The sequence below is a fragment of the Pan paniscus genome, chromosome 8 (genome assembly GCF_029289425.2).
Source record: "Pan paniscus chromosome 8, NHGRI_mPanPan1-v2.0_pri, whole genome shotgun sequence".
In the NCBI taxonomy this organism is placed as follows: domain Eukaryota; kingdom Metazoa; phylum Chordata; class Mammalia; order Primates; family Hominidae; genus Pan; species Pan paniscus.
In genome coordinates this window covers 137,423,424-138,576,856 of record NC_073257.2, presented here as the reverse complement: position 1 = coordinate 138,576,856, position 1,153,433 = coordinate 137,423,424, and the positions used below count along the sequence as shown (strand labels likewise).

The following is a 1,153,433-nucleotide window of genomic DNA, read 5'->3' as shown; positions in this document are numbered from 1 at the left end:
TAGCGATATCTGTGGTGGCTCTGCATGGGGTTAACTTGGCTAAACTGAAGTTATGTTTTTTAGACTCTTCCTTCCTGTATGGCCCCAAGTGAAAGTTGGTGAAGAGATACTTCTGTGAGATCTGAAGGTTATAATGAGAAGTCTGTCTCCATGTTTTGATGTGTCTCCATGTTTTGATGTTTGACTGCTGACAGCTCTGAGCCTCATTCCTCCCTCTTCTTTTTGATCCCCGTAGCTGGACAAGCTGATGGAAAAGCCCACTTCTCTTTCCCTTTAGTGCAGGAAATTCAAACCACACAAGCCTTTGCCTGTGCTATAAGGAGCCCCCCGCTGGCCCCACCCCCTAACCACATAAAACCCCCGAATGGGGAAGAGGTTCCCCGATCCCTCAAGCCATGTCAGGCCTGCTGGGGAGGCCTGCCTACTCCCCCCAGAGAGCTCAATTATGTGAGCAATAAACTTTTTCATACCAGCTTGTTGTGTGTGCATCATCAGTCTCCACATTGGAACCAAGCTTTGAGTGGGGGTCTGTCTCTCTTGGCGGGCAGCTGTGACAGAGATGGAAATGAAGCTGCCAGTAGGACTCTTTAAAGACTGTCCTGGTTAGAGGCTGTGAGGTTCCAGCAGAGTTCAGCTGACTTCTGCCCTCCTCTGCTCTGTATCAAGCTCTTGACTGGTGGCCCTACTGATGGATGCAAACTCAGTGCAAAGGCTGCAGCTTTCCGTGACCTTCTCTGCACACTCTGGAGTTTTTCTTAGAAGCTGGGGAAGGACTCTTCTCTGATCTACCAACTTCTCCTCGGAACTTTACTTCTTCAGCTTTTCTCACAATTGTGTAAAGCCTCATCCTATAAATCCCTTAATCCAAAATACTCAAAGTGTTTCTGCTCCTTTGATTAAAACCAGACTGATAAAATAACTCTTCAGGCATTACTTTTTTTTTTTTTTTTTTGAGACAGAGTCTCGCTCTGTTACCCAGGCTGGAGTGCAGTGGTGGGATCTCGGCTCACTGCAACCTCCTCCTCCTGGGTTCAAGCAATTCTCCTGCCTCAGCCTCCCGAGTAGCTGGGACTACAGGCGCCCGCCACCACGCCCGGCTGAGTTTTGTATTTTTAGTAGAGATGAGGTTTCACCATGTTGGCCAGGCTTGTCTTGAATTCCTGACCTCAAATAATCCACTTGTCTTGGCCTCCCGAAGTGCTAGGATTACAGACGTGAGCCCCTGCGCCCGGCCTCAGACACTACTTTTAAGATTGGCTACAGACAGCACCAGTGTGTGCTTGATGGAACTGAATTGGAGTCCAGAGAGGTAAAGTAAGAAGTCCCGGACCACATGGAGAACATTGGCCAGTAAACGCCAGGTCTTCTGACTCAGCTTTCTTCCACACCACACTGGGTGTCTTGTGGATGCCTCGTGTGTGCCAGATGCTGTGAGAGGATTTATGTAGGATTCCAAAGGGAAGACAGATTCCCTGATTTCCGAAAGCTCACCCCTCTGTTGCATTATTGCATATGGTTAGTAGATTAAAATGACAACTATTACTGCACACGTGCATGCACACCCACACACACACAAAGACACCACTTCTCAGTTTACTAACATTTTTCACACCCAGTATCTCAGTATGTCACAGGCTAAGTGACCAGAGAATGGATAATTGATATTATGGCGGACCAGGAAGTGGTACATTCTTACTCAGTGGGTTAATGTGCAGGGGTTAGGAAGGGAATGTTAGTGTGTGACCTGCCTTTAATTATTCTCCTGGGCTTATGCACTGGGTGTATTATAACCAGTTAGTATTCAGTTCCCTAGATCATCCTGAGCAACCAGCCATGTGCAGGGTACCATGTTTCACTGGTGGAAGTGAGCTTACAGCAATGATCCCCAACCTTTTTGGCAACAGGGACTGGTTTCATGGAAGACAATTTTTCCATGGATCAGGGTAGGGGGATGGTTTTGGGATGATTCAAATGCATTACACTTATTGTGTACTTTATTTATATCATTATTACATTGTAATATATAATGAAATAATTCTACAACTGATCATAATATAGAATCAGTGGAAACCCTGAGCGTGTTTTCCTGCAACTAGGTGGTCCCACCTCGAGGTGATACGAGACAGTGACAGATCATCAGGCATTAGATTCTTATAAGGAGAGGGCAGCCTAGATCCCCTGCATGCTCAGTTAACAGTAGGGTTTGTGCTCCTATGAGAATCTAATGCCACTGCTAATTTGACAGGAGGCAGAGCTCAGGTGGTAATGTGAGCGACAGGGAGTGACCGTAAATGCAGATAAAGCTTTGTTCACTTACCCACCACTCACCTCCTGCTGTGCGGCCTGGTTCCTAATGGGCCACAAACTGGTACTGGTCCGTGGCTGGGGAGTCAGGGACTCATGGCTTAGAGGATGAGACTGGCAGTCTGAATCATGTTTTTGAGGGAAGCTTTTGTTCCTTCCAGTGATGACAAGTTCTCTTGTAACTCTTTAGTTTGAATAATTTCAGACTTTAAAGTAAAAGAAAACGATAAAAAATTATCCAATACCTCCTTACCCAGATTCACCAATTGTTTACATTTTATTCTCATTTGATTTATCATTACCTATCTATTAACAATATTTTTCTGAGCCATATGAAAGTAAGTTGGAGACATCACTCCCTTTTACCCCTAAATTCTTCAGTGTGTATTTTCTAAGAGCAAGCCATTCTCTTACATTATCACAGTACTATTAACAAATTCAGGACACTTGCCATTGATATAATACTGTTATCTAAACCACAGTCCCTATTTATCATTCCTTCAATGTCCTTTGTGGTTTTTTCCCCAAGGCCTGGACCCAATTCTGGACCACTCTTGCATTCAGTTTTCATGTCTCTTTAGTCTCCCTTAATCTGAAGCAGTCTCTTGTCCTTTTTTTCATTTCCTTGACCTTAGACATTTTCAAGTTATTTTATGGACTTTCTCAGTTGAGGTTTGTTTGATGTTTTCCCACGTTCATATTCAGATTCAGCAGTTTTAGCAGAAATATACAAGAAAGAGTACTCTGTCTTTCACAGCACATAATATCAGAAGGCATGTGATATTTGTTTGTCTCAGTATGTGCGACGTTAAGTCTGATCACTTGGCAAAGGCAGAATCTGCCAACTTTCTCTATGTAAACTTACCATTTTCCTTTGAAATTAATAGGCAATGTAAAGGGAGATGCCTTGAGACTATGTAAATATCCTGTACCACCTCCAACTTTTATCCACTAGTTTTAGCACTCATTGATGATTTTCTAACTCCCCTAAGGCCTTTATATTTATTAGTTGGCATTTGGCAGAAGGGAAAAGCTTTTCTTTTTTTCCTTGCTTACTGTATGTATTCATCTACTTGTTTATGGACTCATGTATTCTTATTTTATTTGATGAGTTACTAACCATTACTAATATTATAAATTTTGGTGCTCAAATTGTCACAGACTTAGTCACTGAAAGCTCTGTGTGGCTCCTATGTCCTCTTGATATGTCTCCATCATTCTTTGAGCAATTTCTTGCTTTCTGGTACAATATGATGCCACAGTCTTATTTGTATTTTACTTGTCCCATCCCTGAGATCAGCCTAGGATTCTTTGTTCTTTTTAGTGAAGAATGGTATTTAGAAGCCAAAATCTAAACAGCAGATATGCTCGTTGCTACTGGTGTGTCACAGATTCTAGATCTTCTCAGCGGACAGAGCTAAGAAATGCATGCATGCATATACACAAACATACAAATACATATACTTCGAGCACATATGTATGCCAATATGTTTATTTTATAGATATTCTGTGTGTGTATATATGTGTATTTGTGCATAGACACACATGTGTGCACACACACACATGCACACACACACACATACATGAATACATGCATATATGCATGAGTGCATAATGACCACTCCAATTCCAATCTAGCACCATGGGGTACACCCTGATTTTGCCTCTTTCCCTGTCTGTGACCTTTTTTCCGATTGTTAGATGCCTGGCTCTGTGTAACCTACAGCATCTTGTTCATCTCCTAGCTCTTTGCTAAATTTCGCAGGCTTATTCTGTGTATGCTGAGTCCAGCTGTTGCTAAAGAACCAGAGGCGAGCTCCCACTTCCTCTCTCCTTGCATGTTCCCCACAACTTCCAATTGTCTTGGCAACCCCAAACTTCTTAGCCCTGCAGGACCATCATTCTGGGTTTGGACTTCACTTCCCATATCGAACTCTGGAAATTGCTCCTAGAAAATGTGCAGCTTACCTGGTATGTTTCTTGTCTCTCATGGGTTACTCTCCTGCATTGCCTCTTGTCTACTGTCTCAAAACAGTTGCCACATACATTTTGCTCAGTGTCATGGCTAGCTGTTATCTTAGTCTGTAACAAAACTGCTATAACAAAATACTGTAAATGGCATGGCTTAAACAATATAATTTTATTTCTTGCAGCTCTGGAAGCTAGAAAGTCTAAGATCAAGATATTAGCAAGATAGGTTTTATTTTTCAGCCTCTTTTCTTGACTTGTAGGTGGTGACCTCTTGTTTGTGTATGTGTGTGGAGGGAAGCAAGCCCTGTGGTATCTGTTCTTCTAAGGGCACTTATCCTATCCATCAGGGCCCCACCCTCAGGAACTCATCTAATGCTAATCACCTCCCAAAGGTCTCATCTCCAAATACCATCACATTAGTGATTAAGGCTATGAGTTTTGAGGTTGGGACACAAACGTTTAGTCCATAACAGCTATTTATAGCAAGGAGGTACATCTGACACTAGTTACTCTGTCATGACCAGACAAGGTAGTCTCTGCTTAGTTTTTATTTTACTCCAAAACACCATATTTAAATTGTAGTGTTGGCCGGGTGCGGTGGCTCACACCTGTAATCCCAGCACTTTCGGAGGCCAAGGCAGGCAGATCACGAGGTCAGGAGATCAAGACCATCCCGGCTAACACGGTGAAACCCCGTCTCTACTAAAAATACAAAAAAAAAATAGCTGGGCGTGGTGGTGGGCGCCTGTAGTCCCAGCTACTCGGGAGGCTGAGGTGGGAGAATAGCGTGAACCCGGGAGGCGGAGCTTGCAGTAAGCCGAGATCACACCACTGTGCTCCAGCCTGGGCAACAGAGTGAGACTCCGTCTCAAAAAAAAAAAAAAAAAACTTGTAGTGTCGTGTGCTTTGAGTTCAGTCACATCCACAGCCTGCTAAAAATGCTGGTGGGAAAGATAGAACACAGCATGATTTCAGACTTCAAGGCAAGAGAAAAACCAATTTTGTATTCTAGAAAATAGAATAAACTCATTTCTTTTGGCATCTTATTGAGCCTTCAGGCATTGATATTTACACATTTTATCAATTTGGGATATCACTTGGAGAAGAACTTCATTAGCAATCCCAGATCATCTGTGGCCTTCTCATATGATTTGTTTCTGTGTATCTTGGACACTGATGTTTCTGTATTTGTATGTGTGTTTGCTGTAGCTAATTTTTTCTGATTTATAAAAATACTACATATCACTTTTTGCAAAATTGGCAAAATTATATGACAGAATAAAGAAGAAACTTGTATCATTGGTAATATCATTTAAAGATAACTACTGATGTCCCTTTGAATTTCCCAATGTGTTTAAAACAAGCATGGCTTGCTTTCAAAAAAGTCGATTATTTTAACATCTCAATATACACGTGTATTGTTGAAGATGAGAGTGGAAAGGACCTTGAAAGAGCTCTCAGTCCACAATTTTGTAGCTGGGTAAACTGAGGTTCAGCAAGTGCACCTGGTCAGGAATGTCTAGATCTTTGCATTATATCTGTATTTCACACATTGTGCCACTTCTGTAACACCTCTTCAATATTATCAGAGTCATAGATCACTAGTCCTTTTTCCTAATAAACAAGCATCTTACCACTAAACTTCAAACATTTGCCCTTGTGCTGCCCCCAGCGCTATTGCTATCAGTCACCTCACGTTATGCGTGATGTTACTTTGTAACAATAACAAGTACCATTGCCCAATATACAGAGCAAGGCAATACACCAAGACACTGGGTTGCAGCAGAGAAACAGGTTTATCTGTGAACCCCAAATATCTGAGACTGGTCTCAGTTAATTTGGAAAGTTTATTTTGCCAAGGTTGAGGACGCACGCCCGTGACACAGCCTTAGGAGGGCCTGACGACATGTGCCCAAGGAGGTCAGAGCATAGTTTTGTTTTACACATTTTAGGGAGACGTGAGACATCAGTCATCATACGTAAGATGAACATTGGTTCTGTCTGGAAAGGCAGGATGACTGGAAGCAGGATGACTGGAAGTGGAGAGGGGGCTTCTTGGTCATAGGTAGATAAGAGACAAATGTCTGCATTCTTTCAAGTTTCTGATTAGCCTCTCCAAAGGAGGCCATCAGATATACATTTATTTCAGTGAGAGAGGGGTGACTTTGAATAGAATGGGAGGCAGGTTTGCCCTAAGCAGTTCTCAGCTTGACTTTTCCCTTTAGCTGAGTGATTTTGGGGCCCCAAATGTATTTTTTTTTTCACAAATCATAGGACCACCAAACAAGGAGACAGGAGGAAACCTCAAATCCATATTCCTGAGGAGGCATGTAAACCAGAGCAACTCCATCTTAAATAGGAGCTAGGTAAAATGAACTGAGGCCTACTGGGCTGCATTCCCAGATGGTTAAGGCATTCTAAGTCACCGGATGAGATAAGAGGTTTGCACAAGATACAGGTCATAAAGATGTCGCTGATAAATCAGGTTGCAGCAAAGAAGCCGGCTAAAACCCACCAAAACCAAGTTGGCAATGAGAGTGACCTCTGGTCATCCTCTGCTACCCTCCCCACCAGCGCCATGACAGTTTACAAATGCCATGGCAACATCAGGAAGTAACCCCATACCGTCTAAAAAAGGAGGCATGAATTATCCACCCCTGGTTTAACATATCATCCAGAAATAATCATAAAAATGGACAACTAGCAGCCCTCAGGGCTGCTCCATGGAGTAGCTATTCTTTTATTCCTTTACTTTCCTAATAAACTTGCTTTTACTTTACTCTATGGACTCGCCCTGAATTCTTTCTTGCGTGAGATCCAAGAACTCTTTCTTGGGGTCTGGATCGGGACCCCTTTCCTGTAATACCTGGATCTCTCCCCGAGAGCAGTGGGTCTCAAAGTGAGGTTCCCAGACCAGCAGCACAAGAGGCACCAGAGAACTTTTAGAAATGCAACTTGTGGCTGGGCACGGTGGCTCATGCCTATGATCCCAGCACTTTAGGTGGGTGGATCACCGGAGGTCAGGAGTTTGAGACTAGCTTGGCCAACACGGTGAAACCCTGTCTCTACTAAAAATACAAAAATTAGCTGGGTATGGTGGTAGGTGCCTATAGTCCCAACTACTCAGGAGGCTGAGGCAGGAGAATCGCTTGAATCCAGGAGGCGAAGTTCAGTAAGCTGAGATTGCATCACTGCACTCCAGCCTGGGTGACAGAGCGAGACTCCGTCTCAAAAAAAAAAAAAAAGAAAGAAAAAAAAGAGAGAGAGAGAAATGCAACTTATTAGGCTCCACCCTCACCTACAGAGTGGAGACCCTGGGGTGGGCCAGCCGGCCGAGCTGTGACAAGCCAGCCAGGGATTCTGATGCAAGCTATTGAGAACCCGGTCTTTATCTTAATATAATTATTCAGGGGTGTGGCCTGAGCTTTGCCAGGTGCTTCTAAAGCTTTTCAGGTGATTCTAATGTGTAGCCCAGCCTGAGAATTATTGCTCTTGAGCCACCTGCAGCTTACAGGTCTTGCATCTCCAGCAAACTGGCCTCCTGCAGGCTGCTCTTCATCTGAATAATGGCTTTTTCTATTGTTTATGGCAGATTTCTCTTCATCTTTCTAATCTGTATTATAAAAGAGTAGAAATGTAATTTCCCCGGTTAGCTTATATTTTACATGAAAAATGGCTACTTTGAATCAGACAAAAGGGAAGATATCTTTCAAAGGGTAATGGCCCCTGTTTAGTCAAGTTGCAGCTTTCTTTTTTTCATTGCAAGGGGAGTGAATAATTCATATTCATTTCTCCTAAATTGGTTTTCTTCGGGGTACCTCCCCCCACGTGTATGGAAACAGTCTGGTGGGTGAAATAGAAGCAGTCAGCCAGGTCTCGAGACCCTCCAGATCACTTTTTTGACAGTATGATTGAGAATCGGGGCATTCGCACAGCTTTACGGGATATCTGGAAATCAAAGAAGAAATTCTAGGAAGGCAGAGGCTTCCAGCAATGTCCTCACCATGTGTGAAGTGCAGCACGATTTTGCATCTGAAACATTTCATGACCTACTGGTTGGTGTAAGGCAGGCTTCGTCAGTGTCAGCACTATTGATGTGTAGGGCCGGATATTATTTGTGGTGGGGGCCATACAGTGCATTGTAAGGTATTAGCTGCATCCTGGCCTGTAGCCACCAGAGGCCCATTGTGCCTCCAAGTTGTGACAACCATATATCCCTCCAGACATTGTCAAATGGGGGGTGGGGAAAAGGGGTGGCAAAATTGTGTCCAGTTGTAAACCACTGGCCTCAGGTGACAGAGGCTGTGGCCGCACCAACTTGCTCTCACTGCCCCTGGATCAGTGGGTGTCTGGACTGGCTGTGGGCCTCCGTGCTCCTCCTCAGAGCGGTCCCTGTGTCAGCTGCTCCCACCCCACATAGAGAGGCAGCTGGCAGGTCCTCCTCTCTGTGACCCCTTGCAGGTCCTGGGTGTGGAGTCAGGTGTCTTCAAGAACAGAGGCAGTGGGTCTGAGGGTAGGGTGGGGTGGAGCATGCCTCTGGAAAGATCCTGCCATAACCAAATACCACCCCAGCAGGTACAGTGGCCTGGCTGGCAAGCTTCTTTGCTTCTCTGGCCTCCTGCCTGCTGGCCTTGCTGGCTCTGCCCTCACAGCGGTCCCCAGGTTCTGGTTTCTAAACCCAATCTTGCTCCTACTCTGCATCACTGCCTGTTTGACCTTGTATCTGGTCACAGCAGCTCCCCACTTCTGGCATCAGGGCTGGCAGCTCCTGGGCACTCTGCCCTGCTAAACCACTGGAACCAGGTGACCTCTGACTGTGAAGGACAGCCAGGCCATCTCAACACACTGAGTGGACTTGGATTCTCAGGCTCCAGACGCTGCCTCTTGAGACAGCACTCTGGCTTTGCTAGTTGGAAAGTGCACTGGCAGCCTGGGGTTTGTTCTTGATCCACGGATTTGTTCCTGTTTGTGTAGTACTAAAGTCATTGAAACTAGCTGAGTGTAACACAGTGATTTTTTAATGTCTCCTTATCACATTTTTACATGTGTTTATTGCTTAGTTCCTGAGGGATGTATTTTTTCCCCTTTCATATAAATACTTGTGTTGCCTCTTTTCGAAGGGAGTTTCCTTTTATTAGACTCAGCGGTTCAATGGAATCAACTCTTCAGTGCTCAAAACTATTTCAAAAAGCGTAAGCCTCTTTTGTTCCCATCCTTACCTTCCAGATGATTCTGATTCTATTAGACCAAGAGCCGCCAGCCTCCACCTGTAAGTTCAGTACAGAGAGCTGCTTTCAATAGATCGCACAGGTTATTTCATGGATGTCTATTAGAGGAGGATCACATAGTCTCTTTTGGATATTTTACATCTAGAAGAAAAAGCATTTCCCAGTAGGAATTCATACCCATGATATGGTCCGGGGCTTCCCCACATCCTTCCGCCTTACAGAAGTGAGGTGGCATCGGGTACTGCTGAGGCTCTGCTTTGAAAACCCCTGGTGGGTTCACTCTGGAGGATAAACAAGAGCCCCCACTGTTCACATCCAAAATCTTTGGGGGAACCATAGCTCTATAGGATTAGATATCTGTGAAGGTGGAATTCTGGCAAGGGTTTCCCAAAAGGTGACCACACTGACCTGTTGGAGAAGCTGGCTGGCACCTCCTCCCTTACCCTCTGGAGAGAGCAGCTCTCGTGTCTTGCAGGAATAAAGTGAGCAAGGGGGAAGGGGGATAGGTGGCCCCTCAGGATCTGGCTGTATGCTCTCTTCTCAGAAAGATTAGGACATTTGGATTAGAGCATTCCCAAGCTCTATTTGCTTTTGATAAGAGGATTTGGCTTATTTATTTATTTATTTATTTATTTATTTGAATGCAGGTGAGAACCTAAAGCAAAGGCAGGCAAATGAATAGTGTTGAGACTGTTTCCTGTGGCCCCAAGGGGGAAAAAAACAAAGTCAGTACGAGGCTTTCCCTGCCTCCTTGTCTAGACTCGGGATGGCAACAGATTGAGTTATTTCCATGCCAGTTCTGGCTCACTGGCTGTGTCTGCCTGGGTAAGTGATTGAGGATTCTGAGGCTGCATCCAGAGCCAGCAGAACCTAAGTCTTGATTGGCTCAGAAGGGCTCCATGGGTCCTGAAAGAAAAGTGGTGGGGTAGGCGGGTGAGGCAAGCACAGAAATAACCCCAGGACACAATAAACTAAACGTGCTCAGAAGAAGACTGGCAGCATATCACATGCTTGGGTGAGAAATTTTTCTTTGGGTTTGGGGAATAAGGAGGGGCTTCATTTAGGACAAAACTTTATCTTTTACCTCCTATTTTTGTGTGAGTGGTTTGTGTTATGGTGTTAATGCATCTGTAATCTTTAGTAATTTTGAATTTCCCAAAGATAAGATAACAGGCAGTTCTGTTTCTACCAGGCATCCATGTTTGAGAAGTCTAAAGGGAGAAGTCGCATGTGAGGAAAGCACATGGCTTATTGAGCAGATCTGCGTCCAATGTGCCAGTTGGAAGAATGGCCAAGGGCTCCGTTGGCTCACACCTGTGTGGTCTGCGTGGTGGTGTATTGGACAGATGACCCCATCGGCACACTCGCAGAGCCTAGTACCTACCCCTGACCGATGACTGCCCTTTCTCAGATTTAGTTTGCTTCTCTGGGTTCTGGGTTCTGGACCTTTTAAATTCATCTGCTGCTGTATTGCTGGGCACATTTCAAAACTTCCTGGATGAATAAAAGTGCATTAAATGCAGCATTGCAGCATTGCATCTGGTCCAGGTGATCTGTTTTCTTAGTGATGTTCTCAAATCTATGAAAGAATTTAAAATCACCTCCTAAATTCTTGGCAGGTATTAAACAGCAGTCTTTAAAATGAGCGAAAAGACATTGATACAGGATGAGAAAGTTCTTCTCTGAGTTATTCCTCCTTTTGTTCTTCCTCAGGCTGGAAGTACAGGATTGATTAGCACAGCTCTATGTGGGCTGAACCCTGAGCCACCTCCCCAGCTGTGAAGTGGGACTCATCCCAAGGGTCTTGCCAGTGACTGACTGGGCTCATCACTCAGATGCCTAGATAGGACCAGCTTCCCAGTGGTCCCTGACTACCTGGCTGTTAGCTGTGATGATGGCTAAAAGCAGTTAATCAGATGGTCATAACATTATTGGCTTGTGAAATCCTTCCTTTCTCAGAGCTTCCAGGGTTTGTATCTTGTGTGTTTGGTTTGATTACACTTGGAATACCAACTGTATTTTAACCAGCTATTAAACACAAATTATTTCTAAATAATCCTCATAGCAAATGACTGTAAGATATATATAGCAAAGTTATAAGAATTGTTCTTTACAGTTTCCTAGCATGCATGTTACAGTGAGAGTCTCAGTTGATTCCTGTGGCTTGACGAAGACTCTCTCCTTGGCCAAACTTTGATTGGGCTCTCTGACCCCTCCTTCTGACCAGGCCTTGAGCTTAGCCCCTGTCCTGTCCTTTACCTGCCCAGCCCAGCCTTAGTAAGGCTCTCACTACCCTTGATATCTGATCAAGTTTCTCATCACCCAACTTTGAGGTCTAAGTCCTTGGCCTGCCTTTAACAAGAATCCTGCTAGGTGAGTTTAGCAAGAACCCCCGATCCTTGATATTCTTCTGAGTAATTTTCCATCCACTGAACCCCATGCTCCCCGACCCTTTACCCTGCTTCTTGTCTGTCAAGCCCCTTTGTCCTTATATTTGAAGTTGAGCCCACTCTCTTCCCTATTGCATAGAGATGACTTCTGTTGCAGTGGTCTTGAATAAAGTCTTCCTTATCTTTTTGTCAAGTGTCAGAATAAGTTTCTATTTAACAGGCTACTCTCTAAGGTGAATAAGGCAAACATTACTCCTATTTCACTGAAAAGAAACTGAGGCTTTCATTGTTCTGTTCCATACAACAGACGACATTGCTGAGACCTGATTTCTGGTTGGCGGAGTCACTTTTAGCTTTGCAGACTACACAATCTTCCCTTATTCCTTCAAGCCAGAAATCTGCATTTCCTTGCTTGAATTTACTGCAGGAAACTTGGCTAGAGATGTGCAGGGGAAAGGGGCCAATCACAACAAGGGTGGTGAGGGCAGAGCAGGGAAGGAGAAGTATACGTCTTTGACCTCTGGGCCCCCCAGTGACCAGGTTTCCCTGAGCTGCAGGTGAAGCCATGGCTCCTCAACCCATTTCTGCTTCTCGTCCTGGAAGTAATCCCTAGAATGGGATCCTTTACACCCAGACAGCGTCCACTTAGAATGAATAGAAAGGGTATCCCTAATTCCCTATGTGGCTTTGAGTATTTTGCTTGACTCTTTTATATTTTGGTTTTCTCTTGCATTCAATATAGGAGGCAGCCAGCTCTAAGACTAATTCCAATTATAAAATTAGTGAGTCCAATATTCAAGACCACTTATTTTGGAAAAGGGAGTAAAAGGTATAGGGAGGGCAGATAACCCAGTCACGAACAGAATTGAAATCAGGAGCCCAGCTCCCGGTGTCCTTGTTCTTTCCTCTCTACCCATCTGGATCAGCATCCTGTGCGCTAACCACATCTGACTCAGTACCACTGAGCAACAGCTGCAGTTGGCCCTTCTAGAGCATGAGGTCAGGAATGAGGAGTCTAAACATCAGAAAGAAGGTTGGCTCCCATGCTTGTGCTCTGCATAGCATTATGCATGTATATCCCATAGGCTAAAATGCACTTACCAATGAACAAAGCTAAGATTAACAGGGTGCTAACTGGATTACAGGGGAGGACGGGAGGTGGAGCAAGGAAGAATGCACCTCTGGATTCCATGTTTAGCTGAATCTCTTCCTTGTGTTCTGTTTACAGACGCTTGGGGTACTGTCTTCAATTCAACAAGAGAATCAATCTTTGTTGCTGGCTTGCAACAGAGTCTAACAGGCTTCTTTTCTTATTGTCTGGACCTCTTGGGCACTCTCCTGGGTCTTCCATGGAAAACATGTAAATCTTACAGCTGCCATCATCACAATCATTGTCATATCACCTTATGACTGTGTGTGCCTTATGTGTGTAACCCAACAGAATGTGTGCCCCTTGAAAGAGGAACATTGACAAAGCCCTGTCTTTGGATCCCTGGTGATCAGCCCCCGGGGCAGTGCTTTGTGGAGAGTTGTTGAATGTGCTATTGAATTTCCTGAACAAAAGTCCTGATCCTGGGTGGGAAGAGCACAGTTGGAATGCCAGCTCTCCTGGTGATGAGTGTTGTGGCCACAGTGTAGAAAGAGGAGGGCTACATGAGTGCTATACCCCTACCAGCTGTGTGAGTGTGGTCTAGTAGCCTGACTTCTTTGAGACATAGCTTCTGTACCTGCCCCAGGACTCTCATGAGAATTGAATGAATGATTTTTTGCAATAGTTTTAATGGAACATCTCATGTGAACCGATGGGCTTTGATGGAGTGAGTTGCCCCAGTAGAGGTTTAGAGGGTATGTTCTCCCAGGTCAGATGGACTTGAGTCCACGTCCTGGCTGTGCCTCTACCCAGGTGGGTGACCCTGAGCACATCACTCCCTTTTCTGTGCCTCACTTTATCCTTTTATAGCATAGGGAGGAGCCATAGCATCAACCTGTGGGGTCGTTGTGAAGATGAAATGTGCTGGTCTTCTACACTAAACCCTCTCTCTACACTGTGCCTGGCCACTGGAACACCCAGTAGGTGTTAGTTAGAATGTTGTGCCTTCAAATTTATGTTCTGGGTACTTTTTTTGAAACTTCAGTCTGATTTTCCATGTCCCTGTCTTAGCAATGACAGAAGTCATTTTAAAACATTTTCCTAAAGTAGTTTTTGTTTTGTTTTGTTTTTTTAGCAACTTAAAATAGCAAACATTTATTATCTTATAATTTCTTTGGGTCAAGAATCTGGGCACAGCTTAGTTGGTTTTTTTTTTTTTTTCTTTTGAGACGGAGTCTCACTCTGTCACCCAGGCTGGAGTCCAGTGGTGTGATCTCAGCTCACTGCAACCTCTGCCTCCCAGGTTCAAGCAATTCTCCTGTGTCTGCCTCCCGAGTAGCTGGAATTACAGGCACATGCCACCACATCGGGCTAATTTTTGTATTTTTAGTAGAGATGGGGTTTCACAATGTTGGCCAGGCTGGTCTCAAACTCCTGACCTCAGGTGATTCATCCACCTTGGTCTCCCAAAGTGCTGGGATTATAGGCATGAGCCACCATGCCTGGCCCTTAGTTGGGTTTTCTCTGGCTCAAATTATCTCTTGAAGTTTTAGTCAAGCTATCAGCAATGGTTAGGGTTTTCATCCAAAGCCTTGGATGGGTGAGTGTCCTTTTCCACACTCATTCATGTGGCTGTTACCAGGGTCCAGTTTCTTGCTGGCTGTTGATCACAGGACTCCCTCAGTTCCTTGCCACATGGACCTCTCCAAAAGGTAGCTCACAATGTGGCATCTGGCTTCCCTCAAAGCAAGAAAGCAAGAAAAAATTCAAGATGGAAGTCTTTTTGTAACCTACTATTAGAAGTGACATCCCATTACTTATACTGTATTCTTTTTATTTTATTTTATTTTTGACTAGCTCTCTTATAACTTTATTTTATTTTTATTTTTTATTTTTTTGACTACCTCCCTTATAACTTTTTTATTTTTTTATTTTTTTCCATAGATTATTGAGGTACAGGTGGTAGGTTGTATTTGGTTACATGACTAAGTTCTTTTCTTTTTGTTGTTGTTGTTGTTGTTGAGACAGAGTTTCGCTCTTGTCACCCAGGCTGGAGAGCAATGGTGCAATCTCAGCTCACTGCAACCTCCCCAGGTTCAAGTGATTCTCCTGCCTCAGCCTCCCAAGTAGCTGGGGTTACAGGTATCTACCACCATACCCAGCTAATTTTTTGTATTTTTATAGAGATGGGGTTTCACCATGTTGGCCAGGCTGGTCTCGAACTCCTGACCTCAGGTGATCCACCCGCCTTGGCTTCCCAAAGTGGTGGGATTACAGGCCTGAGCCACTGCGCCCAGCTAAGTTCTTTAGTGGTGATTTGTGAGATTTTGGTGCACCCATCACCCGAGCAGTATATCCTGCACCCTATTTGTAGTCTTTTTTCCCTCACCCCCTCCCACTCTTCCCCCCAAGTCCCCAAGTCCATTGTATCATTCTTATACCTTTGCATCCTCATAGCTTAGCTCCCACATATCAGTGAGAACATGTGGTGTTTGGTTTCCCATTCTTGAGTTGCTTCACTAACATTAATAGTCTCCAGTCTTATCCAGGTTGCTGCAAATGCCGTTAATTCATTCCTTTTTATGACTGAGTAGTATTCCATTGTATATATATACCACAGTTCCTTTATCCACTCATTAATTGATGGACATTTGGGTTGGTTCTATGATTTTGCAATTGCGAACTGTGCTGCTATAAACATGCGTGTGCAAGTTCCTTTCTTGTATAATGACTTCTTTTCCTCAGGGTAGATACCCAGTGATGGGATTGCTGGATCAAATGGTAGTTCTACTTTTAATTCTCTAAGGAATCTCCACACTGTTTTCCATAGTGGCTGTACTAGTTTACATTCCCATCAGCAGTGTAGAAGTGTTCCCTGATCACCGCATCCACACCAACATCTACTGTTTTTTGATTTTTTTGATTATGGCCATCGTTGCAGGAGAAAGGTGGTATTGTATTGTGGTTTTGATTTGCATTTCCCTGATCACTAGTGATGTTGAGCATTTTTTCATATGTTTGTTGGCCATTTGTATATCTTCTTTTGAGAACTGTCTATTCCTAAAATCTTTTTTAATGAAGAGTAATGCATATTCATTACAGAAAAGAAATGAAGAGCAAGTTGTCTATAGTGCCACCCTACAAACAGACCATTGTTATTATTTTAGCATACTCCATTTAAACAGCTTTCTCTGTGTGTACAAGTTTATATTACGTAATTTTCTGTTTTCATTTAGACATTTCAGTTTTTTAAAAAATATTCTAATTAGCACCTTTGACAGTTTAAAAATGTATTTTTCATCATTTCACATTATTTCCTTCAGATCTTTCTTTATCAGGTTACTGGTGAATCCTTAGCTATGGATGGTGGAGGCAGTTTGTTCTGGGCCCTTTTGCATCCACGTTAATCTTCATGAGTTTTTCTACTCCTAATATACTAATCAGTTTCAGTCCATGCTGCTTGATTTCAGAATGCTTGCTTATTTTTTATATGCTAATTCCAGAGAGTTCTCAGTTAAGTGGTTCCAAGTTCATTCTTGAATCTATAAAAGTTTTCTAACTCAGATCCATAGGCATTATAAATGTATTCCTATTTTTCTAGCTCTACATGTTCCATTTTAATACTTTAGCTGTTGTGCAACTGTTGGAAATTTAGGAAGTGTGGTTTCCTTTTTGATAACACTTTCTTCAAGATAATTTCCTGCAACTTTCCTGGGAGGGGGAGAAATTGAATATACCGCTTTGGTTTTTGAAGAAAGAATATCTCTGTTGGACAGGAAGATGCCTGGAAGATTCTCCCTAATTACTCAAAAGTTTCTTTATCTCTGTTTTCCCCCTTTTCTTCAGTTTTCCATTTTCCATTTCATCCTACCTAAAATATATGTGGTAACAAATTCTTTGTTCCTGGGATTTGCTGCATTTTGGTGCTCAGTGTTTTACAAGTACTGTGGAACATCTATAAGACAAAATAGGGACATTTATTGAGCTCCTTCCTTGCATGATTCTCAGCACTTCCTCGAGGTGTTTAAAATGTAATCTTTACCCCAGACTTCTAAGGTAGACATTATCCTCCCATTTTATTAGTAATAAATTAAACCTCACTGGTGTATGCAGAGGAAGAGTCTGGATGGAGAACCCAGTTGGTTCTGATTCCTTGAGGAGTTCTTGCATTTTTGTCAGATTGAATCTTTAAACTATCCTTGGATTCCTTGAGCCAATGGGTTCCTCTCTTTGTCCAGCCTGGTTTAGGTGGGTTTCTGTCATTTGTAACCTGAGGAATCCTGACTAACATGTACTTGTTTAATCTTCCACTAGGCTGTAAGCTTCTTGAGATTAGCTACTGGGTCCAAACTTATTCTTTGATCCTCAGGAGAAGGAAGGGGAACATTTTTTATTTAGACAGGGTCTCACTCTGTCACCCTGACTGGTGTGCAGTGGTGCAATCATGGCTCACTGCAGCTTCAAACTCCTGGACTAAAGTGATCCTCTTTTTGTTAGTCCATTTTCATGCTGCAGATAAAGACATACCCAAGACTGAGCAATTTACAAAAGAAAGAGGTGTAATTGGACTTACAGTTCCACGTGGCTGGGGAAGCCTCACAATCATGGCAGAAAGTAAGGAGTAGCAAGTCACATCATACTTGGATGGCGGCAGCCAAAAAATGAGAGATAACTTGCAGGGGAACTCCTTTTTTTAAAACCATCAGATCTCGTGAGACTTATTCAGTATCATGAAAACAGCACGGGAGAGACTTGCCCTCATGATTCAATTTTCTCCCACGGGGTCCCTCCCACAACACGTGGGAATTCAAGATGAGATTTGGGTGGGGACACAGCCAAACCATATCACTCTTGCCTCAGCCTCCCGAGTAGCTGGGACCACAGATGTACACCACCACACCTGAAATTAAAAAATTTTTTTTTGTACAGATGGGGTCTTGCCATGTTGCTCAGGCTGGTCCTGAACTCCTGGGCTCAAACAATCCTCCTGCCTTGACCTCCCAAAGTGCTAGGATTATAGGTGTGACCCACCATGGCTGGCCTGAAGGGAAACATTTTTCTGAAACAAAAATGCGAATAGATTAATTGCAAATTAAACAGAATATTTGATGTGAGGATTACCTTGTAAATTTGGGCCATATGGTCCTTTCATATAAAGTTCCTTTGAACTTTAAAATTCTGTTAATTAGAACTGAGGCATGAGTGCACTAAGATTTGGAAATTCCCATCATGAGGACTTGGGCTTCTTCATAGAAGATAATTGGCAGTGTGTCACTAAAGGCTTCTCCAGAGAGGCCATTCATGAACAGCTGGTAAATTAGAAAGAAAGAAAAAAAGAAGGCAGAGTGAGTAAAGCTGACGGCCTGGGAGAAGTTTCTAGTGTCAAGAAAGATGAGTGGATAAGAGGCCACTGGATGTTTGTGCTTCATTGTCTAAAGCATCATCCGATGTATCACTGATGCACACAGTCATACTAGCCAGTGTGACTGCCCAAGTAATGCAGGATTTATAGTTAGAATAAAAGAGTATTTTTGGATTCTAACTATAGTAACTGCAGGTGAGCTTGGGTAAGGTGCTCTGGCATCTTCCTCTCCCCTTTCATTATTGCTGCCAAACTGCTTTTTTCTGCTCTCTCTGCTGCCCAGACTCAGATCACACCCATGCACATGGTTCTGTCTTGGTTGGCCCAAAATGGCAGTCTTCAGTCTATATTTCCTTCCTGACTGGTCTCTCAGGGCTAATTGACTGAGTCTCCCTGTCTTTGAGAGACAAAGCTATTTTGATTACCAAGCCACTTTGAGAGACTTTGATTGGCTAGGCTTGAATTGAACTTTTACCCCTGATCCAATTATCTCACAAGAAAGATCATGTGATTTAAGGGCCACTCCTATGGAGAGGCAAGCTGTCAGTTAGCTAGAACCTGCCTAAGAAAATATTGCCACAATTTAAACTTGGAGCTACCTTTGCAGGTAATTTATATATATATATATATATATATATATATATATATATATATTTTTTTTTTTTTTTTTTTTGAGACAGAGTCTCAGTTTGTCGCCCAGGCTGGAGTGCAGTGTCGCAATCTCGGCTTACTGCAAACTCTGCCTCCCGGGTTCAAGCAATTCTTTTCCTCAGCCTCCCAAGTAGCTGGGATTACAGGCGCCCACTGCTGCGCCTGGCTAATTTTTGTATTTTTAGTAGAGACAGAGTTTCACCATGTTGGCCAGGCCGGTCTTGAACTCCTGACCTTGTGGTCCACCTGCCTCGACCTCCCAAAGTGCTGGGATTACAGGCGTGAGCCACCACGCCCAGCCACAAGTAATTAATATTTCTGTTAGCATTATTAATTGCAGAAAACAACTTACTACCAGTTTGTTGAGGAAAAAAAAAAACCATCCTTTTACGCATTTCCAGCATGACCCAAACTGTAGTATTTTTGACTTACAGTGAGTTTTGCAGGAGACATCTGCTGTGCATGACAAGGCAGCCTTGAGCTTCATGTTTAAGTCCTGTCTTGTCTGTAATGGCTTACAAGGGTGTCAGGTGGCAGTATTTTATGCAAATGATAACTCCCTGTTACAAGGTTGTATATATTTTTAATTTAACATGTGTGAATGTTCACGTAATTCTTGAAAGAAATGAGGTGAAAGAGCAACAGCAAGATAAATGACACCAGGATATATGCGCTGGAGAAGAATATGCTGCGGTTAGTTCAGTGACTTTCTACATAGTAACTTGATTGATAGAACAAAAGCAGGACAAGATAAGAGAAAATAAAAATGGGGCTTAAGCCTATTAATAAGATTAAAGATCACAGTGTTGGAAGCATCCTGTGAACACAATTGGCTGAAATATAAGAAAACATTAAAATGTTCCTTGTATCTACTAATAGAGAGACTGGTGAGATATAAAATGAGGCAGCTATGGGAAATTGAGTGAGAGTAATAGAGATGCTTGAAATCATGGTGTTTGGTTCTTTCCTTTGCCCCAAGAAAATGCACAGAATCTAATTTCTCCCTACCATTATTTGTCTCTTGTGATTGGACTTGGGTTCATGTGTAGACAGAAGTGGTGTTGAAATCAGAAGGATGAATAATGATCAGAGTATAAAGGGTGGTTTATGTAAGCCTCATGGCCACCACAAAGCAAAAGCCTATAGTAGATACATAAAAAGATAAATGGTAAGGAATCAAAGGATACCACTATAGAAAATTATTTAATCACAAAGGAAGACAGAAAGAGAGGAAGACAGAAACAAAGGATCTACAAAAAACCAGAAAAATATAAACAAAAAGGCAATAGTAAGTCTTTTTTTTTTTTTTGAGACAGAGTCTCACTCTGCCACCCAGGCTGGAGTGCAGTGGCGCAACCTCGGCTCACTGCAAGCTCCACCCCCTGGGCTCACACCATTCTCCTGCCTCAGCCTCTCAAGTAGCTGGGAATACAGGTGCCCGCCACTACGCCCAGCTAATTTTGTGTGTATTTAGTAGAGACGGGGTTTCACCATGTTAGCCAGAATGGTCTCGATCTCCTGACCTCACGATCCGCCCGCCTCGGCCTCCCAAAGTGCTGGGATTACAGGCGTGATCCACCGCACCCGGCCAAGTCTTTAACAATAATTATCTCAAATATAAGTGAATTAAATTTTCCAATCAAAAGATATAGAGTGGCTGAATGGATAGGTTAAAAGAAAGACACGACTATATGCTGCCTACAAGAGACTCACTTTCACTTCATTTTTAAGGTTACTCATAGATTGGAAGTGAAGGGATGGAAAAAGATAACTCCATTCAAATAGAAACCAAGAAAGATCAGGAGTGGCTATATTTATATTAGATAAAACAGACTTTAAGCAAAACACCATAAAAACAGACAAAGAAGGTCACTATATAGTAATAATATGGCTAATTCATCAAGAAGATATAACAATTGTGTGTGTGTGTGTGTGTGTGTGTGTGTATGCACCTAATGGGAGTATATATATATATGCACAAGAGCACCTAAATATATAAATAGATCAGAAGGGAGAGATAGACTACAACACAATAATAGTACAGGACTTTAATACCCTATTTTCAAGAATGGACAGATCATTCAGACAGAAAAATCAATGAGGAAACATTGGACTTTAATTACATTTTAAGCCAAATGGACCTAACAGACATATGCAACATTACACCTAACAGCATCAGAATACACATTCTTCTCAAATACACACAGAACACTTTTCAGGATAGATTATATGTTAGCCCGTGAAACAAGTCTTAACAAATTTAAAAAGATTGAAATCATATCAAATATCTTTTCTGACAACAAAAGTACGAAACTAGAAATTAATAATGGCAGGAATTTTGGAAAATTTACAAATATATGGAAATTAAACAACATACTTCTGAACAACCAATGGATTAAAATAGAAATTAAAAATGAAAATTAAATATATCTTGAGACAAACAGAAATGGAAACAGCATACCAAAACTTATGAGATACGGCAAAAGCAATTCTAACAAGGAAGGTTGTAGCAATGAAAACCTACATCAAAAAAGAAAGATCTCAGATAAACCAACCTAACGTTATACCTCAAGGAAGTAGGAAAAAAAATAAGCCCAAAGTTAGTAGAAGAAAGAAAATAATAAAGATTAGAGCAGAAATAAATAAAAGAGACTAAACAAACAATAGAAAAGATCAATAAAACCAAGAGTTAATATTTTGAAAAGATAAACACAACAGACAAAACTTGAGCTAGGCAAAGAAAAAAAGAGAGAAGACTCAAATAAATAAAACCAGAAAAGAAAGAGGAGACATTACAACTGATATCACAGAAACACAAAGAATCATAAGGTACTACTATAAACAGTTACATGCCAACAAATTGAGTAACCTAAAATAAATGGATAAATTCCAAGAAACATGCCACTTACCACAACAGAATCATGAAGAAATAGAAAATCAGAGCGGACCAGTAACAAGAAAAGAGATTGAATTAGTGATAAAAAGTCTCCTATCAAAGAAAATCCCAGGAACTGATGGCTTTACTGCTGAATTCTACAAAACATTTAAGGAAAAACTGATGCCAGTCCTTCTGAAACTCTTCCAAAAAATTGAAGAAGAGAGAGTACTTACAAACTCATTTTGTGAGGCTAGCATTACCCTGATGTCAAAGCCAGACAAGGACACTACAATAAAAAAAAACTACAGGCCAATATCTCTGATGTACATAGCTGCAAAAATCCTAAACAAAATATTAACAAGCTGAATTCAATAGCACATTAGAAGGATCATTCACCGTGGTCAAGTGGGATTTATCCCTGAGATGTAAGTGAAACCACCTTTGCAAAAATTATAACTAAGGAAATTATGACAGTGAAAGAGATCAGAGCTAATAGACTCCATCTTGCTTCTAACCTTTAAGCTGTCCTTGTTCATTCCTGGACATAGGCAAAATTAACTTTGGGAAGGAATTCAGTTTATGGTTTGACTCTGAAACAAAATTGATAATAGCCCTTTCCTGAAAAGACTCCCTTCTTGCCTGGGAACCAGTCTGCCTTTGCAGCACTAACACATTAGCTACAAGATTAGAAATTATGGTTCAGGGGTCATGCAGCCTCTGGCTCCTAAGATCAGTGCTTGAGATATTTTGTAGACTCTGCACTGGATAGATCAGCGGACACCACCCAGACCAGTAATCTGGCCCAACCAGTTCTGCCATCCCACCCAGGAACAGAAGACAGCAAGAAAACCTCACTTTGACCCCCTCTGATTCCATCTCCAACCTGACCAATCAGCCCTTCTTACTTCCCAAGCCCCTACCCACCAAATTATCTTTAAAAACTCTGGGAGACTGATTTGAGTAATAAAAAAACTCCCATCTCTCGCACAGCCAGCTCTGCATTAATTACTCTTTCTTCATTGCAATTCCTCTGTCTTGATAAATCAGCTCTGTCTAGGCAGCGGGCAAGGTGAACTCCTTGGGCAGCTACATAAATATGGTTTAACATAGGGAAATCAATAAATATGATATACCACATTAACAGAATAAAGGACAAAAACCATACAGTCATCTGAATAGATGCATAAAATCACTTGACAAAATTTAACAACTTTTCATGATAAGAACTCTCAATAAATTAGGTATAAAAAGAATGTACTTCCACAAAATAAAGATAATATATGATAAGCCCACAGCTAATGATATGGACAGGAGGCGGGGAAATACTGGGCAGAGAAGTGAGGGTCCCTGGTGAAGCCCCACCCTCAAGCCTGGACCTGCAGACCAAGTGAGAAATGCATAACTGTTTTCCTGCCCGAATGTTGCCTTTTCCAAAACCACTCTGCCCCACCCTGCCCCACCCTTCCCAGCCCCACATCCTGTACCCATAAAATCCCCAGCTCCACTGGGCAGTGGGCAGAGAGAAGCAGCTTGACTTCAGAGGGACAGCTTGACAGTGGGACTTCAGAGAAGAGTTCAACTGGGGACGACTGAACTCCAGGAGGAGACTACCTTCCCACTACATCCCCTTTCCAGCTCCCATCCCACTGAGAGCCACTTCCACTGCTCAGTAACATTCTCCACATTCACCACCCTTCAATTTACCTGTGTGACCTGATTTTTGCTAGATGCTGGACAAGACAAGAACTTGCATACCAAGGGGGTGAGTGCAAAAGGCTGTCACACTGATCCTCCACTGAGCTGTTAAACACGTAAGCCATACAGTGTGCCAAAGCTGAAAAAGCACACTGTAACACACACCCTCTGGGGCTTTGAAGGTTGCAGGTATCCCCCAGATGCTGCTGCAGGGCCGCAAAGAGTTCTACTCCTCCTGGCACCCAGAAGCACTTGTCCTGGCCCCTGCACCTGCTCACCTGGATGCTCCCCCTCCCATGAGGGGTTGAGAGCTGTGGGCTGAGTAAATGAGCCAACCTGTTTGCGAGTCCCACAAAAGGGTCAAGGGAACTATGTTGTTTCACTAACATCATCCTATTCACCATTGGAGCAAACCTTTTTCTCTAAGATCAGGAACAAGACAAGGATGCCCATTTTCACCACTTCTATTCAACATAGTACTGAAGTCCTAGCCAGAGCACTCAGGTATGAGAAAGAAACAAAAGACATCCAAATAAGAAAGGAAGAAGTTAAATTGTTTCTGTTTGCAGATGACATGATCTTAAATATAGGACAATCCTGAAGCCTCTACCAAAACTGTTAGATTAATACATTCTGTAAACTTGCAGGACACAAAAATCAACATACAAAAATCAGTAGTGTTTCTCTACACTACCAATGAAGTGACCAAAAAAAAAAAAAATCAAGAAAATAATCTCATCTACAATAATTAACAAAAATACCCTCAAATCTCTAAGCCAAAAGGAGAAGTCAAGCTGGGAATTGCTTAGGGCAAACCTTCCTCTCATTCCATTGAAAGTCATCCCTCTGAGGCTCATCTGAGACAAATGCATATCTGATTGCTCCCTCTCCCCTACTGTTTATGTAAAAATGCAGATTCACTGAGCCAGACTAAATTGTGTATTCAGTGGAAGGCTGGTCAAGGACTCAGAAGAGTTCAAGCTTTTGTCTCTTATCTTCTTCTAACCTAGAAGCCCCCACTTCAAGTTGTCCTGCCTTACCGGACCAAACCAATGCACATCTTACACGTACTGATTGATGTTTCGTGTCTCCCTAAAATGTATAGAAGCAAACTATACCCCCAACCACCTTGGGCTTCCTGAGGCTGTGTCACAGATGTATCCTTAACCTTGGCCAAATAAACTTTCTAAATTGACTGAGATCTGTCTCAGACATTTTGTGTTCACAGAACTCACTGGCTTCTGAGAGAAAATGGAGAGCACAGGCCAACACATCACTCCATGCTCTGCTGAAAATAATTCCACCTGAGAGAAGTCCATGGAGAGTTCCCTGGTCTATCAAATCCAGCAAGAAAAAAAACAGGACCCAAATCAAATAGCCAGTGTATAATTAGGATGCTTTTGGTGCAAATAATAAATTCAAACTGAATTCTAAAAGAGTTTGGGATTCATTTGCATGTGGAACTGGAATCCAGTAGTAAGGCAGACCTCAGGGATGCTTTGATTTGGCTGCTCCAAAATCAAGAACCTGATTGCCTTCTGTGTATTCACTCTGGCTTCCCTGCTGTCAGCTGTGTTCTCTGGAGAGGATGGCTATAGAAGTTCTGGACTTCGCAGTTACTGAGCAAAGTATCTCCCAGATCAAAGAAGAGCATCTTCCTTGGAAGCCTCAGCAAATTCCCCTCCCTCCAAGGTGGGGCTGGACCTCATCCAAGATAGAGGCTTGTCAGTGGCTAGTGTGGGACCCTGCTGAGGGACAGTGGAAAGGATGGTTGACAGCTACACTCGGCACTGTCCTGGAAAAGCGTGACACAAGTTCCTTCTGAGTGGGGCTGTAGGAAGGTCTACCACAGTGAGGTGTCTAATGGCAGACTCTAATCCTGGTAGAGAGCCCATGCAGGCAAGGCTGGCCCCAGGCAGTGGTATTAGCCACAGTGGCTGTGCCAGGCTCAGCTGCCTGCAGTTCTGCAGAGTGACAAGCAGTCCCAGGAACAGTGGGAAAAGGCTCTAAAAGAAGCCATGATCTTTTTTGAAGAAAGGGAAGGGGATCTGGGAGCCAGTGCTGGTGTGAGGTCCTGCGGTGGGCTGTTTCTAGACCCCTGCTTGGCCTTCCCAGTGCAGGGTTGATGGCCTGGTGGACCACGGGCCCTAACTTCACTGCCTACTTGTGGTCATTAGCACATCTTGGATGATGACACTCCCGAACCTGCCACCACCCTCCCCACGGTAAGGAGGAGACGATTCCAATTCTGGGGGCATCCCCCGGCCCTCCACAAAAGCCTATCCACCAGGACGGGGGCTCCACATTCCTTTCCATCACTCACCCCCACCAGAAAGGAACTTTTAGGGCACTCCTGATGATGGCCCATTTATTTGTCTATGAAGTATGACCACAAGCCATTGTACTCATAAGTTCTATACGGATACTGTAAAAGATGAGATAAAAGTAAGTAGAAATAAAAATTGTAGTATTTTCCTTCATCACTCCTGTGGACAACAGTGGTTGTGCAAGTGCCAGACGAGCCCTGAGGACAATTGCCCAGAGCCACAAGACTTGGAGAGCCTTGAGATCCAGGACTGTGGTTTTTATTTATATAATTCATTTTAAATTATTTTTATTGTGATATAATGCACATAACATACAATTTACTATTTTAACCATTTTTAAGTGTACTGCTAGTGGCATTAAGTACATTCACATTGTGGTGCAACCATCACCTCCATCCATCTCCAGGATTTTCCATCTTCCCAAATCGAGACTCTGTACCCATAAAACAGTAACTGTCCATTTCCCCTTAGACCCAGCTCTGGCAACCCCCATTCTGCTTTCTGTCTCTGTGCATTTGACTACACTAGATCCCTCATGTAAGTGGAATCATACGGTATTTGTCCTTTTGTGTCTGGCTTCTTTCACTAATGTCTTCACGGTTTATCCATGTTGCAGCATGGGTCAGAATTTCCTTTCTTGTGAAGGCTAAATCCTATTTCATTGTGTGTGTATGCCACATACGCATATATTTTGCTTATCTATTCAGCTATCAATAGACACTTTGGTGGCTTCCACCTTTTTTTTTTTTTTTTTTTTTGAGACGGAGTCTTGCTCTGTCGCCCAGGCTGGAGTGCAGTGGTGTGATCTTGGCTCACTGCAAGCTTCACCTCCCGGGTTCACGCCATTCTCCTGCCTCAGCCTCCAGAGTAGCTGGGACTACAGGCGCCCACCACCACACCCAGCTAATTTTTGTATTTTTAGTAGAGACGGTGTTTCACCATGTTGGTCAGGATGATCTCGATCTCCTGACCTCGTGATCTGCCCGCCTCGGCCTCCCAAAGTGCTGGGATTACAGGCGTGAGCCACCGCGCCCGGTGGAAATTTCTATTTGTAAGTGACTGAGGAACTGCCATGCTGTCTTCCACAGCGGCTGCAGCATTTTACCTTCCCAGCAGCAGTGCACAATCCGGGGCCATGTTGAAGTTCACCTTGCACATCTGGGGCCTAGAACTGTGCCTGGCATCTGGAGGGTGCTCAGAAAATGGCGGTGGAGTGAATACATGAGTGAGGAGTACTCGGGAGCTTCAGAAGGCTCTCTGAAGTTCCGGTGTGGTCAGGGAGTGAACCATGCTGGCCTCTGCAGGGATAATGCAGTGGCGTGGGCCCAACAGTTTGGACGCGGATCAGCAGGAAGCTCCACTGAGTGCTTCCCTGGGGGCGGGATGGGGGGTGTTGGGCACTAGACCTGGAATAATTTGTTTTCCAGCTAAGGTGCCAAAAGGGCTGCCCCCTTCCTCAGAGGACCCCAGCTATAACTTGTATAAAACTATTTTAGCCCTGGCGAGTGGCTGACGGTATAGATTCTTCTTTACTTATTAAAAAAACAAACAAACAAAAAAACTCAGACTTTCTATTTTCATCCTTTTAAAAAGGGCACTTGGCTGGTCCAGCCCTGTATTCCTCATCTCATTTCAGTTCTCCTGCAGAAGGCTGTTTTCTTTGCTTAAAAATAGGGCTGTCATCCTATTTGAATGCTCACTGCAGGGTGAGGAGCACAGAGAAGCCCTCAGCCAATGCAGACGGAGGATCTGGGAAAGAGAAGCGGGGACGAGAAAATGCCCTGGAAACCCGAGCAGGGTGTGCTTTGTGATCAGCCGGGCAGGGACGAGAAATCAAATCTGAGGCCCAATTCCCGTGCATGATGGGCTGGCTGGGAACACAGTCCAGGCAGTGCAGCTAAGAATGAAGAGCTAGAACCCCGGGGACACATGAGAGGGGAAGGAGCAGAGTCACACAGTAAGGTGGCCTCGGCCAAGCCCAGGGTGTCCAGGCACAGGAAGTGGGGAATGGGGATAGTGTGCACTCCACACAGACACAGGACAGACTTGTCTGGCAGGCCTCACGCTCCTGGTCTGTTTGCAATGCTGCTGCAGTTTCTTTGTCCGCCTCAGTAAGTGGAGGCCTCCGAGACAGCTGCCACAGGGGCTGGGGAGGCTGGTCCACCAGGCGATCAAGGGCTGATCACTCACTTCGGCATCCTTCCTGGTTTCCGAGCGGGTGGTGAGATGAACTCAAATGCAGCACAGAAACAGAATCCTGCTCTGGAGTGACGTGCATTTTGCTGAATTATATCCAAAGGGTTAAATAGAAGCCTATTGAACCAATGCAGGGGGAATCCAGTAAGTGTGGAGCAGTGATCAGTTCAACCAACATTTCCTGCATTCTGCCTTGTGGCAGGACGGGGCTCGGGCAAAGACTCAACATACCCGTGCTTGTGAGCTATAGAGAAGGAGCAGGAGAGGGGAGCTCACTGTGAAGGAGTCAGCTCCTTTTGCTCCTGCCTGCCCACTAGAGCAAATTCAGCTTCGCCCTGCACTTAGCTGCCTGCTTTCCCTGGGTTTGAACACAATAGGGGATAGCCTGATGCTCTTTTGGCATGTGTTTAAAAACCCCTCAGTGTTATTTCGGGCCTATATCCCCTTTGATGACAGCTTGGAAGCAGAGGGGAGCCTATGGCATTGCATTCTCTATGACCTGCCTCCACGCCTGAGTGCCTGAGTGTTGGCCCTACTGGGGAAAGAGCTGACCCTCAGGACAGAAAGCAGGCGGATCATGCAGAGTTCCTGGGCCACTGAGTCACACCAGGTCCTCTAAATGCTACTTAACTCAGTGTTCCATGATAAGGCTGATTCATGGACTCAGGCAGGATCCTTACACACAGGAACTGTTATTTATTCAGAAATGTGGATGGATTCATTTTTGTGAAACCACACTTAACAAATGTTTATTGAGATTCTGTTATGAGCAAGACATGGAGGCAGCCACTTAGGAGGACCTGTGCAGATCCTGTTAGTCGTTCCAAGAAAAGAGGAGGGCACCACCAAAGGCCCTAGGGAACTCGAATTCAAGTCAGGGCTGGGACGGGCCACTCGATAGGGGTGAGGTGGTGGGAGACATCATGGGTGAGTTGAAATTGGGCTCAGCCTGTCTTCCCCTGACAGCAGAGCCTGAGAAAACCCTTGCAGCTGTAGTTGACTGGGAAGTGTATCCAGGAAGAGGAGTGAGTGAGGAACCAGGAGCATGAAGCTGGGAAACTGGAAAGACCAAAGCGAGGAGTGCTGAACCCCCAGGGTGACCAGTCCTCCCTCCAAGGGCCCCTCAGATGAGCCGTAGGAAGAGCATCTCAGGTGTGTCCTCTGGGGATCCATCACACCCCATCCCCCAGTGGCCAAGGTGGCCCTGCTGGTGGCGCTGCACAAAGCTGGCCAAAGCCTGCACAGAGCGAGCCAGAGATGGGGAGGAGGAGATTGGATGGGGCCACAAGAGAAGTCCCATTCTGTATTGAAGGGCTAACCCAAACCCACTCATTTCCAAATATTGCTAAGGACATCTAATCCCTGCAGGCCCTTCTTTTAGGGCCCATACCCCCTCTGCTTCAGTACCCATATTCTTAATACCCTGGTAGAACGCTGCTGTTCATTTATGTTTTAGGTGGTCAAATGTGGGAAGGAAAGGAGAGATAGAGGGAGGGAGCAAGAGAAGGAGGGAGGCAGGAGCAAATATGGAATGCCACAACCATCATACACGAGACCATGTCCTGCTCTCTGAAAGTTTTCATCCTTGGGTAACGGAGAGACCAGAGAAAACCAGAGTCAATCCACACGTCAGAGTAAGAAGTAACATGAAACCAGACCTAGCAGTGTAGGGGATTCACAGGGGGAGTTTGGCCAGGAAAGGTCTTTGGGAAGATACATCTGAGTTGGGAGCTGAGTGAAGGAGAGAGCCAAGCAGAGGTTCAGGGAAGGGAGACCAGGTAGGAGTGTGATTGGCAAGACCCAAGGGCAAGTTCAACACTCAATGTTCCTGGAATTATCTGGGTAAGTCCCTGCCCTCCAACTCTTCTGGAATGTTCCATGAGGGCAGCATCATGCTGTCTCCTTCCTGGTCATAGTCCTATCTTATCCTGGTGCCTAGAATTTGGTAGTGCTTATCGAATGGGTGAATATGTGAACTTGCTCATCCTTGTGCCAGGCACAGTTCCTTGAATAGGTGTCCTGCTCTCCTGGGCATACCAAACCCAAAATGTGTGCATTTGCTGGTTACATGCTAATGAGCTGGCTCTGTCTTTGAGGCTTTCTTTCCTGTTTTATTTGGGACTTTATAGGGTTGTGGATCTTAGAGGTCATGGGGAGGGGTCAGGGGGCTGATGGAAGAGGTTCTGCCCTTCAGTCTGAGCCCTGGCTCTAGATTGACCAGCAGGCACATCAGAGGAACCTCACCTCCTCATCTGCAAAATGAGGATAATACTTGCATCTTCACACTAAACAAGGAAATACACATGAAAGATCTAAGAAAAGGGTAGAAAGTGAAGGAGAGGTGAGATGTGGCTATCAGAAATCCTGGGAGCCAACTAGTGCTTCTTAAACCCACCTGCTCCACCCACTCATCTGGAAATTCTGATTCAGGGCCAGTGGGCCCTGGGAGTACAGCTTTTCAGAAGCATCTGGTGATTCTGTTGCATAGGTAGGTTTGGTAAACCTTGGTAAACCAGGTTTGACTACTCTGCTGAGGTCAAAGCTGATGGTCACTGTAGAGCTGACTCACCACCTCACCAGCTGGTCTCATTTCAGGGAGTGACTAATTATTTCTGTCAAGAGCTAAATAGTAAATATTTCAGGCTTTGGAGGCCATACGGCCTGTGTTGCGACTGTTCAGCTCTGCTATCCTATGAAAGTGAAGGTACCGTTGACATGTACACAAATGGGTACGGTCATGTGCCAATAAAACTTTATTGACAAAAATGGTCAGTGGGCCACATTTGATCTGCAGGCCATGATTTGCAGGCCCCTGGTCTCATTCACTGCTAGACAGCTGGGATTGGTAGAAAGTTCTTACTTATATTCATATGAAATATTCCAAAAGGTAAATTATACTGGGCCTATGTCATTTTCAGAAAACACATGGATTATTAGATATCTTTATGTATACATGTGCTTGTATGTATGTGTCTGTGTATGTGTGTATATATATACATATATACACATAAATATAAATATAAATATATGTGTGTATGTATATATATTTTTAACATATATTTAATTTTATTTCCCTTTATCTCCCTTCTCACCTTCTATAACAGGGACTGTTAAGGACATAATTACTTATGAGGAAGTGGTTTTATAATAATGCTTGGGAAATCAGGGTTCTGCTGACACCTGTTATTGGTCTTGGTGTGTAGGGATGATCCAATTAGCCACGTGTCCCATCCCCCCACCCCCGCCACTAATGCTGAAGATAATCTCAGGGTTATCACCTTGGTATTAAGTAAGTGGGTCCTCTGGGGCTCAAGGAAAGCCCTGCCCTGATCAAGACAGGACTGCCTGGCATGGGCCATGCAGGGTCAGGTGGACAGGTGGGGCTATGCAGGCCATTTTCTTTCATTCAGCCCCAGGGGAGGAACCAGAGTGGCCTGGCCTCTGGGGCTTCCTCATGCAGGTGCCCACCTCACCACACTGTGGGTGAGGGTCTGGTTGCTACTCAAGCAGTTGGTCCCCACTTACTGTCCCCATGGGAGGGAGGGACCAGGTTTTTGTGAGTCCAGGAGGCTGGTGGTGGCTGTATTATCTGCTGCTGTTAGGCCTGCTGTTTCCCTTGGGGCTTGGGTATTTTGCTGATAAATACTATATTTCAAAAATTTGCTCAGCACAATTCATTGAAAAATTAATTCATCCAAGCAAAAAATACCTGGCTGAGAGTGACAGTGAATATGTTCGTGCCAAGTAAAGTAGAAAAAGTGGCATGTCCACCCTCAGGCTACAGCAAGAGGCCCCTGTCCTTTGCTCCCACAGCTTGACCTGCAGAAAGGAGCTGCCCTTTGTGCATTGACGGGAGAACACATGGCCGTCTTTCAGGGAGGGCAGGGGCAGGTGCCAGGCACTCTAGGTTTTCCTTTAGGGTAAAATTGCCACAGGACACAAACAGCAAATTGCATTTGACGTTTTCTTAAAACTTCACCCATATCTTTGCCTTCACCTCCTGCTTGCAAACATATATGCTTTAAAAGCAAACATCATTTCTAACAAAGTCATTGGTTTTCTTTATTCAAAATCAGTTGAAACATGGGAAGGGAACTATGACAATACCATTTGTTATTTTCAAATAGCTTACTCTTCCCAATGAGTTTAAAGGAGGGATATGTGATTTATCCCTAACTGCAGTTGCTTTGGTTTTCAGTGGTGTTAGAAATGGCTTTGAATATTTAATTGAAGTAGTTGGCACAGAGCTGAACATCCTGTGGGTGCTAAATAAGTGATGACTGATGGCTCGCAAAGGCGGGAAGAAAATGAATATTGTGGATAAATGTGACAATATTGGTTGTGCTTCTGTTCCAGTTTTCTCTGTGTTTTGCCACTTCCCCTCGGAAAGTTGGGAGGGAATATGAAATTATCACCTGGTCCAAACATTGTATAAAGAAGAAGAAAAAAGTTTTCCATTTACAGAAAAGAAAAATGAATGTATATAGGATAATTGACACCTTTTATTTTCATTCGCCCATTGAACAACTATTTATAGAGCATCTGTAACTTGATCACTGAAAGGATTACTCCTCTTCCATCACATCAATGTGTAGCTGAAAAATTTATTTATTTATTTTTATTTATTTTTTATTTTTTTATTATTATACTTTAAGTTTTAGGGTACATGTGCACATTGTGCAGGTTAGTTACATACGTATACATGTGCCATGCTGGTGTGCTGCACCCACTAACTCGTCATCTAGCATTAGGTATATCTCCCAATGCTATCCCTCCCCCCTCCCCCCACCCCACAACAGTCCCCAGAGTGTGATGTTCCCCTTCCTGTGTCCATGTGATCTCATTGTTCAATTCCCACCTATGAGTGAGAATATGTGGTGTTTGGTTTTTTGTTCTTGCGATAGTTTACTGAGAATGATGGTTTCTAGCTTCATCCATGTCCCTACAAAGGACATGAACTCATCACTTTTTATGGCTGCATAGTATTCCATGGTGTATATGTGCCACATTTTCTTAATCCAGTCTATCATTGTTGGACATTTGGGTTGGTTCCAAGTCTTTGCTATTGTAAATAATGCCGCAATAAACATACGTGTGCATGTGTCTTTATAGCAGCATGATTTATAGTCCTTTGGGTATATATCCAGTAATGGGACGGCTGGGTCAAATGGTATTTCTAGTTCTAGATCCCTGAGGAATCGCCACACTGACTTCCACAATGGTTGAACTAGTTTACAGTCCCACCAACAGTGTGAAAGTGTTCCTATTTCTCCACATCCTCTCCAGCACCTGTTGTTTCCTGACTTTTTAATGATTGCCATTCTAACTGGTGTGAGATGGTATCTCATTGTGGTTTTGATTTGCATTTCTCTGATGGCCAGTGATGGTGAGCATTTTTTCATGTGTTTTTTGGCTGCATAAATATCTTCTTTTGAGAAGTGTCTGTTCACGTCCTTTGCCCACTTTTTGATGGGGTTTTTTGTTCTTTTCTTGTAAAATAGTTTGAGTTCATTGTAGATTCTGGATATTAGCCCTTTGTCAGATGAGTAGGTTGCGAAAATTTTCTCCCATTTTGTAGGTTGCCTGTTCACTCTGATGGTAGTTTCTTTTGCTGTGCAGAAGCTCTTTAGTTTAATTAGATCCCATTTGTCAATTTTGTCTTTTGTTGCCATTGCTTTTGGTGTTTTAGACATGAAGTCCTTGCCCATGCCTATGTCCTGAATGGTAATGCCTAGGTTTTCTTCTAGGGTTTTTATGGTTTTAGGTCTAACGTTTAAGTCTTTAATCCATCATGAATTGATTTTTGTATAAGGTGTAAGGAAGGGATCCAGTTTCAGCTTTGTACATATGGCTAGCCAGTTTTCCCAGCACCATTTATTAAATAGGGAATCCTTTCCCCATTGCTTGTTTTTCTCAGGTTTGTCAAAGATCAGATAGTTGTAGATATGCGGCATTATTTCTGAGGGCTCTGTTCTGTTCCATTGATCTATATCTCTGTTATGGTACCAGTACCATGCTGTTTTGGTTACTGTAGCCTTGTAGTATAGTTTGAAGTCAGGTAGTGTGATGCCTCCAGCTTTGTTCTTTTGACTTAGGATTGACTTGGCTATGTGGGCTCTTTTTTGGTTCCATATGAACTTTAAAGTAGTTTTTTCCAATTCTGTGAAGAAAGTCATTGGTAGCTTGATGGGGATGGCATTGAATCTGTAAATTACCTTGGGCAGTATGGCCATTTTCACGATATTGATTCTTCCTACCCATGAGCATGGAATGTTCTTCCATTTGTTTGTATCCTCTTTTATTTCCTTGAGCAGTGGTTTGTAGTTCTCCTTGAAGAGGTCCTTCACATCCCTTGTAAGTTGGATTCCTAGGTATTTTATTCTCTTTGAAGCAATTGTGAATGGGAGTTCACTCATGATTTGGCTCTCTGTTTGTCTGTTGTTGGTGTATAGGAATGCTTGTGATTTTTGCACATTGATTTTGTATCCTGAGACTTTGCTGAAGTTGCTTATCAGCTTAAGGAGATTTTGGGCTGAGACAATGGGGTTTTCTAGATATACAATCATGTCATCTGCAAACAGGGACAATTTGACTTCCTCTTTTCCTAATTGAATACCCTTTATTTCCTTCTCCTGCCTAATTGCCCTGGCCAGAACTTCCAACACTATGTTGAATAGGAGTGGTGAGAGAGGGCATCCCTGTCTTGTGCCAGTTTTCAAAGGGAATGCTTCCAGTTTTTGCCCATTCAGTATGATATTGGCTGTGGGTTTCTCATAGATAGCTCTTATTATTTGAAATATGTCCCATCAATACCTAATTTATTGAGAATTTTTAGCATGGAGGGTTGTTGAATTTTGTCAAAGGCCGTTTCTGCATCTATTGAGATAATCATGTGGTTTTTGTCTTTGGCTCTGTTTATACGCTGGATTGCATTTATTGATTTGCGTATATTGAACCAGCCTTGCATCCCAGGGATGAAGCCCATTTGATCATGGTGGATAAGCTTTTTGATGTGCTGCTGGATTCGTTTTGCCAGTATTTTATTGAGGATTTTTGCATCAATGTTCATCAAGGATATTGGTCTAAAATTCTCTTTTTTTGTTGTGTCTCTGCCCGGCTTTGGTATCAGAATGATGCTGGCCTCATAAAATGAGTTAGGGAGGATTCTCTCTTTTTCTATTGATTGGAATAGTTTCAGAAGGAATGGTACCAGTTCCTCCTTGTACCTCTGGTAGAATTCGGCTGTGAATCCATCTGGTCCTGGACTCTTTTTGGTTGGTAAGCTATTGATTATTGCCACAATTTCAGATCCTGTTATTGGTCTATTCAGAGATTCAACTTCTTCCTGGTTTAGTCTTGGGAGAGTGTATGTGTCAAGGAATTTATCCATTTCTTCTAGATTTTCTAGTTTATTTGCGTAGAGGTGTTTGTAATATTCTCTGATGGTAGTTTTTATTTCTGTGGGATCGGTGATGATATTCCCATTATCATTTTTTATTGCGTCTATTTGATTCTTCTCTCTTTTTTTCTTTATTAGTCTTGCTAGTAGTCTATCAATTTTGTTGATCCTTTCAAAAAACCAGTTTCTGGATTCATTAAATTTTTGAAGGGTTTTTTGGGTCTCTATTTCCTTCAGTTCTGCTCTGATTTTAGTTATTTCTTGCCTTCTGCTAGCTTTTGAATGTGTTTGCTCTTGCTTTTCTAGTTCTTTTAATTGTGATGTTAGGGTGTCAATTTTGGATCTTTCCTGCTTTCTCTTGTGGGCATTTAGTGCTATAAATTTCCCTCTACACACTGCTTTGAATGCATCCCAGAGATTCTGGTATGTTGTGTCTTTGTTCTCATTGGTTTCAAAGAACATCTTTATTTCTGCCTTCATTTCGTTATGTACCCAGTAGTCATTCAGGAGCAGGTTGTTCAGTTTCCATGTAGTTGAGCGGTTTTGAGTGAGAATCTTAATCCTGAGTTCTAGTTTGATTGCACTGTGGTCTGAGAGATAGTTTGTTATAATTTCTGTTCTTTTACATTTGCTGAGGAGAGCTTTACTTCCAAGTATGTGGTCAATTTTGGAATAGGTGTGGTGTGGTGCTGAAAAAAATGTATATTCTGTTGATTTGGGGTGCAGAGTTCTGTAGATGTCTATTAGGTCTGCTTCGTGCAGAGCTGAGTTCAATTCCTGGGTATCCTTGTTAACTTTCTGTCTCGATCTGTCTAATGTTGACAGTGGGGTGTTAAAGTCTCCCATTATTAATGTGTGGGAGTCTAAGTCTCTTTGTAGGTCACTCAGGACTTGCTTTATGAATCTGGGTGCTCCTGTATTGGGTGCATATATATTTAGGATAGTTAGCTCTTCTTGTTGAATTGATCCCTTGACCATTATGTAATGGCCTTCTTTGTCTCTTTTGATCTTTGTTGGTTTAAAGTCTGTTTTATCAGAGACTAGGATTGCAACCCCTGCCTTTTTTTGTTTTCCATTTGCTTGGTAGATCTTCCTCCATCCTTTTATTTTGAGCCTATGTGTGTCTCTGCACGTGAGATGGGTTTCCTGAATACAGCACACTGATGGGTCTTGACTCTTTATGCAATTTGCCAGTTTGTGTCTTTTAATTGGAGCATTTAGTCCATTTACATTTAAAGTTAATAGTGTTATGTGTGAATTTGATCCTGTCATTATGATGTTAGCTGGTTATTTTGCTTGTTAGTTGATGCAGTTTCTTCCTAGTCTCGATGGTTGTTACGTTTTGGCATGATCTTGCAGCGGCTGGTACCAGTTGTTCCTTTCCATGTTTAGTGCTTCCTTCAGGAGCTCTTTTAGGGCAGGCCTGGTGGTGACAAAATCGGTCAGCATTTGCTTGTCTGTAAAGTATTTTATTTCTCCTTCACTTATGAAGCTTAGTTTGGCTGGATATGAAATTCTGGGTTGAAAATTCTTTTCTTTAAGAATGTTGAATATTGGCCCCCACTCTATTCTGGCTTGTAGGGTTTCTGCCCAGAGATCTGCTGTTAGTCTGATGGGCTTCCCTTTGAGGGTAACCCGACCTTTCTCTCTGGCTGCCCTTAACATTTTTTCCTTCATTTCAACTTTGGTGAATCTGACAATTATGTGTCTTGGAGTTGCTCTTCTCGAGGAGTATCTTTGTGGCGTTCTCTGTATTTCCTGAATCTGAATGTTGGCCTGCCTTGCTAGACTGGGGAAGTTCTCCTGGATAATATCCTGCAGAGTGTTTTCCAACTTGGTTCTATTCTCCCCATCACTTTCAGGCACACCAATCAGATGTAGATTTGGTCTTTTCACATAGTTCCATATTTCTTGGAGGCTTTGCTCATTTCTTTTTATTGTTTTTTCTCTAAACTTTCCTTCTCGCTTCATTTCATTCATTTCATCTTCCATTGCTGATACTCTTTCTTCCAGTTGATCGCATCGGCTCCTGAGGCTTCTGCAATCTTCACGTAATTCTCGAGCCTTGGTTTTCAGCTCCATCAGCTCCTTTAAGCACTTCTCTGTATTGGTTATTCTAGTTATACATTCTTCTAAATTTTTTTCAAAGTTTTCAACTTCTTTGCCTTTGGTTTGAATGTCGTCCTGTAGCTCAGAGTAATTTGATCGTCTGAAGCCTTCTTCTCTCAGCTAGTCAAAGTCATTCTCCATCCAGCTTTGTTCCGTTGCTGGTGAGGAGCTGCGTTCCTTTGGAGGAGGAGAGGCGCTCTGATTTTTAGAGTTTCCAGTTTTTCTGTTCTGTTTTTTCCCCATCTTTGTGGTTTTATCTACTTTTGGTCTTTGACGATGGTGATGTACAGATGGGTTTTTGGTGTGGATGTCCTTTCTGTTTGTTAGTTTTCCTTCTAACAGACAGGACCCTCAGCTGTTGGAGTACCCTGCAGTGTGAGGTGTCAGTGTGCCCCTGCTGGGGGGTGCCTCCCAGTTAGGCTGCTCGGGGGTCAGGGGTCAGGGACCCACGTGAGGAGGCAGTCTGCCCGTTCTCAGATCTCCAGCTGCGTACTGGGAGAACCACTGCTCTCTTCAAAGCTGTCAGACAGGGACATTTAAGTCTGCAGAGGTTACTGCTGTCTTCTTGTTTGCCTGTGCCCTGCCCCCAGAGGTGGAGCCTACAGAGGCACGCAGGCCTCCTTGAGCTGTGGTGGGCTCCACCCAGTTCGAACTTCCCCGCTGCTTTGTTTACCTAAGCAAGCCTGGGCAATGGTGGGCGCCCCTCCCCCAGCCTCGCTGCCACCTTGCAGTTTGATCTCAGACTGCTGTGCTAGCAATCAGCGAGACTCCCTGGGGTAGGACCCTCTGAGCCAGGTGCGGGATATAATCTCGTGGTGCTCCGTTTTTTAAGCCCGTTGGAAAAGCGCAGTATTCGGGTGGGAGTGACCTGATTCTCCAGGTGCTGTCCGTCACCCCTTTCTTTGATTAGGAAAGGGAACTCCCTGACCCCTTGTGCTTCCTGAGTGAGGCAATGCCTCGCCCTGCTTCAGCTCGCGCATGGTACGCGCACCCACTGACCTGCACCCACTGTCTGGCACTCCCTAGTGAGATGAACCCGGTACCTCAGATGGAAATGCAGAAATCACCCGTCTTCTGCGTCGCTCAGGCTGGGAGCTGTAGACCGGAGCTGTTCCTATTCGGGCATCTTGGCTCCTCCCCCTCGTAGCTGAAAAATTTAACAAGGGAATGCAATTCATCAAGCAAACTTGCATTCTCTTCTTAATTTGATTAAAAGGTCAAAGATTCCTTAGTTGGCCATATTATTCTCAGTTCTTTTGTTTTATTCTAGCACCCTGGCCGGTGGGGACTAACAAGAGTAAAAATATATTGCATCGGTCCTATGTTACACAGCCCTGTAAATTTCACACATCTGTTTTAGAAGGATGATTGCATGGATGCGCTTGCAGCGAGCATTGTGCCTTGGAGAAAGGAGAAAAACTTCAGCACCCACCTGATGAGTAAAGCGCCCATAAATAAAAATGTCATTTCTCCCGTAAGGGAAACTAAATTATGAATTCGGAAATTCATAGTCATCTGTTTTTATTGTTGCCTAATGCTTTTTAGATCTGCACAGGCCCTTCAGAAAATCAACTCCGAAATTCTGCATAATTAGGATATCTTTCATAGTCCTAAATGCTAATCCCATTGGAGAACAGATTAAGAATTCACAGGCATGATTTTTGGCATCAGGTACCTGCAGTTTCTTTTCTTTTTGAATAATTCATTATTTAAATACTTCAGTGCATATTATATACAGCCCTGCATATTGTCTCAGGGGCAAGGGAGAGGTAAGAGATTAATATCCCATATAGTTCAACACTAAACACATTTGAGGCTCATTTATGTTGATTTGGTATCATTGGATTGCAATTGCTAACAATGTTAACAGTTTTAGTTAGTCACCCCAGGGACCAATTTAGGGAAATTAAATAGGATATTCTGCAGGACATTAATAAGGTCAGAGATCTAACTTTTATAGTAGTTGACTGAGTTATTTGCTTTAAGAAAAAAACCACAAAAGATTCAGGAAGTCATTTTCCATCAACAGTGCTGATTATTTGCAGTAAATATGGCTTCAGTTAGTGCTTTTCCATTCTTGGCTGTGAATGCTTTATGACAAAATGTATGAACAGTATGTAGAAAGTGATGTCCTATAGCTGACTTTTGTCCATGCAATGCTAACTGTGGGGGGTTCAGCAGTAAAGCAGCCATCAGTCCAGACTTGATGCCATACCCCTTCTCCCATGAAGGTTTCTTAGTGTCCTCACCACGCAGATGCTCTCATAGGAAACATTCATTGTGCTTTGAGTAACTGCTTGTCAAGGCATCCGTCCCATTGCTGAACAGTGAACTCCCTTTCATCTCTGTATCATCAGTGCCTTGCACAGTAACTGGCTCAGAAGCACTTCACCTCTGCTTCTTTGATAAATGAATGAATTTTCAAAGATTAACATAAACTCTGTTGGTTGCAAATAACAGGACCTAAGTCAAACAGCTTAAGCCTAAAGGGGAGAGTATTGTAAAGATACTATAGTCACATTGATTCCACATGCAGAATGTGGGCCGGGTAGAACCCAGGGTTCCAGAACTATCCACATGCTCCCATTTCTGGCTTCTGCCTCTCTCTGTGACAGCTCCTTGCCAGAAATGCTTGCAGTGTTCCAGCCCACAGCCTCAGCTACCCACTCTTGCTCAGTTCCAGGATCAAGATTCTCCAGAACAGACTTTTTCTGATTGGCCTTATGTGAGCCAGGTGTTTCTCCAAGAGTCTTAGTCAGCTCAGGCTGCCATGACAAAATACCATAGACTGGAAGGCTTAAAAAGTAGACATGTATTCTTTCGCAGTTTTTTGAGCTGGAAATCTGAGATCAGGGTGTCAGCTGGACTAGGTCCCCATGAGAGCTCTCCTTCTGGCTTGCAATCAGCCACCCTCTCACTGTGTCCCCATATGGCCTCTCCTCTATGCTCATGAGGAGGGGGTGGGGGAGAGAAAGAGATCTCTGTTCCTCTTCTCATGAGGCCACTAGTCTTATCATGAGGGTCTACCCTCATGACCTAATTTAACCCTCATTACTTTCCAAAGGCCCCATCATCAAGCACCATCACATTAGGAGTTAGGGCTTCTTCATATCAATTGGAGGATACCCAAATATTTAGATCAAAACAAAAGGCTCTGATTGGCCCTATTTGGGCCAGGTGCCCACCCCTGGGCCAGTCAATGGTCAGTCAGTGAGGTCAGAGGCATGGCCAGCTTCTATGGGCACCATATGGGAGGCTTCGGGGTGGATGTGGAGGAAGAGTTCCCAGAAGAGCAGGACTCTTGGCAAACCAAAAAGCGTTCAGTGTCCTTGGCAATATGTGTGAATGTGGTGGCATGGTGGTGCCTAATACCACCATTCTTTTGTGACTGTAAATGTGACTGACTTTCTGTCCTTTGGATGAGAACTAGCTTAGTTTGTGCTTGTGTCTGGCACTTCTTCCTTCCGTTGTTTTTGCTAGCATCTAGCATTAAAAATCTATACTTGTATAGTTTTAAAAATATATACTTTATAAAACAGTTTCACATACACCAACCACCTAACGCAATGTTCACAGCTGTCTGCTCTGGGGATGCTAACTCTATTTCCCATTTGAGGAGATCAAGGTTGGCCACCTGCCCCAGTTCTGGGCAGCATTACATGGCAGAGGAAGTCTTGGAGACAGGGTCTTAGGATGGCCAGTTGAGTTCCAGCTTCTCCTTAACAATCTTCCTTCTTTGGTATTAAAATGATGTGTCTGGCAATTTAGAGTCTTTGCCCTTTGTGAGTGATGACAGCTGGTGTCTGTCGGGCAGGTGCCCAGTGCCAGGCTCTGTCCCAAGCCCTTTACTAGTGCCAGCTGCTTCAGTCTCCACAGCAGCCCATCAAAGAAGGCACTATTGTTATCCTCTTAAATGGATGGGGAAACTGAAGCAAGGGTAGTGTGTAGTTCACCCAAGGTTGCAAGGCAAGCACTGTGAACATCAGCAGGAACCACGTCTTCTTACTTGAAGGCTGTGCTTCAAGAGGGCACAGTGGCTGGACTGTGGAGGTTGTGGCCCTGCTGGAGGGTGAGGAGCAACAGTTCTGAGGGCAGATGGAAGGACATCAGCTCATTCTTCTGCATCCACCCCCACCTCAGTGACCCAGACAGGAAGGCCTGTCCCAGGGAGGGTGGAGCTGCTCTCTGCTGAGCTGTGTCTGCACATGGTCAAAATTGACACACTCTAGAACCCAGGGGTGTCAGAGAAGCTAGGGGGCTTGTGGTTAAAGGGAACTTAAGCCAGAAGGGAGGAGGCTTGTCCACAATCACCTGCTAGTTTGTCTTAGGGCCTAGGTGCAAACCCATCTCCAACTGTCCATCCAGTGCTCTTTCCAGCCCTCTGACCTCTCAGTCAAGGTTCTCTCCCTCTGGGCCTCAATTTTCTCCTGCATATAATGAGGAATTCAGTCTGACAATCCCAAGTCTTCTGTCCATCCCTATTGACCAAGGATCCCAGAGACCTGCCTAAGGCCACATTACTGCTTCCTCTTATTGGCCATACTGGCCAGTTAAGATCCAGCCACCAGCTGTGGTCAAGGGAGAGAGAAAACTCACCCATAGCCTTAATGATCTTTGGAATCTCCATAATCACCACAGGCTGGCTCTGCTTGTGAAAAGTGCTCACACTAGCAGTCAGCCAACCATCAGCAAACCTCTCCTACTCAGCTACTCAGCTGGTCTCGGAGTAGCTGACGACCACTCCTGGTCTCGGGGTAGCTGACAACCAGTCCTGGTCTCGGGGTAGCTGACGACCAGTCCTGGTCTCGGGGTAGCTGATGACCAGTCCTGCTGGCCTCAGCATTGTCCAAAGTCCTTTAATGTGTGTAGCGGTGGAAGAAAAGACTTTATTATTTGTTATCTGCCTTGCGGGGTCTCCTGGACAGGAGCAGATAGACACAAATGGGAGCTGGTTTAAATGGCGTTTTTGGGGACACAAGGAATGACCTTCCCTGTGCCCAAACATGAAGCAGATCCCCTCTTTCCTTGGTGTCCCTGTTCAATTTTCATGTTTTTATTGCTCAAATGTCTCCCGTGGCTTTCTTTATCACATTGCTTCCAAATCCAAGATGGCGCTCCATGGTGTAGCTCCCTGGGAGTTTCCAGCATGACTCTCAGGTTTGAGTCAGCCATGGATGCCATCAGTTGGGTGTTGACACTCTCTTTGACATCCTTGGGAGAGCCCCAGGCAGACCCGGGCTGTGTTCTGTTTAAGGAACCATGAACTCCATTTCACTGTGTGATCTTGAGCCAGCATTTAGTCTCTGTAGGTCTTCTACTTTAACACTCAAATGAGAATGTTGGCCTAAATGATCTCTAAAGTCTTTTCTGTCTCCTCCTTCATTACAGTTCCCGTCTTCAATACTTCCATTGCTCCGAAGGTGGAAGTTCAGCATTTTAGCCCCCAAGTCCTAGCCCTGCTGAGTGTGACATGCAAAGCTGCGACCCACAGCAGGAAGTCTCACAGTTCTGGGCTAGGACTGCAGCTCTGTTTTCAGGAAAGTTATCTGGAGGCTCTTCTTCCTTTAGCCTCTCCCATGGCTTTCAATGTGGGGCAGGTGACTTAATTATTCAAGGGGGTGTCTCTGCCAAGAGAAGGTCACCTGTGGAGAAGAGTTCTGTGTCTGGACTTGGAGCACAGCCACGATGCTCTCATCTGCTTCCTCTTGGCGCACACCCTTGATCCAAGGCTTGCCATTTTCACTTCTAAATTACTAGGTTAATAGAAATGGCATCAAAACATGAAATAAAGTGAGGCATATACCATGGATCTGCAATTCTAATTGACTTGAAATTTAGAATCTGATAATTATTAGCATTGTGTTAATCTCCATTATCATATGTGTAGCGAACACTGTGCAAAATAATTTGGGTAGAGAACGCGCAACTGTACTTTCAAAATGATGCCTAACGTGACTCTATTCTGTGTTGTTGTTTCACTGTTTTGCTCCCCAGATCCTAACAATAACCCTGTGAGTGGCAGATGGGGTATTTTCATTCCAGTTTTCCTCCTGGTAAACTGAGGCTCAGGGTGGTGAGGGAACTTCCCATGGTTGACCCAGGACCAGAGCCCCCTTCTAGGCGAGTGGACTCCACCCCCAGCCCCCACGTGACGCGCTGTTTTTCTGATGCCCTCTTGCAGCTGTTGCTGCTTCTGCGCTGGGAGTTCTCTTTTTCACTTGAATGTTTTCTTCTCCAGGGCTGAGGACGCTCTTTGTGTTGGTAGGCAGCCTGCACTTGTTCCTTTCAGTCCTGGCAAGTAAAAGCAGGAATTCTAAAAAGCAACGATTATTCCTCCTAGTTCCTTTGTACAGAGCCCTGTAAATAATTTCTTTGGATTTGAGGGGGTAGAGACTGACAAACATATTGAATCTCTCAGTAACTGGGTGAATTCTGTGTTCAAAACTTCAATGCAGTGGAAAGAGAAATACTTCTTTGAAATCAGAGAAGACTTTGAGTGACCCGAGAGCTCAGGCGTGAGGCTGGAAACAGACCACAACAAGAAGTTTGTTTTTTTTTTTTTTTTTGGCACGTAAAGGTCACCCTGAGGTTCCCACATCCACATCCTTCACAAATGTAGCTGGGATATTGAGACAACTAGCTCTGGAGTTGGAAAACACTGGGACAGGTCCGAGCTGGGGCACTGCCCAAGTCCCTCCTGTTGCACTCAATACCTGGGTTAAACAAAGAAAATTGTGTTTGCCAGTCTCGCTAGCTAAAGTCACAAGATTCTGAGTCTCATGCAGCACTCTGGAATTCCTACAAAAACTCATCCGCAGGGGTATGCTGCCCGCTACACAGAAACGGCCGTGCATCGGACTTTCCAGATAAAAACATTTAGTACAGAGTTGAAAAACCATGTGATGGTCATGGATTTTGTGAAGAGTAACTGGTTTCCCTCCCAGAGAAGAGCCAAAGTTTGTATCATCCATATGTGTCAAGGCTTGAAGACGGCTGAGCAGACAGCCAGCAGATATGAGGTATGGCTGAGCCTGGGTGGGTGAGTGGGTACATGCTTGACTCAGAGAGAGATGGACGTGTTGCTCATCAGACAGTTCAGGTGTTTTATCTGGTCTAATAAATTAATCATTTGTGTTTGTAGACTTCCCTAAGGGATTTGGAAAAGCCTTCTTCATTTCTGAATTTATTTTAGTTTTTGAAATATGGGGGAGGGGGAAAGTATATCGGATGAAGTTAATTTACGATGACACATGTCTGCATTTACAAACTTTATTGGTGCTCCAAAGACACTGAGTTGGGTAATTTGTATCCATGTTTAGAAACTACAGCATGTTTCTGTGAGTTAAATATTCTTAGCTCTGTATGTTTGCAATCACCTGTCTTTAAAAGCAAATTCCTACTCGTTTCCTGTTGTGTTTTGTAGGAGAATATGTATGACGTGCCTTCATCGAGTTAAAATAGAATGATTCAAGTTAGGCCAGTAAGAATGATCTTTTATTTTTGAGAGCAAGCTCTAATTTTCAGGCAGAGACAACTTTGTAAAAAAAAAAAAAAGAGAGAGAGAGTGAGAGAACTTTGGAGATTTAAAATGTCAAAGTGAGATAAACACATTACTCTGAAACATATTTGTATTCTGCAACTAGTATCAGCCACTAGCAGTTATCTTTTCAGAAAGTAAACACGCATGAAATCTGATCGGCTCTTTATTGTACATGGAATAAATTATGAACGACATTGTAATTGACTCCCATATAGCTCATTTACCCTTCTCTTTTGATAGATGTAACATGCAAATTGCTAATGCCTTATGAAAAGGTAACCTTTCTGAATATTGATGCTGTTATTAGGAAAGCCTTCCCATGAATACTGGCAAATATGCCAGGTCTTTGTTCCCCAGGCTGGGCAGAAGGAAGCCAGCACAGTGTGGAAGGAACAGGTTTTTCAAGGTTCAAGGCTGGCTTCTTCCAGTTCCAGCCCTGGGAGTGTGAATTTCCATGTTCACAACAGAGATGTAAAGGCCACAGAAATAATGGTGCTAATTAAATTCAGTAATAGTTGTTCATTACTTCATTGCCCAATCAACCGGAGCAAAAGGTGTGCAATTAGAATATAATTGAAAGAAATCAGAGATGTCATTATTCACAAGTAATTAATCAGATGGGGACAGAATTTTATCATTGCATAATTTTCACTGAGGTTATTTTCCAGTCCTCCAGAGAGAGAAAAACTTGTTGAATTACATTATCATGCATTTTACAAAAGTGTTCATAGCTTCATTTTAAACCCTATGTAGCAAATGGTAGATCTGGCATTCTCGTTTTCTTCGTATATAAAACTTCACTTATTCCTATAGCCACACTGATTAAAACAATATGAAAAAAGTACACCTTTTTAGGAGGTTACAAAAAACTTCAAATATATGACAGTCACAGCTACGTTTTTTTCAGGGCCCAATATGCTGCTACTATTGACAGCCAACAACCGAGCCACTAATGTTAAAATGAATGCCAGATCCAAGCCCCCACCCACAATCAGTCTGATGGGCTGGATGGGCCTCACTGTGTCCATGACTCCCCAAGTTGTCCAGGAAGGGCCTGCCTCCTCAGCTCTAGGGCGGGCCAAGTTTGAAAACCATCAGATGGGATTTGCACCCCCTGTCCCTCTGAACTTCAAGGTCTGCTCTTGACTTTTGGTAGCAAACATTTCCGATTTTAAAATATTCCACATCCATTAAATTATTCTTCATGTTATTCCTACCATGACATCTCAGCATTATTTAGATTAGGAAATTTAGGAAGAAGGAAACTTCCTTGCTCAATTTCCCAAGCTGAACTGCTGAGAGACCCCAATTAGCACTTCTGGGTTCTGCCTTTGGACTTGGCCTGGTGACTCCTTCTCTTCTATCAGCTTCAAGGCCATTGGTTAACCTGCCCTGGGCTTTGACCACAAAGTACTCAATGGGCTGACAAATGAGCAGGGTCTCTGGGATGAACTCTCAATGCACAAAGGTGCTAGATTAAAGAAACTGGCTGGTTATCTGGCAAAAGTGAGTTTTGGAGATTTTATTTCTGTAAAAACCTTATGGATTTCAAGTTCTTCCCATGAGGTCCTGCAAATCTGCTTGGTTTTAGTGTAAAACCTACAGACTCAAATTTTTCCAAAACCATGGGCTTAGTCCTGAGCTGTCTTAATGGTTGGAGAAGCCACCTCTCACCAGCTGAACTGCAGCCCAGGGATGATCCAACCACACGCATACCTTTACATAGACTTCCTTCTGATAGGAACAAGGAGCAGAGCCTGCTGCGCTGAAAGTTACCAGGATTGGGAGCAGGTGATGGTGAGGGGTGCTGAAGGTCCCTGGGTTCATATTTTCAAAGACTTGATGTCTGCACACTCTAAAAATGCCCCAAACTCTGAGAAATACAGTTTGTTAAGGGCATGTCTCCCCCTGCGTATGTTTTTGATGAATTTCAGACATCAAGGTAGCCATAACTGGAGGATGGGATGAGCCTATATTGGAGCTCTGCCTTCTGTCCGCATGGCAAGCAGGGACACTTTCTGAGACTCTCTATGCAGCAGAGCTTGCATGGTTTTGCCAGCTTGGGAAGGGAAACCTCATAGAATTCAGTGATGTGCTCATATCTCCTATGGTGTGAATGTAAGTGAGCATCTCCTGATTGATTGTGGAGACCTTTCTGATGGTAGGTGCAGGCTGAGATGCATCAGCTAAGGCTCACCCATCTGTCCTCTGACAGGCGACAGTTTCTAATGCCTTTAATCACTAAATGAGCCAAAGAAAGATTTTGTATTTGGAAATCACTATTTGGCCATGCCTCCTGATATTTTTCAAAATCTCCATCATCATTTCCATCTCCTTTTTCTATTCATTCTTTTAAAAAATTGGGTTTAGTCAGCTGGGTGTGGTGGCTCACGCCTGTAATCCCAGCACTTTGGGAGGCTGAGGTGGGTGGATCACGAGGTCAGGAGATCAAGACCATCCTGGCTAACACAGTGAAACCCTGTGTCTACTAAAAATACAAAAAATTAGCTGGGTGTGGTGGCAGTTGCCTGTAGTCCCAGCTACTTGGGAGGCTGAGGCAGGAGAATGGCATGAATCCGGGAGGCAGAGCTTGCAATGAGCCGAGATTGTGCCACTGCACTCCAGCCTGGGCGACAGAGCAACACTCTGTTTCCAAAACAAAACAAAACAAAACAAAACAAACAAAAAAAAAATTGGGTTTAGCCAGTAGTGCTGAATTCTGGCTGAGTAGAATCATAGTGAACTTTTTTTTTTTTGAGACAGGGTCTCACTCTGTCGCCCAGGCTGGAGTGCAGTGGCACGATCTTGGCTCACTGCAACCTCCGCCTCCCGGGTTCAAATGATTCTCCTGCCTCAGCCTCCTGAGTAGCTGGGATTACAAGCACCCGCCACCATGCCCGGCTAATTTTTTTTTGTACTTTTAGTAGAGATGGGGTTTTACCATATTGGCCAGGCTGGTCTCGAACTCCTGACCTCATGATCCGCCCGCCTTGACCTCCCAAAGTGCTGGGATTACAGGTGTGAGCCACCGTGCCTGGCCTCATAGTGAACTTTTTAAAGAACTGCATATGCCTCTGGTGCAGCCATGGCCATTGTGACTCAGTGGGCCCAGAGCAGCGTGAAGGCATTGGCAATGACAAACAAGGAAGAACACTTACCAGGTGACTCCTTTCATCTCCCACGCCCCTCCTCGTGCTCATGCTTTCCTCTACCTTCTTGAGCTGCTTTAAGGTCCTTGTCTCCTCATTTTATCAACATCTGTTATTTCTGCATCATTTCTAGTGATTGATTTTCCTCCTGATTATGGGTCATGCTTCTTTGCACACTAGGTAATTTTAAAATTGAATTTTGGATATTGTGAATCTTACATTGTTTGGTGTTTGATTTTATTAAGTTATTTGAAAACAGCTTGACCCTTTTGAGGCTTATTTTTTCGATTTGTTTGGGCTTGTTGAAATACCCTGGGGATATTTGGTAATGTCTGCAGACAGTTTGGTTGTGACAACCTTGGGGAAAATGCTACTGGTGTCTAATGGGTAGAGGCCAGAGATGCAGCTAATATTCTACAATGCACAGGGCAGTGCCACCTTCAACCCCGCAACAAAGAATTACCTAGCTGAAAATGTCCATGGTGTTGAGGCCTAGAAACCCTGATGTGGGCTAATTTAGTCCCAGTGTTACAACATGACCCTTCTGAGGACTCCACCTGATGTCTCACGTGTGACAAGGTGTTTGTACCTGGGCTGGCGGGAACCTAAATTGCTTCCAAATAGCTCCTGAATGATGTGACCTACCACTTTCTGGAAGTTCTTTTCTTGGTTTCAGGTATTTTTCTCTTGGGCAGGTGCAGATCAGTATTCAGGCAAAGACCTGGGAAGTTCCCTGCAGGCTGCTGGAATTCTCCTTTGCAGTTCTCCTCTTCCTAAATTCCAGCTACATTGGCCTCTCTAATTTCCGTCTCTACCTCCTCCACTCAGCAAAGACCCCAGGCTCAGCTGAGTTTCCCCTCCTAAGCTGCAGCCTGGACACTGCCTCCAGGTGGGGACAATTGTAGGACTCACCTCTCTTGTTTTCCTCCTCTCAGGGGTCATAGTGCTGCATTGCTTGTTGTTCAATATCTGGAAATCATTGTTTCCTAGCGGTTGTCTGGTTACTCTATCATGGCTGGAAGAAGTCTCCCAGAGTGGTTTCAATATACCACCATAGTTTGGAAACTTAGCTCTGGGCTTTGATGAATGTTTTCCAGTGGTTGGAGTACACCGTTCAGTCTTGTAAAATAAAAGCACTCAAGTTAAGTACTTGGGCTTCAAGAGAACTTGATTCAGGAAATAAAGAGGTCACTGAGACCAAACAGGAGGTAAAGCGAACATTTCCTTTCTTCTCACAGTTATCAAAAGGTGCAAAACAATTTTCCCTATTTCCAGACCAAGTTGAAGAGCTTAGCCAGATCAAAGTTTGGAGTCTCACCTTTCCCCCTGAAGTCCCAGCCTCCAAGCAGTATTTTTGCTGTAATGTGCTTATGGCTCTGACTGCAGTGAAGACTCTACCTCCAGCCTGAGGAGGGCTGAGAAAAGGCTGTTTCACAAAGGGCAATAAAGATTTCCATGAGCTCTGCCACTCTGCCAACAGGCTGGGAGCCCCTGCCTCATTCCTGTGCCTTGCCTGCTGTCTGGTGGGTGCTGGGGCTCCTCCTAGAAGCCTCAGCTCAGCCTCCACTGGCAATGGCTGATGGCCTCCATTCAAATGCAGACATGAGAAGAGCCAAGAGGGAAATGAAATGGCTGTACTTGGGTCTCAATGCTGCCCTCTCGCCATATTCTTCCAGCCCTCCCTGCACCTGTCAACTGGAGCTGCCTGTCAGAGGGCAAGGTCCTAAAAAGGTGTGAGGAGTTAGAGGTCTGAAGTCAGTTTTGTTGCATCAGGAGGCATATCTGAAATCTGGTGAGTGAGGTCTCCAATCTCGCTACAATGGACAGTATTTAATGAGAGGTCAAGTGTGAGCTGACCCAGGGCATTGGCAGCTAAGGCTTATAAGATCTATCTGACATCATTTTGGTAAATTTCCACCAGGGAATTGGGAACCTGTGGGGAGACCATATCCACATTTCAGCCAAACTAAGGGAGAGAAGAGACGGCAGATGAAAGGTGGTGGTGTGGTTAAGAGAAAGAGCACTGGGTTGAGACTGTCTGGGCTCTCACCAGCTAAGTGACCTTGGCAATTTTCTTCTCTTTGAGCCTAGTTTTCTCATCTGTGTTCATATGAACAATGATAATATCTGCCTTATAGCGTTGCTGGGGGCATTACAAGAGATAACCTATATAAAGGGTTAAGTCTTGGGGCTAGCATGGAGGCTGTACCCCGTGAAAGTGACACAGAGCCACGGCACCAAGACGTGGCCCCTGGGTGCAGGCGAATTGTAACCAGTGATTTATGGGTGCTGCTGCTTTGTAAGCAGGTCTTGTTTAAATTGGGGTGAAACACTTCCTTTCCCTGCTTCCCCACACTCAGGGCGTCAGGTCACAGAGACTTATGACCTTCTATATTCTTGGCTCAGGGTAATCTCCATCCCCCAAGCAATTCAGAGATTAGTCATCAAATTGGCCAGGACCTGAATGCACAGTTTTCATTTAGAGCATGCCTGCTCCTGGGGCCAGCTGCAAATTCCATCATGGACAAGAGACTCTTGAGAGTGTGAGTTCATCCACACCTGATTCCCTCACGATAAAGATAGGGCTAAGGCAGAAAGCATTAATGAGGCATTTTCGACATAAAATGGACCTCCCTAGGGGCAAGGATCTAAATGGGGTTTTACCATCTTATGGAAGATTGCATGGCCCTCACACCTTAGTGTACTTTAGAATCCTTAGAACTTTCTAAGAATTCAGACCCCTGGGTTCTGGGAGGGGCGGCGTCCAGAAATCTATGTTTTTAAATAGAGTACTTGGTGGTTCTGTTGCAGTTCTGAACCCATGATCTGCAAGTTCTAGACCAATATTTTCCAACCGCATGAACCCCAAAGAAAGTCACAAAAAAGCCAGCTGAATTGTCCATGTTAAGAAAACTGGCGTGTAGAAGGGCAGGGGGTGGGGGCAGATGTGAGTCAGAGAGGACAGTGTGGAAGCCAGGACCACTGCGTGCAAGGAGAGCTGAGAGACGGAGATGGAACAAAAGAGGCGGGTGTCAGCTGATTCCTGAATTGCCTCATTGAAGCTCACCACAGCTGTGTGAGACACATGAGGCCTATTTTTCCAAAGAGAAAATTCTGTGAGGCCAGAGAGATGGTGCAGGCTGCACAGTGACACAGTTAGGAGCGGCGGAAAGAGGATTCCATCTATGTTACGTCTTCTTCTGCAGATTGTACTTCTCAGGTGGTGCCGGGTGGGGGGCAGCACATCTCCTGACAACAACAGCTAGAACCCAGGGAGGTTCAGAGCTAACTACAGAGAAAGTCAACTACACCAGAATCAAGTGGTTAGGAGCAGTTATCATGCCCCTCTAAATCGGGTGCTCTTTCTCTTTCCTTCTGATTGAGACATTTGTCCCTCCGCAGCTTTCTCACTGAGAACTTCCTTACAGTTCTGAGGACCACGTGTGTTCTTACCACCCTCTGTTTTTGCCACTCTAGGTCCTCTTCCTCCTCTAGTGGAGCAGACGGATTAAAGAGGAAACACTTGGGCTGGCTCTTGTAACAAATATGTATTAAGGACCTACTATGTGCCAGGAACTGTGGTAGGTGCTGGGGACACAGAGGTCAAAGAGGCTTATCATCTGATCAAGGAGGCACCCATCCCAATGATGCCAGGCCAGGGTGTCTACCCAGAGTTGTGGATCCAGAGAACTCAGCAAGAATGCACGGAGGAGACCTTTGGGCACATTCTTTATGGAAGAGTGGGAGGTTTCCAGGCGTGGGGGGACAGAGAGAGTATAGGCAAATAGGGAAGGGGAGGACATTTTAGGCAGAAGGAATGGCAATTACTGAGTGGGGGCACAGGAAGGGAAGACCTAAACAGAACCCAGTAGTCTCTCTGAGCTGAGGAGACACAGGGTGTGACTGTAATTTGCAAGGCACACTTCTTGAGAGGAAAAAAAAAGAGCTCCAGAAGTTTGCTTCAGGCCCTCTTAAGTCTGGCTGAAAATTAATCTGTGCTGTGTAGGGAGAAAGTCTCTATGACCAGACAGAGAAAACTGGCAAGGAAAGAACACCTTACTGGGGAGCTGTGACATGAGCCCTTCTCAGCACTACCTCAGAGCCATGAATCATTCGGGTCCTTTACCACCTGGAATGTAGAGACCTCACTGAATACAGGGAAAATCACCTAGAGCCCCGAGAAGGGTCATGTCTTAGTAGTGCGGCTAAACTAGCCTCAGTAAAGGTTACCCTAGATCCACCCATAATAATTTTAAAACCAGTTGTTGAAATAATCAAGCCATTCCTCAAGTGGTTTAGCTGGCAAACAAAGTTCAACCTTTTTTTTTTTTTTTTTTAACAAGACTACAACAAAATCCAGCAAGCAATAATACAAAATTTACCATGTCTGTCATCCAATCAAAATTACTAAACATTCAAAGAATCCAGAGCATATGACTCATAACCAAGATAATACTGGTTAGTAAAAACAGATTCATTAATGATGCAAATGAGAGAATTAGCAAGCAATGATCTATTAAAAGGCTATTACAAATATTATAATTATGTTGTTCTCCCTTTAAATTCAAGGATTTAAGAAAAGACATCACCATAATGGGGCAAGAAATGGATGATTTTTTAAAAAGAACTTCTTGATAAGAAAAAAATGACACTATCTAAAATGGAAATTTTACTGGATGGGATTAACAGCAGATTGGATGCTGCAGAAGAAAAGATCAATGAACTTTCCAAAATGAAGACAAGAGAGAAAAAATAAAAAAAAGAGAGAGAGAGCAAGAGTGAGATTCGGAGAGGGAGAGACAGCAAGAAAGAGCACTGTAAGATCTATCTGACATCATTTTGGTCAATTTCCATCAGGGAATTGGGAACTTGTGGGGAAACCATATCCACATTTCAGCCAAACCAAGGGAGAGAAGAGATGGCAGATGACAGGTGGTGGTGTGATTAAGAGAAAGAGCACTGGGTTGAGACTGTCTGGGTTCTTACTAGCTGAGTGACCTTGGCAATTTTCTTGTTCTCTTTGAGCCTAGTTTTCTCATCTGTATTCATATGAACAATGATAATATCTGCCTTATAGCGTTGCTGGGGGCATTGAAAGAGATAACCTATATAAAGGGTTGAGCCTTGGAATTGGCATGGAGGCTGTACCCCATGAAAATGAGTTGTTGTTGTTGTCCAAGTTTGAACATACGTTTTCCTGCCATCTCCAACTCTATCATAGAGCCATGGCACAAAGACGTGGCCCCTGGGTGCAAGCAAATTGTAACTAGTACTTTATGGATGCTGCTCCTGTGACCTGGAGGATGATATCAAGAAGCCCAACACACATATGATTAGATACACAGAAAGAATGTGGGGGAGGAGTGAGGAGAAAAAAGATTTGAAGAAATAATGGCTAAAAGTTTTCCAAGTTAATGACATTTGTGTCAAGCATACAATAGCAGAAGCCAGATTCTCAAGGTTGTCCCATGCCACGTTAAGTGTTTCCAAAATCATGGTCCACAGGGTTAACAGTAGGGGTTCTCCAGTCCAAGGGAAATGATCACCATGCACAAATTAACTGAAGCAGCTAGCTGCTGTACTTATGACTGAGATGATATCAATTTAAGGCAGGATCATGTATTGTGTCTGTTATGATTGGCTATTAGAAAAAGGAAAAAATCTGGCAGACACCATCTGTATTTGTTTTTTATTGCTGCCTAACAAATTATTACATACATAGCAGCTTAAAACAACACCACTGATTATTTGTAGATCAGAAGTCCTGGTGTAGGTTAGTTAGATGGCTTCTCTGATTAGGATGTCTTCAGGTTGAATCAAGGTGTCACCTGAGACTGTGATCTCTGAGGCTTTGGGATCCTCTTCCAAGATCACTGGTTCTTGGCAGAATTCAGTTCCTTGTGGCTACAGTACTAAAGTCCCCATTTTCTTACTGGCTGTTAGCCAGAGACATTCTCAGCTTTTAGAGGACTGCTTCAGGTCACTGTCTGAGGCTCTAGCCGTGGGCAGCTCACAATATGTTGTTTGCTTCTTCAAGGCCAGAAGGAGAATCTCTGCTACTTTGAATCTCTCTGACTTCTATAAAAGGCTCACCTGACTAGGTCAGGCCTGTCTGATATAATCTCCCTTTTGATTGACTCAATGTCAACTGATTAGTAGCCTTAATTATGTCAGTAAAACCCAACCCTTTTGCCATATAATGTAACTTAATCATGGATATGATAGCCCGTCACATTCATAGGATCTTTTCACCATCAAAGACAGGGGAACATATAGGGCGTGTACACCAAGGGGAATCTTAAAAATCATCTGAGTATTTGGCCTGCCACACTATATTTTAAATTTTTGCATCTGTGGAGTAAAGGAAATAGAAGGAGCCCTTGGGATTGAAAGCACGTAGGTTGGAGTCTCTGTCTGGGAGCTCCATGAGGCAAAGTGCACATCATCTGCTCTAGCTCACCATGTGCCCCTGGCACCAGACCAGCACTCAGTAGACATTTGTGGGATGCATTATGAACGAAGAAATGAATAAACAGAAGTGCATGCGGTATGTGTTAGATGAGCACCTGGGGCCAGGGTGCATGATGGTTGATTACTCAGTGCATGTAAGAGATCTTCCTTGATTCAATACTTACATTAGTCTATATTACAGATTCACTCATTTTTCAGTGATCACAGACAGACAGATGGACAAACAGGTAACAGCTCTAGTTTGTCCAAATGAAGCTAAAAATGAAGGTCACTTTGTTTGATCAATGTTTTCATTAATCCAATTCCAAAAAGCAGAATTATTTAATTTCCTCTCTGTGAGTCTAATTTTTATCTCTTCTCCATCTAGAAAGGACTTTGAGACAGCTCTAAAAATGAGTATCTTGGAAAATATCCCAAATTTAGGAATAATAACGTATTAGAGAAACCAATAGGGCCGAAGACAAATGGGAGAAATATTTTCTCAAAGTAAACAACACGTTGCTTGCTATTTTATGTCTAATGCAAGCAACCACCTCCCAGCAGAGTAGCTAGCAGCCAGGGGCAAGTGCATTGGCAACCAAGGGCCTATGTCAGGGCTCAGATGCCTCTGATTCAGCCCTCAATTTACAGAAAGTTCACAGATCCCCTTATTTTAGCCACAAATGCACTCAACTCCTCACTGATGCTTTCTGGAAACTGCCAGCTTCTCAGTGCATGGCTCTAGGTTGGCTGCCTCATATTGCGCTAGTTTTCAAGGCAGCCTGTTTGGTGGTGATGTCCTGGGTCAGCTGTGTGAAAGGGACTTGGCTATTGGATATGCAGAGAGGCTCAGAAGTGAATGGGAGATGCCGTGTGCTTATATCCTCACTGCTGATTGGAAGTAGGAAAGCTCTGTAGTTCCCAATGCGTGCAGCCACTGTGCTGGCTGTCAGATATACAGGAAAAGAAACCATGAAGACTCTGTGGAGTAGCTCCACAATAATGGCTATTTATTCAGGTTCAGCCTCTGCAATCTGGAGGAAGCTTGCGAAATGAAAATCTGATTCCCTTGTTTTAAAACTAGGGAAAGGGCTAGGAGCAATGGCTCACGCTTGTAATCTCAGCATTTTGGGAGGCTGAGGTGGGAGGATCATTTGAGCCCATTCAAGACCAGCCTGGGCAACATAGTGAGACCCCATTTCAATCGATCAATCAATCAATCCATGAAAACCGAGGAAAATTGTCAGCAATGGTACTAAAATACAAATAAGTTTCATTCTATTCTGTAGTCTTTCTCTTGACTTTTTTACAGTGTTTTAAATTTGCTATTTAATGGTGGTCTAAGTAAAAATTAAAATGGTAAATTATTATCACAAATTTTACTGTTCAGCTTTACATTGTGCAATGACAGTTTTAACACAAATACAAAAACCATTTAGCTCACAGGTGGATTCACCTAAATGACAGAGTTCATGTTTTTTGTAGCTTATAGACGCATATATGTATTTCATTCAAACCAGAATAATGGAAGTGCTGCAAACAACAACTCAACTGTTTTTAATTTCATTGCTTCCTATAATTTTACCAATATTCTCTGCCCTTTGGCCTGCTGATGAATGAGGAAAGACTACAAGGAAAGGAACTAGGGTTGCCCTGTCTTTCTTTTCCTTCTGTGTCATCACTTCAGCATAAGTGGCTGGCTATACAGGGAAGTAGCATGAGTAAGAGAGATTTTGATAGGGCTACTGATCACTCATGTTTTTCAGAACATCACTGCCTTCTGTCTGCCTTTGAAGTCAGTCTGGTTCCAATGGGAAGCGGGACCTCATGGCTGTTGGCATTTCAACGTCCTTGTTCTGGGACAGAATGCGCTCACCTTGTACTCACTGTGCATCTTCCTGAACTCCCACACCCAGACTTTGTAGGTTCACCCAAAGTCTGTGAATGAGGAGCACCTTATGTCAATGGGGTGGTGAAGGAGTGCATGTGCCTCCTCTGCCCCCAGCATGCCCCATAGTCCTGTTGGCTGCCACAAAACACAAGTTCAAAGACAAAATATTGGTAGCTGGGCACAGTGGCTCATGCCTGTAATCCTAGCACATTGGGAGGCCGAGGCAGGCAGATCACCTGAGGCTGGGAGTTCAAGACCAGCCTGATCAACATGGAGAAACCCTGTCTCTACTAAAAATACAAAAATTAGCCAGGTGTGGTGGCGCACGCCTGTAATCCCAGCTACTCGGGAGGCTGAGGCAGGAGAATCGTTTGAACCCAGGAGGCAGAGGTTGCAATGAGCTGAGATGGGGCCATTGCACTCTAGCCTGGGCAACATGAGTGAAACTCTGTCTCAAAAAAAAAAGAAAAAAAAAAGACAAAGTATTAAAATGTTCAAGATGGTGATATCAAAAGCACAGCCCCACAAAGGAAAAAAAATTGATCAACTGGACTTCATACAAATGGAATATTGGGTGCATTAAAGGACACTCAACAGAGTGAAAACGCAGCCCACCTTTGGATGAACTGTGAGGATATGATGCCAAATGAAATAATCCAACACAAAGGGACAAACGTTGTTGTACTCTGCTTACACGAAGAACCCGGAATTGTCAAATTCACAGAAACAGAATGTAAAATAGAGGCCCCCAGGGGCTGGGAGGAGGAGGAATGGGGAATTATCATTTAATAGGTACAGAGATGCTGTTCAGGATGATAAAAAGGTTCTGGAGATGGTTAGTGGTGATGGTTGTACAAATTGTGAACGTGCTCAATTGTGAACTTGAAAATGATTTAAATGGTGAATTTTATGTCGTGTATATTTTACCACAATTAAAAAAAAAACATTCAAAATAGTGACATTAAACTGAATGAATGGCACTTCTGAGTACTGGCCCCTATGCAGATTCACGGGTCTCACACCCATGAAACTGGCCCTGCACTTACCTGTGTTTACAGAACACGAAGTATGAATGCCTGGGATGGTTGTCAGTTATAGGTTCTTTTGTTGGACAGTGAGATCCCTGAGGTCAGGTGCATGTCCTGTTTCCTGAACTAGTTGTATGTTTGTTGAATTGAAATTCTAAGCTAAGTTGAAGCTTATTCACAATATATTTGTTAAAAATCAGCCTTATTAAGATATAACTTACATACATGATTACTCATACATTTTTGAAGCATACAGTTCATTTTGTTGTGACAAATGGGTACAGTTGAACTCCAGTACCAAATCGTGACATAGGCCATTTCCACAAGCCGAAAAGTCTCCTGTGCCCTTTGCACTCAACGCACTTCCAAGCCCAGTCCCTGGCAGCTGCCCGTCTGCTCTCTAAAGCTATAGCGTTGCCTGTTCTGAAATGTCTTGTAGCTGAAATCCTGAAGTATGTAGTATTGTGTGGCCGTGATAAATTTCGGTTACAACTTCTAGCATCTTAATTAAAGAAATGATGTTCTACTGAGGCAGCAGAGGAGCAAGGGCTTGGCCTTGATCAGGTGACCTTGGATATGAATCCTGACTCTTCCATTCATTAACTCTTCAATTTTTCATGGACTCTTAGCTGCCTCAGTGTCAATTGCCTCACATGTAAAATGGAGTTACTAAGAGTACCTTCTTCTTGTGCTGCTTTGAGGCTTGAGTAAGTTGTGTATGAGAAGTACTTAGGGAAGCCCTTGGCTCACAATAAGAACCCAAAAAGTTATTGATCACATTATTATTGATGTTATTATTAATAAGAATAACATTTCTTTGCCTTTAGAATGGGATTACAGTAGTACCTTCCTTTGGGAGTTGCCATGGAGATTACATAATGCCTGTGAAGCATTTAGAATGGTGCCTGGCCCTTGGTAAGCACTCCATGGTGTGGCTGCTACGATTTTTCTGTTATAAAGCTCTTAAGGACCAAATTTTCTAGTGTTCAATAAGCAGAAGTTATCACTTCCCCTAATTCTGAGAAGGTGTGAAAGTCAGCCACGAAAAGGACTCCTTTCTGTCAGTCTGGCTGAAAAAAATCACAGAAAGCAACCACCAGTGGTAAAATATACCAAATCTGAAGGTCTTCTCCCCCCTAGGCCCAGGGCATGCATGTCATGGAAACAGGTGAGCCAGGGAGCTGGAAATGCCTTTGTTCTTCTTCTTCTTCTTTTTTTTTTTGTTTTTTTTTTGTTTTGTCTCTGTTGCTTTGAAAGAAGAAAAACAACAATTGAGTTAAAAGTTAAAGGGTCAAGTGGTCTATTGAATTCCCAGAACTCTCTGAGGTGTTCCAAAGTCAGAGTAACTTCAGTGTATTTGATTTCAAAGTATTTCAAACTGTTCAGGACTCTAATTGGGGGAAAGTAGGAAGTGGTGGTAAACAATTCCTGGGGAAGGACGTTTCCACACAGAATGAGAAATGGACTCAGTTCTAGAATCATCAGCTCACATTGTCAAGTACAGCTCATTCTATTGCACTTTACTTTATTGTACTTTGCAGATATCACATACTTTACAAGTTGAAGGTTTGTGGCAATCGTGTTGGTCAAGTCTATCTGTGCTGTTTTTCCAAAAGCATGTGCTCACTGGGTGTCTCTGTGTCACATTTTAGAAATTCTCACAATATTTCAAACTTTTTCATTATTATATCTGTTTTGGTTATCTGTGATCAATGATCTTTTATATTACTATATATATATATTTTTGAGACAGAGTCTTGCTCTGTCGCCAGGCTGGAGTGCAGTGGAACAATCTCGGCCCACTGCCACCTCCGCCTCCTGGGTTCAAGCGAATCCCCTGCCTCAGCCTCCCTAGTAGCTGGGACTACAGACACGTGCCACCATGCCCAGCTAATTTTTTGTATTTTAGTAGAGACGGGGTTTCACCATGTTGACCAGGGTGGTCTCGATCTCATGACCTCATGATCCACCCACCTCGGTCTCCCAAAGTGCTGGGATTACAGGTGTGAGCCACCGCGCCCGGCCTCATATTACTATTGTAATTGTCTTGAGGTGCCACAAATTGCACCCAGAAAACATACCAAACTTAATCAAGAAACTGCTCCAACAGCCAGTTGTTCTCTCACCTCTCTCCCTCTCTTAAGCCCTACCTATTTCCTGAGCTACAAAAGTATGAAAATTAGGCTAATTAATAAGCCTCTGAGTGTTCAAGTGAACGCTCAAGTGGCCTCTGAGTGTTCAAGTGAAAGGAAGTGTTCACATCTCTTGCTTTAAATCAAAAGCTAGAAATGATTAGTTTAGAAATGATTAAGCTTAGTGAGGAAGACATGTCAACAGCCCAGTCAGGCTGAAAGCTGCGCCTCTTGTACCAAAGAGTTAGCCAAGTTGTGAATGCAAAGGAAAAATTCTTGAAGGAAATTAAAAGTGCTACTCCAGTGAACACAGGAATGATAAGAAAGTAGAACAGCCTTATTGCTGATATGGAGAAAGTTTGAGTGGTCTGGATAGCAGATCAATCCAGCCACAACATTCCCTTAAGCCAAGGCCTAATCCAGCCATAATTCTATGAAGCCTGAGGGAGGTGAGGAGGATACATAAAAAAAGTTTGAAGCTAGCAGAGGTTGGTTCATGAGGTTTAAAGAAATAACATCTTTATAACATCAAAGTGCACGGCGAAGCAGCAACCCTAATGTAGAAGCTGCTGCAAGTTATCCAGAAAATAACTGATGAAGGTGGCTAAACTAAACAACAGATTTTCAATGGAGACTAAACAGCCTTCTACTGGAAGACGATGCCTTCTAGGACTTTCATAGTTAGTGAGGTAAAGTCAATGCCTGGCTTCCACAGGACAGGCTGACTCTCTTGTTAGGGATAATGAAGCAGGTAACTTAAGTTGAAGCCAATGCTCATTTCCCATTGTGAAGATCCTAGGACCCTTAAGAATAATGCTAAATCTACTCTATCTGTGCTCTATAAATGGAACAACAAAGCCTGGATCACAGCATATCTATTTACAGTATGGTTTATTGACTATTTTAAGCCCACTGTTAAGACCTGCTGCTTAGAAAAAAAAGATTCCTTTCAAAATATTACTGCTCATTGACAATGTACCCAGTTACCCAAGAGCTCCGATGGAAATGTACAAGAAGATTAATGTTGTTTTCATGCCTAACACAACATCCATTTTGCAGCCCATAGATCAAGAATTAATTTCGACATTCAAGCCTTATTATTTCAGAAATACATTTCCTAAGGCTATAGCTGCCATAGAGAGTGATTCTGCTGATGAATCTGAGCAAAGCAAACTGATAACCTTCTGGAAAAGATTCACCATTCTAGATGCCATTAGGAACATTCATGATCCACGAAAGGAGGTCAAAATAGCACATTAACAGGAGTTTGGAAGAAGTTGATTCCAACCCTCATGGATGACTTTGAGGGGTTCGAGACTTCAGTGGAGGAAGTAACTAAAGATGTTGTAGAAATAGCAAGAGATCTTGAATTAGAAGTGGAGCCTGAAGATGTGACTGAATTGCTGTAATCTCATGATAAAACTTTAATGGATGAGAAGTCACTTCTTATGAAGGAACAAAGAAAATTGTTTCTTGAGATGGAACTATTCCTGGTGAAGATTCTGTGGACATTGTTGAAATGACAACAAACGACTTAGAATATTCTATAAATTTGTTGATAGAGCAGTGGTGAGGTTTGAGGGGATTGCCTCCAAAGTCGAAAGAAGTTCTACTGCGGGTGAAATGCCTCCAAACAACCTCACATGCTACAGAGAACTGTTTCGTGAAAGGAAGAGTCAATTGATGCAGCAAACTTCATTGTTGTCTCATTTTAAGGAATTGCTACAGCCACTGCAGCCTTCAGCAACCACCACCCTGATCAGCTGGCAGCTGTCAACACCAAGGCAAGACCCTCCACCAGAAAAAGATTGCAACTTGTTGAAGGCTCAAATGATTAGCATTTTTGTTTTAGCAGTAAGTAGTTTAAAATTAAGGTATGTACATTTTTTTTGACATAATACACCTTTAATAGAATATAATATAGTGTAAACAACATTTCTATGTCCTGGGAAGCCAAAAAATTCATGTGGTTTGCTTTATTGTGATAATCTGCTTTATTGTGGTGGTCTGCAACTGAACCCCCAATATCTCTGAGGTATGCCTATAAAGAGAAAATGTTACAAATGATAAGAAACATAATAGAACATGCTGAAAGGAATACTTAAGGAATCTGGGGAAATCTACCTCTTTCATATACAAAATAGTTCAGCTAAATTTGACTTGGTAACTGGGTATTTAACATGCCTATATTTTGGAGTTATTCTCCCCTCATGGCTGATATTTGCATAGAAATCTCCAGCCAAGTGCTTCGTCCTTGCTGCTCTCGCTTATACCTGCAAACACACAGGGAGCTGAAGTCACCTGATGGGAAAATGTAGAGTGAACGCTCTGCAGACCACATCTCATTAGACAGTCAGGGGAGGCTGTCTTCCTCCATGTACCTCCAAGAGCAGAAATAGTAGGAATAATATATCCACTTTACATCCTGATTCATCTCATTTTCATATCAGAACCCCACCAGCCACCACCCTTGAAAACAAAAGTGAAGGAGAAATAAGGAGAGACAGATAGATTGAACTGCAGCATCCTCATTCAGATCCTAACAAGGGAACAATCCTACCATTTGCAATCAGATAAGGGATATTATCTCGGTAATAAAAGGCAATTGAGAATCTAAATGAAAAATCTAATGCTTTTCATGCTGATTTATTTTAGATTAGAAAAAGTTAAACCAGATGTAAACATGAAGAGATGAAGCATGAACAGGGAATCATGGTAGAGCGATAAATCTCAGTTTTGAGTTATTATAGGTGCAGGGTTGCATTAACCAGAAAATACACTGCTGATCCATAAACTGATCTGACATTAATTATTGTTGCAGAAGGGTTCAGAAGATTGAATAAAAACATGCAACGCTGGCAAAGATCAATCTTGCATCTAGATTAGCGGTAGAGAGTACCTATCATACCATCCCCACTAGAGTCTGTGCTCACCAACCAATCAGCAGTCCAACCTGGAACCGTCCATCGCATGTGCTGTCTGCCCTCTGGTGGAGCCTCCTACATCCCTTGGAGGAGACATTCAGATGCTGAAAAGAGATAGTCCTCTTTCCTTTGGACTCCAATAATGTCTATCTTTATCTTAAAGAGAAGATGCAGCCAAAAATCCACCTTTGGTCTTTACCTCCTTGGGATCCAAGTAGACTTGGGATGTCTCCTCTGTTTTCTCTGCAAACTACGCACATGTCCAGACAGGCAAAGTTAGTGGGGGAGGGCACTGGCAGCAGTGTTCTGTATAGACTCTGGGAAATTCTCAGCTGTTTTCTCCCATCTCTTCTTTCCTGCTGTGTATAACGTTTCTGTCCCTGTTCTGCTTGCTTAATGGAAAACCCTAACCCAGAAGCTGGCGATGAGTATTCATCAAATGTCCACAGTACTGATTGACAATCCTCCATCTCAGACTCTTGGAATCAGATGTGATTCAACAATAATTTTTTTATTTTAAAAAGATAATATTGTGCAATAACTCCATCAGAATCTGAGGTAGAACTCTGTAATTAAGCTTAATTAATAAAATGTATGAATATTCACACTCAATGGAATAAATTAATATCATAAATAGCCTTAGGTTAGTTCAGGTAAGGTTTTGCTGTCAGAGTAGTTTGCTACAAACCCAGGGAGAAAAACTCTTGGAATACAGAGCTTTATGCATGTTAGCATTGCAGATTAGGACCCATAGTGAGTACTCAGGTATCTTGAAGGGAGAGTCAGGAAACAACAAAAACAGTAAAATATTTGCTCATTTGAGTCCAGCTATGATGGCAGGATTTGGGAGAACAAGTGAGGTAATGTAGGAGTTGCTTTGTAAAGCATTTAGTCTTACATATATGGGAGGTTCTACTATTATTGCACCTACAATGTTTAGTCAAAGCTCATGGGAGCACTGCTTCTGGCTGCGGATGGAATCCGTAGATCAATGTGATGTTGATGTTACCATTGTCTTAGCAGATACCAGGCTTGACCACAGAATTTCTGCAGGGTGGGTCTGGCAGGATTGTACCTGTGAAGTGGCAGGTGGTTGGCGGGTGGAAGGAAGGCTGGACCAGGGTCAGGAGGGCTGGTGTAGGTGACAGAGCCACCGTTTTCTTGTTCTTGGACACTTAGGTTTCTTATCCTTTCTGGGCCTGAGTTTTGTTATATATATCTTTAAAAATCTATGTGTCCTAGTCACCACCTTTCAGGTAATTTGGAGAATCAAAATGAAGTCATGTGAATATCGGAGCTTTGCCAGCTGGGGCATCCCACTCTATCAAGGAGTGTCATGATTTTCTTACGGTACTTGATCCTAATCATAGTTCTCTATTCCCTAGGACTGATTCTAATAGCATGGGTTCCAATGTGGGGTCCTTTACTAAATTACTAGGGGGGTGTGACTTTGGGCAAGTTACTTACCCTCTTTGTGCCTCACTTTCCAGCTCTGTAAAGTGGAAATAATAATGATCACGCCTCTGTGACAGAGTTGTTAGACGATCCTGTGAGGATTAATTGCCCTCAATGATAGCTCCTCATGTGACCCCAGGCTTAAATCAGGCCTATGAGTCACTGGGAACGGAGGTGAAAAATGGTTCTTAAATCTTTTTCCCATTGTGTGGCTTTGGTAAACTACCGTTTCCATTCACTAAATAACACCGTAATGTCTTCAGAGACTTAAGGGAGACACAGTCTTGAAAGGCCTGAATTAGGAGTCACTTAATGATCACTCACGAAATAGCAAAGGCTGATCAGGCTCTCCCTCAGAGTAGTAAATACTAAAAATTGGAGTCAACCTTTGGTTTATTGGGGAAAATATTTCCACTTGTAAAAAGAGTGCCACATAAATCCCAGGCATTGCAGGCCGGAGGCTGGCATCTCCTGTTAACTCCTGACCTTGATCGGGAACTCTGCCCTTTCCCTCCCTCTCCCCTCCCGTCCCGTTTTCCTCCCTCCCCACTCCCTCCCGAGCTCCCATTCTACCTTTTCCCTTACTACTTCCTTCCTTCCTTCCATCTTTTCTCCTCTCCTTTCTTCTGCAAACATCCACTGTGTTTCTCATTAACACCCACCACGGTGCTGGACACCAGAGATGTACAGGTAGGCCCTGCTCCCAGCAACCTCTGGGTCTCAGGGGGAGGCAGACCTGGTTGGGTGAGGAGGAATCCATTAGCAAGTGAGGACAACAACTTTCTTCTCATGGGGGTTATGGTTGAGGGAAGATGCAGACATCGGTTGTAGATTCACATGCATCAGTGTGTATTTACAAACCAAGGCAAGTGCTCTGAAGGAAAAAGAATGCTTCTGCAGGAGCTTATAAATCAGAAACCTGACCTTGGTTTGAAGGCAATGTCAGGAGAGACACGCATGTGGGCAGGTCATGTGAGCCAAGCTCCAGAAGGACCAGGGAGACGTGTTATGCAAGTAGGACAATGCGTGCGAGGGCCCTGTGGTGGGTGAGCGTGTGACCAATCAAGGAGATGAGGGGAGCTCATAGAGTGTGTGGCAGGAGAGAGATGCCCAGTGAGTGATGCCACAGAGATGAGCAGGGGCACCACCAGGGCCCTCATCAGACTTTACCCTAATGGCAATGGAAAGTGTGGCTCTTCTGCGTGAAAGGATTACAGTGAGAAACCAGCAGAAAGCAGAGTCCACGCCAAGTCTTTGCAGGATGTTGTGACTGGACTAAGACCTGGGGTCCAGCTGACGAAAGAAGTTCCTGAATCACCCCATCGTTGAAAATTCTTGAATCAATAGTGCCCATAGCCTGTAGAACATGGTTCTGGGCTTTGGAGAAGCCAGGCATTTGCAGAACGCTGTGGGTCTTAGTTAATTTGCCATCCATTGTGAATTGCTGGGGGTAGAGAGAGAGAGAGAGAGAGAGAGAGAGAGAGATCATCTGTGATCCAAACCAAAGCACTTCAGTGTTTGTTACTTAATGGCAAGGCTGGGGCTCTTGACTAACAACTACGTGGTGCATCAGGAGCTTTTCAAGTGAAAATTAATTCTGTGTTGTCATATCCCAGGTTAACTAACTTGCTAGACTTGATAGAGTTACATTAAAAATATGCATAACAATCTTTCTTAAAAGAACCACACAAGACAACAACCCAGGAGAGAAGAAGCTTAAAATTTCCACTATGCCAGTTTCTCTCTGCATCCCTCCACCTCCAAGACAGCCTCCAGATCTACCTGATTGGTGTGAAGCAGTGGAGAGATAACTTGCTGCTTCTGACAGACTTAAGATTTAAATTATTTTCCAGCCCCATATACAATGTTACAGCATTTTTATTTCCTTCCCTGAAAGTTTTTATGCATTATCCAATATTTCCCATGGCGCATCTACGCTAAGTCTGAGAAAAAGATATATAGAAGTATAATGGCTATATAAGTATTGCCAGATATAGTCAAATAGCCAAATAATGATACTTAGTGTCTTAGTCTTCTTTGTGCTGCTATAGCAGACCATCTGAGACTGTGTAATTTATAAAGAACAGAAACTTACTTCTCACAGTTCTGGAGGCTGGGCAGTACAAGATCAAGGTACTTGCATCTGGTAAGAGCCTTCTTGCTTCTTCCTCCCTCCCTCCCTTCCTGTGCATTTTGAAATCCTCAAAAACCTTCCTTTTATTCATTGGTAGAGGTAACCCAGGAGAAAATGGAAGTACATCCTTATTACAATCTGTAGTTGTTTCTTGGGAGAATGAAGAAATTCCAAGATGTTCCTGATTAAAAAAAAAAAAAAACATGGCAGAGGAGCAGAAGCGAGCAAGCCCACTCCTATAAGCCCTTTTAAAAACAGCAGCATTGATTCATCCATGAGGCAGAGTCCTCATGACTTAAACACCTCCCACTAGGCCCCACCCTCAACACCGTTGCACTGGAGATGAAGTTTCCAACACATGGATTTTGGGGGACACATTTAGACCATAGCACTTAGTAACAAAAACAACATTTGGAACACATTGGCTAAAAGCTAGCGTGTTGGGTCTAACTGGCCCGATCTGATTCCTGGCTCCATCACATCCAGCTAGGTGACCTTGGCCTGTTACCAAACTGAAGGCTTAGCTTTCTGAGCTCTCACAGTGGAGCTAAAAGAAGCATACCTTTCTGAGAGTTGGGAGAATTCAATGAGAGGATGTATGTAAAGCACTGAGCATACATAACCAGTATATGTGAAGTCTCAATAATTTTCAGCACTTATTAGAATTAATAATCACATGGCTGATAGGTGGTGGCTGAGTTGGGCCATGGGGAGGGGCAGAGATGGTAGAAAATAACTCTCTGGATCTCAGCCCAGGTTAGGTCCTTGTCCCACCCCATTCTTTCTCTTCCACTATGGGATCGGGGGGAAGCCAGACTTCTCCTTGGGATGGAAGAAGTGCTTGGCTACAGATTCCCCTCTGCAACCCCAGAGCTGGTTGCCCAGATGCAGGGGATGAGAAGGGGCCGATAATGGGAACCGAACACCAAAAAGTTTAACTCAGCTTCGGGACTGGGACATGAACTGAGGCCCACAATTAGAGCCCAGCTCGTGCTCTATGACTGTGTTGCCCCTTCAAGTCATGCCAAGATGATGACAGGACCATCAGGACAGTTGCTCTCCAGCTTTGGGGCGAGGTCACAGGATATTCCAAGGGACGACAGGGGTAGGACAAACCCAGTATGGAATGAGATGTTCTGGAGTCTCATTAAAGTTAGAAATCAGAGCCAAAAGTCTCACCCTCAGCAAACTGCTTTGAGTATAAAATCACAAAAGAAATCTTTACCTTTTGGCAGAAAAAGTCAGCAAAACAGTCATACCTGCAGACAACAGAATAGTTTCCTATACATTCTGCTTATTTTCACTGGGTCCTAAATGCCTGAAATTGAATGGCTCATAGTTAATCAATTTATCAATATTTATTGAATGTCCAGCTTCAGCCAAGCACCCATTCAGCACTGTGATGGGCCAGAAGAGAAATATTAGATGTGGTTCCTTGATCTGCTAACCAAATCCACGGCAAAATCAGTGTTGGCTGAATTTTTCTAGTTTCCTTTCCTCCCTCCCTCTTTTCCTGTGCATTTTGAAATCCTCAAAAACCTTCCTTTTAGTCATCGATAGAGGTAACCCAGGAGAAGATGGAAGTAAGTCCTCATTACAATCTGTAGCTGTCTCTCAGGAGAATTGAGAAATTCCAGGATGTTCCTGATTAAAAAAATAATGTACATTATTAAAGATTATATATCTGGCAAATCAAAATATGAAATTGGGAAATGTTTCTGTTTGTTTCCTAGATCCACAGTCGACTCTTCTCATCCCCCAAAGATCATTCTGCCTGGGAAAGAAATGAAAGTCTTTCCAATGCAGGTAAAGGACTGGGGCCTGCCCAGGCAGGGTTCCCTTTCAAGCCTTTATTTACTCTCTCTCTCTCTCTCTCTTTTATTTTTATTAATAATGGAATGTACTTTTGAGCCTAGTTTTTCCCCAAACGTGAGATGATAGCTCAGTGGCTCTGCCAAGATTTGAAGCTGATTTGAATTTCTAAACAGCCAGGCAGTGAGGCTAAAGGATGCCACAGGCACAGCGGTGACTTCAGGGGTGCCTTTGGAACCTGAGCTCCCTGCAGAGCGTGGAGCATGTGGGTCAGGCCAGCATGCAGCAGGCCTCCATCAGGGATGAGTAATGGGACAAATATGAATATTCTCAGAACAAAGTGGATGCAATTTAAATATAGGCAGGATATGTGCATTCATAAATCTTTTTTATAAAGCTTCCATTCTTAGCCACTAAACTGTAAAAACGCTAGGTGAGATGGTTACAGTTCATAACTTTTATTACGTTTGTTAACATAAATGATGTGAAAACCAGCTCCCCTGCCCCACTCTTTGTGAGCAAAATCCCACAGATTTAGTCCAATGTTCCGATGGAACTGTAATAAGACTACTGGGTTAATCGACTATTTCCATTCAGAGACTAATAAATTCAATTCTAAAAGAATGTTTTAATGTCACAATTTTATTTCTTAATCCTCATTTTAATTTTAATTTATAAATGTGGCAGATGAGCCGCTATAGATGAAAAGTGCATGAGATTATGTGTGTGTTTGTATGTATGTGGATGTGGATATATATGCATGTATGTATACATGTACACACACATAGACACATTTATATCTTCTCTCCACCACCTGCCTATAGCAAAGATTTCAGGGACCTGAATTCCTTTCCAAAACTGACACCGTCAACCCAAGACAAAAACATTACTTGAAACAAGCTTTCGTGTTTAATCCTTTCTGGTAGTCCCGAAGCATGGTTTACAGCTTGTTCTTTTTTTTTTTTTTTTTTTTTCAGACAGGGTCTCACTCTGTCACCCAGGCTGGAGTGCAGTGGTGCTATCATGACTCACTGCAGCTTTGAACTCCCGGGCTCAAGCGATCCTCCCACTTCAGCCTCCCAAGTAGCTGGGACTACAGGCACGCACCACCATCCCTAGCTAGTTGTTTTGTTTGTTTGTTTGTTTGTTTGTTTGGTAGAAAGGGGATCTTGCCGTGTTGCTTCGCCTGGTCTCAAACTCCTGGGCTCAAGCAACCTGCTCACCTCAGCCTCCCAAAGTGCTGGGATTGCTGGCATGAGCCACTGCACCCAGCCTCCAGCTTTTTAATAGTGACAGATATTTAGTTTGAACTCTTTGAAAACTTAGCCCAGAAATTTCCTGTAGTGAGAACATGAATCCATTTGCAGGCACTTCTTGTGGTCTGAACAGCAAAGGCAGGCTCCCAAAACCTGTCTGGTTACTTGCATCCCACAGGGAGTTTGGGGACACTGAGAAGAGTGCCATGTTTTCCTCAGAGCACTCAGAGGTGGCCGTGAGAACAATGAGGCCTGGTGACTTAAATGTGGATGCCTCGGTCCTCTTTATCTTAGGACCGGGCACTTCCACAGTGGATGCCTACTGGAGAGGGGCTGAGCACTTTAATGGCTTAGGAATCAAGCCCATGCTGGCCGGAGGCTAGAGGTTAACGGTGCAGGCTGCAGGGAAATTGCTCAAGCAACCCTGGGTCGGGAGGGAGACAGAGCTCTTGGCTTTGTATCTTTTTTTTTAGTCTGCCAATATGTGCTGATTATGGAAGAACACTTGAAGGCAGTCCTAAACCTTGAGTATATTCTAGTAGAAGGCAAGGAGTCAGACCTAAATGGGTTTCACGCTTCCCGGCAGGGCTGATTCTCCAAGGCACCCTCTCATGTTTTCTGTGTCTTCCCGCAAGGTTGTTTCCATCTGTTCAAGAGAAATTGCACTGGGTACTTGTTTAAAATGGTAAGACAGATTTTACTGGAGTTCTGCAGTGGAGGAGGGAGACTTCAGCGCAGGACTAAGCTCAGCTCTGAATACAGCAAGGGCAGCTGGAGGTTTACAGCCAAAAGGCAGAGTGAGGAACTCAGCTGATGGAAAATTACAAAGAGGAACTTAGTATCTAAGGTGGGGGAAGGTGAACATGATTAGCCATCAAGGGTGGGGGGCATTCTCCCTAAACTGGCTTAGCAGGATTCTCTCTGATCCTGGGCTCAGAGGGATTCTCACTAATCCTAAAACTGGGCTTAAAACAGGCCAAGGGTGAGGCCTAGTCAAGAAGAGGGCCCAGAGGACCCTGGCTGAGGTTTGGTCAAGGAGGGAGTCCAGTTGCACCTTTTCTACAAAAGGAGGGCTAAGCAGCCACCCGTGCCCTCTGGGCTCTCCATGGCCGGCCTTTCTGCCTCGGGAAAGAACAGGGAGTTTAGCTCAGGACTAGAGCCCGTGTTTCCATGCTCATCAGAAGGGCCTGGGACCAGGATGAAGTCTTTCTTAGCCCTCTCAGTGGCTTTGGGAAACCCAGAGAACAGAGTTTTAGGTCAAACTCTGGGTTTGGAGACCAGAAACCCACTATTGTAGACAAAGGGAAACTGTTGTAAGGAAACCAGTGAACTTCATGGGAGGATGAGGCACTGGGGTATAGAAAGACAGGAACCAAGGTTGCTACTTGGGCCCTGGCAGCAAAAGCGTGCGGACCCTTACCTGGAACTGCTGGGTCAGGCGCCATGCTGACCCAACCATCAGTCAGGAGGCAAGGTCAGAAATTAGATGTACAACTTCCAGAGACCCAATCCTGGGGGTGATGAGCTAGTGGGGCAATGTTCTAGAAGGAATCCGTGGGCCAGGCGTGTATCTCAAAAGGCATAAGTAGGCCCGTAGAATCTCCAGCTTGGGAAGGGCCACAGAGGTCCTTCTGTCTAGCTTCTCTGAGATGTCTGATGTTTTAAACCCCTCTTAATCATCCCCATGCAGGAATGGGGAAGGCCCTGTGGAGTGGGCTGGCCACATAGTAAACTTCAGGGACAGGGGACTCACTCTGTTTTAAGGCAGCCCATGGCAGGCTCACACAGCAGGAATTGTTAGAAAGCTTTTCAATGGCATTAAGCCAAAATAAATCAGCCTTCTCACCTATTTTTAATCTGTATTTATTAGGTAGGCAAAGAGGAACAATGAAGTATTTTGAAGTTGCTGGAATACACTATCTGATCCAAGTGCTAGGAAGACAACTCTGTTGTGATATTCCAGGTGGCAGGTAATGTGGGTTTAGCTGGGGCAGTGGTTATGGTGGCTAGAACTTTTGGAGCCCTAGAAATTAGTCAAATTATTTACATGCTGTTGGGGTAAGGGAAAAGTTAAAGATGTTCTTGGATAGATAGTGCTGTCATTCATAAGGTAGGGAACTCAGGATCCAGGAGGCTTATGGGGTTAGTGGGGTGCTGGTGGGAGGATCCTGAGTTTGTGGTGTTTGGAAACTCTACGTGTGAGAGGTCAGTGTGACCTCATCTGCTCCAGATGCTCAGGAAGCAGCTGGCAGTGTGGCATAGAGATCAAGAGACAGGTCAGGGTTGTAAATCTTGATATCATCATGGTGTACACGAGGGTGGTATGCGAAACCATGAGAATGGCTGAGATTACAGTGGGAGAGAAGGTATGAGTTGGGAAGAGGATGGAGCTGCAAAACCAGGAGGAGCCACATGTGTGGGGTGGGAAGAGGAGCACTGTCCTGAAAACCACAGAGCAGACATCAGAGTTTTGTATTTTTTTTTTTTGAGACGGAGTCTTGCTCTGTTGCCCAGGCTGGAGTGCAGTGGCACAATCTCGGCTCACTGCAAGCTCCGCCTCCCGGGTTCATGCCATTCTCCTGCCTCAGCCTCCCGAGTAGCTGGGACTACAGGCGCCCACCACCACTCCTGGCTAATTTTTTGTATTTTTAGTAGAGACAGGGTTTCACCGTGTTAGCCAGGATGGTCTTGATCTCCTGACCTCGTGATCTGCCTGCCTTGGCCTCCCAAAGTGCTGGAATTACAGGTGTGAGCCACCACACCCGGCCTTGTCTTTTAAATTGAAGTATGTAGTGCCGGCATTGACCTTGCCATCAATTAGCAATTCATCTTTGGAATGGTCCTTCCACTTCCTCATTTCTTGGTTTGCTCTTAGACAAGGGTGCTTTTGGATGCTGTGATCTTTATGAAGCTGCTCTAAACTTCAGTGATGCGGGTGGTAGCCTCCAGCAGCAGCTCCATCAGTGGGGTATTTGTTCCAAACAGGGTGCATAGAGCCCAAGCAGGAAATCAGAATTGAATGTCATCTCTGAATTTTCATTTCTGCATCCTTCGTTTTCACAATGAAGCTATTCACCTCCTCAGTCACTGGAAATTCCAAGACTGGGAAGGGTGGGGAGTGGATTTCTTATAGTTAAATTGTCCTCCTGGCAGGGCCTTTGAAATTTCTTGGCCTGTGTAAAAGATTAGTTTACTATGATTAATAGGATCTGAACACGAAAGGAGAAAACAAATGTAGGAAGGGTGACTATTCTGTCCAAACTCACATCTGCTTTTAAAATCAGAGAGAGGTAAAAAGTCCCTTTCAGATCCCCATTCTGCATGTTACAAAAAGATTTTGTAACATTTCCCCATCACTGTGCTACCTGTCTGCCGATGAGACTGCTTGGTCTATGGATTGAGGGCGATTGGAAGTCAGGTGTCTAGTTCAGCCATTTCTGGGGAAATCATTTAGGGGAAATGTAAATAGAGAGGGAAATGATGAAGGTCACTTGGAACTTTTAATGACTAATTCACTTGGTTTAGGGAAAAAGGAGGGGGCGGATGGCAGGGGGCGTGGAATTTTCTCCCTTCTGATCGATTTAACCTGACCTTTACAACCTTCAGTTTTTAAACTTTGATTGATGAGTGGGATAAAGTAATTATATTTCACTTAAAACTTGAGGATGATTGTTCTTTTATTCCAGATTTTACAAAAGCAGTGATTTGCTTCCTTCATAACAATAGTTTCTATTTCATTAGTACTGAATTAAACCATTACCTATACCCTTCGTCATGATTCAAGGAAGGGTTGTTCTAGGATCCCTTAAAAACATCCCAGAACCTGGTGTGAGTTACATTTATTTTCTCTTCCAGAAGAAGCCACTTGTAAATGCAGCTTCTCTGTTAACAAGGTATAGAAGGGACACCACATTTATCTGTTTACTTTCCCTGAAACACCTGGTTTTTAGGAAGGCTCTAATTTTTGGAATTTCAGTGTGTGGATTATCTTTTGTTACAGAAACCGTTTCATTGTACCTCACTCCATCTGCCTCCTTCCCATAGATTTCTCCCTGCCCATGGGAGAAGCTATGTATTCAACAATTTATAAGAGTATCTCCAATCAATGCAACTTCTCCAGTCAAAAATCACATCAGTCCCAGAGGACAAAATATAAGCTCCTTGGCATAGCATTTAGTGCCTTTCCCCCTCAGAGTCTGATTTATTCTTCTGGGTTTTTCTCCAGGTCCATGGCCTCGCAAGTGCTCTTCACCCAGCCCTTGCCTATCTCTCTCCTTGTCCAGAGACTCTTCTGTCTGAAAACCCTTCTATATGTTTCCATTGATAAAACCCTTTCTTTTGACTGAAGCTTCATTCAACCTGCCCCACCCCACCCCAGGTCTCTCCAGGGCATTTTGTCGATTGCACAACCACAACCACAATCCTTTCACATGACCTTGCTGACTCATCCTTTTTCTCTCCAGGACCGTGGGCTCTGAGTGTAGGGACCTTATTTTCTCATCTCTATGTTTCCAAGCTCAGGGATCAGCAGGGAGAAGTGGTTCAATAGACTGAATGGCATCATTTGTATGAAGAAGCTATTGGAGCCATTTCTCCTTCAGAGGCTCTCACTTTACCCTCCCAGGCAAACCTGCGGAGCAGGGCGGGAATCAGCGTGTGAGTGGCTGAGAACCCCACGGGGAAAACATCTGCCTTTCTGCTCTTCAAGAGCTTTGAGCAACAGGCTTCTGACCTGCTCCTCAGCTTCCCTTGTTGAGAGGGACAGAGGCTCCCCCAGAAGTGGCTTGGATGGGGTCTGCTTGGTGTTTACTTCAGCTAGCATCCACCCTGCCGTGCACAGCGGCGGTGGAAAAAGGCAGCATCGCTTTTCTGATCACTGGAGAATAAAACGCATTTACTCCTGCTTCCTGTGGAGGCCATAAGGGGATGCATTTGAGTCTGTTGTGCCTGCTTGGGTAGGATGTTATTAGAGAGAAAATAGACCATCCGGCCCTTGCCACTGTGTGACACCTGTGTGTCCTCTTATGAAGAGCCGCTGTGCTTCTGTGCCATCTTCTACTCTGCTTCGTGGCTCCCTGGGCCTTGACCCCCAATTTTGCTGCAATCACCCACAAATAGTGCAATAAGCAACTGTTTCCTCCTGCATGAGTTTCTGCTCTAATTTGGCCTTTGCCTATCACCTGGTAACGTAATGTAATTTAAAAAATAATTGGTAAAACATTGTACTACGAAAGGAGCTCAACTGCAGATTTCGCAGTCTATATAGCTTTGTGTCAGACAGAAATGCATCAGCCAGATTTTACAGCTTCCTCTCAAAAGCATGAATGCTCAGTTACTGCCTCTTGTGTACCAAGGCAGTTGGCAACAAGACTTCATCCAGATGTGAGGAAATCAGACATTGGGGTGGACATGTGGGGGACAGTCCAGGAGACCCCGTGTCTCATTCTCAGAAGAGTGGAATGAGGAGACCTACCCATGATTTCAATGAATTCCCCCTCTGAAGTGTTTGAGCCCTTCTACCTCGCCATGGGTGTCAGGGTGGGCACCTTTGGGCATCGGTATCCTGATCTGAATAAAGGAACCAGGTCTGAGAGACAGGCGTCTGGCACTGGTTTTTGGTTTTGCTTAGAAGGAGCACCTCCTGGGGAGATATCGTTAAGAGGCCTGAGTATCATGGCTGAGCAGCAACCGCACACCATGCGCCATGGAGACGAGATTTTCCTGCAACCACAGAGCAAGATAAATAGCTTTGAGTTGGCAGCAGTTGTCAACTGGAGGGGTGCATCTGAATCACCGATCAAGCCTACAACAGAAATAGGTCTCCAGGCCTCGCCCAGGCCTGTAGCATCAGAGCCTACGGGTGTGCAAGAAGTTGTCATGAGCATCCCTGTGAAAACCACCACTCACGGTCTTTTGGAGTTTGCTGGGTTTTTAAGAAAGAAAGGTGTAATATTTGCTCATCCAAGTGATTGTCGTTCCCCCATGTCTAAGAGTTACTCAGCGTAAAGTTATTCCATAAAAGGCTGTTTTAATGGCCTCCTCTTCACCCTGGTGGTGAGGGAAGGATTGCTGCTCTAGCGTGATGGAAATGCCCACACATGATACCCAGCACTGGACAGTTGAGGTCAACAGCTGTTTATTAGCCACATACACTCATGGCTCCAGGGAGGAGGGCTCCGTGAGGACTGCACTGAGGAACCGTGTGAACACATTGGGTCTGTGGGAGGCAGGCTTTGTAGTAAAAAGAGGGCGGGGTGACCTCGGGTTCCTGTGATCCCGTGATAAGGAGGGCTGTTTGGCTGGGGGAGCTTATCTGAGGGAGCAGCGTGGGAGAGGAACTATGATAGGCCGTCCAAGGCCCTCATCATTTTCCCCAGATGTCAAGGCACACGTCATACTGGACCTTGATGTTAGGCCTTTCACCAGGAGGGCCTGGCAGGGGGAGAGAGAAGATGTAGAGGAGTGGGCAGAATGAGACCAGCTGGGACCCAGGGGTCAGCACACCTGCTGATCCAGGTGTGCTAGAAGGTGTGACAGGAAGTTGAGACTTGGCTCCTAGGGGCGTGGTGAGAGGTAAGTGTGGACACCAACCAGGCAAGAGGCAGTGTCAGGGGTGCAGCAAGAGGACACAGAGTCCTCAGAGGAGGCACATTTGGGTGACTGGGAATGTAGGGTGGGGATACAGTGGAAAGAGGTGGTGCCCAGGTCCCACACACATCCCTGGCTCATGACCAGCCCCATCCAGAGCTCCTGAGGTCCCAGGATCGGGCAGAGGAATCAGATCCAAGTCATGAATTCACTTCCCAGAGCAATGCAGAAATCTGAGTTCTAGACTGGGCCTAGGGAGGCAGGGGGGCCCAGTGAACCCCGACCTAGAGCCCGCCATCGCTCTGAACTCAGGAATGCTGTTCCATGTCAGCAACGGCACCGCCGTTGTCAGCCACGCCGGAAACCTGGAGTCTTTCTGCCTTCCCTCACTCCAATGTCCAACCATGAGTAAGTCCTTCTGATTTGCTTCCTCATCATCTTTGGGGCCCAGCCTCTTCTCTCTAGCCACTGACATGCTGGCCTGGACTCCTGCAATAGCCCAACTGTACCTTCCTCATTCTCATCTCCATCTACAGCCAGAATGACCTGCTCAGACCACATCACCCCTGCTTAGGACCCTTCCATGCCTTCCAGTTGTTCTTGGAATAAGGACCATTTTTATTGTGGTGCAAAAGGCCCCGAGGCCCTGGGTCCTGCACCCTGCACTCCATCTCCTTCCCACTCTGTCCCACCCTCTGCCGCCATGTGCCTCCTGCTTTGGGATCCCTGCCCATGCCTGTGGATTCCATCCTGCCAAGTGGCCATGACCCTCACCGACCTGACCTGTAGCCCCTTACCTGCATGTCCTCTGGAAGCCAGCCCGATGTCATGACCAATCGGTGGTGTCCACCTTTCTCTCCCCTGCTGTGCCTGTTGCAGTCATGCTTTCAGGTTGATTTGGATTTGATGAATACTTGCTCCTCCATCCAAACTACAAGCTCCGCAAGAACAGGGGCCTGTCTGATTTTGCTTGCCAGTCTCGGTGCTGTGCCTAAGCACTCAATAACCCCCTGGTGGGGGAATGGGCTGGCTGGTGGGAGGTAGGAGCTAAGTCTAGGATGAAGTCTGGGTGGGGCATGGAGACAGGGAATCAGGCCCATCTCCAAGGCAGAAGGCAGACATCAATAGGACTTTGAGATGACACAGAGTGCATGTCCCCTTGTGTCTGCTTTCTACTCACCACGCTGAATCAATCTGCCCTCCTCCTGGCATCAGCCTCCTCTTCTTCCTCTGACTCCATCAGCCTGTCTTCTCCTGGTGTTGCCTGGCCCCAGAACAAGAACGCTAACCTCTGCAGAAGTCCGAGTTGGGCTTATGCATTATTTTTGGTGTGACTTTCGGCTCCTTTAAAGAAAGAAGTTTATTTGTTTCGACTTCCTTATTAATTGTTAGTTGTATATCAAGAGCGCCCCCCAAGAGAAAAATAATACTTACAAATAATCACTGGAAGTCACACACTCCTTCCAAGGGCTGTATGTTATCGGGAAAACACTGCACAGAGAGGGCATGTTCCCAAACTCTTGTGGTCCCCGCTGTGCAGAATGCTGCTTGTTTTGGTGAAATATTATTAATAAGGCATGGAGAGAATAGACTTGGTTATGAGCTAAAGTGTTTATTTTTTTTAGTGGCTTTTGCTCAGTTGGCTCTCTAAGGAAAGGATTTCTAAAAAAGAAAAAAGCATATAAACAAATGCAACATAAATCGAAAGTGACACAAGGAATTAAATGTATTTTTGAAGCTTATTTTGTTATTTAATATAATGGTCATGTTAATATCCAGCTTCCCAGCAGAAAAGGAATATTTATCTGGAAGCTGAAGTGTGGCAGAGCTGGAGGAGACAAGGACAGGCGGAGTGAAGCAACTGCCAAACAAAACACAATTATTTGTCCTCTCATTACACACCTATGACTTTTCACGGCTTATTTTATATCTTGGTAAAAATGTCAGTGTTGGCCATGAGACCATTATCATACAGCATCTTTTTTTTGGAACGAATTACCTCCTAACCTGCTTGCTTCTCTCTTCTTTTTCAACAGTGAGTCTCTCTCTTTCTCTCTGTGTGTGGTACGCTGATAACTTGCCCTTAACTCCCCTTGGTGAAATGCGGTAGGCAGGAAGGCCCACGCCTGGCTGAGACACAGCTTGTAACACATGTGAGGGGTCATTGTTATCAAAAACAGAAAATTAGGGCCGATGATCTCTTTCCAGCTTCCAAGGGGGTACAAGGATGTCACGTGTCCTGCTGCAAATTGTATTCCTGTGTTTGAGCAGAAGACAGGTAAGCTCTGGCTTCTTGTTCAAAGGTGTCATTGTTCTTGAAAGAGCCCTGGCTTCATGTCACATGCCTACCTTGGGTACATGAGGAGACCTTATGATTATAAAACCTCCCGGAACCTTCTCCCTTTAGGCTGGTATTTGACAATGCCACCGCTTGACCTCTGTGCCGAGGGGAGAGCTCCTGAATAATATTGTGAGAGATTCAGTTGTGAAGTGTCTGTGTCTCTCAAACTACCTTGACCATTTGGAGTGAGTACAGATCACAGAGGGCTAGGTTTCCCTAAAGCAGTTTATATTTTTAAATGGAAATCTTTCTGAAGAGAAAATCTTATGGGAGGCCAGGTTATAAAACAGATTAAAGTGGAGGAGCTCTGGCTGAAGGAGGACGGTGAGCACCCCTGCCAGGTGGACCCACTGCCCTGAGCAGTTAGAGACATCCCATAGTGTGTCAAACATGATTTGAAAACTACTGTCCGCAGGTCTGGGAGGGGAGTGCAGACCATTTGAGTGACACTGATTGCTTTCTCATTGAATATTGAGATTGCATCTCGTTAATCTGGAGCTCCATGGAAGGAGCAGGTTATCACTGTGGTGGTCCTTTTTAACCCAGAGACGGGCCCCGCTTCTTTATTGATCTGCACTCCAGTTCCTAAATCCTGAGCCCACTCTATTTTATGGCTCTCACGAATGTGATTATCTTGGTGCCCTTAAGCCACAGCTGATATTTTGGGCTCTTCGAGGGTGGAATGGTTCCTGGCCCCTCTGCTCCCCGCACCCCCCATGCCTTGAATGGAGAAGAGGTGGCAGACGTGTGCTCTGGATTTTAACTGGAAGATGGGAAGAAGCAATAATCTGTAATAGGACCGTGCTTTAGAATTTTCTTCCTTTTCCGGTATTAAATAGCTTTACTTTAATGACCCTCAGCTTATAGTTTCTTTTAGATCCTTCATACCAGTGCTGGCAGTAGTCCAGCTACCAACTCATCTCTGAATGTGGCGTTCACTAATGCCTTGTGTGTGCTTAAGCTTGATTTGTTCTTTTTATGAGACTTGGGAAACAATCTATGAGGGTGATTAAACATTGAGACAGGCAGCCTGAGGCGGTTGGCCAGGCCTTGTTCTTGGACAGCTTTGAAAATGGGCAACACTGGGGGTCAGGGACTTCCCTTCCAGAAAGCCGCACTGTGTGATGAAGTTTGGGAATGTGGATTCTTAGCTTGGGGTGCCCAGAGCATGGATTAAAATTTTTTGTCAAAGGATACTGTTCTTTCCTTAGGAGACAAGATTGAGAGTCAGTGTCTGGGTGAAAATAGGAGGCTTTGGAAAATCCCAGCTCTTCCATGGTTCATGCTGTGACCATGAACAACTTAATTAATTTTTGAGACTCGGTTTTACAATTTGTAAGTGAAAAATGATAGTACCTACCTTGCATTGTTTTTATGAGGAGTAGTCGTAATATATATAAGACACTCATCGTAATCTTTTTTATTATTGTGCTCTAAGAATACTTAACATGAGATTTACCCTCTTAGTAGATATTTTTTTAATTTTTTTTTATTATACTTTAAGTTTTAGGGTACATGTGCACATTGTGCGGGTTAGTTACATATGTATACACGTGCCATGCTGGTGCGCTGCACCCACTAACTCGTCATCTAGCATTAGGTATATCTCCCAATGCTCTCCCTCCCCCCTCCCCCGACCCCACCACAGTCCCCAGAGTGTGATATTCCCCTTCCTGTGTCCATGTGATCTCGTTGTTCAATTCCCACCTATGAGTGAGAATATGCGGTGTTTGATTTTTTGTTCTTGCGATAGTTTACTGAGAATGATGACTTCCAATTTCATCCATGTCCCTACAAAGGACATGAACTCATCTTTTTTTATGGCTGCATAGTATTCCATGGTGTATATGTGCCACATTTTCTTAATCCAGTCTATCATTGTTGGACATTTGGGTTGGTTCCAAGTCTTTGCTATTGTGAATAATGCCGCAATAAACATACGTGTGCATGTGTCTTTATAGTAGCATGATTTATAGTCCTTTGGGTATATACCCAGTAATGGGATGGCTGGGTCAAATGGTATTTCTAGTTCTAGATCCCTGAGGAATCGCCACACTGACTTCCACAATGGTTGAACTAGTTTACAGTCCCACCAACAGTGTAAAAGTGTTCCTATTTCTCCACATCCTCTCCAGCACCTGTTGTTTCCTGACTTTTTAATGATTGCCATTCTAACTGGTGTGAGATGGTATCTCATTGTGGTTTTGATTTGCATTTCTCTGATGGCCAGTGATGGTGAGCATTTTTCATGTGTTTTTTAGCTGCATAAATGTCTTCTTTTGAGAAGTGTCTGTTCATGTCCTTTGCCCACTTTTCGATGGGATTGTTTGTTTTTTTCTTGTAAATTAGTTTGAGTTCATTGTAGATTCTGGATATTAGCCCTTTGTCAGATAAGTAGGTTGCGAAAATTTTCTCCCATTTTGTAGGTTGCCTGTTCACTCTGATGGTAGTTTCTTTTGCTGTGCAGAAGCTCTTTAGTTTAATTAGATCCCATTTGTCAATTTTATCTTTTGTTGCCATTGCTTTTGGTGTTTTGGACATGAAGTCCTTGCCCATGCCTATGTCCTGAATGGTAATGCCTAGGTTTTCTTCTAGGGTTTTTATGGTTTTAGGTCTAACGTTTAAGTCTTTAATCCATCATGAATTGATTTTTGTATAAGGTGTAAGGAAGGGATCCAGTTTCAGCTTTCTACATATGGCTAGCCAGTTTTCCCAGCACCATTTATTAAATAGGGAATCCTTTCCCCATTGCTTGTTTTTCTCAGGTTTGTCAAAGATCAGATAGTTGTAGCTATGTGGCGTTATTTCTGAGGGCTCTGTTCTGTTCCATTGATCTATATCTCTGTTTTGGTACCAGTACCATGCTGTTTTGGTTACTGTAGCCTTGTAACATGCACAGTTGGTCTCCATGCTCAGCCCGTCCCCACGCCTGGCTTCTTCTTTATTCCTGCAGCCTCATCCTACAGGAGGGGCCACTCTTCTCCCAGCTTGCCATGGAGCCTCCTTCCCCAAATCTTTCTGGGCCGGGAGCCCTGCAATGGCCAGCTTTGTCCTTGGCCTTGGCTGTGTTCATCAGGCCATCCCATTGGGTGGATCAGGCCTGTCTCCTGGCCTGTACTTCACAGTGGGTCAGAAGGGGCTGGTGACCTCACAGCTCCTGTGTGCTGCTCCACCTCAGACAGATACTGCGAGATGTTCTCCAAGACATCATGTGGCCCTGGGATGTCCTAGGCCTCCCTTTCCGCATCATTTCTTGCCCATCAGCAAAATTCCTGCCTCATAGGTCTTTGGGCAGTTGATGGAGGGAGGATGGAAAATGCCTGCAGAACCTGACAGCACCCCCTTCCAGGCAGTTTTATCACATGATTGGCAGGGGTAGGGGCATGTCTGTATGATGGCAGAAGGTGCCATGTAGATCCAGAAGTGCCATGTTGTCAGAGGACCTGGCATAGGCTTGGGTATGAACGGCCATGGGATTCAGGTATCTGTTGCCACAGTGCAAATAAACAAAGCATCTTCCAACTCAGTGGCTTATGGAACAACAAGCATTTCTTTAGCTCTCAGGGCTGCAGGTCGGCAGTTTTGGTGTTCTGCTCTCGCTGGGCCCGCTTGTGGGGTCAGTGAGCTGTCAGTTGGGGTGATGGCTCTGCTCACTCAGGCTCATCTAAAAATGTTCACAAGGTGAAGGCTGGGGCCAAGCACAGAAAAGAAAATGCATAAGTTCACGTTCAAAGCAAAGTAAATATAATGGCACAACTCTGAATCTAGAGGTGGAAATATAGACCTTACCTCTTGATGGAAAGATCTAAAAGTTCATTGAAAAGAGCAGGGTCCCTGGGGAGGGGCTGTAGAGAATCGGAGCCCCTATTGCCATGCTTCTACAACAAAGCAGTAGTGCATAGTGTCTGGGACCAACTCCACACCCAGCAATTCACTGGGCATTGAAAAGGATTTGTGCTATTTTCACAACCACTACATGAGAATGGTATAAAATGAATATTCCCATTTGGTAGATAATACTGAGATCTGGAAAAGTCCAGATCTCAGTATTATCTACCAAATGGGAATATTTATGGGGTTTCTGAATTGCTCATGCCTAAGACGGAGGTCCTATTTCTCCCCCAAGGACTGCAGTGGGGGCCAATGATCTGGGGTGTGTTAAGTACCCAGAGAGGCAGTGCTGGATGCCTGCTAGCTTGGGAGCCTGAGGCCCAGCAACTGCCTATGTCATCCTCCTTGCTGCAGCCCCAGCACCCAACACAGCATTAGAACCCAATACACAACTAGGGACTGGTTGTGTGGCAACATTAGAGGGTGGGGTGGAAAGGCCTCAAGGTCAGGCAGACCTGGCCTGAAACTTACCATCACTTATGAACTCTGAGACTTCTGGTTTCTGGGCAACATGGTGTCTCTTCGAGGTCATTCTTGGAAATTTCCTCATCTCTTCCATTATGAGTTTTGCCAGTTTCTCTGTGTTGGGATTCTGGGGCTGCTCTCCAAGGCCACTATATTCCAGCTCTACTGGGGCATCTGCGGCTACACACATGAGGACAGTGTCTGGTCCCCTGTGTCAGTGTCTGACGCCTGCCCCATCTGCTCTTAGCACTCCTACCGTGACCTAGTCCTCAGGCTGCAGAGGAAGGTCCACGTTGTGGTTCTTTCGTGACTGTCTCGTTGTTTCTGTGCTGCTGCCTGTGCCTCTGCTTGCTGGGTCTTGGTGTTTATGCTGCCTGTCCTCAATTTCATTTGTTGACTGTTCAAGTCCCTGCCCTGGGCGTTGGTGCTGGTGGTGTTCTGCAATCTCAGAGGCCAGGGAGGTAGAGGGTGGCTAAATCAGAAGGGTGGTTCCCCTCTTACTGAATACTTCCTATGCACCAGGAACTGTGCTGGGCACTGAGCATGCAATGCTGAGCAAGAGGTCAAGGGAACTTGCTCTCCTGAAATCTATGTTCTAGTGCTTCAGGAAAGGCAAACATCAAGTGGACAAACAAGCAAAATTACTGCAACAAAGAGATAAGAGAGCAAAAACCAAGGGGCATTCTGCTTCAGGTGTAGAGGGTTGAATAGGAGTTTGCCATGCAAGCAGCAGGGCAAGGGACAGCTGTCTCCAGGAGAGGAAGCAGGATCTGCAAAGGTTTTGAGGAAGGAACGGGACTGGTGTGTTCAAGGAGCCAAGATAAAACTCACTGTGGCTTGATCCTACCAAGAAATGGTGTGAGTAGTAGGAAAACGAGTTGGAGGGCTAGAAAGGAGGAGGGCTGAGGTAACAGTGGCGAGTTTTCTGTTTGGTGCAGGAGAAGCTGCTAACAGGTTCAAAAGGAGGGAGTGACAGGCTTCGTTTTGCTTTGTGAGAAGACTGTTGTGCATGCTGGAACAGATTCTGGTGTTATAAAGCCTAACACCTGGATAATCTGGCCAACCCTATTTAAGAAATGGAAGACAAAATGACAAGTACAAAACTGCTGTGGCCCCTTCTAGAGGTGTGGAAGGGTGTACATGTGAGTGAGTATCCTCTGCTCCATGCGGAATCTCCCTTGACGGTATGAATGAAGGAGGGCAGGAGTGAACGCTGGAAACACATCAGAGGCCTGCAGCAGCTGTCCCAGTTAAAGAGGGTGATTCCCAGGTTGTTGCAAATAGAGCCCCAGGCTTGGCTGGAGCATTGGATGTGGATGGTAAGGGAATGGAGGGTGGAAGATGATGTCACATTTCCCTTCATCCTCTTAATAGATCCAAGAGCTGCTGATTATTATTTTTAGTTCAGAAGTAAAGTAACTGACACCTGGAGAGGTTAAATAACCTCTATAAACCTGTCCTGCCACTGGAGTACCTGCTTGTAAGCCTTTGTCACCATGGTGCTTGTGGGGGCTTCAGAACCACAAACAGCACTGGGTGATCACTCATGGTAATTGTTGACTTTAGACCAGACACACGGAGTGTCTATCAGACGGACTTGGCTTGAGTGAAGTTTCTGTCCTTTCAAACTTCCTCTTCACTGCCCCCACTCTGCACTCTTCTCCCCGTTCCCGACCCCACCATCGCCAAGCCTAGGGCCCCTCTACACTTCTCAGAGCCCTGCCTGGGCCATCACATCAGCATGGTCACCTCTCCCTCCTCCCTTGCCTATCCCAACCCCCATGAGCTCAACCACAGAGTGACTTCACTGGGGCCATGCTGGGCCCTCTTCATCCAGCATCTGCAGGACTCAGCACAGAGTGGGGGTCCAGACAGGATTTGCTGAATGAAGGCCTTCAACATAAAGGCAGAGCAGCGTGTTGGTGAAGTACGAGGGCATCAGGGATTTAAGATCTCCAGCTCCATTTTGTTGTTATTAAAGTGGGACAGTTATAGTCTCTGCATCACAGGGACATCAAGAAGATGAAATATGGTCCTGCCGGCACCATGCCTTGCATGCAGTGCACACACAGGCAGGCAGCCGCTATTTTTATTATCTATATTTTAAGAGGAAAGAAATATGAGCAATGTCATATAGTTAATGCAGGATAAAACTCAGAGATATTTGCAAGCTAAAAGAGAAGTTGGTGAATGTAAAAGGGAGGCTTGTCTAGCAGTGAGGTTTACAGATGATCATTGGGGTCTGGAGACCCCACCCTCCCACCACGCTCACCTTTCCTTGCAGCTGACATTCAGCAAATCCTGCTCTGCCTGGCCTGTCCCTGGACAGTGCTTTGCTGGGCTTGTGCCTCCTGTCTTCACTGAATACCAAGTATGTGGATTTAGTAATGGAAAGGGATGTCATATCCACCTGGAATACAAAACATTCATGGCCATATTATTTATAAGCCTATTTTCTACAAATGGCTACTCATCCCTTGTGAGCTTCAGGTTTCCTGGTTAGTTTAACTAAAATTTTAAGTATATGGAATTTAAAGCTACTTTGAAAACTTTCCCCCTTTCAAGTCATTGCATAAAGAATAGATCCCTTCAGATGTCTGCATCTGTCAGGCAGCTGGTAGCTCCGTCTCCTGCTCTTGCTTTTAACACCTGTCATTTGTCTCTGCACAGACCTTTCTTGATAATTGAGATGTGCTGTGCATCAGGGAGGAGGCTTATCTGAGGGTGCCGAAGAGATGGTCTCTGGCCAGATGTTTCTCCTTCATTAGAATGTATCCATCAGACATTGCTCATGAGAACTCTTTGCTAGAGAGTGTCTGCCTCTTTCATCCTATTAGCTAGGATAAGCTGGGCTTCTAGTTCTCTCGCCAAAAAGATGGAATTAGCATTTAAGAAGCTGTCGTCATAAAAGTTTTTACCCTTCACAATTAATGCAGGAAGAGGTCAGTGATGGTAAATGAATGCCGTTGAAATCAGCCTTCATCGTTCGTGAGCAGTTAGAGCCCTAAATGCCACATTTGAAGGCTGCTTCGGTCTTCCAATCCTGATGAGGATGTAATTGTATGGAACACTGGCTTGTGTTTGGAATCCTAATTTGTGCATTGGCAGTGTCACAAGGAGTTCTATTAAGAGCCCCGATTCTTACAGAAGCACCATGCAGAGATCTCTTTAAAGGCCAGGGTGTGCCACGGGGTAGAGCAAGTGTCTACACAGTGGTGGGCACTCACGATAGCAGTGTGTTTGGAAGGGGCAGAGCTGTCCCAGCCTAGCCCCTGCCCCTCTGTAGTGGCTGGGATCACCAGTTGCACTCCTGCCAGTGAGGAACATGGAGAGTGAGTGGTGGGCAGGCAAGCCTGGTTTCTGCAGAAGCTGCAGGGACTGGAAACAGGACAGGCAGGCAAGTGAGTGGCTGGGGAGACGCCCAGGTCAGGACAGCTTACTGCCAAGTGTTCAGAACTGTCCACTCTGCAAAACCATCCCCAAATTACTTATTGAACTGTTCTCACTGCTGAGAGGCAGAGCCAATAGAACTCACCTTGCATCGGGGAGCCTGACCTCTAGCAAGATCAGCATGCCTCCCCCTGGGCTCCATTCAATGTTCCCAGTGACCGCCAGACCTCAAGCAGAGGGCTGATGGTGAGTCCTGGAATTCTCCACAAATAAAGAAGCTGTGAAACAGCGACAAACACAACATCCAATCACCCAACTCCATCCTATTTTTTTCATCTTTTTATCCATTCATCTATCCATCCATCGATCTATCCATCCATCCACCCACCCATTTTTCCTTCCACCACCTAATGGACTCTTTGAGAAAGGCTTTGACAATATATGAATAAGACATAGGCCTTGGCATTTTAAATTCACTATAGCAAATGGACATTTGGAGATCCCAAGAATGTCAAAGCCAGAAATCTTTAGAGGCTGCCTTGTCTCATTTGTCCAATAAGAAAACTGAGCCACAGAACACAGGAGTGACCCAGCCTGGTAGGGCTGGAATCCAGGCCTCTTCCCTGCCAGGCGAAGGTGTTTTCACGTGTTACATGGAGGGAACTAATTTCATGATAAAGACAAATGTCTACTTTATAGTTTGGGTATAATTCCATGCACTTTTTTTTAAGAGACACTTGCTCTTTCGAGATTAAAAGAACAAGCAAGTTTTCTCATATTCGGAGAAAACTGGCCCAGCATTTTGAGAAATCAACCAGCACTATTCATCTTAACGTGAAAACAAGTTCTGCTTTATAGCCGGGCACAGAGGCGCATGCCGATAGTCCCAGCTACACATGAGGTCGAGTTGGGAGGATCGCTGGAACCCACAATTTCAAGACCAACCTGGATAGCATAGCAAGACTCTGCCTAAAAAATACAAGGGAGGAGAATTCTGCTGAGTACCTAGGAGTTGGGTTTTCTTTTTGCTGAGGAGACAAGAGAAAAGAAATTACAGTGCGTAGCTTTAACCTATTAACTTACTCCTTTTTACCTTTAACTGCCAGAAGGTAGAAATGAACTAGCAGTGAGTATTCTAACAGCAAATCTCCCTTTCACCCATGCTTCACCTCTTTCTTTTTTTTTTTTTTTTTTCCTTTTAACCTTGGAGCTGCCAAACTTCTGGAATTTCAGCCATGATTTCCAGGCTAGAGGCAGGAACCCCACAGAGACAATCAAGACGTGTGCTCCTTTGCAGAGTTTCCCTGTAGGCCTCACTCCTGGTAAATTCGATTCCATTACACCCGCATGGACCACAGTGAAGTTTTCCTAATCATTCATGAGACATGTTACAGTGGAACCAGTTCTTAGAAATGAAAATAACCAGTTATACTCATTGTTTAAGAAAAAAGAGGCCAGGTGCAGTGGCTCATGCCTGTAATCCCAGCACTTTGGGAAGCTGAGATGGGTAGATTACTTGAGATCAGGAGTCTAGACCAGCCTGGCCAACATGGAGAAATCCCGTCTTTGTTAAAAATACAAAAAATTAGCCAGGCGTGGTGGCGCATGCCTGTAATCCCAGCTACCTGGGAGGCTGAGGCAGGAGAAGCATTCCAATCCAGGATGCGGAGGTTGCAGCGAGCCAAGATTGCACCACTGCACTCCAGCGTGGGTGACAGAGCGAGACTACGTCTCAAAAAAAAAAAAGAAAAGAAAAGAAAAAGAAAAATCTAAATCACAGCTCCTGTCTGTTCAACCTGGTTTCACTGAGCCTTCTTTGAATTTAGCAACATGGCCTTTGTCATGGCAGCTGAGGCAGCTGCTGAATGAATTGTCCTTGCAGACGGAGAAGAGTTGAGAAGTTTTGACAGCCCCAAAGAAAGTTACACCTTCACTTAAAAATCAAGGTGAATGCTCCTGGTGAAGCAGTTTCAGCATCAACTTTGTTTTTTTATTGCCAGCAGCAGCCATTGCACCAATATAGCTCACTGTATCGATCCCTGTGATTCAGTTTCTGCTCCAGGCACATTTTAGCACTTTTAACACGTCAGCACAATAGTTCAAAGATCAATCATTATTTCTCCTTACTGATCCATTTTAATTGTGATGTCAAAGATGCAGTAATGCTTCCTTAAGTTGGAAGAACATATCTCAAGCCAGGGTAAGGTTTTATTATCACAGTAATAAGCCCTTCACACACTAGGCAAGACAGGTGGCTCTTTGGTTCTTGCACTGACCCCAAGTGTCTGGTACCCCTGAGCTTAATAGAAGTTTCTGTACTCAGCATTCACCAGCCAGGCGACGTCTTTCCCTCACTCCTCATCAGGACAACGGTGGGTTCTGGGAGGCAAATGGTCCCCATAGGACAATATAGATGCAAGTCACACTGAAGGAAGGACCCCTCCCTGTCTGTTCTAGGATGCTTCTGTCCTGAGGGGGTGGACAGAGCAGTGGAGGCAATGGCCAGCCTTCCCTGGGGCCTTCTGTGATACCCACCTTCTGTTCAGAAGAGAGGGACTTATTTACCAGGAAATCGACAGTGTCTGGAGCCTTCTCACTTTTTTTTTTTTTTTTTTTGAGATGGAATCTCGCTGTGTTGCCCAGGGTTGAGTGCAGTGGCATGATCTCAGCTCACTGCAACCTCTGCCTCCTGGGTTCAAGCAATTCTCCTGCCTCAGCCTCCCAAGTAGCTGGGATTACAGGCATCTGCCACCATACCCGGCTATTTTATTTTATTTTATTTTTGTATTTTTGGTAGAGATCGGGTTTCACCATGTTGGCGAGGCTGGTTTCTAACTCCTGACCTCAAGTCATCCTGCCACCTCGGCCTCCCAAAGTGCTAGGATTACAGGCGTGAGCCACTGTGCCCAGCCCGCCTGCCCACATTTGTGAAGGAATTCTACATTTCGTGGAAGGTCTCCGTCCACCGAGTTGAAGATTGTAATACAAATTCCAATGAATAATGTAAAGGAATAAAGTTGGATTTCAGCCCCCAAACTAATTTCCATGTTCCCACCTATTCACTTCATTTGGAGGCCTTGATACCTTTAGAAAAATGAAGGCGTCATCCAAACATCATTAGCAAACTCAGCCTGCACTGCCTCTCCTCTTGCTCTGCGCTCAGAGTTTCTCCTGTCAGGATGCACTGGAGCCAACCAGACAGGAGAAGGGGGGCAGGAGTGCACCCTAAAAGAACCCTCGACTCTGGACGGAGTTTCCCAAAGGAAGTTCGGCAGGATACAGTTAAGCAGGATGCTAAACACCTGCTATATTTTATAAAAATGTCCTGTGGTCAAGTCAGCTTGGAAAGTAACACTGTGGTGAGCTGTGTTCTTTACTGAAGGGCCTCCTAGGGGCCTCACTATGCTAATGGACATATTTCTACAAGTTCTGCAATCCTGCTTGGCCTCTGTGTGATGAGTGTCTTGCAGGACAATTGTCAAGTGGATAATACATGAGGAAGTGCTGCTGAGGCTCAGGGGCTCCCAGCATATTTGTTGAAGGGGGTCCAGCGTGGGCTTGAGGCTGACGGGGGAAATGGCACGTGAGTGTCTGCTTAGGTACAATTGCTCCACTTCCAAGAAGGAAGACTGTGGGGGAGATGCTGGGGTCCCATCAGGCACTCTCTTCAGCACCCCCAGCTCCCTGCATCAGCATGGACAGGGGCCCCAGACCTGATGCCTCTTACAATTGTGATTTAACAGGAGGTGATTTAACAATAGAGTTTAACATTTTAATAGACTGCCCGCTCTCTGAGGGCAAGGGCCAAATGGTAATCGTCCGTCTTTGGCTGCTGGGTTCATTTCCATTTTCTACTAGCTTGCCACGTTCTGTGTAGGCCTTAACCCGCTGCAGGCAACCTTGTGGGGAATAAATATGGATGCCTGCCCCCCCCACCCACTGTGGGGGCTAATGGGGTCCTTAGGCAGATTTTCTGCCAGACCTTTCCTTTCCCTGCTCTGTACACTCAGCAAAAATTCAAAAGGTGACACCTATGGGTGCTCTTTCCTGGGACTTTGACCCTGGGATAAGTAACATAAGCAGGAAATAAAACAATCTCAGGTTATTTGACTCAATGCTCTTATCCTGACTGTCTGTCCAGCTATGGAACCATTTCTAACTCTCTACTATTTCATTCCCAGGAGCCTACTTAGTTCCTGCTAAGTTCCAAGTCTGGTTCTTAGCCTTTTTAGCAATTTTGTGAGCTCCCCAAATCCCACTGGCTTAGGTTAGCCAGAGGCAGTTTCTGCTGAGAACTTCAAATGCAAAGTGACACACAAAAAGGGCCGTGTTGTACTATCTCGTCATCATCCTCTAATGCCAGAATTCACAAAACCTCAGTAGGAGTCTCTCTCTCTCTCTTTTTTTTTTTTTAGATGGCGTCTCATTCTGTTGCCCAGGCTGGATTGCAGAGGCACAATCTCAGCTCACTGCAACCTCCACCTCCTGGGTTCCAGCAATTCTCCTGCCTCGGCCTCCCCGTTAGCTGGGACTACAGGCACCTGCCACCATGCCCAGCTAATTTTTGTATTTTTGGTAGAGACAGGGTTTCACCATATTGGCCAGGCTGGTTTCAAAGTCCTGACCTCATGATCTGCCTGCCTCAGCCTCCCAAAGTGCTGAGATTACAGGTGTGAGCCACCGCGCTCGGCCCCAGTTGGATTCTGATACCTATTTGCTGAGTTGACCAGCAAAGTTCCTCATCTCTTTGCATTACCAGGGTCAACCCCAAAATGCGATGGTGGAGTCATTCATTCCACAAATATTTATTAAATATTCACTCTGTTCTAGAAGCTAAGGGTTTCTAAGGGCTGGGACTGTAGCCTGGAGCAAAGACCCTGTCATATGAAGCTCTCATTTTTTTTTTTTTTTGAGATGGAGTCTCGCTCTGTCACCCAGGCTGGAATGCAGTGGCGTGATCTCTGCTCACTGCAACCTCTGCCTACTGGGTTCAAGCAATTCTCCTGCCTCAGCCTCCAGAGTAGCTGAGATTACAGGCGCCCACCACCACCCTGACTAAATTTTGTATTTTTAATAGAGATGGGATTTCACCATGTTGGCCAGGCTGGTCTCAAATTCCTAATCTCAAATGCTCCACCCACTTTGGCCTCCCAAAGTGCTGGGATTACAGGCATGAGTCACTATGCCCAGCCTCATGAAGCTCTCATTCTACTTGGGGAAAGAGAGAGATCAAGATAGAAATTGTCAGGTGTTGGTGAGCTCCGCAAAGGAAAATAAAATGATGTGAGTGGGTAGAAAGGAACGGGGTGTACTACCTTATACAGGTAGTTGGAAATGGCCTCTCAGATAAAGTAATGTTGAGAGACCTGAGGAATGGGAGGAAGTGAGATATGCCGAAATTTGGAGAAGACAAAACTCTGAGGCCTGGACATGTATAGAGGGTTTGAGAATAGCTCTGAGCCCAGTCTGGAGCCAATGAACAAGAGGGGTAGTGGGGATGACCTCATGGGGGTGTCCTGTAGCCTTTTAGCTTATACTCACGGTGAAGTCCAAAGCCCAAGAAAGGTTTTGAGCAGGGAAAGCCTTGCTCTGACTTGGGTTTTTAAAACACTCCTCTGCAGTCTGCAATGACATGCAGCTGTGAGCTCATCCGACAGTTCTTAGAGCTGCTGGCCAGGCAGGGTCGGGGCCCAAGGTCTTGCCTGTGCCATTGTCTCTAACTTCTACATCTCCCATGGAGGATGATGGCATCGAGCCTTTTGAAATCAGATGTTATTCTTAATATTTCATGTGAGGCTTTCCAATATTGCTACTTAATTTGTAACAATGAGGAGTCTGCGTGAAAATGTGTGCTTGCACATGTAAATTAAATAATTTTATGTCAAGTAGGTATCTGAAGGGTTGTTGAGGTTTCTTTGCATAATAGAAGTATGTGCGCCTTTCTGACTACAGCATGGTTAATGCTGTCAGAGCCAGGGACCGCAGCTGCATAAAAGGGCATCCTGGCTATGCCTAGTGAAAAATCTCCCTGTCATTCAGGTTTCAGGGGAATGGAGACTGCTAAGTAGTGGGCAGAGGGGGTGAGAGAGGCTAGAGTCATTGGGAAGAGTTTCATAAAGGAGGGGTCCTCAACCTCAGCACTATTGACAGTTGAGGCCAGAAACTTCTTTGTAGTGGCAGGGATCCTGAGCACTGTAGGATGTTAGCTGCACCCTGGCCTCTACCCGTTAGCAGTGGTACCTCCTCCTTCCAGGGATAAAACCCAGAAATGTCTCTAGACATTGGCAATGAAACCCTGGAGGTTGTACCTCACCTCTAGTTGAGAACCAGTGTCATGGAGTACCTGGGCTTGGAATCTGAGGCTTTTTTCTGGGTCACAGGGGAGAGAGAACAGAGTTCACCAGTGGGCAGGGGTGATGAAGATTGGAAAGTTGGGTCTGAGTCTCCTTTCTAAGTCTTACAATATTCTTCATCAGCCGAGCTAGAGAAGGTTGGTGGATGTGGAGTTTACTTCACTCATTTTAATTCACTCCACAATAAACCTTTGATTGCTACTATGTCCCAGGGACTATGATAGATTCAGGAGTGAAGGGTGGGAGTCAGCATAAGAACGAACCAGATATGATCCCTGCAGACAGTTCTCACACTGTGTGGAGCTGCTATGAAAAGGAACACGTTCTGGGTGCTAGGAGAAAATGGGAGGAGGACCCAACCAACCCACGGGAGGGATAGGCCAGGACAATGCTTGCTAACCTGGGAATCTGAAGGTACTGGGGGTAAGCCAGTTAGGGGGTGGTGTGGGGCAGGGGTGGTAGACATGGTGGGGAACAGCATGTTCAAAGACCGTGAAACAAGAGAGAATGCAGTGCATTCAGTATTGCTGAAATGTAAAATAATCGTCAAGCATGAATAGCTGCGTATTGATGAGTTGAAGCAAAGTCAGGGGAATTCTCTTTAAAGTTTCCATATTTATAGTACATTAATCATACAGAGGAATTTTTGTTAATATCAAGAATGAGTGGAATGGCCTCAGAAAAAACAATCCATAAGATTGTCAGACTGAAATAACCAAATTGGGGATTCTTATTCATGGCAGATGCCACTAAAAATAAATATACCATATGTCATCATTATCATAATAAACAATCAACATTTATTAATTCTTTCCATGCACAAAGCACAGATGGTGGGAATATATGGGGAAGAATACTTGAAACAAACACAACTCCATCCACTCAGCAAAAATTGATTGAGCACACACTGCATGCCAATCACTTACCAGCCACCAACGATATGAAGAGAAATTCCACATTGTTCCTGACATGAAGGGTCACAAGGTCAAATAAAAAGCAAATAACGACTGTTTTTGCCATTAAGTGTCATACAAATTGATAAGAAAAATATTAAGACCTTGTCGTATCACTGTACAAAGAACAAAAAGGAGATGTAACTAGGAAACACATTGAGAAATATCCAACCTCACTAAAATGTAAATTAATTCACAATTTATAAGTAAAATATAAGTTTATATGTTGAAACTGAATATTTCCAGTGGTTATGTAAAGTCGTAGAGTCCACTGGGAAAACAGAATTCAACAGAGGCAAAACAACTATATACTTGAAGATGTTCATAGCAGTATTATCTATTCTAAGAAAAATCAAAAGCAACCTAAAAGTTTAATAGCAGGGAAAAGATTATATAAATTTTGGTAATATGCTTAATAAAATATTACATTCATTTAAAATGGAAGTTATAAAGAGGTTGCAATAATATAAAACATGCTATAATTCTTATGTCAAATTAAAAAACAGTGACAAACTATACATATAAAATAAAGACCAGGCAGAAATACACAAAAATCCATAGTTGTTGAGCTAGTTGGAACTATAGATCATCCTCCCTTCCATTTACTGAAATTTATGAAGTTTTTTTATGGCTTCTATAAATTTAAAACCAAACAAAATGAAAACAAATGAATAGCAGTGCACCTTTCTAGCTTTTTTTTTTTTTTCTAGCCCCCACTGACCAGTAAAAATGATTCTGGATTGTTGACATTTTTGTCCTCTCTCCCACCCTCCAAGGAGGGTCTTCTATTTTTTTCTGGCTTCTAAGATGGAAAATAAGATAGTGGAGTAAAGGAGAAGGTGCCAAGAAATAATGTTCAAGAAATACAAATAAAAGTTTCAAATTATTTTGAAATTCCTTTAGCATTAATGAATGATATTCTTTTAAACAAGACTGTGTTCTAAGGATGAATCACATGAGTGACAATTGATAACGTGAATTTTAATATTTTTAAAAATTGATTAAGGCCAAAAAAGCCAGAGTAATCAGGACAGTGTGAAATTAGTATAAGGACAGACTTGAGAGCCCAGCCACAGACTTGCAGGTGTAGTCACCTGGTGTGTGGCACAGGGGCCACAGCAATGACGCAGGGGGAAAATGGTCCTGACTCAGTTGGAAATTTGTATAAAAGTTTGCTTGCAGATGGATTACTGACTTAAATGTAAAAGCTAAAACAATAAGGTTTTAGAAGATGGCATGGAAAAATATTTTCATGATTGTGGAATGGGAAAAACATAAGACACCATAAAGGAAAATGTTGCTGACTCGAACTGCTGTAAACTTTAATTAAAATTGAGGACTCTTGCTCATAAAAGACACCATGTAAAAAAATAAAAATGTGAGCCACAGAGTGTCAGAAGATAATTTATATCTATGATATATATTAGATAATAGATTATTGATTAATATAAAACAAAGGATTTGTATCCAACATCCAGAATGTATCAGGAATTTCTAAAAATTAAAAAGAAAAAATGACTAGGTGCAGTGGTTCACGCCTGCAATCTTAGCACTTAGGGATGCTAAGGTGGGCGGATCCCAGGAGCTCGAGTCCAGCCTGGGCAACATGGCAAAACCCCGTCTCTACAGAAAAATATAAAGATTAGCTAGGCATGGTGGTGTGCACCTGTAGTTCCAGCTACTTAGAATGCTGAGTTGGGAGGGTCACTTGAGCCCGGGAGGTTGAGGCTGTAGTGAGCCTTGATTGCACCACTGTGCTCCAAACTCGGTGACAGAGCAAGACTGTCTCAAAAACAAAACATAAAAATGAAAAAGAAAAAAACAACCAAGTTTTTAAAAGTGCCAAACACTTGAACAGATTCTTAGTTAAGGAGGATAGCTGATGACCAATACATTTATGAAAAGGTTCTCAAGATCATTAATCATCAAGGAAATGCAAATTAAAACTTTGATGAGTTATCACCCACCGGAAGGTAAAATGAAGTAGACGTTGTCAAGAGTTTATAAAGACTTGAAGCAGTTGACATGCTTATGCATTGCTTGAAGGAGTAAGAACGGGCCCAACTACTTGGGAAAACTGTTGAGTAGTCAGTGCTAAAGCTGAACTGATGCTCTATGCCAAGTGATTCAACCCCTGTGTATATTCCTGACAGGAATACATGCCTGTGTGTCCTGGAGGGCGTGCATAAGACTATCCATGACAGTTATTCTGAATAGGCATTAATGAGAAACAAGCCAAATGTCCATGGAAAGTGAAATGGATAAATGTATTGTTACAGTGAAAAGGAACAAAGCACTGCCACACACGGCAAGATAGTGTGCACGGTGTTATGTAAAGAAAACCAGCGCAAAGAAGTATAAGGATAATGGATAATGGCCATTGTACTTGCTAAGGATAATGCCTTCCAGCTCCATCCATGTCCCTGCAAAAGACATGATCTCATTTTTTTAATGGCTGCATAGTATTCCATGGTGTATATGTACCACATTTTATTTATCCAGCCTACCGCTCATGGGCATTTAGGTTGATTCCATGTCTTTGCTACTGTGAATAGTGGCTCTATGCTGTATGCTTTTGAAACTGTATGCTTTCCTTTATACACAGTTTGAAACAGGGAAAATGCAGCTCTGGTTTTGATTGAAGTCAGAATGATTAATTTGAGGATGGGAACGAGGAGTGGAAGGCATAAGAGAGGCTCATACTTTTTAAAAGTCACCGTTGTGATTCCTCAATATGCTCACTTTGTACAAATTCCAAGCTATCCCTTTGTGATTTGTTTTTTTTTTCTATATATGAATCATACTTCAGTAAAAGGAACTGAGGTCGTTTGACTTACAGGAGAACAGACTGGAGTGCTTGCTTACTCTTTAAGCAACTACAGGATTTTATTTAAAATAAGGAGGGAGAGGTTTAGCCTATTTCCAGGTAAGTGGGAGATCAGGCAAGTGTAAATTAAAGTAATACAGAATTTGGCCAGGCAGAAAGAAGGACTTCTTGAGAATAAGGATGTTTCAAATATAACAGTATGTGGAGAGGCGGGAGGCCCCTGTCTTAGAGTGTTCAGTAAGGACACAGTGTCCTACACCAATGGTTGAGTTTCCATGTCAATGTCAGGGGCAAAGCCAGATAAAAACAGCATAGTTTTTTGACTCTAAGATGCACATTTTGTCACATTTTAACATCTCTGAAATCGAGATGCATCATGCGGGCCATAGCACTTGACAATTGATGGTAGTGTCTCTCTTTCTTAGGTCCAAAAAATAATGGTGCATCAATATAAGATTGTAAGATCAAAAGGCACCTTCAATTTGATGAAATATGGTAATAAAATTCCTTCCAGCTTGAAGATTCTCTTCTGAGCCTCATGGTGAGGGAGGCTTATCCCCTTAGGAAGGCATTTTCTATTCCTCCTGAGGGTTTGTTGCACAAGAGGGTCAGAAGGGGCCTCGTCCATTATGGGCACTCAATAAATATTAAGCATCAGCCGTGGCCCACAGCCAGCTCCCGATAAAAATTGGCATATGTTAACATTTATTGCTCATGGATCTTGTGACTGATGATCTCTCCCTCTCTCTTTCCCTCTGACTGTATAATCTATTCTCATAATGGCAAACACAAGGTAGGACAGAGGTAGAGCTCATGGGAGATGCTTTTTTTACTGTAGAGATAAACTGTGGGATGAGGCAGCAGATCAGCCTGGTAAATCTGATCTGAGAGAGGAGACCAGGACACAGACAAGGACATGGGCTTTCGTTTCAGAGCTCGTTGCCCTAGCAAAGACCTTGGAAGTTATTCCAGCAAATGAGACACAGTGGTGGAGAACGCTGCTCTTGCAGAGAATGAATTGAGGGGCACCTTGTGTCTGTGTGTGTCCACACCCAAAGACTGAACATTCACCTGTGATATGTACACCTGCTAAGAGGATTGACTCTGTGTGAGAGAAGCTGAGGATCCCAAGCCATAATGGCTCAACCTAGTGGTTTGGAAGAATCCAAGCCAGTCATTATGAGCGGGAAGGCACAGTATCCCTGAGCAGGTATTTAGGTCAGTGGTGTCATCTTGCTGTGGGACACATGACAGGCTGTGGTGTTCATTCTTGCCAAAACAGCAAGCAGAACTTTCTTTTCATTGGCCTCCTGGGGAGAAAACTGGAGATCAAGCTCTGCTCTTATCCTGCTCCGGTTGGAGACCAAATTGGACCAAACTCCTAAAATGTTTTCTCTGTTGGGGTGGGATGTGAGTGGGTACAGTAGTTTGGGAAAGCTAAAGAAAAAGCAAAGAAAATTCACCCCGCCACACAGAGAAATGTGTATATTTAATTATTCCCAATGTGTTTTTGCTCTACTTCTCTTTGTGTTATGAGAAACAGGAAGAATTTTGTCTAGGTAGGAATTAAGTCAGTTTCATTTCCTGACTGCAAATGATGTCTGAGAGATTTGGCAGAAACACAGTCCAGGAATTTTTGTCTCCCGTTGTCTTTCAACTTAGATAACATAGCCCTGGTTAGAAGGGGAGGTGTGGGAAGCAGGAAGGCAGGTCACATATCAATGTTGCAGACCTACTTTGCTGGGGCACTGAAGGTCATGGGATTCAAGAGGGAAGACTTACTGTTATTTTTCTTCCTGCCTGAGATTCAGTTAGGAGGAGACAAGCAAAGAGCAAAGATTAAAAGGTTGTGCTCTTCAAGTGGCATGAATTGCCACAAGCTTGGCTTTAATGGTGAATGGCCATTAATTAAGGAGATGGATTGTATAGACCAGAAAGATGAAGCTCAAATAGCCAAAAGCCCTGCCTCTGACCTCCAGAGTTAAGTTAGTGCACAAAGAGCCACCATGTTGCTGACCAAGCTGCTCATGTTGCATGGCTTTCCTCTGTGCCCGTGTCAGCATCTATTAGGCGTCTCTGACTCTCGAAATCTTCCCAAGGCCCAGCTCACATTCCACCTCCCGCTGAAACAAACAAGTGTCAACTGGAGCTATTTGGTAGCAAGGCTCTCTGGAAGATTCAATGGGGTAGGGAGAATCATATTTTGAATAATAAATTGCCGTACTTCTCTCTTACCTTCTACCTTTATGCTCATCAAATCCTCCGGTGAGCCCTGAAAACCTTTCTCCTAGGACAGCTAGACATGACTCACCCATTGCTTGTCGGAAGAGGGCCACTGCAGAGAGGGAAGCATAGATGGTAGTACACTCTTGATTATTATGTTCAATAAATACAAGGCAGATGGATGTGGAGGCACATTTGCAGAACCAGTTTATTCCACACCTAGAACAGATAAAAGACTCATACACTCGGAATTAAGAGATCCTACTCCGACAAGAAGTGTTGGGGTCTTGGGTGGTGGGGGGCCTGTGTATCTCTGGTCAATGGTCCAGCAGAAATGATGCCCATTTGTGCCCCAAGGCAGTTCTCAGCTCCACATCTAGCCATTGCAGGGGACACGCACATGGTTAATAGTACAAGCCACTCACAAATCCCCTAGACCTTGGACACCAGTGAAGGTGGTGGTGGCCTGATGGGAAGGCTCCAGTAAGTGGCCAAATTGGAAATAGATGGAAACTGTTTGGGGAGCCCATGAAGCTACAACAGTGAGGGATCATAGGATATATACACAGCCTGATCTTGAGCCCGTTTGGACTTTTCTGTGTCTCTCTACTCCCATAATGCCTTTCCCCATCTCTTATAGTGAGTATGACCATGATCTGAGCATAGGTGTTATCCCTCCTAGTCAGGTAGAGATGGCATCTCTTACGCATTTTTGGTCCCTACAATGCCTTACACATCGTAACTACTGAAAAAAAGATGTTTGCTGAATAACTGAAAGAAAGCTTAAGGGGGTAAAACATAACCATTTGATTAGAGAATAAAATATAAGAAAATTAGAAGTATGAGTTGAATGTGATCATTGTGTTAAGATTTTGTATTTTTATAGCCTTGCTTCAAAGGCATCTTTTTTTCATAGATAATGGCTACTGAAGTCATATTATGAAATATTACTAACAAGTAAAATAACTTGGTGTAAGGTACCTATTCAGTGTTCTCTATATCCCATTCAACAGAAGAGATGTCCTTTGCTGGTTTCGGGTATCCAAGACCTCACATCTGGGATAACTTGGGGTAGGTTTTGTAGATGTGGCCTCCAATGAATTATGCCTCTCTGTAGCCACACCCTTGGGTAGTTCCTCCCCCCTGACCCTGGACTGGGTCATGTGACTTGCTTTAGGCAAAAGGATCTTAACAAATAGGATGCAGGCAGAGGCTTGACAGGTTTGGTGAGGTAGGGCGCATCCTCTCTAATTTCTGGAAACCTTTGAGCCTCCATCTGAAGAACCTCAGCCCAGCCTCTGTGGAGGATGAGAAAACACTGAGAGAGCTCCAGCATCCCAGCCGAGGACCCAGGCATGGAAGCAAGGCCACCTGGAACCATCTAGCCTTAGTCAAGCCAGTCAGAACAGAAGCAGCAGCCAGCTAACGTACAAAATGATGAGAAATAATAAACATATGTCATTTCAGGACACAGAGTCTTGAAGAACTTTGTTATGCTGTAAGTCCTAATTGATATACAACTGAACCCAGTAGCGGCATAGAGAAAAGGGTATTTCTACTGCTATGTTTCACAGATAATCTCCCATGTTATCCAAATATGTAAATTTATTGAACAGAAGCTAATACTCTGTGTCATGCCTTCTCAAGGGATGATGTCCTTTGAAGTCATGGAGCAACGCCCCTCTCTATTCACTGCTGTTCCTCGAGTTTGATGAACCTTCCCTAGTGTTGAAAGGCTGAGCTAAGCATAGCAGAAATAAATGGAGGAGGATTTCCCTTGGACTGGGAACCACCTTAAGCATGGTAGAACTGGTCTCCTCAACTAGATCCCCAGTGGCCCACGTCCACCCCCACATGGCACCTCAATCCACAGGCAGGGGAAGGGCAGAGATCGTCTGAATTTGTGTAGCTTCAGGATTCAGCAGAAGGTGATACATGTTGCCATAGGCTTTGTTTTATGCTTTTCTCTAACCCTGAATCCACTGAAGGCTGTTCTTGACCTTGGAATAGTCTGTAGAGTATTTATCACATTTTTATTCCCTTTGAATGTTTTTATTCCCTTAATGGTGACTAGACATTGTGATTCCTTTCTAACCCCGATGACCTTGAGTGAGTCATTTGATTTCTGTGGTTTTCTCTGTAAAGTGAGGATAAGACTTTACTTCCTTGGGAAAGTGGGCAGGGGGAGTCCCAGGGGCTCAGTGCAATGACCTTTAAGGTTTCACTCTGTCCCTGAAAGACCTCAGATTGTTCTCACCCTCGAACCTCCTTGAAAATCACATTAACTTTTCCTGATATGCTGTTGCTGTTTTGGGGACCCACTACGCAAGGAGATGAGAAGTGTGATGAGGACATGTAACCCACCCATATTATCCATGAGGAATGTAACAGGCCTTTAAGGAAGGGGAGTGGCATCAGATTCATGGAGCCTCAGTTTTCTGGACTCCTTTGGAAGAGGACTGGGTGGCTATCCCCATTTCCTAAGCATGGGGTGAGGGTCAGGTCATCACAACCAGCCACTTCTTCCAGATTATCACAGTTTCTGTTCAGATGTGAAACATTGAAAGCCTTGGCTCATGCATAAGCCAGAGGCTCAAATCCAGAGGGAAGGGTTTCCCTCGCCCTTCAGTCTTTACTTGAAGGTCACGTGCTTGTGAATTTGATTTATTCTAATTGAGAAGTTACTGGTTGCATCTTTAAAACAAGACCTAGCAAGCACTTGCTTGTCTGCAGTGATTGAAGAGGAATAAAGGCTCTGGGGAGGACTTGGCTTTTCAGTTTCTTCATATAGTTTTTTAGATTTGAATTGGTAATTGCACAGTTTTGCATCAGTGGATTAAAATAGTCATCTGAGGCCGGGCATGGTGGCTCATGCCTGTAATCCCAGCACTTTGGGGGCCCAGGTGGGAGGATTGCTTGAGGCCAGGAGTTTGAGACAAGCCTGGGCAATATAGTCAGACCTTGTCTCTACAGAAAAAGAAAGAAACAAACAAAAAGACTAGCTGGGTATGGTGGCACATGTCTGTAGTCCCAACTGCTCAGGAGACTGAGGTGGGGGAGGATTGCTTGACGCCAGGAGATCAAGCCTCCAGTGGGCCAAGATCATGCCACTGCACTCCAACCTAGGTGGAGAGAGGAGACAGAGGAGACCCTGTCTCAAAAAAACAAAAACAAAACAAAAATAAAAGAAAATGGTCACCTGTAGCTTTGGTCTTTGAATACCATTTAACTTGTGGCAAAATACAGTATTGTAATTTTAGAGATAAGTCTAGAGCCCTTTAATATCATATACAAATAGTAAGAGGTATTTGCCTCCCTTTCAAGGTATAAATGAATATACTGCTTGAATATTAATAATAATTCTATTCAAAGGTGTGTAAAATCCAACATTTGATATGCCTCACGAGACATCAGCCCCCAGAATTCAAGACCAACTCTGCTTTAGTATGTAACATGCCGTTGGAGCTGCGAGGGCGAGCATTTTTCCTATAAATGACTTGCATAACATTTCTAACAGGCTGGAAGCTGAAAAGTATTAATTGGCCGCTAATTTTTAATTGCTCATACGCAGCAACTTCTTTTTTTAGAAACACGTAAATGTTGGCAATCCTTCACAGAAGAGTTTTCAGAAATAGACCATTTTAGATATTTAATATTTCTCATCTGAGACATCAAGGTTTGGGTAGTTGAACCCCGAGGAGTGGAAATCATAGCTTACATGTTCTTGAACTGATTGGAAAACATGATAGTCCACCTGAGAGAGCTTGAGGCCTAACTTTGTGCTTTTCTACATAAAAAAGACACCCTTTTGTCTGGCATCCCTAAGAATTCCGAACCTCTTCAGATGGCTGGCAAAATGGGCCATGGGTGATGGGGTACCTCAGCGGAGGGGGTCTGGAGACAAAGCCACTCTGATTAGCGTCTCTCACAGGGTGGCCACGTGTAGGGCCTTTTATCTTTCCTCCTTTTATGCCATCCAATAGAACTTTCTACAATGATGGAAATGTGTTAGATCTGTACTGTCCAATGTGGTAGCCACTGGCTGCATGTGACTTTTGAGCACTTGATTTTTTTTTTTTTTATTTAAGACACAGTCTCACTTTGTCACCCAGGCTGGAGTGTGGTGGTGTGATCTCGGCTCACTGCAACCTCCACATCCCAGGTTCAAGCAATTTTCCTGCCTCAGCCACCCGAGTAGCTGGGATTACAGGTGCGTGCCTCCATGCGCAGCTAATTTTTGTATTTTTATTAGAGACGGGGTTTCACCATGTTGGTCAGGCTGGTCTTAAACTCCTGACTTCAAGTGATCTGCCCACCGCAGCCTCCCAAAGTGCTGGGATTATAGGCGTGAGCCACAGCGTCTGGCCGACTCTTGAGCACTTGAAATATGACTAATGTGATTGAACCACTGAATGTTGAATTTCATCTTAATTAAAATTTAAAACAAATTTAAAGTTTAATAGTCACACATGGTTAGTGGTTACCATATTGGACAGGATAGGTCTAGAGCATGTAGGATTTGTGCCATTGTGAATTTGTTTGTACTCTCTATGCACCACTTGGGACCCAACTACTGTGTACCCTTGGAGCCCAGAGAGAACCCCAGAAATGGTGAGAGGCTGAGGAAGCACTTCAAGAGCGCCTTAAATCTCTGGCCACTGCAATAAGGAGTTTAGATAGAAGCCACCTGCAACAAAAATCCCCTCTTCTGGGAAATTTAAGAATGAGTGTGGAACCAAAATTTAATAATAATAATATTTGCTGACAAGAGTTTGAAGAAGTTAAAATCCTCATACACTGCTGGTGGAAATGTAAAATAGTGCAGCTGCCTTGGAAAATAATCTGGCAGCTCCTCCAAAGGTTAAATGTAGAATTACCATATGACCTGGCAACTCCATCCAAGAGAAACAAAAACATATGTTCACATAAAACTTGTACACAAATGTTCATAGCAGCATTACTCCTAATAGCCAAAAAGTGGAAACAGCTCAAATGTCCATCAACTGATAAACGGATCAATAAAATGTGGTCCATCTATACAACAGAATATTATCCAGCAATAAAAAGGAATGAAGTACTGGCACATATTACTACATGGATGAATCTTGAGTACATTATGCTAAGGGAAGGAAAGAAGTCCGACACTAGGGACAATACATTTTGTAATCCATTTATACGAAATGTCCAGAATAGGGAAACCCATAGAGCCAGAAAGTAGATGAGTGTTGGCTTAGGGTAAGGTGGCTGAGGGGGATAGGGAGGGAGTGGCTGCCATTGGGTACAGGATTTCTTTCTGGGGTGATGAAAATGTTCTAAAACTAGGTAGTAGTGATGGTTTAACAACTCCGAGAATATACTTAAAAACCATTGATTTATACACTTCAAATGGGTGAATTGTGTTGCATAACAAGTACATCTCAATCAAACTATTATGTCAAAAAACATAAATAAAAGACAAATTTAAAAAGAAAGAAAAATAGAATATAGAGACTCCCACCCCACCTCCAGTTACAAGAAGTTGTGTCTGGGGAGTGTGGCCTGTAGGTGAGGTTTTCAGATGGGGCTTCATTTGAGCTCTCCTCTCTGCTAACTTGTTATGTGTCTGTTTTTCAATTATTAACTCTGAGTGGGTGAAGGTTTGATGATAGCTATAGATAAAAATAATGACTAAGGGAGGCAATTAATTCCCATTCTAAAGTGTTTTGAAGCATTTGATTTAATATGTGGAGAGAATGATAATGAATATTCATTTATCATTTATTCATCCAATGAATATTTAATAAATGCCTACTGTGTGCCCAGAATCCTTCCCAATCCTGGAGAATGGCAGAGTGCAGGAGAGAGGTGGTGTCTGCCTTCCCAGAGTGTCATCTGCATCTGAGGCATTGGATCTATGGTAGTCCATTAGTTGGAGGCCTGGAAGGAGACAGAGAACACACTCCAATTAGGTAGTTTTAGGAGAATTTGCAAATGGAACCATTTATGAGATGTGGGCAGGGAAAACTGCAGAGCCCTGGGGCTCCTGTCTGAGCCCTTTGCAGTCCTGCTGGAGGTGGACAGGGGAGGCCAGGTTATAGACAGTAGAGGGTCAGGAGGAGTTGCCTGTAGGAATTGGACTCAGCCAGCCCATAAAGGGCCCACCAGGCAGAGCCAGGGGATTAAACACCCCAACTGCCCTTCATCCTATATTCTACTGTGGTCCCCTTGGGTGAACCCCTAGAAGCCAGAGGCCAGGGAGCCCTGTGGACCTGGTCCTTCAGGTCAGCCTGTGAAGGATGGAGTGGATCTAGAGAGGTGGAGAGGGGTCCACCAGAGAACAGGGGTCCAAGGGCACAGGGATACACAGCTAACCCAGACACTCATCATCCTGAGGGCCCCTGGAGGAGCTGACAGAGGGGTGATGTGTTCTGCCTGGAGGCTCCTGGGAAGGCTCCAGGTACAGGTCCAATGTGAGCGGCCTTAATATGTCTACCCAGGCAAAAAGAACAATTCTGGAGAGATGCACATCCTCCTGATCTCATTACACTGGGAGTCAGATCACATCACACCCTTGCTCAGCATCTCCCATGCCTCATAGCTCTCTCAGAACAAACCCACAGTCCTCCTGCCCATGCAGAGCCACATGGGCCATCACTGGCATCCCGTGCAGCATCTGGCTGGCTCCCTTGCCTCCTATTGTGTTATTCACAGGCTCCTTCTCCCTGCTCTAAGCCACTGCTCCTAAGGCCCTCCTGTCCCTCTTCTCCCACAATGCTCAACCCCATCATGCACCCTTGCCAACTTACTTCTTCATGTGGTTCACTGTCTGCTGCCCTTGGCAGAACCTGAGCACCGCAATTTGTCTGTTTTGCTTTGTTTCCCCAGTACCTATTGATAGATAAGCACTGGCAATTAGATACTCAACAAACAGGGACTGAGAAAGCAGTGACAGCCAGCAACACTGAGGGCTTACTAGGGACCAGGTGTTGCATGAAATGATTCACATACCTTTTTTGTTTTTTGAGATGGAGTTTCCCTCTTTTTGCCCAGGCTGGAGTGCAATGGCGCGATCTCGGCTCACTGCAACCTCTGCCTCCTAGGTTCAAGTGATTCTCTTGCCTCAGCATCCTGAGTAGCTGAGATTACAGATGCCCACCACCATGCCTGGCTAATTTTTGTATTTTTAACAGAGACGGGGTTTCATCATGTTGGCCAAGCTGGTCTTAAACTCCTGACCTCAGGTGGTCTGCCCACCTTGGCCTCCCAAAGTGCTGGGATTACAGGCGTGAGCCACCACGCCTGGCCTGATTCACATACCTTATTTCATATTACCTCCTTTTACAACTGGATAAACTGAGGCAGGAAAGGATGAAATCTCTTGCCCAAGGCCATACAGCTTGTAAGTGGCAGGGACAGAATTTTTAAGCCAGTGGGTTTCTAAGTTTTTAGTCAGAACTCCTATATACTCTTTAAAATTATTGGAGGCCCCGAAGAGTTTTTGTTTACATAGGCTGCCTCTACCCATATGTGCTGAACTACAAATTAAAACTGGGGAAAAATTAAAGTATTAGTTTGTTGACTCATTTAAAATAACAATAATAAGTCCATTAAATGTTGACATAAATAGGATTATTTTTATTAAAAAAATAACTATAATTTTCTAACAAAAACAGTATGAGAAGCCCGGCATCATTTTACATTTCTACACATCTCTGTGATGTCTGGATTAATGAAAACAGCTGGATTTCATATCTGCTTCTGCATATAATCCATTGTGATGTGCTGTCTGGATTGAAATATATGAAGAAAATCAGACATCACTCAGGTATGTAGCTGGAAAAGGAGAAATAGTTTAATAGCTTTTTCAGATAATTGTGGATATTGTTCCTTGATACTACACCAAAACTTGAGTGGAATTTTCTTTTTTCATTTTATTTTGTGGTTAAGTGCATATATCATAAAATATAACGTGGTAACCATTTTTAAGTGAACAGTTCAGTGATATTAAATACATTCAGGCTAGGCATGGTGGCTCAAGCCTGTAATCCCAGCACTTTGGGAGGCTGAGGAGGGAAGATCGCTTGAGTCCAGGAGTTTGAGACCAGCCTGGGCAACATAGTGAGACCTCTTCTCTACAAAAAAAATAAACAAAATTACCCAGGCATGGTAGTGTGTGCCTGTAGTCCTAGCTATTTGGGAGGCTGAGATCGGAGGATCACTTGAGCCCAGGAGGTCCAGGCTGCAGTGAGCCCTGATGGCACCACTGCACTCCAGCTTGGGCAACAGAGCAAGACCCTGTGTCCAAAAGAATACAAGTAAATAAATACATAAATAAGTTCATAATGTTGTGCAACATTGACCACCATCCATCCTCAGAACTGAACTCATTTCGTCTTGGAAAACTAAAACTCTACATTCATGAAACAACAATTCCCCATTCCCTCTTTCCCCTGACCCCTGGCAACCACCATTCGACTTTCTATCTCATGATTTTCACTATTCTAAGTACTTCATATAAGTGGAATCATACGGTATTTGTCTTTTTGGGACTGGCTTATTTCCTGTAACATAATAGACATGTAATACTTTCTTAAAAGTTATGAGGTCAATATGAAACCGTATGAGTAAACTCTGAAATTGTTATGTTAAAATTCATTGATTGATCTAATACTTTGGATGGATCTTTTATCCATGTATGATTTTGTAACATCCTGCACTGGTTATTTGGAAAATATTGATTCTTCGAGTTATACCGATCTTCTAAATGTTGGTACATTTTATTTTACAATATGAAAAGAATTCATTGATATTACCACTGAACTTGTCAGAAAAGTCCCTAATTATTGAGAATCTGTCAGGATAAAGGAGGCACGCAGAAGTTCTCAAAATTCTAATTTAAAGTTCAAATTTGATCATTGATAACCCATATTATCAGTTGTTTTCCTTAAAGTGACAGGCTCGTTGTGTTCATCATGAAAAAATATCTGCCAAATACTCATGTCTGAGAAACCATAGTTTGTTAGTATTTCTTTCAAGTTAAAGTGGTGTTTCATGAAAACAGTGGCTAGTTAGATTTGCAACTACAATGAGTAACAATTGTACAAATGATTCTCAACACAGCCAACGCATCACAGCTAATGTGAGTTTCCCATTTTGTTATGCAGGGTATTAAAATGAAGGGTACTCAATGGTAGCTATATAATAAAACACTTTTCCTGGCTTCCTCAGGAACATTGTTGTTTAAGTGTACAAGTAATACTGTGTTAAAGAGTGTGATGACTGATAGCAGAGTTGGGCGCCCCTGCCTTCATTCATGTTACGGAGCCAGCTGCTTCACCCATCATGACTTCCGCACCCATCTGTGCAAATGGTAACTCCATGGAAAAGGCAAATCACAACTTGATAATATTACAGAAATAATTTCAGTTCTTAAGGATCATGGAAATCCCTATCTTTTGAGAATGACAATTTTAAGAGATGCCTACTTTTAGCAGTTTTCTCTTTAAGCCTTATGGGTCGTTGCCATGACTCTTCTGATGGCTATTGTCTGATGTCATGAGGATCATCAGTTACATCTAATGACTGGTTCCTGGTTATGTTCCTGTTCTCCTGTAACTGAATGTGGAAAATAAAATCCAGGAACTACAGTGCTTCCCTCAGGTCCAGCAATGCAGGAATAATCCACAGCATTTGTGTGAATAGTCCAAAATACCCCAACAAAAGCAGCTACGTTATGGAAATGACTGAACTTCATTCAATCAGGAGCCAAACCAGTCGTAGTTCTACTTTCATCCGGGGCCCCACTCCCCAATTCTAAAAGGATTCTAATGCTGCAAATCCTAATCCTAACAGCAAATCATCAGAGCTGCTCAAAATTCCTCGGAGGTGGGACTCCAGCAGATGGAATGCCTGTACCTTTTCTGTTTGTCCGCGGTGAGCTCACTGTTTTGACTTTCCATGAAAGTCAGTGTTGGAGAGCCCACACCGGATAACCTTGAGAAATGGCATAAACGACTTGTAGTATCTTCATTCTTATTCAAAGGGAAAGATAAATCAGATGTTCATGGGTCATAGCCAATGTGCAGTAGCCCAACAGCCCCTGGTAAGAACCAGAACTGAACAACAGCCGATGGTGTCAGGGCAATGAGCCATAATCGTTTTCTCTGCCATGTGTTTTGAAACCCAAATCATTTATCATACTGATTATAACCTACAAGGGTGACATTATTCATCTCTTTAATATCATTTCACATCTCCAAGGACATAATCATTCATTTAATTAATGCATCAATACAATTCCTGAGGGTATTGTCTTGGAAGTTGCTTCATGGACTGTGGGCAGAGCCCTTGAAAATGCCTGGGTTCCCAGGGTGCAGTGGGACAGTCTTCTCATGCTGTAGCATGAAACTGCATTGCCTCTGAATTGCTGCTCTGTGGCTTAGCTATTTCTTCTATTTAATTTCAAGGCTACTAATTTGAATCTCAAAAGTGGTCTCCTTCAATTCACAGATGAAATTGTTAAATTTAAGGATCATATTTCAGTTAGACAGTCTTTTCTTTTTTTAGTGCTGCAATCAAATGTATGTATGTATGTATGTATGTATGTATGTATTTTTAGGTTTTCCTTTGTATCTTTTAGCAGTTCCATGTCATGACATGCCTTTTCCAGCTCTCTGGTTGTTCCTCCACTCTTGGGCTGTTGAGTTCCCTAATCCTAAGCTCTAGTCATTGCTAGAGTCCAGGTGGGTTCTGGAGGCAGCAATGCCACACCTGGCAGGCAGCCCGGCAGGCTCCATCTCTCAGTGCAGTTATCTTCACGGCACTAGCGGGAGACCTTGGGACCTCCTTTTCTCCTTGGCTACAAAGGCTGGATCCACATTCTCTGCAGAGCTAGGGGCTAGGAGCTGCGAGGATTCAACACATCTTTTCTCCTCTCCTGGATTTCTTGCCAGGACCACTTCCACAGGCTCTTCCCATGCAGGGGTGCAGGGGTCTCCAAGGAGCAGTTGTCCTGCAGGAGTAGTGGGACCTCTCCAGGGTCCTCCACAACAAGCCCCAGAGGGAAACTAAGTCTCCTTTTGCACCTGGCAGGGCTTTGGCCCCTGCCTGCTCCCCACAGGCCTGCAGCTGTGCTTCTCAGAGGAGGGCCCTGTGCTTGCACTGGGGTCGGGAGAGGGGAGCGCTGGAGTCAGAGAAATCCCTTCCTGCTTCCATCTTTCCTTTGGCTTGGCGCACCAAAGCACACGCCCCTCTGACGGCATTTACGGTCATTCATAGTCATGACTTGCTGGCCCAAATTCTGGCTCTACTTAGAATAAATATGAAGCCATTTTTCAGAATAAAGTTTTTATTTCTTAGTTGTAAGGTTAAAATGGCCATTAAGTGATTAGTGTGACTGAAGACCATGAAGCAACATTCATTTGAAAATCAAGTTCTTTGAATGTGTGCAATCCATTTCATTACCATGTATCTTCTGCGGCTAGTTTTGGCTTTTCTTTTCTGAGCTTTCCTGGGGTGGCACGGGATCAAAAGAGCACGGTGGAGTGAAATGTCTACATTTTATGCAGGGACTACATGACCAAATCCCAAGATCCATTAATGGAAAAATATGCATACCTCTTGTGCCCTGTTATGAAAATGGGCCTTATCTTACCTGATTAAACTGTCAGCTCTTATTAAAATGGATCCATGTAGCTAAAGAAATTCAAGCTTGGTGGAACTTGCAGAGAAGTGTAGCTAAATTGTTACCTCAGTGACATCTGTGTTTCTTATCAGAATCTCAGCCTTTCTGACCCTTTGGATGTGGAGAGATGTGGTAAAAACAAATTGTCTCACTCTATGGCTCCTGACGGGGAAAGAATCCCCAAATTAACTTTGCTGGGGGTCTGGCGAGAGGGGAAGAGACCACGTCCACATTTGCATTTCTGTGTCTTACAGATTATCTTTCCTGCCTTGAATAGCAGAGCTGAGCTTCTCCCTGAAGGCTGAGGACTTTTTGCTAAAGCAATTTCTCTCTACCTTTTAAAAAAGTGCATATATATGGTGTATTTTTTTTCTTTCAACTGAGGATCAAGTCTGAGAAAGAAAATGAGGAATCAAGATAGCCAAACAATTCAGGCAAAATAAATTACCTGCAGGCATTTTTTGGTGATGGTTGTTGCTTTGTGAGGGCTTCTGGGTGATGCCCGGGTGATGCTGGTTTCCCCTGGGCTCAGTTTTACTCAGGGACTGAGAATGAGTCAGGCAGAAGACCAGGACAGACTGCCACCCGAGCAAGGCCGAGAGGTCAGATGGCTTCTCCGAATCTGTGTTTCTGGATGGAGCCCAGCCTTGATGCGGGAATCATCCTATCAAGGTGGGTGGAAGGGAAGCCTCCGGGCAGGAACTGCGTGCAGGAAAAGCCACACTTCGGGTTCAGTGAACACAACCATCCCTTCTGCTCAAGCTTGTCCCACCTAATTTCAACTCCAGGCTTCGAGCTCAGCCACTTTTGACGAGCTTGAGTACCTCTTTGCAACCTTTGAGTCGAAGGGGAGGGCCTCTGGATTTGCGGTGAAGCAATCTCCTGCCAAGCTGGCCTTGATGGGCTCCTCCCTCTGCATATGGCTCCTCTTGTCACGCAGCAGATGCTTCCCCCATTCTAATGTTTGTAGTGATTCAACCACACCACTGTGAGGCCTTTTAGGCCTGGGAGGTATATAAGAACCCTTTCATAGACAGAGGTTCCCTATTACCTAAGAACTGAGGGCCAGGAGCTGTTTTCAGCACCTTATGTGAATTATCACACTTCGCCTTCACATCAACCTGGGAGGCAGGCACAACTCTTAGGGCCCTTTTATAGTTAAGGAAACTGAGGCACAGAGGGCTTCAGCAGCTCACCTAAGTTCACACAGCTAGCAATCAGGGCAGCCAGGGGTGAAACTCAGGTATATTGTTTTATCCACAACATCGGATGGCATGCATGATGATATGGTTTGGCTGTGTCCCCACCAAATCTCATCTTGAATTGTAATTCCCATAATCCCCACATGTTATGGGAGGGACCTGGTGGGAGGTAATTGAATCATGGGGGCGGTTACCCCCATGCTGCTCTTCTTGTGATAGTGAGTTCTCACAAGATCTGATGGTTTTATAAGGGGCTTTTCCCGCTTTTGCTCAGCACTTCTCCTTGATGCCGCCACGTGAAGAAGGACATGTTTGCTTCACCTTCTGCCATGATTGTAAGTTTCCTGAGGCCTCCCCAGCCCTAAGGGGTTGTAAGTCAATTAAACCTCTTACTATAAAGTACCTCGTCTCAGATATGTCTTTATTAGCAGCGTGAGAACGGACTAATACAGATGACTTCCAGCTCCACCTCCAGACTGGAACTCTCCTCTGATGTCCAAATGTGACTAATGCAAGGCATCATCCCCTCCCCCACCGCGCCTGTCCACTCCCTCTCTCCTCCCTCCTTCTCTCTGCTTCCCTCTGTCTGTCTCTCTCTCTCTCCCTTCTCCCCAACTCTGTCCCTCTCTCCGAGTTGCCAATCTGCAGGTGCTGCATTACTCATATTCTGATTTTTGAAAACTGCCCTTTGGAATGTATTTCAACAAGAGGATGAATAGACATGACCACATTTCATGGAATCCAAGACCCACTGATTGTAAGATTCTCCATTATTTTATGCAGAGCTCAGAAAGACCAAAAAAAAAAAAAAGCCCCAAACCCTGCCAATGACACTATGACACAGCATCCCTTATAAGACCCATCTTGCTTTTTGAGGGGTTAAATTGCCTCTACTATCAGAGCAAATGAGCTTACAGATCATATTCAAAGCACTCGTGTGGTTATGGGCTCTGTCCAAACCAGGAAAATGGCCCGCTCTGAGTGTAAACAGGTGCTGCTCCCACCTTCAAAGGGTTGTGTGCTCCTGAGCCCAGGCTGTGTGCCCACCAGGGAATATTCAGGGTCAGGAGTTCCACAGTGGAACCACCCTGTTGTGATTGATACCAAGTCCCTTCACACCTAGGTCATCTTGGAGGGTTTCTTACCCTTGCTATATCTCAGCAAGTACCTACCTCACTGTATAGGCATGAGATATTATATTCCAAGTAAGCTAGAGGCCCAGGTCAGAGAAACTGCTGGCTAAACAGTAGCTTTCATTACTATTATCATGATTTTACTCATAGCTGCTTATTTGTCAAGACGGGTGTTCAGTGCATCCAGCAACCCTATTGTAGCTCAAAGCTTAGGAAGAGGTGATTAGGATTACAGTATAATACCTCACTTAGAGATGTGATTCATCAGAAGGGCTTGTCCTTAAATACTAGCAATTGAGAGGACAGTTTTCCTGGAGCTGGATCTGTGGGCCTCATTGGGAGGGACAGACTGTGCGCTCATGTAAGAGGGACCAGCTTTGAAGCGAACGTTTACATAGCAACGTGAAAGATGGCTGTTGGACCATCCCCTGCTTTTCCTAACGTAGGGTACTTGCATGCTGTTTATTCATCTTTAGGACAGTTGCAGCATTTAGATCTGAGACTAGCTATAAACGAGAGCAAGGTTAGCGTATAAGAATGTCTTAGGGGGTTTTCCTGCTCCCTGGAGGCAAGTGGGCAAGCACAGGCAGGGCACGCCCCCAGGCAATGACAGGCAAGCCTTCCCTCCACCGGCATCCAGGCCTCAGTGGCTTTGGCGGGGTCCCCGCTATTCTTTAGGAGGGCCACTTGCTGGTTATTCTGGGTCCAGGAAAGAGTTTGTGTGGTAGGAATCTTGGAGCATGAAACTTTAGTCAGCCTCTGAATTCTAGGGTATAACTAGAAAAATCACTTTATACTATTTAAATATTTAAAAAGCTGTATCAATCAAATAATTGGTGTATATAAATGCACCAAAATGGCAAGAAACTAGAAATATGGCTTGTTTGAGGTCAAGTTCATATAAGATGCTTTGGGGAAAGTGAAGGTAAGTAAAGCACAGTCCCTGTGTCACCTTTTTAAAAAAATAAATGTTATTGTGTGTATTTGAGGTTTATAACATGATGTCATGGGAGACACATAGATACTAAAATGGCTACTATAGTTAAGTAAATTAACATATTTACCATACATATAGTTACTTTTTGGGGGCAAGAGCAGTTACAATCTACTTATTTAGGAACAATTTCAAATACATTTGATTACCTAGAATCCTCATGTTGTACATTTGATCTCTGGCCTTGTTCATCCCACACATGTGCTAGTTTGTATCCTTTAACCTACATCTCCCCACCCTCAGCCCCTACCCCTGGTGACCCGGAGGCTTTCTGTTCTATCTCTGTACATTTGACCTTTAAAAAAATTCCACATCTAAGTGAGATAAGCAGTATTTTTCTTTCTGTGTGGGCTTTATTTCACTTAGCATGATGTCCTCCAAGCCCGTCTGTGTTGTAGCAAATGACACAATATCCTTCTTTTTAAAGGCTGAATAATACTCCATTGTATACACAGTACAGATGCCATATTTTCTTGATCCATTCATCTGTCAATGGACATTTGGGCTGTTTCCATATCTTGGCTACTGTAAATAGTGCTGCCAGGGACTGGAGAGTGTGGATACCTTTACAAGGCGGTGATTTCATCTCCTTTTGGGTAAGACCCAGAAGAGGGATTCCTGGATCCTCAGTGTCCCTCAATTAAGGTAAGATACTGCATTTAAACAGATGCCTGAGGAAACACACACACATACACATGCACACACACACACGCCTAAGAAACACACACACACATTCAGTCTTTTATGTGTAGCTGGGACTGTAATACATCATATCAATTTTCTGGTTTGAGCACAGAGGAGGACGTAGATATCTTCTGTTTACTTTTAAATTCAGAGCATTAATGAGATGGATTTTCCCAAGATGGGGTGAGGGGGTTTCTCATCCCTGCTTGGTGTCTCCTGACTCTGCAGGCAGTCGGCTTTTGCTCATTTGCATTTGATTGGCTTTGGTTGCCATGTGTGTGCCCATGAGGTCCTCACCACATCTGGCTTTTGTTTCTCATATCTCCTCCCTGCACATGGCAGGCACAGGTTTCTGCACACAACAGGGCTCAGTGACTGTTTTCATCCAATGGCCACAAGAGAAGATAATAATATTGCCCTGGAGATTTTCTGTAGAGTCTCCCACGGACGGCCAAACCTGCACAGCTTGGGCAGTCTGCACTCCGCATGCCAACGCCGGTGAGCTGACTTCCTGCTGGCCGTCTGGACCGTAAGGAAAGTCACCTGCCTGCACACACATGCGATGCACACACACACATGTGTGCACACATGCACGCACACATGCGTGCACACACATATGCGTGCACACGCATGCACGCACACAAGCATGCACACACGCATGCACACACACACTGTGGAAACCTGCTTCTCATTAACTGAGCCCTCTCTGCTTTAATCGAAATAATTGGACTACAGTGGCCAATAAGAAAATTGTTGGGGGAAAAGATAGACATTTACATCTTAAAATTGAAACACTTTCTGACTGATTAATTGGTGGAAAGCAAAAGATACTCTCTTCTTCCTTTTTGTGTTTCACATTTATTACAGTTTATGCTCTGGAAGTGAAAACGCACCAGTGCTTTCCTGGATGGAAAAAGTAATCCAGATATTACCCTACCAAACTATATTCTCTCTTTCCTCTTTTTAATGAAGTAGTTAGTGTTTGTTACATAATAAGAGAAAAAGGCACTTTAATTAATATTAACAATTGGAAGGGGATTAGTGCCCTAATCCCCTATTACCAGGTTTCTAATCCACCTTTAATTGTGTAGGCAGCTATAAATGAAGCACCTAAAACTCTACCAAGCTTAGGGGCAGCCAGAGGGTGGCGATCAGCCCTCACATCTCTGAGGATGCATGGGGCCCCATGCAGCCTCTGTCTTCCGATCCTTCCTAATGCTCTGCCCTTCCATCAATTGAATGGCTCCTCGAGCTGATCCCAGCCTTGTCTTTAAGAGTGGAACCCAGCACTTTGGGAGGCCGAGGCAGGTGGTTCACGAGGTCAGGAGATCGAGACCATCCTGGCTAACATGGTGAAACCCCATCTCTACTTAAAAAGAAAAAAAAAATACAAAAAATTAGCCGGGCGCAGTGGCAGGCGCCTGTAGTCCCAGCTACTCGGGAGGCTGAGGCAGGAGAATGGCGTGAACCCGGGAGGCAGAGCTTGCAGTGAGCAGAGATCCCCGCCACTGCACTCCAGCCTGGGTGACAGAGCGAAACTCCGTCTCAAAAAAAAAAAAAAGAGTGGAACCCAATGAGGCCTGGCATTCTTATCTCTGTAGTGCAAAGAGAGGTCCACTTGGTGTGCAGAGGAGACCTTGCCTGTAAAAGCCAAGATCCGGGAAATGTCAGACGGGCTGATGCTGAAGCCTGGTGTCTCCAACAGAAATATCCTCAAGTTTCTCTGTTATTGTCAACAAAATAGCAGTGAGAAGTTTGCCAACATGTACATGTGAAGATTTGTTTTGAATACAGAGCAAAGCTGAATTACACATCATCAAGAAGCAGCTAAGCCTTCATTATTTAATTGGAAGGTAGGAAGGAAGGACGAAAAAAGGAAAGAAAAAAGCACAGTTGGCCTGACTCCCTAGTTTTCATCCATTCCTTTCCCCTCCTTACCCCAATGCCAGAGATGGGAATATTCCCTAGTAAACTCATTAATTTCCCTCAGTTTTGACAGCCTGCTTAAATCAGCTTAGAAATGCCACCGCTGAATAAGCTTACCCGTGAGTTGATGATTGCTTCCTTCCTAAAGAGCAGCTCACACACCAACTGCAAATGAAACGGTGTACTCCAAGAGTAGCTTAATTACAGATCTGATAGAGGAAGACACCGAAAATGTGTAAGAGCTGAAGAGACTACAAGCTGAAGCCGTATTGGTGTGATGGATGCTTAAATCATAACCTGTGGGATGGCATAGCTGGAAGGCAAGGCAGATTTTGTTCCAGACATCTACCTTCTGTGGATTTGGTACTCAAAGATATTAATTCTCATATGGGCATCATATAGGATGTTAAAAAAAAAAAGATGTCAAGAGGATATTTGCTGTTTCTTTTTCTCTTCCACGAGAAGCATGCCAGACATAATTATTCACCTGAGTCTGTAACACATTGCTTAGGAGGGCCAGAGGCTAGCCCTGCTAGACCTGTTACCCAGTCCTACAGCTGCTGGAGAAGGGCCAGGAGTGGGTGGTGCACAGCATCCTGTGTATGGGACCAGCTCTGCCACTAGTGGGCAGCAATGAGCAAGGACCGTAAGCAAGGCTATTGAGATCCCTAGGACGTTTACAGAAGGGTGGGTCATGTTAGCCTTCTTCCTTTTCTGATATACTTACCAAAGCAGCAGTTCAGAGGAATGCCATGGAAATAGGGTATCTGGATGCCCACGAGGCATTTGGCCAGGTCTTATGATATCCTTGTGGGGAGGGTGGAAAAACATGGGCTAGGTATATTCATAGCTGGTAGAGTGAAAAGCATTGCTCCAAGTCAACCTGGAAATGGGTAGGGGAGTCTCTTGTCCCTTAATGCACCTTATCTTGTTTCCATATTTGTAGCAATGGCTCAGATGACACACATAGACACTAATATTTGTAAGGAATTGCTTATGGCCTGAGTGACAGAATCTAAAATGAAGGGTGGAAACTAAGAAGATGAAATTTAATAGGGATGAGTAGAATAATTTCTCCAAACCTAGCCATTCATCAAATTTTTTTGATGTGATCTCTTAAAGCGCTCCCAAATGCACCCAGTTCTATCCATCATCGCCATCCTGACCCCAGCCATGATCATTACTTGTTGGTCTCCCAGTTGGTCTCTCAGCTTCTACTCTTGTCCTTTTACTGTTCATTCTATTGCCAGCATCCAATTGTCTTTTTAAAATGCAAAGCTGATTAAGTTCATCTGCTGCATCAGTTTTTCTTGCCCTTGGAACAAATCCAGGCTCATTAGCATGATTCACAGGGCTGTGTGGCATTTGGTTCCAACCTCCTCTCCACTTGCCCTGCCCCAATCACGCAGCTCTTCAAGCACACCATGTGCTATCTCGCCTCTAGGCTGATGAACACATGTCCCCTCTGCCTGGAATATCCATTCATTCCTTTCTATTGCTGAGTACTACTCTCCATTACATGGATGTACCACCAATGTGATCATGCAGTTATGAACATTCTCATACAAGTCTTTTTGTGGACATATGCTTTCATTTCTTTTTGGGTAGAAATCTGTAGGAGTGGGATTGCTGGGTTACATGTAAACATATATTTGACCTTATAAGAAATTGCCAAACAGTATTCCAAAGTGAACTGTATTACTTCACATTCCCAACAGTGATATACAAAAGTTGAGATTTCTCCATATTTTCAGCAACACTTGATATTGTCAGCATTTTTAGTATAAGCCATTATAATAGGTGACTAATGATATCTCATTGTGGCTTTAATTTGCATTTCCTTGATGACTAAAGATGTTGAACATCTCTTTGTGTGCCTATTTGTCATTTGTATGTCTTTATGAAGTGTCTATTTAAATCTTTACCTCATTTCTCAAAATTGAGTTGTCATATTGAGTTATAAGAGTTATTTATATACAGACAGTCCCCAACTTATGACGGTTCAACTTGTGATTTTTCAACTTTACAATGGTGTGAAAGTGATACACATTCAATAGAAACTATACTTCAGGTACCCATACAACCATTCTGTTTCTCAATTTTACTACAGTATTCAATAAATTACATGAGATATTCACCACTTTACTATAAAATAGGCTTTGTGTCAGATGACTCTGCACAACTGTAGGCTAATGTAAGTGTTCTGAGTACACTGAAAGTAGGCTAGGCTTAGCTTCGATGTTTGCTAGGTTGGGTGAATTAAATGCATTTTTGACTTAGAATATTTTCAACTTACAATAGATTTGTCAGGATGTAACCCCATCATAAGTGAAGAAGCGTATGTAACAGGTACAAGTCTATTGCTAGACATATTTAATGCAAATATTTGCTTCTGGTCTGTGGCTTTTCTTTTTGTTTGTTGTTTTTTTTTTTTTAATAAGTGTCTTTCAAGGAGCACAAGATTTTAATTTTGGCAAAGTCCAATTATTTTTTCTTTTACTTTTTTTTGAGACAAGGATTTGCTCTGTCACCCAGGCTGGAGTGCGGTGGAGCAATCACAGCTCACTGTAGCCTTGACCTCCAGGGCTCAAGAGCTCCTCCAACCTCAGCCCCCTGAGTAGCTGAGACTACAGGTGTGTGCTACCATGCCTGGCTTTTTTTTTTTTTTTTTTTTTTTTTTTTTAAATAAGAGATAGGGTCTCACTATGTAGCCCAGGCTGATTTTCTTTTTTCTTTCATGATTAGTAGTTTTGGCATTCTGACAAATCGGTGCCTACCCCAAGGTACAAAGATTTTCTCCTGTTTTATTCTATAAGTTTTATAGTTGTAACTTGAACATTCAAGTCTATGACCCATTTCAAATTAATTTTCATGTGTGGTGTGAGGTACAGGCTGAGGTTTATTTTTTTTCTAAATGTCATAGTCTCCTGAACTTGAGGACTCACAGACACCCAAGAAGAGGCACCTGGCTGGGATATGTATTGGGATGTAGGGTTCTGAGCTAGAGATGTGGACCCCAGCTGCTCCTCAACCCCAGTCAGGGCTCCTCCACTGCTATATTCCCCTTTATTGGTCTTTAGATAAAGTTTCATTTGAATACAGAGTTTCACATCTAACAATGTTAGAATCCTCTCTAGTCTCTGAGTTATAAGATGGGGGAACCGGGCCCAGAGAAGGTTGTAGTTTTGCAGGTGAGTCCATGCCAGAACTGGACCCGCAGGCCAGGTCTCCTCCTAGAGTACCACACCTTCCTCTGCCCCACCTCCACACAGCCTCTGGTGGAGAGCTGCGGGAGATTCCACAAAATCCCTTATTTGCAATTTGCCTTTTCAGCATTTTAAAAATTGAAAAGGAGTAACACTTAAAGCTAAATAATTTAGATCCTCTTTTTCTGATGCTGTCACTTGCAGAGGAGATAAAAGATGAGTTTGTCAGGAGGGGTGGCAGTCGTCCAAAGGCTCTGCAAGCACATTCTGCATCTCAGTGGAAAAGCCCAACCTATCAATCAATGTGGAGCAGAGGTCAGCTTCATGGATATCAATTAGAATTTCTTTTCCCCACTTTCTGAAATGTGGCCTGACACCCTAATGATCTGCTTGGGTTTCCAAAGACTCTGGATTCTTGCAAACTAGCTAATAACTGTTAAGTGCAAGTGGTTGCACAGTGAGAATTGGAATCCAGAGTTTGAGAACAAGGCCAAAGAATTCTGGGAATCCTTAGTACTGGCTCTGACATGGGAGAGTGCTACGGTGCCACTGTTTCCTGTACAACATTTTGTTTCTTTGAAAAACTTAAATTCTATTTAAAAACCTTTTAAAGTAGAGTGGTCTCTCTTAGCATGAACCTGATCATGTCTCTCCTCTTCCACCTTAAAACTCTCCAGGGCCTTCCCATTTCACTGAGGACACAGTCCAGACCCACGAGCATGCCAATAAGTCTCGCACCTGCCTCTTAGTGCCCTTCTTTTTTCACCTCCTCTCTGTTCACTACTTGCTGGCCATATCCCTTCTCTTTCTGTCTTTTCAACACAGCAAACCCTTCCTGTCTCAGGACCTCTGCCCTGGCTGATCCTTTTGCCTGGAATGCTCTTGCTCTGAATCCGCTGTAGTTCCGCCCTCACCATCATCAGCTACTCAGAGAGGACTTCACCAGCTCCACACACCATTCCCAATCATGTTACTCTCTAGTTCTGTACACAGCATTTATTCATACCTGAATTACTTATTTATTCAATCCTTCTGTCTGAATACAGTCACCAGGAGGGTGCTGCCTCACGGGCTGGTTCACCCTGGTTGTAGCATCTAGAACAGAGGTTGGTGTAGGTGAATATTCAGAAACATTTGCTGACTGCTGCAAGTGAGTCACATAACTCAGGAGGATGTCCCCTGTCCACACTCATCTTCCCAATCCAAACTCCCTCCCCAGAGATGATCATTGCTAACATTTTCATGTATTTCCTTCTAGTCCTTTCTCTGAGTATTTACATATATATCACACAATCATGTATGGACACACACACAGACACACGATTTGTCTCTATTTTTGCTCCTTTTTGGTTTTCTTGGCAGATGAGATCTTTCTAGCCATACCGTCCTGCAGCTTGCTCTTATCACTTAGGAATGTGCCTAGAGGGAAGTTTTCACTTCACTTTAGCACATAGAGATTGACTTCATTTTAGGTTAAAAAAAAAAAAAAAAAAAGCAAGCCTGGTCTTCTGCAATTAGGTAACTATGTGATTATCAGGGGACACATGGGCCTTTTTCACTCCTGTGGCTCTAGAACTTCATGAGCAGTTCCCTCCCTGGGCTGATCCTGCTTTTAGGTGTTCATTTTCTCTTTCCCTTGTGGAGGCTCCTTTACAATGTGGCCATCTTCAGTCTTTCCTGCCCCTCCATGCAGGATTATGGCAGACGATATCCTGCCTGGAAGACCTAAGATACTGTTCGTGGAGCATAAATACGATACACCCTCACCCCCTGACTCCTCACCAAGCACAATGTTTGCAAACAACAACAACAACAAAAACTTTTTAAAACTACAGGGTAGCAGAGAACACAATGTATGGTAGGAAATAAACAATTTTCTTTTTCTTTTCCTCATTTTTTTCCTGCAACTTTGAGTTCTGGGGCCCATGTGCAGGTTTGTTACATAGGTAAACATGTGCCATGGTGGTTTGCTGCACAGATTAACCCATCTCCTAGGTATTAAGCTCAGCATCCATTAGCTATTCTTCCTGATGTTCTCCCTCCCCCATGCCTCTTTGACAGTCCTCAATGTGTGTTGTTCCCCACTCCATGTATCCATGTGTCCTCATCATTCAGTTCCCACTGAATAAGTGAGAACGTGGGGTATTTGGTTTTCTGTTCCTGTGTTAGTTTGCTGAGGATAACAGCTTCCAGCTCCATCCATGTCCCTGCAAAGGACATGATTTTGTTTCTTTTTATGGCTGCATAGTATTCTATTGTGTATATGCACCACATTTTCTTTATCCAGTCTATCTCTGATGGATATTTGGGTTGATTTCATGTCTTTGCTATTGTGGATAGTGCCGCAGTGAACATATGTGTGCATGTATCTTTATAATAGAATGATTCATATTCCTTTGGGTATATATCCAGGAATAGGATTGCTGGGTCAAATGGCATTTCGGCTTCTAGATCTTTGAGAAATCACCACATTGTCTTCCACAATGGTTGAATTGATTTACTTTGTCACCAACAGCATAAAAGTGTTCCTTTTTCTCTGCAACCTTGCCAGCATCTGTTGTTTCCTGACTTCTTGATCATCACCATTCTGACTGGCATGACATGGTATCTTATTGTGGTCTTGACGTGCATTTCTCTAATGATCAGTGAAGTTGAGCTTTTTTTCATGTGTTTGTTGGCTGCATGAATGTCTTCTTTTGAGAAGTGTCTGTTCACATCCTTTGCCTACTTTTAATGGGGTTGTTTTTCTTTTTTTGTAAATACAAGTTCCTCATAGACTCTGGATATTAGACCTTTGTCAGATGGAGAGACTGCAAAAATTTTCTCCCATTCTGTACATTGTCTGTTCACTCTGCTGATGGTTTCTTTCGCTGTACAGAAGCTCTTTAGTTTAATTAGATCCCATTTGTCAATTTTTGCTTTTGTTGCAATTGCTTTTGGTGTTTTCGCCATGAAATCTTTGCCCTTGCCTATGTCCTGAATGGTATTGCCTAGGTTTTCTTCTAGGGTTTTTACAGTTTAGGGTTTTACATTTAAGTCTTTAATCCAACTTGAGTTAATTTTTGTATAAGGTGTAAGGAAGGGGTCCAGTTTCAATTTTCTGCACATGCCTAGCCAGTTCTCCCAGCACCATTTATTAAATAGGGAATCCTTTACCCATTGCTTGCTTTTGTCAGGTTTTCAAAGATCAGATGGTTTTAGGTGTGTGATCTTATTCCTGAGTTTTCTATTCTGTTCCATTGGTCTATGTCTCTGTTTTTGTACCAGTACCATGCTGTTTTGGTTACTGTAGCCTTATATAGTTTGAAGTTGGTTAGTGTGATGCCTCCAGCTTTTTCTTTTTGCTTAGAATTGTCTTGGCTATTTGGGCTCTTTTTTGTTTCCATATGAATTTTAAAATAGTTTTTTCTAATTTTGTGAAGAATTTCAATGGTAGTTTAATGGGAATAGCATTGAATCTATAAATTACTTTGGGCAGTATGGCTATTTTCATGATATTGATTCTTCCTATTCATGAGCATGGAATGTTTTTCCATTTGTTTGTGTCCTCTCTGATTTCCTTGAGCAAGGGGATTGTAGTTTTCCTTGAGGAGGTCCTTTACTTCCCTTGTTAGTTGTATTCCTAGGTATTTTATTCTCTTTTGGCAATTGTGAATGGGAGTTCATTCATGATTTGGCTCTCTGCTTGCCTGTTTTTGGTGTATAGGAGTGCTAGTGGTTTTTGCACATTGATTTTGTATCCTGAGACTTTGCTGAAGTTGCTTATCAGCTTAAGAGGCTTTTGGGCTGATATGATGGGGTTTTCTAGATACGGGATCATATCATCTGCAAACAAAGATAATTTGATTTCCTGTCTTCCTATTTAAATACTCTTTATTTTTTTTCTCTTGCCTGATTTCCCTGGCCAGCACTTCCAATACTATGTTGAATATAAGTGGTGAGAGAGGGCATCCTTGTCTTATGCTGGTTTTCAAGGGGAATGCTTCCAGCTTTTGCCCATTCAGTATGATACTGGCTGTGGGTTTGTCATATATGGCTCTTATTATTTTGAGATATGTTCCTTCAATACCTAGTCTGCTGAGAGTTTTTAACATGAAGGGATGTTGAATTTTATTGAAGGCCTTTTCCATGTCTATTGAGATAGCCATGTGATTTTTGTCTTTAGATCTGTTTATGTGATGAATTCCATTTATTGATTTGCATATATTGAACCAACCTTGTATCCCAGAGATGAACCCAACTTGATTATGGTGGATAAGCTTTTTGACGTGCTGCTGGATTTGGTTTGCCAGTATTTTATCGAGGATTTTCACATTCATGTTCATCAGGGATATTGGCCTGAAGTTTTCTTTTTTTGTTGTATCTCTGCCAGGTTTTTGTATCAGGATGATGCTGGCCTCATAACATGACTTAGTGAGGAGTCCTTTATTTTTAATTGATTGGAATAGTTTCAGTAGAAATGGTACCGGCTCTTCTTTGTACCTCTGGTAGAATTCAGTGGTAAATCCATCTGGTCCTGGGCTGTTTTTTTGGTTGGTAGCCTATTGATTACTGCTTTAATTTCAGAAATCATTATTGGTCTATTCAGGTATTCAGTCTTTTTCTGGTTCAGTCTTGGGAGGGTGTATGTGTCCAGGAATGCATCTGTTTCTTCTAGATTTTCTAGTTTATGTGCATATAGATATTTATAACATTCTCTGATGGTTGTTTTTATTTCTGTGGGGTCAGTGGTGATATTCCCCTTATCATTTCTGATTGTGTCTGTTTGATTCTTCTCTCTTTTCTTTTTTATTATGGGGTTTGTTTGCTTTTGGTTCTCTAGTTCTTTTAGTTGTAATGTTAGGTTGTTGATTTGAGATCTTTCTAGATTTTTGGTGTGAGTATTTAGTGCTATGAATTTCCCTCTTAACACTGGTTTGCTGTGTCCGAGATTCTGGTATGTTGTCTCTTTGTTCTCATTAGTTTCAAAGAGTTTCTTGATTTCTGCCTTAATTTTAATATTTACCCAGCAGTCATTCAGGAGCACGCTATTGAGTTTCCATGCAGTTGTGTGGTTTTGAGTGAGATTCTTAATATTAAGTTCTAATTTTATTGTTCTGTGGTCTGAGAGACTGTTAATGATTTCAGTTCTTTTGCATTTGCTAAAAAGTGTTTTACTTCCAATTAAGTGATCAGTTTTAGAGTAAGTGCCATGCAGTGATGAGAAGAATGTATATTCTGTTGCTTGGGGGCAGATAATTCTGCAGATATCTATTAGGTCTGCTTGATCCAGAGCTGAGTTCAGGTCCTGAATATTTTTGCTAATTCTCTGTCTTGGTGATCTGTCTAATATCGTCAGTGGGGTGTTAAAGTCTCCCACTATTATTGTGTGGGAATCTAAGTCTCTTTGTAGGTCTGTAAGAACTTGCTTTATGAATCTGGGTCCACCTGTATTGGGTACATATATATTTATGACAGTTAGCTCTTCTTGTTGAACACTTTACCATTATGTAATGCCCTTGTTTGTCTTTTTTGATCTTTGTTGATTTGAAGTCTGGTTTGTCAGAAACTAGGATTGCAACCCTTGCTTTTTTCTGTTTTCCATTTGCTTGGTAAATTTTCCTCCATCCCTTTAAATTGAGCCTATGTGTGTTTTTGCAAGTGAGATGGGTTTTTTGAAGACAGCATAATGATGGGTTATGATCAATCTTGCCATTCTGTGTCTTAATTGGAGCATTTTGCCCATTTACACTTAAGGTTAATATTGTTATATGTGAATTTGATACTGTCAGCATGATGTTAGCTGGTTATTTTGCAGACTTGTTTATGTGGTTGCTTTATGTCACTGGTCTATGTACTTCAGTGTGTTTTTGTAGTGGCTAGTAATGGTTTTTCCTTTCCATATTTAGTGCTTCCTTCAGGAGCTCTTACAAGGCAGGCCTGGTAATGATGAATTTCCTCAGCATTTGCTTGTCTGAAAAGTATCTTATTTCTCCTTTGCTTATGAATCTTAGTTTGCCTGGATATGAAATTCTGGCTTGGAAATTCTTTCTTTTAAGAAGTTGAATATTGACCCTCAATCTCTTCTGGCTTGTAGGGTTTCTGCTGAGAGGTCTGCTGTTAGTCTGATGGGCTTCCCTTTGTAGGTGACCTGGCCTTTCTGTTGGGCTGCCTTTAACATTATTTCTTTCATTTCGACGTTGGAGAATCTGACGATCATGTGGCTTGGGGTTGATCTCTCATGGAGTATCTTAGTGGGGTTGTCTGGATTTCCTGAATTTGAATGTTGGCCTGTCTTGCTGGCTTGGGGAAGTTCTCCTGGATGATATCCTGAAGTACGTTTTCCAACTTGGTTCTGTTCTCCCCATCTCTTTCAGGTACCCCAATCAGTTGTAGGTTTGTTCTCTTTACATAATCCCATATTTCTCAGAGGTTTTGTTCATTCCTTTTCATTATTTTTTCTCTATTCTTGTCTGCCTGTCTTATTTCCCAAAGATAGTCTTCAAGCTCTGAGATTCTTTCCTCCACTTGGTCTATTCTGCTATTGATACTTGTGATTACATTGTGAATTTCTTGTGTTGTGTTTTTCAGCTCCATCAGGTCAGTTATGCTCCTCTCTAAACTGGCTATTCTGGTTATCAGCTCCTGTATTGTTTTATCATGATTCTTAGCCTCTTTGCATTTGGGTTACAACATGCTCCTTTAGCTCAGTGAAATTCATTATTACCCTCCTTCTGAAGCCTACTTCTGTCAGTTCAGCCATCTGTTTCAGCCCATTTCTGTGCCCTTGCTAGAGAGATGTTGCAGTCAATTGGAGGAGAAGAGGCACTCTGGCTTTTTGAATTTTCAGTGTTGTTGCATTGATTCTCTTTCATCTTTGTGGGCTTACATACCTTTCATCTTTGAGGCTGCTGACCTTTGAATGGAGTTTTTGTGGAGTCTTTTTTGTTAATGTTGTTGTTGTTGCTTTCTGTTTTTTGTTTTGTTTTGTTTTGTTTTAATAGTCAGGCCACTCTTCTGTAGGGCTGCTGTGGTTTGCTGAGGGTACACTCCAGACCCTAGTTGCCTCTGTCCCTCCCACACCTGGAGGTATCACCAGTGAAGGCAGAGAAACAGCAAAAATGGCAGCCTGTTCTTTCCTCTGGGAGCTCCTTCCTAGGAACCACCGATCTGATGCCGGCTGGAACACTCCTGTAGGAGGTTACTGGAGACCCCTGTTGGGAGGTCTCACCCAGTCAGGAGGAATGGGATCAGGGACCTGCTTAAAGAAGCAGTCTGGCTGTCCCTTGGCAGTGTGGGTGCACCATGCTGGGGGAACCCCCCTCATGCAGACTGCCAGCAAGCTGGAAAGACTAAGTCATCTGAACCACAGAGACTGCAGTCACCCTTCCCCCTGGGGACTCTGTCCCAGGGAGAGATCAGAGTTCTGGTTCCGACTGCCTGGACTCCCCAGAGCCGGCAGGCTAGAACAGCCAACTGCAACCACAGATATGGCAGTATGGCAGCCACCCCTTCCCCTGGGAACTTGGTCCATCTCTGGTAGTCTCTAACCTGCTGCTGCTGGCCCACTGGAATTCCAAGCCAGTGGGTTTTAACTTGTAAGGAGCCATAGGATTAGGGCCCGCAGAACAAGGCCACTTGCCTCCCTGGATTCAGCCCCCTTCCTAAGGGAATGCATTAACGGATCTCCTGTCTTGCCAGAGTTCCTGGGGCTGCATGGCTCACAATTGTAATTCAACAAGGGCCTAGTTATACTGGGTTCTAGAGGCACGGTGCCTGCCTACTTTTCAAAGATCTACAAAATGGTTGAGTACTTAAAAAATCATTTTGCTGGCTTCATAATGTGGAAATAAAAAGTGCAAATTAATATTACTAAATGTTTAATAAGTGTCTACAAAATATTACATTATGTCAACTAACCAACCACATCTCACCTCTAAGGCTCTAGCAGAGCATTGCTATGGGCTGAATTGTGCCACCTTGAATACATATATGGAAGGTGTAACCCTCAATGTGATGGCATTGGGAGATGGGGTCTTTGGGAGGTAATTAGGTTCAGATGAAATCATGAGGATGAGGCCCTCAGGATGAGATTAGTATCCTTATGAAAACAGATACCAGAGAGCTTACTGGCCTTGCCTCTGCCATATGAGGATCCAGTGAGAAGGCAGCCATTGGCAAGTCAGGAAGAGGGCCCTCACCAGAAACCAAGAATGTGGGCACCCTGACCTCAGACCTCCAGCCTCCAGAACTGTAAGAAATAAATTTCTCTTGTTAAAGGCAGCCACTTTGTGGTGTTTCGTTATGGCAGCCTGAGCTGACTGATACAGGAATTTTAACACATTTCATAGGATGTGGCAAAGTCAAAGATCTTTAAATGCCCCAGATCCCATGCATGCTTTAAAACATAAGTTATCCAGTAAACTATAAGAATGCCTGGGAACAGTAAGGCCTCTGGATGTCCCTGTTGTGATGTCATGGGGCTATGACTTCACCAATGGTCACAGATTGGTGGATTCCAGCATACACAAGTATGAAACCTCAGAGCCAGCCCCTCTTCAGCTATTACAATGGTGTGACTAAAAATGGATGATCACATCACTTTTAGATGGTTTGTTCTGACGCTCTTCCATATGGGTCACCTCCTTTCCTGATAGAGAGAAGACCGTTGAGGACCCTTTGCATTCCTGGCCTCTGAGAGCCCCATCATCTCAGACTATTTTCATCCACTGAGTCAGATCCCTGAGGCTGGGGGGTGCGGGGAGCAGTGGAGAGTCACAGAGGAGCAGCGCCTGTGGTGGATAGGATAACACAACATATTTTGAGATTGAAGAGCCTCCTCATTAAACCAAAGCTTTGATCTCCCTCTGGCTGTTCCCCACTCCCACTTTCATGCAGGAATTTAGGAAGTCTCCAGAGCCCCTCGTCCTCCAAGTCCGACACTTCTTTTTCTTAACTTTTGGGGATTAAGGGACCCAATTAAGAAAATGTTCTGTAGGCATATTCTGAGCAGCTGTATGAAAGTTAAGACCTTCCAGAAAGAAAAGGATGTAAATGGCCATTTCGAAGGTGCTGGGCCAGCAATTACTGACCCGGTTTCCAATCTGTTATTTTGAGAACAGCCACATGAACCTTGAACGGACTCACGAAAGGGCGCCCCGTTTACTCAGAACGCGTGCCGATTTTCCTTTGCCTGCCCTCTGTGCCAGTGGCTTGGGGCCACCTCCGTCTTGGCGTTGCAAACGCTCTTTTGCTTAATTAAAGCCATGGGTTTCCAGGCCACAGCTGCTGGGGAGCCCCAGCGTGAGGCACGCTCAAGGCTCCGGTTTCAAGACAGCGTCCGCATATCTCTTTCTCCTTGAAGAGATTTCCTGTGGCTCTTACTTGTTCCACCTGATATTGGTTTGTGACGATTGCTTCTACACTGTAAATGTTATAGTAGCACAACTGTTCCTGAATAATTAAGGCTGGCTATTAGGAAATACACTAAAGCCAAAGGCATGGAATTAGGACATGTAACAACTTAAATTTTGTATTTACCATTTATCTTTTGAGAGGCTGGAAAGAAAATGAGTTGCCTTGGTTTTTATAGTAGAGTTAAGTCGCTTCTCTGTTCAGTAATCTTCAATGATTCCCTGTTGCTTACAGCACTAGGTCTTAACCTTTAGCAAGTATCTGAATTTCCTGGAAGACTTCTTATTCTGTGGGGCGGGGGCCAGGGTCGCTTGAGAATTTGCATTTCTATGTAGTTCCTGGATAATGATGCTGAAGTTGATGATGTGGTCTGGGAACTCCACTTGGAGAACCAGTGGTTTATAGCATAAGGCTCAAGCACATTAACCCGGGACTGAAAGCGCTGTTATCTGGCCCTAATTAGCCTTTCCAATTTGGTCTTCAATTCATAAATCCTTTTCTTTTGTCCAGTGGAATGCTCTCTATTCTCTACTCTTGACTCATACGTGCTGAATCTGACCTACCCTTCCTCATTCCCCACTCCCTTTCTTCCATCCATCCTTCTTTCCTTTGTTTTTCCTTCCTTCCTCTCTTTCTCCTGTTCTCCCACCCTTTCTCCCTCTTCTTCTCTCATTCTCCTCTTTCTGCTCTTTTTTCTTTCTTTTCCTCCTTTTCTCCTTCCCCCTCTCTTCCTTTCCTTCCTTCTTCCCTCCTTTCCTTCTTTCCATTTTCCCTCTCTCCCTCCCTTCTTCCCTCCTTTTCTTCCTTCTTTCCTTTCTTCTTTTCTTCCTTCCTTTCTTCCCCCCTCGCTCCCTGCCTGTCTCCCTCTCTCCCTTTCTTCCTCCCCTTCCCCCCTCTGCTTGCTTGCTTTCTTTTTCTTTCTTTTCCTCCCTCTCTTTCTTCCTTCTTTCCTAACTTCCTTCCATTTTTTTCCTGCTTTGCTTCTAATTTTCTTCCAGTGTCCAAATCCTACCTTTAAGGATTCAGACATTACCTTTATTCTTACTTTTATTATCTTTGCCATGCGCAGTTGGAATTCCCAGCAGGAATTCCTGTCTCCAGCATGGACCCCTCCATCCAACCTCCATACTGCTGGGGAGGTGTCTCCCAGATCGAAATCTGATATCACGGTAGCTCTCCTGCTTAGACTCTGCAGGCGCTGTGCATTGGCCATAGCTAACATTTGCCAACCTAGTGGGGGTAGTGCATGTGTATGTGTCTGTGTGTACTTTTAGGGATGAGAGAGGGAAGAGAGGGCTTGTCAAGCACATCCAGGGAACTCTACCAACACACACACACACACATCATATAGTGTCACTCAGGGATCGAGGTGGAAAGGAATCAGAATTGTGAGAAATTCTTAAAAACTAATACTATAAGATTTTAAAGAGAGATAATATCTCAACCCCCACCTCCAAGTTCCAGAAATCAGCTCCTCTCAAATCAGTGGGATTCTGAGAGGGGTTTGGGTCCCTTGGTCTCTTGTGCTGTTAGCACAGGGACAGGGGCAAAACATGGGCACACGTGAGCAAAGTCCATCTCTCCTGAATGGGAAGGCCAGGCTGGCTTCATTCGGTATTTCCAAATGAAATACCAGGCTTGCATGTGCTCTGTTCATGCTCCCAGTCCCCAGAGTGCAGATGGAGATGCTCACGGTGCCTGTTGAACAGCTCTATAGCTGGATAGACAGGTAGACAGAGGGATGGATGGACAGATGGAAGGTGGACAGGTGGACAGACAGGCAGGTGGACAGGTAGATGGATGGACAGATGGAAGGTGGACAGGTGGACAGACAGGTAGGCGGATGGACAAGCAGACAGGCAGATGGATGAGCAGGTGGAAAGGCAGATGGATGGACAGGCAGACAGGTAGACAGGCAGGCAGGCAGACAGATGGAAAGGTAGACTGGTGAACAAGTAGACAGATGGACAGATGGACAGATTGACAGGCAGACACGTAAATGCGTCATTTGTGTTGCTGCTGAGAGTTTCCCCTTTAAGTCAGAGCCCTCATATTTCTTCTGAGATAGAGTCTCACTCTGTCACCCAGGCTGGAGGGCAGTGGCACCATCACAGCTCACTGCAGCCCTGATTTCCTGGGCTCAGGTGATTTTCTCACCTCAGCCTCCCCAGTAGCTGGGACTACAGGCATGAGTCACCATGCCCTGCTAATTTTTTGTATTTTTTTAAGTAGAGATGAGGTCTCTCTACATCACCAAGGCTGGTCTCAGACTCCTGGGCTCAAGCAACCCTCCCACCACGGCCTCCCAAAACGCTGGGATTATAGGTGTAAGCCACCGCACCCAGCAAGAGCACTGAATTTTTATCCAGTTTTGTTTATCATTTCAGCTAGGCCATTTGGCACTGGGAATGTGAGCAGCTGGACAGCCTTCTGGGAAAGTATTACTAGAGGCCCCTGGACCTTGTAAGAGCTGGAGAGCTAAGCAGAGAGACTCCGGACAGCTGTGGCAAGGTGGGGGGCAGAGCCAGCTTTGTCTGGCAGGTCCCACAGTCCCAGACTCCTTCCAAATGGTAAGAGAAACTACTCACCATGTCAGGCTGAAGTCTGAGCAGAAAAATGCCAAGAAATGATTATTTAAAAGAAAAAAATTGATAGTGTTCACTCTCATAAATATGAAACAGAATGAAAATTTAAGAATATAAATTCAGAGCTTTAAACCTGAAATATAAAGTTGAATAAGGGATCTGTCAGCCAACCTAGGATCTGTGTTCAATGTAAAATCCCCAGTAAAGGAAGATGACTTTTGAGAATGAGAGACTTTCAGTTCTTCATATGAGAATTTGTAACCATTTTTTTCTTCCAAATGTTTCAGATAAAAAATTATTACATTGAGATTTAATGAACAACTTTTGAGTTTTTCTTAAGCTACAGCACATATGTGCACATACACACCAAAGTGTTTCTTGCAGTTTGTTTTGGCAAAGTGGCCTATTGTTTCTATCTTTAAAGCAGTGTTTATTGACGGGGTGGTTTTGTCCCCCAGGCACATGTGACAAAAATATCTGGAGACGTCTTTGGTTGTCATAACTATGGAGTGAGGTTTACTGGTGTCTTGCGAGTAGAGGTTAGGGATGCTGCAAAACATCCTAAAATGCACAGCACAGCCACCCCCCAACAACTAAGAATTATCCAGAACCAAATATCAATAGTGCCAACCAAGTCTGAGAAATGCTCCTGCAGAATGACTTTGAACAATTTGCAGGAACAGTGTCTTGGTCTGTCATTTTGTGGCACCACCCGCTTCTTCCTAAGAGCGGTGAAAGATATATTTTCAAGTTGTAAGTGGTTCAACACACCTTATATTTCAAGGCTTTTGTCTGAGTCCTTGAGATTATTGGAGGTAACATGGGATATGGCTTGCATGTCTGGATTGCATCATTTTTATGATGTTTAGAAAACTGAAAAGATATATAATCAGGAGAGGAAAATAAAGAGACCCAAATGGAAAGATGCATATCTCCTCATCCATTTTCATATTTACATTGTTATATATTTGCCCCCATCTCTCTCACACAAATCGAGGATCTTTGTCTCCCTTTTAACCACAGACATTACAATGGAATCTGGAAACACTAACTCCTTCTCGCCGTTCTCCAAGATCACAGCTGACATTTTCGCAGTGAAAGGTGGTGTCTCAGCAGGTTGCAGATATGCACATCCACCCTCCTTGTTTTCCACACTTCCATGCGGGCTTCATAAGTGTCCTTAGGTTTCAATTGTGGAAAAGGATAAAAGAAACCGTAGAGATCCATCAGGGAAGCAGAGTAAGAAGGCAACTGCACACTTCAAATCCAAAGTGGAGAAGATATTGAGAAGGAGTTGGGGCAGGGGAGATGCATGCAGTCCTATTCTTTAAAGGTGCCCTTAGCACACTTTTAGCACAGGTGTGCTGTACTACCCATGGCTCTTTGTTACATAACACAAAGTCCCTTGCTGTTAGTTTGGGGGACTTATTAAGGACAACATTGGAGGGGCCATGGCAGCAGACTATAGGCTAACCCCAGGAACAAGTCCTACAGCAGCTGCAGGGTGACCTGGGAGAGGAGCTGCTGTGGATGCCGGGAATATGCTGTTCCTGTCATGGTCAGGAAACTGCCCTGTCCCCTTGCTCCCTCCCAGGTGGGAGCCCACTGTCCCTGCTAGCATCAGAAATTGTCACCACAGCTGCCAACCGCCGAATCACATTGTCCTTCTGCAACTGAGATGCTGCCACTGTGCAGCAGTAAGGCGGCCCCAGGTCTCCTTCCATAGCTCCTATCCGAATCAGTCCACAGGCGCCTGTCTGACTGGTGGCATCTGAGTCACATGTCTGCATTCTGGCAGCAAAGTCTGCTGGGAAACATAGTTTTTTTTTCTGTTCTTAGAGTGTAGGAATCACAACATGGGGAATTTTCTAAATAGAGAGGTGTTCAGCATATTTTACAAGGCCACATAAGACACCTGGGTGCTGTGTCTATGTTTAACACTGGCCAATGTGAACTACTGTTCAGCTTGGCTCCAGACATCAGTTTCATGCCTGTGAGGAAGATGACCAACCTGCAGAAAGATGAAAGGCAAAGGTCTGTGCCCTAAGAAAGGAGAAGGGAGGAAACATGACTGACCTGAGGATGGAGGACTTGCGGAGTGCCTGGGACCATCTTTAGGGATGCAGAGTGCAGCATCCCAGAAGAAGGCATGATGACAGGACCAGCCAGCATGCAGTCCACGTCACTGGGCCGTTCTCGAACTGCTCTCTCCTGGCTACTCCAGATCAATGATGTGTTCCTAGGAAAATGGCCATAGAGTCAGACTATCTGCTCTCCCTGGTGCAACACTGCGATCAAATGCATTCTGGAATTCCCACTGTAACGTGCCCTTTTCCTTCCAATTCCTTTGACTTTTGGGAACAAAATACGCTGCATGAATATCTCTGTTGGTCTCATTTTGCCCAGAGGCTACATGAGACAGAGGAATGAGAAAGCTGATCTAGCTAAGGTCCAAGCTAAGCAAACAGCAGGAGACACAGTGTGTGTTTCCGGGATTTGCACTCTGCACGGCGGCTAGTCTAAGCGAGTTGTTGTTCAGACAAGCTGTGAGTGCCTTCTCTGGTTGGACACTTGTAGTTTTGCCTGGGAAAGGTAAATCTATGCCTCCCGCAACAACTATAGATGTCAGTCATGACTGTTGGAAAAACAGGGCCAAGAACACAGGGGAGAACTGACAATGTGGCTAGCTACTTATGGGTAGAGGGAGGGAGGATGGAAATGTGTCCAGAAAACACACATGCACAGACACACACTCATACACATGAACATACACACACTTATATACGCTCTTGCACACACATACCACACATAGACACACACTATGTTCACACACCACACATGCATGCACACACACAAACACAATACATACACGCACACTTCTTGTTTGTGCTGTGGAGAAGGAGAGGATAAGCATCTTGTCTTAATGTCTTTTTTTTTTTTTTTTTTTTGAGACAGAGCCTCGCTCTGTTGCCCAGGCTGGAGTGCAGTGGCACGATCTCGGCTCACTGCAAGCTCCGCCTCCCAGGTTCACGCCATTCTCCTGCCTCAGCCTCCCGAGTAGCTGGGACTACAGGCGCCCACCACTGCGCCTGGCTGATTTTTTGTATTTTTAGTAAAGACGGGTTTTCACCATGTTAGCCAGGATGGTCTCCATCTCCTGACTGTGATCCGCCTGCCTCGGGCTCCCAAAGTGCTGGGATTACAGGCATGAGCCACCGCGCCCGGCCTCTTAATGTCTTTTTAAACGTTTTTGTGGTGAGAGAAACCAACTCAAATTCGCCATTGGGAAAATGGATTTGTTAGAAAAGATCAAGATCTCCTAAGATCCGAGAAGAGTTGACTATCCAGGTCTCAGAAGAGAGACAGCCAGGGCATGGCGTTAGGACAGCAGTGGGCATCCACATGCCCTCCTTCCCTCAGGTATTTTCCTTTACCAGACCCTATGCCCCTCTCACTAGGCAGTGTTTAGATCAGCTCTGGACGCTGACCAGAGAGTGGAGCAATTCCCACTGATCAGGGGTCTACCCTTAGGAAATGCACTATGGCCCAGGAGAGGTGAGTTCTCATAGCACCAAATACCCACAGCTCACTTTGTGGGTGAAAATCATGCCCAGGTAGAATTCTGAGCACAGGAACCAGGCAGCCTGGTTTGTGTCCCATCAGCTTCATATAAAAGATTGATGATTTCGAACAAATGCTAACCCTCTCAGCGTCCTCGTCTATGAAATGGGAATAATAATAATCCTTGTGCTGTGGGGTTGTCCTGAGAATGAATATGGGTTAATGCACGAAAAGTACCTGCATCAAAGCCTGGCATTTAGTGCTCAGTAAGAATCAGCTCTTTTTTTTTTTCATTACTTTACAAACATATGTGAGATATTTTGCAATAAAATTCAAGAAAGTGATGGTAGATTTCAGTAAGAGATCACCCCTGAAAAACTTCTGTTGTTTTTTGTCTTTTCTCTAGCCATGAATAATATACATGCTAAACTTTTTACAAGTTTCAAATGGTCTGTGAACAGAGTTCAACAAAATTTGTTCAGTGTAAACTGCATCAGGAAATACAGATTTGGCTGGGTGCGGCGGCTCATGCCTCTAAGCCCAGCACTTTGGGAGGCCGAGGTGGGCGGATCGCTTGAGTTCAGGAGTTCGAGACCAGCCTGGCCAATGTGATGAAACCCCATCTCTACTAAAAATACAAAAATTAGCTGGGCATGGTGGTGGGTGCCTGTAATCCCAGCTACTCGGGAGGTTGAGGCATGAGAATCGCCTGAACCCAAGAGGCAGAAGTTGTGGTGAGCCAAGAGTGAGACTCTGTCTCAAAAAAAAAAAAAAAGAAAGAAAGAAAGAAAGAAATATAGATTTGTAAAATGCTTGCAGAAGGAAATCTTGCTGAAGCACCTGTATGTAAATGATTGATAAGGCTGACCTGGTGGCCCCTGCTTCTGTAGAGGAAAGGATATGGCGTATGCTGTTGCTACCCTGGCAAGTGACACTAAATGTCTACCCATAAGAGCAGAGCTGATAGGTTTTTTTTTTTAAAAAAAAACTTTTAATTTAAGTACACGATCTATACAGAAAATGCACATTTTACAAGTGTACAGTCTCATGAGTTTTCACAAAATGACTTCACCTATGTAATTGGGAGCCAGACCAAGAAACAGAACATGAATTTCTCCCATGTCTTTTTTTAGCCACTCCCCTCTGGGATTGGCATACTGGCCAGATCGTTGGCCTATTTTTGCATTTTGTGTCAATGGAATCATGCAATATGTGTTTTTTTGTGTTTGACCTCTTTCACACAACATTATATTTGTGTAATTGTTGTATTGTGTTCATTTATTCTCATTGTTGAGAGAAATTTCTTTGTGCAAACATTCAATTTAGTTACCCATTCTGGGCATTTGAATAATTTCTAGTTTGGGGCTATAATGAACACAGCTGTGATGTACATTCTTATACGTGTCTTTGGGTAAACATACGTAAGCATTTCTATAGTGTATATACGCAGGAGGGATCTGCTGGGTCATAGGACATGCCAAATAATTTTACAGAGTGATTTCACTAATATTCACCACCAGCAGCACTACTTGAGAATTCTAGTTGCTCCATATCCTTGCTAACACTTGGCATTTTCCAACTGTTTCTTTTTAGCCATCCTGATGGGTGTGTCATGGTTTCTGATAGTGGTTTTATTTAGCTTTGCCCTGATGATTAATGTGGTTGAGAACATTTCCCTTTGCTTATAAGCTATTAGAATATTTCCTTTTGTGAAAAGTCTAAGTTCTTTGCTCATTTAAAATTGGGTTGTTTGTCTTTTTATTACTAATTCGCGAGAGTTCTTTATGTACTCTGGATACAAATTCTTTGTTAGATGTATGTACTATAAATATCTTTTCCTTTGTATTAATTGCATTTTCAATCTCTTAATAGTGTCTTTTCATGAACAGCTCTTAATTTAATAAGGCCCAATTTATTAATGTTTTATGCATTATGAATAAAGCAATTATTTTCTGTTTATGATATTTTGGCCTACTACAAAGTTGTGATGATGTTGCTGTTTAATTTTTCTCCTGAAAGCTTTATTTACTGATTGTTACCTTTTACATGGAGATACTATTAATCTGGAATTGTTTCTTGTGTATGATGAAAATAGGGGACCAGATACATTTTTCTCTCATATGGATATCTATTCCACACAATCCCTTTTTTTGAAAGACCATTATTTCCTCATTACATTACAGTATTGCATTTGTCATAAATTAGGAGAGGGTCTGTTTCTGGACCCTCTATTGATTTCTTCTGGTTAGTTTGCCTGTTCTTTCATTAGTATTACACTGTCTTAATTTTTGTAACTTTAGCATGAGTTGATATCTGGTAACATAAGTCCTCCAGCTTTGTTATTCAAGATTACCTGGATTTTCCACCTGAATTTGAAAACCAGTTTGTCAATTTTGACAAAAAATCCTGCTTGAATTTTGCTGGAATACTGTTGAATTTATGAATCAACTTGGGAAAGAAGGAACATCTTTACAAAGTCAGGTCTTCTAATCCATGAACATGGTATATTCCTCCATTTATTTGTGTTTTGTCTACTTCAATAATTTTTAAAAAATTAGTCCAGAGGTCTTGCACAGCTTTTGTAAGGTTTATTCCTAGGTTTTTGATTTCTAAATGTTATTAAAATAAGATTTTTTTTTTGTTTTCTATTCATTTCTTGCTAGCAAATAGAAATACAATTAAATTTTGTGTCCTGGTCTTTTACATCCAGAAATCTTGCTAGTTTCACTTATTAATTTTTAAATTTTTCTTGTTAATTTTATCTTTTAATTGACAAATAATAATTGTACATATTCATGGGGTACATAGTAATGTTTTGATATATACAATGCATAGGAATCACAGCAGGGTAATTAGCATATCCATCATCTCAAACATTTATCATTTCTTTGTACTGGGAGTATTCAATATCCTCCCAGCTATTTAAAATGATATAACATATTACTGTTAACTATAGTCATCCTATTGTGCTATAGAACACTAGGATTTATTCTTCCTATCTAGCTGTAATTTTGTATCCTTTAACAAATATCTCCTTCTCTTCCCCCTACCCTTCTCAGCCTCTAGTATCCTCTGTTCTACTTTTTACTCCTATGAAATCAACTTTTTTTTTTAGCCTCCACACATGAGTGAGAACATATGGCATTTAACTTTCTGTTCCTGGCTTATTTCACTTAAAATAATGTCCTTCAGTTCCATCTATGTTGCCACAAATGAGAAGATTTTATTCTTTTTATGGCTGAATAGTATTCCATTGAAATATATATATATGTATATATACATATACATACATATATGTATATATACATATACATATTATATATACGTATACATATTATATATGTATATATACATATTATATATACGTATACATATTATATATGTATATATACATATACATATTATATATACGTATATATACATATACATGTATATATACGTATATATAATATGTATATGTATATATACATATACATATTATATATATTCCATTTTCTTTATCCATTCATTCCTTGTTGGATGCCCAGGTTGATTCCATATCTTGGCTGTGGTGAATAGTGCTGCAGCAAACATGCGGGTGCAGATGTCTTTTCAATATACTGTTTTCCTTTCCTTTGGATAAATGCCCAGTAGTGGGATTGCTGAATCATAGAGTAGTTCTATTTGTAGTTTTCTGAGGAACCTCCATACTGCTCTCCGAAGTGTTATGTATTTGTTTACATTCCCACCAACAGTGTATAAAGAGTTTCCTTTTCTCTACATCCTCACCAGCATTTTTTATTATTTGTCTTTTTGATAGTAGCCATTTTAACTAGAGTGAGATGATACCTCCTTCTGGTTTTGATTTGCATTTCCCTGATGATTAGTGATGTCAAAATATTTTTATATCTTTCTTGGCCATTTTTTATGTCTCCTTTTGAGAGATGTTGGCTCAGATCATTTGCCCATTTTTAAATCAAATTGGGTTTTTTGCTGTTGGATTGTTTGAGCTCCTTGTGTATTCTGGTTATTAATCTCTTGTTGGATGAATAGTTTGCAAGTATTTTCTCCCATTCTGTAGGTTGTCCTTTCACTCTGTTGGTTGTTTCCTTTGCTGTGCAGAAGCTTTTCAGTTTGCTATATAATCCCATTTATTGATTTTTGCTTTTGTTGCCTGTACCCTTGAGGTCTTATTCATTAAATCTTTTCCCTTACCAACATCCTGAAGCATTTTCTCTATGTTTCCTTCTGGTAGTTTTATTGTTTGGGGTCTTACATTTAGGTCTTTCATCTATTTTGAATTGAATTTTTTACAAGGTGAGAGGTTGGAACGTAGTTTCATTCTTCTGCATATAGTGACTCAGTTTTTCCAGCACTATATATTGAAGAGATTATCCAATGAGTGTTCTTGGCACCTTTGTCAAAAATCAGTTGGCTAAAGATATGTAGATTAATTTCTGGGTTCTCTATTGTTTCATGGGTCTATGTATCTGTTTTTATGCCGGTACCATGATGTTTGGGTTACTATAGCTTTGTAGTATATTTTGAGGTATGATAGTCTGATACCTCCAGCCTTGTTCTTTTTGACCAGGATTGCTTTGGCTGGCTATTCAGAATCCTTTGTGTTTCTATACAAATTTTAGGATTTTTTTTTTTCAATTTCTGTGAAAAATGTCATTGGTATTTTGATAGGAATTTTATTGAATCTGTGAATAACTGTGGGTAGTATTGTCATTTTAATAATATTAATTCTTCTGATCCATGAGCATGGGGTGTCTTTCCATTTGTTTGTATCCTTTTTCAGTTTCTTTCATCAGTGTTTTGTAGTTTTCCTTGCAGAGGTCTTTCACTTCCTTGGTTAAATTTATTCCTAGGTATTTTATTTTATTTTTGGTAGCTGTTATAAGTGGGATTACCTTCTAGATTTCTTTTTCAGCTCAGTTCTAAGAGTTTCTAGGTAGAGTATTTAGGTTTTTCTGTATGTAAGATCATACTGTGTTCAAACAGGGACAATTTGAATTCTTCTTTTCTAATTTAAATGCCCTTTATTTATTTTTCTTGCCGAATTGCTCTGGCTAGGACTTCCTTCACCTATTCTAATAGTTTTTAGGTTCCCTTGGGTTTTCTACATGCATAATCATGTTATCTCTAACAAAAATTTCATTTTTTCCTTTCTAATGCTTCTGTTTTTTATTTCTTTTTCTTGTCTTACTAGGCCAGGCCTTGAGTAGCATGTTGAATAAAAATGGTTGTAAGAGGCATTTTGTCTTATCCCTGAAGCTCAGAGGGAAAGCTTTCAATATTCTACCAAGAGAAATGAAATTTGCTGTTGATTATTTTCCCTCTCCCAAATACTAACCAGGCTTAGTTTCTGAGATTAGGCACATTCAGAGTGGTATGGCCATAGATTGCTGTGGATTTCCTTATAACCCTTTCACATTAAGGAAGTTCCCTCTTATTTTTAGTTTACTAAGACTTTATTTTTAAAAAGTTCATAAATGGGTACTGGAGATTATTAATTAATATTATTAGTTTTATACCTTTTAAGACATTTGTGTTACTTTCCTCTTTTCTCCTATTAATGTTGTATATTGCATTGATTGATTTATTGTTAAGCCACCCTTGCATCCCTGCAATAAATCCCACTTGATTTTAATATATATTATTATTTTTACATATTACTTGCTTTGATTTGCTGATATTTTGTTTAAAATTTTTGCATTATGTTTGGAGACTGATCTCTAATTTTTCCATCTTGTGAAATTATTTTCAGGTTGCAATACTTTGTATTTTCTTCTTTATAGTGAGGTCAAACATATTTTCATGTTTAAGGAAATTCTAAATTTTTTTCTTCTGTGAACTTCCCATTTGTATCCTTTGACCGTTTTTCCTTTGTTTTTCCTTATCTATTTTAGAAACTCTTTATACATTAAGAAAATTTATCTTTTGTCTCACATACGAGTGCTCAATATATTTCTGCCAATTTCAAATTTATCTTTTGATTTTGTTCATGGTATATTTTTGTGACTATGCACAACATTCAAATTTTTTATGTAGTCAATGATTTCAGTTTTTCATGACTTCTGTGTTTGAAGTCTTGCATTGAAGGGCATCCTCACTCATACAATTATTCCCTTTTTTATACTTCTATGGCTTTACTTCTTAATGTTTAAATATTTGACTACTAGAATTTGTTGTGGAGCAAAGAACATAATACGTTTTTGTTAGATGAAGTGAACTACCACAAACTTCTATTTGTGAAACTAAAAAGTAAGTCCCCCAGAGCAGGACTGGGCCTATTTTCAGGCTCTGATCTTCACCCCACTCTGCATGAGGTAGAATTTGAACAAAATAGTAGCCACTGTTTATGCAGGGTTAAAAAAAAAGCAAAGTTAGAGCTCTTTCTCCACTTGTGAAATACTTTCTGAGTTTCCTCATGCCAGATTTTGTGTTGGGTACTGAGGATCAGTCAGGGAAACAACAGCGCCCTCTCAGCTGAGCCTCAGCTTCTGTGAAGGTTGGGGATGCTCTCATTGGAGACATCCCAGAGGTGAGGAGGTGTGCGCAGCATTCAAGGCAGGGGCAAAGTACAGAAGTGTGGGGGCTGTGGAAGGCCCTGGGGCTTTTGGGGGACCCCTCTGTTAAAGTGCTACTGGACAGGGGTCCTGATCCAGACCCCGAGGAAGGATTCATGGATCTTGTGCAAGAAAGAACTCATGGCGAGTCTGTAAAGTTAAAGGAGGAGACCACCCTTCATATTGTCTTATGCCCAATTTCTGCCTCCAAAGAAAAAAAGAAGTAAAAACTAAAAGGCAGAAATGAAACCCACAGGCAGACAGCCTGGCACCACACCTTGGGCCTAGCAGTTAAAGATCGACCCCTGGCCTAATCGGTTATGTTATCTATAGATTACGGACATTGTATGGAAAAGCACTGTGAAAACCCCTGTCCTGTTCTGTTCTGTTCTAATTACCAGTGCAGGTGCATGCAGCCTCCAGTCACGTACCACCTGCTTGCTCAATCGATCACGACCCTCTCACGTGGACCCTCTTAGAGTTGTAAGCCCTTAAAAGGGACAGGAATTGCTCACTTGGGGAGCTCGGTTTTTGGAGACGTGAGTCTGCTGATGCTCCCAGCTGAATAAAGCCCTTTCCTTCTACAATTCGGTGTCTGAGGGGTTGTTGTCTGTGGCTCGTCCTGCTACAAAGTGAAAGCAAGTTTATTAGAAAAGTAAAGGAATAAAGAATGGCTACTCATAGACAGAGTTGACTGTTTTTATGGTTATTTCTTGATGATATGCTAAACCAAGGGGTGGATTACTCATGCCTCCTTTTTGAAGACCATATAGGGTAACTTCCTGACATTGCCGTTGCATTTGTAAGCTGTCATGGTGCTGGTAGGAGTGTCAGAGGCATGTGAACCATAGCAACTCCATCTTGAATAGGAGCTGGGTAAAATGAGGCTGAAACCTACAGTGCTGCATTCCCAGACAGTTAAGGCATTCTAAATCACAGGACGAGATAGGAGGTCGGGACAAAATACAGATCATGAAGACCTTGCTGATAGAACAGGTTGCAGTAAAGGAGCTGACCAAAACCAAAATGGTGAGGAGAGTGACCTCTGGTTGTCCTCACTGCTCCACTCCCACCAGCATCATGACAGTTTACAAATGCCATGGCAATGTCAGGAAGTTACTCTGTATGGTCTAAAAAGGGGAGGCAAGAATAATCCAGCCCTCGTTTAGCATATCACCAAGAAATAACCATAAAAATAAGCAACCAGCAGCCCTTGGGGCTGCTCTGTCTATGGAGTAGCCATTCTTTTATTCCTTTACTTCCTTAATAAACTTGCTTTCACTTTGCACTGTGGACTCGCCCTAAATTCTTACTTGCGCAAGATGCAAGAACCCTCTCTTGGGATCTGTATCAGGACCCGTTTCCTGTAACAGGAGTGTAGCAGTGAGGATGATCAGAGGTCACTCGCATTGCCATCTTGGTTTTGGTGGGTTTGGCAGGCTTCTTAACTGCAAACTCTTTTATCAGGGAGGTCTGTATGACCTGTATCTTCTGCCGACCTCCTATCGCCTCCTGTGACTAAGAATGCCTTAACCTCCTGGGAATACAGCACAGCAGGTCGTAGCCTTATTTTACCCAGGTCCTATCCAAGATGGACTTGCTGTGGTTCAAATGCCTCTGACAAATGTACTAAGCATCGATGCCGGACCAGGGCATCAGAAGGCCTTTTGAGGTTTTCCTTTTGCCACTACCTCTAGCAGGGACTTCCTCTGAGAGGACAGGGATTCCAGGTGCTGGGTGTCCTGCCAGGAAGTGTATAAGGCCTGACTACCTGCATTGTTAGGTGTGATTGGTGCCCCTTGAGGTTTGGTAGCCAGTGGCCTGAGGTCTTGGGTTTATTTACGCCTGGAGTCCCAGGTTCTGTTCTCTGACAATGTTATTTCCAGTCCTGGTGGTGAACTGTCACCTTCCTGAAGGGTGAGTGGGAAAGTCAACCCCAGTGGGTGGTCTACCTTCCCCCTCAACCCACCCAGTGTCCCAGGTCCCACTTGCTTATTCCCGGAGACACTTCTCCTTTCAAGCCAGGAGGAGAAATGAATGCCTCATTTGCGTCCTTTGAATGGAATGCTAATGATGGGAGGTGAGAGTATATTCATTATTCATGTGCCGCCTCCTCCCTCTGCATCCTTCCAGGGTGCAGGGATGCCTGGAGGCTTCCCAGTGGCAGAGCAACAGGTAATCAGCCTGTCCCTGACTGCCCTGGCTGCTAGGAGTCTCTGCTGCAGGAGCAGCCCTGCAGGTTCCCGACTGCGCTGCTCCTGGGTGACTTGGGCCACCGGGCTCAGGGCCAGTCCTCCTGAGACAAATCGTTGCCCTGGTGAGTCTCACCTGCCCCTTGGCCTGGACGGGGTTGTGGGAGCCCCCTGCCGGGTCAAGAATGAATGATTCTTGTCTTTGAAAAGTGACTGCATTACACTCACTTCTAAAAGAAGTCTCAGTGTCCCCAGAAGGACCTCGTGGGTCAGGAGCTGGGTGCATTGCTCTCACTGGCTGCATCTTCTCACTGCGTTTACGTTTCCAATTGCAGCTTCTTTAAAAGGAACTGGTGCCAAACCTAACATTTATTTCCATGGCAATTTCCTGCGGCAAGCACATCTATTTAATGGAAGTAGATAAAGCTGTGGGCTGAGCACAGTTTTGTGAAATGGATGGGATGGAAATGGCATTGGAGACTGCTGTCTGTGGAGATGCTGCAGCAGGGAGCATTGAGAAAATATGTTTCTGGGATCTTGATACGGGTTCCATTATGACTCAAATAGTTTCACTTTTTTTTCTTTTAAATGAGATCATATTATTTTGAAAGACTGGATTGGAAGTGTGAGAAAGAGCATAGCTGTGGCCTAGTATCATGAAACATAGGGGATATTTAGGAACCTCCCCAAAGAATACAGAAATGGAATAGTAATATGGGATTTGCTTCTCATAGAAGTGGTGGCATTCTTGTTTGGTTTCTCATTTATTTTCAGCAAAATACCTTCAGTGAGGCTAAGAAATAGTTGCTTTGAGAATGATTTTACAATGACTCAAAAAAACCCTTTCTGAGATTCCCATGAGATAAATCTCAGGAACCTCAGTGCATTACTCCAAAATTTTCAAAAACTCATTACGAACCCTGTAGGGTCTAAATTTTCTTAATTAAGTTTTAAAGTCACTCCTTTTATTGCTTAAAAATCATTGAGCATTACATTATAGTACCGTGAAGTAAAACTGTGCTAACTGGGTCATAATATATTAACTGCTTGGGGTTCATGTAAATGCATTTCACTCCTGAAACATAGAGAGCACACTGGCTTGGTGGGAAGTTAAAGGAAGAAAGTTAGGCAGTGCGTAAAGTCCACTGTGTGCCAGCACTGTTGAAAATGCACATAACTCTTTACTGATTGACATAAACCTTAATGAAGTCCCTGCCCCAAGGAGTTTCTGAGTCGCAGGCATAAAGTATACTGTGCAGGGGAATCAAAGGCAGAGAGATAGTGCAGCATAAACCAGGGGCTGCAATTACGTGGGAGAATACGATTAGCGCAGAGCTCAGCATGCAGTGTAACATCAGCACCCGCAGAGCATTTTTGCTTTATTTAATTTTTAAAGAGACATTTCTTTTAGATGCAGGCTGTTGCCTCTGGTTCACAAGGATTACGATGAATCATTTAGTACCGTCACCATGGAATGTGCTGTGAAGTCACCAGCTAAAAAGCAGCATTGTTTTTCTTTTCTTTTCTTTTCTAAGCTTGAAAGTGACACATGACCTGCTTTCTCCACAGTTCAGAAACACTTTAGGAGTTTTGGGGTCCCTTGTAAACTTAGTTACCCTGTGTCTTGGGTTGATTTTACTAGGGACAATCAGAAGAGCTATTTTCCATGTTTTGGTTGGCTATTCTTTTATAACACTGAGAGCCATTAGCATAGATTGGCCATAGACACCCAACAGGTTGTGCTGAGAGATAAGACTCCACACTTCCAGTAAATCCCATCTTGTTCTTTTCCCAAGACACACCCTCTTTCTGCTCACCCTGGCTTCTGCTTCTAATTTTTCGTTTTCTCATCTCTTTACAAAAATGTATTGCCAAGATACTTACTTGGTTTATACCCCAACTGTGGCCTGCCTGGGTTTGATGTATGTGATGATTATTTGTGGGTTCATATCAGACTGTAGAACCCTCAAAGGCAGGTCCAGTCTCTCTTGGTCTCTCTCTGCTTAGCATAAAGTGTTGGGGTGAGTTGGACCTTACAGGTTATAAGGAAGAGAGACTCACTCATGCTCCTCCCCATAAAGACAGTTTATTGTAAGGATCTGTGCTGCAATAAAGGAGGCAGGAATCTTGTGGGGCCCCAGAAAGAGCTGCATTTTTTCTATCAAATGTGGCACTAACAAGAGGTTCTCTTGGGACTCCAGAGCCCTCAGGAATCATAGACCAGTTCCTTCTCAAAGTGGCCACCCTGTGGCTACCCACCCCTGGCAGCCACGCTTGGAATTAGAGGCGGTGTCCTTGGTTCCCTGAAACCCCCCACTACTGCTCCCAGACTCTTTTTCCCTCCCTTCTTGAAGAGCCTGACTTGCATACCCTCCTGCCAGCTGACGTCACCCTGCACCCTGCCCCCGGGCTGCTGCCCCTGCTTTCACCCCAGCCCTGCCCCCAGCAGGGCTCTGGTGCCCATCTTCCTCTCCAGACCTCCTCCTGCCAGCCCGGCCTCATCCCTTGGCTGGGAGGTGCCCTAAACCTCCTGGTCTTCATTCCTGAACCGTCCTTAAGATCCTCATGCCCTAACCTCCTTGTCTTCACTCTTCAGCCCTCCTGGAGATCCTCCTGCCTTCTCCTCAGGTGAACTCCTCTCCAGTTACACTGGGAAATGGCACTGTGAGCTGTGAGCCCCTTGGCTTCCCCACTCTGAGCCTCCTAAAGCACCTCTGTCTGGCTGTCTTTTCCCTCTATCTGGTGTAGGCAGAATGCTAAGATTCTGAACCCCTGGGTATAAGCCCTGCACAATCCCCATGCCTTATGTGTGGGTAGAACCCACGAATATGTGATAGAATATAATTCCCATGATTAGGTTACTTGTCATTTGAGGTTGAGTTAATCGAAAGAGATTATCAGGGTGTGTCTGACTAAACCAGTGAGCCCATGAAAAGGTCCTGCCCTTCCTGAGGTCAGGGATGTTCAGGATGAGGGATTCTGTGCTGGCTTTGAAGACGGAGGGGCTATATGGTGAGGACCTGAGGGAGACCCCTAGGAGCAGACAGCATTCTCTGGCCAGCAACAGCCAGTAAGGAAATGAGGACGGTGGTCCTACAACCACAAGGAATTGAATTCTGCCAGCAACAGAAAATGCTGGGAGGAGGATCCCAAGCTTCAGATGAGAACCAGCCCTGGCTAACAGGCTGATTCCAGCCTTGTGTGACTCTGGACACAGAGCCCGGTTGGGTCCGGCCTGACTTCTGAGCTAGGGACCTGTGAGTTATAAACATGTGCTATTCTGAGGGCTCCATTTGTGGTTTTTTGTTAGACAGCAGCAGAAAACTACTGCCTCCTCCCTCTGGCTGTGGAGATTTGCCCACCTTTTAGGTGGCCTAAGCTTTGGAAGTGGCCTAAGCTTCCACTTTGCTTCTATTCCATTTCCTCTCCTTTCCCAGAGGTTTTCTCCTTCTCTTTTCTCCCATTTCTTGTACAATAAACAATACCACTCATTTCTTCTCCTGGATTATTTCCATCAGCATACAAACCTGCCGCATCTTACAAATATCTTTCCCTAGTGAATCATCCCTCTCAAGGTGCCACTCAAGGCTTCTTCTCCCTTGGAAACACTTCTCAGAGGGGGCACCATCCCCCATCCCTTGTCCCCCTTCTCCACCTGCTCCAGTCTGGCGTTTGCTCTAACAAGGTCCACAGTGACAACACCTCTGTGTCCCCACCTTGCTTGGCTTCCTAGCAGCACAGAATGCAGTCGAGTCTCGATCTTCTTCTGGCTCAAGGACACCCCTTTCTGTGGTCTCCTCCAGGTCACCTTCCAGGGCTTCCGACCCTGCTTTGCTGTTCACCCTCCTTCAGCCAACCCAGCTGTGGGTTTGCTCCTCTCTGAGCAAATCTCCCGGGGGTGGGGGAAGAGGGTCTCATGCCTCCTGATATGGTTTGGATCTATGTCCCTGCTCAAATCTCATGTCAAATTGTCATCTCCAGTGTTGGAGGAGGGGCCTGTTGGGAGGTGATTGGATCATGGGGTGGATTTCCCCTTTGCTGTTCTCATGATACTGAGTGAGTTCTCACAAGATCTGGTTGTTTGAAAGTGTGTAGCACCTTCCCCTTCATCCTTTTCCTCCTGCTCCAGCCAAGCGAAGACATGCCTGCTTTCCCTTCACCTTTCACTATGAAGGAAAGTTTCCTGAGGCTTTCCCAGCCATGCTACCCCAGCCTGCAGAACCGTGAGCCAGTTAAACCTCTTTTCTTTGCAATTTACCCAGTCTTATGTATTTCTTTATAGCAATGCGAGAACGGACTAATACAATCCCCATGGCTGTAACTACTTCTTTATGACCAGGGCACCCAGCTGTGGCTCCCTGCAGGGTCCCCTCTGAGCTCCATGTTCACAGGCAATGGCCCACCCAGGGCCACCTTTGGTGGGTAATACGCCTGTCAGTATGGGTGTGTCTAAATGGAAATTTTCACTTCCTCTCCTCTTGCCCCCAAATCTTCTCCCTGGGCTTCCGGTCTCAGTAGGAAATCTAGAGGTCATTTTAAAGTCCCTCCCCCACCTGTCTTCCCGATGTGTGCTCCATCATCAAGTCCTGTGTGTCCTGCCTCCCAGATGTATCCTCTTAACTGGTCTCGCTGCCTCCGCTCTTGCCCCTCCCTGGTCCATCCTCCACTCAACAGCAAAAGTGCTTTTCCTAAAAGGTCAGCACCTGTGGTCCTCCATGCCACTGCCCCACAGGCACCAGCTCCAGTCTCACTGTTCTCTTTCTGGTCCTCAACCTCAACCGACGTCCTTCCTGCTTCAAGGTGCCTGCCCAGGCTATTGCACCAGCCCTTGGAATACCCTTTGCCTTCTCTTTGCCGGTGGCTTCCTTCCTTCTCGCCTTTCAGGTGGCTCTTCAGGGAGCCTGGTCCTGTGCACTCCAGCAAGGCTGCCCCAGTATCCCTCATTGCAGCCCTTGTGTTTCCATTGTGGAACTCACTGAAACTGGCGGTAATTCTTGATGTTTTTCTTTCTTGTTCCCTGAAGGCCTATACTCTTCTTCTGAGTAAAGGTTCAGTCCACTTTCTTCACTGTTTTATCTCCAGGACTTAGCACAGTGCCTGACACATAGGGGACCCTTAATGAATATTCACTTACTTTGAAAACTAATAACATCCCGTGTTGGCTTACTGTCTTTCAATCATAGCTACCTCCATTTGATCCATTCTATAACCCCATCTGTAAGTATCATGATCGTGAATGTTTAGAAGGTGAAGAGACCAAATTGGATCAGGTGAAATAATTTATCCAAGGTTATCCTTGCATAAATGCCAGGCTTTCTGGCTTCAGAGCCTGCCTGTCAGTCCTACACCTCGCTGGGCAATGAGCCCACTCACAGGACTATAGTGGAAAATTCATAACTAATGACAATAGGGTAGTCTGAAAATACCCAGAGCTGCACACAGGAAAATGATCTTCTTTGTGAATATGGAAATGATAAGGGGACGTGGAGGAGCGCTATTTGGGCTAACCATCATGTCTTCAGTGGCCAGTAACATGCTGTTAGGTGCATTTGCTTGCATGTGCAGCACAGCATCTGAGAGGTGGTTCACTCAGTCTCAAAACAGCGGGTGGAGGATGCTGCGACCAGCATCTGGAGCTTTGAGAGAGGAATGTGGCCACTGGGCCACATCAAAGGCTGATGAGACTCTGCTCCCCTCCTGGATGGAGAGTTCTTGCGTGGGGATGGCCTCTTTTCATCCTTTGTTTTCTGTTTCCAATTTGTTCAAACAACAAGGAGCTTTGAAGTTCCTTAAGCTACCACAAGTGCAGAGCCTGGACCGCAGAGTGCGAAGTTTCTCGTTTCACTGGAAACCTGCCAGTTTTCCAGATGCTAATAATGAAGGGCATTTTTAAAAAGCAGAGCTCGGTGTTCTACAAGTGCCTTGTTTTTAGGGAGGGTGACAGCAAATTGACTGATGCACAAGTTTGTGTGTGTGTGTGTGTGTATAATATATATAATAATATATATATAATATATAATATATTATATATTATATATATTATTATATAATATAAATATATTATATATTTATATTATATATAATATATAGTATATATTATATATAATATAAATATATATATAATATATAATATAAATATATAATATAATATATATTATATTACACAATATGTAATATAAATATTATATTACATATTATATATTATATAATATATATTTTATATATTATATATAATATATATTTTATATATTATATATAATATATATTTTATATATTATATATAATATATATTTTATATATTATATATAATATATATTATATATAATATATATTTTATATATTATATATACTATATATAATATATAATATATATTATATATATTGTATATAATATATATATTATATATATTGTATATAATATATATTTTATATATATTATATATAATATATATTTTATATATATTATATATAATATATATTTTATATATATTATATATAATATATATTTTATATATTATATATAATATATATTTTATATATATTATATATAATATATATTTTATATATATTATATATAATATATATTTTATATAATATATAGTATATATATATATATATATAGAGAGAGAGTCTTATTCCTAAACTTGTAATTGAGTCATGCAAAGAGGTCTTCATTTCAGTCTTTAATTGGACGCCTTCAGGAGGGTGGGGATGAGTGAAGGACACTCAGTAGTCAGGCCACACATATGTAGGAGGCAGAGAGAAGGAAGCCCAAAGCCAGTCGTGTGTCTGGGTGGCTGTGGAGCAAGGCTGGCCACTTCCACATGAGATGGAGGAGGTTGCTATGGTTTCAATCTGGGAACTTCAGGCTGCAAAAGGCGGGCCCTTTCTTTGCTGTTGAAGGCAAGGTTCACACTGGGTGGGCGCCAGGACACAAACTCCAGGGACTCGGGCTACATGCTGCTTGGATGAGACTATGGCCTCCTCTGAGAGCCAAGCCGTTTGTTCCTTGAAGGTTTGCAGGCTTGGCTGTTGGTTTGTGTTTGCAATGGAAGGAGGATGGCACCCACAGTGGGACTTTGCTGCTGCTGCCTTTGGGACCCAGGTTAGAGTCACCACTTCTAGACCCTCTTCTGTGCTCACCACAACCTGGTGGGCTGGGTCTCCATTCTTGATGTTCATCTGGATGGTTACAAAGCCCACAGAGACTAAAATGCTCAGCGTGGAGAGGAAAGTTGCTGCTGACATTTTGGCATATGCTTCTCCGGATTTCTTCCGAGCCTGCAGATCTACAGGGCCTGTGGTCTAGAGCCCTGTTCCTGGTCCATGTCTCCCCAAGCAGACAGATAGCGAGTGGGAGCCATTTGCAATGTCTGGAGACATTTGTGGTTTTCACAACTGGGGTGGGATGGGGACTACGGGCATCCAGTGGGTGGAGGCCAGGGATGCTGCTAACTTCCCAAAAGGCACAGGACAGCCCTCATGCAGAGACTGCTCTGGCCCCAGGGGTCAGCAGTGCTAAGATTGAGAACGCCTGTTCTCAGCTTCCGTGGTCATGGCCTTTACTCATCTGGCCCTGCACAGGACTGTGAGCCACTTGAAGGCAGGGCTGCTACTGGCTGATCCTCAGTCGGTGTTGGTTAATGAGTGCAGGATGTCCATCAGCTGCCGCCGCCAATTCCTCTGGCCTCAGGACCAAATAGTTTCACAGTGGGCAAATGAGCAAACGCTGGAGGCAGGATGCCATGGGTTGTGTTCCTATGTTTAGTGCTCACAGATCCCTTTGCTGAGCAGGCAGACAGGATATTTGCTCATCATAGCCACCTCTATCACAGCCATCAATGTGGATTGGGCTCACGGCCACCAGCTGGTCCACACATTTTCACACAAATAATCCCCTTGAATCCTCACACAAACCCTCTAAGGATTTGACTGTGATTGTCCTTTTGTTATAGATAGAAAAACAGGCTCCAGAGGTCAGAGCCCTCCTTTCCTACGCTGCACACCCAGTGACCACAGGAGCTTTGCATGTGGCCATTTACGGCTCTGGTTAAACCCTGATCAAGCTAAGGCAGGGCTTGGCCTGGGCTGCCCAGGATCTATTTCACTGCATCTTGGGGGTAAAAGCTGGGGTCTCAAGGCTCATTCTGTCACAGGCCAGATGCGGTGTGAGGGTGGGGGTAGCAGGCGTGCGGTGGACAAGTGGCCCCTCTTTAGCCTCACGCTACTGCAGTGCCAATGAACTCCCCTCTTGGGGCCCAAGGCGGTGAGTGGACGTGCTCAGCATGTGCTGGTCAGTTTAAACAACAACCAGCTGGAGTGCGGGTGGGGAATTTTGCCCCGAGTTGTAGCATTTGCCACTTTCTGTGGTGTAAATACTCCGGGGCTGGTTTCAAGTCATCAATGTGACATCATGTGCATGTGTGATGTCACCTGCACAGCCATGGAAGGCAATGTACGTGGGTCCCTCCGCCCAGCCCATGAGAGTGGGTGGCAGCATGCCACTGCCGGTGGCCGGGAGAAGTGAGTTCAGTCAGACACCCTTCCTCTGGGAATCTTGGTCTCTGCGCTATGTGCGAGTGCAGCCTCAGGTTGGCAGATGGGGTTATGTGCATTTGGTAAATTGTGAAAGAAGGGCCTCGCCTGATGGTTTTACTGTGCTGGTTGGGGAGCTCTGGCAGGCTCTGCTCCCTGGATATTGCTGACTGTCAGGTGGGTTATAGGCCTCTTAGCAGCAGGCTATAGGAGAATTGTCTGTAACCACACAATTGGTGCCCATTAAAACTGATTGTGCCTTCAGAATCCAAAATAGTCCTATCCCAGGGAAGGGAGAGGAACTGCTCATTGAGCGTCTGCAGATTGCTCTGTGCCCGTTTGACAGGTGGGACAATCTGCATATCAGCAAGGTCACTTGGGCCACCCAGGGTGCCACAGGTAGCAATTAGTGGAGACTGGATTTCCAGCTGGCTTGTCTGGGACTGTTCTGTCTCATGCTATCTGCAGGAATGAGGGATTCTGTTAAGAGGAATGTCTCATTGCCTGTGTGGTTAGCAGGTTGGTCTTGGTGGGGGAAGAAGGCAGAGTGTTGGTTGTGGATGTCCACTCCAGGGAGAGGCCCAGCCTTTGGACTTGGCTTCCGTGCAGTCTAAGGGAGGGCAGGGGGTGGCTAGGCAAATCCGATTGGATGTGGGAAGTTGGCAGATGCTAGCACGTGCACGCAGCAGTGAGATGAGGGCCGCCTTCTGCCTCCATCAGGGACCCTCTGGGCTATGCTCACAGAGGTTCTGGATAAACTAATGCTGGCAGGAAGCTGCTGGGCCTGTAGTGGCCTCTGGGCAGCCTGTCCCCGCTCAGGCAGAGGGGAGAGAACGCTGTCAGCACTTCAGCGGGAGGGCGGCACCCAGGACTCTCCAGCTGAGGTGCTGAAGCCGAAATGAACGCTTCATGTCAGGCCCAAGATCTTTCCTCAGTTTTCTAATTAGGAAGATCTTTCTGGTCACAGCTTTTGCATCTCTAATTCATCTCTCAGTGGGGGGTTCTTTCTCACTTAACTTCCAAATTTACACCTCTCCTCTCTTCTTGTGCTCCTATCTGGAGGTGTTGACCGGCGCTCAGCAGGCCACCCGGGGCCCGGGGAAAGGGGCCTGCTCCCTCTGTGTCAGGCACACATCTGTCCACTGTTTGCCTGTCCTCTCTGTTCCCTGATTCTCTCTGCTTGGAATGCAGTCATTGTTTTTGTGAGAGAGTCCCTTGTTTAATTTGCAGCTGCAGTTCCAGGAGATGACATTTCTCAGTCACATCCAAGCCTCATTGCACTGCGGACTTTCTGCGGCTCCTGCAGCACGGAGAGTGAAAATCTGCTTTCATTTTTGTCATCGGGACCACTGAAATTCCACAGTCCTCCAACCCGATTCTGGGAGCAAATTTTAATGAATTCAGCAGAAACTTGTGTAGCAGTGATAAAATGTAATTGCCTACAATTTCACACCCACACTCTCCTCTGTGAGCTGCAGAATTTCAGCCAGCTTGCCGCTTTGCAATTTCATCTCCATGGAATCACTCTCTTCTAAGGTATTCAAGCCTCACGTGTGCTTGAATGAAATGTGTGGTGAATTTTCATCATGATACCAAGAGCAAAAGCAGTCAGCAGTGCCATTAAGATTAATTAGAGGTTGAGGGCCCACACTTTGGAAACAGCGGCAGGTTATGAATTATATTCTTGGTGTACTTTCTAAAGATTCTTCCAGACGTCTCCTGATTTTTTTCCAGCTATTATGGTACCTTTGGCTGCACATGGTGACTGAATTGTTTGTCCACTCTGACCACCTCTTTGCGAGCAGGTGGTAAAAACCAGTGACAGGAAGTGGAGGGATGCATCGTACTTGTGTCTTAAATTACCTGTGAGAGTTTGGTTTCATCCAAACAGCTAGAGGGATGCACTCCCAACACAGGCTTTGTAGGGTGAATAGATACTGTCCTAGAAGATCAGGTTCCCTGATTCTGTAAGACCTCTGAGCTAAGCATGTTTTCTACATTTAAAATGGATTAAAAGAAGCATAATCTTTTATGCCATGCAAAAATTATACAAAATCCACATTTCAATGTCCAGAAATAAAATTCTGTTGGAATGCATCCACGCCCATTGGTTGACATATCGTCCAGGGAAGGTCTCACACCGCGGTGCAGAGTTGAGTAGCAGCAACAGAGACAGCGTGGCCTGCAAAGCCACGCTTTGACTCTCTGGCCCTTTCAGAAGACGTTTGCTGACCTCTAGCACAGAAGAGCAGGCGTCTCCATGGGGATGGCTTTGGTTCCTCTGCCGTCTCTAAAGAAGCACCGTGCTGGGGCTCTCTTAGTAGAGTTACATTTTCGATGATGCCCATGGGGTCATTCTGATTTGAGACCTATGCCCTCCAATGGCCCTGAAGGCCATTGTGAGTCAGGACTGGACACGGTGACGAGGCTTCCTGGTGGCGGGACAGGACTGCCCGTTACGATGAAGTCTCAGGGCCTCCAACCATGCACCGTGTGTGTCGGCAGCTTATTATTCACCATTTATCACCGTGCCTCAAACCTTCAGCAAAGTGAGAAATAGTTCACCAATGAAGTAAAGTGGAAAATTAATTTGGTTTTCCTCCTATTGCAAGTGAATGCTGAAATTAAAAATGAAGACTCGGATCACTGGTGTGTTTTCATCTTAGGCTGAGTCTTACCCACTTACAAATCACTGAGGTTGCGGGGATTATTTCCTTCTGAAAGTAATTCTTGCTGGCCAAGGGGAACTGTCTAGTGAGATTTGTTGGGGGGAACAATGGAGCGGTTGTATAGAAATATGATATTTATTGTTAAGGGCAGATATTATAAACTGAAAATGTATAACCTTCAGGCAGCCTAACTCCACATAAGCTGGCTCTTATGAGAGGAAAGGAAAAAGGCCTAGAACTTGAAACGGCCAAATATGCAGTTCTCCACGGTGTCTAATTTCACATTATTTATCATTTATAATGTCATGCTACATTTTCTCTGAAACTCTTGAGGGTCTAATTTCAGTAGAATTTCCGGCAAGTATTTTGAGCATGACTAGGAGCTGTTAGTAAACACTAGGAAAAAATATTCCTGACTTGCTTGCTGAAGGAAACCCTCTGAAATAAGCTGTTATATAAAATATCCTGACTTCGCTGGTTCTTATCATATGAGAACAAGGTGAGGTTTCTTGGTTGGCTGGTTTCTTGGTTGGTTTTTTAAATGATTAGGCTTCTGCTTAGAGATGGCAGAGATAATCCAGCTTCTCTGGTACCCATCTTCCGATCAATTCCACCAGCACTGACCTGTAGCACCCAGGCGGAGGCAGAAGGTGAAAGGAGAGGAGGGAGGGTCAGGGGTTGGTGGGGATGGATGGATCCATAGCCTCCTTAAGGCAGGTGGCTTTTCCTGGCTGCCTTCAGTCCTGCTCCCAGTGACAATTCTGAATATCACTGTAAGAGATATTCACTGCTGCAAACACAGAACTTGCCCTTGTCAACTGAGAAATGACAGATGAGAGCAAATGTTATTGATAGAAGGGATATCAGGTGTCCATAAAAAAGCTGAGCCATATGGGGCCCGCTGATGTAAGGAGAAACCCTTGTCTGGATTTTACTATGTAAGAATAGGTGCTCATTATAACAGAGCATGCATGGAAACATGGAAATGCTGGAAACATCTGTATTGCTTACTTTAAAAATTTAAGGAAACAAACAATAAGGAGTGACATTGAAAATATTTAACAACTACAGGGCATAGGCATTGGCCTATGAGGATAAATGTGGTTGTAAACAACACATCCAGGTATATAAGAGAATACTGGCCAAATATCAGCTGGCATAGAATGGTTTTACAAAATGTTCCCTATAAATTACTACATGCAAGTATTTTTGGCACAAAGAGATGGACTTCAGTGATGTGGGAAGGCCACGTTCAGGGTACTGGCTTCTCAATCATTCCAGTAATGAGATCATTGCCCTTTAGCATTTCTAATGGTGTGTGGCCCTCACATTCCCCCAGGCAGCCTGATTCAGTCCATCCAGCATTTACCCAGCACTGCCAAGAGTGGGCACTGAGCTGGGCCCTGGGGATCCAAAGTACAAGGCACAGCCCTTGCTCTCTGGGAGCCCAACTCTGGTTGGGGAAGAAGAGAGACACATTACTAGTGGGTTAAATCATGACCTTGGATTCTTCATCCATGGCAGTAACATAGAAGTGTTCCAACAGTGTGAGTTTGACATGGGAGCCACAAATGCAACAGATGCTGAGGGCCACAGAGCAGGGAGCCCCACTCAGATGGGTGGAGGCTCAAGAAAGGCCTCCTGAGGCTTCTCAGCTCAGCTGAGCTGTGTCTTGAAGGACCCGTGGCTAACATTGCCCAGGCGAGGAAAGGCAGAACAAGCATACGCAGAGGAAACCATTGCAAGGTGAGGGGGTGCACAGTCTGCCTGCAGAATTTCAACAGCTCGTTAGTGCTGCGGTCTTAGGAGATGGCTGCGGTCTTAGGAGATGAGGCTGGCCAGGTGGGATCAGATCACAAGGAGAGTCTTGTATGTCATGCTTCGGGGTTTGGATTTCATCCTGAAGACAATGAGAAGTCACTGAAGGATTTTTAAAGTGGAGGGGAGGGGATTTGATCAGGTACAAGTTTCTGTTTTAAGAAAATCCTCTGACAATGAGGCTGGAGGCTGGTCTAGTTTCACCAGTAATGAAACTGGCTAAGTAATACAAGTATGAGATGATGGTAGCCTGGCCTGGGATATTAGCAGTTGGAATGAATGAAGGTGAACTTGGACTGAGGCAAGATGAAGAGAAAGCTGGGCAAATACAGCACCACAATATAGGCAAGAAAGGTGGGCTCCTGCTGTGAGGCCTGGAGAGTGAAGAGGATATTGCAGAGTCTGAGGGGCGTTAGGAGGGCTGCCAGCAGGACCGCATCATTGGCTGGGAGAGGAGTGGACTGGCGAATGCTTCCAGGTTCCTGACTCAACACCATCACCCTCCAAGAGCGAGAACTTAGGAGGAGTGGGGAGGAGGCATGTGGAGGATGTTTCTCCCTTGCCCAACTCATCTCGATGGTAAAAGTAACACCAGCCCCATGGAGGCAATTTGGAAAGTGAAAAACAAAAAGGAGCAGAAAGAAGTGACCTACTCACATTATACAGGAGTGCAAAGGAACTTATTAGAGCTACAAGTGTTAATCTGGGTGAATCTCATTTAAAATATTGAGCAGAAGCAGAGAATTCCAGCAGGGTATGAACAGTACAGTATTATTTGTAAACGTTTCGCAACATGCAAAATGATGTCACAGATTGCTAAAGAAATGGTATATGTGTATCAAAGTAGACCCAGGAAAGGACAGACCTCAAATCCGGGCAGTGTTTACCTGAGGAGGGGAAGTTATGGGGGAAAGGTATAGAGGACTTTTGGTAACTTTTTTTTTTTTTTTTTTGAGATGGCGTCTCGCTCTGTCGCCCAGGCTGGAGTGCAGTGGCATGATCTCCGCTCACTGCAAGCTCTGCCTCCCAGGTTCATGCCATTCTCCTGCCTCAGCTTCCCAAGTAGCTGGGACTACAGGCGCCGCCACCACACCCAGCTAATTTTTTGTATTTTTAGTAGAGACGGGATTTCACCGTGTTAGCCAGGATGGTCTCAATCTCCCGACCTCGTGATCTGCCCCCCTCAGCCTCCCAAAGTGCTGGGATTACAGGTGTGAGCCACTGCACCCGGCCACATTTATTTCTTAATCTGAATGGTGAGTATGGACAACCTTTATTCATTATACATCCATATGTCTTGACTATTTGATGACTTTAAAAAAGTCATCAGAGACTCATCACCTGAGACCATCATTCTAACATAGTTCCTATTAGGTTGGTGCAAAAGTAATTGCAGTTTTTGCCTTTTTTTTTAATTGATTAATTGCAAAAACCATGATTACTTTTGCACCAACCTAATAGAAACAACTTTCTTCTCCCCTCTTATCCAGAGCCTTCAGGAAGAAACTCCGGGGCCCACAGCACTGCCTGCCTCTCAGGCTCCAGGTTTCTGCCTTCCCCACAGGTCACAGCTTGGAGTACACACCTGTGTTCACAGTGTTTGAACTTCATGATGTCTACAGGAACTCTCTCCTGCCCCTTTTCAGAGACCACAAAACAGATCAGAGAAATAGGGTGTCTGGGTGGCTGCTATGGATTAAGAATCCAAGGTCACGATTTAACCCACTAGAAATGAACTTGACGATTACCTTGTCCCTTAAAGGGTGATTTGTTTTCCCGTGGGGACCTGGTCCAACAGCCAACAATACACTGCAGGTGTATTGCAGTCTGCTGGAGTTCCACAGGCTGGTTCATAAATTGAATTTCATTTTCAGAATCAGGAGGAAATGAAGAAATAATTTTATATACCATACATTTATTGAAATTATATCAAAATAAGCAATGAAGGAAAATTTCTGTTGGTAATATAATTTCAAGGATCATTTCATGAGTTTGCAGCTAGAAGAGCATCTGAAAATATCTGGGTTTGATAAGCACAGGGAGAAACTGCCCATGTTCTATTTAAATGTGGAGGGAGAAGGGAGCGCCCTTTGCAGAGTCCCCACTCAGCTCTCCTCCCATCCTCGCTTCTTGCATCCTTGTCCCTCTGTAGTACTCGCTGTTGACATTTTGCAATTGTGCATATCCCGATTTAGATACCATTTCTTTGTCTTGATAGAGGGCCTGAAATTATAGTTACAAGACACAGCACTCAACCCCGGCCATTTTGGTTCCCACATTGGTGTAACTTGACCACATGCCAGACCACCAGCTGGTTTTGATACTGTCAGAAAGTGGAGACTCATTTATCATCTGATGCAGGCTAGGCCAGACATTTTTCACCAATTTTGGTTAACGTGAGGTCAACTCACTTCACAAATTCACAGGTGTTCACCAAAATTGTATCATTTTATTTTAGGAGATTTATGGCAGGTTAAAGTGTGAAATGGATTCTGGCATCGACAGAGTGATATCTTTGCGGAGTATAGTCATTTCTCTCTATTTCTATGAATAAGTAACTTCTGAAGTGAACTAACCATTCATGTGGAGAGAGGGACTTCCATCTGCCAACTTCTGTCAGCATTTCTATCTGATGCTGACTCCACTCGCATTGACCCAAGTGTAAATTTGGAGGATTTGATTAGCTTTTTTATTTATTTAATATTTATTTATTTATTTATTTATTTACTGAGATAGAGTCTCCCTCTGTTGCCCAGGATAGAGTGCAGTGGTGCGATCTCAGCTCACTGCAACCTCCACCTCCCAGGTTCAAGTGATTCTCCTGCCTCAGCCTCCTGAGTAGCTGGGATTACAGGCACAGGCCACCATGTCCAGCTAATTTTTGTTTTTTTTTTGGTAGACACAGGGTTTCACCATGTTGGCCAGGCTAGTCTCAAACTCCTGACCTCAAGTGATCGCGCCTGCCTCAGCCTCCCAAAGTGTTGGGATTACAGGCATGAGTCACCGTGCCCAGCCTCATTAGCTTAAACAGTGTATGATGAGACATATAAATTAATATATCAACCTCTTCCAGTTTCTTTTGTATCCAGGATCTAGTACTTGGATACTGCTCTATTTTTCTGTTTCATTTCCTACTCCTCACCCCTCTGCTACCAAAGCCCAATCCGTTTATCCCATAAACATTCAAGGTTAACCCAAAGTCAGGTTGTGAATTAGTAAGGAATGAAACGCTGATGAGTCAGGTGGGCCCAACCATGTCACCACCCCACCTTCCTTATTGAACTTGCTGATTGTAAGGTGGAGTCCTACTGATAATGTGCAGACGCCACATCTCTGAGAAGTTACTCCTTTTGTGTGGACCGCAATCAGATTGTCTTCCCTGAATAAAAGGGAAATCTGGGAGACATTTTCCAGGATTTTAAAAGACTCCTGAGGAAGGCGAGTGTCATGAGATTAAAGCAAGGAGCAAGTGCTTCTTCAATGCCCAGGTTGTTCGAAGCATCTGATAATCAGCTGTCCTGTCTGCATTTCTTTCCTTCTCTGTTTTGATGCTGGCTTGATTGTGCTGTACATTTTGCTATCTTGCCCAAGTATAATCAGCAGGAGGAGTCATTTGGAATAAAAGCGTCTTTGACTTTCATACACATTTTCTGAGACAGAAGAAAAAATCAGAAGTCGTTTTTAGCTTTAAAAATATTGTACTGCCTCTGCAGTGTTTCCAGAGAAAGTTGGTAGCAGGGAATGGAGTTGAAGAGGAATCTATCACTGTAAGAGTAAAATTAACAAAAATAGTAGAGTGCTAATTTTTTGAGTGATTGCTATGCACTTTGCACCGTGCTTAGTGGATTTTCATTATGTTTAATGAGATAGCACATACGTGCAGCAAACTACACAAATGTGGCTTATAGCTTGATGCATTTTACAAATGTGTATACTTCTATAATTACCACCCAAATAAAAATAGAGTATGTCCAGTAATTCAGAAGGCTCCTACCTTCTGAATCCCGAAGGCTTTCCTCATCCATAACTACCACCTCCAGCTGCCTCACCAAGATAAGCACTATTCCGACTTCTACTGCAATCGATTACTTTTGCCCCTTGAACTTGATGGAAATGGTCATGTAATATATGCTCTGGGGTCTGGCTTCTTTTGCTTGACATTATGTCTCAGATTCATCCATGTTCTAGTAGTGTGTTTCTATGCCAAGTATTATTTATCATAGCTGCATAATATTCCATTGTGTTAATATGTCACTATCTGTTCCACCATTGGTGGACATTTGGGTTATTTCCATGTGTGGCTGTTATGAACAAAGCTGCCACAAATATTCTTGTGTGTGTGTGCGTGTGTGTCTGTCTTCGGTGGGACATGTTAATCCATTTCTCTTGCATATATATCTAGAAGTAGACTGGCTACATCAGAGGGTAGGTATAGGGTTTTTTATCTTTGGGAATAAGATTCAGCAGTTTTCCAAAGTGGCTGTATCGCTTTAGCTTCACACTAGCAATGTATGGGCGTTGCGGTTTTTCTACATCCTCTCTAAAACTTGATATTGTCAAACATTTTAATTTGAGCATTTCTTCTGTCTTACAGTCATACATCACTTAACAATGGAGATAGGTTCTGAGAAACGTGTCGTTAGGTGATTTCATCACTGCGGAACTATCATAGAGTATATGTACAGAAACCTGGATGGTATAGCCTACAACACACCTTGGCTAGATGATATAGCCTATTACTCCTAGGTTACAAACCTGTACAGCATGACTGTGTTGAATACTATAGGAAGTTGTAACACCTGGCTAAGAATTTGTGTATCTAAACATATCTATACATAGAAAAGGTAATGCATTGTGCTATGATGTTATGATGTCTATGACATCACTAGGTAATAGGAATTTTTCAGCATCATTATGATCTTATGAGACCATCATCATATATGTGGTCTGTCATTAACTGAAATGTCATTATGTGGTACAAGACTGTATTTTGATGATTAATAGGTGTTGAGCACCTATTCATGTCCTTATTTGTCACTAGATATACTCTCTTATGAAGTGCCTTTTTAAGTCCTGTGCCTAGTTTTAAAATTGTGTTTTCTATCTTTTTCTTATTGATTTGTAGGAGTTCGTAATAGAACATAAGATATACGTATTGTAAATATCCTTTCTCCATTTATGGCTTGATTTTTCATTCTCTTAATGGTATCTTTTGATGAATATAAGTTCTTGATTTTTCTTAAGTATTATTTATCCTTTTTTCTCTTAAAATCAGAGCTTTTCTGTATCCTTTTAAAGAAATCTTTGTCCCAAGATCATGAAGATATTCTTCTATGTTTTCTTTTAGAAGCATTTTGGTTTGACCTTTCTTAGTTAGGTCTATTATTTATGTGGAAGTGATTTGTGTTTATGATGGGAAGCAGGGTTGAGGTTCATTTTCTTCCCCCAACCGATGTCTAATAGACCCAAAACGATTTGTTGGAAATATTTTCTTCCTCCAAGTGTATTGCAGTGGCATTCTGAGTGTTTTCCATGTTTTCCATTCATTAATTCTCATAACCCTAAGATATAGATATTGGTTTTATTCCTAATATACATATGAGAAAACTGAGGCTCAGAGAGATGATGTAATTTATCCCGCCATGCAGCAAGAGCTCGAGATCTTGCTACTTCGTCCTCTGCCTTTGCGCATATGCGCGGCAGGTACTGCTGCAGCATTTCCTTTCTCCTGGGTAAATCACGTGGCAAAGCGGAAAGGGAATGCCCACTGAGCCACACGATCAGGCTGCAGGTGGTGGGGATGGCATAGCATCTTGGGTGAGTATCCTTTATAAGACAGCGTCTCCTGGCAGGGCTCAGTCTGGTCTTTGCAGCGAGAACACGTGGATGATGGACAACCTGTCCAGTTCTTCTCTGTTTGGCAGGAGGACTCTCTTGAATGCCCATTTCCATTGCAGCTGTGTTTCCTCAGGTGTTGTGGAGGGACGTTCTCGACCAGTGTGGGGACTTCTGTTCTGCGACTGGATTTAACTAAGACAAATGTAAATTTGTGCTACAGTTTAGTGCTACAATTAGTGCTACAATCAGTACCCTGCAGCACTTAAAGATAACAAAGGCAAGCTGTTCTGTTCATTCCTTCAACAGATATTTATTGAGTGTATACTACATGGTTCCCTGTATGGGAAAAATGGCAATGAACTAAACATATGAGCACCCTGCCCTCAAGGAACTAACATTCAAAGAAGAATCTTTTATAGAGGCTTTTTTACACTGATGACCCTAAAGCTCTATCAATAAAAGATTAACTGAACTTCACCAATCACTTCTTACCCCAAGTTTCTCCACCCCCACTGGCATTTTGACAACCTAGTTCTTCTAGGTACTAACCCTAGACAGTATCCCAGTTTCTTAACCATTTTACAGTAATTCCTGCTTTATCTCCAAAAGCTGGAAAATGGGAGGAGTAACTTGAAATGCCCTGGAAAGGCAGCGGGTCCTATCTTGTTCTAGCAAATGAATTCAGTTGTAGGCTATGCTTTTTGTGGTTTTACCAACAAACAGACACATAGCTGCTACTTTGTTATTCTGCAGGCCTTTTTGAGATTATGTTCAGCAAGCGTGCAAGGCCCTTATCAATAAGGAAAGTGATTTTTGATTTAATGCTGTAAACCACTGGTTTCTCTTCTGTGCCTTTTTCTTTGAGGCAATATATAAAATGTCCTCAGATGCAGCCTGTGGTCTGAAACATAAGTATGGAGTAATTGCACCTGGCATAGGAATCTTATGCTCCTTGGATCTGCTGAGATTCAGTAGGTTGCATTTGACAGAGTTGTTTTCATTCTTTTTATTAATCTTCAGTTTTTCTGCCTCAAATTTTTTTCCCACACCCACTCCCTCCCCATATAATGTTTAACCATTCAGGAATTCAATCCAACATGTGTTTCTGAGATATCTACTGCATGAAAGACTATGAAGTGTACTTGGGGAAAAGCAAATTAATAGGACCCAGTACATTGCACAAGGACTTTCCAGTCTAGTGGGGGAGGAGCTCATATTTCCATCTATTATTGCACCAGGCAGAGTGGACCAAGTCCACACAGAGGTGTTGGTAGTGATAGAAACAGTTACCAGTTACTAAGCATTTATTATTTGCCAGTGCATTATAGCAAATGTTCTCTCTAATCTCAAGACAATCCTTCAAAGTAGATTGAATTATCCCTTGCCTAGAGAACTGAGGCTTGGAGGGGATGAATGTCCTCTTCAAGGTTTTACAGCTTGGATGTGAAAGCCAAGGACTTAAATCCAGGACTACCAGCTCTAAGGCTGGCTCTGCCTTGGAGTATTTGTGTATTTAGAACATTTACATTTAATGTAATGATTGAGATGTTAGGGCTTAAGTCCACCATTTTATTTATTATTTTCTCTTCCCTCTCCCTTCTGTCCTCACCCTGTTATCCTCAGAGGGAGAAAACACAGAAGAGAGGCACATTAATCCTAGTTTAGAGAAAGGCAGTGGCATTGTAATTGTTTTTAGTTGAAGGTGTTAAATATGGTGACAATTATAGGTTCATGGGCAGTTTAAAGAAATAATACAGAAAGAGGTCAGGCACGGTGACTCATGCCTGTAATCCCAGCATTTGGGGAGGCTGGAACAGGCGAATCAACTGGGGTCGGGAGTTCAAGACCAGCCTGGCCAACATGGTGAAACACCATTTCTACTAAAAATACAAAAATTAGCTGGGCATGGTGGCACACACCTGTAATCCCAGCTACTAGGGAGGCTGAGAAGGGAGGATTCCTTGAACCCAGGAGGCAGAGGTTGCAGTGAGCTGAGATCGTGTCACTGCACTCTAACCTGGGCGACAGAGTGAGACCCTGTCTCCAAAAAATTAGAAAGAATACAGAAATATTTCATATACCCTTTGTTCTATTTCCTCCTAATGGCAACATCTTAAAAACTACAGTACAGTATCACAAAGGATACTGCCATTGGTATACTCAAGACAGAACATTTCCATGATTACACGGTTCCCTCCTGTTGACCTTCTATAGTCACACTCACTTCCCTTCTGCACCTCCCTCTTCCTAACCTCTGGCAACCACTTGTCTATCCTCCTTTTCTATAATTTTGTCACGTCAAGAATGCTGTATAGGAGCCGGGCGCGGTGGCTCATGCCTATAATTCCAGCACTTTCAGAGGCTGAGGCAGGCAGATCACCTGAGGTCAGGAGTTTGAGACCAGCCTGGCCAACATGGCAAAACCCTGTCTACTAAAAAAATACAAAAAATTAGCCAGGCGTGGTGGCGGGTGCCTGTAATCCCAGGTACTCAGGAGGCTGAGGCAGGAGAATTGCTTGAACCCAGGAGGCTGATGTTGCTGAGAGCTGAGATTGCGCCACTGCACTCCAGCCTGGGTAACAGAGAGAGACTGTCTCAAAAAAAAAAAAAAAAAAAAAAAAAAAACACTTTATAGAATTATATAGCATGTATCCTTCTGGGATTGTCTTTTTGCACTTGGTGTTATTCTTTGGAGGTTCATTCAGGTTGTTGCATGTATAACTAGTCTATTTTTGTTGAGCGTCCCATGATATGGATGCACCTGTTTGTCTAGCCATTCATCCATTGAAGGACATCTGGGTTGTTCTTAAATTTTTTTTTTCTATTATGAATAAAGATGTTATAAACATTCAGATGCAGGTTTTTGTGTAAACACAACTCTTCATTTCTCTGGGAGAAGTGTCCATGAGTGAAACTGTTGACTCATAGAATAGTTACATATTTAGTTTTTTAAGAAATTGCCAAATTATTTTCCAGAGCAGCTGTACCATTTTAATTCTCACCAGCAGTGTAAGAGTAATCCTGTTTTTCTGTGTCCTTGCCAGAATTTGGTGTTGTCACTATTTTTTAATCCTAGCCATGCTGATAGGTATGTGGTGGTATCTCATTGTGGTATTAATTTGCATTTCCCTAATGGCTAATGAGGCTGGACATCTTTTCATATGCTTATTTGCCATCTGTGTTTCCTCTTCAGTGAAATGTATCTTTATGTCTTTTGTCCATTTTCTAATTGGGCTGTTTGTTTTTCTTACTGTTGAGTTTTGAGAACTCTTTAAATATTCTAGATATTAGTCCTTTGTCAGCTATGTGGCTTGCAAATATTTTCTCTCACTCTGTGACTTGTCTTTTCATCTTCTGAACAAGGTCTTCCATAGAGGAAAAGGTTTACACTTTGATTAAGTACAATTTGTCAATTTTTCCTTTTGTGGGTCATTCTTTTTGTGTTATGTCTAAGAATTCTTTGCCTAGCCTTAGATTCCAAAGATTTCCTTTAATCTTTCTTCTATAAAATATTTATAGTTTTACATTCAAGTTTGTCATCCTGTTTGAGTTATTTTTATATAAGATGTGAGATTTAGGTCAAGGATTATTTTTTGGCCTTTGAGTGTCTAGTTGCTTGCACTTGCTGAAAAGGCTAGCTTTCCTCCATTGAATTGCTTTTGCACCTTTGTCAAAAATCACTTGGTCCTATTTATGTGGATCTATTTCTGGATTTTCTGTTCTATTCTATCAATATTTGGGTCTATCCCTCTGCCAGCACCACACAGTCTTGATTACAAAAGCTGTATAATAAATTTTGCAATCCCGTAGAATGTTTTCTACCACTTTATTTATTTAGTTTTTGGTAAAGATGGGATCTTGCGGCCGGGCGCAGTGGCTCATGCCTGTAATCCCAGCACTTTGGGAGGCTGAGTTGGGTGGATCATGAGGTCAGGAGATCGAGACCATCCTGGCCAACATGGTGAAACTTCGTCTCTACTAAAAATACAAAAATTAGCTGAGTGTGGTGGCGTGTGCCTGTAATCCCAGCTACTGGGGAGGCAGAGGCAGGAGAATCGCTTGAACCTGGGAGGCAGAGATTGCAGTGAGCCAAGATTGTGCCACTGTACTCCAGCCTGGTGACAGAGCGAGAGACTTTGTCTAAAAAAAAAAGATGGGGTCTTGCTATGTTTCCCAGGCTGTTCTCAACCTCCTGGCCTCAAATTATTCTTCTGCCTCAACATTCCAAAGTCCTGGGATTACAGGCGCGAGCCACTGTGCCCGGCCCCACTTGCTTTTTTATGAAATTATTTTTGTTATTCTAGTTACATTGAATTTCAATACAAATTTTTAAAGCATCTTGTCTATATCTACAAAAAATCTTGTTGAGATTTTGATAGGAATTATGTTAAACCTATATATAGGTTTGCCTTTGGCTTTCACATCACATTTAATTATGATGTGTCTTGGTGTGGATTTTTTTTTCTGTTTGTTTATCATCTTTGGTGTTCACTAAGCTTTTTAAATTTGTAGGTTTTGGTCTCTTTTAAAATTTCAAAAGTTTTTAGCCATTATTTCCTCAAGAACTTTTTCAGTGTAACCCTTTTCTCTTCTCCTCTGGGACTCCACTGACATATAGTCAGATCTTTTATTACAGTCTCACAGGTTCTTAACGAGGCTCTGTTCAATTTTTTTTTCAGGCTATTTTCTCTCAGTTATTCAGTTTGGGCAATTTCAATTGTTCTGTCTTCTAGCTCACTGATTCTTTCCTAAGTACCTTCCATTCTTCTGCTGAGCTTCTTTACTGAGCTTTTTGTTTCATTAGTTTTTAAAATTCTAATATTTTCATTTGACCGTCTCACAGTTTCCATTATTTCTTTGGTGAGATTTTCTATTTTATTTGCTGAGGCTTTTTCATTTCATTTGTTTCAAGTGAGCTTATAATTGCTTGTCGAAGCATTTTTATCATAGCTGCTTTAATCTCTCTCTCAGATAGCTCCGGTGTGTTTGTCCTCTCAGTGTCGGCATCTATTGTCTTTTTTTTTTTTTCACTCAGTTAAAGATGTTTCTGGTTCTTGTTGTGATGAACGAATGATTTTCTTTCTTTCTTTTTTTTTTTTTTTTTTTTTGACAGTCTTGCTCTGTCGCCCAGGCTGGAGTGCAGTGGCACGATCTTGGCTCACTGCAAGCTCCGCCTCCCGGGTTCACACCATTCTCCTGACACAGCCTCCTGAGTAGCCAGGACTACAGGCGCCCGCCACCACTCCCGGCTAATTTTTTGTATTTTTAGTAGAGACAGGGTTTCACCGTGTTAGCCAGGATGGTCTCGATCTCCTGACCTTGTGATCCGCCCGCCTCGGCCTCCCAAAGTGCTGGGATTACAGGCGTGAGCCACAACGCCCGGCCTTTTTTTGTTGTTTTTGTTGTTGTGGTTGGAGACGGAGTCTCGCTCTGTTACCCAGTCTGGAGTGCAGTGGCACGATCTTGGCTCATTGCAATCTCCACCTCCTGTGCCTCAGCCTCCTGAGTAGCTGGGATTACAGGTATGCGCAACCATGCCTGGCTAATTTTTTGTAGTATTAGTAGAGACGGGGTTTTGCCGTGTTGGGCAAGCTGGACTGGAACTCCAGACGTTAAGTGATCCACCCGCCTCGGCCTCCCAGAGTGCTGGGATTATAAGCCTGAGCCACCGCACCTGGTGGTGATGAATGATTTTTCAATGAAAACCTGGACACTCATGTTATAAAACTCTGAATCTTATTAAATCTTCTATTTTAATTGGCTTTTTCTGACACTGCTATGCCTGGGAGTGCCACATTGTTACTGCCAGGTGGAGGTAAAAGTCCAGATTTCTCACTAGGCTTCAGTTGACACCCAAGAGGGGGGAAATCCTCATTGCTGCTGGGCAGTGAGGAGAGCTCTGCTCCCCACTCAGCCTCCACTGACATCTCCCTGGGTGGGGGGAGGGTTAGGAGTGCCTCCTTACTGCTTCCCACGTGGCTTCCCCTGAACTACCCTGGAGGTGGTCTTGTTATCACTGGTGGGTGGTAAGAGTCCAAAATCTCTACAAGGTCTCCTCTGGCACCATCCCAGTGGGGAGGGGAAGAGATACCTCCTTTCTGCTGGGTGGGGGTGGAAGTCTAGGCTCCCCGAGTGATCTGCACTGAACCTGGGGGCAGGCAGGGGTGAGAATTCTGGCTCCCGCTCAGCCTGGCTTTCTCTGACCCCACCCTGCCAGTTAGGTTAGGGTGCTTCTTTATAGCCTCACAAGTGTGGAGGCGTGCTGGCCTTTGCTGGCATGTGGGCATGAGGGTACAGTTTTATTCTGTGGGGTTTGGCTGGAGTAGAGTGGTTATTGTCTGAAAGTTTTCTGTCTAGCTCTGTCGTGTCTTTCTTGGTTTTTGTTTTTCCTAGAGAGCAGGCTTTGCCTGGGGTTTTTTTGTCTTTGGCCCTTGATGTTTTCAGGTTGCTTGTTCCTGTAGCTTCAAGTCTGAGATGCATGAGACAAAAGAAAAACCAGGGAATTCGTCACCATGTCATTTTTGGGTCTCGAGGTCCATAGCTAGTCTTTCTCCTCTCCACCTTTAAGAGTCTTCTTATGTTTGTTTTATACAGAATAGATAGCTCTTACATATATTTTATATATAGCATCCAGAACAACATTAGTGGTATTTACTTGAAGAAATAAGTCAGAAATAAGTCACTGCCCTCCCCAAGAAGAGCCACCACCCTAACTTCCAACACCTAAACTGGGTTATTAAAAGTTAAGAACCGATTAACTGGGAGAGAAGAGGGGGAGGGGCATTCCATGCTGACGGTGTGAAAACAAGAGTTACATGCTCAGAAAAGTGCTATACAGTGAGGATACATCTTTCTCATACTTGCTTTCAGGAATTCCAGTAAATGGGTTTGCCAAAGAGAAAAGGAGAGAGTCCCATTTAAACCTTATGAGAGGTTGCTACCTCTAGATTCTGCAACCATCTTGGGATGGTAGGCAACGGCTAGAGTAAGCCTGAAATAGCCAACACATGTTGGTAAGAATAAGTGAATACTTTTAAAGGTTTTTTTTTTTTTAAATCAGTGACTGAAAAAACTAAAGGATTTGTATCATTCACTGGGCCAGACAGTGCAGGTCAGGATGCCTTCCTTAACATTATAAAAGGGGAAGAACAAGGAATTAATTAAGGCTACAGGGACACATTGACCAAGAAGGGTTAGGATATTGGAAAACCAGTCGTGGCTTGTACATTTTGTACACTGAACTGTAGTTTCTGGGAGATTTTACTACACTCAATTTCACCTCCTTTTGCATGGGTCCCAGGGGTCAGAGACCTGGCTCCGGAGGATGAGAGAGATCAGAGGGAGGGCTGGGTATGATTACGAAACAGAGATCGAACAAGGGTGTTAGGAGGGCATGGGAAGGGGGGGTGCATTACGCATGACATGCATGACTTTGGCTAAGCTGTAAGATGCTTATTTTCAGGCACAGGTTAACATTGCACCACATCTTTTAAATAATAGGTCAGCATTTATCTCTTCTGAAAACAAGAGTGGTGTTTAAAAATCGTTTTGTCCACACCAAGGATGGGAAAATCTAGCCTAGGAATTGGCTTCAACATTTGTCACCCTACTGGTGCCAATCAATAGGAAGGGGAATAGTACTGAAAATCACCAGGCAATCAAAGTCCCCCCCACCACTTTTGGCAGTACAAATGGGCAGGATTGATAGGGCAAGGCAGGGGCATTACACCATCAGGGAAGAATGGACTTCAGAGGACCTCTCCCAGCCCATGAATTATGCGATTATTCACTCACCTCACTTAAGAAAAATCAATTCTGCAGCATTGCCTGGTGGCTTCGTAGTTTCTTTCCTCTAAATCTGTCATTCCTCTTTATATTCATTTAACATAATCTTTCTAAAATCTCCACCAACAAAGCAGAAATGCCAAATGTCACAAATTCTGTTAACTTTCGATGGAAAGGAAAAAAAAAACCTCTCACATGCACTTTCTTGCTTGGGAATGTGTCTTATGGTTTATTTTTCTGAAGTGAGTTGTGTGGATAGCACTGTACAGTTACAGGTGTTATTTCACGCAATGGCCCCCAGCAGGGGTAGTGGCCCATGAGCGCCTGGTGGAGGGGAGGATGGGCCAAGTTCTAGAGGCGGATGATTGACAGGCTGGGGATGGGAAGCCACCTCCCATGTAATGCTGGGCTTGGTAGGACCCAAAGGGTACAGCAGATAGTTTTCCTATGATATTTACAGTCATGGTCTATGAGCAGATGCAGTTTCACATCTGTAAGGACAAATGTATGTCACGGAAGTCACCAACTGGGGCCCCTGGGCCAGGTCCATCTCGAAAAGTCTTTGGTTGGTCCCAGGGAGTTTCTGTCATTTACTTCGAGTTAGTTGACAATATTAAAAAATTGTAAGATTTCACATAAAAATTCAAGCATAGAGTTTTTCTTTAAAAATGAGAAGATCTGGCAACACCGGACCTGTGCTTCCAGCAGCTGAATTGAGAGTCACCCACCCCTGGAGCACGGGGCTCGCCAGCTTGCCCTAGTCCTACCTAGCTTCCTTCTACTTCTGCTGACTTGTCACCGCGACCCTGGTATGTGGCTGATGTGTGGTGATAGCCTTGAGGCTCGAGTCAGCAGTTCACCGAGGCTTTCAGGGGAGGTCACATTGATACCAACCTTCTGAGTGTTCTTTACCTCTTTTGAGAAAGCATTTTCTTGAAAGTAATGGCACTGCTAATGAAAACTGACCTTTCTTTCCAACAGTTTATTTTCCAGAGAACAAACACAGGAAACTCTTAAGCATATGTGCTAATGGTAGAAAGCATAGGCATGGAGAAATGGAATGTGACCATCAGAGGCAAAAGCATATTAGCTGTTTGTCTCCACCATGAGCCATTGGCTTGGTCTCAGGGAATGGGGTCACCTGCAGCTTCCATGGTACTGAGTCCTGATGGGAAGGTCTGATACTCCATGTTAGCATGTGCCTATGCTGCCGTAGCCCTCATCACCTTGAATTATAGAAAAATTGTCCTGAATTACCTACCTCTCCTTTCCAAATGTCAACCCCTTGAGTGCCTAATAATATCCTACACTTACTGTGTGCTTAAGATGTGCCAGATATAATGCTAAGCACTTTATCTGAATTAACTTCATTGCATCCTCTCAATAACTTTTTGAGGCAGGAATGTTTCTCATCCCCATTTTTCAGATGAAAGAACAGAGGTGCACAGATGGTTGATGACTGACAGGCAAGCAGAGCTAGCAGGCTTGAATATTTACAAATTTGTTGAACTGTGTCTAAGCAGCACAGCACTTGAGTGATTTCATTTTATTACTGCCACTTTATGAAACTATATACTATACTGTAAATTAATATATTTACACATTTGTATTGCTGTACGGAGTTCACACGAAACACATATATGTAATTTATGGGTGATTTAAGGAATTTTCAAGGGAAATTAGAGACCAATTCGTTGTTTACTTTCTTCTCTGAGGCTCTCAACAAAATCAACAACACACATTTGACAGTTTTTAAAATTTTTAAATTTGTTTCATTTGTAACTAAACAAAACACCAGTGAACCGAATATATACATATATACACATATCTTGAGGTACATGTGGCATTGAATCCTATAAGTGAAATAGATGAGTCACAAGATATGTGTATGTACATTGTACATTTCAATAGATACTGCCAAGTTTTCCTCCCGTAAATGTTCTACCAGTCTACATTTCAGCCAATAGTTTGGGAAGAACCCACCTTCCCACACCCTGATGCTGGATTTTTATAGGGGTGTGTGTGTGTATTTGCCATGCTAAGGAAAAGACAGAGTATCTCCTTGTTGCTTTTTTAATTGAGTTAAAATTCGTATAATACGAAATTAACTGTTTTAAAGTGAACAGTTAAGTGGTATTTAGTGCATTTGCAATGCTATGCAACAAACATTTTTATCTAGTTCCCAAACCTTTTTTTTAAAAAAGTATTATTTTTTATTTATTTATTTTTCGAGACAGAGTCTCGCTCTGTCGCCCAGGCTGGAGTGCAGTGGCACAATCTCAGCTCACTGCAACTTCCACCTCCTGAGTTCAAGCAATTCTCCTGCCTCAGCATCCCGAGTAACTGGGATTACAGGTGCCTGCCACCACACCCAGCTAATTTTTGTATTTTTAGTAGAGATGGGGTTTCACCATGTTGGCCAAGCTGGACTCAAACTCCTAACCTCAAGTGATCCACCTGCCTCTACCTCCCAAAGTGCTGGGATTACAGATGTGAGCCACTGCACCTGGCCTAGTTCCCAAACCTCATACTCACTAAGCAGTCATTTCCTATTCCCCAGCCCCTATTTCCCCCAGTATTTAAAAACTGCTAATCTGCTTTCCATCTCTGTAAATTTACCTACTCTGGACATTTCATGTAAAGAGAATCATACACTATATGACCTTTTGTGTCTGGCTTCTTTCATGTGGCATGTTTTCAAGGTTCACCCATGTAATAGCCTGTGTCATGGCTTCATTCCTTTTTGTTGGAATAATGTTCCAATGAATGTATGTACAACAATTTATCCATTCATTTGTTGATGGACATTTGGGTTGATTCCACTTTTTGGCTATTGTAAGTAGTGCTGATGTGAACACTTTGTGAAAGTATGTACCCCTGTTTTTAATTATTTGGGGTTTGTATGCATGATCATATGGTCATATGGTAATTCTTTGTATCCTTATTGGGGAACTGCCATAGCAGCTGCAGTATTTTACATTCCCATTGGCAACGGATGAGACTTTCCATTTCTCTACATCCTCACCAACACTTGTTATTTTCTGTTTTGTTTTAATTATAGCCATTTTAGTGGGTTGGAAGTGGTATCTCATTGCAGTATTGATTTGCATTCTCTAATGACTAATAATGTTAAGCATGTCTTCATGTGCTTTTTGGCCATTCATATATCTGTTTTGGGGAATGTCTACTGAGGTTCTTTGCCCATATTTAAATTGGATTGCTTGTCTTTTGTTGTTGAGTTATAAGAGTCCCTGATATGTTCTGGATATTAAACCTTTATTTGGTATATGATTTGCAAATATTTTCTCCCATTCTGTTGATTATCTTTTCACTTTCTTGATGATGCCCTTTGATGTACATTGTTATTTTAATTTATTTTCTTTAAATGTTTTTTAAAATTTTATTTATCCAATTGCTAAAGAGCTCTAGCATCTTTTTAGTATATATTATCCCATTGTATTTATTTTCCAGTAACATCCATGTTCAAATCATTTACTCACTTTTCTAAAGTGTTTTCTTCTAATACAATCATAGGAGTTACTTTTATAGCCAGAATATTAGTATTTTCTTCCAGTCTGTTAAGCATCTTATTTTTTGTGTGTAATACATTTGTCATATAAAAATTACTTGTTATAGTCCAGCTCTTCATCTTTCATGGCTTCTAGATATTTTGTCTTCTTTAGTAAGACTTCCAGTAGTATCAAAACATCCTTCTATCATTTTTGAAAATTTCTCTTTTTTATATTTATACTTTAAATGCATTTTAAATTTAGTTTGGTGTATGGCTTTAAATATGGACTATAACATTATCCCCAAACAGATTACAAATATTATACGCAAATATTCCTTTTGATTTAAAATATTCCTTTCATAAACTAAATTCCCAAATATACATGGATGTCTTACTCTGTTTTCTTCCATGGATCTATCCATCTGTTCCTGTGCTGAGACCACACTGTTTTACTTAATACTGCCTTAGTGTAGGTTTTGATATGCAGTATGGCAGTAGTCCTCTCTCATTGTATGTTCTCACTAATTATCTTGGTTCTTTTTTTTTTTTTTTTTAGACAAGGTCTCACTTTGTCACCTTGTCTCCCAGGTTGGAGTACAGTGACATGATCTCAGCTCACTGCACTGTCTGGCTCCCAGGCTCAAGTGATTCTTCTACCTTAGCCTCCCGAGTAGCTGGGACGGTAGGCACGTGGCACCATGCTTGACCAACTTTTTAATTTTTTGTAGAAATGGGATCTCACTGTGTTGCCCAGGCTGGTCTCAAACTCCTGGGCTCAAGTGATCCTCCTGTCTTGGCCTCTCAAAGTGCTGGGATTACAGGTATGAGCCACTGCACCCAGCCTTTGGTTATTCTTATGGATTCTGTCTTCCACTTCAATTTATAAATCTAATTGTCAAGTTTTTGATTAAATCTGGAATTTTATAAATTAACTTGGGCAGGTATGACTTTACAGTTTTTACTTTTTCATCTAGAAAGATGTTAAGCCTTCTCATTCATTAAGTTCTCCTTTTATTTCCTCCAGTATAATTTTATGATACTTTTGATACAGGTCTTGCATATTTGATGTTAGATGTCTTCCTGCAGGTCTTATAATTTTGTTGCCATTGTTAATTTTTTCTCCTGATATTTTCTAATTGATTGTTACTGCTCTTTATGAAAGTTATTTATTCTTGGAGGCTGCTTTGATTCTGGCTAAACTATTCAACACTCCTAGTAGTTCTAACTGCTTTTCAGTTACAACCCTTGGATTTACAGGTAGATAATTGTATCACCTGAAATAGTGATCTTCCATTCCAGCTTTGTGCCTCTTTCTTTGCAATCTTTCTGTGTTAGCAGCACCCCCAGTGAGCCTGGGAATGCTTGCCTATTCCTAGCATCTAAAGTTTTATTATTTAGCATTTCATGGTTCATCACAATAAATTTCATTGTTTATATGAAATTTAAAAATTCACAAGTCATGCAACATATTTAATAACTATTTGCTGGAAAAAGTTAATTTACAAACTTTTCCAAATATATTAGCCTTAGAAGTTTGCCCATTTTATAGAAATCACAAAATAAGTATTATATTTCTTTTGCTTTATTAAAGTTTTTTTCCCTAGGTTTTAGATCTTGGTCATCTCATTCATATTATATTTATGGAATGAATTTATTTCTATAGTAGTTCGGCTGGAGGTCTGTGTGAATAGAAGAATCACTGAAATGCATTTATTCATATGGCCTCTCATTTTAACTAGCATGGTACATGGCAGTAGCTTCTTTGATACGAAAGCTTCACTCCTGCCATAAAACGCTACTGCAGAGACTCCCATTAACAATCAAGAATCCTTTCACACACATCCTCCCCCCATGTGTTTAGTTTTATAAACACAGTGACCTTGTTTGCAGTATAAATTCACCTTCACTTGTCTGTAATAATTTTAGCCTCTCTCTGCTGTGGAACAGAACCCTAGCATGGATTCCACTCACAGCCGATTCGCTTTTCCTGCTAAAGGCGCTAATTCAAATGGGTTGCTGCGCATTCCAAAAGTGAAAAATTCCTTCTGAAGTCTCCTGATCTGCCACTGGGGTGGAAAGGTCCCCACCTGCTGTCTTGCTCTGAGCTGGGACTGTGGGGACTGTGGGGGCTGCCTCCAGGCTCTTTCTCCCCATGGCCCTGCAGCTGGGGATGTTTAATCAACTTCAAAGCTAATTTTGCTCCAGGCCCAGCTTTATGCAGCAGAAATCTCTTGCCCATCAGCCAAGGACCAGTTCCTGGCTCCAGCTCAGCTGGCATGCCTCACTTCAACATATTAAATATTTCATCGTGCCTTGGCATTGGGGTTTCCCTGGCCTGGTTAGCAATTAGCTGTGCTTTTAGCTACTTTTGGAGGAAACCCTTCATGATCAGGTGATGGGAGCCATATCTAGAATAAGCAGAGGTAGAATGGCATAGGGTTAAGCATGGGCTTCCAAGGCATCCAACCTGGGTTTGAATTCTAGTTCCTTCACTTTGGAGCTGTGGGATGTTGAACAAGTTACTCACTCCTCTGAGTCACATATTTCCTCTGTGTTAAATATGGTTAATCAAACATGGATTTGCTGTAGGAGTTATAGGAGAAGGGGAAAGGATACACCTATTAACAATGCTTGGCAAGTGGTAAACCTTTGTGTTAGTTTCATAGGACTGCCGTAGCAAAGCACCATGCACTTGGCGGCTTAAGCAACAGGCATTTATTGATGCACAGTTCTGGAGGTTAGGAGTCTGACATCAAGATGTTGGTCCCTTCTGAGGACCATGCAGAAGAATCTGTTCCATGTCTCTCTCCTAGTTTCCTGTGGTTCGATGACAATCCTTGGTGGCTGGTAAAAGCATCATTGATATGGTTTGACTGTGTCCCCACCCAAATCTCATCTTGAATTGTAGCTACCATAATCCCTACATGTTGTGGGAGGTAATTGAATCATGAGGTGGGTCTTTCCCATGCTGTTCTCATGATAGTTAATAAGTCTCATAAGATCTGATGGTTTTATAAAAGGGAGTTCCCCTGAACACACTCTCTTGCCTGCCGCCATGTGGATGTGCCTTTCTCCTTTTTTGCCTTCCACCATGATTGTGAGGCCTCTCCAGCCATGTGGAACTGGGAGTCCATTAAACCTCTTTCCTTTGTAAATTACCCAGTCTTAGATATATCTTTATTAGCAGTGTGAGAACTAATACAATCACCCCAATCCTTGCCTTCATTTTTACATGGCTTTCTTCCACTGTATGTCTGTTTCTAAATGTTCCCTTTTCTGTACAATAGTCACATTGGGTTAGGGCCCACTCTAACGACCTCATTTTAACTTGATTACCCCTGCAACAATCCTCTTTCAAATAAGATCACATTCTGAGGTACTGGGGGTTAGGATTTCAACAGAGGAATTTTGAGGGGATGCAATTCAACCCATAACAGCATTCAATAAATATTATCAGTTAAAAATTTCCAATAGTAAGTTGAAACCTGGGAATTACCTTCAGATGAAAGAGCACTATCTCTCCTGGGCTGTAGAATTTCTTGGGATCCAGAGAACTCTTTAGACAGCAAAGAGTATATTTCTGTCAAGCTGAGCTATAAGAGAACTTAAAAAGTGGTGAGAAATCCAAGGATCCTAATCTTGGAGGAAAACAACCTTCGAAGCTCAGACCCGAGGCTTTTGCATTGGTCAAAGGCCCAAGCGGGAAACAGAGGACTCCCCAGGCAGCTCTTTACTTTGGTAGCTGCAGGCAGCAGCTGTCTATTAAAGATGTTCCGTTTTCAGAAGATTAAGTTAACCAGCAGGAGTTTTGGGGGGCTAAGTTGCTAGGCAATAGCTTTCTCATTTTCTAGGAAGGCCATAAACTGTCTCATTCCACCTGTTCAAACATCTCTTTTTAGGTAAAGGCTACATTTAGAGAACTGGGGATAATTTAAAGCTTCTTTTTGCAGAAGGAAGGGGAATTTATATGTGTCATCAGTCACATAAACCCTCCTGTTGGAAATGACATGGTAGCCATTTCCTTTGTTGCTTCTGGGCTATTTTTCTTATTGAATCGTGTAAGAGCATCAGGGTGATTTGACTGCTGGGCCTTAGCAGGAGAAGGGGAAGTTAAGGATCTGTGGACTGCAAAGTTTATGTGTGATATCAAGCCTGGCTCCTTCTTTACTTTCAAATTTCAAGTGCTAGTGATAAAAAAGCAATTACCTGTTATCTTTTGTTGGAAAAGAAGATAAGCACCAAACCCACTTACAGTCCTCTTTATTTTTACTTTCCTGTGTTTGTTTAATCTCAGGTGTTCCAATTGCAGGTTCCACAGAGTTGGCAGGGTGGTGGTTGACTTACCCAATCCAGCCCTCAGAAGCTTCCTGTTTTAGGGGAAGCACAAAGTCCACGTGATCAAGCAGCCCTGAGCCTCCTTGCGTGGCCAGGTCTCCGGCTGGGAGATTTTCAGGGCTGCCTTTGAATGGGAGACATTTTTATCATACTCGCGAGGGCCCCAAATGAATTCAAGAACAATTTTGTCTGTAGAAACACAAATGCAGCTTTCCTCACTGGTTCATGGAGGACAGTCTTGGTGTGGAGAGCACCAAAGCTAAAACCTTTCCTTTCCTTGATGCCAGTGTGGCTTGGTGGGACAGCTTGGGTCTGGAGTCAGGCAGTCTGGGTCGAACTCCCTGTCTCTTAGCTGGTTGCTTAGCTGCTCCGACCCTGTGCTTCTCTTTCTTTAAAATGGGTATCTTTCCGCCAAGGAACTAGGCAATCGTGAGGCCTGGGATGATCCATCTGAGGTCCTTACGCAGATAGTACGCAGTAGTCAGGAAAGGAAAGTAGTCTTGCCGTTTCCTGAAATCTTGGACAGCGCCAAGCTCCAGCTAATTGCTGAGGCAGCAGTGTGGGGAGAGTCATCTGTGTTTTACTATGACAGGGAGATGCTTCCTTACCCTTCTCCGCGACCTGCTACCACCATCCTAATGGGCTCTTCCCCAAGTTCAAAGTAGTATCAAAAGCCCATATCCACGTGTGTGTGTGGAGGGGGTTGGGCGGGCATCTTGCATCCAATGGCAGAGCTGATTGTTCCTGTCGAAGGAGGCCCACTGTTCCCATGCAGTGCACCGTGGCCACAGAGGACCCCTGGGAGACCCAAACCTTGCAGATGGTGGGCGTGTACTGTCTTAGCCACGTCCCTTTTGATGGCCCTTTATAAGGGCTGAGCCTTTGTTCCACACAAGTGGAAAAAAACTTCAGTGCACATCTAGATTCTGCTCCACCTGCCCCATAACGATGGACTCTCTGCACTGACGTCAGATGGTTCTTGGAGAAGAGAAACCCTGAGCAGGGATTCCAGTGCGCACTCCTAGCGTGGGCCTGAGCTGGAAGTGCAGGGGCAGCTCTGCTTCATAGGGGGTTTTATGGCTCACTGTTATCCATGCTGTGCTCTCTAATGAGGGTGTTCAGAAAGGAAAAGCTCAGCTGGCTAAGGCAGAGGAGAGCTCTTCGCTGTCACCTGTGGAAGAAATGGCCATTTTTCTCCACGTTTATTTCCACTGGGGAGCTCTAAGACAATTTTTTTTTAAATTATTATACATTAAGTTCTAGGGTACATGTGCACAATGTGCAGGTTTGTTACATATGTATCCATGTGCCATGTTGGTGTGCTGCACTCATTAACTTGTCGGACAGAAGACAAATTTTTTTTTTTTTTGAGACAGCGTCTGGCTCTGTTGCCCAGGCTGGAGTGCAGTGGCGTGATCTCAGCTCACTGCAAGCTCCACCTCCCAGGTTCACGCCACTGTCCTACCTCAGCCTCCCACATAGCTGGGACTACAGGCACCCGCCACCACACCCAGCTAATTTTTTGTACTTTTAGTAGACATAGGATTTCACCTTGTTAGCCAGGATGGTCTCCATCTCCTGACCTCGTGATCTGCCCGCCTCGGCCTCCCAAAGTGCTGGGATTACAGGGGTGACCCACCACACCCAGCCGACAAATTTTTAAAAAATGAAAAAAATACAATTTTGTGTGAATCTCTCTCTCTCTCTAAACATACACACACATATATGTATATATATATGTATGTGTGTGTGTATGTATATATATTTATCAGAATCCCTGCTACCAGGGGTTTACATTGTGAATACTTCTCTCACAATCTCACAATATATTCAAAGATCTGTTTTAAAATTTCCTGGGGTGATAATATGTGGCTCTTTCATGAATGTGGTCTCAGATGCTCTGAGCAAACCACCTAGGTCTCAGCTCCTGAAGGAGTGAGGTGGAAAGTGGCCCACTGCTGCCAGGAGGCAGGTGCTAATGGAGTGAGTGTGACCTCCATGGAGGCCACCACGGGAAACAAATGCGAGTGCAGAGCTCGCAGGTCTGTCGAAAGGCAGCACCATCTTCCCACTACGCGGAAACGAGATTCCAAAGCCACCGCTTGCTCCCCATTTCTTCAATTTGCTGAGGGTGTAGGGAAAGCAGAAGAAACACACAAACCCAGAGTCCATTTCTAGAATTCTGACATACTGAGTAGAAAAATGAAGGTGGCACGGACCCAATGGTGATATCATCTTCTCTTCCTTTGGAAGTGGAAGAAGGATATGGGAGAGCTTTTTCTGTAGACATCATGGAAATGGTGGATGTGCTTTTTGGATTTTGCTCAATGACACCAATGATACTCCCATGAAAGGAGAGAGCAGGTCACCCAAACACTGCAGGAGCCTCTTTTGGGAAAAATATCTTTCAGACAGATCCTAAGGACTAAGAGAATTGGAGAGAAAGATGTCCACTTACAACTCTAAGAGCAGAGGCACCGTGAAAAATGGCAGGCATTGACACCATAGAAACAGAAATGGCAGAGAAGAGATGACCAGAAATTCTTAAGTGGCAAAGCCAGAGAAGTCGTTTGGACACAGAGCATAGGAGTTCTGAGGCCCACATTGGAAGCACAGAGTACAAGCAGCCAAGAAACCTGAGTTTGGCACAAGCAGGTAAGCTCTGCAGTGTTATGGTTGGAGGTGGGTTCTGCTCCCTGGCTGTGCAATGCAGAGGGTTCTCAAGGAAAGCTGATCTCATTGGGGCAAGATGAAATCCTCAGCCTGAAGGGCTGGCAGTTCCAAGGGAGGACTGGAGGACAGGGAAGAGCAGATTCCTCCTTCTCATAATGGATCCTCACATCTCCTCCTCCCTCTTCTCTATGTGTACAGCAATTTTGGAGGCTTTGGTCTAATGCGGCTCCAGCTTGCACGGGGTTCCTGGTCTCAGTGGCAGGGTGCCACCCAAACACTCTGGATTGGGTCCACTCCCAAAGATCCAGCATTTGAAATTCAGCCCAGTTCAGCAAACATTTAATTAGCTCTCATACCTATTGGCAGCTGCCACTTGTTAGCTTCTGCAATGTGCCAGGCACTTGTGCTAAGAGCTTTTCATGCCTTAAACAATTCCCTAAAGTGAGCGTGACGTGTATTCTCATTTCGCAAGCAGGACACAGGCTCTGAGGGGTTAACTTGACTGAAGTCATACCTGGCCTTGGGTCCTGTACTGTCTGAGCTCATATCTCCTTGTTATTTCCCCATGTCCAGAATTAGGCAATGAGGACTCAAATGTGGGGGCTCCTGTCCCCAAGAGGGTTAGAGTCCATCCAGGGGAATGACCACCCAATCACCCAATTGCTACAATACAATGTGCCCTGAAAACAGGACTGGTTTGTTTTGTCCAGGGACAAAAAGTTCTGAAACAATTTGAGCTGGTTTTTACATGATAAGACAGATTTCCTTGAGTTTAAACGGACTGGTCTCACTTCTGTGTTCAAGGAAGGTAGGAATGCTATCACCTTGATCTTAATTTTTCAGGGCTAAAATACGTATGACATGGCTGGGAAGAGATCTAAGCACAAGCATGTTATCTACGAAGCCAAGAGAGAAGCCCACAAGTATACTGTTGAAAGTCCCACTGGGTTGATGTGAGGCTTAATAATACAATAGCAGGCCGGGCGCGGTGGCTCACGCCTGTAATCCCAGCACTTTGGGAGGCCGAGGCGGGCGGATCACGAGGTCAGGAGATCGGGAACATCCTGGCTAACACGGTGAAACCCCATCTCTACTAAAAATACAAAAACATTAGCCGGGCATGGTGGCGGGTGCCTGTAGTCCCAGCTACTCCGGAGGCTGAGGCAGGAGAATGGCGTGAACCCGGGAGGCGGAGCTTGCAGTGAGCCGAGATCGCGCCACTGCACTCCAGCCTGGGCGACAGAGCGAGACTCCGTCTCCAAAAAATAAATAAATAAATAAATAAATAATAATAATACAGTAGCAAGCCTTTATTTTATTTTAGATTTTTGAAAACACTTGTTTTGTGCTCACTCTTTTCTTTTTCTTTTTCTTTTTTTTTTTTTTTTTTTGAGACAGAGTCTCGCTCTGTCCCCCAGGCTGGAGTGCAGTGGCGCGATCTCGGCACACTGCAAGCTCCGCCCCCCGGGTTCACGCCATTCTCCTGCCTCAGCCTCCCGAGTAGCTGGGACTACAGGCGCCCGCCACCTCGCCCGGCTAATGTTTTTGTATTTTTAGTAGAGACGGGGTTTCACCGTGTTAGCCAGGATGGTCTCGATTTCCTGACCTCGTGATCTGCCCTCCTCGGCCTCCCAAAGTGCAGGGACTACGGGCGTGAGCCACCGCGCCCGGCCATGTGCTCACTCTTTATATGAGTCCAAACCTTACTTATCGGGGGTTCATTTGAGAGTGATGCCACTTTGATTAAACTCTGTAAAACCCACTGGCCAAAGCTCAGAGACCGTGAGGGAGCTGTCTTCTCTGAGGTTTCTGGGACCAAGAAACAGGATAGGGAATGGGAGAAAGATGCAGTTGTGATGCCAGCCACTGGAATCAGGGCCTCAGACCCCAGACTCTGTGGCCTCTTAGACGATCACATTTACAATGAGGAGACAGTTTACACACTGAGCATTTGATACCGCCCAAGAGGATCATCACAAAGTTACCCACCATCCACAGATAGAGCCATAGGTCAAGTTAGGGACATGGCAGGCTGAGATGCAATGAGATGGAAGAAAACCAGACTTAGCCCTGGCAGGTTGGAGGCATATCTGGAAAAGGTGGAAGTCCATCCTAGCTCCAGAGCTAAGTTGTATATGATCGGGGAGTTCATTGCCCTGGATGTAGGGGGCAACTGCCTAAGTTTATATGCTACACACAGCTACCCAGAAACTAGCCAAATGTGTGTGATTTCCAATCCAGTGAGGGTAGTTAAATATTTGGTAACTCCATTTTATATTGGATTGGTTGTCTTTTTATTATTAAATTGTAGGGGTTCATTATACATCCTGGATATCTGTCCTTTGTCAGAAATATGGCTTGCAAATATTTTATCCCAGTCTGTGGCTTCCCTTTTTATTTTCTTAACAGTTTCTCCTTATGAATCGAAGTTTTAAACTTTAATGCAGTCTAATTTACCTTCTTTTTCTTTTATAGTTGTTATTTTCTGGGTGCAAGAAAACTTTGCCTCCTCAGTTTACAAAGATATCCTGCTCTATTTTCTTCTAAAAGCCTTATAGTTTTAATGTTAGAGCAAGGTCTGTGATTTTTTTCAAGTTAATTTTTGTGAAGCATTTGAGGTAAGAGTTGAGGCATATTATTCTTCTGTGGAATATCCAGTTGTTCCAGCATCATTCCTGGGATAAACTTTACTTGGTTGGGATAAATATATCTTGTTTATACATTGTTGGATTTTATTTCTGATCTTTTGTTAAGGCTTTTTGTGTCTATGTCAGGGTTTCTCATCCTCAGAACTGTTGACCCTTTGGGCCTAACAGTCCTTTGTCATGGGGCTGTCCCGTGCATCCTCAGGGGTTTCGCAGCACCCCTGATTGCTTTAGCATCTACCCGCCAATGCCAGTTGCATTCTCCCACAAAGGTGACAACCAAAAATGTCTCCAGACATTGCCAAATGTCCCCTGGGCAGCAAAATCAACCCCAGCTGAGAGCTGTTGGTCTATATTCATGAGAGATCTTTGATCTGTAATTTTCTTTTTTCTTTCTTTTTTTTTTTCAGATGGAGTCTCACTCTTTTGGCCAGGCTGGAGTGCAGTGATGTGATCTCAGCTCACTGCAACTTCCGCCTCCCAGGTTGAAGCAATTCTCCTGCCTCAGCCTCCTGAATAGCTGGGATTACAGGCACCTGCCACCACACCCGGCTAATTTTTGTATTTTTAGTAGAGGCAGGGTTTCACCATGTTGGCCAGGCTGGTCTTGAACTCCTGGCCTCAAGTGATCCACCTGCCACGGCCTCCCAAAGTGCTGGGATTGCAGGCGTGAGCCACCGCGCCTGGCCTGATCTGTAATTTTCATTTTTTCTTTCTTCCTCTCTCTCTCTTTTGCTTTTTTTGTTTTGTTTTTTTTTTCTCTTTATCAGCTTTTGCAGTTAGGCTTTTGCTAGCCTCCTCTATTTTCTTATGTTTTGTAGGGTTGGCATGTTTTCTTCCTGAAAAGTTTGATAGAATTCATCTTTCTCACATGTGTCTGCAGGCTGCCTGGGCTCGGTTTGGTTTCTTCTTTCTCATTCTATCCCTTTCATTTTCTTGTCTCCAGTGAGGCTTCCTGAATCTGGCATGTTCTTTATGGGACGATTTTTGATAATGGGTCAGTTCTTTAATAGATATAGGGGTCCTAATACTTTCTGTTTCATATTGTATCATTTTGGTAAGGTATTTTTTTCAAGCAATTTGTATATTTTTTTCTAAGTTGAATTTATTCCCATAAAAGTTATTCATAATGTTCTCTTATTATCCTTTTCATGTCTGTAGTCTCTGCAGTGATGTCTCTCTTATTCCTGACAATAGAAATTTCTGTGTGTTTTAAATTTTTTTCTTGACTGATTTGTTTTTTTTTTAAGAACTGCCTTTTAACTTTGTCAAGTTTTTCTATCATTTCTTTTCTGTTTTACTGATTGATTATTTTCTGTTTCCATTCTTATTTTGGTTTGCTTTTTCTCATCCATGTTAATGTGCATACCTATAGTTTATTCATTTTCACTGATAGATAGTTGAATATTTCACAATTTATTTATAAATCCTCTTGTCAAAGAACATTTTTGTTGTTTTCAGGGGCTTTTTTTGACACCATTAAAAACTGATGCAATAAACAGTCTTATATATCCCAGTGCAAATGTACAAGAGGTTTTTTAATGTACATACTACATTTCATTTAGTTTAAGATGCATTTTTTTACATTTCAATATCTCTGAAACCAGAATATGTATTAAAATTAATAACATCTTAGAGTATAATTAGCAGCTTTTTATTCCTTGATGATACATTTGTAAATGGCACATCTTAATGAAGTATTAGATTTTGATGGAATATTGTAAATAAGAGCAGAATTGCTAGATGTTAGGTATTTTCATCTTTCTGTTGACCAGGTTACTCTCCATAGTGATCGTATTAGTTGCTGCTTGCTGATCACGCACGGGAACTCCTGTTGTCTGATGTCCTCACCAATATTTAATATCACTGATTTTTTGCCAATCTGGGTAGATGCGGAATGGTCTCTTATTGTCATTTTATTTTGCCTTTCTCTCTTTACTAATGAGGTTGAATATCTTTTCAGTTGCTTAGGGAAAAATATGATTCTATTGAGAAATGCCTATTTTGTCTTTGCTTATTTTTCCATTGAGTTGCTGTCCTTTCTCAAATTAATTTACGGGGGTTTTTAAAATTAGTTTTAAATAACCATAATAACCCTTTGTCTGTTATATGGGTTACAAATATCTTTTTCTAAATTGTGGCTTGCCTCCTCTCTTTATGGAATCTTTTGATGATCAGAAATTATTACAGTAAAAATGATTGAAATTATCAAACTTTTATTTAATGGTGTTTGTCTTTGGGAATATTCTAAAGACATCCTTTCCTATTCAGGATCATGAAAATATTAACTATTTTATCTTTAAAGAATGTTTTAAAGTTTTACCTTTTGCGTTTAAGGTTTTAGATTATCTGGAGTTGATTTGTAGGTATGGTAAGGAAAAGGTGTCTAATTTTGGTTTTTAAAATAATGGTAGCTAATTGTCTCAGCATAATTTATTGTAGTTTGTAAAATGTTGTGTTTATTGTGTATATCCACTGACAGATAGTCTCGCCTCATTATTTTTCACATTTCCATATATGTGAGGGTCTCTTTTTGGGTTCCTTATTCTTTTCCACTAGCCTGTTTTTGTTTATTTCTGTAGCAATGACCTACTTTTCTTCTCACCTTTATAATAAGTTTTGATATCTGATAGGGCAGATCCCTGGCTATGTCTGCCTTTGTAGATCTACCTTTCTCCAAATGGCAGTCTTGTTGATAACTGCTGTCTACCTAGGTTTGACTTATCCTCTCCCGCTCACACATACAAAGGGGCTGCTGTTGTCTGGTGCACAGAGAACCCCACAGTGAGCTGAGAAGCAGCATTGCAGGCTGTGGGAATGTCCTCTAAGAAGGACCTGAGAGTCCAGCCTCAGGTCCAGATGGGATCAGGGTTATTGAGCCCATTTCGCAGATAAGGAAACCAAGAGGAGGTAAGCGACTCGCTTGGCTCCCAGTGCTGGGCCGTGGTGGAGCTGGCCTTGAGCACAGTCCAGCTGGGTGTTGCCACTGCAGAATTGCTGACCTCTAAATAGAACAGTGTTTCTCATGATCTCAGGACTTCATTTACTCAAATGAGTTTCGCCACCACGCTTCAGAAGCGTTCTTTAGCCTAGGCTAGCAGTTTTCCTGTAAATCAGTCTCATGTTCAGCCCTACTCAGCCTCATTGGACCTGTTTTTCAAGCATCAAGAGGTTCATTCCTTGCTCTTTCTTCCCACACACGCTTCTCCTTTTTTTTTATACTTAAATAATTATTTTGATGCTTCTAAAACTCCCCAAGATTAGTAAGTGTATTTGTTGGTAAGTATTATCTCTCTCTTTGTCTAGATATCTGGAAATGCTAAATCTGGTGTTCGCTCCTTCTTTTTCCTGTTCCTGAGACCTGGTTGACCCGCGGCCTATGGCTTCTCAGGCACCTCTCCTTCCCCGTCTCTCTCTACAAGCAGAGACGAAGGAAAGGCCATACTGGGACCTGGCAGGAGAGCTGTAATTAGTGAAGCTAATGCTTTGTCTCACTCTAAAGCTCAAGTTCATTAGTGAAACTTCCTTTATCTTGTCTTCCTGGTTTCTGGTTTCTGATGAGCTCGTACTTATTTTGCAATCAAGGGTAAAAATGTTAAATTATAATAGTAACTAGCATCATTAACTTTTTAAAGAAAGTTAACTGCACATAAGCTCCACGAGGGCAGCGACTTTTCTGGCTGTTTTGCTCATTGCCATGACTTTGATACCTGGACCAATGCCTGGTCCGTGGTCAATGCTATCTAAATATTTGCTGGATAAATAAAAAATAAATTGTATTAGGTGCTTCCTACATGCCAGGTAGTGTGCTAAGGGCTTTCTATGTGTCTTCTTTCTTAGCTCTCATAATAATCTGATGAAATAGACATCACAATCCCTGTTTTGCAGATGGGGAAGCTGAGGCCTAGAGAAGTTACATGACTTGTCTAAGTCACAGATTTTATAAGTGACCAAGCTAGATGCAAACCCATGTCTGTGGGACACCAAAGAACATTCTCTCAGCCCCCTTGTCAGAAATGACAGAAATGCTCTGCCATCGAAGGTGCAGAGATAAGAGATGCTGCCTTACGGAGTCTGAGAATCGTCACTGCTTCTTTCACTCATTGGCAGGGGTAGGGAGGCGTCATTAAGCACCTTTTCCCCAGAAATCCTAAGAAAAGACAAACAGCCCAGTTATAAAATGAGCAAAGGATCTGGATAGACATTTTTCCAAAGAAGAAATACAAATGGCCAATAAGCACATGAAAAGATGCTCCACATCATTAGCCATTAGGGAAATGCAAATCAAAACCACAATGAGATACCACTTCACACCCACTGGAATGGCTATAATCCAAAAGACGACAATAACAACTGTGAGGAAGGCTGGGGAAAAATGAAACCCTCATACATCGCTGGTGGGAATGCAAAATGGTACACTTTGGGAAACAGTTTGGCAATTCCTCAAATTTAAATGTGGTGTGATCATACGACCTGGCAATTCCACTCCTAGGTTATGTATAAGAATAGAACACATATATCACTCAAAAACTTGTGCATGAATTTTTGCAGTAGTAGTATTATAACCCCAAAGGGGGAACAACTCAAATGTCCATCAGCTGTTGAAGAGATGCAACATAGGTGGTCTACCTATGCCCTGGAATATTATTCAGCCTTAAGAAGCAAGGATGTCCTGATACGTGTTACAGCATAGATGAACCTTGAAAGCATTATGATAAGCAGAAGAAGCCAGAAACAAAAGCCCACAGATTATATGATTCAATTTATAGGATATGTCCAGAATGGATAACTCCAGAGAGAGACAGTTGATGAGTGGTTGCCAGGGGCTGAGGTGAAGGGATCATGTGGAGTGCTACTAACAGGTATGGGACTTCTTTTGGGGATGATGAAAATGTTCTGGAATTTGGTGATGGTTGCCTAACTTGGTGAATATACAAAAACCACGGAATTGTGCACTTTAAAAGGGTAAACTGTATGGCTTGTAAATTATATCTCAATAAAGCTGTTATTAAAAAAATTAGTTGGCCAGGTGCGGTGGCTCACACTTGTAATCCCAGCACTTTGGGAGGCCGAGGCGGGCGGATCACGAGGTCAGGAGATCGAGACCATCCTGGCTAACACGGTGAAACCCCATCTCTCCTAAAAATATAAAAAATTAGCCGGGTGTGGTGGTGGGTGCCTGTAGTCCCAGCTGCTTGGGAGGCTGAGGCAGGAGAATGGCGTGAGCCTGGGAGGCGGAGCTTGCAGCAAGCCGAGATTGCACCACTGCACTCCAGCCTGAACGACAGAGTGAGACTGCGTCTCAAAAAAAAAAAAAAAGTCAATTGCAGAGAGAGGAGAGATCATCTCAGGCCATCAGGAAGGGCTGTGTTTAGAAGAGAATGTAACTAAAAATCAGAGACATGGGGGCCTCTCTTAGACTTGACTGACGGAGCCTGACTTTGTGACTTCCTAGCTGGGGCCTCTCTGGAGAGCCCTGCCCCTCTTTGCCTCTGCTTCTTTTGTGTGTGTGTGTGTGTGTGTTGTGGCAGGTGTGGACAAGCTATTTAGGCGGCTTTGGATTCTTATGTGCCTACCCATTTAAGAGGACGGTTTCCCTGTTCTTGCCTAAATTGAAGGTCTGCTATACAGCAGGGAATAACAGAAGACAGGCAGTGCAGGGCTCCTTGCTCCATTAAACAACAACAACAGCAAAAACAAAGAGCCAAAGAACTCCAGCCAAACCCACACCAGGGAGAAGAACAACCTTGTTCTAATTGTCTGGCGTTGCTGATAAGCTGTTGGAGAGTTCTGTAGAGAGGCCACTTTGAGTTTCTAAGTGGGGACACAGGATAATGGCAGTGGTGTGAACATCTTGAGCCTGGGTTTTTCCTTTGATGCTAGGCTCTCGGACCATGTCCAGTTTCAGTGTCTCTCCAGACCCCCGATGTGCAGCATGTGGCTAATGGCTCTTATAATGAGAGATTTACAACTTGGGCTTTCACATGCTGCCCCAACCTCATTTGTCCAGCTCATGGCGGAGCCTGTAATCGTCTCTGCGGGCTCCAGCTCTGGGCTCTAGACATTCTGCTCTGGCCAATTCAGCTGAACAGATGAGAGACAAGAAGCCCCACAGTCCCACAAACAAGAATCACATTGCTGCTGGGGAAGGAGAGGAAATCCATTCTGACATCTTATGAAAATATTTTTGTGTCTTGTTTACATAATGAATCTGTCTGTTAACGAAAGAACCTGAGGTGACAAATTCTTTGGTCTCACCAACGTGTGTGGCTTTGCAGTGGGCCGAATGCGCCTCCAGATCCTCTTCTGCAGGAAGTTTCAAAGACCTCCCATTTTTCTTCCTGGTGGGTTGCTTGTTCACCAGTCCTGAACTAAAAGCAAATAATTCATCCGTGCTCATCCTACAGAAAGTTGCCTGACTAACGAGTCTGGTAATGGGGACCCTGTTGCAGCATGGATCTCCCTTAGGGGGAAGCTGGGGTGGCAGTTGGGGGTGGCGTCTCTTTCTGGCCACTCTTGTCCACAGAAGCATCCCAATTTTCTGCCACCCACCTGCAAGGGCAGAAATGGTCCCCTCTGAAATCAAACCACACTATGACTTTCAATACTATGTAATAATGATTCTTGTTCAGTGAGCTTGACAAAGGAGGGAGTACATAGTGATGGAAATAATGGCGTTTTCCACTTAATGGGAGAAGCAAGCTAAAGTGGAGACTGCCTCCCTCTCACACGTGCCCTCCCTCGATGGCCCCCAGCTCTTGTAGGACAAGCCCTCATGGCAGAGCTAGATGGCACCCTAGGGGCCATACAGGTGCGTGCACTCCTTGCCTTGCGGATGAGGAAGATGAGCCCAGAGGAGGAGCTGACATGGCTGAGTGGCCAGGTGGGATCTGGAGCCTAGTGTCCTTGCCGTCTGGACCCCTCCCAGCATATCATGCTGTGTCCTACTAAGGCTCCCAAAATGGGGACAAAGTTTTCATCTTTCAGCTTCTCCCAGTGCACCTTCTTGCTGCCTAAGCCCTGACTCTCTGCTTAGGTGAGGCTCCTAATTTCCTAGTCTTCCTAGCAAGATTCCTGTCCCCGCTACCCAGGCCTCAGTTCTCCCTGACCTGGGCTGCCTCCCAGCTCTGAAATCTTTCTGAGAGGAGAGTGCCTCCTCTTCCTGTCATATTGATGTCCACATTGAAGGTGTTTGGGTTGCACAACAGAGACTACCTGTGTCTAACTGCTTATGTCCATCAAGGTCTGAAAACAAGGCCCTCATTCTTATACCCTCCTCCCTCTGCACATGTGGTCATGAAGGGAGGAAGGAGTGTTTTTAAAGATGGTTTTAAGATTACTACCAAAATTATCTATCCAGAGATCTATCTCCTTGCCACCCCCACCCACCTCTCAAAACAAGAACTAGTTTGTGCTAAGAAAATATTATGTAATAAGATCAAGAACCATAGAATGAAAGGCAAAAGACAATTCTTAAGAAGGAATTGAAATCAGAGACTTGGATACATGTTTGTACAACCATGTTCATTGCAGCATTATTTGTAATAGCTAAGCAGTGACTAGTGTCCACTGATGGATGTATGGATATGGATATTGTAGTATATACATTCAATAGGATATCATTTATCCTTAAAAAGGAAGGAAATTCTGACACATGCTACAACACGGATGAACCCTGAAGACATGCTAAGTGAAATAAGCCACACAAAGCCAAATACTGTATGATTCCATTTGTATGAGGTTCCTAGAGTAGGCAAATTTGTAGGAACTGACAGTAGAATGGTGGTTGTTAGGGGCTGGGGGAAGGTGGGAAGGGGGAGTTAGTGTTTAATGGGGAGAGAGTTTCCGTTTTGCAGGTTATAGAGTTCTAGAGATGGATGATGGTAATGCTTGCATGTTAGGAAAGTATTTAATACCGCTGCACACTTAGAAATGATGAACATGGTACATTTTATGTGTATTTTATCACAGGTTTCAAAAAATGAGACAACTCATGAGAGAAAAGAAAATGGTCAGATCCACAATGCATGGAAAAATATCTCTTTATATGTGTCATCTCCTCATTAGACTGTGAGTTCTTCCAAGACAGGGATTCCTTGTGTTCTCTGCATCTTTGCTGTCTCAGCACCCAACTCAGGCCCTCAAACGTGCTATCTTCTCCATAAATGTTTGCTGCACTGAGATAGTGGCATGATCACATCAGTGTGGTACCCATGAGCGGGGTGCTTTCACGTGCATTATTGTATTTGGCTGTTGTCATCATCCTTGAGTCTGGTGCCCCTGCTCTGTCACCAGGAGAGACCCACACTCCAGCCACAGGGAAAGCAAAGCTGGAACAACCCACCCTGGCTGCCAAGGGCCAGAAGACTGTGCTTCACACTCCAGGGGTCTCAGATTCAGCTAGAGCCCAAGTGACCACAAAATTCAGTAGAATAGGCTTTTAAAATGTCTTTATTATAAACCATAATTTTCTGAGAGAGATGGAAACTATGTGTAAAACTGTATCTAATAACACACTGTTTTTTGAGGGAGCGTTCCGTGACAGCACTGTGCTGAGCCCATGAAAACCTTTATTTGCCTCATTTAATAATTCCCAGCCCAACAAAGCCTATGCCAGCCTCTCTCTTACAGAGGAACAAACAGAGGCCAGGAGGTTACGTGGCTCATCCAAGGCTAGACAGCATTAAAATGTGGTGGCACCAAGCGTCAACCTGGACCAGGCGTCAAAACTCAAGCTGTTCTACTTTTACCTTCTCCTAATCATGTACAGTGATTATTCATATTGCAAACTCGCAGCTTTAGTCTTACTGGAGGGGTGACACCTGGTAAGAGACTTAAATGGAGCTCAACTTCCTCATCTGTAAAATGAGTCGTCATAGTGCCCTCTCCACAAGGTCATTTCTTCCATTAAAGGAGATAACACCTGTCCAGCGTTTAGCAGGTGTGTGGCTCACGATAAACGTGCAATGCGTTTTAGCCATTATGACATGACGGAGACACTGAGCAGATGCAAGGGGCTTGAGATTATCCAGTAAAATTTACATTTGTCTTGTGTTTGTGAAACTGCTTACAAAGCCACTGTGCATTTATGTAATGACTGAGGCTTTATCCCAGGAGATAAAATGGCTCTCCTTATAAAATTGTGTATTTCATTGGAAAGGCAATAAGTTATGCAGTTTCTCACATTTCCCCTTTTGCTTCAGCAGTGGGGAACTCACCCTGTAGTTGTGATTCATCTGTACCAGTGCCATCTCTTTTTTTGTTTGTTTGTTTGTTTTTGAAATGGAGTTTCACTCTTGTTGCCCAGGCTGGAGTACAATGGTGCTATCTTGGCTCACCGCAACCTCTGCCTCCCAGGTTCAAGCGATTGTCCTGTCTCAGCCTCCCAAGTAGCTGGGATTACAGGCGTGCGCCATCATGCCTGGCTAATTTTGTACTTTTAGTAGAGATGGGGTTTCTCCATGTTGGTCAGGCTGGTCTCGAACTTCTGACCTTAGCGGATCCACCCACCTTGGCCTCCCAAAGTGCTGGGATTACAGGCATGAGCCACCACGCCAGGCTGCCGGTGCCATCTTTAGCCCAGGCTTTTGGGTTTGAGTCAATGACTTCTCCAGCTCATTATGTGCTTTTTTTAAAAGTCAGTTTTACTGTTTTTAAACTGCATTATTAACTATAAGCTACCTCAAATTTGGTTGGGTATAAATTATAAAACAATGCTCATTATAATTTAGTGTCAAAGATATTTCACTAAATTGAAAATCAATCAGTCTTATAAGAGCTTGCATGGTAAACTGTTATATTGCTCAATTTTCTACATAAACCATTTGTAAAAAAATTGGTAACAAGTAGATTAATCACCAGTGTGACGTTATCTGGATGTATTTTAATACTAAGAAAACTTTTAAATAACTCTCATGCAAACTTGTTTTACTCATCAAAGAAGCCTCAAATGTAAACATCAAAGAGACGATTGCTGCTAACAAGAAATGTCACAAGGTGGGCTTGTATGCCACCTCCCCTGGTTGCCCTGTAAACATTCCGGTGACTTCATTACACATAGAGCTTTGAGGTTCTTTGGCCGAGGCTGGAAGGTGGAAGCCTGACTCATTCTGAGCCTAGTTACAGAGGTAAACTCCGGACATTTTTTTCTTTCATTTAGCCAAATACATCCTTGTCATTAAAAGACCTTTGAAACTGAGTAAAATGGCTTTGAAACCTCAGTAGAATATGCTCAAACTGTCTGGAGAAGGTATGTTCTAATTTTTTTCCACAGATATAACCCTTATTAAAATATAAAGTAATCTGTTCATTCTGTCCACACTGAGTATCTTCTGGGCCCAGTACTGTGTGAGGCCCCAGGGGAAAGGAGATGAACCAGGTATCTCTAAAGACCTGGGCCAACTTGGGGAGACACTCAGGAACAGATCATTACACAACAGCATGAAAAGGATGCACGGTAGCGCCTGTTGGGGGTGCTGGTGTGGGCTGGCTGAATAGTGTTCTGAAAAAGATACGTTCCAGGCCTAACCCCTGATCCCTGTGAATGTGACCTTATTGGGATAAGGGCCATTTGGATAAGGACCTTTGCAGATGTCATGGAGTTAAGATGAGGTCACACTGGAGTAGGGTGGGGCTTACGTCCAATGACTGGTGTCTTTATAAAGGAGAGAGTTTCGGAGGCACATTCAGGGAAGATGGCCATGTGCAGGTGGAGGCAGAGATTAGAGAGGGGCTGTCCCAAGCCGAGGGACACAGAGGATGCCAGACACCACGGGACACTGAGAAGGGCAAGGAAGAGTCCTCCCCTAGGGCCTTCAGAGGGAGCACGGTCCTGACACCTGGATTTCTGGCCTCCAGAACTGGGAAGGAGTAAATCCCTGTTGTATCCAGCTGCTCCCTTTGTAGTCACTTTTCACAGCAGCGCTGGGAACGAACGCAGGCACCAATCTAGCTTGGGGGCCATGTGGGGTAGCAGCAGATCGGGACGTCCTTCTAAGAGAAGCGATCTTGAGCCGTGTCACGGGTGGGGAGTTAGGAGTTAGCTCAGTGGGGAAAAGGTGAAGGCAGCACTCATGGTCATCAAGCCAGCCCCTGTGGGAAGCAGGCTGGGTTTAAGGATTTCTAACCTGGGCTCCTTGAACTCCCAGGGTCCCCCTACATGTGTGCTTCAATTTTGCACCTTTTCTTGGGGAGAAACGAATCCCTTGCATTTGAGTTTTGGAGGACCATGTGGCCTTCACGGTCACAAACTGGCAATGTCAAGAAGGTTTGGCAGGACCGGCTGGGAGATGAGGCTGGTGGGGTCACCAGCTTGATTGTGACCTTGCTGACACCAGCAGGGCAGGGAGGTGAACTGACGCAATGGAGCAGAGCCTTTGTCTCAGGAGCAAACCAGCCTTGGCTTTCAGTTGGATGTTGGAGGGGAGGGGGAGGGTGCGGAGTGGGCGCCTCTGTTTCCGATGAGGGCAACAGGAGGTTGGGGAGGATGTTGCCCCAGATGAAGTCAGGCGTTTGGTTTTTGCTCAACCACTGGCCAAGGCGATGACACAGGAGGAAGAAAGGACAGAGAACCATGAGGGGGCTTGGTTTCCTTTTGCAAAAGCTGTTTGAGGCAACTTGGAGGCAGCTGGCCTCTGAGGCGGTGCTCACGGAGGGGATCTGGCCTCTCCTTGGCTGGATTGGTCCCTCAGGTTTGGGAAGAGGGCACAAAGGCAGGACAGAGAAATGTCAAGGGGGAAACCCCCAAAAGAAAATAAGACACACTAGCCAAGAGGAAAAAGACAGGAGACCAGAAGTTGAAGACAGGAAGACTTCCCAGAGAAACTGTGCAGTCAATAGCGCCAAATCACACCAAGATGATTAGCTGAATTTAAAGCTGAAAAGTGATTCTCTCTGAGAAACATCTGTTTTAAAATATTAACAAAGAGTATTTTTAAAAGGATGGTGAAAATTCAGAATAAACCTTGACTTCCATAAGACTACAAATAAGAGAAGGCATTTAAAAATCCAAGAAGTAAGAATTTGAGTGCCCCTTCCCTGCCTCTGACACTAATGATGTAGGTAGGAGAGTAAGTGTAATTATTAAACAGACTGAAGGCCTCTGGGCATTTGCCATTTGCACATTTCTTGGGTGGATCGATTCATGAGGCAATACGTGATGGTGCTTGTCTGCTACTTTTGTAGAGATAAGCCAAGCGGTATTGGGCAACAGATTGGAATTGGACATAATTTTTAACCATATTCTATGCTTCACCCAATATTCTACTTGCTATTCTCCAAATAGGCTGGATTTTTCTGCTTTCATACTTTATCTTAAGCCATTTCTGCCTGTCCCTTTGACTGTGGCTTGGGCTATGCCACCATCCCTCTCCACTCCGTTCACCTTTGTCTAAACCCAACCCCAGCTGACAAGGCCATGTCAAGTGTCTCCTCCCTCCCACCAACTTTTCCTGGTTCCCTCTGCTGGAAGGGCTCTGTCCGTGGCTTATCAAGGCCAGGGATAGCAAAGCCGTGACTTTCTCTTAGAGTTGCTGGAAAAAGAAAGCATCTCTCCCACCTTTATCTCTCAGCTCAGGGCCCCACACACCCTGAGCACTGCCTAAATTCCTGCTCAGTTGGATTCCGTTGCTGAAACACACACTGCCCTCCAGGCAGAAAACCGGGATTCTGGAAGTACTTGACTCAGGGCCATGTGGTGTGTTCAGTCATGGTGGTTGCAGTCTCTGGGAAGGGGCTGAAAGTGGGGAATGGTTTTGGATGTGTGGTTCAGGCTGATGGAGACAGCAGCGGGTGCAATCCTTCCAGTCATCTTAGGAGAGAAGAGCTCTTAGCACCTACTAGTGAGCACACACACTCCCTGGGCACAGAGGGCAGGCGTGCTGGGCAGCAAACACAAGTGAGTCATGAATCAGCAATAACTTTGGGTGGTTAATTGAGCTGGTTTTTAATTACTTTCAAAATAAAAGCATGCTGGCTCTCATGATTTTTTTTTTTCTATGACGGTTTTATTTGAATTGAAACCATTGGTGAAAAGCTTCATTGAGATTCCCATGCCCACAGACTACGTGTGGTTTTTCTATAAGTCGTGGAGTGGTTTTTGAATCAAAGCATTATGATTCTCTTCTGGGGCTTCAGACTCACCATCTGTAAAAGATGTCTTAAGCTGTCTTAGATCAACAAGCACTGCTGGACTTGAGCTGTGCCAAATGTCCTGGAATGCTTGCTAAAGCACGGGGCTGAGCCTCCTCAAAACTCCTCATTTGCTAGGTCTGCAGGTCAGTAGATGAGACACAAGAATGTGAATTTCCAACAAGTGCCCCCATCGTGTGGATGCTGCTGGTCTGGGGGCCACATTTTGGGAGCCCTTGCTGTTGAACAGCAATGCGGGGTAGGACCCTGTCTCGGGTCAGGTTTCCAAGAGGCAGAGCCTGAGGCAGGGATTGAGGGCAGTGGGGCTGGGCTGCTCTTCAGGAAAAAAAAACATACAAGAGTGAGGGAAACCTGATAAGGAAGGGGAAAGAGCCAAGCAAGGATGTCATCTCAGATGAAGTCAGGCATTTTGGTTTTTGCTCTGGAGCATAAAAGGCAGAGTTGTCCTGACCTTTGTATTCCTTTTTTTTTTTTTTTTGAGATGGAGTCTCACTGTGTTGCCAGGCTGGAATGCGATGGCGTGATCTCAGCTCACTATAACCTCTACCTCCTGGGTTCAAGCAATTCTCCTGTCTCAGCCTCCTGAGTAGCTGGGAATACAGATGCGCACCATCACGCCTAGCTAATTTTTGTATTTTTAGTAGAGACGGGGTTTCACCATGTTGACCAGGATGGTCTTGATCTCTTGACCTCATGATCCACCTGCCTTGGCCTCCCAAAGTGCTGGAATTACAGGTGTGAGCCACTGCCCCTGGCCCCAACTTTTGTATTCCTAAGAGTCATCCTGGGCCATGCTTCAACGTGGAGGGTCATTCTCAGAGTGAAGCTATGAGCCATTGTCAGTCACTCTCCCAACAGCTGGGGTATGGGGCAGTTCCCCAGCAAAGGGCAGGACTCAGACAGTCTTGATTGCATATTCTAATTTCACAGATAGGGGCATGGGAATCAGTGAAGTTAAGTTAGAGACAAAGCCCTATTTAGTGTGTATGCTGCTGTGTTCAGGGCCTGCACATCCTCTGCCCGTTTCTTTAACCAGGGCAATTTCTTGATGCAGTTACAACTTTACTATTTTTTTAGATTCCTACACACGCTTTTTAAGTGTTGCAGTCATGTGGTTCATAGGCTTTTTCTTTCTTTTGATAAACATAGCATTGTCAGCACTTTCTCATGTTGCTATGTAGACTTTATATTCATTATTTTAAAGGCCCTACATTACATCCAACACATCTACCTCCATCTCCCCAGCTAGTCTGTGGTGGGCAGAATAATGTCCCCTCCACCCCCAAAGATGTTCACGTCTTCATCCCTGGAACTTATAAATATGTTGCCTTGGCCAAAGGGACTTGGCAAATGAGATATAGTTAATAACCTTGAGATGGGGAGTGTAGCCTGCATTTTCCAGGTGGGCCCAATCTAATCCAAGGGTCCTTACGAGAGGGAGGAAGAAGGGTCAGAGTCAGATAAGGAGATGTGATATTGGAAGCAGAAGTTTGAGTGATGCGGGGCTGTGAGCCGAGGAATGCCGGTAGCCTCTACAAGCTGAAAAAGGCAAGGAAGAGAATTCTTCCCTAGCGCTTTCAGAAAGGAACCCAGCCCTGCCACCACCTTGATTTTAGCCGAGTGAGGCCAGGTTGGACTTCTGAACTCTAGAACTGGAGCATACCACATTTGTGTTGTGTAAGCCCTGAATTTGTGGTCGTTTGTCACAGCAGCCACAGGCAGCTCATGCTCAGCCTTTGTGTATCTGATCATGGCAGTCCCTCCGCCTCCCTGCTGGAGACGAGGCATCTCCCCAAAGCTAGTGTTTACTGTATGTTGTTATGTTCTGAGCATTGCACTAAGGGCTGGTTATGTCATTTAATTTCTTTCAGTAACCCTCTGAAGTGGATAACCTCATTGTCTTCATCTCATGGTGAGGAACCAAAGGATGCTAAGTAACTTGCTCAAAGCCACACGAGTAACAAGATCTGGGATTCAGGTGCTGGGACTCTGTGGTGTGCTTCCAGTGGCTTCCTGACCACTGATGCCACAGTGATAGCAACCAGCTGGGTCTTGGGGAGGGCTGCCTTGATCCTGCTCATTGCCAATCATAACTGGTGTCATTTATCAAACATTAACTCCACACCCCACCCTGCCCGAATGCTTTCCATACGATATCCTCAGTGCTCGGATGGCAAAGCAGCATTTTTGCAGGAGGTGTTACTGCATGCATTTTATAAAAGAAGAAACTCAGAAAGGGTACACAGCCCATCCACTGTAGGTCGGCCTGGGGCCAAGCAGGATGCAGGCCCAGACCTGTCTAGCCTCAGCCTGTGTTGACTCCAAAGTTCTTAACCACATGCGATGCCACATGACCAGAGCAGGTGATTTCTGTCTTCATCAGCTTTATTGTCAGTTCATCATGATGCATCATCTCTGCGCAGGAATCCAAAAGACCTTTCAGCTCTTATATTTGTGCTTCACGAAAAGTAATCTGTGCACATCATCTTGGATAACTGTCTCTGTCACTCAATAGCAGTCATAGACGGAGGCAGGGCCCCACATCTGAATTAGAGCTGATGGCGCTCACTGTCACCCGAGGACAAGATGAGACATAGCCAGGCTCTGGACAGGTCAATGGTGGCCCTTGAAATTCCCTCGAGCCATGTCCTGACCCTTTTGCAAATCTTCCAAACTTGAAAATATTAGAGCACATTATTTTCCTCATAAAATGCTTTCAGTTACAGTCAAGCAGTGCTTCAGGATGGGGATATGTTCTGAGAAATGTGGTTGGAGGATTTTGTTGGTGTGTGAACCTTGTAGAATGTACAAACCTAGACGGTATAGCCTCCTATGCACCTAGGTGCTATGGTATGGCATATTGTTCCTGGGCTAGAAACGTGTATAGTGTGTGACTGTGCTGAATACTGTAGGCAATTGTAACACAATGGTAAGTATTTGTATATCTAAACATATCTGAACATAAACAGGATACAGTAAAAATACAGGCTAAAAGATAGAAAATGACCTACCTGTATAGGACAATTCCCGTGAATGGAGCTTGCCGGACTGGAAGTTGATCTGGATGAGTGAGTGAGTGGTGAGTGAATGGGGAGGCCTAGGACAGTATTGTCTGCTACTGTAGACTATGAGCACTGCACACTTAGGCTACACTAATTTTATTTAAACAAACAATTATACTACAATGTTCTGATGGCTACAGCGTCAGTAGGTGATAAGAATTTTTCAGCTCCATTATAATCTTATTGGACCACTGTCATATATGCAGTCCTTCATTGACCGAAAGGTTGTCATGCAGAGCGTGACTGTGTATCTAAATTGTGCATGAACCTTTTTGATGGGTTGATAAAGGCAGGACTCTAGGGAGCTGCTTTCATAAATCTCTTCTTTCTCATCACCTGCACTAGCAGTTGGGGAGCCACTTATTACAGCCCCTTGAAAAATCTCCTTCCCTAGAGTATTTCCATCGCAGAGGCAGAGTGGTTACCCTGGGCTGCAGAAAATGGGCCTCTTCCTGGACTTGCTTCCTACTTCCACGCTCATACCATTTCCCTGTGTTTGGTTCACATTTCTACATTAGCGACCTGACAAAGGTCACTTTTAGAGACGGGGGGGTGGAGAGGGGGGCGCAGGGCGGTGCTGTGGCTGCTGAGGGTCTGTGGCGTAAGGCTGTGTAAGCCCTGGGTAGGCTTTGCAGTACTGCTGGCTTGCAGCTAAGAGAAAGCTTCTGCCCAGGGCTCCGTGAGGTACTCGGGGCAGGTGTGGTGGATGAGGAATTCAGGCAGAATAGATCCATAGATATATCCACTGTTATTAAGCCAGTGTTTGGGGCATCCAGCACTAGAATCCCGGTTCTCCAGTTCTTGGTCTACTGCTCCGTCCAGTTGGATCTGACAATATCCTTAGCTATCTTTGTGGCAGATACTCACAGAGAGGCACATGTGGGGGATTTTACATAGAGTGTGTCATTATATGATCACTAAATTATCCTCAGAGGGTCTAAAACAGTGTTCATATCAGTTTCTGAGTCATCCATGACCCCTCCAATAATGGTTGCATTAAGAGGCTGAATGAAGATCAGTATTGTATTTCACCCATTCTTAGCTCTAGTGATGTTGGGACATCTATAGATGTGAGTCTCTCTTCTGCTGAGTATAAACTTGGGACACTGGTGAATATGATAGGGCTAAAATTATGCAATTGTGACTGAGTCTAAGGGACACAAACGATCATATGGAAGAAGAAATCTTGCAGCTGAATAAACTAATAAGGAACCCAGAGAGGTTAAATGGAGGGGATGAAATAAGAGAAATATACAAGGTTTTGTCATGGTTAGACTATCCTGGATTTACTGTTGGCTGATAGAATATGTGAGTAGGTGACATTAAATTTTACAGTAGAGTTATATATTCCATTTTATCCTTTTATATACTAAAAAGTAGCAATATTATCTTCTTTTGCCTAGGATTACGGGACAACTACCACAGTAGAAGAGATCAAATTGCCCTTAAAAATCTCCAGTCTGATGTTACAGAGGCGAAATCTGACTTCACCAAGGTAACATACATTTCTAACTTCTAGAATAGTCAGCAAAATGCACCCATCTATAAAATATAATCACTGACCTACTTGTGATGTGATTGCATTTTATTTTATTTAGTCAAAATTGAATTAATGTAGCAAACAATCTAACCGTGCTATAGATTTAATTATTCTTTTATCATCTTCAGCAACAATTTGTAAGCTTGCAGCATCTTAGAATATGGCAATTGCTCCCAATTTTAAACTAAAATTTATCAGCTAGAGAGAGACATAGAAAGAGAGGGAGAATTATGCCATACAGCATTTTGAAGATGCGAAAGAGATACTCTGAAATCTAACAAGCTGGTATAGGTTGTTAGAACTGCAAAAAGTGTCAGTGGTCTGAATAGGGAGGAAAATTAGAGGTCATATTTATAAAATGAAATATTTCAGATCGTAGAGAACAAAAGATCTTGGTGCACAGTGGTTAATATCGTCAATGTATCATACACCAGGCTCTGACTAATCGACTGATGCAGTTAATCCTTCCCATAGCCCCACAAGACAGGTACTGCTCTTATATTAATACCTAAAAATGAGAAAACTACAGCTTCAGTAGGTGACTTGCCCCAAATCTCACAGCTCGTATAACCTGCCTGGCTCTGGAGCTTTTGTACTTAGCTTGCTCTAAAGGACTGTCATGGTGGAAATCCCTTTTGAGTTAACCAGATTTACAGTATGGACTTTCTCACCTTAAAAAACTGTCCAAGATGTTACAGTTTACAAGGCATCTGCTATCTGTCACAGATGGAGATTCTGCCGCCAATTTTTGTAGTTCTAAGAGAGAGTGGAATTATAAGAATCAATCTCTCATTACAGATTAAAGTGGCAAAGATACCTGTTAAAACATTTTTTTACCCAAAACGCTTGTGTTAGGTATTACTTTGATTTAGCTCCGTATTTAATAAAGCTCAACATTTCCTTCAGAGACTCTGGGCCTGAAATCCCACAAGATGGAGAAAGGAAGTTATTTGGGGTCCTGAGATTTACTCATCAATATTTAAATTCCTTTCTATGTGAAAGCACCAAGCTCACTGTCTCAAGATGTAAAGATGCATGGCTATAATTAATTTGTTCCCTCGGAGCAGGAGTCAGAGCCCTAGGTTTGGGGAGGAAAATGAATGCAAAGAGCAGTGGATCACTGAGAGCTGTCCTTGGGTGGAGATGCCAGTTAGGAGGAGAGAGATTGAGTCAGGGAAGGGCATGGGGGCGATTCTGCTGAGCTCCACTGCTACACTTTTTTAAGAAAGATATCAACTGAGGATATTTGTCACCTGTTTTTCACATTGAGCTGGCAAATTTCAGCATTTTCCTATTGATCTCAAAAATTAATTACAGTTTAGTCACTAATGTTGATGTCGATGTTTGTGGCTATGTGGCTGGATCCCTGTAACACACACACACACACAGACACACAGACACACACACACAGACACACATACACACACACACACATAGAACACACACACACAGACACACATACACACATACACACACTTCTGTCTCTCTTTCTCTCTCTCTCTCCCCTTTCGCTCTCATGCTTGGTCATTATCTGTGACTGAGTTCAATAACTCTGGAAATTATACCTTCTGACCACCTGCTCTGGAATCATCTGGATCATCCAATTTGGTCAGTAGGTGACTCGAATTTCCCTCCTAACTTGGAAGGTTTAGAGCTTGTCCCTGGGCATGCGCTAGAAGGCTGCCATAAGATGATGAAACACTCCAGGGACTGCCCTGCTGCCCTGTGACTGTGGCTGCCGTAAGTCTCCGCCTCTTCTCCAGGGCCCATACGAGATTGATCACTTTTCCTTCCAAAATGCATTCAAGCTGTAGCAATGATGGGAAGTCACCTTTTCTGCCAAATGATTATTTAAAAGGAGTAAATACAGAACGGAGTTCTCTTCTTTAAGAAATGTTTTAAATTTTCCTCTTAATAAAAGTAATAGCAACCCCATGCAGAAACAGGAAAATACAGAAACATATAAATAAGAAAATATCTGTACATTTTCCTCTATTTTCCCCAGCATTTTAACATAAGACTGTGATGCATATTAACTTTTGTAGCTCTCTTGTATTATTCTCTTATAATACCCCTCATAAGCAATTCCTCATGTCATTTAAATTATTTGTAATTTGTATTTTTAATTTCTGCAGAATATAAGATGCAGTTGTGCAGTCATAATTTACTTACCCACTCCACCTTTAAAAAAAAACAGCGATTCTTGGTGGTTGTCAGAGAATGGGGAAAAGGGACTGTGAAGTTAGTATTTACTGGGTATAGAGTTTCAGTTTTACAGGACAAGAAGAGCTCTTGAAATGGATAGTGGTGATGGTGGTACAACATTATGAATGCACTTAATACCACCAAGTTGTACACTTAAAAATGGCTAAGAGAGTAAATGTTATGTATATCTTACCACAAGTTAAAAATTGGGGGAAAAATAGATTCTTTCTGGCTTCTCACTGCTCTATATCACACTGCAGTGAGTTGTTTTCAGTAACTGCACGGAAAGGCAAAAGTTTCATGATGGAGAGTGAGAAAAGCTCAGATTTTTCCATTTGTCTTTAAACTGTCTTCCCTTGTTGCTACATACCAGAGCAAGTTCATACACTGGAAAATGCGCTTCCATTCGAGATGAAAGGCCCCTAGGCTGACAGATTATCTAGTGACCATGGCTCCAGATCAACTCAATGGAGGAAGGCAGGTTTGCAGCAAACGCGGAGAGGACTGCAGAGTCTTCTGTGGGAAGCTGCAGCCAAAGAATCGTTGGGCAAGTACAGCGTGTAGGCTGCAGAGCAGCAATGGGGAGTCTTCTGTGGGAAGCTGCAGCCAAAGAATCGTTGGGCAAGTACAGCGTGTAGGCTGCAGAGCAGCAAAGGGGAAAAATTCAGGTTTCAAGGTAGAGATGGGAGGAGAGCCTTATTCTTTGGAGAAATAAATTGCTACAGGAATGGAGGCATCGCCTCTCCAGTGGCTTAGGAGCCGGTTCCTCTGATCATCTGCTACTTGACTCTTTCTGGCTTCAATTTATGAAATTATGCCCTTCTTAGAAATACCTCAAGGCATAAATATAAAGTTAAAAACAGTCAATAAAAGCATAAGACTATGAAAGCAGTTACCAGCACTACAAAATCATCTTTGAAACATTTAAGAGAAATCAATATCTTAAAGCAGCATCTATGAGAAAGAAAATGTAAAAAAATGTGTTATGTGGTGCTGGTCAGGAAATGGATGGTTCACCAAAGCAAGACACAAAACCCAGCCACTCATCTGACCTCTCTCCAATGCGAACGTTCTACCATAAATATGAGATGATTTTCATCCTCCTTTTAAATCAAATCTGATGTCAGTTAATTTTATTTTAGATGAATGAAATCTCTTTGTAAAGACATGTTTCGTTAACCCAGTAGAAAGGAGGATGGAATGTCACCCTGAAACAGCTTAATTTGAGAAGATATTTGGTGTAAAAGATGTAATTACTTTCTAGAGAAAATTTGCCCAGTTTTAAAAGTAGTCGGCTGACTTAGGAACATTGAATAACCCCCCATCTCATCCCCTTCTTGGTTTCTGAGACCCAGAAGAGGGATGCAACACAAAGTGATGTGTTAGGGGCTGAATTGCATCCCCCCAACCCCCACTAAATTTATATGTTGAAGTCCTATCCTCTACTTTCTCAGAATGTGACTGCATTGGGAGGTAGGGTCTTTAAAGAAGTGATTAAGGTTAAGTGAGGTTATTAGGGTGGGTCCTAATCTAATCTGGTGTCTTTATAAGAAGAAAAGATTAGGACCCAGACATGGAGCAGAGGACAGAGGGAGGACCATGTAAAGATGCAGGAAGAAGATGGCCGTCTACAAGCCAAGGAGTGGCCTCAGAAGAAACCAGCCCTGTGACACCTTAATCTCAGATTTCCACCTCCTAGAACTGAGAAAATTAGTTCAGTTGTTTAAGTCACACAGTGTGTAGTACTTTGGTGCTATGGTAGCCCTGGCAAACTCATATAGATTTTTAAGAGGTTGGACTTTATCTTCAATCATTTAATGGGTCTCACTGAGACACTAGGGTTTAATACACAGAACTTCCCATACAAGAGTGTCCTGTGTTTTAAAGAGCAAAGAGTCCACCAGTGTTTCCTTTTCAATATCTCCGAGTTTGTTGTTTGGGGACTTTTTGTCAAAGCTGAGACTATACACTGGGAAAATGCAGCACTTGGCTCATAGTAGGTGCCCAAATAAATATGTGGAATGCACAGTTAAAGAGTTTGACCGTGACTGTATGTATGAATAATAGAATTGCACATAAAAAATTACATGACTTCTACATTTCTATCAGCAAAATTTCAATGTATTGGATATACAATGAGTCATTTCTATTTATGTCATTCAGGTAAACTCAAATGCATTCCATTGTAAATTCCACTGAAATATGGTATCACTTTGATGTGAACACCCCTTACTCCTTTGTAGGTTGGATTATGTCTGATATCCACTCGTTTCTGCTGGGTCATGGGAGGAGTACTGGAGAATTACGTCACACATTGGTATTTTGAGAGGGCAAATCTATTTTTCTTTGGAACTGGGCATTCGTCAGTATCTGTGCCTCAGGAGCAGTGTCACCTTGACATCCTGAGTGATTCCAGGGCTTCAGAAATAAGTTGAAGTTCATGCCATTCATGATTGCTCTTCCCTCATCCGTTCACATCTGATAGAGTCAAAACTCACGGTCACATTTGCCAGGCCCCACTTAATGAAATGGTGGCTAATTCCTTATCCTGTCCTCTGGGCCTTTAGGTCCTTCTGGAGGGATGTACAGGCCTGCAGCCCCTCAGCACAGCCTGGGGGCATCCCTCAGCATGCACGGCCCTGGGCTCTGGCTGTGGCTTCAGGGCTCAGTCCAGACGTGTAGTCAGAGTCAGGTATTTCCCATCCCTGTTGTTCCAGGGTGAGATGACATTCACTCATTCCCAGCAACACACCCCTCGTTGACGCCAATCTCATGGGTGTCATGGTGTCCTGAGCCTGAAGAGTAGGTACTCTCTTGATACTGGAGACCACAGTATGAGGAAGCCTGGAGGCCCCCGCCCGAGAACCACCCCTGTTTTCTCCTTGCTTAGCAGCTGTGGCAGCCAAAGGCCCTGTCCAAGGTCCTGTAGCCAGTATGGGAGTCCCAGCCCACGCTAGACCCCAGGTGGCCTGAGTCCTAGGCCGGCATCTTTCCCACCATATCCATGCAGAAGAATCACCTGGGAGCTGGTGAAAGATACAAATTCTAGGCTTTATCCCCATAGATCCTGAGCAACCTAGGCCCAAGGAAGGAGAGGTCTAGAAATCTGCGTTTTTAACATGTCCTCCCCACCAACACACACACACACACACACACACACACACACACACACACACACACACTCTCTCTCTCTCTCTCTCTCTCTCACTCATTCACTCTAGGTGGTTTCTATGCAGGCAGTCCCTGGCGCAAACTTTGGGAAACATTGCCCTATAAAATAAGACCTATACTGCAGTTTCCAAAGTGGGTCTTTTTTTTTTTTTTCTTCAAAGAGCAGTGTCAAAGGAGTTCCTACTGGGTATGACTGCACTCCTCGTGGGGTACACAAGAACAATTATGATCAGAACTAAATTTAACTAAAATGGGAGGGAATGTGTACCAAGTGAAATAGGCAGCAGGTGCATTTCAGTTTTTCTTATGTGTAAACTACATCCATAAAAAGTGCTACAATGGGAAGGGATTCAGGGTGCCACAGAAATGTTGGGGCTACAGGCTGGAATCTCACTGGAAGCTCTAAGAACACTGATGCCTGGGCCTCCCTGCCCAGGAATTCTAATGTAATTATTCACGAATGAGGCCTGGGCATTAGAGTTTGGATGAGTTCCCAGGTGACTGATGAACCCTGGACTGACAACTGCTGGAGAGGAAGCCCCACCTGGCAGGACTTCCAGCAGCGTTAGCCTCAAGGAAGCAACGCATGATATGATTGGGAAGTGTGAGGTAGCTGCTGGGCTAAAAGAGAGGGCTGAAAGTCCCCTTTCATGACTCAGTGCTACTGCATTGACCTTTTTTTTTTTTTTTTTTTTGGAAAAAAGTAGCCATGGATATTTTGATTTAGTTTTAAATGAAGTAAATTTTAAAATGACTCTCCTGTCTATTTCTTCTTTTTCACTCATCTCTGGGTATTTGAATGTACAATTCCCCATGTATTTTTTTTTTTTTTTTTTTGAGATGGAGTCTCGCTCTGTCACCCAGGCTGGAGTGCAGTGGCGCAATCTTGGCTCACTGCAAGTTCCACCTCTCGGGTTCACGCCATTCTCCTGCCTCAGCCTCCCGAGTAGCTGGGACTACAGGCGCCTGCCACCACGCCCAGCTAATTTTTTGTATTTTTAGTAGAGACAGAGTTTCACCGTGTTAGCCAGGATTGTCTTAATCTCCTGACCTCATGATCCACCCGCCTTGGCCTCCCAAAGTGCTGGGATTACAGGCGTGAGCCACCACACCCAGCCCCATGTATCCTTTTTTTAAAAAACCCACATATAATGTGATGGAGATTGTCATGCAAAACAAGCCAACCATCTTCCCATGCCTGACTCTGAGGACACAAAGCCCCTCAGGTGGCTAAGATCACACACGCACACACACACACACACACACACACTGGCCCTCCTGCAGCCATGTGGACTTGCCATGCCAAATGTCCAGCTAGTGGGGAACGTGCAATTATTTGAGTCAGTAAATATTAGTCCTGCCCTGAAGAAAATAAAAATGCTACTGTGCTTGCTGTCACATCTTGGAATGAGCAAATACCCTGCTTCCAACACACACAGGCCCTTCGTCTCCAAAATGTGTTGTCTTGAGAAGACCAGCAGCCTCACGACTTGTCTGTGTTTCTCAAAGTGTGTGACCCAGATCACCTACATCAGAATCACTTGAAATGCAGTTGAAATGCAGATGCCTGGGTGCCACCCACAATCTACAGAATCAATCTCTGGGGTCTGGGGAACTTGCAGTTGTAACATCCCAGGCCATTCTCTGCATGTTGGGATTTGGGAGCTGCTGTGGCAATTGTTGGGCATCCAGTTATGCCCTCAGGCCCCCAAAGCAAAGATTCTCTGCAAGCAGTGGGAGCTTAGCAGTTACATATATTATTCCAGATCCTGTGCAGCTCTATGCAAGGATTCATTGTAAGCATGTACCATAATGAACGTCTAAATGGGGGCCAGGACCCTGTTAGCCTTCACTAAGTGCTGGGGTGTAGTCCATCTTCCATGTTGTATTTTGTAGTGCTTCATACATAACCATAATAGAAACAAATGAGTATAGACCTGGTTAGATGCTTTGTTAAAAATCATAGCATACTCTTTTGGACACATGAGCAATTTACCGTTAGGACAAACAATCTGCTGATTAGGAAAAATGAAACACCTTGGTCATTTAAAAATACTGGACAAAAACTCATACAACCGATCATTGAAATGCAGCAAAGCTACGTGTGCCTTGGTCCAGTGTCCCCTGTCCCCCAATTCTGATAAGTGAAATCATCTGATTGCCATAGTGTTGGTCTGGGCAAACGTGGGCATTTGATTTTGTTTGTTTGTTTGTTTAATGTTTGTGTGTGTGAGAGAGACGAAGTTTCACACTTGGTGCCTAGGCTGGAGTGCAATGGCACAATCTTGGCTTACCACAACTTTCGCCTCCTCAGTTCAAGCGATTCTCCTGCCTCAGCCTCCCGAGTAGCTGGGATTACAGGCATGTGCCACCACGCCTGGCTAATTCTGTATTTTTAGTAGAGACGGGGTTTCTCCATGTTGGTCAGGTTGGTCTCAAACTCACGACCTCAGGTGATCCGCCCACCTCAGCCTCCCAAAGTGCTGGGATTACAAGTGTGAGCCACCACGCCCAGCTGGGCATTTGATTTCTATTGTTTTGCTCTCTGGACCTTGACTTCCATGATGCCAAGCAGCAGGGAGCAACTGAATTAGAGTCTAAACCGGCAAATGTGGAGGACTCCAAAGGACCAAGGTAGGGAGGGGACTCCTGGTAACCACCGTTGCTGTTTCCTTTCAGGACTACTGACTAATCTCCCACATAAACCTGTGGCCCCAAGTTCCAGCCACCTCCAGAATTCTGTCTTTCCTCTCAATTGAGGATATGAGCCTGTATTCAGGGGTTCCTGGGCTTGGCGGAGGTGGTTATTGAATTAGATGATCCCCGTTGACACATCATTAGATAAATTAAGAATAGATGCCCAGCAGAGAAAACCAATTCATGACTCAGGCCAATGTTTCCAGAACGTGTAACTTGTCATAAACATCTAGTTTTCCTGCCCTTCCTGCCATCTCTGAGCATCAGGTGTGCAGTAAAAAGCCTTGGACAAGACATCTGAGTGTTATGAACCCAGTGCTCCGGCATCCTGGTGGCCCTTGAAAGAGAGTTTACTGTCTATATTTCAATAGACTGCTTGAATAATCGGGATCTTTTTCTATTTGCAGGAGACCCTGGCATCACAAAACACAAAAATGATTTCATCCATAGTCATCTCCCAGATGATTGATGAGAATAAGTCAAGAGAAGACAGGGCCTCCTTGCCCCTACCGTGTGCGATTGCTCAGTCTCGTGCACATCACGCCAAGCAATCTCTGGCTAACCGCAGCGGAGTCAACATTCACAGAGCATTTGCGTTACTTCCGGGCAGATTAGGAATCCCGGCACCGTCAGATGAGCGAGGACCTGAGGCAGAGCTGCCGCCCAAAGAGGAGAGACCCTGTGGGGGCCCCCGCAGAGGGTTTGCATCCATCACCATCACGGCCAGACGCGTGGGCCCCCCAGCCCGCGCCCTGGCGTGGGGGACTGCTGGGGACTCTCTGTGCCCCAAGTGCAGGGCTGAGGACACACTGTTCCAGGCGCCCCCGGCTCTGGCCAATGGCGCCCATCCAGGTCGGCATCAGAGATCTTTTGCCTGCACAGAGTTCTCCAGAAACAGCTCCGTGGTGCGGCTGAAGGTTCCCGAGGCCCACACTGGGTTGTGTGAGAGACGCAAGTACTGGGTCACCCATGCAGATGACAAAGAGACCAGTTTTTCTCCAGACACCCCACTGTCAGGAAAGAGCCCGCTGGTGTTCAGTTCCTGTGTCCACCTCAGGGTGTCTCAGCAGTGTCCAAATTCAATCTATTACGTAGACAAGTCTCTCTCCGTCCCCATTGAGCCACCTCAAATTGCCAGCCCCAAAATGCACAGATCCGTCCTGTCGCTCAATCTCAATTGTAGTTCCCACAGATTAACAGCAGATGGAGTAGATGGCCTAGTGAACAGAGAGCCAATAAGCGAAGCCCTGAAGCAGGAGCTCGTGGAGGGAGACCAGGACCTCGTAGGCCAGCGCTGGAACCCAGGTTTACAAGAAAGTCACTTGAAGGAAACCCCATCGTTGGGGCGGGTGCATTTGGGGACCGGCGCTTGTCCTTGGAGTGGTTCTTTTCCATTGGAAAACACAGAATTGGCAAATGTGGGAGCTAACCAAGTCACTGTAAGAAAAGGGGAAAAGGACCATACAACTCATTGTCATGCCAGCGGTCATGCCAACCAACTGTCCATTCACATTCCTGGCTGGAGTTACAGGGCAGGTGAGTGGTGCGTCCATCTGCAGGAGGGTGACCTGAGTAAATGTCCTAGCAAGGTGACTGTTGAGTGAATTTCTTATACAAAACTTATTCTAAGAGGCATTTCTCAGTAGACTTGCAGTGATCTGCTCTGCTCATAGTTGACTACTGATAGCTCGGCATCGATGTCTGATTGGATAGATTTTTTTAGTTGAGACTTTTGTAGATTGTAAGAGGCCTTCTGTCAAATTCTTGTTCCCAATAGTTCCAGACCATATGTAATGAGAAGGAAATGAGGGCCTCCAAAGGAAGTTAATTTACAACATGCCCAAATTGCGTTCCAAAAGAGGGTGAGAAGAATGAAATGCCATTCGCCCCCAGATGTTTCATCTCTTTCGCCAAACATCTGCGTGTTTGGAAGTGTCCAGATTTCTGTACTTTCTACTTTTCAAATTAGCCTCATCGATATAAAAGCTAGACTGCAAAGCTTCATAATGGAGCGTGTATGTGTGAATGTGTGTATGTGAACATGTGCGTGTGTGCGTGTATAATAATTATAGGACATTTTCTAAATTAGGCAAGTCAGGGACTCTCTGTGCCAAATAGTAGTAGCAGCAGCAGCAGCAATTTTCTGTCCCCCTGGTTTTGTCTTCTGGGGCATCTTGGCCAGGATTTGTTGCTGTTTCTGCCATTTCCAGGGCCGGGAAGAATTCCCAAGATGGGCTGCCCTGAGGACTCTGCACCTTTCTTGGGAAATCAAAAGAGGAAAGCAGGCATGTTTTGGAAGAAAGAGGCCAGATTTCTTTCTTTCTCTGTGTAAACTTCTGATTTTCAACTTTGCTTTCTGCAAGAGGCTCCGGTTTATGAATTACTGACTTTCTATTTGGAAAAAAGTATTTAAAGATATTAGTATACAATTGAAAATGCAGGATATGCATCATAATTTTACGGTACAACTTTTATTCATTAAAGCTTTATTAATAAAAATGACTGTAAAACATTTAAAGTTATAATGTGTATGGAAATGTTAAATGATGTAATTAATTTTAACAAGTGTATATATATTGAAATGTTGAATGCTCAGAGATTTTTAAGGCAATTTTGGCATGGCTTTCAGATTGATTAAACCATTGAAATGCATGTCTTACAGACTTATTACAAGAAGGACAACATAAGCAGCTATCAGTGTGTTCCAAAGATAAATCCCACTTTAGTGGTTAAAGAGATTGCTCAAGCTAAGCACTTCATCTTCCTTATTGATGATGATTCCAGAAATACACCACTGCATTATTGTATGTTACCCCAGTTAAAGCACATCCTCATTTTTAAACCACGTGTCATGGTGTGAAATAATAATTTGGATTTATAGTACTTTTCACCAAAGGCTCTTCATTAATAATGAGAGCCAGATCTCAAACACTCATACACTCATCTCAGAGGAGGGCAGCAAGAGTGTGGACACTTCCCCCAACTTACTTTTTGGCTTTGGTGGTGCAGAGAAGATTTTTGATTGTGATTTTGTGAAATGACTGCTCCTCTAAGGGATTATCTTAGGCAAATAGTATAAATTTATTCTGCATCCTACAGGCCAACATCCCCCAGAAAAATCACAGGTCCCAAAGATTCACATGTGGAGCGTTTCAGTGGCTTTAAGCCATGAGGCTTCATTCTACCATTTGAGGAAAGAGATAGTCACAGACACCAGGGGAGTCTTGAATACCTTTTTTACAATTTCAGTAGCTTTGGGGGTACAAGTGGTTCTTGGTTACATGGATGAATTTTACATTGGTGAATTCTGAGATTTTAGGGCACCCGTCACCCAAGTAGTGTATATTGCACCTAGTGTGTGTGTGTGTGTGTGTGGTATGTGTGTGGTGTGTGTGTGTGGTTGTGTGGTGTGTGTGTGGTGTGTGTGTGCGTGTGTGTGGTGTGGGTGTGTGGTTGTGTGGTGTGTGTGTATGGTGTGTGTGTATGCGTGTGTGGTGTGTGTGTGGTGTATATGTGGTGTGTGTGTGTGTGTGTGTTTATCCCTAGGCCCACCTCTCACGCTCCCCTTTCTGAGTCTCTGAAGTCCATCATATCACTCTGTATGCCTTTGGGTACTCATAGCTTAGCTCCCACTTATGAGAACATACGGTTTTTGGCTTTCCACTGCTATGTTACTTCACTTAGAATCATAGCCTCCAGCTTCAACCAAGTTGCTGCAAAAGACATGATTTCATTCCTCCTAATGGCTTAGTAGTAGTCCATGGTGTATATATAGACCACATTTGGAAGAACTTTTTGTAGAGTTGCTGATCTATTATTTCTAGCTCAGTGAATGTGGAGGAGTGATACTCTCTGAACTCCTCATCTGGGTAACTAGAGCAGGGGGTAGATTGGGTGTTTCCGAGGTCCCATCAAGCTTAAAAAATTTCAGCTCTATTTGCCCAAGGTGGACTCTGCAAAGAAAAGAGGCTCCGTGGGATTCTGGACCCCTCAGTTGCAAAGTCCAAAGCCACAGAGCCCTGGGGTGTGCTGTGGGGCACTTGCCCCGGATGCCTACAAATGCACACCTTCACCTACACGTGCACCCCTGGCTGTGTGCTCCCTCACTCAGAAATAATTTCCAGTGGACTCTATTTCTTCTCAGGTGACAAGAAAGCACATCTGTCCATGCTGTAGAATTCTGGCCTGAAATTTACCAGCACAGCTCATTGACTCTAATGACCACGGGCTGTCCTTGCACAGCCTGCACAATGTGTGGAGGGTGAGCTTGCTGACCTTCAGATTCGACAAAACCTTTAGCCTTAATGCAAGAGCTTTCAGACTGCAGCAGTGCTCATTACAACTCAGAGGAACTGTTTATATTTTCCTGTCTGAAACTGGAATCCTATCTGAGACATTCTTGACAGCCTCCTGTGGTTACACATGCTATTAGCAGTCTTCATACTTCATAGTTACTGAATCTGATTCTTTGTATCTGAAGGATTCCAAAATACCTCATGAGCAGGATCTTCTGTTGGCTGGCTTACTGACATTCAGCTGCTTGGTGGGTACAGCCTGGGCAATTCTACAAACAGAGGCAAAGCAATTTTAGTTCTAGTCATTAGGTCGTTGGACAGAAAGTTCTACAAATTGTATTCATGAATGAGCCTCCAGGATATGCACCCAAAAGATAAGATGAGGAAAAATGAGACACAAGCACATCATGCAATTCAAATAGCTGTGTCTACTGAGACATAGCATTCCAATAGACGCGTGAGCACCTGCTCTCATCTCGGGCTGAATGTTAAGAAATTGGTTCTCTCTTTGCTCATCTCCTCGGTCCCTGTATATTTTGTCTTTACATCTCTACTACTGGTAAGCATTCGGATAGCACCAAGTAGGTGGGCATTGGGCAAATCTTCGAATCTATCATAAAAAAATTTAATCCCCATTCTTGTCATCATCACTATCATCATCTTCATCATCATCATCTTATTCATAACCACAACATATGTTGTAGAAGTCCTAGGCACCAGACCCTGGGCTGCATCCATTATTTTGAATCATTCAACCATCTGTAAAGAGTATCATTATCTTTATTTTTCACACAACACAAATGAGGCTTGAAGATTAAATGATTTGCCCAAGTCCACGTGGCCAATTGGTGCTAGAGCTGTGTACTTGTCTCCTGCTGTTCCCTTCTCAGTGACAGCCCCAGGCAGGGCAATTAAGATGGTGGTGACTCAACGGCAGGCCCCACCTCCTCTGCCACTACCAAAGGTGGTATCTGAAGGCTGCTTATGAACATCTGGAGTAATACTGGTATTTGGTTGCCAGTTACCCCGGTAGACTATTAGGAGAGTGAACTGCAAGTTAATTTATGAAAAAATGTAATAAGGCATATCATTTTATGCGGTTAAAATGTATTGGCTCAGAAATCCTCCTCAGCCTGAAATCCAGTTCTTTGTGGTGGTCTGTGAAATATACAGTGTTGATCCAAATGGTTCCCACCTCACCGGATGTGCATGCCTGACTCACTATTGACTTAGACACATTTCTTACTGCCAATTTTATTGTGCATCTGTGGCTTAAATCTGAAGCTTTTTACCATTTCTGAGATATCCAAGTAGAGGGAGCAAAATCTTGTGATGATGGTAGATGCTACTGAAGAGGAGACTAGTGAATACGCTGTCCACGCCTATTTGTGTTCACGTTCTATGGTGGTCCCATGTTACAACTCCCTCAGTCAGTGCACAGGCTTTGGTGGCATTGGTCTGAGATGTCCTCAGTGGAGTTTAGCATCACTAGTGAATAAAGATGTGGATGACTGGAAGGCAGAAGTCCTTGCCAGGTCTCCAAATGAGCACTGTGCCTACTTGCACTTAGATGGTATGGTCTGCCACGTTAATAGCGAGTGAGGCTTATCTCTCTTATGCCACTCAAGGGCAGATAACAAACCATGTACACACAAGCCAAGCCTACCTGCAGGGGAGAAGCCTGCATAAGACTCCCACTCTCATCCCATGAGGACTTTTTTACTAGAGGGACCAGAAGATATTTTACAAATGTGATTTTTTTTCTTCAATGATCTAGAATTGGGATCAGCAAACTTTTCTTTTTCCCTTTTGTTTGTGAAGGGCCAGACTGAAAATATGTGTTTGGCTTTGCGGGCCATATGGTTTCTGTAGCAACTACTCAACTAGCAACAGTGTTCAGATACCACCTTTGATAGTGGCAGTGGAGATGGGGCCTGCCATTGAGTCACCACCATCTTAACTGCTCTGTCTGGGGCTGTCACTGAGAAGGGCACAGCAGGAGACAACTTGCTGTTGTAGTACAAAATCAGCCATCAACAATGCATAAATACATAAATGTGGCTGTTGCCAATAAAACTTTATTTACACTAACAAGCAGTGGGCCAGATTTGGCCTGCAGTCTGTAATTTACTGACTTCTGGTCTAGCATTCAAATAAATCCATCCCCCAAGGTAAACTTTACCCCGTTCCCCAGTATTACATGTTGGATTCTCTAGAAATCAGACTCTGAGGTGGAGATGAATGGGTAGGGCATTTACTGGGGAGTGTTCTGGAATACGACATCCAGGAAGGGAAGCAGGACTGGGCAGAGGGAGAAGGTGTTCTGCGGTGCAGTCATAAGCAAGGCCTCTGCCAGCCACTTAGGGAACTCTGAATCTGGGATGGCCCTTCAAGGTTATTCTGAGTTGCCATAAGGGGGCTGGGCCCTTATATTCCCCAGGAAGATATGTGACCTTGGGTGAGGCAGCTCTCTTCAGTCAGCCAATTCCTATAGGGTGGATCGCCGCCGAGGGCACTCTTCCTACAGGACTTCCAGCAGCTGGGGGAAGAAGCTCTTCTTTCCTGAAGGGAGATCTGAGCAGTGTAATACAGTGTCCATCACACTGCTGAATGGCCATTCTGCCATTCAGTCTGCGTTTTCCGCTCTGTGACTCCATAATGCTCTGAAAGAAGTCAAGGATCTTGCTAGGCTAGACCTGGGGCAGGGGGTGGTGGTGAGGGCTATAGACCTTAGCACCCGTATGAGGAGACTAGTGCAGAATTCCACTCTCTCACTCTTGATGTTTGTTAATTCAGCAAATATATATTGGACAATTGTCCAGGAGTGGGGGCAGTGACTTGGAAAGGGTGGCAGGAGTGAAGGTATTGAGAAGTGGTCAGATTCTGGGGCTATGTGTTCAGGGTAAATCAACAAGGTTTGCCAATGGATCAGATGGTTTGGCAGTCCCACACTGACTCCAAGGGCCTGCCCATGTGCCTAACCCCTCCAGGTTTTCTGGAGCCGCCTCTACCCTGCAGAGCTTCCACCACTAGACGCAAAGCCTTTCTGCTGCTGGCTGGTGGACATTCACACCACAACTACCCAGTTCTTCCTAATGAATTGGGTGCATGGTTGAGAACCAGGTAAACAATCTTATGATGGTCTTTTCTTATCTTTAGGGAAGCCAGAAGAATTGAGCAGAATGAGTTTTTGTGTTTTGTTTCATTGTTAACAACAAGTAACCCAGAGAGTGTTAGAATCAGCTGATGAATGGACAAGAACTCAGCCCCTGGTATGTAGCAGCAGCCCTATGGCAGGCATAAGCAAACCACCAGGAGGCCGAGTCCAGCCTGCTGCCTGTTTTTGTAAATAGTTGTATTGAAAATAGCCATGCCAATTTAGTTATGCATTGTTCTGTGGCTGCTTTCATACTGCAACAGCAAAGTTGAGTAGTTGGGACAGAGACCTTATGGCTCACAAAGCCTAACATTTTTACTATCTGGGCCTTTTCTGAAGAAATGTGTGACGCCCCCTGCTCCAGAGCAGACCCTCTGGTGACTTTGGGCAGGTCACTTGCCTGCGAGGTCTCTGTTTTTTCCATCTGTGGAATAAGAGAGGTGGACAAGATCATCTTGTGAATTCTGCTCTCCTTGTTTGTTAATTTATACATTTTTGGGGCCTATGGTTTTCTGCAACAGGAGCTGTCAGACAAGCCAGCTTCTCAGGTCGATTCTTAGAACGTGGTGAAGAAGCGATGCTCAGAGTCAAAGGGAAGAGCTGTTGGCCTCCTTGCGTTGTTTACTCTTCACCTTTTCTGACCAATACCATCCCATCTCGCTCTGACTCTCTTCCTGTCCCGGAAGAGCTTTTGGCCTCCTTGCGTTGTTTACTCTTCACCTTTTCTGACCAATACCATCCCGTCTTGCTCTGACTCTCTTCCTGTCCCAGAAGAGCAGGTGCCCACTGCAATTCAACCTTGGCCTTCAGCTTGCCTGCCACCTTTCCCATCAGCAGCAAGAACAGGTGCTCCTGTGCTGGTCATTGTGATTCAATGGGCAGGGCCCTGGCACCTCCTGCTGGCACCGAAACAGCCTCCCCTCACTCACTTGACATTGATCATGTCAGCTGTGGTACCAGACACTGGGCTCTTCTCTGGTTCTGCGATGGTGACACATAACTCAGACCTGGTCTCCTTGCTATGCAGGTAGCAGCCTTTTAATATGATGCATTTGCTATTTTGTAGAGGTCATTGTTATACTTGCACACTGCACATTCCTGGACGGCAGGATTCAACTGAGTCATTGGCATTGATCTCATCTTACCCAGTAGAGAGCCAGGGAGCAATGGCTCACAGAGTGGGTGCCCTGGACCTGTGGGCTGGGTGGAGGACAGGTTAAGTTGATGACCCAACAAAGCCCATGCTTATGTCACAGCCCCTTAAGTGCTTGATGTGTTTCCTTCCTCAAACTACCTTTCCCCATCCCCATATTCAAAACCTCTCTGGCAAGGAAAGGGTGAGGAGTGATGAAAGACTCACCGCCAAGAGGTAGGTTGTGAAAAGTAAAGTTAAAACTAGAATCCCCACTTGGTTTAAAATTGAAGTGGAGGGTGGCGGGGGAAATGTCTCAAAATATTGTTTCCCTTTAGGAACTCAGTAAGAATAATCAAGTATTGTCAAGGAACAACTTTATTGTCCTTCATGTGGTCAAATGTAATGTTAAAGAAGAGAAAATATATAAGCAATGTTGCAAAAATATTTTGAAGGTTTCTAAGAATGTTTTATTTATCTCTTGATAAGTCTTGATGAGATTGTGTCATTTTACTCCTCATCATAAACACGGTTTCCAGATCATTCCCAAGAGTCCATATGGTATCTAAAGGTTGCTCATGTCAGCCATCCCAGCTAGCTTCAGGGAGAGAATGGCTTTGTTTTTTGTTTTTTTTCTGAGTAACTCTTTCAGTTATATGAATAGGGGGTGTCCCTACACTGTTTAGGAGAGAGTCATTATTAATGGGCCATTTACTCAGGTTTGCCAGGAATAGATTAAAAGAAATGGATTCAAAGCCTGAAGCAGGCTGACCAGGTAATGGGCTGATCTTTTAAATTAGGGATATTGCAGAGCAACTGTCTATACCTGAGTAACAGTGAGTAACAGGGTAACCTAGAAGAAGCACCACGGGCTTGGGAATGGGGCCCATCTGAGGCTCCATTTATACTCCGCCAGTTGCTTGCTTGTCCTTTACAAGGTAATTTACGTAAAGAGTGCCGAGCAGTTGGGCTCATCCATTTTGTAATTATCATTAGTCTTCAGTATCATCCAAGCTGTCCACAGGAAGTGAATTTAGAAGGGATCTTGGAAAAAGGCAGTGGTAGTAGCATGATGAGTTCTGAAAGAAAAAGTATTCTAGATACAGATGACCCTGGAAAATAGAGCAAAAAATGTGAGAAATAGATGATGTGTTTCATTCCTTTGACTTGGTGAGTTTTTCTCTTTTCCTAATAATCTTAAAGCAAAGTCCATATCTTTCTGTAAAATGTGATTTTCTTTTCATCAATAATAGCTAATTTTGGTGAACAAAGAAATAAAGATGGTAGAGCCAGCCCATTAATTCTTCTTAAACGATGTTGTCAAAGTAGTTTGTTGTTAAATGCAGAAATATTTTTCATACTGCTATCAGATGTTCTTTTATTTCCCCTGCTAGGTCATAGCCCCATGAGGGCATTACTGCAAACAAAGTACTGCAGTCTATGTTTGGAGCTTTCTATTGACCTTAGGTGGTACAAGGGTTTTACCAGAGAGTGTGAAAAAGATGTTCTTAACCAGAGAGGTGCATCAGACATGGGTGGGGTACTTTTTCAAAACACACTCACTCCTGGCTTCAAGTGATCCACCCGTCTCGGCCTCCCAAAGTGCCGGGATTACAGGCGTGAGCCACTGCACCCAACCAAAACACACTCATCCAATGCTGCAGTGAACATGTCTCAGTCAGTGCCTCCCTGGTTAAGAGCTCTGTTTGGGGGATAAATTAGGATTAAATTAGGACACTGCAGAGCAACCGTCTATACATGAGTAACTGTGAGTGTCAGGGTAACCTAGCAGAAGCACCATGGGCTTGGGAATGAGGCCCATCTGAGAACATCCGATAGCAATATGAAAAATATTCCTGCATTTAACAACAAACTACTTTGACAACATAGTTTAAGCAGGTCCATTCTACAGTGTATTTTCTCAGCTATTCATGGGTAATGGGGAGATTCTTCAGTGTTAAGGTCCCTATGAGGGCCTGAAGGGCGGTGCACAGGACAGGTGTCCTCTTTGCAGGGAACACAACCTTTGTCACTTAAGATTAGAAGCTGTTCCTCAAATGCCTACTCTTGCCTAATCCAGTTCTTGAAATAAATGCCCTTGTAGGAACCGCAAAAGTCATACAGATGAAAAGTATATAAACCGGTCCATTATATGGCTGTTGTCTATAGAATCGGAAGTTAAAGTTTTTCTTAACCATTTCCTTAGTTGAGTGAAACATTTGCATGCAAGGACTGCATCATGGCGGTATCTTGCAGAACTACGCTGGTTTTCTGTGTGCTTTGGTGTGGTGCAGAGCCTGCACTGAGCCTGTGTCTCATTCATGTTATTAGACAATGCTATTTATGTGCGCCCCACAGGAAAAAAAATCTAAATTCTCGCTTTTTTCCAGAGTCGTGCATCCTCTGAACAACTCTAGTTTTTCTTTCTCAGAGCATTTGACCCATGGGGCAACAAATGTGCACTTCGTTGTGTGTTAAAATTCAGAGTCAACCTTGAGGCCCATCTCTTGCAAATATGTGAGCTCTCACAGAGATATTTGGTGTGCAAACCTCACTCCTGGCTTTGTCCTACCTTTCCCATTTATAAATACATAAGTTTGATGAAATAAAGGGAAATTTATGTAATTTTACTTAAAATCTACTCAATCTTCAGGTGGGATGTGAAAGTCTTTGGTGTATATTCAGCAGATGAACGGCCCTGCTGTTTTAAGAAAATAGAGCCTTATCCATTTCTGTATACAGGTGGGTCGTATTTAGGCATTTTTGATCTGATGGCCTCTGTAGGTAGTGAACAAATGACTTTGAGTTTCTCTGACATCCTCTCCTGAACCTTCATAAATATCCTTGTGCATGTAAGAGCACGTGGACCACTGCAGTTCCGAAATTAGAGCCAAAATCTGTGAACAGTGGAGCATCAGACCCCAGCCAGCAGAGCTGGGGAGGGGTGGTCCATTGAATGTCACAGTGTTGTACATTTGGAAGATATAGCATGCTAGACATCAGGGAGAATTTACGCTGATGGAATTCACTGTCAAAACCCTCATGAACTTTGTGGCCTCAAAGCCTACCATGGCTGTTGGCACAGCTGGTAACTGGTTTCTTTCCAGGTCTAGCATCATTCACTGAAATGTTGCTTAGAAAGGAATTTAAATGGAATCAGTTTCTTCTTCATTTCATTTGATTTTCTAGGGCTTCATTTTTTCTTATTGAAAAAGCAAAACACAGCCAGGCATGGCTGCTCACTCCTGTAATCCCAGCACTTTGTGAGGCCGAGGTGGGCGGATCACCTGCGGTCAGAAGTTCGAGACCAGCCTGGACAACATGGCAAAACTCCTTCTCTACTAAAAATACAAAAATTAGGTGTGGTGGCAGGCACCTGTAATCCCAGCTACTTGGGAGACTTAGGCAGATGAATCACATGAACCTGGGAGGCAGAGGTTGCAGTGAGCTGAGGTCATGCCACTGCACTCTAGCCTAGGCGACAGAGCGAGACCTTGTCTCAAAAAAAAAAAAAGAGTAAAACATGTTTATTATAAAACTTAAAATATAAATAAGCAAAAAGAGGAAAGTGGAAAATCAACCATAATCCTACTGCCCAGAGAGAACATCATGGTTAACATTTCAGTAGATTGTCCCAGACAGATTACTTGGAATCTCTCATAAATGCAACAAGCTTTTCTTTTTCTTTGTTTTGTTTCATTTCCTTTTTTGTTTTTTCAACAAAAAAGGGGGATTATGCAAAATACATACTGTTTTGGAAGGCTTACTTTTCTCAACAATGGATTTTGAAGTTCTAGTACCTGTTGAACGAACTTCCTGTTAATCGTTTAATGGCTACGTGGGCTTCCATTGTATAGCTTTATTTAAACTGCTTTTTAAAAACCTTATTAAATAGATTGTTTCCATTTTACATTTTTATAGCAATGTGTTGATAAATGTCCTTAGAGAAAAATGTGAGCATTTTATATGATTTTCTGAAGCCAGATTTCTAGACCTTCTGGTCAAAGAATAGACACAAATTTAAGACTTTTTAATCTAGATTTCCAAATAACACTCCAAGTTGCACTATCTGTACATACATATCAGCTTTCTTAAACATGCACAAGTATTGGATATTGTCATTACAAAAAACTCCATGCCATTTTGATGTGTGAAAAATGATACTTATGATTTATTAATTTGCATCTTTTCAGAAAGATGTTGAACGTTCTCATATGTTTGTTGTACATCTGTATTTCATCTTTTGTAGGTCGCCTCTATTTTCTTCAGTTTTCTTCAGAGTTCTCATATTTTGCACTTGTATTTATGCTGAAAATAACCTGTATTTTACTTTTTAATGTTGTCTATGGTAATTTTTAAAACTTTGAATTTTGAAATAATTTTGGATTAACAAGAGTTACAGAGATAGTAGAAAGCATTCCCATGCATACATCCTTCACTGAGCTTCCCCTTACATTTACATCTTACATAGCCACAGTACATCTGTCTGAGACAGAATTTCTTGACCTGGGTGCTATTCGCATTGTGGGCTGGATAAGTCTTCATTATGGGCGGCTGTCCTTTTCACTAAAGGATACTTGGCAACATCCCTGGCTTCTACCATTAGATGCTGGTAGAGCCTCCCCTTCTCCCCCTAGCACACAACCAAAAATGTCTCCAGGCACTGGCAAATGTTCCCCAGGGAGCAAAATTGGTCCCAAATGAGAACAATTGACTTATAAACTAAGCAATTAATATTGGTACACTACTGTTATCTAAACTACAGACTTTATTCAGATTCTATCAGTTTTTCTTCTAATGTCCTTTTTCTGTTCTGGGATCCGATCCAGGATGCCATCTTGCATTTAGGCATCATATCTGTTTCTGGTAATTTTTCACATTCAGATTTCTTCTTCATTTTCCCCTTTGTCTTTTCACAGACAGGCTTAGAAAGGACTTCTGTAACCTGCATACCTCTCTTGTACTTTTATTTAAATCTGTAGTCCTTCTGGATGTGTTTCCTGTACAGTGTAAGTTTGGAATCTGCTTTTCCTAAATGGTTTGCCAGTTGTCCACAGACCATGGATAAGATAATTTGTTATTTTTCTACTGGTTGGAAATGCCAATCACACATTTAATTCTGGTTTATATCTTGTTTATGCAAGGATTTCCCTGACTTATACAATTGTTTCCTTCTAGAAATTCTCACGCAACTTGAATATTGTGTGAATCACAAAAGCTCCTCTATTTCCGTCTGCGGATTTGAAGGATGAGGAATCTTTCAGATGCTCCTAAGTGTGAATGGTTAGCATTTCACGTACCTCATTACTGCAGGAGTTAGGGAGTGAGAGAATCCGGATGCCATCATACTTTTTCCAAATTTTAATTTTATATTTTAAAAAAGACCCAGTTCTGTACTCTGTTGTTTGTTTTTTTTCCTTTTACATTGGCTATTTGGAGACATCATGTGCTTATATTAAAGTATACACATTTTTTGTATATACCTATGTAACTAACCACAATTAGATATAGATGATTTCTGTCACCTTAAAAAGGTTTAATCTTTTTGCATTCAATCTTCCTTCACCCCCAGTCCTGGGAAACCACTGATCTTTCTGTCACTATTCTAGAATCTATATAAATTGAAGCAAATTGAGCATACTCTTTTGTGTATGATTTCTTTCACTCAGGCTAATGCTTTTGAAATTCTTCCATGTCATTGCATGAATCTTTAATTTCTATCAGCAAAGTCTTGAGTTTTCATTATAGAGATCATTTACATATTTTGCAAAATTTATCCTTACCTATTTTGTATTCTGAATGCTAGTATAAACGACTGATACAGATTTTTAAAAATTTCATTTCCAGCTTTTCTGCTTACTTATGGAGATATATCATTTCTGTATGGGAACTGAATCCTGCAGCTTTTGCTAGATGCACTTAGCAGTGTTTTTGCAGATTCCTTAGGATTCTCTATGTAATAATATTATATAGGAACAATTTTTTACATACTTTTTCCCATTTTGATGACTTCTATTTTATTCTTGCCTTATTGCTGTAGGCAAGGCTTTTCGTACAATGTTGAGTAGAAGTGATGGGAGGGAACATCCTCGCCTTTATCCTTTGTTAGCTGTGGGGATTTTCAAAAATAGAGATATATAGATTCTCTCTATATCTATTTACAGAGAATTTACCAGGTTGAGGAAGTTTCCTTTTATGCCTAGTTTTTTCTTCTTTTTTTAAATTTTGATAAAATACACATAATATAAAGTTTACCATTTTAACAATTTGTAAGTGTACAGTTCTGTGTCATTAAGTACATTCATATTGTTTTGCAACCATCATCACCATCCATCTCCAGAACTCTTTTCATCTTGTAAACTCCATATACCCATTAAACGCTATATACCTATTCCCTGGAAGCCACCACCCATATATCCATTAAACACTAACTCCCCATTAAACACTAACTCCCCATTAAACACTAACTCCCCATTCTCTGGAAGCCACGACCACTCTGCTTTCTGTCTGTGAATGTGACCGCTCTAGGTATGTCATATAAGTGAAATCGTACAATATCTGTTCTTTTGTGATTGGCTTATTTTACTTAATGTCCTCAGGGTTCATTTATGCCGTTGCATGTGTTAGAATTTCTTTCCTGTTAAGGTTGATATTCTAATTGTATTCTAACTGCATGTGTATATTCTAATTATAGGTATATATATACACACACATAGATATGTGGCATATATTCCCCTCTTTAGCCTCCAATTGTATGCATGTATATGTATTAAAGGGCTAATATTCTATGTACGTATATACCACATTTTGTTTACCCGTTCATCTGTTGATGGACGCTTGGGTTGCTACCACCTTTTGACTAGTATGAATAATGTTATTAATACGCTGCACAAGGGATATGCAAGTACATCTTTAAGTCCCTGCTTTCAATTCTTTGGGGTATATGCCCCAATGTGGAATTACTGGATCATATGAAAATTATATTTTTGATATTTTGAGGAACTGTTATTCTGTTTTCCATAGTGATTGCTCCAGTTTGCATCCCCACCAGCAATGCGCAAGGGTTCTAATTTCTCCACATCTTCACCAACACTCATCGTGCTCTGTTTTTTCAATTAATATCCATCCTGATAGGTGGGAAGTGTTATCTCATTGTGGTTTTGATTTGCAGTTTCCTAGTGATTTCTTAGTAATAACTGAACATCTTTCCATGTTTCTGTTGGTCATTTGTATATTTTCTTTGAAGCAACAATTATTCAAGTCCTTTGCCCATTTTTATTCAGGTTGTTTGGGGTGTTTTTAATCGTTGTTGTTTCTATTCCTAATTTGAGAGCTTTTTTATGCATTGGTGTTGAATACTGACAAGTGCTTTTTATGCACCTGTAGAATAATAATGGGATTTTCTTTCTTCATTTTATAAATATGGGGAATTACATTGATTTTTTCATATGTTACATTAACTATTTCCAGGATAACTATTTGGTCATGATCCATTATACTTTTAAAAAATAAATACATTGCTGGATTCTATTTGCTAATATTTTGGGGGATTTTTTTTTATTTATGTTTGTGAGGAATATTGGTATGTTGTTTTCTTTTTAAAAATATTTTTGATTTTGGTATCAGGAAAAAGGTTTATACAATGAACTGGGAAACGTTCTCTCCTCCTCTGTTTCTGAAGGAGATTTTAGAGGATTGGAACTATTTCTTCCATAAGTGTTTGGTAGAAATCACCCATGAAGTCATCTGGCCTGAAGTTTTCTCTGTGGGAAAGGTTTTAATTATGAATTCAATTTTTTATTTGCTGTATGACTAGTCAGGTTTCTACTTCTTAAGTGTTTGGGCAATTTGTGTCTTTCAAGGAATTTGCCATCTCATATAAGTCTGTTTTGGCAATCTTCTGTGTCTTTCAAGGGTTTTGCCATTTTATCAAAGTTATTTAAATTATTGGCATAAAGTTCATAGTGTTTTTCTATTATCCTAAGATCTTCAGTGATGTCCTCTAATCTATTCCTGATAATGATAGTTTTGTCTTTTCTTTTGCCCTTATCAGTCCAGCTACAGGTTTGTCCATTTTATTGATTTTTTTTCCCCAAATATCCAGGTTTTATTTTATTGATTTTCTCTATTGTTTATCAATTTTCTTTTATATTGATTTCTGCTTTTAGCTTTCTTATTTCTATTTGTCTATTTATTGTCCTGCATTTGTTCCTCTTATTTTTTGTAGCTTCTTAAAAAGCTTAGATCAAATGCTTATATCAAACATTTTCATACACTAATTTGAAGCTATAATTTCCTTCTAATTTTGATATGTATTGTTTTCATTTTTATTCATCTCAAAATATTTTCTGCATATACTCATAAATATCCCCTTTGTTTTAATTATGTCTTCATCGTGAACTTTAATATCCTTTAGGGCAAGATGCTGATTACTACATTTTTGCAAAACTTTGCTAGTTATTATCATACATTTGTAGAAAATTTAGGCCATTTACATTTATTTTGATAACTGATATGTGTTGATTTATTTCTACCCTATTATTTAGGTTTTTCTATTTGTCTTACCTCTTTTTCTTTTGATCTTTCCTTGTATTGAATTAATTTTTTTCTCATTCCATTTTTTGTCTGTGATAGTTGGGAGTTATACTCTTTATTTCTATTATTTTAGTGACCAGCTAAAAATTGTAACATGTGAACTCATCAAGGCCAAAATTTAATCAATATTTTTACTTATCTCTGGAGCAATTTAGAATCTTAGAATACTTTACTTCTCATCATCCCCTCAAACAGAGATACTACTACTATTATATGTTTTAGTTGTATCTTGTTTTACTTTTTGATTCTCACAAATTGGACTTTCCTTTTATATTATACAATATTTAGATTTACCGTATGTTTACCATTGCCTTTGCTTCTCTTTCCCTTGTGCACGCAGATCTTATCAATTTTTACCTTCCTAAAGTACATATTTTACATGTTCCTTTTGGTGGTACATCACAGTGGAGGGACTTTTGGTGGTAAATTATTTCCGATGGCTTGGGAGAAAGTGGAAATCCTAAAAACATCTTTGTTTTACTGTTTTCTTAAAAGAAAACTTTACAAGGTGCTAGTCTCTGTACCTTGTAACATAGACTAACATACTAAGGTATGTTGACAGTTATTTTCTGTTAGGTCCTTTGAAAATATCCTAGTGTCTTTGGCTTCCACTATTGCTATGCAGAAGGCAGCTATATGTCTAACTATTATACCTTCATACCTCTTCTGGCTGTTTTTGAGATCTTCCCTTTGTGCTTGGTGTTGTGCTTCATTACAATGTATTTAAAGTGGATTTCTTTTTGGTTCTTTTAATGATGTGTTATCCTTAGTGAATCTGATGGATTTTGTCTTTATTCCTTCTGGAAATTTTGCAGCCATTTATTTCCCCTCCTTTATTTCCTCTATTATCTCCTTCAGAATTCTGATTAGGTGTGTTTTATACTATGTCATTCTTTTGTTCTTTCTTTCTTTCTTTTTTTTTTTTTTTTTTTTTTTGACAGAGTTTTACTGTTGTTGCCCGGGCTGGAGTATAATGGCACATCTTGGCTCACTGCAACCTCTACCTCCCAGGTTCAAGTGATACTCCTGCCTCAGCCTCCCAAGTAGCTGGGATTACAGGCACCTGCCACCACACCCAGCTACTTTTTTTGTATTTTTAGTAGAGATGGGGTTTCACCATGTTGGCCAGGCTGGTCCCGAACTCTTGACCTCAGGTGATCCACCTGCCCCCCCCTTGGCCTCCCAAAGTCCTGGGATTACAGCCATGAGCCAGTGCTGCTGGCCTCATTCTATTTTTCTTCCTTCTAACCTGTCTTTCCCATTTTCACAGATTTCCCATTTTCGATTTCTTGACTTTCTATGATGATTTCATTAAATTTTTTAGATTAATATTCTACTTCACTAATTCTAGTTTCACTTGTATCTAAAGTCATCTGAGTTTTAACTTCAATTAGCACATTTTTTGTTTATAAAAGTGCTTTCTAGCTCTTTTGAAATCACTCTGGTAATCTTTATAGTCTCATGCTCTTCATTCATAAATTAATTATTTTATGCCTTTAAACATATTAGTTTATATCCTGTATTTTTTATTTCTAAGATGAAAATACAGGACATAAACTAATATTTTTATGTATTTTTTATCTGAGGCATATGTGTGTCTGCTTCTGCAGTTTGGTGTCTCTACTGACTTTTGCTTAAGTTGTTTCTTATATTATTAAGATTTCTGGTCCATATATATTGTTACTATGATCCTGAGCTCATGTTTATTGGGACTTTATCTGTGAAAATTTTCTGGGTTGAGAATAAGTTCCTTCAGATGGGATTTCCATGCTTCTCTCAGCTGGGCTTACTTCTTGCTAAATTTCCAGCTTGTGGTTGTCCACAGTAAGCAGGTCGTGTGAACTTTTGGCCCCAAGTCTGAAAGGGGACTAGCTTATGATTATAAATTGAGTCTTTATGCAGGGATTTCCAGTCTGACTTCCTACATTCTCAGGTCCCATGTTTAGTCCCCTGGCCTCTATTTGACATTAAATTCAAAACTATAAGGGACCGAAAATCAGCAGTGGCCTCCAAGGCAGTTGGGTTTGTTCTCCAGTTTTCTTCTTGGCCTCCGAAGTATTTCCTTACATTCTTGCAAGCTGAGCCATATATTTTTAAACATGTCTTTATACTTATTTCTAAGGTGTTTTTTTGTTTTGTTTTTGTTTTTTTTTTCTTGAGATGGAGTCTTGCTCTGTCCCCCAGGCTGGAGTGCAGTGGCGCGATCTCGCCTCACTGCAAGCTCCGCCTCCTGGGTTCATACCATTCTCCTGCCTCAGCCTCCTGAGTAGCTGGGACTATAGGTGCCCACCACGACGCCTGGCTAATTTTTTGTATTTTTTTTTTTTTTTAGTAGAGATAGGGTTTCACCATATTAGACAGGATGGCCTCGATCTCCTGACCTCATGATCTGCCCGCCTCGGCCTCCCAAAGTGCTGGGATTACAGGCTTGAGCCACCACGCCCGGCCATTTCCAAGGTTTTTATTTGCTTCATAGCACAGGAATTTTTGTGATATCTAGTCTACCAAATGGCAGGAAATAAAAGATTTCCTAAATCTATTTTTCCCACTAGAATGTTAAGTTGGCCATCCATAAAAAAGTTAGGACTTTTTTGCTCTTTTAAAAAAATTAAATTCAAAGATGAGTTTAATCATCATCATTGCATTGTTAGTTTTTCTATATAAAGATGGTATGCCTCTTCATTTAATAATGAACTTCATGAAGTCCATTTATACAAGTGGACTTACATGGGATGTCTTAGTCTATTAATGCTGCTATAACACAGTGCCATAGACATGATGGCTTATAAACGACAGAAATTTATTATTCACAGTTCTGGAGACTGGAAGTCTGAGATCCAGGTGCCAGCATGGTCGGGTTCTGGTGAAGGCCCACTTCCTATTGCAGACTGTTGAGTTTTTGTCGTGTCCTCACATTGTGGAAAGTGAGCTAGCTAGCTCACTGGCTGCTGCTTATAAAGTCACTAATCCAATTTATGAGGGCTCCACCCATATGACCTAATTACCTCCCAGAACCCTACCTCCTAATAATATCACACTGAGATTAGGGCTTCACCATATGAATTTGGTACGAACATGAACTTCAGTCCATTGTACCATGTCTATTCTTGAAGATTCCTTTTTGCTCACATTGTTAGGCTTTTTCTAATATTGTCACAGTTCTTAATTAAGCCACAAATTAGAGTGACCTGTTTTCCCTGTTATTAAAAGTTATTTTCAAACATACGAAATAACTAATATTCAGATCATATGATGATATGAACTTTTAAACTATATTCCTAATGTTGGGTATTTAGCTTGATTCCTATTTTTTCACCATTATAAATAATTCTTAATATCTGTATGTGTAAAACTTTGACTATACCTATGTTTATGTTCTTAAGCTATATTCCTGGAAGAGGAATTGTTAGGTAAATGATATGAACATTTTTAAGGCTTTGGATTCTATGTTACTAATTGCCTTAAAAAGTATCGTGGTAATGTGTGCTGCCATTGGCAATGTAGGAGAGTTTCTGCCTCCCTCTAGTCTCTCTAGAATTGAGTATATATATCTCTACACTTTACTAATTTGATAGGTGAAAAATACATTATTTTTGTCTAATATCAACTCACAAATAAAGCAGGACTTTTTCATGTATTGGCCATGTATATTTCCTACTTAAGAAATGGTCTTGGTGTTAGGGTTTTTTTGGAGTTGTTAGTGTATTAACTCTTTTACGTCATTAGGGACCACAGTGGTTAACCTGTACCATTTGAGTCAGTGTATAGGGACCCCTAAATCCTTTTGAACTTGTGCTTTACATTTTTATTATTCTAACTTTTATTTTGTTTTTAGAGAATTGCGGTAGTTGTGACGACTCAAAATAATGATGAATCTAGAGGGAATTGGCGTATTCATGAAGAGAACTGGGATGCAAAAATAACAAGAGTTTAAAGTTTTATTAAATATAGAAGGCATATGAATTACTGTGCTTTATGATACAGTGAAGAGAAGGATAACTTTCTTTGCCCCAAGATGCACACAGACAGGAGAGAGAAAGAGAGGAGAGAAGGTCTACCAGCAATGACATTTGCAAAATGAGTCAATGTCAGGCTTATGGAATATCCAAAGCCTCTGCTGAGCCTACAGAGCAAGGTGGGGTCGGGGGGTTGATTTTCAATGAGTGGGATGGGTAAGTGCATTCCAGGGTGGAAGCAACCCACAGCAGACACAGAAATGCACAGTCTTGGAGAATGACAAACAGAACCCATTCTTGGATCACCGTGAACTTGATGGGTGGCAAATAGAATATGGTATTGGAAGTTTAGGACCCAGCATGTGAGGCTATCCACACCAAAGATTTCAGGCCTCACTCTGGGGCCTCTGAAGGGTTGCTAAGAGAGAAGTGACAATACCTGCATCTGGTTGGCATGAAATCTATGCTTATAGAGCTAATGCTGAAGTCTTATTCTGAAGACGCAGTCCTCCTTTTTAAGGATTACCTTATAAGAATACATCTTATGATCTCAAATCACAAACAAAAGGAATGCATGTATTTTCAGACAATGTTGACTAGGCTAAAATATCACCGATCATTTCAAGCTCAGCTCAGTGCTTGCAAATGAGCTTTCTGCTTTTCTCCTGAGCATAGATCAAGTCAGCACACAAGGCATGGAGTCTAGGATTAGTAGAGAAAGGATTGAGAGAGGATTTTCACATGATATAATTGGATGTGAATCCTTAATTACATTATAAAACTTAAAGCACAAAACTTGGAGTCTCTGCAGCTGAGTTGAATTAGTTTCTCAACCAAAAGAAATTAGAGTACAAGTCAAAAGACTAGCAAAGACCAGAATGCCAAGTATGAAACAGTGTATTTCACTTAGGCTCACCTGCGAAGAATGAAACGCTCTTGGTTTGCCTTTGGCAAGTCCTTTTCTGTTCCTGCCTGGTTCAGAATCTGCTGGCCACAGGCTATCAACCTGGTGAGCTGTTTTGCTTTTATAAAGATTTATTTGTTAACAATTTCATGGAGATATAATTCACACACTATAACTGTCATGCACTGTATTATTTTAGCCAGCAATATATTCTAGAAGGCAATTTTCTTTAGAAATGCATTGAATATCTGGGTGTTGTGTATTATTCAGCAAGAGTACCTAATGTCCCAAATGCAGATAACTTAAAATTAAGGGTCCCCCAAGCCTAACTCCTTAACTCCTTGTTCCTTAACTCCTTTTCCAGCAGAGAAAATTTCCCAAAACTTGGATTCTTTTTTCCTGCAAGGAAATGCACACTCCTCTTCTAACCTCAGAGAAAGCCTGATCATCTTGTTTTCCCTAATGACACACCAGAGCTTGGTGTCTGGTCTGCGTGGCCTGGGAAGCTGATCTGCTGCTTCCTTCCTGAAAATTGCCCTCATGTGGCTGGGCTGGTGGTCATGTCAGAAATGGAAAATGTGTAATTTTAATCCAGGGAAAAGTCATAAGGGCTACTACTAGCTAGTTAGGGAGTAAATGATCTCAGTGACAGTGCAATTGAGCTCTCAGCTTCTCCATTCCCACTCTTCTGCACACCTGGCTTTTGTCTAATTTCCTGCTCACCTGTGCTTCTGTGAAGGCAAGGTGCAGAGAGAGAAGGTGAAGTTGGAATTAGTCAAGTTTGCCACTTAGTTTATACAAGTTTCAGAGTGGAAAAGGGCAGGCCTTGAGGGTCATGTGAAATGGTTCTGATGGAATCTGTACATTTGCATTGTTGCTCATGGCAATTGCTTAATAGGCTATGCTGCACTCAACCCTGCATCCTGCCACCTGTTCCATTCAGCCAAGTAGATTCATAGTATAGGGGCAGAAAAGGAGTGATCCCTTTCCCCTCCCCCTCATAAGAGTCAGGACTGATACCCCTATAACAAAAGACAGGTTATCAAGACAAAAGCATAGCACATTTATTTAATCCTAGTTTTACATGACACGGGAGTCTTGAAGATGAAGATCCAAAGCTTCATGGAAGCCATCTGATTTTATGCTTAGGATCAGCAAAGTAGAGACAAATGTAGAAATGTGATTGGACAAAAAAAGTATGAGCCAATGGTAATAGACTGGGGAAACCTAGTAAGGACTGTCTGTTCGGACTCGTCTTGGCTTCTCTTCTGTAGCATTTCTTCCTCCTAGGTATGGGGTAAGAACCCCTCTGGAATGAGGGTCTTAATTTCTTTATGGTCAGCTTTTACACAGAAAGGTGGGAAGAAGATTAGAGTCATCATTTTAGGCTTTATGGCTGGTCTTTGGGACAAGGCATTCTGGTTTGTGTGGCCCAACTTGGGGAGGAGGCTTTATGGCTGGTCTTTGGAACAAGGCATTCTAGTTTTTGTGACCTGCCCTGGAGGAGGATGAACGGGGAGAGATAGGAGGGAAGGAGAAAGTCAGAAACTTGGCTTCTTCATTTTAGAGTGGTGTTTTCTGAGCCCCAACAGTGGTACCTGCCAACATGGTGGCCCAGCTAGTGGGAGCCAGGCTTCCAACAACCTCCTGACACAGAGGGAATGGTGCAAGAAAAACAAAGGGCCAGAGAATGCAGAAATGCCTCTGCCATTTGGGATGTGGACTCTGTCTCAAACCAATTTTTCTTTTGGCTGAATGAAATCCATGAGGAGTCATCAGTTAAATGATGTGAGTCACTTGACATGAGCCATTAGTTAAATGATGATATAAGTCACTTGACAAATGTTTATTGAGTGCCATGTGTCATCTAGGTGTTGGGCAGTGCAGTGAGCAAAAGCAAGGTCCTTGCTGACATGGAGCTTGCTATTGCATAGATGCAAATGGACAACAGATAGACACTTCCAAGTGAGATATTTCAATGGTGATAAGAGCTTGTGTAGAGCACTGAAGTCAGATGATGTGATTGGGCTGGCTACTCATTGGCTCCTTTAGATGGGTGGCCAGGGAAGGCTTCTCTGATTGACATTTCAGCCAAGATCTGCAGATGATGGAAGGAGCCTGTCTTGTGACACTGGAGAGGACAAAGGAACAGCTGGCAAAAAGCCTCTGACATGGCACAAGAATGAAGCTGGCACATTCAAGGGATGAGACCAAGACCAGTGGGACTACAGAGCAGAGGGGCAGAGAGGGGACACCTGGGCTCATGGAGGTGAGCAGAGGCCCGATCACACCAGGAGGAGTTTGTGATTTATTTTAGGTGGGAGGAAAAGCCATCAGAGAGATCTAAGCTGAGCATTACCATAACCTGACCTACATTCTCAAGATCTCGGGTGAAGCAGGAAAGTCAACAAAGCAAGAGAGTCCACCTAGTGAGTGGTACAGGTGGGGATGGAGAGAGTATAGTTGCAGGGATGTTTCAGTTATGCAGAATTAGTGCTTGCATATGGATTCCATGCAGAACATAGGGAAGCAGGGGTTGACTTAATGCCTAGCTCTGGAGGTAAAGAATTCATTGAACTAAGGGATGTGATGGTTAAGGTTAGCACAGGTCCTAATCATTAACTGATCATTTTCAAATGCATGTGACAGTGGGCAGGCCGCTATATGTTCACCAGTCCCTGGGGACAACCTTCATCTCCAGGCAGAGACTGATGTGCCTGAAAGCTCCCAAGCTCTGGGCCAAATGGTACATGGAGGTATAGCCGTGTTTAAACATGCCTGTAAATTCAAGCAATGGGAAAAGTGCCCTGAACCATGAAATGGTCCTACATGGAAAATTAGAATGTTAAAGCCAATAGAAGACTGAGCAAATTTTGCCAAATTAGAAATTACTATATTTACATGAGACAAAGCAGAACAGAGCTTTATTTTCAGTTGCTTTTTAGTGACATTTTGAGTTTGGCCCACAGTGTTACTTGCATTTTGAGTGGTACTAACATTTTATCACACTTTTCTCTTTAAACATTACTGTAAAAGTATGTTTGTGTTTTTAAGTGTGATTTTATTATATCCAAGAGGCACCTTTTTATCTTGGCCATACATAATCACAAGTGAATAATAAAAGTCTTTAGGAAAATAAAATTATCTTTTTAAAAATATTCTTCCCAGTAAACTTTTATGGAATACAGATCTTTTGAACCAGAATGCAGTACTCCACTAGCCAATAAAAACCTTTCAGTATCCTGGTCATCAAAGAAAAGATGGGATATATTTTTCAAGGGATAAAAAGAGCATTACTTAAACTGTGTCCATGTAAGAAATTGAGCAAGATGTCATGTTATCCCACATCGAAACCAATTTAATGACAAGTAACCAGTCTGCTATTATAATCGAGAAGGAACTGGATGTCTTGGGCAGTGAATCTCTCTGGTTCCTTTTTGTTTATGTTCTTAAAATCCCAAATAGAAATAATACATATGTTTTCCTTCTCTGCATTTTATTTTTAGAAAATCTGGAAAATGAAATGCCTTCAGTTCAGCCACATGACTTCCATTAGCCTTAATGCGAGAAAGGCATCTTCATGGAGGAAAAGAATAACCCCCATGTGTATAAATAACAGCAGGCCTGTGACCATGGGGAGGCCTTGCTGCCATGCCTGTTGTCAGCTGCGTCCTGGAGGGGGTGGGTCCTGCCCAACTCAGACTCCCATTCAGGATGAGTTGAGATTGAACAATCAGGGCCTCGCAGGAGCTCAGCGCCCAGGAGCACCTTCTCTGGCCCAGTTCTTCGCCCTCCGGATCTGGGCTGGGCAGGCTCTGCATGACTTACCAGAAATCCCATGCCGTTTGGACTGAGCCCCCTTCTTACTGGATTTTCTTCCCCAACTCCAAAGTGTATACCAGTGTGACCCTAGAGCTTGTCCCATTGACTGGTCTTTTCTGATAAATTTGTGCAATTGTAAGTCATTTCAGTTCAACCAGCATGAACCTGAGCCCCAGCTCCATGGGAAGCCCATCAGGAGGACCGCCCACATTGGAATAACGCACAGCCCCTTCCCTCAGTGCTTGCAGACTTGTCGTAGAAGGGTCCAGACGTTCTTATTCACTGCTTGGCCTTGGACAATTATGTTCTTTTACTCCTCACACCCTGGGGTAGAGTGGGAGTTCAGCACAAATCTCACTATATGCTTCTCAGCCCCATTCCCCACCCTAGTGCAAATTTTGGTGTCCAGATGAATCTGACCAAGGTGTTTAAGGGCATCTTTGAAGGTGAGAAGAGAGAGTATGCTTGTTCCAGCAGGGAAGGGCACAGAGGGGCAGAGGCTGATGTCGCCCCCGCTTCATTCCTGTTTTGCATTTAAAGTTCACTGAGCGTCTCAGATCTCCTCCAGCTCCTGCAGGCAGCTCCATATCCTTCTCCCCTGTTCCCCAGGGGACACAACACAAGAAAGGAGTTGGCACATTGAAAGGACAAGACCAAGGCCAGGGGTGTTGGACAGCAGAACCTCCTCCCCCAGCACACTTTGGTTTGTTCCAGTCAAAGGACAGCCCTTAGCTCACCCTCCGAGATGGTCACACCCCTAACTCGCATCGATCTTCATCTGGCCTTCATCCAGTGACTCTGGCAAAAAGGGCAGGAAACAGCCATCTTTGAGCACGGAGGTGAGACGTGGGTCAAAGATTTAGCAAACGGGCTTCCTGCCTTTCTGTATCATCTTGTGTGTATATATTTTTTCTTAGACTTAAAATAAAGAACAAAGTCTATGTCACTTACAGATCCCCTGTTTAAAGTCGTGCCTTAGCTATGGGCCATCCTAGGGCTGAGTCAATTATAACAAAGGCTCATGTTTGTGCACTGCATTGTTCTTGTCGCATTTTCCAGTGGTCCCATTTCTCCCTCCTGGAGCAGGATGGCGATCAGCCTGTGATGTAGATGAGGAACTTGAGACCAGATGGATGGAGTGACCTGTGCATCGTCACCCACTTAAAGGGTGGCAGAACCAGGCGGGAATAGGTCCCAGTTATTTATTCAAGGATTCCAAGTTATTCCAAGGGCCTGTATTCCAAGTTACTTCCAATGCCTTCTGTCTTTCTCAAATGATGCCATATCACAAACCAAACATAGTCCCAGTTATTTATTCCAAGGATCCCAGGTTATTCCAAGGGCCTGTATTCCAAGTTAGTTCCAAGGCCTTTCGTCTTTCTCAAACGATGCCATGTCACAAACCAACCACCCTGAGAGATTTTATTCATGCTCTCGCTGGGGGACTCTGCCAGGGGCGTGAGTCAGCAGAGCTGGGCTTGGTGGGATTCTGAGCAGCTGATGACCTATCTCTCCAACAGATTGATGGGAACTACACCATGATCAGATGTACCTGGGTGCTTTCAGAACTACAGCACAGGATTTTACAGATATGTTTATGCCATTTCTGGTGAATCAACAGATGCAGAGATTGTATGTGTGGCAGAGCTGCTGAAAAGTGACTCAACTATATAAAAAACTCCTATTCCATGAGGAACTTTTTAAATCTACCACAAATGACCACTTTTAGAAACATTGCATGTTTAGGCTTAGGGAAACAGAGCAAAAACTGTACAAAGAGCTCCTTGTACCCCTGGCCCTGCTTCCCTAATGCTAACATGTAAGATGTTAACAATGACCATTCTTTTGTTTTTTTCTTAAAGAAACAAGCAAATGCAACCTAAAGACCAGCTTCCTGAAAACTCACTTTTTAAGGGGATCTGTACTTGCTCTAAAAAAGATTTCTTTGAAAAGTGTCAAGGCAAAACACAAAGGAGTGTGGCAGGTACTGCGTAGACCCAGAGGGTGTGAAACGTGGCAGGCCTATCTTCCTAAGAGAAGCTTTGGGAAAATTTGACTGGGGTGTTCCGAGGTTTAAAAGCCCAATGAAAAGAAATCAACTATCTTTTTTTTTTTCATGTTCTTTAAAAATGTTGCGTATTCTGACCCAAAAATGGGGAGAAGGTCTGGGGAAAAAATATGCACATCCTACAGTCATTCCGCATAATTCATTGCCAGTGGTGTGAGTTTAAATAAAACAACATTCAGCTGTATTCACTGAGCACTTAAAAATGTCAGAAGTTTGCCTTCTCCACATTGCTCCAAAAATACAAAAAAAAAAAAAAATTAGCCGGGCGTGGTTTTGGGCACCTGTAGTCCCAGCTGCTGGGGAGGCTGAGGCAGGAGAATGGCGTGAACCCGGTAGGCGGAGCTTGCAGTGAGCCGAGATCATGCCACTGCACTCCAGCCTGGGCGACAGAGCAAGACAGACTCCGTCTCAAAAAAAAAAAAAAAAAAAAAAGTAAAATGGTGATACATTTATTTTCCAAAAGAAATCCCTCCCTTCTTAGGGTGTAAAGGAAATGCTTTTCCTAGGTACAAATATTCACGGTAGCTTTCAAGAAGCAGTTAAGCATATTTCTATTTTCTATACCTAAGTGGTCTCACGGGGCAAAGCCATAAACCAAATATGTTTTGTTTCTTATGAATTACTCTCAGCGAAGAGAAATAACTCAGGAAGTCCGCGTTAAATGGGAGTGATTAGAAAGCGGAGCATTTGTCTGGTGCCGCAGCACCTGTTTATTGCATTGAGAAATGGTCGTCATTTGGGGAGGGACTCGGCAACAAAAGGACATTAAATGTCTAAGCCTCGCAGTCACAGGAGACGGAGGCAGAGAAAACCAGCTGGGGTCAGTGTCGCCTTCCTTGCATCCTGCCTGCGGCCTGGCCTGCACTGACGCGAGCTCCTTTGGTGGCTTGATTTATTCTTAGTGACTATTTTCATGTGGCATGTGCTTCTCTTCAGAGGCCCTAGGGACTGTCTCCAATTCTGATTGTCAAAAATAGTTCTTCAAAGGGCGCAGTATTCTTAGAAGGAGATGCACACAGGGCCACGTGTTTCCAGCTGAGTTTGGGTTGATGTGATTGAGGTTTGCAAAAAGTGTCTGAGAAAACCAGAGAGATGATGTCAGCCAGGCTAGGAAGCGCTTCCAGCGGCCCCAGGAGCGCTGAGAAGTGGAACTCGGGGCCTTTTCCACGGGAATCCTGCAGCCTTGGAATTCACTTCCTTTCCTGACATGGAATCCTCTAAGATATTTATATCTTCCCAAAATGGGGTTTCCAGATCTTGTAATGGAAGTGAGGGTCTGACGGGGCTGGAGGGAGGAACAGGACTGACCTGACCGGGAGAGGCAGGAAGTGGAGGTATTTTGTGCGAAGTAAGCCTGCCTGCCTCCTGGCCCCAGCCCACAAAGCACCAAAACCATGGATCCCTTACAGTCGGTGTCCTGAAAACACGTTTGGACGTTGAATACATATCAAAAAAACATATTAGAAAGGGGATTCTGTGATCAGAGCTCTCAACAGTAATATAAAACCTCTGATTTTGTGACTCCTCCTTAGGCCTACTGTTTGGTCATATATATTTCACATTTCAAATTAACTCTTCAATTTTGTTCATTTCCTTCACAACTCAGCATGAAATCAACCCCTTTCTGGCTTTAGTCCCATGACCATGAATTAAGGTTAAAGATTTGCTTCTTCCAGCACCTAATGATCTCCATCTTCAACTTAATTATAGTTATTAAGTTTTGCCAAGCATACTCATATGCCCATTTGCTACTCATTTTTATAAAGAGGGGAAAATGTAGTATATGTTCAAATTATTGCCAGGAAACAGCTGTCCAAACAAGAATGACGGCCATGCTAATGATGAAGGCGGCGTCCTGAGCAGGAGGCTGTGGTGAGTCGATGTGCCAATATTCAAAATCAATGCATGCAAGTTGTTGTAGGGGGATATTCTAAAATGTAGGAAAGTCAAGATTAGGAACATCAAGATCTGCTTGTGTGTGGACCATCCTGGGGCTTAAGCCTAAGCATGAAGATAGTTGAGGGATGATTAAGGCCTTAATTTAGTATCCATGAGCCCTCACTCACTGATCTAGCTGGGGCCCTCCCTAGACTGCCTGCAAGTTTTAGTCTCATTCAAGATGTTTTGTGGCTTGCTGCCTTTTGGCTTTCAAAATAGTTCTCTCCACGTCCCTTTGACCAGGCTCATTAGCTCAAAGATTCTCCAGGGCTCTCTCAGCCAGCTCCCACATGTTGGATATATTTGTTTGGTGATTTGGACTGCTCAGCACAGGTGACATTCACTGCTCAGTGCTGGAGTCGGAATTGATTATCTGAAGGATCCCACCTGGTCTGCCCAAATGCAAATCAAAATGATGTCCATTCCTTCTATGGAAGGGCCATTATTCCCCACTGGCCTCACCCCTCATCCTTAGATCTCTGAGGCTTGCCCTTGGCTTACTTGCTGACAGAGGACAAAGCAAATGAGCCGATGATGTTGGGGGAGGCCTGCAGGCCATCTTGTAAGCCCCATCAGAGTGGAATCCTCACAGGGGAATGGCTGAATTGCAAGTTACGTTCAGATGTGGCTTTGTCAGGCGTTGCCAAAGTTCCCTTGTTTTACAAGCCACATTGAAAATCTTTTTCTTTTAAAAGATAAGTCCATTCACATTTATTGATACGACCGATGTTTGGTGTCAACATTATCATAATTTAATAATTATTTTTATTTTTCATACTTGTGATATTTCTTTCCAAGATATGTATTCTTTGCTATATATGCATTTACATCTGTTTATTTGTTTTGGTATTTAAGAAGGTTTGTGTTTTTGTTCTAGCAGATACATTTGTACTTACACTATTTTAAATTTCTGTAGTCCTTTTTCTGAGAGTAGTTGAAGGACAGGAAAGAAGAAAGCCAGGCTGACTGTAGGAGTCCTTAAATTGTTTGTTCTTATTCTTGTTCTCTTTCTGGGAACCTGATGGGATTGCACACCCACCACCCTGACATTAATGGTTGATGTAATCCTGAGTGAGGTGACTCGTCTAGAGTGGAGACTTGATGGGCCAGCGCGATGATCCATTCCATCCACTCCTTTCAGCACCCGTGGTCATGGAGGCAGATGGAGCCTCCTTGACCTTCCTGAATGACCGTGATGGGCAGAGACCCCCGGGCTTGCACAGGCCATGTAACAGGTCCTGCTCCTCAGACGTGGACATGCATGTGAACCACTTGGGAACTGGTTACAATGCAGATTCGGATTCAGTGGCTCTGAGGTGAGGTCTCAGATTCTGTGTGTCTAGCAAGTTCCTGGGCATGGTCAATGCTACTGGTTGGTGTACCACATTTTTAGTAGCAAGTCACTGTGCCACCAAAATCTGCTTGCTTTTGTTCTTTGTTTCTTCACTGCAATGAAACCTAACCGTGTGGGTCTCAAAGTATGGTTCCTGGAGCAGTAGCATTAGCATCACTTGGGAACTCAGAAATGAACATTTCTGGGGCTCACTTCTGATATACTAAATTGGAAACCCCAGAGTGGGCCCAGCAGTCTAAGTTTTAACAAACATGCCATGTGATTGTGCTCTATGCTACCACGCATCTGTCTACTCTTATACATTGATAGATCAATTAGAACTTGTGTTTAACTCTGAGTAACTAGATACTAAAAAGCAGTGGCTTAAAAATGTAAGGGCGTATCTATTGTAAAAAAAAAAAAAAAAAAAAAAATCCAGAGGTGGGCAGCCTGGGGGAGGGTATGGCTTTGGAACCTGACTCCTTCCTTTCTATTTCCTTTAGGTGTGGCTCTCATTATTATGTTCATAAAGTAGTTGCCAGGACTCCAGCCTTCACATCCACATCCACACTAAATACTGTGTGGACCATCTCCTCTCAAGACCTGTTCAGTTCTCCCAAAGGACTTTTTCTACTTATATCTCACTGGCCAGAGCAGTGGCCTACGATGCCAAAATGTTTTTAGCTAGGACCATTGCCATCTTGAACAAAATGGGGGTTTTCTAACTTAAAACAAAACACCAAAAATGGATATTGGTTAGGCAACCAGCTGTGCCTGACAACAGAGGTGGTGGGGACTTGAGGGCTCAGTGATTCTGAGTAAAAGGCATGAACGGAGTAGCATTCTGTGAGCTGGAAGAGTTAGTGGATGTAGTCAGAGAGTAGGAGCCTTTAATCTACAAGCTCAGAGGTGAAGCAGCTGTGGTTGTAGGAATGTGGGGCTGGTGTGGAGATGATGGCTATTGGATGTAGGAGGCATGAGGGCAGGAATTTTGTTTTTTCACTGTTGCATCCCAAGTGCCCTATAACATTTCCTGGCACATAGTAGTTACTCAATAAATAGTTAAATTGAAGAGAAGTCAAAAAATTTATTTGAGGGAGCAGGAGAAACCCACAAAAAAACTTTGTTTCCTCCTTCCCTGGAATGCTAAAGGCTCAGTACCCTCAGATGAGGGTAGTAGGTTAAAAGTCTGACATGGAAGCCACCTCCCTTCTTCACTCATGCACATGCGCACACACAGACACACACACACATGCATGCATGCGTGCACATACATGCCCAGTAATTCTGGGGTGACCATCTGGTCCTGAGCAGACATTTCACTCTGTGGGGACCTTGGTCAACATTCCTCTATGCTGTTCCCTTCAACGCCTGGAAGATTACCTTGATTTTTTTTTTCTTCCAATTTTTAACATGCAGCATTGCCTGCTCGGTAATTGTCAGAGTACCCAGGAAAGCAAGAATGGGAGGAGACATGAAAGCCTGCTGAAATTGCCAGGTGCCAGGAAAGGAGAACCATCAACAGCAAGGAGCCCACCACCCAACTCCACTCCCCAACAGGCATGTCTCGATGAACCTGTGCTGTTATGTGTCAGTGGGTATGAGTATGAGAGAGGGTGACCCACTTGAGTTACAAGCTGTATCCAAAGTGGAAATGAAAGAAATGAAGGAAAAAGCTCATATATTAATGTACTAGAAATATGTCGTAGCTCCCAGAGACAAATACCGTGAGCATTTTGGGGAGTGTCAGATTGTCAGTATTTTAATTTTTAATACTTTTCTATAGGTCAGGTTTTCTTTACAGTGATCATTTATTGCTTTTATACTTTAGAAAAAGATTTTTTAAATGGAAGTGTCTTAATGAAAATAATTATTACTTCAAAGGGTCACTTTGGGAAACTTTAGCAGTAAGTTTTAAGAAAAGCTTAAAGTTATGTTTCTGTGTGCTTCCAGAATCTGAGCCATGCTTTGGGGATAAAGGACTGTAGGGTAACTGATATTCTGGGACTCTACTTCCTGAAAGGAAGGTAGAAAGATGTGATCTAATAATTAATTGAAACTTGTTTCTGTTGATCATGTTCGCAATGTAGTCGAAGTAATCTTGTTATTAGGAAACGGGCATGAGTGTGTGCACGTGTGTGTGTGTGTGTGTGTTTTATTTCTGCCTTCCAAATAGTTTTGTTACCTTTTAAGACTTCTGTTCATCAACCTGAAAATCTCTAGGTTTATGACATTATTGGAATAATCATAACTAGCTAATAACAGAATAATAATGAATAACTAGAACTGGCTAGTTATCCAGTCCTTTCTAGATATTCTTTGTGTGGGTAGATATATATATTCCTACTTTGCAGCAACTACATGTGAGTCTTTACGTCAAATGAGAGTTGCCTGCACAATTGCCCACATGGTACCTTGAAACTTGACACTAGAACAATAACATTGAATATACTGGGATTTTTTCCTTTTTCTCTGAATACACAGGGTGCTTCTGATCACTGAATTTGCATAATAGTATCCTAACACCCTATTGACATCTTAACTATGGTTCTCCCTTCCTGACCATCTGCCCAAGCTCCCAGAAGAAGGAAGGCTTTTCTCACATATCACTACCACAGTTTACAAGTCAGTCTGATTTCTTGGTCATCAGCCCCTCTGCCCCTGAGGTCTGCTGCTTTAGGGAGAAAAGGTTCTAATGGTTGACGTTTATAGCAGAAGAAATCTGCTTACTGTCTAGAAAGGCATTTGTAGGAAGTCTGGTTTTCTGGCGAGGAAAGGCCCCCTCCATGTCTGCTTCCTCCAGCCCCACTGTTGCCCCTTCATCCCTGCGGGTTGATTTTCAGGTTGGCTGTCCTCCTTGGCATTCCCATTCCTTCTCTCTCCTTCCTTTTCCCAGTGGCGCCAGCTCCAGCTTTGCTTTTGCTGTGGATCATCTTTGTGGGTAACGCAGCTCACTGCTTCCATCCTCTCTGCCGGGAGCTGTTCATCCCATTTGCTATCCGCCTCCTCCTACCTTTTTTGACTCCCTTCCTGGGCTGCAATGCCACTACACAGAAATTGAACAGAAATGTGCTGAAACAATTATCGGTTGATTTTAAACAGAATCTGGATGCGGTGAAATACAGAGATACCAAATGGAGACCCAATACCACGTGAGGAAATACAGTTTTAACCTGCAGACAAAAGTTGAAGCCTTAACCAGAAAAAAAAGCAGAGAAAATATCTACCAGTCTTGTCCATCTAATAGGCTTGTTCTGTTCTGTTTTCTTTTCTTTTCTTCTCTCTCTTTCTTTTCTTTTTCTTCTTCCTTTTTCTTTCTTCCTTTCTGTATTTTTTTTTTTTTGAGACAGAGTCTCGTTCTGTCACCCAGGCTGGAGTGAAGTGGTGCCATCATGGCTCACTGCAGCCTCGAACTACTGGGCTCAAGTGATCCTCCCATCTCAGCCTCTAGAGTAGCTTGGACCACAGGCACATACCACCATGCTTGGCTAGTTTGTTTGTTTGTTTGTTTTTTAATTTTTAGTAGAGTTAGGGTCTTACTATATTGCCCAGGCTGGGCTTGAACTCCTGCACTCAAGCAATCCTCCAGCCTCAGCCTCCCAACATGCTGGGATTACATGTGTGAGACACCATGCTCAACCTCTTGTTTTTTAAAAGGCCACAAATTAACTTGACTTTCTTTTATTTCATCTTCCACATATTGTAATTGGAGGTGGTTTTGAGTTTTCTCTCTCCTTTGAAAGGAAAAGAATAAAGCAAACAACACTTGCTTGAAAAGCTGTGCGATTGGAGTACCCATTGTTACTGCCTCTTCCTTCCTCTTTCATGGCCTTCATGTCCATGGATTAGCATGCATCATGCAGAAGAATGCCTTCCCTCCTCCTCTGCAGCATGCAACATGCAGAAAAATGCCTTCTCTCCCTCTGCAGCATGCAACCTACAGAAGAATGCCTTTTCCTCCACTGCAGGACACAACATGCAGAAGAATGCCTTCCCTCCTCCTCTGCAGCATGCAACATGCAGAAAAATGCCTTCTCTCCCTCTGCAGCATGCAACCTACAGAAGAATGCCTTTTCCTCCACTGCAGGACACAACATGCAGAAGAGTGCCTTCCCCCCTGCAGTATGCAACATGCAGAAGAACACCTTCCCTCCTTCTCTACAGCATGGAACCTGCAGAAAAATGCCTTTCCCTCCACTGCAGGACACAACACGCAGAAGAGTGCCTTCCCCCCTGCAGTATGCAACATGCAGAAGAACACCTTCCCTCCTTCTCTGCAGCATGCATCCTGCAGAAGAATGCCTTTCCCTCCACTGCAGGACACAACATGCAGAAGAATGCCTTCCCTGCCTCCACAGCATGCAACGTATTTATTGCATGCAGAAGAACACCTTCCTTCCCCTCTGCAGCAGCCTCTCGCTTGCCGAAAGGAGACAGCAAAGGAGAGTCCTCAACTCACCTGCAGGCGCCCATGCAGAGTGGGTGTTCAACAGACACCCAAGCTTGCCAATCTCTCTTAACTGGTTTCCAGTTAGATGCTGTAGTTATAGAGCTTGCTGGAAGAGAACCCAGGTGAGAGGAAGAGGTGAGACACTACATATAAAATGCAGACCCGAGAGCTTTGCAAATGCGTTGAGGGCAGAAGGCAGTCTGGGGCTGTTTAGGTTCATGGCAAAGAGCATTAGGGCTTTTAGGAGATGCTGAGGGCCACCCTGCAGTTGAGTTGAGAAATTGATGTTTATGTTGATGGCCCAGAGACAATGACACAAGCTTGGGTTACTGGAACTCTTAAGACACAGTTGGTTGTAAGATGGCCCAGATTCTGCGGGGAGAAAACGTCACCGCCCAGAACATCAGCATGTGGAGGAAATGTGTGGTTTACACTCAGGGAGGCCTGCTTTGTTCAGAGAGGTCTTTTTGGTTGAGTGGTTGGTTGAAGTCTGTTTTAAGAGGGCAGGAGGCTACACAGAGCTGTGACCCAAAACCTCAGAGACAATCTTTCCCTTCCTGAGTGAATGAATGTTCTAAAGAGCTAAGTTTCATCTTCAATACCAGAATGCCTTTAACACAATTTAAACTAATCTGGATATAAATGATTCTAATGTGAGTTCTGTATGTCATTTACCTACCTTGGCTATTAAAATTCCCTGGGCAGCTGTACCCTCCCGGCTTGTGTGTCTGCTTTTCATAGTTTTCTTACTCTTCCTTTGAGATGTGACTGACAGTCTTGCTGTTGTACTGGTTTCTCTCCTTAGCAACCACTCATGCTTTCTGATTTTCTACTGTGCCAAAATTGCCACAGTTATGAGACTGTGTGCATGTAGGGAGCCACTGGCTCAACAGGGGCTCATATAAGAACATCGAAGATTTGTACAATATTTGGAGAGATAATAAAATATCTTTGTCTATCAGATTGGCTTATGGTGACATTTTCTAGCCAATGGAGGTAAAATGCCTTGAAAGAGACCCATCTTTTTCTCATATTGTCCTAAGGACCTGCATGGGCTGGCGGTGTCCCCACCTAGCCCAGATGCATGCCTCTTCTCGACTGTTCTTGATGACGTGTCATTGAGGTCCTTGAAATTCCGCCACCCCCAGTCCCTGCCCTGCATGGGTTTCCACAGGGCTCACATTTCACTGCAGAATGTCCTGCTTCAACTTATCCCTAAGGCCTGCAGTTGAACATGGTGAGGTCAGGAACAGAAAATCCAGACCAGCCCACTCCCCTGATGCTACTCCTGCCTGCCAGCATGCCCGGACACATGCCAGCCCTGCCTGATGCCAACCGTGATCAGTCCCTGGTGTCCAGGACTCATTCATCTCTTGCTACTTTCTTCCCCAGAATCAGCTCCCATAAACTCACAGGAAAGCTATGGCCCAGCCAACCTGCTGAAGCCTCCTCTGGAAGCTTTTATCTAACAGATACAATGATGTCCTTACCTTAAAATAGCTAGCTTTTGGCCAGGCGCAGCAGCTCACGCCTGTAATCCTAGCACTTTAGGAGGCCAAGGCGGGCAGATCACGGGGTCAAAAGATCAAGACCATCCTGGCCAACATGGTAAAACCTCGTCTCCACTAAAAATACAAAAATTAGCTGGGCGTGGTGGTGGGCACCTGTAATCCCAGCTACTCAGGAGGCTGAGGCAGGAGAATTGCTTGAACCCGGAAGGCAGAGGTTGCAGTGAGCCAAGATTGTGCCACTCCAACCTGGTGACAGAACGAGACTCTGTCAAAAAAAAAAAAAAAGCTAGCTTTGTGCTTGCTAGTCAGAATTTTGATATAAAAACATATTGGTTAAGGGTACCTACATAGGTGGGAAAATTAAGAGACAAAAAAAATGTGGAGTAACCCACAGTTGAGGTGAGTGGTCCTGTCTCGTAGAATATGGGTGGGTGCCATCCAAGAGTAACTCAGGTGTCTGAAGCCCAGGAAATATTCCACTTCTTAATCTAGGAGGTAACTTTGTGGGTGCTCTGTTTAATATCTTTACATTGTAAATATAATGGATTTTGCAATAACAGAAGGAATTTACAACTGTTGGGCAGAATATTTTGGTTGGTTTTTTTCACTTCCTGCTGCATAGCTTAATTCTGGGATAATCAAGTTTGTGAGATTATTGTGCTATGGCATGTCAACCAATTTGGGAAAAGGGGATATGGGGAATGTTTCTATTTAAAGGACATTCATGATGGCCTAGCCCTCTCCATGTGTCAGACTCAGGACGGGGGCTTTAAGCGCCCGTCCAGTGAATGGAAATGCCCGGGATAAGTGGCTTCATTGGCAGGCTGCTCTCGAGATGGCCAGATCCTGCAGTGACTGTGGGTTCTCAGTGGGGTGATGCAGTTTAGCATGTTGGGCATGAACCGAGAACTCTCAGCCCACTCGGTCCCACTCGCACGTGGAGTGCATGGGAGGAGAAGAGCACACATGCCGCCTTGTCCTGGGAGGGCCCACCTGAGGGTGACTGCACAGCTGACGATTGTACGTTTCAGAATGCGTGAAATGAGACCTGATCAATCAGTAGTCAGAAAAGTCCTTCTTTGGCTGCATATTTCTTTTCTCCAGTACACTAACCACCTTCTATTTTCTCTGAGTTGCTTTAACTCTTCCAAGTCACAGCCTGAACATCTGACTTACACAAGCTCATTCACATAAAAATTTACAATAAACCAGAGATAGATAGATAGATGATAGATAGATTAAAATATTGGCCAGTTGATCTCTGTAAATCTATAAATAAATACGTTAATTTAAAAAATCATACTCCAGGATGGATCCATATCACCTGGCAGATTGAGACTGCATCACTGATAACTAATTTGGCTTTTGATTCTGTCAGAGAGCTTTAATAAAAGAAAGTGATGTATGACTATTGTCAGACTTTTCCTGTCTGTAATATTTTGTACTCAAACAGAACCAATGTTTTGAAATAAAAGTTTGGAAACATATTTTCTGTACAATTTAGCAAAGCCAACTTTATAATAGGTAGTCAAACGTCTCCAAATGACAAAGGCTGATAACAGTTTCTTTCTTTTTGGTACTTTCTATGTATCCAACACTGGGGCCTGCAGGCACTTTGGACCTACATTTTGTTTATTTGTGCATAAGAACGTGGAAAGCTGGGTTTCTTCCCCTCTTGGTGAATAAGAAAATTGATGGCTCTCAGGTGGCCTCACCTGTGCTGAATCCCATGTCCAGGAAGGTGCTTTGGGGGCCCTCTAGACCCAGACTTTTTGCTCTTCCCTCTGTACTACACAGCCTGGCCCCACCCCACACAGCCTGCTTCTACTGGCTGGAGCAGTGGGGACTCCAGGACAGAGGGCGTGGAACAAATTGCAGACTTCTGAGAAATTGATGAGAGAGGTTGGTAGTCATGAGCTCAATTCCTTTTTATATATAAGACATTTGAGAAAATACAGCAAGAATATTCTTTTGTGTGTGTGTGTGTGTGTGTGTTTGTGTGTGTGTGTGTGTTTGTGTGTGTGTGTGTTTTTAGTAGAGACGGGATTTCACCGTGTTAGCCAGGATGGTCTCGATCTCCTGACCTCGTGATCCACCTGCCTCGGCCTCCCAAGCAAGAATATTCTTATAACTTTTGTTATTCCAGGGATTCCCAATGTGTTTTTTTCTGTCCCAACACACAGGAAGGCTAGGACGCATTCCCACTGGCAGCAATGGTGGAGCCATTTCTCTTGGGTGGCATCAGCATGGGGGGTTGAAAACGTGGTGCAGTCCCTCCCTTACTTAAAAAGAGTAGCTCTTTAAAAAACGTATAGGGCATTCCAAAATAAAAGAGGTTTAAAAAAATCGAAGAGTACAAAATGGATGGTGAAAAGAAAGCCTGTCTTCCACTCCCAATTCCTAGTGTTACATTGCCCTCTCCTGAGACAACACAGTCTCCCGCATCTTCTCTGTCCTTTGAGAGATTTCTGAGTCTAAAAGCATTTACTGGGGAAGCACACTGTCCTGCATTTTGCTTTGTTCATTAGATAATGTATCTTACAGATTAACCCACATCCACACAAGTGCATCTGCCTCATTCTTTTTAACCGTTGCAGAGCATGAATGTACCATAATTTATTTAATTAGCCCCCTATCGATGGACATAGGGTGGTTCCCAGGCTTTTGATAGTACAACATGGAAACAAGTGACATGTTGTACACGTCTTTAAACCCACTGCTTTATTAGAGCTATGCACCTTGACCCGATAAATTGTTTCCTATCTCTGTATTCGCCATAGTACGTAACTCGGCACCAATGCTTCTGCAATAGTAATCATAATAAACATTTATTCAAGCTGACTGTGCATCAGGTACTGTGCTAACCACTCTACATAAATTACTATTTCATGATAACATTACCTCAATTTTCATATTTGAGATTTATATAATAATATAGATATGTTGTTATATACAATATAATCATATAAATTATATAAAAGATATAATTTGTTATAGAAATAAACTGATTACAGAAACCTAAATAATATAATAATAAATAATTTAATACTAGTCCATTATATTATTGCCTTACCTCAATTTTATAGGTGAGGCTGGAAAGTTTAAATGTAGCAGAGGTGGGATTTGAACTCAAGTACTCTGGCCCCAGAATCAAGGTGCTAACTCACTCTATTGCTCACTGCAGATAATGTAATATGAGTTCCTAAGGACACCACCAAGCACAGTCTCTTTCAAGCCCAATCCAAGACAGCACTGTATACAGATGACACTCCTAACTGAACTTGCAGTGCTGTACTCCCCCCCAAGTCTGTCCTGAGAAAAGCACCACGTGCGGTAGAAGTCAGTACATTAGATTGGATTCATAAGAGATTTTGAGCACAACTCTCGTTTTATTTTTAGTACACACAAAAGTATTTTCTGGAAGCAGCAAGAGGCAACAAGGAGAAGTATGTATGACTGTGTCTGCTCCTCCAGTGGAACAGAAGCCCACTAGACATTTCCTTCCCATTGGGGATAGCTCTCCAAGCGATGACTGTCTGTCTAGAGACCTTTCTGAGCCCACAGAGAGACGACATCAAAGCTTCCTGAAACCCAGAATCCTTTTTCCTGGGTTTCTTTGCCCCTTACAAGATGTATGTGCATCTCCGCAGGAAGACAATGGTGTTCAGATAGAAAGCAAGTTCCCCAAAGGTAAGGAGCGAGGGTGGTGGGTGACATCATTTGGTCTTGACATTCGATAAAAATTTGTTGATTGCCTACCTGGACCTCGTGCATACTGTCACCGTTCACCTGATGAAACCTCCCCTTCTCCAACTGGGAGAGCAGAGAGGGGACAAATGGTTGCCAAGTAAGAAGCTCCCAAGCACCCAGGAGGCAGCCCTATGTGGGTCAGGGATTTTCAAGACCACTGTGGGCAAGGCCAGTACTCCCTTGAGGCTGAGAGAAGACCACACCCAGGTGCACAGCAGATTCTCAGGCTCAGCTAAGGAAGGTTGGAGATGCAGGTGTGTGTGGCTGCTCTGAAGGCAGCAGGTCCTCTGGGTTGACTGTGGCCCTGTGACTAACTAGCAGGGATATAATGACTAAGGCACGGGGCTTCCACAGGTCCCCAGTGCTTAACAAGCATGAGACACTGGAACTCACGTGCCCAAAAGGTAGGTCCCAAACTCAGCCTCCCACAGAGGAAGAAACCAAGAATTAGAACACAGTCATTATTTCTCTGGGGATCAAGTTGCTGACCACTACTAAACGGTGCGACAAAGAATGTTATAGAAAGGACACAAGAACACATTGGAAAAATGTCCTGTGGCGCCCGGTTATGTCAGCAGGAAAAATGTACATTTCCTATCATTCTAAAGATGTTCTCAAAGAACTATGGAAAAGGACAGAAAGAAAGATATCAGCTTGGGTTGTAAAATTTAAATTGGTTATGGCAATTATAAAAGTAATTTCACTTGGAACACAAGTTAATCCCTAGCTTCTCATTCATTAATCGTTTAGAGAAGCATTTATTAAGCACCTACTGTATGCCAGATGCTGTGCTTTATATCCCCTGCCCTCTAGGCTCTCCGTTGGCACAGGAAACGGTCAGCAGCATAGCCGTGTCTGTGTGGTGGGCCATGGGGAAGCCGAGGACGGCCCCTGACACTCAGAGGAGGGTCTGTGCAGAGGCATCTTTGCCAAGGAAGTGACTTGAGCAGGAACTTGAAAGTATATTTGATGTTTTCAAATCAGACCTGAGGGCAAAGAGCATTGCAGGCTAAGGGAAAGGCACACATGACGCAAGTGGCTGGGACAGGAGGAACATGGTTGATTTGGGGACCTGCAGAGGGTGGGGCCAGGGCGCAAGGGTTGTGGGGGTGGCAGTGGCTGGCGTGAGTCTGCAGGGGTCACGTGCGTCAGGTTGGAAGGCCTTTCTAAACCCACTTAGGAAGTCTGGATTGAAGGCAGAGCCAAGCCTTTGAAGAGGAAGAGACATAATTAGATTTGCTCGAGAGGAAACTACTGCCTCGTGCGCAATGTGGAGGACAGATGGGAGAGGAGCGCGGCTGGGGGCTGAGGCCCAGCCGGCAAGGAGAGCGTGGAGTCACTGTGCAGGAGGGGCTGCGGCTGCAGAGACGCTCAGGATCCAGGGATGGGTCTTTGAGCAGCGAAGAGGTGGGAGTGTTAGGGTTGGCCCTTGAGTTTCTGGTTCTGGTGCTGGAGAGAATGGTGGAGAAGGAGGCAGAGAAATTGTGGCTTCCTCCCCTGTGCACAGGGTGAACTAGAAAACATGCTCACAAGAAGACATGGAAACAGTGTGGCAGAAGGCAAGATTAACTCCACAGGACGGGGGTTGGGGCTAGTGTTAGGCCTGAAGGGGTACTGGGAGACGGGGGGTGGGTGGGGCAGAGTAGCCGCTCTTTTCCAGAAGGAACCAGAGCAAATGCTCAGAAAAATGAAAGAGCACTGGAAACCTTCTAAGTGGTGTGCTGTTGGTAAAGACTCCAAAGCGACAGCTGCAGGTGGGACGTCTACCATGAACAGCCATGAAAACTCCAGTTGGCTTGGGCTTGTAGGTAATAGGAACTGTGGGTGGGTTTTGAGCAGAGGTTGGACAGCTGGCCCAGGAGATGGAGGACCCAGGCATAAATGGTGAGTTGTAGTTGTTGTAGTCGTTGTAATCATGGAGATGCATCCCACGGAGAGGTGAGCCTCCAGAAGGCCACCTCTCCACTCCCCAGAGAATGAGCTCCTTTTGGGCACCTGGTGCTGTGGAGAGATGCAGAGTGGGTATGATATGGTCCAGCCCTCAAAGGAGTCATAGGCTTGTGGGGTGAAAGTATGATCTTCCAACCCCACCTGGTGATGGATGCTGCTGAATGAGTGATGTGTGTTCCCTGCAGTGACGTAGCAGAGGCAGGGATGGGTCGTGCCTTGGGAAGGGGAGAGAGGCTTTTGGAAGGTTTGGACTCAGCCTGGAGGGTGGGAGTCCACTGGGCAGAGGAATCAAAGGGGCTTTATGGAGATAGGCAAGCATGTGGGTGAGGAGTGAGGGAGAGGCTGCCATGCATTTTCAGAACTGGGGTGGTTTCAGGGTGCTGTGTTGAGGGGAAGGTGCAGTGAGGCAAGTAGTGGGGCTGATATGGGAGGGGTGAGCTAAGGACAGAGTGAAGGACATTGTGTTGCTTGCTGAGTCCAGTAAGTGCCCAGTGAATACTCATTAATCCCCAATCCATCAGAAACTGTCCTGCCTGAGATGCTGTTGGATCCATTCATTTCCTGACCTTTTCCACAAGGGAAAGTCAAAATGGCCCCAGGAAGAGCCCCAAACCAGCCTTGAAAGAGAAGTCATCCCAATTACTTATGCAAAGCCAGTGGTCGTCTCCAGCAAGTGCAGGGGAGGGCTCTATAATTGAATACCAGCGCCCTGTCCTTATATCATCAGTGTAGTAAGCGCTGGGTAGATTAATACACTGTCCCAAAACAACCGAACTGTGATAATTGGACAGGACACACTTAATATGAAGCACTGAATAGAAAAGTTTCTTTTCATTTTGAGCAAAGCCATCCTAACCATCAGAAGCCTACAGAATACCTCCCTGGCATAATTAGCTGGTCCTGAAGTCTGGCTGAATGCAAACGCTCTTCCTTGTGACCAGGGCGGCCGGGGGCTCTGTGATGAGGCATGATATTGTCAGCTTAACGAGACCCATTAATAATCCACTGGCGTTTCTATTTTCAAAATTGTCTTCTGTGTCTAATGGTATTGAGGAGCCAGGTGAAAATCACTTGGTGCCCTCTAAATGGGATTCTAAATCTTCTCTCCTAGGAGATTACACATGCTGTGACTTGGTTGTAAAAATAAAGGAATGTAAGAAGAGTGAGGACCCCACCACACCTGAGCCCTCCCCAGCAGCACCCTCGCCAGCACCCCGCGACGGAGCAGGGAGCCCTGGCCTGTCCGAAGACTGTTCTGAGTCTCAGCAAATGCCTGCAAGATCTTTGACCTTGCAAGTAAGGCCTTCTGTGTGTCCTGGCTTGATTCCTGCCAAAGGGAGAGATTTCCTAGGGAGTCCGTGAGCACACAACCTCACTTGCACCTCTGAGGCTGGAAACCTGATTTCACTTTGTAGCAGCTGTGTGACTGGGCAGGTCCCCTAAGCTTTCTGGGCCACTCTGTCACTGTTTGAATAATGGAGATAATGACACTGACTCCTCCAGGTTAGAATGAAGATCAAATACTATCAGTAGTGACAGTGACAGCAGCAGTGATAGATGCTCCAGCATTCCACAGGTCACTTCCTAGGCATCAGTGCCTCCAATCCATGCAAGGCTCCCAGGAGGTAGGAGCATATAGGGGCTCCAGATCTCAGTGTCTTCAGATGAGGACACTGAGCCTTTGAGAGGTGAAGTTGGCCAAGGTCACATGGTCATGAATGGAGGGATAGGAAAGTTTTAGTTTGGCATCTTTTCCCAATTGTTCTATAAAATGTAGTATGCACACATTTTATAAAGTTTAAAAAAATACAGAGAAATAAAAATTAGGAGGGCAAACAACCTCAGAGGAATCCTCTGCTAACTGTATTGCACAGCTAGCCACACCTTCTTGGAAGGCACTTAATAAGGTTGCAAACCTCCCTGCAGTTGCAGTTGTGGAGATGGCTCCATTGGCTGGCTCCTGTACCCAGGGGGCCTCGGTGAGACCTGGGTGAGGCATTCATGGTGCCCCCAAAGTCTCTAAGGCCATTCTTTGTGGGGTGGACAGCCAAGGCAGCAGCTAAACCTGAGCCACCAGGCTGTTCCTAGGGGTTATCTCTTTAGGCATGGAACTCTCTTGAAGCTTCAGCACATCCAGTGTCTTGTACCTTGTGGTTCTCTGTTCCTGGTGGCTGGCACCACGTGGGGAGCTGGCCAAGAAGACTTCTTCCCCAGTGTAGCTGCCAGGGACACATATGTGATACAGACTGAGCCCACACTTCTTCCCCCTGGGCACTCTGAGCTCCCAAGGAAGAGGAAGGGGGCAGAGGAAAGTTTCAGTCATGGCAGCATGCCCAGTGAGCCTTTGCTGAGCATATACATGCAGGACTCCTACTGTGTGAGTGATGCATTGTCAATGAGACATGGCCCATGACTTCCTGGAGCTCAGAGCCTAGCACGGAGGTAAACATATGACTCACTGTTGCTCAAGCCCATCGGTGAAGCACCATGCTCTGGCTCAACAGGGCATTTCAACAGGGATTCCTGGGGTAGATGGAACTTGAGCCAATGGCTATGGGTGGTACTTCAGGCTGGGGACAACTTGAGCAGAGACACTCAAGGAATAGGAAGTTAAGACCATAAAAGGCAGTGCAGGAAAAGAATGGGGTTCCCGTGGATAGGGTGTTACCATGTGATCTACCAAACTACCATGAGCCTCAGTTTTTGCATCTGTCAAATGGAAAGAAATATGCCTGCCTTCCTGAACAGTTGTGGGACTCCACGAGGTGATGAATACACATCAAGCACCTAGGCCGGCATCTGGGACGGAGCAGAATGGCAGTTAGTCTTGTTCAGGAGATCTGTGTGGGTGGCTTAGTGCATGGAGGTGGGAGTGGAGACATAGGGACTTCTGACATGGTTTGTGGAGCTCACAGAACTTTCTGTATAGGCAAAGGTTTCCTCCCAGCTCTTTCTACCCAGGAGGAGGAGCTGTTTCCTTTAGCGGCAGTTGTGGTGCCTCCTGAAAGAGCACGTTTTTCACGCTGAGTGGATGATCTGTGTCTGTGCTTCTTGGGGCTTCCAAGTGCAACAGAAGCAAGTGACTCAGCACCTCCATGCCCTCCACTCCCATGTCTCTTTGGAATACAGAATGTAGGGCTCTTGGATCGTCTTTTGGGAACAAATGACTCAGCAGGGTAGAAAGATGAATGGGCAGACGTTGCCTCTGCGCTCCCAGCTTTGATGCCAGTTGCCGGTCAATCCTGCTGCAGCAGGGGCCTCGGCGCTGGCCAGGCCTGACCCCCAGGACCTGTGTTGTCAACATGCCTGTTACCTTCTTTACACAAAGATGTGCAAGAAAAGTGTGACGTACTTTTGCACCGTGGCTTTTGGTCTCTGAGTGTTGTGCTTGCCATCGGCTTCTTGGCCGCATCAGACAGATGCGTTGCCTTTCTGTGTCACTGCTCTTAAAAATGACGTATTTTCTTTGCTTTGCATAGGAGGCACTGGAAGTTCGTAAGCCTCAGTTCATTTCTCGCTCACAAGAACGGCTGAAGAAGCTTGAACACATGGTCCAGCAGAGGAAAGCCCAGCGGAAGGAGGACCTGAGGCAGAAGCAGAGCCTCCTTCCCATCCGCACCAGCAAGAAGCAGTTCACGATTCCCCATCCTCTGAGTGGTAAGCTGCAGGTGGCTTGTGGAGACTGGAAAAGACCAGGGATGGGGGGTTCCTGGAGCTGGAGGCTTCACTCAGGGGTGATGGCTCCAAATGATGCCACTGACATACGCAGAACCTGTTATGGCTCCAAGTGGCTGACCCTCAGCATCATAAATCCTGTTCTTGGAGCCAGCCCATTTTGAGAGATCACATATGGGCATTGAGCTCAGCAGAAACAACTTGGGACACCAATTTACCATTACAGCTGGGACAGAAGCCACACCACTGTAGCAGCCAGGGTAGCAAGTTCAAATTCTTGGCTCCTAATAGATATTTGCAAGAGATCCCCTTTGCCCTTTATAGATTGCAAAACAGATCTCGGGGTGAGAGGTTGACTCCAGCTTGTCTACATCAACATTCGTCATCTTGAAACCCCTTTCCTGCTGTGAGCTCAGAGAATACATGGCCGGCTTCCCAGCACTGTGAGGCCAGTGTCACATTGACCCTGTGAGGGAGGGCACTTACTTCCTCACTGGAGAGGGAGTTTTCAAGACCCTTCTCTGGGTGCCATGCTGGGAGCAAGACTGACCTCAGTCCCTTCTTCATGGAGCTTATAAACAGACTATTAAACTAGCAAGAATAACAAAAAGAAATGAGGGTAAGGATGGGGGACATCAGAGCACATACTTAGTGCCTGCCAACCCAAATCTTAAAATCTAGAGGCCTGGAGAAACCCCAGTTTTATTCCTTTGGATAGAGGAATGAGAACTTTCTTCCTAGGAAAATGTTTTGGCCCCTAGGAGGTGAAATCATGAGTATAACTCAGAATAAAAGTCTTTTGGGGAAATAACCATGTTCAATAAAGTGCAGCTTAGCAAACATTACCAAGATCTTATTCTGGGTGCCTGGGGGACTGAGGAAAATGGTGTTGTAATAGAATTCCTGTGAATCTCCCCAGTCTACGGGCAGGCTAAGTCTCCTTCTCTCCACCAGAACTCTGCTGGTGGAGCTGTCTAAAGACCTCGGGGAAGGATGAATTTGAATGCATCCTTCCCTGTGGCTAAATATTTGCCAAGACACCTGCTGCTCCCTCCTCATGACAAGTTCCAGTATACTAACGAAAGGGGATGTGCAAAGAGCTCCCCATGGGAAAATGTGTCTCTAACCAGTGCTATAAGTCCATTGGCAGATAAAGGTTCAATGGGGATATAGTTTCCAGGAAGCTTTTTCATCTCTGGCCTAATAAAGAGAAAACTGGGTTCAGGCACAGACTTCTCAAGTTGCTGTGAGGACCAAAGCCAGCACCAGGAGACCCCTGGGGCCTTCAGTGCCTCCACTGGCCCTGGGCAGTGTTGGGTGATGGTGCCCAGGCTGTGTGGGCCCCTCAGCCTCAATAGTTCTGAAGATGCTACTTGAGAGCATGGTTAGTTACCAAATTTGTGGTAGGCAACTCACATACACACACAAAATGGCACTGAGGGCTTCCTTTTCAGTCAGGTCCCTTCACTTTGGGAAGAAACAGAGACCCAGAGACCTTAGGGAACCTGTTCAGTGTGGTGCTGCACTGAGCTTCTCCTCTCCTGGGCCAGCACCTCCCGGCTGTGCCATTCTGCCAGCCACAAGTGGTCTGGGACACCATCATCCCAAGCGCCAGAGGCAATGTGGCCTTGGTCATCTGTACTGATTTCCTAGGGCTGCTGTGAGAAATCACCAAACACGGGGGCTTAAAAGAACAGGAACTGGCAGGGCCCAGTGGCTCACACCTGTAATCCCAGCACTTTGGGAGGCCAAGGTGGGTGGATCTCTTGAGCCCAGGAGTTCAAGACCAGCCTGGGCAACATGGAGAAACCCTGTCTCTACAAAAAGTACAAAAATTGGCCAGGTGTGATGGTGCATGCCTGTAGTCTCAGCTACTTGGGAGGCTGAGGTGCAAGGATCACCTGAGCCTCGCTAGGTCGTGGCTGCAGTGAGCCATGATCACACCACTTCACTCCAGTCTGGGCAACAGAGCAAGACCCTGTCTCAGAAAAAGCAAAATACAAAAGCAAAAACAAAAACAAAACAAGCCCAGAAACTTACTTTCTTGCAGTTCTAGAGGCCAGAAGTCAAAACCGAGGTTTCCACAGGATTGGTTACTTTCTAGAGGCTCAGTGGTCAATCCTGTGTCCAGCCTCCCTCCCTGCTCCTGGCGGCTTCCTGCAATCCTTGATGTTCCTTGGTTTGTAGATGCGGCACTACAGTCTCTGCCTCTGTCTCCACATGGCCATCTTCCCTGCGTCTGTGTCTCTATGTTCAAATTTCCTTTTCTCATAAAGACAGCAGTCATTGGATTAGGGCTAACCTCACCAGTCTGACCTCATTTTAACTTGATTACCTCTGCAAAGACCCTATTTCCAAAGAAGTCACATTCAGAGTTATGGGGGATTAGGACTTAAACATATCTTTTTGGTGGGGCGACATCATTACACTCATTATATCATTCAACTGTGGTGTTTGCCCAAAACAAATATCCTTACAAGTTCACATTCCTTTAAATGGAAGTCTTAAAATTGTATGTAATAAAAGGTAACCAGGCTCAGTTCAGAATGTTAACTGAGTACCTTTTACTCCCCACATTCCAAGACAGTCCTGGCAACCAGCATGCTCTCAAAGTGGGACTTGGCCAACATGGGTTTTATGGCCACCCTGACCATCCCTGCCGTATTTATGTGTTGATGAGAGCTTTACTTTTGGGTTCGTTTGTGTTAGGTCAGTGAAATCAGACAGCCTCTGAAACCAGAGCCTCATACAAGCTCGGGCAAGTGAGAAGAAATGTTTAAGGCCCTATTAAACAAGTCTGCAGTACACATCTTGTCTTCAGCCTGTCTGCTGGCAAGATGATAAAAGCAAAATGCAGATGTTTTTCTTACATGCTAAATTAGTTAATAAATCATATGCGTGAATGAGCTTTGGCTACAGTGTCAAGGCGTCTGTTAAAAAGAAGACTCCTATTTGCTTTTGGTGCTGGGGTAGCTGCCTCTGATCGGGGCTTGTCAAGCAATCTTGGCTCAGGAGCAGAACCTGAAAGGTTCAAGTGGGAGCCCCGGCAGCTGACAATGCCAGAGAAGCCAGTCCCTGGACTTGCAGGGGATGACTATGGTGAGTCAGGGGACCAGCTGTACTTCATGGTAGCTAGTGAATTCTGAGCACCTTTGAGACCAGGGGAAGAGTGCTGCATGTGGGTGAGTGTTAATTAGGGTTAGGACTCCTTGTTTGGAGGCAGGAAAATTTTCATGAACAACTGGGGACTCTAGAGGGACCAGGAAGTAGCATCATCAAGGTCATAGCTACAGTCTGTACCTGTCTTGACTATCTCATCACCTGTGGTTTGAACTCTCAGAGCCAATAAATACAATGCGTAAGTCTCTCTCCTCACCCGGGTGCCACCTGAGCCACCTTCCCACATCTCTAGCAGTGACAGAAGGAACTTCTTTGTCCATCTCTTCAGCGTACCTTGTTTGAGAACCCACACAGTGCTAGGCACAGTCCCTAGTCTGCCCACCTTGTGGGGAAGCAGGCGGGTGAAGAGGCAATGGTCATAGGATTCTCAGAGTACCATGAAAGGAGTTTGCCAAGGTTGTTGTGGAAACTCATAGGTGGTAGCCTTGCTCCCACCCTGGGGAGGAACGTTCCCAACATGGGGGAGAACCATGCCAATAGGGCAGGGTGGGTGAGGAAGGGAACACGCAGTGATGAAAGGAGGCTGGGGACATGCAGTTTAGCTATGATTGGATGGTAAAATGGGGATGGGCGGGGAGGCAAAGGGGCCAAAGAGGAGCCCAAGGAAAGATGAACTGTAGATGCTGCTAAGTGTAATCTTGTTCTGAGGTCAAAAGCAAGGCTGGGAGCTGGTAGTGTAGCTTCAGGTACAACATGATGAGGGTGGGGCCTGGGCAGGGCAGTGGTATAAGGAAGGTAGTGGATACCAGGGGTTCTCAGGTAGAGGGATCAGTGGGAGGTGGTGATTGTGAGATGTGGAAGAGGGAGGCTGACACCCAGGCATGCCAAGGAAAGGTGGCAGGAGAGCTGGCCTTTGATTTCAAGTCTCCGACATTAGGAACACTCCAACCCAAGGGCCTCTCTCCTTCCCAAGTCAGGGCTCTACCTGTGCAATTCACCAGAGTTGCCTGGGAGTGATAAGCAAGGCTTCCCCATCATCACTATGCAGCTCCTGGGGTGCCAAGTGGATTGGGTCATGTTCAAAGGCCGGCCATAACCTGGGAATTAGCGTGTTCCAGAATTTGTCATTGCTCTGCCTTACAGGATGAATCCAGAGCAGGATAGGCTAAAAATAAGTGTGAAGCATCAGGCACAGCCCCTGCAGGTCATAGTGGGGACAGTACCTGCAAGTATTAGGGGGTACAGTCCCCGCAGGTGGGAGGGGTACAGCCCCTGCAGGTAGGGGACACAGTCTCTGCAGGCAGTAGGGGTATAGCTCCTGTAGGTAGTAGGGGTAAACCATAGCTTATAGGCAGTACGGGGTCAGCCCCTGCAGGTTGTAGGGGCACAGCCTTTGCAGATTGTAGAAGGTACAGCCCTTTTAGGTAGTAAATTTACAACCTCTGCAGGTCATAGAAACACAGCCCCTGCAAGTTGTAGAGGGTATAGCCCCTGCAGGCAATAGGGGGTTCAGCATTTGTAGGTCATAGGGGTACAGGCCCTGAAGGCAGTAGAGGTACAACTCCTACAGGTCATAGGGGTACTGTCTTTGCAAGTCATAGGGATACATCTCCTGCAAGTCATATGGGTACAGGCCCTGCAGGTCATAGGGGTATATCCCCCGCAAGTAGTAGGGGGCAGAGCCACTGCAGGCAGTAAGGATACAGTCCCTGTGGTCATAGGGGGTGCCACATCTGCAGATTGCAGGTGCTCAGTCAGTGGCAGTCTTCACCATGCCCCGTTGACACAATTGTGCCTGTATCCTGTGCCCACTGCAGCTCCTCAAACCTGGCCCTGGTTATCTCCTTCTAGGCTGGGGGCCCAGCTTCAGAGCCTCCCTGGATTCCATCCCTCACCCCAAAATCCAGACGCCTCTCAGCCTGACTCTGCCCACTCTCAACCTTTCCAGTTGGTCTCATTTCCTGTCCTTCCTTCACTCCAAAAACATTCATGATCAGGGTTCCCAAACCACCTGAGAGAAGCCTGTCTGTTCCTCCTCTCTGTGCTATAAAACCCTGCCTAACCTTGCAAGCCCCTCTCAAGTCCAGCCTTTTTATTCATCTCTTACCCCCAGACCCTTTCCTGTGCTTCCTGTAATAACTGAGCTGGGCTCTGGTGGCTTTCATCTCTCAGCCGAGCACTTCGTTATGAATTACTGCTACTGCCTGTACTCACTGCAGTTAACTCAGCCTGACAGTGCTCAAACTCAGCCCACGTTGCCCCCTTCTGTTCTCAGTTCATTTCCCCCTCTGAGGACATCTGTCAGGGTCCTCCTCCATGGCTCTCTCAGTTTGTCCCCTTAACCTTCGAATGTGTAGAAAACCCTTCAGGAACATCCCCTTCTTCTACAAAGCCGTCCTGATTCCCATCCTTCTTTCTCCCCTTCACTCCCTCTCCTCTCCTCTCACTCCCATTTGAACACTCTTTGCATCTTGGTATTCTTGCATCCCTCCAGATCACCTGCCTTCTTCCCTTCTTCACTTTGGCTGAAGGTTGTGTGGTTGTGTTGGAAAACCTTCTAGATTGTAAGAGCTGGTGGGCATACTCCACACCAAATCACTGCGAGAGGCCCTGCTGCATCTAGCACAGCAGACTGAATTCATCCAAATTGCATTATCCGCACCTCCCAAGGTGAGCCAAGTCAGAGCCATTCAAATCATGCACCAGTAGAGGAATGGAATTCTCTGGAAGGCACGGCAGAATTCCTTCTCCAACAAATCTTCTTTCCCTGATGATTCTTGGTTGGAGCAAGTATTAAAATTAATTTGGATTCCCAGAGCATCTAGCTGAAGATGCGACCCAGGAGACAGGAGACAGAGGTGGACGTTATCTCAGTAATAAAGATTTGCTCACTGAGCACAGGCCGCACTATCCTTCCTATTGACCGGTCTGATCTCAAGGCTCTCATTCTCCATATAGCCTTTAATAAATATTTGGGGCTAGTTCTCCTGATATTACTCACAAGAGAATTTTTAAATGTGCTTATCAGATAAAAATAAATTTTTACTTTATCAGTCTACAAAGAAAACAGGAAGCATGAATTACTGATAAGGCTGTTTCCCCAATTCAAAGACATTCACTTGTACACTTTTATTATTGTCCTTCACAGACACTGTGAGGTTGTATGTTTTTATTAAGATACTTGGGAAGAAAAGACCAATTTATGTCTATTGATTAGAAGTGGATTTAAAGGACAATTGTACTTCCAATTAAAATAATGTAAGGTAAAAACACTGAGTTTCAGAATGATAAGGAAAATGACTTTATGAGGAGTTACATTTCCCAATTGCCTTGATTTTATTTTCCAAGTGATTTCCCTTTATACTGCACAAAGCAGCTGAGTAATAAACCTTGCAGTGACACCACAGATATAAATCTACTTGGCAACAAGCATAAAGTTTATTAATAATCTATAAATCGCCATATTTTATGGTTCTCTAAAAAATGCTGGGAAACCCTGGAATTGGAGCAAACGGTGAAGTTACACTATCAGACTTGTACTGGATGTAGCTGTTTTATGGTGAGGTTGTGATTCAAGTCATTGTTAAAATTCCTTTAAATGAGCAGTTTAAACTTGTCATTAAAAAAACCATACGCCCACATTTTGTTTCAACTTTAAGATTTAATTGACAAATAAAAGTTGTATATATTTGTGCTGAATGACATGATGTTTTGATATATGTACATATTGTGAAATTATTAAATGCAGGTAACATATCCATCACCTTGCATACTTTTGGTGAGAATATTTAAGATGTATTAATACTACTCCCAGTAATTTTCAAATATAAAAAAGCTTTATTATTAACTATAGTCACCATGCTCTACAGTAGGTATCCAGAATTTACTCGTTCAGTTTAGCTAAAACTTTGTACCCTTTGACCAGCATCTCCTGGATTCTCCCCTGCTATCCCCTGGTAACCAACATTCTACTCTCTACTTCTATGAATTTGATATTTTTAGATTTCACATATAAGTAAGATCATACAGTATTTGTCTTTCTGTTCCTGGTTTATTTCACTTAGCATAATGTCCTCCAGGTTCACCTCTGGTGTTGCAGATGACAGGATTTCCCTCTTCTTTAAGACTGTATAGTATTCCGTTGCATGTGTATGTATGTGTGTGTATATATATATCAATAGACTATGAGAAATTGTGTGTATATATACACACATATGTGTATATATACATTATACATATATGTGATATATATGTACACACACATATGGATATATATATATCAATAGACCAATCAATAGGCATAAATTGATCTTTTCTTCCCAAGCATCTTATAAAAACACAACACCTCACAGTGTCTGTGAAGGACAATAATACACACACACATGCACACACACACATATACACACACTACATTTTCTCTATCCATTAATCTGTTGATAGACACTGAGGTTGATTTCATATCTTGGCTATTGTGAATAATACCGCAATGAACACAGGAGTGCTGATACCTCGTCAACATACTGATTTCTTTTCCTTTAGATAAATTCCCAACAGTAGGATTGGTCATTCTATTTTTGCATTTTTGAGGAATATCCATACTGTTTTCCATAATGGCCATACTAATTTACATCCCCACAGCAGTGTGCAAGGGTTCTCTTTTCTCCACATTCTTGCCAACACTTGTTATAGTTTGTCTTTGATAATAGCCATACTAACTGGTGTGAGGTCCTAGCTCATTGCAGTTTTAATTTGCATTTCCCTGATGGTTTGTGATGTTGCATGTTTTCTCATATACCTGTTGGCCAATTTTGTTTTTTTAGAAATCTCTACTCAGGTACTTTGCCCATTTTTTAATTAGGTCATTTGCTTTCTTGCTATTGGGAGTTGTCTGAGTTCCTTATATATTTTGGATATTAACCCCTTATTGGACATATGGTTTGCATATATTTTCTCCCATTCTACAGGTTGTCTCCTCATTCTGTTGATTGTTTCCTTTGCTGTGTAGAAGCTGTATAGTGTGATATAATTCCATTTGTTTGTTTTTGGTGTTGTTGCCTGTGCTTTTGAGGTCACATCCAAAAAATTATTGCCCAAACTAATGCCACAGAGCTTTTCCTCTGTTTTCTTCTAGTAGTTTTAGAGTTTCAGGAATTACATTTAACTCTTTAATTCATTTTCAGTTCATTTTTAAATATGGTGTAAATTAAAAGTCTAATTTCATTCTTCTGCATGTGGATATCCAATCTTCCCAACTCAATTTGTTGAAGAGATTTTCCTCTCCCCATTGTATATTCTCAGCTCCTTTGTCAAAGATTAGTTGAATGTAAATACATAGATGTATTTCTGGGCTTTCCAGTCTGTTCCATCAGTCTATTTGTTTTTATGCCAGCACCATGCTGTTTTGATTACTATGACTTCATAAGAGATTTTAAAATTAGATACCATGATGTCTCCAGTTTTATTCTTTTTGCTCTCAATCGCTTGGGCTATTTGGAGTCATCTGCAGATTCATATGAATTTTAAGATTGCGTTTTCTATTTCTGTGAAAAATGTCATTGAAATTTTGATAGGTGTTGCATTAAATCTGTAGATCACATTGGGTAGTACAGATATTTTAACAATATTCTGCAAATCTGTGAGCATGGAATATCTTTTTACTCTTACTTTTTACTTCTTATCTTTTAATTATGTCTTCAGTTCTTTCATCAGTGTTCTATAGCTTTTCGTGTACATATATATTTCACTTCCTCAGTTAAATTTATTTCTATGTATTTTATTTTTGTGATGTCAGTGTAAATGGGATTGTTTTCTTGATTTCTTTTTCATATAATTCATTGTGTGTGTACAGAAATGCTACTGATTTTTTTTTTTTTTTTTTTTGAGATGGCGTCTCTGTCACCCAGGCTGGAGTGCAGTGGTGCAATCTCGGCTCACTGCAACCTCTGCCTCCCAGGTTCAAGCGATTCTTCTGCCTCAGCCTCCCAAGTAGCTGGAACTACAGGTACATGCCACCATGCCCGGCTAATTTTTGTGTCTTTAGTAGAGACAGGGTTTCACCATATTGACCAGGCTCGTTTCAAACTCCTGACCTTGTGATCTGCCTGCCTTGGCCTCCCAAAGTGCTGGGATTACAGGCATGAGCCATCGCGCCTGGCCCCGCTACTGATTTTTGTATGTTGATTTTGTATCCTACTATTTTACTGAATTTGTTTATTATTTCTGTTTTGTGGTGGAGTTTTTAGGGGTTTCTACATATAAGATCATGTCATCTGCAGAGGTGATTTCACTCTTTCTTTCCAACTTGAATGCTTTTATTTTTTTTTCTTAAATAATTGCCATAGCTAGGACTTCCACTACTATGTTGGATAGAAGCAGCAATAATAGGTATCCTTGTCTTATTCCTGGTCTTAGAGGAAAAGCTTTTAACTTTTCATCATTGAGTATGATGTTAGCTGTGGGCTTATTATATATGGCCTTTAATGTGTTGAGGTATATTCCTTCTACACCTAATTTGTTGAGAAGTTTTACCATAAAAGGATGTTGAATTTTATCAAATGTTTTCTCAGTGTCTTTTGAGATGATCATATGGCTCTTGTCCTTTATTCTGTTAATGTGGCAAAGCACATTTATTGATTTTTGATACTGAACCATCATTGCATCCCAGGCATAAATCCTACTTGATCATGGTGAATAAGTCTTTTAATTTGCTATTGAATTTTGTTTGTTAGTATTTTGTTGAGGATTTTTGCATCTATGTTCATCGGGGTATTGGGCTGTAATTTCCTATTTCTTAAAATGTTCTTATCTGACTTTGGTGTCAGAGTAATGATGGCCTCATAAAATGAATTTGGAAGTATTCCCTCCTCTTCAATTTTTTTGAAAGAGTTTGAGAAGGATGGTATTAATTCTTCCCTAAATATCTGGTAGAATTCAGCCATGAAGCCATCTGGTCCCAAGCTTTTTTTTTAAAGAGAAGATTTTACAATTTCTGATTCAATTTCCTTACTCATTGTGACTCTGTTAGGATTTTCTATTTCTCCACAATTCAGTCTTGTCAGGATGTATGTTGTTAGGAATTTATTCACTTCTTCTAGTAGTATCCGATTTGTAGGTGTATAATTATTCTTAGTAGTCTCAGTCTCTTATAATTCTTTGTATTTCTGTGGTATCAGTTTTCATGTCTCTTTCATTTTCATTTGATTTGTCTTCTCTCTTCAGTCTAGCTAGAGATTTGTCAATTTTGTTTATCTTTTCAAAAAAACAATTTTCAGTTGTGTTGATCTTTTCTATTACTTGTCCAGTCTCTCTTTCATTTATTTCTTATCTGAACTTTGTTATTTCCTTCCTTCCACCAACTTTGGGCTTAGCTTGTTCTTGTTTTTCTAGTTCTAGTTCTTGATTAGTCCCTTGAGGCATAGCAGTAGGTTGTTTGAGATCTTTCTTCTTTTTTAATGTAGGCATTTACTGCTATAAACTTCACTCTTAGAACTGTTTTTGCTGCATTCCATATGTTTTAGCATATTGTGTTTCCATTTTTGTTTATCTTGAGATATTTTTAAATTTCTTTTTTTGATTTCTTCCTTGACCCATTGGTTGTTCAGGAGCATGTTGTATAATTTTCACATATCTATGAATTTTCAAAAATTCCTCCTGTTACTGTAGTTTCATACCATTGTGATGAGAAAAGATACTTGATATGCAGCCGGGTGCGGTGGCTCAGGCCTGTAATCCTAGCATTTTGGGAGGCTGAGGCAGGGGGATCATGGGGTCAAGAGATCGATACCATCCTGGCCAACATAGTGAAACCCTGTCTCTACTAAAAAAAAAAAAAAAAAAAAAAAAAGAGCCAGGCATGGTGGCAGGCTCCTGTAGTCCCAGCTGCTTGGGAGGCTGAGGCAGGAGAGTCACTTGAACCCCGGAGGTGGAGGTTGCACTGAGCCAAGATTGCACCACTACACTCCACTCCAACCTGGAAACAGAGCAAGACTCTGTCTCAAAACAAAAACAACAACAACAACGAAAAGATACTTGATATGATTTCTATCATCTAAATTTATTAAGACTTATTTTTTGGCCTAACATATGATCTATTCTGAAGAATGTTCTATGTACACTTGAGAAGAATATTTATTCTGTTGCTGTTAGATGGAATGCTCTGTGTATATCTGTGAACGCCACTTGCTTGGATGTATAGTTTAAGTCCAATGTTTTCTTGTTGATTTCCTTCAAGATGATCTATTCATTGCTGAAAGTGAGATACTGAAGCCTTCCACTACTATTGTATTGTTATCTCTCTCTCCCTTCAGATCTATTATTTGCTTTATATATTTAAGTGTTCTGATATTAGATGTATATATATGTTTGTAATTGTTATATCCACTTGATGAATTGAGCCCTTTATCATTATATTATGACTCTGTCTCTTTTTACAGTTTTGGACTTAAAGTCTATTTTGTCTGATATAACTATAGCTACCTCTGCTCTCTTTAGGTTTTCTTTTATCGGAAATATCCTTTCTATCCCTTCACTTTTTGTCTATTTATGTCCTTAAAGCTAAAGTGAGTCTCCTGTAGGAAGCATATTATTATTAGGTCTTTTTTTTTTTTAACCCATTGAGCTACTCAGTATATATGCTTTTTTGATTGGAGAATTTAATCTATTTACAGTCAAGGTAATTATTAATAGGTAAGATATTACTGCTGCCATTTTGTTGTTTTCTGGTGTGTTTTTTAGATCCTTTGTTCATTTCTTCCTTTCTCGATGTCTTCCTTTATGATTTGATGGTTTGATGTAGTAGTATGCTTTGGTTTATTTCTCTTTGTCTGCTGTGTATCCACTATAGGTTTTTACACTGTGGTTACTATTAGGCATACATAAAACATCTTGTAATTATAACAGGCTATTTTAAGCTGATAACAACTTAATTTTGATTTTACACAAAATTCTGTACTTTTACTTCCTCTCCTCACATTTTATGTTTTTGATTTTACAGTTTACATATTTTTATATATTTTTTTCTTAACAAATTATTGTAGCTGTAGGTGTTTTAAATAGTTTTGTCACTTAACCTTTCTACTAGAGATATAAGTGATTTTTATCTGACCATTACACTATTAGAGTATTCTGAATTTGACTATGTACTTACTTTTACAAGTAAGTTTTATATTTTTGTATGTTTTGATGTTAGTAATTAGTATCCTTTCACTTTAGCATGAAAAACTTCTTCAGAATTTCTTGTAAAGCAGGTTAATGGTGGTGAACCCCTTAGCTTTTGTTTTTTTTGACAAAGCCTTTATCTCTCATTTCCAAAGGGCAGCTTTGTTAGGTAAGGAATTTTTGGTTGACAGATTTTTTCCCCCCAGCACTTTGAATATATCATCCCACTCTTTTCAGGCCTGAAAACTTTCTGCTGAGAAATCAGCTGATAGCCTGATGGAGGTTTCCTTGAATATGAGGATCTTAATTTCTTTTGCTGCTTTTAAGATTCTCTCTTTGTCTTTGATTTGTGACAGTTTGATTATGATATGTCTTGGTGTAGTCTTCTTTGGGTTGAATATGATTAGAAACCTTTGAGTTCCTGTATCTGGACGTTTATATCTTCCCCAGATTTGGAAAGCTTTTTGGTACATTTTTAAATAAGCTTTCTGTCCCTTTCTCTTTTCCTTCTTAAACTTCTTTTTAAAAAAAATTTTATTTTTCCACAGGTTATTGGAGTACAAGTGGTGTTTGCTTACATGAGTACATACTTTAGCGGTGATTTGTGAGATTTTGATGTACCCATCACTCGAGCAGTATATGCTGTACCCTATTTGTAGTCTTTCACCCCTTGACCCCCTCCCATTCTTCCCCCTGAGACCCCAAAGCCCATTGTTTAATTCTTATGGCTTTGCATCCTCATAGCTTAGCTCTCACATGGTTTTCCATTCCTAAGTTACTTCAGTTACAATATTAGTCTCCAATCTCATCCAGGTCACTGCAAATGCTGTTAATTCATTCCTTTTTATGGCTGAGTAGTATTCCATTGTATATATATATATACACCACAGTTTCTTTATCTACTCATTAATTGATGGGCATTTGGGTTGGTTCCATGATTTTGCAATTGCAAATTGTGCTGCTATAAACATGCATGTGCAAGTATCTTTTTTGTATAATGACTTCTTTTCCTCTGGGTAAATACCCAGTGGTGGTATTGCTGAATCAAACGATAGTTCTACTTTCAGATCTTTAAGGAATCTCTACACTGTTTTTCATAGGGGCTGTACTGGTTTACATTCCTACCAGCAGTGTAGAAGTGTTCCTTGATCGCTGCATCCACGCCAACATCTACTGTTTTTTGATTTTTTTATTATGGCCATTCTTGCAGAAGTAAGGTGGTATCACATTGTGGTTTTTATTTGCATTTCCCTGGTCATTAGTGATGTTGAGCATTTTTTCATATGTTTGTTGGCCATTTGTATATCTTCTTTTGAGAATTGTCTATCATGTCTTTAGCCCACTTTTTGATGGGATTGTTTGTTTTTTACTTGCTGATTTGAGTTCATTGTAGATTCTGGATATTTGTCCTTTGTCAGATGTATAGATTGTGAAGATTTTCTCCCACTCTGTGTTTTGTCTATTTACTCTGCTGACTGTTCCTTTTGTCATGCAAAAGCTCTTTAGTTTAATTAAGTCCCAACTATTTGTCTTTGTTTTTATTGTGTTTGCTTTTGGGTTCTTGGTCATGAAATCCTTGCCTAAGCCAATGTCTAGAAGGGTTTTTCCAGTGTTATCTTCTAGAATATTTACAGTTTCAGGTCTTAGATTTAAGTCCTTAATCCATCTTGAGTTGATTTTTGTCTAAGGTGAGAGATGAGGATCTAGTTTCATTCTACATGTTGCTAGCCAATTATCCCAGCACCATTTGTTGAAAAAGGCATCCTTTCCCCACTTTATGTTTTTGTTTGCTTTGTCAAAGATCAGTTGGCTGTAAGTATTTGAGCTTATTTTTGGGTTCTCTATTCTGTTCCATTGGTCTATGTGCCTATTTTTATACCAGTACCATGCTGTTTTGGTGACTATGGCCTTATAGTATAGCTTGAAATCAGGTAGTGTGATGCCTCCAGATTTATTTGTTTTGCTTAGTCTTGGTTTGGCTATGTGGGCTCTTTTTTGATTTCACATGGATTTTAGAATTGTTTTTTCTAATTCTGTGAAGAATGATGGTGGTATTTTGATAGAGATTACATTGAATTTGTAGATTGCTTTTGGCAGTGTGGTCATTTTCACAATATTGATTTTACCCATCCATGAGCATGGGATGTATTTCCATTTGTTTGTGTCATCTATGATTTCTTTCAGCAGTGTTTGTAGTTTTCCTTGTAGAGGTCTTTCATCTCGTTTGTTAGGTATATTACTAAGTATTTTACTTCTTTTGCAGCTATTGTAAAAGGGGTTGAGCTCTTGATTTGATTCTCTGCTTGGTCGCTCTTGTTGTATAGGAGAACTACTGATTTGTGTACATTAATCTTGTATCTGGAAACTTTGATGAATTCTTTTATCAATTTCAGGAGCTTTATGGAGGGATCTTTAGGGTTTTTGAGGTAAATGATCTTATCATCAGCAAACAGTGACAGTTTGACCTCCTGTTTACTGATTTGGATGTCCTTTATTTCTTTCTCTTGTCTGATTGCTCTGGCTAGGACTTCCAGTACTATGTTGAAGAGGAGTGGTGAGCGTGGGCATCCTTCTCTTTTCCATTTCTCAGAGGGAATGCTTTCAACTTTTCCCCATTCAGTATTTTGTTGGCTGTGGGTTTTCATATGTGGCTTTTATTACATTGAGTTATGTCCCTTGTATGCTGATTTTGCTGAGAGATTTAATCATAAAGTGATGCTGGATTTTGCCAAAAGCTTTTTCTGCTTCTATTGAGATGATCATATGACATTTGTTTTTAATTCTGTTTAGGTGGTGTATTAAATTTATTGACTTGTGTATGTTAAACCATCCCTGCATCCCTGTTGTGAAACCCACATGATCATAGTGGCTTATCTTTTTGATATGTTGTTGGATTTGGTTAGCTAGTATTTTGCTAATAATTTTAGCATCTGTATTCATCAGGGATATCAGTCTGTAGTTTTCTGTTTTGGTTATGTCCTTTCCTGGTTTTCGTAGTAAGGTGATGCTGGCTTCATGAATTAGGGAGGGTTTCCTTTTTCTCCATCTTCTGGAATAGTGTCAATAGGATTGATATCAATTCTTCTTTGAATGTCTAGTAGAATTCTGCTCTGGAATTCATCTGTGAATCCGTCTGGTCCTGGGCTTTTTTTGTTGGTAATTTTTAAATTACCGTTCAATCTTGCTGCTTGTTATTGGTCTGTTCAGGGTATCTAATTCTTCCTGATTTAAGCCAAGAGGGTTGTATTTTTCCAGGAATTTATCCATCTCTTCTGTGTTTTCTAGTTTATACATGTAAAGGTGTTCATTGTAGCCTTGAATGATCTTTTGTATTTCTGTGGTATCAGTTGTAATATCTCCCATTTCATTTCTTATTGAGGTTATTTGGATTTTCTCTCCTCTTTTCTTGATTAGTCTTGCTAATGGTCTATCAATTTTATTTATCTTTTAAAAAACCAGCTTTTTGTTTCATTTATCTTTTGTATTTGTGTATGTGTGTGTTTCAATCTCATTTAGTTCTGCTTTGATCTTGGTTATTTCCTTCTGCTGGGTTGGGGTTTGATTTGTTCTTGGTTCTCTAGTTCCTTGAGGTGTGTGACGTTAGAATGTCAGTTTGTGCTCTTTCAGTCTTTTTGATGTGGGCATTTAGGGCTATGAACTTTCCTCTTAACACTGTCTTTGCTGTATCCCAGAGGTTTTGATAGGTTATGTCACTACCGTAATTTAGTTTGATGAATTTTTTTTTTTTTAATTGATCATTCTTGGGTGTTTCTCACAGAGGGGGATTTGGCAGGGTCATAGGACAATAGTGGAGGGAGGGTCAGCAGATAAACAAGTGAACAAAGGTCTCTGGTTTTCCTATGCAGAGGACCCTGCGGCCTTCCGCAGTGTTTGTGTCCCTGGGTACTTGAGATTAGGGAGTGGTGATGACTCTTCAAGCATCTGTTTAACAAAGCACATCTTGCACCACCCTTAATCCATTTAACCCTGAGTGGACACAGCACATGTTTCAGAGAGCACAGGGTTGGGGGTAGGGTCACCGATCAACAGGATCACAAGGCAGAAGAATTTCTCTTAGTACAGAACAAAATGAAAAGTCTCCAATGTCTACCTCTTTCTACACAGACATGGCAACCATCCGATTTCTCAATCCTTTCCCCGCCTTTCCCCCCTTTCTATTCCACAAAACCGCCATTGTCATCATGGCCCGTTCTCAATGAGCTGTTGGGTACACCTCCCAGACGGGGTGGTGGCTGGGCAGAGGGGCTCCTCACTTCCCAGTAGGGGCAGCCGGGCAGAGGCGCCCCTCACCTTCCGGACGGGGCGGCTGGCCGGGCGGGGGGCTGACCCCCCCACCTCCCTCCCGGACGGGGCGGCTGGCCGGGCAGGGGGCTGACCCCCCCACCTCCTTCCCGGACGGGGCGGCTGGCCGGGCAGAGGGGCTCCTCACTTCCCAGTAGGGGCGGCCGGGCAGAGGCGCCCCTCACCTCCCGGACGGGGCGGCTGGCCGGGCAGTGGGCTGACCCCCCCACCTCCCTCCCGGACAGGGCGGCTGGCTGGGCAGAGGGGCTCCTCACTTCCCAGTAGGGGCGGCCGGGCAGAGGCGCCCCTCACCTCCCGGATGGGGCGGTTGGCCGGGCGGGGGGCTGACCCCCCCACCTCCCTCCCGGATGGGGCGGCTGGCCGGGCGGGGGGCTGACCCCCCCACCTCCCTCCCGGATGGGGCGGCTGGCCGGGCGGGGGGCTGACCCCCCCACCTCCTTCCCGGACGGGGCGGCTGGCCGGGCAGAGGGGCTCCTCACTTCCCAGTAGGGGCGGCCAGGCAGAGGCACCCCTCACCTCCCGGACGGGGCAGCTGGCCGGGCGGGGGGCTGACCCCCCGACCTCCCTCCCGGACGGGGCGGCTGGCCGGGCAGAGGGGCTCCTCACTTCCCAGTAGGGGCGGCTGGGCAGAGGCACCCCTCACCTCCCAGACGGGGCGGCTGGCCGGGCGGGGGGCTGACCCCTCCACCTCCCTCCCGGATGGGGCGGCTGGCCTGGCGGGGGGCTGACCCCCCCACCTCCCTCCTGGAAGGGGCAGCTGGCCGGGCAGAGGGGCTCCTCACTTCCCAGTAGGGGCGGCCGGGCAGAGGCGCCCCTCACCTCCCGGTCGGGGCGGCTGGCCGGGCGGGGGGCTGACCCCCCCACCTCCCTCCCGGACGGGGCGGCTGGCCGGGCGGGGGGCTGACCCCCCCACCTCCCTCCCGGATGGGGCGGCTGGCCGGGCAGGGGGCTGACCCCCCCACCTCCCTCCTGGACGGGGCGGCTGGCCTGGCGGGGGCTGACCCCCACCTCCCTCCCGGATGGGGTGGCTGCCGGGCAGAGATGCTCCTCACTTCCCAGATGGGGTGGCTGCCGGGCGGAGGGGCTCCTCACTTCTCATATGGGGCGGTTGCCAGGCGGAGGGTCTCCTCACTTCTCAGACGGGGCGGCTGGGCAGAGACGCTCCTCACCTCCCAGACGGGGTCACGGCCGGGTAGAGGTGCTCCTCACATCCCAGACGGGGTGGCGGGGCAGAGGTGCTCCCCACATCTTAGACGATGGGCGGCCGGGCAGAGACGCTCCTCACTTCCTAGATGGGATGGCGGCCGGGAAGAGGCGCTCCTCACTTCCTAGATGGGATGGCGGCCAGGCAGAGACGCTCCTCACTTTCCAGACTGGGTAGCCAGGCAGAGGGGCTCCTCACGTCCCAGACGATGGGCGGCCAGGCAGAGACGCTCCTCACTTCCCAGACGGGGTGGCGGCCAGGCAGAGGCTGCAATCTTGGCACTTTGGGAGGCCAAGGCAGGCGGCTGGGAGGTGGAGGTTGTAGCGAGCCGAGATCATGCCACTGCACTCCAGCCTGGGCACCATTGAGCACTGAGTGAACCAGACTCCGTCTGCAATCCCGGCACCTCGGGAGGCCGAGGCTGGCGGATCACTCCCAGTTAGGAGCTGGAGACCAGCCCGGCCAACACAGCGAAACCCCGTCTCCACCAAAAAAATACGAAAACCAGTCAGGCGTGGTGGCGCGCGCCTGCAGTCGCAGGCACTCGGCAGGCTGAGGCAGGAGAATCAGGCAGGGAGGCTGCAGTGAGCCGAGATGGCAGCAGTACAGTCCAGCTTCGGCTCGGCATCAGTGGGAGACCGTGGAAAGAGAGGGAGAGGGAGACCGTGGGGAGAGGGAGAGGGGGGAGAGGGAGAGGGAGAGGGAGAGGGAGAGGGAGAGGGAGAGGGAGAGGGAGAGGGAGAGGGAGAGCTAGTTTGATGAATTTTTTAATTTCCATCTTGATTTCGTTTTTTGAGCCAATGGTCATTCAGGAGCAGGGAATTTAATTTCCATGTATTTTCATGGTTTTAAAGGTTCCTTTCGGAGTTGATTTCAAGTTTTATTCCACTGTGGTCTGAGAGAGTCTTGATATAATTTCAATTGTCTTAAATTTATTGAGGTTTGTTTTGTAGCCTGTCATATGGTCTATCATGGAGAAAGTTTCATGTGCTGTTAAATAGAATGTGTATTCTGTGGTTGTTGGATGAAATGTTCTCTCTCTCTCTCTCTCTCTCTCTCTATATATATATATATACACACAATAATAGTAGGGAACTTCAATATTCTATTGACAGCACTAGACAGGTCATCAAGACAGAAAGTCAACAAAGAAACAATGGATTTAAACTATACCTTGGAACAAATGGACTTAACAGATTAGATAGATAGATAGATAGATAGATAGATAGATAGATAGATAGATATGAAATATTGAAGTTCCCTACTATTATTGTGTTGCTGTCTGTCTCATTTCTTAGGTCTATTAGTAATTGTTTTGTAAATTTGGGAGCTCCAGTGTTAGATGTATATATGTATAGGATTGTGATATTTTCCTAAAATTGGATAAGGCCTTTTATCATCATGTAATGTCCCTCTTTGTCTTTTTTAACTGCTGTTGCTTTAAAGTTTGTTTTGTTGATGTAAGAATAGCTACTCCTGCTTGCTTTTGGTGTCCATTTGCATGAAATGCCTTTTTCTACCTCTTTAGTTTAAGTTTATGTGAGTCCTTATGTCTTAGGTGAGTTTCTTGAAGGCAGCAGATGGTTGGCTGGTGAATTCTTATGCATTCTATAGTTCTATATCTTTTAAGTGGAGCATTTAGGCTATTTACATTTAATATTAGTATTGAGATGGGAGGTACCATTTTATTCATTGTGCTGTTTATTGCCTATGTACCTTGGTTTTTTGTTTTTTGTTTTTGCTTTTAAAATTGTATTTTTGTTGTATAGGTCCTGTGAGATTTATGCTTTGAAGAGGTTCTGTTTTGATGTGTTTCCAGGATTTGTTTCATGATTTAGAGCACTTTTAGAGTTCTTGTAGTGGTGGCTTGGTAGTGGCAAATTCTCTCATCATTTGTTTATCTGAAAAATACTGTATCTTTCCTTCATGTATAACACTTAGTTTCACTTGATACAAAATTCTTGGCTGATAATTGTTTTATTTGAGGAGGCTGAAGATAGGGCCCCAATCCCTTCTAGGCTGTACGGTTTCTGCTGAGAAATCTGCTATTAATCTGATAAATTTTCCTTTATAAATTACCTGGTGCTTTTGTCTTGGAGCTCTTAAGATTCTTTCCTTCATCTTAACTTCAGATAACCTGATGACAATGTGCCTAGGCGATGATCTTTTTGAGATGAATTTCCCAGGAGTTCTTTGTGCTTCTTGCACTTGGATGTCTAGGTCTCTAGCAAGGCCAGGGAAGTTTTCCTCGATTATTCCCCCAATATGTTTTCCAAACTTTTAGATTTCTCTTCTTCCTCAGAAATGCTGATTATTCTTAGTTTTAGTTATTTAACATAATCCCAGACTTCTTGGAGGCTTTGTTTATATTTTTTATTCTTATTTTTTTGTCTTTGTTGGGTTGGGTTAATTCAATGCCTTGTCTTTGAGCTCTGAATTTCTTTCTTCTACTTGTTCAATTCTATTGCTGAGACTTTCCAGAGCATTTTGCATTTCTATAAGTGTGTCCAAAGTTTCCTGAAGTGTTGATTGTTTTTTCTTTATGCTTTCTATTTCCTTGAATATTTCTCCCTTCACTTCTTGTATCATTTTTTGGGTTTCCTTGCATTGGGCTCCACCTTTCTCTGGTGCCTCCTTGATTAGCTTAATAACTAACCTCCTGAATTCTTTTTCAGATAAATTAGGTATTTATTCTTGGTTTGGATCCATTGCTGGTAAGCCAATGTGATTTTGGGGGGATGTTAAAGAGCCTAATATGTTTTTTCATATTACCAGAGTTCCTTTTCATGTGGGTAGGCTCTGTCAGAGGGAAGGTCTAGGGCTGAAGGCTGTTGTTCAGATTCTTCTGTCCCACAGGGTGTTCCCTTGATGTAGTACTCTCCCCCTTTTCCTATGAATGTGGCTTCCTGAGCGCTGAGCTGTAGTGATTGTTATCTCTCTTCTGGGTCCAGCCACCCAGCAAGTCTACCAGGCTCCAGGCTGGTACTGGGGGTTGTCTGCACAGAGTCCTGTGATGTTAACCGTCTGTGGGTCTCTCAGCCATGGATACCAGCACCTGCTTCAGTAAAGGTGGCAGGGGAGTGAAATGGACTCTGTGAGCATTCTTAGCTTTGGTGGTTTAATGCTCTATTTTTGTGCTGGTTGGCCTCCTGCTGGGAGGTGGCACTTTCTAGATAGCATCAGCTGTGGTAGTATGCAGAGGAACCGGCAGTAGGCAGGGCTCTAGAACTCCCAAGAGATATGCCCTTTGTGTTCAATACCAGGGTGGGTAGGGAAGGACCATCAGGTAGGGGCAGAGCTGGGCATGTCTGAGCTCAGGCTCTTTTTGGCAGGTCTTGCTGCGGCTGCTGTGGCGGATAGGGGATGAGGTTCCCAGGTCAATGGAGTTACTTACCTAGGAGGATTATGGCTCCCTCTGCTGAGTCATGCAGGTTGTCAGGGAAGTGGGGGAAAGCCAGCAGTCACAGGCCTCACCCAGCTCCCACGTAATCCAAAGGGCTGGTTGCACTCCGTAATAGCACCAAGTCTGTTTCCAGGCAGTGGACAAGCAGGGCTAAGAACTTGCCCCAAGCTACCCGCTGCCCAGCTGTGAAAGAAAAGTGCTTTAGTTCTTCCCCTGCCTGTGGAGTCTGCATGCAAGATTCATGCCCTCCCCTGAATTCCTGCCAGGAGGCTTCTTAACTGGTTCAAATTGTTACAAAGTTCAGCTGGAGGTTTCCTTCTCCCTGTGGCATTTTCCCTGCACCTCTGGCTGCCCTCCCAAAGGATTCCTGTGATGCTTGGCAGGAATGGCCTGCTTGGGGACTCAGCGGGCTCCCAGGGCCTTTCCCGCTGCTGCCTCTACCCCTGTATTTTGCTTGGCCCTTCTTAAACTTCTGTAATGCAAAAGTGAGCTCTTTTGATGCTGTTCTATAAATCCCATAAGCTTTCTTCATTCATTTTCATAATTTTTTTCTTTGACTAGATATTTTTAAATAACCTGTCTTTGAATTCACAGGCTCTTTCTTCTGCTTAATTTGTCTGTTAATGCCTTTTATTTCCTTTTAAATTTCATTTATTATATCCTTCAGTTTCAGAATTTCTAATTGGTTCTTTTTAATTATTTCAATCTCTCTGTTAAACTTCTCATTTTATTCATATATTGTTTTCCTGATGTCATTTTTTTTCTGTGTTCTCTTATAGTTGGATCAGCTTCCTTAAAACAAATATTTTGAATTCTTTGTCAGATGATGCATAGAGTTCTATTTCTTTGGGGTCAGTTACTGGACAATTATCACATTATTTTGTTGGTATTATGCTTCCTTGTTGTTGTTTTTCTGTTTTGTTTTGCCTTGCAATGATGTCTGCACATTCGATGGAGCAGTCACCTCTTCCAGGTTTTAAGTACTGGTTTCATTGGGGGAAAAAAGTCATCCTTTTTGGGTGAGTGTAAGAACATTGGGTGGAGTGTGGCAGTTCTAGGTCTAGTGAGGGTGCAGTGGCATAGCTGTCAGCTGAGGTTGACAATTGCCAATATTGCAGATGTCCTCAGTGGCCAAGGCTGTGGATGTCTACGGCAGCAGCAAGGGTTCTTAGGGTCTTTGATGGCAAAGGCTGCTGGGATCCTCCTGATTGCTTTTTCTACCACCAGGAACGTTATGGCCAAGGGGGTTTCTCTTGAACTGGGTCTGGCTGATAGGCGCACTCATGGTGATGTTGACATTGGTGTATGATGTATGGTACCAATGGAGTGGCCATGAAACCAGGGTCTGGGGCATGGGTACATATGGAAGGAACACAACTCCAGGGTCTGGGGCATGGGTACATATGGAGGGAACACAACTCCAGGGTCTGGGGCATGGGTACATATGGAGGGAACACAACTCCAGGGTCTGGGGCAGCAGTTGTATAAGTTCTCAGGCATCGGCACCCCCACTGCCATGTTGGTAATGGCACACACACACACTTTTAAGAGATGCCATGTGGCCTGATTGTGTATGCCAGATACACACACACACACACACAACATACATATACACATGTATACATAGATACACACATTAAATTCTATTAACAGGTACAAATAATTTTGACAACTGAGAACTAGTTATAGCTGTTAATATCCTATAGTTGGTCTCATTTTTCTTCTTGGTTTCCTCTAGCCAAATACTAATGACAATGCATTCCAGAGGAGAACCAGTTCCTTCAGATTCCTTTGAAAAATATGTTATTTGTCATATACTGTATTCTTTTAGAAGTGTGTAATGCTCAGTGTATGTTAAAAGCACTGATAAGTCCTACAGAAAAAAAAAGCCGCCTTAAATTTGTTTAATCCTGTTTTTCCTAAATTTCCTTTTGGACCTTGAAATGTTTTTATCTAATTCTTGATAGTCTGCTTTGGAAACATTACTTTAGGAATCTGCAATGCTTTGCCAATGAAACCCCAACTGGAGTTTCAATTTGCCATTTTCCATAGAAATCTGGCACTGTCAGAAAGTGGTCTTACCCTCATTACCTGCATCCTCTATGTTGAGCAATTCCAGGAAGGGATGGCTGAGGGTCCTGGGGTTCCTCTGGGCAGTAGGGTTGGGTGCAGGCTTCCATCTGTGGCTAGCTTTGCCTCACAGGAAGCTTGCCTAACAATGCGCCTTGCCTGGAGCTGTCTCCGTGTGCGTACCCCGGCATCTGTAACAATGCCACTTGGTGCCCAGCACAAAGTCATCTGGAAAAAGTGGAGTCAGTCACATTCCCATTAGAAAGTCTTCACAGATGTCACAATGTGAAATAACCACAGAAAATAAGATCAAGGGGGAAGTCTCATCCATACCAATTATATGAGAGAATAGCTGGAAGAAGCAATAAACTGCCAGAGAACTAACTGCGTAACAAGGACACAGGCTGGCCTTCCACAGCATTGCCTTCACATGCAGCTGCTTCAGACTATAGCCTCAGGGACCCTGCAGCTGGGGGCCTGTTTTTTGCCATGGTATGGAGAGGTTCTGTAAACATTCAAAGTAGGGTTACCAGATTTATCTAATGAAAATATAGGATGCCCAGTTAAATTTGCATTTCACATAAATAATGAAGCTTTTTTAGTATAAGTGTGTCCCAAATACTATATGTCCCATTACTTTATGTCCCATGTTTATGCTACAAAATATTTGTTGTGGATCTGAAAGGCAAATTTAACTGAGTAGTCTTTATTTTATCTGGCAATACTTCCTCAAAGCCTCAAAACCCATGTAGGGATTTAACTCTTTTCCTTCTCACTCTTACTACATTCTATCAAGGTAACAGCGGTCCTCAAACCCAAGCAGGCGTCAGAATCACCCAGAAAGCTACTGAAGCCACTGACCACTGGCCTAGCCATAGAATTTCTGATTTCGATGACCTGGTATAGGAACTGAGTATTTGCATTTGTAACAAGTCTCCAGGTGATGTTGATGCAGCTGGTTCAGGGACTGGAAGGTAACTGGAAGCCACACAGATGTTGACATTTATGTGAAAATACAATCCCTCCTTTGAGAACCACAACCTTATATCTTTTGCAGAGAATAAAAATCCCACTGGTTCCATCAGTACTCAACTCTCAGGTCTCTTGTCTACTTACTTTGAGACTAGAGGTAATTTACCTACACACAAAACCCCTGTAAAGAGGAGAGAAGACTAGCTTGAGTAGGTTGCTGTAAGGTTGAATTGAAACATGAATTTGGGGGATAGGTGCCCTGTGTAGAGAGGAACACTGGGGAAACAGTGGTCGTTGGCATTGCCATTAGCTTCTTCATGGTTAATAGAGCACCTTCATATGGACCATTCCAAACACAGTGGCTCATACCTATAATACCAGCATTTTGGAAGGCTGAGGTGGGAGGACAGCTTGAGGCCAGGAATTTAAGACCATCTTGGGCAACAAAGTGAGACCACCCCCATCTCTACAAAAAACAGAACAAAAATAACAACAACAAAAACCCTGCTATTCAGGGGAGGCCGAAGTGGGAGGATCACTTGAGCCTGAGAGGTCGAGGCTGCAGTAAGCCATGATTGTGCCACTGTACTCCACCCTGGGCAACAGAGTGAGACCCTGGCTCAAAAAAGAAAAGTTTTTAAAAAATGATTCTGCTCCCGCAATGGGTGCAGAGGAACCAAATCTTAGCACAAGTAGCTTGTCCCAAAGCACATAGCACCAAGCAAAGGCCTAAGGTGATTTGCCAGGTTTTTAGACTTATACATAACAAGACTTTAACATTTTATGGAGGCTCAGGCAAGCCAAAGAAATCATCATATATACATCATAAAAGTATGATGTTTAATTTTCTAATGCTCATTTTTTTTGTAAAAAGAAAGAAACTGAATTTCCTGTTGTGTTTAGTGAGGTCATTAAGAATTTGAATCATTAAATCCTAGAGACTGGGTATAGCTGCCCATCTTTCAGCTGATTTGCCTTCAACTTCAACAATGTGCTCATTGCAGAAAATAGTCTGTACCACTTTGTCAGCCACTGCTGAGCTCCCCTAGGAGGAAATGCATGTTTTGGGCAACTGACAGGAGTCCTCTGCTGGGATTCATATTGCAAGTTTCTGGTCTTGGGTAAGAGTCTGGTTAGTTTGAGAGTCTCTGATCCTGTCAACATTGGGGTACTGAATTTGCACAGGTAGAGCTTGTTGTTCCGTGGGTCTTTGGCACTACAGGCAACCTGAATTAGGAGGTGATGTGTGCCAGCCTTCCTTAGCAGTTCCTATAGCTTTTATGGGGAACCCTTTGTCTCTTACTGGATCTCTTGAGGAGTAACCAGCCAAGAAATAAAAATATTAAGCACTGGGTCTCTTTTGACCATAGGGATGGAGTGCAAGTGGGAAAAGGCAGGGATATTAGGGGCTGAGAAGAGACTTTCCTGTCTTCCAGGAGTTCATGTGCCACTTGGGGAGAGAGTTGGCCAGGCAGACAGCTGTAAACCACGTCTAGAATCATAAAGGAGAAGACCCCTAGGGAGTCAGGAAGTGAAGGGGACTGAGGACAGTGCTCTTGGATCCAAGAGATAGAGCAGCATGGGCTCAGGGAGTACATCAAGACTCCATTTCTCTCCAAAAATGTTTTTCATAGATATGGTTGACTTGGAGGTCTGGGATCCTCCAGCTGGGGAAGCAAAGCTCTGGTCCTGTGCCTCATCTGCCATATTGCATCAGGGGTCTCTCCTTGGAAGATCTGGGGAGGCTTGTGGCTGCCAGTGTTCATGGTGGGGCGTTCTCTTCACCACCTCCCCACCAAGGGTGCAGACCCTTTATGAAATCCATCCAGTAGCTCCAAAGCACCCTATCTTTCCATGGAAGCTGCAAGATGGTGACCTGACTCTGAGCTCAAGCTCAAGGGTAAGTCTCTGTGTGCAAGAGAATGATCTACCTTCCTTAACCAGGAAGCCCTATACACCTTGCTTCTCAAACTGAGTATGCAAAAGGAAACAGATTTTTCTGGAGACTCTCTGGCTTATTTTTTATTTAATTTTATGTTCCTTCACCAGAAAGGTCTGAGAGCTTATTGTCTTTCCAGATTGTTACATCAGCAACTCTCTCATGTGTCTGGACAGTAATTGGCACATGGCATCACTTTCATATCAATACCAACATCTGTGTGGCTTCCACTTACCTGACAGGGTTCTGAAACAAGCTGCCATGTGCAACGGTCATTCAGCAGTGGGATTCCACAGATGGCTAGAAGTGATTTTAGAAACAGGATAATGTTTAGAAAATGAGAATCCAGCATAAGATTTTATCATGAGAGCACTTCAGAGCCAAACCACCTATGAGTCGTTAACTCACCTTCATATGATGTAACCTGTGCTGTTTAATTTCTGGAGGGCTAATTTGGTTCAAGATAGACCACTCTCCTATTGCCTACATCAAGAAAATTAGAGGGTCCCCCATGGTGAGCTGAACAGAAATGTTCAAGTTTAAACCCTGAGAACCATGATGGAATTCCTCTAACGGCCGCCGGCAGAGACCTAGTGACTTTGGAATTGCATAATGCACAGCCTTGTGATCTTAGAATTCACACATGTTGGGGGTTCCCTTAAACACACCCCATTTCCATTCTTTGTGAAGGTCCAATCTTTAGTAGGAGATTCAGGAAGGTAGAGACTTGACGTCTATACTCCAGGCTGGCTTGTTGACTCCCTGCTGAATTCTCTCCAACGGGTATCTCTTGGTTTTGGTGTTTCTAAGATAGGGGAAGCAAATGTCTAAAACATCCTTCAAAGTGCTCGGGGTGACTTCAGAAAATAGGCTTCTGGAAGGCATTGTCCTAATAAATCGTGTGAACTTGATTATCATTTAGATTACCTCTTCAGTAGGGAAAATGAAGTTTGCAATCAGAGCTGTAGATAAGGGCTCTGCATGGAGGAAAAACAGCCCAGCTCCAAAAACAACAAATCATGCTGGTGGCAGGGTGATCTTTGCTGCCTTCTGGTGACACTGTCAACTGTCTGAATATTGAGGCCACTTGTCCTTGTGTATGTGTGTGCACAGAGGTGATATGAGGATTACAATAAACACCCACATGTGTTTATAGAGATTAATGGGATGTCTGGGCTTTGACCTTACCTGAGTAGTTCTCAGAAGCACTGAAATCTTGGTACCTGGTTGTTTGCTGACTTTGACACAGGCAAGGGCTTGAGGAAGTCTGGCCTTACCAAATTAAATTAGCAATAGACACTGTAGTTTGGATCCAATAATGAGGCAGATGCAAGACTTTTTGGGGAAAAAAGTATTTTCCAGAAATATAGAAATAGGCAATTTACCTTAGTAATTTTATTGGGGGAAAACACCACCTCTATTTGAATGATAATTCGAGGTAAACACAACTGTAGTCTCTTCCCTCCATATCAGGGAATTAGAACACATGAAACTTCAAGGAAAATCTGTAAGAGACCCATAAGCAAGCTGAAAATGGTTCTCACCTGCCACTTTAATTTTATACAGGCAGAATTTCCATTAAGAGTAATTTTATAGATAGGATTTCTCTGTTTTGTTTTGTTTTGTTTTTGTTTTGTTTTGTTTTGTTTTCAAACAAAGCTCGTGCAGGTTGGTTTTGCATTCCATGAAGTGAAATCCCTGTGGGTCATGCTGTACATACCCTGCAGGCAATTGCGCCAGGCCAGGGAAGACGGTGGCGTGCAGGTAGTCATGAGAGTCTTCTACCCTGCACAGGAAGAAACTGAGTTGTGGGACCAGGAGAGATGAATCAAGGATGACTCATCTCTTGCTGCAGGCAGGTCCATGTGACCCCCAGGCTGCCGTTTCACCCACCCCTACCAACCACAGGCTATTGGGGTATGTCTCTCTCTACTTCATGACCCAGCTCAGCTGTCTCCTGTTATGGAGTTTTCCCAGATGCCCTTCTTCCCTGGTGGACCTGACCACTCCCTCCTGATGTCTCCCCTCACCATGTGCAGACTTTGCTCTTGGCATCTAAAGGCCTTATTTACCTCATTCTCATCCTGGGCTCTGAGCTCTTAGTTTTATTTATCTTCATGTCCCTATCGCTTAGCACCAAGGAGATAACAACTTTACAATTGTCAAATGAATGGGTTTGCTTAAACCCAAAGCCTGGGAGTCATCCTTGATTCATCTCTCCTGGCCCCTACAACTCAGTTTCTACCTGTACAGGGTAGAAGAGTCCCATGGCTACCTGCACGCTGCCATCTTTCCCCACCTGGCTGCAATTGCCTGACCTGTCTCACTGCTGCCATTTTTGCATCTCCTCCACCCAGTTCATGTTCTGAAGAGCCACTGTGGTCATCTTTTAGCAATAAAAATCAGATCTCATGTTTAAAACTCCACATGGCTCTCCAACTCTCTTACTCTGAAGGCAACTCCTTAACAGGCTTGCAAAGCTCCTTAAATAGGTTTGCAAAGCCCAACGTGGGTGGTTTCCTATTCTAGGGCATGTTGGAGTCATCTGGAGACTTTGGTTGAGATTCCAATGCCAACACACAGGAATCTTTGCCAAAATCCCCAGGCAGCTGTAAGGCATCACCTGGGTGGAGAACCAAAGTAATCTTCGCTCTCGCCTCTGCACCCTCCCTCCCCGCACAGCCACGATGACCCACTTTCAGTTCTTACTGCAGAAGCTCACTGTGCCCTTCTCCCAGATCCTCCCACAGTTGGCTCTTGTGGTCATTCGGGTCTTGGTTTAAATATCTCCTCCCCTGTGGGGACTTCTTGCCTCTCCATTCCCCCTTTGACACATGGTGGCATTTCATTTTCACCAGAGCATTTGCCGGATACTTTAGCTGGTTTTTGACTTGTCCAGCTTCTCCCAAAATAAATGAAATCTCATGAAGGGACGATCTTATCTGTTATTTTTGTTTCTGAGCATCCCCTACCAACATAACTGCTCGTTAAATGTAGAAGGAAGGAGAAAGGCATATCTAAGACATGAATTTTGGATTGGTCTCATGGGAAATGGAGGAGTTCTTGGTCAGGGCTCCCAAAACACAATTTCTGCAACCACGAGCCACTTTCTCTCTCAAAGTGCCCAAAGCTGCTCCAGTGAGTTGTGTTCCTTTCACTCAAGTGAGGTTGGGAGCTGTGTGCAATGCACTTGCTCTATTTCAAACCACTTCCTCATGTCTCTTTCCTCCAGGCTAGGAAAGACCCTGCTATTTATCAGATGAGCTTGGGAACCATTAGGAAAACTCAAAGTCAGCAGCAATCAACCTGCAAATACTTCCCCGGGGGTATGGGTTGAGGTCACCAGCAGGGGAAGCCCCCTTGGACACAGTCCTGCTTGTTTTGCACCTAACATGGGCTGCTGGGCCCAGAATCAAAAGTTCTGTGTGGCACAGCAGGCTGAGCCGAGTTGAGGAAACACAAGAGTGGAGGTGTCAGAGAGCTCACATTTGCTTTTGTTTCCTCTTGGGAATCAAACCCAAGCTTAATTGTGGTATCAGGTGCTCTAAAGAAACAAACTGAAAAAAAAAAGAAAGAAAAGAAAATCTAACTTCCCAGAGTAGACCACAAACAGTTGAACCAAGATGATCAAAATCTTACAAACGGTCTTGGTAATGTTTTTAATCTCCTCAGGACACCGTCTGTCTACCCTGGCCTCACCCTAATCTTGAGTAGCCCATGAGGATTGCTGAGCTGGACTTGAATCTAATTCTTTGTACAAGGTTTCTTTTCCCTAAGTGGAATAAGTGACTGTCAAGAGTCACATATTTACTTGCGCAAGGGCCTGACTGACTGAAGCTGACATTTCCTTTTTTCTTGGAAATGCCATTGGGATGTTTCTGTGGCCCTTGGCTCCGACCTGGTGCTGCCTGGAGCAGGGACCGCTGGATACTGGGAAGCATCTTGGCCCATTGCAGTCTCCATGGTGATGTTGTTTTCTCACTGCTCCTTCTTACAAATTGCTCTAGGGAAAGCTGGGAGATTTCCTTGTCCTTAGAGGCCTCATACCTAGTGTAGGGATTTTTCTATGGGAGGAGTGACCTTGCACCCTGGCACTTCTCTCCAGAAGACCATGATTCTGTTGCTAAAAAGAAGCATTCAAAGGCATTGTTCTCCATAAAGTAAGTTAAGTGCTAACACTGTACTTCACACCCTTATTTAATTTGTCAAGATTAACCTTGTTTTTGGTCAGTTGTCAATACAGCCACTTAGTTGGAAATATTCCAATTTCCTTTTCTTGTTTCTCCTTTCAATCTTGTCTTTGAAGTTAAGCGATGGTGCCATATTCTTTTTCATGTCTGAATAACCAGACAGGGGACAAGCTTAGCCACTCTGTTGTTTTCCATATTATAAGTCAGTAGCTGTGTTATGTTTCTCCAGAGAGGAAGAAATTTCTTAGGATCCTTGGCTCTATCCTACCTTCTTAGATATTCCTAGAAAATTCTGTCTATTCTCAAGCCTGAGAAATATTTGGTTGCTCCACTGGATTGATGAGCAAAGGGACAGGCCCGGGTTGGAGGAGATGAATAGAAACAGACCCAGGACTTCACTGGGGATCGCAGGAGCCCCACTCCAACTCTGATGCTTGGCAAGGAGCCAAGTTGCCTGTCTGCTTCTGCTGAATGAGCAGGTTACTGCCCAGGTGTTTTAGGAAGCACGGCAGTTGCTGAAACACACCCCCATGCAACAAGTGCCCCAGGAGCATTTACATATGCCAGACCCTTTATTAATCTACATGGCCAAGTGTCTCATGGGAATTTGAGTTATTGGACCAGTCCCTTTTCAACTTTTGCAAGAGGATATACACTGTTTTTTTTAACACACACCACTTTTAAGTGTGCCATCTGTGAACATCGTTATGAATATGTACTTAGAATGAAAAAGTCCCAGTCTCATAGTGATTTTTAGCTACTGTGTACTTAATCAAAGGACACTGAGCATACATGATTATTATGTTGTTGTTCATTACCTTTCCCCACATTAGGAAGGGGGCAAGGTGGTCTTTATCGTGCAGAGGCTGAGCAGCCCTATAGAGGGCTATAGACAAGAGTGAAACCTCCTTCTTGCAAAATGCTCTAGGGATAGGTGGGGGATTTCCTTGTCCTTAGAGGCCTCACAGACCTAGTGTAGGGATTTCTCTATGGGTGGAATGAGCTTGCACTGTGGCATTTTTCTCAGAAAACCATGACTCTGTTGCTAAAGGAAGCATTCAAAGGTGTTGCTCTCCGTAAAGTAGGTTAGATGCTAACATTGTGCTTCATGTCCTTATTTAACTATTGTCAAGACCAAACCCGTTGTTGGCCATTGTCAGTACAACCACTTATGGTGTATCAGTCTCTACTGAGTTCTGCTTAGACTCAGGATATGGCTTAGAATAAGGATCAATTAACAGATTATGAACTAATCACAATTTTTCTCTAGAAATGTGTGAGATTCTATGCCTTCTGAACTTAATTCTCTTTCTATTTTTTCCAGATAACTTGTTCAAACCCAAAGAACGGTGCATTTCAGAGAAGGAGATGCATATGCGATCTAAGAGGTACTTGGTTATTGTATGGTGTGCAAAGAAGTTGGTGGGGGGAGTGGGGTGGTTTGATGGCTTCAGGTGCCCTCCAATGGGACCACTGCTTCTAGGTCCATGTTTAAGGTCTGAGGTCTTTTTGGCTGCAAATCTGAAAAAACGGCTAAAATAAGTACGGTAGTTGAAATGTGCTTTTGAATGTTAATGCCGCTCTTGGAAAAACCTTAGGAAAGTGGTAGGTCTTGGATTCTGAACCAGTCCAGTAATTGGTCTCTAAGAGATTCCCAGACTCTGAGCTGGAACTCCTGCATATTAGTATTGTCGCTCTGGGCAGGAGCTATTTGTCACTGCACCTTTGAAGGGAACTTTATGAGGAGGAGAGAAACTATTTCTCCTAAGGGTCTGGACTGTGGCAGGGACTGAAGGAAAGGATCCAACCTTGGAGGCAGATGGCACATGGGAGCCAGTGGAGCCTCAGGGGAGCCATGAGCTAGGTTTCCTGGTACTCTGTCTCCAGCAGACCTGGCGGCCATGCTGCCAACGCATCCTTCTTATTCTGCTTGGCTGGTGGCTGTTCAAGACTCCCACTAATTCTCACCAATCTGATGCACACAAAGGCTGCCATTCTTTCTGAGATCTGGCCTCTTAACCAAAATATAATAGCTCAGCAGCATTGGCCAAGTTCATGCAAGTAAAATGTCATTAGTTTATAATAAAGTGTCTAGCACAGGGAGGAATTATCATAATTAAATAAAATTGATAGCGCACTTAAAGAAACCATTGAAATAGGGAGAATACTTTTCTCCCCACTTCAGGCATACAATTTCTGCTTTTACTATGATTATATTGTTTCCATGGTGATTAGGTAACTTTGATCATTTATTGGAAGGCTCTTTGTAAATAAGGAAGCGAAAATGAGGAAAAGGGAGACCGTCCCATTAAAGACCTGATTCGTAGCATTCTAATTGGAGTTTTTAAAGGGCCACTGGGCTTTAAGACTTGCTATTTAAGAAGTGCAAAGTTGCATATACCTCATGCCAGAACCATTCCCTTTTCAATTTACTTAAAAATTTCAGCCAAATCCTCCCCTCCCAGTCCCCAAACCCAAAGCCACCATTACGGAGCCTTGCAAACTAAGCAATTAAAATAATAGATCTCAAAGCAGCGTGAGTAGTCAGAGAGTATTGCCCTATCATTTTACTGAAGAGGAAACTGAGGCTCAAAGAGGACGAGTGAGCTAGGTGATGTTGCACCTCAAGTAACTGGCTTCCCCCAGCTGGTCTCCTCTGGTGGATTTAGCAGCTGGGTTTGCACTCTGCTCTGTGGATTGTACTTTGGGTGGGCTCTGACTCTGGCTCACCCACAGAATCACCTGGAGCTTTCTTTTCTTTGTATTCTTTGCTATTAATTATATCGTTAAATTACATTTTTATGTTAAAAATGCAAACAATGGAGATAAAGCTAAAGTCCCTTCATGACCAGCAGTTCCCCTCCCTGTTCCCAGCCCACTTTCCCTACCCCAGTCCCAGCTCCCCAGACACCCACAGTGATATCTCCTGAGTATCCTGTCAGGCCTTTCTCTTTGCCTTAAAGTAGACTTTTATTTGTGCATATATAGCTATGTGATTTTTAACCATGAATGGTATCATACTACACACTATCTCTCGGTAGCTTGCTTTTCACTTTATGTCTGTGAACCCCTTCTGTGACGAATAGATAGATTATTTTCTTTGTCGGTTTTGACTGTCTGCAGAGTGGTCCATCGTATAGATGGACCATGATTTATTTGGGATGTTCTTTTAAGAAAACACGGAATCAGAAGTAACAGAGGTGGGACCTAGGAGCCTTTATTTTATACTTCCCAGGTATATTAGTTACGGTTCCCCAGAGGGACAGAACTAATAGGATATATGTATATAAAAGGGAGTTTATTAGGGAGAATTGATTCACACAATCACAAGGCAAAGTCCCATGATACGCAAGCTGGGGAAGAGAGAAGCCAGTAGTGGCTCAGTCCAAGTCAAAAGCCTTAAAACCAGAGCAACCAACAGCATAGGCTTCAGTCTGTGGCTGAAGGCCTGAGAGCCCCCTGGTGCAAGCCCAAGAGCCCAGAGGCCGAAGAATCTGGAGTCTGATGTCCAACGGCAGGAGGGGCGGGAGGGGGAGCATCTAGCATGGAAAAAGAAGGAAGCCAGAAGACACAGCAAGCAAGGTTATCTTGCCTTCTTCCTCCTGCTTTATTCCAGCCACACTGGCAGCTGGTTAGATGGTGCCCACCCACACTGAATGTAGGTCTTCCTCTTTCAGTGCACCAACTGAAATGCCAATCTCTTCTGGCAACACCCTCACCGACACACCCAGAAATAAGACTTTATCAGCCATCCAGGCATCCTTCAATTCAATCAAGTTGACACCTAATATTAACCACTCTGCCAGGTGATTGAGATGGTCAGTATCAGAAAGATCAGTCTATATGGATCTGAGGAAATTCCCACTGCAGAGCTTTGAGACATGTCTACTTTCTAACTGACTCCTTTACAGTTTTCTCTCCTAGTCCTTCCTAGAATCACTCCTGAATGTGGCAATTATGTGTTCTTTTCTTCATGCATTCATTCAACCCATCTTGATGCCTACAGAGTGCTAGGCACTGTACTAGGCACAAGCATTTCCCGGATCTCACAAGTAGCTTGATGCCATATTATGGTTGGGTGACAGTGTTGTCTAGAAAGAGTCAAACAGACCAAGGTTCGAATCCCAGCCTAGGGGCTTTATACAAGTCTCCTAATCTTACTGGGGCTTGGGTTTCTCATTTATATAACAGTGGGACATGATATGCCTCTTCCAACTGTGGTGAATATGAAATGAAATAATTTATGTCAAGTAATTCAAGCCTAGTGTCCAATACCTAAGATGTCTCCTGCGAAGATTGTCATCATGATTTTTTCTACATTGTCCTTATTATTTTAATGGTGGAACATCTTCACTATATCATATCTGGCTTTCAAACACGAGAGAGAGAAAGATGTTTTAGCCGAGTGCCACACGTACAGCAATCCAAATACTCAGGCTACAGTGACTCCACTGTGTCAGTGGATTATAATGAAATATTAACTGGCATCAGTCCATGAAGTTGCTGTTAGAAAGTAGGAAAGAAGTGTCCAGAGGAAGATCCCTTGGGCCCTTAATTCAAAGTGCAACAGGTTGAGAGGTAAAAACACACACATTTATATGTGTTTTATTACAGTATTATAAGTCCTGCTATTTCTATTTATATGCTGTTCCTTTTCTAAGTCACAGGAAGGCAAACATTGAGTGGTAAGAAGGTATTTGGAAACAAGTTTGCAATCAGAATGCTAAAGCAGTAGGTTTAGAATCCTTCATTTTACGATTAAGTCATTAATTGTCATAGAGAATGGAAGGACAAAAACAATGACTTCTAAATAAGCAACTGGCCTCTCCAGCTTTGCCCCTGGTGGGACTCTGCCTGTTGCATTGCCCCACGTAGCACTGGACAAGGTGCCATCCCCTGCTATGCAGCGGGTTCTGGGTATGGTCTGGAAAGCCCTTCGTCCTGGCATCCTACAGTTGTGAGCTAGCCCATAAGCAGCGATCTTCTCTTTGAAATGTAAGAGCCTGCCGTCAAGACAGGATGCAGCCCCACGGCGGGAGCACGCTGTCAAGCTACCATTCCAAATGTTTTCCGAATCTGTTTCAGAATCTATAATAACTTGCCGGAAGTTAAAAAGAAAAAAGAAGAACAAAGGAAAAGGGTGATCTTACAAAGTAACAGACTCCGTGCCGAAGTCTTCAAAAAGGTAATGGCCTCGTCACCAGCAGGTGTGATGTGTGTGGTGCACAGATGCCGAATCTGAACTTGACATCTTTGTTTCCCTTTTCCTCTAGCAATTACTGGACCAGCTCCTTCAAAGGAATGCGGTCTAACCACAGGCTGCCCTGCTGACCACACTACCTGGACCTGGGAGGACTTCAAATGCTGGATAAGCCATTAAACTTAGCATTATCTTCATCATGGGAAAACACTTATTTTACTTTCGATTTTTTTTTTCCATAAAGGAAAACATCACTTCCTGAATTACTGACCCAAGCCAAACAGAAACAATAACCCTCGAGAAAATAGGTCAACAATCTGTTGTGGGGAAACCACCTCCATGTAACCCACTGGATACAGTCCCCTTAATGTTTTTGCTTCTAAATGGTACCTTTTGCTTCTGATTTCTTCTCCCCTGCTGTTTCCTGCCCATCAGAGAGGCCTGATACAAGCAAGTTTGTTTACATCCCTGGGGAATCTTTTACATCAAACTTTTGGGATCGACATCCATCTCCTTTTAAATTTCAATCTCAACACCTGCCAGTTATGCAAATGCCAAAATGTGGGTCATCATATAGTATATTTGAAACCTTTCTGAACATGTACACCACCCAATGCTAGAGGCTGACTTGGAAACCGGTGGGGGCAATGCCTGAGGCTGTGGAACAATCAGCCCATCTCTTTGTGACCTGGAGAAGTCAGAGTGGCCCTCAGTCACCCCGCCCCATTCCTCACCAGAGAAAAGAATCCATTTCTATGGAAGCTCTGACGTAACTTCAGTGTTTTCTACAATACTCCTCCTGCCCCGTCCCATTAAAACAGTTGTTTTGTTAAGAAATAGCCTAATGGTCCAACTTTGCTGTCTGTTCTTCCAAATGTTTATAATACACATTATTTATAAATATGTGTGTTTGGGAAGCTAAGAACAAGCTAGTTTTTACAACACAAGTGGAAATAAATGCAATTATTATAAAAATTCAAGAATTTCTCTGTTATATATTCTGTTATGAAGTAGGTGGCCAGGATAGATAACATAAGGTATAAAATGCTGCCCAAGACCCAGCAGGCACCACTGACCTGCTCCGCATCCTCTTCTGCCTCTGACCATCATGGAAGTACTTGTGCTTCTAGATGCTCCAGTGGATAATGTTGCCTCCTAGAGAGCTGGTAAGAGAAAAGCTGGTAAAACCATTGAGAACAAGATTTAGGATCCTGCAGACTCTAAATCTTACTAGGATTCTCCCTGGGAATGAAACAAAAGGTTTAGGGATGAAGCAGGAGCTTGGTGATACCTCTGTCCCTTCCCTGAAGTTGTCACCCTTCCTTCCCTCCTCCCGCTGCTGTACATACTGTCCCCTCTTTCTGAAATGCCTTTCTTTTACATATCTGCTGCAAACTGTTTAAAACTCTACCCTGGGGTTCTCTCCTGACACGTGCCCTCTCTGCCTTGCCCTCCAGTATGAATTAGAGACCTCACATCAGCACACACGGCATCAGACCTGTGCCCTCCTGCCCACGCGAGGGTCTGGCAACACTGTCAAGTGTGGAAGCTGCCTGGTGTCCAGTATTGACTGCTGCTCCCTGGTCTGTGCCCTCAGGCAAGAGTGTCAGTCTGGGTCCAACTAGGAGAGAGAAACCACACAGTCATTTGAATGGAAATGTTTAATATGTTTAATCATTAACCTTAATAGCAGATTAGAGTAGCAAAAGGTTGGCTAGTAAGTTGTAAAGATAGCCCTGAAGAATATAGGTGGGTACAGCAGATGCAAGGAGTCCTAGGAAGAGTGTTCCTCCTAGCCCTGTGCTGAGAGGGAACCACAGTGTCTCGGCAGGTGGTGGAGAAGTTTCTGTGGTGGTGTGCCAATGGAACTTGTTGAGAATCTACGAGTCTTTCTGGAACTTGCCAGAGATCTGCCCTCTAGGATCCACAGAGAACTGTCTCCTTGGAGACACTGCTAAAATACCACCTCAGGGAGGGGGTTGGGGAAGCAGCTGGCCATGAGTGCTGCTGGCCACATGCTACCTGCAGGGCCTGGCGCTGGAGCTGGCTGAGCAAATGCACTGTCTCTGGCAAGCAGCACCCTTTTCTCCTGCAGTTTCTCTCTAGCTCTCTCTACTGACAAAGCCTAACATTGTGTCAGCTGGCAAAGGGAAAATACTTAAAGGGCCTGGATCCATTTTAACAGAGCAGGCAAAAAGGGTGAATTTGGAGGTGAGAGAGAATATAATCAATATCTGGCAAAGCGAGTTATTTAACCTTGCCTTTGTTTACTTAACCACAAAATGCAGATAATTATAGTGCTCCCTTCATAGGGTTGTTAGCGGAATTGAATAAGCCAGTGAGTGTTGAATGCTTAGAATAATGACTAGCCTAAAGCAAACACACCATGAGTGTTTCCTATTCTAAGCAGAGGTGGAAGTTAGGACTGTCTTGGGAAACCTAAGAGCACAGGGGCTGTGAGTTGGTCCTCCTGTAATCCCTCAGCTCTGTAGTGAGTGCTACACAAGACCATTGAGCTCATGGGTGCTGGTACAGCAAAAATCAGCCAACATAAATAGGGTACTTCATAAACTCCTTCCTTTTATGTGCTTCTCATGCTCAGAAACCATTTCAGCAGGGTGACAAGCTTACCTTCAGGTTAATTTCTGCTTTCTTGAACTCATTAGACCTCTTCCAGGATGTTACACTGAATTTCTGTTTACACTTTAAGTGATTTTTTAGAAAACATTTAAATCAAATCTATGATATTAGTTAAGGACAGTCTTTCCCAGATAAAGATCCTGCACATGGCTAGGTATGGTGGCTTATGCCTGTAATCTCAGCACTTTGGGAGGCTGAGATGGAAGGATCACTTGAGCCCAGGAGTTCAAGACTGGCCTGGCAACGTGATGAAACCCTGTCTCTACAAAAAATGCAAAAATTCATCAGGCTAATGTTTTAATTTTCTGTAATCAATCATTTAAACTCAGGGCCCAACCACTTCTAGACTGTTCTATGACATTTTTTAGATTTATATTGGCTGATATTTAAAGAGAGAATGCTTAGATGGAGCCAACCTTCAAAAATGCCCACAAAGAGCCTCATCCCCTTTGCAAATCCAATGCCCAGCCTTAAAAATCTAAAGAATAAATAAACATCAACTTGAGAGGAAATGCCTCTGAGTCATGTATTTCTGAGAACAGGTCTTAACTAAGGTGGCTAGGATGGAGAATTAAGGTAGGAATATGTGATAGCTGGTGTGAGCTGGTCTTTCCTCTGGGCAGCAGGCTCAGGACAAGGCTGGAAACTAAGGTTTGGGTTTCTGTTTAACTGATTTTTTTTTCTTGGCCTGTTATTGTTGTAACCGTCCTTCAATGCTGAGAAAAGAATTCAGAGAGCCAGTATTTCTTTTCTGCTATGAAATATGTTAGCAGAAATATGATGTAATTATGTTATAATTCATATGAAAGTAAAGCCCTGAAGAATTGTAACTGCTGTCCCTTATATTTCTCTCAGGAATTGGTTACCCATTTTTTGAATTCTGTTATTAAAATCAGACTTCAGGGAATACTTTGAGGTTTTGGAAAATTCTAAATAGAATTTACTGTTGTAACTTCAATCATTAAATTCTGTTCTGGAATAGATTTATTTACATCTGAGTGTGTTTCGGTTCTGGTCTAAAACAATTCTTCAATGATACAGCTGGCAGCAAGGGGTAAAGATTGTTAGAGGATATTCATGAGTTTAGACCAAGCAACATCTGAAATAACTTGAGGTATCCAGGTGGCGACAGCACCGGGTCATCTCACTGCGGTCTCCATGACTTCATGTCGAAGGAGCAATTCCTATTTTGGTTGTTTTCTCTGCCAGCCGGTAATGAAATAATGGAAAAACAATTGCCTTGGTTTTGTTAGCCAGTGTCTATTGCCAACCAAACTTCCTGGAAGTTTGTGGGCTCCATGAGTGAGTCAGCAAATGCTTGCTCCGATGTAACAGGGCTCTTTGAATGAACTATTTCTGAAACAGCCAATTGTGGGAGAGCAGTTGAGACTTTGATGTCTGAGGTTCTCCCATTTCAACACTTGGTATAAAAATTGCAGGCAAGGGGCCTGGTCTCTGACTGCATCAAATGACCAACGGTCTGAGTATGAGGTACATCAGGGGCAGAACAAGAGAAGAGAAAGTACGGTGATGTGGCTGCCCAACAGGAGGTATCTGACAGTTGGTGTGTGAGAGCCCTCGGTTCAGGAAATAACACACAAAAAAAGATCCACTGTGGGTCTGTGTGAGTGTGTCTGCATGAGCATTAAAAGCAAAGGAAATAATCTGTTCAGTGATTACAATGAGCCCAGTAGCAGAGGGTTCTACGTTACAGAGTTCATTGAATTTGTGCTTTTATCAATACTTGATAATTACCCACGAATGTCTAGCTCTAATAGAAACCTTTTGGAAGTGGCTTCCACTGGCTGAAGCAGCCTGCACCCGGGACTGAATGGCTTTGGAAATCCCCCCAGCCTTCTCCTGAGTGTCCCCTGCTGATGGGACATTTCCCCACTCAGGCAGGAGAGCAGGCTGCCTGGGAGACCCTTGAGATTCCATCAGATCCCCCCTTTCTCCCCACAGTCGCTTCTTGTTTGGGAGTGGGGGACTCCTCTACTCACGCAGATGTTTCAGCCACATGGAATGGAGCCACGACCTTGGCATGTCACTTCCAAAATTCAAGGATTTTTTTCAAGTCAGGTCAATTGCCTCAGGCACAGTTTTGATCCTGAGACCCCAAGAGACGGTCTGAGGTAATTGCCTGGAGTGTGTGTTGGGCAGGGGGTTTGAAATCCTTCCACTTTTTTATCCTTCTCTGAGAAGGTTTCCGCATACACATTCTGGATGCTGCCGTGGCCTGCCAGAGTGCAGCCAGAAACATGATGTCAACCTGTGGCCCTTTTCTCAGATCTTTGCGCATCAGGAACTTGAAGAGCGGGGAGGGGAGGAAGAGACTGGACTTGACTTTAGAATCTTAAAAAATGCTGGGTTATTCTTATCAAAGCTTAAAAGGAAAGAAAAAGCAGCTTATGATCTGAATTGCTGCTGAGAAAAAAAAAATGAATTTCTTTAAATCATTTTTATTAAATAGCACCAAGAGTGAATGGCATAGGAAAAAATGTCCTTTTGATGACTTTCTGAGCATTCTTCCTCTGTTTAAACATCTGTACTTTCCCGACGTGCCTGAAATGGTACAACAGCTGTAACTGACATGAGGGAAAAGATATTACAACTGTCACCTGTGTTAACTCCATACGCTGGGTAATATCCTTTCATCAAAGCCAACGGGGCTGCCTGCTTTACCTGCCCAGTGATGTCAGTGAGAGGGAAATTATAAATCTTTTCACAGCTGCCGATTGATAAAGAAATAAACCCACACTTTTGTGTTATATCCACTATAGTTCCTCTTGGCTGATGTTATCACACGGGTACCAAAGAAATTAGTGATGACAGCCCACTTAACGGGTACACGTTGCCAAATATGTGCTTAACATTAAAAGCTATTGAGTGCATATACAGAAGTTCTGTGTTTGTTTTTGTTTAAAAATATACCCAAAGGCGAGTAAGGCCAGATTTAATTATTATATGCTGACATAATTAAAATACCCGGTCTTGCTCTCTCAGCTGAAATGTTTATTACATCAAAATGACAGAATAATTCAAAATATTTGTCTGTTATTTTTTTTTTTTTTGGTAGCATGTGACATTGTATTAACAAGGCTGAGCCTAGCTCTTTACAATGGAAAACAGATGTTTGTTCATGGATTAAACTGAGGTGTGTGGACACCAATATTTCTAGATAGCGGTATTGATTCAGGTGGATGATGATTGTTTCCACTGAAGCATTTCTTCCTGATTAGGGTGTTTCAACCCTAATTCTCAATTAGCAGTTTTTTAATATTCCCCCTCCTCCCACCCCCTCAACACAGGAAGTGTTTTCTGATCGGTTGGTGAACAACCTCTAAACAGGGACAAGAACCTGAGCAGAAAACTGCTGAACCCAGAGTGCATTCTGAACATTTCTCAAAATAATAGCTTACATTTGTTTTTTTCTGAGCGCTAACCAAGTGACACTCACTTGTCATCCATCTATGTGTTCCCGCTGGGTCACAGCAGCCTCAACTAACGCAAATCAATTGTTGCCTCTGTATATCCCATTCCCGACCTGGCCCTTCTAGGAGCTTCCACCTTACTGCTAACTGGGGACAGCAAGTTAGTATCTTGTCTCTTCTGAATCCTTTTGGAAGTGTTGTCAGTGGCTAAAGCAGCCCGCACGTGGGACTGAATCACTTTGGAACCCCCCTCAGCCTTCTCTTGAATCAAACAGTTCCATTTCATGTACAGGTCCCATCAGTTTGAAATGAAGCCCTGCCTAGGCTCACACTTGGCCTTTCTGAGTTCTGCCACCACCACCTCCTTCCCAAGCTTGCAGCTAGCTTCATAATGTGGCTTCCTGGGGAGAGGACCAGTGGGACAGAGTCTCAGCTCTGTGTCCAGGGTCCTTGGGTAGCAATGGAACTGCTATGCACTGAATGTTTGTGTTTATATGTTGAAGCTCTAATCCCCAGAGTGACTGTCTATATTTGGAGATGGGGCCTCTAATAAAGTAATTAAGGTTAAATGAAGTCATAGGGTGGGGCCCTGATCTGATGGAATTAGTGTCCTTATTAGAAAAGACTCCAGAGCCTTGTCTGTCTCTGCCTCTGCCTCTGCCTCTGCCTCTGCCTCTGTCTATGCCTCTGCCTCTGTCTCTGTCTCTGTCTCTGCCTCTGCCTCTGCCTCTCTCTGAGAGCATACAAGGAAGAGCACACAGCGAGATGATAGCAGCCTACAAGCCAAGAGAAGAGACCTCAGAATGAAACCTACTCTTCCAGCACCTTGATCTTGGACATCTCAACCTCCAGAACTGTGAGAAATCCATTTCTGTTGTTTGAGCCACTCAGCTGTGGGTATTTTATTATGGTACCTCAGGTCAACTAACATGGGACCCTTGCTGTCCTCAGTGGCGACAGGGTCCCTTGCCCATTCTACTGGCATCTGCTACTCAAGTCTACAGCAGGGAAACTCTCAGCTTGCTGACTGTGCTCCACCTTTGCACTCACAGGGACTATGTGTTCCCCTGAGGCCGGTTGTGGCTCCCATAGACCCAAGGCTCTGTGGTCTACTTTGCAGCCCTGGGCTGCAGGAGGACTCTACTGATGCTGGCACAATTCTGGGCAAGTTAGGCAACCAGTACCATCAACTACCTTCCCCATCTGCCCCTGTGGTCTACAGGAGCTTCCTGACACCTTCCTGCATGCGCCTTCCTGCATGGAAGGACATGGAAACCTGCTGGAGAACCAAGCTGATGGAGGTGGATTTCTCCCCAAGTCATATCCTGAATTCTCTCTGCCCTGGGCATATTGGGCCTCTGGGACCTAGGCCTATAGGCATAGCTCTTGAAATGCTCATGGAACTCCAGAAAATTACTCCCCACTCCCCCACAAGGCCTGGTTTTCAAGACAACTGTGTCATGAAAGATGTTAAGAGACTAGGTTTTAGGGCTTGGTGGCCCCTTTTTTATTTTGTGAGATTTCTCCATTACTTTATTTTCTAAGGGAAAAAGTCCCCTGGCTAATGAACAGATGTTCCCTATGCATTTAAAACTCATGCCCAATCCACACTTATTATTCTCAGGAGGGCCTTGGGAGGTAGGCAGCAGGCAGGCTCTGGACTGACTTCCTTTTTTATAGGTGCCAGAGGTGGGTGGGGGTTAGTAATCATTTTTAAACTCAGGTGCAATTAGAATACGATGATATCAGAATCACTATTTAAAGTCCCTTAAGTGTCATCTTGATGACAGACTAACATATCTCTGTACAGGTCAGCTCACCCAGACGGCTTCCTCCAGCTCTGAAACAGATCGATTGAGCACCAGATGAAGTTGGCATGGATGGGAGATGTGACGTACAAGAGGTATTTCCTTTAAAATATTAGACTCTTACTCAGCATGAGGAGATGGTCATGCTTTGAGAAGCAAGGGAACCATACACAGATTTACATCTCCCATCTGGTTCTGCCTCCAGGGCAGAGGCTGGATTGGAATGATGAGCAGTCATTCAACTGCTGGTGAAATTGTCCTCTCTCTTCCTCCCCAAGCTCATCTCTGAATTAAGAGAAGCATGCACATATGAAGCACTGCCCCTGAATAGTTCCCATTGTACGTGATGAGATGGAGTAAGCCAGAGAACACGTGTAACTCATGCAGGGTATTTCATGTTGGTGGGTTGGGACTGAGCTTTGAACCACGTCTGTTTCCCTCCTGAACTCTGAGCTCTTATATTGACATCATGCTGCAGATGGTGTACATGTGTCTAAGAATGAAAGATACAGATTTTCAGGTTTCACTAAAATGTTAAGTAATTTTACTGGCCCCAAAGAGCCTTAAATTATATAATAGGATCCCTCAAAACTTTAGGAAAATAAAATTAGAAAATATTTGCCTTGGAAAGTTGCATCCTTAACAGAATAAGGAAAAATTACCTAGGATTATGATGTAGGTTTATTATGATGTGGGAATCATGGAGGATGTGATGTTTCCACTAGACTGAAAGCACCCTGGGGGCAGGGGCTATACCATGCTTCTCTTCCCTAGAAACTGGTATCTCTGGGTATCAGGACATTCTCCTCACTCCAGTGTCACCAGCCATCAGGGCTTAGTTTTTCCCTTACATCACCAGCTGTTTCTCACCCTCTTCCCTCTGTGTCTCACTCCATCTAGAAAAGCAAAAATTACTTGAGTTCTCTCCCCGAAGTCAAAAGTAATGGGACAGGCAGACCCTCCTGAAATTCTGAGCAGAAATTGCTGCTACATTTGAATCAGATTCTAAGAGGTGAGAAAAGCTTCTTTTCTTTCCAACTTTTACATTTTAAGTTCAGGGGTACGTGCGCAGGGTGTGGAGGTTTGTTACATAGGTAAACGTGTGCCATGGTGGTTTGCTGCACAGATCATCCCATCATCTAGGTATTAAGCCCAGCATCTATTAGCTATTCTTCCTGATGCTCTTCCTCCTCCCACCCCCAGTGTGTGTTGTTCCCCCCATGTGTCCACGTGTTCTCATCATTCAGCTCCCACTTATAAGTGAGAACATGTGATATTTGGTTTTCTGTCTCTGCGTTAAGTTTGCCGAGGATAATTGCTTCCAGCTCCATCCATATCCCTGCAAAGGACATGATCTCATTCCTTTTTATGGCTGCATAGTATTCCATGGTGTATATGTACCGAATGTTCTTTATCCAGTCTATCAGTGATGGGCATTTGGGTTGATTCCATGTCTTTGCTACTGTGAATAGTGCTGTAATGAACATATGTGTGCTTGTATCTTTATAATAGATGATTTCTATAATATAATATTTCTATATATATAGAATGATTTATATTCCTTTGGGTATATACTTAGTAATATAATAGAATGATTTCTATTCCTTTGGGTATATACTTAGTAATGGGATTGCTGGGTCAAATGGCATTTCTGCCTCTAGGTCTCTGAGGAATCACCACACCATCTTCCACAATGGTTGAACTAATTTACACTCCCACCAACGGCATAAAAGCATTCCTTTTTCTCTATAATCTCACCGGCGTCTGTTGTTTCTTGACTTTTTAGTAATAGCCATTCTGACTGGTGTGAGATGGTATCCCATTGTGGTTTTGATTTGCATTTCTCTAATGATCAGTGATGTTGAGCTTTTTTTCATGTTTGTTGGCCACATGTATGTCTTCTTTTGAGATGTGTCTGTTTACATCCTTTGCCCACTTTTTAGTGGGGTTGTTTGTTTATTTCTTGTAAATTTGTTTAAGTGCCTTATAGACACTGGATGTTAGACCTTTGTCAGATGGATAGGTTGCAAAAATGAGAAAGGCTTCTTATATACACCTGTGGATCAGTGCCAGTCACATGCCCCAGGCCGTGATTCTTCATCAGTGCTAATGCGTTCTTCTAGTGGACATCTCAGTGTTGACGTGTTCAGAGTTGTGAGGGACTTGAGTGGTGATTAGGCAAAGGAGGAGTTCCTGGCAGCAACAATCTGGGCCAGAAAGTGGAAACAACCTCCTGAATTCTGAACTTTCCAGGTTACATCAATGGAGGTGCTTTACTCTTGACACACACACACACACACACACACACACACACGCAAAACTCTACCAGGCAAGGTTTCGGCAAATATGTGTCACAACTGCACTGTGATACAAAGAAGCAAAATTCCAAGTTTATAACTTTCTCATCCTTCTATAGAATACATGCATTTCCCTAAACACATATATTATTAATAGCCCATAAAATATTAACTCCATCTAAAAATGCATTATTAACAACATAATGAGGGCAATACACACATCGGTTTTCTCTAGACACTTTATTTAGAAACCCCAAGCTCTTTTGTTTTTGATATCGGTGAAAAGAGACAATTGTAGAAATGTTTATTTGTAATGATCAAGAAAGTTCATGATCTTGTAGTCAAGGAGTCAACACAGAATCAATAGTTTGGTCCAAAAAGTAAGATTTCAAAGCAAAGATTTTTCCCCAAAGTTGAGAAAACACAGAGGTACTGTGAAGCGGCACTCTTTAGAGATGCACTATGTGTTGTTTTGTTTGGTTTTGTTTGTGGGCACTTTCTAAAACGGGATTTAAAGTCCAGGGACCATAATTAGGCCCACCACAAATGATGTTATTGTTGTCTTTAATGTATGGCCTTAAATACATCATAAGAAGGTTCACAGTGACAGTTTACTCATTGCTGCGAGCTTGTGGACACCATTGTCTGCTTTAAAACAATGCTCTGGCTTTGCTCTTTGAAGACAAGACCTGAAAAATCAGCTGTATGTATTTTCATAGATCATCAACATTAGAAGGTGCACATCGTAATTCAAATCTCTGAAGAGGAAGAAGGAAGATATTGACTTCAGTCTTCATTTAGTCCTGTTATGGGACTTCCAGACACTGAAAAAACTCATCCCTACAGCCGGCTGGGGCTGGAGGATATTGTCCTGGAAGGGGCAGCTTTCACATATGATTAGAATTCAATTAGCCAGCTCCTCTGAGAGCCACTAGAGTACCATTTAGGACATTGCTTCTTGAATTCTCATTTGCAGCCTTGCAAATAATTTTCAAAGGTCATTAGACCATAAGGAGTTTTCATTACCCTTCATTCATGTCAACAGCAAACACTTACTGATCGAGCGTCCACTTGGTGCCCTATGCTAGGTGCTTCCAGGTGCATCCAAAAAGGGATGCAGTACCAAAAATTAAAATGACTAGAAGCAGCAACACATGGAAGGTAAAAATCTTTCTAATAAGAGCAATGGAAGAAACATTTCTACAAATGTTAAGTTGTAAGTCAAATGTTTTTAAAAAGAAAGAAATGACAAATTTGATTAGACAAAAATGAGAAACTGCTTGCTGTGGTCTCAATGTGTCCCCCCAGATTCATATGTTAAACCTTAATTGCCAATGTGAGAGTATTAGGAGGTAGGGACTTTAGGAGGTGATTAAGTCTCTGCCTTCATGAATGGGATTAGTGTCCTTATAAAAGAGGTGCAAGGAAGCTGCCCATCCATTCCACCACATAAGGATGCATCCAAAGGTGCCATCTGTGAAGCAGAGAATGCCCTCACTAGACATCAAACTAGACGTCAAACCTAAATTGGCCTTGATCTTGGGCTTCCCACCCTTCAGAACTGTGAGCAATAAATTTCTATTTTTTATAAATTATCCAGTCTAAGGTATCTTGTTATAGCAGCCCAAACATACTGAGGCACTCTTGAATGTCAAAAGACACTGTAAACAAAATCTAAAAGGCGAATGGCAAAATGGGGCAAATATTTTAAACCATAAAGGGTAAGATCCTTTATGAAAGCATCATATAGCTCAATAAAGGAAAAACAGTCCAACAGAAACATGGTTCTAGAACATAAGCCCTTCACAGAAGAAATACAAATCACTGACAAACATACAAAATGCCAAGAACAGCTAATATTTAAAGAAATACAATAAAAATAATGAAACATTTAAGCCTGTCAAATTTTCCTCTTCTTTTTCATTCTTTTATTCTTTTTTTTAAGATTCAAAGCCATTAGTGAAAGCACATGAAACACTGTGAAGTGGAGTTGGAGGTGTGGGTCATTGCCTGCCTGTTCATGCCCTGTTCTAGGTAATCTGTCCTCTTCCCAGCCTACCCACCCATTACTTCTCTGACCTACATTCACCATGGAGAGCAGCTCATCAGCAAGGGCCCGGAGTGTGGGGCCATACACTCTAGCAAAGCAAAGGCTCCCGGGAGCTGAGTGAAAGAACTCAGAGCCTTGCAGAGAAGCTACTCACCCACTAACCAGAGGTTGGAGCAGAGGAGATGGCTGCAGAGACAACACACACAGACATAGCACCTGGGCTTTGTAGGTGGGCAAGGCCAGGCTGTGCTTCCTCCAATTGGAGGCACTGAGCTCCCCCAACAAGCCTACAATGGACCCTGCATCTCACCTGAGCTGCTTTGAGCTGGGCTCTGTTTTAGCCACTGACAGAGCCGTGCTCCTGCATTGCTAGGGGTACAGCACATTGGTGGAACTTTTCCAGGGCACGTGGCAATTTGTATTAGCAGCTTTCAGTTGGGAGTTGTTTTTCAACTCAGCAATTCCCAGTAAGGGAATTTATCAAAGATATGACTAAAGATTTGTGTCCAGGGACACTTACTGAAATGTTATTTTTTACTAGTGAAAAATTGGAAACAACTTAAAAGCCCCACAGGAAGGAAATAGTTTCTCTCCATAAGATGGTATACAAAGGTCATGGTAACATACCCATGGTGTGGTCTTGCAAAGCCTGCTGCTGAAAAAGCGAAATAATATGAACCCTAAACTGGCAGAAGATGATGCTTTTATGCATAAAAAATACTGAAAGTGTGTCATCTAAAATCTATTAATCTTTTATTTTGAAATAATATCACTTGTATAGGTAAGTTGCAAAAACAGTACAAGCAGTGCTCATGTGTCTTCACCTCAGCTCAACAATTGTTGACACTTCGCAATATTTGATTTATTGTTCTCTCTCCAACATACACATTCACTCACATATAATTCTTACTGCATGACTATAACAATTTTACACGATATATACATATATAATATGTATGTATATTAATTATATACCTTATATAGTTTTATATAATATTGTATATTATATATAGTTTATATATGTGTGAACATGTATGTTATTCAAAATGTAACTATGCATGTTATTTAAAATCACATGCATTCTTTTTCTGAACCATTTGATGGTAAGTTGCTGAGATCATATGCTTTTACCCCTCAACAGTGACCTTCAAATGTTATTTATATTTTTTGCCTCTTTCGTTATTCTGTATTTCCCAAGTTTTCTATCTTTGTAATTAGATAAAAATAATAACATATGTTATCTCAAGAAGTAAATCACAACTGTTTACTTCTGAAATTCTTTAAGTAATTTAAAAATTACGGTCTAGACAATCATAAGTTGATATATTCGTTTGAAATAAACTTAGAAATACATATGTTAAGCTTTAAAGATGTACATTTCTTTTGAACAAATAATCCTTCTGGGACTCTAAGAAATTATTCTAAAATTGCAAAATGGCAAGATGAACAAAATGTATTTACAGTATTCATTTAAGAGAAAAAAATGTCAATAGTCCAGATGTCTAACAACAGAGAAATGGTTATGAAAACTAGCACATCCTTCTAAAGAAAAAGTGTACGTCCATAAAAATGGCACCTGTGGCCAGGCACAGTGGCTCATGCCTATAATCCCAGCATTTTGGGAGGCCAAGGCGGGTGGATCGCTTGAGCCCAGGAGTTCAAGACAAGCCTGGCCAACATGGCAAAAACCCATCTGTACTAAAAATACAAAAATTAACCAGGTGTGGTGGCAGACACCTGTAATCCCAGCTACTCGAGAGGCTGAGGCATGAGAATCACTTGAACCCAGGAGGCAGAGATTGCAGTGAGTGGAGATGGTGCCACTGCACTCCAGTCTGGGGGACAGAGTGAGTGAGACTCTGTCTAAAAAAAAAAAAGGCGCTTGTGAAGAACTCATTGCCACCAGGAAATACCTACCTACACTATGGACATGGGCAACCCTCACTGAGGGTTTGGGTGGGAGGGTGTGTGCACCACAGTGATCCTAAAAGCCTCAAGTAGATCCCTTGAGAAAGCCTCCCGGAACATGAAGCCATCTGCTCTGCGAGCCAGACTCATCTTTCCTGTCATGAACATCTGAGTCCACAGAGAGCTCTGGGGTCCCAAGCATCACCCATTAGGGCCCCCCTCTAATAGGGGCAGTGAGCACATTGGGACTCCTCAGGAGCCAAGCGAAGATCTTTCTTCCCCCCATTACATGTCCAAGGCAGACCTCATGACCAATGGCAGTCTTCCTGACTACAACACCCAGGTAAAGCCTCAGAATCATTCTGGACACAGCATTCCCGGATGGAAGGAACCCATGAAATAAATGTATGTGTCGCCTGGGCCAAGCCTGCAGGTAGAAGTGGAAGCTGGGGAAGTAGGGGCTCAGTGGAGGGCCTGCTGGCAGTGACTGAGAGCCATTAGCACCCTGATCATGGAGCCTCACCTCCAAAAAAGGCCAATTTTCAGGAACAATGGTTACTGACCTGGAAAAAGCATTTATTTTTAAAATGTGTGATTGGTCATGATTTCATTTTCATTTCACTGGAGGCTTACATAGCCTCAATGATTGCCCCAGGTTTCTTCTCAAGGCTGCTTTCATGACCTGAAAGATGTAGCACCCTTTGGGCGTGGGGTAGTAACTCTCCCAGAGTCCTAAGCAAAGGCAGGCCTCACCTCTGTGTAGTGCAAGTTCAGATATTCATTAACATATCCTGACACAGCCGTGACTTTAAAAGGTAGGGTGCTGTTTTTTACCAAGATCAGGACAGAAGCTGGGATATAGGCTGAGGCCCAGGACAGATGCTGGCATGCAGGCTCTAACTCCTGATCAGGCCAAAGGAACCAAGTTGATCTCTCCCACAGAGCAGAAGCAGACTTGGGGACATGGCTCTGGTCGAGGCCCATCCAAGACATGATGGAATTGGGCAAATCTAATATGATGCATCCGATCTTACCAAAAAAAATCATTTCTAAGGTGAATGCAACCATAATTGCTACTTGAAGATAAAATTATTTAAAATAGCAATATTCTCTATGCTGAATGCACAATTGCAGCATTAGAATCCTCAGGGGTGTCTCTCTCTGTACGTTCCGATAGGAAAGATTTAGAAACCACAAGCCTCTCCAGGATTTGCAGGGCAGCCCTATATGTCAGGCTGCTAGACCCAAGGGGTGAGCCGGCAGAAGGCAAAAAGAGACACGATCCCCAGGAATAAACCGCCAACTGCAAGTTTTAACTTAAAATCCTATTTCATTTATACCAAATGAGATCTGCAAGGAAGTGACATTTTAAAAGTTCCAGTCTTGCAGGAATAACAAAGACAACCATTATGTTGGAAAGAGCAGCTGCTCTTTGATGTTTTAAAGGGCAGCGACAGAGTGCCCAGGTGGAATTAGGATTGGATTAAGAGGCGAGTTGAGGGAAGAGGCTGAAAGAAAGGGCTCTACAGTTTCAGACGCAGGTCTGCAGACAGCTTGGCACGTAGAAATAGACAACACACTCGGGGCCCAGAGAAAGGCAGGGCCACAGTCCACTTCCCTGCTTAGGAAGATGCAACTAGGGTTGGGGGACAGAAGGAGATGGATGAAGAGGGATTTGTTCAACTTGACTGATCCCCACTAGTTTGAAGTCAAGAGTAGAAATTACTGAATTGTTCCAGGAGATAACATCTTTGAACTATTGTGAACAGAGAGAGACCCTGTTGATCTATCTTCTACTGGGGAAAGAGCAAAAAAAAGTGACTCTGAGGTTAACTTTCTTGGCAAAGCTGGGACCTCTAAGAGAGGTCCTAAGATCATTTGCCTGTCTTATCTGTGTCCCAGAAGACATGAATGAACTCCCCACCCAACCCCATCCACTGCCCATTTAAGCAACTCCTTGGAATTCAAGTTTTTAAAAGAAAATCCAGCTCGGAAAACACCCCGTGGATTCATGGTTTCAGAATGTGTAAGGATGGCACATTGCACCTGACAATATCTGTCCGTATGCCACAACTTCCTTATAAGTTGGTAACAATTAAAAGTTCTTATTCTGTGTCAGTAAGTCCCAGTTCTACAGCAAAAGATTAGAAGGATTTCCATTTTCCCAAAAGGCTCCCAGGTAATGACTATTTTGATGCTACTGTCATTGGAATGTGATGTTTCTGGTGTTGAAGCCTTGTTCTAGGAAAATCTGGTTTGTGCAATTCTTTCCTGGAGTGGAGATTGCAGCTCTCTTTCAGAGGGAAGTCGTACGTCATTTGTCAAAAAGGAATCCCCTGAAGGAAACAGTGACCAAACCCAGATAAGAGGATGACCTTTGGGAGGGGGCTTACCAATCACGTCAGCGTGGCGGTGGTGAAGGTCATCTGCGGTCTGACCCAGCTCCACACTTCTCCTTCTCCTCCTGGGCTCCTGCTCTTACCTAGGGGTGTGAACTGCCGCTGCAGGGACTGTGCTCTGGGCTTGTTCCTCTGTGTCTTGGTCCATACTATTCCTTCTACTGGGAAAGCCCTTCTAAGGGTCTTTGCCTACTGAACAAGACCTCCTCTCCTCCAGGAAGGCGTTCCTGACCCCATCACCAAGTTTCCACACCCCATGTGACTTCTACAGAAACACTACCAAGATCTGATTAAAAATATATTTTTAGAGACAGAAAAGGCAATATATTGACATGGGAAACTGCCAATATCTGTTCAGTACAAATTCCAAAAATCAGCTATCAAAAGTATGTACAGTGTGATTTCAATTGGGCTAAGGTAGCTAAATACATAAAAATACATCTGAACTAAAATGTGATTATCTAGGGATAATAAAAGTATGGATGGTTTTTTCTTTGTTCTTTGGGCTTTTACATAGTTTCTAACAATTTTATGATGAAGGCCAGGCGTAGTGGCTCACGCCTGTAATCCCAGCACTTGGAGATACTGAGGAGGGCAGATTGCTTGAGCTCATAAGTTCAAGACCAGCCCGTGGAACATGGCAAAACCCTGTCTCTACAAAAAGTACAAAAATTAGCCAGGTGTGGTGGTGTGTGCCTATAGGCCCAGCTACTTGGGAGGTTGAGGTGGGAGGATGGCTTGAGCCTGGGAGGTGGAGGTTGCAGTGAGCTGAGATCGTACCACTGTACTCCAGTCTGGGCGACAAAGCCCCAGATCTTGTCCCCCGCCAAAAAAAAATTATAATGAACATTGCATTCTATTTTTATTGCTGCTATCACAAACAAAACAACAGGCATTTGTAATTTTATATTTCTGCAGGTCAGAAGTCTGATGTGCGTCTCACTGGAAAAAAAATGCAGGTGTCAGCAGGGCAGGGCTATGCTCCTTTTTGAGGGCTCTGGGGATGCATCTGCTCTTGAGCTCATGCCAGTGGTTGGCAAAATTCAGTTCTTGAGTCATACATTCCCTTGAAGTTGCTGTTTCCTTGCTGGCTGTCAGCAGAGGGCCTTTCACAGCTTTTAGATGCCACTCAGATACCTGGGCTGATGCCCCCTTTCTCCCTTGCCAAAGCCAGCAATGGTGAGTCAAGTCCCTCTGAAACCTCAAATCTCTCCTGCCTCTTTGTCCCTCGAATCTCTTTGATGGAATCTTTTCCATCCTATTCTACTGGGTCATTGAGCCCACTGGATAATCCTAGGTAATCCTCTTATTTTAAGGTCAGCTGATATTAGCAACCCTAATTCTCTTTTGCCTTATAACTGACATATTCTCAGGTACACCATAAGATCCTAATGTCAAAACCCTACCTACCACAAACATTCATTTTTAAATAATAATTTTAAAAAGTCATTGAAAAAGAAGCCAATTTAAATAAAGTGAAGGAGTGTCCACCATATTTTGGCCTTTAACAAAATAAACAGTAGTCCTCTACAAATAGCTCACCATTTCTGTGAATGTCATAATTTTCTAAGAAACCTCTGGCTTCTTGAACTCTCAAACACAATTCCAAATCCCTTGACAAAATTTTCTTCTATTTTTATTATTTAAAAATGAGCTTCATTTTTCTGATTTCAAATGGTGTGTTTGTTTTCCTGCATGGCCACGATGTCCCCATCCCTGTGTGCACAGGCCTTTTGCAGAATGGCTTTGGGGCATTTCCATTAAGAGGCAGAGTCTCCCCTCCACCCTCTCAAGCCTGGCATGGCACGCAGATCATTTTGGCCAATGGACAGGAGCCAACGTGATGCAGGCAGAGGTGTGAAAAGAGCATTCACCTTAGGACTTGCCCCTTCCTCCTGCTCTTTGGACCCCCAAGACCACCAAAAAAGAGGCTTGGGCTAGCCCCTGGGAGAATGAGAGATGACATATCATGAAGATACCAGTCCCAGCTCAGGTCCTTGGACCAACCAACCTGCCAAAGCTAGAAATGTGAGTGCTGCCACAACACGAGGGCATCTTGAGTCGGCCTAGCTGTAGGCTGACCTCAAGACCTACCACCTGGCCTAGACCGAAGGATCAGACCCAAGGTCCCTTAGAATTGCGAGAAATAGCAAGTGTTTCTTGTTTCAAGCCATTAAATTTTAGAGTAATCTGTTATACAGCCAAGGCTAACAAATATATTTTAAGAAACACTCAAAAAAAATTTAATAAGAAAACAAAAGTCAGCCACAATTCCATCAACCCAAAATAACCAGTGTGAATATTTTGGTGTATTTTCTATGAATTTTTGTATTTAGTTACATAGCTAGAGAGAACGAGAGACACAATGATGAATAGAAGATGATAGAAACATACACAGAATTTCTATGACATTTTGTTGAATTCTTGCCTTTCCCACTCTCTAATAAGCATGATTTTATGTCATTAATTATTTCTAGAAGTTTGGCTTTCATTGACTTGGTAACATCTTTCGAACACTGTGATTTCCCTGATGGTCACTTTACTAAATAATGTCACCTGTATTAGCTCTGTACCTATAAATTCAAGCACTATAAATGTTCAGTCTAGTTGAGTTTAAATGAAACAAGTTAACAAATCTTTACTGGCCAACTTATGTCTGAACAACTGACTAGAGCTTGGGTTTGGTTGGTCCAATTTGGCCCTGGAAGCAGGAAGGAGTTCTTGTTACCCTGGGCTTCCTGTGAAATGCATGCTTTCCTTGGTTCCAGGACCCGGCCAGAGTGAACAGGAAGAGCAGCTGATCACCACCTCTGCTGCGTGGATCCCCATCTTGGGCAGTGATTCTTCTTCTGTGTACCTGTATCCACTTAACCCCCAGCCTTGCTCACCATGGGCCCCAGACCTAGGTGGGCAGACAGGTGGGGCAGCCTCTTGCAGTGACCTCATCCTAGGCTGATATCTAATAGGAAGGCCTGGGTTATCTGGAGAGAACAGGCCATTTCGACTGTAGCAGGCTACTTCGTGTTTAGATTTGTTCACATCTGAGTCCCAGGAGGAGTGGGGACTGCGAGTGTGACCTGTCATGCCACCGCTCGTGTCAATTCCAAACAGCATGGTTCAAAAGCCACACGCAAATCCACAGGGAGTCCAGCCCTTCCTTTTAAGGCTCTAAATCGTAACACTCAGGAACCAGCACCCTATTTTTTGGAGTCCTCCATTTCTAATTCTCACCACCCCAACTGTCCTCTGCCCCCAAATAAGGCACCTGTTAACTCACCCCTATTCCCCAGCACCCCAGCTCCCTCCCCACTCCTAGCTTTTGCTGAAGTAACTGCAACATATTGTCATGGGCTTCCAGCTTCACCTCTCTCATGCTGGCCTTTCTCCCGCCCTCCTCTGCCCATCCCTCCTCTTGCAGCACAAAACCTAGGAATGTGCCGGGAAGAAACAAACTATCCCCAGTAGGTTGGAGATACAAGGGCTCTTCATACAGAATTTTTTTTTTCCCTTGGGGTAGGCAGGGAGGTAAGTATGAGAATGCTAACAATGCTCCCACAATAATTTTTTTTCAGCCCAAGCGGACAACTGCTATCTTCACAAAAATTCCAAGGAGACATGTGGAAACAAGGCAGTCTGATTGGGGTCACGTATCACAGTTTGACGTCAGTGTCCAGCCCTGGCCATCTGGCCCTTCCAGGGTTTCCGGTGCACAGCTTTAGGAAGATGGGGCTGAGGGCTCTGTTAGCTGGGGGTCGGGGAAGGGGGAGGTTAAGGGCATTTGCGCAAAAGCACACATGTGACTGTCCTAGAGGCAACCAGGAAGTAAATGACTGAGTCTTGTGCCTTCATGTGGGCACAGGACTAGTATAGAAAATGCAGGAAAGTGGTCGGGTGCCGTGGCTCACGTCTATAATCCCAGCACTTTGGGAGGCTGAGGCGAGCAGATCACTTGAGGCCAGGAGTTCGAAACAAGGCTAGCCAACATAGTGAAACATGTTTACTAAACATGTTTACTAAACATCTTTACTAAAAATACAAAAATTAGCCAGGCGTGGTGGTGAGCACCTGTAATCCCAGCTAGTTGGGAGGCTGAGGCACAAGAATTGCTTGAACCTGGAAGGTGGAGGTTGCAGTGAGCTGAAATCATGACACTGCACTCCAGCCTGGGTGACAGGGCTAGACTATCTCTCAAAAAAAAAAAAAAAAAAAAAAAAAGTCCAGGCGTGGTGGCTCACGCCTGTAATCCCAACACTTTGGGAGGCTGAGGTGGGCGGATCACAAGGTCAGGAGATCGAGACCATCCCGGCTAACACTGTGAAACCCTGTCTCTACTAAAAATAGAAAAATTAGCCGGGCATGGTGGTGGGCACCTGTAGTCCCAGCTACTCAGGAGGTTGAGGCAGGAGAATGGTGTGAACTGGGGAGGCGGAGCTTGCAGTGAGCCAAGATTGTGCCACTGCACTCTAGCCTGGGCAACAGAGCGAGACTCCATTACAAAAAAAAAAAAAAAAAAAGGAAAGAGTCAGATAAAGGCAGCAAAATGCAGTCTCATTCTCACCCCCAGGCTGCTGGTGTGACTTGAAGAAACCCTGGTGAAACTAGACTTACATTTGTCCCAATTTCTTCCATCGCTTTCTCATAGCTCCACTTTTATGACACCCAATCTCTTATTCTTTCTTTTCATCCTGCAGCACCCTCTGCATATAGAAAAGCTCATAAGTCACTCACAACCAGAGTTGCTGATGTCAGTCCGCTGGTTGAAATCATTTTGCGGAAGTTCAATGAAAGCCAAATATTTGTCTGAAAGACGGGCTTTTCAGTTTAATTGCTGGTGGTTACAATTATCTCCACAGGCACTCAGGTTATTTTAACCTACCGGTGAATTCTCGATCCACCATTACACAAATGTCAGCCCTTACTGTGGACGTGTCTATTAGAGAAATTTAAAGTAGCATCTCCGTGATAACGCTCCTCTCTGGGCGTGCACTTGGACCTTGAGGTCGGTGCTAAGAGTTACCGGAGGCAGAGCCAGGGCCAGGCAGGCCCATTTGCATCCCATCAAGCCTCCACACAGAGAAGATTGCTGGTCTTGGCAAGTATTAAAAACACAGAGTTTGTAAATGCTGTTTTCTGTGATCATGGCAATATGGTGGCCGAGAGGGAGAGGTGGACCTTTCAAAGCAGATTTGTGCGATCTAAGCTAAGTGCCAATCACAGCGGCTTCCTCCTGGCTGCTGAGTCCTGCTCCTTTGCACCTCCAGGCCCCGTGCGAGTGAAGCCTTGGAGATGGAAAATATTTCCCAGTCCCAGAGAGTTCTCTGAATTTCAGGCAAAATAAATTATCCCTATGTGTTACAGCTATGGAAATAGGTTCACACGATCCAAAGAATTTAAGTGTTTAGTAATACCAGGTCCTACCTGGTAAGTAAATAGGTTTTAAGCTTTTAAGAATATTGATTGATCAATTAATTGCTCCAGTCATTCAAATATTGCTTAAGCCAGGCCCTGTGAATAAACACCGGAATCAAAAAAGTAAGACACTGCGTCTGGCCTGGGGGAATTTAGATCCTAATGAAGAGATACAAACAGGAAACAAATGATTCTGCTAGGGGTGATAAGAGCTGTAGCAGAGACATGGAGAAACTGCTGTGAGAGCCAGAGGAGGCAGAATTAATTCTGCAGAAGGACACAGGACATCTCCGAGGAGGTTTCCAAGACAGGGCGATTCCAGAATGGCTGAAATAGTGGCAACCCCAGTATCCCTGTGAATATGAAGAAACTGGGGCTTCCACATTGTTCCAGTGGGAGGGACAGTTGGTATAATTGTGTTGGAGACTCTTTGGCAGTCACTCAATGAAAGTAAATATATGCTGATCCCATGACCCAGCAATCCCGCTCCTGGGTTTACACCCAAGATAAGTGAGTGCATATGTCTATAGAAGACATTTATCAGAATGTTCATTGCAGGTTTATTCATAATAGTTAAAAATCAGAAGCAACCCAAATCTCTATCAAATAGTAGGATAAATAAATAAATTCAGGTATATTCATACAATGGAATATGCAGCAATGAAAAAGAATAAACTACCGCTACATGCAATAACATGCATGAATCTCACAGACATAAAGATTAGTGAAGGAAGCCAGACACAAGGAACTACCCACTATGAGGTCAGCTTGTCTGTGATGATGGAAATTAGTGTAGTTGATAGCTATGGGGAGATGGTTTTGACAAGGGACACAAGGAGTGGAGGTGCTGGAGTGTTCTATATCTTGATCTGGGTTGCAGTACAAGCATTGCAAATATGAGCAAAACTCATGAAGCCATATACTTAATATGCATGTACCTTACTGTATGTATGTGATAATACAATTTTTAAGAGTCAAAAAGCAGCTAACAAATACACAAACAGAATGCCATTACTTAATACTCTAGGACACCTAAAGGATCTCCAACTTCGCAGGAATTATGAATAATCTGCTAGATAAAAACGTTTTATTCTTAAATGTCCTCGTGGGGAAGGGTAGAAAGAGCACAAACCTAGACAGAGACTGACATGGGATTGACCCCACTCATGGCACTGTGACCCTGGGAAATGCCTCTGAGACTTCACTTCCTGAGTTTTTTAATTGGTGATAATAAGGCTTAAGCTATAAACACCTGGAATCATCTAATATAGCATCTCTGCACATAAAAATTGGATCAATAGTGGTCAAAGCAAATATGTCCGTGTTTTCTACAGTGACATTCACATTTTAGGCATGAGAACCTATTTCAAATTTTTTCCAATGAAACTTTAAAAAATTTATAATTATGAACATCATTTTTAAGCATATAGAAAAGCAGGGAGAACATTGAATATGACTCTAATAAACCATCAATCCAATTGAACAGTTGTTAACATTTTGTTATAATTGATATACTATTTTTCTGAATTAGTCTTTTTTAAAGAAACCATCTTATGGAAAGATTGAAAACATTAAAGAGAGAGAGGAGTATGGTGAACTCTCATGTACCCGAATCCCAATAATTATGAAGCCATGTCTAATCTTATTTCAGTTATATCCCCACCTATTTCCCCATCTCCTACCCTAGAATTATTTAGAAACAAATCTCAAATATGACATCATTACATGCACAAATATTTAAGTACGTGTGGTTAGGTCTCTTTTAAAACATAACCACAAGATAACTATCATATCTTTAAAAAATTAACAATAGCTTCTTAATGGTAAATATCAAGTTGATATTCATATTTCTCCATTTCTCTTGTAAAACATGTTTACAGGTTGTTCAAATACTGCATGCTGCTGCTATTTTTCAAAATTCCTTTTGAATCCATAGATCCCCCTTCTGAGTTTTCTTGCAGTTGTTAAACCAGGTCGCTTGTGCTGTACATCAATGCTTCACACACTTTAGCATAGAAAAGAACCCCCTGGTAACTGTGTTAAAATGCAGGTTCCTGGGGCCCAACCCCAGAGAGTCTGATTCAGTAGGTCCAGGCCAGGGCCTGAGAATCTGCATTTTTAACAAGCTCCCAAATGATGCTGATGCTGGTCTATAGACCCAAGTGGAATAGCGCCACTCATTTCCCACAGTGCAGATTTAGCTAGTTGCACTCCCGGGGTGTCTTTGAATGTGCTTTTCTGCTCCTTACGTATTTTTAAGTCACCTTGGCTAGATCCGTATGTAGGATTGTATACTTTCATCACGAGGCTTCACCTCTGGCCAGTAAGTAGCCAGCAATGATCATCCCTAGATCTTTTATTTCAGCAGAGGTTACAATATGGTAATTCCTAAATCTACCGTTCCTTCTTCACATATTACCTGGCTTAATTCAACAAAAAGAGACTTTCTCTCATCAACTATTTGAATACTCTCAGATAGAGTTGATACAGAAAAGTCAGGATAAATATTTGAATCTTTCTTTTTATTAACCCATTTTCAAAATAATGGCTTGGTTCTCCAGCTTCCTGAGCAATCAAAGAGACATTTGGTTTGTTTGCCTGTTTTTTGACTTATCCTAATGAACTCATGAATACAAACATATTTGGCATGTTTCAATACATTAAGTTATTGTTTCTGTTCAAATTGTCCCATCTTTGACTAATGGGAACTTAGGTTAGCTCATGTGTCCTTTTGACATGACTCTAGTGATCTTTGACAGCTTCCTTTCTTTGGACATGACAAGATATTATAGCTCACCTTATATATTTCCTGCCCGAGACCCGGAATCAGTCATATCTCCAAGGAGCCCTGGTTGCATTTAAGGGGAAATGGCAGAGAGATCACAATCTAGGCACTAAAAGCACCATTATTAATGGGTTGGTCATTGTTTCCAGACCCTTTCAGTGCACAAAGCTAGAAAATAGGTTTTATTTTTCTAAAACAAAATATGTCCTGAGTTTATACGAATACTTTCAATTAGAGTTTAAGGGGTATTTTACTTGATCTCATCAACCTTAAAACCCAGAAGAACGACTCTAACCCTATAGCCAATAATAGGATTGTTAAAAACCATTGAAGTTGTTTTTTCTTTTTTATGTTCTTTTTGTTTTTAGGGCATGTCTCACTAAGGATGTACAATGAAATTAATGTTTTTAAGTCACATGAAATTGTCTCTTTCTTTGTGGACATGCCACAAATCAATAGTTATGTTTATTCCATTTTGGTTTTGATGTTTAGGAACTGATTTTTTAATATTTCAATTTGTTTCATAATTATGTAAAAATATTTATGTGGTTTCAAAATCAAATCTACAAACCGAAGCATATTTTGAGGTATTTGACCTGTTCCTTTTTCTCTCTGTCATATCTCTTCATCCCCTTATATGAGATAATTTTTAAAAATATGTATGGTTTATCTTTTCATTTAAAATCAATGTATTAACAGTACATGTATAATGTTATACCCACACACATATATTTATATCACAACTTCCTGGATAAATGTTGTATTACATATACTTTTATTATATTACATATTATATTATATACACTTTTGCCCACTTAGCTTTTGAGACCATTTTATATTGTCAGCCATTTTTATACTGAATAGTAGTTCCATTCTTGGCATTCATTAAGAAAATATATAAGGACAGTGCATTTGGTCGCACTTTTAAATAAATTTGTTAGTCCTAATGCATAGATGTAGAATTGGAAAATGCTACTCCATGTGTCTATTCTGCCTGCAATAAATAATACTCGGTGCAAATCTTGATTTGAATTGCCTGGATAATCAGGAACCACAGGATAACTACTATTTTTCCCCCTTTTAAGTTTTGGAATAATTCTAGATTTACATAAAAGTTGCAAAGTCAGTACTGAGAGGTCCCCCATATCCCTTCACCCAGGCTCCCCTATCATCAACATCTAAAATAACAGAGTACATTTGTCAAAACTAAGAAACCAACATTAGTATATTGCTGTTAACTCCAGACTTTACTCAGATTTCACTGTTTTTTTCGCTAATGTTTTTTTCTGTTCCAGGAGTCAGTACAGGATACCACATCGTATTCAGTATCTTTCCATTTTTAATCGACCTAAAAATTGATCAATGCTAAGGAGAACTCCCATTCTGTGGGCAGTAAATGACAGAAACCAAGTGGTTAACTAGTGGTAGGATAATCACAGGATTTAAGTACACATTTGGGTAGAATTGACTTTTACAAGAGGCATTATGGTTTATGGAAAGAAAATGTAGATTCTAGAATTAGGCAGTCCTGTGTTTGAGTCCTAGTTTGGGACTTAGTAGTTTTAAGGTTTTGATTATTTGATATCACTGAGCCTTCATTTTTCATCTGTGAAACTGAAATATACTTCACAGGGCAATAGGGAAGTTTATAAATAACATATGTGAAATGTTTGGCTGTAATTCGTGCTACTTCAATGATAATTGCCATTATCATAGCATCTTGTTGGGCAGCCTTATTACCCAGGCTTGGGAGCCGGATGTCGGGTCATTTGCTAAGCAGAACACAACTCTCTCATTAAACAGATATGTAATTTTTATTCCTCCAGTTTACTATGGGGTTACAGCTCAGATATGCAACCTCTGATTAAAGTGACACTAAGCAGGAGGAGACGTTTAGAGGGTCATTTGCATCTAAATCTACCATGACTCATGTAAAAATTGCCTGGTTTCTGTGTGTAAAATGAGGTTTTCCACCAACATGCATTGACATTACCCTGCAGGTATTTTACCAGAAAATAAGATCTAATAAATTATACGTATTATTGGTTTTGAACATATATATTTATATTTAGTTTTGAAGTACTGTTGACACTGCTTAAAGTACTTTCTGATGAGTTTAATTTTTTTTTTTTTTTTTTTTTTTTTTTTGGTGACAGAAAACAAATGCACCTTTCTGGAAAATTACTCCGGCCTTGATTTCTGCAAGTGTAAGTGTTCATGGGTGCCTATGTATGTGTTTTAGCCTCTTCTTCTTTTGCAGGGATACAAAAGACTTTTGTGTCACTTTCCGAAATAGAACTTGAAAGTAGGTCAGTAAGAGAGCTGTAAAATAGGTCAATTGCCATAAATCTAGGCAGAAGAAGGAAATAGCATTCAGCTCTAGAAAGATTTCATGTTTAGACCTCTGGTGCCAGTTCTGCTAAGGCTAATTTAAATGCTAGCGGACCATTTGGGGTACAAGGGTGACACCAGACACTCTACGGTACCATTGCTGCCTGCATCTTCTTTTTCCAGGGCAGAGATCACGGCTGCTGGTCATCAGGACCAAGTGGCAGATTTAAGCCTGATGTCATTAGGAAGCCCAGCATGGGGTTGAGGGCAACATTCTGCTTGGGGATGAATAAGCAGGATACTTTCTCCCCTCCCTGGGTAGGTGAATAAGCACTGGTGTTGAATAGCAAAACCACATTATTGGGTCATGCTTCTGGTATTTCAGTGCAGTGGAATTGGACATGGAATCCTATTCCGTAACCCCCCCACCCAGAGTGATGCTGCAGTTCCTGCTCTGCTGCTGGAAAAGTGCCTAAAAGGCTCAGGCTGCAGGAATGGCTTTTACCTGATTTAACAGTCTCCCCTTTAATGACAATGTTGTGTCCTCATCACTGGGGGCCACTTTTCCATGCACGAGACTGTCTATATCTTACCCCCAACAGAGACAGCATTTTCCTGATGGTGCAGGATTTTGATTTCTCAAGACTCAATTTTGTAAGAATTCTTGGCACTCTACCAGGTGGAAGGGGCTCTCTAATATATGAGATTATAATTTTTGAAAAACCATCAAATCTGGTGTTGTGACCGAAGCTCTTCCATGTGACTTTCTGAGTTATTACCAACACACATTTCTGGTTTCAGATTATTCTGACTCATGCTCATATTTATTTTTTCCATTGTTGGCAATATCTCCAACTAACCACAATCCTTATGTATTGTCTGATTACCAGAACAAAACACAGTTTGAGGTTGCTTAGAGCCTTAAAAGAGTTTTATTTTGTTTCTATTAAATTTTAAAATAGTACCAGAAGTAACAGACTTAGTTAAAAATCAAAGATTTTCAAAAATAAAACATGTCCCAGTACAGATTGCTAGCTCTGTGAAAATCAGTTCAAACTTGATTTGCAATGGTAATGAGCCTTAACTGGAATAATTAGGGAGGTTATTGGAAAAATAGTTTGTGAGAGAAATGAAATATTGTCCACTTATTGTCTTGAACCTCAGCAATAAATACACTTACATGGAATCCCTGTTCTTAAGCCTGGATTGGGAAACTATATAGAGAGAAAAATTCCTAAAGACTCAGATGGGAACATGGTCACACACACTGGTTCGTTTATCCACTTAACCAGAAATTCCTGTGCCTTCTCTTTCCCAGGCACTGAGCTTGGCATGGACAATAAGAGTGAGCAAGACGGGGTTACCTCCAAGGGGATCCCTGTCTCGCAAGGCAGACAGGCTTGCCCAGCAATAATTATACCACCAAGCATTAAGCCTCATGCTATCAGCGGATACACAGAACTGTGGGAGCACAAAATGAAATGTTCACTTTGCCTGAAGAGGTAGAGAAGGCATCACAGGGGAAATGGTGCCATTCTGGAACTTGAAGGATAGATCCTCTACGGAGTGGAAGAGGAGGGCATTCAGACAGTGGGAGAAGCACATGGAAAACCATGACGCGGTCAACATTTTGCAAAAGTCAAGTGGTGCCATGTGACTGGAGGATGGTGCTGTGTCAGGTGGCAGGAAAGAGAGGAGCCTGGGAGTGCTGACTGTGATCTGTATTAGTCCGTGCTCATGCTGCTAATAAAGACATACCCAAGATTGGGTAATTTATAAAGGAAAGAGGTTTAATGGACTCACAGTTCCTCATGGCTAGGGAGGCCTCACAGTCATGGTGGAAGGTATATGAGGAACAAAGGCATGTCTTACATGGCAGCAGGCAAGAGAGTGTGTGCAGGGGAACTGCCTTTTATAAAACCATCAGATCTCATGTGACTTATTCACTATCATGAGAACAGCATAGGAAAAACCCACCCCCATGATTCAATTACCTCCCACTGGGTCCCTCCCATGACATGTGGGGATTATGGGAGCTACAATTCAAGATGAGATTTGGGTGGGGACACAGCTAAACCATATCAGGACCAACCCCCAATTGCCTTGTATGTCTCATGAAGTAGATTCAATATATTTCTGAAGACAATGAGGACCCATGAAAGTTTTGTCAGATTTCCATTTTAAAAGTGCCTTTGCAGGAGCAGTGGCTAGAATAACAACAAAACAAGCCTCAGGACCCTACCCCTGTCTTTGAGGGGAGGCACCATGGTTATCTACCCTGGGGGATTGTATGGAGAGGGCAGAGCCAGGGGGATATTTCCGAGGTGGCATGCACAGGACTTGATGGGTGTGGTTCAGGGAGAGAGAAAGGAAGGGGCCAACGATGACTCGAGTTTTGGACCAGCACTGGCAGGAAGAAGATGAAATGGAAGATCTTTGGAGTCAGACAGACCCAGCCTCCAATCCCAGGTGGACCACTTTTGAGTTTTGTGTTCATGGGCAAGCCATTTCTCAAAGGCACCATTTCCTCTCAAAAGAGGAGGAGTAGTTAACTGTCTCAATGAGGGTTGATGAGATCTTGGAGGCCTTGGACAGAGTGGCTGCAGGACAGGCCCTGTTGTTATTATTTTAGGTAGGCTCAAAGCCATTCTCTGTATCATAAGACCAGGAGGTCTTTGAAGGCAGGATCTGTGTCTGTGTCCTTAACCTGTGGGGATGCTTCCTCAACTATTGGTTCTTTATTTTTCAGCTCAGCCTAGGACAAAGAAAGCTGGAACATTGTGAGTATGGCTTAGGGATATTAGGGGAAAGGAATGCTGGAGTTTCTATCCAGGAAGGCGGTGGGATAATTCCTTCACTCAGGAGTGCTGGGGGACTTGCAGCAGTGGGGTGCTGCTGGCTCAGGATCTGATGGAGATGAAAATTTTAAATGCTTGGTAACTGCTAAACAATTAAAGCTACATTAGAGTCCAGACCAGAGCTTAATGTAGGAGAAACAACAATTGATCCCAGGCCCTGGTACTTCTGAGTTGTCTCTTCTGCCTGAGCTCATCAAGGAGTTAATTCTAGGGAGAATGGAGCCCTGGACAAAAGTGCTCACCAGGATGCAGAACTGAGAGAAACTGAAGCAGCGGAGAAAATTGAGGTCTAAGAAGCAGACTGAAATAACCATGGTAAAGGAGGGGGACTGCACATACCACATGCAGGGCTTGGGAGCGGATGGTTGCAGGGTCAGCCACCCTGCTCTCAGAGCAGCTGGCCTCCCCAGACCCAGAATCGCTTCTTCATCCTCAGAGTAGAAACTAGGTCAGGCCTCCAAAAAGGAGTTAAAAGTCTCAGCTGCAGAGAGACCCCACTAGGTGCAATCAGCCAGTGCTCTGCTTCCCTTGGCTTCATGCAGACCCTTCTTGGAACTCTGTAGCCACATTTGGCCTCCACAGTTTAAGAGAAATCAAGAAATGGGAGAGGTGCCAAAGGACAGCAACAAACATGATTAGAAGGAGTGAGAATAGGACCCAGGGGGTACATTAAAGAAATTGGGGTTGATTTGCCTGAAACAGTAAAGACAAAATGGGAACTATATTCAAGTACATGAAGTGGGACCAGTGTCTAGTTATTTGCCAAGTTTAAGGGCACAGAATAAGAGGCAAAGGGCCTAATTTGCCACAAGAGAGATCAGGTAAAGACAGAGTTTCAATAAGGCATGTAGGTCTTGGGATGGCTTTTCCTGCGTTATCGTAAAGTAGGTCTGGCCCCTTTCCCTAGGAAGAAACCTGCTGGAGATTGGATAGGGAGGCCAAGACTTGTCCCCAGAGCACCTTGGAGTCCTCCCCCAGCCTCCACCCACCCCAGCCCTCCTGGTTTCTGGGAGTCCATGCATCCTTGCAGGAACAGAAACCTGACACTTGAGTGGCCAGCCTGGGTGGTGGGGCCGCTAGGCTTCCTCTGGTGATTCTCTCTAAGAGAAAGAGCAAGCATGACCTTTCATCACATCTTCTCTTTGATGCATTCAAGATACAGCCACCAGCAGAGCCCCAGGTACTTTGGCAGGAGGTGAAAAATGTCTTACAACTTCCGGAAACGGCAGTCCAGATCAGATCACTGTGTGACTGGCTAACCGTGTAGTGGGGATACTCAGACAATCTTGTGAGTCTTCATGGCCTCAGCCAGTTTTGCTTTGGGAGCTGTGGCTTGGTATCTATCACCGCGAGCGAGCTCACTCAGCCAACCAACCTTCATGGAAGGAATCAAGTCAAGATGTACAACCAAGCACGTGTGCCTGCCCATCCCTCCTGCCCTGAAGACACGGCACAAAAGAAACATTTATCTACAGACAGGATAACTGTGCACTTTGTTTACAAATCAGGACTCTAGTGAGAGAGAAAGGGACTGCCGTTGATAAGTACAATAGGACAAGACTGGGACCCATGGCCACCCTATCTACACCCTGTTTTCAAAGCTGATAAACAAGAAGGGTGCCCTTCATATTGAAATTATCAAGACATTCCAAAAGCTAGAAAAATCCATAGAAATGGAATGTTCGCTTTATTACATGCATAACAATTATTGCTGTGTAAAAAATTATTCCCCAAAGTAATGGGTCAAAACAACAAATACTCATTATCTCAGGGGGTTTCTGTGTGTCAGGAATTTGGGAGCAGCTTAGCTGAATGGTTCTGCCCTGGGGTCTTCTCATAAGGCTGCTGTCATCTGAAAATGACGGGCTGAATGATCCACTTCCAACGTAGCTAACTCACATGGCTATTGGCAGGAAACCTCATTCCCCACCTCAGCTCCACTCCACTGGTCTGCTTGAGGCTCGTCACGACATGGCAGCTCGTTGCCTCCAGAGCGAGCAACCTGAGTCAAGGAGGAAGCTGAAATGCCTTTCATGATTTGGCCTCAGAACTTACACACTGCTCACTTAGGCTGCATTTTGTTAGAATGAGTTACTAATTCACAATTGCAAAGATATGGAACCAATCTAAGTGCCCATTAACCAATGAGTGCATAAAGAAAATGTGGTATATATGCACTATGGAATACTACTCAGCCATAAAAAAGAATAAAATCATGTATTTTGCAGCAACTTGGATGGAGCTGGAGGCCATTATTCTAAGTAACTCAAGAATGGAAAACCATATGCCGTATGTTCTTACTTATAAGTAGGAGCTAAGCTATGAGTGTGCAAAGGCACACAGAGTGGAATAATGGACTATGGAGACTCAGAAGGGGAAGGATGGGAGGGGCATCAGGGATAACATATACTACTTGGGTCCCAGGTGCACTAAAATCTCAGAATTCACCACCATATAATCCATCCATGTAACCAAAAACCACTTGTACCCCAAAAGTTATTGAAATAAAAAAAAAATGAGTCACTAAGCCCAGCCCACATGAAAAGGGAAGAGGATTAAGCCCGCTTTTTTTTTTTTTTTTTTTTTTTGAGACGTAGTCTCGCTCTGTTGCCCAGACTGGAGCTGGAGTGCAGTGGCGCGATCTCGGCTCACTGCGAGCTCCGCCTCCGGGGTTCACGCCATTCTCCTGCCTCAGCTTCCTGAGTAGCTGGGACTACAGACGCCCGCCACCACCCCCGGCTAATTTTTTGTATTTTTAGTAGAGACGGGGTTTCACCGTGTTAGCCAGGATGGTCTCCATCTCCTGACCTCATGATCCACCCGCCTTGGCCTCCCAAAGTGCTGGGATTACAGGCGTGAGCCACAGTGCCCGGCCAGCCCTATTTCTTAAATGAAGTATCCTCAAATGTTTGGTCATTCTTGTCATAGTTCATGTTTGTTTTTGAGATTCCCCTTTTCCTTTCTCTGGGTACTGCCTTTGCACTCAGCCTGTCCCCGCTGATGGCGGGAGAGATAAGCACCTGGTCCAGGAGGCTGTCTCAGCAGCTGCTGCTGCTGCTCCAGGAGGTGTCCGTTTCTCTTAGTACTGTCAGTCACTTGGGGTACGTAAAATGGAATCTGGGGGTGTGTAGGGAGGGGCATAATAAGTTTCCCATCACAGTACAGTCATGAGTCACCAAATGACATTTTGGTCAATCACGTAGTACGCACTTGAGCACTTGTAAGGATGCTCCCATAAAATTATAATGGAGCTTCCCTATCTGGTTGTACCATTTTAAAAAATCTTTTCCACTGTATTTTTACTGTACCTTTCTGCCTTTTTACTGTACCATTCCCTACAGTATTCAGCGGAGTCATGTGCCATACAGGTTCGTAGCCTAGGAGCAACAGGTTATACCATAAAACCTAGATGTGTAGTAGGCGGTACCATCTAGATGTGTGAGTACACTCTGTGATGTTCACACAGTGACAAAACTGCCTAATGATGCATTTCTTAGAATGTATCTTTGTTAAGTGAAGTATGACTGTCACTTGGTTGGAGAAGTTGACTGGTCAGTGGGCAGGTGACATAGATGAATATAGATGGGGTGACCTTTCCTGTCTCTTGTGACACAGCGCATCCCCGAGTTCCTTGTCCCCAGCCCCAGGAGCATTCTTTCTTTGGCATTTAGTGCTACTTAAGTGCTGATTCTGTGCAATAATGAAAGCATCAGAGATAAGAGGGTTTAATCTGCCCAGAAGAGGTTCACTGGGGGCAGGTTTCTGAGGAGGTGAAGGCATGGATTCTTGAAGTGAGAGATCTAGGAAAAGAAAAATGGACTGCATGTTATTATAATACGCCAAGAGGAGCAGGAGTTTTCATCTCTCCAAGAGATAGAATAAAAATGATTTCCAAGAATCTTAATCTTGGGGTGATCGCATTTGTTTACGTTTGGAGTAAGCCTTGGGAACTGTGCTTGGAGAGAGGAAAGCTGTTCTGCAAGCCTGTGTCTGAAGTTCTGTCAATAGGTCACTCCGAAAGGAGGCTGGCTCTTCACTTACTGCAGAAATTAGGAGTGGCTGCCTGTAAATTCCTGGCTTAGGAAAGTTTGCCTCCATTTTTCATCTGCTTGTACTCAGAGCAGATTGAGCTTACATGAGCTTGGGTAAGAAATAAGTGCCCTGTTCGTTGTGAATGCCCAGGCTGTTAAACAAAAATAGCACACAGGAAACAGTATTGCAAAGGTCAATTCTTCTAGAAAGGAAGGGACAACCAGCCATCTATCTGAAATTTTCGTGTGTAGATCCTGGCCTCTGACCCCACACCATTACCTAACAATCCAGTATTGAATGTGATGTCGGCTTCCATTTCCTGTGAATGAGGAGGCAGAATTTCCATCCAAAGACAGACCATCTGCCGGACGCAGGATTTGCTCTTTGCCTTAGCTGGCTGTTATTGATGTCTATGAAGGCTTTATGGAGACAGTGTCAGCCCGGGCCGCTTGCTTCACAGAGATGGTGAATTACAGGGTTGAAATCCAGGGCTTGCAGCTAGGATTTTATTTTTCTTCATTTTTCCTCTGCAATGGCTGTTTTCTTTCATTCAGTCAAAAACAAATCAAGGACAGTCTTGGGGCACATTTAGTTCTTTGGAGGAAGCTTTGCAACATCCAGGTTTAAAAGAAATTGGACTTTTACAGTCAACATTAACAATTGAATATTAAAGAGCGAAAATAAATTGATCATTAAGAGAAAATGTATACAAGGCCCCCAGCCCAGTGCACAGCACATATTAGGTCCATTGTGAATAAACCATTTAACCAGTCAGAAGGATCCGAGAAGCCAGTGGCTGGGCTCATCTGCAAGCAAATCTGGCCCGTTGAGCTGGAAGAAAACAATTTTGATTTCTCCTGCGTCGATGTGTCTGAAGTTCTATGGGCCACAAGTATCAGGATCACCTAAGTACTTGCTAAAACTTGTCCTTCCCAGACCTTTCTAATGAGAATCTCCAGTGCAAACGCCAGAGGAATTGAATTCTTAATAGACATCCCAGGGATCAGGTAGGTTGGGAGACATTGCATTAGTTCACCTGGTGCTCACAACCACCTGGGAGGTTTGTATTTTACCTTCACTTAACAGCTGCTAAAACTGAAGGTTGGAACTCAGCCTTAAAGAAACAGGCTTTATCTTTAACAGATCTGAGGTTGGGCTCTGACCTACTTCACTGTGTGGTGGTGGGAAGGCTACATCTCTATGCTGCAGTTTCCTCATCTGTATATCCAGGACTTAAAAAATGAAATAATGCAGGTGAAAGACGTTAGCACAATACTCCGATTATACGAGGTATGTAATGAATTATGAAGTAGTAAATAGTCTGTTTTCGTGCTGCTGATAAAGACATACACAAGACTGGGTAAAATTATACAGGAAAAACGTTTAATGGACTTACATTTCCACATGGCTAGGGCAGAAGACATGGAGGGGCAAGTCATGTCTTAAATGGATGGTAGCAGGCAGAAAGTGAGAGAGAGCTTGTGGAGGGGAACTTCTCTTTTTAAAACCATCAGATCTTGTGAGACTTATTCACTACCATGAGAACAGCACAGGAAAGACCTGCCCCCATGATTCAATTACCTCCCACCAGGTCCCTCCCACAACACATGGGAATTCAAGATGAGATTTGGGTGGGGACACAGCCAAACCATACCAGTAAACAAGCCTAATCATTATTAACTAGGTTAAGTAACTAGCTCACACTGTCCAATAATGATGATTTATCAGTTTGATCAGAAAGAAAAGTCTTTGAAGGCAAGAGGCTTTCTCGTTTAGTTTCCCAAGTTCTAGCATAGCGTTGCTCATGTAGATTGACTGAATGAATGAACAAAAGTACACTGCAACGCTGGTTGGTAGTACGGTTAGATATGACACAGGGCTTGAACCAGGCCTGGTTTCCAGATCTGGTACTGAGACATGGCAGCATTGGGAAGGGGGCTGGAGAGCCTGTGCTTCCCACTAAGGTTTTTTTAAAAAGAAAGTCCTGCACCTTGTTAGGAGGATCGACCTGGGTTTTGGGAACACTGCAAAACCTGCCGTGGGAGGGAACTCCTGAGAAAACTCCTCTGCAGTGGGAAGAGATGATATGGAAGGCAGCTTCCTCAAATGCTGGATAACCGCCTCCTAGGAGTGGGTGCTCAGTTAGGAATCGGTGCGAGGTCGCAGGACCAGGATGGAATTTCTGCAGGTGGTCCTAGGTCTGAGCAGCACAGTAGAATCACCTGAGGCTTTGAAAACTATTGAGCTCCACGCATTGTGGGAAACTGAGTTAACTGGTGTCTGAGGCTGGCAATGTCTTTAACTCTTACTATTCTAATAAGTCCCCAAGGTTGGGAATCATGGTAACCCGCAGGGTGGGCATCAGCCATCCTCCATAGCTCCAGCCATTTCTGTCTGTGCGGGCCCCCTCGCTGCTGCTTTTCATGGTCTCCCTGAGGGCCGAGCGAGGCTGAAGAGGTGGGGTCAGCCCGGAACAAGGATGAGAAGGCAAGGCGCACCATTCTTTTATTGGTGTTTCTCCAAACACCCTGGGCTCCCCTGGCCCCACAGCCTGGAGAGTCTCATTCTGAAAGCGTAGGAGGGCGCCCGGGAATCTTTTTAACAAGCCAACCCAGGTGCTTCTTACAATCAGGAAAGTTTGGGGAACGTCACTGTACACCCTTTTCTGGGTCCAGGTCATGGAATGGAAACGTGAGCCAATCTATCAACGTAAAACCTAACACTGTTGATCAAAAGTAACGCCCAGGTGTCTTGTGCCTGCGAGTCCAAGCTTGTTTCTCGGGCGAGAGATGCCCCTTTGGGCGCTTAGGGCCGGGCGGGGTCGCGCGCCGGGCTGTGGGCCGCGGTGGAGACCTGACCCGCACTCCGAGGGTTCCCAGAGAGCCGGGGAGCGAGTAGCAGAGTCATCGTTTCCAGCTTCAGCCTGGAAAGCTGGACCGTGCCGCCGCATGTGCGCTTGGCAGCCGGGCGCCCCGGGCCCTGCGGCCACATCATCCTGGGGCGGGGACGTGTGCGCTCCGGGCGCCCGGACGCCACTGAGCCACGTCTATGCCGCCGGCGCTCGCGGCCAAGGAGGCGCCCTGCCCCCAGCCGCCCACCCCCGGGGGTGAGCGAGCCGCGGCTCGGGGCGGGACCCTGGCGGGGGGACCCGAGCGGTCTCTAGGACCCGCGGGACGCCGCCGACTGGCGGGGGTGCGGGGGAGACAATAATTTGTTCCGCGGTAATAAGAACGGTGACTGCTGGCCGTGGATCCATTTCACAGGCCTGCCTTCTCTCACTAACGCTCTTCCTCGTCCCCGGGCCAACTCGGACAGTTTGCTCATTTATTGCAACGGTCAAGGCTGGCTTGTGCCAGAACGGCGCGCGCGCGCACGCACGCACACACACGGGGGGAAACTTTTTTAAAAATGAAAGGCTAGAAGAGCTCAGCGGCGGCGCGGGCGCTGCGCGAGGGCTCCGGAGCTGACTCGCCGCGGCAGGAAATCCCTCCGGTCGCGACGCCCGGCCCCGGCTCGGCGCCCGCGTGGGATGGTGCAGCGCTTGCCGCCGGGCCCGAGAGCTGCTGCACTGAAGGCCGGCGACGATGGCAGCGCGCCCGCTGCCCGTGTCCCCCGCCCGCGCCCTCCTGCTCGCCCTGGCCGGTGCTCTGCTCGCGCCCTGCGAGGCCCGAGGTAAGTCGCCGAACCCGGGCGGCTCGCTGCCCGCCCCGCCGGGGGCACCTCACGCTGCGCCTGGGCGCGCCGAGGTCCAGGGCTGCCCCGAGGGGCGACGTGCCCCGGCGCATCTCCGGAGCCCCGGGGCTTGCGCTTCCAGCGCGGCGAGACCGACCCCCGCCCAGGTGCCAATTCCCTGGGGAAGGGGGACACTTGGCCCGCAGCCCCGCAGGAGCCAGTGCCTGCCCCGGAGGGCACAGCCTCGAGACCGCTCCCCCGTCCTCACCCTCTTGGGTGACATTTGCAGATGTCTGTGTATCTTGACATTTACACGTGTCGCTCGGGACGATGCGTGTCGGGTCCTCTTGCTGGCCCTATCCCGCAGTGAATATCCCCACCCCAGGCTCCGGGCCAGCCCTTCACCAGGTTTCCTTTCCAGCCCCCGCCTCCCCCGCTAACACACTTAGGGGGGGCGCGCAGCGGCCCCGCAGGTGAGGCAGCCCCCTCCTCCGCAGGTGTGCCCTGCCGCGCTCCACAGCAGGCTCTATTTTCATAAACTGACTCTCTTACCTACTTCTTTAGTTTCCTCTCTGCCCCTCTTCCTGGCTTCCAGGTCACTCCCTAGCTGTCAGTCGCAGGCAAACTTTAGCGGAATTCTCCCTCCTTCCTCCGCTCAGTTTCTCCGCCGTAAATAATCGCCCCCATCAACTTGGTGTACAGCGAGAACTTACTTAGTTTAACGTACTTAGTTTTACAGACTTAGGTTTTCCCGAGTTGTAGCCCCTTAAAATCGGGCACCTGTGGCTCCCGTTTGCACAGTGAGGACTCACCCAGCAGGTGCCTTTTTAAAAATCCGGCAACTTCCCCGGGTCTCCGCCGCCGCCGCCTTCTTTCTGCCGCCCGGGGCGCTGTCGGTCCACCGATGAACGACTTCCCTTGGCCGCAAGCTCTAAAGTTCTGTGATTCTATATAACAGGCATTTATTTTTCAACAACTGGCCTAAATCACGAACCGTTACCACTTTATGATACGTTTTATTTTGCGATTGCCACTGCTGCCCTCCGCCCCCACCGCGTCTACTGTAATGTGGCTAAAACCCAGTTCTTGTTAAAATCCACACTGCGAAGACCAATTTGGGGATAAATGATTAAATACAAAGATTGCACAAAGTAATGAGAAAGTCAAGAAAGAATACTGCTGAGGGTTTAAAGAACTCTACGACCTGTAGTGAATTGTGCTTTGAAAGACTTTTAAACAAATTGGTCCTTTTGAATGTTTATTGAGAAAGAACTTTTTAAAAAACGGAAAGTGTCTCAAAGTGTGCCTGACATGGTCTTTAACTTGGCACGTGCTTTGTACACATAAAGAGAAGTCTACTGAGCAGGGACAAATTTTTTTTTGGAAGAAAATGTTTATTAAATCCAGCTAATAATGGGAAATTTCTTGGGTGTGTGTGGGGGGGACGACTTTTACTATTTTATGAGTTCAGCTTTGGTAGAGAGAGTGTTTCCTTAAGACAGAAATGACCCAAAATCGAAAACCAGGGAGGCCTAAGCACTTTGAATGGTTTACCTGTTGTGATATATTCCAGGATTCACTGCTTGTTTACCCTTAGATTCTCAGTATCAAGTCTTCAATCAATCAGTGCCCCAAATCATACCATTGAGGCCGTATAAAACTCCAAACATATAATGAAACATTTCTTTGCATTGGCAAGAGAAAAGGAGGAATTACTATCTGTTGAGTCTGAGCATATTCTGAGTTTCTCCCTAGCCTTGTCTGTACCCTGAGCCCTGGCACAGTTGCCTACTTGGTACTTTCTGGGGCAACTCAGCCTAACAAGTCCAAAACAGAACCCTAGATCCCAGACTGTCTAGTTGCAAATCATTCCTTCCCCAGCCTTCCTGAACCCAGTAACAACCTCCTCTGCCTTCTCCACATGCCTTGTGCTGACATGCAGGAAGTCATCCCTGTGTCCCCCTTTTTACTCCGTAAGCCACCAACCTCCTAAGTATATTCCCACCTACCCACTTCCTTACATCCCGAAGTGTGCCTTTCCCAGTCCAGGCCACCTTATAGGAAAAATCTCTTCTGCAGAAGCCTCTTATCCCTCTTACCCAACGGGCCTACTGGCTTTTCACCTTATCCCTGCATGGTATATTTTCCTCCACAATAGAGCCAAAGTTATTATTTTCAAACACGAGTTAGAGCATTCAAGTTTCCTGTCTAAAACTCCCCAGTGGCTCTCTAGCACCCTTAGGAAAGAAAATCCAAACCTCAGCATGACCTAATTCCTGTTTTCCTTTCTGATCTCCTTTCTTACCATTCTCCCTTTGCTCACCCTACTCCAGACACACTGCCTTCTCTTCTTTTCAACTACCCAATATAGTAGTGCCATCATTTAAAAAAATTCAATGTTTGCACTAAGAAGACTTTGCAAATACTTTTCACTGTTTTGCCGTGCAGTGTTTTATGGCATTTCATCCCTCTTGTAACTTTTTGCTTTTCCTAGAGTTAATGATGGCCTTGTCTTGATTTTTGTTTGCTTTATTTTCTGTGCACCAAGCTGTGATATTGTGATATAATAAGAAATATGTCTCTGCCCCTGGTTCCTGGCACAGAACTCCTAAAATCCTTGGAATCTCTGGGGTATTAAGAGTGTCTTTTGTATGCTAATGAGCTTGTTAAGGCATGATTAGAGTTGGGACTTTTAGTGCCACCTCCCTTGCAACCTCCAGGGAGGGGAGACGGATTGAAGGTTGACTTGATCGCCAGTGGTGTAATTAATCGTGGCTGTGTAATTAGGCCTCCATAAACCCCCCAAAGGACAAGGTTTGTAGAATTTCCAGATTGCTGAGCAAATCAAAGTTCCTGGAGGGTGGCATATCTGGAGAGGACACAGAAGCTCTGTATCCCTTTCCACATTCTCTGCCCTTTGCATCTCTTCCAACTGTTTTTCATCTGTGTCCCTAATTACATCCTTCATTAATATAATAAACTGGTAAATATAAGCAAGTGTTTTCTGTGGTTCTGTGAGCTTACCTAGCAAATTAACTGAACCTGAGAAGGGGATTGTGGACCCCCAACTTATAGCTAGTTGGTCAGAAGTATAGGTGTGACAACCTACTACTTGTGATTGGCATCTGACACTGGGGGGAAGTCTTGTAGGACTGAGCCCTTAACCTGTGTGATCTGATGCTTTCTCCAGGTAGATAGAGTCAGAATAGAGTTAAATTGTAGGACTCCCAATTGATCTCTACTGAAGAACTGGTGGTTGGTGGGGAGAAACTCCCACACATTTGGGTGACCAGAGGTGAAACATTCGGTACTGAGAGTGAGAGTAGGGAGAATACTTGGTTTTTGGTTTTTCCCATCCCTTGCACAACCTCTATTTTACTTCCACACTTTCTGGGAGAACTATCAACCTCCTTTCAATATGATCCAACACATCAGGTAGTCTAGCCATGATTTTTCTTTTTCTTGATGTCATCTTTCCTGGAGCCCTTCATCCTCCTGTTCCAATGTGACTCACGGGTTACTTTTTAGGCATACATTACAGCTGTTATCTCAGGACTACCCTTATTACCAAGACGCTAAGAATTCCTCTTGCATCCTTCCTGTGTTGAATCATCTATATTCTGAGCACTGTAAATTTTTCTTAGTTCATTCCTCATTTCTGTGGAGCACGTTTTCCAGTAACTTCCTGAGGAAGGGTGTTGGGAAGATACAACTTTTTTTGATAACTTGTGAATAGGTCAGGGATGCTTTCAGCTGCAAATAACAAAAAAAAAAAAAAAATGACAGCAGCAATTTTTACAAGCTTGTATTCTTTACAAGCAGTTGCAAAGTAAGTATTTTGGTGGCTGGTGTAACTGGTGTGTGGTCAGTGATGTGATCGGGGACCCAAACACTTTCTTTTATTTCTATCTGCGATACTTAGATGTTGACTTTTGCCTTTATGCTTACTTCCTCATGGTCTCATGATAGCTGCTGTACCTCTTGGCATCATATCTGCATTCCAGGCAGTAATACAGCAGAAAGGACAAAAGGCAGAACCAGTCAAATCTATTTTCATCAGGAAAATAATATTTCCATAAGCGTTTGTAGTAGATTTTGTCTTAGATATCTTTGGCTAGACTGTGACACAGGGCCCCTGCTAGCTTGTACAGAATACTAGAAAAGTAAATATTTTTAACTATATACATTGCTGCTTCAAACAAAACAGTTCTGTGAGTAAAAACAAAGGTTGGAATGTGTCTCTGGCATACCTTGTATAACATATATAGATAAACACACATTCATTCATTCCACCCTTGATTGCTAGTTTGTTTAGGTATAAAATTCCAAGAAAGAAATCATATTTTCTCAGTATTTTATAAGGCATTTCTTCATTGTCTCTATGGCCATTACTGCTTGAGAAGTTGATGGTATTCTGCTTGTCAAACCTTTAAATGTAGTCTTTTTTTCTTTTTGGAAGTGATTATCTTTTTTCTTTGTCACTAGTATTTTTGCATTTTATGATCATGTGCTTTAGCAATGCTCTTATCAGTAATTGTTAGGAACTCAGTGGGCCCCTTCAGTTTGAATATTCATGTTGTCAAGTTTTAGTATACTTTCTTATATTCGTTCTTCAATTATTTCTTCCTCACTGTTTTTAACACAGCTTTTCTGAAACTGCTATTAGCTGAATGTCCCAGCCTCCTGAAAACATCCTTTAATTTTCTTATCTATTTTTCATCCCTTTACATTTTTGTTCTACTTTCTGGGACAGTTATTTAATTTCATTTCCCAACCCTTCTATTTAAATTTTTTGGCTGGGCACGGTAGCTCATGTCTGTAATTCCAGCACTTTGAGAGGCTGAGGCAGGAGGATTGCTTGAGCCCAGGAGTTCAAGACCGGCCTGGGTAATATAGTGAGCCACACCCCCCAACCCCACCACATCTCAACAAAAAACTTTTAAAAAATTAACTGGGCATGGTGTCACACACCTTTAGTTCCAGCTACTCAGGATGCTGAGGTGGGAGGATCACTTGAGTCCAGGAGGTCAAGGCTGCAGGGAACCATGATCATGCTGTGCTACTCCAGCCTTGGTGACAGAATGAGACCCTGTATCAAAATAAATAAATAATTTTAAATTTTATCCTACCATATTTAATTTCCAAGAGGTTTCTTGTGCTATGAATGTTCTTTTATTCTTATTATAGTGTCCTCTTCTTTTTTGTAATGGATGTAAGATTGCTATTAACTCTGAATGTGTTAGTCATTACTTGTTAAACATTTTTTGTTCACCTCTTTCTCATTGTTAGCTTTGAGATTCTCTTTCCCCCCTATTTGTTTAATATCTGTCTGACTTTCTTCAAATGTCTGATTTTTGGCTCTCTGTTGATATTTAATAACGGGGCATTAAAGAGCTGATTAGAAGTTCTGTGTACTTCCACAGATGGATTTACTGACTGATGAACATTCATTTTGCTGAGAGACGTCCACATATCACAGACTCTATTTTTCTTAGGCTGGTCAATTTCTCCAAGGAAGAATCCTTCAGCTTCCTGCCAAGGTGATTTCACTCTGGCAATTTAAGCCTGGCTCTAGGGCCTGTGAACTGAGCAGGGGAAAAGAAGATAGTGTTGCCGTTAAGTATGCTTGTATTGTTTAAACTTAATCCTTTTGTTTTCCGTTTAGCACTTTGCTAACCCCCCTTCACGATTCCTGGGAGTCCTTATGTACAGAACTTCTCTACTTCAGTGTCTTCAGGAAATACGCCTCCCATGTTGGTCGGAATAGGACAGGCAACACCTAGCTGTGTTGGCTTTGCAGGGGATCTAGGGCTCTATCTTCTCCTTATACAGGTTTTCAGCCTCAGCCTGTATTGGCCTTGGCCCATACAGTGCCCCCTGTTCCAGTGCCCAGTGCCCCCTGTTCCCAAACCTTTCCAGGGTTCTGCTTATCCATCCCACCTTCTGATGGCTGCCCTCCTTTCCAGGTCATAAGTTCCCATTCTCTCTTCCCTGCTAAATAGGTAACAACTTGTCCATCCCCTTTCCATCTTCCAAAGCTTTGCTGCTTTGTGTTTTAATTATTATTGTTGTTTTTTTTTTTTTTGAGACAGGGTCTTGCATTGTCACCCAGGCTGATGTACAGTGGTGCAATCATAGCTCACTGCAGCCTTGACCCTCTGGGCTCAAGTGATCCTCCTACCTCAGCCTCCCTAGTAACTGGGACTCCAGGCACACACTACCATGCCCAACTAATTTGTTCTTAATTTTTAAATTTTTGGTCAAGCATGGTGGCTCACACCTGTAATCCCAGCACTTTGGGAGGCCGAGGCAGATGGATCACTTGAGGTCAGGAGTTTGAGTCCAGCCTGGTCAACATGTTGAAATCCTATCTCTACTAAAAAAAAGATACAAAAATTAGCCAGGGATGGTGGCAGGCACCTGTAATCCCAGCTACTCCAGAGGCTGAGGCAGGAGAATTGCTTGAACCTGGGAGGCAGAGCCTACAGTGAGCTGAGATCGTGCCACTGTACTCCAGCCTGGGTGACAGAGTGAGAGTCTGTCTCAAAAGTTTTTTTAAAAAAAATATAATTTTAAAATTTTTATACAGACAGAATCTCACTCTATTGCCCCAGGCTGGTCTTGAACTCCTGGGCTCAAGCATCCTCCTGCTGCAGCCCCCCAAAAGTGTTGGAATTACAGGCATTGAACCACGGTACACAGCCTATTATTGTTATTACAATTATTCCCTTATGGCAGGGTTTCAGGAGGGCATACAGATAAACACCTGTGACTCCGCCATGTACATTTAGAATTTAGCCAAGGCTTTGATTACCATGCTCGACATATAGATGTATTTTCTTTCTCTCACTTGTCATTTGGCACTTTCTAACTCCTTCCTTGTGGAAACAAAAATTAAACTCATTTTTAAATGTTTCAAAACTTTCTTTTCAAAATCTATAAAAACTCAAAGTCAACATATACCTAATTAGATAAATGTTGCAGCTGTGGAAACTGTAACAAAATTTTTCTTAAGGAATGTAGCTACATCATTTAAAGAAGCTAAGCACATTCCTTCCTGGTGTAGATGATGCTGTAATGAACTCATTAGAGTTGCAGAAAAAAAATTTTGTATCAGAGTGTGTTTCAGAGGCCTCCTTAAGCTAAATGGTTTCTGCAGCATCCATGATTTACAAAGACAGGTGTAGAATTTTCAGATGTTTCTTCTGTACCAAATGGCTAAGCCCTACAACCCTTTGGCTGTGTGCCCACAGGGAGCTATATGAAGCAGCTCTGGAGTATGTCCATGCTCTTTAATTGTCAGGTCTCTGGGCTGGAGAAGTGAAATTGGTGTAATCTAGACAGAATGTTTTTGAGAGTAGTTGCTGTGCATTTTTCATAGTTGTTTCTTCATATGTTTGGTTAGTATTTTTTTAAACCTAAAATTGTCATACCAGCACATTGTTACTTAAAAAGGAGTTTGTCGAGTGCGTCAGTGCCAGGAGCGGTGCGCAGGTCTTTGCGTGCACTATCTCCTGCAATTCTGCTGAAAGAATCTTGTTGGTCCTGTTAGTACCCTCATTCTACAGAAAAGGAAATGATAGCCTCAGATAGTGAGATCAGCAGTGTCAGGGGCAAGGCAATCTAGTCTACCTCACGCTGGAGACTGGATCTTAACCTAGCTGTGGCAAACATTTCATAACCTATCTTTGCCATAACTATAGCAATGAGATTGTAATTAGCTTGGATCTCAGCAGAACGGTAATGCAGTTCAAATGAACGTTATTTGCCAATTGAAATGTGCACATTGAATATTACACTTTCTCACAGGCTGCCATTTCAATCTTCATACTTTCTCCAGCCCATTTTCCACCCTGTTTCTTTTGTGCTTTATTTAATGCCCAATATACCTTGCCTCCAGTTGATAGATGGGATGGAAAAGCCGAGTAATTCAGCATCATATTGATATTTTTTATCCTTTTAGCTTTTATGTCATTCCAAAGCTACATTAAGAGCTCAGCTTCTTGGCAACTATTTAAAAAATTGGACAGCTTCATTGGATAACGTTTTCTGTCTGTTTGTTTACCTACTCCTGGAAGCCTTGAACTGCTTAATCAGTTTAGATGATCCATTCTTAGAAATGTTGAAACACCTTGACATGTCTTCCCCTAGCAGGCATGGTGAGCACTGGTCTGCAATTTGGCCAAAAGATTCCTTGTATTATGTGTTGCTATGTTTGTAATTAAAGCCAGGATAGGATGGAGACATTGCTTGTGAGAGATATGCTCACTTGAATCTGAATGTGATCTGAGAAACTAGTCTTGCTTAAAAAAAAAAAAAATTGAAATATTGGGAGTACACGAAGGATTGCCTAGATATATGAGCAACTTTTTTTTATATACTTTAAGTTTTGGGGTACATGGCAGAATGTGCAGTTTTGTTACATAGGTATACAGGTGCCATCCATGGTGGTTTGCTGCACCCATCAACCCGTCATCTACATTAGGTATTTCTCCTAATGTTATCCCTCCCCTAGCTCCCCATCCCCCTGACAGGCGCCCCAGTGTGTGATGTTCCCCTCTCTATGTCCATGTGTTCTCATTGTTCAACTCCCACTTATGGGTGAGAACATGCAGTGTTTGGTTTTCTGTTCTTCTGATAGTTTGCTGAAAATGATGGTTTCCAGCTTCATCCATGTCCCTGCAAAGGACATGAACTCATCCTTTTTCATGGCTGCATAGTATTCCATGGTGTATAAGTGCCACATTTTCTTTATCCAGTCTGTTATTGATGGACATTTGGATTGGTTCCAAGTATTTGTTATTGTGAATAGTGCTGCAATAAACATATGTGTGCATGTGTCTTTATAGTGGAATGATTTATAATCCTTTGGGTATATACCCAGTAATGGGATTGCTGGGTCAAATGGTATTTCTAGTTCTAGATCCTTGAGAAATCACCACACTGTCTTCCACAATGGTTGAACTAATTTACACTCCCACCAACAGTGTGAAAACCTTCCTATTTTGGTTTTGTTTTCATTCCTGGGTTTTTTGTTGTTGTTGGTAGTGTTCTTCAGAGCCTGCATTAGGATTTAGGGTCTACATTATATCTTAAAATGCAGCTGTTGTCTGCCTATGGAAAGGTAGATTCCTGAAATTATGCATACTAAGTAAAACTTTAAAGCTAAAATCATTATTTCAGCCAATTTCAGTATAATTTGAGAATATCATATAAAAGATGATTGAAAAAGAAATCTGGCCCCATCATTCATTTCTAAAATATGACAATTTTAAAGTTGAAAAATGGACATAGAATAAGTTATACACCCATATTTTTGCCAGCCAGATTCTACTATATGTACTTCAGAACTTTCAACATTTAAAGATGTAAAATGTTAAAGATATATTTATAGCCATCCCTTTTCTCCCCACCCATTCAGACTATTTTATCTCAGTCTTCCTTTTGCAGAGGCTATACTACTGTGAAGTTGGTTGGTTCGTGTGTGTGTGTGTGTACACACACACATACCCCTAATCAATATCTGATACTCTTCATGTATTTAACTGTTAAGTAAATGGTACCCTACTATATATGACAACCTTCTGCAACTTTTTAAAAAATCAATATATATTTTAGACTTATTCATATATGTGCTTGGTTCATTCCTTTTAATTGAATGACTAAATCATAATTTGTGTACTCCTCCGTTGATAATAAATATGTTTTCCCCAACTTTTTGATATTGCAATGGTGAGAGGATCCTTGCTATCTTAGGTATGGGTGTAAGCTCTAGGGAACCTATTACAAGTGAATTACTAAGCTGTAGAGTACACAAATTTTTTACTGTAACATATTTTGTTAAGTTGCTTTCCAAATTGGTTGTACCAATTTATGTGCCTACTTATTGGAGAGCTCTGGTTACCTGTGTGGTTGTTAATACTTGGTATTTTCAGGCTTTTTAAATGTTGCCAAGCTGGATGTTAAATATTTCATTGTTTTAATTGGCATTTTTCTCATTACTAAAGACTCTAAGATTCTTATGTGTTTATATGTTCTTCGTATTTCTTCTTTGAATTATTTATCTTTATTTACTCATGTTTCTTTTTAAGTTTAGTTTAAACAATCCTCCTCTCTTTCCTGAGCTCCGAAATAAATGTTGATAATTTCTTCTAAATTTAAAATTTTTGCTTTTCGCTTTTAGAATAACTGGAATTTAATTTTTATTTCTTGTATGAGATCCATGTCTGTTTCCCCCCATCTGGAAAACCAATTGCTCTAGTAACATTTGTTGAATCCTTTTCCACTTCTGATAACCAGCAAGCACACACAGATATGCTTCTGGGTTCTTTGTCCTACTGTTCTATTTACCTCCGTTCCAGCATCATATTGTTCTCAGTATCCCGTACTTCACAATAAGCCTTCAGTGTTTAGATTGGTTGGCATGATGGTTAAGCTCGATTGGATTGAAGGATGCAAAGTATTGATCCTGGGTGTATCTGTGAGGGTGTTGCCAAAGGAGATTAACATTTGAGTCAGTGGGCTGGGAAAGGCAGACCCACCCTTAATCTGGGTGGGCTTCATCTGATCAGCTACCAGCATGGCCAGAATATAAAGCAGGCAGAAAAAAAAAATGTGAAAAGGCTAGACTGACCTAGCCTCCCAGCCTACATTTTTCTCCTGTGCTGGATGCTTCTTTCCCTTGAACATCGGACTCCAGGCTCTTCAGCTTTGGGACTCAGACGGGCTTCCTTGCTCCTCAGCTTGCAGACAGCCTATTGTGGGACTTTGTGATCATGTGAGTTAATACTCCTTAATAAACTCCCCTTTATATACCTCTCTATTAGTTCTGTCCCTCTAGAGAACCCTGACTAACAGAGTTGGTATGTGGTGGTGCAGAGGGCAGACACTGAAGCCAGCTTGCTGGAGTTTGCAGATCAGCTCTGCCACCTGGCTCCTGACATGTGATGTTGAGAAAGTAACTAACCATCCTGTGTGCCCAGACTTTCCTAGGTTTAGCACTGAAGATGACACATCACAGGAAACCTCTCAGTGCCAGGCAAATTGGGATCGTTGCTCACCCCAAACCTTGAACAAACTATGTAATCTTTTTCTTTCCCCATTTTCCCTTGATGAAATGGTGATAATGGTCATATCTACCTCCACAGGGCCGTAGTGCAGGTGAAATGAAAGAATACGTATACAGTGCTTTGAACAGTGCTCAGACCATGCTAAGTATTCAATAAAGTATAAAGTTTAATGTCTCCTTTCCTTCTCCCCTCCTCTCCTTTTAAAGTTATCTTGACTATCCCTGAAACTTTAGTGTTTCATATGAACTTTAGAATCTTCTTGCTAAGTTCCTCAAAATACTGTATGGGGACTTGTAGGCTAATTTAGGGGAGAATTGACATCCTCATGACATCAAGGCTTCCCATCATGAATGTGGTGATTTCTCTATTTATTTGTTCCCTTTAATGCTATTCAATAAGTTTTCAATAATATTCTCTTCAACGTTCTTGTGCATCTTTGTAAGATATATTTCTAGATATCCTAAGTACCTAATAGATTTATTGTCACTTTAGATGGTATCACTATTTTTAAAAAGATTTTAACTTTTTAATATGAAAAGTTTTAAACATACACATAAGTAGACAGACTGCAATCAATACCTGTGTTTCTATCACTCAGTTTCAACAAGTGCCAGTTCATGGCTATTCTTGTTTTATCTGTGGAGTCATTTCCTTATTGAAAGTTCTAATTGATGTTTTCTTTTCAGTGTATATGAATGTTACTTATTTTTGTAGGTTGACTTTGAATTCAGAAATCTTGCTCACTTTTTTTTTAATCCTGATGATTCAAATCATAGGTAGGTGATTGCTCAATTTTTATTCTAATAATTTGTCTGTAGATTGACGTCATAGAAATTCTAAGAGAATAATCACCTGAAAGGGTAAGTTTTGTTTTTTCCTTTACATTCCTTATTCATTCTACTTCCTTTATTTTTCTTGTTTCATTGGGTAGCATCTCCATTACAATGATAAACAAAAGGATTAGCCAGGCCCAGTGACTCATACCTGTAATCTCAGCACTTTGGGAGGCTGGGGGGTGGGGAGGGGGGGTTACTTGAGCCCAGAAATTTGAGAGCAGCCTGAGCAACATAAGGACACCCCATTTCTACAAAAAAAAAAAAAAAGTAATATATGTGGCATGCACCTGTAGTCCCAGCTACGCAGGGAGGCTAAGGTGGGAGGATTGCTTGAGCCCAGGAGGTCGAGGCTGCTGTGATCTTGCACTGCACTCCAGCCTGGGAGACACAGTGAGACCCTGACCCTGTCTCAAAAAAGAAAGAAAGAAAAAAAAAGATGAAGAAGTGATTGCTAGTCTCCTTGTTTTTGTTTTTTTTTCAACTTTAATGAAAATAACTAACTTTTGCTATCTTTACACATCTTTCTTTTCTTTCTTCTATTGTTGTAGGATTATTTATACCTACTTTTTCCCAGTTCTGTTAATTTAGAGGTTACATATTCTGTTTCCACAGTTTTAGTAGTACCATTAAATTTTTAACATTTGCACTTCAGACACGGAGTCCAAAGGTAGTCAATAACTTTGGCCTCCTCCCAAACAATTACAAGCTAACCATGCTTTAGTGCCCTTCATTGTGCCTCCTGTTTTTTTATTATTGTCTAGAATTTTAGTTCTGCCATTTTGAAACACATCTCTCATCAAAAAATATAGTGGGGAAATACTTATGCTGATTTATCCAATGCAGCCAGTTTCCTTTCTTTCCTTTCTTTTTCTTTCTTTTTTTTTCTCTAACCATGGCTTCTTGCAAACCACTTCCACTTCTGGATCCAGTCGCTTCTTATTGAAGTAGTCTTCATTGAAGGTCTCTGAGTAGCAAATTCCCTATATTTGTTTGCCTGGAAAATGTTTTTCTTTTTCATGAATGTTAGTTTAGCTATGTATGGATAACCAAACCAGAGGTTGGCGATTGTTTTCTTTTAGCAGATATTACCTGTTGTATCCTTGCGTCTCCTGTTGTTGTTAAGGAGTCTTTCATTTAATGACTGTGCCTTTGCACTAAACCTGCCTTTTTCTCTGGTTACTTTTAAGGTAGTTCTTTGGTGGTGGTGGTGGAGTGTGTGTGTTTGTGTATGTGTAGTTCTGTATTTTATTCATGTGTTTTTATATGGTTTTATATTAAATTTGTGTATTTCTGGCCTTGTGGTGCTTCTTGAATCCAATCAATTATTTAAAAAAATGTAGCAAGCATCTCTTTAATTACTGCCTTGCCGTTTTTGCTTCATCACTTCCTTTGGAACTTTTGTTATATGTAGTTGGGCCTTATAATTCAGTCATCCTGGTTTTAGCTTCTCTTCATCTCTTTATCACTCTTTGCTTTATATTCTGGGTGATGTCTACAAGTCTAAATTTCAGTTTACCAATTCTCTCTTGAGCTGTGTCTAAATGCTGTTTAAACTGTCTATTGACTTCACATTTTTCAATATCTTTACTTTTTCACGTATGGAAGCTTTGTTTTGCTCTTTTTCAAACTTGCCTGATCTTCTTAAAATGTAATATTTTAAAATTATCTTTTATTATCTTTTCTTTGTATTCTTACATGTCTTTAATAATTTGGGATTTATATATTGTTATCCATTTCAGGTTATTATTTAAAGTTCTTAGGATGCTGATTCTGTATTACCGTGGATTATCTCTTCCAATGCCTTGCAATTTTAAATTGTGAGTTCATTTTCAGCTTTTTTCCCTCCACTGCTACCCTCTCCATGGGAGTCCTATGTACCCTGGATTAGAAGAGTTCCTGTGGAGCAGAGTCTGTTTACTCATGACAGATGCCTCAGGGATTTCCCTTGTCTAAGCCCAGTTATTGTGGGAATTTTACACCACATGGCTATTCTAATTTTGGTCTCCATACCCATGTGGCAAAGGCTTGAAGTTTCTATTTCTCTTGCAAAACTCCCTAACCCTCACCAGATCTCTGGGGAGACATGTCACTTTGAAGTTTCCCTGTGGCATTTGGTAGAGGTTTTCTAGCCCTGGTGACTTGGGAAGGGCGGCCTGTCTGGGCTTGGTTTTATTCAAGGATCTTAGCTAGAGTTCTCTGACTCGTGTGTTCAAGATCATACCTCCTGTTACTGAACTCATGGTTTCCAGGCTGAAGTCCTATGTCTGCCAGGCCTCTGGGATTCCATGACTTTGGCAGTGGGTGGATGCTCTGGCTAGGAATTCCTTAATTCCCTGATAATTTCCTTTCCCTTCTTTCTAGTTCAGTTATGTAGGTTGTCACATTTTATTTAACATTTTTCTGTGTTTGTAGTAGAAAGGCTTTCTAGCTGTGTCAGCTCAGTCCACTGTGTTTTCAGAACTAGACATCTCTGGTAATGATTCTTTGGGTCTTTTAGTCAACACATTTGTTGGCTGCCTATTGTAATCCCAGATTTGTGCCAGGAACTGGGGATACGGTGTTGAGAAGAACAGACACCCTCATTTCATGGCCTCTAGAGCGAGTGGATCGTAAAAGTGTACAGAAAATAAGTTGAACCCGCTTGGCAGCTTGATTCTCAACTTCCAATACTCCAAACACTCAGTCAGAAAAGTCAGTCAGCTGCTTTCCTGCTGGCATGTTAGTCTTGGCCTTGGCAGCTGCAGGGGTGAGATGTGCTAATGATGGGGCCAAGCTGAGCTTTGGGGGTGAAGCCATCAGCTGTTCCCATCTCCCTCTGGCGGAGGCAAAATGAGAACAGCTGGGAAGCAAGGCCAACATCCACTCCCAGAAGCCGCTCCTCTGCCAGCGGAGGTGTCAACAGAATTCCAGTCATGTGAGCCTTCCAGGAGTGTATAGTGAATTCATTCCATACTTAAACATTCTAGTATACAGAGAAGATTGTACAATGGAGTAAGCCAACAATGGAGACACTCATTTGTATATTTTTGTAACCTTCAGAATGAATGCTATGATTCCATATAGATTGATTTCTCCACTAATTTATCTACAGGAAAATCAGATGCCTGATTTGCCACTAAAATTTGGACATGTCAGATTTAGTCTATTCAATTCACTAAGCTTTACTTCCAGTTTCTTAGTAGGGAGAGTCTGCTCCTTGGAGCATAATTTATTCAGCTGCAATAGATGGTCCTCTTGAAACTTTTTTCTCACATACTTTAGTCTCTTTTCTGTTTCTTGTCTCTGCTGTCCTTTAAAAAGGTGCTTATCATCCTTCTTTGTCCCTCAGTGCTGCTGAAGACTAAGCCATTGGTTACAGAGGCTCAATGAGAAAGTAATTTCAAAAGAGGGAGGCAGAAAGGGCTGGGATACGATATGGTTTGAAAAGCTAAATCAAGACAACTGTTTTCAAGCACAAAAGCTCCTAGTAGAAGCATCTGCTTCTCTTATGGACTTCAGTGACATAAAATAATGAGATTTCTTCAGCTTATCTCCCCTGATGTTACTTCCTTATGGATTTAGTGGGTCAAGAGTGCTGTGTGTTCTGGCGTTATAGTTATAAAATTGACAGGTGGCTTGGATCATGGCCAGAATTCTGGACTTGGAGTGAGAAGTGGCTCTGAGTTCTGGCTTGGCCTCTTTATGGCTGTGTGACCTTGAGGAACCCACTAAATCTTTCTGAACTTAGTTTCTTTGTCAACAATGAGCAAGGATGCAGCCTACCTCCCTGGGTTGTGGTGAATTCCAAATGAGGGAGAGGTTGGGGAATGTGTTTTGTAATTTAAGGTCTTCTCTTTTGATGGTACAGGGGGCACATGGTATCACTGTTCATATGTTCATTCAGTGGCTGAGGTTTGTCCTCATGCCTTGAACGGCACAAGTTCTCAGCATCCATGAGCCACCGTCCCCTTCTGCTCATGGTAGATGGGTGTCCAAGTTAATCCCAAAGCTTGACAGAGGGGGTGGCAGAGAATTGGGAGAGGAGGGCAGTTTCTATTCCTTTTTCTCCTACCTTAAATCTCATGTTTCCATCTTTGTTGTTTATCAGTCTACCATTAGGGGCATCTCTGTTAACCAGGAGTATTTGAGATTGTGTTAATAATGTGAACTCTTTCAAATATCATTTACTTATAGCACACAAAATGGCCACTAGTTTCTTTCTTCTCTGCTGTATGGGACTCACTGTGGGCTAGGCATAAGGGCTGTAGAGAATGAATGGTAGCAGATGCCCAGGCCAGGGGCATGAGTTTTCCTAGCCTTCAGCTTCCACTGGCTTTTTGAGAAAGAGATGTGGGAGGGAGGATAAGCGTAGAATGGCAAGGCAAATAAAATTGAACATGCCTCTCAGGGTACTGGGTTGGCATGAATAAGAATTGCTGTAGAAATAGGAACCTCACATTTGTGGGTGAAGCAGACACATAAGCTCTTGACTTAATTACCAGTTAGAGCAGATGATTGCAGCAGTAAAGCCTGTTAAGCACTCTGCATCCTTGTGGCTCCAAACAGTACACATTTAGAACATCCAGAATCTGACAGAAATGTTCCACTCTAAGACCAAATATTGGTGGTGTCTTCCCAATTTACAGCAAAACGTAAGTGAATGGAAAGATCTCTCCCACACTACTAAGATTGTTCATCTGAATCTTTCTGAAACTAAGTTGCAGCTACCATTATCTTCTGACTTGCACAGCAGCAAATGAATTTTCTAAAATGTTTACTCAGTCTTAGTTCAGTGCATGATCAGACAACACCCAAGGGCTCCTGGTGACAGGTTTATCTGTGTACCTGGAAAACAATCACATTTCTGAGTGGTAATTGCTCTTTCTTCATAGGATAGAATTGAGGAATTCCATAAAGGGATTTTGCCTGTGTGGTTTCTGTGCTAGCACTGGTTCAGTAGCTTCTCATACATTCTCACCATGCCCTGGGAGGCAGGCACTAGGACCACTCTTTCTTCCAGATAGGAAAGCCAAGGCTAGGACATTCAGCTTGTGCAGTTGTACAGCTACAAGGTGACACAGCTGAGTTTATGCGCATGAATTACTGCACAAATAGGGAATATACTAGAAATGGGACTTACACGAATAACTAATAGTGATGACACCGGCATTTAACAAAACATTCAGCAGACTCTCGACTAATCCCTTTACATGAATTATGTGGTTAAAATATCCCTATAGCCCTTAGAGGTATGGGCCATTATTATTTCCATTTTACAGACGAAGAAACTAAGGCATAGAGAACTCATGATTTGCCTTAGCCCTTGCATCTTATAAGAGGCTGAGCCGGGATTGAACTAGGCAGTTGATTTCAGGGCCCACATGCTAAACCACTGGGCTGTCAAGGGAGCCCCTATGATGTCCAGGAACTCTTCCATACTCCAGACCCTTTGCAGCTATCTCAGCTTGTGTTTATCTTGGGACATTGGGATTTGAGGAGAGAACCTAGGAAGACACTGAGATAGAACAATACTTGAGTCTTTAGCTGTGTGAATCCCAGGAACTTGTCCTGTGGGCTCTGACCTGCAAGGACTGGCAGGAAAAACAGGACCGGAGACCCATTTGCAGGGCCTGGTGTCTCTGACCTTTCATTTTTGCATCAAAGGAACATGTGGGCTTACCAGCTAAAATTTATTCTTCCTGAAGGAGAAACTTACTGTTTAATAATTAAGTATACTGTCTTCTGTTTTCTCTCACAAATAAAATGCAGGACTCAACCTAATAACTGCTACCTATGATGGCTGTAGAAAATACTTGTAAACATGATAAATGCACATGCATGAGTGCATTTGTTATTTATTGCTGTATGACAAATTGCCACAACTTAGTGGCTTACGATCACACCTGTGTACAATCTCACAGCTTTTGTGGGTTACGAATCTAGGCACAACTTATCTGGGTCCTCTAATTCAGCTTCTTTCACTGGTTTCAGTCAAGATGTTAGCCAGGACTGGGTCTCATTCAAAGGCTCAACTGGGAAGGATCTGCTTTCAAGCTCACAGAAGCATGGCAGAATTCAGTCCCTTGAGTTGTTGAACTGAAGGTTTCAGTTCCTAGCTGGTTCCCATTTTCCTAATCAGTATTCTCTCCAATATAGAAGCTTGCTTCATCAAGGCCTGCAGACTGAGAAGGCAATATAATCTGCAAATAAGACAGAATCACAAGTTGTATAATCCAATCATGGTCTGTGAATATTGCTATAGTCTACTGGTTAAAAACAAGTCACTAAGTCTCTTAACCTAGTGACTTGCTTAATTCTAACCCTACCAGGGTTACACATGGGAGTGAATACCAGGAGGCGGGGGCACTGGGAACCATCTCAACAGTCTAGCACAGTGAGTTAATTAGATAATCAGCATTGTAAATACCAGGAATGGCTTTGACAGGTGAAAGCTTCTGTTTTCAGAGGTGTCCACTCACTATGTACAGGTCCTGGAGCTGGCAGCAGCATTTGATTGGTAAGGTGGCTCTGTTTCTGCATTTTTGTTGCTTAGCTGTTTCATGTCCTTTTACTGCAGTGTCTTCATTGCCTTTGCCTGACAGTTCTTTTCCCACTCTCACTCCAACACTTGGCTGAACTCCTCCTTGGCTTAGACTTCACTTCCTCACAGGCAGCCGGTTCTTGGTCCTTCCCACCCAACCCCAGTCAAGGAAAGGTCCCCCTGCTAAATGCTCTCAAAATGCTATGTCTCCGTCAGAGCACTTATCACATTCTAATCAACTGTTTGTCTTCTTGGTTAGAATTTAAGCTCTGTGGTGACAGAGACCACATCCATCTTATTCTCTGTTGGGTCCCCCGTGCCTAGCACATCACAGCTGCTCAATAAATATTGGCATGATGAGTAAATAGTCCCACTTGGTGTGCTGCTTTTTCATTTCAACAAATGTGATTCACGAAAGCTCTACTCTTAAATTTTTTGTTTTTGTACAACCTTTCATGTAAATGAATTTTCACATTTGGAAAGTCTTTTTGAAAAAAATACCATGTATCCAAATATTTGATATGGAAAAGGTAGTTAGTATATATTAGTGATACGAAAGGAACATCTTAAAGGAACATCTTTTGGAAATACTATGATGCTGTAATGGATGCTAATTTTTATATTGGGTAGAAAATGTGAGTTGATAGTCTAATAAAAATCACAAGAGGTCTCTATTAATTTTAGCTTGTTCTTATCTCCCTGAGAAATGTACAGATGCGAGGATAGGCGTGAAGAACTCTATGCATTTGCTTGGGTTTGGATATTCTATAGCTAGCATTTAGTGATCTGGTGATGGTAAACTTAACTATATATTTACTTTTTTCCTTTTTATTTCCTCTACCCTCATTTTAAACTTTTGAAGTGATTTTAGCCTAAATGAGTAAAAATTCAATTGGGGAATGAAATGACTCCTTCTAAAACAGAGCTCACCTTCTGCAACTACAAAGGCAAAAAAAAAAACCCAACAAAAAACTTACATCAGGCTGATTTGCAAATCACAAGTTTTACTTTGTTTTATGCTGCTTTCTTACATTGAACTTGGTTATTTTATTTACATCCACAATGGATAGTTTCAGTGGTTTGATGAAAATCATTTTTATATACAAAAATTGGAAGACTTAACATGAAAGGTTATTATTGACAAATTCATAGTAATTTTAAAAGTGCATTCCTTAAAGTTGTACCCTATTTATTGTTACAAAACATTTTTCTTTTGGTGGTTTGACTTCAGTCCTTTGTAAAAAAAAAAAAAAAATCACACAATCTAAGCTGGGATCATAAAACAGTGAATTAAGTTATCAAAGGAATAATGAAATTTATGTTTCTGAAGAGTTTTAATATAAATAACAACTGGGTAGCCTGATTAGTTGTAGTCCTGGGAATATGAACTATGAGACCTACCTAGGTTTCACAAATTAGCATGCCCATTCATTTGTTGTTTATCCTATATTATATATACACATACACACATATATACACACATGCATACATATACTTATATGCACACGTTTATATATATGCACATATACACATGCACACATACACATTTATGTACATATAGAGACAGATCTGGGTTTATTACCTAATATTTTAAGGATTTTATGTCTGTTTTTATAAGAGATAGTGCTATTTTTCTTATTATATTATTGTCTGGTTTTGGTATCAGGGTTATACTGGCCTCATAAGTTAAGGTTTTCTCACTTTCTGTATTTTGTGAAAGAGTTCGTATAAGATTCTTATTATTTCTCTCTTAAATGTCTAATAGAATTATTCAGTGTAGCTATCTGGGCCTGGAGATTCAAAAAATACGTCCATGTCATCTGAGTTAACAAACATATTGGCATAACATGTTTCATAATATTTTCTTATCACTTAATGCCTGTATTATCTGTAATGACGTACCCCTCTTTAATTCCTAAAATTGGTAAATTATGATTTTTTTCTCATTTTTTTCATCCTGCTAGGAATTTAACAATTTTATCAATATTTGCAAACAACCAACTTTGGTTTCAAAGATTTTCTCTTTTGTTATTTATTTTATTGATTTTTGCTACTTATTGTTGCTTTTCTTCTAGTTTGTCTTTGATTTGCTCTGTAGCTGCTTTTGGTTGATCCTTACTTAGAATATTACCATAACATTCTCAATTTCTAGTACAGCCATTTGGAAATATAAATATCCCTGGTGCAGTACTCCTTTAGCTGAATATTACAAATTTGTATAGGTTATTTTTTCATTATCGTCAGTTTAAAATATTTTTTAAAATTCTTTCATAATTTTTTTCTATGACTTGTGGCTTATTTAGAAATATGTTTTTAAATTTCTGAATATTTGAGATGTTAAGATTTTTGTTATTAATTTCTAATTTTATTATAATCAGATTATGTCTTCTTTATTACTTTTATCTTTACATTTGTTAGAGAGTTGTTTTATACTCCAGCTTATAGTCTTTATTGATGGATATTCCATGAATGGTTGAAAGGAATGTAAAATCTGCTGTTGTTGGGTAGGGTAATGTCCCGTAAATAGCATAGTTAGTTGATGGTGTTATCAAATCTCATATTAAGCTTACTAATATTTTTTGTTTGTTATTTCTATCAATTATTGGGAGAGGAGTAACACCTTTAACTGAAGTTGCCAATTTATCTATTTGTACTTTCAGTTCTGTCAGTCTTCTTGATGTATTTCGAAACTCTTTTTAGGTTTATACACATCTAGGATTGTTATGTCTTCTTGACGAATTGACCTGTTTATCATGATGAAATTTCCTCTTTATCTCTGGTAGTAATTTCTGTCCCACAGTCCACTTTGACTAACATTGATATGGCCACCTCAGCTTTCCTATGCTTAGTGTTTGCATATGTATGCGCAGAGCATCTTTTTTCATTTTTTTAAATTTTCAGTATATCTATATTTATGCTCAAAGTGCATTCTTTTAAACAATGTGTATTAGCTTTGCATTTTAATCTTTTCTGAGGGCCGCTACCTTTTAATTGAAATATTTATTCCAATTACACTTAATTATTCTTATGGAGAATTACGTTCATTATCTTGCTGTCTTTTACTGTTTGCCCAGTATGTTTTTGCTTTTTTCCCTTCTTTTCCCATTTTCTTTTGTACTGAGTAGTTTTAATATTTCCCTTTTTTAGCTGTAGTTCTTCATTTTATTATTATATTTTAGTGTTTGCCATAGGAATTAGAATATGTATCTTTAACTTAGAGAGTTATAGAAAGGATCACGCATCCTGCTGTGACATCCTAAAAGGCTGCATGGAATTAATATGGAAGCAGTGTTTTCATACAGTAGTTTTATAGTTTTATTTTTTGTATTTAAATTATTCATTCATCTGTCATTTTTACACAAAAGGTGAGGATAGGAATCCATTCTCTTTTCAGATGACTACCCAGTTATGACCACTGACTGTTTGATTTTCATTGATTTGAAATACTACCTTGTTTATTAGATTTTTTAATACATATTTGTGTCAATTTTTCTCACTTTTATATACTTATATTGATCTGTCTATTCTTGTACTTGGACTGTATGCTTAATTATTGCTATTTGATAATTCTAACACCTGGTAGATCTAAACCTCGTATAATATTCTTTCAGAATTGTTCTGTACCTTCTTGATTACTTTCCATATAAATAAACTTTAGAATCTAAAAGAAATCCCAATAAATGTAAGCAGGATTGCACTTGAAAAGCAGGTGATTTAAGACAGGAGTAAGCACCTTTAAAATTTGTGCTATGTGTTGTAATTGGCTTTCCAATCGCTGTGCTCCTTGATATGGTTTGGCTGTGTCCCCACCCAAATCTCATCTTGAATTGTAGTTCCCATAATCCCTATGTGTTGTGGGAGGGATCTGGTGGGAGGTAATTGAATCATGGGGGCAGTTGCCCCGATACTATTCTTGTGATAGTGAGTGAATTCTCATGAGATTTGATGGTTTTATAAGGGGCTTTTCCCCCTTTGCTCCACACTTCTCCTTCCTGCCTCCCTGTGAAGAAGGTGCCTTTCGTCACCTTTGCCCTTTGCTATGATCACAAGTTTCCTGAGGCCTTCCCAGCCACACGGAACTGTGAGTCAAACCTCTTTTCTTTATAAATTACCCAGTCTCGGGCATTTCTTCATAGCAGCCTGAGAACAGACTGATACACCCCTTTATGTTCTTCCTGGCCTGTTTCTCTGAAGCTTCTTCATTCCTAGCTAGTGGTATTATTGTTACCAATTATTATCATATTTTCTTTGCCAATTTTCTAGGTTAAAATATTCTAATTTGCATTTTAAATTTATTGTTGGGGTCTTAGGAGTCTATTAAGCAACACTTTCCTTCCCCTCTTAGGTTCAGAAGTAAACGATGGCACCGGAAGCAGAATGTTAGAGAACAAATTATCAGTTATTAATACACAGCTGATCGTAGAATTTGGCTTTAGGTCTTTGGCTGAGTAGGCTTACTACGTTTTACTTCCAAATTTGAGAGTCACCAATCATACTGGATAATATTAACAATGTAGTATCTTGCCCAACAGGGTCATATCCCTTAACATATGGCAAAGGGCAGACCAGAATGAGCATGCTGTAGACACATCCAAGATGACAGGGAGATCCCAGAAGAAATGAGACACAAAATTAAGTTCCTCCTTTCAAACTCTTATATACATCACTATTTACCTGGGGGAGTTAGGGGAAGGGAGGGAGGCCCGGAATATTAATCTAATGGAAATTCATGTACACTAAAACAAGGACAAAGGTGGGATGGTGATGGAGGAGTTGAGGGAAGGAGATTCTCTTTAAATTCTTAATAATGCAGTTTAATTTCCCCCCTTATTTTTATCAATAATTTTTGATTTTTTTAAATTGTTAGTTCATATCCTTTGGTCACTTTGTTATTGAGGATTTGTCTTCTTTTAATTGATTTGTTAAGAGCTGTTTATATATGACAGCACTACCCTTTTGTGAGCCATAATTTGGAATGAACAGCATACCATTCATTTATTACAAAGCACTTTTTAGGTGTTATTTTTCTAGTTATTTTTCTTACCTTGTCATTATAAATGAGATCCCATTTTCAATTTTATTTTAGTAATGATATTTCTTGTATTAGTTTATATACACACATTCTGGGACTAGCCTGTTTATTAAAATATCTTGCTGGTTTTAGTAGATGTTCAGTTGACTTTCTTGGGTTTCCTAGGTAACTAATCATATCACTTATAAATAACTTTTCTTTTCTAACATTTATTTCCCTGAATTGTTATTGCTTTATTGCAGTGTCTGAAACATAAAGAATTGCTATAAAAATGTGTACAAATAGCAATAATTCCTCTTTTGTTTTGGTTTTTAATGGAAGGCTCCTGATATTTCACCATTGATTTTAATATTGACTGTTGATTTAAGATGTGAGTTTATGATTTTAAGAACCTATTTCTAGTTTTCAAATATGTTTTTTAAAAAAAACAGTATTGGATACTGAATTTTATTAACTTTTTTTAGACATTTACAGAGGTACCATATCTTGTCTCTCTCTTTTTAAATCTTGTGACCTGATAAAAATATTAATTGACTTATTGATATAAATATTCATTCATGGATTTCCCCTTATCAAAATATTCTTATATTTTTGGGACACATCCTGCTCTGTCAAGGTGTATCATATTTTTAATATGCTGCTGAATTTAATTCCGTAGTGTTCTAATTAAGATTTTTTGCATCTATATTAGGAAGGAGAGTGGTCTTAGTTCTCTGTTTATACAAACTCAGTGGCTTAAAACAATAAAACCCATCTTTAGCTCATGTGTCTGTGAGTCAGGGATTTAGGCTGGGCAGGTCTGGTCTCCGTTAGGCTTGCTGCCATGTTTATGGGCCTGCTGAGTATAATAGAATGACCAGGCCCTTCTCCATGTCTCTCCCATCTCCCTAGCAGGCTAACCCAGCATGTTCTCATAGAGAAGGCAGAGGCATAAGAACAGACATGTCCTTAGACACAAGCCCATTTCAAGCATCTGCTTGGGACCCACCTGCTAACATTCCATTGACATGTCAGGGAAGCAAACTGGGGAAGGAGGTTCTACCTCTTCAGAGCAGGAGTGGAAAAGCCATATCCCACCCCCAGACAAGGGACTCCTTGGGGTTCAGATAGAGGGATGGTAAAGTATTAGGGCAATTTTAGCAATCAGCCATAATCCTGAAGTTTCTTTTATCCAGTCTTTTACTGTGTGTTTTTTGGGACAGTAAAAATTATATGAAAATAATCTGTCACATTGGGGCTTCAAAAAACTCTCTCTTAAAATTATCTGGCCCCAGTATCTTTATGGAACATAAATCTTGTACAGATTTTTGAACTTCTTACAGACTTATTGGTTTTGCTATTTCTTATTGAACCAGTTGAGATAACTTATCTTTTCCTAGAAAATCATTTATTGTCCCCATGTTTTCAGATTCATTAGTATAAAGAACATGTAATACTTGATTACAATTTAATTTTTGTAGCAATAATTATACTCATTTCTGTTTTTAAAACTTATTTTTATTATGAGTTGACAAATTATATGGGGCCCAAATTGATGTTATGATTTATAAATACAACATGGAATAATTAAATCAAGTGACTTAACATATCCATCACCTCAAATATGTAGCTTTTTTGTGATGGGAGCATTTGCAGTTTATTTCCCTCAAGAATTTGAAATGTACAACACACTGTTATTAGCTATATTCATGTCACTGTGCAATAGATCTCAAAAAACAAAAAACCTTATTCCTCCTGTTTAACAGAAACTTTGTACCCTTTAACCATCATCTCCTCATTTCCCCCATCCCCAGACTTTTGGTAACCACCATTCTACTCTTTGTATGAGCTCAATTGTTTTAGATTCCACATATAAATGAGAACACACAGTATTTGTCTGTCTGTGCCTGGCTTATTTCACTTAGTATGATCTCCAATTCCAAACATATTGCAAATTACAGATTTTTTTTTTCTTTTTAAAGACTGAATAGTATTCCATTTGTATATATACTACATTTTCTTTATTCATCTGTTGACAGATGCTTGGGTTAATTCTGTAACTTGACTATCGTGAATATTGCTGCAATGCACATGGGAGTTCAGACATCTCTTTGACATAACTGATTTCAAATCTTTTGGGTAAATACCTAGAAGTGGGATTGCTGGGTCATATGGTAATATTGCAGGGTCATATGGTAATGTTATTTTGAGGAACCTCTATAGAGTTTTTCATAATCATCATACTAATTTACATTTCCACCAATAGCGTACAAGTGTTTTCTTTTCTTCACATCCTCGCTAACATTCGTTATCTTTTGTCTTTTTGATAATGGCCATTCTGACAGGTGTGAGATAATATCTCATTGTGGTTTTATTGGCATTTCCCTAATGATTATTTATGTTGGACTTTTTTTCATAAATCTGTTGGTCATTTGGAGTATGTCTTATTTTGAGAAATGTCTAGTCTGGTCCCTTGCCCATTTTAAAATCAGGCTAATAGTTTTCTTTCTACAGAATTGTTTGAATTCCTTATATATTTTGGATATTAACTCCTATTAGATGAATGGCTTGCAAATATTTTCTCCCAATGCATACATTGTTTCTTCATTCTGTTAATTTTTTTCTTCATTGTGTGAAAGCTTTTTAGTTTGATGTAATTCCATTTGCTTATTTTTGCTTTTATTGCCTGTGCTTTTGGGACAAATCTAAAAAAAAATTGCCTATAGACCAACATCATGTAGATTTTCTTTGTTTCCTTCTAGCAATCTAGTTTCAGATTTTATATTTAAATCTTTAATCCAGTTTAGTTGGCTTTTTTTGTATATAGTGTGAGATAAGTGTCCAATTTCATTCTACTGCCTATGATTATCTAGTTTTTCCAACACCATTTATTGAAGAGACTGCACTTTTTCTATCATGTATCCTTGGCACCTTTGTCAAAAATCAATTGACCGTATATGTTTGGGTTCATTTCTGGGCTCTTTGTTCTATTCCATTGGTTGATGTGTCTATTTTTATGCTTAGTACCATGCTATTTTAGTTGCTATCACTTTGTAGTATAGTTTGAAATTAGGTACTGTGATGCCTTCAGCTTTGTTCTTTTTGCTCAGTACTGCTTTGGCTAGTCAGGATTTTTTGTGATTCCATATAAATTTTAGGATTGTTTTTTCTATTTCTATAAAAAATCACATTGGATTTTTGATAGAGATTGCATTGAATCTGTAGATTGCTTTGGGTAGTATGGCCATGTTAACAATACTCATTCTTTCAATCCATGAAGATGGACTATCTTTCATTTATTTATGTTTTCTTCAGTTTATTTAACATTTTATAATTTTCAATATACCAGTTCTTTAACTCCTTGCTTAAATTTATTTCTAATATTTTGTTTAATTTTTATAGCTATTTTAAATGGGATTTGATAAGGTTTGGCTGTGTCCCCACCAAAATCTCATCTTGAATTCCCACGTGTTATGGGAGGAACCTGGTGGGAGGTAATTGAATCATAGGGGCAGATCTTTCTCATGCTTTTCTGGTGATAGTGAATAAGCCTCACGAGATCTGATGCTATTAAAAATGGGAGTTTCCCTGCACAACCTCTCTCTTTGCTTGCTGCCATCCGTGTAAGACATGACTTGCTCCTCCTTGCCTTCCACCATGATTGTGAGGCTTCCCTAGCCATGTGGAACTGTAAGTCCAAATTAAAACTCTTTCTTTTGTAAATTGTCTAGTCTTGGGTATGTCTTTATCAGCAGCATGGAAACAAACTAATACAGTAAATTGGTACCAGTGGAGTGGGGCACTGCTGAAAAGATACCTGAAAATGTGGAAGCCACTTTGGAACTGGGCAACAGGCAGAGGTTGAAACAGTTTGGAGGGCTCAGAAGAAGACAGGAAAATGTGAGAAAGTTTGGAACTCCCTAGAGACTTGTTGAATTGCTTTGACCAAAATGCTGATAGTGATATGGACAATGAAATCCAGACTGAGGTGGTTTCAGATGGAGATGAGGAACTTTTTGGGAACCAGAGTAAAGGTGAATTTTGTTACATTTTAGCAAAGACACTGGTAGCATTTTGCCCCTGCCCTAGAGATTTGTGGAACTTTGAACTTGAGAGAGATGATTTAGGGTATCTGGAGGAAGAAATTTCTAAGCAGCATGGCATTCAAGAGGTGACTTGGGTGCTGTTAAAAGCATTCAGTTTTAAAAGGGAAGTAGAGCATAAAGTTTGGAAAATTTGCAGACTGACAATGCAATAGATAAGAAAATCCCATTTTCTGAGGAGAAATTCAAGCCAGCTGCAGAAATTTGCATAAGTAATGAGGAGCCAAATGTTAATCCCAAGACAATGGGGAAAACGTCTCCAGGGCATGTCAGAGGTCTACATGGCAGCCCCTCCCATCACAGGCCTGGAGACCTAGTTGGAAAAGAATGGTTTCGTGGGTCAGGCCCAGGGTCCCTGTGCTGTGTGCAGCCTAGGGACTTGGTACCCTGCATTCCAGCTGCTCTAGCCATGGCTAAAAGGTGCCAATGTGCAGCTTGGGCTGTTGTTTCAGAGGGTGAAGCCCCAAACCTTGGCATCTTCCATGTGGTGTTGAGCCTGTGGGTACACAGAAGTCAAGAATTGGGGTTTGGGAACCTCCAGCTAGATTTCAGAGGATGTATGGAAATGCCTGGATGCCCAGGCAGAAGTTTGCTGCAGGGGTGAGTCCTTCATGGAGAATCTCTGCTAGGGCAGTGCGAAAGGGAAATGTGGGGTTGCAGCCCCCACACAGAGTCCCTACTGGGGCACCACCTAGTAGAGCTGTGAGAAGAGGGCCGCCCCATCCTCCATAACCCAGAATGGTAGATCCACTGACAGCTTGAACTGTGTGCCTGAAAAAGCTGCAGACACTCAACATCAGCCCGTGAAAGTAGCCAGGAGGGAGGCTGTACCCTGCAAAGTCACAGGGGCGGAGCTGCTCAAGACCGTGGGAACCCAACTCTTACATCAGAGTGATCTGGATGTGAGACATGGAGTCAGAGGAGATCATTTTGGAGCTTTAAGATTTGACTGCCCTGCTGGATTTTGAACTTGCGTGGGTCCTGTATCCCCTTTGTTTTGGTCAATTTCTCCCATTTGGAATGGCTGTATTTACCCAATGCCTGTACCCTCACTGTATCTAGGAAGTAACTAACTTGCTTTTGATTTTACAGGCTCATAGGCGGAAGGGACTTGCCTTGTCTCGGATGAGACTTTGGACTGTTGCCTTTTGAGTTAATGCTGTAATGAGTTAAGACTTTGGGGGACTGTTGGGAAGGCATGATTGGTTTTGAAATGTGAGGACATGAGATTTCGGAGGAGCCAGGGGCAGAATGATAGGGTTTGGCTGTGTCCCCACCCAAATCTCATCTTGAATTCCCATGTGTTGTGGAAGGAACCTGGTGGGAGGTAATTGAATCATGGGTGCAGGTCATTCCCATGCTGTTCTGGTGATAGTGAATAAGTCTCATGAGATATGATGGTTTAAAAACAGGAGTTTCCCTGCACAGGCTCTCTCTTTGCTTGCTGCCATCCATTTAAAACATGACTTGCTTCTCCTTGCCTTCCACCATAATTGTGAGGCTTCCCCAGCCATGTGGAACTGTAAGTACAATTAAACCGCTTTCTTTTGTAAATTGCCCAGTCTTGGGTGTCTTTATCAGCAGCATGAAAATGGACTAATACAGGATTCTTCTCTTGATTTCTTTTTTGAAGAGTCTCTTTTTAGTATATAGAAATGCTACTGATTTTTTTGTTTATTTTGTATCCTGCAATTTTACGGAATTTGTTTATTCTAAATTCTAGCAGTTTTTTAGAGAATCTTTAGAATTTTTTAACATGAAGAAACACGTCATCAACAAACAGCAACAATTTTACTTCTTCCTTTCCTATTTGGGTGTCTTTTATCTCTTTCTCTTGCAAAATTGCTCTGGCGAGGACTTCCAACACTATGTTGAATAGAAATGGTGAGTGTAGGCATTCTTGTCTTGTTCCAGATCTTAGAGGAAGGGCTTTCAATTTTTTACTATTGAGTATGATGTTAGCTGTGGGCTTATTATATATGGCTTTATTGTGTTGAGGTACATTTCTTCTATGCCTAATTCATTGAGAGTTTATCATAAAAGGATATTGAATTCTGTCAAATGCTTTCTCTTCATCTAATGAGATGATCACATGGTTTTTGTCCTATGTTCTCTTAATATGATGTATCACATTTATTGATTTGTCTGTGTTGAAACATCCTTCCATCTCAGGGATAAATCCCACCTGATCATGATGAATGATCCTTTTAATGTGTTTTTGAATTTGGTGTGCTAGGTTTTTGATAAGGATTTTTGCATGTATGTTTAACAAGGATATTGGCCTGTAATTTTCTTTACTTTTTTTTTTTTAATTTTTGAGACGGAGTCTCGCTGTCGCCCAGGCTGGAGTGCAGTGGCGCGATCTCGGCTCACTGCAGGCTCCACCCCCCGGGGTTCATGCCATTCTCCTGCCTCAGCCTCCTGAGTAGCTGGGACTACAGGCACCCGCCACCTTGCCCAATTTTCTTTACTTTTGAGGTGTTTGTCTGCCTTTGGCATCAGGGTAACGCATTTGGAAGTATTCTTTCCTCTTCAATTTTTGGAAAAGTTTGGATTCATATTTGTTTTTCTGTAAATGTTTGTAGAATTCAGCAGCAGTGAAGCTAATATAGCTTGGCTGTGTCCCTATCCAAATCTCATCATGAAATGTAGTTCCCATAATCTCCATGTGTCATGGGAGGGACCTGGTGGGAGGTAATTGAATGATGGGGGCAGTTAGTCCCATGCTGCTGTTCTTGTCATAGTGAGTGAGTTCTCACAGATCTGATGGGTCTTTTTATAAGGGTCTTTTCCCCGTTTTGCTCGGCACTTCTCCTTGCTGCTGCCATGTAAAGAAGGATTTGTTTGCTTCGCCTTCTGCTATGATCATAAGTTTCCTGAGGCCTCCCCTGCCATGCTGAACTGTGAGTCAATTCAACCTCTTTGCTTTATAAGTTACCCAGTCTTGGGTATGTCTTTATTAGCATCATGAGAATGGACTAATACAGAAGCCATCAGGTTCTGTATTAGAAAACCTATCAGGCTTTTCTTTGATGGGAGACTTTTTATTATGCATTCAATCTCTGCTTAGCTTTTGTTTGTCTAGGAAAGTTTTCATTTGTCCCTTATTTCTGAAATACAGCCTTGCTGGGTAAGGTATTCCTGGTAGACAGGAGGTTTTTTTTTTCCCCCTCCCTCAGCACTTTGAATATATCATCCCACTCTCTCCTGGCCTGCAAGTTTTCTGCTGAGTAATGCACTGATAGTCATATTGAGACTTCTTTGTATATAACGTATTTTTTATCTTTTGCTGCTCTCACAATTTTTTGTCTTTAAGTTTTGACGGTTTGATTAATATGTGTTATGGTTGACTCCTCCTTAGGTTGAATTTGATTGGAAACTTCTATGCTTTCAGGACCTGGATGTTGGCATCTTTCCCCAGGTTAGGGAAGTTTTCAGCCATTATTTCTTTAAATATATTATGTGGCCCCTTTTTCTCTTTCTTCTTCTGAAATTTGTATTATGCAAAAGTTAGGTCATTTGATGGTATTCCATAATTCCCATTGGCTTCCTTCATTTTTCTGTTTGTTCCTCTGATTGGATAATTTTAAATTATCTGCTTCGATTCTTTTGCATCTTGCTCAAGCCTGCTGTTGAAGCTTTCTATTGCATTTTTAAAGTTTAGCCATTGTATTCTTTATCTCTAGTGTTTCTATTTGTTTTTTGATTGTTTCTGTTTCTTCATCAACTTTTATTCATGTATTGTTTTCCAAATTTTATTTGATTTTTAATCTGTAGTATCATATAGTTTACAGAATTTCTTTAAGAGGATTATTCTGAATTCTTTATCACTTTATAGATATCCATTTCTGTAGGGTTCATTTTTGCAGTTTTGCTAGTTTCTTTTGGTGTTGTCATGATTTCTGAATCTTTGTAATGCTATGTTCTTGCACTGGTTTTTGTGCATTTGGGGAGACGGTCACCTCTTCTGGATGTTACAGGTGTTCTTTGGCAGAAATACACCTTTACTATTTAGTCTAGCCTGTGATTCCGGATGGGCCAATTGGTAATGACCCCAGGCAGGCAAAGCTTGCTTTCCGTTCTCTAGATGGCTGGGATGCTGCCTTTGCTTTGAGTTCGGGTAGAGCTAAGCTAGCTGGGCTCAGGTGTCAGGTGAGAGCACTAGCTGAACTCTGTAATTAGGCAGAACTACTGGCTGGTCATTGCAATTTCCTCTGATTGGGCTGGGCTACAGGGTGTATTCCTTCACCAGGTGGTACTTTTATTTGAATTCTTCAGTTGTACAGAGTTGCAGGAGGTTCCCTGGGGTTAGGTGGAGTCATTGCTCAGGAAGGATGGGATTATCTGGTGCTTCAGTAGAAATGTATGCTTGAGGTTTGCGTCTTTGCCTAACCAGGGCCTTAGGGTAGGCTTTGAGGTTAAGCTGAGTGCTGTTTGAAGTTTTGGGTGTTGCAGAACTAGCTCTTGCTCTTTACCAAAATGTGTAGTCATGGGGAGCTCTCTCCCCAGGTGGAGCCTTCAAGTAGAGCCTAAGGCTGGGCCTGAAAGATGGCTGTTGGGATTCAAGCCAGGCAAAACTTTTCACCACTTGGGAGTGACCATCTTGGCTTTGCAGGTGTGCTATGCTGTTGCTGGTACCTCTCATTGGGGGCTGCCACTGGAAGATACACAGAGATATTACCAGTATCTGCTGTGGGCCCTGTCTCCTTGCTTTGTTTCTAACTGACTCCAGCTGGTCTCGCCATGCCGCTACCTCGAGCATTCTTTATGAAGTGAGACGGAGGTGGGCTTCCTGGGAAGCATCTCAGAATGCTAGAGAAGCTAGATGTCTGCTTCTGGTTCTCCCTGCCCACTGCAGAAACCATGGGCCCTGAGGCATCCTCTCTGTGTGGCACCATGCTGAATGAAAGGATGGAGGGAGAAGCAGTGTGGTCAAAGTGAGACCATTTCTCCTACCCTTCCAATGCAGACTTCATTCATTTCTGTAGTCTAGGCAGGTCTCTCAGGCTTATTCCCAAGTTTTGGGGTTTTGACCCACATGTTCCTGTCTGTAGATAATTGCTAGTTGAAATTTCTGTGGGTGATAGTAAAGCCTGGGGCCACCTGTTCCACTATTTTTGCCCACTTCTCTTTATTTACAATTTATCTTTCCCCTTGTTTAGACCTGTCGGAGATTTAGATATGTATTTGGCCTGTCAGAAGAATTTAGTCTTGGATTTATTAATCAACACTATTCCTTTTATTCATAGCTTTTAATTTAGTCATTTCTGGTTTTATTTCTTAACTCCTTTGTCTTTTTATTGTTGTGATTTTTTGGCCGAATGTTTAGTTCATCTATGTTCATATTTCTTGATAATAAAAGCAGTTAAAACTATACATTTTTTGTTAGTCGAGTTTTGGTTTCATTCCATATATTTTGATGTATAAATTCACTCAACACAATTATAAAAATTTTTTACCTTTCAACATTTTTTTCCTGTGGGGAATTGCTATTTGACAATTGACATAAGAACTCTTGTGGGTCAGGTTTTCTGTGAACTATGAATTCCAAGATCAATGCAAGTTTTAATATAAATATGTGAAAAGCTCCCATCTCCCTATTTTGCCTCCCCTCCAACAATTTCATTAGTTAAATATATCTTCTGAGTATTCATTAAAAAAAAACAAACTTTAGCAGTGGTTACTCAAAATCTTGCCATAGTCAGTTCTGCAGTATTCACTAAAAGACTTAGATTTTTATCAAAATTTCTTTCCCCCTAAAGTCTATGTGGTGGAGCTTTCTTTTTGAATCATCAACCAGTTTGTTCTTGGCATTAAACATTATCTTTTTTCCATTAAAGCTCTAATTTTTTTTTAAAACTAATGATGAAAATTTTAGTTATAATTTAAATGAAATTTGCATGTACAATTGTCAGTAAGGACTATGAAACAAAAACAATTACGTAATTTTTGAGATGCAGCAGATCCTAGAAACTCACTCAGTCCTGTGGTTGCCAACCTTTCTCCATCTCCCGCAGATGTTCATTGAGTGCCTACTGCATGCCAGATACCATGTGCAGTAACTTCTGAATCCTCTCATCCCCCTACTTCCAGAACACAGGACTATGAGTTACTTGAAAGCTGAGGCTTGGTAGAGGGCTGGAGCCAATTGCGTTAAACTAACTAACATTATTGCAAAATATATTCTAGGGCTTTTACTCTAATAAAAATGACTCCTGGAACTGCAGTACTATATTCTTGGAACCCCAAGAAACCAGGTGACAACCCATAAATTTACCATCACTTTTCAGATGAGGAAGGCAAATCTGGAAGGCCAAATTACTTGTCCAAAGATAGACACCAAACCAGTAAAGGAGCAGGATTTGATGGAGGGAAGATGAAGTATCAATGAAAAAATAAGTCTAAGTAAAGAAATGCAAATATCTTTTTCTTAAAAAAAAAAAAAACTTGTTAACATAAAATAAAATAAAAATAAAATAAAATAAAAAACCTAGAATGCAAAAAAAAAAAAAAAATTTCAAATATGGCATCTCAAGTTTGAATTGGTTAACTTCCTTTAGGGATTTGGAATTTTCTGTCAACATGATTCCCCTGGCCAGGATTAAGACATGGTCTTGTAGACTTGTAAAAGGGTATTATCCCTGGAAAATATGCTGTTCAAAATAAGAGCAGCTGGAAGCCTACAGATGACTGTTTGTGCCAGAGCAGTCAATTGATTACAGCAGGGAGCTTTCCCTTCTTTTTAAGGACTCGGGAGAGTTCATTATGAAATCTTTTGAAAGATACATGAGCAGGACCAGGCTAGACCTGGATTCCATTAGCTTTGTCTATTCACAAATAGTGGTTAGTATTAGAAGAGTCATAAATCTCTTATTTGTTTTGCTATCAGAGACCTTCATAAAACTCAGCTCTTTAATAAACAGGTTGAGATACTCAGCAAACTAAATGGAAAAAATGATAAACTAATGTAAACACAGCATTTGCCTTGTTTATCATTGAGTGCCTGTCTGTGCTTGTTGCTTTCTGAACCTTGAATGCTGTTACTGCAGACCCTCCCTTTGTGCCTAGTAGCCCGTGTCCCTTGGGAAACCTCCTTCACCACTGTCCTCTCACTTCAGCCTTGGCTCCTTTCTCCAGATTGTGGAAGACATTCTCCCTGGGAGCTCCACCATCTTAGTATGACACTGTTGCTTTCCCCACTTGTACCGTAACATCTTTCAGATCTAGGCAGTGACCTTTGATTCCAACCTCAAGGACTTGGCCTAGCACAAAGCTGGTGCTAAATAAAAGCTCCTGGTTACACAATGACCCATGAGGTTGTGAGCTCATTGATATCAGAGTTCAAGTCTCCACTCATAGGGTGTTACAGCCATTTAAGTATAGGGAGTGATGGCAATTCCTTTTGAATCTGTGGGCTGCATTTGGTATGCAGGAGATGCTCTGATGTTCCATGAGTGGGAGGAAGGATGTTCTGGAGCAGTGGAGAGAAGCCTGCTTTGATCACAGTGAGGATGCACCCACAGCAAGAGCAGCCTTTGTGCTTTGACTTTAGCTGGTGGTCAGAGATGGTTGGTTCAAAGGCTAGGGTCTCTGAGACTGCTGGTCTACCAAATGGTCTGCACTGAAACCATTCCCTGGGAGCTTGTTTTGAATGTACATTCTTATATCCCACCTTGAATCTGGATCACATCACTGCCATGGTGGTGACACCCTATTGTTTATTCCTGTTGTTTATGGCAAGGTCCCCAGCCTCCAAGGCTCACTTCCCACCCAGCCCTTCCCCTGCTCAGCAGAATGGGGTGAATAAAACCTACTGCGACATCTTTGTGCACTGGCGTGAGGTGACAGATGGAGGAAACACTTTGTAAACTGTCAAACGCCTGGCAACTGAAAGACATCCGACACAAGACAGCCATTAAGTAATTACATGCATAGCAACGCTGACCAGCTGTGGTCCAAGCAGTTCATATAGTACCAAGTTTCCTAACTTGGTGTCATTTGGGAACTTACTTTCATGACTTTTTAATAAATGTATATCACCTGTGCCATACACAGGTTTGCTTTTCTTAGTTTATCTTAATTTTTCTTAATTTATCTTAAACTTTAAGTCAGTATACACATTTTGCTTAAATTTGTTTAAGAAGGAAGTTGTACTTCAATATTCTAAATAGGCCAGTATCACTTGACATAAATACTATAAAGATAAATTGAAGGAGAACAAAACAATGTTATTAAAATGCAGCCAGACAATAGTGTCTGTTGGTGTCCCTGAGCCCAAGACCTGTTCTCTTTGTGAAAAAGGGCAGAGAGCCAGTGGCTGGGAGGTTTTAGGCATGGAATACCAAATGGACTTTTTCCTAATTAGAGGGCTTGACAGGAAACTGAAAAGTGAATAATTTGTTCCCCCCTTGACCTTATGTTAAGTGTCAGCACTGCTGAGGACACCTCCATCAAGCCAGCTGGGTGTGTCTGGCCCTTTGAGGGGTGCTGTTGTGTTGAGTGCTGGGTTCTGAGGCTTGAGGCCGGAGGTCTTCAGTGAAGTCCCTGAACAACTCAGTGAGTCTTTGTCTAAAGCAGAGGGGATGAGGCCAGAGTCCTATAGTGACCCGAGAGTACTTTCTCAGTCCACTCTTCCTGTGTGTGTCCAAAGGCCGGATGAGGGCTGAGTGCTGGAGTCGGGGGGTTATAAATAACCCCTGAAGCCAACTAGAGTCTTTGGGGGCTCAGCACTTCTCACTGGGGGTGGGGGTGCAGGGAGAGCAATGCACAGTTGAAGACATTGTCTTGATGAAGAGGTTTGAGATTTGTTCCTGGATCCTGGATCCAAACCCATCAACCAGGGGGTGTTTTCATGCAGGTCACTGGAGGGCTTCTGGACCTCCCCCCTCTCTATCACATCTATTCAGCATGTTGATTTAGCATGTGGGAGGTCCAAGGTACAGTGCTGGGGGATCCGAGGAGAGGAAGCGGCAGTCTCTGTCGCAAGGAGTCAGCTCCCCTCCAGTGTGGCCAGGTAGTAAGCACATGCCATGCATGGGCTCTGTGTCAGGCAGGGAAATCCAGCACCAGAGGGCCAGAGCAGGAGGGACTGTTTCTTGTAGGAGGCTTCAGACAGGGATCCATTGTAGCGCAAGCATGCAGGATGGTGACCACCAGTGAGGCCAAGAACTGGCCTATCCAGTGGGAACCCTCTTGATTTGGATGGGGCTGGCAGAGGACAGAGCTGCCAGAAGCCAGTCACAACCAGGACACATCTAGTGAGGTCTGGACAGCTGCAGGAAAGCCGAGACTAAAGGGGGAAGTCGGGACAGAAGGGAAGGGCACGGTGGGGTGGGGGAGCAGGGCACATGTTGTCTGGTGCCAGCTTTGGGCTGAACAGGTGGGGTCTGGGCCTCCGGGCTGAGGGCACTGCCCGTGGACACCTCTGCCACAGCCTAGCTTTGCTTGAAATCCTGGCCATGGCCTGCTTTCCACACTCTGCTTCATTTCATTATGTGACCGATATGGGTACACTGTGGTGGGGCAACATGGCCCAGACTGATGGAAGACCAGCATGAGCAAAGGTGCCATGCAGGAGAGCCTGGACAGGGGAAGGGGCAGGGCTCCGGGGGTCGGCAGCAGTTCAGGTCACAGGATACTGTGGATCTGAGGTACCCATGGCAAGGCAGAGCCCTGGATGTGAGCCTGAGCTCTGCCCACTGCCAGAGGCGTGAATTCTGGCCAGGTGCCCGGCCTCCAAGGCTCACTTCCCACTCACCCTATCCCCTGCTCAGTAGAATGGGATGAATCAAACTTCCTGCAGCATTCTTGTGCACCGACGTGAGGTGACACATGTGGGAAGCACTTTGTAATCTGTCAAGTGCCTGGCAACTGGGAGACATCCGACACAAGACTGCCACTGACAACAGACACAGCTGCTCACACACGCAGGTCACTGCGGAAAATGCTCCAAGAGATGGACAGAGTCAGGCTCTGGAGCAGGAACTTCCTAGAATGATGGAGTTGACAGGGCCAGGTGAGTCTAGTTGTGGTGGCCATGCCCAGGCAGCTGTCTCTGTCCCGGGGCTGAATTCCTCTCCCCTCTTCCTCCCTTTCTCAAAGTCAGCCTTGTAGAGAACTTGCTTCACTGGGGCTTGGCCGACTCTGTGTGTGGGTGTGTATTTTCAAGAGGAGAGTTTCTCTCCATGTGGCTCTGATTTATGCTGATACTGTCAAGTTGAAAAACACAAATTGCTTGATTCCACAGAAAATCAATTTGACAATTTCTTTGCTCCCCACCCAGCCCTTGACATGAACAGTAATCTTTAGGGCACACTGGAAAAGTTAGGAATTACAATGTGTGCCAGTGTGTGGATGCTGCTTTGTTTTAGTTGTTTCAATTTTTTCCAGTTTCTTCTTGGGGACAGGGAGAGCATTGAAATATTTATAAGAATATCATTGGCCGGCCAGTGACAAGTACCCTCAACTCTCTCTTAGATGGAAGCTGTGTCCACGTGCAATCACAGAGTTGAAGGAAAGATGAAACAAAGGCTACTATGTGGCTTCTTGGCTCTAAAGACAAATATCTAGATTTCAATCGTATGCATTTTCCATCTAGAAATCTGTCTTCCGGAGAAAACCCATACCTGAAGAGCAAGCCAGCATACCTGTGTGATTCTGCCCACGGAGAGTTCCATTATGTCATCTTTTTCTGCTTAGCAGAGATAAATGTAATAGTATTTGCATTGTTACAGATCTGATAGATCTGGTGTCGAAACAGTTTGCCTAGATGGAAGAGATATGCAGATTGTTGAGGCTGTAAGGGACGTTGAAAGTTCATCAAAATAGGAGTTGCTTCCCTTGATAATTTCATTCTCAATTGGACCTTTAGAGGGAAGTTTCCTCTTTGTATAAGGAATTATGCAAATGTTTGTTTTATAGTGGATATATTTGGATTCCTGTCTCTTATTTTATAACAATTGCATACTAAAACAGGCATCTCTGGCACCAGCCCCCTCATAAACTTAGCTTTCTTTAACATGTTTTAAAAGCAAATAATTTTGGTATTGTGGTCTGCTGCAGACATCATTTGTAGTTGAGCCAGGATATTATTTGAGAACTGCAAAGCTCTCTAGGTATTACCTCCCTATATAAACCATGTGTTAGAAAGATATAAATTCAGTTTCGAAATATTTGTTAGACTGCTTTTGGCTTTCAGTCCGTGCCAAACATGTGCTTTGGTGACAGATGGAGTCATGTGGGCCCCTGAATGAAACACTTTATTGTGTATAGACTTTGTCTTCCAGCAGTTGGGTTGCAGAAGCTGGGAGATAAAGAGGATCCAATTGCTATGAGGTGTGTTCTCCAGTGAGCATAGGATCCTTTTCCCCCTCAAATATGTCACTAGGTTATTTGGTCTCAAATTCTGTGCCATAGAAAATAGTGCTGTACACTCTGAATTTATCTAGAATAATTAAATGTAAAGCATTCTCATGTTAACTTCAAATTTTGAAACTAGAACATTTTTCCTAAGAATCTATTGAAACGTATTGGCTTTGTGGGCCTGTAAACCATTCAAGGAAGCATGGACCTAGGATTGCCAGATAAAACAGGACTCCCAGTTGAATCTGAATTTCAGATAAACAACGAATTTTTTCTTAGCGTAATTATATCCTCAGTATTGCATGGGACATATTTATCCTGAAGAATTATTCATTGTCTATCTGAAATTAGATTCAACTGGAAGTTCTATATTTTGATTTGCTAAATTTGATCATTCTACTTGGATCCCAATTTATGGTTCGCTCTCATAAACAGTGACTGTCAAAGAACATTCCTCAGTGATGAAGGCTCTGTGAGTTTGCAAGTCCACGTGGCACAGAGACAGAGGAAATCTCAGTTCAGTCATCCTGCAGAATAAAAAGAGTGTTCCATTAGAACAAAGTGGACGTAGATCACATCTACTGCACTTCTGATTGGGCTAGGTTGAATACTTTTTTCTCCCCATATGCATCCGTTCTCTCTCATCTCCCCCTCTTGCATTTGTTCCCACATTGTATAGGCAGAGCACGGAGGTGAGGGCATAACTCGGAAAGGCATGCTTGGGCCCATTCTCTTTCCATATAAGAAGCTTCCTTTCCCTCCCCCATCCTCCCACGTGAATGCCCAGATCCTGCCCATTCAAAGCCTGATATCATTGGCATCCCTGTTGTGAAGACATCCTGGACCGCCTCAATTGAATCAGGTTTCTAGCCCAACTCCGATTGCTCTTAAAGGCACTATCCCTTTCCGTCTTCTTTACCAGACTCTGTGCTCCCAGTAGGCAGGATGCAGTCTAACTTAAGAAAACACCCAGGGAGGAGCCTCCAGGCTACTGACATACAGAAGAGGTTTCTTTTTCTCTCTTCTCTCTGTCCGTAACTTCTAATTGAGCACTAAATGTACAGGTGCTAAGACAAAGGCTTTCCACAAATCCTCTCCTTTCTCAATTGCCCCAGGGGTTAAGCACCCTGTACTCCAAAGGTCCCACTTTTGGTGAAAGGCAGAGCTCACTGGAAGGCGGTTGTTCTAGACTCCCATGGAAACCTGAAATGCTGTTGACTCTCAGCCTTTACCATTGGTACCCCATTTCTGAGCAGCAGCAGAGAATTCGTCACTGGATGTGTGACTCCCAGCCTCCACTCTCAGGGCAGGATTCAGGGTGACCCAGAAGTTTGTTTTAGAAATAAATCTGTTTAATATTCTTAACACATAAAGGTTCAAATAAATAAGAGAAAAACAGACTAGTTAAAAATTGGCAATAAATGTGAGCAAACAACCCCCAAATTAAGAAATAAAAATAACTGATGAAAATATGAAAAGGCTCAATTTCAGTGATAAGTAAATGCACATTGAAACAACAAAGAAATTTGTTTTCTTTATAAGTGGCCAAATATTATCTGTAGGGCTTTCTCTTTATAATGATTGGCTATTGACAAGGCAGGCCAACATTCAAATTCAGGAAATACAGAGAACGCCACAAAGATACTCCTCAAGAAGAGCAAATCCAAGACCCATAATTGTCAGATTCACCAAAGTTGAAATGAAGGAAAAAATGTTAAGGGCAGCCAGAGAGAAAGGTCGGGTTACCCACAAAGGGAAGCCCATCAGACTAACAGCTGATCTCTCAGCAGAAACTCTACAAGCCAGACGGGAGTGGGGGCCGATATTCAACATTCTTAAAGAGAAGAATTTTCAACCCAGAATTTCATATCCAGCCAAACTAAGCTTCATAAGTGAAGGAGAAATAAAATCCTTTACAGACATGCAAATGCTGAGGGATTTTGTCACCACCAGGCCTGCCCTAAAAGAGCTCCTGAAGGAAGCACTAAACATGGAAAGGAACAACCGGTATCAGCCACTGCAAAAACATGCCAAATTGTAAAGACCATCGAGGCTAGCAAGAAACTGCATCAACTAACGAGCAAAATAAACAGCTGACATCATAATGACAGGATCAAATTCACACATAACAATATTAACCTTAAGTGTAAATGGGCTAAATGCTCCAATTAAAAGACACAAACTGGCAAATTGGATGAAGAGTCAAGACCCATCAGTGTGTTGTATTCAGGAGACCCATCTCATGTGCAGAAACACACATAGGCTCAAAATAAAGGGATGGAGGAAGATCTACCAAGCAAATGGAAAACAAAAAAAGGCAAGGGTTGCAAACCTAGTCTCTGATAAAACAGACTTTAAACCAAGAAAGATCAAAAGAGACAAAGAAGGCCATTACATAATGGTAAAGGGATCAATTCAACAAGAAGAGCTAACTATCCTAAATATATATGCACCCAATACAGGAGCACCCAGATTCATAAAGCAAGTCCTTAGAGACCTACAAAGAGAATTAGACTTCCACACAATAATAATGGGAGACTTTAACACCCCACTGTCAACGTTAGACAGATCAACGAGACAGAAAGTTAAAAAGGATATCCAGGAATTGAACTCAGCTCTGCACCAAGTGGACCTAATAGACATCTACAGAACTCTCCACCCCAAACCAAAAGAATATACATTCTTCTCGGCACCACATCGCACTTATTCCAAAATTGACCACATAGTTGGAAGTAAAGCACTCCTCAGCAAATGTAAAAGAACAGAAATTATAACAAACTATCTCTCAGACCACAGTGCAATCAAACTAGAACTCAGGATTAAGAAACTCACTCAAAACCGCTCAACTACATGGAAACTGAACAACCTGCTCCTGAATGGCTATTGGGTAAATAATGAAATGAAGGCAGAAATAAAGATGTTCTTTGAAACCAACGAGAACAAAGACACAACATACCAGAATCTCTGGGACACATTCAAAGCAGTGTGTAGAAGGAAATTTATAGCACTAAATGCCCACAAGAGAAAGCAGGAAAGATCTAAAATTGACACCTTAACATCACATTTAAAAGAACTAGAGAAGCAAGAGCAAACACATTCAAAAGCTAGCAGAAGGCAAGAAATAACTAAGATCAGAGCAGAACTGAAGGAGACAGAGACACAAAAAAACCTTCAAAAAATCAATGAATCCAGGAGCTGGTTTTTTGAAAAGATCAACAAAATTGATAGACCTCTAGCAAGACTAATAAGAAAAGAGAAAAGAATCAAATAGATGCAATAAAAAATGATAAAGGGGATATCACCACCAATCCTACAGAAATACAAACTACCATCAGAGAATACTATAAACACCTCTACACAAATAAACTAGAAAATCTAGAAGAAATGGATAAATTCCTCAACACAAACACCCTCCCAAGACTAAACCAGGAAGAAGTTGAAACCCTGAATAGACCAATAACAGGCTCTGAAATTGAGGCAATAATTAATAGTCTACCAACCAAAAAAAGTCCAGGACCAGACGGATTCACAGCCGAATTCTACCAGAGGTACAAGGAGGAGCTGGTACCATTCCTTCTGAAACTATTCCAATCAATAGAAAAAGAGGGAATCCTCCCTAACTCATTTTATGAGGCCAGCATCATCCTGATACCAAAGCCGGGCAGAGACACAACAAAAAAGGAGAATTTTAGACCAATATCCCTGATAAAATCAATGCAAAAATCCTCAATAAAATACTGGCAAACCGAATCCAGCAGCACATCAAAAAGTTTATCTACCATGATCAAGTGGGCTTCATCCCTGGGATGCAAGGCTGGTTCAGCATACGCAAATCAATAAATGTAATCCAGCATATAAACAGAACCAAAGACAAAAACCACATGGTTATCTCAATAGATGCAGAAAAGGCCTTTGACAAAATTCAACAGCCCTTCATGCTAAAAACTCCCAATAAATTAGGTATTGATGGGATGTATCTCAAAATAATAAGAGCTATTTATGACAAACCCATAGCCAATATCATACTGAATGGGCAAAAATTGGAAGCATTCCCTTTGAAAACTGGCACAAGACAGGGATGCCCTCTCTCACCACTCCTATTCAACATAGTGTTGGAAGTTCTGGCCAGGGCAATCAGGCAGGAGAAAGAAATAAAGGGTATTCAATTAGGAAAAGAGGAAGTCAAATTGTCCCTATTTGCAGATGATATGATTGTATATTTAGAAAACCCCATCATCTCAGCCCCAAATCTCCTTAAGCTGATAAGCAGCTTCAGCAAAGTCTCAGGATACAAAATCAATGTGCAAAAATCACAAGCACTCTTATACACCAATAACAGACAAACAGCCAAATCATGAGTGAACTCCCATTCACAATTGCTTCAAAGAGAATAAAATACCTAGCAATACAACTCACAAGGGATGTGAAGAACCTCTTCAAGGAGAACCACAAACCACTGCTCAATGAAATAAAAGAGGACACAAACAAATGGAAGAAGATTCCATGCTCATGGATAGGAAGAATCAATATCGTGAAAATGGCCATATTGCCCAAGGTAATTTATAGATTCAGTGCCACCCCCATCAAGCTACCAATGACTTTCTTCACAGAATTGGAAAAAACTACTTTAAAGTTCATATGGAATCAAAAAAGAGCCCACATTTCCAAGTCAATCCTAAGCCAAAAGAACAAAACTGGAGGCATCAGACTACCTGACTTCAAACTATACTACAAGGCTATAGTAACCAAAACAGCATGGTACTGGTACCAAAACAGAGATAAAGACCAATGGAACAGAACAGAGCCCTCAGAAATAATACCACACATCTACAACCATCCGATCTTTGACAAACCTGACAAAAAGAAGAAATGGGGAAAGGATTCCCTATTTAATAAATGGTGCTGGGAAAACTGGCTAGCCATATGTAGAAAGCTGAAACTGGATCCCTTCCTTACACCTTATACAAAAATTAATTCAAGAGGGTTTAAAGACTTAGATGTTAGACCTAAAACCATAAAAACCCTAGAAGAAAACCTAGGCAATACTGTTCAGGACATAGGCATGGGCAAGGACTTCATGTCTAAAATGCCAAAAGCAATGGCAACAAAAGCCAAAATTGACAAATGAGATCTAATTAAACTAAAGAGCTTCTGCACAGCAAAAGAAACTACCATCAGAGTGAACAGGCAATCTACATAATGGGAGAAAATTTTTGCCATCTACTCATCTGACAAAGGGCTAATATGCAGAATCTACAAAGAATTCAAATTTACAAGAAAAAAACAACCCCATCAAAAAGTGGGTGAAGGATATGAACAGACACTTCTCAAAAGAAGACATTTATGCAGCTAACAGACACATGAAAAAATGCTCCTCATCACTGACCATCAGAGAAATGCAAATCAAAACCACAGTGAGATACCATTTCACACCAGTTAGAATGGCAATCATTAAAAAGTCAGGAAACAACAGGTGCTGGAGAGGATCTGGAGAAATAGGAATACTTTTACACTATTGGTGGGACTGTAAACTAGTTCAACCATTGTGAAAGATGGTGTGGCGATTCCTCAGGGATCTAGAACTAGAAATACCATTTGACCCAGCCATCCCATTACTGGGTATATACCCAAAGGATTATAAATCATGCTGCTATAAAGACACATGCATACGTATGTTTATTGTGGCACTATTCCCAATAGCAAAGACATGGAATCAACCCAAATGTCCAACAATGATAGACTGGATTAAGAAAATGTGGCACATATACACCATGGAATACTATGCAGCCATAAAAAATGATGAGTTCATATCCTTTGTAGGGACATGGATGAAACTGGAAATCATCATTCTCAGTAAACTATCACAAGGACAAAAAACCAAACACCACATGTTCTCACTCATAGGTGGGAATTGAACAATGAGAACACTTGGACACAGGAAAGGGAACATCACACACCAGGGCCTGTCGTGGGATGGGGGGAGGGGGGAGGGACAGAATTAGGAGGTATACCCAATGTAAATGACTGATGAGTTAATGAGTGCGGCACACCAACATGGCACATGTATACATATGTAACAAACCCTAGAACTTTAAGTATAATAATAAAAAAAGAAAAAATATAATGATTGGCTATTGAGTTGTCAACTTGCCAGTGCCTGGTCGTTGCTGAATGAAGGGAAACCAGTCACATTTCAGGTCCAGCAGAGAGGAGGAGGGAGCCCTGCCCACGCCCCACCCCTCCACCCTCCCTCCAGCCCTCATCAGCGGATTCACCTTGTTGATTTATGGTGCTACACTGTGTGATCAGACGCCGAAAGGAGAAAAACTGCTCCCTTGGATGACATATTAAGTGCTCATCTTGCAGAGAAATGAAAATCCATTTAGAACAATTAATGCATCATTAGTGTGGATTTTAAACCAAGGCAGTGTTCTCAGCCTACAAATGCTCTTGCTCTGATAAAAGACCTGCCAGCCAATACTGGATTGGACCAGTTCTCTTGTCTGTGGGAATAGATCAGAGTCAAGATGGGTATCATTGAGAGGAAATTATTTAGAAGTTCCTAAAATGAACAGTTTTCTTTACTCTTTTGGCTTCTCTATGTAAGATGAAGCAAGGATTTAAACAGTTAAGCACAGTGTTTAGTTTCAAACACTAAGAACAAAAAAAATTCTCATTAGAATTATTTAAAATGTTCCTGGGTCAATCTATATGCCTAATAAATATCTGTCAAATTGAATAGAATGAAAAGTTCTTCAGGACGCTAATTCTAAGTTGTAATAGTTTTGTTTATCCTGTTTGACTATTTAAATTATGATTGCCCATTTGGGTCCTCCAAATTCAATGGCCAAAGTCAATGGCTAGAAAATCAAAGGTTGTAAAAATCATGTCAGCACCTACCTCTAGATAGCCACACTTTCTCCTTGGTCACTGGAACTTAGGCAGGTGTCCCCTAACTTTGTGATTCCGATCATCGCAGTTCTTGAAGTCCCACCTTATTCCCCATCTCACCCTATTCCCCACCTGCCCAAGCCACAGTCATCCCTGCAAGTGGGGAAAAAGGGAAATGAACATTCCTGCTGTCGGGCATGGGGCATAGGATGTGCCCCTTCTTGTTGTCTTTTGGAATTCAGATTCTATTTTCCCGTGAAAACACATGAGGTTTCAGATCTAGAAACTATTACCCACATTAGAAGTCAAAGTGCATTTTTCTCATAGAGAAAATGAAATGTTCTAAATGGTGATATGAAAGTCAACTCTATGAGTTAAAAGGCATTTGGGAGTTAGCCTTCAAAAACTAACCGAGTCTATAAAAAATACATTTCAAATTCAAATCATCACCCTGTGCCCACTGCCTTCTGGTGTGTAGCCACGTACATGCTGGGGCTTAGCTTCCCCTCAGCTAATGAAGCAGGCATGGATCCTTAAACAGAGAAGGAAATATCAGGCTACTATGATGACAATTGCTATTATGGTCCCTTAGTTCTCTGTTCTCCTCTTAATTTGGCTTCTCAAGGAAGCTTTCCTGCTGGGTAGATAATGAACAAAATGTTTTAGATGAGGACTCTGGTTGACTTGGCAGTTCTTTCTCATTAAAAATAAGCAAATTGGAATTCTGGCATATAAATAAGGCTCATGTGGATTTGGTTGTGTGCATCCACCTGTGAGGAATCAGACATTGCAGGGTGAGCTAAAAGTCAATCACTCATCAGAGTGTCCATGAGAACAAAGCCTTGGACCCCATTCCTGTCTCATCATGATCACAATGAGGCCATGGAAATTTTTAATTTGTTTGATAATAATTCATTGCACAAATACTTGTCTGCACATGAAGATATAGCAGTAAATTTGATAGACGAGGCCCCTACCTCTTGTTATTCCTATTTTTGATTGAGGGGTGGTAGAGACAGGCAAAGAGGTAAATAAATAAAACAAGATTTGATACTGATAGTGGCTGTAGGCGGGATAAAGGATGACGGGCCGGGAAGCAACTTGGGTTGGGAGGAAAAGTATTTAAATAGGGAAGACTCTCTGAGGGGTAACATTTGAGCAGAGACTTGAATAACAAGGTTTGGGGGCATGCGAAGGTTTGAGAGTAGGGTATTCTATGCAGAGGGCACAGCAAATGCAAAGGCTGTGGCCAGGTGCAATGGCTCACACCTGTAATCCCAGCACTTTGGGAGGCTGAGGCGGGTGGATCACGAGGTCAGGAGTTCAAGACCAGCCTGGCCAAGATGGTGAAACCCCGTCTCTACTAAAAATACAAAAAATTAGCCAGGCGTGGTGGGGGCACCTATAAACGCAGCTACTCGGGAGGCTGAGGCAGAGAATTGCTTGAACCCAGGGAGGTGGAGGTTGCAGTGAGCTGAGATTGCACCACTGCACTCCAGCCTTGGCAACAGAGTGAGACTCCACCTCAAAAAAAAAAAAAAAAAAAAAAAGGCCACGAGGTAGGACATAGCTGGGCACTATTAAGGGGTCAGGAGGCTGGTCAGTATGGTGGCAGTAGAGAGAGGAAGATGGTGCTATCAGGACATGAGGTTCCAGAACTTAGGAAAAAAATCTGAATCATACTCCAAGTTTTCCTAATCAGCATGAGTGTTTATTTATCACACAGTAGGATTATGAGCACAGCATTCTGTAATTTGGCTGTATAGGTCAGCCCCCTGGCTTCATGATTTGTGTGATCCTGGGCAAGTTACTTAACTTCTGTGCCTCAGTTTCATCATCTATGAGATGGGGATAAATATCACAGGGTTTTTGTTGGGTTTAAACAAGGTAAGCTTGTAAAAGATTAGAATGGGGCTTCCTTGCATAGCAATTGCTTAATTAGCATTCGTTGTAATCAATAACTATTTCTTGTTTATGTAATCTATGCTCAACACTCCATGTTTGCCTTATGAATAGTTCTCATTTATCCATTCTTCAGGCTTTATACAGTCCATTCTTAGGCAGAGAATGTGTCCATTATGGGTCAGAGTTAGCCTGCTTAAAAGCCCTAGAATGGGGCTGGGCACTGTGGCTCATGCCTGTAATCCAGCACTTTGGGAAGCCAAGGTGGGTGGATCACGAGGTCAAGAGATCAAGACCATGCTGGCCAATGTGGTGAAACCCCATCTCTACTAAAAATACAAAAATTCACTAGGTGTGGTGGTATGCACCTGTAGTCCCAGCTACTCCGGAGGCTGAAGCAGGAGAATCGCTTGAACCTGGAAGTCAGAGGTTGCAGTGAGCTGAGATCGGGCCACTGCACTCCAGCCTGGGTGACAGAGCAAGACTCTGTCTCAAAAAAAAAAAAAGAAAAAAAAAAAAAAGCCCTAGAATGGCTTCCCACTTCACTCAAATAAAATTTAATTTCCCTGCCTTGAAAGGCCTGCCACAGTCTGAGCCTTGTCTACCACCTGGACTTCTGCTCCTCCCTCTCTGCATCCCATCTCTCACTCCATCTTAGCCATACTGACTGCCTGGCTGTTCCTGGAACCCACAAAGCACTCTACTGCCTTGGGGTTTTCACATTCATGTTCTCTTGATGAGAAACCTGTCATAGATGTTTGCTCTTGTTAAAGGTCCCTCTCCTTTAAGATAGAAAGAGGGAGAACCTGCAGATGATGAGGCTATCTAGAAGTATTCAGTTAAGTACTAGGAGCATCTTTTAGAAGACAAAAGAACAAAAGCAAAGCGCAAAACACCAACTGGAGTTTTGTAAGAAGAGGACTCTGCCAAAGAAGTCAGTCATCCAGACACGTGGCTTAAGAAAGGGCTATGAATGTGGATGGTATTGACAAGACGTGTATGATTGAAAACGTGTTGGTTTTTCGCTGGGAGATGAAGATTAAAAACCTTTGATTTTTAAACACGTTGAATTTGAGGTGGTGATGGTGACAAGACATTGAAATTAACATGTCCTGTAGATAAAATATAGACTGTGCTTGGGTGAAGTGGCCAGATGGGAAGAAAATATTGATTTGGGCAACATCAGCTTAAAAATTAATGAGTTCTCTGGGGAACAGTAAGGGTAGAAAGGGAAGATGGCCAAGAGCTGAGACTTGGGGAATGTTCAAGTGGAGGAGGCAAGACCTGGGCAGAGGAGGGGAAGAAATCCAGAATCACAGAGTGCTGCCCAAGTTGGTGTGTATTTTGGCAGAAGGTGGTCACAGATACCCAGTGAAGCAGCAGGGATGTGAGAGAATGCCGTTACATGGAGCTGGGGCTTTAGTGTAGATGCAGAATGACTTGTTTTTCACTGTTGTTTAATTCCATTTAATAAGTTTACAGGACTTAATGATATATACAAGGTTCCATTCTTGTTGTTTTGCTGTTAAGATCCAAAAATTATTCCTAGGTGTACATTTTAACAATTAGTTTCATTTTCCCCTTACATCATTTCTTGCAAGGTAAGCATTGAAGAATTCTGACCCTCTGCAAAAGCGTTACAAAGTGAATGTATGTATTTGACATGCAAAGGGCTTGGGTTTTGCCATTAATTCCACCATTTATATTATTAAGCAACTTTGAGAAAAACCTATACAACTCTATAGTTTAGTCTCACAGTGTGTAAAATGGGATTAGTATCTCACTCACCAGTAATGGGTATAAAAATGTAAGTTACTGTTGTAAGTGACTTTGCTCCCCACAGCTGGGAGGCACCATAGGCATGGACAGTTATGTTTATGTGTAGTAGAGACAGCTCGTGCTTGGGGTATGAATCTATTTAGACATTTATGAGAAGCTATAACTAGCTTTCTTTGAATTTCAAAATGACACATAAAACATCTTTTCCAAATTGTAATTGTTCCATAGCACTTGATTGCTTTTATTTCCAAATGGCTCTGTCCTCTAACACGCCCAAGGCTGTGTATCTGTGGTGCCAGAAGAATTGTTGTTTTGTCATCATAAGTCCAAAGGATCTTTTTAAGTTTATTTTTTCATCATAAAAGTCATAATGTGCCAGTTATAGAAAAGCCAGAAATACATACAAACATAAAGAAGAAAATCATAATGAATTCATAGCCCCAGCACTCAAAGAAAGCCAGCAAGAGCATTTTGGTGTATTTCTTTCCAATGACTGATAAGGAGTAAACAAAAAAAAACAACCTAAACCAAATGAGATCCATGTGTGATGGTTAATATTAGGTGTCAGCTTGACTGGATGGAGGGTTGCCTACATGGCTGATAAAGTATTGTTTCTGGGTGTGTCTGGGAGGGTGTTGCCAGAGGAGATTGGCATTTGAGTCGGACTGGAAGAGGAAGACCCGCCCTTTCCCAGGATGGATGGGCAGCATCCCATGTGCTGCCAGCACAGCTGGAACAAAGCAGGTGGAGGAAGGTGGGATGATCTGGCTTGCTGAGGCTTCTGATTTCCTTCTTTTTCTGTGCTGAATGCTTCCTCCCACTCCTCCTGCCCTTGGACATCAGACTCCAGGTTCTTTGACCTTTGGACTCTGGGACTTGCACCAGTGACTTCAAAGCAGGAAGAGGAAGGTGGGATAAGCTTGCTTGCTGAGTCTTCTGGCTCTCTTCCTTCTTCCCATTCCTCCTGCCCTGGGACATCAGACTTCAGGGACTGAAGACTTCAGACTGTGGGACTTACACCAGTGGCTTCCCAACCTTTGGCCGCAGACTGAAGGCTGCACTGTTGGCTTCCCTGGTTTTGAGGCTTTCGGGCTTTGACAGAGCCACTACCAGCTTCTGTCTTTCCCAGCTTGCAGATGGCCTGTCCTGGGACTTCGCCTTGTAATTGTGTGAGCCAGTTCTTCCTAATAAACTCCCTGTTTTATATACACATATTCTATTGGTTCTGGAAAACCTGAGTAATACACCATGTACATGTTTGCATCCATGATCTCATTTGATCCTCTTGCCGGCCCTCTGTGGCGGATGTTGTTCCATAGCCCAGCTCCACTCACCAAGGATCTGAATAGCAAGGAATGCAAGCAACTTGCCCAGGGTCATTGAGAGCGTGTGGTGGATGCAGGATGCGTCTTCTGACTCAAAATATTATGCTGCTTCTCTTACACCTGCCTACATCTTCGTAATTCAGCCTGCCAGCGTGGTAGCTACAATCTTAGGCTCTGAGAGAAGCTATATTCTGTATTGACATGGTTTTGTCAATGTGTTTATGTGTGTGTCACTTGGTGTCACCTTCCCAAACCTAGTGGCAGTTTCTCCCTTTAACTTTTCTGCCATCCCAGACCCTTGTAGCCAATGATGCAAAAAATTTTAAGTTTTTATTTCAACTTGCCGTTTCTGTGTTTTCTAGAGTATGCTGGAGTACTCAGAAGGCCCTTTAAGCTGCTTGAGAATCAATTATTTTCACATCCTCTGCCTTTTTCTACTCTAGGAATCCTTGGCAGTGACAAGGTTTTAGCTTGCCTGCAGGTACTGCATCTTCCGTCTGAGTAAATAGCAATGTCAGAAGAGCAGTGAATGGCAAACATGCCAACTTTCTGGTATTTGGAGCCCCCAGTGATAACCAGTCATCCCTGAGCCTTTTGATATGTACTGAACTGCTCCAGAATGACATGATTATTCTTGTAAAATTCAGATTAAATTTTAAAAATTATTCTTAGTAGACTTCATTTTTAGAACGATTTTAGAGTGACAGAAAAATTGCAAAGCTAGAACAGATGGTTTCCAGACACTCCACATCCCATTTCCCCTATTCTTAACATCTTACCTTAGTATTGTACATTTGTTACAGTTAGTAAGCCAATATTTATATAGTATTTTAAATTAGGTTTATACTTTATTCATTGGTTCTTACTGAGTGCATTTTTTCTGTTGCTCAGTCCCATCCAGGATACCACATTACATTTAGTTGTTCTGTCTCCTTAGGTTCATCTTGTCTGTGACAGGACCTCAGACTGTCCTTGTTTTTGATGATGTTGACAGTTTTGAGGATTACTGGTTGGTATATTTTAGAGCGTACCTCTTTGGGAATTTATCTCATGATTAGACGGGGGCTGTGGGTTTTGAAGTGGAAGATCACAGATGGAAGTGTGACTGTCATCACATCACGTCAAGGGTCGTACCATCCACAGGAGTTATCTCTGTTGATGTTGACCTTGACCATCTGGCTAAAGCAGGGTTTGTCAGTTTTCTCTATTATAAAGTTACTTTTTTCAGCTTCACTTTTGCTATTGGTTCTTTTGTGGATCCTTCACTTATGTTATTTTAAAATTGCATTACTAATTTACATGTAGGGAGCGTGCAGCTAAAATGAAAGAACTACATCATTATTTGGTTAAGGTTGAAAATGTGAATCTGAAAGGAAATCTTGCTATCATTTATAGGAGCATCACCACCATATTGCCCTGAGACAAGGAGCTGCTCAGTTCTGTAAGATTTTCTTTAGGTCTCGGATATTTAGGGGCTAAAAAAATTGCTTAATCAGTTTCCGAAGCCTTGTCCCTGGCTTCTTGGCAAATGGCCGCCCCAACTTTTTGCTTTCACTTAGATTTTTCAAAAGAATGTTTATCTTAATTCTACTTTTTGCACCTCAGATTGATTCTCCATTTTAAAGTTCATGTAGGTGTTGATAATGATTTCCCTTTCAAGCCAGAACTCCAGGTGTGATATTTAAGTTTCTCTTGACTAATGATCTCATCAGAGTTTATTTTCTCAATGGCCCACTGGGTGGCTTAGGAGGATACCCACTGGCATCCACTTACACACTGGCATTTTCAAATGATCAATATGGAGTTGTGATTTTTGCACCAATAGTGTGGTTTGGTTAAACAGACACTGCCTCAAAGTCTAGAAACTTGGATTCTGATATTTAAGACGGATTTCATGCATTAAGCTTTTCGAAAGCGCTGTACTGTGTTGACTTATTTGAGCCTCCTTAACCTCATGAGAATCTTAGAGGAGAGAATGCAGTTTTCATTTTGTAGACGGTAGAGCCTCAGATGTCAGGCTTTGACAAAGGAAAATAAATCAAGGAGGAGTCAGGACCAGGGTCAGGTCTTGTGGCTCCAAGATGTCCCCTCTTCACTGTGTATGTCTTAGAGCTGCTGCATCAGTCTCCACCTCTTGTGAAATGGAGCTTGCGCGGATGTGGGCATCAGGGTAGTGTGGACTTGGTTATAGCCTTTCCTGTTTCCCTTCATAAGTTACCAAAGGAAGGTTGGCTAGAGCAAGGATGGGGCAGGACTCATGCAGGCAGCCAGGCTCTGGGTGACATGAGGGGAGGATCTGGAGTCACTTTGAGAGGTTTCTTCTTTGCCTGCTTTCCCATAACCTTAAAAACTTTCATTGCAATCTTGACTAGCCTGAATCAGATCTGAAAATGACAAACTCAGACAAGGAGACAAGCAAAGCAGGCACACACTTCCCATGGGAAAGCACAGCTGATGATCACAGCAGATAACCGTCAGAGATGAACGATCTAATATGTGTTTTTCCACTCTGAGGCTGAAGCAAACTGGCCATTTTATCAAAACTGCAAGCAGTGTATCAGGTTACGCAGTGGCAAAAAAGCTTCCTGCCCAGTATAATCTATCCACATTTCTTATTTAGGTAACTATGAGTTCTGTTGATGCCCAAATATATATTATGAAAAATAAAATATATGCAAACTGTGTATTTTATAGGGTCATATTTTTTCCCCGGGTTTCTCAGGCTTGAATGTATCCATCATTCAGGTCCCGCGTTTATAATTTATCAATAAGATCACTCCATAAAATAGATTCTGATACCTCACAGCTGTGTATAATTTATTCTGTCTATCCGTGCGGTAGAAATAAAATTTTTATTTGCATCATCTAAAAGAAATACCAATGTATAAATACATAAGAAAAGCTCATAAGAAACGGTCTTCTGACTACAGATACTGCTGAGGGGATGTTGTGCAGCCAATGAAAAAGCTGAGAGATGGCTTCATTATCCATGTACATAGATAATACGTACCGTACTCAGCAAATAGTGCAGTCACTCAATTTCTCAAAAAGGTTGCACCACATTCTACAAGGGCTGCCACAGCCTGCTTCTAAACTCTCCTTCGAATATTTGGAAATAAAGCCTCTTCAAGGAAAACATATTTGCCAAAAAGGGCTCCTTTTGGATTGAGATACTGGAATACGTAGGTGAAACAGGAAATGTTTCAGTGGCTGGAATATTTTGCCTTCAGGAAACTAAATAACTGTGTCTTTCTCAGCCACTAAGAGCCTTGAAAGAAACAGTCCAGAGGATGGAGGATGTTCTTTACACTTGGTTTCTGTAGCCTCACCCTGATTATCTAACAGGAGGCCCCACCAACACCTCCTGAACTTCCCCAAAGTCAAGGTGTGGAGTTGCTGCCTCCCCTACACCCCTCCCTGCAGGAGCACCTGCAAACAGTTCAACTAGAAGACCCGGATTTCATGCATCATCTCCTTCCTCCTCACACATACAGCTTCTCAAGGGGAGTCTATTAAGTGCAAAGACTTTTCCTCCAGGCATCTGAGGCCTGGGTGAAGACCTTCCAGGCCTTTTGGTAGTGTGGCTGGAATACCCATGGAAACCATCCCATCCTCCCCATTACTGGGGTTGGGTTGGGAGTGATACAGGATTCTAGTTTTAGAACTCTTTCTCTGCCCAATTTAACAGACCCTGGCAATAGGATTGATTTGTGGTTATTCAATTTAACAATTCACTTGTGTTGGAAACTCAGCACTGCCAGGAGTACCTTATAATTAAACTGGTTTGTTTATGTGGAGGATATTTTAAAATGCTCGCGATCACTTTGACAGTTTTAGCTGACTTTCCAAAGACTACACCAATGCCCATGGTAACTCTCGGTGTGGTGTGGTTTTCAGCAGGTGAAGGGAAAGTTCAGATGGATCTCCAGTTTTCACCCCATAATTGCTAGTATTTTAAAGCTGCCTTAATCCAATTCCAATAACATGACAGCTCTCTTATAAGTTCAGTTAATTGCACTCTGTAGTCGGCCTCTGCAGGAGCTGTATAGCTGGATCAGAACTCACTTTGTTTCTCTGCATTCCAACGTGTGAATCCCGTGGGGTCCTGAGCAAGAGGCCCTGGTCTTGGCAAAGCTTCGAGAACAGTGCCGTTGAAACCGGCGATGCGTCCCTCACACATCATGTGATTGCCCTCGGGCTCACCACGCTCTGCCTCATTTTATGGAAAAGGAAAGTCTTGCGCTCCCTCTACTGCTGTCGATCCTCGTGGCTATATGTGCAGCTGGAGGCTTCTCATCATCAGCTCTCAGCTTATAAGCTCCCCATCCCCAACAAAAAAGGGGGGCTTTCCTGGCCTGTCCTTCAGAAGTACCATCCCCAGCCATTCTGCTGTCACCCTGTTTTTCTTCTTAATTTTTTTTTTACTTTGAAATAATGTTTGATTGACAGGAAGGTTGCAGTTTTAGCAGAGTTGCTGTGGTCCTGCTGTTTCACAGCACTTCTGGCTCTCTGAAATGGTCTTCTTTTCATCGTTTTTCTCTCCCAGTACAAGAATGCGAGTCCTGAGGGCAGTTTTCTCTATGTCCCTCTCTGAAATGCACAGGACCGAGAGAGAGGCAAGCCTTCTGGGATGAAGCTGTGTTCAAGAGATGAGGGTCTCAGCAGTATAGACGGAGGGAGCTGGCTCACTTTGGGGCTGCTGGCGTGAAGAAGAAAGAATGGGCTTTTTGAGTAGAAGGCATCAGATCTAGAGTCACTGACAAGAGTGCCTGTCACCAGGTAGACAGTTGAATACTTGGTGAGTGGTGAGTAAACACGTGGGACACAACTGGCCCGTGGCCCCGCAGCTGATGTGTGGTAGAGCTGGTGCTGCTGCAGGGTGCGTCTTCCTCCAAAGCCTGCGCTATTCTGCCTTTGAGCACATGGAAGGCATGGGCTCAAGCGACAGGAGGAGGAGACACACTTACTCAAGATCTCCATGCTGCCAGTGGTTGCACCCTTGAAGCCAGGAGAAGGACTTCTGATGCTTCCCATTCAGAGAGTCGACTCTTTTCACCTCCAAGCAGCCGTTCACGGGTGTCACAGATATCACCATCAGAGCCAGCACCTCCACTTGCTCCGCCAGAACCCTTCTCGCTTGAATGCAGGTTCATCCCTGAAGACTCAGCCCATCCACACCCTGAAGACCACACGTCCTGGGCCCATAGTCCCCTCCCTCCTTCCTTCCCCATGCGGTCGAGGGTTGCAGCTCAGCCCTCTCCCATTGGCTGTATTTCGGACTTTCAGTTCATTCCTGTTCCTTGTCCTCTTGGTCCTCAACACCTGAGAGTTTTAAACACTCTGTGACCAGCTTGAGAATTTCTCAGAGGCTGTTTCAGACAGTGACTACGGGAGTAGTAATCCTTTGGTAACCTGAATATAACTGCAGACTTCCACATTGAGCATGATAAAATGGTGTGGATTTAAAAGTATTTGGGGAACTGTAAAATGTCTAGGATTAAAATTTCAATACCATTTGTGCCCAATAAATGTGAACTCTTTAGTAACTTAAAACTGTGTTATTATGACTCAGGTCTGAAAATTATGAGTCCTGCTTGAAGAAATGGGAATAACATGTGAGGGAATCTGGTCCCATCCTTCACCTTGAGGGATATACTGTTGTCGAACCAAATAGCAGGAGCATGACCTCATAGGAGAGCAAGTCCAGAGAAATTAGCGTATTTGTTGAGAAAGTGATACACCCTCCAGAAGAGAAAAATGTTATACTTTCCGTGAGGATTGTTTATGGAAATGGGTCTAAATTGAACCTGTGTTGGTATATTAACTGGTTCAACAGACAGGACCCCAAGAAACAAGATCATATAATAGTTTATTGAATGACTTGATTTTTTTAAAACATAAACCAGTCTAGTCAGTCTGAACTGGAAAATTAATTTTGTCTATAGAATCACTTACTAAAGCATATAAAATTAGACTCCATAAGTGCAGAGAGGAGAATTGGCATTATGTTTAACAGATTCACTGGGACTTAAATAAATGGATTTAGTCTTAATACAGCTAAAGCCGTGTGACTTTTAATACAGAGCAGATCTTAAATAAAGTATCAATTCATCATTTCAAAAAAATCACTTTTGCATTTTTGTTGCTTGTTGCAGGACTGAATTATATATCTTGTCTATGATAATACCCCAGCACATGTTACAGGTCTTGAAGGAACAAATTCATTAACTTTTGTTTTCTTTAAGTTACAAAATTTTCATGGTTAGATTGACAGAGAATTCAGCAGTTTTAACACTTTTCATGACTTAATGGGTTCTAGTGTTTCCCTGGGCTTATTTAACTTCCAAATATTTTCACTGTGTCATTTATGTAATAAGCTTCTGATGCCAAACTCTTCCTGACTAGAGTGAAATATAGGGCTGTTTTCCTTTTGATTCAGGGGTGAGCTTATGGAACCAAGGAAGAGCTGATGAAGTTGTCAATGCCTCTGTTCGGAGTGGAGACCTCTGGATCCCAGTGAAGAGCTTCGACTCCAAGGTGAGTTCCTCTCCTTTTCTCAGCTTTGAGACTGCCGAAGCTTTTAAATCACATTAGTTGCTTTGGTATTCTTTCATTCAAGGGTTGTCTCTACTCACTTTAATGCTAACTCTATCCTTATAGAATGGAAACTTTATTCTTAAGACAAAAAAATGCAAACCAATTTTGATGTGACAGTGCTGATGAGGGATCCAACATTATTTGCATCTACTGAAAATTAGTTTTTGAACAAAAACCAGGGGTTACAATCCCAGATATACAACTTCCATGTTCAGTTTAACTGAATGAATGATGGCCATTTTTCTATATTTATGTCTATTTAATTAACATTGATTTCCTCGAATTGATTATTCCTAGAAATATATTTATGCAACTTAAAAACCCATTTGTCATGAGTTTTAATGCAGTCTAAACTTTATTTACTTTGACATGTTTGATTTGAGCCTTTTATGATGTAAAAGAATAATTGAAATAATAGTGATTAAATTTAATACCTTGGTGCATTTTATCTGCTAAACTGACATGACTTTCTTAAATTTCAGTGCTTGTAGGAACAGTTGGAAAGTGATAAAAATCTATGGAAATATGAGCTCTTTGAAGAGATCATACAGATGGCTTGGTCCTTGTATTATATAGAACTATTTTTAAATCATTTTTCATAATAGAAAGCAGATTTTTTGAAGAGCAGTTGAGATTGTGAACATCCTCTGTCACTTCCTGGAATGGTTGCAGTGGGCCACCTTTATGTGAGTAATGATAAGGTGATTTCCATCTAGGGAGCTTACCTTGGAAACTGAGGTTTTAGAAAGGTTGGTGGTTTGATTAAAAGGCCCAAATGCCAAATGTGCACATTTTTTCTAACTTTGTTGTTTCACAGACATTGTTGCAAATTGAATATACAAGGTACAAGTCAAGTATAGTGGTGTTGATATTTTCTGGAAGAAAAACTTAAGATATTAAAGAAAATTCCATCATGCTATTGGTCAGCAAAATTAAAAACAACATAATAGATACAGTAAAAGAGGAGTGGGCTTTCGTTATAAAGAAAGTTGATTTAAAATATTGATATACACGAATAATAGAAAAATATGGAATAATCTAAAGTTTCTTGGATGTTGGGAGCCATTATGTAGACTTTCCCTGGGGTTAGAGTTGCCAGATTTAGCAAGTTAGAAGTACAGAATGCCTGGTTAAATTTGGATTTCAAATAAGCAATGTATTTAATTTTAGTGTAAATATGTCTCGTGCAATATTTGGGACATACTTTTTTTTTTTAAGTGTTTATTGCTTATCTGAAATGCACATTTAACTGAATGTGTCCTGTCTTGTGTCTGACAACCTTCCCTGGAGGGAATCAGAGGGACAAGCTGCTGAGGGCTATGGGCCTGCCGCTGGGGTGGACCAGCTCAGGCCTTCTTTGGTTTGTGACCCCCAGCTTCCTCCTTCCTGCCTTCCAGCCACCTGGCAGACATCACAAGGCATGTTGGAGGAGGAACTGGCACATCTACTGCTGGCCAAGCTTACCACCTGGTGCTTGTGGGTCACAAGCATCATCTTTTAGAAGACTAGGAAGAACCATGATTATTAGGTAGCTGTCCCAACTCTTCTGGGTTTCTGTCTCCAGAATGAGAGCCCTGTGGGTGACAGGCATACACCTACTGCACTAAAGAATTCCAGGTTAGTGACGTTATGTAGGGGCATGATGACCTAGGTAAGGTGGGAACAGCATTTTGTTGTAATGCCAGTGGGCTCATCTCAACATATAGTTTATGGCATCAGTGTATGGCCATAAAATTACAATATGTACTCATATTTGGTGGGTAACCCCGAAAGCTTGTGTGAGAAGTGGTGCATGTCAATGTCTGTTACGTGTGTGTACCTGTTTGCAGGAGTTCCCCATGGGGAAGACGTGTATACATGCTGTGGGAATAGGCATTCTGGCCAAAGGTGTGTATGTGTGTATCTGTCCTCATTACCAGTAAGTCAAGATTTTCATTTTGAACTGAATCATGCAGTGTATCTTCAGTATACAAAGCATACTCACGTGAAGAATATTTTTGCAGAACAACGGTGCCTGCTGTGCCTCAGAATATAGACTTTTAGATTTGCTTCTCACTCCCTGCCTCTTTCTGTTCGGCCAGTTTTTAACTGAGCACCTATTATGTGCCAGGTGCTAGGCATACAGCCAATGCAGAAGGCAGACACGCTTTCTGCCACCTGCAACTTACATTGCAGTAAGGGAAACATAATTAAATAAATTCACATTGTGATAAGTGTTAAGGAAAAAACAACAAAGTATTCTAGGGGCCAGCAGGGAAGATGGATTTTGATAGGTTGGCCAGGAAAGCCCTTTCTAAGAAGGAAAGATAGTTTTTTCAATAAGTTCTAAAGAGCCAGCCATGAGAAGAGCCAGAGTGTAAGAGGCTGGAGGAGCAGGGAGGAGGCAGGTGTGTCTAGAGCATGGAAAATAAGACAGACTTGGAGTGATGCGGGAGCAACAGGGGCCAAGATTTCCCACAGGGCTCCTCCCATGTGTGACCTCACTGTGGAAGTAGTAGCCTGTAGGAAACAGACATTCATCCTGAGATAGCGACATAAACTGTGACCTTCTTTCTCTGGTAAATATTCTGATTTTATATGACTTACCAAATCATAACATTAATTTTTTGTGACTCTTTTTCCCCAGAGGTGACATGCAGTGTTCACAACCATGAAGCACATTCTTTATTTATACAGAAATGCCTAGCTTTTTGATTTCTTCGTATTATTATTTATTTATTTATTTTGGTAGAGATGAGGGGGTGGGGAGGGGGTAGGAGACAGGCCTCCTTTGTCACCTAAGCTGGTCTCAAACTCCTGGGCTCAAGCAATCCTCCTGTCTCGATCTCCCAAAGTGCTGGGATTATAGGCTGAACCACTGTGCCCTGCCAGAAATCCCTAACTCTTAAACATTTTATCTGATGGCCATGGCAAGTCCAGTAAGCCAGATCTGGAAGTTTGGCCAGCAATTTCTGGCTGGGAATGCCATGGGAACCTAAAGAAAGGGGGCCTCAAATTCCAAGTCACATCCTTTCTGGCTTTCTTCCGGACAGATTTCCACAACTGTTTTCCTAAAATGAAGATCTAACTCATCATGATTTTCCTTGAAAACCTCAGAGGCATTCCTCACATCCGCATCCTAGAGTGTGAAGACTAACTCTAGGCTTGGCATGAAAAGCACGTCGCTCTGTGACCCAGAGGCACTAACCACAGCCCCACGCCATGGCTCCGGGGCTCTGACTGTCCCTCCATTCTCTCCTCATGTGCATTCTTCTTCATCCTATGGTGCCATAGCATGGGGCCACCCCTGTGACCTCAGGCAGCCTGGTCACCTGCCCCGCTGTGCTTTGTCCCAAAGCACTTTGGGCTAAAAAGCGGTAACAAGTTCCTGGGGGTTCAGTGACTCATGCCCAAATCTGGATTATGTGCCTGCCATGCACCTGGTGCTGGAGCTGCATCTCTGCCCTGAGGGTGGTCAGGAAAGGCCTCTCTGTGGAGGTGACATCTGAAGGTGACCTAAATGACATGAAGGTTGAGCCTGCCATGTGGAGTTCTGGGGAAGAGCATCCAGGCTGAGGAAACAGTGACAGAGGGAGCCAAAGAGGGAGCGTGTAGAGAGGTGAGCAGGGCCCTGACAGGGTAGAACAGCCACGAGAAGGTTCCTGGGGGCTTGGAGCAGGACGTGCAAGTGAGTTTTAACAGTGACCTCTGACAGCTGTGCGCAGACTGCAGTGTAGGGCCCTGAGTGGAAATGAGGAGAGCCATGGGGAATCCAGTGCAACTGTCCAGGAAGGAGAGGGAGGCATCCACACTCTGACCACGGACAGCACCAGAAGCGATTGGACTGGAGACGTTCTTTGAAGGGAAAGTTTGTTGGACTTGCCCATGGATTCAAGGTGTTAAGGACAACCCCTGTGTTTTGGCCCTGGCTACATAGGTGGCAGGAGCTTCCATCATATACACCCCCAAAGAGAAAGGACCCCCTGTCTAATTTGGTGTTCACCACGTCATTGACTTACTATGTATACTGGTTCTCACCCTAGCTGCATTTTAGAATCACCCAGAAACTTTTACAAATAACAATGTTCAACCTCCAGTTGTTGAGAGTTCATTTAAATGGTTTGGGGCAGGCCCATGCAGATTTCTTAAAAAAAAAAAAAAATACTCCCTGGTGATTTTAGTGAGCACCCAAGGCTTAGATCCACTTGGGGAAATTGATGCTGCATCCAATGCCAGATTGCTGGTCAAGTCGATTCGGCTGATTTAGGTAAAATTACTGTCAAGTTCTCCGTCTCTTTCTCTCTGAATGGGATGTTAGAATGTCCTTTCCAAATCAAGAATCAAGCCATCACTGCCACTGATAATTTAGTGGAAAGAGTAGAGGGACAGGAAAGGAGGCGACCTTGTGTGTGTTGGAGAGCTTGCACTTTTTTGTTCGTTGGTTGTTGTCTATAATGCAGGGATAAACTTATCTGCATTCCCTCCCTCTAAGGGTCATTGTGAGAATGAGATGAAATGATGGCTGTAAAATACGCTAGAAACTTAACACTACTACAGAAATGTAAGGTGACACTGAAAGTTTAAAGTGTCTTTAGGAACCAAACTCCAGTTTCATGTCTTGAAAAAATTAACCGTGGAACCAGCGAAGACATGTCAAAATGTGATTGATCGTGAGATGACCTCACTTGAGCTCAGCCTTTGAATACTCCAGGAAATGTCCAATTTCCAGCTTCCTTGAGTGAGAATGAAGTTACAGAAAGAGTATGAGAAATGGAAAATGGAAGGCAAACCCATTAGAACATGAAACCAAAGCTTCCCTTAGCATATGGCAGGTCTCAAATATCAAATAGCAGCTAATTAAAATGACAGAGGCACATTCTACTCCATACATTTCCATTTGCCTTTTTTTACAGCTGAGAAAACGGAGCCCTGCTCTCCCCTCCAATAACCATCCCCATTCTTTCCTTCACAGCCAGACTTCCCAGAAAGGTGATCCGCATTCACTGGCTTGCCTCCCCCCAGTTCCCTCCCAACCCTTGGTAGCAGCTCCCATTCCCAACATGTCATTGGAATGGCCTTTGCCAAGGTCAGAGATGGCTTCCTAATTTCCAAAGCCAGCACACACCTTTCACTCTTTATCTTACTTATCTTGATACCCATTCCCTCTCCTCCTCTGAAATCCTCTCTTCTTTGGGCTCCTGAGACCCCGTTCTCATGTTTCTTCTCATATGTTTTTGTTTTTGCTTTTCATTAGTTTTCCTGGCTCTGTCCCTCATTCTTGGTGTCCTCTGAGTTTCTTTGTGGCCCCACTTCTGATGAAGGGTCCCGCTGGTGATGTCCCTCTCAACTGTGACCTCATGGTCTACTTGCACCTAGAGGCTCACATAAGTGAAAATAGCAGTGAGAGCTACCACACGTGGAGTTCCCACTGTGTGAACCGCTGTATCAGGTGTTACGAACAATAACTTCGGCTTTTGTCATCTAGCATGCATTGACTTAAAATCCACACCTCTCATTCTGCTTTGACCCCTGAGATTTGATCATCTACTTCCAATCAATTACAGGTACCTCCAGCTGAAAGTTCCCAATTATGCAAATGTATTGTCCCCCAACGTAGACTCTGCCTCCCACTTAATTTAATTGTCCCTAGAAGATAAGGTTGTCATCTTCCTTCTCCCCTGAAATAGTAAGGTTTGAAACACTTCTTAACTCTACTGGCCCAGTATCCTGACATGTGCTTCTTCTTTCTGCTGTCTACCACTGCCTTCATTAGTCTTCCTCCATTCTACAAAAGGAGGCAGGGTACTCTGTCTAAAGCACAGATAGAACCTGTTCCCTTCCTGCTTTCCAGTCCTTCGGAAGTCCCGGATGACACCTGAATTCAAAGCCAGGCCTCTTAGCCTGATGCCCATGGGACTGGGTAGCCTGGGCCATCTGGACTCTAGAGCCCCCACCCCTACATCTTAGCCATGAAGCTTGTCAGGGCAGCCAGTTGCCTAAATAGGCCACGTTCTTTACACCATGCTTGCACTATGTTCTGTCCCCATGTCCCCTGACTCCCTCAGTCCTACTCATTCTTGAAGCACCACTTAAGCACTCATTCTTAAATGGCACCTTCTCTTGTGAAACCCATCCTGAGCCCCCGGCCTCCTGGCCAAATTCTTCCTTCCCATACCTTTGTCTTTATAAGTTGTCCACATCTCTGTGATGTGCAATCATATCATGCACACATTTAATTCATGCAAATTCAGCCTTGCACATGGCAGAAACAGATGCTGCAGAGACGCAACTTAAGTGACATAGGTGATCACATCCCCTTGGGTCCCCGAGGAGCATGTGGGCATCTGCTGTTTTCTTAGTTCCTTCTGCCTCTCATGAGGCAAGCTTCTTACTTCCTAAGAGCAGTTCTAGTTCTTTCTGTTGGATATCATGAAATAGCGCAACCCCTAAAAGAAGCCAACTCAACTATGCTCAACCCAATAAGCAATGCCCCAGTGCTCTGTGGAGAAGAAATGCTGAACCTGTATAAAAGCATGAAAGCTGTGAGGCTTTCAAAGATTAATTTGGACTGTGCCTCAGGTGCCACCTCTACCTTCTATACTGGCCTTAGACCCCAACCATGCATGACTTTGGGATTCAGCTCTCTGGCGCAATCACAGAGTACCATCATTATTAGTTTTTATCCCTGCTTCTCCCAACCAGCCTGTGCCCTCCCTCAGGGCAGCAGCCACAGCTCTGTGCCCTTCCACCTTGGCTCAGTGCTTGGCACAGAGTGGAGTGATTGCAGGATGCTTGTTGACTGACTCTGAGACTTTATCAGTGCCTGGATCCTGAGCCTTGCAAACCACTCTGACTACCACAACTTTTTAGATGTTTCCTACCTCCTTTTGGCAACTTTGGGTCCTTTAAAATCATTTGGAGGCTGCGTCTAGCTGATAGAATGCTACCTTCTTCACTTTAGTGCTATGTGGTATCTTACCTGGGACACCACCCCAAGTGTAGCTCTGTGCCAAGAGCAGTGCTGTTACTCTACATGGGTGGGTTGACATAGCCAGACCTATATTTTTTATCTAAGGGATTATTCGAGTAATTGCAGGAGTTGCTCAGGCTAGATGGTAGCACCTCCAGCTTGGCTGAACAGGCTCAATAGTTAGCCTTTCAGACTTAGGAAGCATCCATTTTACATTAGCTTCCAAGCCAGCCAATGGTGTTTCCTCTGAAGAATGTAATGACTAAAATACCTACTGTGGAATAGATATCCTCATAGGACATGCACAGTGGCTCATGGTTGGAACACTGTTCTCAGACTCTCTGGGTTCCTGGGTATGGTCTGTCCCACTCAGTTTCTTACCTTCTGTGGGAATCCCAACCCCACCCTTGGCCTGACAATCCTCATGAAGCTGTGTCTGCCACACAGGAGGCTTCTGGAGGCCCCAACTCCTGCACCAGACCTCATATAACCCATCATTATGGAGAGAGGATTTGGAGAGGTAAAAGCTGGCACCCTTTTATCTTGTCTGGGAGCTCAGCTGTTTCAAGAATCATTTCCGTGCATGGTGGGAGGAGAACAGTGGATGTTGGAACCTGCAGAAATGGATTCGGACTCCCTCTGCCTTGCTGTGTGGCGTTGGGCTTGTCATTCGCCCTTGCTCAGGCTTTGTTTCCTTAGCTGTAAAGGAGATGGTGATGGTGGCCTTGTGACCTGATGCCATGCCCTACACATGCTGGATCCTCAGCAAATGCCAGCCTCTCTCCTGTCCCTCACCGGGTCCTCCTATCACTGCCCCAGGGCTGGATAAGCCTTTGCTGTGTGTGGGGGGAGGGCACTGGCCTGGGAGTTCCTGGATGTGTCGCAGCATCCCTGATACACCCGACTGATGCCAGCCACCCTCTTCTAGTCACAGATGTCTCCAGGCGTTGCCACGTGGCCCCTGGGGTGTAAAATTGCCCCGGGTTGAGAACCACTGCACGGTGAGAAAAGATGTGGAAGGACAGGAAACTGGCAGTTACTGGGATCCCCGTCTTGGCCTTGGACGGAGCCAGACTGGGGTTCTGCAGATTTTTCTGGGAAGAGCTGAACAGTAAATACGTTCAGCAGCACAGGTCACAATGATACCTGCTGAAGCAACTCACCTGGGCTGTTGCGTAGAAGCAGCCCTAGATAATACATAAATGAATGAGCATGGCTATGTTCCAATAAAACTTACTGGACGTTGAAATTTGAATTTAGTATCATTTTCATGTGACATGGATGAAATTGGAAACCATCATTCTCAGTAAACTATCGCAAGAACAAAAAACCAAACACCGCATATTCTCACTCATAGGTGGGAATTGAACAATGAGATCACATGGACACAGGAAGGGGAATATCATACTCTGGGGACTGTGGTGGGGAGGGGGGAGGGGGGAGGGATAGCATTGGGAGATATACCTAATGCTAGATGACGAGTTAGTGGGTGCAGCGCACCAGCATGGCACATGTATACATATGTAACTAACCTGCACAATGTGCACATGTACCCTAAAACTTAAAGTATAATAAAAAATAAAAAAATTTAAAAATAAATAAATAAATAAATAAAAACAAAACAAAAAAAAAAACAAAAAAAAAAAAAAAAAAGAAAAATCTTTTTAAACAATTTTAGAATATAAAATGAGTCTTAGCTTGCAGGCTGAACCAAAACAGGCAGTGCATTGGCTTTGCCCGAGGGCCATAGTTTATAACCCCTAGGCTAGATATTCCATAGATATCAGCTCACTGGATGCCCCCAGCAGCCCTGCAAGGTGGATGCTGTTGTGCACATGAGGTTGCTGAAGCCCCCCCCACCCCCACCCCCAGGTAGAAAGTTAAGCGAGAAGACTAGCATCTGGACCAAGGCCTGTCAGATTTGAAATCCAGTATACTTTGCATATTCCTCTGCTACCTTTCAGAAAAATCTTTAACTTTCTTTCCCCTGGGCATCATATCAGGACTGCTTCATACATCTTGACTCCAGACAGCTGAGGTCATGGTTCAGGGGGCAGACGTGGTGAGCACTCGCCAGCGCTCTCTCCCTCCCTGTCTGTCTTGCCTCCGAGGGAGATCTGGCTTTCTTCAACAAGATGTGATTGTTGCATCCCAACTCCCTGCCAGGGTCTTTCCTGTTCACTCCTCCTTTTTGGCCAACACACAAAGAGGAGAAAGCAGGCCAAGGTATTGTACTTGTTTCAACTGTGTCCCTGGCTTAGGGAGCTCTCATTCAACCAAGGAAGGGCTGTGCATTTCCAACAACGCTCACCACCCACTCGCTTGTTTCTTGTGACCTCTTAGCAAGGCCTTAATATCATACTTTTAAATTGTTTTTATTGAATCGGGTGGTCTTAGATTCTGTACCTTTTCCTTCCCCTACAAGCTTCTGTCATCATCATTAAACTGGGTCCTTTTGAAAAAAAAAATCATATTTTAAAATAACTGAACAAATTTGGATAATGCAGGAGATATCATGATTTACCTTCTTGAGACAGAAATTGTAAAATATATTTTTGTAATCCTGAGTAATGCTTTTTATGTTTGACTGACATGTAGGGCTTATAGTTGCTTGACATTAGGAGAGAAGGAGTTTGATGAATTCTGTTTTCAGTTGTACATTTGCCCAAGGACGTATGAATGCTTGTTGTCTCTGAGACCCGAGGTCAGGTTCCCAGGAAGCAAGGATGAATGGGACCCAATCCTGCCCTTGAGAAGCTCACAGACTGTAGTAAATTTGAATAAGTACTTAGTCAGACATATGGGATTTTAAAAAATAAACAACTTATTTTTTTAAAGTTTTGGATTTATTGAAAAATTGCAAAGACATTACAGAGAATTTTTATATACTGCATACCTTGGTTCCCCATTTTTCACAATTATCTTTGTGTAGTTCATTTGTGACAATATTTTTTTCTTTTTAAGCCTGACATTTTTTAATAAGAGAGAGAACATTCTGGGGATTGAGGTCATTTGGAAGAACATATAACTTCCAGAAAGGATTAGGGTTCTAAAATCTTACTTTAAACTGAAGAGCTTATCTTCCCAAGAGATTTAATGGTATTAATGTTGCACTTTATAATTTTATGTCAGAGGAAAGCTGAGGAAACCTTCATCTATGTGTTTACTGTGGAATTTCTTTGAAGTTGCAACATATAACCAGTGAGGACCGTTCCTTAATAATCACTCAATAAGTAGTTGTGTTAGTGATGAAGATGTTTTTGTTCAACCAAAATGTAAAGTTCAGATTTTTTTAAATCCTCCTATTCTTTCCCTAAAAAGTGAGAAACATTTTTATACCTATCCTGACAGTGCCTGCAACCACGTATATAAAATTATATTAAAACAACGCTTGACTACAGCACCGTTGTAGAATGTAACATATGCCTGCATAGAGAGCCACTGTGGGAAGAATTTCCTTTTGGATATATTTAACACACTCTTCATGCTCTTGTGTCTTGCACATGTCCCTGAGAATGTGAGGAAGACATGCATTGTTGGTGGTGCACACTAGTGTTTTACCAGCATTTTTTGTTACCGCCTGCCTAAAGAGAAAAATTAAATGAATTTAAATTTAATTTCTTTCTAACAAGAAAACTTGAACAGTAAGGAATAAGATTTTATTGGGTTGTGCTAAGCTAAACTTTGGAGGGTAAAAACCTTTGTAATATCGAAGGTTTTCGTCCCCTTCCTAGTACCAATTTTGCTCATCCCCGTTGGGAATGCATGGTGGGCACCACACGTAAATGGTCAAAAGGAAACACGTGTCTCCCAAGACTACGTGTGTTTAGAGAAATCTGCCCATTAGAGATTTGGAGCAAGGAAGAATAAAAGTCAATTCCCACCCTTCCATCCTCCCAAGACTGCTCTTGCTAGATCTTTAAAAATAAGCTTTTTATATAAGAACAATTTTTAATTTATAAAAAAATTGCAAAGATAGTATGGTTCTCATGTACCTCACACCAAGTCTCCCCTGTTATTACACTTGTCACAATTAACAAGCCCTTATCAGTGGATTATTATGAGCTGATGTCCATACCTTATTCTGATTTTCTTAGCTTTGACTCAATGTTCTTTTTCTGATGGTTCATCTGGGACCTCACATTATATCATGTTCAGTGTCGTGTCTCTGAAGGCTCCTCTTGGTTGTGGCGGTTTATTGGGCCTTCCTTGTTCTTGATGACCTAGATGGTTTTGGGGAGTAGAGATCAGGTGTGGCATAGACTGGCCCTCAGCTGGGATTTTCCAGCGTTTTTCTCATGATGGGACTGGGCTTGTCTGTTTTGGGCAGCAGATCACAGAGGCAAATTCCCCATCTTGTTACACCATATCAAGGGGACATACTGTGCATGTCTTATCTGTAGGTGCTTCAGCACCTGGCTGAGGTTGTGTTTGCTGGGTTTCTCCACTTACAAAGCTCCTTTTTTCCCCTTCCCATGCTGTGTTGCCTGGAAGGAGGTCACTGTGCGCATCCCATACTTGAGGAGTGGGGAGTTACGCTGCACCCCTGGATGGCGAGGTAGCTGCATCCATTATTTGGAATTCTCATGCATGTGAGATTTGTCTGTGCTCCCTATTTATGTTTTTAATCATTTAACGACATTAATGTGGTCTCATGGTTATTGATATGGTTTGGCAGTGTCCCCACCCAAATCTTATGTTGAATTGTAATTCCCACAATCCCCCACATGTTGTGGGAGGGACCTGGTGGGAGGTAATTTAATTACAGAGGCAGGTCTTTCCCATGCTGTTCTCATGATAGTGAATAAGTCTCACGAGATCTGCTGGTTTTTTAAAGGGCAGTTCCCCTGAACATGCTCTCTTGCCTGCCACCATGTAAGATGTGTCTTGCTTCCCCTTCGCCTTCTGCCATGATTGTGAGGCCTCCCCAGCCATGTGGAGCTGTGAGTCAATTAAATCTCCTTCCTTTAAAAATTACCCAGTCTTGGGTCATCTTTATTAGCAGTGTGAGAGTAGACTAATACAGGTATTTATTTTATACTTTAGAATATAATCCAATACTCTTATTTATTTTATTGTTCAAATTGTTCCTACTTTGGCTATTGAGAGCTCTTTTCACAGGCTCCTGTGTCTCTTTGACGTACACCCATGGGTGCATGTGTGAAGGTGTATGAGAGAGTGTGTGGGTGTATGTGAGTGTGTGAGAGTGTGTGTGAATGTTAGTGAGTTTGAATGTGTGTGAAAGTGTGTGTTAGAATGAGTGTGTGTGAGAGTGTGACTCTGAGAATGTGTGTGTGAATGTCACTGCATGAGTTTGAATGAATGTGAAAGTGTATCTGTGTGTTAGAATGTGTGTGTGTTTGTGTATGACAGAGTGACTCTGAGAGCTTGTGGATGTATGCGAGTGAGAGTGTGAATGTGTGTGAGTTTGTGTGTGAAAGTATATGTGAGTGTGTGGGTGTACATTAGTGTGTGAGTTTGAGTGTGTGAAAGTGTATGTGAATGTATAAGAATGTGTGAGAGTGTGTGTGAGAGAGACGGTATGACTGTGAGTGTGTGTGTGTGTTCTAGCACTTCCTTCCTTTCTGGCACTGCAAGCTGCACTGGGTTCATCTGGTATATTTCCTGTTCCTGTCCTAAAGTCAGCCATTTCTCCACGAGCCCGATTCCTTGGAGAATGGTATTAGAGACTCTAGGTACTAGATAGGCTCACTGCTACTGGGCAGTCATTGCTTCTAGGCCCTCTCAGCTGGCAGAGTGTGGGAAATATATGTGTATGTCTGCTGTGGGTAGATTATAAAGAAACAGATCTCAAGTGCTGGCTCATGGCTGAGACACACCCTATCTTTTCACATAATTAATTTAAAATGGCATAAAATTGGGAGGCTGAAGCAGGAGAATTGCTTGAACTCAGGAGGCGGAGGCAGCAGTGAGCCAACATCGCACCACTGCACTCCAGTATGGGTGACAGAGCAAAACTCCATCTCGAAAAATAATAAAATAAAATGGTATAAAAGGAAATATGCCAGGAATTTGGCTCTTTATGGATGTACCTATAGACAATAAGCTATGTTCAATAAGTTAAATCAATTACTTAGAAACCTAATCATTAGGCTCTTTTCCCTGGGGGAAAAAAAAACATTTCTTAAAAAAATTAATTCCCAACTCTTCAGTATTTGACCTAGCTCTGGTATTTCACATTCCTTGCGTTGATCCATGCCTCAAGGCTGCCTTTCTGCTAATTACTTGAAATTAAATTGACCTTTTTCTAAAGTTGGCACACAAAATGTTTCATTCAGCTGGCATAATGTTTGCCATATGCACTTTTTACTCAGCAGAGGTACTAAGGGTCTTCTTTTTGCTTGAACCTACTAATTTTCCAAGCATATTGTTTAAAGATTTGGTCAAAAACCCAAAACAGAGTTGGTGAGAGCACAGAGCTACTGAGATCCAGGGTTGTGGACTGGGTCTCTATTAAGATTTCCTGTTTCCATGGGAGCCATTAGCTTGGCTGTGTTCCTCGGCCTCACCTGGCAGGTCCCACCCCAGAGGTGTCTCAGGAAGGACTCCTCAGAAGGGCTGTGGGTAGATTCGCTCAATTGCAGAAACATCACAGGTACAGCACTTCCCATCATTGACGGACTCGCAGTGATGTTTCTGTATATGTAGGCAACATAGTTTGCATCCATGTTTCTCAAACTTCAGTCACCCAGGACCCACCAGCGTGAATTTAACCTAATTATAAAAGCAATCACATCATTAATATTATAGCTTATCATATGAATAGCTTATACATGCTTGAGGTACTTAGTGATTTTTTTTCTCAAACACTAAAACTGATTAAAATGAAGTGTGCCGTATACCTCTTAAAATGTATTTGTCTATCATGGGGGAACACATTATACCACTTGGAAAATGCTATTTTAGCTATTGTAGACTTTTAACAATTTCTTTCTTTCTTTCTTTTTTTTTTTTTTTGAGATAGGGTCTCACTCTGTCACCAATGCTGGAGTGCAGTGGCACAATCAGTGCACCATCACCCCTGGCTAATTTAAAAAATTATTTTTTGTGGAGATAGGTTTTTGCCATGTTGCTGAGGCTGGTCTCAAACTCCTGAGCTCAAGCGATCCACCTGCCTCAGCCTCCCAAAGTGCTGAGATAACAGTCATGAACCACCGTGCCCAACCAATTTCTTTAATTTTTCCACCTTGAACACCTCATCAGGTGTATGTTTTCATCAATTTACATGTATAGCCATGTAAATTGAGCCCTGCGCAACTTGGGGCTTAGAGTTGAGTGGCTCTAAACCTGCTCAGCTGCTGAGGGCGGAGGCCCTGCCTAGGATACTATTGGGTGGAATTATCTCCATTAGTTTTGACTTAACACTTTTGAGGGGGAAGAAATTACTGATTAGAGATTACCCTGCTTTTCTGTTGAGTCCTTTCTGTATATTCATTTAATCAACAAATATTTATTGAGAATCCTTTATGTGCCAGGCCCTGTGCTAAGTGATAGAGATATTTTGCCCTTTTAAAAACTGCATTAAAACTGGCCATTTCATTTCAGAGCTACTTTGCAACTTGCTCAAACAGAACTCATAGAAATGTTAACTCCTCCTGCACTACAAACATAAGGAAGAGTTAAGAGCCCATCAGGGGTAAAAAATTCTATCATATCTCCTTTGAAATCCAGCTCCTTCTTTTATAGTTCAAAACAAGACCACGGGGGCATATAATCTCTGGTCGTGCCTATTCAGCTAATAGGAATGCGTTTGCATTGCCAAAAGTTATTGCTGGTTTTAGTGTTCCTTGACACAGGCAAATCTCATAAGTGGACTTCGTGGGAATGCATCGGATCGCTGGGAGCTGTCAGTCAGCCAGACGCTGGCTGCCCATGTCTGTGTCTTTGCTTATAAAGAGCATTGAGAGTGGGCATTTGCTGTCCTGCGATTTTCATGTCTGGATCTGCTGTGGAAAAGTGAAGAATCACACATCTACAGACACCCTTGCCTTACAGTTTTAAGTAAAAAGAGAAGGGAGCTTTGTGAGGTTGATCTCCAGAACGGTCTCGGTGGAGCTCCAGAGACTGAGTTTCCAGCCTGCTGTTTCATTGGCAGGTACTGAGCCTCGTCTGGTTCAGTCTGGAAGTGTTTCTGGGAATGCAGCTGCCATGGGAAACGCCTGTGATGGGCAAAACACAAACTGGTCATCCTCCCAGCTCCAAGGATCAAACTAATATTCTGATTTTTATGCCACATACTTCAGTTGCCCAGACAGGGTTATAAGGAGCCATCAGTTGGAAAGGACAGAAACAGCGTCCTTAAGTCAAATACAAAAGATTGGATGCATTTTTGTTGGTTATAACAGACAGGAACACGGAGACGTTCTTTTGGCTCCAGCAGGCATTACGAGGAAAGAGCTGGCGAGCAGAGTTGGCAGGTGGGGAAATGAGTTGGAGAAACTTTAAAGTTCTTTTCCTATAAAATAAATATCCAGAAGCTGTGGAAACGTACGTCTTTAGTTAAGTAAATACCCTCGAAGACAACACATGTACATTTTTCAGTGAAAGCTGACCAGCTACAACTGCCATGTTTTCAGATTCCAAGAATTTCAGCACACATAGAATTGACCTATCATGCTCATTAACCTCAGAGCAACTCCTTTCAAGAAGCTCTTGCAACCATGACGGCAAATGAGTTTAACTGTTTTGTTTTAAATGCAGTGACTTGGAGCGGCATGCTTACTGTTTCCTTGCCCTGCATCTCAGGCCCAAATGAGAAGGAACGTTAATTACCTTACCAGTCCTAGCTTCTGTACAAACTGGGGCAGTCTGCTGAAACCCCCGCTTCTCCCTTTCCTTCCACAGAAAGCCTCATAGCAGGGGTTTTTACAAGGCTCTGCATTGACTGTGCTCTGAGAGGCAAGTTCCAGTCCTCTGTTTATGTTTGCAAGTGACTATTAAGTACCTATTCCAGCTAGATTTGGGGTTGGGTTGAGGAGTTTTCAGATTAAACAAGGCCCTGAATATCATGCTGGGGGCTTGACTTCAATTCTGAAGGCAATGGGGAGCCACTGAAGGTTTCTGAGTAGTCAAGTGACATTTTGGGGGTGTAATTTTAGACAAGGTTTGAAAATAGAGTATTGAAAATTTTATATAAACGATGGGCTCTCAGACAAATCTTTTTTTCCTGAAAATGTCCATGTCGTATCTCTTGATTGATTTGAGTGTGTCTCATTTATGAGTGGAGGGTGCTCCCAAAATTTGTCCCAAATTCAAAGCAGAACTTCTTAATGTGTGGCCCCATTGAGGTGATGTTCCAAAGGGCAGCCAGACTTTGGCCTGCAGCCCTAACGCTCCCTGTGCCCTACTCTGTCTGCATTGAAACTCCCTTTGGAGCACCCCCCTCACACCATATCCTCACCCCACAGCATCCCCAGCTGGTTTCCGCTCTACCCCACCAGGGACACCTGGTCTCCTCTCTAGCAATCGAGCTGGCTACTTTTCCCATGGTTGTGGGACTTGCGTCCATGTCCCTCTCTCCAAGCTTACTTCCTGCCCCGCCCTCGGCTCCTCCAGCAGTCCTCAGACCACGCTACTCCTGCCAACCTGCTCAGGTCGATGGTGATGCCTCATCCCCCACACTTGGCTTCTCATCTTATTCCTGGCTTGGCTCCTCCTCTGGCTTTTGTCCAGCAGAGCCCTGGGAATGTCCTTGGGAATGCCTGTTCCTGACCTCCATCCGTGAGTGCCTGCAGCACCCCATCTAGTTGCATGGTGAATGAGTCCCTTCTCGTCTCTGCCTTAAAACCCCTTCCTTAGGGAAGTCTTCCTTCCCTCATTATCTCATTTAAGCAGATGCCCACTCGGTTTGTTGCTGTAATTATTCTTTGTTTCTTCCACGCTCTGCCTCACCATTTTCTTTATCTGTTTATGTCCTCGTTTAATGTCTGCCTTTCAGCCTTAACTGTCCATCCCATGAGGAGAGAGACTTATCTTTTTTATTCACCACTTTTTCCTAGAGTTCACCAGAGAAGCTTCTGTGATAAATACCAGTGATATATGTGTAGGTGGATAGATGCGCAGGTGGGAAGACAGACAGACAGATCGACGGATGACAGATTGATAGATGGCTGGATGGACAGATGGACAGATGGATGGATGGGGCTCACACCTTGAAGCAGGTGGTGTTGATGAGGTGTATGTATTCTCTTCCACCCTTTTATGTGGTCATTTTATATGTCTGGCTATTCCTTATGAGATCTTAAAATGTTCTGTTTCCCAGGTGGGAGACTTTGACCCCATACTTTGCATTTTCAAAGTTGAATTCAAGGGCTTTGTGATAGCCAGCTTCCAAGGTGATCCTTGCCCTTCCAAGGCCCTCTCCTTTGTGAGGCAGGGTTGGTCTGGGTCACCAATAGAAGAAGGCAGAAGTGTGTGACCTTGAGGTTAAGTCATAGGAGACATTGTACTTTTCACCTTGGTTTCTTGGCCCTCTCAACTGGTGGGGGAAACCAGCTGCTGAGCCATGAAGATACTTAAACAGCCCTGTGGAGATGCCATGTGGAAAGCCGACAGCCAGCGCTGACTTGCCAGGCATACTAGGGTGCCATCTTGCAGTGGGTCCTTTCATCCCAGCCAAGCTGCAGGCTCAGGTGATGACTGCACCCTCATGAGAGACCCTCAGGCTGGGACCTTTCAGCCAAGCTGCTCTGCATTTCTGCTGCAAAGAAACTGTAAGCGAAGTAGCAACGTGTGATGTTGTCTCTTCATCTGAACCAACATGGCTAATTTATGCAAGTAAGTAATAATGTATTACTGAAAAGTAAAAGAAGAAACTGCAAAATCTGAAGACTTGACCATAACTACCTGTTAGCTTTGGCGATGTGGCTCACATATGTTCACGTGCATATGTGGCTGCGATGAGAGGGCATCATTCCTGGTTTGTCAGTGCCTAAGATGTGCTGATGTCCCCGGGTTTGATGGCACCATTGTCTAACAAGAGAAGAGAAGGCAGTTGCTTGCTGCTGAAGAAGGGCAAAGTCTACAACATAAACAGTATTTAATAAAGCCAGGCACAATCTTGATATCATGTTTGGCTTAGTGTTTAGGTTTAATTACAACGAATTCAGATTTAGAACCTAAGAAGAGACTTCTGCCTATTTATGTTCTCCTCCTCCTTGAAGGCTCCCCACAGGCCTGCCTCCTCCCTGAAGCTTTCCCTGACCACCCAGACTCCACTGACCACACGGCGTCCATATCTCATTAACCACATAGTCAGGACCATCCAGCCACACTCAGCATTTCTCCTCTTGTGTTTGGTTTGTTGAAGGGAGACAACTACCTAAATTAAGTCACATTCATCCAGAGGCATGGCCAGGTTCTCACTTCAGGACTTGCCGTTCTGGAGCTTGTGGAAGACAGAACCCAGGTGTTGGAGAGGAAAGGAGCAGGTGTGCTTGGAAGGCTCCGCTGTCGGGTTCCCTCTGCACCCATCTGTGGCCCCCACTGGTGCTCTGCCATGGGTTTCTCACAGCCTCTCTGACATCGTCTCATTGCAGCTGTACAGAAAATGCAAACCGTGGTCTTGACGCTTATACTTCACTTCTGGTCACCAAACATGGGTTTTTGTTGTTGTTTTTTTTTTTTTCACACCAACCAATTCTCCAACTTTGGACACCAGTTGGGTGTCCTACAGTTCAGTTATGATGCTGACTACCTGGAGTTAGCACCGACCCCACAGGCAAAGGGTTCCATCCCACAAGATGCTCCACTTCAGACGCCAATTGCAAATAGAGGGTCCCCAGGTGACCCACACTTCTCTCTGACTTGGCTACAAGTGAAGGGGTCCCATGACCCCCTTGTCAGGCGTAATAATTTGCTATAATGACTCGGGACTCACTTATTTACTCAGTCTTGCTACTTTATTATAAAATATATGGTAAAGGACACCAATGAGCAGCCAGATGAAGAGGTGCCTACAGAGCAGGGTCTAGAGGGTCCTGAGCATGGGAGCTCCTGTCCCCGTGGAGTTGCAGTGCACCACCCTCCTGGCACGTGGATGTGTTCACCACTCTGAAAACTGAATCTCCTCTTTTCAGGATGTTTATGGAGGCTTCATCACTTTGGCATTATCGATTATTAACTCCAGCTCCAGCTCCTCTCCCCTCCCCAGAGGATGGGGGTGGGCTGGAAGTTCCCAGCTTCTAATCATGGCTCAGTCTTTCTGGTGACCAGCCCCCATCCAGGAGCCCACCAAGAGTCACCTTATTAGAACAAAAGATGTTCCTGTCACCCGAGAAATTACAGGGGTTTTAGAAGTTCTGTTCCAGGAACAGGGGGCAGAGACCAGATACATGTTCCTTATGCCACAAAGGTCTCATCTGCTCTGCCAGTGCTGTGCCCTAAGCACTGTGCTACTTTTTTATAATTGTTTTTTGGAGATTAGATTTAAAAAGAATTATTTTCCTCTCCCAGGTTTCTCCTCCCACTCCAGCCCCAGTTATACTTCTGTATTTATTCAGCAAACATGAATGGAATGTGGCATTGCCAAATAAAATATAGGATGCCCGGTTAAATTTAAATTTCAGAAAACCAATGAGGAGTCTTTGAGTATATCTCATGCAGCTTGTGTGCGTGCAGGTGTGTGTGTGTGTGTGTATTTGTGTGTATGTATAATGAGGAAGACCCATAACCCACTAAGAAGGTGGGCGGGAGATTTAGTATTAGCTCAGCTCAGAGGAGGCATCCTAGAGATTTTCCCTGCAACGACCCTTAATGAAGACTGGCATTCCCTAAAGGCAGGGACTTCTTTCATGCTCCTTAGGGTCCACCATGTCCCCTTGCACAATAAATGCTTAACAAAAATGTATCATCCCTCTCATAGTGCACAATTTCATATTTTGGTCCCATTCTCACCAAACAGCTATGAGACTATGTTAATAATTTCCCTGTACCTGTGCTACTCTGCATTACAACCTTCTTTTATTTACTGAGAAAGTTCTTTTGTACCTTCCCATTGATAATGAGACACATCCCACCCAGTGATCCATAATTAAAAACAATATAATGGTATTTACATAATTTTGAGAGTTAGCACTCCAGTTTCCATACTGTTACCTCTGCACCCACCTGCCTTTCTGCCCCTACCTCAGCCACCAGGCATCTCAGAGGCAGCTGATTGCTTTTAGTGGCTGCTGTGTACCATGGGTTTTGCTGTGTAACTATTGCAGCCTGGCTCTACCCTACCACTTGCTTGGAACATCTTTTGGCAAGGTCAGTAATGCCTTGGTAAATGCCTTGCTTCTCTTACATTCTCTGGGGTCTTTAATTATTGGTATTTGTCATTGATGATTTCTTTCTCTTACTTGCAATTGCTGCCCCTGGATTTCTTGGTCCCAGGTTTTGCCTTGTTCTCCTCCGACCCCTTTGACCACTCTACTAGCTTCTTTTCCCACTCCTGTTCTCCACCAGCCTTCTAAATGTATGCAACTCCCAAGATTCTGTCTTCTGTCTGCTTGTTTTTTACTGCATTGCATCTCTGAACCCTTTCAGAATACTCCAAAATATCATCTATCACTTTTTTTTTTTTTGAGACAGAGTCTCACTCTGTCACCCAGGCTGGAGTGCAGTGGCTCAGTCTTGTCTCAGCACATCCTCCGCCTCCTGGGTTCAAGCGATTCTCCTGCCTCAGCGTCCTGAGCAGCTGGGATTACAGGCGCATGCCACTATGCCTGGGTAATTTTTGTATTTTTAGTAGAGATGGGGTTTCACCATGTTGGCCCGACTGGTCTTGAACTTCTGACCTCAAGCGATCCACCCACCTCAGCCTCTCAAAGTGCTGGGATTACCTGCGTGAGCCACTGCACCCGGCCCATTTCATCTGTCGCTTCAGTTAACATGACACAGAATCTTTACCTCCAGTTCTAATATTTTGCAAGGCTCAAGTCCATATTTACAACTGTCTTAGATCATCTCAATCTGATTATTTAACTATTCTCTCTAACTGCTAGTCCAGCCCCTAAAACTGCATTTCTCTGCTCCTCCAAAGCTTAGTGGCTTGTTGATGTCCATATTTGCATTGTGACAGAGCCACCTCCCAAGAATGGATTCCCACTCAGTGTAATGCAATAGGAGCACTTTAATTTTATCTCCATTTTCTGGACCCAATGCATCATTCTAGCCCTTTTTTCTTGGAATGAAGTCTGGCTGAGAATGATGATCCATTAGTAAGAATTACTTAATAAATCAACTCTTGGTTATGAGTGGCAGAAAACTAAAGCCGGCTTATGTTAAATTGGAATTTGTTTTCTGTTTACAATACCCAAAGTCCAGGGGCATTTTCTGGCTTTAGATATGACAGACTCCAGTGACTCAACCAGTGTTCCCAAGACTGGAATTTATTCTTTCTGTTGTCTCTGCCCTCAGAGAGAGCCGACCTTCATCATGGCAAGATGGCTGCCAACAGCTACAGTCTTGTTTCCCCTTCTCAGCAACCCCAGCTGCAAACATTGTCTTCCTCAATGATGTAAATGGAAGTCCTCAAATAGAGTCTCTGAGATCTCATTTAAGTCATGTGCCCTCATTTGAAATGATCAATGTAGCCAAAAGGTGTAGAATACAGTGATTGGCCAAGCCTGGGCCATGTGTCCACTCTTGGCACAGGGGGAAGGAGATAGTCCACCAAAACCACAAGGACTGGGTGGGAGAACTGTGGTTCCCCAAAATAACTGGGTTCTGGGATAGTATAAGAGAAGAATAGAAGGCAAGCAGGCAAAAATGGCAGATATCTACTCAGTTGTATAAATGCATCTCTCCACTTGTCTCAGAAGGGGCTTCATGACAGCTGACACATACATCATTCTTGGACTGGTAAGGGATAAGATCTGACCTTCAACAATGGATACGATATTAAAGGGTCTCCAACACATCACAGCTGTTACTTGCAGTTGCTAACTATGAGATGATAATGCCTCTTATCTGAGATGAGATGTTCAGTTGTCTTCTACCACAAAGCACACCAGGCATCGGCCAACTTGCAATGAATATTTTTAAACTTCTAAGACATAGTTTGAGGGCATTTGCTCAAATAGAAAATCAAAATTTGAAAAAATAGTCAAAACATCACTTACTCAAGATTTGAGTTAATTTTAAATAGTGGCTATGTAAAAGTTTGCTTTTATACTATCAAACAATATTAAGTCAGTCAATAGTAAAAGCAATATGTCTATGGTGATGCTTAAAGTGTTAATAGTGAAAAAAGAAAAGACGTGTTGAAAGTTTGCTTGACAAAGTAGTATAAATTTACATATAATTTCTGGCATCATTTAAGAGGCTGAGGTACAGGGTGAGAAAGGCAGAGTGAAATCTTCCACAATCTGCTGGTAACTTGGGAGACAAGGTCCAGCAAGAGGAATGGGGCTTGCAACAAACACATAACTAGTCTCCTATGTCATGTTTCCTGCCCAAGTTGCATGGGCAAGAAAGCTAAAGAGTATGCTTCTAGTTTGCAAAAGATAAAACTGAACTTCATCTGTAGTCTTTTGTAGTGTTTGTGGGCCAAAAAGACAGATACTCCAGACCCTAAATTAAAAGCCTAGGATGGTCACCGTCAAGGAACCATCCTTGAGGATGAGCCTTACTAAGGCTTGGACTGAGCCTTACTAGAAGTGCAGCCCAGCCCTGACCCAGCTCAATTCCTGGCAAGTGAGAGACTGATCACATCAGTCCAATTTTCCTACAGATGAAAGGCTGTGCTCTCTCTGGTGGGAAAATCATCTGGATCCTTTATGGCACTGCCATACACAGTGTCTAGCATAAAATAAAAAGTAGCTAGACATGTTTTCAAAAGCAGGCATGAGGGCCAGGCACGCTGGCTCATGCAAGTAATTCCAGCACTTCCGGAGGCCAAGGCAGGCAGATCATTTAAGGTCAGAAGTTTGAGACCAGCCTGGCTAACATGGCTAAACCCTGTATCTACAAAAAATACAGAATTTCCCCAGCCTGGCCAACATAGTGAAACCCTGTCTCTAATAAAATACAAAAATTAGCTGGGCATGGTGGCATGCACCTGAAGTCCCAGCTACTCAGGAAGCTAAGGTAGGAGAATCGCTTGAACCTGGGAGGCGGAGGTTGTGGTGAGCCGAGATCGCGCCACTGCACTCCAGCCTGGGCAACAGAACAGAGTGAGACTCTGTTTCAAAAAAAAAAAGAAAAGAAAAAAATACAAAAATTGTCGGGTGTGGTTGTGCATGCCTGGAATCTCAGCTAGTTGGGAGGCTGAGGCATGAGAATTGCTTGAACCCCAGAGGCAGAGGTTGCAATGAGTGGAGATTGTGCCATTGCATTCCAGCCTGGGTGACAGAGGAAGACTCCATCTCAAAAAAAGGCAGGCAGGAAACTGTGACTGACAATCAAAAGAAAAAAACAGAGCCACCAATGATATAAATATTGAAATTAGCTGAGAAGGACTTGAAGCTAATTAGCATTGGTGTGGTAAAAAAGCAAAAACGAAAAACAAAATCTCTGAAATGGAGAAAAATATGCAGAATTTCAGTAGTGACCTGGATTCTACAAATATGATTCTATAACTGAATAATACGATCAATATCTAAAATTAAGTACTCATTGGAATGGAAACAGAAATTGTTGGGAATAGTGAACTTACAGACAGATCAATAGACATGAAACACAGTAGACATGAATGGAAGGAACAGAACAGAGCACAGAAGCCACATGGAACGGTGAAAAGTGTAACTACATATAACTGGAATCCTATAAGGAAAGGAGTGAGAGAGACTGGGAAAGAAGCAATGTCTAAGGAGATAATGGCTGAGAATTTTTCAAAAGTTATGACTAATAGTTAATTATAATTTCAAACTCATTTAGCCCCAATTAGAGTAAATGCAAAGAAAACTTCATCTGAGCCCGTGATAATCAAACTGTTGAAAGTCAAAGTCCAAGAGAAAATCTATTAAACATTCAGAGGAAAAAAGACTTTCAAAGGAGCAAAGTTAAGACTGGTGGTTGACATTTCAATGGAAACAGCCAGAAGAAAATGGAAAGATATCTTGGAAGGTCAAGATGTAAGAAAAACTGCCAATGCAGAATTCAAACTGGGAGAAAATACACTTAAAATGGAGGAAAAATCAAGATATTTAAAAACCAAAAGCAGGTGATAAAATTCATCTCTAACAGAATCAAACTATAAGAGCTGTGAAAGGATGTCCTTCAGGTTGAAGGAAAACGATGCCAGATAGAAGCATAGAACTACAGAAAGAGCATGAGAATGTTGGTAAATATAACACTATTAACTCTTTAAAACAATAATGCAAGATATTTAGGGCTTTACAACATATGGATAAGTAAACTATGAGTAGCACAAAAGGAGGAAAAAAATAGAGCTCAACTATTATAATATTTTTGCTTATTCTGAAAACAGTAAATATACTAAGTTAATAATAAGTCTGGGATCCTCATTTTTATCTCCAAAGTAGGCACTGAAAGGATGACAGTAAGCTGTAAGAAGCTGCTATAGGAGAAAGATGAAATAATAAAAATATAAAGTTTATTTTAAAAAAACAGGAAAAATAAAATACTAATACACAAGAAAATAAGTAGAAGGATGCCAGACTTAAACCCAGCTCTGCAGGAATTATAGTAAAATTAAATGGAAAAATTAAAAAACAAGGATTATCAGATGGGGTTAAGAAACCAAACTCCCTGTATATGATTTACAAGAGATACACTTTAAATGTCAATACATACAGAAATGAAGTATATATAAATATAGAACTTCCTACAGGAATCAAGTAAAAGGAGAGAAAAATATATATGCCATGCAGACACATCAAAATGAAGCTGACCAGCTGTAACAATATTAAATATAGTCGATTTAAGACAGGAAGTTTGATGAGAAATAGTCATATCTCATAATAAAAAAATAAGTCTACTAGCCTGGTCATAATTCTACTCAGTATCATTTTCCTTCAATCTGAAACACTTGCTTTAGAATTTTTTCAAAATATATACCATAGAAATTTGTAGAATTAAAAAGAGAGAAAACCATATCACAGTGGAGATTTTTGTAAAAATAAACTTTGAAGTAAAACAATAAAAAGATAAAATACACGTAAGTGGACAGTTTAATGAATTTTGACAAGTATATACACCCACGTAACCGTCACCCAAATCAAGACATTAAATATTTCCCTCATCCCAAAAATATTTCTTCATAGTCAGTTCCTTTGTAGTGTTCCTTTTCAATCAGTCTTTCTTATCAACTCTGGCTTCAAGTAACCACCAATCTGTTTTATAGCACTAAAGATTAGATTTCTCTCTTCTAGAAACTCATATGTACGAAATCATGTGATTGTACTCTTTTGTGTCTGGCTCCTTTTGATTAACATAATGCTTTTGAAATTCATCTGTGTTGTTGGTATCAGTAGTCCATTTCTTGTTATTGCTTCAGTAGTAACTCATTGTTGGATATTCCGCAGTTTGCTCATACATTCCCCTGTTGATGGATATTTGGGTTGATTCAAGTTTTGAGCTATTAAGAATAAAGCTGTTATAATTAACTCTGTGTAAGTCACTGTGTAGAAATATATTTTTATTTCATTTGGGAATATACCCAGGAATGGAATTCCTGTTTCAAGTGTTTAGCTTTCTAAGAAATTGCCAAATTGTCTCCCAAAGTCTACCATTTTACTTTCCCGCCAGAAATATATACGTGTTCTATTGTTTCTATCCTCACCAAGGTATACATTATATGTCGGTGGTGGTGGTGATTTATAATTTACACTTGGTATATTCAGTCTTCTTCATCTCAACCATTATAATGGTTGGGTATTGGTATCTCATTTGTGGTTTTAGTTCACATTTCCCTGATATTTCATGAAGTTGACCATGTTTACATGGAACTTATTGGCCATTCAAATATATTTTTTGTTTTTGTAAACGTTCAGATTTTTTTTCCCCATTTTTACGTGGGTTATTTAAGGTGGTTAACAGTTCTTTATATATTCTGGATACAAGTCGATTGTGTAGCAAATATTTTCTTCAACACTGTGGCTTAACTTTATATTTTCTTAATGGTCTATTTTGATCAGCAGAATTTTAAAATTTTGAAGTCCAATTTATCAAATAGTATTTCATCTTCTATAATATATCATTTACTGCTCTTTGCTCTTTCAGTTTTAATCTATATGCATTGTTATACTTATAGTGGGTTTCTTGCTGACAGCATGTAGTTAAGTCTTCCTTTTTCACTGCCTGTGACCATCTCTGCCTTTTATTTTGGAGTATTTAGATCATTTATCTTTAATGTAATTATTAATATGGTTGGCTTTTTTGAAGTTATTGTTCTTTATTTTCTACTTTTCCATCTGTTTGGGTTTTTTGTTTGTTTTTCTGCCTCCCTCCCTCGCTCCCTTCCTTCCTTCCTTCTTTCCTTCCTTCCTTCTTTCACTTCCTTTTTGTTACCTGGTTTTGGATTTTTAAAAAATTGGTATTCTAGTTTTCTATATGTTGGTTTCTTAGCTCTTTGTCTCTATTGTATTATTTATTTGTTAACTAATTTATTACTTTTGGGTGTTTGAGGCACGGCCTTTCTTAGAGTGTTTCATCGTAATCACAGAAGACAGAGAAAAATGATTGTCTTTCTCAATTCTCCCAAGGATGATGCATAAGTAACACCATTCTAAATGCATAGGAGAGACATTAATTCATCATATATGATGGATGTGTTAAGGTATTACAGCTTAATCTCTGGAGGAGATCTGATCAAGAAAGGCTGTGAAATTTATAATATGGTTCTATAATGTATTCATAGTCTACTGTCAAATAATAGTATACCACAGTGGGAGAATTTAAAAATATCTTCAGTCTAGGATCTTTGCCCTTCTGTGAACCAGCCAATTCGGTGTATAATATGATGGTGTTCTCAAAATTAGGACAAACAAGGTGAGGCATCACCTTACAATGAATTAAGGAAGCCAAACCCACCACAGGTAAAGAGAGGCTTTGCTATGCAGGGTTAATCTGTCTCAAAGCTGCTCTGTGGCTAGGCCAGGATTCAAACATATTGCTTGTTTCCCTGTTCTGTGACCTTCTAAAGGCTGTGCAAAAATTATTTTCCTTTACCACATTCCCTGGTTTTGCTCAAAGCATATCTCACTTCAAAAATGCCCAAGAGCCAGGAATAGGGTGATTTTCTTAATTGCCCTGAATGCTCTGTGTGAATCTTCTCCTCTCGGAAAGAAATTTAATGACCTGTCTTGGGAAATGGACTGGGATCCCTGTATAGGCTATTACATTACTCTTTCTAATAGGATTTCTACAGCGATTTAACTCTTCCCACTAATCACAAACAACCAATTTAATAAAAGGGAAAATGACAGTTTTGCTTAGAAAGCTGCACAAACATGTTTGCGCTTTTCCAGCACAATGACAGCAGCAATAAAAACAGCTGTTGTTACATTGGTGATATACATAGGATAGTATGAGCAACTGGAAATACCAAAAGGATTGAAAGCTCCCAGTGATGAATGGGGATTTTACACATGTAAAAAGGAGTATCGATGCTTCCCAAAACAGCAATGGATCACATTGTACTTTAACACTACTTTCAAGTAGGTAAAAATGTTTCACACATCAAATATCAAAAATGATCAAATCAGCCCTCTCTCCCTTATTTTCCTCTGGGTGTCAGTGTCCTCCCAGGCACCCAGCTCCCTACTTTGCTCCATTCTTGAGTTCTTTTTTATCCTTAATGCCCAGCCTGTTCCAACACCATGCCCCCTCTTCCTTTGTTCCCTTCTTATAAAAGTCACTTCTTTTCTGGCGTCACTGCCATCGTGCTCAACTAGTGAAAATTGGAAGTACTAAAGTCTTTACTGCATTATGCCTCAAAAATACACACAGTTAAGGCATTTATCGTTCTGAAATGACACAATTTTGGTAATGGTACGTGTAGCCTATTTCCAAAACCTTTTCCTTTCTTTCTAAATGTTATTTTTCAGGAGTGATTTATAATTTAGCATAATGAAACATCCTCACCATTGGTGGTTTCCTTTTAAAAAACAATTGAATACAAACTGACTCTAGACAGGAGACAACTGTGCTTTTGTTTTAAACTTGTAGAGATCACTTCAAGCTCTTCAGACGTCCTCCCCTTCCACCCTCCTGTAGCTTAGACCCCTCCTCATTATCCTAAGTGTCCTCACGAAAGGGGTGAAATCTTCCCATCTATCTGTGTTCTTCTTTCTTTCTTCTCGTCATCATTTCTGTTTTTGCCGAAACACATTGATCCCATTCAAAGTATCGTATAGTAAAAGACCAATTACTTTCTAAAAAATGCTGACTTTCCATTTTTAGTCCAAATGCCTTGAGATCACACACAAAAGGAACACAGATTAGAAGCACATCTGGGATCACAACAGGAACAAGTTAGTGAGAATTTAATCTGAGCCCCCATCTTGTAGAAGGATAGTCCAAAGGCTGAAGGCTTAACTTGCAGAATTTGGCACAGAAACAGACTTGGTGAAGCAAAATGAACAGTTTGGATGGACAAAACCCTGGGGGTGGGGTTGGTGGGGTTTGAGGAACAAAGAGAGAAAGCCAAACGATTATTTGATTTAAGCATCAGAATTGGATGACCCTGAGAATCCCTCTGGAGAACACACTAAAGATTGTTTCTCCAGAGAATGTCGAAATTTTAGATAAGACCAGGATGTTTTTGTATACGATTTGGACTTGAAAGTTTTATTAAGTGGCTCAAGCTGTCCCACGGTCATGATACATGCTACCCATATATGTTCCATGAATTTGAAAAGATTAAGTAATTAGGCCCCAGGCTCAGAGTATAAATTATGATTTAAGGAGGCAGAGTATTAACTATGCCTGGAAGTTAGGGAGGATGTAAGAGTATGTATAAAGGGCGATGTCTGCAATCTGGATGGGAAGAGAGTAGACCAGTGTGTTTTTGTCTTCTGAGTATTTCTCAGTGGACTCGTAATGGTTGCTGCCTTTTTATTGCTTGGGATTAAATATAACCTTTGATGATCATCCTCAAAGCTTCTTACCAGCTGGTCACATCCTACAAGTCTTGACCTCCTATAAATACAACCTCCTTCTCCAAAAATCCACTGATTCAGCTATGTCAGCCACCCCACCCCTTACCCCCATGTTCCTCATTTAGCCTAGAAATGTGGAGGTTCTTCTTTCCTTATTCTTCCTTTAAACAAGAACTGAAGGCCTAACTCTCAGGAAACCTCCCCATATTAAATGCACTGCCACCTAATTTCCAATGTGTCTTCATTTGGGGACTGAATGAAACTATGCTCACCCTGACATAGATTGAATGTAATTACATTTTGGCAAGTTTTCTTCCATTCAAAGGTGGTCTTAAAAAGAACATAACACATCTGTTTGCATATATAAATAAAATAACAAGGGTGGGAGCTATGTAAGCCAGTGTGTTGTTAGCATTTACAAGGTTATAGACCATCTGGTTAAATGCAGCTATTCAAGAAGAAAAATTTAAACCAGGGTTTCTTAACGATGACACTGTTAACATTTGGACTGGGTTATTCTTTGCTGGGGAGAGGGAGGGTACTGTCTTGTGCATTGTACGATGTTTAGCAGCATCCCTGGACTCTACCCACTGGATGCCAGTAGCATCTTTCACCCTGTTGAGACAACCAAAAATGTCCCTAGACATTGCCACATGTTCCCTGGGGGGCAAAATTGCCCCAAGTTGAAACCACTGATTTCAACCAACCTATTTAAGTAGTTGCTTATTTTGAATACTTGTTTTACATTAAGCAAATCAAACTGAAAAGACCTGAGGACAGAAAGCTTCAAGCTGCCTTAGAAGTTGGTCTTGTTCATCATGATATACTAGTGGAATCTTGTGGAATACTCTAGCAATGTTAATCTGTGGACATGGGAAGAGTTGACGCACTCAACCTATGTAGCCTTTTACGTCAGGGTTTTAAAGGTGACATTAATTTTTCTGTGCAGAATTTTATTCTCCAGTAGGGTCAGGTTTTTGTGTTTCCTGTTAATTAAAAAAAGAAAAGTGACGTCATATGGTAATAAGCTCTGTGGTAAATAAAATTGGGCTATTATGTTAATAGCAGAGATAATGAAACAGTACTTTCATTTAAAAAAAACGTCTTTTTAAAATGTGCCTTGGCCATAAATTATCTATACACCCATGATTGATTATTGCTGTATAGATATAATTTTTCCTGCAAGTTGTTAAACAGTAGTGCAGATATATACAGAAGTTATTGCCAGGGTTTAGGAGGATAACTCTTAGCTTGGAGGTACTGAATTTGGTAAGGGGGAGAAGGAAGGAGAGTGGTCTGGCTGCAGAGCCCCGTGGATAGTATCAAAATTGGCCTCTTCCCCCCTGTTTATCAGTGGGGGACCAGTGCCCAGGTCCTGTCAGGTGGGATGGGGTCAGGCAGGTAGAGCAAAGTGGTAGCCTCCTTCCTTCTTTCCTGGGCCACATTAGAGCTTTAGCTTTGACCCTGACCCCAGTTCTTGGCCAGGGCAAGAGGACAGTAGCTGTGTATGATTTGGGTAGCATCATTAAATGGTTGAAAATTCCAGTGGGATTCTTCTAACTGCAGAACGTTGCATGCTCACATCTTAAGAAATAGAAGGTCACACGATCCATTTATGAATTCAAGATATTTTTATTCTACAAAGGTAAAAATAATAGGAAAGAAAGTGAAAAGGAATACTTCGAAGATGGTGAAGAGACTGACAGTGATATGAGGACGTCAGAGAAAAAGGTTGAGTGGGGCTGGGCCAGGTGGCTCGCCCCTGTAATCCCAGCACTTTGGGAGGCTGAGACAGACAGATCAACTGAGGTCAGGAGTTCACGACCAGCCTGGCCAACATGGCGAAACCCATCTCTACTAAAAATACAAAAATTAGCCAGGTGTGGTGGTGGGCACCTATAATCCCAGGTACTTGGAAGGCTGAGGCAGGAGGATTGTTTGAACCCAGGAGGCGGAGTTTGCAGTGAGCCGACATTGCGCCACTGCACTCCAGTCTGGGCAACAGAGTGAGACTGTTAAAAAAAGAAAAAAAAAAGCTGAATGGTAATAGCAATAAAATATTAGAGAGTAACATGGGTAAATTCAACATGAGCATTCATGTATGTGACTTTTTAGGGGTGGCGGAGTCAAGGTTGCTTAGTAAAAAATTCATGGCAAGGAAATAGATCCAGGGTTTGGCTCTGCCATGTAGGAGCCAGGTAACCTTCGGCAAGTTGCTGAACTTCTCTGAGTTTTCCTTCTTTGCCTATAAAATGAGTGTCTTCATCTCTGTGGCCCCAGAACTCTGTATAGTGCCTTGCCCATAATAGATGCTCAACAGATTTGTTGAAAAAATGAGAGAAAAGAATAAAATGGACGTAGCCAGAAGAAATCTGGGCTAAATCCCTAGTAACTGAAGTTCCAGGCAGGCATGCCGAGGCCTGGGGTCATGGAATCTTCTTCCAGTTAAAAAATATGTTCCTGGAAATGAAGGCATTGAAAGTGGATATGTGCTGTGTTTAAACTGTTGTAAACTTATTCACTGGGTTCTGTTTACCTCCTCTCTTTCTCATTTTTGTACCATGCCTTTAATATTCATTTAGAGGTTCCCACATGTTAACCTTACCGCTTCATTCCTTCCTACAATCTCCAAGCAGCTGTCAAAAGTAATATTCCTCTCGCCTGAAGAAAAGTCCTTAGTATTTCTTTAATGCAATCTGCGGCTGCTGAATTCTCTCAATTTTTGCTTGTCTGAAAATATCTTTATTTCACCTTTAATGTTAAGAATATTTCATTTTTTAAAGGATATTTCATTTTCAATTTTAATCATACAGAACTTTAGGTGACAATTGTTTCTTTGAACGATATAGTATATTCTTTTGTCTTCTGTGGTGTCATTTGTCAGTTATTATTGCTCTTTTTAATATACCGCATCTTTCTTTTCTTTGTCTCTGTTTTTCAGCAATGTTACTATGATTCTTCTAGGTGTGGCTTTTCTTTTTCATTTATAATACTTTGGATTCGTGATTTTTTTTATAAAAGTATGTGACTTGATATCTCTTCCCAATTTTGAAAAATTCTTATTTTCTCTTCAAATATTGCTTCTGAGGTTTTCTCTTACCTCCTTTGCTGGGTCTCTAATTACATATACCTTTCACCATGTCCCATATGTCTCTGAAGCTTTTTTCTGAACTTTCCAGCCTTTTATCTCTTTATGCTTTTGTCCTGCATATTTTCTTCAGACCGATTTTTCACTCTACGATTTCTTCCTTCAGCTGTGTTTAAAATGCCATTGAACCTATTCATTGAGTTGTATTTTCCAGTTTTTAGAATTTCCATGTGGCTCTAGTTCTCTGCTGACTTTTCTGTTTTTCAATTTCTTGAACATATGAAGTGTGGCATTTTAAATTTTAAATTCCGCTTCTGAGTTCCTTTAACTGCATCTCCTGTAGGTCAGTTTCTATTGCCTGTGGTTTTTTTCTTGTATTTCAGTCTTATCTTCTCGGTGTTCACTTATGCCTGGTTATTTTTGGAGTGTCAGACATTGTATATGGGCAGCTTAAAGACAAATTGAGCCACTAGATGATGTCATATGGTTGGTGCCTAAGCTAGGGGCACTTGTGATCAGTGACTGAACAGGTCTCAGGCTTTGTGAAGACTGATCTACTTCTCATTCGCCCTCTTTCCTTGGGTATAGCATTTTGAGATCCCAACCCAAACCCTGGAGTGGGGAGTTATCAATACTGCCTCTTCGCAGGCCCTCATTTCTGGATTTTGTCTTCCTTGCCTTGTGAGTCTGTGGGAAGTTCTGGTGAGGTTTTTTGGCCTCTCAGCTGCCTCTCCTAATAGCTGCAGATTCCTTGAGTGGGACAGTTACCTCCCCATTTTGGGATCATAACTTCTGTTTTCTTCTCCATCTGGGTCATGGTCCCATAATACTTTATTACTTTGGAAATGCTACATTGCTTTCAAATACCATTTTTGTATATTTTCCCTAGCTTTTCTAGTTGTTTTTAGTGGGAAGTTAGGTCTAAATGACTCAAACTGTCATTACCAGAAGCAAAACCCCTCCATTTGTGTACCATCAGCTTAATGACTGTGGAATATCACATCGTGTGGTTCCCATGTTGTTTTGCTGTTTTTCATTCCTGAGACAGGGCCTTGCTCCCTCACCCAGGCTGGAGTGCAGTGGCACAATTCTAGCTCACTGCAGCCTTAAACTCTTGAGCTCAAGTGATCCTCCTGGTTTCAGCCTCCTGAGTAGCCAAGACTATAGACACATGCCACCAAGCCTGGCTAATATATTTTTTAAAATTTTTTGTAGAGATGGGTTTTTGCTATGTTGCCCAGGCTGGTCTCGAATTGCTGTCCTCAAGCGATCCTCCTGCCTTGGCCTCCCAAAGTGCTGGGATTACAGGCGCTTATGTTTTTTCATTTTTAACCATTGCCCTGAGTTGGACATAGAAGAGGTGTTTTCTGACTTCACTGTGAATTATGCTGAATGTCTTTCTGCGTATATCTGTGCATACTTTTCTAGTTATTTCCTTTAGATGACTTCTTAGAAGTGGAATTGTTGAATCAAAGCTATGCACATTTTTAAGGAGTAGGAAAACTGTTTCCAGACTGCCTTATGGAAAGCTGTACCAATTTGCACTTTTACCAGCTGTGCGTGGAAGTGCCCATTTCTTGACATCTCACCAACACCAGCATCTCATGCTTTAATAAGCCTAGCACAGCCCCAGGCGGCTACCAGCTTGGCTGAAGGAATCCCAGCTTTAAAAGTCCTCAATAGGTTGGAACTGTGTGTCAAAATTCACAGAATAAGTTGTTAGGTAAAATGAAAAGGCCTGCAGTTCAAACAAACAAACAAAAAACTAGCTAAGCAGATCCCCGATAGGGAAACCTGATATAATAGCAGTTCATATTAAAAAGAGTGAGGGGTCATTTTAGATGACGAGTGAATGCCCTCCTGGACTGGATTTGTAGACCTTGAAGGTACAGAAATGGAAACATGGGGCCTCAGTGAACTCTAAATTAGGTGGCTCATATCTGAAATACTCCAACCATGGTTACATTTTAAGAAGTCTGTGACATGCTTCCAGAGCAGAATATAGAAAGAGGCTGGTCTGTAACCACGTGGCAGGGAGAACAGCTGAGGGAACAGGGGTGTGTGTCCCTCACAAAAGATGTGTTTGGGGGAAGAAATGAATTTGCATGACTTTGAAAAGATAGTTCTTCTCGACTACATTTAAAAATATTTAAAAGGCTGGGCACAGTGGCTCACACCTGTAATCCTAGTGCTTTGGGAGGCTGAATGGGGAGGATCGCTTGAAGCCAGAAGTTCAAGAGCAGCCTGGACAACATAGCAAGACCCTGTCTCTACTAAAAAATTAGTCAGGCATGGTGGCATGTGCCTGTAGTGCCAGCTACTCAGGAAACTGAGGTGGGAGGATTGCTTGAGCCCAGAAATTCAAGGTGGCAGTGAGCCATGATTGTAGCACTACACTCCAGGCCTGGGCAACAGAACATCTCAAAATAAAAATAAGGAACAGGCAGTTACCTACCAAATATTTTATTTTAAAAAATGTTTTGGTGCACATTTCCTCATGGTCCCCACGCACGGGGATGGACATGAGCCTGCCCTTCTCTCCAGTTACTGCCCTTCATGGACTGTTCCTGCCAGAACTTGGAATTGGTTGTAGCGTAGGGTAGATGCCTGATTGCCTGATTTACCCATGGGGTGTGTGTGTTTATGTGTGTGTGTGTGTGTGTGTGTGTGTGTGTGTGTTTGTGTGTGTGTGTTTCTGTTGTTCGATACTTCATGACAGTGGTTCATTTTTAGCTTTGATCATCAGAGGAAGAAAGATGGGCTTGCCTTCTCTCTACTTTACATTCCATAATTTTGTTTTATTTTGTTTTTCTTTATTAACAGCAAGCAATAGGCCCCCAAAAAGTCCAGGCATATTGGGGACAAAAGAGTGTGCATGGTTTTCATGGTAAAGGATAGAGTTCCCCAGAGTTATTGAGAAGATATTTATTAACTTTTCTTATTCAGGTAACTATGATTGTCAGTTTGGATGAAATTCTTATGAGTGATTCTTTTTCTCACTTCCAATAGGAGAACAGAGATAAGTGTGTGTGTGTGTGTATGTGTGTGTGTGTATTTTTGTGGTAAGATGTTATGGTTTGCAACAAAATGAAAATTCAATTATAAGAACAGTAGTGTTTTCCTGGATTGCAGGGCAAAAATATATTCTTAGACAAAAGGAGCAGAGGTATGACCAATACAAGTGGCAGTGTGGTGTAATCCTTATTGTCAGTCACATGAAGTGCTTCTTATATGCCATCCCTGTCCAAGTTGTGATAGAAACTATGTCATTTAGTCCTCCCAGCTGGCATAGTATGACTTACCTGTGAGGGACACTGGGCTAATGACCAAAGCATCACACAGCTAGTAAGTGATGGAGCTTAGATTTGACCCCAGATCTATGTGATTCTATTTTTTGGGGAGAGAGGGAGAGGAAGCTATAATATTTTTAAAAAATGAGTTCTAGTTTCCTCTGAAGCTCTGATGGGTTTAACTGACCACTTCCTTTTATTTTCCACTGAGCCTGGATTTTCCATTTGTAAAGAATTAGCAAGGAAACCTTTCATTTAAGCTTGATGATCATGTAACAGTTTTTTGATTTCCTTATTCCATTGCAACTTTAGGTAAGACCCTGCTGTATACTTAGGGAGAATACACACAGGCACACACACACGTGCACACACACACACACATCTACACACAATTTTGTTTATACAAAATTTCTTCTAGCTAATAATGCATCAGAAATCTTTTCTGAACTATTTTCTCTGAAATCATTACAAATAAAAGATTTGTCTGTAGGAGTTCAGGAATCTCTGTATGATATGATATCTCTAGAAAATAATGGAATTTTGGTTCTTACTGGTTGTAAATCATGTTGGTCAGTTGTAAGTTATTCATACCCACATGCTACGTCTGTTAGCTGTCTTGACTCTTCCTCTGTTTTCCTTTTTTTCAAGTCCACATTAGTTTTATAGTCCAAGTAAGTTGATTATTTACCCAGTTTTTCATCATTTAAGTCAGGTCATTCTTAGGAATGGAGCAATCCTTTCCTCTTCCTAGCAGAACAGGGAGGAAACCTGAACAGCCGAGACTGTCGCAGGAGAAATCCTGCAGTTTCCACAGTGACCTCTTAAATGCTGTGACATTTTCACTCCCGTGGTTTAGTTTCAGATGGGATCATCCAGGAAGGCTGAAAATACGCTAAGGTTTTGGTGATCACACACTTCTGATCATTCCAGCCTCATCCTCAGCAAGGACTACATTTTGTATTTTGGTCTGAAATTCGTCTGTGTTAAGGGTGAATTTAAATACTTTGTCAGCAAATCAACAGCCAAAATTCTAGTATATTCATTTATTCCATGTAATGATGACTTTGACTTTGTAGCAAAAATCAAGATTGACTCTCAGGGTGGACAGCCCGTACTTACCACAGTGTCAGGTTCTGCCCTGTCAGCATCTGATGAAGGGATGAGCACATTTTATGAGGCATTAATACAGTTGATCCAAAAACACATTGATTTCGTACTTTCTATATACAAAGAAGCAATGCTTGAGGCACATTGATGAGTCTTCAAAGTTGGCTGAGGCCTCAAGAGGCTTGAAGCCCAGTGAGTAGACAGTGTTTGTGAGTAAACAGAAATAACTACATTTCAGGTAAAATGTGGCAGTATAGTTAGAAGAGCAGAGATTGGAGAGAAGAGCTCTACCTGGGCCTTCGTGGAGAGTTTTAAAGGCCAGGGCATCTGAAGGGGCCTTATGGAAGATGGGGAGTATTTTAGGAACTAGAAGGAAGGGCAAAAGAAGAAATGGGAGGCCGAGGCGGGTGGGTCACCTGAGGTCAGGAGTTCAAGACCAGCCTGGCCAACATGGTGCAACCCTGTCTCTACTAAAAAACAACAAAAATTGGCCAGGCGTGGTGACATGCACCTGCAATCTCAGCTACTCAGGAGGCTGAGGCAGGAGAATTGCTTGAACTTGGGAGGTGGAGGTTGCAATGAACCAAGATCACACCACTGCACTCCAGTCTGGGTGAAGAGTGAGACTCCATCTCTCAAAAAACAAAATAAATAAATAAAAATAAATGGGGTGCTCATTCACTTGTTTCATGTGTATCCCACATCATCATCCTGTTTGACTTGAGGCCAGGGATTGTGAAGTCAATACCTGTAGGGGCCAGGCCAGGGTTACAAACTAGTGAAGCTAGCCAGACATAAGATGACAGGTAAGCTTTGCCGCTTGGGCTCCATGTGTGGATCCCATAGGGCAGGTGGGGCTGGGAGAATTGGTGGCCTCTAGTTAGTTTTAGCCAACTGTTACCATTGAAGTAGAAACCAAGGGTTGCCATTTTTCCTGGTATTTCCCCCCTCCCAGAAGCTGCACATCCAGTTTTGTCTGAGAATTCTCCTGACTCTTAGATGTTAGCAACTTAATCAAATTGACAGCACTGGATGGCGCCCACTTTGGGGCCATGCCAGTGATAGAGCTACAGGCTGAAGGAGCCTTGTGGGTTGCTGGCCTGTGAAACTTGGTCGAGCAACAATGATTCTGCAATGTGGTCCCCAGACCAGCAGCATCAGCATCACCTGGGAGCTTGCTAGAAATGCAAATGCTTGGGCCCCACCCAGATCATCTGAATTGGAAACTTGAGGTGGGCGCGATGATATCTGTTGTAATAAGCACTCCAGGCGATTTTGATGCTTGCCTGTGTTTGAGATTTTTTATTTTTATTTTTTTTTACCTTTTTAAATGACTGGAGAAAAAAATTCAAAAGAATATTTCGTAACACATAAAATGATGTGAAATTCAGATTTTTGGTGTACATCAATAAAGTTTGACTGGAACACAGCCACATTCATTTATATGATCTATGACTGCACTGCAGTGGCAGAGTTGAGCAGTCATGACAGGGACTGTATGGCTAACAAAGCTTAATGTATTTATTATCTGTTCCATTACAGAAAATGTGCATCAACCCTGCTCTAGAACACTGAATGGGATGGAGGAAGAGGAGGCAGGTGGAGGAGTCTGGGATGCTCAGGAACCTTGGCTTTGTACCCAACTTTGGCTTTATATATGAAGGGCAGAAGAATTATTTGAGCCCTGCATTAATAAAACAGCTCAGGGAACAATATACAGGACTGGCTGATGAAAGAGTAGCCAGGGGAGAGCTGGAATGAGGGCCAGGTTGCAGGAATAGAAGGAATTGTGGAGGTACTCCAGAGAAGGAATTGCAAAACTCAGCCACTAATTCAACATTGGAACCGAGAGGAAAAAGAGAGTCAGAAGAGGGTACCAATGGGGGCCAAAAGGATGATGATGACAATAGGAAAAACAAGGGGGTCACAAAATGAGGAATGCACTCGGGGGAGTCGGGAGAAATATGAAATGAGCTGGTGAGTTTTCAGCACTGTAGCCTTTGAGTTGCCAGGGAGAGATCTGCTGATTGTGGCTTGTGGGGCGTTTGCAATGCATGTGCTGGGCTCAAGAGAGCAGTCAGAGCTGGAGATTTGGCATCGAGCATCTTCTACATAGAGGACCAAGTTTTTCATAAGTATGTCTGGGCTTCATGACTGGCTGATTTTTCTAATGTTTTAACGGGGAAAAAAAAGCTGAACCCCAATTTTCATTAGCAAAGTGTACAGATTGAGGATGTCTCTGTCCCAGAGCCAGACTGGGTTGAAATGGAAAGTTATACCCATAAAGGTTGCAAAGTCCTGCAAGCCTGGTGAAGTGATAGTCTGGTTAACGTGGTGGCTCCAAGGGGCCACACAGCCAGATGACCCACAGTCCTTCTCAAGTCCTTCATCTGCTTTTGCCTTGAGTCCTCAATCCCAGAGCTGCATCCATCACCCCCCGAGCCCTGGGCTTTCTGACTCCATCTCCCAACTCCAGTGGAGCTTCTCCTCCAGCCTCAGCGTGCACCTCTGTCTCATTCCTCCCGTGCCATCTCTCTCCTGATGCTGAGGCTCTCATGAATGCCTCAAGACACAGCCAGGCAGGCAAGCAAAGGGAAGAGCAAGTGACAGTCTAACTTCAATTTTTGTCTGCAGCCATGAAATGAGAATTCTCTTTGCAAGATCTTTATGAGGCTTGTAGTGTGTGTTTTCATGGTGCAATTTGAATGTGTTTTCTAAAAAGTTAGCAATTAGCTGTAATTCTGTTTGTAATAGAAAAACTTGTTTGCATTCGGCCTCAGTACATAGTGACTCGCGGTGCCTCTGTGATCGATAGCAGGATTACTCTTTAAAGGGCTTAGTATATTCTGCTAATGTTTATTTGAAAGACATTACAGTGATGCTTTATAAATGGATTTTAGTCAACATATGAATGGGGTATTTTTCTAGAAGACAGCTTGCATGCAAACAAACTAGCAACTTAAGCTAACTTCCCCTGACTGACAGTTTTGAAATGTGTTGTAGGAAAAAAAAATGGTACATGAATGTTTCCAGACATCAAATTAGTTATATAAATGCACTTTGAATGGGAAGCAAGCTTTCTGGTTAATAAACACAGTCCATGCTATTCTACCACTGGCTGTGTCTTAGAAGGCCTCATAGGCCACTCCAAAAACAATGCTCTGTGCTTTTATAATATTTTAATGTCCCTGGTTATATCAGTAAGCATATATTAGAAAGTATTAGCTTAAAACATTCTACACCAAAATGAAGTACATTCACATATTTTGTGCTGCGTCTTACAGGTCTTCTAGTACCTTCTATCCTCTTCTATGACTGGTCGTACACATAGTACGTAAGAGCCTCTTCCCATATAGAAGAAGGGGGAAAGCTAAGCTGCTTTCAGCTATCAACCCAGGACTGGACCCAGTGCCTGGCTCATAAATAGGCCCTCAGTTAATAAATGTATAATATTCCTTTTTGAAAAATTTTTGAAGTGCCATTTATTATGCCCATTTTGATCTAACTATAAAAAGCATGAAAAGGGTGCAATTTGGGAAAATAGCAATCGATAATAAGTGAAACGGTATCTTGTCACTGTCATGCTGTGCAGTAGCAGTTTGATTTGTGATTGGATTTCTGTAATAAGCATGCATTTTCATTTTGTCATGCATGATCGTTTCCAAACAGCCTTTTTACCATTTGAATCTCATAGCGATCATCCTAATTAAGTCAGTTGTCTAGTGCTGCTATAACAAATCACACCAGTTTAAGTGGCTTAAAATGACACCCATTTATTATCTCACAGTCAAAATCTCAAGGTCAGAAGCCCAGTGGGCATGGTTGGATTCTCTGCTTCAAATCTCACCAGGTTAAAAACAAAGTGTCCACAGGACTTCCTTCTTGGTGGAGGCTCTGGGCGAGAACCCATTTCCTGCTCCTTGACGCTCTGGCGGAATTCAGTTCTATGTGGTGGTAGGAACATGGTTCCTATTTTCTTGCTGGCGGTTGAGGGCGGTTCCCAGCTTCTGGAGACACCAGGTTCCTTGGCTCATGGCTCCCTTCTGGCACCTTCAGAGTAAGCACGGTGGGTCAAGCCCTCTTGTCACATCTTTCTGACCCCAGTCATGAAAGATTCTCTGCCTTCAGGAACCCTTGTGATTACATTGGGCCCATCTGAATAATCCAGGGTGAGGTCCCTGTCCTTAACCTTAATTGCATCTTCACAGTCCCTTTTGCCAAGTAAGGTAACATATGCACACATTCCAAGGGTTAGCACATCTTCGGGGACTGTCATTTCAATGACCACAATGATAGGAAAAGCATTTTGTTATCCCATTTTCCTTGTAAGAAAACTGAGGTCCAGCAGAGTTAAAAGACTGGCCCTCAGTCCATGGCCCACAGCTGCCGTCTGACCGTAGCCTTCTAGCCTGAGGCCCCTCCTACTGTAGCCTCTTAAATGGAAAAATGCTACATTTCCAAAATGAAATAGTTCTTTGTTGCTTAAAATTATTGTCGCTTTGCAGTCAAAAGAGGAGGAATTGCTGCATCTCCATAAACTTTCAACCTAGGATGCTCGTAGAAATTGATCAGGGTGTTCCAAGACCTGGGGTGGTCCGAGGGTGCTGAAATGAACTGGGTCTTGGAACCCAGCCTAGGCCTTCTTCCCATGGCGAGCACACCTCCTCATCAGCCCTGCTTTCCAGTGCAGCCGGCATTGACACTGAACGTTGCAAGGGGCTGGTACCCGTGGATGTGGATGCCAGGCACATGGCACTGGGGCTACCAGTGGTCCTCATGAGCCCAGGAGGTGCGTGGCTGACAGGAAAGACTCATCCCGGCCTCGGCCTTCTGCCTCCCTGCCTTGGCATCTGATGGTCCTCAGCAGGCAGCCAGGTGCTGGCAGAGATGCCTGGAAGCGGGAGAGGGCACGGGGCAGCAGAGGTCTGAGGAGGTGGTCCCACAGCCTGGCAGGGTTTGGTGTCAGCTGGGGCCTGGTCAGAGGCTGACTTCAGCAACATGATGTCAACACACTATCCAGCCCCCAGGCACCACAAGGTCCTGTCCCCAAGCCATTGTGTCACCACACAGTCCTGTCCCTGGGCCACCGTGTCACCACATGGTCCTTTTCTCTGGCCATCATGTCACCACACAATCTTATTCCTGGGTCACCATGTCACTATATGGTCCTGTCCCCAAGCCATCGTGTGACCATGTGGTCCTATCCTCAGGGCTACCATGTCATCATGCGGTCCTGTCCCCAGGCCATCATGCCACCCTGTGGTCATGTCCTTGGGGGTAACCATATTACCACGTGATCCTTTCCCCTGGGCCACTATGTCACCACTTTCCTGTCCCTGGGCCACCATGTGGTCAGGTCCTTAGTGTCACTGTATCACCACATAGTCCTGTCCCTGGGCCATTATGTCACCACACGGTCCTGTCCCTAGGGCCACTATGTCACCACACGGTCCTGTCCCTGGGTCACCATGTCACCGCATGATCCTGTCCTTAGGGCCACCGTGTCACCACATGGTCCTGTCCTTGGGGCCACTATGTCACCACACTGTTCTGTTCCTGAGGCCACCACATCACCACACAGTCCTATCCCCAGGCCATCATGTCACCACACCCACCTCCACTCTTTACCTTGTATTTTGCATTGATTCAGATTTTATCAAAAGTCCTGCTGCTGCTGCTGCTCCTGCTGCTGCCGCCCCACCCTGTCTGCCCTATTTTGGATTTTTTTAATCACGAAGATCCAAATAAACTGAGCAGGAGGATGTGGGATCCTCTCCGGAGAGCTGAGGGTGCTGGGACCCAGCCTGGGAACATGCATTCATTGGTCATTTGTAGAGTCCCAAGTACAAATGTAAGAAATTCAGCTCACAGGGCAAGCCCTGCCTACTCTCCTCAGAAGAGCAGAATGCAAGTCCATTTTCAAAGGTCAGGGTTTCCCTGCTCCTTGTACAGGGATCCTTGTACAGCCACTTGTGTCCCACAGGGGACGTTGGCCTCCTAGGGTGAGGCAAGCCGACAGCCCGCAGGTCAGAGGACCCTCTGCTTGTGACAGTGTGTGACAGGCGAGGAGGGACTGGAGGCCACTGTTATACCTCCTCAGGGGACCTTTGCAGCTTTGGGGTCTCCTCTCCGCCCCCCAGTTAGTGTTCCTCTTGCATCCCCGACTCCTCCTGCCTGTACCCTTCATCCTACAGAGGCATCTCGGTGGCCCTGCTCCGGGTGTGGGGACTGTAATGTGGAGCACGCTGACAAATTCTTTGTCCTTGGGAAGTTTCTATTTTACCGAGGGAGATAGACTGTAAACAAGTAAAAGAAAAACAACAAATCGTCACAAATGAGGAACTTTGCTAGGAAGAGACAGAACAGGGTGTGTGAGAACCAACAGCCCCCTTAGGAGGCCGGGACTTCTCTGAGGTGGTGACGTCCAGGCCAGTGCCTGGAGGTTAAGCCACACAAAGGGCCCAGGAAAGATGTTTTGGCAGAGAGTCAGCAGCCACAAGGACCCAGAAGCTTCGGGAACAAGCAAGTGATGACATCCAAGTGAGGTGCCAGGTGAGCAGACGCCAGAGCCTTCACAGCATGAAGGCCGTGGTTTTGTTCTAAGCACATCAGGTTGCCATTGAAGGGTCTTAAGAAAGGGCATCACTAAGCTCAGGAATTCTGGAGGAAAGCCAGGGTGGATTTTCTCCAACCTCCCCTCTGTCGTGGATCAGGGGTGACGGAGGGAGATGGTCAAATAAAAGCTGAATTTTAGCTGTGTTAAGTTTGAGAAATCCATGTCATAGTGTTTTCCAGGTTGCTTTCTGATAAGTCATGTTTTCATTTCCCTCTTCCAACCCAATAGTAAGCTCAAGAAAGGAACAGAGTAATGTCGTCTGCTTCAGAATTGGCCATTGTCCTCAGACAGATGCACGCGCCTGGTGGACTGTCATTCTATAGCATTCAGATGCACAGAAGCAGACCAGAAGTATTTCAGTGCATAAATAAGGCTTTAAGATGCTCTGGCTATAGCTAAAGTAATCTAAAATGAAAATCTAAAATGTTTGCTGCAAATCTGAGGATTAACAATCACACCGGTAGCGACGGGACAAAGAACTTGAGCTAAGAGCATCACGAGGACCAAAGGTGATGTGATGGTGCCTTTTCCTGCAGGGAGGGAGAAGCAAGCTGAAAAACCAAGACTCTATCATGCTGCAGAAACACAGTGAGAAGATCCTGTGCTTAAAATAATCCAACGTTTTAACACACAAACTTCCAACTGCATTATAAACCTAAGGATAATACATGCCGTCCTGTACATAGCATTTTAACAGGTTGTTGGCTAAAGTTAATTATCCATCAGAAAAATTGTCAGTAACTCAAGAATAAAGATGATCATTATTTATGTAATAACAAACAGGCCCCAATCCAGGGACACCCCATTATAATGCTGCCGTGCCTTAATTCCTGACTGTGTTATACTGCAGTTAATTCAATTTTGTCCTCTCTAAATTCCACAGTGAGCATATCTTCCAGGCTGTGGAAGTAGCACACTGATATTAAAGTGGTAATCAAGATTGCCTCTAAATATTCACAGCAATAAATGACTCCCTCGTGCCCCGTGAATGCCAAGGCTGCAGCCTGAAGCATTTATTTAGTGCCGGAGAGGGATCTAGTTATTTTAGAGTTCCCTTGAATGCAATATTTTAATTTTGTTGTTCTGCTTGAAAAATTAGATCCCTCTGAGCTTCCAGTATTGATGGTTGAGATGAATGACTTTGGCTCTGGCTGACCATGGTCTTTGGAAGGATAATCTCAGAGTTGTGATGGGAGTGGACTTGGCTGTTGACCCCAAATCTTACTTTTTGGATGGTAATTCCCTCCTGCCTGCCAGACCTGCTGCCGTTCCACTGCCACATTAATTCACCCTCAGAATCAGGGCAGATGTTTCTAAGCTGTTGAAAATTTCTTGTTCTCTAAAGAGAGAAAAACACCAAGGACCTGATGCTGTGTGTCATCCCGTCCTTCAGGGAAAATAATGAGCACCCTACAACCATGCAAAGCTACATTTATGGACTCGAGGTATTTTGTGTTCATTATGGGTGAAATGATTTAAAGTCAAGTTTGGATCAGCCTCCAATCACACACATTAAAGAAGGGTAGCACGACATGGATAGCACCAAAAAAAAAAAAAAATAGGGAAATCAATCTAATCAGCCAATCAATCAATCATCACTTTTTGCACATCTGTTTGTACAGCCAGTTCACTGGGATGCCCTAGGCAATTGCATTGTGGGAAACCTCTGAGAGAACACAGGCACCTGGGGGCCCTAGAGGTGGGCAGCTGGGTCCTGGCCGCACCCGTCTTTGCAGATTTGCCTGGGCTTGCCATCTCAAGGGGAGTCTGCCAAAAAAGCCTTTCTGTGAGGAAGGCACTTGCCTCCTGTGAGCACGTGTGCACTGAGGGTAGAGTGTCTGATGAGTTTTGCCCAACAACAAAGCTTCCCTCCTAGGAGGAAAGAGGGATTTGGAGTAAATGCAGTATCAGTCTTGGGGTTTATCTCCAAGCCTACATGCCCTAAAGAGGGAACTTAGATCTGACTCCTAGATGGAACTGAGAGTGAAGTATAAGTACAAATAGCAAGAGCTATTTCATGAAAAATTCTATAATAAACTGGGACATCAGCCCAGGTCCCATAATACAGTTACACACAAAAGCAAGTGTTCATGCTCATGCCTGCATGCATACAGGTAAATAGGGAAATCAATAAATGTCAGTGCCTTATGGCCTAAGAGGCAGTGTAGTAGATAAAAATATATCGATTCACTTGAACTTTCAAACTTAAAAAGATATTTTCTTATGACTTTGGAGGAAACAGGAAGCTGTTGAACATTGCCATGACTTTTTTTGTCACCTTTGTTGAGGAGAGCTTGCCTCCAAATTATAATGCTTCTCTTGCAGCAGAACCCTTTCCTCCTCTCCTACCCAGCATCCCATAGGAAGTGGTCCTTTCCTCTCTAGAATGTCCATTCCACAGACAGAGCTCTGTCCAGTCTCTCAGTCTGTAGCCCTTTTATGGCCAGCACCTACCGGCTCCTCTTACCTGCTGGCTCCCTCACCTCCAGCCTGTATTCTCCCCTGGCCTTCGGCCACTCTTGGCCTGCACAGTCTCCAATCTTGGGTCACACCCTTAACCCTACCTACCTTTTCCAACCTGCCATTGAGCCCTGAACGCTGCAAAAGACAGACAAGGGTGTATGGGTGAATAAGAAATAAAACAACTCCAATGAAGAGAGTAAGGGAGCATCCTTTCTCCAAGGAGGACAAATCAAAAGTGAACAAATAAAACAAAATTCACACCCAGACATACAATGGCCACACTGCCAAACATGGAAGAAAAAAGATCACAAAAGCAGCTGCAGAGAAGAGATGGGTCACCTGCCCAAGGAGGCTGAGGACTGACTTCTCAGCAACAAGAATGGAAACCAACTCATCTGTGATCGCTCGAGCCTGTAGTCCCAGCTACTTGAGAGGCTGAGGCAGGAGGATTGCTTGAGGATAGGAGTTTGAGACCAGCCTGGGTAACATATTGAGACCTCATTTTTATAAAAAAGAAATAGAAACAGAAGACAGTGGAGCAATCCCAGGGTGCTGAGATAGTAGAGGTGAGAAGACTCACCAAACCTCAGGACTCAGAGTAAAGCTGTAGTAATTAACACAGGGTGGCATTAGTGCATGGACAGACAATGAGACACATGGTATTAGCTCAGAAACAGATCTCCACACGGCTGCTACAGATACGGTGGAAGGATAGGTCTTTTTTTTTTTTTTTTTTTTTTTGAGATGGAGTCTTGCTCTGTCATCCAGGCTGGAGTGCAGTGACGTGATCTCAGCTCACTGCAACCTCTGCCTCCCGGGTTCAAGTGATTCTCCTGCCTCAGCCTCCCGAGTAGCTAGGATTACAGGAGCACACCACCATACCCAGCTAATTTTTGTATTTTTAGTAGAGACGGGGTTTCACCGTATTGGCCAGGCTGGTCTCAAAGGCCTGACCTCAGATGATCCACCCACATTGGCCTCCCAAAGTGCCGGGATTACAGGAATGAGACACCGTGCCCAGCCAGGATGGATAGACTTTTAACAAATGGTGCTGGAACAATTGGTTAATCACATTTTCTCTAAAGTAGAGTTGGACTCCTACTTTGTACTGGACACAAAAATCAAGTCTGGATGGGACTTAAATGTGAAAGGCAAAATTATGAAACATTTAGAAGATAACACAGTCTGCTTTTTGATCTTGGAGTAGGGAAGGATTTCTCAAATAAGGCACAAAGACTTTAAACCCTGAAGGATTTTATTAAAATTAAGGCGTTCTGTTCATGAGAACACACTTAAGAGGATGAAAAGACAAAGCCCAAACTGGGAGAAGATATTTGTCACACATTAAACAGAGAAAAGCATAGCTTCCAGAATGTAGAAATAACTACAGATTCACAATGACAAGAGAAAGGGAGGAGGAAGAAAGCAGGCAAGAAAATGGTCAGAAGACATGAGCAAGTATTTCACAGGAGAAGAAAATCAAATGTTCCATAAACATAAGCAAAGGTGCTCTGTCTTGCTACTGAGGAGGGAGGTGTAAAGGAAAACCCCAGTGAGCCGCAGTTGCACAGTCAGCAGATTGGGGCTGCCCACCTTTTTAAATTTTTGCCAGATATTCATGAGGCTATGGAATGAGAGAAACATTTATAACCCATTTGTACTTTGGAAAACAATTTAAAGATCCCTGGTAAAGTCAAACATGTGCAAACTACACCACCCAGAGTTTCCATCCCAGATTAGCCAGGGAAACTCATATCTGTCCAGCAAGGCAGGGGTCCCCAACCCCTGTAGCCTAGGAACCAGGCCACACGGCAGCAGGCGAGGTGAGCTGCAGGCTGAGAAGCTACCTCTGTATTTAGAGCAGCTCCCCACCACTCACATCACTGCCTGAGTTCCGCCTCCCGTCAGATTAGCGGAGGCACTGGGTTCTCATAGGAGCACAAACCCTGTTGTGAACTGTGCACGTGAGGGATCTAGGTTGTGGGCTCCTTATGAGAATCTAATGCCTGATGATCTGTCACTGTCTTCCATCACCCCCAGATGGGACCATCTAGTTGCAGAAAAATAATCTCAGGGCTCCCACTGATGCTACATTATGGTGAGTTGTATTTCATTATGTATTACAATGTAATGATGATAGAAATAAAGTACACAGTAAGTAATAATAATGTGCTTGAATCATCCCGAAACCATCCCCCACCCCCAGCCCCAGTTCCATGGAAAAATTGTCTTCCACAAAACCGGCCACTGGTGGCAAAAATGTTGGGGACTGCTGTAGTAGGAGACATGTACACAAGAACATGCATAACAACATTTTAAGAGCAAAAAGAGGGGTGGAGAGAAAGAATGCCAAAGTCCACCTGTAGGAGAAAGGACTTACACATTGTTTGTGCAATAGAATGCTACATAGCAATGAAAATAGATGGACTACAGCTGTATACAACCATATGTATAAATCTAACAAATATAAGATTAAGTAAAAGAAACCAGTCATAGAAGAATGGACAAAGTATGAGGCCATTTTTGTAAGGTTCAAAACAGGGTAAAACTAAACAGTGTATTGCTTAGGAATATGTACACTAGAAATAAAACTGTAGAGGAAATCAAGATAATGATTAATAGAAACTTCAGCATAATGGTTACCAATGGTTGGGAATAAGGGAAATGTAATAATGAATTTAGCATGAGAAAGTATATGAGATGAATTTCCTCTCCCTTCCCCCCAGCAAATTCCTGTATTGACATCCTAACCCCGGTACCTTAGAATGTGACTGTATTTGGAGAAAGGCCCTTTAAAAAGGCCATTAAGGTGAAATGAGGTCATATGTGTGGCCCCTAATCTTATATGGCTGGTGTCCTTATAAAAAGAGATCAGGACACAGACATACAAAAGGCCATCTGTGGACACAGTAAGAAGGCAACTGTCTCAAAGCCAAGGAAAGCGGCCTCAGAAGAAACCAAACCTGCCAATGCCTTCATCTTGGACATCTAGCTCCAAAGCTATAAGATAAATTTCTGTTGTTTAAGCCACACAGTCTCTGGTGTGTGTTATGACAGCCCCACCAAACTAATACGGGGGCTTCTAAGATTATAGAAATAGTCTGCTTTTTCAGCTGGGTAGTAGGTGCCCTGGTGTTTATTTTAATCGTTGTTTTTCAAATTGTACTTATACATTTTATATACTCTTGGATGTACTTTCCCAATTAAAATAATAGAGCAGCAATTACTGCCAAAACATTTCTGGCCCATTGATTAGCATTTAATTGATTTATTCAGCAGGTACAGTTCTTTAAGCATTCAATAAAAGACACAGTTCCATTAGGGTAATCAATATATCATTTTTAAGAAAAGGAATGCCGTATTTTACCGATACTACTTCATCATCTCCAATGGGTAACAATCAAAAGAAAATGGAATGAATACATGCTTTTAAGAAGTCTAAGGCAATTAGTGGTCTTCAATTAAAGTAGCTGTCTGTTCTCCCTCTCTATTGATTTCTCCTTTACTAGTCATACCTCAACTAATGTACATAAAGATCTTCCCTGAAGGAAAATATGTTCTTCTGCAAGATGTTGACATTGGACTCTCCTAACACTTCTAGTACTTTATGTGGAATTACTACAAATGTTAATGCTTAAACTACCTCAATTCTTTGGGGGAAAAGGGATATTGCAAATAATATATTTTTATTCACATATAAAATTGTCAGGATTTCCATTTAAGGTATGTGATCTGTGCATTGATATCTTAGGCAAACACAATTTGTAACTAAAGTAACTAAGTTACTTATATATACATACATATGAAACATGTAGTTATACACACACATGTATACATACATATGGTGTGTTTGGGCACATTTTGACAGAATATTGAGACATATTTTGTTCTAATATTTTATTGTAAATATAATTAATAATCTTGTTCTTCACACATATAATTAATGGGTACATATTGCAAACCCTGAAGAGGACATTATGGAAGTGTTTGTAGTTCAGCCCGGGTGTCAGCAAGTATAGGCAAATATGAAAGAGTCCCTGTGATGGACTCGAAAGCAAATACCCGTAAGGGCATAAGAACACTTTGACACACTACACTACAAAGAAATGGTGCATGTTTCTTGGCATGTAGGATCCAATAGATTAATTTTCAAAGTCGAGTAACACTCAGAAATGCATACAGTTCTTATAAACACCAGACAGTATCAAAATATATAAATTTGGTATGTTTTTGTACTCTTTTGCTAGAGTAAATCCATCAAAAACAAGGCCTGTGTAAACCCAGAAAAGATACATAAGAATTTCATATATCTGGAAATTCACCAATTTAACTCTCAAGTTTAAATAACTATTTAAAATAATATCATCCATCAATGAAAATTGAGAAAGAACCTCCTTGAAGCTCATAAGAAAAAAACCCTTGAGTTTGTACCTAATTTTATCTCCTGAAGGCCCTGATATTTAAAATAATCTAATTCTCAGGTGGCAATTGGATGATGTAAGTTGTAGGTCTTTATCACTGACTCAGAGCTGTCCAATAGAACATTCCATGATGATAGAAATGCTCTATATCTGTGCTGTCCCACAGTGGTAGCCACCTGTCACACCAAGTTATTGAGTCTGGCAATGTGTCCAGTATGACTGGTGAACTAATTTTTAAATTTCATTTCATTTTAATTAACTTAAATAGCCATATGCGGCTAATGGCTACCATGAGAGACACAGAAAGACTACAAGAAGATATGCAAAGGGCTGCCCTAAAAATAAAGCAAATAATGTTTCAGCCTTTGTGACTCTACCCCAGTTATATGGCCTTAGTTAAGGCATGTTTTGCCTTAACTCATTTTTTTTCCCAAAACTCATGTGACCTTCAGTTGTTATGGGTTTTCTTTAAATTCTGTTTTACTTTAACTAATTATTTTCATATTGGACATTTGGAACCCACAATCCATTTCATCTTAAAGTGTAGTGGCATGTGGTTAGTTAAGTCATGGTATAGCTGAAACATATATATTGTGAAAAGATCTTTTGAGCTCTGGAGTTATAAGACTGACTTTCAAATACGAAATATTAGAAAAGTATGTATGAACTTCTCATTCTCATGCTTTCTTACAAGCCTAGTACCGAAATAACTGACAAAGCAAAGGCAGACGAAGTCAACATAACTGAAGGAAGCACTAATTGAGTGTGGTGGTGATCATGTCTCAGCAAGACTGAGTCTCCACTTTCTGCACTCATGCAATGCTGACCAGGAAGAATGAGGTCTCCTTGAGTTTGTGGTGCCTGTTCTGTGGGATAACCCAACTCTCCCTCCACTCTTGTCTTCTTCTTTTTTTTTTTTTTTTTGAGACGAAGTTTCGCTCTTGTTGCCCAGGCTGGAGTGCAATGGTGCAATCTTGGCTCACTACAGCCTCGGCCTCCCGGGTTCAAGCGATTCTCCTGCTTCAGCCTCCTGAGTAGCTGGGATTACAGGGGTGTGCCACCACACCAGGCTAATTTTTTGTATTTTTAATAGAGATGGGGTTTCACCATATTGGCCAGGCTGGTCTTGAACTTCTGACCTCAGGTGATCCACCCCCCCACCCCCACCCCTCGGCCTCCCAAAGTGCTGGGATTACAGGCTTGTTTTCTTTTTTTTTGAGACAGAGTCTCACTCTGCCACCCAGGCTGGAGTGCAGTGGCGTGACCATAGCTCACTGCAGCCTCGAACCCCTGGGCTCAAGTGATCTCTCGCCTCAGCCACCCAAGTAGCTAGGACCACAGGCACAAACTACCACCCCTGGCTAATATTCTGATTTTTTTTATTTTTACTTTTTGTAGAGATAGGGTCTCACTGTGTTGCCCACCTAGGCTGGTCTCAAAGTCCTGGACTCAAGCAATCCTCTGGTGCCTGGCCTTCACTGCTCTTTTTAAGCTGCTAAGAAACCTTCATTTATACACTGCATTGTGATGGCATTTGGCTCTTTCTTAGGTTGACCGCATCGTTTATTCCCTCAATTGACTACGCCTGTGGGTCTTATTCAGCTATTTGCAAATCAAAGCCAAGCGTTTTTCAACTGACTTTTGTTGTTTATCTTTCAGAATCATCCAGAAGTGCTGAATATTCGACTACAACGGGAAAGCAAAGAACTGATCATAAATCTGGAAAGAAATGAGTAAGTTAATTCTTGTTTATTGCATGATAGGAGAAAGTTAAGACACCATGGACGGAAAAGTGCTCTGTGATTTATGTTGGGGTTTAGAAACAAAGAACGAAATGCATGGATTTGTAATCCAAATTTGGATTTGAGGTGAGAATTAACTTTAAAAAATTATCTAATGGAAAAATAAAGAATTTTATCACTCTATTAAGGAATTTTATAACTCAACACTATTTTTTCATGGTTCTGATGTTTTATTTTTTCAGTGCCTGGTTGTTCAAAGATTTAATTTAAGCATCCCTGTACTGTTCAAGTAACAGAGTTTCATAATTAGTTGACTTTTGACAACTCCTGGATTATATTAGGGGAAACAGCTTCAAACTGATAGAAATTATCTTCTCCCTGAGAAATACCAAGAGTTTATTTTATCTTTCAAAGCTTATCTCCAGTGATTTGGACTATTTCTGTCATCTTCTTATTTTTAAAAATTGGTCCTTTTATGGAAAAATTATATAAATTTCCAGAAAATGGCATTATGGCTTTTTCTGGGCCACTTGGATACTATTATGAATTTTGTATGCCTTACTAGCAGAAACTTTGTCTGCCTCCAACCATAAGACAAACAACTCGTTTTCTTATTCTTTGCACCCTGGCTATCCCCACAGATTCCTCAGATCTAAAGGACTCCTTAATATTCTATTTCATTAGTACCATAAAAGAAGAGCTTATTAGTTCTTCTAATAAGCAATCTGTATGTAAAGATAGAAGTCAATTTTCCAAGTCCTGCTTGGTCAAAGTAGCAGTTTCTCTCTTCCAAAAGTACTGGTTCCTGTTCCTCACCCATCAGCAGGATGCTGATTTTTTCTGAAACAAGAGTAGAGGTCGCAGGCCCTCACTGGGATGAGTTCTGTCAGAGACGTGGAGTCCCAGAACCTGACTCAACATCTCCCTGTAAACAACTCAGATCATTTACTTGTGTTGGTGCTTTGATTTGAGTGTTTTAAGCAAGACAGACGAAAGACAGTCAATCAACAGCCAGCCCGAAAGTTCTGTATCTAATGCCGCGATATATAAAAATGTATACAAAAATCACACTACCTGCTCCCTGGGATCTGCAACCTGCCTCTTTTGTGTTTTTTTTCTTACATTCTTACTGCTCACCATTAAATAGATCAGAAGCTTTGGAAACAAGAAATGAGGTGTTTTTAGCTTTTCTTGTGACTTGCTCTTAAAATAGAGGTTCAGACACATGTATTATATAATCAGGAATCTGAAGAGAAAACTGTATATTGCTTTTGATCCATCTCCCTTAGCAAAGTATATATTTTCATACTCTATTTCTTTACATAAGAATATTGAGGGGCACACATTTTTGTACATTTTTATGTATGGTTTTGAAAATATCTCAATGGAAGAAGCTAGGCATTCCGTGAAAGATCAAAAGCATCTAAGGCTGCTGGTGGTGATGCATTTTCTCGACGGGGTCGTTGTGGTGGGCAGCTGGATTTAGGAGTGTTCTTTATTGCACCTGCTCCCATTGTTAGGCTGTTGGAAGAAACGTGGTGCACAGCATGAGGGGAGGCTAATCCTGAATGTTTTATGGAGCATTACGACTGCAGGTAGAGAAGCAAAAATCGACCTCATAAAAACCTTAAGTTGTTTTTACTATGAAAATAATATACATACCCAGTGAAGAAAACTGAACATTATAGGGGGGAAGGGAACAAATAACTCTAACATTTTTTAAAAAGTACTTTTACCACCAAACACAATCCTGTTTAAGATTCTGGTGAATTATATAGATGGATTTTTTTTCTTATAAATAAGCCTTTGTTTCTTTTGTCTTCTTAGTTGATATCACAGTCTGCAATTTTATATCCTACTACTTCATTTAGCTTCATAATGGACACACATTTCCATAGATAAATAATTTCTTAGAGCCCGTCTGGTTCTCTGAGTTTGTAATGTGACTTAATAGCCTTGTCCATGGTTCCCCCTGAAAATGATGTACCTTCCATTACTGCAGATGCTATAATACACGTTGACTGCTAGAGAGTAGCTAATTTGTATAAATATCATTTTAAAAGGTGACTTAATTTGCTCTCTTTCAATTCTGAGTCTTTCATGAGATAATCTCAAAATTATAAAAGTTGAAAACAAAACTATCTTTTTAATTTATTTCTCTCTTTGCAACCTCACTGTCAGACTGCATTTTCAAAAATACATAGAAAATGTTTCATATGTTCCTATGATATGCTATAATTTTAATTGTATAACTTGTACCAATTTTAGAAATTCCATTATATGAAAAGTAACATTTTCATAATAAGAGGATGCCAATATTACTATTTGAATGATGCATTACCAAAAATACTTCAGTATAACAATTTTTTTGCAAAAGGTTACATACCTATTCCAAATTAACTATACCTTTGATGCAATGAATACTAAAAACAAAAAAAATCAAGTAGAGTGAAATGCTTGTGCACTACTGGCACGTAATGCTGTTAGACACCAAAGGCAATCAATCATTTAGTATATAATAGAATTTTTAATTTGCAGAGCCATTGGCCCAATAGATTCAAGTCCGAGAGTTTTTACAAATGAAACTATAAGAACCCAGAGATAAAAATATAAGCAGAGGCCATTTACATGTTTAACAATGAGTACAATAAAAGGCCTGATCAATCAGGATGAACAGCTGACCAATCAGAAGGCAAGCTGGTTAGTATACCGCTCCAACACCTTCAGCCCCAGAGTCAGCCCTGTGCTTAAAGATGTTTTACCTAAAAGTACGTCAATAGGAGACTGATTCAATAATCAGCTATGAAACAGGATACCATACAACAATTTAAAACGATGAGACTTTTATTATAAAAAATTCATGGTATAATCAATGTAAGTAGCATGTTAGATAATAGTTGTTTCCTGCTAGTGTTTGTTTTCTAAAAAATGAAAATAGTTTACATAGTATTCAATTTTTATTTTAAAATTATACACATGACATGTATCTCTGAGTAGGAAGATTATAGAGGATATTTACTTTCTTTATTGTATTAATGTTTCGCAAAAATAAAATATTACTTTTAAAATTAGGAAAAAACATTTTCTTTTGAAGGAAAAAAACTATCGTAAAAACTTGATAATGGTTGAAAAGAAGATTGCTAACATATTTATTATTCCTAAAAAGAAAATGATAAAAGTTATTTTGAGAGGCCTCTGGAAGGCCTCTGGTGACTTTTAAAGAGCAAAAAATATCTACTCATTGAATATTGGGTCTTTAAATATCCAGAAGTTTACTGTAATTGAAAAACCTGCTTAGAAATCACAACCTAAATTAAAGCGGTCCCAGTCTCTTAAGTCTATAGCTAATGCTGAGAGTCATCTAATTAATCCTACTCAAAATGCTTCTGTGGTGAACCGGTTCTTCATGGCACAGGGCTGAATTTTTATTAAATAGTTTTTCAGGGAATCTCTTTTATTTACCTTCTAACATCCCTAATTTATGAAAAGATTGGATGCTGTTCACTTAAAATCTGTATTTGTATAGCCCCTGAGAAGCATTTTGCACAATATTGCTGTCTGCCTATGGACCTGTAGAAACCAGGTTGATAACTTTCATACTTCTACTAGATCCCTGTGGACTCTCAGGCCATCCCTTACACAGGTATTCTGTGAAATTGTATCTTTGATCAAAATGTTTTATTGGACAGGCTGGCCAGCTTTGGCATCAGCTTTTCCAGTTTAGGATAATGAAGAGTGATGGCAGTAGATCACGTTCCCTACATCTCTCAATCCCAGCATGCCTTCAAGTTCTGTTCCCATCACTGATTGAAGGCACTTGCCATGGGAAGTCCATAGCCCATTGAATTTATGTTTGGGGTGTCTCTGGGATAGAATAACTTCAGCACTGACTTATTTTGCCTAGAATGATTCCAGACATCTCTTACAGGGCAACTTTAATTAGTATTCACTCTAGAACAATAACAGAAAGGGCATTTTAAAATGGCTAAACATGGGTATAAATATTTGGAAAGGCATTTATCTTAGATCATCTCTCAGAATATCATGGTACAGAATGGAGAAATGTAACCAGTGTGGAGATGGCATTAGATGGTTTAGTTGGCTGAATCACCATCCAGAGGATATCAAGCCATTGTTCCCCTTGACCCAACCCATGTTGAAGAGGGCGACTGAGGTTGCTGCCGGTGGCCTTAGGGCTGTGTGCATGGCCTTGTCCTGGCCCACAGTTTCATGGACCATCTCGATGAAGACATAAAAGGTGCTCTCATCACATTTCCTGGCAATGCAGAGCTAGGGGGAATAACTGTGCTTGGCACGGCAAAATCTGGATTATGAAGATTTCAGCAGTTTGGATCAATGGGCCAAAACTAACAAGATGAGATTTAATGGGGATAAATGTAAAATCCTGTGCTTGGGTTAACAAAAAAATAAACGTTGCAAGTTCAGAAGGAAATTTATTAGTAGTTCTTGTGAATGAGACCTGCATACTCAAGCCCCTGAGGCAATGTGGCTGCTAAAAACGTGACTGCCCCCTGAGCGTGTGGGGGTATATGTGGTGGGTCCTAGACAGGGGAGGTCAGTCCTCTGCTACACAGGGTGGGGCACAGCCAAAACCCTGCATCCTTCGCCGTTGCAAGCCTGACATCAGAGAGCCACCTGCCACTTTATTCTCATTTCCACCATTGGATGCTTCTTTCCTTTCCTCTTCCGCCAACCATGGCATCCTTACGCTCAGGGGTAGGACAGCGTGGCTCATCATAGGCATCGATAAGCACTCCTCAAATGAGTGGATGATGGAGTCTCGACAATCTGGACCAAGCCAGAAGTGAGTTCCCAGGAGGTCGAAGGTCACTTGGGTGGGGTGAGAAACAATTCAAGGAGAAAACCTTCCAGAAAGGAACACAGGATTTGGAGTTAGGAGCCCGGGCTTTGAAAGCAGCATTGCTCCCAACAGCAAGCTACTGATATTCTCTCCACTTCCTTCATGGCCTCCAGCGATCTGCCCACCTTGGCCTCCTTGTCTGCAAAATGGAATAAGCATCTGTGTCCAGTCAATGCAGGAAGATTATAGCTCATGTTAATTTTGATGATCAGGTTTGAATGACTCAATAACATTTCTCTGTGGATCCAGCAATCTTAATTATTTTACTGAATTATATTATGTTCTGTTTCAGAGTTTCTAAATTAATGGAAATCAGGTTATGCCTACTCTTTACCTCCAATTCTTGGTGATGGCCAAACATCTCAATGCTCACAAGACCTGGAACAGACACGCCAGGCTGGTCCTTTGGGATCCAGCTGCTGTAGGGTTCTTACCTTTACAATCTTGACATGCCCAGGGATTGGACTTTTAAAATCTTTGAGTGTAGAGTGCTATTCCTTTTTTCTTCTTCTCTTGCAGAAGAAGCCTAGACTGTTTACCCCCTCCCCGCCCACCATCTTTTTTTTTTTTTTTTAAGAAGTTAAACTTTTATTTTCACTGCCCAACCATCAGTCAATATACTGGGCAAACCAGCAGAAGCCCTTGCCATAGCCCTGTTGTTGTACACACTGAATGTGAACGATTCCTTGGAAAAGGCATTTGGCTCCTTCAGGGTCACAAGTTCCCTTTCCTGTGGTCTGTCCATAAAGACCAAATGGCAGACAGAGTTTTTCTTCACTGATTGTGCCTGTTCTGTCCAATTTTTGCTAATCAAGATAAGGACTGGCACATGGGATATTCTTTCATCAGTCATTGAAGCATTGAGCTCCACTTTGGATTCCAGGATCTGAGGACAATCTGCACAGTACCCCAGAAAGGCAATCCCATTTATTGCTGGGATATCACTGTTCCAAATCCAACGTGTTTGCTCATGCCCCAGAAGATCAAAAGTTGTAAAAGCCAGGCTAGCAGTTGTCAGCTCTGCTGATGTCAGAGGTCGTGTTGGAGCCTGTTGGCCCAATCCGCCATCTTTGAGCATATGAGGAAGAATGGTTTCATCCACATTGTCCCAACCCAAGAGAACAAGTTTACTAGATTTCTTGTAGAGTCCTAGAAACTGGAGCACACTGTAGAAGCCATTGTAGATCCACTCACAGATGAAAGACATTATTAATGCTGACCATAGCCTGAGGGGCTCCCCTGGAGGCAGCGCATGGCCTGGACCCTCCCTCGGAGCACACAGACCAGCAGCACCCGGACCAGCAGTGACTCACCAGGTGGACATCACACCCCCTCCCTGAAGCCTGCCCTTAGGAATGGGGAGTTCTAAACTGGCTGGTGATTCTAATTAGTGACTAAACAAATGTCGATGGAACCATACCTCAGAAATTATAGTCTCATGTTTCCAGCTCTCAGCTTCCCTTCTACTATTCACTGATCTTTATCAGAATCTTTATTAATATCTTATTAATAATTATCTTTACTAAACATTAATAATTAAAGCTAATTAAGACAATGTGCTTGCTCATGCCTCCCAAGATCAAAAGTTATAAAAGTCATGTCAACAATTGTCAGCTCTTCTGATGTCAGAGGTCGTGTTGGAAAACATTGGCCTAATCTGCCATCTTTAATGATTATCATCTGTCATATTAATTATCTTTATTAATTAATCTTTATTGATGTGTTAAATCACTTGCTCATTCACTTCTTCACCTGGTTATTTATTCACAAATATGTGTTTAATACCAGACAGTATAATTGACCCTGGAGGGAGAGTAGTGAATAAAATAAAGTTCCTGTCCTCTTAGAATTTAGTCAAGGAGCCCAACACTAAGCAGATCATTACAAAAACAGTAACTGGATGACTGCATTGCTCAGTGCTCAGGAGGGGAAGGTATGGGGCCAATGCCTGGTCTGGGGAGGGAAGATGTAGAATGAAGCAGCTCTTAAGCTGTGCACACAGAGGGAAGAGCCCAGTCAAGGAGGGCAGGAGGTAGAGAGAGAAAGAAGAGCAGAAGTAAATGTCCAGCTTCTCAGATTCTAGAAGGTCTTTGTACTGATGACCAAGAAGGAGAGAGAGAGAGGAAGCCAGGCCATACAGGGGTTGTGTGTCCTGATAAGGATCTTGACTTTATTCCTAAATACAGTGGCACGCCATAGAAGAAAAGGCCTGTAGGCAGAACAATGACATGATAAGATTCTGCTTTTCATTTGTTTGAGACAGGGTCTCACTCTGTTGCCTAGGCTGGAGTGCATTTGTGGAATCACAGCTCACTGCAGCCTTGACTGCTCTGGGCCCAGGTGATCCTCCCACCTCAGCCTCCCTAGTAGCTGGGACTACAGGCATGCGCTGCAATATCCAGCTAGTTTTTCTATTTTTTGTAGAGACTGGGTTTCACCATGTTGCCCAGACCAGACTTGAGCTCCTGGCCTCAAGCAATTTGCCTACCTCGGCCTGCCAAAGGCATGAGCTACTGCTCTCCACCAAAATTCAGTCTTTTAAAGTCCATCTGGCTGCCTGTGAAGACTAGCTGGGAGGGTAGAGTGGGTGTGGTCAAGGGACTGCATATTGCTGCTGTCCAGGGAGAGCTGATAATGGCTTGAGCCAAGAGAGTATTGGTGGGAAGGAGTAAGTAGTTAAGAAATGTTAAGTAGGCAGAATGGACAGAACATGATGAATGATGGAATGTGTGGGATCATGGAAAGGAAGGCATACAATTCTTACCTGAGATGCCGGGAGAACAGTGATGCCTTCGATCGGAATAGAGAACCCTGGAAAAGGACCAAGAACTTGCCCTTTGAGCAGTGGCCAGAGACACAAAGATGTGGGTCATGGTAGGCATGGTCCTGAGAGTCTGGGAGGGGCTGAATATTGGGTTTCACAGAATTCACTCTGGAGGTGACCTGTGGAGGGCCCTTGTAGAACTGGGCATGGCATTTTTGAAGGGGGCTGTTCATGGATGTTTGCCGCTGACCAGTGGCTGGCAGCTATGAGCTGGAGATCAGGAGCCGGCAGTGGGCAGAACATGGAGAGGCATCAGCTGTGACCCTGACGGTATCTAAATAGCTGTCACAACCCAAGGCAATGTCAGTGCTCCACTGAATTCTAAGCTGGAGCCTAGTGGGTGAGCCTCTGGCCTCTAGGATCGCTACCAGGCCCTATTCCATATCCTTCCTATAGTCTGTCTCCATGCAGTGGGTGTTCCCCACTACCAGGAGCTCACACATGGACTCCTGCCCTCCTTGAAGTCTAGAGCATTGCTTCAAGACCACCAGCATCAGGACCACCTGGAGCGCTTGTTATAAAGGGCAATGCCTGGCGCCACCGCTATTTAACCAGAATCCCCAGCCATAGGGCCTGAGGGTCTATATTTTTAACACATTCTGCTAGGAGTTATATTCACACTTTACTTAGAGAGCCACTAGCCACATGTGGCTATTTAAATTAAGTTTAATTTAAATAAAATTAAAATTTTAGTTCCTTGCTCAAACTAGCCACAGTTCAAGTATTCAATAGCCATGTGTGGCTAGACGGACATTTCCATCATCATAGAAAGTTCTGTTGGACAGCACTGGGGCCAGCAGGGAAATTCCAGCCCATTGGATCCTTCTGTGAGAATTTGGGATATCTGTCTTAGCTGATGCATCGCCCACAGGAATGTTCTTTCCTACAGGGAGTGACCACACCTCTTCAGCTTGCCTAATGCCTGCAGCGTAAAAAGCCCCATCCCCTGCCTTGGAGAATCAGGTGCTACCAGAGGGGTCATCTCTGCCCACTTTGATGAAAGGGTGATGGTGCAGTCAAAAATTCTCTAAGCATGACTATAGACTCAGGGAATTAACTCAAGCTACATGCACTTCAGCAATCTAACTAGACCAAACTCCTTCAGATTTAAGTTAAAATCTCTCAACCTTAACATTTAAGATCTTTTTAATTGAGCTAAATTTTGTTTCCTGAGTAAGAGCTAAATTCCCTTGAGCTTCTCCCCTCATTTCATTCTTTGAAGTTGTATAGACGTTGAAAAAGGTCAGAACACCATTTTTAGAGCTTTTTGTTCCTCAACCCAAGTTAACTTGAAAGTGCCTAAACTGGTTAAGATCAACCTTTTTAAAACAGGCCCCTCTGGGTTGTGATTTGAGAGTGTGGCGTCCTTGAGTGAACTCTTTGAAGCTGGAAGAATGAGAAAGGGCATTTGAGATGGAGATGGAGTTCCACATTTCATTACATCCCTTGCGCTCCTTCCCTTCTGACACTGCAGACTCAGGGTTTTCTGATGAAAATCCTTCTGCAGCCTTAAGCTCCTTTCCCCAACTCTGTATCCCAAGAGGACAGTAATGGCTGTCCTGGCTCTTCCCAGGAGGTCTCTAGCAGTGGAGAGGCTGATGCCATCTTAGTGGCTGTCATTGCACCTTCCCTCTCCTGGTGCGACCAGGATGGTTACGTGCAGATACTGTGCAGGCTGGGGTCGTTATGGCCTGTCTCTTCTGGATTTTTTCTAGTTGTTGTGTCCTCAAAAGAAAGACCATGATGCTTTCATTGATTGCTTATGACAATAAAACTAACTCTCTGGAAAGCTTGAAAGTTTTGTTAGAGGCGTTTGAACCAGAGCAACTCCATCTTGAATAGGAGCTGGGTAAAATGAGGCTGAAACCTACTGGGCTGCCTTCCTAGACAGTTAAGGCATTCTAAGTCACAGGATGAGAAGGATGTTGGCACAAAATACAGGTCATAAAGACCTTGCTGGTAAAACGGCTTGCAGTAAAGAAGCTGGCTAAGACCCACCAAAACTAAAATGGTCACAAGAGTGACCCCTAGTCATCCTCACTGCTACCCTCCCACCAGCACCATGACAGTTTACAAATGCTGTGGCAATGTCAGGAAGTTACCCTATATGGTCTAAAAAGGGGAGGCATGAATAATCCACCCCTTGTTTAGCATATCATCAAGAAATAACCATAAAAATGGATAACCAGCGGTTCTCGGGGCTGCTGTGTCTATGGAGTAGCCATTCTTATTCCTTTACTTTCTTAATAAACTTGCTTTTGCTTTGAACTGTGGACTTACCCTGAATTCTTTCTTGTGTAAGATCCAAGAACCCTCTTTTGGGGTCTGGATCGGGAACCTTTCCTGTAACTCTTTGACATAATTTTGCTGAGTTCATAAACACAGATTCTGCTACATTCTTACAGTATCATGCCCCAGGAGGCCAAAATCCTAGATTACTGTTTTCAGAAGTGTTTACTTCAAACTCGTTATCTTGAGTGGAGTTGAGCCCTGTCTGTGATTGGCCATGTTTCATAACATGCATGGGAAAACTGCAACTGATAGTCACAGCTCTGTTTTCTTGAGGCCTTCTTACTGGTTTCTTACTTCTATTGTTTTCACAGTTCATTAGTGATGACAAAGAGCTGCAACGTAACTGTATTTACCATTAGCTCATTTGTTGCATGCTGACAGTATGTGGCATATCTTTATTCCTCATCATAGGTAGCATCATCATTAAAAAGCTGGGCTTCATCAGGGACTTACAGAGAGATTTGTACACCCACATTCGTAGCAGCAGCATTCACAGTGGCCAAAAGGTGGGAACAACCCAAGTGTTCATCGACAGATGAATCAGTACACAAAATGTGGCATACATAAAATGAAATTTTATTCAGCCTTCAAAAGGAATGACATTCTGACACATGCCATCACATGAACTTTGAAGACATGCTAAGTGAAATAACTCAGACACTAAAGGACAAATATTATGCGATTCTATTTACATGAGGTGTACTTCGAATAGGCAAAATTCGAATAGGCAAAATCATAGAAACAGAAAGTAGAATGGTGGTTACCAGGGACTGGAGGGTTAGGGAGTGAGGTGTTTGGTGGGCAAAGTTTCTGTTTGGGATGATGAAAGACTTATGGAGATGGATGTCAGTGATGGTTGTACAAAATTGTGAATGTGCTTAACGCCACTGAGTTATACAATTGCAAATGGTTAAAATTATAAATTTTATGTTATGTGTATTTTGCCCCAGTTAAAAAAACAAAGCTGGGCTCCTGGTTTGTTTTTATTATCTAACAAAAGGTCTCCCCCCTGTCCTCCTCCATGAAGGTACATAGTGTAGAGGAAGACGGTGATAGTTTCTTCTAAATCCACCCCCCCGCCCCCCACCTCTCTTTTTTTGTAACTCTAGGAAAATCACAATCCTCCAGCTCCATTTAGGCTAGGGGTCCCCAATACCCTCTCTGACGTGCTCTCCCCAACCCTTAGGAACTGGGCCACACAGCAGGGGATGAGTATCTGATGAGTGAGTGAAGCTTCATCTGTATTTACGGCTGCTCTCCATCACTCAAATTACTGCCTGAGCTCCGCCCCCTGTCAGATCAGTGGCGGCATTAGATTCTCATAGGAGAATGAACCCTCCTGTGAACTGCGCATGCGAGGGATCTAGGCTGCCCGCTCCTTATGAGAATCTAATGCCTGATGATCTGTCACTGTCTCCCATCACCCCCAGATGGGATCGTCTAGTTGCAGAAAAAGCAGCTCAGGGTTCCCACTGATTCTACGTGATGGTGAGTTGTATAATTATTTCATTATATATTACAATGTAATAATAGAAATAAAGTGCACAATAAATGCAATGTGCTGGAATCATCCTGAAAGCATCCCCTGCCCCCACCCCGGTCCATGGAAAAATTGTCTTCCATGAAATGGGTCTCAGATGCCAAAAAGTTTGGGGACCACTGATTGAGGTGACTGTTCTGAGCTAATGAATAAGGGTGTAACTGTGATTCAACCGCAAAACCCAATCTGACTTCCCTGGACTCTTTCTAGAGCTGCTTCCATATCCTTATCAGAGGAGATGATTGACAGTGTTAGGATTTGGATTTGGATTTGGGTATCAGGCTGCTTGGAGACAAGCCACCTCAGCTCCTCCATTCTAAAATGGAGAGTAAGACCTTCCTCCCAGGTTGTTAGGATGACACAGTGATATGGTTTGGATCTGTGTCCCATCAAATCTCCTGTTCAGTTGTAATCCCCAGTGTTGGAGGTGGAGCCTGGTGGGAGGTGATTGGATCATGGAAGAGGTTTCTTCTGCATGGTTTAGCACCATCCCCCTAGCGCTGTTCTCGTGGTAGACTTCTCATGAAATCTGGTTGTTTAGAAGTGTGTGGAACCTCCCACCTTTCTCTCTTCCTCCTGCTCTGACCGTGTGAGATGCTTGCTCCCACTTTGCCATCCACCATGATTGAAAGCTCCCTGAGGCCTCCTCAGAAGCCGAGCAGAAGCTGTCATGCTTCTTGTACAGCTTGCAGAACCATGAGCCAATTAAACCTCTTTTCTTCTTAAATTACCCAGACTCAGGCATTTCTCTGTAACAGTGCGAGAATGGACTAATACATAAGGGATATGGTATTCAGTGTGCTTGACACTGCACTGCCATTCACAGCATGTGTGCTGTTCTGCTGCCATTGCTCTTGCATTATTTCCCTCCTGACCCTGGCCGCTTCTGTCTGTAGGAAAAGGAATCACATGCTCAGGTCTCATCATCTTCCCTCCTGCAACCAGCTTCCTGTGACTGCCCCTATTCCTGCTTTCCTCACGCATCTTTCTCTTCCTCCTTCATTTTGATGGTCAGACCAGGTCAATCCCAGTACCCTGCCTCGTCCCACCCTGCACCTGCTGCTCTTGTCACCTGAAGGTTTAGATACCCCCATTTCCATTCTCCCCGGCATCAGCAATGGGAGGGCCCCCAAGTCACCTGTGTGCTGTGGGTGGAGGTGGGCCAGGAGGTGCAGTGCAATTCTGTAGGCCTGTGGAGCCCAGGGACCACCTGTTTGGCTGGCCTGGCTACAGATTAGGTGAGGTGCATGCAACAGTTAATTGCTATGTACCCATCGCCTGTGTGCAACAATTGCCATGCAATTATCAGACTCCCCCACCCCCAGACATCACGTCATTTCACCTGCAAATTCTGACATATGTATTGCTAAAAAAAGAATTATTTTTATCACACCTAAAAGATAAAAATTTTATAATACTATCAAATGTCCAGCCAGTATTCATGTTTCCCAGATTTTATATCTCTCCATTTTTTTCTTGGCAGTTGGATTGCTTGCGGCAGTTGGATTGCTTGAACTTGGTTATAAACACAGTCCCCACGTTGTATGTGTCTGCTACATTTTTAATGTGTCTTTTAATATATAGGTTCCCTATCCTTCCTTTTAATTCTTGCAATTAAAATCTTGCAGTCCTTACAAATGAAACCAGATTTTTATACTCAGTAGAATTTTCCGCACTCTCAATTTGCTGATTTCATCCTCTTGGTGCTGTCTAGCCTGTTCCTCTGGGCCCTGTGTTTTCTGTTTACTGGTAATTCAGTGTACAGGCTTGTGCAGATTGAGGTACTGGTTTTAGGCAGGATGACATTGCAGGTGGTCCTCGTTCTTCTCTTGCGCCATGTCAATAGTTCTGTGACCTCTGATTGTCTTGTTTTGTGATGACAGGTTGATCACTGAGTTTGGGGTCACTCTGATGCTTCCATTAGAAAAGTCTGCCTGAGACTTCACCCACCAGGTTCAGTGGCCATTAACAATCAGTGCCTAGATCTGTTCTTTCCTTGGGTCCTGCAAAATGGCAGTGTTCTATCATTCTTTCTTCTTTTATTAGCTGAAATGCTCCTATAGAGAAGAACTTTCCCTCATCAATTATTGGTTTCCCTGAGATATGAGATAAAAGGCAAGATAAATTTTTCTTAGAGACCACCTCTGCTTATCACTCTGCCTTTGCCGGTGGGTAGCCACTGTATTCCCCAAATTTAGCATCTCACATTTGGTGATATGCTGCACAGCCCCCTGCTGAGGGTCCACATTTGTAACAGGTTCTATGGGGATAACGAGGTGCACCACAGCCTGTCCTGGAGTAGCTTCTTATACTCTGTAAACACTTCTTGATCCAAAAGCCTTGTGTTTTCACATTGAACCATAAATTACCCATATAGATATTACACAAATCTTTTTATTTAGAGTGCTGGATAAAAGGCTGACTTTGAAACTGCTCTACAGAGACCTAATTTTCTTGCTGTTTTTAAAGACAAAGGCATCCTCACATCTGGCATGGAGGTAGATGTTGGGGTGAGAACAGGGAAGCAGGAACTGGTTCCAGTGTTGCTAGTAGGAAAAGCAGGGGTCTGGATTGCGTCTAGACATAGCCTGTCCCTTGGAGGACTGTTTCCATTCCAATGGCAATGGCAAGTTAAAAAAAAAAAAGTTTCCTTCACAAGCAGGCTTAGTCCCACTGAAGGAAAATCGCCGTAATTGGCAAAGACCGAAGCCAGAGAAGACACAGAGGCTAACCCTACTTCTTCAGGGACCCGCGAGAAAAACAAAATGAGGGCGTTTGTCTAAAAATGTTACGAAATACTCACTTCTTTCTTCTCAGTATGCTGGTGGATTTCACTGTGGGATGAGGTAGATTCAACATAAGTGGAGAACAAGGCTTTCTTTATTTTCTTTTATGATTTTCTTCCTTATGAAAAACATGTGGTCAGATAGAAGATGATACAAAACCAAGCCCCCAGCAGGAGGGTTATCTGGGGAGACGATTTATTTAGAGAGAGTTATTTTCACAGCCCTTCTAAGGCCACTTCTTCAGTTTCAACTGGCCTAGAGGATTTTGTTGGTCAGTTTCATGGTTTTCTTTGAAAATCTGACAGGCTCCAGTGGAGAAGCCTCTCGTGCTGTGTCCGCAGCCGGCCAGCACCCATTAAGCAAATATCAGCATCACAGAAGTTCCTTGGGAGTTGTGGGAAATGGTTTTTACATGTGGTTTTCGTAAAATGAAAACAATTATTCATTAATATTTTCACTAAAGTTTTGATGGTATTGTACATTCATATCAACAAAATATATAGAATGTTAGGTTGGTTAAATGAAAAAATATGAAGTGACATTAAAAACTTACTAAAAATACTAGCCCTACAATTTAATAAATACGTTTAAAATTCATTTATGTTTTGGAGCAAATTCATTATCTTACCAAGTAGGGTAATGATTATGACTGGATAACATCACTTCTTATATTCTGTAAGTACTTCCTGATCCAAAAGCCTTGTATTTTTATATTGGACCATAAATTACCTGTATAGATATTACATAAATCTCTTTTTATCTAGAAAATTATTTAAGACAGCTGCTTTTTCCAAAGTAATTTTACATGTAGGAACTGAAATCACTGATGTAGATGGAAATATGTTATTCAATCAGTTAATTGGTTTTTACCCTATCATATTATAGAAAAGATTCAAGGTTACTGAAGGACACATAAATTAATTAGTAAACTTTTTCCAGATGTGTAAAATACGCCCCCCTCCCCGCCCACCAACAAACTAACATGTCTGCATTTTACTGTTTTCAGAGCAGCAGTTCTAGTTCATATTGAATAGAAATGATGAAGACCATTTGAGGAAGTATGATGCATGCCTATTACTGCTTTACTTAAACAAACAAAAAAACAGCAAAGAGGATCTAGTGTGATATAGGGGAGAAGCATTGAGCCAAGGGAAAGGAAACATGAAATCTCTGGTATTTGTAAGCTCTGTGACTTTAGGCAAATTAAGTAACCTCTCTGGTCCTGAGTTCTCTCATCTATAATCTGAAGTTAAGCCTCCTTAGCTTGGAGACTGGATCAGATGGTTTTCTGGGGCTCCATTTCCACTCTAAGATGTTCGGCCTCAGTAATTTTCTGCACTCAAGTATGTTCTCGCTTTAACCAGAGGAATGCTTAAACTGATCCTACTGGCAGAAATCATACTTACAACACTAGGTGAGGAATCATGCAGGGCATGTGGCATTCAAGCATCAAAACAAATTAAACAATTCCTACGAGAGCCAAGGTTTCTTATCTCATTGTATTTCAGTGAACCAGGAAACCCTGAGCGAGTGGCTCCTTCCACATAGTGCTGAGTGCTGTTCCTTGGAAACCTGAGAATCCCAGGATGCATCTCAGTGCCCAGAGCAGTCCATTTTGTTGGGAGATTTAAATGTCTGAGATTCCTCATCTGGGGGAAGTGTGTGCTCTAGGGACATCCCTCGCCAACATGATGAAGCCAGCATGGAGCACCCCACCTGTGGGATGGAGGCAGGGTGGGAAGTGCCCTTGGCCTGAGGAGTGGGTGGCATTTGATAAAAGCTAGATGCCTTCATGATACTCTTATATATAATGGCAACCTTGACTTCCTTAAAGGCTTTTAAAACAATTTTTAAAGCAGTTATAATAGAAGAAAGGCACTGGGAAGCCTCCGGGACTCTAGTTATGTCCTATTTTTTAAGCCAAGTGATGAGGACATGGGTGTTTATTTTAGTGTTCATTTTTCCACATTCTTTTATGTGTTCACTGTAGGTCACAAAAATAAAACATTATTTTTTGGTAGCAAAACCTGACAAATATTTTTGTCCAAAAAGGGTAATCATACTGCTCTTTTTGAACACATTTGTTTTCTTCTTCCCCTCTGACCTGCTTGGCTAGGAATCCTGACTGATTTGCAGATTTGCAGAGGACATTGTCATTGGAATGAGTTTAAGGAAAGTGGCCACTCTTTGTTGCCAAAGACAAAACTTGGCTAAACATTTTGATGAATCGGCATCTTTTTTTCCTATAATCATTGGCATGGAATTCCTATAAGTGGAAATAGTGAAAACCAACACAAATGCTATATAAAAAGTAGGATTTCTCAGAATGTATTTGTAATTAAATTTCAGTACTGATATGAATATACATAAATATATGTACATACTCTACATATACTATATATTATATGATATTACAAAATACAGGTCATTATGCTTAGAATGCAATGATTCATTAGGTTGAGCCAATAACAAATATATTATGTTTAGAAAAATATGTTAGTTCAACCTGTACTATTGATGACTTTTCAAAAATTCTACTGCAGTACAAACATGGCTTATGCCCTAAAAATAATCTATAGGTTTTGATTTAGAAATAGAATTCCTTCCAACATTTAAATGTTGGGTATTAAAAATACTATCCCGGGAGGCTGAGGCAGGAGAATGACATGAACCTGGGAGGCAGAGCTTGCAGTGAGCGGAGATCGCGCCACTGCACTCCAGCCTGAGTGACACAGCGAGACTCCATCTCAAAAAAAAAAAAAAAATACTATCCATCCATCCTTATTAAGAGAGAAAAGGCCTTTTAATCTGTGGGGTGTTTTTGCCGTTTTCATTTTTTACATTTGGACATTGAAGTGCTTGATGCCATACTGCATATTCTGTTCATCTATTCATGTTTGTTCATTTGCTTATTCATTTAACAAACTGTGTTCCAGATAGTGTATTGGGGTTTGAGACACAGAGATGAATAACACACGGTTCCTGCCCTTCACAAGGCCTAAATCCACCACCGTTTTACACAGTCGCAAAGGATAGGCTTGTCTGAATTTATTTATAACAAATACTCACTATAGGGTATCACTGAACTAGATTGCCAATTAATAGGAAAATTAGATAATATACTGCTCTTCCTATCCCAATCTTTGCCATGTCTTTACTCCCAAAAAATTTAGTAATTTTTGCTTTTTTCTAAGTATAGTCTTAATTGCTAAGTGTTTTCTCAATTTTTCAAAATGAGAACCAGATGAAATGCAGCCCGTTCGTTGTTTCAATCTCCTGTCCTCAGATGAAGCTTTCTTGGTTCCCATATAGAATTTTTAAACATACCAGTGTGTGTGTGTGTGCACAGTCATCCCTTGGTATCTGAAGGAGATTAGCTCCAGAACCCCTCATGGGTACCAAAATTCAAATATGCTCATGTCCCTAATATAAAATGGCATAGTATTTGCGTATAACCTACTGTATACTTTAAATCCTCCTGTATACTTTAAATCATCTCTAGATTGCTTATAATATCTAATACAATGTAAATGCTATGTAAATAGTTGTTATCCTGTATATTTTTTGGTGTAATCTATGGGTGGTCTGTTTCTGTCACAGTGCTTTGGGGTGGACATGATAGACACACATGTCATTATGGTGGCACTGCCACGGCACACCCCTTCTGTCTGAAGATTGATGGTCTCTGGTTTTCAGTGGCAATGTTTCTCTTAAGTGCCATGGCTGTCATCACTCACCCTCTGTCCACTTTTCACGTTACCTTCTTCACAGCCTGACAAATTATCTGAACAATTAACTGGCCTTAAGGAAAGTTTCAACCTCTGTATGTTCAGAATGAGGGACCTGCTTGCCTGTAAATATTTATTTTGCTTCCTGTTTTTGTTTTTACTCTTTTCCCCAGTAGTCCAATTTTTCTAAATAAGAAGCAGATGAAGAGCAGCCCATTGGTTCCTCCAATCTCTTGTCCTCAGATGAAGGTTTCTGGGTTCCCATATAGAAATTTTAAGTGTTTGGGGCTGGCTCAACAGCTTTCCCTTTGGACCCTGTTGTAAACACTGACCACTTTTGATTTATGAGAATCCCAGCCAGGAACAGAGGGCAGCTTTTAAATTGCTAATTTGTATCCATGTTTGCCTGTGAGTATGGATAGTCTAGCAGGCAGCGTGGAGCGCGGGCTCCCGCTCATTTGTCCTGTTGTCCCAAGACAGATCTGAAGAACCAAGTGAAGACTACTTGGCACCAGCCATGGGTAGGTAGGTAATGTGTATGGTAATGTATATGGTAATGTGTATGGTAATGTGTATGGAAGAAATGCTGGGGCCCTTGTAGGCAGGTGGGACCCAGGTGTCACTTGAGGTGGTGGCTGACCTTGCAGGCAGTACTGTCACCTCCGGGAGATCATCCCAGCTTTGCACATCCACAAATCATTCTTGACGGAACTCAAGAGGTCTGACTCACAATGACCAAAACTCCCATGTGACAGACACCTAAACCAGACTCATCACTGTCATATATGCATCATTTCCCTATCACCATCCATGAGCTGACTCGATTTCCCTCAGTTTTCTTTAAAGAAAGAATTTCAGTGTTAGATGCTTGGCCCACCAAACCTTACTGAGCGCTTTGGGACTTTTTTTAGGAGTGATCATCAGTTGGGTTGATTGTCCCGGTTTAGTTCTCAGAGAGTGACTTTATTCCCTCATGTGTGGAGAAGATGTACTTTCTCTCTCTAACCCATGCGTGGATGATGAATGATAGCTTCAAAGCATTTGTAGTAGAGAACAAAGGAAATCAGGACATCAAATTCCCACCTAAGTATCAAATATTAGAAGTGCATTTTCCCATAGTAAAATATTTTGCTATGTCAGACCAGATCAGGTGCCTGAGACCTTTTGAGTGAGCAAAGAAATGAGTGGCCTTTATTTTTGTTAGTAAGAAAGCATGTGATCATTCTTTTCAGTAAACAAACTTTGCAAAAATACTGAAAAGAGACTTTTTTAAGCCACAAGGGCTATAGCTCATATTGTAAACTTAATATCACTTTGCAGAGCTTGACTTTCCTCTCAAAGCTCCTTGAAGCTTTTTTAAGAAGGGTTTTTCATCTGTATCACATTTGCTTGGATATCTAAGAAGGTTATTTATTTCACTAGATAAATTGAGAGCACTGAGCTGGGAATCTGATAATCCCAGGTGAAAGCTGCACTCTGCCGTGTGAATTTAGGAACTGAGCTGTGTAAGCCTCAGTTTGACGTCTGTTAGATACAGACCACCAAGATCCTACTGTTGTTTTAGGAATTAAATACAATAATCCATAAAACCATTTACTACAGAGTCTAAGGCATAGCAAATATCCCACAAAGGTTAGCTGGTGCTGCTGTTATAAATTCAACCATTATTTTTGACCTCCTGGTATATAACAAGCATTGAACAACACACTGGGGACACGGTAGGGAACAGGGGGGAAACAGCCCTTGACCTCAAAGAGCTTGCAGGTTTGTGGGGCTGTGAGATGCCAAAGAGATGATCTTACAAATAATGGATTATGCTGTTACGTGCACTGGAAGTGCTTACGGGCATGGGCAATGAGGGGAAGAAAGGTGTCTTGGTGTGGCAGCCAGGGAAGGCCCACAGGCTAGAAGTACTGTCACCTGTGGGAGTCAGCCAGGTGCAGAGAGGAGGAAGAGTTTCAGGCCAAGCAAGCAGTGCAAGTAAAGGCCCAGGTGGGTGAGGAGCTTGTGGCATGGAGGCTCTGGCCGAATGCCAGGGCACGGGCTGAGAGAGTAATCCAAAAGGGAGACCAAGGGGCTACCAAAGACCAGACTAGATCTGGCCAGGTTTCAGACGCCACCCTGCACCAGGGGAAGCCGCTGAAGGTTGGTAAGTAGGGCATGGATGGAATGAAATGGGTGTCTTAAGAATGGCTTCCTGAATGAAACAAAAAGTATCAAGAGCAGAGGTCGGAGGCCACTGGGAGACCATTACACGGGTGGGGCGTGTGGGGCACGGAGGCAGTGGGGATGAGTGAGGTGGAGGAATTTAAGAAATAATTAGGGAAAAATCCTGAATCCAGAGACATTTAGATGCAGGTGAAAGTGACAGTCTAGAAAACTGTGAGATGACTCATACTCTAATGAGGACAAAGACAGATTGCAAATAAAAGTGTTTTTGTAAGATATGAGAGTGCAGAAAGCAATCTGAATAAACTTATGCTTACATTATTTTAAATGTGTGCCTGAATTGGCCAATTAAATATTGTCAGTAGACAGTGGATTGTTCCCCACTGTGTCCCCAGCATATTATTCCCCACTGTGTCCCCAGCATATTATTCTATGCTTGATATATAGCAGGAGGTGAAAATTGAATATAAATATAGGGACACAGATATAAAATGGCCAAAAATCCTTTTGATATCTTCTCATTGTGAAAATTGAGAGGCCAATTCTATTTGAGGTTGCCAAATAGAGTAGGCACCTATCTTACTAGTTATTTCCAGGCATGGTGCCTGTAAAGACACCATGGTTGTCCAGAAATCCATGACCTCTGGTTAGGAACTCACCTGCTTCTAAGTGCCTGGAGTCATTTGCGCTGCTGAGCCTTTCCTGAGCCCTTGGCAAGGCTGACTATTTTTATAATTCTAACCTCTGCTTTTATATATTCTTATCTTTATCTTTGTTCTTACCTCTATAAAACGAGGATGGTTATATTTCCTTGCCCATCTCCACGGTTGATGGATGAAAGTTATTTCATGAAGCGATTGTAGTATTTTATCTGCGATGTAAATTTTTATGCAATTGTGTGACAGGTCATATTTCCCCATTTTCCTTTATAGTTGTGGATAGAGTTTTATTTAAAGAGTCAATAAAATGTTTTTCTTTTAAATACAGCATAGAAATGCATGACCACTTTCGTGCACCTGAGAAAGTGGGTGAAAAGAATAGATTATCACGTGCTTGAGAAGTTCCTCTTTGTTCTAAGTTGTATTGAGTCAGAACGAGTTCCTTTGCTAAACTCAGTGCAACTCCTGCATTCTCTCAGCAGTGAAGAGACCATCTCAATACAAATGGAACATTTTGATCGCAGAACAGAAGACCGTGTGCACGTTCCAGGGCTACTTAGGTGTTTTGGTGAGGATTGGTCATACCTGGTGTCTGGGCTTTAGGACATCACTGCCTGACATCATTCCTTCCCGGTACTGTCTTTGGAGGGTAACTGTGTGTGTCATTGTGTTTTGCAGAGCACATGTAGGGTTAGGTGGTTGCTGTCAAGTGAAAGGGAATCCAGGCTGGTAGTACACATACAGGTGGTGTCAGTGTTCAGGGAGGAAGGGGCTGAGAGTGGGCACTGCAGGCCTTATGCAGGATGCAGAAGTGGACTGGGGAGCCCCCAGGTGGCCAGTGGGTGGGCCGCTGCTGAGAGTGGATGGTCAAATGCTCTGCAAAATATGAAAAGCTGCAAAACCACAGAGTCCCTCCATCATCATCATCATCATCATCATCATCATCATCATCATCCCCACCCAAAGGTGCAGGAACAGTATTTCTTAGGAATATATATGCAAAATAGTACTTAAAGAACCAGGCTTTGCAATGTTGGTGTTAATATAAAAGAGATTTCTGGATAAACCTACTATCTCCCCATCCTCTAGGGCTCCTATCTCATCTGTCTCCATTCTTTTGAAGCCCTCCAGAGTGATTCAGGGAAAATTTTCTCCAGTTCCTCTGCTTTTTAGTTGGTATAGTCTCTGCTTCTCTGCCCTGGGCTATTGTCCAGATAAATGAAGTAGACTCCTGGATTTGTAGACTTTCTAAGTGGAAGTAGATGGAAGTCAGGATGTCTGCTGGAATGTAAGCTCCTGAAGGCCCCAGGGCTGAATCCCCACCTCCCAGACCAGAGTCTGACACACAGCAACGGCTCAAGGTAGTAGAACCTCTATCAATGCAGAGGGAATGAAGGGACCTCAGAGATCACTGTGTCCACATCACCCATTTTACAGATGGAGACTGGAAGAGCAGGGAGGTTTAGACACTTGCCCAAGATCCCGTAGTTGTTGGTAGAGTTAGAAACTAAACCAAAGGGTCCAGGTCATAAACCCAGAGTTGTTTCCTAATACATTGGCCTTCTGCTGTTACAGAGCCATAGGACTCTGCATTCATGTTTACCCATTCATTCACAAACTAAGCGTTCATTCATACAATGTGATTGGTAGACCTTAGACCAATGGCTTTCGTTCTGCTTGGACATTAGAATCACCTGGAGCAAAAACCAAAGTTGCCAGGTAGGGGGGTGATTTGATTTACTTTTACCTGGACGTCAGTATTTTTCTTAAGTGTCCCAGGTGATCTGCAGAAGCAACAGGGTTGAGCACCACCGTGGCAGACTTGGCTGGTCCTAAGTACCAGCCGTGGTGGGCGAGTGAAGATATTCCTTTGGCTGGGTGATAAGTGCCCTGACGAGATGCCCATGGACACCCACCTCCTCCCCTGCACCGTTCCTGATGCCGAAGGCCCTTGGACAGCCTGCACTAGCTGGATCTGACTCCAGTAGAGGTGAGGGAAGGATAACACCATAATGACCAGGCGTGTGCCTCGGCTGTCTGCTGCCTCTGTGCAGACATCTCTGAGACTAGTTGCAATGGGGCCAGTTAGCTTTGCCATCCCCCCTTCAGAGTATCATTCAGTTGTCCTGGAGACAACCCTCATGGAGCCAGGTGCTTTGTTGGGGATTCAAAGAAAGGTAAGACGAAGTCCCCATCAGGAGGGACCCTCTGTGGGCAGGAGGAAGTGTGTTTTGATATTAGTATAAAGTGAGGTTGTACTATTTTGTTTAATGCTAGGATTTAAAAATCAGTTTTCCTGGAAACCTTTGCTGTTTGCTTTTTACAAAATTTAATAGTATGGCCATGATGATATCATCAATGTTTAAACTGCCTTATTGGACCCTCCTAGTCCCCCTGCCATGAACGGGCTGAGTTCTAAGGGTGAGTGTGTGAGGTGGAGCCGTGGGGAGGAAGCTGGGACTGAATGCAAATGAGAGCTGGACTCGGGACACCATCTGAGATTGCCACACACCTGAGGCCTCTTTTTGAGGTAAAAAAGGAGCAGTTTCTTACTTCCCAAAGTAAGTCAAAACCTGAGTCTGTTCAGTTCTCAGGCCTCACAAACTTTCATTGAGTGTAGCAAAAGGAAGACAGGAAGAAACCTGTACTTATCACCACCTGACATCAGCCTGAGTGCCAGCTGGCCGGCGACACCACTGGGAGCTGGGACTGCTAGTGTGGAACCCACAGAGGGTGGCATTGCAGGACAAGTCAGCAGATGGGCTCACGACAGGAATGCCCCAAAGCTGTCCAAGCTGACCCCACTTCGGGTGCAGGAAAGCCGTGCTCCGAGGGTGGCCCCTGTCCAAATGCCACCGGGGGCTGGTGACCGGGGCGAACTATGGCCAGAACATGAGACTTCTGTGGTTTGTAAAGGGGGACTGATGTCAGGGAAGAGAGATGGTGCCCTAATTGTTTTAATTATGGTTTATGTCAAGAGAGATGACGTTTTAATGGTTCTAATGACAGTTCCAGGCTGTCAGTACCCTCTTAAGTCCTATTGTCTTGAAGCAATTTCTGAACAGGTGAAGAAACCCCTGCAAAACAGAGGGGCCTCCCCAGTGATGGCGACTGTTGCACAGTTCAGAGGAGGCCTGGGAGCATGTGAGCAGAGCGGTCAGTGGCCTTTGTCCTCACTACGGTGGTGACTCCATGGATGCTCTGGATCCTAGGGAAGGAAGGAAGGAAGAACAGCAGTTCAGGAGGGCCAAGGAAAGGGCCTCCCACCTGGACCGGGTGTGGAATTGACGCTGAGTAACACACCTGTGCAGGTGGACTCTGTGAGCAAGGCAAGAGGAGAGGGCGGGGGATGAGGAGAGCATCCACAGGGGAAGAGGCCAAGACTGCATCCTGAGAAGGAAGTTTTGTCAGTTGCTCTTGCTGGGGTGAAGCTGACCAGACCGCAGGTTCTTCCTGGAGCCAGTGACAATGCCGACAGCTGACACAGAGGGAGCACATGACTTGCACTTGGCATTTTCACCTGCATTATCTTGTTTATTCCTCACATCAACCCTATAAGGTATGTGCCATTACTGTCCTTGTCTTCCAGCCAAGGAAACTGAGGCACAGCCCTATCAAATGACTCCCACCAGGTCACGCAGCTGATAGGTGCCAGAGCTGGCTGCAGACCCAGGGAGGCTGCCTGCAGACCCCAAGCTACAAACCTGTTCTAATGTCTGAGAGCTGAACACACCTCCAGAGCCTCCCAAGGGAAAGGAAGGGATGAGCTGGGAAGATGGACAGTGCTGCCCAGGAGGGGACTGGGGAAGGGTAGCAGAGGGGCCATAGGACCTTGGAGGATGGCCACTGAATGGCTCTGACTGAAGATAGCACTGGGCTGGGTGAGCCGGCAGAGACATAGCGCCCTGGAAGTCTGGCCCTCAGTATCCTGTGCTGTAATTGCTCAACTCCAGGTACAGGATGGGGCATGGCAGGCCTGCCAGTGAAGAGAAACGGCGAGGGCTTAGGGCTCACCTCACTCATCCTTGAGGCTTCTCTCATGGAGCCTGTGCCAGCTCAGGCCAGGCAAGAACCGCATCTCATTCCCTGCTTATCCCAGGCTCTGCCCTGGTCCCTACAAGCCCTCTGGGAGGAAGAGTGGGACAGTATGAGGAGGAGAGCAGAAGCCCTCCCCCCACCCAACCCACAAAGATCTGCTCAAGCAAAGTGAGTCCAGGAGCTGTCAGAGGAGCAGGGTTTTCTCTGGGGGGTGGGTGTTCCCCCTCTTAGCCCAAGCTCTGCCATACGAGAAGCAGATGTCTTGTTCTAATCTTCAAGTGGGATGATTCGTGGACACTGCCATTAGCTAGTTTTCTTAACATGAAGAGACGGCTGCTTAGTGGCTATTTCTATGTGGGCTGAGCTCATTCAGTAGAGAAGCTTTCCCCTCTGGAGAACAAGAGAATGATAAGCGAGCATAAATCATGCTAAAAGGAACGACTCCTCATCATGAGTCATTAGGACACATGCCACATTGGCGAGCAGATGAAAAACCTTTGATGAAGACCAGTTGTAAAAGCACAAGCTAATGCTGGAGAAATGCATCATGGTGACTTGAAAGTGTAATGTATGCATGCTCACGCTTTCGGTCTTAAAAAAAAAATTGCAGTAAATGTCAAGAGTGGTCAGAAACCATTTCCTGTGCTGGACCCTGCAGGGAGAGGTTCAGGGAAGGGTGGGTTTGGAAGAATACTTCAAATCAGTGAGTGCTAAGCATATTTTGGCACAGTCCTTCTGGAATGGCATCAGGAATGTGAACCACAGTCCTAAACAGGTATGTCCTGTTATGTGACAGTAGCTATAATAGAACATCACTTCAGGGTTTCGAGAGCACATATCAGCATGGTTGAAAAATCATCCAGAGAAATTCCAAAGAAGACCATGAAGTTGCAAGTGCCACCTTTGTCCCTTTCTACAAGGAGCAGGAGGCAGTATGCCAGGGCTAAGGCATCAGCTCTGCACCCAGGCAACCTGCTCAGTGTCCCTGTTCTACCACTTCATAGCTGTGTGACTGTGGTGGTTAATTTAGGTGTCAACTTGACTGGGTTAACAGACACTGAGAAAGCGGGTAAAGCATTATGTATGGATGTATCCATGAGGAGGGTGTTTCTGGAAGAGATCAGCATTTGAATTGGTGAACTGAGTAAGAAAGATCCCCCGTCACCCAATGTGGGTGGGCACCATCCAGTCAGTTGAGGGCCTGGATAGAACAAAAATAGAGGAAAAGTGAATTTGCTCACTTTCTCTTCTGGAGCTGGGACACTCATCTTCTCCTGCCCTTGGTTGAACATCAGAACTCCAGGTCTCCAGCCTTTAGACTCTGGCCTCCCAGGTCCTCAGACCTTTGGCCTTAGACAGAGTTACATCATCAGCTCCCTTGGTGTTCGGGCCTTTGAACTTGGACTGAGCTATGCCACCAACTTCCCCAGTTTTCCAGCTTGCAGACAGCATATCATGGGCCTTCTTATTCTTCATAACTGCATGAGCCAATTCTCATAATTAATCCTCTCCCATCCATCCATCCATCCCATCCATTCCATCCATCTATCTAATCCATTCTCCAATACATCCATCCTATCCATCAATCCAATCCATCCATCTAATCCATCCATCTCATCCATCCCATCCATTGAGTCCATCCATCATCCATCCATCCCATCCACCCACCCATCCATCCTGTCCATCCATCCATCCCATCCATCCATCCAATCCATCCCATCCATCTAATCCATTCATCCCATCCATCATCCATCTCATCCATCCATCCAATCTATCCATCCCACCCAATCCATCCATCCATTTATCCATCCCATCCATCCATCAATCCTGTTCATCCCATCATCCCATCCATCTATCCGTTCTATCCATCCATCCTATCCATCCATCCCATCCATCCTCTCCATCCCATCCACCCATCCTTCCTATCCATCCCATCCATCCCATCATCCCATCCATTCATCTATCCATCCATCCATCCATCCTATCCATCCTGTCCGTTCATCCATCCATCCCATCCATCCCACCCATCTATCCTATCCATCCATCTATCCATCCTGTCCATCCCATCCATTCATCCCATCCATCACATCGATTCCATCTGTCCATCCCATCCATCCCATCCATCCATCCATCTATCCTATTGGTTCTGTTTCTCTGGAGAATTTTGACCAAGACAGTGACCTTGGGCAAGTTCTTTAACTTCTTTAAGCCTGCTTCCTCATCTAAATAGAGAATAATAACGTGCTACCCACTCTCTGGACAGGTTTCTTTGATTGCAGGCAAGACAAATGCACACTGCTGACTTAAGCAGAGAGGAAATGTTTAGGAAGGAACTGGAGGAAAGCACAACGAACCAGGTCTCAGAAAGGTCGAGGACCAGGCCACTTGGGGATCTTGGGAAAAGAACCGATGGACACGCTCAGCAGGGTCTGCCAAGGACTGTCCTTGTGTCATCTGGTCATGTTCCTACCCCTTGGCCAGAGGAGAACAAGCCACTTTGATGTGAGCCAGTGAGAGAGGCAGAGTTTCTATTCCCAGAAGAAAGAAGCAAGAATGTTATGGGGATTGATTAACATCATGTGTGTCAAGTTCTCAGCACCATGCCTAGTACATCATAAGAGCTGAAAAATCAGCCGTTGCATATTAACAATTATAAATTGGAATGGCTGATAGCAGATCAATAATGTAAACTATTCCAAATAAAAAGCTAATGATGCATACACATAAATGAGTGTAATAAAAATTAGAAATATGAATAAGATTGTTGGACTGTATCAGTGTCAATATCCTGGTTGTGAAATTACACTAGAGGCTTGCAAAATCTTTCCACTGGAGGAAACTGGGCAAGGTGGACAGAGATTTTCCCTGTATTATTTCTTAATAAATGCATGTGAATCTACAATGGTCTCAACAAAAATTTCAGTTAACAATGTAAAGCTAATGATGGCTTCAGAATCCCAAGAAGTGTTTTGTCCCCATTGCGGTTCATTGTTTTAATTCCCCAAGCCACAAAAAAAAATCAGAAAAATGTTGTTTACATGTAAGAGTCTTGATGGATTAAAAATTATTTTTAAAGGCTTGAGAGAAACTTAAGATACGATAAACGAGCAGGGCCAGGTCAGAATATTCCCTGCCTAAAAATGTTCATTATTAGGCATATGGTAAACTTGACTACACACACACACGCTCACACACTCCTGCCCTCCCAATAAACATGTGAACAAAATGTCAGCCTGGTTTGTCCCCAGTGGTTTATCTTAGAGAGCACTGTTTGTTCTCAAATCTTATCTATAAATGTTAGTTTATTTAAGTAAAGGTGGGCCCCAGTGAGTGTCAGCTCTGGAGGGATATTTGTTGGGTTTATTGAGTCCTTGAGTCCCTGTTTATATACTCTGGGATTATGCTGGGGGAAGAAACCTCATGCGAGGACTTTGAAGGGCCTTGCGGTCGGTATGCCCTGGCTTGCAGCTTTCTGTGGTAGTCCCGGATGGGTTGGAGTCTTGCTTTGGTGGAAGGGGAATCTAGCCATGCACCAGATTTTTGCTTACTCCTTTTTTTCCCCCTTTCTTTTTCTTCTAGCCAGTGTTTATCAGTGGCCTACTTATTGTGTATGAGTCCCTGTGCTAAGTAGTGAGGATACTAAGACCCAGTTCTCCCTTTAAGGAATTTGCAGCTTGATAGAGGACCATGGTGTGTGCTCCAATAATGAGCAGTCAGGGAAGTGGGTCTGTATGTCTTATGCATGTAACAAAGTGCTAGATGAACTCAAGAAAAGAAGAAAAGCAAATTCAGCCATGAATTCTAAATCAGAATTCCTGCAATTTAAATTACATTGCAGGCAAGGGCTGCATGCTGGTGTCGGTTTTCTTTTTGTTTTTCTTTTTTTTGAGACGGAGTCTGGCAGACTGGAGTGCAGTGGCGTGATCTCGGCTCACTGCAAGCTCCGCCTCCCGGGTTGACGCCATTCTCCTGCCTCAGCCTCCCAAGTAGCTGGGACTACAGGCACAGGCGCCCGCCACCACACGCGGCTAATTTTTTGTATTTTTAGTAGAGACGGGTTTCACCGTGTTAGCCAGGATGGTCTTGATCTCCTGACCTCGTGATCCTCCCGCCTTGGCCTCCCGAAGTGCCGGGATTACAGGCATGAGCCATGGCGCCCGGCCTGGTGTCGGTTTTCTAAGGCACTTTGGCTAACTTGTAAGGCCTCTGCTTCCCGTCACAGACATAAATGCACTCCCCATCACCACCAACCCCCACCTAGACTGCCCTCTTTGTGGTCTAGAGGTAGTGGAGAGTAGAGTGTTTGCATTGGATTCTATTGGCCATTAGCTGTGTGGCTACATTTTAGTAGGGGAAATTGATTACAGAATAAAAAATATCTTCCAGAGTTAATTAGAAAGAGAGGATGAGAACATTTTAGCCTACAGGAGGCAAGACTTAGGAGAAACATAAGCTGTGTGGCCTCAGGTAGAGTACTTAATTTCTCTGTGCCTCAGTTTCCTCCAACTGTAAAGAAAGGATAATAATTTTACTCTATAGTTGGTTCTGGAAATGAAATAGGTAAATACTTGCAAAGGCCAGACATGGTGGCTCATGCCTGTAATCCCAGCACTTCAGGAGGCCGAGCGGGGCAGATCACTTGAGGTCAGGAGTTCGAGACCAGCCTGACCAACATCATGAAAACCCGTCTCTACTAAAAATACAAAAATTAGCCAGGTACGATGGCGCCTGTCTGTAGTCCCAGCTACTCAGGAGGCTGAGGCAGGAGAATCACTTGAACCCAGGAGGCGGAGGTTACAGTGAGCCAAGGTCGCACCACTGCACTTCAGCCTGGGCGACAGAGACTCTGTCTCAAAATAAATACATACATACATACATACATACATACATACATACATACATACCTGTGAGGCTCCTAAAACAATACCTAGCTCATGGCATGCATTCGATAATTGTCAAGAGTACTGAAATGTGTTTGCTTGTTGATGAACCTGTCACATGGCAGAGACATCTGTTTGGCCACCAAGGACGAGAACAGACCAGTGAGAAGCCAAAGCAGCACAATCAGCTCTAAAACAAAAGTCACGTTGCCTCGAGGGGTGGCAAGGCCTGTGTTTGGGAGGGCCCAGCCATGACTTAGTGGCAGTTGTGTGTCCTGGTTGAGAGTCAGAAGCCTAAGGAGAGACAAAAATGGTTGTTTGTTACATGCCAGGCTCTGTGCTAAGTGCTCTCATATCAGGGGCAGGGGCCTTGCAAGTTTTGCTCATTTCCGAGTTCATTTGTTCATTCCGAGTACCTAGACAAATTCCTGACATGTGAAGCCGGCATCACCCTGGAAAGAATACGTGAATTATGGCCTTTAATTCTTCCCACTACCCAGTGATGCATAGGGGGTATGACTGCCACACTCAATCTGCAGATGAGGACACTGAGGCCTAGAGAAGGAAGTCATGTCACCCGAGTAATTTCAGCAATGAGCTGTGCCACCAGTAGGTGCAGAGCCAGAGACTTGAACCCACATCTGATACCTTCTCCAGCAATCTTCCAACAGCACTACTGCCTTCACGGCCCACAGACACCATTCTGATTCTCCAGTCCTTGGTTTGAAGAAATTACGAAATTCAAAGAGCATCTTACTCCGTCATTGGCTCGTGGAGCCACAGGATCCCAGGAGGCAGGCTTTGTTTTTATTTCTTGGCGTTTTAGTGAGTGGCTTGACAGAGGAGGAGGTGAAGTTATGGCCACTGTGTGCTGACTGTATTATCTGTTTGTTGCCACCATGCTGATTTGAGAGGTATTTTTAGAGTCATACGTTCATTATTCATGGCTGACATTTTTACTATTACCAAAAACTAGATAACAGCGAAGAATTCCTGGTTGGTGACTTAGTCTCAAGATTGGCGCCAAGCCCTGTTTTAAATGATTCACTCTTTTCTTTGGCTGTGGAATGCCATCGGGTCCTTATGACTCAGGGCCAGAAAGCACATGAGTTTCTCAGGACTGAGCCGGGCGCTGGGATTGCCCATACGTCACAGATGGCAGGCTCTCTCCTAAATATCTAACAATAATTGTTGAGTGGACAAGGGTTTCCAAGTTCCTGCTACTACTGTGATACATGAGTGAAATTTGGTTAGCGGCTCTGTTGCTGGGAAGTTTTCCTCATTGCTGGTTTTGTTGACATTGCACTTGAGTGGAATCGAAACTATTTTGTCTAGGAAAAGGGTGAGAAGAGTTAATATTATACATAAACATTTTATGCAGTGATATTTTCAAACTCTCTCTAAAGGCAGCAATGTTTAAGTAAAGGATGCATTTGATTCTCCTTCAATTTTCTAGCAATGGCCTTCATGTTTTAGCAAAGTTGATTTGAGATAGATACACTAAGGTTGACATGGAAAGGATTTTCTTAGAAACCACTCTCAGATACTTTACAGGATAATTGGAATTATTTTCCAACAAGAAGTAATTTTATACAATTTTGAAACCATTTGTATTTAAATAACAAGTTACATTTCTTCTTTTAGAGAAATAAAAGTTTAAGCAACTTTTGGGCTGAAACTATGGGGTTTGCTAGAAATAGATATAGAATCATGTTGTCTGCTAACGGGAATAGTTTGATTTCTGCTCTTCGTATTTGGATGCCCTTTAATACTTTCTCTTGCCTGATTGCCCTGCCCAGAACTTCCAATACTATGCTGAATAGGAGTGGTGAGAGAGGGCACCCTTGTCTTGTGCTAGTTTTCAAAGGGAATGCTTCCAGCTTTTGCCCATTCATTATGTTGGCTGTGGGTTTGTCATAGATGGCTCTTATTATTTTGAGGTGTGTTCCTTCAATACCTAGTTTATTGAAAGTTTTTAACATGAGGGGGTGTTGAATTTTATCAAAAGCCTTTTCTGCGTCTTTTGAAATGATCATGTGGTTTTTGTCCTTAGTTCTGTTTGTGTGATGAATCACATCTATTGTTTTGCATATGTTGAACCAACTTTGCATCCCGGGGATGAAGCCTACTTGATTGTGGTGGATAAGCTTTTTGATGTGCTGCTGGATTCTGTTTGCCAGTATTTTCTTGAGGATTTTTGCATTGATGTTCATCAAGGATATTGGCCTGAAGTTTTCTTTTTTTGTTGTGTCTCTGCCAGGTTTTGGTATATACCTCGTGGATGGCTGGATATTCGCAGTTTACCTTAGGTTGTCTATGGCTATTTTCCTGAGGATAAAACTGTAAAATCTGGGGCATTTTACAACAGGTTCAAAATAAATTGGAGAGTCAAGTAATTACTCATAACTTTACATCCACAGATCAATATCTCAGTCTTTTCATCCTTCTCCCAGTTTCTGAGAAAGAGGGTTATCTTTTTGTCCCCAAAGCCATTTGTTCACCTGTATCTTAGGCCCTATTTATTCCTGCCTTTCTCCTCCAGAATGCAAGGGTTTTGTGTCCCTCATTATTTTCCTTGTCTTTACCATTTTTCCTAGGCCCTTCCCTGTGTACTCCTTCCTTTCCACCTCTCAATATGCTCTGATGTCTCCACCATTTTTTAAAAGGTCAATCCAACTATTTTCTCTGTCTGTCTAGCTATGTGTTTGTCCATCCATTCCCAGTCAAATTTTCTCCTTTATCTTGCAGCCAAACTGTACACACCTGTAAGCTCTGCTACCCTCTCACTTCTTCATCCATTCCTCTCTCCTGTCACCCCGTCCTCTCCGTGACCTTTTCTTTCAGACAACCCAAAGAAAGGGCCACTTTCTTGCCAAATCCAATGCTTTCTTCTCAATCTACTTCCTCCTTGTCATCTGACGCTGCCGTTCATGCTCCCCTTGAGGAGCCCCCTGCCCTGACTCCCATGATAACTTTTTCCTGGTGCTCCCAACCTCTCCAATGGCAAATCCCCTTCACTGCCTTTCCTTCCTCCTAAGTGTGGGTGGATGCCAGGGTGCCTGGTCCTTGGCCCTGGGGTCTGGATTCTTTAGGCTTCCTCTGGGACCTATCTCCCACTCCCATTGATTCCAAAGGCAGTGCCTCTAGCCCCGACCTCCTGCCCACAGCCCAGTCCTTCAAGATGGTCCCCCTATCTTCTAAAGCCATCCTCTCCAACTGGGAGCTCCTGGTGTCCCCCATGCCTCCATAGTGGGCTGCAGTTCCCAGTTGTGCGCATTCCTTTCTCAAGCTGGCAGGACTTTCTCCTTTCACCATCTAGGTTTAGTCTAAGTTCCATGTTCTTCAGCGTCTCTGGGGGATGTGTCCTTCCTCTTCCTTGCCTGGCTGCAGGTTCACGTCAGGTCCCACCTGGATTATTTGTCTCCTCAATGACCTTTCAGAAACACCCTGCCACCAGTTTGTCTTACAGAGACAAGTGCCCTTTCCAAAGCACAGACTGGAGCATGCCAATGTGATGCTCACTCTCCCTTGAGGGTTCCCCAAGGCTGGCGAGGGGATGTCCTGGTGCCTTCAGGTGACTCCAACATCTCTGTTTCATGCCCCAGCCTTGCTGTTTGCATTTGCTCCTGCTTACCATCTTCCTTCTCCTTGGTGCAAGCCCCTCCCCTGATCATGTACCCTACTCCCCATCTTCAAACATAGCTGGATGTTGACATCTCCATGTCTTGGCTTCTCCTGTTCTCTTGTCTGGAATGCCATTGTCTCCTTTGCTTGGTGAATGTCTACTCATTTGCTAATGTACAACTCCAATATCATCTTCTCTTAAAGCTTTTGCTGTTCAATTTCTAGTCCCCCATTCCTGTCCCCACTCAAGTAGCATTTTCCTTCCTCTTTCATTCCATACAACTTTACATCTCTCTTTATCATAGCATGTACACTTTATTAGATCTATTAATAGGTCTGCTTATACTAATGGTGCATGAGCTCCCTGAGATATGACATTTAGTGTCCTCTCTCTGTCTCCCCAGCACCACACCTGTGAATTAACAGCTGTCAGTATACACTGATTGAATTAGATTTTAAGTGACACTTTCCTGCTGAAGGAAGAGGATACGATCTTGTTAATTGGCATCTCTAGTCTAAACTTCCCACCATGTCTACCATGATCCCCCAACAGTCAGTCAGTCAGTCAGAGTTTTCTGGAAATGCCTAAACCCATTCTCACATTTCTCATCCTGAGCCCTCCCTTCTCTGCTGCTCCAGAGTCTGTCTCCCCTTTCTCACCATCTGTACCTTCTCCTCTCTTCCATGCAGGCTGTGGTTGCCTTCAAATACCGGCAGTGCACTGTGTGGTCACGGACCCAAGCATGAACCCTCGGCTGGTTTTCCCTGATTGTCTGATCTCTCAGAGTTCTGTATGAGCCAGATGAAGGCAGAGGCTGGCCATTCGCTTCCTTTGAATACAACTCATGTTGGATTCATACTTTGCCCATAGTTGTACATCAGAAACTTGATGAGTTGTTTAGATATCTTAGATTTCATTGCCAAGTATTCAAGACCATCAAACCCACAGTTTTATGGCTAAATCCATGTGCTCTAATCACAGAGTTGCCAAAACATGAGTAGGCAGTCTGGAAATGACTAGAATTTGAGAAACAGAAACCTTTTTCCCCCAGTCTGATCCAGTTGGTGCAATGTCATCCCCCGGATTTTGATAGAGATGCAAATCTTTTCCGAACTGATTTATTCTAGAATTGTTAAAAGCGTATAGAGGACAGTCACTGAGGTTAAGCCTCACATTCCCCGTTGTCAATGTCTGTGCCATCCCACGACAATCAGAAGCCCTCCTACCTCTGAAAAATAGCCATGGTCTAGTTCCATCGTGAAAGACATCAGAAGCTGCTTCCATTTGGCTGGTTCTCTAAAATGTCTAGATAGTTGCGTATAAACACCTACAAAGCAGGGTATGCTGTCTCATTAGTATTCTACTCAGAAATCAGCTATCTGCAAGAATACCACTTTTATCCCCCCAAAAGAAGTCAATAAAAATGTATTCACCCTGAAAGTGAAAAACACATCCCATAAGTGTTTTAACTTGTCCTGAATGACCTACATGCACACACACACCCCCATAAGTGTTTTAACTTGTCCTGAATGACCTACACACGCACACACACACACACACACACACACACACACACAGAGAGTTGCTCCCCACTGGTCTACACGGAAGATAATGTTAGTCCCTGCCTCCTGGGGAACTGAGAGAATTAAGTAAGATGCATGAGAAGGCCTGAGAACAGAGTAAGAGATCAATAAAGGTTTGCTCTGGTTAAAATTACACACTCAAAATTGATATCCATAGTTATTATCAATTTCACTGTTATGCTGCCTAAACACCCAAGAGTCAGACATAAGACATCTGGCAAGGGCTGGCTGTTGGCATCAGCAACTTGGGGCAGGATCATCAGGCTAAGGGTCCCCTGCAGCCAGGGCGGCCTCCATGCTGCCTGCTCAGCAGCTGCACGCCCAGGAACATGGTAACACTGGCCTGCTTCCAGCAACACGATGCAGCCATCACAGCTGCTCTGCGCGCGCTGACAGGGTGAATGTGTCTAGAGGGAAAAAGAAAAAGGATGAAGTCATTGCTAGTTCCATATGGGTGGATGGGTGGCCACCCCTTGGGCTTGTATTCACATGTCTCTTGTGTCACAGCCTTGGCTAGATCATATCCCTTTCAGGGGACAGTTTTAATGCGGAGAATGGAAGAATCTCTTATACGAGATCATAAAAGTCCACAGCCCTTTGTGATGTCAAAACCAGACACTGGAAAGAGCCAGCAAGAGCTCTGTCTCACCATGTGAACTCAGAGCTGGGAGGCAGACCTGTGTCCACTTCTTTCTCTCCAGATGTGGACATCTTGAAATCCTGAGGAGCCTGGGACCCTGGCCATGGCTTTGTTTGTTATTTGTGTCAGAAACTCAGAGAGAGCACTTCCGTACCTATTCCAACTCAAATAAAGCACAATTGGTCTTCATTAAAAGGGTTTGCTCAGCCTGTGTCAGGGGCGTTGTGGAGGACCCACTGTGGACGGGCCAGGAGACGCCCACGCTCTGTGAAGTGCTGCCTTCGCACAATCTCATGGAAGGGAAGTAACCCTCAGACACCACCTCCCTACTCCTGTCTTGGGCCAGAATTGCTTACATGTTCTTAATTTTCCATCATTTTGCCTTGATTTTGAAAGTCTTTGGGGAATTTCAATGGAAAATGAGCAAGCCTGTTTAGTGTTTACTGCTGAACCATAAATACAATTCTATTCCCTGCTGGTAGAAAAGCCTTAGGAATAAACGTCTGATTTTACAAAATAGTAAGTTAGGAGTTCCTTAAAATGTCAAGGGGGTTTTAAAGTATGTTTTTACAACTTGACAGAGTCTGGGGAGAAAAAAGTCTTAAAACTAAAGTGTTAGGATCTGCTGCCAACTGAAAATCAATCACAAATGAAGATAAATCACCCCTGAGCATATAATATGGAACAATGGGAAAATATTATCAGAATTGTAAAAATTTGATTTGCATGCAATTTTTCAGAAACATAGCTTTGCAAGCATAAATTGAAACAAGCAGACTGATTCATATAATGGGGGGAAAATCAGTCTATGATTCCAAACATGTATGTCAGGAGATGATTATTTGATGTGTTAAAAAAAAAAAAAAGCTCTGTTTTACAAAGTGTACCCCACTAGCTCTTTCTTTGCCATGGAGAATTCCAAATAGCATTTATAAAATGGACTAACTACGAATGTACTAATTTATAAAATATACTGTCAAGACCCTGTAAAGTATTGATAGCGCTATTAATAACACCATTTATTAAGCATCTGCTGCTTATATTTATCCCATGCACATGTCATTTCTAATACTTACAGTGATGTTCTTGCAAACATTCTTGTCCCCGTTTTATACATGAGGACACTGTGCAGAGCATTCACACAGCTTGCTGCAGGCCACAAAGCTATTAAGTGGCAAATCAGCGTTCAGGCTCAGTTTGCCCTGGCCTTAAACACACCTGCTTTGTCATGGCCTCAACATGTCTTATAAACAGAAAATTGAACATTGGCCCAATAGAGGCATAAGGCTTGTTGGAAGGCAGAGACCTCGTCCAGAGAGAAATTCTGCCAGTTTGAGCGCAAGTCATGATTTCTGAGACTGAAGGAAACAATTTATGGAATGACATATTTTTTTAGAAGTCAGTTTTATTTTTCTGGTTATGATTCTTCTAATTGAGATGTGATTCACATAACATAAAATTCACCATTTTAAAGGGTACAGTTTCAGTGGGTTCTGCTATATTCACAATGTTGTACAGCTGTCACCACTATCTAATTCCAGAACATTTCCATCCTCTGCAAAAACAACCCCCAAACCTGTTAAAGTCACTTCCTATTCTCCATTTGCCCATCTCTCTGAAGCTTCTGGCAAATGCTCACCTTTATGTCTCTATGGATTGGCCTATTTTAGACATCTCGTGTCAGTGCAGTTATGTAGTACATGTCCTCTTGTGTCAGCTCCTTTCACTTAGCATGAGGTTTTCAGGTTCATCCATGTTGTTTGTAGCATGTACCAGAACTTCCTTGCTTTTTATGGCTGGAGCACATTCCATTAAGACATTATGGACATGCCCCATTCATCTGTTACTGAATGACATTTCAATGACACTCTAGATTTTATTTCAAGGAGTTTGGCCTACGCCATAGCAAGCTACAGAAGGAAGGTCTTTCGCTGCAGGATAGATACCTGATAGTGATACAGCAAAATGTGGAGCTCCCTGGGGGCTCTGTGTTGTTCTCAGAAGGACCCGGCGTCTCCTGACTGTGACCTTCCAGGCTGGCGTGCCCTGCTATCGGCCTGCATCTCTGACCTCAGTCAGATCACTCTTTCACTGAGTTCTAGCTGCTGTTTGTTCAATTCTCAAGCACGTGGTCTCTTTCACCGCAGGATCACTTGTGTTCTGTTCTCTGCCTGGAAGTCTCTGCCTCCAGCTCCAGCCTGCCTGGTAGCTCCTTCTCAGCCTTCAGGTCTCAGCCCAGATACTCAGAGCACAACTGACCGCCTGTGTGAAATAGGCCTGCCTAACCCTCAGTCTTTCCTAGCATTTTCTTTCTTTCCCTTTAAACTGCGTCTCCTCATTTATGATTCTGCACTTGTCGTGTGTTTACTCGTTTTATGTAGGTCTCCTCCACTATGCTTAATGCCATTGACAGGGACTGATTCCGCTCCTGTTGCTTTGTCTCCAAGGCCCAGCTGAAGCACAGATTAGCACAGGTGCAACTTCTGTCACGCTCTTAGGGGCTGATGCCCCCCAGGGCATCGCCTGTGCCACAATGCCCAGAGCTTAATGAGTGCTGTGGAATGAATACTTTAAAGGGTGTGCCTGTCTTGGTTGTATAGTTGCCCTTCAGCTGGTGAAGAGTCCTCAGCTATGTACACACTGAGTGGGAGTCAAGGACAGTGCTCAGCCAGGTCTCTGCCCTCGGGCTGGTCATCACACAATGGATACAGCACTTCACTGCTGAGCACTGCGTGCACCAATGGACAGTGTAGACGCAATGCTACAGCAAGCCAGGAGGGAGCTGAGTCGACTCCGGGCAGAGCAGGACAGATGTGCTGCCTGAGCTTGGCACAGAAGGATGGAGCAGGAGGGCAGGGGGCACGGCAGTGGACACCCAGTGATTGGGTGTAAGACCCCAGTTTGGAAGCCACATCAACCAGAGCTCACCTAGGACCTACTATATGGATTCCACCTGCCCATCATGGGGCGAGATGCTGGCCTTCCTTTAGAAAGGGGCCAAATTTTGATTCCCATCAGAAAATCAAGAATACATAATCAGATAGTTCTGAATGAAGTGAATGGTTCTCTTTCAACCTCACAAGGTTTTGAGAGTCTAATATTAGGATTTGTGATCAAAAAGTTGCAAACGTGCACTATGTCATAATTCCTTAGATCCGACAATAAAGGATTCTGTTGTAATTCTCCATCTTAAGATGATTTTTTTTCTCTTGGAGGAAATAACGACCTAAATAAATGTCGTGTGCTTGAATTTCTGAAAGGAAAATGTTACCCCATACCCATTTATTTTAGAAAGGTCGGATTTGTTCCCCTGTCAACAAAAGCTTTGAGCTGTACATTGGTCTAGACACCCCCAAGTACTCCAGAAAGTTGAGGGTTAAAAATCCAAGACAGATTTTATAAATGTAGGACTCACGAAATTTTCAACAAAAAATTCACTGTTATGTCATATCCTATAGGAAAGGCTTTATCCACACATGCCTTCTTGATATTCTATGCTATGGTTTCATCCAGTAGTACATTGGTTCTTATAGATACATGGAAACAATGAGGTTCTTTTTCCTATATAATTTTTATTTCTGTAGGTTACATATCCCACCTGTTATCTAGAAAACATTGTTCAGTTATATGTACATGTGGTGTTACTAGAATTAGTTCAGAATCAAAAGCTAATCTTTAACACTGGCATTATTGCTGGAAGTGGTTCTCCCTTACTGCATGCTAAAACACTTGTTGACATCATTTTTACTTCTTAATTTTGGTTTATTTCACCTCCCAAGATGCCTACTTAGTCAATGTGATCAAACTCATAGAACCTGAGGCCTAACTATTTGAGTCCCTGAAACCTTCTCTCTTTTATCTCTTTCTCTATGAATAATTCATTTGTCTGCATTGCCTCTGAAGCAAATCCTCTTTATAAAAAAGAAAGACAGGGAAAAATGTAGCAGAGCAGAATGAGTGCCCATGAAATCTCAGGTTTACCCTCAGAAACAGGCTAAGATTTTGAGGGAGTTTCTGTTTCCTGTGACTTCTTAGCTGGCAGAGAACTATGGATTTATTTTATGAGCTGTTGCCTGGAAGAAGTAATGACATCAATATTTAAGCATAATACTGTACGTGTTCTTGGTCTGGGTATTACGTTCCATGTTCTTGTGTTAATTTCTAGAATGGTCTATATGTTTTTTGACATACAACTTTTAAAAATAAATTTTATTTTGTATATTGAAAGTACGCAACATGCCGTTTTGGGATGCATATAGATAGTAAAATGGTTACACATAGGTTTAGAACTTGAACTCTCAGGATTTAATTAATTAATTAATTAAATTTTGTTTGTTTGTTTGTTTGAGATGGAGTTTTGCTCTTATCTCCCAGGCTGAGTACAATGGCACAATCTCGGCTCACTGCAATCTCCGCCTCCTGGGTTCAAGCGATTCTCCTGCCCCAGCCTGTCACTAGCTAGGATAACAGGTGTGCATCACCACGCCCGGCTAATTTTTGTATTTTTAGTAGAGATGGGGTTTCCCCATGTTGGCCAGGCTGGTCTTGAACTCCTCACCTCAGGTGATCCACCCGCCTTGGCCTCACAACGTGGTGAGATTACAGGCATGAGCCACCCTGCCCGGCCAGGATTTAATTTAAAATACAATTGTAGGAAGCGTTTTGAAGGACCTTATTTTACGCAACGTATGTACTCCTAAAACAGAATGAAAGTTGCACTTTTACAAATAAAACCATTTTAATGATCTTTTTTTAAAGAAATGCTTTGGATAATTATTTTGCGTAGCTAACAATTGTCCTTGCTTTGTTTTCTTCCGTACCATCGCAGGGCCAACACTTTCACCCATTCTTTTATCATTCATCCCTAAATTCAACAAACAGTGTGTCACTCCTGAGTTCAGTGCACTGTGCTGGGCACTGTTGAGAGCACAGAATGACACACCTTGATCTTTTTGTCATCCTAGCTTGTCCCAAGCTCTTTATACCCCATCACTCTAGGGCTGGAGAGAGGATTTACATTAGAGTTCTTTCCAGTGGGGGCCTCTGAAGCTGTGCAGTGCTTAACCTGGGCCATCATATGCAATGGGCTGATTGTCAGCGTGTGATTGGGAACGTTTTGCTACAAACGTATGATTTTCATTTAGGCTGTACCTATAACTAAATATTATTTGAAGTGGCACAGCCAAAATAATAAGGATCACAGCCCAGTATAAAGATGAAAACCAAGTAGAAAGAAAAAGGGAAGGAGGAGGACAAAAATATATGAAGATATTGTAGATAAGAAATGTTTTGAAAGCAGAACTTTTGCTGAAGTGTTTCCAGTGAAGATATCTGGGATTTGCTTCAAAATAATTCAGTGAGAGGAAGGGGGAGCGGGTGCTGCCATAGATGAAATGAGGTCGGCCCCAAGTTAATGATAGTTGAATTGGGGTGATGGGTATAGGGGAGTCCCCTCTATTTTTCTGAGAATAATAGAATAGAATAGAATAATAGAAGTCCTCTCTATTTCCCTATTATTTGAAAATTTTCAAATTAATTTTAAGTTGCCAGGCCAACAAACACACAAAAGATTCCCGTAGAGTTCTAACAGGCAAGGCAAAGAATAAAATAAGGGGTTACGTATCTCATAGTCCAGAAAAGGGAACACAGCAGTTTTAAAGAAAATATCTGAATTAGATGTGTCATGAGGGTATTTATTTGAAGAGTGCTAGAAAACATGTTAATTAACGCAGACGCATCTGGGGAAATGGGGGGAGGGGTTGTGGGTGAGGCTGGCCCAGGCAGGGAGGAGAGCTTAATCACTGATGTTGTTTAGAATGGGCAATGCATGGTGATAATAAAAAGCAGGAGGCTTCTGGTCAGCTCTGTATTGTTTTACATTCTCTGCAGGCAATGTCATGCTGCCTGCCCATGCCCAGGGTGGATGGCTCCTGTCACCCCTTCCTCCAGGAGGCAGCCCTGCCCCTTGGCTTTGGGGGTGCTGTCCCCAGGGGTTTCTCCATCCTCAGAGATCTGTTGGTTCCTTCCTGTGATGCTCCTTCCTGTAGGTGCTCCTTCCTGTGAGTACTCCTTCCTGCAGGTGCTCCTTCCTGTGATGCTCCTTCCTGTAGGTGCTCCTTCCTGTGAGTGCTCTTTCCTACAGGTGCTCCTTCCTATGAGTGCTCCTTCCTATGGGTGTTCCTTCCTGTGAGTGCTCCTTCCTGCAGGTGCTCCTTCCTGTAAGTGCTCCTTCCTGTGGGTGCTCCTTCCTGTGAGTGCTCCTTCCTGTGAGTGCTCATTCAGCTCCCCGCGTGGGGCCGTGCTTGCTTTCCTTTCCACACTCTCCCACGCAGTATCCACCTCTGTGGCCCAGGCTGTCATTTATCTGGAGTTCCAGATGAGTCTGACAATTTCCAGAAACCAGGCTGTCCATATTCAGCTGTCCTATAGGCATCAGAGACTCAGCAAATCCCAGCCTGAGCTCACAGGTTTGCTCTCCTGCTCCCCACTTATCCCGGGGGCTTTCCCATCGCAGGCCCTGGCATCTCCATCTGACCAGTGGCCCCAGCCAGACACCCGAGAGTTGCAGGGTCTGCCCCAGACTTCCCCCAGGGCACCAGGCCTGTTGATGCCACCTGGGCATAGCTCTGGATAACCTTGGATAACCTTCCTTTTCTTGTCTCCACGGACACTCGCTGGGCTGAGCTCCAGCATCCCCTGGCTTCTTTGCTCCCAAGTGAGGGCATTCCCTTCTAACTCGCAAATGTGTTCTTCCTCCTTCCGCGCTGGTGGCCTGTCCTTTTCAGGTTGGAACCCAAAGCCCTGGCAGAGCCTCAGCGCCTGCCCAAGATGCCCTCTCCAGCCCAGCTCTGTCTCCCTGTCTGCCAGGCCCTGGGCTGCCCTTGCCTCTGCTCCCCCAGCCCCTTGGTCCGACTAGGTCCTGCGCAGCCCATGGTACAGCCACCCCCTCCCCCGTGTGTTCCCCTTGACCCAGATCCCTGTGACCCCACACCCTGCTTCTTGCTTACCCAGCCAGTTGCCAGGCCCTGCGATTTGGCCCTTTTGTTCCTAACACTGCCATTCTCCTCGAACATGACCATCATTTTTCTTGGAAACCAATGGTTTGTAAGCAGATTTGTAAACAATGGAGCCCTTTCTTCCCTTGAAATCTGGAGCAGAAAGTGGGAGGAGAGCAGAAAGGGATGAGGAGGCTGGAGAAGGAGACACGCATCCTGGTGGCATCTTCTGAGTGTGGCTGGGCTGGACAGTGTGCCGCTGCTGCCTTTCCAACAGCCCCATGAGATAGCTCGAGCCCGCCTCACAGATGCAGGCACGTTCCTGCAGCAAGTTCAAGTCCCTCGAGGAAGGCCAGAAGGCCAGTGAGGGCAGAGCCAGGACTCACACCCAGGGGCCCGACTTGGAGCCCAGCGGTCCGTGCTCCCTGGCTCTCATCTCTCCCAGAGCCTCTTCCTGTCGTCCTCCAGATGTGTCCTCTCTTGCTCTGGAGTAGCCACGTTTGTGCTTTTGTTGTGTTGCTGCCTGGAGGCAATGGAGCCTCCTCCGACACACCCAGGCCTGAGGTTCATCTGGTGACTAAGCCCACTCTCCCTCAAGGCCGTGGTCACCGGTCAGTCAGGCCAGGTCCCTCCCTGGGGGGTGGCTTCCTGATGGGTCACCTGAGGCAGATGCCACAGAGCAGCAGGTGCCTGGGCTTCCAGGGTGGCCCCAACCTGCGGTGGCCTGGCCTGGACTCATCGACCTGTGAGGAGCCTGGCCTTGTGTGCCACGTGGAGACGACCCTTTCCACCCCTCTGCCAGCTTCCCCGACTCTTCCATCTCCTCCCATGTCCATCCAGTCCTAGTCGCAGGAGGCCTGTCTCAACTCCCCACCTGCAGCATCAGACCTGGGAGACCTGCCTTGGTTTCTGCCTGCAGTGTGATGCCTTGTTCATGCCACCTTACGATTTGTAGGTCTCTCCACGTGCCCCTTTGACCCTGAGATGGGGAACTGCTTGGCACCTCAGCCATCACTGGTAGCAGTTGGGCTTTCCTTGGTTATTGCCTGGTGTGAGCGTTGGCCTGATCCATCCTCCCTCCATTTGGAGTTATTCCTGTTTTCCGGATCACTGGCCCAGCACCATTCTTGCCTCTCCAACTCCTCACACAGATGGAAGCAAATACAGATCTGCACTTTCAAGGCGGAGCATCCACATAGGTGGACACCGTCAGGATGCGTGTGTGTTTCTGTTTCTCGCCAGGCAAGTTCTGAGTTTGATACTACACCGCACCTCTCTCCATATCCTCCTCCGTACCCAACTCATTACTGGGCAGAGCAGGCACATGGGAAGTAAGAAAGGAGTCGTCTTGTTGAACTAGAAACGTTGTAACTGATCTGTTTTCTAAGCCTGTGTTTGGATATTAGATGCAGCGTTAATCTGCATTTGTATATTTGAGATTTGGCAACAGGAATCTAACTGGCTTTCAAACAAACAAACAGTACTGAACTGCTTTGTGTCTGCTTAAAGAATACTTATGAGTTTTTATTAACATATGCAGTTTTAATTGTAACTATTATTGCTTTTCTTATTATAAATGCAGCCCATGATAGTTACATAAAAATTAAGCACAAGTAAGCCAAGAGGAAAAAAAAGAAGAAATGACGCAGAATCTCATTCCATTTTGATAGCCTTCCTTCCCATCTTTTTTCTTTGACATGCTCGAACTTTTCCCTGGTGGTTTTCTTTGTATAGGAGTGGTGTGCCTGTCCATGAGCTTGGGAATTTCTGTACTCCGCCTGCTGTGTATTTTCAGCCTCTTCATTACTTTCCTCGGGAGGCCCGGCTACAGCCAGCTTATGCTATCTTTACTGTAAAATAGGTGCCTGTTTATTTTCCCATCATACACACGCAAAGATAACAATGATATATTGCCGGTTCCTTAATCTCTTCTCTTTTCCTTTATAGAACCTTAGGGGATACAAAATTATGCATACGATGGATCATAAAATACCAAGTGCAATGTAAACACAGTTGCCACTTACTTCATCTGTTATCATAAATCAAAGGCTGCTTCTACAGTAAGAGAAGCGCATTTCCAATTCAGGTGGGACTCACCTTAAAATATGCGAGTGGAGGGAGTCCCCTTGTTAGAAACATTTGGTTCACAAGTGTCCAGTAATTGCAGAGCACTCCCACGAGTGCAGAAAGCTCCCATGAGATGGTTGAGGCTTATGGAGAGCCAGGCTTGATCCTCCTATCTCCTGCAGAACATGTCTGTCTCCAGCCTCTCCCTCCTTCCTAGCTCCCATGCAGCCCACAACATATACCAGCCTTAAAACTATGCCTCCTTTCCCCAACCGCCCACCCAAACCATGTGGGCCCTGCGGTGCCTCTCTACCTTTCTCTCTTTCTCCACTCCTGGTCCCCGCTGGTTCTTATCCCCATCACTGCTACTTGCACACCCTCCTCCCCCAGCAGGACCTTGTCTGAGGCTGACTTGATGTGGACTCCACTGTATCCGGCACAGTCCCTCAGGTTCTCCTTCTTTAACACTCTCCTCACCTGGTTCTGTGATGAGGCTCTTCTAGCATCCTCTCTGTCACTCCTCAGGGGTCCTCTCCCACCTCTTCCAGACTGCTCCTTCTCCACTCAGGTCTGAAATGCTGGTGCCCTCCGGGTTCTGCCCTTGGCTGTTCTTCTCCCGCACACCCTGCATCATGGGGACCCATCCTTGAACTCCCACCTCTTCACTGATGAAGCCCAAGTGTACATCTCCCACATACATCTGTCCCCAAAGCCCAGCCCCAGGCCCCTTGAATTGACTGTGATAGGGGATGCTCTTCTGCCTGGACGTCTTCCACACGCACCCCAAATGCAACAGAAACATATCGAGATGCCACATCTTTCCCCACTGACTCTCCCTACTGCCCCCGTCCTTCCTTCCTCTGCCTCCATCAGTAACCCCACCTACCTACTAACTCTTCTTTGTCCCCATCCTGTGGAATTTCTGTTCTAAATATTTTTAATATTCCTTATCTTCCTCCCTAGTCCTACCACTATTTGTCTAGTTCGAACCCTCGTCATTTTCACCTGGGCTCCAGTCATGGCTGCCTAACTATATAATATGTCATCTTCACAAGTCACTCGTTTTGCTGCACATGTGCCAGCTGAGCATGTATTTATTGGATATCTAAGAGAAAAAGATTGATGAAAGGTTGATATCTAAGATGCTGGCCTGAGAAGATGAGGGGACAGTGCAGGTGTCAGTTGAGAAGGAGGAGAACAAAGAGAGAGCAGATTGCTTGGCTCCATGTGGGGTTTTCTGGTGGTGCTGGTGAACGTGTCATTTTCCTACTTTGCTGCTCTAAAAAAATCACTACAAACTTCATGGCTTCAAACAACATCAACTTATTGTCATACCATTCTGGAGGTCAGAAGTCCAAAAGAATCCTAGTGTCTCACTAGGATACAACCAAGGTGTGGGTGGGGCTGTGTTCCTTCTGGAGCCTCTCGGGAAAATCCTATTTCTTTGACTTTTTTAGCTTTTAGAAGCTGCCTGCATACTCTGGTTCTTGACCTCATCCTCCGTTTTCAAAGCCAGCAGTGTGGCATCTTCTAATTTCTCTCTCTGACTCTGACCCTCCTGCTTGTCTCTTATAAGGACCTTTGTGGTTACATTGGGCCCACCCAGATCATCCCCTTCATCTCCAGCTCCTTCATGTAATCACATCAGCAAAGTCCTTTTGGTAAATGAAGTGACAGATTCACAGGTTCCAGGAATTAGAATGTGTACATCTTTGGGGAGGCCAGTATTCAGCCCATTACAGGAAACAATGGGGTGAGGGACACTCATGTCCAGAATTCCTTTCAGTTATATAAAGTTTGCAGTGTCTGCTGGACATTCAAGTAGAAATGTCAGAAAGGCAATTGGTTATGTCTAGAATTCAGGCTGAGAAAGAACAATTGGGGATCAAAAGAATCTACATTGAGGCTAGACCGAGTCACCTAAAGAGAGAAGACATGGAAGACAAGGGGGTCAAGGACCAATCCCGTTCATCCCTTTGTATCTCCTCCACAGCCCGACACACTGAGGTTGGGAAGAGGAGGAGGCGCCAACAGAGAGCAGCCGCCCCGAGGCAGGAGGGAGTTCAGGACCTAAGGCATTGCCAGGAGGAGAGAGTGGTGGGCTGGCCTTGTGCTAACGTGGGGAGAATAAGATCAGGAAAAGAACTGGTCTTTCCATGTGACCAGAGCAGGTAATGGGTGACCTTGGTGACATCCCTATTAGAGACAGGAGTCCTGCGCCAGGGCAAGGAGAGGATGGAAGGTAAGAAACGCAGCACATCACGACCACTCATGGGAGGGAGTTGCTATAGATGGCGCAGTAGCTAGAATTAGGGAGGGTGGCAGTTTTGCTTCAAGGGTAGATATTATTAAGACATTCGTATGGTATAAAGGACCCAATAGCTTGGGTTTTGTTTTTTTTTTTTCCTACTAATCTTCTTTCTGTTGCCTTATTTCCTCCCTCCTAAGATTTCAAAGTTCCTAAGAAGACATCGTTGTTATAAAAACCCTGGAAAAAGAAAGCCAAATGTTCCAACACAGAGAAGAAAAAAATATAGTAAATAAGTTTCTCGCAAACTTTAAATAATCTTAGTGGACTGTACTATTCTGGCAAACCTCGGCCTCTAGTAGATTGAAGAAATCATTTTTAAAAATAAAGCTATTAAAATACAAGAATATATAGATTTACAGTATATGGCAGGCAAAAGTCAATAGGGGACTCAGAAGATGCTTCCATTTACAGGACAATGCAATGAAGAAGTCCCTTTAAGTTGATGTCTTACGTTCTTAATAAAATGTTTTGGGTTGCTAAAATTGAACTTAAAACCTTCTAAAGCACAAGTTTTATAATTTACATAGGACACAATTCCCTTAGATTTAATGCATGTCCTTGCTTAACGTAAAGGTAAAGGGAAAAAACTCTAAGGGATAAGACTGCAATAGTTAATAGTTAATCTGTAAGTTAAAAATGTTTGTTTTTATTAAAATATCCAAATCAAGGACAAGGAGCACATGATACAATGGAAAAAATATTGGCAGCATAAATATAGTGAATATATCATGAGCTTTTACAAATCAGGAAGCAAAAGACGTTCACACTGAATTTAAAAAGGGCTTAAGACAATCACAAAGAAAGTACAAATGACTAATGAATATGTGGGAAAACATTCCAATTGATTTATACTTAAATGAAAATTCAAATGAGGTCATATTTTTCATCTATCAGATTGGCAAAGCTTTTAAAAACTACAATTCGGTGTTGATGGAGTTTCAGAAGAGTGGGTGGGTTCTTACACAGTTTGGAAGAGTGGAAATGGATACACCCTTTGGTAGAGCAGTTTAGAAATACATATTAAGAATATTAAACATACAGCATTCGACTCAGCAGTTTCACATCAGGGATTTATCCTCAGGAAAGTATAGTGTATCCCAAGGCATATGCAAAAGTATATTCATTGCAGTGTGGTCATGATAGGCATTGAAGATGTTGTATTGAACATCAGATAAGTGCCAGGAGCAGTGTTAGCTGCAGGAAATATAAGGTGTGAGGGGCGGGTAGAAACAGATCCAGTCCCTGACCCCTCTACGAGTGTACCCTGCATCTGAGGTACAGATAAGTAATTTGGCCATAAGAGCCCAATGCCATGAGTGCTTTGGGGGCTGGAAGATCACACAGAAAAGGAACCTTCCCTGGGCTTGGTAAGACAGGAAAGGAGAGTATCACAAGAAGGCTTCCTGGAGGAAGTTGCAGCTCAGCCAAAATGGAAGGATCAGTAAGAATTAGCCACATATAAAGGGCAGGCAGGAATTGGCCAAGCCAAGGATGTGGACTGACACCTTAAGGGCCAAACACTGCTGGAGAAGCACAACTCGTTGAGCACCTGCATGTGGGATACTAGAGTGCGGCAGCGGCCAGGTCACAAGGGCCTTGAGAGTCTTCAATAGAAAGCGCAGAAGCATGACATCAGTAAGAGATTAACAATCATGCCTTCGAGCATTTACTGGAATACGGGGCAGAGCTCCATCTGAACAGCAGGCATGAACAGAGCAAGAGGGGGTTCCCAAAGGAAAAGTGAGGTTTGCAACTGGAGGAAGGAGAAAGAGTGAGTGGAAGGTAGGGAAGGAGGCGGGAGAGATAAAGAGAATAGGACTGGAGGGAGACAGTGGGGGGGAAGAGGAAGAGAGGGGGAGAGGGAGGGGGAGGGAGAGGGAGAGAATGCACATGTATAGGGAAAGAATGGAAGGAAATAGATACATTCAATGCTAATTAATATTTTCTAATGTGTTTTATTGGAGACTTGAAATTTATTCTTTATAATTTTCTCAAGTTAATATATATAACTTTTTTATTCTACAAACAATTTTAAAAGGCTCTTACAATTATGCAGCCATTAAAATGAATGAAAGTTTTCAAATGCATCAAACATAATTTATCCTCAGAACTGCCATGCCCAGACAAACCCAGAATTGAGGCTGAGAAGTCACAGGAGTCGAACAGGATTGGAATTTGGTTCCTACAGGCTTTTTCTCAAAAGGCAAATTAAGAACTTTCAGACCAATTGATAATATTTCCCCTCCTAGATTCCTCTCCCTCCACCGGAAGCCCCTGCCCGCCTCCTGGATTCCTCTCCCACCACCAGAAGCCCCTGCCCGCCTCCTGGGAAGGGGAGGCTCTGAGGGCATCTGCACGTGTGATCACTTGGGTAAAGAAATCCCCAGGCTCCCTGCAGAAGTGTTTCCATTAGCGTGGTCATCTCAGGTTTTTCTCTTTTGTTCTTTTCGTGGTAAACAGGGGAACCACAAAAAGGTATTGGATTTTCTTTCTTTCCATACCAATTGATTTTATATTGTCTGACAACCCTCTGTACACACTGCCAGTAAGATTTTTTTTTAACCTTAATCTATAAAATCTTACTGCATTTAATCACTGGATTTACATTTGGTTTGTTTTATACTTGCAAAGAAAACAGCCACTTTTATTTAAAGAAAAGAGGAGGCTTGAACATATCAGAAGCTTCAGCTACATGGGTGGGAGGCCTGGCCCATGTCTACTGCAGAGCATGGTTTGGGGGCAGAAAGATGAATTTAAAGTCCACCCCTTCCTCCTGATAATCAGAACTTAAAAGCTCCAGGAGGAAGGACAAAAATGTGCAACAAAGTGTTTCATTTAGTAGGAAATTGTCTTATATTTCCAGAGTGTAAAAATACCCTACTAGAAACATGATTTCTAATTATCTGATTTCATTCTGGTATGAAATAGACTTATGAGTAGGATGTTTTCTATTTAAGTATTTCAAAAAACGTATGTTTAAAAATACAACTAAACCTTCTTAGGGTTTTATAAAAATTAAATCCTTCTATCTGAGCCCAACATTGTACATTTGAAGTTACTTTTTGAAAATCTGTTTCACTTCTGTTCTTTCAGCACCCAGTTCTTGGTCTTATATGAAACAATCTCTTGGAATCATGCATTTAATGGAAGTTGAATGGGGAAAAAATATCTTAGGATGCACTTTATGGATCAAAAACTCTTACATTCCAAGTGTTAAGCCTTTGTTAATACCAATCGTTTGTTGGCATATTGGGGGGTACACTTACGACTTTGCGAACTTTCAGAAAATGTTGATTTGCTTTTGTCAATGGGACTTGATTTTCATTCCAGAACCCAAGCATTGTTAGGGGTGCAGGCTTCCCCATCAGATGTCCTATCTGCTTTCAAGTGAGGACTGGCAGTGTCTGGGGCCGTCCTTGACCCCTTTTCCCTCCCCTGGCTTCTGGAAGCTCGTCTCCACCCAGACATACCCTGATCCAGGGGAATCATCACAGGAAGGTCCCCACTGTCTCCTCCCTAGGGACTCCAGGATATGAATGGTATGAAAGGCATGGCTCTGGGGGGCGCTGCCAGCTCACCACCTGTCATGACTCAGCTCCCTCCTCACTGTCCTCTCCACTCCCAGCTCTCTCTCTGCCTCACAAAAATATTGCCATTTTTTTCTGCCTCTTTGTTTTCTTGGCCTAGTGAGGTTGTCAGAAGGATTGTTCAGTGGGGTCCCTGGGAAGGAAAAGGAGGGGAAAGAGAAAGGTGATGGGGGTACTCTCTCCAAAGCAGTCACTTTCTGCTGAGACACGGTGCCTTCCTGAATGCCATCTTCTTATCTGGGCCAGGGCTTCTCAAACGTGAGCATGCCTGCAAAGCACTGGGGATAATGCTGACATGCAGATTCTGAATCGGTGGGTCTGGTGGGGCCTGAGAATTTGTGTTTCTAACAAGCTCCTGTGTGTCATACCTGCTGCTGGCCCATGCTGTCCTGAAAAGGGTGCTACTTGAACGTCAATGAGATCGTCTATGTAGGGGGCTTAACAAAGGGCCTGGCAGATACTAAGTGCCTCACAATGTGCGTGAAGATGATGATGAAGAGGAAATGGTGATGGTGGCAATAGTGAAGATGATGATGATAACAGCGGTGATGTGGTTATGATGACAGGTGGTGATGGCAATGATGATGGTGATAATAGTGATGATGGTGACGATGATGATGGTAATGATGGTGATGTTGTGGTAATCATGGTGATGTTGTGGTAATCATGGTAATAGTGGTGGGCATGATGGTGATGGTGGTGGTGTTAGTGATAATGGTGATATGGTGATTATGATAATGGTGATGGTAGTGACAATGGTGATAATGATGGTGATGGTGGTAATGGTGGTGTTAGTGATAATGATGATATGGTGATTATGATAATGGTGATGGTAGTGACAATGGTGATAATGATGGTGACGGTGGTAATGGTGGTGGTGATGATGGTGATAATGATAGTGATGGTGGTGGTGACAGGGCAAGTATTGATGATAGTGATGGTGGTAATGCTGGTGGTAGCAGGAAACACTTATCTTCATAGAAATGTTATTGTTGAATCTGCTGTACGATAAGCAGTTATTTTCAGAGAACAAGCATCAAGGAGAACAGAGAGCAAAACAGGAATTGGTTCACTTGGCCAGTATATATGTTCATATTTCCACCCAGAAATTTAGTGCAGTTTGCAAAACAGCCTTAGTCCTTCAGGCCATAAGCTCTGAGGGCATAATTGAGTCAGTCATCATTGTCCTGTGTCCTGGCACCCGGTAAAGTGCCTGGCACATAGTAATCGCTCAGTAAATGTTGGCTCCTGTCCTCAATTACTGAACATTTACTATTTCTGTCCTCAATTACTGAACACTTACTACAAGCCAAGCTCTCTACATGCATTTTTCTCATTTAGCCTTCACAACAAACTTGAATGGGAGGTATAATTATTAACCTTAATTTGCAGGTATGAAAAACTAAGTCTTGCCTAAGGTCCCTCAGCTGGCCAGAGGCAGAGCCAGAATTCAGGCTCAGGCCCGTCAGAGTCGACAGCCCAATCCCAGTCCTCTAGTGATGACATGTGATTCTGGAGCGGCGCCACCATTGCATGCATGTCAGCCGTGCCCATGTTGCCTTCACACCCCTTGCCAACGCAGGGCTGCACACGCATCCCCTCCACACAGAAGCTCCTCACCAGGCGAGGCATGTGCCCACCAGCCACGCCCATGCCCACCCGGCTTCTCCTCTTATTCCTGCTCCTGAACTCGTGCATTCTTTCCACATGGTTCTGATTCTGTCCTGGAGAGATTTGCTCAGGCTGACATCCAGTGGCTGAAAGAACAGCACTTCCACCCCACTCCCCCTGCCCCCTCCCCCCACCACCACCCTTCCCCAGGGATGATGCAGAGCACCCGATTTCATTGCTGGGCTGTCGCCTTTAACCCATCTGTACCATGTGCCTAGAGCACCATCCTGGCTTGCACGGGTGGTCTGTGCCAGACATCTTAGGTCTGCAGCTGTTCCCCCATAAGATGCCTGTCCCTGCTGCCCTTTGAGGGTACTCAAGTTGAACCCCAGATGCCCATTTCATGTTTGATAAACTTTGCTCCGCACTCCCATTTCTGTTAAAGCTACGAAAGGCTTCGACTTTGTTCCATTTGGAAGGGAGGCTGGAGTTACCACGCTCTGGGCTCTTACATCCTGTTGTAACATCGTTGTAAGGGTTGCGTTGTGACTGCAGGAATTCCCAGTTGCAGTTCCAGGAAGGTCAGAGAGGAGCAATGTTCCCAGCCACAGTTCTGTGAGCTATGGTTCAGACTGAAGTCTTTTGCTTATTTTGGTGATAAAGCTGAACATGGTTTGTGCTGAAGTTCCAGCTGGTTATCGGAGTGGCTGACCAGGTCAGTCTGCTTTGTGAAGGGGAATCCAGGCCCCTCTTGCCCTCATTTTGCAGCCTGAACACATGCTCACTTTCCACTCCCACGTGTGAAGCATGAACACACGCACACCTCTGCCCAGTTATGCAGTCGGGCTCATGGCTAAAAACCGATTTTCCAAATGATCGGGCAGGATCACGCATGGATGATGGAAGCTCTGGCTCTGCCCCCACACTAATTGCTGTGCGATCCCGTGCAGGTTTCTTTACTTCTCTGGGCGTGTTTCCTCACCGGCAAAATGGGAACACTTAACGAGGAAACTTTGCAGAGAGCATTCAGCTTTCAAACTCTGACTCCCCAAGTGTGTGACATATTTTTAAATAACTGCTTTCTCATTATTTCCCTTTTACCTCCTTGCTTTGAATCTTGAGACACAACAGAAAACATATACATGGTGCTTTAGCAAAGGCAGCCAGCTCCTGGCCACCCTTTCCAGGGGTCGGGCAGAGGTGTATGTGGTACAAATGGTCAGGAATGTTTTTCATCCCTGAAAAAGCCTTCTTGCCCTTCTGCCACCAGCACAGCCTCCTCTGAAAGCAGTCGAAACAGTGGGCTCAGAGGATCCCGCCCTCTTCGGGGGTGCCCCCTTTCTAAAGAGTTGCTTCTCACTCCCAAACCTGACTCAGAGGTGGCAGGAGCAGTATCTGTGACTGACAACAAAAGCCGTTCATGTAGAGGAGGAGGGTGGCGGGACTGGCTTGGCTCTGATGCTTCCCTGATGTCCGCTTTTTCCGAGTAATTGCTCCCTCGTCTCCTGCTGTCGCACCTGCCTGGGATCCTCCATGAAACAGCTGGCTGGGGCTGCAGAGCGCCTCCAGACACGCCCCTCTCCTGTGTCCCTTCCTGCTCACTTGTAGGTGGCAACAGACGTTTGACCTGACATCGTGACAGTGGCTCTTTGGCAGTCCAGGGCCAAGGTGAGCCAGGGAAGGCAGGAAGCAGCAGGGCTCTGGAGCTGGTATGTTGTGATTCAGGTGAAGCCACGGGCTAAAGACTGCAGTATTATGGGAAGATGCCCGTGGAACCTCCCTTCGTGACAAGGGCCGTGCAACGCCTCCACCGCCACCCAGGCACCTCCCCAGCCCCCTCCCCCAGAGTCCATCCCCTAGAGCCTTCTAAGAGCCAGAAGAGCCACTGTCCATCCTTCCTGTGCTTGTTCCTCCCTCTCCTGCCTGGGGGACCTCTTCTCCAGAAAGGCCCTGGGGAAAGAGTCCAGCAGCTGCAAGCTCCCAGCTCCAGGAAGGCAAGACAGGGCCCTGGTGGAAGGAGATGCCCAGAGCTGGAGGTGTGTCCAGCTGGAGCTCTTCTTTCTCCTGGGACTCCCCTCGCCAGCATGGCCCCAGCTTGGAGCCTGCAGGACCTGTCTAAGAATGGAGGAGCTGAACATGGGGGTGGTTCTAACCCCGGAGACAGGGAAGGACAGGAGGAGGGGCCCCAAGTCAGGCCCTCTCTGGGCTCCCCTGAGGGCAGTCAGCTCCATATCACACCAGAGACCCACCTGGAAGCTGCCTTTCCCGCCTCTCTCCCCAGGCCCCCTCCCCAAGAGTCCAGATGTCTGGAGCCCCACAGCCTTAGCTGGTGGGGGTCATGAGTTCCACTCTGAGAGGACAGTGCCGGGTTCAAATCCAAGTCTCACATTTTATGGGCCGTACTATCCTGGTCGGTCATCCAGCATCTCTTAGGTAGCAGTTTCCTCATCTATAAGTCTGGGCACCAACCCCCAGGGATGCTGGGATGGCTCTAGCTGGTGTAGTACCAGCATTGGCCTCACATAAAGCACAGGTCCAGGCATGAAAGCACTCATGCCCAATGCACAGCTTTCCCCTCCCTCTGGCAACTGGAGCGTTGCTGCTGAGGCTCAGTAATTGTGACCAAAGACCGTGGAGAATTTTCTTTCATGCCACAGTGCTTCTGTCCTGCATGTGTCTGTCCCTGAGCCTGGCATCAGCCCACATCCTACACCATGAAGTGGTGAGGAAGGGCCACGCGGGCTGCTTTTCTCGTACCATAGAGGCATGTGCTGGGAGGTGCTGCTGAGGATGTTCTCCTAACATTGCTTGCTTATAATTCCTTCTCAATTTTGAGTGGTGGCCTTTTAAAAATTTCATATAGATGCCTATTAGGCTCTCAGCTCAAGCATTCAAGGGCATTCAAAATAGAAGGTTGTTCTTCATTTTATTGTATGTGTTATGTATGGCAAAGGCAGACAGCAGAATCATTTCCTTGGAGATATGGCTCCCATCCACAAATAGTGTTCATCTCCTTGGTGCTTAGAACCTCAGCTGATTTGAGGGAGCAGAAGAATGTGACAGGCAGAAGCTGAAATATGAGAAATACTTCTTTGAAATCAACTTCGAATCTATGTCAGAGCATTATACTTTAGACTTATTAAGGAAGCAAAAACAACTAGATTGAATAACACAAGTTTATTTAGAATTGTGCTTATTATAAGCAAAAGTCTTCCCCCAAATTGTATCCTAAGTAGAAGGACTTGTGAAAACTTACAGGCTATAAATTGATAGGAAAAACGATAGGCAAAATGAAGACTATTTTTCATGTTTGAATAAAGCATTTTCAGTAGATTTGGCAGAGCTGTGCTTTCTAAATCTCCAAGGAACGCAGGAACAATTAGTAAGTATGATGAATCAGCTGACATAGGCTTTTTTCCCTTGGCCCTGTGTGAAACAATGGAAAATTTTCTATTGCGAGTCTAATTTCCCAAGAAATTGGACTATGCATTGGATAAAGGCTGAGGTCTCTAAGGAGAGTCAGAAAGCAGCTTGGGATGAGAGAGTATATGGAGCCAGGAAGACTAGATGCTTTTTATCTACTGACTCTGGATCTATAAAAGTGTGAAATTGCAGATTCTCAGCAGCATCTGCTATCACCAACTATTCCTGAAAATTGAAATCACTACCATGTTGCCTGTCTTCTTTATGGTTAGAAAACACCCTGGAAACGCAGGATGAGAGCCCCAAATGGAAGCTTTAGGCAACTCTCTGGATCAGCATGCTGATCAGAGCCACCAAAGGATCCCCAGTGAGTCTGTTGTATACCAGCTGGCGTGCTTGGTTCTGGGGCCACCAGGAAGCCAGGGATGCCACTTTGCAAGAAGAGATGATATCTGGTATGCCGAGCACTCACTGGGAGTCAGAGACTGTGCCGGGCTCTTCCTCCAACCACCCCGTGGGATAAGCATGAACCTTGTCCCTGTTTTTCAGATGAGGAAACTGACTCACAGAGAGGCTAACAGATTTTCCCAAAGATACACAGTGAGAAATGGCACCATGCTTTATGAACCTGCCAATTCAATTTCACGTGAGACCTCAAAGGCGAATTGCCCTGAATGAGGTGCTTTTTTTATAGAAATAAATGTTCTAACCCAGCGTCCTCTCTGCAAACAAAAGCTTTATGCAGAAACCCAGAATACGCCATCAGTAATCCTAGAGGCTAGCCACCTATGAGCAGTCCCTGTAACTGAGTACCTTCCAGAGAAGAACGGTGCCCATGGTTCCGTGTAATGCCTATGTTCACGTGTGACGTGTAGGCAGCATCATAGTTCAAAGTGAGCCAAACTCAGCTGCTGAGGACCTCAGGAGACAGCCATCTGGAGAGGGGGACTTCTGATGGACAGCCAGTGGGTGGTCTAGAACAAGATGACTTCTTGTGACCTAACCTGGCACTCTGGTTCTGAGGGTCTATGACAGTTTGGTGGTTTAGAGGGAAGCATTGGCCTCAAGATGCCACCATTGGGCACATTTAATGAGTGACAGCTTTGGTTACTCTTTTAACATAGTAGAGTTTCATAGCACCTGGTTCAGCCCTGTCGTTCTTTGGGGAGAATGAGAAGGATCTAATCTCCTAGGAGAAGGAGTATTCCAGCTCCTTTGAATTTCAGACCTGCTTCTTGCCCCCTGTGACAGATTTCAGCACCTCTGTCTCCTCGGTGTTGGATGCAAACAATGAATGAGTAGCAACTTGCTGGCCAAATTCCTTTTCCTTAAGTGAGAGAGAAGACAGATGGTGAAGAGATTTTTAAGCATTTTAACCTTGACCACATGTTATAATATAAAAAAGTAGAAGCTCGCTATGTTAAAATCACCCACAAGTCAATAACCTGAGAATAATAATTGTTATTTTATCTTTTGTATGCATGTTACATCCAAATGTCAACAGTACTTTGCCTCTTTTTCTTTTTCTTTTTCTTCTCTTTCTTTTTTTTTTTTTTTTTTTGAGACAGAGTCTTGCTCTGTTACCCAGGCTGGAGTGCAGTGACACAATCTCAGCTCACTGCAACCTCCGCCTCCACCTCTCAGGTTCAAGTGATTCTGCTGCCTCAGACTGCCGAGTAGCTGGGATTACAGGCATGTGCCACCACACCTGACTAATTTTTGTATTTTTAGTAGAGACGGGGTTTCACCATATTGGCCAGGCTGGTCTCGAACTCCTGACCTCAAGTGACCTGCCTGCCTCAGCTTCCCAAAGTGCTGGGATTACAAGTGTGAGCCACCACACCCAGCCTGCTTCTCTTCTAAATCCGCCTCATACATTTCCTGTGTTGTTCCATCATCTTCAAAACTGGAGTCTTCCATGACTGAGAACTGCCCATCAAGTGCCCCAATGATGTGGAGAGGCTTTGTTTCATCCCCTAATGGGGTGGGATCAGAATGTGTTCTGGAAGCCTCTGGGCCTCCATGTGGCCTGCTGGAGATGCGCGATTCCCTGCCCCGAGGCACTGATCCCAGGAACCCACAGGTGCCCCAGAGAAAGGGCCTGAAGTTGCTAAGAGGGACACAGATGCTGCCAGATTTGTGTCTGGGAGGAGCGGCTCCTAATAGGTGACAATTATTCCTAGACTTTCCAACTGCTCACATTGGGTAAGACTTTCAAAGCCAATTATTTTATAAGCAAAGCATTCATAACTTTGGAACCCATCATTAGCATCACAGAGAAGGGAGGACACTAAGGATTGCGATGTCTAGCAAATGCAAATATGGGATGCCCATTGAAACCTGAATTTCAGATTAAAAAATCATTTTTATAAGTATGTTCCAAATGGTACACAAGACATACTTCAACAACAACAACAAAAATCATTTTTGAATGAATTGATTTTGGGGTGAATTTTGACTTGTATTTCCTCATTTGAAATTCAAATTTAACTAGGCATCCTGTGTTTTATCCAGCTCTCCTCTCCAGGCACAACAAACATGACACAGCACCCTCATTAAGGGTGAGGGCTAATAAGCCCTGAGCCAGTTCCTTGCATTCCTTGACCTCTGTTTCCCAGCTATACACAGGACTGTAGTATTAGCACCTACTTCAGAAAGTGCTGTGTGGTGCTCGGCACCTCGTAAGTACTCAACAAATATTTACCGTCACTATTGTTATCGTGAATCGAGAATCCAGCTCTTCAGAGAGTTAACTAAGCCCTAGTCACGTTTCACATTGCCACGCACAGACACACATGTCTCTGAAGAGTGGAGGCTTCCGAATGGCTGGCTGGCCCTGTGGGCATGTGTCATCCTTGAAGGAGACCTCTCAGCCTCCTCCTACAGGGGCTGAGTCTCTGCTGAGATTCAGAGACATCCTACTTGGTACGGCAAGGAGCTGCTTTATGACCACTGCAAAATCCAGAATTTTCCAGCTCCTGTCTCCCCATTGGTTCCATCTCATTTCCAATTCCCAGTGGCCTTGTTTGGACACATATGATTCAGGTAGATTCCCATTGATTGTCTAGTTCAATGAAGAAAACCCATTTCCTATTTTGCCTACAAACTGACAATAATTTTTTTTACTTGCCCAGAATTGTCTGATAATAAGAGGAAAGTCTATCGAAAAACAAATGTTTCTTTAAATAGGTGGCATTAATTAATGTACCCGTTAAATGGATGGTTTAACAGCATCTAAATTTACTCATTGTCTCACAGAACCTAAACTTTGTGAGAAAAGTTGGCTTCTAGACAATTGCAACATATCTATGTCAATTATAAACTATTATATTCAACTAAGGTTGTTCAACTATAAGGATTTTCACCAGAAACCTCTGAGTTGTTAAAATATAATAGCGTAGTAACACTTACAATTGGATTTATGGACATTCCTTTTCTCTATAAAATGTGGACATTTTATAGCTCTGCCAATCTTAAAAGAAAAAGACCACTGATGTCTGTGTTGCACATAGCTGAAGAGATTAATGTAAGTCCTGATTAGCAAAGGTTCCCTGCTGGCCCACGGGGAGAAAAGGCATGGGGGCCTGAGGTGATGTGGCTGTCACACCAATGGTTCAATCTGAGCAGAGCCTCCCGAAGCAGGTCACCAGGACCTCTGTTCGAGGCGCTAAGGGCGACTGCAACAGGCCCTCATCTCAGAGGTCACACGTCGTCAGGCATGACATCTGGGGTAATAAATCCTTTGGAAGTTGTAGCAATGGATTTTTGTTTTTGTTATTTTTCATCCAAGAGCAAACCCCAAATAGCCTGAACCATGAGAGTTGTACAACTACAGAGCAAAGCATGGGACCTGTGAAGTTCTCCATGCCTGGCACCACATTCTGGCCCTGTTAGTTACTGCCTGCAATCTCTGTCTCATTTGCTTCACCTGTAAATTGAGGGTAACATTACCTTGCAGGCCTGGGAGGCTTCAACGTGATGTCTGTAAAGCATCAAGCACGAGGTCAGGCGTGATGCAGCTGTGCAGTTGATGGGAGGGAGGCATTGGCATCAATATTTATCACAAATATCTAAATGTCTCACTTTTATCATAACCCCGGACATCTCTACAGATCCTAATTTGGCAGCTGCCCTTCTTATCCTAATGCCACATGAGAACTGGGGTAGAACAGTACATTCTGCCTCTGGAGGGTTTGTTTCTGGGGTTCACTTTTGTGTCCAGACATTGGATATCCTTTGAACATGGATAAAGCAAATATGAAGCCAGGGTTGTGGGATGAGTGTGTGAGGCCCTGGCAAGGCAGACCCATTGCCCAGCACCTTTGTGCTCCCCTTCCCACAGCACCTGTTCTCAGGCCCTTTCACAGAGAATGAAGGTTTTGCCATCTGTTCTGCCTCGGGTACCTCACAGACCCAAGCACCTGCAGGGAGGAAGTACCAAGATGCCCTCAGTACGTCTCTTGTTGGCTGAGTCTGCCCAGAAAAGTCAATGCATAGCAGTCAGTTCCAAGCCCAGCTCTTCTGTTCACCAGCTGTGTGACCTTGAACAAGCCTTGGTTTCCCCCTCTGCAAAATGGGCATAAGAATACCTACCTTGGTGAGTTGATGTGGAGTTAGGTGAACAACATAGTTAGAAGGAATACGTGTCCATGTTTACCTGTGATGGCCCAAGTTATGCCTGTTGTCGGGGCACGTGTATTATAGTGTCCCTTCTCACTCCAAATGTATCTCAGTGTGGATGATAGTTACCACCCTCCCCCACCCACACACACACACACACTCAACAACTGTATTTTGCTTTTGTTGCTGATAATGATTAATGATTATAATCATAATCATGTCACTGTTATTCCTAGCAGCTCAGTGTGACTGAAGTACCTAGTACCAAAAAATCCTTATTTACGTTATACTTCCATGTAATTAAAAGCTTCTTGTATTTCCAATTAGAAAATAGTGTAATCTTTTTTTTTTTTTTGAGAGACAGAGTCTTGCTCTGTTACCCAGGCTGGAGTACAGTGACGTGATCTTGGCTCACTACAACCTCTACCTCCCGGGTTCAAGCAATTCTCCTGCCTCAGCTTCCCAAGTAGCTGGGACTACAGGTCTGTGCCACCACGTTCAGCTAGTTTTCATACTTTTTAGTAGAGACGAGGTTTCGCTATATGTTGGCCAGGCTGGTCTCGAACTCCTGACCTCAGGTGATCCACCTGCCTTGGCCTCCAAAAGTGCTGGGATTACAGGCGTGAGCCACCATGCCTGGCCAAAATATTGTAATTTACATGGAGCAAAAATGTGCAGTGGCTCACGCCTGTAATCCCAGCACTTTGGGAGGCCAAGGCAGGCAGATTATCTGAGGTCAGGAGTTCGAGACCAGCCTGACCAACATGGAGAAACCCTGTCTCTACTAAAAATACAAAATTAGCTGGGCATGGTGGTGCATTCCTATAGTCCCAGCTACTAAGGAGGCTGAGGCAGGAGGATCACTTGAACCCTGGAGGCAGAAGTTGTGGTGAGCCAAGATCGCACCATTGCACCCCAGCCTGGTCAACAAGAGCGAAACTCCGTCTCAAAAAAAAAAAAAAAGTTCCAAATGCACAGGCTTTTCTATTTTCCTATGATAACTTCATAAATTTGAGGTATTTATTTTTCTTCCTTGTAGAAAGCTATGGGACTGATTGTTTTTTCTCAGTAACCTTTGCTCTCTTCTGGGTAAACTTTAGTTCATCTTTTCAAAGATCACAATGTATTTAGGACATTCATTAGGTAACTAATGGTTAGCCTTTTATAGTGCTTATTATAAAAGTGCATTCATCTTAATCAGTTTTCTTATAAAAAATAATCTTACTCTCATGGTTTTACTAATTAAACATTGTTTTATGAATGTACCAGGATTTGTTTGCTGACATCCCTGATTCTGGAGCTCAGAGTTGGAAAGATGAGCACCAAGAAAACAGGAGAAACAGAAAAATATTCTCCTTAATTGTCATGTGGGATTTCAGGCAAAACCACAGTGCATGGGGAGTTATAGGGAAAAGGCCTCGAGAACTGAAGATTCAGGGTGTGCATGTGGATGAGAAGCCCTTTGGGGGTACCTCATGGATCATCTTTCAAAATCTGGAATTTTCTGTTTGGCCCCAAGGCAATGTCCTCTGGCCTTCTGCCGGGGTCACCCTGGTGGCCTGGCTAAGTTCCAGGCAGGGAGGGAGGCCACCTCCCTGACCTACGAAGCCCCCTGGGCTTTTGATATACATTCAACATTCCAAATGGTCAAAACCAAAGGCATCATTAATAAAGGATGCGTCGGAAGGAACATTTGAAGCAGTGTGATGCGTTTCACATGACGGTCAGGAGAGAAGATTTATGATCCCGGAGGATAAGCCCTTTTCCTGGAGTTACTCAGACCTAACAGTTTCTTGAGGCTGAAACAACAGATCTATCACAAGCTGTGATTTATGTAGAAGGCTCTGATGGAATACATCTTGGCAGGGGCGAAATTGAGAGCTTTCGAGCTCTGTAACAGTCGGGAAACAAATGGCTAAGCCTCAGCAGGCTGACTTGTGCCTGCCTGGAGTTTGCTTTTTAATCTTTATGGGAATTCTTTGAAGTTCGAAGTGGGCTTTGCTGTTGTAGGAAAGGCTGTAGCTCATCCTCATTGGCTAGGGCGAAGTTTTATCTTCCCAATTTCATTACAGTGTTTTGCACAAAGTAGTCACTTAAATACTGCTGGGGTGGAATGAGGATCGGGACCCTTAGCAGGAACAACTAAGACATGTCTACAGAGGGCACATCAGTGTGTGATTTAGGGAGTTTCACTATCTTCTCTGTAATCTCTCAGACTGTTTTAAAAGAAGCAAGGTGTGAGCAAAAGCGTTTTAACACCAAATGGCAAAGCAAACCCTCGAAAGGGGAAAACAAAAGGCCACAGTCATATGACTTGGGGAAAGGGGATATTGCTGCCTCCCTGGGGTGGGTTCATGGCTATGACAATAATACAGATGTCTTCAAGGAATGCAAGCATAAAGCCTTTAGCCAGAAAACAAGGGCAACTCGTGAGCTCTCACTAGTCAAAATATTGATGCCATTTGCGAATACCATGAACCTTGGCTAACACCCCTGATTTTTTTGTGCTGTTTACACAAGTCCTTAAAGCTGTTGTTGTGCCGGGGGTGACAAATACACAATTTACTGTCACTGGTACACATTCTGCTTTTGAAAAATGGCTTATTTTTCATTGCAGGCTTGAGTTTTGCATTTGAACTGAGTCTTTGTCTTCCTCATTGAGTTCTGCCCTCCACCTTCCAATGGATGTGCCTGCTCTCTTCTCCTGCACCTTTCCAGTTTCCTCCTGGCCTCAGTTTACCTATCATGTGTCACTTTTTATATAAAGGTTTTCCTAATGGCCTAGTCCTTGGTTAGCACACTTCCCTCACAGATTCCCACACAGAACCTAAGCCCTTGATTACTCTATTAAAGGCTGTGATTTCGGGGGGGTCCCTGAGCTGAACTACAAATTCCTCAAGGGGAAGGCCCTGTTCTGTGGCCTCCCCCAGATATTTAACATGGATTGAAACCCTGAGTTATGGAAGGGCAGCCAGAGCCAGGGAGAGGCCAGAGGAAAGAGGAAGGCACCATGGGATTGTCCCTGTGCCGAGGACGTACCTCCTTCCCCCACCACCCCTGTCAGTAGTGCTGGTGGGGAGTGTTATCCCTGCATGCCAGAAAGGGAAAGGCCAACCAGGCCGTACAGCCAGTACCTTCAGGAGCAGAGCTGGTTTGGACCCAGGTAGACCAGAACCACAGCTGAGTGCCCCTCACAGAAGTCACAGATGTGAGCAGGAAGTGTGGGTATGGGGAGGCTGGCCTGGACAGATGGGTGTGGTCAGACAAGCTAGAGGACCTCCAAAGCCAGCCCCAGGGGCTTGGACCAGGTGCCATGGGAAAACGGGTGTCAGAGAAGGCTTTGGGACAGGAAAATGGCCCAGCAAGGGGCTGACTCTCCCAGGTGGATGAGAGTCACCAAGGTGAGGGTAAGGGATGAGGTGTGGAGGCCTGGGAGGCGAGCAGCCGAGTGGCATCCTAATCCAGCCAGCGGGCGTGAGAGGTGCGCTGGGCCGAGGGTCCCATTCCAGAAAGCTGCTATTCTAGAGTCAAAAATGGTCTGTGCATAGCCACCTGTGATTAACTAGGACTCCAAGCTGAGTCATAACGAACATCATAGATACTCTTCTCAAAAACGTTTGCTCTCATTAGTGGCCCCATTTCTTCATTTTCTAAAAATTTGGTGCTTTTTCCCATGAAACAAATGCACACAGAAACTCAATCACTGCAAAAGGGTACTGTCAATCAGTGAATCTTCCTCTGACCATCTACTCCCACACCCTGCAGAATCTTCTTTTAGAGGCAGCTACTGCTTCCAGTCTCTCATATACATTTCCAGAGACAGCCCATGCATATATTAACACGGCTGTGTTCTGCTACTGCTTATAATGATGGTGATGAGAATAGTAGCAAATATTTATATAATAGGTACTATATGTCAGGCACCATTCTAAGTGCTTTATAAATGTTATCTCAGAGGAGCACCTTGTAGCAACCCTACAGGGTAGAAACTCTTACCCTCCCCCACGTTACAGATAGAGAAACAGAGGGAGGGGAGGGACTTGACTAACTCACGTGGCTAATGAAGGGTCGAGCCAGGATGTGACCACATAATCCTTGTCATTCTGCATCTGGTGTTCTGCACATAGGACCACGGCCAACAATCATTCCTTAGTAGCTGTAAGCTTCTTCCTTCTTGTTTTAATGCTCACACAGAATGCCACATGTTCAATGAACCCTCATTCATCTAACCAGCTTCTTATTGATGCTTCTTGTTGCACTTTAGTGGTTTCCAGTGTCCTGATTTTAGCCATATTTTTGAAGTGATTTATTGGGTCACGTTATAAAATTGTACTTTTGTAATCAGTATGTTATTTTCTACAGAGTGGTAGCAAAACCTTTGCTAAGCCTGGAATTCATCTCAGTTTGGAAAGCTGCTTTCTAATAGAAGGAACTTGCTTTAATTTGCTTTTGCTATGTCTATGGAAGGTCAAGTCAGCAGATGGTCCCTGCTTTAAGGGGTAAACCAAACAAGAGTTCGTTCTAGCATTTTGGCAGGGAAATTTTCAAGGACATTGTTAAAACACCTGCTTGGTGCTTCAGTCTGAATGCTTTTGGCATCACTGGGAGCTTTTTGAAATATGTATTTTCACTTATAACAGTAATTAGTTTTAGTCACATGGAGATTTAAAGATAAGAATATTCAGTTTTGTGTTGATGGGTAATTTAGCCTGTGCATATTTTTATACCCCAAAATTGTTCTGCAAGCCTCATAGAGAAAGTGGTTTGGGTATATTCAGTGGGTGGCTTATTTATTTCAACAAGTTGGCAAATTCTAGCATATAATTTCAAAGAGTTCCATTTGAAACAAATGTTTGATCAATTATTAGCTTCTTGTTTTCCTGCTTGTCTTGCTAAAACACTCAATTAAAAATTGTTCAACAGATTCCTTCTGGCATATAATCTGGGGATCATCTCTGAAATTTCTTAGGCTGAAATTAGATAAAACGAGTGTGTTCTATCTAAAGAACGAACCATAGGCACATCCCCTCATGGATGATCTAAATTTATGTTGTCAAGTGAAAACGAAAACCTATAGCATTTTATTGTTTATAAAATTCTGGTTTATGATGCTTTTGCCAGAACACAAATGAGGTTACTATATTTAGTAGATCTTGGAGCTAAGCCCTCTCCTAAAAGAATGGGTACATTCCTTCTACAAGTATTTATTGAGCACTTATTATCTGCTCAACACTGTGCTGGATACGACAGGAAAGAAATTGTGAACCAAATGTGAATCTTGTAGAGCTCTTGGAAGGCTTCGAAGGGTGGGGGTGCACTTACGAAAGATCCCTCCCACAATTCTATGAATGTAGTAAAAACCACCAAATTATGTGCATTCAAAGGCTGTGTTTTATGGTATGTGAAGCATATCTCAATAATGCTGTTATTTAGAAAAAAAAAGTTACTCTGACTGCATGAGAGAGAATGCACAAAAGGCAGGTGGTAGGACCAAGCTCAGGAGTCCAGACACATTCTTAAGCATTTAATCATAACAAGGAAGAAAAAGCCTTTGCTTACTGTGATAGCAAAATTGAAGAGAATCCATCTCTCCATAATCAAAGCTGCTCTTTTAATTAAATTCAGAAGAATTCGAATGCTCATGCTTAAGAAATACCTGTATCAGTGGCTAAAGATGATAAAATTAGATTAGCAAGGCAAGACTGAGAAACCAAGATAGCCCAGTTTTCTTCATATATGTAGGAATAGAAGGGATTGACCCAAATAAAATAAAATAAAATAAAGAGGAATGAAGAGCTGCTGCTTAACTCTCTATCAAGTTTTATTTGCATTTCAAGATAGTTACCAAAAGATAAACCAATGTTTAATCAAGATAAGTACATCTTAATTTTTTCACAAAGCTGAGGGGCAGGATACATTTAGAATATACCTTTTATTCCTTGGTTCAAGATAAAATTAGTAGATTTTGGTCACTTGGAAAATGACAGCATCATGATCATTATTAGAACAAATCATTCTTGTTTCCAAATTCTAATTAACCCCAGCTGTGTTTATTCAATATGGGCACCATACTCAGATTGAATTTTCACATCTATAGATGAAACTTTTTTTGGAGTTTGTGGATGAGTATGCATAAAAGAGGAGAAAATCCTCATTTGGAAAGTGGGAGTCTGCCCCTGAATCTTAATCACCAGTGCGGTACCTGGCATGGCAATGTACAGCCAGGCTGGTGAGCTGCGCAGCAGTCACGCCTGGGAGTGAACAAGACCCAAATTCACAACCTTTCCAGGCAATGATGAAACCCCAGGTAAGTCCTTATTCCCTCCCCATCACCCACATTCTGCCTCCCACTCTGGACTTCACAACTGCTCCAGTCTAAGCATATTATTTGGACAGATTTGTTTCAAGTAACAGAAAACCCAACTCAAAATAACTGAAGCACAGAGGGTGTTTATCGACTCACGTGGTCTCCCTCACTCTACTGAACTTTCCTCTGCATAGTTTTCATTATCCATCTGGATCTGTCCACAGGAAGCAGAGATGACTATTGGCAGGTCCAGCATCACATGGTTCAGGAGGCAGAGATGGCTACTGGCAGGTCGAGGATGACGTGGTCCAGGAGGCAGAGATGGCTACTGGCAGGTCCAGGATCCCATGGTTCTTAAGTTCTTTCTCCTTTGAGAATATGTGAACTCTCTTTTCCAATGTCCTTGGCAACCACTAAAAGAAGAACTTAAGTGAAGCACCCAGCTTTTGAGGACCAATTGCTGAGCCCGGGAGGGTGGGGTATGCCGCCTGCCTAGCTCCATTTGGCAAAGGAACAGGGGAACAAACACACTTCAGGCAAGTTTTGATGCAGCTATTTGATATCTTAATGATGGGTTCTGTATACCTGGACAGGGAGTGCCCTGAAGGGAAGCTCCACCTTCATTCTTTCTATGGCATCACCTCCAGCCACCCCTGTGCACACCCTGTGGTTGCAAATGGCAAGAGCAGCTGCCATAACTCACATTGTAATGCCACAGCCCCAAACAGAGGAAGAGAGAGGCAGCTCCTTACACCACAGTGTAAGGTGCCTGAGTGGCACCAAGACCCCACCCTTGGTGGAGTCAACTCCACCAAAGGACAAAGATTGAAAATAGGAAAAAGGCAATTACTCAGAGGAAAATATGGAGGATATTGGCAGAAAACAGGGACCAAAGTGCCACCTACCTGGAAGCCACCCATAAATGACCCTCATAATCTTTCCATGATTTCCTAGTCTGCCAGACTTCTCACAGCCTTGCTCCTGCCCTATCAGCCTCCCTTAATGTCCAGAAAAGCCCCACTTCTGGGTCAACCCAGCCCTCTGCTCTCCTGCTCTGTCTCCTCCAGTGCAGGTTTCACTGGTGGAAGGAACCTTTCCCTAGGCATATGGCTGAATCTCATCCTGGGCTCTCTGGTGACCTTCCTCATGGCCCAGTCATCATCGTCTGTATCCATGTTCATCTCCTCCACCACCTTCTTCACTGGACTTCTTTTATTCAACAGTCAGGAGGACTCACTCACGTCCTGTCAGCCAGGAAGCCATCCATGACATTCTCTCTGTGCCCCTGCCCCTACCCCACTTGTTCCACCTTGCTCTTTCCACCTAGCATCTGACATGCTGTGTGGTCATTGCCTCCTCCTGGATTGGGACCTGCCAGGGCCAGGTGCTAGGTGACTCACACGGGGCTGATGTCCAGAGCAGTGAGGAAGAAATTGCTGTAGGGGCTGTCTCTCTCTCAGGCTGAGGACCTGGGGAGGAATAAATGCAATAACATTTATAACATTTATAAAATGACCAGCACAGCGCCTGACACAGAGGAAAGCATTGGTCAACAGGAGCTGCTGCTAGTCCAGCTTTGTCACGTGCTATTTCTGGAAGAATGAAATGGAGTTCACCACGCAGAGATGAAAGGAAGGACCTTCCCCATAGAGGGTCAGCCCAGGAGGAAGGGAGCAGGCATGAATGTACCTGGCAGTTGGGGAAAGATGGGAGATTCAGTCATCGAGTTGAGTGTTGCATCTGGAAAGTCCAAAAACCAAGCCTGAGAGTTAACGTAGTACCCGGAGGATCCCGAGATGTAGTTATGTGAGTCTGCATTAATAAAATGATTAAGGAGAATAAGTTACACATGGGGAGTGATCAGCAGTAGACTCTTCCCAGTGAAGTTGTGTGCTAGCTAGGATAATCAGCTGTATCTTGAGCTTTTCATGGGTCCAGACCTCTAAATCTATTGAGTCGTGTTCTGCTGTCGAACTTAGTGCTCATAGGCTTGGGAGTTATAGTAAAGGAAAAGTAAAGAACTTCTTGTTTTACAAAATCTTTTTCTTGGATCCTCTGTGGTTTGAAACCTGCATTCAATATAACAATATAGGCCTCGTTTTGTCACCCTCTTTCTGAAAACTTTTTATATCTAAAAATAGCTGTTGACAGAATGCAGCTAAAATATTTGGATTATTTCAATCATCATGTGATCATTGCCCTAAACTCAACAGAGTTTGTAAAATCTGACTCCTGTATTTGTCGCCAGCAAAGCTGTGACAAATCATCATATTATGGTTATTAGGACAAATTCTAATAAATTCTGTGTGACAATAGGACACCCCAGTGATTTATTTTTCTCACCATCAATTATCCTTATAAATTCTAAAGAATAATCTCTGCTTAAGACAGTTTTGTCTTTCCTGCCAAGACAAGAAAGGAACAGCACTATGGATCAGGTAATTGTTAGGCATTTTTATCAGTTTGAAACAATTTACATATCTAACAGAATTTTATAGAGGTGTCTAAAAAATTTATACTCAGGGATGCTACAATAATAAAGTTTTCAGAAGCAGCATTAGCTTTTTACCCCTTTTCATCAAGGTGTAAACAGTCTACATTTTCTGGAAGTAGCCGTAAGAAGCAATTAGAAGATGAAAATATCCCTCCTATGTTGATAGGATTTTGGCTTGCTGCCAAAATTCCCAACAGTGAATTGACAACGTTCTTCTTTCCTTTAGAATTCTGATTTTCATTGCTCTCTTGCTGGTCTCAATTTTGACAGCAGAATAATGAGTAATAGAAAAGTTTCATTAATTCTGAAAAGAAATGTCTTGTCATTTGACAATTCTCAGAGAACATTCTTACGATAAGAAGTTGGCACATAACTGAGGAAAAAGCTCAATTTGTATAGGCTAACGGATGTGATCACCAGAAAGATGTGGGTGGTAACAGGAAAAAAAAAAAACTTTCTTTTTTCTCCTTTCTATCCTGCAGTGTAAGAGTTTCTGATGGATATGATTTAAAGAAGTGTACTTACTCCATTGGGCTTCATAGCATTTTCCTGCAAGTGTCAAATGATCATTTTAATCAGGTTACCAGATGGTTCTGTTTCTGCTCAGTCTTCCTGTCTTGTGAGTTTCCATTCTCTTCTACCTGAATTTTGGAATGTAGATTTTATCCCCCAATGAACATGAAATAGATTTCCTGATGGCCATTCAGCTGCCGTTGAAAAGTAAAGATAAATCCTACTTTTATTTATTTTTCTTTACCTTTACTTCATTAAGAAATCTATGTGTGGTGTGCTTATCCTGTGCCTCCCACATTTATTTGTGCTTGTGTACAATTGCATATGAATTTTTAAGAGCTCTGAAAGCCATCTGACCAACCAAGAACCAGTGTCTGATGAAGCTTGAACAGGTTTCTTACCCTCAGCCCTATTGACTCTTGCAGAGGAGGGGATAATTCTTTGTTGTTGGGGGTTGCACTGGGCATTGTAGGATGTTTAGCAGCATCCCTGTCCTCTGCCCACAGTCTGCTCCCCTGATTGTGACAACCAAAAGTATCTGCAGATATTGCCAGTGTCCCCTGGGGTGGGGCGCAAAATCACCCTACGCCCCATTAAGAACCACTGATTTAAAATAAGAACCTTTTATGGTGGCTTCTTTAAATCTCCCAGGGAATTCTTTCCCTTATCTCAGTCAGCTGATAGAAGTATTTCCTTTATCAGAGCAGCATAAATCCCACATCAAGAAACAGAGTTTGAAAACCGATATAATCCCCTACATAAAATCTAATTCTGTGAATAATAACTTTCTTTATTTAAAATGTACATTATCAGAAAAAAATTACAGAAATCATTGAAATATGTTGTTCCTTGCAAGGCTGGCTGTCTACTATTTTTCCTCTTAGTGTTTTTCATATTGAAACATGTAAGGGTTTCTGTATATTTTTGTAATCTTATCAACAATATATTCTGGAATTTAATCTCTAATTCCTGAGAGATGATGATAAAGAGATGAGTGAAACAAGAATCTGGAAGAATATTGGTGTTCGAGCAACCATTTAAATAAATAACAGCAGCTGTAATCTTCTTAGAATCAGTAAGTAATCTCGAATAATATAAACTTTGAAAGTTTTGCAAAAATGTTAGCCACAAAAGCAATTATATCTTAGTAACCAATTGCTATATGAGTCAGTATAATTGGAGCAGAAGCAATCGTATTTTATATTGAGCTTATTAGTAACAGACAAGGTCCTGGGCAGAGTCTTTAATACCAATAGCATTTCAAAACTGAGAAAATAACATTGGAATTGCACAGATGTATCATGAGCACTCTTTGAGAATGTTCTCTTAAATGATCATTTTAATGTGCTTTCACATAAAATATCAGACCTTAATTATAATAGCTTGCATAATTTGCACTATAACTTAGCTAAGATTATAAGAAAAGATCCCAATGCATGATCATTTCTTAGTGATGAAATCAAAAGTGTGGCAACTCTACTAATATGTTGGGAGCCATTGCATTCTGCCAATGAGGCACAGTAAACCCCTTTCCCTTTTCTGTGTCCTGTCTCCCCATTCCATTGTTTCCCCCAAGCTTTCTCATGTATGATCTCAAGATGTTCATCTGAGGTGACTTCTAGTTTATGCTCTTTATCCTTGCTTTCTGCGTTAGTCCGTTTTCATGCTGCTAATAAAGACATACCCAAGACTGGACAATTTACAAAAGAAAGAGGTTTAATAGACTCAGTTCCACATGGCTGGGGAGGCCACACAATCATGGCGGAAGGTGAAAGGCACATCTCACATGGCAGCAGACGAGAGAAGAGAGAGCTTGTGCAGGGAAACTCCCCTTTATAAAACCATCAGATCTTGTGAGACTTATTCACTATCAGGAGAACAGAAAGGGAAAGATCTGCCCCCATGATTCAATTACCTCCCACTAGCTCCCTCCCACAACACATGAGAATTCAGGGAGCTACAACTCAAGATGACATTTGGGTGGGGACACAGCCAAACTGTATCACTTTCCTTCCTCCCTGCCTGCAGAGAACTGCAAAGCCTTCAGGAGAAAGAAGACCCTCCTACTGCAACATACTTAGAACCCAGAGCATGATTCTTGCATGTTTCTTTCTTGAAATGTTGGTACTTGCCAGCCACATAATCTTATAATTGCCTAGTGTTTGGTCTTAGCAGATACAGATAAACATCCCGTAATAGAAACCAATGTACTTTTTGAGTGAGATGTGTTGTGTTTGTCAATGTTGGATATGAATACACACATTCTAGAGGCAGCAGACTGGGGGTTTCTCTTTACTCATGGGATATTATGATTAACTTAATTCCCTGCTTGAGTGCTGAGGAGTCACCTCTTTTACTTTGATGCTTGTGTTTGAAAATATTTTCAAAATTGATTCATGTGTCTCCCTAGACTAAGCAGGATAGTGTCCCACCTGAGTATACTTTAATCGTCTATCATTTTGGGATTTAGGATCTTGAAGCCTCTCAGAGTCAGAATTTCTGGTGTTTAGGGCAAGTACTTTTAGAAAGGGTCAGAAAGATTCATGTCCATGTGGTAGTTCTATAGACTAGTTGCTTTGCCTTGCAATTATTTTCTTACAAGTGTTTCCCCTGAATAAAGAAAGCTTAACAGCAAAACAACATCAGAGGGTTTTGTGGTCTAGTTATTTGAGTTCAGGTTAGACCCAGCTTTGCTATACACAAGATAATTTGTTTAGGTGCTAGAAAAAAAATTAGACATATTTCCAGACACATGAAGTCTAGCTAAGAAGGCCAGACAATAGCCTTCCCACCAAGATTTTTAGACTATGATGTGTTATTTTTTATGTGGTTGAGTGTATGTACTAGTGTGCATTATTAGAATTTATTCAGATACCAGTGATGTTTTGTCTATAAATCATATGACCAGATTATCTCAAATTTAAAAAGATATCAACTGAAAAACAATAAAAAGAAAAATCTCCAGGATATACTGATCAGTCTTTCACAGACAGTAACATGTTATACATCATCTGGAACTAAAGAGTCATGAGTAATGGAAGGGCAGAGATACAAGAAGTCTGCAAAATTTGAGATAAGATTCTATATCTTAGCCTGGGTTTTGTCTTTACTTTTGGAAACTGCAATGAGTGTATATTTCAGCCACCTGATGCTAAGCATTCACTTGTCCTGTGGAAGCCTATCCCTTTCAGAAGGATGTTCTATGTGACAGACAGATCAGGTTTAAGAAATATACAGATCCTGAGCTGGCATGGGCTGAGTTGAGCTTCAAGAAATGGTAACAAGCCAGTGGATTTGGGAGATTTTTCATTTTAGGTTTTACAACTCTTGCTGACATTAAATTAAGACTTTTGCCATCTTATATAAAGTGTATTCCAGTGATTCAGCTATTCTAACTTAAGAGGAGTGAAGTTGGCCTAAAGTACACAGGGTTGGTTGTTTTTTTTTTTAACATACTTTCAGAATTCTTTTGGTTTTAAGTGACAGAAAACCAACTCAAACTGCTAAAAGAAAAGGTAAAGAGGTTTTATGCCACATAACTGGGAAGCAAGGTACAACTTGCTTCAGGTGTGGCCTGATCCAGGGGCTCAGAGTGTCATCCTGGCTCTGGCTCTCTGGTTGTCTCTTGGTCAGGCTCTCCTGCTATGCTGTATGACAAAAGTCATTGGCATCCACAGATCAAACAGTATTAGCTATGGAACTCCAGGGGAAAGGTACCATCTTTCCCAAGTACCTTCTGGAAAGACTTGGTGGTGTCCAGATGGCCTGGCTTCTGTCAGGTGCCTATCCCCGAGCCAATCCACCCTGGCCAAGAACCTGGGGTTACTCTTGGCAAACGTGGTTCTCATGCCCATTCTTGTGACTGTGGGTGGGTTCCAACCTATCTAATCTACTTAGAATAGCGCAGAGTTGGGTAGTTGTGACAAAGACTGTGAGGCCTGGAAAGCCTGTAATATTTATGATCTGGCCTTTTACAGAAAAAATGTGCTACCCATTTGGTAGGTAAGATAAGCCCGTAAATACGGCCAACTTCATGAGTGTGCAGTCCGAGTGGTCACACAAGGCCTCACAGCTAGAAGGGCCCACGGTTGGTGTAATGCTCTGCTATCACCGTCTTTAAATTCTTAACAATTTATGAACAAAGGATGCCACATTTTCATTTGCGGTCTCTTGAGTTACTCATAGACTAAACCTTGAGGGATGAGAGGGATTTCCCAGAGGAAAATGCCCTGAAGAAAGGGCATGAAGCGGGAATCTGCTTTCTGTTCCATGTGAGTAACAGAATACCTGACCCAGAGTGACTCAGCAATGAGGAGCTTATTGTCTCATAGACACAGTCACCCAGAGGTGGCACTGCTAGGTGAGGCTAATTTAGCAGCTGACAGCACCTGCATCCTGGGCCAGCCTTTCTGCAATTCTCTGGGCTTTCTCCTAGTCACAGGTGATGGAAAGCTCCAGTTCCAAGCATCACATCTTCACCCAACAATGTCTAATGGAGGGGAAAGGGAAGCCATCTTTCCTCCCTTGTATTACTCTTCTTGTTAGGGAAGAAAATGTTTCTAGAAAGTTTCCCAGCAGATCCATTGGCTGGAGCTGGCTGCCAGGGGTGGGGAGATTTCCATTTCTAGCCTCTGAAGTAGGAGGTGGCTTCTCCATGAGGAACCAGGGGCTGGAGATAGGAGCTGGGGGTTCAGCAGCCAAAGCATTCGCCACTGGCAGCCTTGCATTGGCAGCTCCTACTGTGAATAATTTGTTGCAGAATTCCTTCAACTCCTGGGTGAACTTCTGGGGACGTTGAAAAGATGACTTAGTTTGGTTCACACACACACACACACACACACACACACACACACACACACACACACACTCTGATTTGCTTGATTTCTCCAAGAATACATCTACCACAGAGGGTGAAGTCCACCACAGAGGGTGAAGTCCATCACAGAGGGTGAAGTCCATCACAGGCAGCCACACTCCCAACACAGAACTGGGCCATAGCACAGCCTCTGTGGGTCACACTCTCACATTGCCCAAAGTTATGAAACTTATTTTTTTAAATAGTTCTGCTAAGCAGTTTCTGAAGAATTTGTGGGAGTAGGAAGGAAAATTTTACCTCAAAAGATATTTGATCAGATCCTGTCAGATAAGCAAAGGGTATTTAGGGTATGTTTGTGAAACATGATTTCTTATCTAAAAATTGAACAGCTCTTCAGTAAAATGGTATTTGATGCTTTGATAGAGTTTATGCCCAAATCATTTTTCTTCCTGACTTCTGTATTTCTGCGTGTTTATGCTTCTATATTTATTCAAAAAGAACGTCTGAAATGTGTAAAACATAATTTTTCTTGGCTGAAGCACCTCCATTCCACACAGGAATTTCACTATACTTGCTTTTTATAAAATAAAACATCTGTTGCAATATTAACCTTAAATATGATTTTAGTAACAACTGAACCAAGCTATTTCTTCTCCTTCAGACTATAATTCTTTCCAATAGGTGTTGGTAGGAAGGCATATGACATATTAATATGCATGTCAAATAAAGAATACTTTCTAGTTTCTTATAGGAAATTACTACTACAATCGCTATAGATTAAATAAAATTTACACTCTGATTAGTTATTAAGGTAAGAAACTTTCAGTTTAGAAATAAAGGTTGTTTGTGGTTTTTACTGAATTAAAATCCTGACCATCGCTGTCTCCATAATTCATTCTTCCTTCCTTACTCCTTCCCTGATGACAACTAGTTGGGCACCTGAACTTTCACAAAAGATGTCCAGTTAAAAGGAACCAGTATGGAACTTTGTACACAATTTCCCCTGTATTCTACTATCTGCAACAATGTGAAACTTTTTAATTTTAATTTTTAATTTCAATGTGAAATAAAAAGTCTTGAAAGGAGACATTTTTTCTTTCGGTGGTTTAAAGATCGAGTCTCACTTTGACCTTTGGAAAAATGTTAGAGCGTTTCAGAGACATGTACGTCTGCGAACCTGCAGTGATTTGGGGACTTTATACAACTTGAAGCCACTTGAGTTCTGTAGACACTCAGAGATTATGAGAATTCTGTTGACACGAAGCTCTTTTGCCTCTTGGCCCCGGCAAAATTGCACATTGTGAGTAGTTTGTATTTTTAGTTGAAGGTTTTGCTTTGGAGTTCAACTGCAATTTTACTTTCGTTGTCATCTTAAGTCTGTAATTTTGAGAGAAAGTTTTTAAAAATATCTTCAATCCACTGCAGCAATTATTCTGACTGCAGAGTGACCTTTATCTTCTTCTGGTTAAAGAGAGAGAGAGAGAGAGAAGTAGTAGAGCATTTTGGGGTTTTTCAAACCCTCGGATTACAGGGTAGGACACCTCAAGATACAAAAGCAAGATTTTCAGACTTCGTAATGTCATTGGATAGTCATTAAATTTATACAAAATTACAGTTCAGTGAACTTAAGGATAGGCTGAAAAAGGTAAAAGTGGTAATAATCAGAAAGGCCGAAATCTGGAATCAATTAACTGAAAACAAATTAACCAACAATTATGGTATGCCCTGTTTATTTTTCTAAAGATCTTGAAATAAAGCAAAAGTTTTCCACAGGTACTAATAGCTATAAACCCATGGGAATAAGTTTCGGAGTAGAATTTCCCCACATGGGGTGGATCTCCAGCCACAGTGGAAGAAGAATCGACTGAGATGTTTGGAAGTTTTAATTGCCAAGGCATTAAGACAAGAGTGAATGGAAGTGGACAAGGAGGCCTGGCACTGGTGCTGTACATCCTGTGCGTTGCGGCCCCAGAGCCTTTCCACTGGACGAGCTCTGACCTTGCAAAAAGAAGGCCCGCCCATTCTTTCCCTGGACGTTCTTTATGTGAACGACAACGTTGCTGAACTAGCCTGCTGCCTCTCTCTGGGGCAGGCCTCTCTGCTCGAGGTAGAAGGTCTTGCTCAGAGCCAACACCTCTCTGTTTTTGTTTCTGCCTGGACTTTCTTTCTATCAATGGGAGCACCTCGGTTCTCTGGGTTCTTACCACTTCCTTTTTTCTTTCTTCATTTCACCGTTGTATCTCCAGGTCTTTGATCCACTCTAAGAACGGCTTCTCAGCTCTGTTCCTTGTCACCACCACTCTCTCATCTGGTGACTACATCATGTCTTCCCTGTACATTGCCAGTTCCCCATCTCCCAGGGCTGCTGTAATGAAGCACCACAAACTGAGTGGCTTCAAACAACAGAAACTCGGTCTCTCACAGCTCTGGAAGGCAGAAATCCTAAATCCAGGACTTGTGACTTCTGGCAGGGCCACGTTCCCTCCCAAGGCTCTGGGAGGAACCCTTCCTCGCCTCTTCCAGCTTCTGGTGCTTGCCTGGGATTCCCTGGCGTTTTTGGCTCGTGGCAACAACACTCCAGTCTCTGCCTCCCTTGTCACTTGGCCTTTTCCCCTGTTTCTCTTCTGTATCTCTGTTTCGTCTCATGGCAGCCTCCTCTCTGCGTGCCTGTGTTCAAATTTCCCTCTCCTTGTAAGGCCCACACTACTCCAGTATGACCTCAACTTAGCTTGGTTACGTCTGCAAAGAACCTATTTTTAAATAAAGTCACCATCACAGGTGCCGGGAAGTAGGAGTTAAACGTATCTTTTTGGAAGGACGGTTCAACCCACGGCACACATCATGTTATCCTTTCTCAAATGATCCCTTTTTCTCACTCCATTGTTCAATAACCATTTGGCCTGTGGAAGAAATTCTGACTACTTTAGCCTGATGCTCATACTCTTTTCCAGCCTGGACAACCCCACCTTTCTAGGATCACAACCTGTTACCTCCCATATGAGAAATTTATGCCCTGCCCAGACTGGTCTACTGTTTCTAGAACATTCCATGTGCATTTACAATATCTGTGTCTTTGCTTACAGTATCTCTGTTGCTTTGATTTAACCACCACCACCCTGCCCCCATCACATACACAAAATCTAAGTCCTAACAACTCTCCAACGTCCATCTCAAACCACATCCTGGGCTCTTTCTCTAGAGTCTTGGAGACTCCAACCTATTGAGAATCCTCTCTCCTTTGAACATTCTGAACCATTTAGAGCTTCTCATCTGGTGCTTTATTGCTGTTGATGTTGCTCTTGCCATAAATAGCTAACGTTCCTGGAGAGTTCACTGGGCACCGTAACTGAGCTCTTTGCACACATTATCTTATTGGCACCCCACGGCAGCTCCACGGCGTAGGAACCGTTATATCGTGGTGTTGTCGATTAAGATGCTGAGGGAGGCAAATCCCTTGCCCAAGATCTCACCAAGTAGTGGGAGATGGAGACAGGAGTCATGCTGATTTTTCTGACTCCAAAATTCTGGTTCTTAACCTCCAAATGCTCCTGCTTTTATTGGTGTTGGTTACTGTTCAATTTCATTTTCATAATTAGAGCATAAACTTCCTGAGCCTTGAGACCATACTTGAAGGCATCTGATCGTGTTTGGGGATCAATGTCATGGTTATTAATCTGTTACTCCATTTTCAAAGACAAAAACCATTGAGTTAACTGAAGACCTAGGAAGTCTGGAGTCCTTCCTGCTCCCTCCTAGTGCCCTCAGACCATCCAGTCCCTGTGTGAGCTGCACTTCTTGCCAACCTTAACAGCTTGCACCTGTTTCACCTCGTTATGTGGCCCAGGTCAGACCCTGCATGGAAATACCAATTCATAGAATATTCTAATTAATAGAACAGTGAATATTAAAGAGCATCTTGTAGGTGGTAATTGTCTGGTAACTAGTGTGTAAGTCACTGTCCTTCCTTCTGTTGATGGACTATATTCATAGATCATGGTGCGTGTGGAAGACCCCATTGAGTGCCTGTATTTTGTGCCAGTGGGCTTTTGTTTTTGTTAGTCAATCATTTGACCAGAAAGCATTGCTTTGATCAGGTGCACACTGTCTATGTTTGTTAATAGAACAAACCTTAATGCCTTTCTCGAGGTCATGCACAATCTCAATTAGCTAGAGAGACAGGGATAGGATGACTTATTTTAAAAGAATGCATCCTTATTCTTTCATTATCAGGGAATATTACTGACATGTAGAGAAACTTTATATGTATTTCATTTGTAATTCTAAATGTTTATTTTTCTCTGATTTAGTAAAATAACTCACTGAAGTCTAAAAATGAAAACCTGGTTTTGTTTAGATGTGTAAGACGGTCCGAGACACACTCTGGGAAGCAGCAGCAGCTTCCCCCAGACAGGGTCACATGATGCATGGGGCTGATGACACTTGATGAGCAGAGGTTTATGGGAGCGTTTCTGTGGTAGAATCCCAACGCACTAGCTGGAGGCCAGGAGGGGCTGCGAACTTGACAATATGGCTGAGTCATGGGTAGTCGTTGAAATTGGCTGGTGGCCGTTATGCCTAAAATGACTCATGCACTGCAAGCAGATATGATTGTTGGCGTGACTTGAAATGAACACTGGCCGTTTCAGCGGGATGGTCAGGCCTGCTGATCTCGATGGTGATTAGGTGGATAAGTTTTCAGCAGGGCTAGGTTGCCTCATCCTCCTGTCATTGTCCAAGGCTTTGAAATCACTTTTTCTTACACTTTACTGAATCATCTAGATAATTTTCCCAAACGAAACCTTCATTCAGGTGGTTAGTCTAAACTTATTGGGGTCTTCAACCTGGTAAGGAGGTAGTTTTAAAGTGAGACTGAGGACTTGACTACATAACTTAAATTCCTTATTCCTAGGGCCCCAAAAGCACAAAGCTCACCATAAAAAGACACAGACGCCCTGAAAGAAATTTCTGGAATCTACAGGCCTTCTGCTCAAGCCTATCTTCCTTACTCTTTGATATCAGATAGTGGTAATAAAATGGGACATATTTTTGATATACTGGGAAAAGTCATTTCTTCCCCTCTTGAAAAATGTTCTCCTCTTTTCTCACCACAGCTGGGAGTTTCTAATATGAATAAAGTGCCAGGAATTTGGCAGTAACAGTATATTCATAAATACACATGAAATTTGGTGGGGTTTAAAGAAAAATAAAATGGAAAGAGCATATTGTCAGGTTTAAGCACAGACCTACCTTGAGATGAAAACTGAGTCTGTTTGTAATGGTTGTTCATTTGCTTTGCAAGGATACGTGCCAGGCACTCAGCCTCATACAGAGGTGCAGGCAGAGATCCCCGGCACCCACAGCTGGGTAGGAGCAGCAGGGGAGGTGCTGGATCTCTGTCTTCAGGCCCAGAAACAGAAGCTGCAGGATTCACACGAGCTAAAGGCTACACTGGCCCTGGTTGCACATTTTGCGTCCACAAACCAGATAGCAAATATTTCACTGCAAGAGCCGGTGAAATGCAGAACATATGGCCCCTCCCAATGGCTCCAGGAGCTGGAGACAAATCCAGCATGTGGGTGATGAGACTTGCCGGGCCCTTCTGGTCTCTCTCCTGGTTGTGTGAATTCTGTCGTCTTACAGTTCATTAGACCAGAAAAAGGTACAGACCTTCCTGATAGTGTGATCTCCCCTCTGCCATGGCAGGGTTGAGATTCAGTCTTTGAAATGTGTCTACTGATGCCGGAGAGCATGGGCGTCTGCAACGGTGACTCACCCCTCTCCTGTCCTGCATCTGCATCTCCCACAGGGGGCTTGCCAGGGAGGGCCGTGGACTCAAGGGAGGAGAGCAAGGCCCGTAGTGGCTGTCCGTCTTGACTGAACACCAGCCCCAACCCATGAGGAGATACCTGGTTTGCATCTTCACGCTTCTTAGGAAACAGTGATGTTAATTTGGAACACATGCCTTTGTGTGGCATGAAGAACTGTAATTTCACATTGAAGCCCCAGTCCCTTCCCTCTCCCATTCCTGCAGTTCACGGAGGTGATGGCACCCCATGCGTGGTGGAGACTTAGGCCTTCCACGTGCCACCCGCTGTCTGGGGCTTTCAGGCCTGTGAAGCATTTTCTTGCTTCTTCTCCACTCATAACCTCCCTCCCTTCCCAAAGATGTCCCTACCAGCTTGGCTTCCCTCTGTCACATGGCCACCTAAGTGTCTTTACTTTAGCCTCCAAATTCATTGACTATTTGTTGGGCACCAGTGATATATAAATACCAAATGCAGCCAGGCAGGCTCCTGCATGCCAAACCCAGGTCTGTTTCTCAGGCTTACCTCTGTGTCCTCAGATGCTCAACCATCCGGCCTTCCTTAAATCAGTCATTTAGTTCCCAGCAACGAGAAATTCCCTGACTTCCATTCCATCTTTGTGCTGCTCCTTTTCAGACTCCTGGTTTGGTTGTGCTTCCTCTGCAACCCCAGGAGGGAAGCACACGACTGTCCTCTCCCACAGGGTCACTCACAGTCTTGCTGTGGACCTCCTGTGGTGCACAGCCTCCAGGCTGCATCACCAAAACCCTCAACTTGCCTCCCTTCTGCTCAAGCCTGGGACATGTATCCCGAGCATGTTCTATGTTCTGGGCACCAGGCTCGGCCTCAGGGATTCGAGGACAGATCAGATGCAGCTGGCTTCTTCCAGAGTTCAGCAACGGACTTTGTCCAAAAGATGCCTTGTCACTCCCTGTAGGGGCCCTAGTCAGTGCCCTTTCCAACCAGCTCATCTTTGCTTCATCATCTCTAAGTCTGTCTTTACAAATAGCTCCTCGCCTAGCCGTGTCTTCCACACCACCCCTGCCTCCACCTGGGACCGTGTCTTCTTTATCTCAGGTCTGGATTGCACAGCAGATTTCTACTTCTTTCTCTTCTTCCCATCTTAAAGCCACAGCAGCTCCCTCTTACCCAAAATGATGGGTCAAATTTGTCAGCCCGGCTTCCAAGGCCTCTATAGCCTAGATCCCCTGCCCTATCTGAATTTTTCCTTTGTCCCCTAGTCACCCACTGAAGCCAAACGACATTCCCTGATTTTCCCTGACATTTTTGAAAAGTTAAAATCAAATTCCCCACTTTTTTTTATTTTACAAGAAGCAACAGATGCTCCTTACAGAAAATTACAGAAAGGAAAGGAGGAAATCTTTAAGTATTCATAATCTCACCCACCAGCAACTAACTATAACTAATCAGGCAGTTACCATGAACTATGACTTTTACTACACAAATTTATTTCTGAGCACATGTATTATGTATTGTAGTTATTTGAGTGGATGAGTTATTTTCTGTCAACTCCAGTTCTTACCCACTCTTGTATCCCACCTAGCATCCAACATGATTCAGTGACATAGAAGGGGCCCAGTAGGTCATTGAGCCAATCAGAGTTGCTCAGTAAATGTGTCTTCAATCAAATGTAGACAAACAAGTTATGTCAAAGCACAAACTTCAGAAAGTTAAAGCCATGGCTCTCACATAAACCTATAGTGAGCAGCTGTCAAAGGTTTATGCAGCTGTTTGATGAGGGAACCAGCAGGATGCCGAAGCAGGCTCAGGGAGAACAAGGAAGGCTGAGAGAAGCCTGCTAGCTCACATCCAGAACCGGCTCATGTTCTTCCAGGCAATGAAACCGTCACTTCAGCGGTTTATCTTTTCTGCCTGACAGATATCACTTGCCATTTCTCAGTCTTCTGCAAGTTAACATCTAACTTTACAGAATCGGGTCCCTAATCAATAGCAAATGGTAAATCAACCCAAATAGCATCCCCTAGCATGAGGGTCTACAAACGTTTTCTGTGAAGGGCCAGTTATTAAACATCTCAGACTTTGCAGACCATGTAGTCTCTGTCGCAGTTACCCCACTGTTGCCACAACACAAAAGCCGCCATAAGCAGCTGCATTCCTATAAAACTTTATGAGAAACAGGCCCCTGGAGGCCATCCGCTAACCCCTGCCCCACTTAGATGCATTCTAGGCCAGCTTGTGAGACGGTGATCGGGTTTTACTTTGAAAGCAGACATAGTGAGCTTTTCACCTTGTTTCCAAGTTTTAGGTAACTTAACAGTTTCATGGACCCCTGTCTTTTAGATATCAGTTCCCAAGTTTATCATATAAATTGTATCATATAAATAGAGTAGTCATATTTAAAAATGGTGTCTAAGAATTCAACAATATTTAAGATTGATACATAATGCAGATTTTTAAAATTGTATTTATTTTTATTGAAAAATTTAAGAATCATATATATCATATACATGTTGTTTTGAAATCTGTATATATTGTTGAAGGGCTAAACTGGTCTAATTAACGTATGTTGGTTTTTGTTTTTGTTCTTGTTTTTTGGGTGGGGGATGGAGTTTTGCTCTTATTGCCCAGGCTGGAGTGCAATGGTGCGATTTGGCTCACTGCAACCTCTGCCTCCCGGGTTCAAGCGATTCTCCTGTCTCAACCTCCCGAGTAGCTGGGATTACAAGCACACACCACCATACCTGGCTAATTTTTCTATTTTTAGTAGAGATGGGGTTTCACCATGTTGGCCAAGCCAATCTCGAACCCCTGATCTCAGGTGATCCACCCACCTGGGCCTCCCAAGGTGCTGGGATTATACACATGAGCCACCACACCTGACCAACATATGTATTATTTCACACATTTTTGTGTGTGTGTGGTGAGAACACTTAAAATCTATTCTTTTAGCAATTTTCCAGAATATGATACACTGGTATTAACTGTGGTTACCATATTGCACAGTAGATCTTGAACTTATTCCTCCTAACCGAAATTTTGTGTCCTTTGACCCACATCTCTCCACCCCCAAGCCCCCCACCCCTAGTAAGCTCTGCTTTTAAGGCTTAACTTTTTAAGATTCTACATATAAAGGAGAACAATATTTAAGGCAGATACATAATTAGTGCAGATTTTTTCATACTGCAATCATGTGACCTTACCTTAAAGTAACAAGGCTATCAAATTCTACCTCACTGCCATAGGCATTCAAGCGTTGCCTGCCAGCAGAATTTTGGGGGCCACATGAGGTCCGATTATCCCGTTGAGACAAAGTTTTGAAGATGTTCCTAGCATTCTGTGTTACGTACATATGTCAACAGACAGTATACACAAGGGTACGATTACAGGCAAATACAGAAACATTCACTGCAGATCTAGAACCAGGGTTGCAACTTTCTACCCTGAAGCTCTGAATGAGCAATTTTGCTTCCACAAAACCACATTATCCATTAGGCTGAATTAATATCCTTCAGTTGAGTGGTCTTGGGTTGGTAATTTACTCTGTATTTCATTTGTGAATTTGTTTTGATTGGTGTGTTATACACATACATTTATATTTCATTTTATTCTTGCATACATTTAAATACTATTGGGATAAAAATACTGTGAGTCAACACCCGGGGTCTCTGAGAATTGGAGACTTTCTCTACGTGTGAGAAATGCTACATTAAATCACGTTTTATTTGTCACTGGCTCAGCCAGATTACCCAAGTCTGCTTCCCGATAAATGGTGAGGTATACACTTCCCTTTGATTCCTTGCCTTTTATTTGTCTCAGAAAGCTTAAAGGATTCCTCTCTAGTCTGCACACAGGTGGGCTGACAGTATCCAGAAAGCTTTTTTTTTTTTTTTTTTTTTGAGCATATGAACTTATTTGATGTCTGTGACTGCTGGCAAGGGACAGAAGCACCGGGGATATTTAGTTGTTTGAAACTGAGCCACTCCAAAGTTTGATTTAACATTTACTTACATAACACGCTGTATTTAAAGTCTTATGTATATTTTTCATTATCTTCTCCTAATAAGCACCTGGAGTGTTTCTTGAATGGTGCTCTCTTCATTTCACAAGTGTAACTTTTCCAGGAAGAACATCACTGCTTCCAACGCATTTCAGGCTGTACAACAGCAGTCTCTCTGTTTCCAAATCAACCCCTCAACTTTGGTTTCGGATGTCAGGCCTCTCTCACATGTTTTATTTTATTTTATTTTATTTCATTTCATTTCATTTTATTTCATGAGACAGAGTCTCACTTGGTTTCCCAGGCTGGAGTGCAATGACACGAGCTCACTACAACCTCCGCCTCCCAGATTCAGGAGATTCTCCTGCCTCAGCCTACCAAGTAGCTGGGACTACAGGCACACGCCACCACATGCAGCTAATTTTTGTATTTTTAGTAGAGGTGGGATTTTGCCATGTTGGCCAGGCTGGTCTCGAACTCCTGACCTCATGTGATCCACTCGCTTCAGCTTCCCAAAGTTCTGGGATTACAGGCGTGAGCCACCGCACCTGGCCCTCTCTCATATGTTTAAAAGGTGTGATAACGCCGTTGTTGTTTCTTTATCTTTTGAAAGAAAGAATCTACCCCTTCTCTGGGTTTCATAGCTTAGTTTTATTTAAAGTGCCCAGTTTAAACCACACAATAAATTAACCCAGTAAGCACATTTCTCTAATGTATTTGACCAGTGGCAGGAATCAAATAGATTTTGTCCATCATTGCCATCAGATTACAATGACTTTGCAAATTAAGCAAAACCTTAACCGTCATACTGGTTACCTGAGTTCATTGTCTTCTGGAAATGTTTATTTAGTCTTGTCTATTGCATATGGTTTGTCTTTTTTTTTTTTTTTTTTTTTTTTGAGACGGAGTCTCGCTCTGTCGCCCAGGCTGGAGTGCAGTGGCGCGATCTCGGCTCACTGCAACCTCTGCCTTCCAGGTTCAAGTGATTCTCTTGCCTCAGCCTCCTGAATAGCCAAGACCACAGGCACGGGCCATCACACCCGGCTAGTTTTTTATATTTCTAGTAGAGACAGAGTTTCACCATGTTAGCCAGGATGGTCTTGATCTCCTGACCTTGTGATCCACCCGCCTTGGTCTTCCAAAGTGCTGGGATTACAGGCATGAGCCACTGCGCCCAGAGGTCTGTCCTTTTCAAAAAGATTAAAAAATTAAAAATCCATTACACTGCCCCTTTGGCAAAGGCTGGCGACTCTCTCCCATTGGAGTAAGCTGAATGTTTCTGCCTCTTGCAGAATTACATGGTAGAAACCTGCAGCTCTAGACCAGTCAAGTTAAGGCCATTTGAGGAGGACTAGATAGTCACATGCTGAAATGAGTCTTTGGCATATCTTTCAAAATTTCACTGGCCTCCATGCTTTAATTTGATCTTTTCAAGTATTCTTTAACCACTTCAGAAGTTTTGTAATCAACTGGTAGTGAAGGACATTTTCAAAATATTCCCAAGGGGGATCCCGTCTACTGAAGTACAAACAGAGATTTAGAACTGTAAGTTAAGTATGTGCGATGGATGAATATAGACATCTTTGTGGTTGATTCCCATGTCACATTTCTCTTGGAATCCTGTTATTCTTCTTTCTGTGTAATAATGTGGTCATTGGCTGACACAAGGAGTAACTAAAGATGTATTTTATGAACAAATCTGTGTTTATTACTCCCATTGAACATAAGCCTTTGGAAGGTAAAGCTGATGTCCCTGTGTCCCTTTGCACCCAGGACAGGGGTGCCTCCAGCAGACAGGGTGCTCAGTGTATGTTTGTTGTTAGTAATAACTATAACTTATTGGGTGGTGGCCATTATTTACTATGTACCAGGCACTATTCTACACATTTTATGTATGTATATTAACTCATGCAGTTCTCATAAGATCCACAAAAAGATTGTCCTCCTTTTTAAAATGAAAAAAGCAGTCACAGAGAAGTTAAGCAACTTTCCCAAAGGCACATAGCTAGTGATATGGTTTGGATCTGTGTCCCCACCCAAATCTTATGTCAAATTGTAATCCCCAACTTGGAGGTGGAGCCTAGTGGGAGGTGATTGGATGGGGCGGGGGGCAGACTTTCCCCTTGGTGCTGCTCTTGTGATAGTGAATAAGTGCTCACGAGATCTGGTTTAAAAGTGTGTAGCCCTCCCCATTCTTTCTCTTCCTCATCCAGCCATGTAAGACGTGCCTGCTTCCCCCTCACCTTCTGCCAGGGTTGTAAGTTTTCTGAGGCCTCCCAGCCATGCTTCCTGTACAGCCTGTAGAACCATGAGCCAATTAAACCTATTTTCTTTATAAATTATCCAGTCTCAGGCATTTCTTTATAGCAGTGTGAGAGTGGACTAATAGAGCTAGTTATTAGTAGAGCCAAGATTTAAATTCGAGCTTGCTGGCTCCTGAGTTCACCTTCTCAAACCCTATGTTAAGCTATTGTCCACAGCATTCAACATTGTTGAATTATCTTTGTCAACTAACCTCGGAAGTCTTAAATTTTGTCCTAATCCTGTCCCCTATTCCCCCCACCTTAGTCTTTTCCATCACTCCAACCAGAACATTAGGAATCCTCTCTTTCCTTACCCACCCTCTCTGATCCATCTCCTTCTATACACATCAATCCTGAATCCATCCAGCTCCTCCTTCCCAGTGACCCTGCGCTGAACCAGTCCAAACCATCATCACCTTTCATCTGGACTCATGCGGTCACCTGCTAACTTCCTCCAGGCTTCCCCTCCTGCTGCTTGCCCCCATCTATCCTCCACTCAGCAGCTGGAAGGATTAACGCATAAACTAAACAATGGTAATCCCAGTTTATAACCCCATAAAGGCTCCTCATAGACTGGGCCGGGTGACTCAATCCCAGCACTTTGAGAGGCTGAGGCAGGCAGATCACTTGAGGGCAGGAGTTCAATACCAGCCTGACTAACATGGCAAAACTCCATCTCTACTAAAAATACAAAAATTAGCCGGGTGTGGTGGCAGGCGCCTGTAATCCCAGCTACTCAGAAGGCTGAGGCATGAGAATCACTTGGACCCAGGAGGCGGAGGTTGCAGTGAGCAGAGATTGTGCTACTGCACTCCAGCCTGGGTGACAGAGCAAGACTCTGTCTGAAAAAAAAAAAAAAAAAAAAGACAAAACTCATGGCAACTCAAACAAAACCCAAACTCTCCCAGACTCTTCACCCTGGCATTTGCCTGGCCTGTCAACCTCTCCAGCATTATCTTGTGCCTCCCACCTGCTGCGTGCTCTAACCCCACTATCTTATTTCTATTCCTGGGCTGCTCTGCTCTTTCCTGCCTCTGCCCTGTGTGGGAACATTCCTCCCCAAACCTGTCCACAAGGCCAGCACCTTCCAGCTTTGCTCTCAGCCGCCATAGCATCACTTCAAAGAGGTCTGTTCCTCACTACCTTCTCATTTTCAGTCTCCCATTAGTGTGTTTGTCGCTTTCATAGACAAAACAGCACAGGCTGTAATGTACACTCTTCACATTTTGTCTGCTTCCCACCAGACTTTGAACCTCCCAAAGGGCAGAAGCATACACATGAATTTTGGTGAAATTCCCAGCCTCCAGCACAGCTGGCTGGAGGGTTGGCCGGCTTTTGCTAAATGAATGAATTGGGGCCGGGTGTGGTGTCTCATGCCTGTAATCCCACCACTTTGGGAAGCAGAGGCAGGTGGACTACTTGAGGTCAGGAGTTTGAGACCAGCCTGGCCAACATGGTGAAACCCATCTCTACTAAGAATACAAAAGTTAGCCAGGTGTGGTGGCGCAAGAGTAGTTGAGTAATCCCAACTACTCAGGAGTCAGAGGCAGGAGAATTGCTTGAACCCGGAAGTGGAGGTTGCAGTGAGCTGAGATCACGCCACTGCACTCCAGGCTGGGTGACAGAGTGAGACTCCGTCTAAACAAAAAAGAAAAGAAAAAAAGAGTGAATTGGGCAGATGCAGAAGCAGGCATGCTACACGCCAGTCCCCTCTGCCCCAACCTGAGAAGGCTGGATAGACAGATGGGATGTCTCAACAGGTGGGGAAGCCTGGCCCCGGTCCTTAGTGACTGCCTGCCATCGAGGCTGCACTCAGCACAACCATTTGGAAGAGTGAGCTCAGGATCCCATTCACAATGCTGGGTCTTCAGTGACCATCTCCTGAAAAGAGACAAACGTCTACAGGATTAAGAACTGAGTGATGATGTGCGCCTGAGATACAGAGTGAAATGAGCTGCTGCACACACGGCCTAGGGAGTCCGAGGGTTGGGGATTACCGCAATGCCGTCTTCAGGAAGGTTCTGCAGGAGGCTCAGCCTTGCAGAGCAGAGGCTGGACATATGAAAGGTCAAGCAGAGAGAAGGGAGCCACTGAGGCGAGGGACAGCTTGTGGGGCTTAAAGCATGGGCTCCACAGCAAGCCTGCCCGCAGGTAGATTCCGGTGCCCCTGAGTGCCAGCTCTGTAGCCCAGGACAGGGAACCCAATCTGTCCTCAGTTTGTCATCTGTAAAGTGGGAATCACAACAGTATCTACCCATAGCTTATTTTGAGGCATAAACATGGCAATGCATGTTTAGCACATGCCTGGCACATAGTCAGCACTCAAAAACAGTCCTAAGAGTTGGTGGTATCCGTGGAGTAGAGCAGCCGTACTTGTGGCTGCTGTTGTCCTGATGATAAATGAGGATAGAACAAAGGACAAGGAAGACGAGGAGTTGGAAGCTGACTCTGGCATTTGAAGCCCTTCACATTCTGGCCCCAACTGGTCCTTCTGCCTCAGTCCTTCCTACACTCCCCACTGTATACCCCATTCTTCATCGCCACTGAACTTCTCCCCATTCCTGGAATGCTCCATGCTCTTTCCTGCTTTGGTTTCTTTCCACGTGCTGTTGCCACTGTCTAAACACCTTGCTCGGTTTTCTATGCCTGGTGAGCCCTTCTCCTTCATCATGATCCTTCTGTATGCCGCTTGGTCTGTGGGACCTTCCTTCATTCCTTAAGTCCAGGGCTCCTTCCTCAGTGCTCCTAAAGCCCTCATTGTATCTGCATTTGTCTCCCTACTCTAGGATGTGGGCTTCTTGAGAAAAGGGACCTTTGTGCAACAGGGCTCACACTGCACCTGATGCTTAGAACATGTTCATGGATGGATGGATGGTGACTGGATAGATGGATGGTGAATAGATGGATGATGAATGGATAGATGGATAATAAATAGATGATGGATGGATGAGTGATGGACAGATAGATGAATGAAAGGATGATGGATGGGCGACAAATGGATGAATGGATTATGGATGGATGAATGGATGGATGATTGGTGGATGGATGATAAATGGGTTGATGGGGGATGGATGGATGAAAGGATGATGGATAAGATGGATGGATAAATGGATAAATAATGAATGATTAATTGTAATAGTTAAAATGCAATTGAAAAAAAGATTCCCAAAGGTAAGATGAGGGGATTAAAGGGCATATAAAGATATGTCATGGGATCAAATAAAAGAAAAATGATTCCACTCACAGAAGATGCCTGTGACTGATTAAGGTCCCTGAAATTAGGAAATAAGAATGTTATCTAACACTGAGCTGTAAGTTCACACACAGGCAAGGCCTTTTTTCGTTTTCTTCCTTGTGCCCACCAAATGCATGAGGCATAATAGGTTTAAAGTAACCCTGAAGGAAAAAAACAGATGGACCATTCTGCAGGTGCCCCACTCAGTGAGTCTGGAAAAGAAGGAATTTCGATGCACGTTTTATGTGTGGGCAACAGAATGAGACCACACTGAATCTTGAAGGCTTTTTCAACAGTGATGTGGCCAAGAGAATTAGAGCACACCCAGTGGTACACATGGAGTCCAGCAAAGGTCCACAGAAACTCAGGGGCTTTGCTTTGAGTTGTAAAAGCTTAGATTCCACTTTGAGGCTTTGGACTCTGCTCTCAACATCTTTTTGCCCTTATGAGCCAGACTTGTCAGAGGAAAGAAGCTGACATGGGAACCTGAGTCGGGAGGAAGAGGACAGCAAACAGTGAGAACAAGCTGCAGTGTCCAGAAGCTCTTTGTCACATAGGGTGGACTGGGCTGTCATTGCCCCTTCACAGCCTGGCTTTCCAGTGGCCTGTCCTGGGAACCTGCACTTCCTCTTTGCAGATCCCTTAGGTGTCTGATTAGCCAGCACTCTCTGACCTAAAGCAGACATGTGATTCTTTCTTGGATGCTCATCTTACGCTCCCAGTCATCTGCAGGAATGTCAGGCTCAGGGGACAGCGTCATCTGGTACTCAGAGTAGCATGTGATGCCTTGTGCACATTTACCCTGGACCTAGTGGAACATAAGGAGGTCTTCAAAACTCCTTTCACTTTAGCTCATCAAGTAATTCCAGCAAGATATTAAAACCTGTGCACTGTGGCCAGCGTGCTGTGCCTTGCATATTCCCATCTGGTGCCCTCTCTGTGCCCGCCCTGCAGCTCCGCCTCTTCCTTTAGACAGCCTCTGTGAAGTCACTTTGAAGTAGCCTAGGGTTGGATTGCCTTAACACCACCCTCTAGGGGCAGGAGCAATGTAGCCCCAGGGGTGGAGTTTCCAGCCAGGGCATCCCACAACACCGACCTGGGCTCCCACCTCATGATGACTCCAGACCTGAGCCTTCTGCCTACAGACATCAAATACAGCCACTTGCTGGGCACCCCGGCGCCTGTGTGTCAGCATTTTGATTTCCTTGGCTTTAAGAAGAGGCTAGAAGGAAGGTTGAAATCATTTACTGAAATGCCCCCAGCAGCAAAAAGCCGCTTGGTATTTTATTTGCAACATTAAATTTGTTTGTTTTTTTTTTTATTTCATTTCCTTCACAGTTAGGGAGAACTTAAAAAACAGAGGTAATAAGAACAATAAAAATCAGACAGAGACAACCAGAGTGGACAAGTCCTCAGAGGATGCCTGTCCTGTATTGTATCTGTATTTTAAGAAGTATGAAAGTTTTACTGATGTAGTAATTCCCACGATACAGAGATTTTTATATATAAACAGCACCTAAACATTGGAATGAAAGAAGAAATTAGTTACTCTGTCATTCATGTAATTAGCTTAAAACTGGGGCAGAGAGGAGCTGCAAGACAGTGAAAGGCACAGGGGAAGACCATGCAATTTGGAATCCAAAGTTGGAGATTGATCTAGTTAGTGACTGTGTGTCCTCAGGAAAGCATATTTGCTCATGATGACTCAGATTCCCCATCTATAAAACAAAGATGGTAGTGCCTGCTTCCCAGAGCTGCTTGAGAGATCAAAGAAAAATAATATGGATGAAAGTGTTGTTTGCTGTCCATCCTGCAGAAATGTCAATTTCACAAGAAACTTAAAAGTCATCTTCTGTCCATCCGCGATGCATTCTGCTTCTTCCAGCCCCGGCCACCTCTGTCATTGGTCTTCTCTGCTCTTGATGACCTGCTTCTTGCCCCCTCCCTAAGGCTCCAGCCCCTTCCTGTTGTCTGCTGGTCCAGACACTGTGTGATTCCTGCCCCCCTCTATGGCCCACTGCCCCCACACTCAGCCAAATGCCACACAGAATGGCCTTTTCCATCTTCCCATTCATCCCCATGTCCCTAGAACTACAAAATTGAGTGCAGAAATAAATGACCTTTGTTCAAGTGAATACAGTGTGTTGGGCTGAACTTTTCTCTGGGACTCAGATGCTGCTCCCTTGTTTGAGGAGTTGGAGTGATAGCTCCAAGGGAGGCCAAAGCTCTTCTATTCAGATTACTGCCCAGCCAGGCAGACCCAGACAGAAATTTTCCTTCAACCAAGCACCACATTGCTCCACATTGCTGTTCTCCAGCAATAGACTCTCACTTTTTCTTCCTTATTGGCTAAATGGTCCTCTCAAAGGTCACAGTTGCTAAGTATATTGATCGATAGGGTTTTTCTGCCCCGCGGGGATTACAACATGGTAAGCCTAGTGACTGAACACTTCACACTGTCCAGTTAGAAGGTAGCAGTCAAGGAAGACACAGAGATGGGTTTCCTGAGGCATCCCCACCGGGTCCTGCTAACGGGCATCCTTGCCACAACCCTTGGGGACACAGGACAGGCACAGTCCCCTCTCTTAGTGCTTTAGCTCTCATTGGCCTGAGTGGTTGTCATTCCGGATAGAGGTCAGTGACTTCTAGCAACAGCACAAGTCTAGACAGAACATTTAAACAAAATATCATCAAACTTTGGAATTACAAGTGACGTTTTTGGTCATCTAGTTCATTTCCCTGGCTAATCTTCAAATATTTTTGAAAACATTCTCTCAGGAGTTGATTCATAACTGGGGCCAGGAGAATGTGCTCTCGTCTGAGATGGTCTGTTTCCTGAGACAGTCATGATGATGGTAAAATTATTGCTTGCCTTGGGCTGCCCAGGCCGGTGTAGCTCCAGCCACTGTGCATTGGTCTGCTCTTTCTCACTCAAATCATCTCTGTTTCTCTAATTGCTCCCCATGGGATGGTGTGTCTTACTCTCTTGCTATCCTAGATGTTGTCCCCCAAATGCACTGTTGCTTGTCAAACTCCATCTTTTGGGAAGCTTTTTTGCTATAGTTTCCACTTGTAATCTCACCCATTAAGCATATAATAGACCACAATTGGCCCCATTATGTACTTTCTAAAAATTACTTTCCCTCTATCCAAAAAAAACAGATGTTAACAGAAATCAAGATATTCCAGCAACCCTTGACTCTTGCAAAGTGGGAGCATTGTGTTCAGAAAAGGATGCTATCATTTGCCCCTCTAAGATGATCAGAGTCATTTCACTAAGGCTATAGGGCATAGCCCTGTGTGGCAAAGAGAAGTTCCACAAAAGAAAGCTGAAGAGTAAGTTCAGACCCTTTTTATTTTACACCATTGTTAAAAAATGAAAATATGTTTGAAAGATGCAATGCAATAGCAATGTCTTTCTTTCTTCATGGACCTCAAAATGAAAGAATTTTGTGACTTAGATGAAGCAACAACCCCACAGCATTTGTTACCCATAGAAGGAAGCCAGGACCCAGCTTTGTGCTACAAAATCCAGACCATGTGCAAGATGGTCCTGAAAGGATATATGGCCCCGAAAGAGAGAAAAAATGAAACTCCAACCCGTGCTTTCATTAGATGGGTAGATTTAATCCAATAAGAGATCATGGTCAGGGTGCCATGTTGGCTTGGTCTCTAAATCCATCAGGATGTGCCCTTTCCACCTCAGTTTTCCCCACACAGGATGGTGATGGTCACTAAAGTTTTGATTCCAGTCCTCATGGAGTCCCGAAGAAATAAGGCAGGGCTCGTGACGTCCTTGTACCCTTGTTGTACACTTGCAGAGGGAAAGGCAGGATTTGAACTCTGGTCCTCTCAGGTGGATCTTGTGTATGTTCTGCTGCTGTGTGCTGGGGTTCATTTTTCCTGCAACGTGGCTGTCAACAGACCAAGCACAAACACAAGAGACAGAACTGAAGCGTGGCAGCCGTCGGAAAGGTCATCAGGTTGTGAAGGTGCCCAAATAATAAATTTTGACAAAACCATGAAAAATTGAACTTTAGCACTGAATCCCTTAATTCTAGTCTAGAAAATGTCATCTGCAATTTGCAAAATACGGCACAGCTTTTGCCACTTCATCATAAGAATTGGAGTACTTAAGTCTAAATAAATTATATTTGGAAGACTAATGTACTAATGAAGGTTTAAGCATGAAATCCAAGCAGGATTAACAAGCTTTGCACCATATTAAAAATTTGAGATCACTTTTATGTAACACTCAAGAGCTGGGGGCTTTCTGCTGAGCATTCTTTTATTACTTATGAAACATAATAAAACCTATGAGAGGTTAATTTGTTCATATTAGTATTATCTAAAAGTTGCTGATATCACAAAACCGAATGTAACGGCACCGAAATATCACTTTGCATTTCACTTTTATCTGGTATTTCAATTCTGATATGCTCTGGATTGACACTGGGAAGACCCAAGGTACTGGGGGAGAAGAAGGTACTGAGTGCTTCTTGGAAGGGGCTGAAATATTTCTGCTTTCAATGGGACACAGTCTTGGTTCTGGTACACATTTGGTAGGACTAGGTCCAGATTCCTTGGCTCAGAGTTATGACGTTAATAGATATTTCACACTTTTTTGAAGAAAATCAAGTAAAATATAAGGATCATAATAATGTAAGAAAAGATTATTAGATATTTCATTGTGTTACATAAGCATTTATTAAGTGTGGACTTAGTTTTTAGTGTTCGTCACAGAATTCAGTAATAGATTCTTCTGCAGTTACACGGAAATCGCCATTGACATCTCCGTGTTTGGATTTCAAAACCTTCTATAATTTACTCACTTTTCCATCCATTCCTGACATATCAGTGGGTGCCCATTTTGTGGCTCTAGGAGAAAAGATGTCACAGGCTCCTGTGGTTGTACTTTGGGGAAAGATGAAGCCAGGACTCTGTCTTTATTACTGTCATACTCAAAGCACTTAGGATAATGTGTGGGAACAGAGGAGACATCCAAAAAACATTTATATGAATTAAGAATTTTATTTTAGAAGTGCGGACGACATGTTGACTTATCAGCTATGCCTTCAAAAAGCCTGCACTTCACCACTTGCCCCAGATGGCTGTTTCACCTGTTCTGCTTTTCCAGGATGGTGTGTAAATGGCATGGCAGGAGGTGAAGCTCACCTGTCTGCAGTAGCCATCCTGGGACTGGGGCGAGGTGTTTTACAATGTGACGCCCTGCTCGCACACGGGTGGTGTTCTAGTGCAGTGGTCCCCAACCCTTCCAGCACCAGGGACCAATTTTGTGGAAGACACTTTTTCCATGGAATGGGGTTGAGGGGGTGGTTTTGGGATGACTCAAGCTTATTACATTTATTATGCACTTTATTTCTATTATTATTACGTTGTAATATATAATGAAATAATTATACAACTCATAATATGTAGAATCAGCGGGAGCCCTGAGCTTGTTTTCCTGCAACTAGACGGTCCCATCTGGGGGTGATGGGAGGCAGTGACAGATCACCAGGTCTTAGATTCTTGTAAGGAACATGCAACCTAGATCCCTCGCATGCACAGTTCACATTAGGGTTCAAGCTCCTGTGAGAATCTAGTGCTTCTGCTGATCTGACAGGGTTGGAGCTCTGGCAGTAATGGAAGCAATGAGGAGTGGCTGTAAATACAGATGAAGCTTCACTCACCTCCTGCTGTGTGGCCCGGTTCCTAACAGGCCACGGACAGGTATCGGTCTGTGGCCCGGGGGTTTGGGACCCCTGTTCTAGTGGATTGCACGCTTGCGTGCCAGGAGGCGGGAAAATTAACTCTTCTTATGTTTATGTAAATCCCCATAGTCCCGAGAATTAGACTGGGGGTCATCCAAATAGAAGAGACGCTAGGGACGCAAAACCTTCTGCTACACTCCTCAGGCCCACCTCCGCTGACCTCACGGATGTTTATTTCTGCCCCACCATGATCAATATTTGCTTTGAATCCCCGCAGCAACTTACATGAAATCTGGGCTCTTCACATCCTGGCGCAGGCTCTCTCTCTCTCTCATGTGCCTGGTAAGTCCTATACCTCCAGTGACATTTTAAACTTCCCCAAGGCAGAATCTGATATTTTCATGCTTTTACGTCTTTTGTCTACAAAGGATACTTTGAAAAGATCAAGAATTTAATAAACTTTCATTAAATAAGTGAACACATCCAGAAGAAAGATTTATAGTGAGTGTTTTTTTTGTTTGTTTGTTTTGCTGGACAAATCTTGGTCCCTGGTTAAGGAAATTCCATTTGTACGAGACTATAAATGTGTTTTTAGTCCCTTAATGTTTTTTATTAGATGTCTTCATGTCTTAGATGCTGCAAATAAGTATGCTGTGCTGTGATAGATATCTGGCCCTCAACGTCAGACTTCTGATTGTACCACATACTCCCTCTACATGTTCATGTTTTTGAAATATAATTCTGACAAGGCAAGTCAAAGGAAACTCGCCAGCCACCAGGCAGAGGGGCACCTGGCAGCAGGGCCGCTGTTTCCTGGCGTGCCATCCGTCAGTGGTTACTTCCTGGGATGCACTGCATTGCCGGTGCTGTGTGAGGGTGAACTTCCATCTTTTATTTGTTTCCCTAATCGTGTGCTTTACATGTCTTCTGAAGGATGTCCTCTGCTACCATCTGAGAAACAAAGGCATTGTGTAGGCAGCGGACTAATGGTCGCTGACCGGGCCGTGCAATTAAACACCCCAGAAATCATGTAATCTCCCGGTGGATCTCAGCTCCTTCCACACCAGGAGGGACTCCTGCAACTATTCATCAGTCCAGAAGGACTGCCGCCAAAGGCCTGATCTTCTGACTGTCAACAGCTGGCTTGCTTGCAGAAGAAGTGGTGTAATGCCAGTGAAGGCAAACACAAAGCTGCAATTTTAACCAACTGAGAAATGGAGGTGGAATCCCACAGTATGCCTCTCTTCTGCCTCTCTCCTTCCTCTGAAGGTTGTTCTTTCATTCGCTTGTTTCATTTGTCTTTCACTGCCCAAGATGGCACCTGACACTTAGCAGGCTCGTAATTAATGTTTCTTGAGTGGCTGGGTGGCTGAATGTGTGGATGGCTGGGTGGGTGGACAGATATGTACACAGATACTATACTTATGAAATAATAGTAATCACAAATTGAGTAGAACATGGTATCATGTAATATATATCAGTATAACTATAAAACTATCAATATAATTATTGTAATTATTTTGAGTCAGTCATAAAGCTATGATCAAAATCCCTGTGTAGGCTTGGCGTGATGGCTCATGCCTATAATCCCAGCACTTTGGAAAACCGAGGGTGTTGGATCACTTGAGGTCAGGAGTTGGAGATCAGCCTCGCCAACATGGTGAAACCCCATCTCTACTAAAAATACAAAAATTAGCTGAGCATGGTGGTATGTGCCTGTAGTCCTAGCTACTCAGGAGGCTGAGGCAAGAGAATTGCTTGAACCCAGGCGGCGGAGGTTGCAGTGAGCCAAGATCATGCCACTGCACTCCAGCCTGGGCAACAGAGGGAGACTGTGTCTCAAAAAAAAAAAAAAAAAAAAAAAAAAAAAAATCCCTATGTAGCACAAGCTGCTTTTATATCTGCTAGATTCTTTATTAGTATTTATGTTAATCAGCTAGTATAACATTGTCCATGAAATAGCATTGACTGTTGAAATTATCAGGCTAAAGCAATATCTGAACTTTCCTCCTTCAGACTTGTACTTCTTCCTCTTCTAGAATGTGTGTGGCTGATTGTTAAATAATGAAAGTGTATTAGTATAATTGCAGTAACGATGGCCCTCTCTCCAGAAGCACAGTGCCACGGTGGGAAGTGAAAATCAACAAAATAACAAATTTGGTGTTCATTAACTTCCTTTCTAAGAAGCTTCTTTGTACGTGATAAGGTTTTGTAATTGAAGAGGGAAAAGGATCGATAACTTCCAATGCGAAAGCAAATTAAAACTTCATAAATATTTATCTGAGGAAAATGGGGCACTTCTGCTGCTTGGTTTTAAATCCTTGTGAAATAGGTGCTAGACAGACAGACACTGGGACTTATCTTTTTTTTAGAAAAAAATAAAAGATGCATACTTTTGGAATTATCAAGCTTACCTTTTACATTCAGGTTTCTCGTACTGTCTTCGTTTAACATTTCAATGCTTTTTCATGAGCATAGCAATAAACGTTACATGCCACCCACGTACAGAGATCACATGAACACACGTGAGTAGCGAATCAACCTCATGGCTCCTGAGGTCGGGTGCTGGGGGGCCCCTCCAGAATCACAGAGCCTGGCTCTCGAGCTCTTGAATGCAGAATACTCGGAAAGGTCTTCCTTGCTGTTGCTCAGACCTTGACCTCTGCAGTCAGAAAGCTCGGATTCAAACCTTAATTCGGCTGGTTACTAAGCGGATGACCTTCCGGACATTCTTGATCTGCGTTCATCTTCATGTATAAATTTGGATACTAATAGTACCTGGGGTTGTTGGAAGATTAAAAACTCCTTAATACAGTGCCTGGGACATGGCCATCATCCCAAATAATTACTGTTATTTCTGATGATATTGTCTGTATTGTATCAATATTATATGGATGGGTATTGTATGGAACTTGTAGCCTAAATGATAGTTTTCTTTGAAGAATACGTTGGGTTTTTTGCATTGGTTTATTGTAAAAATTGGGAAAGACCTTCTTTGGAGGCAAACAAGAAGACTTAGGAGAAGCATTGGTGTGCGGTCACCACATCCAGGAAGCCGTCCTTAGCTCTCACTCCCGTCTCTATGCTGCCTGCCTAGTGACAGCCGACGACTTCCTCTTTCAACCTTGCGTGCCATGCATGAACTGCTACCCAGCATCAATAACTATTTATTTATACTTTCTTACCTCTTGGTCACCCCCACGAGACCAGAAGGACCATGGAGTATGTGAACCATGGTCTAACCCATGTTGGTTTCCCCAGTACCCAGCCTGACATTTATCGGCACTCAGTGTTTATTGAATTAATTAACAAATTAATCCAAGATCACCTACATAATGTTGAACATAGTCAAAAGACAGGCAGGTAGTACCTGTGGCTCAGTAACATTTTTTAGCATCCAAAAGGTATGACCCATTTTTCTTCACAAGGGCAAAACAGTTCTAAATTGCATGAACTTTCTCTCTAGAATTGACTTTGTTTTATCAGAGTGGCCGTTACCACTCTTGGTGGAAGAAATAGAAATTTGGTTCTGACCAATCAGACCAGCTCATTTTGAGCCCAATGTGTAAAGAAAGTGGTGCCGATTGATTGTATCCTGTGGGATGACTTCATTGCAAACACAAGAAGCCAGAATTGAAACAGACTGAAAGCACAGTTACCTGCAGCGGCTCTAATGCTAACTACAGAGGTGCCAGAGCAAACAGCAGAGGGGGAAGAGGAGCGGCTAACCCGCTTCACTTAACCAATATTTACGAAAACTTTGGGCACAGCTGATGGGAGATTCCCACACACTCCACTTTTGTTCATGAAATAAACTACAGTCATGTTGATAGGGACTGCTTGAGTGCTTGAGTGGATATTTTCTTTTTCTTCTTTTTTTTTTTCTTTCTTTTTTTAAGATAAGAGTCTCACTGTGTTGCCCAAGCTGGAGTGCAGTGGCACAATCTTGGCTCACCGCAACCTCCGCCTCCTGGGTTCAAGCAATTCTCCTGCCTCAGCCTCCCGAGTAGCTGGGATTACAGGCATGCACCACCACACCTGGCTAATTTTTGTATTTTTAATAGAGATGGGGTTTCACCACGTTGGCCAGGCTGGTCTTGAACTCATGACCTCAGGTGAACCACCCACCTCGGCCTCCTAAAGTGCTGGGATTACAGGCGTGAGTCACTGCGCCCGGCCTGCTTGAGTGGATTTTGACAGCTGTGTGTTATGTTTTCCAATTCACATGCAATGGAGACATTTGCTCGTTTACTTTTCTACAAAGTACCTCCAAGAGCATTTTGTGACGAGTTTTGGTTTCATCTTTTTGTCTCCTTTGATTTTTTTCTCTCTGAAGCCTGTTTCTGTTGTGTTCTAGTACTTTCAATCTCATAAAAGAGTAAGAAATAAACAATTATTTTTACAAGCATACAAAGAAATATATTGCTCTTTTATATGAAAGAGAATTTGACAATTTGTGTAACGTTTCAATTGCTACTTGTAAAACTATCTGAAAGATATTTATCCAAAAAAAAAAAAAAAGATGTCCCCCAATGAGGACTAAGGTAAGCCAAAAAGGAAATATAAGTATTTCTCAATTTTCCTACCTGTTTTATTAATTTGAGTTTAAGGTACAAAATTCTCTTTATAAAAAATGTGACTTGAAGAACACATGTGTCACAAACCAAATTCCTCTGGTAAGAAGCTTTGTAACTACCATGTGGGGATTTTTTTTTTTGACTGTTTGAGACCATGTTTATTCTCTACATAAGAGAATAGTTCTCATTTATATAGAAGGGAGTTTTTAAATGACTGTGATGATTGACTTTGTCTAATGTAGATGCTAAGATATTGACACAGCCATTTTCACATCAACGATCACATAAATAAAACACAAAACTTTCCCGGTTATTGTTTTAAAAAATTCCAAAATTAAGTTGGAGACTAACATTTTATTCAGAATTGAGGTTAATAAACTAAGTTAAATGAGCGCATGGAGATTCTTCCCTAATGAAGCTGAACAAAGATGCCAGAGGCTTGAGTGACACGTTGCTCGCTCCAGCTACCTCCATTCAAATGCAAAGCCTTCCTTTCTTTTTGGCCAAAAGCCTGATAATGAAGAAGGACTTCAGCCGCAGTTAATTCCCATTCTTTGTTGCAATGTAAGAAAGCAGGGGCAACTCTTGATTGTATTATTTAACTTTATCTTGAATTCACTGCATTGGATTCATTTTTTTGTTGTTGTTCATTTGCCGATTTGTATCTGCATTCTTCCCTGGGCTTTCTTCCCACATTCTTAAACCAAAATGTTGTTTACTTTTGTCTTTTAAATAACCAAAACCAAGCAAAACAAAATCTATTCCTATCATCGTCACAAATCTTCAGTAGGAAACCTTGAAACTGATTCTGGAGTCAGACTGATTTAGGTCCCAGTCTGGTATCTCTGATTTATTAGCTGTGTGGTCTTAAGCTATGTAATCTCTTTGTGTTTCAGTTGTCTGTTCCACAAAATGGTCAGATTCGTGAGACCTTCTAAGTCTTTTTAAGTACTAAATGAGAGAGTGCTTATTAAATATTAGCATGACACATAGCAGGGGTTCCATAAATGGTGGCCGTCATCATTATTCTGTAATTATCAGTGTTTCACATCTCACTGGCATCAAATCTCCTGTTTCTCATCTCATTACTTTTTTTTTTTCCATTTACAATCTAATGTTATCTTCTATTTTCCTCCTGGTAAAGTAATTCTCCATTTTTCTTAGTCTTTTCTTGACAACCTGGCCTCTCCTTTCATAAAAGGCTCTAATAAGCATTTTCCATAGCACACCTGCGGCCATGTACAGCCATAAATGAATAATACCAAGTGTATCATGACCAGGAAACCATGTGTGTGTGTGTGTGCGTGCACATGCACACACACACATACACTTTGGCACACTCCTGCTTAAAAAAGTGACCCAATGACAGATTCACTATGGCTATATACAAACAGGGCAGCTCTTTTTCAAATGAAGGGAGCCCTTTTCTGAAAGTTCAGGAGTCCCAGTTGCCAATTTCTCTCCATGCTTTTTCTCTCTCTCAGGCTTCGGCAGTAAACCCTTAGAGGGAAGCTCCTGCAGTCCCCAGACATCACGTGGAAGAGTCACCTGACATTTAACCACACACGTCTCCACGCTTTGGGAGACAATGAGAGATTTTGTTCAGAGCCGTTAGGAATTAAGTTTTTATTTGAATTTATTTTTTAAGGTCATTATTTTTAGGCTAAAAGAGTATCATATTTTAGTTACACTGTTGCTTCCTATGCCACTGAAACAAAAGAATTGTATTACTCTGTGAAATACAAATAATATGGGATGTACTTGATTTAACTATTTACGTATTCTGAGCACAAGATAGACTATGCCCTAGATGAGTGATTCAGAGTTCTCGCAATGGCAATGTCTTGCCATTTCTGGTTTTATATTTCCTCTCCTCGAAATGTGTCTTAAATTTCACCTAGTGTCTTTATTTAAAATGACGGTAAACTCTATTTCATATCACCTATAAATGAATACCCTAGGAGGACTCATGATAACGCATCCCACCCTGAAGGATCCCAAAGCCAGGATTTTGAATCATGGCCTTGGCCGAGAGCAGTGTTTACCCTCTTGGTGAGCTGTGAGCTCTTTGAACGAAAGGCTGCAGGACCAGAGAAGGCCTTGAACGCATGTTAATTCATGGTATGTTTTCCATCAGTGTCCCTGAGAATATTCTTTACTTGGGATCGTTCTGCAGTTGTTATGTGTGCTCAGTAACTTCCCGGAACTCAGTGCCTGATCTGTTTTGTTTTATTAGCCTCCTGGTTCTCTGACCCCCTGAGGATCGCAGTGACCTGACTCTCTTGGAACAGATCTTTCTCTGTGGTGTGCAGGGTGAGGGCGAGGCAGCCTTTCTTTATGCTGAGCTAGCACACACACAATGTTGATTTCCATCACACAGCTTCAGGGAGAGACCTTACGAGACCCATATTTCCAAAAGAGGGGAACAGCAGATCACACCTGCCTCTGGGGCTTAAATGCTGACTGGGCTCTCTTGCATGAGGCTTGAACCCCCAGGGAAGTCCAGAGTGGTAAGGGAGAGCCTTTCCCCTCCTTCCAAGAGCAGCTTGCAGGGCAGCCACCTGCTGGGCTTGTTTTGCAAAGTGCAGTGGAAGCCCCTGCTCTTCTGGGCAGTCCGATGGAACGAGCAGACTCTTTCCCAACTGCCCCCAGCACGACACTTACGTGGCACCCACATCACATCACGTCCCTCTCTCGCCACTCGAATGAAACGACTAGGTTATGCTTCAGAACTCCTTGTACTGTTCCTCAATTGTTTTTGATGAGAGAAAAAAATGTAGGGCATGTATAGGCAGTTTCCAAAGCAAGTCATGTACACAGAAAAAGGAAAATCGACTTGATGCTGGGTTTTTTGGCACTCACCACTGACTGTTTTAGAAACATATGTTTAAAATAAAACCTGTAGAAGTCTCGTCTTGGTGTTCCAATGGTTTTGCCTGTTTTGAGTTTTATTTTCCGAGCAATTGTTATTGTTATGAGTAAATAATAATAATATTTTGTAAGGTTGCCCCGCCAGCAGGCAGGCAATTGTGGAGGTGAGTTGCAACTCCTGGCACCTGGCCGTGTGGCCCAGTGGCCTCCACATACACTGGTCTTCCGGTGCTGTGTGTTTCTCTCGGCAGCGTTCTTCGCTTATTTATAAATACACCACCTCCTCGTGTGTGCTGTGCTGTTCAGCTTGGCTGCAGGTCCTTGTGAAGCCATTGTTTCTGGCTCTTCTCGCAGGATTCTGGCTCTGAAGGTGGTCCCAAGGAAATAGCAGACAAACTCAAAATTGTTTTAATAAAAAGGGGTGGCCGGGTGCGGTGGCTCATGCCTGTAATCCCAGCACTTTGGGAGGCCGAGGTGGGCGGATCACGAGGTCAGGAGATCGAGACCGTCCTGGCTAACACGGTGAAACCCCGTCTCTACTAAAAATGCAAACAAAAAATTAGCCGGGCGTGGTGGCAGGTGCCTGTAGTCCCAGCTACTTGGGAGGCTGAGGCAGGAGAATGGCGTGAACCCGGAAGGCGGAGCTTGCAGTGAGCCGAGATCAAGCCACTGCACTCCAGCCTGGGTGACAGAGTGAGACTCCGTCTCAAAAAAAAAAAAAAAAAAAGGGTGAAGACTGTGGTCCTCAAATATGTCATTATCATAGGAGATAAAAGCAGTGGAAATGTCTCATTCCAAGAGACTAAGGGTAGTGAGTATAGGGTAAAGGTCACGGGGAGATGGAATATCCTAAAATCATCTTGTGGTAGATGGTGGCACCACCCTGAATAGGGTAAAAAACATGCAATTGTACATCTTCAGTGTGCCAGTTGTCTGGTACGGGAATAGTGTCTTAAAGTTGTTAATAAAAAGATAGGGAAAATGGACACGACACCCTAATGCAAGCCCCAGCCCTGAACTCGGCCTGGGAGGAGGAAAGACATGCTGCAAAGCTCACAGCTGGGTCAGGGACAGCCTTGAGGGTGGCTGAGAAGCGAAGGACTGCCTGGATGTGACATTTGCCGACTCGGATAGCCGGGCCATGATGCGTAGGAGAGTATCTGCTTATAGGAAATATGCAATGAAGTATTTGGTGGGAAAGGGCCATGGTGTATATCACTTATCCTCAGATGGTTTAGGAAAAACACTGTGTGTGTTTGTAAAGATTGGGAGGCGGGCAGTGGGGGGAAGGGGGAGGAGGGGAACAACGTATAAAGCAAATGGAATAAAATATCATCCCAGCTACTCAGGAGGCTGAGGCAGGAGAATGGCTTGAACCCGGGAGGCGGGAGGTTGCAGTGAGCCAAGATCACTCCAGCCTGGTGACAGAGTGAGACTCTATCTCAAAAAAAAAAAAAAAAAAAAATCAACAACAGATGAATCTGGATAAAAGGTGTATAGGCATATATATGTTGTTTGTATGATTTTTATTTTTGCAATTTTTCTGTAAGTTTGAAATTATTTTCAAATATTAATGCTCTTTAAAAAGAAAATGCCCATTCCTAGCCCCCAGACCCCTGTGATGCTGACTCCCTTGGCCTGAGGTGGTTTCTGACACCAAGGTCCCAGACCGGCCTGAGAAATTCTCTGGAGTTGGGGCCTCCGGTCTCGGGGCCCCAGGCAGACTCTGCTATACTCCTCGGGAAGATTTTCCAAACCACAGAAGAGACTGAATTAGCATTGTGATTTTTCACACTTTTGTTCCTCCATTGACTTTAAAACTTGCACTCTGAAACTTAAAAAAAAAAAAATCTATATTCAAAAGAAGAGGAAATAGTATATTAATCCCTCCTACATACCAGCTGTTCTCAACTGAGGGTGATTTTGCCCCACAGAGGACAGTTGGCCGTGTCTGGGGACAGTTTTGGTTGGGAGAGAGTTACCGGCATCTTGGGGGTGGAGGCCAGGGAGGCTGCTAAACACCCTCCATTACACAGGACAGCCCCCAGCACAGAATCGTCTGCACCGATTGTCAGCTGAGCTGAGGTTGAGAAGCCCAGATTCAGCCGGTGTTAAGATTCGCCGCGTTTGCTGTTTCTGTGGTTCTCCCCTTTCTGAGGTCACCTCAAACAGACTTCATGCCATTGCTCCTCTTAACACTTCAATTTGTGTTTTTATTATTATTATACTTTAAGTTCTGGGGTACATGTGCAGAACGTGCGGGTTCGTTACATAGGTATACACGTGCCATGGTGGTTTGCCGCACCCATCAACCCATCATCTACATTAGGTATTTATCCTAATGCTATCCCTCCCCTAGCCTCCCACCCTGTGACAGGCCCCAGTGTGTGATGTTCACCTCCCTGTGTCCATGTGTTCTCATTGTTCAACTCCCACTTATGAGTGAGAACATGTAGTGTGGGTTTTCTGCCCTTGTGATAGTTTGCTGAGAATGATGGTTTCTAGCTTCATCCATGTCCCCACAAAGGACATGAGCTCATCCTTTTTTATGGCTGCATAGTATTCCATGGTATATATGTGCCACATTTTCTTTATCCAGTCTATCATTGATGGGCATTTGGGTTGGTTCCAAGTCTTTGCTATTGTGAACAGTGCTGCAGTAAACATACGTGTGCATGTGTCTTTATAGTAGAATGATTTATAATCCTCTGGGTATATACCCAGTAATGGGATTGCTGGGTCAAATGGCATTTCTGGTTCTAGATCCTTGAGGAATCGCCACACTTTTCTTCTACAATGGTTGAACTAATTTACACTCCCACCAACAGTGTAAAAGCATTCCTATTTCTCCACATCCTCTCCAGCATCTGTTGTTTCCTGACTTTTTAATGATTGCCATTCTAACTGGCATGAGATGGTATCTCATCGTGGTTTTGATTTGCATTTCTCTAATGATCAGTGATGATGAGCTTTTTTTTGTATATTTGTTGGCAACATAAATGTCTTCTTTTGAGAAATATCTGTTCATATCCTTCGCCCACTTTTTGATGGGGTTGTTTTTTTTCTTGTAAATTTTAAAATAACACACCGTGCCATTGTTACACCCAAGAAAATTAGTAATGATTCTTCAGGACCCTCTAATAACCAGAGTCTGAAGTTCCAGGTCAAACAATGCTCTGACCCATCGAGAACTGAAATGTGATTGTTTAATTTTGGAAATCTCAGCCTTTATGGGAAAGATAAAGAACAGTAGCTCCACATTTTATCTACTTTCTGGTTGGATCCATTGCCTCAGTCTTTGAGTGTACAGGAGTGCACTTAATACATAATTGTTTTCTGACCCCAAGAAGTGTTGATTAATTCAGTAAGTTTGGAGATCATAATAGTATTTTTTTAAATGAAACTTTTAGGAGGGATTACTGAGGCTGATCATTATAAATTACATTTTTTAGTCATTAAATTGGGCCTCCCTCCTCCTCAACGTATTAGCTATTTTTTTCCCCAGACACATGGAAAGCTTTCAGCTTCTAATGAAGAACTCCTTTCTGGAGCATGTTTCTAGAATGTGAGTTTAGCAGCACACATGATGTCATCCTAATTCCCAACTTTGCGTGCAAGATTGTTGTGTGAAAATGAAACCATAAATCCCATCTGAATTCTACTTGCTGGGTCCTTTACAGGAAGTATTCTTCTGTTTTCCTTTTCTAAAGAAACCACAACAGTGTCATCTGAGTAACAGATCCACGACTGGGAAGCCAGAAATACTGGAAGCATGTTCATCTTTTTCTGGCCAATGTCCATCCAGAGAAGTGAAGTCATGTTTTGGGATGGGTGCATTGAGTAGGTATCTGGTTTTGTCCCATACGCAAGACACCGTGGAGACTTAGCGGTGAACAAGCCACAAGGAAAAGGTGCTAACTCTAGCCTAGTACTATAAGATTGCTTGTTGCCTAATGCCAGCAGCTTTTTAAAAATGCAATCCAAGTAAGTAATACATTAGAATGCCTGGACAGCAAATGAACTCTAAAGATTTCATAAATGTAATGAATTACTGCTTCGATCAAATATGAACCAGCTAACCACCCCTGCCACGGTTTTTAAGTAATTTTACAATTTGAGACCATGATGCTTATTAAAGATCTCTATTTTTCATGACCCGGGTTAATATTTTGTCGTGTATTGCATTACTTAATTAAATCAACAAGGTAATTCATAAGAATTACCCTGCCTAGCCAAAGCATAATGAAAGCAGCATAAAATATTCCCAACCATCATTCTGACTAAACTATTTAAGCGCTTATGGAAAATTAGCTGTTAGAATTAGCCAAACTCTTTTGTAACCTAGGAGGCTGGAATTGAATAAGAAATTAAGGCACTGGGGAAAATGTCCATTTACCCTTGGAGAGTCCATATGGAGGAAGCAAATAGTTCAAAGGCCCAGCTGTAAGAATATTGATTGGTGTGGCCTTTATCCTGGAGAGAAATCCATCAATGAATAGCCCACTGTCACTGACATCTGTCCTTTGGTTCTTCTCTAGGGTTCTCGACAGCATTAGATCTTAATGCAAAATGCTCCCAATTTTGTTTTGTTTTGTTTTGTTTTTTTAAGCCCAGTTGCTGATCAGATAGTAAATCAACTAAGCACTTGGAGAATCGTTACTGGGAAACAGAAATATTCAGCATGGGTATTACAAGTACTTCTTGTTGTAGTTTCTTTAAAACAAAGAAAACAGAAGACTACTTCATATGAAGAACCCAACAGTGAGAATTCAGATGGGATTAATGGTTTTATTTTACAATTTTGTATTTTACAATCCTTCCTTGTCCCAGACACGGTGGTTTTCTAACAGCTCTGTTGCAGGCAGTGGTGTCTGCATGGGGCTGGCACAACCCATGGCTTTTTTTGGATCCTCCTGACTCAGCCGAGGGGATTGGAGCAGGCAAACTCAGTGGGCCTTTGCAGAAAAGAGGGTGTGCTTTAACTGATTATGCCTCTGTACACCTGGGTTCACACACAGGGACTCCCCCCCGCCCCTTTTTTTTTTTAAAGGAAAAACACATCCATTTCAAAATCCAGGCACATTTCATGGTAGCCTCAGCAAGAGGAATTGAACCGCTCCGTGGGCCAATTTAGAACACTTCAGAAAGTGAAGGTCCTCTTCCCCGCCCCGGATCCCTGCTGGTGTCTGTCTCCTGGCCACGATGGTATGGACATTTGCAGAGCATGACCCTCTCTGAGCAAGCAGAGAGGAGCAAATTTGATCTAACACACATTCTACGGGTTTGGTTCAATGTAGGTCAATCTTTAAGAGAGCCCAGGTGGCCAGTCTGCAAGTCTGCCAGGGAGCTGGCTGGCTGGCTGGCTTCCGCCACGGCCAAGAAAATCCCCTTCTGCCTCAAAGCACCAATTAATACAAGTTCTTCACCGAGCTGGGTGGGTAAAGGAAACAGGGCTGAAATGCATCCAGCTTTCTGTGAAACCACTTACGAGGTCATCAGCCCCGATATCTTCCAGGACCCCCTGCTTTGGGCTAGGCGGAAGATGCCAATCTACACCAGAAGACTCTGAGATACCAGCTGGTGTGAGGAGGGGACACGCATACACCAGGTCATTTTATTTTTAAAGTGTAAAGCTGTATGTCCAAGGAGTCAAAGGTATTTGGTTCAATGGTTCCAAATAAGTCGGCTGAACTTTTTTTTAATTCTGGAAGTTAAGGAAATGCCATTTGAAGATGTATCTTGTAAAGTATATTTTCTATTCTACCTTATGAACTAAAAACCAGATATATTTTAGGTGGTAGAACTTCTAAGGATCAACGTGTCTTTTACCAGTCAGTGTTTTGTGGGATTGGGTGGTGTTGCTGGTTTTATTTTATTTTATTTTTTTTAGAGTAGAAAGAACTCCTCATATCCTAAAATAGCAGCAAGTCAATAATGATTCTATTATGTATGAGTGCTTTTGCCATATTTTTCTCATTCTCAGTTATTCCATTCATTCTACAAGTGTTTATTGAGCATCTACTAAGTTCCAGATGCTGGGGAGGGACCCAGACAGACTCTGCCCTAATGTGGGAAACATACCTCAAATGACAGAGCAAATAAATGAGAAATGGCACTATGTGCTCAAGGAACAGGGCAGAACCTTGCAAGAGCAGCGAACAAGGAGAACCGCATTTAGGAAGGGGCAGGCAGGGAAGATTGCTGCAGATACTGTCATTTTGGATGGGGGTTACTAAGAGTTGGTGAGGCAGAGAAAGTGGGAAGAATGTTCCAGACCAAGATAAGAAGGGTGGTGGACTTGGGAAACCAAAGCGAGGCCACAGAGCCTAAGTGGGATGAATTGAGCAGGTAGAGGGGGTGGGCCTGGTCCACACTAAGGAATGTGTTTTTTGCTTTTTGGGTTTTTTTTCGAGACGGAGTCCCACTCTGTGGCCCAGGCTGGAGTGCACTGGTGCGATCTCGGCTCACTACAATCTCTGCCTCTCGGATTCACACAAATCTCCTGCCTCAGCTTCCTGAGTAGCGGGGATTACAGGCACGCGCCACCATACCCGGCTAATTTTTGTATTGTTAGTAGAGATGGAGTTTCACCATGTTGGCCAGGCTGGTCTCGAACTCCTGACCTCAAGTGATCCGCCCGCCTCAGCCTCCCAAAGTGCTAGGATTCCCGTGTGAGCCACCGCGCCCGGCCGTGCACTAAGGAATTGGAATTCTACTCTGGGTTCTGTAAGGAGCAGTGCAGTGTTTTAAGTGGAGAAATGACATGATCCATTTTCGTTTTAAAAACTTCACACTGGCTGGTGTATGAAAAACAGACCTAAATGTTTCAAGAGTGAAAACAGGAGTCTGGCTAATCTATTATGGAAGGTTAGGTGAGGGGAAATGGTGGCTGGGACCGGAGAAATGGTAGGTGAGACGAATGGAAGCCAGCGGACTTATTAATAATAATAATTGCTTCCATTTGCTGAGTACATAATATGGGTTCGGCATGTTTATCATCTATAGCATATATTAACTTCCCATATAGTGTCCCTGTGAGGCAGGCACTATCATTCTCATTTTATATGAGGAAACTCCAGCATGAGGTCGGATTTCATGTTCAAAGTCATAAAAGAAGAAAATGGCAGAATGAGATTTGTTCTTAACCACTGTTGCTATACTACTGCTAGAGATATATTTTGAAGGTAGATTGGTCTTCTTGTCCACATTTTATTACTGAGAAATGTATCAGCCCAAACATTCTGCAGATACTGACTGAAAGCCTTTCGGAGCCAGGAACTGGCCTCAGAAGTGAGTAAGAAAGACCCCACCAGTTAGCCCAGCTGAAAAGGCACCTCTCTCCACTTGAATATTTTTGTACATGAGGTTCAGTTAATCAGTTAGGTAAATACATTCCTTAAAATAATCAACCAAGAATTTTCTGGGACAGGAAGGGAGAAAGGTATGCTTTTCTATCCAACATGCATATGGCCAAGGGCTGGGTGTAAGATATGTTAGCATGTGACAACCCAAGCCCATTGCCGCTGTAAGAGTGTGTGGCCTTGAACACATTTCTTAACACTTCTGAGCCTCAATTCCTATATCTATAAAAATGGCCATATACCAACTCATAGTGTCATTATAAAGATTTAAAGACTCACCAGTTGTCACATGGCCTCCCACATCATAGTCCATGTGGATGCTTAATGAGCAGTGGCTAATAAATACCACTTGCAGTCCAGGGCAAGAAGGGCAATTAGAAAATGAATTCGAGGTTCACTTTGCTTCTAGTCTATAGACTATTTGCAGGTGGTATGTGGCACTAATGAATAAATATAAATGGGTTTGATCGTTCACTCGCATTATTGAATATTTCATGCACCTTTACGCATGGAATAGTATGAACTGATACACATAAAATGACTAAGGTGATTATTCTCCACACTAGAGGCAAACAGAATCCTGATTTATGCAGTTCCTCATTGTTCCTTTCAGTTTTGACCCATGGCAATAAGTGGGAAATAGATTCACCCAACTCACTCCAAATTCTTTATAATTTCTTTCAAAGACAGAGATTGCTACATTAAGTATAGTTGTCCCTTTAAAGGAATATGGGCAGAAAAGGCAAAAGTCAGATTAAGAGGAAATAGAAGTTGTATAAGCATAGCAATAAGAGCTCTGAAGTCGAAATGCCTACACAGTGCCAGCTGTGTGACCCCGGCAAAGTTGCCTAACCTCTCTTTGCCTCCAGTGTCTCATATACAAATAAGTACCTACCTGCCAAAATTGTTGTAAAAGTTAAATTTAAAAATACACGTAAAGTGCCTTTGCTTAGGAAGAGCTCAAATGAACGTTAGTGACTGATGCTACTTAGTGACTGATGCTGTTGCTACTGTTACAGCCAACTCTTGTTTTCTTAAAGGAAGAAGGAAAATTTTGAAGTTTAAGAGAAATGACTGTTTTACCTGTGTTGGTAGAAACGTTTGAAGAATGCAACGTAAGCTGACCTACTAAATCTACCCTTGCGATTCATTCTGAGAGAAGTGGGCGTGGGGCTTTACTGTCAGTGGAAGTAATCGTTTATCAGGTTTACAACTTTTCCCCTGTGTCTGAGGCCCTATTTTTTTTTTTCTTAAAATTGTGCTACTGAAACTTGATAGATCTCATACTAGGAAGGCAATCATGACACATTAAAAACAGCCTGAGGCCGGGCATGATGGCTTATGCCTTTGGGAGGTCGAGGCGGGCGGATCACAAGGTCAAGAGATGGAGACCATCCTGGCCAATATGGTGAAACCCCATCTCTACTAAAAATACAAAAATTACCTGGGTGTGGTGGCACATGCCTGTAGTCTCAGCTACTCGGGAGGCTGGGGCAGGAGAATCACTTGAACCGGGAGGCGGGGGTTGCAGTGAGCCGAGATCTCGCGCCACTGCACTCCAGCCTGGTGATAAAACGAGACTCCGTCTCAAATAAAACAAAAAACAAAAAACAAAAAAAAAAGAAACCTGCCTGAAATGGTATGTAAGTCCTCATCCAAGACTTGCAAACTGTATCTAGTCATTTGAAAGGGGAGAAAACAGCCCAAAGCCTTAAGACTGAGTCTCATGCCAGCTGGAGAGCTGCAAAGGTGGAAACCCATCAGTTTCCACCTGCTCATACATTTCAGCCAGTTGACAAGTCAGCCCTCCTGTTCTTATAGAGACCTCCACTGAGTCTGCAGCAGTCCAAAAGGCTGTCTGTGAACTCTTCGCTCAAGAACAGATAGGCTCATCTGAACAGTCCCAAAAGACAATTATAACAGCATGTCTCAGTGTGTCACATGATTGGACCCAAAATTCTGTGTATTTGTGACTTATAGTGAAGCAGTATATTAAGAAGTTATTTTGCAGGAAACTTTGTTGTCCCCTACAGCTTCCAAAATGCTGTATCAACAGTTCTATTTAATATAGTTTGTGAAACTAAATGAGAAAGAGCTGGGCAAAGGAAGCTTTTTTTATTCCAGGGGAAAACAAAAGTTGTTTTGATCATTTTGAATCTTTTAGTAAATGGAGAATAATAAAAGAAAAATGGAATGTACGTGCTCCATTGTTCTTACAGATGTACAGTTTAAATAGGATCCCAAAATACTGAAATTATATCCAAAAATAATTTGGATTTTGTAACAAAATTGAATTGCGTGTGAAGAGAAATAGCGTAGCACCATTTTCAAGTGTCTCTTCCAACATGGAGGAAAAAATATTTCAGAAAAACACGGAATTTGGTTTGTTGCTGCTTATTTTTCAGACCGTCAGAACCATATGCTGATGCTGCTTCCTGGGAAGGCAGTGTCCACCAGTGGTTAGGAACAGGTGGTCTTTGGAGCTAAATAGAGTCAAGTTTAGTCTCCAGGGCTCAGCTGTGTGGCTTTGGACAAGTCACTTAACCTCTCTGAGTGCTTCCTCTTCCTTATCAAGCAGGCAATTACAGTCCTTACCCTGCAGAGTCTCTTTCAAGATAAAGTAAGGAAGTGCGTATCAAAAGCGAATGCCCCCGGCTGGGCACCGTGGCTCACGCCTGTAATCCCAGCACTTTGGGAGGCTGAGATAGGTGTCAGGAGTTCAAGACCAGTCTGGCCAACATGGCGAAACCCCATCTGTACTAAAACTACAGAAAATTAACCAGGCGTAATGGTGTGTGCCTGTAATCCCAGCTACTCCGGAGGCTGAGGCAGGAGAATTGCCTGAGCTTGGGAGGTGGATGTCGCAGTGAGCTGGGATCACACCACTGCACTCCAGCCTGGATGACAGAGAGAGACTCAGTCTCAAAAAAAAAAAAAAAAAAAAAAAAGTGAATGCCCCAAGGCCTGACACCCTGTGAGCAAACAATGAACAGGGGCAGGAGGAAGATGGTGAGATGATGAGGGCAAGGCATTGAGGGTGGTGGCCGCGATGCTTTGCTTTCATTCTTTAAGATGAGAACCCAGACCATGAGTTATTTACCAGGCTGTGATAACTTGTGCCATAAAAAAGAAGCATAAATATTTGCAAAGACAAAGTTCTGAAAGAAGTTTGAGCAAAGTTGAGATGTGAGAAATACCAGATGTCTTCGATACTTCTTTTTCATTTTTCTCCTCTTATTTTATACCTCAGTACACTGGTTTTACAGAGAATCTTTCAACTGTCTGATCTTTTCATAAAATAGTCCAGAAAAGCCAATGATAGCGGCATGAAGATCTTCATGATTCCAGCTAGTCTAGAGTTTCTGCTGAAAACCAGAGTGAGTGTTTTCAGAGGATGCAGGGTCCGGTCTGGGTGCATACCGTTTGCCCTCCAGATCTTTTCTCTATATTTATTTACCTGTGATTGTGGAATAGACAGTTTTCATTAAAGGATATCATTTTAGTAACTTGGAAAATCCTGATCATGATTTTTAATTATGATCTTTATTGGGTGCTATGTTTTGTTAAAGCTCCTGGCCCTTAGTCCCACATATGAAAGTATTTGTAGCTGTATTTCCACATTCTAATAAAAGAAATCCATTACCCAAATTTATATATGAATGATTTTGTAATTTGTGGAATGATGACATGATAAAGTAAATCTTCAGCAAAAAACTCGGTTGGATGCTTTGTTCGAATACCAAATGGATCTACCAGGAAGAAGAAATCACTGAAGCCTACATTGCCTGGCATGATTTAATTGCAAAGAGTATCTATACTGCCCGCTGGTGTTAATTGACAAACAAGAACTGTCTTGTGACACTTTGGCATGGCATGAATATGCTGTACAGAATAATTAAACCCTCCAACAATACGTATGGTCTTCAAAGAAATAATAGGAAAAAGTTGACATGTCATCAATGAATTTTTTCATATTCTAAGTAATTGATGCCAATCTCTTACTTTTCTTTCCCTGTTTCCCTCATTTAAGCAGTTTGAAATTGATAACATGTTGTCAGCATTGATCTGGATGACCGGAGAACATTCAGAATTCTTGAAATAATGAAGGAATGAATGAGATTGTCCCCACCCCATACCCCCTGTATGATCAGTGTAAGCAATTTGAAGCATATTTCTTTTATTTTTAATTGATCCAATTAGTTCCGACACATTCTATCCAGATTGGGTTGCGTTTCTATGATAATGATTCAGTTTCTCATTCGTTTATTTACGAAGCACTTCTTCTATGCTAGGCATTGTGCTAGGTTTAGAGGTGTTGTTTCTGCTTTTTAGCTCAACCCAGTGTGGGAGGAAGACAAGTAAACAAGAAATAAGGCCGAATAGGGAAAGTCTTGTTACAGAATCCTGGCAGAACACAAGAGAAAGGCTGATTCACTTCTGGGGCCGGGGGGTTTCTTTCAGGTCTCCCATGCTTTGGAGTGTAACATATGTTATCTTAATGAAATCCATCTCATTCAAACTGTGTAACTAAATTATATAAGGGTAAAGTTAAGGTTGGATAATTTCAATATTGATCTGAAAGCAATTTGGAGGTCATTCATGTTTTGAGTCAATACTCAAATCATTTCAGAAATGCAGGAAATTTTATCAGGAAGAACTTTACCTACATGGTAATATTTTCATGCAAATTCTAAATACTCGTTTTCAGCCAGTATATCCAAAGATTTTGAAATCAGAAAATACAGTACTCGGCCAAAAAGGATGGGAGTCTACTTGTCCTCTCTAAATGAGGGTGGACACCATGTATCTCCAAACCGTAGGAGTCACCTGCTCCCACGACGTGTCCAAGAAAGAGAACAGCTCTCAGCACTGAGCATGGCTGGATTAGGACATTCTTGCGCTGCTATGAAGAAATACCTGAGACTTGGTAATTTATAAAGAAAAAAGGTTTCATTGGCTCACGGTTCTGCAGGCTTTACAGGAAGCATAGCATCGGCATCTGCTCAGCTTCTGGGGAAGCCTCAGAAAGCTTGCAGTCATGGTGGAAGGTGCAGTGGAAGCATGTACCTCGTATGATGAAAGCGGGAGAAAGTGATAGGAAGGGGTGGGAGGAGGAGGTGCCACATGCTTTTAAATGACCAGATCTTGCAAAAACTCATTCTCACGAAGACAGCACCAAGCCATCAAGGATCCGCCCCCACAATCCAAACACCTCCTACCAGACCCCACCTCCAGCTTTGGGGATTACAATTCAATGTGAGATTTGAGTGGGGACAAGTATCTAAACTACATCCATGGCTAAGACTGAACTCATGTCTCTTCTCTCCTTTATGAGTCACCCATCTCTGTTGACATCACGCAAGAGTCCTCAGTCTGTTACGCAGTTCCTGATTCTGGGCCCCCCTGAATTTCCCATCCAGTTGCGTCCTGGCCTGGTGCTCTGTATGGACGCTCACACCAGCCTCCTTGCTAACCTTCCTGGAGCCTGTTTTTTTCTCTTTCCCCTCCAAGTCTCATCTGTGTGACTGTCAGAACCACCTGTGGCTCTGAAGCTCGTGTCTGCTCAGGTCCCTTCCGTGTTTGGCGGCTCTGCATGGCACAGGATAAAGTCAGCAGCATTGGGCAGCATGTAGGTTCTGTCCCCAGCCTGCCTGTCTCAGCAGCAGCGGGTCTCCCTGCCTCAGGCCCTGCGCCCTGACCACGTGGCATCCGTGTCATTTCCCCTCCCCTCTGCACGTTGCCTGCTAGCATGCTGTTTCTGCACCCCCATGCCTTTGCGGATGCAGTCCCCTCTCGCTGGAATGCTCTCCTCCCCATTTCCCATTCCTCTCCTCACCTTTTCCCCACCAGCCCAGCTCATTCTTCCCCGTCTTTCCCGGCTCCCTTGGGCACCCCCTCCCCAGGCTGACTTCTGGGTTGGAAGCCTTTCCTGGGGCTCCAGCAGTGCTTTGGGCGTGTCCCTGTCATGGAGCCCTGACCACTCTGGGTCTGTGTCCTTCACCAGTGGGGCCTCCTGGAGCATCTTATTCCCATTGTGCAGCATGCTAGATATTGTTTAAATGAGAGAATATTTAGGTGTCACGTGTCATCCCACAATGAATGGCAAATAGCAAAATCAACTCCTGGCACAGTTAAAATGCATTTTACTTCCTGGTATTGAGAGAAGCAGAGTGCCTTGTTAGATCACCTAATCTAATAAGCAGAGAAAAAGAATGTTCTCATGAAATTATGCATTCACTTTCTGTTTTCATTTGCTGACATAAGATAGTCCATCTAATTGGATTTTCTCTTTGGGGAGATCTGCAGGCTCCAAGGCCATTGCTGTCACATTTCCAATACTGCCATTGTCCATCCACCCCCCTTAGTTCTCTCCAGGGGACTTTGACTCCCGGCCCCTTTTAAATTAGGCACACATCTTAGAAAACCTCCATCCAGCGCCTTCTCAGTTTCATCCATGCTCCCTGGCAAGTCATGGTGCTGGAGAAAGATGTGGGACGTGTATCACCCAGGAAGGAGCAGAAAGCCTGAAGCAAAAGGGGCAGTGCCTGCCGCATGCTCCTCAAATTCACTTATTCTTTCACGTATTCATCTGCTCAACACGTAATGTATTCAGTACTTAGCACAGCACCTGCAGCAAACACTCCGTCAATATTGCTTGACCATCCTGTAAGGTCTGGTAGCGCCACACAGTGGTTAAGAGCACAAATTCTAAAGCAAAACCACCCGGACACTGTCATGGATGGCATGACCTTGGGCAGGTCATTTGACCCTGCTGTGTCTTGGTTTCCTCTTTTAAATAGGGATTAAAAAAATAATATCCATGGGCCAGATAATTTATGGATTAAATGAGATATCAGGGGCTCAGCACAGTACCTGGACCAGGGTGAGTGTTTAGCAGCTATTAATGCTTACAGCCAGGAGGAGGTGCAGGCTCTCTGCAGGGCTGGAACTGAGGGAATACAGCGATGACCAAGGAGCCCTCCTGTGGCTCACATTCTTGAAGGTAGAGATAAATAAGTAAGGAGACGCATAAACAAAATAGGAATACCAGGCAGAAAACCAAAGGAGGACTGCGATGGGGGCTAATAGTGGTGATGGGGCTGCTTTAGATAAGAGATCAGGAGACGACCCTCTGGGGAGACAACACTGAAACCAAGAGCAGAAGGATGAAAAGGTGCTGGCTACATGAAAAGCCACGTAAAGAATGTTCCAGACACGGGCACAGCAGGTGCAATGGCCCTCCGAGGGAGAGGGTCTGGAATGTTCTAGAACCAACCAGAGGCCAGTGTTGGCTAGAGTAGCATGAGCTAGAGGGAAAAGTGAGCACAGTGTGGTGGGAGGGTGGGCAGCATGAGGTTGCAAGCACCTCGGAGGCCATCGGGAGGCGTTGGGATTTCACCCCAGGGCCAACAGGAAGACACTAAAGAGTTTTAGCAGGGATGGCAGCATGATCTCCAAGCAGGACTTGAGGAAGTCAGAGCAGGGAGCAGGGGCACACAAAGCCCTGCATGGTGGGTTCATTCCCAAGGGTGTAGAGCGCATGACACCTGGAGTCTTGGCTGCAGAAGCACAGATTCCTGGAAGGGAGAGCTGGGAAGGAGTTCAGATATCAGGTCACATTGCTTCCCTCCATCTCTCATTCAAACCCCTCAAAGAAAACCAAGGAAGCTGCCTGTTTTTCCAGCTCATAGCACTGGGGCTGATCAACAGAAAGCCCATCTTCAGTTTGGGGCTTTTTTTTTGGAGAGGGGGGAGTTGGTATCTATTTAGGTATTTAGCTATTTAAATGGACATATCATTGCGTGTTTTTGTTGGGCACACCATGTTGTTTTGAAGGAGATAGTTGAATCTAGCTAATAAACAAATATATTACCTCCCAGTTACCATTTTTGTGGTGAGCGCACGTAACATTCACCGCCTGCATTTTGCGAGACTCTGTTGTATGCTGAGCATGAATTTTTGCTGGCTTTCCTCCTGTTCCTGTCTTTCCCTTCCCCTTCCCCTCTCTTGCCTTCAAAATATCTTGAGAATATACAATGTACACATGTGGTATGACTGCATCTTATCTGTAAATCAACATTTCTTTTCCAGACTGCGTAAGAAAAACTCGAAAAGGAACATATCATTTAGTGCCTCAGCAGCAGTGGGACATGGTCAGGGCTGTAAGCACAAGCCCCTGTTCCACTCTCCTTAGACAAGAGAAGACATAACACAGTGCTTAAGAACTCCCCAGAGCTCCAAGCATGACTGTGGTTGTATTTCTGCTTAGCTCCAATGACACTTGGATGATGATGAGGAGCAGTGGGTAGTTTTAGGGCTTTGTATTGCTGTTCTGAGTCACATTTCAAAACCTTCTAATTAATTTTACTGCTGTTTAACCCTAAAATTACTCTGTCCTCCAGTTTGCTGACAGTTATCTATCAAAAGCTCGTTTTCTCTAATCCCCAGCTTTCCTGATGGATTTTTCTCTCCCTCATACGTAAAATGACTTTTCTCCTTGGCCATCTGTCCAAACCAGCTTTCAGTTAAGCCTGGTCAGAAGCCTTCGAATGATGTATCTTTGTTCTACAAATGTCTGCACCCATCACTCCCCTTAATATTAGGTATCTGTATACCTTGTTCATTCAAATAAGATTTCAACATTGTTAAGACCTGAATTGCTAAAATATTAATAAAGGATGTGATAGAAGTACAAGTACATAGTAAATAATATAAGTAATAATTAATATAACTTAATCTACATTAAATTCTTCCTTTCCTTTCTCTGTAATATTTAAGCTGGTCAAGTGTGCTCCTTTTTTTTTTTTTTTTGATGGAGTCTCGCTCTGTTGCCCAGGCTGGAGTGCAGTGGCATGATCTCGGCTCACTGCAAGCTCTGCCTCCCAGGTTCACGCCATTCTCCTGCCTCAGCCTCCTGAGTAGTTGGGACCACAGGCACCCACCACCATGCCCGGCTAATTTTTTTGTATTTTTAGTAGAGACGGGGTTTCACTGTATTAGCCAGAATGGTCTCGATCTCCTGACCTCGTGATCTGCCCGCCTTGGCCTCCCAAAGTGCTGGGATTACAGGCGTGAGCCACTGTGCCCAGCCGTGTGCTCTTTTTTAAGACTATTGAGGCCACTATGGGTTCTGGCTCAGTAGAGAATAGGCTGTGTGCATCCTTAGCTGCATCTTCCATGCTCTGTGCAACCCCCCTCCATGCTCTGTGCATCCTCCCCACCATGCTCTGTGCATCCTCTCCCCGTGCTCTGCGCACCCTCCCCACCGTGCTCTGTGCATCTACTCCCCGTGCTCTGCGCATCCTCCCCACCGTGCTGTGTGCATCTACTCCCCGTGCTCTGCGCATCCTCCCCACCGTGCTGTGTGCATCCCCACTCCAGGCTCTGCTCATCCTCCCACCCGTGCTCTGTGCATCCCCACCCCCATGCTCTGCGAATCCTCCCCACCATGCTCTGTGCATCCTCTCCCCGTGCTCTGTGCATCCCCCAACCCATGCTCTGTGCATCCCCGCCCCATGTTCTCTGCATCCTCCCCGCCTCTGCTCTCTGTATCCCCACCCCGGGCTCTGTGCATCCCTGCCCCATGCTCTGTGCATCCTCTCTCCATGCTCTGTGCATCCTCTCCCTGTGCTCTGTGCATCCTCCCCGTGCTCTGTGCATCCTCTCCGCATGCTCTGTGCATCTTCCCATGCTCTGTGCCTCCCTGCCCCATGCTCTGTGCCTCCCTGCCCCATGCTCTGTGCATCCTCTCTCCATGCTCTGTTCATCCTCCCCGTGCTCTGTGCATCCTCTCTCCGTGCTCTGTGCATCCTCTCCCCATGCTCTGTGCATCCTCTCCCCGTGCTCTGTGCATCCCCCAACCCATGCTCTGTGCATCCCCGCCCCATGTTCTCTGCATCCTCCCCGCCTCTGCTCTCTGTATCCCCACCCCGGGCTCTGTGCATCCCTGCCCCATGCTCTGTGCATCCTCTCTCCATGCTCTGTGCATCCTCTCCCTGTGCTCTGTGCATCCTCCCCGTGCTCTGTGCATCCTCTCTCCGTGCTCTGTGCATCCTCTCCCCATGCTCTGTGCATCCTCTCCCCGTGCTCTGTGCATCCTCCCTGTGCTCTGTGCATCCTCTCCCTGTGCTCTGTGCATCCTCGCTGTGCTCTGTGCATCCTCGCTGTGCTCTGTGCATCCTCTCCCTGTGCTCTGTGCATCTTCCCATGCTCTGTGCATCCCTCATGCTCTGTGCATCCTCCCCTCCATGCTCTGTGCCTCCCCCTGTGCTCTGTGCCTCCTCTCCCGGTGCTGTGTGCATTCTCTCCCTGTGCTCTGTGCTTTCTCCCGTGCTGTGTGCATTACCCCGTGCTCTGCACATTGTCCTGTGTTGTGTGTATCCCTCTGTGCTCTGCATCCTTCTGCCTGTTCCTCTGCAGCTTCGCCCATGTCCCCTCTCAGCCCCATCCCTCCAGTTATTCCCCTCAAGTCCCCATCTCTGGTTTTCACATCCCGCCTCTCTGCTTCCCTTTGGAACTGTGCTGTGGAACATTCGTTCACCTCGCCTGTCACCTTGACCTGGGCTCACCTGCTGCATCTCCATTGTCAAGGTCACCAGACTCCTCCACCCTCCTGGAGCTCTCTGCCTGTGACTAAGGACTACCCCTTCTTCACACTCTTCTCTTCAGGGCCCTGTCACCTTCCCACTGCCTTGCCTGCTCTCCTTCCCCTCTTCCTCTCCTTTGCTCCTGACTGCGTGACAGGGCCGGGGTGCCCTGTGAATGAGCCTGCCCAGGAAGCCCCTCTGGCAGCTCAGAGGAGGTGAGCTTAGAAGACAGGGGTTTCAGAGCTCAACGCTGCCAAGGAGGGCAACTTTCTCTGGCACGACATGTGCACTGCTGAGGAGAGTGAGGGGCAGCACTTGGGAGGCCCACGTGCCTTTGCCAGTGAGTGTGAGGGCCCGTCTGTGTTTTATGTTTTCCGCACACTCTCTCAAACACTCGCTGTTAAGTAGACTGCAGCGGAGACCTGCCATCGGGGTCTAACTGATTTAAGCCAGGCATATCCTCAACATATTGCAATCCATGTAAAACAAGGAGCTGACTCTCAGTTCTGAACTTGGCTGGGAGCAGGTCTAAGAACTCTGACTGTGTAAGGAAGTGCTTCTCATCTCTGACATTTGCATATTCCCGCTGCTTTTCCTTCCCTGCCATACTGATCAGGACTCTGGTTGCAAAACCCAGCTCCAGCCAGCGTAGGCAGAAGAGAGGGACTTAAGAGGAGGAGGAGAGGCAGAGCAGGCCCCATGGGCAACAGGTCCATCTCCCTCTCCCTGCCTTTTTGTCCCTGCCTGAGGGTGACAGCTTTGTTCTCTCTGACTAGCTTTCTCCTGAAGTAAGGGACCAGGATGGAGATGGTGGCCACATTCTCAGAGCCTTGAGAACAGAGAAGAAAGACGTCATTCCCAGACATCCCAGCTCAACATGCTGTAGGGAAGATTTGTGATGGGCTTAGCTTGGGTCACATGTTCATCTCCGGATCAAGAGTGGAGGAGCCCTCCCCCACCCAACAGAACCAAACGGTGTGAAGAGTGGAGAGTGTCTTCCTCTGAAGACAGGAGAGGGCAGGCAGCACCTTCACCATCCACAAACTTCAGTATTTAAAGCAACTCTTGACTCCCTGTTGTCCAGACATAGAAAACCCAGGTTCTGTTTAGAGCCTTTCTGTGTCTTCCACCAGCCCAGCTCCCCAGACTCCAGGCCTTTCAGGCCCTGACCTTGACATTATCTGCCAGGATTTCCCCTCTCCTTCCACCCCGTCCTGGGCCCGGCCGACTCCTGCTCCATCGTTAGGGCCCAGTAGTTGTCGGATCCCTATGCAAAGCCTTTCCCTTGCAGGATGCTCCACCCAAAGCACATCCACGCACCCAGAAGTGTTACTGCTGGAGGATGTCCAGGTTCTTGGTGTTTTGAACAAAGAATTGGACAAAATGCACAAACAAAACAAGGAAAGAATGAAGCAACAGAAGCAGAGATTTATTGAAAATGAAATTACGCTCCTCAGGGTGTGAGGGGGCCCAATCATAGGTGCTCAAGATCCCCGTTACAGAATTTTCTGGGATTTAAATACCCTCTAGAGGTTTCCATTGGTTACTTCGTGTACGCCCTATGTAAATGAAGGGGATGAGGTAAAGTTACAAAGTCATTTAATCGCTGTACGCCCTATGTAAATGGAGAGGATATTTCCTGTCATAGCTGAAGTGTTTCCGTTTGACTTAGTTCTAGAAAGTCAGCATGAATCGACCTTTGTTCCCTGCCGCCAGACCTTACTCTCCTGCCTCAGAAGGACTCTGTTTCTACTCTGTGATCGCTCCCTTCACACTGGATTCTGTGTCACCCATCACCCTACCAGCTCATGGTGTCATCAAGATGGGGGCTGTTCCTACTTGTCTTTGTATCCCAGCAGCTAGCACCTGGCAGCAGTAGTTACACAGGAAATACTTCCTGTGGTTGTGTTGAACAGGATAAAATAGTGCATGTTATGTAAGACATTGGAAAATAATTTAAAATCTAAGTAACCCATGCTTTGCAATCTTTAATGAAGTTCTGGTAGACTGCATACAGTTTTATTAATAGTTAGCATAAACGGGGTTTCCTCCCCCTTTCAATTTATCTTAGAAATTCAATATTTCAGGGTGTGCAAAATCATTTTTCCTCACCTCATACATACATCGCTGCTTTTAGCATTTCATTGCTGTTCTGTTCTCTTCTGTGACATTTCAATATTTTCAGCCAGTTCTCTCACCTGCGGGGGAGCCAGCAGGGGCACTGCTGCGGATCAGAATGATTTTCCCAGCGGGTGGTTCAACCATTGATTCCAGTTGGTGGAGACTGTGACTTCCAAGCAGGAGATTTTCCCAAATTGGAAATCTGCCTGTACTATTCATGGAAGAGTATATGTGTGTGACAAATGTGTGCGTTTGCAAGTGTGTGCACCCAGTGTGCGCATGAAGGAATGAGGTGGGAGGAAGGGAGAGAGGGAGGGTTCCACATTGAGTGTGTGGGCTATTGTTCCGAGGATGCATATCTGACTCTGTTGTCTGAGTCTCCTCTGAATTCTCCCCGGAGAACCTAAACTGGGAAGGCCCTAATGGGAGCTTCCTTGGATTATCTGTTAAAAAAAAAAAAAAGGAGGTCACAATCTTGCTACCCTATAGCCTAGACATTCACAACAATGTATCAATGCAATTCTGCACTCATCTTTTTATGGTGTTTTTATTTTTCCGCAGAGGTCTCATTGCCAGCAGTTTCACGGAAACCCACTATCTGCAAGACGGTACTGATGTCTCCCTCGCTCGAAATTACACGGTAATTCTGGCACGTTGGGATCACCATAATCTTACACCATTAGATCTGTGCTTAAACTTTGTAGCCATTTTATTCGGAGCAAAATCACATGCCCAGATTCTTAACTTAGGCCCCCCCAAGAAGCGCTGGTGTGTCCCTTAGTGGTAGGCGTTCTACTGTAAATCCAAAACACCAGCCTTGGCCAGGTATGTGCACGGACAGCCCTTGAGGGAATGGCTTTATGGCAGAGCTGAACCTTGAAACCACCTTCCAAGGACTATGGATCCTCATTTGGGCAAATCATTTTTAGAAAACCTAGCCAGTTAGAGATGGCTTGGAAGGCAGCCATGCCTGGACTGAACTTGGCTACATTAAACTCTGAGGTGCCTTAAAGAACTATAAAAGAAAACTGATTCTGCTTAACCTATTCTGAATGTATCCACAATGTGGATACGATTCTATATCGTGGGTGTTACTGTAACATGACATTTATCCCCTCTCAGGCAGTGTTTCTGGTATTTGAACTTTTAGCTGTGTCCTGGACAAAATGCTCACTTCATTTGTTGCTTTAACAAATGTTTACTGTGTACTCTCCATGATCTGTCCCACATGTGAATATGGGGATTCAGAGAGAATAGGACAGAGTCGCTGCCCTCTGGGAAGGAGGAAGGTTACTTGTTTTAAAGAGCTGTGGGTATTTTAAAAAGGATGAGCTTGAGGCAGGCTTTATGCTTCTCCCTTATCATTGAAGCTTGTCAAGTAGCCATTATTGTCTGCAGTGATTCCTCCCTTCTCTGCATGACACCAACACTTTTCTTTATCACTTGTTTGACACTTGGCACTTGCAAGCTGATACCTGCAGCCTTCCAGGAACTTGGTGGAATGAGCTGCTATAGCTCTCCCAGCCCAAAGAAAACACATGGAAATCCAGGATAAAATATAAACATTTAAGAATTTTTGCTAATGCCTGGTCAAGCTCAAAAGAGAGTCAGCAAAATCCCCAAGAGGCAGAAACAAAGAGGGGATGTTATTCCTGAGCACTGGCTGGTGAGTTGGGGCTCACCAAAGGACTATTCAAGACCCAGAAAGAGGGCCTGGTGCTTGGGTTTGGAAAAAGAGAAGTAACCGCCTGCAACTGAGAATCCCACAAAAGCCAGATCCCCAGGAGAGCTGCTTTCCTCTGTGAAAAAGAGACAAAAAGAACTCTTCCAATCCAGGGATGGGGGCTGGGAGGAAGAATTGTTTGCCAGGTGTCTTGGATTGAAAAAAGACTTCATAAAAAATGAAGACATTGAAACTCCAGTTAGTCTCATGTGTGGATGTTGGGAATAGTCTGGGCCTGTGTCCAAATTTTTAATACCAGCATAGGAATGGAATTCCCAGTCAAGATATTGACCTCAAAACTGGTCCCACATCAGTGAAACTCCCATGGGCCCAGACATAAGCCAACCCAAAATAGTTCTGTAGGAATATTTCTGTAACCCAGATAACATGAGATGCCCTCATGGAAGAAAAAGTAATAAAAATATTAAAGATGAGCCCCAAATCAAAATTACAAGCCACACAATGCAAAAAGCCATTGTACGCAAGCATCAGCAGACAAGAGAAACAAGAATTAGGACTTCTGAGAACATAAGAGATAATGGAAAAATCAGAGAAAAAAAATTAAAGAGAACAGAATGGGTCTAATAGAAATTCCACAATGAAAATACATAAAATTTAAAAACACCCACAGGAAACAAGCCGTGTTTAATCAGAGTGTGACGAGCCTGTCCCTGAATTGAGGAAAGACATGAGTCTTGAGGAAATCCACCAAGGAGGTGGATAACTTGGAATAACTAAACTAAACATACTCCAGGACAGCTTATGATGAAAATGCAGAACACCAAGGATGAACTCTTAAAACCACTTGAGGCAAAAGAGAGATTTGTACAAAATAATGACAACTAAACCAACAACAAACTTTTCATTAGTAACTATGCAATTAAAACTTGAGAGCTAAGGGGAAATTATTGTCAGTCTCAATCCTATATTCATTAATTATTTTGTAAGAATAAAAATGAAATAGACATTTTCATACAAAGATGAGAGAAATTACTACCCTCAGATTCCAACGAAGGTATCTACCAAAGGGTAACTAACAAAGAATAGCTCAGTAGGAAGGAAACTGATCACCAGCAGCAAGGACAGGAAGTCAGAGGCACTAGTAAGCAAAATAGTGCATGTGAATAAATTTAAATAAGCTTCTTAAAATGACTGTTGCAACAGTGACCAAATTTGGATGGTTTAAAACCAGATGAGCTAATAGATTTAAAAATGGTTTAAGAATTTGTATTGTACTGGAGAATAATAGACATGCTGATTAACTTTAGATTTTGATAAGAATGTGTCCTGCAATTTTAAGTATAACTATTTAAAGAATAGAAAAACATAAAATAGTAAGATAAAAATGAGTCAACATATTAATCTCATTATATGTAAATAGACGGAATCTCTTTGTAAAAATGAAAACATAATCTTCTTAGAATTTAAAATAAAATCCAGCTACATCATTTTTACAAGATTCACACCCAAAATATAAAATGGTTGTGAGAACTAAGAAAAGGAATGGGAAAAGATATTGTAGACAAATCTTAATCAAAAAAAAAAAAAAAAAAAAGCTGCTGCAGTGGTAACATCAGAGAAGCTAGACCTTAAGGCAAAAATGACATTAATAGGGATAAAGGGGGTAATTCTGTAATGATAAAAGGAGCAACTTAGAAAGGTAGTAAAAGAATTTTGAAACTGTATATGCTAGCAAAATTGTCTCAAAATATATAAAGCAATAAATGGCAGAATCCAGATATAACTTTTAAATCTAATTATAGATTCATCTAGAACTAAGCTTTAGCCCAGCTCCTAATTAAAGGATTTCTTAAAATCCGAAACAAAACAAAAAAGCATTAAAGATTAGACATTATGGGCTAAAACTTGTTTGGTTCCTAGAAGGTTACCAAAAAAGCTTTCAATACTGACAGCATTTTACAATTTTTCCTCAAAAGAAAAGTCTCTAGATGTAAAATTGATAAGCTTAATTCATAAAGCAAGTCACTGAAAATGTCTGGACACATTCACAGAGTGGGAGATTTAAATATACCTCTCTCAGAAATGAAGATTTTTAAATGAGCAGAAATTAATGAAAAGGAAGACCAAAAAAAAAAAACTCAAGAGAGAAGATGAATTAAACCAAAAGCTGGTGCTTTGAAAATATTCATAAAATGGACAAAACATTTATAAAATTAAGAAAGAAAGAATTCCCAAGTAAATAATATTAAGAATGCAAAGAGGGATATAAATATTTTTATTCAGAGATTTTTTAAATCACAAGAATGTTGTGAACAATACTAATTATTTTCTTAGAAATGTAAAATTATTAACCCTGGTTCAAGGTGAAAGAGGAAAATTTAAATATAACTATATAAAGAAATTAAATTTTTAATAGTATTTTTAATATTTACTGACAAAAATAAGCTCAGACTCAAATGATTTAGCTGGTGAGTTTTAACTAACATATAAGAAACAAATAGTTCCTGAGAAAAAAAGAATAATTTTTTTAAAGGAGGGTGTGGAAGGAGCTTCTAAAACAAGAAAAAGAGCATGCACAAAATGAATCCTACGGACTAGTTTCAATTATGGACGTAGTTGCAAAAATCCTAAGTAAACTTTACAAACCCTATCCAGTACATGTTTTAAAAATACTTCTGACCAAATTATACTCAACTGAGGAATGCAAGGATAGTTCAACATTAGTGTATCTACTAAGGTAATTTAATCCATTAATATCTTCAGATTAAAAGTATTATAACTGATAGTATTTCTTCTGTGATAACCTATACTGTTTCTTATAGTGATTTTAATAGCTTTTGTGAGTGGAGAATGCTATCTATCCCTTTCCTAACCCCATAGAGCCTCACATAGCATCTTGCATATAATAGATTTTTAATAAAATTATCCATCTAGCATTGCATTGTCTTAGGTGATGCCATGTAAAATTCATTTCTTCATCTATTCACTCAGCAAACATTTATTTAGCACCTCCTGTTTGCAGACACTGTTAGGCTATGGGGAGATAGGCTGACTAAAATATATTCCTCAGCATATAAATTCTGCTTGAGAGGCACAGAGCATTTTAAAGACATTTAAAAAACATGTTTTAATGTAATTACTATAATAGGAGATGTGTACAAAATACCACTGTGGTATTTTAATTGTGGCTGATTTTAATTCTTTGGAGGCCATTTCACTAAGGAAGTAACATTAATCTGGGTCTTTAAAAGTGGGCAAAGAAGAAGACCAAGATGGGGATGAAACCTTTCCATAACTAAAGAATTTCAACTTTACCTATTGAAATTTGGGAGCCATAGGAAGTTCTCATGCAGCAGAATGGCCTGTTCAGTTCTGTGATTTAGAAAGGGTCTCTGATGACAGAATGGAAGAAAGATTGGTAGGAATATTGGTAGACAGAAGACAGGAAGATTTCTTATGGGCCCATTGTAGTTAGTGAAAATTTTGCCTACAGAGGTGGGCCTTGGAATGGTCAGCAATTGGCCAGAGTCAAGAGTGCTTGGGAAGTCAAAGGAGACAGGATCAGGGGATAGAGGGTGGGGGAGGTGTCATCAGTGGGACTTTCCCTTCCGCTTAGGCCATTGGATGGGCAATTTGTTTCTCACTGGTACCATTAAGGAGCAGTTGTTGGTTGGAAGGCAGAGGAGATGAGTCTTGGTTTGTCTGTGTTGAGTTTGTCATAGGACAGCCAAGTAAAGGTCTTCTGTAGGCAGATGGATATATAAGAACCTAGAGTACAGAGAAAGATGGAGTCCTAAAGTAAAGATCTGTGGATCAACTTCATAAATAAGTGATGGGCAGGGCCATGAGTTCACATTTGACGTTTATGTCCTCTTTTACCCCCCTAAGATCTCATTTAAAATATATTTTCAGACTCAGCACTGAGGCTATCTCCACAGTGTAAATAGTTATTTCAGAAAGAAACAGAAAAGAGAGATCTTAGAAATACCACAACAATAGGCTCTGGTCTTCCAAACGTCCATGATCTATGATGGTGAACAGTGCTTGTCTAATACAGACATCTCTAGAATGTGTAAAATATGCATTCAAAGTTATTTGAATAGTTTTGTGCATTCTGTTACAATCTCCCTTACTAGTTTTCTTTTTCTTAGGCATCTGTATTAGTATTAGTCAGGGTTCTCTTGAAGGACAGAACTAATAGGATAGATGTATATATGAAGGGGAGTTTGTTAAGGAGTACAGACTCACACGATCACAAGGTAAGGCCTCACAATAGGCCATCTGCAAGTTGAGGAGCAAGGAAGCCAATCCAAGTCCCAAAACCTCAAAAGTAGGGAAGCCGATGGTGCAGCCTTCAGTCTGTGGCTGAAGGCCCGAGACCCCCTGGCAAACCATTGGTGTAGGTCCAAGAGTCCAAAAGCTGAAGAACTTGAAGTCCGATGTTCAAGGGCAGGAAACATTCAGCACGGGAGAAAGGTAAAGGCCAGAAAACTCAGCCAGTCTAGTCTTTCCACATTCCTCTGCCTGCTTTATTCTAGCCGCGCTGGCAGCTGATTAGATGGTGCCCACCCAGATTGAGGACGGGTGGGCCTCTCCCAGTCCACTGACTCAAATGTTAATCTCCTTTGGCAACACCCTCACAGACACACCCAGGAATAATACTTTGCATCCTTCAATCCAATCAAGTTGACACTCAATATTCACTATCACAGTACTTTTTCCCCTTTTTTCTCACTTGGGAGGAAAAATGCAATAAGCAAGAAGACGAAGAAATAGAGGACTAGAGAAACAGGGGTTCAACAACTGCCAGGTCTGTTTGGGACTTGGATTGCAAAAGCTGAAGTCTACATATCCAGGCATCTTAGTAAACAGCCCGGATGGAAGGGCTCCAGGGCGTTGATAGTGTTTGTCTCCATGTGGTGCGGGACTCTGTGCTTTTCTGGGTTCTCTGATTCACATGTGCACAGGAGCAGGAGCTCACATTTTTCCTCTCCTCCTTTTCCATGTGGTTACTGTGTGAAAGGGTGAATGTCTGCTCCATTCCCCTCGTCTTCCCCCGGTCCTCCCCATGGAACTGTCTCTTTACAGGGAAGAGGGTGGGAGGAGACAGGCCCTGAAAATCCCTGGTCCCTGCTAACTGCGGAGTGGCTGCAGCCCCTGTGTTGGGCAGCCCTTGAGGTCAGTAGTGGGTGAGACTTGCCCCTCCCTCCCTCCATGGAGTCCTCTAGGCAGCAGTGTTCCTCATCTCTACCTTCCCCACAATGGGTCCTGAGGCTTTGGCTGGGAAGAAGGGGAAAGAGGTCGGGGCATGGGGAGGATGGAAGTTGGAAATTGCAGGAAGCCTCTCTACTGTCTAGGCCTAAACTAGTATCCTCTCCAGAATATACCAGAAGCCTCTTTTTTGGCAGTCATTAAGCTGATGCTGTATTTTGATCTTCATCTGACTCTGTGGATCATCTCCACTGGGGAAGCAACTGAAAGCTAGATTCATTGGCACCCGCAAATCTCCAGAAGCATCCAGCACATATTGCTTTTATAATTAGAAAAATGGTGACTTTTCTTTTAACCCGGCAGTTCCTTTCCCCCATTCCTTAGAATGCCTTTCCAAGCAGTCAGCCTTGTTACGGTAAAGACAGGGAGTGAACAATGTTGTTCACTAATTAAAACCCACAGCCCAGAACAGCTGGTCCTTCCAGCAGGAGCCCCTTAAGGAGAGTCTGAGGCCTTGCATTGTTTTTCGTGGTGAGGACCCAGATGCAGCTTTTAGGGTTTTGTTTTTATTGAATCAGGCTGGAAAACAAAAAGAAATTTGCTGACTCATCTCCTCTTCTGCTCAAGTCAGCACACAGGGAATTTTCCTAAATTTAAAGTTATGTATAAAATAAGAACCACTTTTTGTTGGCTATAGTGTATAGTGCTATTTTTTTCTTTAAATATCTCAACAATTGGTATAAGCTGGTTGACTCAGAAGAGTGGCTGATTTTAATTTTGAAGTTAATCACATCTTTTCTCTCGACTGTCCTGACAGGATGAAATATTTGTGGCTTTATCCTTTGCTGCCCACATCTAAGGGGAGATTATGTTTTATATTGTTACTTTTAATAAGGCCTGCGGGAGACTATCCGCGTGACATTTCTGCTGTTTACATGCCAAAAGACAGCTCTGAAAGGCTGGCAGAGGTCCCCAAAAAGGCTAGATGCTGTCAGTGCTTTGGAGGGAATACATTCGTCTGTTACATGCATCTTGTCAACCAAGAACCTGCACTACGCAGGTACCATGACCTGTTCACATGCCCCCTTACGCTGAGAATACAGCAGGGATTAAAAACAGACAAGGGAGCCCATGGGTGAGGGGAGGCTAGAGGAAGAAGACTGCCCTTATCCTGGTAAGCACAAACATAATTAACATCTGGGCTAAGTGCACCAAAGGAAAGGCCACGGGGCCCTAATCTGGTCTGAGGGATCATGGAAGGCTTTATGGGGAAAGGAACATTTGAACCAACAGCTGGAGGCTGAGGAGGCATGAACCAGGGGACAGGAGGAGAAACGTTCCAGGCTGATGCTGAGTTTTACTTGGGGTGGCGGGGGAGAGGAAGGAAGTGTTTAGAAGCTGATGAAAGTCATAGCATATAGGACCTGAGGACCATGGTGATAGCCTTGGTTGTGATAGGGGAACATTAGGAGGTCAATAAAGGCCTTCCCCAAGGCGTGTCATGACTATGTTTGGGCTTTGAAAAGCACCCGCTGACTCCAGCATGAAGTCGTAGTCAGAGGGAACAGGAGGGGAGAGGGAGGGTCCCCTGCTCTGTCAGGGTCAGGCAGGGGCCTCTTGTGGAACAGCCTGAAGCCCAGGTGAGAGGAGATAGCAGCAGAGGCCAGGTGCACGGAATGAAAGGAAGGAAACATGTCTCCCCTTAGACATGATCAGGACCCAAAAATGTTTCATTCGTGGTATATGTTTCTCACTGGAAAAAATAGAGAGCATTTGCTTTGATAGTTTCAAAGGAGACCAGCTGAGATGAACTGAGGCTGGACCATCAGGTAAGGATAGAATCTAATATTTTGGCCAAAAGTGTTGTTTGGGTGACATCCCATTCATTTCCATGGCAACTACTGATTGTCAGAAAGGGATAGTATCTTCTACAACTGGCTTGGACTAAACACGTCAGGGTGGATGACTATCAGGAGTTAACCACAGTTCATTACAGTTAGAAAGCATCTAATCGAGATGAAAAGATAATTCTGGAGGGAAGGGGAAAGTCAGAGATCACGCACATCTCATAAGTGTATCAAGTGTAAGCAGTGTTGCAGGTGCGCAGTGACTATCTGGGCCAGAGACGTGGGGGTAAGAAGAATTTACCAAGACAGTTGTAGGTAAAGAAAGGGAGATTTACTAGAGATCGTAGGAAAATACATTACAAAGGAGCAATGGCAGGCCAGCAAGAGAGGAGCTGACTGCAAGGAGACAAAGGCTTGCTGGAGATTTTATAGGATGGTGCTTGTGCCACCGGTGTGCTGAAGAAAGCTTTGTGCAATATTGATAATGCCAAGGTTGCAGTGAACTAAATTGCGATTTTCTGTCAGCTGGGGGTCTGGTGATAGCTGGGCACAGGAAGATTGTGAGTCATGTGCACGGGAGGGATATGTGTCCTGGACCATGAAAAAGGCAGACTTATAGCTTATCTGCTTCTTCATTTTGCTTTCCCCCAATCCTGCTAGCCTGACTCCCCCTCCCTAACTAGGACTCCACAAGCCAGGCTCATCATCATATTCTTCTTAAAACATCATTGAGAATGGATTGAATTTCCCTGCTGTTGCTGTACTCCACACATACCTAACTCACCGGCTCTCCCTGCCTGCCTCTCCCTCACAGGCTGCTTTGCTGTCCCACTGGCCGAGGCACTCAACACCAGTGCCTTCTCTCCCTTGGGTCTTCACCCAAGTCCCGTGGTGAGTCCTACCTCCACAGCACATTCCACACCCTTTCCTGTCCACCATCACATGGCTGCACCAGCTCAGGCCCTCCCTTCCTCACAGCTGGAAGATGTTTTAGCCACCTGACTTTTTCTCCCGACTACCAGTATAACCTAGCTTTAATCCAGACCCCGCACCTGCCTGAATGATCCTTCTAAAACATCTTTCTATTTGTATCACAAGATTGCATTTACATTTTGATCCTCCCAAATCATCAGCAGCTTCCCCCAATGCCTCCTCAGTCAAATTCAAATTTCTTAGACCAGTATCACCTTCCACAGTGGTGACAGCCCTACCTTTTCACACATGCCTATGTTTATTCAGTCATTCATTCATGCACTAATTCAACAAATGTTTACTGATAGTGTCCAATGTGGTAGCTAACATTGAGTAAATATCAACAATAGGCAAGACACTGTGCACAGAACTTTTCATATATTCTGTTGTTTGATCTTCACCAAAAATCAGTTCTTGCTATCTTTATACCCAGATGAGAATACTGAGACATTGAGGGGCTAAATAACTAGGCCACACCCACAGTTAATAAGGATTCAAACCCAGATAGTCTGACTCTAGAATCTGAGCTCCTAGTCTAAGGCCACCCTACCCAGAATGAGCCTGATCTCATCTGATCTTGGAAGCTAAGCAGGATCAGGCCTGGGTAGCTCTTGGATGGGAGAGTCTCAGCTCCTATACCCTGTGCTACACTGCCTCCAGTTCACTTGGAACAAAACACTGAGTCTCGGTTATACGTTTCTGGCTATGGTGTTTGTTGTAATGGAATTAGTCTATAAATGGGGTGGATTGGGGAAGCGGGTAGCATTCATTTACAATGGGAGACACCTAGAGAATGCTCTTGGGGGAGAGCAGCTGAACCAAAGTCCTGGAATATGAGGAGAGGAGAGGCCAGAACACGCCTCTGGGGATTCACTAAGTGCATCACTCCAAGGCCCAACTGAACTCAGACCAGTAAACGTCCCATACTCTGTGTCAAGTCTGCAGAAGGGAGGATGCAGCCCCTGTCCTCAGGGAACATACATTCTAACAACATATGACGTAACGTGCCCATAACAGAGATGCTTTGGGAGCCAAACGATGCAAGGGGCAAACCCACGTTCCCAGAGGAACTCACTGTTTTGGTGACTTTTCTTCCATAAAATTGTCAGGAAAGGGCAGGCTGTAAGATAGACCTTCTGTCTGGAGACAGGATACGTCAAGGTTAGGATCACAAGCCAGAGTCCAACTACCCGGGTTCGAATCCCAGCTCGAGCACTTAACCAGCTGTGGGATGTGACGATGAAACAGACACCGAGCCTGGCACGCAGTCGGGGCTTTGGAGAAGTGAGCCAGCCATGGCCACTGCTGTGCCAGTGATCATTTCACAGCAGTTCTTCCCCACGCTGTACCATATGTTCCTTCTGAAATCCCTTGTAGATTCTGAGAACAGATGAGAAGCTGGGATGCGGCTGATAACTGAGTTGTTCAGGCCTGTGTGTCTCCATCAAATTGCAAATGGCCCCATAGGTCTTCTGACCCCTGCCCCTGCTAACCCCCTCGTGTGCATTTTCACACAATATCCAAGAAAATTTGCAGTTAGGAGTTAGAGCCAAGTGACAGGGTATAAGCAAATAACCCTCCCTTCTCTCTAATGGGTCAGTTTCTCTCATGCACATCCATTCATTCATTCATTCATTCAACAAAAATACACTAAGCAATGGGTCAGTGTGGAAGAAAATAGCAGGTGGAAAATAGAGCTTACAGCAGAGTGGGTTTAAAATATTTATGTTCGTATTCCAGATTTGTAACAATGCCTTACATTTTATGAATTGCGTCCCCATGTCATGTTTATTTGATCCACAAAACTCTGGACAACTAAGTGCCCGTCCCATTATACAGATTAAAAACTGAGAGACTCAACCCGAAGATTTCCAATTCTGGATGGATCTAGTGATCTCACTATTGCAGACGTGCTGTTCCCAGGCCCAGTTTGCCTGGAGGTCTCAAAGACTATGAACATGATTTTGTAAGCTTTTGTTCTCTCTGCAGAATTCTAGCACAGCAAAATGATTTCAGTGGCCCCTGAGGTTAGTTCTTTATAGTCTTTTAACCAGACATGGTTCTTGTCATGGACATGGGAGCAGAGATGCTCGGAGGATGGGTGTGGTGACTTATTTCTTCACAATCCTGCCCTGCACACTCTCAGGACTAAGTGTAATGTAGCCCAGTTATAGAAACACACAGAGCTGCAAAGTCACTTTTTCTTTGCTCAGATGCATTGTCACCTTTAGTCTCAAGCAAACATGTAGTATGTTGGGGCTTGCGTGCAAGGGAACAAGGACCTGACTGCAGTCATGCTGAAATGCAGGCTGGCAACAGACATGCATGTACATACACACACCCAGAAACACAGACACATAAACACCCATATACACACAATGCATATACACATGCATACCCACACACATATACACACATGCACACCCATATATGCACATACATATACACATATGCACACCATATACACACATACGTGTATACACACACCCACGCACCCGCATATACATACAGATACATGCACATATACACACACAAATATACACATGTGCCCACATATACATGCATGCATACCCATATACACACATGCACACCCACATCCACACATATACACACATGCACACCATATACACATACATATACACACACATGCACACCATATACACACATACATATACACACATGCACAGCATATACACGTGTACATATACACACATGCACACATATACACATGTGCACACCATATACACACATGCACACCCACATGCACACACATACACACATGCATACCCATATACACACATACATATACACACATGCACACCCACATCCACACAGACACACACATGCACACCATATACACACATACATATACACAGACACCATATACACACATACATATATACACGTGCATATATACACATGCACACTGATATACACATGCATATACACACATGCACACCATATACACACGTACATATACACACACACACATATACACATGTGCATACCATATACACACATACATATACACACATACATATATAAATGCATATATACACATGCACACCAATATACACACATGCATATATACACATGCACACTGATATACACACATGCATATATACACATGCACACCCACGCACCCCATATACATACCCATGCACATGCACACACACAAATATACACACATGCCCACATACACACACATACACACCTATAGACACACATACAACCATACACATGTACGCTCACCCACCCTTGGACCCCTCCTATTTATGGGCTTTTCTCTGAGTTTGGAAATGACTTCACCTTCTTATGATGCCATGAGTGACACTGTAATGAGGCTCTGCGGTACTCAGGAAAAGCATTCCGCCCATGTATGGATTTTAGGTGATAGCTTTTTTTTGGGAACAGGCCCCCCCCAGATCTGGCCATAAACTGGCCCCAAAACTGGCCATAAACAAAATCTCTGCAGCACTGTGACATGTTCATGATGGCCATGACACCCACACTGGAAGGTTGTGGGTTTACCAGAATGGGGCAAGGAACACCTGGCCCACCCAGGGCGGAAAACTGCTTAAAGGTGTTCTTAAACCACAAACAATAGCATGTGTGATCTGTGCCTTAAGGACATGCTCCTGCTGCAGATAAGTAGCCCAACCCATCCCTTTATTTCAACCCATCCATTCGTTTCCCATAAGGAATACTTTTAGTTAATCTATAATCTATAGAAACAATGCTTATCACTGGCATGCTGTCAGTAAATACGTGGGTAAATCTCTGTTCAGGGCTCTCAGCTCTGAAGGCTGTGAGACCCCTGATTTCCCACTCCACTCCTCTGTATTTCTCTGTGTGTGTCTTTAATTCCTCTAGTGCCGCTGGATTAGGGTCTCCCTGACCGAGCTGGTCTCGGCAGCTTTTCTTTTCTAAAAGAGAGAGAAACTCATGTTTCTGACAGAAATGCATGTTTCTGACAGCCAGGTATGGAGGGAAGTGTCTGGCCTAGAGTTGAGAGGCCTGGATTTTAGTTCCTGCCCTACCGTTAACCAGCTCTGTGACCTTTGATGGTTATTTAGGTCTTGGTTTCCCCATCTATTCAGGGAAGGGGCTGGCTAAAAGAGAAAGGTTGGCCTTAGATGGCCCAAAGCTTCCTTCTGGCTAGAATATTGTGTGATTCAAGCACTTAATCAAGATAGTTTGGCACATTGCATAGGGCAAGGAGTCTGGGAAGACCCTACAAATTTCCCCTAAAGAAGGCATTCAGAATAATTTTCATTTGGTATACTCCCTAACAGACTTTGTCTGGTAGCATTCCTTTCTAATCACAAGGTCAAGCCATCTTTGTTACCACTTAAGCATATAAAATGCCTTTCCTTCTAGTCCACTGAGAGTTGGGTAACAGACGTTTGATATTACTTCCCACATGGCGTAGAGTTGAGGGCTACCAATTTTCAAGTTCAAGAGTTCTTATTCCATCTTCCTCTTACCCACCATTATATTTGATTGATAGTATTAAACAGAAGGAAAAGTTGTTCTACTGGAGTGGGAAAATGCATTAGGTTAAGTAATAAGTATATAAAATACATGGTTAGAGGTTTTTGAAAAGGAAAAGATGTAATTTTGTGGTTATGCATGTTTGGGGCTCTTTTTCTGTGTTGTGTTTTGTTGGTAGAAATAGAATGTCTTGGATCAGCAGAACTAGGCAAAGACGGCCTGGCCTAGTGGGACCATGTCTTGTTCTGCAATGTCTTTAGAGACATAAGGGTGAGGAAAAGAAAGAGGCTATACAGTTTAGCGCCCTTGAGGCAATCAGAGAGAGGAACAGGGATGCAGTGTTGGAAGGTCTGCAGAGGGCTGTGGCCACAGCTGGCTGGCTGGTAAGGGCCATGCAGTGATCAACAGGTCAGGGGGCCCTGGGGTGCAAGCCCCTCTTAGGCATGATGGCTCCCTGCTGGGTCTCTTTCTGGTGTGCATATTCAGACCCAAAAACCAAGTGTTTGTGAACCCACAAGGCCTAGTTGGTGCCTGCCTCTTAGCATCAGTGCATGCAGAGGTGCACCCTTGGGCAGGGCACAGGCTCACCTGGAGATTGTCTTGACTGGCCACTGCTGGCCACTAGCGGTGATGTAGCCTGTGCTTCTCTCTCTCTGCCTTTGTCACTGGCTAAGAGGGTCACCCCCCACCCCCAGGGGTTGAAGACTGCATCTCCTCCACTCCCCATAATCAAATTTCCCAACCAACCACGTGATACATGGTGTGACAACCATGTCTTGCTGAGTTGCAAAATTATCTGTGTATTGACTTATGTTATAAAAACCCAATCACATTTGTTTAAACATTTAATGAGACATATTGAAAAAATTAAATTTCACGAAATTGTCATTGCCTTGGAAAATCTAGAATTTGGAGTTCTCATAATTATGGTCAGTAATCTAAGAAGTTAATCACTGTCAGGAATGAACAACGGACTTGTTAGTCAACTGAAGGTGATACAAAAGTGGTGTTAAAGCTGGAAATCAGTTGTTTACTAATGACAGAGAAGTGAGATTGTTTACTTTAAGCAACAGTTTATGAGAGCTGAAATCCACCCTCCTCCTCCCTCATAAGCAATACTTCAACTGAGTTGTTGAACTGGAAATTAATTTGATACTAATTTGTTCTAAGCTCATGCTCTAACGAGCTTATATTTCTGTGTATTTAATTTGAAGGTACATTTAATAAATAATCTATTAAAAACAAATTGAGATTGAATATAAATGAGCTTGAAATTTCAGAGGTCAGTAATTAAAATTATTGTCACCATTTGGTTTTCAATTTTTTAAACAGTATTTAGCTACTTAGAGCAGCATTTCACATTCCTCTAAAATGGGGGAAATTCTGTAACCATATGTGACCCCAAAGATCTGTGACAGTCAAAACCCAGTGATTCCGGTTACCTTAAGCAGCCGAAATCCTAACAGCAGCTGCCAACCTTTTGCTCTCTGCATTGTCTTCCGCTTTGATGCCTGCTGTGTGCCCAGGGCTAAAATCCCTACCAGGGAAGCCCGGCCTGGGAAGGTACTAGGATACCCCTGATGCCCCAGAGCATTATGATCCAGTTATATAACCTCCTCATAGTCAGAGAATTATCATGCTTCCCCTACATACCCAACTAAGAGTTAATCTAGAGTGAGAGGACACTGAAGCCATTCAAAATATATGTCACACAAAAGCTAAGGAGGTGACCTGCAGCGAGGTTTGCCCTCCCTGATGGCCTGGATGGAAGCCTGATGCATCCTTTCCTAAGCCACATGCTTATTGAAGATGGCAGCTTCTCTGGGGGAGGAACAGGGCACTGTGAGAGCTACACTCCTGCATCTGAACCTTCCAGCCCAGCAGAACTAACCCCACCCCTGAATGCCACTCCCCACCCCCAGCGCTCACTATCTTTGCACATGCTTTCCCTCTGTAGGCAAGTCCTCTCCTGCCATGGCCCCTGCATACCTAGCCATTTCACTCTTCAGTGTTGTATGAAGGATCCAAAAAGGAGCACACGGCACTTTCATTGTTTGCAATTGATATAATCAGCAACATAGAAAAAAGATACGCTACAAACTGATAAACTGATAAGATGGTGTGGCAAAAGTGCCCAATATAAGACCAGCTTACAAAATCAAAAGCTTTCCTTTACATTAAAAATAAATATATGTAAGACAAAATAGGAAAAAAAGATATCTTATTTATGATATCAACAGATCTACGCAATACCTATACATAAGCTCAACAAAAATTTTCCAACAGCCACGTGGAAAAAAAAATCTAAAACTAGACTAAAGGACATAAAAATGACCTTATTAAAAGAAGAGGCCTGCCATGTACATGAATAGGCAAACTGTTTATTATGAAAATATAAGTTCTTCCCAAACTGACCTGTACTTCAGTGTAATACAAACTGAGATCTCAATGGATTATTGTGTAGCTTAAAATTGGATTCTATAATTCATCTGAAGGGAAAATAGGGAATGATAACCTAGAAACCTTTGAGAAAAGAATGGTACCAAAAGAAAACGATTTGGAGAAAGTCACCAAGACAATTCAACAGAAAAAAGAGTAGGTGTTTCAACAAATGGTTCTGGAACAACTAGCTGTCCACATGCCGAAGAATGAAGTTGGACTTGTACTTCAAGCTACATACAAAAATTAATTCAAGATGGCCAAAGATACAAATATAATAGCTAAACCCATACAACTCTTTAAAAAAAAAAAAAAAGATATGCGTAGATCTTTATGACTTTAGGTTAGGTAATGGTTTCTTAGACATGGTACCAGAAGCGTAAGTAGCCAAAGAAAAAAATAGATAAGACCTCATCAAAATCAAAAACTTTGAGCTTCGAAAGATACAATCAAGAAAGTAAAAGGGGCCAGTTCTGATGGCTCACGCCTGTAATCCCAGCACTTTGGGAGGCCAAGGCAGGCAGATTGCTTGAGGTCAGTAGTTCAAGACCAGCCTAGCCAATATGGTGAAATTCCATCACTACAAAAAAATACAAAAATTAGCTGGGTGTGATGGCATGTGCCTGTAATCCCAGTTACTCCAGTGGCTGAGGCAGGAGAATCACTTGAACCCGGGAAGCAGAGGTTGCAATGAGCCGAGATCATGCCACTGCACACCAGCCCAGGTGACAGAGCGAGGCTCTGTCTCAAAAAAAATAAATAAATAAAATAAAAATTAAGAAAGTAAAAGGACAACCCATAAAATGGGAAAAAAATCTGTAAATCATATATCTAATAAGGGTCTAGTGCTGAAAATATATGAAGAACTCTTCTAACTCAACAATAAAAATGCCAAAATCCAATTTACAAATAAGCAAGGATTTGAGTAGACATTTCTTCAAAGAAGATATAAAAATGGACAATAAGCACATGAAAAGATCCCCAACATCATTAGCGATTAAGAAAATTAAAACCAAAACCACATTGAAATACCACTTTGTATCCACTAGGATGGCTGTAATTGAAAAGATAAACAATAACAAGTGTTGGTGAATATGTGGGGAAATTAGAGCCCTGGTGTAATGCTCACAGGAATGTAAAATGGTTCAGCTGCTTGGCGAAACAGTTTGGCAGTACTTTAAAAAGTTAAACATTGAGTTTCCATATAACCAGCAACCTTACTTTCAGACCCACGTGTCTACTCATAGTGCATGTCCAAGAGAACTGAAAACACATCCTTACAAAAATGTGTACACATGTGTTCATAGTAACATTACTCATAATAGTCAAAAAGTAGAAACAACTCATGTGCTCAACACTTGGATAAGCAAAATATGTTTTCATCCACAAGGCAGAAGGTGATTCAGCCGTAGAAAAGGAATGACATTCTAATGCATGCCTCAGTATGAATGAACTTGAGAACACCTTGCTTAAGTGAAAGAAGCCAGTCACAAAAGGCACATATTGTATGATTCCATTTCTATAAAATAACAGAACGGGCAAATCCATAGAGATAGAAAGCAGGTTAATGGTTGCCAGAGATGGAGGAGCAGGGAATGGAAAGTGACTGCTAATGAATATGAGGTTTCTTTCTGAGGTGACAGAAATGTTTTAGAATCAATTAGTGGTGATGAGTATATAATATTGTGAATATACAACAAAACTCACTGATTATGTATGCTTTTAAAAGGTGAGTTTTATGGCAAGTGAATTTAATCTTAATTTTAAAGGACAACTTAACTCTACCTGATATCAAAATAGAGCATAGAGCAATAGTCATTGGAACAGTGTGGAATTGGCACAGAAACAGACAAATGGATGTCTGTCTCAGTGGGCTAGCACAGAGAGTACAAAAGTGGCACCACAAACCTACTGTGGGCCTTTGATATATGCCAAGGTAGCATGTCACATCAGTGAGAAAAGGAAAAATGGCAGCGAAGCACAGCTGGCTCTCATTTGTAGGGGAAAGTTAGCATTGAACCTCACACTCCCACAAAAATTAATTCCAGATGGATTAAAGAGCTAATTGTAAGACTATAAAGATAGAAGAAAATAAAGAAGAACATATTTGTGACCCTGAAAACAGCCACCTTGAGCTATACAAAAAATGCATGAAGAGAGCGACAAATGCATTTAGATTGATATACACTGGAAACTCTGAACAAAAAATACCATAAGCAAAGTTAAAAGACACTTCCCATGTAATAACAGGCAGAGTATTAATATCCTGAGTATATAAAGAACTTCTAAAATTAATATGAAAAAGCTCAACAGAATAATAAATGTCCCTGCAACCTCTTAACCCCATCACCCTCCTTTCATCGCCTTTTAGATGATCTGAGAATTTTGTCATCTACGTTGAAACCAAGAGATCATCTTAGCCCCCCTTTCCCATGGTGGTGTCTGGTTTTCTTCATGACTCAATTGCATCTGGTGCTTTTTCTTAGCAAAGTCAAGGTGGGTTTTGTTGGGCAGAACGACTGGACACCAAGCTCTGCCCTGGACAAAGTGCATGACTGTTGTCATGTGTGAAGGAGCTGTGCGCTAAGGAGGGTGCAGTGGAGACAGACTAACACCTGAGCTGCTCGAAAGAGGAGCTTCTCAGAGGAAACCCTGAGAAGATGCATGTACCTTTCTCTGCAGAGACCTGCACCCAGCTGGCATCCAGAGGATCTGAGTGAGGAGTACTGAGTATACTCAGCCACTTCTTGCCAGTCTGCCACTTAATTGGGGCTGCAGCATAACCTTTGCTCGATGATAAAATTAACCTTGATTCCGGACTGATATCTGTCTTCACTAAGGAAGTGTCTGTGCTGTGGTTTCTTTTTGTAAGCTGTGACATTATCAAAGAATAGAATATTGCAGGCATGACACACGGGAACTTTCGTCTTAGACTTAGAAGACCTTCCTATTTTTCTTTCCTGCTGAGATAGACTTTCAGCTCTCAATTGGGTAATTCAGTGAGGTCCCCTCCTTCCTTCTTCACCCCCACTTCCTCTCATCTGCTTTCCTGTTTTCATAAGCCACAGATTTAGGCCTTGTTTTATTACATTTCACAGTGTGCTTAAATACTCCCTACAGTTCTTCATCTCATTACAAAAGACAATTTACATGAGGGTAAAATGGCGATGTCAATGTGATTTGTTTTGCTGCTGGATTTTGTAAAGTGTTCTGTATCAGGGCTTTCCTGTAGGGTGCCAGAGAGACAAGAGTGAAACTAGGGTTCATTTAAAAACCGCTATTGGTAATCTGTAAGTAAATCAGATATTCCCGACACAGACCCTGGCTGGGTCATGTTGGGCTTTGCATTAAATATTAAGACTGTAGAACAATATTTTATGCAATGGAAAATTCTATAGTTAAAAACAAGTGGAGAGGATTAGAGGCAGTTGATTTATTATAAGTGGGCAAAAATGTGTTATAACTGAAATGGGATTCTCTCCTCCTCCCCTTTAGGGTCACTGTTACTACCATGGACATGTACGGGGATATTCTGATTCAGCAGTCAGTCTCAGCACGTGTTCTGGTCTCAGGTAAGTGGCCATGACCATGGCGGCTCTAGTCTTCAGCCATCTACTGCAGGCAACCTCTGTCTTTTCCTGCTCGTGCTAAAGCACTGAGAGTGAGTGATGGGGGCTCCCAGCTCAGCTACACCTCCACCTAGGCAAGAGAACACGGAGGCCCTCTCTCCACTGCTTACAAGAGCATGGCCACCCAGGATCTTAGCCTCATGTTCATGCCCCCTCTTACAGTGCCATCCTCAGGCCTGGTGGGGTAAGAGCGACTGAACTGGTTGAGTTTCTACATCCAAGCATTTTGTGAATTATTTTCCATTTATGTGGCTCTGATGCTTTATAATTCCCAGTGCTAAAAGATAGAACATTACATACTAATGTTGAAGCTGCTGGCTTAATGTAAATCTTAAAGGGCCTCCTCTCATTAGGAAACAAAGTAAGGAAACTAATTTAGCAACAACCAAGGTGAGTTGAATAGAGGCATGGATTGGTAGGGGGTTTGCTACTATGCTACAGGCATGATGCAGGAAACAATTACCTTCCCATGCTAGACAAGTCAACCCCAGGTGTTACTCACAGCCCGCTTCCTTCCACATCACAGTTATTGGCCATCAGGTGGCCCTTATGTGCTCCCCAGGAAAATCATTTTGTTTGATAAATTTCCAGCTGTTTCAGCCTTTTTACTGGATTTGCTTATCGAGTTTGTGAACTAAATGTTTGTATCCTCAGAGTCCTGGGTAACTTTGGCCCAAGGCACCAAAGCATGATTCCATGGGAGGGAAGAGAGAGAAGGCCCTGGAAGGATATACCTGCTTGAGTTAAAAAGCAGAATCACATTCTGCGCATTAGCAGTTCCTGTGACGTCTTTGCAGGTTCTGTGTGGGATCATGGAGGATGAGAATATGCATGTGACACACACAACAACCACACACCTACCAGTTTATTCTTTGCTGCCCTCACTTCTATGCCAGCCAGCAGAGAATGAGAGTTCTATTTGCTCACATGTTCCCCATTGCTCAATACATCTGATTTATCTCTAAGTATTTACCAGCGTTGGTCCTTTCATGTAACTAAAAATAAGTACACAAAGCTATTCCTCTCCTCGTTCATCCCGTTCCAGTCCCACTCAGATAAAAATGCAAGCTGGGAGTTCCCCTCCCAGCTTTCTCATCCCTTGTGCATGTAAACACAAAGTCAGAGATTGGGGTGTGTATTTGTTTATTTTTACAAACATAGAGTCACGTCATATACATCATTCTACGGCTTTCTTTTGTCACCCAACGCTGTCTGTCTCTCCAAGTTAGCAGACACAGACCCAAATCATTGAGTGAACACACACATTTGCATGCACACACACATTTCTGCATACCTGCATTTTTTAAAAGCATTTTTATGTCCTATTTATGCAACACATTTGAACTTTAAGATGTCTGCTACTCTGAAAAGTGAAGGAGGTGCCTTGTGGTTTGAATTTGCTTCTCTCCAGTTATTCATTCATTCAGAAAACATTCCTTCAGTGCTTCCTCACTGCCAGTTCTGTTCTAGGTTCTGGGGACACGGCACTGAACAAAATGTGTTCTTCCTGGAGCACTTCCTAGTGGAAGGAACAGACAATGGACATAGAGTAAGATACATGATGTCAAGGATCATGGAGAAAGACAAAGCTGAGATGGAGGACAGGAAAGGCAACAGGTAGTCAGGGAGGTTCGGAAGGAGGTGAGGTGAGCCCTTTAGATGATGTAGGTAGCATATCAGAGAGAAGAGCATGTGCAAAGCTCCTGAAGCAGAAAGATGCCTGGGATATTCCCAGAGCAGCGAGGTGGCCAGCATAACTAGAGTGGACAGGGACAGGGAAGCAGTAGAAAGAAATGAGGTCAGAAGGGAAGTGGAAAGGTAGGATCACCAGGGGTCACGAAGGTGATCAGATGTCCTTTGGCCTCCCCCCAGTGATGGGTGCCAGGGAGCTTGGAGCTGAAGTGATGTGGTCTGACTTCACATTTTTACAGGGGCACTCCAGCTGCCAGGCTGGAAATAGACTGTAGGGAATGTGCACAGAAGCGGAGGCTTGGGTAGGTGTCTTCACAGTAACTGGTAAGAGGTGGTGGGGCGGGCCTGGTCAAAGGTGGCAACTTTTGTGAGAGTCGAGAGACCTTTCCACGGGTATTAGAGAGGCTGGCGACTCTAAATTTTGTTAGTGATCTGTGTCTTAAAGTCACTTTCCTGAGGAAGCGTGGGGTGTGAGCACATGAAAGGACCTACTGAAGATGCAGCAAAATCCACAACCAGGCAGGGACTCCAATACACGTACATACCCAGCATGCGGGGTGGACGCTCAGGAGAAGGTGAAGAAGGAGAGTTTGGAAGTGACAATTTAGAGCAAAGATGACAACTGTTCACCACCAAGGAGCTGAGGTACATGAGGGAGAAATTTTAAGTAATGAAGTATCATCCTGAGAGGCTGCAGGGGAGGTGATATCAGTGGAATCAGCCAGGATTCAGCTAGGGGAAGGAGGTAAGAGGAATATTCTGGAAGAGATTTGGATCAGGATAGGATTTGAGGATGGACCATGAGCCCCAAGAGCACAGTGGAAAGGGTTAGGGAAAAGGGAGTGGGGATAAGGTCAGTAGAGGATTAAAGACTTGTGGGGGATAAGGGGCCAGTTTTCATGGAAAACCAGTGCTTGAATTCCTGGAGGAGACAGAGATGAGCAGGGTTGGGGGTGAAATGGGGTCAGACCTGGTGGCATCTGAGGTGAAGGTGAGTGACCAATTCAAAATGGGTACTCTGGGACCCCAGGTAGATGTTCTTACCCTAGAACATGATAGTCAGGGTGGTGAATTAGCTGTGTGACAATGGACAGGTCACTGGGCCTCTCTGAGCCCCAGTTTGCATGGTGGGAAGTTTGCATGTTCAAACAAAGTTTGAGTTTGTTTCTCCCCTGTGATGGGTGCCAGGGGAGAAACAGTAAACAAATGCAGTGACCTCTAGTAAAGCCAAGCCCTGTGCCCACCTCTAGTGAGCATCATGAGACAGTCTTTGTTCTTTGATTCTGGGACTGGACTAGTTGGGGTTGTGTGTTCATGCAGCACTCCAGGGATAATTCCTTGCAAAGCTTTGCAGCTCCTGTAGAGACCAGGGCAGAGATACACAAGGCCATGGTAGTAAGGACCACACACACTTGGAAAGGGAAATCCACACTTTACTATTGTGCCTCTCTGGGGCCTGAAAGGTGGACCTCTTTCTTCAAAGGTCATGTGTTGAAGGCTGGATATTTTCAGCTTTCAATTTGGCATCAAGGTCATTGTGTGTAAAGAAGAGAAAAGCTGCCCGGGGGCGCGGTGGCTCACGCCTGTAATCCTAGCACTTTGGGAGTCCAAGGCGGGTGGATCACAAGGTCAAGAGATCGAGACCATTCTGGCCAACATGGTGAAAACCCATCTCTACTAAAAATACGAAAATTAGCTGGGCGTGGTGGCATGCTCCTGTAGTCCCAGCTACTTGGGAGGCTGAGGCAGAGAACTGCTTGAACCCGGGAGGCGGGGGTTGCAGTGAGCCGAGATTGTGCCACTGCACTCCAACCTGGCGACAGAGTAAGACTCCATCTAAACAAAAAACAAAAAACACGAATTCAAACTGACTTAAAGAAAAACAAAATAATGTGGAGATAGGCTTATGCTACTGAAAAATCTAGGCATGGCTGGATACAGGGTCCTAGCTAATATTATCACGGTCTATTTTCTATCTCAAGCCTCTACCTTCTTCTATGTTACTTTCATTCTCAGGCACTATCTTAGCATGGGCTGCCATAGCAAAATACCATAGACTGGTTGGCTTAAACCATAGAAATTTATTTCTCACAGTTCTTGAGCCTGGAAAGTCCAAGATCAATGAGCTGACAAGATTGATTTTTCCTCCTGAGGCCTCTTCTCTTGGCTTCCAGGCAGTCATTAGCTTGCTGTGTGCTCACATGACCTCTCTTTGTGCGTGTACAGAGGGAGGAAGCTCTGGTGTCCCTTATAAGGGCACGAATCCCATCATGGGGCTTCCCTCATGATCTCATCTAAGCCTAATCAGCTCCCAAAGGCCCCATCTCCCGATACCATCACATGGGGGCCATGGCTCTAACATATGAATTTGCAGGGTATATAAACACTCAGTCCATAATAGAGAGTTGTTGTTTTGTTTTGTTGGCAGCATGAGGCTTCCATGCTCAAAAAGCAAGAAGAAGCCTCTCTCCCAAGCTCAGTGGAGGTCATCTGAACACATCCCAGTGGCTCTGACTAGGCCACTGGCTCATCTGTGAAACAATCAGAGTGGTCAGTGGGGAGCTTAGTAGTCTGATCAAACAGGTTATGGCCCTATATCCTGGACCAGGTTGAGGGAAAACTGCACCCAGGGTCCCCGAGGCAGGGAGCAGGGAAGGGGTGAATGTACCAAAGAAATGCAATGAGCTTTTGCCAAAAAAAAAAAAAAGAAGAAGACAGCTGAGAGCCAGGGACACTCAGAAACAAATAGGCCTCTTCCAGCAACAATTATGAAGAAATTATCAATTATCAAAACTGAGATCAGCCATCAATGGAAACATCCAGGATTGGCTGGATAATTTTCAGGTTATCTTTATAGGGCTATCAGATTCTTGATGGGCAAAGAGAAAAGGATTATCTACAAGGAGTTCCTAATAGCTCCTATTTACCTTAATAAAACAACTTATAAACTAGTGACATTAACTCATTAGAGTGACAACTGGGGAAGGTATTCCTAGAGTAATATCCAAGCAAGACAAATCCTCCCATAGGGCTTGGCCTTGCCACTCAGTCACGACCCTCCATCCCTCTTCCCAGGCCAGCCCTGTAGTCACCGTGTGCCAGGCACGCTGCCTTAGCTCTTTCAGCCTCCCACAAAGGTGCAGGGCAACTGTCAGGGTTGCCAGTTCCTTCTGCATGGTGGTGACGACCTCGCTGGCCAGACTCTGCAGTGTCTGAGTCTCCACATCCACCCCGCATCCCCAGGAGCAGGCACAGACTCATAAATTTGGCAGAAAAGAATATTGTGAAATCCTTGCAGCTGGGATTTCAGGAAAAGTCAGAAGAGTAAGTGCTGCATTGTCTGGTGTCAGCCACCAAGAGGGAATGGGAATGGTGATGAGGAACGCTGTGTGGGTCTAATGAACTCCTCACTGTGGGCGCTTCTGAGAATTTTGACTTCCCAGATCTTTGTGCTGTTGTTACAAAAGCAGCAGACCGTGCATCAACAGAGAAATTCCGCAGCTGTACAGTCAACTTTATGATCTTTCAAGTCAAGAATCAGACCAGGGTGAGGGGAAGCTGTATCTGATCAACTGCTCACTGACAGAAGAATTGATTGAGACTGGAAGTAAAAGGAAAAAAAAAATGCAACTAGAGTAGCCCCAGCCTGCTAGCTGTTAAGAAAGAAAATGGGGATTAAAAATTGTGTTAAATCTGGTGTGCTCCAAAAACACACTAAGATCTAGGAACGTGGAGGGAAGCTGGGGTGTCCTAGAAGACACATTAATTACAGCCCAAGAGATTCCAGTTTTGCAGCGAAAGAACATCCCACATTGCTTCAAAAACACAGGACCACAAATCAGCAGGAAGAAAAAAACTCTGTTCTAGAACATAGAAGGAGGGAATTAACAAGTTATTCTTCATCATTTGAAGCTTGAAGCGGAAAGCACACGGAGACAAAAACAGCACAAAGATCTCAGTAGAAAGGGACATTAAAGAGGAGACGGCTCTTGAATGGAGGGAATGAAGTACAACATGGAAAATGGGTCATAAAAAGGAGTTCAGCCATGGAGTTTATTCTTACTTTGAAATGACTCCAAGTCGAATGTGAAGTTGAGGCCATATGTTAATTTTGTCCCGTATCGTATGTCTCCCATCGATGCGCAACTCCCAGTTAATACGGTTTCGGTGAAGTGCTTGTGATTCTCCTCCCCCTTTTTACATTCTGGTTCCCAATTTGCTCTGGTGGCTTGGTGCTCTCATTCCTGCCAGCCAGGGAGCCTGGAGGCACGGCCATGAGCTTCAGATAATCCGCAACTCTGCAGGGCACAGACATCAAACTGTCGCTGAGATGGGAAGAGAATCCAGCTCCTGGCCCAGAGGAACCGACCTACTGTACTTTGTAATGGGACAGACGTCCAGCCCTGTCATGCTCCTGCTGGGGCATCAAAACAGCCATGCACCCGTCTTCTGAGTTTGTTCCTAAATGCCACGTTCCCACTGCTTCAGCTCCTGGCTGGAGCATGAGCTCCTGGAGGGAAAAGCTTGTCTTTCCCTAATTTTTCTGGTTCTCTTGCCCCGCTCTCTCAGCTCTGACTCAGGTATCTGGCAGGAGGAGTCTCGTGGGCTCTTGGTATTGGAATGAGCCCCAAGTCTTCATCACCTGCAGGCACAGAGGTTCGACTGAAGCTGAATTTCTTAAGGGCCTACCTGTGCTTTAAAAGACGCGAGCCAAGCTCACTTGCTAGATGAGGAAGTGGTATCTCGATCAGATCGTACACTAGAGACTGGTTGTCATCATAGTTATTTCCTTTTTAAATGGGGTTGGTAACACCTGAGCACGAGGTGTCCTCACACTCACATGTGCAGGCGCCCACTTGCACACATTCCCACACGTGCACCACACACTCGCATGCACAGGCCCCCACTTGCACACATTCCCACATGCACACCACACACACATGCACAGGCCCCCACTTGCACACATTCCCACACGTACACCACACACTCCCATGCGTACCCACTCTGTGAGGTGCTGATGATAGGTGCAGTAGGTCATACTTTATTTTTCTTCATTGTTATGATTCCTGTTTTCATGAGAATGGGGCAGATGTTATTGTCACCTGAGCAGCCAACTAAGGCATGGCATCCTCAGGGGCCTGGAGTTCGTTTCCCAACCCCCAGCATTGCTGTCATGCAGTTTGCACCTTGAAATCGCCACCCTCTCAAAGCCCTTTGCCCCATCCCCATATCACCAGGTACTGACCCAGCTCACTTCCCTTCCTCATCCCAGCTGCAGACGGGGGCCTCTCCTGAATTGGCACCGCACCTTTCCTTGTCCTCATGGGAAGCTCACACAAGCCACGAGCAGGTCTCGTGCTCCTTGGTTTACAGGTAAAAAGCAGAGACCACAAAAGTGACTTCCTCATGGCCTCTCAGTGACAGTGGGCAAAACTAGATCTTAAACCCAAGCCTGGCTGACCCCCATTCAATTTTTTTTCTGGTAAACCTCTTGCATAATTTGGATCCAATCTTCTTTTTCAGTCCCACCATCCCCCTCCTGAGGAAACCACCCTGTCCCCGCCACGCTGTGTTTTTGGCTGTTTCCAGAGCATGCCCCCACATGCGTGGTGCTGCCCCTCTGCCTGGGACCCACTACTCCCTGCCCTCCCTTTTGACTTTGGAAGATCCACTCTTCCCTCAAGGCCCAAGTCAAACACTGCTTCCTCCTCCAAGAAGCCTCTCCTGGTGTCCCCATCTCCTCACCATCTGGCTCAGCCATGTGCTGTCATGCATTTCCTCATACATTGCAGTTCTGGTAGCATAGCAGGTGCTTTGTAAATATGTGTTTACGTCCCTGTCTTAAGGCCCCTATCCTTCCTTGCCCATGCCTTGGTAACTGCCGTACCTCATTCTACGAGGTGCCTGCAATGTATAGGTCTAACACCCAGAAGGTCAGGTGCATGGAGGTGGACTTGCCTTCGCCTTCCTGTCTGCTAGACTGGGAGTTCCAGGAAGGCAGGGACTGGGTGCCCCAACACGGCTGTGTCCTAGACCCTGGCATGTTACAAGTACTCAGTAAGTAGTGCAGGAACAGATGTGCCCTCCCAAAGGTCAGGCAGTTCACAAACCTTAATTTTGGCCAATCCACTTTTTAAATACTATTTAAAGTGCAGTAGATCATATGAAGGAGGAAATTGTCATGGAATGGCGGTAAAGCCACTTTGACCTTCACCTTTGCACTTGTGGTGCTCGCTCCATCAGCACCTGTCTGACTAGCCCACCTGGCTCTCCTCCAACCTCTGGCCAGGTGTCTCTAGCCAGGTTTCCACACTGCTTCCCTTCTCCCTTCTGCTTCCTCCCATGGAGATCTTTGGACATCCGGGTAAACTCCTGTGAGAGCCATCCCTGGGGGCCCACCTCAGCTGTTTGCAGATATTGTTGGACATGTGCACGAGTCAGCAAGAGGCTTTGACGTGCATGCCACAGGGATCCACTGGCCACCAGCCACGGTGGTTTTGCCAGGTGGCGTCTGCTCTGAAGGAGATCCAAGGTCAAGTCTCTCAGCTCTCCCCGGGCCCCACTGTCACTCAAAACTCAGGATGTCTCAATCTGAACTCCTCTGGGTAGGTCTCCAGACTGGCTCTCCACCTGACCTCTTGTCCAGAAGGTCCACACCACCTCGAGTCTATAAGCCTGACCCCAGGGAGATTTCTGTAACCTATTGTATCCACCCAGGCCCTGCACGCTCTCCCCTATAGTGTCTCCTTCATCCCTCTCTTCTATCACCATCCTTGTTCAACCCCCTCTTAGATTTGAAAATTGCCTTCCCCACTGTGCTTCTGTCTCCACCCCTCCTTTCATTGCCATGTTGCACATTCTAGAAGGTCATGTTTTAAAAACACTACTAGATCATATCATAAATCCTGCCAACCCATTGCACTCCAGCCTACCTTGGCTCTCCATGGCTTACATGTCAAAGCCTCTAGTTCAGTCTTATGCTTGTTCAATAGTCCTGCAAATATTTAGTGATCACTTACTCACCTCCTGGTCACGTGCAAACTGCAATGCTGGTTCTAAAAAAACGGAAATAAGGAAACTATTCCCTGGGTGTGTAAAGGAAGCCAGATATCAATTTAATAAAATGTTGTTAGTGACAGGAAGCAGGTTGCACAAAACCACATGAGGAATTCCGCAGAAGGGCCCTAGATCCTGGGGATCCTGAAGGAAGGGTTGGCTAACCTGGACCTCGAAGGTCACTCATCAGCCTCGAAGGTCATCCCCAGCATTAGTGCTGTGCGTGACCCTGAAGAGGAGGCTAACCATCCAGTCTGATGAGGGCAAGTGACCAGGCCCAGGAGCCAGGTCCCAACTGGGACATCTTGGCTCTGCTTCTGATTGGCTGTATGGCTGTGTCTGTTTCATAGGTCTACCTTCACAAACTGCCACAAACTAGGTGGCTTCAAACAACAGAAATTTAGTCTCTCACTGCTTTTCAGGCCAGAAGTCTGAAATCAAGGGGTCAGCAGGGTTGGTTTCTTCAGCAGAGTCTACGGAAGAATCCCTCCCACATCTCCCTCCTCGCTTTGGGTGGCTTCTGGCCATCCCTGCTGTGCCTTGACTTGTAGATGTCACTCCCGTTTCTGCTTGCATCTTTGCTTGGCCTTCTTCCCTACGTCTGTGTGTCTTCTCTTCGGTCTCTTCTAAGGACATGTGTCATTAGATTTATGGCCCACCCTAGTCCAGGACAATCTCATCTTGAGATCCTTAATTTAATTACATTTGCAAAGTCCCTTTTCCCAATAAGGTCACATTCACAGGTCCAGAGATCAGGACTTAAACATATCTTTTCTGGGGGCTGGGGGGGACACTATTCAACCCCCTGCAGTGACCTGGGGGCTCTCATCTTTATTTTCCTCATTAGTAAAATGGGCTCATGTTATCTGCTTTATAGGATTGCTGTAAATATTAAAGAAAATAATATATTCCTGGCCGAGCACAGTGGCTCACGCCTGTAATCCCAGCACTTTGGGAGGCCGAGGCTGGCGGATCACGGGGTCAGGAAATCGAGACCCTCCTGGCCAACATGGTGAAACCCCGTCTCTACTAAAAATACAAAAACCAGCTGGGTGTGGTGGCACATGCCTGTAATCCCAGCTACTCAGGAGGCTGAGGCAGGAGAATCCCTTGAACCAGGGAGTCAGAGGTTGCAGTGAGCTGAGATCACGCCACTGTACTGCAGCCTGGCGACAAAGCGAGACTCCGTTTCAAAAAAAAAAAAGAAAAGAAAAGAAAAAAAAAGGAAGTAATACATTCGAGAGCCTGGCTCATGGGGGCCATGAAGGATCAAGAGTGACTGCTGATAGGTCCAGAGTTTTGGGGGGAATGATGAAAATGTCTGCAATTAGATAGTGGTGATGTTTGCACGACTCAGTGAATATGCTAGAAACCATTGGATTGCATGCTTTCAAGGAGTGAACTTAATGCTATGTAAATTATTTTTCCATAACACTGAAATTTAAAAAAGGAGCCTGACTCAGGGAATCTTTTCATACATCATAGCTGCTATTATTATTATTGATGTGCTGGTAATGCTGGTAATAACACTTTTCTTTTTTTTTTTTTTTTTTTTTTGAGACGGTGTCTCACTCACTGTGTCACCCAGGCTGAAGTGCAGTGGTGCGATCTTGGCTCACTGCAACCTCCGCCTCCCAGGTTCAAGTGATGCTCCTACCTCAGCCTCCCGAGTAGATGGGATTACAGGCACGCACTATCACGCACGCTAACTTTTGTACTTTTAGTAGGAATGGGGTTTCACAATGTTGCCCAGGCTGGACTGGAACTCCTGACCTCAAGTGATCTACCAGTCTCAGCCTCCCAAAGTGCCAGGATTACAGGCATGAGCCACCATGCCCAGCCCTTGGTAATAACTATTCTTAATGTGTTTTGTCACAGTTTAAACTCTTACCTCCTCTGTCGTGCTCCCACACCCTGGTCATGAGTTATATTTGAAATGGGAACCACGGGCAAGGGGTCTTTGCATGTCTAGCCTAGTGTCTTGCGCATAGTAAAGGGATAAAGAATATTTGTTTTGACTGTACCTGAGTAGTTCACATGGAAATTACTGAAGCCCTGTGGTGCTTATGTGTTAAGTAATACTGCTGCCACGACTGTTTATCAAACATGTATGGGGTGAGATACTACTTTTACCCAAGACTTCCCCCAAAAAAAAAAAAAAGCCGAAATTAAATTTCAAGCCAACTGCTTTTCCACCACGTGATTGACAGCACCACACCGAGACCAAAAGTCTTTTTCTAGGAAATTCAGTTAGCAGTTGGACACTGAGCTAGCCAGGATAATTCATGTTTTCTAATCATCATCTTATTACAGGCAGTCAAAATCCATGTGCCACTGTCCTGCTTGCCGGGTGCAGTCAAAAAAATCAGGATCAGACATTAAGCGGCCCCGGTGCCTGCTGCATCGTGGCTTTGGAGATTAAAAACTAATTTTCAGAAGGACAAAAACTCATCTTGAGGAAATATAGGTCTCTTGAGTGTCCACTTTGAAAGCTAAAATAATCAACTAATAAAATTTTAATAGATTCCTCTTTGTTTCCTGTCAAGGAAAAACAACAGGATTTTACATGTTAAAGGAAGGCCGCTGGTTTTCAAAGCAGCGGCTCCATTTTCTCTTTCTAATTCTAATTCTAGTCCTTTTCTTTTTTAATTCTGCTTTTTTCATACTCCTGCTGGTTCTGGGCCCCTCTCTCAAAACTGCACAAAGGGAAGCAGGCGAGTGTGGGGTTGAGAGGCCCAAGCCCGGGGCACACAGGTCCCGACTGGGTCCCCAGCTCTGCCACCTGCGCACCTTGGACAGTGGGGTCATGGGAGCTGCAGCCATGGTCAGCAGAGTGATCAGTGTACGGAGCGCAGCCCAGAACCTGGATCCTAGAAGAGTGCCACAGTGGGGTGACCCTGGCCACCCTGAGAACCCCTTTCTCTCTGCCCCAGAACTTGGCCTGAGCCTGGGGTGATGGCTGGGCCGGCCTCCTCCTGTCGCTCAAGAGAAGGGACCCACGGTCTTCATCTTTCCCAAACATTGGAGACTTTCTTCTCATCTTTTCCCCCTACTCTACCTAGAGAGAAAGAACCCCACACGCAAAGTCCACTGGATTTAAATTCCATGCTCTGAGAGTCTTCCAACTTCAGGTTTACAACTAAATATCTGTGACATTCAACTTAAAACAAATTACATTCACTTATCTAACTCAGGGCCAGTAAGGGCTGTGAGAACATCAAAATGTATCTCAGAAACCCTGAATGCTTCAATTTTGTGTCCACTGTTGTTTCCAGCAATTCTTTAGAGCTAAATGATTAATTATACCCAAGACAGTCCAAAGCAATTATTTAATTAAGCTTATTATAGGCTGCCAATTGTTTGCAGTAAAGGGAAGGCCTTCATCCTGATTTCTCAACATCTGGCCTTTGGATGACTTAAAAGATAAAAGAAGATAAGAGAATATTTTTACAACTAAGTAACAATTGCTAGAAATATTCCACTATGTAGAAAAACTTTTTCAGTAATTTGCTTCTCATGATTAGAACGTGGTGACATGTTTTACAGTTAAGTGTTCAGCTTATTTAGATCCAATATAAAATAGAAAATGTTGCAATACAAAATGAAATGTTACTGCCATTTTCTTTTTAGGGCAGAATTGATGGTATTCATTTCCACTTTCCCCTTGACTGTTTTTGTTTTTTTTTGTTTTTGAGAGGGACTCTCGTTCTGTCACCCAGGCTGGAGTACAGTGGCACATCTCGGCTCACTGCAACCTCTGCCTCCTGGGTTCAAGCGATTCTCCCGCATCAGCCTCCCAAGTAGCTGGGACTACAGGTGCATGCCACCACACCCAGCTACTTTTTGTATTTTTAATAGAGATGGAGTTTCGCCATGTTGTCCGGCTGGTCTTGAACTCCTGACCACAGGTGATCCACCCACCTCAGCCTCCCACAGTGCTGGAATTACAGGCGTGAGACACCGCACCCGGCCTCCCTTTGCCTATTTTTTTAAGTTCACATCCTTAATAAAATCAACTTTAATAAACAAAAATCCTCTCCTACCTATTCCAAAGTTAGAAGTCTACATTTTATTTCATAAAGAACATCTCAGAGAAGGAGACACAAGCCACCTCACAGAGTTGATGACCAAAGTAATCCCTGAATGATCTGTTTGGTGATACACATGGACACCAGTGTGGGGGAAGGCAACACTTCATAGAATGACTTTTAGTCAATCTGGACTTTGGATGACTTAGAAGGAGACATGAGAACATTTTCATGACTAAGTAACAATTTCTACAGATTTGGGATTTGAAAATATTAAAAAATGTTTTAGTTGCTCCAAACCACATTGGACCCCCTCTTCTCTGAAGGATTAAGTGTTACGGTTCTTCAAATGCACATCTTAGCTCTCACAGGATTTCTAATTGTCCCGGATATCTCGATGCTGCCTTGTCTATTAGGATACAAGTATCCCGAGCATGATAGATCTGTTTCTCCCATTGCCCATGACAACTCATAAAACAGGATTGGTGGAGTAAGCCAGTTAAATACTAATGAGTTGATTAGTCTGTATTTGCTTACCAGTTGTGTTCAAAATAGATACTTGACTAACTCAAGCCTCTTCCTTCCATATCATTTGAGTGTTGAGATACTGTCAATCTATTAAAATTTAAGAGTTGTTAAATACTACCTACGAATGGGCCATCAATGAGCATAGGATGATGAATGACTGAACAAATATGTAAGCAGTAATGAATGACATAGGAACACCTTACACAGTCCCTTCTTTGGAAAGAAGCTTAGATTGAGGAAAACTGATGGAGTTTGCAACTTGACCAGCTATTCCTCGAGGATTGATGTATACCTAGATCCTTGGGTTGCTGCAATATAAATTATATATTAGAACTAATTATTATATAAGATTATATATTATATAATTATATAATATATAATTATTATCTATTATATTATATATTGTTACATATTATATAATTTCTCATATATATCATATTGCATATTATATAATATGCAATATATCATGTATTGCATATAATATATAATTGCATATGTAATATATAATATATGTTACATGTAAGATAATATATATTATGTATTGCATATATAATATATATTACATGTATAATATAATATAGTATATTATATATTATATATTATATAATATATGGTATGTATATACTATATAGTGTATATACTATAGTATATTATATATAGTGTATATATAGTATATATACAATATATAGTATATATAGTATATATAGTATATATACACTATATATACTATATATTATATATACTATATATACTATATATAGTATATATACTATATATACTATATATACTATATATAGTATATATACTATATATACTATATATACTATATATATTATATATACTATATATACTATATATACTATATATACTATATATATTATATATACTATATATACTATATATACTATATATACTATATATACTATATATACTATATATATTATATATACTATATATACTATATATACTATATATATTATATATACTATATATACTATATATTATATATACTATATATACTATATATATTATATATACTATATATACTATATATATTATATATACTATATATACTATATACTATATATACTATATATAATATAGTATATTATACATATATAATATATTTATATTGCATATAATATATTATATTGCATATGTAATATATATTATATTGCATATGTAATATATAATATATAATATTACATATGTAATATATAATTATATTGCATATATATTATATAATATATATTATTATATATTGTGTATTATTATATATTAGAACTAATGCCGTAAACCTCATTCCATTTACATAGACCTTATCCTCACTCCTGAATTTGCTAAAATAATCTGCAAAATTTTGTGGTTATGTATGTTGGGGCTCAGAAAATGATACCCCAAAATATGGATCTTTGACATGCTGAACTGAAGGAAAACCCTCAAGGTCTCTCTGGCCCCTGGCACCCACCTTCACCCCATCTGACTCTCCAAAAGCACAGGATGAAGTTGTTCTCTGACGTTCCCTTATCTGCCTGAACTATAGACCCTCCAAAAAAGAAATAAATTACCTTGGTCCCTCTCTGAGTTTTCATTAACTAATGTCACAGGAAGAAAGACTGAAGCCTGTCAACCCATCCAGACAGACTTTTGTCATAAACCGTTGTCTGTTCTGCAGGCCCAACAGACTTTGTCCCAGGCCATTGTATGTTCTTCCAGCCCAATGAATTCCCCTAAAAATCATTTACTCACCCCCTAAAATTATCCATACTTCCCTATCTCCCTTTCTCCTAAGAAGAAGGGTGTATAGCCATCTGTGCCCCCATTGAGTAATCATTCTTCTACAATTCACCTGTGCTGTGACTGTTAAAATAAAATTGTATGCCTTTTCTCCCATAATATTTCTGCCTTTTGTCAGTTGATTTGTAGTGAACTTTCAGAGGGCAAAGGAGGACATTTTCCCTTAGCCCCTACAGGTATGTATGTGAATTATTCTAGGGAGAGTCTGAGGAGGTTCATGTCTCACAAAAGGTTAGTAGTCACTGTATTAGAAGGGTCCATTTCCAGTCAGATGAATTTTACATGAAAATTTTGTGTCTTTCTAAAGTGGAGAGATAGTGGTCACCTCGCTAAATAACATAAGGTACTAGACACATGGGAATTCAGACATGCCAGTTTGCTGTTACCCAAATTGTCATTTCTCCAAAGAAAACCTTTCTCTCAACATCAGGAAGCACCTTTTAAATTAAAGCACTTCACTGCCCCACCTTAGCAAAGAGAGAAATGAAAACCAAGCTGCAGGCCAAGGTTCCCATCGTTTGAAGGAACCCGACAGCCCAAGGCTAGCATTACTCATTTCCAGGCAGTGGGATGTGGCCTTAGTTGTGAGCTCCAGAAGGTCAGACATGTGTCATGGTCCATGGCTAAATGTCACCTTCTATCTCTGCAAGTTAGAGTCTTCAGCAAATTTGTCCATTTTTAAAAAGAATCTATGCTTTCTTTCCCAAACCTAAAGACTGGCTCAAAAGGTTCTTTCTTAGTTATTGTCATTCCCAGAAATGTATTTATATTATTAATGCTGTATTTTATATCACAGAGCCATGAGTGACCAGTATTCCTATGAGCAGATGGGTTAACAAAATACAGAACTTTCCTGAAATTGTCAGTCTTTCAGTTAACCTGTTAACAGATGCCTAATCCATGAATCTGCCCTTATTAATAGTAAAGAAAGCTACCACCTCTCAAGCACTGACCTGGGGCCTCCCCTGGGCTAAGCGTTTTGACTCGATGACATAGCAACCCTGAGAAGTAAGTACCATTATCCCCATTTTACAGGTGAAGAAACCAGGGCTCAAAGTTAAGGTCACATAACTAGTAAGTAAAAAACTGGAACTCAAACCCAGAGCTTCCAGACTCCAGAGGCCACCCTGGCAGCGTTGAGACTGTCACTTCTCCCTGTAGTGTTCTTGATTCCAGAAAGAGCTGAACACAGGGTCCAGAGGCCAGACCTCAGCCTCCAAGAAGCAGTGCTAATGCTCTGTGTACTTAAGTGGGTTCCTTTATTCACACATCTCCCACAAATTAAATAAGTAAATAAAAAAATATAAATTCATACTCATGGTGCTTATAATTCCATCAAATATTTAGGGAATAGGGCTGATCAGGATAAATAATTAGATGTAGGAATTGTCCTTTTATAAAAAGATTTCCTAATGGCTTTTGGAGCAACTTGGATGGAACTAGGGCCATTGTTGTAAGTGAAATAACTCAGGAATTGAAAAACAAATATGGCATTTTCTGACTTCTAAGTGGGAAGTAAGCTATGGGTACACAAAGGCATCCAGAGTAATATAATGGACATTGGAGACTCAGAAGGGGGAGGCCAAGAGGCGGGAGAGGGATGAAAGACTACCTGTGGGGTACAACGTACACTACTCAGATGACAGGTGCACTAAAATCCTAGACTTCACCATTACACAATTTATCCACGTAACCAAAGGCTACTGTACCCCTGAGGCTATTGAAATATTTTAAAAGTAAACATTTCCCTTTTGAAATGTGTCTGCTAATTCAGATACAGTTATCTTCTAAGCAGTTGAAACTTCTTTTTCCTCATTCTTCTTCCTGGCAATATATCTTTGAGACATAAAAAGAGATAAAAACATACAAAAGCAAAATGCACTGTATTCTTTACCATAAAATATTTCAAACAGAAGAAAATTCCTAGGCTAACTTTCCAAAAGATTTGCCAAATGAATCAATGCAAACATATGTCACAGAAACGTCCTTTCCAATCAAAATCTGAGAATATAAGTAAATTAGTGTTTCTTTTTTCATTCTCTCTCTTGTTAAGAGCTGTGTCTTGGCCATAAACAAGAAGCTGTTCTTAAAATTATATATTTTTTCTTGTTTCTTTTTCAACAGGGGACTTATTGTGTTTGAAAATGAAAGCTATGTCTTAGAACCAATGAAAAGTGCAACCAACAGATACAAACTCTTCCCAGTGAAGAAGCTGAAAAGCATCCGGGGATCATGTGGATCACGTCACAACACACCAAACCTTGCTGCAAAGAATGTGTTTCCACCGCCCTCTCAGACAGGGGCAAGAAGGGTAAGGGGGATACCTGATTTTGTGTTTCTGGAAAGCTAGGAGCTCAAGCTACGGATACCCCACACTAGGACATCTGGAGAAATGTTGCCATCTAGATGATGCGGCATCTGGGGGATGGAAGTGCCCAGTTTATCTGGAGGTGGTAGACATTATACAGTGGGACACAACCATAAGCCAAATCCCCATCACTGTGTTGCAGATGTCAGTCTCAGACTCATTAAAATATACTGGGGAAAGTCACACAGTTGGGATCAGAGGATGACAAAATTACCCCCCCAACCTCTACCCCCACAAGCTCAAGATTCATGGAATCTCCCAAGAGACCCTACTATGGTCCTAGGCCCAGGGTTGGGCGCCACCATGACAAGCAAGACAAGATTGGACCCTGACCCACTCTCTAGCAGCTCTCCATCTACTGTAGGTGAAAGACTACATAGAGCCTTCTTTATTAGCAAGTTTGGGTTCTTATAATTTGCAGAGAATTCTCACTCTTTGCCTACACACTTATGCAGAGGTGAACTGGGCCTTCCTCCACGTGATGTGGCTCAGGAATCTTGCTTATCCACAGTCCAAGCTGCAAATGCTTGTCCTAGTTCCCTCCTGGGACCGTCCAAGCAGTCTGTGTTTTCTGGCCACCAGCCCCTGGATCTGCTGATAAAATGTCTTCCTTTTTGCAGCAGCACTGGAAGGAGTAGTTGCCTAAGGGAGTCTGTGCTGCAGACAGACTTCCCTTCCTGACACGTGTAGTGTCACACCATGAAACCTCCACCCCTAAGGGCGGCCTGCCCCTTTTCTCTCTGGCATTATGTGGGCAACAGAGGCTACAGTAGAGCTCTTTTAATAAGGATTAAAGGCAATCGTTCCCAACATTTGGCTGGAGGCCCTGAATTTAAATGAGCAGAAATAGATAGGAAATTATCAACAATTTCCTGATTTTCCATTTCTGGATTTCCTGTTCCTCTGTTGACAAGAAATCAAGAAAATTTATAGATAGGATGTCGCTTGTGCTTATATTTGACTGTCCGAGAACATTTCTTCTAGGTTTCTCCTAACCCGTTGTTGTCTTCTAACTTGAATTTCAGTAGACCACTGCTTAGCACTCAATATTTAATGAATATTATTCTTGGTTCATTCTAAATCATTTTTCTACTTGGAAACAGTAGGGGTTATCCCAAATGATACCTTCTGATTCTTAGAATTCCCCTCATACCTGTGGATAGATGTCTGTTCCCCTAAAACTGCTCTTATCGGAACCAGTTCAGGACTTTTAACTCTAATTTTACATTCATTCTTTCAGTCCAGGTATTCTGCTTGTGTAACCCTCACGTCTTCTGTTTGCTAGTATGTTTCTAAGAGTTTCTATGGCAGGTGCTCACAACCTCTTTTTCGTTTCCTGCCCCATCAAAGGAAGGGGAGGAACTCTCCCATCTGGTACTGTGGCTCACCTTGACATTGCTGCTTGGTGGCAGAACACTGTATCCTAATCCCAAGGAACAGAGCTTGAAAATTAACCCCCCAACCTCTACCCCTACAAGCTCAAGAGACTTTTCAACCTGTGCTTCTCCCCGCTACGTGTCTTAGTGGTGGATTTAAAGATCAGCCTCTGGGGTCCCACGGCAGGTTTATTTTACTCTTCAAATGCTTTTGCCTTTGATTCCAAACCTTGGAGAAGATGTGATTAAGCTGTAGCTTTACCGGTCATAAACAAGTAGAACATTTGCATTTTGTTTTCCAGGCTCTTTGCTTTGAGTACCTTGTTGAATGCACGTTGCCCACGTTACAAGATTTATAACTTGATGGCTTAAATGACACGCAAATATGTTTGTCGTTTCATATAGAAGTACAAACTTGGTCTGTACTTGCCAGCCATATTTTAATTCTTTTAGCTTACAGCTCTCTAGAAGCATGATTGTAATTTCCAGTCATTTTGACTTGTGGAGAAATGGGGAGAATGAGAATAACAACGGTGCTTTGTTAATAATGCATATTGAAGTGCAAATGAACCTTTAAATTGAAAAGGAAAGGCATCAATGCCGGTCAACTCAGTTCTCAATATTTCTCTCTAGAAAGCACCGTGATGGTTTTTATGGAAGAGAAAGCATCCTGGACTTAAAATGCATGTATATAATGAAAATGGTGCGAAAAATAATTTCAAATATGTGGAATCCTTGTGAACTGGAATTATATAGTAGATTGTTTTGGTTAGCACCTACGGTAAATATGAAAGGGACATTTCCTGCCCCACTTATGCTGCCTTTATTTCACTCTTAAAAAAAAAAATCAGTAGAAAGGCTGCTAACTGATCTTGTTTATGCAATGCAGCAACTGCATTTGCTTTTTCCCTGCATTTTTCTGCCCCCACTAAATGTTAACTATCGCAAAGACTGGCGTGCAGACTCTGATTTTTCTGCAGATGTTTGCGTTTTTCTTCACAGAGCATCAAGAATAAATCTGCACTCAGGGTATACACTGGCTGTGATATAAACCTGAGCTATTGTTTGTCATTTTTACAAGGCTCCACATTAGATTTTAGTGAGAACCCAGGCTGCCCCTCGAAGGGCACAGAGAAACAGGGAGCGTCACAGTCAGCTCGTTCTCTCTGTGGATTTTTGAGTCTCCAACCTGAAGCCTCCTTACTGTTCAGATCCCCCACAGCAGACTCCTTCCCTCTCCATCGGCTACTCATTCAAGAATGCAAACCAATTTTAACATCATCCTAAGCAAGCTCTGAGCAAGGCAAAGATGGTAAATCTACTGGAGAAAATCACATAAGACATCCCAAAGGCAAATGCAAATTATTTTTGAATTGCCTTTTCTTTAGGGATTATCTGTGCCATTGTTCCCCTCCATTAGTATGGATAATTATGAGTCAAATAGAAAAGTTGCTGCCTTCTCTGAAAAGAAATGTTTGCTTGGGTACTGTGTACATATAGGACAGCGAGTTGGGGAGGTGCTGTTTTGCTTCCTTGAAGGTGGCCATTCTGAAATGAACTGGTGCTATTGCTTTTGTGTTTCTAGACAGCCTATCGTATTTGTTTAATAGAAGGCACAGTAGTGGTCGGGTATTTGTAGCCATAGCAGTATATAGCACATTATATGTAGAGCCTAATGAGAGTTGAATATCAGGAACTGGCCAGAACTGTTTGAAAACTCCTTAAATATGACAGGCATACTGAATTCCTCTCTAACAACCATCCTTGCTTCCATGCCTCTTCTAAGAGACTATCATGTTCTTTTACTACCTTAGTTGTTCTTAAAGCTTGGTGGTGGGGGCCGGGCGCGAGGCTCATGCCTGTAGTCCCAGCACTTTGGGAGGCTGAAGCAGGCGGATCACCTGAGGTCAGGAGTTCAAGACCAACCTGGCCAACGTGGTGAAACCCCATCTCTACGAAAAATACAAAAATTAGCAGGGCGTAGTGGCAGGCACCTGTAATCCCAGCTACCTGGGAGGCTGAGGCAGGAGAATCACTTGAAACCAGGAGGCAGAGGTTGTAGTGAGCTGAGATCATGCCATTGCACTCTAGCCTGGGCGACAAGAGTGAAACTCGTCTCAAAACAAAAAACAAAACAAAACAAAACAAAAGAACCGCTTGGTGGGGAACGGGGCAGCACCACTTCCTTGGCCCTGGGCTTTGAATATCTATTTATGTGAGTGGAGGCTCCAGTTTTCCAGGTGTGGATTCCTAGTGAGTTTCAAATCCACTGAAGCTCTGGATAAATAAATAATAGATCTCACTTGTGCCATTCGTTTTTAAGGCTTAATTTCAATACTTCACACTTCTCCCTATTAACATTCAGTTTGCCGGATTCAGCCTGTTCTCCTGGCAGAATGTCTCATTTGTTTACTTCTACCCGCCTACATGTCGGCCAGGTGTCAGAGGCTGTATCCTGTGTGGATATGATCAGTGTGTGCTGTCCCCATGCCAGTCACGGTCAAGGATGGTAGAGACAACCTTTCCTAACCGAAATTGGAGCTCAACTTACAAATACGCGGAAAGTGATCTTAGAGTCAAGGCGTGGAGCGTTGCTTGCTTGAGCTAATACTGATTGTTTTCTTGCCTAGAGGAAGAGAAACCAAACTTTTGATTCATTTCATTTGCTGATATTGCTGGCGATGGACACATTGGCTGTGGTCTCATTGTGATTGTTGTTTTCTCGCTGTCGGGTGATAGCACAGCTGGCTTGCATGTGGCTACCCATGTCCATCATGACTGCCACCTCTCACCTGGACGACTGCATGGCCTCCTTGCTGCACTCTCAGCTTCCAGTATCATCCAATATCATCCCCCTAGAATCCATTCTCCTTCCAGTAGCCAGAGCAATATATTTTATATATATATATATATATATATATATATATTTTTTTTTTTTTTTTGAGACGGAGTCTCACTGTGTTGCCCAGGCTGGAGTCAGTGGTGCCATCTCGGCTCACTGCAACCTCCACCTCCCAGGTTCAAGTAATTCTTGTGCCTCAGCCTCCCGAGTAGCTGGGACTACAGGCGTGTACCACCACACCTGGCTAATTTATCTGTTTTTAGCAGAGACAGGGTTTTACCATGTTGATCAGGCTGGTCTTGAACTCCTGACCTCAAGGGATTCGCCCATCTTGGCCTCCCAAAGTGTTGGGATTACAGGCGTAAGCCACCACGCCCAGTTGCAATATTTTTAAAATCTCACATTCAAGGCCCCCATGCTCTTAGATTATTAGGCTATCACTCAACCTCCTTGCCATGGCCCCAGTGTCCTGTCCCCATCTTCCACCTCCTCTCATCCACTCTTGTCCGCCATTCGCCAGACTCCAGCCATACAGCCTGTTGCCAACACCCACAAGCTCTCCCCAGCCTCAGGACATCTGCTGTTGCCATTCCATCTACCTGAAACACTGTTCCCACAATCTTTCCACACATGCGTCTTTCTCATCCTTCAGGCCTCGGCTACCTTAGGCCTGCCCACTGCCCAGCTTCATCCTACCTGCAGAACCCTGTTTATTTCCTTTGTTGTACTTTTCACAGACTCTCTCTTTCTTTTGTTAATTCTGCATGGGCTCACCTTCTCCCAGGCCCCACCAGAATATGAGTTTCAGGAAGACACTGGGTTTCAGGAATATGGGTTTCAGGAGGACACTGGGTTTCCTGAATATGAGTTTCAGGAGGACACTGGGTTTCCTGAATATGAGTTTCAGGAAGACACTGGGTTTCAGGAATATGAGTTTCCTGTCCACACTGTATCCCCAGCATCCTACACAGGGCCTAGTGCAAACAGCATCCCTGGTAGATAGCATGGGATGAATAAATGTTATACAAATGGTCTGACCCATATGAAGAAAGAATTGCAATGAGGATTTATTATAGCCCCAATGTCAACTTGCTTTTCTAACTTGAGTTAAGTTCCCATTGCCAGAGTCCTCATTGCAGGCTGATCGGGGGTTATTTATCCTGGGGAACTTGGCTCTGATGACTTTGAGAGGCCCAGGAACTGGTTCTTTCTTGAGCAAGATTCAAAGAAGGCCTCTGCCTCCACCTGGGAACGGAGACTTTTGGGCTAATCCCAGAGGCTGATGTTCCCGTTTGAGGAAGGGCTTTTGTTCATAACCCCCCAAAATGAAAATCCAGTAGAGCAACCAGTTTCTTTTTTTAAATTTTTTAAAATTATTATTTTAATTTCTTCTTAAAAAAAAAAAACAGGATACATGTGCAGAACGTGCAGGTTTGTTACATAGGTATACGTGTGCCATGGTGGTTTGCTGCACCTACTGACCCGTCCTCTAAGTTCCCTCCTCTCATCCCCCACCCCTCAACAGGCCCTGGTGTGTGTTGTTCCCCTCCCTGTGTCTATGTGTTCTTATTGTTCAACTCCCACTTGGTTCTCTGTTCCTATATTAGTTTGCTGAGTATGATGGCCTCCAGCTTCATCCATGTCCCTGCAAAGGACATGATCTCATTCCTTTTTATGGCAGCATAGTATTCCGTGGTGTATGTATACCACATTTTCTTTATCCGGTCTATCAGTGATGGGCATTTGGGTTGGTTCCATGTCTTCAGCAACCAGTTTCAAATGTTGCTCTCCATATCACAAATTTAAAAACATGATTCTTTGTTGTTTTTTTTTAACTGGACAGCCAGATAGGTGGAAATCACGTGGGGATAATGTAAACCTCTCTCTGTGTGTGCAGCTAACAGGAGAATAAACCTCCACCCTGAGCCGGCGACTCCCCCAGTGCTTCTCTTTATTATGTGGTTAAGCTTCCCTCTGAGCTTGCAGTTCTCTGAATTCATGAGAAAATGTAGACTTCTCTGAAAATTGCAGAGACAGGAAAATTGTGTTCGCATGTTTGTTTTTATTATCTGGAATTGTGTATTTTCTAAATGGGGATCTTAAGCCAGTTGGAAATATCCCATGGTCGTTTATTTCACCCCTCTGCAGGCTGAAAAGTGTAAACGTCTAAACAACCAGATTCCTTTCCATGAGCTTTTCAATGAGAGATTAGTTTTTCATTTCTAGAGCTATATTTTCTTCTGCGTAATTAGCCAAATTTTTTAATGATTAATCAGGGAATTATGGACAACAGAGAGGGTTCTGCCTCTTTCACGCCTCAATGAGGAAAAAGGGCAAGATCTTCACACTTTCAGAAGGTGTCTCATTTTGTGTGCACCCGTGGGCACCATGGGGGCAAATGTCTTTTCTTTTATAAGTAATGCATAGTTATCACCATAAAGCATGCCTACAACATATAGTTACAAAGCGTAACAGTTTCTTCTTGTAACATTGTAAAGATATGAGAAATTGTACCTTTCCTGGTGCTTTATTTTTCCTTTTCCATAAGGTTTCCAGATATCTTTAGGAACACCTAAATTCATGAATTAGCACAGCTGGGCAGCAAGAAGGAACACTGCTATAATACAAACCTTTTCTTGTAAAAATCTGTTTGGAAGATCCCGGACTGATGGGGATTTGTTTTATAAAAGATGTTTCCCTCAGGATTATGTGACTGGAAACCTGATTCAAAGCATACTTTTGTGATTTTCTTTTGCTTTTGTCTGGAAGAGTGGTTATAACGTGCAAGTTTTAAACTTGAAGCAGTGTGTGTAGTTAACTCATAAACCAGCAATATCAGTCATCAGGACCAAAGACCAACTTAACCCCCACTTCCTCCAACTGCATTTTATGGCAGAAACAGAAGGCTTTGTTTTTTGTTTTTAATGTTTGCTTTTTGAGACCACCCTCCACGAACTGCTTTATTTCTCTTAAAAATGCATTTGGAATTCTTCCAGTAATTCACAGAAGAGTGTGAATGCTTTTTGAGGAAGTTTGATTAAAATGTGATCCACTTCAGGAGCTGCCTTTGTGGGGGACGGGGGTTCCTATTTCTGCTGCCTGAATCATCTCCATTCATCCACTTCCATATCCACTTTCCATGTTCTCTCAACTGTCTCACTCTTACGAAATCCCTGTTCTCCAGGGGCATATTGCAGTCTTATTTTTTCTTAACTCTGTTTCTTTCCGTTCTCTTTCTTTTTGCTCTTTTTTTTCTCCTTATACCTTTCTCACTTCTCTGTTCATTAGTCTGACAGTTTCCCTTTCTCCAGACCACCCTGGTCTTCCATTGCCTCTAACTAGATTTTTATGTGATCATTTAAAAATGATTAAACAGTTCCTGTTCAAAATGTATTCTCCTCCACTTTTCTTAAGTCTCAAAACAGGTACACTTGGACCATAAAGACAAAGGGAACAGCCACAGTGCATTGAATTCCGTCGTCTTCTCTGATGACCTTCAAATGTGGTCATCAGAGAAGACCTACACGTGGTCTGAAATAAACGACCTTTGACCGGCTCCTGTTCTAGAGAGTGCTTTGGTGTTGTTTGTTTATGTACTCGTTTTGTTTAATAATCTTGATTTTCTGCTCCAATAATCCATGATTCAGCAGAAAGCTTAAACTCCTTTTTAAGGGTTTTCCAAGTGGAAATGGAAGCTGGTTACTCATGTTGAGAAGGTTTTACAAAGAGTTGGTTGGAGTTGGGGTAAACTTCTAGATGGAATGGAGGTGTGGGGGCCTGGCAGGGATGGGGGATATACATTCTCAACCTAAAGTGTTTAGATTGAGAGACATTGACAGTCTTAATGCCAGAGAGGCATTAAGAGAGATTAAGTGCATGTTTACTCTTGGCAGCATAAAAGAGAGACCCTCAAGGCAACTAAGTATGTGGAGCTGGTGATCGTGGCAGACAACCGAGAGGTAAGAACTTTTTAAAATTTCTCAGTATGGTTGGTTAGAGATAAAAGAAAAAAGGACATGTTTTGCAAGTTATTACTTGCTTTAATGAACCTCATTTCCTATGTGCTCTTAAAAGCAGTGGAAACAACCCATTGAAACAATGGTTTTCTGATTTTATAAAGCATACAATATTAAAAATTTATTTGATATATAAAGTAATGGCAAAGCCTGCAGGAAAACACAGAGTTGCTCTATAGCTCAGCTCTCCAAACAAGGAGAATTAACTGAGAGGAACGACAGAAGGCTTTAGATTATATTCTAAAACATTTTGGGGAAAAGTTTAGTCTTTAAAATGGGACATTTAAAAAATATCCCATATGTCATTAATCAAAATGAATAAATGAAGGAATGAATGAATGAATGAAGGCTATAGAGACACAGCAGAAAAATCCTCCCCTCTGAGCTATAGCTTGATACTACATTCATTTTTTATTTTAATTAATTTTGAATTAGTTTTTCTAAAGATTATCTTCTCTGTATTTACTGCCTCATTGGCATATATGAATTGGGTGATTGGGTGATATTTTCTCATAGACTCTTTCAACACCTATGAATGAAACAGGCTTGACTATTTTTCAGAAAATGATTCCCATTCTGGAAGGTCAGATTAGAGAGGGGAATGGGAAATTTGTTGATTTTTTTGTCTATTCTCCTCTGTATTGTTTGACAAGTTGCCATGAGCTTCTATGACTTTTACTTTTTAATTTTTAAAAACAAATATAAAGAAAATTTCTCAGGAAGTTAAAATCAAGTTGATGATATGAAAAATGGCTTTGGACTGACTTCTAGTTGTCTGTTTCCTCTTTGCCAAAACATGTCACTGCCTCCATCATTTATGAGGCTGGAAAATTGCAGAAGTTGCTGTCTTGAGAGCACTTGGCTTAGGCAAATTTCAGGGAATTTCAGGGAGTCCCCAGCCGGGAAAGTTAGTCGGCAGGATGCAAGCTCATTTTACCATGAACTGTGGAGGGTCCCCAGTGGTTTGTAAAATCCCAAGACTTCACATTTCCAGAAGCCAGGAAGATGAAACATGATTGATATTCTTGCTGGTATTAATGCTGACATTTAAAATTGTTAAGTTTCAGAGGCAAGGAAAAGATCTGGAAAAAGTTAAGCAGCGATTAATAGAGATTGCTAATCACGTTGACAAGGTAAGTTCTTTTTCAGTAGTTAAATCATTCAGATCATGTAAATGTTTGGAAATGAGGTTGGGGGACCTCATCTGACTTAGCAAGGAGATGAGGTTCTGCCTCTGGGCCTTGGTTTGGAACTGTTTCCTGTCCTCTGAGTGTGTAATTCCTGGGTCCTGGGGCAGCTTCAGGAGATGCCAAACCACAGCTGTCTGGACTATGGTGGCCTTGGTGACATGTCTTCCTCCAGGCTCTCTTCTGGTCAGGTGGAATACCAGTCTGAGGGTGTTTTGGACTTCCCGATTAGCTCCAGAACCCCTACAGAGTTCACCTGATCCTTTGGATTCCTCCTGAGCCGGGCCTCTCCCAGGTCTCCCGATGACGGATCCCACAGGCCCCTTCAATCTGTCCCCATCATTGCAGGCCTGTACCAATGTAACCCTGAGGGTGGGCTTGCATTTATAAGGGATCCATAGGCTTCACTGTCCTGGAACACAGAAGTTGACTTTCAGCTAAATCAGCTATTGGAAAATCCCTCGCCAAGAACAAGTAGGTCAGAAACTCACCTTTCACAAAGATGATTTCCTTGCTGGAGGAGCCCCTGCAAACCAGGTCCTACTCCTGGGGTACTTGTTCACTAACCGCTCCTCACACTGCGGGCCGGCAAAGAAAATGGCAGCGCTCTCTGTCTAAACTACCTGTCCTTCCTCAATGTATCCTGCTAGAGAGGATGTTGGCTATTTGATGCTGACAACCCTTAGCCTAAAATAGGGTTCTCACAAGCCCCGCATATTGGAGTTGCCCTGTGAGCTTCTGAAAGCATTGCTGCCCTCAAGGGGCAGGGCGGGGGGGAAGTTAGACCTCGAATTTTCAGAAGCTCCCCAGCAATTCTCATGTGCAATGTGGATGGTGACCGCTGTCCTAAAGCAACCATAGTCTCTCAGCAATACTGAATCTCTTGCCTGTGGGGACAGTGTGAGAAGGGATCTGGTCATGGCTGAGCCTTTCACATCCATGGTCCTCTGAAACAGCAGATTTTACACATAGTGGTTTGTGAGGGTGCCTCACTCTAGCCTTGTTTCCAAGCAATCTTATTCGATTTGAATTGCATTTTCTAAGTTTTCAGAAAAATGAAGGCAAAGGTCCTTTCAGAAATTCAGCTCCATATTACAAGACCTTATGCACTCTGCATCAATAATTCAGAATGAATCAGATGTGGTCCCTCCACTTGAGAATGTCAAGGCTGCATAGGGAAGCAGACATGCAACCCACACAGCATGGTCCAAGGCATTAAGAACTAGATCCATGCTATGAATGGAGGTTTATGGGGATGCAGAAGAGAATCACTTACTTATTCCCAGGGCCAGGGAGTCTTTGCAGGGAGAGGATCCTCAAAGGAAAGTTCAGTTTCACCATGAGCATAGCAGAAGAAGGAGTATGTGTGATGTGGACATGTATGTGCTTCATGTACATGTACATGCATGTGTGTTCCTATATGTGTTCATGTGTGTGTTCATACGTGTGTGTGCCCTGCATGCATGTATGTGTGTGTGTGTACATGCATGCTCATATTGTATGCAAATGTATGCATGCAGAGCTAGGGCAGGAGGAGATGAAGCTGCAAAGATTCACAGTGCTCAAGGCCCCAGCTGTTCTACGAAGCCATCTTGATGTTACTCTGCAGTGAATAGAGAGCTAGGTGAATGTTTTTAAGCAGGGGAGAGACGCACAGGATAGTAGAAAGATATTCCTGCAGTTAGTATGGAGGGTGGAATAACCAAAGACAAATAGGGCTGAGAGGAGCCTATTGCATAGAAAGGATAAAGGCCTGAGCGGGCACGGTGGCTCATGCCTGTAATCCCAGCACTTTGGGAGGCCGAGGCGGGCGGATCACGAGGTCAAGAGATCGAGACCATCCTGGCCAACATGGTGAAACCCCGTCTCTACTAAAAATACAAAAATTAGCTGGGCATGGTGGCATGCGCCTGTAGTCCCAGCTACTCGGGAGGCTGAGGCAGGAGAATTGCTTGAACCCGGGAAGCAGAGTTTGCAGTGAGCCGAGATCACGCCATCGCACTCTAGCCTGGTGACAGAGCGAGACTCCATCTCAAAAAAAAAAAAAAAAAAGAAGAAGAAAAAGAAGGGATAAAGGCCTGACCTGACCCAGGGCAGGGGAAGTGGGGATGTGAGAAGGACAAGGATTGAGAGAGGCTCGAAGGAATGTGTTTCCTGATTATTATTTTTACCAGTTACTGTGTGCCGGGCTCTAAGTGCTTTGCACACGCTCTCAGGTACACACTATTGTTCTTATTTTTAAAGCAGAGGAGGCTGAGATGGGCAGAGGTTATTCATTTGCAGGACGAGGGATGAGTGCTAGTCTTGCCAACTCCCAGCAGCAGGGGCTCTTGGCTTTGACTCTACTCCCCCTGCTGTGAGTCCCAGGACCTCATGATGACCAAGCAGAGGCTGAGGGCGAGTGGGAGACCACATGACCGCCAGTTTCGTTGGAGTGGAGGGGCAGGTAGACGATGCTTCATACCCCAGGAAAGGAGGAGCAGGAAGAGGAGTTTGAAGGGCACTCTGAACAGTCAAGAGATCTGGGTTTGCCACTCAGAGAGAGGCTGTGGCTACATGGAACTTTCTGGAAGCCAGAAAAACCCACATGGCCGTTGATATCCTGGGATGATATTGCCCTTGTCCACCTTTGAAGCAGGTCAAACTCCCTGGCAACCCCTGCCTGTTGATGTGTTTTCAGTAGTTACTCTTTGCAGATTCAACTTTATCCCATAGTCCAGGTGCAGCAGAATCCTGGTGAAAGGCAAATCCTGGCAGGGGAGATGAAGGGTGGGTCTTAGAGGAGACATCAAAGATGGCGTGGCAGTTAGAACTGGACCTCGGTCTAGACTGGACATTAGAACCCCTGGAGGGGAGTTTGTTTGTCTATTTGTTTATATGTTTACTTTTGGAAATATTGATTCACACACCTTGGCCCAGGGATTCTGATTTGATTGACCTGGCACAGGGCCTAAGCACAGATATTCTCCAGGGTCCTCCAGTTATCCTAACATGAAGTGGGACTGAGATGCACTGGCCTAGAGGGCGGAAGGCTTAGGTGCCTGAGCTGGGAGCAGCAGGTGCCACTCCAAGGTGAGCGAGTTGGACCATTGCCCCGAAGACCTCAGGCTATCCTCAGACTGTCCAACGAGAAGAGAACATGAGTTCTTAGACCTCGGGAGCAAAAGGAAATGATAAACTATATTAAACCCAAACTGGAAATTGCTGAAGCCCCATTTTAAAAAAGGGATGTGTTTGGGTCCTCTGTGTTTGTATTTCTTCACATTTATTCTAGGTTATATCTTGCTTCAGTTTGCAAAACCAAAAATGAGCAATTAGGGGTTTGTTAATAACTTGCAGTGGTAATTAAAAAACACTGTGCCTCGGAAAAGTCCTAACGGACTCCGTGGAGTTTGCCGGCCTGGCTGTCCTTGTGTTTCTGGCAGGGAGAGAGCCGATTTGCTGAGCATACAGCTACCCCTGGCCCTGACATCCCTGTCCATCCCCAGCAGATGCCAAAGACCTTGGAGGAGATACCCAGGCCCCCTGGGAGACTTGGTGCTTCCAAGTCTATGAACAGATGACTCCCAGCTCTGTTACACAATTCTAAATTTCAGTTTTTCAACTCTACAAATGAAAGTGTCTCAGTCCAGAAAACAACGACTGTGCCAGTGGCAACTTCCTCATTTGCTGAAGTCTTGGCTCTCCTGGACCATTCTAACTTAATAACTGCTTGCTGCGTGGAGAAAGAGAACATCCTAGACTGGAAAACAGACGAGTGGTTTAGTGATGAAGGTGACATTCTGGAATGTTCAGGAAATCCCCCCATAAGCAAAACACAGAAGGCATGTCTGACACTCATGCTTCTAGGCCAGATGCTGAGAATTTTCCCCGGGTCCTCATTACATTCCCACAGGAGCCCGGGGAGCGCACCTGCCCATGGAGCTATCATGGAGTTTGCATCTTCCACCCTTCACCTCCAGACTGTCCTCCTTATTCATTAGGAAGTTAGTGTCAGCTGCAAATTCAGGGACCTGCTTCTGAAAGGACTCATCGTCTCTGTATTTAATTTCTTTTTTTTCTTTCTTTCTTTTTTTTTTTTTTTAGACAGAATCTTGCTCTATCCCCAAGGCTGGAGTGCAATGGCGCCATCTTGGCTCACTGCAGCCTCCACCTCCCAGGTTCAAGTGATTCTCCTGCCTCAGCTTCCCGAGTAGCTAGGATTACAGGCACCCACCATCAGGCCTGACTAATTTTTGTATTTTTAGTAGAGATGGAGTTTCACCATGTTGGACAGGCTGGCCTCAAACTCCTAACCTCAAGTGATCTGCCTGCCTCAGCTTCCCAAAGTGCTGGGATTACAGGCATGAGCCACCATGTCCAGCCTCTGTGTATTGAATTTCTTAGGATATTTTCACTCATGTGACAGTTTTCTTCTCCTCCTGTCCCAAACCAGTTGCCTGAAGGATGCAGTTTCCTTCATTAGACCCCAGGGGATTCCGCCTCACTGTTTCTTCCCAAAAGTCTCCAGTGCAGCGTCGCTGAACTTCCTATGTGCACCACGGCTTGGCAGTTCACTGTATTGGAGTTAACTGAACTGACAGTTCAGTGTGCCATGCCTTAAGCCCCTGGTGACCTCTGAGCGTTTGGGTGGCAGGGGCGAGGGCATCCAAATCTTTGCTCTCTCTGCCACTGCCGGCCCAGCCCACAGCAAGAGGCAAGAAAATATTTGTTGCTGTTGTGTAAACAGGTGAATCGCTTCAGCTGGATCTCTGACTGTGTCCACGTATGTTCTGGGCTTTGTAAGTCAGGCAGGCAGCTGCCAAGCTCCATTTGTACAGCAGAGGCCCGTGAGCTTCTCTCCGGGCCTGGGGTCACAGTGGGCCGTCTTGGAAGGGAGTCTTAGTGCTCACAGAAGATGGCAGTGTTACCTAGTGGTTTCAAACATGAGCGTCAGGGTTAGCTGGCCTGTGTTCCAACCCCAGCCATGGAGTCGCAATCTTAAGTCACCAGACTTCTCCAAGCCTCCATGTCTTTGACTATAAAATAGAAATAATAATGATTCTTAACACATGGAGTTGTTTTCAGGATTAAGCCACAGCACAGAAACCACCGTGGCATCATGCCTGTGATGCAGTAATGCTCACTAAACATTAGCTGTGGTGGTGGTTATTAAGAAGAATCAAAAGGAACCCGTCAGCAGCCCTGGAAAGAACTTTCACAGCAGGCAGCAAAGGCATCATGTATGATGACTTGATGTGAGTTTAGCATAAATGACAGTCAAACAATGGCACTAATTTTGGAGAGGAGAGGTTGTCTGTTATATTACTACTAAGTATGAAATCTGTTCTAAGGATGTGGTTTGAGAAGCCTAGTAGGTGGAAATGCAAAACCCATCATTATCATGAAAAGCTCCTGGATGAGGAAGCAGCAAGCCTAGCACTGAGGAATGATGACAATTAGTCCTTTGCTGACCTTCATTACTGGCTCCATGCAACACTCCTGGGAGGCAAACCTAGTGTCTCCTTCCCAGATGCCAACCCTGAGCCCACGCAAGGTGTCTGACCCCAAGGACATCTCTTAGCAAGCTGGTGTGAGCATCAGCATTGGATCGCCTCCGTTTCTGCTTTCTGATCACTGTTACCTTTGTATATAATAGAGCTGAAAATGTAATCTCTCAGTGGACAGCAGCCAAACATGTGCATTCAGAGTTCCAGAGCCGGCCAGGAACTTATTTTCGCCCCGGAAGCCTGGGCTGGGAGTTTGCAAGTAGATAGCATGGGCCATGCAATTCTTGATTGAAAACAAACTGTTGGGCTGTGTTGTAGTCATGTAATCGTCTCATTAACTCATTCATGTAATGTCTGTAATTGTGATCTGTTTGAAACCAAGTTGGACCAATGCAATCAGCATATATTCTGTGATGCACTTTGTACCCCGGTCATATTCTCCTGCTAACCCAATGCTCACCAGATGACTGTGGGGACCAGCAAGGGAAAAGATGAGCTCACCTTATGTGGGTTAGAATCTAGGGTCAGATGTTCAACTTTGAGGAGTTTCTTCTACTTTAGTTCACCATGTTGGAATGGTGCCTAACTAGCAAATGCAGAACTTCCCTAAGTTTTGTTATTGGCCAGATGCTTCCAGCAACTGAGAATAGGACCTGCTTTCATCTGGTGCTTGGCTTTGGCTGCTATCGCTAGCCACCCTTTTCTCCGTGGCTACCTGGGATCTCAGAAGATGAGGGCTTTCTCCCTGTGTGCTGCCTCATACACTAGGGGCATTGAAAGATTTGACAGCCAACCAGGTAACACCATGTCCTAGCCCCCTCAACCATGAGTACAAAGCCATCTGCTTGTCTGTGTGATGCCTATGAGGACAATGGGTAGGTCATACCTCTACCCTGACCACTCATCCTGGCCCTCTGAACTCCTATGAGACAAAGCCATCCCTTAGTCCCTGGAGGAGTTGCTTTTCCCTGCTCTGACCCAGAACGACCTGCCTGTAGGTGTAGTCAGGTACGGGCCATAGGCTGAAGTCAGGAACACCCAAAGATGGTGGGGGCAGGCAGGGGAGTGAGAAGTCTGGCTTTCAGTGGTGTGCCGGATGCTTTGTTTCACAGGCGCATAAAAGAGGAACTTCATTTAACAGACCTTTCCATGACACTGTTGGTGAGCTAACTTCTGGCTGTGGGGAGGATAGTCATTAATGTTCCTGAAGAACGGCTCTGTTTATGCCTTTGTTATTCTGAAAGATATTGACTTCTTTATTTTATTAAAACCTACGTTGATTATAGGTGACAGAATATGATAGTGTTGGCCAAAGCTGAGACTTTGCTGAAAAATTAATACAGATTCATTTTCAGTAACTAATAAGCAGAACATTTTGCTCAAAATGAACAAGTTATTGTCCTTGGCAGAAGTGTCTGAAAGATCCTAATTCACTTATTGTTTCACTTGCAGTGGATATTAACTGGCCATCTTTAGCTATAATACACATCTGTATGTACATTTTAAATCACCAATGAGTCATTTGAAATGTATGCTTCCATACAAATGCAAGTAGACAGTAAAAAAGCTAATAACTTCAGCATCTAATTGGTCAATCTTCGAGAACCTAGTTAACACATCACTTTGCATTAGGCACTGCAAATATTTCTTAAATTCCAACACCACAGGAACCAAAGAGCACAGAGATATTTTTCTCACCTGTGTCAGTGACCCTCAAATAACGCAAATCTGTTCTAATTTTCATTTCGAGTTTGTATTAACGTGATCCCAACTCCAATGCCAGTTTTGCCTGTTTTGCCCAGTTTTACAGACCGCTGAACATTCGGATCGTGTTGGTAGGCGTGGAAGTGTGGAATGACGTGGACAAATGCTCTGTAAGTCAGGACCCATTCACCAGCCTCCATGAATTTCTGGACTGGAGGAAGATGAAGCTTCTACCTCGCAAATCCCATGACAATGCGCAGCTTGTCAGGTAGGGAGTTACGTCTTGTCTGCTTAAAAAAAAAAGGAGTGCCCTCGGCGAAGCCCTTCGTTTCACCTGCACAGCCCCAGGAGCTGCCACCTTTCTGCAGAGCACACTGCCTTGTACAAGGGGGCTTCTCAGCTCGCACCAGGGGGGCAGATGCCACCCTCACCTGGAACTGAAGGTCTGTTAGGAAAGTCTCCCTCTGAACACCCTGGAAAACCTGTCCCTCTACAGAATTCTCATTTCCTTCTTCTAGAACCTGGACATTTTCTTCTATACCAATTTTTCTGATTTTAGCTGTGATGTAAAGTTGTTCTGAGTAGCCTATTTTTTTGTTTTGTTTTTTGTTTGTTTGTTTGTTTGTTTGTTTTTGAGACAGAGTCTCTCTCTGTCACCAGGCTGGAGTGCAGTGGCATGATCTCAGCTCACTGCAACCTCCAACTCCCTGGTTTAAGTGATTCTCCTGCCTCAACCTCCCGAGTAGCTGAGATTACAGGCACACGCCACCACGCCCAGCTAATTTTTGTTTTTTTTTTTTTTTTAGTAGAGACAGGGTTTCACCATGTTGGCCAAGATGGTCTCAATCTCCTGACCTCATGATCCGCCCACCTCGGCCTCCCAAAGTGCTGGGATTACAGGCGTGAGCCACCGCGCCCGGCCGAGGAGCCTGTTTTTAAAGATTCATCATTATTAGTGGAAAATGTATGTTTATACAAGATCTAAGGACAGTACTTTGAGTGAATACTGTCAGATTCCTGGAGGGAAAAAAGACTTTATTCCTCCTCCTGTTGTGGCTGTGACTCTTTGGTTTTCTAGATCAGAGAATACCAGGAAGTATAGCACATTAACCTTGTGTTCCCTCTTTAAATCAATATGCATCACCCGTTAGGAACCAAAGAGTGTTTGGGGGGCTTTGAACACAGTGGTGACCAACACTGTAAATCTCCCTGCTCTCAGAAGTCTCCACTCTACTGAGAGACAACAATAAAGAGGACAATTTCAGCAGGATCAACTAGAAGATGATAAACTAAGGGAAAGCATAGCTCTATTATAACACAAAAATTGTTGAGATGTTGCCGATGCTTTTATACTTAAAAAAAAAAAGGAACAATCTTACAACAATCTAAATTAGTATGAAGTAGATGTTTCTAGAAGTGACAAATTTTTATTTAAATTTTTAAATACTTTGTGCTATTATTCTTTTGTTATCATGTGGCTTATAGCACAGAAAGGAAAGCTTCTGGGACAGAGACTTTCCTTTGACAAACCCAATGTAGCTATTGAACATTTGTGGAAAGTTAAAAAACCAGTCCTACCCCATTGTCACTTCAGAAAATGCCTACGTCTGAACTGAGGCTGTTGGCATTCTTTGATAATTTACTTCGGCCATTTTCACAGGGTTCCCCCCTGCCCCTACCCTTGGATATTTGTGGTTGCCTCACATTTTATGCATTGATTAGTCTTGAACTACTAAAAGTACATTTTATGTATTTTGAGTCAGAGTGTTTTGATATTTTTCCCAAATGGAGTCTGTCCAACTTGAACATCTGGAAATAAATTATCATCTTATGTAACCTTATTATTTATATACATGTATAATTATATCTGTTCATATAGCCTATATAGATATAAATAAAGGCCGAAATTTCTACCACTGTAAATATAAGTATAGTGGGATAGGTGGATAGAGAGGGAGGGAGGGAGGGAGAGAGGGAGGGAGGGAAGCAGGGAGAAGGTTTGATATACACTTACCACTTTCTGTTCAATTGACCATAGCTAAAATATCTAACTTTTCCAACAATATATCTGTATACATACATGGCCAAGATAGTATTGGTAAGTCATTTGACTCCTTTAAAGGAAATTCAACAAATACAGTGTTTTGCTTTTCATGCATGAGGTTGGAATTAACAGCACTTGTGTTCAACAGGCCCTTGGTGTCATTAGATTCATGATCAGGTTAAGATTCCAGAGAGAAGGACGACTGCATTGAAGCCATGAAGTCTCCTTCCAGAAGCTTCCTCCCTAGGTGCCAAGGCTTTGTGGGTGCTCACTTGTTCTACACCGGCTCCAGGGTTGATAATTTTTCTGCCCATTTCAATTTTGCAAGCTATCTTAGCGGGACATTTTGAAAGAGTTTGGGTATCTGGCAGAACTGTAGTAAGTTACCCAGGAAAGCAGTTAAGCTACGGTGAAAATCTAGTAAACCATCTAATGCATTTCTTTTAGTTAACAGTGATTCTCTGTGAGTACTTTCAGCCTTTCCATCAGCAGACATTGTTTAAATGGAGCAGCTTCCTACAGTCCATTAGGAAATAGGCAGATTACAACTCATAAGTACAAAAGTAATAACTAGTTGTCGTCTGAGTCTTGAAAACAAAACTCTAAAAAATGACAGAACCATGACGCAACTGCAGAAATAAAATTTTCAGGGAAAAAAGATAAAATCACATGTGAATATACCCTCATACAGCTATTTTTATTTTGGCATATTTTATTGCAGGAATATCCGACAGAATTTTTAAATATTAGAGAATGCCCCCATTCTCATTTGATTAAAGAAAGTCCTCTCTTTTATTTCCTAGTGGGGTTTATTTCCAAGGGACCACCATCGGCATGGCCCCAATCATGAGCATGTGCACGGCAGACCAGTCTGGGGGAATTGTCATGGTAAGCCAAGGGCATCGGGAGCTGGTTCCCCTTGATAATGATTCCCCAGGAAGTCACTACTTTTATCAGACTTTGTGAAGATAGATCCTTTCCTTTAATGCTTTTTAGATTTAACTCTATTTTTACTGTAGCTGTATTTATAATTTTATATATCCCACAGTGTTTTAGGAACCATTTAAAAGCAAATTGCACACAGGAAAGGTGGGCATGTAAAATAGCTCAGCAGAGGCAAGCCTACCTCTTTTATGGAGAAACATTTTCAACCAGGACTTTCCAAACCAGGAATTCCTCGCAGCACTGGGGTGAGCCAGGGCATTGGGGTTGCCCTCGTCATGCAGCTGTTGGGACGCCCTGTGGTCTCACCAGACGTTCCCGTTTGGATGGTTTTCTGATGGTTCTGTCTCCAAGCCCAGTGGCCCAAAGTCTGAGGTTTTTAGCTTTTTACCACTGCAAATGCTTTACATACCTTCTGGCCAGTATACAGTTTGTCTTTAAAATAACCTTATTCTTGGAAGTCAGAAACCCAGGTTTATTGCTTTACGAGGACCATTTTGTCATATATAAGCTATATATGTTTGTGAAAGGAAATACAGTGGGAAAACTATTTGGGTCTCGTTATGAATGTAGGAGGGAGGTAGCTTTGATAGGCTTGCCAGCAGGGGGCTTGTGCTCCACTTCATCAGATAATTAAAGGAGAGGTTTTCACCCTATGCTGTCCCTGCTCTGAAAATTTAGTGTCTCCTCTGCACCAGACCTCAGACAGGGAGTATCCTCAGAGACCATTCTTCCATCTCCATTAAACAAACAGAACCCTGCCCTCCCAAGAAACTGTGAGTTCCTCCATGTTTTTTAAACAGAACATGTGTGAATGTTCAGTTGTATTACATAGTGGAAGGAGTTATGTTCTGCTGATGATTACTTTCTCTCCACCTACTGCCTAATCAGATATTCTTCATGAATATACGGAACCAACATTTCCCTCTTCTGTGGGTTCAGAGATTGGTCATTAATGTAAGCCTGCACTAAGGGTCAAAGCTGCGTGGAGGGATTGCCCCCACTTACTGGATTTCTGGCTTGAGCGGTGACTGCCTTGTTTTCTGTGGACCTGGAGGCCCTGCATGTGATCTCCACCATGGCAGGTCCTTGGCAAGTTTGGTTTTTGTGATGCCAGGTTCATTTCAAGTCAGATCCCAACTCTATTTTTACAGAGCAGGCTGTACATTTTTAAGAGGGAATAATTTTCTGTTTCATGGTTCCATGGTCAGTTGCTACTGACTTTGCCACTTCAAGTTGGCATCATATTTTTTTGGCATGCTTATGAAGAACTCAATTCTTCATAAGCATGGTAAGTTCTGCTGCTGTGCGGTGCTGAAATGGGCCTGTAACCCATCTCACCAGAGTAAGCGGCTTTCTTCAGCTCGTGTCCCTTATTCCATTTCCATACAAGCATTTGATGAAAATTCCTTCTTTAAAAGGATACAGGCAAGGCTATTTTTAAAAAAGATATATGAAAATGAATGTGGGAAATATAAGCAAATTATGTGTCATGCAATAAGAATCAATTGAAGATCAAAGTTAATTATCAGGAAATATGTTTTAGCAATTTGACAGCAGTTAATATCATCCTTAGACACACTGCTTACACGTTCCGCATATAACAGAAACATCAAATAGGATAAAAATGCCTCAGCACCTTTGATTTCTACAAAAGTCATGAAATCAGCAAGATCAACATCTTGACCAGACCAAAAACTTCTAGACTCACTTTCTTCTCCTGTGTCGGTAAAGTTACATTCACGGGCATCCCGTGTGACTGTGCTTCATTAGAGGACCACAAATCTAAGAGGAAGGAATCAATGTAGCAAGGAAGCAGAGATCCTCATAAAATTGAAAACAGGATTGTAGTACCATTTCTGTATTTTCCAATATAGAGCAAATCATTAATTTTAGTAACTGAAAGTCATTCCTTTTTATCTAACTGGCCTAAAACAGCCTTGGTTTGGAAATAATAACATGAATAAAGAGATATTTTTTCTTACTACAAATGTAAACTGTTTATCAAGGTCTTTTAAGAGACATTCTGTTTAGAATCATTGATGCATGAAAGAATGTAAAACAATCTGGCAACTAAAAACCAAGACATTCAATGACACAAAAGAATCAGAAGAATATTTTTTAAGGATGAATTCCTTGAATTTTGTGCCAGAGCATGGTAACTTCAGCCCCTATGTTCTTAGACTGACTACATTCTCTTCACCATTGTGTTATTTTCGAGAACCGATTTCCTGAAACATATTTGTAAACTTCCTACAACGGGAAACTCTAAAATCTAAACAAAGTAATTTATTAGGAATTTCATCAACTGTAAGATTATCTTGGTTCCTTGATATGCTATTGTTTTCTTAGACAGAAGCCTCATTGTAAACACTGTCAACAAACCTGTAAGATCTTACATGAGCACACTTTTATCCAGGAGCCTCACACAGACTGTATCAGTGTGCTCTCTGAAATTCAGTATCATATTTGTTTTAGCCCATTTTCTGTTGATTCTAACAGAATACTTGAAACTGGATAATTTATAAAGAAAGAGAATTTATTTCTTACAGTTACAGAGGCTGAGAAGTTCAAGGTAGGGGGGCACACCTGATAGGGCTTCTTGAGGGTGAGGACTCTCTGAAGAGTCTCAAGGCAGTGTGGGGGATCACATGGCAAGGGGGCTGAACAAACTAGCTCAGGTCCCTCTTCTTCTTATAAAGCCACTGGTCCCACTCTCATGATAACCCATGAATGCACTAACCCATTAGTCCATGAATGGATTAATACATTATGAGGGCAGAGTCCTCATGACCCAATCACTTTTTTTTTTTTTTTTTTTTTGAGACAGAGTCTCACTCTGTCACCCAGGCTGGAGTGCAGTGGCGGGATCTTGGCTCACTGAAAGCTCTGCCTCCCGGGTTCACACCATTCTCCTGCCTCAGCTTCCAGAGTAGCTGGGACTACAGGTGCCCGCCACCACGCCCGGCTAGTTTTTTGTATTTTTAGTAGAGACAGGGTTTAACTGTGTTAGCCAGGATGGTCTTGATCTCCTGACCTCATGATCCCCCTGCCTCAGCCTCCCAAAGTGCTGGGATTACAGGCGTGAGCCACTACGCCTGGCCTGACCCAATCACTTCTTAAAGGCCCCACGTCCAATACTGCCATATTGGGATTAAGCTTCAGCATGCGTTTTGGAGGGAACAAACATTCAAAGCATAGCAGCACTGTTTCTTGGAAGCCTCTTGGAAAACATCTTATCTCTTTCCTAAGTAGCACAAAGCAAGATTCAAACAAGGTATTTTCCTTACTCCATGGTATACAGGCCTTTTCAGAAATGTTGTATATAGGCACTGTTTCTGTAGATCATATATGCTAATTAACTAATTTCAGTTTGTGAAAGTTAAGTAACTATATTTTTTAGTTAATTTCTAGTATCTGTTTGAGCCAAGCCATCCAGGCACTCCACTAAGTTAGGGGTGGCCAAGTAGTGCTTGTTGAATGGAGAAGCCGCCTTCCATATCCAAGCAAAAGGTTAATGAACCCCCAGCCGCAAGAGTCAGAGAATCGGGACACCTCCCATTTCCAAAGTCTGCCTGGCAACACAAAGAGCCAGCAAGAATAAGATATAGCTGGATTATAATCTTAAATGAAATGAATGGCTCTTCAAACAGATGACTCAATGTGGTCAGATTTATTATGAAGTATTGTGAATTTTCCAACTGTCCTCCCCGACCAAGCACACAGGAAGAGGCAGGCTCAATGACAACCTCTCAGGGCTCATTTAGAATGTCATTAAGCGTGCTTGCACCTGTCACCTTTATATCAGCATCATCTCAATCAAAGGTAAAATGATACTTCTATGGCCCATGAAGGAATGAGCTTTTCCTATGATGCAGGATGACTTTTTGCTTCATTCAATGGAAGAGTTTTGTGGGGCAATTGTAGGAAGCAGGATGGAGACCCTGCCTTGAAGATGTCATATAAAAACATGAAGAATCACACATGTATACGTGCGGCATACAGACATTCCTCAGCAGAAAGGACCCCAAACTGGCTTAATGAAATGTCAAATTATATCTTTTTAAGTTTAAACTAAATTATAGCGTTTTACCTTGGTCCCTTATAAGGAATTACATTAAGTCAAATGTTAATGAAAGGTATATTTCTGTGGGGAGGGAGACCTGGGAAATAAGGCCAAGGAGATATGAATTATACACCTGTACTTTTGTGTTTTCTTTGAGGACCATTCAGACAATCCCCTTGGTGCAGCCGTGACCCTGGCACATGAGCTGGGCCACAATTTCGGGATGAATCATGACACACTGGACAGGGGCTGTAGCTGTCAAATGGCGGTTGAGAAAGGAGGCTGCATCATGAACGCTTCCACCGGGCAAGTACCATTGCTTCCATCTGCTTTGACAGTGTGCATGGCTTGAAGTGTGTGTTGGGAACCAGATGAGTCAAAGTGTCCCTGGTTTTCTGGTCAGAGCACCCAGGGAAGCTTCCAAAAAGTAATTCCTTCCCAAGAAGCAAGAGTGGCCTGTGCTACTCTGGAGAGCCATGGGCAGCCAGATGGCAATGCTACATGGTGTGTACAAGGAAGAGGGCTGACCTTTTCCTTGAGGAATGGTGGGCATGGATGCTGTCTGTGTTTAGAAATCGCTAATTATCTTCCTGTCCCAGCAAGTGTTTTTTATTTGAGCCTACGGCTCCAGCTGCCAGGCAGTCCCAGGAGCCAGCCATCTGAAAGCCTGGGCAGTGGAGATGGGCCACATGTAAACTCACTGGGCAGAGTGGAGAAGGGCCACATGCCTTTAGAGGGTGCTGGGTAGAAGGTATTTCTTTCCCCAGGGTTGGCCCTAGGGTGTCTCTGAAGTCGGTAGCTTGGGGGTTTGTAGTGTCTCTGCCCTGACATCACCTTACCAGATCTTAGAGGTTTAAATGAAATGATTTCTCTGCTTTGGTATATTACAATGCTGTTCCTTATTTAATGCTTTCCTGACACTCCCGACTTGGTTCAACCAGAAAAGAGCCAGACAGTTCCATTATTTGGAGTGTTCAAACGAAGTGGAAACAGATGCACCTTGGAGGGATTAGAGATTCAGATGTGTTCTTATATCTATAAAGGGCCTATCCCAAACTAGAACTTTGTGCTAGTTTAAGAAGATTCTCATTAGTAACGGGAAGCATGCGCTGGATACAATGCTATCTTCTTTATTATACCTTGAAACCTTATGAACACTGACTTTCATGGAACGTTCCAGCCCAAGCCTGCTCTCTGGGTTTCCCAAAAGGAGACACTGGGGCAAGAGGCAAGTGCTCTGAGCAGCCCAGTGACTCATCTCTGTGAAGACTTGCTGGCCAGGGGACAAGTGTGGTGTGAGGGGATACCTGCTACTGCGGTTTAAAAGACCCAGTAGAGGGAGGAATTGTTAAAGAATGAGTCTGTGCTTTTTCAAGCAATAGCCTTGTGGGCCTCCTGGGAAATAGTTTGTAGGGCATTGAGTTGCCCTTGAAACAAGGACTGAGCAGAACCACACAGCTCATCAAGGGATTGTCGTTTCATGGGAGCCATCAGGAGGCATCTTCTTACAGCAAGTGACTGATTCTTCATGTTCATCGCCCCCATTTGGGCAGAGGCTTCAGGGGCATCTTTCTGCTTGTGGTTCCCTCTTAAGCATAATTCAAGGGAGTCACCAAGACTTTGTTGAGGAAGTTGCTTTGTGAGTGTGTAATGACAGAAACCAAGGATCTGTACACAAAGTCAAAGTACTAACCGATAGGAAATGAAATATTGCAAAACTCAAGATACTAACATGTGTGTCTCTCCAAAAGGGAGGCCACCCTAAAAAGTAATATGTTCCTAGTCACTAAAGGTGTCTGAGCAGAAGCACAATAATTGTTTGCTGGACATTTGGGGCAAGGATTTCCTTCTTAGGGTATAAGGTTGGGCCAAGGGCCTATAGATGCCTTCTGTTTCCAACATTTCACAAGCCCTGATCGCGATGCTGGGCCACACGCTGGGTGACTTTCAGACAGTGAGTTTGGCAGGAGACTGATGTGCAACCGAGTGGCCTTCGTGTTTTCTCACTCTCAATGAACTCATAGCCATAGAAAATGCACTCTGTGTCTAATTTCCCTGATCGTCAGATGGGCACAAATACATTAGCCTATGGGCCTCCAGAAATGGTTTCCCATGACTAAGAAGATCATATTGTTAATATTGTTAATGTTTTTTAATTATTGATAAACCAATGGAAGAGAGGAAAACCTAGATCAAGAACACTGGACTTGAAGAGATCTGGTTGTCCCAATTCTCACACCATTTTTTAAAATAATATAGGCAGTTTAGTAACCCCCTGGCTCTTACATTCCTCATCAATAAGATGAGTGAGTCAGTCTTCATCCACCCATCCAACCATCTATCCATCCACCCATCCACCCTTCCTTCCTCCTTTCTTTCCATCTGTCTCTCCACCCACTTGTTCACATATTAAACAAATATTTTTGACCCCTGTGCTCATGGGGAGGAATGCATAGATGATGAAGACTCTACAGCTCTAAAAATTATATAATTCTGAAGGCACAATAGCAAGGCATATTTTCTGGCACTCTATATGGTTTTATCTAAATCCTTTCCAATTGGAAAGTCTTCATGGCAGTGCTGAAGAATGCAAGCCAGATCGCCCCAGAGATATTTGAACACCGTAGGTGGAAATGGTATTGTTAAGAGCTCGACAAATCATTTAAAAGGCTTTTTTTTTCCCCATTACCAGGGGTTTGCTCATAGCCTTTATTTGATTTATACCATATTAGCAATTTCTGGGTTTTCTCTTTTGCTGAGCTTGTGCTTTTGTATAAATCTTTTCTATTTGCTTCTCACTTATGATCCCACATTCCTGTCCAGAGAGTGGTGTTTTTCATTTTCTCAGATGGAAAGCAACTTCCTAAGCAAGTAGGTGAATTAATCACAAAAGCCCACAGTGAGGGGGAGGTCGAGCGGCTCAGTCAACCCTCAGTCATCCATCACCCGTGGTGGAGTTTTCCCGGCTGCTCCGGTGTTATCTCAAAATGGTGGTTCTCTTACCTCATAGTGTCTCCGAGAGAGTGGGAGAATGGACTCAATGAGATCACATGTCTGTAAGTTGTAAATCATTCCACAAAGGTGGTATATTATTACTTAGCTTACAGGGATTTTGGAACTATCAAAAAGTTAAAGGCTTTTTTCAGAATTCCTACTCATGATTGCTGGAAAGACTCCCAGTGCCCTTAGCAGTCACTCAGCAGCATGTCCACAGTTTCTGTGTGGTGGCTCACTTTAAACCGGCCCACATCCAAACACCAGCCAGCCTCTGTCTTCCTCCTCCCACCACTGATGGAGGCTTGGGGATGTCAGTTAAATTTAATCTCAGCTCCAAAGGTGATTCAGAGATGAATCAGTAACTGCTTTAATGATACTAACATCTCAGAATCAAAAAGAACCAAGTATTGTAGATGGTTTAAAGGAGAAAAGCATATCCCTTCATATACCTTGTTTATTCTTTATCCAAACATTCCAGAATCCTAACTCTGAAAACATTAACCAATTGCTGTCACTGACAAATGGGACCTGAGGCCTGTAAATACAAGGATAGAGTCCTATTTCAACTTAAGACTTGTGTGACTTCAGTTGCACATTGCAGGGATGGTTGGAGGGGGTTCCTGATGGATTGTATCATTAATTACTGCAAGGCTTTAAGTGTGTGTAAGAGTGTGTGTTTTATGTCTCTAAACATTTAAGACCTGTCCTGGAAATGACTCTTGGCAAAAGCAGTATCTGGGGATTCATGTGGGAGTTTAACTCAGTTGAGTTTGTCCATTAATGAGCTTGGAGCCCTTGGTCTTAGGGAGGTGAGGGCTACGTATGCTGCATTTATAGGAGTAAGAAAATTGTGAATGACTTGAACACTCATAGCAAAGAATATTTAGCGTAATAATAAATGTCACTTCCTAGAGTAGGAAAAAAGGCAATATTAACATTCAAAAAATGACTCTTACAGATTCCCTTTTTTTTTTTTTGCAGAAAGTTTTCTGTTAAAGGAGAGTTGGAGGAACAGGGCCATCTCCTCGGGTGGGGTAGGTGAATCTGCAAGTCATATTCACCTTGCCCCTGCCACTGTTACACACTGATAGGTGTTAGGGACACAGCTGTGAACAGGACAAGCCTGTTTCTTGCCCTCTTGGAACTGGTGTTCTAGTGGTGAAAAGAGTTGAAAAATGGAAAATTTAAAACTTGCAGTTTGGGCCAGGTGTGCTGGTTCACGCCTATAATCTCAGCACTTTGGGAGGCCAAGGCAGGAGGATTGCTTGAGTCCAGGAGTTCAAGACCAGCATGGGCAACATAGCAAGACCCTGTCTCTATTTTTAAAATAAAAAAATAAAAGTAATAAATTGCAGGTTGGAAGGAGTGCTGTGAAGGAAGCAAAGGAAGAGGACAAAGAGAGGAAACATGGGGTGAGGGAGCCCACTTTAAGTGGGGGTTTGGGGGAGGCCAAAAGGAAGACAGGGATGGAGAGCCTGCAAAGCATGGAAGGAAGGGAGTTCAGGTGCAGGGGACCATGGGCCCGTGGGCGCTGTGGGGACACCTTGCTGCCAGGAGCCTTGGGGCTGTGGGGGGCTGGAGGGAAGTGATGCTGGGTAGAAATGGAGGAACCAGAGCCAGCAAAGCCCAGTTGGCCAGAGCAGGAACGTGGATTCTTATCTGCAGAGCAGCGGGACATCATTGAAGCTTCTCAGGCAAGATAGGAATATGATCTGATTTATCTTTTAAGGTTTCCTCATTTTTAAGAAGACCGTGCAGCCTCTGAGACATTGTAGTTTGCCAAGTTAAGGGGTTTTCTGTCTGTACAAAAAAGAAGAGGGAGGCTTTCTTTAGGAGAACAAGTAATAATAGTGTGTGAATTCTAGTTTAGTTCTGGTGTAATTCATAGGCATTTGGAAACTGTGAAGAGGAAGGATCCTTCACCAGCACACTCGGTGCTCATCACGCCACGCTCCACACTCACCTCTCCAGCCTTGTACACTTGATGTAAAATATTTCTTTTGGTTTGAGATTTCTTTTTCCTTTTCCTATAGTGAGCATCCTTTAGGGATTCTGTCAGAGAGCCACCAAGGAGCACATTCACATTTTCTTCATGTGTATCTGAAAAGAATTGTTGCCACAGTTGTCACGCGGATGCTGAAATCAGGAGTTTGGGCCTGTCTGGGTTTTGCTGGGTCTATACTGGCAAATGGCTTCAACTGATGAGTGTGTCCCCAGCTGCCAACTGGGAGTGGGGGCGGGGGGGGGGGCAGCGTGTTCGTGTTGTGCACTGAGGATAATGTGGGATGAGAAAATAAGCAAATGAGGGTTACCCCCTGCTCTCCTGGGGTGCAAATCATTCACATTAAGCTGAGGTCAGACCTTCTGCAATCTACACCCAGATCAAATAACCACGTTTAAGGAGAATGTGTTGCCATCCTACTTCCCTGCAAGCATGTATAACTGGCCCATTCGATTACATTTAATTCCATTCAGGACACATTCGTGGCACACCTGCCTGGACATGGAACACAAACAGATTTGTCCCCAGGTCTAGGTGGCCTCCACCCAGGTCAGCCTTCTCTCTCTTTTTTTTTTGTTTTTGTTTTTTGAGATGTAGTCTCTCCCTGTCACCCAGGCTGGAGTGTGCAGTGACACAGTCTCGGCTTACTGCAACCTCTGTCTCCCAGGTTCAAGCAATCCTCCCACCTCAGCCTCCCGAGTAGCTGGGATTACAGGCACACACCACCATGCCCAGCTAATTTTTTTTTTTTTTTTTGGTATATTTAATAGAGATGGGGTTTCATCATGTTGGACAGGCTGGTCTTGAACTCCTGACCTCAAGTGATCCACCTGCCTCAGCCTCCCGTAGTGCTAGGAATGCAGGTGTAAGTGACCGTGCACAGCCTGGGCCTTCTCTAATGACATCAGAGAAGACAGCAGCCCTGCCCCTGACTCAGGACAAGCTCGCTACAGGAAATGAGGTCAACAGACGAGCAGCTGGCCACCAGGCAGAGCAAAGCCACTCATTTACTCCACTAGTATTTACTGTGTACCCTCTAGAGGCCAGATCCTGGGGAGCAGATTCAGAGCAGGCACAGAAACACGAGGCAGGATGCTTGACTTCAGGGACCTCACTGCAGGGTACCTCGTCAAATCTGCTTACACAGTCCGGGTATCAAGTACCATCTAGAAGTGATTTCAGTGTGGGCCTCTAAAAGACAGAGAGAAAAATCTATAACCATAACATCATTTCACATCTTTTAAAAAGCGACCAATAATTTATTGCAAACAGGGAGCAAAGGTTAGAAGAGGCAGCAGGCAGAAAAGATATCCTGGAATAGAGTCCAGTCTAAACCGATCTCGGAAGAATTAAATACAGGCTGGGCAGACCGCTCCCTGAAAATTCCTACCTCATACTGTGGGAAAACTGGATTTCTCTTGGAAGAGATTTCTGCCTGAAAAGGTGTTTTAAGAGGGGAAAATGAACTGCAATTTTCAGTGAAAAAAATCCCCCAAGGGCTTTGGAAGTGGTAGGAATTGATAGAAATTCAATGTAGCGGGAAAGTCCACACTCTGTAGAACTTGCTTTCCTGAAAATCAGTGGACAATACATATCGTTAGAATTCTCCCTCAAACTTTGGGGTGCTGTTGGAGATTATGAAATACATTTGTCATGCTGGAATTTTACCAAGATGGAATTGAAGGGAATTATTTTTCCATCTTAACTCTTCATTTGAGAGTGATAATTTTTTTCTCAATGAAAAGTTTAAGAAAATCTTCATTTCCTTCCTCAAAGTGTTAGGTGAGAAAATGGAAATCTTTATCCACAGAGAGAGAAAAAAGGAGGAACAGCTACAGAATGAGGAACTCTGGTAAGATGAAAACACTACTAGTTAGAATCAATTTAATTACTCAGCCAGAGTAATGGAGCCAGCTGTACCCCGACATTATCACAGGGAAAAATGAACTGGCAGGAGGGATTCTTGAAAACAGTTCAAGAAGGGTGCATCAATATACAGCCTGTTCTTGTTTCTTCTCCATGTAATTAGATATTGCTCACTGGAAAATGAAAGAATTTGTGTGCAATTCCATTAGAATATCAAAAGCTGCTGCCCAAGTTAGAATTGTCCTCCCCGTTAAGCTGTACACAAAATAGAGGTCAAGCTCAGGAGGCTGATTCTGTGTGGCCACTGATCCTTGAATATCCAGTTTAGGGGAATGAACGCAGACAAACTGACGTTGACCCTGGAGGACTGCATTCATGGTGTCCTGTTTCATCAATGAATGTTTTAAATTTAATTTAATTTTTTTGAGACTGAGCCTCACTCTGTCACCTAGGCTGGAATACAGTGGCACGATCTTGGCTCACTGCAACCTCCGCCTCCCCAGTTCAAGCAATTCTCCTGCCTCAGCCTCCCGAGTTGCTGGGATTACAGGTGCACGCTACCAAACCCAGCTAATTTTTGTATTTTAGTAGAGACAGGGTTTCACCATGTTGGCCAGGCTGGTCTGGAACTCCTGACCTCAAGTGATCTGTGAGCCTCGGCTTCCCAAAGTGCTGGGATACAGGTGTGAGCCATGCGCCTGGCCCATGGATGAACTTAGTGAGATGGTCATGACTATACCTATTTTATTTTATATATATATATATTTTTGTTTGTTTGTTTGTTTGTTTTTTGTTTTTTTTGAGGCAGAGTCCATTGGGGCCATCTCGGCTCACTGCAACCTCTGCCTCCCAGGTTCAAATGATTCTTGTTCCTCAGCCTCCCAAGTAGCTGGGATTACAGGCCTGCACCACCACACCTGGCTGATTCTTTGTATATTTAGTAGAGATGGGGTTTTACCATGTTGGCTAGGCTGGTCTCAAACTCCTGGCCTCGAGTGATCTACCTGCCTTGGCCTCTTAAAGTGCTGGGATTACAGGCGTGAGCCACTGCACCTGGCCAACTATACCCATATTACTGGAGCTTAGAGTGTTAAATGAACTGCTTGCATTTTTCCAGACCGACCTAAGTAGAAGCCCCAGGACATAAAGTCAAACGGCTTTTTCCCAGTGTGTTTGACACATGGAAGTGGCCGTGAACACAGCTGGGCTTTATGAGGGAACTAAAGCTGCCTCAGTACAGAGCAATGTCCCAGTGCAACCTCTGGGAGGTGGGAGGTAGCCCCATTTTTAAGCCATTTAATTCTGCAAACCTCCTTCAATTTATGTTCCAACAGCAGAGAATGCTTTCCTGTCACTGGCTCGTTAACCCAGCATTTTATTTGTTGTACAGCATGTGTGAAAACATTTCAGCTGAAATCCTGCCAATCCTGCAATCCCCCTCCCACACAGTTACCCCCATGGCTTCCTCCTCTCCCCAGGCACAGAGGCCACAGTGTGGGGTAAAGGGTTATTTCTAGACTTCTCTACAACAGACAATATCCAAAAGGACTCATTTTCAGCTCCACAAGGTCAGGAATTTGTGTTTTGTTTATTGCTGAATCCCCAGCACCTAGAACAGTGCCTGACACATAGTAGAGCTCAATAAATACTTGACTGAAAGGATCCATGAGCGGGTGGCTGGATGATGGATGCATGGATGGGAGGAAGGAAGGATAGACAAATAATAGGTAGATGGGTCAGTGGATGAATGGATAATGGGTGGGTGGAATGATGGATGGATGGACGGACAGACAGATGAAGGATGGATGGAAAGAAGGATGGAAGGAAGGAAGGGTAGACAAATAATAGGTAGATGGGTCAGTGGATGAATGGATAATGGGTGGGTGGAATGATGGATGGATGGACGGACAGACAGATGAAGGATGGATGGAAAGAAGGATGGATGGAAAGAAGGAAAGATGGGTAGATGGATAAATCAATGATAGGTAGGTGGATAGGTGGATGAATGGATAATGGGTAGGTGGAAATGGATAATGGATAGATAGAAATGGACAGATAATGGATAGATAGATGGTACAATGGACAGATGGATAGACGTTGGCTGGGTGGGTGGATGGAGAGAGGGATGATGAGTACAGCACAATTAGATAAGTGCAGAGTGAGGTTTTCTCTTCCCCATCTGTGTAATGGCAAAATCTCTGGGGAGAACGCTCTGAGGCCACTGTCTTTTGTACTAAATCTAGCAATTGCAGCAGCAGCATTTTCATTTTTTGTTTATTCCACATCATTCTACAATGGATTTACAATAGTTTGCAATGATACACACAATACAATAAATAGAAGAAAATAAAAACAAAATAGAGCAGAGAAAACCCAGATAAATAGGAGGCAGAGTCCACTGCTTTTCTGTACATAATCCGTGGAGACCTGGGTGAGGGAAACAATTTGCTTTCAAACAGTAGAGTCTTTCCAGCAGGGCCTTCCCCTGAAAGTCTTTGCTTAATTTAGCTAAAGTGGGAGGAGAGAGATCAAAAATATCAAATCTAAAAGCAGTTGTGAGCATAAGACTTTGTAGGACCATTCTCCAGTTTACAAAGATCTTTGGCATCTCCTTTCATTGTCACAGCCCTAAAAATAAAGAACAGGTACAATCGTCTCCATTTTACAGGTGAGCACACTGAGGCTCAGGAAGGCCAGAGGGCCCACAGGTGGTCAGGGTCATTCTGGATCTCAGCCTGCAGCCTCAGGCTCCTGATCCATTCTTTGGCCTTTCACCGGGTACCTGTGAGCCTTTGGCTCGCAGGCTTGGGGATGGGGAGGGTTGAGAGGGACAGCTCTTTCCCATTCTTGAGTTCCACATTGCCCTGGTGGTAACTTCAGTGTCAGTTGCTCAGTGGGGCAAGAACTGGGCACATGTAGACTTCAGCCCTGGTGGCAGGCTTGGAGATATCTACCGTGACTGCTTTTTCTATCATGTTTGATTAGAAGCCTCTACCCTGTTACAGACTTGCTAAGTCAGCAGAAAGAACTAGCGTATTCTGTGCAGGTCTGTCTACTGGGCTAGGAAGAAAGGGTGGTACCATTTCAGACATGCCCACTGTCCCTTATTAACCACTGCATCTGTCCATGTCTGAGAGAGTCTGCTCCCCCAACAACCCCCACACAAATTCAGCAGTCATTTCTTGCAATGAAGCTGAGTAGCTCATCTGATACATGGCCTCCAATGGGCTGAGGTCCTTTTAATATGGACACTGTGTCCCCTGCCCCTGGGTTCTTGGTCTTTCAGGACTTGGTGCAGGAAGAAATAGCCATCATAGCTCAGAAGTGAAAAGTCCACTTTCTGGTAACGTCCAGAAGCTTCCTGTACATGTCTCAACTGACCAGAGCTCAGTTGGTGTCTTTATTAAAAATTCTGAGAAATATTTGCACTTAAATTGGTTTCATGGAGGAGGAGCAGAGGTCAAAGTTCACAAGTTAAGACCATGAATTATAATGTGCTGCAGATGGCTGTATTCTGGGGCCCAGGTGTTTGCTATTAACAATGGAAATGGCCTACTAAGGATCTTTCTGATCATTTGCTCCTGGCCTGGTGGTTTTCTTAGCTTTCTGTGGTCCGTCTGGTTGGCCCACTGGCTCAGCGTCCAGTTATAAGGCAGTCACTTTCTGTTTCTGGAGTGGATGGATTGCCCCATTAGCTTCAACCTCAGTTCTGTTCTATCGTTTGAGCCTGTGTGGTCAGAGCTGTGTCCCTGTGCACCGCTGGGCAGGCAGAGTGGGCTGACTCAGGCCCAGTTCCCTCTCCCATCACACCGTGAGGAGTCACGAGGCTTTTGAGGCGGGGCGCCTATTTCCCCTGCCTGCAGCTCATTAGGGTCTGACCAGGCTTGCAGCCCTCCTCAGGTGTGCACGATCTGGCCCAGGTATCACCTCAGGCTGGCTGGATAAATCCCAAGACCGGGCCTTTGTCTTCTGTGACACCAAAGACCTTTAGGGAAGTCCTCTAAGGTACACCTGGAAGGAAGTGTAGAACCTTGGGTGTTCCTTCCGTTTACGTCTGGCTCCAGGGAGTCCCGAGGCATCGGAGCAGCTGCCTCTCCCAGCCCATGGATACTACTGCTGCTGGCATAGCCATTTGTGCTGGGTCATGCCTGAGGCTGCCCAGAGGCCCTGCCCTGGGGCAGCTCCTGATAGCCCTCGGGGCGGTGTGGTTGAGTGGGAAGAACACAGGCCTTCTAGTCAGATCTGTGCTTTCACTCTCCACGCAGGAACTGCAGGGTCCCGGCAAGGAACACAAGCTGCCTGCACTCAGCTTCCTCATCTCAAAAATAGGAGTCATAATTGGCTCCCAGAGGTGTCAGTGAGAGAATGTCTGCCAGGCTTCTGGTCCCCAGCAGGGGTTCACTAAACAAATGGTGGCTCCTGGCCAGCCCCGCTCCAGGCAGGATGGAGTAAAAAGCCCCTAAAATGAGATGACCTCCTTGCATCCACAGCAGGCCTGCCACGGCACTGAACATGAGGCCGGTCACCTGCAAGTACAAATGCCACCACCCTGGCCTACCAGGCGTGCTACTTGGTTGCACATAAATTCTGTGCGTGGTGATTGAAAGTTTTTATTGTTGGGCATAACTGGGGAAAGACCTGAAGATTTTCCTGAAGATGGCCCTAGAATTTTTGGTCAGCAGCTTGTCCAAGCAATGTCCATTCCCCACACTGCGGTCCCCTGCCCCCTCATACTGTAAGAGGACCTCGCTCTCACTTGGGAAGAGAAGAGGGAATTCATGTTGGGCTTATGCTTCTCAAGGGACTAGGAATAAGTAGAACTGGCTGTGAACTAAGAATGGCTAAGTTGTTTTTGGAAAAGCTCAGCAAGCTAGTTATGGAATGAATGATAAAAGTTGTGGCCGGCATGGTGGCTCACGCCTGTAATCCCAGCACTTCGGGAGGCCGAGGTGGGTGGATCACCCGAGGTCAGGAGTTTGAGACCAGCCTGGCCAACATGGCAAAACCCCATCTCTAATAAAAATACAAAAAAATTAGCCAGGCTTGGTGGCGTGCACCTGTAATCCCAGCTACTCAGGAAGCTGAGGCAGGAGAATCGCTTGAACCCAGGAGGCGGAAGTTATGGTGAGCCGAGATCGCACCACTGAACTCCAACCTGGGCTACAGAGCAAAACTCCACATAAAAAAAAAAAAACAAAAAACAGTCATTAGATTGTCTTCTCCAGAGAATGGATCCCACAATTTGTGGCCACGTCTCACTCTGAGCTCAGTGCCTGGACTTGGCTGTGGCCAGGAAATGGATGGAAGATGTGGGGTGAGCTCATGTGACATGAGCTTTAGGAAAAGGGCCAGAAAAAAGCTTTCAGGAACAGAAGACAACCACAGCTGCGTAGCAGGTAACAGCCATCTAAATGGCGTTTTTGTTTTGTTTGTGGATTGCTTCATTGGTTGGTTGTGCTCCTAACTACATGCTCTTGTTGAGCTAAAGAAAAACTGGCCCTTCCAGAATGGAACAGGCTCTTTTGCTTCTTTGACACCATCTATGTATTAAACGGAGGGAATGATCTTTAACTGTTTGCTCATCCCTTCGCCTCCTGAATCATCTTGCTCTCAAATTTACTTGTATTTGTGGTTTTACAGTGTAAAGCGTGCTCTATTTTGGCTACAAGTACTACATTCTATACCATATTGGAAATGTTCTTGAGCACTATCATATACGGGGGAATTCGCAGTCAGGGCAACTCTCAATGGGAGAAAGAAAGACACATCTTTTGCCTGTCAGTACTAGGAGCTAGCATTTCACAGTGCTTGGAAGTTAACCAGACTTTGATCTTTTTGTTTGAAGCTCGTTTAGCCTCCACTTCAGTGCAATGAGGTAGTTGTTATCCCTATTTTATAGATATGAAAACAGAGGCTCAATGAAGTACAGATAGACAGGCTGCTCAGACATAGGCTTCGGACTTGACTTCTCACCACACGCCCAGGTAAAGAAGAGCCTCCTGGGTCTGCCGAATCTGTGGCATCTGCTGTCAGGAGAAAAACAAAACTCCATTTCGGTCTGCAAAAAGAAACCAGTGGGAAGCAGAATGTCAGCAACATATTTTCCAAAACCAGTTAGCCCTTTACCATCTAATCATTTGTCAGCTGTGGACGATATGAGGTTGTTTTTTGTTTGGTTTGGTTTTTTCCCCCAATCAGTTTAAACTGAAAAATCTGGATGGATTCCCATCCCCGGTTCCCTGCAACTTTGGCTTTTCCTATCACACAGTTATGTCGGCTCCAAGCTGTTCTCAGCCGCTGCCTGGCTGTTCCATCCTTCTTCCTCGGTCACTTCCACTCCTTTCCTGCCGTCAGCACTCAGACAGATGTCAGCCCCTGAGCTTGGAGGTAGGGAACCTAGACTCAGTGCGTGTTTATTAATGAGGCCGCAGTCACAGGAAGCAGCAGGACCCTGACCTGCAGCCCCCCTGAATCCAGCCTGATTATAGCTGGTTTCTCTAGACGCCTAATTTCCAGCAAGAAAAGCAGTTGTCTCCGAATCATACCCAGAGAGCTTTTGCAAGTCAGATAACTCCCGACTTCTACTGTCAAGGTTGATAAATTGGCCTAGTGTGATTCACCCCCAAGAATATAGCAGTGAGACGCACAATAGGCTCCTACAAGAAAAGAACCTTCTGACTGCAGATTTTTCAAAGTAAAAGTAACCCCTAATAATGTTTTACTTGGCAGCTTTGTGATGGCTAAAATATGAAGCTGTGACTGCCTTTATGGTGGGGAGCTGTAAGTGGCATTCCTCTTTCTAAAAGTGGTGTTTTTTTCCCCAAAATCGCCCAGCTGTCTGTTTCATCCTCTTTTTATTTTTAACCTTGCATTCAACATGGTAAACTTGCCCCAAGTGTCCCTGGTAGTTAAATATTAGAGTAAAAGGAAAGCAAGGCTAACAAAAGAGGTCACATCGTAGCAGGGGCCACAGTCACCCTGCCACGGCTTTGGAGATAAATTCTCTGCCTCTGAGCTGAAAGCGGCACTTTTTTTCCTGGGCCGCAGGTATCACCATTTTAAAGCATTCTCACGCCAAGGGAAAGGATCGTGCTAAAGGGCTTCTTTCCTGAGTAATTCTCCAGTTTTATTGCTTTGCACCAGTCTCTCACTGCTATATGTCACTTCAGTTAGCTGCTGTCCTGGCACATGTGGGATAATTTATTAGACATGTTAAAAAGTACATTGTGATGAGCTTGCCAAAAGCTACGGAAGAAACTGAGGCTTGTCTTTTTAACCACAGACGAGGGGCTGTATGAGATCTTTGATGTCATGAGCAACTACCTGGCCCAAGTGAATGTTCTTTTCATGGATGCTCTGGGGAATAAAGCTGTTAAATAAGAAAAATACAAGCACAAAGGAGGCACAATGACCATATACCATACTTTGGATTTGGAAGCAAGTGGAAGGGAAACATCACTCTGTTCACAACCAGAACTTTTCCTACACTTTAATTACTGTGCAGTATGAGGATTAGTCAATTTAACATCACACTTCCAGGTACTTGAAAATTCATTTCTGATATGAAGTTTGTTTATAAGACAGATACTCTTGGGATTTTTAGCACATGCCTAAAATCAGATCAGTAGCATCTTGCCAGCATCCTCTCTCTGGCATGGCTAAGTGAGCCATAGCAGTCTTATCAACGATCGCACTGACAGATCCTGCCTATGATTCCTTGCCTTGCCTGTTGTCCATTGGCACATCTTTCATGTGATCATAAAGTCAGATCAGGTTTTCAAAATGCCATACATTGGGCTTTTCTTAGAAGATGGGACAAGAGAGCAAAACAGAATTATTTTTTAGGATATGACAAGTGGCCCATGGTGAGTCTAGATTGCATTTTTTATTGTTACGACACAAATAGGTGCAACAACATTTGAATTTTAAATCTAGGGAAGTTGTTTCCAGTCTCTAATGGGCATCAAAATCACCTGGATCATTAACAGATGAGCAGATAGCAAATTGTGGTATGGTCTCAGTTACAATGGAATATCATCCAGCCATAAGAAGGAATGAGGTTCCGATGCATGCTACCATGTGGATGAACCTCGAGAACACTATTCTAAGGGAAAGGAGCCAAACACAAAAGGCCACATGGTGTAGGATTCCGTGTACATGAAATGAACAGAACAGGCGATCTGTAGAGACAGAAAGCAGATTCGTGGTTGGCAGGGGCTGGGTGGGGAATGGAGAATGAGGAGTGATGGCTTCATGGATGTGGGGTTTGTTTGAGGGGTGGGGGAAAGTTCTGCAGTTAGTAGTGATGGTTACACAACATTGTGAATGTGCTGGAAAAAAACGTTGGATTACATTCTTCGAAGTGACTTAAAGGATGAATTTTATGTTGTGTAAATTCAACATCAATTTAGCAAATCGTCTGCAGAGCTTATTAAAATACAGGTTGCTAGGCCCCTACCTTGAGTTTTCTGACTTAGTAGGTCTGAGTGGGGCTTGAGAATGTGCATTTCTAGAAAGTTCCTGGTGCTGCTTGTCCTGGGAGCACACTTTGAGAACCACTGGTCCAGGCATATGTGGGATCACAGCAGGATTTGTCTCCTGTGTTTAAATCGGTACATTGAGGGTTAATCAATCACCTTCTGTGTTTCAGCATTCACTGCTGGTCATCCAGTGCTGAACTGGCACTGGTAATAAAGAAAATGGTTTTTAGTACCTGAACATGGGATCATAAGAATTGGTGAAATCTAGTACTGCCATCCCCTAACTGTGAACTGTCAAATCCCTTCACCTCATTTGCAAATGGAGCAATAATAACTGTTTCATTGGATTGTTCCAAAATTTTAAATTCAAAAAAAAGTATAAAAGAAGAAAAATATTACCATGAGAAAGCACCACCATATCACCTAGCTAAAAGCAGGTACTCCATAAATAGTTATGCCAAAAAAATTATATATTTTAACTCAATTACTAGTCTTGGGAATTTATAATGTTGTGGCCAGAATATGGTGACACATGAAGGCAGCAAGAACTTACAACACAGCCTTGGACTGCACAGTTCCACTCAGACTCCATTTATGTGGCATAAAAGATACGTTTCTGGGGGTTTGGGACTTCAAAGACCATTTCTGGAGGAGTGGAATTATATGGGCCTTGGAGAACGGCTGGAGAGGAACTGAGATGGGAGGGTGGGCACATCCCTTAAGGAAGGAGCTTGGCAAGGGGGGCATGGGACCAGGTTCAGGTCATATTGGAATTGGGATCCTCTTCAGTGCTTTGAGTATAATAGACACTTGAAAACTATTGCTCCATAAGTGAGTGAATAAATGAGAGAGTTGTGAATTTGCCATTCAAAGTTGTATTCTGCCGTCATCAGAGGTATGTAGGCAGAGTCAGCACCTGGGGAGCAGGTGATGCACATGGCCTTGCTGAGCATTGGCACCTGCTTTGCTCTAGGCACTAGGTAACTAGTGGCTACTTAGGATGTAGAAAATATTCTAATATGTGTGGATTAAGATGGTGTTACCATTAGAGGAATCTAATATTTGCTACTGGCAAATTTCCCTTATCTCTTAAGATTTGAAGTAATTTTCATTTATTAAATTTTTTGTATTGGGGGGCAGTCATTGGGTTTGCTATAAGTTTTCCATACTTAGTTCTGTGTTTTGATCAAATGAGACTATCTTAGAGCAGCAAAAGGGAGATGAGGAGCAGACCTTTGCCTGCTTAAAAAGCAGTTTGCTTTAAAAAAATAAAAAGGTGGGGGAATAAGGATTTGGAGTTCTTATGAAAAACACCTTTAAATCTTTAATCCATCTTGAGTTAATTTTTGTAAATGGTGAGAGGTAGGGGTTCAGTTTCAATCTTCTGCATATGGTTAGCCAGTTATCCCAGCAGCATTTATTATTGAATAGGGAGTCCTTTCACCATTGTTTATTTTTGTCAATTTTTGTCAAAGATTAGATGGTTATAGGTGTCTGGGTTTATTTCTGGGGTCTCTATTCTGTTCCATTGGTCTATGTGTCTGTTTTTGTACCACTACCATGCTGTTTTGGTTACTGTAGCCTTATAATATAGTTTAAAGTCAGATAATATGATACCTCTGGCTTTGTTCTTTTTGCCTAAGATAGCTTTGGTTATTCAGGCTCCTTTTTGGTTCCATATGAATTTTAGGATAGTTTTTTTCTAATTCTGTGAAAAATTACATTGTTATTTTGATAAGGATAGCACTGAATCTGTAAATTGCTTTGGGTAGTATGGACATCTTAACAATATTGATTCTTCCAATCCATGAGCATGGAATATTTTTTTGTTTATTTGGGTCATCTCTGATTTCTTTCAGCAGTGTTTTGTAGTTCTCTTATAGAGAACTTTCCTCTCCTTGGCTAGATAGCTTCCTAGGTATTTCCTTTTTTTGTGTGACTATTGCAAATGGGATTGTGTTCTTGATTTTTTTCTCAGCTAGAACATTATTGGTGTAGAGAAATGCTACTGGTTTTTGTACATTGATTTTGTATCCTGAAACTTTACTGAGTTCATTTATCAGCTCCAGGAGCCTTTTGGCAGAATTTTTAGCATTTTCTATGTATAGAATTATATTGTCAGCAAAGAGAGAAAGTTTGACTTCTTCTTTTCCTATTTGGATGCCTTTTATTTTGGCTTTGGCAAATAATTTATGGCTGAGTCCCCAACAGCAATTGCAACATAAACAAAAATTGACAAGTGGGACCTAATTAAAGAGCTTCTGCACAGCCAAAGAAATTACCAACAGACAGCCTACAGAATGGGAGAAAATATTCACAAACTATGCATCTGACAAAGGTCTAATATCCAGAATCTACAAGGAACTTAAATCAACAAGTAAAAAACAAATAGTTCAATTTAAAAATGGGCAAAGGACATAAACAGACACCTCTCAAAAGGAGACATACAAGTGACCATATGAAAAAATGTTCAACATCAGTAATCATCAGAGAAGTGCAAATCAAAACCACAGTGAGATACCATCTCACACCAGTCAGAATGGCGATTATTAAAAAGTCAAAAATAACAGATGCTGGCAAGGCTAGCCACTGTGGAAAGCAGTTTGGCAGTTTCTCGAAGAACTTAAAACAGAACTCCCATTTGACCCAGCAACCCCACTACTGTGTATATATCCAAAAGAAAATAACTCATTCTACCAAAAAGACATATGACCTCATACTTTCATTATAGCGCTATTCACAATAGCGAAGACATGGAATCAACCTAGGTGCCCTTCAACAGTGGATTGGATAAAGAAAACATGGTATGGAATACTACACAGCCATCAAAAGAATGAAATTATGTCCTTTGCAGCAACATGGATGGAGCCGGAGGCCATTATCCTAAGCAAATTAGTGCAAGAATAGCAAATCAAATACCATGTGTTCTCACTTATAAGTGGGCACTAAACATTGAATACACATAGATGTAAAGATGAAAACAACAGACACTGGGGACTATTAGATGGGGGAGGATGGGAGGGGAGCAAGAGCTGAAAAACCACCTATTGGGTACTATGCTCACTACCTGGGTGACAGGACCCCAGACCCCAGCATCATGCAATATATCCATGTGATAAATTTGCACATGTACCCCTTCATTGCTAATAAAAGTTGAAATTATTTAAAATAAATAAAAATACCTTCAGTCATTCCCAGTGCCTGGCCCATACAGAGGCACAGCTCCCAGTGTATTGACACTCCATGGGATCTTCTCACCATCAGCATGACCTTGACCTATCTAAGAATGATGCCAAGTAGAAAATGGGTTGCTTCTCTGGGTGTGTGTCTGCAGGAAGAGCAGACTGTTTCCCACTGTTGAGTAAGTTCCTCCAGGCCAGTCCTGTCTGCACACACTTGTACCAGCTCTTTCCCGAGGTGCACTCACACCTTCTTCCCTTCGGGTGAGGGGCTCAAATGACCCTCTTCCTGGGGAGGTTTCCTGGTGAGGTCCACTGTCCCTAAAAGTTCAATACACACCCTCTTCCCTTGCTCTTTTATTTTTTTTCTCTTTAATTCTACTCTTTCTAACTCATTCTGTTCCCTTAGCTTGCCTATTATCTGTTGGCCCCACTGAATGCAAGCTCCATGAGGGCTGAGATTTTTTTGTTCTCTTCATTCCCATATCCCCAAAGCCTAGAACAATGCCTGGCACCTAGTCGGTGTTGAATAAATACTTGGGGAATAATGGAATGATGTGTGATAGGCTGTTCTGATTTTCTTCCTCTAAAGCCTGACTTCCTCTAAATGCCCAAATAGGGTTCATAAATATCCTATCAGAGTGAATAGTCACCTGCCTCCTTGCTGAGAAATCATGAAAGGATGGGATGAGTAATGACATCCTACAGGTAGAAAATACTTCTCAGCCTCATCACCATTCGTCATTAAAAGTAAGTTCTTGAACAATAAACGAGGCATTTTTTTCTTCATTACATAGAGGAAATGGTAGCGATATTGGCTGACCCAGTCTGAGGAAATGGCAGGAATGTTTGTGGAAGGGCTGCTGGACTCCCCATTGACCTTGCTGGGTCCCCTGAGCAAGTCAGAAAAACCCCAGGTTGGTGGGAAGAGAAGCCACTTACACCTGCTCATGGCTGGAGCTGTCACCCATGGTCAGGAGTTGCTGGAAGTTTGAATTGTCCTGACCTGGAAGGCAGGCGGCATGCTGGTGAGCTCAGGCCATGTGGAAAGGAGCCCTGAGAAAGGATCTGTTCAGTGTTGGTGAATTCATCAAGACCTCATTTCGCATCTGAGGAGGACATCGCTACTTTCCTTTTAAAACAGAGGCATCCCTGAAGAATTAATGCTAGGATGCTGTTCCTCAGAGCAAGGTTGAAAACCTGTGAATTGGATGACGACCATTTATGTATGCATGATTCTAAATGAGAAAGAATTTTGTTAACATTTGGGAGTTGTCCTTCAGCAGAATGAGGAAAAGCTAAGGGAAGTAGAAATAGATTATTACACAGATCACTATACTGTCTGACAACACCCAATGCAGACACAAAAATACAATGATGATCTTTGCCAATGATGATCTGTTCTGTTCTCCTCTCCTACACATTCTGAAGTTTAAATCCTGGACTTAAACTGTTCTCCTTCATCCTATTTGGATGGGAAACCCCCAAAAAACCCAATGTTTGTGTGTTTGTTGATTTGAAAGGAATGAGATGGGGAAGGCATGTCTGAGCTTAGTGAACGGAGCTGGTCTCAGCTCTCCAGTCCCTGGTGTCTATGGACATTCTCTGCTCCTTTGGGAAACAGGGCAATTCAGACCACTCTTTTCCAAGCTTCTCTTAATTGCTGTGATTCTGGCTATAAACCCTTCCTGAGACTTAACATTTATCCTAGAGTCTTTCCTAATTAACTCTAATATTTTCTAGAAATCACTTCCCTTCTAGAATGAACTGATAATGGTTTGTCACAGAACTAAGTTGCGTATCACTGAGTGAGAATGATGTTTCATCTCCTAGATCAGGCCTGGAGGCATATATGTCCTAGGAAAACTCTCAGATACAGAAGAAGTTTCCATCTGTACCTCCATGAAATTGATTTATATTTATTTATTTCTTTCTTTTTGCAAAGAGAAGAACTGCTCTTAAGTCCCTGTGTAATATACCAATTACTTCAATATAATACCCTTCTAAATTGCAAAAACATTATCATTTTTCTTGTGAATCATTGTTTGAACCTAGTTAGTATATTTTGATACCAGGAATAACCAGTCTGTCTGCCAGGGGAAGTTACAAAGATTTCAAGATTGTTACAGCACTATGAGTAAGTCCTGGTATGTTGCCTTTGCATCCACAGAGGAGCACTTTCATTTATTAATTTATTTGTAGATTAGAATTATTAATATACTCCAGAGTTAATAGCCCGAGGTTGATAGAAACCACTTGGAGGGAAAACTAATGCAGGAACAGAAAACCAAATACTGCATGTTCTCATTTATAAGTGGGAGCTAACATTGAGTACATATGGATACAAAGAAGGGAACAACAGACACTGGGGAAGGAGAGGATCAAAAGACTCCCTGTGGAGAACTATGCTTATTGCCTGGGTGATGAAATAATCTGTACACCAAACCTCGTTAACATGCAGTCTACCTACATAACAAACCTGCCCATGTACCCCTGAACCTACAATTAAAGTTAAAAAAAAAAGTTAAGGGCCAGGCTTAAAGGCTCATGCCTATAATCCCAGCACTTTGGGAGGCCGAGGCGGGTAGATCACCTGAGCTCAGGAGTTTGAGGCCAGCCTGGCCAACATGGTGAAACTCCGTCTCTACTAAAAATACAAAATTAGCCAGGCATGGTGGTGGGCGCCTGTAATCCCAGCTACTTGAGAGGCTGAGGCAGGAGAGTTACTTGAATCCGGGAGGCGGAGGTTGCAGTGAGACACTGCACTCCAGCATGGGCAACAGAGTGAGACTCGGTCTCAGAAAATAAAGTTAAGAAAAAATAAATACCTGGTCATTAAAAATCTGTGGCTAATAGTATGCCTTATATACTTGGGGAAGAAAAGGGAAACCACTCAGAGAGGATGGTGCAGTGTTATCGGTTTAGTCCTGGAAATCAGCATGATCTCAAAATTCACCAAGCTCAATCATTAAGTAGCCGCTGGTCTACCATCATCAGGGGAGCATAGCAGCTTGCGTTGGTTTGGCCAATTGATTGAGATCCAGTTCTAATGTCATCCTTATAAATGTCTCCGTTGGGAGAGGGTGCTTGGGTTTGCTGGACAGCAGCCCCTGCTCCCTCTCTAAGTAATAAAACTTTCTGGGTTTCTGGCATGCTTATACCTTAATAATCCTTGCTGCCTCAAGACATGGGAAAATGCATTTGTAAAAAGTGAGACACTCTGTGTATGTTGGATAACACTGGCTGCTTTGGAATCAAACCCCAAATGCTCAGTGGGTTACCATATTAGAAGCGTGTTTTCCTTCTGTATGATGCTCTGAGGCTCTAGGCTGCAGGTGGCCTTCCTCCACACAGTGAGTTAGGACCAGATGCCATGCCTGACTCCTCCATCTCCTAAAACCGTGGGATACTCTAATCTCAGCTGGCAGATGGGGAAAGAAAGGATATGAAGAAGGAATACTTGCTTAAATACCATCAGCCAAAAGTGACCTATATCACTTTTGTTCATGTTCTAGTGCCAAGAATTAGTCACACAGCCCACCCAGGTACAAGGGGGCTGGGCAGCCCTTCTAGAGCACAGAAGGGGAGCATAACTTTGCTGGGGAGTTGGCTGACCCTGCCACACCCGGTTGTTTAGAGGCACCCGGTTGTTTAGACCCTGCCACACCCTGGAATTTAGAGGCAAGGGTAAGACCTGCATTTCTGGATCACCTCCATTCTCTTACAACTGTGCTGGGGGAAGACAGGGACTTGGCCTTTATAGACCTGAATGCCAGCATCAGCAGGCCCTGCCCTACAGTGGAACCATGCGTCCTTGGAACCATGGAATTAATAAACACCATCATTTGTACTCTTTTCTTCTTTGCACTTTCCAATAAGGACATTGTTATGTGTTTGTATTACAAGCTACAATCCCTACGAATTCAATTTTCATAGCATCATTTCACCCAGAACTATTAATAATGTCTTTAATGAGACTCTGCCTGAACTTGTTGATTTGAAAACCATCGAAAGATCATTTCTTTTTTGATAAAGCACTTCTTCATCAGCCGCGTTGGCACTGTACGGAATGGATGTCGGGATGGAACTGAATGTGCCTCGCTTGACACTGCATATCTGAGTTTTTTGATATGCATTGTTCATTGAGACCACCAGTGAACACCTGGGCAGATGTGGCCAGTGGGTGCCTTCTTGTGGGCACAAGAAGGGCAGGCAAAGCCATTCCGTGCCCTGTGATTTACTGTTCTGGGCTCTCCTTTCTCAGGTACCCATTTCCCATGGTGTTCAGCAGTTGCAGCAGGAAGGACTTGGAGACCAGCCTGGAGAAAGGAATGGGGATGTGCCTGTTTAACCTGCCGGAAGTCAGGGAGTCTTTCGGGGGCCAGAAGTGTGGGAACAGATTTGTGGAAGAAGGAGAGGAGTGTGACTGTGGGGAGCCAGAGGTAAGAACCATCCCCAGAACAAGGATACAAGAAGACTTGTATCCTCGGCTAGGCAAAGAAGAGAGAACTTGGAGGAACTGCACAGCCAGATGAAAGTACTAGAACTCAGGAAGGAAGAGTCCTATCTGCCCACCCTGAACAAGCCCCATGAGCTAGGGTGGCTTTTTGAATTTTAACTATTGCATGGAATAAGTGATCACTTCATTTAAAAAGATAAATAATCCTATCGAAGGGTACAGCATTCTCAGCAAGATGAGGACAAAAACAATAAAAAAGTGTTTAGCTTTGAGTTTGACAGAGAAGAAAGCCCTGGAATTCTAGCTTCAAATAGCTAATAAGCACCATTTCTTTTTCTTCATAAGGTGTGCTACCAGAGGGGAATCTGAATAAGCAGCATTCATTTTTAACCAGGAGCCTCCTCTCCGGTTGAAATTCTGCCTTGCTGCTGCAGACGCCTCTGTATGCACGACTCGAGGCTTCTGCCTCTCGTGCTTGTAGCTTTCAGAAGCAATAAGTGAAGGCAGGGAACGTTTTTATCTAGCACAGGGCTTAACCCTGTTTTCCAGCCAATATCAGGAAATGTCCTTGTTTTAATAGGGCCCAAGATAATCAATATAAAAATTATAAAAGTCACTTTTTAATCTCTGAATAATCTCAAGAAGGAAAGAGAGAAGACAGCATGAGACCTCCTAGTAAAACAGGTGCCCCCTCGAAGTCTGGAGGAGGTTGTGTTTAGAATAAATCAAAGCAAGCAGTTGTACAGCAGGCAGTCTCCATGTGGGATTCCCTCCCCGAGAGTTTATGCAAGCTGAAATAGTAGACAAGTTCAAGGCAGGCTTAGCTAAATTCACAGATGGACTTAATGAGGGCTTAGGAAGAGCATCTCCAAGGGCTGCTCTGAAAGAGGGAGTTTAGGGTGGAGGAGAAATCGTGTTGAGACTGGCACATCCGGTATATTCCTGTGTTCATCACACAAACAACTGGCAAACAGAATGTTCATCATATCCCCATCTTCAAGTCTCTGAGGTTTTCCATACCAGGAGGAATGAGCTTGGTCTGACAGTTTCTGCAAGAACGCTGGAAGTATGTAAGTATTGGGTGGGAGTAAGGGGGGATGTGATGTAGAAGTGGTTTCTTCAAATGTTTTTATGCCCTTGCCAAACTCAGAACTTAACCATGATAATGACATTGTCTGGAGGGGTGTTTAATTTTGCTCACCATGAGCAGGGAATGGTTGCTGTGTAGGAGCAAGTCCTAATTATAGTGTTATAGAAACTCTTCTCAAGATTAGCAGAGGAAAACTTAAAACCATCATGGGTTGGGGTATGCAAAGGGGAAATTCCCTGTGGGCCTTGTTAATTTCTTAAAGGAAAAAATGAATTAGTTTAAATTTCTCACCTTTCTCAGGAGAGGCCATGTTGGCTTAAAATGGTTTGTCTTTGAACTTCTTATGATTGTTTATTCATCTAAATAAATTTGACAGCTCTTCATGAAGCCATGAACTCTCGGGTTTGGAATGATTTCGTTAGCAGTCATTTACTCCATATGCCACCAGCAGCAGCCACATCACTGCTACAATCACGACCACCATTGCTAACATCACCATCTCCACAATCGCCACCACCACCTCCTCCACCCAACATCATCACCATTTCTCTCATGACCATCATCACCGTATCACTGCCACTGCCGCCACCGTCATCACTACCGCCCTCACCATCACCCCACTATTGTAACCACTGCCATCTCCACAGCTACTGCCACCACCGTGGCCACACCAGTATCCACATCGCTACCAGCATCACTGCTACCATCCCCACCCCTATCATTATCCACACCACCACCATCACATCAGCAAATGCTTGAGTGCCTAAAATGTGTCAGCCACTCATATTCTGATCCTCCCTCTTTTCTCCATGAAGGAGTCATGCGGCTTGACAGGATGCTGTCTCTCCAGGTGGCATGTTGCATTATAGGGTAGCTTTGATTATTACAAACTCCCTCCTTGTACAGAGCCAAACTGCTTGCATGCAGTTACCAACTTTGTATTTCTGCGGTTAAGGTCCTTATTTTGTAGGATAACTTCTTGATATTTGAAGATAGCTCTCATTCCCCTCATCCAAAGTTCTTTCTTTGAAAGTTACAGGTGAGCCTTTTGCCTCACTTTTTAGATTTGCTTTTTTTTATTTTTTGCTTTTCAAAAAATAGTTTCAAGTAGTTATTATTAGAAAATAATAGTTTCAAGGTTCAAACTCAAATTGTGTTTGGCAGTGTGACAACCTATTTACAGTTTCCAAACTGCTTTGCCTAAGAATTTTAGACAAAAAGACTTGTTAACCTGGGTTCTTTATCCCCCTACCCAGTGCTCAGGCCCTGGTTATTCTGCATGCCCTTACATCAGATTGACCTGGCCATTCCCTGGCCCACAGAGGGACCCAGTGTGTTACGACATCAGGGAAGGAGTAGTAAATGGGATCCGAAAAACAACTGCCAGCACCCAATGGAAACCAGCTTCTCCCTTGCTCCCAGAAATAATCTCCATTATTTTCAAGAAGATGGCTTCTAGTCTTCTCCCAGTTCATTGTGATTAAGAATCTGTGTCTGCTACCTACAACCTGAGAATGACAATTAGGGCTTTGCAGAGAATTCTCTAATGCTTTCATTATTCTTTCTTCTTTGGAGACTTGGTATTCATTGGCTCTGTTGGACTTCTCTATTGAGGACTAAAATAATCAATGTAGCAGCAGATGAAGAATGTGTCTCTTCTGAGAAATATGGTACTGCAGAAGAAATATATCCTGGGTGGTTTAAAGGCAGGTTGATTGCTGAAGCCTTCCCGGACAGGGCATTGGATTTATATCAACATAAGGAAATCCTGACAACTCACTCATTCTTCCAGCTAACAGGATCGGGAAAGCAGCCTTATCTCCTTGTTTAAAGTCAATAGGATGCCAGTAGCTTGCGAATATCTTTTAAACTTAGTTATCTTTCTCACATTATCATCCCCTTTGAAGTCAGAGCCATTTGGCATGGCTGCATTTCCATTTGAGCTGCTGCTTATATTACTGGGTGATTTGAGAGAGGGGGGAAGATATTTCTTAAAGAATTTTAGGACCCAGATTTAGGATGGCTGATTTAACATGGAATTCCAAGAAAACTTGTAATTTGGTAAATGTGTCATCCATAGAGCCATTTACACCTTAAGGACCGGGATAGCAGTGGTGTGCATTTGATGACACTGATTTAAAAATGCAATTAATGCACTACTTTTTTTTTAAACAGTTCCTAAACTCTTTTAGAATCGTAAGTCCACAGGTTAGAAACCCTTACTGTCATAAAAGTTACAGCTATGACTTCTGGTTGACAGTTTTATCTTATTGTATATATTACACATTCTGGATGTTTATAAAGTCCTCAAGCAAATTTAAAATTTAATAACTTTGGAAGTCTGTATAATAGAATCAAATGGAACATCAAATGAGAGCATAATTAGAGTTTTACATAGGATATCGTTTCAGTATCTGGGTTTGCCATAAATCTTCTGGATTATTGACAAAATTTTATTAATTGCATTTATAAAACTCATGATAAATCCATTCAAGAAAGATGGTTTTCAGGAGTAAAGTATTATATTATTAAACTAGTATGTGATTAGCTTCACCCCAGCCAATGGTATATAAATTTTTCAAAGCATATCATATACTGGATAAAATAAAAGAACATTGATAAATTACTCAGTATTAAAGATCTATGAACTGTTCCATCTTATGATAATTACATTTCTTCTAAAATGTGTAAACTGCAGTTACTTGAATGTTCTCAAGTACAAGGACTTCACTTGATAAATGTGTGCAGGCCTTTTGTTGAGAACTGAGCAAAAAATGTCAATCTCTTGTTTTTGTTAGGAAAAAATGGAAGCAATGGGTACGTGTGGAGCACAGCATTATAAAGGAGTTACTTTCTTTTCTCACTTTTGTTTCAGAGAGGACAGTACATCTAATGCTTGAACTATCCATTTAAATCCCTTGCAAATCAATGGGCACAGCCCATAGGCCTCCTTCCGGCCACTTGCTTATTATAAGGTCCATTTCTGACTTTCCGAGTGGTGGAATTGTCAGGCCAGACAACTTACCTGGGCTGCTCAAGGGTCTCATCCACAACCCTGGCGAGATTGCAGGGAATTGTGGTTGAAACCACTGATTTGACTTCATTTCCTGCCAGTACTCTCTAAATCAAAAAAGGTTCATTTTTGAAGAGTACAGATTGTATGCATCTATGTATATTTTTGATTGGGTAATTTCAAAGTCCTCCAGGGATCCTGATGCAGTCCACTGCAATGAGATCCGCCTGGACACCCCTCTACAGAGCCCCAGTGTACTGCTGACTAGAGTGATGTCCCCAGCCGGCCAGCCTATGTCACAACTGCTTTACCTTTCATGAGGGCACTTGTGTGCTACTGGCTTTTTCCAGGGACTCGTAGACCCAGTTGGTTCATAAACAGCAGAAGCTTTGCTTTCCTAACAGACGGAAACAGGCAGATGTGCAGTTCAGGATCTGGGCCCTCCTGGTCTTTCTTGCTTTTCGCAGCCATTTAAGGTGTGATGTTTGCATTCAGTGAGTGCATACTCCATAAGACCCTGTCAAACAAATCCCATTCCTCTTTCCAGGAATGTATGAATCGCTGCTGCAATGCCACCACCTGTACCCTGAAGCCGGACGCTGTGTGCGCACATGGGCTGTGCTGTGAAGACTGCCAGGTGAGTCACCGGAGCTGCAACTTGACCCCCAGGTCGCCAACAGTTTCAGGTGGTTCAGATCTGATGCAGGGCAAGCAGTGTGGCTGGAAGGTTTCCCAGCACTCAGCACAGCACGCACCATCCCTCCTTCTCACGCCAGTTGGTGTTACCCACCTCTTACTGTTTAGCTTCCAATCTTGGGGTGAAATGCACGCTTTAATTGCCAGTCACTTGTGTTTATTTATTTAGGGGCTGACAACTGATCAGACCGATAAACCCTAGTTCAACTTTAAATGCTCCATTTGTGCCGTCAGAGGCACATGGGGTTCTACTATGCTGACAAGAAGAGCAAGGCGAGAACAAGTCCCCATCCACTGTCACTCAGGTTCCCCCAGGTTCATCTTCTTGATCCCGCGGACATCTGCCTGCTGGCTTGTCCCAGAAGTTTTGTATAAACAACTCAATCTTAATGTCCTCCCAAAAGAAGGTGCCACCAACCCTGCCCAGCCAAGAATGGCAGTTTTATACTCTCGCCATTGCTGCTGGCTAGGACTGCGTTTCTTTTGGCAGTTCCATTGTCTCATTATTCAGAGCTGATATCTGACAGAGTAGAAGCCTGAGCTTTTGATTCAGCAGTTCCAAGGGTAGAGTTTTATTTCATTTTAATTAAGCAATTGATCCTGACATTCTGCTTGCAGGAAACTCCCTCTTAGCTGCCCCACGTGAGCACGGTGATTTAGAAGTGCATTATAACATTTAATGTTCGGCTTTAAAATAGCCTTCATCCTCTTCCTAATGCTGATTAACTTCTGGGGAATGTTATAAGCAGCTGGCTCTCCCTGGCTCCCAGTAACCGGTGAAGGAAGGTGCCTGGAAGGGAGTTGGGGGAAGGGGGAAGCAAGTCTGAGCCTGTGCCCAGGGGATGCCCAAGTAAGGGGAGGGAGGACCACAGGGCAATGCCTGATTGTGGTTCACTTTTAGGTTATGACTTTTTAACAATTGCTTTCGACTTCCAGATCTTCTAGAAGTTGGCAGGGGTCTTATCCCTTTGCGTTTGAGGAGTATGCAGGGAACTAAGCCCAGGACTCGCAGGGGTCCCTAGCTGTGTAGCCTCAGACAGGCTACTCTGAGCCTTAATTTCTTCAACTACAAAAAGCTGAGCCATCGGTCAGATGGCTTCTAACATCCTTTACCTCTCCCTTGTTCTTCTCCTGTTCTTCCCATAAAGCAGTAAAGAGAGAGTTCCAGTTCTATGATTTGACTACTGACTAAAATTGCTATCGTGATTGTGACCTTAAAGTTATTTTTATTAACTTGCCCACACATGCCAACACCATAAATGCAAATGTCCCCTTGAAATGTGTCATAGCGTTGACACCCAGAGACCTTTTTCTTAAGAATCAACCAGGCCAGCAGCCCACGCTTCCCTCCTTCTTCTTCCTCTGAGGTGCCAAGTGCCAGCAGCCAGCTTGTGTGTTTCTTGGAGAACCCTAATGTTGCATGACATTAAACAGAGGCTGCTCTTGGTTGTCCCATCCACTTTAGAGTGGAACGGTGAACCCCAGAACGAGAATCTGATGATTTAATGAGGTATCTCTACATTAGAAGCAACTTCCTTTGAAATCCTCACCCCTTATGTGGGACTTATGGCCTTGTCCACTCCAACCCAGGAGTAATGCTGAGAGCTGCCTCTCCCTTTCCCCGGGTGCATGTGTCATAAATGGCCTTCTCCTTCCAGCTGAAGCCTGCAGGAACAGCGTGCAGGGACTCCAGCAACTCCTGTGACCTCCCAGAGTTCTGCACAGGGGCCAGCCCTCACTGCCCAGCCAACGTGTACCTGCACGATGGGCACTCATGTCAGGATGTGGACGGCTACTGCTACAATGGCATCTGCCAGACTCACGAGCAGCAGTGTGTCACGCTCTGGGGACCAGGTACGTGGCCACCACAAGCTCGGCATCAGGAGAGGCACTGGCAGACCTGGGCTGTGGGACTGGGGGCATGTGCTCTGTTTTGGTTAGCCCCCACTCCTGGCAGGCGCTGTCCACACAGCATCTGGTGTGTTCAGTCAGGAGTGATTGACTCCCAGGGAGGGGCTGAGGCCACACTGGGCATGGGGTGTGCAGAAATGGACACTGCCTGGAGCCTGGCCTTAAGAAGCTCAGTGCAGTCCAACAGGAGATGCAGGAGCACCTACTGTGTGCCCCGGGGGATACAGAAGATGCAGGAGCACCTGTGTGCCCCGGGAGATACGGGAGCTGCAGGAGCACCTACTCTGTGCCCCGAGGGATGGCAGGGATGAATCCACCATGACTCCTGCCCTCAGATAGCATAGCACGTAGTTGGACAGACAGACAGAACTTTCCCACCACCACTGAGATTTTAGTAATGCCCCTTTGTACTCATAAGAGGACCCCAACCAAGTGAGGGGCCCAGGGCTCCATGGGGAAGGCCCTGATCAGACTTGAAGCATGAGTGTGTCTGTAATCGGAAGGCCTGAGAGCAGCAGTGAGTGGCTCTCAAATGGGAAAGTGGGGTGGTTGCGTCAAACAAGAGACCATCAGTTCACCATTTCACCAGTTCAGGCTGGGCACTTGGCACAGTTTGTCTCTTCTGACCCTCCAACAAGCCCCTGAAGTGGGGACTATGAAGCTTTACAGAAGATGATGTTCAAACTCTGAGACCAAATGTCAGTTTCCCCAGGTCTCCGGGCTAGGATTTGAACCTGGGTCACTGTGACCCAATGCCCATGTGTTACTCCCACAATGCACAGTCACCCTGAAGAGGGAGGTCTTGCTCCAAAGCTCCACCAAAGCTCCAAAATGAAGCAGAAGCTCAGATGCAAAAGGGAAGAATCCATCCCCTGCGTGTCTCTCCTCCATGCCCCACCTTCTGGGGTCAGAGATCCAAGGCCTCATTGGGCAGCCCTGGACTCCAAGGCCCCGTCACCCCAGAACCATTTGAGATCCAATGCCTGTGTCCAGCTCCCAGGAGTCCAACCGTGAAATCCACAAGTGCAGGCCCCACCCTGTCCTGCAGTTCTCTTTCCCTTATGATAATGTGGTTGAGTCCTTTGTCACTCCCTCCTCCTGCTGGCTGCAGAAATGACCTCAGCCCTGGCCAGAGACCCCAGCTCTGGCAAGGCCGCTGTGGTCAGCCAGGCCCAGGCTGAAAGCCAAGCAGAATCAGGCAGGATCTCCAGTGGGAGGGAAACCTGATAGGACCTTTGTCAGACTTTTGTTGTGAGGCTTTGGTTTTAGGAGTGATGAGGGAAATAAAGTGGAACAGAAATTGATGACTAAACCTCGAAGCTTGGGTTTTCTATGGAATGTAAAAGCCACGCCCAGGCATGGAAAACAAGATGGATGTCTCTCGGAGCTGGGTCCTGCTGGGAGGCCCATGTCCCCTGCCAGCCAGCGATGTCCTCTGTACTTGGAGCTTTCTGGGGGAAAAGAAAGGGCAGCTTGGTAGCAAGGAGGGACGAGCGCAGGCCTCTTTAGCTCGGCCTCCGAGGAGTTGTTCTGATGCTCCTCAGCACTCAGGGATGCACGTGGGCAGGTGGGATGGGGAGGCCTGCAGTTCCCGGGCCCTTGGTGCTTCATCCTTGGACCCTGAGCAGCCCTCAGTCCTGGCATCATCACCTGCTGGGCCTTGGGGCACCCTGGGCAAAGCAGGGGGCAGGAGCAGTGGGGGACACCCTGTTGCAATGACAAGGACTAAGCCAGTACTCGCTATACACATTGAATGGTGTTTGGGCTTGACATGGTTTAGTGACTTCAGGCAGCTTTTAGCCAACTGAGGTCACTTTGGGACTGCGGCTACTGCTGCAGGCCAAATCTTCATGGCTTCAGGCATCCCTAGTGCCGTCCCCGTCCCAGCCTTTCTCCAGAATCAGCAGTCTCCTTTTCTTGAGTTACAAGGGCTGTGATGAAGCTCCTTTCCAAAAAGCATTTTGTGGCCAGAGCACACACAGCACTTGGAGCTTTGGGAGTGAAATGTGTTCCTTAATGCCCTGCCGTATTCGAACAGCTGGCCCCGTTTCCAGAGTGAGGTCAGATGGAACTCAACAGTGCTGTCTGAGCCACCCCCATTGTGTGACTCAGCTGGCTGTGTGCCTCTGATTCATGGTGACCAAGGCTGGTATTTATTATCTCATCAGACTAGTCCTTCTGTAGCTGCCTGACCAGAGAGAGAACCAGACAGGCAGACAGACTGACAACCTGACCCACAGACTGAGCTTTTCAAAAGCAAGAGCAATAGGAAGTCACCTGCTTGGGCTCTCATCATCCCCATGATGGAGGGGGAGGCTGGAGGTCTGAGCACCCAGGTAGCCACGTCCTCTTCCTAAGGAGGGGGCTTCCCTGGGAGCTCCTGGCTTAGCTCTACTCTCTCCCACCCACTCTCTCCCTGGTAACCAGGAGGCCTTTGCTGGGGTGGTGGTGGGTGGTGTCGTGTGTGGCCACTGCACACAGCATGGAACATCCATGGCATCAGGACTGTTGGTAACAAATGTAAAGTTTTGGTGAAGAGGCTTTATCTTTGGCTCAGGGTTCCTGAAAGCCACAGCACAGAGACCAGGCTTGGGAAGCCACCTCGGGCTTGTGACTTCCTGGGTTTTGGTCTGTCCTGTCCGCCCCTCCTCAGTTCTTCAGATCATTATACAGACTTCCTTGGGAGAGCAGAGAGCAGGGAAGGCTGCAACCCACTGTGGCCCTTGATGCCAGGGAGCTCTTGGAATGGGCCTTTGACCACCTCCTTTGGGAGTGCAGTGTGCTCCTTCCTCCCCTTGTCGGTGTTTCCGCCTTGTTTCCAGTTTACAGGCGCTGTGTGGGTTTCCCATGGCTGCTGTAACAAATTAGCACAAACTTAATGGCTTATAAATGCTTCATTTTACAGTTCTGGAGGTCAGAAATCCTGAAATCAAGATACTGGCAAGGCAGCATTGCTTTGGGAGGCTCTGGGGAGCATCTGTTTCCTTGCCTTTCCCAACTTTTAGAGGCCACTTGCATTCCTTGGCTCATGGCCCCTTCCTCCATCTTCAAGGCCAACAGCACAGCATCTGCAAGTGTCTGTCCCTCTCCGACTTCTGCTTTTGTAGTCACATCCCTTTCTCTGGCACTGACTCTCCTGCCTTCCTCTTATAAGGACCCTTGTGATTCTATCAGGCTCACCCAGATTGTCCAGGGTGATCTCCCCACCTCAAGATCCTAAAAGTAATCACATCTTCAAAGTCCCTTTTGCCATGTCAGATAACATGTGCGTAGGTTTTAGACAAGGATGTGGGCCTTTTAGGGGAGCCACAGGCATTGAACAGACCACTTACTAGCAAGGGACCTTCTGCAAATTGCTCAACCTTGTTATGCCTCATCTGTAAAATAAGGATAATGATCTACCTACCCCAAGGGTCTGTTATGCTCCAACATAGCCTATAATCTATTCCATGTAATATATGTGGTTCTATGCTAGATGCAGAGCTCCTAGTAAATCTAAACTCTATAAATAAGATGCAGCTGCACTCCCAGGAAGCTTAGACTAGTGAGCAAGATACTCAAATCCTTGGGGTCTGTAAAACGGGCTGTAAGAGGGTCATGGGCCAGATATGTTGGGGTGGAGGAAAGCAGCCAACTAGCAGGCTTTGAAGACAAGGTTGCCGTGGAATAGTGGTTTGCCAGGGGTGGAAGAGGATGGATATTTCCGGTATACAGAATAGCACAGCTCAGGGCACACAGGGACAGTGGGGCCAACCAGGGCAAGTGCAGGTAGTTCTGTGTGTGTAGAGCTTGGGCTGTGCCTTGAAGAGCAGAGATCCTCAACTGCCATACCATTCTCTCATTTGTCAAGTATTTGTTGATGTCCTGCTGTGTGTAAGATGCTGACTCAAGAGCCCGACTCTGCCAGAGTGACACACTTCCCACAGTCCCTGTGCACTCCTGCCTGGATCTGGAGGGGAGTGCGGATGTGAATCCTTCACAATATCCTCCCAGGAGGCATGGATCCCGGACAAATGCAGTCCTGGGAGCGGAGGTGACTTCCTCAGCCAGGCCCCTGGCCAGCCAGATATACCATTGAGAACATTTCAATGCTTTGTTATAGTGGTTGGTTTGAATTAGCTTTTCATGATTCAGAAAGGAAAACTTATTGTCAAGTTTGCATTTGCAGTATTTCCCCACCCAGGAGCAAATGCTTCAGGATCTGGATCACGTATGCACTGGGGTCATCATAGGCCTCCTGGGAAATGTAGGAGCTCAGAGCTCTAGGAGTCCTTGAGTCCTTGCCCCACCGGCCCTTGACATTTGCACCCCAGTGACCTTGCCCGAGTTGCTGAGTTGTCCAGAATTCTCCAGTTACATTCAGGATGTCCATTACTCACCCTCCAGATCTGGCAACCCAAACACTGACTGGACGAAGCCCTTCCTTCCAACTAATGATTCCCTTTTGAAATGGGCTTTTCTCAATCTGGCATTATATTTCAATAAAACAATCCTGCTTCCAAATCTTTCTACAAATAAAACAATAGAAAATTCAAAACACATGCCTGCAACTTCTAACTGGCAAAGCAATACACTTTGAGAATGCCTTTGGGTTTTTTGTTCATTTATTTGTTGTTCTAATTGTTTTTGTTGTTGATAACGTACGTTCTCGTTGGCTAAGAGTATAATTTTTTTCTCACTGATTTTTGTCCCACAAATCTGGTATCTCAAGACTTCCTATGTTGATTTCAAACATACAAATGTTATTCACAGTTCAAACTGTGTGGTTGGCGTTTAGCTCTCTTTGCCCAGTTTAGTCTTAATATCTACAAAGATTTTCTGTCAGTATGACATGACCTTTACTCCTTCTGAAATATAGCTGGATATTTTTGTTTAGGTAGCAAATTTACTTTTACCAATGTTTTTTGTGAGAACCACCAGCATGGTTACTGAAAATATTCCTTGGCAATTAATCTTACAGATAACTACACATCTATAGTCACAAACAATTGGCATCAGAGAATTCCCGAAATGTGTTAGTTTTTTCTATTTTATCACTCACCAGAATCTAATGTTTGGTTTCTGCAGTGTGAGCTGACCAGACCATTTTTATGGGCTGGTGAATACTCAGTGTTTATTTGCAAATCTGGTTTACATGAGCTTGGTTTATTGTGACCCACTTGGGGCAGTGCATTTATGAATCACCTACAACTCCTGTGGCCACAGATGGGAAAAAAAAGAGATTTTTGCCAGAAGTCTTATTGTTTAGAAGTCAGGAAAGTCTCCCTTTTGTCCCATCAAGTGAGAAAGAAATGATAAAATTTGTTCATTTGGACTTCATTTTCTGATGAATACAAAGGTCCATCTGAAGAAGAGAGATGGGAAGGACAATACAGTCTCCAGTTGTCTGTAAAAATGCCTTTGGCTGTGGATGTTAGTGGCAGGGGTTAGGGAAATCAGTGACACAGGGAAGGAGGAGCTGATTTGACTGAACTGGGGAAGTACATTTGCATCGTGGAGTCATTTTAAGTAAGATTAGATTGAGTAAATTGTGGGCCTAATTCAAGATGCCATCATTCCTCTTTCAAAAAAAACATAATGACATTGGGAACTTCCAAACTACAATTACAAATATAAGTTATAGCACTCTGAAGATAAAACTGGTAATTAAAATCCATCACTTTCTACATCATTATAAAATATAGTATGGTGTCAAAATTCCCTCTGAAAGGCTAAATTTTATCTTTTGATAATGGCAAAATATCTAAGTGTTCCATTATTAAGGACTCAAAGGCTCTACATTGATGTAATATGGTAGTGATAAGAAAACCGTTGTCATTCTTTCTAAGAGATGTGAAATCACTTGTCTTCATGAAGACAGACATTTTTTAATGCAGCAACTTTGAACCAAATCTCTGCCTTTGTAACATCTTACAAGTGGATAGAAGTCATTTGCACTTTTTAAATTATTGACCACTCTGTCTCTAAGATAAATGCCAGATGGCAGCTAACACACAAAAGCCACGGGAAGCACTCTGTTGGCCCCTCCTCCGCTATCCTGACCGGGATCAGCAGGTTCTGGACAGGCAGGGCGCGCAGAGTTGTCTGCGGGCTCCGTGCCTTTGAGCCTCTTTCCTTTAATGATGTTTTCTTTCAGTGCTGGAGCTGCATCTGCTCCCAAGGTCAGCACTCAGCCCCCTTCGGTTTCCCTGCTTATAAGTTTTCTTCCTTAACTTTGAGGGAATAACAATTTACCTTTCCAGGAAGTAAAACGTCTGTCTTTTTATGACCTTACATAAGATCCCACAGTAATACTTCATTTGATGTCAATGAATAAGTGGAAATCCAGAGTCATAGAAAAGATAAACCAGCAGACAGTGTTCATTTACCCAGGCTGCTGTGTTTGCAGAACCACAGTTGACTTCCTCCGGGAAGGGCATTGGAGACATGATGTGCTTTCCCCAAATGGCTTTTCACTCATTCGTTCTTGGAACACATCTGCTATGCGCTGGCCCGAGGCAGCATCCCTGCCCACAGGTAGGAGCCCTGGGGCCTCTCAGGAAGCAAAAGCAAGTGTGGTAAATACAAGAGGAAGACAACCTTGGGAGGAGGGAAAGGAGGGCCAATCCCTGCCTCCATGGCAAAGCTGGGGGCAGAGGAGAGCCCTGAAGGACACAGGAGCCCTGGACCCTGATCCAGCTGGCTCAGGCATCGAGTTCCAAGGAAGACACTGACTCCCCTGGCTTCGGTCGTGTGCCCAGCATTGACCCGATCATATAACCTGTGGGATGGACCTCTCTGATTCAATCTTAAGTGCATACCTCTGCCATTAGATAGGAAAGTTAGCTCCAATTAACTATAAAAAATGGATTTCCCATGGGGAAAATGTTCTTGTTCCTAGAAGAAGGGATATGGGAGAGGTGTTCAACAAAACAATAACCCTGTGTCTCCTACCCCACAATCCGTTTTCACAAAGTGCTGTTGCTGCTCCAAGTTCCCAGAGCAACCTCCTACCACACAGGTAGATTTCACCCTGGAGGGGTGTGGCCAGTGTGTGGTTCTGGAAGGAGTTGTGCTGAATCACTCTGGCGACCACTAGCTGGCAGCTCCCTGGCCCCAGGAAGTGGCCCAGAGCCCACCATGGTACCATCCTACAACCTAACATTGGAGTTTGGGGCAGCAGGGGCGTGTTGCAAACAGGACCAAGTTCCGGCTGCTGCGTCCTTAGAAGTTTGGTTCATTTGAAACCCCTTAGCCTTTAAACATCCGTGTTCCTCATGGGAGATTTCTCATTACAGCCTGGAGACTACAGGGTAAGGCACCCTGGCCAACTGGATAAGAGTAAGCATTGTAAACAGGGCTCTGCTCCATCTTCCTCCCACCTTCCTTGCAAACCCTCACCACCACTACCAAATTAAAGCAGCAGCAGTTTCAGAGGGCTGATAAAAGGAAGCAAAAGATCGTATCTATTGGGGCTACCCGTGAGTTAGCCACTTTTCTTCCTTCTCCAGAGAAGAGAATGAACAAAGTAGATGACAGGGGCTGGAGTATGCATTCGGGCCTTTGATTCCATAGAGAAATGCATCTGTCCTATCCCCGTGTTTACATGGCTGATGAAATCATAGCCTGCCTCTCCTGCAAATGCCCCCTTTCTTTGCCACGTGGCAGTGAGCCCTATCATTGCTGTGCCTCAGGGACATCACGTCCTGGCCATATTTCAGCGGTAAAGTATGATATGGCATCCCTCACTCCCTCATGTTTTGGGTGAAAGCTCAAATGAATAAAACTCTTAGAAGGTGACCGTTATTGCCTTCCTGGAGGTAGACAGAAAGTTAACCTTTAGAACCTCGCATTGTTCAAGCCACTGGATGAATTAATGGCAGAGTGGAGTCAGTTTTACTGGCCAAACTTCACTGAGATTTATTTCTTGAGGAACTGCTCCCTCAGAGGTTTCCAAGTCATTCTACTCCGAATTTTTCATTTCTTTCCCTGAATCAGTACAGATGCAACAAAAAGCATACAAATATCTGCTGCCTGCCTCCATTGTCCCAGTTTTAAAGGGAAATCTCACTAAGCATGCTCAGGTGCAGGGGGTAGGCTGTGACCCAGGTCAGTTCAGCACCTGAGACATGAGCATGAGGCAGCTGTCGTCCTGTCAGGAGATTTTTTGGAAAAAGATTTGGTGAAGATGAAGTTGACTCCATGAGCAGCTGGATTACAGGAGAATATGTTGGTGGTTCCGAAGACGAAAGGATGGCAGGGACAGGAGTCTATAGTCAAGTAGGGGGTTTCCAAGAGGAAGGCAGCACAGGATCATGGCTGGATCATGGGTTTTGGCTTTAAACCCATGAGACAAACCCAACTTTGTCATTTACATTGTGATCTTCGGCAAGTTGCTAAAACGCTGAGTCTAAGTGAAAATCTCTGAAATGGGGAGAATGTAGACCTTACAGGGTGGCTATAAGGATCAAAGATGATACCACGTGCTGTATCCAGCACCATACTTTAATTACAAATGGCCTGCTGATGATCTAAAATGTGTCGTTCATTTAAAGTGTGTGTGTTTGTTAAGAGCAAGGAGAGTAATGGCAGGAAAATGATCTTTGTTCTAGGGTTGAGTGGCATAAAGAGAAGTCAGACTCAAGGGTCTTTGCCCAGGGTTGCCTGCTGCCTCTTTCAATGTGGCACTGGGTGCTGACTCAGGGGGAGTCTGGAAGCCCAGGCCAGGAGGGTTCCCAGAACCAGCTGGGATTTGGGGGCCGTGGGGAACCACACTCATTGAAAGGAGTAAGGGGATGGGTGCAGGGAAGTTGAAATCCTTGTGCTGGATGATAGTTCTGATTTATATGCAAAGGATGTGCAAAAACTATTAGGGTTTCAGATGAGATTCTCTTCTTTCCTTCTCATTTCCTGAGGCATCTGGTTAGCCCACAGTCTCCACTAGTTGCCCTTAATGTGTAAGGCCCTGGAGACCATGAAGTGTGAGGGAGATGGATGTAAAGCCCCTACTGACGTGATCATAAATCGTTACAGGTGTGGTAAGTGATGCATGCAGGGGCTGGTACAAGGAACTCTCTTCTCCCCACACACACCCCCAGCCCTAAAGTCCAGAAGCCACACCTTCCCCACAGTCCAAGGTGGTCTTCGTTATCACTTGGGTTTCCTAGGGGTCTGCCACATGCCAGGAGCTCTACACACTGATGCACCTCCACAGCACCTTTGAGTCAGGTCCTTGTCCCCATTTTACAGATGAGGGGACAGAACCTCGAGAGCTTGTACAACAAGGCCTTTTGGACACTGAATGCCAGATCAGCCCGAGTTCCAAGCCTTTGTTCTTCCAACTCTGAAGCATGGTTACTGAGTAGATCAGTCAGACAGGAGGGGCCAATCTAAAAAGGCTGAAGACTGATAGGCATTAGGTATTTTTCTTAGACCCCATACATGCCCAGCTATAAAACAAGGCTTCCCCCTGAAAGTAGCCAGCAAAAAGAATCGCTAACCACTGACCTGTCACTCTCTCAGCCACACCTTTTGGATGTCACAGAGCAGGTGGGAAGGCGCTTTGGCGCTCATCATCCTGCATACACGCAGGTTCATCAAGGCTGCCTGACAAAATCAGGTTTAAAAAAAGGCAGGTGCATCTATCACATGCTTAAATATTATTCTTCGGCTGTGACTTCATCCCATTTTGGTTATTCTGGTAAAAGAGCTTTTAAGGGTTCACTTTCATAAGCAATAGAGTGGGTGGTTCAGTTGTGGAGGTTATGAATATACACCCACTGGGCTAATAGAGAAAGTGCTCACTTTCTCTATTAAAAAGTGTTGGAAGAGTGGGTACTTGAACCTAGAAACAAGATTTCCAGCGATAACATAACAGAAGAAAAAATGTCAGCATCCTGAGAAAGCCGGAAGTGCAGGGACTGTGCCGTGGAAAGCAAGAAGACTGAGACCAGGCCAGGTACGGTGGCTCACGCCCGTAATCCCGGCACTTTGGGAGGCTGAGGTGGGTGAATCACCTGAGGTCAGGAGTTCGAGACCACCCTGGCCAACATGGTGAAACCCCATCTCTACTAAAATTACAAAATATTAGCCAGTCGTGGTGGTGGGCACCTGTAATTCCAGCTAAATGAGAGGCTGAGGCAGGAGAATAGCTTGAACCCGGGAGGCAGAGGTTGCAGTGAGCCGAGATCACACCATTGCACTCGAGCCTGGGCAACAAGAGCGAAACTCTCTCTCAAAAAAAAAATAAAAAGACTGAGACCAAAGGAAACGTCATCTCAGTAAAATTGTTCCACGGTGTGGGAGAGGTTTTTTTTTTTTTTTAAGACAATCTAAATTAAAATGTGATTCTTTTAACTGTTTCTCATTAAGTTAATTGACAGCATATTATAAGATGATGCTTGACTGTGTCATCTGTGTTGGTAAAAATTCACATATTCGAATTGGCCATAAGCCTTTCTGAGGGTTTGTCTTTGGGAGAATGGCGGTGCTCCTGAAATGCCAGGTGGCCTTCTGCTGGGGCGTGTACCATGCTTCTGCGTTATTGGTAAATAAGGCATTGCATCTTACACACACCTGGTTTTCTGAGCTGTGCTGCTCCACCAGCATTTGGGGCATTACAATCATAAGCACACCCTGTATTAGCCTGTTCTCACACTGCTATAAATAAATAAATACCTGAGACTGGGTAATTTATAAAGAAAAAAGGTTTAATTGGTTCTTGGTTCTGCAGGCTTTACAGGAAGCAGAGTAGCTTCTGCTTCTGGGGAGGCCTCAGAAAGCTTCCAATCATGGCAGAAGGTGAAGGAGAAGCAGGCACATCACGCGGCCGGAGCAGGAGCAAGAGAGAGAAGGAAAAGGGAGGTGCCACACACTTTTAAACGACCAGATCTCAATAACTCACTATCCAAAGAATAGCACCAAAGCGATGGTGCTAAACCATTCAAGAGAAACTGCCCCCATGATCCAATCGCCTCCTACCAGGTCCTACCTCCAACATTGGGAATTATAATTCTACATGAGACTTGGTGGGGACACAGATCCAAACCACGTCACACTCTGACCCAGAAGGCTCAGTGTGTTTCAGCTTTGGATTCCCAAGTAGAGATCCAGTGTTTTCACTTCCAGAATGCTTTTATACTTGATTACGCACTGTTTCCATGCCTTTGCTTGACTTCCTATCATAACGATAGCCCTTTATCTGGTATTCATGTATCAAGCTTCCCCTTTGCTTCGCCGGTACATTTGCAGCGTCTTCAATCCCTGTTGAGGTTGGTCTCTTTCTCATCCTCTCTCTCTCCCGCTTCCTCTCTTTGTTTTTATCCTTCTGTACTCCCCAGTCCAACCTCGTCCAACTCTCCTCCCAGGCTGCTGTTGAGCTGTTTGTGAGCTCAGGTGTCTGAAACTGCCCAAAGTCTCTTTAGAGCTCCCTATAAGGAAAACAAATTTATCAACTGACACATTTGAATTGTGTCATGGTATATGTATTTTTTAAGTGGTCGCAATTCCCAAGAAATAAATTACTTTATAATAAAGGTAGCAGAATCTAGGACATCAGAATAGCATTGCGTGCAATGGCACAGTGATGTCAACTCCACCCACCCATTTCCTAGGAGCTAAGCAGTCACTAGGAGCTGCTTGTATTTCCGAGTCCTAGCCTTATGAAGTAGGGAAAGAAGCAACAAAGCCATTTCCTGCCCCATTTTCTTAGCCCTTCCATAGGCAGCTGCAGCAGCACACCCCACATCCACTGAACCTGTTGTTGCTTGGGCTGCAGGGCCAGGTCTTAATCTGCTCTCTACACCTGAGACCCAGTGCAGGGTCCAGCACCTGTGAGGATGGAGCACAGGAGGGAACAGCCCAGAAGCCTGGCTTCACCCTTAGATGATCCTGCCTTCGTTACCTGTGTGAATCTGAGAAATATATTTAACCTCTGATGTGCTAATTTTCTTGTCCATAAAATGGAATAATGAGACCTACCTTGTAGGATTAAATGGTAGGATTCAGCTCATGATGTCTTCTCTAAGAGGTCTTCCCTGACCAGCCTGCCTTTAAAAGCAACAGTCCCCTGAACCCTCCTACTCTGTTTCTACCTTCATAGCATTCCCTAACACTGGGCTTTAGAGGAACATAATCATTTGGGTCTTTTTTCTGTGTCTCCTTGCAATTTTCAAGTAAGCAGGAGGTTTGTCCAGTTTGGTCCCTCTTATACTCCCAATGTCTGGAAGATAGTAGGTGCTGAATAAATACATGTGTCTGATTGAAGCGTGCAACATGATGGCTGGCTGGCTGGATGGATGGATGGGTGGCTGGCTGGCTGGCTGGCTGGATGGATGGATGGACGGGTGGCTGGCTGGACGGATGGATGGACGGGTGGCTGGGTGGCTGGCTGGATGGATGGATGGACGGGTGGCTGGCTGGACGGATGGATGGACAGGTGGCTGGGTGGCTGGGTGGCTGGCTGGATGGATGGATGGACGGGTGGCTGGCTGGACGGATGGATAGATGGGTAGATAAATGGATGATGGAAGGAAGTAGGAAGGGAAAGAGGGAGGAAAAAGAGGGAAAGAAGGATAGTTGGGAGGGAGATAGAGTTAGGCAAGCAACAAATACATAGGGTGTGTGCAAAAACACAAACAATTGTTGAATTGTTACTATTCTAGATGCCAGTTTTTCCAAACTGCTTTGATCAATCAGATCCCAGTACTTTGATCAAAAGTGCCGCCAAACAGGATTAAATTAAGCACAAAGTGCAGGTTCCACACTGAGGCTCTCCCTCCCCATCCTTCCCTGCTCCGACAGATAGATGAAAGAGAAAAAGAAGGCAGAATGCGGACAAATCAGGTCCCTAATAGGAGCTGAGTGTGTCGGTGGTGTCATCCTACTGTGAGCAAGGCAGATGTGGAACAGATGGAAGGAAAGGGCATGTGATGTGAGGAGCTAGGGACCTCATCTTTCTCCATGACAGAGAATTGTGTCCAGTCTGGGCTAATGCCCCTGAAAAAAGAGATTGCAGAGGCTTCTCTAACATGGCTTATAAAAGAAATGAGAAAAGGAGAGGTGCAAGGCTGGCTCATTGCAGAGATTGGAGCGCTGAGCACACTGTTCACATCAAATGGTGGCAAGGTGGTATGGCATGTGTGTGTTGAATGAGATGATCATGTCTGCTAGTAGCTGATGAGGAGGGAACAGGTGCAGGCTAACGAAGGGGGATGTTTTTAGTAAGAAGAACATCTTCTGTTCCCTGGGACGAGGTATCTTAAATAAATCCGTTGTCACCTTGGAAAGCAAAGCCTCCCCAGGGTGGAGAGCAGAGAAGGGCAGGAGTCAGAGTGAGGCTCTGGAGTGTCGGCATCCTGGCCATCAGAAGCGATGTGAGATAAAGTGCCAAAAAGGACACGAATCAGGGAGAGAAAAAGGACCACGCCGCAGGGCATGGTTTGTTCTAAAGAATGTGGCATGTTTTCTTGACTTGCTCAATAGTCTTCAACAGACATCACTATGTCCAGGATTCAGGAGTCCTCCAGAACTTTGGCTGTAAATGCTGATTATATGTGCTCTCTCCATGGCTGGAAGATGTGCTAAAAATGGCCATTTCTGAGCTCTCTGGCTGCCATGACCCTCTTTGCTGGGACCCGTCATGTTGTACATAGGGATTACCAGGGTTTATGACTCCATGGCCTCTGAGAGAAATCTCTGCCTTGCAAATAAAATAGAAGGTATTAAAAGAAGGTAGTACTTGCTCTTATAGGGAGCTTTATGGGACTAAAAATATCATAGAAGATATCTTCATTGCTCCTTTGGAGCCTGCCCTGGCTTGCATTTTCTCACCGGAATTGTGTGGGATGTTGTTAAAGACAGCAAACTTCCCCTTCTCTGCAGCCAGCCAGCCAGCCAGCCACCTCCTTTCTGCCCTGGATCAGATCTCATTCCACAGCCAGGCCTCATTTCCTGAGAGGCCACACATGCCACGAGCCCAGAGAGCAGACCTAAGGAAGAGTAAGCATTGGAACATGTGCTCTGCCGGAGGCCGAGTCAAGAGAGGATGTGAGCTGCTGACACCCTAGGCTTCCCCTGGCCAGCTCCCACCATGAGTCAGGACAGACACTGGGTGTGATTGCTTTGAGCACATCTCCCCGTAACCATTTGAGAGGCCTAGAGCCATGAAAAAAAAAAATCACCTGCAGGAGATGAAAATGCAGTTCTGCTTCTGTTTCAGGTGCTAAACCTGCCCCTGGGATCTGCTTTGAGAGAGTCAATTCTGCAGGTGATCCTTATGGCAACTGTGGCAAAGTCTCGAAGAGTTCCTTTGCCAAATGCGAGATGAGGTATGGAATCCAGACATCCTGGCAAAGTCTTTGCTCTGACCTTCCCACATTGCATAGGGTTGGTTCCAAATGGTTTCTCCTTGGGAATTGTTTGTTCTTACCCTTCCAGAGATGCTAAATGTGGAAAAATCCAGTGTCAAGGAGGTGCCAGCCGGCCAGTCATTGGTACCAATGCCGTTTCCATAGAAACAAACATCCCTCTGCAGCAAGGAGGCCGGATTCTGTGCCGGGGGACCCACGTGTACTTGGGCGATGACATGCCGGACCCAGGGCTTGTGCTTGCAGGCACAAAGTGTGCAGATGGAAAAGTAAGACCCAAATGTTTGCTTGGATCATAAATGTAAGTCTGGAACAGGGCCCATTGAAAAACAGCAAGAACTGGGTTACAAGGTTTGTTTGTTTTCCTAAATCTACTTCTTCTCAGATGCACCTAGAAGAAAAAGTCAATAAATCCTAGATCCTGGTCTGACTATTAAAATGCAGAGTGGGGAAAAATCAAGCCTGTCTTCTTAGGCCTTGTGTGTTAATAAGTCATTTCTACACTCCAGGTGGCATGAGGACTTCTAGCCAGGACATTACTTTGGAAAGAAATACAATCGCATATTCTATTGGTTTTGGATATGTGGCTTGGTTTTTAGCACAGAGTTCTTGGGGGCTTGTCCTCACCTGAACAGAATGGGAAATCAGATGTATTTTTAGAACCCTGTAGAGAGAAGAATAGGAGAGGGAAAGGAGTGGAAGAAACTCAAAACCAGAGGGGAGTCCTTTCAGAGAACAGGGAGAAAGATACATGGAGATATTTTGAGGTTCAGAAATAAAGTCAAACTTTTTTTTTTTTTGGAAGAAAAAAAGAATTTGAGATTTTCATGCTCTGCCATACTGATTTTTTTTTCACCAAACTTTCTCATCAGACTAAATGACAGCAAGCGAATACAATGTTTTAAGAAAAGGATGAAACAACCCCCAAATGCTTCTTAGGACTCCATTTTCAACATGGTCTTGAAATCACTCACTAACATGAGGTCACACAGGCAAGAAAAGACAGAGGCAGAGACAGAATCCTGAGGACAGGTGTTGCCTCCACTCTCCTGTCTCTGCCCCCACACACCCTGAGCCACAAATCCTTTTTCCTTGAGAAATAGGATAGTACGTGAATCTTCTTATACATTCTGAATGTCTCCTTACCCACATTTGCTCATATTCAGGCCTTGACATTAAAATGACATCTGATATTTTTAGGCTCAAATCATATTTTGTCTTTTAACTTTTAGGTTCAGGTGTACATGTGCAGGTTTGTTATATAGGTAAACTTCTGTCATGGGGGCTTGTGGTACAGATTATTTTGTCACTCAGATACTAAGCCTAGTACCCATTAGTTATTCTTCCTGATCCTCTCCCTCATTCACCCTCTACTCTCTGATAGGCCCAGTGTGTTTTGTTCCCCTGTATGTGTCTATGTGTTCTCATCATTTAGCTCCTACTTATAAGTGAGAACATGTGGTAGTTGGTTTTCTGTTCCTGAATTAATTTGCTTATGAAAACAGCCTCCAGCTCCATCCATATTCCTGCAAAGGACATGATCTCATTCTTTTTTATGGCTGCATAGTATTGCATGGTGTATATGTACCACATTTTCTTTATCCAGTCTATCATTGATGGATGTTTAGTTTGAGTCCATGTCTTTGCTATTGTGAGTAGTGCTGCAATGAACATATGAGTGCATGTGTCTTTATGATAGAATGATTTATATTTCTTCGGGTATTACCCAGTAATGGGTTGGCTGGGTCAAATGGTAATTTCTGTTTTAGGCCTTTGAGGAATGACTGCACTGTTTTCCACAATGGTTGAACTAATTTACACTCCGCCAGCAGTATATAAGTGTTCCTTTTTCTCCACAACCTTGCCAGCATCTGTTGTTTTTTGACTTTTTAGTAACAGCCATTCTGACTGACACCTTTTTTTTAAACTGTAGCCTGAACAGCCAGGGCCAGGTGCATCTGGACATTCCAATTCCAAGGGCTCAATTTATCACCAAATTTGTTTTCCACATTCAAGATGAAATGTGCTTTGATCTCAGAACCTTGGTTCTCTGAGGGCTCAGGGATCCGCAGTGATTCCCATGAGGGTTCTGCTGTGTTCACTGTGATCCAGGACAGGTTCTTTTATCAGCTGGAATGTGACCATCCCCTCGGCCAGGATTCGCACCCACAGAGTGGGAATCCCTCAGTGCTGCTTGGGCCCGCGCTTCTCCCAGAGGCTATGCCTCTTGCCCTTATATGAGCTGTTGGGGTCGGATGGTGACCTCCTCAATAGGAAGGCTCTACTTGATTAAAAATTCTTCTGCCATTTGAACATTAGACTCTTTTTCCTTTGACTCCACTGATTTGTAAAATCTTATAGGAGATAAAGGGCTGCATCCCTTGAGTCTGGAGTATATTGTGCACATTTGAAATGAGGCTGAATTCTTTCAGCCAGCCCAGTATCATTTACCAAATGCCTACCACTACAACAGCTTGATAAATTCAAGGAGCTGTCTGTTTTCCTCTGCTGAGCCTCGTTGCTGATGGTTTATGTCATTGATGATATTACTTGTCAGTCAGTATCTGGAAAAAGTTCCCATATTTCAATCTCTCCCTTAAAAGACTCTTCAACCCTGGATTCTTGGAGTCTCCATCTATGTCTGTCCAGGCCCTGGGATAAGGAGTAATCTGTCTCACCCTCTCCTATATCTTTTTTTTTTTTTTTTTTTTTTTTTTTTTTTGAGACGGAATCTCTCTCTGTCGCCAGACTGGAGTGCAGTAGCACGATCTCGGCTCACTGCAACCTCCAACTCCCTGGTTCAAGCGATTCTCCTGCCTTGGCCTCCCAAGAAGCTGGAATTACAGGCACGTGCCACCACACCCAGCTAATTTTTGTATTTTCAGTAGAGACAGGGTTTCACCATGTTTTCCAGGAGAGTCTCGATCTCCTGACCTCATGTTCTGCCTACTTCGGCCTCCCAAAGTGCTGGTATTACAGGAGTGAGCCACCGCGCCCAACCTCGCCCTCTCCTGTATCTTTTAATGGAAGAAAAAAATACTGCAATACATAGATTTCTTTACAAGCTCCAAACAAAACTCATAAGAAAATCAGTTATAATTTTAGGATCAACTGAAAGTTATATTAAAAGCCATAAAATGCAAAATAATTTAATAGTGTTGACATTGAACTTAGTCTCAAAATGTGCTGAGTTTGGAGGAGTCAGGCAATAAGATCCATGCCTGAGTCCAGTATAAAATGTATTGTTATGCTGTATCCGTATTAACTGAGACAAGGTTGGGTCTTCTCCAAGCTTTCTTTTGCTTGCTTTTTGTTTGAATACAGGTATGTATGCATGCTGGAGGGGTTGGAGAAATACTAAGAGATTTGCTGTGTTTTCCTCCTCCTACAGATCTGCCTGAATCGTCAATGTCAAAATATTAGTGTCTTTGGGGTTCATGAGTGTGCAATGCAGTGCCACGGCAGAGGGGTGAGTAGGCTGAGCTGCCCTTTTACAGCCAGCCCATAACAAGTTAAGTAATAATTCATTCATTTGTAAAAGGTTTTGCAATCCATAGCATTTTTTAAATAGAGCAGTTAGTGTGTTTGCAATATTTTCTTCTAAAGATATTCATTTCTTTTGACCTTTTCATGTGACTTTTATTTAACAAAGAAAATCAGATTGAGCTGTAATTACCTTTTAAATTAACATTCTATGATTTTAAAAAAGATTTTTGTTGTTCAAAGTAATTTGAAAAGCAACCTTCCTTCATGAAGAGTTTCACATTAACATTTCAAACTGTGCTGTTCCTCTTACTACCAACATTCAGAACCAGTGTCTGAACTATTTCCAAAAGGAATTAAAACAAGGACAACAGATCATATTAAACACATGTTCTTGAAATCACACACAATGGGTTTCAACTAAAGAAGGCTGTTATTTTAGTTCAGAGAACCTTTAGGGTAGAAGAGGACTCTAATTGCTGAAAACATAATTTATTTTTCTTGATGGGCTTATTTCCAATGGAATCATATTAGTCTTGATTAACCACACCAGAGTTTCATTTGTTTTCCTGAAACCTTTCCTAAAGAAATCATGCTCCAAATTCTTTATTTTAAAACTTGTAGACACTTGCCAATGATTCTTACACAGAATTATGGGGTGCATGGGGGGAGGGGGTTGTAAATTACCATCATGCTGGAACCATAAAGGATCACAGTGTCACCTCAGATGGGTGTGTTGATGGTAAGGTTAGCTAACTCCCAATATAGAATGGAATCTTCTTATGTCTTCATTGAATCATAGATTATTTTCTGATGGCTGTTAAGAGATGATCAAGTCCAGTCCTATTATTTTACTGAAGAAGCCAGGCCCTGAGCTGGGGGGATGGTGTGCCCAAGGTAATATGGCCGGCAAGCTGCAAGCTGGTTGAGGACCCTGGACCACTCCCTTTCCAATACCCCTCGGCCCTATCCACACATGGGAGCGGAGAGGCCCACATTTGCTGGGTAGGTGGAGCCTACCCAGCCTTGCTGAAGGGTAGCTTGGCCACAGTCCCACCCTAAAAAGGGCAGGCTCCCGGCAGCACCTTCCTGTGGGTTTTAAAACAAGGCGCATGACCACAAGTTGCAGAGAGAAGCCATGAGGGGCAGGCATGAATCTGGGGCTAGTACATCCACAGCAGCATCTTTGAGGGGACAGGCAAGACACTTACATTCGACATAGGCTCTGCCACGTGCTGACTAATTCTACTCAATTTCTGCTTTATAGCAGTCTACTTTCTAACTTATTAAAGCCTATCTTGACAGTCGGCCTTCTTATCTGAAGCAATGAGGGTAGGTGGTTGATTCATCAAAACAAGTCGGTTGAAGCAGGAAAGCATTACATGGGAGACATATACTCTACTCATTTTATTTTGCCTTAAAATATGAAAGTGTATATCCGGCAGCCATATTTTGATGGCGGGCTGAGGCCTTTAGGATTGATTTACTGAATGTCATTGTGCATCGACTTCCTGATATAAACCACCCAAAAATGCATCATCAACAACTTCTAGTTCGTTTCTTTTTGTGGAGGGGAACCTTAGACACTCAACAGCATCCAAGAACAGCCTCCTCCTTGTCCTCTGCAGCTCTTCCCAATCATTGTGCAGTAGTCCCACTCATTCCTAATTTTTCAGAAATTCTTTTAGTGATTTCTCTTTTTTAATCCAGTGTTCCCAAAGGATTCAACCTAATTTTTTTTAACTTTTTTTTTTATCTTTATAAAGACAGAGTTTCACCACGTTGGCTAGGCTGGTCTCGAACTCCTGGCCTCAAGTGATCTGCCCACCTTGGCCTCCCACTTGCTGGGATTACAGGCATGAGCCACCGTGCCTGGACTTGACAACCTAATTTTCATAGAAAAAAATATATTAAATATATATCATCTTCATGGTCATCTTCCATTGGATCATGTACTTTCAGTTAGTTACATCTGGCACAATAGTGAGTCCAACCAGCATGGACAGGCTTGGGAGTGGCCGCCATCAGTAGCCCTTGGTAACCAGGTGGGCAGGGGCTGCTGGCCCCTGCATGGAATGCTGTGGTCTATGAGCTGGGCCCAACAAGGGTGAAGCACAGCCTCCTCGGGCTTTCTTGGTCTCCCTTTCCCGCCGTGCCAGAACCATTCTCTTATTTCACAATGAAAAGAATCCACTGTTGGATTCGCACCCTGGTGCGTGACTGGGAGCCAGGGAACAGCCACTGGGAACCTCTGCAAGAAGGAGGCAGGCATTGCAGGAAGGACACACGGGGACAGGCTTCAGGAAGTACTGGTGGAAATCCCATGCACCCTGCTAGGATTGCAGGAAACAGGATTCCTTTGCTCAGGAAACAGGGGGCCTGCCTCGGACCCCAGCCTGGCGTGGGACCCGGCAGTCACCAGCCTCTCTGAGCCTTCTGTCTGAAGGAGACAGGGATGCTCCAAGCATCTGTCAGGTCCCGCGGTGCCCCAGGGCTCTGGGTCTGTAGCCCCAAAGCACGGTCCCTCCTCACTGCTGAGGGGGCTTCTCCTCATGGTCAGTTTTCCGGATTGAAAAAGGAAGATGGGGAGATGGAGAAGGAAGTGAGGTGGGTGGGGGAGGCAAGCTGATGAACCCAAATAATCTTCATCACTCTCTTTACAGCCACTAATAGGCAGATGATGCGTCTTCACAGCCTCAGGTTTGGTCGCACCTGTGTGGTGTGTAGTGCCGGCTTTGGGCTTATTCGCACCATGGCGTGTGCTGAGTCTGGCTGTGTCAGTGTTGGGAGGGCTCTGACCATGGCCCCCTTGCTTCTGCTGTGGTGATGCATAGAGCATATGCCCTAACCCCACGTCCCTCCCCTCTGCCCTGAAAGGTGTGCAACAACAGGAAGAACTGCCACTGCGAGGCCCACTGGGCACCTCCCTTCTGTGACAAGTTTGGCTTTGGAGGAAGCACAGACAGCGGCCCCATCCGGCAAGCAGGTCAGTGAAGCCCCTGCATCCCGGTGGGAGGAGGCTGAGCACCTGGGGGCGGGTGGGCTCGCCAGCTGTCAGCGTGGGTGCAGGTAGAGCCAACAAGAAACCCAGTGGGGACCCCACATGGGTCTACACAGCCTAGGGTCTCCCGCAGTTTCCAGATGCCCCTCTCATCCCTGCCCGATCTTCTCTGAGGCTCCTTGCTCTCTGCTTTGACTGAGTGGCTGAGTTTGCCAGTTCCTTAGCCTGCGACACTTTTCTTAACTAAGGTCATTTCTGTAGCGAACTGCTGAATGGGTATGAATTTCATCACTGTATCAAAGTACTTTGTAAAGGCCGACATCTGTGTGGTAGGGTGACAAGGTGTGAAGTTTAATGCCTTTTAAAAATCTTACTGGAAAGACACCCACCTCTTAGTAAAGGTGACAGTCACGGCAGCAGTGGGAGTCACTGCAACAGCTTCTGCATATGGAATGATGTGTGCAGGTGCTGTGTGGTGCATTTTATGCCCACGATGTCATCCCCTCCTTATACAACTCTGAAGAAGGTGGTATGATTCTTTTCTCACATACCTAGGACCTGAGGCTCAGGGAAGTTAAGTATTTTGCCTAATGTGATCTCGCTAAGATTTACACACAGGTCTGCCCGTCCCCCAAGAAGCTCTTAGTAGCAGCTGTGCTTGAACTCGTGGCCATTTCTCCTCGGATGACCTTTAGAAATGGTTTACTGGTGTGGTGCTGTTTTCTCTGAGTTCTTATTGGGCAATTCAGGGGCAAGTCTAAATGATGCCTCTTTTCGAGGGAAAGAAGCAAGGCAGGAAGCTGCAGAGTCCAACAGGGAGCGCAGCCAGGGCCAGGAGCCCGTGGGATCGCAGAAGCATGCGTCTACTGCCTCACTGACACTCATCTGAGCCCTCCCATGACATGGAGACCGTGACCAGTGCTGCTGCAGAGGAGGTCACGCGTCCCCAAGGCCTCCTGTGACTGGCAGCATTGACTCTGTGGCTTTGCCATCGTTTCCATGACAACAGACACAACACAGTTCTCGGGGCTCAGGAGGGGAAGTCCAGCCTACCAGGCACGTCTGCAGAAACAGTGCAAGGAAGGGCAGCGAGTTCCTGGTTGAGCTTCTCCTAAAACATGGACATGCTAAAACATGGACATGCTTCAGTGCTACTCCTGAGAGAGTAGCAGGTTACCACTCTAGCAGGCCCCAGCCCTGCAGCAAGGAGGAAGAGGACTCAAAAGTCTGGCCTTTCACTGAGCCTCCACAGCAGTGGGGGAGAAGCAAGGGTTGGGCCCAGTGTCCCCTTTCCCCAATGATACCTCAGCCTCGGCAGCCCTGATGACTGGTCTCTGGCTGCAACTTAATGCTCTGATATGGCTTTTAGCATTTATTATATGAAAATAGCAGGGTTTTAGTTTTTAATTTATCAGAGACCCTGCCACCCATTCCATCTCCATCCAAGCAAACTGAATGGCATTGAAACAAACTGGAGAAGAAGGCAGGAGAAAGGGCGGTGAACTCTGGCTCTTTGCTGTGGACATGCGTGACCAGCAGTACTCAGGTTTGAGGGTTTGCAAAAAGCCAGGGAACCCACAGAGTCACCAACCCTTCATTTAACAAGAATGTTAAAAAGTGAAAACAATGTAAGAGCCTAACTCCATCCCCCATGGCCATTACTGCATAAAATAGAGTGCATTTGAAATACCGCTGCCTCCACCCTGTTCATACATATATAAAATCAAGGCAGGCCATGAGCAAGCATGGCTCACTGCTCCCTGGCCTGGCCATGGCTCAGAGGCTCATTAAACAAGTACTTGTGTGTCTGCCACACACCAGCCACTCTCCTGGGTCCTGGAGAGACATTAAGCAAGAATGACATGGCATAAGTGAGGGGTATGACTGCAGGGAGAGAGGGCATCATGGGAGGGGAGCAACCACCACAGAGCGGCAGGGGATTGTCAGGAAGGCTCCTGGGGACCCTGCATCTGTTGAGGTCTGAAGGGGGCGAGGGAAACATGCATTCTGAAGCCGAGATAGCTGGCTGTGCGAAGATCTAGAGGAGTGTGGACTGGCCTGGGCTCAGATTCTAGAGTGCGGACTGGGCCAACAGGAGGGGACACAGGACACGGTGCTCGTGCTGGTCCTGGGGAAGAGGGAAATGGAGTCAGTCACTGCCCGGGCCTCTGGCTTGAGCAATCCTGGGGAGTTCAGCAGGTTCAGTGTGGGGGCCCTGTAAATGTTCAGTTTCATAGATTGATGTATTGAAGATTTATGGATTCACTTTATGGAACTAGAAATTATAGTTCAAGATTTTTGCTGTTCACTTTTTAAATTAACTTTAACTTTGTTATGAGACACCAGAACTCTAGGTAGAGCCCCCTGTGATCACTGCTAAGGGTCTGAAAAGAGTGACATTTTGGCCAGGAAACCAGAAGCAATGCTTTTCCAGTAACACCAACAAGTAAGTCAAGACTGTCATCTGTTGGCTGTCTTGCTTAGGCTAAGACACATCCCTGATAGGCCTTGTTAGTGGGGGATGGGGTCCAGAAACCAAGAAGGTGTGAAAGACATTCTTTCCCTGGAGTAGGAGCTGCTGCTGCAGTGGTCCACAGCCAGCTGAGGGTCCAGGTGGGAGGCAGGGCCGAGGAGAGCCCAGGTAACTGCATCACGGCAATCACCAGCAGCCGGAAAGGACTGTTGCACACTTACCTGATGTGAAGTACACCCTGATCCTTGCTGATGGGAAGACAAATGAATCAAGATCCCTGTCCTCTAAAAATTCACTGTCCAGTTGAAACCACAGGTAGACCTCCTCTAAGTCTGAGCATTTAGAGTCCTTCCCAGACAGCCACTGACCATAGCTACTGTAAGAAACCAATCTGATGGTTTGATTTTTTTCCTTCCTTTCCCTACCCTTGAGGAGGCTCTTAACTGTATTAAACAAAATGGCAGCAGGTCATAGAAAAGAAGATGTTTTCATAGAGAAAATAGTTTCCTCCCAGGAAAAGGGTTCCCCCCACAAAGGCTGTGTTTTTAAGTCCCCAACATAACAAAGCAAAACCCATGGGTGTTTCATTTAAATGAGTTTTCTTTCTCTTTTTTCACTATCTACTTTGAGATGTCCAGCAAGAAAGCAATTCATTTTTTAAAAACACGAAAAAAGATAAAGCAGAACCCAACTACAGAATGAGTAAAGAAAAGCACTTTGGAGTGGCAAATCTGTGCTGGGGACTGGAAACATTTGAGCCTGGGGATGGCTGTGATTCCGGTGAGGTTTCAGTGATGGCTCCCTGCTACCTTCTGTGGCTACCATGGTCCACTGTGCCGTTGTCACGCCTCAGGGAACCTGCGTGGTCCAGGCCATCACCCCACCTACCCGACTATATATTCCTGTTTAGCAAGTTCTAGAGTTTTCAGAAATGAATGATGGTAACATAGATTGAACCTCAAACATGGCATCTGAAGTAAGACAGTTTATTAGTACATCACTCACGGGTGTACTCTCTTCATTTCTGTTGCTTCAGAGTTCACTTTGCCATAAATGTCACAATTTGATACCTCCCATATTTCATTGTAACTGCCTCCTTCTGTGAGCCCCATGTGTTTTGTTTCAGATAACCAAGGTTTAACCATAGGAATTCTGGTGACCATCCTGTGTCTTCTTGCTGCCGGATTTGTGGTTTATCTCAAAAGGAAGACCTTGATACGACTGCTGTTTACAAATAAGAAGACCACCATTGAAAAACTAAGGTACCCTGGGTTTAGCTTGTCATCTGTTCTAGAAATGGTGGCTCAAGCCTGTAATCCCAGCACTTTGGGAGGCCGAGGCGGGCGGATCACGAGGTCAGGAGATCGAGACCACGGTGAAACCCCGTCTCTACTAAAAATACAAAAAATCAGCCGGGCGCGGTGGCGGGTGCCTGTAGTTCCATCTACTCGGGAGGCTGAGGCACGAGAATGGCGTGAACCCGGGAGGCGGAGCTTGCAGTGAGTCACGATCACTCCACTGCACTCCAGCCTGGGCGAGAGAGCAAGACTCCATCTCAAAAAAAAAAAAAAAAAAAAAGGTGGCTCAGAAAAAGTACAGCAAACTGCTTCTCACTTCATTTTTTTAGCAAAGGTCAGATTTTCTGGATCATAAACCTGGGACTTGGTTCTTTTTTGGGGGGTTTCTCGTTTTAAATTTCTGCCAGATCAGCTGCCTCCTTTACTTCCCTTCAAACAACAATGTGCTGCTTATTACATAAGCCAGCAGGGTGTCAGGAAATTCCACTGATGTGTTTTCTCCCACCCTTATATTAGTAATTTTTATACAACATGGAGACATTGAAATATTTTCATCAGATGGGGTAGCTTTTGATCCAAATATATTCAAAGACATTATCGCTGAAATGCCAGCTTCATACAAATCATCTTCCAGGTGTCACTACACTGCATTTCTATGGAGCGTAAGAACTAATTTGACAAAATAGAGGTTTTGAGGGAAAAACCAGTATTTATTTTTTAATCTCCTAAGAGTATTATTAGGTAATTTTTCCTTTGCATGTTTAGCACACTGAGTTAAGTAAACTATCTTTTGAGTGCCACTATGAGCAAAGTGTAAAAAGTCAAGTCAGTGAGAAGGGGAAACACACTTGGTCAGCAGGTATGGGATTCTGTTGCAGGTGTGTGCGCCCTTCCCGGCCACCCCGTGGCTTCCAACCCTGTCAGGCTCACCTCGGCCACCTTGGAAAAGGCCTGATGAGGAAGCCGCCAGATTCCTACCCACCGAAGGTGAGTCTTGAGTAGATGTGAGTGCTCAGGGCACACATGCAGACATGAGGTTTTCAATACAAGACTGAATAAGAATGGGATCCTAGAGGCGCTGCCTGTGAAATGCTGAGTCAGCCTCACTAGGTCAACAGGCTCTGAGGGAGGGTCTCTGTGATCTGGGGCCAGAGGGAGGCCCCACGGTGCCCCCGTGGAAGCCCACCTAGATCCTGTTGGCGCAGTCAGTGTCCCCTGCATGATATGGTGCAGCATAGTGTGAGCTGTGATCCCTTCAGTCACCCAGACCAGCCACATTTCTGGGGCCCCACTGGGTCTGCAGCCCGAGCTGGCTCCTGACACCAGCCCCCAATGCCAGCCCCACCATGGTTTCCAAATGCCACCACCTGGCTTTAGGTGAGCTGCTTTAGCCCACTGTTACTCTTAAAATATTTTTCAAAAGTTACATGGAGCTCTCAGAATTGACCATTTTGCTCCAGCCCTGAGCTGAGGAAGCCCTGTCCACCCTGTGGTTTCAGAGAACTGGATCCTTAACCCAGTGGTTTCAGAGAACTGGATCCTTAACCCAGTGGTTTCAGAGAACTGGATCCTTAACCCAGAGTACCTCACGGCTCCCTGCTGTCTCTTAATCCTCTTGCTACCCTGGTGAATTACAGCTAGAGTTCATTCTAATAGTTTTTCCCCACCGAGTTTTTCTGATGTACCCACAAGAATTCTTGAATATTGAACTTAGTCAACAAGAGTCCAAATTATAACAGTGAACAAGATTGGTGTCAAAAAAAATAAGTGATTGAAAAATCATTGCTGCATATGCAGTAGGCAATAAACTGTTTTAACTCCCTTGATCCAAAAAACGCAAAGGGTGGGGCTCCAAGGAGGAGGCTGCCATTCCCAATAAGCTTTACCCCTGCTCGTCCCCAAAGGTGGAACCATAAGCAAGAACGGCTTTGTGTGGTAGCCAAAAGCACATCTTCATTTTCGTAAAAAAGAAAAATGCAGCTCTATTAAAAAAAAAAAAAAGCACAGCCTTATTGTTGAGAGCCCCAAACTAGAAACGATCCAAATATCCATCAACCAGTAAAAGGATAAACAATGGTATATTTGCACAACGGAATGAACCATTGATGTATACAACATTGAGGATGAATCTCTAGATAATTATTCTGAGTAAAAGAAGAAAAGCCAGAGTACATACTCTGTGATCCCACTTCTATACAATTCTGACAAATGCAAACTGATAGTGACAGAAAGCAGACTGATGATTGGAGGGAGAGGGAAGGGAGAAGAATGACAAGAAAACTCTTTGGGGTGATGGATGCATTCATTTGTCCACTTGTTTGTTGTGAGGGTTTCATGGGTGTAAACACGTCAAAAATGACCAAGTTGTATACTTTATGTCAACTATACCTCAATTAAGCTGTTTTTAGAAAGAGAGGAAGGAAGGGGTAGAAGCCTGAGGTATAAGGGTCCCTGCAGCACCTGTTCTAAGAACAAGGGTTACCATATGGGAGAACGTCTCCAACTCCAAGCCCCAACCTCAGCCCCGGCTTCCTGAAGCCGCAACTCTCCTTTCCCCAGTGGTTTTCTCAGTTCTCATTGAGCCTTGAACACATTAAACTGTATCTTATTTTCACATCTCTTTTGTAACTTCCCTAAGATCTCGGTCCGTGTCTTTATACTTGGTACTTTTTCAAGGGCTTTGCACCTATTTGTTAAACAGTTTTTAAAAATCTAAACAAAAATCGATCCTTCTATTCCAGATTTGGCGGGGTGGAGGCAGGTGATGCTTCTGTTTGAATTTTGAAGTTTAAATAAATACAAAAATAATTCCCCTCTTGTGTACATCCTTGATTTCTTTCCTTTACCCCACCTTGGCCTTCAGCTATAACAGATGAGTTAGCACTGCTTTTTCCTTAAGGAATTACCGATATTTTTGAAACCCGCTATAGCATGGCTTTTTACTTTGACTGTACAGGACAATCCCAGGAGATTGCTGCAGTGTCAGAATGTTGACATCAGCAGACCCCTCAACGGCCTGAATGTCCCTCAGCCCCAGTCAACTCAGCGAGTGCTTCCTCCCCTCCACCGGGCTCCACGTGCACCTAGCGTCCCTGCCAGACCCCTGCCAGCCAACCCTGCACTTAGGCAGGCCCAGGTATGCTTTCAGTACTAATATGATAGGATGTAGTTCAAATCCAGATTCTGCTACTTGTTAATGTGTGAGCTAAGTTGCTTAACTTCTCGGTGCCTCTGTAAAATGGAGATAATTCAGCTACTCAGATGGTTAAATGAGATAATCCACATAAAGCAGTTAGTTTGGTGCCTGGAGTATAATAATAAGAGTGTCATATATTTTAATTTACTAGTTATAATTTTTTAAGTATTTGAATAGTTAGACCACTCATGCAACTAAACGATGACACTATTGAGAATAGCAGAGGGACTAGTAATAATTAGGCCTGGACAGTAAAATAGAGACAGGCAATCTAAGACAGATGGTCACCTAAGAAGCATCAGTTATACTCTCTCATCATTTTATTTCAAAATTATTTACAAGAATTATACCACCTATATACAGAGTGTCTCCGTACCAAACTTAGCACTGTATTGTTTGTTTATATCATCTCATTTTAATGCTGTTTTTGGAAGTAACCATTTCTGTTTGCTGCAATAACGAATGATATTTCACAATAGAAAACTTGAAGGGAGGAGAAAACAAGCAAATAAGTAGGAGATAATCACTGGTAATTTTTCACTGCTATTAATATTTTTTGTTTATAATTGTGTATTTTAACATAATTTATTTGTACACAGTTTTATATACTGCTTTGTTTTGCCTTAAAAATTAGTCCCATTTACAATGGCATTAAAAATCCTATTTAATAATAACACTATACTTGAATATAAATGTTTAAGTACTTGCAAATTATTGGGCATGTTTTGATGTATCATTTTTTGCTGTTAGAAAGTTCTAGACAGGTAAATCTTGGGACCTCTTTATTCCCCTAGGAGAGATTCTTAAAAGTAAAATATTGGGTTGAAAGATTGTATGACCATTTTAAGCCTCATAATATAAAAATATTTTTTCAGAACTCATATACATTTGCGTTCCCACATTATTATTGTCTTTCTCACCATGACTTTGCTAACACTAAATTTTAACTTTTACCAGTTTGATAAATACAACAAAATATCTCAATTTGTTGCTGTCTAGTAGTTCTGTCAGTTACCAAGAGGAGATGTTGGACTTTTCCACTATAATTGTGTCTCCTTTGAGTTCATCAGTTTTTGCTTCATGTATTTTGAAGCTCTGTTGTTTGTGATACACACAATTAGGATTGTTGTGTCATCTTAGTAAAGTGACCCTTTTATCATTATGTCATGTCTCTGTTTAGCTCTGGTAATCTTTGTTCTAAAATCTACTTTATCTGATATTATTATATCCACTCCAGTTTTATTTTGATTAGTATTAGTGTTGTCTTTTTGCAATCATGAATGATATTTCACAATAGGAAACATCATTCATGATTGCAGCAAACAGAAATGGTTACTTCTAAAAACAGCATGAAAAGCAAAGTATGAATTTTTCCATCCTTTTAACATACCTATGGAATTACATTTGAAAAGCGTTTCTTGTAGACAGCATATAGATTTTTTCATCCATTTAGCCAGTCACTATCTTTTAATAGGTGTGTTTAGAACATTCATATTTAATGCAATTGTTGATATGTTTGGATTTAAGTCTACCATGTTAATATTATTCTGTTTGTTCTCTCTGGTTTTTGTTTCATTGTGCTTTTTCTGTGTTCCTGTAGATTAGTATTCCATATTGATTTAGCTGCATTTATGTTTTTGAGTATATATCTTTGTATTTTTTTTGTATGATTACACTAGGGCAGTTTCTCAACCTCAGCATTTTGACATATTGTACTGAATACTCTGTTATGTGGGGTTTTCCTGTGCATTGTAGAATGTTTAGCAGCATCCATGGCCTCTATCAACTAGATGGAAGTAACATGTGTAATTATGTTTCCAAACATTGCCAAAATGTCCTCTGAAAGGCATAACCTCCCTTGATTGAAAACCACTGCTCTGAAGATTACAGTATATATGTACTTACTTTATCACAGTCTACTAGTCAATATTTCTTCACTTTAAGTAGAATACAGAAACTATCACCTTTTAGGTCGCTTTTCCTCTTCCTTTTATAATACAGATGTCTTAAATATTACCTTTATGTGTACTGAGAGTCACTGCAGATGTTGTAATTTTGCTTTCAGCCAAACATAATCTTTAAAACTTAACTTTGCTTATTATTTTCTGTCTGAAAAACTTTCTTTAGCCATTTTTTAAAGCAAATCTGTAGGTGACAAATTCTCTTCATTTTCCTTTATCTGAGAATGTATTTATTCCTAGAGGATAGTTTTGCTGGATATAGAATTCTGCATTGACTGTTTTCTCCATTCAGTACTTAAAAAATGTTGTTCCCCTTCCTTCTGGACTCCATGGTGATGAGAAATCCACTAAAAGTTCTACCCATAGTCTCTGTTCCAGGGAAGGGATGTGGCATGTTATTGCAAGAAGTGATAGAAAGTAGAGATCTGCCAGTCTCTAGGCTATGATGCCTGGTGAGGAGCAGGAGGGAGGCATGGCTTTTTTCAAGTGTTGAGCTGGAGTAAGGTCAGGTATGGTCAAAACACTTCTGTATTTCTGGACTGCTCTTTCTCTAGTCTTTTGGCTCGAGATAGCAGGCTTTTCCAGTTGTGGGCCTATCCAGAGCCCAGGCCAAGATATATAAAAGAACACACACACACACAAACACACCATTGGGTAGTTCCTTGAGTTCTGAGATCCCTAGCCAGCATACTTTATGTCCAGACCTCATTTCTCCTTGTATTTTTTTTATTACTGGTACACTTGAACTACTTTTTATGTATCCATTAGCCAATGGTATGCTGGCAAACTGGCCCTTTTAAAAAAAAATTCTGATTTACAGCTGATTTCTCTGGTATAAAACTTCCCATTGTGGCCAGTTTCAAGCTACTAATGTGACATTACTGAATGAGGAGTAGGGAACTGGCAGTTATGAGCCAGTACCAGCCAGCTCAAGCATACCACTGCTGTTCACTGTATTTGTTCTGTGACTTGTCTTTTCCTATCCTTTGCCTATTTATTTCTGTTTGAGAGGTAGAGGTTTTCTTCTTGGTTTATAAGTTTCTTTTAAAAATATTTTAATGTAATTTTAGTTATGATTTTTTGGCATAAGAATAATTCTGGTTTTGAATATTGAATTTTTCTTTTGTGAATTTTCCCATTCCTTTCATGCTTGCAAAGTCCACTCCCATTTCATTATTAGGGAAAGTCCATATATAATTTCTTCTGTTTATTGATAGTTCTTTTACATTTGTTTTTCTAATTTGTTTTAGATTTGCAGTCATGGAAGGTGGTGAGCATGCCCTAAACTTTTCTGGTGCGTGGACTTGAGAATCTGACAGAAGCTATGAACTCATAAAATGCACCAATATTAGTATTTTGTGTGCACATTTCAGGTAGCCAAAGAGCAGAGAAGCTCCTTTCCCATGTACCCCTCATCCTGAACTTTATTTCTTTTAAGCAACTCACCTGTGTACCATGTCAAACTGGGGTTAACAGACCATGTTATCAGAGGAAGGTATTCCTACTGCTGGTGTTTTTTTCTCCACCAGCAGGGACTCTTGTAAGATTTCCTTTAAAGCAGGCCCGAAAAAGTCCTTCATTCTGTTTTATGAAACTAAGGAAATGTTACCCTTTAAACATCAGTCACTGAAAAATCCACATTTCTCACTCCAGGCTGGTGTCTGTCTGGAACTTTTCTAAGACATATGATATAGATTAAGTGTGTGATTTCTCTCCCATCACACATAGGGAACGGGAATTAATTCCATGCAGGTGTGGAGAATATTTGGAGGTGACTCGTTTGGCAGCACAAATTGAATCCACTGACATTTTGTACTTTGGGGTTCCTCATGCCCTGCCCAGGACAACGTGACACACAGCTAATCCTGCTTCATTTGTCCCAATGTACTAAGCATTCCAGAAGAAAACACTACCACAAACACCATCTTGGTCCACCTCACATTTAAACTGTAAGCTAGGTCTTTATAGAAACCATTTCATTTTCTATAAATGTTCTGTTTGACTTATAAATGAAGGAGAGCAGAATGAATGTACCCTCTTGTCCACAAACATACCTTTGCAATGTACCACTTCCTTCATGGTAAAAGGACCCTTGGAATTCAAGCTTCTCATCCTAACTCCCCAGTCTTGATCAAGGAAACAAACTTTTCATCCCATCAGCTATATTAGAGGAAAAATAATTCAGTGTATTCATCTAGCTGTTCACTGCATCTTAAAGAAGGCTCTATGCATTTTCTGCAGAGGTGGAGATCTGAAGTTCAGTGATGCTGTCAAAACACAACATTTCTCCTAATCAACAACCTTTATCTGTCTGTATTATATGCAACATATAATATTTTATAACACAAGACTCACCAGTCTGGCACAGTCTCATCTAAGAAAAGGCTACTTTGTTTAAGTTGCCATGGGAAGACGGTGGCAGCTATTACAAGGAAGTCCAAATTCCTCTTCCTCCTCAAACCCTTATAAAAGGTGATGAATGATGAGCTGGGGCTGTTACTGGTAAACAGCAGCTACTCCTTCAAATGCCTGGTCAGGATGCAGATGTGAGCAAAGCCAATTAATTTAAGCCACGATTGTAGATCAATCAGGTGCTGGCCAGTTCAGAGGTTAAGTCCAAACTTTCAAACTGTTCAACAAAATGAATTTGGCTCCGAATGGATAAGGGCATGTGCCCTTCCGGACCTTTGTGGGTGTCTGATATTGAAACCTGCACTTGCAGAGCCTAGAAATCTGGGGATTAGGTCCTTGCTCATCAGAAATGCCAATTTGTAATGAGAAAAAGAAGACCCATTTGTTAGTATGTTCTCCTAAAGAAGATGAAATACAAGAAAACTGAGTTTTATGAGAGCTTCTGTTGCTACACACAAAGCACAGGCTAATAACTGGTAAAGGTGCTGGTGAGTGTCCTTCTGTGCCCTTTCCCTGCATTCCAGATCTCACCCTCCCCTAAACCTCTCCACAGTCCTCCCTCCAGGACCTCTGATCACCTGCTGCCGTAGCCTGGAGTTACCAGTATGCCAGCTCTGCCCTACTTCTGAAGGCATAGACTGATCCCAGGCACACCTAAGTCCAGCCCCTCGAACATAATAGATGTGTAGGAAATATGCTGAATTGATGTGGACTTAAAATAGTAAAAAATCAGTTGTCACAGTGTCATTCTCCATGGCGCCATCACACTCAGTTATGGATTAATGACAATGAGTCCATTCCCCCTGTAAATCTAAAACACAGCTACCAAGGTCTTGGACTCTCCCTGCCACCTACCCAATACTTGCAGAAACTTTAGCTGAACTTTCTTTGGCATCATATACTAATTATTCATCAGACACAAACATCAAATGTCTTTAAGGGTATCAGTTATCCACGGAAGCATGATCTCTCCCTGAAGGGAACTTCTCAGAACACGTTTTCAAGGGAAGTTGTTCACGTGATTACAGTGTTCAAAGGGGTATTTGTTTCCCACTTATTTGTTACTATAAACATGAAAATTACATAAAAAGCAGATGCCTGATATTTTAGCCTTTACATTTGCTAACAGGTAATATAGGCCTATAATTAAAAATCTCAACAGTATAAAGGGTCATTCGGAAAACAGTCTCCTTCACACCTGTCACCAGTCTCCCTTCCCAGAAGCAATCGTCACTGTTACTAGGCTTTTATAAAACGCAATTTGGAATACAATGAAAAGTCTCAGCTCTACCCCCGACCCACCTCTCTGCTAGGAGAGATTATGGAAATTTTCAAACACTCAAAATTGGAGAGAAGAGTACAGTGAAACCCTATCTACCCATCACTCAACTTCAGCAACCGTCAACTTGCTGTCACTCATCTTACATCCTTGTTTTGAATTCAAATGGCAACACATTATGTACTTTCTTCTACTTTGGTTATTCCTTATTAGTTTTATACATCTGCTTCATTCTTTTCACTGGCTACATCGTTATTTGTGAAGCTATACCATGACTTCTTTAACCTGTCCCTTCCAGATTCCCAGATGGGTTGTTTTCAATCATTTGCTATGTCACACAGGCATAATCTTGCCCAAGATGGATAAATTCCTGAAAGCACAATTGCTGTGCAAAAGTCATATGCATTTAGAAATTTGATAGATTGAGTGAAGCTGCCTTTAAAGGAGTTGTTTCAGCTATTCTATTATCCAGCTCCTCACCAACACAGTGTGTTCGGAGGTTTTTCATCTCTTTGCCAATCGATAGGTTAAAAACAGTGGTCTCCATGTTTTTCTTCATAGGAAATACTTCATAGTGAGATGAAATACCTTTTCACAGGTTTAAGATTTTCTTTTTCATGAACTGCCTTTTCATCTTTGCCATTTTGAAAATTTAAGATCGGGGTACATGTGCAGGATGTGCAGGTTTGTTACATAGGTAAACATGTGCCATGGTGGTTTGCTGCACAGATCTCATCACCCAGGTATTAAGCTGGGCATCCATTAGCTATTCATCCTGATGCTCTACTCCTCCCCCTGCCCCATTGTGTCCATGTGTTCTCATCATTCAGCTCCCACTTAATAAGTGAAAACATGGGGTATTTGGTTTTCTGTTCCTGCATTACTTTGCTGAGGATAATGGCCTCCAGCTCCATCCATGTCCCTGCAAAAGACATGATCTCATTCCTTTTTATGGCTGCATAGTATTCCATGGTGTATATTTACCACATTTTCTTACCCAGTATATCACTGATGGGCACTTAGGTTGATTCCATGTCTTTGCTATTGTGAATAGTGCCGCAGTGAACATATGCATGCACGTATAATAGAATGATTTCTATTCCTTTGGGTATATACCCAATAATGGGATTCCTGGGTCAAATGGCATCTCTGCTGCTAGGTCTTTGAGGAATCATCACACTGTCTTCCACAATGGTTGAACTAATTTACACTCCCACCAACAGTGTAAAAGCATTCCTTTTGCTCTGCAACCTTTCTAGCATCTGTTAACTTTTTAATAATTGCCATTCTGACTGGCATGAGATGGTAGCTCATTGTGGTTTTGATTTGCATTTCTCTAATGATCAGTGATGTTGAGCTTTTTTTCATGTTTGTTGGCTCCATGAATGTCTTCTTTTGAGAAGTGTCTGTTCATGTCTTTTGCCCACTTTTTACTGGTCTTGTTTTCTTGTAATTTTAAATTCCTTATAGATGCTAGCTATTAGACCTTTGTCAGATGGATAGATTGAAAAACTTTCTCCCATTCTGTAGGTTGTTCATTCTGTGTTTCTTTTGCTGCAGACACTCTTTAATTAGATCCCGTTTGTCAATTTTTGCTCTGACGTCATCATGAAATCTTTTCACATGCCTATGTCCTCGATGGTATTGCCTAGATTTTCTCCTAAGGTTTTTATAGTTTTGGGTTTTATATGTAAGTCTTTAATCAATCCCGAGTTTATTTTTGTATATGGTGTAAGGAAGGGGTCCAGCTTCAATTTTCTGCATATGGCTATCCAGTTCTTCCAGACTATTTATTAAATAGGGAATCCTTTCCCCATTGCTTTTTCTCAGGTTTGTTGAAGATCAGATGGTTGTAGGCATGCAGTCTTATTCCTGGGTTCTCTATTTTGTTCCATTGGTCTATGTGTCTGTATCAGTACCGTGCCATTTTGGTTACCATAGCTTTGTAGTATAGTTTGAAGTCAGCATGATGCCTCCAGCTTTGTTCTTTTTGCTTAGGATTGTCTTGGCTATTTGGGCTCTTTTGGGGTTCCATATGAATTTTTAGTTTTTTCTAATTTGGTGAAGAATGTCAATAGTAGTTTGATGGGGATAGCATTGATTGTATTTGGGCAGTATGGCCATTTTCATATTGCTTCTTTCTATCCATAAGCATGGAATGCTTTTCCATTTGTTTATGTCCTCTGATTTCTTTGAGCAGTGGTGTAGTTCTCCTTGAAGAGGTCCTTCATGTCTCTTGTAACTGCATTCCTAGGTACTTTATTATTTTTGTGGCAATTCTGAATGGGAGTTCATGATTTGGCTGTTGGCTTGCCTGTTGGTGTATAGGAATGCTAGCAATTTTTGCACATTGATTTTATATACTGAGACTTTGTTGAAGTTGCTCAAGAAGCTTTTGGGCTAAGACAATGGGGTTTTCAAGATATAGGATCACGTCATCTGCAAACAAAGTTAGTTTGACTTCCTCTCTTCCTATTTGAATACACTTCCTTTCTCTTGCCTGATTGCCCTTCCCAGAACTTCCAATACTATGTTGACTAGGAGTGGTGAGAGAGGGCATCTTGTGCTGGTTTTCAAAGGGAAAGCTTCCAGCTTTTACTCATTCAGGATATTAGCTGTGGGTTCGTCATAGATGGCTATTATTTTGAGGTATGTTCCTTTAATACCTAGCTTATTGCGAGTTTTTTATATTATGGGGTGAATTTTATTGAAGATCTTTTCTGCATCTATTGAGATAATTATATGGTTTTTGTCTCTAGTTCTGTTTATGTGATGAATCACATTTATTGATTTGCATATCCCAAACCAACCTTGCATCTTGGGACAAAGCCTACTTGATTGTGGTGGATAAGCTTTTTGATGTGCTGCCAGATTGTTTGCCTGTATTTTGTTGAGGATTTTTGCATCAATGTTCATCAAGGATATTGGCCTGAGGTTTTCTTTTATCTCTACCAGGTGTTGGTACCAGGATGCTGTTGGCCTCACAGAATGAGTTAGAGAGGAGTCTCTTCTTTCCAATTTTTTTGGAATAGTTTCAGTAGAAATGGTACCAGCTCTATTTTCTACCTCTTGTAGAGTTCAGCTGTGAATCTGCCTGGTCCTGGGTTTTGTTTGGTTGGTAGGCTATTTACTACTGCCTCAATTTCAGAACTCATTATTGGCCTATTCAGGGATTCAATTTCTTCCTGGTTCAGTCTCAGAGACTGTATGTGCTCTAGATTTTCTAGTTTATGTGCATAGAGGTGTTTATAGTATTCTCTGATAGTTGTATTTCTGTGGGATCAATGGTGATATCCCCCTTATCATTTCTGATTGTGTCTACTTGATTCTTTATAGTCTAGCTAGTGGTCTATTTTAGTAATTTTTTCAAAAAAACTAGCTCCTGGATTCACTGATTTTTTGAAGGGTTTTTCATGTCTATCTCCTTCAGTTCCACTCTGATCTTGGTTATTTCTTGTCTTTTGCTAGCTTTGGGGTTTGCTCTTGTTTCTCTAGTTCTTTTAGCTGTGATGTTAGATTGTTAACTTTATCTTTCTAGCTTTTTGATGTGCGCATTTAGTGTTATACCTTTCCCTCTTCTGCTTTAGCTGCTTCTCAGAGATTCTGGTATGTTGGCTCTTTGTTCTCATTAGTTTCAAAGAACTTTTTGATTTCTGCCTTAATTTCATTATTTACCCAAGAGTCATTCAGGAGCAGGTTGTTCAGGTTCCATGGAGTTGTGTGGTTTTGAGTGAATTTCTTAATCTTAAGCTTTAATTTGATTACGCTGTGGTTTGACAGACTGTTATGATTCCAGTTCTTTTGCATTAGCTGAGGAGTGTTTTACTTCTGATTACATGATCAATTTTAGAGTAAGTGCTGTGTAGTAATAAGAATGTAGATTGTTGGTTTTGGGTGGACAGTTCTGTAGATGTATAACAGATCCACTTGCTCCAGAGCTGAGTTCAAGTCCTGAATGTCTTTGTTGATTTTCTGTCTAATATTGTCAGGTGGGTGTTAAAGTCTGCAGGTCTCTAAGAATTTGCTCTCTGAATCTGGGTGGTATAAGATGCACACATATTTAGGATAGTTAGCTCTTCTTATTGAACTCTTTACTATTATGCAATGCCCTTTTCTTTTTTTGATCTTTGTTGGTTTAAAGTCTGTTTTGTCAGAAACTAGGATTGCAACCCCTACTTTTTTCTGTTTTCCATTTGCCTGGTAAATTTTCCTCCATCCCTTTGTTTTGAGCCTGTGTGTGTCTTTGCACATGAGATGAGTTTCTTGAAGACAGCACACCAATGGGTCTTTCTTCATTATCTAGATGATATTGGGCCAGATATGAAATTCTGGGTTGGAAAATCTTTAAAGAATGTTGAATATTGGTCCCCAATCTCTTCTAGCTTATTGGGTTTCCACTGGGAGGTCTGCTGTTAGTCTGATAGGCTTTCCTTTGTAGGGGACCTGGTTTTTCTCTCTGGCTGCCCTTAACATTTTTTCTTTCATTTTGACCTTGGAAAATCTGATGATTATGTGTCTTGGGGTTGATCTTCTCATGGAGTATCTTACCTTCTCTGGATTTCCTGAATTTGAATGTTGGCCTGTCTTGCCAGGTAGGGGAAGTTATCCTGGATTATATCCTGAAGTATGTTTTCCATCTTTGTGGGCTTATCTACCTTTGATCTTCGAGGTTGCTGACACCTTTGGATGGGATTTTTGTGGGTCGTTTTCTGTTTAACAGTCTGGCCACTCTTCCGTAAGGCTGCTGCAATTTGCTGGGGGGGCTCTGTTCTGCCCGTCTCTTTTGGGTACCCCAATCACTTGTAGATTTGGTCTCTCTACATAATCCCGTATTTCTCAAGACCTTCTGTTCATTCCTTTTCATTCTTTTTTCTCTATTCTTGTCTGCCCATCTTATTTCAGAAGGATAGTCTTCAAGCTCTGAGATTTTTTCCTCTGCTTCATCTATTCTGCTGTTAATACTTGTGATTGTGAAGTTCGTATAGTGTGTTTTTTAGCTCTAACAGGCCAGTTATGTTCCTCTCTAAACTATTTTGGCTGTCAGCTCCTGTATTGTTTTATCATGATTCCTAGCTTCTTTGAATTGGGTTACCACAAGCTCCTTCAGCTCAGCAAAGTTCTTTATTACCCACCTTCTCAAGCCTACTTCTGTCATGTCAGCCATCTCAGCCCCAGCCCAGTTCTTTGCACTTGCTGGAGAGGTGTTGCCATGATTTGGAGAAAAAGTGGCACCCTGGCTTTTTGAGTTTTCAGTGTTTTTGTGTTGATTCTTTCTCATCTTTGTGGGCTTATCTACCTTTGATCTTTGAGGCTGCTGACCTTTGGATGGGGTTATTGTTGTTTTCTGTTTAACAGTCTGGCCACTCTTCTGTAAGGCTGCTGCAATTTGCTGGGGGTCTGCTCCGGACCCCAGTAGCCTCAGTTTTTCTTGTACCACTTCCCATGGTGGGGGTTCCCTTGGCTCCGTGTCACTCCCAGGTGGGCCATTGCCTCACCCTGCTTTTTTTTGTTGTTCTCCATGTGTCTGTTTCCTGAATCAATCCCATTTAGTGTATAAATAATCAAATTTTATTTTTTTCTAGATGACCACCTAGTAATCCTTAATACCATTTATTTTATTTGTCCTTGATTGGCCTATGTTTTATTAGATTTGTCTGGTTTCTCATTCTCCCCTACCTTCAACCAGCTCAAGGTCTTATATGATCTTCCTCTTGCTACCATTAGATCTTGGAAACATCACTTTAATGTCCCCTCTACAAATGTGAAATAATAGTACTTGCCTTTTGGGACTTTGTGACAGTTACATGAAAATATTATTAAGAACTTTCCTCTAAACATTGCTTTACCCCTTGCTCACTGGTTCCAATTTGTAATGTGTATTTTTTAAATAGTCTATATATTCTCTTCTGTTTTCCTCCTTAGCCCAAAGATTGAAGTTATTTGTTTTTAAAATATTTAAAATATAGAAAAGTAAAAACTAAAATTTACTCACATTTATTCTACATAGAAATAACCAGTTTTACATCTTTCTAGATGTATATGCCTATTTAAGTTTCAGATATATAATATATAATATCCTTTTTCAAAAGAAGTGAAACATTAAAGTCACTACATTAGCCTCCCTCCAGATACAAGCACTGTCATAAGTTTGCTTATTTAATGTTTTGAATATTTTTGTATAAATATGTATCCATGAATATAGTGTTTCGTGTTTTAAACTTTATGTAAGTGGTATCAAACTGTACTTACCTTCATGCAATTTGCACTCATCTATGTTGTACTTTTTTTGCTTCTAGAAGTTCTCTTTGGTTCTAATTCAACTATGCTAGCTTGTCTTGTACTTCTTTAAACATAGTAAGAAAACTTTTTCCAATAATACCCAAATCTGAAGTCTTTGGATATGTTACTGCTGAAGTTTCTATCACTTCTCACTCCTGGTTCCTTGTTTCCCTGTACGCTTTTTTTTTTTTTTTTTTTCTCCCCATGAGTTCACTTTTTAAAATTATAGTTCTTCAAGGCCTAGGATGCAGGTGTGTTCTTCCATAAAGGGCTATTTTGCCTCTGCCAGGTGCCTGGAGGCAGTACCAGTTTGAGATCACTTTAAAATGGCTTGGAGCTTATTGAAATACCCAGGTGATGTGATTTCAGCTTCAAGTCCTCAAGGACAATTTGTGGTGACAGGTTTTTCTCCCTCGGTCTGTCCAGCACGAGAAGAATGCTCCTTGTAGTATCCCAGGGATAGATTATAGTATGTATTTACTTCTAGAAGATTCTTAACCTGAGGTCTTGTCTGTAGAGCCCAACTTGAATGGAGAGGAGTCGGGAAAAGAATTCTCTCTCATTAAACTTGGACATTTGGTTTCTGCCCATATGTCTTGACCTTGGTTGGATTTCTGTATTCCTCACTGTGAAAGAGTATCAAAACCCACATTTAGGTTTCCCTAACTTGGCAGATGCCTCCATCTTCAGTTACTACTCCCTCTCCAAGCTGCTGCTTTCACTTAGACTTAAAACATTTGCTGTCTTGTAACTCTTGGTGGTTATCAGAGAAGGGGTAGGGCACAACAACAGAGCCTGCCATGTTACTGGAAATGGAAGACCCGCCTGTCAACTTTGGCGAGTTCCATGATACCTACATTAGGGTTTACGACATTTATATTCTGATCTATAGCCATAATTCCCACAATTGTTTTTAGCTAGAGGTAGACCGAATTTGCACAGTGAAACATATTGATGCCACCCCAGCCCTGCATGAGCTCGTCAGGGATCTCTGGGGCATCTCTGGCATTTTCCTGTGATGAATTCCAGTCTTCCTGCAGAGATTTCTCTGGATAAGCAGGGCATGTTTACTCTCGTTTACCATGTGAAGTTGATAACAGCTGAGACTTCATGATGCTGGTCAAGGCAAAGTGGTTATATCTGGATTTAAAATTGTTTTGAAACCTCTAAAAAATTTGAAATATGTGGCTATTGCCAGAACATGAGCAGAATATAGAAGAATGGAACAGCCCTATTTAATAGCATACCTGGATTTTTCTTCAATATCTGGAAGAAGTTAAGAGGGCATAAAAATGAGGTTTGAATTCTTCATTTCCTTGTTTAAAATGAAAATAGATTTAAAGAAATGTTTATCGTGTGTGAGCAATCTGCTTAGAGTCATTTCTCAGCTCCCTTCAGATGATGCTTGGTGATCACACTGGACTTCTCTGGGAGAGGTTCAGGTTTAGGTTTTGCAAAGGCAGAATGAAAAGCAACACCTAGAAGACAGCATGGCAATTTCATCCCTTCCTCCAGGGTCAAAATGTGCAGCTGGTGCTTCTTGCATCATAGGTCCCATGCCTCCATACCTAATGTCTAAGGAGTGAAGGCACATCTTCTTGGACTAACCGCCACTGTTCCATGGCCATTCTGTCCCAGTTAAGCCCTGGCAGGAAGCCAGCATCTTACCTAGGCAACATCTTTGCTTGCAACCTGTCTCATGCTTCCATCCAAACCATGTCCTGGCCATGGCTGGAGGAAGCAGATGGTGCCTGCGCTGATCCCCAGGTTGAAGGTCAGACCCTTCAATCAGCATCTCAGTCATTTGGGTTTTCATCACTATGGTGACCATATAATTTATCTTCTAAAGTAGGAGACATGCCTGAGAGAGTGTGATTAATAATTAAACAGGACGATAAACATAAATTGGGAACGTCCCAGGCAAACTAGAATGAATGGCTAACCTATCTCCTATGTTTCCATGATAAATCCAAATATATTGTGATACATACCTCACTTTTTCTCCAGCATTGCAATAAAAACCTGACGTTATTCTTTATTGCCAAGACAGCTTAGTCATACTTAGCAGCAAAACTAGTATTTCTAATTATTTCAATTTGATGAGTGCATACATCCATTTTTACATGACACACTAATGTCTTGCTCACAGTTTTCTGTTATCTATAGGAAGGGGAGCTTGATTTGTTACCTCAGTTAATTATCCAAAGTTTGTTGGTAGGGTTATGGTGCTTTTTGGTGGTAAATTCACTCCATTAATAATAGTTGTAATCCAGCAGCAGCTAACACTCATGGGTTATATTGCATGCTAGGCCCTGTGCTAGGCGCCTCAATATCTCATTTAACCCTCACGTCCACCCGGGAGGAAGGGACTATGATCATCCCTGCTCCACCAGTGAGGATACTGTGTGTGTATGTGGAACTGGTTGAGTATATAAACAATCCATGCTCTTGGGCACATTATATGGCCTTTATTCCTAGCTAGGGAATTTTTTCTACTTAATGTTTCTTTTAATGAAAACTAATGTAGAAATATCACTTCTAAGTCTGTCCCTTGTTCAGGGACTTTTTCCTAGCCCAATGTGTCCGTTGTTCCAACTCAGCTTATCTTCCACACACCTGTGGACACTTGTGATTTACAAACTTCTGTGGTAGCTTCCTTTGCTTAACAAAGATATGTTAAATGGTGATTATATTGTTGCATTCTTTCAGCTGAGCCCCAACTGCTAAATAAATGTAATTTTCATATGATAGGCACTGTGAGAGAAATTCAACTCAAGTGTTTGAAATCATTGTTGAGTGTTGCTAGATATATACTGGGTCCTATGATGGTGAATTGAAGCACTTGGTTATTAGGGGTGTTCTGTCTCCCTGGAGGTTCTAGCACCATTTCCAACAGACATTCTGTGCATTCATGAGTGTTTCCGGGCTTCAAAGACAAGACATGGCACCCACATTCACCTGGGGCCAAGAGCAGAGATGTGTCCAACACTTACTGACTTCTGGACACAGCTCCAATGAACCCCTCTCTCATGGGTATCCACAGGAGGGGCCCCACGAAAAAAAGGGGCATGTGTTCTTACTTTTTTTTTTTTTTTTTTTGAGACAGAGTCTCACTCTGTCACCTAGGCTGGAGTGCAGTGGCACGATCTCAGCTCACTGCAACCTCTGCCTCCCGGGTTCAAGCGATTCTCCTGCCTCAGCCTCCTGCGTAGCCTGGGATTACAGGCATGTGCCACCATACTAGGCTAATTTTTGGTATTTTTAGTAGAGACGGAGTTTCACTATGTTGGCCAGGCTGGTCTCAAACTCCTGACCTCAGGTGATCCGCCCATCTCGGCCTCCCAAAGTGCTGGAGTTACAGGCATGAGCTACCACGCCCCGCCGTTTTTCTTCTATTTCTACTAAACATTTTTAAATTGCGGCATGAAGGAATGCTGATATTAATAACTATTATCTGTGTGCTGGGAACTTCCTATGCATTATTTTCTTTAATCCTCATAACAATGCTGAGATAGGTCTTTTTCCCCACATTTTCCAGAGAAAGAGGTCAAGTGACTTGCACAAGTCCCAAAGCATCATTTTTGGCTAAAACCCAGCGTGGAATAACCCCACCTTCCCTGGCCAGCTCCCTCACACTGGCTTCTGGTCAACACAGCCCTGCCCCTTAGTGTGTTTACAAAGCTTGACTTGCCCCTCAGACCACTGCATCAATTCTCTGAGCTTATGAGAAAGTATCTAGTGGAAGAACTTCAGTGCATTTCGCGGAGCCAGCAGAGCAACATGTGGAACAGCGCCTGCACGTGGCAGACTGAGCACAACCATCCTCACCGTCTCATCCACCCACAGATGAATGAGTCCTGCTATGTGATGTTGGCAAAACTGAAGAAACGAATGTGATGATTGAAAAGATTTTCACCAACTTCTTATTTTAGGGTGAACAGAGAAGCCGCCTAACTAAAAGCACAGTGTCACCTCAGGGTGACACTGACAGAGAAACCCCAACATCAACGCTACCCCAGGGCCCAGGGGCAGTCCAGAAGCCCCATAGTTGAGTGTTTATAACTACGATCCATGGATAAGTCTTAAATGTTACAGAAAATTTTGGCAAGAAGATTAACAGAGGTCAGCCTCCACCCACCTTGTATGGTGGGAGGATGATATTCAGGAAGCAGGGCCTGTGCCAAGTGGCAGGCCCTGCTTCTCAGGGGCCTCTGCTGGCTCCTGGAAAGTGACCCTGCCTAACCCTATGTTTATTGCAGGGGACCTGTAAGCCAAACCCCCCTCAGAAGCCTCTGCCTGCAGATCCTCTGGCCAGAACAACTCGGCTCACTCATGCCTTGGCCAGGACCCCAGGACAACGGGAGACTGGGCTCCGCCTGGCACCCCTCAGGTTTGTGTGACATGCCATGCCCATCTCTTTCTCTCTCAAACTTTTGTGGGACCAACCACGACTAATCCAAGCCAGGACAGGGGTGCAGTGGTCTAGGCCGTGCTTCCTGCCTCTTTCTCTCTCAAACTCTTGTGGGACCAACCACGACTAATCCAAGCCAGGACAGGGGTGCAGTGGTCTAGGCCGTGCTTCCTGCTCCCCCTACAACTGGGAATACCGTAAAATAGACATGACAATTACCAGGAAGGAAGCAGTCCACGTGAGCTTATAATCACAGGCATTGGCACACAGTGCCTATCAACAGCCACAGTGGACCTAAGAGAGCAAATCAAGATGTCATAAAACTACAGTACCTCAGAAAGCCAGGCCTGTAAGACACAAAGAAAAAGAGGAGCTACCAAGTAGCATGACAGTATGAAGAATGGACACCTGTGTTAGTCTGTTCTCACATTGCTATAAAGAAATATCAAAGACTGGGTAATTCCTAAAGAAAAGAGGTTCAATTGGCTCACAGTTCTGTAGGTTGTACAGGAAGTATGGCAGCATATGCTTCCGGGGAGGCCTCAGGAAACTTACAATCATGGCGGAAGGGGGAGCCAGCACTTCACATGGCTGGAGCAGGAGAAAGAGAAAAAGGGGAGGTGCCACACACTTTTAAACAACCAGATTTAATGAGAACTCCTATCACTTAGAACCAAGGAGATGGTGCTAAACCATTCATGAAGGATCTAGTCACCTCCCACAAGGCCCCACCTTCAACTTTGGGGATTACAATTTGATATGAGACTGGGGCAGGAACACAGATTCAGACCATCTCAATGCCCACCTCCACAACTCTCAGCAGAATCTGCCCAGTTCCTGAGGTCCTGAGACATTAGTCAGGTTGGAGGCATACAGCTGGAGCAAGGGACATATGGGGAGTAAGGGAAAGCAGCTGCCTGGCAGCAGGACACTGGGAAAACAGGGACAATGGGCAAAAGGAATCACCTTTCACAGCTTATCCTGCTTGGTCCACTAGGAAGGCAGAGACCTCAATCCCAACTTATGCTGGGAGGCTAACCCCATGGTGTAGGGGAGCCAGCTTACCCTGGTTGGTGACAGATAACAAATTTCCAGGAATTTTGCAAGCTAGGTGTTAAACCTAGCCAATATTAAGGATTAAATTATACAAATTTATGATATTTTATATTAGAAACAAAGGTAATAAGTGCTCAAAACTCACTTCACATTTTTCTCCATTTTGCTATAATTGTCTGTGCTCTTGAGATTGCACTCATCCATTATTTCTGTATGGCAGAAAACCTAGGTCATGGTAGCTGCCTGCATCTCTTCCATGTTTAGTGATGTCAGGTGGTAGCTTGAAACCAGCCACAGGGGGAGTATTTACACCATGGACACTGGCAAATACTGCAAATCAGGCTTTCCTGCCCCCAACCCCATGGGCTGTTCAACATTTACCAGCACACAGATGAGTTAAACCCACAGCCAAAGTACTCTTCTGACACACATGCCCTCTTGGCAGGAAGCCTGCTTTGTGAGCTCAAAAGAACCAAAGGTACTGTGTTGGCCAGGCCCTGGGTTCAGTAATCCTGTATCTCTGAAGGAGAAGACACACTGGAGTGATTTCATTACAGCTCTTGGGAAGAATGTTTGGCCCGTGAAAGAAAGAGCTGCTTAATAAATTTCAGAGATAAAGGCGGTCAAAGGGTCAGGACAATTGTTTAATTCCCGACTTCATAAATAGAGAAAAATTGCATAGCATCCTAATTATTTCATTGTGGTTTGCATGTTGATCTTGAAGTTATTTTTCTTGTTCTATTTGAGGAAGAAACACTACTTTACATGAAAACAATGAGGGGAAGCCCTTTTTCTTAAATGCCCTCAAGCTGTGGCCAATCTTACCTCTGGTCAGTTGCTGATTTTGGTCCTGTCCTGCACATTTCATTTTTTAGGGATACTGGGTGCCCACCTTTGCTCCCTGTTCTCTGGAGCTGTGCTGTGGGATGCAGGGACTGCTAGGCATGTTGCGCCTGGTAAAAGTCTTACTGTATTTTGAAGACTTAGTACCCTAAAATGTCAACTATCCATTTTTTTCTATTGATGATGACCTGTTGAAATAATCCTCTAGGTATACTGAGTTAAATGTATTACTAAAATTAATTGCACCTTTCTCTTTACTTTTTTCATGTGGCTACTAGAAAATTTAAAATTTCTTGTGTAGCTCACATTTTTTCTGTGGGACAGTGCTGGTCTAGAGTTGACTTGTGGGTGGGAAGTGCGGCTTTGGAGACAGGTTTCCCACCCCCGTTATGAGGGGCAGTGGTATCTGACACAGAAAACCCTTCAGACTATCAGAATACATCTCCAACCCCAGACCTCTCTATCCTCAGAATCACTTCTCAAGGTCTCTGATCATTTTTTTTTCTCCTCTCTTCATTCAGACCTGCTCCACAATATCCACACCAAGTGCCCAGATCCACCCACACCGCCTATATTAAGTGAGAAGCCGACACCTTTTTTCAACAGTGAAGACAGAAGTTTGCACTATCTTTCAGCTCCAGTTGGAGTTTTTTGTACCAACTTTTAGGATTTTTTTTAATGTTTAAAACATCATTACTATAAGAACTTAGAGCTACTGCCATCAGTGCTGTGCTGTGCTATGGTGCTCTGTCTACTTGCTCAGGTACTTGTAAATTATTAATTTATGCAGAATGTTGATTACAGTGCAGTGCACTGTAGTAGGCATTTTTACCATCACTGAGTTTTCCATGGCAGGAAGGCTTGTTGTGCTTTTAGTATTTTAGTGAACTTGAAATATCCTGCTTCATGGGATTCTGGACAGGATGTGTTTGCTTTCTGATCAAGGCCTTAGTGGAAAGCAGTCCCCCAACTACCCCCAGCTGTGCTTATGGTACCAGATGCAGCTCAAGAGATCCCAAGTAGAACGTCAGTTGATTTTCTGGATTCCCCATCTCAGGCCAGAGCCAAGGGACTTCAGGTCCAGGCTGTGTTTGGCTTTCAGGGAGGCCCTGTGCCCCTTGACAACTGGCAGGCAGGCTCCCAGGGACAGCTCTGGGACAGCTGGGAGAAATCTGGCTTCTGGCCAGGAAGCTTTGGTGAGAACCTGGGTTGCAGACAGGAATCTTAAGGTGTAGCCACACCAGGATAGAGACTGGAACACTAGACAAGCCAGAACTTGACCCTGAGCTGACCAGCCGTGAGCATGTTTGGAAGGGGTCTGTAGTGTCACTCAAGGCAGTGCTTGATAGAAATGCCAAGCACTTCTTTTTCTCGCTGTCCTTTCTAGAGCACTGCCACCAGTAGGTTATTTAGCTTGGGAAAGGTGGTGTTTCTGTAAGAAACCTACTGCCCAGGCACTGCAAACCGCCACCTCCCTATACTGTTTGGAGCCGAGCAAATCACCACAAACTGTAATACAATGATCCTGTATTCAGACAGATGAGGCTTTCCATGGGACCACAACTATTTTCAGATGTGAACCATTAACCAGATCTAGTCAATCAAGTCTGTTTACTGCAAGGTTCAACTTATTAACAATTAGGCAGACTCTTTATGCTTGCAAAAACTACAACCAATGGAATGTGATGTTCATGGGTATAGTTCATGTCTGCTATCATTATTCATAGATATTGGACAAAGAACCTTCTCTATGGGGCATCCTCTTTTTCCAACTTGGCTGCAGGAATCTTTAAAAGATGCTTTTAACAGAGTCTGAACCTATTTCTTAAACACTTGCAACCTACCTGTTGAGCATCACAGAATGTGATAAGGAAATCAACTTGCTTATCAACTTCCTAAATATTATGAGATGCTGGCTTGGGCAGCAATCCCCTTGAACTCTTCAAATGCCTGACTAGGGAGCCATGTTTCACAAGGCCTTTAAAGTGACTAATGGCATGAGAAATACAAAAATACTCAGATAAGGTAAAATGCCATGATGCCTCTGTCTTCTGGACTGGTTTTCACATTAGAAGACAATTGACAACAGTTACATAATTCACTCTGAGTGTTTTATGAGAAAGCCTTCTTTTGGGGGTCAACAGTTTTCCTATGCCTTGAAACAGAAAAATATGTACCAAGAATCTTGGTTTGCCTTCCAGAAAACAAAACTGCATTTCACTTTCCCGGTGTTCCCCACTGTATCTAGGCAACATAGTATTCATGACTATGGATAAACTAAACACGTGACACAAACACACACAAAAGGGAACCCAGCTCTAATACATTCCAACTCGTATAGCATGCATCTGTTTATTCTATAGTTATTAAGTTCTTTAAAATGTAAAGCCATGCTGGAAAATAATACTGCTGAGATACATACAGAATTACTGTAACTGATTACACTTGGTAATTGTACTAAAGCCAAACATATATATGCTATTAAAAAGGTTTACAGAATTTTATGGTGCATTACGTGGGCATTGTCTTTTTAGATGCCCAAATCCTTAGATCTGGCATGTTAGCCCTTCCTCCAATTATAAGAGGATATGAACTGAGTTTTTCTTTTGTTGTTTGTTCTTAGCTGTAATTCCTATGCTTCTATTTCAGAGAGCCAGGAAGAGTTTGATATTAAAGGAGGTTAAAACTGTGATCTTATGCCATGTCATCAATGGCCACTTAGGGGCCATGGCTGATGACACATTCTTATCTCTACAGTACTAATGTGTTATTATAGAGCCATGCATTTTATTTCTGAATAAGAACATATTTAAACTAATATTCCCTTACAATATGGACAGTATTAATCCTTCCAAGATGCAGTATTTATCAAGTGAAGCATATTTAGCAGCAAATTCCATTTTAACATAACTTAGGAACCAATAACCAGGGTGCTTTTTGGTTGGGGGAGGCACGGGGTGGAGTATTCTTTTTTATATCCTCAAAACAAAAAAAATCAATACTTATATTTCAATGGCAATCTAGTATTTTTTTAAAAGACTGTATAGGCATGAATAATAGAGGTGGTTTGAGTTTTGTAGGGCCATCACCTGGAAAGTCAATGTGACTAGACACAAAGTAGCCCAGAGGCTACTTTTCTTCCTACAGCTTATTATAGTTGTAGGTTCTATGACCTCACTTCATGGGTTCCAGACAATTCCGCTGAAAGGTTTGTCTCCTGAAATTTTTTAAGTTTGTTTTCCTGACACATGTAATCAGATGTGTAGCAACCGAGGGAAACGAAGCCTAACATTCTCCATTGTGGAAATACACACAGGAGGTTACACTTCACAGCGTGGATTTTTCCAGCTTACACATGTGGGATGACATCACAGAAACCACAAAAGCAGCAAATTAAACTGTAGGAGAGTCAATACTCCTGACGAGTCTCAGGGGGGGCATTTTTATGCCTTCTTAACTTTATGAGAATTCTCAGGCTGAACTATAGGCCATTGTTCCCTGGCAAATCAATACATCAATGCATCCTCAAAAAAAAAAAAAAAAAAACTGCTAAAACTGTGTCAAAATGTTCTTAAGGAGCCTATGGTCTCCATGGTGCTAAAAAGAGCCTGGTGCTGGGCCGACTGGCAGGGCTGAGCATCCTCCTGCCCCCTCGCCACTGATGTTTACTAAGCACTCTGAGCCAATGAGACCCCCAGCAGCAGAAAGGGCACAAGGTGGCACCAGGGCAGCAGGGCCAGATCTTTCTCATGCACCCCGACCTCTTGCAGACTTTCTTCGTGACATGTACTACTCATTTCAAAACTGCTTTGCAGGGCTCCCCTATGTATTCGGGGGGCCCACGGCACACTCAGGCTGGAGATCCTTCCTCACTGCGCTCAAGATGGCCCCAGCCAGACACCAGTTACCCAGCTGAAAGTCACAAACCCTCCCAGAAGTCTCCCAACACTAGTGCTGACCAGAGGTGGGGCTCTCAGGCTAGGAGTTTCACACACAATGACAGGCTGCTGGGGGACATTGCAGGACCCCTTTTCTTCTCCTCTCCATGCTAGAAGCCAGCCCTAGGCAGCTGCAGTTACTCCCTGTGACTCAGCAGCAGGCTGATTCAACACAGCTGCCCACACGAAGCCAGTGGCTAAGACATCTGTTTACCTTTCCGTATCACCCAGACACAAGCCCCTTTCCCAGGTCAAACCACAGGCCGATGCATCTCCAGTTTGACAGTCAAATCACTACTTCCATTGCTACTTTAGATCAGCCAAAGTGGTGACTGCTGCAGTGTGTGGCTATCCCTACAAGGCCCACCCAAGGGATGCCCAAAGCCCAACCTTCTCCAGGGCTGCAGCCCAGAGCAACCCCACCAGCCTAAGTCCAGCAGAGGACCTCCCACCCAATGTCTTGTTCTAATTAGAAGGGGAAGTTAGCCACAGAAAATCAACTTATCTATAATTACAAAATTCTCTTGACTCACCTTAAAGTTCCTATTGACATCTACTGCTTTTAAACCTATTTGAAAACTCTGATACTAAAACAAATGACACTCTAAGAAAGTTTGGGAGCCCCATGCTGAGAACCATTTCTGTGCAGTGAGGATGTTTCCAGAAGCTACTTACCTACATGTGAATGTGCCATTTTCTTTCCTTTTGTAGAGAAAATCCCCTTTACTTTTTGGAACAGTAATGGCAGCTTCTAGTACAGCCATTACAGTTTCATATGAGAAAAATTAAGAATAACTGTAAAATTGTTAAAATATCCAATAATGGATAATGATGGCCAGAAGATTTAACATACAAAGTAATTCTCAATGTAAAGCTATTCAGCTCTTCCAGGTTGAATGCCCTGTAACCCACCCTGACCTTCCACATCATCTTCAAAAAGCAGTTTCTCTGTTCCCCATGATTCTCCTATAAGATAACTCTTTAGTCCTCCATTTAGCACATTTTAAATCCTCCAAAGAATAAGTATCGTGATTATTCTAGCTTTACAAAAAAAAAGTTGAATGGCATTTTATTTTCATGGCCTATAAGCAGGTACCTTAGTAGGGCAGATATAGGAAAAACAAATTAGAGCAAAACAAATCCTCTACAAATCCAAGGCAGGAAAAGTGGTGGCAGAGTGACTCATTCTCCTGTCCCTCCCATCAGGTCAAATCAGGAGGCTGCAGTGAATGCCTGTTCTTTGAATGTGTAGCAGTTGTTCCTGTAACTCTTTAAAACTTGGCTATAGGCTGTTTAGCACAGTACAGATTAAAGATACAGTTATGTAAACCAGCAAAGTAATTTTATAGTGCTTCATCCATTTATCATGCTTTGGTTTGCTAATTTTTTCACATACCTTTTTCTATCACAGTCTGTTGCTTTTGTACACATTTCTCATATTGGGGTTCGACAGGTAAACACAAACTGCTATTTCAGTAGAAAAAGTTATTGTTATGAATATTAAACCCAATAAATACTATAAAGGTAAATATCAATGTGTCTCTCATTTGTTACTGAGAATGTTACAAAAATTGGCGGAAGGCCTTCATGTAGAAAAATGTATTCTCATTCATTTATAGATGCTTGAGAAAAGTTTGGAGCAGTACATAAGAAACTAAGAAGAATGGTTGGCAGGGTGGGGGTGCATAAGGGGTGTGTGCTACCAACCTCATGAACGTGTGAGACCACGGCACAGGAAGGAAGATGCTCACACACGACACGGGGGGTGGGGCATGATATGGTTTTTGAACAATGTGAATGTATAACCTAATTTTTTAAAACTCATCTATTTACATAAGAAATCCAAAAAGCAAGCAAGCAGTGGTAGAGACAATATCGGAGTTATTTGGTATGAAAAATCTAAGTGTAAATAGATACCTATTTAAAAAACACAGCATCCAACTTAATAAAACTACAGAAAATACAAAAATACAAATACAAAATGCTAACAAGAATAAAGGAGTCTTTTTTTTTGTTTTTTTAAGACGGAGTCTCACTCTGTCACCCGGGCTGGAGTGCAATGGTGCTATCTCAGCTCACTGCAACCTCCGCCTCCTGGCTTGAAGCGATTCTCCTGCCTCAGCCTCCTGAGTAGCTGGGATTACAGGCACGTGCCACCACGCCTGGCTAATTTTTGTATTTATAGTAGAGATGAGGTTTCACTGTGTTGGCCAGGCTGGTCTCAAACTCCTGACCTCATGATCCGCCCACCTTGGCCTCCCAAAATGCTGGGATTACAGGTGTGAGCCACGGCACCCAGCCGAAGGAGTCTTTATTCTTACCACTCTCCACCTATGATCACACAAGCTGGCAAAAATTAATACATACAGAACTTCAAACATAATTGATATATATCAAACAGGATACTCCAAACATACAGAATATATCGTCTTTCCAAGTGCCTTGGAAGAATAAAAATTCTCAAAAAATAATTCCATACCCTAGAAATGAATTGATTCATTAGTTTTCAAAGATGAATTGCAGATTAGAAAACAGCAAGTGAAAACATTTCTAATAGCACATGTGATGGTAGGGATTCTCAAGATCTTAGAATTAGAAGAACTCACTTGTGATGCTTGTTCAAACCCATTAAAATCCATTGCTCATGCCCTTTCCCTGAAGATTCCAATTCAGAGAGCAGAGATGGGGCTACGAAATGTGTACTTAGCAAGTTCTCCCAGTTGAATTTTTCATTAGAAAAGTTTAGAAAAGTTCTATGATAATGTAACTAAAGCACCGCTGGGGGAAAATTCATAGCCCTAAATCTATAAATTAATTTGTAAAGGATGAAAAAGGGAATTTAATATCTACTATAAAGTTATAAAAGGAACAATAAAATAAACCCAGGGGAAAAAATAGAAGAAATGAATTTGTAGACCTAAGGATAAGTTCATTAGAATAAAGTAGAGCTAATAAAACTATGAGTTGCTCTTTGGGAAAATTCTAACAGTGTATACGCCACTTTCTAATCTCATTAAGTAAAAAGAAGAAAAAGAGCAAACATACATAGCATATGAGCATGAAGAATCCTGCAGTCCACCATAACCCAGGGAGATGATCTCAAGAATATAAGGATGGCTCAATATCGATCAGGAGGGTGGGCAGTTTTGCCAAGCTTGATGTCAACCAGAAGGGATGCACACTCCTTCCATAGAGCAGGCTAGTGAATACAGTCTACAACAGACCAAAAAATGAAACTAAGGTGAACATCAATATTGACCACCAACCAAAGGAGGGACCTCTGGAGAGTTGTAAATGTGCTCCAATTTTTAAAGAGGTTTTAAAAACCTAATCTGGCAAATCTAAAGGAATTTGCATTTGTACAAAAGGTAAAACACTCATGAAATATCTAAGGAATGGACTATATATGGTCCACAAATCCAATTCCTAAAACGAATATTCTGTGGGCTCTTTGGAATAAAGCTGATTGCTAACGTCAATAAAATTGTGTGCTTTTTCTCTACGCCCCTCAGCAAAAGCTTTGGGGCTTTAATTACCTTTTATTAGGCTTTCCCTACAGGAAAAAAAAAAAATCCACTCCTCTACAGACCTTTGTAGCTGGTTTTCCCATGGGGTCAAGTTAACCAGTGTCTCTCTGGAGACATAAGACTCATGTGGTCTGTGTGCTCACTTTTTTGCTGATTTTGAAGTGTGTTTGCTGAGTTGAAGCTCTACCACATTTGTGTCTTTAAGCTCCCAACCAGCAGACATGGTTGCAGTTAATTCCTACTTGTCTAGGAACTGCATGATCAGCATCAGAAAACCTTCTGCTCTGCAGACAAAATTTAATATACTAGCCTTTGGCTACGTCGTCCACCCATCAGCAGGCTGAGTCTTCCATTGTCAGGGCATGAGTATATGCAAACACATTAGACCTGTCTGTGGCCAAAAAGGCTGACCCTCAATCAGACACCTCTAATAGAACAGAATCGGAGTCCTGAAATATGTATTCTGAGCTTTGATGTGAGGCCAACAGCTGAAGAGAAAACTCCTGGGCTTTTCGGAGGAGCGCCACTCCAGGAGGGAGCAGCGGCCTGACAACCAGCCTGGAAGCCCTAAGTTGGGAGGGGAGGATTTAATTGAAAACACATGAGGGAAAGAATTCCAACAAGGCCTAGCATGGTAGAAGGACAGCTTGCGGGGCAGGAGCCGGGAGTGGGAGACCCCATGTGTGTTTGTGTAGCTCCGGTGCATAAATATTTTGTTTCATGTCTAACTCCAAAAGGCACAAGTGCAAGAAAACATCCCCATTCTACAGACACCCAATGATGGTACCACATACGCACATGCTTAGGTAAAAAGATGTATTTCAAAGTGGGATCAGTGAATCTTCAACTAAATAAATAAATGTACAGCCCCCCAAGATGCAGAATTTCCCATCCCTAGTTTAACAGTCACGGTTCACTTTGTTTTACGTGCGTTTCGCAGATGAGTGGTGCTCTCATCAGCAGACACAAGACTTCTTTGGCCTCTGCTTTTTTTTCCTTTCTTCTAATAAGGAGACTACACTCTAGATAAACAAAACAGACAGGCAAATGTAATCCAGGGTTTTGGTGGTTTTTCTGAGTCTAGAAGGACTAAAAATTAGCCTTGATAGGCAGAAAAAGCATCCCAACCTGTCTGTCAAAAACTCTGGCCATTTCTAGGACACCTTTGCCGAACTGAAACAGGAAACAACAAAAATTTTACATGCTTATAAATGTTTTCTCCCCCTCCGAGGAAAATCTTTACATAAAGATGGACTCATTTACCTCATTTTTTACACTTGCATCTGCCCCTTTGTCAAGAAGTAACTGAACTAACTCTTCATGATTATTTAACACAGCCACCTAGAAAACAAAACCCAGGGTGGTGTGCATGAGCTTCTCCCTCCAGGGCACACACAGCAGGGGGCATGAGCCTGGCACATGCAGGGTCCCAGCAGCCCCCCTGCAACCCCAAAAGACCACTGTGGCTTTGCATGGCCTGCAGGCACAGCGCTTCCTCTGCAGCTGTATGGTAGCAACTCCAGGGAAAATGGAAAATGGACTCTCCCTCTCTCCACACTAAAACCAGGACAGAAAGCAGCTTGTTCTTTGTTTCACCAGTTCTGTTTTGATCCCACAGTGGTCCTGGGGACAGGGGTTCTTTAGTCCTTAAATAGTTGTAAAAAGACAACGAAAGTATTCTAGTGACAGCCTCATGCCCTTATGAACAAGCCGACAGGGAACACACACACACAGTCAAACCCAAGGGCTGGTGCAGGGCTGAACTCACAAGAATTGTCTAATTACAGAAAAAGCTCTGACCTTAATTCCACGTAGAAAACTGCCTATTTTCGGGAGGAGGACCTACCATAAGGGGCGTCTTTCCATTTCTGTCCTTCACATTCACATTGGCCCCAGCATCAATTAGAAGAGAGGCCACCCTCTGATTTCCCGACACCGCAGAGACTCTCATGAGTGGGGTCCATCCTGAACCAGTGTCCACGACGTCTACCTGTTGGGCCAGAGAAACAGCTGTGTTGAGCCCAATTTCTTTTTCTTAAAATGATTCAAACTTATAAAAGGAGTATTTGCTTGCCCCAACACCCGGACTTAGATAGCCGTCTTTCTATATTTGGTTCATTGCACTGTGCTAATTTAAGTCACATTTTGGTGCTGAGAGGCCCCAGGGTCTCCCCATCGGCTTCTTCATCTACATCCTTTAAAGTGGAAAAAAGATGGGCTAGAAAAATTAACTGAACTACTTTCCACTTGGCCCCTGGTGAGTTATTTTCTCTTGTCTAACTTTCCTCACCTAGCATTCATTTTTCTTACTTTTATGTATTGTTGTAAGCAGCTTTATATCCTTTCTGGAACAAGACAGTAATAATATATATACACCCTTATACTTACTAATACTTATCAATTTTAGGCAGGAGACCTACAGGTAAAATACAGAACAACCAGATTCATTACACAAACTCTGTCTGAAAAGTCTGACTAAAGGCTTCTCCAAAACAGTGTGCCCAGTAATCAGATGGCTGTTTCCTGATCATCTTCTCTACACTGAAATCTCTCAATTTAGTGTTTTAAAATACATATTTTAGATTAAGAAAATGTAAATATTGTCGCTTCCAATTCCAATGAAGACATCGCCAATCCATGAAGAGTGGTGCTGAAGTAAAGACAGATACGTGTTTGTGCTCAGACACGCACACACACTCGTGTGTATGCACACACGCATACCATGTGCACATAAGCACACATGAGCACGTGCACACACACACACAATCTGTTACAGAAGAATTACTCAAAGATGATCCATAGCTTTAGTAAAACATCAGAATGGAAAAACAAACAAGGAATTTCCAGGAGATCTTGGGGGCACTTCAGGGTATTTCTACATATAAGATTATCCACTGTAACATGATTTGGATTTGCAGCTCTTCTTCATGCAAAGAACTAACCTGTGGGCAACACACTCCATTATATTTAAAGAATAATAAAATAAGCACCTCATATTACATGATGCTTTACACAGCTTTCAACCCTCTTTACACACACTTTCTCTTTTGGTCCTAAACGTTAATCAGAGGTAGGTATTTTTATTCTTGGTTTACAAACAATCAAAATAAATCTCAGAGAAGTGCCTTTCCTGAGATCACATGGATCATTAAATGCACAAATGAATAAGTCAGTCGCCAAGTAAATAAGTCACTCTTAGTATATGATCATTACATTTGGGAAGAAGGTGGTGATTGGCTCTCAAGTCCTTCCCATGGGCTTCAGAAGCATCAGGTGAGCCACCTGCCAGAACATGGAAAGACTCATGTTGACATCATCCATCCGTCACCAGGCCAGTCATGTGGAAATCTATAGTAAACACATCCATGCTTATTGTTCTGTCCTCTGCAAAGTAGTTCCAGTGCTTCAAGGAAAGATGGAATTTATCCCAAATAAGTATATTCATATCTGAAGCCCAGAGAGCCTACATTTCCAAAACTCCAGTATTTAAATGTTGATAGCAGAGATTTGCCCTATTGTGAATGATTTATTTATTTGAGATGGAGTCTCACTCTGTCACCCAGGCTGGAGTGCAGTGGCACAATCTTGGCTCACTGCAACCTCCACCTCCTGGGTTCAAGCAATTCTCCTGCTTCAGCCTCCCTAATAGCTGGGATTACAGGCGCCCACCACCACGCCTGGCTAATTTTTGTATTTTTAGTAGAGACAGGGTTTCACCATGTTGGCCAGGTTGGTCTCGAACTCCTGGCCTCAAGTGATCCACCCGCCTTGGCCTCCCAAAGTGCTGGGATTACAGGCATAAGCCACTGTGCCCGGCCCGGATGCTTGACTTCTTTCAGCAAAGTACAACCTTCTTTTTCAACCACAGACTTTCACTAGGTGCAAAACCTGCCCAGACTTCATCATAAACCAATCAAGGAGTGTGTGGCTGTCACTACCACACATGGCACGTGGGCCCGGCTCTACTATGGAAGCCCATTGACTCAGCCTTCTGCCTCTGTGCCTGTCTCTAAAACATAAGGAAAATAAGAAATGTAATAAATTTTTAATGACTGAGATTTTTCCTATAAGGGGGCACTTTTCTTAATTCTCCAAAAGCAGCAGCAGGAACCAGATAGATCCCATAACTGCAGTCTCACTTTCCCTCAATTACCCTTCAGAAACAAACCAGAAGAAATCTACTGACATCTTCCAGGAGACATGGCTTTTCTCAATTTGAGTTGATTTTCCAGGTCATCGACTTAATTTCTCAGCACTCTACACACCATCTGGCAGTCACAGATAGCACAGAACTTTGTCCATCATTCTTTAGTTCCATGCTTTGAAATTTTTAGCTAATTTCTTCAAAGTCTTGAAATAAAGTTTTCAAAGTTACCAGCAATTTCCATAATTGATCTAATTCTAATTACCCATCTTCAAATATCTATAGACGTCCAACAACACTGCTTCTATTTGCTAAATCAAATTTGCGGTTTCTGATAACGTGAAATCAAAAGTAGACCACTTGCCTGTTTCCAGGTAAAGATGCAAAGAACTGAAATGTTTTATTCTTGATATGGTCAGTTTCCTCTTTGGAAATTTTTTGTAATGACTAATCTTTAAAACAAACCAAGAATAAAAATTACCTAATTTTAGAAGTAACAAGAAGCACAATGGCTATAAGGGCTCTCTTAATATCTTTGTATCTCCACCATTTGAGATAATATCTGGTACATGCTTAGTAAAGCTTTGGTGACAGACTGAATGGAGAGAGAAGCAAATGAACAAAAGAGCAAAGTAGAAACATCAGGCTGGGCATGGTGGCTCACACTTGTAATCCCAGCACTTTGGGAGGCTGAGGCAGGTGGATCACTTAAGGTCAGGAGTTCAAGACCAGCCTGGCCAACATGGTGAAACCCCATCTCTACTAAAAATACAAAAATTAGTTGGGCATGGTGGCATGTGCCTGTAGTCCCAGCTACCAGGGAGGCTGAGGCAGGAGAATCGCTTGAACCTGGGAGGCGGAGGCCTCAATGAACCGAGATCGCGCCACTGCACTCCAGCGTGGGCGACAGAGTGAGACTCCATCTCAAAAAAAAAAAAAAAAAAAAAGAAAGTAGAAGCATCAGGTCCAGCTCTGGATTCAGACCTGTTTCTTTTCCCTACACAAGATAAACCCCCATGACAATCGGAAAGCTCACTCTCATGTCCATTCTAAGGTTTCAGGGGCTTTCTTGCTAAGTCAGAAAATTTTCTCCAGCATTTCTAAGGTTAGCTAATCAAAGGCCCTGCTTCTGCCAGACCCCATGGAGCAGCATTTCAGATTCTTAACGATATGTGCGTGGTTAACAAGGCAGGTCCCGTACCTCACAGCCATCCTTTATCATCCACTCAATCACACTGCAGTGGCCTCCATCTGCAGCCCAGTGCAGAGCTGTACAGCCTCCCAGGTCTCTAGCCTGCCAAGAAGCGCCATGTCTTCGGAGATATTTCACAACATCTAGGTGTCCCGCATAGCACGCCAGCATTAGACTGCAACATATGGAAGAAGCAGCATTTGACAATAAGCACAGTCACCAAACTCAGCTCCACCTTTTACCCTACCTGGCTTAAACCAAGAAATCCTAACTTGAGTGGAAAAGCCATGGGAACTGTTCATATAAAACGTACATGTATCCATCAACTGATGTACAAAATGTGGTATATCCATACAATGGAATATTAGAAATGAAGTGCTACAAACATGAATGAACCTCGAAACACTGTGCTGAAAGATGCCAGACATGAAAGGCCACATATTGTCTGATTCCATTTACACGAAATGTCCAGAACAGGCACATCTACAAGACAGAACTAGCAGGTGAGTGGTTGCCTGCGGCTGAAGGGAAGGAGTAATGGGGTGTGATTGCTAAAGAGGGCAGGGCTTCTTTCAGGGGGGCAGGGGATGAATATTCTGGAAGTAGATAGTAGTGGTGGTTCCACAACTTTGTGAATACATTTTTAAATGTTGAATTGTATGCTTTAAAAGGTGAATTTTATGGTATCTGAATTATATCTCAATAAAAAATGAACAGTGACTGTAACTGAGGGTAAAATATTGGATTTTAAAACATCCGAAGTCCATGATATTCAAAAAAGAGAAAAAGGAAAAAAAATACTCATTTGACACTATTAGAGATAACTATCAAACCAATTTCTTACTCTAAAAATTGGTATTTAAAAATTAAATATTTTCTTTCTTTTTTTTTTTTTTTAAGGATAAAATGTAGTCCATCCCCAGTTGGTGGGGGGAAGCTGTTTTTCACAGAAGACTGCCAACTAATAAATATAAAAGGAACCATAGAGTTAGAAAAACCCTTATTTGCAATTCCCAATTAAATAATTGATTCAGGCAATAAGATTATTGGCACTGAAATTATTGGGTAAAAGTTAATGGGGAGGCCAGGCACAGAGGTTCACCCCTGTAATCCTAGTACTTTTGGAGGCCGAGGTGGGTGGATTGCCTAAGCTCAGGAGTTCAAGACCAGCCTGAGCAACACAGCGAAACTTCATCTCTACTAAAAATATAAAAATTAGCTGGGAGTGGTGGCAAGAGCCTATAATCCCAGCTACTCGGGAGGCTGAGGCAGGAGAATCGCTTGAACCCAGGAGGCAGAGGTTGCAGTAAGCCGAGATCATGCCACTGCACTCCAACCTGGGAGAGAGAGCAAGACTCTGTCTCAAAAAATAAAAAAAAATAAATAAATAATAAAAGTTAATGGGGAATGGAATATTCACATGGCAATGAATTATCCCAGAAATTATTTTCTAAGTGCAATGGGAAAACTGTATCTTTACAGAGAAGAAAATTTGCTGTCATCATTCTAAAAAAAATAATGAAACCTAGAATCACTACCTGTGAGACAACCTGCATCACAGGCCTCCCAATGGATGTAACATGAAGTCACAACACTAGCTCTGAAGCATTCTTGCTAAAGTGTTAACCTGAGTCTAATTAAGCCTTTAATTTTTTTTTTAATTCTTAAAAAATTTCACCTTATTGCCCACGCTGGTTTCAAACTCATGGCCTCAAGTGATCTTCCTGCCTCGGCCTCCCAAAGTGCTGGGATTACAGGCAGGAGCCACAGCACCCAACCTAATAGAGCCCTTAAGCCTGTCTTTAACTTTATTGTTAATAAAGGGATAGATGAACAAGTGAAATGCCTGCCCCACAACTGGGAGACAAGCAAATCCAGAACATAGGACATTCTATAAGATAACTGGCCTGCTCTCCTCAAAGAGTCACTGCTGTGAGAAAAAAAAAAAAAATTTTAAAGAGAGGACTGGTCTAGAACAAGAGACTATAAAGAGAGAGAATGGCCAGATGAAATGTGGGAACGTCTCACCCCACAACACCCCCAAAACCCCATACCACCTCCCAAATAGAGCTGTGGAAGACCTTTGGGGAACAGGTTGGGAGACCTGCAGGGTGGTTGTGTATCAATGATATTAAGGAATTAGTTGAAGTGTCTTAGAAGTGATATGACACGATTACTATGCAGGTTAATGACTGTGTTTTTAGGAAACATTTTCTGACGTATTGAGGGGTGAAGGGTTATGCTATCTACTAATTTCAAAATAGTTCAGCAAGAATGAAAAAAAAAAAAAAAAAGGAGAGGCAAATATGGCCAAATGTCAACTGCCAAGCCTAGGTGGGGGGTATACAGGTGTTTGTTGTACTATTCTTTCATTTTTTCTAAATGTGTAAATATTTCAAAATAGACAGTTGGAAAATAAAACAGAAGATCTTCTCAATAGGGAAACATGCAAAGCCTCTGAGTGATAACTGGAATATCCAGCCCCCAAGGCAAGGCACAGCCGAGCTGAGATGGTGCCAGAACTCTGCAGCTGCATGTCCTCACACAGTCCCTCATTTCTTGGAGACCCCCAGAAGACAGTCAGCATGGTGCAGCACCTGCCTGCTGGGTTTAGGGTGTTCATACTGCTTTCCCAAGCACTCAAAGGTCTTTAGAATGACCTTTGCTAAGGGTAGAAAACTTCATTTTTTAAATTATATTCAAATAGAACTCTAATTATCTGCATGACTTTTTGTTTGTTTTTTTTGTTTGTTTGTTTTGAGACAGAGTCTCACTCTATCGCCCAGGCTGGATTGCACTGGCACAATCTTGGCTCACTGCAACCTCCACCTCCTGGGTTCTAGTGATTCTCCTGATTCAGCCCCTCCAGTAGCTGGGATTACAGGCATGCAACACCATGCTCGGCTAATTTTTTGTATTTTTAGTAGAGACAGGGTTTCACCAGCCTGGCCAGGCTGGTCTCAAACTCCTGACCTCGTGATCCGCCCGCCTCAGCCTCCCAAAGTGCTGGGATTACAGGCGTGAGCCACCACACCCAGCCTATCTGCATGATTTTTAAATAATGCTTCTTTTCTGATTATAAAGTAAGGCATGGTACCTAGAAAAAAAATCCCATATCAGAGTCACCCACAGCCTCACCTCAGAGAACAAACTCTTAAGATTCTGTTGAATTTGCTCTAGGTGGTGAGGAGGATTGTTTAATAACCAGCCCCGGAGGCTCTGGATTGCCCAGCAATGAGCTCATTGAGACCAGGCGCTCTTCCTTCCCAGGGATAGGCACAGCCCTGAACTTACCACCTCCCACTGGCAGAAAGCCACCAAGGTCCTCCAAGGGCCAAGCAGCTGGAGTCAGCCACCAGCCCAACTGCCATCTGAACTCAAACTGCCTGGCACCCGCGGGGTCTGTTATCTGCTGCTCTATAAGAATTCCCCTCTCTGGTTCACAAGGTGGGAGAAGGGGAGAGTGGCCAGGACATAGCACACTCCAGAGCACAGCCCTGCAGGGCATCCCACTGTGCCCTAGTGCAAGCCCACCAGAAATGGAGGACCCGCTCCGCTTGCCTGCTGCTGAGTCCCCTGTCAGAGTCACATTCCTAACTCTACACAAAATCCTGTCTTTTCTCTCTTGTTCTGTATGATTTTCTCTTCTCCCTGCCTTTTAAAAGTATTATTTCAGTTTCTTATTATTTCATATACTTCCCTGTTTACTTAAGCACTGAAAACAGCATTCGCATACTAAATATTCCATCATATGAATATATCATAACACATACTAAATATTCCATCATATGAATATATCATAACACATACTAAATATTCTATCATATGAATATATCGTAACTTCAATCAGTCCATTATTGTCAGATGTTTCAGTTGTTTCACATTTTCCACAATCTTAAATAAGGCAACAACAAACACCCTTACTAATCGTATTTGCATTTCTGATTGTTTCCTAAAATGGGATCACTGTGTCCATGGATGTGGCTTAATATGGATGCACATTTCCAAATTGCTTTCCAGAAAGATGATACCAATTCACATTTCTATCAACTATATTTGAAAGTACAGGTTATGTCACTGCATCTTTACCAACATGATTATTTTTTAATCACCAATTTGATAGAAAAATTGTTATTACTAGTAATGCTAAACATCTGTATATGAATTGCTTATATTGATTCTGCTATAAATTGTCTTCTTGTGTAAACTGCTTTTTTCTACTGTGTGTGGAGGCTTTTTTGGAATATATGTATGGGCGTGTGTGTGTTCTGTACATTAAAGATGCTGGTAATTTGTCTCTAATACATTTGTAAATATTTCCCTGGAATGTCCTTAACATTGTAATTAAGTTTTTAAAAATATATAATACACTCAATCTTTTTCTTAATGATTCCTTTCAATGCATTTATTCCTTTCACATTACAAGATAAAATAATTATGCCTCTGTGTTTTCTGGTCATTTTTTATGGTTTTGTTTTTTACATTTAATTCTTAATTCATCTGGAATTTATTTTGGTACGTGCTATAAGACCAGGATCTAACTTGACTTTTTCCTTCAAACATCCTATTTTTCCAATACCTTCCTCAATAGTTTATGTTACTTCCATCATCATATACCAGGTTCTTACGTAGATAGGGATCGATTTGAGGATTTCTATTCCATTCTACTTTTTTTCTGATTATTTGTTCCAGTATCATACTACTTTAATTACTATAACGTTATGAGGCATTTTAATAACTGTCAAGGCAAGTCCTTCCACATTCTTCCTTGACAAAGTTTTAGTAGATATTATCTATTTGTTCTTCTAGATAAATTACAATCATTTTGACAGGTTCCCAAGAATAATTCCAGTTGAGGGTCCATTGAACCTCAATGCAGTATTTGAGAAGAACTAAAAATTGTATAATAGTCAATCTTGCCATTCTGGCATATGACATGTCTTTATTTCTTAAATTTTTATATCTCTCAGTAAGGTTTTTAGGGTTTTTTTTAATTCAGATTTCCTACCTTTCTTGTTTTCATTCTATTTCCCCATTATATTTATTAACCAGTAATTGCAGGGATTTAAGAAAGTCTTTTCTTTGCCTTGTAGCTGTCCACTTTACTGAGCCTCCTTATTAAGTCTAAGTTTTTCAAGTTGATTCTGTTGGGTTCTACAGGAAATAAATCATACCTCTTATCTCAGTTCACATCTTCTTAAGTAGATCAGCCTTCAAAATACTGTCTAATCATGAAATAACAAAATATATCTGTATTTACCATATGCCAGGAACTGTTTTAATGCTTTTTCATATTAACTCATTAAATGCCTACAAGCTATAAGTACTTCTGTTATTTGAATTTTATAGACATGAAACTGAGATACGGAGAGGTTAGGTAGCCTGCCCAAGGTCACGCCACATCCTCAGAGGGATGCAGATTTCACATCAAGCTCTCCACCACTCTCCTGGGCTTCACTACTAATTTTGGAAAGGAATTTGCCAATACTAAGAATGACACTGGCTGATTGAGATGATTTAAAAAATAAAAGAAACCTTTGTATGATGCAATCAAAGGAATCCTTCATTCAACAGACACTTCCTGCCTCCCATGTGCCATACACTGTTCAAAGGCTGAAAGTATCCTTCACTTTAAAAAATAAGATACTTCTATCAAGACCATCCTGGCTAACACGATGAAACCCCATCTCTACTAAAAACACAAAAAGTTAGCCGGCTGTGGTGGTGGGCGCCTATAGTTCCAGCTACTTGGGAGGCTGAGGCAGGAGAATGGCGTGAACCCGGGAGGCAGAGCTTGCAGTGGGCTGAGATCGCGCCACTGCACTCCGACCTGGAGGACAGAGTGAGATTCCGTCTCAAAAAAAAAAAAAAAAAAAAGATACTTTTTAACATACATGCCAAGTTACACCCAATTTTTGTTTTGCATCTACACAAATAAAGGTTTTCACCTTTAATCGACTGATGGAAAGTGTTACGTTAAAAAATTTCCTAATACCTTACCCTCTGGTATGGCCCTCATAGGAGGGATGGAAGAGATTTATAAATACCTACACACAAACAAACATACAAATAGCTTTTTTTTCCTCTATCAAATTTTAGCAATAAGGTTGTCCTCTGGAGCTTTCCAGCTTCCTCTCTGCTCTGGAAAAGCCCAAGTTTATTATCAGTGCCTAGAAAATCTGAACAGGTTCACTGGTCGAATAGTCAAGCCACAGAGCCTACATTGGAGGTAATTTTTAAATGAATTTTCTAGTTTCTTGCATGGATATTGGTTATTTCGAATTTTCTGCTTCTTGGGTTGACTTGGCGGTTTAAATTTTCTCAGAAAAAAGTATCCGTTTCAATGAAATTATGTACTATTATAGACACAAACTTCTTTTCATGTTTACATTTTCTCTATAACCATTGTTATTCTTCTCTTTCAAACTTCTAATTTTTTTCTTCTTAGATTTACAAAAGATTGGTGTATCTTATTAGATAGCTTTTTGTTTAAGAGGCAACTCTTACATTTCTCAATAACCTTTCTATTTTTTAATCAATGTCTACTTTTAATTCTTTCATTTTTCCTACTCTCCTCATACTTTTTTTCTTTTCCCTTTTCAGATTGCTATTTTTCTTTTCAAACTTGGAGTTGATAGCTTAGTCTCAACTTAACCTATGAGTTATTTGGAAAAATACTTTTTAAATTTATAAGTGATATTTAAGATATTGTTATTTAAAATCTATTGCTGTATTGTGTTCAGAGAATGTAAATGTAGAAGATAGGCCTTCTGATTTGAGAAGTTAGTTGGGGTTTTCTTCACGGCCTCACCCAGAAGGTGTTTGGCAGCTGTCTGTCGATGCCATCTACAGTGCCCAAGCCCTGGTTCTGTGTGTGTTGTGACCACAGCCCCTGAAGCCAGGGCCTGGCATTTTGCTCAGTGTTTCACCCATGTGCCAAAGCACAGCACCTGGCAAGTAGTAATCCATCAATAAACATGGGTTAGTTGGAATTTATTGATGAATGACTAGATGAGCAAGTGTTTTTAGGTCTTTCAGGAACACTCTCATCTGTCCTTTATGTGTGTCACGTTCTTCCCCTGAGCTTTTCCCTATAGTGTTCTCAGCCCTCCAAGGGGACATGTGCCTCTCACCTCAGGAAAGTGCTCTGGGTGTCTCTCTTGTGGTAATTTCTGTCTGCTTCTTTAGAAACAACGAAGATTTCTTAGCAATGAATGAGGCTGAAATGCAGCGGGGGCCTGAGAGAGGCATGGGGTGCCAGGGGCAGGTGCTTGCACCCACGCCCAGCGCGGATGGCGAGAGCTGCTCTGCAGCTGCCATTTCCCGTGCACTGCGTGTCCACTGGGCACAGGGACCATGCCAGAGAAGTCACCATACATTACAACAGATGCCCCCCTAAGCACCCTGGTGAGCAAAAGCACAAGACCATGTGAGCAAGCCAGCTTTTGTGATCACCATCTTTCCTCAGTGACCCACTCACCTCTCAGGACTGTCAAACTCAAGACAATGTTTTGGTGAAATCACAATCCCTCTGGGCACAAGCCTAGCAACACAATTCTGAGAACATCAGCACAATTTCAGTCATATCCCACCTCCTACCTGTCCTTGCCACTTCCATTCTTCAGATTCACGTCTGTGCCATTAGAAACTAGGATTTTCACAAGCCTAAAGGAAACAAACTTAAGTGTAGCTAGATAAGTCACCTTGATCACTCAGAACCCACAATAGTCCAGTAAAAATGAGTAACACAGCATCCAAGATGTATCTTTGCAACAGTTTCTTCTGCACCTTCAGAAGCCAGCTGGTTTTAAAACCAGGCACCATTAAACCAGAAAACCACCTCTTTATTCCAGAAACGTGGGCTTTTACCTTTGACACGAGTTATTCATTAAAATCAAATGAAAGCACATGAAACAAATCGGGCTACCAAAATAATTCACTGTCCTTTGAATGGCCATTTTTAATATATTCTTAAATGGTAGCATGTAATGAAGATGTATTTCTGTTTTTTTCAAATGGCATTTAATTAAAATATAAATGAAAATGAGGTATTCGTATTAATACTTATCTCTGTGTGGAACAGATAATGAGAGTGTATCTGTGAAAATTATATCTTAGCAACCTAGCAGAAAGTTTTCCAGAATATCCCTCTCTCTACATCTTAAAAAAAAAAATTGAATTCCAATAACCAGTTTTCCAAGAACATAAAAAATATATTGCATGTAATTAAATGGCTACCTCTCTTCCTCAACACATGATTTACATTCTCTCCTGCATGTTGTGTAACTTTATGATTACAATAGCTGGATTTCTAAGCCATCATATGGTACGGTTTGGGAGATAGAAAAGAAACGGTTCCTCCATGGCCCTTTTTCCTCCCATCCTTATCCTGACCAGAGCCTTTGAATAAAATAAAAAGTTAAATCCCCAAGAGAGATTTAAAAAAAAGAAAAGCCATACCTGGTGTATCCTTTCTGGGCGGCAACCATCAGAGCGGTAAAGCCAAACTTATTGGGAACATCAACCTTAACACGGCTTGGGAAAAGCAGAGAAAAGAGATAAGCATGCTCAGTACAGCTACTGCAGAGTCAAAGCCGGTGGTTCTCACGGGGCTTAGGTGGGTAAAATGACTCATTTTACTGAAAATTCCAATTTCTTTGTGGCCATTAAATCTTTTCTTGTCTTAGACTGCTAAGAATCTTCTAAACTATATACCTAATATTCTATGAGATTCAAATGTATCATAAAAGAGAAAATTGATGTAATTTCACTTAAAATATACATGCTTCGGCTCAAAGCCATGAGGCCATCGGATAAAGCACTCTCCAGTGAACACAGCTCTTTAAGATAGCTGAGGACAGTGTCTTCACTGCTGACTCTCAGCTCTACCGAACATGAGTCTGTATTGGTGGAGACTCAAGCTTTATCCTTGCCTCCCATCTCACCTACTGGGCAGAGAGCAGCCCTTTCGGAGGTCTTCACGCACATACTCCAGCGTAGCAGCTTTGGCTTTTTGTGGGAACCTTCTCTTAAGAGCTCCAAATTACAGAGCCGAATTCACAAATGACTTGTCTTCTAGGGCACTCAAAACTATTGATTCAAAAAGAACCTAGGTAACATCTACTTTTCATGTAGAAGGTAACTTCAAACATCTCATCTGCAGCAGCTATATTCACCATTTCCCCTCTAGTGTTACATCAACCTTCTAAATTAGAAAGCAGTTGATTTGGCGAGTCCCTTGTTTCATCAGAAATTAGATGTGGGCATTTGGGGGTGAAATTTGCCTAAATGCTGTGGCTTATAAGCAAGAGACAGAAATTACTTCTGGGAAGAAAATATGACACCCAGCCTTGTAATTCCTTTTACAATTTCTATTACACAATCACAAAATATAACATTTACATGGGGCTTCACGAGCATCTTTATTAACTGTGGTTTATTAACTCACACCAGTCACCTGAGATCCATTTTGGAGGCAGTTTCAAAGCCATGGGAATTTTTAGGAAAACAAAATGAAACTACTGCATGTATTTCTATGCACTTGATAGGCATGGGGGAAAAAAAACAACTGACAGAGTTCTCTCACCCTCCTTGAAGTATTCGGACCAGCAAATCTTCATCATTGACACTGACAGCCTGGTGCAAGTGCTCACTACTTATGGGCTCTCCTGGAGAAATGAGATGGAAGGCAGTCATCCAGAACATCAGAAAAGGAGACTGCTTCCCACCATCTTCCTCCTGTGTCCTTCAGGGGATCATCTTCAGGAAGGTGCTTGGCTATTCCTGTAAGTATATCTTACATTTCCTACTCACCTGCTTCTTTTACCGAAAATGACCTTGTTTTCACATATTAAGAGAACATTTTGACTGACCTAAAGCTTGGGACATTTCCAAGTTATACAGTATTGCTTTGTGAATGTTATTTTGATATTTGGAAATAATCCTTTCAGATTTCATAAGACTTAATAAATGTCTCCTACAAGCAAGGAAAACCTCAGCAATTGTCACAATATGCTAGTTTTATTTGCCAAAGAGATGTTAAACTACTTGGAAAAAAAAAAAAAAGACAAAGTGCTTTAACATTTGAAATTAAAATTTTCAGTTCTTCCCAGGAATGTGACTTACATATTGGCCTTGTCTCCTCTGAGCTTCTGGGGGCAGAAGGGCTTCGACCCACAGGAAGGTGGGGAGCACCAGGAGAAAAGCCAATTAGGGGAGAGAGCTTGCCAACCAGCGAAGACCCAGGAGGAGTCCAGAAGCCTAAAAGAACAATGGGCCACAGCCGGGGAGGAGGGCATCCTTTGTACAGGGGACATCAGCTCCACAGCGAAGCCAACAGGCAGGCGGGCAGCACAAGCAGAGGGAGAATAAAGGGCTATGTAGAAGCCACCCATCTTTCTAGGCGTTTCTAGTTTCATTTGTTCTTTATTCTACACCTTCTGATTTTAAAAAGTATCACAATTAAGCTTAAATGAAATAACACCAATGAAGCACTTCGAATAGCACCTGACACATCGTAAGTACCCAGCACACAACCTGTTGTTGGGGGTGACAGTAGCAGCAGCTACCATCGTCAGTGGATACAGCCCCTCCACTTCTTACATACTCCAACTGTAAACCCAGCCCCTCACCCGCAAACGGCAAGAGTTTGAGTTTATAATCCCTGGTCTAAAAAAACCTCAAAGGTCTCATTTATTCATTCAACAAACCTAAGTAATGTACATGCCAAGTCCTGTGCTAGGCTCTAGGGGATTAGCATGAAAAGAGCTAACCATTAGTTCCCATGCTCACTTACACTGTAGTGCCTGCTTTCAGCCTGTTATTCTAAACCCTGAAAGAAAATATCCACTCCTACCCCATCCTCCCCCACTGCACCCTACACTGCCTCCTGGGGCTCACCCACCCTCCCTCTTACCCCCCCCCCACTGCACCCTACGCCGCCTCCTGGGGCTCACCCACCCTCCCTCTTATGGTCCGGCCCAGAAAGATCAGCTGGCCTCCCTCTTCCTGCTCCTTATGGTAGAAAATCTCTCTGGGATGCCAGTTCCTGGGCATAGGAGACACTTTTTCTCTGGGTTTCCTCAGAGGGTTTCAGTGGTGCAAAGTGAATTGGGCAATGTACAAACTGGGAAAACAGTGAGACAGGAGAATAAAAGGATTTCTACCAGAATGATCTTTAGCCGATACCTTTTCCTTTCTTTCATAAAAATAAATTTATGCCAAGTTTAAATTATTTTGAAATAACAATTTTGTCTGCTAGAGCTAGCCAATCTCTTACAGATTATTTTTAGCTACATTATACTTCCTTTTCATCATTCTACACATTTTTTAGATCAAAAGTGTCAAATAAAAGTCGCACGATAACCTGTCAAAGGCTCACAGCTGTCCCTGGCCTTCCAAGGGAGTTCATGCCATGCTCGGTGGTTTCACTAGAAGGGCTTAGAAAGGAGGCAGGGTTTTATACCCCAGAGGACATTTGGCAATGTCTGGTGACATTTTTGGTTGCCACAACGAAGGGGATGGAGCACTGGCATCTAGAGGATAGAGGCCAAGGAATCTGCTAAGAATCCATAAGTGCACAGGACACCACAAGGAACCATCCAGTCCCCAAATATCAGTAGTACCAAAGTTGAGAACCCTGGGCTAGATTAATAAGGACTTAAAATCATGATGCGTCTCATCTATACTTTAGACGGATGAACTAAACCCATAGACTGTTTCCCCTTCTGTTGCTAACCAGGAGAAGAAAAGTGGTATGTTTATAGAAGTCTCTGTTATCCCATTAACAGGCCCCACTTTTTCCTAATCTGAAACTTCACCTGCCACTAAAACATAAAAACAAGTCATTTGGATAAATCACCTATAACAACATATAAAGCTCATTCTATTTCTACTAAGTTGTACAATGTGTAGTATCCTAAATCAAATCCTATGAATTAAGCTGTACGTAGGCTTTTTACACAGTGCTTTTAAAATTCTCCTCCAAACCACAAGACTGGGAGTCAGAAAAGCTAAGTTGTCCAAGGTCGCCCAGTTAGGAGAGGGCAGCATCAGAGCCAAGGCCAAGTCTTCCATGAGGCCCACTCCTTCCCTTTAGTAAACACTGCAGTATCGACCAGTTCACTATATGCTTCCATTCTTACCAAATTTTGAATACAGATGAACATCATAAGTAAATGTGATCCTCCCGCAAAGTGTTAAAAGAAAGGGGATGCCTAAAAATCTTCCAAAAAGTGCTAACTGCTTGAGATGTTAAGGAAAGTTCTAAGGGCACACCCCCAACCACCTCTCTACACCGAACCCCCTCTACTCCACAGCCTCCATCTTACCTGAACAGAAAGGCTCTCTCGGTGGGGACACTTCCTAGCGCATCCTAACCAGGAAGCTCTGCAGCATGCAAAGGTTGGGAAATGAAACAAGTTCATTGCATGTTTATAAGCTTGAGGACCGTTTGTAGCAAAGACCAGGGCTTTTAGTATTAGGATATAATAAATGTAATGCCAATTCCAGCTTCCATGGGAGGTAAAGAGCACTTCACAGCTTACTCTGAGAACAAAGGGACACCTCACTGAAGAGAGGGGAATGACATAATTGTTCCTCAGTCCTTGCTTGCTGAGCAGTAACCACCGTTCCAGGGTGTGAGAGCTCTTTCTCGGTGTTAACTCCTTAATCGTCCTCACGCTACTACCAAGAGGGAAAGGAGGGACTGAGGATTACACTGAAACCTGTGTGAAGCAACAAAGGTACGAAAACGTCTCCATCTACCTGAATTTGACAAAGAAACAGAAAAGAAATGAAAAGGCCCTTGTTTGCAGTGCACAGCAATTCTTTCTACTCCCACTATAGGCAGGAGTCCTGAGGAACAGAGAGGAAATTCCAGGGTGAACAGAATGTTCCATTCCTCCCACCCCTGAATCCTTCAAGACTTTGTGGGCCTGGCCCAAGGGAATGCCATCAATAAGTGCAACTGAATATTTTTAAAAGGCCGGCCATTGCTCTGCGGGTTTGTTTTTCTAGTGTTTTACCCTGAGTGTTGCAATTACAATTATCAAACTGATTCTGCCCATGGTGAGGATGTTAGCCCATGCTCACCTGAGCCGGATGGACTCACCAGTCAGGGCCAGGTGAGCAGGGACACCAAGGAGGAGAAGGGCAGAGCAGGGCAGAGTGGTCTTGAGGAAGCCATCGCTCATGTTCTCTAAGAGGGTCATTTAGTTGCAGATGTACCTGCAGATATTATAATATGGTGATAACACCTTTCTTGGTGGAATTTTAAGTCTTTATTAAAAGCAGTGAATAAATCACGAGCTCATTGGAGAAGATATTTGCCAATTAACAAGTAGCAGCTGTTTTTCTTTCTTTATAAGGGCCCAACTGATGAAAATTGTATGCCTCATTTAAGCAAGAATCCATGTGCTTTACCTGGGGGAAAAAAAAGGCTGTTCATTCTTTATTCAAACAAAGTGCATGCCTCTGTGATTCATTAAAACACTCTCAAACTGAATGCAAATTATCACCACACAGAAGCATTTTGTATCATGTGCACCTTTTTAGTTCTTTGTTTAGCATGATCTGCCTTAGGAGAATCTGCTTTGGATATTATAAATATATAACACAATAGCATAAGGGAGCTGCAGCCAGCCCGCAGAGCCAAGAGCCTGCCCCAGCTAGGAGGAGGAGGACACCTGATCCTCACCACCCAGTACAGCCCCCCTGAGGTTGAGAAGGCTTCCTGGCTGCAGGCAGTGATACCACCTATTATCTGGCAGTGAAATGGCCAGGATCACTCCCCCAACACACACACACACACACACACACACACACACACACACACACACACACACACCCCTGGTCACCATCACACACTCATCCCTGCAGGAGGCCTCATCTAATTACTCATGGAAGCCATGGCACTGTAAGGACAAATGTGCTGCACCAACTCTCCATGGCTGCCTCTGGAGCCAGCTCAGTGGGGAGAAGGCACATCTGGCCCACAGGCACAGCCTGATATAGTTTGGCTGTGTCCCCACCCAAATCTCATCTTGAATTGTAGCTCCCATAATTCACATGTGTCATGGGAGTGACCTGGTGGGAGGTAACTGAATCATGGGGGTGGGGCTTTCCCATGCTGTTCTCATGATAGTGAATAAGTCTCATAAGATCTGATGGTTTTATAAAGGGAAATTCCCCTGCACATGCTCTCTCTTGCCTGCCGCCGTGGAAGACATGCCTTTACTCCTTCTTTGCCATCCACCATGGTTGTGAGGCCTCCCCAGCCATGTGGAACTGTGAGTCCATTAAACTTCTTTCCTTTATAATAAATTACCCAGCCTCAGGTATGTCTTTATTAGCAGTGTGAGAACACACTAATAAACAGCCCTTCCTAAAATTGCTCCAAATGGTACTCCAACCCCATGTAAACTCAGGCTAGGAGGGCCAGAAGCCCCTGCCCTGGCTTTGGTGTGCTATTAAGAGGACGCTAGAGGCCACCTGAAGCCCACCATGGAAGGCTGCAGAACCAACCATATTCACCCTCACCTGGAAGGTTCCGGTGGACTCTCACTGGCCAGTGGAAAACTAATACATCTTCCAACAAACATAAATGCAACCTGAGAAAATCAGTGTTTCTTTTCATACTCTTAATTCTGCCACTGGTCTTTAATTCATTACCCATCCATCCATCAAGGATCTTCTTTTTTTAAAGAAAGGGTCCTGCTCTGTTGCCCAGGCTGGAGAGTGCAGTGGTGCCACCATAGCTCACTGTATCCTTGAACTCCTGGCTGAAGCGATACTCCTGCTCGGGCCACAGGCACACACACTGACTTATTTATTAAGGAACTCCCACAAGCTACAGATGGCCAACACATCGTCCATCCTTTCGGAGCCCGCAATGTAGGTGAGAGACCAAAAGGTAGACAAATACTTAAGATGCAAGAAGTGTTCATAGAGGTGGGGGAATACTGCTCTGTACCTGGGGAGGAGGGAAGGCATGTGACAGAGGAGGGGAAAGCCACACGAGGAATCGCCCCTGCCATGCTTGCCCATGGAGCAGGCTCAGGGAGCACAGCTATGAAGTGAGTGCTCCAGGGAAGAAGGGCAGAGGTAGGGGAGTGTGCAGTGGCAGGAGGCCTGTGGGCGGTGGGGACAGCAAGAGGATGGGAGGGAGCAGAAAGGTAGCCTGGGACGGCATCCTGGCTGGGGTTGCCCGGAGTCTCTGTTCATATGCCTGACTCCCTTTGCCACCTCTTCCTCCTGCCCCTTCTCCTGCAATGCCCTCTGCCTTCCTTCAGCACACAGAGCTCATGTTCTGCTGTCTTTGCTTTCTCTTAAGAACCCCAGAGATAAGTACCTTCCATGTTACAGCAAATGTTCTCAACACTGCCGGATGAAGGAACGAGCCCTCTTTTTTTACCTGCATCCCCAGAGTTGACCATTTCATATCACAAGTCTCCTCTGAAATTGTGTTTTTCACCGATAAACTCCCAGTTTGCTAAACTCAGATCCTGTCCCTTCATGCCAGGTCTGCAACTGAAGGTACCACAGCTCAAAAGCTGAGTTAACTCAAAAGCTGAGTTAACTTAAGTCTACACAAAACTTGTAATGAAGAAATGCCTAAAGGACACAGTTGAAAGCCATGGAAAGCACATACCTCCAAGCCAAATGCTACCTGGAATAAAACGGAAAAACAGCTTTACTCACAAAAGGAAGGTTTCCTTTGTGCAACCGAAAAATTACTTGCCTGTGTTTTCAGTGGGTGGGCCGTGGAGAACACTTGTGACCATCCTAATTTTTACAATGCTCTTGCTCAGAGATGGCCCTGGACATAGATAGCATCTTTAAAATGCTTTAAAATACCAATCTCAGAAACAACCTTAAAACTCAGCCGGCTGAAGGGCTCAGAGGTCTCCATGTGGGGCTCTCCCTCACAGGATTCTCCGTGGATGCAGCAGCACTGTTGATTCACCCTCACTCACCATGACCCCAGGAATCGGGTTTGTGTGGCGAGTTAAGACGCACACCCTGGGGTTGTCTAAAATGGATACGACACTGAATGGAGCTGCTTGCCCAAGGACGCTCAGGCAGGCAGCCTGCTTGGCTGTGTGGGGACGCTTAGGCTTACCCAGCCCACACCCCTGTGGCCCATTTCCTAAGAAAGGTGACTCCACCCTTTTGTGCTGAATGGCTACTAACAGGATAGTTCTGGCACAAAAATAGCTCTCCCAGTTTGTGAAAGCATAATTAGACTTCCCTGACATTACAAGTTATGGCAAGACCCAACTAGTAAATATTATTGCAGTGTTTAAAAATTGTATCATTTCTGCTTCTGGTAAGGCCAAACAAGAGGCAGAATATTTTTTCTAAATTGCTTGTCATCTCCATTGATCTAGAGACAGGTGAGTGCGGACGGTCTGAATACTCACTGGTTGTAGACACTGAGACGAGTGGGCTGTACTCACACTCCCCAGAGGGGCTGGTGACCTTCAGGCGAAATCTGTACAGCGTCCTTGGTTCCAGACCTTCAACAACATGCTTCGTTGCATATCCCCTAGACAGGAGGAGACAAACATGCTGACACCACCAGGTAGCTTAATCTGCACTCTCTGATAAGACAGCAGAAGAGCAGGTGGAAGTGATTTTCCTTCTATTTCCAGGACACAGCCGATGGATCCTGCTTTGCTGAACTCCGAGAGAATGAAGGACAAGTCCCACATGGCGCCCCTGTCCCTATCCAGCAGGTGCACTCTGTCCCATAGGGCCTAGTCCAGGGCCTGACACATAGCCAGCATGCCGTTTTGTACTTTGGAGAAATAATCACGTTAACCACGACATTTGCCCTCAAGTAACAAAGTTTTATATTTGAAAGATAAGACAGGCAGTCAAATCATATATATGTAATTTTCAAGTAGGGGCCATCTAGTGATGGGGGCTGCAAGGCTAATACATGGCTGTGTAACTATTGCAGGCAAAATACCACTGCAGGGAAAGGGCCTGAAGAAGTCACATCCAAGATTGCTCGTAGTCCACGAGCAACTTCCAGTAGAGCTGGGAGCTCAGGCAGCACATAGAAGACAATGCTAACATCATGCCCCATGCTCAAGTTCATCTTAGGAATGTTTGTGGGAAATGGATGCTGAGCACTTCTGGGATAGAAATCTGATTAGAGACTCACGATGGAAATCCACACACCTCCAGAGGGAAGTAGTACTGAGTCTCATCATTTGCAGTCTGCAAAATTAGCACCAAGAAATGCAGTAAGGTAGTTTGCCTGCCTGCTCAGAAGATGCTGGGACGTAGCGCAAGTGCTAAGATAAGACCCCACCTTCCGCTTGTGAGGCAGGTCCCAGGAGCCTGGCTTTGACTTGGCATGCATTCTACAATATCAGGTCTCCAAAAGTTGACAGAGCTGTATATATTTCCCAGTATTACCCAAAACCTCTATATTACCCATTTCTCTTTTCTGCCAACATTCTTTCTTCTTATCCGACTAAACTCCATGTATCCCTTTTCAAATCTTATCTCTAAATTTTTCTTTTCTTCTACTCAAAGCCTTGGTTTTTGAGAGGGTGTGTGTGTGTGTGTGTGTGTGTCATTTCCAGCTCTCTCTTCTTTCCTGCTTCAACACTTAATCCAGTTCTTGTTCTCCTCCCTTGGACCATTCTCTATAGCTCCTTAGATGCCAAGGTTACCATTGTTTCCTCCATTTTTTTTTTCCTGTCTCTAGTTTTTACTTTTATTCTCAATAGATCCTCCAAAGACACCAGAACCATTCTTTGTGATTCACAACTAATTTTTCCAGGATGTTTATGTGCAACTAAATATTTATACATCAATTCCATTCCATACAACTCAACAAGTGTATCTAGTGCCCATTATTTGCAGGTGCTGGGACAGGCTGGGATGTAGTCCTGAACCAGCTCAGGGCCAAAATGAACCTGTCAACACTGAGTTGACCCCAACTTCCTAATCATGGGGTGGCAAGAAAAGGGGCAGTCAAGGACAGTGAAGAAGGGACAGCTGAGCAAGGGTGAAATGACAGTGCTGGAGTTAGCATCACTAATAAACACTTGAAAACCTGACTTCAGATCTGGATCAGGTGGGTGAGCTAACACCTCACCTAATCATCAAACAGCCTTGCCCACTCACTCCCAGCCCCCACTGGATTCTTTCTCCTGAAGGACGAGGCATGGCACAAAGTGTGTGGCTAAAGAACAGACCCAACACTTGTCCTAGAGGGAGGAGTATCCCCAAAGGAGAAGCCAGAAGGTCGAAGTTCCTTCCGCCAAATTCATCCATCAAACAAGTAATTCCCCCACTGAGGAACAGGCATGGGGCAGGAACAGGTACCTGAGAAACAGGTACAGGGCAGAGGGAATGAGGTGCCAGGACAGTGTCCTCTGGTTGAGGTATATCTGATGTCAAGTGAGAAATGGCATAAAGGACTTCCATGACAGACAGGCAGACGTCTCCCAGGCAGTCTGAGAAAGGGACTTCCCAGTAGGGTTGAAAGAACACACAACGCCTGGGAAAGTCATGGTCTAGGTGCTCTCACTGTGGCGAGAGTCAGGGCGCAGAAGAGTCTGGCACGTCCAGGAAAGAGGTGCCTCCGTGAAATCTGGAGACAACTCTAACATCATAATTCTAACATCTAACAGAACCTTTTTTTGAAAACTGAAAAACATTTACAAAGACTTTCTTCACTTGATGTTTCTGTCCTTTGTTAAAATGTGAAATTTCAAGGTAAAATCAAACACTGAACGTTCACTGATCCTGTTTTTGCATCACAAAGTTACTTCAGACACCAAATCTAAATGACTTCTCGGGTGCAGCACCAGCAGAGCCAAGAAAAAGACTAAGCACATTGAGGCACCTCTGACCACGTACGTGTCTCTGCCTCCCTGCTCTGTGCTGGTGGATTCAGTCTCCTAACTGACATCATCTTTGCCAGAAACACATTTCTCTTCACCTAAAAGAAGCCAAATGAGCTGGAAGTCAAGCTGACCTCCACAGTCTCTACCATCCCCGCAGGAACATGTTCCTCCCCCCACAGAGTTAGAGTCTAGTTCCTCTCCCCTTGAACAGGATGGGAAGTGGTGGAAGAGAATCTGTACAGCTCTGGGTCTGGGCCTTAAGATGCCCACAAGTTTCTGCTTCTCCTCCCTTGGAAGCAGGGAGGAGAAGTTCAACTTCCCTGTTAGAGAAAGAGGCCACCTAGTAAGACAGTCAGTGGAAGATCCAGACCACAAAGGAGATGAAAAAGCCCAGCCAGTCTCCTGCTGTCCTGGCCATCCCAGCTGATGCATCACACATGGGTGAAGCCATTTGGTTCTTCCAGCCCCAAGAGAGCTGCAACAGCCAAGACCACATGGGGCGGAAACAAGCCATCAACACCCTAGCCAAATTACAGATCATGAGCAAACACATGCCTGTTTCTGCTGTCAACCACTAAGTCTGGGGCTGGTTTGTCATGCAGCAAATAACTGAGATAGTATGTATCAAAAAAAAAGAAACTGTAGGAAAGACAATGAAGAAATAACGCCAATGGCATTACAGAAACCTTTCGATCAAGAAACCGAGAAGTAGATAAGTGTTAAAAATTGATACAAACACATTTACCATAAAAGTAAAAGCTCTAAAACCAAGATAAATATTCAGAAAAACCGCCAGGGCTAAAAAGTAGTAATTTTTTTAAAACTAAAATGTATCAGCCTGGCACAAAGTAGTCTTATGAGTAGGTAGATTTTGATGTTAAATGAAAATAGGTCCATGAATACTTAGATATTTGAGTCATAGAAACGGAGCCCTCAACAATGTGTGGCATCTGAAAAGATCTTTAGAAGTTCAGTGAGAATATAATAGCCAAGCCTCACCGGAATTCAGTGCAAGGTGTCAAAGACTTAGCATAGCATTAGACCAAAATAAAACCAGAAGTGCTCCCAATAAAATTCAGTATTGCTAAATATCATAAGGTCACCCTGAAGCAAACAGCACCTCCATAACCCCTGGAAAGGGAAATAACGCAACTGTGTTAGAAACCAGATGTTACCAAGCACGCTTGTCAAAGGCTGAAGATTCTTGCATCACTAGAGATGGCTCCAAAGAGGACAAAAGCCACAGAAGGGACCAGGACACAACTGCCCACCAGGGTACTCTACAGCGATTACAACACAGGTGCAGGGAGGACTCATGAGAGCAGTTCATTGAACCCATGGAGAAGCGCAACTTTACCTAGACATGACAGCTGAAAAAATACATGAATCTTAGAGTGACTTCCACAGTAGAGGAAAGTCTACAAAAATTTAAAGCATAGCCTTGTTTTTGTTATCAGTCAATAAGCAAATGTTTGATGCAAGAGCTGAGCAAATATGAAACATAAGAAGCTAAATAAATATTGAAAAGCCCCAAGACTCAGTCACCAGACTTCCCTTTCTTCTCTAAACTCCCTCCCCCAGAATTCCAATCCAGCCTCATGCTGATGACTCTGGAGTCTGTCTCTCCAACCCAGACCCTTTCCCTGGCCCTTGACATCCCCAACGCCCTTCCCTGACATCTCGGCTTGGACGTCAGACAGTTTCAAACTGAGCATCTACTCCACCCACAGTCTTCCCCATCTCTGTTATTACAGTTGCTCAGGCCAGACCCTGGGTGCCTCCTGTGGAAGACTGGATTGTTGTTCAGAGACACGAGGTGCCCTCCCACAAGGATTCTACCTCCCCGCCCCGTTGAACTCGGACATGGCTGCATGTCTTGCTTTGAGCAATGAAGTATACACAGAAGTGAAGTATGTCATTCTGGGCAGAAGCTTCAAGAAACAGCATGCCATCCTCTCTCCCCTGCTACAGTGACTGACAATGTTCACGCAGAGGCTGCCGCATGGCCTGGGCTGCGGCAGGAGGACAATGCAGGATGGAGCCCTGGCCGACCCACGGTGGGCATGGTGTGTAGGAGGGAATCACTGCTGCCATAAGCCACTGAGACTGTGACGCTGATGCTTCCTGCAGCATCACTGGGCCGGTGCTGGCTACCACATATCCCTTGACCATCCTCTCTCTCACATCCCGTATCTCACATCCCATATCCGGTCTACCACCAAGTTCTTAAATCCATCTTTAAAGCATATCCTGCATCCTCCCACTTTCCACACTGTTGTGTTGTCTCCCACCTAAACTGTTTCAAAAGCTTCTTCATCAGTCCTCCCTGCTGCTTGCTGCCTGGCCTCTCTACAGCCTGTTCCCAACTCAGCAGCCAGAGGGATCCTCGTAAAACATAAGCCGGATCACGCCTCTTCTCAGCTTCACAATCTCCAGTGGCTTTCCCCACCTCTCTCAGAGTAAGCCAGAGTTCTCCCAATAACCCTCAAGGCCCAGGCAGTGACCTCTCATGACCCAGCTGCCCTCGCCCCCATTATTTTCCTCCTTGTTCCCTCTGTTCCTCAATGCTCCTGGGACCAGCCAGGTACATTTGTACTGCCAGGCTTTCTCACCTGCCCTTTGCTATGTCTGGAAGGTTCTTCCCCCAGATAGTTGCAAGGCTCCAGGCATCCTTGCTTCAGATCTACTCAGAAGCTACCTTCTTGGTGAAGACTTCCCCACCTCTACCCCAGGCCCTCAATTTTTCCTAGGCTGCTGCCCCTCAGTATGTATTGCCCGCTGACTACCTATTTTTACTTATGTATCTTATTTATTGTTTGCCTTCATCATCATGAGGGAGGAATTTTTTCCCAGTGCCGTATCCCCAGCATCCGGAGCAGTGTCTGACACATGGCAGACACTCAATAACACACGCTGATGGAATAAATGGAATGCGTGGCATGGGCAGCAATGATCACAGGAATTTAGGGCACAGACAATAGGGTAGTAAGGAGAGCTTCTCAGTGGAGGTAAAATCTGACCAGGGCAGAAGAAAGAATAGGGTGAGAGGGGAAAATCTGTCCAAACAGGGAAAACAACTGAACACACATGCAGAAAACGTCAAGGCATATTCAAAGGACAGTAGGAAATCTGACTGGAGGGTTTGTGCTGAGAAATAAGAGGCAACAAGAAAGGCAGGTGTAGGGAAACTGTGAAAGACATTAAATGTTAGTCTAAGGAATTTGGCCTTTATCCTTTAAGCAATGGAGGACGCACCAAAGACAATGTGACAAAAGAAAGATTAAAATGGAAATTAGCCCAGCAAAATAGAATGATGAGAAAAAAAAAAAAGGAATAAAGTCAACTCCTTCCATCAGAAAATACACTGGGCAGGTGTAGGAGCTGGGGATCCACAAATGAGCTAGACAGAAATAAAGCCTACATCCTGCAGGGGAAAACGCAGCTAAAGAGGGAAAGCACAGAAGCAATTCTACAAATGGAGAACTCAGTAACTGACTGGCTATGAGAAGCCATGGAGGAAAGCCCAAGTCAAAGACAATATCATTGTTTCCAGATAGACTGATGACTGATGGGAACAGAAACTGACAAATCAGGAAGAAGTTCTTAAATCCACAATCCAAACATCAGGTATTCTAGATAATCACTTTTTACAAGAAAAGCATTTGCTAGTTTTAATGCTATGTAGAGAAAGAAATAAGGAAGCAAAAGAGGTCAAGATTAATGCAGCCTAATTCTGCCACCTAGCGTCAAGATTTGTACTTGTAATTCTGTGAGAAACAGGCATTTCCCCACTGTCCTTAGACCAGGGACCACAGATGTCACTGCCAGCCCCACAATGCCAGGCTGTCGTCAGAGTGAGAGTGCGTTCTCCAGCCTGACAGCAACCAGGTCTCTGGGGAGAATGCAGACAACACAGACACACACCTCAGGCTGGAAGCCAGCACATGCAGCTATGGTTTCTCTAGCTGAGGCTGCCTACCTGGCCACCCAGCAAAGGCACAGCCAAGGAAGAAAGAACGATGTAGGATGGCCCCATTCACCTGCCCAACACAGCTTGTGGTGCTAAGGTGATGTGGGAAAAATGTCTTTTTCTTTCTCCAGAGAAATGCTTCTCATAATTCATGCTTTTAGATAGAAAAAGCATACCTTCAATAAGTAAAACGACATGATTAAAATAACATTTGAGTAGTCAGAACAAGAACTATTTTTACATTGCAACTACATTTCAGATTTTTCTTAAGGTACAGAGAAATTTCTCAAATATCAGATATATTATCACTCAAGTAACAGTTGAAATTGGAGCTTTCATATACAGATTATATACATATTTATAGATATTTATACACACATACACATAAACATATCTATCTTCTCATGTCAGCACTTTTATCACAATGCAAACTTGAGAAAAGGCCAGGAAAGTGATGAACCTGTTCTGCATCTTGACTGCATCAATGCCAATATCCTGACTGTGACACTGCACTATTATTTTCAAAGATGTTACCATAGGGGAGAAATGGGAAAAGGTACAATCACTCTTTCTTACAACTGGATATGAATCTATAATTATTTCAAAATTAAAAGTTTCACTAAAAACCATATTTGTATCTCATTTTTGGTATTCCTGAATCACAAAATAGTCATTTTGCATTTTTCAAGTGGTAAATCTAACAAGGGGAAGAAATAAGTCAGAGATGATATGAAGACTAAGAAGAAAAACATAACTTTTTTTTTTTTTTTTTTTTTGAGACAGGGTCTCACTCTGTCACCCAGGCTGGAGTGCAGTGGCACAATCATGGCTCACTGCAGCCTCGACCTCCCAGGCTCAAGTGATCCTCCCACCTCAGCCTCCCAAGTAGTTGGGACTACAGGCATAAGCCACCACACCTGGCTAACTTTTGGATTTTTTGTAGAGATGGGATTTCGCTATGTTGCCTAGGCTGGTCTTGAACATCCAGGTTCAAGGGATCTGCCCACTTCAGCCTCCCACAGTGCTGAGATTACAGGCATGAGCCACCATGCCTGGCCAAAAGTGACTTCTTCATTACTCCTGGTGGTATTTGTTCATGCCAGAAGCATTTGGAAGGCCTGCTATATAACAGCCAGCACTGTCAAGGAACCGGCTAGAGCGTTAAGCAGGCAGAAGTCTTATTTGTCTCTCACCGAGTTTAATACTGGGTGAGGAGGCAGGAAAGGAACAAGAAGTAAACAAGTAAACAACAAGGTAAACAAACTAAGCAAACAAGTAAACAAGTAAAATAAGCCCAACAGAGCTAAATGCTATGTGGCATACAAAACAAGGTTCTGAGCTACAGGAGGCCTGCATGAAAGGATGGCTACTTCAGATGGCCTTCTGGGGGCGGGGGGATGTTTCATCTGAGATTGGCATGGTGTGAAGGAACCAGCTGTATAAAAACAGAAGGAAATGTATTCAAGACAACAGCAACGAGCAAGATCCTGCGATGGGAAGCAGCTTGGCCTGTCCAGGCTGAGAGGCAGCCAGCGTGGTATAAGAGAGTTGACAAGGGGACAATGGTATGACATGAGATCAGAGAAGCTAGCCAGGGTAGACCATGCGGGGCCATTCCACGTCAGTGAACACAACAGCCTGATGGGGAAGCTCACCTAATTGCATCAAGCTATTGTTTGAGTCTGTCTCTACATTCTGGATTTTAAATACATATCATTAAAATATTTCAGAAGTCAAAGAAGCTCTCAAAGGTACAGAGGTTTAATTTCAAAGTTACTGCTAATGCCTATTTTCCAAAAATTGTAATTCATAAAAGAGCATGAATACAAATGATGCTGACTCATTCTTTAATTTGAAACAAGCAGTGGCTTTTTAGAGACAACAGAAATCATTCCAGCTAATCAGGAAGTAAGGCAAAGTGGCAAGCAATTCAACACTGCACCTACGTATAAATGATACCATAAGTGTGCATTTTGGGGTCTTCTTCTTCAATCGAGAACCTGAACCACTGCTCTTGAGGTCCTTGGCGTTTGGCTTTCTTTTCCAGATCCCAGTATAATTCAATGCTGTGATGAGTCACTTTGCCCACGACAGGTGGATGAGGCTTTGAGGGTGGCATGATTTCTAAAAAAAAGAATGACACTGAACTTCAGGACCCAGTTTCCACAAGGAAGAGAGACCAGTCGAGTGGATTACAGCTGCTTGGTGATCGAGCTATTTTTCTGAGCATAAGGCACACATATGAGCATACTTCCCTGTTGCTTAAAGAACCCCTGAAAAGCTAAAGAGATACAAAATTCAGCTGATGTGTGAGCTACCACAGTCTTCAACAAGCATATATTGTACCATGCCCATCAATATCATACCACCCCCACTGACCCTTCCAAAGGGCTGCTTAACATATCAAACTAATAAGGTTGTACTTGACCTGCTGGAACTCAGTTTGCTTCTGTAATCCTTCAGTGACTAACAAAGCCAAGAAACAAATGCTCTATCTGATCCAAGTATGTGGAACATAGATGACAAAGGGTTGACATCTATGCTGTATAAACAGCCCTCAGAAACTAACCAGGAATAAAGGCCCAAGGTTAGTAACAAACCTAACAAAAGATGAGCAGCACACAAAAGAGCAAAAACAAATTGCCAAGGTAATATCTGGAAAGATGCTCATATCATCCCCTAGTGCTCACAGAAATTGGTAACAATGGGGTATAACTTCATATCCAGTCAGAAACTGAAAAAGAAATTTCATAACTATTGGAGTTCACAAGATAGGGAGAGGATATTCTCATGTGCCGGTTGTAGGGAAATATGAATTATCGCCTTTTTAGAGGGCAATATGGAAGCATCTATTAAAACTAAAAATACACATATCCCTGTCTCACCATCCCACCCCTGGAAACTTCTGCAGAAATCAGAGCATAAATACACACAAGAGTGAGTGGCCAAGATGGCTGACTAGAAGCAGCTGGTGTACCTGACTCTCACGGAGAGGAACAGAAGGAGCGAGTGAATACAACACCTTCAACTGAAACAGCCAGGTACTCGCACTGGGACTAATCAAGGAAACAACCTGACCCACAGAGAACAAAGAAAAGCAAGACAGGACAACGGCCCCCCGGGGGTCAGCACGGAGCCAGGGCATCCTCCCCTGCCCAGAGAAGCAATGACCGAATGAGCGACCCAGAAACCATGCTTCTCCCACAGATCTTTGCAAACCTCAGGTCAGGAGCTCTCCACGTAAACCCCTCTCTACCAGCGCCTTCAGTCTTCATTCTGACAGAGCAGCGTGGAGTCTTGGCAGAGCAGCCGCTCAGGCACGCGTGGAGACTCTGGAGCCTTAGCTACTCAGGCTTTCCAGCAAAAGTAGCCGTAGCTCTGGCAAAGTGAGAGGTTAGACTCCTGTACATACACTTAGGAAAGAGGATGAATCCAGGCGGCTAAGCAGCAACAGCCCCCCACTTCCACTGCACCTCACGAGATAAGACCCACTGGCTTGGAATTCCAGCCAGCTACCAGTAGCGGCATTGCACCACCGTAAGAAGGAGCTCCCAGGGGGAGGGGCAGGCCACCAGCTTTGCTGTTTGGGCACCTTAGCCATTCTAGCTTTCAGGCTTTGGAGAGTCCAAGCCAACACAGGGCAGAAGGGATCCCCCAGTACAGCATAGCTGCTCTACCGAAACGTGGCCGGACAGCTGCTTTAAGCAGGTACCTATCCCGTTCCCTCACTGGGCAGGACCTTCCAACTGGGGCCTCTAGCCACCCCTGCCCGAGCTGTCCATCTGACAGATGGACATTGAATTTCCCCTGGAATGGCACTCCCAGAGGGAGAGGTAGGCCACCATCTTTACTGTTCAGGTGCCTTAGCTGTTCCAGCCTTTGAGCCTCATAGTATCCGAGGCGATCAGGGGCTGAAGCGGACCCCTAGCACAGCACAACTGCTCTCCCAAAATGTGGCCAGACTGCTTTTTTAAGTGGGTCCCAATCCCGTTCCTCCTCACTGGCCGGGACCTCCCAACCAGGGTCTCCAGTCACTTCCTACAGGTGCCTTTGGGCCGACACCAGGTCCATACCTCCCTGGGACGAAGCTCCCAGAGGGAGGGACAGGCTGCCATATTTGCTGTTTCTCAGCCTTCACTGGTGACACCTCCAGGTTCTGGAAAATCTGAGGTGACTAGGGACTGGAGCAGGCCCCAAGCATACCACAGCAGCCCTATGGAAAAGTGGGCAGACTGTTACATGGGTGCCTGTTCCCATATCTCCTCACTGGACAGGTCCTCCAGGCCTGGGCCTCCAGCCACCCCCGCCAGAGCTATGGAGCCAGTACCAACTCAGCAACTCCCTGACCAGAGCCTCCAGGGGCAACTGAAAGCCTCTCTGCCACTATCTCAGCAGTGGAACTGCCCTTGCCACCTTCAAACTAACAAAGGAGCAAAGACTCTAAGAGTACCTTATCTACACCTCCAATAAGCTACAGTCGACCCAAGGAGAGGCAGCCAGTCTGTCTCCTACAGGTCCCACACCCCCTCTCCCCAGCATGGCTCATCACCAGACAGGGAACCCCTGGCTTGGGCACACAGCACAAACCCTACATCTTGGGCTGACTGCACCAAGTGATTGCTGACCCACATCTCCCTGAGGTGGAGCAAGCAAATAACCCCCGGCCACAACCCCTGCTAAGATCTCTTCCTCTGCTGCCTCTAAGCTGAGAAAGGAACATAAACACTGAGATCACCCCAGAGCTGCAGTGGGCATCCCAGGAGTGCCAAGGAGAGCCAGCACTCAAGTGGGAGAGGAACGCACAGTTTCAGAGCACTGAAAGGGAGCATGACGGAAACTGTGAGGAAACAGGGGAGCCACGCAACCAAACAAGAGTCTAGCAACTGACCAATTCACCTAAGCGCCACCTACTGGATCACACCCCAAAGCTTCAATACCAAAAATACCTCATTAACATACCCGCCTCTGAAACCAGAGACAACAAGTAAGCTTCAAATAAAGACCCTACATAAAGCATCAGCCCAGTGAAAACATCCAGAAAAGAAGTCTGTTGACCGTACTCAATCTACATTAAAGGAACACTCACACTCAGATGAGAAAGAACCAGCAAGAACTCTGATAACACTCAGATGGCCAGAGTGTCATACGCCCTCCAAATGGCCACACCAGTTCTCCAATAAGAGTTTGTAACAAGGCAGAACTGGCTGGAATACAGAATATGGATAGGAACAAAGATCACTGAGATTCAGGAGGATGTTGAAACCAAATCTAAGGAAAAGAACAATCACAATAAAATGATATAGAAGCTGAAGGATAGAATAGCCAGCATAAAAAAAAACCTAATGGGTCTGACAGAGCTAAATAATGCAATACGATAATTTTATGACCGGGCACAGTAGCTCACTCCAGTAATCCCAGCACTTTGGGAGGTGAGGCAGATGGACTGCCTGAGGTCAGGAATTTCAGGACAGCCTGGCCAACATGGTGAAACCCCGTCTCTACTAAAAATACAAAAATTAGCCAGGCATAGTGGCAGGCACCTGTAGTCCCAGCTACTCAGGAGGCTGAGGTAGGAGAATCACTTGAACCTGGGAGGCAGAGACTGCAGTGAGCGGAGATTGTTCCACTGCACTCCAGCCTGGGTGACAGAGCGAGATTCCGTCTCGGGGGGAAAAAAAAAAAAATTTACAATGCAATCACAAGTATTAACAGCTGAATAAACCTAACCGAGGAAAGAATCTCAGAACTTGAAGACTGGTTCTCTGAAATAGGACAGTCAGACAAAAATGAAAAAATAAATAAAAATGAATAAAACCTCAGAGAAGAATGGATTATGTAAAGAGGCCAAATCTACAAATCACTGGCATCCCTGAAAGGGAGAGAGAAAGCAAACAACTTGGAAAATATATTCCTAGATATCATCCCTGAAAACTTCCCTAACCTTACTAGAGGGACCTACAGTCAAACTCAGGAAATACAGGGAACTCCTGCAAGATTCTACACAAGAAGATCATCTTCAAGACACATAATTGTCAGGTTTTCCAACGTTGAAATGAAAGAATGTTAAAGGCAGCTAGAGAGAAAGGGCAGGTCACTTACAAAGGGATCCCCTTAGGCTAACAGTGAAACCCTACAAGCCAGAAGAGATTAGAGGCCTATATTCAACATTCTTTAAAAAAAAAAAAAAAAAAATCTTCAACCAATAATTTCATATCCTGCCAAACTAAGCTTCCTAAGTGAAGGAGAAACAAGATCCTTTTCAGGTAAGCAAATGTTGAGGAACTTCATTACCAGACCTGCCTTATAAGAGATCTTGGAAGGAACAGTAAATATAGAAAGGAAAGACTGCTACCAGCTGATACAAAAATACACTTAAACACACAGACTAGTGTCACTGTAAAGCAACCACACAAACAAGCCAACATAATAACCAGCTAATGACAGGATCAGTGACAGCACCAGCTGACAGGGTCAATGATACAATCAAACAGCACAATGTCAGGATCAAATCCACACATATCAATACTAACCTTGAATGTAAACAGGCTAAATGCCCCCACTTAAAAGGCACAGAATGGGAGAAAATATTTGCAAACTATGTATCTGACAAAGGTCTAATATCCAGCATCCATAAAGAACTTAAACACATTTACGAGAGAAAAATAAACAACCCCATTAAAAATTGAGCAAAAGACATAAACAGACACTTCTCAAAAGAAGACATACATGTGGCCAACAAGCATATCAAAACCACAAAGAGAGGCCATCTCACACCAGTCAGAATGGCCATTACTAAAAAGCCAAAAAAATAATAGACGCTGGCAAGGTCACAAAGGGAACCTTTATACACTGTTGGTGGGATAAATTTGTTCAACGATTGTGGAAAGCAGTATGGCAATTCCACAAAGAGCTAAAACCAGAACTACTATTTGACCCAGGAATCCCACTAGTGGGTATATACCCAGAGGAATATAAACCATTCTACCATAAACACACATGCATGTGAATGTTCACCGCAGGACTCTTCATAATAGCAAAGACATGGAATCAACCTAAATGTCCATCAATGACAGACTGGATAAAGAAAATGTGGTACATATACACTATGAAATATTATGCAGCCATAAAAAAGAAAGAGATCAGGTCTTGTGCGGGAACATGGATGGAACTGGAGGCTATCATCTTTAGCAATCTAATGCAGGAACACAAAATCAAATACCGCATGTTCTCTTTTATAAGAGGAAGCTAAATGAGAAGAACTTATGAACACAAAGAAGGAAACAACAGACACCGGGGTCTACCTGAAGGGGGAGGGTGAGAGGAGCAGAAAAGCTAACGACTGGGTATTGAGCGTATTACCTGGGTGATGTAATACTATGTACAACAAACTCCTGTGACTCATATTTATCTGTGTGACAAACCTTCACACGTACCCCCAAACCTAAAATAAAAATTAAAAAAATAAAAATAGATACACACAAAGACACATAGGACATTACTATAGTTTTCAGCAGTTTACAGCAAAACAAAAGATGACCCATTTATAAGAGACTGGACAAATAAGTTATTCTATGTCCATAAAGTGGAACATTATACACGCTTTGAAAAATGAATTTGTTCTATAATAGGTGCTTTGAAAGGACCTCCACTAAGTATTGTTGGATGAGAAATCAAGGTGCAAAGAAAAACACAGAATATCTCATTTTTGCCAAAGGTAACAAGGGGTACAGTAGAGTGTATGCCAAGCTGTTTAGCATGCAATTGTTCTATGTTAGTTTTGTCTCCCCTGCTACACTTTAAGTTTCTTACGGGCTGGGTCCATGTCTTACACTTCCTTTGAAACTTCTCCCTGTAACTCAATCCTTCTTGAGCCTCAAATATATCACAGATTTACTGCATTGCTCATTTAAAAAAAAAAGGATCTTGTATTTCCCTTGAGCCAATGTCCCAAGTAGCTGACCGGCCACCCTCTGAAGACCCAGGGGTCTTCCTGCAGTGCAGACCCACTGAGGAAGACAGGGCTGCCCTGGTCTTGCCACCCCAGGCCAGTGGGGCACACAGCCAACAATTTCCCTTACACGAAGACCCCAGAGATATGCTAGGAGGCAGGCTGCAAGCTCACTTTCCCAACTTTATTTTCCAAATGTTTATAGAAAGCATGATGGAATTGGATAAACCTAGGTTTGAATATGTTCTCTGAAACTGAGTTAAAAATACCACAAAGTGTTTTGTGATAATTAAGTTACAAAGTATCTAAACAAATGATGGCATATTTCCTACAGTAAAATCCTATACAACAACTAAAAGAAATTAGCTGTATGAGTTTTGTATACACCTGCATCAACATAGATCAATTCAAACTGGACGGGTGGAAAACATGGGTTGCAAAAGGACACACTACATAACACGCAAAAAACACTACATGTTATTTATGAATGCACAGATTATGTAGTAAAAGTTAAAAAGCTGAAGGGAAGAACGTACACCACCTCAATAACATAACGGAAGGGATGGGGGCATGATGGGCAGGAGGGGGGTCTTACCAGTATATTTGTAAGGTTTGATTTCTTCATGAAAAGACTTTATGACATATATGGCAAAATGTTAACATCTTAAACCAAATGGCACATTGAGTACATTACCATTTGAAATAATTTTGATATGTTTAAAATATTAGTTTTTGAAAAATAACCATAAAAATCAACAGTATACATTACCCTTACGGGCCTCTTGGTTTTCTTAGAGAAACCAATTTCAGGGTTCTAGATATTGAGGGATACATGTGGAAGAAGGAACTACTGAACCAGACACTGACCTCTTACTGTGAGTCATCTCACTGAATCCCAGCAATTCTGGCTGGTGATGTCACAATGACTCACATCTTCACGTCCTTGTATCATGACATCAGTGTTGAACAAATGATTTTTTTCACAGCCCACTAAAACCAAACACCAGGAATGGTAGACTGTTATGGATTACCCCCCAAAATAACCAGAAGCCAACAAGTATTTCAATTCCAAAGACATCCAGCCTAGAATCCTACTAGAGATCAGAACAGGCAAGAAATTCTAAATTAATGTCAAATTTCAAAACAGTTCACCATGAAGTTATATGAGGAGTAAAAAGATAACATTCCCAGAGACCCAAAAGTTTCTTATGGCTTGTTCTTTACTGATCATTGATGTAGGTATATAATGAGAGATCTCCATCAGTGAGCTTGGCACCAGCCACAGGTGGCCCACTGCCACCAGAGCTGGCCACAGGCCCACTTCCAGCTGCTACTCATGATGGAGCCAAAACCCTCACTGCTAGCCATCACCCCTCCAGATCTGGTACAGAGCCCGGAAAAGGTGGGTGTGGTGCTTGGAAAGTTGGTTCATATGTGTGTGTGTGTGTGTGTGTGTGTGTTGGGGGCAGGTAGTGATCCAAATGTAATGGCAGCATGGTCTCTCCAAGGAAGCCTTAGGTGTGAGTGAAGCCTCAGTGAACACACACACGTGTCAGCAATGGACCAGCTGCTGCCAAATCACACAACTACGCAACACGTTGCTCACACAGAAATGCCAATGGTTAGTGTACGCCCCGTTGATAATGTTCCTGCATCTTCTTTACTTTCAAACAAAACTCATCAAGATGTAAATCTCCACTTAGGCAAGAGTTGCTTTTTGCAAAAAGCTATTATTGCCAGATAGGACCTGGATGGTCAGGTCATGAATGAATGACCTCATCAGGTAAGAGCTAGTTATTTTCAGAATGCCAAAAAATAGTGGATGGGACCCAATTTGTTTTGCTTTGTTTCTAAGCCAACCTAGAGTAATTTGACAGGTGTATCCTAATCCTTACAATATTAACCCATATACTATTTTCTCTTTGATAAAAATTCTGGTGTTTTTGTCATCATCTGCTAATATACATATTTTAGGATATTGGTTTTAGGATCCTAAATATGTATATTTACAGGTGACTAGCAGAGTGCAAACATTACTATGACAATGGAGCAGAGGCCCGGGGCGGCACTGAGCCTTGGTAAGAGCCGACAGAAACGGCAGGTCACAGGCTGTTACTGAGGAGAACTGCAATGCGGCAACACTTATATGACACTTAATTTGGGTCATGTACTAGTGTGGATGCTTTATTCATTTAACTTTCACCACATTTAACTTCACCAACTCTATATGCTGTAAGGATTTTTATTATCTCCCTTATAAACAATCTGAGGCACAGAGAAGTTACATAACTTGCCCAAGGTCACACAGAAATAACTGGTAGAACCAGGATTAAAATGAAGATAATCTGGCTCAGAAGTCCCTTATTTTAACCTTGTACCATACTGCCTCTTAAGAGTAGAGATATAAAATGTAGACCGGGGTGGCCGGGCGCAGTGGCTCACACCTGTAATCCCAGCACTTTACTTTCAGAGGCCAAGGTGGACGAATCACGAAGTCACGAGATCAAGACCATCCTGGCTAACATGGTGAAACCCCGTCTCTACTAAAAATACAAAAAAATTAGCCGGCCGTGGTAGCGGGCACCTGTAGTCTCAGCTACTCGGGAGGCTGAGGCAGGAGAATGGCGTGAACCCAGGAGGCGGAGTTTGCAGTGAGCCAAGATCATGCCACCGCGCTCCAGCCTGGGCGACAGAGCGAGACTCCGTCTCAGAAAAATGTAGACCGGGGTGAAAAATCTACTATTAGTTCGTTCTCCAGATTTCTTTAAATTATTCATTTTAAATCAGGTCTAGCTTGTGAACTGGCTTGAACCCCAAGGAAATTTTTAAATGATCAAGAAAACTTGGTCAGAAAAAGTGAGACAATGCAAACCAGGTAATTGTTTGAATAAAGTAGAGAGATGTTGTGTGCAAGCAGAAGAGAAGGCAACTTATTATAGCACCGAGGTCAGGGAGGCTGCTGACCTTCAGGATCCCAGTCCAGGAAAGGAAAGATGGTATAGAAAGCCCATAGCAACCAGTAGTGGAGACCAAGAAGGCAGAGAGTTTGGCTGATGTTTACTTGCAGACACTATGGGAATGGGTAGGAAGCCAGTCAAATGCTGCATTAGGTTCAGCATGAAATCTGGAAGAGGAAGAGTTGCATCAACAGGAGGGAAAGGCTATATAGAATGTGGATGAAACAATTAGCAAGATAGCTCATAGATAAATCTGAAAAGATTGTATATACTTAGGGCAGAAAGCACATATCACAGTGGAAAAGTACTCTGAATTTACTACTAATACATGAACAAGTCTATTTGTAAATGTTATCACCCCCAAGTTTTATAATACAGCTAAAGTTGCAAGGAGAGGTAAGTATATCTATGACTATAGTCCTGGCTCACTTGACACTAGGACTTAACCGTGCTGGATGTATAACAAGTAACACATCTTTCCTAAGGTGACAAAAATCAACATTTTGAAAAATTCAAGCTCAAGCTCTCCCTCTCCCTCTCCCGTCTCCTGCTTTCCACGGTCTTCCCCTCTCCCTCGTCTCCATCTCTCACTTTCCACGGTCTCCCTCTGTTGCCGAGGCTGGACTGTACTGCCGCGATCTCGGCTCACTGCAACCTCCCTGCCTGATTCTCCTGCCTCAGCCTGCCGAGTGCCTGGGATTGCAGGCGCGCGCCGCCACGCCTGACTGGTTTTTGTATTTTTTGGTGGAGAAGGGGTTTCGCCGTGTTGGCCCAGCTGGTCTCCAGCTCCTGACCTCAAGTGATCTGCCCGCCTCGGCCTCCCGAGGCGCCGGGATTGCAGATGGAGTCTCGCTCACTCAGTGCTCAATGTTGCCCAGGCTGGAGTGCAGTGGTGTGAACCTCCACCTCCCAGCCGCCTGCCTTGGCCTCCCAAAGTGCGGAGATTGCAGCCTCTGCCCGGGCGCCACCCCGTCTAGGAAGTGAGGAGCGTCTCTGACCGGCCGACCATCGTCTGGGATGTGGGGAGCGCCTCTGCCCGGCCACCCCATCTGGGAGGCGAGGAGCCCCTCCACCCGGCCGCCGCCCCGTCTGGGAGGCAGGGGGCGCCCCCGCCCAGCAGCCACTCCGTCTGGAAGGCAGGGGCGCCTCTGCCTGGCCGCCCCCTCTGGGGGGTGGGGGGCCCCTCTGCCCAGCCACCACGTCTGGGAAGTGAGGAGCCCCTCTGCCCGGTGGCCACCCCGTCTGGGAGGTGTACCCAACAGCTCATTGAGAACGGGCCATGATGACGATGGTGGTTTTGTCGAATAGAAAAGGGGGAAATGTGGGGAAAAGAAAGAGAGATCAGATTGTTACTGTGTCTGTGTAGAAAGAAGTAAACATAGGAGACTCCATTTCGTTCTGTACTAAGAAAAATTCTTCTGCCTTGGGATGCTGTTAATCTATAACCTTACCCCCAACCCCGTGCTCTCTGAAACATGTGCTGTGTCAACTCAGGGTTAAATGGATTAAGGTCAGTGCAAGATGTGCTTTGTTAAACAGATGCTTGAAGGCAGCATGCTCGTTAAGAGTCATCACCACTCCCTAATCTCAAGTACCCAAGGACACAAACACTGGGGAAGGCCACAGGGTCCTCTGCCTAGGAAAACCAGAGACCTTTGTTCACATGTTTATCTGCTGACCTTCTCTCCACTATTGTCCTATGACCCTGCCAAATCCCCCTCTCGGAGAAACACCCAAGAATGATCAATAAATACTAAAAAAATTTAAAAAAAAAGAAAAATTCAAAAGCTGATCTTTTTTCCTATTTATTTAACCATGATGTTTATATCCCTATCTGTATTTATCTGTTATCAGTACAAACACTCTTGAGAACTGTTTTTATAGATGCTCTATTCAAGTTTTATAAAACAGATACAACACCACACCCACAGATACACATTCATAGACACAACTTACATGCTACTTTTTATACAAAAGTTTTAGAACTATTTTTTCTTGGTCATAAGTAAGTCTCAGATCTTTCAAAAGGTACTTTTTTTTTTTTAAGTCTGATAACCAGCATCCAAATTTAACCAACTAATTTCATCACAAAGTCAGGCTTTAATTTTAACTTTTCTAAAGATTTCTAAAGATTTTGTTTTCTAAAAAATTTTCTAAAGAGTTTGTTTTCTAAAAAAAGCAAAAAGAAAAAGGAGACCTTATGTTCAATTTTCAATGGTTCTTTCAAATAATTGGTAGGATCTTTTCATCATGACAAATATTTCTTATTTTAAAAGTTTCTCAAATAATGAAAAAGGAAGAACAACAGTAAAACTACAAGAAGTACCTCAAAAGGACGATTATGAGAATTTATGGATGTGTTACGTACCATAAAAGCTTTTTGTAAGAAAGTTCTTATGCAAATCTGACAAATAAAACAATTTTATGCCTCTGGTGCCATTTGTCAAGTAATAAATGGGAATATAGAATAATAAAGGGCTTCATACACTGTCGCCACTCAGTCCCTATGGTTACTCAGAAGATGGCATAAAACATGGCTCAAGTACATCAGAAATCATAGTAAAAAGGTATCACTCACAAATTATAGGTTTGAACGTAGAAAACTATAAAATTTATGTAAACCACTACACAATATTAGGCTTAGCATCCTACATTTTTAAAAAGGATTGTAAAAGAAATGCACCAAGAGGAGACTCAAAAAACAAATTAGTAAAACAAAAAAAAAATCAGATTATTCAGCATCCTTATGATAAATAGTTGACCATATCTCAAAAGCTACAGAGAGAAGTGGTGATCATACACTGTATTGGAATTTGCAATTGTGATTTGTATCATGAAAAGTGGGAAATGATAAAGAAAAAAATATATATAAATATATTCACTATATAAAAATAGAACATCTTAAAGCAGAATTGTAGTTTCCCTGCTCTTCCAAAACTCATCTGAAAATTTACCGAAGTCAAATTTCACTGGCAAGGGGCATCTGCAGTCTAGCCTCCGGTGGCATATGGTCCACAATGAAGATGACTGCACACTGAGGGGGATGCTATATGAGAACAGTGGTGGCTGTCACCTCAAAGCAGTTTATCATGGCTTGATCAGATATTTACAGCAACCATTAATCAAAAATACGTTCTAGGTCAGGTGCAGTGACCAACCAACATCTGTAATCCCAACACTTTTGGAGGCCAAGGTGAGAGGATCACATGAGGCCAGGAAGAGACCAGCCTAGGCAACCTAGAGAGACCCCATCATCATGCCACTGCACTCCAGCCTGAGTGAAAGAGCAAGACCCTGTCTCAGAAAGAAAAAAAAAAAAGAAGAAAATAACTGTACCATTTTACGTATAAAATTATATGAAAAACATGTAATGGTAATAATATTCAGTGTTGTTTAAGACTGTGATAAAACCGTTTTAGATTGAGCATTGCACTGTATATTACACAATTCTTTAAAAAAAACAATTTGGCTGTATTCAAAAATGGTTATAAGATCTCCTACTTTGTGGTCTCACTTCTAGAAACACATTCAAGAAATAAATTCAGAAATCAAAAAATAAATATAAAAGCTAAAATGTTTTTGCATTGTATGTGCTTTTATTTTTATTATGAAAAAAGTTTCTGTCTGGGCATGCTGGCACATGCCTGTAGTCCCAGCTACTTGGGAAGCTGAAGTGGGAGGATCAGTTGAGCCCAGGAGGTTGAGGCTGCAGTGAGCCATGATTGTACCACTGCATCCCAGCCTGGGCTACAGAATGAGACCCTGTCTCAAAAAAATAAATAAATAAATAAAAATTTCAACATAAAAAGTAGAACGAATAGTATAGCAAATCCTCTTGTATCTGTTACCCAGCTTCAATTATCAGCACAATTAGGGCCAACTCTATTTTACCTAGGAGTCCATCCAACATCCCTGCCCAAACCTGGGTTATTTAATAGCTAAGTTTTCAGAAGACTTTGTATGAGTGTTCTAAACTCTTTACATATACTATTTAATCTTCACAACAACCTTATAAAGTGCTATAACTTTCCTCCTACCTTTTACCTGTAAGACTGGAGATACACAGAGGTCCCATAATTTGCCGGGGAGTCCATACAATAAGCAGCAGAGCCAAGATTCGAACCCAAGGAGCCCAACTCCAGCGGCGTGCCCTTAACTTTCCATGTGCTATCTACTACTGCCCTATGTTTAACTACATACACACATGCATAAATCACAACAAAAAATAAAAACCAGAGAGGAACACTTTAATACCACTGACAGCAATGAAAACTAATCTAAATGTCCAAGAACATGGAATTTGTTAGATACACTTTGGTACATTATTTATATACAAGAATATTTAGTCATTAAAAGTGTGGAAGATGATATACTAAGGAAAGGATACGAACTTACACAGATGCTATGATTATAATGGCATAAAATGTACAGATGCACGCAGACAGAAGAACTGAAAGAATTTAGAAAAACAAAAGACAAAATAGTAGCATTATGGCTGATTTTTTGGTATTATTTTAAGCTGGTATAGTACTGAATAAAGGGGGAAAAAACAAAATGTAACTGAGCACTTTTACTTATTCTTAATGGAAAAAAGATTCAGCTAAGACAAACTACTAGCCTAGATTCTTCCTTGCTGAGCTTATACATATATGATAGCAACAAGTCTGATAAAAATAAACCAAGAATAAGTCAATGTGGATGCTTCAAAGCATGAGACACTTCAATTACACTCTGGCTCAATTTATTGACCATTTTGGTGTCAAGCAGATATCCTGCTTGACATTTATTTCCAAGGAAAAAGTTTACTTACACCCATTCATTCAGCACACTTGTGGGACACCTCTCCTGTGTCCTGAGGGCACAGGTGTAACCAAGATGACCAAGAGGGAAGGGCAAAGAGAGGAGCAGGGAACATTGGACACCAAACAAATACAAACCAGGTGCATGGGGGAGGCAGGTGCGGAGGGAGCCTACAGGAAGGCATGTTCAAAATGCATATAGTTTACATACATTCTAATCTGGGAATGAGGTGCCTTAAGTGAGGTCTCAGGATAAAGAGGCAAGTCTGGCAGAGCCTGCAGGCAAAGAATACATCATCTAATGAAAACATTTCAATATACTTAAATTTTCTTATATTTTTTATCCCCAAACATTCCTTATCCTTTAAAAGTAAGTAACGTAAGTGCAAACTGCCCAAAAGTTGCTTTCCTCTACTTTGCTAGTAAGTTCTTCAAGGGTAAAAATCAGTTCAAACATCAAAAACCAAATAGCAAAAACAATAAAAGACAAAACTCCCTAGAGTAGTAATGGGGAAACATTGCTTCCTTTTGTGTCTCTACCATGGATATTCCTCATCAGGAAAAGTGGGGAATAAGTAAGGATACCTGTCCTGCCTCCCTCTCAGATTTACTGCAAACAAAAAAATGTGACAAAATACTGAAGTGATTTGAAATGTATAAAGGACTTCATGAACATAAGGTAGTGATAATGCCTTTGAAAGTCACAATGCTCACCTATTTCACACTTTTAACTACAAGGAAACCCTGCTTGGAGTTCTATACAGGTAACAGGTAGTAGGCAAAGAAGGAAATGTACTTCCCAAGATATTTCCTTTACTTAATTACAACAACTTCAATTTACTGCAGGCTTGCTCTAAGCAAAAAATCATACAGGACACTTGATCAACATGGATTCAACCTCACGATGATGGGGTGTTCTCAATTTATAGATGAGGACAGAGAGGAGGAGACCAAGGCTCAAAGAAGTACAGCAGCCTGTTCAAAGCTACAGAACTGGTAAGTGGAGAGCAAGGATTTCGATCCACATCTCTAACTCCAAAATCTGTGCTCTTTCCCCCACAGGCATGCCTGGTATGGAGCTCCTGAGATCTTCTATGGAAATGCACACTGAGTGTGTAAAATGACAAAGTCTTTCACAATCAGATAAGAAAAGCCAAATTGTTATATATATATTCTTTAGACACAGTATGTCACTGAAGTCTAAAATATATTCACAGTGAGAAACAGTAGGATACTTTCACAATAGCAAAGTGTTCAAATGGATCAGCTTATATTCACTCTTAAGAAAAATGTGCTACTGAAGAATATGACCAAGCAATTCAGGAGGATTGCCAGTGAAACCTACTCAACCTCACTGAAAATCAAAATGATGCAATTACAATGATGACATTTTGCATTCATCAAGTTTGTTTATTTGTTTATTTATTTATTTAGAGACGGAGTTTTGCTCTTTGTTGTCCAGGCTGGAGTGCAATCTTGGCTCTGCTCGCCACAACCTCTGCCTCCCAGGTTCAAGTGATTCTCCTGCCTCAGCCTCCCAAGTAGCTGGGATTGTAGGCATGCACCACCACACATGGCTAATTTTGTATTTTTAGTAGAGACGGGGTTTCTGCATGTTAGTCAGGCTGGTCTCGAACTCCAAACCTCAGGTGCTCCGCCAGCCTCGGCCTCCAAAAGTGCTGGTCATCAAGTTCATTAAATCTAAAATCTGCCAATAGCAGTGAAGAGGAAGAGTGGAACACTCTCGAACTGCCAGTAGAGTATAAATTGGGAAATCTCTTTGGAAAACAAGTTGGCAAGGCTAAGTTGAGGTTGTGCATTCTCTATCATCCTGCAATTCCACTCCTAGGTATGGTCCCTTACATGTGTAAGAATGTTCATGGCAACTTTACATTTAACAGAAATGGAAAACTACTGAAATGGCCAGCATGAGAAGACTGGACAAATTATGAATAATCAAACATTAGCATACCATATAGCAGTTAAGACTAAAGTTAAAATTAATTGGGGCTAAATATATCCATGTGAATAAATCGAGGGTAAGGTCGAATCACAAAAGAAAGTTGTAAAACGTTATGTAGAGAATGATACAATATAGGTCAGGTGCAGTGGTTCACACCTGTGATTCCAGCACTTTGGGAGGCCTAGATAGGTGGATCACTTGAGGTCAGGAGTTCAAGACCAGACTGGCCAACATAGTGAAACCCCATCTGCACTAAAAATACAAAAATTAGCCGGGCATGGTGGCGCACACCTGTGGTCTGAGCTACTCAGGAGGCTGAGGCAGGAGAATCACTTGAGTCCAGGAGGTGGAGGTTGCAGTGAGCAGAGATTCAGCCACCGAACTCCAGCCCGGGTGATGGAGCATGACTCCAACTCAAAAAAAAAAAAAAAAAAAAGAGAGAGAGAATGATATAATCTACATAATATTTGATTAAAACTATATCACAGACAGAGGAAGAGGAAAAACAGGATGAAAGAAAAATAATTTTGTCAGCAGTGATTTGTTTCTTAAGCTAGGTGGTGGCATGTGAGTATTATTTTACATATTTTATGTCTGAACTATTTAATAAAAGAACAAAGTACTGCATACATGGATATATTTCTCTCCTTATTTTTGTCTTACCCTTCTCCCAACTAAATAGGTATCCACGTAAGCTGCACTGCAAAATTATCTTAAAATGTTTTTTTTTATTATTATACTTTAAGTTCTAGGGTACATGTGCACAACGTGCAGGTTTGTTACATATATATACATGTGCCATGTTGGTGTGCTGCACCCATTAACTCGTCATTTACATTAGGTATTTCTCCTAATGCTATCCCTCCCCCCTACCCACACCCCATGACAGGCCCCAGGGTGTGATGTTCCCCTTCCTGTGTTCAAGTGTTCTCACTGGTCAATTCCCACCTATGAGTGAGAACATGTGGTGTTTGGTTTTTTGTCCTTGGGATAGTTTGCTGAGAATGATGGTTTCCAGTTTCATCCATGTCCCTACAAAGGACATGAACTCATCCTTTTTTATGGCTGCATAGTATTCCATGGTGTATATGTGCCACATTTTCTTAATCCAGTCTATGGTTGTTGGACATTTAGGTTGCTTCCAAGTCTTGCTATTGTGAATAGTGCCGCAATAAACGTACCTGTGCATGTGTCTGTATAGCAGCATGATTTATAATCCTTTGGGTATATGCCCAGTAATGGGATGGCTGGGTCAAATGGTATTTCTAGTTCTACATCCTTAAGGAATCACCACACTGTCTCCCACAATGGTTGAACTAGTTTACAGTCCCAGCAACTGTGTAAAAGTGTACATATTTCTCCACATCCTCTCCAGCACCTGGTGTTTCCTGACTTTTTAATGATTGCCATTCTAACTGGGGTGAGATGGTATCTCATTGTGGTTTTGATTTGCATTTCTCTGATGGCCAGTGATGATGAGCATTTTTTCATGTGTCTGTTGGGTGCATAAAGGTCTTCTTTTGAGAAGTGTCTGTTCATATCCTTCACCCACTTGTTGACGGGGTTGTTGTTTTCTTGTAAATTTGTTTGAGTTCTTTCTAGATTCTGGATATTAGCCCTTTGTCAGATGAGTAGATTGCAAACATTTTCTCCCATTCTGTAGATTGCCTGTTCACTCTGATGGTAGTTTCTTTTGCTGTGCAGCTCTTTAGTTTAATTAGATCCCATTTGTCAATTTTGGCTTTTGTTGCCATTGCTTTTGGTGTTTTAGACATGAAGTCCTTGCCCATGCCTATGTCCTGAATGGTACTCCCTAGGTTTTCTTCTAGGGTTTGTATGGTTTTAGGTCTAACGTTTAAATCTTTAATCCATCTTGAATTAATTTTTGTATAAGATGTAAGGAAGGCATCCAGTTTCAGCTTTCTACATACAGCTAGCCAGTTTTCCCAGCAACATTTATTAAATAGGGAATCCTTTCCCCATTGCTTGTTTTTGTCAGGTTTGTCAAAGATCAGATGATGGTAGATGTGTGGTATTATTTCCGAGGGCTCTGTTCTATTCCATTGGTCTGTATCTCTGTGTTGGTACCAGTATCATGCTGTTTTGGTTACTGTAGCCTTGTAGTATAGTTTGAAGTCAGGTAGCATGAAGCCTCCAGCTTTGTTCTTTTGGCTTAGGATTGATTGGCAATGCAGGCTCTTTTTTGGTTCCATATGAACTTTAAAGTAGTTTTTTCCAATTCTGTGAAGAAAGTCACTAGTAGCTTGATGGGGATGGTATTGAATCAATTACCTTGGGCAGTATGGCCATTTTCACGATATTGATTCTTCCTACCGATGAGCAGGGAATATTCTTTCATTTGTTTGTGTCCTCTTTTATTTTGTTGAGCAGTGGCCTGTAGTTCTCCTTGAAGAGGTCCTTCACATCCCTTGTAAGTTGGATTCCTAGGTATTTTATTCTCTTTGAAGCAATTGTGAATGGGAGTTCACTCATGATTTGGCTGTTTGTCTGTTATTGGTGTATAAGAATGCTTGTGATTTTTGCACATTGATTTTGTATCCTGAGATTTTGCTGAAGTTGCTTATCAGCTTAAGGAGATTTTGGGCTGAGACCATGGGGTTTTCTAAATACAAAATCATGTCATCTGCAAAGAGGGACAATTTGACTTCCTCTTTTCCTAACTGAATACCCTTTATTTCTTTCTCCTGCCTGATTGCCCTGGCCAGAACTTCCAACACTATGTTGGAGTGGTGAGAGAGGGCATCCCTGTCTTGTGCCTGTTTTCAAAGGGAATGCTTCCAGTTTTTGCCCATTCAGTATAATAATGGCTATGGGTTTGTCATAAATAGCTCTTATTATTTTGAGATACGTCCCATCAATATCTAATTTATTGAGAATTTTTAGCATGAAGGGGCTGTTGAATTTTGCCAAAGGCCTTTTCTGCATCTATTGAGATAACCATGTGGTTTTTGTCTTTGGTTCTATTTATATGCTGGATTACATTTATTGATTTGCATATCTTGAACCAGCCTTGCATCCCAGGGATGAAGCCCACTTGATCATGGTGGATAAGCTTTTTAATGTGCTGCTGTGTTTAGTTTGCCAGTATTTTATTGAGGATTTTTGCATCGATGTTCATCAGGGATATTGGCCTAAAATTCTCTTTGTGCCTCTGCCAGGCTTTGGTATCAGGATGATGCTGGCCTCATAAAATGAGTTAGGGAGGATTCCCTCTTGTTCTATTGATTGGAATAGTCTCAGAAGGAATGGTACCAGCTCCTCTTGTATCCCTGGTAGAATTTGGCTGTGAATCCGTCTGGTTCTGGACTTTTTTTGGCTGGTAGGCTATTAATTATTGCCTCAATTTCAGAGCCCGTTATTGGTTTATTCAGGGATTCAACTTCTTCCTGGTTTAGTCTTGGGAAGGTGTATGTGTCCAGGAATTTATCCGTTTCTTCTAGATTTTCTAGTTTAGTTGCGTAGAGGTGTTTATAGTATTCTCTGATGGTAGTTTGTATCTCTGTGGGATCAGTGGTGATATCCCCTTGATCATTTTTTATTGTGTCTATTTCATTCTTCTTTCTTCTTCATTAGTCTTGCTAGCAGTCTGTCAATTTTGTTGATCTTTTGAAAAAAACAGCTCCTGGATTCATTGATTTTTTGAAGGTTTTTTTGTGTCTCTATCTCCTTCAGTTCTGCTCTGATCTTAGTTATTTGTTGCCTTCTGCTAGCTTTTGAATGTGTTTGCTCTTGCTTCTCTAGTTCTTTTCATTGTGATGTTAGGGTGTTGATTTTACATCTTTTCTGTTTTCTCTTGTGGGCATTTAGTGCTATAAATTTCCCTCCACACACTGCTTTAAATGTGTCCCAGAGATTCTGGTATGTTGTGTCTTTGTTCTCATTGGTTTTAAAGAACATCTTTATTTCTGCCTTCATTTTGTTATGTACCCAGTAGTCATTCAGGAGCAGGTTGTTCAGTTTCCATGTAGTTGAGCAGTTTTGAGTGAGTTTCTTAATCCTGAGTTCTAGTTTGATTGCACTGTGGTCTGAGAGACAGTTTGTTATAATTTCTGTTCTTTTACATTTGCTGAGGAGTGCTTTACTTCCAACTATGTGGTCAATTTTGGAGTAAGTGTGATGTGGTGCTGAGAAGAATGTATATTCTGTTGATTTGGGGTGGAGAGTTCTGTAGAGGTCTATTAGGTCTGCTTGGTGCAGAATTGAGTTCAATTCCTGGATATCCTTTTTAACTTTCTGTCTCATGGATCTAATGTTGACAGTGGGGTGTTAAAGTCTCCCATTATTATTGTGTGGGAATCTTAGTCTCTTTGTAGGTCTCTAAGGACTTGCTTTATGAATCTAGGTGCTCCTGTATTGGGTGCATATATATTTAAGATAGTTAGCTCTTCTTGTTGAATTGATCCCTTTGCCATTATGTAATGGCCTTCTTTGTCTCTTTTGATCTTTGTTGGTTTAAAGTCTGTTTTATCAGAGACTAGGATTGCAACCCCTGTCTTTTTTTGTTTTCCATTTGCTTGGTAGATCTTCCTCCATCCCTTTATTTTGAGCCTACGTGTGTATCTGCACGAGATGGGTCTCCTGAATACAGTACACTGATGGGTCTTGACTCTTTATCCAATTTGCCAGTCTGTGTCTTTTAATTGGAGCATTTAGCCCATTTACATTTAAGGTTAATATTGTTATTTGTGAATTCGATCCTGTCATTATGATGTTAGCTGGTTATTTTGCTCATTAGATGATGCAGTTTCTTCCTAGCATTTATGGTCTTTACAATTTGACATGTTTTTGCAGTGGCTGGTACTGGTTGTTCCTTTCCATGTTTAGGGCTTCCTTCAGGAGCTCTTTCAGGGCAGGCCTGGTGATGACAAAATTTCTCAGCATTTGCTTGTCTGTAAAGGATTTTATTTCTCCTTCATTTATGAAGCTTAGTTTGGCTGGATATGAAATTCTGGGTTGAAAACTCTTCTCTTTAAGAATGTTGAATATTGGCCCCCACTCTCTTCTGGCTTGTAGAGTTTCTGCTGAGAGATCAGCTGTTAGTCTGATGGGCTTCCCTTTCTGGGTAACCCGACCTTTCTCTCTGGCTGCCCTTAACATTTTTTCCTTCATTTTAACTTTGGTGAATCTGACAATTATGTGTCTTGGAGTTGCTCTTCTGGAGGAGTATCTTTGTGGCGTTCTCTGTATTTCCTGAATTTGAATGTTGGCCTGCCTTGCTAGGTTGGGGAAGTTCTCCTGGATAATATCCTGCAGAGTGTTTTCCAACTTGGTTCCATTCTCCCCGTCACTTTCAGGTACACCAATCAGACGTAGATTTGGTCTTTTCACATAGTCCCATATTTCTTGGAGGCTTTGTTCATTTCTTTTTACTCTTTTTTCTCTAAACTTCTATTCTTGCTTCATTTCATTCATTTGATTTTCAATCACTGACACCCTTTCTTCCAGTTGACTGAATCATCTACTGAAGCTTGTGCATTTGTCACATAGTTCTCGTGCCGTGGTTTTCAGCTCCATCAAGTCATTTAAGGACTTTTCTACGCTGGTTATTCTAGTTAGTCATTCATCTAATCTTTTTTCAAGGTTTTTAGCTTCTTTGCAATCGGTTCGAACATCCTCCTTTAGCTCAGAGAAGTTTGATCATCTGAAGCCTTCTTCTCTCAACTCATCAAAGTCATTCTCCATCCAGCTTTGTACCGTTGCTGGCAAGGAGCTGCGTTCCTTTGGAGGGGGAGAGGCGCTCTCATTTTTAGAATTTTCAGCTTTTCTGCTCTGTTTTTTCCCCATCTTTGTGGTTTTATCTACCTTTGGTCTTTGATGATGGTGATGGTACCGATGGGGTTTTGGTGTGGATGTCCTTTCTGTTTGTTAGTTTTCCTTCTAACAGTCAGGACCCTCAGCTGCAGGTCTGTTGGAGTTTGCTGGAGGTCCACTCCAGACCCTGTTTGCCTGGGTATCAGCAGCAGAGGCTGCAGAACAGCGAATATTGCTGAACAGCAAATGTTGCTGCCTGATCATTCCTCTGGAAGCTTCCTCTCAGAGGGATACCCAGCTGTGTGAGGTGTCAGTCTGCCCCTACTGGGGTATGCCTCCCAGTTGGGCTACTCAGGGGTCAGGGACCTGCTTGAGGAGGCAGTCTGTCCATTCTCAGATCTCAAACTCTGTGCTTGGAGAACCACTACTCTCTTCAAAGATGTCAGACACAGACATTTAATAAGTCTGCAGAGGTTTCTGCTGCCTTTTGTTCGGCTATGCCCTGCCCCCAGAGGTGGAGTCTACAGAGGCAGGCAGGCCTCCCTGAGCTGTGGTGGGCTCCACCCAGTTCGAGCTTCCGGGCCGTTTTGTTTACCTACTCAAGCCTCAGCAATGGCAGACACCCCTCCCCCAGCCTTGCTGCCGCTTTGCAGTTGGATCTCAGACTGCTGTGCTAGCAATGAGCGAGGCTCGGTGGGCTTGGGACCCTCTGAGCCATGCACAGGATATAATCTCCTGGTGTGCCATTTGCTAGGACCATTGGAAAAGCACAGTATTAGGGTGGGAGTGACCTGATATTCCAGGTGCCGTCTGTCACAGCTTCCCTTGGCTAGGAAAGGGAATTCTCTGACCTCTTGCGCTTCCTGGGTGAAGCAATGCCTCGCCCTGCTTCGGCTCATGCTCAGTGGGCTGCACTCACTGTCAGACAAGCCCCAGGGAGATGAACTAGGTACTCTCAGTTGGAAATGCAGATACCACCCGTCTTCTGTGTTGCTCACGCTGGGAGCTATAGACTGGAGCTGTTCCTATTCAGCCATCTTGGAACTGCCCCCCTTAAAATGTTATATAAAGATGGTTCAGCTTCAAATTCAGTAATCCTGAGAGCTATGCATCTTTAGTATTTTCTGTATTCCAATATAGTTTCAATCAACTATAGTTGCCCCTCGGGATTGGTTCCAGGACCCCCCAAGGAGACTAAAATTCGAGGATGTTCAGGTTCCTTATATAAAATGACATAGTATTTGCATATAACCTATACGCATCTTCCCATATACCTTATATCATCTCTAGATTACTTTTATAATACACAATACAATGTAAATGCTATTTAAGTAGTTGAAATAGTTGTTATACTGTATTTTTGTGTTTTGTTGTTGTATTGTTATTTTTTAGGGTTTTTTCCCACAAATATTTTTAACCCTTGGTTAAATGTGCAGAGCAGAACCCACAGATACAGAGGCCAATTACAGACACAAAGCTCTTGAAGGAGAGTGAGCTGAGGTTCATTCACTCTCCACCCTAGTACTATCAATAATTATCTGATCTGAGCTGATCTGTTATTATTCAAATATCCATAAGATTCTGTTTTATCCCTCCTTAAAATATGTTGCAATTAATTTAACCATGACAGATAAGCAGTGTCTTAACACACAATATGTAGCATATTTTATTCTATGGCCTTTGGTGCTTATCCACATTTACACTGCTTATCCACATTTACCAGTAGGTGTAAAAATTAGATAGCAACTAACTTCAAGTATGCAAACAGAGGCTTCCAACATTTGTCACGTGAGTTCCCATCATCACATGAACCCAACCCATCTCCTAGTTCACGTGTGTCACCCATAGGATGTAACGCTGTCTTTCGACTCAGGTTTGTCAGGCTGCTGTCTGTTGAGTCTGATAAAAGCTCTCAATCCAGCTAGTTACAGAAATCAATTATATTCTCATGAGCCTCTCTTATTCACACAACTAAAATGGAATGACACATACTGACACAAAAATCTTTGAAACCCTACTGTTTTTTAGCACATAATGCAGTATTAAAGGATGAATATGACTATATCAGGGATCGTTCCCAAATTGCCCTCTACTGCTGTTTTCCTTCTCCATCCCCTGGTCTGCCAATATCATTTTTTATATTCATTCTCTGTTCCTTTGTTCACGATATTTTTTTGAATGTTACTATGTGGTAAACCTATTAAGAACAGGGAGCACAAGACACTTTCTGCCCTCACTGAGTCTGCAGTCTTGCAGGAGAAACAGACATTAAACAAAGATACTACCTGTCCCCCTAAAAAAAGTTATCACAATTGTGATGATTGCTCTAAAGGAAAATAACTGAGGTGCTGAGAGACATCCGAGCTCATACCTTAAGGAAACAGCCCAGAGAGGGCAATGAAGAACACAATAGCAAGAAAAAAGATTCCTTCTTCCACTTAAGTCACCAGTGACATGCTCTGCAAACTTGCCCCATGCAAATCCAAACTGAAAATGAATCCAATCATCTTAATATAGTAGTCCAACTAATATTTAGCCCTCTGGAGAGAAATCTAATCCTCATGACTGATGTACCTGATAAGATAGACAACCTCTCAAGGGTTGTAATTTTTAAGGAAAATGTAATTTTCTTTTTATACATCAATTCATAGTATCTGTCACACATTGTTGCTCTTCAAAATGGAGTTTCTTTATAATCTACAACTGTATTAGCCCATTCTCATGCTGCTATAAGGACAAACCCAAGACTGGGTAATTTATAAAGGAAGGAGGTTGAATTGACTCACAGTTCCACAAGACTGGGGAGGCCTCAGGAAACTTACAATCACAGCAGAGGGGAAGCAAACAAGTCCTTCCTCACATGGTGGCAGGAAGGAGAAGTGCCGAGTGAAGTGGGAAAAAGCCCCTTATAAAACCATGAGATCACATGAGAATTCACTATCACAAGAACAGCATGGGGGAACTGTCCCCACGATTCAATTACCTCCCACTGGGCCCTTGCCATGACATATGGGGATTATGGGATTACAATTCAAGATGAGATTTGGGTGGGAACACAGAGCCCAACCATATCAACAACTGTGTCCCTGTTTCTCTAACAACTTTCTACAGTAGTTAACAATAAAAATAATAAATAGAAGGGTTGGATGAACTTACCTTATAAAGACAAATTTTATGCCCTAAATCTCCCCAAACATACCATTTTAAATAGGTTACCAGGGTATACACAGAAAAATAAATTGTATTTTTGCAGCCAGTATGAAAATAACCAGGATCATAAATCAGATATTAATTATAAATAATGGTCATTCTTCTCTGCATCTATCAGAATAACATCCTACATAATAAATCCCCTGTTTCTACCATGGGACTGTTTCCACATTCATCTGTTTCTTGGCTCCAAGCATGTCTTAACGGCCAAGATTCATGTACAGACCCTTACTGCAAACAGTAACTAAACCTGTTCTGCATATATAATGCAAAGGCAGCTACTATATCATAGTTGTCCTTCCAAAAATTCTCCTCCTATAGAAAAACAAGAGTTTGAAAATAAATTTACTTCCCTTTCTCTGCGCTAGCTACAAATGTACACTTTTAATCTCAGCTTGAATACAAATAAATCTCTTCCATCTTCTGATCAGGTATTGCTTCCTTCTTCTTCCCTTTCTAACCTCCTTCCTCAAGCTCCCACTTTCTTCACACTTAACACTTCCTTCAACTCTTTCATTAAATTTCCTAAAACTGTTTAGGGGACTTGCACTTGAAATTATCTTTAAACCACCAACTTTTGTTCTGATTCACCCTGTCTTACTACAGTATATAAATACACATCCCTCTCAAAATTCAAATTACAAAATAACCCTACAAATAAAAACTGGCATGTGTGAGGCATTTAGGTGTAACCTTGACGAACAAGGAATGTAAAAAATGCCATGCAGTCAGATGGGTTCAAGAATGCACACTCTGTTGTCTCAAAACAGAAGCCAAAATATATATTCAGATGTTGGACTTTTTTTTTTGAGACACATCTCGCTGTGTTGCCCAGATTGGAGTACAGTGGCATGATCTTGGCTCACTGCAACCTCTGCCTCCCAGGTTCAAGCGATTCTCATGCCTCAGCCTCCAGAGTAGCTGGGATTACAGGCGCTCACCACCACACTGAGCTAATTTTTGTATTTCTAGTAGAGACGGGGTTTCACCATGTTAGCCAGGCTGGTCTCAAACTGTTGTCCTCAAGTGATCCACCTGCCTCGGCCTCTCAAAGTGCTGGGATTACAGGTGTGAGTCACTGCACCTGGCCTGGAAACTTTTAAAAATATATACTTTAAAAAATAATAATTATATATATATATATATATAGGCTTTTAAATATATACATACACTTTTAAATATATATAAATATATATATTATGTATTATATTTAACATATATTTAATATAAATATATATAAAATATATATATGTATCAAGCAATACAGAAATATTGAAGCAGAAAACAAAAGTTCTCTCATACCCACAACCCCCAACGACCCAGAGATGACCGCCAGCAATAGCTTGGTAAAAATTCTTTCAAAGATTTATTTAGCATGGATACATAAAAATTTTACAAAAGGCCACCACATTCAAGGTACTGTTTTGCAACTTACGTGTGTGTGTATATGACACATAGCGAGACTCTGTCTCCCAGACTGAAGTACAGTGACACAATCATGGCTCATGGCTCACTGCAACCTCTGCCTCCCAGGTTCAAGCAATTCTCATGCCTCAGCCTCCAGAGTAGCTGCGATTACAGGCACACGGCGCTGGGCTAATTTTTGTATTTTTAGTAGAAACAGGATTTCACCATGTTGGCCAGGCTGGTCTCAAACTCCTGACCTCAAGAGAGCTGTTCCGCCCACACTGGCCTCCCAAAGTGCCGGGATTACAGACATGAGCCACTGAATCCAGCCCAAGCTTGCCTTTTTAAATTAACAAGCTACTGGTAGATATTTTTGCATGTTAGTACATGAGATTTCAACTCAATTTTTAAAAACAAGGGTACTCTCTGTATAAAATAATTTTTACAGACAACACTTCAATAAAAATTGTGCATTTAACTTTACATAGTGTTGAAAATATTTTTAGATATGTTATGGCAAATTCGTAGAATTGTTGAGTTTTCAGATGTGTATAGGTTTAATTTTGACGCATATTGCCAAAATGCCCTTTAAAAGGAGCATATGTCAATGTACCAACTGTATGTAATTTCAAGTGGAAGTCCCATAAAGATTATCCACCTCCTGCTACCAGATATAAGGTCTAAAGACACATTAACACATGTATACAAGAAGACCTAGCCAAGAATGATCATGGTAGCATCAGAACCTTAGTGATAAAACATTGGAACTAACCTTTGCAGCAGAAGAGTAGATAAATTGAGATATGTTTACATCACAAGATACTATCCATTTTCTTATCATCTGTTAGATAAATTATAGTATCTGTTATTTAGAGTCTACCTGGAACCACTATGCTTTACTTCAGCTCATATTCAATATGTTAGTTTATAAAATATGTAAAATAATCTGTTGTTTATAAATATATACATATGTAGGATAAAAACAAATTTATTCATTCAGCAAATATTTACTGAGAGCAAAATACACAGAATGTTAGAAAAAAATGTTTACAATCATGGGTAAGATATATAGGACACAAAAAACATTAACTACAAAAGAAAATAATTCGATAAATTGAGTTTCAATAAATTAAAAACCTCTACTCTTTGAAAATCACCATTAAGAAAATTAAAAGGCAATTCACAGAGTGGGGAAAAAATATTGATGATACATATGTCTAACAAAAGGCTTACCTCCAGAATATATTAAAAATGCTTACAACTAACAGGAAGATATACAACCCAATTTTTTTTCTGGGGGGGTGGGGAAGGAGTTCCACTCTTGTTGCCCAGGCTGGAGTGCAATGACACGATCTTGGCTCACCGCAACCTCCGCCTCCCAGGTTCAAGCAATTCTGCCTCTGCCTCTCGAGTAGCTAGGATTACAGGCATGTGCCACCACGCCCAGCTAATTTTGTATTTTTAGTAGAGACGGGGTTCCTCCACGTTGGTCAAGCTGATCTCGAACTCCTGACCTCAGGTGATCTGCCAGCTTGGGGCTCCCAAAGTGCTGGGATTACAGGCATGAGCCACCGCACCCAGCCACAACCTAATTTTTAAATGAGCAGAAAATTTGAAATCATCCTTTACAAAAAATTGACAAATGGCCAATAAGGATATAGTAAGATGACTAGTCATTGCGGAAATGCTAGTAAAAATGACAATGAAATGCTGAGAATGCCTAAAATGTAAAAAGACTGGAAATACCAAATGTTGGTGAAGATGTGGAACAACTGGAACTCTCATATACTGTGGGTGGAAACCTGAAATTGTATAACCACTTTAGATTGTTGGCAGTTTCTAACAAAGTTAAATACAGACCTGCCCAATGAACCAGCAATTCCATTCCTAGGTATTTACCCAAAATGAATGAAGCATGTCCACACTAAGGCTTGTACATGAATGTTCACAGTAGCTTTAATCACCAAAACCTAAAAACATGCCAAATGCCAATCAGCAGATAAATGGATAGCGTTATACCCATACAACAAAATACTAATCTGCAATAAAAATGAACTATTGGTACATGCAATAGCATAGATAAATCTCAAAAAGAAATTATGGAAAGCAAGTGAAGGATTCTGAGCCAAGGAGCAACATGATCAGATTTAGGTTTTAACAGGATCCCTCTGGCTACCATATTGAAAATAGACCAAAGTGAGGTAAAGGCAGGAGCAGGGAGATCAGACAGGAGGCAACTTAGTAATCCACGTGCAAATATGATGAAGGTAGGACCAGGGAGTAGCATGACAGGTCATGAGAAGTGATTAGATTTAGTCATCAAAAACTATCAGACTCTGAAGGACTCTCCACTCTACAACAATTAGACTTCGGCTGGGACACATCCTTTGAAGTATTTCTCATAAAATGTAGAAGAACCATCCAGGGACATCCCACCCTTTCTCCCCACACCCTCTTGCCACCAAATTAAAAATTTAAAACATGAGCAGACCTCAGATCAGTCAGAAACCAGAAAGAACAGAAACCAGTGTCTCCATGTTCCAAAGCCATTGCAACAGCACCCAGAAGACAGGAGCCAAGGAATCTAGAGAGGGAGAGGACTCAGACCAGAGAAGCAGGCAGTGAGAGCAGTGGAGAAGAAGAGCTGGCCTGATCTGCACACAGATGGAGGAATAAGATTACCATGAGGCCAGGTTAATATAGCAGCCATGATGTGGGGATACTGAACGTGGAAAGCAGCAAGAAATAGAAGCTGAACCTGAGACTCCTGCTCTGAACAAAAGTCTCCAGTGGATCCAATATGATCATGGTTTGGATAAGCCCCTTGACTACCGCCAGAGGCAGATGCAAATGCTCTCTAAAGGAAGGACTCACCAAGTTAGCCACCCAGTTTAAGATCAAAGATTAAACCCAAAGGGAGGCAAGCAAACTACAGTCAGAGATGTACACCCTCCAAGAACCAAACAGTCTGGAGTGTCAGATTCAGAATACCCAAGAGCTATGCACAAAACTTTAAAGAAAGAGAAGATTCTATTATAAATTGAATATTAAAGAGCTAGGAATTAGAAATATTTGAGGAAAGAAGCAAACGGAAATTCCTAAAATAAAAAATTGTTGAAATAAAGTAGGTGAATCAAATGCGAATAAGGCAAAAATAAAAAGATAATTACATATCTGAAGAATTGATCCAACTTACCCAAAATAAAACAAAGACGGAAAACACAAATAGAGGTATAAAAAACAAAATGAGAAGATCTTGCATATATTTAATCAGAGAGCCAGAAAGGAATAATAAAAGGAACAGAAGAGAGGAAATATTTAAAGGAAAATATGTCATAACTAATTAAAAATATGAATATGAATTCAAAATTCCAGGAAGCAAAACATATCCCAATTAAGATAAACATGCCTGGACACATAAAAAGGAAACAGCAGAACATCAAAGGCAATAATATGATCCCAAAAACTAGAGAGCACACACACATCATCTACAGAAAAATGTCAGAATGACAGAGTCCTCAATGATGACAATGCAGACTAGACAGTAATACAGTACGATCTGCAGACAGAAGAGAAAAGGAGCTGTTCAGAGAACTATGTACTCAGCCAAAATTCCCTTTGGGAACAAGAATGAAATAAATGCATTTACCAATTTTAAAAACGAGGGCATTTTGCAAATATTTGCAAAATATACCTGATAAAAGACTAGTATCCAAAATATACGACGAATTCTTAAAACCCAACAATAAGAAAAAAAAGCCCCATTAAGAAATTAAGATCAAAATAAACACCTTACCAAAGATGTACAGATGGCAAATAAGCATACTGAGAGATTCTCATCATCAAATGTAATTAGGGAATTGCAAATTAAAAGATGATGCCAGCATACACATATTAGAATGGCTGTAATTCAAAAGCCTAACAATACCAAAGTCCAGCAAAGATGCAGAGCAGCAGGAACTCCCATTCATTGCTGTTGGGACTGCAAAATGGTACAGCCACTTCGGAAGTTTCTTACAAAGTTAAACACAGTCTTATCATGGGATTCGGCAATCATGCACCTAGGTAGCTGCCCAGTTTATTTTAAAACTTGTACATGAATATTTACAACACCTTTATTTATAAGGCCAAACACTAGAAGCAATAGGTCCTTCGATAAGTGAATGGAGAAACTGGTATTTTTACAATGGAATATTTGTTATTCAGTGATAAAAAGTGAGCTGTCAAGCCATGAAAAGTCACAGAGGAAACTTAAATACATATTTCTAAGTGAACGAAGCTAGTCTGTAAAGGTACATCTGTATTTTCCCAACTATATACCACTCTGGAATAGGTAAAACTATGGAAACAGTAAAAAGAACAGTGGTTATCAGGAGCTTAAGAAGAGGGAAGAAGGGTTGAATAGGTGACAGATGGAGGATTTTATTCAAGCAGTAAAACTACTTTTTTTTTTTTTGAGACAAAGCCTTGCTCTGTCACCCAGGCTAGAGTGCAGTGATGCAATCTCAGCTCACTGCAACCTCTACCTCCCAGGTTCAAGTGATTCTCCTGCCTCAGCCTCCCGACCGAGTAGCTGGCATTACAGGTGCCCGCCACTGCACCTGATTTTTGTATTTTTAGTAGAGTCAGGATTTCACCATCTTGGCCGGGCTGGTCTCGAACTCTTGACCTTGTGATCCACGTGCCTCAGCCTCCCAAAGTGCTGGGATTACAGGCGTGAGCCACTGCACCTGGCCACTATTCTTCATGGTACTAGAATGGTGGCTATATGACACTGCATTTGTGAAAGTCTATAGAACTTCACAGTGCAAATAATGAAATTTAGTGTTGCAAAGTTTAGAGAAGCATTTAGGAAGCTGGGGAATCCCAAGTTAGAATGCAGACTATGACATGTTGATGATACAAGAAATATCAAGATACAGATGACTAACAAAACTGTATATAATTTAGCTGTATTACGAATGGATGAAACAACTTTATTGAAGGGGTGAGGGGAAAGGGTTTTGCCCTAAATAACTCTGGCAATGAGTGCAGTTTCTGAGACTAAAAGCAAAGGAAACCGGACATAAGCACCGTACTCTAGTTGATAACATATTTCCCAGAGATACAGCTTAACAATTCTGAAATTGCTGTGCATGTATACAGGAAATGAACAACTAAGTAAATTAATGGCAGATGATGAAAGCCAGATTTCTCTGTTGGAGTAGGAGTTTACCTATAAGCAAGGGAAGGCGGCTAGAATGATCCATGTGGTAATGAATTACAGTTGGGGACATCAATTGGACTCACTTTTAGTTTAACTCACATAAACAAATATTTGCAGGTATATTTGTATAAACAGGTAAGCAGACACTAATACATTTCCCAGAACTCCTTTGAGAAATAGCTGATTCCAGACTGGGGGCAGGAAATTATACAAAATTAGTCTAGAACATCTTATTGTGCCAAAATGTAAGTTAATGTTTTTTCTTTGTTTGTTTTTTTTTAAAAAAAAAAAAAGCCCATCCCACTATAGAAGAGGTATGCCAAAGGGACACAGGAGAAACAAGAAACTGAAAAAACTTCTAATGACCAAAACTGGAACATTTGAATAACAAATTAAACAGCACTGGATTATAACTGAAAGTATAAAAAATACTCCTCAGTCCATACTGATGTAAATAAATGAGTGAATAAACAAACACAGGACAAGAGGCAAAACTCATATGCAAATAACTCATGTAGATCATCTGCCCTCAAGGAGCTACAGCGTAACTCCTCACTCCTGAAGTGTGGTTGCATATAGAGACTTCCAAAAAGCATATGGAAAGGAAGGGGGAAAGCGTCACTTTGCGATGGACAAACCTGACGAACACTACCTCAGCCAGATGATTAAATAATCAACAGTATGGCCGGGCACCGTGGCTCATACCTGTAATCCCAGCACTTTGGGAAGCTGAGGCAGTTGAATCACAAGGTCAGGAGTTCGAGACCAGCCTGGCCAATATGGTGAAACCCCATCTCTACTAAAAAAACAAAAATTAGCCGGGCGTGGTGGCAGGCGCCTATAGTCCCAGCTACTCAGGAGGCTGAAGCAGGAGAATTGTTTGAACCTGGGAGGTGGAAGTTGCAGTGAGCCAAGATTGCGCCACTGCCTTCTAGCCTAGGTGACAGAGCGAGACTCCGTCTCAAAAATCAACAGTAGTTAAGTCATGTGGATAGTATATATTCTTAATTTGAGGTAACGAAAATCTCATTTTTACCTCTGATTGTCCTCCCAAAAAATCTATAAAATCCATCTATGAGAAAAAAAAACAGAAAAATTCCAATTGAGAGACATTTGCAAAATACCTGAGCAGCACTTCTCAAAATTGTAAACATTATCAAAAACAAGAAGAGCATGAGAAACTGACAGCCAAGTGGAACTTCAAGAGACATGACAACTAAATATAATGCAGTATTCTGGATGGGATAAAAGAGGAAAGAGACACTGGGTAAAAACTAAGGAAATCTGAATAAAGTATGGACTTTGGTCAATAATAATGTATCAGTTGGGCGTGGTGGCTCACACCTGTAATCCCAACACTTTGGGAGACGGAGGCAGGTGGATCACCTGAGGTCAGGAGTTTGAGACCAGCCTGGCCAACATGGTGAAACCTCGTCTCTACTAAAAATACAAAAATTAGCCGGGCATGGTGGTGGGCACCTGTAATCCCAGCTACTCAGGAGGCTGAGGCAGAATCGCTTGAACCCAGGAGACAGAGGTTGCAGTGAGTGGAGATCACACACCACTGCACTCCAGCCTGGGCGACAGAGCAAGACTCCATCTGAAAAAAAAAAAAAAGAAAACACAGTAATAATAATAATGTATCAACATTGGTTCATTATTTGCAACAAATGCACCATATTCATGTAAAATGTTAATAATAGGGGAAAATGGGTGCAAATTATGTGAGAATTCTGAGAAATATATTTGTACTTTATAAATCTAAAATTTTTAAAAAAATAAATTTTTTAAAAATCACCAATATGCAAGGAAACGAAATAACAGTAACAGAAAGAAAAAAATCAAGAGAAATAAACCCAGAAATGACATCTATGATAGAATTAGTAAACAAATACATTATCCTGTCAGTACACTGTCTTCGAGAAGATAAAAACATGAGCATTGTAATATTTTAAAAACTTAGAACTGTTAAAAATAAAAAATACAAAATTGAAAAATGGAATTAACAGCAGGTTATACTTGGCAGAAAACTGTATCAATGAAAAGAAATAGCAATTTTAAAAACTGACAAAACAAAGGAGACAGAAAAAATGACTGAGAATAAATTAAGAGCACCAGTGACCTAAAGGACAATATCAAGCAGTCTAACATATGTGTAATTGTAGTCCAAGGAAGAGACGAGAAACAAGAAACAAAATGTTTGAAATAATGGTCCAAATTTCCTAAATTTGATGAAAAGCATAAACCCACAAATCCAAGAACCTCAACAACCCCAAGCAGAATAAACTTAAGAAAACTATGCCAAGTAGCATTCTAATGTAATTGCTAGGATTCAGTGGAAAATCTTAGAAGCAGCTATGGTGGGTGCAAGGGGGTCTACAGAAAAACAAAGAAAGACAGCAGACCTCTCTTCAGAAGCATGTAAGCTGACAGCAGAGTAGAGATGCCTTTAAAGTATTCAGATTGTTTTTTGCTGTTGAGATGTTCGAGCTCCTTGGATATTCTGGATATTAATCCCATCAGATGAATAGCTTGCAAATATTTTCTCCCATTCTGTAGGTTGCCCTTTCACTGTGTTTATTGTTTCCTTTGCTGTGCAGAAGCTTTTTTGTTTGATGTAATCTCATTTGTTTATTTTTGCTTTTGTTGCCTGTGCTTTTGTTTTTTAGAGGCAAGCTTCTGCTCTGTCACCCAGGCTAGGGGGCAGTAGTTTGATAGTAGCTCACTGCAGCCTTGGATTGCTGGACTCAAGTGATCCACCTGCCTGAGCTTCCCGAGTAGCTGGGACTACAGGTACATACCATCACATCTGGCTAACTTTTATTTTTTGAAAAGACAGGGTCTCGCTTTTCCGCGCTACCTGCAGAGGGGTCCATACGGCGTTGTTCTGGATTCCCGTCGTAACTTAAAGGGAAACTTTCACAATGTCCGGAGCCCTTGATGTCCTGCAAATGAAGGAGGAGCATGTCCTTAAGTTCCTTGCAGCAGGAACCCACTTAGGTGGCACCAATCTTGACTTCCAGATGGAATAGTACATCTATAAAAGGAAAAGTGATGGCATCTATATCATAAATCTGAAGAGGACATGGGAGAAGCTTCTGCTGGCAGCTCGTGCTATTGTTGCCATTGAAAACCCTGCTGATGTCAGTGTTATATCCTCCAGGAATACTGGCCAGAGGGCTGTGCTGAAGTTTGCTGCTGCCACTGGAGCCACTCCAATTGCTGGCCGCTTCACTCCTGGAACCTTCACTAACCAGATCCAGGCAGCCTTCCGGGAGCCACGGCTTCTTGTGGTTACTGACCCCAGGGCTGACCACCAGCCTCTCACGGAGGCATCTTATGTTAACCTACCTACTATTGCGCTGTGTAACACAGATTCTCCTCTGCGCTATGTGGACATTGCCATCCCATGCAACAACAAGGGAGCTCACTCAGTGGGTTTGATGTGGTGGATGCTGGCTCGGGAAGTTCTGCGCATGCGTGGCACCATTTACCGTGAACACCCATGGGAGGTCATGCCTGATCTGTACTTCTACAGAGATCCTGAAGAGATTGAAAAAGAAGAGCAGGCTGCTGCTGAGAAGGCAGTGACCAAGGAGGAATTTCAGGGTGAATGGACTGCTCCAGCTCCTGAGTTCACTGCTACTCAGCCTGAGGTTGCAGACTGGTCTGAAGGTGTATAGGTGCCCTCTGTGCCTATTCAGCAATTCCCTACTGAAGACTGGAGAGCTCAGCCTGCCACGGAAGACTGGTCTGCAGCTCCCACTGCTCAGGCCACTGAATGGGTAGGAGCAACCACTGACTGGTCTTAAGCTGTTCTTGCATAGGCTCTTAAGCAGCATGGAAAAATGGTTGATGGAAAATAAACATCAGTTTCTTAAAAAAAAAAAAAAAAGACAGGGTCTCACTATGTTGCCTAGGCTGGTCTTAAACTCCCGAGCTCAAGTGATTTGTTGACTGCTTTTGAGGTCTTATTCATAAAATATTTTCCCAGACCAATGTCCTGAAGGGTTTCCCCCTATGTTTTCTTGTAGTAGTTTTATGGTTTCAGATCTTACATTTAGGTCTTTGATCCATTTTGAGTTTATTTTCATATAGGGTGAGAGGTGAGGGTCTATTGTCATTCTTCTGCCTATGGATATCTAGTTTTCCCAGCATCACTTATTGAAGAGATTATCCTTTCCCCAGTGAGTATTCTTGCTGCCTTTGTCAAAAATCAGTTGGTAGCCAGGCGTGGTGGCTCATGCCTGTAATCCCAGCACTTTGGGAGGCTAAGGCAGGAGAATCATTTGAGCCCAGGGGTTTCAAGACCAGCCTACACAATATAGAGAGACTCTGTCTCCACAGAAAATTTTTTAAAGTTAGCTAGGCATGGTTGCACGTACCTGTAGTCCCTGCTACTCAGGAGGCTGAAGTATGAGGATTTCTTAAGCCCAGGAGGTAAAGGTTACAGTGAGCCATGATCATGCCATTGCACTCCAGCCTGGGAGATGGAGTGAGACACTGTCTCAAAAAACAAAAAATTTTTAAAAAGCAGTTGGCTGTAGATGAATACATTACTTTCTGCGTGGTCTATTCTGTTCCATTAGTCTATGTGTCTGTTTTTATGACAGTACCATGCTGTCTCCGTTACTACAGCTTTGTAGTATATTTTGAAGTCTGACAGTGTATACCTCCAGCTTTCTTTTTGCTCAGGATTGCTTTGGCTATTGGGAGTCTTTTGTAGTTCAATATAAATTTTAAGATTTTTTTTATTTCTATGAAGAATGTCATTGGTATTTTGATAAAGACTGCATTGAGGCCAGGGCACAGTGGCTCACCGGCCGAGGTGGGCGGATCACAAGGTCAGGAGATCGAGACCATCCTGGCTAACACAGTGAAACCCTGTCTCTACTAAAAATACAAAAAAAATTAGCTGGGCATGGTGGTGGGCGCCTGTAGTCCCAGCTACTTTGGAGGCTGAGGCAGAAGAATGACATGAACCCGGGAGGTGGAGCTTGCAGTGAGCCAAGATCGCACCACTGCACTCCAGCCTGGGCAACAGAGCGAGACTCCATCTCAAAAGATTGCATTGAACCTGTAGATTGCTTTGGATAGTATGGTCCTTTCAACAATATTGGCAGTGCCCACGCTCAGGGCCTGGCAGGGCTGACCCGCCTAGCGTGGCTCAACCGCCCTTGAAGTGCACTGCTGCTACCATGTCTTCCAGGGCCAGCAAGAGTGCCCTGCAGCGCCTGGTGGAGCAGCTCAAGCTGCAGGTCGGCGTGGAGAGGATCAAGGTCTCTCAGGCAGCTGCAGAGCTGCAACAGTACTGCATGCAGAATGCCTGAAAGGATGCCCTGCTGGTCAGTGTTTCAGCAGGAAGTAACCCCCTCCTGGAGTCCAGATCCTGTGCTTTACCCTGAAGACTCTAGGAAAGAAGTCTGCAGAGGAATGCCTTCAAGCAAGAAGTGATAAGTGACTGCCTCCAAGCCTCAAGAGAAGGCTTTTCCCTAGTCAAGTGACATTTAGTTATTTCAGACCTTTCCTGTAGCCTTGTCCTATAACCAAAATTCTACAGAAATTGGTGAGTTTCTACTCAACTGAGGAAACTGGGAGAAGAAATATAGCTCTAAATAATAACAGTCTGGGTTTTTTGTTTGTTTGTTTTTGGTGAAGTGCTTTATATGTAAGACAAAAACCTTACCACCAGATAAGTCAAAATGTACCTCTTTCATAAGTGAATTACTGATGTTTCTATACCTAGAATATCATGTATATTTACTGGATGTTTACATTTAGGAAGGAAAACATTTTATTTAAAAAATTGAATATTTGTTATCTGTTGCTCCTGACAAATATTTTTATACCAAATTATACAAAATGTGTTCTGCTCATGAATTTACAATTTCTAAATGAAGGCAAGAAAGTACAAATTGCTGGGAAAAAGAGTAGGCTTTACTAATTAACTGATGCCTTGATTTTTCCAAATGAGAAGGTTGCTTCATTTTTTAACACTTAACGTGGGAGCTGTTTCTTAGCTCATCCAGAAAGATTAATTTTATGTTGGGCATTAGGTTGCCCCATCATATATATAGATTAGATGAAGCAGATTCAGTCTTTGTATTCTTACGTTTTTCTGCTTGTAGTTGTGGTTGTACCTAAATACATTATTTCGTATCTTTTTTTGTTTTTTTTTTTTTTGAGACAGAGTCTCACTCTGTCACTCAGGCTGGAGTGCAGTGGCATGATCTCAGTTCCTTGTAACCTCAGCCTCCCGGGTTCAAACAACTCCCCTGCCTCAGCCTCCCAAGTAACTGTGATATGTGATTACAGGTACATGCCATAATGCCCAGCTAATTTGTGTGTGTGTGTGGATTTTTAGTAGAGGCAGGGTTTTACCATGTTGGCCAGGCTGGTCTCGAACTCCTGACCTCAAGCAATCCACACACCTTGGCCTCCCAAAGTGCTGGGATTACAGGCATGAGCCACCATGCTCGGCCTATTTCATGTCTTAAGAAATGTTTAAATATGACTCGAAGAACGTTGTAAATAGTTAAAAACAAAGTCATGTAAATACTACAACCTAAAATAATTCTTAATGTCACAAGCGTTTTATTTATTTTGATGCTGTGCCTTTGATTTGATTTGGGACTTTTAGAAGACAGCTTTGTGTTTGCAATAATCTTTAAAGAGCTTGGAAATAAAATTTCTGCTTAATTCAAAAAAAATTAATTCTTCTGATCCATGAGCATGGGATGTCTTTCCATTTGTTTGTATTCTCAAACTATGCAACTTAAATATAGGCAAATGATCTACAGACATTTCTCAAAAGAAGACAAATGGCCAAGAAATATATTTTTTAAATGCTCAACATTACTAATTATAAAGGGAAATGCAACTCTAAATCACAGTGAGGTATCATCTCACTGCAGGATGGCTATTATCAAAAGACAAAACAACAAATGCTAGTGAGGACGTAAAGAAAAGGGAACTCTTAAACACTCTTGGTGGGAATGTAAAGTAGTATAGCCGCTACGGAAAACAGTATGGAGGTTCCTCAAAAAACTACAAAAGGCTTGGCATGGTGGCTCATGCCTGTAATCCCAGCACCTTAGGAGGCCAAGGCTGGCCAATCACTTGAGACCAGGAGTTCGAGACCTAGCCTGGCCAACATGGCGAAACCCCGTAAGACATGCCTGCTTCCTCTTTCACCCTGATTGTAAGTTTCCTGAGGCCTCTTCAGCCATGCAGAACTATGAATCAACTAAGCCTCTTTTTAAATTACCCAGTCTAGGGCAGTTCTTCATAGCAATGTGAAAACAGACTAATACAGAAGCTAAAAAAAAAAACGTTGATCACACAGAAGTAAAAAAGAGAACAGAGGATACTAGAGGCTGGGAAGGGTAAAGGGAGCAGAGAGATAGGAAGAGGTTTGCTAAAGGATACAAAATTACAGCTAGATAGGAGGAATTAGTTCTAGAGTTCTACAGTACTGTAGAATGACTATAGTTAACAGTAATACATAGTTTCAAATAGCTAGAAAGAGAATATTTAATGTTCACCCTCCCAAAATAATGTTCTAGACGATATGCTAATTACCCTGATGCGATCACTGTACACTTTATGCACCAAAACATCACTATATACCCCATAAATATGGACCAAAAAAGTCAATTAAAAATGTAAAAGAAACCAATTTTTTAAATATTAAAAAAAAAAGTACTCAGAAGGAAAATGTGTCAAACTAGAACTCTTTACCTAGTGACATTATCTTTAAAAAATAAAGGCAAGGCCGGGCATGGTGGCTCACGCCTATAACCTCAGCACTTTGGGAGGCCAAGGCGAATGGATTACCTGAGGTCAGGAGTTTGCGACCAGCCTGGACAACATGGTGAAATCCCATCTCTACTAAAAGTACAAAAATCAGCCAGGTGTGGTGCCGGGTGCCTGTAGTCCCAGCTTCTTGGGAGGCTGAGGCATGAGAATTGCTTGAATTTGAGAGATGGAGGTTGCAGTGAGTGGAGATCACGCCAGCACACTCCAGCCTGGGCAACAGAGCAAGACTCCGTCTCAAAAAAATAAAAATAAAGGCAAAATAAAAGCTTAACATAAACCAAGCTGAGAGAGCTCATCGCTAATACACCTGAACCATACAAAATGTTAAAGGAAGTTCCTCAGGCAGAAGAGAAACCATACAAGATACAAATATGGATCTACACAAAGTAACAAAGAGCCCTAACAAAGGCAAGTATGTGGGTAAATATAAAATATGTTGTCTGCCTACAACAAAAATAACAACGTTTTGTGAGGTTAATAGGATATGCAAAAGCAACATAGAGGCTAACAACAGCACAGAGTCTGGGGCCTGGAAGAATACTGTTGTGAGGTTCTTGTGCATAACATCAAGCAGTGGGGTATTATTTGAAGGAAGACTGTGATATGTTAAAGATGTCTACGGTAAGCCAGGTGCGGTGGCTCATGCCTGTAATCCCAGCACTTTGGGAGGCCAAGGCAGGCAGATCACAAGGTCAGGAGATCGTGACCATCCTGGCTAACATGGTGAAACCCCGTCTCTACTAAAAATAGAAAAAATTAGCTGGGTGTGCTGGCACACACCTGTAGTCCCGGCTAGCTATTCGGGAGGCTGAGGCAGGAGAATCGCTTGAACCCGGGAGGGTGATGGGGAGGTTGCAGTGAGCCGAGATCGCGCCATTGCACTCCTGCCTGGACGACAGAGCGAGACTGTCACTGTACATTAGAAGCCTATACTACCCCGAACTCGCCCTTATTATACAAATCTATAATGAGTTTTATGTTTTTCCTCGTTATTAAAACCATCTTCCTTCTGGCTTGTCAGATATTCTCCTAAATGGCCTGAGCGAGTCCCTTCATGGTCACCATCATTGCTAAATAAACACACTCACAGGTTACCACACAATGATCTAACTCTTATGACCACTAAACTATAATTTTAATTTTAAACTGCCTAACTTTAAAATTACTTTCTACTATTAAAAACCTATACAATAAATATATTACATTTCATGTACCTGTGGTATATTTTCTGTAAAACCAAAGAATCTTTGGTGAAAAGTCAAAAATTCCAACTTGATCTGAAGTGGGAAAGCAATAAAGATAAAAATTATTCATGCTCATACATAATAAATCTGCCTGCTCCTTCCCATTTTCTATACCAATATAACTCGCATTATATTTGGAGGCTTAATATTAGAGCTAGGAGGCAAGGGATATCTCCAAAAAATCATATTTTCTGTACAATCTTTAAGACAGCCTTTGATTTTTTGCTTTTCCAAAGTGAAGTGCTCAATAAACATCACTTTGAATCTCCTTTCAAATATATTCAATCCTCATCCTGGTTGTTTCCTCCCTTTACCCCCACCACCCCCCACCCCCCCGCCAAAAAAAAATGTATCATAGAAGTACTGGTTTAAGCTTCAAGAGTAGAGCGTGTGTAAATCACCTGCATCCTTGCTAGGCAGAACGCCTTTCAGCCAAACTGTGATACAGCAAAATTCTTTCTCTCAATCCCCATTTTCCTCCTGATTCTGACTTTAAAATGGAAGTGGGAATGTGGGCTTAAATGCCCCCCACCTCCCATCACATCCAGGATAATGAGTCATAGTTCCTTTGACTAGAAGTCTTTCAAAACGTTAAGTTCTTTTCATTTTCCTTGAACATGATATATCCGCCCCAACCCTGCTTCCTTCCACTGCCTTAGAACATAGATTCTTTTGTACTTGGAAGGAACTTGATTGGTTTTGGAGCTGAATAATCACTTGAGATGAAGCATACAACTGAGATCTTATTAAAACTTCATTTAAAAATAAGATGGGGCCAGGCACAGTGGCTCACACCTGTAATCCCAGCACTTTGAGAGGGCGAGGCATGAGAATTGCTTGAGCCTCGGAGTTTGAGAACAGACTGAGAAACATGGCAAAAATCTGCTTCGACAAAAGTTAGCTGGGTGTGGTGGCATACACCTGTAGTCCCAGCTACTTGGGAGGCTGAGGTGGGAGGATCTCTTGAGCCTGGGAGGTCAAGGCTGCAGTGAGTCATGATCGCACCACTGCACTCCAGCCTGGGTGAAACAGCAAGACCCTGTCTGAAAAGATCACAATAATAAGATGCATCAACTTTGATGTTACAACTATGCAGCCATAAAAAGGAACGAGATCATATCCTTTGCAGGGACATAGATGGAGCTGGAAGCCATTATCCTCAGCAAACTAATGCAGGAACAGAAAACCAAACACCACATGTTCTCACTTATGAGCTGAATGATGAGAACACATGGTCACATGGGGGGGACCAACACACACTGGGGTCTGTCGGGGAGGTGGGTGGGGAGGGAGAGCATCAGGAAGAATAGCTAATGGATGCTAGACTTAATGCCTAGGTGATGGGTTGATCTGTGCAGCAAACCACCATGACACCTATGTAACATACCTACACATCCTGCACATGTACCCCTGAACTTAAAAGTTGAAGATTAAAAAAAAAAAACTTCGAGCATTATGAGTGTTTCACAGATATTCTTGGTGGAGCAAAGCAATCAACACAAAATGCTAAAGTGATTTCTGCTAATGTTATGATTGTCGGCAGTTGTTCTTTTAAAACTGTCTTTTAGTTAAGTAAATCCTCCTTTAATTCATTTTCCTTCCCCTTTTTTTTATTTATTTTTTTGAGACAGTCTTACTCTGTTGCCCAGGCTGGATTGCAGTGGCACAATCTTGGCTCACTGCAACCTCTGCCTCCTATGCTCAAGTGATTCTCCCACCTCAGCCTCCCAAGTAGCTGAAGACTACAGGCGTGCACCACTGGGCCCGGCTAATTTTTATATTTTTAGTAGAGGCAGGGTTTCACTATGTTGGCCAGGCTGGTCTCAAACTCCTGACCTCAAGTGACCTACCCACCTTGGCCTCCCAAAGTGCCGGGATTACAGGCGTGAGCCACTGCACCTGACCCCTTTCTCTATTTTTTAAAATGAAAAATCAATTTTGCCCAGTACAGGAAAAAAAAATCCATGAACTATTGAAATTTTCCTGAGATTTCAAGTAGGTCTTCATATTTATTTCATTTAAAAATTATTGATCCTTTAAGAATAATGTTCTAATTTTCACTACAATAACAAAACCATCATGACAATACTAATATTTAACTGAGCACTGATGATGGGTCAGATACTATGCCAAGTGTTTGGGATCTACAATCTGTTAGATACAAAAGAAGTTCCTCTTCAAAGGTTTAGCTTGTTCAGCATCCTTGCTCTTCATTCCCTACTTCCAAGGCCAAACTAACTTACTTATCCTTTATGCCTCCCTGTCTTGGTTTCAGTAAACGACTTTCCCACTGGTCCTTATCTACAGAGCCCACATCTGCTACCCACTCTGTAAATTACCCCTCCCGTCGCAATGGCTCTTCCCACCAAAACTGCCCCTTCCCCCATTGTAACCACATTCCTGCACCATTCAAGTTAGCCAATCAGGTTCTGCTTAGATGGTACGGTCCAACTCCACAGTGGAGATAGGACACAGCAGCAGGGACACACTGTGTTAGGGATAAAAACCCCTTCGCTCCTTTGTTTGGTGTGCTCTCATGGTAACCAAACTTGCGAGCAGCACCCTTCTGCAGAAGTAAATTTTGCCTTGCTGAGAAATCCTTTAAGTGCTCATTTTCTTTGCGACTCTGAGCTTTACTTCCAAAAGATTTCATCCAAGACTCACAGCAGCCCATGGGGAAGGCAGAGAATCATGGCCCATGTTACAGGCACAGACACAAAGGCCTCCCAGAAGCAGCAGGGTGCCCAGCTAGGAGGGGCAGGGCCAGGACCTGAACCCAACTCTGTCTGACTTCAGCATCTGAACCACAAAGCTATGCTGAATTTGGAGTTGTAGCTCTCTATGAAATGAAAAAAATACAACTTAGCAACCAAGAGGCATTCTGGCCCTCTGGCTTTCTGGGACCTGCAGCTCAGAGGAAATCTCAGGGCTTTCACAAGCTGCTCACTTTGTAGGGCCCAGAATCCAGGTTGTTACCATAAAAATGTGGGGTTCTTCCCCTGCATAGGAACTCATTCTCCAAACAAGTTCACCTATAGGATCCTAGTGCCTAAGACATAAAAACAGAGCTGATCTGGTGAGAAGGTGAGGTCTGAAGCATCACCCACACCACCTCCCTGATCAGTCACCCTGAGGTGACTCCATTCTATTTAGGAGGTCTGGAAAGCAAAGTCTGGAAATCCCTAGACAGTCATTCAGACTAGACTAGTGACATGGATCTAGGGGGGCCTCTTGAAGATTCCAACTTCAGCCATAGAGCCTGATGCAAACCACCAAACTGCACAAACAGAGGGGCCTTCACAAGCCCTCTCCCAAGACAAGTGAGCCCTGGCAGGGGGGCCAAGTGGTTTTCGAAGCAGGGTTCCTGGCTTATCACTGGGAACTGGCTAGAAATGGAAATTATCAGTTCTGACACCAGTCCTACTGACCCAAACTCTGAGGCTGGGGCCAAGCATTTCACGTGTCAACAGACTTTCAGGTCATTCCAATGCACATGCAAGTCTAAAAACCACTGCGAAGAAACAGAGGCTGACCAGTACCCTGAAGTCAGCAGCTGTGAGGAAGAGAACACAGCATTTTCTACACTGAGCTTTCTCCCTATGGGGATAAAGCTGTCCATTAACTCCCCCAGAGCTGCCACCCCAGCCTTTAATGAGTCCACCGTATCAGGCACATAAGAACAGAGTGTGTGTGTGTGTGTGTGTGTGTGTGTGTGTGTGTGTGTATGTATTTCTTGCTGGGCACCACAGCAGCAAAGGTCTTAAGGGAGATAGAGGGAGATAAACAACTCACAGAACAACAACAAGGTACCATTCCACAGGAGAGAGGCAAGCAGAGGTATACAAACCAGGAGGGTGGGCCACTCTGTCTCAGACATCGAGGAACATTTTCATCCAGATGACACCTGAACTGCTGGAAAATGCAAATAGGAATTTTCCAGGCACAGAGAAGTGCTTTGGTGTCCAGATCCCCCAGCCCCAGCACCTGATACACACACGGGTGATCCTGGTTTGGGTCAGAGCTCAGTAAAAAACATCTTCTCTGAACTTTTTTTTAAACAGCTTTATTGAGATGAAATCCACACACTATAAATTCACTGACTTAAATCATACAGCTCAGTGGTTTTCAGGGCAAGAAACTGGCAGGATTGGCATCTAAACCCTGACCTGACATTTCGGGCAAACACCCAAACACCAAAGTTTTACAATTTTAAGCAGAGAATTTGGTTCTTGTTGATACCTAGTTAAAATAAAAGTTTTCACCTGTCAAGAAAGATACTCAAAAAATAGTGTACATAATTATAAACATACCAAGCTTTTTTTTTAAAGCAAATCACATGAAATAAAATTTGTGAAAATTCCTGGGTTTGTAGGACACAAACACCAAATATTACAACAAATAGTAAGTACAACTTGGGATGAGGCTGCCTGATTTATGCACACCTGAACTTATCTGACACATCTTGTCCCCACAAAGTCTGACAGTTCCAGATAAAGCAGCATGCAAAATTGCCACCAATTAGCAAAGTGGCCTGAAGAAACAAATGTTCCAGTGAAAAACGCCCACATGTATCCCATCAATAATTCAATATTTACAGTACAAGAATAATTTGGTTACACAATTACAGGGCTCAACTGAACACAGTGGCAGTTTTTAAATGCATTTGAATTGCTTTTGTGTATGTCTCAATTTCAGATGAATTCTTTTTTTCCACAATTATTGATCATTCCAAAATTTAAACTCAGTGGAAGGTATCTTAGTGGAAACCAAAAAAGGAAATTGAAAGAATGAAGATTGGCAGGAGCCTCAAAATGTCAAGAACACTCCTATAAAACAATGGAGACTAAAAACTCTGATGGTTGAAATGGTATGCAGAACTGTTTCATTAAGAATCATGATCACCAAGAAAATGTTGGTAATAACAGAAGAGAAATAAGACTGAGAATCAGAATACTCCCAACAGAAAACAAAACCTTCCAAACAGAAAACAATTTCTACAGTCAGCACAGCCTCGTTCTAATGAATGTGTTGACTTCCGTAAGTACCTTGAACTTTCATCCTTGCCTGTCACAATGAGCAACTCACAGCAACACTGTGAAGTTGCAAATTTTTCTGCCTCCAAAATCATGATTCCTATTTACAGAGAATCAAGCAGAACATAAAGGATTTGTTTAAATGTTTCCTAAACAGGTATTATAAAAAATATGAGCAAATAGTTATAAGATCTTGGCCAGTCTATTCCAAAATATATACATATTGGTTGTTTTGTTCTTATTAAATTTTTTTTAACAAGACACACATGACTTACACCAGGCAAACTGTCAGACTAGATTAAATGTACTGAGCTCTTAATCATAAGACACATACAACACAATGAGGCTTGTTTACTTGGATTACACATAAATTAATTATAATGTACTTTACCATTGTCTTGCAGGACAAAGAAGGAACATACAGTATTATGCTGAAGTACTAAGAAGAACAGTGGAAGGTGTGGAGACGAGCTCGGTCAGGGAGACCCTAACCTAGCGGCACTAGAGGAATTAAAGACACACACACAGAAATACAGAGGTGTGAAGTGGGAAATCAGGGGTCTCACAGCCTTCAGAGCTGACAGCCCCCAACAGAGATTTACCCACGTATTTATTAACAGCAAACCAGTCATTAGCATTGTTTCTATACATGTTAAATTAACTAAAAGTATCCCTTATGGGAAAGGAAGGGATGGGCCGAATTAAAGGATAGGTTAGGCTAGTTAACTGCAGCAGGAGCATGTCCTTAAGGCACAGATCCCTCATGCTATTGTTTGTAGCTTAAGAATGCCTTTAAGCGGTTTTCCACCCTGGGCAGGCCAGGTGTTCCTTGCCCTCATTCCTGTAAACCCACAACCTTCCAGCTTGGGCGTTAGGGCCATTATGAACATGTTACAGTGCTGCAGAGATTGTTTATGGCCAGTTTTGGGGCTGGTTTATGGCCAGATTTTGGGGGGCCTGCTCCCAACAGGAAGGTATTGAATTGTTAAGTGAAAAAGGTTTATTCATCAGAGATCACAGTGAAAAAGTTGTGTTCTTCAAGTAACAGAAATTTCTAGGAATCACCCAATTGATTTCTAGATTTGATCAATTTTTACACGAGTGCCTGGAAAACTATAAAGGTAGAAGGACAAATATGACTTTTATTTATCCAAAATAGCTCATGGAGAATTAATCAAAATAAGGGAAAATATGTACAAAATAAAGTGGGAACTCAAATAAGTAAATAAACCAAACACCAAATATTGCTACAAATTCTCCAGTAGCAAATTGCTTTATGTATGCGATTATTGTGTGCTACTCTAAAACAGAAAAATCATGTTCTACAGCAAACCAACTTTTAACTGTCAAAATTCATCTGAAATTAAAGTATACACAAGAATAATTCAAACGCAGTTTTGTTTTTTCAACAGAATGAAATAAGTTCTGAGCAACTTTAACCTTATGCTGCATTTGCAATCAGTCACGTAAAAACGTGACTTTTAGAAGACGTGAAGATTCCACAATGCTTTCACATTAGTAAGTACTTAAAATATATTCTGGACACAGTTCGCTTTATCACTTAGTTATCCCTGGGAAAGCTGCCTTCCCAGTCCCTAAAGTTGCTGACTACTACAGATTTTGCAAGTTACAGGTTCTTCTTGAATTTGTCTTTTCCATTACATGTAGTATTTTAATCACCCATGTCAACTTAGTATTCAAGGGTCTAAGGATAGTGAGGTGGTTTGCCCATTATAAAGCATTGAGATCTTGTAGCACAAAGTACACAACATCTTAAAGACTCTAAAATATATTTTCTGACTCAGAAGGAACACCTGAGCATGAATAGAGAGTTCATTCAAAATTTAATAAACGTTGCACAAACGGTCACATATTGTATAATTCTATGTATACGAAATGTCCAGAATAGGCAAATCAGACAAAGTAGATTAGTGGTTGCAAAGGGCTGGAAGAAGAGGAAAAGGGAGAATGGTTTCTAATGGTTATGAGATTTCTCCTGGGGATGATGAAAATGTTGAAGATAGATAATGGTGATTATTGTACAACTTTGTGAATATAATAAAAAGCCACCAAATCATGCATATTTTTAAAGGGTGAGTTTTGTGGTATATTAATTATATGTCAATATTTTAAAAGTTACCAAAGGTCAAATATGCCATTTTAACTGCAATTTAGAAAAACAATTTCAGGCTAGTTTAGAAAAAAAAATGAAAAATGTCTGATTCCTGATTTAGACATATGAAGAGTTTAACAGAAAATACAGAAAATTACTGGACTATGAAACAATGGTGATTAAAGATGAACAATGAAATTAATAGAAATTATTCTGACATCAAGCAGCAAATTATAGTCTGGGCACAGTGGCTCACGCCTGTAATCCTAGCACTTTGGGAGACCGCAGTGGGAAGATCACAAGGTCAGAAGTTCGAGACCAGCCTGGACAACATGGTGAAACCCCATCTCTATTAAAAATACAAAAATTAGCCTGGCGTGGCGGCACACGCTTGTAATCCCAGCTACTCAGGAGGCTGAGGCAGGAGAATTGCTGGAACCCGGGAGGCAGATGTTGCAGTGAGCTGAGATCATGCCATTGCACTCTAGCCTGGGTGACAGAACAAGACTCCATTTCAAAAAAAAAAAAAGCAAATTATAAAAAAATTTCCGATCTAATGAAAAGCAGTAATTAAAGACACAAACTTCAAATAGAAGTAGCAAATAAGCTCGTAGATTTGATAATTCAGTTAGTAAAAGTGAAAAATATAACAGGTGTATCAAGCAGTCGATTAATAAAAATATTTTTCCGAATTTAAGTTGGTAATGTTTTACATTTGTCAGCTTTTAAATATTTGTAATTTATTTTCTTGTTTTTAGTTAATGTTAGCTTTTCTACCTCATTTTGTTTTCTTAATTTTGTATTCTTTTCGTTAAAAAATCTCCTCCTCCTCAAATCACTTAAGATTTGCTGAGAGTTCTCAGCTTGTCCAGATTGGGGAAAAAACTCTAAAATTGTTATAAAATGTTAAGCCTATGAAGTCAGGGAGAATTGACATCTTTATAAGAATAAATTGTTCTTTTAAATTCTGGAATATACGTGCAGGACGTGCAGGTTTGTTACATAGGTAAACATGTGCCATGTGGTTTGCTGCACCTATCAATCCATCGAGAATAAATTTTTCTAAGAACAAATTGTGACTTTTTGTTCGAGTTTCTTTTGTGGCTCTCGGCAGATTCTCGATGTCTTCACAATGCTCTGGCACACTGCCCATGAAATTTACTCCTAGCATTTTATCTAGGAAGTTCCCTTCCTATATTAACTCTGATTACTCTTTATATACAGAGGCTATTTCTTATTTATTTTTCCTTCATCATTATCATGACATTTCACATCAGAAGGGTGTGTGGACCCCATCCCTAATAAAATGTAAAAGGCACATGCTGGGAACCAGCCCCCATCTGAAGGCCAGAACATTACTAATACCAGTGGCTCCACTCGTGTGCTGGCCCCATCCTATTACCCTGAATAACCCCCAAAGATACCACCACCAGTTTTGCATACATTATCCCTAAGATTTATAAAAGTGAAATAACATTGTACATATGAATTCTTCCGTATTGTTTGGCTTTGCTGCTACAATGCTAATGCCACTATAACAATGGTATAAAATGGTATGATTTTGAGACTTGTTTTATTAAATGTCATGTTACTGGGATATATCAAGTTGTGAGTAGCTGTGGTTCACACTTTTCCATTGCTGTGTTATATTTCATCATGTGAATATACCATAATGTACTCAGGCTCCTCACAATGGGCATGTGGTCATTTCTAGGTTTTTGCTACTGCAGACCGTACAGCTATGAACATTCTTGGTTTCTTGGTATCCACATGAAAGTTTCTTTGGGGCCTAGACACAGCAGTGAAATCTATTAGTCAATAGCTACACAAATATTCAAACTTATGTGATAATGCCAAATTGTTTCTCGAAGTGATTATACTAATTTCCACTTTCCCCAGAAGTATGAGTTTCCACTGACCCATAATCCATTATCAGACTTAATTATTGCCAGTCCTGTAGATGCAAAATCGTATCTTACGATGGTCTTTTTATTTCCCTGTTTTCCAAACAGCTTTAATGCCTTCCCGTGATTTTATTTGCCAAATTGCTTCTTCTGCAAAATGTCTAGTGTCCCTATGTTGCTTATTTTTTCACTGGATTTATTTTAATTGACTTGTAGAAATTCTTTATGTAGTCTGAAATCTAATCCTGTCAGCTATATTGCAAATATAGAACTTCTGCAGGATTGTGTCTTATTATTTCACTTTCTTTACAGTTTACCTTTGTGAAAATGTTATTTCCTATCCCAAGTTTAGAAATATATTTTCTGACTCTAGGGAAAAGAGAGATCAGACTGTTACCATGTCTATGTAGAAAAGGAACACATAAGAAACTGCATTTTGATCTGTACCCTGAACAATTTTTTTGCCTTGAGATGCTATTAATCTGTAACTTTAGCCCCAACCTTGTGCTCACAGAAACATGTGTTGTGTAGAATCAAGGTTTAAGGGATCTAGGCCTGTGCAGGATGTGCCTTGCTAACAATATGTTTACAGGCAGTATGCTTGGTAAAAGTCATTGCCATTCTCCATTCTTGATTAAGCAGAGGGCACAACGCACTGCAGAAAGCGGCAGGTACCTCTGCCCAAGAAAGCCTGGGTATTGGCCAAGGTTTCTCCCCACTGAGATAGCCTGAGATATGGCCCCGTGGGAAGGGAAAGACCTGACCATCCCCCAGCCTGACACCTGTAAAGGATCCGTGCTGAGGAGGATTAGTAAAAGAGGAAGGCCTCTTGAGGTTGAGACAAGAGGAAGGCCTCTGTCTCCTGCGTGCCCCTGGGAACAGAATGTCTCGGTATAAAACCCGATCGTACATTTGTTCTATTCTGAGATAGGAGAAAACCGCCCTGTGGCTGGAGGCGAGCTATGCTGGCGGCAATGCTGCTCTGTTACTCTTTACTACACTGACATGTTTGGGTGAAGAAAAGCATAAATCTGGCCTACGTGCACATCCAGGCATAGTATCTTCCCTTGAACTTATTTGTGACACAGAGTTCCTTTGGTCACATGTTTTCTTGCTTTCTCCCCACTATCACCCTGTTCTCCTGCCGCATTCCTCTGGCTGAGATAGTGAAAACAGTAATCAATAAATACTGAGGAAACTCAGAGACCAGCGCTGGTACAGGTCCTCCGTATGCTGAGCACCGGTCTCCTGGGCCCACTGTTCTTTCTCTATACTTTGTCTCTGTGTCTTATTTATTTTCTCAGTCTCTTGTCCCACCTGACGAGAAATACCCACAGGTGTGGAGCGACAGGCCACCCCTTCACTGACATATCTTCCAAAAGTTTTTGTTTTGCCTTTCACATTTAAATGGATTAAGATTAAGAGGTGGAGGTTGCAGTGAGCCGAGATCATGACACTTCACTCCAGCCTGGGCAACAGAGCGAGACTCTGTCTCAAAAAAAAAAAATAATAATAATAATAATGACAGTAGAAATTATTTATTTTATTGACCCTGTCTTTAATAAGAATGCTTCTAGGTTTTGCTACCTTAAAGCATGATGTTAGCATTTAGAATGAAATATATATAATTGTATTATGTAAGGCAATCATCTGTATTTTCCTACTTTAAAAGTATTTTTAAACTAGAAAGGATTTAGACTTATCAATGCCTCTTCATCATTCTTTGGGTTTATTAATACCATGAGTTATATTAACAGGTTTCCTATTAGGGAACCATAGATGACAAAATGGTAAATTAGTATCCTTAATTTAAAGAGATACGGGGATTAGTCACTGCACAAAAATGTTTAAAATGCCCTGAAATCACTGTTCTAACTTATTTCAAAAATTCTATACCTACGGAAAGATAAAAGAATAGTGCAATGAATTCTTAACATGTTGCCACATTTGCTTTATTCTGATATGTGTACACTTTTATTTTTCACGGAACCATTTAAATTACAAATATCATAATGCTTCTCTAAGTACTTTAGCATGTATATCCTGAGACAGTCTCCTATATAACCCAATACCATTACACTGAAAAGCTTGACTTAATATTATCGAATATGTAGTCCATATTCAAATTTCTCCCAGTTGTCCTTTTTCTTTTTAGCTAGGTTTTTTTTTTTTTTCTCTGCAATCCATCAGATTCAATGAAGAATCATAAACTGCATTTAGCTGGTGTGTCTGTCTCCTTTATTCTAGAACAGATGCCCATCTTTCGTTGTCTTTCACATTCACATTTAAGAGTCCAGGCCAGTTGTGTTCTGGAATGTGCTACAATTTGTCTGATTGTATGTGCATAATTATATTCAGATTAAACACTTTTAGCAAAAAGAATACATAGATGATACCGTATATTTTCCACTACATCATATCAGGTGGCATGTGATGTTGGTGAGTTTCATTATTAGTGATTCTAAGCTTGATGACTTGGTTACAGTGGAGTTTGCCAGATCTCTCCATTGCGAAGGTATTAACATTATTCTTTTTGATGCTCAAATGCTTCCAAATTTGGCTAGTGGGAGACCCTTCAAGCTGGTTCTGTATACTTTTACCACTCCCTAGAGTTTTGGCGGGGGGGTGTTTGCTTTTTTGAGACAGAGTGTCACTGTCTCCCAGACTGGAGTGCAGTGGTGCAATCTCGGCTCGCTGCAACCTCCGCCTCCCAGGTTCAAGCGATTCTCCTGCCTCAGCCTCCCAAGTAGCCAGGACTACAGGTACCTGCCACCATGTCCGGCTAATTTTTGTATTTTTAGTAGGGACAAGGTTTCACCATGTTGGCCAGGCTGGTCTCGAACTCCTGACCCCAAGTGATCCGCCCACCTCGGCCTCCCAAAGTGCTGGGATTACAGGTGTAAACCACTGTGTCCAGCCACTCCCCAGAGATATTTAAAGCACCTCTTTGCTTTCGTGGCACACTGAATATTCTAGGCTCACCTTGTAGTTTTCATGCCCCAATACCAGGATCATCCAATTTGCTAAGCCATTTCCCCTACTTCCGTTAATGGGAAATATATTTAGCAACTGAGGTCTCGCACTGTGTGCTCATTCCTACTGGGCAATCATTGTTTCTAGACTTTTCAGTGGACAGTCAGGATTTTTTTTAATCATAAATTCATACTATTCACTCCAGTTCAAATCCAACATGACTATATTGTTTTCTTCCTTCCATATTGACATATTCTTTCTTCCACAGTGAGAATCCTGTTTTCCAAAAGCATCAATATAGTTTCTCAATTGTTCAATCCCAGAATACATACAAAATAGTATCAAAACTACCAAGAGACTGAGTAATGTTCAGTAGGCCTTTACGGTCTGTGTCTTTATATATACCAATAAACGTATGGAGTCTGAAAAATGTGTTTACAAGTTCAATGAATATCTGTGTGGCTTGTTAATAAACTAGGTCTACTTGCTTCTGTTTGTATTATATTTCAGTTTTTTCCATCTTTGTAAATTTTTAGTTTTGAATCTGTAAAACATTAACATGGTTTAACAGCTACCTGTTAAACTTGTTAAAGTTACTTTTATAGGTAGCTTTAAGCCTCATTCCCTTACCTATCCCTTCAACCTTATTCCCACTTACCTCCTGTTGTGGGTATTTCATTTCATTCATGTTTGATTTATTCTTTTGCTTATTTTTTGCAAAACCTATCTACTAGAAATATACATATGCACAAAAGGTATATACATCATTCTAGCTATACCTTTTGCAGTTTTCGTTTTATATATCATAGAAAATCACTCCCTATCAGTTCACTGAGATCATCCTATTTTTTTTTTAATATAGTTGCTTGGTACTCCATTGTCCATACCATAGTTTATTCCATCAGACTCCCTCATATGGGAAATACCCTGAAATCTTAAAGCTTATACATGAGAAAAGTTGATAGAGGTCTTTCCAAATATGACATTCTAAACATTTACTCAATACCAAAAACAAGTTGTGAAGCAGAATCTTTTCAAAAATGTCTGTAATAAACTACGATCCAAATTAAAACCACAATGAGAAACAGCTTTCACAGGTACTACAAAGTCTAAAATTAAAAGGACAGAAAATACCAAGTGTCAGTAAAGAGGTGGAACAGTGAGATCTCTCATACAATCATGCAATGTATTAAAAGAACTTCCTTACACTGTGGGTGAGATTATAAGCCACGACCTTGAACAACTGTTTGGCAATATCTAGCCAAAGTCAGTCGCATACATACCATATAACCTAACATTTCCACTTTTAGGGATACAGTCAACAGAAATACATACGTATGTTTACCAACAGACATGTACTAGAATGCTCTTAGAGGTATTATTTTATTTTTCTTTTGAGACGGAGTTTTGCTTTTGTTGTTGCCAGGCTGGAGGGCAATGGTGCGACCTCTGCTCACTGCAACCTCCGCCTCCCGGGTTCAAGCGATTATCCTGCCTCAGCCTCCGGAGTAGCTGGGATTACAGGCACGCACCACCACGCCTGGCTAATTTTGTATTTTTAGTGGAGATGGAGTTTCTCCATGTTTGTCAGGCTGGTCTCCAACTCCCAACCTCGGGTGATCCACCCACCTCAGCCTCCCTAAGTGCTCGGATTACAGACGTGAGTCACCACGCCCAGCCTAGAGGTACTATTCATAATAGCCAAAACAAGAAACTATACAAATGTTTATCAATACTGGAATAAATAAATGGTGCTATATTAATGGAACAGCAATGAGAAAGAAGGATCTTCAACTATCTACAACAATATGGATTAATCTTACAAACATAATGTTGGGGAAAATAAGTCAGATCCAAATAAGTACATACTGTATACTTCTATTTACACAGAGTTCAAAAGCTGGCAAAACTAACCCATGGTGTTAGAAGTCAGGGCTGTGGTTTCCTTGGCAAGCATGGAGAGTGAATCCGGAAAGGAAGAAGGGGAGGTACTTCTGGGGTTGGGGCAATTTTCTTTTTCTTTTTTTTTTTTTTTTTTTTTGAGACAGCATCTCGCTCCAGTGGGTTCACTTTGTGAAAATTCAGCAAGCCATAAACTTATGATATGTGCATTTTCCTGTATATCCTTTTTATTTCTATAAAAAGTTGTGTTTAAATTTCAGTTAAGGAATGAAAAAAGGGACAAAAAATAAATCACTAAATTCAACTAAATACCTACAAACAAATGGAAAGACTATGATGGAAATCAGGATTATTGTCTTAGATTCAAAAGTGTCAAGCTATTAGGTCAAAATTATAGCCTTATGAAGTCTGGTGTTTGAGCTTTAAATTATACATTTTGCACAGTATTCTCTGATGTTTCCATTTGTCCTAATATAAAAATGTTTCTACATATATACTAACAAGTAAAATTAATGCTCCAGGAATATGTACCATGCTTTTCCTGTAGTTGAAAATCTACCATCAAACATGCTACTACCTAATGACGAATTCAGAGAAGGTAAAGAAAGTATGTAAACCTTTCCCTCACTGGTGGCCCTTATTAGCTTAAAAATGTAGTCTTCATATAATATAGCAAGACATTTATGCAAGTCTAACATTTTTAGACTAAAGAAAAAAGTTTAATTACTATATTAATAGAAAGACTTAATTATCTTTCTATTCTAGCCACTGAAGTTATGACAGAATTGTTATACAAAGGTAATATAATAACATGTAGCCAAAATATATAGGAGAAGATATTATAGAAATATATTGGACAATCAGTTAATAAATGTTATTTTTCAAATGTTATGACATTTGTGACATTGGTCAGCTTTTTATATTTGTAATTATACTTTTTGGCATTCTAAAAGACAGATTTATAATCTTTTTTATGTTTATAATCAGCATTCTTTTTCTTAAAGACAACTCCCCAAACTGCTTCAGAATCACAAAATCTTGATTTGCCCCAATTGAGACTGAAGTTCCCAACAAGACTTTAGTTTCTTATCACATCAAATATATATTAGATGATAGCCCTGCTGTCTTATACCACCTGGCAACTAGGAAGTAAGAGACAAAATTAGTTGAAGGAAGTCATTCATATAATCATTCATCAAGTAAATATGTAAGGCTTCTGGATGCCAGGTGCCATGTAAAGCTATGAGGATACAACAGTGAGCTCAGACGCGGCCCCTGCCTTCAGGAAGCTTATAGTTCCACAGGGCAGAGAGATAACAATCAGATAATCCCCAGTTACAAACTGCTGTCGATGCCACGAAGAAATATTATGAAGATGACCACAAAGTAAAATACAAAAATAGGCTGACTTTCCGTGAAGGAATGAATGGGGGGATGTCCCAAGACAGGGTGTCTCTATCAGAGTAGGAGGAGATGTCTGGAGAAACAAGCAGAGGGATGAAGGCCAGCAGCTCTGCCCACACCCCCAGGCAGAAGAGATTGGGGCATGCACAGTATAGCCTCCACCCTGCTGAACTGCAGCACTGAGCAGACCTGGGGAAGAAACAGCATCGTGCTGGGAGCCACAGCTCAGCCAGGCCCATGGCGCCATCCTGCAGGGCAGGCACCAGCTGCACCCGAGCAGCAGCAACTGGCAATTCTAGCAAGACACTGTTGTCACCTGATGATTCAGAGTTGTGAGGACAGCCAGACTGGGATAGAATCCTGGTTCTGCCACATTCCAACTGTCTTTCTCTTCGTGATTTGCAAAAAAAAAAAAAAAAAACGGTGGGGGTACAGGTGGTGGGAACTGAGTTGCTGCATGCTAGGCTGTTAGGTGCCCTGAACAGAGCTCAGTACACAATGCTAAATAAATGGCAGCGGCTCTCATCACGGACCTCTCCCCCCTCCTCCTCCAGTCTGTTCTGTCTCTTCGACTTGGTTTGGGGACCAGCCTTAATTCATGCAGGACTGGAATTCTGCCCACAGCTCAGTCCCCATGACTAGCCAGACATCCCAGAGCCTTCATCTGCCTGCCCAACATTGCCACCTACTGCCCAAGGCTGGATTCCCTCGGAGCCACGCTCAGCTCAGCCCTCAGCCAGTGCTATAAGGTAGATGCTGCCCCAAAACAGGCAGAATTATAATAATACGTGTTTAGGGATATATTCATGTACAGTAAACTATAAAGAAAAGCCAAGTAATAAAACGCAAACTATCTTTCAATTATAAAAACAGTCTTCCTGCTGCAGTAGAAGGGTCACTTTAGTAAAGAAATTAACATTTCAATTATGAAACTTTAAATACAGCACAATTTTAATATGTTTTTCTTCCACACCACATTATATTGAAATTAGCTATTTAACTGATTGTATGCATTTTAAGAGCAGGGCTGTGTTTTATTATACTTATTTCCAAAACCAAACAAAATATAGACAAATCAACCAATGAGACTTGCAGATGCCAATAAAACAAGCCTCAATAAATTTAAGATTGAAATTATATCAAGCACTCTCTCAGATAACAGTGGAATAAAATCGAAAATCAACTCCAAAACGAACCTTCAAAACAATGCAAATACACGGAAGTTAAGTAACCTGTTCCTGAATGAGCATTGGGTCAAAAACAAAAACAAGATGGAAATTTTAAAATTCTTCAAACTGAATGACAATAATGACACAACCTATCAAAGCCTCTTGGATACAGCAAAGGTGGTGCTAAGAGGAAAGTTCATAGCCCTGAACACCTAAATCAAAAAGATTGAAAAAGTGCAAACTGACATTCTAAGGTCACACCTCAAGGAACTAGAGAGCCAAGAACAAACCAAACCCAAACCCAGCAGAAGAAAGGAAATTAACAAGATCCGAGCAGAACTAAATGAAATTGAAACAAACAAAAAAGACGAAACATAAATGAAACAAAAAGCTGGTTCTTTGAAAAGATAAATAAAATTGATAGACCATTAGCAAGATTAACCAAGAAGAGAAGAGAGAAAATCCAAACAACCTCATTAAGAAATGAAACAGGAGATATTACAACTGACAACACAAATACAAAAGCTCATTCAAGGCTACTGTGAACACCTTTACACACATCAGTAGAAAACCTAGAAAAGACGGATAAATTCCTGGAAAAAATACAACCCTCCTAGCTTAAATCAGGAAGAATTAGATACCCTGAACAGACCAATAACGAGCAGCAAGATTGAAATGGTAATTTAAAAATTACCAACAAAAAAAGTCTAGGACCAGACAGATTCACCGCAGAATTCTACCAGATATTCAAAGAAGAATTGGTACCAAGTCACCCTAATACCAAAATCAGGAAACGACATAACCAGAAAAGAAAACTACAGACCGATATCCTTGATGAACATAGATGCTAAAATCCTTAACAAAATACTAGCTAACCAAATCCAACAACATATCAAAAAGATAATCCACCATGATCAAATGGATTTCATACCAGGGATGCAGGGATGGTTTAACATATGCAAGTCAATAAATGTGGTACACCACACAAACAAAATTAAAAAAAAAAAAAGACATGATCTCAATAGATGCAGAAAATGCATTCGACAAAATCCAGCATCACTTTATGATTAAAACTCTCAGCAAAAATGGTACACAAGGGACATACCTCATGTAATAAAAGCCATCAATGACAAACCCACAGCCAACATAATACTGAATGGGGAAAAGTTGAAAGCACTCCCTCTGAGAAGGGGAACAAGACAAGGATGCCCAATCTCACCACTCCTCAACATAGTACCGGAAGTCCTAGCCAGAGAAATCAGACAAAAGAAAGAAAGGGCATCCAAATCGGTAAAGAGGAAGTCAAACTGTTATTGTTTGCTGACGATATGATTGTTTACCCTGAAAACCCTAAAGGCTCCTCCAGAAAGCTCCTACAACTGATAAAAGAATTCAGCAAGTTTTTCCGATGCAAGATTAATGTACACAAATCAATGTACCCAAATCAGTAGCTCTTCTATACACCAACAGCGACCAAGGGGAGAATCAAATCAAGAACTCACCCCCTTTTACAACAGCTGCAAAAAAACTAAAATACTTAGGAATATACCTAACCAAGGGGGCAAAATACCTCTACAAGTAAAACTACAAAACACCTCTGAAATAAATCATAGATGACACAAACAAATGGAAACACATCCCATGCTCATGGATGGGTACGATCAATATTGTGAAAATGATGATACTGCCAAAAGCAATCTACAAATTCAACACAATGCCCATCAAAATACCACTATTATTCTTCACAGAATTAGAAAAAACAAATTCTAAAATTCATATGGAACCAAAAAAGAGCCCGCATAGCCAAAGTAAGACTAAGCAAAAAGAACAAATCTGGAGGCATCACACTACCTGATTTCAAACTATACTATAAGGCCATAGTCACCAAAACAGCATGGTACTGGTATAAAAATAGGTACATAGAAACAATGAAACAGAATAGAGAACCCAAAAATAAGCCCTAACACTTATAACCAACTGATCTTCGACAAACCAAAGTGGGGAAAGGACACCCTTTTCAACAAATGATGCTGGGCTAATTGGTTATGCACATGTGGGAGAATGAAGCTGGATCCTTATCTCTTACCTTATACAAAAATCAACTCAAGATGGATTAAGGACTTAAACCTAAGATCTGAAACTGTAAAAATTCTAGAAGATAACATTGGAAAACCCTTCTAGACATTGGCTTAGCAAGGATTTCACGACCTAGAACCCAAAAGCAAATGCAATAAAAACAAAGATAAATAGTTGGGACTTAATTAAACTAATGAGCTTTTGCATGGCAAAAGAACAGTCAGCAGAGTAAATAGACAACCCACAGAGTGGGAGAAAATCTTCACAATCTATACATCTGACAAAGGACTAATATCCAGAATCTACAACAAACTCAAATCAGTAAGAAAAAAACAATCCCATCAAAAAGTGGGCTATGGACATATTCCCATTTTGAGAATTGAGACAATTCTCAAAAGAAGATATACAAATGGCCAACAAATATATGAAAAAATGCCCAACATCACTAACGATCAGGGAAATGCAGATCAAAACCACAATGTGATACCACCTTACTCCTGCAAGAAAGGCCATAATCAAAAAATCAAAAAACAGTAGATGCTGGTGTGGGTGCAGTGAACAGGAAACACTTCTACACTGCTGATGGAAATGTAAACTAGTACAACCACCATGGAAAACAGTGTGGAGATTCCTTAAAGAACTAAAAGTAGAACTACCATTTGATCCAGCAATTCCACTACTGGGTATTTACCCAGAGGAAAAGAAGTCATTATTCAAAAAAGATACTTGCACATGCATGTTTATAGCGCCACAATTCACAATTCCAAAATCGTGGAACCAACCCAAATGCCCATCAATCAACAAGTAGACAAATAAACTGTGGTATATTTATGCCACGGCATATTACTCGGTCATAAAAAGGAGTAAATTAACAGCATTTGCAGTGACCTGGATGAGATTGGAGACTATTATTCCAAGTGAAGTAACTCAGGAATGGAAAACCAAAGATTGTATGTTCTCACTGATATGTGGAGCTATGCTATGAACATGCAAAGGCATAAGAATGATACAATGGACTTTGGGGACTTGGGGGTAAGGGTGTGGAGGGGGCAAGGAATAAAATATTACAAATAGGTGCAGGGTATACTGCTCGGGTGGTGGGTGCACTAAAATCTCACAAATCACCACTAAAGAACTTACTCATGTAACCAAATACAACCTTTCCCCTAATAACTTGTGGAAATTTTTAAAAAAGGAACTTACAGAGGCCAAAAGCATGCCCATGTATATAGTACTTGATTTATAATAAAGGTGACACTGAAGAACAATGAAGATGGGCCAGGTGCGGTGGCTCCTACTTGTAATCCCAGAACTTCTGGAGGTCAAAGCAGAGGATTGCTTGAGCCCAGTAGATCAAGACCAGCCTGGGAAACATAGCAAGACTTCATGTCTAATAAAAAAAAAAAAAAAAAAAGTTGAGTGTGGCATGTTGTGCCTGCTGTCCCAGCTGCTCAGGAGGCTGAGGTGGGAGGATTGCTTGAGCCAGGGAGGTTGAGGCTGCAGTGAGCCATGATCATGCCACTGCACTCCAGCTGGGGTGACACAGCAAGACTCTGCTCAAAAGAAAAGATGGTCATTTTAGGCCAGACGTGGTGACTCACACCTGTAATCTCAGCACTTTGAGAGGCCTAGGCAGGCGGGTCACCTGAGGTCAGGAGTTCAAGGCCAACATGGTGAAACCCCATCTCTATTAAAAATACAAAAATTAGCCAGGCACATGTAATCCCAGCTATTCGGGAGGCTGAGGCAGGAGAATCGCTTGAACCCAGGAGGCGGAGGTTGCAGTCAGCCAGGATCATGCCACTGCACTCCAGCCTGGGTGACAGAGCAAGACCTCGTCACACAAAAAAAAGAAAAGATGGTCATTTTAATAAACAGGGCCAAAGTCAACTGGATAGCCATGTGAAAAAGTTTCCTACTTGATACTGAGGCAGGAAAATAGGGTCTGGAGGCAGGCAATATCAGGCCAATTCACACTTCAGCTATAACAGGAAATATCCTCTCCATAGGGCGTATGCCGTAAATTGCCTTGTAACTTTACTTCATCCTCTTCATTTACATAGGGTGTACCCCAAGTAGAGGGTAAACTCATAAAAACTCTGTAACAGGAACTTTGAGCCCCTATGCTCAGAGCTGCTTCCACACTGTGGCGTGTAGTTTCATTTTCTATAAATCCCTTCATTCCTTCCTTGCTTTGTGCGTTTTGTCCAATTCTCTGTTCAAGATGCCAAGAGCCTGCACACGCTCCACTGTTAACAATACCATATATAAAAATCCCTTCCAGATAGATAGGCTACATGTGAAAAGGCTTCTAGAAGATAACATAGAATTAGGTAAAATTTTTCATAAAGATCATGTTGGGGCTCAAAAAAATACCCCAAAATATGCAGCTGTAGACTTCAAACTGAGAGCACCTGGGAAGCAGCAAATACAGGCAGTGCTTTCTCCGAAGTTTCACTTATTTGATTAAGAGAAGTTCCCCCAGGAGGAATGCTGTTTTCTGTCATAAACCCTGCCCTCCTTCCTGGGATCTACATTAACCAGACTCCTATGGAAACAGAGGAAACTAAAAGGTCTCCACACTCAGGATACCACACCAGACAGACTTTTCACCTATTCTGAAGGCTGCTACCTGAGGGACTTTTTTCTGCATAAGAGCCTTTGTTCCCAGTGCAGTTCCTCCCCTCGCTCTCCCATAGCTTGTCGCCACTACCATCCAGGGGCCTTTAAGCTCCTGTTTCTTTCTGCAGCTCAAATTGCTAGCTAAGCTTCAACCACCTGGCTCTTCTGTGACTCTCATATTTCGTGGACTCCTGTGCATACGCACATCATCAGGCTGTATGCCACTGTTCCTGCTAATCTGGCTACTGTCAAGTTTATTACAGAGACTCAAATTATCGAACCTTCAGGGAAAAGAAAATTCAAAACTCCCCTGCAACCAAAAACATTATCCATAAAGGAAAATGCTGATAAACTGGACTATAGCAAAATTAATCATTTTTATTCAAATAATCATTCAGAGAATACTGGGTAGAATATGACCAAATAACTTTGTTCCATAATATAAGAATTCCTACAAATCAGTAATTTTAAAAAAGAAGACAGGTAACGCAATAGAAAGCTAGGCAAGAGACCTGAGCAGGCCCTTTCCCAAAGAGAACAACTAAATGACCAGTATTAAAACATGAGAAGATGCCCTTCCCTACTTAGGCATTACGGAAATTCACATTACAAACACCATGAGATACTACTACACATCTACCAGAAAGACTAAAAGTTTTTAAAAGCTGACACGATAGTAAGTACATGGAAGTGTCAGAGGGGTTTGAAAAAGAGCAACTCCATCTTGAGTAGGAGCTGGGAAAAAAGGCTGAGACCTACTGGGCTGCATTCCCAGAGAGTTAGGCATTCTTAGTTATAGGATGAAATAGGAGGTCAGCACAAGGTACAGGTCATAAAGACCTTGCTGATAAAACAGTCTGCAGCAAGGAAGCTGCCTAAAACCTACTAAAACCAAGATGGTGACAAGAGTGACCTCTGGTCGTCCTCCCACTGCTACACTCCCACTAGCGCCACGACAGTTTACAAATGCCATGGCAATATCAGAAATTTACCCTACATGGTCTTAAAAAAAAAAAAAAAAAAGGAGGCATGAATAATCCACCCCTTGTTTAGCATATTATCTAGAAATAACCATAAGAATGGGTAACCAGCAGCCCTCGGGCTGCTCTGTCTATAGAGTAGCCATTCTTTTATTCTTCTACTTTCTTAATAAACTTGCTATCACTTTACTCTATGGACTCGCCCTGAATTCTTTCTTGCACCAGATCCAATAACCCTCTCTTGGAGTCTAGATCAGGACTCCTTTCCTATAACAGAAGGATGGGAAACAACTGGAACATTCATCCACAGCTGGCAGAGTGTAAACTGATATAGCCACTGCAAAATTTTTAGCAGTATCTCCTAAAACTGTATGTACACTCTATAAAGCACTTGCACTCCCAGATACAGATCAAATTAAAGTACACATGTGTGCACCAAAAGGTAAGTACAAGAAAGTTTAGGGCCGGGCACAGTGGCTCATGCCTGTAATTCCAGCACTTTGGGAGGCCGAGGCAGGCAGATCACCTGAGGTCAGGAGTTCGAGACCAGCCCGGCCAACATGGCAAAACCCCGTCTCTACTAAAAAAAAATTAGCCAAGCGTGGTGGTGGGCACCTGTAATCCCAGCTTCTTGGGAGGCTGAGGCAGGGAGAATTGCTTGAACCCAGGAGGTGGAGGTTGCAGTGAGCTGAGATTGCACCATTGCACTCCAGCTTGGGCGACGAGAGTGAGACTCCATCTCAAAAAAAAAAAAAAAAAAAGTTTATAATGGCATTACTCATAATGGACCCAAGCTTGGAAGAACCTGAATGTCAGCCACCAGCAGAACAGATAAACATATTGTGCAACATTAGTAAAACTGAATGCACACAACAATAAACAAACCACGGCCATGTGCAACACCATGGATAGAACTCACAAGTCTAAAGCTGAGAAAAGAAGCCAAAAGAAAAGATCACATTTATAAAGCGAATAATAGGAAAACTAATCTATAGTGTAAAAAGTCAGAATAGGAAATATCTTTTGCTTGAGCCCAGTAGATTGAGCTGGGTGTGGCATGTGTGCCTCCTGTCCCAGCTACTCAGGAGGCTAAGGTGGGAGGATCGCTTGAGCCAGGGAGATTGAGGCTGCAGTGAGCCATGATCATGCCACTGCACTCCAGCTGGGGTGACAGAGCAAGACTGTCTCAAAAGACAAGATGGTCATTTTAGGCCAGGCTCGGTGGCTCATGCCTGTAATCCCAGCACTTTGGGAGGCCAAGGAGGGCAGATGACCCTGCCTCGAGAGGAGGAAAGAGCAGCAACTAGAAGGAAACAGAAGAGAGGCTTCTGGGTTGCTGGTCATATCCATTTCTTAGGTGTTAACTAGGTGAAAATTTTGAGTTGTACGTTCATGATCTCCTTACCTGTATGCCTCTTACACCACAATAAAAAAAAAATTAAGTATGAGACTAACATAATAGAGCTTAAAGTGTGCAGAAATTGAGGGAGCTCACCCAAGGAAACCATTACTAAACAGATACCAAAAAGATTTCACGCAGGAAGAAAATGATCTCAAGTGGAAGATCTGGGATATAAGAAGAAATGAAGAGCAGGAAAAAGACAGGTGAATATATGGATAAAACTAAACAAATGTGAAACGTATAAAACAATAGAAGTAATGTCCCATGAAATATAAAAAGAAAAATGATAAAATATATCAAAACAACTTCGATGGATCACAAGATAATTATGCTGAATAAAAAAAACTCAATCTTAAAATATCAGACAGCGTATGGTTTCATTTACATGTGTTCTTGAAATAAAGTTATAGAGATGAAAAACAGATTAGTGGTTGCCAGGGGTTAGGGAGTGAGGAACGTGTTTGTGACTATAAAATGAGTAACACAGGGGATCCATCCTTCTGATGGAACTGTTCTGTATCTTGACGATGGCGATGGTGGTTAGGTATCTATGTACATGATAAAATTTCACAGAACTAAATACACAAAAAAACTAAAAGTGCACATAAAACTGGTGAAATCTGAACAAGGTAGTTAATGCAAGATGTTACCATTGGCAGAAACTGAGTGAAGACTATATGGGATTTCTTTATATTATTTCTTAAAACCGCCTGTGAATCTGCAATTATGTCAAAATAAAAAGTTGAAAATATACTGTAGTAGCATAACTCAAGAGGAGTTTAATGCGATGAAAGTATTCTTAAGTTATCCTATCACCCAGGAGGAGGATACATTTTAGACTTTCATAACTTAAATATGCACATTTAAATTAGCATGACAGTTACTAAAAGAATATAAACAAAGACTAACTTAAAATGACTAGAGAAGAAAAAATATCCCACCAATTGAAAAGAAGGCAAGAAAGGAAAAGAAGAAACATAAGTAGGATAAATAGAAAGTGATAAAATGACACAAACACATATGCATGTACATACACACCACTCACCATCCATACAGAATCCAAGTATGTCAGAATACAAATATATGCAAATGGACTAAGTAATCCAGTTAAACATGGATAAATTGTTAAACTCTCATTCCATGCTATTTTTAAGTCATATTTAAAATACAAAGATATTGAATGATTTTAAAAGGTATTAAAATATGTATCAGAGGAGCCAGGCTTGGCGGCACATGCCTGTAATCCCGGTGACTCAGGAAGCAGAGGTGAGAGGATCCCTTGAGACCAAGAGCTCAAGACCAGCCTTGGCAATATAGCCAAACTCTATCTCTAAAGAAATAAAAACAATTATTTGGCGGTGTTGGCACACATCACTCTAAAGACTGAGGTAGGAGGATCATTTGAGCCCAGGAGTTCAAGGGAGCAGGGAGCCACAGTCACGCCTGTGAACAGCCCCTGCACTATAGCCTGGGCAGCACAGTGGAAAAAAAAAATACACACACACACGTGAAAGATACACAGTGCAAAGTCTAACCAAAGTTACTATAGCTATATCATACGTAATGTTGAAAGCATACATAAATGAAGGAAAACATTTCATTTTGATAAAAGTTCAAATTAAAAAAAGATGTATATTTTTTGAATCATATGCACCCAAGTACAGCCTCAAAAAGCAAAAGTTGACAGATGAGGAGACAGACAAATCCATGCTTCTAGTAGGATATTTAATATATCTCTCAGTAAATAAAGTATAAAAATAATTAGGGAGGATGAAGATTTAAAATTATGAAAAAAATACTCAATGCAAACATATAGAACATGAGATTTAACTACAGAAATAGACTTCCCTTCAAGAAAATGTGGACAAGTTCAAAAATTAACCATACAGACGAGTGTTAAGTAACAAATTTCTAAGAAAGTGGACAGATCACAATTTCTGGTAACAATTTTAGAAACTTTCTAAAAGTATACTTTTAAATAGCCCATAGCTTGAAGATAAAATAAGGCAAATTCATCATCAGTTCTACATATTAAAAACTGTAGGATATAATTAAATCCATTCATAAGGGGAAAATGATAGTTTTTTTTTTGTTTGTTTTTTGTTTTTGTTTTTTTTTTTGAGATGGGGTCTCACTCTGTCACCCAGGCTGGAGTGCAGTAGCACAATCTTGGCTTACTACCCTCCACCTCCTGGGCTCAAGTGAGCCTCCCACCTCAGCCTCCCGAGTAGCTGGGACCACAGGCTCACACCACCACGCCTGGCTAATTTTTTGTGTGTTTGGTATAGATAAAGTTTCACCATGTTGTCCAGGCTGGGGAAATTTATAGTCTTAAATGAGAACATTAGAAAAGGAACTTGGAAAAAACATCAACAGACTGGGCACAGTGGCTCACGCCTGTAATCCCAGCACTTTGGGAGGCCGAGGCAGGTGGATCACGAGGTCAAGAGATCGAGACCATCCTGCCCAACATGGTAAAATGCCATCTCTACTAAAAATAAAAAAATTAGGTGGGCATGGTGGTGCACACCTGTAGTCCCACCTACTCGGGAGGCTGAGGCAGAAGAATCACTTGAACCCGGGAGCTGGAGGTTGCAGTGAGCCGAGATTGTGCCACTGCACTCCAGCCTGGTGAAAGAGCGAGCAAGACTACATCTCAAAAAAAAAAAAAAAAAAAAAAAAAACTAAGCATCAGTCAATAAATCAGACAAAGAACAAGTTAAATTCAAAGAAAGAAAAAGGAAAAACATAACAAACAAATGAAATACAAAAGAAACACACAATAGAATCAGCCAAGCTAAAACTTGTGGGTTTTTTGGTTTTCAGATAGGGTCTCATTCTGTTGCCCAGGCTGGAGTGTAGTGGCTCAATCACAGCTTACTACAGCCTCCCCCTTACAGGCTCAAGCAATCCTCCCACCTTTGCCTCTCAAAGTGCTGGGATTACAGGTATGAGCCACCATGCCCTGCTAAAACCTGGTTCTTTAAAAATACATTATAAAATTCACAGACCTTTAGCAAGATTTGTCAAGAAAAAGCAGTCAAAAAACAATCTTGCACAGGAGGACTGTACTACAGATAGAAAGACTCTGAAAGGAAGTCATAACTTGCAGGCCAAGAACGATGGCTCGCACCTGTAATCCCAGCACTTTGGGAGACCGAAGTGGGAGGAATGCTCAAGTTCAGGAGTTTGAGACCAGCCTGGGCAACATGGTAAAACCCCGTCTCTACCAAAAATACAAAGATTAGCTGGGCATGGTGGCACGTGCCTGTGGTCCCAGCTACTTGGGAGGCTGAAGCAAGAGGGTGGCTTGAGCCTGGGAGGTGGAGGCTGCAGTGAGCCATGATTGTACCACTGTACTCCAGCCTGGGCAACAGAGTGAGACCCTGTCTCAAATAAACAAATTCATAATGTAAAATTATGAATACCTTTATGCCAACAGACTTTAAAGCATAGATGAAAAATCTTTTTTTTTTGAGACAAGGTCTCATTCTGTCGCCCAGGCTGGAGTGCAGTGGCACAATCACAGCTCACTGCAGTCTCGACCTTCCAGGCTCAAATGATCCTCCCACCTCAGCCTCCCAAGTAGCTCACACTACAGGCACCCACCACCACACCAAGCTAATTTTTATTTTTTTTGTAGAGATGGAGTCTCACTATATTGCCCAGGCTGGTCTTGAACTACTGTAGTCAAGTGGTCCTCCCACCTGAGCCTGCCAAAGTGCTGGGATTACGGGCATAAGCCACCATACTTGGTGAGATATGAATTTTTGGAAAAAAAAAATCAAAATTGACTCAAAAAGTAGAAAAAAACCTTACATAGATTAAATATATTGAATCAGTAATGAAAAAACTTCCCATAAAGAAATTTCCAGGCCCAAGTGCCTTCACCAAAAAGTTCCATGAAACATACAAGAAAAAGAGAAACCAACCAACCAAACAAAAAAAACTCTGCCACTAACACAAACTGAGAGAATAAAAAAAGAAGACTCCCCAGTTCATTTTATAAGCTTAAAATAAAAATAACCTTGATATCAAAACCCAACAAGGCAAGTGCAAGAAAAAATATTTATAGGCCATCATTATTCAACGTGGATCAGAAATTATTTTTAAGATGTACTGGCCAGGTGTGGTGGTCATGCCTATAATCCTAGTACTTTGGGAGGCCCGAGTGAGAGGATGGCCTGAGCTCAGGAGTTTGAGACCAGCCTGGGCAACAAGGCAAAATCCTGTCTTTATAAAAAATACAAAAATTAGCTGGGCATGGCAGCACACCTATAGACCCAGCTATTCGGGAGGCTGAGGTGGGAGGATCACTTGAGCCTAGCAGGTTGAGAATGCAGTGATCCCTGATCATGCCACTGTGCTCCAGCCTGGGCAACAGAGTGAGACCCTGTCTCAAAACAACAACAGAAAGATGTACTGACCACCTGTGATGCTGGCCAGGATGGCGTATGTATGCTACGGCCTGTCTTTTCCACTGATCACAATTTGAAACTCTGGACAAAATATAAATAGCAATGATCCAAGTACTCTGAAAAGTAACCAGCAGACAGGTTGGGAAATGTCAAAACCTGAAGAATTATCTGGATGGCGGTGGTGAGAGATCATATTCTGGGTCATAAAACAAACCCTAAAGTTAAACAATTAAAATTCAGTGAATTATTTTCTCTGATGACAGAATTAAACTAGGAATCTAGAACATTTCTAGAACATCCCCAAATATGAGAAGTTAAATGGCGTACTTCTAAATGGCCCATAGGTCAAAGAGAGTGTCTTAAGAAAAATTGGAAAACAGTTTGAACTTAATAAATATGACATCATCTTATCAAAATATGTGCTTACGGGGCAATTTATAGCACTAAATTATGAGAAATGAAGCATCAAATCAATAATGTAAGCATTTACTTTAAATTAAAAAAACCAAATAAACTCAAATCAGGAATAAGAAAAACAGACTAAATCAGTAATATTTAAACAAAAACAGTAAAGGAAAAAAATTCAACAAAATCCAAAGTTGGTTCTTTGCAGGGGTGGTAGGAGGTGGAAATCAATCAAATGAGGAAGCCTCTAGCAGACTGACAAAGGAAGAAGAGAAAAAACAAATTACCAATACCAGAAATGAAAGGATTATTACAAATCCTGTAGACACTAGAAGACTAGAATGGATACTACAAAAACAAAACAAACAACTATATGCTTCTAAATTCTACAAATTAGATGAAATAGATCAATTCCTTGAAAGACAGACTACCAAAACTCAAGAAGAAACAGACAGCTTGAATACCCCTGTATTTATTAAAGAAACAGAAGTGGCACAGCACTTTGGAAGACAATTTGGCAGGTTCTGATAAAGTCAAACATACACGGACCATGTGACTCCGCAATCCTACCCTTAGGCATTTGCACAAGTGAAATGAAAACCTATGCTCAGACAAAAAGCACTTTGTGAATTCCAATCCACTTACAATTTACCAAAAACTGAAAATAGTCCATATTCCTCCAATGACAAACCAATAAGCAAACCATGTAGTATTTATACAATGGATTACTATTTGGCAATAAAAAGGAATAACTGTTGATACAGTACATGAAAGTAGCCAGACTCAAAGGCTACATCCTGAACGATCCCATTTGTATAAAATTCTGAAAAAAAAGCAATGCTAGAGGAACACAGATCAGTGATTGCCAGAAGTTTACAATGGAAGGTTTTACTATAAAGGGCAAGGTAATTTTTGGAGTGATCATATAATTTTGTAATCTACCAAAAACAAACATAATAAATGGGCAGATAAGTTCACGGAGTGGAAAGTTCAATATTGCAAAGGTCTCCCAAAAATGACCTATCAATTTAATCCCAGTGGGAATTCCAACCAGTTTTGTGAAGGCTGCTAAGTCAACTCTAAAATGGCCAAGAATAGACAAGATCACCGGAGAGGAAGCAGGAAGGTGGACACAAATATCTTCTGATTGATGAGTGAAATCATTAGAAGGCCAGCAAAAATACAAGTAAGCCAGAATTTCTAAAGCACCACAAAAGAACACTAGTTAGTAGTGCATATAGGTATCTCCCAAATTTGTTGTAAACATAGGCCTTTAAAAAAAATTAGAAACTGATATTTAAAGAGATATAAACTCATATTAAACCTTTTAAAAAACAAATTCTAATCAAGGGCCTCACCTAATTTCATAAAAGGTTGTACAGAACCAACCATTGCTGCAAACGATGTGCTGCCCTGAGATGGGAGGATCCCAGTGGTCCCTCTGGGTCAACAGCAGCTACGCGGCTGACCCCAAACTCTGATAAAAATAATGATCGTAGATAGATAATGTAACAATTTATATCAATGCTACCCATAAGTCACAGAGAAGCAGAAATGTTTATGTGGCCTCCTGCCAAAAACAATCACTTGCACTTATTTCTAGTACTCCAGAAGACAGTATTAGAAATTTTTCAATTTAGAAAAACATTTACAGCAAAGAAAAAAATCTCTGTAAATTTCCTGCTTAACCAATCTAGTGAATTGTGATGAGCCATATAAATTCATTTAGCCACCTTATGAAAGACTTAATCCAAAGTCACTTCTAACTTCTAGAAGAGCTAATGTATTATAATCACAGTTGTCAAAGACTCAAAGGCCAGAAATGTCAAGGTTTGGTCTATATCTTAAGTCCAGAAAAAAAATAAAAGCAACATGTACAGGCCAAATGATTGCCAATTTTTTCGGCCTATGTCATCTTTCTTCACTATAGCCTGAAATTACATTTCATGTTTGACAATTCTCAGCAAGGAGACAAAACAAGCTTATGAGTAAAATAACAGAAAGCAGAGCCACAGAGAGTACGAGAGACAGGAGTCATCTCCCAAGTCCAAGTTCAACCTCTGTATTATTAGACAGGGCCTCAGTGTCTTTGAACTGCAAGGAATTAATATTGATTGTAGCATGAGTAAAACCTATCTTCTACTCATCATGAAAAGTCACAGTCGTTTTGTTTAAAGACTCCAGAATTATAGGCAGAAACAAATAAGGTTACACACCTACTGTTTGGTGAAACGAGGAATCAGGAATGAGCATTCCCAAGAGAATACAATTACACAAGTAAAATCATCTAGGGTTTTTGGGCTGCTTAAAAAGCCCAGAAAGAAGTGCCAAATGAGAAAATCATCAAATTCAGTGGAAAAACTCACTTAAGGGTGTCATGGTCAGCTGCGTTTCCACCCCTTTGTTGCACTTCAAATCCTGTGTATTCCACAAAGACTTGCTCGTTTCTAAAGGCTATGGTTCACGTTCAACAGAATAGCAGTAACCACCATGAGCCTGAGGGCTGCCTAGTCTTTAGTATTCTGCCTTATTCAAAGAAATGAGTCTTTCCCTCATTTGTAAAGATCTCCCGAGTCCATTACAAAAAAAGGAGCAGCAGCCAGGCGCAGTGGCTCACACCTGTAATCCCAGCACTTTGAGAGGCCAAGGTGGGAGGATCACCTGAGGTCGAGAGTTCGAGACCAGCCTGGCCAACATGGTGAAACCCCAACTCTACTAAAAATACAAAAATCAGCCGGGTGTGGTGGTGTGTGCCTGTAATCCCAGCTACTAGCAAGGCTGAGGCAGGAGAATTGCTTGAAACTGGGAAGCGGAGGTGGCAGTGAGCCAAGATCATGCCACTGCACTCCAGCCTGCGGGACAGAGCAAGACTCTGTCTCAAAAAAAAAAAAAAAAATTCTTACCTCCTGGAAGTATTTTACTAGTGTTGGTTTCTATTTGACATTAAACACTTCCCCAGGCCAATGCATTAGCAGTTAGCTCCTTACTGAATATTATCTGTAGCAAACAGTAGCTGACTCCTAGCTCTCTCCAGTGAACTTGAATTTAAATTTATAGAATTCTCATGACTTCTATTTCATCTTGAAACCCAGAGACTCCTTCCCTTTCCTAGTGATTTACCTTTCAATTATATGTAGACTGAACCAGTCCCAGCCATCTTTAGTTGTTCTCTATTCAAATGTACTTTTGTTTCTTGATTATATCTTCAATTATTTTAGTTATTTCTGAGATTCTCCCCTGCAATTTCTCCAACTATCTAGGGCATAGAGTGCATGAATAACATTATAAAGGCTATTGAAGACTTCAAATAAATAATCTTTCCAAGCCTCAGTTTCCTCATCTGTGAACCAGGAATAATATTTACTGAACAAAGTTGTTCTAAGGATTAGTGAAATATATGTAAAGCACTTAGCATTTAATAGGTGATCAAATGGTAAATGGTGCTTATAAAATGTCTTTATCATGGTAAAGTATATATAACTATATATATATTTTTTGAGACGGAGGCTTGCTCTGTCACCAGACTGGAGTGCAGTAGTGGTGCGATCTCAGCTCACTGCAAACTCCGCCTCCCGGGTTCAAGGATTCTCCTGCCTCAGCCTCCCAAGTAGCTGGGATTACAGGTACCCGCCACCACACCTAGCAAATTTTTGTATTTTTAGTAGAGATGGGGTTTCACCATGTTGGCCAGGATGGTCTCGATCTCTTGACCTCGTGATCTGCCTGCCTCAGCCTCCCAAAGTGCTAGGATTACAGGCGTGAGCCACTGTGCCCAGCCCGATTTTAACCAGTCTTAAATGTACAGTTATTGGCATTAAGTGCATTCATGTTGTTGTACAACCATCACCACCATCCATCTCCAGAACATTTTCATCATCCCGAAGTGAAACTCTGTACCCAGTAAGCAATAAGCCCTCATTCCTCTCTACCCCAGCCTCTGGCAACCACCAAACTATCTTTTTTTTTTTTTCTTTTTTCTGACAGAGTCTCACTCTGTCCCCCAGGTTGGAATACAGTGGCATGATCATAATTCACTGAAAGCTTGAACACCCCAGATTCGAGTGATCCAACCTACCTCAGCCTCCCCAGTAGTTGGGACTACAGGTATGTTCCACCACACCTGACTTTTCTTTTTAAAGTAGAGATGAGGTCTCACTATGTTGTCTAGCCTGGTGTTGAACTCTTGGGCTGAAGTGATCCTCCCGCCTTATCCTTCCAAGATGTTGGGATTACAGGAATGAGCCACTGGGCCTGACTACCATTCTACTTTGTTTCTATGAATTTTACTGATCTAAGTATCTCATATAAGTGGAATCATATGTAAGGGAGGAAAAATATTTTTCCTCCACCCTTCTAATTTCTTGGCTGGGGCTCTTGTACCAAAAGACAGATTAACGAGAGAAAAGCATACACATTTACTTAATATAAGTTTTATATGACACAGAAGAAATTGACTTTTCTGGAAGTAACTTGATATAACTAGGAACCTTTGTAAGGAAATAAAGACCTGAAGAAACAGTTAAACCTATGTCTTTGTATATTAGGTTCGTCAAAAGACTAAATTACAACAAATTAGGTTTTATATTAAGTTTATCAGAGGACTACAACAAATTTATAGATTTAATTGGCTTTTATTCATGATTCATGAATCTGGGCACCTTCCACTCTACAAAACAGCATGAGAGCTCCCACCGGGCAATAGCAGAACCACAGGTTTTATGAGGTAGGAACAAGGAAACAGAATAGAAAAACCTGATTGGTTAACATCAAGCTACTTCCCTTACTTTTTTGTAATGGTTAAAGCAGAGGGGACTTCCTTCTTCCGCTGATTCAAGTAGACTGGAATCTCATGTTTTCAGGAAAAACTGGTCTGTTTGGGGATCTATCTGCTTCCTTAAAGTTTCAGTTTGATGACACAGCATTTAGCATAAGTAACTCCATTTTGGTTTGGTCTGATCTGTTGAGGGCTAGTGCAGGAGCTCAGCCCAAAAGAATGGCCTCCCATAATTTTTAACAGTTTGATGAAAAGTGGAGAGAAGCAGAAAATTGTGAGAGGACAAAAAGGGGTAGGAGCTAAGCGTAGTAAACTGGGAGGAACAGCAGGACGTATCATTCAGATTCCTTTCAGTGTTATCTTCAGAGAGAAGGATGCTCCTTCCTCCAGGGACAGGGAGGGCACCTCTCACCCAAGGGCCTTGTGACCTGCGTCAGAGAAGAGGGTGGGAAGGTCAGAGTGTCCTTCCTGTCATTTCTGAGATTCCTTCAGCTTCAAACATTCAATATGCTAAGGTGGCCATTTTGGAGATTATCAAGAAGCTGATCACATAAAATACTTGTTCTTTGGTGACTGGTTTATTTCACTTGGCATAATGTCTTCCAGGTTCATCCATGGTGTAGCATGTGTCAGAATTGCCTTTCTCTGTAAGGCTGAATAGTATTCTACTGCATATAGTGTATATATACCATATTTTGTTTATTCATTTGCAGATAGACACTTGGCTTGCTTCCACCTTTTGGCTATTATGGATAATGCAAATGGTATATTTTAACTACAGATTTTTTTATATCAAATAGACATAAACAATCAAAAGAATTTATCCTACGCCCACAGAGAAGGCAGATGGGGTCCCTGATCGATTACAGGGGTTCTCTTTTTAAAATGCCTTCTTCATAAACCTATGTGAGGGGAATACTGACAGTACCTACTTTTTATAGATGAGAATTCTATTTAAGAGCCCTCATGTCTGGGTGTGGTGGCTCATGCCTGTAATCCCAGCACTTTGGGAGGCCAAGGCAGGCGGATCACGAGGTCAAGAGATCGAGACCATCCTGGCCAACATGGTAAAACACATCTCTACTAAAAATGCAAAAATTAGCTGGGCGTGGTGGCATGCACCTGTAGTCCCTGCTACTTGGGAGGCTGAGGCAGGAGAATCGCTTGAAGCCAGGAGGCGGAGGTTGCAGTGAGCTGAGATTGCACCACTACTGCACTCCAGCCTGGTGACAGAGCAAGACTCCGTCTGAAAAGAAAAAAAAAAATTCTCATTACTTTCTCATATTACACAGAGGAGCTACATATGACAATTAACTAAACTGAAGAAACAGACAAACTGCTAATCTCAAGCAGTTATTACAAACTGTCAAGTTAATATAGACAGCAACCTGCAGTTTGAAAATGCCAATCACTACAAATCACAGGGAAAACATCTGTGCTTCAGTGGAAACACTACACATTGTTTAGATCACACTCCTTCAGACTTTTGAGATAGATCTCCCTCCATCACCCAGACTGGAATGCAAGGGTATGATCCACTTCCCTGGCTCAAGGGATTCTCCCACCTCAGCCTCCTGAGTAGCTGCGACTACAGGCTCATGCCATCATGCCCCGCTAATTTTTGGAACTTTTTTTGTAGAGACAGGGTCTATGTTGCTCAGGCTGGTCTCAAACTCCTGGGGTCAAGTGATCTGTCTACCTCAACCTCCCAAAGTGCTGGGATAACAGGCGTGAGCCACCACACCCAGCCCCTTTAAGGTTTTCTAGTCTAGCCTTTCACCTGTTTTATGGTATGTGAAGTTAAAAAGAACAGATAATGCAAATGATTCTTGTTTATAAACATGCAAATCAACCTGCCTTGGAAAGCCAATCCTTCTCCATGTGGCAAAGCCACTTATGCATCAATTTCCAGTTTATTTCAATATTCTGAGTAATAGATGTGTCCATCCCTTTGGGTTCCCTTTTGAACTGGTTGTAACATCTCACTGCTCACTTCATTAATAAAATATTTACCATTTATATCTATATGAATGATAGTTTTCCCTGTTTTTGAAAAGTTACTCTTTAACAAATCTAACATGCACAGGTGAGTTAACGCCATGCTTCTCAAAGTGTGGCCTGTGGAAAGAGCAGCCTGGCAGTCCCCTGCAGTATTTTTGACAGAAATGCACAACACTGGGCATCGACTCAGGAGTGTGGAGTTGTAGCCGGATCCCTTTCACTGACACATTAGCCACCCTAGGTTAATAAACATCACTGACCAGCCTCAAGGAATAGGAGTGCTGGATCTACCAGTCTCTCCCGACCATTCCCTGGGCTTTGTCAAGTGCTTTCTGCCTGCCAAGCTCACTCTCGGATCAGATGGGGCCTCCCTGCCAGCAGTTCTACCTCATCCCCTCCGCACCTAAGTCATCCCCTCCGCACCTAAGTCAACCCCGGAGTTCAGACCTCACTTCTGATCTCCACCACCCCTCCTCCCCTTCTACGGTGACTCAAACCTTCAGGCAGTGAAAATAAGCTCACAAACTAGGAGACTACAGCTTCAGACCACACATTTTCCACTGAGCCAATATCTGAGCAAAAACTAGTTTTCTGGAGTTCGGGGGATGAGGAAGATTTGATATTAAAAGTGTCCTTGGTGGCCTTTCAAAGCTCAACATCATCTAACAAAAATTTTATTCCTTTTTCATTTCTGTTAGGGAATGTTTAGTTTTTCCTCTTTGATAATGAAAATATGGTTAACAAACATTGCTTTGGACCAATCTTCCTTTTCACAAATCACTGAGGTTTGTCTATCCACAAGTTCTCAGTCCAGCCTACATTTTCCAGTCTTCCATTTACCTATTCAACCAATACCTGAGTGCCTGTCATGTGTCCTCCCTGCGAACACGCTGGTGACAGCGTGAGCAGGCAGGGCTGGTTCCTGTCCTCATGAAGCTTACACTACCTGAGGCTGGGGTGTAGAAACTGACACATAAAAAGACCACTGAGACTTTTTAAATATATATATATATATATATATATATGGCATACAAAGATGCTGAGCTGGAGCTTTGGAAAATGAAGAAAAAGTAATACAAATTTAGAATGTGACATCGAGGAATGAAGACCATCACTTAACATATCCTATGTTTAAAAAATCTAATGTCCATAGGAAGTTGTCTGGGAGGCGGGCAGGGTTTCATACTGTAATGAGTACTTAGAAAGTTTAGAAGAGTTCTAATGGTTCTTAATTTAAGAATTATAAGAGGTAGATTCAGGTAGAGAGAGATTCCCATGATATTCACTGCTGGGTGGAGAAGGAGATCCATCCCCCTCCACTCACAAACATCCTCTTTGTGTTTTTACTCGACAATCCTTCATTTAGCTGATCCATCTGTATTTATATTTGTTCTCTTCCGGATCTTGTTTCATAGTCAATATCAAGTGTTTTTGTGTAAACTGCCTGGTCTTGACAGGCCAGGCACGAAAGTAGGCACCATTCACACAGCATTGCATTTAATCTTCACAAGACCCCTGCAAGGTGGGTCTCAGCCTCCCCTGATACAGGTGAAGCAGGAGGCTCAGGGCTGCTACAACTTGCCCCCAGTCCCAGAGCTGGTATACAGCAACCCAGATTGACGGATTCCAATACCCATCCATGCTGCCTTGCCTAACCATGTTGTTGGTGCCAAAATTTTGTAAATTAACCCAGGTTTCTGTAAAATTAACTCAAAGTTAACATACGCTATTTGGAAGTAGTGGTGGCAATGACTTATCAGAGAACTTTTAAGAGAAACAGCTGTGGCAAACGAGCCTGAGTCACACTGAAGTTATCTGTAATCAAGTTACCAACGGACAACTGATTAGTGAATGAAGCTGAGCGCCAGGACTCACGACAGCTGTCTGTTTCATAAACACGCCCTCCTTCCTCCTTCTGGCCGACTGCTAAAGGGTTTAGGTGTCATGCAGAATGAGTCTGGGTGTCATGCAGCGTTTAGGTGTCATGCAGAATGAGCAACAAGCAAAATGTAGGTGTAATCAGATAAGGGTGGAGAATTACCAGTATCTTTAGAATCACCTGTTGGGCATTTCTGTTGATAATCACCAATTCAGAACAGCAAGGACTGAGAAGCCACAAGATTCCCTTAAAAGGCCTCATCCATTTGCATACTTTTCTGTTTTCAGGAAACAAAAATTATGTTTTGTGGGCTCACAGTCAATAGATTTTTGTTCTGATTTGTATTTCCATGATACATAATTTTGTGGTTTCTTTGAAGTTTAAAGAATTCTGAATGTGTATGCTAACACTGATTCACATTAAAGCTAAGCAATAGGCTGGACACGATGGCTTACGCCTGTAATCCCAACACTTTGGGAGGCCGAGACGGGCGGGCCACTTGAGGTCAGGAGTTTGAGACTTGCCTGGCCAACATGGTGAAAGCCCGTCTCCACTAAAAACACAATTAGCTGGGCATGGTGGTGGGCACCTGTAATGCCAGCTACTCGGGAGGCTGAGGCATGAGAATTGCTTGAACTCAGGAGGTGGAGGTTGCAGTGAGCCAAGACTGGGCCACTGCACTCCAGCCTGGACAACAGAGCAAGCAAGACTATGTCTCAAAAAATAAAATAAAAACAAAGGTAAGCACTATATATTAAGTAGATGATTGAATATTTTAACCAAGGGTGTAAATTATTAACCAGGATATTGAAAAAGCAATGAATTGAAGTTGCTGACATTTTTAAGAGAGCTGTGTCTTTCCCTAAAGTTTTAATCTCAAAAACACACACACACACACACACTTTGGTGGTGCCAATAAAAAGGAAACAAAAATAAAATGGAGAAATGGAGGTAATGATGATCCCCAAGCTAAAGGAAGAGGAGGAGGGGGGTAGATACATGTTATTTTCGTTCTTTCCTATTTCACTCTTCACTGGAAAAGCACCTGAGTTACAGTTTGTGATTCTGTTAGTCCTTCAATATGGTAAAACAAACAGGTTTATCTCATGTGCAAATAATCGATGAGGAGTGGCTGCCTCCAAGAGCCTGGGTAATGTTGACCTTAGTGGGAAGGATCTGAATCAGCTGCCAGGGCCACACACGTGCTGTGTTTGTTGATCCCGCCTTATGTCAACCAGTCAACATCAAAGACGATCAGGGCATTGCTAGGCAACCACTTCTTCAGTCTTCACTAGTCAATTATTGTGATTAGGATATTTTAGTTCTAACATTTTGTTTTCCTAAATGGAACTTGATAGATGGATAGAATGGATTCTACATCGCATTTTTTCCCCTCTAACTATCACGCACAGATGCCGTTGAGTATATCATCTCCTCCTTCTGTGCAGGGAGCCCGCCCTATATAAGGTTAACAGGAAGGACACAAAGGTATGCAGTGGAGAAAAAAATAGAAATAAGGACCCAGGCGTAACTCTGAAGGAGCTTCTAACCATGTTGTGCAGATGAGGAAGACTCAATAATTAGTAAGTTATCCAAAGAAATTAGGGCTTTTTACTAGCAGAACAGTAAAAATTCTAAGTTTGGTAACACATTGAGTTGAGGAGGCTGTGGGAAAGAGGCATTCACTCATATTGCTACTAGAAGTATAAACTGGTATACTAGAGGAGAGTGATTTAACAATTATCAACACTAACTACCTAGTCCACATCTAGACATTCATTCTGCAGATATACTTGCCCAAATGCAAAATGTCAGATACACATTGTTTCTTGCAGCTTTGCTTATAATTGTAAAAACAGCTCTTCCAAGTTTCCTATTGCTGCTATAGTTAGTTACCACAAATGTAGCAGCTTAAAACAACAGAAACTTATCTTATTATGAGCCCGGAGGTCAGAAGTCCAAAACGCATCTTGCGGAGCTAAAATCAAAGGCTGGTTCCTTCTGGAGGCTCTAGGGGAGAGTCCGTTTCCATGCCTCTTCCTTCTGCTGACGGCTTTCCACACACCTTGGCTCTATGATCGTGTATCACTGCAACCACCACTTCCATCTTCGTATCGCCTGAGTCTGACGCTTCTTCTTCCTGCTTATAAGGACGCTTGTGATTGATTCCATTGTGCCCACCTGGATGATACACGCTCCTCTGCCCATCTCACAATCCTTACTCCCAAGGCCCCTTTGGCTATGTAAAGTAATATATTCCTAGATTCAGGGATTTGAATGTGGACATCTTTTTTTTTTTTTTGGAAAGACGGAGTCTCACTGTGTCGCCCAGGCTGGAGTGCAGTGGTGCAATCTCGGTTCACTACAACCTCTGCCTCCCGGGTTCAAGTAATTCTCCTGCCTCAGCCTCCCAAGTAACTGGGACTACAGGCACATGCCACCACACCCGGCTAATTTTTTGTGTTTTTAGTAGAGACGGGGTTTCACTGTGTTAGCCAGGATGGTCTCAATCTCCTAACCTCATGATCCGCCCGCCTCGGCCTCCCAAAGTGCTGGGATTACAGGCATGAGCCACACTGCACCCGGCCTGTGGACATCTTTTACTCAGCCTATCACAATAGCAAACGTCTGGAAACAAACTGGATGTCCATCAGCAGTGGACTGATTCAATAAATTATGATAAATTCATACAACAGAATACAGTTGTTTAAAATACGAGAAAATGTATTATGTGCTAAACAGAAAACTCACCAAAATATAATGTCAGGTGAAAAAAGCAAAGTACAGAACAGACACAGGAATGCAGTATACATAATTTGCTTCTATATATAAGGTTTAAACTATCTCTGGAATGATATACCAGAAATTAATCATGGTGGTTACCTGTAGGACAGGAAGAGGGTGGTGGCATTGCAAGAATGAGACTTTTCACTAACACTCTTTCATAATTTTTTATCTTTGAAACTTGTAACTATATTACTTATCCAAAAAGTAAAATAATAAAGTCTAGAAAGAGTAAAAAGAAAACAAAGTGTAAAAAAAGTTATAGATGGGGGATAAGTACCCATTGTAGGACTCTTTATGCCAGAGCTGTACAATTTTTAAAAATGAGAAGTATGTATATGTTACCAGGAATGCCAGGATATATGATCAAGTGACTGAAAACTATGAACAAAATAAAAAACAGAAAAAAGAAACAAACCCAAAAGTGCTTCAGGTATTAGAATTATCAGACATGAACTTTAAAGTAATTGGTAATATTATCAAACCTAGGTTTAAATAACTAGTAGTTTTTTTTATCTTGGTGCTAGTTACAGAGATTTATTTACATTGTGATAATTCATCCACCTGTACATTTAAGATGGCACACTTTCTCTCAGGTATATTATACTTCAATACAATTTTACAAAAGTAGAAAACTTGTGGGATGTGACTAAATCTGGGGTGGGGGAAATCTATAATCGTAAACACATGTATTTGAAAACAAAACAAAGTACTGAAAAACAATGATATGATAGGTGTGGTGGCTCACATGTATAATCCCAACATTTTGGAAGGCCAAGGCAGGACGTTTGCTTGAGGCCAGAACTTCAATACCAGCCCAGGCAACATAGTGAGACCTGTCACAGCAAAAAAAAAAAAAAAAAAAAAAAAAGTTAATTGGTCATGGTGACGCACACCTGTCGTCCCAGCTACTTGGAGGGCTGAGGAGGGAGGATTGGATCACTTGAGCTCAGTAATTTAAGGCTGCTATGAGCTATGATTCATCACTGCACTATAGCCTAAGTGACACAGTAAGACCCTGTCTCAAAAGAAAAAAAGAAAAAGAAAAAAACCCCACTGATCTAAGCATCCATCTCAAAAATCACAGCAAATTAAGCCAAATGAAATTAAAATGATGGAAATAATAAGGATAAAAGTGAAATCAATGAAAAAAAAAAACAAAGACATAATAGAGAAAATATAAAAAGCCAAAGCTGTTTCTTTGAAAACAGTATTCCAGTTGCTAATCTCTGTGGCAGCCAGCCTCCAAGATGGCCCCCAGTGATTTTCACTTCCGCTATCCATGGCTTGTGCAGTTCTCTCTCATATTAAATATGGCTGACCTGTGTTATCAAAAAGATAGTTCAAATTTCCTAGGCTAGATTATAAAACACATGGCAGCTTCCACCTTGCTCACCCTGGGTGAAAGTAGCTACCATACTGCAAGAACATTCAAGCAACCCTACAGAAGTTAATGCATTACATTACAGAGGTCTCCTGCTAACAGACAGCATTGACTTGCTAGCCATGTTAAGTGAGCCATCTTGAAATTGGATGCCCTAGCCTCAGTCAAGCCTTTGGATGACTGCAGGCCTAATCAACACATTGACCAAGACAGAACCACCCAGCTAAAGCATTTCTCAAATCAGGACCCACAGAAGCTCTATATTAGTTTGCTATTGTTGTATAACAAATGAACATCTCAGGAAATATACATATATTGTCTAGTATATTTTCTCTTATACAGTTTCTGTGGGTCAGGATTTCATTTAAGAAAATACATGTTTATTCTTTTTTAAGTGGTTTTTTTACTTCCTTTTTTTAAAATTTATTTTTTATTTCAATAGGTTTTTGGGGAACAGATGGTGTTTGGTTACATGAGTAAGTTCTTAATGGTGATTTCTGAGATTTTAGTGCACCCATCACTCGAGCAGGGTACACTGTACCCAATGTATAGTCTTTTCTCCCTCATCCCCCTCCCACCCTTTCCCCTGGGTCCCCAGAGTCAATTGTATCATTCCTATGCCTTTGCATCTTCATAGCTTTGCTCCCACCTATGAGTGAGAACATATGATATTTGGTTTTCCATTCCTGAGTTACTTCACGTAGAACAAGTCTCCAATTCCATCCAGATTGCTGCAAATGCCATTATTTTGTTCCTTTTTATGGCTGAGTAGTATTCCATGGTACATATATACCACAGTTTCTTTATCCATTCGTTCACTGATGGGCATTTGAACTGATTCCATATTTTTTCAGTTGCAGATTGTGCTGCTATAAACATATGAGAAAAGACCAGGCACAGTGGCTCACACCTGTAATCCCAGCCCTTTGGGAGGCCGAGGCAGACAGATCACCTGAGGTGAGGAGTTCGAGACCAGCCTGACCAACATGCAGAAACCTTATCTCTACTAAAAATACAAAATTAGCTGGGTGTGGTGGCGCATGCCTATCATCTCAGCTACCTGGGAGGCTGAGGCAGGAGAATTGCTTGAACCCGGGAGGCAGAGGTTGTGGTGAGCCGAGAGCGCACCACTGCACTCCAGCCTGGGCAACAAGAGTGAAACTCTAGTCTCAAAAAAAAAAAAAAAAAAAAAAAAGGGAGAAAAAAAGTATTTATTCTCTCGTATTTTCTGTGGGTCAGGAATTTGTGCACAGCTCAACTGGGTTCACTGCATAGGGTCTCACAAGGTTGCAGGCAAGGTGTCAGCTGAGCTGGGTTCAAGCTCACTCAGGTTGTTGACAAAATTCATTTCCTTATGTCTGTATGATTGTGTAGCTATGTTTTTTATTGGGTATTGGCTGGAGGCCACCCTCAGGTCCTAGACACCACCTGCTGTTGGGCTTCCTCAATATGGTCACACACTTCCTCAAATCAGCAAGGAGAATCTTGCATGCATGCTAGCAATATGTCTATCTCATATCCTAATGTATGTCTCTCTCCTCCTCCTCTCCTCTTCCCTCTCCTTTCTTCTGTGCACACACACACACACACACACACACACACATCCCAGGAGTAACAACCCATCACATTTGCAATATTATGTCAGTTAGAAACAAGTCACAGATCCTACTCACGCTCACTCGATTTCATCCAAAAGGTTGAGCAGTGATCCCATCCACACTAAAAAAGGAAGAGATCATACAGAGTACAACACCAGGACATTGAGATCATGGGAAACATCTTAGAAGTCTGCCTATCACAGATAATAAATACTTGTTGTTGTTTGAAGACATTAAGTTTCAGGTAGTTTCTTAGGCAGCAATAGATAACTAATTAGTAAGAGTTGTGCCTAACTAATTAGGCACAAGTTAGAATATAAGGAGTGAAGAGTTATCACTATAGATCCTACAGATACTAAAAAGATAAGAGTTTGTTTTACTATAAGCAAGCCTATCACAATAAGACAATTTAGATTAAAAGGCTGGTAAGTTTTATGCTTTGTATATTTTACCATGATAAAAACATTTTATAAGCATCACTTACCATTTGATTACCTATTAAATGCTAAAGGCTTTACATACATTTCACTAATCCTTAGAACAACCCTGGTTCAGTAAAAATTATTCCTGGTTTACAGAGGAGAAAACTGAGGCTCAGAGAGGCTACTCATTTATTTGAAGTCTCACAGCCTTCATAATGTTATTCAGGCACTCTTTGTACCTTGCCACACTCTTCTCTAGATAACTGGAGAAATTGCAGGGGAGAATCTCAGAAATAACTAAAATAATTGAAGATGTAATCAAGAAACAAAAGTACAATGTTTGAATAGAGACCAACTAAAGACGGCTGGGACTGGTTCAGTCTACATGTAATTGAAAGGTAAATCAGTAGGAAAAGGAAGCAATCTCTAGGTTCAAGATGAAATAGAAGTCATGAGAATTCTATAAATTTAAATTCAAGTTCACTGAAGAGAGCTAGGAGTCAGCTACTGTTTGCTACAGATAATATTCAGTAAGGAGCTAACTGCTAATGCATTGGCCTGGGGAAGTGTTAAATGTCAAATAGAAACCAACACTAGTAAAACACTTCTAGGAGGTAAGAATTTTTTTTTTTTTTTTTTTTTTTGAGACAGAGTCTTGCTCTGTCCCCAAGGCTGGAATGCAGCGGCGTGACCTTGGCTCACTGTAACCTCCACTTCCCCGGTTCAAGCAATTCTCCTGCCTCAGCCTCCCTAGTAGCTGGGATTACAGGCACACACCACCATGCCCAGCTGATTTTTGTAGTTTTAATAGAGATGGGGTTTCACCATGTTGGCCAGGGTGGTCTCAAACTCCTGACCTCAGGTGATCTGCCCACCTTGGCCTCTCAAAGAGCTGGGATTACAGGCATGAGCCACTGCACCTAGCTGCTCCTTCTTTTTTTGTAACGGACCTGGGAGATCTTTACGAATGAGGGAAAGACTCATTTCTTTGAATAGGGCAGAATATTAAAGACTAGCCAGCCCTCAGGCTTATGGCAGTTGCTGCTATTCTGTTGAACGTGAACCATAGCCTTTAGAAAGGAGCAAGTCTTTGTGGGATACACAGGATTTGAAGTGCATCAAAGGGGTGGAAACGCAGCTGACCATGATACCCTCAAGTGAGTTTTTCCACTGAATTTGATGATTTTCTCACTTGGCACTTCTTTCTGGGCTTTTTAAGCAGCCCCAAAGCTCTAGGTGATTTTACTTTTGTAATCGTATTCTCTTGGGAATGCTCATTCCTGATTGTTTCAGTAAACAGCCTTGAACTCCTGGCCTCAAGTGATCCTCCCACCTCACCCTCCTGAGTAGCTGGGACTACAGGCTGCAGAAACTTTTAAGAGAAAATAGAGGGAACAGAGCCAAGCTCATTTTTTGAGATTAAGATAAACTTGATATCGAAACTAGACTTGTCACAGAGAGTGCAAGAGGCGGGAGTTATCTCCCAAATCCAAGTTCTGCCTCTGGATTATTAGACACGGCCTCACTGTCCTTGATCTGCAAGGAATTTATACTGATTATAGCATTAGTAAAACTTATGTTCTATTCATCATGAAAAGTCATTTTTTAAAGATTCCAGAATTATTAGAGGCAGAAACAAATTGAAAGGTTGTACACCTACACCTGCTGTTTGAAAAACACAACTTAGCAAAGCCAAACAGAAAAAGTATGTAAACTCCTATGTCTAGTAATAGGTAGAATCCGTAATTTAAAACTTTCCCACAAAAACAATTCCCAGTTCCTGATGGCTTCACTGGTGAATTATTCAATGAAAGGGAAAAGTAACACCAACACTACAGAATTTCTTTTTTAATTTTAGGGACAGATTTTTTTTTTTTTTAATCTTAGTGACAGAGTCTCACTATGTTGCCGAGGCTGGAGTGCAGTGGCTATTCACAGTCACGTTCCAGTGATCCTCCCACCTCAGCCTCCAGAGTAGCTGGGACTACAGGCTACAGAAACTTTTTTTTTTTTTTTTTTTTTTTTGGGACAGAGTCTCGCTCTGTCACCCGGGCTGGAGTGCAGTGGCGCAGTTTCAGCTCACTGCAAGGTCCGCCTCCCGGGTTCACACCATTCTCCTGTCTCAGCCTCCCTGGTAGCTGGGACTACAGGCACCCGCCACCACGCCCGGCTAATTTTTTTTTGTTGTATTTTTAGCAGAGACGGGGTTTCACCCTGTTAGCCAGGATGGTCTCGATCTCCTGACCTCGTGATCCACCTGCCTCAGCCTCCCAAAGGGCTGGGATTACAGGCGTGAGCCACCGCGCCAGGCCAGAAACTTTTAAGAGAACAAAAATAAAGGGAACAGAGCCATGCTCATTTTTTGAGATTACAATAAACTTGATACCAAAAGTAGTCTAAAAAATTACAAAAAGTAAAACTACAGGCTCATCAGTCACATGAACACAAGCCCAAAAGTCATTTTTAAAAACAGCACACTAAGCGGGGTGCAGTGGTTCATGCCTGTAATCCCAGCACTTTGGGAGGCCGAGATGGGAGAAGTGCTTGAGCTCAGGAGTTCCCTTTATTTTTGTTCTCTTAAAAGTTTCTGCAGCCTGTAGTCCCAGCTACTCAAGAGGCTGAGGTGGGAGGATCACTGGAACATGACTGTGAATAGCCACTGCACTCCAGCCTGGGCAACATAGTGAGACCCTGTCCCTAAGATTAAAAAAAAAAAAATCTGTAATGTTGGTGTTATTTTTTCCCTTTCATTGAAGAATTCACCAGTGATGCCATCAGGAACTTGGGATTGTTTTTGTGAGGAAGTTTTAAATTATGCATTCTATTTATTTCATAAATATAGGGGTATACATACTTCTTATGTTTGGTTTGGTAAGTCGTGTTTTTCAAACAGTAGGTATACAACCTTTTAATTTGTTTCTGCTTATAATAATTGTGGAATCTTTTTTTAAAAAAATGATTGACTTTTCATGAGTAGAAGATAGGTTTTACTAATACTACGCTCAGAGTTAATTCCTTGCAGTTCAAGGACACTGAGGCCCTGTCTAATAATACAGAAGAAAAACTAGGATAGTGGCAAGACTAGCCTGGGGAACAAAGTGAGACTCCAGTTCAAAAAAATAAAAAATTAGCCAGGTGTGGTCCCAGCTACTCGGGAGGCTGAGGCAGGAGAATAGCTTGAACCCAGGAGGTGGAGGTTGCAGTGAGCCTAGCTTGTGCCACTGTACTCCAGCCTGGGCGACAAGAGTGAAACTCTGTCTCAAAAAAACAAAACAAAACAAACAAACAAACAAACAAAAAATATATAGAGAGAGAGAGAGAGAGGCTGCCTAGAGAGGAGTAATACACTAAACTAGCAATGCTAGTTTCAATTTAGGGTGAATTACTTCAGTAGAGAACCGAAGTATGTGCACTAGCCTGAATACGTTTATTTAAATTAAAAAAATAAAAACTTTAAAAAAAATTAGAGATGGGGTCTCGACATGTTGCCCGGGCTGAATCCAAACTCCTAGGCTCAAGCAGTCCCCCCGCCTCAGCTTCCCAAGTAGCTGAATAAGCTGATTAAGTTGTTTTGTTTCTCTCAGGGAGTGCACAAGAGGTGGAGGGAGGAGGCAGGGGTGTGGGGATGAGAGCACCTTCCCAAGAAAAGGCCTGGAAGAGTTTCTAACAACCAGGAAAGGCCTGGGGCACAGCAAAAGGAACTGGCCTTTGCCTCTAGGAGAAAGGAATGCCTCCTCCCTTCTTCCAGCCTCCCTTAAGAAAAATACCCAAGAACGCCCCCAGCCCTGTGAGCACAGAGCACTGGTGTGAGTTGTTTACTTGTTAATGAGTTTGCACCACTGTCTGCATGTAATGAGTCATTCAGGTCATTCTGGGATGATGTTGGTATGCACAAACCCCTCCTTTAATCTGGTTGGCTAGTTCAGAATAGACAAGTTTTAACACTGCTTCCTTCTCCCATCAAGAAGTAAAGCCCAGGTTCTGAGGAACAGACTCCATCTGGAGACCATGTTTGGTGAACCTGAGCTTCGGGAAAGACACGGCTTCAAGCCTCAAGTCGTTTTGCCCCTTCCTGTGGCTGACGGCATCAGAGGTCGGGATCACAATGAATTTTAGCATTCTGATGGGGATTTTAAAACATGACTGTTTAAAAGACACTGCTTTGAAACATTTTTTTAATCTTGATTTATATAAGCATTTATTTCTTGATAAGATTTGAATTATAACCTAATTGATGGACTTAATATTCTTCGGGGCTAAGACTACATGAGAAAAAAATGTTATACAGATTTTTTAAATGATTCCTGGGCTTAAGGAAAAAATTACTTTTAAATCCTTACCAGTCTCCCAGATAATTAATGAGCAGGTGCTGCCTGGGAGTGTAAAGATTTTTAGGTCTTATGACCTCATGGCCGCTTGGTCCAAAAAATAAGATTACTTGCCTCCTTCCTTATTCTTACCAGATAGAATGAGACTCGTTTAAAACATCTCGTTTAGGTTAGAAAAGAAAATGGGACACCATATTTGTAATCGACCTAACATTTATAAGTACCTGATTTAAATGAACTTTACCCAAAGCACAATCCACAAGAGGCACTTCAAATTTCACTGGAGCACAGCCCTTTGTGTTGTAGAATAATGTAGAATAAAATGGCTTTCTTTTTTTAAGTACACCACAACACTCTTAAGGAAATGAAAGTAGGTAAGGCATCTATCTGTGAGCAGCAGTGCTATCCATTCCATGAATGTTTAGGGTTTACTCCATGTTAGGCACTAGGAACAGGATGGCAAACAGGGCAGACAGGTCCCCTGACCTCTTCCACCACCCTACAGTCGAGTGAAGAAAGTAGAATTTTTTTTTTTTAATTATTATTATACTTTAAGTTTTAGGGTACATGTGCACAATGTGCAGGTTAGTTACATATGTATACATGTGCCATGCTGGTGTGCTGCACCCATTAACTCGTCATTTAGCATTAGGTATATCTCCTAATGCTATCCCTCCCTCCTCCCCCGACCCCACATTGCTCTTGTCTCCCAGGCTGGAGTACAGTGGTGCTATCTCGGCTCACTGCAACCTCCACCTCCCAGGTTCAAGCAATTCTCCTGCCTCAGCCACGTGAGTAGCTAGGATTACAGGCGTGCAACACCACACCTGGCTAATTTTGTATTTTTAGTAGAGACGGGGTTTCGCCAGTTGGCCAGACTGGTCTCGAACTCCTGACCTCAGGTGATCTGCCCGCCTTGGCCTCCCAAAATGCTGGGATTACAGGCATGAGCCACCACGTCCAGCTAGATTTTAAATATTAACAAAATAATTACAAGTTCTGATTATTACTATTAAGAGAAAAGCGCAGAGATAGAATAACATCAGAGAGGGGGCACCACCACTTTAGGAAGCCAGGGAAGGGCTGGAGAAGGTGAAATTTAGGCAAAGATTGAAGGACTAGGAGTCAGACCTGCCATAGCAGGAGGGAATAGCATCCCTGGCAGAGAGGAAAGCTTGTTCAGAGCCACAGTCCTGAAAGAAGCTTGTTTGAGGGACTACAAGAAGACCAATGTGCTTGAAGCATAATATGTCTAAGATCAGATGTGTGATGAGTTTGAAGAGGCAGCTAGATCACCGTAAGGACTTTGGAGGGCTTTTGGCAGGAGAGTGACATGATCTGATCTGATATATATTTTGAAAGGTCACTCCAGCTTCCAGGTAGCAGTGGAAGAAGACATGCAAAAATCACAATCATAACTTACACGGCATGGTAGCTTGGAGTACGGAGGAAGAGGAAGCACATTTGGGGTATATTTTGGAAGTGGAATAAACAGACCTGCTGGTGGATGGAGAAGGGTGGGGTGAGGGTTGGTAATGAGGAGCCAAGGATGACTCATTTTCAGGTTGGAGTAACTGGGAAGGCTTGGAAGACTAGTGGAGAAACAGGTTTGGAGAGAGAAGTCTCAGTCCCTTAGTCATTCACCTCAGTTTCTTAGTCACTGGAATACCTTAGATCTCTTATCTACCATTTCTTTAAAAACATGCGTGAGCCCAGTAGGCAGTCCTGGCTACTCGGGAGGCCAATGGGGGAGGATCCTTTGAACCCAGGAGTTTGAGGCATACCTGGGCAACACAGCAAGACCCTGTCTCTCTAAAAACAACAACAACTACAAAAAAAAGGGGGGGGGGGCAGAAAAAGGCTGGGCACAGTGGCACACGCCTATAATCCCAGCACTTTGGGAGGCCGAGGCGGGTGGATCACATGAGATCAGGAGTTCGAGACCAGCCTGACCAACATGGTGAAACCCTGTATCTATAAAAATACAAAATTAGCCAGGCATGATGGCATGCACTTGTAATCCCAGCTACTTGGGAGGCTGAGACAGGAGAATTGCTGGAACCTGGGAGGCGGAGGTTGCAGTGAGCCGAGCTAGTGCCACCACACTGCAGCCTGGGTAACAGAGCGAGACTCCGTCTCAAAAAACAAAAAACAAACAAACAAACAAAAAAACAGAAAGAAACGTGTAGCAGAAAACTGCTGCCTGCTGGGCCTAAACTAACCCCAGATTTTTAAAATATATATATATAGCAAGAGCTTACAGAACAGGCAGCACCAAGTGGGAGCCGGGGGGCTTCTCTTGATGCTGCATTTGATAAATATACACAGTTTTTACTCAGATTATATGTTTGCTTAGATTTGGGCTAAAGATCCCCAAAGCCGCCCCTTGGTATTAAAACTCATTAAGAAATTAAGGAAGAGATAGTACTATTGAACTATTTTCCAAAAAAAAGAAAAAAAAAGGACAAAAACCCAAAACAAATGGGAAGTGATGTACGTTTTCCATGTTATTTTATACATGAGCTATCTTTCCAACACTGAAGTTGGTTTAGCAAGAAAATAATTAAAGACGTCAATGTGCAAGCCAAGAGCCAAAACCACTCTCAACAGCCCAAGGTTGTGAACGTATTTAATTTGCCCTTTCCCTGGGAAGTCATTTCTTGGATCATTGACTTACTATTATTCTGTAAAACAGTGGTAGCCCCTGCCTTCCTCTGCTTGCTGCCAAGAGTATGATCCAGCTGTGGGGTCTGAAGAGTTTATGTTTATTGGATTTTAATGACTTAGTTAACAAAGGTCATTCCTAAAAGTAACAGAAAACTAAAGGTGTGGAAACAGAACGGAAAATACTTGAGGGTTATTTCTAGTAGTTCTTTGGTGTTGTCCTTAGATACATGTTTAATCCTTAAAAGCAATTATGGAGTCTTCCTCATAACCAATTTACTGATGCTATATTCAACTACACTTGTAAAATGTTATTTTAGACCTCTCAGTAACAAAAGAAACAGGGCTTAAAATATGTTAGATAATATCGGCATAAACAATGTACCGTTAACATAATATTGCTGACAGTATAATTGTAATTAACTGTAATACTTGATGCCGCGTCTGTAGTGCTTCCATTATGGCTGACAGTAGGAAATAACTTCCGTCTCAGGTGAAATCTGGTTGGATACAAATCTCCAAGTTAAAAGAAACCTCAAAGATCATTTAATCTTGTCCTTTTAAATATTTAGTAACTGTGAATGGTAGTAAATATTTATCCAAATTGTTTCTTAGACTGTAAAAGAATTTCCAGGCTGGGTGTGCTGGCTCACGCCTGTAATCTTAGCACTTTGGGAGGACGAGGCAGGAGGATCACTGGAGGCCAGGCGTTCGAGAACAAATTGGGCAACAAAATCAGACTTTAGCTCTATTCAAAGTAAATAAAATTAAAAAGAAAATCAGGGGCCGGGCACGGTGGCTCACGCCTGTAATCCCAGCACTTTGGGAGGCCAGGGCGGGAGGATCACCTGAAGTTAGGAGTTCAAGACCAGCCGGACCAACATGGAGAAACCCCATCTCTACTAAAAATACAAAATTAGCCAGGCATGGTGGCGCATGCCTGTAATCCCAGCTACTTGGGAGGCTGAGGCAGGAGAATTGCTTGAACCCGGGAGGCGGAGGTTGCAGTGAGCCAAGATCACATCATTGCACTCCAGCTTGGGCAACAAGAGCGAAACTCTGTCTCTAAATAAATAAATAAATCAGCTGGGTATGGTGGCACACACCTGTAGTCACATCTAGCCAGGAGGCTCAGGTGAGAGGATTGCTTGAGTCCAAGAGTTCGAGGGTGTACTGCGCTATGATCGCACCACTATACTCCAGCCTGGGTGACAGAGCAAGACCCTGTCTCAAAAAAAAAAAAAAAAAACTTGAGCTAAATGGTGATTGAATTATTTAAAATTAAATTGATGAAATAATTTAAGAATATGTGGAAAGAAAGACATTTACAGTCATTCCTCAGGTATAAATTAAATATTTTCCACCTCAAAATCCAATGACATGAGATATAAATGTATAGTTCACATAAGTAATACATTTCTCACATGGTTACAGAACCTTTCTGATCAGGCTCCGGTTGACTTTTCCAGCCTTATCTCATTTCTCCTCCCTCCTTCCAACCCTGTTTTTTCCTCCTCCTCTCCTTAGCTACAGCTTTACTAATCTTCCTACTGTGAGCCTCAAACCTACGCTGCTCTCAGGTCTCAGGGCCTATGTACAAGTAATTCCCACTGCCTGGAATCCCTTGCCCTCATTCTTTGCTGGGTCATTCTGCAGACCCAGTACTACTTCCTCTTGGGAGCCTTTGTCCATCTCCTCTTCCCCCAATCTCCGAACCCCACCAAGACCTCAGGAGTTCTTGAGCAAGCCTCTGCTTAGTTTTCCTGGGATGACCAAAACTAACACTGTCCGATCCGTTGTTCAATCCCCAATCCCTAGAACAGAGCTGCAACATAACAGGCACTATAAATGAATGAATGGATAAAGACAGCACTGAAGAACTTGAAATTATAGTTTACACATGAAAACAGTAACATAAATCTGAAGAAATAAAGTTCTTTTTTTTGTTTTTTCGAGATGGAGTCTCGCTCTGTCACCAGGCTGGAGTGCAGCGGTGCAATCTGGCCTCACTGCAACCTCCGCCTCCCGGGTTCAAGCGATTCCCCTGCCTCGGCCTCAGCGTCCCAAATAGCTAGGACTCCAGGCACGCGCCACCACGCCCGGCTTTTTTTTTTTTTTTTTTTTTTTTTTTTTTTTTTTGTATTTTAGTAGAGATGGGTTTCACTATGCTGGCCAAGATGGTCTCAATCTCCTGACCTCGTGATCCGCCTGCCTCAGCCTCCCAAAGTGCTGGGATTACAGGCGTGAGCCACCGGGCCAGGCCAAGTTGTTGTTTTTAAAAGGTATATTTCAACTCACTTCTCTAAGGCGGGAATATACACAGCCTGCCATCAGTTTGACATAAAACAAAAATTTTAGCGTTCTTGTATGCTAAATTTCTTTTACTAGGTTAAAAAAATGTAGAATCCAAAGAGCTGTAAATGGAAATGACAAATACTGTACAAAATCTATCAAGCAACTATAAGTCACAACTTGCAAGCTCTCTCCTCAGCAAATGAGTTAAAAGGAAAAGTATTTGAAACTTTCTTGGTGGAAAACGAATGACCTTTAAAAATGCCAACATTTTCCCCAGAGAATAGATTTGGTCTGAGTTCTTCATTTCTGAAATTGTACAAGATAAGACGACTTGGTTTGAGAGTCAAACTGCATCCTTCTATAAAGGTTTTAGATAAATTTTAAGTCTCCATACAAAACACTCCCCTTATTTTGAGAACAAAAGGAACAATAAGACAGCTTAGGCGGGGCAGAGAAAGAAAGGCCTTGAAACAAAGTCCCTGGAAAGGTAAAAACAACAACAAAAATAGTAAGTTAGAGCTCGTGTTAGATCTGATAACTCAAAACTGCACAACTTTTGCCATACATCGAAAGCAACATGGGAAAACAGAAAAAGAGATTACAAACATTTTTTGAGTGTCCTAACTTGTAGAACCCCTAAAAATGAATCAAATACACTTGGACAAAGCTCTTTTTTTCTCTCTCTCTCCTTCAAGTCGCAGACTAGGGGTGTGGGGCAGAGGGAGGGGAGTAAGACGGGGTCTCTAGTAAATACAAGACCCAGCCTCGGACGTGTTTAATTGCTGACATTTTAGAAGAAAAATGGGCTACTTACAATTAATGAAACAAACTACCAAACTCAAATCATGAGTAGGAGGAGGAGTAAATGGAACCGTCTGGGCGAAGTTTCAGGAAGACGCACGCTGGGGTCGCTGCGCCCTCCCCCACCCATACCTCGGGGCTCTCCAGTCGCTCCCGGCCCCCAGCGCGGACTCTCGGGCGCCGGCGGCCCAACCATACAGACTTGGCAGGATGTAGCCCCCTTCTCCCCTCTCCAAGAGAGAAAAGCGCGAGGAGACGCAAACCGTATTTCCGTGTCCGAGCGTTGAAACCTGCGGAGTCGCGCGCGGGGCGCCCACACTCGTTCCCGGGGAGCCCCAGCCCGGTCGCCCGCCCCGGTCCCAGCTCCAGCCCGGGCCTCCCTTACTCTGGGGCTCCATGGTCGGCTGCTCCCCGGCCTCCGCGGGCGAACCCCCGGGCTCCCAACGCCTCTCAGCCGGGGCCGGCGTCGCTACGGTTGCCCTGACAACCCGGAGGCGGAGTGGGCAGAACTAAAGGGACGGCGAGCGGGAGGGACCAAAAGCCGCAGGAAGTGAGGGAGCGCGTGAGGACCCGCGCGTCGCCGGGGACACTGAGCGAGGGTAGCGGCCAGGTCACCGGCTGAGGACACTGCCCCTGAAGCCCGGTCAGGCGGTCGCACCCTCCCTGGAGGCCCCCGCGGCCCCGCAGGACCTGTGCCCCGACGTCGCCGACCCGCGGCCCCCGCTGTCGCCGACCCGCGGGGTCCGTCGGGCGAGTGGGCCTGCCCGCGGGTAAGGCGCCGGCCCTGGGCCGCCCTCCCGGGAATCGGGAGCCGCCGCTGCAGGTAACAGCGGGGCCCCGGCGGCGGAAGGGGTCGGGGGTCGGCGCAGGGGCGGGCGCGCCCCGAGCCGGGTGGGCGGCCCCGGCGCACCTGTTGTAGCCGCCTGGGGGTCCCCTGCCCGCAGTTGGCCGTGGACGTTCCCCGCCGCGACTCCGGAACGCCAAGGGCGGCCTCCGCGCCTCCTGCTCCGGGAGCCGCGCCTCATCGGGAGGACGGAGCCCTGCGGGCAGCCCTCGCACCAGGGGCTCCCTCCGAGCCCGGGCATGGGCCGGGCCTGGGGCGGTCCCTCGAGCCCCCCTGACGGGAAGCGTGGAGCAATGCGAGCCACCGCCGTCGTCGCTGTCGTCCCCAGTAAGCCGGGCGCGTCTCCTGAATCGCGAGAGCCAGGAGCACGGTTTTGCCCGGCTTTGCCCCGTCATCCCCGTGTCCCATTTCAGGCAGGGGGCCCAGGTTGGATCTTTCTCGCTGGCTTCGTTTTTTGTGTGTTGATTTGTTTCAGTCCTTCGCGTTTCCGGTTGAGTTACGGAATCTGCCCACACGTTTTGTGGCCAAACTTTGTAGGGCTGTGAAACAATGTAACATTATCCCACACAATAGTCTTTCATACTGGTTTTAAAACACAGTGATTCAGGGTTTGCTTTAAGGAAGCTTTGAGGATCACAAGAGATTATTATCTGGTAGGTTGTAAAAATTCAAACAACCAGGAGAGTATCATAGGTTCCGGAACACCAGAAGGAGGAAAGAAAAATGGAGACGAGAGAAAAAGGATAAGCAAGAAAGTGCAGGGGCATTAAGGGTGTGGGGGGCTGCAGGATTCATTGGGTACTCAGGTCTGGAGATTATGGCCCCTCTATTAATTCCAACCGCTGCTCCAGACAGGACTTGAGGGAAATGGAAGGAAGAGCCGTTTTGGGGGTCATGCAAGTGATTACTAATCTTGCCAGTAGAAAGATTTCCACTCCATGGATGACAAGGACACTAAGGAGAATTACTTTCCTCTTAGGGAATCATTGAGAGGTTAATTGAACTTGAGAAGCATATATTCTGTGATGGAAAATGACATTTATTATATTCTTCCAAATTAGGTTTTCCCCCTCTCAGACTATATGGGGACTTTTTCAGATTAATTGTCAAAACAAGAAGGTTTATGTGTGGATATTGACAAGCAGCGTGATATATACAGAACACATAATTCTTAAGCTGAAGTATTAAGGTAATAAATTAAGGGTGGAAAGTAAACACTTCATGGAACCTTAACTCCCTGTTCCTGAAATTTAGAGACAGGGGCTTCATTTTTAGACAGAAAGTATCTAAAGATCAGCAGTACTTCTGTATCCAGTGGTTCTCAAGTTCTAGTTCACATATCATTAGCAAAATCACAAAGCGGTCTTTTCATTCAAGATACAAATAGAGTGATCAGTATATCATAATCAAAAGTGACAAGATAGTGATTTAAAAAACACCTGGCATTTATTGACAAAAGAAAAGGTAGGATTAAGTCTGCTCAAACAGTAAAGGATTAGCATTAGTATTTTTTTTAAAAAGAAGAAACAACAGTGCAGGTCTCTATGCTAAAGTAATAAGGACTGAAGAAGTTTTAAGTTTGGAAAAAATGGGGATATGTATTGGTGAAACACTTTGTAATCATATAGAATGATTATTTTATCAGCAGCTGTTAAGTTGACTTTGAGGAAATTTTGAATTGAAATACTTTAGGTGACAAGTAAAGGCAACTGTGAAAAGCAACATTTGATTTTAGGGGACAGGGTACCTGTGAAAGAAGACTGGTTAGGAGTGGAAGTCAGGCGTAAAGGCACTGAAATGTCCGAGGCAGGGACAATATTCAGTTTCTCTTCCTCTATCACCTTGTGCAATGTACTTGTTAAATGTTTGTTGAATGAGTGAGAAGGGCTTTAGAGAAATTGCTTTGGATATAGGGATACACTTTACTATTGGAGAAAACACCCGAGATCAGAAAGTTGCTAATGAGATAGGGGTGGGGGATGAATGGTAAAGACACTGATTGTACCTTTTTGGAGTTTTCTACCATTGTGTTTTATTTCTTTTCACGGGCATGTTCAGTATGTTATTAGTGGTCAAATGAAAAGGAATAAAGTTCTATGTATATTTTTTTAAGTCTCCAAGCTCATTACTAGATAGAATAGTTACATTATTGTTTACTTTGCTGATGTTTAACTAAATGTAGCAAACTGAAGCATTATGGATCGGGAATAACAAAGTAACAATGAAGAGACAGATGTAGTCTTTTTCTTATTTAAATCTCTTGACTACCTCAGAATTCAAAGTAGAAATAACTTTAGTGGGAGGTTAACATTATTTAATGCAAATAGGTTGATAAAAAATGTGGCAAATGCACATGTTATTAATAGTTCTGTCTTCTAGCCTTACTGTGGTAAGTTGAAGGAAGTTTTCATTTTTGTTTTTGTTGGTTTTAGGGTTTTTGTTGATTTTTGTTTTCTTTACCAGAGTGAGGGTACTTTTTTCTCTATCTGATACTTTCTGAAACTCTTAGGGAGTTCTGTCAAAGGTGGAAAACAATCAATTTCTATTTTTGGTGTTTTCCTCTTTGTTCTCCAAACTTGTCATGGTCTACATTCAATTTGTTGCACTCACATGGAATGTCTATCTCTCAGCCCTTTACTCGTCCACAGTCTAAAGGAGACTGGCCGGGCGCGGTGGCTCACGCCTGTAATCCCAGCACTTTGGGAGGCCAAGGCGGGCGGATCACGAGGTCAGGAGATCGAGACCATGCTGGCTAACACGGTGAAATCCCGTCTCTACTAAAAATACAAAAAATTAGCCGGGCATGGTGGCGGGCGCCCGTAGTCCCAGCTACTCGGGAGGCTGAGCCAGGAGAATGGCGTGAACCCGGGAGGCGGAGCTTGCAGTGAGCCGAGATTGGGCCACTGTACTCCAACCTGGGTGACAGAGCAAGACTCCGTCTCAAAAAAAATAAAATAAAAGTTAAATAAATAAATAAATAAATAAATAAATGGGACTGCAGGAGCATGCTGCCCCAGTTTCTGGAAAGTCTTTCAGGATTAGGCTAATGCCCACTAAATGCACTTCGCTCTCCTACTGGGGGTGCTACACGGTTTAGCATTTAGCTCTGTAGGATGCTTTCCTATAGAATTTTATCTCATATGGATGGATCTTGTACCTCTGACTGGATTAAATATGTTTGGAGCTAAGTGCATGACTTAACGCTTCTTCTGTGTTGCTTTTAGCACACGGTGGTCTTCATTGTGTACCTGATAATTTAAGTAGGGTAATAATAGAGAGGTCAAACCTTTAGTTAGGGGTCATTGCATTAATTTCTAGCTTTGCCCTTTTGGAAAACCAGAAGCTATTATTTTGTCATTGATAACTTGGGATAATAAAACCTGCAATGGTTGTCTGATAGTCTAGTTGTGAGAATCAAGATAAATGTGATTATAGATTATGAATGAAAATATCTTGTATGTCATAATGAACTTTTTTAATATAAAGGGCTGTTATTGACTTAGGCATAGAGCAGACATTGATTCCACATTCACAACGTGTTAGGTACTTCCTGGGCTCTGGAATTGCATGTCATAAAGGGTGAACAGGAAATGACCAGGTGCTTCCGAAGCAGAACAGCCTGGGCTGAGGCACGAAGGCCGGGAGAACAACTAAGCCGTGGTTTATTGTGGCTGAACTGGAGAATACTTCTTCATGTGTATTAGCAGAAAATGGGAGGAAGTAAGGCCAGAAAGGCAAATGTGGGCCAAATCAGAAGGAACCTAAGGACCATGAGTTTATTTTCCTTAAAGGTAATAAGGAGGATTTGGGTCAGTGACTGGATCAGTTTTGCATTTGGAAAGGATCACTGGCAACACTCAAATGACAGATTGGTAGAGAGCCTAAATGAGAGACAAAAAAATTGGAGATGTTGCTGAAGCTCAGTGAAGAAATGAAGAGAACCAGGAGAGCGATGGTGGGAATAAGAAGGAGGGGCCACTAAAAAAGGTAGAATTGGCAGATCTTGGTGATATAGGAGATGAGGAAGGAGAAGCCAGGGATGACAGTGGGGTGATAGACTGGATTGTTCTGTTATTCATTGAACTCTAAAGAAGAAAAAAATGTTTTGAGGAGTTTAAGAAGTGGGGTAGATGTGTTCAGTTTGAGATGCCTGTCATATACGTTGGGAGGTCCCATAAGTAGTAGTAGTTGGACATGTGGGTCTGGAACGAAAGGAAAAAGTCTGAGATGAAGATAGAATTTGGATTAAGCATTTAGTGATTGAAGTTAAAATGTGATGATTTTCTCCAGGGATATTATGTGGAATAAGAGGGTAAGGGATAGAGCCCTGAAGTATGCACATTTTACGTTGTGGGGAGGGGCTGATGGTGGAAGAACCCGCGGAGACTAAAGACCAGTGGTCAGAAAAGGGAGCTGAAAATCTGGGAGGATTAATGGAAGAGTGCCTACTCCTGAGGAGTTCATGCATTGGCATTCCCCAAAATGATTATATTTTCCTCTAGCCACCGTAGAACGCGCAACACAGTTCATCTATTATTGTTTTATTAAAGTTCACGTAAAATGACTACCCATTACTTTGTTAACAACAGAAATCTTGATATTTATGTTTAAAAATATTTTTTAAAACATTTTTAAACAAATTTTTTACATATAGAGTCTTGCTATGTTGCCTAGGCTGGTCTGGAACTCCTGGGCTCCTCCCGCCTCAGCCTTCCAAAGTGCTGGGATTCCAGGCATGAGCCACTGTGCCTGTGGCTATTTATGGGTTTTTTGTCTACATTTGGGACAACAAATCAAGTAAAATGTAACTTTAGAAGTTGATTATGATTATGCCTCAAGCAAATACTTAAAAAAAAAAAAGAGAGAGAGAGATGGATAAAAGTTCATTTTGTGTATGTCTCAGGTAAAGTATGTTAACTTGGGGAGACCAGCAGTAACCTGTTCTTTAAATCTCAGCTTTTATTGAATCTCACACAAAATTTTTCTCAGATGTGTCACTAGACTACTTAAATAAGCCAGATTAGTATTTTTGCATACTTTATTAACTCTGCTTCTACTCAGAGTAAATTAGTTTTTGGAATGGAATGCAGTCAAAAAATCATCAAAATAATATCACAAAGCACTGAGTGGTCCAGTCATTTGAACTTCTGACAATACCTTTGACTTAGAAACTTATTTGTAGGGAGTGGTATATTAATACTATACATAAACATTGATTGAGCTCGGGGGGACTTTCTGTATATACATTAAAAAATATGTTTTTTAAATAGAGATGGGGTCTCTATTAAGTGACCTCTATTTTTTAAGTGAGACGGGGTCTCACTGTGTTGCCCAGGCTAGTCTCAAACTCCTGGGCTCAAATTATCCTCCCCACTTGGCCTCCCAAAAGGATGGGATTACAGGCATGAGCCACTGCCCCAAGCCTAAAATTTTTTTAAGTACCGTTAGAATGTAAGGATTCTTTTTAAAAAATTTGATTGTGCAGGGTTGGTTATTCAACCAATATGCAATACAATATTCAATACTGTATATTCATCACTTCTCGGCCTTTTGGCTAAGATCAACTGTAGTATCTGTTGTTATTAATATAATATTGTATATTCAACCAATTGTCAATACAAGGCTGGTTGTATCTGATATGAACCAACAATGAGTTAAAAATGGACCTTTTTTATTTTTAAAAAGCTAATTAACTAGATTTGCTTACTTAAAATCAAAGCAATCAACTCGTTACAAGTCTAGAAATAAGGATTTTAAAATAGATTTTGAATTTTGACCTTATCTTTTTCCAGAAAGACTTTAAATTGATACTGGAAACCAAATAGGATATATTTTTGGGAGATTTCAGGCTATTAAAACAAAGGCAAACAAATAAGTGACCTTCTAAAAGTCCTAGTAATGATTAGGTCCATTGTTTCAATTAAAGCATACCATGCTTGAGAGATAAAGTGTATTAAATATTTGACTGTAACTTTGTGTTAGAAATATGTTTTTCAAATCTATAAAAAAGATTTACAAATCTATCTATACCATGTTTTTCAGTTTTATGGTATTTCTTCCAGACCTCTCTTCCTGACATCGCCATTAGTGTCAAGTATTTCTTCAACCCCCAGTGATGCAACGTGAGCCTATTTTTAAAAATGTAGTCTGGAAGCAATATGTAACATAGTCAGGAAGCAGTATGGATATATGGTTAAGCATATACACTATACACTGAACTGGGGTTAAGCAGAGATCATACTGCCTGACTTTAAGCACCTGCTCTACCACAGATGATCTTCTAGAAGCCGTATAAATTAAACCTCTGAAGGTTTACATTTCCTCATTTGAAAAATGGAAATAATAAAGTAAACCCTCATGGGGTCCTTAAGAGTTTAAATGAAATAATCCATATAAAGTGCTTAAGTGCTGAACATAGCATCTGGTGTGCAATAATCACTCTATAAATGCTAATTGGTAAAATTATCATCATTGTTATTGTTAGTCCAACTATAGTAGTAGCATGGAACCAGGATTCTGAAAAGTGTAGCCTGCAGATCAGGGCCAGTGCAGACTTACTGGTTTGCAGTGAGATCCGGAGCTTGTGCCAGAATGTAAATAGGCGATGTCACTAAACATACTGATTACTGTTCAGCTGACTTTTTAAAAATAGCAAGACCTCTTCAGTGTAGGAAGCAGTTAGTTGATTTACATTCTGGTGCAAGCTCTTTACCTTGCCACAAACCAGCACCAGAGTTGACGTGGAGTGTTGGACCAATGATCTCGCTCTCCAAAAATAATAGTCCTTTATTCTGAAGATGTTATTATTCACTCATAATACCTCATTAACTTTCTTTTTTTCTAAACATTGTAAAAATAGAGTGTAAGTATATTGTTTATGAGTTCAGCAGATATTTATTGATCACATAGTTTGTGCACAGCCCTGTATCTTATTTTGCAGGAGTTGCAAAGCTGGCTCAGAAATTAATCTTGCCTTTAGGAAGTCTACCATAAACCCGCAAAAGGAAATAAGTGAAAATCTAAATAAATGTGTTGAATATATGCAGTGAGTGTTTGCAATAGTGTTATAGCTTGGTTCCAAAGATTTCCATATAGACGGATGTTTCCTTTTGCTGAGCTGCTACCACAATGGGACAGAATTAATTATTTTTTTGGAAACGGAGTCTTACTCTGATGCCCAGGTTGGAGTGCAGTGGCGCACTTCAGCTCACTGCAACCTCCGCCTCCCAGATTCAAGCAATTCTCCCACCTCAACCTCCTGAGTAGCTGATTACAGGCATCCGCCACCATGCCCAGCTAATTTTTGTATTTTTAGTAGAGACGGGGTTTCACTATGTTGGCCAGGCAGATCTTGAACTCCTGACCTCAAGTGATCTGCCCGCCTTGGCCTCCCAAAGTTCTGGGGTTACAGGCATGAATCACCACACCTGGCCAGGACAGAATTAATACCTTTTACTTTTTCAGCATTATGCTATCACAATAAAGTTCAGAGTTTGCTTTATTAAGATAGTGTTTGAATATTCTAGGAGATTCAGAAACCTGCAGTACTAGGGAAATCTGAGTTTTAGATATAATAACAAAATTATAACTTTTAAAGATTTGTATTGTAGAAGATTATCCTTAAGTGTTTTTTAAATTACTAATTTACTATTTCACCCTTCATGCAAATATATGAATTATAAATGATTGATTGTTCCATAGAATATGAAGAGACATTAAATAAATCTTAAAATATTTATAAAGTTTTGGTTAAAATGAGCACAATTTCTTCTCAAAAAAATTCACTGCCAGCCTGGGCAACATAGGGAGACACTGTCTCTACAAAAATAAAAAAATAAAAATTAGCCAGGCATGGTGGTGTGTTCCTATAGTCCCACTACTTGAGAGACTGAGGCAGGATAATCAATTGAGCCCAGAAGTTGGAGGCTGCAGTGAGCTATGATCATGCCACTGCACTCCAGCCTGGGCGATGGAGTAAGACCCTGTCTTTAAAAAAAAAAAAAAAAAAAATGCATTGCTCAAACAGATAATGTTGAAACAAATTCTGGGGTAATATAAACATAATAATTTTTAAAAGGCAAGGCGTGTATATTTTACATATAAATATGTATATTATATAGTACAGGGTTTACAAACTATGAGTCAGATCATGAGACATATTTATTTTTGCAGACTAATTTACTGTTGAGTGGGCTTAGGGAAAAAAGGAAAATAATGCAAAATGTTCAAGTCAAGAAGTGTTATTTCATTTTTAATATTTCTTAGAATGTTTTGCATGGAAGTGGATGTATTGGTTTCTCTTATTGCCATGCTTGGTGCACCTGCTCATAATCATGTTTGTTGTGCCTTTTGCCATAAACTGTTACCTAATCTCACTAATGACTTTAAGAAAATTGAAGGTGGGTGTTAGAAAGATTATAGGTAATATTAAAGAATATAAGGCAGGCATGGTGGTGTGCACCTCTACTTCTAGCTACTCGGAAAGCTAAGGCAGGAGGATCACTTGAGCCCAGGAGTTGAATACAGCCTGGGCAACATAGACTCTGTCCCTATTTCTAAAATTTAAAAAAAAACACACACACAAACACATACAATGTAAAATAAAGAAAAGACAGTAACCTGAAATTTAAGAGGAGAATTATAAGGAAAAACAGTGAAAAATGAAATTTGGATGAAGAAATGACTAGGTAAGTTAGACCCATGGCGCTGTAATCACAGCTTTTTCACCGCAGCAGATCAGGTATTTTGCGATCTGGCCCCTATCTCATCTTTGAACTCATCTTGTACCAAAGTCTTTCTCTGCAATTAGGTACCAGCCACACTTGCCTTCTTTTAGGTAATTGTCTGTAAGGTTGAGTCTACATATCATAGACAAAGAATTTCTATTTCCACACCCCACCCTCAGCCTCACCTAACCAGACCTGCCTGTTCAAACTGTGTCCCTACCATGTTCACATTGCAGACACATATTAGGCACTCAAGTATTGGTTGAACAGGTAAATGGAAAACCCAAAAATGGAGGCATTGAGGATGAGAAAACTTGAGGACACAGAAGACCTATTAGATTATGAATGATATCGATGGTAAAATACAATCAGATGTTGCCCTTAGAAGCATATGATCCCTAAAGGATAGAAAATGACTCATTCACTATTTACTCAGCCCGTAATTATTAATTAGTCACCCACTGTATTTGGATTTAGGAGTGGAAATTACCAGTGAAGAAGGTGTAGCTCCAATAACAGTGTAAGTAAAGAGACAGAAAGACATGGGGAAAAGATAATCACTAGTACAAACGGTTCAAGAGTCCCCTCATACTTGATGTTGCCTCCTCAGCATGTGCAGTTTACAAGCGGTCCCACAAAGATCAGTGATCTGCTAGAGCAAGCGTGATACATGCCATTGTCTGAATCTCAGTGCAGCTTTGTACTTTTCAACATGATAACTCTTCTGAATTGATCAAGAAGAAAGCAGCTTTAATAAATGTTGAAAGGAGTTAATTTGGGGTTTGGATGTATGATTCAAGGGACGACCAGGAGCCTCTACAAATATTCCAGTTTGTGGGTTTGTGAGTCTTAAAGAATTCTAAGAATAGCAAGTCGCATAAATCCAGAAACATAGTGAATTCCTGATAGAAGTGTTTAAACTCTATGCAGCAGTAGTAAAATACCTTGAACTTAGCTAAGAGTGAAATAATGAAGGACGTAACTATGCAAGATAGACTGCAGTGGAGACACTAAGCCCTGCTTCATAGAGCTCACATTCCAGTGAAGGGCACCAACAGAAAACACAGAGGGAAAATATATACATTATGTTAGGTGGTGGTCTTAAGGAGAAACAATGAAGCAGTTAAAGAGGTTAGGAAGTGGTTTTGGGGAGTGTGGGAGAGCGGTAAAAGTTTAAATAGGGTGGCCAGGGAAGCCTTTACTGAGCTGCCATTTGGTAACGACCTTTATGCAGCAAGGAAGCTAGCCATTTGGATATCTGAGGGAGGAACATTTCAGACATACAGAAGGGTGAACACCAAGTTCCAGAGGCAGGCATCTGCCATGGTGTTTGAGGAATAGCAGGGGAGCCGTCTGGCTAGGGAAGACTGAAGTAGGAGCTGTTGCAAATGAGGGCGGAGAGGCGATGGGTCCAGATCATACAGTGATTGTTGGTCCTCTTAAGGATTTTGGTTTTTCCTCAGAGTGAGATGAGATGGGAAGTATTGGAGACTATTGAGCAGAGGAGACATGAGCTGACTTTAATAGGATGACTCTGACTGCAGGCTTGAGACCTGACTGTAAGGGGCTAAGGGTAGAAGAAGGCCGGTTAGGAGGCTATTGCAGTAATCCAGGTGAGAGGGGTAGTGGCTCAGACCAAGTGTTCACAGTAGAGGTTATGGGGCACTTGATATTTTTTGAAGACAGAACTGACATGATTGAATATATTAGTTTTCTATTGCTTCTATAAGAAATTACCATAAATTGAGTGGTAATTTATTGTCTTAACAGCTTCGTAGATCAGAAGTCGGTTGTCAGTCTTACTGGACTACAATCAAGGTGCCAGCAGGACTGTGTTCGTTTCTGGAAATTCTAGGAGATAATCTGTTTCCTTGCCTCTTCTAGCTCCTAGAGGTCACTCACATCATTCTTTGGCCGTGGCCCCTTCCTCCACCTTCAAAGCCCACAACACTGCATCTCTCCGACCTTCTTCCATAGTAATATTTTCCTCTGACTGTGGCTAGGAGGGTCCTCTGATGGTTAAGACTCATGTAATTAGATTGGGCTCACCAGGATCGTCCAGGATAATCTTCCAATCTCAAGGTTATTAATTTAATCACATCTGTAGAGTCCCTTTTGCCATGCAAAGTACATATTCATAGGTTCCAGGGATTCCTACATGCACATCTTTGGAGGCCATTCTAGATACCACATCAGTCGAAGGACCAGATGTGGGATTTAAGATAGAGAAAAATCAAGGGTAACTTCAAATACTTTGATCTGAGCAATTGGAAGGAAGGAATTAACTGAAACTGAGGGGACCAGATTTGTGGCTTTGGGGTACATAGTGGGAGCTCAGTTGCAGGCGTGTAAAGTCTGAGTTTCCTATTAAATATCCAAGTGGGAGATGATGCATAGGTAGTTGAATACATGACACTGAAGTTTAGATCGATGGATCCTAAGGACAGTTACACCCATACATCCAAGTATGGATGGCACTAAAGCCATGAGATGAGATGAGACCACTTAGGCCCTATTAAAGAGAGAAAGGGGAAGAGAGGTCCAGGAACTAAGCATTGGGAACTTCCAGGTATCTACCAAGTGCTAAAATTATATATTTGGGTATTTGATACATGAAAAGTAAGCAGTAATATTGGCTTGAATACAGAAAAAAAAAACACACAAAAGAGGAGCACTGAATGGTGAAACATAAGTTACTCAGGACAAATTAATGCTTTTGCTTCACTTAATGCCTTACAAACTTTGTCTTTCCATTTCTGTGAACTGTATTTCTAGAATTACTGGACCAGAGCCAAACACATAAATGACTAAGACATAGCTTCATCTTACATCGACTTCTAATTCTACCTTGTTAAGGTTGTCTGTTAATTAGATATGTATTATTTTCATGGATGCATGTTTAAGAGCTGTAATAGATTGATTTCAAATGGCTGTCCTTGACAAAGTGTGCCATCTACAATATACATGTATGATAGCTTTGAAAGAGCAAATGTCAATCTTTCAGATTTAAATTTCTTACAGTGGAATGTAGTTTATACTTACAACAGAACAGTTATGAAACTTTATTTTGAATGACATCTAACCTACCATATTATTTGTTTCTCTTTCTTTAGACTGGTACTGTTAAATTTGCCAAAGGCCAAGACATAGATCTTTGGTATATATTTAATTACCTCTAGGAAAAAACATTTACATGGCTTACACCAGTTGCAAGATGAATAAGGAGAGGTATATGAATGTTATTGGAGTCAATGGGCCCAGCTCCTCTAGTTAGGTCTCAGCCACTCCACCCTCCAAATTTGGAATCCAAACCATATAGCAGCAAAAAGTCCTTCTGAGTAGTCGAAATAGATGTTCCAGAGTCTATAAATGTCATAGTTTTGCGCCTCAGACTCATTGGATTCAATGGTAGCATCCTTTGTGGACTCAAGCTTTACAAATGTGTCTGTCAAACAAGCTTGTCTGGCTTCTAATGCACCGGTTAGGAGAGCAGGTTAGAAAGGCAGAGAAGAGCCTCACAAGGTAAGAGGCCACACCACACGGTGGCATGGGTTCTGAGTCCCCAGGGAAGAGCAGGGCTCCAGGAGAGCAGTCTGGTCTTTGGCCTCTGTAGATTTCAGAGACATCTGAGGACATCATTCTGTTTTGGCAACTGATGTAATGGTGACCTTGAGTCACAATGAAAAAGTTAAATTGTGAGTATAGTTTATTTAAGAAGGCAGAAGTCTGGTTATCTGTTTCTGCAAGTCAAACCACCCTGCAACTTAGTAGCTTACAAAAACAGTGACCATTTGTTGTCTCATGATACTTTGGGTTGTATGGGCTCCTGTGGGTGCTGCTTCTGCTCAGTTGGCTGGGGTTGCAGTCATCTGGAGGCTCGACTGGGCTGGGGCATCTTAGGCAGCTTGTTCACATGGTTGGAGGTTTATGCTGCTGTGGACTGGAAGTTCAGCTTTGGTCTCTTCCCGGTGGCTTGGGCTTGGGTACCTCATAGAATGACAGCTGGTTCTAAAGAGGAGTGTTTCAAGCATGGGAATATCTTGGAAGTGATTCAGTATCACTTAACTGCATTCTTTTAGTCATAGTGACACTGGTCACAGGGCCAGCTCAGATTCAAGGGGAGAGGAAATAGACTCTACCTCTCCATTTGGAACAGTGGCAAATAATCTGTGGCCATCTTTAATTCCACTATAACAGAGAAGTGGTTAAGGCTAATGTGTGTGGATACATTGCACAATGTGTGATGAAGGGGCCAGGTAAGTCTCAGGTCTTTAGAAAGAAGACTATTCAGAAAACTTGATTATTTCCTCAGGGTTCAAAGTGGTCAGTGCTTTATAAGTAAGAATTTACTGTAATTATAAGATTATTACACTCTTAGGGAGTATTATAAATAAGAGAAACATTTCTTTTTGGTAAAAATAATAGCTGTTCTTTTTTTTCAGGTAAAACAGTTAAGAAATACTACCTAAGGCAATCATTGGTTATAATATTTAATAGCAATTTAATTTACATGTAGGCTGAGAACCCTTGGAAGGGATTCTAATCAGAACAAAAGAAAAATAGAATATAAAATTAAATTTTAACTTCTCTTAAGAGTGGAATTTTCTGATTCTTGGATACCTTCCCAGAATTAGCTTGTGCGATGATCTCAAGCTACCATGCTTCCTGGAGCTATTCTGTGGGTCTTCTCTCACCTTATAGAGGCAGTGAAGAGTTCCGAAGTGAATCCATATTACAACATTTCTATTATGCCTTTGTAATTCCATTTTAATTTTGAAACACTGGCTTTTAGATGAATTTTTAAGAACTTTACTTGGGAAGAGCTATGAAGTTCTTCTCCCTCTCTGGTTACTTACCTCTAAACTAGCTTGTTCATCTGTGAATTTTAAAACTTTCTATCCTGCTCTTGCTGCCATCTTCAAAATATCCTTTATGTGTGTATCTAGTGCCTAGTTTACTCATCTAATAAGCCCTTAGAAGACACTCAGCAAATGTTTTTTGAGTGATTGACTGTTGCCCTGGAGCCTGTCTTGACCAATAGAGAGAGAGCTTTTCTTATCACTTACTAATTAGGAACTAGCTGTTGAGCACACTGGCTCCAACCATCTAAAGCAATAATTAAGGTAAATCAGGTGATCTGAAAAGAGCAGTAACTTACAAAATATCATGAACTGTATTTTATTATTCTTTTTAACTTGAGTTTTCTCTTTCATTTTTTATCTGGTTAATGTGAAAAGGAGCTTATTTCTAGCAACACTAATGGAATTTTTCTTTTTAATCACTAGTAATTGGAAGGGGAAAGACCCTTCACCTGACATGTGGGGACTGAGTTATTGGTATAAATCTTGCTCTTTCTTGGGTGATTTCTCTTCTTCATTTAAATTAAAAGTTGTCCTTAATGGCCTCTTGGAGCTGACATGTTGGGCTCAAGACCCAGGAATCTCAAGAAATATGCTAGAGATTTCTGGTTTAATTAAACAAAAGACCTTATTAATAAAAGCCAGCCAGCTGGGCATGGTGGCTCACATTTGAAATCCCAGCACTTTGGGAGGCCAAGGAGGACAGACCACTTGAGCCCAGGAGTTCGAAACTAGCCTGGGCAACAAGGCAAAACTCCGTCTCTACAAAAAAATACAGAAATTAGCTGGACATAGTGGTGTACACCTGTAGTCCCAGCTACTCAGGAGGCTGAGGCAGGGGGAAAACAGCCTGGGAGGTTGAGGCTGCAGTGAGCCATGATCACACCACTGCATCCAGCCTGGGTGACAGAGCGAGACCCTGTCTTTTTTATATATATATAAAATAAAAGCCAACCATAACTACATATGGAAGGAAATAATAAATTCATTCCCCTCACTTGGCTTTCTAAACTGACATAAGCAAAAGGAAAATGAAAAGTTTTAAAAACGTTTTTCATTAAAGTAAAGGATTTCTTAATAATAGATTTTCCTGTAGCCTGTGTGAGAGGAACACTCACCAGGCCATCACAGTTCTTTCCTTTTATAGGGTCCAGCTCCTCTTTTGACATGGGATTAGGTGACCACGTGATTGATTAGCCTCACAATCACAATCCTGTCCCTCCTGTTGCTTTCCATTCATAGTTGATCAAGACGCAGAGCCTGAGATAGAGGTCAGGCAGAGAGCACGAGGCCCAGTGCAGAATCATTTTCTGAACCAGCCAGGAAATACTGGAACCCACCAAACTTTAAACACCAGCCTAAATTATTCCTGTTCTTTTAAGCAGGCAGCAGAAATGACAGAAACCCGTTAACAGAAAAAAAAAAAAATAATGCTTTTCATTTGAACGCCTGTGCATTTTCTTTTTAACTTATATGTGTTCCTAATTTTCCTTACTCTTTTTGTTTGTTTGTTTCTTAGTGTGGTTTATTGACAATCATTTACAATGCCGAAGAGTGCTGTAGTGAGCCAGCACAGTGGGTAACACAGCAACGGAGAACAGATGCAGGTTTGAGGAATTTAACTTGCTAAAACCTTGAACTGAAGTCTTAGAGATTGGAACATACGGGTTTGTATAAATAGGCTTTTAAGCCCTGTTTGCAATGGGTTACTGATAGGAGAAACTTGCTTGCGGAATGTCAGCTGCGTGAGCTCAATGTCGGACAAGATGGAAGAAGAAGGGCTGGAGTGTCCAAACTCTTCCTCTGAAAAACGCTATTTTCCTGAATCCCTGGATTCCAGCGATGGGGATGAGGAAGAGGTTTTGGCCTGTGAGGATTTGGAACTTAACCCCTTTGATGGATTGCCATATTCATCACGTTATTATAAACTTCTGAAAGAAAGAGAAGATCTTCCTATATGGAAAGAGAAATACTCCTTTATGGAGAATCTGCTTCAAAATCAAATCGTGATTGTTTCAGGAGATGCTAAATGTGGTAAGAGCTCTCAGGTGAGTAACCACTACAAAAAATAATTTGCTGTATGTGTTGATTTTTTAATTGTTATTTAATGACATGTCACAGCCTATAGTGTTCTAATAATAGTGTCTAAAACAAAAAACAAAACATTATTCAGATAAAATAATCAAATCACTTACCTAATTTTATTAATTTTACTAATACTAGCTGAAAAGTTAATAATATCTATGTAGAAATTAATTGTGTTTAGGGTACCACTGAATTGTCTATAGAGCAGTATTAAAATTACTCAAATGATCCTACTATTAAAATTACTCAAATGATCCATTGTGTATATGATATTTTAAAAGATGTGATGCATGTTATTTCCTCAGCATGGGTATGGGGATTAACTGCTCTGTTTCAGTGCCCAGTGGTCTGAGAATCCAGATATGTGGATGTGCTTGCTGGTGAAGCTGGCTGAGCTACTGAAATCAAAAGCACAAGGAAATTCTGATTTTCCTGACTATAAGAAATAACCGAGCAACTAAATATGATCCAGGCCTGGGGCCACACACTTTGGGGTCTAAGATGGGGGAAAGAATTAGGATCATTAAGAGATAAACCTAGGGATATTAAAATATTAAAGAGTTGGAGCAGGCACAGTGGCTTACATCTGGAATCCCAGCACTTTGGGAGACCAAGGTGGGCAGATCATTTGAGCCCAGGAGTTCAAGACCAGCCTGGGCAACATGGCAAAATGCCGTCTCTACAAAGAAGTAGCCGGGCATGGTGCCGCATGCCTGTCGTCCCAGCTACTTGGGAGGCTGAGGTGAGAGAATCACCTGAACCTGGGAAGTTGAGGCTGCAGTGAGCTGTGATGATGCCCCTGCATTCCAGCCTGGGCGATGTGAGTGAGAGACCTTGTCTCAGAAAAAAAACAAAAAAAACAAAGAGTTTATTTGAGCAAAGAATGACTCATGAATTACGCAGCACTCAGAACCATTGGAGGTTAGTGAGCCCCATTCTAGCAGCAAGGGCAGTGAGCTTTTATAGGCTGAACATGAAAGTAAGATAAAAGACATTTAAATTGGTTAGAGTGGAAAGTTCCGAGTTAGGGAATAGTTGGCAGTTTCTGATTGATAAAGTCTAGTATGGTTTTACTGTTTACATTGGACTTTAGTTTGCTTATGTGGGACCTTCTAGAGCTCTGTCATTGCCTCAGCCTAATGGCCTCTCAATTAAAGTTTGTTTGTTTGTTTAACGGGATAGTGGGCCAGGTGCAGTGGTTCACACCTATAATCCCATCACTTTGGGAGGCTGAGGCAGGAGGATTGCTTGAGTCCAGCAGTTTGAGACCAGGCTGGGCAACATGGCAAGATCCCAACTTTATAAAAAATAAAAAAATTAGCTGGGCATGGTGGTGCGTGCCTGTGGTCCCAGCTACCCAAGAGGCTGAGGCAGAAGGATCACTTGAGCCCATGAGGTCAAGGCTGCAGTGAGCCATGTTCATGCCACTGTACTTCAGCCTGGGCAACAGAGCAAGACCCCGTCTCAAAAAAAACAAAAACAAAAACAAAAAACAAGAAAAGGCTGGGCGCTGTGGCTCACGCCTGTAATCTCAGCACTTTGGGAGGCCGAGACGGGCAGATCATGAAGTCAGGAGTTCGAGACCAGCCTGTCCAATATGGTGAAACCCTGACTCTACTAAAAAATACAAAAATTAGCTGGGCATGGTGATGCACACCTGTAGTCCCAGCTCCTTGGGAGGCTGAGGCAGGAGAATCACTTGAACCCGGGAGGTGGAGGTTGCAGTGAGCTGAGATTGTGTCACTGCACTCCAGCCTGGGTGACAGAGTAAGACTCCATCTCAAAAAACAAAACAAAACAAAACAAAACAAAAAAAACACCAAGAAAAACAAGGTAGTGTAGAGAAGGAAAAAGTAATAATTTTCTCTGTCCTTCATAACTCTTATCTGAGGCTCCCTGTAACAAAAGACAAATTAACAGAAGAAAAACAGAAGTGTATTAATATGTATGCCTCATGTATACACGGGAAAACCCCAGAGAAATGAGCAAGTCTCTAGAGTAGATCTCAAAGAAAGCATTTAAATTTTGGGCTTAAATACCATCATTTTCTGAAACAAAGTAAAAAAGGTTGTGGGGAACAACCCTGTTAAGATGAGATGGCCAGGAAAAGCACCTTAAATGAAGGTGAAGTTTGTTGTGAAGATGTAAGTCGATGTCTTCTTTACTTAGTCATCTCCTCCTGTTGCAGAGAGGGAGATGCCCTTATAAGCAGAGATTTCTTGTATAGGCACAAATTTATCTTTAAAAAGGTAACTTTTCAGAGCTACTCCTATGTCTACACTTTCTCAAAATGTGCAAAGGAGGCATATTTTGGGGTCACATATTCTGGTCTCCTTCAGTCATATTCTGGGGAGGTATGTCCTGAGCCCCAACATTAGATAGTTAATAAATACTTATTATTCAGTTTGTTGTTGTATTTGGACTTCAAGTTTTTGTTCAAGTGAGATCCATATTTTACTCTTAAGTTTTAAAGCAAGCAACCAGTATTTTTATCATGAAATTCATTTCTAGATTCTCGCGATGTAAGAATTAGAATAGACCATATAGTGTGAATAAGAAGAAGTCCCATTTCTCATAGAGAAGTTACGAATAGATCTAGTAGAATAGACTATGCTCTAATAGAATAGAATTAGAAACTGATGGAACCCCTTCATTTTTCAGATGAATAAACTGTGGCCCAGAAGGATTTGATAATTTGTCTATCTAATGTCAGTAGCTTTCTGAATTGGACTTAAAAGAATATTTTCTACTATAAATTGTTGCTTTCAAGTTGTTTATTATCTCTAGAGTTTACCTATTTTATTATCACTATTATTTTTTGAGACAGAGAGGCTCGTTCTGTCACCCAGGCTGGAATGCAGTGGGGCAGTCTTGGCTTACTACGACCTCCGTCTCCCGGTTCAAGCAATTCTTGTGCCTCAGCCTCTTGAGTAGCTGGGATTACAGGCATGCGCCATCATGCTTGGCTAATTTTTGTATTTTTAGTAGAGTCAGGGTTTCACCATTTTGGCCAGGCTGGTCTCGAACTTCTGGGCTCAAGCGATCCTCCCACCTTCACCTCCCAAAGTGCTGGGATTACAAACATGAGCCACTGTACCTGCCCTAAAGTTAACTTACTTTAAAGGTAATTTGAAAAGAGGAGGGCTGGACAACAGATGTTTTTTATCTGATTTACAGCTGCCAGTATCAAGGGTTTATTATGATTTGTTCTTTGTTACGCTGTTATTGTTATAACAAACGATTTCAGTTCATTATGAGAAGCTAACGATGAGAACTGACTGAGTATAATTTTCCTAGTTTCTGTGGACAAATAACATTGAAAAAATGTGTTTTTATTTTACAATAATTTCAAACTTACAAAAAGTTGCAAAAATAGTACAAAGATTTTCCATATGTTGTTCACCCAGATTCCCCAAATGTAAGATTTTACCATATAAACTTTATCTTTCCCTCCCTGCCCCCTCCATACATTCATACACATTTTTATTCTGAACCATTTAGGGGTAGGTTGAGGACATGATGCCCTTTGCCTCCAAATACTTAACAGAGTATTTATTTACTGAAAAACAGTGTGTAGCCATAACATAATTATCAAAATCTGGAGTGTAATGTTGATATCTAATTATTATCTGATTTCTAGACATTCACATTTAATCAGTTTCCCATTGATAGCCTTTATAATCACTGAAAAAAATTGTTTTTCTGGTCCAAAATCCAATCTAAAATTACATTGTATTTTATTGTCATTTTTTAATCTGACACAACTCCCCAGTCTCTCCCTGTCCTTTATGACTTTGATATTTTTGAAGAGCACAGGTTATATATTCTGCAGAACGTCCCTCAGTTTGAACGTGTCTGATGTTTCCTTAGGGTTAGGTTCTGGCTCTGCATTTGTGGCAAGAAGATCACACAAGTGCTGTGTATCCTTCTCAGTGCCTCATATCAGGAGGCACAAGATGTCAGTTTTGCCCATGCTGGTGATGTTAAATCTGATCCCTTGGTAAGGTGGTATCTGCCTTACCTTGGTAAGGTTACCAAGAACCACTTGGTAAGGTGGTTCTTTATTGAAAAGTTAACAATTTCCCTCCAATCATTTAATAGATACATATTTTGAGAGTATGTAAATGTTTCTCATTATACATTTGTAACCACCCAATGGGTTTATCTTGTTTGTTGTCAAGATAGAGCCAATTTATCAAGACAAGGGAATTGAAATAGAGAATGAATTTAATACACATAAAGCTGGCTAAACAGCAGACAGGAGTTGTACTATTACTCCAATCAGCCTCTTTGTCAATTTGGAGGCTAGAGTTTTTCAAGGATAGTTTGGTGGGCAGGGGGCTAGAGAATGGGTACTGCTGATTGGCTAAGGATGCAATCACAGAGGTGTGGAAAACAGTCCTCATGTGCTGAGTCCACTTCTGGGTAGGGACAACAGAGGAGTTACTGGTCTATCCAGTTATAGGGCCTCCAGTTGTCAGAAATACAAAAACCTGAAAAGACATCTCAGAAGGCCAATCTTAGGTTCTGTAATAGTGATGTTATTTACAGGGAGGTTACAAATCTTATGACCTCTGGAATAATGACTGGTAATCATTTAACTACACCTACATCTTGGCAGAATTCAGGCCCCTCTCATCCTCCTAACCTGGTGTCCTTTCATTAGTTTTACAAAGGCAGTTTCATTTTGCTGCCATCATTTAAACTATAAACTATCTCCAAAAGTTAGCTTGGCCCACTGCAGGAATGGCTAAGGGAGTTTGGGGGTGAAAGGCAAGATGGAGTTGGTCAGGTCAGATCTCCTTCACCATCATAATTTTCTCACTGTTATAATTTCTGCAAAGGCAGTTTCACATTCATCCACTAGTGTTAGCATTTTTGGTGATTCTTACCTTTGAATTATTACATTAGTAGTAACCAAAGATGATTGTTCTAATTCTGACATGCCTTCTACACATTATTTAGCATTTTTCTGTAAGTCTGAGCTTTCTCTCCTTCATCATTTATTTATGTCAATGTGGACTCATAAATTCTTATTTTATTCTATGGGTTATAATGTGTTACTAAGCCTACTTACTTTGTTGTTCAGATTGCCCCCAATGTGGCTTCTCTGTCCTTTTGACATTTCCCCATTATTGAGCACTTCTTTGCTTTCTGGCTCAGTAAGATGTTCCAGGTTCATCTAGTACATTCCCCATGCCGGTGTAGGAAACCATTTTTTTTTTCTCCTGGAGTCCTGGTTCCGTTTAGTGGTGAACTGTGTTTTGAAACCAAGATCTGGACACTAAGTACCTATTACCATTGGTTTATCATTGCAATTTTTTTTTTTGAGACAGTGTTTCATTCTATCACCCAGGCTGGAGTGCAGTGGCATGATCACGGCTCACTGCAACCTCAACATCCTGAGCTCAAGTGATCCTCCCACCTCAGCCTTTAGAGTAGCTGGGACTACAAGTGTGTGCCACTACGCTCAACTAATTTTTGTATTTTTTATAGAGACGGGGTTTTGTCATGTTGCCCAGATTGGTCTCGGACTCCTGGGCTCAAGCAACCTACCTGCCTTGGCCTCCCAAAGTGCTGGGATTATAGGCCCACTTCACCCGGCCTATCATTGCTTTTAGGCCATCTCAGTGGACACAACAAGGAAATAAATGTATGTGAGTGCAATATACACACATCTCATTCTATCCATCTATTTGTGGCTCTGTTTCTCTCTGTCTTTCTCTATTTTTATGTATTTCTATTTTCTTACCTCTCATATTTTTTATCTCTCTTTCTATATCTTAAAAACCATGAGTTTGTACTGATGCCTCTGATTCCAGTTTAGCACTACAGGGTTTATTCTAGCCTTCCCAGTTTTCATATCCATAACTTCTCTATGAGAAACAGGGCTTCGTGTTATTCACACTATCTTTACCTGTTCTCAGATTGAACAAGTAAAGATACTCGAAAGAACAATTCATATTGTAGTTTCAGAATTGCTAATCCACACTGCAGTTTAAAAAAATTTTTTAATCTACTTCTTGAGTTTTAGAATTTATCATCTTCAAGAGCAAGAATTGTTATATGTTATATTAATACCTAGCAATGGTTTCTCTTGTCATTTTTAATTTCTCAATTATTTCAATGAATTAGGCTTATTTTCTGTTAATTGGGACGACATGTATCTTCAAAGTGAGAAAAATCAAAATGGTACTCAAATAAGAAAATGGATCTATCCTAAACTAATTTAGATAGTGGGAGCATTGGTTGGTTTCTTTTGGAAACAACTTGGTTTTTGTTGTTGTTGTTTTAAGAGTTTGCGAGACTGTTTTCTTGTTCTTCAGAGTTTTAAACCTTTCAAGAAAAAAGTCTTTCTTCAGAGCCAAGCTTTACAAAGGTCCTAAAGATTTCACCTGTCTTCGGTGCAGAAACAGAGGACAATTTCCCATATGTTTATAGAATCTTTTCTTATTACATTTTTTGCAGACAGGTTATGAACGATCCTAAAAGAGAGAGAAACATCTCTAGAAGTGTATATTTTGCTTATTTCTCCTTCTCTAGTTTTTGTCCTGAAATTTCCCATGAATGGATGGGTCAGTGAGGTGAATAAGCATGATATAAAAAAGAATTAACTTAGATTCTAAAAGATGTATGACTTAGAACATCTGTACTTCTATTGACTGAGTAAACTTGTTCACCATTTTCTGCTGGTAGGTTCTACCTGTATTCACTCAAAACCAAGATATATGTGAATTGTTATCCAGGAATGTGTGACAATTGATTCAGAAGGGACCTCACTCCTCAGTAATGGATTCTGATATATTGGCTCACTTTGGGTGGGATAGCTGCCTTAGGGGCATACTCAGGCTAGGCATTTTACAGGAATGTTGTTGAAACCATTAAGACTTGCAAACTTAAAAACCATGAGCTTGTGCTGATGAATTCAACACATTCAGTGTTGAATTGGTGAATTGGTGGTTCTTTAGATTCCTTTCAACTTGTGGATTCTGTTTTTCTGGTACTGAAATTAAAGGGAGTGATTGGGACCTTGGCAGTAGCTTCAGGATTGGTGGTCCTAGAGACATTAAGAGAAGAAAGCAGAAGAGGACTCAGGCCCTGATGGACGTCCTGATGATCAAAAGTGAGGGATTAGAGGCCTTTGGGACTAGTATGTGTCTAACAGAACAGTAATAGCATTGTGTCTCATGGAGGTCCTTTTTTTCTCACTTCATTTATTCTCATTTAACTATATTAAATTATAGTTAACTAACTTTATTATCCATTAGATGAGGTGAAACAATCACTGGCAGTAGATGGAAAGGACAGAAAGTTCTACACTAGTGTAGCTCATGTGGAGGTCCTCTTGCCACAGTGGCAGTGATGAGACCATACACGGATACGTGATGCTGCTGCTGCTCCCTTGATTCTCATCTGGATCTGGTTGCAGATTCTTATAGGAGATCTCCCTGCAGCCCACCCTAAAGACCCCAGGCCCCAGCTCTCCCACTACCCAGCAGCCCAACCTCTGTGTGCTGCCCGGAGTCGGGAATGGAGCATCTTTGCCTCACTATCTGAATTTGTACAAGTTGTAGAACTGCAGTTGCTAACTTAGGTTGATAAAGCCTTGATTTAGATTAGATTTTGATTACCCGGAGGACTCCTCTTACCTACTCTCATAGCAGCAGATTGGCCAGAGTGTTGGTGATTTCCTTTCAGGTAGGCGGTAAGAGGCCAGGGATGCACATTTTCATGCCTCGATTGCTTACCTTGCATGCCCCAGAGTCAGTTCCAGCTGGGCTTTGGGACAGAGCGTAGGGCAGGCCCCACTGCTCTGGCTTTATGCAAATGGCACATCAGAAGTACAGAAAACTGAATTTAGAAAATGGATTGAGAAACATGAAAAAAGTATTTGGTGAGTTCAGAATAAAGAGATGTGAAGTATTGATTTCTAGTTAGGGAGCATTTCCAGACCAAATGCGTAAATCCAAGGGTTGCACATCACCAAACTCCCAGGATAAATCACATGAAAATAGGCTTTTTTTATGTGTTAGAGGAGCAATTTTCTGTTTCTTCACCATATTGTGCAACTTTTGCTAAGTACTCAGTCACAAAGTGACCCAGAATTCAATGTTTCTCTGAAAAAAGTTAAAGCCAAATGATTCATAGAAAGGTACAACTATTTAAGCTTTTCTAATTCCCATAGTGCCAACTTGGCAACTAGTCCATCCAGAATAATGTTTTTTAATACTAGGGGGGAATATCTTCCAAAGAGGAACCATGGGGTAGAAACAAAACCTCTAACAGGCTTGTAAGTGATTGGTGAGAAGACAAAGATGCAACTGGGACAATGAAAAAGTTGCTAAGTAGTACCCAGAAAAGTTAGGCCAGGTGTTGTGGCTCACACCTGTAATCCCAGCACTTTGGGAGGCCGAGGCGGGCGGATCACCTGAGGTTGGGAATTGGAGACCAGCCTGACCAGCATGGAGAAACCTCGTCTCTACTAAAAATACAAAATTAGCCGGGTGTGCTGGTACGTGCCTGTAATCCCAGCTACTTGGGACGCTGAGGCAGGAGAATTGCTTGAACCCGGGAGGCGGAGGTTGCAGTGAGCCGAGATCCTGCCATTGCACTCCAGCCTGGGCAACAAGAGTGAGACTCCATCTCAAAAAAAAAAAAAAGAAAAGAAGCAGAACTAGGGCAAGAAAGGTCAATACCAACAAGAGATACAATATTTACTATAAATGCAGAGAAGGCAAGAGTTCTTTGTAAAGCTGCAATCTCAGTATCCCTTGAAATGTGAAATACTCAAATTATCGACATTTGCCAAATGATAACATTTTTTAGCCAGTAATTCAAGTTTGCTAAGGAATCAACCCTCAGTATGTTACTTAGCTTGCCCAGAGTGATTCAGAAGGCATGTAAAACTGGAGAACTCTAACAAATAAGGCAGATGGTTTCATGTTTCCCTCTTTTCTGTCTGGAGATAACCTTTTCAGTTTGTGTTTGCATTGCTTACTGTTAACTATCTCCAAGTAGCTGTTACTGGAAGGGGAGCTGCATCCTATGTGGTCAGAGCCACAGTTGAGTACGTGCAGTATAATTTGTTGTGACTTCTGCTCAACTATTAACTTGGGCACATAAGCAAACATTCCTACATTAAGCACGATATGGATATGTTCAGTCTTCTACTGGTTATTGTAACTGATATTTAGATGGCCTTTTCCCATTTCTGAATTAATGTCTTTGCCTCATAGGTGAAATAGTTTGCTCTAATGTAGAGGAAGGCAGAAAAGGAAAATGAAGACTGTTGGATTGGTATATTTGTTGTACTTCCAGGAATGTATAATGTTTATACTATTATCAACATACTGTAATAAACTAATCTTGCAGAATGTGTTTCATGAGCAAAGAGAAATAAATTAAATGCAGTTTTTAAAAAAGGCCCAAATCAGAAGCTTGAGAACATGGCTCATGATCACTGGAATCTTGTCGAATTTTAGAGTTCGAAAGCAGCTGTCCTGGACCTTATATTAATAACCAGGCTGAACGTGTCCAAATGTTTTAATAAAACTGGATAGTATTATTTCAGCAACGATTCTAGCTATGTAAAGCAGTGCCCACTGTCATCATAGTACTGTCCCCCTGATGTTGCCATTAGGCTAGAAAGAGTAATTTATTTACTTATTTTTATTTTTATTTTTTTTGAGACAGAGTCTCGCTCTGTTGCCCAGGCTGGAGTGCAGTGGTGTGATCTCAGCTCACTGCAACCTGCGCCTCCCGGGTTCAAGTGATTTTCCTGCCTCAGCCTCCTTAGTAGCTGGGATTACAGGCACCCACCACCACGCCTGGCTAATTTTTGTATTTTTAATAGAGATGGGGTTTCATCACGTTGGCCAGGTTAGCCTCAAACTCCTGACCTCTCAAATGATCCACCCGCCTTGGCCTCCCAAAGTGCTGGGATTACAGATGTGAGCCACCGCACCCGGCCTAGAAAGAGTAATTTAAAATGCTGATTGCCTGAGAATTTCATGGCTTCAGTTGCCACCTTTCTATAAAGATGCTTAGAAGCAACTGTGATGTAGTGGAAATTATACTCGCCAAGAAACTAGAAGATATGGATTGGTTCTGGTCATGCTGTTTACTGGCAGTATGACCTTGGACAAGTCACGCCTCTAAGGTTCTTTCCTCATGCATCAAATGAGGGTGTTGGCCTTCATGTCTTCCAGAGATTTCTTTCAGTACTGAAATTCTGCAACTACCATGCCTATCTCTAGCTCTGACCTCTCCCTTAGCCTCCTGCCTTGCTTTTCCGTTGATCCCAGGATGGTTATGCCTGGATGTTCTTCTGATAACATTGACCATCTTCCTGACTATCCTGAAGGTCATCTTCCTACCCTCCTAACTCCTGATTCCCCCCAAAAGAACTTTATGCTGCTCTTTAGCTTCATTCATTTATTTTATTTTACTTTCCAATTTCCTGTTCTTGTCAATTATATAATTAGTATTTTAAGTTAGAAATCATAGAATATTTGTCTTCTTCCTATGCATAATTAGTCTGTTAGTGGGCACTGCTTATTCTTCCTTTGCAGTAATTTTCCCGTGGTTTTATTACCTCTCTCCCATGCTTAGCACTCAGCCCAAGCCTTTCTCTCTCTTCAACTATTATGATGTCCTTATCCATCTTTCCACTCAACTCTTATCCCTGCCATATGTCAGATCCTCTGTTCGGTATTGGGAACAAATGCAAACCACACATGTAGCTTAAGGATCTTCCCACATAGTGGGGAGACAGAGAATCAAATTCAAACAAGGGTTTTGGTTGGGCACAGTGGCTCACATCTGTAATCCCAACACTTTGGGAAGCTGAGGCAAAAGGATCACTTGAGCCCAGGCAATTGAGACCAGCCTGGGCAATAGAGTGAGACCCTGTCTCTACTAAAGAAATTTTTTTTTTTTTTTTTTTTTGAGACAGAGTCTCACTCTGTCACCCAGGCTGGAGTACAGTGGTGCCAGCTCAGCTCACTGCAACCTCTGCCTGCCAGGTTTAAGCGATTCTCCTGCCTCAGCCTCCTGAGTAGCTGGGACTATAGGCGTACGCCGCCACACCCAGCTAATTTTTGTATTTTCAGTACAGACAGGGTTTCCCCATGTTGACCAGGCTGGTTTTGAACTCCTGACCTCAGGTGATCCACCTGCCTTGGCCTCCCAAATTGCTAGGATTACAGGCATGAGCCACCATGCCTGGCCTAAAGAAAATTTTTTAAAAACAAGTAGTTTTAATACAGCTTTTCACATGATTGATGTTTGAGGTCTTGGCTAGGGACCCTAGATAGTGGACCCTGACATGAAGGCAATCCATTTAAAAGTAAGAATTTGGCAAGAATAAAAAATTACTTGCTAAGGAATAAAGGAGGCAAAATTTTATGTAAATTCTTAAACGATGTAGAATCTTAAACTGTGTAGAATCACAGAATTTTAAATTATTTCTAGACAGTATAAGAAATTATTCATTCAACGAATAATTACTGAGTACTAGGATAATTTGGTGACCAACACGGATAGGTCTCTGCTTTTAGAGCTCATTTGAGGGGCCGTTAGGTAGTGGGGAACTAGGAACAAACAGCAACCTCAGGAAGGTGATGGCTGCCACGGTGGGAAGCACACCGTGGATCTAGATACCTAGGGGATCACAGCAAGCCTTGTGGAGAAAACGACACCAGCGTTCAAACTCGAAGGATAATTCTCATTCATTCAGTCTATTCATTTTACAGGTAAGAAAACGAAAGCTTAGAAAATCTGTGGTTTACATGGAACAAATTAATGGCAAGCCAATCCCTTAGGTGGCTTCTTATTCCTGGGTCTTGCCTTGATTCCACGTTTCCTGAGCGCAGTATCTTAAAGTTTCATCTTCCATAGAACAAAGTAAGCGTTGAGTAAATAATTACTGATAACTTGCAACCTGTTGACAAGGCTGACACCTACCTGAAAATGCAGGAAGTGCATTTGCCTTTCAGTCCTTAGGAATTTACAGTCTACAGCAGTCATTCATTTTGGAGTTACTTGTATTTCTGGTGAGTTATGTTTATTTTTCAAATTACAGTGAGAATTCAGATCTAAGAATTTCATAATGAATCTCGTAAATAGCAGACCTCAAGATAATTAGAAATTTTACAACGTTTAAATTCCTTAGATCAATTAAAAACACTCTTGGAATAATTTATTTTTAAAATGCATGTAACAATGCATAATTTACTGACAATGCCTTAAGATTGTAGCATACAAATGAATTCAGTACATTCTACTATAATAATTCTTGTACAAATGAATGTGATAAACATCAGTTGGTCCATAATATATTTTAGAAAAAAAAGGATTTTTAAAATAAAATGGCTCTAGAGTAGCTTTGCTTAGAATTGACTCCAAATCCAGATGGGTTGGTTGATTATCTCACTGGGTTTATTTAGATGGGTTTATTTATTTAATTATATTTAGATGGTAAATTACCAGGATATTTTAGCTTTTATTATCAGAGAAATGTTAAGTAGGCTTATCTGAATATTTGTTATCATCATTTGGATTTAAATATAAATGCTTTAATTTTGAGTCACTATTTTTTATCTAAATGCTATCTATAATTTACATTGCTTAAAACACAATAGCTGATAACAGAAGCCATATTTTTGATGGGCCTTCTAATCAAAAAGAAAATAAGCTCTAAATACATTAGTCTTTTCAGAAACACAGTTGAGGTTGAAAGTTTTTTTTTTTTTCATTTTTGTCCTTGATTTTTTTTTTTTTTTTTTGAGACGGAGTCTTGCTCTGTCGCCCAGGCTGGCGTGCAGTGGCGCAATCTCGGCTCACTGCAAGCTCCGCCTCCCGGGTTCACGCCATTCTCCTGCCTCAGCTTCCCAAGTAGCTGAGACTACAGGCGCCTGCAACCACGCCCGGCTAAGTTTTTGTATTTTAAGTAGAGACGGGGTTTCTCCATGTTAGCCAGGATGGTCTCGATCTCCTGACTTCGTGATCCGCCCACCTCGGCCTCCCAAAGTGCTGGGATTACAGGCGTGAGCCACCACACCCGGCCTGTCCTTGATTTTTATCTGCCTTTTTTTGTCTGGCAGTCAAACTTTCACAGTCCCTGTTAACTCCTGTTTCTTCTTAACTTTATTTCCTAGCAGTAACTCTGTGCATAATCCGTATTGTTCAGAGTTTCACTAAGTAAGATGTAATACAGCCCACTGCTGATGTACTGATGAAAGAAAATCACTTATAAGATGAACCCTGCTGTAAGACAGAGCTGTCTCTTGTTTTGTTTTCAGCAGAAGCTGATCCTGTCTCATTTTTTCCTGCTACAGGTTCCTCAGTGGTGTGCTGAATATTGTCTTTCCATCCACTACCAGCACGGGGGCGTGATATGCACGCAGGTCCACAAGCAGACTGTGGTCCAGCTCGCCCTGCGGGTGGCGGATGAAATGGATGTTAACATTGGTCATGAGGTTGGCTACGTGATCCCTTTCGAGAACTGCTGTACCAACGAAACAATCCTGAGGTTGGTTTGTGGGGTTCAGTCCGCTCCCTGCTGATGATTCTTGGCTTAGGTTCTACAATTCTGAAGGAGCATTATTCTGGCATTCTACCTGTTAAGCATCTATGCTGTGCAGTAGCAACTGGTCTCTGTCATCAGCCAGCCAGCAACAGTTGCTTTCCCACACTGGCATCATCTGGGATTCCTTGTCTAAATGTATCCCATGACTCCCATTATCCCCTGGAAAAAGTTAACAACTTGCTTGGCCCCTCAGAACCTTCAAGCGTGTGCTTCTGGAGCTATGCCTCATGCAGGGTCCACATCATTGCCTGTGTGCAAGCCACATGGACACCTGGAGCACACTGTGTGCCCTGTGCTTTCCACACCCTGTGCCTGTACACCTGCCCCTCCCTGTGCTCAGCATGTCCGGGCCCGGCTAGTTCCTCCTAGTCACTCAGTATGCAGTGTAGCAGCCACCTACTCCAGGAAGGCTTCCCTGCCCCTCCAGTAATACACATTAGAAAACCCTCTGTGGGGCTTCTGGAAAACTTGGTGTCAGCCTGCATCACAGCAGCTTCGACCAGTGTTTCTCAAACTGTGCTTTGCAGAGTCTTCTATGTTCCAAGGAGACTTCTCTGTGGCTACCGCAAGTTGTGGTATCTCTTCTGTGCTTAGCTTCATTATGAGATTTCCTTTGAAGAAGGATTTCCAAGAGCTTGAAAGAAGAAAAAAAAAGGAAAAAGAAACTGGAAAAATCACTGCTCTGGGCTAGTGCTTCTCAAGCACCTTTATATTACAGCCATCATAGAAAGTGATAGTATCCATACAGTACCGCAAGGAAATGGTCACAGCTGCCTGGAGCCAGAGTTGACCATCCCACGGGCTTCAGCTGCCCCGGGCACTGCCCGACCACTCCAAGAGCCAAGTAGCTAAGTATCTCGGGGTCAGTATTTCTGCACCTCTCTAACCCATTTGTGTGGCATACAGTGTGCCACGCACAGCATTGGGGAAGCTCTGCTTTACTGTAACAGGGCAGGGATGGTTTTTCATGTACTCATATCCCTAGTGTCTCATGTGCTCATCCCCAGGAGGATGGTTGGTAAACTGGATAGTGGAAGGGATTTTGCCCTGTCCCAGCTAGCACTGCACTCTGGTGCGGTTCTTACCTCCATTCAGAAAACCCATGGGGCTGGGCACAGTGGCTAATGCCCATAATCCCAGCACTTTGAGAGGCCGAGGCAGGAGGATTGCTTGAGCTCTGGAGTTTGAGACCAGACTAGGCAACACAGTGAGATCTCATCTCTACAAAAAATACAAAAATTAGTGAGCGTGATGGTGCATGCCTATAGTCCCAGCTACTCAGGAGGCTGAAGCGGAAAGATCACTTGAGTCCAGGAAATCGAGGCTGCAGTGAGCTGTGATCGCGCCACTGCACTCCTGCCTGGGTGACAGAGTGAGACCATGTCCCAGAAAAAAAGAAAGCCCATGGGGCTCATTCAGTTTGTACTAAGCTACTTTCCCTCAAACGTTTATCTTCAAAAGTAGAAGACAGTCTTCAGGCTAGTGTCAAATCATAGGGGAAAGTCTTTAGACCATCAGCACTCTGACTTGAACTTCTTGAAGATATATTACCTTCTGTTATTTTAACAATTATGTCCCTGAGTCATTAAATTACTATGTATTTATAAATTGCTGATTGTGTAAATTGTACGTGAGTGGTACAAAAGAAACATAAAAACCTCTCTGGTTCTTAGGAGCTCACAAACTAGTTAAAGAGCTGGACAGGACAAGACATAGGACTCTGAAAGGGTTAAGGATCCCTAAGCAGATTTGTGGTTGGTTGGTTGGTTTGACATTTTAAAGTAGCCCTTTGAATTATGTTTTTAATTAAATGATGGCTCTGACTAGGTTCTGAAGTTAATATTATATCTTTAATACCATCTAGACTTTGAAAACCATTTAAAAGGATTCTTTAATGTAGTCATTTTTAAAATGAGATATTATAAGAGCTTTGTCATGATATGGAATCAGATATTTCTTTTTCTTTCTTTTTTTTTTTTTTTTTTTTTTGAGACAGAGTCCCACTCTGTCTCCCAGGCTGGAGTGAAGTGGCACGATCTCAGCTCACTTCAACCTCCATCTTCCGGGTTCAAGCGATTATCGTGCCTCAGCCTCCTAAGTAGCTGGGACTACAGGCATGCACCACCACGCTTGGCTAACTTTTTGTATTTTTAGTAGAGATGGGGTTTTGCCATGTTGCCTGGGCTGGTCTCAAACTCCTTAGCTGAGGCAGTTTGCTGGCCTCGGCCTTTGAAAGTGCTGGTATTACAGGCGTGAGCTACCGCGCCCAGCCTAAGATACTTCTTAATATGGAAAGCCACAAAGATAAATAATGGTGGGGAAATCTAATAATACTGTTAGACACGCCTCACCTTTTAAACATCTATCACATGTTAGGCTTAGGATTGTTTTATGGTAAAAACCCAAGCATTCAATTCTGACACCCAAAGGAAATACTATATATTAAAGTATGTATTAGTTTCAATCTGTGTATGGCATTCCTTTCTTAACAGGGACAGTTGCTTCAGGTGTGGTGGGCTGAGGTACAAAGGCACCCATGGAGACAGGTGGAGAGTAGCTTCCTGCTTTGACAAGTTTTGCAGGTTGTTTCTTTCTGCCCTTACTGGGCTGCCTTATTCTTCATTGCTTTCATATCTTCACTTCACAGTTACTCTTGCTTCTGAACATTGTACTTTCTTTTCCACTGTGACATGCCCCCAGAACCAGCGCAGAGTCAGAAGATACTCTGATGCATTGTGGTAAACAGTGTTTGAGTCACAGGAAAGAGGCCAGAGCTATTGAAAAGACCCCTATGATAAAATAAAGCAACACCTGTTTTCTTCCTGGTATTCTATGCTCTGGAGAGGAGGCAACATGGCTGTCAAAGGGTGTCTCCACCACTTACTCACTTGTAACCTTATAGAAGTCACCTAACCTCTTTGAGCTTTAAGTCGCCTCATCTGAAAAATGTGGACGATTAATATACTTGCTCTGAGGGTTGTTGTGAGGACTATTAAATTTATGTAACTGATGCATGGTGTATGTATGTGGTAGCTATGTTTATAATTATATTTTTATAATTATTATTAGAACAAGATTGATTTTCCTGAAGAGGTATGCTAGCCATAATTTTGAATAAGCTCAGATTGAATAGCTATTTAAATCAGAGGATTTAACATTGATCATTGATTGGCCGGGCACGGTGGCTCACGCCTGTAATCCCAGCACTTTGGGAAGCCAAGGTGGCTGGATCCCAAGGTCAGGAGATCGGGACCATCCTGGCTAACACGGTGAAACCCCGTCTCTACTAAAAATACAAAAAAAATTAGCTGGGAGTGGTGGCAGGTGCCTATAGTCCCAGCTGCTTGGGAGGCTGAGGCAGGAGAATGGCGTGAACCCAGGAGGCAGAGCTTGCAGTGAGCCGAGATCATGCCACTGCACTCCAGACTGGGCAACAGAGTGAGACTCCGTCTCAAAAAAAAAAAAAATTGATCATTGATGATAGAAGGCAGTAGTCTATATTTGATACTGTCTTTTTCATTTTTTTGGTAGCCCCTTAGTATCTATCAAACACATCATAGGCTGTCTTTAAGCCTACTACTATTTTTTGGATGCTATATGTAACAACTTTGTTCTTCTTTAAGCTTTTCTCTGGCCTTTTTTGAAACAGTGAATACCTGAATATTATATACCTAAAATAGTCTTTAGGAACTACATATCAAGATATCTCATAGAAGTGACTCATAGTGTCAAATGGTGGTCTTTTCTGTTTTTAGAACTGGAAAATTCTCAAATTTTCATTAAGGTTAAACTCAATTATATAATTTTATAAAATATAAATATTAATAAAACTTTATTTTATTATAGTCTTAGCTTTTAGAAATTTAGCCTTAATTTAAAGATATAAACTGCATTTCCTGAAACCTTGGTAGTGTATCTATTTTTTTTACGTACTTATTAGTTAACAGCACTTTTTAAAGTATCATACACACAATATCTCATTACCATAAAGTTCAGAAACATATCTTTGTGTTATATAGAAAAAAAGTAGTTTTTTTTTTGCTTTGTTTTGAGTTGGAGCCTTGCTCACATCGCACAGACTGGGATGCAGTTGTGGGATCATAGCTCACTGTAATGTGGGACTCCTCCTGGGCTGGAGTGATCTCCCACCTCAGCCTCCCAAGTAGGTGCGACTGCAGAAAAATGTGGGTTTGTATAGTAAGTTTTAGGATTGAGCCTTCACAATTCCCTTATATAATCATCTGTAAGGCTAGGCCTTGCTGGATGAGTCTGCTGGAGTTTTTAATAAGTTAGCATCTTCTCTTTTTTTTAATTAAGCCTAGATGTATTTACATAACACATAAACCTCCTCAATCTTATGGGGCAGCATTACTTCCTATAAGATCAGTGCTTAGGTGAGTTTTGCTGAAAAGGAAACAGAGATAACATTAGAAATTAAATCTCTAATTAGCCTCAGCAAAAAAAAAAAAAAAAAAAAATTGAAAACTAGATTTCAATGCATCTGTTGGCATCTTGCACAAAGTATAATACTATAGTATTCAAGATGCTTTATTTTCTAAGTTTGAGGAAAGGAATCATCAATTTATCACTGCTCATTTGATAAAACACAGGATGAGAACCTGTATGAAAAGAAAGGCAGAGGGCATACACTTTGATCTCATAAAGATCCAGAGAGGAAGAACATGGACTTTTATCACCAAAACTACAAGGCCAAGGAAGCAATCGTTATACTTTGACAGTGACAACAGATAGAACAACTATCCGGGTTTAAATCTTGACTCTCTACCTGGCTTTGTGACCTTGGGCAGGGTACTGAATTTTTCTGACCTTCAGTTTTCTCATTTATAAATGAGTCATAGTAATGGGATAGCAATATCTACTTTGAAGTTTATTCTGAAGATTAAATGAGAAACATATACACCAGCTTAGTGACTGGCTCACACTAGGTGCTTAATAGATGTTTGTTTACTTCCTTTTTTTTTTTTTTTTTCCTTGAAAGAGATTAATTGAGGACTGTGTCAAGATCCCCAAGACTACCCCCAGGTTCAGTGATTTGCTAGAAAGGTTCATGGGATTCAGCATATTATTTACTTATAACTAAGGTTTATTGCATTGAAAAGATACAAAGCAACATCAGCAAAGGGAAATAGTGGATGGGACGAAGTTTACAGGAACCCAGGCGCAAGCTCACGAGCTCTCGCCCAGTGAAGTCACAAACCGTGCACTTCATTCACAGCTCGTGAAATGGTGCCCTACCAGGGAAACTCAGGCTCAGTGCCCAGGGTTTTTATTGAGGGCTGGCCGTAGAGGCACCCTCTGCCTAGTATGTTTCAAAATTCCAGACTCCCAAAAGGAAAGCACATGTGCAGCGTAAAACATATTGCCTGTACAAATGGTTCAGGCACAGCAAACTACTCTTTTCTGGGGGAGTCTCGCTCTGTCGCCCAGGCGGGAGTGCCCTGGCGCAATCTCGGCTCACTGCAAGCTCCGCCTCTCCAGTTCACGCCATTCTCCTGCCTCAGCCTCCCGGGTAGCTGGGACTACAGGCGCCCGCCACTACTCCCGGCTAATTTTTTGTATTTTTAGTAGAGACGGGGTTTCACCGCGTTAGCCAGGATGGTCTCGATCTCCTCACCTTGTGATCCGCCTGCCTCGGCCTCCCAAAGTGCTGGGATTACAGGCGGGGCAAAGTACTCTTTATCAGTTCTGGGAATGGTGAGAACCCTCCCCAAATCTAAGTTCCCAAATGCTAGCCAAGGGCTAACCTTGCAGGCAGGCCTGTTGAAGGATAGCAATCTCAGAATTGCCATGTACAAGAATAAATAAAAGTAAATACCTTAAATGGGATTGGGGCCGGGAGCGGTGGCTCACGCCTGTAATCCCAGCACTTTGGGAGGCCGAGGTGGCTGGATCACAAGGTCAGGAGATCGAGACCATCCTGGCTAACACGGTGAAATCTTGTCTCTACTAAAAATACAAAAAATCAGCCAGGCGTGGTGGCGGGCGCCTGTAGTCCCAGCTACTCGGGAGGCTGAGGCAGGAGAATGGCGTGAACCCGGGAGGCGGAGCTTGCAGTGAGCCGAGATTGCGCCACTGCACTCCAGCCTGAGCGACAGAGCGAGACTCTGTCTCAAAAAAAAAAAAAAAAAAAAAAAAAAAAATGGGATTGGTTTCTTCAAGCAGTAATACAGGTAAATATGTAAATAGTGTCAGAAAGTTATTTTCATTAGGCTTAGTGACTAATAGGTGGTTATTTTAATTTTAAAAAATCATCCCAAGAAGTATGGGAAAAGTCCATTAAAATCACTAATGACCTCTCCCCACTCCAGGAATTCTAGCCAGTTTTCATGCTGCCCTTAAATAGGTGGTTACTTTTTAGATCCTTCTGTTTGCTTATTATTAGGATGACATCTTAATGATATCATCTCTCACAGTGAATCACCAATAATAGTGTCTGTCCTAACAGTGGGCTAGCAGGACCATGAGCCTGAGCCAGGATGGTTATTCTTGTATCCTTTCCTTGAAAAGTGTATAATTTTACTCAAAATTCTTTCATTGATGAATGCGAGAGGAAAAATTGACCAGGGTGTTTTATGATACTTTTTATGTATAAAGCTCAGAATAAAAGTTAGATGCAGGCTTTTATTAATATTTGTAATAAACATTTAGGCAGAGGTCTTTAACTTAGGGTTCAGAATGGTCTTTGTAGGGGGCAGTCCATGAACATATACAAACTGGGTATAAATCTTGTTTATCTGTGTTTTTTTGTGCTATAATTCTGTAGATTGTATCAACTTAAAGGAATTTTGGCCCCAGTGAAAATTTAGAGTTACTGATTTAGAGAAATGAATATAGGAAAGGCATTTTTCTTGTTAGGAAGTTTTTTGCATGACTTAGCATAAGAATATTCTAACTTTAATGTTTCTTCTTTATAGGTATTGTACTGATGATATGCTGCAAAGAGAAATGATGTCCAATCCTTTTTTGGGTAGCTATGGGGTCATCATCTTAGATGATATTCATGAAAGAAGCATTGCAACTGATGTGTTACTTGGACTTCTTAAAGATATTTTACTAGCAAGACCAGAACTGAAACTCATAATTAACTCCTCACCTCACCTGATCAGCAAACTCAATTCTTATTATGGAAACGTGCCTGTCATAGAAGTGAAAAATAAACACCCTGTGGAGGTTGTGTACCTTAGTGAGGCTCAAAAGGATTCTTTTGAGTCTATTTTACGCCTTATCTTTGAAATTCACCACTCGGGTGAGAAAGGTGACATTGTAGTCTTTCTGGCCTGTGAACAAGTAAGTGATACTCTAACCTTACAGAGTAATAAGGTATTTCATTTGGGAAGCTTTTAATAACTAACATACAGGTTTCAGTTTGCTAATTAACTGTTTAAATATTTGGTTTCATCACACCTCATTAAATAAAACCTGTGCTGAAAGGAGAACAGGAAGTGTTTCTAAAATCACATGCAGTTCTGAAAACAAAATATGGGTGAGGAGTCTCTAGACATGATCTCCAGAGCCAACTTCCCTCCAGCAGGCTCAGGCCAGAGAGTGGCTGCCCCAAAGGCACAGCTGGCTCTATTTATGCTTGCTGTGAATTGTCTCTTGGTACAGTAGGTGCATGCCGACTCCCCTGACATTCTCCGCTGCCTCCCTATGAGCAGGTGTGTTTGTTGGAGATCAGGACTATTACCTAAGCACTCACCATAGAGTTAAGTAACACAACATTTCCCACAAGCAGTCCTGTGATAGTCAGTGGAGTATGGGCAGAAAATATAGCCCACCCGAGAAGGTCATCTCCCTGGACTGGGGCTCCATTCTTAAAAGATAAAAAAAAAAAAAACCTTTAACTCAGATTTCTTTAAAGCATCTCTTTAAAAGAATGACTGGAAATGTGCAATCAAGCATCATTTCCATTCTGTTACTGCTTTTAGACAGCCAAGGTGCCATTTGGGGTTGCATTTTTTTTTAAATTGCAGCTACACTGGCCCTATTTCTTTCCCCACTACTCTGTTGGCTGAATCTAAAAGCCTCCAGGGTCTCCAGAATTAGACCTCTCTTCATGGAGACTAACTGCCTGGCCTTTTTTCCCTGTCTTCTCCCACAGAGAGGAGAAGCATGAGTTTTTAGACCATCACCCATATATGTAGTGGTTCTACTCATTAAACAGAAACCAAAAAGGAAATTACTTGATGTAGGCTGAGCCACAGCTGAACAGATAAGTGGCTCAGCTGTCTGTCAGAGCCTTTTCTTGAACATCCACATATTTCAGAAACACTTTCAGAAGTATTTATTCTATTTTATACTCAAAGCATAAAGGATGACAGCTCCTTCTGGCTTTGGGAACTTTAGTTTTCTTAAATTTATCTGTTTCTAGAACCTCAATATGACTGCATATTTATCATTTTTTTGTATGTATATGATATACATTCTCTTGAATAGCAAATCTGCCTATTACAGTGATTCATTGTTATCATCTCATCCTGCATGATTCAAGATATTCAAGAAAGTCCTGAGGAAAATAATAAAATGATTACGGAGACATAGGATTTATGAAAACAGTTGGAGGTTCTCAGTGTAAACAGATGAAGCCTAAGGAAGGGAAGAATGGCAAATCTAATATATTTGAGAGTCAGAATTGCCAGGTGAAAAACAGGACGTAGGCCGGGCACTGTGGCTCACACCTGTAATGACAGCACTTTGGGAGGCTGAGGCGGGAGGATCACGTGAGGCCAGGAGGTTGAGACCAGCCTTGACAACATAGCAGGACCCTATCTCAACAAAAAAATTAAAAAATTAGCCAGGCATGGTGGCTCAGGCCTGTAGTCCCACCTACTCAGGAAGCTGAGGTGGGAGGATGGCTTGAACTAAGGAGTTTGAGGCTGCAGTGAGCTGTGATTGCACCACTGCACTCCAGCCTGGGTGACAGAGCAAGACCCTGTCTCTAGAAAAAAAAAAATGAAAAATTAAAAAAAACCAGGATATACATTTCTGCAAGAAAAAAATGCAATTAAGACTGATAGGATGGGTGTAATCCTTCAAGTCAGGGTAAGCAAAAATTCCTAAATGGATTTGGAAATGGATTTTGGATCTTGGAAAATAAAGCTCATAACAGAACTGAGGTGCAGATGGTCTTAGAGTACATGATTCTTATAAGTTTAATATAAACTATAATTAATTGTAGAGTGACTTTTGAACTGTCAACTTTAGAACATGCACCATTATCCAGGCTGGTGGTAGAAACTGTAAATGCCACAGGACTTGGAGAGGTATGTAATTTCCCCTGAAGGCAGGCTGGAAAGGCATTCCTATTAAGAAACCATCAGTCTTGCAGTCTTAAAGTGAGAGTGCCATGAAAGCTACCGGAGGATTTTGTAATTCTGAGCCTCTGTGACCAGGCGGAGCACTGGACCCTCTAAAGGTGAGCTCCTCATTGTTCAGGGGCTCAACAGCCGACCTGCCCTGTGGGTGGGGCAGCAAGCCAGCCACTGACATTGGGCTGGCTTCAGCAGACTTTACCTGGGCACCAGGTTTCTTTCTCCTGCTTCAGCCTTGGATTCCACAGGTGTTATCTGGTTTTCCTTACCCCATCTACTGCCTAACAAGCAGAACACCATTCAGTATACTGATGGACTTTTCTTTTTTACTATTTTTGTCAGGATCCCTCATTAAGATTCTCATCTCTTATGGATTGGGATTTGTGTCTTGGAAAGATTTGTCTTGCACCGAAATCAGTGCTAACAGCTATTGATCATTTCCCCCCATGCTATTTGATGCTTTCTTGATTTCTATATAAAGCTTTAAAACCTACCGTAGCACTTAAATATCATGTGAAAACAAACTCAACCAGTCTAATACAAATGTATTAATTGTCATTTAAAATTTGTATTTATTTGAGACAGGACCTCACTATGTTGCCTAGGCTGGAGTGCAGTGGTGTGATCTTGGCTCAGTGTAACCTCGAACTCCTGGGCTCAAGCCATCTACCTCTTCAGCCTTCGAAGTAGCTGGGATTACAGGTGTGTGCCAGTATGCCCAGCTAGTTTTTGGTTTTTGTTTTTTTTTTTGGTAGAGACGGGGTCTAACTATGTTGCCCAGGCTGGTCTTGAACTCCTGGCCTCAAGCAGTTCTCCTGTCTTGGCCTCCCAAAGTGCTGGGATTATAGGCATGAGCCACTGCACCCAGCCCTGCCATTTTTTTATATTAAGAAGTATGTTTTAAATTACAGAAATATTCTCAAACATTTTGGTGAAACAGCAGTACATTTACCTTAGGTGTGTCACATTTTCTCCAACCACTTGCTTAGCACCACACCTGCTGTGAATTAATCTCTGTAATTCACAGGCTGCCCTGTGTCTTGGCACTTAATTGAGACTTAGAGCCCTGAATGTTTAGCGTGTTGTTTCCTATCACCTAGCTGTCTTTTAACCGGAAGACAAAATATGAAATAAACAGAAAACATACATTGAGATTTACGATAATATGTAGCCAGATTACTGTACAGTAATAAACTATCACAAAGGTGTTTTTAGGCTGGAGGTTTTCCTGGGAAATGTTTTATGCAGTTGTGGATCTTCTTTCATTTTTGGTGAGCTAGATGTCTGCTAGATATCGTCCTTCAGTGGGTGTTGCTGTTTTCCGTAACTGTGCAGGTAGTTATAGGAAAGTTATGCATATGTAAATAAACCACATACATTGAATAAGAATCAAGGAAATGAATAAACAAAATGTCTGAAGTACCAGATGCACATTTTTTAAAGCTTTTCTGTCCCAAATTCTGCAGATTATGGCCTTAAAGCCCTGTATCAGCTGTGCTTGAGGAGCCTAAACTATTTATCTATTTCTGTTTTGCTCTGCTTTTTCCCTTCTGAAGATTTTACAAATTCTTTTTTATTGCCATTTGGAACAAAATTCAACATTAGAACCAACTTACAAGGCAGCCAAAATAGCTCAGTGAGAGAGCATTAGACCGAAGAATTCACCTATGACTAAAAAGTTTTAGCAGCTACAACCAAATAAAGAATTAGTGGCCATAATTATTTTTCCCACATCTTCTAGGAGAATAAAAGTAAATATTTCAGTGCAATAAAAAGTTTACCTTGGGCCAGGTGCGGTGGCTTATGCCTGTAATCCCAGCACTTTGGGAGGCCAAGGCAGGCAGATCATGAGGTCAGGAGATCGAGACCATCCTGGCTAACACGGTGAAGCCCCGTCTCTACTAAAAATACAAAAAAATTAGCCAGCCATGGTGGTGGGCACCTGTAGTCCCAGCTACTCGGGAGGCTGAGGCAGGAGAATGGCGTGAACCTGAGAGGCAGAGCTTGCAGTGAGCTGAGATCGGGCCACTGCACTCCAGCCTGGGCAACAGAGCGAGACTCCATCTCAAAAAAAAAAAAACAGTTTATCTTGATAGGAAATTGCTCATGAATGGGCTGCTGGAATCAAATACCCCTTTCCAAATCCAGGTTAGCTGTTAAGTTGCACCAGTGAGAAGCTTGCTTGATGGACTCATCTGGGAGGAATGAATGCGTGTCCTCCTAAGGCCAAGCAGCAGCCAGGTTCAGGGGATGCAGCTCAGCTCAAGTACTCATTCTTTTCCTTTTAATTTCTTTTTTTTTTTTTTTTTGAGACGGAGTCTCACTCTGTTGCCAGGCTGGAGTGCAGTGGCACGATCTCGGCTCGCTGCAACCTCCGTCTCCCGGGTTCAAGTGATTCTCCTGCCTCAGCCTTGTGAGTAGCTGGGACTACAGACGCATGCCATCATGCCCAGCTAATTTTTGTATTTTTAGTAGACAGGGTTTCACCATGTTGGCCAGGATGGTCCCAATCTCTTGACTTCATGATCCGCCCGCCTCAGCCTCCCAAAGTGCTGGGATTACAGGCGTGAGCCACCACTCCTGGCCTTCCTTTTAGTTTCTAAACAATCCTTCCTTAATATGTGGAGTAAAGTGAAGTAATCAGAATTATAAGAATGGAGAAAACGTTTTGTTCTCATTATTCCAATTGGCAAGTTTTCACTCATTAGGATCAACAGCCATGCTGTTTGCTTGGTAAAAAATCTGCCCCAAGTAAATCAATTATATGTGGAAAAAGGAAGTGCAAGCAAGGGACTGTACCTGTGTACCAGCTGATGTGGGACCCCGTGGAGCGGCCTCTGCCCAGCTTCCTGGGAGCCGCTTAGCAGATCAGGAAACGAGCACAGCTCACCTAGTTCTCAGTGACCTGTGATACCTTGCTATTTTTCTAGATGGATCTGTCTTCCCACAAAACCCTTGAGTTAATTCAATCCCATTCTACAAATGGTATGGAAAGGAAAGAGACATAAGCTAGAGACCTAGAGAATGGAATTGAGCTGTAAAAACTATGGCAGTTGTGGGAAGTCATTTTTTTACTTAGATTTTTAGTGAAATCTAACAAAATTAAATGGGAAAACAATATAAATTATATTTAACTTCCCCAAAGACGTTTTCTCATTTAGGTGCATCTTTACTTATTTAAAGATACATGTAGGCAGCAACACAGGGATTTCTTTCCCTGTATCTGTTACGTAGTATTGCCTAAAATTTTTTGTAATTCAGACTTTTTTTAATAGTGACGTTGTTTGCATTGTATTTTATTTTCATGGGTTTTTTTTTCTTTAGGATATTGAGAAAGTCTGTGAAACTGTCTATCAAGGATCTAACCTAAACCCAGATCTTGGAGAACTGGTGGTTGTTCCTTTGTATCCAAAAGAGAAATGTTCATTGTTCAAGCCACTCGATGAAACAGAAAAAAGATGCCAAGTTTATCAAAGAAGAGTGGTGTTAACTACTAGCTCTGGAGAGTTTTTGATCTGGACCAACTCAGTCAGATTTGTTATCGATGTGGGTGTGGAAAGAAGAAAGGTAATTATTATTGAGTAGGTTAAACAGACTGCTGATCGTTGTCAAGCACTAGTTTCTCAGTTTCCTACCATTTTACTGATCAGGAAGTGAGGATGAACTATGTGACCTGGGGATTCGTTGAATTTGGTCATGAGTGCAAAGAAGAATTATTGCAGCCAGTAACAAAAGTCTTGATTCCATTAGCATGTTGGAGGTTTGGAAATGAATTAAATTGATTGAGCTGCCAAAGGAGAAAGTTTTGAGGAAAGACTCAACTACTAGAGCGTAAAGGTGATAGTCATCTTTAACAGTATTTTTTCTTTAGCTAAGGTACTAGCAAGCAAATTGTTTGACTCTTAAACTGATCTCTTCTTAGGAACAATTTACTGGATTTTTTTGATAGCCCCTTTATCAGAGTAATTAGTATCTTACCCCAGAGAACTTACTAGAAACTTGTTTCAAGTATACTGACTTTAATTTTAGCAAATTTTGGCTTATAACTGACATGATAAAATTTTCATCCTAATCATTACAAAATATTCTTTATTACTTTTAAATTAAAAATTAGAAAAAATGAAAACAAGGAATCTCAAACTCTGAAAGACACTGAGACTTCAGAAAATCCTAACATTTGAGATCTCAAACGAAACTAACAAATATTGACTAATTTACCATTACTAGGTGCCGAGATGTTTTATCCCTCCAGGAGACTATGAGCCTCCTAAATATCCCTGACTTATTATGACAGAGCAATTCCAACAGTCATGAAGGTTCCCTGGAAATCACTTAGAGTTGATCTTGATTGAATTAGTCCAGCCTTCAGAGAAATCAGGGCTGTCACTTTCCCCCGTGAACCACCTGTAAGGAAAATCATTGTTAGTGCCATACGCAGTTTCTGTATTAGCTGTTATGATTGGAACTCTCAGTATGTGTTGTACAGGTGAGACCACCAAGATCCTGGTTGATTTGAACAAAACTATAAAGAAACATGGCACTATCAGGTGAGAACCCTTTCTCTGTGTGACATATGAGCATATGTTATCATTCACCAGTACAGTGCTTTGAGAAGTGACAGTGCTAGTATTTCAGCAGATGACACAAAGGTCTCATAGTTATTGAAGCCACAATGAAAGCAGACAACCTTTAAATCCATTTATCAAAGCACTTGCAGTTTCCATCTCAAGGCAAGTGAAACAATAATAAATATCGTGCAAAGAAAATGAGTCTGTGGCAGTGCATTGCATGGAGTAAAGTACTGCGCAGCATATTCTCTTCAGGATCAGTGAGCCTACTGAATCATGACTTATCTGACGCTAATGATGCTGTCTTTGCATTTAAAGGTGTACAACCCGAGAATAAGAGCAAACTCGCTCGTCATGCAGCCCATCAGCCAGAGCCAGGCAGAGATACGCAAGCAGATTCTTGGCTCATCTTCTTCAGGTAGTGCTGTGGACACAAATACTAAATGTTGTCAATTCTTGTAAGCAGGCAACCCAGAAATATTAAAGCCATTTTTCTTGGTGTCTTTTAGGAAAATTTTTCTGCCTGTACACTGAAGAATTTGCCTCCAAAGACATGACGCCACTTAAGCCAGCAGAAATGCAGGAAGCCAACCTAACAAGCATGGTGCTTTTTATGAAGAGGATAGACATTGCGGGCCTAGGCCACTGTGACTTCATGAACAGACCAGGTAGCCTTATGCTCCCATGTCAGCCAGGCATGTAGGCTGAGATTCACCTTCTCCTGCCCATTCTCTGTCCTGAGTTCACATGATGCGCAGCAGTGCACACAAGCATGGAGGGGGCGTTGGTTTGGACTGAAGCATTTTCCCACTAGAGGTAAACAGTCTCTGAAGGTAATTTTTAAAACCCCACAAACCTCTAGGAAATAACTGTTCTGACACGAGAAATGTGTCTGCTGTTGGACACTGCAGCACAGGGGAACTGGGCTTAAGGAGCTGGGTAATGTGGAGTATGGAAGCGTAAGGGTGAATCAGCAGAAAGAAGAATTCTCAGCAGCTTGAATTGTCCTTTTTTCTTTTCTTTTCTTTTTTTTTTTTTTTTTTTGAGACAGGGTCTTGCTCTGTTGCTCAGACTGGAGTATAGTGGCGTGATCATAGCTCACTGCAACCTCCACCTCACAGGCTCAAGTGATCCTCCCACCACAGCTTCCCAAATAGCTGGGACCACAGGTGCAAGCCACCACACTTATTAATGTAGATTTCCTTTGTAGATGTAGATTTCTTTTACAAAGTGACAGCTTTTCAGAGCTAGTCCTATGTCTGCAGTTTCTCAGAATAACCAGCTCAAAATATGCCAGAGAAGTATATTTTGGGGTGGCATATTCTAGTCTCCTCCAGTCATATTTTGGGGTGGTGTGTCCTGAGCCCCAACAAGATAGGTTTCATTTTTGAAAATTGCTCTTCCAGTCCCACTGTTCATCTCATAAGCCCAGGAATCACCACCTGTTGATTTCCTAGGCATCTTCTTGCTCAGGGTAGTAGATGTTTGGTGGACTAGAAATGCAGGGAGAAGAAAAGGCAGGCTTGGTGATGTCAAGGATTTTTAAAAGCAAACTATCTCACTGTGTTCTCTCGATAGTCACCCTCTGTGCTGCTCATTCCATGAGGCTTAAAGCTGATAACTGGGGGACAAAAGGGTTAGAGTAACAATTTATTTTTGTCTCCTGACAATACACACATAACTTTTCTGCTGTGCTTGGGGAAAATATAACTGTGGATTAATTCTGACTCATTGTTTTGGAAGCAAAAAAAGAAAAAGATGCTCGCAGCTGCTGCATTTAATTCAACTTATAATTGAAATACGCAAATCCAGCAAACTTGTTACCCTTTTCAGGATGCATGAACCATGTGAAAATGAATTTGGCATAACTAGGCTACAGGCTGTTAATTGAATTCCCCTGATCTGGACCTCTTTTTAAAAAATCAGTTGTATTTTTCTTCCTTGGCTGCCTGACAATTGACCTCCATCCTGAATGACACAGTCACTGTCCATTGGGGTAGGAGGCCTCAGGACCAGCTGACCACTTCAGTGGAAACAGATGGCCTGAGACTGCCGCTACCCTGGGAAGGCAGTGGTACCTAGATAGAAATTTGGAGAAAAACTAGCCAAAAGGTACCAGACTACACCAGAGGTCATCTTTGTATTCAGAGGCAGAACTCATTTTGGTAGTAGCCAGATGACTGGCTTTGGTATGATCTATGATTCTTTGGATTATGAAAAGAAAAGTGAACCCAAACACAAACAGGCATGGCACGTCAGATAAGGCAACGCCTCATGAAAACAGGGGAAAATGCAGGAAGAAAATAAAGTTGCTGGGCACAGTGGCTCACGCCTCTAATCCCAGCATTTTGGGAGGCCGAGGTGGGTGGATCACCTGAGGTCAGGAGTTCAAGACCAGCCTGACCAACGTGGTGAAATCTCGTCTCTACTAAAAACAAAATTAGCCGGGCATGGTAGCGCATGCCTGTAATCCCAGCTACTTGGGAGGCTGAGGCAGGAGAATCACTTGAACTCAGGAGGTGGAGGTTGCAGTGAACCAAGATTGCGCCATTGCACTGCAGCCTGGGCAACAAGAGCAAAACTCTGTCTCAAAAAAAAAAAAAGAAAGAAAAGAAAGTCAAAGGCTGCAGAGGCCAGGGATGGCACTGGTGAAAAGACGAATTAAAGATTCTGCAGGGCTGGGCATGGTGGCTCACACCTGTAATCCTGGCACCTTGGGAGGCTGAGGTGGGAGAACTGCTTGAGGGCCAGGAATTCAAGACCAGCCTGGGCAATATAACAAGACCCCATCTCTACAAAATTTTTTTTTTTTTTTTTTTTTTTTTTTAATGAGCCAGGTGTGGTGGCATACGCCTGTAGTACTAGCTGTTTGGGAAGCTGAGTCAGGAGGATCACTTGAGTCCAGGGTTCAAGGTTGCAGTGAGCTATGATCGTGCTGCTGTACTTCAGACAGGGCGACAGAGCAAGACCCTGGTTCAAAAGAGAAACAAAAGATTCTACAGTGGTGTCATCTGTTGTGATGGTGCAGATCTTTCACCAGAGGATTCCTAAACCCATTCATCAAGACCTTCTGGAATAGTATTTACCACACTAAAAGCCCAGTTTGTAAGAATACTAGAGAAGTATATGCGCTTGTTTGTAAATCACTTGGAAACTCAAGATTTGGCTTTGGAATTTACAAAATGATCTTTAAATGTTAAAGTAACATTTACTATACTATATATAACATTTACAGGTACTAAGAGGAGAATGGGAGGAAGCAGGCTGCCAACGGCCCTCACATGTGGCCCTCCCCATAGCTCTGCCGCAGTGCCTGACACCTACAGGCAGGACTGGCACTGCCCAAACAGCCCAGAGAGTCGAGCAAATATTCTAGCATGACTGTCAGGAGGCCACAGCCTAGGTTTTTAAGTTAATGATGGTTACACTATTATCTGTTTAAAGGCTACACAAAAGTTACTACTACACTCAGATGAGGGGGTGTGAAAAAGAGACGCAAACATGCCAAAACAACTTTCCAGGGCCAGTGTGAGGATCTTGGAAACAATAAAGTAAATAATGTTACAGAAAGTGAAAACAAAATCCAGGAGAGGTTTTAAAGGGCCCAGAATGGAAGTACTTTTGGCTCCTGAAGCCCTTTAGGCTCTTGTGGGCCTGGGAACTATATGGCTTATCATTTAAGTTGATATGTTTTTGCGTGCAACAGTGCAGGCGGAAAGATGGCTGTGGCTTAGCAGGAGTGACCCCTCCCTGCTAACAAAACAAAACAAAACAGCAATTTAACTTAATGGAACCTGTTTATTTTGCGATGAATTCAGACAAACTGACCATGTCCCTGTGAACTTCATGGGACAGGGGCATGAATGCTATTAATGATTAAGCTGGGATGAAAGGTGGAAACAGATACCGCCCTGGGTAAACTGGGGTAGATGGTCCCCATATTGAGGGGACTACGCCAAAAGGCACAGGCTCTTGGGCCAGGCTGCCAGGGCTCCAAGCCTGGCCCCATCAGTTGCTAGTGGGGTATTATTCAGTAAATTAGGACTCTCATTGCTTCACTTCATTTATCTGAATATGAGGATAATCAAAGCAATTGGTTCATAGAGTTATTAAGATAAATTAGTTAACATATGCATGCCCCTTAGAAAAGTGACTGGTGTATAGTAAATGCTATAGCACAGTCATCGTCTGAGTGACTCCTACCTGAGCTCTGCACCACAGGGTCCCTGAGCTGCAGAGGGTCCTAGAAAGAGCAGTTTTAATGGGTGTGAGAAGCAGATAATGACCCTCAGTTATTAGGAGACATCACCAGATTGCCTCTGAGATGGGCCGGAGCCAGGAAGAGCCATGGTAGATAACAGCAACAGCACTGGACTTGGGAGTCCAGCATCAGCTGTGCTGGCAGAGCATGCCAGGTGCCAGGTTCAACACTGCCGGTGGAAGGCCCAAGTTCAAAACCTCACTTTACATATGACAAAACAGCTGGGTGGCCATGTGGCTTTGGCAAGCCACTTGTCTTTTTCTCATCTGTAAAATTAGGGTAGAGTGTCTGCCCTCTTGTATCCTGGGGTTATTTAGAGGTACAAATGAGATGTTTATGCAAAATTGCCATGTACAGTGTAAAGGAGTAGGAGTTAGGCAAATGCCAGGTTTTGGGAACATGTCCCTGTGAAATTAAGTGAAGCAGAAGGCTTTCCTCCCTGTCCTCTTCAGAGCCAACTCTTAATGCTATTCCCCAGAGGCCCTAGACATTGTAGAGTCTTAGGGTCTACACCATCTCTTCATTCTTCAGTTTCTCCCCCTGTGGACTCTTTTACACAATGCCCAAGTCCCAACCCTAAAATAAATCAGAAACAGAAGCTTCATTTGCTCCTTCAGCCCTCCTAAGTGATAACTGCATTTTTCTCTGTCCATTTATGTAAATGTATATATACATTAATGCAGGGGTCCCCAACCCCTAGGCAGTGATGGGTACCAGTTCGTGGCCTGTCAGGAACTGGGCCGGACAGCAGGAGGTTAGTGGGGGGAAAGCGAGCATTACTGCCTGAGCTCCACCTCCTGTCAGATCAGTGGCAGCACTGGATTCTCGTAGGAGCTCGAACCCTATTATGAACTGCACATGCCAGGGATCTAGGCTGCCCGCTCCTTATGAGAATCTAATGCCTGATGATCTGTCACTGTCTCCCATCACCCCCAGATGGGACCGTCTAGTTACAGGAAAACAAGCTCAAGGGCTCCCACTGATTCTACACTATGATGAGTCGTATAATTATTTCATTATATATTACAATGTAATAATAATAAAAATAAAGTGCACATGTAACGAGCTTGAATCATCTCACAACCATCCTCTCCACCCTGTGGTCTGTGGAAAAATTGTCTTCCATGAAGTCGGTCCCTGGTGCCAAAAAGTTTGGGGACCTCTGCATTAATGCATGTACCTGGCACACAGTAGGTACTATGTGAGTATAGCTCTTTTTGTTCTTCCCTAGGCTACGTCCCTACCATTTGGAAGTTCCAGTGGCACTCTGGATGCACTCTGTTATAGAATGTATTATGTTGCAGTGGATATATTAAATTCTTCTGAATGCAAGCACTAGTAATCCAGCTCAAACTAGCACAAGGAAAAAGTGAATTATGATAAGGGAACTGAGGTATCTTAAGAAATCCAAAACAAGTTTTTTAGTTTCTCATCTCTGTATCTCTAGGTTCCCTCCCTCCCTCCCTTCCATGGTATGGAACTGGCAGTCCCAGAACAACCTAGAAAAATCAGGAAGAAAAATGCATGGGTTTTAAAATGACCATACAATGGGTGTTTTCTATATGAGTAGTTAGCTGGCATTATGCAAATGTGTAGAGCCTCCCCCTGTGGACTCTTTTACACAATGCCCAAGTCCCAACCCTAAAATAAATCAGAAACAGAAACTTCATTTGCTCCTTCAGCCCTCCTAAGTGATAACTGCATTTCTCTCTGTCCATTGATGTAAATGTGTATATACATTAATGCAGGGGTCTCCAACCCCCAGGCCGCGATGGGTACTAGTTAATGACCCGTTAGGAACTGGGCAGAGTCTTAGCTGCTCTCTGCCCTAAGCCTTATGATTTACTATGTCAGCTCCTGGAAACTCCCTTGGTCTAAAGTCAAAAACGCCCAAGAAAGGGAGCCATTGATTCTATTTGAGAAGCTGCCCACCCTGAACCAGTCCCCTGTGACTGGGGTTAGTAGTGATAATGTGGTGTTGTCACGTGGCACAAAATCCTGTCCTATAAGTATGGAAGTGAAGGTACAGTTCCTATAAAAGGGGACAATTTGGAGGTAAAAGTGCATTTCCAGTAGAGCAGGATTCTTGATTTACGTGTGCATCTCCATATATAAATGAGACCATCCATGCTAGAAGGGCCAAGAGTGAGGCTGTCCCAGACGTGTGCCTGCCCCAGAGCCTTGCCAGTGCCAATAGCACAAGATACTCAAAATAGACTGAGAGCAAATAATAATTTGAGCCTCACCCTTGTAAGGAAATCATGAACCAACACCAAACATAAAGTCCTTTAACTACTCATATAGAAAACACCCATTGTATGGTCATTTTAAAACCCATGCATTTTTTTTCCTGATTTTTCTAGGTTGTTCTGGGGCTGCCAGTTCCATACTATCTAACTACAATGCCAACTCTTGTTTAAAGATAGTTCTCTATAATGGTATGAGGGTGGGGAGAGTCTTCAGCTAGTCACCACTACAAAAACCTGGGGCCAGCTTCCTGGCTGTAAGAATGGTTACTGGGAGTGGAGACCGTTGGTAATTTGTGAAGTGGCAGAACTTTCCCAATGCCCTTACGCTTGAGGAATACTGACTAGACAGGTGCCCTCTAGAAGGCCGATAGTCTTCCCCAGAACATGAGCAAAGGCAGTCACGTGTGGGAGACAAACTCAGCTTCCTTCCCCACTTAGTCCTTTCTGAGGCCTGGGCGGTGGGAGTGATGTGACATGCAGGGAGAGTCGAGAGGATCAGGAGGTGCCTGTGGCTGTCAAAGGTCTGCGTGTGTTTCCTTCCATGTCACGGGCAGGAGCAGAGCTGGCGTGTGAGAGGTCTTCAGGCACAGCTAAGCTCGGAGGAGCTGGCCTCCGCCTGCCTCACGGTGCGGGTGGCACTGGGAGGGCGGTGGGGATACTGCCATTACCCGAGAGCCCTGCCCAGGGCAAGGCTGGACAGAAGGATCTTGGCTCCCGCCAGTGGGCGGGGAGTTGAAAATGCTTTTCTTCAGTTTACCATGGAGGCCACTCTATCTCTAACATCCTTTCCAACTCTAATGACTCAAATCCAGCCTTACTTCTCTGCTCTTATTGGGAAGAAAGGGGGTTAAGGAGTGTGGTGGAAGGAGAGGGAATGGCCCTGGCTTTGGGGACTGGTTACCAGGAGACCCCCTGCCCTATTCTCGTGGAAATACATGTCCACTTTAGACAAGAGAAGGCATGATGTTCTCTCTCCTATGCATATTCCCAGGAATAATTGCAGACTAAAACTTTTACCTGTAGGAAAGTACATATAAATATGTTGGCATACATTTGCATAATGGCAGCTACCTTGAGAGGAAATTCAGTGTTTCTGAGCCATTTTTGCCAGATTAGGCAGAAAGTAGGCCAAAGATTGTTATAACAAAAGAGACCTGGCTGGAGGAAGCCTCCTGAGCACCTGAGTAGACAGACTTCCTGTGAGGGTTTGGGAGCCAACCGAGGCTTCCTACCATCTGACATCTATAAGAACATCATAAGAGCATGGGAAACATGCTGCGTGGGGCTGTCAGCTCTGGAACTGCCGTGGCCTTGGACTCCACTTGGCCTGTGCTCAGCTGGAGTTAGCGCTGCATCGGCTTCTCCTCTGCTGGTTGCAGTTTAATGACCTCTTTGTAACTAGGTTTTCTACTGATGCCAAGGAAGGAAAATGCAGGCACATATTGGAGCTTGGCGTCTGGGGTTCCACAGAAAACAGACACACAGAACAGTGAAGAAATACTGTAATGATAGCCCTTCACATTACTTTGAGTGATGGTAGTGGAGGAGGAGTGTGACCTTGCAGTGAGCTATTCCACAGGGAGTACAGCTGCCGCTGGCAAGCGAGCTTAATAAAGATGATGTTTGGTTCATCTCAAAATTGCCTTCAGAATAAAGCAGTCTGATTTTGCACTGCCAGAACAAAGAGGCCTGACACTAAAACACTTCCATTCCATTTGTTAGCGTTACTCACTATGGATTATACTTAAGCAGCACTGCCCTAAAGAACCCCCATCTAAACTCTTCTCCTTTTTAGCTAAGCAAGTTTATGGGCCACACTGGGGAGATAAAATGCAGAATATAATATTAGCAAATCCTATTTAGTTATTTATTAATGTTCCTTCACCTGTGTAATCTGCATTCATTAACTCATTCTTTCTAATATAATAAAACCCCAAGAACATCCTCTCCTTTTCTGTTGTAGGACCAGGAGCAGAATCATGAAGTCATTTATGTTACTAACCCTGTGTGCGGCCAACTCAACTCCAGGGTGTAAAAATGAATAGTAGGTGCCCTTTGGGGACAGAGCCTGGCTGTCAAGCCAGATGCTTAAAGGGACAATTGCCAAAGATCCTGTAACTTATAATGCAGCAGCTTTGCTGATTTATAGAAACTGGTTTCTGAAAAGCTTTCAGTAGTTAAGTTTGTACTCCAGCCCCTTCCTGCTCTGTTTAAGATGCTTATTTCTGATGCTGCTTCTTGTACCTTCTCCAGCAGATCGGCTGTTACTTTTCATGTCATGCCTCACTGATAGAACTCTTGAACTTTTTTTCTGAATAGCCCATCTGTTTATTTCCCATGATTGTGACTTCTCAAGGTCATGGTTAGTCCAAAGGTCCCCAAGAATGAACAAGACGGTAATGCTGTATGTCAGGACCCAGGCAGGACAGGAATATCTCTGAGAAGCCATAAGCTTCTGCTCAGTTTTAAATCTTGATGGGAAAACATTCAGAATAGGGAAATTCAACATATTTGCCCCAAGGTAAGGATGAAAGCCTTGCTTCAGTACTCCAGCGGATGTCTGGGTTCCCTGCAGATTTCCCTTGGGTGGTTTGGCACTGCCCCCTCACTCCTAGTAGCAGATCTTTTGCCTGTGGTGGGCGTGTGAGGCTGAAGTTATATCTGGTGCTGGCTCCGCTGTCCTCCAGCAGGACTGGAGGTATGGTGGGCTGCATCACAGCTTCCCTGAGTCATTTCCCAGCCCACAGTAGTGGCTTCTAATGCCTTCCAGTTGTCCTGACAGGAATGGAGGAATTTTATCAAATCGAAGTTTGTCAGTAGGTTTTTTTTGAGACGGAGTCTCGCTCTGTCGCCCAGGCTGGAGTGCAGTGGTGCCATCTCGGCTCACTGCAAGCTCCACTTCCTGGGTTCATGCCATTCTCCTGCTTCAACCTCCTGAGTAGCTGGGACCACAGGCGCCTGCCACCACGCCCGGCTAATTTTTTGTATTTTTTTAGTTGAGACGGGGTTTCACCATGTTAGCCAGGATGGTCTCAATCTCCTGACCTCGTGATCCTCCCGCCTTGGCCTCCCAAAGTGAGGTTTTTGAGCTACTCAGTTTGCCTGAAATTTAGACATAGAGCTTAATGATCAAAGTTTAGACAGCACATAAGAAAATTTTTACCATATGTTACTTTGATCTCCCAGGAGCAGACAGGTTCAAGCGCTTCTTAGGGCCCCAGAGTCTTCAGCTCCTGCCCACCTTGCACTTACTGGAACTAAAACAAAACCAACCTAGTGGCTCATAAATCCTGCAGTTTTGGGGTATAACAATACAGCAGCTTTCTATTATGGGATTTGCTTCATTGTGTGACCTTTATTGCTATACCAGGAACCAGAAGGGTGGACAAAACACATGTATTTATTTAATAAATATTAGGTTGGTGCAAAAATAATCGTGGTTTTTGCCATTGAAAGTAATGGCAAAAACCGCAATTACTTTTGCACCAATCTATATATAGCCTTATTCCACAAAGAGAATATATTTCTTTAAATAAATGGATATTTTAAAACTTTGGTAAAGATTGAGCATATATAATACCACATCATTATCGATGTTACATAAACTTAAAAGAAATAAAGAGATGGAGAGAATCAGCTTGCTATCTTTATTTCTTTATTTGCACTGGGAAATAACATCTTTGTCTGCTATTTCTAGCATCTGAGATCCAGGTCAGTTGTGATTAATTTTTCTCTGTATTATGCAATGTATTTTCCTGCTTTTCATGCCTCTCTACTGGATGCTAGACATTGTACACTTTACCTTCTTGGGCACTGAATATTTTTGTAGTCCCAGAGGTACTTTTGAGCTTTGTCCTAGGATGCAGTGTGATCCTTTCAGGTCCTGCTGTATAGATGTGTCAGGTGGCAGTGCCCATCTAGGGTTTCTCACTTGTGTTTTCTACCCAGTGCCCCACAAATCATGAGGTTTTCCAGCTAGGGTGGTGGGAACAGGCCCTACCCTAGGTCCTGTGTCAGCACCACTATTCCTTCTAATCCTCTCACATGGCTCTTTCTCTGGCCTGAGGTGGTTCCTTACACACATGCGCTGATCAGTGGGGCTGTGCTGCCTAGTTGAGGGAGCTCCCTCTGGCCCCTGACTTAGATCTGTGTGTCTCTCTCCAGTACTGTGACCGCGAGTTCCGGCCACCTTAGTCTCCCTGGATCCCTGGCATTGTTTTCCTACTGCAGGGAGGCTGGCAGGCTCCACCTGGGTTCCCCCCGCATGCACACTGCAGCTGGGACCCTCTTCGGAGCATGAGCTGGACAATCACAGGGCTCCCCTCCTGAGTTTGCCCTCTCAAGAATCACTGTCCTTCACTCCCTGGTATTTGGTGGCTTGCAAACCGTTGTTTCACAAATTTTGTCCATTGTTTGCTTGTTTCATGCAGGAGGGAAAAGTCCAGTACCTGTTCCTCCATCTTAGCCATATGAGACTCTTAAATTATTATTTTTTTCCTTTCCTAGCACCAGAAAGTTTGATGCAGGCATTGGAAGACTTAGATTATCTGGCCGCACTGGATAATGATGGAAATCTTTCTGAATTTGGAATCATCATGTCAGAGTTTCCTCTTGATCCACAACTCTCGAAGTCTATCTTAGCGTCCTGTGAATTTGACTGTGTAGATGAAGTGCTAACAATTGCGGCCATGGTAACAGGTATCCTTAATGACTATTCCTTTTCTTTTTTTGCAAATCTGCACTAGGTATAGATTTAAATCGGATCCATTTGAAATTATATTTTGAGGAGCACAGAGCAGAGATGGTGATCAACTCATTTAACCTTTTGAAATGATAGTGAGGTATTTTAATAGGTTAGAAAAGGAAAATTTTCTTAATATGAAAAATTATCTTAAGAAAACTAACTCAAAGTTCAGCAAATTTATACATCAGATGTATGAAAACATACTAGATTTCTTTTGCTGAAATAATCAGTGCAGATGAAGAAAACGTGTCACTAGAGGTGTTTTTCCCCAAATAATGTTGTGTGCCTGTTTTTTATTTCCTATTGGCTTCATTCATCCTGGCTTGTATGTTTTAATTTATTCTAATACTGGGGGAACAGACCAACCATTGTGCTGTATCGGAACTGGTTCCAATCCTCTTCTTGTGTCTGGACCTCCGAGCACCTCAGGTTTTCCCTGCTCCTGCCGGAATAGAAGCAGGATATTAACCATATTCAGTTGACCTTAGAAAAGCAAACACACACACACAAAAGGAGAGGGAGAATTAGGATGACTCACTCTAAATTTCTGGGATTTCTAAGTAAACAAGAATAACATATTTATTCAGAGTACCAAGACAGGAGCCATGCCACTAACAGTCGTGACCCCTCCCCTCTGCATGTTAGGCTAAGATAAAATGTCTTCATTATTGCTAACCATGTGACCTTTTTCATTTGAAAGCTCCAAATTGCTTTTCACATGTGCCACATGGAGCTGAAGAGGCTGCCTTGACTTGTTGGAAGACATTTTTACATCCCGAAGGAGATCACTTTACCCTCATCAGCATTTACAAGGCTTACCAAGACACAACTCTGAATTCTAGCAGTGAGTGTAAGTGAATGCTCAGAAACTACCTATTAATTCCACCTTCCTTTCCCCAGATAAGTCTGAGTCCTTATTAGTTATTCATCAAACATTCTTCGCTAGCCCTACTGGCCACTTGAATGCAATGGCACTTGAGGCCCTAGACGCACCCACAGGCGTCTGCAGAGTGGGAGATGCTCAGTCCCCGTTCCCATGGAGCTCTGGTGTGCCACCATGGCGGGCCTGTACTTCCAGAGCTCCAGGACTCCACTCAGCCAGCCTTCAGAGCAAGCTTGCTTGGGGCATGGTGACGGGGGACACAGACTCGTACATGGGTCTTTGGAGGAAGACAAGGAACAGCCACCTCTACGTGCCCACTGTGTCAGAGTTGTGCTGTGCACCTTCCATATCCTGGCACATTCACCACATGCATGCAGAGAGGCTGCAGAGCCCCAGATACTAGTGCAGAATAGGTAGGCCGGGGTGCTGAGGGGAGGCTGCAGAGTTGCTGACGGAGCTTGGTAGAGGAGAGCAGAGGGTGTCCAGAGAAGAGAATGGCGCATGTCAAAGCACAGCCACAAAGTCCTTTGTATGCCTGAAGGGCAGTGGGTAGATTACCTGTCACAGGAAGGTACTCAGAAGTCAACTGGAAGCTGCTATGCAGACAGAAACAAGAGGAGGGGGCAAACAGGGCAAAGCAGCATAGCAGAGGCTAGAGCCACCCATAAAGGGCAGCCAGTAAGGTCCCTCCCTGACATTTTCCATGAAGCATCTTTTACCTCCTTTGCTCTGAAAGATGGTGTGAAAATATATGAAGTAGTGTGAAAAATATGACAGCAATTTGAAAGACAGAATTGTATAAAGAACAGGGAGTTAGTGTTTCAAAGCTGAGAAGAAAAAGTTGTCAGTGGAGCCAGCAGGTACACAGGAATCTGGTGGCATCTTTTGAGGGCATGCTGAATGGGTGACACTAAGTACATGCTGTGGTTGCTCCGAGCAGCATGAGTGGACAGGACAGGGTAAATGAGGGTCTTCTGTCCATGGTGCCATGGCCATGTACATTCCCAGGTCCATCTTAAGTAATTACAGGTGGCCAGAAAGACTAACTTCAAACTCACCCACATGCCTGAATTTTAAGATAAAAGTTACAGCTAGGGTAGATAGATGAGCTTAACTATAACATAATTAATTCCCAAATCAACCTGGTAGTAATCCTGTTCTTATCATTAAATAAAATATGAGATATTTTCATAGATCACAGGAATTTATACTGTGGGCTTTTTTCTGCCTAGTTTGATTAAATGGGACCACATACATACGTGCTGTATGCATAGAGACACAACATAGATCTTACAAAATCCTCTCTGGCCTTTATGAGCCACGGGTTAGTGAAATACATCTTCAGTCACCACTAGGAACAGTTTCCACAGTTGGCTGGGATCACAGAACCCCAGCAGGTGGCATGGGTGCTGTCGGTGGCACCGTCTCCCTTCCTGGTAGTGCCCTGACAGCTGACCTTGCAGCCACCAGAAATCCTTGTCCTTGCTGCCTTCCTGCCACTCACCTATGTGGCCTCCTTTGTAGGAGAGGAGAGCACAGGGCTTAAAGATGGCAACTGCCTGGCCTGGGCTCTTTAGAGCTTCTGACAAATCATTTCTAAATAGCCTTGTGTTCTTTCCCTCCTAGACTGTGTTGAAAAGTGGTGTCGTGATTACTTCCTCAACTGTTCAGCACTCAGAATGGCAGATGTTATTCGAGCTGAACTCTTAGAAATTATCAAGCGAATCGAGCTTCCCTATGCAGAACCTGCTTTTGGCTCCAAGGAAAACACTCTAAACATAAAGAAAGCTCTTCTGTCCGGTTACTTTATGCAGGTGAGAAGGGGTGGGGTCACCTCAGCATAGGCTCTGCTGAATTGCACATACTCAGGACACGCTGCCAACAATGGCTTAGGATGATGATTTTGACATTAAGTAAAACTAAAAATCCATGTTATTATTAAAGATTTGGTACTTAAATATCCTTCCCCTCAAGGGAATAAAGGGCCAAGGCAGAATATGTAGTCTTAATGGAGAAAAATGACATATCATTATGGATTTCCTCATCCGTAAAGTAAGGTTCCTACATCACAGGGTCATTGCGTGCTACACACCAAGTGTAAAGCACTTGGCATTGGAGTGTATGTCGCCCATAGTATGGTGGGTAGCGTGCTAAGTTTCATCTCATGGCCAAAACATTAACCTCACAGCTGCACTGTTTTAGCAGTGCCCTGCTGTTGCTGAAGTTAGTTAACATCACTGTCTCAAAGTTTTAGGCAAAACATGCTTATGGCTTATTTTCTACATGTGAAAGTAGGAAACATGAGTGGCAAACGTTAGTTTTAACTATCCCGTATAAAATACTTTGGTATTTTTTTCAACAAACATTTTTGTATAATGATCTCCATATTAATACAAAATCTTTTTTCTTTAAAACTCTGCCTTTCAGATTGCTCGGGATGTTGATGGATCAGGTAACTACTTAATGTTGACACATAAGCAGGTTGCTCAGCTGCATCCCCTGTCTGGTTACTCAATCACCAAGAAGATGCCAGAGTGGGTCCTCTTCCATAAATTCAGCATTTCTGAGAACAACTACATCAGGATTACCTCAGAAATCTCTCCTGAACTGTAAGTTTAATGGAGAAGAAAGGGTTGTATTTTTTTTTAATTCATACCTGTAGGAGTAAATGACAAATTTGGCTTTTATTCTTAGTTCTAAAGTTATACTGATGCAATCTTAATTTACGTTGAGAGTACCTACTAAGGGCAGGCCTCTGTGGATGATACCTAAGAAATGTCCCTGCCTGTTAGATTACAGCATAGAAAAGACAGTGTAGAAATAAAAGCAAAGACCATGTGTCTTTAAGAAGGACAGAATGCTAGAGAAATGCACTGTATACAGGTGCATTGACCTTGAGAGGAATGAGCTTAGCCATCTTTCAAGAGCCACTGCAGTTGGAGCTGTTGGGGAAAAGGAGGGAAGGCTGAAGAGAGAGGCAGGCACCAGAAGGTGTAAGGCTTTATGGACCACATAGTTTATATTTTATCTAAGTGCAGTACACAGCAATTGGAGCATTTTAAGCAAGAGTAGCATCTTCTCGATATAGTTTTAAGGATCACTGTAGCTGGCCAGGCACCTTGGGAGGCCAAGGCAGGAGGAAGATGGCTTGAGCCCAAGAGTTCAAGACCAGCCCTGGCAACATAGCAAGACTCCGTCTCTACAAAATAAAAAAATTAGCCGGGTGTGGTGGCATGCGCCTATAGTCCCAGCTACTTGAGATTCTGCGACAGAGGATCGCTTGAGCCCAGGAGGTCAAGGCTGCAGTGAGGTACTGTCACACCACTGCACACCAGCCTGGGAGACAGACCAAGATGCTGTCTAAAAAGAAAAAAGGAAAAATAACTGTGGCTGCTACATGAATGGAAAGGAGGGGCAATGGCAAGAGTGAGACTACTCCACTAGTCTTTGAGAGGCCAGTACAGAGTCTGGATCCATTTTGAAGGTTCCACTACTATTCCGGCAAGTAGTGTTCAAGGCAGCAACCAAGAGTGACTCATAGATGTCTGGCTTACGCAGCTGGATGTGGAGTGGTACTAGTTAAAATAAGAAGCAAAGATACCCCCTCTATCCCCTACCCAAAGCTCTCCTAAGCATACGATTGGTGCCTCTTATATGGTGATGGGCCTTAGGGGAAATACTAGTTTCCACTAAAGGTTAGTGGTAGACAGCACTTCCACTGTGTGGCATAACACTAGAGAGGCCAACTTATTCTAGAAATGCAACAGGATTGGCTGCATAAAAACCAGAAAGTATTTATTTTACAAAGTCGGACTGAGATACTATCTGAGTTCAAATTAAATACCGGTTCTACAGGTAGATTCTCCAGGGATGGGAAGTGCCCAGACATAATGTTTGGTGTCTCTCACCACCTTCCCCACTCATAATCTCATCTTTTTGTCTTAAACAGATTTATGCAGCTGGTACCACAATACTATTTCAGTAATCTGCCTCCTAGTGAAAGTAAGGACATTCTACAGCAAGTAGTGGATCACCTATCCCCTGTGTCAACAATGAATAAGGAACAGCAAATGTGTGAGACGTGCCCTGAAACTGCTGAACAGAGATGCACTCTCCAGTGACTCCCCAGCAAACACAAGGTGCGGTAGGGTCCCAAAGGTAGCTGGATGGCTGAACTGCTGGAGATGGGAGATACGTGACGCGAAGACGGATTTCACATCCACAGGACGGTCTTGAAGAAAATAACACTGTGTATATTATTTTAAAATAAAAAATAGAAGTTTTTATTGAGTTCTTTAGATTACTACTCCATGCTTTTCTTCTTCTTGGAAAAGTTTTTAAATCAACCACTCATAATTTGACGAAAATTTTAAAAAACTGGTATTTTGTAAATGTGTCAGAGACACATGGGACAGAACCCTACTTTTTGTAGAGGAACTTAATCTGAATAAAGTCTGAGTTTTTCGGTAAATCTCCACTGAGTTTTCTGGTAATTTTACAAAAACAAGCCCATCACTGTCCATTGGAAATGGGTTAGACAGATAGATATTCTTTCAGTTTATCCATGATTTCGTTCATCTTGTCGCCTGGAATTAACATCACAGTTCGCAAGGGCGTCATTGGTACGTCATCAAAAGACCATTTGCCTCCCAGACAAGTGTCGCTCTCCTCCTGCACTGAGTAGTTGAACTTGAGAATTGCCTTCTAAACCAAATAAGTAACCATGAATTAAAAATCGGGACAACCCAAAGACAAAACCCATTTAATCTACGGCAAAGAATATTACGTTTGGCATATGCTTAAATAAGAATGAGAGCTAAAAAAAAGCAAAACTCAGAATTGAAAAAGTTCAAATGGGACATTCAGGCAGAAGTTATAAAACACAAACCAAGTAGATTTTAAACCCACATGAGGAACAGGGATAGAGGTGTGCAATTTCTAAGAGGTGAACAAGCAGCTAAGTGGTATTTTCATTTAATTGTCAAAATAATCTTGTGAAACATAATGAAATTAAGACTTGTAAAATTTGATATTTAACAAGAACTTGTCTTCAAACACTCTTTTCTCACTTTCTCAGCTGCTTCCTTAGCATCAGGCTTTTGTGTGAAGACAGAGTAAATCTGCATACCCCGCCATCTTAAAACACCCATACATACTCCCCCCAAATGGTCAACCTGAGGTGTTGAAGCATATGGTTTTGTTTTGTTTTTTGTTTTTTTTTTTGAGACAGAGTCTCACTCTGTCACCCAGGCTGGAGTGCGGTGGCGTGATCTCGGCTCACCGCAAGCTCTGCCTCCTGGGTTCACACCATTCTCCTGCCTCAGCCTCCCAAGTAGCTGGGACTACAGGTGCCCACCATTGTGCCTGGCTAATTGTTTGTATTTTTAGTAAAGACAGCATTTCATCGTGTTAGCCAGGATGGTCTGATCTCCTGACCTCGTGATCCGCCCGCCTTGGCCTCCCAAAGTGCTGGGATTACAGGCATGAGCCACCGCACCCGGCCTATGTTTTTTAAAAATTATGTTTACTATTTACTTCCTGGAAAAGACGGGCACAGCTAAATTTGTAGTGCTTTAGTCTTCTGCAGAAGTCTTCAAAGTGATGTGATATCATCCAACTCAGGAAAATATGTTCCCCTCAGAGATACACTTCAAGATTTTTTTTTTTTTTTGAGACAGAGTCTCGCTCTGTCACCCAGGCTGGAGTGCAGTGGCGCAATCTCGGCTCACTGCAAGCTCCGCCTCCCGGGTTTATGCCATTCTCCTGCCTCAGCCTCCCGAGTAGCTGGGACTACAGGCACGTGCCACCACGCCCGGCTAATTTTTTGTATTTTTTAGTAGAGACGGGGTTTCACCATGTTAGCCAGGATGGTCTCGATCTCCTGACCTCGTGATCCACCCGCCTTGGCCTCCCAAAGTGCTGGGATTATAGGTGTGAGCCACCGTGCCTGGCTCAAGATGTTTTTGTTTTGTTTTTTTGTTTTGTTTTTTTTTTTTTTTTTGAGACGGAGTTTCTTCCTTGTTGCTCAGGCTGGAGTGCAGTGGCGCGATCTCGGCTCACTATAGCCTCTGCCTCCCAGGTTCAAGCAATTCTCCTGCCTTAGCCTTCCAAGTAGCTGGGATTACAGGCATCTGCCACCATGCCCGGCTAATTTTTTTTTGTTGTATTTTTAGTAGAGATGGGGTTTCTCCCTGTTGGCCAGGCTGGTCTTGAATTCCTGGCCTCAGGTGATGTGCCCGCCTCAGCTTCCCAAGGTGCTGGGATTACAGGTGTGCACCACCACACCTGGCCCACTTCAAGATTTTTCAGAGGAAGAGAGGGTAAGAATATTATCTGGTATATGGCTGTCCATCACAGTACAAGCTACCTTTATAGGAAAAAAATGCTGGAGAAATCCCACCAGCAGGATGACATCCACGACTAAGGACACAGAGCAGCAGGGGTGCCCCAGCTTCCACACTGACCAGCTGTGTGATCGCAGGTAATTTCCCTCATTTCCCTATGCCTTAAAGTCCACATCTGTAAACCCCAGGCTAATGTCTACCTCTCCGCATGGTTTTAGAATGAAAGATTTCACAGGAAGCATATTATAAATGCCTAATCATTCTTAACAGGTTAATCACTTTTCTCCTCCTCCTCCTCATGCTCATAACCACAGTGCAGGCAAGGAGGCTGGTGCCTAGCCTCCTGAGTACCTACTATGCACCTGGCACTATGTTAGCTGCTAGGTCCTGTGGGGAAACAGAAAAACAGAGTAGCCACACTTGAAAGACTTGGACCTAAAGTGGGAGAACAATAAATCTTGATAAATCATTTTCAAGAAAATCCTTATTTACATCTAAACAAATAAGCAGGATAGTCTTACCTCATAGAAAAATTCTTCCTCTGCATTTGCAAACATTAACGCAGCTTTCTTTTTGTTGCTAGGTTTCTTTTTGGAATTGTTTTTTCCTGCTTCCAGAAATGTCTTACTAATCAGAAGGTAAAAGTAGCACTTCCCACATGGCTTATTGGTTCTGTGTGCCCCCGCCAGTTCTTTCCTGCAAGGCACACACACAACGTTTGTTTACCTGCTGGGTCAAGTGAAATCCATCAACAAACCAGAGTACAGAAAACCCGGTGAGGCATCTTCAGTGGGTTCTGCTGTGACGCAGGCATTCAATCTGAACACTTAGTCTACAGGAATGATTTTTATTTACATAATCAGTTGCATTTTAGATTATGTATTACTTTTTATAATACTATGATACATCTCTCAGATTATGCTGATTTGTGGATATATAGCAACTAACAGATCAGATGAGTCTCAAATTCACTCAATGTATCACTGCTCTGCCTGTGCAGAAGTTAAAAATATATACGAATCTGAATTTTTGAATTTTTTAAAGCAATGAACATTTAACTGAAACACACAAAGGTATACAGCCACAACCAATGTCACTACAGCCTGTGACTACTACCACAGTCTCTAATTGCTAGAGTCTGGAACTAATTTCTGACATACTGCAGAAACTGCATAAACACACAACCTAAATTCTAGCAATGGAATCACAACAAAGCCTTAATGTTTCTTCTTTCTGAAAATTAAACATAGCCTTGTGCATCTGGATGCCCCTGAACAAAAGAAGAAACTCAGAACAACCGTCCTCTTCAGCTTTCCTCTTTTTTTTTTCTTTTTTTCGTTTGGAGACAAAATCTCACTCTGTTGCCCAGGCTGTAGAGTACAATGGCACAATCTCGGCTCACTGCAACCTCTGCCTGCCAGGTTCACACGATTTTCGTGCCTAAGCCTCCTGAGTAGCTGGGATTACAGGTCTGCACCACCATACCCGGCTAATTTTTTGTGGGTGTATTTTTAGTAGAATTGGGGTTTCGCCATGTTGGCCAGGCTGGTCTCAAACTCCTAGCCTCAAGTGATCTGCTAGCTTCGGCCTCCCAAAGTGTTGGAATTACAGGTGTCAGCCACCACACCTGGCCTTTTCAAAAAAAAAAAAAAAAAAAAGATAGGGTCTTGTAATTTTGCCCAGGCTGGCGTGCAGTGGCTATTCACAGGCACAATCATAGTATACTGCAGCCTGGAACTCCTGGCCTCAAGCATTCCCCCTGCCTCAGCCTCCTGAGTAGCTGGGACTACAGGCGTGCACCACTGCGCTTGGCTCACTTCAGCTTTAACAGGACTAGGAGAAAGCAAATCACCCTCCTATAAAACCAAATAAATGTGAGCTCCGCTGATCAGAAAAAAAGAAAACCAAAAAAAACCAAAAACCACTTAAGGCACCAGAAGCACAATCTGAGCTACAGCTGAGAGAGCAGGGAGCAGGAGATAAGAAGCACCGAATCCCTAGGAAAAAACAGCAAACGTAAAGGTTTCCAGAGTAGAGTTGCATTCCTACAGCTATTTAAAGGAAAACCACAACGCAAGGGCTATGACCTCTGAGAAAGAATATTCTATAAAGAACCTGTCTAGGCCAAGTGCTGTGACTGACACCTGTAATCCCAACACTGGGAGGCCGAGGCAGGAAGATCACTTTAGCCTAGGAGTTCAAGACCAGCCTGGGCAATGTAGCAAGACCCTGTCTCTACCGAAAAAAAAAAAAATTTAAATTAGATAGAAATAAATAAGAGAATCTGCCTATATTTTGTCCTCTATTGCAAAGCACAGACAATACAATTCTTAGTACACTCAGTTTGCTAGATTTCACAGCTACATTTGAAATATTTTTGTAAACTTAAAACTTCTGGATTAAAAAATAGAATAACAAAAACCCTGAAAAGCTAGCCACAGTATCAGGACTATGGTTTCCTTAGTTATGAAACATACCAATAGAATTTGGGAACTTTACCAGTTTTGTTATTGTTGTAATTGTTCATTATTTTATTCATGTTGCAGAAAGCTATCTGTGAAGGTGGAAAACTTCAATCAAATGGGGATGCAAAGTCTATATGAAATTATCTACTTATATATCACTTAAATCTTAAGTTAAAATTTCATGATTATTGTCACAAACTCTTCAAAAAGCCAGTTGTTAATAATGTATGTACTTCATAGGATGTTTCTTCCACTCCCCTCACACTAAACCCGCTTAAACCAAGGACAGAACTCTTTCTATATCTACATATTCTACTTAAATGACATTTCTGAATCTATTTGAAAAAAAAATTACTGTTCAAAGATATTTTCCCAGAATCTCTTACTGAAGCTGCTGGTACATGGGCAGAGCGATCTGTGGAGGGACATTAATGAATCTTTCACTTAGGAGAAGGCCCACAGGCTTGGTGGTGTCATTTAAAAACTTGTCCAGCTGTTCAACCATGCTCTTTTCACAGTTCTTCTCACAGAAGCGTAGAACCAACTCTTGAATTTGTTCAACACACTGGGTACCCTAGAAAGCAAAGAGAAAGCTTGTTTCCTATTACAAGCCATCACATAGAGGACAAAACCTGAGAGTAAAAGCTATCACTTTTCATCTTACAGCTAAGGGCAGTTTCCTGCCATAGCCTTAACGTCTTGTATGTCTTCAGTGTTGACTGCTTAAGCATTTCTCAAAAGTAAATACACTGGTTATTTACCATCCCATGATGAGTGGTAAGAGAGTCATAATTAACATTCAGACACACTGGAATGGCAACTCTAGTCCATCTCATAAAGATAGATGGAAGTAACTGGAAAGTTTATTTCAAAATTAAAGACTAAGTGTAGCCTGCATCTTATTCTGAGGTGGGTAAGCAGCTGGTTTACTTTTTATTACAACTCATCAGAGAATCAATAAAAAGAGATGAATCAAAACAAAATAAAATCTCAGTAAATGCCCTCAACATTGAGGCAGCAAAGCCTGAGAATATCCCCACTACACAAGTAGCAAAGATAACAGCTGCAGAGACACAGCACAAACAGCTCCAACATCAGGACTGCAAAGCCAGATGATTCCCTAAACCACAGGGAGTAAACAACTTTAACTGGGTACAGACCCAACACCACCACCTTCATATTAAAAAAGGATTACAATAAGATTTCACAAGAGCACTTATCCCTATAGTTAATATCACTGTTTAACATAAAAGACATTTTCACCATGCATTAAATAAAAGTGGTTTTGGCCTAAGAAATAACCATTCAGATGCTATCCAGTGAAACCAACCTTTCTTTCAGTTAAATTTAAAAGGCTTATGAAACCAAAAACCTCATCTTCATCCATATCATCATTGCTGTCTTCTGAAACATCCGTTTGCTATTTTAAAAGAAAAAATATTTAAATGTTATATTTAGTATAATACCAAGAGTATAATACCAAGTCTTGGGATGTAGGCCTCATTTATCTTTTCACTTTTCAAAAGCAAAACTTTGTTTTACCACCGCCATCTTAGAAAGCATTGTATTTTAAATACTGTCACAGTTTTACCACCATCATCTTGGAAAGCATTGTATCTTAAATACTGTGTGACCTTGTTCATTTCGCTTTACCTCGACTCTGTTCCTCCTTTCAGATTCTGAACAGATTGAAATTTCTTTGTACTAGATTCTTAAGTCATTTTCTTTTATCAGATTCTCAATATAATACAAATCCAGAAGAGATAAACCTCATGAAATAAAGCATTTTCATTTGTTTTCTACACAATTAGGCTGGAGCCAAGCCTTGCTTCTCTGCTGGCCCACAGCATTGTTTCATCTAAAACTCATGAGTTTCCAGAACACTTGTCAGTCTTGACCATTACTGAAGCTAGGCAATGCTTGAGGGCCACTTACACCTACCACATTAGCAAGAGAGAAGGGGAAAAAAGAGAACCCCCCTGCCCTTTGTTCTATGATCCTAGGGACTGGCTCCACTGAACACTATGGGTAGTCCCTTTACTAAGAACAAGAAGTCTCTATCCTCAGGACACCTCAAGTGTCTCTGAAGAATCCCAAGAAGCCACAGTTACAACTGCAGAGCTATTGATGTGATTATCCATTTAAAGAGTGAATCCTGCCATTTGATAATAACCTCTTTCAAGGATAAAAATAACTGCTCCTCCTCCATATCCATTAGGTCTTCTAAGACACGAATCAGCTAGAGATCACATTTATTTGATGAAAGAGCAGGTGGTCTGCTTTTTCCCATTGCCCTAATAAAAGGAATGCCCCATAGGTTTAATTTCTCATTTTCTTTACATTGAGTGCCATAAAGTTACTAATATTGTCAGAAGCCTTGAAAAGTGTACACTGTATTTAGTAACAAGTATGTTGGTGACCGTATCACTCAGTGTCCGAATTTTAGTGGTGTAAAAGTCAGATAAGAGTGTCTGAAGAATGAATAGGAGGACAGGAAGTAGAAACCATGACTTAAGATTACTTTTCAAGAATTTTGGCTCTGAAGGTGATGTACTTAAGAGTGGAACATTAGACTGAATGGAGCTTTTGTTTGTTGTGTTTTTCACAACAGGCTAGGGAACAGGTGCTAGGAACAGGAAAAAGACATCAACAGTGACAGCTACACATATGTAGCACATGTCAGCTGCCAGACACTGTTCTAAGCAGTCAGCAATTCATTTTGTTTACCCATGCACTCTACAAGATCGGTGCTAGTACCATCCTTATTTTCAGAGACAGAAATGGAAACAGATTAAGGTACTGTGGCAGACTGTATCTTTCACAGATGGCCCCAATGGATCTCTCCTTGGACATGCTCTTCTGACAAAGTGACCTAGGTACTTTTCTCATGGAGTGGTAGGATCAATGTGCCCTCCCCCTAGGTAGAAATTTGTATCTGTAAAGACTAAGCAAATGGTGGAAATGGCACTATATCACTTCTGCCTGCTTCTTTTGGGCAGCTTGCTCTTGGAAGCAAACCAATGCGTGACGAGGCCCACATGGAGAAGAACTAAGGCCCCTGGTCCAGAGTCCCAGCTAAGCTCCCGACAGACAGCTAGGGCTAACTTGCCAGTCATGTGAGTGAGCCATCTTGAAAGGGAATCCTCCAGCCCCTAGTCAAGCCACCCCAGCTAACATGATGGAGCAGGAGCACAGATGAGTTGTGCCCACTGAGCTCTGTCCAAACTGTAGATCCATTAGCCAAATAAATGACTATTGCTATTTTACGACACTAAGCTATGGGGTGGTTTGTTATACAAACAACAGATAACCCAAAGAACCACCAGATGATAAGCAGCAGAGCCAGGGTCTAAACCAGTCCTTATGTGGTTGAGCTCTCTACAACATCTATCTGATAAGGATGACCATCCCCTCCTCCTTCAAATGTTCTCTTTCTTGCCGTGTATGACATCACTGCACTATTGTTTCTTCTACTTCTCCTGTCATCCCTTTTAATCTCCTTTGCTGGCTCTGCCACTTATATTACTCATCCAAGTATTCTTGGTATTACTAAGGTGTCTGTCCCTTCCCTCCCTGTGCAATCTCAATCACTTCTACGACCTCAGTAACATTTACGACCAACTCCCAAGTCTCCAGGGCTCCACCTGCTACCAGGTATCTCACAGGTAACTCAAACTCAAAATGTACAAATCCAAATTCACATTCCCCCTCCTAATTTGACCTTCCTCCATGTTTGTTATCCTGTTTGCTCAAGCTAGAAACCTGGAAGTCATCCTTGACTCCTTTTCCTCTCACTTTCAGACCCAATCAGGGACTAAGCCTCATCATATTTCATCTCCCAAATATTTTCTAAATGAGCCCACTTCTCTCCCTCTCCATTGCCCCCACCTGGACTACTGCATTTAATAAGCTTGGATTTCTGCAATGACTTCTGATCAGTCTCCATTCCTCCAGTAATACTGCTTCCAATTTGAGCTAAACAGAATAAAGAACTCCTTTTTTTTTTTTTTTTTTTTTTCAGATATAGGGTCTTGCTGTGTTGCCCGGCTAGAGTGCAGCGGCACAAAGCTCACCATGGCCTTCAACTTCTTGGCTCAAGAGATCCTCCTACCTCAGCCACCTGGGTAAAAAGACTACAGGCATGTGCTACTATGCCCGGTTAATTTTTTGTTATTTTTTGCAGAGACAGAGTATTGCTATATTGCCTAGGATGGTCTTGAACTCCTGGCCTCAAGCAATCCTCCCACCTTTGCTTCCCAAAGTGCTGGGATTACAAGCATGGTGATGCCCAGCATGAACAGAATAAAGAACTCATTTAATCAGAATAAACACAATTATCCTACTTACCTTAATCACACTCCCAATATGGTTCTGTTGAATTAAGAGATCTGTTAGTTCTGCAGTGTTCACAGGAGCCTTTAGAAAAAGCTAAAAGGAGGAAAAAATTATTTTAAATTAAGATCAAAGCATGATTTCTAATAACTTCAAATCCTATATTCAAATACAAACAATGAAATTTCTGTGACTTAAGATGATGATCTAGAAAAGCAACCCCAAGAGGGAAAGAAAAGCCCAGGAGAGTCAAAGAAGCTAAAGATTAGGAAATTTCAGAAAAGAAGCAGTCAGTAGTAATATAGAAGTAATGGGGGAGGGGGAGAAAAAAGGGAGAAACGAGAGAGGATAAACTTAAGGCCAAAGAATTTGGTGAAAAGGACAGTAGAGCTATAAAGGCTAAAGAACCAAAGTCATATTATATGAGTAAAAGAATAAGGAGAAGCAGCAAGCATCAATTTTATAGCACCAAACAGCACAGTTATATGACTGTTACATAAGAATTGTGAATTAAAAAAAAAACAAAATAACTCTAATTAGCAGATGAAAGGAAATAATTCTTCCTTCCAGGCAAGGTGGAGAGGATAGAAATGGAAATTCTAAAAAGATGAACTTGGGAGAGCCTGTATTGAATGACCTGAATTGTCTTTTTTTTTTTTTTTAGAGACAGAGGCTCACTCTGTTGCCCAGACTGGAGCTCAATGGCACATTCATAGCTGCAGCCTTGAGCTCTTAGACTCAAGTAATCCTCCAGCCTCAGCCTCCTGAGGAGTTAGGACTAACGGTGTGTGCTACCACAGTTGGCTAATTTTTAATTTTTTTGTAGAGACAGGTTCTCATTATGTTGCCCAGGCTGGTCTCAAACTCCTGGGCTCAAGCAATCCTCTCACCTCGGCCTTCCAAAATGCTGAGATTATAGGCATGAACCACTGCACCCGGCCCCTGATTTTTCTTAGAAGAGGAAATTTATGCATAATAAATAAAAGACAATACCTGCTGCAGTAATTTCTTAATTCCGTCATAATCATTATCTGATAGGGAATAAGCTTCAAATTCAATATTCACTTCCTGTAAATAACACACAAAATAGTTGTTACCAGAAAAACTACAAACATCTAGACTTTAAAATAGGCAAACATTGCCAAGATTGCCATCTGTAAAGAATACAAAGCACCTTCACATTATTTCTTCAGGTGACACAAAAGCCTGAGAAAACAAAACACTCAGAGTAACCTAGTTTAAATGTTGAGAAAGTCCAGTTCAAATAAACCAGACACGGCAGCCACAAAGGATAAATTATTTTCCTGATTACAAAAAGGGTGGGCAAAAATCAAAATCACTTCAAAAGTCCCTGGAATTGCCTAGAGCTTGACTTAGCCCATGGATTTGAGGTTACACTACATTTGCTTAGCAAATATTTATTAAGTACCAATCCAGGTACCAAGCACTGTGCCAGGCACTCAAGATGAAAAGGTTAGTAAGGCAGACACAAATGATCCTGCTCTTGTGCAGCTTACGATTTAGGGAGGAATATAGGCATTAAGGAAATATTCATAGAAATAAATGTAAGTGCTATAAAACAAAGGTACACAATGTTGTAACAACTTAAAAAATAAGAAGTCAGTCAGGAAAGCCTTCCCTGAAGTGACATTTGAGCAAGGAACCGAGAAACAGCAAAGAGAGTTCCTGGTACAGGGAACAGCACAAACTAAGGCCCTAAGGCAGAAGGAAATACAATGAGTACAAGGGACTAGAAGAATGAATGTGTAGCTGGGCTCCCTGATCTCTATCTGCAAGACAACAGAATCTAGAAGATGGAACTAAAATGCCAAAAACAAAACCTAGTTGCTTTTAAACACTAACAAGATTAGTCCTTGAGGACCCTAAATCAGACCTTGATAAGTGACACAATGAACCTGGGGCTCTGATGAAATAATATATTTAAAGGCACTTCAGGTTTTAACGGTTTCAGAATTTAGGTCTTAGCTGAAGGACATCGCAGAGGAAATCAGACCTCCTTTTACTTTGACACCCTGACTATGTATATATTTAAGTCTTCCTTAATTGTAAACGTGCAAGGCCCTGGAATTGCTTAGAGCAATTCCAGCTCCAATTTGAACTCTTTAAGTCCAGCTTTGCAGACTTCAAATGCTAACTTAGCCAGATTATGTGAGCAGCAAAACACAAGAGGTCGGGTGGGAGTGTTCCAAACAGGATCAAACTAAACCAAATAACAAACTGTCATTATTCAGGACTTAAACTTATTCCTTATATATAAATACATTCTGTAAATAATGCTCATCTAGTGTTTTTTTCTTTGTCTAGACAGACATCTCGGTCCTCTGTCCCTAACTATTATGGCACCACCAGGGAAATGGGCGGCAAATGGATTATCTGTCCAGCACCCTTTTCCTGGGTATGGGCTCATCTCCACATGGCTTCAGCAGGAACAGTCACGTTTGTAGAAAAGAGCCCTGTCCCTCATTCCCAGGTGATTTAGAATTAAGACTGTGGTGGTGTGATAGATTTCCCATGTTAACACAAGCAGCATTGATTTCTATAACCCAAAAGTAATAAAATAGCCAGTCAAAGTTCTAAGTGAAAAATGGTGAGATGGCATTCAAGGCATAGAGCCAAAGTAAAGATTTGTAAGGGAAGGAAGATTGATCACATACCCACACCATGGTGTCACCTCTAATCCTGCATCCATGCTTCTCTCCATGCTCCCCTCCATGCTCATCATGACTCATGATTACCTCTCTGATTTTATTTCCTATCACTCTCTCTTCCTTATTCTGATCCAGCCATCCAGGCTGCCTTTCCGTCCCTCAATTGTGAAGACTCTTGATTTTCTTGTAAATGAACTAGAAAGCCAATGCAGCATTCTGAGCAGAGGCCTGAGATCAGACCTATAAGATCTCTCTGACTGTAAGTGGAGTATAGACTGATTGTAGGGGAACAAAAATGGAGAAAAGAACGCCGGTTAAAAGCTGTTACATTAAATAGTAGTCCAGGCAAGAGATGATAGAGGTGTGGACTACGATGGTCTCAGAATTAGTGCTGAGAAATGTCTGGATAACAGGATTTACTGATGGGCTGGATATAGGATGAGGAAAGGGAGGAATTAAAGTTAAGCCCCAGGTTTTGGGTTAGAGCAGCTGGTGACTTTAGGGGCCATTTATAGAAATGGTGACGATTAAGAGAGGGGCATGAATTATTATACAAATTCTGCTTTGGACAAGTTAAGGCTGAGGTATCTATTTAAACATTCAGTAGGCTGAAGGATCATTCAGTCCTAATTGTTTACTAAACAAATAATAAGTACCTGTATTGCCAGGCACTACGGTAGGACCTAGTCTGAAGAAAGGAACACAGTTCTATGAGACTATGAAACCAAAGATTTACCCACGACTTGGGTCAGCTGCCCCAGGAGCCAGAAAATACAGCCTAGCTGAGATCTGAAGAAGGAAGGGAAAACTGCAGGATAAAGAAGAGCATTTGAAAAGGCTTCTACGGTAGAACGCGGCAGGAGCCTTCAAGAAACTGAGGGCCCAAGTGAGTGCCGCCTGCAGAGTGAAGAGGAGGACAGCTGCTGCCCCGAGGGGAGAGGGCCCCCTCTGCGAGCCCGGGGTGGCCGATTCAGGATCTGAGGCTTCAGCCTGAGAACTAAAGAGGGCGAGAAGAACACACCTGATGTGGCGGGCTTTTTCGGGGAGGACGCGGGTTGGGAGGTTAACTGGACCGGACTAGACCTTTAAAAAATAACTACTATGGCTGCAGTGTGTTAAAGACCGAGGAGAAACCTGAGAAAGAACTTATCTCCAGTTTCTCCTCACAGACACTCAGGGTCAGGGAAGACCCTACGCTATTTTTACACAGCCTGGGCTTGCCAGGAAGTTTTTCTCAGGTATAAACCAACTAGGGGAGCGTGTCCTTCTCACCTTGTCAATGACCTCGTCCTCTTCATCCTTTTCCTTGTCACTGTCATCATCGTCTTCATCCTCATTTTCGACTTCATTTTCCTCTTCCTCGTCGCGCCGGACTGGGGGATCCGGCGGCTGCGGAACCCCACTTTCCATGGCACGCCGCTTAGACCTGGACGCCATGTTGCCGCTCACACTGCGCCTGCGCAGCTTCCCCTTGCCTGACCTTCCGGACCAGCCCATAGTAGCCAAGGGGGTGAGGAACTACGAAGAAGCTCGGCGCTGAGTGCACGTCAACCCCAATGCCCCTGCTGGGTTCCGCAGCCATGACCCCTTACAGTCACGTCCAGCTTGCGGTCCTATCTTGCTTTTTTCTTCTGCTTTCCATCCTCCATCACTCCTCCCAAAGCTTCCCCTCCCCTTCCCGTAGTGGTTCAACCCATCTAACCTCTGGCCTCATTCCATGGCCTGGATGTCGGTGCGCATGCGCGAGCGCCTAGTTGCGCGCCGCCACCCACGCGACCCCAGTCTGAGGTGCGGGGTCCTGGGGCCCGGCGCGGGTGGCCGCCGCGGCCCCTCGGGCTGCGTGGGGAGGGGGCTTCCGCCCCTGTTGTCATTGCTCCTGCAGCCTCTTCGCTGGGACTGCGCGACACCGCCCCCCGACTGGGTGCCAGCTGTGTGCCAGGCCGGGTGCTGGGCACGGTCCCGTCTCTTAGCCCATTCGGGCCTCCCCAGCCCCGCGAGGTAGGTGTCGCCGCCCGCTGTACCGGTACAGACGCCGAGGCCCGCGGGCGTGCAGGGGCCCGGCCCCGGGCGGTGTGTGACACAGTGGGGCCAGGGCCCCGAGGCTTCTGCGGACCTGGTCCTGCCCAGGCGGGGATGTCCGCTGCCGCTACCGCTGCGCCGGTGACGGAAGGCGCCTGCCCAGCCTACCCTCGCCGAGCTTCTGGAGCGCATTTCTTGACCTAAAAGTTTTTTTAAAGCCGGCACCGCAATTAAAAATGCTTCGGCGGGGGGCCGGGCCCGGTGTCTCGCGCCTGTAATCCCAGCACGTAGGGAGGTCAAAGCGGGTGGATCACCAGAGGTCAGGAGTTCGAGACCAGCCTGGCCAACATGGCAAAACCTCATCTCTGCTAAAAGTACAAAAATTAGCCGGGTGTGGTGGCGGACACCTGTAATCCCAGCACTTTGGGAGGCCGAGATGGGTGGATCACTTGAGGTCAGGAGTTCGAGACCAGCCTGCCCAACATGGCGAAATCCCATCTCTACTAAAAATACAAAAACTAGCCACGTGTGGTGGTGCGCGCCTGTAGTCCCAGCTACTCGGGAGGCTAAGGCAGGAGAATCGCATGAACCCAGGAGACGGAGGTTGCAGTGAGCCGAGATCGCGCCACCGCACTCCACACTCCAGCCTGGGCGACAGAGGGAGACCCTATCTAAAAAAAAAAAAAAAAAAAAATGCTTCGGGGCCAGTGGGGTAGTCTAGGTTAAAGACCCGAGCCTATATGGAGAGAAGAGTGGAGGGGACTGCGGCCAACTGCAGAGCGAGCGCCAGCCCCTGTGGCAGGTGGGGATGCAGCCTGGGGCAGCCAGGTCTTCCCATTGCGAGAGAAACAGGGTTCATCAGCTTTCTAGGAATAAGATCTGCGGTTCTCAATTGATTTTTCTCTGTAAAATGAGGGGGGTGGGTTGGATATGTTTGATTCTAGGAATGGTGTGAGCTGCCCTAATAGGCTGCTTCTGTTTAAGCAGGGTAACATCTGATAAATCAGTGATCCTTCATCAGTAGGAGATGGCGTGCCCTAAAGGTCCCCAGGAGCCCAGATTGCCCATAATCGTGTTCTGTGAGTTCCGTCTTTCCTGGGAGTCTCTTGTCTACCCAGCCATGTCATGGATATTAAACTAATACTTACACATCAGCGCTCCACATCTGATGGGGCAGCTTGAAATGGCCTCTTTGGGTCGCACAACTGCAAAAACATGTGCCTGTAATGGAGAAGAGAGGAAGCTGTCAAAAAAGACCCATCAGAAGGCTAAGATTAGAAAAAAGACTCAGAAAGACCATGTGAACATATCAATAGAGTTGCACTGAGATGCCATAGCCAATTTTTTTTTCCTGTTTCTTTATACTTTTTTTATGGTGGTAAAAGATACATAACATACATTTTACCATCTTAACTATTTTTAAAGATACAGTTCAGTGGCATGAAGTGCATTCACATTGTGCAACCATCACCACCACTATCCATTGGCAGAACTCTTTTCATCTTGCAAAATTGAAACTCTGTAGTTAAACAACTCCCTTATTTTCCCTCCATGACCTTTCTACTTTCCATCTTTATTAATTTGACTATTCTAGAAACCCCATGTAAGTGGAGTAACACAATATTCTTCCTTTTGTGACTATTTCATTTAGCATGATGTCTTCAAAGTTTATCCCATGCTGTAGCATGCATTAGGATTTCCTTCCTTGTTAAGGCTGAATAATACTCCATTGCATGTATAGACCACATTTTGTTTATCTACTTATCTGTCGGTAAACATTTTGATTACTTCTACATTTTAGCTGTTGTAAATAATGTTGCTATGAACATGAGTATCAAATATCTGTTCGAGTCCCTGCTTTCAATTCTTTGGGGTATGTATGTAGCAGGGGAATTGCTAGATCATATGGTAATTCTATGTTTATTTTTTTGAGGAACTATACTTTTTTGTAGTTTGCAAATCTTTCACAGTAAACAGGATCACTTTTGTAAGACAAGTAGGGGAAAAAGCCTTACTTTATGCCTTCAGATTAGTTCCCAGTGTTGAGCTCATGGTCAAAGTGTGAATTAGAATAGTGAATGTGAAAGTAAATACAGTGCTGACCCCAGGGAACTGAACTCAGCAGGTAGTAGATTGCTTACCACTCGTTCAGTGTTCATCTTTAGCTCAGAATTTATCTTAATGAGGCAGAGGGATGGTAGCAAGTGGTTAGGAGACTGAGCATGGGCTTCAGACCAGGATCCAAATTCCATCTCTCCCACTTACTGTGCTGTGTGACCTGGGACAAGTTACTCAAACCTCCCAGGGACTTGGTTTCACCTCCTGCAAATAAGGCTAATACCACCTACCTTGCAGGTTTAAGTGAGGATTGCAGGCTTGCATGTAAAATGCTTAGCCCAGTGTGATAGTTACTTTTACCTGTCATCTTGACTGGATCACGGATGCCCAGATATCTGGTTAAACATTATTTCTTGGTGTGTCTGTGAAGTTGTTTTCAGAAAAGATGAGCATTTGAATGGATAGACTGAGTAAAGTGGATTGCCCTCCCCAAAGTAGGTGGGCAGCATCCAATCTGTTGAGGGCCTAAATAGAACAAAAAGCCAAAGAAGGAAGAATGTGTCCTGTCTCCTCCTGCATGCTTGATCTGGGATATCTTCTGCCCTTGGTGCTCCTGGTGCTGAGGCCTTCACACTCAGGCTGGAACCTACACCCTTGGCTCTCAGGCCTTCAGGCTACAACACCAGCCTTCCTCCTAACAAGTCTCCAGCTTGCAGACAGCAGATCATGGGACTTCTCAGCCTCCATAACTGCATGAGCTAATACCTTATAACAAATCCCTTTCTAGATGTAAATATATGCCATTGGTTCTGTTTCTCTGAAGAACTCTAATACACCCAGTAATTAACATGAGTAAATGCTCAGTAAAAGGGTGACTGTTGTTATTGCTGATACTCAGAACACCATGACATAGAAGGTACGGGTTTGAGGTTTGGTTCTTTCTTACCAGTAAGGTGCCCTTATTCCAGTCTTTTTTTTTTTCTTTTATTTTTCATCAATGATTGATGAACATAAGTATGAGGGTAAAATGGCAGAGCAAGCATTAGACTGTAAATCTAGAGACAGGTTGAGCCCTCTTTTTACCAGTGCCGAGGTGAGTTTCATGTTGGAAGCTTCAGGAGCAGCTTCATTTCTGCTGGGGCTTCTCCCGCCTTTTTCCCCCTCAATGGGAAATAACAGGTTTCGTTATTTTCATTGGAAAAAAAGGCAGAGGAAACCCCAGACACTGCACGGTTTTTAGGCCCTAGCCTCACCAGTCTCACAAGCCTCCTATCAAGGAGGGCCATATAGTGCCTCTGATCTGCTTGATGCAGACCCTAGGGTCCTTCCCACTCCCATGAGCCACCCACCAGAGTGAGCTAAGAAATCAACTGGCAGAGAGCAGAGTCACGTATGGCCAAGAGGAATTGTTCTGGGGGTTGTTTAGTAAGCAGGAGAGAGGGAGGAGAAGAAAAACTGCACAGGGATCAGATGCCTCCAGCAGAAGAAAGCGAGGCATAGAGATCCCTTACCATCTGAGTCACATGGCACCAAATATGTTACCAGTGGCAAATCAGTAGGCACCTGCAGCAACCTCAATCTTGTCTCCTCAGAAGAAAATTCAACTGGGGGCATAAGGCAGAAAAAGTGACCGAGGCAAGCTTCAGAGCAGGAGTGGAAGTTTATTTTAAAAAACTTTAGGCCGGGTGCAGTGGCTCACACCTGTAATCTCAACACTTTGGGAAGCCAAGGCAGGCGGATCACGAGGTTAAGAGATGGAGACCATCCTGGCCAACATGCTGAAACCCCATCTCTACTAAAATACAAAAATTAGCTGGGCATGGTGGCGCATGCCTGTAGTCCCAGCTACTCAGGAGGCTGAGGCAGGAGAATCGCTTGAACCCGGGAGGCGGAGGTTGCAGTGAGTTGAGATTGCACCACTGCACTCCAGCCTGGGTGACAGAGCAGGACTCCGTCTCAAAAAACAACAACAACAAAAAACTTTAGAACAGGAAAGAAAGTAGAGTATGCTTGGGAGAGACCTAAGCAGGCAACTTGAAGGACAAGTGCTCCATTTTACTTTAAGGAAAATTAATCATTCTCTCTGTTTCAAAGATGCTGGGTAAAATTGAAATTGTTGTTTTCCCACAAGGTGAGCAAATAATGAGCATCTACTACAGGAAAGAAAGTCCATCAAAAAAGCCAACAATGGAGAGGCTCACAGCCCCTTTCCAACGTACAGGAATCTGAAACTGAGACTGAGGCAAGAGCAGCCTAGACCAGAACCCAGACACTGGCCCTCCTGTGCAAACACCCTCTACTCCACTAAGCCTCTTCCTAAAGCCCAAGGTGGCGACGTGTTAACCTATCTGTGCACGCTTCTCAATTGATTTCTTTCCCAATCAGCCTGATAATATGTGACTCTAGCACAGCAAAGAATCATCAACAACAGAACCTTTTAATTTATTATTATTATTATTATTTAGACAAGATCTTTCTCTGTCACCCAGGCTGGAGTGCAGTGGCACGATTATAGCTCACAGCAACCTTGAACTCCTGGGCTCAAGTGATTCTCCCACCTCAGCCTCCTGCGTAGTTAGGACTACAGGGATGCGCCACTATGTCCGGCTCCTTGTTAACAATTTTTAAAATTTTTTGTAGAAATGGGGTCTCGCTGTGTTGTCCAGGCTGATCTCGGACTCCTGCTCTCAAGCAATCCTCCTGCCTCAGCCTGCCAAAGTGCTGGGATTACCAGGCATGAACCACTGTCCTGGCCTAATTTTATATTAGAAATGCTTTCAGTGTTTGGGAATGATTGTATACAGGATTAAAAAAGAAGATAAATGCTTTCAGTGACGTCAGATAAAGGATAAGGGTAGTAGTTGGATTTTTATTTGCAACACATCTCAGGGAGCTCTTTATTATCCAGAAGCCTAAACTTCATGCCAGCATCGGTTTTATTACCTAAGAGAACCACAGATTAGAACCCAGGAGAAATATTTTCTCTGTTTACAATGGGTAGATTGATTTTTCTTTGGGGTGTTTGCATAACTAAACTAAGCACGTTGTACTACAGTGATACTTTATATTTTTATACCTCTATTTTTCCCAAACATTTTCGTATTCAAAGTGTATGTGAGGCATAATATAGCGTAGGGGGTTAAAAGCACAGACTTTGGAGCCAGACTGGTTGGGTGTGAATCCCAGCTCTGCCACGTAGCAATTCTGAGACTTTGGATGAGTGTCATCCTCTGTACACCTCAGCTTCTTCCTAAGCCTCGTAGGTGGACTTAATGCATGTGAAGCTCTTAGAATAGTGCCTGGGAGGCAGTAAGTGTTCAATAGATCTGTTTGCTGTTTTTATCTTCTTTGAGTCACTCAGCAACCCTAAGGCTTGGTAGGGCAGAGGTTATTCCCATTTAACATGGGAAAAAACAAGATCACACCATGGTTAAGTCATAAAGCTGAGACCAGAGCTCAGGTCCGTTGGCCCTTAGTCCTGTGCTTATTCTGTGACACCATACTTCCTTCCTTATATTATCACCTTAGAGAAGGGAGAAGGTAAAAGGGCAAGCAGAAATGAGGAAAAGAGAGGAGAAATACATCTATAAGGCTGGGTGCAGTGGCTCACTCCTGTAATCCCAGCATTTTGGGAGGCCGAGGCAGGTAGATCGCCTGAGCTCAGGAGTTCGAGACTAGCCTGGGCAACATGGTGAAACCCTGCCTCTAAAAAAAAAAAAAAAAAAAAAAATACATCTATAAACAAGAAGCTTCCCGTTGCTATTAAGATAAGAGCCACATTCCCTAATATGACCCAACGAGACCCAAAGAATTCTAGTGTGAGCATCTTTATGTTAATCTTTGGACACATTTATCAGTATTGCTTTAGTATTCTTAGAAGTGAAATTACAGGAAGAAAGAAGATGAAGTATATAAAGCTTTTGATGTCAACAAATCGTTTTCCATGTTGTTAGACTCTCTTATGATGCTTGACGTTTAGAAAACATCATTTAATAAGTAGAAGAGTCAATATAATTATTTCCCAAAGTGCTTATGAGCTACTTAGCATATTTATCTTGAAATGGAAAAGCTATTTATCTCCTTAAAACATAAGATATCCATTTCTCTGTTTGTTGTTGATAGAACCCTAAATTTACATCAGTTCTCTTTCCGGAACCATAAACGTTTGGCATAGGACACTTGGCTTTCACTAATGGTTTCGTCTGTCTTTCCAAGTGATATCAACTGCTAACATGCTCTTTCTTGGCCTTATCAGTGACAGGGGTCTTCAGAAAGAACAAGCCCATTAGTGCTAAGTCATGGTGTAGGAGGGATAGGTCTCTTCCACAAGCATTTGATTGCTTTCTTCTTGTGTACCGTCCCCATCGGAAATTGCTTAGGAAGAGTCTTTGAGATCTAATTAAGATCTGTTTCCTTGCTCTGTCACAGTGCCCTATAAGGACTGCCAGGCAATAATGAAGGTTCTTTTACTGAAGGATGCGAAGGAAGACGACTGTGGCCAGGATCCGTATATCAGGGTAAGTGGCCTGAGACTCCTTATCCGACAGTGTCCTTTCTACTGAGTCAAGGGGCCTGGAGCAGGCAGGGGTGGGTTTTGCAAAACCTCAGAGGAACTGACGCAGAATAAATTGTTAATGTTTCCTTATTTTAAAAACAGCCCTAGCCAATCCAGAACTATATTCTTTCATTTCAGGAATTAGGATTATATGGACTTGAAGCCACTTTGATCCCTGTTTTATCATTTGAGTTTTTGTCTCTTCCCAGTTTCTCTGAGAAGGTAAGGCCTGTTGTGACTGAGCACCATGTTAGTGTTTGATTTCTCCATTGCCAGCTGAAGCCAGAGAGGGACTATTTTACTGTCTCCTTATTTTATTTCCAAACTTTAAAACAAGGCAGCATAACTTCACCTGGCTCCAGGAGGCTGCTGCTGTTGGGAGGTTCTGACTGAGCCTCTATCAGCCCCTCCAGAAAGCCACCCAGACTCAGAGATTGGGGCCCAGGAGAGCAGGTCATGGTGAGAGCAGCAAACCTGCATTGCTCTCAGCAGTCCTAGAAGCCTTTCACTCATCCTCTCATTTAATCTACCCCTCACCCCCAACTTCTGCAAAGCAGGCCAGGGAGGTATTATTTTCCCGTTTTAGAGATTGGGGTCTCAAATTAGGCAACTCAGCTAAGACCCCTAGCAAGTAAGAGACAGGGCTGGGACTCAAACCCAGGGCTTCTGCCCACAACTTCAGTTCTTCTTCCAGTGAGGAGTGATAAAAATTGCAGGAGACAAGTCCAGTAAAGCCTTCCAAATGCTTCAGAGTGAAAATTCAGTGCCCACAGCTTCAGTGAAGTCAGATATGTACAGCAGCCTAGTGCCTGGCTCAGAGTAAATGTTCGGTAGATGATATCACCATTATCCTCTTTGAAAATCAGGGCTTCAGCATTGATATCACCCCCTGAATATTCCCATTTTTATTACAGATTCGGGTCAAGTCTTCCCCCACTACCTGCACCCTACTCTAATCCCAGGCTGCGTCAGGCTTCCCCTCTGTGCTGCAGTGCACTTATCACCCTGTGTTTCACTGTCTCTGCCCTAGACTGTGAGCTTCCTGGGGGAAATACTGGGAATAAGGAATTCACCTGTGTACCCTAAAAGTCCTAGAATAAATAGTTCCAGGCACATAGTAAGCACTCAGTAAGTGTTGGGGGGATGGGTGGAAGGAATTAGTTTGCCTACTACTATTGTGAAGCATTTGGAATTCTGAGTCTTAGCTCCTTGGAAGATGTTGAACACAGCCATCGTATAAAATGTCTTTATTGCTTTTTGGTGTGCAGCTTTCTCATCCTGAAGATTACGGGGGACTCATTTTTACCAGCCCCAGAGCAGTGGAAGCAGCAGAGTTATGTTTGGATCAAAACAATAAAACTGAAGGTGAGGGTGGGTCTGCTGTGGATTCCACTGGACATTTATTTACTCTTATTTCTCCTGCTGGGAGACTAAATTCCAGAAGCAGCTGCACTTCTAAGAGAAGTGAGTGCTTAGTGGTATCAGGTCACAGACTCTGCCTTGGGAAACAAGAGAACAGGGCTGTCTCCTAAACTCCCAGACAGATGACCCTGAGGGGGACTTTCCCCTGTCTATTCGTTGTTCACCTCCTAGGGACTGATATATCCCCTTAGAAGGTATCATCTGAAAATAGGATAAATACTACTTTCCTGAAAGAGAGATGATGAAAAAATCTAACTATGAGAAAATGGTCGGTGCCACCATGTCAGGCACTTAGTGACCCAGTCACCTCTTTGACTTGTCTTCCCACCTCTGTCCCTCACTATTAGAACAGTATGAAAATGGCAGTGCCCATTAACAGAACCCTGGGTTTCAGCCTGAGCAAACACCTTCTTAATAAATGCAATTGAACAGCTTCCTAGCTAACAATTATGGAGTGCCTGTTGTATGTCAGACCCTGTGTAATGAATACTTCACGTTCATTACCCCACTTAACCCTAGATAACAATCCAGAGGCACACATTGCTATGATCTTATGTCTTATGTTACCATTGAGAAAACTGAGGCCAGGATAGTAAGCACAGAACAAGTCAGTGCAGAGCCAGGCCTCACACTCGGGCCACCCACCTCCACAGTTACACTGATGAGCGGAGGCAGCGGGCAGAGTGGTTATGCAAGGGCTTTGGAGTGAGTTAGGCCTGGGTTTATGCAGCCATTTGGACATTAATGAGTTCCTTGACCTCTCATCATGGGATTACTACTAATAGTAATGGGATTATCTACTAACAGTAGACTATTAGTTAGGTAGAACTTACTGAATGCTCACTCTGTGCGAGACTCTGTCCTGAATACTTTTTCCTGTGAGATAGATGTGCTTAGTATTTTCACTTGGCAGATGAGGAGCCTGGAGAACAATGGGTATGGAACTTTCCAGGCCCCCACAATGTGTAAAGCACAAGTGCAGGATTCAAGCTGCAGAGTCTGAATCCCAAAGGAAAGCATCCAGGACATTACCTGGAGCAGAGTGGGCATGGAGTAAGTGACGGTGGTGAGTTTTGGTTATTCTGTCTCCACATTTAACCAGGCTTCGCTGTAGCCTAAACATCCCACCTTCTTGGTGATTTCATACACACATTCACCTCCTGTTGAAAAGAAAGTGTGAGAACCTAAGAAACTCAGAGACAGCCAGGCACAGTGGCTCATGCCTGTAATCCCAGCACTTTGGGAGGCCAAGGTGGGCAGATCACTTGAGGTCAGGAGTTCCAGACCGGCCTGGCCAACATGGTGAAACCCCATCTCTACCAAAAAATACAAAAGTTAGCTGGGTGTGGTGGCACATGCCTGGAGTCCTGGCTACTCAGGAGGCTGAGGCACGAGAACCACTTGAACTCAGGAGGCAGAGGTTGTATGAGCCGCGATTGTGCCATTATACGCTAGATGGGGAAGCATGTGTACTCTTTCCCAGTGGTGCTCTGGGTGCTTTTTCTTGCAGCTGTATTTTTTCTTTTTGTGTATGTTTTGAGGATGAAGATAATGAAAAAGAGGAAAACCCTAGAAAGGTCACTATAACTCTTTCTGGTGCTTTATAATAAAGTTTAAAATGCATTTTCCCATATATTTTCTTATTTTGATTCTCACAACAACCATAGGGAATAAGCAGTAGGAGTGTAGTTAATCCCAGTTACCTTGATGAAGAAACAGACGAGGTGCGTTAACTGACTTACCTGGGACACACACGTTAAGGGGCAGAGCTGGCTCTGTGGAAGGCTTTCTGACTCCACCCAGTGCTCACTCCAGTTGTTCTGCTGTGAGGCTTGGAAAGTAGTTTGTTTACATGCTGTGGATAACTTTTGAATAAATACTATTGATATTTATGGGGTAGGAAGCAAAGTGGAACTCAATCTTTGGTTACCATTTCAAAGGGAATTTCCCTTAATGTAAAGGGTAGAGGAATACTCTTGAATTTAAGGGAAAGTTATGTTCATAACCAGATTTTGGAAAGGAAGAACCATTATTTCCCTGTTTTCTAAAAATGTAATGAATGCCCAGTGGCTTTATGATATATTTATACAATCCATTTTCTCTTTGTGTTTCTTTAATCTATATTTAAAGATTTTGTTTGATCATAAAATGATAATATTCTGTATCAAATTGTGTTTGTTAATTGACCTGAAATTTATTATTTTTACTTTGGTGTAATGGATAAACGAACCCTCTCCTCTGAGATTACAGTTTGTTGACTGCTTTCAGATTTATGTCCCAAATAAACCAATTGGATTTCCTTGTTAGACATTTAAGTTGCTTTTTTTAAATGACCAGTGTCTTTTTCTTTAAAAGTCTAGATTTAAATTTTTGATTTCACTATGCAGATTAATTCTTCAAGTTATGTTGATTTCGTGGTTCCCATTAAAATTCTTCTAGTACCAACTGTGGAGATAGGCTAATATTTCAAGCAAGGAGTACTAAAACATTTATGAAAGCAATTTTTTAAAAATTGCCTATAAAACATGAACAAAGTGAAAATGGAATTTTAGTTTGAGATGCTGTTTTTTACATTTGGTTGCTAATAGTTTGCTTTGCTCACAGTTTCTTAGGGTGAACAAGCAGCCTTGGGCAACAGTCCAAATGGCCACTTTGGTATTTGCAATTCACATATCATTTCATGTTTTACAGTCTGGGAAAGGTCTCTGAAAGAAAAATGGAATGCCAAGTCAGTGTATGTGGTTGGAAATGCTACTGCTTCTCTAGGTAAGGAGTCAAGGTAAAAATAAAACAACAAAAAATGGCTTAGCCTTTTCAGTTTTAAAAAACACTTTAACTCAGTTTAAAAATATTATTTTTTGCTTATTAAATTTGCAAAAATTAAGTGTACAATACTACTGATAAGAATGCAGTGAAACAAATATAATCAAACTTTTCCAAATGGCATTAAAAATTGGTTTACATCTTTTGAGAACCACTTGGTCAGTATGTATGCAAAAGCTTTATTAAAATATTTGTACCCTTTGGCTGACTAATTCCATTGTGAATGTACATAATGCCACTGAATTATGCACTTAGTGATTAAAATGACAAATTTTATGTTATATTTTTACTATAATTTTTTTAAAAGCCTAAATCTCCAGATAGTGATATTATAGTTGGTTTTTTTAGTTTTCTTAATATTTTATGCATTTTTCCAGTCTTGAGTCTATTTATTCTTCTTAAAGCATAAAATGTAAATAGTAATCATTAAAAATTAACATTAAGCATTTTAAATACTTAAAACAATGCTTAGCAATTGTCATAAATTAGCCTGTAACTTTGTTTCAGAACAGTTCAATTTGTCCAGTGAATTTGAAAATATTAGAGGAATGTATAATATGAGTGAAAATAGTTTTAAGAATTAAAAGCACATTTTCCAGAGAACAAAATGAGGCTGGGGAAGAAACCAGTTGGGAGTTGCTAAGCGAATTAAAAGATGATTCCTAGATCTTCTGAGCAGCATGACTTTTACCACAAGCTCAGCAGATCAGCCAGGGAAAGGGAATTAGTGGCTTGGTTGCCAAGGAAACCATCTTCCCTCCCGCACATCTCTCTCCAAAAATAAGTTAAGAATTTGCTTGTTACTTTCTTTTATCATTTTTTCCTGAATGAGAAGAGGAAAGAAAATAGCCAGTTTCTTTCATTCTCTATATTTCCTACCAAAAACTCAACTATCAAATACACAGTATATTTATACATTTTCCAAACTTTCACACATTCACTGATAAGCAAACATTTTGAGCATCACATCCCCTTCAGTTTGATTTCGGTAGCATCACTATGCATTTTGCTGTCACTGTCCTGTCATATGAGAAGAAAATGAGAAAAAAGACTATGGTGATACAATGAATGATGAGCATCTATGTCTTGAGACTTAGAGTGGCTGAGAGTGGACCATATCAAGTGCAGCACAAGCAGCAGGGCCTTGGTCTCAGTTAGGCACTCACTGGACTCAGTCTGGTCCCTGTTTATTCAGTTGTGAAGGAAAAGGACATGTTCTAAATACAGGGAACATATTATCAAAGGAGAGAGGAAATTAGAGTGTTGTAACTTTTAAAAATGTCTTTGAAAGGAAACCACATTTTTCCTTGACATGAAAGTCAATCACCCAACTTTGAACATTCTATTTTAGCTCACCTTTTCAGATATAATAATGTACAAAGGAGCTCTTTTGAGTAGGTATGGGGACGAGGCATTGCTTGAACTCTCTGAGGTTTCTGTTCAACTAGAATCTCAGCAGGAGCCTGGAGAGTTATCAGAAGTTGAGCACCAACAGCTGGGAGGAGACCAGGCCCAATGTATTATCTTTGCTGCGCAACAAATTACCCCCAAATTACCCCAAAACTTACTAGCTAGAAACAGGCATTTATCATCTCAATGTTTCTGTGGGCCAGAATCTGGGCATGATTTAGTGGGGTTCTCTGTAACCAGGCCATGGTCAAGCTGGTGGTCAGGGCTACAGACATTTTGAGGCTTGACTTGGGGGAGGGTCTGCTTCCAAAATCACTCACATAGCTGTCAGTGGGCCTCAGAAGATCTGCTTCCCAGCTCACTCACATGGGCCTCTCAAGAGGGCTACCTAAGACATGGCAGCTGGCGTCCCCTGTTGCAAGGCAATCCAAGAGAGAGCAAAAGAGAGCACCTACCACTGAAGCCACAGTCTTTTTATAACCTAATCTTGGAAGTGGCATCCATTTCTTCTGCCATTTCTTTTGGCTTGAATCAGGTAAGTCCAGCCCACACTCAAGCGGAGGGATGACACAGGGGCATGGATCACAGGGATCATTAGGAGCCACTTTCCACTGCCCACAAGCCCTCTAGTCAAGAGCCACCCCTGGCTCCCTAGAGCCTGGGAATCAGGTTAGGAAAGTTGGACATTTGAAGCAAAGAGAAGACAAGGTAGACATTTTTCTTGAAGTAGAAATGAAAACAAGGGTCCAGTGAACAGCAAGGGATTTCGGTGTGGAAGTCCAGTGAGAGAAGATGCCAGTATTTCTTTATAAATGTTGCATGCTGACATAATTTTACAGGTATTATTGATTAATAATAGATGGCAAAAAGTACATGCTGGCTGGGTGCAGTGGCTCACACCTGTAATCCTAACACTTTGGGAGGCAGAAGCAGGCAGGTCACTTGAACTTAAGAGTTCAAGATCAGCCTGGGCAACATGGTGAAACCCTGTCTCTATTTATTTGAAAATAAATTTTTTTCAAAAGTACATGCTATGTAACATTATACAGAAAGTCATCACTTAACATTGTTGATAGGTTCTTGGAAACTGCCACTTCAAGTGAAATGATACATAATGAAACAAATTTTTTTTTCCTTATCAATGTTGTAATGAAAACATGTTGAATCAAACGATGTTATTCAAGGACCTGCTGTATGTCGTTTCACTTACAGTGGCAATTTCCAAGAATCTATTGTTGACATTAAGTGAGGACTTACTGTACTTGGTCTACATAAAATCTCCTGAGAACATTATTTGGTTCAATAATATATGCATATTTTAATAACATTTTAATTTTTATTGAAGAAGCAAAGATGGTTGGCTTGTGGTTTGATACCTTGCAACTCAGCCAGCCATATCCTAGGAATGCCTTCAATTTGGCTGCCCAAAGGTCAGGTGCCCCAACTTTCCCATCTGATTGCAAGGTTGGACCTGGGCGCCATTTAGTAGGCACTGTTGCTTGGCCTTGTAAACCCAGACCAGTGATGTCACAGAAGATAGCTTAGCAATTAACAACTTGGAATTCATAACACAGAAAGACTGGTTGTACCCGCCTGGGCAACATGGTGAAATCTCTTCTCTACCAGAAATAATAAAAATTAGCCAAACTTGGTAGTACATTCTTATAGTCCCTTTAACTGTGGCAGTCAGTGTCTTAACCTCTCAAATGTAAAAAATACTCTCTGGCAGGTTTATTTAACACAGTTGGAGACAATTTGAAGTTTCACTGTCAGCTTCTACTTGGGCAGGGCCCTTAAGATGGGCTTGCCCAGCCGGAGTGTTGGTTGAAATGTCGTACTGACTTGAAGCAGAGTCAGTCTTGCCACATGCAGGGACTGAGACCTTAGACCAAATATGCATTCCCCAAACATTTCTTGAGAGCCATCTGTGGACTGTGGGGTGGACCAGGTAGCCCCAGTCTCTGCCCTCACAAATAGAGCTGGCCACTGCTTAATAGCTTCCTTCTCTCTCAAGTACAGTAGTAATTGTTTTGTTCACAGGGTTGTGGTGTGAGGATCAAATGAGCAAGTGCTTACTTTGTGATCAGCAAAGCCATATATGAGAGTTAATGTTCTGGTTATGGTTATTATTGTTTCATTACTTGGGAAAAATGCATATTTATGTCAATATTGATTACCAGCGTCACTGCTAAGTTCTTATGTCTCAGTTCAGTTCCTGTGGGATTTTTACAGGTTTTTTTGTTTACTTTTGTTTTTGATGCGTTTAGCTCTTCTAAGCTCAGACAGGAGGTCCAGCCTCGGTTGCCACTGTAGCATAAGCAAGGGCTTAGTTCCTGAACTGAGTTACAGCTTTATTTTTCTTTGATTCAGCATGTTTTTAATGATCCATACATTAAAAGCTGCTGGTGTTTTTATTAAAGCTGCCATTTGTTACTAACCAGCCTCTGTGTGACTCCTAAGTGGAAAGCCCACAGCACTTCCTTCCTCAGAGGCATTCCGCATTCCTGTGAGCAGGTAGCAGTGTTGACTGAGCCAGTCCCTGGGGCCTCCCTTCATCAGCACGCTTTGTGGAGTGGCCAAGTGCTGTCTGGAAAAGTGCAGGGGGAGCCTGAGTCTGTTAGCTTCTTACTTGGTTCATGAATAGGGGTCTCACAAAAGTGCTGGTATAGCCCCTCATCCTAAATGACTTGTATTTGTAGCGCCGTGGGTCCCTGTTAGCAGATTATTATGAAACCTTTCCTCCCCTTCCTTCCATTTTAGTCTGGCCATGTCAAGCCATAACACCTTTCTGGATGTGGTCTGGCCACATCCTCCCAAAAAAATGAAGGCTCTGTAATGCCGATTCCTGAAAAAGTACCAAATGCGCATCATCTCCTTCCTGACTGAAGAGAAAACAGTCTTTGTTGAGCACCTCCTAGATGGCAAGCAGTTTGCTCTTATTATCTGACACGATCCTTAAAACAGTTCCATGTGGTTGGTGTTTCCCCGTCGTGTAGATGAGCTATGTGGGGCTCAGGGAAGCTAGTTAAGGCCTTACTTACCCAGCCTACACAACTGGGGTGCAGGTACCAGGACCTGATGCTTTCTCTTCTGAACAGACACTTGTGATCTTCCCTCAGTGGCTTTCAAGAAAAGACATCCTCTATGTGATTTGTAAACTGCATACCTGTGCATTTGCACGTTAAAAAATAACACTGGAACAAAAGGACTTCAATAACCGTGTTAAGAAATACATTTCTTTGTTGTTTTCCAGTGAGTAAAATTGGCCTGGATACAGAAGGAGAAACCTGTGGAAATGCAGAAAAGCTTGCAGAATATATTTGTTCCAGTAAGTAGAAAAACATCACTCCAAATGAAGCCATTTATTTTTTGTTGACCTCACAACCACTACCTAGGGAAAAGAATATTTCCTCAGTGCATTCTTGGTGGTGAGATTGATTGGTGAGCATCGTATAACCCACTCTGGGAGCATAGCCTATTTGTATTTGTGTATGTCTATACTTTGTGAGGTTTAGCCCACTTCCTTCTACCCCCTGTACCAAAGAACTTGACTTGAACATAACACAAAATAAAACATTTGGGAGATAAAAACAGAGGAGAGATCACTTGAGGGATTCCAAAGAGAGCAGAGGCAGGAGGTGTGAGTGGGTGCTCTCCCCTTCCTGAGGACTGTCCTTTCCCTTCTCAGGAGCTACTTCTGTCTCTGAATTCCTTCTCCCAGCTTGCTCCCAGGTAAAGAACTGACTCATCATTGGGCTGCCTGTGGACTTGGATTTAAAGTGGCACTTGTTCTAGGGGTGTTAGCATTTAAATGGGGACTTAGTCTTAAACTAATTATGGAATTGTAGGCTTCAGAAGATACATAGGCAGAAATTCTTGGAGCAAGAGGGATGGGAAGGCTGACCGTCTACTTGTAGGGCAGCCCCACCTCTAAGGTGCATCTCTCTTCCTCTCTCTTCCCTGAATGTCCAGTACAACCGCAAGCTCTTACAACCTTGTCATTTGACTCCCCTGCTGTAGGTGTAAGATCATACACCCCCATGAGAGCATGAAGTAGAACTATCTTATCTTAGATTGCTGAAGAGGAGGAAATCCAGGCTTTCCTAGAGATCATGAGCTGGCAAACTTCATCTGTTAAGGATATTTTAGGCTTCGCAGGCAAATGGTCTGTCAGAACTACTAATCTCTGCAACAGAAGCATGAGAGCAGCCATAGGAAATAAACAAACAATGGGCTTGGCTTTGACCCCAGGCTAGAGTTTTCTGACCCCTTTCTAAAATTGCTTGAGTGTCTGCTCAGCTGGGAGGCCAGGGTCAGATGAACTGCTGACAGCTGAGAGTTTCCTCTTAAGGTGGTCCCAGGAGAGGGGTATATGCCTTGGCCCTTGGGTGGTGAGATCAGGATGAGTGGTATAGGGAGAGAGTATACCTTGAATAGGTCTCTTTATGGCTTCTGAAACAGTGATAGATGGTTTTGTTTCTGGTAAAACAAAGTATTTATGTTATTAAAAAAAAGTACTCCTAAAGGTGATGTTGGCCTTTCTTGACGTGCAAACTTGTACACTAACGTCTTATAAGGCATTACTTACAAGTCTTCCTGCCGTAAGTCATTGCTGTTGCCTGAAGGTTCTCTAGCTTATATGTTTCTTTGTGTTACTGGGAGCTTGTTCTAGAGAAAGGCCTGCATCTTTTTCTATGCTGTGGTCTGAGGATCCCTGGAGCTTAATTAGGCCCCTGACAGAGTCGTCTGGGTTGGGGGCGGCACTGAGCAGTCAGGGAACAGCAGAGATACTGCTGGGCTCAGTGGATCCTTTCCAAGTTCTCCAATTCTCCTTTTTTCTCTTTTCTAATTTCTTTTAAAAAAACTTCGTTGTACCTTTCCTGAGTCACTATACGCTCAGTGTTAACGTTGAAGACTAGCATTTACTGAGTGCCCAGCGTGTCTCAGGTACATAGACACGTGGCCTGTATGATGTCATTTAATCTTCACCATCACCCCATGAAGTCAGAATCATGTCCACTGCAAGCTGTGCTGTCCAGTACAGTAGCCACTAGCCACATATGGCTATTTAAATGTAAATGTAAATTAACTGAAATTAAATACAATTGAAAATTTAGTTCTTCAGTCACTCTGGGCACATTTCACAAGCTCACTTGTCACTGTGGCCAGTGGCACCAAATTGGACCACACAGAACATTCCCATCATCACCAAAAGTTCTTTCTGACTGTGCTGCTATAGAGACTCTTGGGGGACCAAGGCCCAGATCTTGTCCAAGGTCACAAGCTAGGAAGTGGCAGGCTGGAATTCACACTCAGCACAGCAAGGCCACTGCTCATCCCATGGCCTGTCACATTCAGAGGCCTGACTGGCATCTGCTCCATGCCGACCTGCTCTCAAGGAGATGCTGGCCAAGCACCTCCATCCACTCTGATTTACAGTGACTGGGGCTCCTGCAGGGATGAAGACGTAAGTGTGCTTGACTCTGTGTTTGACTCTGGTGGGCAGAGGCTTAAGGAGCCTCCGGTTTAGAGGAACTACACGGGCCTTTTCTGGCCACTCAGATGAATAAGCTGTAGTCCCAGAGTGTTTCGGCCACTTGGCAATCCTGAGCCTGTGCCCTCCTTAGTTCAGTGGATGTGCATTCATCGGCTCGGACACGGCTTTCAGGTATTAATGCATTGACTGACGCCTCTCTTGCCCCACCCCCCATATTGCTTCCCACATCACAGGAGAACAAGTCAGTTCTATATGGTTCGGCAGATGTTTACCCCGGAGCACCTGTGTGCCAGGCCCTTTGCAGGGCGTTGGGACTGAAGAGGAGTTTTAACTCCATTCCTGTCTTCTGGAAGTTCCCAGCCTAGCTGGGGCTGGAGGTGGGGTAGGGTGGGGAACATAGACATCAGTAACCGTGATAAGGCAGGGTGGATTAAGTGACCAGAAGAGGTATGAACAGTTTTTGTATGGTGGGCCTGCTATTAAGATACCTGTTTCTACCTGTAAAACACTCAGGATACCAAATAGGTGGGGTTTTTCCTCATATCAATGACCAATTCTCCAATGCTCCAGATAACAGCTGGGTGTCCTACAACTTAATTTTGACATTACCCAGAATTAACCCAGACCCCACAGCTTTAAGGGCTCAGTCTTAGCAAACTGTCCCCCACTTTAGATACAAGTATTGGATGCTGAGGGACCTCTGTCCAAGTTGGCTACAAGTCAGGAGTTCCCACGACTCCCTACTCAGGTTCAGTAATTTGCTAGAATGGCTCACAGAACTCACGGAAACACTTAGGTGTACTGATTTTTATAAAGGAGATAACAAGGACACAGATAAACAGCCAGATGAAGAGGTCTGGAAGGGTCCTGAGTACACAGGAGCTTCTTCCCCCATGGAGTTGGGTGCGCCACCCTCCTGGCACATGGATGTGTTCACCAACCCAGAAGCTCTATAAACTCATAGTTGAGGGGTTTTATGGAGGTTCCATTATGTAGGCACCATTGATTAAATCATTGACCCCTGGTGACTAGCTCCGTCTCCAACCCTTTGATCACATGGTTGTGATCCTCTGTGTGGCCTTCAGCCCCCATCCTGAAGCTTTCTAGGGGCCACCACCAGTCACCTCATTAGCATAAACTCCAGTATGGTTAAAAGGGGTTTATCATGAATAACAAAAGATGCTCCTCTCACCTCTAATGGGAAGTTGCAAGAGTTTCAGAAGCTCTGTGCCTGGAACAGGGAGGAAAACGAAATATTTCCTCTTATATCACAGTGTCATGTCAGGGTGTCCAAAAGAAGGCAGAGGTCTTCAGGAAAGTCTGTACAAAAGGCATGGCCTCCTCTCCACAGAGAAGGGCAGGCCCTCCCTCAGGCAGTAGCCATGGCCAAGCCCGCCACTCAGAGGGAGCCACTGAGCAGAGACGTGGAAGGAGAGGGTTTTCCTGGAGAGTACAGCATGGCAGGGGCAGTGGGTGGCAAGCTGGGGAGCACTGAGTAGCCTCTGAGAGTTGACCGGAGCCCTGAGGCACGGGGCCTTACATCAGCCCCTGCGGGTCAGACTCAGGCTGGATTGGTCCTCCCCAGGCCTAGAAGGGAACACAACACTGCCTGCTCCCTCTTAGCGGGCATCACTAGGTACAGCCAGGATTGGGCCCAAAAGGCAGTCACTGGATTAGGACCCAGTTCTCTTGTTCGTGGGACTTTTTAGGAGTGTCTCTGAAATTTATCCCTTAAGTAAAAAGAGCATTCTTTAAAACCTACAGAGGCATCGCAGTCTAAGAGCAGGGCCTGGGGTGCTGTGGCAGGTCTTGCCTTGAAGGGAGCCGTCTTCCCACAGCTCAGTGTGCTCCAGGGCTTGCTGGCAGGCAGCTTCCACGGGGTCCTGGAGGCTCTGGGGGCATAACAGAAATGCTATAAGGGAGTTTGAGGGCCCGTTACGAGTCTGACATACATTGGCATTTTGTGCATGCCTTTAATTGTCTGACATATTGTGGTACTGAGCTGTGACATGGGAACGATTACTAGACCTGCTTTTGCTCATGAAGAAACTGAGCTCAGAGAGGGAAAACTTGTCCATAGGAACAGAGCTAATAGTGCTAGGCTGGGGCTCAAGCCTAGGACTGGCTGACTCCAAAGCTCTTCCTGTCTCCCTTGCTCTGTGTGCTTCTAAAAGATACTTAGTCCAAGTCCAAAATATGCTCATTTCTCTTCCATCAGGTGGAGAAGTCAGAGGAATCTCTTGAAGTGAAGAAAGTGGGTTTGGACATGCCCTTATGCTGATGAATCATTGGAGTAATATCTGGGGTTTAGCTGCATCCTCGGTGGCAAGGCGGTGGGGAAAGCCCCTGAGGGTGAGGCCAGCCTGAGCCCCAAGGGAAAGGGGCTGCTGGGAGCTCCTGACCTCAACTCATCTCCAGGAGCGCACAGGGCCTCGCACAGATGCCTCAGTCTGCATCGCTGGGAGTTCGTGCCATCTCAGACCTACCCTCCCTACCTGGGCTGTACATAAAGAGATACTGCTAGGCTTTCTCTAGAATGTTTCATGAGCCAGCACTGTGAGACATTTTCAAGCTAAAAACATACAGTTCAGGAGACTGTAATCTGTGGTAGAAAGTGTTCACCATTTGCTGCTAGTAAAGACGGTTGGCCCTGTCCTTCTGTGGCCACTTGTGCCACATGGTGTTCTCGGAAGAGGCCTCTCCATGCACCAGTGTCGAGAAGCCCTCTGGAGGCCAATTCAAAGAGCATCTGAGGCTAAGCAACTGAAAGGAAAAGGCCTGATGGCCAATGTGTTGCTTTCTGTGGAATGTTCCAGACTGGATTGCTGGGGGTCATTTTCTTTAACAGCAGCCTAGACAGGCAGTGACTCTCTTTTATTCAGCCAGGTGTTGAAATAGCTGCAGGGAAGCCACAGACAGTTGTTCCAGCTTTCTGGATCAGAGAGCACTGGCTGGGCCCCGTGCCATGTGGCCCCAGCCCCATGGGATAGCTCCTCAGGTCATGGAGCCACACATCAGTGTGGAGGGTTCGCTCCAGGGGCTCCTGGTACAGGATGCAGATGGGTCTTGTCTGGCTCCAGGCTTTTTGTTTCTAATGTTGTTTCTAGAGAGTCATCATCACCGCATAAATGGTATCAAAGCCCTTCTTTTAAAAATGTAGAAATAAATGTAAATGCTAGATCTTGACATTGCTTGTGGGATTAAGATCTACAAAGAATAGTAATTATTTCTATGGGTGGCTGACAATTAGCTCTTTAATAGAATAGGTGGCTCCTGCCTGTTTTCCGTGAAGACATTGAGCTGTACCCACAGTTTGTTTGTAAGGAGACAGAAGTGAACCTCTGAGTCGTTCATTAGAAGACCCAGAACCATCAGGCTGGTGTCCCTGCTTTGCAAACACAAGACAGAAGAGATCAATGTCACTGCTGAGTGATCACATTGGTGTTTCAGTTAACTGACTCAAGGCTTGGTTGGATAGATATTAACATATTCTGACCTTATCTGGGAGAATACTGGTCTGCATTCTTTGCAAAGCTTCTGCCATTTCCTCTAATTTATTACCAGCATATCTATGGGTCCTAATAAATCTTCCATTTGCAATTAGAATATCCAAATAAAAATCCATGTTGACTGCTAATAAGGACCTTCACCTTGGCTTTACCAAGGCATTAATGATTTTTCTTTCTCAGTAAACTTTGATGCTTGATTTTAAAAGCTAAAAATCTGCCTCTAATGCTTGTAGTAAACAGGCCGATTCATAGCTATGCCTATTTATTTTAGTTAACACTTACTACTTTGTGACAGGCACTATTGTAAGTGCTTAAAGCTATTAATCCATTTAATCTGATAACTCATTGTTCTGATAGATTCTCCTTCTTTCCCAGATATCTCCTCTAATGGGAAAGTAATTACACACTAAATGGTAAAAGGTAGAATACAGTATAACTTTTGAAAAGAGAGAGAAACTGTGTGGGCAGAAAGATTGCACTGCAGTTTATTTGAAATGTCCTCCTGGATTGGGAAAGTCTCTGCAGCCTGGCAGACTTACTGGGCTTTTCTTCCATTCCTCCGATCAGCCTCCTCATCCTTATTATCAGCACTCAGGCACCCACTGTCTGCTCGAACTGATTCTCATGGCAGTGCCCGAGACGGGGAAGTCATTGTTAACTTGGAAGTTGTTACTGTTCTACACATGTGTGCACATCCTTCAGTAAGATGACATTTTAAAAAGTCAGTGTCATTGATGCAGGACTTTTTGCTCCTTAATTCAGCTAAATCTGGGTTCTTGTCTCATGACCAGGAAAAATTAGGCATGTGGACACATTGAAGGGTGAGAAGGGCAGAACTTATTAAGTGAAAGGAAAGCTCTCGGCTGGGCGCAGTGGCTCACTCCTGTAATCCCAGCACTTTGGGAGGCCGAGGCAGGTGGATCACCTGAGGTCAGGAGTTTGAGACCAGGTCAGGAGTTCTGGCCAACATGGTGAAACCCCATCTCTACTAAAAATACAAAAATTACCTGGGCTTGGTGGCTGCATCTGTAATCCCAGCTACTCAGGAGGCTGAGGCAGGAGAATTGCATGAGCCCAGGAGGCAGAGGTTGTAGTGAGCTGAGATTGTGCCACTGCACTCCAGCCTGGGTGAAAGAGTGAGACTCCATCGCAAAAAAAAAAAAAAAAAGAAAAGCTCTCAACAAAGAGAGGGATTCTCCAAGCAGGTTTCTCCCTCATTATTGAATACCAGGGGTACCACACATGAGCTGATGAGGCCAGGCTCCTCCCCTGCGTAAGGTGTGAATCCTAGTGGCTCCGCCCCGTTCCCCCAGCACGCACATGAGGATGCCCAGGTAAACCATAGGTAGTATCGGAAAAGGCAACATTTGATTGGTTAAAAGGCATTATTCAGAAAGAATCAATTGGGAAAGGGCAGACAAACGGGCAGACGTTCTGCCCCTGGGTCGCTGGTTTCATCCGGGACCACCAATCTGGTCTTTCAGACTTCAGGCTGTTCTGGACTTGAAGGTGAGGTCTCACCGGGGACCCTTCCCTATCTGCCTAGGCATTTGTCTGCCTCCTGCTTCTATCATCATTTTCTTAATTGCCTACAGTGACTTTATCAAGCCCCCTCCTGAGCTGCGTAATAATAATACTGTGTTAGGATTTTCAGTGTTGTTACTCATCATCAGCCCGGACAGCCCAGAATTCCATGCCTCCTTCCTGTTAAATGAACGGAGAGCAGAGCCTTTGAGCTCCACAGTTCACTATTTTTGTGTCAGCCTTAACCATCCCATTGGCCTGTTGGGGCTGAAGATAAATCCCCAGGCATTAAGCATATTCCAAAAGGGAATAACTCCTTTGTCTTTGGCTTTTTGAAGTGGGTTAGTTTTCAGGAAATGTAGTTGTAGATCTCTCCTCACCAGCAAAGGAGGACTCAGCCAGGACATTTTCAATTTTCTCCTTTCTGCTGACAGGGTGGTGCCTTTTCAGTGAAGTCAGTTGAGCTGGTTGGACATTTGTGGGCCCTGTGTGCCTGCAGAGCCAAGCTCTCTGCAAGGCACAGGTGGTGGAGAGATAGAGACAAGCAGCTGCCCTCAGGGAGCCACGTACCCCTTCAGCCCAGCCTTGTGAGTCAGAGATAAGAATGAGCAGCTCAGGACTCCACTGGACCCTCACAAGAGGTGCTGCCAAGGGAAGATTCCTGAATCTTTCCAAGGCCCTTGCACACCTGTGAGGCTGGGCTTGCTGAAAAACTGGACTTTAGTTTTCTTACTGGATCCCCAGGAAGAGCTTTGGCTCCTAACATCTTCCACCCTGCATTCCCCAACACACACATAGACACACAGAAACAGGGAAGAAAATTGCCTCTGAACATGGCTTTGAAAATATGTCTCTAGGGATGCAGAGCATGAAAACATTTCCTCACACTGGAAGAGAGAAATCAGCAGGCATCTATTAACGAATTTAACAATCTCCCAATTCATTATTTTCTTTTATGTTGGTACTGATATTTACAGAGCAGTTTAAATAAAGAAAACATTCACCAGTATGTAGCCTTTATACGCTTGAAATTAAGTGGCCTGCAGTTATTCCTGTTGTTTGGCTGCTGCTTGCTAGAGGTGGTACTGGATGGAAAGGGGTTGTTTTGCTCCTTCCTCTCATTGTAGTCACCAGAGAAGATGTGATCAGAGAGATCATAAGGATGTGAGAAAATATACAATGTGTATGAATAACACCCATTAAAATTTCTTATGTCTTACGGATGGATGTCGGGGGAAATGGCTGGTTCTACTAAAATGCTGTGTTTTCACATTTGGGGAAGATTCTGGCATTTGACAACTCATCAGCTTTTTTGGACAGTATTGTTGCAAATTGGCATTCAAATCCTATGCTGTCCTCACTATTCTGCAAAGAGTTAAGGGCTGAAAATGCCCTTAAGTCTTCCCGGAGTGGAGATGCTGGGAGCAGAGGTTGTGAAAGGAGAGGCAGGCCGTTCTTAGCAGGCTTCTCTCTCTAAGGCCTGTGCATTCGCCTTTTGGCACTTGGCCTAGTGGCTGTTGGTGTGGCTAGAGGAGGAGTGGGCAGTCAGCTTGTCTTTGTTGAGGGTGGCTGCAGAGCCACTCCTGGCTGCCGGTTACCGGCTGCCTCCTGAGCATGAGCCCTGGCTCATCTGGAGCCTCTTTAAAGGTAGAAAATGTTTGCCCCAGTGCCAGTCAGCACCAGGCCTGATCTTTACCTTCCTGACTTAGTTAAGGTGCAAAGTCTGCCTTCTAAATAGTGACTGCAGGCTAGGGAGTCACTTCAGGATCAGAGGGAGTTAAAAGAATGTGGCTAACTTGTTTGTGTGGATGTTCATTTTCTGAGCACCTCCACACACATTACCTCTTATGATCTTCATATAACAACCCTTCAAGTTCAGCAAGGTAGCAGGTGCTCTTCCTGTTTACAGATGCTGAAACTGAGTCCTAGAAGCAGAGCCAGGCCTGGAGCCCAGGGCTGCTTCCCCCTTCCCAAAGCTGCCCCTCCCCATTCCCCTGTGCACAGGCACTGGCCCTGAGTTTTCACAAAGCCTGGTTATTTATTCACAGGGGAGTCCTCAGCACTGCCTCTTCTATTTCCCTGTGGAAACCTCAAAAGAGAAATCCTGCCAAAAGCGCTCAAGGACAAAGGCGAGTAGAATGCTTTAACTGCATCCCTTACCACTTTGGGATCCACCAGGAGCCTTTGCAGTGATAGAAGTGGGTGGCCCTGCAGAGAGCACACAAGGGAGAGCAGGGCTGGGTTGGATAAGCCAGGCCAAGAGACGCAGAGGCCATGCTCATGGGAAGAGTGGACGTGCAGTCTGCACTTTCCTTTCTTTGGATCCACTCTTCTCAGCTTGTTAGCTCAAGCTAGGAGCACACAGTGTGTCTCCAGTCCTTCACCAAGAGGACAGGAGATCGAGATGTGGAGGTGGCCCCTGGGCAGATAACTGAGGTGACAAACCATAGAATTGGTTCCACATGTAGAAGAAAGTCTACAAATGTAGCCGACCTTATAATAGCATGCAGCACCCTCCAGCCGAGCCACACAAGCTCCACCTGCCGCTCCAGCTCCATCTGCCGTGGCTCCCAAGACTGTCAGCACCTAGAAACCAGTTCTTGCCTCTGAAGCATGCCACCGTCCTCGATGCAGATGTCTTAGCTGTCACCTGCGCACCTTTTGCTGTCACATAGTTAGTCTGGGAGCAAAGTCTATCAGTGGTTTGGAGTACCAGCTTTCGGATGAGATAAAAACAGATTTGAATTCTCCCTCTTGCTGTTTATTAGCTATGTGAATGAAGGTAAGTGATGTAATCTCTCTGTGCATCAGTATCCTTATCTGTGAAATATGGTTATCTGTACATAACCATGGTACCTGCCTCATAGAGGTGTTCAGAGATCATGTAGCATGACACCTTGTTCTCCAAAGGCAAGCTCTTCATGGAACTATGACTGTTACTGTCTCTCCCAGGGTTTTGAAGCTCTAATAGTCCACATGAGCAGTGTGACCCAGGATGACCCTAGACCTTGTAACTTTCCCCCCGTATTAAAATGGAGCTAGATCGTATCCCTTCTACCCGTATCATCTGTCTTCTAAAGCTACCAGGAATAAAGGCAGAGGACATTAGGTAATAAGATCAGCAAAATCATTAGCTTTTCGGGAACAAGAAAATACCAGGATAAAATAAGAGAAAGCTTGGTCTCAGTTACCCTTAAATAAATAATATATAAATCAGAGGTTTGATACTTCAGTTTATTTCTTTAGTTTTCAGGGATATGAAATGGCAATAGGTTGCTCTTTTATGCTGAAGTTATCATTTCTTCTGAGAGAGTTTCCCATTTTATTTTCAGAAGCCTGAGTTTTCACTACTTTTCACCTACCATCTGGCTGCCCCTCATAAGTCAATATCTGATTGAAATTGCGTGAGTCCCTTCAGTGCCTGGCGCCTCATCACCAGCCCTGAAAACCCCTGGGAATATTCAGAGTCACTGAATGGCACAGGGAGGAATGTGGGAAAGTCCACGGCTTAATCAGTTCTTGTACAAGTGGACACACTGAGGCCCAGAGAGGGGACGCGTGGCCATGTGGAGGCACAGCTGGAGTGCAGCCAGGGATCTGGACTCCAGGCCTCTCCCAAGAGCTGCCCTTCCTACACTTGCTGGTGTCATGCAACCTGTCTGTGTGGGATCCATGGAGTGACTAGGGACGGCCTTGTGTGGACAAACCTACATAAGCCTGGGAACAAAAGACATTCTGGGTACAAATGAAGGCTTTGGTTTCTGGGCCTTTGTTCTTTTTCTGCCGTCTCAGCCTCCTCTTCCACAGGACCACTCCACAGCATTCAGCAGGCTGCAGAGGGCTGTTCAGGGCCTCTCTGCTGAGTCTGGCCTCTCAGCTTCCAAGCAGCTGGTTCCAGGAGGGTGGTGCTGTATTGGGAGGTTTCACCAACTGTGCTGTGAAGTGGTGGAGGCCCCATTGTGTGCCCAGTGCGGTAAAGTCTTTCCTGCTTTTGATTGTGCCCAGGGATTGCCATGGAAAGCATAACTGTGTATCAGACAGTTGCACACCCAGGAATCCAAGGGAACCTGAACAGCTACTATTCCCAGCAGGTACGTGGCGTTTCGGGGGAGAGTTCTGGCAGGGTGGGTGCCCAGGTGGGGAAGCACAGGGTGAAGGGCACGAGCTGACAGATGTTGGTTCTATATGTGGTTTCACTGTCCCCAGCTGTCACCTGCATGCCTTTTCCTGTCACATAGTTGGTCTGGGATTCTAGAATTAGGAATGGAAACAATTTTGTGGTTGTTTCATGAAATGTCTATTGCAAGCTGGTTTGAAATCAGTGATTTCGGTAAGAGGTGCTTGTAGTAGGTGGTCTATGAAACCTCCCTGTTTGGAGAGATTAATGTGGTGACTTTGAGGAAGTGGTAAGTTTTTATAGGGGTTAAAGGAGATAATTTACGCAAAGCTTTTTGTACAGCATCGAAGATACATACAACCCTGAGGTAAATAGTGGCCTTGATGTTATCATTGCTATTCATCATACGGGGGCGCTGGTGGAGCTGGAGGGGCAGACACTGGAAAGGGAGGCTGAGCCCATAGTGGGAAGAGCTGACAGTGGCCACCAAGGAGTCTGGATTGAATTTGGGAGTCCGTGGGGACTGTTGGAGGACTCAGGCAGGAGAATGGATAGCTCTTGCTTGAGTTCCTTGATGTCTTCAGCATTTATATGCAGTAAAACACCTCCCTTTCCTCTCCCAGGGCAAGCTTCTGAATGTTTTGCCTGGTATTGGGAGGGCCTGATAGGACAAACCAAATGCAGAAAGGCCAGGCAGGCTTGTCTGCTTGCTCTGCTTCCAGAAGGAGGGAGCATTGACAGGGAGCCAGCACTGCCTCACACCACTGCCTCATGTGATCAGTGCCGTATGACCACAGGAGCTAGAGGCATTGTCTAGGCTGCTGGGCACATGAGCTCCGGGATGCCCATGTCCTCTGGCCAGGCAGACACAGACCTGGGGGCCAGCAGAGCGACCAAGGAGCAGCACCAGCTTTCTGATGGCAGCCTGCTCTTTCCAACAGTTCCCTACCAGAATCCTGCCTCACTGGAGCAGAGGATGCCAGCATCAGCGGGGAACCACTCCTGTGCTAAAACTGCCTGGGTGGCCTGTGGCTTGAGGGCTTGATGCGGATGAAGCTGGAGGAATGTTGTCTCTCCTCAGTCTCATGGCAAGGACTGATCTTGTTTTCTCTTCCCCACAGGGGGTTCCAGCCAGCATCACATTTTTTAGTCCCTCTGGCCTCACATACAGTCTCAAGCACATTCAGGAGTTATCTGGTGACAATATCGATCAAATTAAGGTAAGTTATTCAGTGAGCTTTTGGTCTTTTTCAGATTCTTTTTTTTTTTTTTTTTAATCTTTACGAATTATCCTAGGGCTTCAATGTCAAGTGAGACACCCCTGGCCTAGCAGGTGCCTTAGAATTGGAAGGGCAGCTCTACCTCCTGCTGGGCTGTTGCACAGATTGCTCACCTTCTCCCAGCCCGTTTCCTCACTTGCAGCATGGGGATAATTGTCTCTCTGTGGCTTTCATAGACATGTGTATGGTCTTCCCTGCTTAGCATGAGTCTCAGAATTACATGAGGGAATTTGAGTAAAGTCCTGAATTAGCTCAGGGCTTGGTACAGGTGTTAACATCCTTTCCTTCCTTTCCCCCATCTTATGTTTGCCATTATTGTCTATTCTAAAAGCAGTCACCTTTTTCATATCTTTTAAAGGGTTTACATTCTCACTTACTAGGGACTGTATTTATTATGAGTCTACAAATAACCACAACTCTTGTGTCTGTAATAGAAACACCCTTGAACTGGCTCCAGAGGGACTGAGGAGAGGGTGCAGGATGTGACCCAGAGCCCAAGGACAGACACTGCCACTCACTGCAGTCAGGAAGAGCAAAAGGCTTCACCTGCCTTCTCACAGGTGCATCTCATGTGGGGAGTATGCACCGCTCTCCCAGTTTTAAAGATGGAGCACGGGGCTCAGAGACGTCATATGGCCTGTCTGTAGGTCACACTGCTGAGAAGGAAGAGCTGCAGTTGAACCTGGGAAGACTGATTCCACATTGTCAGCCATGGTGATGCCTTGCCATGGTCTCAGGAGCTGCTGAGCAGTTGATGCACTTCTGGGCAGTAACTGATACAATTCTCACACCAGTCCAGTGGTGGGTATCCAGAAAAAGAGGTCAGTGTTCCTCATTACAGGTGAGGACACTGAGGGCTAGAGAGGTTAAACAACTTGCCAAAGTCATGTTTTGAGTTCCTAGAAGGCCCAGGACTCACACAGGTCACCGAGGAAGAAAAACAGTATCTGAATCTTGTGGTTAGAAAGATTAGAGAGAGGCCGGGCGCTGTGGCTCCCACCTGGAATCCCAGCACTTTGGGAGGCCTCAGGCGGATCACCTGAGGTCAGGTGTTCCAGACCAGCCTGTCCAATATGATGAAAACCCCGTCTTTACTAAAAATATAAAAATTAGCTGGGCATGGTGGCATGCGCCTATAATCCCAGCTACATGGGAGGCTGAGACAGGAGAATTGCTTGAACCCTGGAGACTGAGGTTGCAGTGAGCCGAGATCGCGCCACGGCACTCCAGCCTGGGTGACGAGTGAAACTCCATACCTGCCCCATAAAAGAAAAAAAGAAAAAGAAAAATTAAAGAGATAGGACCCATAAAGTGCTTAGCATGGCAACTGGTCCATAGCGAGCGCTTACGTCATATTGCAGGTCAGGATGGGTCACGGTGCTGGTCCTGCTCTGGTTCTTGTCCCTCTGTGCCCTGCTGCCTCTCTCCTGGGCCTGTAGGAGGAGTCCCCACCTCCACCCCACCCACCCACCCCCGAGTCACACAATGCTGTGAGATGCCTGGTGGTATAAGCCTAACACAGTTTTCCCCAAGCTTCTCAGTGTTTGCCTAGAGGAAGAACAAAAGATTTATACTCTATCTTCTTTCAAAGTGAGCATGTTTAAAAGCACAAATGGATACTCAGCATCTGAACCAAGAACTCAGGCCTTTCCGAATAGACTGCTGCCTGCATTGTCCACACCCATGGCAGCTGGGGGCTGAGTGCGTGTTCCTATCCTGCATCTGTCACACCCATTTCTGCAGCCCTCCAGACACTCTGAGGAGCTCTCAGTAGCCCCCTCGCCTCTTACTACAGTGATTGATTACCCTGCCTGCCAGTAGTTAACACCTCTGCCATTGCTGAAGAGGAGAAAGTGACAGAGCTGGCCTTGCTCACAGTGACTGTGGACTGCTTGGGGGCCACGAAGGCACTGTGTGTGGGGTGTGAGTTGTCCCTCGACACTGGGACTTGGCGCTGGATAGTGAGGTGCTTTCAAGGTTCACAGAGGACACAGTCCTAGCCCGTGAGTTGGTAGTTAGGCTTTTCTGTCTCAGCTCAGCCTCAGATTTGCTACTGTCCTCCCTCCCCAGGAGTCCCTGTAGGGCCCACTGTTTGTACAGCATTGCACAACATGCAGGCGCACCACAAAAGATCAAAGGGGGTGACTTCCGACCTGAACTTGCTACTTATCCATTGACTTGGGAAGACCACGCACTTGTCTATAAATGCCACAGAGATGTCACTGCAAAGCAGTAGGTAAGCAGATTCGTAACCACCACCACCACACTAATGGCAGCAGCTGAATTTCCTGTGTACAGCAAAATGCCCTTGCAGCCTGTGAGGTGGGTATCTTCACACCTAGTGCTCACTAGCCACAGTGGCAGAGCCAGGCTGTGAACGTGGCTGCTGCCCCCAAAGCCAGGCTGGTGCACTCACGTCCAGTTTGTGCCAGGGATGGAGAAAGAACGTTGATGCTGGGCCCCCTCGCCTGGCCTGGGGAAGACTGCTGCTCTGTGGGGCAGCATCATGTGAGCATTCATTGACACAGGAGTGAAAGGCTCCTGTGAAAAAGCTGCCGTTTCACCAAACTATTGATACCCCTGCTCTAGGACTACAGTCATGTTTGCCATTTGCTGGTTCCCAGTCCCAGGGAGTTTCTTTTTTTCAAATTTTTAAATAGCTTTATTGAGATGTAATTCACAAACCATAAAATTTACTTTTTATGATTTTAATATGTAAACTTAAAAATTTTTTTTTTTTAATTTTTTTAGAGATGGGGTCTCACTGTGTTGCCTAGGCTGATCTCAAACTCCTGGCCTCAAGTAATCTTCCCACCTTGGCCTCCCAAAATGTAGGGATTACAGGTGTGAGCCACCACGCCCAGCCCAATATGTAAACTTTAACATGATTTTTATGAGAGTCACAGATTTGTGCAACCATCACCACTGTCTAGTTCCAGGACATATCATCACCCCAAAGAGAAACCCAGTACCCATTCGCAGCCACCCCTCATTCCCTCATTCCTCCCACTCCTTGGCAACCACTCAACAGTTTTTCATCTCCATGGATTTACCTATTCCGGACATCTGATATTAATAGAATCATACAGTATGTGGTCTTTTGTAACTGACTCTTTTCACTAGCATAGTGTTTTCAAGGTTCATCCATGCTGTAGCAGGTACCAGTACTTCATCCCTTTTTAGTGCCAAATAATAGTACACGCTGAGGACCGTTTTATTTACCCATTCACTAGTTGATGGATATTTGGATTGTTTTCCACTTTCAGGCTATTAAATAATGCTGAACATTCAAATACAATTTTCTGTGTGGACATACATTTTCATTTCTCTTGGGTATATATCTAGGAGTAGATTTACTAGATCTAAGGTAACTTTAACGTTCGATCGAATTACTGCTATTTTCCAAAGTGGTTGTGCCATTTTGCATTGTCACTAGCAATGTGTAAGGGTTCCAGTTTCTCCATATCCTCCATGTCCTTATTTTTCTGTCTCTGATTATGGCCATCCTTGTGGGTCTGAAGTGGTTTCTCAGCATGCATTTGATTTTGATTTCCCTAATGACTAACAGTGTTGAGCATCTTTTTATGTGTTTGTTAGTCATTTTTATATCTTCTTTAAAGAGATATCTATTCAAATCCTTTGCCTACTTTTAACCCAGGTTATTCGTCTTTTTATTGTTGAATTGCCAGAATTCCTTATTCTGAATACAATTTTTTTTTTTTTTTTGAGATGGTGTCTCGCTCTGTTGCCCAGGCTGGAGTGCAGTGACACAATTGTGGCTCACTGCAACCTCCGCCTCCGGGGTTCAAGCTATTCTCCTGCCTTAGCCTCCTGAGTAGCTGGGATTACAGGTGCACGCCACCATGCCTGGCTAATTTTTGTATTTTTAGTAGAGATGGGGGTTTCACCATGTTGGCCAGGCTGGTCTTGAACTCCTGACCTCAGGTGATCTGCCCACCTCGGCCTGCCAAAGTGTTGGTATTACAGGCATGAGCCACAGCGCCTGGCCTCTGAATACATTTTTTTTTTTTTTTGAGACGGAGTTTTGCTCTCGTTGCCCAGGTTGGAGTGCAGTGGCACGATCTCAGCTCACTGCAACCTCCGCCTCCCAGGTTCAAGCAATTCTCCTGCCTCAGCCTCCCAAGTAGCTGGGATTACTATATGTATTTTTAGTACAGACGGGGTTTCACCATGTTGGCCAGGCTGGTCTCGAACTCCTGACCTCAGGCGATCTGCCCACTTCGGCCTCCCAAAGTGCTGGGATTACAGGCGTGAGGTACCATGCCTGGCCTCTAAATACAAACTTTTTATTAGACATACGATTTGTAAAAATTTTCTCCCATTCTGCGAGTTGTCTTTTTACTTTTTTGATAAAGTTCAATTTATTGTTTTTTTCTTTTGTTTCTTGTGCTTCGGGTGTTGTATCCAAGAAACCATTAATTTAGTGTTGCTTTAATTCAGTGTTTTGAAGATTTACTCCTATGTTTCCTTCTACGAGTTGTGTAGTTTTAGCTCTGAACTTAGGTATTTGATCTGTTTTGAATTGATTTTTGTGTGTTGTGTGAGGTAGGGGTCCAACTTTATTTTTTCCTCAGGGAGTTTCCTAAGCAATGGGTGCTTAGCAAGGCAGTACTGTGGGCGGGGTGGGAGCGGGGCCTCTGCAGGACAGTGGCCTCCCTCCCCTCGTTCTGACTCAGCCGGAGGAAGGAGCCTCAGTCCCGCAGCATCCGAGGTTATGCGGAGGTACAGGTGGCTTGTTACCTCCACTAGCACCTGGCCTGCTGCTCACTTGCTGGGAGGGAGGATGAAGCGGAGTGCTGGGCAGGGGCTGCCAGTGTTGGATGCTCACTTGCTCCCAACAGGTTTGGGGTCCACAGTCTCAATGCAGAGGAGAGTGGGGGATGAGGACCTTCTCTCATTTAACCCCCACACTCGCCCTCTGAGGCCAGGGTAACTGTGCCCCTTTTATAGGTGAGGATCAGAGAGGCTAAGGGACTTGCACTAATAACAGCTAGCAGGGGGCAGAGCCGGGACAGAAGCAGTGCTCCATCCCAGGCGAGGCTCTGCACAGAACCATCGAGCCTGTGGTGCTTGTTCAGAGAGAGGTGTCCTGTGGATGAGGCCAGTGCCCCGGATTGGCTGATTGGAAGTATCACGACAACATAGGCAGCAGCCCATGACGGTCATCGAGCTTATCTCTGGGCCAGGCCAAGTGGTTCACACCTGTCACCTCATTTAATCCCCACAGCAGCCCAGTGAAGAGTCCTGTTATCTTTTCGGTTTGACAGATGAGGAGATGGAGGCCAGAGAGGATGGGCCATGGGCCAAGGTCATTGTCCTGTGGAGCTGGGATTTAAATCCCAACCCTGTGGCCGCAGAGCCCTGACCTTGATGGCTCTACTTTCCTGGGGATTCAGTCACTGCCCCTGCCACACCATCCTCCCCTTGATCAGACCCAGGGCCCCCAATACCCGAAGAAGAACTGTCTGGAGCTAGAGCCTCTGAGGAAGGACTGCACTGACACAGCCGTGATGGTGAGCACCAGCCTGGGGCCTTCAAGTCCCTGCCCCTCACCTGAGCCTGGCGACAGTCGCTCAGGGTGGCAGACTGATGAGAGCGTGGATGCAGAGGTATTTTGCACGCTCAGAAGCTGGGCTAGAATCGGGCAGTGTTGTCATTTTTATAAACACGTCACATGAGCAGTAACGTCCAACCGCAAAGCTGGCTGACAGCCCCTGCACACATCCAGCTGCCTGCTGCCCCAGCCCCTCCTGGTGTGCTGAAGCCCTGTTCTCTCTTCTGTCTTTATAGTTTGCAGCCATCGGCCCCGCTACGGCTCGCGCGCTGGCCGCCCAGGGCCTTCCTGTAAGCTGCACTGCAGAGAGCCCCACGCCACAAGCCCTGGCCACTGGCATCAGGAAGGCTCTCCAGCCCCATGGCTGCTGCTGAGTCAGCCACCTAGCGCTTGCCCCATGCAGCCTCCCTGGGCTGGGCTGGCTCTGGATGGAGCCAGGCATCGGCAAGGGCTCTCGGGAGCTGCTGCCGTCAGACTCCTGCCTCAAGCCTGAGTGGAAGCACCTGAGGACCGGGGATCAGGACCTGACCTGGGGCTGGCCTCAGGCCCACGTGCACGTGACTGCCCTCTGTGGAAGCCAGCTTAAATCCTAGCCCTGTGAGAGTTTCCTGTGCCCAGCAGGAAGGAAGTCAAATAAACCACACAGACTACCTGTGCTTACTGAGTGTATGGTTGCTGTGTGTCATTTTAAGTGCAAAGCTGTGTTCAGGGAGGAGACAGGTATGCCCACCTCTGATAACCCACAAACCTGCTATGAATCAGAAAATTTGCTCTATATAAAGTAGGTTTATTCATTCTATAAAAAGGACCGTGAAGTTCCTGCTTGTGAGCCATGGACAACTGTAGTTCAAATATAGAGAGACTTGCTTTCCCTCAAAGATGCAGCTGCAGCATTAGACAGTCAAACCATCTGATCTCCCAGGAATCTGAGGGGCTGGAGAGGCCGGTATTTACTGAGAAGAGGTTCATATGCAAATGCAGTGCCCTGCAGAAAGGCTTTGGAAATCTGTTCCCAAACTTCATTCCCAAAGTTCCCAAACTTCATTCCCAACTCAGCCTGAAGTTTAGGCTAAGTTGACTGAAACCCAGACTTGTCTCTTAGTAGCATGTGGGCTGGTGGTGGGAAGGCTCTGCCCACACGCCTCTGTCTCCTTGAAAGATCTGGCTGAAAGGCGTTTGGGCTCCACGTCTCTGATCTCCATTCCTCATAACAACCCTGAGGAGTGGACATTCCTATTGTTCCATTTTTCTGGTGAGAAAACAGACTCAAGAGGTGAAATGATTTCTCAGGGTCACATGCTAGTGAGTGGCAGAACCAGAACAAAATTAAAAGGCATGGACGAGCATAAGCACTGAGGCCTAGACTAATGAAATTCATCAGCCACCTCATATGAGATTCACACTAGTTAAGAGGTTAGAATTCAGTGATGATTGTTCTCCAAATCTTGATGTGATTATACAGAAATTCTTTGAGAACTGTTCTAAAACTGGATTATGGTGATGGTTCCATGAAGTGACCACTTGTCTCAGAAGATTAAGGAAAATAATTGGGCAAGCACTGTTTCATACACGTTTTCACCATAGTACCAAAGTGAAATAGATTTGCCCAGGAACTAAGAACCTGGCTATACATCAGAACCACGTAATGTGCTTCTAAAATGAAGTAGCTCAGGCCCCACCCCCAGAGAGTCCCCTGAATTGGTTTCTAGAATAAAGCCCAAGCAGCAGGAGGTGTTAGACGCTCTCCAGGTGCCTCCAGTGTGCACCTGTGTTTGGAAACTGCTGGATTGCAGGAATGGGGTCCCCCATAGCTGGAGTGTGATCAGGAATGCCCTCATGCATGGTGAAGAGGCTGGAGAAGCAAGACAAGCCCGGAAGTGAGGAAGGAGGAGGAGAAGTCCAAGCTGTAGGCAGACAAGAGCGGGAGGGATGTGTGGGCTTCGGAAGCACACATTGAAGGAGGAGGAAAAACACCCTGTTGCAGGGCAGGGAAAATAGGTTCCTTTTCAGAGCCTCAGGGGGTGGGGGGCAGAATCGGGGACAAAGGTTCACTAAATGTCTACATGCCAGTAAACACCACACGTGTGTCCTTTCATCCCCACACAACCCGAAGCCACCTTTTGAAGAGATGTGAGGCTATTCACAGTTCTGGCGAAGCCTTGTTTCAGATGGAGTGTGCCAGGGCGTGGTTAAAGATGGTTCTGTTTGGGATCAGGAAGGCAGGGAGCTCATACGGGGCGGGAGATGAGCAAAGCAGCAGGCGCAGTGTCCTCGACGATTGCGTGAGTCGGGAGCCTGGGCTTGCTTTGGCAATTGGGCTGGAGATTCCTGAGAACGTGAAGGCTGAGTAGGCAAAAGCCAGTTTGAAAGGGACTGTGGAGAAACCCTGGTTCTGGAGGTATTGGTGGGACAGAAGGTAAGATCTGTAATTACTCAGCTCAAGAAAGTGAAGCCCAGGGATGTCACACGTCATTTCTTCTGCTCACCCTCCCACGGGGCTGCAGTTTCTGTTAAAGGCAATAATTATGTTAATCATTCTATGGCGCAGTGGCTAGATGGGAGTGAACAGAAGCTGGCATAAGGCTTTCCTTCAAAGACACAACTGCAGCATTAAACAGACCATCTCATCTCCCAGGAATCTGAGGGGCTGGGAGGTCAGTGTTTACTTAGAAGAGGTTCATGTGGCCAGGCACGGTGGCTCACACCTGTAATCCCAGCACTGTGGGAGACCGAGGCGGGCGGATCAGGAGTTCAAGACCAGCCTGAGCAACATGGTGAAACCCCATCTCTACTAAAAATATAGAATTAGCCAGATGTGGAGGGTCCCTATAATCCCAGCTACTTGGGAAGCTGAGGCAGGAGAATTGCTTGAACCCAGGAGGCGGAGGTTGCAGTGAGCTGAGATCGTGCCACTGCACTCCAGCCTGGGCAACAAGAGCAAAACTCTGTCTTAAAAAAAAAAAAAAAAAAAGGTTCATGTGCAAATGTACAGCCCTATAGAAAGGCCTTGGAAATCTGTTCCCAAACTTCATTCCTACTTTTTAATAGATCCAGCTATTCCTGATGTGCTGGGGGAGGTTCAGCTTTGAGTTTGTAGATGTTCTAGGTGCCTTCCCAGAGTCAATGTGGGAAGCCGGGTGGAAGCCAGAGTCTCACTCGACACCCTGAGTGGCAGTAGGGCCACCCAGGACGGTGAGTGAGTCGCACCCCCCACCTTGCCAGCTCCAAACAGAGTAACGCCCCAGCAGGCTGGGTGGCCAGCCTCCTTGTGTCCTTCCTGGGGATCAGAAGGGACAGAAGGGTGGGGTGGGAGAAGACGCTCAACAGATGTGCTGCACAGGGTTTTGCCACAGTTGTGTGATCTACATTCCCTTTTTGCATCTGCTCTCACGTGCCTTCCCCTCCAGCTCCTGGACGGAGGAGAGTTGCTGAAGAAGTTCGTGCAGGGAAGGAATAAAGGATCACACAGGAATTTGAGAGCCAAAGTAAAGTGCAACTGGCCCCCCAGGCCCAGAGGGGCTAGCAGTGAGAACTGAAGATGTTCCCTCTGGACCTTCCGGCCACAGCTCATTGATGAGACATGTTCTCAGACAGTGTTGTAAGTTTTATGTGCTTTAACTCATGAGTTACACGTGGTCACTCACTTAATGAGTTAAGCGTTAATACAACTTCCCTGTGAACAGAAGGTAACAAAATAAAAACATTGTGTTGTATACAAGTCTTCAGAAAATAAGCTACCAAGAATCATTTTACTAAAAATTCTAAGGAAGTAGATGACAGGGATAGAGTCAGTGAGGTGGTCTCAATATTCATTACTCTGGAACAAGAATCCTTGATATTCAGCAAAGTACGTGGCCATTTGGAATAAGAACTACATTTCCCAGCTTCCTTCGCAGGCAGGCATGAGAGTGTGATTAAGTTGTAGCCAAGGGGATGTAGTGAGATGCACACCCCTGACATCATTCTTCCTTCTTCCTGGAATACAGATAGAAGAGCTGGAGCTCCAGTAGGCATCTTGGGCCCTGAGATGACATTGGGGAAAGAAAGTTTTCTGGAACAAGGTGACACTGTGGGCACAAAAACTATCCCAACTCTAGACTTCTTGAGTGTAACAGACATATCGACTTCTATCTTGTTTAAGCCACTATTACTACGAGATTTTTTCTTTTACAATCAAATCTAAATGATAAAATAATCAAGTGAATTGGTAGAGTAAATATCAAGATAAACCGTTTCTGAGTTTGAATCAAATGCCCTTTTAAGAAAATCTTGGCCTGGTGCAGTGGCTCATGCCTGTAATCCCAGCACTTCAAGAGGCCGAGGCGGGTGGATCACTTCGAGACCAGCCTGGCTGACATGGCGAAACCCCATCTCTACTAAAAATTCAGAAACTTAGCTGGGTATGGTGGTGTACGTATGTAATCCCAGCTATTCAGGAGGCTGAGACAGGAGAATTGCTTGAACCTGGGAGGCGGAGGTTGCAGTGAGCCGAGATGGCGCCACTGCACTCTAGCCTGGGCGACAGAGCGAGACTCCATCTCAAAAAAAAAAAAAAGAAAAAAAAGTTTGGTTACTAGAAGTCCCTCATATACTTACTGTTGAATCTTTTTATCAAGTTCAATTTTAAGCTGTGTATTTGCAAATTATTTATAGATTTATGCCTTGTGCAATTATATAAAGTGTTTGAAAAGCAACTGAAACAACAAAAAGACTTCAGCAGCAGAAGAATTCTCATTTTCACAAAATACTGATAAAACCTACAAAAGCTGCAGGAATGCATTTGCTCGGACAGTTTCTTTCGTTCTTACTGGTAAGCACTCTACTGCTTGGAAGGTATGCACAGTGCTTACAGGAGAAATGTAGTCTTTTATCATATTTATCTCTTGTTAAAAGAAAACCTTAGACAAATTACATTTGAGAGAGTTTAATTGAGCAAAGAATGATTTGCGAATGGGGCAGCCCCTAAACCAGAAAGGTTCAGAGAGGCTGTGGCGCTGCCTCGTGGTTGAAGATTTATGGACAGTAAAGGGAAAGTGACGTACAGAAAATGGAAGTGAGATGCAGAAACAGCTGAATTGGTTACATCTCGGCATTTTGCCTTATTTGAACAGGGTTTGAGCAGTTGGCCACCTCTGATTGGCTGAAATTCAGTGATTGGTACAAGAGTAGGTTACAGCCTGTTTACACATCTAGGACAGAGCCCAAGCTGTATCCTACAAACAGGCTGTAACCTACTCTTGTACCCATAGCTGTAACTATTTAGGTTACAGTTCACTGTATACGGAGAATTCTTTAGGCTGAACTTAAAACATGTAAGGAGGCAGCTTTAGGCTAAACTTAACACTCTGAATTAAAAGAGACTTAAACATTTCCCCTCAACATCTCATTTAATCCTCAAAATAGCCCTATCAGGTGGGTCCTATTACCTCCATTCTGGGGACAAGAAAAAACTGGACTTGGAGGAATTTAATGCCATACACAAGGTTAAGTGAGGTGGAGGCAGATTCGAACTTTGCTGACCAAGGGCTGAGGGAGAGTTAGATGAGAGAGTGTTCCCACGGGAACGCTGGAGTCCACCTCCCCTTGGCGGGGCTCCCCAGGACTGCAGGACGGGGGTCATGTTCCTCGGCATGGCCTCCAAGCCCCCTTCTCAGCCTGGCTTGACTGCCCACAGCCCGTGTGTATGCGCAGCTCCAAGCCGTGGCCACTCCACCTCTCCGACATTCTGAGACCTTGTTCTTCTCAGGGTGTTTGTGGGCCCTTGAGAGCTGGACCTGTGCTTGTCTCTGCTCCCTGAGCCCCTAGCAGAGGCCTAGGACTCATAGGTGTGGGGGGTAATGATCGGAATCCCGCCTTTACCATCAGCGATGCTTTTCCCAGATAAGCTTCTCCTCTCAGCCCCAGCAGCAAATCATGAGCAATATTATTTATTTCTCAGAACATTTTACACGGTGTTTGTTAATCACCGCATTAAGCTATTGACCCTCCAGTGGGCTGTAGCAGCACTTTCCTCAGTGGTGAACACATCTGGAGGCAGCAGCTCAAACTCTCTTAATGGATGGGAAACTGATGCTCCGACGACAGGGTAGAGACTCCTCAGCGTCAACCCGCTTTCGGCGGCAGGACAGAAACTGGGCCTGAGCCTGAGATGGTTCCTTCCTACACCCTTCTCCAGGGTACCGTGTCCACCTCTAAGCCTCTGGACCCTCTGACATGTAACCTGTGTCCCCTCCCCAAGCCAGCAGAGAGACCCAGGCATGGTGCGGTTATGGAAAGAGCTGGTTCTTGTTCTCAGCCTGATGGGTCCCTCAGGGGCGGCGCATGTGTAGCAGCTTTTCAGGAGTATGGGGGGTGACGGGAGCCAGGGGCCACGTGGTGCAGATGGGAGAGAGGCCAGCAGATGGGTCCAGCAACAGTGGGTTGAGCTTTGCCGTGTAACCTCGGCGACAGGGGCTTTAATCTGCATGGAAAATTCTGCACGATTCACACTCATGGGGCCTGTCACCAAGCTGACTCACTGAGTTACTTTACTGAGTGTTCATCGTGTGACTACATTTCTGGACCTGGGGAGTTCGTAACTTTTTCCTCACCTCTCACCCAAACACCCCCAAGTCCTGTAAAAATTGCATTTCCAGAGACGGAAAGGAGTCCCACGTAACCAGCCAGATCCCATCTCTGAGCCAGGCCAGACCGCTTCCTCCTCCCTCTGAGTCTGGTCTGCTTCTGGGGTTCTCTCTCTCAATGTATTAGGGTTCTCCAGAGAAACAGAACCAATAGGATAGATGGACACAGAGAGAGAGAGAGACAGACAGACAGACAGACAGACAGACTAGGGGGCACTTAGGGGAATTGGCTCACATAATTCTGGAGGCCGAGGAGACCAGCATCTGTGGGCTGCAAGCTGGAGACCCAGGAAAGCCAGTGCTTGCAGTTCAGCCTGAGCCTGGAGGCTGAGAGCCAGGGAGCTGGTGGTGTGACTTCCAGTCCGCGTCTGAAGAAGGCCTGGGGAGAAAGCAGTGCTTCTGTAAGTCCTGGGGCCTGAGGGCCTGGGAACCTGGATAGGCAGGATTCAAGGGACAAAGAAGATGAATGTCCCAGCTCAGGAAGTGGGAGGATTTGCCCTTCGTCGGCCTTTTCGTTCTCCTCGAGCCCTCAGTGGACTGGATGACTCCTGCCTGCAGGTGAGGCTGGCTCTTCTTTACTCATTTAAATGCTCATCTCTCGTAGAACACCCTCACAGACACACCCAGGAACAGGGTTTTACCAGGTCTGTGGCCATCCCTTGGCCCCGTCACACTGACATACAGAATTGACCATCGTGCTTGGGAAATCTCAGCTTCTCCACTGGTGTCATTGCTGTTGCCCTGGCAGCTGCCCTGAGAAGAGCTGGGTTTGACCAGCAGACTGCGGGCATCTCCTCATCAGAAGGCCCCACTCTCAGAGCAGAACCAGTTGGGAGCTTTCTGAGGGATACCACCAGCAACGATGAGCATAATTCTCATCCGGAGGCCAGGAGGCCTGGGTGTGCCTTGGCAGAGAAGTGCAGATGGGTAGTGAGCGGGGCCTCCCTCCCGCAACCACTGAGCAGCCTCCGTGTGCATCCTTTGTGGGGAGGAACAAGCCCCAAACACAGACTCTCGTGTGTAAAACACAAGCAGGTCTCCCCAGGGAGGCCGAGGGTCCTATGCCGGCCCAGAGATGGGGAAAAGGGTTTATTTGTGGATGAAAAGAGACCAAAATGCAGTCTGCACAGAAGGGAATCAGGACAGACACGGGGAAGAGTCTTTCCGTCTCAGGCACGCTATGCAGCTGGAAACAACAGGCCTGCCCTGGTGCTGATGGCATCACTCCCCAGCACCTGGGCCCCCTGAGCTCTGCTCACTTTCAGAGTCAGAACTGACCCCTCGCTGAACATAAGGCTCAAAGATCTCCTGTGGTAATGACTGTTTCCAAATATTATTGTCCAGCTATACTAAGAATATGCAAATCCAGGCTGGGTGCAGTGGCTCATGCCTGTAATCCCAACACTTCGGGAGGCCGAGGTGGGCAGATTGCTTGAGCCCAGGAGTTCAAGACCAGCCTGGACAACATGGCAAAACCATACCTCTACAAAAACATACAAAAATTAGCTGGGCACGGTGGCTCACACCTGTAGTCCCAGCTACTTGTGGGAGGCTGAGGTGGGAAGATCACTTGAGCCAGAGAGGTCACGGCTGCAGTTGAGCTGTGACTGTGCCACTGCCCCTCAGCCTGGGTAACAAAGTGAGACCCTAGCTCAAAAAAAAAAAAAAAAAAAAAAATCCACTTTGTAAATGATGAATGTTTTAGGGGAAAAAAACTTCAGTTCTCCCACTGACAATTAGGTTATGCATGTCATGGCTTACAGAGATTCTAGAAGCTCCAAGCCAAACCCTTGCCGAGTCTCAGGAACGGGAGGTGGTCTGCAGAGACCAGGAACCAGTTTGTGCAGGAGCCCCTGTCCCTCATGTTGTCTTTAGGTCACGTGTCTTCCTCTGACATTTTCCCTCCTAAATCCAATTGATTTCCTTGAAATCCAATTAACCTGGAATGAGCAATTTGGTTAATCAAACATTCTCAGCCTTGAGCAGCCAGTACATTCCAAAGCTTAGTAATAATCGGAGAGAAGAATCCTCCAAAAGAAGAGCAAACATCCACATGGTGAACATACTTCCCCAAGTCAAGCACCCAAGCTGCACGAGGCCACTGCACCATAAAGTTTCTTAAAGAATAATAACTTTAGGGAACAAGACCCTTCAGTAACAAAGCCCTCAAGCCTATGATCCCTGTCTTAGTCCATTTGTGATGCTATACCAAAACACCTGAGACTGGGTCATTTATAAATAATAAAAATTTTCTTTTCACAGTTCTGGAGGCTGGCAAGTCCAAGAGCAAGACTTGATGTCTGACAAGGGCCTGGTTTCTGTTGCCAGATGGTGCCTTGAACACTGTGTCCTCATATGGCAGAAGGGCAAAGGGCTGAATGCTCTCTGAAGCCTGGCTTCTAAGGGCAGGATGGTAGAGCCTTATGATTCAATCACCTCCTCAAGGCCCCACCTCTTAATACGGTTGCACTGGGGATTAAGTTTCAACATGAATTGTGGAGGGAACACAAACGTTTAAGCCACAGTAATCCCAAAGGGGAATCATCTTACCCCACTGGGGAGAGCTGTCATGCAACTTTTCAGATTTGACTTTCAGAAGTACAGTCTTTGACCAGAGCTGGTGGAATGGACAGAACTGCCAGTCTTCAAACAGAACAAGGATCATGGTGGGTGCCCAAGCTCCTCCTGAGCACCCCTTCCCAGCATCCCAGGTCCCGCCTTTCCCCTGCAGCATTCGGTGTGGGCCCAATGAGGAATGGATCCCCTGGGTCACAGTGTAGGACTGTGCCTTCCCCGGAAAGCCCAGTGTCCTAGAGCCCAGGAAAGTGTTCTAGGGTGTGGCACAGTCAGAAAAACAGAGAGGAGTTGATGATAGCCAGAGGGTTTCACCCCAGGAGGCACAGCCTACACCAACCTCAGAACTGCACAGAGGTTCTTTAATAAGTAGCCAGTCCTGGCATTGTCCACTCAAAATGTTCCACCTGAACTTACAGTGAACCCAGACTCCTCATTTGCCCTATGGGTCCTTCCCCATCTGACCTTCACCTGCTCCTCTTCATCCTCCCCTCCCAGCTCACTCCTCCCACTCATGTCCAGCCAGGCTGTTCTTTCTTCCCTACTATTGTAGGTTTGCCCAGCCAGTCCCAGCCTCAGGGCCTGCACACTTGCCCTTTCCTGGCCTAAAACGTACACCACTCCCAAACCCCCAGCCACATGTGACTGAGTCCCTCTGATCTTTCTGCTACTGCCCAGATTTCATCTGCACAAGAGGTCTTTCCTGCTCACCTGAACATTCACTCTTCCCCATAGACACTCACTTTCCCTAATTCTATTTCTAGCACCTGTCACTATTGGAATTTTTCATTTCTTTTTTGTTTATTGTCTGTCTTCCCTACTTAGGATCTACATTCCATGAGGGTAGGTGTGATGGTTAATACTGAGTGTCCACTTGATTCGATTGAAGGATGTAAAGTATTGATCCTGGGTGTGTCTGTGAGGGTGTTGCCAAAGGAGATTAGCATTTGGGTCAGTGGGCTGGGACAGGCAGACCCACCCTTAATCTGGGTGGGCACCATCTAATCAGCTCCTAGAATACAAAGCAGGCAGAAAAACGTGAAAAGACTAGACTGGCTTAGCCTCCCAGCCTGCATCTTTCTCCTGTGCTGGATGCTTCCTGCCCTGGAACATCGGACTCCAAGTTCTTCAGCTTTGGCACTCAGACTGGCTTCCTTGCTCCTCAGCTTGCAGATGGCCTATTGTGGGACTTTGTGATCGTGTGAGTTAATACTACTTAATATATCTACCCTATTAGTTCTGTCCCTCTAGAGGACCCTGACTAATATGGTAGGGAATGAATTCGTCATGTTCATTTCTGTATTCCCTGTCCCTAGGACAGTAATAAATATTTGCTGCATGATGACTGAATGAATAACTAACGGATAGCCCCACACAGGCCTGTGCACACCTGCTCTTCTTGGAGACCTTTGACATAAAATTCTCAGTTCTCATCTGCAAAATCACAGTGCCCAGAGAACTTTAATTCATTTCCTGCAAGCCCTCTGGATACTGGGGTAGAAATTCCTGCAGCAAACCTGAACCTCTACTTACTTTTTCCTTCTCATACTCTGCCCTTCCCCTGCCCCGAGAGTCAGCACCTCAGGGCTGTGTGTGACCCACCAAGAAGAGAAGAGGAAAGGAAACACTCAGGAAAGTGGGAGATGCGGGGGTTGCTGTGCAGTGCAGGAGCCCACGGGGAAGGGGCTGTAGTCATGAGTTTAAAGGAAATGGATGAGCAAATGGATGAGCAAATGAGTGCTCAGCAAGATGGAGGAAACAGAAAGCCAGATCCGCCCAGGGTGCGGCCCCCAGTGCAGGGGTGGTAGGAGGCTCTCAGGCAAGGGCTTGGTCGGCATCTGTGGGATCTGAGCTGGACAGGGTAAAAACCAAGGATCCAAGACAACTTAGGTGGGTGAGGCAGAAGGACCCTCAGTGCAGTTGGGGGTCAGAGGGCCAGTGATAGGGACAAGAGGGTGAGAAGCTCTGAGGAGAGCCAGCGGTGGGCATCAGGGGCTGCCTATGCCTGTGGGATCAGAGGCGCAGCAGTCCAGGGGGTGTCAGGGCTGGGCCAGGCGAGGCCAGGCCATGGGTGACTCGAGTGGAGTGGAGGTGAGAATCTTCAGATCACAGTCACGGAGGGGGAGGTCAGAGCAATGCACCAGTCATTCACAGGGATGCCAGGGTCAGCCAGGACAATGGAAGGCCATGGAATACAGGAGAACCCTGCAAGAAAAGGGGCGAATGCGTCTTGGGGAGAGGACAGCTACTAGGAAGGCTGGAAGTGACCCAGAAAACTGTCATGAGGCTCACAGGAGCAGGGCACTTCCCTGAGTGGAGGCAGCCATCAGGGACAGGAAAACCCATCCTGCTCTTTGACCTGTGCAGCCTTCACCAGGGAGGAAAGGGCAAGCTGTAGTCTCTACTGGAGACAGGTGTTAGGGAATGAGGAGCATGTTACAGGTCTTTCTGGGTACAGACTAAGCATTTAGTGGCCTGTATTAGGGTTGTCTAACTGCTGCACCCACCAATCCCAAATCTTACGCTCCACACAATACAGTTGTGTTTCTTGCTTCTGTCACAGAGCAGTCAAGGGTTTGAGGGTGGCCTTCCATAGGGGGATTCAGGGATCCAAGCCACTTCTGCTGGATGCTCCGCGTCTGGTCAGGAGTTGAGGGAAGAGAAATCACAGAGAATACGAGGGTGGTCTTAGAGTTCAGGCCTGCAAGTGGCACACATCACTCTATCCACTTTTTTTTTCCCTTTTGAAACAGGGTCTCATTCTGTCATCCAGGTTGTTGTGCAGTGACGTGATCTCGGCTCATTTCAGCCTTAACCTCCTGGACTCAAGTGATCCTCCAGCCTCAGCTCCCCAAAGTAGCTGGAACTATTGGCACACATGCCACTACACCTGGCTAATTTTTGTATTTTTAGTAGAGATGGGGTTTCACCATGTTGCCCAGGCTGGTCTTGAACTCTTGCTGGTCTTGAACTCCTGGATTCAAGCAATCCACCCACCTTGGTTTCCTAAAGTGTTGGGATTATAGGTGTGAGCCACCACGCCCGGCCGATGCCGAGCTAATTTTTAAACATTTTTTGATAGAAATGAGGTCTCATTTTGTTGCTCTTGCTGGTCTCAAACTCCTGGCCTCAGTCCTCCTGCCTCAGCCTTCCGTAACGCTGGGATTATGGGTCTGAGCCACCGCACCTGGCCTCTCCGTATTTCTATGATTCTCAATATTCCCATGGACGGCTGTGACCCAGTCAGTCTGCACTCTCGGGAGGACGCCTGCTCAGATAAAAGCCCAGTTCAGGGAAGGCTCTGTCTTCAGGATCCCAGAGAAACTTGAGGCTTCTCCATGAGGGGAAAAAGTAGTGGGCTGAGGTGATTCTAGTTTATCCTTCTATAAAAATCTTCACCCACAGAATGGGACACTGTGCAGTCATTAACTAGAACGATAAATACTTACATTCAGAAACAGAAAAGTGCCTGTAACGTTGTGCTGGCTTGTAAGAATAGAGAATAGAGTTCATGTAAAATGAGAGACACACACAAATACTTCTCTAGGCATCTGCGCATATGTATCTGCAAGAATGTTCACTGAGATGTCACCACCGGAATCACAGAATGTCTCCTTCATTCTCAGTACTTTTGCAATTTATACTATCTGCTCAGAAGATCTCCTTTATATAAACAAAAAGAAAAGCCACACAAAAAATGTGTGAGAAACACACTAAAAATCTCCAAACCCCAGTTCACCAAGAAAAAAAAAAGTGACCCAAACTGTAAGCAAACCAACGGTCAGGGTTTTTAAACTCAGGCTCAGCTCCGAGAGGCATGTTGTTAGGGGCGCAGTCTCGTGCCTCTGTTAATTCCACAGCTCATTTAGCGGCAAACTTGCCCGCAGTATATCTCCATAGAAATGGAACCCACAGGCACTGGCAACTGGAGGATGTAATTATCCGAGGACATGGCAAACTCTGGAGGCTGAGAGAAGGAGTTCTCACACCAACAAGAAAGGTGAGCCTGGGGTCTTCAAAGGCAGCACGCCCAGGGCCTGCCACGTGGCCTCCTAGCGGGCACACTTCAGGGCTGGGTGAGAAATGCTTGGAAACCTGGGTGCTCCCTCCTGGGTAGCTTATAAAAGCCACCCTAGGTCCTGCTCCTTAAGGAGAGGTGACGGGGACGGGGAAGAAGCCAGGCAGGGAGGGCAAGGGTTCAGACCAGGCCAATGCTCGCCGCCTCCATCTTCCGTCCGACACTGCTGCTCTGCTGGCTGGCTGCTCCCTGGCCCACCCAGCCTGAGAGTCTCTTCCACAGCCGGGACCGCTCGGACCTGGAGCCATCCCCACTGCGCCAGGCCAAGCCCATTGCCGACCTCCACGCTGCTCAGGTAGGAGGAAGCTGGAAGAACAGCAATACCCCCAGGCCCGTGCACGTGCACACAGGCACATGCACACGCACGCACAGGCACATGCACACGCACGCACAGGCACATGCACACGCACGCACAGGCACATGCACACGCACGCACAGGCACATGCACACGCACGCACAGGCACAGGCCAGGATGCCGGCTGTGCAGAGGCAGAGAAGGGCCAGGCAGGCTGCGCTGGGAGGGAGGAGTGGCTCCTGTGGCTCCTATTGGAACAACCATGAATCGATGCTTAACCTGATTCGACAATCCCACAGGTCAGCCCTAGTGAGAAAGAAATGTCAGTGCGCAGACAACAGACTCAAATGCCAAGTGCCTTTCCCAAGGCAAGCATGTGATACTGTAGTGGCCAAGGCACTGTCCGAAGGCATTCTGTGGCTGCTCACCATGCCAATCTCTGGATGTAGAGAAGGGGACAGCCCTGCAAGGTTCCCCAACACCGCAATAGTAAGGATCCTAACAGCTGTCTGGGGTGGCATCCGTGGACTTCACCGGAGTCTGTGGTGAAGCACCCAGGAGGTCCAATGCAGGCGATCCCCTCCTCCAGAGAGTCGTGGTGGGGGGCAGGGAGTGGACCCATGAGGCCCCTTCACCTGCTCTGGCACGTGGTCCTGTGGTCACCATAGGCCAGGAGCTGATGCTCAGGGTTAAGTCCAATCCCCAGCTCCCACGGTGCCCCAGAGGCCAGGGCAGGGAGCAGGAGAGCCGCCCTGTGGCCAGGCCCGCAGCCGCGTGGAGGCCGCTGACCTCCCTCCCGCTGTGCGGCCATGAGGAAGCCCCCCAGGTCCTCAGACCCAACCACTGCCAAGCCCCTCAGTTCCAATTCCCAGCTCTCAGGACGTGCCTCCCGTGGCCTTCTCTGCGGTGTGGCCACGCCCGGACTTCCTTGGCACCCCCCACCTGCCCCGCACGACCTGCCCTGCGCGACCTGCCCCGCAAGGCCGGGGGGAGCGTCTTCCTCCCCCGCGACCTCTTACCTCCTCCCGGCACTCGCCCACCCCGCTGCCCAGGTCTCCTGCTCCTCCGGCCCTAGGGCGCCTCTGACTCAGCCTGGTGCCCATCCAGGGCCCGCACTCAGGAAGGCGCCCAGGACTCGCTCCTTCTCTCCTGTCTACCTCTCTCCTGTCTCTGTCTCTCACTGCCGCTCTCTCTGTATCTCTATCTCTCTCTGTCTTCCTGTTTCTATTGCTATCTCCATCTGTTTCTCCCTGTCTGTCTCTCTGCTTCTATCTGTCTCTGTCTCTATCCCCATGTCTCTGTCTCTCTAGACTTTGGGGCAGGGCAGCCCGGGAGGGCCCCGAGCGAGGCGGCCCAGATTAGGGTGCCTTTCTCTCCCACAGCGGTTCCTGTCCAGATACGGCTGGTCAGGGGTGTGGGCGGCCTGGGGGCCCAGTCCCGAGGGGCCGCCGGAGACCCCCAAGGGCGCCGCCCTGGCCGAGGCGGTGCGCAGGTTCCAGCGGGCGAACGCGCTGCCGGCCAGCGGGGAGCTGGACGCGGCCACCCTAGCGGCCATGAACCGGCCGCGCTGCGGGGTCCCGGACATGCGCCCACCGCCCCCCTCCGCCCCGCCTTCGCCCCCGGGCCCGCCCCCCAGAGCCCGCTCCAGGCGCTCCCCGCGGGCGCCGCTGTCCTTGTCCCGGCGGGGTTGGCAGCCCCGGGGCTACCCCGACGGCGGAGCTGCCCAGGCCTTCTCCAAGAGGACGCTGAGCTGGCGGCTGCTGGGCGAGGCCCTGAGCAGCCAACTGTCCGCGGCCGAGCAGCGGCGCATTGTGGCGCTGGCCTTCAGGATGTGGAGCGAGGTGACGCCGCTGGACTTCCGCGAGGACCTGGCCGCCCCCGGGGCCGCGGTCGACATCAAGCTGGGCTTTGGGAGAGGTAACAGCACCCCGGGCTCCCTGCCTGCCCGACCCAGCCCCTCGGGGACCCCGGCGCACCTACCCCCACCTCGGCCACCTGCAGAATGGGGGGCTAAGCCCTTCCGGCCTGTCCCAGGGGCACCTGTCAGCGGGGCAGGCAGAAGCCACCGGTCAGCGTCGTCTTGTCGGAATCATGGTCACCCTGCAGAGAGCCTGGTGTGGCCTACGGGGACACTAGGGCCGGCCCTGGGCACAGGCTGCTGCCCGGGCTGCTCCTCAAAGTCCCACTCGGGCCCCCTGCCTGTGCCTCCAGCTTCCCTAGGGAGCAGCAGCTGGGGTCTCAGGACAGGGCAGGGTCAGGCACAAGTGCCACCACCTCCGTCTTACAATTGGACAAAGGCGGGACAAAATACCTTGGACATCTAGCAACAGAAGTGTTTTTAAGGGGCAGACCAAGCAGAAGAGGTGATCACTGCCACCTGAAATTGGGTGCTGGCGTCCCCAGGAATCCAGTCTTGGCCTAGACTCAAGGATGGGTGGGATCTGGGATACCCACAAAAAGGCACCCAGAATGGAGAGTGGGTGAGGGCATGGAAGTGGTCAGAGACAAGCAGCAAGCAGACAAGCCGCTTTGCAGCCCCATCTGTGACCCGGGGGTGCTCAGGGCTGTCTTCTGGTTTCACTGGGTTAATGTCCCAGGGTGAGAAGTACAGGGACACGGTTGGCCGAAAAAGACAAATTTTAAGGGACCCAGCTTTCAGTATTTCACGACCTCCGCAGAGGCGAGGATCCGGCCCCGATCTTGTCCGGGTGAGGCCTTTTTGCCATCTTCCCAGGCCCCCAGCCCGGCTCTCACCCAGCCCCGCTCCCCTCTGCTCCCAGGCACTTGGTGCCTGCTGGTCTCTGACAGTCTGTGGACTGTAAACACAGTTTATAAACAAACCGTCTCCCACCCTCCGCACATTGAGGACTTAATCCAGGAGCTGTCACTCTGTCTGCCTCTGCTGCCAGTTCCTGGAGGCTGAGGACCCCCTAGGTGAGGAGTCTGTATGGGGGGCACTCATCCTTCACCGGGACCACCTCCTTCTCCCCCTCGCCAGGCCGGCACCTGGGCTGTCCGCGGGCCTTCGATGGGAGCGGGCAGGAGTTTGCACACGCCTGGCGCCTAGGTGACATTCACTTTGACGACGACGAGCACTTCACACCTCCCACCAGTGATACGGGCATCAGCCTTCTCAAGGTCAGTGGTCCTGAGCCACTGTGTTGATAAGACACCAGCAGTGCTCATGGGCTGACGTCCAAAAAGTCCAAGCTTTTCTCATGTAGTGTCCGCATCCTCTGAGGAGGTGAATCCGTGGAATGGCTCCCCAGTTCCACCGGTGCTCCCCTCTTCACAAGCAACGCTCCTCTCGAAGCACAGGCCTGCATCTGTTATGCAGGGATCCATCGCCCAGGCTTCACCCAGCACCCACGGTGTGTGTCCCCTTCTAGGTGGCCGTCCATGAAATTGGCCATGTCCTGGGCTTGCCTCACACCTACAGGACGGGATCCATAATGCAACCAAATTACATTCCCCAGGAGCCTGCCTTTGAGTTGGACTGGTCAGACAGGAAAGCAATTCAAAAGCTGTATGGTAAGACTGCTGCGGAGGGCATCCCTGAGCTAGCGGACGACACTGTATTCCAGAGCACTGTAGGACCCCGCTCACTCCTCACTGGGAAACGGGGCCGAAGAGTGCAACGTTGTCCAACTCATGTCACCCAAGGGTAGCCACCCTCTAGCTCCCTGATGCCATTCTCTCAGTTAAAAAGTGGTTTTGCCCAGTCGACAGCCAGTCCCTCCTGTGTCCTCTCTCGCCACATGCATTTCCCGGGAGGACAGTGAATGCGGTGGTTTTCTCAACACAAGTGGGCCCCCAACCCGTGCTGTGGCATCCCACCAGAGACGCACACACTGGAAGCCCTGGGAGTTTACTGCAATCCCAAAACACTGAGCTTAGCCTGGCCAGGATAAGCTCCAATCTCTATTTAAAATCATTCAGGCCAAACGTTCTAGTGGTTGATTATTTAATTAAAGTGGTTAGTGATTTAGTACCGAGGCCCAAGGGAAGAAAGCTGTCCTCCTCTTTTCCATTCAAAGGTCCCTAGACTGGGCACAGTGGCTCACGCCTGCAATCCCAGCACTTTGGGAGGCCAAGGTGGGCGGATTCTTGATGTCAGAAGTTCGAGACCAGCCTGGCCAACATGTTGAAACCCTTTCTCTACCATAAATACAAAACTTAGCCGGACATGGTGGCACACGCCTGTAATCCCAGCTACTTGGGAGGCTGAGGCAGGAGAATTGCTTGAACCCATGAGGTGGAGGTTGCAGTGAGCCAAGATTGCACCACTGCACTCCAGCCTGGGTGACAGAGCGAGACTCCATCTCAAAAAAAAAAAAAAAGTCCCTAACAGAGACCACCCCATTTCTGTTCTCACATCCCCCCATTCTCAGCACTCTGTGTCTTTGGAGACAACAACAGCCAGGACACACGGACTTGCCCCAGTGGAAATCTTACTCTTACATGAGCCCAGAATCAAACTTCTTCCCTCTAATGAAGTCAAACTGCCATCAAGGTGTCAAGGGAGGCATTCACTAGCTATATTTAGGGTGGTCAACCGTACATAACTTCACAACCAAACTGAGATGCTTCTGAGAGTGGCCTGGGGCACTGTGAAGAATGAAGCCAGGATGTGCCTGTGAACCAGGACTGTAGCAGGCAGCCTGACATCTCCAGCTCCCTCTGCGCACCACCTCAATCTGTTTTTTTTCTTTTCAAGATAGGGTCTCACTCTATCGCCCAAGCTGGAGTGTAGTGGACTGATCTCAGCTCACTGCAGCCTCAACTTCTCAGGCTCAAGCAATCCTCCCACCTCAGCTTCCCAAGTAACCTGTGCCAAGGGACCACAGGCACGTGCCACCATGCCCGGCTACTTTTTTTTTTTTTTTTTTTGTAGACACTGGGTTTCACCATGTTGCCCAGGCTGGTCTTGAACTCAAGCAATCCTCCTGTCTCGGTCTCCCAAGGTGCTGGGATTACAGGCATGCGCCACTGCACCTGGCCCCACTTCAGCCTTACATGGTGTCTTGCTTTAAGGTGTTTTTATAGAAAGCCCCAGCTTTGCAACTGTCTTCATTCAAGTCACATATGAAAATATAAGTTTTGCACCATGTATGTGACAAGTGGCTGTTTTTTGTTTGTTTTTTTAAGGCTCCTGTGAGGGATCATTTGATACCGCATTTGACTGGATTCGCAAAGAGAGAAACCAATATGGAGAGGTGATGGTGAGATTTAGCACATATTTCTTCCGTAACAGCTGGTACTGGCTTTATGAAAATCGAAACAATAGGACACGCTATGGGGACCCTATCCAAATCCTCACTGGCTGGCCTGGAATCCCAACACACAACATAGATGCCTTTGTTCACATCTGGACATGGAAAAGAGATGAACGTTATTTTTTTCAAGGTACAGATTCTTCATGGATGGTTCTATTTCTCTTATCAAACGAATGCACTCAGAAGGAATGTCTTGAGCCCCTACCAAGGAATCTGTTGTAATGCTCTTGTCATTACTTGCTTAATTTCTGTCTGCTCCATCAGACTGGAAGCTCTGAGGGCACAAGGATTGGGTTCTATTCCGTTTTTTTTTTGTTTCTGAGACAGAGTTTCACTGTTACCCAGGCTGGAGTGCACAATCACGGCTCACTACAGCCTTGACCTCCCGGGCTCAAGTGCTGTTCCCACCTCAGCCTCCTGAGTAGCTGGGACCACAGGCACGCACCACTACACCTGGCTTAATTAAAACAATTTTTTTTTTTTTAGAGATGGGGTCTCACTATGTTGCCCAGGCTAGTCTTGAACTCCTGGCTTCAAGCCGTTTTCCCACCTTGGCCTCTCAAAGTGTTGGGATTACAGGTGTGAACCACTGCACCCAGGCCCTGATCTTTTTAAGAAGGCACTAAGTCACCGAATGAGTGAATGAACTTTCCTAGGTACTAAGGTGGCTGCCAAAAAACTGTAAGAAAGGGCCCTGCCCTGCAGGAGTTTTAATCTGGTTCTGGAGGGAAAAAAAATACCTTGGACATCTAGCAACAGAAGTGTTTTTAAGGGGCAGACCGAGCAAAAGAGGTGATCACTGCTACCTGGAATTGGGTGCTGGCACCCCCAGGAATCAGGTCGTGGCCTAGACTCAAGGATGGGTGGGATCTGGGATGCCCAGAAAAAGGCACCCAGAATGGAGAGTGGATGAGGGCATGGAAGTGGTCAGAGACGAGCAGCAGAAGCGAAGCCGTGGGGCTGGGAGTGAAAAAGCCACAGAGCTGTGAGACTGGGGTCCGTCAAAGCTGGCGACAGACTTACCCGGGATGAGGTCAGGCTAGAAAGGCGGGTTGGCCCAACCACGGAGGGCCTGGAATGCCAGGGTCGGGGCTGGACTTCACTGAGCAGGCCACGAGCCATCAGTGGCAATTGCTCAACATGGAAGGTCAGTGTTTTGCTGAAAGACAGAGACTGATGTGGTGGAGCCTGGGGGGTCATGGGGAACACACAAAGAAAGGCAGGTCTGGGACTCTTACTGCCGCTGCTCCTTACTCACACCCAGTCTCATCCAGTACCCTGGACCCGGTGCACGAGGCACGCTGCCTTTGCAAAACCAGACAGCACAGAGTCCGATCATAAACATGATTTTGGGGTCACTGCTTTTTCCTTCCCCTTTCCTACCCAGAGACAAGTTGTGTAGCCCCTCTGCCTGAATCCTGGTAATATAACCATAGGGCTTTAAATTGCTGAAAAAGACTTAACAAGGTGAGAGCCAAACTGAATGAACTTTATATGCAAATTTTACCATAAGGATCCTGTATATAAATCTGGTCTCAGTTTTCCTTCATATGACACAAAGGAAGAATTATTTCAGTTACATAAAAAAACTGACTTACAGCTGACTTTTATAGTTCAGGTCTTTCAGAGTTGGAAGCACATCTTTCAGGGTTTTAAGAAGTCCCAGACTAGAATTTATGTTGGCAACACTCAAAGAATCATAATTATAGATTTAGGTCATCATAGGGTAACTGCTACAATACAGCTGTATTTTATTCTTGGAGCTTTAAAAACATCTTAATTTGCTATGAATATTTTGGATTAAAAGAAATTCCTGTTAGAGTGAACTGCATCTCTAACTGGATGAACGTCACACTGTTAATGGTGAAATTTTCCAAGTATATTAAATATTTGGTTGCTAAGGAACGTACTGCTTGGGGTGTTCTGTGAACTGTGAACACCAAAGCATCTAAGTGGAGCTAGTCTATTCTGTTGGCAAGATGCCAAATATCCAGGATTAGGAACTAAGAAGAAGAAGCTAAAATAAGCTTCTACTGATTTAGAGCACGAAATGAGCATCTGAACTCTGAAACAAAATGGAGCAAAGTTCCATTTCACAGGACAGTGGGGAGCCTCTCTGGAGTGGCATTTGAGAGTCCTGGCTTGCATTCCTGGCTCAGCCTAGGCTGTCTGAATGTGGACCAGTCACTTCAGCTCTCTACTCCAGTGTCCTTATTTGTAAGATGGGCGTGCTGGTGGGACTGGGGGACTCTAAAACACTCAAGGTATAATCCACTGATAAGGATCATGATTTCTTCAGTAAAAAAAGGACTTAGATTGATTAGGATACGAAAGTGATTCCAAGCCTTGGGCCACTAACATTAAAAGGAACATCTTTAGACTATAAAGGAAGAAGAAAAAAACATTAAGATACTAAGGTAAAAATGACATGATTTTTGCTGTTTTGTTTTTGCTTTTGACAAGAGCCGGGAGGATGATGCTCATGGGGCAGGGTGTGCTTTGGTGTGAAAGGCAACCAGCATTCCAACTGCATCAGTGACGGCCAAGAAAAATGCACTTCCTGGGTTAAATGTAAGAGTAATTCAAGATGCGGGGAAATGGCGGAGTGGAGGCTTCACTCAGATGCCGAAAGCCCCGTTTTCTCCTAGAATCATGGCAACACATTGTACAGGATTGGCTGAGACCTAGATTGAAAACTGTCCTCTTTGTCACGTGATTTAATAGTAATAAACCACATGAACGTATTTTGTTTGGCTCTCAGGAAATCAATACTGGAGATATGACAGTGACAAGGATCAGGCCCTCACAGAAGATGAACAAGGAAAAAGCTATCCCAAATTGATTTCAGAAGGATTTCCTGGCATCCCAAGTCCCCTAGACACGGCGTTTTATGACCGAAGACAGAAGTTAATTTACTTCTTCAAGGAGTCCCTTGTAAGTAGAAGGCTCTTCAGCCTAGCAATGCTTCTGTCATCCCTAATAGAGATTCGTCAGATGACCAAGTTCATATTTAAAAGCTGTACTTGGCCTGCCACAGTGGCGCATGCCTGTAATCCCGCACTTTGGGAGGCCAAGGTGGGCGGATCGCTTAAGCCCAGGAGTTTGAGACCAGTCTGGGCAACATGGTGAAACCCATGTTTCGGTCTCAACAAAAAATACAGAAATTATCCAGGTGTGGTGGCACGTGCCTGTGTTCCCAGCTGCCTAGGAGGCTAAGGCAAGAGGATCACTTGAGCCTGGGAGGTTGAGGCTGCAGTGAGCTGTGATTGCACCACTGCACTCCAGTCCAGCCTGGGCAAGAGTGAGACCGGGCCCCCAAAAAAACAAAAAACGTGTACTCACTTCAGATCTAAATAGCAATGGCAGAGCATGATGGAAAATTAAGAAGTTCAAGTCTAAAGAATTTGGTACAAAGTCTTGAGTTACTTAGCTCATTGTTATAAATTAACCAAAAAATATTAATAATTTTCAGAAGAGCCAGTCTATCTTATTTGCTTTGCAGGTATTTGCATTTGATGTCAACAGAAATCGAGTACTTAATTCTTATCCAAAGAGGATTACTGAAGTTTTTCCAGCAGTAATACCACAAAACCATCCTTTCAGAAATATAGATTCCGCTTATTACTCCTATGCATACAACTCCATTTTCTTTTTCAAAGGCAATGCATACTGGAAGGTAGTTAATGACAAGGACAAACAACAGAATTCCTGGCTTCCTGCTAATGGCTTATTTCCAAAAAAGTTTATTTCAGAGAAGTGGTTTGATGTTTGTGACGTCCATATCTCCACACTGAACATGTAATAAGAAAAAGTAGGAAATGGAGAGTCATAGGACTTCGCTAAAATTCTGATATTGTTTACAAAGAAAACCGGATTTTCAGTAGCTGAAGAAAATATGGCACTGTAAGTTAAAACCCAATGGGAAAAGCCTTAGTTGAACTTTTAAAATACTTGATTTAAAAACAATTGCTCAGGGAAAACATAATTCATAACCTAAAAGGTTTAAAAAAACAAAAAAACAAAAACTAAGCATCCAATGATCTTTGCCTGCTTTCTACTCTGTGGGGCTCTGCCCATCCCAACTGCTTGCCCACCCCAACTGCTTGCCCACCTGATTGATGGGAGTTGGAAGGGGGGCCAGAGCCCTGGGTCAAGCTCTCAAGGAAGGAGATGCCACAGAGATGATTTTACTGAGGGATTTAATGGGAAAGTCACAGGATTCAAATAAATTGCCCTCCACAGTCCCTGTCAGAATGACATTTCTCTAAACACAGTGTACAAAAGGTTTTCATGTGTATTTCTCTCTTGATCTTCACAACTCTGTCAGCGTGGCAGGATGGATACTACTGTACACATTTCCAGTCATATTAGCCAAAGTTCATCTGTTTGTATCCTGCCAAAAGTCAAACCCAGTGGTAGCTCTGGGTCCTCATCTCCAAATCCCAGCCCAGGGCCCTCTGCACTTGCTCTGTGTCACTGTGGCGGTCTCGGGCCCTGCAGTGAGTTGCACCCTCTTGTTTGAACACACAGGCCTGCAACCCAAATGGCCCTGAACAGAACAGCTTTCCTGGTTCACTATAATTCATTTAGTGTTCTCTCCTACCACTTTACATGACAGTTTACTTAGGTTCTAAAGACCAGACTACCAAAAGGAGACCCTTGAAGCTAGCTGGATAATTTTATTTCTCCAATATCAGTTATATCTAGGATAGGCATTATATCCCTTTAACTCTTACATAATATGGCTATTAACTCTTAACCCAAACAAAAACCCAATGTCATTTGTAATGATGTGAACAAAATCTGAAATTAACTGAAATGGATTCAGTAGCCTCAATGATCAGGCCACAAATACCAAATTTCTTCTTCTAAAGGAATAGCTAAAACACAGGTACTTCAGGAAATTTTAAGTTAAAAACAGCAAGTTACAAATATATTTTATAAGGATCTTTATTCCCCCCTGTAGGAACTTTCATGTTATTGCTTTGACAAAGGAAGATAACTAGAATTTATTCTTACTTGCTTAAGAACAAATTTTCCTCGTGACTGAAAGGTTGTTTCAACCAAGGAGAGGGGCTGGGAGGAAAGATAAGCATCTCTCATACCCCTAATCCCAGCTCATTCCTACCTAAGTAGGAACATCCTTTTGAATTCATTAACCCAAAAGATACTATATCATCTTTCATTATAATCAACAGAAGTGTCTAGGTTTATCTAGCAGGGCAAAGACAGTTTTATGATGTGTGTACACTTGCTACAAGGGGAAACGGAATGACAGTGGTCCTGAAATGAAACATTGCTGAATTCGTACAACTGCTTTACAATTTAGGCAAAACTTTAAATGTTTCAGTGATTAATTGTTGCAAACCGATACAAATCTGTTCCAGGGAAAATGCAAACTAAGTAAACAACAACTAAGTGGACAAATGGCAAGAGAGAATTCTGCTAAGCTATGATGGATGTTAACTCACTGTAAGTGGGCTGGGTGTGGTGGCTCACGCCTATAATCCCAGCACTTTGGGAGGCCGAGGCAGGTGGATCCCTTGAGCTCAGGAGTTCGAGACCAGCTTGGGCAACATGGCAAAACCCTGTCTCTACTAAAAATACAAAAAATTAGCCAGGCGTGGTGGTGCACACCTGTAGTCACAGCTACTTGGGAGGCTGAGCTGGGAGGATCTCTTAAGCCTGGGAGGCAGAGGTTGCAGTAAGCTGAGATTGTGCCACTGCATTCCAGCCTGGGTGACAGTGAGACCCTGTCTCAAAACAAACAAAAAAATCTCAGCCAATGAAAACACCTGAAAATCTCTGTAAAAGAGAAAGAAGTCTCTTTTACATCATAGCTCTGTAAAAATTCGGCTTAAAACTAGGTCTTCTAGACAGTTTTCCAGTATAGTTGGAATTCCTTCAGAGGTCTGGCTGGTGTGGGAGCGGGTTCTGGCCACTGTGGAGGGCCTGCAGGGAGCTGGCCGAATCTCCAGCGCACCTGCCCCCAGGCCTGCGCAGCAGACCTACCTACAATGGTGTCATGCACAGAAGTCCAGACCTTCACCTCACCTCCAAAGAGCCTGTTTTATCTGTTACACTGTCTTGAAATTGAAAATATGAATTATGAACGAAAACAGCCTTGTGCACTGTAGCCATTACAAAGAACAGGGGATGTTTGTGTGTAACTGGACAAGAGCCATGTAGCAGCAGCAATAAGTAAAACATTCTAGGGAGAATTTAGTGGACAGCAGAATTTTACTTTTAATGTTTTGAGCTTTGCTTTGTAAAGTTTATTAATTTTAGACTGAGTTCAAATCAAAACTCAATGTGAAGAATGGAAATTGGAAAAATACAAAGACATTTTAAATAAATAGTTTATTTATTCAAAATAGTTTTCTTACCTTATTCACAGTTTCAAGTTTAAAATGAAAAAAAGGGGTAGTACCTGTTCTTGATCAACTGTCATATAAAGTCAAAAGTGAATCCTTTCAGAACATGCATTAAATACAGCAAATTGCACAACAGCTAGTCTTTGAAAAATCCTGCACTGAAGCTTATGAAGAACACACCTTTTTTCTGGACAATTTAAAAGGAAACACTGTAGATGTACAGGAGGTCTCCTTAACCCACTTGAACCTGTAATGTCATCTGGATAAAGTTCTCTTGACCAAAGTAACATTTTATCCAAAATAATCATATCTTAGACCCGTGTAGCTTGACATACTTCAAAAATACGTGAAAGTGTAACTGCATCACAGCAGGTCTGTTAATACCGAGGTACTACATACTTCTCAAAGACATAAATAGTGGAAGCTTTAAGTTTGATTCTGATGTTAGCACTTCAAGTGAAGAAGCCACAGAACTCAACCGTAATTTGTCTGTCACTTAAAATAACTCTGTGTTTCCACTGATATACCTGTTTTAAATGGATATTTCCCTATTATTTAATGAAACAAAGCACCGAATGAACAAACCGGCTCCGTGTTGAAGGCACTGACAGCGTGTCTGGGACACAGCTCTGTGCAGTCACTGAACGGCATTGCTGCTCGCTGCACTGCCGGCGGCAAGCTGGCCCAGCAGGTGGACGATAACGTTGATTCTTTCCAGAAGAGTCGCGGTTTTATTTGCAGTTGCTCTCAAAAGCTGGGAGTAAATGTGCTTGTTGGTTTTGAGAATTGTGTCATCTTCGATGTTATTGCTAGGGTTAAAAAAGAAAAAGACACAGGTAAGGGACCAGCAATGCCTACCGACAATTCAGAGGTCCAGAAAACCGGACAGTGACAGCCCAACAGTCACTCTTCACAGAGCAGCAGGCGTTCCTCTCCTGCCGGGTTCAGACCTGCCTTCTTTTACATATTGCTCATGGGCCTGTTTCTACACATTTATTTCAATACATCAATGAAATCCAGTACTCATTCCTTTTATAAATATTTGAATGCCTATTATGTACTAGGAATTGCTCTTGACAGAGAACAAAACAGGCAAAAAGAAGCCCCTGCCTTATGGAATTTGCATCCTATTGAGGTAGGAGTTTGGGGGAGGGGAGGGGAGGCACTGGGGGAAACCACAGTAAACAAGAGAGTGACAGACGGACGGCCATGAAGAAAATGCAGTGGAGCCGGGTGAGGGCACAGAAGGAGCTATGCAGTATTTCCTCTGTTCCTCAAGCTCGGCCTAAGCGCCTTCCTGTGTCATAAACACACATCTAAAGCCACTGTTGTACTGCCGTCTCTAGAGCTAGAACTACCTAGGATTTAAACATGGATTCCTGAATTACAAGAACTGCTGCATCTCAGTTTACTCTAAAAATGTCAGTGCAATTCTGTGTGAAGACTGCCCCTCAGCTGAAGAGTACTAGACAGTACTCTACCTGAAAACTATTTCAGTTTACAGTTTGTCCTGAAAACGTTTACCCCTTATGATGGATCGGTGGATTCTATTTTTGTTACTACTGGAAAAGACTAGTAATTACGTGGCAGTTCATATCTAGCATCTTTTTTTTTTTTTAAATGAGTCCAGGTGGAGACCCCTGGCTCACATAACCAGATACCAGGTAACAATTCCACAACTCTTTTCAGTGTCCATGAACACATCTGAGCCTTACAATAATCCCATCCCCTCAGATAGGCAAGGACTAGCATTTTGAATTTACAGATGTAAAACCTAAGGCCCAGAAGGGTTAACAGTTTGGACTAAGGTCAAAATGTCATGTTTTCCAATTTCAAATGCTATGCTCTTTCACCTCTTCAGGGTACAAATTTTCTCCCTTCACCCAAGGGCTTGCCAGTCAGGCCTGCCACAGAGCAGCCAGCATGCAGAGCTCCCTTCCCCAGGAGTTCCCCTTTCTATTATTCCTGGCTCCATTCCTCCTCCACAGGATCCCCATCGCTGCCTTTAGACATTTCTCCCCTCCAATTCCCACTTATTTTATCAGGCAAATCTCCTCCTGCCTTCCCCCAACAACCACAGTACAGCAAGTGACTGTTCCAAATGCATTCCCTATCTGTAATCTGGGCCTAAGATTGGCTAGATTTTAGTTTTGTGGGGAGTTAACAGTCACAAAACCTTTGATAATCTTATAGAAAATTTAAATTACTCTGACAGTAATCAAGGCATTAGCACTTAACAATTAGAAAAGGCATTTGAAAGATGACTTATTCTTTGTGGACAATGACATCACACTGTCATTTTATTAATAGTTGGGTGCCTAAAGATAATTGATGGCTGCAGGGATCATAAACTTAAAATCTTTTGATTTGTCCTAACCATAACTCTGAATCTTAAATCTTCATCTTCCAATTTCTACAAATCACGCCTTCCTTAATGCATTCTTATCAGCAGTTTCACTGACCTATGACCCCTATTCAGAGGGCTCCATCATCTCACAGGCTTTTTCTAAAGGGAACTAACTTACATTCTTTCATCTCCCTTTTTACTAATCTTAACAAAATATTAAATGTACACATCTAATGGGAACAACCCATGAATCCAAAGGATCTGTTCTTAGCACTGCAGCAGAGAGCTCCCTGAATCTTCAGAGATTACTTCTACTTTTTATGGTATTTCATTATATTAAACCGCAAAGCCACCAAAATGTTAAGAGGCCTGGATCTGTGAAAGCAATGAATATTAAAATACAGTAGAAGAGTAAATTCTAAATTCAAAAAGAGAAAAGAGAAAACCTTTGGCCTAACAAACTGCTACTGCTAGAATTTCTAGCAGGTCAATGCCAATGCAGTTGTCATATGATGATGAAATGCCTGCATCACCTGAAAATGAAAACAAAATTTTTTTTTAAACAAGTAAAATGCATCTTTCACTCTAATTCTATAGGAATCTAATAAACTTAAGATTTTAATTATTAAGCCTTGTTTATTTTTTTGCCAGAGGGCATGAAGTGGAAAAAGCAGTAGTCAAAAAATAAAACAAAAATTTGTTTAACATGGCCTCTCAGTATCTGTGGAGGATTGGTTCCAGGACCCTCCAGGAAACTAAAATCTGAGGAGGCTGGAGTCCCTGATATAAAATGGTGCAGCATTTGCATTTAGGCTGTGTACATCTTCCTATATACTTTAAATCAACTCTAGATGACTTATAATACCTAATATAATGTCAATGCCATATAAATAGTTGTTATACTATATTGCTTTTTAAATTTGTATTATTTTTTATTTATTTAATATTTTCAGTCTGTGGTTGGTTGAATCTGTGGATGCGGAATCCTTGGATACAGAGGGCTGATTGCATTTTCTTTCTTTTAGGTCTCATTCTGATTTCTCTCTATATTGCAAAAGAGAATGTTCATGTATTCACTGTGAAACAACTAAGCCTGTGGCAGAGGGTATTTTCCTCTTAACAATAAAATTATAGATGTTTTCATTTGCACATCAGTGAAAAATGAAATAGTCACTGACTTAGTAATTAATAGTTTTGTTTTGAAACTTGTCAAAGTGTTTATTTTATTAACACATTATCACATTTAAGTTTAATAAACCTTAAAATCAATATAAATTAGCTAAATAAGATTTTATGTGTCATGCATGAAAACTTTAAATAGTTTTCAGCAGAATATTAATAACCTAAATAAACAGAAGCTTAGAAAACCTTCCATTAAAATAAAAATTACTTAGGTCATACATATGACTGTTACAGTTATAAAAGATAAAACTGAAACTATTACCTATTACCAATTACTCAAATGATTGACTTGTGAAAAATCAATGAATCACTTTTTCTCATGTATCATATATTTATATTACCATCTTGTGGAAACCAATACAAATTTAAAAACTTTACCCACTGCTGTTAGAAAAAGGCAGGAATTCTTTCCAAGCCTTGTTACTATATGCAGTATCTGCTCCGCCTTAGGGCTCTTCAAAAAGATGGATGTCTCTGCTAAATTACAGTGAGTGTATCAACACCCGCTGCTGTGTACCACAACCAGGATATGGTGCAGACACTGTGGATTAACAACCAAATAAGGCCAGGCGCGGTGGCTCACACCTGTAATCCCAGCACTTTGGGAGGCTGAGGCAGGTGGATCATGAGGTCAGAAGATCGAGACCATCCTGGCTAACACGGTGAAACCCCGTCTCTACTAAAAATACAAAAAATTAGCCGGGCGTGGTAGCGGGCGCCTGTAGTCCCAGCTACTCGGGAGGCTGAGGCAGGAGAATGGCGTGAACCTGGGAGGCGGAGCTTGCAGTGAGCCGAGATTGCGCCACTGCACTCCAGCCTGGGCGACAGAGCGAGACTCTGTCTCAAAAAAAAAAAAAAAAAAAAAAACACACACACACAACCAAATAAAAGCTCTCCTTAGACTATAGAGAATTATTCAAAAGCCATTTTTTTTCTTTTTTTTAAAGAGTTGGGTTTTGCTCTGTCTCCCAGGCTGGAGTGCAGTGGTGCCATCAGAGCTTGCTGTGGCCTTGAACTCCTGGGTTCATGTAATTCTCCTGCCTCAGTCTCCCAAATAGCTGGGATCACAGGTGTGAGCCATGGCACTTAGTTCAAAGGCAATTATTGAAAGAAGTTTCTATTCATGGTGCAGAACCGGAAAAAGTCTCTGGCTCAAGCAGGGCAAACTACAAGGTCATGGCTCTTCTTAAATCCATGAGAGAGGTGGGGCAGCCAACTAGCCTGCAATCTAAGGAGAGACAGGCTGATGCAGGGAGACAAAGGACAGTCCTTCCTTACCTGGGGCAGATGCAGCCAGATGCCAGTAAGCATTTAGCTAAAATAGTGAATGAGTTGGTGGGGGCCCAGTGAGGCTGGTGAGAAAGTATAGGGCCTCTGTGGAGTCAGGGGGTTCACATATTCTTACTGGCTTTTCTCCAAGGACCTCACCAAATGCCCACATAAAAGACCAGTGAGAATCCTGACAGAGTGACCCTCCTGCTGTAGACCTATGACAGGGTAACAGCAGCTGCTATGGGAGGGACCGGCAACCCCACCTGGACCCTTCTCCTCTATGAAACAAAAGACTCAATGGGGGTGGGGGAAGACAATGAACCCTGCCAACCTTAGGGCATTGGTTAAAGTCAATGAAGAGAGGGGAAGGGAACAGAAAAAACACTCTGAAGGGTTAGGTGGGGGTGCAGGAGCAGTGGCAAGGCCACAGTCCTGAGACTCAGGGACACGAGTGTCTGCCTGGACTGAGGCTTAAACAACTATGGAGTCCTTGCTAACTCCCTGCTCCCTCCCAAACAGGCGAAAAGGCACCGAAGGACCAGTGACAGTGGAATATGGCTGGAAGAACTGTGAGAGTGTAAAGACAGACCCTCTCTAAGGTGCAAAACAAAAGAAAGACCTAGAGCTGAAGGTAGAGAAGACACTAAGAATCACCTTCTGCAGATGTGCTCCACCCTACACACGAGGACTGCTAGGAAAACTTGAAGCCTGTGGTACATGGAAGGTAACCATCGCAATAAAAAAGTCTCAACCACAGCTCAACTCCAGGCTAGAAAAATGAATTCCACTTCCCACACTAAAGCCGTAGCAGGGGGAAAGTACAAAAAATTCCAGGCAAAAAAAATATTTCTCTTGGTCTCTACTATCATACATAAGGTGTCCAGTTTTCAACAAACGAGATATACGGAAGGCAAGGAAAAAACAACATACTTCCAAGAGACAAAGAATCAACAGAACCAGCTAATTATGACACAGATGTTGGAACTATCTCATAGGGAATTTAAAAGGACTATAATTAGTATGTTCAAGACACTAATGGACAAGATGGATGCCACGCAAGGTCAGATTGGTGATTTCAGCAGAGAGCTGGAACTGTAAGAATGAACCCAGGGCAATTGCTAGAAATAAGGAACATTGTAACAGAGACAAAGAATGCCTTCAAAAAGTTCAACTGTAGATGACACAAAACCAAGTAAGGAATCCATGAACTTGAAGACAGTTCAACAGAAATTACCCAAACAAAATCACAAAAAGGAAAAGATGGTGTCAAAAAAACCAGAACGGAATATCCAAGAGCTGTGGAATAACATCAAACAGTCTAACATAGGCATAACGGGCTACAGAGGAGGAGAGAGGATGGAACAGAAGAAAGAAAAATGCTGAAGCCAGAGGTAAAAGGCATCACGACACACTCAAGCCTATCATAGTCAAACTGCTGGGGGGTGAGGCGCCTACAGGCAAGGAAGATGCATTTCTAACAGATGAACAAAAGTAGGAAACGCAGCTGGCTTCTGGTCAGAAAACACACAGGCCAGAGACAATGGAGTGACATCTTTAAAGTACTGAATGAAAAGGACTGTTAACCCAGAATTCTATACTCTGCTCAAAGATCTTCCAAGACTGAAAAAAGAATAAAAACTCTCTCAATTGAAAAGATAGAATTCATTGCTAGCACACCTACAAATGCTAAATGCTAAAAGTTTTTCAGGCAGAAGGAATATGATGCTAGACAGAAACCTACACAAAAAGTAAGAGTACTGAAATGGAATAAATGAAGGTAAATAAAATTTCCTGTTCCCTTTAATTGCTCTTAAAGATAACTGTATAAGGTAAAAACTAGTAGCAGTGTATTCTGTTTATAACATATGTACAAGTAAAACGTATAATAACAGTACAAAAGACGGGAGGAAGGAATTGGGAGCCTACTGTTAGAAGGTCTTTACAGTACATGTAAAGCAGTATCATATTACTTGAAGGTGGCCTCTCATGAAAGATTAACGATGTATACTGCAAAATCCTAGGTCAAGTGCCAAAATAATTAAAAAGTGGCACATAATAAATCAATAGTGAAATAAAATGGAATCACAGAAAATAATTAACAGAAGGCAGAGAAAGAATCATATTAAATGTGAATGGTCTAGAGACACCAATTGTAAGACTGGATTTAAAAAGCAAGACCCTTGGGCCAGGTGCAGTGGCTCATACTTGTAATCCCAGCACTTTGGGAGTCTGGGGAAGGTGGACTGCTTGACCCAGGAGTTTTGAGACCAGCCTGGGCAACATGGCAAGACCCCATCTCTACAAAAAATTAAAAAATTAGTTGGGTGTGGTGGGGCACACCCGTGGTCCCAGCTACTCTGAGAGGCTGAGGTGGGGGATTGCTTGAGCCCAGGAAGTTGGGGCTGCAGTGAGCTATGATCATGCCACTGCACTCCAGCCTGAGTGACAGAGTGAGACCTTGTCTCAAAAAAACTAAACATAAATATAAGTAAATAAAAAATAAAAAGCAAGACCCAACTATTGCCACCTATAGGAAACCCAATTTTAATATAAAAGACATACAAAAAAAGACATTAACCAAAAGAATGTTGAGTAGCTATATTATCAAAGAGGGACATCTGTAGTAATAAGGAGGTCAGTTCTCCCAGATATCACAATCCTACGTGTGTGTACCTAACAGAGCTTCAAAAACACATGAAACAAAACTGACAGTGCTGAGAGGAGAAACAGATAAATCCATAAGCGTAGCTGGAGACTTCAACACTCCTCGCTCAGAAAATTGATAGCAGTAGACAGAAATTCAGTGAGAATACAGAAGACCTGAACAATACTATGAACACGCTTAACCTAACTGACATTTACACAATGCTTTACCCCAAACAGCAGGACACGCAGATTTTTCAAGTACACATGGAACATGTGCCAAGATAAACCATATTCTAGGCCATAAAACAAATCTACACAAACGTGAAAGAAGAGAACAAACACAGTTATGGTCTCAGCACATAATAGAATTCAACTAGCAAGCAATATCGAAAGATAGCTAACAAGTCCCAACATTCAGAAACTAAACAGCACACTTCAAATAACAAATGGGTCAAAGGAGAAGTCTCAGGATATCAAATATTATTTTGAAACAAATGAAAACGAAAATATACAAAAATATATGACATGTAGCAAAAGCAGTGCTTTAGAAGAAAATTTTTGGCAGCAAATCTTATATTAAAAAGGAAAAATGTCTCAAATTAGTAATCTAGGCTTCCACCTTAAGAAACTACAAAAAGAGCAAATTAAGTCCAAAACAAGTAGAAGGAAGGAAATGAACGGCAGAAATTGATGACATTTAAAAGAGAGAAACAATGAGGGGAAGAAACAGTCGATCAAGCCAAAAGTTGGTTCTTTGAAAAGATTGGAAAAAAAAAAAAAAAAAAATCGAAAACTTCTAGCTAGAATGACCAAGAAAAACAGAAGGATTACCAATATCAGGACTAAAAGAAGGGCTATCATCACAAACCCCCTTAGACATTAAAAGGATAATAAGGGATACTGTGAATCTATACATTTGACAATTTAGATGATGGACCCTCGTTTATTCAAGAAAAAGACAGCCTGAGTAATACTGTATCCATGAAAAGAAATTGAACTCACCGTTTAAAAACTTCCAACAAAGTAAACTCCAGGTTAAGATGGTTTTACTGGTAAATTCTACTACATGTTTAATGAAGACATAGTACCAATTCTATACAATCTCTTTCAGAAAACAGAAGAGGGAACATGAACCCACAGACTTTATGAGGCCAGCACTGTTCTAATACCCAAACCACACAAACCCATTATAAGAAAAGTGAGCTGTAGACCACTATCCCCTATGCATAGACACAAAAATTATCAACAAAATATCAGCAAACTGAATCCAGTAATACATAAAAAGAATCCTTCATCACAACAAACTGGGATTTATCCCAGGAATGCAAAGCTGGTTTAACATCTGAAGAATCAACGTAATCCACTAAACAAGGCTAAACAAGGGAAACCATGTAGTCATCTCAATAAATGTAATAAAAGCACTGGACACAAATTCAATATCCATTCATGATAGAAACACTCTTAGCAAATTCAGAATAGAAGAAAACACCCTCAACTTGATAAAGGCCTCTACAAAGCCGCACAGCTGATATGAGGCTTAATGGTAAAAGACTGAAAACTTTTTCCCTGAGATCCTGAGGAATTGGGGGCAGGGGCAGGGTTGACTGCAAAGGGGACAGCAGGAGGGAATTCTTGGAGTGACGGAACTGTTTTCTGTCATAACTGTGGTGGCAGGCACACATCTATATGCATTTGTCAAGGTTTGAAGAAGTATACACCACAAAGAGTCCATTTTACTGTATGTAACATAAAAAAATAAACAGACAAAAATGATCTGTACCCTAAGATTATACATTGGTAAAATATACATAAGATAACTGGTAACAATGGATGTATTAGGATAAATGGTTGTCATTTCCTTTTCTCTATTTTCCAAATTTTGTAATATGGCCAGATTGCACTTATATTTAAAAACAAGGAAGGCATATCATTGATATTACTTTCCTGATCTAGTACTTACTACTGAAATTTCAAATTAAATCAATAATGCCAAAATAACAAACTTTGACAAAAGAATGTAAGCGCAACAAGATGACCCAGGGCCATTAGAACATTTCTGCGGAGGTGTGCGCTCTTCTCTTCTGCTTCTCTCCTGCTTCTGTGTTCTGTCCTCTACTCTGCAGTGCACTTGGCCCTGAGCATCAAACTCCAGTCGAGACCCTCCATTAATGACAACATTCAGAAGCATCACTAGAAACGCAGATCTTCATTCCAGGGTTATTCATCTCCCTCAAGGAAAACATTACAACAGAGTATTTGCCCTTAGGCAGCAAGATTTCTTTCTTTCTGTAATTTCAATACATAGAAGGCTTTGTGGAGAGGGTTCTTACCTAGTTTAACAAGTCAAGAAGGAACACCACTTAAAATTCTACTATCCACATAGAAGACAAGACAGAATACAACCTATTTTTTTCTTTCTTTCCTTTTTTTTTTTTTTTTTTTGAGATGGTGTCTCACTCTGTTGCCTAGGCTGCAGTGCAGTGGTGTGATTTCAGCTCGCTGCAACCTCCACCTCCTGGGTTCAAGCGAGTCTCGTGCCTCAGCCTCCCCTGCAGCTAGGATTAACAGGCGCCCGCCACCATACCGGTTAGTTTTTGTATTTTTGGTAGAGATGGGGTTTCACCATGTTGGCCAGGCTGGTCTCGAACTCCTGAACTCAAGTGATCTGCCTGCCTCGGCCTCCCAAAGTGCTGGGATTGCAGGTGTGAGCCAATGTGCTTGGCCCCTAGTTTTTCTTTATGATGTTAGTAGAGAAAATTTTTATAGGTAGGGTGCTAGGAAAGAAATTCCTACAAATAACCACTTAATTTACCTTGTTTTCTTTTTAGTTGAAGATAGCAGTTTAATGGACTGAAGGAGAAGAAATGACAACCGAGACTCAAATATACTGAGGAGTTTCATCACTTCTTCTCGATTGAGACTAGGAGAAGCATCAGCAGCTGCAGCGGCATCACCACTCTTAGGCTAAAAACAACAAAAAGTTATTTTACTCGAGCTATCCAACAACTGTAGTTTCATATCGTACCAAGTGATGGAACTGCAGTTTCATTCATCCAATACATTTTTAACCCTAAACAAAACAAACAAACAAAAAGCACACCTATGATCATTTTGATAGACTAAAACACATAATTAAAATGTCTCAGCCCCAATAGGCACTTTTGTAGAAGAAATTAATCCTGACTTTCCAACATTAGACACAACGCAGAAATGTACGGTACCACACAGGATTTGACCAAGCAGGGCTAGGAGAGCAATAGGTGGGCGCACCATGGGGGCTTCAGGAAGCTTTTAGCAACAGCAGAAGGTAAAATGAATGCCGGAATGCCCAGAAAACGAGAAATTCCTTCCTGAGGAGCCTGCTTAGGCCCATTCACCATTCAACTGCTCCCAGGCATTCTAGTGGAAATTAGAAAAGAGGGCACAGGCCTTTTCTTTTAAAACATAAAACAAAACAAATTCCCACCAACAGCAACAAAAAAACTTAAGAGACTTTATAATTTGTTAACTATGGTCTTGTTGAGATATATTCTTAAAAATATTTTAAAATACTTGCAAATTAAAGAAAGGAGATGAATACCAGGCAAATATAACAAATCACTGTTAAAATGTTTTAGTGCATAGCATACATATGTACGTGTGTATATATACACACACATAAAACATACACACACACACACACACACACACACGTCCACTATATACATTCACCATGTAGCTTAAGACACACAAAAACCAAAGACAGTCATTTTCTCCATTTACCTGGCCAAATTCTTCTATAAGCTCCTTCTGGATAAGCTGGAATGCGTGCTCGGTTCTCACCATTATATCAAGAGCCCCAGATAGTGTTTTCAACTTTCCAACATTGCTATTCTGACCTAAAGTTTTAAATATAAAACGTTCATTTCTTTAATATAAATCTAGAAACCCATCTAATGTTAATGTATTAATGAAAATTCAGACTTTCAAAATGCTATAAAGGAAGCTAATGAGAATCTTAAATCTTCTAAATCCAACTTCTGTTTAATAATATTCCCTTGACAAAAATAGTAAGTCTGGACAAAGCAATAAATAATCATTGTTTCCCTGCCTCACCATCTGGTTTTGTCAAGACAGGCCACTTTTTCAGAACAGGAGCCTTAGGAAAAGGGACCAGCAGAAAAGAGTCTGGGGCTCGAGGCCCACCTCACAATTTACCAGTTGTGTGGCCAGGTCACATAAGCACTTAGTATCAGTTGTCCTATCTGTAAAATAGTTTATTACATCTCTGTTCAAAGGCAGGAAGTCAGACCAGATGAACAAAGTTTTGTTTTATTCTAGAGCCTTCTAACTACAATTTTTCTAGAGCTATCAGATACTACAGGACACCTTTGCTCCTGTTCTCCTAGAACTCAATTGTGTGCGGTGGTGTGCAGCAGAGGATTAATCTTGTACAGAGGTTTAGTCTTTGTCCTTGGCTCCCAGAAGGTAATCACTAAGTCCTTGAAATGTCCTGCCCGGTAAGAGCGCCTTTGTTTACCTAGGGGGCCTTGGGTCACAATGGGTAGCCTAACAATGGGATTTACTGTGGGGACTTTGGGCCCCAGGGTAACAGCTTGACCTCTGGAGGCACTGGAGACAAAGATCAGCCACGTGGCAGTCAACCATGTCTATCTGACCAAGTTCCAATGAAAACTCTGGACACCAAGGCTTGTGTGAGCTTCCCCAGTTGTACATGTATTGATTTATACACTTGGTGAGTACTGTCATGCATCACTGCCGGGGTGAGTTAGCACTATCTGTAACTCCAGCGACAGAGGAACTGGGAGCTCCGCGCTTAGAACTCTCCAGGACTCTGCCTCCCAAGCCTCTTCCCTTGGCTGATTTTAATGTACATCCTTTCATTGTGAGAAACTGTGGCTGTAAGCAGAAGAGCTTTCAGTGAATTCTGTGAGTCTTTTAGCAAATTCTCAAACCTGAGGGTGGTCTTGGAGACCGCCGACAGACTCGTAGTTAGTGTGAGAAGTGAAAGTGGTCTTGGGGACTCCCCGACTCTGCGGGTGGGGAGAGAATAACTGTTGCCTTCTTCCTTTAGAAGTATAATCCCACACTTTCTAAACAACCTATTCTCTTCAAAATCAATGGATCAATGTGATTTCAGCATAGATCTGGCATCTGGAAGACAAGCTATTGCTTATGTATGAAAGTGTTGTTGGGACAACGACCAGACAATATACACATTAGGAAGGGAGATCTGAATCATATGTACTAGAAAAAAAAAAAAAAAAACACTGGGTAAAATAAGATAGAATAAAAGGTGTCACAAACTAGAGCATTTATTAACTTGGCTTACAAAACCCACAAACCTGGCTAACAAAACCCTCTAAAATATTTACATTATTTTCTAAAGTACTCACAGTAGTAAAACATTTAAAGGAGGGAATTAAACACACTTATCATCTTAGCAAATTTGTTCCAGTATCTTCCAGCACTTTGGGAGGCCGAGGCAGGAGTATCGCTTGAGCTCAAGAGTTTGAGTCCAGCCTGGGCTTATAACATAGTGAGACCCTGTCTCTACAAACAATTTTTCCAAAATTAGCACTTGTGATCTCAGCTACTCGGGGAGGCTGAGGATCACTAGAGCCCAGATGGTCAAGGTTGCATTGAGCCATGACCATGCCACTGCACTCCAGCCCATGTGACAGGGTAAAACTCTGTCTCAAACAAAACAAAACAAAACAAAACAAAACAAAACAAAACCCCAACAACAACAAAAAAGATGCTTGATCATTCTAAGGAATTCAAACATGGCAGAATATTCAAAGGTGCAAGTGAAAACTGAAGATCACTCTCCCCAAACCTTCCCCACATAAAGAGCTACTGTTAATTCTGGTGACTGTCCCACACATCTAGCCATGCATTATGTGCCAGCAAAAAATTAGTTTCAGTAAAAACCATTTTTAGAAACTGTTTTAGATAGGTAATACATTCCCAAATTTACAAGGTCCAAATGGGTATGCAGCAAAACCCCTCCTCTTGGCCTTCCAGGTTTCCTCCCCAAAGGGAACAATGTTACCAGTTTCTTATGCATCCTTCAGGGGCTACTGTATTATGTAAACTAAGTCATACAGATTTAAAGTATTAACCTTATTTTACAGCAGACTGAAAAACTAAATGAACTGCTGCACTTCAAATAATTGTTTCTTGTTTCTTTACCACACAGCAGATATTTCTCAAAAGACTCCTCTGCGGGAGAGGAGAATAGGTGAGCAAGAGAGAGAGGGGGAGAACTTAGGAAAAATCATTAAGTGGTTGAAGTATCTGCTTACTCCATGCCATGGAAAATAACATAAGAAAGCATTCTCACTTTCACCCTTCTCTATCTCCCGACTTATCTTGACCCCGGTCAGGCTCTACAGTAGTGTCTGTTCTGGAACCACAATCCAAGGGTCAGTTCTATGTTTAAGGGGTTCAATAAGGCCCACTACTCCTTTACTGTTGCCTTTCCATTCCCAAATTTTTCATGCCGATTTAAATCTTTTTGTTTGTTTGTTTTTGTTTTTTGAGACACAGTCTCGCTCTATCACCCAGGCTGGTGTGCAGTGGCACGATCTTGGCTCACTGCAACCGTCGCCTCCTGGGTTCAAGTGATTCTCCCACCTCAACCTCCTCAGTAGCTGGGACTACAGGCCTGCACCACCACACATGGCCAATTTTTGTATTTTTAGTAGAGACGGGGTTTCACTATGTTGGCCAGGTTGGTCTAGAACTCCTGACCTCAGGTGATCTGCCTGCCTCAGCCTCCCAAATTGCTGGGATTACAGGCGTGAGCCACTGTGCCTGGCCGATTGAATTCTTTAACTGTCTAAATTTATTTGTCAATTTTTTTTCCAAACTAGGGGTCATGGGCCATATCTCAATATTTCTAGTCACTGAACATAATCTAATACATTCCTCTAAGTTTTAAAAAGCACTTCAAAACATGTAGTGATTTCTCACCCTCTCTACCCAAAGTCATTAACTATGGGGCAAATTAAAAAGAAAATAGTATTATTTAGATTCACAGGCCTGCCTTACTCTAAGACAATCCAGCACTAAGCCAATGCATACATATCTGAGAAATGAAAATTAAGACTTACTGGTCATCTGAAATTCAGCAAATGCTACTCTCTCTAGCTGTACTCTAAGCAGTTCGCAGGGAGCATCTTTCAGCAGCTGAAACAGCTTTGCGGCCTTGCTGTAATAAAGATCTGCCAGCACCCGGTGTTGTTTCCTAAGGTGTTCATCACCAACCTAGAACCAGACCAAAACAAGCAACAAATCCTTCACGGTAACTACTTCAGGCTTCACTAAGTGCTTCTTAGTTATTTTTCCCCCACTGTGGGTCTTACTAGGTCTTATTAGTTTTAGCTTTTATATTTAGGTCTTTAATCCATTTCCTTTCTTTTTTTTTTTTTGAGACAGGGTCTCGCTCTGTCGCCCAGGCTGGAGATGCAGTGGTGCAATCCTGGCTCACTGCAACCTCCGCCTCCTGAACTCAAGCAATTCCCCTGCCTCAGCCTCCCAAGTTGCTGGGATTACAGGCACCCGCCACTACTGCTTGGCTAATTTTTTAATTTTTTTCTGGGGTTTTGTCATGTTGGCTAGGCTGCTCTCTAACTCCTGACCTCAAATGATCCACCCACCTCGGCTCCCAAAGTGCTGGGATTACAGGCATGAACTGGAGAAGATTTCTTTCCACTTCGACCTAGGAAGTCCTCAACCAAAATTCAGGTTTGCCCAGATGGCCTAATATCCTGAGGGCAAAAGCAAGCTTAAGGGTGCCAAGACAATTCAGCAGAGGAGCAGTCTTTTCAGCAAATGGTGCTGGGACAACTAGATATCTATATGCAAAAGAGTCGGGAGGCCTGGGAGGCAGAGGTTGCAGTGAGCTGAGATCGTGCTACTGCACTCCAGTCTGGGCAACAGAGTGAGACCCTGTCTCAAAAAAAAAAGAAAAAAAACTTCTCCAGTTTAAGCTGTATCTCAAAAGATACTTTTCAGAATAAAGGCAACCCAGAAGTAAACTCATGCCAAAGGGACTGTAAGGTAAGTAGTCTTACCTTACCGGGGGGGGGGAATCAACAAAACAAACAAAAAAACATCACTGAGAAACTACAGGCCCAAGACTCGCAGCAAAAGCCAAGCAATCTCTCGGAAGGAAGTGCCTTTATCCTCGGCCTCAGATTATTCTCAGAAATACAGGCATTTGGGCACCAGGATTCATGTACAATCCTGCTGGCACTAGATTATTTCTAATAGCATCAAACTGGAATCTGGAATAACCCCAAAATTCATTAATCATAGACTAGATAAATAAACTAAGATATAGTCATTTAATGACTACTGAGCTGAGAAAATGAACAGCTACGTGTGCCAACACAGATGTATCTCAAAAACACGATGTTAAGTGACAGGCAGTAAGCCACAGAACACCAACAGCGGATTCGTTTTCCCATGCTCAACATGGAGCACAATGTGGACATATTGTTTAAGTGGCACAGCACAAAAAAGGCACAGACGCAGCAGAAAATTTAGGACAGCAGTTCACCTGAGTGGACATCAAGGAAGACATATATGACCATGTTAGAAAAACAAAAAGCACCCAGAACACTTTTAAACTGATGTGGCACTGTACTTAACTTGGACTGACAATACCTGATTCCTCAGACAGCTGTGGTACATGGAGGCCAGCCTGTGATGGATGGTTGCAGCTCGATACTGACAAAGGGGCTGTCGAGCAGACACTGAATCCACGTCGCAGTATTTTAGGGACTTCATCATGGCCTCACTGACTTCTTTTTCAATCTGTTCTTGTTTTGAGGGGGGAGAAAAAAATAAGCTTCTAATCTGACTGTAGGAGTTTTTAAAACGTTTAAATACTGCTTATTAGGGAAAAGACAACAGATGCTAAATATTTGTTAAACAAGGGAATTAGATTGAGAACTTATTTTATACTCCAGCAAATATTATCACCTGCTCCTGAGCTTTTCTAGATAACGGAGCATAATCTTGCTGTAGAGTTGCCATAGTAAAGTAAGTAGTGGACAATTCCCAGTTCACTGAATCCCAAACAGCTGGGTGTATGTCTCGTGTTCCCAATGACCTTAGCGCTTTCAAATAGTAATCAATAGCCTGCAAAGGAGAAAACAGTGTACATTTCTGACTCAGCTTAAACATATACCAATACTGCATTAAAATAAAACACACTTCACAACTACCCAGATGTTAATTTAATTTTGGGATAATTTATAAAGGGACAATATTATGAGGAAATGAAAAAAGTAAGTCAATGAAAATATTTCAATGAAGAAAGTTATTCCGAGTAGACTGAAGACCACTCTGTGTTCCCATCTCAAGGCTACAAGAAGCCAATCCGTGCTGCTGCTTTCTGACTCAGGCTGAGCATGATGATGCACTTGTTTCCTTTGTTTTTTTTTTTCTTTCTAAATGAAAATTACAGTTTATATAACTAGTAAATTAGATTAAAAACTTGCCAAATTTTACGTAAAAAGAAGTATCTCCTCCTACCTTGTTACCACAATCCTCAAATACATGGCCATTATATTGAAACCAAAAACAAAACCACACTTAATCACCCAGCAATAATTTCTACATTTCTGGTGTTTATTTATTCACTCTTTTCTGTGTATATATAAATTTAAAAAAGAAAATCAAAAAAGGTCACTCATTTAAAAATTTATGCCACCAACATTCTTCACTAATGTCATTTAAATAGCTTCAATTCCTCCATTATATGAGTGCTCATATCTTTGTACCCTCTCCAACAGTGGGTGTGACCATTTGTCATAAAATTTGGCAATCTAAAAAATAAAACTCAATTTTGAGGCCAGGAGTTTGAGACCAGCCTGGCCAACATGGCGAAACCTCATCTCCACTAAAAATATTATAATGCCAAAATGAGACAGGCGTGTTGGCAACATGCTTGTAGTCTCAGCTACTCAGGAGGCTGAGGCATGAGAATCACTTGAATCCAGGAGGCAGAGGTTGCAGTGAGCCAAGACTGTGCCACTGCACTTCAGCCTGGGCAACGGAGTGAAACTCTGCCTCAAAAAAGTAAATAAATAAAACTAAACTTTGAAAATTTTCTTTTATATATATTAGCCATTTACTTTTTTAAAAAAATGTGTACATTTTCTGTTCAAGGTTATTTGCTCTTTTTTCTCTTTGGGTGGTTTATTTTCAATGATTCTTATTTTATACAGCAAGAGTGTATTAACCTCTCATCTCTATGATTTGCTTTCAATTTCAGTTTCTGTTGAGCATTTTTAGATCTTTATTTTTTATACAGTTGTGCATTTTAGAACTTTAATTTTACACATTTGAGTTTATTCAACTTTTACCCAGGATTTCTGCTTACTGTGCCATGCTGGGAAAGTCTTTCCGTAACCTATCATATAAGCCTCTACCTATATTTTCTTCTAATACTTTTACAGTTTCACTTTCTCCATGTCAATCTTTAATCCATTTGACATTCATGCTCGTTGTACAAACCATTTGCAGAATCATCTTTTCCCTTCCAATTCCACGTCATCTTCAATACTCAATTCTTACTAGTCTTAGGCCAGGTTGCAAGTGTTTTCACGATCTGTCTGGTGTTGTATCATTAGCAGAGTTTAATTATTTTTAGTTTTATAGTATTTTAGTGAAACAATGGCAAAATGTAAATAAATGACAGGTGTGAATGGGTGAGGCCCAACATGTACGCGAATGTGTTACCTTATTATAATACAAGCCTTCTTCTGGTGAAAATTCACGTTTCAGTTCATCCCCTGCACCACAGTGGGCCTGCGCACAAATCCGCATGAGCCTTCCCGTGTTACATAATAAAAGGGCGGCATTGGTGGCATCCTCAATTGACTCAAAGTTGTGAATTCCCTTTTCAAAACAAGAAAAGCTTTTTTTCCACAACTGTTGCTCGGCAGCAGACACAGATTTGCTCACTTTACAGAGAAAGAAAGAAAACAACTGTGTAAGCAGACATCAGTGTAAACCTTAGCACTGTCTCTTGATGAGATAAGAGGAGGATGGCAGTGACAGGAGTGTGGTGGCGAGCCAGTCACCTGCAGTCAACCACGGCTCATTGCTCTCACCATGCCTGTTACATGAAGGTAAACGTGTCCATATGAGTTCATATGTTGAAGCCCTAACCCCTAGTTCCTTAGAATGTGACTGTATTTAGGACAGGTCCTTTAAAGACGTAATTAAGATTAAATGAGATTGTAAGGGTGGGGTCCTAATCCAGTATGACTGGTGTCCTTTTAAAGAGGGAGGGACTCCAGGGCTATGCACAGAGAGAAGGCCCTGTGTGGACACGGTGACAAGGTGGTTATCTGCAAGCCAAGGTAGAAGCATGAGAGGAATCCAATGCTGCTGCCACCTTGATCTTGAACTTCCAGTCTCCAGATCTATGACACAATAAATTTCTCATTATGTCACCTAGTCTATGATATTTCATTACAGCAGCCCCAGCTCACTAACATAGCTTGATGAAGTCTCTCACCATCCTGCTCTGCCTCACCCAGGATGGGAACCATCCCTTTGTCCCGCTCATTCATGCTGTATGCACGGCCCACCCATTAGTCACTTAGTAGCTGTCTGGGTTATCAGATGACTGTTACAATATTGCTGTGCTTTTGTACAAGTAACCCTTATTTTGACTTAATGTCCCAAAGCACAAGAGTAACGACGCTGCCATACCGTTGTAAATGCTGTTAATCTCTTACTGTGCCTAATTTGTAAATTAAACTTCATCGCAGGTATGTATGTATAGGAAAAAGCACTGAAAAACTCTCCAGTTTCAGGCATCCACTGGGGATCCTGGAACGCATCCTCCAAGGATAAGTGGGGTCTACTGTACAACACTTAAGTATAACCCTCTTCACTATTAACCAAATGATATTAAAATAAGCAAAGAAAAACATCTGAGCAAAGTGCCATTTTGTGAAGATCCAAAAGCGTGGTCCCCATGGAGTCTGAAGAGATTACAACCTGTGTTGTATCCAATTTCCCTAGCTTCCTGACTACCACTTTCCAGGCTCCCTCACTGACTGCCCCCTCCAGATGCACCGTAAATGCACAGGTTCTCCCACTAGCAATGAACTCTTTGAGGGCAACATTTGTATCCCTAAGTGCCAAGCATTATTCACAGATCAACAGGCACACAGGCTGGGTGCAGTGGCTCATGCCTGTAATCCCGGAACTTTGGGAAGCCAAAGCGTGAGGACTGCCTGAGGCCAGGAGTCCGAGACCAGCCTGGGCAACCCAGCAAGACTTCATCTCTAAAAAAATTTTTAAAAATTACTTGGGAGGCCGAGGTGAGAGGATTGCTTGAGCCCAGGAGTTCGAGGCTGTGGCAAGCTATGATTATGCCACTGCATTCTAGCCTGCGCGACAGAGTAAAACCCTGTCTCTAAAAAAAAAAAAAAAAAAAAAAAAACAACCAAAACCAAAACCAAAGGCCCACAGATGTTCAGCTTACCTGCTCACCTCAGTTCTACCTCAGCCCCTTTCTGTTCTGTCCCTGTGTCCAGGCTTTACATTCTCATCTATTCTCACGGCTTCAACTATTACCTTTATGTGAATGGTTCTCAGTCTGTCTCACTAGCCCTACAGCTCTTAGCACACTTCAAATTGACTACAAATTATACCTTTCACATACATGTTCCATAGTGAACTCAAATTCAACATGGGCCCAAATGGTTTACCATCTCACATCTTACTTACACCATCCCACATCTTACTACACCATCCCACATCTTACTTACCCACTATCCCACATCTTCCTCACACAGGCCTCTTGCTCCCTCTAAACGTACACTTACACCCTTTGAGATCCCTGGCTTCTTCCTCACACCGCCTCCTTGGTCTGGAGTGCCCTCCTTTCCTCACATTTGCCGGCTGATGCTCTACACATCCTGCACCACCCTGCTCAACGACACTTTCCCAAAAGCCTTCTAACTTATAACCTCCATAAATGTCTTCTTTCCCCAGTCTCCCATTATACTTCGTCGGTACTCATCCACAGCATTTTGAGGCTTTGTGTTCCTATCTAGCTTCCCAACAATGAAGAGAGGACCATATTTTAGCCAGTTACATATCCAACATAGAGCCTGGCACATGGCTGGATGTCCCATTTGCTTCTGAATTGATCAGATGGAGTGAGTACAAAAGTGAGAATGAAGAACATTGAAATAATTAATTCCAAGGGAAAATCATGTGTTCCTAATTCTATTTCTTAAGAATAATAAGAGGTTCTCTAACAGAGCACCTCTTTATGATATAAAATCAAGTGCCACAGTTCTTTGCTTGACTCATACAAAATTAGCATAATTTTCTGAGAGAACAGGCAATAGAGAGGAATCTAAAGAGATACTCACCTAGTCTCTCACTCTGTAATGCAGCAGCCTGATTCATGTAAAACACACCAATTTCATTTCTAATGTTACCCATTCTCTTTAATACTTGTACATAGTGTTCTGGATTTTGGCTTTTCAAGTCACTAAACTGCAAGATTTCATTAGCAGCCTCATAACATTTACAACTAACAGAAAGTTGACTTTCTAAGTCTGTAGACAAATCAGTTGCCCATGCAAATCCTGAAAAGAAAAAAGGGATACATCAATGCGAATCATGTGATTCCTTCTTCCTCAGTATCCAAATGAACCTGAGATTCTAAATTCTAAGTAATAAAAAATGCGATATAGTGTAAGTATACCAAGATTCAATCAATACAACAATATTTAAGTTTCATAATAAAGATCTATTTATTTATAAAATTATATTTCTTGGGATATTAATGTTGGATAAAAATATTTTCCTGCCTATGAATATCAAACAATTTCTGTGATCCAGGTTTTCCCAGGTACACTTATTTATTAGGATGGACCTGAAGTTGTCCACTAATACAAAGTAAAGTTGTTATTTTTAACTAATGGAAATAGTTCTTGAAATAATGTGCCAATATTAACTTTAAGTCACTGAAGAGGCTGCTACAGAAGCCCTCGAAGATTAAAAATGCCATCTAGTGGGGACTGGAGTAAAAAGAATATTTAACTGAAATTGCTATGATGGGAGTAGTAAAAATACACCAAGGACTTTCCTACTACATTAAAACATGATTATTTGAGAAAGATGGAGAGAGGGGAAGAAAGGGCAAAACTATTACAAAATAACACATTTTTCCCTCTCCCCCAGTATACTCCTCCAGCTATGAATTGTCTAAAACTTTGGCAGGCAAACATCAAGTAATATTCAGTATAACAATTTAAGAGCATAATAAAACAACCCCATGAGACATTACAGAAGCACCTTCAGAAGACTCATCTTTTACTTCATTCACTGTGTTAATGGCAGCGTGCTTACACACTGTGCTGAGGTAAGAGGGAGGGATATCGCTGCTGCGGATCAGATTATTCTACTTCCCAGTTTTAAAGCCTGACAATTCCAAACAGGGTGACATATTAAGCAAGACAGGTGGCTATGAACTAACTTTAAAAACAATGATCACTTTATTTCAGCCCCAAGGAATCATTCAGAAGGTTAATTAACCACCTTCACCAACTGTTATACCTTTCAAAAGGAAACCTATGGCTTTGTTAGCTGACTACAAGTGTTACCTAGAAGAACCTCATGAAAAGAAGAGTGTAAAAAGCTGACACAAGGCTGGGCGCAGTGGCTCGTGCCTGTAATCCCAGCACTTTGGGAGGCCAAGGTGGGAGGATCGCTTGAGTTGAGGAGTTTGAGACCAGTCTGGGGCAACGTGGTGAAACCCTGTCTCTAACAAAAATACAAAAATTAGCTAGGTGTGGTGGCGCATGTACTAGTCCCAGCTACTTGGGAGACTGAGATGGGAGGATCATCACTTGAACCCAGGAGGTGGAGGCTGCAGTGAGCCAAGACTGCCCCACTGCACTCCAGCCTGGGTGGCAGAGCGAGACTGTGTCTCAAAAAAATAAATAAATAAAATAAAATAAAAAGTTGACACAACTGTCTTCATATCTTACTTTATATTTAGTTCTAGTTATATAAACAGTAATTATAAAATACTTAAAAACCATTTTATACAAATACACAAGATCATGCTTAATCTTAAAATTAGGAAATGAATAAAACAGCAGGCCAGGTGTGGTGGCTCACACCTGTAATCCCAGCACCTTGGGAGGCCAAGGTGGGCTAGCCGGGCATGGTGGCGCATGCCTGTAATTCCAGCTGCTTGGGAGGCTGAGGCAGGAGAATTGCTTGAACCCGGGAGGCGGAGGTTTCAGTGAGCCAAGATTGCACCATTGCACTCCAGCTTGGGCAACAAGAGCGAAACTCCGTCTCAAAAAATAAATAAATAAATACAGAGCAAATATCAAAACTCTAATATTTCTATCCCTTTTCTGAATACTCAAATAAGCATGAGCTAGGCTGCAGAGTCCCACTGTGAACCACGTGGTCCAAGCCTGTGGCACACCTTGGCAACTGGACTCTCTGTGAAGGCTATGCAGGATCTCCTGGTCTTCTTTTGTTTGGTAATGAAACTCTTCAAGGTGTGCTGCTCTATTATTTGCATTCTGGGCCAGCATTAGTTGGATATCACCACAAAGTGTCAAATATTGAGAGAGAAACAGCAGCACTTCGGAAAGCATATTGGTGCAGAGGCAGCAATAAGTATCTGTTTAGAAAGGGAGGGAAGAAGAAAAAACACAAATGCAGAAAAAATTAATGATCATAGGAAATATGAAGAAACTGTGTTACCAGCTGAACGCTTTGTAGCACTGTATCTATTCTGTTTATTTTATGTCCAACAATACATATTACGGCTTCATGTAGTTCAAAGCAAAGAGATGTTAAACCACTGAGCAGAAACTAAAATAGAAGGTAACACACACAGGATTGGAAACAGTCATTTTAAAATAAAGATTTACTAGAAAAATAGGAGTAAACTTCCACTGTGATTCAGATGCCTTCTCTGTTCTCTCTTCCCAGTGCCTATTAAACATATTCATTTATAGTGGCTTACCATGGCTTTGCAAAGCTAATTTAATGTATCGTAATGCTCTTCCATATTTCTGAAGACTCATGGCAGCATCGGACAAAACATAATAGGCCTTTGATGACTTGAGAATCAGCTGAAGTTTCATTTTATGTTGCCAAGAGCCAGGGATCATTCCAGATTGACTGGAATAATTGCCCTTCTGAAGGGAGCCCACTGTGACATGGAGAGAAAAAAAAAGACAGCACATTTCATTTGACTGTAAGTCTCATGCACAAAAAATATTTTCTGTTTCTTGATGGAAACACTCTAGACTTAGGTGACAAGACTGGTAAATACTATGCTTTACTGCTTAAATACACTGGAGTGAAATGGCTGTGTTAAAAGACTCTCACTTGGGAGTTCTAAGGCCTTCTGCTTCCCTGACATCGGCAACTCTGTCATTCTCTTCCAGTGTCACTGACATAGCTAACCTCATGAGTGACACCTGTCTCCTTTTTCCAGTCTATGTGTCAACCTGTCAAAGTTTACCTTCCTAAAGCACAGCTTAGATCAGCGTGAAAGCCTGTCCTCAAACATGAAAACGGCTTCTCCCCACTTAGCTAGTTGCATGTTTCTCAGTCTCACTTCCTACTTGTCCATCCTACTACCCATCAGCCAATGTTAAGTTACTGCTTGTCACCTATAAACATGCCTGTTTTTCCTATCTCCCATCTTAGTTTACTGTTTCCTCTACAAGGAATACTCTTTATTTAAAGTCCAGCCCATCGCTACCTTCTTTACTCAACAAATGATCATTTTTCTGCCAAGTACTGTGCCAGGCACTGGAAACTGTGACATGAAGTTATATGGCCTCTATCCTTGATAACATAAACCACAACAAAATATGTTAAGTGTAATTAACAGACAAAGAACAAAATACTGTGGAACATTTTGCTCTGCAAATAACAAAAACACCCACCCCTTCCCCCAGCCTGAAGGTTTCTCATTTTTTAATCAGCTAGAACACAAGTCTTTCAAGGCAATGAAAAGTACTTAGTCTTCATTATGGTTTAATGCGTGTATGGATTTTTTCCTCTGCTGATATAAGCATCATCTGTGAGTAAGAGGCATTGTGAGAAACTAAAATTAAGATGAAGTTCTTGTTCACAACCGTGTGTGTGCATGTGTGTGTAAAACCATTTAACGCTGGAACTCTGACATAAGGCAGGCTCACAGGACAAAGTGGTAAGAGAATCAAGTAATTCTGATGGAGAACAGAGGGAAACATGGAGATTCTGAGCTTGAGCAGGATTTTCAACAGGGGAGATGGAGAAGGAGACAGAAAAGGCATTTCAGAAAAAAAGAATGGCAAAAGTCCTGGTGTGATCTCCTTACTGCCTGTAGGCCGAAGCCTGGCATACCAGCAGCACTATATAAATGCTGGGGAAATAAATCTATTCCTCTCCTACCTCCACCATGTTTGTTCAGGAAAAGAAGAAGGGTCCAGAAAGCGCTTCCACTATGATTCAGATGTACTTCAAACATACAGGCTTTCTACACTTTTTTTTTTTTTTTAAAACAATTGAAACTGATTTAAAAGGGGGAAAGAAATAAGGTTGGAAAAAGAAATACAACTTAGGTTAAAATAAGAAATTCACAACTTCTGCTTCGAAGTCCATATATTCTTCATGATGTTATATTCCTGAAGAACTAGATAATTTAAAAGTGACATTTGTAGCTTATTCAAGTACTGTGCAGTAACAACAGCCTACACTTCTATAGTGCTTATTATGTACACTGTTCTGAGCACTTTACATATATTAACCATTTAATCATTTAACAACCCTTTAAAGAAACCATTATTATTGTCTCCATTTTGAAAGAAATAAAAAGTGACTCAAAGAAGTGGAGCAACTTGCCCTCGCAAAGCCAAGATATGAAGTTAGGCAGTCTGGCTAAGTCTGTGGCTCCTACACGATCCAGTGAGAACTCCACCAGGCTGAAGCATTAGTTCCCCACTGTGGGTAACAGGAAGATGCAGGCTTCTTATGCTCTTATTAGAAATGTCCATGAAACATCAAAATTATCCTTTTTATATTTCAAATGAAAGAATACTACCCCTAATTCCAGTTCACAGGATATCTTTTTCTCAATGCCTTTCAATTAATGCCTTAATTGACATAAGTCTGCTGTTGATAAAGAACCAGTGTATTATTCTATTGAAGGCCTTATTTGCACATCAATTCAACTTACTTTTGTCCAAAAACAAGGCCATCTGCTTCTCTAGCCCCTCGGGACCCCCTCTTGAGGATTCATCTTCATATTTTAACGGGATTGGAGTGCTGGGGTCAGCTGCTGGAAGGTCGCTTTCTTTTTTGATGCTGCTATCGACAGATTTTAAACCCTGCAAAAAAAGGAAAAGCATTCACTATATACCTAACTTCAGGTCAACTGAAAACTAAATATAAGACAGTATCTGGACTACTGAATACGTTTAGGAAAATTTCCATCTCACAAACAGACTTTCAAAAACTATGTTTGATCTGAAAGATTTGGGAAAAACAAATCTGATTTTCACTTTATGCTTAAGGAAAAAAAAATCGCAGCAGAACACAATTCGGAATAACATTTAGATACCAACAAACAAGTGTAATTTGCATATCAAGTACAAACTTTACTAAAAAAGTGAAGACTAAACTTAAACTTACCTCTAGAACATAGCTAAGCACAAGTCTACAGCGCTCTTCTGTGTCATGGCAAACTGGAAATGCACAACTGGGCTTGAGGAACAAACGTAAAATTATTAATACACTACCAATGTATTAAGGTCAACATATTGTTTTTGTTGAAGATTAAATTACTGTAAGCATTATCAACAAAAATCTTGCTTAAAAAGATCCTACAACATATATGTTGCTTTAAGTACTTACAATTTTAAATACAATTCTATTATGACAAAAAAGCAAGAACTAGAGTAGTAATGTTTTAGACAAATATAGACATCATCTAATAGGTCAGCTCCACTCATAATTAGCACCGATACTGGACAAAACACAATTAACAATTAGCATCAATTTAGAAATAACAAGTATCACCAATATTCTCGTTGTTTAATTTATTTGCTTAATTAAGGAGCAAAACCAGTTAGCAACCTCCAACTATGAAAGATATTATGTGTAGGGGCTTCTGTGAAGCATTTCATTTCGCTGAATCCCGTGGGGTTGGAATTACTGTTCTCATTGCACAGAAGAGAAGCATGCACAGACAGTTTAGCAATTTGTCTGAGGACACGGTGAATGAGTGGGGAGCTGGGACCCTGGAGCTCATGCTGACTGTCCATACCACAAAGTCATTCAATAAGGATAAGGAAAGGCTAACTAAAGACATGTTTATATGAATACTAAGACTGCATTTTTTGAGTGCTTCAGATACGGAACAGAAAGTGCTATCTGTGAAAAATAGTGACACTAACTCATTACATCTTTAATTATTACCTAATTGCCCCGTAAGTCCATGGCCTAGTGTTACAATGCAGTTTTCCAGATACATGTAACTTTTGCAATCAATGATTATAACCAGAACATTTTTTCACTCCACTGTGGAAGTTCAAGCTGAAAGTGAACTAAAATTTAGATGGACAGTTAATGACTTTTTCCTGCAGTCATTTAGTCAAATATTTACTGAGCACCCATAATGTGTTCTAGACATGGGAGATGGAGCGTCTGTACCTGCAGGGAGCTTACGTTCTAGTGAAGCAAGACAAACATTAAGAACTTCAGGAACAGATAGGCTCCTTGAAGGACAAAAAAGTAGAGCATGCTTTGGCCAGAGTGGTCAGGGAACATCTCCCTGAAGAGGCAACATTTCAGTCAAGACTTAAGCCTTAAAAAAGGCAGCCATGAACAGACCTAGGGTAGGTACATTCCAAGCAGAAGCAACAGCAAATACAAAGACCCTCCAATGAGCATAATCTTGATGCTTTTGAGAGAAAAAAAAACCCAGCATGGCCACGGCAAACCAATGGAGCAAGTGAAGGTCAGAAAGATGGTCAATGTTTTAAGGTGACAGACACAGCCCCTCAAAAACTTGCTTAGAGTTTCCATCTGAAAGTTACACTCAGTGCTTAAATTAAGAGATTATCTGTAAATACGACTGTATTTCAGTTCAGGGAACAGCCAGAACTCTTAAGGCTGGCCTGGATCTAATCATAGGGAGACGGTATGTTGAAAGGTATATACTGCCTGGAGATACACTGATGGTAGAGTCAGTGCAATCCACACAGGGAGAAATCTGTCTGGCCCTCTCCAGGGCAGAGACATGTCCAATATGACAGACATGACCACAAGAGTCACGAAAAAAGTACTGTCCTATATAGCACAGGAATAATGTACCAGAGCTCACCATATACAGCTCCAAGAGCCACCCCCTTCTCTACTCTATGTTCACCAAGCAATCTATGTATGTCATTTCCCAGCAACCCCAAAACTGGATAGAAGTGCCCTAGTAATGAGACATGACTATGACTACACACTGGTCACTGGAAAGGAAAATCCTTCACATAAGAATAGACAGACACCTGGTTTACACACCTGTCCACTATAGGCTTGCATAATGTGGGTCAGTTACCCTCGAACAATTATAAAACCAACTTTAAGAATTCAGAAAACTAATGATTACTAGATGCTAGACCATGAAAGGTTTATTGAAGTAATGGTATCTTTTGAAAGGCTAACTATATTCGATTAACAATTATGTTTCCTTGATAAAAATTTAATATAAATTCTAAAGGCTTACTCTGATTTGATGAATAGATTTGTATTTTTCTGGTACTGACAGTTCTCCAACAGACTTGATTATAGCTACTGCTTTGCTATCATCTGATGGATCAGAGCTGGTGCTATAGGATCCATTTTCGTCACTGTCGGGCATCTCTTCCTCCTCTTCACTATAACTTTCATCAGAATTCTCATTTAAAGGAGATTCTGAATTTTCTTCCTTTTTAGGTTCATCCAATTGAAAAAGTTCTGAAAGCATGTAATTGGCGGAAGCAATAATCTTATGAAAAAGAGAGAAATATGTGTAAATTACTGTCATCAAAAAATACGTGAATTTTACTACCATACTAACGAATTTTAGGAGGTGGTCTGCACACAGGCTGTTTCCACCATATAGACTGTAACACACACAGAACTGTTCCCAGTTCAAAGCTACTGCTACTCTGGGTATGCTCTGCAAAATCCTTATAGGCTGATGCATTTCCTATTTCCCGAAATTACTCCACCCTGAGCCCTCCCTCTTAAAAGGTGTCAACTGAATTTCACTGGAGACAAACAAAAGCTTTTGAGTATAGAGTGTCATAACTAAAATATTAACAAAAATTTAATACCACCCTATGCCAAGTGAGAAACCAGAATTTTTCTTTACAAACTATAAATTAATTCAAGTTTCTCTATAATAGGTAACTAATATTTATCATACAATCTATGGTTCTAGAAAAAAAAGACCATTACGTTAAAAAGGGAAAAGTCCATTCTGATATCTCTTAATATTAGCATTTATATATGACCATTTAACCCATTCTATTATTTATCAGTTCTTAATCACAGACAATAGTCTTTAACACCATTTCTAACATCCACATAAACCACTCAAGTTCCACTAAACACTGCCACCTCAGTCAGCAATTAGGTATTTCAGTCAGAAACAAAACGTTTTACTATTTTTCTTCAAAAACATTTCTGAGTTTGGTCTCTAGGATAATCTTTATCTCTAAATCAAATGTGGCTACAATTAAAATTACTTTGGCTCTTCAAAGAAAAATTGCGTATCTTACATACCTTTACTGATTTGAACAGGATACAACAAATAGCCTTAACAGTGAAAAATACAGTTGTCAATCAGACAACCGAGGGTGAGGATGGTGTAAAACTGTTGGGAGCATGACTGAGGGAATATTTTAAGAGATGCTTTTTCCCCTTCTCTTTAAAAGAAATTTTACTGGCCTTTATTTAAGAGATGCTTTAATATCCTGAAGTGTGGAATGTGAACCCTATTTATATTAACAAAGTGGTAACAAGGTCTAATAGCGACAAAACAAAGAACTAAGGGCACTACTGTTAGAATTACATGAATTCTAAATTCATTGAGCAGTGCTGTCTGAGAGAAATGTAACATGAGTCACATACAGAAATTTTAAATTTTCTAGTAGCTACATTTAAAAAGTAGAATCTGTGAAATCAACTTAAATATATTTAATCCAATATATGTAATATTGCATTTCAACATGTAATAGGTACAGACATCCAATCTTCAAAATTCAGTGTGTATTTTACACTTACAGCACATGTCAATTCAGACAAAGCACATTTTAAGTGATCAACAGCCACATGTGCTAATGGCTACCACACTGAATAGGGCAGTTACGGAATATGAATCAGGAGGCTTTACTGTCTAGGTAACAATCTCCTATTAGAATGCTAGAATTGTTTTAGAGAATACATAAATGTTAATCTTACTTGAGGATGCCTGCTTTTGTCCAGTAATTTCAGACAATTAAGAAGCAATGTTCTAATAGTTCCATAGTGTTTCTTATTTTGATTCTTCTTCATCATCATGTTGCAAGCAACCCTAAAAAAAGAGTTTATATCAACTTTACTGCCCATTTCATCACTGTCTGCAAGACTCAAGTCTAGGAGTGCTCTTGTTTCTTTCCAACAAAGAGCTATAAGAAACAACAAAATACTAAACTTTACACTTTACCCACAACCCCCAAAACGTTTATACTATGGTGGCATAAGAAAGCTGAGTAATATTTGGTACAATGTGTACATGTATTTTTCCCCCTACTATGAAAACCTAAAAGCATTTAAAAGCCTTGGTTTGGAAACTGTGACTGTATGCTTTAAAACTTTATATAATAGGCTATTTCTTCATCTTAAATTCTTAAAGCACTCACTTGTACAAGAGAATGGCTACCGGCATTGTGAATGGATTTTGGTATTTGTCTTCAGTTTCTTCACAAAGAGTAGTGAGGTCATAGAGCTTCACTATATCACTGCCACTTGCTGAAAAGAAAAACAAAGAAGCCTCATTTTACAGCAGTTACCCAAATCAATTATTGTTCACTCAAGAAGTATTAATAGCTTACCTTTAAAGAGCCAATAGGTATGTCCTTCTTTGGTACAATTAGATTTCAAAAATGATAAAATATTCTGTGCAATGTCTTTTATGACTTTAGTAGAAAAATTAGAATTTTCCAAATTGGGAATTTCTTCTGTCTTTATCATTTCATATTTCTGTAAAATACAGACAGATGGAAAGCAGTTTAAGAGAAAACCCAAGGAAACAACACCTTTCTTTTTAAAAAGCAACCAAATGCAGAAGTCCTGCAAACAGAGACCTATGTAGCATGAAAGTGTTTAAACCAGTGGTTTTTAATCTTTTTTCTGCCCCAGCCTCCCAAAGGAATCTCATCCACCCCATCAGCAAGGGCAGTTCACTACTGGAGTAATTTCAATGGAGAATCACTACCAGATTTAGAACCTCAGATTCAGGCATGATCTTATTTCTGTTCTAACATGGAACAAATCATACTGACTACTTTTATTCCACTTGAATGGTTTTCAACTGGGAAGATGGTAAATGAAGGTAGGCTTTACCCAGCAAGATTTTAAAACACATGTATTTCTGGCCTTTTTTTTTGCTAGAAACTAGAGTCAGTGACTCAAGGAGAGAGAATCATTTAGGAAATTTTCCAGTAGACACCTCTCTTCCCTTCATCTATGGACTTTATTACTTCACAGGGATGGAGCAGGGGGGAATGGAGGTGGCAATAAGAGTAAAGGCTTCATGGACATTACTACCACTATTTTAAAAGTGCCTTTGCATTTTTCTTGTTTATCTTCTGTGCACACTCTCCTAACCATCTCCTACCACATTTTCTGAAGTACTCTAAAACTAGAAACTTCAAATCAACTGGAATGTAAGACCAAACACAATCGTCTGAGGTTGATTTTCACCCCACTTTGTTCATCTGAAGTCCCCAATGTTGATCATTTCCTTCCTTAAAATGCTCCTTTCCTGTATTTTAATCTGTGCTATTCTTGTTCTCCTTCTCTCTCTCTAAATGCCCTTCTATTTTTACCCCTATGAGGAGAGGCTCCAATGTCTGATTTTAATAGATTCCTCTGGTGATGAAATCTGACAGTATCTAGGCAGATGATGCTTCAATTTATTTCTCTAATGGCTGCAACTTCAAAATGCTCACTAGACATTTTTATACTTTCCTCAAACTGAACATGTGACAAAAACATATTACCTTCCCTGTCTAAACCAATTCAACATCCTTATCTCACTAAATGGCACCACCATTATTCTAGTCCCTAAACCCTGGAATCTCCTTTGACTCCTGTTCCCCTCCGCCTTGCTAACGCTTTATCTGCCTCTCTCTTTTCTCTTGCTCCCCACTCCCACCCCAGCCTCTCACTAAATGTTGCCATTTAGGGAGATGGTCTAACAGTGGTTTTCAATCAAGACTGCAAACCAGAATCATGTAGCAGACTTTCAGAAAAGACAGAAGTACACATCCTACTGATGCTAGAACACTGGGGGCCCAAGCAAGTGCATTTTTTCAGAGACCACAAGTGATTCTGATGCACAACCAGGTTAAGAATCACTGGGTTGGAATATAACGGTTCAAAGCATGTCCTCAGCCAGAGAGAGGCACAAAGACTGGCACCGCCACTCACTACTAAGTTGACCCTGGGCAACTCACTTGAGCTCCTTGATCCTCAGTCTCTCTTTCCATCAAATAGGAATAACAGCATGTGAGGTAGCTAAGAAGATCAAATAAGGTAAAGCATTTAAAGCATTCAGCAAAGTGCTTGGATAAAATAAGCACTCAATAAATGCTATCTATTCTTACCATTGTTGATTCTTAATAGTTCCTCTCTAGTGGAAAGTACATTACACTATCTGCAAAATGGTACAATGCCTCCGGTTTTCTTGTCTCTAAGTCCTCCTTTTCTGTCCTATATGCTATCTCTAAATTAATATTCTAACACAACAAATTTCCCCTCCTAGATGCAAAGCCTTCTGATTCCAGATTACCAACTGAACCAAGTCCATACTCCTTAGCTCAACATTTAAGATCTCCATCATTTGACCATGACTTTTCCAACCTTACTTGCAGCTATTCTGCTACATAAATCCTGTGTTCCCTAGCTGGATTTATTATCAATCCTTTCATGTATTTACACTAGACTTTTTAAATCCAGCTCTTATTTTTTGAGATACTAGCTATCATTCAGGACTCAGTTAAGATGTCCCTTCTTCCACAAAGTCTTTCCTCCAGACCTGAATGGAAGTGCTCACCCCCTTCTCTGATGATCTAGATTTCTATGTGTTACACTTCTAATTCTTATCTGTCTCCTACTGTTCTCTCTGCATATTATTTCCCATTAGATTATCTCTTTCTGAGTAACAACCAAGCTTATTCTTTGTTTTCCTTCAACAATTATTTATTGTTTAAATTCTCAATTTTTTTATTTTTTTGAGACAGGGTCTTGCTCTGTCACTCATACTGGAGTGCAGTGGCACGATCATAGCTCACTACAGCCTCAAACTCCTGGGCTCAAGTGATCCTCCTGCTTCAAGCCCCCAAGTAGCTGGGACTACAGACATGTACCACCATGCCCAACTAAGTGTGTGCATTGTTTTTCTACAATTAGGGTCTCACTACGTTGCCCAGGTTGGTCTTGAACTCTTGGCTTCAAGTGATCCTGCTGCCTCAGTCTCCTGAGTAGCTTGGGATTACAGGAATAAGCCAACACGCCTAGCTTCCCCCAACACTTATAATGGGGATACGTGTCTTCTAAACAGAATATGCTCAATAAGAATTTGCTATATAAGCTATCCACCATATGCAATTTTTACAAGACCTTTCCCTAAAACTATGCATGTACTGAGTAGATATTTGCATAACGAAGAAACGCCTCCATTGTATAGACACTTTCAGTTAATTTTTAATGAGTGCTTGGCATTAAAATTAGAGTTCTATGGCTACAAATGCAGGTTTTCATATATTTATGAACTTCCTCCAAATTACCTGTAAAATTATACTTCTATAACATCTACAATTCTGTTATCACCAACTTAAATGTACACTCAAATTCAGTTTATTCACAGCTATCTTCCCTGGCAAAAATGCACCTTAGTACTTCAGGGCCGTAAAGACTTTGGTGAGGAACTCTCTGTACCAATTTGCATTTGAGAGATCAGAAAAATCACACTGTATCTTACCTGTACAATTCCATTTACATGAAAACACATCACAAGCTCTGGCACATTGCATATCAAGTTGTCCAACCAATAGTCAATTCCAGTTAGCACATTAATTGGTTTGTTGTTATCCCTAAAAATATACATTTCTAGTGTTATTTGGTTTAATTAAGATGTTCCTTAATGAATCATCTGAAAGTTATTTCACCATTTAAGTATTTTAAGCTGTCCTCTCTAGACAGAAAATGCCATCTATGCTTTCTTTTCTGATAAGATATGCACATGCAGCTCAGTGGTTGTGCTATATTTAACATCTTTCCAAAAGCTTGCTTGTATTTCTAACTGACATCGGTAAGTTTTCAGCAAGAATAGAAGACAATATGATAGGAAAGGACGGTGAGCCTACTGCCTGCTCCTCACACACAACTTGAAGAAACACTGAACACCATACAAGACCATGCTTAAGTTAGAATTCACATTGGCTAATATCAACAAATACACGTGGAGCATTAAGAAAAATGCTCACAAGTAGTTAGTAGGAATCTCTCTAACTAATTAAATAAACTCTCTTGAATATTCTCACAAGTTGTAGATTCAGACCTAAGACTAGGCCAGTCCAACAAACCTCTGGCTCTATTCAATGAGGTCTAGAATGAAGACTCAGCTATAGGCCTGCCTTTCAGCATTTGTTGACAGTAGCTCCTTCCTTAATGTGGCCATTTCAACTGGCAGGGGAAGGAGGGAGGGGAAAAAACCTAGAGAAAGAGGAAGATGCCCAAATAGATGGAACACTGATTCTTTTTTGAGACGAGTCTTGCTCTTTCGCCTAGGCTGGAGTGTGGTAGCATGATCTTGGCTCACTGCAACCTCAGTCTGATGGAACAATGATTCTAAAGGAAGAATTTAAATACCATAAGCTTGAGGAGGGGTATGATGTTGGTTCACCTGAGACGTAAGCTGACTGCTGGGTATCTGCCTCCTCCAAATATGGGCATGTTGGAGCCGACCAACATATGGATATCTTCAAATGTCCATAGAATATTCCGAACAAAATCATTTTTAAGACCCTGTGATTTAAAATAGGGAGGATTATAATAAACAGTCAATCTGTAATTTCCCCCCATGATCCATAAAAAGACTAGAAAAAGGAAGAGACAAAGAAGACAAAGTCAGGCCCCAGAGCTAAGATCACAAAGATGCTTAGAAAGCAGTTTCAGGATCAAGTGGAGTTTTTCCCTATCAATTTCGACTTAGACTAGTTTTGAAATGACAAAGTAGACTGGGGATTTGCTGTCACCTTGGACACCATGGAAAGCATACCTGACTGTGCTCCCCGTCATTGAATAAAGTAATCAGGTTTTGTTCTTTGGGGGCTGAGGCCACATGCCCCACTATGTATGAGGGTTCAAGAGGCTCACTTCCCTGTGAAAAGTGCAAGGATAAGGAGTGATTCTGCTGTCAACATTTCTTAAAATTGACCCACTTTTGAGAGTATCACCTAAATATTCAAAGCACACACTTCAAATCTACCATTGTGAATTAGGCCAATACAAATAATAACACGCCTCATTGGGTGGCTTGCTTTGGCTAATGATCATAGCTACTATAAGAAGCGAATCACATTTAGATCTTACTCAAGTCAGATAGATTAAAGATTATTCTAAACTTTCTAAGTTTTTCATTTTTCTCTTTTTTGGTGCATCTGATTACCACTGCTCTTTCAGCCTACTCCATCTATATTGAATTTAAAAATTCCTAAGAAACTGGCCAGGCATGATGGCATGTGCTTGTAGTCCAAGCTATTTGGGAGGTCGACAGGGGAGGACTGCTTGAGCCCAGGAGTTCGAATCCAGCCTGGACAACATAGTGAGACTCTGTCTCTTAAAAAAAAGAAACCCTAAGAAATCTTACTCAGCCACAGTTTGAGATACTCATTATCTTAACAGTCTCCAGTTTAGCATTTCCTGATGAGTGTTTCACAGAACACTAGTTCCTGGGAAACTGAATGAAAATTTTCCAGAGTCAGGTTTGCAAGATGACATTTACCAGGTACTCACTTTTGTGGAGTAACAATATTTATTGATATTAAAACAATAAATATATAATAAGCAATCCTGCAATAGAAAAATCTACTTTATCTTTGTAAAAACCAATGTTTCCCAAATGTATTTAATCTCAGAACACTTTTTGTTCTTAAGATATTCTCTGGAATACATTTTTTTTTTTTGAGACAGAGTTGCCCAGGCCAGAGTGCAGTGACATGATCTCAGCTCACTGCAACCTCCGCCTCCTGGGTTCAAGCAATTCTCCTACGTCAGCCTCCCGAGTAGCTGGGATTACAGGCATGTGCCACCATGCCCGGCTAATTTTTTTTTTTTTTTTTTTAAATAGAGATGAGGTTTCGCCATGTTGGCCAGGCTGGTCTCTAACTCCTGGCCTCAAGTGATCCACCCACCTCGGCCTCCCAAAGTGCTGTGATTACAGGCGTAAGCCACTGCGCCCAGCCTGGAATGCATTTTGGAATACACTTGGGCCCTCTTGACACTGGGTAAACTCAGCCTACCACTCAATTTTCCAACCATTAGGAAAGTAGTACTGCCATTAAGAAATACTACTTTAAGCTTTTAATGTCATTGCCTCAACAGAACCCAAGACAGGCATGCGTGTGTTGCTTATTGCACAAACATCTGTCTTACTTGTCATCTGTGTGTGCCAGTAGGCTTGGCACCTGCTTGGGAAGAGTGTGTGACTACAAGCACAGGTGGCTCTCTAGCACTTCTATTGTGCCTTGTCCTCTCCCTCAGGAGTCCTAAGAGAACTTTAAACTCTTTTTTATTTTATTATTTGTTTACACAGACAAGTTATCAACTCATGAACCGATTCTCAAAACAGTTTGTCAGGCAGTTGCTTTAGTCAGAGTATGAGCTCTAGGTTACAATGTTCTCAATAAATGTCTGGCTCTCGGACCATCCCACATTCACCTATTTAACCTCTATAACTGCTTAACAAAGGCCTCAAGCCAGCAGTTTTAGTTTTTGGAACAAGAATTTGTGCAGAGATAGCTTGCAAATATAAACAAATCTCTAAAGCTGAAATTTAAGCAATATAAGAAAAGTACTCTGTAAGAGACTCTTAAGGCAGGCTAGCTGTGCCTAGGGGTACACCACTACTACGACGATCTGACTGTTAGTAGGGCCTTGCTGTGTGTGGAGTACACGGACACAGTGGAGTACTGCTGGAGGAACAGGCCTCTGCAGGCAGAAAGATCTGGGTTTAAGCCCTAGCCTGAGAGTTTCGCCAGCTGTATGACCATGTGAAACATCTTTTGATGAGCGTTAGTTTAATATGCAGCTCCAAGAATGGAAAAAAAAACCTTGTACAAACATACACATGGCATAAGAGCTATTCAGTAAATGCCAGCTTGCTTCCTCAACACGCAAGTCTACAGATTCCCGAGTCTCCAAGAGTTTTCACGGTAATTCCTAAACAAGGTAAAGACAGAACAACACTGGGAGATGGGTGACATGGGTAATAGGAGGGTAGTATTTGTATTATGTAGTCTTTTCTCCCTTCTGAATCATAGACCATCCCTACTTCTTGGTTGTTACCACTATGTGACTTGCATATTAATTACTTCCTTCCTTTTCCTTACATTTTTCTCACTTTTGAAAAAAATTTAAATTCATTATGGAGTTTTATGGGATGCTTTCTCTATTTTAAACCTACTGAAACTAAAATCGAGTTAAATGTATCTGCTCCCTGTAATTTGTGAAGATTGAAACAATCTGGTTGAATAGTGCTCAATATGTGGGAACACAACAGCAAGAGGGAAGACGTAACTTATCAAGTCACAGATCTTATTATCTATTTATCAATCTATTTTCCTGAAAACAGACATGTCACAATTTACATCTATGGCTTTATTTTATTCTTTGATAGATACAGTAAGTACAAAAATAAACAAGCATTAGGAAGAAACAAGGATGTAAGAGATAAAATGGACAACCTAGTTCATTCTGTTTTCTAAAACTTTTATAACATGAATGTGGACTAAGTTTCAGGAATTTTATCTGGAAAACCTTAAAGGGATATTTTAGGTCTAACAATCTGACTGAAAGTTATGGTAAAAAGGTTAGAACTTAAATTACAAATGGGTCCCTGAGTCTCAATATTTGATAGGAAATGTCTATCAAATATTGACAGATATTTATAGTTAAAATAGTATTTATAGTTAAAAATGACTAACTAGTATTTATAGTTAAAATATACTATATCTGTATATAATACTCATCACTTGAAGGAGATAATCAGTATTAATAAACTTATCAGTCAACTATTATATTTCGATTTAATAAAAAAATCTGATCTCCCCACCTATAATAGCTCTTGTAAATTCTATTGTGAAAAACTAAAAAGTATTTCTCCCATTCCATAAATTGACAGAAGTCTTTTTTCCCCCATTCCATAAGCTGACAGAATATTTCTTAGTCCTGTTCATCTTTTTTTTTTTTTTTAACGAGATGTTAAAAAAGGCTTTGTCTTCCTATGTGAGTTTCTAGAATTAGCATTTAAATACTAACCTGACTGGAAGCACTGGGATCTTCAGAAACTGAAGACGGCATTTCGAAGGGAGCAGGCCATGAAGCCCCTTCCGAATCATTTGTCTGATCTGAACTGGACGATTCCTGCTGTTCTGCGGTGGATGAGACAGGCTGAGCGGCTCCATCACCATTGATACTGGCCAAACCAGAAATAAAAAAAGATTGCTGTTACTAAAGTTAACTTCATGCAACAGTCTACCCGTTTATAAAAACTACAATCTGTAATTAAGCATACATCTTGTAAAAAAGAAATATGAAACAAATGTTAACAGTATCACAGGGGCAAAACTTAAATTATTACTTGATTAAGCTTCACCCTAAATTTTAGATCAGAATTCCCTTTTTTCTCTTTGGAGATAAATAAGTAGCCAAGTACCTGTAATATAAAAACTTGGAAAGAATTGCCTTTTGATACCAGTGCTCTTTGCTCTTTTTCTTCCTCTGCCACTTCTGATCAATGAGTCTTTGATAAAACTCTTTCAACCATGTCCAGTCGCCAGTCTGGATAACATGAGATACATATTATTAATACAACACACATAGTCGAAACGATGTTACCTAGTACTAGCTTACAGAAAAGGCTCCTATTATTTTTGAATAGTTTCATAAACACATACTCATTAAAAACATATCTTTCTGGGTCAATTCATACCACCTGTCTTTTGTTTTTTGTTTCCTAAAGGAAACCCGTCTTCCTCCTCCTAAGCCAGGCTGGGAGAGGTGAGTCTTCTCTATAACATGTTCCTTAGCAGCTGCAGTAGTTCCCACTTTGCACACTATATCGAAATGAGCTGTGTATGTGTTTATAACCCCAAACAATGAACTGCTGAGGAGCAAGGCCTGTGATTTGTTCACTGTCACATCCCCGTGCCTAGGCTCATACTCACATGATCAACTAAATGGTGGTCTTTTCAAAGGAAAAAAACACTTACTTTAAACGTCATTTACATCACCATAACTTAATTATCTTTATCAAAGCACTGTAGTAATATTCTTTAAAGACTGACCACGAACTATTTCTTGCCAGCCCAAGAAAAGTACAGATATGGAGGGTAGTCCTTGAGAAACTGCAACAATGTTATTATGTTTTTCAAAAGTATCCATTCTTAACATGTGGGAAAAACAGTCCTTACCAACATACAATTTGAGAATCTAGGCTAAAGAGCATCAATTAATTCTAATAACTACAGCCATGTGTCATTTAACAATGAGGATATATTCTGAGAAGCGCGTCATTAGGTGATTTTGTCCTGGTGTGAACGTCGCAGAGTGTTACTTATAGAAACCTGGATGGTACAGCCTACTCCCTACCTAGGTCATATGGTATAGCCTATTGCTCCCAGGCTACAAATCTGTACATGTGACTTAAGTATTTGTGTATCTGAACATTGCAAATACAGTAAAAATGCAGTATATTATAATCTTATGGGACCACCGGTATATGCAGTCCATCGCTGACTGAAACGTCATTATGGGAACATGACTGTATTTATTCACAGGAACAGCTTCTAATATTTTTCACATTTTCCAGTAGCTGTGTTTCATGAGAATCTGTTTAAGGGAGACGTTAAAGGATTCTTAAAAATATTAAACTAGTCCCTTAAATTTCACAGATTTTTTCACAACTTTCTTCATTGGCTTCATCTTTTTTCTTGTAAAAAAGAATCTGGCTGTTGGAATCAATAAAATAATTTTCTTCACCATTCTCATTCTCTTCTTTTTTCTTCATTCAAGCTTTTCTATCTTCAGTGAAACTTTCAATTTCGCGATTGTTGAAGTACTCAACTACATTTCCACTTTGGCCATTCTCTGAAACAAAATCGTATTTCTAGTGCTCTTAAGCTGTTAATGTTTTGTTGGATTTTTTCACAAAAGCATTACCTGAGACGATCTCATAAAGAGTTCTTGAATATCTAGCTCATCTAGTAAGAGAGTCCTTCCTATGCGGTGTACTGCCATGCTCACGTGCGACTTGCTGTAGGGAATTTTCAGGAGTTTTTTTATGTTCTTAAAAAATTAAGAGAAAAAATAGTTTAGAAAGACTGTTTTAGTGTGATTTGGAATCTTTTAAATTTTAGCTTCACTCATTTTAAAGCATAATAAACCTTATTTCCTTAAGGTTATACAAATAGAACTTTAAACAAAAAGCTACATGCAAACACACAGAGGACGGAGCTTTCAAACCAGAATCACGTACACTTTATGAGTCACATTATGTTAGTGACAGTCAAACATTTATTTTTACATAATAGGATTTCTTAAAGTTAAGGGTGTATACGTCACACTGTTATGCTGACCCAGGCTTTTAGCATATCAGATCAAAGCCACTAAGGATCCAATAGATTTTACTAGAAATATCATTTGTAACTCAACTGGTAACATATACAGAATAATCCCAAACACTATTATCAGTTTCAATTACTATCATTAAAATATAACCATCAATATATTATTACCACTGCCAGTGTTTGGGGATTGATTATTCCTTCCTCTTTAAATAAAAATGTGGTAAACAATGATACTTTAACAACAAAAAAGATACTCAATAATCAGGTAAGTTTTATCTTATTTCATCACTAATTTCTCAAGACTTGCACATTTATATTATGCAAAACACAGCATGATATAAAACACCTATCACAAAACACCCCCAAAATTACATTAAGCGACAAATAACACTTACTTCAGAGTCAGAGACAACATCCACATCATTTCCCACTGAATCAATAAAGTCATATGCCATGCCAAAGCTACCAAAGAGAAAAAAGGACACAGGTTATGAGGTCATGCTCATAATCATGCAAGTAGAGCTTAATAACAATACTATAGCTCATTGCTTCTAGGATACACATTTTCCACATTTTAACAACTCTGAAACCAGGATGTGTATCACCATCACAGTTGGCAAGTTTTTTTTTCTTAGTGGTACTAAAATAATGGTGTGTCTTAAAGTCAATGGCATCTTAGATTTGATAAAACATGGTAATAATCATTAGAAGCATCCAGTAGGAAATATTTAGAATAAAAACAATTATTTTTTATTTTTGTAATCACAAAACTCAAAGTCTCCAAGGGAAAATAGTTCAAAACTTTATTCTTTTTAGGTGGAGAGATAAGAAAAACAGAAACAGAAACATTTATCAGGATTTTACTTTCTGAGATTGTGTTTCTAGTGATATACAATACCTCTTAAAAAAATACATGAAAAAAATGTACCTGACACCAATTCAGCCACAAAAGGAAATTTAAAAAAAATGTTAATTGAGCAGCCAACTGATGCCACGTACCACCTGAAGCACATCTATAGTCTATAAGCCTGAAAGGTACCCGACATCACCATGTTCCAACTACTAAATGGCAGAGTCAGGACACTTACCAAGGACTACCTAACAGCAAAGCATGCTTTGTGATTTACTGTATGCTTGAGCCAAATTATTTAGCTCTTCTCAGCTTCCGTTTTCTCAGGTGCAATATAATTAACAGTGCCTATCTCAAAGAGTTGTTGTGAGAATTAAATGAGATAAGCATATAAAATACTTGCCACAGCATTTGTATAGAGTCAGTATAATTATTCAAATTTCCTCACAACATTTAATTATGTTGACAAATCATAATTGATTAAGTCATTGTTTTAAAAAATGATATTTGGGTTATTCCCAACTTTTTGCTCCTATAAATGATGCTACAAACGAACAACATTTTTGCAAATATAACTTTTATTTTCTGAGGCTTTAGGATAATTTCCAAACTACCAGCTCATAAAGTATTAGTGTATTTGTGCCTCTTGCTAGAAGTTACATGGAAATATTTTCGATTGAGTTGCTCAGAAGGGGGAAGAAGAAAAGAGAACCCTACACATTAAATGTCCTACAATATGGACATTAATACATTTTTCTCTATAAGACCTCAGGCTACTCTCTCAACTTTGAACACCATCAGTTCTGGTGTCAAAGTCAAGGTGTAGGTCACCCAACATGCTGGGTTTTTAAATCTGGCTTTTCCAGATCAACCTGCCACCATTTAACGAAAAACTCCACAGGAAAGATGAAGGAATGTTCAAGGTTTTCCTCCTCATGCACCAAGCTGATCCTTTGTATTCACATATTCAAAAGGTATGCAAATTGGCTAAAATGAAAGGGCTGATTGAACTTTGGCAGTCAAAACTCATCTTTGCTGATAACATGACGTAGACTTAAAAGAAGCATATGCAATTGATATTGTATGTACATCTTCATGTTGTAACATCATCTATTATCAGAATAAAAAGCCTTTGAAAATCAAATGTGATCTTTCTCTAAAGAGAAATCTCGACAAGTTAATGGGCATTACAAACTGAATTTAAAAGCAAATAAGAGTTTTAAGTGAGGGTGGAGGGGCAGGTAAAAATGCCACTGATTAATATTTACCTTGAAAATGGCTTGCTTTTCTTGCTGTTGCCAAGAATGGTAGTTCCTGCTGGCCCTAGTTTGGCACTCTCTCGTAACCAGTTGGCAGGTGGGAGTTTCAAGTCTGTTTTCTCTTCAAGGCGTGCAAATGCTGTTCGAGGAGGGGCAGAAGAGTATTTCACCACAGCTCGGCTCTTCACTTCATTGCCTCCAAGAAATAAAGCTGATCCCTAATTAACACATTGGGTGAAACTTTAATGAAAATTACTAAGAACGAAAAATCTCACCTTTATAAAAAGAAAACAAGAACCTGTCACAACAGGCTTCACAAGGAACGTATGCCACATGTTACTAACAGCACTTAATAAATTTGAGCATAAATGGTAACATTTACTTAGTTCTTTTACACCAACTTCAAAGAAAAAAGATGAGTCAAGGAGTATGATGGTTATGGTTATCAGCTAGAAAATGGACCACCCACTCTCTTCTAAAATGTATTCATGTAAAGTGGAGAAGCAGAAACCAAGGAGACTCAATGGTATCATGTTAACTAAATGCAAACTTTAGTAAAGCCTATTTTCAGTATTAAAGATGTATTTTAATTCTTTTTTTTTTTTTGAGACGTAGTCTTGCTTTGTCGCCCAGGCTGGAGTGCAGTGGAGCAATCATGGCTCACTGCAACCTCGGCTTCTGGGGTTTAAGCCATTCTCCTACCTCAGCCTCCCCAGTAGCTGGAATTACAGGCGTGCACTACCACGTCCGGCTAATTTTTGTATTTTTAGTAGAGACAGGGTTTTGCCATGTTGGCCAGGCTGGTCTCGAACTCCCCGACCTCAGGTGATCCACCCACCTCGGCCTCCCAAAGTGCTAGGATTACAGGCGTGAGCCACCGCGCCCGGCCAAAGATGTATTTTAATTTTAATAACACATCATTCATAAAATAGTCTGGTAGAACATTTGGGCTTTTTGTTTTAATGCAAATATTTAGTAATCGATGCATCGGTTCATGCATGCATGCATGGTTCAAATACTCTTGAGTCTCTAACTTCATAGCAAGGCATTGGGGGTTCGTTCCTCACAGCCTGCACTTGCACACTCCCAAAGCAAGTTCGGTGTCTGGGTTCAATATTCTAACCTTTCACGCAGTACCTTTTCTGCATGGCAAACATTTTACACCCTTTGTGAATTAGTTCGGTCTCATTCTCGGCGAGTCACTACCTGGCACCGTTTCTTCCCTCCTGCTTTGCACGACTGTGCCACGTTTTGGAACGACATATTTACACGTACCTTCCTTGAGAGGAAAGATCGTATCTAATTCACCTGTCGGCTACCAGAACTGCTTTTAATACGAATACCTGCCGAATGGAGCATGGACTTCCACTCCCTGTTTTGGGGGTGTCAGGGAAACACGGAGAAGCCTCCAGAATCTGCCGGGAACCGTGGCATCCCTCCCCGGTGGAGCGGGTCCTCGGCTCCCGCATCCCTGGCAGGTCCCCCTCCGCGGAGGACTCACCTGTGCAGAAGATTCCTCGGATTCTCCCTGGGACAGGAGGCTGAGCCCTCCTCGAGCGGCGGCCCCGGCCGGCGGGCCCTCGGCTCCGGCCTCCTTGGCATCCCCCATCACTTCGATCCAGGGCAGGCGATACGAAGGGGGAGCGGAGGGGCAGCAGCAGCAATCCAGGCCCAAAGCAGTGCAAGCGCCAGAGACGCTCCGCGGACCGCACTTCCGGTCTCTGCCAGGAAGAAGTAGCTGTGACTCGCCATTAAATCTCGCGATCTTTGTCCCGTAGGCCCGGCCCCGCCTCCCGCTGCGGGTGCCACCTTCGCGGCCAGGGCGGGAATTGTAGTGCGCCTGCGCTTGTCCGAACCTCTTCGGGAGACTACTTCTCGCGGTATCTGACTCCTAGGCTCCGCCCTCTGCACGCCGCTCACGGTATCTGACGCTCAGGCTCCGCCCCCTGCATGCCTTTGTTGGCAAACAGTTTTGGGGGTCGTCCGAGCCTGCCGGTAGTGTCCGCGTGGGAGGGGAGGTGCAGCCGTCAGCGCTGCCGGCGGCTCCCGTTACGTGAATTAGTGAGAGGTTCAAACTTCACCAGGCTTCAGTGTCACATCTTTTCACACGGGCACCCCGAGGGCCCGGACTGGAAAGGCGAGCCAGCCATCTCGAGACTGGGCGCTCCTGCCCGCCTTTTAGTGCCCATGTGGCCCCATCCTGGGTGTGGGAGCGGCGGGGCTTCCGGGCAGGGTGCTGGGACGCGCGGACGAGGCCCTCCCGGTTTAGGGAATGGGTGGCTTTCGGAGGCTCCTGGGGGCCCGGCATGCCCGCTGCTTGCGGGGCGTCCCAGGTGGTGCAGGACCCGTGACACGCTGCACCTGGGGCCTCGTAACGCCTAGGTTTCCATTCGGGCGCTCTGGATGGGCCCGAGACTCGGCATTTCTCACAGGTTCCCAGGAAACGATGCCAGCGCTTTGAGTAGCGAGGAGGTGGAGAAATAGCCCGGGCCGTTTGCAAGCTTTGAAGGTCCAGACTCTCTTTCACACTCCTCAATGTCATCTCAAACTGTCAAACGCAGCCACATCCCTTATACAATACATGTTCTGTAGTAAAAGTGTTTTGTTGTGCCGTAAGATACAGAAAGTGTTTTTAAAAATTAACTTGGCTCTTGCAGTTTGGCTGACTCAATTTGTAATAAACGTTTGGCTCTGATAACTCACTGTCCTGTCCGTTTTCAGGAATGCTCCTGATGAGTAAGCATTCAACTCACAAATTGCTTTCAAATGTAACAAAACAATTTTATGAATTAAATTTAACAGGCCGGGCGCGGTGGCTCACGCCTGTAATCCCTGCACTTTGGGAGGCCGAGGTGGGCAGATTGCCTGAGGTCAGGAGATCGAGACCAGCCTGACGAACAGGGTGAAACCCCATCTCTACTAAAAATACAAAAATTAGCCAGATGTGGTGGTGGGCGCCTGTAATCCCAGCTACTAGGGAGGCTGAGGCAGGAGAATCGCTTGAACCTGGGAGGCAGAGGTTGCAGTGAGCAGAGATGGCAACACTGCGCTCCAGCCTGGGCGATAGTGAGACTCTGTCTTAAAAAAACAATAATAATGAATTAAATTTAACAGTTAATTTGATATAATAGTGTATTTTGTAGACATTTACTTCAACATGTATTGATTTTGATTTTTATCATTTCGTTTGAATATTGCAGCCAATAATTCTTTTTTGGTTTTTGCAAGTTATGCATTGTTTTTTATGGTGAAAAGTTGAACATAATATCTAACACTAGGAGGAGGATAGTCAAATTTGGTTTTGGTAGAAAATAAACCCTGTGCAACCATAAACTTGTTTTTCAGGAATATTTAAGAACATTTAAATTGCATATCATATAATGTTAAGTGATAAGTGAAATTTTAAAAAGCCAATATGCGGCCTAGCGCAGTGGCTCACGCCTGTAATCCCAGCACTTTGGGAGGCTGACGCGGGTGGATCACGAGGTCAGGAGATCGAGACCATCCTGGCTAACACGGTGAAACCCCGTCTCTACTAAAAATACAAAAACAAAATTAGCCAGGTGTGGTGGCAGGCACCTGTAGTCCCAGCTACTCAGGAGCCTGAGGCGGGAGAATGGCGTGAACCCAGGAGACGGAGCTGGCAGTGAGCAGAGATTGCACCACTGCACTCCAGCCTGGGCAGCAGAGCGAGACTCCGTATAAAAAAAAAAAAGCCAATGTGCAATATGATCTTAATTTTAAAAACGTCTCCATTTCTGTCTCTGTGTCCACAAAACAGACCTCTGAGCCGTAAAATGAAGTGATTTAAAATTTATTCTTTACATTTATTGATTTGCATATATTGAACTAGCCTTGCATCCCAGGGATGAAGCCCACTTGATCATGGTGGATAAGCTTTTTGATGTGCTGCTGGATTCGGTTTGCCAGTATTTTATTGAGGATTTTTGCATCAATGTTCATCAAGGATATTGGTCTAAAATTCTCTTTTTTGGTTGTGCCTCTGCCCGGCTTTGGTATCAGGATGATGCTGGCCTCATAAAATGATTTGGGAGGATTCCCTCTTTTTCTATTGATTGGAATAGTTTCAGAAGGAATGGTACCAGTTCTTCCTTGTACCTCTGGTAGAATTCGGCTGTGAATCCATCTGGTCCTGGACTCTTTTTGGTTGGTAAGCTATTGATTATTGCCACAATTTCAGAGCCTGTTATAGGTCTATTCAGAGATTCAACTTCTTCCTAGTTTAGTCTTGGGAGGGTGTATGTGTCGAGGAATTTATCCACTTCTTCTAGATTTTCTAGTTTATTTGCATAGAGGTGTTTGTAGTATTCTCTGATGGTAGTTTGTATTTCTGTGGGATCGGTGGTGATATCCCCTTTATCATTTTTTATTGCATCTATTTGATTCTTCTCTCTTTTCTTCTTTATTAGTCTTGCTAGCAGTCTATCAGTTTTGTTGATCCTTTCAAAAAACCAGCTCCTGGATTCATTAATTTTTTGAAGGGTTTTTTGTGTCTCTATTTCCTTCAGTTCTGCTCTGATTTTAGTTATTTAAACAGAACCAAAGACAAAAACCACATGATTATCTCAATAGATGCAGAAAAGTCCTTTGACAAAATTCAACAACCCTTCATGCTAAAAACTCTCAATAAATTAGGTATTGATGGGCTGTATCTCAAAATAATAAGAGCTATCTATGACAAACCCACAGCCAATATCATACTGAATGGGCAAAAACTGGAAGCATTCCCTTTGAAAACTGGCACAAGACAGGGATGCCCTCTCTCCCCATGCCTATTCGACATAGTGTTGGAAGTTCTGGCCAGGGCAATTAGGCAGGAGAAGGAAGTAAAGGGTATTTAATTAGGAAAAGAGGAAGTCAAATTGTCCCTGTTTGCAGATGACATGATTGTATATCTAGAAAACCCCATTGTCTCAGCCCAAAATCTCCTTAAGCTGATAAGCAACTTCAGCAAAGTCTCATGATACAAAATCAGTGTACAAAAATCACAAGCATTCTTATACACCAATAACAGACAAACAGAGAGCCAAATCATGAGTGAACTCCCATTCACAATTGCTTCAAAGAGAATAAAATACCTAGGAATCCAACTTACAAGGGACGTGAAGGACCTCTTCAAGGAGAACTACAAACCACTGCTCAAGGAAATAAAAGAGGATACAAAGAAATGGAAGAACATTCCATGCTCATGGGTAGGAAGAGGTAATTTATAGATTCAATGCCATCCCCATCAAGCTACCAATGACTTTCTTCACAGAATTGGAAAAAACTACTTTAAAGTTCATATGGAACCAAAAAAGAGCCCGCATCGCCAAGTCAATCCTAAGCCAAAAGAACAAAGCTGGAGGCATCACACTTCCTGACTTCAAACTATATTACAAGGTTACAGTAACCAAAACAGCATGGTACTGGTACCAAAACAGAGATATAGATCAATGGAACAGAACAGAGCCCTCAGAAATAACGCCGCATATCTACAGCTATCTGATCTTTGAGAAACCTGAGAAAAACAAGCAATGGGTAAAGGATTCCCTATTTAATAAATGGTGCTGGGAAAACTGGCTAGCCATATGTACAAAGCTGAAACTGGATCCCTTCCTTACACCTTATACAAAAATTAATTCAAGATAGATTAAAGACTTAAACGTTAGACCTAAAACCATAAAAACCCTAGAAGAAAACCTAGGCATTACCTAGGACATAGGCATGGGCAAGGACTTCATGTCTAAAACACCAAAAGCAATGGCAGCAAAAGCCAAAATTGACAAATGGGATCTAATTAAAGAGCTTCTGCACAGCAAAAGAAACTACCATCAGAGGGAACAGGCAACCTACAAAATGGGAGAAAATTTTCGCAACCTACTCATCTGACAAAGGACTAATATCCAGAATCTACAATGAACTCAAACAAATTTACAAGAAAAAAACAACCCCATCAAAAAGTGGGCAAAGGACATGAACAGACACTTCTCAAAAGAAGACATTTATGCAGCCAGAAAACACATGAAAAAATGCTCCCCATCACTGGCCATCAGAGAAATGCAAATCAAAACCACAATGAGATACCATCTCACACCAGTTAGAATGGCAATCATTAAAAAGTCAGGAAACAACAGGTGTTGGAGAGGATGTAGAGAAATTGGAACACTTTTACACTGTTGGTGGACAGTAAACTAGTTCAACCATTGTGGAAGTCAGTGTGGCGATTCCTCAGGGATCTAGATTTAGAAATACCATTTGACCCAGCCATCCCATTACTGGGTGTATACCCAAAAGACTATAAATCATGCTGCTATAAAGACACATGCACACGTATGTTTATCGCGGCACTATTCACAATAGCAAAGTCTTGGAACCAACCCAAATGTCCAACAATGATAGAATGGATTAAGAAAATGTGGCACATATACACCATGGAATACTATGCAGCCATAAAAAATGATGAGTTCATGTCCTTTGTAGGGACATGGATGAAATTGGAAATCATCATTCTCAGTAAACTATCGCAAGGACAAAAAAACCAAACACCGCATGTTCTCACTCATAGGTGGGAATTGAATAATGAGAACACATGGACACAGGAAGGGGAACATCACACTCTGGGGACTGTTGTGGGGTGGGGGGAGGGGGGAGGGATAGCATTAGGAAATATACCTAATGCTAAATGACGAGTTAATGGGTGCAGCACACCAGCATGGCACATGTATACATATGTAACTAACCTGCGCATTGTGCACATGTACCCTAAAACTTAAAGTATAAGAATAAATAAAAATAAAATGAAATAAAATTTATTCTTTAATATTTTCCTATTTTTATTTCTGATTATTATTATATGTAATTTTGTTAAGCTTTTACACACATACATAATTCAGCTTGTGATAATCTTTAAATTCTGTTGTTTTATTGTGTAATTCTATCTTTGTAAGAAAAAAATAGCAGTGATTCTTTTCTCAGGATTCAAATATTTTGCATGCTTCTTGAGAAGTGAGTGCCTAGACACGTGTTGATGATGCTTAGTGGGAAAATGTGCCGGAAATAGCTTGTGAAAAGACAAAGTATGAAACAGAACCAGGAAGTCAGCACAGAAAGAGAGGTTGGCAGCACACAGAGGATAATGGGAGCTCTAAGGGTGACCAGTGACCCTTGGGACTGACTGTGGAGGAAAGCCTGAGTCGGGGCTGGGTCTCCAGCAGCCACACACAGGACCAGGATTACGGTACTGTAATTTAGTTCGTAAAGGAGCATGATCCCTGGGGGCTGGAACAATTGGGCACATGTGGGTTACATAAAATTTATATATGCCTCTTGCTCTAAGGGCTTATTAATTTTTTCTTTTTCCCTAGTCAAACACTTTCACATGCTGCTGGAGCTCATAGTGGTCAGGAAAGATTTTTAAAATAAGTGGGGAAAAAAACCCACTTTTACATGGTGTAGTGTTTTTTAAAAAGTTATTGTCACTGTTTTTAATATAGGAAGTTGAAATATTTTGTGGGAAAACATGGAGAATAAGACATTACTCTTAGAATTTCAAGTTTTCAGACACGAATTGATTTTCGTTTTTATATTGTACCAGTGTCTGCCTGTTTCCTCCATCTCTGTCCTCCTGCCCCAGGGACCCACTTGGGATGTACCCCTTCATCCATGGCCTGCTCTGCCTTGTCTGTGTAGTTATCCTGGCTCTTGTAACTACCCATGGCTCTCACGTGTTTACTTGCCTCTTCAGTGCCTGATGCTCTAGCTACTAAGAGTGTTTGTTGAATGAATGAGCAGCATGCTTGTCTGCTGCTCCAGCTACTTGTTCCATAGCTCCACGTTTGCTGGTGGTTTCCTCTGCCTAAAATACCTTTTCCTTCCTCACCTGGCTTCTCTCCTGACACCTCTGCCTCCTTACCCCTCAGGGTTCCTTCCTTTGTTCCAGTCGCTTGTATTGCTTTATCCTGCACTTGTCACATTATAGAAAAATTACCTGTTTGTATCTGCCTCCCTCCCTGACTGTGAGCTCCTCAAAGGCTGGTGTCCCGTCTGATCACTGACACCAGGCACAGCACCCGGACAGAACTGTTTCAGCCCTTAGGCAACGGAGGGAAAATGACTGGGGTTGACAGGCTTTTAAAATGCTCATCAAAATGTTTGAGACATAAAAACAATGTTGTTGGCTCCAAAATATTTTTTTAATCTGCAAAATCAAAGCTAAAAATGTTTAATGAAGTAGCTCCAAAATACTGCAATGTCAATGTCATTAATTATTAAAGTTAGTATTGACATACAGTTTGTTTCATTCTAAAACAATTTGTAGATTAGACTTTCTCAGCAAAAATCCTCCCAGCATGCAGTGATTTCTGAGAAATCCCAGTCATTTGTAAATTCATGTAGTTATTTGTATAGTTTCCAAAACTTTTACAGCAAGACATTTATAAGTAAGGCAAATGTGGTTGGGGCTCCTGCCAAAAGTACAAGTGCCCAGGGTACTCACGGTTCTTCTCTAGCCCCACTGGCAGAGCATGACAAACTTGAAAACCTTCTAAACTCAGGGACCATTTGGGGAATATCCTTTTCAGTTTGCCCTGGGCCCTTCCATAACCTAATGTCTTAACCCTAACCAGCCTCATTTGTTTACTTTCTGGACCTTAGAAGGTTCTGAATTTCTGGCTCCTGATTCTGGACTTTTAGAGCTGAAAGAGAGATTTGAGGTTGTCTGAGCCAATCTCTTTCCTCTTTAGATGAGAGCAATGCAGTCCAGAAAGGAGAATAGGATTGACTTGTTGAACATCATACAAAGTTAGGACTAGTACCCAGGTCTCCTACTTACTTAGCTTTCTAAAAAGTCAAATAGTAGACATAGGCCAGTGGAATTTGAAGTTGTCTCATAATCACCTGAGGAACTTGTTTAGCAAACAGATCCTGCAGCCACCTCCAGAATCTAGTATCTCTGGGGTAGTGCTGATTAGTCTACATTTTTAGTGCAATTGTTAAGTTTCTGACAACCTTGCCCTGTAGACTACACCTTTGGACAGTGGTCTCCAAAGACAGTCCCCTGAGGTGCAGGAAGACTAACTTTTTTTTTTTTAATATGAAAAGTAAGGGCAAAAGATTGACACAGGTGCTCTTCCTTGGGCCATGGTGAGCTAGTCAAATAAGATTGGGCTATGCTGACAAAACAAATGATCCCTAAGTGTCAGTGGCTTACAACTGGGTTAGCCAGAGAAAGAACAGGATGCAAAGTTAAATTTGAATTTCAGATAAACGGTGAAAAAATTTTTAGGATGAGAATGTCCCAAATATTTAGCATAAGTATGTCCCATCTGATGAAGCAGCTTCAATCTGGAGCATTGCCAGTTGCAGTAGCAGAGAGACAAAAAGAGATTGGTGCATTGCAGACTAGCTACAAAGGCTTTTGGTCAGAAGTGGCAAACATCACTGTCATTCACTTTTTTTTGGCCAAATAAATCACATAGCCAAGCTAAGCATACATGCGGCAGGGGAGATTGGACCCTAAGGAGGAATGTTGGTTATCCGTAACCATTATGCAGTCTACCACAGGCATATATGGTGGCTTGGATAGGCTATTGGGTGCCATTCACAAGGCTAAATTTGGTGAAAAAACAAGGCCTTTTGCAGAATCTTTTCAGAGTTTTGCGATGAGGGATGTCTTAGTCTGTTTTGCATCATGATAACAGAATACCTAAGATTGGGTAATTTATTTTTAAAAAAGGTTGATTTAGTTCATGGTTCTGCAGGCTGGGAAGTTCAAGCACATGGCTCTAGCTTCTGGTGAGAGGTTTCAGGCTGCGTCATAATATGGCAGAGAAGATCAATGGGTAAATGGACATGTGTGAAGAAAGGCAAAACCAGGTGGGTGTTCTGACTTCATAATAACCCACTCTTGCAGGAACTAACCAATTCCTGAGAGAACTAATCCAGTCTTGCCAGAGCAAGAACTCACTGCCATGAGAACAGCACCAAGCCACCCAAGAGGACAGAGCCCTCATGACCTGAACTCCTCCCATTAGGCCCCAACCCCCAACACTACCACAATGAGATCAAATTTCAGCATGAGTTTGGTGGGGACGTATATATATCCAGCCCACAGCAAGGAGCGACCTTGAAAATCTTGTACCACACAGAGATCACAGACCATCAGTGGTAAAGCATTCAAAAGAATTGTCAAGCTTGAAAATGAGTTACTATATTTTCTTTTATAAGGAGTGTTCTACATTTTCTCATCTGTGATGACATGAAGCTGTCATTAGGATGATACCCAGGAGAAAGTTTCACAAAAACAAACAGACTCAATCTGTTTCTTCAAAACAAAGGTGATATTTTAACAATGAGTGGGAAAGTATTTGGGTTTTATTTTTATTTTTTTTTTGAGACAGAGTTTTGCTCTTGTTGCTCAGGCTGGAGTGCAGTGGCGCTATCTCGGCTCACTGCAACCTCTGCCTCCTGGGTTCAAGCAATTCTCCTGCCTCAGCCTCCTGAGTAGCTGGGATTACAGGTGCCTGCCACCATGCCTGGCTAATTTTTTGTATTTTTAGTAGAGACGGGGTTTCACCATGTTGGCCAGGTTGGTCTCGAACTCCTGACCTCAGGTGATCCACCCACCTCGGCCTCCCAAAGTGCTGGGATTACAGGCATGAGCCACTGCGCCCAGCCAGTATTTGGTTTTCAAAAGAATCTTATGGAGAGCATTTTTGAAAGTAGATGTTTGGAAATCTTTCCAACATTATGTGATTTTTGTCTCTAAAAATGATGTATATTGCTTATAAAAACTCATATCTGCACACTTATCTTAGAAACTGAAATTCCTAACCTCTTTTAGAAATCTTCCAAATGGAGAGGTTGAGTTTTAAATATATTGAGGAATTCTAAGGAGGACAGTGGCGCAGTTCTGGCTTACTTAAGGCGTACAAAGGGAAGAGAGCCAGCAGAGCTCGTCCAGAGGCAGCAAGCCTCATATGCTCCTCAGCCACACCATCAGGGGGTTCGAAAAATCTGTCCACACTTAATTGTTTTCTTTGATACTAGTTGTCCTACCCAGAACGCCCAGACTGATCTCTTTATCAGCTGCCAACTGATTTGTTTACCCCAAAAATATGCCTGCAAGATTCACGATTCCCAGGCTGCCAGCAGGTTTTTCTCTCTCCTATCTGTTATACATCCTGTTTTTAATTTTGTTCCATGACAACAGTCTATTGACCTTTCTTCTTGTACAAGTAAACAAATTGCATATAAAACAACTAACTAAAAATCTCTGAGTTATTCCTTGATACTGTTTAATTGGTTTGTTAAAAAAAGACTGATGGACTTCAAAGAAGATGGAAATTTAACTAATTAAATTTCAGTTAAAACCTGTGCGTGATTTGTGCATACAACCGAAATGAGCAGTTTGATTTAGTAAACCCTGAGACCGGGTGATTTTTTCAAGTAGGCTTGCTTATCTTTTGAGATATTTTAAGTGATGACAGCCATTAAAACCACATTTTAAAATAAACTTGACTTGGAAGGAGACCTCAAACTGTTATACCACAAAGTTTTCAACAAAGATTCTCAAAAATAAAAGAAGCCTATTCAGCAGTTTTGCTCTTTTAAAAAATATTAATGAAAATAGAACTAATTTTCAGTCAATAAATTAAAATGTCACATTGTTTTCTACTTGTTTAATGTCAATGTATTAGTGACAGTATATCATTTACAAATAAATATATATTGGGGTTGCATGTTCAGAATTTTTTTTTAATTTTAATATTTTTAGAGAGCATCCAGGCTGGACTTGAACTCCTTCCTGGGCTGAAGTGATCCTCCTGCCTCAGCGTCCTGAATAGGTAGGACTACAACTGTGAGTCACTTTACTCAACCAGAAATGGTGAATGATAAAAAATGTTTAAAGATCATTGCTTCTAAAAAGACTGTATCAGACACAATGTGGTACCCAAAACCAAATGCTAGCTACTTTTTAACTCAAAATAATTAGTCAGCTAATGATCTATATTTTGCTTTACAGTTTAACTTGACGAGTAGAAAAATGTCAAGGTATAAGACAATGCAAAATGTAGGGACAAAGAAGAAAACTTCCCCTTTCACCCTCTGAAGGTTTGCTGAAAATGAACTGAAAAAGGCAGAGCAACAGGAGAAAAGGCATGCGTTTATTTTAACGTGCATACCATGGGGAACTGCAGAAGAGTAATGGCCTAATAACCCAGCAGGGTCCCGATGCCGGTCTACCCTCTCTTCTTAGGGAAGGCGGGGATGAGGTGTGTAGGAGTAAATGACAAAAGTTCCTCTGAGCTCTGGGGGAGGTGTTGGGAAGGTGAGGAGTGAAACGTCACCTTGCACAAAGGTTGTCAGACCTGCGCTCGAGAATAGATGAGTAGTCTATCTGGGTATAGTGACAACTCCGTCTCTTCGCTTCTTTCCTGGTCATTTGATGAGATTCCTAAAGATGGGGGGGTCTTAAGACAATTGCCTTTTTTTTTGGAAAGAAGCTTTCTTAGAAAAGAAAATTCCAGAGAGTCAGTCCAGTCCCTCCAGGTGCTTCTAGAAAGAGGATCAGAGAAACAAGGAGGTAAGGAAAGTCAGAAAGAGAGCTTGGGTCTAAGGCTGATTTCTAAAACCTTCCGATTTTCAAAGTACTCGGCATGCCGAAGTACTATATTTTGGGGGATCATTTTCTGCACCCCAGCAAAACCTTAATATGTAATTTTTCAGTGTAATAGCAAGACACCCTTGGTTATAGCTATCTGACATTGAATCATTAACTGATAATTATTTAATTGCTGCTCTGTAGATTCATAACAGGCAGAGTATTTGAAGTTATTGAAACTATTTCGACTGCATTTGAAGGAGTTTATTTTCTGGACACCTGATGAACTCAAATTCTTTTGCAAGCTCTTAGCATTGACTTTTGGGATATAATGCAAGTGACTGCAAGGGTAGACTGTCTCTGCTAGGTATCACTATTGCAACAGAATTCTTCTTAGAGTGTTTGTGAGTTTTCCTCTGAAGCTGATTAATACACTGAATGAATCCTAGGAAGAGTGTCAAAGTCACTAATGTCTGCTCTTCAGGCATGTCGGTGGCTGGAGCCCAGGCAGTTATTCATGCTGCATGTGCACCTTAAACTAAGGATGAGAAGGAAAGAATTCTCAAATGAACCTTCCAATCAATCTGATAGAGACTGCTTCTGAGTTCCCCTCTGCCTTTCCGGTTAAGGGCCTGACCTTTGCAGACCCTGGTGAGTCATTTAGCTATTAAACATTTACAAGGAGGCTTCCAATGGAGAGAACAAAAGGACAGCACTGCTTAGTGCAAAAGCATCAAGTGTCAAAGCCACTGACTGGACCTTTTTACTAAACATTTCTATAACATTTATCTTCCCTCAGGCATTGAAGAGAAATATATTTCACTTTCTCAGTGTAATGCAGTCACAAGGGACCCAGTAATAGAATCCATAGCTCGTGAATGTTAGGCAGAATGGTAACTACTGGATGAACCAAGGGTGTCATCCACATATGACAATTTTTTACGTATTTATTTACATGTTTTTTTCTCTCTAGGAAGTGGAGCCAGAATCCACAGATGTCATTATCCATCTGCACACTTTGTTTACTACCCAGAAGGCAAGAATATTGCATTTTAAAAGTGCCCGGACTTTTGTTCTTTCTTATCACAAATGACTTGGGAAGCTCCGACCACTCATGTTTACCCCCGAGTGAAAGTCCCATTCAAAGCCTTGCTTCCTGGAGAGCTTTGAGATTCTGGTACAAAAGGCATTTTATAAGCACAAAGTGGAAAAGCATCATTCATATTCATTTGCTGCTGCGGCATTTCTCCCTGGAATCTTCCTCTTGTCTGTCAACATTGGGCAAAAGGACTGGCCTCATCTACATTACAGATATCCTTGTGATGGTCTGGAGGTAGGAAAAGGACACCCAGCACAAGAGTGAGAAGGGAAACTCAAGCTCTCCTGTTGGAGAGTCTCAGGCTTCTTTATCCATAAAACTGATTGGACACAATTGGTGTGGGTTTATGATTTGTTTTGGGAAAACCTGAGTATGAAGTCAATACCGTGCTTTGTGCATCTTGGCTGCAATGAGTGTTTTTTATGTGATTGCAGGGACCTGTGGGAGAGGCGGCCATCCAGAGGGCTCTCTGAGGGGTCATTTAGAATGCAGCTCTTCTGGGCAGAGGATGGTCTGCACTGGCCTCCACCACGCAGGAAGGCTTCCAGAGTGGAGAAATGTCCACTAACATGGCTTCTGTGAGGTGTGGGCAGCTCTTTTCTTGGTGTGGGGCTCTGTTTGGTGTGATGTAAGAGGTATCACAGGGCTTTCCTGTCCCAGAAGATCTTAGTGGATGACACCTATGGGGGCTGCCAGCTGGATTAGATGAGGCAGAGCACACAGCTCTACCTAAGGGGTCCCATTCTCATCTGGGAATATTCTAGGACATAGGACACTACCCAAGAGGCAGAGCCTGGAGTGGCATTATACGGGTGAAAGATCTGAGTGCCAGGTCCATATAAATGAGTGGGGTTGGGGGGATCGAGGTGCTTAGAGAACAGGAGAGCTGCCACAGGAAGGGATGGTACCCACAGGGAGGAAGAACCATGTCTCAGATTCCTTCCTTTATACCTCTTCCTGGGACCTCCTTGGAGTCTGCAGATCAGCTGGTGCTTCTCCGTCTCCTGTCATCTTCTTCAAATCTTTTCATCACAAAAAATTTTCAGTGTAAACCTAAGTAGAGAGAACAGTAAAAGGAACCCCCAGGGGCCGTCACCATCACCCACCATCAACAGCGATCAATGGGCCGTCTAAGTCCGTTTTCCCTACTTTCATCCCCGCTCCAGATTATTATCAAAAGTAGCTCATCCCTAGTTATATTTCATTTAATCCTCTCTGTTGCATTTTTTTTCTGGCCACGTTCTTCTGTCTGTCAATCATTGTCTTAAGTCAGACAGTCTGCTGGGTTGGCTAGGAAAAGACTCTTTCTGTCTCAAGAAAGAGTTCTAAGTAATTTTGAGAGAAATGTTGCAGATTGACCAAACAAGGTATGCTTAATTTAGTTCAATTCATCAGTTACTTATTGAGTCCTAGGCTCAGTGCTGGATTCAACATATCAGTCAAACATGGTTTCTGGCCTACAGGGTTCAGTGCTCTAGTTCTGGGTGTGCGACGAGGACCACAGCAAGTATTCACTCAGGAAAGGCAGAATGTGGCCACAGGGAAAGGAAAGGTACAAGGTATGGCGGAGGTTACAAGGCATGACAAACACACTGGGCTGGGAATGGTAACAGTGGAAGAGGATCAGGAAGGGTCGTGAAGCCTGAGGCATTGGAGAGGGACTTGGAAACCTGGGCAGACAGTGGGACGGTGACTGCAAAACACTCAAGTGTGCAGGTGGGAATGGCAGTGGGGGACAGGCAAGCCTAGCAGCGAGAACACATGGTGCAAGGGGCCCCATGGGGGATCTGGGGTGGGGGAGGTAGGCAATTGGGCTCTCAAAGAAACCCTTGGGCTTTTTCTAGCTTAATAACTAAACAATTATTATTTCTAAGGAAAAAGAAAACTGGATTTCTAGAAGCATGGCTATTAAAAAAAAAAAACAATTCCAGACCCCAATTAGGAAACTGAAAGGAAATCAAAGTGGGCCTAATGGAAATTAGGTAGTAGGGGTAATAAAAGAAAATGCAGGTAGCTGCCTAAAATCCAGTGGACTCCAGGTCCACCAGCCAGGCACCACATTGTTTTAACCTGTAAATGAAGTATGTCCATGACTCTCACTACATAAAATGGAAGTTAAGCCATAGTCCTTTTCCACCGTGATCTGAAAATGTACTGTTTTTGCCTCTAGCAAAGCAAATATATAGACAGAAAATTCCTAGCACTGCTTTCACGCGAGGGATGACAAAGGTGACAGACTCGGGCAAAATGTTCATATTCTATACGTGAAATGGAATGGTAACTTGATTTTTCAAAAGGATAAGATTCTCGTTACAAATTTAAGCATATTTATTAAAGAAAACTCAAATTAGTAAAATGTGAAAAGGCAAGGAAATTCATGGTCCCACTACCCAAATAACATTTTTTTTCCAGAATTTTGGTGTCATATAATGATTTTGGAACACGCTTTTCATACTGAATGGCTTCAATATCTTATCCCTGCTCTCTTCCACCGCCCCCCCCCCCAATTCATTATGATTATCAATGAGTTTGGGGAATTGTATTGACTTTTTTTTTTTTTTGAGACAGAGTCTCGCTCTGTCGCCCAGGCTGGAGTGCAGTGGCATGATCTCGGCTCACTGCAAGCTCCACCTCCCGGGTTCACACCATTCTCCTGCCTCAGCCTCCCAAGTAGCTGGGATTACAGGCGCCTGCCACCATGCTGGCCAATTTTTTTGTATTTTTAGTAGAGACAGGATTTCACCATGTTAGCCAGGATGGTCTCGATCTCCTGACCTCGTGATCTGCCCGCCTCGGCCTCCCGAAGTGCTGGGATTACAGGCGTGAGCCACCGCGCCCGGCCGGGGAATCGTATTGACTTTTTTAAGAGTCAATTCTCTTTTGAACTCAGATTTCAGAAGGGGTACAGGGAATCATTTCGATATAAGTGTTGATATAAAGTTTATTCTCAGATACTTGTGAAGCCAAAAACTCTGTGCTAACATTTGCAGGCCTTTGGGAAAACTGCGCATGGAGGTCTGAATAGCATATGTCCAAATAGTTGAAGTTTTTATAAATTAAGCTAACTCATTATTAAAGAAAATCTGTTCTAGCCTCCTTCCTTGATAAATACACCTTCATAACAGTTGCCCCTTGGAAGCTATTAAATATGTTATATCCTCTTGCCTTCATAACAGCTGTCCCTTGGCCACCCCTCTGGGTTGGGGTGCGTATGCCAAATCATCTTGGGGACAGGCCCTAAAAGCAGGCTTGGAGCCATTAGGGCCGGTTCCCTGGAGCTCCACGTGCACCTGTCTTCTCACCCTATGTGGGGAGTGGTGGTCAGAGGAGGGCCAGAGTGGAGCCGCAGCCTCATGGGGCCCAGGGCAGGCACCTCTCTGGCTCTGGTCTGAGTGAATCATTCCATATTTCCCATGTGCAGGTCATGTGCTGGGTGCTGGGAACACAAAGGTGAGTAAAAGCCGTCCAGTGGGGGCACACAGACTTTCAAATAAGTGCCCCCTAAAATGTAAATTTGCAACTCTGAGTTGACTCAGTCAGGAAAGTTAGGAGGAGGTCACTTTGCAACGAAGAAAAGAGAAGAGAATTTCAGGTGGAGAGAAAACTGTGGGCAAAGTCCTAGCAGCAGTGGAGAGCACAGCCAGAGTGAGGCGTGAAAAGCTAAGAGGACATGGGGCTCAGGTGTGTGTTGGGCTGGACAGGCAGTGGGCACCAGATTAGGAAGGGCCTCTGTGGCCTCACTAAGAAACTAGGTCTATCCACGGTAAAAGGCTTTTAGCCAGGGGTCTCATAATCAGGGGCAATGAGGCTAGACCAGACTGCTAAATCAGTCCAGGCTAAACCTGTTCTTTTTCCCTTTTTTTTTTTTTTTAGAAAAGCAAAATATTAGACAAAGAAATGCGAAATATGTAAATATTAAGTAGACATTTGATAATATTAAGGAATTAATGTTTTATGATAACAGTATTGTGTGTTTTTTTTAACTTTTATTTTAGGTTTGAGGGTACATGTAAGGATTTGTTACACAGGTAAATGCATGTCACTGGGTTTGTTGTACAGATTATTTCATCACCCAGGTATTAAGCCCAGTACCCAATAGTTACCTTTTCTGCTGTTTCCTTCATTGTGTTCATAAGTTCTTATCATTTAGCTCCTACTTATTTTTATTTTTTTGAGAGGGAGTCTCGCTCCGTCGCCCAGGCTGGAATGCAGTGTCGCCATCTTGGCTCACTGCAAGCTCCGCCTCCCAGGTTCATGCCATTCTCCTGCCTCAGCCTCTCGAGTAGCTGGGACTACAGGCGCCTGCCACCGCGCCCAGCTAATTTTTTTGTATTTTTGGTAGAGACCGGGTTTCACCTTGTTAGCCAGGATGGTTTCAATCTCCTGACCTCATGATCCGCCTGCCTCGGCTTCCCAAAGTGCTGGGATTACAGGCGTGAGCCACCGCGCCTGGCCCATTCATCTCTCACTTATAAGTGAGAACATGCAATAGTTGGTTTTCTGTTCCTCCATTAATTTGCTAAGAATAATAATTTGCCTCTAGCTCCATCTGTGTTCCCACAAAAGCCATGAGCTCATTCCATTTTTATGGCTGCATAGTATTCCACGGTGAATATGTACCAGATTTTTAAATCCAATCTGTCATTGGTGGGCATTTAGGTTGATTCCATTAGACCTGATAATTCTTTGGAATAGTAGGGGAGAGGAGGAGATGGAGTGAGGCAGACAGGCTTCAGGGGGATGTAGAAAGTCAGATGGCCAGGGCTTTGGGTATGGATTGGGTTAGGAATGAGGAGGAAAGTAGGTACCAGGCATACCTAGTTGGATGAACCATGTATTAGTCTGTTTTCACACTGCTATAAATAACTATCTGAGACTGGGTCATTTATAAAGAAAAGAGTTTTAAATGACTCACAGTTCTGTATGGTGAGGGAGGCCTCAGGAAACTTACAGTCATGGCAGAAGGCAAAGGGGAAGCAAGGCATGTCTCACACGGCAGCAGTACGGGGTGGGGTGCCACACTTTAAAAACCGTCAGATCTCATGAGAACTCACTATCAAGAGAACAGCATGAGGGAAACTGCCCCCATGATCCAATCACCTTCTGCCAGGTCCCTCCCTTGATAGGTAGGCATTACAATTCTAGATGAGATTTGGGTGGGGACACAGAGCCAAATCATATCAAATGGGATGGATGAGCTGGGGACATTGAGAGAGGATGAGGACTGAAGTCCGGGGAGGTCATGAGCTGGCTTTGGGACATGTGCATTTTGAGATGCCTTTGGGACATCTGAGAGGGCAGCAAGTAGACACGAGCAGGTACTGCCAAGCTATGAAAAGAGGTTGGGGCCGGGCATGGCGGCTCACGCCTGTAATCCCAGCACTTTGGGAGGTCGAGGTGGGCGGATAACTTGAGATCAGGAGTTCGAGACCAGCCTGGCCAACATGGTGGAACCTCATCTCTACTAAAATACAAAAATCAGCTGGGTATGGTGGCGGGCACCTGTAATCCCAGCACTTTGGGAGGTCGAGGTGGGCGGATCACTTGAGATCAGGAGTTCGAGACCAGCCTGGCCAACATGGTGGAACCTCATCTCTACTAAAATACAAAAATCAGCTGGGTATGGTGGCGGGCACCTGTAATCCCAGCTACTTGGGAGGCTGAGGCAGAAGAATCGCTTGAACCCAGGAGGTGGAGGTTGCAGTGAGCTGAGATTACACCACTGCACTCCAGCCTGGGCAAAAGAGTGAGACTCACTCTCAAAAAAAAGGGCGGGGGAGAGAGGGAGAGATTGGGGCTGCAGATTTAAAATATGTAGGAGCCATCCCCATGAGAGGTAAGCCATGGAGGTGATCCCTGGGGAAAAGTACCTGCCTGCTTACCTGGTAGAAATGAAACAGTCCAAGCTTTCCAATGTGGATGAGAACTTTAGAAATGAAATCACACAAGCAGTGAACTAAAATGAGACAGGCAAACCTTCTAGCAACCTTGCATCTGACATTTGTCACTGTAAACTAGCTTGTCATACACAAATCACTTGCAACCACAAGGAGGACTGTGGATCAGTTGGTCACTCTGCCCAGGTCTTCGTATGCCTGTGACTTTAAATCAGGTTCTTGTGACTTGCACAGCATTTTGTGGCGTGTATTTGTAAATATATCTTGCCAGCATATTTTATGCTTCAGTTAATTTAGTTGACATCTAATTTAGTTGACATATAAAAATAAAATCAATTTTCAGACAAAATACCCATAAAATAAGTGAAATGCTATAATAGGTTTCAAGAAATTAAAATGTAATATATTTAGGCTTCTATTCTAAAGCAATTTGACCTAGAATAGCAGATACTGTAGATGTAATTTTTTCTATGAATTCTTGTCAATTATATAATAAATGTTGCTACTATATATTGAGAAATTTATTGCTTGGAGTTGTTTGTCATAAAAAAATGAAAATTTTTGTTGGGGTTTCCTTTAAAATGCCAAAGAGCCTAAATATGAATACTTAGTATATTGATGTTCAGGCTGTAATTAAGCCATGACAAAGATTATTACTTTGGATGTAAGCACTATCAAATTTTCATTGGGCGAGTTCTTTTTAAATTAATGTTGAGTTATGTTCTGTTTATTATCCTGTTTGCCTTACGTTTCCTGTCATTTTCCAGTTGTCTGCTTGAATTCTGTTTTTCAATAGTGATTTAGCAACTGATAATGTATATTGATTTCAGTTTTGCTTCTAATTTACATTTGTATCTGTTTGGTTGATGTATTTGGCTTAATCATTTTATTTTTATAAGCAGTTGTACAATTTGTTAATTTAGCTAGAGGATTAAATTTGGCTTCTAAAGAGAGTTTGTTTTAGAAAATAGTCCCTGAAGTAAATTAGTGTTTGGCATTTCCAACATGTCAAAGGAGCTGGTCTCTTAAAGATAACTAGAAATATAACTCTGAATTCTTAAACGTGGTTTTGTAATTTTAAACCTCTGACTATATGGAGCTGTATATTCCAGTAGGTGGTGCAAATCGACTCCATTTCAAATGGAAATGTAATTTAAACTTGTGATGTAACTGTTTTCACTGTAAAAATAATATTTCAACATGTTTTGCAACTGCAAAATTATTTTCCTCTCTTTCTAAAGGAAGCTTGATTTACCCTCTCAATGCTCATTTTTCTTATGGTTTATTCCTCAGGTATCATTCTGATCATTGTTGTTACAGGAGAGATGAGAGGAAATTAGAGGGGCTAGAAGAACCAGGAGACCTGTTAAAAATCATGAATACAAAGAAAAGTCGTTTGCTTCTGTGCTTCAATTCTATAATAAAATGAGTATAACGTCAGTATCAGTGTTCTAATAGTTTTTATATCCACAAGATGAATTGAATGCCATGTTTTGTCTGTTGTAAAAATTGAGGTTATTTCACTTCTAGGAGTCTGATATCCTTACACAAGCACATAAAATATGTATACAAGGATATTCACCGCAGCATATTTTTAAAATTAATTTTTTTCTTTCATCCCAGTCATATATGTGCAGCAAAGTAGGATGATTAAGAGCAGGGCCTCTGGGCAGCCTGCCTGAGATGGAGGCCTTACCACATGAGTATCTCTGTTTCCTTTTCTGCAAAATGCAGATCCTCACAGGTAGCGCTACTGCATCATGGCATTGATAGGAGGATTAAATGAGCACATATGTAAGTGTGCAAAGCATGCCTGGCAGGTCGTAAGCACTGTATCAGTGTTAACTGTACCTCTAAAGTAAAATAGCACTGAAAGGATTGCAGTGAAAGGCAGCATTCTCTTGCAGTATTCCTGCAGCCCTCGAGTATCACTTCCTGGTGGTAAGCACTCACAACCCCTCTCCACCGCTGCTCCTGACAGTCACCACCATAACTTTAAATAGTATTCTTACACAGCTATTTTTTAAACCACTTTAACTATTTTAAGTGTCCAATTCACTAACATTAAGTACATCTACAATGTCATGCAATCATCACCACTATCCATCTCCAGAATGCTTTCATCTTCGTAAACAGAAACTCAGTCCCCATTAACCAATAACTCCCCATTCCCCTTTGTCCCCAGGGCCTGGTAACCACTACTCTACTTTTTGTCGCTATAAATTTGCCTATTTTAGGTATCTCATGTAAGTGGAATCGTACGATATTTGTCCTTTTGAGACTGGCTTATTTCACTTAGCATAATGTCCTCGAGGTTCATCCACACTGTACAGAATTTCATTCCTTTTTAAGGTTGAATAATATTCTATTGTTTTTATATGTAACATTTTGTTTCTCTTCATCTGTCGATGGACATTTAGTTTTCTTCTGCCTGTGGCTACTGTGAATGATGCTGCTATGAACATAGGTGTACAAACATCTATTCAAGTCCTTGTTTTCAGTTCTGGGCAGCTATTTTTTGATGTGTCTGTTCTTACATTATCTTTTTACTTCTAGGCACGGTAAATTAGATAGACAAGGACTGAAGCATAATCAACTCCCTACCTTTCTACCTACACTCCCAGTCCCCACTCCCACATAGCTTTGGTTAAAAAAACAGTGTTTTCTCTATTGAATGAAAGTTCTCTTACCTTCCCTGGGACGGAAGGGATGAGGAAGGAGATGGTGTTCCTGGAATCCAGGGAGAACTGGAGCCTGGGAAGAAGCAGAGGGAAGCGGAGATGACGAGCAAGACTGCACCGGATGCCAGAGCCGGAAGGAAGCAGGGAAGAAAGATGCTGGCCTTCCTCTCCTTTCTCTGCTCCATCTCTTATAGCTCAAACCAGCTTGAAAGCCAGAGGGCAAAGCAGCCCAGGCCATGCATCCGCAGGGCCCAGGAAGATGAGAATGGACCAAGGAAGGAGGCCAAATGGAGCCCACCTGCACCCTTTTCTTCCTGAACTGCCCTCTCCATCGCCAACTCCCTGCCAGTACCCATGGCCCCTGCTGCCAGCAGGAGGACACCTTCCCTGAGAGCAGCCTCACTGTGCACATGGACCTGGCAGGGAGGCTGACACACACCCACACTCAGAACGAGCACAGAAGCTTCTCCCAAGGCCAGATAGAAATGGCTTTTGGATTACCCGCCATTTGGGCAGATTATCTGCACCACTGCTTCCGTCCATTACTGAGAAGAGCCTGGAGGTATCTGGACTGTCCTTGGTGTTCTGGGATGACCTTGTGGAGAGCTGATTACAGACTGTGTGCGGAAAAAGAAGACGTCTGCCTGCCATTCTTTTCCTCACACTGGTTCAGCGACATTTGATCTCTGGCCTGTGGCTGGAACCCATATTAAAGAGCCTGTCATTGCTTGTGATTTTTCTTGGAAGACCAGAATTCAGATTGGAGCAAGGCTTTCCATCAGAGCTGTAGAGAATCCATATTTGCCTTTGAGCCTTCCCGGCTTCAATTTAGTACTTGAGACCCCTTCTCCATAACACTCCTCTTCACCCTCATCCCAGCTACGTGCCCCCTGGCTGTGCTCCCCTACCCCCAAGCCATTAGAAGGACAGCTACCAACACAGCTGTAGGTGTCTGAGCAGAAAAGAAAATGAGAGCGAGAGGCAGCCTCCAAGGTCAGGATGTACAAGAGTCGGTGGATACGCCAGTAATGGGAATTCGGGATCTTCCTGGTGGGCTCCTTGGATCTGCACAGAGAACATGTGCCTCTGCCATAGCCTCCTCTCATGTCTCAAAGCCCTGACTCCAGGACTTACTTCCAGAGCCTCCGAGGTGTACCGCACCCCCAGCTCTAGTCCTACCCATTTCTGATGTCCTAGGCCCTTTTCTCCTTTCTTCAACCACCACTGCATTCCCACGTAGGCACTATCGTTTATAGATGAGAAGCTGATGCATGAAAAGATTAAATAACTTGCCCAGTATGGCACGTCTAATAAGCGGCAGTACTAGGGTGCAAAACCAGGCTGGCTACCTCCAAAGCTTGTGCTCTTACCTGAGGGTAACTCTGCTGCCGGGGCCATTCCTCGATGGGTTCCCAGGGCTTTGGCTGCTTGCTTGCTTTCCTTTCTTTCTTTCTCTTTTTTTCCTTCCTCCCTTCCTTCCCTCCCTCCCTCTGTCCCTCCTTCCTTCCTTCCCTCCTTTTTCTTTCCTTCTTTCTTTCCCTTCCTTCCCTTTTCCTTCCTTCCCCTTCCTCCCTTCCTCCCTCCCTCCCTCCCTTCCTCCTTTCTTTCCTGAGTCTCCTTCTGTTGCCCAGGCTGGAGTGCAGTGGCGCGATCTCGGCTCACTGCAACTTCCACTTCCCAGGTTCAAATGATTCTTGTGCCTCAGCCTCCCGAGTAGCTGGGATTACAGACGTGCACCACTACACCTGGATAATTTTTGTATTTTTAGTAGAGACGGGGTTTCGCCATGTTGGCCAGGCTGGTCTTGAGCTCCTGGCCTCATGTGATCCGCCCACCTCGGCCTCCCAAAATGCTGAGATTACAAGCGTGAGCCACTGCACCTGGCCTGTTGTTTGCTTTCTAAGTGTTGGGAAATATTCCTGCTGTCTAAAGAAATAGTGAGGCATTAGCATTCAGGTGAGTTTTGTTTTCAAGTATGACTTATTATATAATAATAACAAATTATTCTGAATGTGCTTTTTAAACATTGTTTTACTGCACTGGAGATTGGGTTAAAACAGAGGTTAGCAATTTTTTCAGACCGAAGAGTCCAAGTGCACTGAAATCCAGAAAACATGGTCAACAAAGTTGCCAGATGAGAATGCTGATTTTTAACAGAAAAATAAACAATTGCATATGAATGATACTGATATGGGGATGATTAAGGGAATATACTGAATATGGAACCTATCAATTTTATTCTACGAAATTGAATTGGTGGGGCCTTTGCCTTTTGCTTTTTCGAAGTTTTCATAACTTCCTTACCATGCCTGTCAGACCCTAAAGGGAGAGACTGGGCCCTGTGGGTAACACAGGGGCTGGTCTTGTCAACAAAAAGGAAACTACACTCAGGACAAGAAGGGGTCGCTTGGTGCCTGAGGTGTACATCTGGTCTGTCTGTGCCAGGTGGAGGGAAAGCTGAAATTATAGGATGAGCGGTGGGGCTGTCGTGAAGGCCCCAGGATTTTCCAAAAGAAGTCCTTTCCCGGGAGGAACAATGGTGCTTTGTGGGTGACATCAAACCCAAAGTGGGTGGGCTGGGGTTGGAGGGTCCACAGGGACCAGGGAATTGGAATTCCCCCTCTCCTTTCCCCACCCACATTGGGGCTCAGCTTCCCACCTGCTCTCCTGGAGACAGTCAATACCAGGAGACCCTGTCTTGCAGAGGCTAAGCGTGGTAGAGGACTGAGACATGCTCAGCATTGGTGGACAGCAGGGGATGGGTCAGAAACATGGGTCAGGGAGCGGCATGTGGTCCTGGGCTTTGGAGGCTTTAGCCTGGACTCTGGTAGGAGTCTCTGATCCTGGGAGAGCAGAGCCTGTTTTTTTCTTTCCCTCTACCCTCCAGTGGCCCCATCTCTCTCTTTCCCACTGGAAGGAAACTTGCCCAGTATGGCACATCTCCATAGTGTCCTCTCACACTCAGCCTGGGAGGCCAAGTCTTCTTTCTTTCCTAGCTTCTCCCTCAATCTTCATTCCCTCTTAACAGCAAGAAGGAAACTTTATTGGTTCATGTGCAGAAAGGTTCAGAGGTACTGCTGGGTTCAGGTGCAGGTTCAGCTGGAGTTGCCAGAACCCAAGACCCCTCAGCTCCTCCCACAGCCTTCTCCAAGAGTTGGCCTCATTCTCGAGGCATGGGCGTGGGAAGGTGGCAGCAGAAATGCCAGCCCATGTGCTTTTAGATTCAAATCTGTCAGGAAAGATTGAGATTCTCTGCCCAAATAAGAGTCTAGAACGGAGTTTAATTCGCTCTGATTTGGGTCATGTACCCACGGCAGAAGCAAACATTACTGCCAGGGGAATGGGCTGCTCTGATTGGCTGGTATTGGAGCAAGGGCAGAATCAACTCCACTTAAGCCATATGGAATGACAATCAGGAGAGATGGAGAGACAGCTATTGTTGGAAAAAGAGGGATGCTGGATGCTGGAGAGGCAAGCCCCAAATGGCCTCCATGCACCCAGTTCCTCCTGCCTCCGAGTCCCCCATGACTGCCCTGTAAATTCAGATCTGGCCCCTGTGACCCAACCCTGGTCTGGATCACTTGGCCAGTGCCCTTGGCACCTGCCTTAACCCCTTAGGTAAGAATCTGTCAGGCTGTCTATTTACTGTAAAAATTAGCACTGGATACTAAAGAAATCATGCCAAAAGCTTTCAATAATGGAGAAGATTTATATGTAACACACACACACACAATTTATTTCTTTTGAGTCTGATTCCTGAGGGTGGAAGCTTTGAAAATTTCACGACTGTGTTTAGAGGAACCCATAAAGACACTTTAGATGGTCATGGCCTTCCTGCTTAAAGATCTTATCAGGAATTTTACTGGAACTTAGAGGTTTATTATTACTCATTGTTTGACTGTAAGGCTTCCCTCTTAAGAGTCTGGGGTGAGGCCAAGCACCATGTCTCAGCATTCTTTAAGCTTTCTATGATTTCACATTCCATAATGCAAGGCTTATTAAAGTGGATTCCATAGGAGCTGACAGGAAAGCTTCTCTGCCTGCCACAGGGTGGAATGACAGTGCTTCTGTGGAAATGTGGATGCGTTCCTCGGTCACGACTTGAACCCTTGAATAGGGATCACCTATTATGCACTGTGGTATTTTAAGCACCTGATACAATTTGGAGGATTGCCGGTAGAACACTTTTTTGGAACACATGCAAATTTATGATTTGACCGTCAGCCAGTCTGGTCGTCTCTATTCTTTGCAGACCACCACTAGTTCTCTGTGTTTTGTAGCTTAATTTGTACATCCTTCCAATTGTCTGGGTCTTGAATTGCTGCAAGACATTGATCATACATTACTTGGTTTGCCATACCTTCTTTTAAAAAATCATGAGATTTTGTTTCTGACCACAATACAAATATGTTCCTTATGGAAATTTGGAAATGCTCAATGAAGAAAAAAGAAATAAATAATTCTAAATATTTGTGTAATCTGCAGTTTTCCCATAATATGTGGATATATATTTACAAAAAGGATTATTCTATTTATGTATTTACTTTTCTTTTTAATTCTGCAGTTTTAGTTACTCAAGGTCAATTGTGGTCCAAAAATATTACAGTATTTTGACAGAGAGAGAGAGAAAAAACACATTCATGTAATTTTTACTATGGTATATTGTTACAGTTGTTCCATGTTATTATTAGTTGTTTTTAATATCTTACTGTGTCTAATTTATAAGTTAAACTTTATCATATGTATGTATAGAATGTATAGTATGTATATATAGAAAAGAAAGTAGTATAAACAGATGTTCCTCGACTTACAATGGGGTTACATCTAGATAAAGTTATTGTAAATTTAACATATCTTAGGTTGAACACCATCGTAAGTCCAGGAGCCTGCTGTCTGGGTATCACTTTTGCACCACTGAAAAGTTGAAAACTCACAAGCGGAATCATTCTATGTTGGGATCGTCTGTACCATGCGCGGTTTTAGGCATCCACTGGGGTCTTGGAGCATTTCTCCCTCGGATAAGGGGAGGACTACTATAAATTGTTTCAATTTTTTTCCCTAACAAATGCTGTAATGAGCATACTTAGGGATAAATCTTTGTGCAAATACTTGGGTATTTTCTTGGGGTAAATTCTCAGGAGTAGAATTGCTGGATCATAAGATATGGATATTTGTAAGGCTTTTTGGGAGCCACTGCTACCCAATTACTTTTTGCTGCCAATAGTAATTTCTTAATTCTTTGTCCTAATGCCAGGCCTGGCAGCTCCAGTGAACAGTGCCTAAAGTGAGAGCCAACCTCTGTAGGTGAGACTTCCTGCTACAGCGGCTCTTTGTTCTTTACAGACGAACTGGTCTTTCAGGGTCTATTCCTTCCCACTGCTTCTCATTCAAATGTCTCTTTACATTGGGGTGAATGCAATCTCCAATTTGAGACAGTGCTTATTCAAGAAGGCAGTGCGTCTGTCACTCTATTACTCAGCTTTCGATCTCGTGGGCTTTCTACTGGACAATCCCTGAAGGAGGGCCTGTAGGTAAGGACTTCCCTATGTGAGAGCAAGACCTCTCCAAAGGCCAGTGTTAGTAAGGGCCCTGGCATTCAGAACTACGTATTCCAACCACACAGATTAATTTGTCTAGACAATGGCTTGGTCTCTAGAAATGGCCATAAGGATTTTCCTGGGAAGTGAGCTGAGGTGTTTCAGCAAAGCAGCTTTTTAAAATTGAGGGCCAATCATTTATTGTGGCCTTTTCAGATGCCAGCAACAATTGGCCAAAGTAGGAGATGCTTGCCGGAATGTCCCTGGGCCGGCCACGCAAAAGTCATAGTTATTCTGGCCAATGGGAGTGATTGCTAATTTGCTCTCAGGGCCCTAATTGGCTGATGGTACAATTACGTGCCTACTATTTTAAGGCTGCGTTTCTAGCCCCAGCCTGGCAGGCTTTCTTGAGACATCTGGCAACAATGATCAGAATGCCTCTTTTTTAAAGGAGGCTCACAATCGATTCATCTATGGACTCACAAGGACAGTCTCATTTAGTAAAGCCAACATGTTTCAAAGAAAAGTATATTTTCATTAACTAGCCTCAAAGCAGTAATTATATGTTCAGAGAACACAGTAAAAATTTATTTCTAAATATTTGGCGGTGAAAGGTTGAAGGCAGTGTGTGTGTGTGTGTGTGTGTGTGTGTGTCCAACACATGTTGCATGTGTTTTAAATAAACCCAGCATCTTCCCCTCAAAAAGGAAGCAGGAAATACAATCGTAGACTTTGAAATTTAATTTTTAGCAACAGGATGTGTTTCTAAATACCACTAACATATCAAAAGGAGAATGTGTAGTTAAAAGCTTTAAAATTGTTATCAAAGCAATTGCAAAGCAAATGAGGTACCTTTCTTCTTCTTTTTTTTTCCCCCAAGGATGGTGGTGTCTGAACATTGAAAACCAAATCTCCACTGAGGATCAAAAGCAATGGTGGTGTCTTTTTGCGTGAGATGCAGCTGAACTTGGATGCTCTCCCTGATCTGATTCACAGTTTATAATCACAGTTATCACAGAACCATTAAAAGCCTATTAACTTGAATTCCCACAATTCCTTGAGGGCAAGGGCAGAGAGAGAGCAAAATAACTTTGAATATAAATGTAACACAACATTCGAAGGGAGAGAATCTCTTTTAATTATGCCAGTGAAGGAAGATGTCTTATGGATGCATCTCCCCTAGCAGATGGCTGATGAAAGAATACACATGAAGTCTTGGGACGCTCGGGATGTTATGAAAATGAATTCTCTGCAAAGAGACTTTTAAAGCATAGGGAAGAGTGTGCAGACCTCTTCCTGGGAGGCGGAAGCATGGAGGACTTGCTAAAATGTGTGGCTGCTGGTTGGGTTGGCTGGATGGACACTGTACCGTGGCGAAACAAATCAGCCTGAAAAGAAGCCTCAGCCACATTCGGTGGAAGCAAGAGCCCAGTGAATATTTGGGCTATTGTCATGTGAGAAATTTGATTTCATGTTTTTCCACCCTTCAGTGACTTCGCTGACATTTCCCCTAACAATGCTATTATGTGCTGTACCAGTAAGACAGTGCGGTCAATAAGCTGTCTTGTGACTTCAGATAAAATGGAATGTTCTTATCTCACCGCAGAACAATTAGACACATCAAATTACTTAAAAAAATCATACAGTAGTGAGCTGTGTGCATACCAATGACAGACTCTGTCCCCAAATCTCTGGGCCCAGCACGGTGGCATCAACACCCCCACATTGGGATGCTGGCACTAAATAGTCCCCACATGTACTTGCACGCCTGGAGGCTGGACTTGACCTTGCCGTGCTGTTTGTAAAGGAATATTGGAATCACCTGGGGAGGGAATGCACACGTACACGCACACAGAGTCTCTCTCTCTCAGTCTCTCTTGCTCTGCTGTCTGAAATAACTAATTCCAATCAATCCACCCTCACCTTAAATGTGTTCTTCCTGCATGAATTACCCACATTCACTGCCCAGCTTGATCTCGTTTCCGCAATGGATAAAGCAAATGACTCAGTCCAGAGGGAGTGGGTTATTGACTAAGTGCTTAATTAGGCGCACAGCTCTTATGTGGTCGTTCTTGTACAGTCAAAACAACTGGACCGTGGCATGGCAAAACCATGAATTTGGTTTACTCTCATGTGCCTGGGCCACAGTTGAATCAATGGGGCAGCAATCTAAATTAAACATTAAGACAGCCACACCGCAACATGTTTATGTAACTCTGCAAAGAAACAGCGTGTGTCTCAGGATCCTCCAGGGGAAAACATTATCCACTTCCCTACTTGCATATCAGGCACACAGGAAGGTGGGTATGGTACAGTCTAGAAAGGTTTTGAGCTCCTGAGGGAAAACCTTCTAGGTAAACACAATGCAAACTGACTCTTTTGGTCCCTGACTTTGGCTTCTGAATCTTTAAAAGTTTAGCAGTACAGTAACCGCTGTCCAATTAAAGGTAGCAGGTTGAGAAAAGGCTTCAGCGCTTATCTGCAGGTGCAAGGTCAAATGTGCCCAAGGGGCACTGGCAATCCGTTGTCCTTCCCTTAGAAGAACTGAGGTGGTATTGACCTAGACACAGCCCAGGTGCCTCTCCCGATTCTATAAGGAGACACCTCTCAAACTTTAATGGGCGCATGAATCACCTGGAGGATCTTGTTAAAGCACAGATTGTGATTTAGTAGGTCTGGCTGGGGCCTGAGATCCTGCATTTCTAATAGATTCCCAGGTGATATTGATGCTGCTAGTCCCAGGTCCACAACTGGAGCAGGGAGGTCCTTGAAGGAGGGTTCCCTTACCTTACAGCCAAAGCAAACATGAGAGGGGTAGGAAAAGAAAAAGACAGCTGATGGTTTGGTGACAAGATGCATTGAAGCCAGAGTGGAGGCTGATGGCCACAAAGAACCAGCCAGTCATCCCTGGAGTGAAGGGAAGTGTCTAGACGGGCTTTGATGGCAGCCCTATCAGCTCTCCGTTACGGTATCGTTTACTCAGCTGAGTGTGCAGAAGGCAACATGGTAAGGCTCAATGTGGTGTACATTTCCCGTTCGCCTTTCCAAGGCACACCCCATTGGCAAAAATGCCCTGGAATGTGAACAAAGAGCAAGATCAAGAAAGGACACATTGTATTGGTGGCCATCCACACGATTAACTGAGTTGATGAACCCTAGATCCCTGTAGAGTTGGAGAAAGTGAAGCCTAAAGCCAGCACTCAGCCCAAGTCTGCCTTTTATGACTTTGTCTTATTATTATCTTTGTAACAAGGTTCTTTTATGAGCTTGTGATTTCCTGCCAAGTTGATGAAATCTCCATTATGTTTTATAGTACAAAATAAGAGGATAAGAGAGGTTTCTAAAAGGCCTGCAGATCTCTTCTTCGTTTAGGAACCCTGCCTGCCCTAATTCTGTCCCTGTGTGGGGTAGAGATCAACTTTCTGTCATGTTCTAAGACACTGTTCATTTTCCCTTCAGCTGAAAAATAGATATTTATTTTGCCATTTTGCTTGACGATTCTAGAGGCTGGCATTTTCCATTTTAGTGCTCTTCATTTTGAACCACACATGTAATTACTGCTGTCTTTTAGTCTGTGTTTTCGGAGGACTAGCCCGTTCAAACTGCGAGAGGACAAAAGCAGCTGTCTTTCCAGGGAGTGAAAACAATAGCATAAAGTCTTCATATAAACCTCAACAAACATTGAAACACAGAAGTGGAAATAGGAATAAAACTCCCAACAAGTAGAGAAACAGAAATCCAACTAAATATTTGCACCTTTCTCGGAATTTAGAGAAAGAACAAATACGTTCAACACATCTGCTATATTCTAGTGTGAGTCTTATTTCTAAGGTGCTTTTTTTCAGAAGGCCAAAGCTCCTAGCTGATTTTATTGTTGTTGTCGCCCATCACCTGCATCTCTGCCTCCTACTGACATTGTCAGTTGGTCCAGGTCACAGAGGGCAAGGTGCCTGTCCACATTTCTCGGGCTGCCTGAATGATCTGCCTCCCTGGTCCTTCCTCCAGCCTGGCTCTCACCCATGCCCTTCTCGGTGGCATCAAAGCCCCCCTCTGGCCTCCTCTTGGGTTCTTTTTTTTTTGAGATGGAGTCTAGCTCTGTCACCAGGCTGGAGTGCAGTGGTGTGATCTCGGCTCATTGCAACCTCTGCCTCCTGGGTTCAAGCGATTCTCCTGCCTCAGCCCCCCAAGTAGCTGGGATTACAGGTGCCCGCCACCAGGCCCAGCTAATTTTGGTATTTTTAGTAGAGACAGGGTTTCAACATGTTGGCCAGGAGGGTCTTGATCTCCTGACCTCGTGATCTGCCCACCTTGCCTCCCAAAGTGCTGGGATTACAGGTGTGAGCCACCGCGCCCAGCCTCCTCTTAGATTCTTGAGTGAGCCAAGCTCCTCCCAACATCAGGGCTGCAGCAGTCATCAATCTGCCTGGGACACTCTCCCTCCATCTTCCTTGGTTTGCTGACGTCATTCTTCATTTCTTCATCATCTTTCACATTCATTCACTGTCACAGGCTCCTGGAGCACCCTGGACCTCTCACAGTCATACCAATTATTTGTGCAATAATGTCTATCTCCCTTACCTCAGCTTCATGAGGTCAGTGACTGTATTTACTGTGCCTGTCACTGTATCCAGTACAATTTCCTAGGTCACAGCACTTCTTTGGGTGACCAATTCTCCAAGTTATCAATTAACCAAAAGCTTTTCTAGAAGTGATTTGGACAGTTTATAGCAATTCTTGTTTTGGCAAGGATGTCAAAAATTCAGTCATTACAATGACAATGTCTTGTGAAATTTGAATTTGGGGTGTCATGAGCATCAGCAGAGTCAAGAAGTTTCGTAAATATTACAGTTAGTTTCTACCTTTCAATTTAATAGATGTTCTAACCGGGCCTGGTGGCACACGCCTGCAATCCCAGCACTTTGGGAGGCCGAGGTGGATGGATCACCTGAGGTCAGCCGTTCGAAACCAGCCTGACTAACATGGTGAAACCCTGTCTCTACTAAATACAAAAAAAAAAAAAAAAAAAAATAGCCAGACGTGGTGGTGCATGCCTGTAATCTGAGCTACTTGGGAGGCTGAGATAGGAGAATCGCTTGTACCTGGGAGGCAGAGGTTGCAGTAAGCTGAGATCGCACCACTGCAGTCCAGCCTGGGCAACAAGAGTGAAACTCCATCTCAAAAAAAAAAAAAAGAAAGAAAAAGTTCTAGTGGGCCAACTTATCCTTCTTATCTTTCAACTGGTTTTGTCTTTCTTGTCTTGATCCAGGAACTGTTCCCTTGAGTGTGAGCAAGAGAGATACAGTTGATTTTCCATATAGTTTGCAACACAGGGTAACAAAAAATGTGCTTTATGTTATAGATGCCTGAATACTTTTCAAGATGGCAGCATACAAATGTGCTGTATATTCATGACAATTTCTACTAGTACCATATGAATCATGTATCATAATAAATAAATGCAGCTGAGTCACTTCAGTTTGGTTGTTATTTGCAGAAAGAATCCAGATTCACCCTTACAAGGTGAGCCCAAAATGTGCTTTATAGTTAAGATACCTGAGTATTTCTTAGATGGTCAACATTTTACACACAAATGGATTGGCCTTCCTCATATGCATGTTTAATTGTCCAGGATTTGCAGATGTAAACATGAAAATGAATCTTTCATTTGGTAGACTGACAAACTGTAACATGCCTGCATAGGTGGCAGCTGAGTGTTTGCGGGTGGACTTGTGGGTAGGCATGTGCAGACACACATGTGAGAACATTCCTGCAAAGTCTCCCTAATTCTACCACTTCCTCTCCTGCAAAAGACAGCAAATCATTAAAACGAGGAGTGGCATGCTGCCCTGGAAATGCATGGAAGACATAGGCGCATTTACCCTGCACTATCTTTAAGAAAAAAGACTTAAAATTCAAAGTCCACAAAAACTGTCATGTCAAAAAATACACCGGACAAAACAATTTGCTGTAAATGTTGTAGGTAGTCCAGTGCAAATAATTTTTGGTTAATCAATAGTTTTGAGGTACTGGTCATTGAATGTATTGCTAAATTCATGATTTGCTATTTATAAAGAACTGATTTTTGGTGATTGCCTTAGTGCTGTGACACATGGCAAATGTGCAGTGATATTTGTTGAAGGAGTGATTGGCTCAGTGTTGTCTTTGCAGACAGTCCCTAGCTGGCGGTTTTGGACCACTACGTGCGAGCATGTGCATAAGGCTTGAGGCAGGACCCAACTTGACCCTCGGGCGTTCTCGGCCCTGGTGGTCTGAGGACCCTTAGTGCTACAGGACTTGTTTTCAGAATGGTGGGTCACAAAGTACAGCCCAGTAGTTTAAACCTCTGAAAATAATAACAGCCACCATGAGCATCCCTACTCCAACCTGTGGCTGAGAAATAAATCCTAGCTGAAGAGAAGTAGAATTTCATTTTTTCTGGCCAGGTTTCTTTGTTCAGTTTTGATTTTCCTGGACAAATTTGTTAGAATTTTAAACAATCATTCAAAAGGAGAAAATTGGAACATACGTTAACCAGCGGTCATATACCTTGTTTAACAGAGCATAAGACTAAATACAGAGGAGATGCGAAACATATTTGAAAATGAAGTTTCAGTTCTAAGAGATTTTCTGCTCTATTGGTTGAGACAAAGTGAATGCGTGTGAAATACTGAGTTGGAAATGGCCGCTGTTTTTAGGTTTTAAATGTCGTCATTGTCTTCCTCCCTCCTTTCTGACTTTAGCTTTCATCTTAGGGTGCAGGAGAACCAGAACTCTGCCCTGGCCCACTGCCTTCATCTGTGTGGTGTTGGTGGCACATGATGTCCGTCATTTGGCCCCTGGCCTACAAGAGCTCACCTTGTTGAAGCGCTAGGCATTTCAGCAGGTCCTGTTTTGTGCAGATTAAGGAAAGGGAATTAAAAGGAATCCTCTTATAAAATCACTGCTCAATAATTTGACAGCGTCAAGCAAGTGCATTAAAACAAAACCTGTTTTATGCTGGCATGGAACTTGGCCTCAGTACGTCTGGGTTCTGCTGTGGGCTCTGGCATATATTAGCTGTGTGACTGTGGGTGAGTCACTTCACTTCATGGAGGCTCAGTTTCCTCGTCTGTAGGTACGACAATTACTAACACCTGCTTCGGCTTCAGTCCGCATCCCTGCAGTGAAACCAGTGACAGACGAGACTGTAATGAAGGGTCTCCTCTCAGAGATGTGGGCAGGGTTACAGGAACTGAGAAGGAATGGTGCAGCTTCCTGGGACCAGCAACAGCAGGAAGCCTGTCTATCCCTGGGCCAAAGGGGTAGGGAGAGGGCACTGTGAGCGGGGAGAACTGTGGCTGTGGGGAAGGGGCTGCCCGGCAGGAGCTATGGACATAAGTAGACAAATACAGCCCCTTCCAAATTCTGGCCTGGTAGGGATAGGGCCTGGGGGCCAGTACTTTGAACCTGTGATGTATCAGAATGTGTTACATATATCTCTTCCCAATTCCATGTTCAGTGATGTCAGTAGCTTGAAATCCACCATGGTGGAAGTATTTATGCATGGAAATTGGCAGATGCCACTACAAATCAGGCTGCGTTTCCTCTGGAGAGCTGGTTGTGAACCATTTATGAGCACATTACTGTCTATCTCCTTCTGCCCTTCTGATTCCCACTGCTATTTCCTATGGGATGAATCCAACCAGAGCCAAAGCATGGGCTGGGCGCAGTGGCTCACGCCTGTAATCCCAGCACTGTGGGAGGCCGAGGTGGGGGCGCATCACCTGAGGTCAGGAGTTCGAGACCAGCCTGGCCAACATGGTGAAACCCTGTCTCTACTAAAAATACAAAAATTAGCCAGGTGTGGTGGTTGGTGCCTGTAATCCCAGCCACTTGGGAGGCTTAGGCAGGAGAATCGCTTGAACCCAGGAGGCGGAGGTTGCAGTGAGCTGAGACCGTGTCATTGCACTCCAGCCTGGGCATCAAGAGTGAAACTCTGTCTCAAAAAATAATGATAATAAATTCAAAAGCAAAAAGAGCCAAAGCATAGGGGAATAGGGGATACAACCTTTACAGCTTAGACTCCAGACTGCAGAACAGGGAATGGATGGAGAATGACTGGGAGAGGGGTACACACAAAAGAAAGATAACCAGCACATGTCTTTGGGTTGTCGTGACAGTTATATAAAACAATGAATATAAAAGTACTTAGTAAACATTGAAGTGCCTTTCATGTGTTCTTCCTTAGTTTTGCAAAGTACGTTAGAGTTTGCAGAGTATTTATAAGGTGCTATGTGAGCACAATGCTGAGAAGTAGACAGCACTATGCATCGTCTTCTGCACCCGTCCCCCTGCCCTGGCCAGGCTAATTGGAATGAAGTTAGGCTTATTCTTCTTAGAATTTGGGGAATTAAATGATCAAATTAAAGATAAGAGAACACCCGCTGGGGTGGCAGAACCTTCAGGCTGTCCTTTGATTTTGCTTCTCTGTCTCTTCCATGGTAATTAAACTTTCGGCTGGGCAATCATCCCACCAGGACAATGCCTACTTTGCAGCTCCCTTTACAGTGAGGCCTGATTATGTGGTTGAAGTCCTGGCCCACGAGAGGAAGTGTTGTATGGCAGCTGCCAGGAACCTTCCTTAGGAGGAAGCAGCTGAGCCAACTGGGGTTGGCCCAATATGATCCATGGGGACACGCCCTTTCCCCTCTACTTCCCTTTCTGCATTCTGCTGCCTGGAACGCAGATGCCATCTGGGGCCAAGCGATGACAGCTGCCCCCTGGAGCTGGTGAGTGGTGGTAGGTGGGAGGGAGCCTCATCTCTGAGAATCCTGAACAGCAGAGCCGCCATATCGAGCCTGGACTACTTCCCTCTGGACTTCACTACGCAGAGAGAATAAATGTCTATCGTGTTTAAGCCCCTGTTAGTTCGGGTTTCCTGTCCCAGTCAAATTTGTTCGTAATCAATATAGTGCGTCTTGGCAAGGCTGTGAGACGACAGAACTCCCTTGCACTGCTGCTGCTGGGAGTATTTCTTTACACCTGGGCTTTGGAGAGCAGTGGGCAATGCCTGGTAAAGGTGAAAAACAGTGTCTGTTGCACTGGGTTTGTCAGCAGGTAGCAGAAATCCTGGAAGGGTTTACTCCACACACAACAGTATTGCCTGGTGCAGCAGCTCTGCAACACCAAAAGAGGCGGCCCACCACCTTTTCCTCCTCTCCTTACCATGTGGCTTTTGGCATCATAGTGCAAGAGGACCTGTGCATCTCCGGCGTCACATCTAAGGGCCACCTCTGGCCCTTCGGTGCTGGCAGTGGATAAGGTCCTCTATCACTACTACAGCAACTCTCCTTGGAAAACCCAGGGGGGTGACTGGAGGAGGAAAGGGTGGAGGACACAATTTCTGAGTGAGAGAGCAGCTGGACAGGTTGTCCTGCACGTGTTTACTCTCGTATTCACATGGAGTAGCCAAGAGAATTGGCAAGACACAACATTAAAAAAAAAGAGAAAGAAAGAAAAGCAGAAAACACCTTACTGAGTAGAAGGGAGGCAGGATGTGTGTGTCCAGGCCCTGAGAGAAACGCCAGATTTCACGAGCAGCCTTTGCAGCCCTGGGGAGGCCAGGTGGCCCTTGGCAAGGCTCATGAGCTCTGGAGCTGGCCCATGACCTTGCTGGGACTTGTGGCATCCCATCCATTGCTGTATGTCCCTTGTTTCCTATTTGTAAATGTTGAAGGTTGTCGTGGAGAAAAAATAAAAACAGGTGAATGTTTAGTTTAGCACAGCACTTGGCATATAATAATTATTCATGAGTGTTACTTCCTCATGGTCTCAATGCTGTGCCAGGCAGGTAAGAGTGGCTATGAGTGAGTCCCGAGGTTGGGTCCGAGCTGAGACACAGAGGCTGCCACAGAAGGAGATGGGAGGCAGCGTGGGTCCTGGGTGCAGCAGTGCCACTGATGCAGACAAGGTCATCCCCAGCCTGGGACTCAACTTACTTCTCTGAAAACTAACAGGTTGGAACATATGGTTGCCAGGGGGACATGCAATTCAAACATTATTGGTTCAAAAATTGAGAGGGTACAAAATGTTTGCCATTACCCCCAAATCATCTTGTCCTTACCTGTCTGAGCTGACCACAGGGCTTCCTCAGCTGGGACCTGGTGGCTCTTTGCCTCTTACCCTGGGGAGTCACAGCTGCAAGGAACCAGTGGCAAGAATCCTCAGAGGGCTTAGAAGACTCTTTTGCCCATTGTGATGGGTGAGTTCCCATTCCATGACAACAATGGGCACCCGCACCTTCCCCTCCTGGAAGAGGCTAAGAAGTAAAGATCAGGAACAAGGAGGAGGAGGAGCTTCCCAGACGTGTAGAGCTTATGAAGTTGAGGAAGCAGCTTCCCAGACGTGTAGAGCTTATGGAGAGGTGAGGTAGCCAATCTCAGCCACATTCAGCTTCCTGGAGAGAATGACCAAAGGGCGACGCTTCAACCCACCTTCAGACAAGGATGGGAGATGGGTAAGGAAGATGGTGGCCCCTGGTGCCTTTCTCATGCCACGTGGGTGTGGTCAACAGTCTGAGGAGTTCCAATCCTGCTTCTGCTATTACTGAAGCATGACCTTTGACAAATCACTTCACTTTACTCAACCTCAGTTTCTTCATCTGTGAAATGGGAATCCTCTAACACTCTTGCGAAGATTGAATGAAATAATGCATGTAAAATGCTCAGCACACTGGAACCTCGTGAATGTCCACTAAGCAGTCATTCCTGCTCTACTTTTTCTTTCTTCCTTAACATCTATTTTCTAACATACTACAGAACTTATTCTCTTATCTATGTTATTTTTCTCCCCTTGCTAGAATATAAGCTCCATGGAGCTGGGATTTTTGTCTATTTTATTCACTGATGTATCCCCAGTGCCTAGAACAGGATCTGGAGCATAGAAGGCACTCAATACATATTTGTTGAAGTAATTATATTATACTAGAAACCTCTAAACAAATTCTTGTTGGCTCCCAATCCAATTCCTTTAGCCCCTCCAGCCTATGAAATGAGAAGAGTCCAGGAATGCATCATTTACTCATCTTCATCACTTGAAAACTTTCCCTTTCCAGCTTCACGCTCTTCCCCAACCCTTGCTCTTCTGATGTCACTTACAGAGCCTGTGGGATTTTTCACTCTTCTACCATCTTCAAGAAACATTTGGGTCACTCCTAAGTGTGAGGTCTTAGCCTTGTCGGCCAAGCACTTCTCTCCTTTGCTCTTCAACATGTATATTTCATGGCCGACAAGGCTTTCCCATTTCTAATTTCTACAATTCATTCACAAAAAGAATGTTAAGGGGAAATCACAGCAGTAGACTCGCAATGAGAAACATAATCAGAGAAAAACCTGACGTCGACTTCTTTTAGGGTAGCAATAGGTAAAAAATTGTTAAAATTTTAATTTGTTTCAAAGAAAAACAGAAAACACTTCAGCAAATTTGGGTCTGAAGGCTTTAAAAAACTGATCTACCCACTTGGATACAACCTTGGCTAAGCAGCTTAGTCTTTCTAAGTCTCAGTTTCTATGTCTGTAAAATGGGAGCATAATGTACCAAGGGTAGAAGATCATGGTGGGGGATTCACGACTCATTAACAAGTGCTCAGTACAATGACTGAGCACCTAGAAACCACTTAACATATATACACTTTGTATGTATGTGTACATATATGTGTATGCACACAAATGTATACCTTGTTTCATTCCACAAAAATTTAAAGCATGGAAAATGCACACAATAAAATAATACAGTATAAATCAAATAGAAAGTTATAACCAGTTTTATAAATACTTTAGAAAGAGAAGAGGCTGAGTCTGAGAACACATATAACATAGACATAATATTAGGTATATTTCCAGGATTATATGGTAGATATTTGGGCACCACATTTGACTCTGAGTTCCCTGGCAGCCAAAGTAAAATGAGAGATAATGTCAACTCCATAAAGCTAAGTTCCCATGAAAAGAAAAATGTAAGTTGCTCAGACTAAGTAGCTTTCCCTCTAGCTATTACCTATGTATCAGTTACAATTGTTAGCCTGAATTTTATAGAAGGCTGACTAAAGTGACTACAGTGTCTTAACCAAATAGGGATTTATATTTCTTAAGTAACAATGAAACCTAGAAGTTGGCCATCCCAGGCTAGTACAGCTGCTCAAGGGAGTCATCAGCAGCTCCCTTTTCAGCATTCTGTTTTGCCATCCTTAGTGTGGGATGACTCCAGCTCCAAACAGTGAGTCCACAACTCAGGCAAGAAAATAAGAGGAAGGTCAAAGGACAAAAAGATGGAAGGCACCTGTCACCTAAGTCTGCCCCTTTTTATCAGGAAAACACTACTTTCCTGCCTTCCCTGGAGCCTGCTCCCTAGACCTCTGCTTCCATCTTACTGTGTCACATGGCCAATTTAGCTGCAAGGGTGTCTGAGGAGGTGTTTTTTTTAACCAACCACATGGCTGCTGTGAATGAAGAACCTGAATTCTGTGGTAAGGGGGAAAGCGAGAATCAACATTTCATAGGAAGAAATTTTATTTTATCCTTCTATCAAGACCCCAGAAACGTAGCCCAGTCCCTGGGTTTTAGGGAGAAAGGCACTGTTCCCCAAAGCTTGGCTTGGGCCTTTGGCAAAAATCCTTTCTGCTGTCAGCACCTAAGAGCATAAAAAGAATAGTGCTGATCATGAAGTTTCCCAAAGTAACTTGTAGACGAGGAGGGAAAAATTAAAGAAATTATTGGCTTTGAGTCAGCTGCAGCCCATTTGGGAGGACCGTAATTGCCACATTAGAGGTGACAGCCATTTTGCAGTTGACCTTGCTGGTTGCAATCTAGCTATTGCCAGGTAGAAAAGACTTTTTCCACACACTTGCCCCTTCCTATTTAATATTTCAGTCATTGAGTGACTGAACGAAGCAAAAATTTCACCGCCAACTTGTTAAAAAGCTGTATTTCACGGTTACAATATCTAACAGAAGGGTTTATTTCACAGCTATCATGTTATAGCCATTAAATATATATTTTAAAAGAGCGAAATTAAAACGCTAGAGCCATTTTTTAGAGTGATTTAGTCTACAGACCTGCTGAATACAAATGAACCCAAGTCAGTTGTCATTTAACTGGTGAGAGACATCATTCTTGATGTTAGAACAGCCTCCCCCAACCCCCAGCCTGATTTTCCACAACTTCCGAGAGGGAAGTGTTGACTCAGTCAGACTGGAGGAAGGGTGAAGGAAAAGGTTCAGAGCCCGAAGACCCTTTGTATTATTTATATTTACCTCTAAAAATATTTCTTTGGAAAACATTTTAAAAATAGAAGATAGAATGAATGAGAAAGATATAGGTTGACTTTGAACACATTTCTAGAATATATTAAGAGAGGAAAGCAAGGTGCAAAGCAGTATGTATGATATAATCTGATTTTTGTAAAGCAGTGTAAGTCTTCTCACAGGCATAGGTGTTTGTATGTGATCATATGAGTGCTTGGTTGCTAATATTGTTATCTGGGGTTGGGGAGTGCGACAGGAAGCAGAGAAGAAAGCAACCCAAAGCTACCGTAAAATAATAAGGCAGGGGAGGGGCGTCAAGATGGCTGACTAGAAGCATTGCGTGCCCGCCTATCCCACTTAGAAGAACCAAAATAGTGTACAGGCAGTCACACTTCAAATATGTTATCCAAGAGAGAACGCTGGAATTCAACAGAGAAGTGACAGGAAACACCGTACGTGGGGAAAGAGAAGGGAAAAAGGCAGCCTGCCTGGCCGGGATCGGCTGGGAGCCAGGAGTGACTTCCCAACATGGGGAAAGGGTAAGTGAGTAAGTGAGAGACTTCCGGCAGCCCACATGCCCACTGTAGAAATGTGTAACTCTGGCCATGGAGAACTTCTCGACCCTTCTCTCCCTGAAACTAACAGAGAGAGTCTCCCGGAAACTGTGGGATGGAACTCCTCTAGGGAGGAAGGTCATGCTGGGTTCCTTTCTGAGACCCAGGCTGCTATAGCAAGGTGCCATTTTCAAATCTCTCTTTTGGCAGACTGCACGCTGTCCTGGGGCCCAGAAGCATCTGGACTGAGGCATTATGGAAACTTGGGCTGTTGCTACTGGGACTGAGGAGTGAGCTGAGAGCACTTCCACAGTTGAGGCTAAGAAGCAACTGAGGCACAGGCTGCAGCTGCAGCTGCTGGTGCTGGGAAGTGAGCACTGCCAGGAGACTGGGATGTGAACGAGGCACAAATTGACACTGGAACTAAATTGTCAGCTTGGCGGGGGAGGGTGGGGGGGTGCTCCTGTAGCCAGAGCCAAGGGGAGCAAGCTAGACATGGGCTACTGCTGCCGAGGTTGGAGGGCAAACCCTGGCAGGACTGGAGCATGAGAGGGATGTGTGTTCCCCATGCACCAGCCCAGACTGTGGCCACCAAAGACAACCCCTCCCTCCAGTGACAGGGCCTCAGCACAGCTGCTACCACCTCTCAGCTGAGCACTCCACCTGGGGCCTGCTCCTGCTCATGATGGCTGGTGCCTGCTGTCATATTTTGGGGGCCCGAGCGCAAGCCCACCCAGCCGGGCTTTGCCTCCTCTTCCATGACAGAACACAGAGCCTCACGTCCTTGAGCTTGCCCAACCCATCTACCACCTTGAGTACACTCCTCCCAGGGAACTCAGATTGGGCCTAAACTCCTGGCCACTACCATCTCAGCTGGCCCCCATGTGCAAGCACCACCTGCAGTCCTAGAGACTGGCCTGCCCAGCCCATCGCAACCACTGCCAACATCAATGCACACCACTCAGGACCCAAAAAATTATCCTGCCACTGCTACTGCCATCACCCATGCCACACCAGCTGCCTAGGGGCCTGAGAACCCACCCACCTGCCTGGTTCATTGCTGCCACTACTAGTATCAAAGCAAGCCACCGGGAGGCCCAAGAATTGGCCCACCAGGAACTGCCAAAACAGATGCCAGCTTATACTACTCTGAGGCACAAAGATAGACATGCTCAGCCAACTGCTGCCACCAATGGGGCCTGAAGACTGACCTACCTGGCATCTCAGTCCCCAGCACAACTTCATCACAGCCTCTACTGTTAACCACACCCTAACACACTGAGGAAATCACAGGTACCACTAATTGTGGTTACAGACAAAGAAATCATATAAAGCCTGCATGACTACATGCATGCAGAATCAAAGCCAAAGTACTCTATCCAACTGACACCATGGAAACATCTTCAGGAAAATGTCCTCCCTTATAAAAGTAAATTTAAAAATAGGAAGAAGAGACTGTTACACCAGATGTGCAGATAGCAATGTAAGGACAGAATAAACATGAAAAAGCAAGGAAATACACTTCCAAGAGACAAAATAATTCACCAGCAATAGATCTTAATCAAAAAGAAATTTCCCAAATACCAGATAAAGAATTGAAAATATTCATTTTAGGGGCTGGGTGCAGTGGCTCATGCCTGTAATCCCAGCACTTTGGGAGGCCGAGGTGGGCAGATTATTTGAGGTCAGGAGTTCAAGACCAGCCTGGCCAACATGGTGAAACCCCATCTCTACTAACAATACAAAAATTAGCTGGGCATGATGGTGCATGCCTGTAATCCCAGCTACTCAGGAGGCTGAGGCAGGAGGATCGATTGAGTCTGGGTGGCGGAGGTTGCAGTGAGCCAAGATCGCACCACTGCACTTCAGCCTTGGCAATAGAGTGAGACTATGTCTCAAAAGAAAAAAGAAAAAAAAATTCATTTTAAAGAAGCTCAGTGAGATACAAGAGAAGGCTGAAAAATAATACAAAGAAATCAGAAAAATAATTCAGGATATGAATAAGAAATTTGCCAAGGAGAAAGATATTTAGAAAAGAAAAGAACCAAATAGAAATTCTGAAATTGAAGAACTCATGGAAGGAAATACAAAATACATTTGAAAATTTCAACAATAGACTTGATCAGGAAGAAGAATCTCAGAACTTGAAGACAGGTCTTTTGAAATAATCCAGTCAGACAAAAATAAATAAAAAAGAATTGAAAAGTATGAGCAAACTCTTTGTTACATTTTGGATAACATAAAGTGATCAAACATTTAAGTTATCAGGATCCTCCAGAGAAAAGAGACAAAGAAAAGATTAGAAAACCTATTTAACACAATAATAGATAAAAACTTCCCAAGTGCAGAAAGAGATTTAGACATTCTGGTACAAGAAATTCAACAGTCCCCAGGCAGATACAATACAAAAAGGTCTTCTCTATGAAATGTTATAGTCAGACTATCTAAAGTCAAAGATACAGAACAAATTTTTTAAAAAAGCAAGGGAAAAGCATTAGTCATCAATAAAGGAAACTCCGTCAGACTAACAATAGGTTTCTCAGCAGAAACCTTACAGGTCATAAGACAATAGGATGATATATTCAAAATGCTGAAAGAAAAAACTGCCAGTCAAGAATGCTATTTCTAGCAAAGTTCTCCTTTACAACTGAAGGAGAAATACAGTCTTTCCCAGACAAGCAAATGCTGAGGGAAGGACTTTTTTACCACTAGATTGACCTTTTGAGAAATACTCACGGGATCCCTGGAAGTGAAAGGACAATATTTACCATCATGAAAACATACAAAAGTATAAAACTCACTCGTAGAACAATCACACAAAGGAGGAAGAGAAAGGATTCAAATTGTACCACTACAGAAATCCACCGAATCACAATGACAAGCAGTAAGATAAAAAGAAAGGAAGAAAGAAGATGTAAACAACAAGAAAACAATTTAATAACATGATAGGAACAAAGCCTCACATATCAATAATAACTTTGAACAGAAACCTTAAATTATCCACTTACAAGATACAGAATGGCTGGCTGAATGGAATTTAAAAAAAAAAAAGATCCAACTATATGCTGCTTACAAGAAACTCACTTTGCCAGTAAAGACATATAGATAGACGGAAAATAAAGTCATGATAAAAAGATATTCCATGCAAATGGAAAACAAAAGTGCACAACAGTAGCTGTACTTAGATAAAACAGTCTGTAAGTCAAGAACAGTAAAAAAAATACAAAGAAGGTCATTATATAATGATAAATGGATCAATCCAGCAAGAGGATATAACAGTTCTAAATATATGGCTATCCAACACTGGAGCACCCAGATTCATAAGGCAAATATTATTAGATCCAAAGAAATGGACTGCAATGCAATAGTAGTGGAAGTCTTCAATTCCCTACTCCCAGCATTAGACAGACAATCTAGACAGTAACTCAACCAAGAAACACTGGGTTTAAACTGAACTTTAGGCCAATGGACCCAACAGACATGTACAGTTCATTCTATCAAACAACTGGAGAATATACATTCTTTTCATCAGCCTATGGAACATTCTCCAGGATAGACCATATGTCAGGCCACAAAACAAGTCTCAGCAGTTTAAAAAAATTAAAGTCATTACATATCTTCTCAGACCACAGTAGAATAAAACTAGAAATCAATACCAGGAGGAACTTTGGAAACTATGCAAATACATAGGAATTAAACAACATGCTCCTGAATGACCACTGGGTCAATGAAGAAATTGGGATAAAATTAGGGGGGAGGGGCCAAGATGGCCAACTAGAAACAGCTGTGGTTGGAGGTTCCCACTGAGAAGAATGAAAATGGTGAGTGAATCCTGCACTGGCAACTGAGGTATCCTGATTCTGTCAGAGACTGACTAGGTGGTTGGCATGACTCACAGAGAGCGAGGAAAAGTAGGGTGGTGTGTCTGCCCACCTGGGAGCCACATGGGGTGGAGTTCCCACCCCCAGCCAAGAAGGGTGGTGAGTGATCATCTTGCCCTGCCCTGGAAACCATGCTTTATCCATAGATCTGTGCAACCCATGGATCAGGAGATCCCCCTCATGAGCCCACGCCACCAGGGCCTTAGGTCCCAAGCACAGAGCTGTGCAGATTCTCAGCAGCCACTTGGTGGGGACTGCCTAAGACTACCGAGTTCCTGGGGGGAGAGGTGGCCATCATCACCGTGGGTGCCTGCTGCCTAAGATGACTGAACTCCCCAGGAGAGGGGCAGCTGTCATCACTGTGGCTGCCTGCTAAGACAACTGAGCTCCCAGGGGGAGGAGTGGCCACCATTGCTGTAGCTCCAGTCTGCCATTTTTACCCTGCTGGTGCTGGAGAGACTGGACCATGTGGACCCAGGAGGAATTTCCCACAGCACAGCATAGCAGCTGTGGCAGATCATGGCCAGACTGCCTGTTTAAGCTGGACTCTGGTCCATCCCTCTTCACTGGATGAGGACTCCCTGCATGAATTTCAGCAACTCCAGCCAGGGGTTTAAGGACAGAACTCTTGTCTCCCTGGGACTGAACCCCTGTCGGGAGGGGTGGCTATGGTCTCCCTGGATCAGCAGACTTAGTCTTCTCCCCTGCTGGCTCTAAGGAACCTGGGCAATCTGGATGAGTGGAGATTCCCCCAGCTCAATGCACCCACTTTGCCAAGGGGCAGCCAGAGTGCTTCGTTAAGCAGGGCCCTGGTTCCCATGCCTCCTGACTGGGTGAGACCCCTCAGTCAAGTTACACAGGAGTGTTCCTGCTGGTATCAGGTCAGTGCCCCTCTGGGACAGAGATCCCAAACGAAGGAGCAGGCTGCCACCTTTGCTGTTCTGCAGCCTCCACTGGTGATAATTCCAGGTGCCGGAGGGACCCAGGCAAATAGGGTCTGGAATGGGCCCCCAGCAAACTGCAGCAGTCCTGTGGAAGATGGGCCTGACTGTTAAAGGAAAGACAAACAGAATGCAACAAAAACAATAGCATCAACAAATAAGTCCCTGTAAAAATTCCATCCAAAGGTCAGCAGCCTCCAAGATTGAAGCTAGAAGAACTCACAAAAAGGAGAAAGAATTAATGAAAAAATGCTGAAAACTCAAAAAGTCAGAGTGCCTTTTATCCTCTAAATGATGGCAACACCTCTCCAGCAAGGGCACAGAACTGGGCCGAAGCTGAGATGGATGAATTCATAGAGGTAGGCTTCAGAAGGTGAGTAATAACAAACTTCACTGAGCTAAAGGAGCATGTTCTAACTCAATGCAAAGAAGCTAAGAACCATGATAAAACATAACAGGAGCTGTTAATCAGAATAACCAGTTTAGAGAGGAACATAAATGATCTGATGGAGCTGAAAAACTCAACATGAAAACGTCACAATGCAACCACAAGTATCAATAATTAAATAGACCAAGAAGAGGAAAGAATTTCAGAGCTTGAAGACTGTCTTGCTGAAATAAGACAGGCAGACAAGAATAGAGAAAAATGAATGAAAAGGAATGAACAAAACCTCTGAGAAATATGGGATTATGTAATAAGACCAAACCTATGACTGATTGGGGTAACTGAAAGAGACAGAGAGAACAGAACCAAGTTGGAAAACGTACTTCAGGATATCATCCAGAACTTCCCCAACCTAAAAAGACAGGTCAACATTCAAATTCAGGAAACCCAGAGAGCCCCAGTAAGATATTCCACAAGAAGATCAACCCCAAGACACATAATCATCAGATTCTCCAACGTGGAAATGAAGGAAAAAATGTTAAGGTCAGCCAGAAGAAAGGCCAGGTCACTTACAAATGGAAGCCCATCAGACTAAGGGCAGACCTTTCAGCAGAAACCCTACAAGCCAGAAGAGACTGGGGGTCAATATTCAACTTTTTTTTTTTTTTTTTTGAGAGAGAGTCTCTCTCTTGTCACCCAGGCTGGAGTGCAATAGTGTGATCTTGGCTCACTGCCACCTCCACCTCCTGGGTTCCATTGATTCTCCTGCCTCAGCCTCCTTAGTAGCTGGGATTACGGGCACCTGACACGACGCCCAGCTAATTTTGTATTTATAGCAGAGATGGGGTTTCACCATGTTGACCAGGCTGGTCTTGAACTCCTGACCTCAAGTGATCAGCACACCTTGGCCTTCCAAAGTGCTGGGATTACAGGCATAAGCCAGTGCCCAGCCTCAACATTCTTAAAGCAAAAAATTTCCAACTCAGAATTTCATATCTGGCTAAACTAAGCTTCATAAGTGAAGGAAAAAAAATCCTTTTCAGACAAGCAAATGCTGAGGAAATTTGCCACCACCAGGCCTACCTTGCAAGAGCTCCTGAAGGAAGCACTCAATATAGAAAGGAAAAACCATGCCAGCCACTGAAGTACAAAGACCAATGACACTATGAAGAAACTACATCAACAAGTCTGCAAAAATAACCAGCTAACATCATGATGACAGGATCATATTCATAGATAACATTAACCTTAAATGTAAATGGGCTAAATGCCTCAATTAAAAGACACAGAATGGACAGCTGGATAAAGAGTCAAGACCCATTGGTGTGCTGTATTCAAGAGACCCATCTCACGTGCAAAGACACACATAGCCTCAAAATAAAGAGATGAAGGAAAATTTACCAAAAAAATGGAAATCAGAAAAAAACAGGGGTTGTGATCCTAGTTTCTGGACAAAACACACTTTAACCAACAAAGATCAGAAAAGACAGAGAAGGGCATTGAATAATGGTAAAGGGATCAATTCAACAAGAGGAGCTAACTATCCTAAATATATATGCACCCAATATAGGAGCACTCAGATTCATAAAACAAGTTCTTAGAGAACTACAAAGAGACTTAGACTCCCCACAATAATAGTGGGAGAGTTTAACACCCCAATGTCAATGTTAGATCATTGAGACAGAAAATTAACAAGAATACTGAAGACTCAAACTCAGCTCTGGATCCAGGGGAACTGATAGATACCTACAGAAGTCTCCATCCAAAAAGAACAGAATATACATTCTTCTTGGTGCCTCATGGCATTTACTCTAAAACTGATCACATTATGGGAAGTAAAACACTCCTCAGCAAATGCAAAAGAATTGAAATAATAACAAACTGTCTCTCAGACCACAGTGCAGTCAAATTATAACTCAAGATTAAGAAACTCACTCAAAACCACACAACTACATGGAATTTGAACAATCTGCTCTTGAATGACTCCTGGAAAAATAATGAAATTAAGGCAGAAATCAAGTAGTTCTTTGAAATCAATGAGAACAAAGAGACAATGTACCAGAATCTCTGGGACACAGCTACAGCAGTGTTAAGAAGGAAATTTATAGCACCAAATGCCCACATCAAAAAGCTAGAAAGATCTCAAATTGACACACTAACATCACAACTAAAAGAACTAGAGAACTAAGAGCAAATGAACCCCAAAGCTAGCAGAAGACAAGAAATAACCAAGATCAGAGCGAAACTGAAGGAGATAGAGATACAAAAAACATTTCAAAAAAATCAATGAATCTAGGCGGTGGTTTTTTTGAAAACATTAATAAAATAGACCACTAGCTAGACTAATAAAGAAGAAAAGAGAGAAGAATCAAATAGACACAATGAAAAATGATAAAGGGGATATGACCACTGACCCCACAGAAATATAACCAAACATCAGAGAATATTATAAACACCTTTATGCAAATAAACTAGAAAATCTAGAAGAAATGGATAAATTCCTGGACACATGCATTCTCCCAACACTAAATCAGGAAGAAGTTGAATCCCTGAATAGACCAATAACAGTTCTGAAATTGAGGCAGTAATTAATAGCCTACCAACCAAACAAAGCTCAGGACCAGATGGATTTACAGCTGAATTCTACCAGAGGTACAAAAAAGAGCTGGTATCATTTCTCCTGAAACTATTCAGAACAATTGAAAAGGAGGTACTTCTTCCTAACTCATTTTATGAGGCCAGCATCATTCTGATACCAAAACCTGGCAGAGATACAATAAAAAAAGAAAACTTAAAGCCAATATCCATGATGAACATTGATGCAAAAATGCTCAAACTGAATCCAGCAGCACATCAAAAAGCTTATCCACCATGATCAAGTCAGCTTCATCCCCAGGATGCAAGGCTGGTTCAATGTATGCAGATCAATAAATGTAATTCATCACATGAACAGAACTAAAGACAAAAGCCACGTGATTATCTCAATAGACATAGAAAAGACCTTTAATAAAATTCAACATCCCTTCATGTTAAAAACTCAATAAACTAGGTACTGATGGAACATATGTCAAAATTATAAGAGCCATTTATGACAAACCCACAGTGAATGTCATACTGGATGGGTAAAAGCTGGAAGCATTCCCCTTGAAAACCAGCACAAGACAAGGATGACCCCTCTCACCATTCCTATTCAACATAGTATTTGGAAGTTCTGGACAGGACAATCAGGCAAGAGAAAGAAATAAAGTGTATTCAAACAGGAAGAGAGGAAGTCAAACTGTCTGTTTGCAGATGGCATGATCCCATATCTAGAAAACCCCATAATCTCAGAAAAAAACTGGAGGCATCATGCTACCTGACTTCAAACTATACTACAAAGCTAGAGTAACCAAAACAGCATGATACTAGTACAAAAACAGACACATAGACCAATGGAACAAAATAACTCAGAAATAAGACTGCACATCTACAACCATCTGATCTTCAACAAACTTGAAAAAAACAAGCAATGGGAAAAGGATTCCCTATTTAATAAATGGTGCTGGGAGAACTGGCTAGTAATATGCAGAAAATTGAAACTGGACCCCTTCCTTATGCAACAATTAACTCAAGACAGATTAAAGACTGAAATGTAAACCCCAAAACTATAAAAACCCTAGAAGAAAATCTAGGCAATACCCTTCAGGACATAGGAAAGGGTAAACAAATATTACATGATTAAAATGTCAAAAGCAATTGCAACAAAAGCAAAAATTGACAAATTGTATCTAATTAAACTAAAGAGCTTCTGCACAGCAAAATAAACTATCATCAGAATGAACAGGCAACCTACAGAATGAGAGAAATTTTTTGCAATCTATCCATCTCATAAAGGTCTAATAACCAGAATCTGCAAGGAACTTAAACAAATTTACAAGAAAAAAACCCCATTAAAAAGTGGGCAAAGGACATGAACAGATACTTCTCAAAAGAAGACATTTATGCGGCCAACAAACATATGAAAAAAAGCTCAGCATCACTGATCATTAGAGAAATGCAAATCAAAACCACAATGAGATACCATCTGATGCCAGTCAGAATGGCAATTATTAAAAAGTCAAGAAACAACAGATGCTAGTGAGGCTATGGAGAAATAGGAATGCTTTTACACTGTTGGTGGGAATGTAAATTAGTTCAACCATTGTGGAAGACAGTGGGTGATTCCTCAAAGACTTAGAACCAGAAATACCATTTGATCCAGCAATACTGTTACTGAGTATATACCCAAAGGAATAGAAATCATTCTATTATAAAGATACATTCATGCGTATGTTCTTGCAGCACTATTCACAATAGCAAAGACATGGAGTCAACCCAAACATCCATCAATGATAGACTGGATAAAGAAAATGCACATGTACACCACGGAATATTATGCAGCCATAAAAAGGAATGAGATCATGTCTTTTGCAGGAACCTGGATGGAGCTGGAGGCCATTATCTTCAGCAAACTAAGACAGGAACAGAAAACCGAACACTATCACGTTCTCACTTATAAATGGGAGCTGAACAATGAGAACACATGGACACAGGGAAGGAAACAACACACAATGGGGCCTGTTACGGGGGGTGTGGGAGGGAGAGCATCAGGAAAAATAGCTAATGCATGTGGGGCTTAATACCTAGGTGACAGGTTGATAGGTGCAGCAAACCACCATGGCACACTTTTACCTATGTAACAAGACTGCCTCTCCTGCACTTGTATCCCAGAACTTAAAATAAAGTTAAATAAATTTTAAAAAAGATAAAAATTTTAAAAATTCTTAAAACAAATGAAAATGGAAACTCTACATACCCAAACCTTTGGGATACAGCAAAAGCCGAGGAATTTTTTTTTTTTTTTTTTTTTTTTGAGACAGAGTTTCACTCTTGTTGCCCAGGCTGGAGTGCAATGGCATGATCTTAGCTCACTGCAACCTCCGCCTCCCAGGTTCAAGTGATTCTTCTGCCTCAGCCTTCCGAGTAGCTGGGATTACAGGTGCCTGCCACCATGCCCAGCTAAGTTTTGTATTTATTTTATTTATTTATTTATTTATTTTTGAGATGGAGTCTCACTCTGTTTCCAGGCTGGAGGGCAGTGGTGCGATCTCTGCTCACTGCAACCTCCACCTCCTGGGTTCAAGCAATTCTCCTGCCTCAGCCTCCTGAGTAGCTGGGACTACAGGTGCACGCCATCACACCCAGCTAATTTTTGTATTTTTATTAGAGACAGGGTTTCACCATGTTGGCCAAGATGGTCTCGATCTCTTGACCTCGTGATCTGCCTGCCTCAGCCTCCCAAAGTGTTGGGATTACAGGCATGAGCCACTGCACCTGGCAACTTTCGTATTTTTAGTAGAGACGGGGTTTCACCATGTTGGCCAGGTTGGTCTTGAACTACTGACCTCAGATGATCCACCTGCCTCAGCCTCCCAAAGTGCTGGGATTACAGGCATGAGCCACTGTGCCCGGCCAAGCAGAGGAAAATTTATAGCAATAAATACCTACATCAAAAATGGTAGAAAGATTACATAAAGTAACTATCAACAATGCACTCCAAGGAACTAGAAAAGCAAGAATAAACCAAACCCAGCATTAGCAGAAGAAAAGAAATAATAAAGACCAGAGCCAGAACTAAATGAAATAGAGACTAAAAGAAAATACAAAGGATCAATGAAATTAAAAGTCGATTCTTTAAAAAAGAAAAACAAAATTGATAAACTCCTTGCTAGACTAGCCACAAAAGAGAAAACCCAAATAAACAAAATCAGAAATGAAAGAGGAGACATTACAGGTAAGACCACAGAAATATAAAAGATCTGTGGAGATCTTTTATTAAATAAAAAGTTGGAGATCTTTTTTTAAATAAAAAAGTTGGAGACTACTGTGAACAACTATATGCTGACAAACTGGGAAACCCAGAGGAAATAAATAAATTCCTGAAAACATACAACCTACCAAGATTGAATCAGGTAGGAATGAAAATCTGAACAGAGCAATGCTGAATAGTGAGACTGAATCAGTAATTAAAAAAAAAAAATCTCTCAACAAAGAAAAGTCCAGAACTGGTTGGATTCACAACTGAATTTTACCAAACAAAACCCAAATACCAATTGTCTTGAAACTATTTGAAAATATTAAAGAGGAGGGAATTCTCCCTAATTCATTCTATGAGGCCAACCAGCATCACACTGATACCAAAACCAGAGATAGACACAACAAAAAAAGATAACTACAGGGTATGCAGGGGTGCCCCAACCACACTCTGTCCACAGACTCTCAGTTATTTTAGGAGATCCCTGGCCAAAGATTTATTTCTCTTGACAACCAAGGGCCTCCGTCTGGATTTCCAAGGAAGAAATTTCCTCTGAAGCACTGGAACTTGCCACCACCAGCACCATGCTCTACCAATATCCAGCATTGACCCTGGAGCAGAAGAAGGAGCTGTCTGACATCGCTCACCGCATCGTGGCCCTGGGCAAGGGCATCCTGGCTGCAGATGAGTCCAATGGGAGCATTGCCAAGTGGCTGCAGTCCCTTGGCGCCGAGAACACCAAAGAGAACCGGCGCTTCTACCGTCAGCTGCTGCTGACAGCTGACGACTGCGTGAACCCCTGCATCGGGGACGTCATCCTCTTCCACCAGACACTCTACCAGAGAAGGATGATGGGCGTCCTTTCCCCCAAGTTGTCATATCCAAGGGTGGTGTTGGGGGCAGCAAGGTAGACAAGGGCGTGGTCCCCCTTGCAGGGACAAATGGCGAGACCACCACCCAAGGGTTGTATGGGCTGTCTGAGTGCTGTGCCCAGTACAAGAAGGATGGAGCTGACTTCACCAAGTGGCATTGTGTTCTGAAGATTGAGGAACACACCCCCTCAGCCCTTGCCGTCATGGAAAATACCAACGTCCTGGCCTGTTATGCCAGCATCTGCTAGCAGAGTGGCATTGTGCCCATTGCGGAGCCTGAGATCCTCCCTAATGGGGACCATGACTTGAAGCACTGCCAGTGTGTGACCAAGAAGGTGCTGACTGCTGTCTACAAGGCTCTGAGTGATCAACACATCTATCTTGGAAGGCATCTTGCTGAACCCCAGCATGGTCACCCCAGGCCATCCCTGCATCCAGAAGTTTTCTCACGAGGAGATTGCCATGGTGACTGTCACAACGCTGCACCGCACAGTGCCCCCCGCTGTTCCTGGGATCACATTCCTGCCTGGAGGCCAGAATGAGGAGGAGGCATCCATCAACCTCAACGCCATTAACAAGTGCTCCCTGTGACCTTCTCCTATGGCCAAGCCCTGCAGGCCTCTGCCCTGAAGGCCTGGGGCAGGAAGAAGGAGAACCTGAAGGCTGCCCAGGAGGAGTCAAGTGAGCCGTGGCCAACAGCCTGGCCTGTCAAGGAAAGTACACCCCGAGCAGTGAGGCTGGGGCTGCTGCTAGCAAGTCCCTCTTCATCTCTAACCATACCTACTAAGTGGAGGTGTTCCCAGGCTGTCCCCAACACTCCAGGCCCTGCCCCCACTCTCTTGAAGAGCGGGCCTCTTCCTCGGGGCTCCAGGTTGGCTTGCCCGTGCTCTTGCCTCCCTCGTGACAGTGGTGTGTGGTGTCATCTGTGAATGCTAACTCCATCACCCTTTCCAGCACACTGCCAATAAACAGCTATTCAAGGTTGGAGGAGCGGGGGCGGGGAGAGAACTACAGCCAATATCCCCAATGAACAGAAATACAAAATTTCTCAACAAAATACCAGCAAACTAAATGCAACAGCACATCAAAAAGACAATATACCGTGATCAAGTGGGATTTATAGCAGGGATGCAAGGATGCTTCAACACACACAAATCAGTAAACATGACACATCACACCAACAAAATGAAGGACAAAAACCATATGATTATCTCAATAGACACAGAAAAAGCATTTGATAAAATTCAACATCCCTTTACGATAAACACTCTCAACAAACTAGACATAGAAGGAACATAACTCAAAATAACAAAGACCATATACAGCCAACCCACAGCTAACATCATACTGAATGGAGTAAAGTTGAACGCCTTTGCTCCAAGAACTGAAACAAGACAAGGATTCTCACTTTCACCATTCCTATTCAACATAGTGCTAGAAGTCCTAGCCAGAGCAATCAGTCAAGAGAAAGAAATAAAAAGCATCCAAATTGGAAAAGAAGAAGTGAAACTGTCTCTTTTTGCTGAGGATATGATATTATATCTAGAAAAACCTAAATACTCTACCAAAAAAACCCCACTTAGATCTGATAAATATATTCAGTAAAGTTGCAGGATACAAAATCAACATACAAAAAGCAGTAGCTTTTATATATATAATCAATGATCTAGCTAAGAAGGAAATCAAGAAGGCAATTTCATTTATAATAGCTACAAAAATATATAAGAATAAATTTAACCAAGGAGGTAAAATATCTCTATAAGAAAAACTATAAAACACTGATGAAAGAAATTAAAGATGACACAAACAAATGGAAAAATACCCCATGCTCCTGCGTCGGAAGACATATCATTAAAATGACCATATTGCTTAAAGCAATCTACAGATTCAATGCAACCTCTATCAAAATACCAATGTCATTCTTCACAGAATTAGAAAAAACAATCTTAAAATTCATATGGAATAAAAAAGAGCCAGAATAACCAAAGGAATCCTGAGCAAAATGAACAAAGCTGGAGGCATCACTTATTACAAGACTATAGTAACCAAAACAGCATGGCATTTGTATAAAATTAGACACACAAACCAATGGAACAGAATAGAGAACCCAGAAAACTGATCTTTGACAAAGCCAATATGAACTTATATCAGGGAAGCAGCACCCTGTTCAATAAATGGTACTGAAAGAATTGGATAGCCACATGCAGAAGAATGAAACTGGACACCTATATCTCACCATATAAAAAAATCAACTCAAAATGAATTGAAGACTTAAATATAAGATCTGAAACTGTAAAAAACACTAGAAGAAAACCTAGAGAAAACTCTTCTGAACCTTGATTTAGACAAAAAATTTATGACTAAGATCTCCAAAGCATAAACAACAAAAATGAAAATAAACAAATGGAACTATATTAAATCAAAAAGCTTCTGCACAGCAAAGGAAACAATCAAAAGAGTAAACAGACAATCTGTTGAATGGGAGAAAATATTTGCAAACCATTCATCTGACAGGGGAATAATATCCAGAATATACAGGGAACTCAAACAACTCAACTGTAAAACAACAACAACAACAACAACAACCAAAAAACCAAGTAATTCCATTAAAAAGTGAGCAAAGGACATGAATAGACATTTCTCAAAAGAAGACATGCAAATGGCAAACAGGTATATGAAAAGGTGCTCAACATCATTGATTATCAGATAAATGGAAATCCAAGCTACAATGAGATATCATCTCACCCCAGTTAAAATGGCTTTTATCCTAAAGACAGGCAATCACAAATGCTGGTGAGGATATCAAGAAAAGAGAACACCTGTACACTGCTGGTGGAAATATAAATTAGTACAGCCACTGTATTAGTCTGTTTTCACACTGCTATAAAGGACTACCTGAGACTGGTAATTTATAAAGAAAAGAGGTTTAATTGATTCACAGTTCTGTATGGCTGGGGAGGCCTCAGGAAACTTACAATCATGGCAGAAGGCGAAAGGGAAGCAAGGCATATCTTACATGGCAGCAGGAGAGACAGTGAGCAAAGGGGGAGGTGCTACACTTTTAAACCATCAGATCTCATGAGAACTCACTCACTATCATGAAAACAGCAAGGGGGAAATCCGCCTCCATGATCCAATCACCTCCCACCAGGCGCCTCTTCTGACATTTGGGGATTCTAATTCAAGATGATTTGCATGGGGACAACCATATTAGAGCCAAACCATAGTAGCCACTATGGAAAATAGTATAGAGGTTCCTCAAAAAATTAAAAATAGAACTACCATGTGATTCAGCAATCCCACTGCTAGGTATATACCCAAAAGAAAGGAAATCAGTATACTGAGGAGATATTTGCACTCCCATGTTTATTGCAGCACTATTCACAATAGCCAAGATTTGGAAGCAACCTAAGTGTCTTATCAATAGATGAATGGATAAAGAAATGTGGTACACATACAAAATGAAGTACTATTCAGCCATAAAAATGAATGAGATTCTGTCATTTGCAACAATGTAAATGGAACTGGAGGAAATGTTAAGTAAAATAAGCCAGGTATAGAAAGGCAGACTTTTCGCATGTTCTCACTCCTTTGTGGAAGCTGAATATTAAAACAGTTGAACTCATAGAGAGTAGAATGATGGTTATCAGAGGCTAGGAAAGGTAGTGGTGAGGGACATGGGGATGGAAAATGGTACAAAAATATAGTTAGAATGAATAAGTTCTAGTAGTTGATTGCATGACAGGGGGGTGACCACAGTCAATAATAATCTGATAGCATGACAGGGGGGTGACTACAGTCAATAATAATCTATTGTACTTTTTAAACTAAAAGTATAATTGGATTGTTTGTAACACAAAGAAATGATAAATGCTGGAGGTGATGGATCCTCCATTTCCCCCGATGTGATTATTACACACTGTATGCCTGTATCAAAATATCTTATGTACCCCATAAATATATACAGCTACTATGTACACATAAAAAATTTAAAAAATTTTAAAAAGGAGACATATAAATGGGAAACAGGCATATGAAAACATGCTGAACATCACTAATCATCAGGGGAATGCAAATAAAAACCACGATGAGATATCATCTTATCCCAGTCAGAATAGCTATTACTAAAAAGACAAAAAATAACAGATGTTGGCGAGGATGGGGAGAGAAGGGAACTCTTATACACTTTTGGTGGAAATGTAAACTAGTAGAGCCACTATGGAAAATAGTATGGAGATTTCTCAAAACTCTCAAACGAGAAATTACCATTTGATCCAGCAATGCTACTACTGAGTATCTACTAAAAAAAATCAATATATCTGAGGGATACCTGCACTTGCATGTTTATTGCAGCACTATTCACAATAGCAAAGACATAGAATCAACCTAAGTGTTCATCAATTGACGAATGGATAATGAAAATGTGATTGCTATTTAGCCAAAAACATTTGCAAACTATTCACACTATTGGAGCGTATACATTTCCTCCTTGTATCAAATCTACCATATCAGGTAGGTATTATTATTCCTATTTTACAGATAGGGAAACCGAGGCTTGAGAAAGTTTAGTCTCTCTCATCAGGCTCACCTAGGAGATAGGAGAGAGACCTGGGGTGGACTCAGGACCTCTGAATGTCCAGCCTCTGACCCAACCACATTATGCTTCCTTCTCCCTTTATGGGAATTTTCATTGAATTGGGTCTTGTCTTTTTAATTTCCATTCATTTCCTCCTAGAGAGTCCTGCTTCAGAGCTCACTTCGTTGGGGTGGCTTTTAAGAGGCGCCATTCAAATAACATTGGGGTGAGCTTCTCTCGCCATAAGAGCTAGCCACACCCCCCTTCAGGAATGAAAGACTCGTCACTCTGGCTGCTGGGAGCATGGCCCTCACTGCCCACACCTACAGGTCTGTTATCTGAAGAGAGCTGCCTCCCTAGGGTCACGCCTTCTTCTGGGGGTAGCCCAGGAATAAATCCAATGCCTCATTGCTTGGTGCACAGAGACTGGGTCCCCTCTCCCCAGCTCTGAGTGGCCACCCAATGTCCAGAGCTCCCAGCCGGGTCAACAGAGGCCCTTGTTGGGACTACCCCTCTTCTGCCCAGTCCTGTTTCCTTCCCAGGCTTTTGTTGGGAGATTGCAAGGACATATTCTAGATAATCCTCACTGTCCTCATTTTTCTTGCTTCACATCCTTCTACCCCCTCTTTTTCCCTCCTAGACGTTACCTCCCCTCTACCATCCTACATTTCCAGTGGAGAATCACTTGAGATTCTCTGTTCCTCCCCTTCCCGTGGTCTTAGGGCCACCTCATACCTACATTGCTGGAGGTTGGCTCATCTCCATAAACGTGGGTTGGCTCCAAGGTCCTCAGTACTGGGAGCTCCCTGACCACAGGAAGGATCTCAAATAACACATTTCTGTCTTCTCAGAATGTGTCTGCTCACTCACTGAGGACCACACCCTCCTTACCAGGCTATGGAAACATTTCCAGGCTCCAGCTCAGCAGGGGTAGCCTCTGTAACTTGAAACAACCGGCAGTGATGGCTCTGGGCCATTACAATGTTTTTTGTCTTGGAAAGAATACTTGAAAATTACAAAAATTATGCCATTTCCATTGCATGCCAAAAGCACCCAAATTGCATTTTAATCACTGTACAAAGGAAGCCCTGATACTTGGCTTGTAGATTCAAATGTGTCTGGTTTTAATCAAGGCGTGTGCTGTTCTTCCAGTTCCCTCACATCGGGCTAACGCAAAAGACACCAGAATCCATCACCAGTGCTACGTCAAAAGAGCCCCAGAGTCCACACTTGCCTCGGCAAGCGGAGGGGAAGCTGCCGCCCATATACAAAGTCCGGGAGAAGGTGAGTCCTGAACACTGGCCACTGCCATGTGCTCCTGTGGACCTCCCAGGGGGCAGCGCCGCTGGCACGTTGGGCCAAACAATTCTTCCCTGTAAGAAACTGCGCATTTACTATCCTTGGACCCCTAAGGGTTGGTAGTATCCCCACCCCATACCCTGGTGCTCTCCGGCAGGAATTACTTCCTGCTATGGACAATCAAGTTAGGCTCCTCCATGAACAAGAAGCAACACCCCCTTCCAGCCCACAGCTCATTAACATGCACCTCCTGCCTCGCCGGCCAATTCCTGAGCAACTTCAAGGCCCTGCAGTGGCACAAAGGAGAAGCCAGGGTCCATTTCATACCTGCCAGGGTCCCCCCGAGGCCTTGGGCCAGGGCTCTCATCTCCTGGGACCCTTACTGGCCAGATGACAGAGTTGGTCTACACGGCCTCAAAAGTCCTTCCCAGTTTTTGGCTCCATGAGCCTGTACACTTTTCCATCCTTGCATCCAAATAAGGTGTTTTGAAAGAGAATTTTTATGACTTTGGGGAAGCTGGAAATAAGGTGGGGTTTCAAAGCCCGGCGCTGATGAGCACGTGGATATCCTCCCCCTCCTGTGTCTGCTCCATCTCTGGGGCCAGGTTTCATTGTCTTTCTTAGAGCCATCCATCTTCCTTCCACATCACCCGATCCCAGTTCTGAAAGCATGCAGGGTTCTAATGTGTGCTCTTTCCCTTCCATCCCACTTTTCCAGCAAGCAGTGAATAACCAGTTCCCCTTCTCCGTGCATGACAATCGGCACAGCTTGGAGAACTCTGGATGCTACCTTGACTCCGTGAGTATTTCTTTCCAAATTATTAATAAAACAGGGAACAACACAAGGGATCTTGATTTTCTGGGGTGTGTTGAAGATAGAGGATTGGCCTCAAAACTGGAACAGGGTCAAAACAAAGCGAGGTCTTAAACAAGACTCATAACAGGTTAAAAAAAAAAATGTTCAAAGCTCTCAGAATTCCACGCAGCTTTCAAGGATCTACACCAGTGTTCTGCCTAGGTGTATGTGCGCTTCATCCTTCTGCAAGTGCCTTCCCATAAATTGTCTCTTTTGCGAGCTTTCTTGTGAGGATCTGCCATGGGAAGGAGGGACTGCTATGCGTATCTCTGGATGGCAGAACCAGGATCCACGAGGAAAGGTCAGAAGGAGGAGGAGCTTACATAATATAAGGAAGGATTTCCTTGTAACTGGAGTTGCCTTTTCTCTACAGGTTGTGAGTTCCCCATCACTGGAGAACATGAAGTCTGATACAGTGGTGGTTCACACAGCACTGTGTGATAGAAATGTAGTGTAAACTGTATGCATAATTTTAAATGCTTTAGTGGTTACATTAAGTACAAAGAAACAGGTGAAATTTACTTTAATAATATATTCTATTGGCTGGGAGCAGTGGCTCAGCCCTGAAATCCCAGCAGTTTGGGAGGCTGAGGTGGGAGGATCACTTGAGGTCAGGAGCTTGAGACCAGCCTGGGCTACATAGTAAGACCCCGTGTCTACAAAACATTACAAAATTAACCAGGTGTGGTGGTGCATGCCTGTTGTCCCAGCTACTCAAAAGATTGAGGCCGGAGGTTCACTTGAGCTCAGGAGTTCAAGGCTGCAGTGAGCTATGATCACGAACAGTGCACTGCAGCCTGGGTGTCAGAGTGAGATCCTATCTCAAGCAAACAAAAATAATTTATTTAGCCCAATAATTCTCCAAATTGCCCATTCAACATGTAATCAATATAAAAAATTAATGAGATATTTTACATTCTTCCTTCCAAACCAAGTCTTTAAAATACAGTTTGTGTTTTACACTTATGTAACATCTCAACGTAGACAACTCACATATCAAGTGCCCAATGGCTACATGTGGCTAGGGGCTACCAGACTGCACAGCACAGGGAAACCTATTAGATAGAAAGCTGTATCAAGTGATACCTGCAAATCCTCATGGAACCTGAAAGTCCATGATAATGAAGATGTTATTAATGGCCCACCATTTATAAAGCATCTGCCATATACCAACATCTCGTATTATTGTATTCAATCCTCACAACAATCCTACAGGCTAATTACACTTATCACCTCAATTTAGAGATGAGCAAATTGAGATCCAGTAAAGTTAAACAACTTGCCCCAAATCCCTCTTTCTTCTAGACTACAATGTCTTAACTAAATAGAAGTGCCTTAACCCCAGAAATCTGGTTTTCTTCTGGCAGAATGTTGAAAACAGGACCAGAATACCCACTTTGCCCGCCTCTGTAAATGGGGTGCTTAATATTGTTTTTTAAATAACCAAAGCAACATATGTCCTTTAAAAAACTGAAATAATACAGAATTGTATAAAATTAAAAATAAATTCACACCCTTATTTTCCTTCCTCACAATCTGACCTTGACGGTTCACTGCTAGTAATGGTTTTGTGGGTAAAATTTGAGAATTTTTCCAATTCACATGCAAATGTACACACATAAATGTATATTTGTTAATGATATAAACAGGATTCTACCACTTGTATTTTGCCAAGGTTATGATAGTCTTCTAGAAAGCCTTGGAAGCTTTCCAACTTTCTCTATGTTCTGGAATAGCTTATATAACATTTGGATTTTCAGTTTAATGGAGGTTTTCAGTTTAATGGAGGTTAGACAGAATTTGCCTATGAAATAACTTGGATTTGGTATATTTTTTAGAGTAAGTTTTTTATGACTTTTTCTTTCTTTCTTGATTATTAATCTGTTCAAACTTTCTATCTCTTCTTGGGTAGATTTTGCTGATACGTATTTGCCTAAAATTTATCTAATTCATTTCAAATGTACGGTATAACATCTCTCAAAATAGTCTTATTTTGTTGTTCCTTAAAATTTGTTTTCAGTTGAATGTTTAGTTCACATACTTGCAATTGTTTTTGTTAATAATTTATTAAAACTATAAGTAGTCTTTAGATTATTGGTTTGACTACATCCCAAAGGTTTTTCCAATTAAGGTCTCATTATTATTTGCTTTCAAATAGCCTATGATTTAATTTTTAATTTTTCCCTTTCCTAAAAAAATTGGAAGAATGTTTTGAATTATCTATATGGTTAAAAATTTTAGAAATAATCTATTCATTGCTAATATCTAGTTTTATGGGTTATGGTAAATTTCAGAGTATAATCTAAGATTCTCACTTTTTGAATTATGAGATTATCTTTGTTGTCTTGTGTGTGATTAACTTTAACAAGTGTGTCGTGGCTGTTTACAAATAATATATATTCCCCCCTGTTGGTTACAAAGTTCTTTATATTTATTAATTTAGGACTGTGAATTATTTAAATCTTTCATATCCTTGTCTTAATTTTTGTATTGATCTGTCAATTTCTGCTTCTAAGATTATTCTTGAGTTTCTAAAGTTTTTTTTGCCTGATATAGTTTAATACCTTATCTTTCTGCATCAAAAATTTTTGTTGTTTTATTTTCATGGTGGCTTTTGCCATTTATCAATATGAAGTGTTTCTCTTTATATGCGTTAATGCCTTTAGCCATAAATTCCATCTACATTATGATACTGGCATTGTCACTATTACTCTCTTTTTGCTAATGTTTGTTCTTTATGTTATGGGCCATTCCTTTGTCTCCATAATTTGTAGTCATTTTGCTTTGCATTTGTCTTCTATTATAAATAGAATGCAGCAGAGTTTTAAAAAAAAATTGAAGAATCTATTTCTTTATGTGAGAATTTAGCCCATTCACATTATTATGACAATTTATGCTTTTGGTTTTATTGCTGCCATCTCACTTTTATGTTTCCTATTTATTATGCTTATATCTTTCTTTTTTTCTTCCTCTCCTGACTTTGCTAGGTTGATTGAATTTATTTGCTCACTCTGACTTGTATTCTACAAGTACTTGCCCTCAAGTACAAATATTTAATAATTATATTAACACTATATTACTCTATGTATAAAAATTAATAACTGTAGCTTTTCCCCAAGAATAAGGTAAGTCTTCCAGCATGCTTTATCTCACTCACTTCCTGTTCCAGGGCTGCTGTGTTGGTGGCCAGGTTGTATTCCCCCAAGTCCTGTAGGTGCCATTCCTGGACTTCAGCTGGGAGCTCAAAGATGTGGCCCTGATTTCCCTAATCAAGTTGAAATCCCGGAATTTCAGTTGCAGATTCTTTTCTTTCTGTTTCCCTCCCTCCTTTCCATTTTGTGAATTTGTACAATTCAATACATTTCATAGTCACATTATTAGCAAGCATTTAGATTTCATCATAAATTTTACTTGCTACTTTCCTTGAAGCTCTTTCCCCTATTTTCATCATGCCTTTCTTTTACTTGTTTTTCAATTTGCTGGAGTATCCTCAAGTCATTCTTTAGAAGCCGACTTGGACATTGTGCCCCGCGTCACACACTTGTCCCTCCAGTGCCACTCTCCTCTTCTCCCTACTCTGGTTCCGGGGGCTGATCTATGTGGAGTACATTCCTCCCCAGTCCCCTCAGTCCTGGAGCCATTGCACAGCCCCTTGGGGTGTCCCTACACATACCCACATGTATGTAGACAGTCCCTTTATAGACTGTCCTCAAATTACTCTAATTGGAATGTGGCTTGCGTCTCCTGCTGCGAATCTGACACTGACCCTTCATCACAGAAACCTCACTTTACTGACGTGAAGTCTATGTAATGTAATGTCCATTTCCTCTCAGTCACTCATGTCAGGATAGTGTTTTCTTTCTTAGTTTTCATCTAGTTGTGAACAAACAATGTACGATTTTGAGTACACAGTAATTATCAGGTTCACACATAAGGTGCTGAGAGTGAATGAGGAAGCCTGTGGGCCAGGACCCAAAGGTGCTGGGTCCTTCAGGGAGCCCTTAGGGTTGGGAAAGAATTCAGCCTCCTCAGACTTTTCAGAGAAAGAATCATCATTGGTCCCACTGAGTGCTGGGGGGCAGCTCAGTGCTGGGGAGCAGGGAGGGTCGGGGGTGTTGGGAGTGAAGGGAACCTACCTGGGTCCCTAGGGTTGAGGCTGGCTAACAGTCTGTTTCTGGCTGGATTGTCTCTGGTTCTTCTTTCCATGTCTCTAAAAGTGCAGGCCCCTTGGTGGCACCAGAAGACTGTGAGGACAATAACAGAACCCTGCTAGGGTTTTGTGAGTGTCAATTCATAAGCTTCAACAGGTTGTTAAAGGAGACCTTGAGACAGTCGTCTTAGTGTGCATTTGAACATATACATGTCAGGTAACTGATTTTAAGAAAGACCTCAGAACTGTGTGACTGAGGCTGGGCACGGTGGCTCACGCCTGTAATCCTAGCACTTTGGGAGGCTGAGGCGGGCAGATTGCCTGAGCTTAGGAGTTCAAAACCAACCTGGGCAACGTGGCAAAACCCCGTCTCTACTAAAAATACAAAAACTTAGCCAGGCGTGGTGGTGTCCACCTGTAGTTACAGCTACTCAGGAGGCTAAGGCATGAGAATTGCTTGAACCCGGGAGGCAGAGGTTGCAGTGAGCTGAGATCGTGCCACTGAACTCCGGCCTGGGTGACAGAGCAAGACTCTGTCTCAAAAAAAAAAAAAAAAAAAAAAAAGAACTATGTGACCTTGAATATTTTCCTTCTAATCTTGTAATTCTTCTCTCCAGGGCCTGGGACGTAAGAAGATCTCTCCAGATAAGAGGCAACATGTTTCAAGAAATTTTAATCTCTGGGCATGTGACTATGTTCCATCCTGTCTTGATGGCTTTTCAAATAACCAAATATCATACGTGTATAAAGAAGCCGCGGTGGTCTCAAGCTTCAGACGCTTTCCACGATGCTATAAAGAGATATGGAATGCTTTTACATTTCTTCCTGAGAGAAGCTATACAGAGGTTTTGAAAAAGAAGCCCCAAGTAAGGTTCACTGTTGACAAAAAGGTTGTTTCTTCACTGGAGTCCTAATCCTCCCAGAAGATTTTTGATGAATTTTGTAATACTGGTATTTCATCAGACATCCTAAAAGTATATGTTTTCTGATCCAGCACTACTATTTAATTTTTAAAGTACTTTTATGATTTTTATAAGGTCAAAAAACATTCAAATCCTTGTGAAATGAATATGTGATGACATACGCATGTGTAAATAAATTTTTCAGATGGCCACATTTACTTTTGGGGAGTTTTAAAAAGTACATCCTTAATATACGGTCACATTTTTGTTTTGAAATTTCGAACCATACAGAGGAAACAAAAGTCCTCCTTGATTTCACCACATCTTCAATCCTGTATGTCCTCAGAAGTAAGTTAACTACTTGTTTTTAATCTGCATTTACAATCATATACATGTGCATAACACATAAAATTTTCAACATTACTATGTTACACAGTGCAAAATATTCTACAACTTTTTTTAAATTTTGTTTTGAGACAGTCTCTGTCACCCAGGCTGGAGTGCACTGGCACCATCTCGACTCATTGCAACCTCTGCCTTCTGGGTTCAAGCGATTCTCCTGCCTCAGCCTTCCCGGTAGCTGGGATTACAGGTGTGCACCACCACGCTGGGCTAATTTTTGCATTTTTAGTAGAGATGAGGTCTCACCTTCTTGGCCAGGCTGGTCTTGAATTCCTGGCCCCAAGTGATCCTCCCACCTCGGCCTCCCAAAATGCTGGGATTACAGGCATGAGCCACCGCGCCTGGCCTTCTACAGCTTTCTTTTGATACTTAATAATGTGTCTTGGAATTCTTGCAGTGTTATAAGAATAGGCTGATTTTTAAAAAAATCGCTGCCTATATTCCCAAATACAAATTCACTCTGTTTTAAATAATTATCTTAATAGACATTTGAATCATTTCTAGCGTTTTTGCTGTTAGACACAGTGGTACATGAACATGCTTGATCAGCCTCTCTGGATACATGTTTCCCTGCACCTCTGGAGTAGATAGACTCTGAAAAGTTGCTTTGTTAGTGCTTGGTTGACAGTAATGCACAAAGTGTTGAGAAATAATGCATTGGCTTTGAAAAAGACTGGACCAATTGAACTCCTACCAACCGTATCTGTGAATTTCTGTTTTATCCCCTCTCACATTATCATTTAAATATTTAAGGATATTTAAGGGGAAAAAAGGTACCTTGTTATTTTCTTATTTTGCATTTCTCTATTTATTAGTGAAGTTGAGTATCTTTTCCCATGCAGTGGCCTCCTCTATTTCCTTTCTATAGATGGACAATGTCCCCATCATTCCATACCACCATTTTCTTGTTTATCTTGAATTTTTTTCTGTACACGAATTTTAGAATAAGCTTGTAAAGTAAACAAACAAACAACAACAAAAATAACACTGCTAATGTGATAGGCATTTCCCCAAATTTAGCTTTTAATTTATGGGAAAACCAACACCTTTATACTGTATCTTCCCCTTTGTTTGAATTTACTTTATGTCCTTCAGTAAAGTTTATAATTTTCCTCACATGGGTCTGATGTGTTTCTTTTCCATGTTTATTCCTGTATATTTTGATATTCTATTGGCTATTTTGATATTCTATGGCTATTTTGAATGTTTTAATTGCACTTTTAGATTGGTTTTGGCAGATGCATGAGAAAGCTATTGATTTCTACATATGAATCTTCTACTTGGCAAACCGGCTAAACTTCTAATGATAAATAAATAAATATTCTATAAAATAAAAAGAAAGTTCTAATAATGTTTCAGTTGATTCTCTTCTGGATTTTTCTAAATGGAAAATTATATCATTCATAAAAGTGATAATTCTTTTATGTCATTTCTAAAATTTATATTTTTCCCATCTTATTACACTGGATAGGACCTCCAGTACAATTGGAATATTATTACAGAGAGTATATATCCTCATTTTCTTTTTCTTTTCTTTTTAAGAGACAGAATCTAGCTCTGTTGCCCAGGCTGGAGTGCAGTGGTGCCATCATAGCTCACTGCAGCCTCAAACTCTTAGTCTCAAGTGATTCTCCTACGTAGTGAGAACTACAGGACCATGCCACCACACTCAACTAATTTTTAAATTTTTTTTTTGTAGAGATGGGATCTAGCTATGTTGCCCAGGCTGGTCTTGAACTCCTGGCCTCAAGAAGTCCCCCTGTGCTGGGATTAGAGGCATAAGCTACCATGCTTGGTCCTGATTTCTTTTTATATTAAGGTGTTAAGCTTTTGTGTCAAATATATTTCTTTTTTAAAAAATTTTTATTATTATTATTATACTTTAAGTTCTAGGGTACATGTGCACAACGTGCAGGTTTGTTACATATGTATGCATGTGCCATGTTGGTTTGCTGCACCCGTTAACTCGTCATTTATATTAGGTATATCTCCTAATGCTATCCCTCCCCCCTCCCCCGACCCCATGACAGGCCCTGGTGTGTGATGGTCCCCACCCTGTGTCCAGGTGTTCACATTGTTCAATTCCCACCTGTGAGTGAGAACATGCAGTGTTTGGTTTTCTGTCCTTGCGATAGTTTGCTCAGAATCATGTTTTCCGGCTTCATCCATGTCCCTACAAAGGACACGAACTCATCCTTTTTTATGGCTGCATAGTATTCCATGGTGTATATGTGCCACATTTTCTTAATCTAGTCTGTCATTGATGGACATTTGGGTTGGTTCCAAGTATTTGCTATTGTGAATAGTGCCGCAATAAACATACGTGTGCATGTGTCTTTATAGCAGCATGATTTATAATCCTTTGGGTATATACCCCGTAATGGGATGGCTGGGTCAAATGGTATTTCTAGTTCTACATCCTTGAGGAATCGCCACACTGTTTTCCACAATGGTTGAACTAGTTTACAGTCCCACCAACAGTGTAAAAGTGTTCCTATTTCTCCATATCCTCTCCAGCACCTGTTGTTTCCTGACTTCTTAATGATCGCCATTTTAACTGGTGTGAGATGGTATCTCATTGTGGTTTGATTTGCATTTCTCTGATGGCCAGTGATGATGAGCACTTTTTCATGTGTCTGTTGGCTGCATAAATGTTTTCCTTTGAGAAGTGTCTGTTCACATCCTTTGCCCACTTTTTGATGGGATTGTTTGATTTTTTTCTTGTAAATTTGTTTAAGCTCTTTGTAGAATCTGGATATTAGCCCTTTGTCAGATGGGTAGATTGGAAAAATTTTCTCCCATTCTGTAGGTTGCCTGTTCACTCTGATGGTAGTTTCTTTTGCTGTGCAGAAGCTCTTTAGTTTGATTAGATCCCATTTGTCAATTTTGGCTTTTGTTGCCATTGCTTTTGGTGTTTTAGTCATGAAGTCCTTGCCCATGCCTATGGCCTGAAGGGTATTGCCTAGGTTTTCTTCTGGGGTTTTTATGGTTTTAGGTCTAATATTTAAGTCTTTAATCCATCTTGAATTAATTTTTGTATAAGGTGTAAGGAAGAGATCCATTTCAGCTTTCTACATATGGCTAGCCAGTTTTCCTATCACCATTTATTAAATAGGGAATCCTTTCCCCATTTCTTGTTTTTGTCAGGTTTGTCAAAGATCAGATGGTTGTAGATGTGTGGTATTATTTCTGAGGGCTCTATTCTGTTCCATTGGTCTATATCTCTGTTTTGGTACCAGTACCATACTGTTTTGGTTACTTGTAGTATAGTTCGAAGTTAGGTAGCGTGATGCCTCCAGCTTTCTTCTTTTGGCTTAGGATTGTCTTGGCAATGTGGGCTCTTTTTTGGTTCCATATGAACTTTAGTTTTTTTCCAATTCTGTGAAGAAAGTCATTGGTAGCTTGATGGGGATGGCATTGAATCTATAAATTACCTTGGGCAGTATGGCCATTTTCACAATATTGATTCTTCCTATCCATGAGCATGGAATGTTCTTCCATTTGTTTGTGTCCTCTTTTATTTCATTGAGCAGTGGTTTGTAGTTCTCCTTGAAGAGTTCCTTCACAAATACCTTTTAAGTTGGATTCCTAGGTATTTTATTCTCTTTGAAGCAATTGTGAATGGGAGTTCACTCATGATTTGGCTCACTGTTTGTGTTATTGATGTATAGGAATGCTTGTGATTTTTGCACATTGATTTTGTATCCTGAGATTTTGCTGAAGTTGCTTATCAGCTTAAGGAGATTTTGGGCTGAGATGATGGGGTTTTCTAAATATAAAATCATGTCATCTGCAAACAGGGACAATTTGACTTCCTCTTTTCCTAATTGAATACTCTTTATGTCTTTCTCCTGCCCGATTGCCCTGGCCAGAACTTCCAACACTGTGTTGAATAGGAGTGGTGAGAGAGGGCATCCCTGTCTTGTGCTAGTTTTCAAAGGGAACGCTTCCAGTTTTTGCCCTTTCAGTATGATATTGGCTGTGGGTTTGTCATAAATAGCTCTTATTATTTTGAGATACGTCCCATCAATACCTAGTTTATTGAGCGTTTTTAGCATGAAGGGCTGTTGAATTTTGTCAAAGGCCTTTCCTGCATCTATTGAGATAATCATGTGGTTTTTGTCTTTGGTTCTGTTTATATGATGGATTACGTTTATTGATTTGCATATGTTGAACCAGCCTTGCATCCCAGGGATGAAGCCCACTTGATCATGGTAGATAAGCTTTTTGATGTGCTGCTGGTTTAGGTTTGCCAGCATTTTATTGAGGATTTTTGCATGAGTGTTCATCAGAGATATTGGTCTAAAATTCTCTTTTTTGTTGTGTCTCTGCCTGGCTTTGGTATTATGATGATTTTGGCCTCATAAAAAGATTTAGGGAGGATTCCCTCTTTTTCTATTGATTGGAATTGTTTCTGAAGGAATGGTACCAGCTACTCTTTGTACCTCTGGTAGAATTCAGCTGTGAATCCATCTGGTCCTGGACTTTTTTTGGTTGGTAAGCTATTAATTATTGCCTCAATTTCAGAACCTGTTATTGGTCTGTTCAGGGATTCAACTTCTTCTTGGTTTAGTCTTAGGAGGGTGTATGTGTCCACGAGTTTATCCATTTCTTCTAGATTTTCTAGTTTATTTGCGTAGAGATGTTTATGGTATTCTCTGATGGCAGTTTGTATTTCTGTGGGATCGATGGTGATATCCCCTTGATCATTTTTTATTGCATCTATTTTATTCTTCTCTCTTTTCTTCTTTATTAGTCTTGCTAGTGGTCTATCAATTTTGTTGATCTTTTCAAAAAGCCAGCTCCTGGATTCATTGATTTTTTTGAAGGGCTTTTTGTGTCTCTATCTCCTTCAGTTCTGCTCTGATCTTAGTTATTTCTTGCCCCTTCTGCTAGCTTTTGAATGTGTTTGCTCTTGCTTCTCTAGTTCTTTTAATTGTGATGTTAGGGTATCGATTTTAGATCTTTCCTGCTTTCTCTTGTGGGCATTTAGTGCTATAAATTTCCCTCTGCACACTGCTTTAAATGTGTCCCAGAGAATCTCGTATGATGTGTCTTTGTTCTCAGTGGTTTCAAAGAACATCTTTATTTCTCCCTTCATTTCGTTATGTACCCAGTAGTCATTCAGGAGCAGGTTGTTCAGGTTCCATGTAGTTGAGCAGTTTTGAGTGAGTTTCTTAATCCTGAGTTCTAGTTTGATTGCACTGTGGTCTGAGAGACAGTTTGTTATAATTTCTATTCTTTTACATTTGCTGAGGAGTGCTTTACTTCCAACTACGTGGTCAATTTTGCAGTAAGTGTTATGTGGTGCTGAGAAGAATGTATATTCTGTTGATTTGAGGTGGAGAGTTCTGTAGATGTCTATTAGGTCTGCTTGGTGCAGAGCTGAGTTCAATTCCTGGGTATCCTTGTTAACTTTCTGTCTCATGGATCTGTCTAATGTTGACAGTAGGGTGTTACAGTCTCCCATAATTATTGTGTGGGAATCTAAGTCTCTTTCTAGGTCTCTAAGGACTTGCTTTATGAATCTGGGTGCTCCTGTATTGGGTGCATATATATTTAGGATAGTTAGCTCTTCTTGATAAATTGATACCTTTACCATTATGTAATGGCCTTCTTTGTCTCTTTTGATCTTTGTTGGTTTAAAGTCTGTTTTATCAGAGACTAGGATTGCAACCCCTGCTTTTTTTTTGTTTTCCATTTGCTTCGTAGATCTTCCTTCATCCCTTTGTTTTGAGCCTATGCGTGTTTCTGCACTTGAGATGTGTCTCCTGAATACAGCACAATGATGGGTCTTGACTCTCTATCCAATTTGCCAGTCTGTGTCTTTTAATTGGAGAATTTAGCCCATTTACATTTAAAGTTAATATTGTTATGTGTGAATTTGATCCTGTCATTATGATGTTTGATGTTTGCTCATTAGTTGATGCAGTTTCTTCCTAGCATTGATGGTCTTTACAATTTGACATGTTTTTGCAGTGGCTGGTGCCGGTTGTTCCTTTCCATGTTTAGCACTTCCTTCAGGAGCTCTTGTAAGGCAGGCCTGGTGGTTAGAAAATCTCTCAGCATTTGTTTGTCTGTAAAGGATTTTATTTCTCCTTCACTTATGAAGCTTAGTTTGGCTGGATGTGAAATTCTGTGTTGAAAATTCTTTAAGAATGTTGAATATTGGCCCCCCACTCTCTTCTGGCTTGTAGAGTTTCTGCCAAGAGATCTGCTGTTAGTCTGATGGGCTTCCCTTTGTGGGTAATCCAATATTTCTCTCTGGCTGCCCTTAACATTTTTTCCTTCATTTCAACTTTGGTGAATCTGACAATTATGTGTCTTGGAGTTGCTCTTCTCGAGGAGTATCTTTGTGGCGTTCTCTGTATTTCCTGAATTTGAATGTTGGCCTGCCTCACTAGGTTGGGGAAGTTCTCATGGATAATATCCTGAAGAGTGTTTTCCAAGTTGGTTCCATTCTCCCCGTCACTTTCAGGTACACTAATCAGACGTAGATTTGTTCTTTTCACATAGTCCCATATTTCTTGGAGGCTTTGTTATTTCTTTTTACTCTTTTTCCTCTAAACTTCTATTCTTGCTTCATTTCATTCATTTGATCTTCAATCACTGATACCCTTTCTTCCAGTTGATCGAATCGGCTACTGAAGCTTGTGCATGCGTCATGTAGTTCCCATGCCATGGTTTTCAGCTCCATCATTTAAGGACTTCTCTACTCTGTTTATTAAATCTAGTTAGCCATTCATCTAATCTTTTTTCAAGGTTTTTAGCTTCTTTGCGATGGGTTCGAACATTCTCCTTTAGCTCGGAGAAGTTTGTTATTACAGATCATCTGAAGCCTTCTTCTCTCAACTCGTCAAAGTCATTCTCCGTCCAGCTTTGTTCCATTGCTGCCGAGGAGCTGCGTTCCTTTGGAGGAGAAGAGGCACTCTGATTTTTAGAATTTTCGGCTTTTCTGCTCTGGTTTCTCCCCATCTTTGTGGTTCTATCTACCTTTGGTCTTTGATGATGGTGACATACAGATGGGGTTTTGTTGTGGATGTCCTTTCTGTTTGTTAGTTTTCCTTCTAACAGTCAGGACCCTCAGCTGCAGGTCTGTTGAAGTTTGCTGGAGGTCCACTCCAGACGCTGTTTGCCTGAGTATCACCAGCAGAGGCTGCAGAGCAGCAAATATTGCAGAACGGCAAATGTTGTTGCCTGATCCTTCCTCTGGAAGCTTCATCTCAGAGGGGCACCCAGCTGTATGAGATGTCGGTCGGCCCCTAGTGGTAGGTGTCTCCCAGTGAGGCTACTCAGGGGTCAGGGACCCACTTGAGGAGGCAGTCTGTCTGTTCTCAGGTCTCAAACTCTATGCTGGGAGAACCACTACTCTCTTCAAAGCTGTCAGACAGGGACGTTTAAGTCTGCAGAAGTTTCTGCTGCCTTTTGTTTGGCTATGCCCTGCCCCCAGAGGTGAAGTCTACAGAGGCAGGCCAGCCTCTTTGAGCTGTGATGGGCTCCACTCAGTTTGAGCTTCCCGATGCTTTGTTTACCTACTCAAGCCTCAGCAATTGCGGACGCCCCTCCCCCAGCCTCGCTGCCGCCTTGCAGTTCGATCTCAGACTGCTGTACTAGCAGTGACCAAGGCTCTGTGGGCGTGGGACCCTCTGAGCCATGCGCGGGATATAATCTCCTGGTGTGCTGTTTGCTAAGGCCATTGGAAAAGTGCAGTATTATGGTGGGAGTGTCCCGATTTTCCAGGTAACATCTGTCATGGCTTCCCTTTGCTAGGAAAGGGAATTCCCTGACCCCTTGTGCTTCCTGGTTGAGGCAATGCCCCGCCCTGCTCTGTGGGCTGCACCCACTGTCTGACAAGCCCCAGTGAGATGAACCCAGTAACTCAGTTGGAAATGTAGAAATCACCCATCTTCTGCGTCACTCACGTTGGGAGCTGCAGACTGGAGCTGTTCCTATTCGGCCATCTTGGAATCTTCTCTGTGTCAAATGTATTTCAAGTGTTTTATCTAATTTGTTGGTTTTTGTTCCTCTTTGCTTATAAACTTTATTTCTTAGAGCAGTTTTAGGTTTACAGAAAAATTGAATGGAAAGTTCAGAGTTACTGTATACCCACTCTCCCGCTTATATCCACAATTTCCCCTACTGTTAACATCTTGCTTTGGTGTGGTACACATCATATAAAAGCCCTGCATATTTTAACAGAGTAAAATGAATGAAATTTTTATTTAATGGCTTCAGGATTTCATGTCTTGTTGAGGACTTCCTTTGCTTGAGCTTATTAAATAATTCTGGGTTTGTGCTATGGTTGTACATCTGGAGTGACATTATAGCAAATAATGTTCAGGTCTTTATTGAGATAATCTTATGTTTTTCTATATTAATCTGTTAATATAATAAGGTATATCAATGGATTTTCTAAACTTCAGCCATTCTAGCATTCTTGGGACAAACTCTACTTGTTATGAGGTATTATGCTTTCGATACATTCAGAATTCGATATGCAATTATCTTACTTGCAGTCATTTAGTTTTTAAACTTCTGCAATTATTATTTTAGCTTTCAGTTGAAGGCAGCTTTCTCTCCTTTTCTATCTTCTGACACCGCTTATATAAATTGCAAATACCTATAGAATTTGCCAGGAAAGCTCCTGGACCTGGGGCTGTTTTCGGGTGCAAATCTTGGCATGTCTTTTCCATTTATTTTTATGGAGATTGGTCTGTATGGTACTTCCATTTTTTTTTCCTTTTTCTAATTTTGATCATTTTTATTTTTAGAGGAAACCATTTGTTTTACATGGATTTGTAAAATGTTGGTGTTTTAATACAGTTCTCTTTTTTAAGGCTCTTCAAGTCACATCCTGTCCTTTGACATTTTGAATGTTTACATGCCTTTGCTCTATTTACCAACTCTACATTTTTGTTGCTGTTGTTTGCTTTTGATCTCGTTAATGTATGCTTTCATGTTTACTAATTCCTTTCCTGAGCTTATTTTGATTTTCTTTTTCCGGCTTCTCAAGGTGAAAACATAACTCAATTATTGCCAGTCTTTCCTGTTTTCTTGTAAATGTAGTTAAGGCTACTCCCTCAGAATGCCACTGTACATAGACACATCATGGTGCTCTTGTTATTGTCCATTTTTAAATAGCTTGCAGTTGTTTTCTTTCTTTTTATTTTTTGTTTTATTTTGTTTTGTTGGTCTTGAGACAGGGTCTCACTCTGTTGCCCAGGCTGGTGTGCAGTGGCATAATCATGTCTCACTGCAACCTTGACCTCTGGGGTTCAAGTGATCCTCCCCCCTCAGCCTCCCAAGTAGCTGGAACTACAGGTGCACACCACCATGGCTGGCTATATTGTATTTTTAGTGGAGACAGGGTTTCACCATGTTGCCCAGATGGTCTCAAACTCCTGAGCTCAAGTGATCCTCCCACCCGGGCCTCCTCAAATACTGGGATTATCGGTGTGAGCCTCTGCTCCTGGTCTGTTTTCTTTCTTAATTCAATAGTTATTGAGAAGTGTATTTGATTTTTTCTTTTGTTGTTATTTTTCATTGTCAATATTTTATTAATTAATTTCTGCATTGTGGTCAGTGATTAAGATTTGTATGATTTCTGCTTACTGAGAATTTTAAAATGTTCTTGAGGCTTAACACATAGTCAATTTCTGTCACTGTTTCACATGTATTTGACAAGAATACACAATCTCCCTTTTACATATTTTTTTTTTAGAGGGAATAATTATAGGGCCATAGAAAGTTGCAAAAAAATTCTACAGAAAGATTCTGCCTATTTTTTACCCACTTTTCTCCAATGCTAATATCTGGCATAACTCTGGTAAAATAGAATATTCATTTTCTATTGCTGTGCATATTAGTCCATTTTCTGTTGCTTAGATAGGATATCTGGAATGATAGTGTAAAATTATAAACTACAAGTGTAATTTATAAGGAAAAGAAATTTATTTCTTACAGTTATGGAGGCTGAGAAGTCCAGAGCCAAGGGGCTGCGTCTGGTGAGGGCCTTCTTGCTAGTGAGGACTCTCTGAAGAGTCCCCAGGGTGAATAGGATAGCCCATGGAGAGGGGGTTGGGCATGCCAATGTGCTCTCTCAGGTCTTTCTTTCTTATTATCAAGGCACCTGTCCCCCTTCCATGATAACCTATTAACCATGAATCCACGAATGGATGAATCCATTCATAAGAACAGAGCCCTTATAACCCAATCACCTCTAAAAGGTCCCATCTCTCAATGCTGTCACATTGGAGATTAAGTGTTAACATGAATTTTGGAGGGAAAATATTAAAACTGTAGTACTGTGTAACAAGTGACTACCAATTTAGTGGCTTATAACAACACCATTTAACACACAGCTCTGCAGGCCAGAAGTCTGGGTGCACGCGGTGAGGTCTTCTGCTCGAGGTCTTCTGCTCAAGGTCTTACAGGCTAAAATCGAGGTGCACTCTCATCAGACGCCGGGGGTTCTCTTTCATGTTTGTGTGGTTGTGGCATAATTCAGTTCCTTGTGGTTGGAGGACTAAGCTTTCCTGCTTCCTCATTTGCTGTTAGCCAGGTGCCTTCTCAGCTCCTTGCTACATGGCCCCTCCATCTCCAATCCCAGCAATGGAAAACCTCGAGTGGAATGCCTCTCAAGTTTTGCAATCTCTTTCACCAGAAAGAGTTTGGTGCCCTTTTTAAGGGGATCACCTGATTGAGCTTGACCCAACCAGGATAACCTTCATATTTTAAGGTTGAGTTGAGACCTTAATTCATCTGAAAAATCCCTTTTGCCATGTAACATAACATAATCATGGGATTGATACAGCATCATATTCACAGGTTCTGCCACACTCAAGGGCAGGGGATTATACAAGAGTGAGATTCATTGAAGGTCATCTTAGAATTCTGTGTGCCACAAATATCATAACCAGGAAATTGATATTGGTACAATCCACAAGCCTTATTCAGATTTCACAGTTTTACGTGTGTGTGTGTGTGTTTTTCTGGCTACAAAATTAGATTATATCTAGCTTCTTAATTAGCTAATCATGTCTGACATTTACATAATATGCACACTTGGGAATTAGGTAGGGTATTTCACTTTCAGTATTGTTTTTTTATTTTCAGTTTTCTTTTAGCTATAGAATTTTTTTTCAATTATATCTCTGATTATTTTCTCTCCTCCATGTTCTTCGAGAATGTGTCTTAGATGGCTACTTAAATACCTGGCTCTATCTTCCTCAGCTCAGCTCTCAAGCATTCCTTTATATTTTTTGTCTACTTATCTATTTGCACTGGTTTCTGGGAGAATTCCCGAACTTCATCTTCCAGCTTACTAAGTGGCTCTTCAATGATCCATTCTGCTATTTAGCCAATCTGTCGAGGTTTTCTTGTAACCAAACAACATTTTAATTTCTAAGGTCTCTATTTGGCTTTTGTTTGTGGGTGTAATATTTGATTCTGCCTGATAACGATTTTACTTATTTCTATAGCTTGTTATTTTTCTCCACCCACTTGGCTTCCTTGGGTATTGTTGTGTCTATTTGCCTTTATTGCATGGTGCAAACATTTTGTGACTTGGTTTTATGCTCATGTTGTTTTTTTTCTTGTTGTTCTTTTGTTTTGTTTTGCTTTGTTTTGTTTTAGGTGAAGTCTTGCTCTGTCACCAAGGCTGGAGTGCGGTGGCACGATCTGGGCTCACTGCAATCTCTGCCTATTCAGGCAATTCTCTTGCCTCAGCCTCCTGAGTATCTGGGATTACAGGTGTGTGCCACCATGCCCAGCTAATTTTTGTTTTTTTTTTTTTTTTGAGACAGAGTCTCACTCTGTTGCCCAGGCTGGAGTGCCACTAGTGGTGTGATCTCTGCTCACTGCAAGCTCCACCTCCGGAGTTCATGCCATTATCCTGCCTCAGCCTCCCAAGTAGCTGGCATTACAGGCACCCGCCACCAAGCCTGGCTAATTTTTTGTATTTTTAGTAGAGACAGGGTTTCACTGTGTTAACCAGATGGTCTCGATCTCCTGACCTCGTGATCCGCCCTCCTCAGCCTCCCAAAGTGCGGGGATTACAGGCATAAGTCATCGTGCCCGGCCTAATTTTTGTATTTTTAGTAGAGATGGGGTTTCGCCATGTTGGCCAGGCTGGTCTCAAACTCCTGACCTCAAATGATCGGCCCACCTCAGCCTCCCAATGTGCTGGGATTACAGTTGCTTTTTGAAGATCCTTGATAGCTTACCTGTGAGCAGTATATATGTTCTTCTCACACTGTCTGCATGAGGGCGGGTGAGAGGCAGAAAAGACTGCCCCAGGTGTGTCCACTAGCTCCTCTTCTGGGTAGGGGCTCCCAGCCTGTTTACTGCCACCTTTCTGGGACACTGCCCTGCCCTCCTGGCCCAAGTGATAACTCTCAATTCATCTGCTTTGTCACTGACACGGATCTAGTTCATCACTTTGCACAGAGAATGTGCTGAGGACAGCCTTGGCAGAGAACCTCTATGAATAACCTCGTCAAATGCCCTGGACCCTGCCTCTTCTCAAATTCACTGCCTCCATGCCAGCACCCCTGGAACAGTGAATACATTTGTAGCCGACCTGACCTGTGCCCAATTTGATCCTGTCTAGCTTCCATTACTTAGAAAATTGAGATCACTTGTCATAGATAGAAGGCAATCTAAAAGTAAATACAGTGGAAAAACCAACCAACCAGCCAACCAACCAATGCGATTAAATTCCAGCTGGACATTGTTGCCTCCTAAAGACCTCTTGTCTGAGGCCTGGTCTCTGTTTGTTGAAATAGGGAATTAGTAAGTATTAGAGAGGTGTTGGACATATTACCACCAAACCCAAGGTTTTCTGCTCAGCCTAAACAGAAGGTTTGAAATAGAAAAAACAGAAAAACTTTTCTTAAGATGTAAGTCAATATTATTTAATGTCATACCTAGCAGCCACCTAAACTCCCTCCCACACTTTTGGAAATACATACAACTAAGGGATTTTATGTTCACTAAAATGAAATCTTAAAAAAATGACACAAATAAAGAGAATATCAAATGATGTTTCATGTATCTTAAATTAGTAAGCATCGTAGTTTCCATTTTTCATTCCTTTTTCTGAGGGAAACTTGGTCGCTTCTCTCCTGTCCTCTGTGTCAAAGAGATACTGTTTTTGTTGTGGTTTGTTTTAACAGAATGCCATTTAACAGGCAGGTTTGTGACATCAGAGGCTTGCAATGTGCATAACTCTCAAGCTCATATCTGACACACAGGTTACACGGCTTTATCTCTGCCTGTGCTGAGTTCTCTGCAAGGCCCTGTCTTTGCCTTCAACATGTAGGAGCTTTGTTCTCCACCAGGTGCATTTTCTTTTCTTCTCCCAGGGAGTCCTCACAAAATCCTCGCTTGTGGAGCCTTCTGCCTCTTCTCTCCTTTCTCTGCCCAAACACCAACAGTCTCTAACAGGAGTAACACATAATTCCACTTATGGGAAGTGAAATTCAAAAAATTACCCAAAAGACATACAGAACCAAATCTGCAATTATGTGGAGGGACACAGAGATAAATGAGTGGGAAGGGTATATTTACCACCTATGGAAACGCAAATTAGATAACCTCCCCTTAAAACCAGTCTTTCTTAATAGTTGTCTACAAAAGAGATAACACTGTCCAACCACCTCACAATTCTCAATCCAGTGAGTCAAAAACAAAAGAATACTGCACAGGAATGGAGGGGTAGGTCCTGGGGACTCTAGCGTAGATGTCCCCAATACAACAGCCCACTTTACAAAAACAAAAGTCTTTAATAACTTGGCACAATGTCAGTGACTTGCTGGTGTTGGTTCCTTGTTTTAATGTATTGTTCTGAACAGAGGAATAAACAGCCAGTTAAAGAAACTCCAACTTACTCATCAAATACATGAAGGTGTTTATAGATTTCTTCTGTTTTAATGCATTAGAGTTGGACTTGTGCCATCTGAGGGATGACTTAGACACTAAAATAACACCCGAGGGCAATAACGTTTCATAGCAAGGCTGTCTAGTACCCATTCTAGACCCATATTAGGAATCTTCAGTCACTTTTCGTGCATGTAGCAGGCATCTGCATAACTACTGAGTATCTAATTTATATTTGCAAAAATCAGATGTAAAGGCCCTCAGACATGATGGTTAGAAGGGCAAAGTGATGATTTCCTATACGAAACCAACTTTTAAATGCCTGCCTTTTGGTCTGCTTTAGCATTTAGGACCATGACTTAAAGGTTGCCTTGTGCCTTCTTTTTGTTAGAGTATCTTGTGGCTGCCTTTGGCCAAAGCCATTTCTGTTTGGGTGGCCAGGCACGGGAATCAGATGTTGTGAGGGCACTTCTCCTGCCATGGCTAATTCTACGGACTTTCTAGGAACAATTTCTACATTGCAGTTTAGTGGTCAATTGCAGCTCCAATCAAAGTTCAGGACATATCACAGCTGGTCTGCAGTTCAGGAGAAGAGGACATTTCATCCCAATTAAATTTTTTTTTTCACCTACAGAAAAATTGGTCCCATATTGAAGATTCCCGGGGGAGGGGGGAGAGATGGGTGTGGGGGAGGAAGGGTTGAAATGATGAGCTAACTATAGGCTTCCCATATGTTCTGTTGAGTACAGGGAAGAATCCATGCTGTTATGGTAACACCCTAAGACCCACAAAACAAGCAAGAAGAATCAATTTTCTCCTTCGGGCTCTTTGCTGCCACCCACAGTCTTTGGTCCTAGCATGGCACTGGGACCCAGTGTTTTGGGAAGATCCCCTTCAGCCCAGCTCTGCCTTGAGAGTAACCCTGTCTTCTAGTCCTGCCTTTCCCTGGGTGAAACAAACCTGACACTTCCCAAACACACAGGGCAGTCAATTGAGCTAATCCTGGTGCCATGTTGAGGATGGGAAAATGCTAAGTGTGAAATGCTGTGTATTGCCTTTATAAGTACCCATCAAAACAAACCAAAACATCTCATTTAACACGCGGTATTTAAGTAAACATGTTATGGCTATACCAAAATAATCCCCCCAAATATTAAACAACAAATCAACCCCCTGTCAGAGCCTGACTCACTGAATAAATGGAATGAATAAAATTGTAACTCACGCGCTTGACTACGGCTCTATGAAATTGTTGAATCTGTTAGGTGTAGCGTGTGATTTCCGCAGAGAGTAACCAAAATAACCTCAAATGCTTTATTCTCTCTCCCAATAGAAATTAAACAGATCTGTAAGTTCCCAAATTGGGTAATACAGGCACAAGAACACAAATCCTATTTTCTTCCCTTCTTCCTCTCCTCCTGCTAAATAGGAGCTAGCATCAGAATGTTCAGTCCAAGAACAATGATTTCTACTCCACTTGGGCACTGATCTGGCTGTAACATCTGCAGGGGACAATCCCAGTTCTGAACGGAAAAAACAACTTTGCTCATTATCCACGTTCCATATAGCTACTGACAGGATAATAAGTGACCATAGCGGAATACTACGCCTTCTCTGCTGAGAACACATGGTTGTAATTCCTTTGGCCTGAAGGAGAATCACTGAAGCCATTTTAAACATTCTTCTGCTGTTTATAGCCTTTGTCTAAGATTCCATGACTGGTATCGGCCATGAGTGGCATATCCAATCCCTCTCCAACATCTGCCGTTATAGTTCCCAAAGAGGATTGAGAAGTCTCAACATAATCCCACAGGAGAAATCTTATTGTTCCTCCAAAGAATATTTCGTATTGAAAGCAATGCCTCATATTTGTGACATTCTAGATGTTTAGAGAAAGGATTTGACTCTGTTGGATAACTTCAATCAACCAGGATAGTCTGGGTTGAAGCAATCATGTCTGCCAGCTGAATCTGGGTTGTTTTACAGCTCATTCCTTAATATGGCCACAGCCCCTCCCACCCTCAGCTTCATGACACACCTCCGCCCCCCCCCCCCCCCCATTGCCCCATTCCCTTTGGGACAGGTGATGTAGCTACAGTATCATGTGTATTGGTATGAACACAATGTAAGACATGCCCAAAGACCTTATGTATTTACTCATCATTCGGTGACAATTTTTTTTATCACAACCCTAACTCTGTGTTAAGTACTATGCTGGCTTCTGGGGCACAAGGATGAGCAGTAACAGACCCCAGTGCTGCCTGTAGTGCATCCAGCATAGACTGTCAGGCAGTGAGATGCAGCAGGCCCCTTGCAATAGCCGAGATTTGGAGCTAGGGATGCTGTGTCAATGTGGATCAGGCAATGGTACTTTGAAAGGTCATCATTATAATTTTATTAAGCTGTGATGAGAGTGAGAAGATAAATATAGAAAGTGTGTTTAGTATTGGATACATATTATCTCACAGAACAATTATGAATTGTGTTTCTTGTGTACATTAAAATTTGGATATATGTGTAAGAGCAAAAGCTGAATCTAATTTTTTATCTGCCAGATAAGGAATTCATTTGAATTCTTTCACTGCTAATTAAAGGAAAATTAGAAAACAAACTATTTACTAAAGCACTAAACACATTCTGATTACTTATGGATAAAGGTAATTATTTTGGCTTCATTTATTTATTTACTGAAAGCCTAATGATAGGTAAAACAAAGAATTAATAGTGTAATAGAGAGGGATGATGGGTTTATTCAGCAGACAGAAGGAGCATGATGCATTTCCACCTTAGATTTGGGAACATGAAGTCTCAGTGATGCTGATGTGTGACGTTAGGCTTCATGCAGCCCCTGCTGGAGTGCAGTGACCTGCACATGGGCCCAGGACAGGGAGAAGGTTGGGGTGGCAGGTGAGCGTGGCTGCAGACCAGCTCAGTTCAAGGTGCTAGGAGAGGCAGAGGGAAATCTCCAGCTGACAGCTGGGCACGGTGGCTTAGCTCAGGAACGTAGGGAGAAGATGTAGCGATAGCTTGATGGAGAAATTGAGTCAGCAAATTTTTTTTGTTTGTTTATTTACAACAACATAAACTTATTATCTTATAATTCTGGGGGTCAGAAGTCCACAATGGGTCTCACTGGACAAAAATCAAGGTGTAGGGCTGGTTTTCCTTCTGGGGGTCCAGGGGGAATCCATTTCTTTTCCCTCTCCAGCTTCAGCGTTGAGCTGAGACCTTCTCTCACTGCCATCTCTCTGCTTCTGTCTTCTGAGTTCTTCTCTCTTCTCTCTCTCTCTCTTTCTTTTTTAGGATTTTTTTTTTTTTTTTAAACATAGGACTTAGTGGTGCTTATAGACCGAGGGAAAGAAGGAATGGAAATGCCCAGGCTGAGGCTGCCTGAGGATGGGGAAGGAGAGAAGGGGAGCAGGGGCAGCACGGGGAGGGGCCTGCACCTGGAAGGGAGACCCACTTCTGGCAGTGGGGGATGGGGGCTGGGGGAGGGGGTTGTCACATGGCTTAAGTGGATGGGAAGAGATGAAAGAAACTTGAGAGTGGGGAAGGAGGCAGTTGGGGAATTTCTCTGGAGTGACTGAGGGAGGTGGAGAGAGGTCTTCAGCTGAGAATGAGGCACCTCAGATGAAACCCATAGGAAGATGAGCAGCCTGTGGCATCATCATTTCAAGGGAACGCCATCACCAAGGGGAAGTTGGAGGGGACCCGGCAGCAGGGGGGTGGTCTGGACTTGCAGAGGGTTTATGGTCCCGCTGTGGGATTTTTCCAACAGAACTCAGCAGCTCAGGAGTGGGGGCAGGAGAAAATGAAGATTGTGAAGTGGAAATCGTTCTTGTGGGGAAAAGCAAGGAGACTGTGCCATGAGATGGACGGGGGCAAGGTTCTTGAGGCCGCTGCCTGGCAAATCTCCTGGGGAGCTCACCACAGGGGTCCCACTGGACCGGCTGAGTCAGGTCCCTGGGGGTGGGACCAGCCTCAGCGTTTATGAAGAGCTCCCTAAGTGATTCTAGGGTCAGCCAGGGCTGACAACTGCTGGTAGGACTGGAGGAAATGTACATCTAAAAGCCGTGAAATCAGGATCTCAAAGAGATGTGTGCACCCCTCTGTTCACTGCAGCACTGTTCACAATGGCTAAGATGTGAAACTGACCTGGACATCCGGTCAACAGGTGAATGGATAAAGAAAATGTGGTACATACATACAATGGGATCTCATCTAGTCTTAAGAAGGAAGGAAACTCTGCAATCTGTGATATGAACAGACTTTGAAGATCTTATGTTAAGTGAAATGTCAGACACATAAGAACACACACTGCATAATTATACTTTTTTTTTTTTTTTTTTTTTTGAGACAGGGTCTCACCCTGTCACTCAGGCTGGAGTGCGGTGGCAATATCACGGCTCGTTGCAGCCTCGACTTCTCAGGCTCAGGTGATCCTCCCACCTCAGCCACCCAGGTAGTTGAGACCACAGGTGTCTACCACCACGCCAGACTAATTTTTATTTTTTAATTTTTTTGTAGAGACGGGGTCTTGCCATGTTGTGTAGGCTGCTCTCAAATTCCTGGGCTCAAGCGATTTGCCTGCCTCTGCCTCCCAAAATGCTGGGATTACCAGCATGAGCCACTGCACCAGGCCTATAATTCTACTTATCTGAGATGTTTAAAATAGTCAAATTCATAAAATCAAAGACTGGAATGGTGGTGACCTGGGGCCTGGGGGAGGGGAAAATTGGGAGTTATTAATCAATGGGTATAAGGGTTCATTTAAGTACAATGAATAAGCTCTAGAAATCTACTCTACCACATTGCACCTCCAGTCAACAGTAACGTATTATACACTTAACATCGAAAAGGACGCGTCTCACGCTGAGTGTTCTTAGCTCACCCACACACAAGTACAGCGGCAGGGAACTGAGAGTGAGAGAGACGTGACTGGAGAAAGTGAGAACTGGCCTGAGTGGGTTCGGGGACTGGCCACTGATACGATGGTGGGTCACAATGTGTGGGCAGATTTACAGAACTGGAACACGGGTTTAGAAAGTTCGTATTTGTGAACTCATTTGGAACTTTTATGAAGGTATCAAAATTGAATCTCATTTGGTTATTCATGTAATGAGTCATCCATATAAAATAGTTCAGCAAGGCTGGGTGTGGTGGCTCACGCCCGTAATCCTAGCACTTTGGGAGGCCGAGGCAGGTGGATCACGAGGTCAGGAGATCGAGACCAGCCTGGGCAACATGGCGAGATCTCATCTCTACAATAAATTTTAAACATTAGCCAGGTGCGGTAGTGTGCACCTGTAGTCCCAGCTACTCAGGAGGCTGAGGTGGGAGGATTGCTTGAGCCCAGGAAGTTGAGGCTGCAGTGAGCCATGATTGTGTCACTGCACTCGAGGCTGGGTGACAGAGCTTGACCTTGTCTCAAAAAACAAAAAATGAAGTGTCCTAGAAATTCAGGCTGCCCAATCACCAAGCAGAGAAGTTGAAAGAGCCCTGGATGGCTGGGTTCCAGTCTGGGCTGGAGGTGGAACCCACCATCCCAGAAGCTCATTTATACCATTAACAGGGCACTGGCTGGAGTGAGTGGAGAACAGGAGAAACTGTGAGAAAGCAGGCAGAGCCCCAAGGACATGAGTGGACACTGCGATGTTGCTGGGTTCTCAGGCCAGGAGGATGGCAGTGCTGGGGGACAAGAGAAAGATGGTGAACTTCCCCCATCCGCTGTACCTTCGCACCCCAGCACGCGATGCCCTGCCTTGTATGCAGAGCACTGTTGCAGGGGAGCTAGCAAAGAGCATTCTGAAATGCCTTTGCCATGGACAGTTGTCAAGGCTGGTCTTGGTCTACTGGTTGCAAGCAGAGCTTTGGTGCCCAGCTCAGTTACTTGCTATCTTCGTGACCTTGGGCAAGTTACTACTAAGTCTTAGTTTTCATATCCTTATATTGGGGCTAATGATAGGACCTTCCTTGTATAATTAAGGATTGCATGAGAAAATGAATGCACAACCTTTTGCAAAGTGCTAGATGCAGGGTAAGGGTCTGGCTACCTAGAAGATTCCAATGGCTAGTGGGTGAGGCCTGCAGGATCCCTTTCTGGATCCTTTCTCCTAAATGCATGGAGCAATGTGGTGGAGCCTGCTTCTTGGCAAGACTCTTTGCTGTTAAATCTTCACAAAATCAAGCCCCTAGTTACACTTCTCATGCACTATTGGTAGATTCTGCTAGTTCCCAGAAAACCAAGGAATTTTAGGTTGGCAATGCGTCTGGTGTGGCCTTAATCCCTTTCCCTGCCTTGCTTAAGGGAAGACCTCATCATTCCATCCTGGCCGCAGCTGAGGAAATGTTACCTCCTTCTCTGAGCTCCCTCACAGCCCCGAGCACAGCCCACTTGTATGTTAGGCATCTTTGTACAGCTTCATCTTCCTCCCAAGCTACATGCCTTGGGGACAGGGGCTCACTATCCATCGTTTCACCTTTAGCTAGTCACAGTACTTCACTCTATCTACCCTCAATGATGACGTATTGCACTAATGAACTGGTGGATGTTTTCAGCACAGCCAACCACTAAACCATTGTTTGCAGATCTGGGCATTTTTTAACCTTCTGATTTTTAACAAAATGGGCGCTATCCATTCTAGCAGGCAGCAACTATCATTTTATTCTACAAAGTTGCAGCACGCAAGCAAAGATGTGTCTGCAGAAATGATAACCTTTTACCAAGGCAGAAAAGAATGCTTCAGTTTTTCTTCTGAGAAGATAGATTCCCTTTTGTTATTTATTTAATAGCTGTGATCACAGGGAGAGAAGATAAGAAGTTTGCCCTGGACTAAGCAGATGAAGAGATGCATTTCACAAGGAAAAGTGCCCAAAGCAAAAACTGCTCCCCCGTCAGTACTCGGATCAAGACTAAAAACCCCAGTGGGCTCACAGAAGAACTTGTCATAACAACCTACCCTCTCCGGAATGACATCAAATGTGTGGAGGTAAATGAGGTCAGGTCACCTCCTCTGCTTGGCATCAAAGAGAGATGTTGCAAAGTTGGGACCTGGCTTCCGCTGGCTCTGCAGAAGGAATCACACTCTCTATATTTTAAGTCCCCAATCACTCAAGCACTATGCAAGATTAATAAGATTCAGACAACAGGATTTTTAAAAAATCGTGTATGTAACAAACATCCTTTATCCCCTCCCTTAAATGAATATACAAAGGTCAGCTCATTGTTTTTAAACATTTGGGCAAAAACAAAACAAAGCCAGAAACAACCTCCCTGCTCCAAAAAAATGTAAGGTTTTTTTTGTTTTAATCCAAGAAAGTAAAGGTATCCAATGCTGAGGAGTAGACTTGAACCCTAGAGGCAGAGGGGTGGGTACTAAGGGCCCCATAAAGTGCTCCCTGCCTCCCGCTTAATGCCTAATTACTCATCGGCATGCCTTTGTTCGCCAGGCGTCTGCTTTTACAATGCAGTCAAACAACGTAGAACTGTGTCCATTTATGGGAAAGTAAAAGACCAATAAATAAAAAGTTTAATTTCCTGATTCCCTGAAGTCGATGGGGCTTAGAAAGTACTCACCAATCCTTCCAACAACGGTCCTTTCCAAACATCATGTGAGCAGCACCTCGTATCAAATTTCATTGCTCATAAAAAAGAATCAGATAATGTTCAGTGGGAAAAAAGCAGGATACGAGGTACATGGTGTTTACAACTAAAAAGCCGTCTGCTTATGGGGAGGGACTGCAAGTGCACAATCGCTATCAGAACCTTTGTGTTGGGGCAGGATTTGGAGAAATCGTTTTCCCTCTGTTTTCTACATTTTCTCCTGCTATATAGGTTTTACAATGGAATGTTTTTAAAAAATCGATTGGTAAAACAATTAGCTAATTATTTAGCAGATGCCATTACCCAGAACTAAGAGCATTACAGGAGGTGTCCAATGTCAAGCAAATCAGCTGTAGCCCAAGAAATTCAACCAAATATCAGCAGACTGGGTTTCTTAGCTTTCATCCAGAGAGATGTTGATGCCTACGGATTTCCAAAGTTGCCACCATTAACAAAAAATCATCCCTCATCAGGTCTTTCCACCTATTGAATTCTTTCAGGTAATTAACCGTCTTTAGGGAATTTTCCCTCTGGAGAGACAAAGTGGAAAGATGAGGCAATGAAGTGAAGTATGCATATAATTTTTTTTTTTTTTTGAGACAGGGTCTCATTCTGTCACCCAGATTGGAGTGCAGTGGCACAATCTCGGCTCATCGCAACTTCTACCTCCCAGGCTAAAGCAATTCTCCTGCCTCAGACTCCGGAGTAGCTGGGATTACAGGCGTATGACACTACGGCCCAGCTAATTTTTGTATTTTCAGTAGGGACGGGGTTTCATGTATTGGCCAGGCTGGTCTTGAATTCCTGACCTCAAATGATCCATCTGCCTTGGCCTCCCAAAATGCTGGGATTACAGGGGCACCACACCTGGCCAGTGTGCATGTAATTCTGATCTTTGGTAAGAAAATGGCTCAAGAGACATGAGCTGGCTTATTCACCTGGCTGTCCATTGGGAGGGGATCCTGCAGAAAAGCGGACGGAACTAGTTTTGGCCCACCCCAGCCCATACTGCCAGGTGGAACAGGGACTGTAGCTGAGCAGCTCGTGCAGCTGGTGACAGATACACCAGCTGGGCTTGTTCTCCCGCTCTTTCCTTTCTCTTATTTCCCATCACTTTTACCAGCTTCTCTTCTAAGCATTCCTCAAAAGGTGGTCCTCAGAGTTACACTCTGGGCCCTCTTCCCTCCCTTAGCTTCTCTTCCTGAACGCATTTGGTGGGCCAGTCCCTTATGTAGAGAGCCGTTTATCCAGCTAAGTCTACTGAACCTTCCAAGGTGCCAGGCCCTGTACTAGGCACAGGAGATGCGGGACAAAGAAGGAGAGTCTCTTCCCTTAGGACTGTGCATCTTAGTGGGTAGAAGACACACAGACAAGCCAAGAGGATTTCACCAGATCAATATCCCATGGCAGAACCAGGGTTGGTTTCTGCTGGACTTGCTCCCTGGACGTCTCACGAGCACATCAACTCAGCCAGTCCAAATATGAGTGCCAGCTCTCCCCCAGACCACTCTTCTCCTCGTCAGAGTCCACATTCTGTCTGCTTGAAGACACTGCCATCTATGTAGTCACCAAAGCCCCAAGCCTGGGAGTCCTCATAGATGCCCCTTGCCCACACCCTGCCATTCACCCTGAGGACAGTCTCTTTCGTCATTTCCTTCTTCCCACTCCCACACACACTGCCCCAGATCCCCCTCACTTCCAGCTTTCTGCTGCCATCTTCTGTCCTATCCTCTTGCTCCCCCACACACCACCACACGGAGGGCTTCTCCTAAAATACACACCTGATTGCTTGGTGTTCCTGCTTAAAAGACCATGCCAGGCTCCCCACCAGTGGATCAAGTTCGTCCTCTCTGCATGGCCACTGACCACTCTGTACCAGCCTCCGCATGTGGCCTCACTTGCTTCCAAATACTCACTTTCTGTGTCACCAACCAGGGCACCAGGCACCTGCCACTTCCCACACATATAGCACTCGTTGACATCGCTGGGCCTTGGCCATGCTGTTCTCTGTACCTAGAATGCTTCTCCCCGTACCCACCAGAAGGGAAGACCTAGAAAAAAATCCTGTTCACCTGTCATTCAAGACCCAGGTGCAATCCATCTTCTCTGGATCCTCACACATCCCAACGCTGCCCCTGGTCACTCCATTTTATTAAATCCCTCCAAACCCAAGGAGAATGAGTTGCATCCTCCTCTGGCTTCTATAGTTGATCATTCCTGCCTCTAAGAGAACACATTCAGAAAATGCACTTTTCTCTCATTCCGGCGATGACACAGAATGTTCAAGATCAGGACAGGGCTCTCCTCCGTCATACAGCCGAGGCCCACCCCAAAGGTGTGTGGCTACACAGAGGGCTTCTGAAATAGCTCATGAGTAGTGACCACAATGTCAGCAGCTAGTGTTCCTAAATACCAGCTATTTTTTAGGAGTCAAAATACTCATTTAAAAAAATCTGAATTAAGACTTGAGATGTACTCAGATAATTATAGGCAGCAGTCAATGTTCTGATCAAATGCAGTTGTAGTCATTGGAGAAAGCACTCTGACCATACCTTTCCTGCCTAATAAAATCCTTTCAGCATGCCTGATTTGTTGCTTCAGTGTCTGTTTCCAGGGTTACTGGTGAGATTGAAGATTTTTCAAAAATGTTTATTAGTCATTCGTATTTCTCCCAGAAGTCCTTGATGGGACTTTCTTAAAAAGCAGGCAGAAGTGGGGATGGGGAAGAGGACCTGAGACAGGAGCATAGGGAGAAGTCCCATTCCCACCCTTCCCTGGAGCCTGACCCCCTCCTGCCCATCTGTGCCACAGCCCCACCTCTGGCCTCCCTTTTTAACTCCAGAGCTACATCCTGGAAGACTGGGTCTCTTCCCTTGGGTAATTTCCTCTATCAGGACTTCTCCCCTTGATCATCTTCCTGGAGACATTCCAGTGGAAGTGGGAAGGGGAGGGGATGTCAACCCTCCACACTGGCCCGCAGTTGGATGGAGAGTGCATTAGGACCGGGTGCCATCCCCCTAACAGACACTAGTTTCCCATCGACATGCGTGGCAGTCAGCCTTCCAGATGCCCGAATGACCCGCATTTCCCCGTATTCATGTCCTTAGGCAGTCCCCTCCCATACTAAATAAGAACTGGCCCTTTGTGTCCAGTAGAATATGGCAGAGGTGACCATGTCTAATTCGTGAGGCTGCGTCATAAAAACGAATAGAGCTTTTGCCTAGTATTCTCTCTCTCAAAACATTCATCCTTGCAACACAGCCACTGTGCTCTAAAGAAGCCCAGACTAGCCCACATGAACAGCCCACACGCACTGAGAAAAACCGAGGCTCCCACCTATAGTCAGTCTCATCCACCACTGGAGTAAACAAGCCTTCAAGTGTATCCAGCCCCCAGACTTTGAGCCTCCCTCCTGAGACCCCAGATAATCCATCCCCTGTCTGAATTCTTGACTCGTAGAATGGACATTTTACACCATGAAGTTCTGGGGTAATTTGTTATGCACCCCTAGTAGCTGAAACAAAATAAATAATAAAATGCCAATAAAATAATTTCATTCCATTATGGCTGTCATTAAATATGAGCACATTGAGATTTTTAATGCCTAGCAGAGGAGGCGTCTAGAAAACACTTGTTGTAAAGAATCAGAACTATTTGAGGACTAGGCCCTATGGCTTGGCTTATAGACAGCCACTTGGAATATTGTATATCTTCTGGTCTTAAAAATGCATAGTACGTGATCATACAGATGCATACCACAAGAGGGCAGGTGTACATACTGGAATAGGGCCTCTCAGACCTAACCCTGGTATCTCACAGTGACTTAAAAAAAATTTCATCCAAAGGGCAGGTGTACTTACTAGAATAGGGCCTTGCGGACCTAACCCTAGTCTCTCACAGTGACTTAAAAAAAAATTCACTGATGGTTTTCTTTCATATTGATCATGGAGATGGATAGACTTCGGTTTTGAGGAAGTGAATCTACATTTCAAAACCCAGCCAGCTGGGAAGGCCTTCATCCCTAACAGTTAATTTAACAATGCCATATTTGTATTTATTATAAAATATATTCTTGTCGTGAAAACACCTATAATTTCATTACTAAGAGAAATCGAGCTGCTATTTTTAAATGTCAGTGGGATAAACATTTCCTGACTTTATATCACCGAATGAATGCAGATGTGCTATTTACTCAATCTCATTTATTTCATAATGGGATTAAATAATGCTTCATTATTTCATAATGAACAAAGTAATATGTGATTTTGAAAAAAGAAGCAATTACACTGATTTTTCTTTCACCTCAGAACCTCCCCCCATGCATTCTGACATTAAAATGAAGTAATTCGTTGGGTAAATTTGAAGTCGTCTCAATTTCTTCAAGAAAGATGAGGAAACAGGTTTCTCAGAACGTGGGTTTTTTCTGATTACAAATTGTTTTTTCAAAATATCTCGTATGAACTTCAGATCGTCTCTATCACAGGATGCTCCTTGCACACCACACAGTCAGTCCTTTTTTTGTGAGTGACCAGTGCTGGTCTCTGCAGCCCAGCTTAATTGCAGTTATGATGTAGATCAGGCTGAAATATCAGACTCTGACTGATGGCTTACTTGCAATTTGCCCTGCACAAATTCCGAACTACAGAGAGGCCATGGAGCTCCCAGGCTGGGTGTAAGTCATATGACTGGGCAATGAAATAGCTTTTCTTAACCTCAGCTTTCTCGCCTGTCAAATGGAGCTCACACTTCTATTTTCCTCAAGAGGATGTTGTGAGGAATAGATAAGGTAGTGGATATAAAGCATGAAACTCCATGCCCGGCACATGCGTCATCAGTCCTCAGTAACTCTTCTGTCCCCCCTACCACAGCCACAAGTCTCCCTGTGATCATGCATCACCTGGGATGTCTGTGACAATGTCTGGGATGCAGCAGGCACTCCCTAGACAGTTAACTACTCTTACTTTTTATCCCCCAGCTTTTCGCTCTATAAAAATCTTTAGAATAATGATTCTGAAAACAGAGATGGTAGATGAACGCTGCGTCTTCTTTACCAGCTGCATACTCATGCACGATCTCAAGAAGCACTTCTAAAAGATTCCTCCAAAACGATGCTCCATTCCACACTTCCTTCCTGTGTCCGGAAATCTAATTATCATCATCGGGAGAAAAAAATCAAGACAAAGGAAGCCTTTCCTGGTCAGTGTTATTAGAGACTGATATGCTCATCTATTCCAAAAGAAAGCAACTTCTAAAAAGCAGCTTCTTTTCTTTTCCATTCTCCTCTCTGAAGGTTCGCTGCAATATGATTCCAGGAAGACTTTGCACAGCAGCCACAAACCCACACCAGAGGCCACAATAACAAATAAGATACAGTGGGACATTAACTATGCTTCCATATTCAGGGTGCTGAGGTGGAAATCATTTTCGACAGAACATGCGCTGCTTTGCAGCCTGTTAGCATTAAGTGGGCACAGCTAATGCAGTGACTCCAGATGGAATCCTTTAAAGCTTTGCTCCCTTCCACGACAAGCACACAAAGCCAGATGTTTTCATAGGAGAGAATTCTACAACACCACACTTGCATTTTTTTCCTTCAGGTGCCAAATGCTTCTTATCATTACATGGTCTCAAATACATTTTATTAATAGTTTTTTTAAGGCACCAATAAATTGCATAATTTTTTACCCGTGAGTGTAGGCATGCTAAATTTGGACAGGCAGTAAATTGTGACTCTGGTCTTACAGTCACTTCGGTTAGCCTGGACAAGTCTCTTAATCTCTCATTTGGATAATCTTTGAAGAGTCTCCTGTGGCTTTGATATTCTAGGTGTTACCGCCTGGCACCTTCTCAAATACACCAGTGAGACTGACACCCTCCTCTGGGCTCTGCAGTGCCCTGTGCTGGCGTCTGCAGCTCCCAGAGATCTGTTTTATCCCTTGGTGTCCCAAGGACTCATGCAGACCTGGATGTTTCTTGAGGATAAAACAGGAATGGTGTCCCCTGGAGTTGTACAATGCGATGGCATTGTTTATTTGTATATTTGTTGAACAAAATATTCATTGAACAAAAGACAATACATTATGCCATAGTTCTGATTCAAAATATTTGTTTCACTCTTTTTATTAAAATTAAGATAAAAAAGATCAGGATTGTTTTAGAATAATGTAAAATGCAATGCTTAAATAGAAAATGACGTTTTAAATTAAAGACATGCTTTCAAGAACTTAAGTTAATAGATTTTTTTTTTTCTGAATGACTTTAAGCATGACTTAAATATTCTAACAGGCCAATGGTTTATTGATCAGAAAAACTTAGGCATTAAATTACTGGCTGAATACTGCCCTAGGAATCCCATTTGTCTTTAGATTATAGGGTGATTAATTTGATAAATAGCCAAGATATATTTTCATCTCTGTAACATCTAAAAGCATAATCTAATGCTCATTGTTCTTCTATCCAGATATGTTCTGAAGTAGTGTGTCTGACAGCACAATTAAGCATTTAAATATTTCACAAGTGTCAATATGCCCCAAAATCAGATTAGTGAAAACATCTCACTTACATGTATTTAAAAAATCTTTTTCTCTCAAGGTTCTTCTCCTACGGGAGATACAACACTTAGCAAATCCTGTTGACTCTGGAAAGTGGCAAAGAAGGATTTAAATTAATCCAGTGCTTGAGGTGGGACCTGGGGCAGCTTTCCAAGATCCTGTTATTCTTTCATTTGCGATCCCACCAGCCCCCTCCGGAAACTCCCTCCTTCCCTTTTCAGTCTCCTCTCTTCCATTTCCCAGGCCCCAGTGGGAAGGAGCCTCCAGGAGATCGTGCTGGAGGGAAGTGCAAGGCCATTAGACGTCTCTGACTTCCTGCCATCCCGGGTTAGACCAATAGAAACCTCTGAGTAGCTTGGTTTGTGTGCAGGTTTCTTGCACTGCTGGGATGACTGTGGTGTTCAGTGTTGGATTTAGTGCTCCCCTGGATCCCATTGCTTCCAGCTGCTGGTTCCGAGTTCCCACCTCCCCAGAAAGCCCTCCCTGATTGCCCTCCTTCTCCCCACTTCATGGCCTCTGTGTCTGCTCCATCATGGCTTTAATGCCTGGGAGAATTCTCTGGTTTGACATCAGCCTTATGCAGTTGACTGTGAGCTCTCCAGGGGAAGGAAAGGTCTTTTTCTTCATTATATCTTCACTTCTGCGTGGAGCAAGCATTCACAATGTCTGTTGGATGAGGAGTAAATGAATGAATGCACAGACAAAGAAAGGAAATGAGATAATGTGCATGAAAGTGCTCTGTAAACAGCACAGCACCACGGCAGGCACATGAGCGTTAATGACTATTCTGTCAACATTGGCCAGTCCTGATGCCAGGCCCAGGACATAGGGGGCACTCAGCACCCTCTGTGGAAAGTGAAGGCAGTAAGACTGAATGCGGAGCTGACTGTTGCAGGTTGGGTCCCCAGCAAGCTGAGTCTGAGGTGGAGTTCAGTGTGCAGGTTGTTTACCAGGGAGGGCTCGTGGGACCGAACTTGTAGAACGGAGGAGGAGGGAGCAGGACTGGGCAGTGGCAGAAATGTGGCTTCTTGGCTGACCCCAGGGGTGCTCTGAGCTAGAATGGCCCTTCAGAGTTGTCCTGAGTTGGGCTAAGATGGCCTGACCTTTATCACCTGCACTGGTCTGTAACCTTGGGTGAGGTCGTTCTCTGCAGCCGTGGTCCCTGAAGGTGTCTACAAGAGCAGGTGATGAGTAATGCCTCCTTCATGGCAGGGGGCAGTCTGGGCGGCACACTTTGGTGTCCACTATACCAACTCTGACAGAACCCATGACCAGAGGGAGTGTGCTCAGAGTTGAGGAAATCCTTCACCTGTAGCAGCGGTGGCATCAGTTGGAGAAACATAGCCTGGTAGATACACAGAAAATCTTTGCCATGAAAGTGGCTCTGCACTGGGTCAGGTGCCAAGACTGAAGAGTCCAGGGCTGCGCCTCTGGGGTGTTGGCAACGTTCTGTTGCTTGCTGTCTGTGAGATGTTGCATCTAGTTGAACACGTATGACATATTTATGGTTCTATATCTATGTTATGTAAATTACATCTCAATAAAGTTGTTAAAATTAGTTTATTTATAACAACTGTGTCATGTTTCACCTTCCAGTCTGCCTCTTATTTCTCCTTTTGAAAGAGAACATGTCACTGAGGTTTTACTACACACAATTCTGCCAACCCCCAGATGGAAACAAACATTTTTAGACTAAACTATGAACTGATCCAGAACATCAGAATAACCTTTGGATCAAATCTGACTTTTACCTTCAATTTGGGCAACTCTCTATCTTCTACTCAAACCCTTTAATGGCCTTCCATGTCACACTGCACACCCACAAAGTAAAATTTGTGGATTTGGTGGGGGGGGGCTAAACTATTTTCAGTTCCTGTCACCAAAGTTTAATTGAACATTTACTTTGTGCTGGGCCCGGAATTGGGCTCTGGGCTTAGATCCAGGGCTGAATAAGGCAGTCCTGCCCAGGAGGGGCTCATGTCTGGTGGGAGATTAGGATGCACACATATCGCCTGCGTGTCCTGAGAAAAGCTGAGTGATGGCTGAGCCAGGGGCCACCTGGAGTACTGGGGAGGTGCAGGGGTCAGCACGGACTTTCTGGAAGACGTGTTGCCCTTGCCAGATCTGGAGAGATTGCTATCTCAATTGTCTGGCATGTCTCCTGGAAACTTTGTTTTGCTTGTATTTGTTCTCCAGAGGCCAAGGTCACCCTGGCCTCCTCCGAAGTTATGGCTCCTGTGTTGACAGCTCTTGCCTTTGTACATCTGTGCCTGCCTTTGTGCCCCTTCCTTATCTCTTTATGCAAAAAGATGGCTTGTTCTTAGATGGCTGTGCTTGCTTGCGGGAAGGACAGTCACTTTCCCTGGGATCTGCCCCCGAGCCCCCTCTCACAAAACCCTCTGTGCCATTTCCCCAAGTGCGCTGGACAACACTCCTTTAAAATTCATACGGTTTCTGTTTCTGCTGCTGCTTTCAGGCCTTTTTTTTTTTTCTGTAGAATTATACATCTCATGAGTATTTGGTCATCTTGAGGAAGGGTCATTCCCCACCTCCAATGAAGATGAGCTCACCAGAACAAGCTGGGTGGGGAGTGTATGGAGACCTCAGGGGCTGTATGGCACCTCTGACTGGCTACAACCAGCCCCACCTGTCATGACCCATTGCAACTCTTCCTCAGGACCCTCTGATCTGTTTTGCAGGACAGGGTTGAGAATCAAATCCTTTGGTCTGATTCAGAGCCCAAACAGGCTCAGGACTGGAGGACATGAGGATGTCTGCCCCTGGGTTTCCCCACTTTCTTCTCTGGTCTCTGACTACCCCCAACACTCAACCTGTGTGGAGCCGCACCTGCCCCCAGCTCAGAGAAAGGAGAATCCTGTCAAAATTCACATGAGCATCGGTGTCTCTCACTGTGATTTGGGAAGTTCTTAGGGGGATAGTGAATGGCAGGGAGGTCTTGGGAGAAGATCAAGAGATTCAACAGCCAGAATGTGTTTTGCTTCCACAAACACTAAGATTAACTTGCCTTTCTGAGCCTGTAACAATTCACAACTGGGAGAAGGGATTCAGGACTGCAGAGTTTGTCCAGCTTAGAATCAAAAAGTTACTGCAGATAAATCTGAAAGCAGAGACATAGAGAATTAATGATATCAAGAGGGAAAAATTATCAACATCTTAGAAAACCTCCCAACCTGTCCACACGGGTTAATCCCACTAACTCCCACACGTGTGTCCACTCTGAGGTGAGGATAAGATGATCCCTGTTACTATGTCTCATGCCCTGTTTCCAGAGCTAAAACAAAGAGGTGACTGATTATTTATAGATTCAAACTGCATAGACAGCCATTCAAAATAATTTATGTCCAATCCTTTCTTTAATGTGTTATTAAATCCCTGGGTACATATTTGCTGATACAACGTTCACGGTGAGACTTCGAAGAGCCAGAATGCCTTCGAATAAAGTGCCTTTCTCACACTTACAGAGTCTCTTCAGACCTACCCATCAGTCCCGTACAGGGCCTCACACCTTCCTGTCTCGGGGCTGTGCAGGGTTTGGTTGATCAGGGACTAACAGGAGACTTTTTTTTTTTTTTTCATTTGGAAACCAGTCAATCCTGGGGATATTTCCGAGTCAGTTTCATGTTACAGATATTACTAAACAGTCATGAGCTAATGCAGAAAGACAAATCTCTCCCAGGGTTTCTGTGCTAAATGTGATGGTTAACACGAGGTATCAATTTGATTGGATTGAAGGATGCCTAGATGGCCGGTAAACGATTGTTTCTGGGTGTGTCTGGGAGGGTGTTGCCAGAGGAGATTAACATTTGAGTCAGCGGACTAGGAGAGGAGGACCCACCCTCAGTGTGGGTGGGCAGTATCCCATCAGCTGCCAGAGCAGCAGCGGGCTCATGCTCATGGAATTCACTATTCTTGCCATGTTCTCCACCATCCTGAAGCAGCTGGATTGATAGAACCGTGGAATGGCCTTACAACACCAACTAGGTGATGACACTTTGCAGGGTTGGGGCAAAGTTCTCCAGAAGGCTGTGTATACTCTGAATCAGCTTCCAATATATGGTACTCTTTCTCCCGTAGGCAAGATTCACAGGTCCAGGAATCAAGGGATGAAAGTGGAAGTGGCACCACTCACCATCACCTCTAGTGATCCACTAGCAGAATTTTTGCTTCCTGTTACTGTGACATTATGTTCTGCAAGCCTAGGGGTCTTAGCTCCAGAGGGAGGAACGCTGTCACCAGGAGACGCAACAGTGATTCCATTGAACTGGAAGTTAACACTGCCACCTGGCCACTCTGGGCTCCTCCTGCCTCTAAGACAACAGGTTAAGAAGAGAGTTACAGTGTTGGTTGGGGTGATTGACCTGGACTATCAAGATGAAATCAGACTACTACTCCTCAATGAAGGTAAGGAAGAGTATGTGTGGAACACATGAGATCCCTCAGGGCGTCTCTTAGTATTACCATACCCTGGGATTAAGGTCAATGGCTCTACAGCCATACCACACTGAATCCACCCCATCTCGTCTGATCTTGGAAGCTAAGGCCAATGGGAAACTACAGCCTAATCCAGGCAGGAACAAATGACCCAGATTTTCAGGAATGAAGGATCACTCTACCAGGTGAAAATTCATGATCAGCCAAGGCACTTGCTGAAGGCAAAGGGAGTACAGAATGCATAGAAGAAGGTAGTCATCAATAACAGCTATGACCACGTGACCAGTTGTAGAAATGAAGACTGTAATTGTCATGAGTATTTCCTCCTTATTTTGTTAAAAATATGTTTGTGCATGTATACACCTGTACTAAGGAAATATCTTCATTTTATTTCTTTTCTTTTTCCTTTATCATGTAACATAAAATTTATTGACTTCATATCAGCATTTAAGCGTTGTTTGTCTTAGCATTTAGATTAAGGATTAGTGTGCTTCTGGTTGTATGAAGGATAGCTGTATTATGTTAGGCATAATTATGACCTTATTATTGTCTTTATGTGGAGATTAAGTATGATTTCAGGACGTGTATGGGTGCCCAGTTGACAATGGGTAGACTTGTGATGGTTAATATTAGGTGTCAACTTGATTGGATTGAAGGATGGCTACATGGCTGGTAGAGTATTGTTTCTTGGTGTGTTTGTGAGGGTGTTGCCAGAGGAGATTGGCATTTGAGTCGGTGGACTGGGAGAGGAAGACCCGCCCTCCGTGTGGGTGGCAGCATCCCATCTGCTGCCAGTGCAGCTGGAACAAAGCAGGTGGGGGAAGTTGGGATGATCTGGCTTGCTGGGTCTTCTGGCTTCCTTCTTTTTCCATGATGGGTGCTTCCTCCCACTCCTCCTGTCCTTGGACATTATACTCCAGATTCTTCAGCCTTTGGACTCTGGGACTTGAACCAGTGGCTTCTGGGGGGCTCTTGGGCCTTTGGCCACAGATGGAAGGCTACACTGTTGGCTTCCCTGGGTTTGAGGCTTTCAGACTTGAACTGAGCTACTGCTGGCTTTTCTCTTTCCCAGTTTGCAGATGGCCTATCGTGGGACTTCTCTTTGTGATCATGTGAGTCAATTCTCCCTAAAAAACTCCATTTTATACATACATATATCCTATTAGTTCTGTCTGTCTGGAGAGCCCTGACTAATATAAGTGGAAAAGGCAATATCAAAAATTACACACTGGGAAGATATACACCACACCAGCACATGAAAACATGTCACTAATCATTAGGGACGTGCACATCAAAAGCAAAATGAGATATCACCTCTCACCTGTCAGGATGACTACTATTAAAAAAAAAAACAGAAAATGCCAAGTGTTGGTGAGGATGTGGAGAAATTGGAGCCCCTGTGCTCTGCTGGTGGGAATGTAAAATGGTGCGACTGCTTAATACACGATGGCTCCTCAAAGAATGAAAAATCGAATTACCACATGACTCAGCAATTCCGCTCCTGGGTATATATCCAAAATATTCTTTGGATAGCTATTCTATATACTCAGAGTGTATATATCTCCAAAGAATATTTTGAATATATACCCAGAAGATATTTGCAGTTATTTGGGGATACCGTATCTGTATACCCATTTTCATAGCAACAAAATTCACTACAGCCAAAACATAGAAATAAGTGTCCATTGATGGATGAATGAACACACAAAATGTGGTCTATCCATACAATGAAATATTATTTAGCTTTAAAAAAGGAAGGAAATTCTGACACATGCTACGACATGGATAAATCTTGAGGCTATTATATTAAATGAAATAAACCAGCCACAAAAAGACACATGCTATATGATTCTACTTAATTGAGGTTCCCAGAGTAGTCAAATTCACAGAGATGGAAACTGGAATGGTGGTTGTCAGGTTCTGGGGGAGGGAGGTCTGAGGAGTTATGGTTCAATGGGTACAGATTTTCAATTTTGCAAGATGAAAATGTTCTGGAGATGGGTTGCATAGCAATGTAAATAAGCTTAACACTACTGAAGTATATATTTAAAAATAGTTAAGCTGATACATTCTATCTTATGTGCATTTTACCACAATTACAAAAAAATTGACTTGTGATTGCCTCCTGGCAGCAACTGTCACTGGCTCCAGCTAGTGTTCTGGCCTGGGGTGTGTTGTGAGTCCTTGACTGTATCTTCCTGATCCCTGTTTGCCATGGTCTGACAAATCAATGCTCAGCACATCTTCACTGAATGTCAGAGGGAAAGAGGGAGACAGAGAGAAAGGGAAGAAGGAATGAATAGAAAACTCACAAAAGATAAATTACAAATGGACAGTAGCCAAATGAGGAAATGTTCAGCTTCACTAGTAATCAAAGAAAAGGCCATTAAAGCAACAATGAGTTTCCATTTCTCTCGACAAAATGAGCGAAGATTTTTATTATTATAATTTAAAAACCTAGTGCTCGCAAGGATTTGTCGAGATGGGTAACTTCAGACAGTGCTTGTACATTTCTGGAAGGAATGTAGTAGTATATATCAGCAGCCCTATAAATGTTCATAGCTTTTGACCCAAGAAGGACAAATCCTAGGGGACTGACATGATACTCAGACAAAGATTTAAGGGCAAAGATGCATGTTACAGAGTTACTTACAACAGCTCAAAGAGCAAAGCTAAATACCTGGCAAAATAGAGAATGCTTAGGTACAAGATGCAACATTATGTAGCTACTAATAAATCATATTTTACAAGAATATTTAATGATGTGAAAAATTTTTACAATGATACATGCACCTAGGTGATATATAGATGTATATATATATGCACACATATATATATATTTATAAATAAATAGTAAAAAATGGTCAGGCGAGGTGGCTCACGCCTGTAATCCCAGCACTTTGGGAGGCGGAGGCAGGTGGATCATGAGGTAAGGAGTTCAAGACCAGCCTGGCCCATATGGTGAAAGCCCGTCTCTACTAAAAGTACAAAAATTAGCTGGGCATGGTGGTGTGCGCCTGTAATCCCAGATACTCGGGAGGCTGAGGCAGGAGAATTGCTTGAACCTGGACCGGGGAGGCGGAGGTTGCAGTGAGCCAAGACCGTGCCACTGCACTCCAGCATGGGCTACAGAGCAAGACTCCGTCCCAAAAACAAACAAACAAACAAAAAACAAATTACTTCACCATCTGAGCTTTCAAAAAGTGCTTGGAGACACAAAATGATGAGGCATAGTCCGTGTTCTCAAGGAGCAGATGGCATGGTGGTGGAGACCTCTACTATGAGGAGAGGGGAATGTGGGTGGTGGTGTTGGGGCAGGGACCAGGGATGGAGCCCTGCAGAGGTGGTGCCTGCATGGCTTTGGAGGATTTGCACCCTTGCCTCTGCTTCCCCGGAACTTGGTGGTGGTGCCTCCTGTTGATTTTGTTCTTTCCCGCCATTGCTTGCCTTCAGTGCTCTGTTTCTGTGATAGGTTTACAGTGCTTTAGGGTTTATTTTCTCCACGATCTGTCTTGGTGCAACTCAACCAATAACGGATATTCTCCAAGGCTTATCTTTTTTTTTTGAGACGGAGTCTCACACTTTCACCCAGGCTGGAGTGCAGTGGCGCGATCTCGGCTCACAGCAAGCTCCGCCTCCCAGGTTCAGGCCGTTCTCCTGCCTCAGCCTCCCAAGTAGCTGGGACTACAGGCACCCGCCACCACTCCAGGCTAATTTTTTGTATTATTATTATTTTTTTTTAGTAGAGACGGGGTTTCACCATGTTAGCCAGGATGGTCTCGATCTCCTGACCTAGTGATCCACCTGCCTCAGCCTCCCAAAGTGCTAGGATTACAGGCGTGAGCCACCGCGCCTGGCCAAGGTTTATCTCTTTAACACCGTCACTGCATCAGGCTTGGGAGTCAGTGTTTAAGTATCACTTGGCTTGCATCTATTCTGGCAAAGATAACCTTTCTTGGAGATCAAGGTCTGGAGGGCAGGCAGGACCTGCACAAGCTGAAGGCCATGGTATCAGGAACCTAGGCTGTGGAGCTGGGAGGCAGGCACCTCCATTAGGAAGTGGGGAAATGTGACCCCTGACCCCCGAGCAGCCTAACTGGGAGGCACCCCCCAGCAGAGGCAGACTGACACCTCACACGGCCGGGTACTCCAACAGACCTGCAGCTGAGGGTCCTGACTGTTAGAAGGAAAACTGACAAACAGAAAGGACATGCACACCAAAAACCCATCTGAACATCACCATCATCAAAGACCAAAAGTAGATAAAACCACAAAGATGGGGAAAAAACAGAGCAGAAAAACTGGAAACTCTAAAAAGCAGAGCACCTCTCCTCCTCCAAAAGAACGCAGTTCCTCACCAGCAACGGAACAAAGCTGGACGGAGAATGACTTTGATGAGCTGAGAGAAGAAGTCTTCAGACGATCAAATTACTCCGAGCTACAGGAGGAAATTTAAACCAAAGGCAAAGAAGTTGAAAACTTTGAAAAAAATTTAGAAGAATGTATAACTAGAATAACCAATACAGAGAAGTGCTTAAAGGAGCTGATGGAGCTGAAAACCAAGGTTCGGAAACTACGTGAAGAATGCAGAAGCCTCAGGAGCCGATGCGATCAACTGGAAGAAAGGGTATCAGCAATGGAAGATGAAATGAATGAAATGAAGCGAGAAGGGAAGTTCAGAGAAAAAAGAATAAAAAGAAACGAGCAAAGCCTCCAAGAAATATGGGACTATGTGAAAAGACCAAATCTACATCTGATTGGTGTACCTGAAAGTGACGGGGAGAATGGAACCAAGTTGGAAAACACTCTGCAGGATATTATCCAGGAGAACTTCCCCAGTCTAGCAAGGCAGGCCAACATTCAGATTCAGGAAATACAGAGAATGCCACAAAGATACTCCTCGAGAAGAGCAACTCCAAGACACATAATTGTCAGATTCACCTAAGTTGAAATGAAGGAAAAAATGTTAAGGGCAGCCAGAGAGAAAGGTCGGGTTACCCTCAAAGGGAAGCCCATCAGACTAACAGCAGATCTCTCGGCAGAAACTCTATAAGCCAGAAGAGAGTGGGGGCCAATATTCAACATTCTTAAAGAAAAGAATTTTCAACCCAGAATTTCATATCCAGCCAAACTAAGCTTCATAAGTGAAAGAGAAATAAAATACTTTACAGACAAGCAAATGCTGAGAGATTTTGTCACCACCAGGCCTGCCCTAAAAGAGCTCCTGAAGGAAGCGCTAAGCATGGAAAGGAACAACCGGTACCAGCCACTGCAAAATCATGCCAAAATGTAAAGACCATCAAGACTAGGAAGAAACTGCATCAACTAACGAGCAAAATAACCAGCTAACATCATAATGACAGGATCAAATTCACACATAACAATACTAACTTTAAATGTAAATGGACTAAATGTTCCAATTAAAAGACACAGACTGGCAAATTGGATAAAGAGTCAAGACCCATCAGTGTGCTGTATTCAGGAAACCCATCTCACGTGCAGAGACACACATAGGCTCAAAATAAAAGGATGGAGGAAGATCTACCAAGCAAATGGAAAACAGAAAAAGGCAGGGGTTGCAATCCTAGTCTCTGATAAAACAGACTTTAAACCAACAAAGATCAAAAGAGACAAAGAAGGCCATTACTTAATGGCAAAAGGATCAATTCAACAAGAAGAGCTAACTATCCTAAATATATATGCACCCAATACAGGAGCACCCAGGTTCATAAAGCAAGTCCTTAGAGACCTACAAAGAGACTTAGAATCCCACACATTAATAATGGGAGACTTTAACACCCCACTGCCAACATTAGACAGATCAACGAGACAGAAAGTCAACAAGGATACCCAGGAATTGAACTCAGCTCTGCACCAAGTGGACCTAATAGACATCTACAGAACTCACTACCCCAAATCAACAGAATATACATTTTTTTCAGCACCACACCACACCTATTCCAAAATTGACCACATAGCTGGAAGTAAAACACTCCTCAGCAAATGTAAAAGAACAGAAATTATAACAAACTATCTCTCAGACCACAGTGCAATCAAACTAGAACTCAGGATTAAGAATCTCACTCAAAACCGCTCAACTACATGGAATCTGAACAACCTGCTCCTGAATGACTACTGGGTACATAACGAAATGAAGGGAGAAATAAAGATGTTCTTTGAAACCAACGAGAACAAAGACACAACATACCAGAATCTCTGGGACGCATTCAAAGCAGTGTGTAGAGGGAAATTTATAGCACTAAATGCCCACAAGAGAAAGCAGGAAAGATCCAAAATTGACACCCTAACATCAAAATGAAAAGAACTAGAAAAGCAAGAGCAAACACATTCAAAAGCTAGCAGAAGGCAAGAAATAACTAAAATCAGAGCAGAACTGAAGGAAATAGAGACACAAAAAACCATTAAAAAAATTAACGAATCCAGGAGCTGGTTTTTTGAAAGGATCAACAAAATTGATAGACCACTAGCAAGACTAATAAAGAAAAAAAGAGAGAAGAATCAAATAGACTCAATAAAAAATGATAAAGGGGATATCACCACCGATCCTACAGAAATACAAACTACCATCAGAGAATACTACAAACACCTCTACGCAAATAAACTAGAAAATCTAGAAGAAATGGATAAATTCCTCAACACATACACTCTCCCAAGACTAAACCAGGAAGAAGTTGAATCTCTGAATAGACCAATAACAGGAGCTGAAATTGTGGCAATAATCAATAGCTTACCAACCAAAAAGAGTCCAGGACCAGATGGATTCACAGCCAAATTCTACCAGAGGTACCAGGAGGAATTGGTACCTTTCCTTCTGAAACTATTCCAATCAATAGAAAAAGAGGGAATCCTCCCTAACTCATTTTATGAGGCCAGCATCATCCTGATACCAAAGCCAGGCAGAGACACAACAAAAAAAGAGAATTTTAGACTAATATCCTTGATGAACATTGATGCAAAAATCCTCAATAAAATACTGGCAAACCGAATCCAGCAGCACATCAAAAAGCTTATCCACCATGATCAAGTGGGCTTCATCCCTGGGATGCAAGCCTGGTTCAATATACACAAATCAATAAATGTAATCCAGCATATAAACAGAACCAAAGACAAAAACCACATAATTATCTCAATAGATGCAGAAAAGGCCTTTGATAAAATTCAACAACCCTTCAAGCTAAAAACTCTCAATAAATTAGGTATTGATGGGACGTATCTCAAAATAATAAGAGCTATCTATGACAAACCCACCGCCAATATCATACTGAATGGGCAAAAACTGGAAGCATTCCCTTTGAAAACTGGCACAAGACAGGGATGCCCTCTCTCACCACTCCTATTCAACATAGTGTTGGAAGTTCTGGCCAGGGCAATCGGGCAGGAGAAAGACATAAAGGGTATTCAATTAGGAAAAGAGGAAGTCAAATTGTCCCTGTTTGCAGATGACATGATTGTATATCTAGAAAACCCCATTGTCTCAGCCCAAAATCTCCTTAAGCTGATAAGCAACTTCAGCAAAGTCTCAGGATACAAAATCAATGTACAAAAATCACAAGCATTCATATACACCAACAACAGACAAACAGAGAGCCAAATCATGAGTGAACTCCCATTCACAATTGCTTCAAAGAGAATAAAATACCTAGGAATCCAACTTACAAGGGATGTGAAAGACCTCTTCAAGGAGAACTACAAACCACTGCTCAACGAAATAAAAGAGGATATAAACAAATGGAAGAACATTCCATGCTCATGGATAGGAAGAATCAATATCGTGAAAATGGCCATACTGCCCAAGGTAATTTACAGATTCAATGCCATCCCCATCAAGCTACCAATGACTTTCTTCACAGAATTGGAAAAAACTACTTTAAAGTTCATATGGAACCAAAAAAGAGCCTGCATCGCCAAGTCAATCCTAAGCCAAAAGAACAAAGCTGGAGGCATCACACTACCTGACTTCAAACTATACTACAAGGCTACAGTAACCAAAACAGCATGGTACTGGTACCAAAACAGAGATATAGATCAATGGAACAGAACAGAGCCCTCAGAAATAACGCTGCATATCTACAACTATCTGATCTTTGACAAACCTGAGAAAAACAAGAAATGGGGAAAGGATTACCTATTTAATAAATGGTGCTGGGAAAACTGGCTAGCCGTATGTAGAAAGCTGAAACTGGAACCCTTCCTTACACCTTATACAAAAATCAATTCAAGATGGATTAAAGACTTAAACGTTAGACCTAAAACTATAAAAACCCTAGAAGAAAACCTAGGCATTACCATTCAGGACATAGGCATGGGCAAGGACTTCATGTCTAAAACACCAAAAGCAATGGCAACAAAAGCCAAAATTGACAAATGGGATCTAATTAAACTAAAGAGCTTCTGCACAGCAAAAGAAACTACCATCAGAGGGAGCAGGCAACCTACAAAATGGGAGAAAGTTTTCACAACCTACTCATCTGACAAAGGGCTAATATCCAGAATCTACAATGAACTCAAACAAATTTACAAGAAAAAAACAAACAACCCCATCAAAAAGTGGGCAAAGGACATGAACAGACACTTCTCAAAAGAAGACATTTATGCAGCCAAAAGACACGTGAAAAAATGCTCACCATCACTGGCCATCAGAGAAATGCAAATCAAAACCACAATGAGATACCATCTCACACCAGTTAGAATGGCAATCATTAAAAAGTCAGGAAACAACAGGTGTTGGAGAGGACGTGGAGAAACTGGAACACTTTTACACTGTTGGTGGGACAGTAAACCAGTTCAACCATTGTGGAAGTCAGTGTGACGATTCCTCAGGGATCCAGAACTAGAAATACCATTTGACCCAGCCACCCCATTACTGGGTATATACCCAAAGGACTATAAATCATGCTGCTATAAAGACACATGCACACGTATGTTTATTGCAGCACTATTCACAATAGCAAAGACTTGGAACCAACCCAAATGTCCAACAATGATAGACTGGATTAAGAAAATGTGGCACATATACACCATGGAATACTATGCAGCCGTAAAAAATGATGAGTTCATGTCCTTTGTAGGGACATGGATGAAATTGGAAATCATCATTCTCAGTAAACTATCGCCAAGAACAAAAAACCAAACACCGCATGTTCTCACTCATAGGTGGGAATTGAACAATGAGAACACATGGACACAGGAAGGGGAACATCACACTCTGGGGACTGTTGTGGGGTGGAGGGAGGGGGAGGGATAGCATTGGGAGATAAACCTAATGCTAGATGACGAGTTAGTGGGTGCAGCACCCCAGCATGGCACATGTATACATATGTAACTAACCTGCACATTGTGCACATGTACCCTAAAACTTAAAGTATAATAATAATAAAAATAAATAAATAAAAGATGTCAAAAAAAAAAAAAAAAGGAAGTGGGGAAATGAGACCTAGAGAAAGACAGTCTTGTCCAAGACAGGATTCCAGCCCAGCGGCAGAGCTGGGACTGACCCTAGCTTTCCTGACAGTTGGGCGGGGCACCTCAACACGACACTCTGCTACCGTTCTGCTCTCAGTCTCTCGGCTGGAGGGGACAGGACTTTTCTTTCAGCTGGAACACTGGACTCCTGCAGTGGTGCAAAGAGACCAGAGCAGGCTTTTGGTGGGGGTGGCTGGTGGCTGCCTTTAGTATTGATATAAGAATGATGGAAATTATCTTTGTGTGCACATCAGGAGACCATCCAGATATCTTTTAAAATTTGTAATTGAAAAAAAATTACAACCCAAATGAAATCTAGCCATTTTCTTCTATTTTGGTTTTATATAGTTGTTTTTTTTTTCCTGTTTGTAAAATCCCCACATGTTCTGGAAGTTTTAGCAGATGTGATAAACAAATCAAAGATGCACTTTGTAACTAGTAAAAGTAAGATATACTCGATTGCTTTTAGGTATGATGTTTGCCTGCTTATAAAGCCCGGGGGATTACTAAGTGAGCTACTGCAGGTAAGAAGAGGACAGTTGCCCAATGAGCCAAGGCAGACTTCTGGCTGCAAACTCACAAAAAGGCTGGATAGGATATAAATGTGTAGCCATAAAGCTATATACATAGTAATGTGTGTATATATACATATGTAAATATGTATATATGTATATTAGCTGAGCTAAATAGAACAGGTGGGGGCTGACAGAAAGAAACAGAAAGCCTCAGTTTCCCTGAGCGGTAGCACAAGAATAGATACAGGTGCTTGGCACTTTGATGGGTGCTGGGGTGCGATGGCTCATGCCTGTAAATCCCAGCACTTCGGGAGGCCAAGGTGGGTGGATCACCTGAGATCAGGAATTCAAGACCAGCCTGACCAATATGGTGAAATCCTATCTCTACTAAAAATATAAAAATTAGCTGGACGTGGTGGCACGCACCTGTAGTCCCAGCTACTCCGGAGGCTGAGGCAGTGGGATTGCTTGGACCCAGGCGGTGGAGGTTGCAGTGAGCCAAGATTGCCACTGCACTCCAGCCTGGGTGACAGAGCAAGACTCTGTCTCAAAAAAAAAGAAAAAGAAAAAAAGAAAAGAAAAGGGAGTGGAAAAGAGACAGTGCTGCCCCCTTCATGAGGCTCGCATGCTATAGTAGGCCACAAACATTAATCAAAGAATCACACAAGCAGAAAATACTGCCATTATGCAAAGTGCTATGACAGCAGGTATCTGGCATTCAGGAGGCATTTTACCTGACTGGGGAAATCAGAAAAAACACAAGCAGAGACCTGAGGGACAATTTCCTTTTAACAGTAAAACATTTAAAACAAAATCTAAAAGAACAGAAAGAAAACATAGAGGGATAATTTGGAGGTAGGGCTTATATTTTCTTTTAGCATAATACTAAGGAAAAACATTGCAAAATTTGACCTTGTCAACATTTAAAGCTTCTGCTCATTGAAGAAAAAACACCATATGCAAAAGTAAAAGGCAAAGTGCAAATTGCAAAAAAAGTTTGCAGTAAGCCTAGGCAAGAGTTAAATTTTTCATATATAAATAGCTTTATCCATCAATAAGAAAAAGATACCTGCATCTACTGAAAAAGTAAAAAACGGGCTTAGAACTGGACAGTCTCACACACACATTAAAACAAGTAAATACAGAAGGCCAATAAACATCTAAAAAATATTTGCCTTCTGTTGTTATCAAAGACACATGGATTACAACAATAGCATGTCTTTTTATTTATTCAGGTTATGAAATTGGCAGGGATTTGAATGCTGAGGTATTAAAATGTTGAGGAAAGTGCCAGGAAACAGGTGGGAATATAAATTGGTACAATTTTTCTGGAGGGCAATTTGGCAGTATCTATCAACTACTTTAAAAATATGCCTATTTGGTAATTTCACTCAAAGAATTTATCATAAGGAAATCAATACGCATGTGTACAAAGATTGCATGAAGGATATTAACCCCAGTGTTATTTACAATAGAGTAAAACTGAAAACAACATAACTGTCTAACAAAATAAAGTATGGCAGAATACTAGGCAGCCATTAAAATTTGCATTGTACAGGAACAGCTAATGCTGCCGGAAAATGTTCACAACATATGATTAAATGAAAAAAAGGCAGGTTACACAACTGAAAAATTCAAATAGGGAGGCCAGAACCACACATCCATGGAAACGTAAGATACCACCTATGACTCGAGTGACACTACCAGTCAGGAGGCAATGGGTGGATAATTCAATGAACCACACTGGGATAATTGATTATCAATATGAAAAAATAAAATGAGAGCATTATAGCATACTAGAGACAAATGTAAATTCCAGATGAAAGAACAATCTGTGAAAAGAAAAACTAAAAACTTTTAGAAGAAAATATAGCATCATATCTGTATGATCTCAGGAAGAGAAGGATTTAAGTGACAAAGAGGGCAAACAAACCATAACATAAAATATTGGCAAATACTACAAGGTTAAAATTTTAAAATAATCTGTACATGAAAAGATAGATCCCCAAAATGCAAAAGTTGCTACAAATTGGCAGAAAATGAATTCAAAGCATAGAAAAGAGGAAGAATTATTTCAGAACATTTGAAGCCGAGCTTCTTCAACTTCAATATGCATGGGCATCGCCAGGAGATCTTTTGAAACACAAGTTCCGATTCAGCAGGTTTGGGTGGGGCCTGAGAGTCTGCATTTCTAACAAGACTTCAGGTGCAGTTTATGCCCTGCTCCAAAGATCACACTTCGAAAACGGCAGGATATACAGAACCCCCAAATTGGGGTTCAGCCTGGGAGGCCATCTGGGTTCTTGGCTTCATGCAGGAAGGAATTGAAGAGTTAGCCACCAGAGTAAAGTGAAAGCAAGTTTATTAAGAAAGTAAAGGAATGAAAGGGTGGCTACTCCATAGGCAGAGCAGCCCTGAGGGCTGCTGGTTGGCTATTTTTATGGTTATTTCTTGATCGTATGCTAAATGAGGGGTGGATTATTCATGAGTTTTCCGGGAAGGGGCAGGGAATTCTCTGAGGGTTCCCCAATCTTTCAGACTATTTAGGATAACTTCCAGCTATTGCCATGGCATTTGTAAGCTGTCATGGCAGTGGTGGGAGTGTCCTTTAGTATGCTCATGTATTATAATAAACGCATAATGAGCAGTAAGGCAACCAGGGGTTGCTTTCATCACCATCTTGGTTTTGGCAGGTTTTGTCCAGCCTCTTGACTGTGTCCTGTTTTATCAGCAGGGTCTTCGTGACCTGTATCTTGTGAAACCAGTCCTGCCAAACTCATATCTCACTACAGACAAATGAAAGAATATAACCCCATACTAAATTTGGTGAAGAGTCTGAGCATGTAATTCTCAGGAGAAACCAAATGATCAATAAACACGTGGTGTGAGTTAGGATGGGGTTGCTGCTGCAACGTGTGTCCCCACAGCAGACATTTCTTTCTTGCTCATATAAACAGGGCAAATGTTCCAGGCTGGTGAAGGGAGGGGCAAAGTTCTCTCTTCACAGCCCACAGGGTTCCTGGCTGTTGGAGGCTCTGCCATCTTCAATATGGTAGTTCCAAAGTTGCCGTAGGAATTAAGCCGCTGGAAAAAGAAAAGAGGGAGAAGGATCCCGCATGGGAGGTTTTCCTGGGCTGGACCTGGGGATGGTAGCTGGTTGCTACTCACATTCTGTTGGTTAGATCGCCATTCAAGGCCACAGCTGAATGCAGTTGAGCTTGGGAAATATAGTTTAACTGTGCCCAAGAAAAAGAGGAACCGTGCTGGGTGACCAGCTAGCAGTGCCTGCCACACATCTGAAGACACTGAACTCAGGCAATTAAAACCATAATGTGATTCCATTTCACACCATTGAATTGGCAAAACAAAGCATAGGGCCACCAACCAACCACACAGCTCCCCACAGAGAATGTTCCCTCTCCCACCTCTCCAACCCCTTCCCCTGTTTAAAAGTTTGCTTTTTTTTTTTTTTTTCCTGAGATGGAGTCTCACTCTGTTGCCCATGCTGGAGTGCAGTGGCACCATCTCGGCTCACTGCAACTTCCACCTCCCAGGTTCAAGCCTCCTGAGTAGATGGGATTACAGGTGCAAGCCACCACATCCAGCTAATTTTTTTTTTCTTTTTTTTTCTTTTTTTTTTTTTTAGTAGAGGTGGGGTTTCACCATGTTGGCCAGGCTGGTCTCAAACTCCTGACCTCAAGTGATCCGCCCGCCCCTCGGCCTCCCAAAGTGCTGGGATTACAGGTGTTAGCCACCGCGACCGGCCTCCCTTTTTAAAATTTTTATTCCATGAATGTATTACCTCTAACATACCGTTAATATCCTTATGTATAATGTTGTTTCCTGTCTGCCTTCCCTCTCTAGACTGTCAACTCCAACAGGAAAGGGGCTATTTGTCTATGGTGCTAACTTCTGCATCCCTAGTGCTGGCACGCAGTAGGCCCTCAACAAGGTGTGCTGAGCGGGGAGGCTGAAATAGGGGTGCTCCAGGGGGCAGTCTAGTCTTCCAGTCACACTAGCCCACAGCCCAGACACTAGACATGTAGGGAGTTCCTGGTCCCTCTAGCCCTCAGCCACTTGGTCATTTCCAGCTTATGGGCCTTCCCAGCTGAGGTCCCAGGCTTCGTGGAGGACAGACAAGTTTTTCCATGGTGTCCATGTCAGATTCCCAACCCATAGTATCTGTGAGCATAATCAGTGACTGTTGTTTTCATTCTTTAAAGTCTTTTTATTTAATTTTAACAGTCAGTTTACTAAGTTACAATTTATATTTAGTAAAATGCATCCCTTTTCAGTAGTTCAATGAGTTTTCCCGACAAATGTATAGTCATGAAACCATCATCACAACCAATCTATAGAACATTTCCACCACCCACAAACTCCCCTCTAAGACCCAAGCTTTGGGGTGGTTTCACATACAGCAACACTCACAGGAACCACATCCTCCTTTCTCTTTATTGTGAACAGTGTCCTTGTTTAGTGACTGTTTTCCCCGCTCTGGAATATCCTTTCCTGTGAGCTGTTGCTAAACCTGTTTTCTCATCAGTCTCCAAGCTCTGTGAGAGCCAGATCTGTGTGACTCGTTGACCGTAGCTGCCCCTATGACTGGCACAGCTTTGGGTTCATAGTAGGTACTCATTAAACCATCATTTCATGCATGGAAGAAGGTGATAGCACCTGCGGGTTCTGGAGACTTGAATTCTCACTCTGGCTTCAATCTTCTATGGGAAAGTCATGTGACTCAGCCTCAGACAGTCCAAACTCGAGATAGGGTTATAGTTCCCCATGAAAAGGCTTATGGCATGGAGGCGGTTCAGCTCATTGCCTCAGTCATTTGCTTACCCAGTAAATATTTATTGAGCACTGACTATGTGCTGGGCACTATACTAGATGCTAGGGATGCAAAGGTGGACATGAGCAGATAGAGTTCTTATGCTCCCAGGGCCTACCAGCTAGTCGGGGAGTCACATGTAAACCCAGTGAGCACATATGTGTTCTGAGACGCTATGGCAAATGAGGATGTGTCTCTGTCATGAGCTAGTGGTTCAACAATATTCTTTGGCACCTGAATGAATCCCCATGTTCTCCTGGGATCATTGCTCAGGAGGGAGAATTGTTCTTATTTGCTGTCAAGGTTAGAGATGTTCTGAGAATCACCATGTTTACACTAACAACAGCTTCTGAAATAAATGCGGGGAGGGCAGAAATGGGCAAAACCACCAGGCAGTCTGTTCTCTTTCATAATCTCTGACTTTAAAATGACAAAATAGACCTTTCGGATAAACCAACCAGCCTCATAAATATTGTCCAGGATTCAACCTGGGGACACTTGCTTGACAGCACTGGAAATTACAAATGCCTTGCGCTTATCCTGCAATGACTTTATGCTTTGGAAGGAAGTGTGCTGTCTTATAAATATTTCCCATTATGGAACTTTTTGGTAAGCTCCTAAAGTAATTTTAGATCTCAGCTAGGTTTGCTCTCCCTGCTGCCCAATACAATATCTTCCAGGACTGCAGCACCCAAGTGATCTAGAGAAAAGAGAAATTAAGACTATTTTCCAGCTTTCTGTAAGCATTTGCATGTGAATGAAGGCATCCTGCTGTTTGATAAATATGATACCTAGGAAAACCATGAGAATCAAAGTTCACATCCAGTTGGGCGCTTTATGTGTACGTTGTGAAGGTTGCTACAGAAAAATGTGATACTATCATTGCAAGTATATGACTAATGAGAATACGTATAGCACATCTGAGACGGCTCAAATGTGTAATTATTGTGAGGATTTCACAGACACATAAATATAATGATCTTCAGCTAAGTAAATTGCTAGCTACCAATGAAATAAATAGAGTCCCTTCAGAATTTGAAATAATTTGGAATGGTAGGTGGTAGGAAATGATTCACCTTAGCTGTTATCTCCGGAACAGTAATATAGAAATATATCTGCCAACTCTGGTGCATTTACATTGTTCTTCATATCCTGTAGTGTTTGTCAGAAGAGCTCTGGTCCCTGCTGACTTCCACCCCCTGATTTGATAAGCTACAGCACAGCACGGCTCAGCACTGGGTAGGAGCAGCTAATATTGTTTACCGTGGTAGCCATCCCAGCCATAATATTTTTCCAAGAAACACTGATGTGTTTAAAGGTCAGGTTGATACTGATTTGACGGAATAACATAAATTCAACTTTCTAGGAGTAAAATGGTATACATGACTTGGTTTAAAGGTTAAACTGTTTTTTGTGCACTGGATAGGTCAAAGATATAAGACTTTAATACACAAAGTATAATTACCTGTTTGGACAGAAAGGAAGATGTGGTCTAGGGTTTGGATTTTCGGAGAGATGTTTGAAAACATAGGAATCTATTGATGTCTTGTCGTTCTTGAATACATTTCACTATAGGGAAAAAATAAATCCTACAAGGGTGCTTAATTGGAAGGACTGTCAATTTCTCTTTTTCTACTTATATGACTGCTGGGATTCCAGGAATTGATTTTTTAGAACACGGCCCAACAGTCTAAGAATGTCTTCAGATACAAAGTTCCCTCTGGGCTGGTAAACTCCTGCATAAAAAAAGTACAGAGTAGGTGCTAAATAAAAGCTCGGTAGATGAATGACTTAAATGCATCATTGATTTTAGTCCACAAAGTTGGTTTTAATAAATAAGATGAAAGGTGAATAGATTCCCCGTAACTAGAATATAAAAATAGATAGATCTGGCTGGGCGTGGTGGCTCATGCCTGTAAGCCCAGCCCTTTGGGAGGCTGAGGAAGGCAGATCACCTGAGGTCAGGAGTTCGAGACCAGCCTGGCCAACATGGTGAAACCCCGTCTCTACTAAAAATATAAAAATTAGCCAGGTGTGGTGGTGGGCACCTGTAATCCCAGCTACTCGGTAGGCTGAGGCAGGAGAATTGCTTGAACCCAGAAGGTGGAGGTTGCAGTGAGCGGAGATGGCACCACTGTACTCCAGCCTGGGTGACAGAGCGAGACTCCATCTCAAAAATAAATAAATAAATAAATAAATAAATAAATAAATAAATAAACATCTTGGACCCAGAAAGTTTCCTTAATTCATTCCTTCACTCTTTTTTGTTTTCACTAACAAAAGAATTCTAAAGCACTTACCACATTGCTGCGCTATGCTGTGTATGGAGATTAACTGACCACATTGCTGCACTATGCTGTGTATGGAGATTAACTGACCATATTGCTGCACTATGCTGTGTATGGAGATATTAACTGACCACATTGCTGCACTATGCTGTGTATGGAGATTAACTGACCACATTGCTGCACTATGCTGCGTATGGAGATATTAACTGACCACATTGCTGCACTATGCTGTGTATGGAGATTAACTGACCACATTGCTGCACTATGCTGCGTGTGGAGATTAACTGGCCACATTGCTGCACTATGCTGCGTATGGAGATTAACTGACCACATTGTTGCACTATGCTGAGTATGGAGATTAACTGACCACATTGCTGCACTATGCTGCGTGTGGAGATTAACTGACTACATTGCTGCACTATGCTGTGTATGGATATTAACTGACTACATTGCTGCACTATGCTGCGTGTGGAGAATAACTGACCACATTGCTGCACTATGCTGCGTATGGAGATATTAACTGACCACATTGCTGCACTATGCTGTGTGTGGAGATTAACTGACCACATTGCTGCACTATGCTGTGTATGGAGATTAACCGACCACATTGCTGCACTATGCTGCGTATGGAGATATTAACTGACCACATTGCTGCACTATGCTGTGTATGGAGATTAACTGACCACATTGCCGCACTATGCTGTGTATGGAGATTAACTGACCACATTGCTGCACTATGCTGCGTGTGGAGATTAACTGGCCACATTGCTGCACTATGCTGCGTATGGAGATTAACTGACCACATTGTTGCGCTATGCTGAGTATGGAGATTAACTGACCACATTGCTGCACTATGCTGCGTGTGGAGATTAACTGACTACGTTGCTGCACTATGCTGTGTATGGATATTAACTGACTACATTGCTGCACTATGCTGTGTGTGGAGAATAACTGACCACATTGCTGCACTATGCTGCGTATGGAGATATTAACTGACCACATTGCTGCACTATGCTGTGTGTGGAGATTAACTGACCACATTGCTGCACTATGCTGTGTATGCAGAATAACTGACCACATTGCTGCACTATGCTGTGTACGGAGATTAACTGACCACATTGCTGCACTATGCTGCGTGTGGAGATTAACTGACCACATTGCTGCACTATGCCGTGTGTGGAGATTAACTGACCACATTGCTGCACTGTGCTGTGTATGGAGAATAAATGACCACATTGCTGCACTATGCTCTGTATGGAGATATTAACTGACCACATTGCTGCGCTATGCTGTGTATGGAGATATTAACTGACCCCATTGCTGCACTATGCTGCGTGTGGAGAATAACTGACCACATTGCTGCACTATGCTGCATATGGAGATTAACTGACCACATTGCTGCACTATGCTGTGTGTGGAGATTAACTGGGAGGACATGGTCCTGACCTCATAGACTTTACGGGCTGTCTAGGAAGGAAAATAAAATGAGTCGAAGGCATAACAGGAGAATAAGAGGGATAAGGTGGGTCCAGCTGCCCTGCGTGCTGTGCCTGGGGACAGGCCCCACTAGCATCCTTCTCCCCGGTACCAGAGAGCAGCCATCCCCAACCTTTTGGGCAGCAGGGACCAGTTTTGTGGAAGACAATTTTCCCACAGACCAAGGCTGGAGGGGATTGTTTCCGGATGATTCAAGCACGTTCCATTTATTGTGCACTTTATTTCTGTTATGATTACAGTGTAATGTGTAATGAAATAATTATGCAACTCACCATCATGTAGAATCGGTGGGAGCCCTGAGGTTATTTTCCTGCAACTAGATAGTCCCTTCTGGGGGTAATAGGAGACAGTGACAGATCATCAGGCATTAGATTCTCTCTCTATTTCTTTTTTTGAGAGAGAGTCTCGCTCTGTCTCCAGGCTGGAGTGCAGTGGCACAATCTTGGCTCACTGCAACCTCTGCCTCCTGGGTTCAAGCGATTCTTCTGCCTCAGCCTCCTGAGTAGCTGGGACTACAGGCACATGTCACCACACCTGGCTAATTTTTGTATTTTTAGTAGAGATGGGGTTTCACCTTGTTGACCAGGATGGTCTCAATCTCTTGACCTTGTGATCCTCCCACTTCAGCCTCCCCAAGTGCTGGGATTACAGGCATGAGCCACCGTGCCCAGGCTAGATTCTCATAAGGAGCGTGCAACTTAGTCCCTTGCATGCACAGTTCACAATAGGGTTTGTGCCCCTATGAGAATCTAATGCCACTCCAGATCTGACAGGGGGCAGGGAGCTCAGGCGGTAATGCAAGTGATGGGGAGGGGCTGTCAATACAAATGAAGCTTCACTTGCTCATCTGGGCTCCTGCTGTGTGGCCTGGTTCCTAACAGGCCACCAACTGGTACTGGTCAGGGAACCCTGCCATTGAGAGTTCTTTCTCCTGGCTCTGGTCACATTTTATGGGAAACATGTTTCTTTTCCTGAGGACTCCTCCCCGACTTATCAACTCTGACATACAGACCCTCATCCTAGGCTCATTGCTCACCAGCAAGCACTTTCTGAGCTTCTTGGGTCCCGGGGGAGGCTGGACTGAACCGGAATGGGCCCCTTATACCCTAGGGCCCAAGTTCTTACAGTGCAGTACAAGAGCCAGACATTTGGAGTTTGCCTGACCTGCCCACTGGGCCCAGCCAGTGCCTCCTTTCCCTCTTTGCTCGGTGACATGGGGCACTTTGCACTCTAGAGGGTCCTGTGTTCTGGTGAAGGGGGGTGGATCATCTCAGACTGCAGGAGTTGGGTGGGGAGGGGAGGATGTGGCTCTGATTTTCAATATTAGGACTGCATAAGGGAACTGTGGATACGTTGTCCTTTTGACGCCTGGCACTGTGGACGTGAGGTTTGTGCAGGTGGCTGCATGCCCTGCCACAGAAACCAGCCTCCAGGGCTGCCATGCTTCAGCAACAGCTTAGCCTGCCCCCAGATTTTGCCATCAATTGCATGCCAGCGTTTTAGAGGTGAGAATGATGGCACAGCCTTATTTGTGACCACTGTGCAGTATAAGGTTCGTCAACAAGTTCTCCTGGGGGCTGGGTTAGAGAAGAGAAGCACTGGGTGGCGGGGGCAAGGACCAGTGGGGGAAATGGGCTCAGGCAACGGGCGGAGCAGATGGGGGACCACTAAGAGGTGCAGAGGGGAGCTCAAGGGCTTTACTGTGACCTCTGCCCTGCCCACCCCACCCCCGGACCCCCGCCAGGTTTCTGGTGCAGGGATGGGGGCACAGGTACTTGGAAGTCAGAGAAATCAAAGTGGAAACCATCTGGTAAGGGAACCATCCCTTCCTGTAGCTTCTGGAGGGGGGCCATGGAGAGGGGTGGTGCGTTTATTTAAGTAGTTTTATTGGACAAATGGGACTCTTAGGACAGGAAGGCTGGTTGGCCTTGTCCGCAGATGGTCATCGCTCCTGAAAAATGGTCCGAGTCTCTTTCTGCCCAGTTCTGTCATGCTTGGCCTTGGGAGCCGTGTTCACCTCTCCATGCATGGCACCAGGTGGGCCCGTGGGCGGGGTCCAGCTGGGTGGAACCTTCCCAAGCCCCGGAGAGGACAGAACTGGAACCGCAAGCCACACAGGTCCCCATGGAAATCTCCAGGTGTCATGTAATCATCAGGCTGTCCTCGAAGTATTCATTTGTACCGCATGCGTTTGACGTATTCTTAACAAGTATTCCATGGAAAGGATACAAATGTTAATTCCTAAAAAAGAGAACAGAATTCTATACGGCATAGAAATATAAACACATAGAATTTTAAAAGTCTGGATGGAGAGAGTTTGGAAATGTGTCTAGACTTATTCTGTACCTTCACCTTTGCTTTCTCCCCTTCATCCATTTCTTCTCTGTCCCATCTTTGATTTGTGTCTTTAGGACACAGAGCCGGCACTCACAGTGTGTTTGTTGAATGAATGAATGAATGAATGATGAATGAATGAATGAATCAATCAAGCACAAGTCAGAGTAATACAGCTGCCGGGGAGCATGAGGAGGAGAGACGAATCCCAGTGGAGGGAATCAGATGGGGCTTGCCTGACCCCTGAAGGAAGGATAGAGGGGAACAGCACGAGACAGGGCGGAAGGTGCCCAGTGGGGCTTGAGGAGTAATGAAATCCTCCCTGGTTTGAATACAGAGTGGTAGAGGGATGTGATGAGAGCTGAGAATTTTTTTAATAGATGAAAAGCACTTTCCCATCTATGGCTTTAAGCACAAGAATGACAATATTCACTTCAAATTTCATAGTGAAAATGAAGGCCCTGTGTATCCTGAGATGTACCTGCCAGGAGATGGGTGCTAGGCCAGCCTCATATCCCGCATAAACCAGGCAGCGTTTCTGCCACACTAGGTCACAGTTGAGCCCCCTCCTTCTCCCCAGGATACTCTTGCCCCTTCTTTTTGACAGGCAAGGAAGCTGAGGCACAGAGAGGGGCGGTGGCTTGCTCAGCAGATAGAGGCAGAGCCCAGGCTGGCCTCCCCTTTCCCCCTGCAACACCTCCCTGGATCTTGCTATAAATCTGTTCGCCTCCCTGCTGGGGGTATGGGGATGGTCCTTGGATGTGCACCTTTGGCAGAGCAGCAAGAGCAGGGACAAGGAAGACACCCCGCATGCAGGTGCTGCCTCTGGACCTTGTCCAGGGCGAGGACCCCAGTGCACAATGTGTGGAGGCTTGCCAAGTGTCTACCACTCCCTCCAACTGGTTAGCAGGTCGGTGTTCTCAGAGGATGTCTGAAGAGTTCATGGGCTGTGATACATCAACATCCCCCAGATCGTCCCAGGGTCACAACTCAGATGTAAAACTGAAGCCAGGGACTGCCTGCTAACAATTGAGGGTAGGTGGGGGCCCTGGATCCCCAGTTGAGCCATCAGCAGTGGGAAGCAACTGGAAGCAGTGTGCACCATCTTCTCCCCAAACTTTCTAAACCAAGCTGGCAAGCTGGTGAGCACCATTGTGCATAGGTAATAACTCAGCCAGAAACGAGTGTCATGATTCACATGCTACAGCTAATGTCTAGCTAATATCCCCCAGCAGGGATGAGCAATTACAAATTCTTGAATTATCTTCACTGTCTGTAACTCAAACAAACAAGCAATCATCTGTTTCCTTAGCTAACCACCTTTGGGGCTATATGGCTAAAAGGTTGGGAGAGAATGGGCCTCTGAGATGGGAACCTGGCATTGCCACTTCCTGGCTATGCCTCTTGGGCAAGTTACAGGGAGGTCCCCATCCATATAGTAATTATTATAACTTCTTTAATACTATACGTGTCTTATAAAATTATTGTGAAGATTAAATGTGATTATTAATCAAAAGTTCCTCAAACATTGTAAACATACCATAAATATTAGCTGTTATGATTAACTGAAAATTAAACCAAAAATATTAGGATGTGGGCATTTATAGATAAAGTATGCTTAGATTTCACAAACATGTTTAATTTTCCTGAGTCTTCTATTTCAACCAGAGAGCAAAATTGAATCAACACTTATGCATGCCAACTCCTCTGGCCAAATGAGAAAGCTAAAACAAAATTGCTTTTGGACTCAGCAAATACACTGTATTCTTTAGCAATTGCTCTTGCTTGCTAAGGTCATCAGTGAGGCTCTTGGGATTAGTGCAGTTCCAGGTAGGATCCAGATAGAAATGGGCCGCGGTATTCAGTGTCTCACAGATGCAAAATCAGATCTTTGTGCTTTCTCACAGACAGGGCTCCATGTACCCTTGAAACACTAATGAGATGCCAAGAGGCTTTCAGGCCATTCCGTGGGGGTCATATTTAGAAACAGAATGATTTGTGTTTAGCTTAAAGATGGGACAGTTGTCCTCCTGAGCTCTGTAACTCAAAGGCCATTGCATAGAGGGTTGTGATTGGGACCCTGGGGTATCGCTGGCAGTCCTCAGCAAGTGACTTGACTGCGGTGGTCCTCACTTTCCACAAATGTAGCATGTAGAGCTAGATCCAAGGGCTTTCTTTTTTCTGATTTTAAGTAATTCAAATAGAAACAGAAACTCACCCACATTAGCTGAAGTAAAGGAAGGTCCACCAGAAGTACAACAGGCTCAGGAGTCCAGGATTCCAGCAGCAGGGATCTCACAGGAATGATGGTAAAGTTTGGAGACCCCCGTGATCACTCCCATCTAGTGACATCTTTCCACCTCTCTTTGCGTCTGCCCACCCAGATCTCTTCCCTCCCCAGCTCCCCAGTCTCTACTTCCTCCTCAGCCTGCACGTGAGCCAGGACAACCTCCCTGGGCCCCTCTACATCAACTTGTGATTCATCCCCACAGCCAACTCTTCCGAAATTTTAGTTTTCTTATGCAGACTTTCTGAGAAAGTAATTGGATTGGCCCAGCTCATCTTATTAAGAAGATGACACAGGTCATAAGTTACCTGCCATCCTGTAGACTAGCTCCTCTGCTCTGGGCAGGGACTCATTTGTGTTTGCTGCCTAAATAAATTGGATCCAGGCCCAGTTTCCTGAACTGGGCTAGAGACATTAGGGCTGAATCAGACAGCCAATCCTGAAATGAGGGACTGAAGCTTTCTAATTCCCACTTGTCTCAGGACAGCATGGATCCCGAAGTCTAGAGCAGGGCTGAGCCTGGGATTGGGGGTCTCACAGGCACAGCTTCCATTGAGGAGGGCTGGGGTGGCCCGGAAGCCAGAGAAGGTCCACCTGAAGGGCCTCACATTTACGGATGGGTAAACTGAGACTTAGAAAGGGATTTACACTTTTGAAGCCTCTGACCATTGCCCATTCAGAAATATTGGGCCACAAAGTAGTATTTGCACAAATACAATACAAAGGGTATTATATTAAGGGAGAGATATCATCACAGATTTTTTTGCCAGTTGTTTGAGGCAGTGAAACTGTTACTAATTCCAGCAAGGTGTGTGTTCCTGGCATTGGGTAAACCTTGGTGCTCATATGCGCCATCTTTCCCTAAGCAGATGGGCAATTTCCATTTGCTATTTATCCAGGTCCTCCAGCATGCATGGAATCTAAGAACATGATACTGAAAGACACCTGTTACAAAGGAAGGAAATGCAGAAAAACAAAACCAAAAGTAAAGTGGAAAATGAAAGGAATGAACATCAATAAAGAGAGTGAAGTAAAGAGGAAACACACACACATATGCACACACAGAACAGGACACTGCCCCCAGGGCTGGTGTGGTGGCCTGGCACTGGTGTCAGCTGGGCCTCAGCGGGTTCCAAGAGCCCAGGACATGCGTCTCCCTGGTTACACACTGAGACAGATTTCAGTTTTAACATCTTAAGGGCCACAATGTGGACTTCTTCCACAAACCGTTAGTGGATGCAGTTTGCTAGGATTATAGGTGTTTTTCTTTTTCTTCTTCCATTTTCCAAATCTTCTTTAATGTGGTTATATTTTATAATAAAAAAAGTTTTTTCCGATTATTTTAAGAAGAAAAATCCAAGATGAGTACCTTTTCATCTTTCAGTGAGTGACTCTTCAGGTAGCAGAAGGCAGGGGGCACGGAGTAGGGCAGGCAAGGTCATGGTTAAGAAAGATGAGATTCCAGAGGAAATTTCCAATTTATGGAAAAATAGGGTTGATATGGTCAACTTCACATTTAGCTGATTTGTTAGTGGTTAACCAGCAGGACCAATTATAAATTTTTGGATTGGGAGTTCCAACAATGGTATGGAATTTTCAAGACAGCTCAATGTTAGGAATTTCTTTTCCAGAAAAGGTGCAATTTAACTCAGGTAAAGTGAGTTATTGTTGAGATGATTTTGAGCCTGGCCAATGATTAAACAGGACTTGCCTGTTTGCTGAATGAATTTGATTTCCTACAGTGAATCTGCTGGGTCTCTAAAAATCTCCAAGCAAAAATCAGTAAAATCTACTGATTAGCAAAATATAGAGTCAGAAGAGATGTTGAGAATGCTAGGAATGGACTTTCTGGATTCATTTTCTTTGCATGAAAATTAGGCCGGCTTGGCAATGGATGATTGGCACTGGGCTCTGTTGGTTTGGGGAGAGGTGGCCTTGTCAAGGTCCTAAAGGACAATTTTTCCAAGGATCCTCTTCCTAGAGATTAGAGTGAGCTGGCTGCTGAGCTGCCTGTAGGCCTAGACAAGCTCAGAGGCAAAGGCAGGAGGAGTGCTAGCCTCAGCATCACCCAGACAGGGTTACCATCACCGCCAAAAAACTAACCCAGTTTTTGTAATCCTGTTTCCTCCACTGTTGCTACCCTGAAGTGTTGTGGTGAGCTTACACATAACAGCTGGGCAGGGTCCAGTCTAGACTACGACCTCAACAAATGTGCATTGTATCAGCAGTGTCTTCAAAGACAGGCCAGAGAATGTGACAAACAACCATACACTGGAGACTTAGGAAACCTGTGTGTCCTGCTGACATGAGGTTAGAATCATATTTGCAGGTGGCCCACAGACCCTAGCAGGGACCCCTCTTAGGGGCCTGCCACTCCCACCCTCCTTAACCCTGGCATGGAGATAAAGGACAAATTTTGAGTCTCTTCAAGGGAAATTCCAGGCACCTAGCTAGCTCTATAATCAGCAATTAAGAAAGTAAATAAATAACCCGCTAAATAAGAAGGAAATAATAACTTCAACAATAGCCACCCAAGTGAACCAGAGTCACAGAGTGTTTGGGATCCCTATAGAAACTAAAAGATAACACCTAGCATATGCCCTTGAGTTGTTTTTGGAAACCCAGGCCCCCCGCCAAATGGAAAATGCCAACCGTTGTCATGTGGATCTAGATAAGGGGGAAATAAGGACTAAACCCTGACTGCCATTCTTTCTTCTAAATTTCTTCCTGTGGGGCCTGGAGCAAGTCCTCCAGGCCACAGCTGAAGGCTCCTTTACTCTGACCCTCAGTTTTTAGGAAAGCCTTGCTTCCTTGACCAATTGCAAATCAAAGAATCTCTGAATCCACCTATGACCTTTAAGTGCCCACTTCAAGATATCCTGCCTTTTTGGGCCAAACCAACATAAAACCTCCATGTATTGATTTACAGCTTTTCCCATAACTTCTGCTTTCCTGAAATGTAACCCTACCATTAGAAACTCTTGCTTGTAAGCTATTGGGCAGTTTGGGTATTAAGCATTAGTTGCAAGGTTCTCTTTGCTCAGCACCCTATAATAAATGCCTCACTTTCTGTTGCTGCAAAGGCCCATGTGAGTGTTTTTTTTTCTGTGCACTGGGTGAGCAGACCCAAGTACAGCTTGGTAACAGTGGTTGGGCTCTGAAGGAACCCCAATTGGTGGAACAAAGAATGGACTTCACATGGTGGACACAAGTAGAGTTTGATGTGAAGTCCAAGCCTCAGGTGCAAACATGCACCTGCAGTGGATAGAGAAGACAGATGGACTACAACATTGGGTAGTGTAAGCACTTTGCAGTTCTAAGCGATGGTGAAGCCAACAGTCACTCCCCTAAAATTGCATGTGGTCACCTGCAGGGCTCAGCCAGGTTTGGGTCACTCTTTTTGGGGCAGGCAGTTCATAGGTGCCAGCTGTTCTAGCAATGTTGCAAAGGGCATCTCATGTCATCCCATAATGGCTTTTTGAAGTAGGTAATATTTTTAACCCATTTTACAGATGAGGCGAGTTAACAGGAGAGATTACAAATTTACACAACTGCTTTTTAAGTCCAGATTCCCAGCCAGGAATTTCTGAGTCCAGAGTCCCAGGTTATCTGTTATATTGAGCTGTGCTTGAAACAGCACTCCGTAAAGAACAGCTGGCTTGATCCTTGCCAGTGGGACTATAGGGCCTATCTGCTGATTTCTCATGCAGGTGGTTGAATGCTCTCTCAGCATCTACTGAGATTTCCTTTTCTTTAATCTGTTAATGTGGTAAATTGCTGTGTTAATTTCCAATTGCGGCTGTAAAAAATTGCCACAAATGTAATGGCTTAAAACAACAATAAGATAATAAACAACACATATTTATTATCTTATAGTTCTGTAGGTCAAAAGTCTTAAAATCAAGGTATCAACCAGGCTGTGCTTCCTCTGGAGGCTCTAGGAGAGAATCCATTTTCTCATCTTTTCCAGCCTCTATGTGCCACTGGTATTCCTTAATTCATGGTCCCTTCCTCCATTTTGAAAGCCAACAGTTTTGCTTTATCTTTGAATCTCTTTCTCTCCCTCCCTCTTCCTCCTCTTCCCTTTCCTTCTAACTTCCTCACCTCTATTTCTAGCCTTACATCTCCTTCTCTGACTCTGACCTTCTTCTCTCCTCTTACAAGGATCTTTGTGATTTTATGGGCCCATCTTGATAATCCAGAATAACATCCAGATGTCAACATATTTAACAATCACATTGGCAAAGTCCCTTTTGCTGTATAAGGCAACACATTCACAGACATGTTGAAGGGCCATTGTTCAGCCCACCACAGTTACATCAGCACATTTCTCATGTTAAACCATCCTTGCATTCCTGAGGTTAAATACTTACCTAGTCATGTTGCTGCTTTATTAGTATTTTGAAATAATTTCTGGATTCAGATTGCTAATATCTTCATAAGATTCCTGACATCTAAGTTTATAAGTGAGATTTCTTTCTTTGTTTAATAAACACTTTGGAGCATCAGCAATGTGTCAGGCACAGTTCCAGGACTTTGGGATTCATCAGGGAATAAAATAGAAAAAATCCCTGCCTTGTAGGGTTTACATTCTAGACAGGGAGACAATAACTAGGTAATGCTATGTACTAGGCAGAGAAGTAAACAGGGGAAGGAGGTGGAGAGTGACTGCCATCCTAGACAAAGTGGTAAGAGCAGGATGCTCTGAGGAGGTGGCATTTGAGCAGAGGCTCAAGAAAGGCGGGAGTGAGCCATGTGAGTATCAGCGGAACAGCCAGTGCAAAGGCCCTGAGGCAGGAGTGCGCAGCCTGCTTGGGGAGCTGGAAGGGGGGCATACAGTCAGCAGTAGAGGGCAGGACAGAGAGGTGGCTGGGGAGGAGCACAGAGGGAAGGCAGCACATATTGAGCAGGAGGGGCTACTGAGCAGGTCGGTGATGTATCTGACTTATACTTTAAATAGATCCCCTGGGCCCCAAAGAGGAGAAAAACTAATTGGGCAAAAATGGCAACAGAGAGATTAGCTAGGTGGATGCTGTGAAGATTGGCCAAGGATTTTCCTTTTTCTGAATGTTCTTGTCTGATTTTGATATCAATGTGATGCTAGCTTCAGACAAGTTGGGGAACTTTTCATTTATTAATATTTATTTATTTTGGTGGGGGGGTGATTTTTATGAAGGAGGGACAACCTATTTATTATTTGCAGGCCTGGTAAAGCTCACCTGTCAAGATGACTGGGTCAGGGCCTTTGGTGTGAGAAAATCTTTGATTCAGATTTATTTAAGAGATCCATTCTGATTTCCTAAATTTACCATTTGTAATGTGTATTTCTATAAAATTATTCATTTTCACTTAAATTTTCAAACCCTGTGACATAAAGAATACTGTTTACATCAACGCTTTCTTCTAATTTTTAAAATCTTAATTGTGACTACAGTTATATTACCCCTTTATATGCTTAATAGTTTTTATTGTGACTTCTCTTTTTCTCCTTCTAGATCTTCTTCAATCAATCTTGCCAGATGTTTGTCTATTTAAGTTTACAAAACAAATGTTGGTTCTGTGGATTCTGTATATTCTTTTATTCTGTTTATTCCTTGCTAGTTTTATACTTTTCTTCATTCAGCTTTCTTTGCAATTATGCTGCTATTCTTTTTCTAACTTGTGCAGACAGTTTTTATCAATTTTAACCTTTTTTCCCAAACATATGTTGTGACTTTCCCTCTAAGTAATAGTTTAGCAAAAACATAGATTTTGATATTTTGAACTTTGTCATTCACTCTTTAATATTTCAAAAATGTCAGCACAATTTCTTCTTTGACCCATATTTATGTAGAATCGTGTGTTTACATTTCTAAAAATGTAGGTTTGAGAGCTTTTTTGAAGGAAACATTTTTAAAATATACTTGATTAATTTCTGAGAGAGATGTGCTAAACTCTAATGTGGGCTTCTCAATCCCATCTGATCTTTCAGTTGCTTCCGCTATCTTGAAGCTGTGTTGCTGAGTATATGAGAGCTCAAGCATACACTTTTCATCAGTATAAAAGATCCCAGTTGTCTCTTTTAATGATTTTCACTATGAATTCAGTTTTTTTCTGTTATTAATTTTACTACATGTGCTCTCTTTTTGTTTTCACTTAGCTGGGACATTTAAAAAATGCTTTTACTTTTAACCTTTGCTTATTTAAATATATATCTAGCAAATTGTCCATTGCTCTACTTATTCGAGAAGACAGTTGGCTACTATACTGTAGAAACCAGAAGTTTAAAATTTAAGTTCTTCTGGGCTAAAGTAAGGTGTGGTCCCTCTTCCCCAAAATATAATCAAGATGGCAGCTGGGTCCTTCTACGTCTTGGGAGAGAGGTTGCTTGTGACTCTAGCCTCAGACAGCTCCTTAGAGCTCCAGAGAGGCCAGCGTGCTCGCCTGTCTCCTGTGCTACTCCGTGTTCCTCTGCCAAAACATCCCTTGTGTCACCTCCACTAGGAAGACTCACATCTGTTCTTTTCTCTTTTAAAATTCAGGTGAAATTTGCATAACATAAAATCAACCATTTTTAAGTGTATAATCCAGTGGCCTTAAGTATATTCACATTATTGTGCAATCATCACCGCCATCCATCTCCAGAAACTTTCTATCATCCTCAACAGAAACTCTGTGCCCATCAAACACGAATTCCCTGTTCTCTCTTCCCCTCATCCCCAGGTAACCTCTCTTCTACTTTCTGTCTTTACGAATTTGCCTATTTGTAGTGGAAGCATACAAGAGTTGCCCTTTTGCATATCTGTTCATTTTTAAAATTGCATTTTGTTTCCTCATTGAACATTTAATAGGAGCTAACCTCACATGCCTCTGTAAGGGATAATGCCTTACACTGTGTGATGCTTTGCACCATCCACGAATTTTCTAATGTATTAGCCTGTTTGAATTTCATAACAATCCTTTAAGGCAAGCACCAAAGACTTTATTACCCTAACGGGACTCTGAGGTCTAGAGAAGCTACTCATGTTGTCTAAAGTCACATAGCAAGTGGCAGAAGCAGGATGAGAAGTCTAGGTCTACAAATTCCATTATTCTTTCTAGAGTATGGCAACTTCTCAGGAGTTGGGGATGATTTCTTTCCTCCTGAATCTTGTGATGTTATAATATAATTAGAAATATACATTTGGTTTTTGCCCCTGGTTCCTGGCACAGAGCTCCTAAAATCCTTGGAATCCCCAAAGTAGCAAGTGTCATGCTAATGAGATGACTGGTGGCTGGGGCCCTTGGGCAGCCCCAGGATGGGGGATGGTTGCCAGAAGAATCAACTCTGTGATTGGAAGGTTGAAATTTTAGCCCCACCTCCCACCCTCAGTGGAGCATGGAGAGGATGAAGGTTGATTTCATCACCAGTGGCCAGTGATGTAATCCATCGCGCCTACATAATGAAACCTTCATAAAAACCCAAACGGGCAGGGTTTGGAGAGCTTCCAGGTTGCTGAACCCATGGAGGTTCCTGGAGGGTGTTGCCCCTGAGAGGTCATGGAAGCTCTGTGCCCTTTCCTCCATACCTCATCCTAGGCATCTCTTCCATCTAGCTGTTGTTCTCTATCCTTTGTAGCATCCTTTATAAGAAATGGGGGAGCCTAAGTAAAGTGTTCCCTGAATTCTGTGAGCTGCTCTAACAAAGTAATCAAATGTGAGGAAGGGGGTTGTGGGACTCCTGACTTATAGCCAGGTGGTTGGAAGTATGGGTCACAACTTGGGGCTTGGGACTGATCTCTCATATGGGAGTGCTGTAGGACTGAGCCCTCGCCCTGAGGGATCTGATGCCATCTCTAGGTGGATAGTGTCAAAACTGAATGAAATGACAGGATTTTTTATTCAGTTGGTGTCTGCTAGAGAATTGCTGGATGTGCAGGGAGGAAACCCAGCATATCTGGTGTCAGAAGCATCGTGTTGAGTGACTGTGTAAGAAAGTAGGAAAAACACTGCCTTCTCCTCTATCTTCTACAGAAATCTCAATATAAAATTCAAGTAGCTACATTCTATACAAGCAAAGAAAAAATATGTTGTATTTGTGAGCATGTAGTTAGAGAGGAGTCATTACACGGAGGTCAGAACTCACAGGAAGCTCATCAAAGACAGACTGTGGCTGGTGGCCCTGGTGGCCTAACGCACGTCTGGCTTCATGGGGATGGTCTCCACTTGCCACCCCCAGCCTCGCTTTCCTCATGCCTGCTGTCTTTACCGAAGGTTTTCTCCCAGCGGGAGGGTTTAGGATGCACAAGATACGCTCTTCCAAAAAAGTTGGGCATTTCTCCAGGAGCCAGAAAAATAAACCAGTGCTCAAACAGACTGGAAGACAATTTTGTTTTTCCAAGCTCTGAAATAATCAAGATCTCACTGTGTACATGTTTGCAAACAAGGAGGAACAATAAGCACATTCAACATGTAGAGTTTTATTTGCAGTTCTATTGTGCAGGACAATCATTTGTTAGGACTTGATTACGACTGTCACTCTGTGAAAATATTGTTGAGCCTGGGCCCTACTCAGAAATGAACGCTCACAGACTTGTGAAACGGAAAGCCCTGTCTTTCCTGTTGGGCACTAATGATTCTCATACAAGCAGGGAAGGTCAGTTTCAACAAAGAAAAGTTGACAAGAGCAGAGTAAACAAGTTCGTCATGAACGCATCTGCTAATTGATCCTCTGAGTCTGAGGGATATTTCCCTTTAATGTGGCAGCTTCATGAACATGCATGTGTATTATAGCTACACTTTCAAGGCTAAGACTAAGATCTGCTCTAATACAGGAACACTAATTTCCTATTGATTCAAGTAAATTCAGTGTAGAGAGAACCATGGCAGACAGGAGGGTATTGATCAGTGCGGTTTCCCAGCATGTGGACACACACATAGTGAAGCTGAGACAGTTCTAGAGTACTACAGAACACTCCAGGAGGATAGTGTGTGGATCCTGCCAGCTGTTGGCTTCCCACTGCGGGAAGATCTTCAAGACAAATCCACACAGCCTGGGGGCCCTCACTTCTGGGCCTTGGTGGCTCCCAGTTACTAAGGGCAGAGCCAAATTGCAAGGGTTTGGGGGGATTTGGGGACTACATTGAATTTAAACTTTCACCATCCACCAACTGATCTTCCCTCCTGTTGATAGTTGAGAGTCCAGTAATTAAAATAATATAGATGACATCAAACGCTCATCGAATGCTTCCCAGATAGGCCAGGCACTATTTTAAATGTTTTACCTTTAGTAAGTCACTTTTTCGTTCTCAAATTCCAAATGAAATGGATTTCTATCGTTATCATTCTAAGACACAGAGAAAGATAATCACTTGTGCATGGCCTCACAGCTTGGTGGAAGGGAGGGAGCTCAGATCCACCCTCATCACCGGGCTGTGCTGTCTCCGGGTATAGTACAGTGCAGGCCGGGCCCGTTGTGAGACGATTCACCTTTGGGCCACATGTGGGGAAAAAAATATATCCCACGAACATTACTCATGTGAACATAACCGAACAGGAACATTTAAACTGTGCAACAGAACAACTTTTGGAGCCCTTTTGTAACTCCTGCTTGCATAATATGTATATATATCAATATATCTATATCTATATATAGAATCTCTCTATTATGTCATCATGTTTGTGTAAACCACACCAATCCAAAAGATCAACACAAAGTAAATCATATTTCTTCATCAGACAATATTATTCTCATTATAGCTAACTTCTATATAGTGCTTTTTTCCAATGCGTTTTCATAAACATCATCTTATCTGAGCACTGAGCGGCACTCACTAAGTCAGTACATTATTGACATGGACTTCCACTGGATGGGACTGGTTTTCAGGAAACGCTTTTAGCCTAGTAATAATAGTAATAATAATATCTGCCGCATTTTGAGCTCTTACCCTATAATGTTGTGCTAAAGGCTTTTGTAAAATTTTATTAATCTTTACAAAATATTGCCACCATGAAGATAGTACTATTTTTAGTTGCCCCCCACCTTTTTTTAAAATAAAAGAGAAGGAGGGCCAGGCGTGGCGGTTCACATCTGTTATCCCAGCACTTTGGGAGGCCGAGGTGGGAGGATCACCTGGGCCAGGAATTTGAGATCAGCCTGGGCAACACAGTGAAACCTTCTCTCTACAAAAAAATTTTTTAAAAAAAATTAGCTGGGTGTGGTGCCACGCACCTGTAGTCCTAGCTACAGGATAAAGTGGGAGAATTGCTTGAGCCCAGGAGGTGGAGACTGCAGTGATCCGAGATGGTGCCACTACACTCCAGCCTGTGCGACAGAGCAAGAGCCTGTCTCAAATTAAAACAAAAAAAAAGTGAGAGAGAGAATGAGGCTGAGAGACATTAACAGACTTGTCCAAGGTCGTATAATGTTAATAAGTGGATTTCCTGCAGACACCTTGCAGACACGTGATTGCAGTTGTGAAAAAGGAGACCTGCAACTTAATTATGCAGATTTGGAAAAGCAAAATGATGCTCAAAGATGAAGATTGCCCAAGAACAATCTAACCAATTGTGATACCGAGACTTTACAAACCACATCACTTGAGAAGATGAGCGTACACTGAATCATATTTCTTCATCAGATAATATTATTCTGAAAATAGCTCAATGTCATATGGTGAATTCTGACCAAATGAAAATTATACTATAATTTTTCATATGACTATACATAAGAGATGCAGAAATCCTAAATACAATAGTAGATAATTGAGTCTTGCACTATCCCAGGAATGCAAAGATAGTTTAGGGTTAGGAAATCTATTGACATAATTTATCATATTATAAGACAAAGAAATAATATATGATTCTTTCAGTGTATTCTGGAAATATTTTAATAAAACTCAATATCCAACACTGATCAAATTTACAAAACACTAATGGTATCTCGGTAAACTGGGAATAGAAAGACACTCCTTTAAAATAGTAGAGTATCCATCTCAGTGTATCAACCAATATCATACTTGTTACTGAAACACTAGGAGCCTTCCCCTTAAAGTCAGGTATAAGACAAGGGTGGCCACTATCACCCCTATTTTTTAATGCTTTTCTGGAAATTCTAAGTTGATGTAAAAATACACACACAGAAAAAAGATAAGAATGTTAGAAAGGAGATACAGGTGGTAATTATTTGCAGGTGTTTTAGCTATTCATCCGAAAAATCCAACAGGGTCAACTGACAAACTATTAGAATGCAAAGGAGAAGCCAGTGAGTTTGCTGTTTTTAACAAATCTATACAATAAACAATCTCATGAAAATAGGCAAAGAACATAAATGAGTAGTTCTCAGAAAAAAGAAATAGAGATGGTTTTTAAACATATGGGAAGATGCTGAAAATCATTCTGATATTGTTTGATGTTTTCCTCTCCATATCTCATGTTGAAAGGTACCCCCAATGTTGGAGGTGGGGCCAAGTGGGAGGTGTTTCAATCACGGGGCGGACCCCTCTTGAATGGCTTAGTGCCAGCCATTGGTGATGAGGGATCTCTTGTTCTGTGAGTTCACCTGAGATTTGGTTGTTGGGTGCCGTGGCTCACGCCTGCAATCCCAGCACTTTGGGAGGCCAAGGCATGTGGGTCACTTGAGGTCAGGAGTTTGAGACCATCCTGGCCAACATGGTGAAACTCCATCTCTACTAAAAATACAAAAAATTAGCTGGGCGTGGTGGCACGTGCCTATAGTCCCAGCTACTCGGGAGGCTGAGGCAGGAGAATTGCTTGAACCCGGGAGGCGGAGTTTGCAGTGAGCCGAGATTGGGCCACAGCACTCCAGCATGGGCGACAGCTCGAGATTCCATCTCAAAAAAACAAACAAACAAACAAACAAACAAAAAAACAAGAGCCTGGGGCCTCCCGCTTCTCTCCCTCTTTCTCCCACTCACATCACATGCTGCATTGCTTCTCTTTTCACCTTTCACCATGAGTGGAAGCTTCCTGAGGTCTTCACTAGAAGCAGACGCCAGCACTCTGCTTCCTGTAGAGCCTGCAGAACTGTGAGCCAATTCAACCTCTTGACTTTATAAATTACCTAGCCTCAGGTATTTCTTTAAAGCAATGCAAAAATGGACTAACGCATATTCACAGTAAGTGAAATCAAATGACAACTACACCAAGATACTACTTTTAACCAATCACACTTGCAAATATAGAGAAAGTCAATACCGCACTGAGATGAAGGTGAGGGACTCTCTTGGATACAATCCTTTTGGAATGTAAATTGGTACAACCTCTATGGAGAGTTCTATCCAAATTACAAATGTCTGTACCCTTTGACTCATTAACCCATCAACTAAGAGTTTATCCTAGAGATATACTCACATGTGCATGAAGTGATATATTTACAAAGTTACCGCTGTTTTTGAAATAGCAAAAGATTAGAAACATTCTAAATGCCAGTCACCAGTGGAATGATTAAATAGATTATGGTATCCACACTAGATGGAGAATCTAGTTAAAAAACAGAAAAAGGAATCCTTAGCGGCTAATATGGGATGATCTCCAAGATACATTGCAAAATGAACAAAAGCAAGGCACAGAAGAACTATTACTTGTTACAGTTATAATGAGAAGGATACGTGTGTATATGTGTGTGTGTGTCTGCTTCATGTGTATAAAGTGTCTTTTTTTTTTTTTTTTTAATTTTGAGACAGAGCTTCGCTCGCCCTTGTAGCCCAGGCTGGTGAGATCTTGGCTCACTGCAACCTCTACCTCCCAGTTCAAGCAATTCTCCTGCCTCAGCCTCCTGAGTAGCTGGGATTACAGGTGCATGCCACCATGCCTGGCTAATTTTCGTATTTTTAGTAGAGATGTGGTTTCACCACATTGGCCAGATTGATCTTGATCTCCTGACTTCAGGTGCTCTGCCAACCTCGGCCTCCAAAGTGTTGGGATTACAGGTGTGAGCCACTGGTCTGGCCTGTATAAAGTGTCTCTAAGGTAAGAAACTGATAGCATTGATTGTTTCCAGGAGTGAGAATATTGGTGGGAGGCTTTTTACTTTATAACTTTTTTAAACTTTGAAAGTTTCAACTGTGTAAGTTTAATAACCTTTAAAAATTAAATTAAAGCATGATAATACAAAACATAAAACCCTTTTTTCCCCAGATGGGGTCTCAGTAAGTTGCCCAGGCTGGCCCCGAACTCCTGGGCTTAAGCAACTCACCTGCCTGAGCCTCTGAGTAGCTGGGACTACAGGAGCACACCACCACACCCAGTGAATTTGTTCTTGTACTGCTGTAAAGAAATACCTGAAATTGGGTAATTTATGAAGAAAAGAGGTTTAATTGGCTCACAGTTCTGTGAACTGTACAGGCTTCTGCTTCTGGGGAGGCCTCAGCAAACTTACAATCGTGGTGGAAGGCAAAGAGGAAGTAGGCACGTCTACATGGCAGGCGCAGGAAAATAGAGAGAGGAGGGAGACACTACACACTTTTAAACAACTGGATCTTAAGAGGACTCTATCACAAAACAGCACTATGGGGATGGTGCTAGTCCATTAGAAACCACTTTTCCAATCACCTCCCACCAGGCCCCACCTCCAACATCGGGGATTACAATTCAACATGAGATTTGGGTGGGGACACAGATCCAAGCCATATCGCCTGGCAAATCTTTTTTTTTTCTTCTTTTTTTTTAGACAGGGTCTCACTTTGGTGCCCAGACTGGAGTGCAGTGCTGCGACCTCTGCCTCCTGGACTCAAGCAATCCTCCCCCTTCAGCCTCCTGAGTAGCTGGGACTACAAGTGTGTGACACCATGCCTGGCTAATTTTTTTTTTTTTTTTTTTTTTTGTATTTTTAGTAGAGATGGAGTTTCACAATGTTGTTCAGGCTGGTCTCGAACTCCCAGGCTCAAGCGATCTGCCCACCTTGACCTCTCACATTGCTGGAAGTACGGGCATGAGCCACCCTGGCAAATCTTTTTGATAGACTATTATACACACTAACCCATTAAGGAATATATTATTGGAATAAGATCCTATTCACAAGAGTCAAAAAGATAAAATAAAATACCAAGGTATAAATTTAACAAGAAATGTACAAGACCTGAAAACTACAAGATATATGAAGATACATAATAGTGTCTATCTAGGTTGTTCATTACCTTTGACCCAATGATTTTACTTCTAGGCACTTACACTAAAGAAATAGCATAGATGAGAGTAAGGGTTAACTTATAAAAATGTCTATCCCAACCTTATTTATAAAGATAATACATTGGAAACCAACTAAGTATACAATAATAGGACTGAAACATTTGACTAAATTATGCTATCTACATGTGTATAGGACACAAACTTGTGTGCTTTGTCAGATGCCCCAGACGGCCTCTGTCTCACTGTCATTTGAGCTCTGTGTCCCACCTGCACACAGTTGCCGTCTATTACTGAACTTAGATAAAATACCACAAGTCAGGGCTTCTGTGCAAACCCAAAGGACTGGACCACACAACCCAGTCCTATGGGACAGTTAGCTCCTGTAGGGCAGGGAAGTTTCCAAACCTTCCTAGGGTTCCATGCTAGGGCTGAAAGTAAAACTGACAAAGAGAGCTTAACAGCAGAAACGAATCCAAATCATTAAATGAAAGTTTTATGTGACATGGGAGCCTTCCCAAGGAAATGAAGTCCCAAAAGCCTGGGGAAAACTATGGATTTTGATGCGAAGTCTGATGAAAGAAGTGGATAGTTGTGGAGAAACGTGACTGTACACAAAAGGGATAACAAACTGGGTGAGTTGTGTGGGGGAACCCAGAAAGCCCTGTTTATTCGGATTCTTTTCTCTGTAAGACTTTCCTTCCCTTCTACACATAGGGTAGGACACCTGTCCCGTGAGGGCTTTCAGGGGAAAGAGAGATCAGAGTGACCTTCCCATATTTTATGGCTAGCTTTGGGGTAGAGGAGTTCTAGTTTCTTTGATCCACCTTGGGGGAGAGGATTTTTGTTTTCTATAACAGGCCTTGGGGGAGAAAGGGGAGAAGGTTGAAGAGCCCTTGCTTCTGAGGCCTCCCCAAGCTTCCTCAGCTCAAAGTACTCAGCACACCAACGTGCCATACTTTGGGGTATTGTCTTCTAAGCCCAAGACACTCCCTCTAGGGGTGACTGTTGACCTGCTGGAAGTGGGAGGCGGGAGGGAATTGGGCAGGTACATCCTCTCCACTTTCTCCCTCTGGGAACTTGTCCATGGTATAGCTCCTCCTGGCAGCCCCTCGGGACACACCTTAAGCCAGGGGATGACTGACCTGCTATGTCTTTGTGCAGTTTGTCATGAGATCTCAGTCAACACAGTGACTCATCACACAGCATTTGTGTTTTTCCTGGTGTTTTTCTTTCGATTCTTCTCAAGGTCTCTTCCCGGAGCTTGCACCTCCCTAAGAAAGTATCAGCAGGTTAATTCTTGCCTAAGGCTGGATTTTCTAATGGACCCATGTTGAGACATTCATCTGAGCTATTGTTTAAAATGATGTTGAAGACTATCTAAGACATGAAGAAACATTTGTATTTGGTCCATGAAACAGCAGATATTCAAAATGTTAATACGTGTAGTAGTCCTCTCAGGCTGCTGTAACAAAATACTACAGGATGGATGAACTACGTGACAGAAATGTATTTTCTCACATTTCTGCCCTTTGGAAGTCACAGTTGGTTTCTGGTGAGGTCTCTCCCCTTGGCTTGTAGACAGCTATCTTCTTGCTGCTGCATTCTTACAGAGGCTTTCCTCCGCACATGAGAGGAGGAGGAGGAGAGAGAGAAATCTCTGGTGTCTCTGCCTCTTCTTACAAGTACACTATTCCATTGGATTAGGGCCCCACACTTATGATGTCATTTAACCTTAATTAGCTCCCTAAAGGTTCTATCTCCAAATACAGTCACCTTGGTGGTAAGGGCATCAACAGATGAACTGGAGGTAGGAGATGCATTTCAGATCAATGTTTTCATCCTTGTAAAAAACATAAAGGAAAACTTTGGAAGGAAAATACCAACATATTAATGGCTGTTAAAATTAGGGGTAGGATTACGAGGATTATTTTTATACTCTTATTTCTGAATTATCTACATTTATTAAAAACCCATTTGTATCAGTGATCTGTTGCTGCATTACAAGCCACCCCAAAACTTAGTGGGTTCAAACAACATCCATTTTATTTGTGGACAGTTTTGTGTGTCAGCAGCTTTGGCTGGGCTCTGCTGGGCAGTGATTCTGCTGGTCTTGCCTGGAGTCTTTCAGGTGGCCCTAGTCTGGTAGCTGTCCTGGGGCTGTTGGGTCCAAGATAGACTCATAACATGGCAGGCATGCCTCTCTCTCGAGGTGGTCTTTCATGTCCACAGTGCCAGCTGGGACTTTTTTTGCATAGTGGCAGCAGCTTGAAGAGGACAGGAGTGGAAGATTTGAGGTCTCTGAGGCCTGCTCTAAGCTCCCACAGTGTCACTCCCTCCACAACCTGTTGTTCAAAGCAAGTCACAGGTCTGACAGATTTGGGGGTGGTGGGGAGAGATATCTTTTCTGCCTCTCTGGGTGGGAGAAGCAGTAAAGTCACAGGATGAAAAGGCTGGAGTACACGGATGGGAAGAATGATCAGACTCTTTGCAAATGATCTACCATACTGTTACAAAGAATTTTTTAGTTTCTTCCAGGCTATGTATCTATATTGAGGCAACAATAATGGCTAACACTTATATAATTATTTTGTTCCAGACTCAAGATTCTATTTGGACTTGAAGGAAAACATTTTAAAAGTATTACATAAGTCCTACAGCTGATATTTTTAACCAAAATAGATGGGCTTTTTGCTAGAGTCTGAGTGTGTCCTCTACAATTTACATGCTGAAATTCAATTGCCAGTGTGATAGTATTGAGAAGTTCTGCCTTTAGGAGGTGATTAAGTCGTGAAGACTTTGCCCTCATGAATGAGATTAATACCTTACAAAATAGGATCCATGCAGCATTCAAAACAAAAAGAACCTTTTGTTCTTCCACCCTTTCTGCTATGGAAAAACACAGCGTTCATTCCCTCTGGAGGAGGACACAGCAAGAGGCACCATCTTGAAAACACAGACCATGCCCTTACCAGACATTGAACTTGCAGGCACCTTAATTTTGGACTTCCAGCCTCCAGAACTGTGAGAAATAAATTTCTGTTGTTTATAAGTTACCCAGTCTTGGGGATTTTGTTATGGCAGCACAACTGAACTAAGACAGCCTTCCTCTCCACCCGTTCAAATTAGTGAAATTTACAACATATGTATCAGGGAAAGTAAACTACAATTTAGTTCCTGGCTGCTGGACAGATTGTCAGATTTGTGCTAGTGATTAGAAGAATAAATTTCCCACAATTCTGCAATTAAAATCCTACCAGTTTTCCATTTCTGATTGTGTGGTAGGATAGGACCATCTCCCAGTTTCTTAATATTATTAGATTAGCAAGAAGATGTCTAACATGACTCAGTGTTGTTCTTGAGAAATAATTAGCTACCTAAGTGGAATAGATCTCCATGGAATACAACTATATCTCTTTTATAACATTTAAATTTGGAGGCTTAATTATCTAGTGAAAAATTGTCACTTTAGCACTTTAGTCCATTTGGCTATATATTGACATTATTAAAATGCTTTCCTGGTCTTTATGCAAATTGCTTTTTTAAAAAAACCAATTTATCTCCTAGCAACCCAAAGTGAAATAAGTGCGAAAAATACCACTTCAAGAAGACTTTGAGCTCTTAATCCATGTAAATTCCTGAGGTTTATTTATTGATTGTCTGAATGAACAAATGATGAATTGGTGCTTTTAGGTGTCTGCCGCTGAATCACTCTCAACTAAACTTTTAAGCAGCTAAGTAAGCAGTCAAGTTCACTCAAATAAATGATAAAATCCAGTGCACTTGGCCACCATTTTGGATCTGTAGGCACACACGCAGCAGAATGGAAGAACCAAACTTAAAGTTAGGTATGTGCATTTATTTGAAAGACATGACCATGCTCTTGAGACTGGGGAAGTTATCTGTTTTTAGGGATGCACCCTGGCCCTGTGGAGCTGGCAGCCACCTCACCTTCCAGAGCCTGAACTTCCTCCTCTGTGAAATGTGCAGAAAATGTGTGGTCTAGAATTTGAGGTTAAGAAGATACAGTTAAATTATGGGAGTGAAAGTGCTTTACAGCTAGACATCACTGAGGCGAAACTCATGATTCTTCTTAGGGATGATGCAGCAGTTAGGATACAGGCTGCCAGCCCTCCCTGAGGGCACCACTCCACCCCACCCCTGTGGGATGCTGCTGGCCAACTCTCTGAGCATGTTCCTTGGCTTTCTCACTCCCTTGGCCTTGCCATGGGAAGGCACTCAGATTCGCTTCCTCCAGCTGGCTGAGTCGGGAAAACCACCCCATCCCTGAGGTCTGGTGAGAGCCCCTGCTTACCCCCTAAGACCATGCGTCACTGTGGCCTTGTATGAGTGGAGCTCAGCCTCCTCCTCTCTCTGCTGCCTCTGTGGCTGAAGCCAAACTCTGCTCAATGCAGGCTTCTTTGGGTGGGAGGACAGACAGTTACTTACCCTCTACAGGGATATGCCCAGTTCATGGCATCTGGGCCTCAATTATTTCCATGGGTTGGGAGGTGTGAGCTCAGATAAGGTTGAGAGACCACCACCCTACATCCCCCAGTGACCACTTCTCTCAAAATCCCAGCGTTGAGTGACTTACCCACCTTCTCTGTTTCATGATTCTTTGTTTGAGAATGACAGGATTTAATTCAATTACTCAACCTTAGCGGGGAAAAAGGCAGAGACTGAACTGGCTTTAGGGATAACCCACAGACAGGCCATTCCTGATTAGTTTGGGTTCCCTAAAAGCTGACTCCGAGAGAAGTAGGTGAGTGCAGGTAGTTTACTTAAAAGGTGTTTCCAGAAAGTCCTTGTAAGGACGTGGGGGAAAAGTGGGACAGGAAATTGAGAATACCCAGGAGGATATGCCCGAGTGGGGAGTTATCCAGGAGGATGAACCCGAGGGGCGAGTTACACAGGAGGATGTGCCTGGGAGGATGAATTACCCAGGAAGATGTGCCTGAGTGGTGAGTTATGCTAGGGGCAACAGGGCCTTTCTGGTAGGGACCCTCTGAGAAGCCATCGCATCAGCCTCAGAATCTTCTCGGTACTAGAATGGGAGGCTGGGGGTGTTTGTCAATCAACTCCCGTCCCCGACTGAGGGTTGTCCCTGGGAACCTAAATCTCCCTGTTTAGGGTGTGCCTGGTTGCATCAGAGACAGAACAAGGTGGAGAAAGGCCTCAGGAAGAGGGGAAACATGTGGGGACTTGAGATGGGAGGGAAGCTCTCCTTAGGCTGCTGCTGCTAGAGAACTCAGGTGGGCCAGGGCTATGGAGTGGGCACCAACACCTTCTACTCTGAGCACAAATGTCCTTGGGACTCCTTTGTCTGTGTCTGCTGGTTTTTTCACTCTCTCTGACAGCAAGTGGGCTTTCTTCAGGTTGCTCCATCTCAGGCCACTCTGTGCTGAGGTCCTTAGAGATTATAGAGGACTCTTCCCTTCCAGCTCCAGGCAGGAAAGTCCCAGGGAAGGACTCTGATGGGCCTGGTTGTGTCATGTGACCATCCCTATGCCAATCATGGTAGTCAGGGTGATGGAAGATTATGATTGGGCCGGGATGGGTCATTTCCCTACCCCTGGTCAGAGGGATGGGGCCTGTAACTGGAAGCGGGAGGCTGAGGCCAGTAGAAGCTTGCGCCCTTTCTGGTCATTGGACTTTGGCCAGGACCAGCCAGCCCACCTAGCGGGCTTCAGTAATGTGGGCCCTTGGTGACAAGGGTTGGGGTCTGATCCCTTCCCTCTCAGAAGCTTCTGGGACCTAAGTTTATGTTTTCTCTTTTCTTCCGTCCAGCAGTCTTCAAGCTCAAAAGTTTCTTTCCTCCCCTTTACCCCTCCAGGCACTGGGACAGTCAGGAAGCCACTTAAATCTCATAGCCCTGTCTAGCTGGGTGTATTTTATGGTATTCTGGGAAAACTCTCCTCTTCCATTTATCAGGCATGAATAAAGTTGGAGAAAAGCTTTTGACAAAGGGTACTACCACAAAAGAGCAAATGGAGAGTTTTAAAATATTTTTCACACCTTAGGGCACTTGACATTTTAGTTAGAGTCACGCTTTTGCTTTCCTGTACTAGAAATAAGACTTTCACTTGCCTGACTTTAATGAATGTTAAAGGAATCCTTTCATGGCTTAAAGACAAGGCCAATGTGCAAGAAACTAGTGGTAAAAACCAAGCAGCCATTGGCTGGAGAGAAGCTGACACTCCAAAATATCCTCCTCCATGTCTAATAATACAGACCATGCCTTTTCAGAACTGCATGTTCATTCATTCTTTTATTCAACTAATATTTATTAAGTACCCAACAGGTACTTTCTAAATCATGTTGACCAAGATCTAACAACATTCTTGTTTTCAAGAAGCTTACTTCAAATTGGGGAGACTGTATTAGTCCAATCTCACATTGTGCTAAAGTACTACCTGAGACTAGGTAATTTATAAAGAAGGGAGGTTTAATTTCCTCACAGTTCCACAGGCTGTACAGGAAGCATGGCTGGGGAGGCCTCAGGAAACTTACAATCATGGTGGAAGGTCAAGGGGAAGCAGGCATGTCTTACATGGCCAGGGAAGGAGGAAGAGAACAAAAGGGAAGGCGCCACACACTTTTAAACAACCAGGTCTCACGAGAATTCACTCACTATCATGAGAAAAGCAAGGAGGAAATCCACCCCCATGATCCAATCACCTCCCATCATGACCCTCCTCGAACAATGGAAATTACAATTCAACATGAAATTTGGGCAGGGACACAAATCTAAACCAAATCAGAGCAAGAAGATGGGCATGAAGGAATGAGAAAGCAAGTGACATGATTTGACTGTGTCCCCACCCAAAATCTCATCTTGAATTGTAATCCAAATTGTAATCCCCATGTGTTGGGTGAGGGGCTTCATGGGAGGTGATTAGACCATGGAGGCAGTTCCCCCATGCTGTTCTCATGATAGTGAGTGAATTCTCATGAGACCTGGTGGTTTTATAAGGGGCTTTGCCCCCCTTCCCACTGCATTTTTCCTTCCTGCTGCCTTGTGAAGAAGGACATGTTTGCTTCCTCTTTCACCATGATTGTAAGTTTCCTGAGGCCTTCCCAGCCATAAGGAACTGTGAATCAAGCCTCTTTTCTTTATAAAGTACCCAGTCTCAGGCAGTTTTTTATAGCAGCATGAGAACGGACTAATATGGCAAGCTTCTTTCCAAGAATGAGTGTGCCAGAAATGAAGTAAAGCAGAAGTTATTCAGGGAAGCCTCACCAAGGAAGGCATTTTTGAGTCAATATCTGACTAATCAGGAGTCCTTTGTGTAATGAGTTGGGGAGGAGACAGATAGAGTCATGAGCATGTGCCAAGGCCCTGAGGCAGGAACGAGTTTGGGGGCTTCAAGAACTAGGAAGGAGGCATGGGCGACCAGGGCACAGCATGTGGGGAAAGGTAGAGGTGGGTCAGAAAGGGAGTCCATCAGCAGGGCTGCAAATGAGGGTTTTGGTGTCAGGGCAACAAGAAGCCATTGAGGGCTGTGAGCAGGGGATTGGCACAGGTGGGTTTGGTTTTTGAGAGGTTGCTCTCACTCCTGTGGGGATAATGGCTGAAGGGACCACAGTAGTCTAGGCATGAGATGGGGTGGTCTGGCCATGGGTGTAGCAGAGGAGATTCTAGAGGTAGAGCCACAGAATGTTTATAGACCGGGCAGACAGGATGGAAAATGAGAGGAGGAGGGACGACAAGGTACCCCACCTTCCCTTGGCTCTGTTCTTCAGGGACAGCAGAGCCCGCTTAAAGCTGGGTAAGCCCATAGCCAAATGAACTCTTTTCTGAGTCATTGAAAATACCTGGGTCCTGTCCACATTATCTTGGGAAAAAAGGAAATTCAAGTCAAAGAATGACTGAAAATTCAGTTCTGTTAACTGACGACAATTTAATTCCAGTTGAAATGTCATTCCTGTGCCAGCAAGCAAGCTCTACTCAATCACTATCCTTGTGTGACCCAGGGATTTATTTTCATCATCCATAGTAGTCAAGTTGAGCCAAACCAGAATTCCATTTTGACGTGAATTTCAATTAAGCAGCTCAAGCCCGTGGGTTTGGATCCACGTATTATCAGCAGCTCTCAGAACAGCATCTTCTCCTCACCTGAAGCAGAAAGTGCTTTTAGAAAACCCTGTTATCGTCCACATCCCACAGTAAATCCATAGGTTCTCTGGGAAATTACTCTTTTCCCTGCAGTGGGCTGTGGCAGGAGAGCACCACCCTCCACTAGCATTCAAGGCTGTCCAGTGGACTCAGTTATTTAAAAAATGGGGAAAAATAAATTTAGTGATTAATGACTATAATGCTGATAAATATAGCCATTTCAAGGCATGCTCTCATAGAATATGACATTTGTTTATTTCAGCAGCCCTGTGAGAGTCACCAAGACCTGCCCTTTTCAATCTTTCTTTCTCCTCTCTTTGCTCACATTCCCCCGGAAACCCAAAAAAGTCAGTACTCCTTCCAGTTATTTGTGCAGTCTACAAACTTTTTCTGCCAAAGAGCTGAGTAGGAAAGGAAGTGGATTGTGCAGGGAACAGAGTCAAAGGAAATAACATGAGAAAATCCTTCTGTTATAATTTTAAGTAAAAAGAGCAGGATGCAAAATTGTCTATACAATATGGCAGGACTATATTAAACACGTACATGTGCCTGGAGAAAACAGACTTGGAGGAAATACTCTATCGTGTTAATTACAGTTGTTTGGAGATGACAGGATTATGGGTGATGTTTTCACTCCACATTTTCAATTATTTTTTATGATTTAAAATAATGAATACTTATATTCAATTTTTTTGTGTGTGTTCTTTTCTTTGAGACACAGTCTCACTCTGTACCCCAGGCTGGAGTGCACTGGTGCAATCTCAGCTCAATGCAACCTCTGCCTCCCAGGCTAAAGTGATGCTCCCACCTCAAGCCTTCTGAGCAGCTGGGATTACAGGTGTGCGCCAACATGCCTGGCTAATTTTTTGTATTTTTAGTAGAGACAGGGTTTCGCCATGTTTCCCAGGCTGGTCTCCAACTCCTGGGCTCAAGCAATCCTCCTGCCTCCACCACCCAAAGTGCTGGAATTACAGGCGTGAGCCACTGCACCCAGCCTGATATTTACTGTTTTGTCCATGTAGAAGAGCACCTGAGACCTCCTGGAAAACTTCTTGCCTGGTTTCAACCCTGTGCTTCTGCTGAGGGCTGCCCCTCTTTGTACCCCATCCTTCCAGTCGGAGAGATAGACCCAACTGAGCCAGTAATGATATCCCATTCCCTTGCCCCAGTTCATGGATGGGCCTAGGGCTCAGGCTAAGTCTCACTAAATCCTTCTCTGGGGTGTTTTTAAAGCTTGGGCAGGGAGAATAAGGCCCCCTTTCCTCTCTGATTGCTGAACTACAAGGATTTAAGCACACAACTACTCATGGTTCTACATCTTCCCTCTTCCTCACAGGAAAGAATGACAGCAACGGACCCACAGGGAGAACCAGACAACAGACAAGAGTTCTATGAGCCGGTGAGGACCCAGTCCATTCCTCATCCAGGCCTGAGAACTAATGCACCCCTCCTTGCAGTGTGAGCTCTTTGGGAGCAAGTTTCTGTCACCCATTCCCCAGAGTCCTGACTAATAGAATGTGTATTAGTTGGGAAGAAAAGGACCTTTTGTCTTAGCCTAGCTAGTTAGTAACCACCAGGATTTATTCAGTATTCTTGGAAAAATAAATTTCCAGCTATGGAGAAATCCTCTTATTCTGCTTGCCTGTGTGGGCGCAGGTATTAATAGGGCTATCTCCCTGGCAGGAAGAATGATCTGTCTAATGGTCTTTTTTGTTTGCCCTCTTAAGCCAGTGAGATGATGTTTGTCCTGTTGTTTCACTCTCAGAGTAAATGTATAAACCCTAAAAATCAGATAGGACCACTCTGCCCCTGACAGAGCATCTTTTGGAGTTGTATGAGAGCATCTCAAAAGGAGTACCTTCATCAGCAATCCCAAAGGGTAACTTCCCTGATGGATGTGAAGTTTACTCAATGTCGTGCAAACAGAAACTGTCCGGTGTAGACACTGTGAGTCCTCTACAGAAAAACACACAGCTTTTTACACATGCAGGGCCCATCCCATGCAGCGAGAGCATGTCTGAACTTTGCATTGTCCTGACTGTCCTTCAGGCAGAGCCATCCAGGAGTTAGGGGAGCAGGAAGGACCCAGAGGGACTCAACAACTGGGAACACTGGTGTGGCTGGACCAGGGAGGAGGTGGGCAGGCCCCGCCTCCATGAAAGATGGGTGTGCCATGGCTCCTTCACAGTTACCACGTGGAGGTAATCACGTGTTCATCCAAGACTCAGGGACTGTCTCAGCATTATGGCTCTGAAAGATAGGTCCAGGCTGGGCCTGGAGCTACAGAGAGCAGGAGTTGCTCATGTTGAAGGCTGGGCTGCAGGGCTGGCTCTGATGTAGCAGTGGATTAACAGGTTAAGGCAGGAAAATTGAGGCACCAGTCAGTCCATTCATTCACCCATCCATTTATCCATCTAGCCACCCACAAAAATATTCTGAGCATCATAAGCCAGGCACCATGTCAGGCACTGGCGGTACAACACCAGATTAGACGGGTAGCCCCTGACCTCAAGGAACTTGCATCTGGTCACGAACAAAGATGAGGAAGTGGCAAGTGTGCAGTAGGAAAATGGAGTCTCTAGCGGGCTGCCACCCATTGAAGGAGTTAGGTGGGAATGGCTCTGAGCCAAGTCCTGTTGGGGAGTAGGAGGTAGGGGAGGAGACGGCAAAGGCAGTGAGAGGTGGGGGAAGCAGGAAAGGCAGGCTTGGTTGAGGAAACAGCATGTTCAAAGGCCTAGAGGCAAGACGTGGAAGAAAGGGGTTTCAGGCTGTCTGGGGCATAGAGTGTGGGCGGAGGAGTCTTGAAAGATGAGAGAATGGGTTGGGGAGGTGGGGAGGCCCCGTGTTTAAAGATTTATAAGCTAGGTTTAAGAGGATTTTGTTTTGTTTTGTTTTTGTTTTTTTACACAAGATCTCACTCAGTTGCCCAGGCTGGAGTGCGGTGGCGCCATCAGAGCTTACTGCAGCCTCAAACTTCTGAGCTCAACCAATCCTCCCACATAGTTGGGACTACAAGCATGCACCACCTTGCCTGGCTAATTTTTTAAAAAAGTTTTGAGATGAGATCTCACTATGTTGCCCAGGGTGGTCTTGAACTTCTGAGCTCAAGCAATCCTCTTGCCTCCACCTCTCAAAGCGCTGGGATTTCAGGCGGGAACCACAGTGCTTGGCCTGAGTGTGGTCTTTCTGGTGAGAGCAGTGGAGTGACATGAAAGGTTTTTCAGCAGAGAATTGTCAGGTCTGGGTTTAAGAACAACCCTGGCTGCTACATACAGAACGAAATGGAGGAGGGGAGACTGCAGGGTGGGAGAAGCTTGCCTGTCCCCGCTCCTTCCTTTCGGCCCACCATCACCTTCACCCCTATCCAATTCTAGAGCCGAGTTCTCCGTGTGGGAGAAGTCCTCCCTACAGAGAAGCAGAGGTCATAACAGTGCTGTTCCCTGTTCTGTGTCCCCAGCTGGGCACTACGCCTGGCACTAGGAGTTGAGCAATAAACATCCGTTCCCCGATGAACGGCCACCCGAATCAATCTGTAGGAATCCATGTTCTGTCTTAAATCTCAGCATTGTCCATTTCTAGCTATGGGGCCTTGGTCTCGCTACCAAGTCCTTCCATGTCTCCGTTTCCTCACCTGTACAATGGTGGGAATTATTTTACTTACCTCATACTTTTGTTGGGAGGATTGAATTACATAAAACACATGAGGCCCATGCCCGGCACCTGATAAATGTTAATATTCTTGGGCTGTGGAGGTTCCCTTGCCAGGTGACGGAAGTGGAAGCCCCCTCCTCTCAGTCAGGGCCAGCACAGCCAGGGTTGGGAAGGTGTGGGAGGTGGAATAATGGCCCCTTGAAGATGTCACAACCTAGTCCCTAGAGCCTGTGAATATGCTATGACACAGGACAATGAAGGTTGCAGATGGAATTACGGTTGCCAACCATTCCCTCAGTTGGGGAGAGTTTCCTGGATCATCCAGGTGCTCCCAAAGTCATCACAGGGGTCCCCGTGAGTAGAAGACGGAAGCAGGAAAGAGTCACCATCAGGTGACATGGGAATGACTCAACCTGCCATTGCTGGTTTTGAAGATCCAGGGAGGGGCCACTGTCAAGGAATGAAGCAGTTTCTAGAAGCCTGAAAAGCCAAGAGCACAGATTCACCCTCGAGGCCCCAGAAGGAAGCAGTCCTGCCAACACCTTGACCCTCGCTCAGGGAGACCCGGTTTGGACTTCCACCCTCTGGAACTGTGAGATGATACATTTGTGTTGTTTTAAGCCACTAAGTCTGTGGGAATCTGTTATAGCAGTGACAGGAAATCAATAAGAAGAGAAGGCCCCAAATCTGTAGATGTGGGGAGCCAGGGCAACACGCCAAGGCTGAACGCTGGCTGCAGGGCCCACCTTGGGGAAACTTGGGGGAGCTACTCCTCCCTCACGGCAGCCATGGCATTAGGGGGAGCTGTCAGTCACTGGGCTTGGAGCACACAGCTACACTTCTGGAGGTACGCATGGGGTCCCTGGGATTACTGAACCGAGGCTGGGGAGAGAGGGAGGCCCTCTTGGGTGGCACAAGTGGTCCACATGGGAGGTAGGTGGTGGTGGTGGCCATACTCCCAACAACATCCTGCTACAACAGGGCATCTGGCAGGAGCCATCAGCAGCCAGGTGGGCAGCAGAGGGGTCGGGGCAG

At 43.0% G+C, this 1,153,433-nt stretch overlaps 9 protein-coding genes, 1 long non-coding RNA gene and 5 pseudogenes across 39 annotated transcripts; 10 read left to right on the top strand and 5 right to left on the bottom strand.

Moving 5' to 3' along the window:
• Nucleotides 1-43,565: 43,565 nt before the first annotated feature.
• On the top strand, nucleotides 43,566-300,131 carry C8H10orf90 (chromosome 8 C10orf90 homolog). 8 transcript variants are annotated; one of them, XM_055093467.1, is made up of 14 exons: nucleotides 44,487-44,619; nucleotides 51,767-51,870; nucleotides 52,859-53,106; nucleotides 68,037-68,109; nucleotides 106,055-106,206; nucleotides 200,918-201,009; nucleotides 209,535-210,663; nucleotides 249,688-249,978; nucleotides 253,100-253,284; nucleotides 255,468-255,645; nucleotides 287,365-287,428; nucleotides 291,126-291,225; nucleotides 291,314-299,214; nucleotides 300,020-300,131. In XM_055093467.1, the coding sequence occupies exons 5-13, from the start codon at nucleotides 106,056-106,058 to the stop codon at nucleotides 291,350-291,352; spliced, it is 2,229 nt and encodes a 742-aa protein (XP_054949442.1). In that variant the 5' UTR covers nucleotides 44,487-44,619; nucleotides 51,767-51,870; nucleotides 52,859-53,106; nucleotides 68,037-68,109; nucleotide 106,055; the 3' UTR covers nucleotides 291,353-299,214; nucleotides 300,020-300,131. The 8 variants fall into 8 exon arrangements, with proteins under 8 accessions (XP_024786301.1, XP_054949441.1, XP_054949440.1 ...); XM_055093472.1 differs by lacking the exon at nucleotides 106,055-106,206; XM_055093466.2 differs by lacking the exons at nucleotides 51,767-51,870; nucleotides 52,859-53,106; nucleotides 106,055-106,206 and having other exon boundaries at nucleotides 43,572-44,619; nucleotides 291,314-298,167; nucleotides 299,122-299,214.
• Nucleotides 300,132-328,215: 28,084 nt separating this feature from the next.
• Nucleotides 328,216-703,549, top strand: ADAM12 (ADAM metallopeptidase domain 12). Of its 3 annotated transcripts, XM_034931678.3 has the most exons (23): nucleotides 328,216-328,860; nucleotides 386,097-386,194; nucleotides 437,918-437,991; nucleotides 561,503-561,581; nucleotides 581,084-581,160; nucleotides 598,443-598,629; nucleotides 606,798-606,863; nucleotides 607,982-608,053; nucleotides 615,399-615,568; nucleotides 618,148-618,232; nucleotides 622,510-622,658; nucleotides 645,141-645,318; nucleotides 649,986-650,075; nucleotides 651,793-651,988; nucleotides 666,243-666,351; nucleotides 666,461-666,659; nucleotides 669,782-669,859; nucleotides 672,751-672,859; nucleotides 676,474-676,609; nucleotides 677,524-677,632; nucleotides 679,602-679,781; nucleotides 696,032-696,162; nucleotides 698,604-703,549. In XM_034931678.3, exons 1-23 carry the CDS (start codon nucleotides 328,773-328,775, stop codon nucleotides 698,662-698,664), a joined length of 2,721 nt encoding a protein of 906 aa, XP_034787569.2. In that variant the 5' UTR covers nucleotides 328,216-328,772; the 3' UTR covers nucleotides 698,665-703,549. The 3 variants fall into 3 exon arrangements, with proteins under 3 accessions (XP_034787569.2, XP_034787571.2, XP_034787570.2); XM_034931680.3 differs by lacking the exons at nucleotides 676,474-676,609; nucleotides 677,524-677,632; nucleotides 679,602-679,781; nucleotides 696,032-696,162; nucleotides 698,604-703,549 and adding an exon at nucleotides 673,660-674,981; XM_034931679.3 differs by lacking the exons at nucleotides 676,474-676,609; nucleotides 677,524-677,632; nucleotides 679,602-679,781; nucleotides 696,032-696,162; nucleotides 698,604-703,549 and adding an exon at nucleotides 673,654-674,981.
• On the bottom strand, nucleotides 442,635-444,089 carry LOC106635212 (GTP-binding protein SAR1a-like; annotated as a pseudogene).
• On the bottom strand, nucleotides 698,845-830,646 carry FANK1 (fibronectin type III and ankyrin repeat domains 1). 9 transcript variants are annotated; one of them, XM_063607579.1, is made up of 12 exons: nucleotides 829,510-829,701; nucleotides 735,669-735,846; nucleotides 727,305-727,429; nucleotides 726,533-726,550; nucleotides 720,470-720,551; nucleotides 719,344-719,418; nucleotides 718,483-718,548; nucleotides 710,893-711,058; nucleotides 707,394-707,537; nucleotides 706,811-706,888; nucleotides 706,676-706,720; nucleotides 706,350-706,569 (listed from the first exon to the last, which is right to left on the bottom strand). In XM_063607579.1, the coding sequence occupies exons 1-12, from the start codon at nucleotides 829,571-829,573 to the stop codon at nucleotides 706,504-706,506; spliced, it is 1,107 nt and encodes a 368-aa protein (XP_063463649.1). In that variant the 5' UTR covers nucleotides 829,574-829,701; the 3' UTR covers nucleotides 706,350-706,503. The 9 variants fall into 9 exon arrangements, with proteins under 9 accessions (XP_054949438.1, XP_063463649.1, XP_063463647.1 ...); XM_063607577.1 differs by lacking the exons at nucleotides 735,669-735,846; nucleotides 829,510-829,701 and adding an exon at nucleotides 830,288-830,646; XM_008969346.4 differs by lacking the exons at nucleotides 726,533-726,550; nucleotides 829,510-829,701 and adding an exon at nucleotides 829,763-829,867.
• LOC129393254 (small ribosomal subunit protein uS2-like) lies at nucleotides 769,818-770,894 on the top strand (annotated as a pseudogene).
• Nucleotides 772,143-772,389, top strand: LOC112441000 (guanine nucleotide-binding protein G(I)/G(S)/G(O) subunit gamma-10-like; annotated as a pseudogene).
• Nucleotides 829,914-889,987, top strand: DHX32 (DEAH-box helicase 32 (putative)). Of its 2 annotated transcripts, none has more exons than XM_034931687.3 (12): nucleotides 829,914-830,200; nucleotides 845,326-845,854; nucleotides 859,229-859,422; nucleotides 866,415-866,787; nucleotides 872,136-872,378; nucleotides 873,698-873,797; nucleotides 873,889-874,047; nucleotides 884,396-884,587; nucleotides 885,334-885,483; nucleotides 887,143-887,330; nucleotides 887,944-888,125; nucleotides 889,466-889,987. In XM_034931687.3, the coding sequence occupies exons 2-12, from the start codon at nucleotides 845,561-845,563 to the stop codon at nucleotides 889,635-889,637; spliced, it is 2,247 nt and encodes a 748-aa protein (XP_034787578.1). In that variant the 5' UTR covers nucleotides 829,914-830,200; nucleotides 845,326-845,560; the 3' UTR covers nucleotides 889,638-889,987. The 2 variants fall into 2 exon arrangements, with proteins under 2 accessions (XP_034787578.1, XP_054949431.1); XM_055093456.2 differs by lacking the exon at nucleotides 829,914-830,200 and adding an exon at nucleotides 830,535-830,647.
• Nucleotides 835,756-835,892, top strand: LOC112441115 (U2 spliceosomal RNA; annotated as a pseudogene).
• Nucleotides 872,814-903,020, bottom strand: BCCIP (BRCA2 and CDKN1A interacting protein). 2 transcript variants are annotated; one of them, XM_003816285.7, is made up of 8 exons: nucleotides 902,599-903,020; nucleotides 899,651-899,725; nucleotides 898,673-898,753; nucleotides 895,656-895,745; nucleotides 894,712-894,899; nucleotides 892,382-892,556; nucleotides 885,000-885,075; nucleotides 872,814-873,215 (listed from the first exon to the last, which is right to left on the bottom strand). In XM_003816285.7, exons 1-8 carry the CDS (start codon nucleotides 902,821-902,823, stop codon nucleotides 873,097-873,099), a joined length of 1,029 nt encoding a protein of 342 aa, XP_003816333.3. In that variant the 5' UTR covers nucleotides 902,824-903,020; the 3' UTR covers nucleotides 872,814-873,096. The 2 variants fall into 2 exon arrangements, with proteins under 2 accessions (XP_003816333.3, XP_003816332.3); XM_003816284.7 differs by lacking the exons at nucleotides 872,814-873,215; nucleotides 885,000-885,075 and adding an exon at nucleotides 889,776-890,220 and having other exon boundaries at nucleotides 902,599-902,886.
• A 164-nt stretch (nucleotides 903,021-903,184) lies between these two features.
• Nucleotides 903,185-940,845, top strand: UROS (uroporphyrinogen III synthase). Of its 7 annotated transcripts, XM_034931696.3 has the most exons (11): nucleotides 903,185-903,324; nucleotides 909,832-909,920; nucleotides 910,097-910,180; nucleotides 911,227-911,323; nucleotides 914,072-914,146; nucleotides 918,867-918,941; nucleotides 928,192-928,272; nucleotides 930,149-930,234; nucleotides 931,382-931,480; nucleotides 936,994-937,074; nucleotides 937,352-937,782. In XM_034931696.3, the coding sequence occupies exons 2-11, from the start codon at nucleotides 909,858-909,860 to the stop codon at nucleotides 937,487-937,489; spliced, it is 879 nt and encodes a 292-aa protein (XP_034787587.2). In that variant the 5' UTR covers nucleotides 903,185-903,324; nucleotides 909,832-909,857; the 3' UTR covers nucleotides 937,490-937,782. The 7 variants fall into 7 exon arrangements, with proteins under 7 accessions (XP_034787587.2, XP_034787583.1, XP_008967598.3 ...); XM_034931692.3 differs by lacking the exons at nucleotides 936,994-937,074; nucleotides 937,352-937,782 and adding an exon at nucleotides 940,523-940,845; XM_008969350.4 differs by lacking the exon at nucleotides 936,994-937,074.
• Nucleotides 940,846-941,881: 1,036 nt separating this feature from the next.
• MMP21 (matrix metallopeptidase 21) lies at nucleotides 941,882-961,758 on the top strand. The gene is made up of 7 exons (XM_024930373.4): nucleotides 941,882-950,685; nucleotides 952,068-952,602; nucleotides 953,684-953,823; nucleotides 954,075-954,216; nucleotides 955,834-956,091; nucleotides 958,723-958,895; nucleotides 959,464-961,758. The coding sequence occupies exons 1-7, from the start codon at nucleotides 950,524-950,526 to the stop codon at nucleotides 959,761-959,763; spliced, it is 1,710 nt and encodes a 569-aa protein (XP_024786141.2). The 5' UTR covers nucleotides 941,882-950,523; the 3' UTR covers nucleotides 959,764-961,758.
• A 544-nt stretch (nucleotides 961,759-962,302) lies between these two features.
• EDRF1 (erythroid differentiation regulatory factor 1) lies at nucleotides 962,303-1,007,607 on the bottom strand. Of its 4 annotated transcripts, XM_003816287.3 has the most exons (25): nucleotides 1,006,560-1,007,607; nucleotides 1,005,068-1,005,276; nucleotides 1,003,345-1,003,411; nucleotides 1,002,543-1,002,668; nucleotides 1,001,038-1,001,162; nucleotides 1,000,641-1,000,797; nucleotides 997,381-997,482; nucleotides 997,006-997,127; nucleotides 996,082-996,193; nucleotides 992,930-993,077; nucleotides 992,738-992,846; nucleotides 992,298-992,409; nucleotides 990,577-990,837; nucleotides 988,491-988,562; nucleotides 988,036-988,186; nucleotides 985,828-986,016; nucleotides 985,279-985,479; nucleotides 983,201-983,419; nucleotides 980,541-980,764; nucleotides 978,777-978,935; nucleotides 978,459-978,608; nucleotides 976,901-977,054; nucleotides 973,545-973,660; nucleotides 972,595-972,746; nucleotides 962,303-963,144 (listed from the first exon to the last, which is right to left on the bottom strand). In XM_003816287.3, exons 1-25 carry the CDS (start codon nucleotides 1,006,665-1,006,667, stop codon nucleotides 962,973-962,975), a joined length of 3,717 nt encoding a protein of 1,238 aa, XP_003816335.1. In that variant the 5' UTR covers nucleotides 1,006,668-1,007,607; the 3' UTR covers nucleotides 962,303-962,972. The 4 variants fall into 4 exon arrangements, with proteins under 4 accessions (XP_003816335.1, XP_054949428.1, XP_003816336.1 ...); XM_055093453.2 differs by lacking the exon at nucleotides 990,577-990,837; XM_003816288.4 differs by lacking the exon at nucleotides 997,381-997,482.
• A 35,539-nt stretch (nucleotides 1,007,608-1,043,146) lies between these two features.
• TEX36 (testis expressed 36) lies at nucleotides 1,043,147-1,150,436 on the top strand. Of its 2 annotated transcripts, none has more exons than XM_003816290.6 (4): nucleotides 1,043,147-1,043,371; nucleotides 1,064,350-1,064,481; nucleotides 1,065,215-1,065,295; nucleotides 1,150,084-1,150,436. In XM_003816290.6, exons 1-4 carry the CDS (start codon nucleotides 1,043,321-1,043,323, stop codon nucleotides 1,150,207-1,150,209), a joined length of 390 nt encoding a protein of 129 aa, XP_003816338.1. In that variant the 5' UTR covers nucleotides 1,043,147-1,043,320; the 3' UTR covers nucleotides 1,150,210-1,150,436. The 2 variants fall into 2 exon arrangements, with proteins under 2 accessions (XP_003816338.1, XP_003816337.1); XM_003816289.6 differs by lacking the exon at nucleotides 1,150,084-1,150,436 and adding an exon at nucleotides 1,070,120-1,072,132.
• Nucleotides 1,056,342-1,059,932, top strand: LOC100981978 (fructose-bisphosphate aldolase A-like; annotated as a pseudogene).
• Nucleotides 1,148,513-1,152,587, bottom strand: LOC130540569 (uncharacterized). Its single transcript, XR_008954563.1, has 5 exons — nucleotides 1,152,409-1,152,587; nucleotides 1,151,819-1,151,933; nucleotides 1,150,957-1,151,078; nucleotides 1,150,606-1,150,703; nucleotides 1,148,513-1,148,747 (listed from the first exon to the last, which is right to left on the bottom strand). It is a non-coding gene; the product is annotated as an uncharacterized LOC130540569 (long non-coding RNA).
• Nucleotides 1,152,588-1,153,433: the final 846 nt, after the last annotated feature.

Excerpts from the sequence above, each read along its gene's own strand:
- C8H10orf90 (XM_055093466.2), top strand. The coding sequence starts at position 44,380 with ATGCAGCACTCTGGAATTCCTACAAAAACTCATCCGCAGGGGTATGCT. Across the intron at positions 201,010-209,534 it reads CGAAATCTGACTTCACCAAG|GAGACCCTGGCATCACAAAA; the intron begins GTAACATACATT and ends TTCTATTTGCAG. Across the intron at positions 210,664-249,687 it reads TGGCTGGAGTTACAGGGCAG|TACACACAAAAGTATTTTCT; the intron begins GTGAGTGGTGCG and ends TTTTATTTTTAG.
- ADAM12 (XM_034931678.3), top strand. The coding sequence starts at position 328,773 with ATGGCAGCGCGCCCGCTGCCCGTGTCCCCCGCCCGCGCCCTCCTGCTC. Across the intron at positions 437,992-561,502 it reads ATAAATCTGGAAAGAAATGA|AGGTCTCATTGCCAGCAGTT; the intron begins GTAAGTTAATTC and ends ATTTTTCCGCAG. Across the intron at positions 672,860-676,473 it reads CGGCCCCATCCGGCAAGCAG|ATAACCAAGGTTTAACCATA; the intron begins GTCAGTGAAGCC and ends GTTTTGTTTCAG.
- FANK1 (XM_063607577.1), bottom strand. The coding sequence starts at position 830,616 with ATGACGGGGCAAAGCCGGGCAAAACCGTGCTCCTGGCTCTCGCGATTC. Across the intron at positions 707,538-710,892 it reads TGATAAAGGATGGCTGTGAG|GTAGACGTCGTGGACACTGG; the intron begins GTACGGGACCTG and ends CTGGCCCAACAG. Across the intron at positions 706,570-706,675 it reads CCAGAGTTTTTGACAGACAG|AGTGTAGTCTCCTTATTAGA; the intron begins GTTGGGATGCTT and ends TTGTTTATCTAG.
- DHX32 (XM_034931687.3), top strand. The coding sequence starts at position 845,561 with ATGTCGGACAAGATGGAAGAAGAAGGGCTGGAGTGTCCAAACTCTTCC. Across the intron at positions 885,484-887,142 it reads TCTGAATTCTAGCAGTGAGT|ACTGTGTTGAAAAGTGGTGT; the intron begins GTAAGTGAATGC and ends TTTCCCTCCTAG. Across the intron at positions 888,126-889,465 it reads TCAGAAATCTCTCCTGAACT|ATTTATGCAGCTGGTACCAC; the intron begins GTAAGTTTAATG and ends TGTCTTAAACAG.
- BCCIP (XM_003816285.7), bottom strand. The coding sequence starts at position 902,823 with ATGGGCTGGTCCGGAAGGTCAGGCAAGGGGAAGCTGCGCAGGCGCAGT. Across the intron at positions 892,557-894,711 it reads CCCATGTACCAGCAGCTTCA|GAAAGAACTGGCGGGGGCAC; the intron begins GTAAGAGATTCT and ends TGTGCCTTGCAG. Across the intron at positions 885,076-892,381 it reads AGGAAGAATTTTTCTATGAG|GAGCAGGGAAAACCTGAGGT; the intron begins GTAAGACTATCC and ends CTATTCCGGCAG.
- UROS (XM_034931696.3), top strand. The coding sequence starts at position 909,858 with ATGAAGGTTCTTTTACTGAAGGATGCGAAGGAAGACGACTGTGGCCAG. Across the intron at positions 914,147-918,866 it reads AAATGCTACTGCTTCTCTAG|TGAGTAAAATTGGCCTGGAT; the intron begins GTAAGGAGTCAA and ends GTTGTTTTCCAG. Across the intron at positions 928,273-930,148 it reads AAAAGCGCTCAAGGACAAAG|GGATTGCCATGGAAAGCATA; the intron begins GCGAGTAGAATG and ends GATTGTGCCCAG.
- MMP21 (XM_024930373.4), top strand. The coding sequence starts at position 950,524 with ATGCTCGCCGCCTCCATCTTCCGTCCGACACTGCTGCTCTGCTGGCTG. Across the intron at positions 950,686-952,067 it reads CCGACCTCCACGCTGCTCAG|CGGTTCCTGTCCAGATACGG; the intron begins GTAGGAGGAAGC and ends TCTCTCCCACAG. Across the intron at positions 953,824-954,074 it reads CGGGCATCAGCCTTCTCAAG|GTGGCCGTCCATGAAATTGG; the intron begins GTCAGTGGTCCT and ends GTCCCCTTCTAG.
- EDRF1 (XM_003816287.3), bottom strand. The coding sequence starts at position 1,006,667 with ATGGGGGATGCCAAGGAGGCCGGAGCCGAGGGCCCGCCGGCCGGGGCC. Across the intron at positions 1,001,163-1,002,542 it reads TCTTTATGAGATCGTCTCAG|ACTGGCGACTGGACATGGTT; the intron begins GTAATGCTTTTG and ends CATGTTATCCAG. Across the intron at positions 988,563-990,576 it reads AATCTATTCATCAAATCAGA|CCCAGTTGTGCATTTCCAGT; the intron begins GTAAGCCTTTAG and ends TTGTTCCTCAAG.
- TEX36 (XM_003816289.6), top strand. The coding sequence starts at position 1,043,321 with ATGACCAAAGGGCGACGCTTCAACCCACCTTCAGACAAGGATGGGAGA. Across the intron at positions 1,043,372-1,064,349 it reads CAGACAAGGATGGGAGATGG|TTCCCTCACATCGGGCTAAC; the intron begins GTAAGGAAGATG and ends CTGTTCTTCCAG. Across the intron at positions 1,064,482-1,065,214 it reads TATACAAAGTCCGGGAGAAG|CAAGCAGTGAATAACCAGTT; the intron begins GTGAGTCCTGAA and ends CCACTTTTCCAG.